The sequence below is a fragment of the Lissotriton vulgaris genome, chromosome 6 (genome assembly GCF_964263255.1).
Source record: "Lissotriton vulgaris chromosome 6, aLisVul1.2, whole genome shotgun sequence".
Classification (NCBI taxonomy): Eukaryota; Metazoa; Chordata; class Amphibia; order Caudata; family Salamandridae; genus Lissotriton; species Lissotriton vulgaris.
This window is the reverse complement of record NC_141694.1, coordinates 1,603,518,062-1,604,671,494: the sequence shown is the minus strand read 5'-3', so window position 1 is coordinate 1,604,671,494 and position 1,153,433 is coordinate 1,603,518,062. Positions and strand designations below refer to the sequence as shown.

Sequence of the window (1,153,433 nt, the reverse complement as noted above, 5' to 3'; positions counted from 1 at the left end):
ACTCACTTGCACTCACCTGTGACCCTAATTGCGTCCTGTGAACTGTTTTCCGCCTAGTTCCAAGGCAACCGGCATTCTAGCCAATCGCGGTCTCGAGGGCGGGACAGGGGCGGCACCTCACGGCGTGTCGAGCGGTTAGCGCTCTAGACCTCCGCTTCTTGAGGGTATTTAGGTTGCGAGGAGGCAGACGTTCCACGCGGTAAGAGTTGGTGGCAGCTACTCCCCGCTGGGCGCTGAGCACCGATTTCATTGAATACAGCCCGTGTTCAGAGGCTGGGAATTATTTTAAAGCACTTCGCGTAGCATACATGACCAGAAGCTACAATTTCTTTTAATATTGCTAGAACTGTTGATAGTATCTGTAGGATGTTTTTATAGCACTCTGCTAAAAACGAGCACTCACTTGCACTCACCTGTGACCCTAATTGCGTCCTGTGAACTGTTTTCCGCCTAGTTCCAAGGCAACCGGCATTCTAGCCAATCGCGGTTGTCGAGGGCGGGACAGGGGCGGCACCTCACGGAGTGTCGAGCGGTTAGCGCTCTAGACCTCCGCTTCTTGAGGGTATTTAGGTTGCGAGGAGGCAGACGTTCCACGCGGTAAGAGTTGGTGGCAGCTACTCCCCGCTGGGCGCTGAGCACCGATTTCATTGAATACAGCCCGTGTTCAGAGGCTGGGAATTATTTTAAAGCACTTCGCGTAGCATACATGACCAGAAGCTACAATTTCTTTTAATATTGCTAGAACTGTTGATAGTATCTGTAGGATGTTTTTATAGCACTCTGCTAAAAACGAGCACTCACTTGCACTCACCTGTGACCCTAATTGCGTCCTGTGAACTGTTTTCCGCCTAGTTCCAAGGCAACCGGCATTCTAGCCAATCGCGGTTGTCGAGGGCGGGACAGGGGCGGCACCTCACGGAGTGTCGAGCGGTTAGCGCTCTAGACCTCCGCTTCTTGAGGGTATTTAGCTACTCGTCGGCTCCAGCGCGCAGCGATGGCGCGCAGGGCAGGCGCCATCGACTGTGCCGAAGACGAGCCAAAGACCAGCCCGTCTGTGCCCGTCCGGGCCAGGTCGGGGCATGGGGCAGGAAACGCTGTCAGAGGTACGCTCTCGGCGGGCCAACTAAAGGCTCTGCGCCCTAGCACAAATAGTAAATGCTCCACTTTAAACCCTGTATTAGCGGGCTCCCAAAGCTGTCATCATTGTGCTTTAGCTTTATCAAATGTTCAGCCCCACCCAGACGTTACTCACAAACGTAAAACACCTACACCAACCGTGGCTCAAAACACTCGTTCCTTTACTTTTTACTCTGTTAATTGCAGATCACTGCCACAACATAAAGCTGATATTTACCATCTCTTAATAGAGGAAAAACCATGCGCGATTTTCCTTACAGAGACCTGGTTGCATGATGGTGCTGGTCCCGATGTTGCGGCCGCACTACCCTCTAATTATGCTATCGCTCGACTTGATAGGGAAAGACAGGTTGGAGGGGGGATTGCTGTGATTTTTAATAGGGAATTTAACTGTGATTTCCAAACGGTTAATATCCCAGGATGCGAAGCAGCATTTTTTAAAATTGCACTGAATCCTAATTTTACCTTTTCTGTTTTTTTAATTTATCGTCCTCCTGGAGGCAGTAACGTTTGGGCCACGAATTTGGCCAACGTCATTTCGCCTTACTTTCTGAATGCCCAAAATCTGACCATACTGGGTGATTTAAATCTCCACTTGGAGGACACATCAAATAGCATGGTTGTCAACCTCCTGGAAGATTTGAACACTCTTAGCATGACACTGCGGAATGAGGGCCCCACTCACCAAGCTGGCCATTTGCTGGACCCCATAATATCCAACCTACAGGAACTAAAATGGTTGAAAACCGACCCCATCTGTTGGTCGGACCATTTTTTAACCCTTTTTAGCATTACCCCTACTGACCTTAAGCCATCACTCTCTGCTCGGCCCCCAATTCTTATGAGAAATTGGAAAAGGTTAGACCTATCCGAGCTGCAGAGTGCACTAAAGTTTCACCCCCCCGTTATGGGCACCGATATGGAAACGATTGCGCACGAAGCTCATACTTGGCTGGAGAGAGCAGTCGATATCTGTTTGCCCGCCACTAAGTGCAGAGGCAACGTCCATCGTCCGCCAGCCCCTTGGTATAATGATGAATTACAATTAGAAAAAACCAAGTGTAAGGCATTAGAGCGGAAGTGGCGCAAACACTACGATCCTTTAAAAAAGGAAATTTATCGTAATGCCAGAAATCTCTATCATAGAGCCTGCACGAGAGCCAAGGCTTGTTACATAACTGAGACGATTAATACAGCCGCAAACAAAGCACGGACTCTCTTTGACACTGTTAAGGAGCTGGCTGGAGCAAATTCTATGGCTGCCCCACCTCCCCTGACCCCTCAAAAATGTCAAAATCTTGCCACATATTTTGTGGAAAAGATAGAGAAGATAATTGCCAACATTAACCCTCTGATGAGGGACGACGGGGAAGCTCCATCCCTACCTTTGGCAAATCAAACAGGACCACGGCTTGACTCTTGGCCACTCATTTCTTTGGACATTTTGAAATCTTTAGCTGCGTCCATCAAATCAGGCTCTCCCTGTGATCCTCTCCCCATCAACATCCTGAGGCAGCTGGACGACCCAGCTCTAGGGATTATTGTTGATACTTTAAATGCCTCCATCCATCTGGCAACTGTTCCAGCGGCCTGGAAGCATGCCATGGTCAGCCCTCTATTGAAAAAGCCGGCGGCTGATCCTGAGGTGCTGGCCAACTACCGCCCAATTTCCCTGCTACCTGCGTTCTCTAAGATTTTAGAGAAGCACATTCACGGTGTACTCTCAATGTACACGGAGAACAACAATCTTCTCCATTTTACTCAGTCTGGTTTTAGGGCCGGCCATTCCACCGAGTCCGCCCTATTGGGAGTCACCGAAAAGATCAGGGGATTTTTGGACGAGGGGCAAACAGTTGCTCTTGTCCTACTTGATCTTAGTGCGGCCTTCGACACCATCTCACACAACAGACTACTTGCTAGGCTGAGTGATGATGGTGTCGGAGGGAAAGCGCTTGACTGGATCGCGTCTTACCTGAGCAACCGGACGTTTCAGATCTCGTCCTCGCAAGCTCAGTCTGACACCTTTCAGTCTCCACATGACGTGCCTCAAGGCTCAATTCTGAGCCCGCTGTTTTTTAATCTGTATCTCCGCCCACTCGCCGATCTAGCTGAGCGAGTCGGTTTAGAACTTATGTCTTACGCGGATGATTCGCAGATTATTTTTTCCCTTACCAACGCAGAGCCTTCATCCCCCTCTGCATTGAAATCAGGCCTTCAGGAAGTCTTCAGCTGGATGTCTACTAATCAGCTGAAGCTTAACGGGGAGAAGACGGAGATTCTTATCCTAGGGAAAAAGAGAGATCTATGGCAGGATATTCATTGGCCATCCTCCCTGGGTGCTTTCCCCCGCCCGGCAACTCAAGTCAGAAACCTAGGGGTATGCATTGATGACTCGCTATCAATGAAACAGCAGGCAAACAAAGTAGCTGGTATGTGCTTCACCATCCTGAAGTGGTTACGGAAGATCATCTGGATGCTACCTATGGATACCCAGAAGACCGTAGTCAATGCACTGATTACATCTAGGCTTGACTACGGTAACATCCTTTACCTGGGCTCCAATCTAGCTGTGATTAGGCGGCTCCAACTGGTCCAAAATTCCGCCGCCAGGCTGCTTTGTAAGATCCCTAGGACTGCCAGAATATCAAAACACCTTAAGGACCTTCACTGGCTTAGGGTTGAGAACCGTGTCCGGTTCAAAGCATTGACCTACATGTTTAGGATCAAGGCAGGGACCGCCCCAAAGTACCTTCAGAATCTGGTTAGGCCCTATGTTCCTGAACGAAACCTCCGCTCCTCAAATGGAGCCAACTTTGTGGTTCCCAGATTTAAACTGGCCCGTATGGGGGGAAAGTCTTTCTCCCATCTGGGACCAGTTCTTTGGAACTCTTTGCCTTTAGCCCTGCGTAAGGAGGCAAACCTCGCCAGTTTTAAGAAAGGTGTAAAAACTTGGCTCTTTGATAAATAATTGCAGGCTTCAAACAGGTTGTTTTCTGCGCTGTCGGTGTTTCTCTCAGCTCTCACCTCCTTTGCGCCGGGAAACCCTTTGTGGGTATCTGTGCGCATTATAAGTGCAAAAAATAAATAAATAAATAAAAGATAGCCCACAGAATGTCTCTCCCTTCAGCTGTCACGTGTTTAGTTGGCTTTTTGTGTGGGCTGCTAGCAGGGGCGGCTCTAGGCTCATGGTGGCCCTGGGCAGGGAGTGTAAGTGGGGGCCCTGGAAGAGGGGGTCTGGGTGGGGCGGAGCACAGAGGACAGTGAAGAGGGGGGTCAGGGTGTTTGGAAGTGGAACAGAGCCAGAGGCCACCAAATCCCTGCCAGGGGCCACCACACAAATATGTATCCATCCTCAGAGGATTATTATATTAAGGATGTATATTGGCGTGGTGGCCCCTGGGATTTGGTGGCCCTGTGCAGGTGCACAGCTTGCACATGCCTAAGACCGACCCTGCTGCTAACAATACAATTTGCTTGAGGCTCAACGATCGCTCTGTGATTCGTAAAAGCATTAGCTACATCTTCATCGATCTCCTAGTCCTTCACACTTTGCTGCAAGCAGTGAACAATGTGGCATGTTCTTGAGCCCCTTTACACCGGACTTTCACCACTCATGTGATGCAAGAGCGACGAATCTTAGAAATGAGATCTATGAAGGTATACAGCGCCTCCTTGTGGCTTCATAAATCTTGAGTAAAGCAACTCCGCGCAAATCGCTGCAATGTCTTACTCTGCACTAGGGAGGTATTCCAGGGGCGTTGTGTGGGCGTTCTCACGCAACTCACATGTTCTTTGACGCATTCCCAGATTTACCAGAACTGTTAAACCTGGTAATGTGCCAAAAGGATGCGCCTTCCCAAGAGATGCGTAACAAGGAGAAGTATCTTTATTTCTTCATGTTACTTCCTATTTATACACGTGTTGCATATGGCTGAGATACCCGCCACCCCCTCTCAACACAATCCCCAAGGATGGGAAACCGGAAACAGTTCTGAAGTTTTTGGAAGACGGGAGGGAGTAACCCTCCCGGCCGTATTTATTAAAATATGAAACAAAATTAAAACATTAAATAAACAGTTTCATATTATGTACAATTTCATTACCACATTGCGATGTTTGGCTAACCTTAACAGATTCTCTAATACAAAGGTTCTCCTAGCCGAACTAACATCCTACAAAACATTTACTTGAAATTTTTGAAATTGTACATCCTAACGTTTAAGGGCCAACGGCAAGGTCGTAACCGGTGTCAAGATCCCTAACCCAGAAATATCGCCCTCACTTGTGAGGGGCGGCCCAGAGGCGTACCTCAAGTGCAATTACCAATTTCCCTTGACTTGACGGGGGCCCCAATAAAACTCGACGCCACTTAGAGGTCGTACGAGGACTCGTGTGAGGTATCTAGAAGGTAGCGTAGACCCCCCCCCAAACCCCACACAACTTACCACATCTGCCGTCGCAGACGTCCTGGCCCCGGGAAATTCCCCAGGAGGGGGCTGTAACCCCTCCTACCCAGGAAGGGGCCTTGACCGCCTTTCCTTTTCTTTCGGCGACCCATCCTTAGAAGGGACCGCCTCCCCGTTGAGGGGCCAATGGCCACCTCCCCCGAGCGCTCCCATCCGTGCTGGGTGACGCCCACTCATAGGGATCTACCAATTAGTGCTCACCGATCATGACCTTACCGCCCGACCAAAATAAATACGACAATGCTAACTAAATGACTAAACTAAAAAAGACAGTAGCAACTACAATTTTATTAAAAGCATGCTTACCAATGAACGCTAAAGCAGAATTTCTTTATTTGCGAAACGTAACACAAATCGACCATTCTTTATTACATACTCAAAATCATCACGATAATACCACAACCTGTAAACGAAAATCAGAGTTATCCATCAACTTTATTCAAAAAACCACTTGCTGTCCTCAGGGGCTGGTGGGTGGGTTCAAAATTGGCTCTTCGTTCCGTCTCGAGCTCACGTGCAGCGAGGAGGTGCAGCTTCAGAGCACAGGAACAAGAGGATGCCTTCTGATCTTGCTTCTCCTTTTATCCGTCTTCAGGGCGGGCGTAAACCCGCCCCTGCCTGCCCCAAGGGCGTGGCCAGCCGCGTCAGTGTCTAGGCCAACCCACTCTAGGGCGGGAAAAGGCCCGCCCCGGCTACGCCGCTTCGGGCATACCAGCCGAGACTCGCCTCCCGCCCAAGATGGCTTCCCGGGGGGATCGTGGTACTCCGCCATACGTTCGGGGGGACCGAGTGGTCGCCCCTTTCCATATGGCTGAGATACCCGCCACCCCCTCTCAACACAATCCCCAAGGATGGGAAACCGGAAACAGTTCTGAAGTTTTTGGAAGACGGGAGGGAGTAACCCTCCCGGCCGTATTTATTAAAATATGAAACAAAATTAAAACATTAAATAAACAGTTTCATATTATGTACAATTTCATTACCACATTGCGATGTTTGGCTAACCTTAACAGATTCTCTAATACAAAGGTTCTCCTAGCCGAACTAACATCCTACAAAACATGTACTTGAAATTTTTGAAATTGTACATCCTAACGTTTAAGGGCCAACGGCAAGGTCGTAACCGGTGTCAAGATCCCTAACCCAGAAATATCGCCCTCACTTGTGAGGGGCGGCCCAGAGGCGTACCTCAAGTGCAATTACCAATTTCCCTTGACTTGACGGGGGCCCCAATAAAACTCGACGCCACTTAGAGGTTGTACGAGGACTCGTGTGAGGTATCTAGAAGGTAGCGTAGACCCCCCCCCAAACCCCACACAACTTACCACATCTGCCGTCGCAGACGTCCTGGCCCCGGGAAATTCCCCAGGAGGGGGCTGTAACCCCTCCTACCCAGGAAGGGGCCTTGACCGCCTTTCCCTTTCTTTCGGCGACCCATCCTTAGAAGGGACCGCCTCCCCGTTGAGGGGCCAATGGCCACCTCCCCCGAGCGCTCCCATCCGTGCTGGGTGACGCCCACTCATAGGGATCTACCAATTAGTGCTCACCGATCATGACCTTACCGCCACAGGCCGGATAGTTGACCGGCTATCCGGACCCCCCACAACACTCCTACCTAAAGGTCATGGTATAACGTTTTTAGCCATGCTAAGAAGTCTCCTATGAGTAACTCATTCCCCACCCGAGACAAATGCACTCCATCCCCCAAATACATACTGTCATCATTAATACACCCATGCGAAATAGAATGCAGTGTCTTGGAACGGAACAACCTACTCACTTTGTTATTAAGCTTTCTAACAGAATGATTTAAAGCAGGAACCGAAATAGCCCCCCGCCACACTTTTCGTGGGATCATATGGGACCACGCAATTGTGCACCCTGGAACTCTCCTCGCTAACCAACTTACAGTGGAAAGCATCGCCTCAAGAAGAAGTCGTCTACCAGTGGTGACCAAATCATTACCCCCAAGATGTACTATGACTACAGACGGCGGTGACCTCGTCCGCCCTAGCAAACCCTCAAAAAATGATTGAAACTGGTCAATACAGAGACCGCCTCTTCCGTAGAAGGACACACTGTACCCGTATTCCCCAGCTACGTGAATCATGTCACCTGCCTTGAATACGTCTGCGGCACGTCTCACGTATGAGTGGCCCACGACCCACACCTCCTTTTTCACAGCCGGTGATGTCTGACCGCTGGCCCGGTGTTGGGTCGACTGCAAAGTCCGCCCCGCCTCGTAGGCTTGCGCAACTGAAAACCAAACAAAAACAAGAAGCGTGAGTACATTGTTACAGCTTCACAACATGTGCAACCGCACATACCTTTTATAACAATTGGAGGACCAACGCCCCACCCGTTTAACTTGTTCCACATTCAGACCCCTGGCTGTAGCTTCTGTAGCAGCCCCTATCCGAAAGGAATGGGTCCCAAACTCGCCCGGGTTCAAGCCCGCAGCGGCAATCGACATCGCAAGCACCCGCTGAAACTGAAACTTTGTCAGTGGGGTGGCGTCAGCGTGTCTCAACAAGGTCCCCCCCCATGATGCCACCCTTCGTGCTAAATAATCTTCTAAACACTTTACCGGGCACGTGGAGGACCCGGGAAACCTGCGTATGATCACGCAGTCACCCATCCCACTTTGATCGGTCTTGGACCTGACAAATGAGACCGTCATTGTCTCCCCTCTGATCTGGACGTGCTCCTGGCACAATCCTCCTGTCACATCCTGCTTGTTCCTCGCCACTAGTTCGCTTACCCGCATAGCCCCATGGAATGCCAGCGTAAAAGCGGCTCGGAATAACACTGTCTCAAACTGAGATGAACACGTAGCAGGGAGTCTGGATACTAACTGGGCCAGCCTATCCAAACCTATCGGGCGCCTCTCGTCTACTCTGCGACCCTCAAGGCGTTGCCACCCCCGTAGCGCTTTCTGTACAACGAAAGACGCTGTCGGGTCATGGATACCATGAGCCCTAGCAACAAAGGAAATGGCAGCCCGATGCCTCTGAGCCGTGGCCACCGATTTCCCGACCAAATGTAAGGACATCAGAAAATTTACCACCCACTCCTCCTGGCCCCAAAGCTCCTCTCTATCAGTCCCCAAAAAGACTAAATAGGACCGGAACGCCCCTTCATATGCCTTCCTCGTCCTGGGTGCTAAGCTCTCTCCCACGAGGTTACGAAGTTCGGGGCACCGAGAGACCAGAGAGCTTCGGGAAAGGGTGCCGGCTCCGGGTCCGCTGTGGGAAGAAAACCCCAGAAAGCCTGCATACGAAAACGAGACAGTGCATCAGCCGCCTGGTTCATTACCCCTGGGACATGTCTTGCTCTGAATAGCACATTCAATTGCATACACAGTAAAACAATTTCCTTGAGCAGTTTCAAAATCCATTTGCATCGTGCTGCCTGACTATTGATACACTCGACCACGGTCATATTGTCAGACCAAAATACCACAGAGTGATCTTTGAACCCCTCGGGCCAAGTTCTCAGGGCCACTAAAATGGGGAAAAGTTCCAGGAAAGCAATGTTACTTGTCAGTCCACTGTCATGCCACCATGTCGGCCACTTTTGTGCAGACCATCTTGTGCCGAAGATGGCACCGAAACCTATGCTCCCTGCCGAATCTGTCCACAGCCCCAGCTCCTCCGAGGACACGGCCGGTTTATTCCAGACGACTCGACCATTGAAATCCGCCAGAAATGCCAACCAAATGCGCATGTCCTGGCGGACCTCTGCCGAGAGCCTTGTGCGATGATGGCCCTCCTTCAGGCCGACCATGGCTTGAGCAATCGAACGGGAAAAGGGGCGTGCCATTGGTATAACCCTCAGGGCAAAATTCAACTGGCCAACTAACTGCTGTAATTGATGCAGCTTTACCTTAGGTCCACTTATACACATTTGCAGGGATGTCCTGAACTTTGATACTTTGTCAGCTGGTAAACGAAAACAACCTTCTCCGGAGTCTAACTCGATCCCCAGAAACTCGAGGCAAGTGGAAGGCCCCACAGTCTTACCTGGTGCCAATGGCACGCCAAACTGATTCATCAAGACACAAAACTGCGCCAAAGCCTGCCCACATTCCGGATCCCCGGCTGCCCCCAGGAACAAAAAATCATCAAGGTAATGCATCACATGTTGGAAACCCGTCTTCCTTGTGAAGACCCATTGTAGAAAACTACTGAATTTTTCGAAATAGGCACAAGATATAGAGCACCCCATCGGCATACACCTATCCATGTAATAATGACCCTGAAACATGAAACCTAGGAGACGCTGATCGTCTGGATGTACCGGGAGCAACCGGAACGCTGACTCGATATCAGATTTTGCCATCAGCGCCCCGGGCCCCAGGCGATTTAAAATGGCTACGGCCTCATCGAAGGATGCGTACCGCACCGAACACACTTCCGGGTCTATCGCTTCGTTTACGGAAAACCCACATGGGGCTGATAAATTATGTATCAGCCGAAACTCACCCGGGTCCTTCTTTGGGACCACACCTAAAGGGGAACAAACAAAGTTAAGAACCGGTGGTACACTAAACGGACCGGCGACTCAACCTCGAGTAACCTCCTTCCTGATCTTATCCTGTACCACGGTCGTATGCTGGAAGACCGATAGCTGATTTTTACATTTCTCTACACCTTGAAAGTCCCCCACTGGGATGCGGAAACCATAAGAAAACCCGTTCCGCAACACCCCAGCAGAAGTACGATCCGGGTATTCACTGAGCCAAGGAATCATTGCCAAGGTATCAATCGGGGTAGGTAAAGGCGCCCCTCGGACTATGTTAGACCTGTTTGGCGCCTCCTCTACCCCCGTTATCACCCGTTTTGGCTCTGCACGTGGACTCAGGATGGGATGATTGCCCACACCCACTACATTCGTGTCTAAATTTGCACGATCCCTGGGGCCTAGTACATTTACCCCTGTTGAAGTTCCAACAAACCCCCCTTTTTCCTGTATTGCCGGCAGGCCTCGAGTAATTGTCGGTACCCGCACCTGATCGAAAGGGCGTCCCCGCATACTGGCGGGAGGATTCGCCAACGTTACTCCCTACTAATGGCAATTTTAACATACCAGTATCCTCCATTTTGGACCATGACACAGAATCATAACAATCCCACGTTAAGTTTTTATCATGTTCTTTAGCCTTCCTAAACAGGTTATCATAGCAGAACCAATGATTACCCTCGTGTGATACCGAGTACCCCATGATTCGTGACTGATAAATCGGCAATTCGGGTAACAGATCGGGCCTTCGTTCCCCCAAGATCGATGTAAAAACCCCCCACGCTTTGCCCCAATTGCCAATGTTTTCATTTACCTTAAAGGCGGCCATCTTTGCGCGCCAAACACTCGGATGCATGAGATCCTTCTGGCCCTTAACATGCTCCATCTCATAGTGATCAGTAAGCAACGAGAAGATGTTTACGTACTCCCCTGCCCATATCTTCTCTTTAATAGCCAAAGGAACATGCTGACCCAACTTTTCCCTACGAGAGGGTGCTGACTCATCCCTCGCAATCGGCAATGGCCGCTTACCTGAACCGGACGCTGCCTCTGCTACTGAACCCGTCCCCTGTGGCTTCTCTACAGCTGCGGCCGGCGTGGACACCTTCGCTGCTTCCCGTGACTCACGCAATTGCTTCATCAGCACCTGTGCGTCGACAGCCGTGGTGCCCTCGCTACCTTTACTCAACCACGCCGCTAATTGTGCTGCCAGCTCGGGCGGCATATCTTCCCCGGACACGGGGGTGACCACAACGGGAATCGGATTCCCTTCCTCCGGCACGGGAGTGGGTGCCTCGAGCGGGGTACTGGGACCCGGGATGTCCTCCCCAGCTGTTCCTCTCCTGGGCCTCTTGTTTTTCCCTCCCGGGGCTGCTCCCGCCAAAGGACGTTTCGGTCCCCCTTCCTCGTTTTCATCCATTCGCCTCTTTAGTTCGGTCATCTCTTTCATGAGAACGCGCAGCATCTGGTCAGTAGTCATGCGCTTTCCCGCCTTCTTCGGCATTCTCCAACAGAGTATCTGAAAAACAAACAAGAACGATTACAACGTTCAAAATTGGCTCTTCGTTCCGTCTCGAGCTCACGTGCAGCGAGGAGGTGCAGCTTCAGAGCACAGGAACAAGAGGATGCCTTCTGATCTTGCTTCTCCTTTTATCCGTCTTCAGGGCGGGCGTAAACCCGCCCCTGTCTGCCCCAAGGGCGTGGCCAGCCGCGTCAGTGTCTAGGCCAACCCACTCTAGGGCGGGAAAAGGCGCGCCCCGGCTACGCCGCTTCGGGCATACCAGCCGAGACTCGCCTCCCGCCCAAGATGGCTTCCCGGGGGGATCGTGGTACTCCGCCATACGTTCGGGGGGACCGAGTGGTCGCCCCTTTCCATTCTGCAGCACACATACATAGAGGAATGCACCTCACAGAATCGTTTTTATGCAGGAATGTGCCCCTTCCTGCACAAAAACAATCCTTTATGCAACACAGGCACCCATGCACAATAGTGCAAGAGTGCCTGTGTTTCGCCTGCGCTAGAAAGCAAAAACGGCTCTAGCGCAGGCAAATGCAGGAATGCACTGTATTTGTTTAAATATGGTGCATTCCTGCCCTTTCCCTGTCATGCAGTGCAGCGTAGCAAGGTGACTTGCCGCGCTGCACTGCATCACAAATCTCGTAAAAACGCCCCAATGTTTACAGACTTTTATTTGTGCCTCAGAAGCCTTAAGCAGAGCACTTCTGTATGCTAGCAGTTGAGTGCCCACAGAAGGAGTATGACACATTAACGTCCTCTGCGCCTCATCTGTTGTGCGGAGTATGTTAGCTGGTGCTTCTCTGTACTTAAAAAGAAAATACATCTATTTTAAAAATGAGAACCATTTTGTTTTTTAAAATGTTGGTTGTTTTTCATATATGCTATAACGCTTGCGCAAACAGTGCCTGGTCACCACAGCACTACAAAGTGAAAGCAAACAGCACTAACGGCGTAGGGGCAATTAAGCACCAATTTACACATGAAAGGCAGTATTGAAAAGGAGACACTGCCCCCTTTCCATTGCTGTTTCCCCCTACTGGATCCCTGCTTGGGAATCACACTTAGTACAAGATCTCTCAGCAGGAATCCAACCCACTAAACACAAATGAAGTTTTCTTCTTGGGAGGGTAGTGCTCCGCTTATCATGGGCCTATGAAGTTTCGAAGTTTTTTTAGTTTAGCACAGTTACTTAAAACCATTGCTATAAAAACAGCATTAGCACATATATAAAAAATCAGCAATAACACATTTGTCATGTTTAGGAGAAAAGGAAGAAAACAGAAACACAAAGCTGAGAAACTGCTCACTGAGATTAGTGGCCGTTGTGCTTCTAAGAAAAACAGTCTTGTAGTTGCCGATATAAACATTTTGCTACGCAAAACCAAAATTAAAGATAATAAAAACGAAAAGTGCTATACCACGGGGGAAAAAAGTCTGTGATGAGTTTTTGAGGGGGAGGACGTGGGAGAGCGGGGGCCGAAGAAGGTGACAGAAGATTGTCCAAGAGTCTCACAAATTTTCCCGACCTTGCAAGCGCTTGGATGTCAGTGGATGCGAAACAAAGAGCCAAACCCTCCCTGCATGTCCTAATCACACTTAGCACAAGATCTCTCAGCAGGAATCCGCCCCACTAAACACAAATGAAGTTTTCTTCTTGGGAGGGTAGTGCTCCGCTTATCATGGGCCTATGATTCCCTGAGAAAAAGAAAGCCTGGTTGACATCAAGAAATTGCACACTTTACTGTTTTGAGGTGAGGGGGTCCCCTCCCCTGGGCAAATGAGACATTCTATCCCCTGTGGGGGTGGTAATGAGATGTTAATCCCCACTGTGCCACCAGGAAGGAAGAGAATTGCACAATTCACTGTTTAGTGGGGTGACGCCCCTGGCCATTGGACTATGCTCCCCTTACCCCAGGCACACAAGTCGTGCTGAACCTTGTGGGGTGGATAGGAGGAATTTAGCCCTAATCTGCTCTGGGGCAGAATGTCTACTATGCCATGAGGAAATATTTTGGATATACTGATCTGGCATAGTCCTGTGTTCCCCCATCCGGGCATAAGAATCTTTTAACCCGCAGTGGCCAGATACGGTATGTTTATCCTCAATCTGCCCACTGGGAGAGGCAGAAAGCACCCTAGACCACCAATGAATATTTTGTGGGTTTTTTTGGGGTGGGGGGGGAGTGGTTCTTGCTGGGCATTGCCGATGCACTTCCCACCCTGAGAACAACAGTCCCACTACAGGCAGATTAGTGAGTCTATCCCCAATCTACCCCAGGGAAACAAATATAGTTTTAAAAAAGAAGGTTTAGCAACCGGCTGGACATATATTTGGCTGTGCCTCCGCCCCAGAACAGTCGCACAGTTTTTTTGCAATCCAGGGGTTCATTGGGAGATTTACCGCAATTTTGCCCTGTGGGCTTGTGGAGGGAAGCCTAATATACACCAGGGATATATTTTTTGTTTTAGGAATGTGATTGGATGTGGGCATTCCCATCACACACCCCTAAGGCCCCAACAGCCTTTCACCTACCTGGGGCACAGAGCATCTCCAGTCCCATGGCAAGCAAGCGACAATTTTGATTCTTTTGAGCGTAGTTCTGACATACAGACTGGCCGAGTGGTAAAAATGCCAAATAATTTCTTGCTTGCCATGCTGAATTATTGTATCATTTTGGCCTAGGTTGAGCTGCCACCAAGGGCACCTTGCTAATCCAGACATTCCTAAAAACTAGACAACCAGGGGAGTACATGGTGGTATATCTGGCATGAATCTGATTCTGTTTTCTTACTACCAAAGCCATTTAATATGTAAACTATTTAAGAATTATTTCCCAAGGAGGTATAGGTGTTTCACTTCTAATTGTGATTCACCTATTAACTCTGATGGGAGTCAGTTACTGTACCTTTGAGGGAGGATAAAACCAGTCAAAAATCCATGGAAGTAGTAATGTGGCCCTACTGCTCCATAAGGCTTCCTTTTGCCTCAACGCTTGTCCTTTAGGGCCCATTCACTTTGGCTATTGAGTTATAATACCTTGATTACACTATTAAAACTAAAGGACTCAATTATAGGCCAAAACCACAGATAAATATGTGGTTTTACACCTAAGAACCCATGTCTAGATTCGCAATTTGGCAGCAGCACATCACTCTTATTTCAACAGTCATTTTCTGGTTGCAGTGTAGAAACAACGATTGTAGAAGGTGATGACTCTCACTGCAGGTAGTGATGATGCTGGCTCTAAGCAACAGTATTCCAAAACACTGGTAGAATGAAGTGTGAAACTCTGCACCTGGCTGTCATTAGCCTTACTGTAGCAGTAATCAAAGAAAGGCAAAAGGTCTCTCCTGATCATGAAACTTTCTCACCCTGAACAACAGAATCTGATGACTCACCCAACTTCTCACACCATCCACTACACAGCAGTGATTAGAAAAGGCTTCATCAGAAACCCCCTACTAAAATATCCTCACAGCATTTCTAAGGGTAGCCCAGTCTCCATCCTCCCTCATGTAAGTGTCTGGTGGAGAACCGCAGCCTTAAGGCTTTGCGGCGCAAGGTACGCCTAAATCCCCAGGATTCACCTGCCTTGTCAAAACAGAGACACAGACTCTTCGTCTGGCGTAGAAGATGGTATTTATTAGCTGCAGCTAGTACAGTGGTCTTAGAAGTCGTCAGTACAACGAGGTTCAAAAGAGACTGCCACTTAACTCCGTGGCGTACAGGTTTATATACGATACAACACAATGCAAAATGCAATCACACAAGAGCATGAGCTATAGGTAAACGTTATAGACAATGTTTTAAAACCAAAAGCAACTCAGGTTCCCGGTTCTGTTTGTCATTCGACCCCTTAAGTAAATCACAAGTGAGTCCACACAATTCGATTTACAAGCAGAAAAAACACAGCTGCATGTTGTAGAAGGACAGTCGAGAAATAGGAGAATGCATGAGACATGTAGCGAAGGACAGCAGATAAGATAACTGAAAGGAAACAATGGTGTGAAATGACATGTAGTCCGGACGGGGATTTATCAGCTCAGACAGGAATTAGTGTACTTGGCTAGACCCTGACACTCGTTAGTAAACATAGGCGAGGAAGCCACCTGACACGCAAATCAGAAACGACAAAAACATTGCGTTCGCCGAGCTGCCTGAGTGAGGGCAACCTAAAATGGCGGTGATCACAAACTGGAGGCTGAGCACGAACGAATTCATAATTTACAGAACCTCAGTCCCTCCTTTTGCCATTACTCAAGCAAAAACAAACAAACTCATGCTAATCTGAGTCAGAGTCAACACTGATGTTCATGAGATCTTCAAGCTGTTGCTGCACCATCATTCTAATATTCTCTGTCTTCTGAGCGGCAGATCGTGGGACACACAAAGTAGCCAACAGGCCACAAACTGCAGGACCACACTGAACGCATAAACAACAAGAGAATATGACGGCTAAAATTGCTCCAGGGAACGTTAAGATCTTCCATCCCCAAGTTGACAATATTCCCCAAAACCATCTCATGAAAGACCAATCTCCTTCATCCTGATGAATCGACTCGGAGACAGTGTGCAATTTAGAAATGGCTTGGTATACTGCTGGAGCGTCATCTGGAATATAAATGCAGCAACTAGATCCGATCAATTTACAGACACCTCCTCGGTCTGCTAAGCTCACGTCTAATGCAATTCGGTTTCGCAGCGTCATAAGACGGTCAGCTTGAAGTTCTGCTGTAATGTTACCTATCGCACCTGCAGTAACATTAATAGTGGTCTCAACCACTCAAACCAATTGCCTAATGTGTCTGCTGTTGACCATCTGGCCCCAAAAGGGAAGGAATCCTTTAAGGAAATCTCCTCCCTCTTGTTCTGCCGTGTCTTTGGCATCGAATACGCCACTGCTATGTCTAACTCTATGATGGTCTGACAAAGCCTTATATGTAGGGGGAAGGAGGAAAGCTATGTTGCAGGTTCCAGAAAAGTTGGAAGGTAACCAAGTATAAGCTCGATCGTTACAAACAAAATATGTTCCTTGAGACGGAACTAGCGGAGGAAAATAGAGGGATGAGAAAATATATGTGTATGTACATTTCTGGTTATCGTCAATTTTCTTGTTGTTGATTTGGAGACAAAGATTACCTTTATGGGGCAGAGTCCACACTGGGGAAGACTCGCCTTTTCTAGTTTTGTCACTGAGAATGGAGACATAGTGGGTAACATTCCATCCATCATAAGCTTTCGTTTCATCTAGTGGAATCTTACTCTTCTCTACAATCTTGGCCATTACCACTATACTTTTGATCAAGGAGCTGTGGCTAAAATCGAGTCCATTCCCAGAAGTTCTCACGGGGCTTCTAAGCCTGTTGTGGTATGCGGCTGAAAACATTGTCAAATAGGCCCTAGCTGAACCTTCGTATGAGAATGGAAGAACCAAATATGGCATTCCCTTTTGTGTATTGTGTGGCATGAGTCCGCATACCCCACAATCAGTCATATTAATGGCCAACTGATGTTGGTGCATCAACTGAATAAACGTATTATTTATATACTCGGCTCTCCTTATCTGTTCATGAGGGGGTAAAGTATGCATTTTGTGTGAAAAGACAGAAAGACGAGAAGGCAAAGAAGTTGTAGGATTAGCAACATTTCTTGATTGCAAAATATGCACAATCCATCCTGTGCAGGCTAATAAAATACACAAAAACATAAGAACACACAAAGTTACGCCAAATCGACTACGCAATAATTTACAATATTTTGATCTCATTTCCTGCTTCCTATTTTCCCTACCTACAATTATTGTACCATCCATCTTTATCTAAAAAAAAGTCTCTCACGGCACTCTTCCTTAATCACTCAGCTAGTCACTTCTGTATATCCTGAGGCACTAACCTCTTACTAAAAGAACAAAATCAGGTTACAGTCTGAGTCTCCTACCGTGACCCTGCGATGGAGACTGATGGCACATCTAATACTAAGATCACAAAAGGGCAAAAAAAAAGGACCAAATAGGAGTGTCTTTAATTAATAAAAGAAATGTTCAAGAAAAATATTTAGTTCGGTTCGTTGGGTCTTGGTCTTAAATTGGAGCGTGTTTTGCTCGGCACGGTCTGATCTTTAAACAATGTTTCTGGCTTCGTAGTGTCTATTTGACGATGCAGAGGCACAGCAGCTTGAAGAATATCGTCATCTGCTTTTTCAGACTGAGTCCCATAAATCTGAGCATCACTGAATGGAACAAAACAAGGAACCGCTGCAGTATCCGATTCTCTTACACCACTGCGAATCCACTGATCAAAGGGTAATGGAAGTGGCACCTTTTTACAGTGCACTCCATGCACCTAGTTTCGCTTGCCAACCACCTTTACAGCCGTGTGAGTGACAAGCAGAACTTGCGTAGGCGTAGACCAACGAGGCTCCAAATTCTTAGTCCGTTGAAAATTTTTCACACAGACCCAGTCACCGGGCAAGATGGTGTGGCCTGGCTCTGTGGAGGCCTCCGGCAGAACACTTTGCACCTGTTGACGAATAACACTTAATTTAGTAGTCATATCATGTAAATAGTCAATTAACAGCGGATATGGTATGTCTGAGTATCTTTTGGGGCGGGGGACGCCCCAAACATTAGCTGGGCGTCCAAATACTACTTCATATGGGCTAAGTCCCATACAAGAGTGCACAGTAATTCTGGTTGACAAAAGAGCTTGGGGCAACGCATCAGGCCAAGCAAGACCTGTAGGGCTTGGATCTTCGCCAGCTTAAGCTTGAGCGTACCATTGTAACACTCAACCAAACCCGCTGACTGTGGATGCTGTGCCGCATGGAATTTTTGTTTAATTCCAAGACCAGAAAATACTTTCTGCATTATCTGGCCCACAAATTCACTCCCATTGTTACTCCAGACAATGAACGGCAAACCAAATCTAGGAAAGAATTCCTTAATCAATACTTTAGCAGTCGACAAAGCAGTGTTATCTTTCAAGGGGTAGGCCTCTATCGAGCGGGAAAAAGCACATACCACCACCAGAACATACTTGAGGTTGTTGCAGCGATCCATATGAATGTAATCGATCTGCAACACCACAAAAGGATATGACCGGGGAGCAAAATAACCTGCTGGGGTCGGGGTGCCCTTTCCTGGGTTATGCATTAAACAAACAATGCAATGTTTAACCACATTTTCTGCACATTTCGGAATTCCTTCATTTTGCCATACCGGAGCCAAAAGCTTACATATGCCCTTTGCACTAATGTGAGATGGACCATGAGCCATAGTCACGACCGGCAACACATAAGCGTCCGGTAACAACCATCGCTGATGTTCCGTCAATTCTGTCTAACAACCCGTCGAATCTAACATTCCCATCCTTTCTTTCCACGTACTCAATTCTTTCTCTGTCGCTTCTCCCTGAATCGTTTTCACAATCTCAATCGTGTCTTCACACATTCCAATTTCCCTCACCCAATTTGCAGGGCCTGCCACATACATTCGACTAGAAGTGTTTCTAGCTGTAGTTTTCGCTACCTCATCTGCAAACGCATTTCCACGACCCACATCATCTGTAATTTTCTTATGTGCGCTGCACTTTATGATCGCTATCTGTGCTGGTAAAGTAAGTGACTCAAGAAGATCAGTATCAGGATTGGCTGTAGCTCAAGAATAGTAAAATAGCCACTAACCTCTTCCAGACGCCAAGCAGAGACGATGTGTGATGTTAGTCCCCCTAGTCCCCTGAAACACGAACCCCCACAGAGGCTAGATAAATACCTCTGCGTGAATCCGTGCCCCGAGGGAAAAAAGGGAAAGGGAAAAAATAATAAAGTAGCTGTGGCTTCGATGTATCACTCGTGGTCCTGGCCAGCCGTCAGCGCAGACCCCAAAAGATGTGCACACTACAGGAGGACGACAAAGAATGTGTGTCAATAATGCATAGAGAATAACTAGACTGACATATTTTCTATGCTCATCTCCCTACTCACCCTGAGCCCACAGGCTGTCTCTCTAATAACACTCTCTGCTTTATATAAGTATTCAGGAGCAGAATGAGTCCACGGAATCCAATCCCTTCAGAAACATAACCCTTCTAATGATTTCCAACCATTAACAGTCCTTAATTTGCGCATGAAACTAACAGCACTTTTTTCTTCTTTAATGGTATTTCTTCATACCACACTAAGCAAATCTCGGCTTTGCTGAAGCTTTTTTCTGACACGAACTTGTCTTTATCACGTACAGTCTGATGAAGATAAACAAAAAGGCCAGCCACGGGGAAAAACAGTCTTTCCTTTTTCTGCACAGAACTTGTCACTAGGAAAGCTTTAGAACAGAAGGCGTCTTTGCTTCAGGCGCCTCTCTAAAATAAACACTTTCACAGATATCTTGCATGTCCTTTTAAATGCGCCTATGCGTTTAAAGTACAGCTGCTATTAGGGGGCTTTTTCAAAGTGAATAAATATTCACACAAGATAATTATCCTCGTGAGGCTTCCACTGACAAGAATACCTGACCAAAAACAGAGTCTTTTCCGCAGTCCTTCAGGAAACAAAGTTCGATGAATTCATACACTGAAATACAGCTTTTCTTCTTCCTTCAAGCTGAACTCTGGCGGGGAGCACCATCCGCCATTCCAACACCTCGAGGGAAAATTGACAAGCACTTTCCTGTTCTCTGGGCGGCCCTTAAGAATGCACCGCCTTCTTCCTTCACTAATGTCAACCCTAAGGATGCTGGGACATGTAGTTTTGTACATTTTTTCCTACAGATTGCGCTTTTCTCAGGACGACAGAGATGATGTTTCCTAATGCGCCAGGAAATCGCTACAGAACCCCCTCTCGAGGACTGCCGTCCCGGTGGTCGACCTGGTTTACCTGGATGCAAAGCCTGAAAGTTGTCCACTAGATCAGGACAATGCAGGTTATTCACAGGTTCCCACGTCCTCTCCTCAGGCCCATATCCCTTCCATTCCACCAGATACTGGACTCTACCTCTCAACATACGGGAATCAAGGATGGACTGAACCTCATATTCCTCCTCACCATCCACTTCAATTGGAAGAGGTTTCTCCTGTAGTCTCATACCAGGAAGACAAGGTTGGAGAAGAGAAACATGAAACACAGGATGAATTTGCCAAGACGCCGGAAGGGAAAGCTTCATTGCCACAGAGTAAATTACCTCCACTATACTATAGGGACCCACATATTTAGGTTTTAGTTTAGATACCCCTTTGATATGGAGATTTTTTGTAGAGAGCCAAACCTTATCCCCCACCCTGTAGTTAGGTTCCTCTGTTCTGTGTCTATCAGCAAATTGTTTTTGAGAGAACTGTGCGGCAGCCAAACTACGCTTGGCTGCAATCAGTACTGCCCTTAGGTGTGCGTGATGTTCATGTATGCTAGGCACAGGGGAACGAACAGGCATATCAAAGGGTAGTGAGTTGGGGTGGTAGCCGTGTAAACAGAAAAAAGGGGAGCAACCCAATGTGGAATGTTGGGCATTATTGTAGGCAAATTCAGCCATCCACATCAACGTAGTCCACTCCAATCCGTTCTGCTGAGTAAAACACCTGAGGTACTGTTCCAGTGTCTGGTTCAGGCGTTCCTTCTTTCCATCTGTCTGAGGGTGGTAACTGGAGGACAGACGGGCATCAATGTCCAAGATCTTGCAAAGAGCCCTCCAAAACCGAGACGTGAAATGCGATCCCCGATCCGTAATCAGTACACTAGGAATACCATGAGCTCTCACTATGTGTTGGAGGAATACAGTCGCCAGTTCCGCTGAAGTCGGTAAGCCAGCCAAGGGTATGAAATGCCCAATTTTTGTCAAATGGTCAACCACAACGAGGATCACTGTTTTTCCATCACAGGGTGGAATTTCAACTATAAAGTCCATGGACACTGTGTGCCAAGGTTGAGGGGGGATAGAGAGAGGTTGAAGGAGTCCAACAGGTTTTACGTGGAGAGATTTTCCTTGCACGCACACAGCGCAGTTCTTAATATACAGCCGAACATTTTCACGGAGTTGGGGCCACCAAAAAGAACGCTCCAAACTGGCAATAGTTTTATAGATTCCTAGATGTCCACCCAAGGGGGAATCGTGGATCCAAGCCAATACTTGTTGCCGAAGAGGATCAGTCGGAACGTAAATGGCAGTGTGATGATATGCAAGGTTGTCTTTTTCTGAACGATGTTCAGGATCCTTCTGTATCCATTCAAGGACATCCATCTCTGCTACAGCAACTCGTACGTCTTCCAGGAATTCATGAGAAGATAACAAGGCAACTGACCGTGCAGGCTTTTCCACCTCCGTGAGTATCAAGGGAGATTCCAAGTCTTCGATCTCTCTCAGTTCTCCTGTTTCACCAATACGAGATAGAGCATCCGCCTTCCCATTTTGTGGACCTGGTTTGTACTTAATAACAAAGTCAAAATCAGAAAAAAACAAGGTCCACCTTAATTGCCGGGGAGTCAGGGCCTTGGCGGTTTTTAAAAACAACAGGTTCCTGTGGTCAGTATATATTTCAACGGTATGTACAGCACCCAAGAGGTAGTGACGCCATTCCTCACAGGCCCTCTTTATGGCCAAGAGTTCCTTGTCGGAAACAGAATAATTAACCTCACAAGGAGTGAGTTTCTTTGAGAAAAAAGCAACCGGATGTAATTGACCTGACACAGGATGGCGTTGTGACAGAACCCCTACAACTGCATATTGGGATGCATCGGTTTCCAGTATAAAGGGGAGTTGGGAATCAGGATGACGGAGAATGGGTGCCTGTGTGAAACGCTCTTTAAGATACCTGAACGACTTGTCCGCCTCCTCACTCCAGACAAAAGGAACATTCTTTCGCAAAAGACAAGAGATGGGATGAATGATTTTTGAAAAATCCTTGATGAACCTTCGATAGTAATTAGAAAAACCGAGGAAGCTCTGTACGGCTTTGACATTCTGGGGGGTACTCCACTCTGTTATGGCTTCGACTTTACTACTATCCATCTGGAAGCCTTGGGCGTTAATCACATAGCCAAGGAATGACACCTCCTGCGCATGAAATAAGCACTTCTCAAGTTTAGCATATAGCGTGTATTGCTGCAATCTTCCAAGCACGATTTTGACATGTTTTACATGTTCTGCCAGGGTTGATGAATAAACCAAAATGTCATTGATATATACGACGCAGAAGGTTTCCAGACATCCCCGTAGCACCTCGTCCATAAAATATTGAAAAGCGGCGGGGGCGTTGCACAGCCCAAAGGGCATCAGCCTATATTCGAACAGCCCAAACTTGGTCCGAAACGCCGTTTTCCACTCATCCCCTCTTTTAACCCGTACCAGATGGTAGGCTCCGCGAAGGTCAAGCTTAGTAAAATATCGGGCTCCCTTCAGTTGATCCATGAGCACTGGGATTAAGGGGAGAGGATACCGTTTTTTTATGGTTACACGATCGATGGCTCTATAATCGATGCAGGGTCTCAATTCTGCACAATCCTTCTTTGGAATGAAGAACATGGGCGAGGAAGCTGGTGATGTCGAATGCCGAATAAAACCTGTAGAAAGGTTTTCCTCAATATAGTTCTTCAAATACTCCGTTTCCTTTTCTGTCAGAGCATAAACTCTGCTGCACGGAATGTCAGCCCCGGCCTCCAATTCTATCCGGCAGTCATATACCCGATGCGGAGGCAAATGAGTAGCCTTTTGTTTATCGAACACAGGAGCATATTCGCTGTACTACTCAGGAAGGATGGTAGCACAACAATACTGCTCCAGAGAACAGGATGAAGCCAGACATACAGAAGGATTTACACCAGTGGAGCTGGTACTAAACGAGTCTTGAATACAATGCTCTTTGCAATATTCCGAGGACAATGTAATGGTACGAGCTGCCCAGCTGACCTGAGGATCATGAAGCGTCAACCAAGGCATGCCCAGGATGAGTCGAAATTGAGGGGCATCAATAACATCAAACTGAATATATTCTTGGTGGTTTATACTAGTCTGCATCAAAAGAGAACGAGTATGATATGACACAGGACCTGAAGACAACACAGTTCCATCAACCGCCTTGACCAACTCAGGCTTTTCCTTCTTTATGCAAACAATCCCGATCTTCATAGCATATTCTTGGTCGATATAATTACCAGTCGCCCCGGAATCCAACAAGGCTTCGATATTCAAGGAATCGTGAGAAGTAATCAAGAGCTTAACCTTCAAGTTCATATGGGCCACAGCTGGATGCAATGTATTAGCAAGTACTGGTGAGATCGTTGAAGAGTGGGAACCCAAGGCAGAGATCTCTTCCTGATTTGGGTTCGTCAGTTTTCCGCCGGCTCACGTGCTTGGATACTGGCTTGGACACGGGGAACAAAGGATTTTCCAGGTACTGCATTACGGGCTCTACAATCCTTAATAAAGTGTCCCCCTTTTCCACAATACATGCACTGTTTCAGTCTTCGTCTTTTGTCTCTTTCTTCCAATGAAAGGGGACCACGAATACCTCCTATTTGCATAGGTTCAACACCTTCAGTTACCTTAGGATGTTCCTCAGCAGAGCTCTTAACTCGGGGAAAAAAGTATCGACCATCCCCTCTATTTCTGTCCCCTTTTCGTTCTAAGAGACGATGATCCAACTGAACAGTTAGATCTATCAACTCTTCGCAGGTGCTGGGAAGTTGGACTACTTGAGACAGGACGTCCTTCAATTCTCCCCTTAACCCTTGATAGAACTAGGAAATCCTTTTTGCAGGAGGCCATTCGGTTTCAAACACTAACCTATTAAATGTGGTAATATATGTTAGAAGGTCTTGTGTTCCCTGCCTTAGGGTAATCAATTCCCTGTCTAAAGTCAACATATGGGATTTCCTATCGAAAAGCTTTCGAAGCTCCAAACAAAAATTAGGAAAACTATGCAGCACTGGATCGTTTCTTTCTAGTAAGGGAATCGTCCAACTTGCTGCATTCCCTCCCATGTAGGACATCATAAAGGCAGTCTTGGCAGAGTCATCCTGGAACACCCCGGGTTTGCATAAGTAATGTAACCTACACTGATTCAGGAAGGTTTCAAATTTATGTGCATCCCCAAAGAACCGTTCAGGAGGAGCCAATGGTATTCCCATGTTTTGAATTACATGTACCGTCTGAGCAGGGTCCGTGGGAGAAGATGTTACTGGCGGTGTTACAAAAAACCCACCCCCTTCTGCACCTTGTGGAGCAGGGTACATCGCGGATACTGGAGGAGGCAACATAGCAGGCTTTATATAGGGTACCCCCCCAGTGCTTACTCGAGAAAGTCCTGCTACCTCCCTACGGAGAATGCCTTCTTCATTATACAAGGCCTGATTCTCTGATCTGGAAGCATTTACCTCCAGCTGTAAGGCCGCTAAGCTTTCCACCACAGAGGTCAACACTGTCTCGACCTCCATCATCCAGGCTGGCTATATATACTTGGGCTTGTCAATCTATCAGGATTGGCTGTAGCTCAAGAATAGTAAAATAGCCACTAACCTCTTCCAGATGCCAAGCAGAGACGATGTGTGATGTTAGTCCCCCTAGTCCCCTGAAACACGAACCCCCACAGAGGCTAGATAAATACCTCTGCGTGAATCCGTACCCCCAGGGAAAAAAGGGAAAGGGAAAAAATAATAAAGTAGCTGTGGCTTCGGTGTATCACTCGTGGTCCTGGCCAGCCGTGAGCGCAGACCCCAAAAGATGTGCACACTACAGTGAGGTAATATGAATTTTTATGGTCAATTGTGTCCCCTAACGTCGACCCCAACGGCTCCATGTACGTGCTTCAAGTACATGTATGTTCCCTCCGCAACCAGCTATGAAGACGCAAATACATTTGCGTCCAACGTTAACATGTCCTCTTTCAGATCCACCATGAATGGGTCGAATATTCAGTTCCTAGGTATGCCTTGCCACCGTCTTTACATGGTGCACTTTCACGTTTTTCTGGCTCTGGCGAGTTAGGCCCTGATTCCTGCCATCGAGCCCTTTCTGCCTTCTGTCTCTGAAAGCTGCAGCCTGGACCCGCTTCCATGACCCTTGCCTTACTCCCTGTGCGGCGAGCGGTGCCTGGCTCGGCCTGCTTGCCTGCCAAGACTGTATTTTGCCTTCAAGTTATCTGCTCCGCTCCTCGAAAATACATTCCTGTCTAGTGATTTAGGAAAACATCTCCCCAGCTGCAGAGCAAAGGGCCCGGCCTTTCTGTCTCCGTGCAAATAATTCATTGCTCCTGTTACCATTGTAGGCCCATGGCCCCTCGCATCTCACGTAGACACGTAGACACATATGCACGCACTAGCAGTCAGTATAGAATAGCCTCTGCCCGAGAGACCTTTCCTTCTAGATAATACAGTTCCTCAAACACAAGATATTAGATATGATTTGGGTTTAGGTTGTTCTGACACACCAGACTTCTGTCTCCACGTGTGGTGCTAAATGTCAAGTCCCCTTCACCCTCCAGTTCCACGTCAATCACACGTCATGCTGCTGCGCGCGCATCTCTGCCATGTATTTCTGCTGACACTGCAGGATTCCTCTATGGATCCACCTACCTGTGACACTTTCATGTGACGTTGTCTAGCACACACCTCCGTGTACGCCCTCGTGCACGCCTTCTGTTACGTACATGTGTTCTTATCTCTTTTCTCTCAGCTGTTACGCCTTCTGTATCCATCACCATTAAATGCATTTACTATATATATTGTAATCTGTTAATAAAGCATTGTCTATCCCTTCCTGAACCTTCGTGGTGATGGAACATGATACCTGGTTCGAAGCAATTCCATTTTATGGAATAAAACCCTTATAAACTCAGATGCCACGGACTCTGCCTCTCATTTTTGATTGAGTTATTCTTATTGAACTTTACCGCATAGAAATTCAGTATAGGTAATTTATATTTACCACATAATTGGCGCCCGAATAGGGACCCCTCCCCCACCTTATGCGCCGGCGGTGCATTGCAGGCCTGGTCCCCTTCCACAGCCGTGACGGACAACTACGCGTACCCGCAGGATTTCCTGTATCTCCCTCAGGCCAACGGAGGTGACTGAGGCTGCGATCGACACCCAGACGAGGCGGTGAGGAGTGCGGAGGATCCCGACCAGAGCCCAGCTGAGAGAGCAAGGTCCGAGGTGTTCAGAGGCCCACCAGTTCCGAGGTTCCGAAGTTCCGAAGTACCTACGTCACGAGTCGAGTCCAGTCCGGTCCAGTCCAGTGTTGAGTTTCCGAGGCCTTCCGTTCCGTGCTTCCCGGTGAGTACCATTGCTGGGGACGCATCTAGACGGGTGCATTAATTTGTGTCCGGTCAAGACGGGTTTGGGTACACAGACCCGGTCTGCACTGTTTAGCAGTGTATCAGTACTGTTTAGCAGTATATCAAGTATTCAGCTATCAAGTTATTGTTCGTTTTACGAAATGTTTTAATGTGTTTTAATGTCGTGGTATGAGTGATTGTTTGATTTTCATTACTGTGTTTATTGTATTAGTGGTGTCCAAATCCGAGTAAGTATCAAGTAGCACGGCTAAAAATGCCGCTGTTTTCTAAACTGAAACAGATAGGAACTAGAAAAGGGATACTCGAGGAAGCTGTTCCCATCCCACCCAGGGACACTCCAGGGTATTTTATGTACCACAAGCACGGCTTAGACGCTGTATTATATCTCGACTTGTGGGTGGATTACACCAAGGATTTAGCAGAGAATCAGAGATGGCCCGCTACAGGGACATGGGACGCCGAGTGCATCATGAGAGTAGAGGAAGCATTATGGAAAAAGAAAGCCAGACAGTCACAGAAAGATGCCATTGAACTATGGCGTAAAGAATCACACAGACGGACAGAGAAAGCACTCAGAAAAGCAGAGAAAAGTAGAGAGGATTCTGAAAAAGCCAAAGAAAAAGAACTACTAGAAGAAGGAGAACGAGTTAGAATGGAACAACACGATAGACGGAGTAATGCCATTATAACAGGATTGTATCCAGTTCTGGCCGAGGGCCTGCCCAAGGCGACCCCGGAAGTACCAAAAGATCTGCCCCCTCCATTGGTTCCGACTAAATTACGTCACAAGACTGCAGCAGATATTTTTCTTTCTTCCTATTTAGACGATGTAGCTCCCGAATATACCAATGTTCCACCTGCACCTATACCACCCACTGATCGCCTTCCCCAACGACAGACCACTCCTCCATCACTTCCTGCACCCCCTACTAATCCTTTTGGAATTCCATTACAGCCGCCACCGACCCTACAGACAGATCATGCTCAAACCTCCGCCTCAGGAGCTGCATTAGGGGGTTACAATACCCCACCACCAGTACGCCGATTAACTATTAGAGAACTAGCAATGGAACGTACTCCGAAACCAGTTACAATTGAAAAGCTTAAAGAGTTTCTTACAGACTGTAGATATGACCCAGTACCAGGCAAAGACGGTTGCATGATATTAGCCTCAATACGCATAAGACGTGCTGCAAACTTTTTGGTTCTATTTCCAGGAATGCAAGATTATCTAGACAGGATATATCATTTTGTCCAGACTGGGGAGGGTCAGGAATGTATTTACGAGGCCATGGCACATCAGAAAGTAGACACTCAAGGTGTACTATTAAGATTCCTCATAAACTGTTTCATAAGAGAACGAGACCGGCCTGGAGTAGATAAAGAAGAGATGGAGGTACTAACTACATGGGGTCAGCATATAGCAGACGGAAAACACGATAAACAAAAATGTATAGAGGCCATGTACAGAAAAATCCGTAAAGAAATAACAGTATTCCATGCAAAAGAGAAAGCTGAAAGGGAATCAGAATCAGACGCGAATAAATCCTCAGAGGAGGATGAGCCAGAAGATAAAGGAACGATAGCATATGTAGGAAAGGGTAGACCTTTTAATAAACCGATACGCCCAGAAAGCAAGAGACTTTTTCACTCTGCCATGTCAAACCCGAGGACTCCTGAACATCTATTTCAGGCTACCGATAAAATACTTCAAGAATGAATGGGGTACCGTGTACTCGATTCCATGGATGAACAAGAATTAGCTAGGTCAGCAGTACAATGGGCTGACAATTCTGATAAATATAATGATGACGCAGTAGCGCAAACATTTTTGAATCTTTCCCCAGACGAACAGCGACTAGCTGGTATGTACATGATACAGCATCTCCTTATTCTGTATAAAAGCCAACATTCTGATCCAGGTCCCCTACCTGATGTATTAATAGAGTTACTCATGAATAAATGGAGAGGCCTGGGTACCGATTTGATTAAAGTAATTCTAGAACATCGACACAAATATAGTGCCTTCCTGAATCCACAGTTTGCTCCAGCTCCACCCCCAGAAAGAAAAATGTTCTACATAGACAGACAGAATCCCTTACGAGAAGTGCACCCAGTCAGGAATGATGATAATACCCTTAGACGTGTGTTTGTGTACATGCCCATAACTAAAATGGAATTATTGGAAATGAAGAAATTAGTGCCCAGTCATGATAAAGACCCTGCAGGTTTTCACCGTGAAATAAAAGACATGTTACTCATGGGTGATTATACCTATCCCGATATTATGAAAATATTGAAAGTTTTATTGCCTGCCGGTATTTACGAGAAACTCAAAGAAAAAGAATGGGAGGTGGGGGAGGCAAAGATTGATTGGGCTGCATTAGAAACTGAAGAAGCGACCCGAACCCCAGGTTTAGGTCTTGGGGACAAAACTAAAGCATTACCAGGATTGTTAGTACAAGTATTGCCAAGGTTATTAGCAACTAAAAAGGAGGATTGGGATGCAATCTCAGCCAGTAAACAGAAACCCGATGAAGACACTAGTGATTTTTATTCCTGATTTGAGAAATGTTTCATTATTAATAGCGGCCTGAAAGCAAGTAGCGAGTCATACCCACACCTTTTTGTATCTAAATTGGTCGAGAATTCCCTACCCCAAGTTAAGAATCGTGTACTGAAAGTCGAGAGTACATGGCAAGCAAACACGCCTTCACAAATGTTACAAATGCTACAGTACCACCAGAACAGAATTAGAGAAGAACATGATCACGAACAAAGACGTATGAAAGACACGAAAATGAAAATGCTAGTTGCTCAGTCAGTTCCAGCTGACGGTCAGAAAAAGGGTATGCCACAGTCCAATAATTCAGCAGCTCCTGTTAAAGGGATATGCAACTATTGTAAACAACCAGGTCACTATGTAAACGATTGTGCAGTTTTGAAACACAATATATCTACAGGTAAAACTAAAGAAAGACCACGCCAACCTAGACAAGACCAGGCCCAACAACACGTTCCACAGAATGTACAGCCTATGCATGCTCCACAACAGACAGTACAGACCGTAGCGGTACCACAACAACAACCGATTGCCGCAACACAACATGCAACGCAGCAGATGTACCAGTATGCACAAACTGATTATCCCGATTATCAGCGATACACATGAAACAGCCTAGAGAGGGAGGTTGGCTTGCCTCTTATTGAGGTTCCTGTAGATCAAGAGGGTCCTTATGTACATAGTCAAGTATTAGGAAAAGATAGAAAGTTTTTGATTGACACAGGGGCAAGCAGAACAACAATTAGTCACGAGGAGGTTCCAGGGCACCCCTCTCAGGCTCACAGAATGTTTCCCTTGGATTTTCAGGCAAGCCTATTGTAAATGAAGTATCGAAACCAGTACCTCTTTTAGTTGGTCCCTTGTCTCGCACTACAGATTTATTGCTCACCAAATCATGTCCAGAAAACTTGTTAGGTATCAAAACACTGAAAGCTCTAGGAGCTGTGATTTGCTGTTCTCCGGAAGGAGTAAGATTGTTTGTGCGTGACTTTAAGGGTCACTATGTGTTGAGAGATATTGATCCCAGACTACAGAATGTTTCTGCACATTTATGGGTACAAGCCCCCACTGATGTAGGTTGTATGCACATCACTCCATATCGTGTCACACTCAGACCAGGAGTAGTACTACCACGAATCCGACAATACAAGTTACACCCGGATGCTGTAGTGGCTTTGCTGAAAATAATTGACGAGCTCATTGCACAAGGAGTGGTTGTAGAAACCGACTCGAATCTATGTAATTCCCCTATCATTCCAATTCTTAAACGTACTGATCCAAATGCACCTCCAGTTTATCGATTAGTGATCGATTTACGAGAATTGAACAAATGCATTGTCCCACAGTACCCTGTGGTTCCAGACATCTCTTCATTATTGACAGCTATTGATTCAGAGGCGACGTTCTTTACTGTAATTGATCTGAAGAACGCCTTCTTTAGTGTCCCAATCGATCCGGAAAGCCAATATCTTTTCGGATTCTGTTTAAGTGGTCGAAGCTTCAAATTTGCACGCGCACCTCAAGGATTCACAGAAAGCCCCAGCATCTATAGCCAAGCACTGAAAAGACAACTTGACAGTATTCACATGCCTGAAAACACTGCCCTACTACAGTATGTCGATGATCTATTGATCACCGCCCGAAGTGAACCAGAATGTGAGCAAGCATCACTGACGGTTTTGCATTTCTTGGCTGACAAGGGACACAAGGTGTCCCCTTCGAAGCTGCAATTCTGTGTTCAGCAAGTGGTTTACCTTGGGCACTTGCTATCCAAAGGGGGGAGACAGCTAATGCCTGACCGTATCCAGTTAATTGTAAACATGTCACAGCCCAAGACACAAAAGGAGGTACGAGCCTTTATAGGCCTCACATCTTACTGTAGACAATGGATTCCTCAGTATGCATTTCTAGTGAAACCACTCATACAATTGACAACTCTGGAGGCAGCGTCTTCGACTGTCCTCCCTTGGACTCAGGAACATACACAAGCTTTTGACGAATTAAAGAAAGCCTTATGTCAAGCACCAGTTTTAGCGACACCATGTTACAGTAAGCCTTTTACACTTTTTGTCACAGAACGTGAAGGTACTGCATTGTCAGTACTCACCCAGGATCAAGCTGGTTCACACAAACCGTGTGCTTATTTTTCTAGTACATTAGATCCAGTAGCCCAGGCTCTGCCTGCGTGCTTGAAATCAGTTGCAGCAACAGCTCTAGCAATCAGACAAAGTGATTCCATAGTGTTAGGACACCAATTGACAGTACAAGTTCCACATTCCGTGGAAGTTCTTTTAAACCGAACACAGACTCAGCACTTGACTATAGCACGACTGACAGGTTATGAATTGACATTGTTTCAGCCACACATAGAAATCAGACGTTGCAATACATTGAACCCTGCTACACTTCTGCCATTAAATGAGACAGACCCTTTGGCACATGATTGTATTGAAGTCATTACCATTACGACGAAACCCAGACAAGACTTGACAGACACTGCATTACCAGATCCAGAACTGACACTTTATGTGGATGGTTCATGTATGAGAACAAGTACAGGAGAGTTAGTGGCCGCATATGCAGTCACGACAGAATCTGAAGTCATAGAAACAAATTGTATTGACATTCTGTCAGCCCAAGCAGCAGAGCTTACCGCTCTGACTCAAGCCTGTATTCGAGCAAAGAACAAGAGAGTTAACATATACACAGATTCACGTTATGCTTTCGGAGTCGTACACGACTTCGGTGTACTCTGGCGAGAGAGAGGTTTTTTGACCTCTCACGGAGCCAAGATCCAACACGGTCCCCTCATTCAAGCTCTGTTAGACGCAATACATTTGCCTACAGCGATATCCATCATGAAGTGCAAGGCACATACGAAAGTCACAGATACAATTTCCCAGGGTAACGACCTGGCAGACCGAACAGCCAAGCATACAGCTCAGACTCAGACTCACGCAACTGACCTGACAAAGACAATAGTCCCGACACCGACACATTGCATGACAGTTAGGGATCCCGCCCTAGATGTAATTGACATGCAGACACATGCTACACCAGACGAAATCAAGAAATGGATTGAACTAGGAGGGATTCAGACAGAACAGGGATGGATGACGAAGGGGAAAGCCACATGGTTTCTCCCCGACTCTATGGTTCAAGTTATCATTAACACAGTACACAGTCCTGCACATTTAGGAGAAAAAGCCATGTTAGACAGTATTCAAAACCTTTGGTTCAATAAACATTTACGAGCAGCAGCCAAACAGAAAGTGCGTACTTGCATGATTTGTTGTCAGTTCAACCCAGGTAAAAGCATTCCCGTAGAACAAGGTGGATTTCATCCTCCCGATCACCCTTTTGAAGTCCTCCAGATGGATTATATCCAGATGGAACGTTGTCGAGGATTCAAATATGTCCTCGTAGTTGTATGTGCACTCTCTCGTTGGACAGAAGCATATCCAGTCCCAGATTACACAGCTCCGACCACTGCCAAACAGTTGGTTCGTGAATTCTTCCCCAGGTATGGCTTGCCTCGTATCGTATACTCAGATAATGGACAGCCATTCTCTTCCGAGCTTATGAAGCAGGTATCACTCCTGCTAGGTTATCAATGGAAATTCCACTGTGTCCGACATCCCGAGGCAGCAGGTCTCGTGGAACGTCATAATCAGACCCTGAAAATTCGCCTTGCCAAGATCTGTAGGGAGAAAGGCGTTGACTGGATAGTAGCTTTACCAGTTGCACTCTTTTACATGAGAATGATAGCGCATTCAAGAACAGGGCTATCCCCGTATGAGGTGGTCTTTGGTAGGCCACCGAATATGTGGGGGACGCCTCTGCCTCATAAAATCACTGATGTTGACTGTAATATGCTGACAGATTACCTTGCCTCCTTGATGTCTGCACTACAATCATGTCGTTCACAGGTAGCCGCAGCCTTTCCCGACAACACGGAGGTGAAGCCACACGAGATTGTTCCGGGGGACCTGGTGCTCGTGAGGAACTTTGACAGGAGGAGTCCGCTGGAGCCCCGTTGGCAGGCGCCGAAGCTCGTGTTATTAACAACAAGGACTGCGGTCAAGGTGGAGGGCCGCAAGGGCTGGCTCCACTCGAGTCATGTAAAGAGACACTATGGACTACAGCCAAAAGTAGACTCCCAGCCCTGCCCCCTTCCAGTGACTGATACGAAACTTCCCCTGGTAGAGAAAACTCCTTCCAGGAATTTCGCATGAAGTTGAGGTCTAGCAAGTCAGACAGTTTAATTGTTTAAGTCCTCCCCTAGGTGAATCGGTTAGACAAGTTTCTGACATGTATCCCCTAGACCCCAATAGAGAGAGAGATAGACAGAAACAGATCAAGAAAGATGAATATTGTAAATCTCTCCGTATTCACTGTATTGTGACATTATTGATTATGTTTTTCCTGAGTCTTTTGATTATTGCTGCAAGTATACTGTTACACATATATTTCCCTATTTTCAAACGTGCACATTCTTCCTCAAATGCCACCGCCGAGCATACTTTCAGTGAACTGCCCCCGCATGAGTTATCTTACCGACTTGCGCTGCGCAACAATACATTCATTAGCATGTTACATCATTCCCATCAGACCAGCAATGCTACCAATTGTTGGATATGTGTCCGACTCACTCCCTATCAGAAGTACAAGGGAGTTCTGCCCCTCTTTCCGTACCCGTTCACACACAATGGTTCCTGTGGTGCATGGTTTAGTTTAATGAACTCTTTAAATTCCGACTCCGTAGTTTACCAGGGCAGTTGGGTATGGGGAAATCTGAACACAGTTCTGCATAAAGTATGTTTTCCTGACAAGGAGGGTCTTCCCCAAAGGACAGGGACTGATCTAGAAAATGAAGTATATGGATTAGGTAACTTTACACTCAACCTCATGATTCTGAATGTCCAGTCCGAAGCCGAACCAGTCTTGCCCGCTATGTCCGTATTACCAGTCAAAGGTGAACTATGTGTCAGAAAGAACGGTTCGGTACACCTGGGTCATAGTAGATGTACTACTGTGATCGAATTCAGTGATAAAGGCAAGTCTACATTTAAAGCTTCCCGTCATTCCTATTTCATTTGTGGTCATACAGCATATATACGTTTACCTTTAGATTGGGATGGTACTTGTTACATTGCATTCCTTCTGCCACCTGTTTTCCTAGCCCCTCCTGATTATCATAGGGACTCCCATCTAGTACACATTAGACCCAAGAGAGATCTCCCGATTGTCGACTACACTGAAACGGCATGGGAGCAGTATACAGACTTCAATAAAGGTTTCTTTCCCTATTTAGGTGCTGTCTTTAATAGTAAACTGATACGTAAATTAACCAGAACACTCAAAGCAGTAGTGAATGAAACTACTTCCGCCCTAGGCAACTTAACAGAGGAGCAGTCTGCTATGCGGATTGTTGTTCTTCAAAATCGTCTTGTCCAGGACGTCATCCTGGCCGATAGGGGCGGAGCTTGTAGAGTCATCGGATCGAGTTGCTGTGTTTTCATTCCAGAAAACGCACCATCAGTATATAGAGCCATAACCCGTCTCCACAAGATTGCAAGTCAGATACACCAGAATCCAGGCACCTGGACTTGGTCCGGTTGGTTCTGGAGCGTACTATCAGCCTGGGGATGGAAGGTCCTATCCTTCCTCGGAATAGCCCTTCTCATAGTATTCAGTTGTTGCCTATGTTTACAATGTGGGCCAGCGATTTGCGGCTTGTGCGCCACATCATGTATTCCCCATTCAAGTCCACGTTCAAAATCCCGCCAGAAAAAAGAAGAGCAAATGATGTTATATGAACAAATTGATAGACTAATGAAGATCGATATATCCTGAAGGGTCCGTAGGGGACAAGGAGGGAATGAGGTAATATGAATTTTTATTGTCAATTGTGTCCCCTAACGTCGACCCCAACGGCTCCATGTACGTGCTTCAAGTACATGTATGTTCCCTCCGCAACCAGCTATGAAGACGCAAATACATTTGCGTCCAACGTTAACATGTCCTCTTTCAGATCCACCATGAATGGGTCGAATATTCAGTTCCTAAGTATGCCTTGCCACCGTCTTTACATGGTGCACTTTCACGTTTTTCTGGCTCTGGCGAGTTAGGCCCTGATTCCTGCCATCGAGCCCTTTCTGCCTTCTGTCTCTGAAAGCTGCAGCCTGGACCCGCTTCCATGACCCTTGCCTTACTCCCTGTGTGGCGAGCGGTGCCTGGCTCGGCCTGCTTGCCTGCCAAGACTGTATTTTGCCTTCAAGTTATCTGCTCCGCTCCTCGAAAATACATTCCTGTCTAGTGATTTAGGAAAACATCTCCCCAGCTGCAGAGCAAAGGGCCCGGCCTTTCTGTCTCCGTGCAAATAATTCATTGCTCCTGTTACCATTGTAGGCCCATGGCCCCTCGCATCTCACGTAGACACGTAGACACATATGCACGCACTAGCAGTCAGTATAGAATAGCCTCTGCCCGAGAGACCTTTCCTTCTAGATAATACAGTTCCTCAAACACAAGATATTAGATATGATTTGGGTTTAGGTTGTTCTGACACACCAGACTTCTGTCTCCACGTATGGTGCTAAATGTCAAGTCCCCTTCACCCTCCAGTTCCACGTCAATCACACGTCATGCTGCTGCGCGCGCATCTCTGCCATGTGTTCTGCTGACACTGCAGGATTCCTCTATGGATCCACCTACCTGTGACACTTTCATGTGACGTTGTATAGCACACACCTCCGTGTACGCCCTCGTGCACGCCTTCTGTTACGTACATGTGTTCTTATCTCTTTTCTCTCAGCTGTTACGCCTTCTGTATCCATCACCATTAAATGCATTTACTATATATATTGTAATCTGTTAATAAAGCATTGTCTATCCCTTCCTGAACCTTCGTGGTGATGGAACATGATACCTGGTTCGAACCAATTCCATTTTATGGAATAAAACCCTTATAAACTCAGATGCCACGGACTCTGCCTCTCATTTTTGATTGAGTTATTCTTATTGAACTTTACCGCATAGAAATTCAGTATAGGTAATTTATATTTACCACAACAGGAGGACGACAAAGAATGTGTGTCAATAATGCATAGAGAATAACTAGACTGACATATTTTCTATGCTCATCTCCCTACTCACCCTGAGCCCACAAGCTGTCTCTCTAATAACACTCTCTGCTTTATATAAGTATTCAGGAGCAGAATGAGTCCACGGAATCCAATCCCTTCAGAAACATAACCCTTCTAATGATTTCCAACCATTAACAGTCCTTAATTTGCGCATGAAGCTAACAGCACTTTTTTCTTCTTTAATGGTATTTCTTCATACCACACTAAGCAAATCTCAGCTTTGCTGAAGCTTTTTTCTGACACAAACTTGTCTTTATCAGGTACAGTCTGATGAAGATAAACAAAAAGGCCAGCCACGGGGAAAAACAGTCTTTCCTTTTTCTGCACAGAACTTGTCACTAGGAAAGCTTTAGAACAGAAGGCGTCTTTGCTTCAGGCGCCTCTCTAAAATAAACACTTTCACAGATATCTTGCATGTCCTTTTAAATGCGCCTATGCGTTTAAAGTACAGCTGCTACTCGGGGGCTTTTTCAAAGTGAATAAATATTCACACAAGATAATTATCCTTGTGAGGCTTCCACTGACAAGAATACCTGACCAAAAAAAGAGTCTTTTCCGCAGTCCTTCAGGAAACAAAGTTCGATGAATTCATACACTGAAATACAGCTTTTCTTCTTTCTTCAAGCTGAACTCCGGCGGGGAGCACCATCCGCCATTCCAACACCTTGAGGGAAAATTGACAAGCACTTTCCTGTTCTCTGGGCGGCCCTTAAGAATGCACCGCCTTCTTCCTTCACTAATGTCAACCCTAAGGATGCTGGGACATGTAGTTTTGTACATTTTTTTCTACAGATTGCGCTTTTCTCAGGACGACAGAGATGATGTTTCCTAATGCGCCAGGAAATCGCTACAATCAGTCACTAATTGACCATGCTGAATCTTTGTCCCGTGGGAGGTAAAGAATTCTCTCTCCCTCCACAACTTTCCGAAACTATGTGCAACACCGAAGGCGTACTGAATATCCGTGTACACATTCACTCTCTTTACCTTCGACAGCACACACGCTCTAGTCAAAGCTATCAATTCAGCTGCTTGGGCTGAATTATGTCTGATACGTGCCGTCTCAACAATTGTGCATAAAGTGGTGACAGCATAGGCAGAAGTGGTTTCTCCATTTGGAAGCTTAAAGCAAGAACCGTCCACCCATAGGATCCCGTCTGGGTCCTTGAGCGGAGTGTCCTTTAAATCAATCCTCCCCTTCGTCTCTTCTTCTGTTCAAAGAAAACAATCATGCTTTTCCATATCGTCTTTCTCATCTGGGAGTGGCAACAGTGTAGCTGGATTTAACGTGCTACTTCTTTTGATATGTATATGACTTGCTAGAAGTGTCAGCTCGTAACCACACAAACGAGCACTCGTGAGATGCTGCGTCTTGGTTCTATTTAACAAAGTATCCACTGCATGTGGAACCATAACAATAAGTGTGTTATCCAATACTAATCCGGCAGACTGTCTAATAGAAATTGCGGCAGCTGCTGTAGCTCTGAGACAACTGGGCAAAGCTTTAGCTACTGGGTCTAATGTAGCGGAGAAATAGGCACATGGCCTTTGCTTATCCCCGAATTTCTGTGTCAAAACTGACAACGCGCAACCTTCTCTCTCGTGAACGTACAATGTAAAGGTCTTACTATAATCTGGGGTACCCAACACTGGATTGGAACACAGGGCAGTACGTAAATCAACAAAACTTTTCTGACATTCATCCGTCCAAGGGAGCGGATGGGGCGTATCTTTCAACGTTAATGCCACCAATGGTTTCGCCAAAAGTGAAAAATTGGGAATCCATTGTCTACAGTAGGAAGTAATACCCAAAAAGGCACTAACTTCTCTCTGTGTGGTGGGTACAGACATCTGTGAAATAGCATGCATACGTTCTGGGGTCAATCGCCTTCCCTCCTTCGACAAGAGATGACCTAAATAGGTCACATCTTGTCGGACATACTGCAACTTGGAGGGCGATACCTTATGATTCAGAACAGCCAGATGATTCAACAACGCAACAGTCACTTTCCTACACAAATCTTCCGTATCAGCAGCCACCAGTAAATCATCCACATACTGAACAAGCGTAGCACCTGGAGGCAAAGAAAAAGTATCAAGTTGACATTTAAGAGCTTTGCTATAAATAGAGGGACTTTCACAATAGCCTTGAGGAGCTCTCTTAAATCGGAAGCTTCGGCCTCCCAAAGAGTAACCAAAGATATCCCTACTTTCTTCAGCAATGGGAATGCTAAAGTAAGCATTCTTAATATCTATCACCGAGAACCAAGCCGCTGAAGCAGGAATCATGGTCAATAAAGCTGTAATGTCCGGAACAACAGGGAACTGTGGTACCACTATTTTATTGACTTCCCTTAGGTCAATAACAAATCTATAGACAGGAGGCTGTGAAGGACCCGTCCTCTTAAGGATCAGAAGAACAGGATTGTTACAAACATTGCCTCTAGTTTCTTCGACCACACCTTTCTGAATGAAGTCATGATCAATAGCCAGCAATGCTCTCTCTCCATCACTAGAAATACGATATTGAGGAATACGTGTCATTCTGACATTATCTTTTACTGTGACAACATACGGTGGGATCGCAAGACGACCCACGTCATTCGGGCCTGTTGCCCAAAGGCTCTCTGGGAGAGAAAGTAACTCAGGTGGAAACTGGTCCAGAGACAAATACATGGGGGGACATCAATCTCTTCCCCAACGTGAGATGCACACCAGAAGGGGAACAATACGATGTCGCATACAGTCTTTTCAACAAATCAAAACCAAGTAAATTCTCACCACAACCAGTTGTCAAGATAAGTGGAGCTTCCAAATCATAAGGACCAATCGAAACAGGTAAGGGGCAAGAAACCGGAATACGGACTGGAGCGCCAGAAAATCCCACAGAGGTATTTATTAAGCCGGACAAAGGTGCCCCAGGGAGTTTAGAATAGATGATAGAACTTCTCATCGCACCAGTATCCAAAAGAAATGGTTCTGAAACACCCATTGTATTGACAGTGACATTCGACCCATTTTGATCTATTGGAATCGACACAACTCCCTCACTTCGTCCATGGCTGTCCTATTCTGTCTGAAAATTGTCAGCCCTCTCTTCAGCGTAATAATCATCATTGTAATACTGCGTAGACGAAACTGTCTGCTGATCGAAGTAATTCGAAGTAGATGGGGCAAGAGAACGCTGCTCCTGAGAGGACGCACCTCGTCCTCTACCTCTAGAACCTGTCTGAAAATTACCACGACCTCGGGGAGCAGACATCCCATTATTACGCTGTAATAAGACCGGACAACTATTCTTGAAATGTCCTTCTTCCCTACAATATGCACATTGATTAGGACCTAATGAAGGTCGCGGTGTGAAATACTCAGGCTTTTGCAACAGTCTCTGATACTGTGGAGGCTGCTGAAACTGAGCGTTTTGCTGATGCTGATTCGGTCGAGGCGGATACGCCTGCTGTAACAGAACTTTAGTTTTCAAATCTTTATTTTTCTTCTCTTGCTTCTCTTTCTCCTCCTTATCCCTATTCTCGTAGGCCAATATTTTAGCAGGAGAAGAGATAGCCTATGCACTTTCAGAACTCTTTAATTTATTCGATAATTCGGGAAGCAAATTATATACAAACTTATCCACAAATAATCGCGGACCACCTTCGACACTCAAATCCTGACCACTGTGGTCTATAAACGTTTCTTCGAATCGTGTGAAGAAATCCGAAACACTTTCATCTTTCTTTTGCTTGCATGCGGCCAGCTTATCCCAATTTACTTTCACTGCAGGCATCATTGTCTTCATCAATTCAATTATTCTACCTGGAAGAGCCGTAATCAAGTCCTCAGGTTTTGCACCACCCACCTGATTCGCATTCGCAGCTCTAATAGCAGTCCAATCACCACCCAATTCAGCCAAATGATTTTCCCTAGAATCGGTGCCCATATGCCTTGCGGAACAACATTTCCAAATAACATATCAATGTCGGCCAAATTCATAATACAGGCATCAACCGTTTGGGACAATTCTTTGTAGTAACCAGCAGGATTTTTACGGGGGTCGGGAAGAGTTTGCTTAAGCGCCAATACTTCAGACCTATTCCAGGGTTCGAGAACCCATATACGCTGGAAATGAGCAGGGACTTGAGGTGGGCCAATCACCTCTTCTCTCCATACGGGAGGAACTTCACGCATTGGATAATTCTTGCTACCTTTTGTATTGGCGGGATCAGCCTCGGAAAAGGACAGGGACAGAAACATTGTCCTAAACGCAATTAGTCTATTTACTGCCTCTTCAACTCAGTGTCCTACAATAAACCCTTATCAAAATCAGCTTGTAATTTCAGGAGGTCCGAAGGAACTGTATCTAACTCCATATCTTCCCAACCTCTAATAAGTGTTTGACACGTAATGTTGAAAACATATCTCTGCGTGGGCTCCCCCCATTGATGAAAACAACTCATGATATCATCAGTACTATATTCTGGTCCATGCTCAATCCATTTACGAGCGAGAGAACCCAAAACTACTTTCTCATCCGCTAGAGGAGGTTGACAACGAGATTGTCGTCTAGAGAAAGCTGGAGACATTTTTATAGACCTAACAAAAGGAGAAAAGAAACTGGAAACAGCAACTGCTATCCTCCTCTGTGAAATAGGAGAATCCCTTGAAAGGATAGGAGGTATTACAGATGTAGAAGGCAATGGAGACTGAAACGTAGCAGACTGAAGAGTGGGAGCGGGAGAAGGTGGGGGCTGAAGTACAAGCTGCGAGAGCAGAGCAGAAGCAGACAAAGAAGCATTAAGGAGCTGAGCCGGTTGCTGGACAATTGGTAATTGAGCAACCACTTGTTGAGGAACGGGAGGGGGTAACGGAGGTGCATTTGCATTCTGAACATAGGGCGGAGGTGAATTCAATAAACAAGACATTAGGGAATCTTCTTCTAATTCCTTACTTTTATCTGAAGAGGAAGTAGGCAACATCGGATAGCATCTATCTATCGCCATACGATGTTGTCTCTCTGATACCTCCTTCGCATCGTCTACTTCGTTGTCCTTAAACTGCTGGTCAGCCTGTAGGACCGACATGTCTTGTGCCTTATTATCCTTTTTCGCTTGTTTGATTTCTTTCTGTTTGGCTTCTTTACGCCAAAGGCGAAAGGAGTCGAACATAGCCGGCCGGGCTTTTCTTCTAAACAGAATTGTTTCCAAATTATCTAATATAGCAGGATCAAAGCTACCATTCTGGGGCCATCTCAAAACTCCACTATTTTTCGTATATCGGACCCATGTCACGTTAAAGGTAATGGGACCAATACCATGTTTTGAATAGAGCTCATAAGTGGGAGTTCCAACCAGAGGGATCGGACATGATTCCTCCAACTGGGAATCCCTTGTACAACCCAAACGACAGAATCTCTTAAACTTACTCAGCCAGGCATCGTCACTTCTCTAGACTGATCACAAACAAAAAGGGGTATAGATCAGTGAGACAGTGCAATCGTACTTACCCCTTGGGGGGAATAGAGACTAAAAACAAAGCAAATCAAAGGTCTGTGGGAGCGACCCACCAAATACTTAAATAAGAATCGTTCTGCACCAGCGAAGGTCCGTCTATCGTCCCGCTCTACCAAAACCTCAGAAGGGTCCAAGGCAGGGCGACAGTCAGGGCAGCAGTCGTCAGCAGCCGTCGGAGAGGAGTAGCCGCGCCGTCAAAGACCTTCGGTCCACTTCCGACATACAGGGGTCGATCAAGTGGTGTGCTTCCTCCAGAGTTTTCTTGGGGGGCTCCTCACGACCCTCGGGCTCAACCGCTACCGCTGAAGTTGCCCCATGTTGGGCGCCAGTTGGAGAACCGCAGCCTTAAGGCCCGGCGGCGCAGGGTACGCCTAAATCCCCGGGATTCACCTGCCTTGTCAAAACAGAGACACGGACTCTTTGTCTGGCGTAGAAGATGGTATTTATTAGCTGCAGCTAGTACAGTGGTCTTAGAAGTCGTCAGTACAACGAGGTTCAAAAGAGACTGCCACTTAACTCCGTGGCGCACAGGTTTATATACGATACAACACAATGCAAAATGCAATCACGCAAGAGCATGAGCTATAGGTAAACGTTATAGACAATGTTTTAAAACGAAAAGCAACTCAGGTTCCCGGTTCGGTTTGTCATTCGACCCTTTAAGTAAATCGCAAGCCAGTCCACACAATTCGATTTACAAGCAGAGAAAACACAGCTGCATGTTGTAGAAGGACAGTCGAGAAATAGGAGAATGCATGAGACATGTAGCGAAGGACAGCAGATAAGATAACTTAAAGGAAACAATGGTGTGAAATGACATGTAGTCCGGACGGGGATTAATCAGCTCAGACAGGAATTAGTGTACTCGGCCAGACCCTGACACTCGTTAGTAAACATAGGCGAGGAAGTCACCTGACGCGCAAATCAGAAATGACAAAAACATCGTGTTTGCCGAGCTGCCTGAGTGAGGGCAACCTAAAATGGCGGCGATCACAAAATCGAGGCTGAGCACGAACGCATTCGTAATTTACAGAACCTCACTGGGTCTCCAGATTCGGAAATGGAGGAAATACACTTGTACTGCCTGGGAAGCTGTATCCATCCTCCAACCTTTGCTATGCCAAACAAGCCAAAATCAGAAATGGATGCCTCTGGTACCACAGGAGGTTTGGAGGGGAAAGTGTAGTTGGTTAAAATCATTGAATGGAGATCTTGACATTTCTATGGCCAATAGTTTGGAAATACTGGCGGGTGCCCCACTTAAAGACACTCCCTTTTGGTCTGGGTCTCGATTGTACTCACTCCAGTCTAACTTGGAGGAGTTGCTATCCCTTTCCGTCTGATAAACCACCGTGTATACCATATGTCTTTATTCTTCTCAAAGTACACAAAGAGAAATGTCCACCTCCAGGACACCTGATACTTTCAGGCATTGGGTCTGCCTTAAAACCTCTCAAAATTTTGAGATTGGTTCTGCAGGTTATTAGAAAATAAATGCTCTCCTAATCAAAAGCTATGAAGGACCTGAACAGTATACTTGAGGGGATAAAGTTTGATTAATCTCAGGAACTGCTCATTAAAAAGATGTGGAAACATTGTACTTAAATATTCCTCAGAAGAGATACCTGTGAGTGATAGATGAAACATTGTCCAACGTAAAGAGGACTCCATGACTCCAAACTACTTTGGACCAAATTGTGCCCATTTCTCCCTCACAAGAAATATCTTCCAGCTCAGAAATGAATTCTTTCTCCAGAGACATGGAACCTCCATCGGCAACACATTTGCCGCACGTGGGGTCTTTCTTAATGTCCATGACTTTAGTACATAGTGTACACCAGAATCTGGAAATTCAATGACGTAGTTGAAATGTAGAAAAACAATAAACATCTCATCCAGGAATTTACCAACTGGCTCAATCACATGAAGGAATTCCAGAAATTCCCAGTTACCATCAGCAGGAGGGAACTCTGCTTTTTGATCTAATTATCACACCATATGAACAGGCCTTAAAGTGTGATTACAATTGCAAACATACTAACTGTAACATTCATAAGTTCCCTTAGGTAGATGCTGCCACTAGGTCGGTTTCTTAGGGGCTGATTACGATGTCAGGCAGACACCGTATCGGTCTGTTCTGACCTTCCAATTTGGATGACACCACCCTTAGGGCGGTCGAAAACATCCATTTCATTTTGGCAGCTTGAGTGGCAGGCAGAAAGGTCCTGCAGCACAAGCTGCCATAGTGAAATGGATGATTTTAAACATCCCTGCACTGTGTGGCAGGCCCCTTTAGGTCCCTGCCATTTGGTGCAGGTATGATGGTGCCCCTTGGCGCCATAGGGGAGGGACAGGGGGGGGAGACACTGCTAGGGGCCCAAAAGTAATTTTCAGACTGCCTTTGCCTTGCCAGAAAGGACGACATGGAAAGGCTGCCAGAAAATGACATCATTAGGGGATTTTGGAGTCTTTCCGACGGAAGCGCCACAGACGGTCCCTCCGGCCGATGCCTCCCCCCGCCGCATCGTAATGCGACGGGCAGACTACACGGGCAGATGTCCGCGGGTGTGAAACCGACATGCTCTCGGTGTTGGACCCACCGACATCATAATCAGAACCCAAGACAGAAAAGAAACTGTACAGATAAAAGGAATTATTAAAGACCCTGAGAAACTGACAATTAAACTTCAAAAAAGAGTACCCGGTCGGCATCATACGTCAAACAACAAAACAATCAAGTGGGAATTTTACCTTATTGGGGCTAAAAGGCCACACTCTGCCACAGAACATAAAGCAGGTCTACTTTGGACAATAAAAGTCAATATACCGCCACCATTCTTGTATCTGTACAGTAGTCTAATGTAAGCAAAGAGGGCATACTCAGTGCACCCTTCTAGGATTCAAAACACGTTCTGGATCTCAGATTCACTCTGAACAGGCCGAAGCCCCAGTGCACATGCTAGAATAGAGTGACTACTGGGATAGCAAAAAGTCAGGATACTAGTTCCACATGCAGTCAGTTCTCACAGGACAGGGGTGTTTGACCGTTTACAATGCAGAGTACAAACTTACTTCAGCAGCACAAGCTGCCATAATGAAATGTATGTTTTTAAACATCCCTGCACCCACTACGTTGAAAAGACACCATAATCACTTAATGAGGTATATTTCCAACAGCCTTCCATGTTGACTTTTCCGCATGGACAGGCTGTTGGAAAATTACTTTGGGGACCCTTGGCGGGGCCCCCTTTCCCCCCTGAACCCCCTCTATCGTGCCTGGGTGGCACCTATGGTGCTCCCCTAAACATCTCTGCACCTTTTCTTCACAGTTGTCCCAAACCACCTCAATTCATTAATTTATATTATCCATGAAGCATTCCACTTTCTGAATAACACATCACTCCAACGTGATTTGGTTGTTTTGCTGCTCGCATTAACACCCCTTACAGAGAAACTTAAAGACTCAGGCCACTTAGCAGCAGAAAAAAATGTTTGCTCGACACCTCACTTTTAAAAATAAAAGCTACCTTCTACTTCTCAGGATACAAATCCAAAATGTGAAATGACCCCATGCCCTTCTCATAAATGTCCCTTTTTTAACTATTCTAAAAAATCTAATGAAATATATTCTCAGAAACAAGCACAGTAAAGCCTTGGATTAAACTTCACCTTTTCATTATATTTTGCCGCTTGTCTCCCCAATGGATTTGTAGAAGGCGGCGGTCGGTTCGTCCAGCTGGAATGTTGCTCTTAGTGGTCTATGGTCACTTTCTTGCCGATTTTCGATTTCAAAGTCAGTCATTCTGACTGCCAACTCCCCAGTTATCATAATATAGTCAATTCTTGATACATTCCGGAAAGTGGGCTGAGGCTGCCAGGCGGGCGAGCAGGTGCCTTTCAGTGCATGGGTTGATGTGAGTTTATCTTGCAGGGTAGCCCCTCTTCCCGATCCCCGGGGTAGAGTTTCCAGATTGTCGAGGTCTTTTAGATTGAAGTCCCCAGCTAGAATGACCTGATGTGTTTTATATTTGTTTAACAGATCCTCTAGTTTTTGTGCCAATGCCTCCAGCTGGTCTTTCATTAAGGTCTGTGCGGGGTTGATATAGTAATTTAATACCAGCAGATTAAATGGATGTCTGGTGTTGCTTAAACCTCTTATCTGTAGAGCTTGTAGCCCAAGAGAGTTCACATTGCTGGTGGTGGCGGCTACGGCACACTCGTGTTTTATAAAGATTGATAGACCGCCTGCTGGTCGACCGAAGATATTCCTTTTTGTTGCTGGTACTTGAAGTTCGTAGTACCCGGAGAGAGGAGTGAGGGTCAAGGCCCATGTTTCTTGCAGACAGATTATGTCTCCACTTTCCAAAAACCGCTTCAGGTTTTCATTTTTACAGATTTTGCTAATCCCTGCTATGTTCCAGGAGATTACTGTTAGTAGTGACTTTGCAGTGGATCCGGGCCTGACCTTTCCTCTGGCGGGCTGTCTTTTGTATCGGTTAGGTATGCTGTATCCTCCTGCTTGCGAGTCCCTTTTAATCAGAGATAGGGGAGATGGTTCGTAAGACTCATTGGTTGTTTTGGCATAGGATTCTGATTCCTGTTGGAACCCTTTGGGACATCTGGCTTCCATTTGGAGGTCCCAGGCTGGTTGTCACGGGAAGGACCGGACGAGTGGACTTTCTTCCACTATCTGGGGCCAGGACAAGTGGATATTTCGGGGGCACCAGTATCTGGACGTCAATGCCCCACTCCACAAGTAAGATGGAATTTTTCTCGATGGCTAGTTGTGTTTCTTTGTTCTTCAGTCCCACCACGGTGGACTCGCCATGTGTGTCTTCTTTCAGACTCTGGAATTTCACCCATTCTATGTCCCCCGTTTGTGTCTTGTCTAGGGTGTCCAGATGTTTGAAGAGGTGTAGGAGGTTACTCCGGTTCAAGATGTCATGGTTTCCCATGCTGGGAAATCTTGGAGTCAGGATCACCTTGTAAACTGCTGCTGTTGCGCACGCAGATTGAGCCCTAATTCCCTTTTTTGTTGCAGTTTCTGCTGGGTTAGGCACTGTCCTGGGGCTTTCTTGGGGGATTGAGGGAGAACCTCCTTGTGCCCTCTTGTTCGGGTCGTTGTTCGACCTAGTAGCATGCAGGGACTGAATGCTTGGTTGCGGAGAACCTCCTTGTGCCCTCTTCTTCTGGTCGTTGTTCGACCGAGTAGCATGCAGGAACTGAATGCTTGGTTGCGGCAGGTAGGGAGTGGCCCCTTGTGACGGAAATATCTCCGGAATTGGGCGAGTGAGCCGTTCCGGGGATAATAGGCTTATTCCCGCCGTTGGCTGATGAGCCCTGGCGGTGATTTGCATGGCTGGTGGCTTTTCACCCTTCGCACTTGGGGTGCTTGATAATATGGATTGTTTGTGTTGCGCTCCCTTTGGGGAGGGGGCCGGGGGCATCCTCTTGCCCCAATTTTTATCTGTAAATATCGGGTATAGCTGGGTCACTTTGATGCCCCCTTTTGAGGGCGGTTGCTTGAACTTCAATACCTGGGGTTGTCTTACCTTTAGCTTTGTTTTTTTCTGTTGCTTTTTTAGCTTCTTTTTTGCTCTCCTTGAGAGAGGGAGATCCTGTATGTCCGTTGTACCTGACAGATCTTCCTGCGGGACTATCCCAGTGTCTTCGCCATCCCCATGGTTTAAGCTTTGCGGGGTTGTAGATAATAAAGGGCTGCTGTTTGACTTGGTGGGCATGTGCACTACGCTTTTGCCTTTTTCGGCTATGTCCTTCTTCCCCGATGGGTCCCAATGTGGGTGTGTCTCCTTCGCGGTAAGACTATTTGGCTTCGCCTGATGTTCTTTGTTATTTATCATCAATGCCGCCGTTCTCCCTTTTACTATTTCCACTATGTCGGTTAATATCTCAGGCAGAGAAGCCCACTTCTCGATTAGGTTTGGGCAGCGGCAGGAGCTGACCCCCCAGTTGGAGAGCTCATGTTGAGAGATCCTGTTATCCATGGCCTCCACCTTGGAGCTTATGTCTGTTAGACGCCCGGCTATTGCCTGTAAAAGGTCTATTTGTAGTTCCATCTTGGTTGATTGCCACACAAGAGCTTTGTTGGTGGCAATGTTTGTCTCCAACTGAGATGGATTCTCAGTGATCATATCTGTGCTACTGTGGCAGGCGGGGTAGTCAGCTTTCGTTCTGTAGGCCCCTGGGGACTCTGAAGGCCAGAATGAGATTGGAGTTAGGTCGAGGGTTCTTTTGATCTTTTGTTCAAGATTGTAAAGGAAAGAACCTGTAATCCCCCCGACAACTGGCAGCACTAGGGCCTGAGGTTCCGATTGAGGATCCGTTAAATTGGGGTTCTTGAGTTTGTGTTGGGAGTTGCTTTTGCCTGGGGTCTGGAAGGTAGGACCAGGGGCTTTGGGCTGGTGGATTTGTACTGCTGTCATTATGGTGGGACCGCTGATCTTGCTGATTATACTATCCCGCGTCTCATCTGAGGACAGGAGGGTAGACCCGAATTGTCCTGCTGATTGCTTGAGAGGGAATTGCTCGTGGACTTCGCTGACCTTTTCCTGGCCGGTCCTGGATTCCCCAGAGGGGGATGTCACAACCTTGGAAGAGCAAATGGAATTGGATGATCGTCTGCTGTGTTCGTTGATACTGCTATCTTGGGCCTGGCATAGAATGCCTGGATTGATGTCTTGGGTTGGGCCGTGATTGCTGATCGGTGGATCGTGTTTCTTAAAAAATTTTCTGATCGAGCCTCTTTGATCGAGGTCTTGCAGCTTTGCATTTAGGCTGTCGGTTAGTTATTTGCTCCTCAACATCCGTGTTGTTGTCTTATTGACTGGTAATTGGGTCTTGGGGCTTTTTTCAGGGGACGTGGGCTGTGTGCCCTTCCTTTTGGCCCCCATATGCCGGGTGTCCTGCTGGAGTTTAACTTTCGCACTGGTGGACGCTAGTAGGCAGAGGCTCTGAGGCTTTTCCATTACTTTTCCATTGCTGTAGGCCTACCCACGATGGAGGATCAGCTCTGGCGGCAAATGAGCTGGGAGTTGGACTAGCTACTGCCTCATTGGATGTTGAGGGCCGACGTTTCCGCTCGTATAGTTCAAACCAACCAGACCGTGCCTATTCAATTCAATTTGGGTCGATGATAGTACGGTGTCCTTGTCGGGAGCAGGGGCGCGGGCAGGAGGGTGGCCACAGAGCAAGGGCAGGGGCACAGTTCAGTTGGCAGGGGTGTGACCCGAACTCCCCCCCTGCCGCTCTTGTCTCGTTGAGTAATCCCTGGTAGCAGTGACAGTGGTAGCACAGCGGTGGCTCAGCTCGGCAGAACACGGTGCAGCGCAGTGACTCCCTGACGCCCAGCTCCCAGAGCTTACCGGACCGTCCATTTGCCTGTGCCTGTACCTCGCGGTTTGCCCTCACGCCCTCGCCGCGTCGCAGCACTGCTCCTGGTTCCTGGTTCCTGTGCTTGCTGAACTGCTGCTAACTCTGTACCTCGCGGTCACCCTCTCCTGCATCTTGGGTCACCTGCTTCTTACCACTACGGGTCCCGTCGCGGTCAAGCCCCTTTCGACCGCTCTCTCGGGGTAGTATGACGGACGGGGGGGAGCTTCTCCAAACGCCGCGCACCAGCTTGCTCCTTCCAGCTCTCTGGTTCTCTCGGATTCTGCCAGTAGAGAAGAGAATTGTGCTCAAGGCAATGTGCCATTGTCACCGTATCCTATCAAAAAAAGGCCCACAGTACTTACATCAACTATTAACACAGCACACACCATGCCAGAACCTAAGATCCAAGGGTAGGGCATTGGTGACTGTACCAAGAATATTTAAAGATAGAATGGGGGCACAATCCTTCAGGAACCTCACGGCAAAAGCATGGAACACATTACCGAGAGCCCTTAGAACAGAACCATGCAAAACCAGATTTTGCAAACAACTGAAGACATGGTTATTCTGAACAGCACACTAAATGTAGCACACTGGCCATGTAGTGTAGTTCCTATATTCCCAATAGGTTCTGCACATTGGAATAACATAAACAGTAGTTTATACGTAGGACTGAGGTCATCTAGGGCTCTACTGAATATGTTAGACTTAATTAGGCATGCCAGCTAGCTCAGAGGTCACTAGAAACTTTCTCGAGTGAATAGGAAGGAGTTAACTTTCCTGAATATACAAGAAGGGATTAGTTTCTGACAACCGCATAAACATGACAACTTTGCCCCCCTTAGAATAAGGAGTATATCTCCAGAGTCGTGTGAAAACAATAGACAGCTATTTCACTCAGTCAATCGTGCATGCTTAGTTTCACCAGAAGCGCAGAGAAATAGAGAGACAGGCGTTTTCAATAAAAGTGGTTATTTATTGAGCAGTCTTCTTTCTCATACAAGAGAAATGAATTGCCACAATTGCAATACTTATCATGAAGTAAAGTGCGTACAGTAAAAGGAGTATTATGAAATAATACTGTAAAAGCATTTATATGGTTTCTGAGCCATAAGATACTTAAAATGGGTAAAATATATACATACTTAAAATGATTGACTAAACGTGCTCAACTGGTGCTTCTAAGAACCCGGTGTACCTAACCTAAACCTAGTGCGTGGGAAGGAGTAAGCGAGCTGCAGTTTAAGTTAAGTTATTTTTGCCAATAATCTGAATCAAGAATTGTCTAAGGATCTAATCAGCTCCGTACCTTGGTTATAGAATGAAGGAGGTCTTGTATCTCTTTTTCAGGACTCGATCTCACAGCAACCCGCGAGGGTGACTGGAAACACTGGAGCTGGATTTCTTGGCAGGAGAAAAGACAGTGTCTCTCTCAGTGCGTCAATGGGAGGGTCGGCTTCCTTCGGCACTCGCATCAGCTGGGCTTCGGGTAAGTAGATAGCCGATCAGCTCCAAACCACTGTGTGTTTGCTTAAGGCAGATACTGGTATATTTATACCTGGAAGGTGCCGAGTTTGACGTAAGGTTGGACAAAAGACGTCACTAAGAACTGGCAGTTCTTTCAGGACTCTCAGGAGTTCTAGGACAAATCAAAACAAAAGCAGGGGGAAGGACATGCTCTCGCTGCCATAGTTCAGCTGCAGACCAGGTTAGCAGTTGGCCTCTGAGTCTTCTTGCTGGCTAGCTTGGCAAGGCTGTCTGACTCCATTCCATGAGTATTCGAGATGGTGTTGATAGACGCACTCGATGAGAACTGGCATGGTGGCATTGCCAGCCCTGTGGTGAATTGGGACAACAGCGAGTGACGACTTGCCTTGATGGGTGTAGGCGTCTAGTCTGGAGTTGATCACCTGAGGTAGGGAGTGGCCAGGTACCTCCGTGTTCTCTGGGGAGGTACTTCCATTCATGTTCTTTGCCTTCTTGGGCTGTTGGGAGTTTGATGACGGAGGAGTGATGAACACACCCAGAAATGTATGACTTGAGACTCGGTTCGCGCAGGCTGTGCGGCTAACTCTCGGACTTCCGCTCTTCCCTTGCTGTTGCTGTCAGAACTCACTCCTGTTGTAGCTTGGGTTTTCTTCATCGTCCGGCCCTGCCACTCACAATTTCCTATTCTGACCTCAGCTGGTTGTCCGATTCTTGGTGTAGACCCTCCGGTCACACTTCCACGTTTCTTGCTGAGTGCGGTGTCATGGACTTGGCACTGATGATCTAGCTGCCATTGAACCTGGATGACAGGTGGCAATGGTTAACTAGGAGAGGAAGTTTCTGGATGGACATCGTAGCCACGTGACTGCCTCTTCTGAATCTTGTCTTGCACCTCTGGCATTTGCGGTCAGGAGCAGGGATGCACTCAACTCCAACTGCTGACCATTGGGCTGGACAGTCTCAGTGTGAAGCGATGGGAGCAACGCGGTTTGCGCTTGCGGCGGCTTACATGTGGTTCTCCCTTGGTGCGGTCGCCAGGGCCATCGGTCCGCCTTGGTGGCTATCTGGTGTCTTTGGAGGTGATCTTGGCTTTTGGTTCTCCGAGACCTTGTGCTCCTCCTCTCATTGTCTATGATGCACCTGATTTTTTCCAGTTCTTCTGGGTGACACGATTTCCACTCTTCTTCTTCTTCTTCTCCGGGTGCAGTGACATGCACCATGTTGTAATAAGGCCAATGGGCCTATTAAGTTCAATGGTCTCCGGACCATGCGGGCGAATTTTCAGTCGCTCTTATCGGCTGCATGGCAGGCAGCCACTCATATTGGGTGCCCCTTCTTCAGGCAGCTTCTCAACGCTTCTACTCCGGGTGTTCCCTCTCCAGGGAATGACTTCCATGGGCAGTGGTGAGCTGTGGCGGCGGCTGGCCACGTGTGGTGTAGGACTCCTCTTGTCAGCCTTGGGTCACTGATGACTCCTGCTTGCAGCATTGTGAGGGAGGACACTGTGCTGCGTTTGGCCCCTTCCGGGTTCCTTTGCTCTTGCTTCTGCAGAGATGTATGGGATCTCCCTACTGATTCCAGCAGTGCTTCTTTTCTTTTCTTTGGAGAGGTCACTCTTCTGGCACCGGGTGAGCCTGCTCTTCCTCCTTGCGGTGGTAGTCGTTCACTGCCAGGGGCGGGTGGCGGGCTCTTCTTACTTGTGGTTGCGTTGGTCAGCCACTATTGGTGCCTGCTTTGCACCAGTCGTTCTTGTGCTTTAGGTGGAGATTGCTCGGTTGTTACTGAAAACATTGTCTTTTCTGGGCCTTGCTTGACCACTTGACTCTTGTCTGAGCTGGTGCAGCTTTGGGCTTTATTGGGGCTCTTGCATTGTCTCTGCACATTGTTTTTGCAAGGGCAGCCCTTGATAGGATGGAGCCTCTCACTGTCACCTTGCATGCATGTGCTTTCATTTGCAGCAGTGGGTAAGCAGTCCTAAGGGCATGCAACTATGTCCTCTTGAAATGAAATGAAATTGGGTTTATAAAGCGCCTGGCTGCCCTAAGGCGTCCCAGCGCTGATAAACTGAACACAGAGAACTCAAGAGGGGAAGGTTTTAAGAAGTAATAGGGAAGAGGAAGGTTTTAAGTGCTTTTCTGAATTTAAGGTAAACGGGTTCCATCCGGAGATCTCTGGGAAGTGCGTTCCACTTGTTTGCCGCATTCAGCGAGAACCGGCGGCCTCCGGTACGAGCTTTCCTTACTCTCGGTGTAATGGCCAGGTTTTCTCTGTCAGAGCAAAGGGCCCTGGCCAATTTGTAGGGGCGAATCAAACCTCTCAAGGCCGGGGGACCTTTGCCATGCAGTGTTTTATGAGCGATACAGAGTGACTTAAAAGTGATTCGCTCCTGGATTGGAAGCCAGTCAAGGGCTTTTAACAGTGGTTTGGCTGACGCCCGTCTAGGCGCCCCCATGAGAAACCTGGCTGCAGCGTTCTGTACTCGCTGGAGGATATTAATAGTGGCCAGAGGCGCAGCCAGGAGGAGAGCGTTGCCATAATCCAGTCTGGACAGAATTAGGCCCTGGATTAATAGCTTTCTCGATTGAAAGGGCAGGAGGGGGAGGACCTTCCGAGCTGCCCGTAACAAGCCGAAGCAGCCTCCTGCGACTTTCTGCGCATGGGTCTTGAATGTTAATTGGGGTTCAAACCAAACCCCAAGGCTTTTAATTTTATCCTTAGGAGGGGATAAATCCCCCATGCAGGGGGGCCACAGCTCAGGGGGCAGGGAAGTAAATTGGTGGCCCAGAAACATGATCTCGGTCTTAGCTCCATTCAGTTTGAGCTTTGAGCCAGTCATCCAGGAGGAAATTGCAGTAAGGCAATTCGGGAGGTCATCTTGGCAGCCCCCTTGTTGTGACAGCGAGACGACAAGTTGGGTGTCGTCTGCGTAGCTAATGGATTTGATCCCAAAGGGGGCTACTACCTCCTCTAACGGGGCCATATAGACGTTAAACAGTGTAGGGCTCAGGGAGGAGCCCTGAGGAACCCCACTCTGGAGAGGAGTGGATTTGGACATAGAACCATTTTCCCATATCCTGAAGGATCGGTTGTCCAGGAAAGATTGCAGCCATCTGAGGGCTGACTCTGTGACGCCTAACTTGGCAAGACGTTGAACCAAAATTGCATGGTCAACGGTGTCGAATGCAGCGCTTAGATCCAGGAGGATCAGGGTCACTGATCCCCCTGAATCTAAGATGCATCTTGCCTCTTCCGTCACTGCTATAAGGGCGGTATCTGTGCCCTGACCTGGGCGAAAGCCCGTTTGGGAGTCGCTCAAAAGGTCATTAGTCTCCAAGAACTCTGAGAGCTGCCTATTCACTACCTTTTCGGCCACTTTGCCCAGTCCAGGTAGAAGGGAGATAGGGCGATAATTGGCCAAATCGGATGTGTCTAGTCCCGGTTTCTTTAGAAGTGTTTTGATTTTGGCCTGTTTCTAGCTCGGGGGCACTATGCCTGTGGTAAGTGACGTGTTTAGCAGCTCTGTGGCTAAAGGAGCGATGGTGCTCATGATTTGTTTAAGAATATGCATCGGGACTGGGTCAGACGGAGAACCACTTTTTATATTAGATAAAGTGTTGCAGAAGTCTTCCCAGGTAATACAGCCGAACGCCTCAAGTTGGGGGAAGGTAGAAACTGGGAATGGGGCATCAATTGATTGCAGTGGTGGCAGAAGGCCACTGAGCTGTGCGGCCTGCGATGCTCTTTATTTTTTCTGTGGGTTTTCTGACTGCTGACAAGGCTTGGCTGCTTGTGGTTACACTCCCTTGGGTGTAGCTGGACTCTTGGTAGCTTGCACTGTTGGTGGCAGTGTTGTGGTTTTCTCCCTCTGCCGGGGTTCACTGTCAGCCTTGAGAGCACTGCACAGCCCACCGGGTATGTGCATTTCAGTTTCCCCTTTTCTTCAAGCGATCTGCCATTTCTTCGGCTTGGCTGCCTCTCAGTTAACTGCCTTGAATGTACTTATATTGCAGAGGTGGCTACCTGCCACCAGGAGGCGCATGATGCTTTCTTTCCTCCCATTGCTGACTGTCGTTGTCGTGGGGGAAGGCTTCTCCCATCAATTTACACATTGGCCAGCTGTGGAGTAGGGGTGCAGCACTTTCTGTTATAGTCTCGGTGTGCTTGCAGCCAGGGAGCTGTTCATGGCCCTTGCTTGCCTAAAATTTGGGTGGAAACACAAACCTGGTATATCACGATTTCACGTGCTGGCTATGCACCAAGGCAGTATGTGTAAGCGCAAGGGGGCTTCATTAATGTGCTTAGTTGTTCACAGTCCCTTGTGTGTTTCACTGTTTGCAAAACATGATCAGCTGTTCCTCCTGCTGGGCAACTCATCTCCTTGAAACAGGAGAGCCCTGTCGCGCAATAACCACTCCACGCATCAGTTTAGCGTAAAAGGCCATTTATTAGGACAGGCATGACAGACCGTAATCAAACATAACATCTTTACAGTTACCAATCCCCCCCAACATCCTGCCTTTCAACCATCATCCACTCACGTATTCCACTGGGCACTCCCAATTCACACCACAACCTCTCCACGTATACCATTCACATCCCCCTTCACTTCCAAACTCTTCCAATATCTCCATCCATCTCACTCCCATCTACCACACCCCCCATCCTGCACCTGTAACCCCCTCCCCGGAAGGGTGATTCTGCCCGTCATGGATGCCCCACCCCTCCCCGGTCCCGCAAACCCCAATGTGTCAACCTGTCCTAAACTGGCACTCCAAACACTTGTCCATCAAACACCCGCACCTCACTCCTGAACCATTTTGTAGGGTGGGCGGGCGGACAAAACTAAGCCTATTCCCTGAGGCACTGAGGACAGGAAGAAGAAGTACTTCCCCTCCTGTCCCCTTAAGTAACCTCCTATCCCCCCACCCCCTAAACCCACCCCCTAACCTAACCACCCCGGGGAAAAGACTGGTCTGTTGACCTGCTTTCCCCGGGGGCCGCATCGCGCAATAACCACTCCACGCATCAGTTTATCGTAAAAGGCCATTTATTAGGACAGGCATAACAGACCATAATCAAACATAACATCTTTAACAGTTAACAATCCCCCCAACATCCTGCCTTTCAACCATCATCCACTCACGTATTCCACTGGGCACTCCCAATTCACACCACAACCTCTCCACGTATACCATTCACATCCCCCTTCACTTCCAAACTCTTCCAGCATCTCCATCCATCGTACTCCCATCTACCACACCCCCCATCCTGCACCTGTAACCCCCTCCCCGGAAGGGTGATTCTGCCTGTCATGGATGCCACCCAGGGAACCCCTGGAGGGCGGTTACCTGCCCCACCAATCGTGCACCTTTCGCACTCAGTCACGCCTACACCATATCGACTCATTCCACAAAAAACTGAGCATATTCCGCAGCTCCATAAGGTAGTACGCATTTCCAAAGTGTGAAAGGTGCATGCCATCATCTCGAAAGAGAAGTGGCTCCTCCAGCCTGAGCCTGCCATGAGCCAGCACTTTAAGTCCATGATCAGCACAAAAGAGTCTCATTGCCCTGTTCAATTTCCTATGGGCCCTTTCAATGACCGCGGGCTTAAGAGCCCCCCTCCAGATCCGTTGTGGTATGAACTCAGTCCACAAAATACAGGCGCCAGCCAGATTGCGTTTCATTGCCTCCAAGTCCCGCTGCATCAGGTGTAACAAGAACACCCCCGATTGTCTTACCAAGTCATTCTCCCCTAAATGGATCACAAGCATGCCTGGACAGCCCAGTTGTGACACCTTCTTCGTAAGCCATGGCAGCAATTCGCCCCAACGCATTCCGCTCTTACTCCACCATTGGACCTCATGATGACTGCTCCTCAGGCCCAGGCTACGACCGCATCAATCAATCAATCAATCATCGTATTTATATAGCGCACTACTTACCCAGAGGGTCTCAAGGCGCTGGAGGGGGGGGGGGGGTCCGCTACTGCTCGAACAACCAGGTCTTGAGTTGCTTCCTGAAGGCGAGGTGGTCCTGGGTCAGGCGGAGGTGGGTGGGGAGTGAGTTCCATGTCTTGGCGGCAAGGTAGGAGAAGGACCGTCCCCCTGTGGTGGCTCTGCGGATGCGGGGGACGGCGGCGAGGGCGTGGCTGGTCGAACGGAGCTGGCGTTTGGGAGCGTAGAAGTTGAGGCGGGGAATATTGAGTTATCCTGGGCCTTGGCTGTGTAGGGCTTTGTGTGCGTGGGTGAGGATACGGAAGGTGATTCTCTTGTTGACCGGGAGCCAATGCAGATCTCTCAGGTGTCCGGGGATGTGGCTGCGACGGGGGATGTCCAGGATGAGTCGTGCTGAGGCGTTCTGGATCCGCTGGAGTCTCTTCTGGAGTTTGGCGGTGGTTCCGGCGTAGAGGGTGTTGCCGTAGTCCAGACGGCTGGTGACGAGGGCCTGGGTGACCGTCTTCCTGGTCTCGGTGGGGATCCACCGGAAGATCTTACATAGCATGCGCAGGATATTGAATCATGACGATGAGACGGCGTTGACTTGTCTGGTCATGGAGAGGGAGGAGTCCAGGATGAAGCCAAGGTTGCGTGCGTGGTCTGTTGGTTTGGGTGCGCTGCCTAGGGCGGGGGGCCACCAGGAGTCGTCCCAGGCGGAGGGTGAGGATCCCAGGATGAGGACTTCCGTCTTGTCCGAGTTCAGTTTCAGGTGGCTGTTCTTCATCCATTCGGCTACCTCTTTCATCCCTTTGTGAAGGTTGGCTCTGGCGGTGGCGGGGTCGTTGGTAAGGGAGAGGATCAGCTGGGTGTCGTCGGCATAGGAGATGATGTTGAGGTTGTGCTGGCGTGCGATGTCTGCGAGGGGGCTCGAGGCCCAATGTACAAAAGAATGTCCCACTATCCAAGTGACCGTCTTGACCCCCGGCCCCCGGACACAACCTACAAAGAGAAAGAGATTAGTACCAGGGCAAAGACAAAGATGCAACAACAACCGCAGCCGCCAACGCTAGCCCGCACCCCTCCCTTTACTTGCGCACATAGCGTTCACAGCAGCGAGACTGCCAGCGCCCAATCCGCCGAATCTCCTCCCACGACCAACCTAGCCCACCCGCTGCCGTGGCTGCCCCGATCCTAAACGAGTGCGTGCCAAAACACGCCGGATCCTTGCCAATCCTCCGCAAAGCCAACCGCAACACCGCCAGCAACTGAAAAGGCGTCAAACGACTCAAGGAAACATGCACGAAAATCTCCCCAGCCGACCTCCGCACTCGTCCACAGAAACCCCTCCACTCACGTGTCAGGCACGCTCCCACGCAACCCCTCTCAGACAGCCACACCCACTTGCCACGACCAAACTGGTCCGTCTTGGAGCGTCCCAACCATATCCCCAGACGTGACCCGTCCAACCGCACATCCGCAAACGTCCTCCTCGGCGCCCCACGAGCCCCAACAACTCAGTCACTCGGAATGCCCCAAAAAACATCCACACCATGCATTAACGAAAACAACACCACTTCATCTGTATCAGAACAGCAAAAAGGTAACTCCCCCAACAACTGTACCAACAATTCGAAAGTAATCACCTCGCCCCCCACACCCCCCTCCGCCCTCAACCTTCCCCAACCTTTCAACATACGACTCAGCAGATCCGTCCTGGCCGGATCAAAACTCAAATATACCATGCTGTAAAATGAAACACCTGCCAATTTGCCCGCAATCGTCGTCTGAGACAAACCTCTGTCCATGCAGTCCAGCACAAAATGCACCACCCCCTGCTCACACGCTGCCTTGGGCAACTGCCACGCACCTTTCTTCCAACCCAAAAAGGCTCCGAACTCAGACCACACCAACCTGTACGTCCGCCTAGTAGACTCAGCTATTGAACTTTCAACCAGCCCCACCACTCTCACTCCCCCCAGGCCCAGATACCCTCCGGCACCTTGGTCTTGCAAGCCTCCGCTCCCGGCGCCAGCTTCCTGAAGCGCTGCCACTGCGAACGAGATAATGCATCCGCACTTTCATTACTCGCGCCAGGCACATGTTGCGCGCGGAACAGCACATTAAATCGCAGAGACAGCAGCATGAAACTTCGCAGCAAGCGCAGCACTCGCAGGTCCTTTGCCTTCTGATTGTTCACCAGGTCCACCGCCGTCCTGTTATCCACGTGGAAAAGCACCGACCTAACCCAGAATTCCAGGCCCCACACCAACAGTGCCACCAACAGGGGATAGAACTCCAGAAACGCGATGCTCCTACCCCGGCGCAACCAATGAGCCGGCCACTGTTTCGCGCACCAACGGCTGTCCCAGAACACCCTGAAACCTGCCGCTCCCGCCGCATCGGAGTAGAGCTGCACCTGTCACACCATCCTGTCCTGGGCAAAATCCACCAAAAAGACCCGCAAGTCAGCCCTTACTCCCAACGTGACCCTGACCCTGTGGTGAGGGAGAACCGCCCCTGACATGGCCATGCCGAGGCACCTACAAAACGTCCTCCCGGCCCTCACCACCCTGCATGCAAAGTTCAACAAACCCAGCAAGCGCTGCACCGACCTCAACTCAACCTTGCGGACACCGAGCACCTGTCTCAAAACCTCCTGCATCTCAGCCACCTTCTGGAGCGGTAAACGCACCTGCCAAGCCACAGAATCCAACTCTATTCCTAAGAAGGTCAGACAGCAACTGGGCCCTTCCATCTTCTCCGGCGCCAGCGGCACCCCAAACTCCTGCGCCAGCAACTGAAACTGGCCCAAGGCCTTTCCACATTCACCCGACTGACCCACTCCAACAAACAGAAAATCATCCAAATAGTGAGACACCAGCCGGTGCCCACTGCGGTCCACAAAGGCCCACTGCAAAAAGGAACTGAAAGTCTCGAAGACTGCATAAGAAATTGCGCAACCCATCGGCAACACCATGTCGACGAAGATGGACCCATAAAACTGCATACCCAGCAAGGTGAAATCTGCCGGTTGAATGGGGAGGAGGCGAAAGGCCGACTTGATATTGCATTTGGCCAACTCAGCCCCCTTCCCACATGCCCGGACCAGGCCTACGGCAACATCCACCGACACATACAAGACTCTGGAGTCCTCCTCTGCGATGAAGTCATTCACTGAACCTCCCTCAGGCCAAGACAGATGATGGATCAACCTGAACTCACCCGGCTCCTTCTTGGGCACCACCCCCAGAGGAGAGACAATGAGATCCGACAACGGCCAGTCCTCGAACGGTCCCGCGATCCTACCTTCCGAAACCTCCTTTTCCAATTTGCGCGCCACCACCTCTGGCAGTTCCTTCGCAGATCTCAAGTTCTCAGCCCAACGCCTCACCCTCGGTCCCTGATAGCCAATCCGAAAACCTTCCACAAATCCCCAGTACAATCTCGATGCCGCCTCTCTATCAGGGTACCGTGAGAGCCATGGACCCATGGCCTCCACCCTAACCGGAGTATGGGCCCTTCGGCCCAGCATGTCCCCTGCCTCTTGCAAACTTCCACTGTTCTGAGGGCGTAGCCAGCGTGAGACATTGCAAGACCGCGTGACGTCCCCCACACTTGGAACATTCATGTTTAAACTTACAGGTAGGTCGATTGCAGAAACCCTTGTTGAAACCCCAGCATGCCACAGAGGGTCCCGGTTTGTACTGCTGTCCCGCTGTCCCTGTCCACACCGCTTGCATTCCCTGCCCTCTGGCAACACCCTGACCACCCGCAGCAGACTGGGCGGGACGCGACCGAAGAGACCGATAGGTGACCGGAAGCCCAATCGCCGTATGCGTAGACGCCGCCGCCTGGGTCGAAGACATCCATTGGACCCAGAGCTCCTGGTCCACATCCCCCCACGGCTTGTCCGGGTTAAAACTGATCCGCGCCCTAAACTCCTCGTCATAGCTCAACCAGGCAAAACCCCTGAAGTGCAATTGTGCCTTCCTGATTACATCCATATACTTAAACAGCGCAATCGCCCGATCCATATGTTTCTCACAATAGATGCTCGCATAAATTAGAAAGGCCGACGTCCAATTCTCCATCGTCACCGGCACTCTCGGCTGCCTGGTCAACTCACACTCTTCCTCCTTTGACCCTTCTTTCACCTGAATCTCCCTGTGCAGGAGTTTAAACACATCCACGTACTCATGCCGCCAAATCCACGCCCTCATTTTTTCAGACAAATGCGACCAGAGAGGCATCGCCAGACCCATGTACGGCAATTTTTTCCGCAATTTCTCAACACGATCCTCTTTACCAGCTTGGTCCTCAGTTTTGTTAGTCTACGCGCTTGCAGCCACCAACTGCTTTGTACCCTCCAGCAGCAAAGGCCCCACCTCACCAGGGTGCCCAGCCTCCCTCACAGACCTGTCCCCCACACCCACCGACCTGCAGGCCTTTCTCCTGTCCCCTTTAGTCCCGTCCCCCCAGGCATCCCACCAGGTGCCCTCACCTGATAAAGTTGCCGGGGCATCCCGCTCCGTCTGCCGCGTCTCCGCCGGCTTTACAGTCCCAGTGATGGCCCGACCCGCGCCATCTCGTGCCTCCTGGAAAACACCAAAACTGCTCGTTGCTGCTCTGCCCTTCCCCCAGCTCTCAACCTCACGCACTTCAACCTCCTCCAACTCATCCTCCTCATCCTCGTAATCCAACATCTCATCCTCCACAACCGGTGTCATCAACTCGCGCACTTCAGTCACCACTCTCTTCGCACCTTTACCTTTCACTCCAGGTAAACTCGCACTCCAACATCGCTGGTGCCCTCTCCCTCGATGGAGGGCAGGCCGCCGTGGACCCCCCTGCTGCTTCGTCCCGGCGTTTGGAGGCCGTTTTGCATCCTGCCGGCCAACCCCGGCCTCTGCCAGCTGTCCCTGCTGGCCTGCACCCACCCCCCCCCAACCCTTATGCGCCCGGGGAGGCCCCTGTGCCACCAGGTCTCTGCGCCGCAAAGGCAGTCCCTAACCCCTCTACCCAGACCCACTCCCCTTGGGCCCCCGGAGCGCCCCTACCCAGGGCACCAACCACACCCCTGCCGCGCACGGGTGCCCAGGCCCCTTTGCCCCTGGGCACCCCACCCGCCTTCGCCTCCCTGGACGCACAAAGGCGCAGCAACTCCCCCTCTGACTCCTCAATAATGCGGCGCTGGTCACGGAACCTCTCCTCCTCCGTCATGTGCTCCCATCTGGCGTACCAAGCACTCCTGCCCTCCAGGTCTCCCAGTGTCACCTTGCCAGGCGGGGTGCCGGGGGGCTCCCCGCCGCCTGCCCTGTCCCTGCCTGCTGCTGCGCTCTCTAGGGGCCCTTGGACCCATGGGCCCTGACCACACCCTTCTTGCACCCTGAAAGGTCCATAGGCTGCTCATTAGGGGGTGCCTCCTCCTCCCCCCCAGACTCCCCCTCGGACAGAGTGAGGGCAAATTCATCCCCCACCGCCACCTCCCAATCACCCAGGTCCTCCCCCAGCTAACATCGCTATCCCTGCTGTCACCATAGGCCACCAATGGCCCCTTGGTACCAGGCCCACCAACCGGTGAGGCTGAATTAACCTGCCCCAGCCCGGGGGCCACGCTAGATTGTTGCGGGGTACCGGCCCCTCCCCCAGGCCTCCCAACCCACTCGGCACCTCACCCCCCCCTTCCGCACCTGCAGGGAGGCTCTGCCGCCTCCCTCCACGCTTGGAAGGCTCCTGCTGCTTCTTTCCCCTCCTCCGTCCCGACATATCTCCACGAGCCCTCAGGGGCTCGTCCATGCACGCAGCGACGACCGCTGCAACTCACGCAGAAGCGGACCTAGGCGTGCGGGTCATCCCGACCCACGCCTGGTCCAGAACGCCGGGCTGGAGGAGATCTTCCCTCCCAGCCCGGCCAAGCACCAACAACGCTGCCCGACTGCCTCCGCGTTGGGCGTGTTCATTCTTGGCCCGGGGCTCCTCAAACGTCCGTCCGCCAAGAAATGCCCTCGCTGAGACACTCCGCCTGCCTGCACACCGGGGCACCAGTGGCAACGCTCGGTCGCTATAAATCAGACACCGCCTCACTAACTAACCTGCAAACCACAAGCTAAGCTGATCCCTCCACAAAACCAAACCTATTCCCTGAGGCACTGGGGACAGGAAGAGGAAGTACTTCCCCTCCTGTCCCCTTAAGTAACCTCCAATTCCCCCACCCCCTAAACCCACCCACTAACCTAACCCTCTGCCTGCCGTCCTCTCACGCGAACACCCCGGGGAAAAGACTGGTCTGTCGACCTGCTTTCCCCGGGGGCCGCATTGGGGTTGCTTCATGCTTGATAATTGTGGAGACGTAGGAATGACTGTGCTAGTGTCCGCCTTCGTCCTTTAGGTGCAGTACCACTCTTAACCACCAGGTGGTGCTGCAGCCACTCTTTACATGCTACAGCAGCGTTATACAAATGCTGGCGATGCAGCTCTCAGGCGAGCAGGATGGCGCGGAGGTGAGTGTTGGCTGGTGCGAGGGTTCTCGTGCCATGGGGAGCTATACCTTTGGTTTGACAATGGTGCAGCAGGTGCTGGAGCTGCACCATTGCCCTGTGTAAAGTGTCACAACCTCTGTTCTCTCCCCTGCTGGCGGGGTGTCGTAGTTGACTGCCCGTACCCTGTCTGTACGTCTCTCACCAAGGACTACAATTGGGGCTCTGGTGAGGCGCAGACCGGTGTCCGTGTCAGCAGGGAGGTACAGGAGGATCGTGTACCTTCTTGGGTGAACAAAGGTTGCAAGACTGGGGAGGCCGTCTGCAGTTTCCTAAACGTGCAATCTTGTTAGGTAGTACGGCTGCTGCAGCGCCGCTCCCTGGGTCATTGTAACCTTTCTTGCACCACATGGCGTCCCCCGGCAGTGAGATACCATACCTCCACAGCTGTTCTCGCAAGCAAAGTCGTAGGGGTTTTCCTTATGCGTGGCAGTGACCACCTGGGCCTTGTGGCTGTATCACCTCTTCTGGCTATCTCGAGATCAGCACAGCGTTGTCTCCCACGCGGATTTGGCACACTCACCTTTTGAGTGAAGGTCAACACCATAGATGTACCTTCTATCCCTTCTTCTTTCCTCTCACGGCCGGAAAGTACGGCGAGTTGCTGCAGCGGGCATGGACACTCCGTTGTCTTCGCAGAAGGTGTGGGGGTGCTTCATATTAGCAGTCACATTTCTCTCCCCACGACGAACAGCACAACAGATGGCAGGTGACACGCAGGGTCAGACCCGCTCGTCGCCAATGTGGGTGGGCCTTAGGGCCACATGCTACTGAATGACTGACGCAAACACATTGTTCCTGGTTACTCAACTGGCCACGAGCACGTGCACTCGGGCCCTTTTAATAGCCAGGCCACGTCACTCGTGACGCCGGTGGTGGATGGGTGTGGGGTGTGTGTGCCAACTTCCATAGGGGGAGTGGTTACTAAACCAGTGCCTGTCGAGACACTAGAACGTGTCTCGCAGGACACAATAGGTCCAGAGCGTCGAATTACGGAGGCCTACCGGGGCCTCTGGGGTGCAGGCGCTACTCGTTGGCCTACAGAACATGATGTGGACTCTCCTGCTGACGTCCCCTCTCCCTCCCCCCTTGTCTTTTCGGGAGCGACGGAGACAGTGTGTTCTGGGCACCAGCGACGGCCTCTTGGACAGAATTCTTGCCCAGAAAGCCTTCCAATGCCACAGTGGGGACGAGTACTGAGGCCCCACGAGACAGTGTGCTGTCTAAGGAACACGATCAGAGGGTCCTGTCATACCTTCTGGATTTCTTGCCCCCTGCATGTGGTGGCGCCACGTGTCTATGCACCCCCCAAGAAGCCCAACTGAGGTAGGAATGAGGTCTGCGAAAGTCTCGCTAAATTTGCACACACCATATTAGATGGTGCGGGGGGGACTGGGTGGTTCACCAGAGGCCGAGCAGCGAGTTAATGACAAGACTCCAACCTTGGTGGACGTAATGGCTGCGATTCAGGGGGTTCGGACAGCACTGTAGGGGATGATTGACACTGTGTCCACCGAGATCCCCTGATTCACGCTGAATTGAGCAATATGGAGTACAGGGTTAAAGCGAATGGGGGTTCCATTTTCACCCTCCAGCAGTCCACGAAAGTGATGGAAACTTTGATTAAGAGCTTACAAACACAGACCGATGATCTCACAGCTAAACTGGAGGATTATGAGGGGAGAGCGCGCCGGAATAACATGCACATTTTGGAGTTCTGTAGAAGGCGGAGGGATAGGCGGCTGTTTGTGGAGGATCTTATCCCAAACCATCTGCAACCCCATGCACTGTCGAAGTTCTTCACTGTTGAACGCGTGCACAGGATCCTTGGGGGCCCCCCGACCTAGTGCCCCACTGCGTCCTCTCCTGGCCCGCATTTTTTACTTTCGAGACAGAGATGCTATCCTGCAGGCTGCAAGGCCTGTCAGCCACTTAAATTTGATAACTCAGTGATAACTTTCTTTCCAGACTTCACCTTCAAAGTGCAAAAGCAGATGTTTTTTTTTTTTTAGGTGAAACGGGCCCTTAAGGGTCACAATCTAAAGTACGATCTGCTTTTTCCGGCAAAACTCAGGGTGCAAGACGCAGGGAAGACATGGTTCTTCCACTCTCCAGAGGACACCAGGGGCTGGCTGGAGGGCTGGAGATCAGCAGGGGTGTGGGGAACTTCCTCCCTCAATGGAGACCCCAGAACTGGAGATGGGGGATGCCTTATAGACTCCATCGAGCTGAACAATACTTGACGTTGGCAGTAATGTATAAACTGTAGAGAAACATGGTGGGAGGTTATTAAGAGTTGTGGCTCTGCTCTTCTTGAAGCGAGGATTGAGGGTCTAGTTAGCACTTTGTGTCTCTCTTTTGGGGGGCTAGTGTTGCGTTTTCCTCTTTCTGGTATTTGCTCTTGATGGGGTTCTTGGGAGGGAGGATGGCTTTGATGTTGATTGCTTAGTGTCGGGCCACTGATTGCAACTTTGGTATTGGGCTAGTCTATGGTTTTGAAGAGGGGCAATAAACATTGCTTGTTGGGCAGTGCTCTTGGGATGTCTGGTCTGAGTAGCTTTCCCCTATATATAGTCTTTGTGTGTTTGGGGTTACTGCACTCTGCAAGTTGGGGGGAGTGGGCAGTTTTAAGTCCATGCTGCAGGGAGGGAGAGTGGGGGGGTTGTCCGATTAGTTTAAGGGGTATTTATTGTGTGTGCTTATTTAATTTTTTTATGTAGCATATTTCAAGTGGTCGATTTTCAGAATTCCTTGAGTGTGGAAATTTGTATTTTTGTGTGGCAATGCGAAGAGGGGGCAAGCAAACACTTCTCTTTTAAATGCAGGTCACCAAGGGGGTGGTATTTTCTGTGGCGTGTCTGGGTTCTTTTCGGAATAATCATCCTCTGTTGTGGTGATGGGAGGGTCCGTTTCTTGCTGAATCAAATGGGTGTAGTTGTTGCAGTTTTGTCTTAGTGGCCTATTTTCATGAAAACAACGGAGGGGGTGTTTCTTGGGTACGATGTTCAGTGGGTGTGGGAACCTTAGTTCCTCTTATCTCAAACTGGTTAATAGCTTTTTTGGGTTCTCGGACGGGCGGTATTTTTGTATGGTTTGTACCGTCAGCCGAATGGGGTTAGTTGGCTCCAATAAATTTTCTAGTATGAGTGCGGTTGATCAAGTGGATCTACCATCTAGTCACCTTAAGCTCCTCTCCTGGAACGTTAGTGGTTTGGGAGATCGGATCAAGAGTGGTGTTGTACTGCAATATCTACACCACTCCCCTGATCTGGTGTTGCTTAGAGAGACTCACATTCAAGGTGAAACTTATTGTGCTCTTAACTTGTGCCCATGCTGGGTATACGAGAGGTTCCAGAGGGGTCGTTATCCTGATCCGTCGTAGCCTTCCTTTCCAGATCCACAATGTAGTGCCTGATCCATTGGGCAGCTTTGTTTCCGTTTCCGGGATCTGGGAGGGGAGATCACACAATGTTACTTCCTTATATGTCCCCTGAGGCTCCATTCCACCACACTGAGAGATTTGGGTACACATCTGTTGTGTTTGCCTAATGGGGATATGCTTTTGGGTGGTGATTTTAATGCAGCGTTCGATGGATTATTGGACCGGAAGCCTCCTCGTTTGAATGAATCGGCTAGGAAGGGTCTGTCTGAGTTCCTGAGGGCCCTTGGGATTGTTGATGTCTGGCGAGTCTGTCATCCGACTGATAAACAGTCCACCTTCCACTCTGGTGTGCATGGGTGCTGGGGCAGAACACCACAATACAAGAAGATGCAATTTTTATGTCCTTGGATGCCAAAATGGCGTTTGACCTGATTGAGTGGCCCTTCCTTTTTGCAGCCTTGGAGAGATATGGCTTTGGCAGCCGGTTTTTGTCCTGAGTGCAACTTTTATATTGCGCACCTTTGGCGCGAGTTAAAGTGAATGGGGGTAGATCGGCGCTCTTTTTTAGTTGGGGCGCGGCACACGCCAGAGGTGTCCATTATTCCCCTTGTTCTTTACTCTTATGCTTGAAACTCTCGCAATATGGCTCAGACACGATCCCGCGATCCGAGGTCTTAACTGGGCACCAGACTGGAGAGACTTAATTTCCCTCTACGCAGATGATATTTTGCTGTATTTGGCAAGGCCCAGATTTTCAATGGACAAGGTCCTTCGCGTATTCACCCTTTTCCAAAAATATTCCGGATATGCCATCAATTGGGATAAGTCCCTAATATATGTCCTCAGTGGCTGTCCGCCCCTGCTCCCATTTAAGCGTGGGCGTAAAATCCGTTTCGCGGGCGAATTTGTGGATTTTTGATGATTTCACGATCCGCGAATCGCGCAAATTTACCCAATATTCCGCAAATTCGCAAGCTACAAATTATTTTGCTTGGTCGCGCTTGAAAAATACAATATTGCGCGTGCGGCGTTGTCTTACCGTGATTCTGAGTCCGCCGAGTTGTTTTCCATCAGGTTTTGCGTGTGCGTCGCCATTTTCGATCTTGCTGCGTGATTGTGCGAGAGTTTTTCGAACGCAATTACGTTATCGCGGTTTGCCATCTTGCACGACGAGAGTTTGACAACGTGAGTACGTCATAAAAGCTCGCGACGGCGTGCAGCTGACTTCCGGCGGGAGATTCGAACAGCTTGCGTTCCCGAAATTGCAAAAATTGCAATTCTACACAAGAAATCCACCGCAGAAAGCATGAACCTTGTGAAAATGATGATTTTGATCAGAATAACTCCTCAGATTGACATTTGACTGCACTTTTTGGTGCAGGAGTCTGTTTTTTGGGGTGGGGTGGGAGGAAGGAAGTGCCTCAGAGTCTCCAACTTCCTGTTCCTGTCCAGCAGGTTCCTCCCAGTGCTTTGTGCATGTACTGGTCACTTTTCATTTGGCTGTTGAGCTGGAAGGATTACTTTCTGTGACTGCTGCTGGATTTGTATTTGAGGACTTTTTGGACTTTGGAGTTTGGATTACTTTTGGACTTGAGATTTTACAAGAAAGTTGGTGTTGTTTGTGTGGGGCATTGCAGTTGAGGCAACTACAGTTCTAAAACTTTTTTCGCCCCTTTAACAAAATATATATTGTGGTGGGTAGCCACAGTTTTCAGTAGGCCCAGGGTTAGTCATGGGTGCATGATGCAACTGTTTCTGTGATTTGTTTTTTAACTTAATTCTCATTTATGTCATGGAATTTTAGCTCACTGTTATATGTTGATTTTTTTTTCATTTTGGGGTGCCTGTAAAGCCTCACTAGTCAGTAGGCCCAGGTGTAGTGAGTGGTGCATGGGCCTAGTCTTTCTGTGGGGTGTCTTGAATTTAAACATCATTGAGGGCATGGATGGCATGGGATTGTGGTGATTTTTTAGTGTTTTTCAACTTTTTGGGGTGGTGTTGGGGCCTGGCCATGTGGGTAGGGGACATTTGGAGGCCTGGTACAGGCAGGGCCTGGCCATGTGGTGGGGGTCAAGGGGCCATTTTTAAGCCAGGCAGGGTGCTCAGGCCTGCACCCACTTTGCCTTGCTTTCAACTATTATTCCCAGGGGTACTCAGTGGTGCATGAGCCTAGTCTTTCTCTGGGGTGTCTTGAATTTAAACATCATTGAGGGCATGGGTGGCATGGGATTGTGGTGGGTTTTGAGTGTTTTCCGACTTTTTGGGGTGGTCTTGGGGCCTGGCCATGTGGGTGGGGGCCATTTTAAGGCCTGGGACAGGCAGGGCCTGGCCATGTGGTGGGGGTCAAGGGGCCATTTTGAAGCCAGGCAGTTTGCTCAGGCCTGTACCCACTTTGCCTTGCTTTCAACCATTATGCCCAGGGGTACTCAGTGGTGCATGGACCTAGTCTTTCTCTGGGGTGTCTTGAATTTAAACATCATTGAGGGCATGGATGGCATGGGATTGTGGTGCTTTTTCAGTGTTTTTCGACTTTTTGGGGTGGTGTTGGGGCCTGGCCATGTGGGTGGGGGCCATTTTGAGGCCTGGGACAGGCAGGGCCTGGCCATGTGGTGGGGGTCAAGGGGCCACTTTTAAGCCAGGCAGGGTGCTCAGGCCGCACCCACTTTGCCTTGCTTTCAACCATTATGCCCAGGGGTACTCAGTGGTGCATGGGCCTAATCTTTCTCTGGGGTGCCTTGAATTTAAACATCATTGAGGCCTTGAATGGCATGGGATTGTGGTGATTTTTGAGTGTTTTTCGACTTTTTGGGGTGGTGTTGGGGCCTGGCCATGTGGGTGGGGGCCATTTTGAGGCCTGGGACAGGCAGGGCCTGGCCATGTGGTGGGGGTCAAGGGGCCATTTTGAAAGCCAGGCTGTGTGCTCAGGCCTGCACCCACTTTGCCTTGCTTTCAATCATTATGCCCAGGGGTACCCAGTGGTGCATGGGCCTAGTCTTTCTCTGGGGTGTCTTGAATTTAAACATCATTGAGGGCATGGATGGCATGGGATTGTGGTGATTTTTGAGTGTTTTTCGACTTTTTGGGGTGGTGTTGGGGCCTGGCCATGTGGGTGGGGGCCATTTTGAGGCCTGGTACAGGCAGGGCCTGGCAATGTGGTGGGGGTCAAGGGGCCATTTTGAAGCCAGGCAGTGTGATCACGCCTGCACCCACTTTGCCTTGCTTTCAACCATTATGCCCAGGGGTACTCAGTGGTGCATGGGCCTAGTCTTTCTGTGGAGTGTCTTGAATTTAAACATCATTGAGGGCATGGATGGCATGGGTTTGTGGGGATTTTTGAGTGTTTTTTTACTTTTTGGGGTGGTGTTGGGGCCTGACCATGTGGGTGGGGGCCATTTTGAGGCCTGGGACAGGCAGGGCCTGGCCATGTGGTGGGGGTCAAGGGGCCATTTTTAAGCCAGGCAGTGTGCTCAGGCCTGCACCCACTTTGCCTTGCTTTCAACCATTATGCCCAGGGGTACTCTGTGGTTCATGGGCCTAGTCTTTTTTCTGGGGTGTCTTGAATTTAAACATCATTGAGGGCATGGATGGCATGGGATTGTGGGGATTTTTTAGTGTTTTTCGACTTTTTTGGGTGTATAACTGATGTTCCTCTGGCTTCCATTGCTTTTATGTGCACAAGAGAACCACCAGTGCCAGGAGGAAGTCCTGCAGAGGTGTGTGCAGCACAACGTCACATGACGTCACGTGTGGCCACAGACAAGACAACTCTGCAACTCGTGCAACTGTGGTCTGCTGTTCTGACATCTCAAGAAGATGGCCCCAAAGAAAGTTGGCCGTAGCGCCTCAGCGAAAAAAGTCGCCAGTGCCACTGCCAGTAAGAAGGAGCAGAAGAAGCAAGTGGCACCACCTTTTTTGGGGAAAAAAAACTACACCTGCAGCAGCAGCGGTGTCCGCAGGGGACCAAGCTGGAAGCAGCACCTCCGCTTCATTGGGCTCAGTGACATCACGCCAAGTTAGGTCCAAGACCACCATGAGTGCTGCTGCGGCAGCCACTTTGGTTATTGAATCACCATCGAGCAGTGATCTTGGCTCCTCACAAGAAAGTACCATCCAATCAACTCTGGGTGATTCTCAGCTGACGAGTGTTCAACAACTACAGCCACAAACACTTGTGCAAGTACTAGTACAAGCGCAAGTACATGGGGAAGGAGAGGCGCAAGTAGAGCCGCAAGGAGAGGCGCAAGTAGAGACGCAAGGATAGGCGCAAGTAGAGCCGCAAGGAGAGGCGCACGGACAGGTGCATGGAGAGGTGCAACTAGAGGCTCATGGAGCGGCACAACTGCCTACAATGCTTGTTCTTCCAGAAGTAGGAGCACATCAGGAAATTGATATTCAAGAGGAGGTATTTATTATCCGAGGAAGCCACTCCTCCTGATGATGATCCACTGTCTTCCAGATCCCCAGCAAGAAAAAGGTCAAGGAGGGATACTACTGCTACTACAAGTTGTTCTTCAAGTCCCCTTGCTTCTGATGATCTTGATGTTGATTGGAACCCACCAATGCATCTGAGAGTGAGTCACGGCATGAACCGACAAAGGTAGCTAAGCCTAAAAGGAAGGCTCCCGCAAAGCTTCCACTTATGGGTGATGACGACGAACAAGAAGTGGTGTCTTCTGCTGCTGATGAACAGTCTGACGACGACCCAGTCATCACAGTCGTCACTCCAGCCCCAGCGGGCATGCAGCAGACACACATTTTGACCCTTTCCCAAATGGCTGCTGAGCGGGATATGGGCGGCGTGGCACTGGTACCACCACCGTTAACTAAAACACCAACACGACCTACAGCTTCCATCTTTTTTAGTCAGAAGGGCCGGCATGGACCTCCATCCGGCTCGACCTCAAGTAGTGGTGCTGTAAGTGAACAACAGAAACTAATTCAGCCATGCCCATCCTCCACTTCATCTGGCTTTGAAAGTCAAAGGAGCACCTCCACCTTCAGCAGACATCACCAGTCCCCAGTTTGGGACTTCTTTACTGTGCAAAGGCGGAAAACATGGTTGTTTGTTCAATTTGTAAAGCATGCGTTAGTCGGGGTAAGCTTGGTTCCAACTATGTTACCGGAGGCCAGGGAGGTCATCTAAAAAAACACCACACTATCGAGTGGGAAGCGCACATAAGGAAGTACGAGGAAGGCAAAAGGAAAACAAATCCAAATGTATCCTTGATATTGCATCTGATGATGACGAGAATCTGATCGTGAAGGGGGAAAGTGAAGAAGCGACAGACATTTTCTCTGGTACACCCAGTACCCCTGGCAGCAGCACTGCAGTGGTATCGCCCAAACCCTCTACCCCTGCAACATCTATGAGGCACACTAAGAGTGTTGGAGAGACACCAATGCGAAAAACTACATCAATGGGCCTAACTGGTTTGAAGACGTCATCATCATCATCACGTAAAATGATCCAGCCCACCATTCGCGAAATGTTGTGGTCGGAGGCGCCATTTGAACGCAACCACCCAACGGTACGTCTGTATAACGTGAAGCTGGCTAAAATGCTAGCACTGGACCTTCTCCCTTTTTCTTTCGTGGAAGGGGTGGGGTTTCTAGAATTAGTGGCAACATTCTGCCCTAAATGGAAGGTTCCTAGCCGGTCCTATTTTGCCAGAGTTGCGGTTCCAGCACTACATCAAGATGTGATGGAGGTGATTGGGGCAGCTTTACAGAAGAGTGCTGTTGACACTATCCACTTGACAACAGACATGTGGACCAGTTGCCAAGCCCTTGATTACATGTGCATCACTGCACACTGGGTCTCTTTTGCAGGGTCTTTTGCAGGGGTTAGAGACATGTCAAGTGCAGTTGTTGACCAGGACACAGTTTTTCAAGCATCTCGGAAACATGCAACATTAGCCATGTTTGCCATGGAGAAAAGTTATACTGCAAAAAACATTTAGGATGAGTTTAACAGTAAGGTCTCTGAATGGCTGCAACCAAGAAATCGCACAGTTGGTTATGTTTCTACGGATAATGGTAGTAATATAGTTAGGGCCATGCAGAACGGTGACTATTTCAGAGTGCCGTGTTTGGCGCACTGTATAAAACTAGTTGTTCAAGATTTCTTGAAAACTGTAACCCAAGTCAAGAAGTTACTGTCTATGTGCCGAAGAATCTGCACACATTTCAGCGATTCTTTTAAGGCCCAGAAGCAGCGGAGGAGCATTTAACATGTACGTAAAGTGCAGTCAAAGGACTCATCCAGGAGGTGGCAACACGTTGGAACTCAAAATTTTACATGCTTGAGCGTCTGTTTGAGCAGTGCATGGTAATCAATGACTATATCTTAACAGTAGGTTCCACTATTATTGACATGAGGCTAGAGTTGGAGGAATAGCAACTAGTTAAAAGCCTGACAGACATGCTTTGTCCTTTTGAGGTCTGCACGTGTGAAGTCAGCAGGGAGGACTGCTCTTTGAGCAAAGCTATCCCATTGTTGCACATGCTAGAGCACCAACTGAAGGTGGTGTCTTCAACGTTGAGAGATGATGGTGGAAAGCAAGCTGCATATCTGTTGGCGGAGAACTTATTAAGCCGTCTAAATGCCAATGAAAGGCTTCAAAAGATACATACAGAACATTACATTTGTGCCACTATTCTGGATCCAAGCTAAAAAAAAGGCAGTGGCCAGCAAAGCATTCATTCCTTTTGATGAGGCAGATGTTTCAAAGTACAAACATTGGATAGCTGTGTCAGCCAGACGGTTCGAAAAAGATCGGCAGAAAATTCAAGGAGCCGTCCGAAGTCCAACTGAATCAGCAGGCGATCCAGCGTCAAGTTCCACTTCTGAATCTGTGGCCGAAAGGAGTCACTTTCCCTCACAGCTGTTAGCGACACCAGCAGCAACCCTATCATCATCCTCACCTGCACCAGGCCCAGCCATAATATTGTTGGAAGCGGATTGGCTAACTCATCAAGGGTTTGTTTGTTTCAGTGCTGAGAAGGCCACAGATGGTACGCAAAGTGGAGCAACCGTGGAGAACCTTGAGTTGATGGTGCATGCCTATCTGGATGAGCCAACACAGGTCTTTGTTCATACGAACCCATTGCTGTATTGGTACAGGAAAATGGCTCTATGGCCACTGATCGCCAACCTGGCTCTAAATTATTTGTCTTGCCCACTCGCAAGCGTGTCTTCTGAACGTGTTTTCAGTGCTGCTGGTGCCATTGTAACTTCAAAAAGGCCCTGCCTCTCGGCCAAAAATGTGGAGAGGTTAACACTGACCAAGATGAATCAGCACTTGATACCACCAGATTACAAAGTACGTGAATGCACGTAGGAAGAAGAGGACACCGACTTAGGTGACTGAAGTTCTTCTCTGTTACCTGACCTACTCCCGTCTCAAATCATGGAGTTGGAGGGCGAGCTCTACTTCCCTGACACCGACCCAGGAAAATGACTTCCTTTTTTTCATCCTTATTCACTTTTATTCCTGTGTGTCTTTCTTTGTTTTGCAACTTTTACCACAACAAAACTCTAATCACATAATCACAACAAGTCCATCAGCAGCACTGTCTTCATCTTATATTCCTTATTGATTTTAGGTGCCGCAGTCCGCATTCCTGAGGTTCACAAGTTCACAACTCGATCATGCTCTTTTATACTCCTCCTCCAGACTCCCCCTATCCATTTCCCTCAAGGCAGATGGATGGACTACGACGAGTCACCTCAAGTGGTACTGAAAGTACTGACTGACTACATGCTTGCTGATTGCTGACAGAGTTACTTTTGATATTGACAGGAGAGGCTGCCCTGGGGGCCCTCACTTTCCGAAGAAGATGCGGAAAAAAAGTAGAACAGGTAATGAATAATTGAGAAGATGGCATGCACTGGACAGCAATGGCTGTCTGGCTCTGATGAAACCAATTGCTGTTTGTTTTTTGTGCATGAAATGATGATTCATATGTCTTGTCTTAGTTATTATCTAATCTTTCACACAGTAATTGTAACTGATGTCAATCAACAACACTTTTTTTTACCTTGTTTAATTAAAATTGCACTTCAAATTCAGGGGCCACTATATTGCATTCCACAAAATATGCAAAATGTCCTTGGAGCGGACTCACTTGCCAATATACCATGATGATTGATTAAATAATATATCTTTTTTCTTTACAGTCACTCACTGGGATGGATGGATCATCAGCGTCGATTTACGGAAGAACTATGGCCAATTCGTTAGTGGCAAACAGGTAAACCAGTCTACAACAACTACTACAGCAGGACTACATGTCTGTCTATTCGTGGTCGAGGGTGAGGCAGTGTACTGTTGTTGTTATGCCAGGCAGAGTCCACTCCAGACAGCAGTTCATGTAAAATTGTGGCTATGTGGCTTGCTGCATACAATTAGATATGCTTTGTCTGTCTGACAAAGAGCCTAGGTATGCTACATCAGGTTGCTTCACTCAGTGGTGCCTGCCTTGAACCTCTGCATGGCACTGCCTCAAGCTTGGGCCAAACATCCGTTATGTTTGCAAAATTTGCTGTTTTTCGGTATTTCGCAAATCTCGCGAAAGCAACAAAAAATCTCAAATTCTTGAGCGGAACGTATTTTTGGCCCATGCTTGCGGCAGGGCCATGCAGACGGTCAAGGCAGGCACCACTGAGTGAAGCATCTTCCTGATGTAGCATACCTAGGCTCTTTCACACAGACAGACAAAGCATATCTACGGTTTACGGTTCAGTGCGTTTTACTAGGCTTTTTGGCTTTAAGTTGGTATGGTTCACGCTGATTCTAGGGCTCGGGCCAGATGCAGGCTCGTTCATAATGATGTTGGCAATGTTTTAGGGGGTTTGGAGTTCTCCGGTCCAGAATTGGCAGGATTCTGGCCTTTTCTGGTGTTTTGCGGGCGCGTGTGTTTGGGTAAAAACTAGTCGTAGACCTTCTTCTTCAAAGAGCGCAGTGGTTCGATTTTGTTCTGCCTTGCTGAAATTCTTGTGAATCGCTGGAACAAGTGACTGTCCACGTGAGTTTCAAGAGGATCAAAGTAGTGGAAGTGCTGAAAACAGCAATGTTTTGTGAACAGCGCAATTTACCATGTTTTGAATATACCAGTATTGCTTTATTTGGGGGGCTTTTTGGTGGTGTTCTAGATTTGGGGGGAGGGTGTGGGGGTCTGGGAGCACTGCTGGATAGCATAATTTTTATTGGAAGTGATTTGAAGAAAATCCATGGTGGGAAAGAGGAGTTAGGGCCTAGCTGCAGAGCGCCTTTGGACCGATGTTGACTGGTTGGCTGAAAACGTTTTAAGTATGAGTTATTGCATTTTTGCTTTTTGCCTGTTTAGGGGTGTTCTGCTTTTTTGCGGGTGGCTGCAGGGTTCTGGGGGCATAGCTTGGAAGGTCTAATATCGGAATCAAGTGTTTTGGACCAAATCCATGGTGAAAAAGTTTTTGCGTTTTTGCACACTTGCCTGTCTTTGGGGTGCTGTTTGGGGGGCTACCAGGTTTTTATGGGTGGGGTTTGGGGTCTGGTAGCACTGCTGGCACAGTCTAATGTTGATTGCATTTGTTTTTCAGGAAATCCATGGTGGAAAAGGGGAGTTAGGGCATAGCTGCACAGGGCATGTGGACTGAATTGAAGGTAGTAGGCCCATTTTTGCTTTTTGCCTGTTTGGGGGTGTTCTGCTTTTTTTGCGGGTGGCTGCAGGGATCTGGGGGCCCAGCTCGGATGGTCTAATATCGGAATCAAGTGTTTTGGACCAAATCCATGGTGACATTTTCTTTGCGTTTTTGCTCACTTGCCAGTCTTTGGGGTGCTGTTTGGGGGGCTTCCAGGTTTTTGTGGGTGGGTTTTGGGGTCTGGGAGCACTGCTGGCACAGTCTAATGTTGATTGCATTTGTTTTTCAGGGAATCCATGGTGGAAAAGGGGAGTTAGGGCCTAGCAGCACAGCGTATTTGGAGTGAATTGAAGGTAGTAGGCTCATTTTTGCTTTTTGGCTGTGTGGGGGGGTTAAACTTGTTTCCGCCTGGGTTGATGGGTCTGGTGGCATTGCTTTGAAGGTCTAATACCGGATAAAAGTGTTTTGGATAAATTCGGAGGTGAAAAAGTTTTTAACTTTTCAGAGTTTTCGCTCACTTTTGTGTTTTTGGGGGCCTGCTTGGGGGGGGTTCCTGGTGTTTGTGGGTGGGTTTTGGGGTCTTGGAGCAACGCTGGGTATGGATACTTTTGATTGCAAGAGGTTTGACAGGAATCCATGGTGGCAAAGGGGAGTTAGGGCCTAGCTGCAGAGCACGCACGGAGTGATTTTGGAACTAGAGCTAAATATTTCGAAGTGTCCATTTTTCCATTTTTGCTTTTTGGCTGTTTGGGGGGTTAAACTTGTTTTCGCCTGGGTTGACGGGTCTGGGGGCATTGCTGTGAAGGTCTAATACCGGATAAAAGTGGTTTGGAGAAAATCGGAGGTGAAAAAGTTTTTCCATTTTCAGGCATTTTGCTCACTTTAGAGTTTTCGGGGGGCTGTTTGGGGGGTTTCTGGTGTTTGTGGGTGGGTTTTGGGGTCTTGGACCAACACTGGGTATGGATACTTTTGATTGCAAGAGGTTTGAAGAAAATACATGGTGGCAAAGTGGAGTTAGGGCCTAGTAGAAGAAAGCCTTTGACACTATTTTTAACGTAGGGCTCGTTAGAGTTAGCAGTATTGCATGTGTTTGGGGAGTTCGAGATTTTGGCAACTGGGTTCTGGGGTCTACTCTTTGAGCACTTTTCGAGAAATGTCTAATTTTGGTTGCAAGTGGTTTGAAGAAAATCCATGGTGGGAAAGGGGGGATTTGGGCCTACTTTACTTTCAAAGTACGTTTTGTCACCATTTTCCACTAGGCCTCAGACAGGTAGCAGTATTGCACGTTTTTTGTGGTCTGAATGGGGGTAATCTACATTTTAGCGTCAGTGTTTAAAGGTCTGGGAGCACTGCTGGAAAGGTCTAATTTTGTTCTAAAATCGTAGTTTACACTACACCTAGCTTGAGGGGAAAGATCCGCAAAATTCACCCATACTTATTTATCCTACAAGAGGAGACTCAGAGTACGCCCTTTCAAAACTATTGTACTGTTGATTCTGAAACTGAAAGTGTGACATTTTGCACTACACAGCGTACGTACCTTATATTTTTTTCTCAGTGGTGTTTTAATATCACTTCCTGTTTTTGCATCAACATTTACAGGGCGGCTTTCACCCTGTACAATAGAACAAAGGATGAAGTCAGGCTTTACATTAGCGACACGCAATTCAGCATCCGCCAGGCAGGCAGTGGACAGGGTGTCTTCTGGTCACCAACATTGATCGACGGAGCGTCAGATGGAATGGAGGAGTACCGCAAATAACTTGGAATGGCTTGATGCATGCAACTTCCCAAATTCAGCAGGACAATTACAACAACATACAGTAACAGTATCCATTCATTTCTACTTATCTTTTAAGTAATGTTATTGCTGTGAACTTCTATGAGTGCGAATCTGCATTTCTTTTCTCTCTGCTTCTAAATTTGCTATGTTTTTGCAATGTTTAACAGTAATTTAATGTTCTAAGTGTTTATTCTCTCTGAGGGCAGAGAGGCAAGTAAAATTGTGTAATGACTGCAGCCCTGTACTCTCAACTTGTTTCTTCGTAGTTCAAATCCAAAAATTGTTTTCTCTTCATTTGTTGTTTGACTGTCCATGCTGTGTTTTTTTTCCTCTCTACCAAACTTTCCCAAAAAACCCATTCCCATTCAATTTTCAAACCCTAACCCTCTTCCCCTGGGCTGTGTGGTATTTCATTGTGGTGTTACTGACAACAACAATAAATTCCACACACTTGCTGGGGAGGATAAGGTCAAAGCAGCCAAAATCATTACAATCAGAAGTTCATGTGCGCCATCGTGGATTGGTAAGAACATCTTCCTCCTACACGACGTGAACAATCAAATGCTTAATGCTTAAGTTACGTTGATGACGTGTCCTTTGCCTTAATTTCTTATAGCAGTCCAACTCCACGCAACTACTTCTTATATTTACATTAATTTAACACTGCTTAGGCTACAATTTAGGGCACTGTTCTCTACCATACTATCTAATGTACTGTTTCTAATGCTACGCTCAGCCCTCTCAATGTTTCATTTCCTTTTTTTTCATATGGTGATACTGCCAGTGTGTACCACTACTGCTACCAGCACAACAATGATATTGCATCCGTCGAGGATTCAAGTCAACACCCAACCTTATTCACCTACCGTGATTCACAAATCACAGGTAAGATTAGCATATTGGAGAGGTAGTAGAATAATGGGCTAGGACTAAGTTGGGAGGAGAGCAGAGACTGACATTACTACTAGTAAAGTACAGTAGTAGGGCTACTGAATTGACTAACTCGGTTACTTGCATTTTGGTACATTTCAGGACGAGATGTTTCATTCATGCTGGTAAGTTTGAAAAACCAAACGTCCAGTAACCACCGCCAACCCCCACACAAAATAATATGAGCGCATATACTGTGTTTTGGAATGAAAAATATAATTATTAAGAAATATAAATTATGGATGTTGTTGTCACAAAAATAAAACAAATTACCCCAACTCACCCCCCCTCCCTAATCAAACCAATGTCATAAAATCAAAAAGTCCCCTTTCCCAAAAACCCAAAACCCACCCCCCAACAGTCTTTAAAAAAGGGGCAAGGGACAGTCACTTCCTCCGGTGGCATAGTGTGTCCAGCTGGTGCTGCACGTCCCGCAGCTCTTTGCGGAGGTTCCGGAGCTGGCGCTGATGTTTTTCGCCCAACCGCTCCAGGTAGTCCACTCGCTTTCGGAGGCGGCGCTGATGTACCATCCAGGCTCTGGGGGGGGGGGCAGCTGCTGTTTTTGCTGCTGTGCGGCGGCGGCGGAAGGCTGTCGGGCCACGGCTCCGTTTGGCTTAAGGCTTGTGGCTGGTGGACCTGGGGTCAGTGGAGGAGGATGTACTGGTTGTTGTAGTGTCCTCATGCTTCCGAGCCCACAACCGGCGATACTCGGCACAAATAGCCTCCAGCTTACGGGCCCTGGCTCTGACAGCCATCTCCTTACGGGTGAGCTTTTTGGGAGTAGCATCTATGAAGAAAGAAAGAAAAATACTGTAGCCAATAGTCTTTAACATAAAGTCAAAATAATTCAACGGAAAGTTGACACTCAGTAACACCAGAATCAGTAACACCAGCAGTAGCAAACACAAAATAACATTTTGAAGATAACGGACCAGGTTTTTTTTGATTGTCGATCCACAACTGGCACCTCCCGTGTGTGACGTTATTTATAACTTCTAACCACTATTTTGAGGAGGAAGAACCTAAACCTTCAATTAGGACCAAGATCCAAACATAATTGATACAACAGGTATCTGTGCACACGTCGCATTTTACAGAGTAAATGCTGTAGGTAATCAAACAACACAACCAATAGACAAACAATGTGGAAGTAGTCTTGATGGAAGTTTTTCTTCAATTCAGATTTTATTCACCACGCCCAGCCAACAAATGTTTCGTCAGGGCTAGTAGCCCACGACTTCATCAGGGCTCCCGCGGGCAGCGGTTCCAAAGCTATTGCCACAATGGCTATGTGCTCTCAGCCAGTTCTAATTCCGACCCGGCTACCGGGTACTGTGGAGGTTCTCGCTCATTCGTTTCAGCCATCTCAGCTTTCCAGCGTCTCCGCGTGTAAATGACTTCCGCATTTACACGCGGAGGCGCTGGAAAGCAGTACGGCTTAACCTGCTGTGCACACAGATACTCCTATGGTGTGTCACATCTTTGGTATTAACCCTCACACGGACGGCTGAGATGAATCAGCGAGAACCTCCACAGTACCCGGTAGCCGAGTCGGAATTAGAACCGGCTGAGAGCACATAGCCATTGTGGCAATAGCTTTGGAACCGCTGCCCGCGGCAGCCTGATGAAGTCGTGGGCTACTAGCCCTAACGAAACACGTGTTGGCTGGGCGTGGTGAATAAAATCTGAATTGAAGAAAAACTTCTATTAAGACTACTTCCACATTGTTTGTCTGTTGGTTGTGTTGTTTGATTACCTACAGCAGTTACTCTGTAAAAGTCGATGTGTGCACAGATACCTGTTGTAACAGTATAACATTTTGGCATGTATCTTTCCGCCGTCTTTGTAAGCCTGTGACATTACTGGGAGTTTCAGGAATTCCACTAGCAGCACTATGGGTGGACTCACTACTACATACATAGTCAGAGTCTACTAAAAAAAGGCCTTTTTTATTCTTTTTTCTCTTGTGTTTCAAAAGAAATTACTGGTATGTGAACTTGTGGTAGCCGCCATAATGACAACTCACTCAGCTTTCACCCAAGAAATACAGGCACAGGCCATGATGATGCAGACTCTAAGTACTTTAAGCAGTACATGCAGGTGGGGATGTGAATGTCTTACTTTTCTATAGGGGTGGCACTGCCACTGGCCATACTTCATCCACTCAGCGTCTGCTCAACTACATCATACACCTTTGCTATGGATGAGAATAAAGAAGATAACATCCAGGCTTCCAAAGTACGTATGATTCTTCTTAATGTCTCAGATGTACCAAAATTTATTTTTGTCAACAACCAACTAACACCTGTTTCATTATATTTTGGAAACCGCCGTCTTCTTATCTTTAATTGCATTCAACAAAAGCATTCTTTACAGTCATAAATATTAAGACTCGCTCGTCCTTCGTTTCACCCTTCTTTAACTTTTCGTTCTTCACATCCCTAAACTACATCTGATGTGACTTGGCTTCACAATAAAAATTAGCCAGCTGAGTTGAAGTGAAATAGAGGGGGCCATTGGTTACCCGAGAAGTACCGCAGCTAATGCTATTACAAGTCAAGGTTGACTGTCTTCTCCGTGATAGTAGCCCAAAAAGTAGTTCTAAATTAGTAACTGTTATTAACAGTACAGTCTACTTATACTAGTGTACTGTGTACTACTGTACAGTACATCATACACTCCTTTGCGAGCCTACTCAAAAACATTTCATTGAGTAAGGAGTATAATAACTTACCACGGTCCGCCGCCGCTGAGTCTTCCCCCCAGCTCCTCCTGTATGCGCCACCGCATCCAGAGTGGACCCCTCTGCACTGCTGGCCCCGGCACTGGTGGTCATCTGTGCCGCATCAGATGTTGTGACGTCTAGGAAAAACATGTCATATTTTCAGGTGTCATACACAACCCCTATTTTATCTCGTAATGGAAATTTTATCTCGTAATGGAAGAAAATGTTATATAACACATTTTTTATTACTGGGATTGAAAAAAGTAACGGTTTTGGGGAGGAAGTGTTAACCTTTTATATGCTTATTCCATTAAATACTACACTTCTTCTTATGACAACTGATGAATGCTTGCTTAACGTGCACCATTTTTCTCATTACAGAAAGAAGATTCCATTGTCCTTCTGCCAGACGATTCACCAACTACTAGTAAGTCATCACCAGCAGTACTTTAAGTACTTTAAAGAAGGTGGGGGCTCTCGCACAGTTGTTCTAATAATTGATGTGTCTGTCAACTATTAATAGGTTTGAGTCATAGTAATTTATTTCATGGTAATGTTGTTTAAACTTTAACACCGTCTTTATCCATCACCATTGCTCGCTCCGAATACTACGCTATTAAAAATAAAGAAATAATGTTTTCATTTCTTAATTGAAAATAAAACTTTAAAACTAACAAACACTGTGTGGTTTTTGTTCACGAATGAATGAGCGGAAGGGTTTGAACTACTGCACTTGGCAGTCATGTTTCAGTGACTCAGATAGGCCGGGACTCGGCGGTAGTCTTCTTCTGTTCTTCTGGGTCGAAAAATCATTGGTCAGACACACTAGATAGTCGGTCAGGGAATTGGGGGTTCAACTTCTGTTCGGACTGAGCTATGTCGAAAGTCAAACTGCACCTATCATCAACAATGTCCTATTTCTCTTGTCCATACTTCTTTGTGTGCAGAATAGTCCCTGAAACACTAGCGGTATGAGATGTGCTCCTCTCAAATCAAAAAGGCAACTGCTACCTTTGACTTGGTGTAAACAATGACATTTTGTTGTTGGAAATTGTCAAAGCACTTATATTAAGAAGACTGGAATAGACAGCAAGGGCAACCCAGCGGACTGCACTCAGTGCCTAGAGCTATTGCTGGATCATAGTTTAGTTTCACACCGTTTGCCGACTGGGCAAGCTTAGCTACCTACACAGACCGACTCATAATCGTAAATAGTAGTAGCACAGAGAGTGATGGTAGAGGCAGGATAAGAATGTAGAAAGTACTCTACATTAGAAGAAGATCAAGGACTATTTTGTAAAACATAGAGTTATTAGGAAACAGTTTGTAATGAATAGGAGCTGTAAAAGTTAGCGAAGTATGAGTATTAATATAACAATAGAACAACTTACTGGGGCCAGCAGAAGAGCCTGCAAGGGACTGATCCTGTCACCTTCTTCCACCGGAGTCTCAGTCGCCGTTGCTGCCTTGCCTCTGGGAGCTTCTGGTGAACATGAAATAAAGAAACACAACATGGATGATTGCTTTTTGGGGAATATTTGATTTCTTTGAACACAATCTAAAATTATGTCGGGGAAACAAATTAACAACAATTGCATCTGATCTGGTCAACTAGGAGGATAGTAGTACAGTATTGCAGGATTCGCAGACCGTCTAATAGGAAAGTTATGTAATTCACTAACTACACCAACAACAGAAAGGTTCTAGTACGACTGCCATCACTCAGCAGCATGGGATGTCGCGTGACAGACACAGTCCGTCATCATGATTGCAGACCACTAACAAAGGCCTAGAACAAGTAATAAATAATATACTCAACGTATCAATCCACCACTATCTCTTCAAAGTGGCAGCAGCAGGAGTACAAAGAAGGACTAGACTTGAGTCTACTGTCTCTACCATTACGCAGTAATGCTCTCAAATGAGTAAAAAGTTGCAAACAAGTAAGCATAGTAGCAACGCCAATAACCAGGCGAGCACCTGCAATGACAGAAGCTATTTAAAGACTAATTTACCTGCAATGTAATTGAATCAGCAGCATTCGTATTCTTCAGGAAAGAAATAGATTAGCAATATAACAGAGCAAAAGAAAAAAAAGTAGTTATTAAATAGCTTACCAAGGCCAGGGATTTCCATTCCTAGCAGGTCGAGCAGGTCATGCTCCCGGTCCAGGATGTCACTCCACCGGTGCGTCGCTTGCTGGTAGGTGCGCCGGACCCCAGACTCCTTCCGCATGCGCCGGCACACCTTCTCCCACAGCTGGCGACGCTCCCGGAGGCCGTAACCGGAAGCAATCCGCCCACCTGCTGCCACGGTCTTAGGGAGGTGGACTTGGGCAAAAACCAGCAAGGCGGCCACCTCCACCGCAGAGAAGATCTCCTTGGCCTGGACTAGCTCCCCCTTCAAACGCCCGCTAGGGAGCCGGGTACAGGGTGCTGGGCCTTTCCCCTTGCCCTTGTCGGCTCCCTTTGCCATGGTCCTGGGCACAAGAAAAAGAAAGAAAAATAGGTGTGAAAAAAAGTACGAGTGAGAGCGAAAGAAATAAAGTAGGTAATAAAGTAACAAAAAGTAAAAAAACACAAAATATAGATGTAGGAAATTGTAGAGATAGATAATAAGCAAAAAAAAAAAAAGTTCAGAAAAACAGAGGATTACAAAGATGTAAGATGGATAGAAAGGTAGCATGCCCAAAAACCATAGCAATTAATGAAAAACAAGATGGCCGCGCCCATAGAGGACCGCATGGGTAAGTTTGTGCGATATTTTCCCCGTGAGCATGCGAAAACACAGGCGGACTCGTAATAGCGCGCCGCACACAACGCGAAATTGCCAATAGCGCCCGGAACCGGAAATACGCAACGCGCACAAGATGGCCACGCCCATGTACAACAGCATGGGTAACTTCGCGGTCGGTGCGCTGCAAGCGGCTTGCGAAGATGCAAAAAACCCCGCAAACACGGAAAAAAAATCCGCTATTTCGGACAAATTCGCGGATTGCGAGTTTGATTTAGCGCGAATTCGTGCCCCGCGAATCTCGCGAAATTGCAGAAAAACTAATTTTGCAAAACTGAAAGCACTTAGCAGGTGCAAAAGTTCAAGCTAATTTGTAACCATTCCCTCTAGTGCTTCCTGAGGGGCCCCTCAAAGTTCAGTTGCCTGCTTGCAACTATTCTCTGACCCTGCTCTGACCATCAAAGCAGGGTCAGAGAATAGTTACAAGTATGGCACAATGCTCCTGTAATGGCAGTGATCAACCAGAGGGTGGCAGTGATGATCCAGAGGGTGCTGTGATAAACCAGAGGGGGACAGTGATGATCCAGAGGGTGGCAGTGGCAAACCAGAGGGTGGCAGTGATGAACCAGAGGGTGGCAGTGATGATCCAGAGGGTGGCAGTGGCGAACCAGAGGGTGCTGTGTGTGAGAATTTGGCCTGGTATATGATGATCACTATTCTAGTGAGCACCTTGCACCAGTCCAAACGACCCTTATGGTGATTGGTTGTAAGTCAACCTTATAGACCAGCTATCCTAGTGGTAGCATGGACAAAAGCAGTCTTAGGCTAAACTCAAGAGGGCATGTGAAGCCAGCTGTGTTACCATATGCAATCCTTTAAATACCAAATGAAAGGACACCACACAAGTTATATATTGTAAAATATATGTATTTATTTCTAGAATAATCCCCTTGACTCTTTATGAGTACAGGAGCACAAGCGTTAAACAAAGAACACAGTATAACATACAATAAGATGCACAATTATGGATAGGCCGGGTGGCCACTCAAACCATATATTAAGAAAGTGGTATAAGTACCACATCACGAACAATGAACAGGTCTAGGGCCTAGGGAATCGCTGGGCCTACACTGGACTAATGAAGGTTAGGACATAGGAGGCCCACAGGATGCGGGTGCAGTGTCTATAGGCAACCGCGTTTACCATACAAGTCAATGGTGCGTAAAAATCAGAAAGTTATAGGTTTAGGAGTCTTCCGACTGGACTAGAACTTAGCCACTAAAAACTAGGACATAAGAGGTGTAAACCACTATAGGAGCACCGGTGTAATCTCGTTACCTCACCCACAGGAAGCGGATGCATAGGTGCCAAAGTGCATCGGGTTTCTTCGTGGAGTTCTATGGAGCCTGGAGGTAAAGATGCTACAGGCGGCCAGGAGAGAAGAGTCCGGTTGGATCCAAGGGTGGATCGAAGATATAGAGTACCTGAAAGCAGAGGGGACAGAGTCTAGGTCACTAGCCAGTGACCAGTATGGAACCAGGACGGAACCAGGCAGTGTCGGGCTGCGATCAGGTGCTGTCGAGTAGTTTGTCTACGCTGCCACATGGACCAGGAAGGATCAAAGATGACCAGCTGGTGGACACGAGCTGTCCCACAAAGGTTCTTGCTGTCGGCGGTGTTGGTTCTTGAATTGGAGTCACCAAACCTTGGCAAATGCAACCCAAGCAGGACTCAAAGATGTCTTCTGGATCGGACCGGGAAGGAGGAGCTAGGGCCAGTCTGGAGCAACCAGACCAGCAGTGTAGTTTTGATGGATCGTTGTCACAGAGGCCACTAGCCGACGGGCAAGCAAATGGACAACCCGTCAAGCAGGAAAAGTGCAAAAGGGCCCCACACGGCACTCGATGAGTGTGGAGGGGTGATCTTTGGAGCACAGGCTGCTCGGGGGTGGGGCTTCTCAAACCCTAAAGCACAGCATCGAGGGTGCCTCGGGAGCTGCACAGGAAGCACTTTGTTGACTTTTCAAGATGGCTGGTCCCGCGTCTCTCGTCGCCTCCACATGTCTCAGCTTTTTCAGGACTGGTGATCGGGCTGTTGGATGTCTGGGAGTCTGAGTCCTGTTGATCTCTGTTGTTCGAGCTCCGGCGGGAGTAACGTCAAAGAAAGTCTCGATGCTCTGATGGTGCCTGCTTGCACAGGGTGGCCGCTACTTAACCACAAAGGAGATTCTTCAGTCTTCCACGTTGAGTGGGATGTCGAAGGGTCCAGAGTTTTGTTTCAAAGTTTCAGTCAGGATGATCTGGTTTGCATTGGCACAGCTCTTACCTTTATTCCAAATCTAGGGGCTGGATCTCCTGCTAGGTCCCTCCTATGGGTGGGACCCAGGAAGGGGGTGGTTACACCCCTTTCCCTTTGTCCAGTTTCGCACCAGAGCTGGGGCTGGGGAGCCCCAGCACCAGTTTGAACTGGACTTTGCATGGGACACCTTGTGTGCCCCAGGTAGTGTCTAGTTTCATTCAGCCCTTTCTGCCCCAATCCACTATCTCCTGTCTGGGGAGGTGTAACACCTCCCTGCGACAGGAAACCTATTGTCCAGGCCTCCCCTGCCGGAGTTTCGGTCAGCAGCAGGAGGCCAGACTTGTGTCTGTGGCAGCAGCATCCATTTTGTGATGCTGAGGCTCTGTTTAGATTTAACCGCGTTTAATCAAACTAACATGTCTTCTCCCTCTAGAAGGGTGAAATGCTACCCCCATCGCCAGAACTGGCAGGGGGGGTAGTATTCCAAAGCGTATGACACCTTACACGACATGTTTCGATAAAGCCAAACCAAAGTTAGCAAGTAACCGCGAGGATTATATTGGACTTAAGAGTATATGGTATGGCAATATCCCAGAACAGCTAAAGGACATGGTTCCGAAAGCTGCAGACCGGCTCAGCTCATGCTAGAGCACCATCTCACATAAAACCAAGCACTCTGCCTCCAGGATCGTTAAGGCCTGCCATAGGAGTGACTTATAGATGCATATGTGTCCAGATATAGCTTTAGATATAGGTATAATATATCTAAGCAAGGGGTGATTACACCATCTTGGCCCAGCTGAGTGATCAGCCAGTTGTGTCAGTTTGGATAGCCAGCCTGGGGTGGCAAAAAATATGCTGCAGCCCCTGGTAGGCCTTGGATGCACCTATGCCCTGGGTACCTATAGTACTCTGTACAGGGGCTGATAAGGTGATCCAATCCCAATTGGTAATGTACCTAAAGTACATGGATATGAATTTTACAGAGAGACCAGATGCCCTGGGTCCCTGATTAGCAGGATCACAGGCCAACTAAGTCGAAAACCAGCTAAACACTAGGCAAAAAAATCTGGGGTAACCATAGTCAGGTATACACCTTCCTACATTGTGATGAACCAGAGGATGGCAGTGATCAACCAGAGGGTGGCAGGGATGAACCAGTGGATGGCAGTGATCAACCAGAGGGTGGCAGTGATGAACCAGAGGGTGCTGTGATAAACCATAGGGGGACAGTGATGGTCCAGAGGGTGGCAGTGGCAAACCAGAGGGTGGCAGTGATGAACCAGGGGGTGGCAGGGATGAGCCAGAGAAAGGCAGTGATCAACCAGAGGGTGGCAGTGATGAACCAGAGGGTGCTGTGATACACCATAGGGGGACAGTGATGATCCAGAGGGTGGCAGTGGCAAACCAGAGGGTGGCAGTGATGAACTAGAGGGTGGCAGGGATGAACCAGAGGATAGCAGTGATCAACCAGAGGGTGGCAGTGATGAACCAGAGGGTGGCAGTGATGAACCAGAGGGTGGCAGTGATGAACCAGAGGGTGGCAGGGATGAACTAGAGGGTGGCAGTGATGATCCAGAGGGTGGCAGTGGCAAACCAGAGGGTGGCAGTGATGAACCAGAGGGTGGCAGTGGTGAACCAGAGGGTGGCAGTGATGAACCAGAGGGTGGCAGTGGTGAACCAGAGGGTGGCAGTAATGAACCAGAGGGTGGAAGTGATGAACCAGAGGGTGGCAGTGGGGAACCACAAGTTGATGAACCAGAGGATAGCAGTGATGAACCAGAGGGTGGCAGTGGTGATCCAGAGGGTGGCAGTGATGAACCAGAGGGTGGTACTGGTGAACCAGAGGGTGGCAGTGATGATCCAGAGGGTGGCAGTGGCAAACCAGAGGGTGACAGTGATGAACCAGAGGGTGGCAGTGATGATCCAGAGGGTGGCAGTGGTGAACCAGAGGGTGGCAATAATGAACCAGAGGGTAGCAGTGATGAACCAGACGGTCGCAGGGGTGAACCACAAAGTGATGAACCAGAGGATAGCAGTGATGAACCAGAGGGTGGCAGTGGGGAACCAGAGGGTGGCAGTGATGATCCAGAGGGTAGCAGTGGCAAACCAGAGGGTGGCATTGGCGAACCAGAGGGTGGCAGTGATGAACCGGAGGGTGGCCGCGATGAACCACAGGGTCACAAACAGGCTTGACACATAGAAACAACATGGTCGCGACCGTTGCGACCACACAAGTAAGTTTGCGTTTCCAAACTTGTACAAAACCCTTGTGAACTGGCAAAAACAGCAAATTCGCAAATTCGCGCAAATTCACGAATTTTGCGAATTGCGAGTTCGCTTTTGCACAAATTCGCGGATCGCTAATTTGCAAATTTCGCTAATACTTACTCCCATTGGGTTGCAAGGCTAAAGTTGTGACTGAGAGCTTCCAATATCTGGGCATATATATCAGAACTGATCCAGAGGTCTTCTATCAGCGTAATTTGCTCCCCCCTATTGCGGCTCAAAACCGACGTCCAGCATTGGAAAGTGCTCCCTCTTACACTTTTGGGGAGGGCAGCTTTATATGAAATGATGGCTTTACCCCGCTTGTTATATGCTTTGCAGAACACACTGCATCCTGTCCCCCCTCACCATTTTAAATCCATTGAGTCGGAGCTGCGTAGTCTACTGGTGAGCGATGTTCCACCCCAAATTGCACTGGCCAAATTAACCAAGAGCTGGTATGACAGTGGTATTACGTTGCCAGCCATTTGGTATTATTCCTGGGCTTCACAACTTGTGGTTCTCAATCACTGGATGCATCGGCCCATTACTGATCAATCATACAGAATGGACAGGCACAATATGTTGCCTGGCTCCTATCTAAGGGGGCTATATGGTGGATCAAAGTTGGAGCCCAGGTTTACTTTGACTTCGACGACTGTCTCCATTTGGCATGCAGCAAACTAGGCTTGGTTGGAGAGGTAAACTTAGGCAGGCAGCACCTTTGTTGGATTCCGGTTAACTGGGCTTGCTGTGGCGTCAGCCCGGTTTTGACAAATGGGATCTGCTTGGATTATCGAGGCTGGGAGATGTATGGGTGGGAGGCGCGGTCATTTTATTTGGTGACCTGCAGCGGAAATTTGACTTGCATGAGAACAAAACTTTTCGTTATCTTCAAGTTTGTAGTGCACTGTCTAAAGCACTTTCCATGGGCGAGGTTCTGCCGGTATCTTCTCCTTTGGAGGATAGGCTCCTAGATGACTATCTTCCTGAAAAAGCCATCTCTCTCACTTATCATAAGTTTCAAAATAAAGCTCCCGACCTGCTGGTTGAAGTTCGTGCAAAATGGTGTTTAGATGTGGGTGATATCGATGATGAAGAATGGAGGGCGGCCCTTGCCTCGTCCCGGGAGACTGCGATCCGGTCCCGATTCAAAGTAGTCCAACCTAAACTGCTCCATAGGAACTATTATACGAGCACAGTATTGGTAAAAGATGAGTTGTCCCCTCTGTACATGAGGTTGTGGCCAGGTAGGCACCTATTTACATCAATGGTGGGAATACCCAATCCTCCAGAAGCACAGGGTAGAGATTCTTGCAAATCTGTCCCTGACTTGCGGGAAAGAAATTGACAGTTCCCTGCGACTCCGCCTCTTGGATATTTGAGAGGCCACCTATCTACAGAGGTCGGAGAGATTGTGGGTCTCCTTGGGATGCATACAGGCCAAGCGCAATATTGCCTGGACATGAAAAGGTGGAACTCAATTGTAATGCTCTGACTCTGATATAGCTGAGAGAGCGGTGTATGAAAGTAGGGACTGGCCGGGGAAATGGACCAACATTGGGGCCCCATGATATGAAAGCAGAGGTTGGTTGTGCACACCCTCTGGTGATACCTCCCCATTCATGGGGAATACGGAAACACTATAATCTGGCTCCCTATGACCGCACTTCCACTGACATTGCCCGGAAATGATGCGTTTGTGGGGAAGATCCCCCCCTTCTGTATTGTTTTGTATTGATTTTTGCCACATGTCCTTATTGATTTTTTGCAATATTATGGCTGCTTTTATTTTAAGGTCTCGCCTGAAATAGCGCATGTGCTCTCTCTTTGAGACATTTAGTAAGTGGCTTTTAAAAGTGCAACCAGAGGCTTTTCCTGGCCTCAAGCTTGCGTCCACGAGCGTGTGGCCGTCTGGCCGTCATGGCTCAAAAAACACATCACTCCCCCAAGCTTCTCGCTCTACCCCTCCCTCACCTCCTTGTCTGCTTCTCTTATTACAAGCTTCCGCGTTGTGCGGCCATTGCTTGTAATACAGAGTTTTCAAGTTTTCATTCAATACATGGCCACAGATTTCCTGAGCTGATGAAATGTAGATATTAAGAGAATGCCCACGTTGCACTATTTAAAGGGTTTCATTATCAATCCATTTCCATTTCTACAGACCGAAAAAAGATATGTTCATGCCATGACTTAATTTCAGTCTAAACACTGACTTTCAATAAACTTGCAATGCTAAAAGAATGATTTTAATAATGGTGTCCCTATATTTAACTTAGAAAAATAAATTCTGAGAGCAGCAAGTGTATTCTTTCTGTCTCAAGCCTAAAGGAGGCAAAGGGACCATGGTTTTCCAACAGAATTTAAACACTGTCATTTTCCGAAATAAAAGGTATCATTCTCTTTTGAGCAAGTTTTAAAGATGAAAAGTCTTTGAGTGAACATAAAGGCAGGGAACTGGCAGTGCTGAGCCGAGCCAGGCACACAGTGTGAGCTTGGTTATGACGCCGCAGCCGTCTTCATAAAATCCACATTCATTGTTCCAGCAGTCAAAGGACTGTGGGTGAGGCAGAAAAGAAGCCAAGGGTTCTCATGTCCTGCATGTGGAACTCTTCATTAATAGGTGGCCACTGGCGAGAGATCGGAGGTTTCTCGTGATACAAAAATAAAACTTTCTTATGACTGAATGTAAGCACATTTGGTTGTTAATAAGGAAGCAGTGCTTAATCACCCAATGTCTATATCTCGATTCAATGCCACCTTTGACCCACAAGCTCCCCTTTTGAAAACACTAAGCTGGAATGCGCAGGGCTCAGATCAAAGGTACATTTACCGGAGTGCAACTTTTTGAAAGTAGCTATGATATTGTATTGCTCAAGGAAACTTGGACCTCCAGCCTATGATGCTTGACAAATTTCAGTGCTTCAGTGTGTCAGCTGCGCCATCTCGATCTGGCCGTGCTTCTAGAGGTTCAGCTGTCTGGTTAAGTTTTACTTACTCGTGGCTGTGCTGAGTCCCTGGAGACCTTTACGGAGTACTTCAAGGTTGTGCATTATATGGGGTATTTAAAGTTGTACCTAGTTAATTTTATAACAATGATTTCACCAATACTAAGTTTCCAGTGCTACTCGACTACATTGATGCATGGTTATACAAGGACAAGGACGTAAGGTTTATCTTTGCCTAGCAAGCAATTTTAATGTGAGGTTTGCCCAGCACCTTAAATCAGTTTATGATAAGAGCATCTCAGAGGGTCTTAACCCAAGATACAAGGAACTGGTGGCTCATCTTGCTTCAATTGATTTGAATAATGTAATGGATGTGGCCGGTACTGGCGATGTTGGTCTGTCTACCATCATAGGCAGAGTTAGTTTCTCTGTAATAGAGTATATTTTCATTACAAGTAGTCTAATTGAGATGATTCAATATGGAGCCACCATCCCTTCATATTTTGGGGGTCACAATCCCATCAAAATAGCTTTGTCAGTAACATCAAAGGCAAAATTTAAAACAAACAAAATTGGACGGGGGATTAGCAAACTGCAGCAGTCAACAGACAGTCTCAGACTGATGTGGAAACCCCAAGACCCAGCCCAATTCTTGGAATTAATAATAAAGCAGAATCAAGGACTAGTCTGGAGCTGTCTGATGGAAGAGGTTGCCCGAGATCAGGTGGTCAGTGCCTATACTGACCTCTGCTCAAATATAAACAAGCATTGGCATAGCTAATAGGTCTCGCCTTTGGGACCTTATGGGTGTTTAGCCATGCAACAGTTGATGTTGTTGCACCAAGGGTATTGTGCTGCATATCTAAATACTTATAAGGTCCCAAAAGCATTTATGTGTGTGATATTATTTGATTTGTTCCTTTAATAGAATGATTTATAAAAAATAAATATGTATATGGTGTATGGATAAGTGTCTCTCTGATTTAATGCATCATGAAATGATCAAATCACACAGAGCACCCTGGTGGTATAATAATCATAGATATCCAAAGTCATTTTTTACCTACCTTATGTGGTTGAGATTGTGCAATTCTTTTAAGAAAGACCTAAAAAGCCTTAATGGAAGAATGTGGTTTAATCTGTGATGATGCAGTTTAGGCTTCACCGTGTAATACTATCTCAAACCCCAAATATGGTCCTTGGATTCACTCTAATAAATATATAGCTCAATCCTGGTAGCGTGGCAAAGAGCAGACAGACAGTACCAACATGGACAATAAGTAATTGACACGAATAAAAAGAAATCTGACACCAATTTCTTGAAAATAAAACGTGTATTTATCTTAATTTAGACACCAAAATGAACTTGATCAGATACATATATAACTATAGTTATGGATTTTAGAAGCAATATAATGTCAGTGGAAAATAATACAGTGTAAGTTTACAATGGCATTCAGATGTTAAAACCACTAGTACCAATCGGTCACTTGCAGGTCCACTTGTGTGGAACCCCTGCAAGGTAAAGGTGATTCAGGTCCCAGGACCCAGATAAACAGTCAGTACAATTTTACCTGGCCCATGGAGCATGGGTGCCTAGTTGGCCTGGTTGTCCCTGGTGCTGATTGGAGGCCACAGAGGTGCTGGTTTTACCACTTACATTGTGCTGCTGGAGAACAGGGTGCAAAATGTCGACAAATACATTGCCGCTGATGTCAGATTAAGGTTTTACGGTGTGTCCTTTAGCTGCAGCATCAAGTGAAGGTGTCAGTTGCCACACTTGTGACCAACAAGCCTTGGTAGTGGTATGCTCAGCAGGGAGCTTCTTTGACGTGCGGAGGTCCAGGAGAACACTGTAGCAGCCAAACATTTCATGGAAGACATGACTACAGTTCCCACAATGCACTGGACCATTGAGCGATCCCTCAGAGGGCCCAACGGCCAACAGTTGTTTGGATTCTGAGTGTTGATTTACCTGCAGTGTGCAGGGGACTAGTGCCACTAGTCCTAGGGAGTCGTGGTTGCTTCTGGCTCTAACAGGAGTACCTCTGTCTGTAAGAACTGACCTTTAGCCTAGGACAAGCCTCAATGGAGCAGTTCCAGTAGTGCTGCCATAGGTGCAGAGTATTCCTATTTTGGTTTGTGCATAATCCTGTTGGTGTATTCTCTGGTCTCTTCTTTATCACCTTTGATGCAGGTTGGATCAGAACTGAGGTTCTGGTAACAGGGGTGTCCCTTAAATCTAAGATTTAGGACAGTTATGAGAGTGGTAGGAAGAAGCCAATGTGCTGCTAGCCCCTGCAGTTTCTGCCCCTGAGATGATTCCATCTGGGGTGTAGGTCACTTTTTCTACCCATAACCCACTAGTTCTACCACTTTTAAAAATGGCAGGTCTTTCTTAGCTGTACAGACCAGGCAGCCCACACTAGATGTGTGCACCTCCTACATGCCCAGGAGTAAAGGTACCAGGCACAGAGAGGAGAGCTCTTTACTTCTCTCGGAGACACCATGGGTGCATATTAGAGGCAGTGCAGCCTTTGAAGCTAACTGCCTAGATGTCACTAGCCAGTCACTAGCCAGCCTGAGAGGGAAGTAGATGTGACCTCCTTCCTGCCTAGGCTTTTATTCCTGACTCCCGGGAGTGTTCACACTGCCTGGCAGGCAATTAGAATCCTGTCTTAGTGACAGCAAGTGCGGGCTACCAGCCAGAACATAGGAAAGCTAAGGCTCACAGGTGGCAACCTTAAAGGTAACCACCTGTTGCATGCACATTGCTCCTGGCATGACATTTTTGTGTCATGAGTGAGAAGGTATGTTTTTTATACCAAACACCATTTATGGGAGACGGGTGCACTCCTTTTATTATCCATATTTTCAACATTTTTAAACCATTTCCTTCAAAGTGCAACTTCGGATGGACGCGGTGGAAACATTAGAAACCTGGAAAAAATGGCATTAATATTTCGAGTGAGGACAATGAAAAATGTGAAGAGAATCATAATTGACTAATTGAGAAGCATGTTAAATTGAAAAACATTATGGTATAACTGATGGATAATGTGCCAGAAGGCATTGATGCTGTGCAACGGATTGGCGCGCTATGGCGCTCCTAAATTGGTGTTTTATACCAAACTCAACATGTTTAGGTGGTACCATAGTTAAACGAACGACCCCGGGTCTGCCCGGGTGCAAGCCCATGTTAGCCTATGAACCGCCTATCACTTATAGTGTACTTTAAAGGTAAAGGCCACTATAGAGACATATAAGCCTGCACGTACATGCCTATACCCTTAATATACTGCACCCTGCCTCCTGGGCTTGGGGGATTACTGTAATACATTAAAAGCAGTGCATTCACTGTGTTACACATAGTGAGGGCAAAGTCGAAATGGAGCAGTTTACACTGCTCCTGCAGTTTGCAATGGCAGGCCTGCTGTCAGTAGTTTACCTGGGTCACTCAGGTTTGCACGAACAGTCCTACAGGCCCTGGGGACTCCCTTTACATCCCATTTCTTGGTACCACTGGTACCATATACGAGGGGCTTATAAGGGAGTAAAGTCCTTGTCAATTTGGGTTGCCAATTTACATATATCAGTTCTGGGGAAAGAGCATTAATGTAGGGGCCTGGTTAGCAGGCTCCAGTACACTGTCAGAGTAAACAAACAGCATCTAGTAGTCAAACTGGGAGGAAAAAGTGGGGGGATACTTCAAAAAGGCCTGTTTTGTTACACTCAAGAACATATGGATCAAATAAAGTACGTGTTTATTATCCAATTAATTAAAATCATTACAATTGATTAAAAACATTACAGACAAATACCATAAGAAAAGGATCTTGTTCCTATGCCTATTAAAATCAAATCCTAGTTTAACCACTCGTGTCCTACCCTTCTTTTATTGATGGGATGCTGCTAGGGTCTGTCTGAATTTTGACCAAGCACATATAAAGAATATTACAAATCTGCCATTAAGTTGGGGGTCTGATCCAGTGAGACATACACTAACCATGTCTATGGATTTCAGTGTATTAAGCTGCATAAGTCTTGCTCTTAACAAGTCATTGGGCCTCATTATGAAGGGGGTCGATCGTTTTGGAAAAGGACTGCTTGACAAGGAGTCAGCAGTCCCGACAGCCCAATTTCAATATGATCGCTGTGCAGTCAGTTGTAAACAGGCCTTTTTCTCACGTGGCTTGTGCTGCAGCCTGGAAAAAGAGCGCAGCACATGCTGCAATAGAAAAAAGGGAAGTTGTTAACACCTTGGCTTCTAGAGGTTTTCCCCTCCTGTGCTGGAAAGTAAGATTTATCATTGTTCATGACGAGCTCAGCTCGTCATAAGCACAGCTCCACTGTGCCTCATGACGAGCTGAGCTCGTCATGAGCAGCGAAGGGGTTAAACATCCATGCACGGTGTGACAGGCACCATGTGGTGGGGAACTACATGTGCCCCCCTCGACCCAAAGAGGAGTCCCTTTCCATCAGCCTTTATATGGAGGTGGGAGCATTATGTAAATGCAGAGGGAGAGATACATCCTAATCCCTCCAGAGGCACCGCCCCCTTTGTAGTTATTAGGCTCTGATTGTCGCCCGACTGGCTCCTTGAGCCTGACAGAGGAGGCGGTCATTCTCCCAGCCGAAATCTCTCTGACCGCCTGCATTGTAATCCAGCGGCCTAACTGATACTCCGGATGTCAGATGCACTGCCACCAACGACTCTTTGGTGGCGATCCACCCGGCATCCTAATTGGGCCCTTATTTCTGTTCCCAGCAATTCACATGTAACCATTATCCAGAATCGAAATACAGTAGCCTGTCAACATGGAGGCAAAGGTGGTCAGAGCCTCCCTTTAATTTGCATTTTCGGAGATCCTTCAAACAGAATCTAAATTTGGTATTAATCACTTTTGTGTTAAGGTATAGGGAGATAGAAGAATGGCTGTTTTATGTTAGATCTTTATGACCTTACACCATCTATGCATGTTTTTTTCTTCACAATTAACCTGATCTTGATAACATGATATCAGCTTATTGTGCTTCACTTCTCAATACTTTATTTGGGAAACAGGTAATTTTTTCTTAGAGCTCCACAAACTGTAATCTTTTTCAACTTCATCCAGATATATACTCCATGCATTCTTCACCTTCACCAACATTTTCCATAATTTCCCCTTTGAAATTAATACTGGAGATGCTCAACTTTTCGGGCAATATGTCACCCATTCTGCCTGCAAAATAGAAAGTTGTCTCCACAAATTAAACTCCAGACTGGCCTAAGCCTTTGGTGAACAGTCTAGAAGGTGAAACAACAATCTGTGTATCCAGCACTGTGCAAAGTCAAGCCAACCTACCACTTTCTCATGAAAAGCTGCCACACCATATGTCAAAGAGGTAGGAAATGTACTTGACTGCAAAAGTAGAATTCAAAGCATGATGTAGATAAAAGCTGCTTCTTTCTTCAAGGCAACGGCCTAGATATTAATAACTGTTTTCTTACTCAAGAAATTCATTTTCAAGCTGCTATTTGCCTTTTTAAGTAACTTTCCATCATAGATTACAATCTGATTTTTTATTCATTCTTATTTTTTTCTCACCCTAAGATATAGCTTAGTGGATTGGCACAATTCGGAAGAATGTGCCTTAATGTGGAGATAGAGTGCTGCCACAGTTAAGCTTACTTTTATGACGTATTGTCCCAAAGACGTTTGCTGTAAATGGATTTTTAGGTAAATGTACACAACCAGAGCCCCAGAACAAATTCCACATTGCTTTGTATATTCATTTGCATAGACCCTATTTTTTGTAATTGCATCATTCTGTGGGATAGTTTTAAGAATCTCCGTTTTCCAAACCTAAAAAAGAATGTAAACTTTATTTCCAACTCTATGAAAAGGCCTCTGATAGTAAACCTCATAAATCGAAGGTAACAAAACTCACCAAGGCTGCAGCTAAACGCCATAAAAACAAGGACAACAAATAGTTTCATGATGAGAGAGATGGTTGATCCTGCTGCTGCAATACTCAGCTCAATCTCAAGGTGATTGTCTAATAGCAACGCTCATATATTTATACAGAAATTGGCTGTTCCGTTTCCACCCAGTGTCACGTGATAGATCAGTGTGCTCCATCAACTGTGCTTTGCATTGTTTTTTTGGAAGCACACCAGAAATTCTAACACCACACCCTCCTTCAGACTAATTTTACATGGATAATGGATTACTGTGCCAGACAGGCTTCAAAGCCCTGAGGGCTAGAAAGTACTAATTGTTCTTCAAATTAACATTAATGGCCCTGCTCCCACACCAAAACCCCACTCTCCCATACATAATTTACAACTATATTATGCATTATAGAATTGGAGCATAGAAAGAGTCCCTTAAACAGCCTATGATAGAGTGATTGCAGTCGTAACCATTAGAGTCAACAACAATGTTCATTGAGTTTTTACTTTATGGGCAGTGGGGGACTAAGCCTACCTGCATCATTCACAAACCAAACTGATTTTATTTGCTCATTATCAGTGCTTAATTTTCTAAAAGAATAAGTGCCGGTGCCCAAAGCTTTTCTCAAAAGTCTGAGACTAGTGAAATTAAATGTCGGTGTGCCCAATTCCAAGGATTCATAATATTAGATCCACCCCATTCCTCTTTAATCCACTGCCAGACATTCCCTGCCCCTTTATCTCACTCTTAAAGGTTCTTCTTTAGTGTTTTTATGATGGTCTTTCCATCGCTTTCTTCCTCCATCATTTCGTTTTGTGTGTTTCACTCTATTTTGCTTTCAGTGAATGTCTAATACAGAAAAATATGTGCCAGTCCCCAGAAATAAGTGGTGATGGCCCCCCACAGTCAACCACTGGCTCTGACTAAGCACAGGTCAGGATAAAATGCTGAGTGGGACAGCTGAACATGTAACACAGACCTGTAACACCTGTATACATCGTTGGCAATGTCTAACTGTACTCATTTGCCAATGGTCCTCAGAATTACTTGAACAGTGAAGGTTTCGAGCTGCAGCATGCTGCAGACAGCAGCTAATTCGGTTTTAAATACATTGCTATAGCTAAAAATATAGATTGGTGGTACGGCAGTATAGGGATTGTGTTATTATTATTCATATTTACCCCACTGCGGCCCGAAAACATTTGTTGTTCTTTCCGTAAAGGCCTTACAAACTATATAATGAGAAAGACAGCTCTCCCTATTCAACGTTCCAAATATAGCCTTAATACTTGGAAATGCACTTATTCCTGGGAAAATGAGGAAAATAGAGACATGATTGGGTGTATAACATTATTACTGAATGAAGGTCATAGTCTACCAGTCACAACTAGTAGGCTTCATCAAACTATCGCAAGGATGTGTTTTGGCGCTGAAAACCCCTATCTACGAGAGAGCTACATACTCTTCCAGCACATTAGAGAGTGTAAGAAATTGAGGTGTTAGTTGTATGGCCTGCACAAGTAATAGTCCACAATTTCTTCTTAATAGGAACCAAGAACTCCAAATCAATCAATCAGGAGTTTGTATAGCGCGGCTGCTCCCCTGTTAGTGGCTCAAGGCAATGAGGTGGGAGGGGCTGTAGACCCGTCTGGGAGTGGAGGTTTGAAGAGCCAGGTCTTGAGATCCTTTGTGAATTGGTCAGCGATGGGGAATGCCTGAGGTGGAGGGGTAGGGTGTTCTAGGTCTTGGCAGCGAGGTAGGAGAAGGATCTTCCTCTGGTTCTGTTCTTGCGAATCCGTGGGAGGGTGTTCAGGATAGTTGGGCGGAGCAAAGTCATCTGGCGGGTATGTGGAATGACAGGCGGTGGTTCAGATATGCTGGTCCTGCAAATGTAATCATCAATAATGATAATCATTTGTAAATACTCTAATAACTATAAATAAAGCATACTCACTATGGCAAATAATCACTGTCTACTTCATGGGTACTTGCAAACTTTTGCCATGGGGCCAAAAAGTACTGTCTGTGGTGTGACCGAGGGCCGCACTGATTTCAGAAGGGTGGCGGTAGGGGGTCTGTGTGGGTCAGGGATGGGGTAAGGAGGTCTAAAAACATGTTAAATAAACGGGCAACTATTTATTTGCAGGTTAAAAAATGCTTGCCTGTTTAACATTTCTTTCTTTCTAAATATTAGTGCTCAGTAACTAAACAGCAGCTTGTGCTGCTGTTCACCAGGGGGGGCACTTGCAAAGGTCAAGAAGGCTGCAAGAGGCCCCTAGTCCATACTTTGAGTATCACTGATCTACATTATTGTCTCAATAAAGCATTTCAAATGAGCAAAACATGTGCCCCTGAATAGTTTTAAACACTTTTCAACAATGAAAATACAATCATAAAAACAGCCCCTAGAGAACATTACTTTTTTACTACATTACATACAATCTGAGACTTAAGGGAATATTTATGAGCCCCCTTACGTCTCTCTTGCACCACACAATGTGGTGCAGGAGTAACTCAACTAAGAAACTAGATTTATGAAGCCACGCAAGGTCACCTTGTGTGACCCGAGGGGATACATGAATCTCGAGTAAAGCAACGCAGCGTAAATTGATGTGTTGCTTTATTCTGTGCTAGGGAGACGTTCCATGGGCATTGCAGGCATGTTCCCACACAATTCCATGGTGTTTCAGATATTCCCAGATTGACTGGAACTGGAGTTATAGCAGAAAAATTCCTATTCCCCAGGATTAAATCTGTTTCTAATTGATTGGCTAATGCTTTAGTAGTAGCACATTTTAAACAAAATTTTCTGGTAACATGTCTCACTGGCATGGTTTCCAAATCAGGAAGAGCTTGGTAAACTCTTTTTTTTTGTATTCTTCTCCCTTGCAGTGCTCTATAGAAATATCTGTAAATAAATAACACTTGTGAAATTTTGAATTACTCCATATATGCTTTCTTCATATACTACACATTTTTATGAATGATTTAAATTACTTAAAAAATATACATAGGTTCTATAAAATCAAATTATTAATCACATCTAGATTTTTTATCATTTGTAGTGTGTTTTTAATTATATTATGGTGTTCCTATGAAAACGGTATTACATTATAAATGTTTGTATATTTTTATCTTACTGATACATCTTATTTTGTTTTGTAAAGTTTCAAACATTATTTAAATACGATTTGGGTTTTTGTTTTACACTCTAAACCTTACGTTGGCCTAAATAATATATTTAATTGTCAATATATGGAATGGTGGATGGATAGCCTATGATTCATCTCAGTGTCGTATTATAGTGTTTCTAATATCAAACATATTCTTGAGTCGCCATCGTACTAGTGGTTTATCATATTGTCATAACATAATATGTGTATTTGTAAAGTGCACGTTCACCCTTGGGTGTCTTGGAGATGAATAACAGATGTTTATTGTTGCTTATTTTATCAAGCTCAGAAGGATGAAAGGCTGAGTGGTTCATAAGGCATTTTAAAGTCAGATAATGTAGGTCTATATCGAAATGGTGACTGACATATCCGCATGGAAGTTGAGACTATCTTTTTATTATAGTCAACCTAAAAACAATGATTGGTAGAAAGTTTTTGACAGACTTTGTATGCTGTGGGTATTTACATGTGCAATGACATAAGTGTCCATTACATTGGCTTAGATGCATCTTTGCAGCCCTTTTCCCACTTGTCTCCTATATTCCAACTGTACAACACCTCCTCAACCATTGCTTTTCTATAGCTTCAGCTGGAACATACAAGGTCCAGTCTATCGATGAGAGCTGCCATTTGTTTCAGCAAAAAAAAAATTTCTTCAATTTTTCCCCAGATGGGATCCCTCTGGGTTCCCCCATGGGACTTAGGGGGGGCAGGTTATCCCTACCTTCTATCCCTTTCTTTTTTAACATATGTGTGTGTCTGTGTGTTAAAAAAAGTGATAAGGGGGCGGGATAGGCCTACACGCCCCCCAAGTGTGTGTGTGTGTGTGTGTGTGTGTGTGTGTATATATATATATATATATATATATATATATATATAAAAATCTATATATATACATTACCTACTGGCGGTCGCCAGTAGGTAGTTATAGTTAGGATTTTTTTCAATGTTAAATCTGAAAATTCTATTTGGAATAACTTTGGCGCCGGTTGACGAATCTGCCTGAAAATTTCCTCAAAATGGCCTCGCGGCGTTCCGGTCCTTCCCTGAAAGTTTGGGGGGGATTCGTCAAGCGGGGGCTGAGATAAAAGGGGGGTCCCAAAACGCGTTTTCCCCATGTTAATTTCCATAGGGCGGTCGATTTCACTTTTAGCCCGAACGGCTGAATGGATTTCCACCAAACTTGGCAAAATTGTAGGGACTGGTAGCCCGATGTGCCTTTGCTATGTCTCAAGATATGTGCTCCAGTGGATTTTGAGTAATTAAGGTTCAAAAATATATATATATCTATAGCAGCGCTCCGGTAAGCGCACCGGTACGCGCACCGGGCGCGTCACGCGACTTGCGCGCAGAAACCTGATTGGCTCTGGGGTGTCTGTAAACATTCTAAACAGTCCGGAGCGGCCGCCATCTTGTGTCTCGGTAGGATCGAGACACAAGAGGTGGCCAAAACAAAGGGGGAAATGACCATAATGGGGCAGAGTAGACCCCCCTTGACCCCCTAGGTTTGATGTGGGGGCCATAAAAGGGCCCCACGGGGCAAAAAAAAAAATTTTTTTTTTTGATTTTCGCAGGGGGAGCGCCCGGTACGCGCACTGGGGAGCGTACCGGGGAGCGTACCATGGGGAAAAAGAATGACAGTTTTAAAAGTAGCTGATTAGAAAAAAAAATGTTTAGTTGTTTTTTTTATACATACACATACATATATATAAATGCATATGCACATATATATATGCATATATGTCTATATGTGTGTGTGTAGAGAGAGGTAGAGAGGTAGAGGTGTAGAGGTAGAGAGGTAGAGAGTAGAGAGTGAGTAATAGAGAGTAGAGAGTGAGTAGTAGAGAGTAGTAGAGAGCAGTAGAGAGAGTAGCAGAGTGAGTAGTAGAGAGTAGTAGAGTGAATAGTAGAGTGAGTAGTAGAGAGTAGTAGAGAGTGAGTAGTAGAGACTGAGTAGTAGAGAGTAGTAGAGAGTAAGTAGTAGAGTGAGTAGTAGAGAGCAGTAGAGAGTGAGTAGTAGAGAGTGGGAGAGAGTAAGTAGTAGAGAGTAGTGGAGAATATTCCAAAGTTTGGCACAGCACCACTTTCACAATGAGTCCAATCAAATCATATCACTTAGAGTACTTATTGAAGCGCTGAATCTTGGTGTATATTCAAATGCTTTTATTTTCCTTAAGTTTATGTACCACAGCCAGCCGAAACGTTTCGTTCTGTACAACAGAACTTCTTCAGGGCGTTCTTATTTCCTTCAAGTTATGTCGGTATCCCGTTGTCATATAACTAGATATTTCTTCCAAATGTTAGACGAGACATAAGTATATTCTTATTAAAAGTGACTAGGTATCAATTTTACCCACACAATTCGGGCAGACTTGAGTAATTTATAGCATCCTCAAAGTCAGTCTTTCAAAAATTCCAAAGTATAGGACATGATAATCCAAATCCAAATGTTTCTCAAGAAAAGTCATTTACAATCGTTCGGAATATCGGTGTTTGGGCAGATATGATCCAGGGACCCCCAGTATGCAATGGGAATTAGTCCCCCCTCTGCAAAGGCGCCAGTGGCCTGCATTGCAGAGAGGTGTAACAAGGGTGTGGCCTCATTACACTTCTCTGCAATGCAGCTCCCTCGCGCATACTGGAGGCTCCTGGTGGACTAGTTGACCCCAGGGACCCCCAGTATGCAAGGGGAATTAGTTCCCCCTCTGCAAACGCGGCAGTGGGCTGCGTTGCAGAGAGGTGTAACAAGGGGCATAGTCTCATTACACCTCTGCAATGCAGCCCCAGGCGCATACTGGAGGTTCCAGGTGGGCTAATTGGCCCCCAGGGGCCCCCAGTATGCAAGGGGAATTAGTTTCCCCTCTTCAAACATGCACGGGGGCTGCGTTGCAGAGAGGTGTAAAAAGGGTTGTGGCTTCATTACACCTCTCTGCAATGCAGTCCCCTGGCGCATACTGGAGATTCCTGGTGGGCTTTCAGGTCTTATATAGTTAGGAATTAGCATTAAAAAAACCTTTGAAATTCACTGAAAAAAACACAGGTTTCACACCAGTTATAGTTAGGAATTAGCATTTAAAAAACCTTTGAAATTCACTAAAAAAACCATAGGTTTCACACCAGTTATAGTTAGGAATTAGCATTTAAAAAACCTATTAAATTCACTGACAAAACCAGTTATAGTTAGCTGGAAATTTTACTGATATAAAACCAATGAAATTCCACGTTATAGTTAGTTGGACTCACTATAACTTGCGCGTGCAATGCACTGCTGATGACGTCACATATTACATCACTCATGACATGGTCAGTGACATCACTCATGACATCACTGATGACACCATCCTTGTGACATAGTGACAGACCTCCTTTCACTGTAATGTAACCCTTGAAACACATATTCAAAAATAGAAACTGAAATTTAAAAAAAAATGGAGATACCCATATCAGTTACAACAAGCAATTCAGTAATTCCACCATCTATATGCACATCCAGTCATTCACCAACAGTTCTATATAGTCACTCATACATATACTCACTCATCATATGAAGTGATACACCTATACATCCTGTTACACACCGACAGTCATCCAAAAGTTACTCACACACATACTCACACGTGCAAATAAACTATTGAACATCCATTTATTTGAATATAGAGTTATACACACACTTCCACCTTACTTGTATTGAAAATTACACATATTTATTCTCTTAAACAATCACTTATAGAAACACATACTTATTTAAACAGGAACTCTTACAATCTCTTACTCTCACATATACTCACTTATATACATCAATATTCACATATACTAGATTAAAACATATGTAGTTACTGATAAAGACACTAGTGAGACAGTCATTCACTCACTAACAAACACATATACACACTCATCCACCCATACAGTCCTGCACATATGCTGTCTTCAAAACACATACAAACAGCGAGTCAGTCACTCATGCATCTATGTGCTAAGTAATACCCCCACCAAACCATATAGACACTCATACTGATACTAAGAGAAACATCTAATAACCCATATACATACGCATGTAGCTACTTACCAACACATGTAGCCACTTATATACAAAGTGAAACAATAATATATATATTTAAATATTTAAACATTACTCACTAATATTTATTTTTCAGAAAGACACATATTCACTGGATGGTGTCATCAGTGATGTCATGAGTGATGTCACTGACCATGTCATGAGTGATGTAATATGTGACGTCATCAGCAGTGCATTGCACGCACAAGTTATAGTGAGTCCAACTAACTATAACGTGGAATTTCATTGGTTTTATATCAGTAAAATTTCCAGCTAACTATAACTGGTTTTGTCAGTGAATTTAATAGGTTTTTTAAATGCTAATTCCTAACTATAACTGGTGTGAAACCTATGGTTTTTTCAGTGAATTTCAAAGGTTTTTTAAATGCTAATTCCTAACTATAACTGGTGTGAAACCTGTGGTTTTTTCAGTGAATATATATATAGATACATATGTGATCAAGCACTCTGGGAAGCGCGAAACGCGTTGTGATGACTGGGAGCACCGCATACAAATAAATCAACTTTTTGCACTGATTTTTGGGTCCGTGTCCGTAGTTACAGCCTGGAAGAAGTCTGTTTTCTGCCGGATTATCCTTGGAATACATATATATATATATATATACACTTCACATCCTCTGAAGAAAGCCGGGACACTTAGTGCCACAGTGCACCTTTGGGTCACGGGCAGCCTGGTTACAAATAATTCTTTACTCTGCAACAAAGCACATGTGCACTCCTTTCAGAATAATTACGCCATCAATCCAACGATGTACTTCAAAGATTATTTATTTGCATTATAAGCCAAAGAAAAGCACCCTACGCGTTTTGTTGTGAACCGCCTTGCTCACAGGAACCCATGCATTCAGTAAGACAGATTTAATTACTCACTTATACAGTCAGTCATACACCTACTAAATCCTCGATCCAGACACTTATACACTCACTCACTCTTCAATACACTTGGCATATACATAAAACATATTTAAACTTTAAACAAACACACAGTCATCAGTGATGTCATCAGGGATGTCATTTGAGATGTCATCAGTGATGTCATCAGTGATGTCAATGACCATGTCATGAATGATGTAATATGTGACATCATCAGCAGAGCATTGTGGGGGCACGAGTTATAGTTAGCTGAACTAACTATAACGGCAGAATTTCTCTGGTTTTGTACAGGTGAAATGTCCAACTAACTATAACGTACCTGAAACCTATGGTTTTTTCAGTGAATTTCAAATATTTTTTAAATGCTAATTTCTAACTATAACATACCAGTCACATTTCCAGAGTGATGGAGAAAGGTGATCCTGGCCTCAGAAACACCTCTTAACAGTCCCACTGTGTGGGATTTCCTGGAGTTAACAGGAGGAGTAGTTAGTCCCCAACGTCAACCTTTGGGGCCAACTATCCCTTTTATTACCACCAGTAAGTCCCACACAGCAGGATTGCTAACTTCGTATATCAGGCCCCACCCCCTCCCTTCACAACTGTGCAAAACGTGCCCCCTAGCACATTGTAAGTTGGGGGATTAAGTCCCTTTGGATTCTGAGGGTTCCTGTGGGCCAACTAGCACACCAGGTACCTCCAGTAAGTGCCACAGAGCTGCGTTGCAGAGAGGTGGTCTGAGGCCACGCCCCTTTCTACACCTCTCTGCAATGCAACTCTGTGGCGCTTACTGGAGGTACCTGGTGGGTTAGTTGGCCCTCAGGGACCCTCAGGAACCCTCCGGATTCAAGGGGACTTAATTCCCCAACTTAAAATGTGCCCCCACTATGTAATTTGGGCATTGCCCCAGGACCTAGCCCACCTGGGGGCTTTAAAATAACGAAGCATGAGAGCCCGCGCTTTGTTTTTTTTATTATTTCATCCTGATTCCCACACCCAGCGCTAATTCGGCTGATTAAAAAAATATGCTCTCTTTGGCCCTGGGAGTCCTTGTGGGACCCCTCAGCATGCTTAGGGGGTCAGGGGGTCTGTACCCTGCCCCCTTTGCTTGTTTGTCATCCTTATTTCTCTGTTTTCTTGTGACTCGGTTACCGAGTCACAAGATAGCCACCAACACTTCCTGGTTTTGAGTTTTGGCAGCCAATCACAATGAAGCATGTGCTCGGGAGGGTTCGCGAACCCACCGCTGCCCCAGATATCGAAACGTGTTCTTTTTCTAATTTATCAGAAAGTACTGAACGGATTTACGCTATTTAACAAAAAGGACTCTTCCTGAACCAAGGGCTACCTTTCTGCCAAATTTGCTGTAATTCCATTCAGCAGTTCGGGTGTAGCTTTGTCTAAAGTTTCCTATGGAAAATAACATGGGGAAATGTGTTTTGTGACCCCAGTTTTTCTCTGCCCTGTTTGCAATAACGTGCGGCTCCTGCCCTGTCATTGCAAACACTCTTTGCTTCTTGGAAGCGAGAGCAGGAAACTTGCTCTTGTTTCCAAGAACCAAAGCAGTATTGCTTTTGGGCAAGGGGATCCCCGGGGCCAGGAGTGGCCCATGAGGGGGGCCACGCGGCCCCCTGTTTTAAAAAAAATGCAGGTTGGCCATGCCCCATGGGATGGGGTCCCCGGGCCAATTTCTTGCCTGAAGAGGGGGGCCACATGGTCCCCCTCCTTATTTATTGATTTATTACATTTTTTAAATGGTAGCAGGCCCCAGGGGATGGGTTCCCGTGGTGAATACCGAATAATGGAAGTCAGGCATTTTTTTTTCTTTAGAGTTTGGAGTCACAACCCCAACGCTGCTCTCAGCACGGCGCCCGTGTAATGTTGCGATGGATTCTAAAATCCACCTTAAATAAATAATTAAGTAGTATATAATGTAGAAGGTAGTGTTGTATTTGTGAAGTTGTTTTAAATAAGTACTGTGATTGAAGTTAATGACAAGATTACAATTGATAGAGTTGTTAAAAATATATAAAATTACAAATTAATAGTTAAACTTGAAAAGTGTGTTGTGTGTAAGTGCATTGATTTTGTGCTTTTGTTTTGTGTATTCGCGATGGGTTCGCAAATCTGAACTTTTTTTTTTATTGTATGTGTAAAAAAAATTACAATCAGCATTATGTTATAGGGTGGCTCTAAAAAGAGCCCTTGTTTTTATTGCGAGTTTGTTCTAGCTACATGTAAGTGCTGATGCAGAGCTTAAGGTTGTTGAGAAAGACTCTGTTTCCTTGATCAGTGAAGTGTACTCCATCACTTCTGTAGATGTCATCTATATCAAAACGTAGATTGTTGTGTATATGGAGCCCATCGTATGGTCTCTGAGGTAAGCAGAACTAGATTTATTGACATTCTTTCTAGCTTTCTCAATCTGTGAACAGACTTGATTTGATAACTTCCATTTCTGTCTTTGGCATATGTTAGAGTATACAAAGACATTTTGAAATAAAAGCAACATCAATTGTGCAAAGGTGTCCTTCATTAGCATTTCTGGACCTACCCCAGTCAATGTGCGTAGGTCATTGTCACCAAAGTGCACAATCATGAGGTCAGGGAGTTGGAGGTACAAAAAGGTTTTAAACAAAGGCATCAATTGGTGCCACTTTAATCCTCTCTGTGCAATCCATTTAATATCGACATTTTGCAAACCTAGGTCTTTGTCAATAGCTCTGCGTTCAGCATGCCTTTTGCACCAGAAAACATAACTGTGTCCAACAATCCACACTGTGAGCATCTTGAAGGGATGTCTAGTAATCTTGAAAAGATATTTTTAGCTGAGGTAGTCAGTTGGCAGAATGAGAGGCATGTAAAATGGTGGACAAATGTTTTTAAAAAAAAGTAGAACATTGATTGGCTGTTTAAGAACATTGTATATTCATAAATAGGGCGCATTTTACTTTAAAAAGCATGTTCTTATTGGTTAGTAAAACAATTTTGAAAGGTACAGTAGATAGGATAAACTCATATTTTGGAAATGTCAACCACACCTGCTATTTGCTTGTGTAACATTGTCAGGTGAACTTCAAAATATGGTGAACTTGTGACCTATGAGTTCAGTTGAATGTTCCATGAACTGTTACTATGGAATCTGGCATTAAGCAAAATGGGAGAAGGGTTAAAACTTAACTGTGGAATTAAAATGTGAAATTGTAATTTATATATAAGTGAAATCTTATTAAAGTATGATTTCCCAAGTCAGTTGTATGTTTAGAAGTGGTGAAGAAGTTCTTAATCTTAAAAAAGAATGGTATTTATTATTTGTAATATATTTTTGAAAGCCTGTATGGATTTGCAGCACCATCGCGTTGGTGCACAGTGGAGTTGCAACTTCAAAAAACAGTTTGGGCACTTTTAGAAGTCAGTTGGCAAAGGTTCATATGTTTAACCAATAGAAATGTGTTTTATAATTTGAAATAATGTAGGAAGGTATGTGATTTGTTACTCAGTATTTGTGTGGAGAAAGAGAGGGAAACATAGCCATCACTGGTTTTACCTTGCTGAGATTGGTGCATTACATTGATTGTGTGCATAAGAAAATTATTTATGAGTTTGTAATATTTTATATTATACACATCTATTTGGAGGGTGAGTTATACATGTGTGAGGTATATTATGTATTAGGTTTATTTAAAAAAAATTAAAATAATTTAGAAATTGTGAAGTTTGAAATATATTATTACAGGTACAGATGTGCGTTGTAGTTTGTTTTATTGAAGTTAAATGTTGTTTGAAATAGATTCTGTATAGTAATATGTGTATATTGGAAGATGGATTAGTGATTATGGTAGTTTGTTTTAGTGTGTGGATATGTACATTTGTAGTATACCACATCATTTTAGCTCTTGATTTAGATTTGGAGGTGGAGTCTGTCAAGTTTTAAGGTGTGCATGGACTTCTGTCTCAAGTATGTTTCTACTTGTATATGTATTTTCATATGTCATGTATTTGAAGGTGCAATAATGTATAACATCGAGATGTTGTTGCTTTTTATGTGGTAGGCTCAAGATTGTGAGTACTAGTAGAATGGTGATGATGCAGCACAAAAGTGTGGTTTAAAAGATGCTGACATAAGATGTTATTGATTAAGCTTATTTTTTAAGTTTCTAGAGAGGTGCAGTTGAAATATGCCGTATTATGTTTGATGCGTGCTTGAGATTGAAAGTTTGTTTTGTGAATTTTTAATGTTTGGCTAGTGTTATGGTACAGACACATGCATATGCTTTTAGTAATTTGGTGAGACTTTTACTAAAGATATTTTATATTTGGGTAGGTGTAATATTATAAGTAGTTGTAAAATGGTTAAGCAGCAGCCTGAAAGTGATGGTGGAGATGTTTGTAGATATTATTTACTAGAGTAATTTGTATGATGTGACGAAAGTTATATTCATATATACTGCATCATTTTCAGTGTCTGTTTGAAAATTGATGTGTACTCTGTAATGTTTCGAGTTGTGCATGGTGTTGTGACTGAGATATGTGTCTACTTGCTCATATATTTTGGTTTGTGTTATGTGTTTGAAGATGATAGATGTACAAAACACAAAGATACATTTATCTGTTTTTTACTTTTATATATGATGCTGATAGGAATAGGTATATACATATGCATACATGGATTTAGAAATATGGGGAGGCTTTTATAGAACATAAGTAAAGTGTTGCTTTGCTGTTATCTATGCTCTACATATTTTTTTTGCTAGAATAGTGAAGCAGTTGTATTGGAAAAATTATGTTTATGATATGTTGGGAGAGGAATTATTTTTATGGTACTTTATAAAAGTCTACTTATGTAATCACACAGCCAGTAGTCATGCTAATATGAAATTAGCCAGACATTATCTATGTACTCCTTTAATTCCCCAGACGTTACCCCTGAACTCATGCAATCACAAATGTATTAGGTATACAGTGCTTCAATCACCCAGGCACTATCTTTCCACTCTTTTAATCATGCAGGCACTACTTTTGTACTTATGTAATCACTCAGCCAGCATTCATACACTTATAAATTCACCAAGGCACTACCTTTGCACTCCTGTAATCATTCAGGTAGTACCTTGGTTGTTGTGTAATCACCCAGACAGTACTCATGGACTTATAAAATCACCCAATCACTTCCTATGTATTCCAGTAATCCTCCACATATTACCCCTGCAGTCATGCAATCACCCAGGCACTAGTTATGTACTACCCCTGCAGTCATGCAATCATGCAGGCTGTACCTATGCAGTCAAGTAATAACCTATGTACTACCCTTGCAGTCATAGAATCACCCAGGCCCTACTGTTGTACTCATTTATTCACATATGTACTACTCCATGACTCATCTATGCCTTCAGGTGCTATTTTTACACTTATCCCTGCACTCAGTGTTTATGTGTGCACTCATGGAATTAGCCAGACACTTTCCATCTCCTCCGGCAATTACCCAGTGACTACCCTTGCAGTTATACAATCACCCAAGCACTACCCAAGGAGTTTTGCAATCACTCAGGCAGCTCTATTACGTGTCCCGGTTTCTAGGTTTCACCATATTCTACAAATATTTTGTACATATTTCTTTTAGATATGATGATGATTTGAAAATGTAGAGACATATGTATGCGTCTAACAATATGGAGAGAGTTGTAGTTGAGTCATGTAATAGTCTGCTGCTTTATATTTTGCTAGTCCCAACACTCATGTAGTTATAAAAAAGGTACTGCATATGCACTGCTGTAATCACTCATGTTACACTCATACAATCATCCAGGCAACTACACATGCACTCATGCAATCACCAAGGTATTACCCATGGACTCTTTCAATCATGTAGCCACTACTCATGCACTTATATAATCACCAAGGCACTACCGTTGCACTACTTCAATCACGGAGGTACTGCACTTGTACTTATATAATGATTCAGCCAGTAATCATGCTGATAAGAAATCACCCAGGCACTACTTTTGAACTACTTTATTCACTCAGACACTACCTCAGTGGCCCTTCAATTACCAAAAAAATACCCATGCACTTATAAAATCACCCAGTCACTTCCAATGTAGTCATGTAAATCCCCAGATATTAGCCCTGTAGTCATGCAATCATCCAGATCTATTACATGTCTCAGTTGGTAGGTTTCACTATATTCCAGAAAAATTGTTTACATATTTCTTTTAGATATGATGATGATTTGAAAACGTAGAGACATATATATGTATGCTTCTAACAATATGGAGAGAGTTGTAGTTGAGTCATGTAATAGTCTGCTGCTTTATATTTTGCTAGACCCAACACTCATGCAGTTATAAAAGCACCAAAGTACCACCCATGCCATTTCCAATGATCCAGGCACTACATATGCACTGCTGTAATCACTCAGGAATTACTGCTGCACTCATGCAATCAGCCAGACACTACCTATGCACTCATGTAATCACCAAGGTATTACCCATGTACTCTTTCAATCATGTTGCCACTACTCATGCACTTATATAATCCCCCAGACACTACTTTTGCACTACTTCAATCACGGAGGCACTACCCTTGTACTTATGTAATCACTCAGCCAGTAGTCATACTGTTAAGAAATCACCCAGGCATTACCTTTGCACTCCTTTATTCACTCAGGCACCACCTCAGTAGTCCTGCAATCACCCAAAGTGTATCAATGCACTCATAAAATCACCCTGTCACTTCCTATGTAGTCGTGTAAATCCAGAGATATTTCCCCTGTAGTCATGCAATCACCCTGGTGTTACCTATGTAGTCCTTTAATACTCCAGACGTTACCCCTGTACTCATGCAATCACCAATGCATTAGGTATACAGTGCTTCATTCAGCCAGCCATTATCTTTGCACTTTTTCAATCACGCAGGCACTACTCTTGTAGTTATGTAATCACTCAGCCAGTACTCATGAACCTATGAAATCACCCATGCACTACCTTTGCACTCTTGTTCTCACTCAGGTAGTAGCTTAGTACTTCTGTAATCACCCAAGCAGTACTCATGCACTTACAAAGTCACTCACTTACTTCCTATGTATTCCAGTAATCCCCCAGATATTACTCCTGCAGTTATGCAATCACCCAGGAACTAGTTATGTACTACCCCTGCAGTCATGCAATCATGCAGGCTATACCTATGCAGTCAAGTAATAACGCACACACTACCTTTGCAGTCATAAAATCAGCCAGGCCCTGCTGTTGTACTCATCTATTCATGTAGGTACTACTCCATGACTCATCTATGCCTTCAGGTAATATTGTTACACTTATCTGCGTGCTCAATGTTTATGTGTGCACTCATGCAATTAGTCAGTCATTATCCATCTTCTCTTGCAATTACCCAGTGACTACCATTGCACTTGTAGAATTGCCCAAGCACTACACATGGAGTTATGCAATCACTCAGGCAGATCTATTGCATGTTTTAATTTCTAGGTTTCACTATATTCTTGAAATATTGTATGCATATTTCTTTTAGATAATATGATGATTTGAAAACGTAGAAACTTATAGATGAGTCATTTAATAATGTGCTGCTTTATATTTCGCTAGGCCCAAAACTCATGCACTTATGAAAATGCCCATGTACTACCCATGTAGTCTTCAATGATCCAGGCACTACATATGCATTGTTGTAATAACTCAGGCATTACTGCTGCACTCATGCAATCACCCAGGCATCACCCCTCCATTTATGCAATCACCCAGGCATTAGCCCTATAGTCATGGAATCACCTAGGCATTATTGCTGCAGTATATAATTACACAGGCATTATCAAAGCACTTCTTAAATTATCCAGCTAGTACACATGCACTTATGTAATGACTCAGGCACTATCCTTGCATTCTTCAAATCACCCAGACTCGAGGCCTGTACTCTTTGAATCTTCCAACCAGTATCCATGCATTTATTAAATCACCAAAGGAACTATCTATGCACTGCTCCAATCACCCAGGTATTACCACTACACTCATACAACCTACCACACAATACCCTGCACTCATGCAATCAGCCATACTTTAGTCATGCAGTCCGCCAATCTCCCAGACATTACCCCTGCACTTATGCAATCACCCGGGCATTAGCCATGCACTCTTTCATCTGTTAGCGTCTTGATGCCTTCGGGTTTAGTTGCGCTGTACAAATAATCAATTCATTAATTCATTCACTTGGGCAGTACCCATGGACTCTGCACCTCCGTTCCTTCTTTCTGCACTTCTTTTGTATCTTTCTGTAGATGTTGCTTCATTTTGCATCCCTTTTTAGGTATTTATGCGCCCCTGATTCCTCTTTCTGCATTCATATTGCCTCTTTCTACACCTCTGTTCCTTCTTTCTGCACTTCTTTTTTTGTTATGTAAATCTCTTGCTTATTTCTGCACCCTTCATTCCTCTTTCTGCACTCACCTTCTCTCTTTTTGCAAACCTGAGGCCCTCTTTTTACACCTCTGTTGATTTTGTCCGCACTCCCCTTGCTTCTTTGTATACCTCCATTGCTTCTTTCTGCACCCCTCGTGTCTTTCACACCCCTCTTTGCTCTTTCTGCACCCTACTTGCCTTTTTCTGTACCTTTGTTCCTTCTTTCTGTACTTCTTTCGTTTCTTTCTACACCTCTCTTGTTTTTTTCTGTAACCCTTTTGCATCTTTCTACACCCCACTTCCCCATTTTTGCATCTCTTTTGTTTCTTTATGCAGCTCTCTTGCTTCTTTCTGCACCTCTCTTGCTTCTTTCTGCACCTCTCTGTCGATACTTCTTTTTTCACTTATCTTGCTTCTTTCTGCACCTCACTTGCCTCTTTTTTCACTTCTGTTGGCTATTCATGCAGTTCTCTTGCCTCCTTCTGCAGATCATGTGTTTTTTTCTACAACTCTCGTGCCTCTTTCTGCATCTCTGTTGCCTCTTTCAGTACCTCTGTTGCTTCTTTCTGCACTCCTTTTTCCTATTTCTGCACTCCTCATGTCTCTTTGTGCACCCTTTTTCCGTTTTCCTGCACATTTATTGGTGTTTTCTGCACAGGTCTTCCCTCTTTCTGCACATCTATTTCCTTCTTCTGTATCTCTATTGTTTCTTACTGCACTGTTCTTGCTTCTTTCTGCCCCTCTGTTGCAGTCCATTTCCTTACATGCCTTAAACGTCACTTTTGTCCTGCTGCTTTACCATTGTAGTAATGCTGAAAGTGTTGGGAATAGGCAAATATAAAAAAAAACTTTAACATGTCTCGGGTGTAAGTCTCACCATATGTCAGGGTGTATAACTCAGACACTGCCATCGTACTACTCCAATCACCCAGGAAGTACCCAAGCAGTTATAAAAATCACCCAGGCACTTCCTATATACTTTTGTAATCCCCCAGACATTACCCCTGCATTCATGCAATCACTAATGCTTTAGCTTTATACTGATTGAATCACCCATGCACTATCCTTGCACTCCTCCAATAACCCTGTCAGTATCTATACACTCCTCCAACCACTTAGGTAGTACCCATGCACTTATAAAATCACTGATGCGGTGCCTATGTGTTCTTGTAATCCCTCAGATATTACCCCTCAACTTATGGAATCAAGAAGACATTACTTATGTAGTTCTCCAATCATCTATATATTATCTCTGCACTTATGCAATCACCAATGTATTAGCTATACAGTAGTTCAATCACCTAAGCACTACCCTTGCCCTCCTGCAATGATTGTATCGGGATCTATGCATTCCTCCAATCACTTTGCCAGTACTCATACAGTTATTAAATCATTGAACCACTATGTATGCACTTATGCAATCACAGAGGCAGTACCCAAGTACTCCAATTATCCAAGCAGTACATTCGTTCTCATGCAATCACACAGGCACTACAGAGTGCACTTCAAGTTTCATTTGAGACCAAATTATATGCAAATCAGTCTTGACCCTGTGCTTTATGGGAACAGTCCAGCCTGAACTGCCAAGACAGGTCTTCCCTTATCCAGAAACAAGCGTCCTGGGACTGGTTTCTAGGTAAAACCATTCATCAGCCAGGCTACCTTGAATCCAGTTACAAAGAGAGCAGGGGACCCGTCTGGACATACCCTGCCAACTTAGGGCGAACAAAGCAAGCACAAGGAGATGATGCACAGAACGCTGAAACTTTTCAGACACTCACTCCCAGTCACAGATCTGAGATGAATCCATCATTATTCTTTAGCTCACTTTGCCACCTCAGTTCAGGCTCAGCTATATGCAAAGCAGTCTTGACCCTGTGCCTCATGGGAACAGTCCAGCCCAAACTGCCAAGCCAGCTCTTCTCTGAACTGAAAACAAGCATCCTGAGACCGCGGTCTATGTAACAGCCTTCATCAGCCAGGCTAGCTTGAATCCAGCGGCAAAGTCAACAAAGGACCCATGTCTGGGCATACCCTGCCAACTTTAGGAGAACAAAGCAAACACAAGGATATGATGGATAGAGTGCTCAAACTTTTCAGACACTCACCCCTAGTCACAAATCGGGGTTGAATCGGTATGGTATGTGCTACCATCAAATCAAAAAGCCAACAACTAGCTTATTCTTGGTTGACATTGACATTTTGTTGTTGGAAATTGTCAAAGCAATAACATTAAGAAGACTGGAATACACAGCGAGGGCAACCCAGAGGACTGCACTTAGTGCCTCTAGACTAGAGCTCTTGCTGGATCAGAGTTTTGTTTAACACCGTTTGCTGACTGGTCAGGCTTAGCTACCTACACAGACCGACTCATAATAATAGTAAATAGTAGTAGCACAGAGATTGATGGTAGAGAGGCAGGATAAGAATCTAGAAACAGTCTACTAGAAGATCAAAGACTATTTTGTAAAACATATAATTAGGAAACAGTTTGGAATGAATAGGAGCTGTAAAAGTTAGGGAAGTATAATTATATTATCAACAGAACAACTTACTGGGGCCAGCAGAAGAGCCTGCAGAGGACCGTTCCTGCCCACTTTCTTCCGCCGGAGTCTGGGGTGTAGTCTTCTTGCCCCTGGGAGGTGCTGAATGTGAAAAAAACACAAACATGGATGATTGGTTTTTTTAAATACTTGATTTCTTTGACCACAATCTAAAATTATTTCGGGGAAACTAATTACCAATAATTGCATAACATGTATTGCCCTATCTGATCTGGTCAACTAGGAGAATACTAGTACAGTATTGTTGGATTCCCAGACCGTCTACTTGGAAAGTTATGTAAATCACTAACTAAACCAACAACAAAAATGTTCTACTACGACATGACAACTTTTTTTCCCAAGAATAAGAAATATATATCTAGAGTCGCGGAAACAATGGATGACTATTTCACTCAGTCAATCGTGCATGCTTCGTTTCACCAGAGGTGCAGAGAAATAGAGAGATGGGCGTTTTCAATTAAAGGGTATCTATTGAACAAACTTCTTTCTCACGCAGAAGAATTGAACTGCTTCAATCGCAATACTTGTCATGAAGTAAAGTGCATACAGTAAAATGAGTATTACAAAATAATACTGCAAAAGCATGATATGGTTTCTAAACCTTAGATAAATACATAAAATATATAAAAGACTAAAACGTACTCCACTGGTGCTTCTAACATACACCTACATGTACCTAACCTAAGTCTAGTACGAGGGAAGAAGTAAGTGTGGTGTAGCAAAGATATAGTATTTTTTGCCAAGAATCTATCAAAGATTTCTCTTAGGGTTCTAATCTGCTTCGTACCTTGGTTTTAGAATGAAGAGGTCTGATATCTCTTTCTCAGGACCTGAATTCCCAACAACCCGCAAGGGTAGCTTGGAAACACTGGAGCTGGATTTCTCGGCAGAGAAGGCAGCGTCTTTCTCAGTGTGTCTGCTGGAGGGTTGGCTTCCTTCTGCACTTGCTGTAGCGAGCTGCGTCGGGCAAGTAGATATTATAACGGCTCCAAACCAACGTGTGTTTGCTAGGGCAAGTGTGGGCATATTTATACCTTGAAGGTGCCGAGTTTGACGTAAGGTAGGACATATTAATGTCACTAAGACTCGCAGTTCTTTGAAAACTCCTGGAATTCTTGGAGAAATCAATATTCAAGCAAGGGGTTTTCCATGACTGCTGAAGGCTAGTTTTTCCAAGAAATCGTAGTGGATTTTCGGAACTAGTGGAAGTAGCCATGCCATATTTCGACTGCATGGGCCATGTCTAAATATGGTTATGATTTCTATGCCTATATAAGGATAGGGTGATTTATACCTATAGATGGGCATGAATCGGGAAAATTACCATAGGGTCCTAAAATGATACATAACACCCAATCCACGTATATAAGTTCATCCTTACTAAATACTAAGCATTAAAACATATCTAAAGCATGTATTTACAATCCCGCCCCAAAATACCAAGAATGCATTTGAAATGGTTCTACACAAAAATGAGCATTATACTGTATGCATTTTAAGCAGTGTTATCATTCAAAGCATACAGTATGCTATTGAAAATGCTGACTGAATGAATCACAAAATGACATTCATGAAATGGCTCTTAATACAGAAGAGAAGGGCGAGGCTATTTCATAACAGATTATATAATACTGTACTTGCGCTAGAGGGTAAGGTCAAATATTGTCTCTAGAAAGTGTTTCAAAAGAAATCTTTTTCTCTAAGAATAGTTCTACTTTGAGCAGATTACTTTGTGCAAAAAAAGAAAAAATAGTCCATTTTGAAAAAAGTCGAATTAGCCTCTAGAAAAATACAGTTCCCAAGTTTAGAAGCTTGTTTTGAAAAGTGAAGGTCGAATTTCAGAGTTCAGAGAACCCTGTGTGCTTTATTTCAAAAGTTATTCTCGTTGGTAGGAGAAAACATTAAATCAGGCAGGCTGGCAAAGAATTTGTCAACGACAGTAGGTGAAAGTTGGGCTATGTCAGAAAAAAGATCAATAGTGCATAGATGAGATGTATCGCCGTCAGCGTCGTCCGCATTAGCAATGTTCACAGTAGATGGTACCTGTGTGCCGCTTTCATCTTGGACCTCACCGTCAGCATGTTGCGTCTGTGAGGTCTCAATGAATGCCGTCATCAGGATTGGTAGCCGCTGGGGACAACACGTAGCATGAGCCATTACCGAACCAAGCAAAGCGTCAATATTCATGGGCATTGCTGATGGAAGTGTGAGACAGATGTCTAACACGCATTCTTCTCCGCAAAGCAGGCATCGTAGAACAGGTAAGATGCAATCTTGCCAAATTGGTCTGAACGAAAGAAACCATGTGTTATTCAGATCCCTTAAACGAGCCAAGCCAAGAATCTGTGTAATTCTGTCACGGTACCGCATTGCCAGGAGCGTTTGTTCTATGGTAGTTTGGGTATCGCCAGTGACTGGACTTGCCATATCGAAGCAAGAGGAATAAAAATAGAATTCCTGCTACGAGTCCCAGTACGAGAGGCAGGCCGCCGAACACGGAGTGCACGAATATTGGAAAAATGCTCAGGACTGCTTCATAGGATGCTAAAAGTCCCGAAAATACTGTCTTGCATACATGTACAATACCACTGGTATCAGACATGTTTAAGATACGACCTAACATTTCTACAAAATGTATAGGGCAGTTCCTTGATAAAAGTTCATGTATCTCTGCAGAGGACCTTGCAATTTGCAGATCATACGTTTCTTTGGAGAAGGTCAGTGGCACAGTTTTTTGTTAAAGAATGGCTCTCATTCTGCTTAAAGTATCAATTCAAATAGAAGAGATATTCAATGATGGCCACAACGGTGACTCCCTGTCTGACTTGCTTCTAGGAAGCAATACTTGCATACAGCAAGTGACCCTGGCTGACACAGTTACGAGATAGGCTTTTTCTGGCAACATGCCACAACATCTGTGATCATTCAATATTATGTAGCTACTATTCAATAGCTGCCTAAAAACTGGTTGAATCACTGCCGCTGGTGAACCTTGCAGGTGACAAGATAAATTATTCGCAGAACCATCACATGCTCCGTGCAAATTATTACCTTGACAAAGAAGTGTATCACTAAGTGAGTGTTTGCAATTGTCACCACCTAGAAATACTTCCCTTCACCCACTCCAACATCTGTGTGAGTATGGTAAATCCCAGGTCGACTTAATGTATTCTTTACCCAACCTTTCATACATGCCTGCTGGTATGTGTTTCAAGCAATATTGAAACTGGAAGATAGTCACTGGTATTGTGATGGTGCCATGTATAATCCATTCTATGACAGGCTTCTCAGAAACTGTCAAAGGTAATCTTTCCAGCTTTTCAATGCTCAGCACTGTATAGTCTGCTCCCCTTTTTGCCAAAGAGATTTGTTTATCTGTAAGGGTAAATACAATTAACAAATGACGTAGTGTTTATTAGACGCCATGGCACATAACCTGAACGGAGATTTTGTAACGTCCAGCCTAGCAACATTACAGAACGCAATTGTGACTGGCCATGTTGTAACATTAGCAAGTCTTGTTCCATTATGACTATGCCAGATGATACAATGCTGTCCAAAGAATAAATTCTGGAGGACAGAGTTGTTAACCCATTGTCTACTACAGAGAGTGCTTTCTCCAAATTAATACGGTCAATTTCACGTATTCTTTCCGCACTTTCCATTTGTGTGACTTTCCATGCTTCATTGTAAGCAGCATATATACCGGCGTATATGAAACGTTTATTTATTTTTATTTTTTTATTTTTAAAGACCTTTATTGTTCAAACCACTCTTTGACTCGGCACTTGGCCTACAACCCACAGGGGCCGGCGGCAGGTAATATTGATCATAGAAAACATTAGCAAGTGAACACAGCCAATAAGCCGGCAACCCTGGGGTCCGGCGGCGTAGTATAGGAAAAGAATCATGTGGACATAGTTCAATACACAGCACAATAACAAGCAGGTCTATGAATTTTGTTGTTTTGTTGTTAGTTTAGACACATCAATGCTTTGTCAGTATTGGCATCGCTCGAGCTTTGATCCGTCTCCACAGGGAGAGGACTATCAGTATGGATACTAAAGGCTATGTGTTCGCGATGCCATCCTGTTGCGGGTTGGTGTAAAATAGTATAGCTCACTAAGGCATGTGAGTAAGTGTATGATGTCTACAGCGCCAGGTTGCGACCACTGTAACTGGGGCACAGTCGCCCATAGGCCTAGCGGTTGGTAAACCCTGTAGTGACCCCAGCGAATGCACAGGCGTCTAAGGTAGCTGTCGGTGCTTGGTGTCAGCCGTCCGGTGGTGGAAGACATTGTTTCAGGTCACGGCCCAAGCCTCTATTGTACAGTGGGTCGTGTCACGTCGTTGTAACAGGAGCATAGTGTGTCAGCAGTTGCGTGCTGTCCCGTGACATAGCCATGGCATGTAGAGTAGTATCGGCAGGAACAATTTAGGGCCTGGTCGGGGAACATGACCAGCGTGGGAACTAGTTCCGGAACTTGTAAAACTACGGGGGTAAACAATAGCATCTGTCAGCGCGCAAGGGGGGGGATGGTTGCAGGTGCAGTGTTGAGTTACCAGTCCGGGGACAGGGTGCGGCGAGGCAATCGCCGGGGCGCAGGGGAGCCCGGGTGGAGGCCCACGCGAGACGACTCCAGAACACAACTATGACAGGGGCCATCCTCCAAGGGACATGACCAGAATCCGCCGTGTAGGAGTTGTCACCCAGTGTGGAGGAGCGGTCAGTGTGTCATCAGCGGCAGGTCGCAAATTGGGAGCCAGCCGGAGCAGGGGCAGTGATGTAGGTGTGGCGCAGTGCAGGTAGGTGAGGCGTGGCGAGCGTGTGGGAGCATTAGCGTCAGCCCGGGCCGCGACTGTGTAGAAAAGAGGGGGGGGAAGAAGGGGTGGGGGGAGAGAGAGGGGGGGACTGCGGCAATCGCAGTGGCCGCCTGTGGTGCCTCTCATCTCTGGCAATGGGCCGTGTCTTCTCATGTTACCCCTTGTTGTTCCTGACAGGTTTGTTGGAAGGACTTGAGGAGGTCCTCCCAGAGCTGCACGATTGGGAATTTCTGGAGGCCAGCTGTTTCCTCCCGGATAAGCACTGTGTTCTCTGCCCGTGCCCAGTTAAGAAAGGATGTGTGCCAATGTTGGATGTGTGGGGGGCATTGGCTTTCCAGTGCTTGGTGATTAAGCGCTTGGCCGTGATTAGGCCCATGTCCCAGAACCTCGCCTGTACTTTGTTCAGTTTTGTGCGCTTATAGAGTCCTAAAATACAGGCCTCCCATGTGCGTGGCACGTGTTCGTCAGTGCTTTGCGTGAGCGAGGATGTGACCTCGTCCCAATATGTCTGTATGGTGGGGCAATACCAGAGCATGTGCAGTAGGTCCGCCCCCACCAGGGTACCACGCTGGCAAGCGGTGTCAGTGGCTGCGAAGTACCTGTTTATTTTGTCGGGCGTGAGGTAGGCACGGTGCAAGATATAGAACTGGATGAGTTTAAAACGGGGGTTACGCGGAACATTTGTCGGTCCGGCCAAGATCATTGCCCACTCCTTATCCGTCCACTCCCTCCCTCTGTCCGTTGCCCACTTCTCTCTGAGCAACAGTGTGGTAGGTTGCGTTTGGGTCAGCAGGGCTTGCGCCAGCCAGTGTATGAAATGGGAGCCATTGCCCATGACATCCAGGTATGCATGAAGTAGTGCATCGGCAGTTCCTCTGACATGTCCCCCCAGGAGGCAGTCAGCGTGCTTGCAAGGGACGCATGCAATAAAAACTGTCCAGCCGGGAGGTCCGTGCCAGCTGCGAGGTCCGCGAAGGAAAGCAGTGCGCCATCAGCGTAGAGGTCGCCTAGTGTTTCCACCCCGACTTGTGTCCAGCTGGCCAAAAGGGCCTCTGTCAGGACGCCCTGTGTTCTGGGGGTGCCCAGGAGAGGAAGTATAGGGGCGTACAGCTTCGTTGTGGGGGTGAGTCTTAGGCATCGGAGGAAGCATTTGCGCGCCACCGCTAAGTGTAGCTGCGTGGGACAGGGGGGCCGAGCCATAGGATGGAACAGTGAGTAAATTTGAGTCTGGGTCCAGACAGTAGAGTCCGAGGCAATGTCCTCCAGGTTCCTAACGCAGAGCCATCCCGACACCCACTGCATCTGCGCAGCCAGGTAGTACAGTTCCATGTTAGGTACTGCCAGACCTCCTGAATCAGTGGGCATATATAATCTGGGGAGTGCCACATGAGGGCGGCTCGCATTCCAGATAAGGGCACGGAGCAGTACCTCCAGGTCCCGAAACACTCTGTTAGGCACATATGTGGGGATATTCGCAAAGTAGTACAATAGCAGTGGCAGGACTATCATTTTGGCCATTGCCACACGGCTAGGTACATTCAGGGGCAGAGTTCGTTAAAAGCTGATCTGGGCACGAATGGAGGCGATTGCCCGCATTAGGTTCCCCTCCAAGACATCTGTTGGGTTCCGATAGAGGTAAAATTCCCAAATAACGGAAAGTAGTGAGGTACCACTGCAAGCGCTCCCCACCCAGGCGGATATCACATTCCGGCGTATCCGGGCTGAAGGAGTAGGCTCCGGACTTGGACCAGTTGACCCTCAATCCCGACATTTCCTCAAAGGTGTTGAAGATGTCTGTTAGAGATCCAGGGATATCGGTCAAATCTCTGATATATAAGAGCAGGTCATCTGCATACAGCGATTCCACATGTAGGCCATCTGGATCCCCCATTCATGGCCTTGGGTTCTAAGGATCGTGGCCAATGGTTCCATAGCCAAGGAGAATAGAAGGGGCGATAGAGGGCATCCCTGTCTGGTACCCCGCCGCACACAGATAGCGTCAGAGTGTAGCTGACCAGTGCGGACCCGAACCGTAGGTCTACAGTACAACAGGTTAACCATGGCCTCGTATCCGCCTCCCAGTGTGTACTTCTCCATTACCGCCCGCAGACACTGCCATTCAACAGAGTTGAATGCCTTCTCGAGGTCTAGCACTAGGCACCCCGCTCTGGGCCAGTGTTGGACAGCGTATTACTGAATACAGAACAGTCGAAGAATGTTATAAGAGGTGTGGCGTGCCGGGACAAACCCTTTTTGATCTTGGTGTACCAGGAGCGGAACCAGGGGAGCCAGTCTCCGAGCTAGGGTCGAAGCCAGTATCTTATAGTCCGTATTCAGTAAGGCCAGTGGGCGGTAAGAGCCCAGCCGTGTGCTATCTCTGCCGGGCTTGGGGATGGAGATCAGGTTGGCCTCATTCAGTGTGGGAGGAAGTGAAGAGTCTTCCGCTGCCGCAGCATAGACCTTTAGGAGTTCCAGGATGAGGATGTCCGAGTCAGCCTTGTAATATTCGGCCGGTAGCCCGTTGGGACCAGGGGATTTGCCATTAGACAAGTTAAATATGGCTTCCCGGAGTTCCTCAGGTGTGAGCGTGGCCCCAAGGTCATCCTGCTGCGGAATGGTCAGTTGTGGCATCGGGAGTGGGGAGAGATACTCCGGTATGTCCGGGTGAGGGTTGCGGAGTCGGGAGCGATATAGAACGTCGTAATGGAACAAGAACGCCTCGTGTATCTGGCGTTGCGAGTATAGAAGGCCCCTGCCGTCCACATGTATCGCTGCCACCGGAGCTGCCCGGTCCTCCTGTGAGGCCAGCCAGGCCAGTAATTTGCCAGGTCTATCTCGCAGGTGGTGCGTGCGCGCTGAATGGGCGGTGTAGTTAAGGTTTCGCAACCGCTCAAGGAGGCGTACATGTTCCGCATGAGCCTCCGTCAGCAGATCATTAGTGCCATTGACCGCCTCCCGCTCTCGATCGAGTAGGTCAGCCTCTAGTTTCATCAAGTCTCCCTCCAACTGACTCCGCATACGTCCCTGAGTCCCCAGACAGTGGTCTCGGATCACCACCTTAAAGGCGTCCCACTCAACCTGTGGAGAGGTCGCCGTGACTGAGTTCTCCACAAAGTATTGGGCGGTTTGCATAAGCAATGAGTCACGGAAGGCCGCATCTAGCAGCAGCACCGGCTGGAGTCACCAGGTAGGGATAGGGGGGTGCGGGCATTCCCAGGTGATATTTAGGAAGTGTGGGTTATGGTCTGAATGAGTGCGCCCCATGTATTGCGTGTCTGTAACAAGAGGTAGGAGCTCAGTGGACACCATGAATCTGTCCAGATGCACATGTAGGTTGTGTGCGCCTGAGTGATAGGAATATACCCGTGTCGCAGGGTTTCGTGACCGCCAAGCGTCGTGTAGATCCCAGCGTGTGGCCCAGTCGAGCAGCGCCCTCATAGCTCCGTGTGTCGGCACGTTAGCAAGGGGTGGGGAGGAGCGGTCCAGAGTTGTGTCTAAAACACAGTTGTAGTCACCCCCCAGTATCCATGGGACTGCATGCCAGGTCGACATCGTCACAGAGAGGCGCACTAGGAAACCGCCCTGATCAGTGTTGAGGGAGTATATGGAGGCCAGTACCACCTGCTGTCCATCTAATCTGCCCTGGGCCACCACATACCTGCCGTCGGGGTCTAAATATGTGTCTGTGACTGCTCAGGGGGTCCCAGGACAGATCCATATCAGTGTGCCGCGTGCATATGAGGAGTATTCTGTGGCATAGAGTTGCCCGCGCCACCTGCGGTGTAGTGCCCGTACCTCTGTCCTATTGAGGTGTGTTTCCTGGAGTAGCACAATATTGATCTTGTGGCGCTTTAAATATGAATAGATCTGATACCTCCTAGTCGGTGTGTGCATTCCCCTGACATTCCAGGTACATATTCTGATTTCAGCCATATTTACTATAAGCGTATTTTGCACATGTCCCTGTCAGGCATAGCTCCCCAGGCGAGGGCCACCCTCCGCCCCCCGGTTCCATCACCGTCCCCAGATCAACCCCAGCCGCCAGCATTGCGTATAACATCCCCCAGTGGTGCAAAAGGGTAGGGAGAACAAGGGATACATATAGCCAAAAGAAGGCAACTTGGGAAACAATGCCAAAAGGCCGGCTGCACAACATGTCGCCGTCCAAACTCTCAAATGAGCTAAAGTAAACTATACAGTCCTAGGGGGAGTAAGTGGCTGTCACAAAGTAAGGTCAAATGTGCATGGAAGAAGTGTCACCCCTCCCGGGCCAGAAAGAAGTAGCCGTGGCCGCCCGGCAGGCCCATGAGCCCACCCATCCAGATCGCTGCAGAGCAGTCTATACAATGCCAGGGAGCAGGGTGAAGGGTCCCAAGGGGCACTTGTCTCTGAAAATGTCATTGCAGCAGTCCCCTGCAGGAGCGTGAGCACAGCCGCGGCGCCGGCTCCACCAAAGCAGGGGGATATGGCTGTGTGTGTATGACAAAGCAGTACTCACTGTGTCTTGGCAATTCTCGGCTCCTCAGGGCAGGAAGATCTCCGCCGCAGGCAGGTCTATGTGTCCTACGCTGTACCAGGCAGCGTGGCAGTAGTTCGGCCGCTGCAGCCCCATGCCATGGGGAGAGAAGGCTCTCGGGTCCCCTTTTAACCAAAAAGGTCCACTGTCTGCGGTGTGACCTCCGGGGGGTCCGCAGAGTGTTGGGAATCCGGCAGGCCGTAGATCGCCTCATCATCACTCGGAAATGTGGTTGGGCTGGCATGTGGGGCAGAGGAGGGGGCCGGAGAGTTGCTAATCTCCGCGGCCCTGCGCAGAGCATCCTGTTGCTCCTGCAGGATCAGGTCCGCAGGTGGAGAGCGGTTTGACGCTTCCGGGGTTCGAGGCGGTGTGGGTGTCCTACGTCCGCGGCGTCGACGCGATCTCCGTGGGCGTAGCCCTGTGGTCGTTCCTGGCGCCCCTCTAGGCGTCCCAGCCATTCCTCCGTCCTGCCAGGCCTCAACCTCCTCTGGGTCGGTGAGTGGGTCGGAGAGTGGTCCTGCGCCACCACTCTCAATTTAGCGGGGAAGAGCAATGAATACTTGAGGCCCCCTGCCGCAGTCGTCTTTTCGCCGCCATGAAGGAGTAGCGCTGTCTCTGCACCTGTACTGTATAATCCGGGAAGAACATCACTGTGGCATTGTCTATTTGGATGTCGCCCAGTTTCCTGGATTCCCGCAGGATAGCGTCTCGGTCCCTGTAGTTCAGGACAAGAAAGATGAGAGGCCTGGGGTTGGAGCCAGTAGGGAGGGGTCGTGTTGGCACACGGTGAGCATGTTTCACTACAAAGTGGGGTGATAGAGTGTCCTCTGGCAGCAGGTCGCGCAGCCAGTCTTCTACTTTGCGAGTAGTGTCCGTCCCCTCCCATTTCTCCGGGACGCCCACGAGTCGGATGTTGTACCTCTGCGCCCACCCGTCCGCATCCTACGCGTGGTCCTCTAGGGATTCCACCCGGTTGAGTAAATCACGGATGTGTTTGTCCGCCTGGCTCACCGTGGGCTCCAGCGCCTCCACCGCCCCCTCCAGTAGTGCGATCTTGAAGCTTCTTGTGGTCAGCTTTGAGGTGGGTCAAGTCAATCGCTACACTGTCGATTTTGGTCTCCAGGAAGGTGCGAGTCTGTTGCAGAGATGCCTCTTGTCGCTCCATGCCGGCTAGTACATTGTCTAGTTTGGACGTCACCTCTTCCGCCTCCATCATGGACGCCACCTTGGACTGCTTCCCTTTCGCGTTTTGCCCTCCGGTTCCGGTCCGCGTCTTCACCCCTCCAGACATGGGCTAGGCGCGGCAGCTGCGCTGGCACCACACGCAGCCAGGTCAGCCCAGAGCACAGCGCTGGGTGGTGGGAACTCAGTTCCCTGGTGAGGGTGTAGTGTTCAGAGTAAGCTAAGCCAGACGGGTCGATAGGAGCTGCGGCTGGTCACAGGTTGCGTTGTATCAGTGCCACGGATCTAGCTTGTGCAGCAATAACCACTGACGGATGACCAGGCCAAAAGGCAGTTGTTGTGGGTGTCTTGCAAGGGCCGTGTGAGGTGCCTCGGGGCGCAGTTCCAGAGTGCAGGTGCCCAGATGTGTTGGGTGCTAATGTCCACAAGTGCAGGCCAGCCTCATCTAGGCGCGTGGGCGTCAATATCAGGCAACGGCCATACAGCAGCCCCAGTGTCAGTCTGTTAGGGAGTCAGTAGCCTTCAGTGCGGACCAGATCCACCAGCTTCAAATTGGGATGGTTCGCAGCAGCCACATGCAAGGTATCTCTCCTTTAACACAGAGTCTCGCCGCTGCGGGGCCAATGCCATGTTCCGCGGGTGCTCGCAGGGTCTCAGGTGAGCAACGCAGGCAGCGAGGGTGCCGCGTGCAGGCCGCCTGGGAGGTCTCAAGGCGCAGCTCCAGCGATCAGGGGCTCAGGCATGCACTGCATCAGGGAGACGCACGTCCAGGCTGGTTACCCTGTAGTGCGAGCGTGCTATTGTTCCGCCACCTCTGTCCGTTGGTTCCAGTGTCAATGTCCACAATATGGGGCACTGTGAGGCAGGGCGGCCAATCAGGTCACGCGCGGGGATCCAGTATTGCGCAGTTGGAGGTGTGAGTGGCACTCCTCACAGCGTGTTGTGTGGGAATGTGCACGCAGTTGTAAGCAGTCTCAGTGGTTTGCGGCCGTTGGCCATGGCGCCATGATCCGTAGGGTGTCCTGTGAATCTGCGGGAGACTCCATGCCCTGCCCCCGCCAGTCCCCGATGGCGCCCAGCAGCAGCCGGTTGTGCCTGGTACGGAGCGTCTATGCCCCAGCTCCGGTCACCTTGATTCTCCTCAACTCTCAGCCTCGCGCTGCAGGATGTGTCTTCCTCCCGTGGGTTGATGTGCCACAGCTCACCGCCACCGTCACTCACTCTAGCCACAGGTGGGGGGGCCACAACAGCGTGGGAAGTGTCCGGCCGGGGGCTTAGACGATTGCGTGGCCCCCCTCTCAGCCCTCTCCGGTCCCGGTTCGGTTTACGTCAAGGCCGCAATGTTAGGCCTGCTGCACACTAGGAGCCCTGACCTCGCGTAGTTGCACCGCTCAAGGTCACCGCCGTCATCCCGGCTCCAGCACCACAGCGTGCGTCGGTCTTCAGCCACAGGCAGGGGGGTCCAGCGGTGTGCAAGGTATCCGGTCGGGGGCTCAGGCGAATGCAAGGCTCTCCGCTCAGCCCCCTCCAGCTCCGGCCAGATTCAGCCCAGGCCGCAAGGTCAGGCCCTGTCGTGCATCAGGAGCCCCGGCCTCGCGTAGATCCGCCGCCCAGGGTCGCTTAAGCGGCCCCGGCCTCGGTGCCGCAGCGTGTGTCGGTACGGGCCTCAGTGTCCGATCATCCCCATTTTTGTTCAGCTGGTGGGTAGGGGTCCGCTGCGGGCCCGCCGGCAGTTTTCAGCAGTTTCAGGAGAAGTACAACGGAGTAACAGCCCGGGGAAGGGTAGCTCAGGCAGGAGCTCTACCCGGATGCGTCTTCCTCCATTGCGCTCCAAGCCACACCCTCGGCGTATATGAAACGTTTACGAGGTCCCAGTAAGAAATCTCTCAAATCAACGCCATCTTTAAGTAAAGTTAAATGTTGTTTAATTTCTGGAAGTGTAGATTTCTGTAGCCACTCAAGGCATAGTTTTCCTACACTCTAAGTTGTGATTATCCCTGGATGTTGTCTCTGGATATATCTTGGGTCTGGCCTATGTACTGTAAAACCTTGTGTATTGTTCAGGAATCTATTTTGACAGCAATTTGTGTCTGAGGGCCAGATCAACCATTTTTTCCAATCAGGATTAGTTCTGTTCTGGTGTAAAATGTAATTTACGTCTAGCTCCTCATCTGTAGTACTGTTACTATCAGGTGTGAGCTTAGGTATGGACGGTTTGTTTCAATCTTTTAACTTAGCTAGGCCAAGACAAGATGTTTGTTGAACAGTATCATTTAAAAACATAATTTGTTCTGGTATGATACAGGCTCTAAACAGAGCTTCTAAACCTTGCATCTGCCAGTCTTTTGTGCCCCAGTCAGTTTTTGTCTCGATGGTGTCTCTACAAAAGTTGTAAGCTAATGTGGACAGTTGAGCATAAAAGTTTGCAGAATAAATTTGTTTAGTATTGGTCAACATACTTTTCAATCCTGTCTTATTTAAATTTTTAAAGTAAACATTTATGGATTCGTGATGTTAAAACCTGAAAAGTATGGGCAATTTCCAAGAAATGGTTTAGAGCTGCCGTTTGGCGGCGTTGTGCAATGTTCCCATTGATTATAATTAAAAACATTTCTAGGGTTTGCAGATTTTTGCAAATAATGATGACCATAGTGATTTAAACAATACATTTGTTCATAATCTAATGAACCTTCTAAAAATTCATGTTTTGTAAATTTTGTCTCAAAGTCCCAATCATCAGAACATGTACTGGCAGAAACAAAGCCACTCAAAGAAACCTTAAATTGATGTGAAATTTTCAACAGTTCGACAGGACCATAGATGTCATAATCAGTACTGTCCCATGCTATACCACCCGGTATAGATATTGCTGTGATATTCACTGTTGAGATGTCTCTCTGTTCACGATGAGATGATTTATGTGGCTTTAGGAGCAAGTTGATGTTCTGACTTGCTGTGTCCATTTTACTATATTGTCCATCTATCAGCTTTCCCAAACTTAAAACGAGAATGAGAAAAAAGGAGCATAAAAAGTACACCTAAAACTATCCAAAATGCAACCCTTGGTGAAACCAGATATGTTTTTTCAAGTTGATGAAAGAGTTCTGTTATTTTTCTTTGAAAGTTTTAACCGATGGCTTTATTTCAGGCTTGCTTGGATCCTCAGAAAACGTATCAAAGTTGATGAAATAGCCAGAGGCAGTTCTGTCAATTGTTGGAATTGCATCCAGATTACTTGAAATCGCTGGAGCTGCTTCTTTCTGTGTCAATAATAATAATAATAATAACAATAACCCACATTTGTAAAGCGCAAACCATCACCCGTTGGGGTCTCTAGGCGCTGGGGGCCGTCGGGAAGATTAAGCAAGCTATTGCCCAGAGTCACATGGTGCTGGGCTAATCTGCCGCCGGTCCCGGGGATCAAACCGTGATCCCCAGATTCCAGAGTCAGTCACCCTGGCCGAGGTGCCACACCTCTCCCTCCAGTATCAGTATAGGCAGGTGCTATATCACTGTAGACTGGTGTTTCTTGACAAACTATTTGGATTTCGAGAGGCACAAATTCCATGGCATTATTGCATAGTCCTTCTTTTCTCACTGCAGGTTTATCAAAGGTGATTAGTCTCTCAGTTTGAACCTCTTGGATTGTAGTCAGATTTGGCAGTCTGCTACATCTGTGGAGTCCACTTGGCCTACTACTTATAATCGGCCACATGTTGTGGTTTGACCAGGTCGATGGACACAACTCTGTTCTCCTTTCTTCCAGGAAGGGACGGTAGTAACACTGATCTTGTTCCAAGGATTGCTAAGACAGGTACTCGTTTTCAATAAGAAGGCCCAAATTCCTTCTTCACCGCAATGTTTTCTCTGACTAGATCCCCAATCTTTGGAATCCAGACAGGCCTTGCTGTGACAGGTGGGTTTTCTTCAGTGGTCTTTGGCTGCTGCTTTGTGTTGCTCAGACTTTTCCTTGTTTCATTTAAGTCCTGCAAAACAGCCAAGCGGTCTTTGATATCAAAGTGTTTCTGTTCCACCACTGAAGTGTGACAATCAAGATCCTGTATGGACATTCTAGTACCAAAAAGTAATTCATATGGAGTTATTCCCCCCAGAGAAGATCTTGGCAGATTGTTAAGACTACGTTGGACACTTATTAGTTGTTTGACCACTCATCATCCGAACCTAATACCCTAGCTGTTATAGATTGCTTTATTTCTCGTTTTTTTCTCTCCACAACTGCATTACCCTCAGCCACCCCTGCCTGCATTCAAAAACACGTATCATTCTTTACAGTCATAAATGTTACGACTCGCTCGTCCTTCCGTTCACCCTAAGTTCTTTCCCTTTTTGTTCACCACATCCCTCAAGTTCATCTGAAATGACTTGGATTCACGATAAAAGTTTCCCAGCTGATTTGAAGTCAAATAGAGGGGGCCATTGCTTACTCGAGAACTACCGCCGCTAATGCTATTGCTAAGTCAAGGGTGACTGTCTTCTCTGTGAATGGCAAAAATATAGCTCTAAATTAGTAACTGTTCTTAACAGTACAGTGTACTTGTAGTAGTGTACTGTCTACTATACAGTACATCATACACTCCTTTGCGAGCCTACTCTAAAATGTCAATAAGTAAGGAGTATAATAACTGTTAGAAATGGTATCCCTGGCTGGCCAGGACTTGCGCCGAGGTCAGTCAGAGACCACTACTCCTAAGTCAGGGCAAGGGAGTTACACGCCAAGATAACCCCTGCTCACCCTCTAGGTAACGTGGCGCGAGCAGCAAGGCTAAACTCAGAGGCTATGTAAGTTAGGTGTTTGCGCGCGCACCCAGCAACAACACCCAAGGCCCACCACAAAGGAAACTCCACACAAGGTTATATATAAAAATAGCCTTTGTATTATACCAAAACACATTAGATAAGCACACACTTTACAGTGTGCCAACAGGCACGGGCAGAATTTACAAGGGATATGTACAAGACAGGGCCACCTGGACCACTGTCAGGAATAGGCACTCTTAGAGCTTAGAATACAATACTTGTAGGCCTAGAACTTAGAGCCTAACGGACAGAACCTTCCGTCCTGGTTGCGCTGGATAATGCAAGTGATCTCCTTAGTAGGCTTGAGAGGGCGGCCGGCTAGCTACAAGTGTCTGTCTGGGGCGACCAATGTGTGCGGCTCAGAGGAGGAGGGGGATGCAGGTTTTGGGCGGCCCAGTGAAGCGGCGCGGCTCAGGGGAGAGCGGCGCGGCTCGAGGCTTGGCCGGGCAGCCGGGCACGAGCTGCCAAGGGGAGTGAGCGAGGCACACTTCAGCGAGGCCCCAGGGGCCCAGGGAGATCAGACAAGTCCCAGCAATTTGTCAGGGAAGGCACAATAGAGTCCACTGGTCCTGGGACTCTGGTCAGGGGGCGAGCTCAGGCATCGCAGGCGGGGGATGAATTAACCGAGGGGTGGGCTGCCTCGAGTTAAAATATAAAAATAGCGGCAAGGTGGCAAATAAGCGAGGTGGCACTCGCTAGGGCAACCATAAGCAGGGTGGGCACCTGCAAAGCAATTAAAGCCCTCCCAGCGCTAGAGCAAAGGAAAAGCGCTTTCAGGCGCTTAGGGAAGGAATCAGGCGCTAGAGGCTACAAGTCAAGCGCTTCCAGTGCTACCAGATAAAGCGCTTCCAGGCACTTCAGGGGAACACAAGTCCAGAAAATGTCCTTCAGGGGTTCAGGGGCTGGGCAGGGCCCAGGGAGGCAAGCCTTCCCCCAGGCCCCAGCAGCAGCATGCCCCTGGTAGGATTCAAGTTGGGAACAAAAACATTTTCATGGGGTCACAGCACTCTTTCATACACCTTTTCCCTTTGTCTTCAGGTGCAGGGTGGGGGGAGAACCAGTCGCAGCTGGTTTTGGAGCACTGTGTTTACCTCAGCCACCCTTTCCATTCACCAGGCAGGCTAGGGTCATCAGTCGCACCACAGGGGGCGGAGACAGCATTGTGTGGGAAAAGCCCAGCCCTATTCAGGACCCAGGTGCAGCCCCTCCCTCATATCAGCATGCTAATCTCTCCATTCACCACCGGGTAAGACCCACACAGACTCATGGAGCCTGGCATCCCAGCCAGCTCCAGCCAATCACACGACAGCACCTTCACACACACAGCATTGTCTAGAAGTGGCACTTCCACACTAGACACATACACGCCGCATACATCATCTCGAAGCATTCAATCACATGAGTCCACACATACCAGACTCAAGCCTGCACACCCCATGCATCAGGAACTACCAGGGACACATACATTCCCCATTCATTCCTATGGGAGGGCAGGTCAATCTCACACACGCACTCAGGGAGCGCACGCACGTTACACAGTGTCAAAGTGCGCAAAGACCTGAAATCACTATAATTCAAGGCAAAAAGTTCACGGGTGAACCTGCCAGAAGGGCCAAGTCCAACACAACCCCCTTCCAGCCAAAACGCAGGGGAGACCAATCACCACTGTAATGGACTTCCCTGCTCTGGGCGATAGAACACTGATGTGGGCCCACACTGCAGGGACACCCTCCGGTTCTACGCCACGTTGATCCATAAGCCAAGCACATACTAAAAAAAAAAACAGGCCCAACTAGGCTACCCCACTGGTACTCCTTAGTTGTCCAGGGCTAGGACCAGGCCCTAGGCCACACAGATACCACTGGTTCCTGCCAATCCACAGAGTGGGGGGTGGTAACCCCTGGCCTACATATCCATTCTCCACTCCCTTTCTCAGTGTAGTTCCAAACTACCACTGATCCTTCAACCTAGGGTCCGCACCCTCAGGCTGACCAGAGGTCACGGGCAAGAGTGCCACACCCTACCTCTACTTCTGAAGCACCCTCCAGAACACAACTCTCCCACCAGTTTGGGACCTTACTTCCTCAGCAGCAGTGACCACGGTCAGACCACCACAAGAATGGTGTAGCGAGGCGTTGCACGTTGCGGTACCCTCCAGTTGCGGTGCAGCCTATGGCTCATTGACGGTGTCGAGACGATGTCGGTGAGCGCAGAGGCGGCGTTGCTCGAGGGGGACGTTGCTCAGTGCGGTGCCTACAGGACACCAGGGTGGTCATGACGGAGTCACAACTCCCTTAACTGGTTTACCACCTGGGATTTAAATTCACCGGATGCACGGGGGTCAGACTCCCTCTGACCCCCTTCCAGAGTTCTGCACCCTCCCACTGTAGAACAGGGCCCCTCCACTTAAGGTAGGCCCCACCTGCTCTCAGGGTAGTACCACAAGACTCAGCCAAGAACCCTAAAGATCCCTGCTAGGCCTGTACCACCCCTTCTGGGAAACACAGGGTCTCTTCACTTACGATGAGCCCCACCTGTGTTCACAGGGGTACCCCTAGAAGACAAACCGGCCAGGACACTGGCTACAGTCGCCCTGCCGTCCAGGACAGGCAGACACCAGAACCTGGCTCCCTAACCTAGGGACGCTACCCTTTGGTTAGATGCCTGGCACACCAGGACTTCTACAAGTTGAAAACAAAAATTTAAGACTTTCTCTCCTCCTTCAGCAGCAAGGCAACCACTGCAGGTCAATCCCCCATACAGCTTACTCGGTTCCTTCTCTTCAGGCTGGAGTTCCTTCTTGTAACTTCAGGACACTACGTACAGTTGCCCTTACGTCCAGATCCGGACACACCGGCTGGCTCCCCAACCGAGGGACGTACCCCTTTGGTCAGATGCCTGGCTCACCAGGACTTCCTTGAGGGTGACACATAACTAATGTGTCGTGTACAAGTCTGCCTGACACTCAGGACAGAAGTGGCATCACCATGGTCACTCCCTGGCGGCACAGCACTTCTGGCTGGCCCCTGACCCACTGGTTCTTCCACTGGGGAACCTATCCCCCCTCGCACCCCTCTATCTGGACTTCTGCACCCTCCCAACTGGAGTGGTACTGCCAGACACCAGGACTAATGGAGCTCTGCTTACAGACACTCCACGTCCTTCAGACACTGGGAGCTCCCCCTCAAAGGACGCTCCATACGGACATGCTAGACTCCCTCACCTGGTGTTCCCAAAAAAACTACTCAGACTACGGAGACCGGGCTTGTGCTCCTCTGAGCCACTTCCACCACCGGGCTGGAAGACTAGAACTTTCCTTAGGGTCACTCCCCAACAAATAACACAATGGCACAGGGGCAAGGGAAACTCCCTTGAGCTTCAGGCTCACCCCTGAAATCCTGTTAAATGATGTTCAGGCATCGCAGGCGGGGATGAATTAACTGAGGGGTGGGCTCCCTCGAGTTAAAATATAAAAATAGCGTCAAGGTGGCAAATAAGCGAGGTGGGCACTCTCTAGGGCAACCATAAGCAGGGTGGGCACCTGCAAAGCAATTAAAGCGCTCCCAACGCTAGAGCAAAGGAAAAGCGTTTCCAGGCGCTTAGGGAAGGAATCAGGCACTAGAGGCTACAAGTCAAGCGCTTCCAGCGCTACCAGACAATATAAAGCGCTTCCAGGCACTTCAGGGGAACACAAGTCCAGCAAAAGTCCTTCAGGGGTTCAGGGGCTGGGCAGGGCCCAGTGAGGCAAGCCTTCCCCCAGGCCCCAGCAGCAGCATGCCCCTGGTAGGATTCAAGTTGGGAACAAAAACATTTTCATGGGGTCACAGCCCCTCTTTTATACACCTTTTCCCTTTGTCTTCAGGTGCAGGGTGGGGGGAGAACCAGTCGCAGCTGGTTTTGGAGCACTGTGTTTACCTCAGTCACCCTTTCCATTCACCAGGCAGGCTAGGGTCATCAGTCGCACCACAGGGGGCGGAGCCAGCATTGTGTGGGAAAAGCCCAGCCCTATTCCGGACCCAGGTGCAGCCCCTCCCTCACATCAGCATGCTAATCTCTCCATTCACCACCGGGGCAGACCCACACAGACTTATGGAGCCTGGTATCCCAGCCAGCTCCAGCCAATCACACGACAGCAGCTTCACAGCACACACACAGCATTGTCTAGAAGTGGCACTTCCACACTAGACACAAACACGCCGCATACATAATCTCGCAGCATTCAATCACACGAGTCCACACATACCAGACTCGAGCCTGCAGACCCCACGCATCAGGAACTACCAGGGACACATACATTCCCCATGCATTCCTATGGGAGGGCAGGCCAATCTCACACACGCACTCAGGGAGCGCACGCACTTTACACTGCGCCACAGTGTCAAAGTGCGCAAAGACCAGAAATCACTATAATTCAAGGCAAAAAGTTCAGGGGTGAACCTGCCAGAAGGGCCAAGTCCAACAATAACTCACCACCGTCCGCCGCTGCTGAGCCATCCCCCTCAGCTCCTCCTGGTGGCACTTGTGGCGCCGCCGCATCCGCCCCTGGAGTGGACCCCTCCGCGCTGCTGGCCCCGGCACTGGTGGTGGGAAGTGCTGCATCTGATGTTGTGACGCTAAGAAAAAACATGTCATATTTTTAGATGCCATACACCACCCCCTATTTCGTCTCGTAATGGAAGAGAAAATGTTAATACATATACAATTTTTAATTATTGGGACTGAAGAAAAGTCACGGTTTAGGGGAGGGTGTTATATGCTTAGCCATAACATGCAACACTTTTTGGCACAACTGATGAATGCTTGCTTTTTAACGTGCAACATTTTTCTAATTACAGAGGGAACCAACTACTCCTTATCACCACCAGGAGGACTTGAAGTTCCAAGAAGGTGAGGGCTCCCGAGTCCCACACAGTTACTTCTGATTGAGGTATGTGGAAAGTCAAACTGCACCTATCATCAACAATGTCCTATTTCTCTTGTCCATAATTCTGTTTGTGGAGAATAGTCCCTGAAACACTAGCGGTATGGTATGTGCTACTATCAAATCAAAAAGCCAACTACTAGCTTATTCTTGGTTGACATTGACATTTTGTTGTTGGAAATTATCAAAGCACTAACATTAAGAAGACTAGAATACACAGCAAGCGCAACCCAGAGGACTGCACTTAGTGCCTCTAGACTAGAGCTATTGCTGGATCAGAGTTTTGTTTAACACAGTTTGCCGACTGGGCAAGCTTAGCTACCTACACATACCGACTCATAATAATAATAAATAGTAGTAGCACAGAGAGTGATGGTAGAGAGGCAGGATAAGAATGTAGAAACAGTCTACAAGAAGATCAAAGACTATTTTGTAAAAAAAATAGAATTAGGAAACATTTTGGAATGAATAGGAGCTGTAAAAGTTACGGAAGTATAATTATATTAACAACAGAACAACTTACTGGGGCCAGCAGAAGAGCCTGCAGAGGACCGTTCCTGCCCACATTCTTCTGCCGGAGTCTGGGGTGTAGTCTTCTTGCCCCTGGGAGGTGCTGAATGTGAACATGAAATAAACACAAACATGGATGATTGTTTTTTTGAAATATTTGATTTCTTTAACCACAATCTAAAATTATCTCGGGGAAACAAATTACCAACAGCGCCACAACAGGAAAAAAATGTTTCCAATAAGAGGTCCAAGCCTTGGTTCAATGAAGACCTGAACTTGGAGCGTAGACAGCTAAGAGCTGCTGAACGTCTTTGGAAATCAGCGCCTAATACTCTCACCCTGGATCATCTTAGAAAATTAAGGAATTCATACAATAGGAAGATTCTTAAGGCAAAGGCAGACTTTTTCCGAACTCAGCTGAACCTAGCGAGCAACCGACCAAAAAAACTCTTTGAAATCATCAAGGAACAATCTTGCAATACAACTAACTACAGTGAGGTAAATGAACTGGCCACTCCTACATGTGACGTGCTTGCCAATTTCCTCCATGAAAAGACTAGAACTATTGAGCTAGACATCCAATCAAAGCTCGCCACCCGCCAACCTATGGCACTAGATCCCAAATTGGACGGTTTATCTGAAGACCATTTTAATTATATTAACCCAAGGGAAGTTCCAAAAAACAATGCCTCCTGGCACACCTTCTCGCCAATCTCTCAACAAACTATCTACAACACTCTACAAGCAATCGACCCTTCCAATCATTTCTCGGATCCCTTGCCACCTGCCCTTCTCAAGATTTTGAAAACCTCTATACTACCATTATGGTCTAAAATTGTAAACGCCTCCCTGACTCAAGGTGTCATTCCTGACTGTCTTAAAATAGGACAGGTCACTCCTATACTAAAGAAGGCTGACGCCTCACCAGCTGATCCTAACAACTACTGTCCTATAACCAATATCCCCACCTTGGCTAAACTATTGGAGAAATGTGTTCAAATTCAATTATGCAATCACATTGAGATCTTCAACCTCTTAGACAGTCACCAATCGAGCTTCCGAAGTGGGCACAGCACAGAATCTGCACTCACGCACATTATGGATGATATACTAATCATGCTTGATCAAAATGAATCATGCCTTTTGATACTTCTTGATCTGTCTTCCGCCTTTGATACGGTCAAGCACGATAAGCTCCTAGCCCTATTGGAGAGAAGGATGGGCCTCTCGGGCATTGTGCTACAGTGGTTCTCCTCCTTCCTGAATAACAGATCTCAAAGATTCAAGATGAGGAACTCTCTCTCGCAACCATCCATGGTCACTCTTGGTGTACCTCAAGGATCTGCCCTTTCACCCATTCTGTTCAATTTGTTAATGGAGCCCCTATATGCGGATGACACCCAGCTATACCTTAAAATCACCTCGCCAGATGACTTTGTTGCTCTTAATACTACGCTTCTGAACACGCAAAGCTGGCTCACCAACAACCATCTCATGCTAAACACCAAAAAAACTGAATTCATTCTCATCTCACCACCAAACTACACCCCAAAGATAGACCTCTGGTTAAAACACCTAACCTCCTTTGACTGTGTCCCCCTCATCATAGACTCGGCTAAATCCCTAGGTGTCACCATTGACAAACACTTGAATATGCAGTCTCACATCTCTACTGCCACCAAGGGAGCTAATCACAAAATGAGTATATTAAGAAAAGTTAAACCCTTCCTCCCTCAGGCTGACTTAAAAGTTGCTGTACAAGCTCTTGTACTACCAAGATTAGACTACGGAAGTACCACCCTCGCTGGTCTCCCGAAATACAGGCTTGCACCTTTGAGAGCAGCTCTGAATGCTGTGGCTAGACTGGTATCAGGAACCAAAAGAAACAATCACATCTCACCAACCTTGAAAGCACTGAACTGGTTGCCTTATGAAGCAAGAATACACCTTAAAGTGGCGTGCATGACGCACAAAGCAATTCACAACAATACACCCAGCTACTTGGGGCTAAAGTTGGAAAAATCAGGAGGCTGCAGACAACTACGCATTACGAGCACTCTACTTCTGAAACCCAAATCCTTCAGGAAGAAGAGAACAGGCTGTAGAGCTTCCTCAGGGACTTCTCCAAAGATTTGGAACTCTCTTCCACCCCGAACGCGTGGAATCACCTCCCTTACTGTATTCAAAAAGGAAGTAAAAAGTCTATTAATGAACAAATTCATGTCCTAAATCCAAGTATGGGACGTATTTGACTGTTTGTCTTTTTATCACATCCCCTGTTGCTCCACAATTGTTTTCTGATTAATGTCGTTCGTTGGATGTAGATCTGTGTGGCTGATAGCTCAATGTCTAATGTAAGTTGTTCTGCAGATGCTATTGCTCTATTATGACGAATTGACATTTTGTTTGTGTTGACTACCTCTTCCACAGTTTATTCTTCTATTGTAAAGCGCTCTGATACCCTCGTGGCTCAAGTTCACGCTATATAAGACTTTATAAATAAATAAATAAATAAATAAATGTATTGACCTATCTGATCTGGTCAACTAGGAGGATACTAGTACAGTATTGCTGGATTCGCAGACCATCTACTTGGAAAGGTATGTAAATCACTAACTAAACCAACAACGAAAAGGTTCTACTACAACTGCCAGCACTCAGCAGCACGCAACGTGGCAGACACAGTCCGTCATCATGATTGCAGACCACTAAAATATGTCCTACTGCTAATAACAAGTCATAATATACTCAACCTATCAATCCACCAGTATTTCTTCTTCTTAGTGGCAGCAGGAGTACAAAGGAGGGACTAGACTTGAGTCTCTAGTCTCTTTAGCATTACGCAGTTCTGTAAAGTACTACACTCATACATATTCTGGCCAAATGAGAACAAAGTTGCAAACAAGTAAGCATAGTAGCAATGACACTGAGGAGGCGAGCACCTGCAATGACAGAAGCTATTTAAACATTATTTTACCTGCAATGTAATCGAATCTGCAGCATTCTTGCTCTTCGGGAAAAACATATATTAGCAATATAACACAGAGCAGAAGAAAACAAAGTAGTTATTAAATAGCTACTCACCAAGGCCAGGGAGCTCCACGCCTAGCAGGTGGACCAGGTCCTGCTACCGGTAAAAGAACATCAGCCCACTGGTGCATAGCTTGATCATAGGTGTGCCGGACCACGGACTCCCTACGCATGGCCCGGCACACCTTATCCATTGAGTGGGTAAGTTTGTGCGATATTCCCCCGCGAGCACGCAAAAATGCATGTGACCACGTAATCGTGCCCCGCGCACAACGCGAGCATGCAACTAGCGCCCGGAAACGGAAATACGCAACGCGAACAAGATGGGCGCGCCCATGTACGACCGCATGGGTAACTTCACGGTCGATGCGCTGCAAGCGTCCCACGAACACGCAAAAAGCCCTGCGAACACGCAAAAAAAAGAAAATCGGCAAATTCGCGGATTTTGCGGATCGCGAATTCGCGTACCGCAAATTCACGCATTTTGCCCATACGTATTCAAGACCAGTGGGCTGGCCAAAGGACTGTTGGGAGGGCTCGATCACCCCTAACATCAACATCTTAGAAACATCTTCTTTGATGCTGGCTTTGACACAGTGAGTGAATCTGTAAATGTTGTGTTTCACAGGAGGACTGTAGCCAGTCTCCATATCATGGGTACACCAATCGGTGACCCCTGGGGTCAGGGAAAACAGAGTGGCAAACTGCTCCAACCACTAGCAACAGTCACTCTGTTGTTTTTGGGTCAGTGCAGGGGAGAGGTTCACACTTTCCACTAAACGATTTTGTTCCTTGGCAGATAGGAGGTCATCTTCCACCCCAACATTTGTCGCCAAGATTATGTTCACTTCAGGCCTCTCGTAGTGAGGTTTGAAGCCCATGCAGGACCTATCAAATGGTTACTTGGAGTCTGCAAACTCACCAGACAGGTGAAATCACTCCTGCGCTCCACCACTTCAAAATGCCCAGTCCACTTTTCCTGGAGAAAGCAAGGCTCTACTGGTGCCATCACCCATGCTTTGTGGCCAGGTTGAAACTCAACCAGAGTGGCATACTGGTCATACCAGCATTTCATCTCTTCCTGGCTGGCTTCTAGGTTCAACTGTGTGAGTTTCTTGAAGCACGTAGTATGGTTTCTGAAGGCCAGAATGAGGCAAAACACATCCTAGGGCGGTTTACTGGGACCTTTCTCCCAGTCTTCTTTCACCAGACTAAGAGGTCCTCTTACATGATGCCTATGCAACTATTCAAAAGGGCTGAACCCTAGGTATTTCTGCTGTATCTCCTTGTAAGAAAACAGAAGACATGGCAAGAGGACGTCCCACTTACACCTTATGGGGTCTGCCAGACCCTTAATCATGCCTTTCACGGTTTGGTTGAATCTCTCAACCAAACTATTACCTTGGGGTGGTAAAGAGTAGTAAACTTATAGGTTACACCATACTCCTCCCACAGGGATGTCATACACTTGGTTATAAAGTTGGTACCCTGGTCATATACCTCCTCTGCAGAAACCCATGCGGGAAAGGATCCCCATTAATACTGAGCTCACCACAGGGGCCGCCGCTATTCTGAGAGGGATAGCCTCCAGGTACTGGGTAGCATGGTTTACCAGGATGTATATTTTACCTAGGGCTGTCCTGGGTTCCAGGAGCCCCACAATGTCTATTCCTACCAACTCAAAAGGGGTACTCAACAGAGGAAACGGTTGGAGAAGAGCCTTGGCCTTCCTCCCACTCTTAGCAATTGCCTGGCAAGTTTGACAAGACCTTCAATGGGCATCAGAGTGCCTTTGTATTTGGGGCGAAAAAAGCGAGAGACAATTCTGTCAAACGTTTTGTCCTGCCCTGTGGTGTAGTTCCTATATGCCCAATAGGCTCTGCGCATTGTAATAGCATATACTATAGATTTGACGTTGGACTTATGTCAACTAGGTCTCCATTGCATAAACTAAACTTAATTGTGTGTGTGTGCCAGCTAACTCAGAGGTCACTAGAAACGTTCTCGAATAAACAAGAAGGGATTAGTTTCTGACAACCGCATAAACATGACAACTTTTTTCCCAAGAATAAGAAATATATCTCTAGAGTCGCGGAAACAATAGATGGCTTTTTCACTCAGTCAATCGTGAATGCTTCGTTTCACCAGAGGTGCAGAGAAATAGAGAGACGGGCATTTTCAATCAAAGGGTATTTATTGAACAGTCTTCTTTCTCACGCAGAAGAAATGTACTGCTTCATTAGCAATACTTGTCATGAAGTAAAGTGCATACAGTAAAATGAGTATTACAAAATAATACTGTAAAAGCATGATATGGTTTCTAAGCCATAGATAAATACATAAAATGTATAAAAGACTAAAACGTACTCCACTGGTGCTTCTAACATACGCCTACCTCGGTGTACCTAACCTAAGTCTAGTACGAGGAAGAAGTTAGTGTGGTGTAGCAAAGATTTAGTATTTTTTGCCAAGACTCTATCAAGGATTTTTCTTAGGGTTCTAATCTGCTCCGTACCTTGGTTTTAGAATGAAGAGGTCTGGTATCTCTTTCTCAGGACTCTATTTCCCAACAACCCGCAAGGGTTCTTGGAAACACTGGAGCTGGATTTCTCGGCAGAGAAGGCAGCGTCTTTCTCAGTGCATCTGCTGTAGGGTCTGCTTCCTTCGGCACTTGCTGTAGTGAGCTGCGTCGGGCAAGGAGATAGTCGAACTGCTCCAAACCACTGTGTGCTTGCTAGGGCAAGTGTGGGCATATTTATACCTTGAAGGTGCCGAGTTTGACGTACGGTAGGACAAAATAATGTCACTAAGACTTGCAGTTCTTTGAAAACTCCTGGAGTTCTTGGAGAAATCAGTATTCAAGCAGGGGGTTTTCCATGACTGCTGAAGGCTAGTTTTTCCCAGAAATCGTTGTGGATTTTCGGAACTAGTGGAAGTAGCCATGCCATATTTTTGACTGCATGGGCCATGTCTAAATATGGTTATGATTTCTATGCCTATATAAGGATACAGTGATTTATACCTATATATGGGCATGAATCGGGAAAATTACACTAGGGTCCTAAAATGATACATAACACCCATTCCACATATATATGTTCATCCTTACTAAATACTAAACATTAAAACATATCTAAACATGTCTTTACAATCCCACCCCAAAATACCAAGAATGCTCTTGAAATGGTTGTACACAAAAATGAGCATTGTACTACACGCATTTTAAGCAATTTTATCATTCAAAGCATATAGGACGATATTGAAAATGCTGACTGAATGAATCACAAAATTACATTTATGAAATGGCTCTTAATACAGAAGAGGAGGGCAAGACTATTTCATAACAGATTATATAATACTATACTTACGCTAGGGGATTAGGTCAAATATTGTCTCTAGAAAGTGTTTCAAAAGAAATCTTGTTCTCTAAGAATAGTTCTACTTTAAGCAGATTACTTTGTGCCAAAAAAGAAAAAATTGTCAATATTGAAAAAAGTCGAATCAGCCTGTAAAAAAATACAGTTCCCAAATTTAGAAGCTTGTTTTGAATAGTGAAGATCGAATTTCAGAGTTCAGAGAACGCTGTGTGCTTTATTTCAAAAGTTATTCTTGTTGGTAGGAGAAAACATTAAATCAGGCAGGCTGGTAAAGAATTTGTCTACCACATTAGGTGAAAGTTGGGCTATGTCAGAAAAAAGATCAATAGTGCATAGATGAGATGCATCGACGTCAGTGTCGTCCACATTAGCAATGTTCACAGAAGATGGTACGTGTGTGTCGCTTTCATCTAGTACCTCACCGTCCGCATGTTGCGTCTGTGAGGTCTCAAGGAATGCCGTCATCAGGATTGGTAGCCGCTGGGGACAACACGTTGCATGAGCGGTTACGGAACCAAGCAAGGCGTCAATATCCATAGGCATTGCTGATGGAAGTGTGAGACAGATGTCTAACGCGCATTCTTCTCCGCAAAGCAGGCATTGTAGAACAGGTAAGATGCAATCTTGCCAGATTGGTCTGAACGAAAGAAACCATGTGGTATTCAGATCCCTTAAACGAGCCAAGCTAAGAATCTGTGTAATTCTGTCACGGTACCGCATTGCCAGGAGCGTTTGTTCCATGGTAGTCTGGGTATCGCCGGTGACTGGACTTGCCATATCGGAGCAAGAGTAGTAAAAATAGAATTCCTGCTACGAGTCCCAAAACGAGAGGCAGGCCGCCGAACACAGAGTGCACGAAATTTGGAAAAATGCTCAGGACTGCTTTAAAGGGTGCTAATAGTCCCCAAAAAACTGTCTTAAATACATGTACAATACCACTGGTATCAGACATGTTTAAGATACGACCTAACATTTCTATGAAATGTATAGGGTAGTTCCTTGATAAAAGTTCATGTATCTCTGAAGAGGACCTTGCAATTTGCAGATCATACGTTTCTATGGACGTAGTCAGTGGCACAGTTTTTTGTAAAAGAAAGGCTCTCATTCTCCTTAAAGTATCAATTCGAATAGAAGAGATATTCAGTGATGGCCACAACCATGACTCCCCGTCTGACTTGCTTTTAGGAATTAATACTTGCATACAGCAAGTGACCCTGGCTGACACAGTTACGAGATATGCTTTTCCTGGCAACAGGCCACAACAGCTGTGATCATTCAACATTATGTAGCTACCATTCGATAGCTGCCTAAAAACTGGCTGAATCACTGCCGCTGGTGAACCTTGCAGGTGACAAGATAAATTATGTGCAGAACCATCACATGCTCCGTGCAAATTAATACCTTGACAAAGAAGTGTACCACTAAGTGAGTTTTTGCAATTGTTACCACTTAGAAATACTTCCCTTCCCCCACTCCAACATCTGTGTGAGTATGGTAAATCCCAGGTCGACTTAATGTATTCTTTACCCAACCTTTCATACATGCCTGCTAGTATGTGTTTCAAGCAATATTGAAACTGGAAGATAGTCACTAGTATTGTGATAGTGCCATGTATTATTCATTCTACGACAGGCTTCTCAGAAACTGTCAAAGGTAATCTTTACAGTTTTTCAATGCTCAGCACTGTATAGTCTGCTCCACTTTTTGCCAAAGAGATTTGTTTATCTGTAAGGTTAAATACAATAAACAATGACGTAGTGTTGATTAGACGCCATGGCATGTAACCTGAACGGAGATTTTGTAACGTCCAGCCTAGAAGCATTATAGAACGCAATTGTGACTGGCCATGTTGTAAAATTAGCAAGTCTTGTTCCATTATGTCTGTGACAGATGATACAATGCTGTCTAAAGAGTACATTCTGGAGGACAGAGTTGTTAACCCATTGTCCACTACAGAGAGTGCTTTCTACAAATTAATACGGTCAAGTTCACATATTTTTTCCGCACTTTCCATTTGCGTGACTTTCCATGCTTCATTGTAAGCAGCGTATATACCGGCGTATATGAAACATTTATGACGTGGTTTAAAAGGTCCCAGTAAGAAATCTCTCAAATCAACGCCATCTTTAAGTAAAGTTAAGTGTTGTTTAATTTCTGGAAGTGTAGATTTCTGTAGCCACTCAAGGCATAGTTTTTCTACACTATAAGTTGTGATTATCACTGGATGATGTCTCTGGGTATATCTTGGGTCTGGCCTATGTACTGTAAAACCTTGTGTATTGTTCAGGAATCTATTTTGACATCAATTTGTGTCTGAAGGCCAGATCAACCATTTTTTCCAATCAGGATTAGTTCTGTTCTGGTTTAAGATGTAATTTATCTCTACCTACTCATCTGTAGTACTGTTACTATCAGGTGTGGGCTTAGGTATGGGCGGTTTGTGTAAATCTTTTATCTTAGCCAGGACAAGACAAGATGTTTGTTGAACAGTATCATTTAAAAATATAATTTGTTCAGGTATGATTCAGGCTCTAAACAGGGCTTCTGAACCTTGCACCTGCCAGTCTTTTGTGCCCCAGACAGTTTTTGTCTCGATGGTGTCTCTCCGAAAGTTGTAACCTAATGTGGACAGTTGAGCATAAAAGTTTGCAGAATAAATTTGTTTAGTATTGGTAAAGATACATTTCAATCCTGTCCTATTTACATTTTTAAAGTAAAAACTTTCTGGATTTGTGATGTTAAAACCTGAAAAATATGGACATTTTCCAAGAAATGTTTTAGAGCTGCCCTATGGCGGCGTTGTGCAATGTTTCTATTGATTATAAGTAAAAACATTTCTAGGGTTTGCAGATTTATGCAAATAATGATGACCATAGTGATTAAAACAATACATTTGTTCATAATCTGATGAACCCTTTAAAAATTCATGTTTTGTAAATTTTGCTGACATTTCTACATCGGCCATCATATTGTTGACTGTCTCAAAGTCTCAACCATCAGAAAATGTACTGGCAGAAACAAAGTCACTCAAAGAAACCTTAGATTGATGTGAAATTTTCAACAGTTCCACAGGACCATAGATGTCATAATCAGTACTGTCCCATGCTATACCACCAGGTATAGAGATTGCTGTGATATTCACTGTTGACAGGCCTCTCTGTTCACAATGAGATGATTTATGTGGCTTTAGGAGCAAGTTGATGTTCTGACTTGCTGTGTCCATTTTACTATATTGTCCATCTATCAGCTTTCCCAAACTTAAAACGGGAATGAGCCAAAGTAGCATAAAATGTACACCTAAAACAATCCAAAATTCAACCCTAGGTGAAACCAGATATGTTTTTTCAAGTTGATGAAAGAGTTCGGTTACTTTTTCCTTGGAAGTTTTATCCGTTGGCTTTATTTCAGTCTCGCTTGGATCCTCGGAAAACGTATCAAAGTTGATGAAATAGCCAGAGGCAATTCTGTCAATTGTTGGAATTGCATCCGTATTACTTGAAATCGCTGGAGCTGCTTCTTTCCGTGTCATATCAGTATAGTCAGGTGCTATATCACTGTAGACTGGTGTTTCTTGACAAACTATTTGGGTTTCAAGAGGCACAAATTCCATGGCATTATTGCCTAGTCCTTCTTTTCTCACTGCAGGTTTATCAAAGGTGTTTAGTCTCTCAGTTTGAACCTCTTGGATTGTAGTCAGATTGGCTGTATGCTACATCAGTGGAGTCCACTTGGCCTACTACTTATAATCGGCCACCTGTTGTGGTTTGACCAGGTCGATGGACACAACTCTGCTCTCCTTTCTTACAGCAAGGGACGGTAGTAACACTGATCTTGTTCCAAGGATTGCTAAGATAGGTACTCGTTTTCTGTAAGAAGGCCCAAATTCCTTCTTCACCATGATTTTTTCTTTGACTAGATCCTCAATCTTTGGAATCCAGGTCTTGCTGTGACAGGTGGTTTTTCTTCAGTGGTCGTTGGCTGCTGCTTTGTGTTGCTCAGACTATTGCTTGTTTCATTTAAGTCCTGCAAAACAGCCAAACGGTCTTTGATATCAAAGTGTTTTCACCACTGAAGTGTGACGATCAAGATTCTGTATGGACATTCTAGTTCCAAAAAGTAATTCATATGGAGTTATTCCCCCCTGAGAAGATCTTGGCAGATTGTTAAAACTACTTTGGACACTTATTAGTTGTTTGACCCACCCATCATCCAAACCTAATTCCCTAGCTGTTATAGATTGCTCTATGTCTCGTTTTTTTCTCTCCACAACTGCATTACCCTCAGGATGGAAGGGACTAGAATACCGCAATGCAACGCCCAAGCTGATCATGGCCTCCTTGTAAGCTTGAGAGCTAAATGCAGGAACCTGGTCGGAATGTAGCGTGCCGATTGCGTATGTGCCGATAAAGACTCGCAAATCTTTTATAACAGTTCTGGGGTCAGCCGATCACTGGAGCCATAACCGAATGAATCTCGTCTTAATAGTTGTGGGACTGCATCTGTTCATTCGGACGTTTGCATGTAGATAGTCTAATGCTGTCTAACAATGGTGTCTGTACTGGGCTGGCTACAGTTTAGTCAGGCATCTGGGGCTGTTCTCTGCTGCGATCTCTGTTGCAGTCTATGCAATTAATTGCAAATTCGTAGATATGAGTATTCATCCCTTGCCACCAGTATTTCTCTTTTAATACTAGTATAGAATCAGAGATTCTTTGATGTATCAGACCCTCTCCCATATGTGCTTCTTGTATCAAAGCTCCTCTCCGCCTCCTGTTTGGAATTACTCTTTCCCCCACTCCAGGGATTCAAGCAAAAGGAACGGAGTTTGCATCTATTATGTATTTGTATTTAAGGTGGATAATTATGAGGCAAAATTGCTCTGCTGTTTCGGATTGTTGCAGTAACAGCTAACATTGTTTCGCCATCTATTTTTGTTTTTGAACGTCTGATTGTAGCTACGGAAGCCGTTTGCACAGCTGCCTTCACGGCTTCATCAGCCAATGAATTCCCTTCAACGTGAACGCCATCACGCTGATGACTCAGTGTATGGATCACGTGAGTCTTTTGTAGTTCTTTCTGTAATAGAACTACTTGTTCATAAAAGCATTTTATGATTGATTGTGCCACCTTTTGCATCTTTGAAACTGTTTTGAACCTAGTTCTGCAAGAATTCATTGTAAGATTGAACGCAGTAATACAAATCGCACACTATGAGTGTGGGGAATTCGTGATCAGCATTTTCAAGCACCATCTTGAAAGCCTGTAGTTCAGCTCGCTGAGCTGTACAGTCTCCGAGTGATTGAGTTTTTGTGACCATTGGTCTGAATTTACCATCGCGCCAGTGACCTTTAACGGCTAGAACTCCCTCACGCCCCCATTTGGAGAGATTACACTGGCTGCCCATCCGTCAACGGGTGAAGTTTAAAATTTGTTGTGTAATTCATGACAGCCTTTTTGGCATGGGCCCTAAATATTTGACTGAAAAGTTCAGTGTTTACAAGCCTGGACACCTTCTGCGCTCCAGGAATCAATTATTGCTACAGATTCCCCATATCAGGAAGGCAATACAGGGTGTCCGAGCACTGTCCTATAAGGGCCCCACCCTATGGAATACACTCCCCCTTACGCTGAGGCAAAACATCAACCATTGTTGTGTGCTTATCTAGGTTCCTGATCGATACTGTGACCCTATGCCCCTATTCGGCTATAAATCCATTTATTCCCTATATTGGCATAACCGTTCAAGTGCGATTTTCTGAAAAGTCATCTCTGGCCTCACACGAACAGAGCCACATTCCAGCATGACTCTCTGCTACTTCCTTTGCGACCAATTAGTGCAATGACAGTGCAACAGTCACTATCTGATATTCCTAGATAACACTCCGAGTTCTTCAACAAGATAAAAACGTAGCAAACCTGGAAATCCCCGCTTGCTATGTTTTGATTAGTAATGGAACTCTAATGAGCAACTGATAACTGTCACTTCCTAGTGACATCTTTAATTGACGTCTTATGTCCAGCAAACTTGCGTCAAACCCGGCACCTGTCAGGTATAAATATTACCAACGTTGCCTTAAGCAATGAGAAAGATACGAGCTGCGAGTTCGTTCCCTGTTGCTGATGCCAGCTGCCTGCATGACCCTGTGTTGGTAAAAACTAGCACTCTGTCGCTGCAGCCTGCTATCCTGTGGTGGTGAAGCTGCTGATTACCATTATCGCCGCTACAGCGCGAACTATGGTGCAGTACGCTTGAGGAGCCGAGCAGCCGTCCTCTGCGAAGACATCCAGCCCAGCTGCCCGCGGACGCTGTCACCCCTCCTTCCTCGACGCGCTGAGAGAAGCCGCTGCATTTCTCGTGCAGAGAAATCCAGTCCCGGCACTTCCGGTTTACCCTCGCGGGTGACTGGGATATCGAGAGAGACCCCTGAAGGAGATACCAATCCTCCATCATTCTATTCAGAGGTATGGTGTTGACTAAACCCTTAGACGAGAATTCTTGAAACAAACCTTGGCAAAACCAACTTAACTTAAGCTACTTACTTACTTCCCCTTTCACGTGTTAGGCTTAGGTCAGGCACACTGGGGTAGGCTTAGTTAGAAGCACCAGTTGAGTATGTTAGCCTAATGTATATATGACTGTATATATGTTTTATTACTTTTAAACCATTGTATGGCTAAGAAACCATATCAATGCTTTTACAGTTCTATTTCGCAATACTTATCTTACTGTACATACTTTTTATAATAACCATTATTGCAATTGTGGCAATACATTTCTCTTGTACGAGAAGAAAGACTGTTCAATAAATGTTAACCCTTTATTGATAAACGCCCGTCTCTCTATTCTCTACATACTGTGAAAGTAAACTGCACTAGACTGACTGAGTGAAATCTATGTCTATTGTTTCACACGACCCTAGAGATCGACTCTTGATCTGAGGAGCAAAGTTGTCATGTTGCACGGTTGTTGGAAAACTGAATCCCTTCTTGTCTGTGCCAAGGAAGCTGATCACTTCCTATGCAGAGAAGAAAGTTTCCAGTGACCTCTGAGCTAGTTGGTAACACAACCCAATTAAGTTTAGCATAGTCAGTGGAGGCCTGGAATATCCGCAGTTCCACGTCAATACTACTGTTTATGTTATTCCAATGCGCAGGGCCTAGTGGGAAACTAGGAACTACACTACATGGCGCCCTAACGTTTGGTAAGGCGATAAACTAACGCAAGACTTATAGAGTAACTCAGTCGTGCATATTTCACACCCCTTTCTCCCGTAAATACTCCAATAGACGTCTGGAGTGGGTGAAAGGTTAAAATCCGCCCGACCTTAGTAGGAAGAGATTCCTATGTAAAGCTCTGGTTTATTCAACGTTGAAGGATACAGTGTTCCAAAATATTGTGCACCTAATCTTTGTCTCCTTGGAGACCTACTCTGCAAAAACTGCATTTTTAAAATGTCAGACAATGAAGAAGCAGCTAGGCTGGCTTCCATACTAATAGAGGAGGACTCGAGTCTCCTACAGGCAGACCCGGGTGCTATTATCATCCCGGTCCAGTTAAGAAGATCTATAACTTTAAAACTTATAGAAAACGGACTGACACCTCAAGGTGGTACAGTAATTTTCGTGATAGAGGCTCACGAGTATCGGCAGACAGAGGTATTCTATTCATGGATAAACTTTCCAGCGGTAAACGCTATAACACAAGAGTTTCACTATTACAAAATAGAGGAACCTCCGGGAGAGTACGCTCCTTTCGAGGAGATTGAAATCCCACTTAAATTTCAAGAGCACCTGCTCTGGTTTAATGGCGCCCTAAAACACACTGATCAAATAACTAGGCTCGGTCCACTAGGTAGACCAGGAGCCACGTGGCCGGTTCTAGCCAGCTACACACCACATCCTGACATTGCAAGAATGTCTAGAGAAGAGCTGTTAGCACAGCTAAACACATTAATAAAAATACATAGGCAATTAGTCCAATATGTAATACGGACTGCAACAGTCCAGCCAGCTGTTAATACATCACAGCTGACCCCTCATCAGGGGAACACAAATAAAATTACACCACAGAACATACAGTCATGTCTTGGTAAAACACCCGTAAAACTGGAACAAATTCCTTTCTGGTTAGCCCAGAAAATCACTCAAATAGAGGCAGTATTTCCTGATACTACCCCTATTGAGAAACACAGAATCTTGACCATCTGCCTTCCTATGGGAATCGCACCACACGTGGAGGACTGTGACACTTGGGGTACAATCTTTGCTTCCATTTACACAAAAACACACGGTGTTCCGTCTATGGCGGTAATACCAGAAGTGCTAAAACAGATTCAAAATGAATTCGGTCCAGAGCCCGCTTTAAATCTAGGTATGAAATTACTGAAAGATTTCAAGCAGGTCACGGCTATATTATTAGCCAACATAAAGGGAGAAGCAGCATCTGTGGCGATTCGCCAGAAGTTGAGGGAAACAGATATAAAAGATCCTGTTGAGCTTGCAAAAATCATAGAAAAATGCTATGAAGAATTAGGTAGAGACAGCTTGGGTGGAAAACCAGTAAAGCCCCAACTGCTCGAAAATCCTGAAAAATTATTTATTAAAAATAATTTAAACACTCCTAAAAAGAGCTGGGATGGAAATAAACAATCCACTCCCAAGGAAAAAGTTTTCCAGTCCAGAGGAAGGTCTCCTCGACGGAGGGAAAAAACTCCGACTCGAGAACGCCAGTCTCCCCAACGGGAGCCCTCTGAGAAAAGATATAACCTTAGAAATAGGGATAATATAAAAAAACCTGATAGATATCAAAGTATTGATACACGTCCCTCTCGATCTTTTCCACAGAATTCGGAAAGAAGAGGACGGTCAGACCCAGGAGAGCACACCAAGTCCAAAGACAAGGAACCTGCTCAGAGTAAAAAATCTCAATTTCAGAAAAAGAAGGTAGCCAGTATTAGAGTAATCAACCATGCCGAGAATACTGAGGACACAGTTGAAAAACGGGGAGTGGGCATTGACAATGTTGGACAGTGCAGCAGAAATCAGTATAGCGCGCAAGATCTTGATGAGTCATCTGGAGACAGTGGACACGAATGAATACATTCAGGTTGAAACTGCCGACACCAGGCTTAGCGAGCCCCATAAAATATACGAAATAACATTGCGTATAGAGGGTGATAAGACTAGGAAAATTAAAGGTCTATTTTGGGATAAGCTCTCAAAAGGCTATGATATTCTGTTAGCTGAAAAAGATTGGCCCCCGGAGTTTGTCAGGGAGTGCCCTCGTGGCGAAGAAGTGATTATGCCTGCCTTCTCGAATCACATACCGATTCACAAAAAATACACATATGCAAGGAAATGGGCAGTAGCCCAGGCACCTGCATTGTATAAAAATCATGTAGGATGGGATGAGGATTCACCGCCTCACAAAATCCAATTAAAAAGTGAACCAACTGCCCAACGGCAGTATCCCATAAAGCAAGAAGCTAAAAAACAAGTCAGGGAGATCTTAGATCAACTTGAGTACCAGGGGGTGTTTGAAACATGCACCTCTCAAATGAACAATCCTTTGTTTCCTGTCTCCAAGCCAGACAATTCATATCGTCTAGTTTTGGACTACAGACACCTTAATACATGTTGCAAAACTTTTGCAGTACAAAACTCGCATAGTGCAGCCCTAATGAATAACATAGTTAGGAAAAAATACAAAACGACATTAGACATTTCTAATGGTTTCTTTTGTCAAAACATTGCACCAGAAAGCAGATATTTGACCGCTTTCTCCGCATTTGGGTCACAGAAAAAATTCTGTCGACTCCCACAGGGGTTCAAGAACAGCCCAGGACTATTCTCAGCTAGGGTAACAGAGTTACTACAAAGCTATGATGATGAAGCATTGTCTTACGTAGATGATATTTATCTCACAGACGACGACTTGGATACTCACTTGAAAAGAGTGAACACCATTATACTTGGGTTCGCAGCAGAGGGTTACAAATTCAACTTTAAAAAGTCCCGAATTGCCCATCTGACAGTACTATTCTTAGGGTACGAATTATCAAGTGAAGGGAAAAGCCTAGCGGACAACTTCTTAGAGAAGTGCGCTGTACTCCAAGCTCCAAAAACGCTGAAGAATTTACAATCAATACTAGGTTTTCTGAATTTCGGAAGAACTTGCATTCTAAATTACGCAGAGAGGGTTAAACCTCTCTACGAACTAATTAAACCTGATTTAAAACAAATCAATTGGACTCAAAAACACACAGAAATTTTGAGATCACTGCAAACAGACATGTTAGCAAAAACAAAATTAGATACACGTGACAACACACGTGATCTTGTAATCCGAGTCATCCCAGGAAGATGCGGATTCACGTACCTAACCTCTAATGAGGGAGAAAAGGTACCAATTTCAATTAAATCCCACTTGTACACACAAGCAGAAAAAGCATTCAGTCACACAGAAAGAACTGTGAACGCAGTGCAAATCGCATTAGCAAATGAAAGAGAACTAGCACACGGCAAACGGATTAATATCCTTACAGCGGAATCCGCCTTCGAGGCGCTATTCAGCCCAGTAAACCTGCCTACAGTGTCACTGGATCCGAAATGGATACAGTGCATAGATTCTCTAGGAGCGGAAGATGTGAAGTACTATTTCGCCCCGCAATACAAAGAACTGAATGATTTAGAATATGAAGAAGAATATCCTCTGCCAATCGAAATTCTGCCTCTCCCACAATACGCATGTATAATCTATACAGATAGCTTTGTACAGCATTTCAACGTAGAGAGAAAATCCTACGATGCAGCATGTGCGATCATTAAAGGTCGTTGGCTGTGCGGTAAATTCAGACCGAAAGTAACAAAAACTGAATCTGTAAGAAACTGTTCGGTTCAAAGAACTGAAATCAGATCTTTAAAGATGGCGCTAGAAAATGCAGAACGTGAATTCCCGACACTTATAGTGTGCGATTCTCATTTTTGCGTCAATTCTTACAACAATAAACTGCAGAGTTGGATCGAAAACGACTACAAAGATGACACAGGTGCCACAATAAAGCATAAAAAGCTCTGGAACGAGGTAGCTCTTTTACACAAAGAACTACAAAAGACTCACGTGATTCACGCACAGAGTCTTCAACGTGATGGCATTCACGTTGCAGGGAATTCATTGGCTAATACAGCCAAAGCGGAAGCAACTAAACCGGCTTCCGTAGCCACAAAAAAGCGTACAGATAAGTACATAGACGGGGAAACCATGCTGGCAGTAAAAACGACCGTAAAAGGCGACTGTGCAGCACTACCCGTAAACTATCCACTCAATTATGCATACATAATCGATGCAAACTCCGTTCCTTTTGCTCGAATCCCTGGAGTGGGGGACAGAGTAATTCCAAACAGGAGCAGGAGGGGCTTCCTCTTACTGGAAGCACACATGGGGTTGGGTCTGAGACACCAAACAATCAAAGCCTCTCTGAAAGAATTACAATCAGAGTACTGGTGGCCAGGAATGAGTATAGATATTCAATGTTTTGCTCAAAATTGTGATGACTGCAATAGAGATCGCAGTAATGAACAGGCCAGTGTAGTTTCAGGATCCCTTCTAGACAGCATAAGGCGGTCTATCTGCGCAATCAAAGAAGAGAAGCGCGTCCCAGTGTACACCGTTAAGACGAAAAGCACTTAAAAAATGAGGCCTCCAGCGCTCGGCTGACGCTAGAACGGTTATAAAAGATTTGCGAGTCTTTATCGGCACATACGCAATTACCACGTTCCATTCTGACCAGGGTCCTGCTTTTAGCTCTCGAGCTTATGAGGAGGCCATGGCCAGCATGGGAATTGGGTTGCGGTATTCTTGTCCGTCGCACCCCGAAGGGAATAGTGTGGTAGAAAGAAAAAACCGTGACATAAAGCAATCTATAACAGCGAAGGTATTAGGTTCAGGCGCTGGGTGGGTCAAACATTTAATAAGTGTCCAGACTAGTCTTAACAACATGCCAAGAAATTCTCTAAAAGGTTTCAGCCCATACGAACTATTGTTCGGAATTAGAATGAACGTTCAGGACCTCGATAGTCAGATGTCAGTGGTACAAGAAGACAAAACACACTTTGATGTAAAAGACCGTTTGGCTGTTTTACAGGAACTGAATGAAACAAGAAAATCATTAAGCAACATAAAGTTAAAGCAACAGCCAAGTACCACTGACGAGGCACCACCCGCAACAGCCCCAGCAAGGCCTGTCTGGATTCCAAAGATTGGGGATCTAGTCAGAGAAAAGATCGCGGTTAAGAAGGAATTTGGGCCTTCTTACAGAAAAGCAGTACCTGTCTTAGCAGTCACCGGAACAAGATCAGTTGTGCTACCGCCCCTTGCTGGTAAAAAGGAGAACAGAGTCGTGTCCATCGATCTGGTAAAACCACAAGCATGTGGCCTATAATCAACAGTAGGCCCAGTGGACTCCCAAGAAACAACAGAATACCCAAACTTGCAACAATCCAAGAGGTTCAAACTGAAAGACTCATCACATTCGATCAGCCTGCAGTGCACAATGAAGGACTATGCAATACAGCCATGGAACTCGTGCCTCTTGAAACACAGATTGAAACAGTTCGTCATGAAACAACACCAGTCTACAATGATGTGGCATCAGAAAGTGCTACCGAGAAACAGATTGAAAGAACAATCCCATCAATTGACAGAACTGCCTCTGGTTATTTCATCAACTTCGACAACTTCTCTGAAGATTTAAATGACCCCGAAGTGATGCCAGAAACAAAAAAGTCTTTTAAAGAAAAAGCAACAGAACTCTTTAATCAACTGAAGGAAATCTACCTAATTTCCCCTTGGCTAGAGTTCTGGTTCGGTCTAGGTGTATTTTTCCTCCTGCTTTGGCTCATCATGGTACTGTGTTTGGGAAAATTCATTGAAGGAAAATATATTACAATGGACACAGCAAGTCAGAACATCAACCTAGTCCTGAAACCACACAGATCATCCCACGTGAAGAAAAGAGAACTGTCAACAGTAAATGTCACAGCAATTCCAATACCTGGTGGGGTAGTATGGGAGAAAACAGACTATGAGATATATGGTCCGGTCGAAATACTGAAGTATCCTCATCAACTAAAGGTTTCCTTTAGTGACTTTGTGACACCGAGTACATTCTCTGATGATTGGGACTTTAACAGCATTTATGACATGATGTCTGATTTAGTAATGTCAGCTAGATTCACAGATCATGATTATTTACAAGGTTCATCTAGTTATGAGCAGTTATTCTGTTACACCCACTATGGGGATCATTACTTGCATAAATCTGCACAGCCTAGAAATGTTTTTATGTATAATCAATGGGAACATTGTTCTACACCACCTAAAAGCAGTTCTAAAGCATTTTTTGACATTCAAATATTTTTCAGGGTTTAACACCAGTGATGCAGAAACGTTTTATTATAAACTGTTAGATAAAACAGGAATGAAAACAATGCTGACAAATTCTAAATTGATATATTCAGAAGCATTTTATGACAAAATGATGACATTTGGTTTTGATTATTGGAAAAATAATATTGAAACGAAAACAATTTGGGGTACAAAAGATTGGCAGGTGCAAGGCATAGAAGCACTATTTAGAACCTGCATGATACCAGAACAAATGTTATTTTTAAATGACACAATACACCAAACATCTTGTCTTGGCCTAGCTAAGAACAAAGACCTTAAAGCACCGTCTATACCAAAGCCAATACCTGAAAATGCAACAGCTGATATTGAGTTAGACGTGTCACAAATTTTACATTTCAACAGAACACATCCTGATTGGAAAAAGTGGTTAATCTGGCCTACAGACACAAATAGCTGTCAAGATAGATTCCTGAATAAAACACAGGGTTTAAAAATGACCAGATTAGACTCAAGATATTCCCAGAGACAACATCCAGGGATTATAACAACATACAGTGTAGGGAAACTCTGCCTAGAATGGCTAACTACATCCACACTGGCTGAAATTAAGCAACACTTGTCTTTATTAAAAGATGGTGCTGATTTGCGCGACTTCATTCTTGGACCACGCAAACAGCGTCAAAAGCGTTTCATAGCGACCAGTGTCTATGCTGCTTACAACGAGGCTTGGAAAGTAAAGCAAATTGAAACTGCTGAAAAAATACGAGAAATTGATCGTATTCATTTGGAGAAATCACTTTCTGTGGTAGACAATGGGTTAATGACTCTGTCTTCCAGAATATATTCTTTGGACAATATTGTATCCTCTGCCTTTGATGTGATAGACAGAGATTTGCTGATGTTACAACATGGCCAATCTCAATTACGCTCTATTATAGAATTAGGCTGGACGCTGCAAAATCTTCGTTCAGGCTATGTGCCTTGGCGTTTGATAAACACAACGTCATTATTTTCCAGTTTTAACCTTACTGATAAACATATCAGTTTGGCACAGAAAGGAGCAGACTATACAATCCTGAGCATCGAAAAACTCGAGAGATTACCATTGACAATGTCAGAGAGTCCTGTCATTGAATGGATAATACACGGAATTATCACAATTCCGATAACAACTTTCCGATTTCATAAATGCCTTGAATACATACCTGCTGGCCAATATGAACAATTGGGTAAAGGATATGTTAAATCTATATGGAAATTACCATACACTCATTCTTGCTATAGTGACAGTGAAAAAAAATGTATTTCTTAGTGGTGACAACTGTAAACACTCACTAAGCGGTATACTTTTGTGTCAGGGTATTAATTTACACGGAGCATATGATGGAAATTCAAACAACCTTTCATGCCACCAGCTAGTCACACCTGCAACTCAGATAGAGCCCTTCTTTATGCAACTCGCAAATGGGAGTTGCATTCTTAGAACGGATCACAGGTGTTGTGGCCTCGCGCCCGGAAAAAGTTATCTAGTACAAGTAACGTCCATGGTCAAATGTTGTATGCAAGCATTGTTTCCGAGCGGGCCTCCAGACATAGTGACTCCTCTCTGGCCTCGTCTGAATCTCTATTCTATACGAATTGATACATTAAGCAAAATGAAATCTGTGCTTTTACAGACAACAGTGCCTATAACGTCATCTAAAGAGACGTATGATCTTCTAGTCGCAAGGACGGCTACTGAAGTCCATGACCTTTTATCAACAAATTGCCCCGTGCATTTCGTAGAAATGTTCAGCCAACTCCTTAACATGTCTAGTGCAACAAGCATCCCAGGCATATTTAAGACAGTCTTTACGGGACTGCTAACACCCTTCCAGGCAATTTTGGGAATCTTTCCTAATTTTGTGCACTCCATTTTTGGCGGCATTCCACTATTTTTGGGACTCATCGCAGGGATTCTATTTTTGACCATCCTGCTACGTTATGGCAAGCCTCGGCTCAGACATAGCTCCCATGGGAATGGAAGAGACAATCCTAGCAATGCGCTACAGGGACAGGATAACTAACGTCCTCGGATTGGCCAGGCTGAGAGATCTAAACATGACCTGGTTCCTTTCATTCAGATCGATATGGCAAAATTGCATTTTACCTGTGCTACGGTGTATGCTTTGCGGCGATGAATGCGTGTTGGACATCTGTCTTTCACTTCCATCAGCAGTACCATTGGACGTCGATACTTTGCTAAGTCCAATAACGGCTCACGCATTGTGTTGTCCCCAGCGGCTACCAATCCTGATGACGGCATTCGTGGAGACTCCTGTACTACAGCCAAGTGGTAACAGTGGAGCGAGTGACAAAAGCAACATCATCCAGGTACAACGTTCTGTGAGCATTGCTGGTCCTGCCTTCGATGACAGCAATCATTCTCACACCTGCCAAGTTACAGCGCTATCTAATTTGGTTGAACTATCACCTGATTTTGTAGACCAATTCTTTGCGAGCCTGTCTGATACGATGTTCTCACCCACAGAGAAACAATAGCTTTTTGAGAAGCTTTCCGACACACAGCGTTCCCATGAACTCTGAATTCGGCCTTCAGTTTTGATCAACAAAAACTGCCAGGAGCTTTGGAAATCTATTTTCTTTGAATTGGACAATTTTTTCTAATATTGACCTTTTTTTTTTGGCACGAACAATTCTTTGCTTAACGTAAAAACTATTCTTAGAGAACAGAAGCTTCACACTTCTATTTCTAAACACATCTAGAGACATAACAACATGACACCAGCCTCTAGCACACATGTTATTACAATGCATTTTTATGTGATGATTTATCTCGCATTTCTTCTGTCAGAGATACTTCATGTGTAATTCTTTATGCATAATCGTTCATTGATTTCATATGCAATAATTTTTTGAATGATTACTATGCTTTAAAAAACGTACAGTACCTAAATTCCATGTATTACAAGTACGCCTATTTCGAATGCATTTATGTATTTTGGGGTGGGCAATGTTACACATGCATCTAATTGCTTAGTTTTAGTAATTTTGATGGACATGAAAACGTGGAGTGGGTGTTGTGTGCTTATCTAGGTTCCTGATCGATACTGTGACTCTATGCCCCTATTCGGCTATAAATCCATTTATTCCCTATATTGGCATAACCGTTCAAGTGCGATTTTCTGAAAAGTCATCTCTGGCCTCACACGAACAGAGCCACATTCCAGCATGACTCTCTGCTACTTCCTTTGCGACCAATTAGTGCAATGACAGTGCAGCAGTCACTATCTGATATTCCTAGATAACACTCCGAGTTCTTCAACAAGATAAAAACTTAGCAAACCTGGAAATCCCCGCTTGCTATGTTTTGATTAGTAATGGAACTCTAATGAGCAACTGATAACTGTCACTTCCTAGTGACATCTTTAATTGACGTCTTATGTCCAGCAAACTTGCGTCAAACCCGGCACCTGTCAGGTATAAATATTACCAACGTTGCCTTAAGCAATGAGAAAGATACGAGCTGCGAGTTCGTTCCCTGTTGCTGATGCCAGCTGCCTGCATGACCCTGTGTTGGTAAAAACTAGCACTCTGTCGCTGCAGCCTGCTATCCTGTGGTGGTGAAGCTGCTGATTACCATTATCGCCACTACAGCGCGAACTATGGTGCAGTACACTTGAGGAGCCGAGCAGCCGTCCTCTGCGAAGACATCTAGCCCAGCTGCCCGCGGACGCTGTCACCCCTCCTTCCTCGACGCGCTGAGAGAACCGCTGCATTTCTCGTGCAGAGAAATCCAGTCCCGGTGCTTCCGGTTTACCCTCGCGGGTGACTGGGATATCGAGAGAGACCCCTGAAGGAGATACCAATCCTCCATCATTCTATTCAGAGGTATGGTGTTGACTAAACCCTTAGACGAGAATTCTTGAAACAAACCTTGGCAAAACCAACTTAACTTAAGCTACTTACTTACTTCCCCTTTCACGTGTTAGGCTTAGGTCAGGCACACTGGGGTAGGCTTAGTTAGAAGCACCAGTTGAGTATGTTAGCCTAATGTATATATGACTGTATATATGTTTTATTACTTTTAAACCATTGTATGGCTAAGAAACCATATCAATGCTTTTACAGTTCTATTTCGCAATACTTATCTTACTGTACGTACTTTTTATAATAACCATTATTGCAATTGTGGCAATACATTTCTCTTGTACGAGAAGAAAGACTGTTCAATAAATGTTAACCCTTTATTGATAAACGCCCGTCTCTCTATTCTCTACATACTGTGAAAGTAAACTGCACAAGACTGACTGAGTGAAATCTATGTCTATTGTTTCACACGACCCGAGAGATCGACTCTTGATCTGAGGAGCAGAGTTGTCATGTTGCACGGTTGTTGGAAAACTGAATCCCTTCTTGTCTGTGCCAAGGAAGCTGATCACTTCCTATGCAGAGAAGAAAGTTTCCAGTGACCTCTGAGCTAGTTGGTAACACAACCCAATTAAGTTTAGCATAGTCAGTGGAGGCCTGGAATATCTGCAGTTCCACGTCGATACTACTGTTTATGTTATTCCAATGCGCAGGGCCTAGTGGGAAACTAGGAACTACACTACACCATCTGGCTTTTAGGAAATCCGTTAAAACACACTTATTCCTGACAGCGTAATTTCTTCTGTACACCCCAAGATTGAATTTAGGCATATATGGCAACGCAAGCACGGGGATACCCCTTCGGGGGTCGAGCCCGGCGCTATACAAGTATATAAATAAATAAATAAATAAAATCACGCACGCGGCACTATAAGCTTGTTACCCCCAATTGCGGGTTGTGCTGATCCGTCTGTATGTATAAATTATACATTCGTATTGTTGTAGAGGCAGAATCTCAACGGGCAGAGGACATTCGTGTTCGTATTGTAGAAATTCTTGTGTTTTCAGATTTGGATCAAAAACGTATTCCACGTCTGTCACAGCAAGAGAATTAACCCACTGTATCCATCATGGATGTAAAGCCTTAGCATTTGGCATGCTCGCTCTTGTTACTGCCTCTAGGGCATGTACAGGTGTAACGACCGATATGCGTTTTCCCTGTGCAAGGCTCTCTTTTTTGCTACTGCAATTTGAACCGCTGTCAGAATTTTTTCTGCTGAAGTGAATTTCATTTCAGCTTGTGTGTACAAGTGTGATTTGTAAGCTATTGGTACCTTTTCACCTTCATTAAATGTTAGGTATGTGAATCCGCATCTCCCTGGGATGATTTGGATTTCGCGTGTCTGTAGCTGTGTTTTTGCTAACATGTCTGTTTGCAATGAACGCAAAATTTCTGTGTGTTTTTGAGTCCAATTATTTGATTTAAAATCAAGTTAAATTAGTTCGTAGAGAGGTTTAACCCTTTCTGCGTAGTTATGAATGTAAGTTCTTTCAAAATTCAGGAAACCTAGAATTGACTGTAAGTTTTTCAGCGTTTTTGGTGCTTGGAGAAGCGCACACTTTTCTAAAAAGTCTTGCTGCCAGACTTTTGCCACTTGAAAGTTCATATCCCAGAAATAGGACATTGAGGTGGGCAATTTGTGATTTCTTAAAGTTGAATTTGTACCCTTCAGAGGCGAACCCAAGTATAATGGTGTTCACTCTGTCCAAGTGTCTGTCCCAGTCATCATCTGTTAGATAAATGTCATCGACATAAGATAATGCCTCATCATCATACATTTGTAGTAACTTCCTTACTCTTGCTAAAAGTAACCCTGAACCATTCTTGAATACCTGGGGAAGACGGCAGAACTGCTGATGTGTCCCCATTGTAGTAAAAGTGTTCAAATACCTACTTTCAGGTGCAATGTTTTGACAGAAGAAACCGTTTGAAATATCTAAAGTCGTTTTATATTTTTTGAACACAAAGTTATTCATCAGTGCTTCACTGTGTGAATTTTGTACTGCAAACGTTTTGCAACAGGTGTTTAAATGTATGTAGTCCAAAACTAGACAATATGTATTGTCTGGTTTGGAGACAGGAAACAAAAGATTGTTCATGGACGAGGTGCATGTTTTAATCACCCCTTGGTATTCAAGTTGATCTAAGATCTCCCAGACCTGTTTTTTAGCTTCTTGCTTAACTGGATACTGCCTTTTTGCAGTTGGTTGAGTTTCTAACTGGATTTTATAATGAGGAGAATCCTCATCCCATCCCACATGATTTTTATATAATGCTGGAGCCTGGGCCACTGCCCATTGTCTGGCATATGTGTATTTTTTATGAATCAAAACATGATTTGAGAAGGCTGGCATAATGATCTCTTCGCCATGTGGGCACTCCCTGACAAATTCAGGTGGCCAGTCTTTTTCAGCTGGAAGAATGTCATAGCCCTTAGAGAGCTTCTCCTAAAAGAGAGCTTTTTCTAGGTATTTCCCCCTCTATACGGAGTGTTACTTCATATAATTTGTGGGGTACACTAACCCTGGTGTCGGCAGTTTCTACTTGAATGCATTAATTTGTGTCCACTGTCTCCAGATGATCCATCAGGATCTTGCGAGCTATGGTGTCTTCTGCTGCGCTGTCTAGCATTGTCTGGGCCCACTCCCCGTTCTTGAGTTGTGTCCTCAAGATCCTTGCTATGTCTGATCTTTACACTTGCTACCTTTTTCTTCGAGAATTGTTGTTTCTTATTTTTTGGAACGTGCTGATCGTCTTTGGACTTCACTCGTTCTTCTTTGTGTTCTGACCGTCCTCTTCTTTCCGATTTCTGCGAGGAAGTCTGAAAAGATCGAGAGCGAGGTGTATCAGTATCTTGATATATATCAGGTTTTCTGAAATTATCCCTATTCCTGAGGTTATACCTCTTTTCAGGAGACTCCTTTTGAGGAGACCTATCTCGGGATTGAGAACGCTCTTTTTTAGGAAGAGTTTGTTTAGTGTTCTCCCATTTCTTTTTAGGACTAGTTAAATTATTTTGAATAAAAACTTTTTCAGGACTTTCAGTTAGTTGGGGGTTTAATGGTTTCCCACCCAAACGATCTCTACCTAGTTCTTCATAGGATTTTTCAATAATTCTGGCAAGTTCATATGGTTGGTCCGTAATATCAATTTCTTTTAATTTTTGGCGGATCGCCACTGATGCTGCTTCACCTTTAATGTTGGCTAATAATATAGCCGAGACCTGTTTGAAATCTTTTAGTCATTTCATATCAAGGTTCAAGGCAGGCTCTGGTCCGTATTCATTTTGAATCTGTCTGGTATTACCACCATAGATGGAACACCATGTGTTTTTGTGTAAGTTGAAGCAAAAACTGTACCCCAAGTGTCACAGACCTTCACATGTGGTCCGATCCCCATTAGTAAACAGATTGTTAGAATTCAGTGTTTTTCATGAGGTGTACTATCGGGAAATACTGCCTCTATTTGAGTAATTTTTTGAGCTAACCAGAATGGAATTTGTTCCCGTTTTGCGGGTAATTTACCAATGACTGATTGTATAGTCTGTGGTGTAATTTTGTTAGTGTTCCCCTGGTGAGGGGTGTGCTGTGGAATCCTTATAGCAGGTTGTACAGTTAAGGTTCGCATGACATATTGTACTAATTGTCTATGAATTTTTATTAACTGTTTTAGCTGAGCTAACCGTTCTGCTCCTGTCATTCTTTCAATTTCAGGATGTGGTGTATAGCTGGATAGTACCTGCCATGTTGCTCCTGGTCTATCTAGTGGACCGAGCCTAGTAATGTGATTTTGATGTTGTAGGCCGCCTTTAAACCAGAGCTGATGCTCTTGGTAGTTAATGGAATTTCAATATCCTTGAAAGGAACGTATTCCACTGGAGGTTCCTCTATTTTGTAATAGTGGAACATGTGTGTTACTGCATTTGCTGCAGGAAATGTTATCCATGAATAGAATACCTCTGTCTGCCGATAATCATGTGCCTCTATAACAAATATGACCTTACCACCTCTCGATGATAAGCCATTTTTTATGAGCTTTATAGTAATAGTTTTTCTTACATTTACCAGGATGATTATAGCTTCCGGGTCGGCTTGATTTAAGCCGGTATCGTTTAAAAGGGCTTGGGCTGCTTCTCCCGCAGCAGCTCTTTCTCTCTCTTCTTCATTACCCGACATTTTATTGACTGAAAGTTTGCAGAGCGAGTTTCAAGGAAACAAAGATAAGGTGCACAATATTTTTGGAACACTGTATCCTTCAACTTTGAACAAACCAAAAAACGAATACATAGGATTTTTCGTCCTACTCAGTTTTCGGCGGATATTTTTATCCTTTTACCCACTCCAGACGTCTATTGTAGTATTTTACGGGAAAAAGCGGTCTGTGTGAAAAGCACAACTGAGTTACTCTAGTATCTAGCGTTAAATTAGTGCCTTACCAAACGTTGATTTACAAAAAGTGAGCGACCCGAAAATACCCTTGAGGGCTTGGGTGATTGAAATGGAAGGGTAAAGGTGCCTTCAAGGGAATTTATTTTCTATGTATTTAGTAATTCAAATTAGTTATGGAAGGATGAGTCAATAATCCTTGTTATGAACTAATCCAATACTATTTAACTCAACATTCAATATAGAAACTTCGTTTCATCAAAACACAACATACAAACAAAGACACGAGGTGTATAAGAATAATAGTTTTATCAAAAATTCATTGAGATAAGTGACTTCATATACAGATAAATAAACAAATAAGGTTTAGGACTGTGGGTACACACATAAGTAAATTACTACGTGACTCAACAGAACCTAAAAAACACCTATCCCAAAACACATTGAATAAAGCAAAGATAGGGATAAGATGTACCGTCGACGTTTCGGTTTCTTAAGAATCAATTGCAGAAACCATCCTCAGGACTGCTGTCAATTATGATCTGTATAGAGGTATTGTAATCTGAAATTTAAAAATGTTTACAGTTACAAATCTACACTAACTATATTCATTACACCTTGGTGACAAAAAAAAATCTTTACAACGTTGACAATAACAATACAGTGATATATACAACATAAAGAACATTGTGAACCTAGAGTTCATTTCTTTAAGAAGAGGGAAACATTTCAATATTTTCAAAGCCTTGTATAAATCAAGGAGATGTTTCCATACATAACCATTTATCTGCGATTCATCCGTGCGGAGTTAACCCCTTCCATGCTGGGCCGTTTCCGCCGCTGTGCGGTAAACAAAAGAACAGGGCGGGCCGTGACGAACCCCAGCCGTCATCAGCACACGAGCGCCGCAGAGTGTGACGGCTGGGGTTCGTCACCAGCATGGAAGGGGTTAAAGCCGTATTGCTTTTATTTATCCAGAACAGAGTAACTTTGTAAATTATACATTTCCCAAAAATGCTCCATTTCATCGAGGTCTATGAGTGCAATTCAGAGAATCAAGTTATTAACATCTTATTCACAGTCTAGACCTTTCGGTACATAACATAAATCAGGATACAAGACTGTCTAATCATAACTTGTTAGTTGATCATAACTTGTTCGTACATGATTGTTCGAATTATCATGCGGATATTGTATCAAACTATATTAAACATATTGATTGCATATCAATTGATAGTACGTTTATTATCATCGTAGGACCAGGCTTTACGATTGTTAATGTTATCATGCGGATGTTATATGAAACCATATTGGGCAGACTGATTGCATATCAATTGGCAATGGCTGCATTATCTTTATAAGACTGAGAGGGTTTTGATAGCCAGGGGGATTTAAAATAAAGTCATATACCTGTTTAGAATGATCCTGCACCTTCGTCACATGAAACATGTGTAATAAGTTACACTTGATTAAAATTGAGGTGTATCTTTGTAGATTAACTGCAACATAAAAAATCGAAGATATTGAGTCTACCCATTTAAAGGGGGTGGTTAAAGCGCCTATTTTGTAATTGGAGGACATACCTGTGAGTCGTTTGGTATCTTGACTCAAAGTTAAAAACCAGGAATAAACGTGAAGTCGTGTCTGATCTTCACACATATGAAACAAGAGGTTCAACTGGCCGTAGGACGATAGTCTGAAAGATGATAGAGGGTATCAGAAATGTCAATGTCTTAACAGACTAAGAAAGTAATGGTATGAAGCATGATAGTGTTCTTACCCAGTTGAGGTGGGGTGCACTCTTTATTACAACCAAAGTAGACGTGGAGCAATCGAGATCGTCTCATATAAGAAGAATTATTTTCGAGGTAGATGCTCGCCAATCCTGCATCACTAGTCTAGGAGTTAATAGAAGATGTATATATGCGTTAGTGACATAATTGTCCGAACGCGTTATAGTCTGCTTTAAGCATCGGTAATCTTAGTAGCGAACAAAGGATATATATTTGCGTCAGCGACACAATTGTCCTGAACGCGTAATGGTCTACTTTAAAGTCCATCGGGTTATTCTCACCTGATTTCGATGTCTGTGGCACGGAGTCACGCAGCGTCTAGTCAACTCAGAGCAGAGAATTGCTGCTGAACGCTCTCTCGTTTAATAGCGGCGTTTGGAGATCGAAATAGGACTGCGCTTGGCAGTTAATCTACAAAGATACACCTCAATTTTAATCAAGTGTAACTTATTACACATGTTTCATGTGACGAAGGTGCAGGATCATTCTAAACAGGTATATGACTTTATTTTAAAAGCCCCTGGCTATCAAAACCCTCTCAGTCTTATAAAGATAATGCAGCCATTGCCAATTGATATGCAATCAGTCTGCCCAATATGGTTTCATATAACATCCGCATGATAACATTAACAATCGTAAAGCCTGGTCCTACGATGATAATAAACGTACTATCAATTGATATGCAATCAATATGTTTAATATAGTTTGATACAATATCCGCATGATAATTCGAACAATCATGTACCAACAAGTTATGATCAACTAACAAGTTATGATTAGACAGTCTTGTATCCTGATTTATGTTATGTACCGAAAGGTCTAGACTGTGAATAAGATGTTAATAACTTGATTCTCTGAATTGCACTCATAGACCTCGATGAAATGGAGGATTTTTGGGAAATGTATAATTTACAAAGTTACTCTGTTCTGGATAAATAAAAGCAATACGGCTTTAACTCCGCATGGATGAATCGCAGATAAATGATTATGTATGGAAACATCTCCTTGATTTATACAAGGCTTTGCAAATATTGAAATGTTCCCCTCTTCTTAAAGAAATTAACTCTAGGTTCACGATGTTCTTTATGTTGTATATATCACTGTATTGTTATTGTCAACGTTGTAAAGATTTTGTTTTGTAACCAAGGTGTAATGAATATAGTTAGTGTAGATTTGTAACTGTAAATATTTTTAAATTTCAGATTACAATACCACTATACAGATCATAATTGACAGCAGTCCTGAGGATGGTTTCTGCAAATGATTCTTAAGAAACCGAAACGTCGACAGTACATCTTATCCCTATCTTTGCTTTATTCAATGTGTTTTGGGATAGGTGTTTTTTAGGTTCTGTTGAGTCACGTAGTAATTTACTTATGTGTGTACCCACAGTCCTAAACCTTATTTGTTTATTTATCTGTATATGAAGTCACTTATCTCAATGAATTTTTGATAAAACTATTTTTCTTATACACCTTGTGTCTTTGTTTCTATGTTGTGTTTTGATGAAACGAAGTTTCTATATTGAATGTTGAGTTAAATAGTATTGGAGTAGTTCATAACAAGGATTATTGACTCATCCTTCCATAACTAATTTGAATTACTAAATACATAGAAAATAAATTCCCTTGAAGGCACCTTTACCCTTCCTTACCAAACGTTGGGCGCCATGTAGTGTAGTTCCTATATTCCCAATAGGCTCTGCGCATTTGAATAGCATAAACTAGGTCTCCATTGCATAAACTAAACCTAATGGTGTGTGTGTGCCAGCTAACTCAGAGGTCACTAGAAACGTTTATGAATAAACAAGAAGGGATTAGTTTCTGACAACCGCATAAACATAACAACTTTGTTTCCCAAGAATAGGAAAAATATCCCTCGAGTCGCGGAAACAATAGATGGCTATTTCACTCAGTCAATCGTGCATGCTTCGTTTCACCAGAGGTGCAGAGAAATAGAGACACATGCGTTTTCAATAAAAAGGTATTTATTGAACAGTCTTCTTTCTCATGCAGAAGAAATGAACTGCTGGAATCGCAATACTTGTCATGAAGTAAAGTGCGTACAGTAAAATGAGTATTACAAAATAATACTGTAAAAGCATGATATGGTTTCTAAGCCATAGATGAATACATAAAATATATAAAAGACTAAAACGTACTCCACTGGTGCTTCTAATATACGCCTACCCCAGTGTACCTAACCTAAGTTTAGTACGAGGGAAGAAGTAAGTGTGGTGTAGCAAAGATTTTGAATTTTTTGCAAAGAATCTATCCAAGATTTCTCTTAGGGTTCTAATCTGCTCCGTACCATGGTTTTAGAATGAAGAGGTCTGGTATCTCTTTCTCAGGACTCGATTTCCCAACAACCCGCAAGGGTAGCTTGGAAACACTGGAGCTGGATTTCTTGGCAGAGACGACAGCGTCTTTTTCAGTGCGTCTGCTGGAGGGTCGGCTTCCTTCGGCACTTGCTGTAGAGAGCTGCGTCGGGCAAGTAGATAGTCGAATTGCTCCAAACCACTGTGTGTTTGCTAGGGCAAGTGGGGGCATATTTATACCTTGAAGGTGCCAAGTTTGATGTAAGGTAGGACATAATAACGTCACTAAGACTCGCAGTTCTTTGAAAACTCCTGGAGTTCTTGGTGAAATCAATATTCAAGCAAGGGTTTTTCCCTGACTGCTGAAGGCTAGTTTTTCCAAGAAATCGTTGTGGATTTTTGGAACTAGTGGAAGTAGCCATGCCGTATTTGGACTTCATGGGCCATGTCTAAATATGGTTATGATTTCTATGCCTATATAAGGATAGGGTGATTTATAACTATATATGGGCATGAATCGGGAAAATTACACTAGGGTACTAAAATGATACATAACAGCCCCAAATGTCCAGCCAAAGGCAAATCATGAGCCAGACCCAGTAGGAAGGCTTTGAAGCACTGGGATACCACCAGCACAAGGGCTGACCCAGGCTCATCAACCTCAGGCTTACTGTACAGCAGACCATTTTCCAATTAGATCCAATGTGATCGAAATTGATCACCAGCTGCCTGGCTTGCAGCCTGCTGTCTCAAATCAAAAAAGTGTGCCATTCCATATGCTCCTTGCAGAATTCCTCCCTGGTGGAATCCCCTTCCTTCTGCCAATGGGTCAGCTAACACAAGTCTCCCAGTTTGGCCACTTGCTCCACTGTAGGTTCTGCAGCTTCCCCCTCCCGGACTGTGGGAACTTCAGGGGCAGGTCTCCCCCCCCACTCTACCTCTTTCTGGCAGGCACCTGGGTCACTGTTCAGGCTCCAGGTCCCATTGGTAACCCCTACTGGCTGCCATTAACTGAGGGCTCACAAGCACCCACTCAGGCAGACCCAACATCTCCAGATGAGACCGGCATTCTACCTTCTCTCAAGGGGAACTCTCCAAGTCAAGCAGATAATCAACAGGCATGGGTGGACTCACAACTACTCTCAAGGTACCAAAGACCCCCTCATTCAAAGGCAACCTGTGCCAACTTACGCAGGCGCTCAGAGCTAACTGCTGCAATTACATGGTAAGGTACATTGGGGACCACGGGCTCCTCAAACACTCATTGAAACCTGACAGACGTCATACTGGCTCCTGTGTTTCTTAGAGCTTCCACCCTCCGTCCTTTGATTACCCACTGCCTGTATTTATTAGTGTTTTAAAGCACAAGGGTCCTCTGGACCATCTCACTGTCTCCTACTGAGACAATGTTAATCTCAGCTGGTTCCCACCCTTCACCTTGGACCAACTCCTCCCCATGTGAACAATGACCAACCCACTTGACTGCATACCAGTATGTGTTGGTGTGCTCTTGGGACACTTGGGGTCTCCCCATCAAGTGATCCTCCTGACCACATGCAAAACACTTGCAGGGCTCTCCTCTGCAGGCTTCCCTGTAGAGATCCAAAGTGTCCTACCACTATGTTATAGGATCCATTACCATTGGGACTACTTTGGGGCCCTTTAGAGAACTCCTTCTGTTTATCCTTGCCCCCCCATTCTTCTGTGAGAGACCCTGCCCGTATTTGGCTGAGTCTCTCACATACCGCATGTGGACCCTGGTATTCGTCCAGCAGTCCGCCTCCTGAGCAACCTTCCTGCTGTCAATTAGTTGTTGGCAAAACTCTGACAAACAAAGACTATACAAGTGCTCCCAATCAATCAGATTGCACAAATGCTGATAGTCATTTACCCTGCTGCCCTTTATCCAATCATCCTGTGCTCTACAAAAAGAGTTAACACATTCCAACCAAGTATGAGAGTCAGTTTTCCCAAAAGACTTAGACTTAAGACTTCTTATATTGCTCTGGGGTGAACTATACCTGGTGCACAAGGCATCCTTCTTGAAAGTGCAGGTGAGGTTTGAGGAGACTTATAGGGCTGTCAAAGTATCACTCCCCTCTATCCCAAACTGTTTTTACAGACCACACACCCTCCCACTGGGCACTATGGATCTCATTCATTTGGAGTGCTGCCTCATAACCTAAAAAACAAGCATGTATGTCATCCCCTTCCTGAAACTTTGTGCCAGATCCTTTGGAATGTGTACCTTCTACCCAGACTGCACGGGCTGTACTCTCTCAGCCTTTGATTTACAGTCCCTGGGCACACACTGTGCACTTTATTAGTGACTTAAAAGTAAATCAAATTGCACAATCATTGAAAACTAATCAAAATCAAAATTTACACAGGGAGCACTTGCACTTTGGCACGGGTCAGCATTGAAAAAGTGCCTAGAGTTCCTAAACCAGCAAAAATAAAAACCAGCATGCCAGGTCTAACAGTAGGGGTGTGTACGGGTATGACGGTACAGAGGCCCTGCCATCGAGGGACAGGTTGTGCATAGGCAGGATCAGCACCCTGACAGTAAAAGTTCATCAGTGTGGAGGTGTTCATTTGGAGATCCGGAGCATGCAGTTCGACTTCACAGTGCTCAGCGATGCTCGACACAATTGTTCCTTTGTCTCTGAAAAGCAAAGTATACAGTGTAAGTTTCTGTACAGTTAGGGCTTGCTCCTTCCTTTCCAACCATGTGTATCTATCTATTTCAGTAACCTAGATTTCCTGGCCTGGGGTGCTTCTGCTAGAGTTTGAACCCATCCAGGACTTGTTTCCCCTAGTGTTATTGGAGCAAATCGCCCTGTACTGTATTTCTGTGGCAGGGGTCCATTTGTCATTAAGGAAGGCTGCCCCAAATATGTTAAGGGCTTACCTAGGACCACAGACAGGAGCGGACACATTTTTGCACAGGTTCAGTGGTTTGCTACATCAAAGAACCTGTTTTCTATGAAATCTCGAGGCCAAACAGTGTCCCACTGTGCGGTACCCTTTCTGCGCATCCAGTCAAGCTCTGGTTGAATGTCGCTAGGTTCAGTAAAAAGGTACAGCGCTGTGGGGTTGGTCTCATACCTGGTGATGTTTACTATGATTTATGGGGTGCTATTCTATGTGGTTGTATCTTGGCCCTAATCCTACATTGGTACAGGTGGATGAGACAGTTTGCTTTTTCAGTGGCTATATCCTGCGATAAGTAAAGCCTGTCACCCCCTATGGAGTGAGGTATCAGCGACTATATAGAGCATGACCTGTTAGTTGTCTGTGTGCCCAAGGAAGTCATGAACTGATAACATGTGGTGTGTAGGAATGCCCTATGTAGTACATGCTCGATGCTACAGTTTAGTTTTGTGTATCTGTATGTGAGGTGGGAAAGGTCCCTACGCAAGCGATGTAAGAAGATCCGGATATATTCTATACGACTAGGCCTGCTTTTGACTTTAGAAGGACGTGAGAATGCCAATGCTAAGCAGAGGGTGTACAAAAATATGAAAATACATAACTTAAAAAGCATTTGTAGGTGATGGGATGATCTTGGGGTGGTCTTGGGGGTGTCCTTCATTTGGGATGACCTTGTGAAGGTCCGACGTTTGGGATGGTCTTGGGAAGGTGTTGCCTGGGAGCCCAGAGGTGTCTTTGCTTGGGGCAGAAAAGGACTGTCCATCTCCAAAAATTTGTAAGATTATTCTAAAGTCTTTGTTCTTTAGCCATTGGGTCACTTTGGAGTCTTTTGTGAGCCTCGGATAAGATGTTGGCGGCCCGCTGTTGGATGGTGCACTTACAGGTTGATCACTGACCTGTTTGATGAGAGCTGGGATTAGTAGGCTAGCTGGGAAAAAAAGCATATTGTTATACAATGTCCGAGAAATTTCTGTGCTTTCTATACTCTGTAGTTTTTATTTTGTGCATAACGAATTTAGTGGAATACTGCAGTGGGATTCTATTTAGTGCTGTGATTCACAGAACGAAGACTTTTGTTTTACAGTTCGCCTTAATTTTTTAGGTCGAGCCTAGCTTTGCAGGCCATGCGCTGCTCACTTTCCGAAGCATGCAGTGTTCATTATAGTGTGAAGCTTCGTGGAAGCTCCACTTACTCTCCGCCCATCTCTTTCATTGGCTTAGATCCTAAATGCTGCCTTCCGATTGGTTGTAGGCTTGTTAGTCCCTCCTCATGCTGGACATGTCATCAATTGTATCCTTCCATGGTTACTGGCCCCTTTACTCCGAGCACTATTTTCTTCCCTGTCTCCCCCTCCTTTGCCCCCCTGCACTCCTGTTTCCAATGCAATAGGTCTCCAGTAAATATGAGTACTATTGCATTGCAAATGCTTGGTTATACGGAAAAATCAATAAACTGAATATTGCTAAGATTATTCGTTTGTGTGCTACCAAGTAATTTTAGTTTTTAACTTTCGAGGCTTCAGTTCATCAGGTGGTTTAAGGAGCAAAGAGCAAGCCTAAGTCAGACGCTGTGAGGGCCGTGGTCGGCCCTGGAAGGACTGCTCACTCTTGCCTACAGTGTCCGCATAGGTCGAAGGGACAGGACAGGACTCCCCCTCAGCGCCTCTCGCTCTTCGCCTCATACAGAGCTCATGCTCACGCCTGTACTGGACGCCAGTGGGAAGGCCCTACAGAAGGTCAGTCCTTGCTGTTTGTTTTTACTATGTTTAATACACCACGCTTTATTTTTTTTAATCGAATCTGTCAAAAGTGCTTGGTTGCATTTATAAACAATCAAAGGTTTAATAGTCGAGTGGGGGGAAGAGGTAGCCTTTCGGATTGAATTATAGACACACTCAAGGCGCAAACATGAATGCTGATGCTGCCCTGAAACAAAGACGGATTTCAAAAAAACCCTCATGCACAGAAAAAGAATGTGTGTTATGGGACAGAGATGATCTGCCTGAAAACACTGCCAACCCCTCCCCATCTTGTGATGAGACTTTCTTTTTTTTATTTCAAAGGATTTTATTAGAAGGTTATTGCATATACAGTACAGTACGGATAGAGTGAGGGCAATACAGGTATGTTCCAGACGTCGTTGGGGTTACAGTAGGCGTGATGACAAACATGAATGGTCGTACGTACAACTGATCTGTGATCGGTAACTTGGCGTGTCCTGTTTCGCTTTGGTATTGTATTACCCTCGAGAAGAGGATAGTAAAAGTGGGAAGAAGAAAGAAGGAGAAAGGAGCAGAGGGGGGGACTGAGTAGGTAGGGCGATCATTGTCCGCCGAGCCTCCAGAGCCAGGGGTCACTAATAGTGGGCTGCCTAAGGGGGTTTGTGTGACCCCAGGTGCTTGTCTAGGGAAGCCCACATCTCGCCTCTTGCTGTGTGGTTGGGTGAGCACTTTGCTGTTATGTTGTCCCCCCTGCCCCACCCCCCTGAGGAAGGTGATCCAATTGACCCAACTTTTGAAGACGCCTTCCCTGTGTCCTTCCAGTTCGTTAGGATTGTTTTGACCGCTGCTGTGAGCAGGAGTTCGATCTGGTCACTGTCCTCTTTGGATTCGAGTTCTGGGGCCATGAATGCGGTGGCTAACCCTACAAAGTTTGGCAGTATGTTGTGTCCCACTATCTTGTTAATGAGGTCCCTCACTTTGCTCCAGAATGTCTTGACCTTGGGGCAGTAAAAGATAAGGTGTGCTAGATCGCCTTTTTCTTTGTGGCAGTTCCAGCATATGTCACTCTCTCGGATTCCAACCGCCGCTAGGCGGGCCGGGGTCCTGTACGCTTTATGGAGCAGCCAGTATTTGGTTTGTGCTAGTTGGGGGGTGACTTTGTTCTTGGATGCAGAGGCCCACAGGCGGAGCTTTTCTTTCTCGCTGATGCTTCTATTGTGTAGTATTTCCCAGAACCCTAATGTTTTGGCATTTAGTTTCGATGTTCCAGGGCTCAGGAGTTTGTATAGGTGGGATGTTTGATGGCCAATCTTGTTCAGGTTCCCCATGTATTGCATGATGGATGGGACCTCTTTGCCTAGGTTTGATCTTGTGAATGCCGCCCTGATTTTAAGGAACCCGTAAAATTCAATGTCTGGTAGATTGTACAAGTGTTTTAAGGTGTCGAATGTTAGTGGTGTGTCGCTCTTTTCTAATTTGATGGGGGTAGAGATCCCCCTCTCGTACCAGGCCTTCTTGTCTAGTGTCTTATCTTTGTATTTTATCTTAGTGTTGAACCAGATGAATTCCCCTCTTGTGTTTTTGATTCTTTGTTCCATCTGTTTGTCGACCTTGAGGAGGGCGGTCCTAGTGTTTTTAAGGACGACGTTGTTGGCCTCGGGGTGTTTGTTCGCCGTGAGCATGGCTATGGGGTCTAGTCCTACTAAGGAGGCTCTCTCCAGTGACAGCCATACTGGCGTGTAGTCATGCTCCGGTGTGAGCCAGTAACTCCCCTGTTTAGCTAGGCATGCGGTTTGGAATGTTTGTGATGTTGAGCCCCCCTAAGTTTTTGTTCAGTCTTAGTTTCTGTAGGCTTATCCTGGGTTTCTTATCATTCCAAGATGAATTTGTTAGTAATGTTATCTAGCTGTTTATGGAAGTCTTCTGTCGCTATGAGCGGGAGCATACTGAGCATGTAGTTCACCATGGGCGTTACCATAATTTTAATTGTTTCCACCCTACCCCACCAGCTGATGAACTTCGGTGACCAAGAGTTCAGTTTCTCCTTCAGCTTCTTAAGTATGATGCCTTCATCATGATTAGGGCTCCCAGTTTTCTGTTTAAACGGATTTTTACATATAAATACAGACGGAAAACAAGTTTTCCTTTATCTGTATTTATATATAAAAACGGGAAAATACTAATATATTTTGTCATGACTTCAATAAATGACACCCCCAGCCATCTGGTGTCTCCCCCTCCTTAGAGGGTTAAGAAGTGTCAGCCCAGCACCCGAGTACTTCACAGGTCTTTGAAGGACCATTTACATCTTAATGAGGCTTTGTTGTTCACCCCTCGGCCCCTGCCTCTTGACTCTGCCGATTGCTCCAGCACCCGTCTGTATTTTATGCTTTCAGTCTCTCTGGAATCAAGAATGGTGCACTGTCTCTTCCCAGAGAGGAGTGCGGATCTGAGAAGCAGTCTGTGATTGTGATCCTTCCTACTCACAAAAACACGAAATGGTAAAGGTTGATGACGAATCTTGGGGATTAATAATGTGGCCCAAATGAATATTGAATGTTTTAAAAGCATTTGTGAAGTGCAGACAATGTTACTGAGAGTTTCTCAGCGGTGCCCTGCAGAACGAGCAGCCAATGTACAGACCGCCGGGTTACAAATAAATTTAGGCCACTCAGAAGATGTGTTCATGACATTTAATTGTAAGACTTGCGTATAATATTCATCTATGTTTGTGTCCTTTCTTCTACTTAATTGCGCTCAACATTCACACCATGCTCACATTTCTATTTTATGAAGACACTGAAACCTTCTGTAATCCTATCTGCATATTTACTATCTTTCACATCCTGCTTCAAATGCAATTGATGCTGTTAAACAAGTAAATACATATATACACATTCGGTTAATGCTTTCTTCGTCATTTCATTAATTACTGCTTTAGACATTTCTCTGACGTATTTATAGTAATCTGTCTAGATTAGAACATCCATCAGTTATTTAAGTGCCTCATTAACCAGCTCCAGATTACAAAGCAGTGGATGGGGAATGCACAGTCCACAAAACTGACCTGGTTTGAAGTCTCATAAGAAATCCCAACCTTGACAAGATAATCTGCTGTAGGACACCCTAGCTAATGGGGAAAAAAATGCATCATGCCTTGTCAATCTTAGTACTGGTACCTCGCCTAAAGGACTGTCATCAATTTCAGACTCAAGATAAAGAGGATGATGTTACAGCCAGATTCATCAATCTCCCGTTTTGCGAGGCCCTAATAGCGAATTATAGCGATTCGCTATTAAGGACTCGCAAAACGGGATTCATGTAGGATTAGCAAAATTTATTGCCATTCCTACTGATTCCTTATTTGCGATTAGCAAATTGCTAATCGCAAATAAGGGAAAACTCCCCATTCATTCCTATGGGCCAAAAGGCCCATAGGAATGAATGGGGAGTATTCCTTATTTGTGATTAGCAATTTGCTAATCTCAAATAAGATTGCGATTTGAAGGGTGCCAGGGGTGTCCAAAGGACACCCTGTAGCACCCCTCAAATGCATATTTGAACAGGTGTTGCGCACACACATGTCCAGAGGACATGTGTGTGTGTAACATTCAAAAGTAAAAAATGCACAAAAGTGCTTTTTAATCGTTTTTCGCAATTTACCACGAAGTCAGATTTCGTGGTAAATTGCGACCAAATATTGCGAATTCGCAATTTCAATTAGGGTGATGAATTGCATTTAAGGAATCTCTATTAGACATTCCTTAAATCCAATTCCTCGCAAATATGCGATTTCGCAAATAGCGATTTTTGCATTTGGGATGATGAATCCCAAATGCAAAAATCGCACTCGCAAATGGCCAGATTCTCAGAATCTGGCCATTTGCGAGCGCAATTCAGGTTGATGAATATGGCTATTAATATTTTATATACTGGAAGGGTTATGGCGTAGAGAGTTACTCTCGGAAACCAAATGACTATGTGCACGTTGACAGACTTGTTGACCATTTTCCACATGAGTTTCATGAGATGAGCTTCAAGGCATAAAAAAAGAAAGGGAGGGAGGATCTCGAATTTACCACCACATTAACAGATTCCTGCGCACAGGAATGGAGGAGTGCATAATTTGAATTGAATTGCTTCCAATTGGGTTGCAGCTGAAGGCAGTGTGAGTTTCTCAGTGGAGTAGTAAGGTGTTCAGTGGGGGAGAAGATGTGGCACTCTGTTGATAGCAGAAACTGCAAGGCTCTGAGACAAATGGCGTGTGATAGCACTTTTAAGCATATTTGGGACATTCTGCAAATGGCAACGTTTTCAGATGAATGTATAGTGTTGATCAATAACAACCGACTGCATGTGTGCATTCACAATTTAAATAAATGTGGAAAAATACTAGATGTAGCGTCGTCTTTTGCTTGTGACAAAATAAATGTGGATAAATACAGAAAAAATGCACAAAAAATAAATATGGATAAATACAGACGGAAATGGCAAAAAAATAAATACCATAAAACCGGGAGCCCTAATTATGATCTAGCATAGACTTGAGGTCCCTGTCAAAGTAGAGGCCCAGGTATTTCAGGGATTTCTTTCGCCATGTCAGCCCCGAGTTCCCTACGACTGCGCTGGAGGTGTGGACATTCAGGGGTTTGCATTCCGACTTGTCCCTGTTTAGCTTTTACCCTGAGACCTGGGCATATTCCTCAATGGTGCTCATTAGTGCCCCTATCGATGTGCCGGGGTTCTCAGTTATTATTAGTACGTCATCAGCATACGCTGCTGGCTTCACAGTGCTACCTTTTATTGGGATACCTTTTATCTCAGTATTGTTCCTGATCATGGCGAGTAATGGCTCTAGTGTGAGTAGGAATAGAGCTGGAGACAGTGGGCACCCTTGTCTTGTACCTCTCCCCAGGGTTAGCGGTAAGGATGTGCCACCGTACACTACCACCCGGGCTCTTGGTTCCTTGTAGAGTGCCATTACCATCGTTCTACAGTTATCCCCCAGCCCGAATTTCTGCATACATAGGTCAAGGAAGGGCCATGACACTCTGTCGAAGGCCTTTTCTGCATCAAGTGCGATCATGACTGCAGGGTCTTTGCTAGTGGAGGTGAGGTTCATTAGATGGCAAAGGAGTATCATATTGTCTTGGGACATTCTGTTCCTAAGGAATCTGAGTTGCGTATCATGTATGTACTGAGTATCAGCGCTTCTTTAATTTAAATAGGAGAGTACCTGCACTTCTTATTACTGCTGCAATTCTTTTCATGGTAGAGTACTGGCACTTCTCAGGACCAAGCATGTACTCTAAAACAGTGAGTACCTACTATTCTAAATTATCATTTGAAGGAGGGATACAGTGCTTACTTCCCCCTACGGCTTAACCCCAGAAGTGATTCGTGATTACAACTCTTTATAGAGAGAACGGTGTGTCATTTACTCTCTCATCTCAGAAATAAATATGTGAATTGTCTTCAGGGAGTATTTTATCACGGCAATGGCATGAGTTGTCCCTCTGCTAAGATTGGTCCTATGCTCAATGATTATGTAATTCTTGCATCTCCTAATCAGTCACGTACCATGTACTTGTTCACAATGATGAAAAACTCATGGTATACTGTATTTTTATTGTATATGCATTAAACACGCCTTTGTGGTTTTCATGTGTATAATGCCAAACCAGAAAATTTGCTACCTAGCCCTTTGTCCCTGTTTACGTATATAAATTGCCTGTGAACTCTGACTGCGTCTGTGACTCTTTATGTAGACCTGTCTTCGGGAAAAATCTGAAATTTCTTTAAAACTATTAAGGCCATAGGGAATTATGGTCGAGTGATACATTGTCACTGAGAATGCAGCAGAACCTTAAAAGACATGGAATTCGAAAGATAAGGTAATACCATAGTCTAATAATCTTTCACTCAAGCATTACTCACTCAAACTTAACTTTCATACCCAAGATCACCTCTGATCTTGGGAAATATAGAAATGAGAATTGAGTGAATGGTTTTTCAGTTTGACAAAATTGGAATGGTTATGTGACTAAATAGCTGGAAAATACCCAGATACAGCGACTGTTGCATACTGTTATTTGGTAGGGAATGTATGTTCCTTGCTGCAGCCTAGCTAAGAGATTATGGCCCTGATTCAGAATGAGTCAGTATTTTTCTAGCTCTGTGTAAGCACTTCTTTGTGCAGGGGTCGGAATTCCGAGTTGGGTGGCATTTGCTGCATCTGGTAATTATCGGGTCTTTTAAATAACTCATCAGTTATTAAAGTTTGCAGGTCAAACCTGATGGAATTTAAAAAGGGGAAAACAATAAAGTATTTACTGAAACATGCAGGTTTTGGTGTCCAAAGCACCAAAATCCATGTTATTCCCTAAAAACTCAGAATTGGTATTATTTATTGCATGAAAAAAATCTAAACCCACGGTGTTGGAATTTGCCAGGTACAATAAAAATCATCTATTACTCTGACAAACATGGAACCAGGGACTATGTAGAGTCATCCAACCGCTTGGAAAAGTTTGTATTGAACAATTAATGGTGACAGACAATGGTAGTTTCTAAGACCTGTTGAAGTTCTCAGCTACCTTTGACACAGTTGAGCATATGATTTTTGTGAGCTGACTTCCAGAAATTAGATTTAGGAGGTCCAGTTTTAAACTGAAGAGACAGGCTATTTCTTTGTATCTTTTTGCCTTGAATTTTAGGAAGATTGAGTGAGGCATTGCTCAGGTGTCCTCGCTGTGGCTCACCTTCTTTAATGTTTATCTAACATAGCTTACCCACCTCCTTGGTAACGAGCACCTGTAAACAATAATATTGTTTTCAAATCTTGTATTTTCAGTGATATGACCACCGAAAGCCCAGGTCTAATATTAAAAACAGAGCTTTGGACTATACCATTTCCAGCTTATAGGCAATATTACTCTCCATATTACTCTCCGTGTGTTCCCATACCTGACATGACATGCAGTTTGGGGCCTACTTTCCCTCCATGTTAAAGAACAGTAGATGTTTCAGCACCCAGGTTAATGTGCTGGAAAGCTAAATACATATAAGTTCCCAAAAGCTAGACCGATTGCATTGCAAATATTTTTCTAATTTGGGGTCATTTTGCTTGCAGATCACCTTAGCAAGCTTGCTGGGGTCATTCAGCCTGCTGTCAATTAGATGCTGTTAAAACTCTGACAAACAAAGACTATACAAGTGCTCCTAAGCAATCCGATTGCACAAAAACCGATAGTCTGTTACCCTGCTGCACTTTATCCAACCATCAAGTGCTCTACAAAAAGAGTTAACACATTCCAACCAAGTATGAGAGTCAGTTTACTTAAAAGGCCTAAACTTCTTATATTGCTCTGGGGTGAACCATACCTGCTGCACAAGGCATCCTTCTTGATAGTATAGGTGAGGTTTGAGGAGACTTATAGGGCTGTCAAAGTATCACTACTCTATATCCCAAACTGTTTTTACAGATCAAACACCTTTCCACTGGGCACAATGGATCTCATTCATTTGGAGTGCTGCCTCATAAGGTAAAAAACAAGCATGTATGTCATCCCCCTCCTGAAAGTTTGTGCCAGATCCTTTGGAATGTGTACCTTCGACCCAGACTGCACGAGCTGTACTCTGTCAGCATTTGATTTACAGTCCCTGGGCACACACAGTGCACTTAATTAGGGATTTGAAAGTAAATCAAATTGGACAATCATTGAAAACTAATCAAAATCATAATTTACACAGGGAGCACATGTACTTTGGCACTGGTCAGCAGTGGCAAAGTGCCTAGAGTACCTAAACCAGCAAAAACAAAATCCAACATGCCAGGTCTAACAGTAGTGGTCTGTATGCTGTATGACGGTACAGGGACACGTTGTGCATAGGCAGTATGAGCACCCTGCCAGAAAAAATTCATCAGTGTTGAGGTGTTCATTTGGAGATTCGGTACATGCAGTTGGACTTCACAGTGCTCAGTGATGCTCGACGCAATTGTTCCTTTGTCCCTGAAAAACAAAGTGTACAGTGTAAGTTTCTGTACAGTTAGTGCTTGCCCCTTCCCTTCCAACCATGTATTTCTATCTAGTTCAGTAACCCAGATTTCCTGGCATGGGGTGTCTCTGCTAGAGTTTGACCCCATCCTATGGGACTTGTTTCCGCTAGTGTTATTGAAGCAAATCGCCCTGCACTGTATTTCCATGTCAGGGGTCCACTTGTGATTAAGGAAGGCTGCCCCAAAGATGTTAAGGGCTGACCTAGGACCATAGACGGAGACAGGGGAGGACATATTTAGGCACAGGTGCAGTGGTTTTGCTACCTCCAAGAACCTCTTTTCTATGAAATCTCGAGGCCAAACTGTGTCCCCCCGTGCGGTACCCTTTCTGCGCATCCTGTCAAGCTCTGGTTGAATGTCGCTAGGTTCAGTAAAAATGTACAGCGATGTGGGGTTGGTCTCATACCTGGTGTTGTTTACTAATGTTTTATGGGGTGCTATTCTATGTGGTTGTATCTTGGCCCTAATCATACATTGGTACAGGTGGATGAGACAGTTTGCTTTTTCAGTGGCTATTTCCTGCGATAAGTAAAGCCCGTCACCCCCTACGGAGTGAGGTATCAGCGACTATATAGAGCATGACCTTTTAGTTGTCTGTGTGCCCAAGGAAGTCATGTGCTGATAGCATGTGGTGTATAGGAGAGCCCTATGTAGTGCATGGTCGATGCTACAGTTTAGTTTAGTGTTTTTGTATGTGAGGTGGGAAAGGTCCCTACGCAAGCGATGTGAGAAGATAGGGATAGATTCCATAGGACTAGGCCTGCTTTTAGCTTTAGAAGGACGTGGGAATGCCCATGCCAAGCAGAGGGTGTGCAAACATATGAAAATACATAACTTAAAAAGCATTTGTAGGTGATGGGATGAACTTGGGATGGTCTTGGTGGGTGTCCTTCATTTGGGATGACCTTGGGAAGGTTCCGTGTTTGGGATGGTCTTGGGAAGGTGTTGTCTGGGAGCCCAGATGTGTCTTTGCTTGGGGTGGAAAAGGACTGTCTATCCAAAAGAATTTGTACGGTTGTTATAAAGTCTTTGTTCTTTAGCCATTGGGTCACTTTGGAGTCTTTTGTGAGCCTCAGATGAAGAGTTGGCGGCCCGCTGTCAGATTGTGCACATACAGGTTGATCACGGACCCGTTCGATGAGAGCTGAGGTTAGTAGGCTAACTGGGAAAAAACATATTGTTCTACAATGTCCGAGAAATTTCTGTGCTTTCTATTTTACAGAGCTAATCTGTAGTTTTTATGTTGTGCAGAACTAATTTAGTGGAGTACTGTAGTGGGATGCTATTTAGTGCTGTGATTCACAGAATGAAGACTTTTGTTTTACTGCTCGTCTTAGTTTTTTAGGTCGAGCCTAGCTTTGCAGGGTATGCACTGCTCGCTTTCCGAGGCATGCAGTATTCACTATAGTGTGAAGCTTTGTGAAAGCTCTGCCCACTCTCCGCCCATTTCTTTCATTGGCTTAGGTCCTAAAAACTGACTTCCAATTGGTTTTAGGCTTGTTAATCCCTTCTCATGTTGGACGTGTCATCATTTGTATCCTTCCATGGCTACTGGTCCCTTTACTCCGAGCACTATTTTCTTCCCTGTTTTCCCCCTCCCGCAATCTGTGACTTCTCGCCCCTACACACACTCCCCTTTGTGCCTTCTTGCCCCCCTGCACTCCTGTTTCCAATGCAATAGGTCTTGTGTAAATGCGAGTACTATTGCATTGCAAATGCTTTTTTATACAGCAAAACCAAAAAACTGAATATTGCTAAGTTTATCCACTCGTGGGCTACCAAGTAATTTTAGTTTTTAACTTTTGATGTTTCAGTTCGTCGGGTGAATAGTCGAGTGGGGGAAGAGGTAGCCTTTCGAATTGAATTGTAGACACACTCAAGGCACAAACATGAATGCTGACGCTCCCCTGAAACAAAGACGGATTAAAAAAAACTCATGCACAGAACAAGCATTAGAAATGCAATAGGTCTCGCAGCATTAGAGTTAGTGCTTTTAGAATTGTTTATGGGTTTTTTTGTAAATCTTTAGCATGAGGTTGAGGGTGAGTGAGGGTGAGTGAGGGTGAGGGGTTGAGGGTGAGTGAGGGTGAGGCTGAGGGGTTGAGGGTGAGGGTGAGTGAGGGGTTGAGGGTGAGGGGTTGAGGGTGAGTGAGGGTGAGGGGTTGAGGGTGGGTGAGGGGTTGAGGGTGAGTGAGGGTGAGGGGTTGAGGGTGAGTGAGGGTGAGGGTGAGTGAGGGTGAGGGTGAGTGAGGGTGAGTGAGGGTGAGTGAGGGTGGGTGAGTGTGAGTGAGGGTGAGTGTGAGTGAGGGTGGGTGAGTGTGGGTGAGTGTGGGTGAGGGTGAGGGATTGAGGGTGAGGGGTTGAGGGTGAGTGAGGGTGAGGGGTTGAGGGTGAGTGAGGGTGAGGGGTTGAGGGTGAATGAGGGTGAGGGAGGGTGAGGGGTTGAGGGTGAGGGGTTGAGGGTGAGTGGGGGTGAGTGAGGGTGAGGGGTTGAGGGTGAGTGAGGGTGAAGGTGAGTGAGGGTGAGGGTGAGTGAGGGTGGGTGAGTGAGGGTGAGTGTGGGTGAGTGTGGGTGAGTGAGGGTGAAGGATTGAGGGTGAGGGGTTGAGGGTGGGTGAGGGGTTGAGGGTGAGTGAGGGTGAGGGTGAGTGAGGGTGAGGGGTTGAGGGTGAGTGGGGGTGAGTGAGGGTGAGGGGTTGAGGGTGAGTGAGGGTGAGGGGTTGAGGGTGAGTGAGGGTGAGGGGTTGAGGGTGAGTGAGGATGAGGGGTTGAGGGTGAGTGAGGATGAGGGGTTGAGGGTGGGTGAGGGTGAGTGAGGGTGAGTGTGAGTGAGGGTGAGTGAGGGTGAGGGTGAGTGAAGGTGGGTGAGGGTGAGGGGTTGAGGGTGATTGAGGGTGAGGCGTTGAGGGTGAGTGAGGGTGAGGGGTTGAGGGTGAGGGTGAGTGAGGGTGAGGGGTTGAGGGTGAGTGAGGGTGAGGGGTTGAGGGTGAGTGAGGATGAGTGAGAGTGAGGGTGAGTGAGGGGTTGAGGGTGAGGGGTTGAGGGTGAGTGAGGGTGAGGGGTTGAGGGTGAGTGAGGATGAGGTGTTGAGGGTGAGTGAGGGTGAGGTGTTGAGGGTGAGTGAGGGTGAGGGTGAGGGGTTGAGGGTGAGTGAGGGTGAGGGTAGGTGAGGGGTTGAGGGTGAGTGAGGGTGAGGGTGAGGGTGAGTGAGTGGTTGAGAACTGAGACAGCACCCTATAAAAACACAGGTCATATGGTCCCATACGTGCAAATGGAAATCTCACATGTCAGAAGAGTGTGCAGGCACCCAGGCCATTTTGGAAAGGGGTGGTGGGGAAACAAACCACTATTTACAAATGGGGAGCAATGTGCGTGCTCAACACACCCACCCCATCGGCCAAGGGTGCAGGATTCGCTGTCAGCCTGGAAGCAGGAGGGAGGTGGCGCCTTTAAATCTCCTGCAGCCTCCATGTTGTCAGATTCCAACTCAATTGACATTTTTCCTGCGTCAGAAGAAAGGTGGGGAATGGGGGATGGAGGGAGTGTTTCATGAGACCAGCCTTTGGCCACTAGGCTGCGGCCGCACACATTATCCCGGAGCTTCTTAGTGAGTGAGTAGCAGTAAGTAACTAAGTGTAATGTTGCTTACTTCCACCAAATGAGGACCAGGACCCAGGTTTGTAGGTTTGCAAGCCAGTTATTTATTCATAATTACTGTACGCAGAAACAGCGCCGAGTGTGCATACAGCGCTACCGCTCCGGGCACTCTCGCGCACTAATCCGCTGAGGCGTGTTGCGTCACACGCACGCCAACGGAAAGCTGGAGCGCACACTACACGAAGGTCACTTGCAAAGAGGGCTTTAAGCAACGTTCCTCCGTGGGAAGCACCGTCAAAGCATAACAAGCGCGATACCGCAAAGGCAGCCACATTTTTATTTTCCCATCGAGCTTTCACTTGAAGTTAAAGCTCGATGGGAAAATAAACACGCAGCAGCCTTTGCCAAAGCAGAATGAGGGGAAAAAAAGTGCATCCCATCTAATGAGGAAAAGAGTGTCACGCCGCCGGTAAAAGATCGAATCCCGGTGCGCGTGGCCAAAAGGACACATGGCAGCAGCAAGGAGGGACTGTTCCAGTTGTCCCCAACCATCAGAAGGGCCTGCTGCACTGCCGCCAGCAACCTGGGGCGTAGATATTGATCAGTGTTACGGGTTCATCGTAGATAAGAGCTGTAACGCCAACCCATCCTTGATCAGACCAAGTTTTCTTCAAAGGTAATGAAATATGATTCTTTATCAGTATGGCTAAATCCGCTCTTCTTTGCTTCATGTATAAGCCTTGCTTAGGGCCATCTGAAGCCTGTTCTTTCAATACCAATGCAATGAGGGCAACAAAGCCCCACAGTTTGTTATGCCTTCGCAAGTACTTAAGACAAGCCGGAGGGAAGAGAGGGGAGGGGGGAGGAGAAATGCGACACGGCGGGAAGGGGAGGGGGCGGAACGCGGGAGGGGGCGGAGAGGGGAGAGGTGCGACACGGCAGGCAGGCAGGGGAGGAGAGGAGGAGGGGGGAGGAGAGTAGGGGAGGCACGGCCTAGCGGCCGTGCAATCAAGTAGTGAGGGGGCGGAGCTGGGGGAGGCTGTGGAAGAGAGTAGGCAAGGCGACACGGCGGGAGGGGGCGGAGCGGGTAAACAAAGACGGACATGCACCCGCCCGTGACTTTTAAGGTCAATGCGCATGCGCATAAGCTTAATGCGCATGCGCATTGACCTTAAAAGTCACGGGCACTGCAAGGAATCGCCACGATTCCTTGCAGTGTAGATAAAGAGTGGATAACTCGCAATACTCTCGCCTTGCTCGATGCGCATGCGCATCGACAGGCGAGACCTAAAAAAGAATGTGTGTTCTGGGACAGAGATGATCTGCCTGAAAACACCGCCAACCCCACCCCCACCCCCATCCTGTGATGAGACTTTTGAGCAGACACAGCCGCATGCAGGCTGCAGGATCATGAGGAAAACAAACCAATGAGCTGCCAGACTCACAGGAAGGGGCCTCTCTATGCTCCTGTCCTCTTGAGTTTTAGAGCAGTAAGGGGTCGTCGCCGTTTCAAATTAGGGGGGTTGAGGGATCCTCACTAGTTGAGCCATGGGAAACATAAGAAGCTCTTGCTATTGTCTCGTTCCTAAACACACACACACATTGGATTGTGCAAAGCCTTGAAGCCAGTTTCTGTGAGCTAGGCAGTCTGTTTCTGTGCTGGAGATATGTTACTTTACACATACTTAATAAAAGAAATAACGCTTCTTAAAGTTCCTAGGGCAGCAGCAGTGAATCTACACCTCCTTTCTCCACAGGAGATAGTTCAGATTTTTTTTTCATTTTTACCCCATGTTGGCATGTTATCTTTAAGTTAAAATCAGTTTGTTCGCTCTCCGGCTTAAACAGAGTTCGTGCCTGCACTGGACTCCAGTCTGAAGGCCCAAAAGAAGGCTAGTACTTGCTATTCATTTTTACTGTGTTTACTAATCCACACTTATCTTTTTATTGCATCTGTCCAAAGTGCACAGTTGCATTTTATAAACTGCTTCTTTTTAGGAGACGAAAGTGTCCTGTGGGAAACTCAATATAGAGACCAACAAATTTAGTTTTAATCAGTGGATTTCAAGAGGAAATTTGTTCTGAAATAGATGGCAACATTGTAGGAGAGGAAAGTGGGAGATTTCTTTAAAAAAGCAATAGGGAGAATGTACCCCCTCCACCAAATATCTTCTGTTAAACGAGAGACCATTTCAGGCAGGAACAGCCAAAATAAAGCCATTTTGGACTTCTCATATCGGGAGTCTCTCCCCCACCCATTAGAGTCTGTTGACATGTATGTACTGAGTACCAGCACTTCTTTAATTCAAATAGGAGAGTACCTGCAATTCTTATTACTGCTGCAATACTTTTCATGGGAGAGTACTGGCACTTCTCAGAACCAAGCAGGTACTCTAAAATAGTGAGTACCTACAATTCTAAATTATCACTTAAAGGAGTGATAACGTGCTTACTTCCCCCTCCGCCTGAACCCCAGAAGTGTTTCGTGATTACAGCTCTTTACAGAGCGAACGGTGTGTCATTTACTCTCTCATCTCAGAAATAAGGATGTGAAATGTTTCAGGGAGTATTTTATCACGGCAATGGCACGAGTTGTTCCTCTGCTCAGATTGGTCTTGTGCACAATGATTGTGTAATTCTTTCATCTTCTAATCAGTAACATACCATATATTTGTCCACAATGGTGAAAAACTCATGGTATACTGTATTTTTATTGGATATGCATTAAACACACCTTTGTGGTTTTCATGTGTATAAGGCCAAACCAGAAAATGTGCTACCTAGCCCTTTGTCCCTGTTTACGTATATAAATTGCCTGTGAACTTTGACTGCGTCTGTGACTCTTTATTTAGATCTGTCTGCCAGAAAAATCTGAAATTTCCTTAAAACTCTTAAGGCCACTGGGAATTATGGTCGAGTGAGACATTGTCACTGAGAATGCAGCAGAACCTTAAAAGACATGGAATTTGAAAGTTAAGGTAATACCATAGTCTAATAATCTTTCACTCAAGCATTACTCACTCAAACTTAACTTTCATACCCAAGATCACCTCTAATCTTGGGAAATATAGAAATGAGAATTGAGTGAATGGTTTTTCAGTTTGACAAAATTGGAATGGTTATGTGACTAAATAGCTGGAATTTACCCAGATACAGCAACTGTTGCATACTGTTATTTGGTAGGGAATGTATGTTCCTTGTTGCAGCCTAACTCAGAATTTATGACCCTGATTCAGAATGAGTCAGTATTTTTCTAGCTCTGTGTAAGCACTTCTTTGTGCAGGGGTCGGATTTCCGAGTTGGGTGGCAATTGCTGCATCTGGTAATTATCGGGTGTTTTAAATAAATCATCAGTTATTAAAGTTTGCAGGTCAAACCTGCTGGAATTTGAAAAGGGGATAACAATAAAGTATTTACTGAAACATGCAGATTTTGGTGTCTAAAGCATCAAAATCCACGTTATTCCCTAAAAACTCAGAATTGGTATTATTTATTGCACCCAAAAAAATCTAAACCAAACGATGTTGGATTCTATCAGGTACAATAAAAAGCATCTATTACTCTGACAAACATGGAACCAGGGACTATGTAGAGTCATCCAACCGCTTGGAAAAGTTTGTATTGAACAAATAATGGTGACAGACAATGGTGGTTTCTAAGACCTGTTGAATTTCCCAGCTACCTTTGACACAGTTGAGCATATGATTTTTGTGAGCTGACTTCCAGAAATTAGAATTAGGAGGTCCAGTTTTAAACTGAGGAGACAGGCTATTTCTTTGCATCTTTTTGCCTTGAATTTCAGGAAGATTGAGTGAGGCATTGCTCAGGTGTCCTCGCTGTGGCTCACCTTCTTTAATGTTTATCTAACATAGCTTACCCACCTCCTTGAGTAACGAGCACCTGTAAACAATAATATTTGTTTACAAATCTTGTATTTTCAGTGATATGATCACCGAAAGCCCAGGTTTTATACTCAAAACAGAGCATTGGACTATACCATTTCCATGTGATAGGTAATATTTCTCTACATGTGTTCCCATATCTGGTGTGTCATGCAGTTTGGTGCTTACTTTCCCTACATGTTAAAGAACCGTAGATGTTTCAGCACCCAGGTTAATGTGCTGCATAGCTAAATACATATAAGTTCCCAAAGGCAAGACTGATTGCATTGCAAATGCTTGTCTAATTTGGGGTCATTTTGCTTGCAGAACACCTTGGTTTCTAATGTTGGGGTCATTGTTGTTCCTCCCCCTCAGGAAAGAGGAGACTGTTTGTGGGAAAATGTATTTGGGCACGGGGATTATTGCTGTTTCTTATCAATGAGTGTTTGTGGGCACATGAGTCGGGCCTGTCTCTTACCTGATATGTGTACATAAGGGTGTGCGACTTATTACTACAGGCAGTACTTTTTAACTACAAGTGGGTGTTCGTGTGTTTGCTACTGATTGGTAACTATGTGAATGCATGTGTTTGCTATTTATTTACTGGTATATTTTGATCTATGTGTGTGTGGCATATGTATAAGGGCAGGGCATTTGACCTACGTGTGTGGACAGAAAGGGATGTGCTGTGATTTTAGGGCTTGTGGGTATATTAGTAACGTTTTTGTTGTCATGTGCCGATACTTCTGGTCCCCGCATGTGGCATGCAATGAGGGTCTATCTAACGGGGTTGGGTGTTTATGTCACCAGTCATGGCTGGCATGACTGGCATGTTTCATGTGTTTGGGGGGGGTGGGTTCGCTTGGGGAGGGGCGGTCATATGGGGTGGTTAAATTAACGATAAAAAAATAGACTTACCTCTCCGCCGGCTGGATCCTGCGTCTTCTTTGCTCCTGCACCTGCTCTCCTGCCTCCGGCAGGAACAGGAAGCAGGCAGCCAGGCTCCCTCCCCTAAGCCAATCACAACGCTGCAAGCAGCAGTGTGATTGTTGTGGATGCTGTGTAGCCAAGGGCTTACGGGGATGCATTGCAGCCTGCAGGGAGAATATCACAGTATGGATGACTGGTTTGGGTGGCCCCAGAGAGCCAATCAAACAGTCATTGCACCCTCAGGCGTGGGCATACCACTCCTCCCCCGCCCTGGCTGCTCACAGAGCAGCCCCGCCCACCCACAAACAAACATAAAAAACATAAAAAATTACAATTTTATATTTCTGCTTCTCGCACCATGAGAAAGCAGTGGGGCGACGCTCCTCCACATTAGTGGAGGAGCCGTCCCTACATGTCACGCCCTTTTTCTGGTAACCTTGGGGTTTTTGGCTTGTTTTGGGCTGGTTTTGTCTGGGGTCTGTTGGCCATTTGTTTAATCAAATTTGTGCAGTGCTGCTTTTAACATGGTAGACTCGGGGTAGTCAGGGAAAGGTTCGTGGGCTAGGCTTCATGTTGGTTGCACCTGTTTCAACATGCTTAACCCACCACCCAGGTCCTTCCGGGGCTGGGTAGTGGTCTCCTGAGCTCCCTGAGGCTTATTGTATGATGCTTTTTCATTGTTCTGGAATTGGTGTTGGGGATGGGTATTCTATGGGACCTGTCTGGAGACTATCCCTTTCTGCTCATAATACATTTTTAAGTGGCAGTGGTTAGCCTTGTGGCCCTTTCTGTGACAATAGTAGTATTGTATGAGATCTGACTGTGGTCAGTTTCCCTGAACTCTGCTGCTAGGACTGGGTGGTTGGCAGCGGTAGCACCTTCCCAGGTCAGGTGACTGACAGTCTCAGCCTCCCTTACCTTTGGCACCAGGACTCTGTTGGAGCCCTTTGAGGTTCCATGGTCCATGTTTGAGTCCTCTTCAGGCCAGACACAGCTTACATGCTCTATACACCGTAGCCTTCTTGAGAGTGGTCCTGCCTTGCTTGTGTGGACCCAGCCAAGTGGGGATCCTTCGGACTTACTACCTCTATTTGTCTTTCCAAGTGGGCTGCTGCAAGGAGGATCTGGAGGTCGACGGTGGTAGATAGTAGTGTGCAGTGGTGTAGAGTGGTGCAGTGACATAGAGTGTAGTCATGCAGAGTAGAGCGGTACAGAGTAGATTTCAGTGGCATTGATTGCAGTGGTACAGAGTGCAGTGTCATAGAGCACAGTGCCATATCGTGGGGTGGCGCAGAGTAGAGTAGAGTGGCATGAAATGCAGTGGCATAAAGTGGTGCAGAGTAGGCCTAGGTGGTAAATTCTGCTCCGTTCGTGACTTTTGCGCAATTTTGGCAATTCCACAGAGAACACAGAATTGCTGAAAATCCCACAATCCGTGGCGTAGCAGAATTTTTTCCTTGTTCGCACTTTCAAAATGCGTACTCATGGGCACGGGAGCAACTTAACAGGATCTCTGTGTTCGCCGGCGAATTTTCCTATCTGTTTGCCTGCACCACAAGATTTTGGTACCAGGCCGCACGATGCCGCGAGAGTGTGCAATCGCAAACACGTCGTTTGGAGGCGCCCTAGGGCATCTGCGTTCGCGAAAAGGAAACACGCATCGCGAGCTGGCGGGACAAGTGAAACAAGATGGTAGCGACCGCATGGGCAAGTTCGGGGGATATTTCCCCCTAGCACACAAACAGCATCCCCCAACAGGAAAAACGCGGAATTCTGCGTAGCTCGCAGAGATTTTTTACTATTTCGCCCACCTTTGCGTAACGCGACTACGCACATTCCGCCCAACCCTAGGGCAGAGTACAGTGAAGTGGCATAGAGTGCAGTAGCACAGAGTGCAGTTGTACAGAATAGAGCAATGTGCAGTGGATTAGAGTGCAGTGGTGCAGAGTAGAATGAAGTAGAGTACAATAACACAGAGTACAGTGGTGCAGAGTTGAGTGCAGTGGCATAGAGTAGAGTGGTGTAGAGTACAGTGGCATAGAGTAAAGCACAGAGTAGATTTGAGTGTTGTTGAGTGCAGTGGTGTTCAGTGTAATGGCACAGACTGTAGTGGCACAGAATACAGTAGTGTGCAGTGGATTAGAGTTTAGTGGTGCAGGGTAGAGTGCAGTGGCATAGAGTGCAGTGGTGCAGAGTAGAGTGCAGTGGCATAGAGTAGAGTGGTGTGGAATAGAGTGCAATGGCATAAAGTGGTGTGGCATAGAGTGTAGTGGACTGGAGTAGAGTGGTGTGGTGTAGAGTGCAGTGGAGTGGAGTGGTGCAGAGTAGAGTGGCGTAGAGCGCAGTGGCCTAGAGTGCAAAGGCCTTGAGTAGAGTGGGTCAGAGTAGAGCACAGTGATGTAGACTGCAGTTGCTTAGAGTAGAGTGGTGCAGAGAAGAGTGTTGTAAAGTGCAGTGGTGTAAAGTGCAGTGGTGTACTGTGCAGTGGTGTAGAGTGGTACAGAGTAGAGTACAATAGTGCAGAGTAGAGTAGTGATGAGTACAGTAAAGTGTTTTGAAGTGCAGTGGCATAGAGTAGTGAAAAGTAGCATAGAGTGCAGTGGCTTAGAGTGAAGGGGCATAGAATAAGATGTTACAGAGAAGAACAGAATGGTGTGAAGTGCAGTGGCATAGAGTAAAGTGGTGCAGAGTGGCATAGAGTAGAGTGAAGTAGTGTAAGGTACATCGATTTAGATTAAAACTTAGGAGGTGGGAGGGAAAAGAAGCAAAACGGAAGGTGTGTGGCCAGGAAGGGATAGAAGCTACATGGATGGGGATATAAGAGTGAAAACACAAGCAATCATATAACGTCTCATTCCATCTATTGGTGCATGTTGAGCCCATTCCCTTTGGTTACCGCACTTTATCGTAGAGCGCTCTCAGAGGCAGCTATGCCGTGTTTGATTCTGTGATGACAAAAACTGTTTTGAAAAACTTATTTTTTTATTAAGATGGCTGCTACTGTTTTACCTCAACCACACGGATATAGTGATAGGCATATTGAGCCTATCCCCTTTGGCTTTCACATTTTACTGTAGAGTGCTCTTTGAGCCTGTTATACCATGCTCAATTAATTCTGTACATTTTCTGATGCTAATAACTGTTTTGAAACACAACACTTCTTATTGGGTAATGATTTCGCGGGGTTTTCTGCTTTTTACCAGGGCATTCAACCCCGCATAGAGTGGTGTGGTTAAGGGTGCTTTAAATGTATTGCTTCTTTGAACATGATCTTGAACTCTAGAATTGCAGGAAATGTGGCACAGGGAGACAGAATGGTTTCATATCATTTAAATACAAATAATCTACTGATATGCCACAAAACTAAATATGCATCTGCAATATATATAAATGACTGGGATGTTCTGCGTTACATTTCCTATTTTTATTCATTTTTTGTAGAGAATTGTTTGACTGATATACATCCCAGGACCTCTGAATCTGAACCTTATGATCTTTAAACGGAACAAATTGCATGCCATACATTTAAGGTATAGGATGCATATCATTATAACTAAAACAATGATAAGTAGTCTCTACCTCTGCTCCTCTAATGATTTTTTTAATCATGTTATTGTTTTTATAAAATTGTGACTTTTTAACTGATTCACGAAACAGGATTAATTGAATATGACTTTATTAATGTATTATAAAACGTTTTCGACTGCGTTATGAGATAAGGTTCTTGATTGACACATACTCTATAAATATTGTGAATAGGATATAATTGGATGTAAATAATTGTATATATATTTGCAAAGATGTGAATGTTTTTTGTTTTTTGTAAAATATGTATGTCTCATTCTTTGATGAATGTTGGTTTAAAATCCCTCTTTTTATAAAAATTAAAATGATACATATGTGTATCTTTTCAATAGCCCTGAAGAAGTCTCTTTGGAGACGAAACACGTTGGCTAGGAGGCTATGATATGTGGAATGTAAAGAAATTCGACCTGTGAAAAATAAAGAAGAAAATCTCATTAAGAAAAATATACCCTGGAATGGGACATTGTTTTTTGCGCTATTGTTGCTGTGAATTGATAAGTCACGCTAATACTTATTTAAGTAGTGCTGAAACTAATTGCTATGAATGTTGTTATAGGACTTGTTCCTATTCTTGGGGGAGTATAGAGGGGAGTACTCCCTGCTTTTGTACTCTAGAATTAACAACTAGACACAATTCATTTGTTGCTTGCGGATCTAATCAGCCTCCACCCTCAGGTTTTGTTGCCAATCATATAATGTGCTTGAACACAAAGAAAACACTAGTTACAAAAACCTGAGCTGCAGATTAGCAAAAGTACTTGGTCCATGCTCCAGGGGAGGGCCAAAGAGAAGAAGAGAACATGATGCCATGGACATCTTTTGCGGGTATTCACGGGTCTCAGCCGTTCCCTGCTTCTCTTGGCACTTCTTTTGCAAACTCTGGCCTCAGAGGGGATAAACTGTTTGCCTCATCTGAGCCAGGAGGTTGCAAAGGAAGTGCCAGAAGTAGCTGGGAGCAAGCTTGAAGTCCCACTGGTCCCCCTATTAAGTACTGACAAATCACTAGTAAAATGCTTAAGGTTTTAAAAGGGGAGAGAAGCCTGCTCATTAATCAGAAGATTTTACTTATAATACTGAACTCACTAGATGCAGCTTATTTTATTTACGGGAGTAGATTCCATTCTTTTGTTGTTGCAAATTGTCTAGTTTTAGAAACCAGACAAAACTAACTAAAGTAAGAAGGAGGCAATAAACACTACACATGCGAACTTGGTGGTCCATAAATCTGCTATGTTTGAATAGACCATATTGTGTATAATTTCCATGGAATTAAAGGTGACTCTATGCTGATTGAGGAGCCAGTTTAAGGATCCAAGAACAGTAGTAATATGTTCTCACCTGGGTAGGTCACTGATAAGCGGGAAAGTAGCTTTCTGGACTAATATGCATTCAATGTAAAAGTTTAACAATGCTGCACGATGAATGACATTTCAGTCATCATTGATCTCCATTATGTATCATTGTGGGTCAAGGGATATTAGCACTTTCTTTGATATCTTTAAATCAAGATGGCAAACAGTTGCAGTTTTGGGAACCCTGGATTAGCTGCCTGGCAACTTTCTGTCAAGTAGGGGAGCCTCTGGTGCTGAGGTTTTATGAGGGCTTCAACTATAATTCCTATATGGACATTGATCACAACAATGCAAGGATTAGCCACTTGCCTAGAGTGGTTGGATCATGTGTGATAGTTTTGATTTATGGATCACATTTATTGAATTATTCTTACATTGTGCAATAATTATTGTTAGAAATAGGCATATGTTGTTGTTTAACTGATGTAAACCTTTCCTTCAATAGGTGTTCTCAGACTTTTTGTAATAATGCTAGTGTCAATGATCATTTAATACAGCATACATCCACCAACTAATTGGACAATAGGTATATTCAAGAAAAAAGAATGGCTTTTAATTTCTTCCTGAAAAGAATATGTGATGGATTATCTTTTGAGTTCCAAAGGAAGAGTGTTCCAGAGACCTGATGCCATAAACGTAAAGGCTTTGCATCTATAATTGGATTTTTTTAAAGAGGGTTGACCCAGAAAAGAGGCAGTAGAGGAACGAAAGCATTGTGCTGTGTTAGACCTGGCATCATTGGCATGAGTCTCCCTTCTATTTTTACTGATTGCCTCCTCTGCTTTGATATGTTTTTGCTGGTTATATGCTTTGCCCACTGTGCCACTGCTATTCAGTGCCACAGTGCAAGTGCTCCCTATGTTAAATTGATGTACTGATTGGTATTTCCATGATTGGGTAATTTGATTTACTTGTCAGACCCTAGTACAGTGCACCATGTGTGCCCAGGACGTGTAAATCAAATACTGCTGGTGGGCTTGAAGCACTGGTTGTGCCACCCACAGAAGCAGCTTGTAAAGTGTGTCTCAGGCCTGCCATTGCAAGGCCTGTGTGCAGTGTAGTACTGCCATGTCGACTTGGCAAGTGCACCCACTTGCCAGTCCCTAAACCTTCCCTTTGCTTCATATAAGACACCCCTATGGTAGGCCCAAGGGCAGGGTGCATTGTAAGTATAAGGTAGGACGTGCCCTGGTTTGTGTAGAATGTCCTGATAGTGAATTACAGCCATTTTCGTTTTTCACTATTGCAAGGCTATCTGTTCTCCATAGGCTAGAATGGGCAGTTAGATTATTACATTCTTATAATCCCAAATGACTTTGGGATGATGGTAGAAATTTGAATTTAGTATACCTGAACTAAGAATGATAAAATACATATTTTAGTAAAGTTGGTTTTAATATTCTGTGTTTGAAAATACCACTTTTAGAAAGTAGCTATTTTCTTGCCTAACTAGGTTGTGTATTCCTTGTCTGCAGTTTGTGAGTGACAGGGCTGGTGGATTCCAGGAGACAGGCTGGGGCCACCCAGTGGTGAATAGAGAGAACTGCATCTAGATGGGAGGGAGGAGTTGCACCTGGGACCTGAATAGGGCTGGGCCTTCCCTCTACAATGCTGACTCCACCTTCTGTGATGTGTCTGATGTCTCTGCCCTGCACTGTGAAAGGAGAGAAGGAATCTTGACAACAAAGTGCTCCAGAGCTGTGCCTTCCCTCCCCTGTGCTGGCTCCACCTCCTGTGGGCCGTCTGATGTCTCTGCCCTGCACTGTGAAAGGAAGGAAGGAATCATGTAAACAAAGTGCTCAGGAACTAGTTTGGACTAGGCAAAGGCCTCTCTGCCTTCAGAGAACAAAGGATTTTGGGGTATAAATATTGGGACCCAGTCCCAAGAACTTTAGAATCAATCGTTTTTATTGCATGGTAAAGCATCTGTATACACAGCCCATCTGCCTACATCCAACATCCGTCAGAGCGTAACTTCTTGATAACTAAACAGCGAACATGTCTACAACCCTGAAGGCGACCCCGCGAAAGTGATCACCGGACTATATCCAGCAGTCTGGCAGTTGCGTAAGTACCACTTTTATAGGAGAAAAAAAACAAAAAAAAGTGACAAACACCTGACCCCGTCACCCCCCTTCACCCCCTCCCCCCACCCTGCTCCGCATCAGCCTCTATCTCCGCCTACCACCCATCGCACCCTCCCCATGCCTCACTACTCAGATATCCTTAGTGGCCCCCCATGGCTCTAAAGGAATGAGCTGAAGGATGCCACTCACTTGCTTTGGCTGTTTCCTGTTGCCTGTTATTGCTGATACTGCGAGAGGACGGATCAACTCCCTTTACGTGTTCCCAGATGTCGCCTCCCCGAGGACTCGCTGGTGTGAGCGAGACCTGCAGTCGGCAGGCTCTGTCCAGCGCTCCCAGCTGGAGTCCTCAGGGTCAGAGGCCAGGGCGAAACTACACGCGCAACCCGGGGGACTGCGAGGACCAGCAATCCCTGCACTGACCAGCTGGTTCCTCTTCCCCCAGGCGCCACGCCCACGGACACGCCCACCGGCGATTTGGACATATAATTTGTGACACCCGCTTCGCGGGCGCCACTCACTTGCTTTGGCTGTTTCCTGTTGCCTGTTATTGCTGATACTGCGAGAGGACGGATCAACTCCCTTTACGTGTTCCCAGGTGTCGCCTCCCCGAGGACTCGCTGGTGTGAGCGAGACCTGCAGTCGGCAGGCTCTGTCCAGCGCTCCCAGCTGGAGTCCTCAGGGTCAGAGGCCAGGGCGAAACTACACGCGCAACCCGGGGGACTGCGAGGACCAGCAATCCCTGCACTGACCAGCTGGTTCCTCTTCCCCCAGGCGCCACGCCCACGTACACGCCCACCGGCGATTTGGACATATAATTCGTGACACCCGCTTCGCGGGCGCCACTCACTTGCTTTGGCTGTTTCCTGTTGCCTGTTATTGCTGATACTGCGAGAGGACGGATCAACTCCCTTTACGTGTTCCCAGGTGTCGCCTCCCCGAGGACTCGCTGGTGTGAGCGAGACCTGCAGTCGGCAGGCTCTGTCCAGCGCTCCCAGCTGGAGTCCTCAGGGTCAGAGGCCAGGGCGAAACTGCACGCGCAACCCGGGGGACTGCGAGGACCAGCAATCCCTGCACTGACCAGCTGGTTCCTCTTCCCCCAGGCGCCACGCCCACGGACACGCCCACCGGCGATTTGGACATATAATTCGTAACACCCGCTTCGCGGGCGCCACTCACTTGCTTTGGCTGTTTCCTGTTGCCTGTTATTGCTGATACTGCGAGAGGGGATGGATCAACTCCCTTTACGTGTTCCCAGGTGTCGCCTCCCTGAGGACTCGCTGGTGTGAGCGAGACCTGCAGTAAGCAGGCTCTGTCCAGCGCTCCCAGCTGGAGTCCTCAGGGTCAGAGGCCAGGGCGAAACTACACGCGCAACCCGGGGGACTGCGAGGACCAGCAATCCCTGCACTGACCAGCTGGTTCCTCTTCCCCCAGGCGCCACGCCCACGGACACGCCCACCGGCGATACGTTTATAAATACCATCAACCCCTCCACGACGCGGGACGCGCGCGGGGTGGAGCACGGGGCAAAGCCCGGGCAAAGGGCGGGCCGTCTGTGGCCGTCCGGGGACGAACGAGGACGGGACGGGCCACCCCCCGTTCACCTACGCACCAACTTAGAAATCTTTGTGGAAGTACGAGAGTAAGTTATTTTCCAGTAGTCAATCGGTCAATAAAACCCGACTCTACATACATACCGTGAACAAAGAGAAGGGCGGTTGGAGAACGCCAATATTTTTCCATTAGCAATATCATCGTTATTCTAACCTTGGCGAATCTAGCATTACAGTACTGGTTAAGAAATGGGTTTTAAAAAACTGCGATCCCGTACTATATTTATGAAAAGAATGGGTACGGAGAATGCTGTACGGAAATCTTCAGATAAAGCCATAAAACATGGTCGAATAACCCACACTCCGGCAATCAGTACATACTTCTCCACTCTTACAGTTAAAGAGGAACAAGAAATACACACAACTGGAAAAGAAATAAGTCTCAATTCATCAGTAATTACTAGAGTAGTAGAAAACATTTCATCGACACTTAGTCAACAACAAAAATTGTGTCATTTGGAGCTTGATACAAGTAACAACTTATTTGGTACCCCAAAAGATCTTCAAAAATCGGATCATGAATTGACTCTCTTAAAAACCTCAACTCCTATAAAAAATAGTGGGAGCTCACCACTATGCGGGGAATCATGCACCAATAAAACAAATATAACGATACAAAAATCAGAATTTGGGCCAAACAAGAGTATCCAGCTAAAATCACCTCCTCAAACTGTCTCACACGACTCTTCGCTGGACCCTTTTTTTCCCAAAAATAATAACAACAACATTAATACAGCTACACCAATGTCTAAGGCTCTCCTTTCGCTTCAAGAAATACTGGAATCAATTCTCTCTTTCTTGGGAAACATCCTAGATAACTCCAATCAAACTTTGGATGTTCAAATTGGGATATTAAAACATCTAGTCGAAGAAAAAAGGAAAAAAGATTCTTCCGAAAAATGCGATACATTAACCAATACTAAACCTGTGCAAGAGGACATTTTAAAAGTACATAACAAAGATCATGAGAAAATAAAACGGGAGTTTGGTACTCAAACAACAGATACCCAAATACAACAAAATCAAAAGTCGGATAACTTAAATGATTCAGTAATATACTCATTAAAAAAATTATTTAAAGAAAAAAAAAAAAAAAAACAATTTCCAATATTTACCAAAATAACTGCAAAAAATAATCCCAAATATGATTCTGAACAAGATACTCAGGAAACATATACAAAAGATACATTAAGCCATGGAAATGGAGAAACGACAGATAATAAGAAATCAGAAAATAAAAAAGGAGGAAGGAGAAAAAAACCAGTAAGAAGGATTCAAAAAAAGAAAACCCGTAAACTAAAATTCCAAAAATCAGTTACCATATATCAACCCAAAGAGGAACATCTCGACGACATTACAAAGTCTCAAAATATTGAAAATATTGAAAAACTAGAAAATAATAAAAATATAGAAGAAAAGACGCCATACTTGGACCCAAGAGCAGAAGAGTACGTCCCAATCAGACTCGCCATACAATCAGACCAAAGTATTAAAAATACAAGGGAAGATAACACCAGGCCTAGACAAAAGGGAGAAGAAACATATTCCAAAATCCTCCAATTTGAGGAACTCTTCCCTACTGACTCTGCTCCACTTAATAGAGGAAGGATTATAGATCTTTTACACCATATAATGCCTTTACAATCAATGACCAGCAACGAACTTGATCTGGTGTTCTTTCCAAAAAAAGACAATATCAAACTAGTGAGAGTAACATTCTGGTCGTCAGTTCTTCCAGGGATAATACTCAACGAAAAGGAGACATTACATAAACACGGATATGATGTGGTTGAAAGAGTGGAACCCACGGTTAATAAAATACCAATTTGGTATGACGATCAAATACGTGCAATTTCAAATTCACATGTCAAAAAATCCCAGCGAAATTTTGATGTGATAAGTGACCCAGGAACCAGGTACACAGGAACACATTTTACAGGACACGAAAATATAAAAATACAGGTGGATAAAGGACAAAGGGCTGTTGGTAACAAGTTCCAAAAGAACCCGACAATAGCAACAGCACAAAGTCCTGGGCCTGGATTTCGGAGACTTTGAATAGCCATAAAGTTACGAATACTCTGCAACAATCTGTTTAGCACTTGTATAAAAATTTCATTTTGGAGCATCGCCGGTAAAACAAAGAATAAACTGTCTGTAGCCACGAGAAATCTGCCTGATATCCTGATCCTCCAAGAGACGTGGGCGACTGAACCCTTTACTCATAAAGGTTATTATGTATATGAAATCCCTGCAATACCTACCATACGAGGTCATGCTAAAGGTGGTTTGGCTATATTACTGAGGGAAGAATATTTGTGGGAACAGGAGATAGTAGAAACTAAATCAGATAATCTACAGTGCATCAAGATCGCGGTAAAAACACATAGCACTGCTCCCCTAAAGGCAATCCTTCTCTACAACGTATATGCCCCACCAGGCAAAAAACTGGATCTTGTATTCTTGGATATCATGGAAAACATCAGGAAGATAACAGAAGACCATCTTTATATGCCCTTCCTAATTGTGGGTGATTTCAATAGCAAAATCTCCAATACCGAAATAAACAATTGGGCAAAACTATACTCAGAAGAATCCCTGGAAACTACAATTCCACATTTTCCGGAGGGAATACTATCTGACAAAAGAGGTAAACTGCTAATATCAGCGTTGACGATCCTAAATGGGGTAATACTAAATGGCAATATGGAAGGGGATATCCCGGCAAATTACACTAGACGGGGCAACGGGTCCCTATCCATTATAGACTACATTATCAGTAGTATGGATTTGTTGGATACAATTACGCATTTGCTCACTCAGTTTAGTCAAGAGAGTGATCATGCATTAATGCATTTAACCACAAATTGGATACCCAAATCCTCACCAGCCTGTCACATCATGTATCATAAAAGCACTATCATGGTTAAAAACGAACAGAGACGTATCTTCTGGAACTCTTCGACTTTGGATAAAATTTCAACACTTATTGACCATTCACAATTTTTAGTAAGAACACACTCGGAAAATCCTATAGAAAATTTTGAAACTATTATCAAGGACATTAAAATCTTCATTTTAAATTTGGTAACAGATGGTACGGTAGGTAATAGTAAGAAGAAAGATAATAACAAGCATACTATCAAGAACTCAGAATTAAAGAAAAAATTAAATAAACTTATACGTGCCCAATATAGGAATTCCTCGCCAACTACGAAGAAGGAAATAAATAAACTAAAAAATCAATTGAGACATGAGAAACAAAGTAACATTAAAGCTTTACAAGATCGCAACTGGATCGATATACAGGCAGCAGCGAAAAAAAAATAACCAGCGCAAATATTGGTTTCTTATAGCAAAAATAACTGGAACAAAAAAGAAATTGCAAACTATACCGGTCCCCCCAAACGATTGGGAAACTTATTTGACCGATCTTTATAAAGCTAATATATTCAAACCATATGAAAAAAGCGATGTTACTACCATGGAAAAAGCTAAACGTTCAATAACCAAAACTACAGCTATATCTGTTGAACTAAACATACGTAAAGCAAGAAGCACTGGTGCCTCTGGCCCGGACCAGATTCCGATCAAGGTGTTACAAGCCGACCCAAAAGAATGGAGTCAGTTGTTATACCCCCTTTTTAACTACATTTTTGACACTGGTCAAGTACCTAAATCGTGGCAGGGGAGCATTATCATCCCCATTCACAAAAAGGGAAGCAGAATTCAAGCAGCGAATTACCGCCAAATAGCACTCATGGACGCTGTGGGAAAAGTATTCGCAGCAGAAGTACTGGATCGCCTGAAAGAATGGGCTTTCTCGTCAGGTCTGATCCCCATGTTCCAGGCAGGCTTTAGACCTGAACACTCTGTAACAGACAATATTGCAGTTATTCAGGTCATTCTAGATAAATACGTCACCCGCAAAACCCAGGTCGTCTACGCCGCATTCATAGATTATTCAACGGCGTTCGATCGGGTAGATCGACCAACATTATGGAGAAAACTAAGGAGGCTTGGAATACACGAACAGTTGCTTCGAACCATAGTAAATTTACATACCAATACTTGGTGTCAAGTCCAAATGGGGGGAGAAAAAGGACTAACAAAAAGAATCAAAACAGAAAATGGACTAAAACAAGGGTGCCTTCTAGTCCCGATCTTATTCTCCCTTTACTTAAGTGACTTGCCACATTACTTGCAACTAGGCCCCAGTCTTCCTCCCAAAATCGCTAAGCAAAGCATACATGCATTGCTTTATGCTGATGACATAGTGATGCTAGATCTTACTCCCTTCGGATTACAAAGCTCGCTGGATATCTTACACAATTATTCTAATGAAAACTATTTAATACCAAATATAAAGAAAACAAAAGTGGTAGCCTTCTCAGGGAGAAAACAAAGCGTCAATTACACCTGGAGGATAGGAGGAGAAAAGATTGAAGAGGTTAACGAATACCCCTACCTTGGTAGGATCCTTTCGAAGAAATTAACAAATATAACACAGATAAAAAATTTACAAAGGAAATCCGAAATACATGCCGCAGCAATCCAGAGACTCTATAGTGCCACAGGGAACAGGCATTTTTCCTCAATGATAAAAATTTACAGAGCAAAAATACCACCTGTATTATCCTATGCGACAGAGTACATCCCCATAAAGCAATGGGCCTTTATGGATCGCAAAGAAGGAAAAATTTTAAGAAGGATTATGAAAGTTTCAGACGCCGTACCAGTTCAAGCACTGAGATTAGAACTATCAATCACAAGCTCTTATGCTACAGCAATTGCCAACTTAATTAGGTGGGCCTATAACTTATTACATGCGAAAGAGAATACCTTAAGATCGTTGCTGAGTAAAGAGACTTTCGGGTCGGATGTCAAAAAACAAACCTTTACCGAGAACATGATTATAGCATTTCGTATGGCAAATATAAGTCCAGACATATTGCTCATTTGGTCACCAGCGCAAGTAAAATTGTTCTTAAAATGTTTCACCCCAAAATTGAGCTACGAGCTGGACTCCCAACATTGCAATAAACTATTTATCTACAAATCCTTCGTTGACCTACTGGAATATAAACAAAGTCAGTCTTATATTGGGTTCACCTAGACGCATGGCGCAAGGAGGGACATTACTATGCTTCGATTGGGCATCCTACCTGTATCAGCATATACTTCAAAATGGCACCCGGGAGGATCTCCAATATGTACACTGTGTGAAGGGGGTGTTCAGAATCTAGAGCACGTTTTATTTGTATGTCCAAATCATAAAGTAACTACAGCTCGTGCAAGATATCTGGACCCTATTTACCGTTCTTGTAGAATTACAATGGTCAGAGAACTTATATTTTTGTGTAAGCAACCCCCGAATGAATTTGTCTGTTATAATCTTTACAAATTTTTAAAATCCTTTCTACTTTCAATTTAAAAAATAGACTTTCTTTTAATGTGTGTAAAATGTAAAATGTTGTGGTCCTCGGTTGAGTACCAACACAAATAAAACTTTTTGACTTTTGACTTTTGAGCTGAAGGATTTGTAGGTACTTCGGGCATGTGACTTCTCTCAAATCTTTAGAAAGGAGATGCAGGAAGGGGTCCCAGAGCTTCACATATTCCGTACCCTTACCATCAATGCCCATTGAAAGGCGTTCCATAGCTAGGAGATGCCATAGCCTTTGGATCAGGTGAGGCCAACAGAACCTGCTGCTAGCAAAGCTAATGCAATCTGCCTACCCCTCAGCGAGCGCAAAGGAAAAGTCTTAGGATGGGGAAGACCCAATAGTGTGTGCTCAGGTGCCCGAGGGAATGCAATCCAAAAGGTATCGTCTAGGTCATCAAGAATTACCTTCCAATACAGCACTAACTTTGGGCAATGCCACAATAAATGCACCAAAGTACCCACATGGCTGCACCCCCGCCAGCAGAGGTCAGACTTTGTCCCGTCCCTAGCCCTGATCCGTGCTGGGGTGTAATACCAATTCGCACCCACTTTATAAGCAGACTCGGTACCCGCAGTGTTAGAGGCAGTGTGGTGGACGCAATAAAAAATGTGCTCCCATTCAAGACAGGCATGGTTCATAACACTGTCCTGAGGATGATGCCATGTATCTAAGTTTTATATTTACAACAAGGGGTGGTGAGGGACAGAGTCTCTGAATTAAACAGAATACTCTCACCCAGTCAAGAGATCAGGGCTAGATCCAACACCGTTTTTTAGCTCACTGCACCATCCCAGTTTCAGAACCTGACTGTATGCAAATTAGTCTGTTCCTGTCCCAGTGCATGATGGGAACAGGGCAAACCAAACTACAAAAGCCAATTCTTACACTGGGAAGGAAACAAGCTACCGGGGACCGGTTTCTGGCATTTCAGCCTCTTCGGCCCGGCTTGCTTGAATCCTGATGGTGCAATGAGCAAGGGACTCACATCTGAGTATACCCTTCCACGCTTAGGGTGGACAAAAATATTTACAACAAGGGGTGGTGAGGGACAGAGTCTCTGAATTAAACAGAATACTCTCACCCAGTCAAGAGATCAGGGCTAGATCCAACACTGTTTTTTAGCTCACTGCACCATCCCAGTTTCAGAACCTGACTGTATGCAAATTAGTCTGTTCCTGTCCCAGTGCATGATGGGAACAGGGCAAACCAAACTACAAAAGCCAATTCTTACACTGGGAAGGAAACAAGCTACCGGGGACCGGTTTCTGGCATTTCAGCCTCTTCGGCCCGGCTTGCTTGAATCCTGATGGTGCAATGAGCAAGGGACTCACATCTGAGTATACCCTTCCACGCTTAGGGTGGACAAAAATATTTACAACAAGGGGTGGTGAGGGACAGAGTCTCTGAATTAAACAGAATACTCTCACCCAGTCAAGAGATCAGGGCTAGATCCAACACCGTTTTTTAGCTCACTGCACCATCCCAGTTTCAGAACCTGACTGTATGCAAATTAGTCTGTTCCTGTCCCAGTGCATGATGGGAACAGGGCAAACCAAACTACAAAAGCCAATTCTTACACTGGGAAGGAAACAAGCTACCGGGGACCGGTTTCTGGCATTTCAGCCTCTTCGGCCCGGCTTGCTTGAATCCTGATGGTGCAATGAGCAAGGGACTCACATCTGAGTATACCCTTCCACGCTTAGGGTGGACAAAAATATTTACAACAAGGGGTGGTGAGGGACAGAGTCTCTGAATTAAACAGAATACTCTCACCCAGTCAAGAGATCAGGGCTAGATCCAACACCGTTTTTTAGCTCACTGCACCATCCCAGTTTCAGAACCTGACTGTATGCAAATTAGTCTGTTCCTGTCCCAGTGCATGATGGGAACAGGGCAAACCAAACTACAAAAGCCAATTCTTACACTGGGAAGGAAACAAGCTACCGGGGACCGGTTTCTGGCATTTCAGCCTCTTCGGCCCGGCTTGCTTGAATCCTGATGGTGCAATGAGCAAGGGACTCACATCTGAGTATACCCTTCCACGCTTAGGGTGGACAAAAATATTTACAACAAGGGGTGGTGAGGGACAGAGTCTCTGAATTAAACAGAATACTCTCACCCAGTCAAGAGATCAGGGCTAGATCCAACACCGTTTTTTAGCTCACTGCACCATCCCAGTTTCAGAACCTGACTGTATGCAAATTAGTCTGTTCCTGTCCCAGTGCATGATGGGAACAGGGCAAACCAAACTACAAAAGCCAATTCTTACACTGGGAAGGAAACAAGCTACCGGGGACCGGTTTCTGGCATTTCAGCCTCTTCGGCCCGGCTTGCTTGAATCCTGATGGTGCAATGAGCAAGGGACTCACATCTGAGTATACCCTTCCACGCTTAGGGTGGACAAAAATATTTACAACAAGGGGTGGTGAGGGACAGAGTCTCTGAATTAAACAGAATACTCTCACCCAGTCAAGAGATCAGGGCTAGATCCAACACCGTTTTTTAGCTCACTGCACCATCCCAGTTTCAGAACCTGACTGTATGCAAATTAGTCTGTTCCTGTCCCAGTGCATGATGGGAACAGGGCAAACCAAACTACAAAAGCCAATTCTTACACTGGGAAGGAAACAAGCTACCGGGGACCGGTTTCTGGCATTTCAGCCTCTTCGGCCCGGCTTGCTTGAATCCTGATGGTGCAATGAGCAAGGGACTCACATCTGAGTATACCCTTCCACGCTTAGGGTGGACAAAAATATTTACAACAAGGGGTGGTGAGGGACAGAGTCTCTGAATTAAACAGAATACTCTCACCCAGTCAAGAGATCAGGGCTAGATCCAACACCGTTTTTTAGCTCACTGCACCATCCCAGTTTCAGAACCTGACTGTATGCAAATTAGTCTGTTCCTGTCCCAGTGCATGATGGGAACAGGGCAAACCAAACTACAAAAGCCAATTCTTACACTGGGAAGGAAACAAGCTACCGGGGACCGGTTTCTGGCATTTCAGCCTCTTCGGCCCGGCTTGCTTGAATCCTGATGGTGCAATGAGCAAGGGACTCACATCTGAGTATACCCTTCCACGCTTAGGGTGGACAAAAATATTTACAACAAGGGGTGGTGAGGGACAGAGTCTCTGAATTAAACAGAATACTCTCACCCAGTCAAGAGATCAGGGCTAGATCCAACACCGTTTTTTAGCTCACTGCACCATCCCAGTTTCAGAACCTGACTGTATGCAAATTAGTCTGTTCCTGTCCCAGTGCATGATGGGAACAGGGCAAACCAAACTACAAAAGCCAATTCTTACACTGGGAAGGAAACAAGCTACCGGGGACCGGTTTCTGGCATTTCAGCCTCTTCGGCCCGGCTTGCTTGAATCCTGATGGTGCAATGAGCAAGGGACTCACATCTGAGTATACCCTTCCACGCTTAGGGTGGACAAAAATATTTACAACAAGGGGTGGTGAGGGACAGAGTCTCTGAATTAAACAGAATACTCTCACCCAGTCAAGAGATCAGGGCTAGATCCAACACCGTTTTTTAGCTCACTGCACCATCCCAGTTTCAGAACCTGACTGTATGCAAATTAGTCTGTTCCTGTCCCAGTGCATGATGGGAACAGGGCAAACCAAACTACAAAAGCCAATTCTTACACTGGGAAGGAAACAAGCTACCGGGGACCGGTTTCTGGCATTTCAGCCTCTTCGGCCCGGCTTGCTTGAATCCTGATGGTGCAATGAGCAAGGGACTCACATCTGAGTATACCCTTCCACGCTTAGGGTGGACAAAAATATTTACAACAAGGGGTGGTGAGGGACAGAGTCTCTGAATTAAACAGAATACTCTCACCCAGTCAAGAGATCAGGGCTAGATCCAACACCGTTTTTTAGCTCACTGCACCATCCCAGTTTCAGAACCTGACTGTATGCAAATTAGTCTGTTCCTGTCCCAGTGCATGATGGGAACAGGGCAAACCAAACTACAAAAGCCAATTCTTACACTGGGAAGGAAACAAGCTACCGGGGACCGGTTTCTGGCATTTCAGCCTCTTCGGCCCGGCTTGCTTGAATCCTGATGGTGCAATGAGCAAGGGACTCACATCTGAGTATACCCTTCCACGCTTAGGGTGGACAAAAATATTTACAACAAGGGGTGGTGAGGGACAGAGTCTCTGAATTAAACAGAATACTCTCACCCAGTCAAGAGATCAGGGCTAGATCCAACACCGTTTTTTAGCTCACTGCACCATCCCAGTTTCAGAACCTGACTTTATGCAAATTAGTCTGTTCCTGTCCCAGTGCATGATGGGAACAGGGCAAACCAAACTACAAAAGCCAATTCTTACACTGGGAAGGAAACAAGCTACCGGGGACCGGTTTCTGGCATTTCAGCCTCTTCGGCCCGGCTTGCTTGAATCCTGATGGTGCAATGAGCAAGGGACTCACATCTGAGTATACCCTTCCACGCTTAGGGTGGACAAAAATATTTACAACAAGGGGTGGTGAGGGACAGAGTCTCTGAATTAAACAGAATACTCTCACCCAGTCAAGAGATCAGGGCTAGATCCAACACCGTTTTTTAGCTCACTGCACCATCCCAGTTTCAGAACCTGACTGTATGCAAATTAGTCTGTTCCTGTCCCAGTGCATGATGGGAACAGGGCAAACCAAACTACAAAAGCCAATTCTTACACTGGGAAGGAAACAAGCTACCGGGGACCGGTTTCTGGCATTTCAGCCTCTTCGGCCCGGCTTGCTTGAATCCTGATGGTGCAATGAGCAAGGGACTCACATCTGAGTATACCCTTCCACGCTTAGGGTGGACAAAAATATTTACAACAAGGGGTGGTGAGGGACAGAGTCTCTGAATTAAACAGAATACTCTCACCCAGTCAAGAGATCAGGGCTAGATCCAACACCGTTTTTTAGCTCACTGCACCATCCCAGTTTCAGAACCTGACTGTATGCAAATTAGTCTGTTCCTGTCCCAGTGCATGATGGGAACAGGGCAAACCAAACTACAAAAGCCAATTCTTACACTGGGAAGGAAACAAGCTACCGGGGACCGGTTTCTGGCATTTCAGCCTCTTCGGCCCGGCTTGCTTGAATCCTGATGGTGTATCTAAGTTTTGGCATCGAAACATCGACACCCTGTACCATATGTTCCCAAAATACCTACAATGTATTGCTCAATGGTACTACAAATTAATCAAGTCTGTTCACAGACCGCTTTGCTTGCTTTTGCCTGAAAATTGTTGTTCTGTCTTGTTGTCTGTGGGTCACAGGTTGTGCCCCCTTGACATCACTTCTTATCTATTGTTATTTTTCACATCTTCTGTCCGGCTGGACAAAGAACATACTGACTAATTAGCATATGTTGATTCTCATTTTTAACCTCTCCTGCTCTAGGGACCCTTGTCTTTAGTAACTATCTAACGCCCAAGGTCTCTAGTTTATTACCTTTGGGTTCCCTTGTCTCCAGTAAATAGTATGTAGCGCAATCGGTTGATTGCAAGGGATTGTAAATCCTCACCACTTTTTTCAAGTGGGTTCCCCCTGGCCCTTCTCTTCCCCTCTTCCTTTCACATTAACTTTAAAAATTGCTAGGCATGTCTGACCACCCACCCCTTTACCTCATTGATTACATTAAGAAGATCTTAGAAGGTCCGTCTCTACTATGAGACTTTACAGATGCCCCAAATGAACCCAGTACCTCCCTAAGTGAGGAACTTGAAAAAAATCAAGAAACAAGAAGTAAGACTGATGCTAATGATTAAACTTTTGACAGAATACCTTAAAGCAAAGACAATCCCAGTTGGGCTGCAAGTCCGCAACATCCCCAGGAGTTTTTACTGATATTCCCAAGTACCTCACTGGCTTTAGCTACATCAGTACCACCTGTTCCAGGCACTGGATGGTGCTTGGCATTGATATAGCGACTGAAGAATTACAAAAAGTAATTGTGGAAATCCAAGACCAAGAAAAACAGATAAAAGATAAAAATACCAACATCGAGGCTAAAAAACGTATTGAACAAGTACAAAAGACCATGAAAGACTTTTACAAGTTTGAACAAAATAAAAAAAACATCAAGGTCAAAAAGGACATAAAAAGCTTTTCTCAAGAAAGAACATACCTATATCTAAATAAAGACTATTATACCAACCGATCATATAGTGGCCTGCAAAACCAAAGACCCTGGGGGAGATTCAATCGACGACAAAACTTTGTAGGTTTTTTGGACAGTTCAGTTGACTCATCTGAACACTCAGATCAAAGTGAAAGTCCAGGCCCCTCTAATAGGATTTTTTTAGGCAGAGGCAGAGGCCAACCAGAACCACAGGGAGGTGGGAGAGGGAAACAGCCGCAAAGATGGCCCAACTGTCCCGGCAACGAACGGTTCACCCGCCGCCAACATTACCGTTGGTAACCACTACTGACCACAATGACGAACCTGTTAACACTAATGTTGATACACAGCAAGACAACGCCCTACTACCCATCTTTAATTTAACTCAACATCATCTCTCAAGTGGCGAATTGTCCTTGCTCAACAAAGGGCTCTCCTTTGTCCCTACCAATCGTCCTAACTATTTGGATGCCCAAACTGAATTACTCAAATGTTTTAGGAAAATCCGGATACATAGCTACTTCCTTCTGAATCCCTCGCCTATGAAATTCTCTAACACCCCATTTAAGCCTCCATCCAAGTTTTCCCCCACTGCAGGAATGATCCCACCCGAAATTCCCACTTTTGAGAAACTGGTTCTCAATGACCTCACATCTGTGGAAAACCGGAAGTCTTTTGTACCTTACAATATCTCCATCAATGAAATAAATGCCCTAACCTCACTCAAAAATAATTCATCCCTGGTCATTAAACCCGCCGACAAAGGCGGTGGAATTGTGATTCAAGAAGTAGACAACTACAAATATTAAATCTATTGCCAACTCAGCAACATTACCGTTGGTAACCACTACTGACCACAATGACGAACCTGTTAACACTAATGTTGATACACAGCAAGACAACGCCCTACTACCCATCTTTAATTTAACTCAACATCATCTCTCAAGTGGCGAATTGTCCTTGCTCAACAAAGGGCTCTCCTTTGTCCCTACCAATCGTCCTAACTATTTGGATGCCCAAACTGAATTACTCAAATGTTTTAGGAAAATCCGGATACATAGCTACTTCCTTCTGAATCCCTCGCCTATGAAATTCTCTAACACCCCATTTAAGCCTCCATCCAAGTTTTCCCCCACTGCAGGAATGATCCCACCCGAAATTCCCACTTTTGAGAAACTGGTTCTCAATGACCTCACATCTGTGGAAAACCGGAAGTCTTTTGTACCTTACAATATCTCCATCAATGAAATAAATGCCCTAACCTCACTCAAAAATAATTCATCCCTGGTCATTAAACCCGCCGACAAAGGCGGTGGAATTGTGATTCAAGAAGTAGACAACTACAAATATTAAATCTATTGCCAACTCAGCAACACCGATCATTACTGTAAATTGCCTTGTAATCCCACAAGAGAAATACAAAAATTGATCTTAGACGTCACCAATGACGCCCTTGAATCGGGATACCTATCCAAAAAAGAACATGAATTTCTCAATACTAAGGCACCCAGAATACCGGTGATTTATTGCTTACCCAAGATTCATAAAAACTCAGAAACACCTCCAGGACGCCCAATTGTTTCGGGATGCGGCTCCGTACTTGAGCCCCTCGGACACAATATTGATTTTTTCATAAAAGAGTTTGTCACGGAAACCCAATGTTTCATAAAAGACAGTATGTTAATGATAAACATGATTGAAGAACATCCCTTTGATCCAGCACAATGTGCACCCTGGATGTAGAATCACTCTATACAAATATTCCACAGCTTGAGTCATTACTTGTTATTGAGGAAGTACTGAACAAACGACCACACCCACACAATGTTCCCACTTTATTCATCTTAGAACTTCTTGGAATTTGGCTGAAATTTTTTTTTCTTATTTGAGAATCAGTTTTATGGCCAGGTAGGTGGCACATCAATGGGAGCTATTTTTGCTCCCAACTTGGCTATCCTTTACATGGATAATATTGAAACGTGTAACATCTTGAGCCCTTCTAATCCTTTCTCCACAGTGGCATAGCCCTGTGGAAACGATATATTGATGACATCTTCATGCTCTGGACAGACTCTGATGAACCCCTCAAACAAATGCTTCACTGGCTTAATAACAACAGTGGAGGACTCAAAAACACACTATCTGTTAGTAAAGAGTCCATTCCTTTCCTTGACCTTGAAATTAAGCACATTGATGGGCGTCTAACCACTAGACTCCACCGAAAACCCACAGAGTGCAATACCCTGCTCAGCTACAGCAGTCACCATCCCTGTGCCCTGAGAGACTCCCTTCCCTATTCACAGTTTCTTCGCATCCGACGAAATTGTTATTTTAGAGAAGATTATTTTACTGAGGCCAAAACAATCAGCAACAAACTTCGCAACCGAGGCTATCCTTGCAAACTGGTACGTCGCTCTCTCAAAAGGGCTTGGTACTGTCCTTGTGAGGTTCTTTTAGAGCCAAGATCCAAGAAACTCCAGGATAGACCCATATGTGTCACTACTTTCTCTCCCGCTTTCAATGCCATACGGAAGAGCATCTTAAAACATTGGCCTGTACTCAATGCAGGTGAATTAGACATAGAACGCCCTATGTTTGCATTCAAAAGAGCAAAAAACATTAAAGACCATCTTGTAAGAGCAGCTCTACCCCAACCTACTGCTAAGATAACAACCACCCTTACAGGCCATATAAATTGTGGAGATTGTGTAGCCTATGAATCTACAATTGAAGGAAAAACATTTATGTATGAGTCACTTAAGCATGAGAGAAGATACCTCACCAATTCAAATTCATCAAATGTTGTGTATGCCATCTTTTGCCTTTGTATGAAAATCTAGGTAGGGCAAACAACCCAAAAAATCAAGCTTCGCATCGCCCAGCACCGCAGTAGGATCCGATGCAACACTGCGAATGCACCTCTAGTTGAGCATTTCAAAGCCATGGGTCACAATGAGAAAGAATTTACTTGGACAATTATCACTGCTATAAAACCACCACAAGGAGCAGATATGTCTAAACTACTGAATAAAGAGGAATTGAATTGGATACTACGCACCAACAGTATCCGCAATGGCCTTAATTGTCTTGAAGATTGGACATCTCTCCTGTAATAAGACACTTGACTAATCTGTCCAATTCACTACTGACCCATTGCTACATTTTGTACTGTCTTTTTGCTGAATATCTCTTTTCTTACGTTATGGTTGTTTATACTGCAGTTTTAGAATATATATATATATATATATATATATATATATATATATATATATATATATATATATATATATATATATATATATATATATATATATATATCCACGTTCAACAAAGCTCCTACTGCAACCCTTCGCCTACGTGGGTGTGGCTCGAGCCGGCGGAGCAGCCGGAATCAATATCCAAAAGTAACGGCGTTCCTCACGAGCACTCAGACAAAGGACCACACAGCAAACACACTGTGTGATCAAGCACTCTCTGGAGTACGAAACGCGTCACGAGATTTATGAAGAAATAAATCTATCGTCTTGGTAATCCTGTGGTTTGCTGTGTGGTCCTTTGTCTGAGTGCTCGTGAGGAACGCCGTTACTTTTGGATATATATATATATATATATATATATATATATATATATATATATATATATATATATATATATATATATATATATATATATATATATATATATATATATATATATATATATATTATATATATATATATATCTCCACCACAGCCTGCCACCATTCTCCTGCCAACACAGCCGTCAAAGTACCCCCTTTAAAATGGCCCCTATGCATGCTGTCAGGCGGTTGTCCCAGTATACACATCACCTCACTGTACTCTCTAGCGCGTAAGCTATCCCCTGGTATTAACACGTTAACTGGAAATATCTATGGATCACTTTCCCTCGATAGCGGGAATTACAGTATTAAAGGCACACACTCCATTCTAAGATGGCCGCCACCACTGACGATAGACTACCTAGCTAATCCCCTCCCCGCCGCGTCTCCCCACGTGACACAACACTTCCGCATTTAGCCGGCCTTCCCCTGCAGCTTGATAGCAATATCCACAGAACCCCGCTGATCGAGCGGCACCACTGTCGGTAAATTACCAAGTAAGTAGCTACCATGGATCTGTTGTCCCCCCCTTCCCCGCCATCACGCTCCTGTATTTAGTTCTGGTTTGTCTTTACTTTCCTTCCAGAAATTGCCATATTCGCCATTTGTGACGGCAACTACATATAAGCGTAAGACCTGTATACCCGATAATTAGTATGTAAATATAATTCTTGCCACTAGAAATCCGTTGCACATTCACCAGCACTTGCTCATTTCCCGAAACTGGAATAATTCTTTTAGGTCGACATCACAAGCTGGTTTACTGCAATCCTCCGGTCTACCAGAACTATATCCCATACCGATCGACATCGCTTTGGTAATTTGTAACATCATGTCTTACTTTGGTCGTTTTGCACGGTTGCACTATTCACACTATGCCGGTTCTAAACTTAAACGTCCGTGATACTGCGCCGCAATTGATCATTAGCCACCTATTGCATACCCGTGTACTCGCTTCTACCCCAGCATGTACCTATTTTAAATATCACTGCACTTTGATAACTTTTGTAAACCAGCACCACGGTTTTTTAAGTCTCCCATTAGATCGTCATTTCTTATAAAAGTTAAAAACGGTTCAATCACTCTCAGAATGTTTGTCTAACTGCCTCCACATGCTCACCACTCACTGCGCCAAAATGTATGTATGCTACCGTTTCTTAATTGCAATTCAACCACTCCATGAGGGAATTATTTTTTTTTAAATGACCCTGCTATTTCCTAAAAAGAATGACCCTGTCTATGTTTGTATCATGCATGTACCACATGGAATGGTCAGTTTTTTCACTTTATTAATAGTACGACCAGCCCACATGCTTTGGAGTCACTTAATGCTGACAAGATCAGTACATGCCTAGAAATTTATTTATATTGTTATTTCTTTTTCTTTCTTTTCCAAACTTTTTCCAATGTTAATTTGTTAAATTCCTTGTTGTATGTTTTTGTATGAAAGGCAATTGTATATATTCAAGACAGGTATGGTTCATAACACTGTCCTGAAGATGATGCCAAGTATCAAAGTTTTGGCATCGAAACGTCGACACCCTGTACCATATGTTCCCAAAATACCTACAATGTATTGCACAATGGTACTACAAATTAATCAAGTCTGTTCACTGAATACTAGAAAACAGACCGCTTTGCCTGAAAATTGTTGTTCTGTCTTGTTGTCTATGTGTCACAGGTTGTGCCCCCTCGAAATCACTTCTTATCTATTGTTATTTTTCAAATCTAAAAATAAAATTCTGTCCGGCTGGGCAAAGAACATACTGACTATTTAGCATATGTTGATTCTCATTTTTAACCTCTCCTGTTCTAGGGACTCTTGTCTTTAGTAACATTCTTTACGTGTCAGAGGGTGCCCCAGCTCTGTCTCCCAGCGAACCTGCGCCGTCGTACGCTGTTTCTTGGGGAATCCTCGCATATAATTCAGAAATGAGCTTGCGGTCATCCTTCTTACAGACTAACCACTTTTCAAAAGCTGTCAAGTGGGCTGAAAGTCTGTTCCGCTCGCGGAATTTGCGAATTTTTAACAGTTTTGCGGTCCGCAAATCTCGCGACAATGTCAAAGAATTCACAAATCGCGAGTTGGTGGATTTTGTTTGCTCGGTCGCGCTTCAAAAATACAATCTTGCACGCGCTGCATTGTCTTACCGTGATTCTGAGTTAGCTGAGTTGTTTTCCTCCCGGTTTGCGTGCGCTGCGTCATTTTTGATCTTGCTGCGTGATCCCGCCAGACTTTTTGACCGCGACTACATCATAGTGTCCCACCATCCTGCACTGCGAGACTTGTTGAACGCGAATACGTCATAAGGGCCCGGGATCACACACCGCGAGAGAAAACAATTGGGAAGACGTAGATGCGAAGCCCAGCTGACATCCGGCGGGAGATTTGAACAGCTCGCTTTCCCAAAATTGCACAAATTGCAATTCTGCACAATAAATCTATCGCTGGCAGCATAAACCTCCTGAAAATGATGGATCAGAATAACTCCTCAGATTGACATTTGGCTGCATTTTTTTGTGCAAGAAGTCCTTTTTGGGGGGGGGGGGGTTTGGGAGGAAGGAAGTGCCCCACAGTCTCCAACTTCCTGTTCCTGTTCAGCATGCTCCTCCCAGTGCTTTGTCCATGTCCTGGTCACTTTTCATTTGGATCTGGAGCTGGAAGGATTACTCTTTGTGGCTGCTACTGGATATTTGTATTTGAGGACTTTTTTTGGGATCACTTTTGGATTTGAGATTTTACAAGTAAGTTGGTGTTGTTTGTTTGGGGCATTGCAGTTGCTGCAACTACAATTTATAAACTTTTTCACAACTTCAGTAGGCCCAGGGTTAGTCATGGGTGCATGATAAACTGTTTCTGTGAGTTTTGTTGAACTTAAATATCATGTATGGCATGTTATTGAGTAGCTCACTGTTATATTTGGAAGTTTTTTTTTTAATTTTGGGATGCGTGTTAAAGCCACACTGGGGTGATGGGTGTTGCTGTGGCCTGGTACCTGGCCTGGCCATGTGGGTGGGGGCCATTTTGAGGCCTGGTCCAGGGCCTGGCCATGTGGGTGGGGGTCTAGGGGCCATTTTGAAGCCAGGCAGTGTCCTTTGTGCCATAGGCCTGCACCCAGTCTGCCTTGCTTTCATCCATGATGCCCAGGTGTACTCAGTGGTGCATGGACCAAGTCTTTCTGTGGGGTCTCTTGAATTTAAACATAATTTAGGGCATGGATGGCATTGGATTGGGGTGATGGGTATTCTTGTGGCCTGGTCCATTGCCTGGCCATGTGGGTGGGGGGCATTTTGAGGCCTGGTCCAGGGCCTGGCCATGTGGGTGGGGGTCTAGGGGCCATTTTGAAGCCAGGCAGTGTCCTTTGTGCCATAGGCCTACACCCAGTCTGCCTTGCTTTCATCCATGATGTCCAGGGGTACTCAGTGGTGCATGGACCAAGTCTTTCTGTGGGGTCTCTTGAATGCAACCATCATTTAAGGCATGGATGGCATTTGATTGGGGTGATTTTGTGTGCATTTCGATTTTTGGGGGTGTTGTTGGGGCCTGGTCCAGGGTCTGGCCATGTGGGTGGGGGTCTAGGGGCCATTTTCAAGCCAGGCTGTGTGCTTTGTGCCATAGGCCTGCACCCAGTCTGCCTTGCTTTCATCCATTTTGCCCAGGGATACTCAGTGGTGCATGGACCAAGTCATTCTGTGGGGTCTCTTGAATGTAAACATCATTAAGGGAATGGATGGAATTTGATTGGGTTGGGGTGATGGGTGCTGTTGTGGCCTGGTCCATGGCCTGGCCATGTGGGTGGGGGCCATTTTGAGGCCTGGTCCAGGGCCTGGACATGTGGGTGGGGTCTAGGGGCCATCTTGAAGCCAGGCATTGTCCTTTGTGCCATAGGCCTGCACCCAGTCTGCCTTGCTTTCATCCATAATGCCCAGGGGTACTCAGTGGTGCATGGCCCAAGTCTTTCTTTGGGATCCATTGAATGTAAACATCATTTAGGGCATGAATGGCATTGGATTGGGGTGATTTTTGTGTGTATTTTGATTTTTGGGGGTGTTGTTGGGGCCTGGTCCATGGTGTGGCCATGTGGGTGGGGGCCATTCTGAGGCCTGGTCCAGGGCCTGGCCATGTGGGTGGGGTCTAGGGGCTTTTTTGAAGCCAGGCAGTGTGATTTGTGCCATAGGCCTGCACCCAGTCTGCCTTGCTTTCATCTATTATGCCCAGGGGTACTCAGTGGTGCATGGACCAAGTATTTCTGTGGGGTCTCTTGAATGTAAACATCATTTAGGGCATGGATGGTATTGGATTGGGGTGATTTTTGTGTGTATTTAGAATTTTGGGGTGTTGTGGGGGGACCTGGTCCAGGGCCTGGCCATGTGGAGGGGGGGGACTTGAGTCCAGGCAGTTTTGCCGTAGGCCGGCAAGCTTGCGGGGCCACTAGGACTAGGGTTATGATGAATGGGTGTATGAAACAACTCTCTCTGTGTGGTCTCTCTTATTAATTTAAACATCCATTTTTGATTAGAATTGGAATTTTCATTTTGGGTCTTTCTGTGTTTTTGGGTGTGTTGTGCTAATAATAATAATAAATGCCGAGTTGCAATAGTATTAATTGAAACACGACATTTACAACATTTATTTAACTGATGTTCCTCTGGCTTCTTTGCTTTTAGGTGCACAAATACTGAGAACCAGGAAGAATCTTCAACATCATCACTTGTTGTAGCGCCAGGAAGAAGTCCTGCTGCTGTGCGTGCACACGTGTGGCCACAGACAAATCTGCAACTCGTGCAACTGCGTCCGGCTGTTCTGACATCTGAAGAAGATGGGCCCAAAGAAAATTAGCCGTAGCTCCTCGACCAAGAAAGTTGCCAGTGCCACTGCCAGTAAGAAGGAGCAGAAGAAGCAAGTGGCGCCACTTACCAAGGAGACTGGTGTGCCAACCACCACTTTTTGGGGGAAAAAAAACTACGCCTGCAGCAGCGGGGTCCGCCGGGGACCAAGCTGGGAGCAGCACCTCCGCTTCATTGGTCTCAGTGCCACCACACCAAGTTAAGCCCAAGTCCATGAGTGCGGCAGAGGCAGCCACTTTAATTGCTCTTTCACCATCGACCAGTGATGTTGGCGTTGACTTATCGCAAAGTAGCATCCAATCAATGCAGGGTGTAACTCATCTGACAAGTGTTCAACCAGAGTCGCAATGACAATCACAGATGCAACAAGGAGAGGCGCAAGAAGAGGCACAAGAAGAGGCGCAAGAAGAGGCGCAAGTAGAGGTGCAAGAAGAGGCGCAAGTAGAGGTGCAAGGAGAGGTGCAAGTAGAGGTGCAAGGAGAGGCGCAAGTAGAGGAGCAAGGAGAGGCGCAAGTAGAGGAGCAAGGAGAGGCGCAAGTAGAGCCACTACTGCCTACAATACTTGTTCCTCCAGAAGTAGTGGCACATCAGGAAATCGAGATTCATGTAGAGGAATCAGCCGAGCAAGCCACTCCTGATGATCCATTGTCTTCCAGATCCCCAGCAAGGAAAAGGAGGGCTAGTACATCTTCTTCTTCAAGCCCCCTTCCTTCTGATGATCTAGATCTTGATTGGCACCCACCAACAATTCAGTCTGAGAGGGAGGCATGCCATGAGCCGACAAAGCTAGGTAAAAGGAAGGTTCCCGCAAGGCTTTCAGTTATGGGTGATGAAGAAGTAGAAGTGGTCTCTTCTGCTCCTGATGAAGAGTATGACAATGACAACCCAGTCATCACAGTCGTCACTCCAGCCCCAGCGGGCATGCAGCAGTCAGACATTTTTACCCTATCCCGAAATGCTGTGCAGGATGTGGGCGGCATGGCACTGGTACCACCGCCACCAACACAGGTAACTACTACACCAACACCACCTACAGTTTCCATATTTTCTGTTCAGAAGGGCCGGCATGGACCTCCATCCAACTCAACCTCCATTACCTCAGGTAGTGGTGCTGTAAGTGCGCAACAGAGTCAAATTCCGCCATGCCCATCCTCCACTTCATCTGGAATTGAAAGTAGCACCTCCACCACGACCACCAGAAATCTCAACTCCCCAGTTTGGGACTTCTTTAGTATTAGCAAAAAGGTGGAAAACCTGGTTATTTGTTTGATTTGATAAGCAGTAGTTAGTCGGGGTAAGCTTGGTACCAACTATGGTATCGGAGGCCAGAGAGGTCATCTCCAAAAACACCACATAATCCAGTGGGAGGCGCACCTAAGTAACATCCGGAAAGCCAAAAGTAAAAATCCAAATGTATCCATTGATATTGCATCTGACGACAATGGGCAGATCGTGCAGGGGGGAGGTGAAGATTCAGAAGCGAGCAAAATTTTTTCTGGTACACACAGTAGCCCAGCCAGCAGCACTGCAGTGATAGCGCCTAAACCCTCTACCCCGGCAAGAGTATGGGAGAGACACCAATGGAAAAAGTACATCAATGAGCCAGACTGGGTCGACAAAGTCTGGATCATCATCCTCACATATGAAAGAAATGGTCTAGACCACCATTATTTGCAGGTTTTGGTCGGAGGCGCCATTTGAACGCAACCACCCAACGGCACGTCTATATAATGCACTGCTGGCTAAAATGTTAGCGCTGGACCTTCTCCCTTTTTCTTTCTTGGAAGGGGTGGTTTTTCGAGAATTCATGGCAACTGTATGCCCTAAATGGAAGGTTCCTAGCCGGTCCTATTTTGCCAGAGTTGCGGTTCCAGCACTACATTAAGATGTGGTGGACGTGATTGGGGCAGCTTTGCAGAAGAGTGCTGACAACAGACATGTGGACCATTTGCCAAGCCGTTGATTACATGTGCATCATTGCACACTGGGTCTCTTTTGCGGGGCTTAGAGACAAGATAGCTGCAAGTGCTGACAGTGTAACAATTTTTCAAGCAACCCAGAAACATGCAACAGTAGCCATGTTTACCATGGAGAAATCTCACACTGCAGAAAACATTTTGAAGGAGTTTAACACTAAGGTCTTTCAATGACTGCATCCAAGAAGGCGCATGATTGGTTATGTTTCCACAGGTAATGGCAGTAATATAGTTAAGGCCATGCATGATGATGGCTATTTCAGAGTGCCGTGTTTGGCGCACAGCATTAACATTGCTGTTCAAGATTTCTTGAAAAAAGAAAACACAGTCAGCAAGTTACTGACCACCTGCCGAAGAATCTGCACATATTTCAGCCATTCTTCTAAGGCCCGGAAGCAGCTGAGGATCATTTAATGTGCCCGTAGAGTGCCAGTCAGAGGACTCATCCAGGAGGTGGCAATATGTTGGAACTCAACCTTCTACATGCTTGAGCGTCTGTTTGACCAGTACTTGGTAATCAATGAGGATGTCTTTCATGCACGGGGTGATTCTTTAAAAGACATTAGGCTAGGGGTGGGGAAATGGGACCTAGTTAAAAGCCTGACAGACATGCAGCGTCCTTTTGAGGTCTTCACGCTTGAAGTCAGCAGGGAGGACTGTAGTTTGGGCAAAGCTATCCCATTGTTGCGCATTATAGAGCACCAACTGACGGCGGTGTCTTCAACTTTCCGGGGTGATGCTGAAAAATAAGACGCATATCAGTTGGCGGACAGATTATTAAGCCGCCTAGTTGAGCATGCAAGGTTTAAAGCAATACATGCAGAACAACATTACATTTGTGCCACTATTCTGGATCCACGGTACAAAAAGGCACTGGGCAGCAATTCATTCATTCCTTTTTATGAAACAGATGTTTCCAAGTACAAAAATTGGCTAGCTCTGTCAGCCACTCGCTTCGAAAAAGAGCGGCAGGAAATTGAAGGAACCACCACAAGTACTACTGAAGCAGCAGGCCATCCGGAGTCAAGTTCCACTCCTGTGGCCGAAGGCAGTCACTTTCCCTCAGAGCCGTTACCGACACCAGTTACCATATCATCACCTGCACCAGGCCTAGCCATAATGTTGTCAGAAGCGGATTGGATAACTCATCAAGGGTTTGCTCGTTCGAGGAATTGGCAACAGATGGTACTCAAAGTACAGCACCCAATGGAGGACCTTGAGTGGATGTTGCAGGCCTATCTGGATGACCCAACAGAGGTCTTCTATGATCAGAACCCATTGGTATGGGAAAAGGACTCAATGACCACTGATCACCAAGCTACCTATAAATTATTTGACTTGCCCACTCGCAAGCGTGTCTTCAGAGCATGTTTTCAGTGCTGCTGGTGCCATTGTAACTTCAAAAAGGACTTGCCTCTCGCCAAAAAATATGGAGAGATTAACATTGATCAAGATGAATCAGCACTTCATACCCCCAAATTACAAAATACGTGAATCCACGCAGGAAGAAGAGGACACCGACTTAGGTGACAGAAGTTCTTCTCTGTTAGTTGACCTACTCCCGGTTCAATTCACAGAGTTTGAGGACGAGCTTTACTTCCCTGACACCTAGGCTTGAAATACTAACTTTTTTTTCCCTGTCCTTATTCACTTTTATTTCTGTGTGTCTTTCTTTGTTTTCCAACTGTTTTCACAACAAAACTTTAATCACAACAAATCCATCAGCAGCACTGTCTTTGTCTTATTTCCATGTTAAAGGTGCCGCTGTCTGCATTCCTGAAGTTCACATGTTCACAACTCAGTCACAACTCAGTCATGCTCCTCTAGTATATAACTGACAAGGTTACAAGCACCCTTACCTGTAGGTTGCTTGATGTGGGTTTTCTCAGAGACGTTATGGACCAACTTCCCCAAATTCTAGGCAACACCTAGTGATTGTTTAATAACACTGAGGCAATTAAATAGAAATCAGGGAGGTAGGCCGGATCGTGGACGCTACCTGCTTCCTTGATTGTCGACCTGCGAAGCAATAAGGAAAACCTTTGTAAAAACTGTTTCCTGTATTTCTAATGATTTACCCCTAACATGTCTCTAAAGATTTGCAACTGTTCTCTAGTAGAAGCCTACCTGCAACTGGTAATAACGTAGCGTCGCGTCCGTGTTGTCGTCGTGAAGGATGAAATCTGGGCGAGGTTTGTGACGGTGCAGAAGGTTGTTTTAGTCAGTGATAGTCCTCTGAAAGGCAAATATGTAAAAAGGGATTATGAGTTACTGTCTTTCTATATTATTTGCATTACAGAGTGCCTTTTCTAAAATTACCTTTCACTTACTCTGAATTCTCACCATGCTGTTCTTCTCCTTCACTCCCTAGTATGAACAATATTTAAACAAAGACAAATTTTGCAAAAAACAATAACATTTGTTTTACTTTGATACTTCTCAAAGTCTTTCAATCCTTTTCAAAAAGTTCTTGTAAATATGCTCCTTTCTTTGAGATTCTCTACAGTCTTAAATTCTTGAAATCTGTCCAGGTAAGTCTTTACTTCAATAATTGACTGGTAGCTTGCTTGCGATGGGCGCCAGATAATGCAAATAAGAAGGAAACCGGTAACTTAGCTTTAATGTCTCTTTCCTTCTTTTCAGGTCGTGCGCGGAAGAATGATGACCTTCAAACTCCGTGTGCAGGTCGTCGTCTTCGGATCTCAGGAAACTCCGTGGAACCTTTGGAGGGCGATGGAAGAAGGCAAAGCGCCGTTCTACGTTGGGTGTGGCTATTTATAGCAGAGCCACACCCAGCCACACCCAGGGAACGTTGACGCATCATGCGCCAAACACCTGCGTGCCGTTTTTTCAGCGTGCGCGCTGAACCAGCACCTTCGATTTTCCTCTGATGACGCATCATGCGCCAAACACCTGCGTGCCGTTTTTTCAGCGTGCGCGCTGAACCAGCACCTTCACTTTTCCTCTGAGCTGTTCTCTCTCCCGTCCTGCCCACAAACAAACCGATCTAGTCTAAGCTTACCTCTACTCGGCAATCATTCTAATAAACTCGGCAACAGCTCTACAAACAGCACTTGGTAAATACAAATAAAATCGTGAAAACATGTATAACGTCAAAAGCACAATTCTCTAAGGCAGTACAGTAACAACATACATTTGAGCATTATACATGTACACACTAACATACTACTGGCGTGCTGGCTGCACGGGACAGGGGTGGGTTTCTTGAGTGGGAAAACTACGCCTGCATGTAAATGCATGTGTAGATGAATGTAAGGCTTGTGAGGAGCGTGATTCATGACAATAACCTCCTCCTCCAGACTCCCCCTATCCATTTCCCTCAAGGCAGATGGCCGGATTACACAGAATCAAGAAACTGTCGCTTCGTAGACGAGTCCCCTCAAAAGAAGTGCCACTGAAATGACTGACTATGCTGACTGTTACTTCTTAAATTGACACGGGAGGCTGCCCTGTGGCCCTTCACTTAAGAATAAGGTGCTGACAAAAAGTGGAACACATAATGAATGATGAGATGGCATGCAGTGGACAACACTGGCTGTCTTGCTCTGATGAAAGCAATTGCTGTTGGTTTGTTGTGCATGAAATTAATCCTATGTGTTCTGTAATTATTTAATCTTTTACACACTAAATGTAACTCAAGTCTACTCTGTTTACCTTGTTTAATACAAATTGTACTTCTACGGCAGGGGCCACTACGTTGCATTTTATAATATGGAAAATGTCCTTGGACTCATTGTGTGTAGACTGTGACTGCATGAACAACATTGAGTTTTCCAACATCCTGATGATGATGATGATTCATGATGACCAAAGTTACATAATATCTTTACAGTCACTCACTGGGATGGATGGATCATCCTCGTCGATTTACGGAAGAACTATGGCCATTTCGTGAGTGACAAACAGGTAAACAAGTCAACAACAACCACAGCAGAACTACATGTCTGTCTAGTCTGTGTCAAAGAGGTATGCTACATGGAGGTTGGTTCACTCAATGGTGCCTGCCTTGACAGTCTGCATGGCCCTGACCTGCTGTGTGCTAATTCATATCCTGGAAACAGAGACTCAGAGTAGGCACTTTAGAAATGATGCATGTATGTAATACTGTCGCCTCTGAAAGTGAAAGTGTTATTTTTGAACTACACACTGTACCTTATATTTTTCCTCTGGGACGTCTTAATATCCCTTCCCTTTCTGTTGTTCCATCGACAATTACAGGCCGGCACTTACCCTGTGTGATGGGAAACACATTACTTACCATAGCAATCCGCAATTCCGCATCCGCCAGGCAGGCAGTGGACAGTGTGGTCACCAGGATTGATCGACGGAGCGCCCAATTGAATGGAGGAGTACCGCGAAAAAGAAGAATAGCTGGATGCAGGCAACTTCCCAATTTGACCAGGACAACTACAACATACAATTACAGTATCCACTTCACTTGTCCTTATATTTTAAATAATGTTATTGTTGCTTGTGAACTTCTATGAGTGTGCGACTCGGTGCGTTTGCTCTCTGCTTCAAATTCATCCCTACAGCTATTTGATAAGTTTCTTTGCTATTTGTAAAAGTAGTGTAATGTACTACTAAGTGTTTATTCTCTCTGAAGACAGATATGCAAGTGAAATTGCATAATTCTTGCAGCCCTGTACTGTCTAATTGTTTAGTACTAGTTAGTAAGTTGTAGTAAAAGTAGTACTACTTTTCATTAACCTAACCGTCCACTTATCAAACAACTTCATGCATGCACTTCCTTTAAGGCCCTTAAAAGATTTATGGATATGGTCGTATCGTAGATTTGTTTTTCTTCATTTGTTGTTTCTCCATGCTGTGTTTTCTTTTTCTCTCTCTAAAAAACTTTCCCAAAAAAAAACATTCCCATCCATTTTTCAAACCCTAACCCTCTTCCCCCGGGCTATGTGGTTTCCATTGAGTTGTGTGAGTAAATGACACCAATAATTCCACACGCTTGCTGGGGAGGATATGGTCAAAGCAACAGAAAATCAATTTAAAGGCAGGTGAAGGAATCCGAGGATATATTCCTATTCTGCTTGACACACACCCATGAGTATTTGCAAATAATTTCAGAATTTCATGTCTGCCATCGAGTGGATTCATCAACAACACCCTCCTACAAGTGACGAAAGCTTACACTGCTGTGTACTTCAGTACTAGTTCTTGTAGTAGCCATAATCCACGCAACTACTAGTTAACTTTTGATTGAATACTTTAGCATTGCTTAGGCTACAATGTAATTTTGGCACTGTTCTTGTGTACTGTGCTATCGTACTGTTCTAATGCTCCTCTCAGGCCACTCAATATCTCATTTTTTTTTCATATGCTGCTACTGCCAGTGTGTACCACTACTACTACCACCACAACAATGCTATTTCATCCGTTTAGGATTCCATAGCCAACCTTAATCGCCATTTGCCATGTAGCCAGCCCTGTGCCTAGCCCTATTCTCAAACACTAATGACAGGTAAGATAAGCATTTTGTAGGCGGAAGAATAATGGAGTAGGAGGAGAGGAGAGACTGACGGTAGTACTAGTAAAGTAGTAGGGCAATTGAATTCACTAACTCTGTCAGTGGCACTTTTGTAGAAATGTGGGCCAAAACTTAGACAATTAGAATCAAGCTGCCAGTTAAGTTTCAAGAAAAAAAAAGTACAGTTAACCCCACCCTGCCTCCCCCACAAAACATAAAGTGCGCATGCTATGTTTAAGTAGAAAATAAATAATTATTTTGTCCCTAACAAAAATAAACTATCCCACAAAACCCAACCCACCCCCCTCCCTAACCCCAACCAATGTCAATGAAATCAAAATGTCCAAAAGTCTTTAAAAAAGGGGCAAGGGACAGTCTCTCTCCATCTACTTCCACCGGTGGTGTCCTGTGGCCAGGTGGTCGCGCAGCTCTCTACGAAGGGCCTTGAGCAGGGCTTTCTGCCTCGACAGTTGGGCCAGCTGCTGCTCAAGGTAGGCCACTCACTGGGACAATCAGTGCATCCTAGCCTTGCAGGCACTGTGGGGGGCAGCTGTTGTTTTCGCTGCTCGGCGGTGGGTGGCTGCTGGACTACGGTGCTGTACCGCTGGAGGATTGCGCTGACCGTATGACCCTGGGGCAGCGGAGGAGGATGCAGCTGTTGTCGATGTGACTGCAATTCCTCCTCCTACTGGGCCACCAGCCGCCGATATTCGGCGACAATTGCCTCCAACTTCCGGCACCTGACCCGGATAGCCAACTCCTTCCGAGATAGTTTAGAAGGAGTATCTAGAAGAAGAAAGAGAAAAATACTGTAACCAAGTCCAAGACTCTTTAAGATTAGCACAAAATGATTCAACAGAAAGTTGTGTCACAGTAGCACTAGCAACTTGCAAGCACAGTACATAACATTTGTGTGGCATGTATTTGTTGCGCAATCATGCTGAGCACTCCGATGTTTCCTTCTTGCTGACGTTAGTCCCAACTCCCTCTAGGACCAGTCAACTGAAAAAGGTTTTCGAATTCGCCTGCTGAATTAACTTGTCCCTAAGGGAAAGGGGACGTGGATAGAGAAACAAACAAAACACTGGTCTTCGTCCAGTAGTTCTTTCTCTGTGAAGTGTTCTGGGCCTTTTTGTGTTCTGATATTCTGGTTGCTTGTACAGGAATCTTCTGAACGTTACCAAACAAACAATAAATATGACTTCTCTCAAAACATGAGTTTTCAATAGTTATTACGTCTCACTTAATGAATCAACATACCAACTAAAAGTTCGGCCCTTGTATACACTTCGCTGGGTCTGGAGGATGTCTAGCTCTTGACTACTCCTTGAATTATATTACCAGAGACAATTTCTAAATTCTAGAATATTATTAAATCAGATCAATAATTAGTGAGGGTTAGTTATAAATACACTTTAACACCACTCCATGCACATACCTTGAGACCCAGATTGTTAGCCGGAATAAATGGAGTCTGTGAAAATAAAAGAAGAAAAAACAAACACAACTCCTGCACAGGAACCCACTAGAGTAATGAACACTCTTGAAATTACACAGTTGCACCATAGGTTTAGATCACCTAAATTCTCATTTGGTCTTGTAGTTGCCTCTGCTTGTTTAAATCTTAGTCAACTACAAATGATTATTTCAAATCCTTCGTTGGCTGTTCCTAAACACAATTGCCTGAACAGTAACAGTCACAAAGGAAAACTTGCATTGTCTTGGGGTTGTTTAAACAAGTATCCAATACAGTTACCAATATTCAGCACTTTGCAGAAGAAACTTTGCTTTAAAAATGCTGATAAATGTCTTTAAACAATGATTTAGATCTAGCTACAGATCGCACTGTGTCTGATGTTGCCTAGCAGCCAAATTCTTACTGTCCTTCTTTCTTTCAGTGTTCTCGGAAGCGGAACTGCGGAGCTGGGTGAAGATGTGAAGACTTCCGGTGAAAGTAGAATGTCTGTGATGCCCGCGAAGTCCTGGAGGCTCGTCTTGAAGGTTAGTTGCTGCCACAGGAGACCGCTCAGGTAACGGGAGACGGGAGGTACAAGGGAGAATGGGGGGGGAGGACTGGGCAGTGGGAGACGGGTGAAATCAGGGAGAACAACCCAAAAAAAACAGACGCAAGCCATGATGACGCAGACTTGCATTAGTGTTACCAGTCCAGTACATGCAGGTGGTGAAGCTCTTACTTTTCTATTACGGGTGGCACTGGCCATACTCTGTTAGAAGGGCTATTGCTCAATTCATTTAACTTTCACCCTGCCCTGCCCCTGACTACTACAAAAGGAAAATGAAGAAGATAATATCATCATCTATCCCTTCACAGGATATTTGCTTATATAAGGGATGACTTTACGTGCTTTGTTTTTATTGATTGAGTGAACACCGATAGGCCACACATGAATGACAGAGTTGAAAAAAAATTATTAACAAAGGTAGTGGGTGGTCCCCGTAATCACCGGAGGAAGGCACTTGTGAGTTGTGACTTGACTTGATAATGTGAACTATACAATAGATACACAATATATGCTGTGCTTGAAAACTACTGTTAGTCAAGGGAGTATGCTGAAGAATTACAACTTTCCTCGGCTTTGCCACTCTGGCACGGACGTGCGGTGTTACATGCTCTTCAAAGTAACACTCTTAGGCTTTATCCAGTGACCGTCTACTCTGTGTACACTACATACACCTATGCTATCTATGAGGAAGATACCATCCAGGCATCCATCCATTCAAAGTAAATGTCAATCATTCTTCTTAATGTCTCAACTGGACAACCCTTACTTTTCTCACCAAAAAACACCCTTTTTATATTTTTTTTAAAGCCACCAGCCATGCATCCGTGCTTGACTTGCATTTGAATTTGCACCAAAGGATATATTACGCACACATACAGTTTCTGTTTCACCCACCCAGGCAGTCCTCTTTTCTTTCTCCTTCCACCCATCCTTGCTTCAGCCTTCAACCGGCCATGCATCAGATTCCCAGCCAACTGTGCCTGCATTAAAAAACACGTATCATTCTTTGACAGTCATTAATGTAACTCACTCGTCCTTCCTTACACCCTTTTTCCCTTTTCGTTCATCCCATCCATCAAGTTCACCTCTGACCTAACTTGGCTTCTCGATAAAACTTTCACAGCTGAGTTGAAGTCAAATTTCGTCAACTCCTGCCGCTAATGCTATTGCTAATGCAAAGTCAAGGGTGACTGTCTTCTACCTGGTTGACAAAAACTTAGTTCTAAATTTGTAAGTCTTCTTAACAGTAAAGTGTACTTACTGTTACCAATCAACATATACTACACCCCTGCAGCGAGCCTACTGTGCAATCTCAATAAGGAAGGAATAATATAATAGCTTACCACCGCCCGCCACCACCATGGCATCCCCCACAGCAGTTCCTGCTGGCACCGCATCTGCCCCTGGAGTGACCGCCTCCCCGCGCTGGTGGTGGGCTGTGCCGATGGTGTTACGCCTAGAAAATACATTTGATATTTTTAGATGCCATACACCACTCCCTATTTGGTCTAGGAATGAAAAAATATGTTACTACATAAGCAAATTTAATTATTTGTGACTCTCTAGTCTAAACTAAAAATTCCCCTTTCGGAAGAGGAGGGTGTTTTTTATTTATGCTTAGCCCTGATAACAAGCTACACTTTTTGGCACAACTGATGAATGCTTGCTTTTTAACACGCACCATTTTTCTCATTACAGACAGAAGTTTCCCTTCTACGAACAAGAGCTATATGTTATGTTAATCATAATCATCACCACCAGTACTTTAAGTTCCAACCAGGTGAGGAGTCTCCCACAAATAATGTGTAAAATCTTCCACTGTTCAGTTTTAAAGACTTCACCGTTTACCTTATATGAATGAATTTGATTTTAATACATGTTTTTATATAATGCATGATTGAAATGTCATATACAGACTACAGAGTACACACAGAGCTAGTTGTTTTACTTTTAATAAAGCTTTAAAACTTACATAGTGGTTTTTTGGTCATGAGTGAGTGAGCGAAAGGGTTTGCAATTTGCAAGCATGATTCCGTGACTCTGAGAGGTCGGGAGTGGACTCTGACTCCGTAGTCTTATGTTCTGGGTTGTATAATCATTGGGGATCATCGCTGCATTCGGGAGCTAAATAATGACTCTGACACACTAACTAGTCTCAGTATAAGGAGATTGGGGGTTCAACTTCTGTTATGACTGAGGTATGTGGAAACTGGAAAGTCTAACTGCGCTTATTATCACCAATGCCCTATTTCTTGTCCATAGTTCTGTATGTGGAGAACAGTCCATGCAACAGTAATAGTATGTCCTCATATCAAATAAAAAAGTAAACTACTATCTTATTCTTGGTGGCCACTGACATTTTATTGTTGGAAATTGTCAAAGCATAAACATTTAGAAGACTTCAATAGACATTGTGGACAACCCAGAGGACTGCACACAGTGCCTAAAGCTATTGCTGAATAGGAGTTTTGTTTAACACCTTTTGCCAACTGTGCAAGCTTAGTTAGCTACACAGGCAGACTAATAAAATAGTAGTAGAGAGTCATAGCAGAGGTAGGATAAGAATTTAGAAACAGTCAACAAGAAGCTCAAAGACGATTTAGGAAAAAATAGAATTATGATGAACGTTTGGATTAAATAGGTGCTGTAAAAGTTAGGGAAGTATAATTGTTAATATTAACAGGGAAACTTACTGGGGCCAGCAGAAGAGCCCTCAGCGGACCGATCCTGGCCTTCCTGCTCCGCTGGCACGGCCACTACCTCCTCTGTTCTCTTGCCCCTGGGGGGAGCTGATGTACATGAAAGAAAGACACAAACATGGATGATTGTTGTCATCGAAATCAAAAATTTCAGAAAAATAATAACAAATTATTTCGGGGAAATAAACAACAATTGCACTACCTTTATTGACCTTTCTGATGTGGTCTACTAGGATATTAGTATTGCTGGATTCGCGGACCGTCTACTTGGAAAGTTATGTAACTCACTACACCAACTACAAAAAGGTTCTACTAGGACTGGCAGCAGTAGCACTCAGGAGCATGCCGAGTGACAGACATAGTCCGCCATGATTGCAGACCACTAAAAAATGTCCTTCTAAATAACTAGTCATAATCTACTCAAACTATCAATCCACCACCACTATCTCTTCTTAGTGGCAGGAGTACAAAGGAAGAACTGGACTTGAGTCTCTAGTGTCTAGCATTACGCAGTTCTGTAAAGTACACTCATACATAATTACTCAGGCCAAATTAGCACAAAATTGAAAAAAAAGTAAGCATAGTATCACCGCCAGTGAGCCGGCGAGCACCTGCAATCACAGAAGCTTTTGAAACATAATTTACCTGCAATTTAATCTGTAGTGTCTAGCATTACGCAGTTCTGTAAAGTACACTCATTCTTTACACTCAGGCCAAATGAGCACAAAATTGAAAACAAGTAAACATAGTAGCACTGCCAGTGAGCAGGCGAGCACCTGCAATCACAGAAGCTTTTGAAACATAATTTACCTGCAATGTAATCAGCAGCATTCTTGCTCTTCGGAAAAAACATATATTTGCAATATAACACAGAGCAGAAGAAAACAAAGTAGTTATTAAAAAGCTACTAGTACTCACCAAGCCCAGGTATCTCGACACCAAGCAGGTCGAGCTGGACTTGTTCCCGGTCCTGGATGTCGAACCACCGGTGCGTCGCCTGTTGGTAGGTGCGCCAGACCCCAGACTCCCGATCCATGGCCGGCACACCTTACCCCATAGTTGGCGACACTCCCGGAGGCCGTACCCGGTACCGGGCCTGCTGCCTGCCGCGATAGTCTTGGGGAGGTGGCGCTGCACGAAGAAGACAAGTGTGGCCACCTCCACCACGCTGATTGCGACCACGTGGGTAAGTTTGCACGATATTTCCCCCACGAGAACTCAAAAACGAACACGCAATTGCGCCCGTACATAGGAAATGCACAACGCGAGCATGCAACTAGCGCCTGGAAACGGAAATACGCATCACGAACACTGAAAACAAGATGGCCGCGCCCATGTAGGACCGCATGGGTAACTTCGCGGTAGCTGCACTGAAAAAAATCCTGCGAACACGCAAAAATAAAAAAAATCAACAAGTTCGCAAAAGTTTGTGGATTTTGCGGACCGCAAGTATGCTTTCGCATGAATTCCCTTACCGCAAATTTGCAAAATTCACCCATACTTAGGCGGGACATGAAGGCAAAGTTAGCGGGTTGGGTCACCCAGTGCACCAACTGCGAGTAATGAAAAGCGTCAGACTTTGGCAGTTTGAAATAGTCCCTACGCAATTGGGAGAAAGGGATCAGGCCCTCCAGATCAAAGAGTGAGCCCACTCTCTTACAGCCCTCCTCCCGCCAGCGGTGGAAGACTGGGGACGCACATTCCCGGTGGGAAATTGAGATTATCAACAATGGGGGTCATAGGATAGGGAAATGTAGTCAGGCCGCTGTGCTAATTGATCCCAGGCTTTCAAAGTTGGTGAAGTCACCGGGGAAGAGTAAAGGCCCCACGCCCTGTTCTTGCTTGGTATCCACAGCTCACGCCAGATATTACAACCTGCCACCGTCTGGTCCATAATGTTCCAGTGCTTGCTGGATAAGGGCCTGGTACACTTCAGGATATACCGGAGACAGGATGCTTGGTAGTAAGCCGCCAGTAAGGGGAAGCCCATCCCACCGGTATCCTTGGGCGCGGTGATGAGGGAAAACGCAAGCCTAGGCCGCTTGTTGTTTCACAAAAATGTATTGAGAAGGCCCTGCAGCTTCCGGAGAGTGCCCGGGGGGACTCACAGGTAGCATCTGGAAAAGGTAAAGGACACGCGGAAGTATGGTCATTTTTACCGCTGCCAATCTCCCGTACCAAGCCAAGTTGAGGCGGGACCAGTCCAAGAGCGCTTTGGTGGTCTGTTCCACCAGCAGCCTATAATTGAGGGAGACCGTGTGTGCTATAGAAGAAGTCAGTCGAATACCCAAGTATTGGATATCTGAATCAGCCAAGTGAAAGGCGAAGTCCTACTGCAAATCTTGGACCTCAGCATCGGGAAAAGAGATATTTAGAATTTGTGGTTTTGAGAAATTCACTTTAAATCCTGCGACCCTTCCAAATTCAGTGATCCCTGCCGACAGGCACCGTAGGGAGGAGTGAGGCTGGGTAAGCGTCAGGATGACATCATTGGCATACAGGCTGATTTTGTGCGTGTCCGCCCCTAACTTAATCCCTGCAATAGCCATATTGGACCGTATAAGTTGGGCAAAAGGCTCCATATAGAGCGCAAAAAGCAGCGGGGATAAGGGACACCCCTGTCGGGTCCCCCTAGTGATGGGGAAAAGGCCCCACTTGCACCCATTCACTCGCACCACTGCCCTAGGGGCCGCGTTGAGGCACAGAATCCACTGCACAAAATTGTTGCCCATCCCAAAGGCCTTCAAAACAGCGAATAGGTAATCCCAGTCCACCCGATCGAAGGCCTTCTCGGCATCGATGGAAAGAAGGCCTGAGTTCAGGACCGGTGGACCATATCTATTTGGTGGAGGAGCCTCTTGGTGTAATCCCCCCCTGTCTCATTGGAATAAAGCCTGCTTGATCCGGGTCTATGATTCCGTCCACCAAGGGGCTGAGTCTCCCCGCTAGAATGCTCGCAAAGAGTTTTGTATTGATGTTAAGAAGAGAAATCCACCTATACGAGCCGCAGTCCTTAGGTTCCTTCCCTGGCTTAAGTATGACAGTGATTGCCACCTCAGACATGGAGGGAGTTACCTCTCCCGTCTCGAGAAAGAATTAAAGAGGCGGGTTAAAAGAGGAGCCAGCTCCACACAGTAGGTTTTATAAAAGATGGCAGAAAAGCCATTCGGCCCTGGTGATTTGGCCACCTTTAACTAGGGATGGGTGGAATTTGCGTAATCGCGTTACGCAAAGCGATAAAATCTCCACGAACACCCAGAAATTCTGCGAACACGCGGAATTTCGTGTTCGCCATGCTTTTTTCCTGTTTGCAATTGCTGTTTGCGTGCTCGGGGGGAAATATGTAGGCCTGGGTGGTAAATTCCGTTCCGCTCGTGTAATTTGTGGAATTTGGGTAAATTCACGTTCCCCGAAGAACGCGAAACTGCCCAAAATGCTGCTTTCCACGATTTAGCAACTTTTTTTGCTTGTTCGCGTTCTCAAAATGCATGTTCGCGAGATATTTCCCCCCGAGCACGCAAACAGCAATTGGGAACAGGAAAAAAGCATCGCGAACAAGCAATTCCGTGTTTTCGTGGATTTTCTGCATGTTCGCTGAGATTTTTTTACCGTTTTGCGGAGATTTGCGTAACGCTATTACGCAAATTCCGCCTACCCCTAGAAATATCTCATGAACACGCATTTTGAGAATGCGAACAAGCAAAAAATGTTGCGAAGTCGGGGGACGCAGAATTTTGGGCAATTTCGCGTTCACCACGGAACACGAAATTACCCAAATTCCGCGAGCGGAACGGAATTTACCGCCCAGGCCTAGTGACAGCACACTAAGTTATATATTATATTTGTTTGTTTGTACTAGTAGTAATTGAATGCCACGTTTCACTGATGTTCTTGTTGCTTCTTTGCTTTATCTGCACAAAAGAGGAGGAGACGTCACCACCCATTGTGCTGCCAGACAGAATTCCTGCTGCACAAGACGTCAAATGGCATGTGACCAAAGACATCTCTTCAACTTGTACCACTGCATGCTTCTGAAATTTTCAAGATGGCCCCAAAGAAAGGTACCAGGTACAGTACCAAGAAAGTTGCCAGTGAGAAGAAGGCACTGCCACTTACCAAGACAGGTATGTCGCCCAAGGCTTTTTTTGGGAAACCAAGATTTGCGCCTGCTGCAGCGGTTTGCAGGGAGCAAGCTGGGAGCAGCACCACCACATCAGTAGACCCACCCCAGCATCCTAGCACAAACCTGTGTATGTTGCAGAGGCAGCAATTCTAATCACAAGTCCAATGCCGGCGAGTAGTGATGTTGAAATTGACTTATCGTTATTGCAAAGTAATACCCAATTAGTATAGGGAAGTCCGATAAGTGGGCAACAACAGCTGCAACATTAGTAGTTGTTCCTCCTGAAGTGGGGGCAGTTCAGGAGATCAAGATTTCTGCAGAGGAAGAAGAAGAGCAAGCTATTTTTTCAGAAGATCCACTGTCTTCCAGATCCCCAGCAAGGAAAAGGAGGGCTAGTCCCCAAACTTCTTCTCCAAGCCCCCTTTCTGATGATCTAGACACCTCTTGGATCCCGCCTCTGTCTGAGTTGGAGGCATGCCATGCCCACGAGACAAGGCTAGGGAAAAGGAAGGTTCCCAAAAGCCTTAGAGTTATGGAGGTAGATATAGAAGAGGAGGATGATGATGACGAGCCAGTCAGCATGGACATTAGTCTTGCTCCAGTGGAGACCGACATTACCCCATCCCAAATTGCTGTGAGGAATGTGGCACGGATACCACGAATGCAGATGATACCACCAACACCACCTCCAGCTTCCATAGTTAACCGGCAGCGACCTACACCCAACACAACCAACTCAGTAGAAGTAGGTAATGTAGATATCCAAACTTCACGCCCAACTCACAGTTCATCCAGCATTGCAAGTGGCACCAGCAGTGCCAGAAAGTTGACCTCACAAGTTTATGACTTTTTTTTGGTTAGCAGGAAGGAAGTGAACATTGTTATATTCTCCATTTGTGGAAAGGTTGTTAGTCGGGGTAAGCTTGGTACAAACTATGGTACCAGAGGCCAAACAACCCATCTGAAGAAACACCACTTGATCCAGCGGGAGGTGCCCCTTAGTGGCCAAAAAACTGCACCCATTGATGTTGCTGGGGATGAAGAAGTAGAAGATCCAATCACAGTTGAAGATGAACAAGAGGGAGACATTTTCTCTGGTACACAAAGTAGCCCTGTCCCCAGCAGGGCCGTCGCAACACGCATCCTCATCAGCAACATCGCAGTGCCACAAGAGCCAGGCTGAGACACCAAGGGGTTAGAGGCAGGAGAGTACCGCAATGAAAAAAACATGCATTGAGCCTAACAACATCTAGTGTCAAGAAGTCACCTACATCAGTGGCACAAAAAAAACACCCAACGGCACGTGTGTACAACGCAAAGCTGGCTAAAATGTTGACGCTTGACCTCTTCCCTTTTTCTTTTGTGGAAGGGGTGCGTTTTCTTGAATTTGTAATAGCCATCTGCTCAAAATGAAAAGTTCCCAGCCGGTCCTATTTTGCCAGAGTTGCTGTTCCAGCACTACATCATGACGTGCTAGAATTTCTTTGAGCAGTAAAGACCGATCAATGAATATGTCATGCAAAGAGGAGATGCTACTATGAAAGGCATGATCATTTAGATGGACCAATGGGGCCTAGTTAAAGGCCTGACAGAGATGCTATGTCCTTTCGAGCTTTTCACAATTGAAGTCAGCAAGGAAGACTCTACTATGGGCCAAGCTATCCCATTGTTGCACATGCTACAGAAACAGCTGAAGGGGTGTCCGCAATGTACCCAGGTGTGGAGGAAAATAAAGAAGCATATGAGTTAAAGGAGAGCTTAACCCTTCTCTTATCTGAAAATACAAGGGTGCCAAGAGGCATTGTGTCATGCAACCATTACGTTTGTGTCACAATTCTGGATCCACGGTACAAACCAGTACTGCACACTTTTGTTCCTTTTTCAGAGGCCTGCTACTCCAGGGTACAACAAGTACTGCAGGGCAGCCGGCTTCACGCTCAACTTCAGAGCCTGAGGGCAGTGTGGTTAGTCACAGCAGCCAAAACCACCAAGAACAACATCAATAAAAAGAACAGGAGCATCAGCCTCACCAAAATCGGCACAGGGTTGGTTTCTACAGCAAGAGCTTGTTATGCCCAGTGCTGTGGCAAAGGCAAAAGAGGCCGAGCAAAGTGAAGCACCCCTGAGCATTGGGTTGATGGTCCAGTCCTATCTGGATGACCCAACAATGGTCTACTTTGATCAAAACCCATTGCTTTATTAGTATGGGAAAAGGCGGCAATGGCCAGTGCTCATTAGCAGACTACAGGAGGTAGCCCATAAACCCTTAAGAGACCAGGGCAATAATCTGTAACAAACAACAATGTCTCAAGGGTATTATTTCAAAGGACACATATACATAAACGTGCAACGACCCAGTCAATTACACAGGATTTAATCCATAGGGGAAAAAAGAGCATGGAAACATTTCATGTTGATGAAAAATATATTTCACATAGTAGACATGTTGGACATATTAAACTTCATATGTTCAAGCACATGGGTCAGTAGCATTGTGTTACGTTAAATAGCATGTAAACAACAAAGTACTGTGCACAAGAGCTCGTGAAGTGTAGTGACGGCGCAATTGACACATGGTGTGGTATAGACAGTGAGAATGATGGGCGCAACAACAAGTGAGATAAAAAACATGATTTACATGTTCAGGATACCACAACAATAAATGTTACAAGAATGCAATTTAAATGAGACTGGTATCTGTGTTTTGGGGACGCCAAGAGTTCCACTGTGGGAGTCGACGGCGTTTCGGCCTTCAGAAGTCTTAGGCCATCATCAGGACCAGGTTACATTACTTAATTGCAGAGTCGTGGTATTCGAGGGGGTGATTAGTCCATGAAGTTGTAAAAGCGTCACTGGGTTTGGAATGTAGAAATTGTTCCTGAAGAGCTGGTGTGGTACTGGTAGTCCACAAGCTTGGCAGCGATCAGTCTGGCCATCCGTGTGGAATGAATCTTGTCAGCCGGCAAAATTCAGGCTCAGCATGCTGGCGATAAACTGTCTGGCTTGCCCTGTCGCAAGTATCTCTTCTGAGCGTGTTTTCCTTGCTGCTGGTGCCGTTCTGAGAGTGAAAAGGACCAGTCTCTTGCCCGAAAACATGGAGAGGTTAACCGTGATAAAAAAAAAACATCACTTTATACCACCAGATTACACCATACCTGAAGTAGCACAGCAGGAAGATGGTGACGGCAATTTAGGTCATGGAAGTAGTGTGTTAGATGACCTACTTCTGGGTGAACCACCAGGGTTTGAGGACGAGCTCTACTTCCCTGACAACTGGCTTTTGACTTGTTACTTTCGTTCTTGCTTTGATGCCCCAAACAAAGCCCCCCAAAAAGATACAGCTAAGGAATATTATTTACTTTTATTATTTATGTGTGTCACTGTCTTTCTGGTTAAAATCACAACAATTCGATCACCACCTTCTTACTCTTTTATTGCCGGATTGGAGTTGCAACTGTGTGCAGTCATTGAAGAAGTAAGTCCACTCCTCCGAGTCCTGCTCTAGTCCTGCCCTGCCCTAAATCCATTTCCCTCAAGCCAGACATTGAATAGAGTATAGTACAACACATGTGGAATGTGTGCCTGCCTTATGAGTGAGTCCCTCCAAAGAACCTGACTATATCTAGCCTCCTTTCTGAGTCTAGAGGGACTAATCCGTAAGAACAGGTAAACAATTGCATGCATTGCACACTGACTCTGAGTGATTGGTGTTTGTGTTGTTGTGCATGATGTCTAGTAGTATTTAATCGACACACAAAAAAGTTACCCAAATCAATGTTTCTCCTATTGTTGTTCAATAACAAAATTGTACTGCTGCAGGTAGATCAATTGCATTTTTTATTCTGGACTTACTCGGGACACCAGGATAACCATACAATACTCACAGTCAGTCAGTAGGATCATGGATGATTGATGTAATGACTTGGGCATTTCATTGAAGTGGCCTAAAAGGTAAACAACAACAATACCAGACCTACATGTCTGTTTAGTGGTGGAGGCAATTGTGGTGGTATGATTTACAGCGGTCCATTGATTTAGGGCTAGAAGTAGGTAACTGGGAAATACGTATTCCTAAATACCGAATTTTACTGATTCAGTATTTAGGAATCGGTATTTCAGATGTAGGCAAAAAATCAGTAACATTTACCAATTCTGTAATATTCCTTATTACCGAATCAGTAATACCGATTCGGTAATAAGGAATACCTTCCCATTCATTCCTACGGGCCTGGAGGCCCATAGGAATGAATGGGAAGCCATTCACTAATACCGATTAGGTAATACCGAATCGGTAATTGCGGGAGCATATTCAAGGGTGGCAGGGTGTTACATTTACACCCTGTTGCACCCCTGAATCATGCATGTGTGCACATGTGGCGCACATACATGCCCTAAGGGCTTGTATGCCTGCCACATGGAACTTTGAAAAAAGCAAATAATTGCTTTTTTAAAGGTATTCGGTATTTACCACCAACTTGTAGTTGGTGGCAAATAACGAAGCCTTAAAGCAAAAATGCACTCACTTAAGTGCTACCTACATAGGTTTTAAGGATTCGGTAATTTACCAATTCCTTAAAATAAGGAATCGGTATTTTACCGATTCCTTAAAATAAGGAATCAGTAAATTACCGAATCCTTATTTACAGCCTCCTACATTGGGAAGGGCTAAATACCGGTCGGTAACAGGAAATTCACAGATTTTCAGTCGTTATCGACCGGTATTTAGCTACCTACATCTGGCCCTTAGTTACTTAATTTGGAAAATGCTATGTTGCTGTATATGTGTGGTCTGTGCTGTCTGGCTCAAAATCTAAGCTAACTAGAGGTTTGGTGGGTGGGTCTTCTCCTGTTGTTGTTGTAGGTTATTGCTGGAAATAGAGTAGACATGATTTAGAAATGCCACCTCTGAAAATTTTCTTGTTGCACTTCTCCTTAATTTATGCAGTTTAACTTTACTTTTCTCCTTGCTTTTTCAATATCCTTTTTGTTTTTCCATCTAATTTTCTAGGCCTTCCTTTACCCTAGTGCTATACAGGAAAAATAAAAATAAAAACTCACATTTACCAAACCGCATCTGCCTGGCAGGCACCCAAGATTGACAGACGAAGTATCCATGGAAGGAAGGACCAAGAGGAATGCTAAGATGCAACTCCCAATATGACAATAGCATAGTTATAGTATCATCATTTCATTCCATTCATTTTTTCTCTTCAAACATTATGACTGTGTGTGTTGTTGTTTATTATGTTTGCTTATATTTGACTTCTAAAGATATTGTTTAATTATCTTTGCTCGCTTTAGAAGGAAGCCCAGTACAACAGAGCATAAAATATATGTAACTTGGGTCTCTCTGGTGGTAGACAGGCTAGGCAATTGTTAATAATAACAATTAATAATATACTGCTGCCCTGTAATCCTAGTCGAGTACTACTCATGATGTCATCATCATGCATGCATTTCCTTTTTCTCCCTTAACAGATTTATGATGTTGTCCATGTGTAGTGTTTATCTTTGTCAAACCTTTCCCTCAAATACCCCTTCCCAACCATTCATCAAAACCCTGACCCTCTTCCCCCAGGCTGTGTGATTTAAATTGAGCTGTGATTAAATTAAATGTACACCAATAATTGATCACACACTTGCTGGGGCTGATGTTGTGAAAGCAACACTAACTCAAGGCAGTGCGAGGATCTTCTTCTGCTTGCACACCCATGCTCAGTATTCGCTGTTCAGTTTTTTTCCAGAGGAACCTAATCCATCATAATTAATTTCCAGCATCGATTCATCATCCTTCCAGCGCTAAAGGTTATGCTTCTCCACTTCATAGGTCGAGTCAACTTCAGTTTCTAATTTATACTAGGCTTTCCCTGCCACCATCTTGTTTTATTTTACTTTAGTATTGCTTATCATCATCATGGTTTCTTGTTTGGCAGTCTTTTTGTGTACTGTATTTCTACTATTCATTCCTGTGTCTCCCTCAGGCGACTGACTGTCTCATTTTCTGTCAACTACTACTACTACTAGCACCACCACCATGGTACCTTCAGAAACCAAACCATTATCAACATGCTTCCATCACTTCGCCTAAGTATACAAATCGCCTAAGTACCTGTACCATCAATCACAGGTAAGATAAGTAGTTTGGGGGAGGCTTAATTAATAGTATGGAAATGAGTTCATTAATTCACACACCCACACCCTTCCGAGTCCAGTTGCAGACTGTATAGACTAGAAGGAGAGACTGACAGTACTAGTACGACAAGTCACAAGTGAGGGTACAGCATCTATCTGTTGGTGTGTTACACTATCGTCGGATTATTTCAATGAAAAACTGGCTGCGGCCCTGCACCAACAAAGGAAACCATGTAAAGTAAAAGACTAGCCCCCCCAGAAAACATTTACATCATATTCAAAGTGTAAATAATGTATTCCCCTAACAAAATAAATTAATGGAAAGAACCCACAACACCTGACTCAGCCCTCTCCCTAACCCCTCACCAAGGTCCAAAGATAAGAGCCCAAGGTCCACTCCAAAAGTCCATTGTCCATAAATATAAACCCCAACTTTTCCCCAACACCCCATTCCCACCCACCCAAAAAACACAAAAAAGGGCAAGGTGACAGAGTACTAGCGACCGCCTTGCCAGTAACTCTCCATGACATTTATCAGCTCCTCTAGGCACGCCATCCGGAGGAGCATGCGGCGCTTGAATTCTTTACAGTTGCATCCACAGGAGTGGGCAGCAATGTTCAAACAAGTGAGGTGGGGGCTGCCAGACTGCGGCACCCTACCACTGGGGGGCGTTGGCTCGGACGAGGGACATTGTAGGAAGATGGAACTGCTGACGCCTCTTCCTCCTCCCCTGACAGAGCCACCAGCCAATGATTTTCAATACAGATGGTCTCCGGCTTCCGGTGCCGGGCCATGGCTGCTAACTCCTTCCTGTTTGGTTGGGATTTCGGTTGGAAAGGAGTAGCTGTAGAAAGAAAAAAGACAATTGTAACCAATACTCTTATCAAAACAGTGACACAAAATTAATTATACATACAAAATAATAGAGACACAGTAGCACTAGCAAGCACAGTACATAACATTTGGGATATCTTCCCACTTCCTTGGCCTCTAACATTTGTGGGAGTTTCAGGCATAACTACTAGGCACTATGGAGTAGACAAGTCTTCTTCTCTCTCTCTCTTTCTTGTTTAGCTAAATTAACCTTGCTATAGACATGCCAGCTCAGTTAGCTTGCAAACTGGACAGACATACTTGTGTCGCAATTATTCTCCTTAATCTCTCAACTAAAAACCTTTCACCAACAACATTCATTTGTAATTTTTATCTTTAAACCACCACCCATGTATCCTTTCTTGCTTGCCTTTGTGTTTGACCCATCAAGCCCCCCCAAAGGATTCCTATCACCCATACAGTTTCAGCCACCAAGGTAGGCATCCTTTCTTTCGCCTTTCACCCATGCATCCAATTCCGATCAGCCACCTATGCATCCCATGCATCCCTCTCTGCCAGTCATATATTACATGTCGCCCGTCCTTCCTCCTTCCACCCTTCTTTCCCTTTTCGATCAACCCATCCATCAAGGTTGTCTGACTGTTAGCATTCTTCATAAAGCTTTCCCAGCTGAGTTTAAGTCAGATAGAAGAGGCCATTAGTTACTCAACTCCTGCCACTAATGCGATTGCTAATGCTAAATAAAGGGTGTCTTCTTCAACAGTACAGTGCACACCCTTGCAGAAAGTGTATATTGTCAATAAGTAAGGAATATAACTTACCACCGCCTGCCACTGCTACTGGCTCACCCACCCCTTTAGCAGCTACCACATCTACTCTCTCTTGGCTGGGGTTGCCTGGCCAGCCACTGGCCGCTTCACTGGAAGTCAGTTCGCCTACACGATATTCGGTACAGATGGCCTCCGGCTTCCAGTGCCGGGCCATGGCTGCTAACTCCTTCCTGTTTGGTTGTGGTTTCGGTTGGGAAGGAGTGGCTGTAGAAAGAAAAAAGACAATTTTAACCAATACTCTTAGCAAAACAGTAACCCAAAATTAATTATACATACAAAATGGTAGTGACACACTAGCACTAGCAAGCACAGTACATAACATTTGGGGTATCTTCCCACTTCCTGTGCCTCTAAAATTTATGGGAGTTTCAGGCATAACTTCTAGGCACTATGGAGTAGACACGTCTTCTTCTTCTCTCTCTCTCTCTTGTTTAGGTAAATGAACCTTGTAGACATGCCAGCTAAGTCAGCTTGCAAACTAGACAGACATACTCGTGTCGCAGATTCACTTTATTTACTACAGTCTGCAGGTGGGTCAGCTGTAGTCTACAACTAAACAATTATCTTTCACCCTGACTACTACACCAAGGCAGATGATATCTGATCCAAATGATCATTGAATATATATATGGGACAAAGTGAGGTACTCTTGATTGATTGTCTAACCATGCAGCCGCTAGGCCATCCATGGCAGGCTGGCACTGTTGAAAATGCCATAGGTGGGGAGTGGGCCTCGGAGTTGAAGAGAGGCAATTGATAATGGGTGGGTATGGGTACATACATACATAATATATATGCTGTGCTTGCAAACTACTGTGAGTCAAGGGAGTATTCTGAAATACAACAATGAATCAAAAATCTTGAAGAGAAAAAATGTTCTTGTTTCTCTTCCCAGCAATTTTTCCATTTATCATTGCATTGCTCTTCCAGCATTATATTTTTTAATTCTAATCTTATTCTATTCTCCTTGACTTTGCTACTCTGGTCCGGTCTATTTTTCTTTTACATTGTCTTCATACAGTGACAGTCTCAACCTATGCTATGATTGAATACCAGCCAGGCATCCATCCATTCGAAGTAAACATGGCTATCATTCTCCTTAATCTCTCAACTAAAAACCTTTCACCAACAACATTCATTTGTAATTTATTTCTTTAAACCACCATCCATATATCCTTTCTTGCTTGCCTTTGAGTTTGACCCATCATGCCCCATGTAGGATTCCTATAACCCATATTTTCAGCCACCCAGGCAGGCATCCTTTCTTTCACCTTTTACCCATCCTTCAACCACCCATGCATCTGATTCCGATTAGCCACCTTTGCATCCCACGCATCCCTCTCTGCCAGTCATATATCACATGTCACCCATCCTTCCTCCTTCCATCCTTCTTTACCTTTTCGTTCAACCCATCCATCAAGGTTGTCTGACTCTTAGTCTTCTTCATAAAGCTTTCTCAGCTGAGTTGAAGCCAGATAGAGGAGGCCATTAGTTACTCCCGCCGCTAATGCTATTGCTAATGCTATTGCTAATGCTAGGTAAAGGGTGTCTTCTTCAACCGTTGTTCACAACAACTTGGTCTTTCTCAACAGTACAGTGTACACCCTTGCAGAAAGTGTGTATTGTCAATAAGTAAGGAATATAAATTACCACCGCCCACCACTGCTACTGGCTCACCCACCCCTGTAGCAGCTACCACATCTGCTCCCTCCTTGCTGGCATTGCCTGCCCTGCCGCAGGCCACTGCACTGGTAGTCAGTACACCCAGAGAAAACATTACACATTTTTTAGATGCCATATTCACCTCCCCCTATCTTTTTTTCACTAACAAGATTAGAAATACAAAACATACACACCTGCACACATCACCTGTACAAATTTGGGTACTAGAGTAGAGTAGACAATAGTATGTCCTAGCCTACCAAAAATAGTAAAATATCAGATTGGGCATTTTGTTGATGGCAATTGTCGAAAAGTCTTTCAAGAAGAGGACAGCCCAAAGGACTGGACTCAGTGGCTTGAGCTATTGGTGATTTTGAGTTTTGAAATGTTTTAAAAATAAAAAGTGGCCAACTGGGGAAGCTAGAGACAGAGTAATAATAGCACACAGTCAGAGGCAGTTAGATTGATGCAAAACAAAATAGAAATGTAAAACCTAAGTAGGTAGGTAATGCAGGGATGACAAGAATTTAGAAACAGATAGATCGAAGAAGATTTGGTAAAAAATAGAATTAGGAAATGGAAAAAACAGTTAAAAAAAACAGAAAGTGTAGTAAAAGTTAGGCAAATGTACTTATTAATATTAACAATAGGAGGACTTACTGGTGCCAGCAGCAGAGCCTTGGTAGATGAGCAATCCTGGCCCTGGGAGGCATCTCCAGCTCCCGCCCCAGACCCCATCTTCTTCTTGGCCCTGGATGCTGATCATGTAAGACATAATAAAGAGACAAAAATTGATTTGTTGTGAAAGAAATATTATTTTAAAAAATGTTCTAAAAAGATATTGACAGAAAAACGATAATCGCAATAAAATTTACCTATTTAATCTGATCGACTAGTAGTATCACGATCGCGGACCGTCTAGATATTTATTTAATAATTCAGTGTTCCATTCCGATTGCAGAATCCTAAACCTAAGTACCACCTAGCCAGCCTATTCCAAAGACATTGGAATGAATTGCCCAGAATTATATTTACTTCTTCTAAGTTTTCCAGCTCATTCGCAATCATCAATGAATCCATCCCCTTTGATGGTCCAATTGTTCACTAAGTCTGCATTTCCATTTATTTTAGTCCTCAAAAATGCATAGATGGGGGGACGTGGCTTGGCACCAATCGTAATGGCGGCGTAGCTCCGGCAGGGCCTGCAGCAATAAACTAAAAATCCTGCAGTAATCCACAACCTCAGAGGAGATACTGGTGCCGTTTGGACCTCCGTAGCTACGGACCGGCGGTGGGTCAAATTTCACTGCTCCATACATGCACAAGCTGAAGAAATCTGAGCCGATGAGAGTCCGCGCAGCGCAGACCCGATATTGACGGCAGGGGGTGGAGCCCCATTGCAGATGGCAAGACCCTGAGGCTGGGGACCGCAGTAAGGGAGTGCAGTGCTTCAGGCCTACAACAGCTGCGCACATCACAGCCGCTGAGAAGCTCTGAAATCTCACGGACTGGACACAACGGCCAGCAACCAAGCCCTGAGGTGAGACCTGGGGGGAGATCACTAGCGATCATTCCTTCCCCCCCTCTGCCAAGTGAAAAACGCACTGAGCACCGGAAACCTGATATCTGCATAGTGCATGCGAAAGCGGCAGCCAGATGCGAGATAATACTCCAAAATTGGCCATCCCTAAAGAAGCGAGAGGAGCATGCAGGACCCTGCAGAGAGGCATAGGCAAACGTGAAGCGAGTGTCCTGGGTGCAGTAAAGAGGAAGACCGGGTGAGTCTTGTGCTGGCTAAGCCACATTAAAGAAGGCCCGAAGCTAAGCGCTAGCCACTGTATGCTTCACAACTGCCCATAGACACAGGAATCCTGTTGACTATGGGGCAGAGGAATCGGCAGACTGTAGCACTGGGATGGGCCTCCGGCGGGGGCTGCCGGGAAGCAATCATCAAGAAGCAATAGACATGGCATACCACCGGTAGATAACGATGGGGCCGCGGGGACAAGACCACAATCCGGGGAGCCACTAATAAGGGCAGACCGCTCAAGTTCTGCATCCGCCCCCCCACCAGTGGCTGTCTCTGGGCTGCGGACAGAACCACCTGGACATCACAACCGCCACGCCGTAACATCGCTGCCCTGAGTCGCTTGGCCACCCCGGTGTAAGACGACTGAAAAGCTGAAACGCAGCAGAAGTCCAAACGACTCCTCCATATCAACATGACGAAGCCGAAGAGTGGGAATTCCGCCATTCAGGTTAACAAGATGGATAAATACGCAGTGCCATGACAGCTCACAACCGACTCCGCGGTAAATGAGGAGGCCACACCAGCGGAAGAGCCTTCACTAAGGCTCAATAATGGCAGCGATACAGGCAGTCTGGACTACCCTGGAGACCAAAATAGATGAGGTCACAATCAAAATTAACCTTATGCGGGCAGATATACGAAAGATGCCTGAAAGAGTCACGGCCACGGAAGAAAATGTAAGTGAACTACAGGACGTTGCATGTGAATTGGAGAAAAAGGTGCTAAAACTGGTTCACCAGCATAAGGAAATGGCACTGCAACTGAGGGATCAGGAAGGACAAGCCTGTTGCAACATCATACAAGTGGTGGGAGTGCCTGAAGGGGCAAAGGGGCCCAGCAGGGACCTCTTACTGGAAGACCTTATCCTTAATCACCTCAAACCCAAGAGACTCTCCCCACTATTTTCTATTGAGAGGGCGTACAGGGCTCCAATCCCGAAACCACGGCCTGGTGCAACACCCGCACTCTTATTGCCCATATCTTGAACTTTCGAGTCCGAGATGCAATCCAGCAAGCAGCTAGAGTGAAAGGAGATCTCCCCTATGATAACAAGACAATCAGATTTTTCACGGATTTCACCCTGAAAGTGCAGAGAGACTGACGCTCCTTTGAAGGCATCAAACGGGCGCTCAGGGACCAAGGTCTAAAATATATGAAGTTCTTCCCAGCTAAACTGAAGGTACTGGATGGAGAAAAATCATGGTTCTTCAGGACACCGGACGACACTCAACAATGGCTTGAAGCACGACCGGCCACGTCCCAACGCCGCAGAAAAAAACACCATTAGAAACACCAATTCATACTCCAAAGACTCTGATCTCAGACTCGAAGACAGGCGACGCTCCCTGTCAAGATTCAGAACTTCCAGATCTGGGAGTCCTGGCAGCGACACCGCACGCTCCAGGAAATGAAGGACTGCAACAATGACAATGGTCGGTGGATATCTCACTTACTGTCCAGTTTACAATGGTGGGTAGAAAGGTTCCGACTTGAACACCTCAGCGGCACCCATGAACGAACTTGGGGTGCATTGTTTCAGTTGGGGACTAGAGACACTTATTTGTGTCATTAGGGAAATATAATGTAATTTGGGATTGCTGCGGGCCCTGGAGGGAGAGACTATCAAGTGCTACGTTTATGCTATTGGGGAGGTGGGTAGTTTTGAACCTATTAGGCAGGAATATAGGGAGAGGAGGTATTTGGGGGAGATGGAATGGGAAAGACATTACCGCTACCTGTGTATCGCCTCAGTAGAAATGTTCATCATGTTATAGTTCTAATGGTTATAGATCTGCAATTGTCACTGTATATTCACTTTTGAAAATATGCACATAATGATTTTCACACCTCAACATGTTGCAAAGACAAACAGACCCAATGGCGTCACATGACCTAACGACACAGCGTACCACACGGCCAAAACTGTCCTTCCTCTTCTGGAACGTCAATGGCCTGTGGGATAAGATAAAACAAGGATTGGCACTACAATACCTGAAACGCATGTCTCCGGCTGTTACACTGCTACAGGACATGCACCTAACGGGGTTTCAATTAGTGTCCCTCTCCGAGTTCTGAAATGAAAACAGTTCCCCCTCCTTATCCATAGTACTTTTAAAGATGACCAGGGCTGATTTGCAGCAATTTTGATGCAATTGGAAGGACGTACTTTTAATTTTGTATCTGTCTACATACCACCTGCGCTGCAGGCTCCCACCCTACAAGATCTGGGCAAATTTTTCTTAATGTTACCAGACGGAGACTTAGTAATAGGAGGAGACTTTAATATGACGACAAATGACACACTAGATCGCACACCGACTAGCCCACAGCATCGTGTTGGCTCACCTTTGGCCGACTTCTTAGACACACATGGCCTGTTAGATGTGTGGAGGTTTCAAAACCCAAATGAGAAGCAATACACACTCCAATCTGGCGCTCGTAACAGCCTTTCCCATATAGATTACATTCTTGTAGCAGTAGACAGTCTGGGTAAGCTCGGCAGAGCCGCACAGTTGCCCAGGGGAATCTCAGATCACTCACCGGTTACGGCAGAACTATTGACACATCGCACTACTCAAAGTCGAATGTATCCTATATACCCGGGGTTCCTCCTGAACTCTAAGATCAGGAAAGCCTTAATCAGGGCAACTACACACTACTTAGCATACAAGCCAGTGATAAGAGGTCATGCTATATCGCAAATTGAGGGACATAAGAAGTGGATAAAACAAGATATAGAAACTATGGAGCATGAGTGAGAGCGATTGGAATCCCGGCAGGCAGCGAACCCTACAGATGGGAACAATCACACACTGCGCATAAAAAGACAGGAATATCTTGAATATCTCTGGAATGCTGCTGTGTCCCGCATGACAGCCACCCAACACCGGATCTATGAATCCGGAGATAAAGCAGGTAAGCTCCTCGCATGGCTTAACAAAAGAGAAAATTTACATAGATGGATAGCACAGATAAAAATGGATAAGGGCGAAACTACATCTGACCCACAACTCATAGTGGATACGCTGGCAAGGCACTATGAGCAAGTTTACACTTCCACAAATACCACCACCATACAGGAAGCACTCGCTTTCCTCAAAGATATGCCTCGGCTCACACCCCAAGAAGCCGCCACGCTAGAAGCTAACATGACAGTGGACAAACTCAAAGTAGCTATCACTAAAATACACTCTGGGAAGGCCACCGGTCCAAATGGTATTCCAATAGAAATATATAAGTACACAGCAGACAAGGTAGCCCCATACTTGTTACGTATGTATGAAACAAGTCAAGAACTGTGGGCACTCCCTTAAGACCAACGGTTAGCCACTGTTGTGGCCATACATAAGCCGGGCAAACCAGTGGAGGAATGCTCATCGTATCGCCCGATCTCATTAATTAATGTGGAAGGTAAAATATTAGCAAAAACACTGGCGCTTCGATTTGCACCCTATCTCACCAAACTGATTAATCTGGACCAGTCCGGTTTTATGCACGGTAGAAACACTGCACTAAATCTAAGTCGCCTACATGGTGTATAAGGCAGACAACACACCATACTGGAAGACGCTGCAGTCCTATCGCTATTGGCAAAGATGGCCCTCGATTTGATGGAATGGGCCTTCCCATTCGGGGTACTCCAGCACTAAGGATTCGGACCGAGATTTTGCTCATGGGTACACTTACTTTACCTAACACATATCACAGATACATTTGGTCCTAATTAAGCCTTCACTGTATCGACATACACTGTTTTTAGCATTGTCCAGTAGTCTTAGAATAAATCATCTTTGGATAAGTCATACCAGGACAATTTTTAACTCACTGACTTTTTTTTCTTTACATTCATTAGTCACATACCCGCTCCACTGTATCCCAGGTGTTGCAGCACACCTTGACTGCACTCAGCTGTCAAGGTGGCCCCGATGATGAAGCATGTCACCGACCAGGTCGGTGAGTGAGGGGTTCCTTAAAAACAAAGAAGGACTTCTTCTTTTTCTACATTAGAGTCTCATCCCACCGATATCGGTTTCTAGCCTTATCTTTGGTGGTACTCCTTATTTTGTTATACAGTACACTTACTTTACACCAACCCCATAGCACATGTAGTGGTGAATGGTCATATATCAAAGGAAATCACCCTGGTTAGAGGGATGAGACAGGGCTGTCCATTATCGCCCCTACTATTTGCATTAGCCCCAGAACCATTGGTGACCTGGATAAGGTGGGACCCCATGATACGAGGTCTAAAGTGGAGGGGGAATGGGAGGACCGGATATCTCTTTATGCCGATGATATATTACTATATATCACCTCGCCTACACGATCTCTTCACGCAATACTTAATATCTGTGCTGTGTTCGGCTCGCTATCAGGATATGATAATAATACCCAAACTTGTAAAGCGCGAGCGGCTACCTCCAGAGGAAGTGTCCCGGCGCTGGGTGAGCGGTAGGAGCCAGAGTAATAGGAGTTGTGATTATTGCGTAAAAAGCCAGGTCTTCAGCAATCTCCTAAAACTGGTTTCAGAGGATGCCTGTTGTATTCCAGACGGCAAAGTGTTCCAAAGAAGTGCCGTACTTGCGGAGAAAGTCCTACTGCCCATGCATGCCCTTCTGACTCGAGGGACGAGTAGTTGAACCAGGCGGTTGGAGCGGAGGAGTCTAGCCTGAGAATTTCTAGGCAGTCGCATTTTTAGATAGTTCGGCCAGGTTCCGTGTAAGGCTCTGTAAGCCAGAGTGAGAGCCTTAAATTTTATCCGGCTGGCCACTGGCAGCCAGTGTAGCATGCGTAGATGTGGAGAGACGTGGAGAGATGTGGTGCTTAAAAGGAACGTGCTTTATCAGTCTTACAGCCATGTTTTGAACGGTTTGCAACCGTTGTAGCAAAAATTTCGGGAGGCCTAAATAGAGGCCGTTGGCATAATCAAGCCTAGAGGTGACCATGGCATGGATGACCGTTTTTCGGCTTCCCTCTGGGAGGAGTCAAAGAAATCTCCGTAAGTTCCTTGGTTTGCTTAGGCAACCTCCAACGACCTGCTCTATGTGGGGGGCAAAAGATAGACTATCATCCCACATAAACCCCACGTTTTTAGCCTTTGTGCTGAGGGAGGTGCTGGACCCATCTCAGCAGGCCACCAGAGCTCGGCAGGGGGGGCGGGTGCCTTTCCCAAAAAAGATTACCTCAGTTTTTCCCGCATTCAATTTCAGTTTGTTGGTATTCATCCAGCACCCCACATCACGAAGGCACCCCTTGAAATTAGCAAAGGCTGCCTCCGATACCACGGAGTACGGGAAAACCAATTGGGTGTCATCAGCGTAAGAAATTGCAGTGACTCCCCAATTGGCAATCAGCGTAAACAGCGGGGCCAGATAGATATTAAAAAGCAGCGGGCTAAGAGCCGACCCCTGTGGGACCCCGCAGTTCAATCGCCTGGATTTAGAGGAAAAGGCGCCTAAAGCCACCTTCTGAGATCTGTCGGACAGATACGAATGAAGCCACCTGAGTACCTGAGCCCGAAGGCCGATCCCTGCCAGTCGCTGTAATAACCTGTCGTGGTCTACCGTATCAAAGGCGGCCGACAGATCCAGGAGCACCGGTATTGCCGATGCCCCTGAATCCAGTGACCACCTGACTGACTGGCCACCTCGATCAGGGCAGTCTCTGTGCTAAAACCGGGTCTAAAACCTGATTGAGTTTCATGGAGAATATTATCTTCCGTGAATTTGTTTAGTTGCCGCTGAATTAGTTTTTCCAGCATTTTACCCGGTGCCGCCAGTAGTGAGATGGGACGAAGATTGCTTAAGTCCTCTGGAGCACCGTTCGGCTTTTTTTTCAATGGGAGGATGGTGGCGTGCTTCCAGCTCTCCGGGAACACTCCTGTAGAGATGGACGTATTCCAGATGTTTTGGAGAGTGGGCGCAATAAATTCCGCCATCAGACTCCATAGCTTTGGTGGGCAGGGATCATCAGGTGATCCTGATTTGCATCTATTTATTTCCTGTATGGCCGCATCAAGCGAAACAGGCTGGAATTGGTATAGGGTTGTTGGGGGAACCCTAGCCTCCACTAAGTCCGACTTTACGGTATGTCCCGCTGGGGTAAAAGTGTCAAACACTTTCTTGATTTTATTCTCGAAGTATTCTGAGATGCTGTCGCAGAGTATATCCGACGGGGTAACCTCCAGTTCAATGCATCTTGGTTTAAAAAAAGACTGCACTATCTTGAACACTTCTTTGCTAGAATGTTCCCCTTGTTGAATGGAAGTAGTAATAAAAAGTTTCCAAGCTTTTTTTATAGATTTATGAAATACGCGGATGGCGGCTTTGTAGTGTGTCCTCGCCTGATCGCAGTAATTCACCCTCCATAGCCGCTCTAACTTCTTGCAGGCTGACTTCTCCGCCCTTAACTCCATTGAAAACCATGGAGCTGAAGGAGACCCCCTCTGGGACATTGTCTGTTTTGCAGGTGCAGTAGACGTCACCATATCCCCTATCCATTGAGACATAGCCACTGCATCCCTTTTAGTGTCGGAGGAAAGTGCTGGGGGATTACAAGCCAGGACGGGGCCCATAGTTTCAGGGAGCAGTTTTTTGCCATTATCTGGGATAAATCGGTACTATACGTCCTACGTGGACACCCCCATGGTTGCTGAGAGACGGTCAGGCTCAGATAGCCATGAATAGTTTTAAGTACCTGGGCATCCATATTACCTTAGACCAAGACACCTTTTTTACCCTCAACCTACAGCCCCCCTTGCAAAGACTGAAACGAGACATTAAACATTGGAGGGCACTACCGCTCACGCTGCTAGGTAGAGCGGCCCTCTTTAAAATGATGGCCCTGCCCAGATTCCTTTACATCCTGCATAATACGCCATATCCAGTCCCCAACACATACTTTAAGGCAGTGAACTCAGAGGTTGCGGCCCTTCTATTCGACGGCAAACCGGCTAGAATAGCTGCACACAAATTGACGCGGAGTTGGTACGATGATGGGATAGCCCTTCCAGATATAAAGGCGTACTATTGGGCCTCGCAACTCACAGTAATTAATCAATGGCTGCACGTACCAGATACAGACCCCGCATATCACCTAGACAGAATTACCCTGGGGGTTGGAGGGGTTAATAGCACTTTACGCCCAACGGAGAACCAATAACCTCGTGGGCCCAGCAATGCATACTGTTCGCATATGGCATACAGTTTACAGACACCTGAGATGAACGGGCAGATTTGCACAACACACGCCCCTATGGGACACAGGCCGACTAGGAACATTAGGCAACAGCAAAGGGTTTTGAAACTGGGACCTGATCAGTATCTCCCAGCCGGGGGACCTTTGGCACAATGCAGAGGTGGTTAGTTTTGCCTATCTGCAAGATCAGTACAAAAAGGCCCGAGGGAATAGTTTAGGTATATGCAAATAAAACATGCCATAGAGGCGGTCCTCCCTCCTGCCAAGATTCTCCCGGAATTTTCACCCCTAGAGGACCGATTGCTCGCGGACCACTTGTATAAGTGAGCAACTTTGCTAACATATTGAAAAATCATCAATAACCGTACAGATCTGCTTGTCCAACTCAGGGAAGCAAGGTAGTTAGAGGTGGGATACATGGATGACCCTGACTGGCGAGACGCCGTAGCGTTGGCCAAGGAGGTTGCAATCTCCTCCAGACTACGGCTGGTACAGTTCAAAACATTACACATGACCTACTACACCAGGGTAGTTTTACACAAGATGGAAAGGTCCCCTGACGCAAGTTGTCTACGGCAGTGTGGGGACGTGGATACCTTCTACCACACATTGTGGGGCTGCATGAAACTGGGACCGTACTGGGAGACAGTGGTGAGGATCATTGCAGAGGTAACAGAGAAACAAGTCCTGCTGGAGCCTAAATGCTGTCTTTTGAATGTGTGGGGACCTACGGATCTTACACAACTCGAACAACAATGGGCAACGACAGGCATGATGATAGCTAAGAGGAAGATTGCACAAAAGTGGGGGGTCTAAAATGTACTATCTGCGATGCAATAGAGTAATGATAAGGATGCTGTTATGGAAGCGGAGAAGTCCACATTTATTAATAGGAAACGTCCCAAAAAATGGAGTAGAATATGGGGAAAGTGGAATGTGTATAGGGGAGAAATAAGCACCCCCCCAGGAGAGGAGAGTGACTGAGATGATGACGTGTAATTATGGAGAGGGCAAATGCAAAGTTGTACGTTCCTAAATGTATTGAATAACTGTAATGAAAAGTTTTGCAATTGATAAATTGTACATGCCGATCTCTGTTGTTTACAATAAAATTTTAATAAAAAAATGCATAGATGGACACATTCATATTGCATACACCAAATTGTTGGTTGGTTGCTGCTGAAGTGCTGATGACTGATGAGTTGCTACATTACTCACTAACAAACGATAAAATGATAAAATGTCCCAGTTTGGAAGGACTGGAGTTGGAAGCTAGTGACGGAGGAAGCTCCACACAGAACCAATAAAAAAATTAATTTACTAACTATTAACTAACTACAATAACTACCTACCTACCACCACTATCTTAGTGACAGGACAAAGACAACGAGTCTCTCAAGCATTACCTAACTTAAGTTCTCTAACCTCTCTTACATAATCAGCCTAAAGGAGCGCAAAGTTGCAAATAAGTAAGATAGTAGCGCCGAGCAAATGTCTAGAAGAATAACAATCACATATTTATAAGATTTTTAAATGTAACTTACCTGCATGTAAGCAGCAGCAGCATTCTTGCTATTTGGGGAAAAATAATATTGGCAATAACACAGAACAGAACACACAATAGTAACATAATTAGTTTCTCACCAAGCCCGGGACCTCAACATCTAGCAGGTCCAGCATCTCCTTTGAGTAATCTGGTTGCGGATGCGTCGGACGTCCGAGCAGCAAAACACTGCCTGGCGCACAATCGTCCACTGGCGGTGACACTCCTGGATTTCCATAGCCAGAGTCTGGCCTGCGGCCTACTGCCAAGGTTATGGGGAGGTGGTGCTGTACAAAAAAAACAAGGGCGGCCATCTCCTCGTTGGTGAACAAGGCCCGGATCTGCACCCCATCCAGGCACCGTTGTCCGCAAGGAAGGTGGCTCCTGGTCACACTTCTACCACCCGCCTTGACCCTAGCCTTAGTCATTGTTCTGGGAGGCGGCAGGGGGTGGAAATGAAAATGTAGAAGTAAAAAATAAAGTCAGGAGAAGAAGTAGGGAAGTAAAAATGAATAAAAAGCAAGTAAAAGAAAAACAGTACACAACATACAGTAAAAATAGAAATAAAGCGCAGAATATACACTTAGGGAGAGAGAGGGATAGTTAATAGATAAAAAAATATCAGAAAAATAGTGTAAGAAAGAAAAGATTGCAAAGATTGGAGAGGGATGAAAAATAGGCCTCAGAACCATACAAAGAGTAGAAAAACAAGATGGCCGCACCCATTGGCAACTGCGTGGTGAAGTTTGCACGATATTTTTCCGAACATGCAATCGGTGTTGCCGAACGTCAGTAACATTTCACGAGCATGCGCGAGCATGCGAAACAAGCAAATTTGCATGCTCGAGGAACTCCACATAGCGATGCAGAGTGTTTTTTACGGGTTCACAGAGTTTTGTGTAGCACGACTACACGAACTCCAGCCAGAATATTTCTCATATAAAGAATCTGACTGGCACAAGCACGTTTCCTACTGCTATGCATCTTAAGAACTGTATAAACTGTTGCTCTTTTAAATGCATATACATGCTAGCTACGGACTTTAGGACTGAACAAAGCACAAACTGCATAAAGCACAAGCACCTTAACAGCTAAAAGGACCAATGGCTACACAATTGCGGTCAAAGGGTATTAGGGGTGTAATGGAGTGCCGTCGGGACTTCAACAGGGGATGGGGTTAACTGTGATGAATCATTGATATTCCAGCTATAAACAAATTCTATGTTAGAACCAAATGAATTGTTTCAAACAAAACCTATACACAGATCCCAGAGCGCCTGACTTTTAAATGTAATTGGAAACTTAAGTACTCTGTCCTGTCTTGGTTTTATGACTTTATTGGTATGCAATGCGTTTTAAATAACTACATAAACTTCAAATATTCAAAATTACATGCACCAGGATGTTTGAGGATACAAGAAGCTGGGCCAAATAAATTCAAGTGCCAATATTTCGAAGATTGTGGTGCCAGAACCTGCAGCACTAAGAGGAGACTAGTTTTCAATAAAAAGTCAGATTGGATTATGGGCTATATCAAGCACTGGCAGGATACATATTTTATCACAGAAAAGTAGAGAGGTTCAATTTGTGCCAATTAAGACTGGAAGGGGAGAGGACCACTCATTGTTTGATGTTAGTTACTGTATGTTTTCAATAAGAACCAACTTGGTGTTGGGGTTAGGAAATGCTGTGTTGTGCAGTGACATCACATTGAGAGTAGGCAGGGCGACATTCGCTGGTAGGTTTATTTACATAATACATTTCTGATGCAAGAGGCAAAAAATAATAGCCTATTATTGTTATTTGGCACTTGTATTGTAGTGTTATTTAGCTACAACTGTTCATGAAATCCGGGTACATATAAAGACATGCATCCTGGTCAAAATACATAACAATTTGTACCATTCCTATAGCCCTTGTGTCTCACAAATGTAACATGATTCACCTTTTCTCAAGAGTATCAACAGAGGCACATTCTCCCTCACAGTCTGTAACTACCTATAAAGGCCCTACAACTACTGTGGGTTGAAGCTCAATAAAGGATGAGGTGAAAACAAGGTATTAATTTGCTCCTAATTTCCAACGAGTCCACCTAGATAACGGGTGTTGCCTTGAATTTCCTTATAAAAAAGCATGGCGGTTTGTCAATAATTGTATGGCAATGACCTGAGCATGATGTCTTTTCAAGGCAGTACCATTATTGTCTCACATGGTGCAATAGCCTTACAAAGTGACTTATAGCAGCCAGGGCTGACATTAAGGTAGTGCCACTGGTGTAGACGCACCGGCACTGATCTTTGGGGAAGGGGGTGAGGGGGGCGGGGGCGCTGTGTTTAGAAATAACATGGGTTTATAAGCACCTGCTGCAGAGTTTTCTGTGTGTTCAGCAGTTTTCAGGTAACAATAAAAATGTCAAGATAACTCTGCTTATTAATGTATCTGATGGAGAGAGGTCGGAGTTTTACCTTGTGGCAGTATGACTCATCCTAAAGTAGTAGTGAAAAAATATGTACAATGCAGATCACAGAACTGTATTTTATGTGGTTAGCTCAGTGGTCTACTGCTTTTGTCAGAGAGATCATTTTGTTACTTGCATTTCATAAGCTAGAATCCTAATATAGCACAGTGACTTATGAACTGCCATCAAAGTGCTGCATTGGAACTGCACAGTATAGGTTAGGACATTTAGTTTTTTCATCAGTCTTTAATTCCTAATATTGTTGAAAAGGGTTCTTTTGGATAGAAATACATTCTTTTAAGTAAAACAAGCCCCAACCAGCACTTTAAAACAAATTAAATTCATATGAGAGAGGGGTTATGCAGAGAGATGAGTGGTACTGGTGGAGGGTGGAATTGAGGGAACCCGAGGAGAAGGAGGTCATTGGGAGAATGCCCCCAAAAATTGTCGCACTGTGCACCACCAGCGCTAAAGCACCCTAATAGCACTTCGCCAACACACTGCTTGCATCAACAGATCATGTGACTTGTGTTTTCTTTTGTCTCTCTATGTCTTGCATATGGTGAAAATGGTTCTCAACACACATGGCCCATAGCAATTAGCCTGCTGGTGGTTTAGACCTGGTGGCCCGACGGTTCAGCCTTCAGATCCGGTACATACTCCTGGATGAGAACTGGTGCCTGTCAGGACCCTCCCCAAGGGGAGATCTTTATTATCAGCTATGCCAAGCTACCAGGCTAAAGTCCCAAAGGGCTGAACTCTACCCACAAGCTCCTTGCTAAGTTTCATCTGACCCAAACTCAACTAATAATCTAGAAACTATCACATCTTATAAATACATTTTCACCAGAAATAACTGTGGAAGACCACGCCAATGGAGATTTTCCTGATAGCCACAGAGAACATCAATATTTTGTTAAAGACAAGGAAGTGGATAATATATGTGCATTCCTCTTTAATTGCAACTCCAAGCAGAAAGAATGCCACAAGTATCTGATATCAATAAAAAAAGTTTCTGATGCTATGGATGCAGTCTCTTCAATTTGCTACTATTAACTGTAGAGTCCTCCCCAGCCTGGGTACCTACCACCGACTATACAACACACAGTACTTAGTGTTAGACTTCTTTATTCATCTGCGTGTAAGTGCAAACGCAACATTCTAAATCAGCCTTCATTGCCTTCCACTCAAACACTTAATAACAGATCTAGGGAGTTCATCAGGAGCCAAAAGGGTTCTGTCATTCCTAACTCGCAAGACATTACATCTTCCCCTGTGTTAAATGAAAATTATTTTTTTTTGCATAATAAATATAGACACCAACAATGGGTATGTGGCATGTGGCCAAAGTGCCGTGGGTGCATGTTAATTGCCCGTACATTGAATATTGTAGATTTTCTGTATTCCTCATAGCAGCGACAGCACTCCACGTGATGTGGTTTCAAGATGTTTCATTTCATAACTCCATTCATCTGCAAATGGATTAATGAAATAAAATATCTTGAAACCACAATACGTGGAGTGCCGTCCCTGTTGTGAGGAATACGGAGAATCTACAATATATATATTAATATATATTACCTACTGGCGGTATGCCTAAAATGGCTTGGCCTCGGGGCATGGGGTCCCCAAGTCAGAGTTTGAGCAATAAGAATGGTGGCATTGTTTTTATCGCATGCCTAGAGTTGCTACTCCATCGTAGCTCTCAGCCCGGCACCCCTGTGTAACCACAATGGGTTCACAACTCCAGCCAAAATTAAAAAAGAGTATGTATGTTTTTGGGAAAGTAAGATTGACCGTTGAGTTAATGGGTGGCTCTAAAAAGAGCCCTAGTTTATATTAGGAGTTTGTTGTAGCTATATGTAAGTGCGGATGCACAGCTTTAGGTTGTTGAGGAAGACTATGTTTCCTTGATCTGTGATCTTGTTATAGATGGACTCTGTTCTATGATCTCTGAGGTATGCATAAACAGCTTTATTGACATTCTTCCTAGATTTCTCAAACTGTGGACAGAATTGATTTGACCACTTCCATTTCTGCCTTTGGCATATATTAGAGGATGCAAAGACAGTTTGAGGCAAAAGCAACATCAATTGTCCAAAGGTGTCCTTCATTAGCAATTCCAGACCTACCCCAGTCAATGGGCCCAGGTCATTGCCACCACAGTGCACAATCATGAGCTCAGGGGGTTGGAGATGCAAAAAGGTTTTAACCAAAGGCAACCATTGCTGCCACTTTAATCCTCTCTGTGCAATCCATTTATTATCCACATTTTACAAACCTAGGTTTTGGCAGTATCTCTGCGTTCAGCATACCTTTTGCACCAAAAAACATCGCTGTGCCCTACAATCCACACTGTGAGCATTTTGAAGAGATATATGGAAGGAATGAAAATATGTCTGTAGCTGAGGTAGTCAGTTTGTAGAAGGAGAAGTATCTAAAATGGTGGAGAACATATGTTTTTTTTAAATGTGATAAGTGATTGGCTGTTCATCAAGATTGTGCACTCAAAAATAGGATGCATGTTAGTTTGCTGAGGTATCATGATTGTGATTCATTATTAGAAAATGTTTAAAAGATACAGTAGATACCATAAGGTAATATTTTGCAAAGCTCAACCACACCTGCTGTTTGCTTTAGTAAGCCTGTGTGCTGAACTTGAAACTACAGTGAACGTGTGACCTGCCAGTCCAGTTTAATGTTCTATGAAGTGTTACTATGGAAACTGGCATTAAGTAAAATGGGGGAAGGGTTGAAACTTAAAATGTGAAATGGATATTTGAATATTTATGGATATTTGAATATAAGTGAAAAGTTAGTACATTAAGGTTTCCTAAGAGAGTAGTATGTATGGAAGTAATGTATTGCTAAAAACTATACTAATAATATTAAAAATAGGTTTTTGAACTCCCGTGTGGATTTGCGGCTCCACTGCGGTGAAGTTGTGACTTCAGATAATTACAGAAGCAGTTTGGGCACTATTTGAAGACAGTTAGAGAGGGTTAATATGCCTAACTAATAGAAATGTGTTTTACAATTTGAAATAATGATGGAAGCAATGCGATTTGATCCTTATATTTATTTTGAGTGCAAAAAGAGAGGGACAATTTGCTATTTCTGGATACACCTTTCTGAGAGAGGTGCATTACATTTCTGGTGTGGCAAAGAAAATCTTTTAAGAGTTTCTGATATTTGGTATTCTGCAATACTACCTCAAATGTGATTAACCAATTTGTAAGTTGTATTATATATTATTCAGCACTTCTTTATTGTTTCTAGTGATATTTTTACTTTAAAAAAAAAATCCAAGTGTGGAATTTGTAAGACAAATGTGATGTATGAAATATGTTATGAAATTTACAGCTCTCTATTGTCCTTTGCATTATTGTAGTGATTTTTTTTAAAATAGTTTGTAGATAGTAACATGGTAGAAGGATTCGTGTTTGATTTCTTGAATTACCCAGACAGTACTCTTGTACTGAACTTTTCACTGAGGCAGTACTTATCCAGTCATGCATTCTCTCAGGCACTACCCACTACCCATCTGTTTGTATGCTTCTTTGATATATGATGCCACTTTTAAAAGGTACAGACACATGCATGCATGCTATCCGGAATATTGTGAGACTTTTAATAGATAGATTGAAAAATGTGCTGCTTTGTATTTGGCTAGGCCCAACACTCTGAATAGTTGCTGATTAGTAAATTTGCAGCCCAAAGTTGAGGTTTAAGACATATTGGTAACGGGATTAGTGATTAGGATAGCTCGTATTGGTCTGTGGAGATGTATACTTGATGTATGCTGTATATGTTTAGGTGTCTCTTTAAAATGGGAAGTGCAGTCTCTCAAGTTTAAGGGATTGTTTGGTCTTATGACTGAGATATGTGTCTATGTGCACATGTGTTGTGACTAAATAGATGGTAAAAGTTAAAACTCTGGTAGACATGTATTTGTATGTTTCTTTCACATATAATGCCACTAGGAAAAGGCACAGATACATGCATGCCATGTAATCCCTCAGACATTAATCATAGATTTGTGAAATCATCCAGGCACTACTATTACAGTAAAAAATTCAGTTGGGCACTACCCATTTTCTCATCTACTTGCTTAGGTACTACTGATGCATTGATAGAATGTCCCAAGCATTAACCGTTACACTCATTTTTTCTCTCATGTACTTCTCATGCAGTCATACCATACTATCATCCAGTTACTACCACTGCAGTCATAGAATCACTCAGGCAGTACCCATGCACTTTCTTATTCTTTCAACCACTACTCGTACACTCTTGTCTTCAACCATGCATTAGCCTTGCACTCATCGTTAGACTAAGGTATTTTCCCTGCACTGTTCTAATCACCCATTCTGTACTGTTGCTCTCATGCCATCACCCAGGCAGTACTCTTGGACTAAACCATTCACTCAGACACTACCCATCCAGCCATCCACTCTCTCAGGCACTTCCCTTGTACTTGTATGTTTCTTTGATCTATGGTGCCACTCTTAAAAGGTACAGACACATGAATGCATGCTCTCTGGAAAATGGTGAGACTTTTAACAGACACATTGAAAAAGTTGCTGCTTTATATTTGGCTAGGCCCAACACTGTGAATAGTTGCTGAATATTGAAGCTGCAGCCCAAAAGTGAGGATTATGATATGTTGGCAGCGGGATTAGTGATTAGGTTAGCTTGTGTTGGTCTATGAAGATGTACACTTCAAGTATACCTCATCATTTTAGGTGTCTCTTTAGAATGGGAAGTGTAGTCTGCCAAGTTTAAGAGACTTTTTAGTTTTATGAGTGAAGTATGTGTCTGAGTGCACATTTATTCTCTCATGAGTTATGCCTAAACAGATAGAAGAGGTATAAAATGTTGGTATACATGTATCTGTAAGTTTGTTTTATATAGTTTGTTTTATATATGCTGCTACTAGAGAAAGGCACAGACACATGCATGCTATGTAATCCCATGTAATCCCTCCCACATTAACAATAGATTCATGCAATCACCCAGGCACTACTATCTCAGTCAAAGATTCAGTCAGGCACCACCCATGCTCTTATCTACTCACTCTGATACAACTGATGCAGTTACAGAATTGTCTAAGCATTACTCTTACAGTCTTATTTTCTATCCGGTGCTTCCCATACAGTCACACAATCATCCAGTTACTACCACTGCAGTCATAGACTCACTCAGGCAATACCTAAGCACTTTTTTATTCTTTGAAGCACTACTCATACACTCTTGTCTCTAACCATGTGTTAGCCTTGCACTCATTGTTTGTCTAAGGGATTTTCCCTGAACTATTCTAATCAACCCTTCGGTACTGCTGCTCTCATGCAATCACCAAGGCAGTACTTTTGCACTAAACTATTTAGTCAGGCACTACCCATCCAGTCATCCATTCTTTCAGTGACTATCCACTGCCCATGTAGTTTTTATGTTTCTTTGATATATGATGCCACTTTTAAAAGGTACGGACACATGAATGCATGTTCTCTGAAATATGGTGAGACTTTTAACAGACACATTAAAACAGTTGCTCCTTTGTATTTGGCTAGGCCCAAAACTCTGAGTACGAACTGAATAGTAAAGCTGCAGTCCGAAAGGGAGGTTTAAGACATGTTGGCAGAGGGATAATGATTAGGTTAGTTCGTATAGGTCTATGAAGATGAGCACTTCAAGTATCGCGCATTTAGGTGTCTTTTTAAAATGGGAAGTGTAGTCTGTCAAGTTTAAGGGCCGAATTCACAGGACTAACTTAAGACTTAATCCTAAACTTACTACCATTTTGGTATTCACAGAAGGCACTTACTCATTTTGGTATTCACAGAAGGCACTTATTCATTTCAGTATTCACAGAAATTAGGACTCCAAACTTTAGGACTCCTAAATGCCTTCTGTAAATACCAAAAGTCTTAAAATTAGGATTTTTCCCAATTTAGTAGTAGTAAAGTTAGGACTCCTAACTTTAGGACTCCTAAATGTCTTCTGTGAATACCAAAAGTCTTAAAATTAGGATTTTTCTCCGTTTAGGAGAAGTAAAGTTAGGACTCCTAACTTTAGGACTCCTAAATGCCTTCTGTGAATACCGAAAGTCTTAAAATTAGGATTTTCCCCAATTTAGTAGTAGTAAACTTAGGACTCCTAACTTTAGGACTCCTAAATGCCTTCTGTGAAAACCAAAAGTCTTAAAATTAGGATTTTTCTCCATTTAGGAGTAGTAAAGTTAGGACTCCTAACTTTAGGACTCCGAAATGCCTTCTATGAATACCGAAAGTCTTAAAATTAGGATTTTTCTCAATTTAGTAGTAGTAAAGTTAGGACTTCTAACTTTAGTACTCCTAAAGGCCTTCTGTGAATACCAAAAGTCTTGAAATTTAGATTTTTCTCAATTTAGTAGTAGTAAAGTTAGGACTCCTAACTTTAGGACTCCTAAATGCCCTCTGTGACTACCGAAAGTCTTAAAATTAGGATTTTTCTCAATTTAGTAGTAGTAAAGTTAGGACTCCTAACTTTAGGACTCCTTAAAGCCTTCTGTGAATACCGAAAGTCTTAACATTTTGATTTTTTCTCAATTTAGTAGTAGTAAAGTTAGGACTCCTAACTTTTGGACTCCTAAATGCCTTCTGTGACTACCGAAAGTCTTAAAATTAGGATTGTTCTCAGTTTAGGAGTAATAAAGTTAGAACTCCTAACTTTACTACTCCTAAAGTGAGAAAAATCCTAACTTTATTGCCGTCACAAGATGGCACCTTTGCTAGAAGCCGTTTTCTTGACTGTAACAACACGCTGCTACGATATTGGTGAGTTACTGTATAACGAGACTCATTTAGATGTCTATTTTGTTGAGTGCGGGTTGGTAGTTGAGAGACTCATTACTCTATGGGTCTCTTCGCTTAGGTGTCGCGTTTTTCAAAAGACCTTACGTTACATTCACTTTCTAAATGGTGTTTAATGGCTGTGAGACACTGGACACACATATGTGTCTGCTGGTCATAACTTACCATGATGTTGATGATACATTGTTGCTCAAATAGCCTTTTGCGTTTTAATTGAAATTAGTTTCTCTGATGTGGTATTTGGTATGGCTCATTTTGAGATATGTAGGTTTTGTTGTTTTCAGCCACATTCTGTTCTAATTTACCTCGCTACTCGAGTCACTGCTTAAATTAGTGTCTCGTTTTTACAAAGTCCACATTTAACCATGGGTTTTTTGTTTTATAACTCTTGATAGATGTACCATAGTGGCACCTACAAAGTGTGCAAGATATGAATATATTTTGTTCTCATATCATGGGTTTTATTGTTGGTATAATTATTGTAGTTAAATTATGGTTACAGGGCTTAAATACCTGGTTTTAGTTTTCTTTTAGGTCTCAGGATTGCGAGGTTAATCCCCTTACGTGGGGTGACATTTTGCATACATTTGGTGTACTCATAGCTATTGGATTTTGGAGTCAACTATTTTGAAGATATTCATCTAAAGTGAGTATGGTATGAAAATACTTGCCCGAACTAGGGTGTATTAATATTGTGTGGCAGGTGATGTTGTAGTCTTTAATAGTTTATTTACTTTATTCATAGACTTACTTGCTTCTACTTTTAGCTCTGTATGATATTTTATATTATGCAGTGTGGTAATTTGACTGAGGCATTTGAACATACCTTTTGATTGAATTGGTGAGTTCATATCATCGTTTAATATCACCCTAGGGTGAATTTTTTTCCAGTTCAAGAAAGGGCTCCTTGTGTGTTATTCTTATTTCTTTTTTCTTGGTGCATGTGGTACTAATATTGTTTTTTGCGGTTTCTTCTTGTGAAATATAATTTTGTTCACTCTATTGAATAGATCGCTATTCTTTGGCTTTTCTCATTATCACTGATTAGTCTATTATCACGACCCTTTAGTGTTTCTCTTAGAGAGAATTGGAGAACTATGCTTGTATTTTGTTTCCTCCAATTTTTCTTTACACTGGGTTTTTGTTTCTCTGCCCCCCTTTTATTTAAGTATGGTAGTCGTTTTGCGTTTAGTAATTATTGTTTTTGTTGCACATTCTAGCCCTAATGAAGTTTGTTGCGTATATCGCTTAAAGACGAAACACGTGTTGGCTAGGATCCATATGAATGCTGCTTTAAAAAAAAAAGAAGAAGAAAAAGTACCACTGTGGACATAACTCTTTTGTTTGGACTTTTACTGAATACATTGGAACTTTTATTGCTCGGGATACAACGAACTTAGCTTTATTGGTGTGGATTCTTTCTGCATTACTGGTAATGGTTGGATGAATATCACTCCTATCCCTATGAGCATCTTGAAACTGTTGGAATTACAACTTACAACGCAGCGCAAATAAATACCCAATCATCTGTTTCTTGCTTTGATCTGAGAAAATAATATGGTAATACTATGACAAAATTTGCAGCATTAGCTGCATAAATTCCCTTTTCTTGCAAAATAATTTAGTCAACCCTGCAGCATAGTTTGGCCCTCCCTGCTGCATAATTCCAGTGGCTCTGCATATAGTAGCTACCAGTATGGATGCCATGTGACTCCTACACCTTGTTGCCCTCCTTGTATTAAGTAACATTACCTATATATTGTTATACATACTTATATGAGTCATTGTCTCTGAACAATAAGTGTGTGAGCTAAAGCGCTCAACACCCTAGATTGGGCTGAGCAGCACTGTAAAATAAATGACATACACATGAGTCAGGGTCTATATAGCGATGAGGGGCACCATGGGAGGTTGATAGTGAGGGAATCTGTGCACAGGGAGGTCTTTGGTGAAGGGGTGTAATGAAGGCTGAAGGCCTCTGCATCCCCTGCAGTGCAGGTGGGACAACACTTCAAAGGAACCCCAAACTGTAAACAAAATATCATATGAAATACCACAAAAAGACCTGCACAGTTGCTCAAAACTGTGCATATGCCAAAGCGGTGAGTTGCACAATTGTCTCAACTTAATATAAACGTATTTTGACGTGTACTTTTGTTGGTTGTCTATTTTCCCTACTTATACACTATTGTACGACCTTCTCTGATGTGCCTGAAAACGTACCTTTTGTCCCAAATTTCTGTCCTGAATTATGACCTGCTAATACCGAATCAAGCTGATTTGTTTTGATTTGACCTGCTGTCCTGAATTTTTGTCCTGAATTTTGACCCTTTGTCCTGAATTTTTACACTCGCTGTCCTGAATTTGCACCCATGCCAATTGGTTACCTTACCCGTGGGTACTATTATTAAGACCAGGCAATGTGGAGGTAAAAAAATGAGGTACATCCCGGAGCTCCCAGAACTCTTGTGTTTCCCAGACCCATTGCAGAGTAGCTTACCAGTCTGGGTTTTTAAATATGTAAAATAATTTATTAATTAATGTGTTAATGTATTAATTAATTATAGTTGAATAATTAGTTGTTAAATAATTTCAATTAGTCAATTATTAATTAATTATGTTAATTGTTTTATATATTTTAGGTGTGTGTTGTGGTGTTTATATATGGAAATGGTGTGAAGTGTGGTAAGTAATTAATTTGTTATTGATTAATTATTGAATAGTTTAAAATTAATTTCTATTAATTTTTTAGTAATTGTTAATTGTAATTGTGTAATTAATTTTAGATGTGTGTTGTGCTGTTTATATGTGTAAATGGTGTGAAAGCTGGTAAGTAATTAAATATTTATTTATTAATTAATAAATATTTGAAAAAATAATTTTAATTATTTAATTGGTAAATATTAAATGTAATTGTGTAATTAATTTTAGGTGTTTGTTGTGGATTTTATAGTGCTAACAAATTTTTTTTATCTTTGTTAATAATAATAAATTTATATTTATATATTAATTATGTTAAAATTAGAAATTACATTTAATGAAAACGTTGATATTTTTATGTTTTATTGTTTTGGGATCCCGTGCTTTCCCTACTGCTGCACTCACTGGAGTGGGAATAGTAATTTTTACCCCTACGCTATCCAGAGCTTTCCCTACTTTTGCACTCACTGGAGTGGGAATAGTAATTTTTACCTCTCCGCTATCCTGCGCTTTCCCTACTGTTGCACTCACTAGAGTGGGAATAGTAAATTGTACCCCTAGGCTATCCAGAACTTTCCCTACTGTTGCACTCACTGGAGTGGGAATAGTCATGTTTACCCTTACGCTATCCTGTGCTTTCCCTACTGTTGCACTCACTGGAGTTGGAATAGTAATTTTTAGCCCTACGCTATCCAGCGCTTTCCCCACTGTTGCACTCCATGGAGTGGGAATAGTAAATGTAACCTCTACGTTATCCAGCGCTTTCCCTACTGTTGCACTCACTGGAGTGGGAATAGTAAATTTAACCTCCATGCTATCCAGCGCGTTCCCTACTGTTGCACCCACTGTAGTGGGAATAGTAAATTTTACCTCTTCGCTATTCAGCACTTTCCCTACTGTTGCACTCACTGGAGTGGGAATAGTAAATGTTACCCCAATCCTATCTAGTGCTTTCCCTACTGTTGCACTCACTGGAGTGGGAATAGTATATTTTACCCCTCTGCTATCCAGCGCTTTCCCTACTGTTGCACTCACTGGAGTGGGAATAGTACTTTTTACCCTCCCGCTACCTAACATTTTAACTATTAATGTTTTTATTTTGTTATTAAATGTATGTATTATTTTTTAAATAGTTCAATGTGTTAATTAAATATAGAATATATCAAATATTTTTATTTATTTTAAATTATTTATATATGATTTTATTTTATTTTATTTTTATATAATTATTAAAGTGTATAAATTAAAATAAAGATAATAGTTGATAAAATGTATTTAAGTAAATACTTGTATATGTGCACTTTTTGTGTTTATATTAATTACATTTAGTTTATTTGTTATATTTAGTTAAAATATATATTAAAATTAATTTAATGTGTTAATAATAATATTATTTAATTAATTTAATTTAAGTTATGTTATTTTTTAAAGTCGATATTTTTTACATCTATATTTTGTACATCAATATTTATGAGTCGATTTTATTGTACTTACCTTTTTAAGTATAGAGAGTCAATATTTTTGTTATTGATATTTTCACATCAATAATTTTTTCAGCGATATTTTTAATATCGATATTTTAACATGGATCCGTGAAAAATGACTTGGAGATCAAGTTTACTTTAGATGTACTTTGGAGCTAATGTATTCCTTATTGCAATAACACAAATAGAAGGGAATTTTCCTTTAATAAGTATTGATTTCCACGGTAACGAGGTGCATTAACAATTGTATTGCATAGAGTGCTAAAGACTGTGAGCAAGGCAAACCTCCAGAGCGTAGGCGCTCAATTATTTTCTGTTACTCAGGGGGTTCTCCTGCGCCGTAAATAAATTTAAGTTAACCCCCTAAACACCATGTCTAGGAGAAGGGCTGTAACCAAGTGAAAATGTGCAAAGTGTGTGTAGGCCAGGGGCTATGGCCCGGCATTAAGTTAAAAGGTGGGAGTGTTCCGTGTAAGGTCGGGAGTAGAGGTTTCCAAGGCTAGAAGCGTCAGTTCCAGCCACTGCTGGCATGCTCACTAGAGGGGAGGAGGGTGCGAGTTTGGATTGAATAACTATAAAAAAATAAAAACCTACCCTACCGCCTTCTCGGCTCCTGTCCTGTGTGATGTCCCTCGTGTTCCTTCCGCTTTCCTGCAGGAAGAGGAAGCAGCCAGCAGGCAGCCTCCTTCCCCGGCCCTAAGCAAATCACAACGCTGCAATGGCAGTGTTGTGATTACTGAGCATGCAGTCTACATAGAGAAAACAGGAGAGTGCGCATGACTGAGTTGGTTGGCCCTAGGGCCGACCAAACAATCAGCACCCACAACAGTGGGCAAGCCACTCCCCCCCTGCCCTCGAGCAGGACCGCCCACCAGCCCGCCTACAATCAGGCAATCCAGGCACTTCTGCTTTCTCACAGCGCAAGAAGCAGAAACCTAAATGGTAGTTTTGCCATTTATGTTTCTGCCTTCTCGCACTGGAGAAAGCAGTGGGGCGACTCCCCAATGCCCCAATGGGGGAGCCACCAATGGTATAATGAATGCATTGGTGTGACACCAGACCCTGCAACCCCTATGTTGCAACTAAGACTGGGCGTTGTTTATGCGGAACTTTGCGAAGGGCAAAAAAACCTCTGCCGCACTACGCGGAGATCCATGAGCAGCGGAGTGCATTAGATAAATACCGTTTGCAGTGGTTTTCAGTGCCAGGTGCTTGTCAGCACTGTGCAATCACCGCGAACCGCACCATGCACAGTGCAAGCGTGCGCTGCATCCTTTCAGCCGCTCAAGTAGATTTTTACTCGAGCAGCAGTTTTCATCGCGAACAGATGGTTTCTCAACGCGAGCGGTAGCGAGCATACACAACCACTTGCAATGAAAAATCTGACCGCCCTCATTGAGAAATCTCACCAGGAGGTTGATTTTCCATACTTGCGCTTGCTAACTTGATGTTGACAATCGCGAATGAGGAAAAATCTCATCGGGAGGTGGATTTTCCTCACTAGCGCTAGCCAACTTGATGCTGACGAACGTGGGCAAGGAAAAAAACTGTGTTCTGTGACACATAGTTTTTTGGAACTCCCCGAGACCTGTGTAAAGGGGAGTGTGGAAAACTCCACAAACTCTGCGAGCGGAGCGAAGTTTACTGCCAAGAGTTAGTTGCAACCCCCCCAAACTTTTAGGCAGGCTACTTTCCAACTAAACCTTCTGAAACCTACAGAGTCTCAGGCGCCCTCACCACAATCTGTGGGGGGCCAACATCTAGAGTGGTTGGGAGGGATTTATCAAGGCAGAAACAGAGTCACAGTTACATTTGGCGGACAGACCTTAATCTTGGTGGTAAGGAGACTTTATTGGCATTCCACCAGAGTATCCTTATTGCCAAGAATTAATTTGAGAATGGGGCCTGGGCTTAAATCATGCAACAAAGGTAATTAGAAATATGTTTAAAACTATTTAAAATTTAAAATTAAACCTTTTTGCATTTAGCAATTAAGTACATATGATAAAATCACTGAATTGAAGGACATTTTGTGAAAAAGTAACATTCAAGAATAACCCCATGCCCGGATGATGTTGACAGGAGATGCCCAAGATGTACCAGTTTGTCTTGTTTTCTGTTTATGTCTGGCCCATACTGTTATGAAATGGAAAGCAAGATATTTATATTAACCATATACACATGAAGTTTTTGTATTGTACAGTTCCTAAACTAATTTACTTCAATGTGGTCTCAAGTTGTTTGGTTGAGGAAGACATTTCAAAGTGAAGTTAAGAGATGTGCAAGGGATTACACAATTTGTCAACGTAGAAAGCCGGGATTTGAGTCATGACGAATGATATGCCTTCATTTTCCTCAAATCCAACATTTTGGGGATAAACCCTTCCTGGCACTCCAGCTTCCTTCTCATGCTGGGAAAAGACAAGTGGTTTAAGAAGCAAACAGGGATAGAGAATGACAGACAGCCACACCTTGCTCAGTTGGACAACAGCTACCCCAGTGCTCTGGCTGCATGGTGGCAGCAATGCAGAATGCTAAAGCTCAAGGTCTTCCATGCTCTGCTAACAAGGATCCAACTCCCAACATGCCTGAGATGGTTGAAGCAAGAACCCGCTGCCACATTGCTTCCAGTTTCTTTTTGGCCTTCCATTGTGAGGGAAGGTTTTGGATTGGGTACACTGGGGGAACATGTCTGATGCATCCAAAAACAAAGCTCACATGTGCACCAAAGGACAACAAAACAGATGAGGTGGCAGGACGACGCAAGCTACACAATTGAAGGTTTGTGCCTATCCCTATCCATAAAGAAATATGGTATAAAGCTTCTGCTCCAATATTCTAGTGTTTGTCTCTCTGTTTCTCCTCTTTTACACCTACAACATTCTCCATTCAGTGGGTGGAAGCTTTGATTTATGATAATGTTTAATAGCAATATAGCACTTCTGCCTCGAGCCCTACTGGCTGTTAAAAGCCCTCTCTCTCATTATAGGCCCTCAACTGCGGCTTGGGCCTACAACTCAGGTTGAGGGACTTTAGCAACTAGTATAGGTTTTGGCAGCAGGCTATGAGGCTATATTACAATGCACATCAGAACTGACTGTCTCTAGTGTTTTGGAAAAACATTATAGAAAGAGAGTACCAAGGGAGGAAATCTACTAGTTTAAGAATAAAAGCCCTCACCCACCGATTGGGAGGCATACTTCATCATTGGGCCCCTCCTGGCACCTTTCCTATGGCTTGTTGGTGCAAGCTACTACCCGTTGATATTGTGGGGTGCTTAGAGGGACCATTTTGATGGACATATTGCTTTGCCACTCACGTGGTTTCTCAAACGTGAAGGCTGTGTGAGGAGGGGATTAGAAAAGTGAGTTCATGTCTCTGCCCATTTAGCTCTTTATGGAGGTGTCATTCACATTCTTGAGGACTGTGGTTGCTGTTGCCATCTCTGCTGTAAAAGAATTATGGAATAAGAGAGTAAAGAATAAATGTTTTATCCAAACCACATCTGTTACGTTATGTTATTTATTTATTTTTTTCTGGAGTTTTATATAGTGCGAACTTGACCCGAAGGTATCAAAGCACTTTACATGAGTACCAGTTTCATTACAGACAGACGCTTTCATGTTGTTAGTTACAGGAAAATTATGTGATTTGTCCAGAATCACAGGATGTTGAGCGTCCCTTGCCAAGACTCAAACCCAGTTCTCCAGCTTCGATGTCGGCAGCTCTAGCCGTTAGACTGCATCATTTCCCCAAATAATTTGTAGAGTGCATAGCTTCCCCAGCGACGGGGCGTCCCAGAGCCAATCCTAAAAAGGAGAGAACTGCTAGAAGCGACCTATTGCAGAGTGCTGCAGGAACAACTAAGAAGAGAACAACCGTGTCTTTAGAATTTTCCTGAAAGACCAGTGATTTTGCACGCTCCCAAAAGACAGAGGCAGTACGTTCCTGCAAGGGCCTTAGCACAGAAGGAACGTCCTCCAGCTCTGGCTCTTTTAACATGGGGAATAGGAGCTAGATTCTGGTCGGCAGAACACAGTGGCCACAAGGGTAGATACCGGAACATTAGATTGGACAAGATGAAGGCCCCACTGGGAGAAGAAGATCTTATGAGGGGTGCACAAGGTCCTAAAGTGCACATGCTTAGCCACAGGGAGCCAGTGCAATGTAAGAATAATACTGGAGACAGGAATATGGTTTGGAAGAGAGAACAGCAGCTTGGCCACAGCATTTTGAGCCAGCTGGAGTCTGCGTATCACAGCCTTGTTGGTTCTCAGGGAGAGGATGTTAAAGTAATTGTTAGACCTGGCATCATTGGCGTGGGTTTCCCCTGTATTTTTGCCTTTACTTCATGTTATTTTGCTTTGTCCTGGACTTTGTATTTGCTGGTCTAGATGCTTTGGGCACTTTGCCACTGCTGTCCAGTGCCAAAGGGCAACTGCTCCCTGTATATTGTTGTTATGGATTGGTATTTCCATGATTGGCCTATGTGATTGACTATTCAGTCCCTAGTACGGTGCGCTGTGTGTGCCAGGGGCCTGTAAATCAAATGCTTCTAGTGGGCCTGCAGTACTGATTGTGCACCCACTTAAGCAGCCTGTAAGTGTAACTCTGACCTGCCACTGCAGTGGCTGTGCGCAGTTTAGTACTGCCATGTCAACCTAGCAACTGTCCCCACTTACCTGGCCCTAACCTTCCCTTATCTTACATGTGAGTCACCCCTCAGGGAGACCCACTGTACCCCGTTGGGCAGGGTGTAGTGTATGTAAAAGGTAGGACATGCCCTGATGCGTTTGGCAGGTCCTGATAGTAAAATACTGCCAATTTCGTTTTTCACTATTGTAGGGCTATCTGTCCGATAGGATAGAATGGAGAGTTTGCTCATAACATCTTCTGAGCATTACTGCCCAAGGGAACAAGATAGGGAAATACAGTTTGATATTCCCAAACTCAGAATGTTAAGCTGCATTGTGAGGGTAAATAGTGAGGGTAATTTTTACATTCTGGGTTTGAAAATACCACCATTAGAAAGTAGGTATTTTGTTGCCTAACCATCCAGTGTGCCTCTGCTAGGTTGTGTATTAACTGTCTGGCTTTGGAGTGACAGGGGTTGGGGTGTGCATTCTCTTCAGACAGCCACTTGGGGATTGAGGTGTGTCCTGCCTTTCCAGGATGAGTCAGGGCTGGGTTGAATAGACCTGGGCTCCATTCAGAGTAGGGGGAGGAGATTTCTTTCATACCTGAATGGACCTGGTCTGCCTTCTGCCAGGAAGCTGCACCAGAGAGGCCAGAATTGGTTTTGGCTGAGCAAAGAGCTTCTCTGCCACAGAGAGCAAAGACTTTTGTATTAGAAAAAGAGGGGCCCAGACCCCAGACTTTTAGACCACTTCTGAGAATCAAGAGGAACCTTTACAAAGGAGAAGAGCTAGAGAAACTGTGGAGAAGTACTGCCCCTTTGCTGTTTGCTGTCTGGGGTTGGCCTGCAGTGGCTGTTTCTGCCAAGGAAAGGGAAAAGGACTTTGCTGTGTGCTGTATCCCCTGCTTGAGGAAGATCTCCAAGGGCTTGAAGAAGAGATTGCCTCCTGATCTGAAGTCTCAGGGACATTAAGACTTCACCTCCAGCTCTCCTGAACTTCCTTGCTGGGAGTTTTGACCAGCCAGGAGGTGCCTGTAGATATTCTGGGCCTCTGAAGCTTATTCTGGCTGTAGGGAGCTGGAAAAGCAAAACAGCGACGAGAAGCAAGACGCATCCGTACCTGTTTCCGACACATCACCCTCCCTGCTTGTAAGGAACTGACGCATCACCTTTCCTGCGACCCTTTTTGTTTGCGTGCGCGACTCATCTAAAGTACTTTGTGCGAAAAGTGCTGTATCTGCACCTTGCTTTGAACAGAACTATTTCTACCATTTGAAAATCATATTTTTATTACTGTATTGTGGATTTTTGTTGTTTTGGTTTAGATAAAGATTGCTTATTTTTCTTAACTGGCATGGTGTCTATTTGTAGAGTTTTCACTATATAACTGTATGTGTTTACAAATGCTTTATACACTGCTCATGTTTGAGACAGGAATTTATAAAACCCTTGTTATTACAGCTGGGCTTCATATACTGTCGTCCGGCGTATACATACTTGCAAGGTTCCAGACATTTTTACGTGCTTTGTAATGTTGCGTTTTTTGTTGGCTGTCATAAATCGTAGCTATAAATTGTAATGATACCATGTTAGAACTTTTAATATTTGAAGTCTTCAATTTTTAAATAAAGATGAATTTTGTATAATAGTTCTTAATTTGTATTTTTGGTCATTCTTAAATCATTGTAGCAATGTATTTTGTAGCTTTTATGACTCACTTTGTGATCTCGAATAAAGCTTATTTTGATTGATTGCTTTACACACTGCATCTCAGAAAAGCTTGTCTCCTTCTGCTTGTGCCATGTTACCAAGGGGTGAGCAGGGGTTATTTTGTAAATGTATCTCCCTTGCCGTGACTAGTAAGAAGGGTCCCTACTTTGACAAAGATGCAAACCTTTACCAACTAGAGACCCCATTTCTAGCCATAATCCAGCCGGAAAAGGATGGCTGCCTAAATGGTTACTGGTCAGTTGGAAGGGTAAAAATAAACACAAATGGGTTTAAGGCCATGTATAAGTCCAAAACACATGCCTGCCACTGATGTCACCTGTACTTCAAAAGTTAAAGCATTTTCCACCCAAACACATAGGTTTTTGACCAGCAACTTGGGACACGGAGGCATTGTGAGTGAGGGAGGTAAGCAATGGGTGCGCCAAGAGGCTGTATCTTTCCCTTAAAGGAGAATCTCAGTTCTGCTTGCATTTACTTGGAAACAATTAGCCTCCATCCACTCTGCAACAGCCACCATTCCCCTTTGGAAATTATCCATGTCTGATATAGGGTTGCTGGAAAAAGAGAACACAAGCTGGGGGTCATCTGCGTAGGACACCGCTGCGAGCCAAAGGTATTTCACAACTTGAGCCAAAAGTTGAATGTAGATATGAAACAAAGAGCTCAGAGTGGAACCCTGGGGAATGCCGTGCTGCAGAGTGTGCAAATTCGAGCTATATGGTGGGGAGATAACCTTAAAAGAGCGGTCAGAAAGATAGGCGGCAAACCAGTTTAAACAGGCCTGCCTATACCGCTCTCCTGAAGACATTGAAGCAAATGTTTGTGAGCCACCATGTCGAAAGCAGCACTTAGGTGAAGTACGATCAAGGCAGAAGACATGTCTTCCTCTAAGATGCAGCAGAGTTGCTCAGTAACTGCAAGAAGAGCAGACTCTGTGTTCTGTAATGGTCTAAAACCGTTCTGTGAGATGTCCAGAATCTGCTTATCTTCTAGAATTTTTGTTAAAATAGCATTGACATGTCTCAGGGACTTGGCAAGAAAAAGCAGGAGAGAGATAGGGCAGACATTCTCTAGTAAGGAAGGATCCAAAGTATGTTTTTTCAACAGGGGGATAACCTTGGCATGCTTCCAGGGACAGACCCGGCACAGCTGCAGATGACAAGGAGGGATTCATCAATTCAAAGAAAGGAAGGAGAAGATAATCTTGGAGTTTAAGAAATGTGTCTGGTTTGAAAGGATCAGTTGGTGAGCCTGATTTAACTTTGTTACATAGAGTAAGTAGCTCATTAAGGTGCAACTGGGAGAAAGGTGAGAGCAAGGACAGGATAGTTTTAGTGCAGCTATCAGGCTTAGTGTCAATAGTATATGGGGAACATTTGGAATAAATAGCTTCTATTTTGCCAATTAAATACTCTGCCAACTTCTCTCAGTGGTCATTAGATGCATCAAAGGGCTCTGTTGTGAATGCAGATGAAAATGTTATAATGTCTGGTCCCTGTAACAATCACCAGTGATGAAAGCCCAACGGCTGATTCAATTTCACGACATCACTGAATTTGAAGTGTGTAGGTCACAACTTTGATGTTCCTCTACACTTTGGCATCTCCAAACATGAAGGGGTGGCATGAAGTAGCATCACCTAGAGGAATGGCAATCACACCTCTATAAAGGATTGGATGGGCAGAAACATGTCAACCTACACTAGTGGGTTGGATTATTCCCCACTCTTTTTTTATGACACCACTGAAGGACTTAACTTACTGGATGAGGTACATCATTTTATTATTTTATCACTGACTTTTGTAATTCCCTCTGCACATAGCCTTCACTTTGAGAGACCACCCTAAGGCTGACTAGTCAAAGACGAACTATGCCTACAATCAGATATAGATGGTAGAGAAGAATTTGAGGAAGCAACTAAAAATGATGACGGTGTTGCTGATTAATAAAGTTTTATTGATGTGTTTTTTCCGAATATGACTAACCAGAGGGAGGAAAACCGGTATAGTATTTTTCTAGAAATATTGTTTCATGAGTAAGTAATGATGATAAATAATGATATTTATGTTTGATCAAATACAGATTCTGAATTAATTTCATTGTAGTTAAAACGAGTTCAATATGATATGCAAAAGTGTGCTTATTACTGTAATTAAGTTGTGACATATTTTAATAAAATCACTGTATTAGTTAACGGGAATGCTGTTTAGATGCTGATCATTTCACTCCTACTCTTCCCTCTCCCGTCTCCTTCCCTTGTGTATCTTCTCTCCCCACAGACTCTGCCGAGCAAAGCCAAGCTGATACAATAGTAATTTTCCTAGCGTGCATGTATTGGGAATTAACTTTCTAGTGGTCTTAACGGTTGCAAGTGCTGAAGGTCCTTCCACAGTTCCATTGCTGGGCTTAGCACTTTTCACTGGTGTATAGTGCATTGTTTAGAAATCTTGCCTATTAGATGAAATTCCTATGATAACGTGACATTGAAGATGCTCTTAGAAATGGGACAGTGCTAACGTATAATGGTATTGACATGGATGTATCTGTTTGTCATAAGAAATGACACATGGGATCCTACTATTATGAATCTGTGGTTTAGCTACTTGTCTGTGTAAGAATTCTGCATAAGAAACCCTTGCAATCCATTTGGGGCTTAGAATAATTCTGATTTCTAATTATGTACTCTGCATTTGAGCCTTCATGACAGTTTAACTTTTACTTTGTTCCACTTCATTTTGTGATTTTGTAATAAAACCCCTTTAACTTTTTTCCTGAACTAGAACTCAATTATTGAGTGTTTACAACTAGTTATTGACAACTCTGCTAACTAATGTAAGGTTTGATGTTGAGGAGGGTGTCTTTTAGCGTAAGATCAACCCAAGAGCAGAACCACCAGAGGTAAATGTTGATTGACCTAAATTTTGGGGTGTCTTTAATTTTGGGGTTACACTCCCACACTTCAAAGCAGATGTTTACAGGTAGTCTGCTGTTACTCTCTAGAAATATGCCACAGGGAGCAAAATCAGAGGAGTAATTCTATGTTCAGTTGTAGGAGTGTACCTGTGGAGCTAGATGGTTAGGGTAGTGTTCTGGTACAATACGAAATATTATTAATGGACTATCATGTCTATGATACAACCTAAAAAGGTAAATTACTATCTGGCATGTCTAAAATGGATTTCTATGCAGACAGATTGAGTTGGCCCCAAGTCCCCGAAGCAAAGCCCGAAGCGAGGGACATCCCAGGAATTCCACAGTTCCAGAACTGCTACCCCCCACTAAGAATTTCTGCGGAGCGGTGGGTGCCGAGACTGTGAGGCAGCGAACGTGGCTAAAATGGCTGCTGCAGCAGAGCTTGAGTAGCAGATCCCAAGGTAAACCAGCCAGCTTGCGACATACCAGTAAGGCCAGGGTCCATAGATCACATACCTATAACCGGTGGCAGCAGCCTACACCAGCAGAAGCCCCATAAGCAGATATGCCTGAGGGCCTCTCCCCTGAGCAGTGCTTGGAAAAGGAGGACAGAGGGTAACACTGGGATGCTCTTGACCACCACCCAAAGTGAGGGCCTTGGGAAGAAGTGGTGCAGTAAAGTGTGGTTGGGAGCCGAAAACTGACTAGGGCCCCCGTAACATCAGAGGCCCCGCATGGGGCCAGGAGAGCACAGGCTTGCAACAAACAGCAGCAGATACCTCTGGTGGATGAGGTGAGGGTGCTGCAGTGAACCTAAACGAAGCTAGTGAATCATAAGCGGGAGACTCCCACTGCAACCAGGAACTGGGGCTGGGTAGAGAGGCCCGAAAGCAACACATCATCCCGAAGGCTGTTGGGACCCCTTTAATTCCCCTGCTCACCTCTTACCAGTCACACAGAGTGCTGTTGCCATACAAAGGGGCTCCCTTGCTGCCAAATAGTGGGCACCAGAGAGATCAGCAGTCTGAGACTCTTTAGTCCAGGAGAACTACCCTTGCCAGGCATTACACTTTGCACCTCCAACACATCTCCACACTGAGCGGACCTGGTTATGCCATGGGCACCTACTATGCCAAAAAAGATACAACATGTAAAGAAATGGCTCACTAAGTCACTCACTAAAAGGACCAGCCTCGAAATACATTGTCGCATCCGGAAACCTTCAAGGCAGCAGAAGCCACTGATCCTCCAGGGATGAAGCTCTAATCACACTAACTTTTATGGAAACCCAATTCAATGCACTAACAAATGACATAGATACCTTGAAGCAGAAAGTGGTCACAGACATCAAAGACATCAGGCGAGAGATGGGGGACATGGTGCATTGAGTCGCTACCCTGAGGTGAGAAGAAACATAAAGGAGGAGGAACTTGACAAATAAAGCATGAATTGCTCAAACTGTGAGATAAAATGCAGATTTGTTGCTCCACTTCAAAGGCCTTGAAAATAGATCCCACTCGATTATTAGAATCAAAGAGATTCCTCTCCAGGCAGACTCTAGGAAGCCAGAGGACTATGTGCCTTAACTTTTTCATCATATCCTGCCAGAGCTCGCAGAGAAAGAAATTGGCCTGACCGCACACATAGAACAGGCCACCTGTCCAAAACCCCAGGGACACCTCAAAACATACTGATCAGTGCCCACCATTGCCACTAAAAAGAAGCTATAATGTCAGCAATGCGGGATAGTGGCTCGATTACTTTCAAGGGGACGAAAGTTTGACTCTATGGACCTTTCTGCCATCACTCTACAGTATTGTTGGGCACTCAAGCCGACCACCATGTTTCTCAGAGAGAAGGTAACCAGGTACAGATGGGGATATCTCTTTAAGCTAATCTTCACTTAGAACAACGAGACGCACATGGTCCACAACGTGGAAGAGGCCAGCTCATTCCCAGGTTTGGCAATCCCATGGTGTTGGAAAAGACCCTTTGTGCAGGGTCAGCCCTAACCTTTTGCCTTCCTCCTTCTGTGTTTGCTGAATTTGATTTCAGACTCTGAGCACTTTACTCCCGCTAACCAGTGCTAAAGTGTATGTGCTCTCTCCTTTAAGCATGGTAACATTTGCTTATTCAGAATTTGTCATATTTAATATACTTGTAAGTCCCAAGTTGTAGGAAGCGGGCTCTGTATATACTATACCGAAGTAAGGTATAGTGTGCACAGAGTCCAGTGGATCCCCAGAGATATGCAGAGAAAAAGTAGATACTCTTCATTTGTGGTAGTGTGGGCGAGCAGTATGGCTTTAATCAGAGGTTGTGTTAAGCATTTATTGTACACACTTCGGCAAAAAATGTTTTACCCACTCAAAGACTGATCTCAGACAAATTTGTATGCATAAAAACATATTATTTAGTTGTATTTTATTTCTAGAACCAAGCCAGACCTGGTACAGGTAAGTGAAATATTACTTTGCAAAAACAATATTTGATTTGATTTGATTTGAGAACTTGTATAGCGCACGAATGCCCAAGGGTGTCTAGGTGCTGAGCGGAAAGGTGAAAGAAGAGGAGTGAGAATGGAGATTTAGTAAGCAAAGAGCCAAGGGGCATATTAACAATTACTGGTGCATCCCTGCATATCGGCAGGGATGCGCAAGTAATTGTGCGCCATGCCTCCGCCACCTATGATGCGCCGCATTTACAATGCGGCGCACCTTGGGGCAAAAACGCCACAGATGCTTCACGCATCTGTGCCGTAAAGGTGTCGCATTGCTGGAGTTGCGTCACATGCGCGACGCAGCTCCAGCAATGCTCTAAGGGGCCCATTCTACTAATGCTGCGTCGAGCCTTACGCCTGCTTCAAGCAGGCGCAGGGTTTTGACGTAGCATTGGCCTAAAAGTGACTAAGTGAAATCTTGTAGATTTCACTCAGCCACTTTTAGGAGGCGTTCCTGCGCCGGAAGGCCCCCCCCCTGCACCAGAACACCTCTTTAAGGCGCAGGGCTTTACAACGTGACGCATCTCCCAGATGTGTCACATTGTAAATAGCCCGCACCATGGCACATCTTTTGCGCCGCCACTGCATCACAAAAGTGACGCAACGGCGGCGTGAAAGAGGCGCAAGGGGCTTGTAAATCTGCCCCCAAGTTTTTAGTGCCTTTCTGAAGGAGAGCAGTATTGGGCTGTTTTTTATACAAGTCGGTAGTAAATTCCAAGATTTCACTGTCCTTAGAGTAAACCTTCTTTAGCCCCAATGAGCTTTGTTGAATCTGGGGGTCTGTAAGAGCTTGCTCTGTGATGATCTTAGATTTCTGACAGGTAAATGCCAGGTTACATGTTGTTTCAGGTACTGAGGATCACCCCCGTGCAATGGCTTAAATGCTAGGCATAAGGATTTAAATGTTATCCTTTTCTCCACTGGGAGCAAGTGCAGCTTTCTTAGTCTGTGGGAGATTGACTGGAATTTAGGACTATCCAGCAGCAATCTGGCCGCTGCATTTTGCAGACGTTGCAGCTAAGTAGATGCTGCATTTGCAATCCCATATAAAGGGCATTTCCGTAATCAAGTCTGTACAGGGCTAATACTGTCACAAGTGTTTTCACAGAATTCAGTGGTATGAAGGTACGAAGTTTCCTGATTATCTTTAGAATAAAGAAGATAGTAGAGGAAAAATTGCGGATCTGGTGTTTAATGTTTACATTGTCATCAAATATGACGCCCATGTTCTTTACCTTTTTGACTAGGACCGGGAGTTCTTCCAAACCATCTGGTCACCACCTATGCGACCAAAAAGGAGTGTCAGAACCCAGCAGAAGTACCTCAGTCTTTCCCTCATTCCACTTTAGGCTGTTCGAGCTCATCCACTGGTTCACCTGGGTCATACAGTAATTAAACCAGTCTGCTGTTTCCTCCACATTGCTAGAGATTGACACCACTAACTGGGTATTTTCAGCGTAGGATATCACAGAGAAGCCAAACTGCCTGTTTATTTCAGCCAAGGGGGTCACATAAAGGTTAAACAACAAAGGGCTCAATGAAGAGCCCTGTGAAACACCACAAGGAAGCATAAAATGCTCTGAGGAGAATGTTCCGAACTGAACACACTGATCTCTGTTGCTCAGAATGGATTCACTCAGTTTAAGAGCTGACTCCTTTACCCCTGACTCTGAATAATAATAATAATAATAATAATAATAATAATAATAATAATCCCCATTTGTAAAGCGTGAACAATCACCCGTAAGGGTCTCCAGGCGCTGGGGGCCGTCGAGAAGATTAAGCAAGCTATTGCCCAGAGTCACATGGTGCTGGGCTAATCTGCTGCCAGGGCCAGGGATCGAACAGTGATCCCAGATTCCAGCATCAGTCGCTCTGGCCACGGCGTCACACCTCTCCCCTTGCCCTTCCCCTCCCCTTAAAGCCTTTTGATCACTATATCATGGTTCACAGTGTCAAAAGCAGCGGAGAGATCCAATAGAATCAATGCCTCCTTGCCACCTGTGTCCAGGATTGCTTTGAGCTCTTCAGCTGTCAATACCAAGGCCGTTTCCGTGCTATGCCCTTTTTGGAAACCATATTGTGAGGTATCTAGCAGATCCGCAGATGATATGAAGGTTGTAAGTTGTGAGTTCAATATCTTTTCCAGAAGTTTAGCCAGGAAAGGTATCCTGGGAATTGGTCTGTAGCTGCTAGGATCCCATGGTTCCAGATTTGGTTTCTTTAAGAGTGGCTGGATTGGAGCTGTGTTCCAGGAATCGGGGAAAATACCAGAACTGGTGATCTCTTCGAATATTATGCCAAGTTGTTCACTGATAAGATCCGGAGCAAGATGAAATATTTTAGGGGGCCAAAGATTCGATGGAGCTCCAGAATTTGATGTTCTAACCACCTTGGATATCTGTTCTATCTTAGGTGGATCTAAGGAAACAAACAAATTAGATGGTATGGAGGATGCAACAGCTGACGTACTTCTAATTGAATCAGTGTCTCTGTCAGTAATGGAGTCTCCAGGTTATCCTTGAAAGACTGTGCTAGAGAATTACAAAGTTCCTCACTGCTGTCCATGCTAATTAGTTCTGGTAAATTGGCTAGGCTTTTGACTGTTGCAAAGAGTTCTTTGCTAGAATTTTGTAGCCTGCAGAATGTTTGCTGAGAAGTACTTGCTTTTTTCTTCTACTATCAATTTCTTGTAGTCAGACAGACTTTGTGCATATTTGTTTTTTTTCCGATAAGCCATAATTCATTCTCCACTGTGTCTCGGTATCTCAGAGAACCACAGTTCGATACAGTTGGATGTACATGTGATGTATACAGGTAGGTCAATTATTTAGAAACAGTTGAGATTACTTTTACGGTTACTTTGCAGGTACTGTATGATTACTTTTTAGATTACTTTTCAGATTACTTTTCTTACTCAGTGTGATATGCTTAGATATCACACTAGGACATTTCCTAGATAAAGGTAAGTAAAACAGTTTTTCTCAAAACACAGTTCCTTCGGTTCCCATACAAAACATCCTCCACACTTAAATGTTTTTCAGATGAAAACAGTCAATGCAGTACTATGGAGGAAAATAGGGTTATCATTTTGCAGCTAAGTAAATGGTCTCGAGGGGTGAGTTTCTGGGATTAGAGCAAGGGTTCCCCCAGGATCAAGGATGCACTTTCAAATCACCCTTAGCGTCACTACGGCGGCCGGGTCCTGAGTGCTGAGGCCCAATGTTGGTGGCTGCTCAGGAGCAGGCCACAAGGTTGAGGGAATAAAGCTCATGGACTTAAGCTCAGGGCAAGGGGGGGTTCAAGGTAGCACCCAAGGTACACCTACAGTGGCACTATGGTGGCCGGGTACAGGGTACTGTTTTGGCATCGGGTGCCTTGTTACTTTCAACAGGGATTCTCCGGTTTGAACAAACACTGCACTTCAGGCTCGAGCACAAAGACCTTTTGGAGGTGACCAGCAGTTGTAGAGGTAAGTTGAGATGTCTTGGGATGCCTGGACACTGATGGTTGGGCCACCCAAGGCTGTGGGGTGTCGGGTGTAGGGGTGTCTCAGATTCTTCTTACCGGCTCCAGTCGTGACTGAAGGTATCCTCCAGAAAGGGGCTGCAGGTGTCATTGGGAGACTCACTTGGGTCAGGGATCACCAGATCCCAGGTCAGGATTGCCGGGGAGACCGCCTCGTGGTGTTGGGCGTGGGATGCAGAGTGATGCAGAGTGATGCATACTCGCGGATTTGGCCGGAGTCTGTTGGTGAGCAATTCTGGTGCTCATAGGAGACAAAGTCTGGTTGGGGAGGGCAGGGCAGGTTCTCTGGGTTCTGAGGGCCTTCTGGCTGTAAGACATACCATAATTCCACTTGACAGGTTGAGGTCGGGACAGGCCGGTAAGGCTGGGGCCAAATCAGTTGGTTTCATCTTCTTTCTTCAGCACGGCTCTTTGGTCCTTCTTCATCTTGTTTCTTTTTGTCTGAGGAGGCAAGGTTCAGGGTTGCCCCTAAATACTAAATTTAGGGGCGCTTCAGGTAGGTAAAGGTTGAAACCAATGGGTCCTTTTCTCGGGGTGGTACATCTCCTAATATGCCACCCTCCAGTGGGAGGGGGCAAACGCCCCACTCTAGTTGGCTGGGTCCCCTCATCTTCATGATGGCAGGGACTGAGAGTTGTGCTTCGCCTCAACTTTCCCACCTGAGCGGTGGAGTTGGCAAAGGTGGGCACACTGCTCCTCCTATCTTAGTTTTCCCACAGATTCTCCCGCACATAGTGGGGGTCAGAACCGGTGGGAGCCAGTTGCTGGGAGCAGAAAAGAGCTGTGTCAGATTAAAAAGGGTGCAAGCCTTTGAAGCTTCCCCTTCATGGATTCTGCCCGTCCTTGGGGAGGAGGCTAGGCACCTCAACCCAGGATGGGTATTGTTTCTGGACCCCGAGAGTGGCAGGCTCTTGACCCAGGGGTCCAGAAACATGTCTGGTGGTGGCAGCTGGTGAGCTGGAATTCAGCCAGGACACTAGAGTCAGATATTTTTCAGGGGGCATCTCTAAGATGCCCTCTGAGTGCATTTTACATTAAATCCCCCCCCTGGCATCAGTGTGATTTTAATGCGCTGAGAAGTTTGATATCAAACTTTCCAGTTTTCAGTAAAGCCATTATGGTGCTGTGGAATTCGTAATGACAAACTCCAAGACCATATATGCTTCGAATAGACTTGGACACTATAGGGGTACAGGGCAAATACACCTGTACCTTCTCCAGTGGCATAGTGCACTCAGCTATAGGGGTGGCTGACCTATGCCAAAGGCAGTAGTTTGAAGGCATGGCACACAGGAATGAGTACTATTACTGTTTGCGGAACACCGCTGCACATTTATAAATGCTTTAACACTTGTAAAGTTTCAAATAATGTATTTATCAACAAGTTTCAACAAAAAATCAACAGGTTTCAACAAAGAATCAGTCCTCACTTTTTACAAGGTAAAGTGTTCCATACACTTAAGATAAGGTTTCTAGAGTTTAGGCACGTTCAGGACATACGTGTTACCTCAGCAGCACGCTTGGAATAAAATTGAGGAAAGTTAAAGTCAGTTGAAATTTCCTGTGTGTAAACAGAGTGCTCCTCCCACCTTCAATTCACACAGGAATGAGTGCCATGTCTCCTCTTCACTTTTCTGTGCACCAGAACACGCAGCCTGCAATGACAGTGTGCGTGTGTTAGGGTACAGGGCTTCTAAGGTTGGCACAATAGGTCCTTCAGCCCTTAGAGGCCTTCTCTGGTCACAGTGCCCTTGGTACCTATGGTACCCTTTACAAGGGACTTACATGTAGCTAGGTAGATGCCAATATGGGAGAACAAGTACAGTTTTATGGAAAGAATATAGGCCCTGGGTACGTGGTTGGCAGGAACCCAGGGCATGCTTAGTAAAAGAGCATCAATATCAGGCAAAAAGTGTGGGGGCAACCATGTAAAAAGTGGCACTTTCCTACACTAGTAAAATGTACTACCTGTGCCAGGGGCATGTAACTTAAATGATGCAGTAATGATTGTGCCAACCACTTAAGTAGGCCTTCAAACATGTTTCGGGCCAGCCATTGCAGATCCTATTTGTGCAGTTTCAAACTGCCATGTCGGCCTGGCAAGTTAACCCTCTTCCCAGGCCCAAACCTTCCTTTTCAATACATATAAGTTACCCCTAAGGTAGGCCCTGGACAGACCAAGGGCAGGGTGCAGAGTATTTAAAAAGTAGTGCATGAACTTTTAAGATTTACATATCCTGGTAGTGAAAAACTCTTTATTTAGATTTTCACTACTGCAAGGCCTATCTCTCCCATGGGATAACATTGGAATTACATTTTATAAGTGCAATTTCTAACTAGGAAGAGATGGAACTCCCTAGGTTGGTGTCTCTGGAATCACAATTTAACATCATAAATTATGATGAAGTCAGATTCTAAATTCTAATTCGGAAAATGCCACTATTAGAAAGTTGACATTTTCTTATCTTAATCATTTGGTGGCTTCTGCCTTTCTCTAAAAAACACTATATATTAAGGTGGTCCCAGTATTAGAACATCGAAACAGTGTCAAATGGAAAAGATATGATAATATTTAAATTAAGAAATCAAAACAGGAATATAAGCTACAGTGTTGTATCACACTGAACGTAGCTTACAGTTTGTAAGAAAGACATTGAAGGACAGACATCTTTATAAAAACATCATCATTGAAGTGCCCAGGGGGGAACGTGGAAGGGGAAGGATGGTGATTCAAGTGAGGTAGTGAGGTAAATAAACTATAGGTGGTGATAAATATCACACTCAAACATTTGGGCATATATTATTCACATGCCCAAAAACAAAAAAAAAATGTTTGTCACAGTACATAACATCTGTACACATTTTCTTCTGCCATGTAACACAAAAATTCACAGTAAAGCAAGTACTGTTGAAGAGACTGGCATTAATGAAGTGTATGCATGTAGGTTCTTCCAACCCTTACTGGCGGGGTCTTCCTCAGGACAGAAGAGGGGGGTGGGGGTGGGGGTGGGGGGGACAGGGCACCGTGAGTGACTACGAAGGGACCTCACACAAGTGAATGGTGTAGGGTCGTATGGGCTCCTTGGCTCCAAAAGAAATACGAAGGAGAGAATGAGAAAACACTTGGAAAATAAATCCTGCAGGTTTTATCCAGAAAATTCTCAGATCCAAAACCACATGGTTGGAATCCCGTATCATATGAGTAGCAGGTTACCGAGTCAATCAAGGGAATCTGTAGACCTAGACTGATCCGTTGTTCTCCAAATGCCGAGACCACGCCAGGAGTGGGTGATAGTTGGGCTTTATTCATCCCCTCTAGACAACCACAAACAAAGGGAGCTTAGGCGTGGCTGATGAGCCTTCCACATCCTGATGGGCCATCCTGGGCAGGATGAAAGGAAGAAGCTGACACCTACACCTGAATAGGCTGTAATTGTCAGACTATAGTGAGTCTGGAGCTAGAGCAGGAATAGCAGGGCCCTGTGCTCTACAAAGACTTCCTTTTGAAATTTCACCCACTTCCAAGGCGCAACTGGGTATAAGTACTGGACCTCAGACACCTCGTCCTAAGTTTACTTCTGGACCTGTGGGTACTTTGTCAGGAAGAAGGACTTCTTTACTGCTGAAAGAATTGCCACTCTGCTGGACTGCTCCTCTGCTGGACTCCTGCTCTGCTGTGCTCACCTGCTGCTTGCTGTTCTCCTTGCTTGGGCGTGACTGGACCTGCATCTCTCCAATCCAGAACCAAAGTGACTCCATGTGCTTGCTCGCTGGCCTCCTGTTTTAAAATCTCAGGGAAATTAAAGTGTTCTAACTCACCTACTACAGCTCATGGACCTTATCATCTGAGAGTCTTGCCCTGCCTTGGAAGTGCTTTTAGCCAAAAGTGATAATAAAATCTCAGGGTCTTTTCCCCCTAAAAAACTAATGGAGCATAATTTAAACTCTGACCTACGACGTAACAGAAAAACTGCAGGTCTGACACAGAATTCCTTTTCTGTGTGTGGCATTACAGTGACATTGTATGCAGGAGCCCAATCTCACCTCTGAATTCCTAGTGCAAGCTTTGGATGAGATGCCAAGCAGGTGAGGGGTAGGCTGAAGAGCAGGGATGGCATGGGTGGGGCATCTGGATGGGATTTGTTACCACCACAGCACCTGACTCACACCCACAATGCAAAAAGGTAAGGATTTTCTTACACTCTATCTCCCTTTAGGAGAACCAGGTTTTTGGGGACACTTAGAAAAGAAATGCTTGACCAATATGGGACCTGAACCATTTCTGCTGGCATCAAGGAATATTCTCAACGGTGTTATACCTTCCTATAGTGAGGAACTGCAATTTTCCCTTAAAAAATGGGAGTCGAATATTTCCTAGACCTCATGCTCAGGTTGACCATCTACTTGTATTGGTTGTGTTGTTGTTTTAGCCAGGTAACCGGTATGCTGACGATAAGGTTTCAGAAGTGAAATATGGAAAGAAGACAGAACCTTAGAGGAAAAAGAAAGCCTGAGTCTTACAGGGACAGGATTTATGATCATAGAGACTTTAAATGGATCACAGATCTTTGGATAAACTTTTGATTTAAAAATCAAACAAGGTAAATGAACAGAGGACAACCTTACTCTATTTCCTACTTTATATGAAGGGGTAGTGTGAGAGGCTGGCTCAATACATGATGTACACTTATGTAAGTAGACACCTTGCACTGATCCAGACAGTCCTTATGGTGGTTTTAGTGGTCTTAGACAACCTTAGAAAGCTCTCAAAGAGGAAGCTGTGGAGAGCAACCTTCAGGTGTAGTCCAGACAGAGTGTAAAGCAGCTTGTTTTACCAGAACATAATCTTATGGGTATAGATGAAATGAAAAAGAACCACACAGTGTGCAATAGAAACATGTAAGTAGCACAGAATACACAGTGGTCCAACTCGGGTCAAGACACTACCCAGAGGATGTAAAAGTGCTGCGTACCCAAAGAACCACCCAAGGTGAGCATCTAGGAGCACCACAGAGGTTGTGTGCAGTGTAACAACACAATTGCGTTCTCCGTAAAAATCAACTTGTAAGTCACAGTTGCAATTTTTGAGAAAGAGGACACTTTCCAGTGGACCCTGAAGAAACCCCTTGGAAGAGCCACCCCACACATGGATACCCTTGGAAATAGATTACCTGCACCAGGGAATCTGAGTGCATAGGTGTGAAGTGGGGTCGGAAACCATTATCGAACTCAATGGGAGATTTCAGGAAGATGCCCCTTCTGGAGAAGGTGAAAGTGTCCGGCAGAACCCAAAGGTGGACTCAAGGCGGAGAGTACCTGCAAGCAGGGGGAAGGAGTCTAGATCACTCAGGAGTGACCAGGGGGTAAAGAAGATGAGTGCCCACTGATGTCAGGTGTTGCATGAAAGATTACGGTGGCCTTGGAGCTGCAGCTGTGAGGACCAGGCAACACTGTGGAAGACTGGGAGCTGTTCACGTGCTGTCCCACGTCGGATTTCAGGAGTTGAGGGGTCAGTGTCCATCGGGGGCACCAACCTTGGCAACTGCAAACAACTTGGAAAGCGAAGAAGGTACAGTGTCGGGACCTGCAAGGTCCAGGGGACTCACCACAAGTAAGGGAATCAGGGCAGGTCTCGAGCAATCAGTGGAGCCCAAAGAATCCAAAGGGAACCCTCAACAGGACCAACAGATCAGAGGCACTGGAGTCACAAGAAGACCTGAAGCATATCCCTAAAGAAGCTGGGCCATGGTGCAAGCGATGCGGTGTGGTCACAAATTCTGGTCACTGGAGATGCTTGAGGTTGGGGCTACTTAGAGCCCAAATATCTTGATGGAAGGAAGCCTACAAGCCTTTGCAACAACATGTAAACACGGTCTACAGGTGTTCTGTTCCTGCGATTCCGATGAGGGATGCTGGCCTCAAACTTGGTGAGAGAACAGGGCAGGCCTTGAGGGATGTGAAGGACCACCATCTGTGTTGCTGAGCCTTTTGGAGTCCGTGAAAGCTCAAGATCAGCAGACCGGTCAGCTTAGTTGCCGTGCCTGCAAATGCAGGTTAGTGACTCCTTTACTTCAAAGAAGATTCCTTTAGGTGCCTTGGATGCCCAAAGGCCTTGGAATGTTTCCTGTATGGATGTTGCTGCAGACGAGCAGGGGGAGGAGATGAGGAGCAGCAGGAGTATTCCCGGTTGCAGCCTTGATGCCCAGAGCAAAGTCCAGCAAATTACAAAGTGCCCAGACGGTCGAAGTTGAAGTGGTGTCTGAATTGAATTGTGTTCCATGACGAATCTATGGCCCCACCCTCAGGTACGCCTTTAAGTGCCCCAAGGAAAGGGTTGGGACGATTCAGGGTTCCATCGCAGGGAAGGGGATAGACAGTGGGGAGGATACTTTCATGTCCTTTGTCCAGTTTTGCACCAGAGCGGGAGCCAACGGCTCCCTGAGCTGGGTTGAACTGGACTATGCAAGGAGGGCACCAAATGTGCCCTTTAAGTCGACTAAGCGGCGCTGGCAAGTGCTCCCATCCGGCCCCAATACACTTAACCCTGTCTGGGTGGTGGTCACACCTCCCTGTGACAGGATACCTATTGTTCTGCCTATTATTCGGCCATCCCCTTCTCAAGCTTGGCTCAGCAGCAGGAGGGCAGAATCGTGTCTCTAGTAGACAGCAATGGAAGTGGCCTATCCCCACTCTGGCAGCTAGGACTCTAACACGTTACAACAAATTAAACAATCTTCATGTTTAACAATTAATTAATGTTAAATCATGCAAAATCAACCAATAGTCATGGTTATAGCAAAAACATTTCAATGATGTACATAATCAAAACAGCAAATATGTGTGAATTCATCATTATACATAAACATTCCAATTGGCGTTAACCCTATGCATTTCGGGACTTGTAGTCCCTTCATCAGGGGTTTCTGTTAAAGAGAAAAGAAAAAGGAAGCGTGTTCAAGAGATGCACATGTCATAATATATACATGGTAAATTACAAATAATATTCACATATACAACAATGCATCAGTCACTTTATAACAACATCAACTCTGATTGAAGAATTAGTTGACCTCTTATGCATTTGTTGATGCACTGTCATAAAAAAGTCATGACATGACTAACACGTCCTATGTTTATAAAACTTAAAACACCAATCTACTTCATACTGTAACCCAGCTATTACCACTCAAGCGAACTAAATACCAGAGTATTCACTATCACTGCCTATTCAATGCAAAGACAGATAAAGCAAAACTTCTGTGCCACCAACCTTATGAGAATAGCGGTTCCCAGAGTAAACTTCACTGAATGGCGTATCCTTTCTGTATGTGTAACCCTGTGAGAAACAGGATTCAAAATGCTATCTATCTATCAAGACGTAACGTCAGCAGTCAAGTATTCCCGTATTTACCGGGACAAACAGCCCATGCTTAAATCACAAGTGCTCACCTCAAATGCGGGTAAACGACGAGTACAATCAAACAGCTAGTTTTTCTCTTAAATGCACTCTCCTTATGGCTATTCAAACAGTTCTGCAAGTGAAATAATATCAAATTACAAAATGCAATCAGACAGCGTATGCCTTTCTAGCGGTACTGCTAGAGCGATAGCTCAGACGTTAAGTCTTGATGGATAGCATTTTGAATCCTGTTTCTCACAGGGTTACACATACAGAAAGGATACGCCATTCAGTGAAGTTTACTCTGGGAACCGCTATTCTCATAAGGTTGGTGGCACAGAAGTTTTGTTTTATCTGTCCTTGCATTGAATAGGCAGTGATAGTGAATACTCTGGTATTTAGTTCGCTGGAGTGGTAATAGCTGGGTTACAGTATTAAGTAGATTGGTGTTTTAAGTTCTATAAACATAGGACATGTTAGTCATGTCATGACTTTTTTATGACAGTGGATCAACAAATGCATAAGAGGTCAACTAATTCTTCAATCAGAGTTGATGTTGTTATAAAGTGACTGATGCATTGTTGTATATGTGAATGTTATTTGTAATTTACCAAGTATATATTATGACATGTGCATCTCTTGAATATGCTTCCTTTTTCTTTTCTCCCTAACAGAAACCCCTGATGAAGGGACTACAAGTCCCGAAATGCATTGGGTTGACGCCAATTGGATTGTTTATGTATAATAATGAATTCACACATATTTGCTGTTTTGATTATGTACATCATTGAAATGTTTTTGTTATAACCATGACTATTGGTTGATTTTGCATGATTTAACATTAATTAAATTGTTAAAAATGAATATTGTTTAATTTGTTGTAGCGTGTTGGAGTCCTAGCTGCCAGAGTGGGGCTAGACCACTTCCATTGTTTATACTAATGCTAAGCAGGCATTATTCCAACACAGCACACACACACAGGGTTAATCTTCAGTAAGAAAAAAAATTACTTGAGTGCACTTTTCACCCACATCCATCTGGTAGACAGCAGCCATGTTGTGCTGTCCGGGTCTGGGAGACTGGTACCGCGAGCACGGAGGGCCTAATGGAGGGCCTTTACAGTGCTTGGAATCTTACCTCCCACACCATTTACGGAGTGGGGGTATTTTTCCAATATGTTTGATACCAAACATGACAGAGTTCGTTACAGCCAGTTTTGAGATGGTCGTCACGTAATGACGCGGTGCCCCTCTATCTGTTATATGGCTGTCTCACTTACAACCCAAGAGAATGGACTACGTAGGCTGTAGGGGTGTCCTGCTCATGCAGGGGCATCCTTACACTTAGACCCGAGCACCCTGCCTTAAGGATTGAAAAGACCTGCTGCAGGGGTGACTTATAGGTTATAAGTGCAGCGACCCTAGACATATGAACCTTTATCTGTTGTAAGTGGTGTTAGCACTTACAGGCTGCAATGGCAGGATTCTGGTGAAAGTTTGAATGGTTTCCTATAGGTGGAATAATACATGCTTCAGCCTTTGGGGGACCCCTGGAGTACCTATGCCCTGGGTACCTTAGTACCAAATACTAGGGACTTATAAGGGTACCCCAGTATCCAATCTGGGCTGTACCTAAATACTTACCATAATAATTTAGGGGCGAAAGCAGAGAGACTGGGGTCCTGATTAGCAGGATCCCAGTCAGACTAGTCGGAAACAGCATAGCACCAGGCAAAAAGAGGGGATAACTATATTAGCAGATCCTACTTTCCTACGGGTAGTCATCTATGTTGGCTTACTTTATACTTTGTTATAGTCTAGAGGATTGTAAATTTTGGATTAACATTTGTAAATCTTTTTAATGAATCTTGAACCACGGTTACAGGATCTTTGGTTTTTAAGGTGTCTGCCATACTTTGAGGGTGAAAATCAGTTAAGGCAAAAGATACAGAAAACCAGTAGAAAAATAATAGAATTTGTATTGTCAAATTAAGCCACAGGGAATATGGTCTTCCATTTGTCTTAGAAAGCTTAGCTTTAGCATCTTAAAGATTCCTCTAAAAGAGTTTGATATAGCTTCTTTAGATTCCCACTTTACTACACAAGGATTTCCAAAATTTAGATACATACTCTGGACCTCAATTAGAAATAACCTTCAATGGCAAACCATGAAACCTGAAGATGTCAGAGTGGAATACCTTGGCCATTTCCGACACTTGTAAAATTTTAGGTACAGCAGAAAAATTTGACATTTTAGAATATGAGTCTACCATGGCCATAATGGAGCTACACTTTTCAGACGGAGGTAGAACAACAATAAAGTCTGTCATTATTTCCCAAGGTTGAGTAGGTATTTTAAGTGCCATCAATAGGCCAGCTTTCTTCTGCATCTCACATTTATTATGGGCACAGAATTTGCCTGAACACAATCTGCCATGTGTTGATGGAGAGACATCCACCAGAATGTTCTTCTAATCAAACCTTCAGTAACTTTTCTGTCCTTGTGGGCAGAAATCAAGGAGTTTTGACACATTAGAAGAAACATTAATTCATTGACTTGCACATAATTCCAAACCAAGAAACAAGCGGGTATATTCACAGGAACTTGTGATAACTACCGCAAGAGTAGCGTAACACAACTTTCAACATCGCAGCCTATCACGGAAAAATAACCCTGTGTCAACCTGGAATTCACAATGTGGCGGTAGCATGCAATAGTCTGCCGAAACAGCCGCCAATGTCTGCGATACAACCACCTCGATGGAGACAAAAACACAAACCACAACACCAAAAAACCTGTGATGGGCCAAAGCGCGATGGGGAAATCAGCGATAAGCAGCGCCAGGCCTGCAACACACACCATACAGGTGGGAAAAATCACCATAAAAGTAGTAAAAACACACAAACACAAACTGACCAACTTCCAAGCACCATGGAGGCAGCCGGAGCAGGGCAGTGGACGAGTGCAACCCCACAAGCACCCCGGATGACCAGCCCGGGGCCTCGTGGACAGGGAAGGGCAAGGACAAGAAGAAGAGGAAGATGGAACACCATCAACAACTGTTTGTCACCTCATCGTGTCATTGGGCACCAAAGAGTGAACATGGCGGGACATCGTGGACAAGGTGAATGCCGTCGGAGAGCACAAGAGGACAATGGACTAGGTCAAGAGGCGATGGGATGACATTAATCGGAGGACCAAGGAGGAACTCTCCGCAAACCAGAAGGCAGCAACGCTACTGGAGGAGGGGGCCCAGCACCACAGCTCGAGCTGGATGACATGGAGGAGCTGGTGTCGACAGTCATCAGTCATCAGTGTGGAGAATGTGGCCGGAGTCGGGGGATGGGACACTGCCCGACAGGACACAACCGCAACAAGGTGAGTGACCACCAGGTACTGGGGGACGGGTGGAGATGGAGGATGGGTGGAGATGGTCACAATGGCACACATGCACAATCAACCGGAGCACAATGCACACCCACAATGACTCTGGGTCATGGCCCTGATCTACACACTATCACAATACACAATGCCATGCTGTTTGTATGTCAATATGTACCATGCGGCTACATACATGTGGACACATTGTAATACACCATCTCCCCTTCACATCGCAGGGGCACCGTCAACACCTCCTGCAGAGCAGTCCTACCCACTCTTCACTGATGACGAGGAGGACAATACCAGCATCAACACCCAAACCATCCAAGACATCATTGACCTCATCCGCCACTCACCTCCGGGTACAGGGCAGCCCAGTTACATCGAGGAAACTCCACCCACTACCCAAAGCACCCAGCAGGAGGCACTCACAGTCCCGGCACTCCCCCAAGACTCCCCTGGAACAACACATGGCCTTCCAACCCCGTGTGCTGGCATGCCAGAGGGAGACCGCTGAGCAGGTGCAGTTGTGCTTTGGCATCATGACAACCAAACTTGACGCCATCCTTGGGTGTGTAAGCCCGCTTGATGGTCTCCAACGAGCCCTGACTAACATCGCTGGAGTCATGATGTGGAGAGAAGCACACCTGTCCGCTCAAAGTGGCTCTAGGGATACCAGCTGTGAGCTGGCACACATGCAGAGGCTCATGGCGGACATGGTGCGGATGGTGGCGGAAAGGATGGCAGCCACCGCTGCACATCAGCGGAATGCAGCTGGGATCAACTGTGTCCTGCAGATCCGCATCATGGCATTGCTGCCACAAGGTGTGTCGATGATGAATGCTGCTGCCACAAGGTGTGTCGATGATGAGTGCTGCTTCCCCCACACCATCCACCTCTTCACCCCCTGGTGTGTCTGTCTCCCAGAGCGGCAGGCCTAACCACTCCGGCCCCTGATGTGTCAGTGGGACACAGTGCATCTGACAATCCACCTCCGGCCCCTGATGTGTCAGTGGGACACAGTGCGGCCAACAATCCACTTCCGGCCCCTGATGTGTCAGTGGGACACAGTGCCGCAGCCTGTACAGCAATACCCACAGGTGGGGCCGAGCACTCATTCGGGGACGAGGACGTGGATGTGCCTGTGATCAGAAGGACTCAGGAGCATTCATTTCCGCCACCTTACCTGTTTCTGCTTGGTCCCGCACATGACCTCATGACCTTCCACTGACCCCCGATTCACTCAGATGCACTCACCTTGGACAGCGACATGGGCTGCCACATCCTGTTTGATGACCAATGACACAGCAACCAGACTGCGGACTGTACCCTTCCTCTTCCGCAGTACTTGCCATCCCCGAATGGACTCTGGCTGGCCCTCCACGGGCCCATATTGTGTAGTTTGCTCGGCATTGCCCTGTACAGCTCCAGCTGCAGAATTGCACTGGATGTGCAATAAACATCCAGTGATGCACTGTTGTGTCATGTCTTTCATCATTCATGTATGTATGTGTGAATGAATGTAGGGTCAGTGATTTCCCTTGCATCAATGATGCTCATCCTGTGGGATGCCAGTCAGAGGGTGCTATATAGCAATTTGTGTAACAGGTCCAGTGGACACCACAACAGGGACACACGCATCAGCCACTTCCTTGTCCGGACATGGACTGAACAACACCCAGTGCCCACGAGTCATATTTGCAGGCCCTGCTCTGTTCTGGCATATGGCAGGCTAGACCACTCTGCTAACGCTCCGAGATGGGGGGCCTCATTGCTACCCGTCGCAGGCGGACTCGCTGGTGGTGTGCAGGTCACTGGTCTAGTTGTAAGCATGTCACAGCCACTCCCTGAGGGCAGGTTTGCACGCACACCACACCCATCCGGCACAAGCGTCACAGGCCATGTGACCCCGCAAATATAAGGGTCCGACGACTTCACATACTCCTCTGCCGGTTGTGACTGGATGAGGGGCCCGGGGCCTTGAGGCCGGCATGGGCCTACCACCACATGGCGCTGACTGGGGTTGAACAGGGTTTGTGGCACGCAGTGCATTGCAGCCGGCACAGGCACCCCGCCACGGTATGCTGACTGGAGTTGGACATGGTTTATGGCACACAGTACATTGCAGCCGGCACAGGCACCCCACCACAGGACAGTGACTTTGGGTGCTCTGAGTCATTGGCACCTCAAGCTGCTGAGCGGGTGTGCAGCCTGCAATGATGCTCCGTAGCGGCGGTTCAGACTGCTCAGGATTTGTGTGCCCTGCTGGACCGCAGTGGAGGCTGAGTCAGCGGGCAGCTATCAGAATTTCTTTCCTTTAACAGGAATATGATGTTCTGAGGTCCATTTAATATGCACATACACATTCGAAGCTTCGCAGTCTATAATAACTGATACTAAGTAACGAGGAGACCGGACCTGAGGCTCCCCTTGAAAGAACGACAAGCCCAAAAAAATTAAAGGTCTAAAGGGCTGGAGCAGGAACTTTTCATTTGAATTAGTGTCTATCATTACCTGTACTAGGGATGGACCTTTGAGTTTTCTGAGTCCTTGAGTTGATGAGAAGAGTGCATGGGACAGTGGCAGTCTCTTTATTCCATGGTATGGGCATAAGTCCATCTTTCTTCATCTTAATTTTTGCATTGGGCTTTCCTCTGGCTCTGAAGGTTTAAGTATGGCATTAAACACAACACCAGACTCCAGGATTATACTATCATTTGAAAGCGCACACACGCTGAAAGTTTAGCTAGTCTGTACCATTGAGAGGCACTCGGTGTGGTTCCTCGCCGACGGCGAAGAAGTGAGCAATGGCTTGTTTGAATTGTTGGTTGAAATGCATGTGCACAAATCTTAGTGCTCACTTGAATGATGGCAGTTGTTTAAACCCATAGTCGAGATGAATATGTATTCACGAATAATACCACGTTCCCTGAGTGAAATCGGAGTTCACTTTTCAATATTGAATAAGTTGAGACATGGCGATTGTTTAAACCCACAATCGAGTTAAGCATGTATTCATGAGCAACATCACATTCACTGATTGATATCAGAGTTTTTTAATTTCCATGACGATCGCATAACGGCACGGCGTATTTGGGAATCACTATGGGGAATATTATCAAGGACTAATTTAAAATTATCCCTGGTTTAGCAGCAGAATAGAATAGAAGCCCATGTTCACACCAGAACATGGACTTCTATTGGAATTCTCAAGGGCTTATTATCAAGTCCATTATCGCCGCTTTAGGAACAGTTTTCTGGCACTAAACTGGTGATAATTTTTAACTCCATTCTTGATAATATGCCCCTATTTTCTCAACCTCGTACTTTGAAGTACATCATTGTGTGTGACTTTAAGATAGTTCACTAAGTAGTCTTAGTGAGATAGGACTAAGCTTTAACATGTAAGTTAGAGGCTCGACCTGGTATGTACTTTTTTGATTAATTTCTTCTTGTTTGACATTGGGTTCAGGGGAGTTGTTTAAATCATGACACTTTTTGGTGATCGCATGATGATTCATTTAGACACACACATTTTGAGTTGTTGTCCGGCGCACGCCATCACAATTTAGCAGTCACTTTACCCAGTGATGTTGAGAGACAATGTAGGATTTAGATGTAGGTTTCCTCATGGATTGTTATGTATTTTTACAGAATTGATATCCCTTGATGAAGGTCTTCAGCTAGGGTGACCAAAATTTTAAAGCCCAAAACCGGAACATTTCCCAAAAATAGAAGAAGGACTACAATTTTAATGCAAACCAGCGAACAGAATTACAGTGCTCCTCAGGAGAGAATCACAGAAGAGGCAGCAAGAACATACATAACATGCAATTATTAATGGCAGTAGCATGCCTATTATTTAAATTGCTTTCTTATAGCAGCTACTTACTCTCCCTGCTTTGCAAAATATAAAAAGATACCTCCCACCGTTTTCAGCCGACCCTCTCTGAAAACCGTGACATAAGCTCAAGTTCCTGAAATCAGCAGGGGCAGCTGGTGGAAAACCGGGACTGTCCGGACAAATCCAGGACGACTGGTCACCCTATCTTCGGCCCGATATGCATCGGGATGGAATAATGCAATTAAATTGCCTTGGTTGATACACACCATTTTGTGAAAATGATGAATTATAGAAAGATTTTGACGATTGACAAGGTGGATGAAAAATGAGTAATGCCTTCACATACATACATGCATCTCATTTGAACTTATTTCAAGCTTAATTATTATCTAACAACCCCTGGACGAGGGAGCATTCGCGGTGCTAAAGGGGACGGACCCTAACAGGGGACACAGTGATTTGATCTCCTCCCAATTGCCCCACCCAATCAAGCACTGGTCATCAAAGAATGGCTGAAACAGCTTACAGCCCTCAACTGCACTCCACAAAGCATTGACTCAGCAAAATCACTGGGTGTTACTCGTGACAAGAATCTCAACATGCAGAAATACCTCAGTGCTTCCACCAAAGCAGCAAATCACAAAATGATTATTTTAAGAACATTAACCCCCCCCCCCCAATGATTTCAAACATGCTGTACAAACCTTGCTGATTCTCAGGTTAGATTATGGTAGTACAACCCAATCTGGAGTGCACGGATCTAAACTTGCTTCTCTAAGGGTCTCGCCTACCTCTGGCGCTAGACTCATCACTGGCTTAAAAAGATACACCCAAGTCACCCTGGATGTCAAATCCCTCAACGGTCTCCCCTAGGAAGCAAAAATCCAACAAAAAATTGCCTGCATGACACATAAGGCCCTCCACCAAAACACTCCTAACTATCTCGCCCAGAGGGGTGTGGCCAAGCAACAATGGCAGACAGTATATGTGCCTCGGTGCTCCTAGCGGCCCTGCCTAGTAATCCTGTTTAATCCTGGCATTCAGATCCGTAAATCCCAGAAAATAGTCAAGGCTAACTTCTTAGAATCCCCGAAGAGGTGTGGGAATGGCTGGAGGTTTGCGGGGATGCACTCCCTCCTCGGGATCAACGGGATTGAGGTGGCAGTGGGGTTCGTGGTAAACAAGCACAGTGCAAAGAGAATGGGGCAGGGACCTCGGACACAGAACCAACTCTCGAACAAAGAGTCACAGTTGGAAATGACTGCAATATCCTATTAGGAACAGTTGAAGCAGTGGGCTCAGACATGATGGAAAAGTCCATAAGGCTGAGCGTGGAGGGACAGTTGCAGCTGCTGGGGTCAACAGCCAATTTTGTCCCAGAGACATTGCAGGAAGAGGAAGCAGTTGCTGAAGAGGACTAAAGGCCAATAGGCTGGTTTCATTGCACAAGTGGGTCACTTTTTAGGTTTTGACTGGCCATGCGCTTTGCGCATGTGCCAAAAAACCTCTTGAGTTGTGTGTGTGGGTCGGGATACGCCCCCTCCTCCGATTGGCTAGCTCCATAAATGGAGGCTAGCCATTGGATGAGGGGCCTGTCCGTCAATGCCGGACCAGATTCGGGGGCGTTCCCGAGATTCTTTGGCTTTTGCCGACGTCACGCGACGTCAGCCAAAAGCCGGGAACGCCCCCGAATCTGGTCCGGCATTGCCGGGAGCTGCCTTCTTGCGGATTGGTTGAATGTCGGGTTTCCTTCTCTGTGGCGGAACAACTGACAGGTAAGCGCTGTTGTGTTTTGTAACACCAATTTTATTTTCCTTTCTTTGCAGGTATTTGGCGACGGCACGGTGGGGGTAACTATTTCCGGTCGGGATCCTTGGCTCGCTGTTTCCATCTAACTTTCTTTGCAGTTATTTGTCGGCGGCGCGGCGTGGTAACTATTTCCGGTCGGCATTTGGTGTTGTCCCTGGCTGTGTGTGTTCAGTGCGCTCTGCGCGCTCCGTCTCCTCTCGGTCCGCGTCCAGCCCGTGGCTCTTCTTGTGCCCCCCCTGCCCCTTGGGCTGTCGTCCCCACGCCTGCTCTGTGTGTCCTTTCATCTGATGGAGTGTGCATACCCACTCTGTGTGCTTGTGTCTGTTGTTTCTGTGTCTGCAGCACCAAGACGCTGCTGCTCTCTAAAATTACATGTTACCATATGCGTTTGCATGTCACGCAGCCAAAGGGCACGCCACACATACAAATCCCGCCGAAACTCTTGTGTGTGCCAGCTGTATAGTCTTATAGAAGTGGTTGTGCAGCATGCCCTCGTGTTCTGTAACACAACACGCACTCAGCTGTATAACCACAAAAATGAGCAAACGACGCTCACTCGGCGCGTCTGTGTGCTGCTGATATGGGGATTCCTCGCAGCTGCCAAAAATAAAGATAAAGAAAGCAAGACGGGGCTGTGTTGAAGCGCTGGGTGGAGGGTGGGATGGATAACCGAAGCGCTGCACGAAGACTTTAGCGCCTAGAATCCTTCCGAAATCAAGGCTGTGGGCGCTCCTCTGACACTTATGTCTTTCATTGTTTTTAACTGTCCGTTTGTGCTCACAACTGGTGAGGATCTAAGTGTCCGGGCCGACCCTCCCCTGCCGACCCGAACGGGCCCGGAGTCTGCCGCATAATTCCCGTTTGCTTGTCATGTTTAGACCGCAGTTTTATATTCCGTTTCACTTTTCCCCACAGAGCGCTTTAAAATAGGACGTGTTGCTTTGCAGCTGTTCTGTTTACTCAAAGTGCATCTCTTGAACCGCACAAAGGATAATGGGAGCCGCAGCCAAGGAGGTGTAAGGGAGGCAGGGCGGATGGGCTTACTTCCACGGAGGAAGCACAGAAAAGGCGTGTGCATTACAGGGTTATTCCTGTACAGGAAGCCGGGCAGGATGCGAGCAGGGGGTGCGGGCAGAGGCGGTCTGTGAAAGAAAGCTGGGTGGGGGTGCAGCCTACAGTTTCACTGTTGCTTAGTAAGCAGGGGCAGGGTGTGTTCAGCAGGGTTTACTTGTGTGCGGTAAGCAGGGGTGTGACATGTACAATGGGCCCGGAGTCTGCCGCATAATTCCCGTTTGCTTGTCATGTTTAGACCGCAGTTTTATATTCTGTTTCACTTTTCCCCACAGAGCGCTTTAAAATAGGACGTGTTGCTTTGCAGCTGTTCTGTTTACTCAAAGTGCATCTCTTGAACCGCACAAAGGATCGTGGGAGCCGCAGCCAAGGAGGTGTAAGGGAGGCAGGGTATTAAAGGGCTGCTGAGACCCAGAGATGCTGTTGTGACCAGGTTATGAAGGCACCTAGAAGGCCAGAGTCAAACAAGCAGACCGTGGGCACCCAAAAAATGCAATTGCAATAGAAAACTCGATCATAAATTGCTCTTACAATAGTGGAAAATCTGCCAGAATGGCGCATTTACCACCGCAGGGAAGGAGCATTGCGAGGGCCGTCCGTGCAACATGCAGTGAGAAAATACAAGCTCAGGAGTGTGTGAGTTTTTGCAAACATTTTCCAAACTGTTTGACCATCCTAGAAGTGGGCGAATGGATGAGTGGGCGGATGGATGAGTGGGCGGATGGATGAGTGGGCGGATGGATGAGTGGGCGGATGGATGAGTGGGCGGATGGATGAGTAGGTGGAAGGATGAGCGGATGGATGAGTGGGTGGATGGATGGATGAGTAGGTGGAAGGATGAGTGGATGGATGAGTAGGTGGAAGGATGAGTAGGTGGAAGGATGAGCGGGCGAATGGGTGGGTGGAAGGATGAGCAGATGGATGAGTGAGAGGATGGATGAGCGGGTGGAAGGATGAGCAGATTGATGAGTGGGCGGATGGATATGTGAGCGGATGGATGAATAGGTGGAAGGATGAGTGGATGGATGAGTAGGTGGGCAGCTGGAGGGAGGGACGAGGGAGCGGATGTATGATGAGGTCGGCGGGCGCCTGCTTTGATAGATGAGTGGGTACCGGAACGGACAAGTGGGCAGCTGGGTGGGTGAATGAAGAGATTGGCAAGCGCATGCGTAGATAGATGAGCGGGTGGATCAGTGGCTGGGTGTTCAGATGGGTTAGATGAGTGGTTGAATTTGCTATTGTAAATGACAATGCTATTTATGTTAAAAAAAAACATAAATAAAAATAATGTCAAGAGCAATGCCAATAGCTCTAACTTTAACAAAGGCAAAACCATTGCATTGTAAATGCTTGTTTTTGAGTGCGACGTGTGGTTGCATAGCGTGAGTGGGGTGAAGAGGCTAAGACAAGTGTGAATGAAGGCTGCAGAAGTGACGGCAGGAAGTGCAAATGCAAGGTCCTATGACCTGGAGGGCATGTAGCTGAATCATAGCAGATTGGGCACTGGGAGCGGTGGGACCGCAGATTCTGTATTTAAGTACAATATTAGGGCTGATTTCGTTCACTGGCAGGACGGCCTGGACAGCCCATCGTTAGGGAGGGGGAGTTCCTTAGCCCCAGTTGGGCAATTTATGGATACATGTATGTCCTGGCACGATCACAGTGTGGGCATCAATGTTAGCACAGTTGTTCATACAAGGTCAGAGGGTGGGTGTTGGGGATTTATTGCTTGGTATTGTTTTGCTATAGTTTGTTACACAGGTGTGCAGCATGGGGTGTCAGCAACGGGTGGGCAGGGTTTAGAGGTAGACACAAGCGTGATAATTCTCTGGCCTGGGGACCAAGATCAGATTCCTGAGCTGGAATGTTAGGGACTTAAGCTCTTGTACTAAGTGCCATAGAGTGTTATCCTTCCTCAAACACCATCAAGTGTCCATAGCATGTCTACAAGAAATGCACCCAAACGAATTTGGTGCAGCTAGGGTACCTAAGAAGTGACAAATTTAAATGATTCACTTGTCTTTCTCACCTATACCAGGGGAACAGTGATGTGGGTGGCTCCTGGGACACCGTTCCGCTCACATACAGTGAGTCTGATGCGAACGTCTGATTTGTTCTCCTCCAGGAAATATTGGAGGGAAGAGAGGGGTCACCATCTTGAATACATATGCTCCAAACAAGGATGACCCCATGTTTTTTCACATTATTCAGGACCTAATAGCCAATGAACTAGATGCCCTATTAATATGGAGGGGAGACTTTAACTGTGTTTTGGACCCTGACTTAGATACCCACCCTCCTAAACCCGAAACTAAACCAAAGATGATGCAGAAGCTCCGGGATGTCATGCATGAGCTAGGTATCCGGGATGTTTGGCAAGAGGGTCACCCTGTACACTCTTTATACACATGCTATTCCCTCACACACAATACTGTTTATAGTAAGCTAGACAGGCTGCTGGTGTTGGGAATGCCCACCTGTTGCTGATGCAGAGGTAACACATTTGGCTTGATTTCTGTAGGATCACTCTCTATTGCGGTGTGTTGTGAAGTGGGTTGCTCCCATACTTGGACCAAGACGATGGAGGTTACCCCCTGACTTACTCAATGATCAAGTGGGGAGAGCTGCTTTATCAAAGGTAGTGGAGAGTGGGGACCAGCAGGGTGAACAAATGGGAGGCTCTGGCTAGGGGAGCAAGCATGGGGTTGGTATGTGGGGTGCGTAGACAGTTCAGAATGATTTTGACAAGGAAGAAAGCACCCTAGCGGAGGCCCAAACAGAGGACCTGACCGACCTGATCATAGGAGATCAGGAAAGGAGGATGCGCATACCAATTCAGGATATGTGGGACAGGCTGGGCAAGAACAGTTTGAGTCGTTATTGCTAGAGTCTTCACCCAAGGGGAATACATCAGGGTGCTTATTGGCCTGGATTCTGCAAAAAGAACAGGCAACTCCCTTTATGACTAATTTAACAGATTATGGTGGAAACTCAGTGCACACTAGGGGAAGAATGTTAGAGGTATTTAAACACCACCTGCACCTAGTTTATTCAGGAGACCCAGTGGTGCACGAGGACCACTATGTCCTTTTTTCTCTTCAGGGGTTGACTTTAATACAGCTACCAATCATGAGGTTAGAGGAACTGAATGCCAAGATAACAGTTGAGGTGATCTAAAAGCTACTATAGACCATGCCAGAGACTAAGGCTCCGGGGCGGATAACTTCCCGATGGCATTTCTGCAGGCGTACTCAGAGCAGCTGGCACAGCCCCTACTGCAGGTGCATGATGAGGCGTATGAACAGGGACTGATGCCACCGCCCATGCGGGAAGGGGAGATTGTCATACTCCTAAAACCAGGGGGGAACAGCAGGGATCTGCTGCATATCGATCCCTCACAATCATTAACTCTGACATTAAAATTCTGTGTAGGGTCTTGACAGCCAAGCTGGCCCCACATTTGGCTCACCTGATTCACGAAGACCAGTGTGGATTCATACCAACTTGTATCACAGGTATGAACATTCGTAGATTGACACATGTCATGCATGAAGTGCGCCACAGAGATGAGGAACTAGCCCTGGTGTTCATAGATCTAGAGAAGGCATTTAACACAGTTGACTGGGGGCATCTGCTAGAGGTCCTGAGGGCTGCGGGCTTTGGCCACTGGGTCCAGCTATTATTCACAGCACCGAGCGCCAGGGTCCAGGTGGGACAAAGTAGGTCTGAGGAGTGGCAGCCGGAGAGGGGCATGCGCCCAGGCTGTCCATCATCACCATTAATATTCACTTTGGCAATTGAGCCGCTAGCGATCTGGGCATACAGGGATTTGAGACAATGGGGCATTAGCATGAGCGGAACCCCACACGTAATCTCAATATACACAGAAAAAGCTCTATTCTATGTCTCATCACCCCGGGAGGCTCTGCTTGAGCAACTCCGGATACTAGAGGAAGTTGGTGCCTACTCAAGGCTGCGGTTCAACAGGCTTAAATTGTTGATCTTCTCTCCGGCCCGATTGGCTGGACTCCCCTGGGAGCAGCTTCCACTGCTGGGACTACGAAGGAAGACATAGCATTTTAGGTACCTTGGCATACAAGTGGCGATAGAAGACACACAAATACTCCAATATAATGTATCTACAATGATGGACGCACTGAGGCACTCGGTGGGCTTCTGGAATTGTGCCAACTCTTTTTAATGGGCAGGCTAGCAGTGGCCCCTTTGCCTATATGTGTTTCATAACTCCCTGTGCCCTATTCCTAGGTGGGTGTTTAGGCAACTTTACTCCACACTGGTAGCTCTTTACTGGGCTGGCTGCCGTAGCAGGGTGGTGCTGACCACTCTGAACCAGTAATACGAGGACGGCCTGGAAGCCACATGGGTAGATCTTTATTATTACGCAGCGCAGTTGCAGCATTCCTCTTGTTGGCTAGATGAACCGGAAAGCTGTGAGAAGAGACTGCTGAGTGGTAGGGTCCCACCGGACAGGCTGCTGGAAGTGCTGATGGAGGGAGCAGATGTCTCTGACGTTAAACCGTATGTAGTAAAGCAGTATGGGTATGGGTGCTCGCTCCAATTCAGACTGATGTCAAACTTATCCTACAATGTTTGGCAGGAGGGGCGGGTGTAAAATATTAGCAGACTTATAACTGGGCATGAGCTTCATCACTTATGAACAAACATGTGTGGACTATGGTATGGGGAGGCCACAATATTTGTTCTATGCTGGCTTATCCAATTTATTTAAGATAACATGTCCTACATCGCCATCCATCCCAGAGACATCCCAAATGCTGGATGTGCTGCTTACATGCGGAGCTGGGAGACAACTTATTTCTCTCCTATATAATGCCATGAGGGTTGAAGCAGATGGTCCCCTCCTAGTGTGTTTACAGTATGGAACACAGACTTGGGGGAGCCCCTGGACAATAGGGAGTGAAAGGCAGTGGGCACGCTCACAAACACAGTATCATGCAACACCAACTTCAAACTCATTAACGATAACTGTATGCACCACACCTACATGCACCTACATTGCACCGGACCGACCAGCCTCCTGCCCCAGGTGCGATAAAGCTGGGGTGAAATTTCTGCACCTGGCTTGGGAAAGGCCTGGGGTTAAACTCATCTGGTCCGAGGTGGTAGAGAGAGTGCTGAGAGGCACTGGTTTGCGCGTGAGACTGATGACATCACATTGCTTTTTGGGACTGATACGGAAGTCTAAAAAACAAAGCAAGGTAACCGACAAGCTTTTACAGTTGCTGATAGTGCTAGTGCAGAATTGTGATGGGGACGCGAGCTCCCGAGATTGCAGCATGGTTAAAAGACACAAGTAAATGGACGCTAGCTGAGGAGGTCCATATGAAAGCATGCCATAAAGACGGCAAGATGGACAATCATCCAAGATTAGGGAGGAAACTTTGCCATGATTTCCAAAATGAGGGGAGGCCTGCGAGTGCCCAGAGTTGAATGGGTATGAACAGTCATACAAGCTCGGAGGGAGAAACAGACTAGGTGCTTTGATAGGCTATGAAGGACGGCCTTGAGGCTGCTTTCACTTCATGTACTGTTGGTAATCTGCGTAGGGGTGGGCAGAATTTGCGAAATTCACTTTCGCAAACTAATGCGAAAAAGCAAAAAATCTCCGCAAACATGCAGAAATATCTCGAAGAAGCAGAAGTTTTTTTCTCGCCCATTCGCGGTATTTTCTGCGTGATCACGGCTCGCCAACTTACCGATGCGGTTGCTCATGGGCGCGGCCATCTTGTTTTCACTTGTCCCACCCGCCCGCGATGCTTACTTTCTGCTCCGGGTTCGCGGTACGTATGTCCTGTTCGGGGACTCTTTTACTTGTTCGCGCTGCTTTTTGCGTGCTCAGGGAGAAAATATCACGCAAACTTGCGCACGTGGTCACAATAGACGCAGCCATCTTGTTTTTCACTCTATTGCATGGTTCTGGGCCCCTGATTTTCAATCCTCAATGTATCTTTACAGTCCTTTGTTTGAGGCCACTTTTTTGTAATCTTTTTTATTTATTATCTCTCTAGCTATTTTCCTGCTTCTATATTTATATTTTTGGTTTTTGGCTACTTTTTTTGTGTTTTTTAGTTACTTTTTCACTCTTTTTCTATTGCCTGCTATTTCCTTTTTAAATGTTATTACCTTTTCTTTCCCTCCCTGTCTTTCTCTCCCCAGAACCATGCCGAAGGGTAGGGCTCGCCGCAGCCGGAGCCGCGACCACCTTCCTTGCGGAAGGCGTCACCCACTAGGGGAGCAGCCACTGGCCTTATTTGGGGAGGTGGAGTTAGCTGCACTTATCTTCTTTGTGCAGCTCCACCTCCCCTCAACCCTCGCAGCAGGTGGCAGGCCTGGGTTCGAGAACGGGCTCCGGGAGCGTCAACAGCGCTGGGGGAAGGTGCGCCGGGCAGTGTTCTGCTGCTCTGGGGTCCGGCGCACCCATGCGCAGTTGACGCACCGGTGGTCCGACATCCGGGACCGTGAGCAGGACCTTCTGGCCCTGCTAGGAGTGGAAGTCCCGGGTCTTGGTGAGTAACTATTTAATTATTACTACTTTGTGTCTGTTCTTCTGCTCTGTGTTATATATTGCAAACATCTTTTTTTCTTCCAACCAGCTAGAATGTTGCTGCTTACATTCCAGGTTAATTAGGTTCAAAAGTCTTCTGTGATTGTTATGACACAGGTGCTCCTCTGCGCTACTACTAATCTTACTTGTTTGCAACTTTGCATTTGCGCTCGCTTAGCGTGATTATGTAAGAGTTTATTTTAGAGAAATTAAGTTGCATAATGCTATAGTGACTCTAGTCCTTATTTTGTCCTGTCACTAAGAGATAGGGGCAGATTGATACTTAGGTTTAGTTACTTTGGATGACTTTGTAATTTTTTTGTGATATGCGTGATGCCCCCTCAGTTACGTCATGTGCTGCTAGTACCCCAGTCTTTATTAGAACCTTTTCTAGCTTGTTCAATGAGTGGTGGTAATAGGCTTAGCACTAGCAGAACATCAGCATCAATCAATCAACCCAAAATTTGGTGTGTACAAAAAATGTAGTCATGTGTCCTCCATTTGACCATATGCATTGTTGAGGACTAAAAGAAGTGGAAATGCATACTTAATGTACAATTGGCACACCTGGAATAGCTGGCCTAGGTCGGGTGGTACGTCGTACTGATGCTTAGTTAGTATTCTGGAATCAGAATGGAAGACTGGATTAGTGTTGATAAATAGGAAGTAGTCCATCCGCGAATCCCCCGATACTACTTGTTGAGGAGATGCGATCGGTCAATTTAGTTATTGCAATTGTTGTTTACATAAGTGTTTTTTGACCATTCTTTAAAAATATTTTATTTGTTTGACACCATCCATCAATGTTTGCCTCTTTCTTATATCTTTCCTGTTCAGCACCCAGGGGCAGGCAGACAGGGAGTGGGACTCAGTCGGTGGGAGAACAAGAACACCAGGAGGACACCAACGAGGGCTCCTCTGTTGGCCCTAGTAAGACTTCTTGTTTTTAATAATGATTCTCATTCCATAACTTTTACCTCACCATATTTTTGCAAACTATTGTTTCAGTTTCCTAATGCTTTTTTTTGCCAACAATTATCCATCGATCTGTACTGTTTCGAAAATCTTGTTATCCCTGCCTCTGCTATGATGACTCTCTGTACTACTACTACTATTAGTCTGTCTGTACAGTAGTAGCTAAGCTTGCCCAGTTGGTCACTCTTTATTTAAAAGGTTGTAAATGAAACTCAGATTCACCAGTAGCTCTAGCCATTAAGTCCAGTCTTTTGGGTTGTCCTCTTGTACTACTTCTAGTCTTATGGATCTTGAGTCTTTGTTAATCTTGAGGCCTTGACAATTCACACCAACAAATGCCCAAGCAGATTTATTTCTATTTTGATATGATGGGACATACTACTACTGTTGTAGGGATTTTGCACATACAGACCTTTGCACAAGAAAATAGGATGTTGGTGATGGTAGGTTGGACCTTCCTCACACACCTCAATCTATATTTCAGAATCAAAACCCACCACAATCCCCTGCCCGACTAGTTACAGTAGTGTCTTGTCATAACTATTAGCTCTCCGAACCCTCCCCCCAAGATACCCAACAAGTAGACAACCCAGAACATAACACACCCAACCTCTCAGTCGTGGAAGCAATGCACATGCTTCCTTTAATTTGCTCACTCGTGTAAGTCCACACCAAATGCCACCAAGTCTATGTAAGTTCAAAATGTTTATTGACAAGCTCTGTACGTTGTTCTATTATAATGCAGCAGCAACAGGAAAATCAATAACATTAAAACAATAAACATTGTTACACTTACTTACAGTTGTTAATTAAATCGTGATAACTGAACAGTGATGGAAGCACCACCATCCCCTAGGTAGGAATTTAGTTTACATTTATTAATGAAGATCTCTGAGTGATTGGACCCCTCCTCTTAGAAGAACCTAGTACAGGTAGTTGTTGCATAATAAGCTCTGCAAATCTCTGGTTCGTAGAAGGAAATCTTCCGTCTGTAATGCGAAAAATTAAATAGTGCGCGTTAGTATATTGCAAGCATTTCTCAGCCGTGCCAAAAAGTGTAGCATTTAAGGATAAGCAATATGGACTAACAGTACACCAGAACTTCATAAAAAAGTGGCTTGTTAATGTTTTGGTTGACCGCTTGTACGCAGCACTTAGACAGTAGCAGTGTGAGGTCATGTGGGCTCAAAGGTGTCTTATACAACAAGCTGCTAAGGTAACGTCACATGTGCAAAAATAAAAGACACAAAGGGAAAATGGTTGCATGGCTCGGGCTAACTAAGCAAAGGCTAGAATGACCCTAGGGACCATATATAACTACTAGTATCTACTCGACTACTACCTTATTTGTACTAGTAATATATGTTATATACTATTAACTCATTTTTCAATCTTGCTACTGACCAATATGGGGAGGTGTATATGACACCTAAAAAATGTGTAATGTTTTCTAGGCGCACTACCGACCACGACCACCATTGCCGGGGCCAGCCAAGGCGACACGGAGGGAGAGGATGCGGCAGTTGCTGAGGATACCAATGGAGCGGTAGGGGGAGTGCCAGCACCAGTGGCGGGCGGTGGTAAGTTAGATTCATAATCCTTAACTATTGTTGACATTACACTCTCTGCAAGGGTGTACTGTATGTATACTGTACTGTTAAGACTTAGGGCCCCATTAGGATGGCGGGCGGATTGCCCCCGCCGGGCCGGCGGTAGTCAATGCCAACCCCGCAGGGGCAAACCTCCCGCCATCCCTGTAGAAAAGACCCCCGCCATATTACGGCAGGGGGGTCCGCGGCGGATAGAAACCGTCCGCCGATTTTCTGCACAGTCGACATGTCGACCGGGCGGAAAAGGTTTCAATATGGTGGCGGTGTCTGAACACACCGCCAGCTATATAATCTGCATTTTGGAATGCCTTTTCGTGGCGTCATTGCCGCATTGGAAAGGCATGCGGAGTATGCTTGGGATGCCAGTTGCGGGCCCCCATGGAGGGTACCTATGCTATGGTACCCCCTGCCTTTCAAAGCACAAAGTGGCACGCTCCGCGCGGGGCCTGTCACGTTGTGCTTGGAAAAGCACAACATGTATTTTTAGCTTTGCGGCGGGCGGTGCTTTCGGAACCGCTCACCACAATGTTAAAAATACGGGATGCACCTGCCACTGTGGCGGGCGCATCCTAATTGTCCACACGGGACCCCCCCCCCCCCTTTATGGAGGGTAGTCCCTTTTTAGCGTGAAGATGGAGGGCCGACTTTGTCCACCTGCCATCCGATGTCCTAAGTAAGTAAGCAGGTAAAGGTAAGTAGATGTCCTAAGTAAGTAAGTTGTTGTGAACGTTTGAAGAGTGAAGACACCCTTTAATTGGCATAGGGGCGGGAGTATTGAGTAACCAATGGCCTCATCTATCTGTGATTTTTCAACTCTGTTTTGAAAATGTTATGAAGAAGATTAAAAGTCAGATCAGATCACCTGGTGTTCAACTAAAAGTGAAAAACGGGTGGAAGGAAGAAGGACGAGCAAGATTTAATAAATGTTACGCACTGTGCTTTATAGTGCTACCATGCCACTGTGTATAATTAACTTGTCTTACTGTTTTTCTAAGAGTATATTTTACAATTGTCTTGTTTTTTTCTGTTTGATATACAGCTACTCCTTCCAAGCTTGATTGGAAGGAGTTGGCCGCAAAGGCACGGTGCTGGAAACTGGAGGCAATCCAGGGTGAATATCGGCGGCTGATGGTCTTGGCAGAGGAGGAGGAGGAGACTGCTGCAGCACTTGAAGCCTCTTCCAGTGCCCCGGGCCCCAGCCACCGCCCTCCAGCGGTACGGCACCACCGTCTGGCAGCCGCCCGCTGCCGCAATACCATCTCTGGTGCCTCCCCCACTGTTGCTCCAGCTGCCGCGCTCTCAAGCACCATGTCGCCCGTTTAGAGGAGCAGATGCATGTCGTTTTCCAATCCCGCCACTCCTCTTAGAGTCCCTGTCTTTTGCCCCTTTTTTAATTCTTGTTTGGGTGGGTGGGAATTGGGCGTTGGGGATTTTTGGACATTTGGACTTCAGTTTCTTACGGACATTGGTTGTGGTTAGGGAGGGGGTGGGTCAGCTTTTGTGGGTTTTACTTAGTTTATTTTTGTTAGGATAAATTAAATCTATATTTATACTATACATGCAATGTTGTTAATGTTTTGTAAGTGGGGTTACTGTTTTACATCACACTGTTTCCTTGCTGGTGCAGGTCCGCCCATAGCCAGTGTTTGATTTAAATAATTGGCTGACTGCGTAAGACACAAACAGATAGATGCGACACCCCTTATTGATTGAGTTGTCCTACCAGTACATTGTCTCTCTCTTCTAGTCTATGCATTTTTTATCTGGACTCAAAGGGGTGTGTGAATTCATTGAAAATATGTCCATTATTAATTATGCCTCCCCCAAACTTCTCTTACCTTTGCTTGATGTTTAACTTAGGCACAGCGATGGCTACATGGTGAAGATGGTTTCCTTTTTCTAACATTGGGGTGGTGGTGGTAGTATAGTAGTAGTAGTAGACACTGGCAGGGCAGCAGCATTTGCAAAAAAAGAAAATGAGACAGTCAGTTGCCTTTGTGAGACTGTTCGAGGAGTAGTAGAATGAAGTACAGTACAGAACTTACAGAGCAACAATATTATGCTAAAATATTTTACAACAAAACATAATGGTGGTGGGGATAGCCTACTAGACAGAGTTACAAACTACAGTTGTGTTGAGTCACTTGACTAGGCCTACAGCGTAACAGTTAGTGCTGTGTATGAGGAATGACAACAAATCCAATCAATGGTGGCAATTAATGCTGAGGTATATGTTCCTTTGTTAAATAAAAATCACCTCTAAAATATACTGCTGATGGGTGGGCAAGCAGAAGAAGATCATCCGTCTGCCTTGAAATTGAAGTACTGTTGCTTTCGCCACATCCGCCCCAGCAAGCGTGTGATTAATTATTGGTGTACATTTAATTTAGTCACACCTCAATAAATCACACCGCCCGGGGGAAGAGGGATAGGGTTTGTTGAATGGATGGGAAGGGGGTTTGGGGAAAGGTTTGACAGTGAAAAACAGAACGCATGGACAAACAAACGACAATCTTTGAAGACTACCATATCCATATCAACATGTTAAGGGAGAAAAAGGAAATGCATGCATGATGATCATTGATAAGGAGACCCGGATTACATACACTTCTTGTTCTGTTGTTCCGGGCTTAATACTTTTACTGATAGCAAATAGAATTTTTAAATATTGGTAGAGATGAATCATAAACAGAGAGCAAACCTAATGATAATAACAACAACAAGAAGAACACACTGTTGTAAAGATTGTAGACAAAAAAAATAATCTAATTATTTAAAAGAAGGTGAAAGTTGATACTGTTACTGTGTTATCCTGGTCAAAAATGTGGGCTGGATTTGCATCTCGGCATTCATCTTGGTCCTCTCATCCATCAATCTTGGGTGTCGCCACTCGCCAGTCGCCAATGACCGCCTGGAAAAAAATTTAGATTTATTGGTAAGGTAAGTGTGCATTGTAATGTTTTCCCAAGTATATGGCAAGGTCCGGCCTGTAATTGTAGATGGAAATACAAAGGGGATATTGAGAAACAAAGTTGAAACAAATGCACAAGTTATGGTGTAGTGCAACACAAGAACACTTTCCGAGGCGGCATGTATGCATCATTTCTACTCTAGTCTGTTTCCAGCATTGACCTTTAACAACAACAGGACAGAGTAGGCCCACAGTGACAGGCCACCCCGCACGTTGCTTAGCACATCCTCTGTTTAGAGTATTTTTTTTTAAAGTGTTGGACAAAGGCAAAGCACATATCCATTACAAACATAGCATTTTACAATTTAAGTTAGTTAATTAAAAGCAACGCAGTCATCCCTCCGCTACTCTCGACTCCACTTCTACACAGACATTTGGGTCTGCTGTGGTTGTTGTTGACGTGTTTACCTTTAGGCTTTTATTCCACGCATGAAACGTCCTCCTGGCTTGTTATTATTCCATCAATCATCTTGGATACTTGTACTGACTGACTGTGAAGGTCGGCCTGCAGTAGAAGTAAAATTTTGTTATTACACAACAAGAGTAGGACTATTATTGACTTGAGTCACTATTTAGTGTGCACAGTAAGACTACTAGTATACTTTGACTTCACTTTGTGCACAACAAACAAACAACAAAAACACAAACACCAATTGGTCAGATTCAGGTGTCCAATGCATGCCATTCATTTTCATTACCTGTTCCATCTCATCTTAAGTTAACAGGACGTCTTTTTCGCCATCATCATCATGGACGGTGCTGTTGTCATACTCAGTGTGCAGATTGAGTCCCCTTTCTGTATTCAGTCAAAAGAAATGTATCAATCTGCAGTAGAAGTATACATTTCTTATTTGCAAGAAGGGGAAAATTGCCTTGAGTTACGTTTAGTGTGTACTGTGGAAAGATGATTAGTGCACAATGACATAACTTCATGCACAACAAACAACAATAAAATCACTCAGTCTGCGACTCTGCGTCCAATGCATGGCATCAATCATTACCTGTTCCATTTCCTTTTCAGTTAATGGGCAGTCTCTCCCGGCTCTGAAAGGAGGATAGCTATAGTAGTCATCATGTTCCACTTTTTTTGGCGGGACTAGGAAAGTTTTTATTTTTTCTTCTATTTTCCATCATCCAATCTTCATGAGGGCAATGAATTTAGGCGGGAGATTCAGTATGATGGAGCAGAGGAGCTGGATTCGGAGGACTGTACTGTCAAATGCAGACACCTGAAACTTGTATATTGAAATAAGAAGAGTAGAAGACAGTGGTAATGGATTTGTTGTGATTCAAAGTTTGTAACTGGAACAACAGACACACAAATAAAGGAACAAAAGGGAGGAAGACAGTAAGTGCAAGCCTAATTGTAAGGGAAGTATAGCTCGTCCTCAAACTCTGGGGTTTCAGCCAGTAGTAGGTAATCATGATGTGACACACTACTTGCGTCACCTGAGCCGCTGTCCTCATCTTCCTCGCTTGCTTCATGTATTGTGTAATTCGGTGGTATGCAGTGCTGATTCATTTTGATCATTGTTAACCTCCCCAAGTTTTTGGGAAAAAGACTGGTCCTTCTCACTGTTACAATGGAACCAGCAGCACTGAAAACACGTTCGGAAGAGACACTTGCGACAGGGCAAGCCAGATAGCTTATTGCCAGCCTGCTGAGCAGTGGCCATTCAGCCCTTTTCCTATACCAATACTGCAATGGGTTTTGATTAATGTACACCTCTGTTGAGTCATCCAGATAGGCTTTACCATCCGCTCAATGTTGAGGGGTGCTGCTGCTAACCTTTCGGGCTCTTTTCTCTGTGCATCAGCACTTCACTTATTAATGCCTAACGATTCTACTGGACCTAATGATCCAGTTATTGTTGCTGTTGTTGATAGTGATGGTGAGTGTTGTGATCCAAACGCACTGCCCTCAGCCTCTGTAGTTGCACTTGATGCTGCCTGCCCTTCTGCAGAACTTCTTGTGGGTTGATCTTGCGGGCTTTTAATTAACAGCTGTTCATTTTCCAATTTACTCGCTGCCTCAGCTATCCAAGTTTGTAGCGGGCAACATCAATCTCTGAAAAAGGAAAGAATGTCTTCAGTCCAATTTTGCCCGTGGATCCAGAATTGTGGCAGAAATGTAATGTTCTTGTAACAAGATTTTATTTTCAATCCTTGTATTTTCAGCTAAGCCACGGGCTAAGCTCTTCACCAAGTCATAGACTTCCTTTTTGTCCTTTACACCTTTGTATGATTCGGACACCTTCTTCAGCTGATGCTCTAGCATTTGCAATAATGGGATAGCTTGGCCCATTGTACAGTCCTCCCTGCTGACTTCACGTGTGAAGACCTCAAAAGGACGAAGCATCTCAGTCAGGCATTTAACTAGGCCCCATTGCTCGATCTGAAGGGTCATGCCTTTCACAGTGGCATCCCCTCTTTGCATGACATATTCATTGAGAGGCCTGTACTGCTCAAACAGACGATCAAGCATGTAATACGTTGAGTTCCAATGTGTTGCCACCTCCTGGATGAGTGCTTTGACTGGCATCCTATATTCACGTTGAATGATCCTCAGCTGCTTCAGAGCTTTAAAAGAATGGCTGAAATGAAAGCATATTCTTCGGCAGATGGCCAGTAAGTTGCTGACTATGGGTTCTTTTTTCGGAAATCTTGAACTATAATGTTTATGCAGTGCGCCAAACACGGAACCCTGAAATAGGAAACAAGATCCAAGGCCTTAAGTACATTACTGCCATTATCTGTGGCAACAAAACCAATACTAGGCCCTCTTGGGTGCAGCCATTCAAAAACCTTGCTGCAAAACTCTTGCAAAATGTTTACAGCAGTATGAGATTTCTCCATGGCAAACATGGCTACAGTTGCATGTTTCCGAGTAGCTTTAAAAATCTCAGCTGTGTCAACAGCACCTTGTTCAGAAAGCTTATCTCTAACCCCCACAAAAGAGACCCAGTGTGCAGTGATGCACATGTAATCTGTGGCTTGACAACTGGTCCACATGTCTGTTGTCAGGTGGATATTGTGAACAGCACTCTGCTGCAAAGCTTGTCCAATCAATTCCAACGAATTGCGAAATAGGAACGGCTGGCAACCTTCCATTTAGGGCAGATGGTTGACAAAAATTTAAGGAACCCAACCCCTTCCACAAATGAAAAGGGAGAAGGTCCAGTGCTAACCTTTTAGCGAGCTTTGCATTGTTCAACCGCGCCGTTGGGTGGTTGCATTGGAACTGCCCCTCCAATCTAAGCATGCTCTCATTGGTAGGCTGGATTACTTTCCTTTGTGGTGCTGTTGCTTTCATTAACCCACTTAGGCTCCACGACGCAGTTTGTCTCATTGCAGTACTCGGTCGCCTTGGTGTCTCAGCCTGACTCTGAGTATGGCTCTTACTGCGGTGCCACTCAGATGTTACTGAGGAGGATGTGGGCGGTACCACTGCACTACTGGGGACAGGGCTAGAAATGCCTCCCTCTCCTTCACCTTCCACCGCAATAATATCGTCCACTGATTCTTCCTGACCAATTTCAATGGTTTGAGTTTATCTACTTTATTTTAACTGAAGTAGGTGATTCTCCCACACAATAGTGTGGTGTATTCTGAGATGACTTGCTTGGCCTCCGGTACCATGGTTTGTACCAAGCTACTGTGAAGAACAGCAGTCCAACAAATTGAGCATATAGCAATGTTCTCCTCCCTGGTGCTAACAGAAAAGAAGTCCCAAACTGGGGAGGAAAACTTTCTGACACTGCTGGATGTGCCAATTTCAATACCAGATGAACTGGAGGGTGTGCTTGGAATGTGATGACTCTGTGCAGCTACACTGTGACTTTCACTACCACTACCTACTGAGATGGTTGAGCTGGATGTAGGTCCCTGCCGGGCCTTGGAAAATATGGCAGCTGGAGGTCGTGGTGGTGTAACCTGTGTAGGTGGGATCCATGCTACATCTCGCTCAGTAGCAGCCTTTCTGGATAGGGTGAGAATGTTGGTCTCCATCCCCTTAGGGGCAGGAGTGATGTGCGCGATGAGTGGCTCGTCTTCATCAACATCATCCCCCTCTTCTGCATCTACCTCCATAACTGTACGTTTTTCGGGAACCTTCCTTTTCAGAAGCATTGTCTTGTGGCGTGCATCACTCTCAGACTGAGCTGGTGGCTGCCAAGTGGCATCACAGTCATCAGAAGCGGGGCTTGAAGAAGAAGATGATGGACTAAGCCTCCTTTTCCTTGCTGGTGGTCTGGAAGACAATAGATCTTCCAAAACAATGGTTTGCTCCACTTTGCCTGCAGGAAGCTCGATTTCCTGAAATGCCCCTACGTCAGGAGCAACAACTACTATTGTGGGCTGTTCTTGCGGCTGCTGCTGTTGTTCTTGCGACTGCTGCTGTTGTTCTTGCAGCTGCTGCTGTTGTTCTTGTGGCTTCCGCTGTTGTTGTTGCGGCTGCTGCTGTTGTTGTTGTTGTTGCGGCTGCACACTTATCTGCTGAGTTGCCTGTGTTGATTGTGTACTACTTTGCGATGAGGACATTTCAACATCTCTGCTCGTTAGTAGACTGGCTATCTCTGCGATACTCAAGGACTTGGACCCAGGTTGGTGGGGTTGGACCGCTGGTGCAGAGGTGCTGCTCCCAGCTTGGTTCCCGGACAACGCTGCTGCAGGCGTAACTTTTTTTCTCCCAAAAAAAACATTGGCCGGCACACCAGTCGTGGTTAATGGCACTTCCTTCTTCTGTTCCTTCTTCTCACCCGCAACTTTCTTGGTACTGGACCTGGTACCTTTCTTTGGGGCCATCTTCTTCAGATGTCAGACAGTGTAGTGTAGTTCCTATATTCCCAATAGGCTCTGCGCATTGGAATAACATAAACAATAGCTTAGACATAGGTCTGAGGGCGACTAGGTCTCTATAGAATATGTTAGACTTAATTGTGGGTGCCAGCTAGCTCAGAGGTCCCTAGAAACTTTCTCGAGTAAACAAGAAGGCATTTAGCTTTCCTGAATAGACAAGAAGGGATTAGCTTCTGACAACCATATCACATGACAACTTTGTTCCCCCTGCAATAAGGAATGTATCTCTAGAGTCGCAGAAACAATAGATAGCTATTTTACTCAGTCAATCGTGCATGCTTCGTTTCACCAGAAATGCAGAGAAATAGAGAGACGGGCGTTTTCAATAAAAGGGGTATTTATTGAGCAGTCTTCTTTCTCATGTAAGAGAAATGAATTGCCACAATTGCAATACTTGTCATAAAGTAAAGTGTGTACAGTAAAAGGAGTATTATGAAATAATACTGTAAAAGCATGTATATGGTTTCTAAGCCATAAGATACTTAAAATGGATAAAATACATACAATGATAAGATAATGACTAAACGTACTCAACTGGTGTTTCTAAGATACGCCTACCCTAAGCCTAGTACAGGAAAGGAGTAGATGAGTTACAGTTTTTGCCAAGAATCTGAATCAAGAATTCTCTATGGGTCTAATCAGTTCCGTACCTTGGGTATAAAATGAAGGAGGTCTTGTATCTCTCTCTCAGGACTCGATCTCCCAGAAACCCACGAGAGTGTCAGGGAAACACTGGAGCTGGATTTTCTCGGCAGGAGAAAAGACAGCGTCTCTCAGTGCGTCAGCAGGGAGTGTCGGCTTCCTTCGGCACTCGCATCAGCTGGGCGTCGGGCGAGTAGATAGCCGATCTGCTCCAAACCACCGTGTGTTTGCTTAAGGCAGATGCTGGTATATTTATACCTGGAAGGTGCCGAGTTTGACATAAGGTTGGACATAAGACGTCACTAAGAACTGGCAGTTCTTTCAGGACTCTCAGGAGTTCTAGGACAAATCACAACAGAAGCAGGGGAAATTCCCGGGCTGCTGGAGGCTTGGTTTGTTTAAGTACGCGTTGTACTTTCTAGGAGTCTATGGGAGTAGCCTTGCCGTATTTGGACTGCATTGGCTATGAATTAATATGGATATGATTCTTATGCCTTTATAAGGATATAATTTATTAGGACCACACAAGGGCATAAATCAGGAATATCTAATTAGGGTCCTAGATACATTCACAGCACCCACTCCATGTATAATGTCCATCATTACTAAATACTAAGCAATACTAAACATATAACAATGCATGTGTCTTTCATCCCACCCCAAATCATAGTTTGCATTTGAAATGGTGTATACACGAAAAATGAGTATAATACTGTACGTTTTCAAGCAGTGGTATCATTCAGAAAATGCATATTTTGTTCATTTAGAACCTTGAATGAATGAATCACGAAAATTACATTCATGAAATGGCTCTTAATACAGAAGAGAAGGTTGAGATAATTTCATCACATATTTATACAAGACTGTAAATGTGCCAGAGGCTAAGTCAAAATATTGTCTCTAGGTATTTTAAAAAAAGAAAACTTGTTCTCTAAGAATAGTTCTACTTTAAGCAGAGTATCATGTGCCAAGAAAAAGTAAATATTTTGGGAACTGGAGAAAAATAATTTCGCTTTCGGGAAGAAAAATAGTCCCAATGTTTTTTAGAAGTTCTGTTTATCAAAACTGAAGGCTGAATTCAAAGTTCAGGGGACGCTGTGTGCTCGCTATTTCAAATATTTATCCCGTTGTTAGGAGAGAACATTACCTCAGATAGGCCGGCAAAAATGTGTCTACAACAGTAGGTGAAATTTGGGCCAACTCTGAAAAAGTGGAAATAGTGCATACATGCCATGCATCGCCATCATCGGTGTTTAGATCAGCAATGGTCACGGAAGGTTGTACCTGTGTGCCGCTTTCATCTCGTACCTCACCGCCACCTAATCGTAATGGTGAGGTCTCAACGAATGCCGTCATCAGAATGGGTAGCCGCTGGGGACAACACGTTGCATGAGCCGTTACCGAACCAAGCAAAGTATCGACATCCATAGGTACTGCTGATGGAAGTGTGAGACAGACGTCTAACAAGCATTGTTCTCCGCAAAGCAAGCTTCTTAGAACAGATAGGATGCAATCTTGCCAGATTGGTCTGAATGAAAGAAACCAGGTAGTATTCAGATCTCTTAGCCGAGCCAATCCGAGGACTTTAGTGATCCGCTCTCGGTATTGTACTGCTAGGATTGTGTCTTCCATTGTAGCCTGAGTTTTGTCTGCAACTTGACTTGCCATATTGGAGCAGAAGGAACAAAAATAAGATTCCTGCTACGAGTTCCAAGATGAGAGGCAGGCCGTTGAACACAGAATACACAAAATTCGTGAAGATGCCAAGAACTGCTTCGAAGGGTGTTAGCAGTCCCAAAAAAATTGTCTTAAATACATGTGCGATGCCGCTGGTATCAGACATGTTTAAGATTTGACTTAAAATTTCTACGAAATGTACGGGGCAATTTGTTGATAATAATGCATGTATCTCTGCTGCTGTCCTTGCAACTTGCAGATCACACATTTCTCTAGACGAGGTTAAAAGCACAGTTGTTTGTAAAAGAATAGACTTCATTCTGCTTAAAGTATAAATTTGAATAGAAGAGATATTCAAAGAAGGCCATATTGCCGCCTCCATGTCTGGTTTGCTGTTAGGATACAATACTTGCATACAACAAGTGAACATGGAAGTAACGCTCACGAGATAGGCTTTTCCTGGCACCATGCCAAAACAGCTGTGGTCACTTATAACGTAGCTGCCGTTGGAAAGCTGTCTGAAAAAAGGCTCTATTTGTGTAGCAGGGGTGCCTTGCTGGTGACATGAAAGGTTATTTGAAGAACCTTCGCAGGCTCCATGCAAATTAATTCCTTGACACAGAAGTGTACCGCTTTGTGACTTTTTACAGTTGTTTCCACTAAGAAATACCTCTTTCTTGCCCCCACTCCAACATCTATGTGTATAAGGTAAATTCCAGGTTGTCTTGATGTATCCTTTACCCAACCTTTCATACAGGCCTGCTGGTATATACTTTTGGCAGTATTGAAAATGAAACGTTGTTATCGGGATTGTAATGATGCCATGTATTATCCATTCAATGACCGGTCGTTCTGACATTGTCAATGGTAATTTTTCTAGTTTTCCAATGCTCAGCACCGTATAGTATGCCCCTCTCTTTGCCAAAGAGATTTGTCTATCAGTAAGGTTATAGATAGAAAATAATGACGTTGTGTTGATAAGACGCAATGGCACGTTGCCTGAATGCAAATTTTGTAACGTCCAGCCTAACTGTACAATAGAACGTAATTGGGACTGGCCATGTTGTAACATTATGAATCCAGAACTGGAAGTCGGGATGCGCACTCCTGTGGTTCTCTGAATGTAATTTGTAAGTTCTTTAAAGGTGGGTGGTGCCCGTGAGGTTAAACCCTCTGTACTTGGGTTGGATACAGATCTGTAATGCACTGTTCTGTCGAGAAAAGTGTCTCCCCAGAGCACTCAAAATCAAATGTTCAATAAATGTTCAATAAAGTTCAAAAAATTCAAAAAAACATGTAAGTCAATTTTCAAAGCTTTTCTTTACTGGTTAATCATTTCATGATTCCTCTCATGGTGTAAAAATATTCAAATCATTGGCCCAATGCATTTCGGGCTGTGCCCTTCATCGGGGGCCCTGTGCGATTCTGCAATAATAATAGAGTACAGTTTCAAAAAGCAAATTTCTCCACATTTGTTCATGCGAATTTGTACTTGGTCAAATATTGTGCAACTTTTCTACACATGCAAGGGGGGAAGGAAATAGGTGTTAAAGGTATAGACTGTATAGAAAAGAAAATGTTTGTGGTGTGAAAATTGGGAGTGCTCTATGGATAATTATACTCGAAAGTGCGAGACAAATTGGGAGTGCTTAAGGAATATCAATGACGATAACATAGGGAAAGTGCTCTGAAAAAATCACAAAATCAAACCTGGTTTGGCGTTTGTGTTGCCACACAGGCGTAATGAAATGTCTGTAACGAACACAAAAGAAAGAAGCAATGAGCTGCCGTCTGTCGGCGCGACTATTTGGTAACATAAGACAGAATACATCTGTCAAAGCTCGTATCCGTTCGTAGTACAAGCTTACCGGGTGAAGTATTCTCGTTAAATCTTCATCGGATTCTGGTTGGACTGTGAGCGTTCGGAAGGTTTTCCGCGTTCTGAAAATTAAACAAAGTCGCGGAGCTCCTATATTGTAAAGGCGAAGCTGATTCGCCGGATGTGTGTGTTGCACCGGACGGTGCTATTGGCTACCGCGTGATCACGTGTCACAACAGTCAGAGACGTGTTGTTTACAAATCGAGTGGTGTATTTACCGATGGTCGCGTGGCCATGGATAATATTGAGTATTTACGAATTCAGCTCACGTTGGTGACTGTGAAAAACGAGAGTGAAAAAGGAGAGTGAAAAAGGAGAATGAAGGAGAATGAAAATGAAAAAAGGAGAAAATAAAATTAATAATATACAATATAAAGCGTGTGTATGGATTCTAACTCAGGTCATAAAACTTTCACACCAATAACAATTATTCAATGACAGAGAAATTCGTTTTTCATCAAATCATAGCAATACATTTGACTACAGATAACAACTAAATTCTAAACGTTCATTGAGACCTCTTGGAGTTGTAGATGACAGTCTATTGATCCAATATAGTTCGCGTCTTAACAGGTATTGGTCATTGTCTCTTCCTGGAAGTGATGGAACTATTTCTAAAATACAAAATTTTAGTTGGCTTGGATTGTGATGATGGTCATTAAAATGTACTGCCACGGTGGATTTGTTGGATTTGAGGCGAAAGTTACTGCGGTGTTCTGTCAGTCTGGTTTTTATTTTTCTGGATGTCTTGCCCACGTATGGGAGTCCACATGGACATTTCAGCATATACACAAGGTTGGTACTATCACAAGTACCATTGACTTTCAATTTGATTTTACTTCCGCTGGATGGATGGCTAATTTCATTCCCTCTGATAATTGAATTACAATTTCCACAATTGTGGCAGGCCAACGTGCCTATGTATGGGGTTGAAATTTGCGTGGCTTTGGGTTTCAATAGTTCTTTTAGGTTTCTCGTCCGTTCATACGCGAATCTGGGATTTAGAGTGAAAATCCCCTTGAAATCATCTTCCAGGGCCAATAGCGGCCAATGTTTTAGTATGATTTTTTTGATGTTGTAACTCCTTGTGGAGTATTTTGAAACGAACACTGATCTCCGTTCCTCCCTTGGAGTGGATGGTGTCAGAAGTTGTTGTCTATTCATTTGTTTTATTCTCTCCACAGCTGGTTCCAGTATGGTTTCTGGGTATCCCCGATCCTTGAATTTCTTTATCATGTTTTCTTTTTGTTCTTCATACAATTGTTGTGAGGAGGTGATGCGTTTTACTCGTAGCAGTTGAGAGTAAGGAAGATGCTTTTTTAATGGAGGTTGGTGGAAACTTTGGTAATGCAACAAGTTGTTTCTGTTGGTGGATTTCTGAAATACTGTAGTGAGTAGTTTGTCATGATCTTTAATGATTAGTACAGTGAATCGGTAGAAATAAACCTGAAACTGCTAATTATGGAATTAATGCATTTTACACTATTCCACAGCTATTTTCAGTGCAACAATGAATTTTTCGGACAATGCAACGGGACTTCCATGGGAAATTGTGCCGCTCCGGCATATGCAAATATCTTCATGCACTTCTATGAAACAGAGCACATTCTCAACAATCAATTATGGAAAGATAATCTCATATTGTACAAGAGATACATAGATGATATTTTCCTACTATGGAAAGGATCAACCATCGAACTAACATCAGCCATTCAAGATCTCAACAAAGTCAATGACCGGATTCAATTTACCCATAACATCAGTCATAAACAATTATCATTTTTGGATGTACTAATCATTAAAGATCATGACAAACTACTCACTACAGTATTTCAGAAATCCACCGACAGAAACAACTTGTTGCATTACCAAAGTTTCCACCAACCTCCATTAAAAAAGCATCTTCCTTACTCTCAACTGCTACGAGTAAAACGCATCACCTCCTCACAACAATTGTATGAAGAACAAAAAGAAAACATGATAAAGAAATTCAAGGATCGGGGATACCCAGAAACCATACTGGAACCAGCTGTGGAGAGAATAAAACAAATGAATAGACAACAACTTCTGACACCATCCACTCCAAGGGAGGAACGGAGATCAGTGTTCGTTTCAAAATACTCCACAAGGAGTTACAACATCAAAAAAATCATACTAAAACATTGGCCGCTATTGGCCCTGGAAGATGATTTCAAGGGGATTTTCACTCTAAATCCCAGATTCGCGTATGAACGGACGAGAAACCTAAAAGAACTATTGAAACCCAAAGCCATGCAAATTTCAACCCCATACAAAGGCACGTTGGCCTGCCACAATTGTGGAAATTGTAATTCAATTATCAGAGGGAATGAAATTAGCCATCCATCCAGCGGAAGTAAAATCAAATTGAAAGTCAATGGTACTTGTGATAGTACCAACCTTGTGTATATGCTGAAATGTCCATGTGGACTCCCATACGTGGGCAAGACATCCAGAAAAATAAAAACCAGACTGACAGAACACCGCAGTAACATTCGCCTCAAATCCAACAAATCCACCGTGGCAGTACATTTTAATGACCATCATCACAATCCAAGCCAACTAAAATTTTGTATTTTAGAAATAGTTCCATCACTTCCAGGAAGAGACAATGACCAATACCTGTTAAGACGCGAACTATATTGGATCAATAGACTGTCATCTACAGCTCCAAGAGGTCTCAATGAACGTTTAGAATTTAGTTGTTATCTGTAGTCAAATGTATTGCTATGATTTGATGAAAAACGAATTCCTCTGTCATTGAATAATTGTTATTGGTGTGAAAGTTTTATGACCTGAGTTAGAATCCATACACACGCTTTATATTGTATATTATTAATTTTATTTTCTCCTTTTATCATTTTCATTCTCCTTCATTCTCCTTTTTCACTCTCCTTTTTCACTCTCGTTTTTCACAGTCACTAACGTGAGCTGAATTCGTAAATACTCAATATTATCCATGGCCACGCGACCATCGGTAAATACACCACTCGATTTGTAAACAACACGTCTCTGACTGTTGTGACACGTGATCACGCGGTAGCCAATAGCACCGTCCGGTGCAACACACACATCCGGCGAATCAGCTTCGCCTTTACAATATAGGAGCTCCGCGACTTTGTTTAATTTTCAGAACGCGGAAAACCTTCCGAACGCTCACAGTCCAACCAGAATCCGATGAAGATTTAACGAGAATACTTCACCCGGTAAGCTTGTACTACGAACGGATACGAGCTTTGACAGATGTATTCTGTCTCATGTTACCAAATAGTCGCGCCGACCGACGGCAGCTCATTGCTTATTTCTTTTGTGTTCGTTACAGACATTTCATTGCGCCTGTGTGGCAACACAAACGCCAAACCAGGTTTGATTTTGTGATTTTTTCAGAGCACTTTCCCTATGTTATCGTCATTGATGTTCCTTAAGCACTCCCAATTTGTCTCGCACTTTCGAGTATAATTATCCATAGAGCACTCCCAATTTTCACACCACAAACATTTTCTTTTCTATACAGTCTACACCTTTAACACCTATTTCCTTCCCCCCTTGCATGTGTAGAAAAGTTGCACAATATTTGACCAAGTACAAATTCGCATGAACAAATGTGGAGAAATTTGCTTTTTGAAACTGTACTCTATTATTATTGCAGAATCGCACAGGGCCCCCGATGAAGGGCACAGCCCGAAATGCATTGGGCCAATGATTTGAATATTTTTACACCATGAGAGGAATCATGAAAGGATTAACCAGTAAAGAAAAGCTTTGAAAATTGACTTACATGTTTTTTTGAATTTTTTGAACTTTATTGAACATTTATTGAACATTTGATTTTGAGTGCTCTGGGGAGACACTTTTCTCGACAGAACAGTGCATTACAGACATGTTGTAACATTAGCATATCCTGTTCTATTATATCAATAGCAGAAGATACAATGCTGTCCAGTGAATAAATTCTGGAGGACAGAGTCGTTAACCCATTGTCCACTACAGAAAGTGATTTTTCCAAATTAATACGATCAATTTCTCGTATTTTTTCTGCAGTTTCAATTTGTGTTATTTTTCAAGCTTCATTGTAAGCTGCGTATATACCGGCGTATATGAAACATTTTTGACGCTGTTTGCGAGATCCCAGTAAGAAATCTCGCAAGTCAGCACCTTCTTTAAGTAATTAATGAATTTCGGGAAGTGTGGATCTCTGTAGCCATTCGAGGCATAGTTTTCCTACACTGTATGTTGTAACTATCCCTGGATGTTGTTTCTGGGAATATCTTGGGTCTGGCCTATTCTGTTTGAACTGCTGTATTTTGTTCAGGAATCTATCTTGACAGTTATTAGTGTATGTGTGCCAGATCAACCATTTGTTCCAATTAGGATTTGTTCTGTTTTGTTTTAAAATATGGGACATGTCTAACCCCTCATCTGTAGTGTTGTTTCTATCAGGCATAGGCTTTGGTATAGACGGGTTATTTAAATCTTTTATCTTGGCTAGACCAAGACAGGTTGTTTGTTGAATGGTGTCATTCAGAAACATTATTTGTACTAGGATCATGCAGGCTCTGAATAATGATTCTAAACCTTGTACCTGCCATTCCTTTGTACCCCAGACAGTTTTTGTCTCAATGTTGTTTTTCCAAAATTCAAAACCAAATGTAGACATTTTTTCAGAAAATTTTTCAGAATAAATCAGTTTAGTGTTTGTCAACATGTTTTTCATTCCTGTCTTATTCATAATTTTAAAAGAAAACGTTTCTGGATCAGTGACATTAAACCCTGAGAAGTATGGGAATTTGTCATAAAATGTTTTCGAACTACCTTTTGGCGGAGTTGAACAATTTTCCCATTGATTATGACTGAACACATTTCTAGGATTAGCAGATTTATGCAAATAATGATGCCCAAAATGATTGAAGCAATACATTTCTTCATAATTCGATGAACCCTGTAAATAATCATGTTCTGTAAATTTTGCTGACATTTCTAAATCTGACATCATATTATTAATATTTTCAAAGTCCCAATCATCAGAGAAAGTACTAGGTGATACAAAGTCACTTAAAGAAATCTTGAACTGATGTGGATATTTCAAGAGTTCAACCAGGCCATGGATTTCGTAATCAGTATTGTCCCATGCTACACCACCAGGTATAGGAACGGCTGTGATGTTCACTGATGATAGTTCTCTTTTTTCAACGTGAGAGGATCTGTGAGGTTTTAGAACCAAGTTGATGTTCTGACTTGCTGTGTCCATTGTACTGTATTTTCCATCAATCATTCTTCACAAGCCTAAAACTAAGATGAGCCAGAGCAGGAGGAAAAGTATACCAAACACAATCCACAGTTCAATCCAGGGTGAAATCAGATATGTTTCTCCAAGTTGATGAAAGATTTCTGTAATTTTGTCTTTGAAAGTTTTGTTTGCTGGCTTGCCTCCATGTTCACTTGGATCATCGGAAAAGTCATCGAAATTGATAAAGTAGCCAGATGCAGTTCTGTCAATTGTTTGGATGGCATCAGGATTGTTATTAATCTTTGCAGTTGCTTCTTCCTTTTTCATATTAGAATAGTCCGAGGCTACATCATTGTAGACAGGTGTTTCTTGACGAACTGTTGCAATTTGGGTTTCAAGAGGCACAAGTTCCATGGCTTTGTTGCATAGTCCTTTTTTATTCACTGCAGGTTTATCAAATGTGATTAGTCTCTCAGTTTGAACCTCTTGAATTGTAGCAAGGTTTGGTCTTCTGCTACTTCTTGGGAGTCCACTGGGCCTACTACTTATTATTGGCCACATGGTTGTGGTTTTACCAGGTCGATTGATACAACTCGGTTCTCCTTTTTACCAGCAAGGGGCGGTAGTACTACTGATCTTGTTCCGCTGATAGCTAAGGCAGGAACTGCATTTCTGTAAGAAGGCCCAAATTCCTTCTTCATCGCGATTTTTTCTCTGACCAGGTCCCCAATCTTTGGAATCCAGACAGGTCTTGCTGGGACAGGTGGTTTCTCTTCAGTGGTTGTTGGCTTTAGTTTTGTGTTACTTAGACTTCTTCTTGTTTCATTCAAGTTCTGTAGAACAGCCAAGCGATCTTTGATATCAAAAGTTGTTTGTTCTACCACTAAAGTCTGACTATCGAGGACTTCGATAATCATTCTTGTACCAAACAAAAGTTCATACGGAGTGATTCCACCCAGAGATTTTCTTGGCAGATTGTTAAGACTACGTTGGACACTTATTTGATGTTTGACCCACCCATCACCCGAACCTAATACCCTCGCTGTTATAGATCGCTATATGTCTTGGTTATTTCCCTCCACTACCATTCTACCCTCAGGCTGGAAGTGGATTAGAGTACCGCAACGCAATGCCCATGCTGGCCATGGCCTCCTCGTAAGCTCGAGAGCTAAACGCAGGACCCTGGTTAGAATGTAGAAAGCCAATTGCGTATATGCCATAATAGACTCGCAGATCATTCGATAACAGTTCTTGCGTCAGCCGAGTGCTGGGGTCACATCTAATTGAATCTTGTCCTAGTAGTTGTGGGACTGCATACATCCATTGGGATGCATGCATGTAGACAGTCTAATGCTGTCTAACAGAGCTGTCTGGGCTTGACTGACTGTGCTATTGTCAGTCTCCTGGTTCGGTTCATGACTGCGATCTCTATTGCAGTCCTGACAATCCATTGCAAAGTTATAAATTTGCACGCTCATTCCCGGCCACCAGTATCGCGAGTGCAATTCTATTAGAGATTTCTGGATCTCTTGTTGCCTCAGACTCAATCCCATGTGTGCTTCTTGAATCAAGAAGACTCTCCGGTTCGTGTTTGGAATTACTCTATCCCCCACTCCAGGGATTTGAGCAAACGGAACGGAGTTTGCATCAATTATGTATGTATTTCCGAGTGGATAGTTTAGAGGTAAAACCGCATAATTGCCTTCCATGGAGGCTTTTACTGCAAGCAGCGTTTCACCATCTATTTGTTTTTTAGAACGCTTTTTTGTAGCTACGGAAGCCGAGTGACCAGCTGCCGCTGTGGCTTTATTAGCCAATGAATTCCCTGCAACGTGAACGCCATCACGTTGAAGACTCTGCGTATGTATCACGTGAGTCTTTTGTAGTTCTTTCTGTAAAAGAACTACTTGTTTCCATAGTTTTTTATATTTTATTTTGCCACCTCTTTCATCTTTGTAACCATTTTTAATCCAGGTCTGCATGGAATTATTGTAAGATTCGAAACAGTAATGCGAGTCACACACCATTAGTGTGGGGAATTTGCGATCTGCATTTTCAAGCGCCATCTTTAAAGTTCATAGTTCAGCTCGCTGAGCTGTACAGTTTCCAATTGATTCAGTTTTAGTGACCATTGGTCTGAATTTACCTAAGCGCCAGCGACCTTTAACAATTGCACACGCTGAATTGTAAACCTTTTTATCCACAACGTAATGTTGTGCAAATCTATCTGCGTATATTACACAGGTGTACTGTTCCAGAGGTAGAATTTCGATCGACAGAGGACATTTTTTTTCGTATTCTAGATGTTCTAGCTTTTTCATTCTGGGATCAAATTCGTATACTACGTCTGGTGCAGCAAGAGAATTAACCCATTGTATCCATCTCGGATGTAATGCTTTAGCATTTGGATTGCTTGCTCTTGTTACTGCTTCTAAAGCAGGTACAGGTGTAACGATTATTATACGTTTACCTTGTGCGAGGGCTCTTTCTTTTGCTACAGCAGTTTGTACTGCAGTTAGAATTTTTTCAGTAGAACTGAATTTCATTTCAGCTTGTGTGTACAAGTGTAATTTGTAAGCTATTGGTATTGTTTCTCCCTCATTGGAGGTCAGGTATGTAAATCTGCATCTTCCTGGGATGACTCGGATTACAAGGTTGCGTTCGTTTGCGCGTGTTTGCAGTTTTGTTTTAGTTAACATGTCTATTTGTAATGATCTTAAAATTTCTGTGTGTTTCTAAGTCCAAATATGTGGTTTAAAATCAGGTTTTATTAATTTGTAGAGTGGTTAAACCCTCTCTGCATAATTTAGAATGTAAGTTCTTCCGAATTTCAGGAAACCTAGAATTGATTGTAAGTTTTTCAGCGTTTTTGGTGCTTGGAGTACTGCACACTTCTCTAAGAAGTTGTCTGCTAGGCTTTTGCCTTCACTTGATAATTCATATCCTAAAAATAGGACTGTCTGGTGGGCAATTCATGATTTTTTAAAGTTAAATTTGTAACCTTCAGATGCGAACCCAAGTATGATGGTGTTCACTCTTTTCAAGTGTGTCTCCAGGTCATTGTCTGTAAGATAGATGTCATTGACGATGGAAACATGGCGGCCGTCGGCTAGAGCAGTCCGAGTGCTCTGAGCAGCCTTCCGAGATCCTGCACCACTGCGCCGCAGATCACGGAGCTATGCCGAAGGATTTGACCCGCAGAGAGCTTTTGTAACGGAGCTTGCTTATTTCCGAAAGATTTGGGAGCAGTAAACATCAGGATTTGGTGAATGTGTGTGCCTGCAGCACCTCCCTCTCCTGCCTCCACCTTTCTCCCGTGTTGGAGGCGGGCAGCCGTGGAGTTTAGGCGCGGCCGTGCGGCCGCTGCTCGGGGGCCCCGCGGTGCAATCTCTAATGGCAGAAGAGGAGGGGGAACAATGCAGAAGGACACAGCCCTGCAAAGCTCTCCCCTTACTGGTGAAACATCGGCGCTAGAAACAGTCGGTGTGGCAGTTTTCTCGGAGGAGTCAGAAGACCGGGGAGACTTCTTTCCACCTCAAAGTAAGGTGTTTGATTTGACTAGGGACGGGTCCAACACAAGCAGCAGTAAAAATAAAGACCTGCAAGTAAGGATCACAAGGAGTAGGACCAGGAATCAAGGTAAGGGGTCCAGGTTGGACTACAGGTCCCGGAGTGCACCTTGGGGTTGACTCCAAAGACAGGTCAGGAGTCCAAAACAAGGTTAGTCGAAACCAAGGGAGAAACTGCGAAGGAGGGAAATAAAAATACTAGGCAAAAAAAGACTAAAAATAAAAATCTGAAAATCCCCGGGGTATAACTCCATCACTGCGCTCTTTTTTCAAAGCTCAGCCCCCAGTGTTAGAGATCACGCAGGATATGGCAGCATCTAGGGGAGAGGGCCTGCAGCAGGATAAGCAGGATAGGCAGGGTATATCTACTGCTGTTTCCAGGTCGGTCTCCTCTTCTATCCCGTCCTCTGAAGTGGTAGCGCCCGTGGCTCCTCTAGTTGCTATCCTGCTTGCCTCATTAATGGACACAGAGATTACCACTGTCGGTAAAGCATCTATTCAACAAGACGAAATGGTAGATGAAGGGATACAAAACGCAACAACATCAGGAAAGGAGTCGAAGCGGGATGCAGTAGACCGGGGTCAAGAAGATCCGGGAGTAGGTAAGCACTCGAGGCCCTGGTCAGTTCCATAGCTGCAATGAGGGAGGAGATAAGACGTGATTTTGCAGTCTCTAAAACTAATCAGAATGAAATAAGAGCATCATGTGAGGTATTAGATCAAAAGGTGATGGCCTATGTGAAAGAACTGAAATACTGGAAAGCTCAGTGGGTCTTTTTACTGCAAATTTAGAGACTGCCAGATCCAAAATACACACCCTCCAAAGAGATGGAGAGATCATGCGAGAGAGGATCGAAGTGTTAGAAAATTACTCAAGACGTAATAACATTCGACTTTTGAAGATTCCAGAAGGAAAGGAAGGTGCTGACCTTAAAAGCTTTATAATTAAGCTACTAAAAGACTCCCTTAACCTTGACGAAACAATCGAAGATTTAGACAAGGATATTCAGCTAATACATAGAGATCCTTTCCGCCTGAACCCGGCAAGAACCAAACCTAGAAAGGTGTTAATCAACTTCTTGACATACGCACTTAAAGAAAAGATACTAAATCTTGCTCTGAAAGCTAGAACGATGCAGGGCCCAGACTTCCCCTTTGAGATATGGTCAGACCTTTCCAAAACCACTCTGGATAGACAGTGGGAGTTGGGGCAGCGCATGGACAAATTTAGGCCATTAGGTGCCACAGTACAGATGAGGTTCCCAGCATTCCTACGGATCATGTACAACAACAAGATGCACAATATCCGTTCTATACAGGATGCCGATGATTTATTAGAAGCCATTTGAGATCATGCCCAGGCCCAGAGTACAAAATAACTCAGGCTTAGACTTGACCAGATTAGTATAGAGGTCTCTATAGGTCCCTATATGTAAGGCATCCCAGCTTCCTGCACCAATTCGAGTGGAAATATATAATATAAGGAAAGAAAAAAATAATAATAATAAATAAATAACAAACAAATAAATCTAAACTAATAAAAAATAATGCTATGCAAAAAAAAACTAAACAAAAAAAAAAGACTTAAAATAATGAAGGAAGTGTCAAAAACATCCTTTTTGGATTCTAGTAAGGGTTTTTATTTACGTCCATACTAGTCGGCAATAGCAGCTTTTTACCTCTAAACACAGTAGCAGCGGGGGGTTCGAAGGGTAAGGCTGTAGGCGGGCGTAAATCTGGCCAGACACCAGGCCAGAGTAAGTAGGGGTGGGTTTCCCAGCGGTGGGAGGGGAGGTGGGGAAGAAAGGTTAATATAGCAAAAAGTCCTCATGTGTCTACCCTTTTTAGTTTTTCAGCCTGTCCTTTTTTCCAAATTCAGTCTTTTAACATGCTAATATCAAGAATCCGCCAAAGGGGGCATAAAAGAGTGAAGGAGTTAGGGATAGTCATTATAGCATGACATCCGTTCATTATATGTCCTGGAACGTCAATGGTCTGCGTGTGAGAGGCAGAGGAGATCGTATTCTACAATATTTGAGAGATTCTCAAGCGCAGATCATAGTCCTTCAGGAAACACATCTCCTTAGAGCAGAGGCCACCACTATACTTAAAACACAGAGGTGGATCGACAAAATCTGTTCCACAGACCACAACGCTAACATCAGGGAGGTAATATTCATTTTTTAAAAATCCGCAAAAGGGCAAATCCTGGACTATAAAGAAAACCACACAGGGAGATGGCTATTAGTGAGAGTCTCGCTGGATGGTCAGATCCGCACCTTAGTGGGCTATTATGGTCCCAACTCAGACAATCCTTCGCATTTGGATACTGTCAGGAATCATCTAATATCAGTCCAGGATCCGGTGATCTGGATGGGGGATTTTAACATTGTCCTCAACCCCAGGCTGAATAAATCGACAAACTCCAGAGTCTGTAGCTCCGCTAAATCTAGGCAAACCCTTATTACAATCATGACACAACTTGGCTTGGCATATTTGTGGAGAGAAAGAGTTGGTAACAAGTTAGGGGTATCCTTCTTTTAATAGCCGCTTCAAACATAAATCCAGAATCGATTATGCCCTTTTCAGCTATTGCTTGAAGGACACTCTGACAACGATAGATTACCTACCATCATACTTGTCAGACCACTCCGCATTAACATACATTTTGAGATCTGAAAACATGACTAAACAACCATCCTGGTCGTTTGACCGGACACTCTTGCTCGTGGACAAAGAGGTTAAATTTCTGGTAGCTGAGTCCTCAGTATTTTTTGACACAAATCTGGACTCTGCAGGCTTGGCTGTAGTCTGGGAGACATTTAAGGCATTTTTAAGAGATCAGATTACCAACAGAGCTTCTTATAGGTGGAAAATATATGGAGAAAGGGTAGCTAGCCTGGATCAAGACATGAAGCTACTAGAGTTAAAAATCGGCCCGTCCTCAGGAACACCAGAGGAGCAGATAAAACTGGCCGAGTTAAAATCACAACTGGAAAATATCTTACAAGAGAGAGTAAACAAAAGATGGGAAGCGAGTAAGATCTCTCAATTCGAATTCAGAGAAGCCGCAGGGAAAGTCTTGGCATGGAAAATAAAATCTGACCAAGCCCTCAAATATATTAGAGAAATCAGGACAGAGGGGGCGGCTACGACTAGATCCACTAACCCAGACATAGGTAAAGCCTTTTTTGAATTTTTTGAGGCGATCTATAGGGAAGATCTTCCCAATGACCAGCAGGCAAGGGATAGATGGCTGGAAGGTATTACGCTTCAAACCCTCTCAACAACACAGAGTAAGTCCCTGGAGATCGAGATAACAGAGGTCAAGGTGAGGAAAGCAATTCGGCAATCAAAAAAAAGAAAAGCGGCAGGTCCAGATGGTTTGCCGGAAGAGATTTATAGATCATTGGAAAATGTCATCGCCCCCGTGCTAACGGCTCTATTTAATGGCATTCTAATAGAAGGAGATTTACCGCCAAAATCATGGGGGAAGGCCACAATCGTACTTATCCCGAAAGCAGGGAAATATCCCCTGGAATGCGGGTCATATCGACCAATATCATTGCTCAATAATGATTATAAAATCTTTACAACAATTATTTCAGCAAGATTGGTCAGTGTAATTGGCACTATAGTCCATCAAGATCAGAAAGGATTCATTAAAGGGCGACAACTATCAGACCTAACACATGACTTGATAGGGGCCATAGACATCGCCTCAGCCTTTTCCCTACCTTTGGCCACCCTCACCTTAGATGCAACTAAGGCTTTTGATAGGGTCAACTGGCTCTATCTGAATGACGTACTTAAAAAATTCAACTTTGGGAAGGGTTTTTGCAGAACTATAGACCAGCTTTACGGTGCCTCTTCGGCCAGGTTGCTGGTCAATGGAGTTTTGACAGATGCCTTTAACATCACCAGAGGTACAAGGCAGGGCTGCTCGCTTTCCCCCCTCCTCTTCAACCTATATATCAAACCGTTTGCCAAGGTTTTGCTGGAGGAGGCTAACATTCCATCTTTTAGGTTTGGAGAATGGGAAAGGCGGGTAGCACTCTATGCAGATGACATCCTGGTTTTTACATCTGATCCAGCAAAGGCATTTCCAGTTGTCATCCAGCGGGCAGAAGAGTTTGGTCATGTTTCGGGCTATGACATCAACTCTAGTAAAAGCGAAATAATGACATGGAATATATCAGATATACAGCTGGGTTAAACATTTCAACCTCCATGCGTTACCTTGGGATACGAGTTACCCAAGAAGTGGGTAGCATTGGTCAAACTAACTTGGACAGAATATACAGTGAGAGTAAAAGGCTTTTGAAATCTTGGACTCACTTGCCACTTTCTATAATGGGTAGGGTAAATCTGGTCAAAATGTGTATTCTTCCAAAGTTTACGTTAATTTTTAATGCTATTCCCATGGCGTTTGACCTGAGGTAATATAAATTTTATGATCAATTGTGTCCCCTATCGTAGACCCCAATGGCTCCATGTACATGCTTCTAGTACATGTAAGTTCCCTCCACAACCTGCCATGAAGACGCAAATACATTTGCGTCCAACGTTAACATGTCCTCTTTCAGATGCACCATGAATGGGTCCGATATTCAGTTCCTAAGTGTGCCTTGCCAACGTCTTTATGTTGTACACTTTTATGATTTCTAGCTCTGGCGAGTTAGGCCCTGATTTCTGCCATCGAGCCTCTTTCTCCCTTCTGCCTCTAAAGGCCGCAGCCTGCTGCTTCCTGACCCTTGACTTACTCCCTGTGCGGCGAGCTGTGCCAGGTTCGGCCAGCCTTGCCTGCCAAGACCGTATTCAACCTTCATGTTATCTGCTCCGCTCCTCGAAAAATACATTCCTGTCTAGTAGTTTAGGTAAACATCCTTCCCCAGCTGCAGAGAAAAGGGCCCGGCCTCACTGTCTCCATGCCAGTAATTCATAGCTTCCGTTACCATGGTAGGCCCATGGCCCCTCACATCTCATGTAGACACGTAGTCGCATATGCACGCACTAGCAGTCAGTATAGAATAGCCTCTGCCCGAGAGACCTTTCCTTCTAGATAATACAGTTCCTCAAATACAAGATATTAGATATGATTTGGGATTAGGTTGTTCTGACATCCCAGACTTCTGTCTCCTCATGAAGGGCTAAATGTCAAGTCCCCTTCACCCTCCAGTTTCCACGTCAATCATACGTCATGCTGCTGCGCGCGCATCTCTGCCACATGTTTTTGCTGACTCTGCAGGATCCTTCTAGGGATCCACCCACTTATGACACCTTTATGTGACGTTTCCAGCACACACCTCCGTGTACGCCCTAGTGCTCGCCTTCTGTTACGTATTTCTGTTCTTATCTCGTTTCTCTCAGCTGTTACGCCTTCTGCATTCAAAGCTACTGTATGAAATGACTATATATATGATTCCATGATAATAAATCGTTGTACATGTCAATTGCAATTCCCACCCTGAACCCTCGTGGCGATGGGTCATGCTACCATTGGCTCGAGCCAATTCCTTTGTTAAGGAATAAAACCCTTTTTCAACCTCAGATACCACGGATTCTGCCTTCTTCTTTTGACTGAGTTATTCTTATTGAACTTTACCGCATAAATTCCGTATAGGTAATTAAATTTTACCACATAATTGGCACCTGAATAGGTACCTCTCCCCCACCTCACGCGCCGGCGGTGCGTTGCAGGCCTGGCCCCCTGCCCCAGCGCTGACGGACAAACACGCGTACCCGCAGGATTTCCTGTATCTCCCTCAGGCCAACGGAGGTGACTGAGGCTGCGATCGACACCCAGACGAGGCGGTGAGGAGTGCGGAGGATCCCGACCAGAGCCTAGCTGAGAGAGCAGAGTCCGAGGTATCCGGAGGCCCACCAGTTCCGAAGTTCCGAAGTGCTTACGTCACGAGTCCAGTCCAGTCGAGTCCAGTCCAGTGTCAAGTTTCCGAGGCCTTCCGTTCCGTGCTTCCCGGTGAGTACCATTGCTGGGGACGCATCTAGACGAGTGCATTAATTTGTGCCGGTCAAGACGGGTTTGGGTACACAGACCTGGTCTGCACTGTTTAGCGGTGTATCTGTACTGTTTAGCAGTATATCCTGTCTGCACTGTTTAGCGGTGTATCTGTACTGTTTAGCAGTACATCCAGTATCATGCCATTAGCTAGTTTTATTCTAATTATTATTGTTCGCTCTGAAATGTTTTAGTATGTTTTAATGTCGTGGTATGAGTGATTGTTCGATCTGCATTATTGTGTTTACTGTATTAGTTGTGTCCGAAGTCGAGTAAGTATCAAGCCCAGAGTAGCACGGCTGAAACATGCCGCTGTTCTCCAAACTAAGACAGATAGGAACCAGAAAAGGGATTCTAGAAGAAGCAGTGCCCGTTCCACCTAGGGACACTCCAGGGCACTTTATGTACCACAAGCACGGCCTAGACGCTGTATTATATCTCGATTTGTGGGTAGACTATACTAAAGATTTAGCAGAGAATCAAAGATGGCCCGCTACTGGGACATGGGATGCCGAGTGCATCATGAGAGTAGAAGAAGCATTATGGAAAAAGAAAGCCAGACAGTCTCAGAAAGACGCCATTGAACTATGGCGTAAAGAATCGCACAGACGTACAGAGAAAGCACTCAGAAAAGCAGAGAAACATAAAGAGGATTCAGACAAGGCCCAAGAAAACGTATTAGTCGAGGAGGGGATACGAGTAAAAACAGAACAAGTAGACCGACAGCGAAACACTCTTATGAATGGTATGTATCCTTTACTGGCCGAGGGTTTACCTAAAGCCACTCCAGAAATACCGAAGGATCTGCCCCCTCCCTTGCTCCCGACTAAAGTATATCACAAGACCACAAAGGACATTTTCCTTTCTTCCTATCTAGACGATGTAGCCCCTGAATATGTTAATACCGCACCGCCCCGCACACCCCCTACTGGCGGCGCTCGACCCCGAGATAGTCAACCCCCACCTCCGCGACAAGTTACTCCTCCTCCCGTTCCAACACTTCCGGCTGTCCTTCCATCTCTTCCCGCACCCATTCCTCCTACTTTACACTCCACGAATCCCTTCGGATCCGGCGCCTCAGGAGGCGCCTCAGGAGGGGCGATAGGTTTTCGAACCCCACCACCAACACATCGATGGACTTATAGGGATCTAGCACAACAACGTACACCTCAAGCAGCCGATTTTGACATATACAAAGAACGTCTTGCAGATTGTAGATATGATCCAGTACCCGGTAAAACCCGGAAGAAATAAAAGCACTTCATAGATGGGGTCAGAATATAGCAGACGGGAATCATGATAAACAGGCTTGTATAGAAAATATGTACCGAAGGATCAGAAATGCAGTAATAAAGATACATGAAAGAAGACAGCCAGCACCAGAAGTAGATTCAGACAAACTTGAATCCTCGGGGGAGGAGGACGCACCAGAAGAGACAGGAGGACAAGCACAATTACCAGTTAGAGAAATGATAGCATATGTAGGTAAGGGAAGACCCTATAATAACTCAATGCGTCCGGTACGTCCAGAAAGTAAAAGAGTCTTTCGAACTGCCATGTCAAATCCAAAGACCCCCGAACACCTATTCCAGGCCACTGACAGAATACTACAAGAACGAATGGGGTACCATGTACTCAATTCCATGGATGAACAAGAATTGGCCAGGTCAGCCGTACAATGGACTGACGATCCTGATACATATAGTGATGATGGTTTAGTACAGACTTTTTTAAACCTTTCCCCTGACGAACAGAAATTGGCTGGTATATACATGGTTCAGCATCTCATTACATTATTCAAGGGCCAACATTCTGATCCAAGTCCCTTACCTGATATATTAATAGAACTACTCTCGCCACAATGGAGAGGTTTAGGTACTGACTTAATTAAAGTAATTCTGGAACATCGACACAGGTACAATACTTTTCTGAATACACGTTTTGTTCCAGCTCCACCCATAGACAGAAAAACGTATTACATAGACAGACAGAACCCCTTGCGAGAAGTGCATCCGGTCCAGAATGCCGATAATACGCTCAGACGCGTGTTTGTGTACACGCCCATAACTAAAATAGAATTATTGGAAATGAAAAAATTAGTGCCCAGCCATGATAAAGATCCAGCAGGTTTTCATCGTGAAATAAAAGACATGTTACTCATGGGTGATTACACTTATCCTGACCTTATGAAAATATTGAAAGTACTACTGCCCGCTGGTATTTACGAGAAACTCAAAGAAAAAGAATGGGAAGTGGGAAATGCAAAGATTGATTGGGCTGCATTAGAAAACAAAGAAAACACCCGAGTTCCAGGCCTAGGGCTCGGAGACAAAGTTAAAGCGTTACCAGGATTGTTAGTGCAAGTATTGCCATGTTTATTAGCAACTAAAAAAGAGGACTGGGATGCTATCTCAGCCTGTAAACAGAAACCCGATGAAGACACTAGCGATTTTTATTCCCGTTTTGAGAAATGTTTTGGTATTAATAGTGGCCTGAAAGCAAGTAGCGAGTCATATCCACATCTTTTCGTAACGAAACTAGTCGAAAATTCCCTGCCCCAAGTTAAGAATCGTGTACAGAAAGTCGAGAGCACATGGCAAGCAAATACACCCTCACAAATGTTACAAATGTTACAGTACCACCAGAATAGAATTAGAGAGGAACACGAACACGAACAGAGACGCATGAAAGACACGAAAATGAAAATGTTAGTTGCTCAGTCAGTTCCAGCTGACGGTCAGAAAAAGGGCACAACACAGTCTAATAATACAACAGTTCCCGTTAAAGGGACATGCAACTATTGTAAACAGCCAGGTCACTATATAAACGATTGTGCAGTTTTGAAACATAATATAGCTACGGGTAAAACCAAAGAGAGACCGCGTCCTCCTAGACAGGACCAGGTCCAACAACAAGTACCACAGAATATCCAGCCTATGCAAGCCTCACAACAGACAGTAGCGGTGCCACAGCCCCAACCGATTGCTGCAACTCAACATGCATCACAGCAGATGTACCAGTATGCCCAGACTGATTACCCCGATTATCAGCGATACACATGAAACAGCCTAGAGAGGGAAGTTGGCTTGCCTCTTATCGAGGTTCCTGTAGATCAAGAGGGTCCTTATGTACACAGTCAAGTATTAGGGAAAGACAGAAAGTTTTTAATTGACACAGGGGCAAGCCGAACAACGATAAGTCACGACGAGGTCCCAGGGGCACCCCTCTCAGGCTCACAGAATGTTTCCCTTGGTTTTTCAGGCAAGCCTATTATTAATGAAGTATCGCAACCACTTCCCCTTGCAGTTGGTCCTTTGACACGTACTACAGATTTACTGCTCACGAAGTCATGTCCAGAAAACTTGTTAGGTATCAAGACTCTGAAAGCTCTAGGAGCTTTTATTTGCTGTTCTCCGGAAGGAGTACGGTTGTTTCTACGTGACTTTAAAGGTCATTATGTGTTGAGAGATATTGATCTTCGATTACAGAATGTACCTGCACATTTATGGGCGCAAGGCCCCACTGATGTAGGTTGTATGCACATTACACCATATCGAGTCACACTCAAGCCAGGTGTCGTTTTACCACGAATTCGACAATACAAGTTACCCCCCGATGCTGTAGTGGCTTTACTGAAAATCATTGAAGAGCTCATTGCACAAGGAGTGGTTGTAGAAACTAACTCGAATTTATGTAATTCTCCTATCATTCCAATTCTTAAACGTACAGATCCCAATGCACCACCAGTTTACCGTTTGGTTATTGATTTGCGCAAATTGAATAAATGCATTGTACCACAGTACCCTGTGGTCCCAGATATCTCATCTCTATTGACAGCCATTGATTCTGAGGCAACGTTCTTTACTGTAATTGACCTCAAGAACGCCTTCTTTAGCGTCCCAATCGATCCGGAAAGCCAATACTTGTTCGGATTCTGTTTAAATGGACGAAGTTTCAAATTTGCACGTGCACCTCAAGGATTCACAGAAAGCCCCAGTATCTATAGCCAAGCACTGAAAAGACAGCTAGACAGTATACACATGCCTGAAAACACAGCCCTACTCCAGTATGTCGATGACCTACTGATCACCGCCCGAAGTGAACCTGAATGTGAACTAGCGTCACTGACGGTTTTACATTTCCTGGCTGACAAGGGGCACAAGGTATCCCCTTCGAAGCTGCAGTTCTGTGTTCAGCAAGTTGTATACTTAGGTCACTTGCTGTCCAAATGGGGGAGACAGCTAACGCCCAATCGCATCCAGTTAATTGCAAACATGTTACCACCCAAGACCCAAAAGGAGGTGCGGGCTTTTATAGGCCTCACTTCTTACTGCAGACAATGGATCCCTCAGTATGCATTTCTAGCAAAGCCACTCATTCAGTTAACAACTCAGGAGGCAGCGTCTTCGACTGTCCTCCCTTGGACTCAGGAACATACACAAGCTTTTGACGACTTAAAGAAAGCCTTATGTCAAGCACCAGTTTTAGCGACACCATGTTACAGCAAGCCTTTTACACTTTTTGTCACAGAACGTGAAGGTACTGCATTGTCGGTACTCACGCAGGATCAAGCAGGCTCACACAAACCGTGTGCTTACTTTTCTAGTACATTGGATCCAGTAGCCCAGGCTCTGCCTGCGTGCTTAAAATCAGTGGCAGCAACAGCTCTAGCAATCAGACAAAGTGATTCAATAGTGTTAGGACATCTATTGACAGTACAAGTTCCACACTCCGTGGAAGTTCTTTTAAATCGAACACAGACTCAACACTTGACTATAGCAAGATTGACAGGTTATGAATTGACATTATTTCAGCCACACATAGAAATTAGACGTTGCAATACATTGAATCCTGCTACACTTTTGCCATTAACTGAAACAGACCCATTGGCACATGATTGCATTGAAGTCATTACTATCACGACGAAACCCAGACAAGACTTGACAGACACTCCATTACCAGATCCAGACCTGACACTTTATGTGGATGGTTCATGTATGAGAACAAATACAGGAGAATTAGTGGCCGCCTACGCAGTCACAACAGAAACTGAAGTCATAGAAACAAATCGTATCGACATCCTGTCAGCACAAGCAGCAGAGCTCATCGCTCTGACACAAGCCTGTATTCAAGCTAAGAACAAGAGAGTTAACATATACACAGATTACCGTTATGCATTCGGAGTTGTTCACGATTTCGGTGTCCTCTGGCGAGAGAGAGGTTTTTTGACTTCTCACGGTGCCAAAATTCAACACGGTCCCCTCATTCAAACTCTGTTAGATACAATACATCTGCCTACAGCGATATCCATCATGAAGTGTAAGGCACATACAAAGGTTACAGATACTGTTTCCCAGGGTAACGACCTGGCAGACCAAACCGCAAAACATACAGCTCAGAATCAGATTCATGCCACTGACCTGACAAAGACAATAGTCTCGACACCGACACATTGCATGATAGTTAAGGATCCAGCCCTAGATGTAATTGACATACAGACACATGCTACACCAGATGAAATAAAGAAATGGATTGAACTAGGAGGGACCCAGACAGAACAAGGATGGATGACGAAGGGAAAATCTATATGGTTTCTCCCCGACTCTATGGTTCAGGTTATCATTAATACAGTACACAGTCCAGCACATTTAGGAGAAAAAGCCATGTTAGACAGTATTCAACACCTCTGGTTCAATAAACACTTACGAGCAGCAGCCAAACAGAAAGTGCGTACTTGCATGATTTGTTGTCAGTTCAACCCAGGTAGAGGTGTTCCCGTAGAACAAGGTGTTTTTCATCCTCCCGATCACCCTTTTGAAGTCCTCCAGATGGATTATATTCAGATGGAACGATGTCGAGGTTTCAAATATGTCCTCGTAGTTGTATGTGCACTTTCCCGTTGGACAGAAGCATATCCAGTCCCAGATTACACTGCTCCGACCACTGCCAAGCAGCTGGTTCGTGAATTCTTCCCTCGATATGGTTTGCCCCGTGTTGTATACTCAGACAACGGTCAGCCATTCTCGTCCGAGCTTATGAAGCAGGTATCACTCCTGCTAGGCTATCAATGGAAGTTCCACTGTGTCCGACATCCTGAAGCAGCAGGTCTCGTAGAGAGACACAATCAGACCCTGAAAACTCGTCTAGCAAAAATCTGTAAGGAGAAGGGTGTCGACTGGATCGTAGCTTTGCCAGTCGCCCTTTTTTATATGAGGATGGTAGCCCATTCCAGAACAGGGCTATCCCCGTATGAGGTGGTCTTCGGTAGACCACCGAATATGTGGGGGACGCCTTTGCCCAGAAAAATTACCGATGTCGATTGTAATATGTTGACAGATTACCTTGCCTCCTTGATGTCTGCACTACAATCATGTCGTTCACAAGTCGCTGCAGCTTTTCCCGACATCACCGAGGTGAAACCGCACGACGTCGTTCCAGGAGATACTGTGCTTATAAGAAATTTCGACAGGATAAGTCAGCTGGAGCCCAGGTGGCAGGCGCGGAAGTTGGTACTTCTCACCACGAGGACTGCAATCAAGGTCGAGGGCCGCAAAGGGTGGCTGCACTCCAGTCACGTGAAGAAATTTTGTGCATTGCCAGAGACTGACTCACCCTCCCCCTCTAAGGACTGTCCAGATTCTAGTGACTCTAAACTTCCCCTGATAGAGAAAACTCCACAACAGGAGTATAAAATGAAATTAAGGTCTAGCAAGTCAGACAGTTTAATTGTTTAAGTCCTCCCCTAGGTGAATCGGTTGAACGTGTTTTCTGACATGTATCCCCTAGACCCCAATAGAGAGAGAGATAGACAGAAACAGCTCAAGAAACGTGAATATTGCAAATCTCTTCGCAGCCACTGCATTGTGACTTTATTGGTTATGTTTTTTCTGAGCCTTCTGATTATTGCTGCAAGTGTGTTTCTACACATATACTATCCTATATTCTAGCCTCGTTACGATATTGGTCCTACAGGTTGAAATATACCTAGATGGAGTCAGCGCAAGCCCCTCTTGTTTTGGGACCTCTCTGCCACCAATATAACAACTCTCGTCATGGAACAAGAGAAAGGAAAAAGGCCCCGCTCCAAAGTCAAGGACACGCAAGGTGGTTGGTATCTCCCATATTGAGGGTAAGGCAAATGAGGACAAAAAAAAAAAAAAAGATAGATGTCATCGACATAAGATAATGCCTCATCATCATATATTTGTAGTAACTCTGTTACCCTGGCTGAAAATAATCCTAGGCTGTTCTTGAATCCTTGTGGGAGACAACAAAATTGCTTTTGGGCCCCCATGCTGGAGAAAGCGGTCAAATACCTGCTTTCTGGTGCAATGTTTTGACAGAAAAACCATTTGAAATATCTAATGTCGTTTTATATTTTTTGCGCATGATATTATTCATTAGTGCTACACTGTGTGAGTTTTTCACTGCAAACGTTTCACAACAAGAGTTTAGGTGTCTGTAGTCCAAAACTAGACGATATGAATCGTCTGGCTTGGAGACAGGAAACAAAGAATTGTTCATTTGTGAGGTGCATGTTTCAATCACCCCCTGATATTCAAGTTGATCTAAGATCTCCCTGACTTGTTTTTTTAGCTTCTTGCTTAACAGGATACTGTCTTTGTGCAGTAGGTTGATTTTTAAACTGGATTTTATGGTGAGGAGAATCCTCATCCCATCCTACATGATTTTTATATAATGCAGGAGCTTGGGCCACTGCCCATTTTCTTGCATATGTGTAGTTTTTTTGTATTGGAATGTGATTTGAGAAGGCAGGCATAATCATTTCTTCGCCATGTGGGCACTCCCTGACAAACTCTGGTGGCCAGTCTTTTTCTGCTAGAAGGATATCATAGCCTTTAGATAGTTTTTCCCAGAAGAGACCTTTTATTTTCCTAGTTTTATCTCCCTCTATACGTAATGTTATTTCATATAGTTTATGGGGCAGCTAACTCTGGTGTCTGCAGTTTCCACTTGAATGTATTCATTCGTCTCCACTATCTCCAGAAGATTCATCAGGATCTTGCGAGCTATTGTCTCTTCTGCTGTGCTGTCTAGCATTGTTTGGGCCCACTCTCCGTTCTTGAGTTGTGTCCTCAGGATCCTCGGCATGTTTTATTTTAATACTGGCTACCTTCTTTTTGAGAAATTGTAATTTTTTACTTTGATGAGCTGCTTCTTTGTCTTTGGACTTGACGCGCTCTTCTTTATGTTCTGACTGTCCTCTTCTTTCCGATTTCTGTGAGGAAGTCTGAAAAGATCGAGAGGGACGTGTATCAATATCTTGATATCTTTCCGGTTTTCGCAAATTTTCCCTATTTCTAAGGTTATATCTTTTTTCAGAGGGCTCCCGTTGTGTAGACTTGCCCCCCCCCCCCCTTCTGGAGATCTCTCTCTTCATTGGGGAGACCTTCCTCTGGTCTGGAAATGTTTTTCTCTGGGATTTGTTTGCTTATTACCCTCCCACTTCTTCTTTTGAGAATTGAGGTTATTATTAATGAAAGTCTTTTCAGGATTTTCAGTTAGTTGTGGTTTTAGTGGTTTCCCACCCAAACTGTCTCTACCTAATTCTTCATAGGATTTTTCAATCAATCTGGAAAGTTCAAAAGGTTGGTCTGCTATATCTGTTTCTTTTAGTTTTTGGCAGTAGGTTGTTCCATCAATTGTCAATTGAACTAGATGCCTATATGCATTTGTTAATTCTTTTATTCGAACTAAGAGTTCTTCTCTAGACATTTTTTCAATGTCAGGATGTGGTGTATAGCTGGCTAGAACCGGCCATGAGGCTCCTGGTCTACCTAGTGGACCGAGCCTGGTAATGTGATTTTTATGTTTAGGGCGCCATTGAACCAGAGCTCATGCTCTTGGTAAGTTATTGGAATTTCAATTTCCTAGAATGGAGTGTATTCCGCTGTAGGTTCCCCTACTTTGTAGTAGTGGAACTCGTGTGTTACAGCATTTTCTGCTGGAAAAATGTATCCATGAATAGAATACCTCTGTCTGCCGATATTCATGTGCCTCGACAACAAATTTTACTGTACCACCTCTTGATGATACTCTGTTTTCTATAAGTTTTATAGTAAAGGTTTTCCTTACATTTACCGGGATGAGTATTGCATCCGGTTCATCTTGTTGGAGACTTGTGTCTTCCGTCAAAAGTTGAGCTGCTAGTCTAGCTCTCTCCCTTTCATCATCACTCTCTGACATTTTGCTGACAGAAAGTTTGCAGAACAAGTTTCAAGGAAACAAAGATTAGGTGCACAATATTTTGGAACACTGTATCCTTCAATGTTGACTAAACCAAAAACTAATACATAGGAATCTCTTCCTACTAAGTTTTGGTGGATATTAGACTTTTACCCACTCCAGACGTCTATTGGAGTTTTTACGGGAAAAGGGGTCTGTGTGAAAAACACGACTGAATTACTCTAGTATCTAGCATTAAATTATCGCCTTACCAAACGTTGGGCGCCATGTAGTGTAGTTCCTATATTCCCAATAGGCTCTGCACATTGGAATAACATAAACGATAGCTTAGACGTAGGACTGAGGTCGACTAGGTCTCTATTGAATATGTTAGACTTAATTGTGGGTGCCAGCTAGCTCAGAGGTCACTAGAAACTTTCTCAAGTAAACTAGAAGGCGTTTAGCGTTACTGAATAGACAAGAAGGGATTAGCTTCTGACAACCATATCACATGACAACTTTGTTCCCCCTGCAATAAGGAATATATCTCTAGAGTCGCAGAAATAATAGATAGCTATTTTACTCAGTCAATCGTGCATGCTTCGTTTCACCAGAAATGCAGAGAAATAAAGAGACGGGCGTTTTCAATAAAAGGGTTATTTATTGAGCAGTCTTCTTTCTCAAGCAAGAGAAATGAATTGCCACAATTGCAATACTTGTCATAAAGTAAAGTGCGTACAGTAAAAAGAGTATTATGGAATAATACTGTAAAAGCATTTATATGGTTTCTAAGCCATAAGATACTTAAAATGGATAAAATACATACAATGATAAAATAATGACTAAACGTACTCAACTGGTGTTTCTAAGATACGCCTACGCCAGTGTACCTAACCTAAGCCTAGTACAGGGAAGGAGTAGATGAGTTACAGTTTTTGCCAAGAATCTGAATCAAGAATTATCTATGGGTCTAATCAGTTCCGTACCTTGGGTATAGAATGAAGGAGGTCTTGTATCTCTCTCTCTCAGGACTTGATCTCCCAGAATCCCGCGAGGGTGTCAGGGAAACACTGGAGCTGGATTTTCTCTGCAGGAGAAAAGACAGCGTCTCTCTCAGTGCGTCAGCAGAGAGGGTCGGCTTCCTTCGGCACTCACATCAGCTGGGCGTCGGGCAAGTAGATAGCCGATCTGCTCCAAACCACTGTGTGTTTGCTTAGGGCAGATGCTGGTATATTTATACATGGAAGGTGCCGAGTTTGATGTAAGGTTGGACATAAGACGTCACTAAGAACTGGCAGGTCTTTCAGGACTCTCAGGAGTTCTAGGACAAATCAAAATAGAAGCAGGGGAAATTCCTGGGCTGCTGGAGGCTTGGTTTGTTTAAGAACGCGTTGTACTTTCTAGGAGTCTATGGGAGTAGCCTTGCCGTATTTGGACTGCATTGGCTATGACTTAATATGGATATGATTCTTATGCCTTTATAAGGATATGATTTATTATGACCACACAAGGGCATAAATCGGGAATATCTATTTAGGGTCCTAGATACATTCACAACAACAGGACACCGATGCACAACAAGTTGTGGTCACACGTGGACGTGATGCGCAGTAGGACTTCTGTCTGGCTAGCTGTACAACGGGTGATGATGAGGACACCTCCTCCTCTGGCTTTTTGTGCACCTAAAAGCAAATAAGCCAGGAGAAGAACACCAGTGAAATGTTGCTTTTGTTGTTGTGGTTCAGTTACTTACTACTGTACAAAAGATATAGACTAGCCATTTCTGAGACTTTGTCAACAAGGGCTATGTTATACTACTGTGTATACACACACTACACTCTCAGGAAGGATAGGAAAGAGAATAAGAACCACCAAATTAAAAATGTAATGGAAGTGGGGTGGGCCCTATTTGCCAATAAATTATTAGAGCATCACATCATTCATGGAGCTTCTGCTGGCAAAGGGGGTGGATGGATGGAAGCACTAAGCCAATAGGAAAACCATGCAGGCCTATATGGCAAAAGCAGGACACTATAACTCCAAAAACAAAGAAAGGCCACCAGCCACATGGACACTCAAAAAATGACAAGCAACAAGCAGGGGGCCTGGGAAACACCAGGAGCTGACAAAAGGCCTATAAAAGCCAGGCAAAGGATGCATGCTAAAGCACACTGCTCTGCCTTTTTAATGCAACAAAATGCAAATACGAAAATTCACAGGCCCCAAAAAGGTACCAACACACACCAGACACACACAACAAAAAGGCATGTTTTTAAGACTTCCCAACTCAATCCAATGCCATCCATGCCCTAGATGATGTCTAAATTCAACAGATCACACAGAAACACTTTATTAATAAAGCTGTGGCTACCTGCTCTGAGCCAACTGGATGAAAAAAGCAGGCCTGTTGGCAGAGACAAGGCCAGACAAGCTTGCAGGCAAAAGCCTTTAAAATGGCCACAAGCCACATGGCCAGGCTTAACAACGTCGAAAAGCCCACCACCAAAAAACACACTTTCCAACTCAATCCAATGCCACTCATGCCCTAAATGATGTCTAAATTCAACAGACCACACAGAAACACTTGATTAATAAAGCTGTGGCTACCTGCTCTGAGCCTACTGGATGTAAGCAGGCCAGTTGGCAGAGACAAGGCCAGACAAGCTTGCAGGCCTAGGCTTCTAAATGGCCACCAGCCACAAGGCCAGGCCCAACAACAGAAAGCCCACCCCAAAAAAAACACATTCCCCAACTCAATCCAATGCCATCCAGGCCTAAAGAATGCTTGAAAATGAAATACATTAAAAAAACACCAAAGTAACAGTTGCTTCCTCATACACACACCCACAAGGCCATGACTAGCTCGGGCCTACCACTACTACCCACAATATTTTTTTTAAAAGGAATGATAGTTGCCAAAATTAAATTGTAGCTGCAACAACTGCAATGCCCCCAATCAAAAAGACACAACAACCACTTACTTGTAAAATATCCAATTCAAAAATCCTCAAATCCAATTGCAATGATGCAGCAGACAAAAAGAGTGATCTTTCCAGCTCAAAATCCAAAGGCAGAATGACCAGGAGATGGACAAAGCACTGGGAGGAGCCTGCAGGACAGGAAAAGGAAGTTGGAGATTCTGTGGCACTTCCTCTCTCTCCCCACCTTTTTAAAAAAAGTACTCCTTGCACAAAAAAGGACAGCCAAATGTCAATCTGAGGAGTGTTTTTCATCCAAATCATCATTTGCAGAAGATTTCATGCTGTTAGAGCTTATATTCTTCTCCAAATTGAAAATTTCACATGTTCGAGTTCTCGAGCATCACATTACTTCTGCCGGCGCGTCGAAAATGATGTGATTGCGTTCTCTCGCTCCGTGTCATATTGGATATGACGTGTTCGGGTTCTCTCGCTCCTTGTTGCGTTCGATATGACGTGTCCGCGTCCTCACGCTCTCGCTCGCGGTGGAGAATGACGTGTTCGAGAACTCAATCATCTCATACTCTCGCGGTACATGATCGCAAGAAGAAAGACGTGATCGTGCAACGAATGAAGTGATATCGCGACAAATGACGTTAATGTGGGCACGAACTCTTGCGAGATAGCGTAAATGGCTACCACAATCCAACATCTCGTGGGGAACCCGACCGGATCGGTAAAACTGGTCGGCGAACGCGGGGATCCAGGTAAGGCGATCGTGCGTGCGCGAGAATGCATTTTTTTACAGCGCGAGCAAGACAAAAATTTCCGGTAAACTGCGGATTGTGGAAATTTTTACATGTTCGCGCTTTCCGCGGAACGCGACAATGTCAAATTGTCGCAATTTCCGCGAGCGGAACGAAATTTGACGCCCACCCCTAATTCTGTATAGGGTCTATTATGCAAATGATTATGCCTTCATCAAATGCTAACAATGGTTGTACACCTGATGCATGTTTTGTTCAAACCAATAAATAATGCTACTAAAGAAATATATATTTTAATAAAAACTATCTCAGCCAGAAACTCGAACTCTCCGGCGGTTCCTGAGCATCCTGAAGCTCCAACACCCTTCTTCTGAAACCTGAGAGATTCCACAAGAACAAACCATACAACCGTGCATTCTCTTGGATTTCCTCAAGAATCTGGAACTCATAACCTCCTGGAATCAGAATGAATCCTTTGGTCATTTCATTCAAGAAGGAAGTCAAAGAATTCCTTATGAACAAATTTCTTCCTTAAAACACATGGCTCTTATCGCCCCTGTCCGCTTAACTATCTCTGGCTACCTAACGCACTCCTCCGCCCAGTACCGACCTTACCCCCATGCTTCAAAACAATGCCTGGTATCTGCAATAGTGTGAACTCTGACAATATGTAATTATTAACTACGGCTCTTTGTTATTTGACTGTTAATGAAGCTGTATTGAATGTGATATTACTGCTTTTATCATTCTGCACAATGTAGTTGTAAAGCACACTGATACCCACAAGGGTCATGTTCACGCTATAAAAAAAATATAAAAAAGAAAAACGAGAGAAGGAGCTGGAACTGTTGTTCACTTCATTTTCCTGGCCCTTTTTAGTGGCATATAACAATAGTAGTATACTGATTTGGCTTAGAGACATCTCTTTGATGCAGGAGGTTTTCCTGGTAAATTTATGTCTTCAAAACCATGCAGCAGAGAGTTAAACATGGAGGAGTTATTGATCTTCCAACCATTGATAATTGGGTGTCTCATTCACTGACACAGGGGAGTAGGCAAAGCAGAGCTTCATATCAACACATTGCTACCTCCTTGCTTGGAAAACATAGGAAGCAAGATCATAGGTTAAGATAGTACTATTCTGTTGTGCAATATCAGTATTATGCGGAATCCATGGGAGGTCCACAGTCCTGAGATTCCTCTTCAAAAGCGATTTCCCTGTATCGTTTGGTACTTTTTAAAAGCAACCATTGGAGTCTAGGTTGTGCCTAATGGAGTCTTTCTGTCTCTAGCATTCCTTGGTGGACAAAGTAAAATGGAACTAATAACTTTCAGTATATGCAAAAGTGGCAGTTTCTTTACTGTGGAGTTGGGGATTACCAGTACCATCATAGTCAGGTAGGAGTAGAACAGTTTGGCGTGGCATGGTAGTTCTTCTTTCTGTTGTTTTTCTCCTTCTTGCTTTCCTCTGCTGGGCCCTGGGCTTCCTCTCCCACCGAACTCTTCACTCTGCTTTTCCTTCTCAGAGTCAAGAGTTTCCATGGGGAATGCATCGGACTCTTTGACCTTGCTGCGGGTTGGGTCACAGACCTCTGACAAAAGATGCTTCTTGCGCATTCCATTGTTTCTATACTTGCCTGCTGATAGACTATTAAAGCTAAAGTTCTTTTGGATCCCAGACAGATATGGTGCTAGATTTCGGCAGGAGCAGAGTTGCTGCTGAGCTCATGGTGCTATTATAGTTCTTAACCCATGCTGGTGGGATTATTCAGGGAACCATGTCTCTGCTTTGTTCAGGATACCTAACCTTCCATGGGTGACGGGTGTAAGTCATCTACTGGGTTTAGAGTGGAAGAGGTTTAAGGGGCACAAGCTGATGCTCCACCTGTGTGCTAAATCACGGCATACCCACAATTTTCGAGTTCTCTGCTAGGCCCCGTACCACAGAGTTCTTCTGAGCCAAGTGTCTACCAAACAACAGCCCCTACTAGATCTGAAGATGGTGGGACATGTTACAGGAAAGCCCCTTTTAAATCTGAGTACATCTCCCTCCACGTGGAGAAAACAGTTTTTCGTGGTGGGTGCCAAAAATGCAATAACTCGTGGATCAACATTCATGACAAGTTAAAGTCTAAATAACACTTTAAAAACAGTTTGGAAAAATTAGGAATTGTTGTCAAACGCATGACACTGAGGTTCTTTAATTTCTGACTTTGTTCCGTATCTAGCCGCCATTTTGTGTCTCGTCGCCATTTTGTGTTGCCCTCACTCAGGCCGCACGGCGAACGGAGTGTTTTTGCTTTTCCCAGCTGCTGCGTGTCCTTTCAGTTAAAGAATAACTCCATTGCCCTTGTTTATGAAACCGATGTCAGTGTTTGGCCGAGTTTGTTAATCCATGTCTGGGTTGACTGATCCCCGTCTCGACTAACTATGTGCCTTCTCCTATTCTTTCTTTACATTATCTTATCCGACTGGCCTTCACTATTTTTTCCTTGTATTCTCTTATTACACAGCTATCCTTTGAGGCACACAAATACGTCCTGCCACCTGCAAATTGGATTGTTGCAACCAGCACTGATTAATTTGTTGGGAGGGGTAACACACGGGGTCTGAAAAAGGAGCGTATTTGAGATACTGAATGAATAAATATCTTTATTCGGTAAAAAATTCACCATAAAAGTGTAACATTTTTCAACAATTTTACATACAATCCATTAAAAGATAAAACAATAGTTAAAACCTACACAGATATATGTCAAGATTAAAATGGAACCATTACATAATTACTATGCATCAGATGTTACTAATAATCAAATTCCTCAACAGTACAGTGTTAGCAAATGTGCTGAGAATACAACAGGCTAAAGCTAACTCAGGTTTGCATAGCGACAAGGGGCAGCGGATTGTGGTCTATTATTCAGGGTGGGGTTTGCTGTTTTAACCTCCTGATGCGGGTCAGCCAAGCACTGCCCAAAAATGTTGCCGCCCCGCACACCATAACAGTTGAAGTTGGGTCAGAGGAAAGAACTCTTAAAGCCATACGATGGCACCTCAAACCCAACCCCTTGCATACTGGTTTAAGCCACACCTTCCTAGCAATTTTATATGCGGGGCAGGCAAACAGTAGGTGCACCACAGTCTCCTTCGGGGCCGTGCACCCCGGGCATTTGCGTGCAGGACCGTCAGCAATAGACCGCCCAGAATGCGCCTATGCAGAGATACGTTTTTAACGTCATGTGTGATGCTCTTGTCAAAGGATGGGAGGATATGGAGTTGGATTTAACTCCTCAGGGTCTCTTAGATATACAGGACAGGTTTGATAAAGGTTTGATAAAGGACTTATTGTGGGTTCTGAAATTGAGGACGCTGTAAAGACACATGTTGCCTTTAGATCGTTATATTCTTCCCAGACTATTCCTGAACCTGATCCTGTAGTTAGACAGAAAACGAAGAATTATCCTATGAGGGAAGATCCTCCAGTCTGGAGAGAAGCAGTTACGCAAGCGGGCGCTGTTCAGGCTGTTCCTGCTCATTTCCAGCATATATGGGTACATGACCCTTGGAAACAAGCTGAAGTTTTAGCACTTAAGCAGTCTTTACCGGACCCTCGTAAAAATCCTGCTGGATATTATAAAGAGCTGTCCCAGACTGTTGATGCATTTATCATGAACTTGGCCGATATTGATATGTTGATGGGGAATGTAGTTTCACAAGCATTGTGGGCTCGGATTCGTAGAGAGGACCACGACCAAGCTTTAGGTGGGAATTGGGCCGATATAGCCGCCGCGGATGCAGCACAAGTGGGTGGTGCTAAGCCAGATGATTTGATTACACAATTGCCTGGTAGAATAATCACTTTAATGAAGACAATGATGCGCTGCCTTACGCGTTAATTGGGATAAGTTAGCTGCGTGTAAGCAGAAGAAAGATGAGAGTGTCTCCAATTTCTTTACTCGTTTTGAGGAGACATTTATTGATCACAGTGGTCAGGATATGAGTACTGAAGGTGGACAGCGATTATTTGTGGATAAATTCATATTTAATTTACTTCCTGAATTGTCCCATAAGTTGAAAGACTATAAATGTTCCTGGGCTGTTTCTTCTTCTGCACAGATATTGGCCACTGCTCAGTATTATGAGAATAGGGATAAAGAAGAGAAAGATAAGGTGGAGAAGAAGACTAAGGAATTATCCCCCTAGTTCTGGCCACGTCAGTTTCAACAGCCTCCTCAGCCTCAGAGGTTGTTACAGAAACCTGAGCTTTTTGTTCCGCGACCTTTGCTTGATCCTAATCAATGTGCCTATTGTAAAGAGGAAGGTCATTTTAAGAATAGCTGTCCGGTTTTATTGCAGCATAATGGTGGATTTCCGGGGCCGCGAGGCCGTGGTGGTTTTCAATCAGCACCTGTGGGTAGAGGGCGAGATGCGTTGCCTCAGGGACAGCGTTCCTTTCCCCCTCAGCATTCTTTGAATTATTTTGATCAGCAAAATGCTCAATCTGCGCAATATTACAATGATGATTATTGTGTTGAGAGTGAAGTTCAGGATTTTCATTCTAGTTAGGACAGCCATGGACAAAGTAAGGGAGTCGTATCAGTTCCAGTGGATCAGAATGGACCTTATTTTGAAGTGGTTGCATTGGGTGTTGCAGAGCCATTTCTCTTGGATACTGGTGCAATGAGAAGTTCTATCATGCATTCCAAACTCCCTGGGGCACCTTTGTCTGGCTTAACGAACGTTTCTGTGGGATTCTCTGGCACCCCAGCTGCTAGCCTGGTTTCCTGTCCTTTGCCTCTTTCGATTGGTCCTTACCAGTTGGAAGCTCCGCTTATTCTAACGACTGGTTGCGGAGAAAACTTGTTGGGTTTGGACTTGTTGAAACGTCTTCATGCAACGTTGTATTGTTCCCCCTCTGCTGTACATCTTACCTTGGGTGAGAAATTGGTCTCCCCTACATATCTATCCAAAGATTGGTTTCCGCTTGAATTGCAATCTCTCCCTGCTACGCTTTGGGCTACAGGTCCGAATGATGATGGTCTACTACAGATTCCACCTTACGTGGTTACTATTAAAAGTGAGCTTAAATTGCCACATATTCCTCAGTATAAGATTTCTAATGATGGTGAACAAGCTCTGTTGGCTATTATCTATGATCTGGTTCAGAAGGGTGTGGTGGAAGAGACGTGAGGAAATGTTTGCAATAGTCCTGTTTTGCCTGTTCTTAAACATACTGACCCTTCTCAGCCTCCTGTATATCGCTTTGTGGCCGATCTTCGGGAAGTCAACAAGATTGTTGTCCCCAAGTTTCCTGTTGTCCTGGATATCACTGCTTTGCTTACTATGATACCAGCTTCAGTGGCATGGTTTTTGGTTATAGACCTCAAGAATGCCTTCTTTAGCATTCCTATTTCTGAGGAAAGCAGGGATATTTTTGGTTTCTCTCTCGAAGGTCGAAGTTTCCGGTTCAAACGTGCACCTCAAGGCTATTGTGAAAGTCCCTCCATTTACAGTCAGGCTTTGAAATCCCAGCTTGATGCTTTCATTTTGCCCCCAGGTGCCACTTTGATTCAGTATGTTGACGATTTGTTGGTTGCTGCCGATTCGGAGGATATATATAAGGATGCGACTGTTTCTTTGTTGCGTCATTTGTCTGACTTGCATCATAAGGTGTCCCCCTCTAAGTTGCAATATTGCCGCCAAGAGGTTACCTATTTAGGTCATCTCTTGTCGAAGGCGGTTGACCCCAGAATGATTGCACAAATGTCTGTGTCATCTACACAAAGGGAGGTGCGTGCCTTTCTGGGCATTACCTCTTATTGTAGGCAATGGATCCCGAATTTTTCCTTGCTGGCTAAACCTCTGTTGGCACTCACGTTGAAAGATACACCACAGCCTCTTCCTTGAACTGATGAATGTCAGAAAAGTTTTTCTGACTTACGTACTGCCTTGTGTTCTGCCCCTGTGTTAGGTACTCCAGATTACAGTAAGCCTTTCACACTTTACGTTCTTGAAAGAGAAGGTTGCGCGTTGTCAGTTTTAACGCAACAATTTGGAGACAAACAACGGCCATGTGCCTATTTTTCGGCTATGTTGGATCCAATAGCCAAGGCGTTGCCTAGTTGTCTCAGAGCTACAGCAGCAGCAGCAATCTCTATCCGTCAATCTGCTGGATTGGTATTAGATAACACTCTTGTAGTCATGGTACCACATGCAGTAGATACTCTTTTGAATAGAACGAAGACACAACACCTCACAAGTGCTCGCTTGTCTGGATATGAGCTGACGCTCTTGGCCAGCCATATACACATCAAGCGGTGTAATACTTTGAATCCAGCAACATTGTTGCCCATTCTGGACGAGATAGGCATTCAAGAACAGCATGACTGTTTTCTCCGAACAGAGGAGGAGACGAAAGGCAGAATAGATCTAAAAGACACACCACTTGTGGACCCGGATGGGATCCTCAGGTGGATGGGTCTTGTTTCAAGCTTCCAAATGGCGAGACGACTGAAGCTTATGCCATTACCACCTTGTATACGGTAGTGGAGACAGCACGTATTGCACATAATTCATCCCAAGCAGCTGAATTAATTGCCCTGACGAGAGCGTGTGTGTTGGCTAAGGGAAAGGGAGTGAATTTTTACACTGATAGCCAATATGCTTTTGGTGTGGCTCATAGTTTCGGTCGCTTGTGGAAGGAAAGAGGATTCTTTACTTCCCATGGGACTAAAATACAGCATAGTCAGTTGGTGACTGACCTTCTCGAATCACTTGCTCTGCCTACACAGATAGCAATAATCAAGTGTAGTGCCCATAAGAAGATTACTGACGAAGTGGGTCGTGGGAATGCTTTTGCAGATGGAAGCGAAGGAAACAGCGAGAGATGTTACAAGTCGCATGTGTGTTGCGGGCCCTGCAAGATGGGTCAGAGAAGGAGGAATGTGTGAGGACACAATAGAAAGTGTGAGAATGATTCAAGAAGAGACTACTGAGAAAGAATTGAGTAAGTGGAGAGAAAGTACGGGAATGTTGGACTCGACTGGGTGTTGGACGGAATTGTCAGAACATCAGCGTTGGCTGTTACCAGACGCCTATGTACTACCTGTAGTTACTATGGCGCATGGTCCAGCTCAAATCAGTGCAAAAGGCATATGTAAACTGAAGGAATTCCAAAATGTGCGGAAAATGTGGTGAAGCATTGCATTGTTTGTCTAATGCATAATCCAGGAAAGAGAACCCCAACTCCAGCAGGTCATTTTGCTCCTCCTAAGTATCCTTTCGAGGTATTACAAATCGATTACATTCATATGGATCGTTGTAATAACCTCAAGTATGTTCTGGTGGTGGTGTGTGCCTTTTCCAGATGGATGGAGGCCTACCCTCTAAAGGACAATACTGCTTTGTCTACTGCCAAAGTCCTTTTCAAGGAGTTTTTCCCGAGATTTGGTTTGCCGCGCATTGTCTCGTCTGACAATGGGAGAGAATTCGTAGGCCAAATCATGCAGAAAGTATGTACAGGTCTTGGTATTGGGCAGAAATTCCATGCGGCAAACCACCCTCAGTCAGCAGGTTTGGTAGAGTGCTATAATGGCACTCTCAAGCCTAAATTGGCAAAGATTCAGGCCAGCACGGGTCTTGCTTGGCCTGATGCCTTACCATTGGCACTTCTGTCCACGAGAACTACTGTGCATTCTCGTTTAGGTCTTTGTCCATATGAGGTCGTTTTTGGGAGTCCAGCCAATGTTGGGGAGTCCCTCGACCTAAAAAGTATTCTGATATCCCATACCCAATGCTGATTGCATGACCTCACCACTAGATTACGTGTTCTTCATCAACAGGTTCAAAACGCTTTGCCAGAGGCCTCTGTGGACCCAGGTCACTCCATCCAACCCGGTGACTGGGTCTGCGTGAAGAATTTTCAGCGGAAAAAGAGTCTGGAACCCTGTTGGGGCCCGCCGCAGCAAGTTTTATTGACAACACGTACAGCAGTAAAGGTCGTCAGGAAAAAGAACTGGGTCCACGGCGTGCACTGTAAGAGGGTGCCTTTGCCTCTACCTTTTGATCAATGGGTTCGTAGGGGCATGAGTGATAGTGAAGGCAAAAGAGTCCCTCGTTTTTTGTACCTTTCAGTAGTGCACGCCTGGACCAAATGAACTCTGAGAAAGAAGACGACGACGTGTTGCAAGAAGCTGTGCCATCACATCTGCAATTGAACACGGCCAACCCAGAAAATTTGTTTAAAGAGCAAATGATCCCTAATAAGACTCGGTATAATTTGCGACAAAGAATTGCATAGAACAATTGAATTTTTCTTTTTTTCTGATTACGTTTTTTTTTCTTTTTGAGAGACATTGATTCTTTTTTTTCCACTATCCATCAAGTTGCAGGGTCACGGTAGGAGTCTTAAGCTGTGACCTGAGTAGTGACATAGGTCTGCAGGATTTGCAGTGTCATAGGACGGCTAACAATCACAGTTAAGTGATCTAGGAAGATTGCAGTGAGCAACGCTTTAGAGTATGGATACAAAGGTGGAAATTAATGACCAAAATTTGAAAATAAAAAGTAAAATTAAGAAACATTTGGTTAGTCCGTGTGGCATAATATGTATTTTAATATGTTCATGTGTTTCATTAGCGTGTGTAAGTTGGGTTGTTTATACTATGCAGCCATCACCTGTTCCGACTTCTGTCTCTTTATCTCTTTTTTACTACTGCCTCTCCAAATCAGTTTCATAAACTCCCAGAACACGAACAGATTAGGAGAACAGAATATTTCAATAATTCATTTATTCAGTTATTGCATCAGCATCAACTGGTAATGAATACTACTGATTGTTGGGTCTGTGGGCTCATGCCTCATAATACAGAGAGAGGGATGCCATATTTGGTCCTTCCATTTTCCTATGAAAGCTCTGCTTGGGCCTATCTGGCTATGTTCTCTAATGTCTATCAGAATCAACCACGGTATCCTCCTGGTAGTCCATATGATGGTGGAGCAGATTTTAGTCATAGTTCTTTTATAAAGGGAATAGTGGCTATGGCTAGACGTGCTGAGATTAGTAAGATTCCCGTGGATGAGAAAAGAGCATATGATGGCTGGAATATAACTCGTTATGTCACTAGCCTCACGGATAACGCTAGGCGAAGAAGATCACCGCCAATTTGGACTGTGCCTCATCAAGGTAACTTCTGTCTACAAATTAATGGTCAGAATCTTAAGAGTCAACAGGAAAGGAGTGTTTGTTCCCATACTTATGTCTATACACCTCAGATTCCCTCACCATTAGTGCCATCACAAGGCACATATTTTATCTGCCATGATAGAGCTTATACATGGCTTCCCACTTACTTTTCAGGAACTTGCTATGTGGCTTTCCTTCTTCCTCCAACATAAACTGCTCCTTCAGGTCATCATAGGAAAAGGTATGGTAGAGGAGTTATTGTCAAGATCTCCGGGGCGCGGGTGAGCGCTGAACTCTACCTCCGCACAGAAGACAGATCACGGCACGGAAGGCTCAGGAACTACAAGAACCGGCATGCCAAGCGCGTGCATCACGCACCCGGAAATGAGTACTTAAGGCGCATGGGCCGAAGGGACATTGTCGAATATTTTGATTCCTGATCGGCTGTCCGTTGTGTCCCGCTTGTTCAGTTTTCACGGTAGCAAGGAGCTGTGTTTAGTTCGATGTTAGAGTAAGTACCGCAGTTTGGAACTACGGTAAAGTTACCCGGAAACGAGCGGCTGCTCGTTTCACTTTGCATCAGTGGAGTCTTGGTCGAGCGTTGGTTTCTACGCTCCCGAGACGGACAGGAAAAGAGACGCCCACCAAAGGAGGTGGTTGCTGCGTCTCTGTTTTGGGTTGTTCGGTTATTATTACTGAACCATCGGTAGAGCACCTGGCTTGGTGTTCCCGAGGCATATTGAGGATTATAGAGGACTCCTCAGCATGCTCCCCCATCAGTCGTTTTCAAACTGCATTTTCGGCCGTTTCTCTGCACAGTGTCCTCTGTTGGCCGGACACCGAGACCGGTGTCCATGCAGAGGACGGTTGGATCATGGCTCTAAGAACTAGGAGCCAACGGCTGATGGGTAACGTATGAGAGACCTTACTTTGCGAAACTTGAATCGCTCTTTTTATTTGTTTTCCCTATTCTATGTGTACTTGTGATTATTAAACAAGAACATACCAGTACAATTGTTTCCGTGGTTTGTTCTTACCAATATCCTCGATCCCGAGAAGAGGGGGATTACATAATATTCGACCTTAAACATTACAATCGTCTCCCGATCGAGGCAGAAAGAACATGGCCACGTTGGACGATGTGGTGGCAGCCTTGGCAGCCGTCCAAATAGAGCTCACAGCGTCCAGGCAGGAGACTGCGGATCTAAAGGCCAGGTTTGAAGCTACACAGAGAAATCCCTTTGATGCAGGAAGTGCCACCGTGCCTACCGCCCCTGCGGTAGTCGTAGAGATGCCTGTGACTGTTCCCCTAGCCAATCCGGAACGGTACAGCGGAGACCCCGAGACAGTACAGGTGTTCATGACTCAGGTGGCATTACATTTATCCTGCAAACCCAAAGCATTTCCCACGAGTGGCCTTTCTCATTTCGTACCTCGCTGGAAACGCGGCTCAATGGGCGGTGCCTCTTGTGAGCAGAGATGACCCCATCCTATGCGATTGGGGTGCGTTTCGTGAGGAATTCATGAAAGTGTTCGATCGACGTGCGGATACCTACACCGCTGATCGTGAACTACTTGAACTACGTCAGGGCAACCACGACGTGGTACAGTACTTAAACGCCTTTCGTCGACTAGTTGCGGAAACCAAATGGCCAGTGTCAAAGCAAATAGCCGTGTTCCACCAAGGGCTGAGTGAAGATCTCAAGGATTTCGTGGCACAGATTGACCCCCAGCCCAAGACATGTGAAGGGCTAATAGCGTTGTTCCTACGATTGGATCATCGGTTGGGGGAACGCAGAGGAGATCACAAAAAGCGAGGGAAAACCTTGCCCTCCCCAGGGACGCCAGGGGCTTCAGAAAGCAGCGTCTCTAACAAAGCCAAGCCCATGGACATTGGGGCCGTTCGGGCCAGTCTTACCGCTACAGAAAAGGAAACCCGACGTAAACAGGGCCTATGCCTGTATTGCGGCAAAAAGGGACACTACGTCCGTGAATGTCCGGCCAAACCAAAGACCATCCGCAACAGGACGGGTAGGCCAGTAACCGCTGCCATCGATGTCCCGTCGGAAAACTACCTGACTCCCTGAGAGACGAAGGGACCTCTCGGAGTCGCTCTGTCATCCCTTCTTTGTTGAACCCTTCTAGATCCCAACCACAGCACATCTACATCACAGTCCATATCTCCATAGACGCTAGGTGGAAGGCGGTAGAGGCCATGGTGGACTCCGGGGCTACTGGTGTTTTTATGGACCAAGAAGAGGTGGGTCGGCTGGGGATCACCCTGGTACCCAAGGAACGCCCTGAGGATGTGTATACGGTGGATGGAAGACGACTGGTCACAGGCCCCATAGGGCATCACACCGGTGTGCTACCGGTAAGATATGGAGAAGATCATGAAGAGGGCATCGATTTTAGCATCATTCGGGCCCCAAAGTACAGGATCATCCTGGGCCTGCCCTGGCTAGAGAAACACAACCCGACAGTGGATTGGGCAACCCACCAGATCAGGATGACATCACCGCATTGCAGCCAACACTGTGGAGTGCAGACGGTGCACACATCCGGTGCAGCAAGAGAATACATGGTGGCCACAGCGGCCGAGAAAGCAGTTGTGTTGCCCGAAGTCTACCTTGCCTTCCAGGACGTCTTCGATGAAGCTAGGGCTGAAGTCCTGCCCCCGCACCGGGTCTACGATTGCCAGATTGATTTGGTTCCAGGTGCCAGCATCCCTAGCGGCAGGTTGTATGCGCTAACAGAACCGGAGAATCTCCATCTGCGCTCATACCTAGACAAACTCCTGGGTTTAGGGTTCATCAGACCCTCCAAGTCTCCCGCTGCTTCACCCCTTTTCTTCATCCCGAAGGTCAATGGTGAGTTAAGGGCCTGTGTAGACTTCCGGGAGTTGAAGCAATCACCGTGAAGAATAGGTATCCTCTGCCGCTCATAAGTGTCTTACTGGAACAGGTAAAACAGGCCCAGGTGTACACGAAACTGGACCTCAAAGGGGCATACCATCTGGTGCGGATGCGCGACGAGTGGAAGACGGCGTTTAAGACCCGCTTCGGCCTCTTCGAATACCTCGTCATGCCGTTGGGGCTCTGCAACGCCCCTGCGGCCTTTCAGTACTTCTTAAATGAGGTGTTCAGAGACATCATGAATGAGTACGTAGTGGTGTACATAGACGATATCCTCATCTATTCCAACACTGAGGAGGACCATGTACGCCACGAGGCCACCGTACTCCAGAGGCTCAGAGATCACCAGCTGTTTTGCAAACTCAGCAAATGCGACTTCCACGTAACATCAGTGGAATTCTTGGGAGTAATGCTGAGTCCTGCAGGACAGGAAATGGCGGAACACAAGGTCAAGGCCGTGGAAGAATGGCCAACACCACAGGGGGTGAAAGACGTACAGTGCTTCATTGGGTTCGCCAATTTTTATCGCCGCTTCATCGATGGATTTTCAGGGTTGGTGGCCCCTTTTACACAGTTGCTACAGAAAGCGCAGCCCTTCATATGGACCGCAGATGCGCAGAACGCCTTTGTACAGCTGAAGAAAGCCTTTATTTCTGCACCTATCTTGGCTCATCCGAATCCTGACTTACCATACGTGGTGGAAGCAGACGCATCCGAGGTGGCCATAGGAGCCATACTGTCGCAACATCACCAGCACTCTGGGGTGTTACACCCTGTGGCGTTCATGTCCCGAAAGCTGAAACCTGCAGAAAGAAATTTCCATATTGCAGAGAAGGAACTCCTTGCCATACGGGACGCTTTTGCGGAGTGGAGGCATTGGCTGATGGGGGCCAGACATGAGGTGACGGTGTACACGGACCACCGCAACTTGCAGTTCATGACGGCAGCGAAACACCTGTCACCGCGGCAAATGCGGTGGATGCTTTTCTTTTCCGGGTTTTGCTTCCACATCACCTACAGGCCCGGCTCGGAAAACAGGAAAGCGGACGCGCTGTCCCGTCAATCGTCTGCTATGGAACCACCCCCTGCTCCGGTGCACTCAATCATCCCGCCGGGTGCGGTGATAGGGGCTGCACAGCCTGACCAGTTCCTAAAAGGAGTCCAGAAAGGAATCCGTACATTTGCATGGAAACGATGGCTATCGTGCCATAAGGAATGGAAGACGGTAGACTGCATGCCGATGCATGGCAACCGGTTGCTGATACCCACTCCCCGCTTGAGAAAGCAGGCGTTTGCTTGGTGCCACACATCGCCATGTGCGGGCCACCTGGGGTTCGAGAAAACCGTGCCCAGTCTAGGAAGACACTTCTGGTGGCCATCGATGCGGTCGGATGTCCGCAGATGGGGGATGGAGTGCACCGTGTGTGCCACAGCGAAACAGGACCACCGCAGACCACAGGGCCTGCTGCAGCCTCTTCCATCGCCCAGCAAACCATGGGAAAGTATTTCCGTGGACTTTATAGTGAGGTTGCCGAAGGACCAGAACTGTACGGCGGTGATGGTGGTAGTGGACTATCTCACTGAGATGGGGCACTTCATAGCCTGCAAGCAAGTACCCTCGGCGGGCCAGCTAGCCTTGCTCCTACTGAAAAACGTGGTACGGCTGCATGGATTGCCCACCACTATCGTATCGGAAAGAGGCTCGCAGTTCACGGCCCAGTTCTGAAGGAAGTGGTGTTCGGCGTTGCACGTCAAGTCGGCCTTGTCTACCAGCTATCACCCGCAGACGGACGGGCAGACGGAACGCCTTGACCAGTCCCTCAAACAATATCTGCGATGTTTTGTGGATCAGGGAAAGGAGGAATGGGTAGATCACCTATGGCTGGCCGAAATCGCCTACAACAACGCTACCCACAGCTCCACCAAGTCGTCCCCATTTTACTCCAATTATGGTCATCATCCCAGGTTCCTACCTTTCGTTCACCCGGCAAGAGTCCCACAAGTGCCAGAAGCCGCTAGGAGAGTGGCACGCATCAAGGACGCACTTCTTCGATCTCGTACATGTCTGGAGGCAGCCAAGAAGTCATACAAGGCAGCGGCGGACAACAAGCAAAGACCGGGACCTCTGTACATGGTGGGGGAGTATGTGTGGTTGTCCACTAGGAATCTACGTTTCCGGAAGCGAAGCATGTTTCACCCTAAATTCATAGGTCCGTATCGCATTGCCAAGTGCCTCAGCCCTGTGAATGTACGCCTGTGTTTGCCTAGCCACTTGAGGATCCATCCGGTGTTCCACGTATCCCTCCTGAAACCGGCCGCTAAAGGCGGTCGAGTGCCCTCGGTACCTGTGTCGGTTGACGCCGAAGTGGAGTATGAGGTTGAAGGGATTCGGGACTCCAAGTGGCGGGGAGGCAAGCTTTGGTATCTGGTGGCCTGGAAGGGATACGGCCCAGAGGAACAATCATGGGAACCCGAGGCTGGCATCAACGCACCACGGTTGGTTGCGGCATTCCACAAGAGACACCCGAATTGCGCGGGGCCTGTTCGGAGAGGCGGATAAGGGGGGATGTACTGTCAAGATCTCCGGGGCGCGGGTGAGTGCTGAACTCTACCTGCGCACAGAAGACAGATCACGGCACGGAAGGCTCAGGAACTACAAGAACCGGCATGCCAAGCGCGTACATCACGCACCCGGAAATGAGTACTTAAGGCGCATGGGCCGAAGGGACATTGTGGAATATTTTGATTCCTGATCGGCTGTCCGTTGTGTCCCGCTTGTTCAGTGTTCACGGGAGCAAGGAGCTGTGTTTAGTTCGACGTTGGAGTAAGTACCGCAGTTTGGAACTACGGTAAAGTTACCCGGAAACGAGCGGCTGCTCGTTTCACTTTGCATCAGTGGAGTCTTGGTCGAGCGTTGGTTTCTACGCTCCCGAGACGGACAGGAACAGAGACGCCCACCAAAGGAGGTGGTTGCTGCGTCTCTGTTTTGGGTTGTTCGGTTATTATTACTGAACCATCGGTAGAGCACCTGGCTTGGTGTTCCCGAGGCTTATTGAGGATTATAGAGGACTCCTCAGCGTGCTCCCCCATCAGTCGTTTTCGAACGGCATTTTCGGCCGTTTCTCTGCATAGTGTCCTCTGTTGGCCGGACACCGGGACCGGTGTCCATGCAGAGGACGGTTGGATCACGGCTCTAAGAACTAGGAGCCAACGGCTGATGGGTAACGTATGAGAGACCTTACTTTGCGAGACTTGAATCGCTCTTTCTATTTGTTTTCCCTATTCTATGTGTACTTGTGATTATTAAACAAGAACATAGCAGTACAATTGTTTCCGTGATCCTGAGAAGTGGGGGATTACAGTTATTGATTCGAAAGACACGGCAGGACAAAAAGGAGGTGACTTTATTAAAGGGTTGCTTCCTTTCTGGGGCCCAATGGCCAATAGCAGACACATTAGACAACTAGTTTGTGTTGTTGAGGCTACTATAAATGTAACTTCTGGAGCCTTGAGTAATCTGACAGCCGAACTTCAGACGGATCGCCTTATGACTTTGCAGAACCGAATGGTTCTAGACATTGTCCTTGCAGATCGTGGAGGAGTCTGTAAATTGACCGGGTCTAGTTGCTGTGTTTACATTCCAGATAATGCCCCTACGGTATACCAAGCTATCTCCAAGTTACATATCATCTCCGAGTCTATACATCAGGACACGGGAGATTGGTCTGTGATGGGATGGTTTTCGGGACTACTGTCCACATGGGGATGGAAGACATTAACTTTCTTTGGAATGGTTTTGGCCATCATTTTCTCTTGTTGTCTCTGTGTACAGTGTGGACCTGCCATCTGTGGTCTTTGTGCTACCATGTGTGTCCCAAAGCCTGTGTCACAGAAAACAGAGAATATTAGAATGATGTTACAGCAACAGCTCGATGACCTCATGGCCATTGACATCGACTCAGATTGACTTGAATCCTTGGTGTTTTGCCTGAGTAATGGCAAAATGAGGGTCTGAGGTTCTTTGGTTTCTGACTTCGTTCCGTATCTAGCCGGCATTTTGTGTCCCGTCGCCATTTTGTGTTGCCCTCACTCAGGCCGCACAGCAAATGGAGTGTTTTTGCTTTTCCCAGCTGCTGCGTGTCCTTTCAGTTAAAGAATAACTCCATTGCCCTTGTTTATGAAACCAATGTCAGGGTCTGGCCGAGTTCGTTAATCCATGTCTGGGTTGACTGATCCCCGTCTCGACTAACTATTTGCCTTCTCCTATTCTTTCTTTACATTATCTTATCCGACTGGCATTCACTATTCTTTCCTGGTATTCTCTTGTTACACAGCTATCCTTTGAGGCACACAAATACACTTATGTCGGCCAAAAGCGGTACAAAAGGGGGTGGGAATGGACGGAGCATCTGAACCAATCGGTTCAGATGCTCCGTCCATTACCACCCCCTTTTGTACCTGGCCGCCATAAATGGATGAAGCATCTGAACTGATTGGTTCAGATGCTCCGTCCATTCCCACCCCCTTTTGTACCGCTTTTGCCCGCCATAAGTGTGGCAGGGTATGCTCAGAAGTGAGTCCCTTGCTCACTTTGCCACTGGATTCAAGCAAGCCGGGCTGAAGACGGACGACTGGAATGCCAGAAACCGGTCCTCGGAAGCTTGTTTCCGGTCCAGGGAAGGCATGGCTTGGCAGTTCGGGCTGGACTGTTCCCATGAGGCACAGGGTCAGACTGATTTGCCTATAGCCATGTCTGAACTGGGGTGGCAAAGTGGGCTAAAGAACGGTGATGGATTAAACCCAGATCTTTTGCCTGGGTGTGAGTGTTTCATTGGTTCAGATGCTCTGTCCATTACCACCCCCTTTTGTACCGCATTATATAAAGGACATGGCTGGAAAATACCTGTACAAAGTGTCTGATGAAAAGGTATCCTCCATGACAGATATGAAAAAGTGAGATGCTAATTATGCTCCAAGCTTTGCTCCTTGATTTCAAGAGTTATCTCTTGTTACAGTTGTTAATTGTTATATTAACCTCAAAAGGACGAATGGCTGAGTGACTTTGACAACATTAAACAATGCAATTCTGGGTAATCACAGGCCCATCCAGTCGACAGGTTGATTCACGGAGCCTCCTGACTGGTTCTAACGTATCGGAAAATGAGGGGATATCAGATAGGGAAACTGACCTAATAAACGTATGCTTATATGAATCCGACTTACAAGCATAAATACTCAGATGTATAAAAACCCTCTTCCCATTAAAAAAAGTTGTTTTTCCTTTTGTAAATGAATGTACTCACATAGAGGTTTTAACATGCGAATATCTCTCTATTCCTGTTGGTGGGGCACAGGGTTCCAGGGCAGGAATACATTAGAAGTTAGTACACATCCGCAAACTTACAAATTTGTGGATATTCAAGAACCATTTTTTAACCTCTACTCAAAAGGTCAGAGATTTACCCCTGCTACGCGCAGAAATTTACACCTGCTATGCACAGGACTACATCCTTTTCTAGGGTGGCAAAGGGAGAGGAATGCTGTGATATTCTGGGAAGGAGATAATTTGTGTGAAGGTGTTTCTCTATGAGGATAAATGTCCCAACCCTGTATTCCAAGATTTCACCTAGAAAACTGCAATTGGCATCGTTTTTCAGGCATAGCCTGAAAAAGTTTTGTTATGTTATGTTATGTTATGAACTCTGGGACCTAATCGACACTACGTCACCTGACATCGCCTTCCTTACTGAAACATGGATGAACACATCATCAGCTCCCGACATAGCAATAGCCATACCGGACGCTTACAAGATTATCCGCAAAGACCGCACCAATCAAACAGGAGGAGGCATCGCCATCATCCACAGGAACACCATCAAAATCACAACTAGCTCCGACGACAATCTTGCAACCGCCGAACATCTCCACTTTCAGATCCACACCGACCCCAGGACCACACTGAGAGGCAACCTCATCTACAGACCCCCAGGTACCCGCACTCAATTCAGCGATGACATCACGGACTTCGTCAGCCCACACGCCCTAGCCTCCGAGAACTACATTCTTCTAGGAGACCTCAACTACCACCTTGAAAACAAACACGACAGCAACACCAATTCCCTTCTGGACAACCTGGCCAATCTCGGACTCAAACAACTTGTTGACACCCCCACCCATGTAGCCGGACACACGCTCGACCCTATCTTCACCTCCAGCAAGCACATCTCCTTCGATCGCACCACAGCTCTCCACTGGACGGACCACAGCTGTGTTCACTTCAGCTACAAAACCTCCCTAACCCACATTCGCCCTCAACCTATTCCTCGACAAAACTGGAACAAAATCACCTCCGACCAACTCCTCACATCACTCAACCAAAACACTCCCACCCTCTCATCGGACCCAAACCAAGCGGCCACCAATTTCAAGCAATGGATCACCCACAGTGCTGACGAATTAGCACCTCTGAAAAAGCACCAGATCAATTCAGCCAGCAAAAAAGCTCCCTGGTTCAATGATGACCTTAAAAATCCAAGAAGCTATGCCGCACTCTGGAGAAGATATGGAGAAAAAACCCAACCTCAGACAACATGACCTCCCTCAAGTCAGCCAACCGCAAACACCACCAACTGATTTGATCCGCTAAGAAATCAGCATTCAAGGATCGTCTCGACAACAACACCCATAACAGCAAGGAACTCTTCAACATTGTCAAAGAATTCACCAACCCCACTGCAGCATCTAACGACATCACTCCCTCCCAAGACCTCTGCGACGCGTTATCCTCCTTCTTCTACAACAAAATTGCCGACATCCACAACAGCTTCGAGAATTCTCCCAGCGTTCAACCCTCCCCACCCCCCTCAGATCCTACTCCGCCAACTAACAACCTCACCGCCTGGAACCCAATTACCACTGAAGACAACATTTGCCTCATGAACTCAATCCATTCTGGCTCGCCCACTGACCCCTGCCCCCACCACATCTTCAACAAAGCTGACTCCATCATCGCACCCCATCTACGTGATGTCATCAACTGCTCGTTCAACTCTGCCACCTTCCCAGAAAGCTGGAAACACGCCGAACTCAGCGCCCTTCTGAAGAAACTCACAGCAGACCCCTCTGAACTTAAAAACTACCGACCCATATCCCTCCTCCCATTCCCGGCCAAAGTCATCGAGAAAGCCGTCAACAGCCAGCTCGCCACCTTCCTTGAATCCAACAACTCCCTTGATCCATCTCAATCTGGATTTCGAGCCAAACACAGCACCGAAACCGCCCTCATTGTAGCGACCGACGACATCCGAGCACTCCTGGACAACGTAGAAACAGCGGCCCTCATCCTACTGGACATATCCGCAGCTTTCGACACAGTCTGCCATAGCACCCTTATACATCGCCTCAGCAACATTGGCATACAAGGAAAAGCCTTGGACTGGATCATCTCATTCCTCGCCGGGAGAACTCAAAGAGTCCGACTTCCCCCATTCTACTCAGAGGCCACCGAAGTCATCTGCGGCGTACCTCAAGGATCTTCACTCAGTCCCACTCTCTTCAACGTCTACATGAGTCCTCTCGCCTCCATCGCGCGTCAACACAACCTCAACATCATCTCTTACGCCGACGACACCCAGTTCATCCTCTCCCTCACTAAAGAACCCAACACCGCCAAAACCAATCTTCGTGAAGGCATGAAAGAAGTAGCCGAATGGATGAAACATAGCCGCCTAAAACTCAACTCAGACAAAACGGAGGTGCTCATCCTAGGATCTTCCCCCTCAGTGTGGGATGACTCCTGGTGGCCTCCCGCGCTGGGCGCAGCACCCACACTCACAGACCATGCACGTAACCTTGGCTTCGTCCTTGACTCCTCTCTCTCGATGTCCAGACAAGTCAACGCCGTCTCGTCCTCCTGCTTCAACGTACTTCGCATTCTCAAAAAGATCTTCCGCTGGATCCCCCTCGAGACAAGAAAGACTGTCACCCACGCACTGGTCACGAGCCAACTAGATTACGGTAACACACTTTACGCCGGAACCACAGCAAAATTACAGAAAAAACTCCAGCGCATCCAAAACGCGTCAGCGCGACTCATATTAGACATCCCACGCCAAGATCACATCACCGGACACCTAAAAGACCTCCAATGGCTTCCCGTTAACAAAAGAATTACTTTCCGCCTTCTCACCCACGCACACAAAGCCCTCTACAATCTAGGACCCGAATGCCTCAACACTCGACTGTCCTTCTACAAACCCACCTGCCAACTAAGATCGTCCAATCATGCCCTCGCCGTAGTCCCGCGCATACGGAAATCCACCATGGGTGGCAGATCCTTCTCCTTCCTGGCTGCCAAGACCTGGAATTCACTCCCCACCCACCTCCGCCTTACTCAGAACCACATCTCCTTCAGAAAAGAACTCAAAACCTGGCTTTTCGACAAATAATGAACCCCTTCCCTCAGCGCCTTAAGACCCTCTGGGTGAGTAGTGCGCTCTACAAATACCAGAACTTGAACTTGAACTTGAACTCCATAGAGTGTCCCGGCGCTTTTATTGAAAACCAGTATCAGAGTAACACAACAAAGTAAAGAAAAGCGGACCAACAAAATAAAGAGGAGCGAACTAAGGGGCGAAAAGCCAAGTTTTGAGGCCCTTCCTAAAAGTCAACAAATTAGAGGTGCTGCGTAGTGCCAAAGGCAGCGTATTCCAAAGCTGTGGTGCCAACAGCCTGAAAGAGCGACCCCCAATGCGGGCCCTTTTTACTCGAGGGACCACCGCAAGGAACAATGATTCAGATCTCAAAGATCGGGTCGGATGGTAGAAGGCAAGCCTCCTTTGGAGATATTTAGCTCCCGAGGCGTGGAGAGCCTTGTGGGCCAAGGTCAAGGCCTTAAAAACTATCCGCTTCCGGATAGGCAGCCAGTGGAGCGACTGCAAAAGGCCTGACACTCTGGCTCGCCTATACAGGCCAAAGATGGCCCACGCGGCCGAGTTCTGGACCACCTGCAGTCGTTGCAGAAGATATTCCTGCAGGCCAAGATACAGGACGTTGGAGTAGTCCAATCTTGAGCCAATTAAAGCCTGCACCATCATCTTCCTATGATCTTCTGAGAGCAAAGGAAGAAACTTACGGAGCATCCTGAGGAGGCCAAAACATGTTCCCGTAAGACCGAGGATCTGAGATCTTAACGTCAGGCCTAGCTAGCTGAGACGAGTGCGCTGGAGGAAACATATTAGCAGGCCACCATTCCTGCCAGTCTGGGTCAGATGGGCAGCCGAAGAAGAGTACCTCAGACTTATCTGAGTTGCACTTGAGGCTGTTAAGCTGGAACCATTTAAAAACAGCCCCTAGGCACTCACGGATACTCTCTCCATCAAAATCTTCTCCTTTCCTGCACGTAAAGAGGAGCTGGGTGTCGTCGGCATAAGATACGATCTAGGCCCCATAAGACTCCGCCAATGCCGCCAGAGGGGTCATGAAGATGTTAAAAAGAGTCGGGCTCAACACAGAGCCCTGCGGGACTCCGACTCCCAAAGGTGGCCTCACGGCAGAGCTGGGTGAGGCCCATACCGTTTGTCGATGGCCGGCCAGGAATGATCTAAAGCAGCTAAGCACCGTCCCCCTCAGACCGATCTCATGAAGTCTGATGAGGAGCCCCTCATGGGGGACGGTATCAAAGGCCGCCGACAAGTCCAGCATTATGAGCATAGCTTTGCCCCCCGAGTCCAGCGCCTCTTTAATGGCCTCAGACACCTCCAAAAGCGCTGTCTCGGTGCTTAGATTGGGGCGGAAGCCAGATTGAGTGGAGTGCAGCAGGTTGTGAGATTCCCAAAAATTGGAAAGCACGATATGAACATGCTTCTCCACGATCTTAGCCAGCGCAGGAAGGAGAGAGATAGGCCTGTAGTTGATCAAGGCCTCTGGGTCTAGGCCAGGCTTCTTGAGAAGGGGAATGACCATCGCCTGCTTCCAGGCCTGTGGGACCACCGCCCGATTCAAGGAGAGATTCAAAAGTGGGTTCGCCATCGGGTTTACAACTTAAGCCATTTTCGCCAGAAATGTGGCCGGACATGGGTCAAGAGGCGACCCAGATTTAAGGTTGGCCATAAGTGCCAATGACGAAAGAACTGAAATAGGCGGAAAATCTGCCAAGACTGAACCCGAAAGGGCCCCCGAAACTGACCCATCCTCGAGGCTGGGAGGTACTTCAACCACCCTCAAGGGAAAAGAATCCTGGATCAGTTTTATCTTGGTGGTAAAAAAGTTGGCAAGAGCAGAAACCCACGACTCAGAGGGAGCGGCCTGGGTTGAATTAGTTCGTGGGGCTGTGAATTCCCTGACAATCGTAAAAATCTCCTTGCAGGAATTAGAGGCATCCTCTATCCTCCTTGCAAAATAACCTTTTTTTCTCCAGGAGGATATCCCGATGGTAGGCCCTAACCGCTGTACTATAGACAAGCCTGGCCGCTGGATCATACTGTGAGCGCCAAGCCCTTTCAGCCACCTTGCACTGCCGTCGAGAAGCCGACAGTGCTTCAGTGAACCAGGGGGCAGAAACCCGTTTAGATGTTAATCGGGAGGCCACCACAGGGGCTAGATCATTCAGCCTATCCGTTAGCCACGCCTGCAGGGACTCTAAATCCTATATCGGAGCATCGCAGTAATATCCGATGCAAAAAGACTAACACGAAGATGTGTCGTCACTTCCTGGAACATAACCACACTGCTGACTCCATTTGGTGGGTTATCCTGGAAACACCTAACAGCAGATCTAAACAGGACCTGTTCCACAAAGAGCAGCGTTGGATACATAGGTTATCATCAGACAAACGGGGGCTCAACGAAGACATCCCGTGGAGCAGTCTGTAAACATATCGACTGTCTATGTCCCAGTATTGGTATATAATAGTCTGTAATATTCTGCAGTATTTACCCCATATCTAGAGTGGCGGTACCAACAGGGAGCTGAACACATACAGCCCATGTCCATGTAGTGTCTCCCAATGATATAACTTGATCACTGTAATTATACACATAGAGCTTCATTGGGACAATAACTATACAAGAAGGGGTTCATTGTTCACCTTTTCACTCTTCCAAGATGGCGCCCATATTTAACGCCAGTTCACACGAGAGATGTGATATGCCCGATTAATTCTTTAATATAAGAGGGCTGACCCATTCGTTTTTGTAGATTTACACTACTAATAACCACCGCCATAGAGTACTATGAATCCAACAACTCCCTTCAATGTAAACACGAGTTTCTCAGTGTGAGCGCACTTGGAATCCCCCTTCCAAGATGGCGACCACGTTTGCATAACCTAACACGTGACCTACGAGTCACGAGGGTGACGCCCCAAACGAGTAACAAATACAGCAACATACCGGGGACCCGATACTATCCGGATCCCGGTAGCGATGGGTAGGCGCAAGAGCTCTGACCAAGGCTCTGAGAAGTAAGTACACGGCGCGCTTGTTATAGCGACCCCCTGGGAGCACAGCGGGTTTATTAGACCGACCCGGACACCAGGCACTTGGTGCACAACCGGGCGCTTCCACAGCCAGTTTGGGCAATCCGACTGAACACGAGGGCTCTGTGTTTCTGATTTCCAGATCGCATCTTATGCATTTTGAGACTAGGCAACACCGCAATATTTAACACGCTACAAGTGGCGCCTGCTAAGCGCCAACGCTGCACTTTGGTGGTGTTTGTTCATCTCTGAGACCCCTATATTAATATGAATATGGCAATCACTCTACAGGGGCAGATCTACGGCAATGATTACCTATATGTGCCTACATACCCGCATAGATGCCTACATAAGATGAATGTATTATAACACTATTGGTGCATACTGGTGGTGCGAGATCTTCAGTACATAGATAAAACAGTCCACTAATGAAACACCCAGACACTGGGTGCTCCCTGACAATTTTGGAAAAACATATCTTTGTCTTCCCTCTAGCCATTAAACCCCTATTGGCTCTCTCCCTTGATGTCACACCTACCGGGTACTGTTGACACCTGTACTCCTTGACCTGTAGGTGAGTATCTAAGGAATCCCTAGAGATAGACAAAATAGACACCTTGAATAAGACTGCTGCTATCATGTTTTTAATTTATATTTTCTGTTTTTAGTTTCCTTTATTATATATTTTTCTATTTCATTTTGTGAAAGAGGTGACATGCGATAAAAGTGAATATAGTGGATACTTATTGGTCACTGCTCACAGAATGTCACAGGCACAGAGTCACTCCTTTTCACGTAATCACAGTGTGCTCACGGTCAAGAATGGGTAACTGTTGTCCTTGTATTTTGATAACTCTTCCCTTTTGTCTCCACTAGGCAGGAGCGGTTACAATCAGGTAGTACAACAGTAATAGTAAATTTGATGTTTATAGGTTGACACTTTTAGGTCTTTCCTTGTGATAGATGTATATAAGGTCCTGAAGAATCGCAGCATAATTGCAGAAGCGAGAAACATGTTGACCCCACTGAACGCTGTGTAGTCCTAGATCGTGATACAGAACCTAACTTCTGGCGATCATAGGCCACCCACTGGTTTTATTTATAGTACGGGAACCACCAGAATAAATTGCTCTCCGGTATCCCTTGCTATATTTTAACTCACCCACCTACACTATTCACTTCTTACTTGGCCCCTCACTTGCACTTCACCCACAGGCTGTTGGAAAAAAGATCTCCGATAAAGAGCCCCTCCTAGAGGTGAGCCCGTTGGACATTGCACCGCCTGTCCAACGAGGAGCAACGGCCAATGATGAAGCATGACACTTGCAAGAGTGTGTGAGGCCATTCATTCCAACTAATGGGATGCCCAGGGTAGCACTCCACTGAGCACTACCCACCTACCAATCTTCTTCCCTCCTTGACCTTTTTACTTTTTACTTTTTACTCTTCCCTCAGGAACAACTGAGTCCCTTTTTGTCAATCACTCTAAATCCCTCTCCAGGTCTCCCGTGAAAGGGCAGGGATGATCCAAAGATGCCTGAGCCAGCATCTCTGGAGTCACCTGATGAAACGCCCTAGGGGCTCGCCCCTGCTGCCTAGGAGCGGTGCTCGATGGTTTCTTAGTGCCTAGTACATGAAATTTGGCCATCCTATGATCTGACCAGAGCACCGGCAAAAGTGACATGACCTCAATGTAGGACGTGGAAAAGACCTGGTCCAACGTATGGCCCTTTTCATGCGTTGGTCCAAAGAGGTAAGGAGCCAGGTCTTGGGGGGCCGTGATCTCAATCAGTTTGATCGTGTCAGGGTCCAATCCCTCATCTATATGGAAATTAAAATCCCCGGCCAGGATACAGTGCTCCGCTCTCAGGACCAGCGCCGAAATTGCCGACTGGAGCTCGTCGAAGAAAGAACCAGCCGGTCCAGGGGGCCTATAAACTAAAAGCCCTTTAAGAGATTGATGAGGCGCCAATGCTATAGAGAATGCAAGGGCTTCAGATCCTGTAATGGCATCCACGGGGATAATGGAGCATGCAGCAAGTTTATTCACCACAAGTGCCACACCCCGCCCCTCCGCTCCAATCTATCTTGCCTGAAGATTATATATTCTGGGGGAATTGCTATAGCTATGTCGGGATTAGACGAATCCCCAAACCATGTCTCTGTTAACATCAGACATAACGGCTTTTCAGCGGCCAGGAGATCATAGATATACTGAGCATGCCTGCGTACTGATCTAGTATTTAAAAGCAGGCAGAGATGCTTCACACTATCCAGCTCCCTATTTGGTAAAGTGGCCGGGGCATTGTCTGGTACCCAACCACAACCAGGGCATCGTCTCTTACCCCTGAATCGACCTGGAAAAACGTTATGACAGCCACAGGGTACCCTTTGTAAAGACCGAAGCTCAAGCGACGTGTACCATACCCTAGTAGCAGTAGGAAATGGTAATCCCGGTGATAAAGCCCCGCCCGCCGCTCCGCTCGCCTCCGGGACGCTGACGGGCGCAGATGGGCTGGACTCTGGCGTGACTCCAGCGGTGATCCGGCGTTCCTGCTGCGTGTCAACATGACTTCCTTTAAGAGGAGGTTGAGCGTCCTTGGGCGCTAGAGCATGCACTACACGTCCTTCCCTCACCTAATATGGCCGCTAAAATGCTGAACTGCCGAGAGGCAGAGACAAAGGACCCGGGACCCACAAAGCGCGGTGAATTGACAATTACAATGCAAGTGTGAGGAGCAGCCCGTAAAAACAGGCGAAAGGCAAATAAAATAAGAAAACAAATAGTAACGAGGAAGATTTAAAAACGCTTGTAATTCAAGCAAATAGCACCACTATGCGAGCAATGCGGTGTGACCGCTCTGCTCAGGTCATATGTTCTTCTAGTTATTCGTCCAGCAAGACAGGGCCCTAGATTTACATTCCTTAAGAGGAGGTCGAGCGTCCTTGGGCGCTAGAGCGTGCACTACACGCCGGGCGTCCTTCTCTCACCTAATATGGCCGCTAAACTGCTGAACTGCCGAGAGGCAGAGACAAAGGACCCGGGACCCGCAAAGCGTGGTGAATTGACAATTACAATGCAAGTGTGAGGAGCAGCCCGTAAAAACAGGGGAAAGGCAAATAAAATATGAAAACAAATAGAAAACGAGGAAGATTTAAAAACACTTGAAATTCAAGCAAATAGCACCACTATGCGAGCAATGCGGTGTGACTGCTCTGCTCAGGTCATATGTTCTTCTAGTTTCTTTTGTGAATTCTTGAACTGATTACACCTGCATGTATGCAAAATGAACTCAGTTCTTTAAAAGTGATGACAATAGAAAACACGAGGGCACATGCAAAATAGCCAGAAGGGTAATCTTAAGGGTGAGAAGATGGGTCAAAACACAGTAAAAACGGGTTATTTCAAGGGAGTGGAGAAAGGACATTGTACGCTTTGCCATGAGTCCCGTAAAAGGGCCATCAAACATTGATCTAAATTTGGATTTTTCGTTTGAATTACAGTTCTTTAATAGTTGATCTGTGTAGCATAACTATACAAGTGACAACATTGGTGAGTTGCCCGCCAGAAGGCTGCTGCCGAGTGTATGTGGGAAAAGCAAGGGAGAAATGGCAGGTGATATGTCACAAATGTCATCTTCTGAATCCTATTGTTGGAGAATTGATTTTCTAAATATACTCTGCTAACAAAAGCAAAATCCAGATAATTCAACCCGCATCTTGGAACCGAGTTTTGGGGTTTTACTGTGGCTAATGCTTTTAGTTATCTTCCTTACTGGACTAAAGGTGTTTGGCTATATTGTTTCCTAAACATCTGTAGTACAATGTCTAAATTCAATGTGCTTTAACCAGATGCTGTAAAAATCATCTGCAACTTGTTACCTTTAGCTTTCACGAGAGCTATAAAATGGCTTGAATTGTAAACATTATCTTGATATTTCTGTGTCCCATTTCAGTGAATTGCCTCATCTCCATTCACAAGGAGGGCAAGGATAGTAAACCACACTTTATGAGTCATTATGGCAAGATTGTGTTGTGGCTTCACAAAGTTACACATACTTTAGGTTTCCATGCAGCTTTCATAGATTTGTTGTCCTGTCACATAACCTTCCATGATGTTTATCAAGACAGGGAAACTCCAAGAATAACAAGAGTGAATTGTGAACTTGTAAGAGATTTAAAGAACATGGACACAGATTAACCATTCATTATTTATAGTGCTACAGATCAATGTTTCTAAAAGACATAAGACTGAAAAGTAAAAACAAATTCTTTGCTTGTCAGATTTAACATGAAATTTACTTTATGGCTGAGTCAACAATACACTTGTGTACAATGGAACAACTGTGTGGATAGGACATTTCCCTAGAATTCACCTTCAACCTGATAAGAAAGTGGATGTTAGTGCACCCTCTTATAAAAAGAAAAAGAAAAAGACACAGGGGCATATTATCAAGGGGGTTTATCTCCGCTTTTTTGGCTTTAAAAGCCAAGAAAGCGGAGTTAAAATTATCTCCCTATTACCTAGCCGTCGCTAACACCAGTTAGCGACATCTAGTAGGAGATAGCGACCATCTTGGGCCCCACTTTTCATGTCAGCGATATTTATCACTAATGATATGCAAAGTGGGCGTGCCAAGATGTTAGCGACTGGAAACAGTCGCTAACATCGCTATCTCCTATTACCAACTTTTGGAGATATTCGCGCTAAGCACGAACATCTCCAAAAGCTAAGACCTGCCCTGAGCAGTTCTTAGCCATGTTATCCAATGGGAGGTGGATAACATGGCTAAGAGCATTAGCTCGGTAATGCATGAATATCGCTGACTTTTCAGCGATATTCATGCATTGCGGACGATTTTTATCGCATTTGCGATAAACCTTGGTAATACCAAAGTTTATCTGCGATAAAAATCGCCGCAGCTCAGTGGTAAATATTTGTCTCTAACCAAGCAATAGCGATAATTATCGCTATTGCTTGGTAATATGCCCCACAATTTTGATCCCTTTCTATGGTTTGGCATCCAGAGCAGCTGTTGCCAGACAATTATGTGAGAATCTCCAGGAGAGGTGCTTTGGCTCTGCCCACTTGTTGGGAGCCAAGAGTACATGTTTTGATTAGGCAGTAGTTGTGTTCTTCCACAAAAAGTGCTTGCCTCAAGCAACTGTGATCTTTTTGTTTAATTTTCCAGCTGCCTGAGCTTGAATTTTCAGGGCCACACACATGGGATTGTATGTGTCTTAGCTAACTAGATAATTTATGGTGATTTTTTCTCAGACAGTAGCACAAATGGGAGAAGGGCAGTAATTAACCTGCATGGATTTTTAGGTCTGCCATGACAGTGCAACTGTCACCACACCTTATGTGGTCACCGACAAGAGCTCTCCAAGTCCCACTGAGAGAGGGGTGTAGACCCACCCACATGTTCCCCTGAACACTTGATTTGATTGTACTGAATTTGTGTGCTTCCACTAAAAAGACAGCATGTATTGCACTTTTTGACTTGTGGCAATGCTAATACTCAACACAGCATGACTGAGTCAGTTATAGTGACAAGCCAATGATCATGACTATAGGTCTGATTTGTTTATTATGAAATGCTAGTACAAAGGCACAAGACTTGACATATTTATTGCAAACAGCTTATGTTAAAGTGAATAGGCATTTAGGTGTGGATTGTTATTACTCTATATGAGTAGTGGGTGTAACTCACATAATTCCATATAGTGTAATCAAGTGGAATAACCTAAGCACTTTGCGAGGTAATGCAGAATTACGTGAAAAGAGCTATTCAAAGGATGCATTTTTTGCTACAAAATGTTGCTAAATGTGTTCTTGGGGTAGAATTTTTCCCAAACTTTCTCCCGGTATTGTTTCATATTTTCTTAGCACAAAAAGTACCCTTGTTTCCAAAATCATGCTAGGGTGCATTTTAGCATTAAGAAATATCGCTAAATGCAGCAGAGCACAATTAGCAAGCGTGATCCATCATCACAGATTACTCTATTAGGCAAATGTTTTGGTGTTAGTCATCTACCTGAACAAACTAAGGCATTCAAAGATATGCACTACAATAACCTTTATTAGGCTTTCTTTGTAAAGGTAGCATATTGCTTAGTGTGGTTTATTTATACATTTGTACTTTTATGACTGTTTTCCGGATAGTTGCCTTGTGAAAAGCTTATGCTCAGTAGAATGGGCTTAAGTTGGTTACGGTGACAAGCCAATGTGGATTGAGGAATGGATGCATGAGTGCAAAGATGAGTGAGTGTCTTCACCCATCACTGAAACAAATGACACTTTAATTCATAAGCCAGAATAATTGGCATTGACAATGCTTCCTATGATCGTGTTTTTAAATGGAAAGACTTCCTGGTGAAAGAACACTGATGTTCATTCCTGGCAAAGACTCCTTTCGACCCTTCTGTGTTGTGCAGAAAGTAATCATCATCCTTCAAGCTTTTGCAAAAAATCTGACTTTAATTGGCTGTGGTTTGAGCTGAAATTCCCAGTGCCCTTTATATATTTAGACAATACAAACAAATTCTTTTTAAACTACACACCGTTTCCCGGATACAGACATTGTGTTTCTTGTACCATTTGAGCATTTAAACATTTTATAGAAAGGGGAGGCGTAAGTAAGGCAAAACATGGAGAAATATATTTATTTCCCCTCATTTTTACTTTTTCTCTGTGTGCTGCATTCTGCAGCACACATATAAAGAGAAAAAAGTCTCTTATGATTGTTTTTGTGGAGGAAGGTTTCACTTCCTGCACAAAAATAATAATCCCTGCAAAGCAGGCACCCTTGCACCATGGTGCAAGTTGCCTGCGTTGTCACACGGCAGCCCATGATGCGCCGGTACACAGGATAGGACAGGAATGTGCTGTATCTGATAGCTACAAAGCATTCCCGCCCTTTTCTTTGGCCGTAGGCAAGCGCAGCAGGAAGGCCTGCGGAGCTGCCCTAAGGCAAAACCTCTTAAATTAGACAGTAAAAAAGTGGTTCATTAAAAAGCAGGTGAAAAAATATACAATTCCAATCAATCTAAGACCTTTTGCAATTGATTTCCTTTGTTTGATTTACTTAGATATATTACTTGGTAAATTTACATACAATATTGTTCGGCAGGCCTGTACAGTACATGAACTTGTAAATAATTTATATTTGCTCTCTAATCTGATGCCTGCTTACTATGGCCTAATTGTTATACACATAGTTGAAGCCTGAATAATTTGTGGTGGAATATCTTCACTTTACCCTGAACACTTTATTATTTTTCAATTTATGTCTTGATCACCCATTTATTATTGAACAAATGTATCATTAAATTGCTATCAGCCTAAACACACTGTACTCTCTTAACTGATGTTCGTTTGTTTCGAGTCTATAGAGGATACATTAATAAGAACTCTCGTAAATGCAAACAGCAAGTGATACTAGGAATTTGCATAGACATTTTCCAAGTGTGATAGACATAAGAGGAATAATCAACAAACACAGAAGTTTCTTTAGGAAGCATTACTGTCAGATTGTGTGCAAAACTGTGTTATTGCCCTGAGCTCTGTCAATAGAGCATATTCACTTCTTTTATTTGCTTGACCCTCATTCAGCAGCTGGAGATAAAGTCAATTGCACATAATGAAGGGAATAAGCATGCTGACTGCCTCTGTCTTTCTTCATGTATTTGCCTCTGAATCTAGAATACAGTCAAGCACATGGGTTAGTGTCAGCATTCAAAGCATTCTGAATGGCTGAACCAATCTCAGCATTACATACCAGGTGCTAAAATTAAGAACACTGCAGAGGATTATAATTGCGTGCACGGATGCTTTGGCAAAAACTTTTCCGGATCCAGTCTCACGCCTGGGGATAATTCAATGTTAAAGAATCTGCGGCTAGTAGTCTCTATCAGATTATTTGTTTTGTGCTGGACATTTATATTCCAATATTTAATAACGTGTATGTTCAGTAAAAACAAATTGTGACTGGGCAACTGGAAGTTCTACCTTGCAAAACGTTGTATTCCCTGAGCAATGTAACAAGTGACTGCAGTCTGTAAGCCAACTTCAAGTTAAAGTTACTCGGAGGTTTGGAAATAAGGGCTTAATTTGTAGTCTGGTGGATGGTTACTACGTCATAAATTTGAAGAAACTCCCATCCGCCATATTACAAGCGCATTAGGGTAATGCACTTGTAAAAATGTGAGCAGGATATCTGTCATGTTTGTGACAGAATACCCATCTGTCAAAATCTAAATCAGTCCCAATTTTTCTATTGAACTTCATTCCTAAAACAAAACATTAACTGTGTTTCCTTAAAAGAGAAGTTGTTCAAGTTGCTGAGAAATGAATATTCAAAGCAGTGTGCAAAAATAATGTGGACATCCTTGAAAAGACCACACAGTGTTTTCTGAAATGACAAGTATTTTCACATTTCATCAGTACGGTGGTATGAAATGCACTTTGTAGGCTGTGAAGTCTTGCTCTGAATGGCTCTGGTGTAAATTGTCATCATCAGTTTTGGCAATCCTGTAAAGTAAGAATGGACATATATTTGAAAAGAGCAGTGTCAACATGATAAAAATAGCAATTGGTGACAGCCCAACGTCCATGATATAAAATTCTAAACAACTATGTTATAAAATAGCATCATTTCTTATTTCATGAGTTTATAATAAATAGCCTGCACACTAACGTGAATATCATTTGTAGATTACCCCTATTCTTGACATCTTAGTCCCACCTGATTATGCCATTATACAATGTTGTGATCGTCTGGGGGAAATCGGGGGGGCGGGGGGGGTGGTATTGATTTCATTCATCGCTCCAGCTTAACTATAAACATTCTCAGAATGTTCTGCTATCTTCCTGTGAACTACTAGTAGCAGAAATTTGGAACGAGGGCAAGGTTGTCTGTGTGCTTCACAAGATTTACCATCCACCGGGTGACAATTTGCTCTTCATACAGCAAATCATGGAGGTTATCAGCTCTTGTTCGCCTCTCCTAAAGGGTTGGGGGCCTTAGAAGTGTACTATTCTGGTTGTTTGGGCACAAGATGAAAGTCTGAAAACCTTTCTTCAAGTACCTCAGTGGGAGCAACCGGAGAAAGTATCCAAGTGGAAGATCTGAGTCATCAGATTGAATTACACCGTTGTCCCAGTCAAGGCTCCCAGCTCCTCCTAAAAAATGACTAAATGCAATCCTGTGTTGGGATTTAAAAAAATTCCAGCAAAAATTCTCCAAATCTTCAGTGCTCCAAAGGGACCAACCTGTTTCAAGCATCCTGCCTTCGCCTCCATGGCAAAATTCAGCAACAGCCTGCTCAGAGAGGATTTTTATTTTTAAAAAATGATGGTCTCTTTCTGCATTGGGGCTTTAAAAACATTTAGTGTTTCTTTTAAAAAAAGTGGCAAAGATCCTTTCTGAAGTGGGACTTAAAACGTTTTTTAAACATTTTGCCTTCCATACTTTTTACTAGGACCAATCCACTTGTTTTATCTGACCAGAGCTCCATTATGATGGGCCACAAATTGCATCTAATACCCCAGTCTACCACTTTCATAGACTATCAGTGGCACTTTGTGCTTTCTTGGTGCTAATTCTACTTAAATCTTTAAAAATTCATATATTCAGATCACCGTATTTAATTTTTGTCGTTTTGGCCTTATTTTACTCATAAAATGTTCCCTTTATTAAAAAAATTGTCTGTGCAGTCATTTTGTGGTTTGTGTGACGTTTTCTACTGTGGATGCAGTGCTTAAATACATTTCACATTGCCTTTGATTTAAGCCTGACTACTTTGTGTCACGTTACCAGCGATTGAATAGAGGTTTATTTTACTTAAATTGTGTAACATCTACCAGGTGGTGACCACTGACTTTAAGACGGACATCTGTCCATCTCAAATAATAATCCCCTTTCCTACAGCCCATTAAGGGCAAAACTCTTGGTTGGAACTGTTATGATCTGGTTGGAACCCTACAATCAGTGCTTAATTTGTAAAATATTAAGTGCAGGTGCTCAAATTTTTGTCGGAGGCCACACCTACTTTTCTCTGGCTCCACCCACTTCCTCTACTGGCTCCACCCACTTACTCTATTAGCTTCTCCCACATCCTCAACTGGCACTGCGAAAAGTCAGATGAATTTCAGCAATGCTCAGAATGATGACACCTTGAAAAGGCTACTGACATAGAAAAGGGACGTTAAAAAAATATAACGCTCAAGAACTGTTACACTCATTTTCTGGTCTTTGGTATTTGGCCTATTACCATCCAGGTGGCTGGGGGAAGGGAATCATAACTTTTAAATCTGTTTTAAATCACACATCCCTCCCACTCACTCAAAAATGCCAACTTTTGGAGATTCTACAAAACAGCACAATCTCTGGGCGAGGTGCGTGTGACGAGGGACACAATTGACGAAGGGAAGGGACAGGCTCTGCCCAGAACACACAGGAGGGACAGAGGCCCGTGGCAGAGAGTGGGCACAAATGAGCTTTGTGTGAGTGAGGAGATGTAGGGAGAGCCGCCTTTATCAAAGACACCCCACCTCGTCAGCACAAAGACCCTCGCTGAAAAATGTGTCAGATAGTGTAATCGATTCAGAAAGGGAATTACAGGGTTTGCATTTTACAATTCAGCTTAAACACCCGGTTAAACCTGATCCGGTGAGAACAAGCATCACTTTGTGAATGCTGACAGATAGTGAGCACAACTGGACACACAGAGCGCATCACAACAATAAATATTACACACTATGCACAGCTTAAACATATGCAGATACATTATTCAAGGGAGGCAGGAGAAAAAAAAGTTAAAAACGCACACCTGCAGCATTCACACAAGTTCTGAGCTCATTAAAGCATTCATAATGTTGTTGACAAAAAAGTATGGCGCGGCTAGTGTGTGGCAGGTTCCCAAGGAATTTGTGTGTGCGGGGGGTCGGGGGTAAGACACCCTCCCTGCGAGACGGGCGAGCTCTTTCCCTCTAGTGACTCGTATAGCGTCTCAGGACGTGAGTTTCCCAGTCACGATGTCCATGCCGCGCATGCTGTCAGTGCTGGCAGTATTAGCAGAGTATTTGCTGCTTGGTGCTGGCAGTTTACTGCTCAGTGCTCCCATGCAATCCCCTCAGACTGGAACTCTGTGCCAGCCGCCCTCCGAGATGACTGCTCTTACTGCCCACTCTCTAGCAGTCACTTTGCTCCTCTTCAGGCTGTCACTCCAATGCAAACCCCTCAGACGTCCACTCTGTGCCAGCCCCCTCAACCCCGTAAGGCTGCCACTCCCTGCCAGCCCTCATGCTGACTCAAAGTATCATTCTCTACCACCCCTCTCAGACTGTCACTCTCTACCAGCCCCACAAGCTGTCTCACGCTGTCACTCTCTTCTAGCCCCCCTCTGGCTGACACTACAATCCCCTCAAACCCATAAGACTGTCACTCTCTGCCAGCACACTCAGGCCGTCACTCTCTACCAGCCCCCAAACCCGTAAGTCTGTCACTCTCTGCCAGACCACAAACTCGTAAGAGTGTCCCTCTCTACCAGCCTCGTAAGACTGTCACTCTCTACTACTCCCCTCATCCCCCAAACCCCCTCAGGCTGTCACTCTCTACCAGCTCGTCAGAGCCTGCCATCCTTCGCCTGGGATGACCCCATGATGTCAGTGCAGTAGTGCCCGCTTCCGCCTCTGGGTAATTAGTGTGCCTGTGCCCCCACTCTTGCGCGATTGATTGTCACTGCCCCAGCGTCACTCCCCCACCACATGGGTTGTCTTGGTGCCTGACCCTGCCTATACTGGCATTTAACAAATTACTTAAAACGTACTGTGGCATGTGGGCCCAGGCTATGTGTATGCACGGCGGGCCGGCTGGCGTCCGCTACTAGGCCAAGCCAGCTGAGCCCCAGGCAGGAGCATGCATCATCGTGGAATTCGAATCTTGGGCGGAAGGATACTACTTCAAGGGGCAGGACCTTCCTTTCTTTAACAACTTAACTAACCTTTCCTGATGTAATGATGAAATAAATGCGAGCCGGGGGGGCCACTGGGCCAGGAACAGTGGAGTGCGTCGCCGTCATCAAATCTTGGATGGAGCCGGAGCTCGACACGCCACCACTGGACATGTCGTAGTATTGTGGCATGACGTTATGAGGTCTATGACTGCTACTTAAGTTATTACTTTAATACTTACAGTTACACTTGTGTTCAGCCGGGGCTGCGAGCCACTGTTTTTATTAACTGATAGACCCCTGGTGGTGCTGCCTGCCCTCAATGTGGCCGGGCTCCCCTAATTTGCGGGTTGCTGGTGTGCCGGAGCAGGGCCACTTGCAAGCAGAAATAAATCTGCGAGCAGCGTGCACATAGGCAAATCCAACCTATCCAATAAATTTCTGACTCCTGCCCAGTATTGCTCCTGAGTCCCGCCCACCTCACCACCAGCAACAGTCCACTGAAGTAAGGGCACGCCAGGACGCCGCCACCATGATGACGCCACGCCATCACATGATCCGTATCATTAGGAGGATTAATGATGATGCAGACAGTAATCACTTTGATGTTGCTCTGGCTCACATTCACTCTGAACCGAAGCACACTGGACTCAGGAAACCCATAACAACACTCTGCATCAGTGCGCCCACTCAGTCACTCAGTCACTATTGTTAATTTATTGTCATGATCAAATGTGACAACAACGTACAGCCAGTCGTGCAGACGCGTGTAGACTCGGCCCTGAAAAGTAAGTGCTGGTGCTAAGCACCGGAAAGCACCGGCACAAATTAAGCACTGCCTACAATGCTGAATTTTCTTTTCATTTCTCTGCTTTAGACAACTTTAGCAGTCTGCAGGCAGATCTATAATTTCCTATATACAACATATACCTAGTGTGGGCTTTGAGCTAGCCCATTGCTCATAAATGGATAGCTTTGTTGTCTATGTCAGTTATCTGCTCTTGATTAAATGACTTTCTTCTTTATTCATGTGTTTGTTCCAAGTCAAAAAGAAAATCAGTCTCATAGTGCTCTGATTGGATTACTTTTATCCTTCCAATGCCTAATTGAGAGGACTCTTTTTAGGTCTGGGTTGACAGTGCGGGTGTCTGTTTCACCTACTATCAATTCTTTACTGAACAGAAACAGTGTGCTTTTGATCTGCCACAGAGAAGTATAACTCTTACCTCATGCTATTAGCTGTTTGGTGTATCATTCTTCTATTTTTGGAATGCTTGCACTATGCGGGATTATGTTGCATCTCAAAATACACTCCATCATCACATATTCAGTTCTTTATATCACACATGCATTTTATACCTAAAGCATTTTTTGAATGTTTTCGTCAGGACTCGAGCACGAGCCTGAGCATATGATTGAGCCGTTTTACACTTGAACAGTTGGGCCAGAAAATGGATGAAATATCACATGATCAACAACTAAGTTTAGAGATCTCGCGAGACTTCGGAAAGCAAAAATCTTCTTTTTTTTAACTTTATTTTTATTACCAATGTGTGTGATAGAAAGTTATCTCTGACCGTTTTCTGAGACCACCTCTGCACAGATCACTTCTTTATATGACATTTTTAAATATAGCACAATAGTTCATTGGGTTAACGCACCCCTTACAGGGATTTCTGATTACTATGTGGATTCCAGGTAATTGTTAAACCTGACAAAATAACTGCACCTCTGACGTGCTGAAAGGATTTGGCAGACGTTCTTCTATTCTCTCACTTCATCTGTAAAGCTGGCCGCAAGCACTGCCATCAAGGACATCACTTAGCATTGAGGGGGCACCAGGAGTCACACCTGTCACTGCTGCCTTGATCTGTGTGACCCCTGGCAGAGTCCATGTGGCCCAAATAAGCAACACCAAGATCAGACAGGGCAGGGTGAATAACATTTGTTGTCTGAAAAGTGCAGGATACTTTTCCATTTATTATTTTTATTTCAGAAGCGTTACATCAGGAACCAGCATAGCAATAAAAAAAAAAGAAAAGAAAAAAACAATTCCCATCAGCAGTCTAATAAAAAAAATTATGTTTCATCTTTAAATCACAATAGTGGGTGTAACTACTGTAATGTTCACGGATGGGTACCTTCATAAGTCTGACAGCAAGAACACATTGCATTTTTAAATAGAAAGTTATGCCCAGTACAACTGAATCAAGCTGAAACATCCAAAAGCCACACTGTATTGAGAGTGTATTTTATCCGAGAAGCACAAGTTCCACTGCTTAATACTACATCACGCCTTATAACCTACTGCCTTCCTCTAATCTTGGCCACGTACTCCATCAGAGTTCCCCAGGTATCTCTGGGATCAAAAGCTCCGTTGTATCTTGGCTATGGTCTCCACCTTTTGATCACTCACCACCCAATTGTATATAATCCAGTCTGCTTCTTTGGAAGTTGACCTGTGCATGACAACACAAAATAGCACAGAATATGTATTTGGTTGTCGACACTTTTGGGACATGGGGCTTTATTTCAGGCCCAGTATGTGCATAAATGGCAGGGTATAATAATATTAGAGTAAAAACTTGTAAAGCCTGTGTCTACTATTATTTGATCAGTCATTTATATCTTCATGCACACGTTTTACGCTGTATTCTGGTAAAAGATCTAGAGATTCTAGATTGTATGATCGATCAACAAGCTCAATGAAGATTTCAGAAACCTGCATAAAAGTTTTGTGTAGCATCTTCCCCAGGAGCATGCAGATGAATTACGGCACACAGGAGCTAGGTAAAGCATTCACTCACTGCGCATGACATCATAATTTCCCTAACACCTTCCCGCATATTACGTAATCCCTGTTCAGAGTCCACCCAGAACCATTAGGGTCCTAGTGCGCATAACATATGCAGTCAAATTTGTAAGTCCTAGAGAAAAAGGGTCAACATCTCTCTCATTATAGCGGTTTAATTAAAAAAGCCATGTGAGACAGTTTCCTTTTTGGAGGGTGATTTATACATGCCAAATATATTTAGAGTATGTAAAGCAAACTATTATAATTAGCAGAATAGTTTCTGCTCAGGAACACAACTATGCTTGAGACCATAAAACATTGGTTTGTAGGGACTGAGTTACCATACAACCACAGTATCTATGAGCCCAAGTCTGACTCTATATCATCCCTCACTTGCCCTCCTAACATTTCCAGAGACACAAGTGAGTTGGCACCCCAGAACACAACACTCTCCATCCTTTCAGGGATTGTGGTATCAGGGCACACCCTTTCGCTCTCTCACTCATCATTCTCCACAATAAAATAAACAAGAAACACAAAGGAAGTTTTGAATATGGAATTGGGAGAGGAGTTGGCCTAACGGCTAGGGTGGTAGACCTTGAATCTGGGACACTTGGTTTGAGTCTCTGCAATGACGCTGAACATCCTATGATTCCGGACAAATCACTTAATCTCCCGTGCCAAACAAAAATTAATGTTTCCTCATGTATTGCAACTGCTGCTATGTAAAGCGCTCTGATACCCGATTTGGGTCAAGTTCGCAGTATATAAAACTCTGTCAAATAAATATTTATTTAAACTATTGTGCTCTAGGATGCAGTATTTGCAACATAATTAGAAAATAAATGGATAGCAAAGATATTGCTAGCACGGTTAACAAACTATATACCATAAGAAGCCCTGTCATGTTACACGATAGATTAGCCTAAACCCCCCCTTCATGCTGAAGCTAAATGATTAACTACCAAAGGTCTCTGGGATAAGTGGCAGACCCTGTACCTAAGCATACATAGATGGACGTTCTATATCTCAGCTGATGCAGTAATCTTGCCTCAGGACATTCGCTCAGTAAGTGTTTTGAACTCCTGTCCTTAGTTATATGCAAGACTTGTTTGCTCACAAACAGCAGCTGCATTCTCATGATACACAGGGCTGGACGGAGAACCAAAACAGACCTTGCAAACTTCTTGGATGGCCCCCCTGTGGGGCAGGGGGAGTGGCCAAGCTGTTTGCTAGGGTAAGTTTTGGCCGTACTCGTTACAGGGGAGCGATATTGCCTGCCCCCTGTAACAAAAACGGCCCGCAGGGGCTCAAAACCGGCTCCCACACTGGCGGCCCACCGGGAAAGGCTAGTGTCTGACCAGAGAGAATAACAAGGGGCATTTGTTGTTTGACCTTGTCTATGGTGTTCAGACTAAATCCCAGGAAAGAACAGAACATGAAAACATATGCAGGTTCTGTGTGAAAATGCAATGTGCCACAAAAGCAAGGATTCTTATGTAGTAATGTGTGCAAAGGAAATACTGCCTACAAAGTGTACTACTGGACTAACATGGGGAAAACTACAATGGGCCATGCAGGAAACACACAGCAATTTGACTGTATGTCTTTGCCACACAAATAGATGATCAAAATAAGCATAATTTTACCAGAAAAGACACACACTATTTTCATGAGCATACACTGAGTCGTCAGTGGCAGTATCTACAGGGTTTTGCATGCTGTGTAACCCCAGTGTGCATGTAACCTGTGTGTGGACTTGTTTTCAAACGGAAACCAGCCTGCACAAATGGATTGTGAAACTTCAATGTTTCCAATTTCTTTGAAAATAATAGAGTCAATAGTCATGTGATATAACGCCCTGTAATGTAGGTCAGAAGGGGATGGGTCAAAGAGTGTGATGTCACGTCCACTATCGCTGGCATTTGGTTGAATCTTTGTCTATGATTGGCATTTTTTTAAATGAAAAGAGTGAGAATGAGGTAATTGGGACAAGAATCGTGGAAGAGCAAAACGTTATTCGGACTCCCACTTTTAGAGGGGATCCCGCACCCACTTACACAGCGCTTTATTGTAGGTTGTGATATCTGCGTTCAGTCGAGCGCTCTATAAGTGCCGAACACTGCAAATTTAGCCCACTAATCTCATGTACTGGTGGCGAAAAACAAGGCTGACAAGGGAAATTAGATTACCCTTTCACAACTCCCTTTTTACAGGCATGTGTTCGTAGATATGTCTGCCATCCTTTTTAAATTTTCTCTAAAAAATTTTTTTTATATATATATGTTAGCTGGGAAAGACCATCACGATTCCAGCCATTTTGAGAAAATTGACAGCAGTGGAACAGCCAACTGGGCCAAGACTGCCACCTAGTGTAAGTCGTCAAACACCAACCAACAAGCGGCCAATTTTAACATTTTAAATTATCTGTAACAATTATGTTCATCATAACGTTCTCATCCAGTCCTGAGCCGGTGAGCAGAAATAGTCCTTTTCATGTTGTGATTTCAGTTTAATGATTACACTGTGGTGTCCGGAGCGCTTCGCATACCCTTGGAGTTTACGTGGCATTGCGCATGTATGCCGATGTTCTCTGTTCGTGCAATAAACGTGAACAACTTCACGCTTTGGTTTGTTCCCTTAAGGATGAAGAAGGATAATTATATGGTTTATGCCCGCCCCTTAGGCAGTTACAGTCATATGGCTAAAAAGTGTGGTTTTACAAAAAGGCACTTTTGTTAAATATGAAAAAGATATTACAGACACACGATTCTGCTTTTTGATGTGTTTTTTTTCTAACTGAAATACAAAAGTGCATTTTTGTAATTAAATTCTGAATGTATTAAGAACAGAATCACCAGCACTTTAACAGATGCCATGGATCGCATAAGTAGGTGTTAATTAAGAGTTATTGAGAACTTTGCAGAGTTCGTCAATGTCTAGTTAACCCATGTAGTTGCTTTGATTTGTTCAAATCTTTTAGATTCACTTTTTAAAACAAGCCTACCAGACAGTAGAAGATGTCTGGTTGCAATAGCCCTGTTTTGGGTTTACCGAGAAATTCCAGGGGATTTCAGCCCCACACTTGCTTGCTTATAATTTGATGGGGTTGTTCCTCTCCTGTAGGAAGGCCTCTTCATGGCCTCCACAATTAGCTGGCTTCTACCCTTGCGATTCTCATCTTATGGAACTGCTTTTTATAGTTTTACTGTAGCACTCAGGGGCTTATTTACAAACCCAGTGCGCTGCCAGAAAGTCACTTTCATTGATGTTACGGAAGCGCACTTGGTTACCCATTTCTACGAGGGCACGGAGAGCCACTCTGCATGGTTTTACATGACCTTGTAGGTATGGTGTAAGGCAACGCACCACAAGTCACTCTGTTGCCTCACACTCTGAGAGGGAAACATGCCATGGAAATTACGCTGAATGTTCCCACTCAATGCTTATGGTTATTGACACATTCCCAGATTAACAACTTAGCATAGGGCAGGCACACTGGTTGTTTTTGTGACGGAATGTGTCCTTTCCTTACAAAGACAACCCGATTTGAATGTAGGCACCCTTGAACCATGGTGCAAAGGTGCCTGCATTGGCAAATGGCAGTCATTTGTGCACCAGCGCTGTGAAAAAGGACAGGAAGGCGCCATGTCTCATAGATACAGTGCATTCCTGCCCTTTTCTTTTGGCGTAGGTAGCACAGCAGGAAGGCTTGCGACGCTGCCCTAAGCCAAAAGAAAGCAAATGAGGCCTTTAACAAGTGTGCATGTGTTTTCCAGCTCTCTCTTGTATGCTTCTTCCCTGCCACATTCCCTGCCTTCCTTGCACTGCATTATGCTTTCTCACTTGTGTGCAACTCCTCACACACTGCTTGCTGCTCTTTCTTTACTGGAAAACGAATGGATTAAAAAGTAAGAGTGCTGCATTCAAAGGTTTTATTAAACAAATACTTAGATACAGTTGGGGGTCATTCACCTACTCCTTACTGAATATTATTACATTGTAGTGGTGTTCAATCCTGCCAATAGCATAGTGCCTTGTGAAGCCTTTAAAGGTCACTTCTTACTATACTGACTTGTTAGAAAAAGTGGCTGATGTATCGAATGATTTTACCCATTCTGTGTCTGTGGATAAATGTGTCTGTACATATTGTCCAAAGTTTTTATAAACCAGCCATTTCACCAATCAGTGAAAGAAATAAACACTTCTAAAACATCAAATATGTTTTTAAAATTCCTAGATTCTCTACAATGTATAACATAATTAGATCAGACCTAAAACATGCTTCTCAACCCTGCACATTTAATCCAAGTGCACAAAACTGAAGGAAGCAAAAGGAAAAAGAAACACATTGTTGTGACCCAACTAAATAGCAAAGATCAAGCAGAATAGTTTTAGACAAGTATTTCTTGCTGCTACCTCGTATAACAAAGTTACATTGTGTTGGCCGATTCACAAAGAAAAAAGAGTGGATTATTCTCTCTCACTTTCATTTTTTTGAATGGTATTGTAGGTTGTGGTTGTGCAGGTGTTTATCAGTGTTTACATATTTTCACTGATGAGGGCTGTTTTCCTTCCTGTGGGGTTTTATAATTTATTACTGGTTTAAACATAAAACAGGATATCCTAACCAAGTTATCAATCTCAGAATTGGTGAAATGCCCTTGCTGGGATTCTAACCATTGTGTCGGAAGTTACATCCAGATCACAGTTCAAGGCGCATTGCAGGCCCTTACAGCCACATGAATAAAGCAGAATCATCCCTAGAGTGTTCTGAACTGCACCCGATGTCAGGATGCAGCTTATATATTGTTAACATTTTATTTTGACAGACTCCATCTTTCATGCTTCCAAACTGAGTAAATGGAGTTCAACAACTTGGAAAAGTGTAATATCTGTTATATTTATATTTAGAAAAGCCACAAGTGTGGTATTTTCCGCTACTTATAAAAAACAAGTAATTTTATTTAACTTAGTTTTACTACTGTGCAGTAAGTTAGGAATTGCTTTAATGCAGGTCAGCAATAAAGAAAACACTGCTAATTAACCTATGTTCCAATTGTATGCACATTTTAATTTACATTTCATGGAAAATAAAATCTTTTCTAGATTGCTTATGTCATGTCACTGGTTTTAGGAGCGTCACAGGATATCTTTTCACTTTATTTGTGCATGAAATAAAGAGCTTCCTTCCCTGCTGATTTCATCCCTGAAACAAGGCTCCAGCATCATTGCTTGCTGTCCTGAAAGTTAACTAAATATACAGAGAAAGCCGATTGCTGACCCTACATGAAGCATTCCAAAAGGGCAGCTGTCCACATGTGAATGGCATTGGATGGGCCTGGGGGGTACTGAGGGCCTGGGCAACCTGGCCATCCTCTAGAACAGGACCTGATGACGATGTGTGCGCAGGCATCTTCATGCAATCACACAACTAGCAAAACGCATTGGCAATGCCACCAACTTGTCCTTAGAGCTGAGACATATTGGCATTGCCAGTGTATGTTTACAGCCAATGATCACATGCATATTAACAGCTAGCCAGTCTATTCTAACTATATTAGCAAGAAAATGAGCTGACAACAAAACTCTAGTCTCCATTCCAGAGTGGAGACTATGTCCTATGGCTCTATCAGGGGAATTCTCCTGCACACATTTGTAAAGCGGTGGTGCTCTATCACATTCATTAGATACATCACATGTGCCTATATCACAAGCTGTAGATCTGTTCTTTCTTAAAGAAATGTGTTTTCGGACATTTTCAGCTCTATATTTGATTCATTTTACCTGATTTTTATGCGTCACATGGAGCATTTTAGAAAAAGGGGTGGCAATGATTTACTGAAACACTTCAAGGTTCACTCTTTTCCATGCTGCTATCCAGTTCTATTTCACCAAGACCTAAAAATATCTTTGACTTCATGTGATAGCGCCATAGCTATGGCCTGACTCCCAGGACTAATTGTTGCTTTTTATGTCGCACATGCTCGCCCATCATTCATTTACTGTTTTCATTCATGAGTCCAGAAGTCTTCCTTCTTGTGTTCTATTGAATGGCTCATTGCCTTTTGATTGCATTACATCTATCTACATTTGTTTTATCAAGCACTCACAACAGGGAGAATCTACTGGACCTTGTATATGTCGATCTGGTATCCTATCCCGCCAGGATGAAGTTGTTGTACGCATGGACACACTAATCTTGGCAATTTGGAGCTTTAAACTTTAGTTACGACAGACTTACTCTGCTGCTTTCATATTCCATAACTTCTCAGGCTTCTGCTTTAGGTGATCAATAATATCAGCACCCGCGGTGGTACGAGAGGGGGCTTGGGCGGCTCATGTGGCTTCCGGTAGTCATTAGATGCCGGCTGGAGAAAGCACAGGCTCTGCCACTTCACATCTTCCAGAGAAGGGGAGGTGGCTGCGGGCTGCCGCAGGGCTCTGACTTGGTAGGCGTGTAGCCTCAAGGATTTCTCTTTGAGGGACCCCAGGCAGAATAAGCTCCTACTAGGTTCCCCGCATCGGGCAGAACTATCTAGTGGGGACAGGCTTGCTCGAGGTCACGGATATTGATCTTTTCTAGCCTATGAGCCAAAGAGGAGGGGGGGGCAGAATTCTGGTCCCTCTTCTAAACCCCCAGCCGCCGCAAAAAAAGAAACCACCTAAAGGAAGGGCTCTGCAAACTAGGTAGGGGGGATCTGTTGAAGCAAATCAGCCCAATAGATATGGATTCAGAAATAAAAAATACCAGCCCTGTGGAAGCTTTGCCATCTCTCCAGGCCCCCACTTTGAAGCAATTTGTATGCAGACATGCAAGTAGAATAGGTGAGCCAAACACATCAAGTATGAAGGAAGAGTATCGCCTTGCAGTTACCAACTCCAGCCTCTGAAAAAGACCCTGTATCCTTTAATTTTACCAGCAACAAGAAAGTACTAGTTAAGATCACCTCCCTCTAAGAACCGTCTTTAAAGTCCAAACACAAGCCAAGGAGTTACCCATAAAGAGATCTCCCCCATCCACAACATATTAAATAAAGCAGACAAGGGGGCAGGCATAACTAATATGGAGCCTGTGGGGCAAGGTACTGAGGCTCCTTTTTTAGACCTGGAAACTGCCAACAGATTTCAGGTGCTGGGTGACAGTGAAGGAAACCATACTAAAGGAGGGACGCAAGAGAATCACGTCCTGGATAAAGCAACTATGTTCAGGGTAGATGGAGTCATTGGACACCAGCCCAGCCTGGCAGAGATGTTCGACTCCCGAACCTCAGAAATTTGAAATAAGTTTGCTATATCTGAGAGAGATCACGTTAGGATTCAAGAGGTTTGCAAAGCCTGGCAGCGATGTTCTACTCCCTAACCTCAGAAATATGAAATAAGTTTACTATATCTGAGAGAAATCAAGTTAAGATTCAAGAGGTTTGCAAGACTTTAGAAGCTCGCATGTCGCCTATAACTAACAAAATATCCACAATGGAGTCTTCCTTAGAAACCCTGAATAAGGTAGTGGAGGTCAACCAGGCCGAAATGAATTTGTTAAAAATGGGTGAAAAGGGAATGCTGGACAAAACAGAGCCATTGGAAAATAACGCTAGGTGCAATACTAAGAGGGCCCTGAAGAAGACAACATTAAGGGTTTTGTAATACGTTTACTCAAGGAAGATTTCCCTTCTATCGATGTTAAGGAGCTTGAGGGAGACATCCAGAGGATCCATTGAATCATAATAGGAAGAGTCCAAGAAAAATGATGATCAATTTCAAGTCGCACTCTTTAAAAGAGCGAAATCTATCTGAGGCCCTAAAAACTGGCAGTTTAACAAAAGGGGAGTGGTCGTTTAGGGGCCGCTCTGACAGCTCTAAGATTACACTGCACAAACAATGGGAAATGGGGAAACGTATTCCTGATCTGAAATCCTTAGGAGCTACGGGTTATGTTCGATTCCCAGCCCTTTTGAAGGTCATGTGGAACAACAAAATGCACAACTTATTGTGAGAGATTACGACGCAGCAAAAGATTTACGATATAATGTCATAGGGCGCTGAGGGCTCGAATGGGTAACACTACAGCATAACCAGCGTAGTTTTAGGGAAGATTCCCCAGGGAGGAGTGTTATCAATTTCACTTATTAAGATAGTTAGTTTTAATTTTCACTAGGTGGGGTGTAGCTGGGAGAAAATAGAAAAAAAGAGCAAAGTCCTCATTGATACATTTTAGCTTTAAGAGGTGAGTTTGGAAGAAAGCAGGCTGAAAAAATAGAGCATGGCTAAGACGCCAGGTTTTTTAGATGGTGTCCCTCTAAAAAAATTGTACCTGGATGCAAACGGACTAAGAGTAGATAGTAGAATGAGGTGAATTTTACAACTCTTGAAACAGGCAAACTAAGATTTTATTCTGCTACAAGAAACTAATTTAAAGCAGGACAAAATAAAGGCTATTCTGACTAAGCAGAACTGGGTAGGAGACTCAATCCACACTAATCAATCATGTTGTACAAAGGACGTGACACTGCTTATTAAAAATCCATTAAAGGTACTTTAGGGAAGTATAAAGTAGATCCCGGAGGGTGCTGGAATACTGCCAAAATTAAAATATTGGTTGTCTGGTGTGTCCTTGCAGGATACTATGGGCCAAATGTGGACGGTACCACACCCCTGAGCTCCCTATATAATCACCTTTTGGAGGCTAGACTTCCAATCATTTGGGAGGAGATTTTAACATACTACTTAACTAAACTCTTGGTAGATCAGTTAAAGCGAAATTCACTAGTTTACCAAAAATGAGGTTTATTAGGACCATGATGGAAGACTTACAGCTAGTAGATATATGGAGGGCTCAGTCTAAGAGTGTAAGTAGTAACCACAACTTTACTTTTAAAAATAGAAGGCTTGGGCATTATTCACAGATCAATTTATTTTTGGTTGATTCCAGATGGGTAGGCAGAGTCAAGAAGGTTGATCACATCCCCAAACACTTGTCCGACCACTCTGCAGTCCACATAGGGACAGGCCCACCCCAAGCAGGTGGACTTTCAACAGAACTCGGTTACTCAACTCATCAGTGATCGCCCAACTTAAAGGCGATATGCAGGAATAATTTTTAATCAATTTTTCTGCCCCAAGTAATATATTTTGGGATGGGTATAAAGCCTTTATTTGGGGGAGGGTCATAAGTTTGGCAGCTATAATACATAAAGAAAAAATAAGTAATATTAAACTGGAAGCCAACATCCTGACCACCCAGAGAGAGGGTGATCTGCATTGAGAGGAACAGGGCTGGGCTAAGAGAGAAGGTGAAATAAACTGTGCACGGCAGGCAGTAGCAGATTATCTAGATGGCACAGTAAGGAAAAAATGGGGTTCGAGTAAGTTAGCCCATCATACGGGGAAGGTTGTAGGAAGCTCCTTCCTTGAAAATCAAGAACTGACAGCGTGATAAATCAATTAAATAGGTTGTTTCTAGGGATACCGGGTTGTGTAGTTTGGAGAGTGTTAGAACTGGCTATTTCTGGTTGGCTAAGGATCACGCCAAAGCTAGGCAGAAACCACCATTCTAGTCAGGGCAAGGGAGTCACACGCCAAGATAACCCCTCGTCACCCCCTTGGTAGCTTGGCACGAGCAGAAAGGCTTATCCCGGAGGCAATGTGTAAAGCATTTCCGCACGCACACAACAGCAACAACATCCCAGGCACACCACAAAAGGAACTCCACGCAAGGTTATATAAAAATAACTTTTGTATTGTCAAAAACACACCAGATAGTAATCACACATATACATTGTGCCAACTGGCAGGGCAATATTCACAAGGGATTATTTGCAGGACAGGGCCACGTGGGCCACTGTCAGGATCAACACTTTTAGAACTAGAAATACTGTTAGAAATAGCACTTTGTAGATCATAGAATAATAATCACTTTAGCACACAACCAGTAACTACTGGTACCAGGTAAGTACCACCTACGCAACTATAATCACCTTAGGAGAATATTAGGCAGGGAACCTGGGCTTCACTAGCACCACCTGTACTAGGAGAAAAACAAGCACCTAAGTATCACAATACCTGCATGGGTATAGCATGAACATTTTACACATGATGCATCACAACATTCAGAGGTGTAGGGAAGGAAAACACATGATGCATAAGCATACATTCAGCAGTGTAAGAACAAGGCACATGACGCATCAAAACACATTCAGAGGTGCAGCACAGGAAAACACATGATGCATAAAAACATTCAGAGGTGTAGGTAAGACACATAATGCATAAAACACATTCAGAGGTGTCACAGGCATAATGTAACAATAGGTAGGGGAAGAAAAGGACCAGGTTATGATCCAATAGGGCTAAGATTACCATTCAAGGAAAGGAGAATGGAAGGTCCAGCCACAGTCAGAGCCCCAAAACCGGTGAACAGCAAATTGACTGAGCTGTTCCTAAAGAAGAGGAGAAGGAAACCGTCACTAAGGTAGGAGGGAAAGTGCTCAATGGAGGACCACCCTTGGGTATCCAATTAGTTGGATATAATGGCCTCACACACCCTTGCGAGTGTCATGCTTCATCATCGGCAATGCTCTTCGTTGGGCAGGCAGTGCAATGCCCAATGGGCTCACCTCAAAGAGGGGCTCTTTATCGGAGATCTTTTATCCAACTGCCTATGGGTGAAGTGCGGGTGAGGGGCCAGGAAAGGGTAGATAGTGTGGGTGAAGATAAAATGTGGCACAAGGTACCCGAAAAAACTTTATTCTGGTGGTCCTCTGCCGCAAGTAAAAACGAAAGTAGTCTGTGATCGCTGGAACTTAGGTTTCCAAGACACGATACAGACTAGCGTGCAAATGGTGTGGTCAATCTACCCTTTCCTGGCCCCTCACCCGCACTTCACCCATAGGCAGTTGGATAAAAGATCTTCGATAAAGACACTTGCAAGGGTGTGTGAGGCCATTATATCCAACTAATTGGATGCTGATGTCATCCCGACCTGCCACTGGAGACCCTCACTGCCTGCTCGCCACACGCCGAGTTACCGCCGCCGCACCTTGAGTCATCAGCGGCAGCAGAGCGGACTCGGTGCCCCAGGGGGCCCTGCTTCTGTGCATGCACTGCGCGTCATCACCTTGCGCCAGGAGGCGTTTGAAAAGCCCGGGTCCTCCCGACCAGACTGTGTTGCTGCTGTCATCCCGACCTGCCACTGGAGACACTCACTGCCTGCTCGCCACACGCCGAGTTACCGCCGCCGCACCTTGAGTCATCAGCGGCAGCAGAGCGGACTCGGTGCCCCAGGGGGCCCTGCTTCCGCGCACGCACTGCGCGTCATCACCTTGCGCCAGGAGGCGTTTTAAAAGCCCGGGTCCTCCCGACCAGACTGTGTTGCTGCTGTCATACCGACCTGCCACTGGAGACCCTCACTGCCTGCTCGCCACACGCCGAGTTACCGCCGCCGCCGCACCTTGAGTCATCAGCGGCAGCAGAGCGGACTCGGTGCCCCAGGGGGCCCTGCTTCTGCGCACGCACTGCGCGTCATCACCTTGCGCCAGGAGGCGTTTGAAAAGCCCGGGTCCTCCCGCAACGCGGGACGCCTGGACGAAGCCCGGACAAAGGGCGGACAGTCTAAGACAGTCCAAGACTGGCCACGACTGAACTGGACCAGGATCCTTGTCAATTTTCAATTACGAGGTATCTATTCATTGCTGAAACCTCTTAGGCTTCGTTATTGCCTGCTCATTGCGAAAAGTGAGATTGTACTGTTATTGGAAGTGGGTCACTAGCACGGTATATATTTCCTTATTGTATCTAGCTTCTGACCATGTCTAAGCAAAAATCACTTATCGCTCCTTCCAACACCATGGCCAATTATTTAGTCCAGGGGGTGGCTAAAATAAATAATGAGCGAAGGTCCTCCTTGGGACTTAGTCCCTCACCAATAGTCACTCAAATGGAGACCCCAACTGTGAACTTATTGGATCTGGATGCAACAAATGAAGCTGCAGTATCTTCCCAACCCAACACTGATAGGCCTCTGCTAAATGTTTCAAGTAACTCAAACCTAGATATAATAATGGAGGATGATCTAGATGACCTACACCGAGATCTAGAACTAGTTGAGGAAGATCTCACCCCACCAGCGCCTGTTCCAGCGCCGAGAGTAGCCAGAGGGGCCACCAAGATCCAACCCAAACGAGGTGGGCTGCGTTCAAGCAGGAAAAGGCCAGCATCTCCTCCGAGCAAAAGCGTCCCAGAAGATATAGGGAGAGAAGACAATGGTAGTATGGTGTGGGATGATGCTAATATTAAAAAACTCATGGGTATGTTGGACTCAAAATTAAGTCGGATTATCAAGCCTTTGTTATCCAAGATCGACCACCTCACTGACAAAGTTAACAAACTTGAGAGCCTCCTGAAAAGCACCAATGATAATGTGGGGGACATACAAAATCTGGTTGTAAGTAAGATTGAGCAAAAACAAATCACGGAAAATCCACCAGGGGAGGGAGTAGAATCAACAACTCTAATACATCCCCCCACACCAAAATCAGAACTACGTGCAAATATCCCTCTAGTTGATGGCCTCACAGCAAGACCAGTGACGATCAATGAATATGACTTAGGATTAGAAGTAGGCTACGTGGAGCTAATTGTAGAAGCCTCCCCTCTGATCCTGGTTCTTGCCAATGTTCCACCCCTGAAAACAGGCCAGATTGAATCTCCCCAATCTTTATTAAATAAAGCACTGCTTTGGTTGAGTAACAACATGCATATTTCTCCTTGGGGCAAACAAAAGTTGTCAGAGGATCTGCTAACAGCAAGAAGAGTGAAGTGGATAGGGAGTAGCCCTAATAAATTTGTGGGTGACTGTGTGGTACTGAATTTCAAAGGCCCTGAAGTACTGCCTGAAATCCTACCTAACCTATTCCCCCCCCCAACGTAGAACAGCAGAAATAATTCCACTCACGCTGGACTTCTTCTACAGTAGAAGAGGTCTGGTAGCAAACCCAAGTGTACTAAGGACCAAGTGGTCAGTTGTGGGTAGCAGAAGGGCGAGGGGTGGCCCAACTTGTGACTGGGGGCTAAGCATGGAAAATAGATTTTCTGCCCTGTCTAATTTAAATGAGTGCGATTGACTCAAAGGGTCAACAAACATGCCAGGTAACATACAGGGGATGTCAACATACTCAACTGCTGTCAATATGGTGTGCACACAAACTAACATAGATGCAGATGTAAGATGCAGGGAATCCCTAGATTTTAATGCAAGGGGGGTGGATAATGTTTCATGTGATAGACATAGTAATCCTGAACATGTAAGGAGCGATGGTCGGTTGACTGAACAGGATCTATCTGACCCAATAGATACTACCGTAGTAATTATGGAGGATAGAATAACCCCAATACCCGAGCCTGCAGACAATGATGCAGGGCCGGGCCAGGTAGGGCCAAATTTGGGCAAACCTATCCTGACTTTTATGTCATGGAATATTACAGGTATAGCAAATAAAATGGTAACCCCAGAATGGTGCGGCTTTATTGATCTTTATGATATCATTCTGTTACAAGAAACTTGGTCACTAAGCCCAGTTTTTCGGCAGGGGTATATAAACTTTTATATTCCAGCAACTAAAAATCAAACAGGCCGCCCCTCAGGAGGCCTGCTGATATGGATACGCCAGTCACTGAACTGCACAATACGACAAAGATCCCTACCAACTAATGATATCTTAGCACTTAATATTAGATGGGACAATGGCCAAGAGTTTGCTCTTTTTAATATATATGCCAGGGGGGTTGGGGGTGATAAATCCTCAGAAGTAGTATCTGCCCTAGAACAGGAGTTAGAGCTGCTACCCCTGGAATTACATTTCATTGTGGGGGGCATATTAACTCTACCTTTGAACCCTTGGGTGAGGAGGATAGGATACTGTCTGAGGAGGAGGATAGTAAGTGGGGAATACCCCAGCTTGAGGTGCCTGTCATTAAAAGATGGAGTGCTGTGGCCATTCAAGTGAAGAGTCTCTGCCTGGCAAGAGGTTTAAGAGCGGCAAATGGGCGTACGCCCTCTGACCGCACTGGGAACAGTACATTTGATAACGGCCGGGCTTCCAGCAGAATAGACTATTTTCTAGTAGATGTGAGGGACTGGAGTAAATTGATAGATATGGTTGTGGAAGTAAGAACGGAAAGTGATCACAACCCTTTGTGTATGGCTTTTCATCCATATCTGGGGGTTGTGGGGCATAGCACCAAGGTTGAGCGGGTGACCCAGGATTTAGTCTGCTCATATAACCAGCGCCACCTGAAATGGAGAAGGCTGGTAGAAGATGTAGGGAATTTAGATGACCTCAAGAGAGCAGTGGTAGAGGAAATAAATAACATCAAACCCCATATTGGGAAGCCAAATTTCCAAGACCACATGATAGAGGCCCACATAAAATTCTTCTGCAGACTGCAAGGCTTCTTCCTAAAAATGGTAGACCAAAGCAAGGGTAAAAAACATCTACCAAAACAGGGATGGTATGACCAAAGCTGCAGATTGGCACGACAAAATTTGAGTAGTGAACTAAGAAGGGGTAACACTGATGCAGTTAGGAAGGCGAGGGATATATACAGACTAACCCAAAAACAAGCCAAGCGACGGTGGGACGAAGAACGCTGGTGCGAGCTGAAACATGCTTGCGCAGCTTAAGATTCCAAGCTATTTTGGTCCACGGTAAAATGGGATAGGGGAGGGATAGCTGCCCAACCACAAAACCATGTTGCCAAAAATAAATGGATCGAGTTCTTCAAGCCACAATATGCCCGTAACCTACCGCAAGTCACTGATACCCCCCCTCCAACTGTTCATTTTACACACAAAGTATTCAACGAAAACGATGTTAGCATCGCTCTGGATTGTGTAACGGGGGGAAGAGCTCCGGGTATGGACGGCATTCCGGCAGATGTGTTCTTAAGCGACCGGAACTCATGGTGCATGTATTTTTCTTGGCTGGCGAATGCAGTGGCAATGGGAGGGGAAGTGCCTCCCTCCTGGAAGGGAGCTGAAATTATCCCCGTATTTAAAAAAGGCGACAAATCCCTTCCCAAAAATTATAGACCCATCAGTCTCATAGATACAGCACAGAAACTGATGGGCCGACTAGTACAGAACAAACTGCAAATATGGATAAAGGAAAATAACATCTTGTCGCCATACCAAGCGGGGTTCCGCCCCTTGACTAGTTCCATAGACCAGGTTTTCTACTTTATTGCTATTTATTGGAGAAATGTAACACTGAAAAATGGCACTCTCTACGCCGTCTTTGTGGATTTAAAAGCAGCCTTTGACCTAGTGCCAAGAGAAAAGCTGTGGGGGACTCTGGCTGAAGCAGGTATAAGTCCAGAACTTCTTACTCTTCTTGTGCGCCTGCATGAAAATAATTATGCCAAAATCAGGTGGGGGGCACAGGGAGAAGTGACTGAGCCCTTTCCTGTGGAGCGGGGGGTGCGGCAAGGGTGTGTCCCGGCCCCAACACTATTTTCCATTTATATTAATGGCATTGTGGACTATTTGAAAAAATCTCCAAGTGATGCCCCAATTATAGCAGGCTCATATGTCCCCGTCCTCATGTTTGCGGATGACACGCTTATACTTTCACGCACACCGAGCGGTCTCCAAAAGGCTGTCAATGCATTTGGCGAATTCTGTGATAGCCGGGGCCTTGAGCTGAACACAACCAAGACAAAATTTATGTGTCTGAACCGACAGTCCACATTTAAGGGTGTAATTACGTATAAGGGTACTCCCCTTGAGAAAGTAGAGGCTTTTTCCTATTTAGGAATAATCTTACAGGGCAATATGAAATGGAAATCACATATCAACACCGAAGTACTAAAGTTTAGCCAGCTTGCAGGCGCAGTTGCACTCAAACATAGAGCATCGCTGACAAAACCCATAAACTGCGCCCTTGAAATTTACAATATGAAAGTCTTGAGCGCCTGCTTGTATGGTTCTGAACTGTGGGGTTTTTCAAATTTAGCAGATTTAGGTTTAGCGGAAAATAGATTCTTGCGAGGGCTGGTAATGGCCCCGCAAAGCACACCTATAATCCCATTGAAGCTGGATCTTGGTAGGAAAAGCATCGAGGATATAGCTCGACTGCGGCCATTGTTGTATTGTAGGCACCTGATGGTGACCTCTGAGTTGGCCCACTACGCTGCAGCATTGTCAGATGTTGTTAAGTTTGATCGCTTCCACTGCATTGCATGGCTGAAAGATCCGCGGGGTCTACTGGCAAAGTTAAAACTGGATCATCTTTGGGGTAACAGGGATGTGGCTTGCTTTCCGACAAAAGCAAAATTGAAAGAAATGTACTGGGAGATGGTGTATTCCACAATCTATTGTACTGGGCAAATAGCCAAAATGTCAACCCGCTTTCTGGACATTAAAATGGTTCTATGCTGTGAAGCTTATTGGGACATAATTGAAAGACCGCATGACAGGAAGTTATATTTTCAATTCCGAATTGGAACACTCCCAGTAAATGCTTTTAAGAAACATTGGTCCCCACCGCGGGATGAGCACTGTTATCACTGTAAAGAACAAACAGAGCATATTTCCCATTTGTTGTTTTGTTGCCCCTTATATGCTAGTCCACGGCGCAAATGGCTACAACCGGTTTGTTTAAACATTGGCACTCGCAGTCAATCGACTGCACTTAGAATATTAGAATCAGATTGTTCTCCACTCTTTGCGATTGCTGTAGCAAAATTTCTTGGCTGGGCATGGGTGATTCGCACTCGCACTTTATTGGCTAATGTATCATAATGAAATATGGCTATCATGTCTATATTGTTTTAACAAATTTTATGAATTAAGCAAGTACTTTTATCTGTGTAGTGTTTTCGACTGTCAACTGTTTAATAAGTATTTTAATGTGATCATTTTAGATGTAGTATTTATTTGTATAGTGATTAGGGTGGAAATACTTTTATGACAAATGTCAAATAAAGCTTTGAAATTTGAATTTGGATACCCAAGGGTGGTCCTCCATTGAGCACTTTCTCTCCTACCTTAGTGACCATTTCCTTCTCCTCTTTTTAGGAACAGCTCAGTCAATTTGTTGGTCACAGGCGTAATGGCAAAGCATATTATGCATAACTCACATTTGGGCCTAACCGGTAAAAATACAGTAGGCAATCTCTAAACACATTAGACTCTCCCCTAAGCATAACTCATATTTAGGGCGTGACTCACAGTGAAGTAAACTCTCACTAACATAAACCTGCACAGGTAAAGTAACCTCACAGTCATATTGCGCAAACATCACCTTAGGCAATTACTTTCATAAACATAGCAAAATCACATTGTGCAAAAATCACACTAGGGCCTTGCGCCCTACCCACATACCAGCCCCCTCGCCAACTGGCCATCCAACAAGGGGACTCAATAAGCCCTGTGTCCAGAATGTCAGGGCGCTCTGCCAATGCAGCGCCAGTCAGGGGTGCGCCACCGGCGCAAACCTAAACGTTGCAGCTGCCCACTACTTGCTGGGCAGCTGAGAACAATCACAAGGGCCTAAACACTGCAGCTGGCACTTAGTTCTGCGCAGCTGTATAAGGCCTGGAACCTCTGTGCCTTCTCTGTCCCACACAGGGACTCTCTCTCCCGTGGCGCCTAAACGGTGCAGCTGCCCACTAATTGCTGGGCAGCTGGAAGGAAAACAACGACAGGGGCTCTCCCTAGCCCCTAGAACAAATCTACGCCAAGCTGGAGCCACACAGGCTCTGACACAAAACATGCACAGGTTGGAGCCCTCTAGGCTCTAGGAATCACCTAAGGAGCAACACTTGCCCCCCCTGGGCCCATCAAGGCTCTGGCATCGACTGGGACCTTGTTGGAGCGCGCAGGCTCTGTAAATAAATTTGCCCCCTAAAAGCCCTCTCGGCTCTTAACTAAACATGTGCATTGGGGCCACAGAGGCTCTAAAAATAATCAGCCCCATGTCGTTGGAGTCATATGACTCTGTGCAGATTTAGGGAAACGTAGGAGCGGCCCTCTATCAAGCGGGGCCGCTCAGTTCTGAGCGGCAATCACTAGCACCCTCTTCCCCCTCCCCTCTGGGCAGCGCTACTCACCGGCTGCTCTACGGAGGCGGCGGGGGACGGTGTCTTCTTCCTGTAGTCTGCCGGGCTGCTCTCTCTCTTGTCTGGTGCCATCGCGGGGCTCTCCTCTATGCATGGAAGCTTCGTAGCCCGCTCACGCCGCAGACTCTGCAGCCGGCGAGGTTCCAGGCTGCCTCCGTTCCCGGGGCTCCCTCCAGCACATGGGAGCCCCAACGACCAGCCGCCATGCTCCTCTTCTTTTCCCGGGGCCCCCTCAGCACACGGGAGCCCCGCAACAGGCCACACTTCCTCTTCCTCGGGCCGGAGGCGGTGGGTGGGACTTCCTGCCGGATTGCAGGCCCCACCCCCGTCCCGGCAGAAGATACCTGACTTCCGGTTTCGCGGAGGGCCGCGTGGTGATTTCTCCGGCCTAATGAGGGGTGGGCACCCTCGGTAGATAAAATAATAGGAGAAACGGGTAGGGCACCCGGTAATTAATTCAATAAACGGGTGGCACCCGTAATCAAAACTAATAAAAATGCATGAAATATGCAGGGTAGGCTCCTGCCATCCTGGGGCAAGCCAACAAAGTGCCTCCCCAGGCGCTAAGGGGGCAGAGTCCTCAAGCCCCCAAGGCAAAGACTCCCATAGCAAAGGGGTCCCAGCATCAAGCAGGGGATCCCAGAAAAAGGTCTCCAGAGTCCAGGAAGTCAGCAGTCCATCAGGTATCCAGGTGCTGGGCAGGGCCCAGGGAGGCAAGCCTTCCCCTGGGCCCAAGCAGCAGCACGCCCCTGGCAGGATTCAAGTTGGAAACAAGAACATTTTGTAAGGGGACACAGCCCCTTTTTATACCATAAAATCCTTTGTCTAGCAGGGTGCAGGCAATGTAAGAACCAGATACAACTGGTTATAGGGAACTCCTTTCCATGGCCAGGCTGGGGACATCAGACGCACCACAGAGGGTGGATCCAGCATTGTGTGGGGAAAGCCCAGCCCTATTCAGGCCCAGATGCACCCCTCAAGTCAAGTCAAGTCAAAGAATTTATATAGCGCGCTATATACCCAGAGGGTCTCAAGGCGCTAGAGGAGGGGTGGGGAATTACTTGTCAAATATCCACGTTTTAAGTTGCTTTCTGAATGCTAGGTGGTTCTGGGTAAGGCGAAGGTAGGTGGGAAGTGAGTTCCAGGTTTTAGCTGCCAGGTAGGAGAAGGATCTGCCTCCCATGGTGGTTTTGTTGATGCGGGGTACAGTGGCAAGGGCTTGGTTGGATGATCGTAGCTGGCGGGAGGGCGTGTAGAAGGACAGTCGTGTGTTAAGGCATTCTGGTCCGAATTCGTAGAGTGCTTTGTGTGCGTGGGTTAGGAGCTGGAAAGTGATCCTCTTATTGACGGGGAGCCAGTGGAGGTTTTTCAAGTGACCGGAGATATGTTCTTTACGTGGGATGTCTAATATGAGCCTGGCTGAGGCGTTTTGGATTCGTTGGAGTTTTTTCTGAAGTTTAGCGGTGGTACCGGCGTAGAGGGTGTTTCCATAGTCCAGTCGGCTCGTGACCAGAGCGTGGGTGACCGTTTTCCTAGTTTCGGTGGGGATCCAACGAAATGTTTTTTTGAGCATGCGAAGAATGTTGAAGCAGGAAGAAGATACGGCGTTGACCTGTCTGTTCATCGAAAGTGAGGAGTCCAGGATGACGCCCAGGTTCCGTGCGTGGTCTGTCGGGATGGGTGCTTTTCCAAGGGCTTCTGGCCACCAAGAGTCGTCCCATGCAGAGGGGGAGGTACCTAAGATGAGGACTTCTGTTTTATCTGAGTTCAGTTTCAGACGGCTGTGTTTCATCCATTCGGCTACTTCTTTCATTCCTTCGTGTAGGTTAGTTTTGGCGGTGCTAGGGTCATTGGTGAGTGATAGGATCAGTTGAGTGTCATCCGTGTAGGAGATGATGTTGAGGTTGTGTTGGCGTGCGATGGCTGCGAGGGGGCTCATGTATACGTTGAAAAGGGTGGGGCTGAGTGAAGATCCTTGTGGTACGCCGCAGATGACTTCAGTGGCCTCTGACTTGAATGGTGGTAGGCAGACTCTCTGGGTTCTTCCGGTGAGGAACGAGGTGATCCATTCTAGTGCTTTTCCTTGGATTCCGATGTTTCTGAGGCGCTGTAGAAGGGTGCTATGGCAGACTGTGTCGAAGGCTGCGGAGAGGTCGAGGAGGATGAGGGCGACTGTGTCTCCATTGTCCAGTAGAGTTCGAATGTCGTCTGTTGCTGCTATAAGTGCGGTCTCAGTGCTGTGTTTGACTCGGAAGCCGGATTGTGAGGAGTCGAGGGATTTGTTGGCTTCGAGGAAGGCGGCGAGCTGGTTGTTGACAGCTTTCTCGATGACTTTGGCCGGGAATGGAAGGAGCGAGATGGGACGGTAGTTTTTGAGTTCGGTGGGGTCGGCTGTGGGTTTTTTCAGAAGGGCGCTGAGTTCAGCGTGTTTCCAGCTTTCCGGGAAGGTGGCGGAGTTGAGGGAGCAGCTGATGACGTCTCGGAGGTGCGGTGCTATGATGGAGTCTGCTTTGTTGAAGATGTGGTGAGGGCATGGGTCTGTGGGGGATCCTGAGTGGATGGAGTTCATCAGGCGGATGGTGTCCTCAGTGGAGATTGGGTTCCAGTCATTAAGGATGTTCGAGGGGGGTGAAGGTCCATCAGATGGTTGGGTGGGTTGGTCTCCGGGTTCGTTGTCGAAGCTGTTGTGGATGTCTGCAATTTTGTTGTGGAAGAATGAGGCTAGGGAGTCGCAGAGGGCTTGAGAGGGGGTGATGTCGTTAGAATTGGCCGAGGGGTTGGTAAATTCCTTGACGATGTTGAAAAGTTCCTTGCTGTTGTGGGCGTTGCTATCTAGTCGGTCCTTGAAGGCGGTTTTCTTGGCCTTTTGGATCAGTTGGTGGTGTATGCGGGTGGCGTTTTTGAAGGCGTCCTTGGTACTGGTGGTTGGGTCTTTTTTCCAGGCCTTCTCTAGGGAGCGGCAGAGTTTCTTGGATTTCTTAAGATCATCGTTGAACCAGGAGGCCTTCTTGCTGCCAAGTTTGATTTGTCGTTTTTTCAGTGGTGCTAGGATGTCGGCGCTGTTGGATAACCATAGGGTGAGGTTGGTGGCGGCTTGGTCGGGGTTTGAGGAGTGGGCTGGGGGGTTTAGGAGAAGCGATGAGGAGATCTGGTCGATGGTGATTTTGTTCCAGTATCTTTGCAGAGTTGGTAGGGGGTGGTTGTTGGGTTTAGGCTTGTTGTAGGTAAAGTGAACGCAGCTGTGGTCAGTCCAGAGGAGAGCTGTAGTGTGGCTGAAGGAGACATGATTGCTGGAGGTGAAGATAGGGTCGAGTGTGTGACCTGCGATGTGGGTGGGGGAAGTGACCAATTGTTTAAGTCCGAGGTTGGCGAGGTTGTCCAATAGGGTGGTGGAGTTGTGGTCGTTGTTCTTTTCAAGGTGAAAGTTGAGGTCTCCCAGAAAGATGTAATCTTTGGAGGGGAGCGCGTGTGGAGTGATGAAGTCCGTGATGTCCTCACTAAATTGTGTGCGGGGTCCTGGGGGTCTGTAAAGGAGGGTGCCTCTGAGTGTGGTCTTGGGGTCGATGTGGATCTGGAAATGAAGGTGTTCAAAGTTGGCGAGATTGACGTCAGAGCTGGTTGAGATGTGGATGGATTTCTTATGGACGATAGCGATTCCTCCTCCTGTGTGGCCAGTACAGTCCTTGCGTATGATCTTATAATCTTCTGGGATGGCGATGGTGATGTCTGGGGCGGAAGAGGCGTTCATCCATGTTTCCTAACATCAGCATGCTAATCACTCCATTCACCACCGGGGCAGACCCACCCAGACTCTTGGAGCCAGGCTCACCAGCCAGCTTCAGCCAATCACACGCCAGACACAAATTACACAAATATGCCAACTTCTAGAAGTGGCACTTCCACACTAGACACAATCATGCCGCATATATCATTGCGCAGCATTCAATCTCATGAGTTCACACATACCAAACTCGACCCTGCACTCCCCACACATCAGGAACTACCATGGGCATACATATTCCCCATTCATTCCTATGGGAGGGCAGGTCACTCTCACCACACACACAGAGAGCTCACGCACTTTACACTGTAACACAGTGAAAAAGTGCGCAGAGGCCTAAAATCACCAACACCAGGTCACAGAAACAGGCTAGGAAAAAGCAAAAAGTTTCAGGGTGAACCTGCCATAAAGGGCCAGGTCCAACAGAGAGCTACAAAATTGAGGAGCTGTATACAGACGATCTTATATCTTCCGAGACACTGTTACTCAACTACATTAACGGCTTGAAAATGGCTTTGTGCCATTGCTTAATCAGAGTATTACCTTAGAGGAGGTGAAGACTGATAAAAAAAAACTTTAAAAAGGTAGTGCCGCGGGGCTGGATGGTATGAATTGTATAAAGTCCTCTCAGAAGAAGCCTCCCTGTACTGGTTAACTGACTGGGGGACTTATTCTCAAAAAACCTTCTGAGTCCAATATCATGGGATGAAGGTGCGATCACTTTAATCATGAAACCAAACAAAGACCCTAAAAACTGTGAGTCTTATCAACCAATCTCATGGCTTAATTGTAACTATAAAATCTAAGTGCAACTTTTAGCAGCAACATTGGAGAAAGTAATTTGCTCCCTTGTTCAAGATGACCAAAAGGGTTTCATCAAAGGCTGACATATACACGAACTGACCCACAATCTGATCGGTGCAATCCATCTTGCTACCCAGTAAAATTTCCAGCTTTCTATCGTCACATTTAATGCTGCAAAGACTTTCAATCGGGTAAGCTGGCCCTTTTTATCACAAATGATCCACAAATTTGCTTGGGAGACTGATTTTCTTAAGCCATTAGCACTATATACAAGAAGCCTACCGCTATATTACTGATTAATGGATACCTCACGAAGTCGATCAAGAATGAGTGGGGGACAAGGCAGGGCTGCCCTTTATCTACCATACTTTTCCATCTTTACAGCAAACATTTGGCATGTAAAATTAGGGCAAACGCAAACATCCTGCCATTTGAATGGATTGGTTGCGTGAAAAAGATGGCATTATATGCTGGCGACTCGATCCCTCTGAACAGATTTCGGAGTGGTCTCTGGCTACCAAGTTTAATCTACAAAAAAACGAGATCATGTCTTGGAACAGCCAAATAAATAACCCTCTCCAAAATCAAGAGATAAGATATCTTGGAATACAAGTTACACAAGACCTTGTTAAGATGGCCTCAATCAATTTTGACAACAAAATGTGAGAGACAAAGGCGTTATTAAGGTTCTGGGGTCTCTCCCGATTTCAATGATAGGCGGCTCAAATTTGGTGAAAATGTCAATCCTACCAAAATGTACTTTCATTTTTCGTTATCCTTTGATTTAAAAGCAATAAAAATACTACAGGGAGAAATCATGAGTTTTATTTGGTTGTATAAGGGAGTGAGGATAGCCTGGAGGAAACTGCAAAGATTAAAACTCGAGGATGGTATTGCAGACCCTTTCTTCCATCAATATTGCAGGGTTTTTTCAGTAAAAAACAAAAAGACTACTTTTCTTTGACTCAGCCTGCTTTCCCCCCTTGCCTACTTGCCCTGACAAAAAAAACGACATTATGCTGTTGAATGCTTCCTTTTCAAATTCGGTCAGCCAAAGTTCTTCAAAAAAGTAAAGCTAAAGAGTGCTAGTGAGGTTTGGTACCAGCCTAGAAGAATTCTGAGGATACCCTATTATAGCGCCGGAGCACCCATCTGGAACTCCCCTGGGACTCCATTATGCCTGCAGGATGAACTGGTAGCCCCACTATTAGAAGCAGAAATAAACAAATTGTGGCAACCTATGCAGGGCAATACAATTGTGCCCTAAGAGACCCAAAATAAGGCCACAAACTATTGTCTATCTCAGTTCAAATTTTCCCAACTTTCTAGCTGGGCACAGGGTTTAGGTAAAGACTGCGAAGGGAGTGAAACATGTTAAAAAAATCTACAGGGGCCCTTTCTCCAATGTAAAGAAGTTTCCAAATGATACTGGCTGCTATTAAATGGTGAGGACGTCGCTCTTGCACCACCGGAAGAGGCCAGGAAAAGTGACCTGCAGACGTCCAACTTAACACATTCATTGCAAGTATCTATGCTCATACTATGGTCGGTTGTTAAAGCTGCCCCCCTTAGAATTAAATATATCTATACTGTTCACAGAGCATATTGGACTCCAAAAAGATTAACCAACGATGGGAGGTGGAGTATGCAAACTCTGCCCGAAGTGCTCAGCAAGGTATGCAGATGATGTTCATATGTTTGAGCAGTGTTCTCAGCTCCAGGTTTTGTGGCAAGATATTGGTAAGGCCGTGTCGGAGATTTTGAGGGGGAAAATCGATGGAAGCCTGGCATTGGTTATCTTTGGGATTTTGCCTAGTGGGGAGGCTCAAACAAAACAACAAAGCAACATGCTCAATTGCTATTTGTTTTGATGCTACTGGCAAGACCTAGAATTTGTTTGAACCCCCAGACATATTGGGTTGGGTCAAATCCAATAATAGAGTTAACCCCTTAGATCGGTCCGGCTCCACCAAAAAAAGAGCAGGTATTTGGGTGGATTGGGAGGTGTGGGTACTAAATTCTAACTGAGCATAGAGATTTTTTGTATCTACTGTCCAATGAATAAGAAATAATTAAAATCATGGCAGCTAGGAGGTGATACAGCCTGATCATTAAAACTCCTCTGCCTGCCAGGTCTTTAAGAGGTTTGTTCGGATACGAGAGCTGGTGTTGATGGGGAGGTTTCCCAGCTATCATGAGAGATCATCGCCTCCACTTTCCGCCATACGGGACTCGTTCAAAGCCTACACCTCTCAATAAAGTTACCTAATTATGAATGAGGACAACAAATAAATCATGTCACCAAGCCTACCTGATTGACAAAATCTCTCTCACGCCCATGAAATGTCCCTGTATTGAGAAAATACGCCCTGATGTTACTGGAATATGCATACAAACAACTGTACCTGCTGAAAACCTGGAAAATAGGATCATGTTTTTCAGGATTAAATCTCCCTGTGTAGCAGCAGTGAAGCAGAGGCATTCTTTGGTCAAGGAAGGAGAAGCGGATTTCGGTTGAATTCTAGTTCAGTTTCTATTCCTCTGTTGTTCCCTCAGTTGCCACTGCCTAGGACAATGATCAGTGTCATGTGGATGGAGTTGCATTCATTAAGATAAAGCAGTTGCATGGATAAATGCTGTCTTTTTGCACCACATAGCATCCCTGGCTGGGAAGCTCATTGGCTTCTATTATGTCTATCAATAAATCACTATCAGCCTGATTCATCAACGACCCGTTTTGCGAGTCTATAATAGCGAATCATAAGGAATCGCCATTACAGGCTCGCAAAACGGGATTCATGTAGGAATCGCAAAAAAAATGTGATTCCTACATATTTCTTATTTGCGATTAGAAAAATTGCTAATCGCAAATAAGGAATAACTCCCCATTCATTCCTATGGGCCTTTTGGCCCAAAGGAATGAATGGGGAGTATTCCTTATTTGCGATTAGCAATTTGCTAATCGCAAATAAGATAGCGATTTAAAGGGTGCCAGGGGTGTCCAAAGGACACCCTGTAGCACCCCTTAAATGCAAATTCAAACAGGTGTTGCGCACACATGTCCAAAGGACATGTGTGTGTGCAACATGCAACTTAGAAAAATGCTTTTAAAAGCATTTTTCGAAGTTTCCGCTATTTACCACGAGGTTTGACCTCGCTGTAAATAGCGGGCCGAAATTGCGAATTCGCTATTTAAAAATGGATGATGAATTGCATTGAAGGACTCTCAAATAGAGATTCCTTAAATGTAATTTCTCGCAAAATAGCGAAATCGCTATTACCGATTTTTGCATTTGGGATGATGAATCCCAAATGCAAAAATCGCACTCGCAAAGGGCCAGATTCTCAGAATCTGGCCCTTTGCGAGTGCTATTCTGCATGATGAATCAGGCTGTAAAGCCTTTGTATAAGCAACCTTAGTGCAGCAAAAATCCTTAAGTATCTTTTCACTGAGACAGCACAACTACTTATGCTCATTCTAATAAATCAGTTACAAATAGAGTTTTTTACTAATCAGTTATGGGTGAGCTGAGGCATATTTCACCTCTATTTCCTGTGTCATGAGGGGTAAACCAGGTTTCTAGTTTGTTGTGAATTCCCTTTAATCTGTATGTCTTGATGCTTGGATTCCAATAGCTGAGTATGAGTATCTTGAACCATGAGTATGTCTATTGCTCTCGGATCTATCTGAACGTGACATGCTTCATCCGAGGAGTTGTCACTCAAGCTCTGCAAAATATGGCATAGTTCTCACTTTGCTAGATTACATTTTTGGGTTAAACGGTAGATCTGTCACCAAGTGGCTAAATATGCTCATTACCAGCTGACTCAACTAAAATAGATTGAACTGTTCTTTCCAGAAGGCAGTTTACGTTGTTTTATTTTGTATTTTGCTAGCAAGTTGCTGCCACAGGTGCGACTCTGCAGCAACAAATTGTTAGCCAGTTTGGTGGAAGCTGAAAGGTTTTACCCTTTGATGGAATGGTCCAAAGGGAGTAAGCCGGATCATAGATAAAAGAGATGGTCTTACGATTTCCTATGTGACATGACATAGTATAAGTGATCAATTAAACGAGTCCAAGCTAGTTATTATGCAAGCAGCCACATTGAAGAGTGGACACAGTCTGTACTCTTACTTTTAAGAGAACGATTCAAGAAAACATGTGCCAGTATAGATTATGTGGCACATTAATTCGGGTTTTCATTCCTTTCAGAAAGCAAAAAGGTCTAATATTTTCCTCATTTTGATTGGCAGAGTTCCAAGTCAGTGCCCTGCATCCTGGACAGAGAAAGCACTGCCATCTCTACAAAATGTTCTGAACCAAGAAATGACAACTAGTAGAAGCACTTCAGAATGTTTGTTGCACAATGAAGAGTGCCTGGAATTAGATCTGTGTGTTTACTGGTAGCCGAGGCAGGGCATGCAAGGCCAGTAAAATATGGATCCATGGATAGAACTGGGGTTGCCTTGCTGTTGCATTTTGGATCTGCTGGAGTCACTCTAGAAGGAAAATGTATTCTCCTATGTAGACGTGGTTAGTATAGCCTATGTAAGAAATGACGGGTGTAGTGATCCACTGAAAAAACACGCGGAAGCGTAATAAATGTCTCAGGATACTGGAAGTGAGGCATAAAGATTAAATTATCTGAGCAACTTGAGAGATCAGTATTTTTTTGTGATAATGACCTGTTGACACTGGTCAGTATGATTCCATGTTCTTTTGCCACTGTACATGTCTGAATGGTAACCTAGTCCTCTCAAGTGAATATTTCAGTTCTTGCTGTGTTGAGTTTAAGCTGGTTGTCCAGTATCCACTTTCTTACTAGCAGCAGTCTGGGGCCCAAGAGTGTCATGATACAAGTTAGCTGTAATTTTCAGCTGTCATTTGTGGAGCTGTACCAAGAGAAGTTGAATGTCTTCTTAGGCTGAGATACTTGAAGAATATCAGGGGTGTGAATGATAACAGCATTGTGTTGATGATTCATAGGGTGGCAGGTTGATGTTACCAAATCAAACTGTAAGGTAGTCATTTGCAAATTGCTGGCATGTCTGTACGTTTTTGTTTTGGTTTGTTTTGGAAACCCATGTATCACACTTTAGGAATCGACTTTTGAGACCTCAGTGTTAAGTGATCAAATACTTCTAACTAATGAATATCTGTTTAGTAGCTGGTGCAGTTCCTATGCTTGAGAGCCAACTGAACAGTAATGTTACAACGGTCCAATGACTGCTATTTCCCTATATGGAAAGACATAACAGGAAGTGATGTTTGACTCTATTCATGATCCCACAAGCCAGCAATACCTGCTATATTCATGGTCCTAACCAACAAGAGATGCCTGTTCACATATACAGACCTACATAACAAGCCATGACTATCCCTTAGCTATACCTCTCCATCTAAATGTACTAATCCAATATATGACAATGTCATTCTATCATGACAAAAATCAGTTCTGACTGTCCTACATGGATATATTCATCTTCCTTTAAATTCCATTTACCCTATGGTCATGTGTATTCATCTATCAACCCCACAGTTTCATCTGTCCACACATAGAAAAAACTTCCCATAAGCAAACACAAAAAAACAAGGGGGCATATTATCAAGGACAGGTGTTAAAATTATCGCAGTTTTATTGGCAGGAAACTATCGATAAAAAGGCAATAATGGGCTTGATAATATGCCCTTGTTAATTCCCATAGAAACCTATGTTAACACCAGAACATGGGCTTCTATGGGAATTAACAAGGGTGTATTATCAAGCTCATTATCACCGTTTTAATGGCAGTTTCCTGCCGATAAAATGGCGATTTTTAACACCGGTCCTTGATAATATGCCCCACAATCTTTTGGATTTGTTAATGCATGCTTTTATGGTTCCACCTCTTACTGGTCATAGATGGTGCTTAAAGTTGAACTTGGGTGTGTGGCCAGTATAGGTAGGACATGCACTGGTCATCCTTCATCCATTCTCCTATTTCTCACCACAAGTGACCCTGCTACATGACTCTAGGTGCTAGTATGCCAGTGGCAGAAATACAATAGACTGGTCATTGGCACTGTTGTGGATCCTGGTTCCTTCAGAGACTCCAGGGCTGGGATCAGAGCATGGAGGTTGACAGCAAATATAGCAGAGGTGCACCAAAGCAGTTGTGTGCTTGCTAGGGAAGCAACAAGATCTGTAGCGCATAGAGTCTACCTGAAATCTACTGGCGCTCCATGAAAGATGAGGAGTGGGGTCTGGTGACAACCCATGGAACATGGTACTATATAGGATCGGTAGAGGGAAATGTGGTGCTCCATGATGTTGCTGTAGGCAGAACTAGCCCAATGCATTACCTTGAAGTGAAGAGGCCTGAAGCAACAAGCGCTAAAAGGAAATTCACTGGCACTCCAGGAAGATGAGCTCAGGGGTCAAGATGTGGCCTGGCAGACACTGGAATGCCAGAGCAGAGGAAGGAATGCACAGATGCAAGGGGAAGTGTTTATGGGAAGTAAGCCATCCTAGGGTGTGTTTAGCCAGCTCTTACCTCCCTGCTGGAAAATCAGCCATTATGAATTTGGAGGATTTGGTGGACTCTAGGACAAAATAATGCCACTCTCTACAGGATGTGGTCATATTCATGGGGAGTTGCCCTGCTCCCATTGGTCAGAAGTGACCTCCTGCTGGACCCAGAGAACTTGGAGTAAGTATCTGAGAGGGGCAGAGCCTCTCAGATCTGCTGCTTGAAACTTAAGGAAGCAAGACATTGCCATGCTGAGAAGTTGGGGTGCAAAGTTCTAAGGCCTGTCCTCTGAACACTGCAACTTCTGAAACTTCAGCCCTGTGTTACCTTACTGCAAAAGAACTAAAGAGTGGACTCCCTGCAAGCTACAGGTTAACAGAGCTCACCTGGACCATCACTTCCAAGGATCCTCAACCTGGAGAACACCAGTGGATTTGTAAGGGTTTTGTCCAAGTGGATTGTGGGAACTGAAGTCCTCAACTTTCAAGGGCCATCCAGGTTCGTCCTGCTAAAAGCTCCGTAGGTCCCACTTCCAGAGTTTGACAGGGAGTAGAAGAAATCCAAGGCCGGCGTACGATCACTGAATCCGGTCTGGTGAAAAGCAACGAGGGACCCCGCGAGAAAAAGCTCAGTAAAAGACAGAACGAAGAAAAGGTGACCAGGAACAACCGCAAACGCCAAGCCACCTGCCTTCAACCGTATGTCGGCCTGAATCTTGGGTTTGCCTGGCAACGCTCTAGAGGTTGGACTGCGATAAGTATGACCGGGAGCTCATCGCAAGGCTATCCAGCGAACCCTCACTGAATCCGGACTGGCTGAAAGCTTCGAGGAACCCCGGGAAGAAAAGCTCCAGAAAGGTTTCTAAGTCCGAAGGTAAAAACTGTGACCGGGACCTACCGTGAGTGGTAGCTGCTCAGGACTCCATCGCAGTCGGCCTGAAACTTTGACTTTGAGCCGGTCTATCGTAACCAGATATCCCAATAAGGTGCCATCTGTTTCTAAGTGCTATATAATGTAAAATCCTTGAAAATTCATATCTCCTGTTCCCTACATTGGATTTTTGTCGTTTTGGTATAATTTTAAAGTTACAAATATGTCCTATTTTTATAACTTTCTGTTGGATTTTTGTGTGTTGTATCTTAATTATTTCCTGAATAGGTGTTTTTAAATGCTTTACATACCTGTCTTTGAAGTTAAGCCTGCCTCCTCACAGCCAAGGTACCAAGGCTTGAGCATAGGAATAATTTTCTAAGACCTATGCTGAGTCCTATCATGTGTTAATGGCCTTATCGCCAGTGGCAGACCTACATTTGCCCCTACTAATAATCCACTTTCCAACAGGGAGAAGTTCACTCTCCTCCACTACATAATTTGTGGAGGAATCACCATTGTCCACAGGAATACCCTCAGAATTTTGACCAGCGAAGACACCCTCAGGACTGCCAATCACCTGCACTCCAGATCCACATCAATCTCAAGAGTAACCCTCGTCTACAGACTAGGGGTGGGCGGCAAATTCCGTTCTGCTCGTGGAACTTGGGAAATTCCGGCATTTCGTCGTGGAACGCAGAAATGTTGAAACATCCGCGATCCACGGCGGAAAGGAATTTGGGGGCATTGAGGAAGCACTTAACAAGATATTTGTAAGTTTGTGTGTGGAGGCAGGAATTTGGGCACTGCTTGAGCTGTGTGGCTGATCATGCTGGCTACTTGAGCAGACTCAAAAGAAGACAAGAAGAGCATGGAGCACCAAACGTTGGTCCTGGAGATCCAGCGGACTGCACATGACCTTCCATCCACTTCTCCTTTTAAACTTGGCCAGCTGCGGACGCAGGTTTTCCATAACGCTAATGCTAGATAACTAGGTTACCAGCGAGGACGAGTGGAAATGGAGGGCAAGATAAGAGGGCTAAATCTTTGGTTCTGCATACTCTGGACACCGATGTTGAATACTTACTTAAGCACTGTATGCAAGTAAATATATATTTTGACAAAGGGGGTTCCAGTCTGTGTGTGGTGGTGTGAGGGTTCCTTGTATGCCCAGCGGCTAACATCTTAAGGCCCGAAGTACACTGAAGGCCTTTCTGTCAAATGCTTGTGCCCACATACAAGACGAGCGAGCAAGCCGCTCGTCACATGCCGGTAGAATTAGAGGCAGACAGCTGGGACTGACCAATATTTCTGTTGGGCGCCAGTTAAACACAAAAAGATACATTTTTAAAATAGAAAAGGAGGTTTGTACTAGACCAGAGCTTTGACCTAGGAACTGGAGAGCAAGGATCGAGTCCCAGCATTGACACAACATCGTGTGATTCTGGGCAAATCAAGTAATTTCACCGAGCCTAAAAAAATCAACCTGCCCTTGTGTTCTATGAGTATGACTGGGACTCATGTAAAGCGCTCCAACGCCCTTGGGCCGAGGTTATACACATTTAAAAAAACACACTGCAAAAATATAAATTACTGCTGTTATCCTACAAGTGAGTTGTGACCCTTCCATCAGGGCTAAGCACAGAGGCCCTTCTTCTCCCGTATATATGTGAAAGTCCATCTGTCCATCCGACCGACTGAGGAACTGACTCTCTTTCAGTTTACTCATGCTGTTCCTTGCATTACGCCCGCAGCTGTTGTAAAGCTTCAAGAAGCGGGCTAGCCAGGCTACACACTGAGCATAGAAAGAGAGGGGGCTCAATAGTAAGCCCCTCTCTCCCTGCATTAGACGTGATCTCAGCCCGAAGTCTAAGGCAGCAGTGTTGTTATGATTGGCCTTTCCTCGCACATGTCTCTGTCCTTTGTTTCCTGTAGATCTGATGGGGCGGTACCCAGAATCCCTCTGACTTGTGGTCTTCTTCAGGTCAGGAGCAGATACACTGCAGAGGGTGATAGATGCAGCTCGGGGTTTGTTGGTACTTGTGAGTGCTGTGAAACAGGCGATAAGGGATGTTCATCTGTGCAGCAACTGGGTTTTACAGACACAAAGCTCCAGCACCGAACCTGGATATTCTGGCAGGAACTACAAGGGGCTTGGTAATGTTTAAAAAAAACTCAAGCGATGCTTATAAGGTCCCAAATGCAAGACCTATTGGCAGGGGGTGAACGCGTGTGCATAGGGTGTCTATGAGGTGTGACTGACAGGCTAGTTGCTTGATTGCTAACTGCGCTAGCGCCACCATAGTCATCATTGCTTAGCACAATTGAGTTCCTTCGTGCTCACCTGCTTTTAACTCACAGAGCATTTTATTTTAAAAATCTTCACTCAGTTGTACAAATATTGTGTTTTGGTTGTGTGTTTGCGTCAGTCTCCCCGGTCCACCGCAGCCTTCTATGCTGTTTGTGTGGAGGGAGTAGGGGCATTTTCCTCACTTCCGGCGGGACACTCACGAGCGGCCATTCTGAGAGGCTGACGCTCTAGTTTTCCCCACACCGGCCTATTTAATCTTTGGACGCCGACGTGCAGCAACTGACAGGCTAGTTGCTTGATTGCTAACTGCGCTAGCGCCACCAAAGTCATCATTGCTTAGCACAATTGAGTTCCTTCGTGCTCACCTCCTTTTAACTCACAGAGCATTTTATTTTAAAAATGTTCACTCACTTGTACAAATATTGTGTTTTGGTTGTGTGTTTGTATCAGTCTCCCCGGTCCACCGCAGCCTTCTATGCTGTTTGTGTGGAGGAAGTAGACGCTCGGAGTAAGGGGCATTTTCCTCACTTCCGGCGGGACACTCACGAGTGGCTATTCTGAGAGGTTGACGCTCTAGTGTTCCCCACACCGGCCTATTTATTTCCCATGAAGCCGCCGCAAAGCGGACGTGCGAAGCGGGCGCGCCAATGGCAAGCCTGACTGTGCCCGTCCGCGCCCGGCCGGGACCAGGGGCCATGAACCCTGGTAGTTTCCATCAAATCCTTACCTTTAATGCTCAGACCCTACTGAATTTGCGAGGAGCTATAGGTATTAATTGTCTATACTCATTGTCCCTTGCTAATAACCCCACTAACTGCTCGCATTGTGACTTTAAGTTCCAACCCAATAGCAAGGCTATCCAGAAGGCTAAGTCTTCGCTTAAACTATATCTTCTAAATTGTCGGTCCCTCCCTAAACATTCAGTTGAACTGGCCCATCTTATTGAAGATCTTGAGCCGGATGTCCTTTCCTGACAGAGACCTGGCTACAGGATGAAGCTGACCTAGCCATCACCCAGATCCTGCAATCAGGGTACTTAATACACAGAGCTGACCGCAAAACAGGTAGAGGCAGTGGACTAGCTATTATCTTTAAAGATAATTATTGCTGCCGGTCCTCTATGGAAGATTTACCTGACACTGAAAGCATGTATTTCTCCCTGGAATTTTCATCTATCTATACCTTTACCGACCTGCTCCTCTACCGCCCCCCCCGGACCCATTGGCCAGTTTCTCAATTCACTTCCCACTTTCATTGCCGAATTGGCTCTAACTTCCGCCAACTTCATAGTACTGGGTGACCTCAACATCCACCTAGATGGCCCGTCTGACTCGGCAACAGATCTTTTAGCGAGCCTTTCTGTGCTTCAAATTGTGCAGAAAGGCTTTGCCCCGACACACATCAAGGGTCATCAGTTGATCCAGTGCTTAGCAATGATCAGGCTCTCTCCGCAGATTCTCCCATCCCGCTTCCGTGGACTGACCATCTACTAGTCCCCCTGGTCTGGGAAATTGCTGTTTCTCCCCCTCCGCAATGCCCCTTTCCGTGGCTGGAAAGGAAATGGGCAAACCTGTCCCATAGTCGGTGGTACACAACTTTGGCTGCCACCACTCCCTGTGCCGACTTAGATCCGGAAAGGGCAAATAGTAATTTTAACTCCTGGATCCAAAGTTCACTTGACACTCTACTCCCAAAAAAACTTTCCCACAAGACTCCTAAACTAAATCTGGCTCCTTGGTACTCCCTTAAATTAAAAGAACTCAACCGTCTGCCACCACACCCTATGGGGTTAGAGCGGCAGACCCTGATGCAGAGGTCTATCCCGGGACCCGGGACCAGGGTTCAATTCCCCGCCTCGGTGGGTCTTGGGCTCAAAATTCCACGGACCTGATAATTCTCGCCTCGGTGCCTATTATAATCATAGAGTCCCACCCTGCAACTCTGGGCAATAGCTTGCTTAATTTCCACAACGGCCCCCACAACGCTAAGGATGCCTGGCCTTCACCCTGGGGGTGCCCAGGAGTGGACGCCTCACAGGGAAAGCCAGGACGGGTTCCACAGCGGTATTCGTACAAGCGCCTTGAGACCCTTGCGGGTGAGTAGTGCGCTGTACAAGTATCAGTTTACATTACATTACCCAGGACCTACTGACCTTCAGGAGACTTCTCAAGACCCGGTTGTTTGAGCAGTAGCAGCACCCTCCCCACCCCCACAGTGCCTTGAGACTCTCATGGGTGAGTAGTGCACGCTACAAATGATTGGTTGATTGATTGATTGAGCAGGAGAATGGCTTTGAACCTCTTGAACTGGAGTTTGTGGCAATTGACATGCAGGACCTGCAAGTAATTCCTGGGGATCTTTAGGTCCAATAGGGCGGTGGCCTCCATTTGCGCTCTTTCACCTCATAGGGCCCAGACCATCAGTCTTGCAGGGCTTGGAGCTCCACACACTCCATCCCCTATGACCAAAGGGGCCTTCTAGACATACCAAAGTTTCATGACCTCCTGACTAGCTTCCTTATTCTTTTTCGCCTGCTTCCAGAGTTGCTTCGTCTGGGTACAGAGGGCCAGCATATAGCTGATGACATCCTGAGCTGCGTTCATGGGAGCTTGCTCCCAGCCCTTATTTACTAGGCTGGGATGCCCTCTGTTAGGGTGACCATACAGAAGTTCAAATGTACTCAATACAACCCCCTTCTGTGTTACCTCCTTGTAATCACATAACAGGCTAGTGAGGAGGATGCCCCACTTCCGCCTCAAGGGCTCTGACAGGCTCATAATCTTGCCTTTAAGGGTCTCATTGAACCTTTCAACAAGCCCATTGGTTTGGGAACGATACAGTGTAGAGAACTTGAATGTTATCCAACACTCGTCCAACATGGACCTCATGTACACTAGCATGAAGTTTGTATCATGGTCACATACCACTTTCATGGGGAACCCCACATGGGTCATTATTTCCATCAATGGCCTGGCGAATGTGGGCATAGTCACTGTCCTCAGAGGTGTAACCTCCAGGTACCAGGTGGCGTGGTCTACCAAGACCAGGATGAAGCTGTTCCCCAGGGCTCTCTTCAGGTTGAGGCCAATCAATGTTGATGTCCATTTCAAAGGGAGTGTCAATGACTGGAAGGAGACCAGGGGAGCCTTTCCTTCCTACTGGCCTTACAGGTGGGACATGAATTGAAGAACATATCCAAGGTCACTAAGCATGGGCGAATTTTGCGAATCTTTGCGGATTTGCGAACTCGCAATCCGCAAAATCCGCGAATTCTCGCGAATTTGCGATTTTTTTTTTTGTGTGTTTGCGCGGGTTTCTGCCAGTTCGCGAGGGTTTTGTACAATGTCGCAAATTGCGAACTTACCTGTCGGGTCGCAAGTTTTGCGAACTTGTTGTTTCTACGTGTCCAGCCTGTTTGGGACACTCTTCTTCATCACTGCCACTCTCTGTCACCACTGCCACTCTCTGACTACTCATGCCACCCTCTGGCCCACCCATGCCACCCTCTGTTTCATCACAACACCCTCTGGTTGTCCAGTCAGTGTACATTATTGTGGCAACGCAAGCACACCTTCCCTGCCTCAAGTGACCTGAATTAATTTGGGGCTGATTAATGTGTCACAGAATATTTTTTTAGCTGGCACCTGCTTTCTTAGTGCTTCCTGATTATGATCTTTTGCACTTGCTAAGTGCTTTCATTGTTGCAAAATTAGTTACAACACCTGCCCTGCCCCAACTGACAATAATGAATTAGGGGCTGATTAATGGATTTGAACTTCCAGCCTGGCTCCTGCTTGTCTCCCTTAGCTGTAATTCAGGACCTTTGTGGCATATGTGTAACTATTCTGAGGTTCAGAGCAGGGTCACATCATAGTTTCAACTGGCAACTGAACTCTGGATGGGCCCCTCAGGAAGCACTACAGGAAATGGCTACTAATGATGAGCCTGAACTTTTGAACCTGGTAAGTAGTTTCAGTTTTGCTAAGATCGTATTTCTGCAATTTTGCACTTATTGGCGGGGCACGAACTCACGCGAACAGTGCGAACAGTGCGAGCAAAATCCGCTGCTCGCGGATTTGCGGATTTTGCGGGAGATTCGCAAATCTCGCGGATTGCGAATTTACCGAAAATCCGCAAAATCCGCGAGCGAAACGGATTTTCCGCCCATGCTTAAAGGTCACCTTTATCTGGGGCCAATGAAAGTGGGTGACAAATCTGCCAAAGGTCTTGTCTTGCTCCAGATGTCCAGCCAGCAGACCATCATGAGCCAGCTCCAGTAGAAAGTACCTGCAGCATTGCATGACAACCAACACATGGGTTGCACCAGGCTCAGTAACCTTAGTCTCTCTGCATAGGAGGCAATTCTCGCCGGTAAATCAGGTGATCACAAGAGGTGTCGCCAGCTGCCTGAGCCATGGCCTGCCACTGTAGGCCCTCCGGAGTAGGGCACTCCTTCAGGGCTCTTCATAACTCTTTCCTGGTGAGGCCTTCTTTCTTCTGCCAAAGGGCAGTTCAGACTGGTTTCCCACGGCGGCAATGTCCTCCACTGTAGTTTCTGAGGTGTCAGACTCCCGAACCGTACGAGATTTATGAGCAGGTTTTCAGCACCCCTTGCCCTTCCTCTATTTGTCAGGTACCTGGGCCATTCTTACAGGCTTCAGGTCTTTCTGACTACCCACCAGGGTGGCCATGGATTGAGTAGTCTGGCACAGTCACTCAGGCAACCCCAACATCCCAAGGTGAAACTGGAGTTCTACCTCTTTCCATATGGTGTCCTCGATGTCATGACTTAACGGGCAATCCACAGGCATGGATGAACTCAAAGCTACCCTCAAGGGACCTGAGAGCCCCCACATTGAAAGGGAACCAGAGCCACTGGATAGTGACTTTCATAGTTGTGAGCCACCATAACCTTGTGAAATTACCTGCTCTAAGGATACTGGATGTATTGCAGGACTGTAAATTATGCCCAAATGTGACTTTGGTGTTTGGGGCACTGACAAATTAATCAACTACAATATTGTGGCATATTCAGTACCCCAAGGTCTCCCCGAGGTGTCACAGTGGTGGGGGGCAGGTATTTATAAGGAGGACCCTTATAAAAAAAAGTTTTATATGCCTTGGGTTTAGTTAAATTGCACATTTCCCTTCCCACATTGTAGGTAAGTGCCTCCCGAAAAACTAAATTTGTGCTAGGAGCACTGTGGAGTGAGGATCTCCAATATTTAGACACATTCAGAATTCTTAAAGTCTCCCCTAGTAGTAAATGTAGGGATGATCCTTATAAAATATGTTTTATATTGCCTAGTGTTGGAGAAATTGCTCAGTTTATTTTCTCCATTGCAGATCCCCAGCCACATAGGTTAACATAGGGGAATCAGAAAATATCATTCAGAATGGTATTGATAACACCAACAATATACTATTGTTGAATTTATTCTAAAATGTACAAACAATAAGTTCTAAGCCTTTCTGATCTGTAAGCCATAATTCAGCCTTTCAGTGATCTGTCCTGATTGGTCAGAGTGAAGTGGATTAGCCAGGCTGCTTTGATGAGGTGATAAGTAGCCCCTGGGGTGAAAGAGCCATGGAGGAGAGGGCTCTGCTACATAGGAATGCCTGAGCAAGGTGGAGGGCTTATAAACAATAATTTTCAATTGAAGGGCACAGGCATAAGGATCATTTACATCCCTACTGTTTGAACCTAGCCAGATAGCAGGCTTAAGGAAGGAATGTTCAGTTGCCAGTGGTTGGGAGAATATGGAGATGAGGCATCCTGGAGGTTGGTTTAGACAGCTCATGCCTCTCTGCTTACACTTCAGCCATATTGAACATTTGAGAAATAGTGCTTTCTAGGAGACCACGGTGCCACACTTTGGAGGATATGGTCATGCTTTGGGGTGTTGCCCGGCACCTCATTGGACAGGAGTATTCTCCTGTGGGACCCCAGAGAACACTGAATAAGTATCTGAGAGGAGCAGTGCCTCTTATTGTTTTCCCCAATGTATTTATCAACTTTTTTACCAGACGTTTCCTCTATATGTTGGTCCTGCCCAGCCCTACTGCTGACCTAAAACACATGTTGTTTGAATGTCCTCCGATTTCTCAATTTTGGAAACTTGTTTGGTCCCAAATGCAGAAAATGTTCAATGTTCACATTCACTTTTCCTCGACTCACATCTTCCTAGGGACTCTCTCCCCCATTTGGCCTCAATCTTCATTATGTTTTAAACTTCTAGATTAACTGTTAGCCATTGCATATCATTTAATCACCTCTAATTGGAAACAAGCTGACAAAGTTACCTTTCGCTCTTGGTGGAATGCAGCTTGTTTCCAGTATCGCCTGGATACTAATTATGTTTCTCCCATTTACCTAGCTATCAAAGGCGACATTTTATGACTTCCTTTGACAACTTATTTATCCCTAACTCCCTCTTTGAATGTTGTTTCTAACAATGGATCAGATGATGTGCGAAAGCCACCTTAGTTTCTCGCCATGCCTTCTATATATTTTTTAAAGGTTTATTATCATTTGTTATTGATCACCCTGTTATTCTGTTTTCCCATTTCTTCACTGTTATGCTTACAATGTTGTTTCTTCTTATACAAGTTGTTGTTATCTCCATTTGCTTTACCTAAATATCATATGTTGTTCCCCTACCCTTCCTTCCCCTCTCTTTCTTAGGATGCATTTTTTGTTTTTCTCTCCAGTGTAATATGAATGCAACGTTTCATTATGTTTTTTATTTTTTATCCTTCCTGGCTAAGATTTTTGTCATTTTATCATATTGTTGTTTCTTCTTTTCTGTTTCCTTAATATCAAACTTAAAAAAAGAGCTTTTGGAGTTGATCATATTTATGTGTTTTGGATTGTTATTGCTCCCTGGTGTGTCTGATTGTGATCAGATGTGGCTAATTGTTTAATGCTATGATTCAGAATACCACAAGGCAAATGCCAAAGATTCTATGACTACTGCACATAGACGTACTCCTGTATATACTGTTGCACCCAATTGCATGTGAAATCTTCTTGTAGAAACGTGGCATTCATAGATTATGATATATATCGCAGGTCCTGATTTGAATATGAAAATGGGATGGGTCGTACTATGTCTAGCCATATGGAATAATATGCGTTTATTTTTGGTCAAGACCAGTACATTGAAAAAGTGTGCACAGTCAGCAACATAACCAGTGGAAGAACACAAAATTATGTCCCCCCCTTGTAAAATGTGAAGAGGGGCACTGAAGTTTAACATATATCACACATATTCATTGGCCTTGGGCTGAATGGGTCCCCACTGAAGGGCAATGGGAGCTCACCTGCTCCGCAGAGGGTGAAGGGTGCTCAGTGCTCAATTTGTTCTGGTGTTTCCGGTGCTTAACACCGGCACTAATTACTCAGGGCCGGGTCCTCATGACGTATTGGATTACTTAAATTCATGCGGGTCTCCCCGGTGAACAGCTGATAATCGCATGGGACTGTGTGCTAAAATATTGGACACTATTCAAATGTCCCAGTTCTTTATTTTTGTAGAACATGGAACTTGAAAAGCACAGCATAGGCTGTCAAATGCAGCCAACAGCGCATAGTCTGTTTTTAAACCACGCCTCCTGGGCCCTGCGAAGCGATTGCCCAGGTCTGATGAAATAGGAGTGTTTTTCTGGAACTTTCTTTCCCCACAACTGTGGATCAGGACAAGTGCTGGGTCCAAGCCACGCAAGGGCGGGCATTGCGGGCACAGGAAGTACCCAGTGGGTAGCTGGTGGAGCTCAAGGTTGTCCTGCACGGTGTGAGGTCCAGAAAGCTTTCTCAAGATGACAGTGTAGCCACTGCCTACCTGGTCGCATGGTGGGACACTAACGCCAATAATCCCTAAGGGGGCCGTCTGGCAATGGGGCCGGTACAGCAGCGCTGCTGATGCTGCTGTGAAAGCAGCTGGCAAAACCGTGCCCAGACCTGGCTCTGCCATTGCTGCACCCAGAGAAGATGTTCCCCGGCACAGGGCACCGCAGATCTGTGGGGTACACATGAATCAAGCGTGTAATCACCCCTCAGGCGCAGGCGAGTCTGTCCCCACTTAGTTTTCACCCATGGCCCCCCTCACGCCAGCATGCTGTACAAACACAGTCTAATATGCCACAAAAGATGCAAGCAGCACGTCAAGCAGCAGGCCGGCCACAGAGTAATTCAAACTAAAAGGCGGTGAGTAAAGATTGTGTAACTTGCTAAAAGTAGTGTGTGAAGATACTCTGAAGCAAGTAATGGAAGGTCAAATTTACGCTACTACAAAATGTTTAGCCTGTGGTTCTGGCAACGTGATTTTTACTAGTTTGCCCTGCAAATAAAGGGCAGCCCGGTCCCTGCTGCTGAAGGCGTGACTCTCTTTTGGTGATCAACCGTGTGCATCTGTGGTGTATACGTGTTAGAGAACAAAACACTTGTTAATATGTGAATGTTTTAAAAAGATATATCTGTAGCTGCAGAAATACTTTGTGAGCTGATTGTCTTGCAGGAAAAGAAGTCTAGTCTATGCAGCATGTGCAGGTGGTGAAAAAACAATGGTGCATCCTTACAGTCTGCTCCTGCCAGGGGGAAAACAGGTACAATTTAGAATATACAGGTAACTGGTAAGTGAACGTGCCACATGTTCTCTCTAGAGCATCACAAGGTTAGAGCCGCTAAATAAACTGTTTGTCAATTTTGGTTAAAAACAACAAAAAACATAAATGCAAAGGGCAAACATCACAACAACCTGCTTCACAGTACCATAAAAGAGGAATGTGCAGGCTTCGTTCTTAAAAAGTCTAAGACTTTATTTATTTATTTATTGACATTTGTAGAGCGCGGCGAATACCCGTGGGCGACTCTGCGCTAATTAAGGGATGGATCAGCAACTGGGGTAAAGAAGATATACAAGGCTATTGGTCAAATAACCACGTCTTTAGCTGTTTGTGAACAGGGAGGGACTTGCTCGGATATGTGCAGGAAGGGTGTTCCAGAGTCTAGGGGCGGCAACCAGGAAACGCCTGTCGCCCCAGGTGACTGTTCTAGTGCGAGGCACAGCCAAGAGGTTCTGAATAGAGGAACGAAGAGATCGGGTTGGGACATGATGGAGAAGATTCTGTTTGAGAAAGTGGGGACCTTGATTATTGAGTGACTTGTAAACAATACACAGCGATTTGAATTTGATACGGCTGCGTATCGGGAGCCAATGGAGATCCCTAATGATGTTTGTAACTGGTGCGAACTTGGGGATCCCAGCCAGCATTCGTGCGGCTGCATTTTGGATTGACTGCATCTTATTTGTCACTCGGACTTGGGCATTTAAGAATAGAGCGTTACAATAGTCCAAGGAGGACAGGACTAGTGAGCTGAACAGTGTTTTCCCGGCCGTGTTCGGTAGGCAAGGTAGTATTTTCCTAATCATTCTCAATTTCATATGAGCTGAAGCCGCAGTTTTATTCGCATGTGCCATAAAATTGAGGCCAGCATCGAAGATGACGCCTAGATTTCTCACTTTGCTAGCTGGACTCGGCGGGGGACCGAAAGATGGTGGCCACCAGACAGGTGACCAGCCCAGGGAGAGGTGACCGAAGATGACCACTTCAGTTTTTTCTGAATTGAGTTTCAGACAATCCGTGGCCATCCAGTCACCTATTGCCATCATTCCTCTCGTGAATCGATTGGCCACTTCCTCCCCGTCCCCTTTGATAGCCAGTACCAATTGGGTGTCATCGGCGTAGGAGGTCAGGCTCATCCCAAATGCGTTGATGACATTTGCAAGGTCCGACACGTAGATATTAAATAGTGTCGGACTCAGGGATGAGCCTTCAGGGACCCCACACGGCAGAGACACCTTCGATGATTGGTAGGGTCCTAGAGATACTGCTTTTGATCTATTGGCCAGAAACGATACAAGCAGGTCCGGAGCAGTTTTCTGGACCCCCAGTCGTTCGACACGGTCGACTAAGATCTTGTGGTCGACCGTGTCGAAGGCCGCCGAAAGATCCAGCAGTACCAGGAGTGCTGTCCCCCCCTGGTCTCGTATGGCTCTGATGTCATCCGCAGCCTTTAGAAGGGCAGTTTCCGTGCCATGACATTTGCGGAATCCGAACTGGGTGTTGTCGAGCAACTGGTGCTGCTCCACAAATTCCGACAATTGCTGATTCATGGCTTTTTCTATTACCTTAGCGAGGAAAGGAAGACTGGCTATCGGACGATAGTTTTTCAGGTCATCTTTATTCAAATTAGCTTTCTTTAAGAGGGGTTTGACCAACGTATGTTTCAGAGAAGCCGGGAAAATTCCGGAGCTAAACAGTGTTGCAAACATGAGTAATAACCGGTATCAACGTGTCCATAACTGGCATAAGAACTTTGAGCGGACACGGGTCTAATGCAGAACCTGATTTGATTCATGAAATAATACTCCTTGTCTGATCCATAGTGAGCTCGACAAAGCGGGTCAGTGTGTTATCCCGTGAGGTGGAGGACAAGGATAGTGGTGTAGAGAACACTTGAGAACACTTGCACGGAAAATAATCTCTTCTTGCCATACATTGAACTTTTAACTTGAGGTATTAGTTAGAGCAGCTCTTCACCCAATATGTGAACCTTGACAGTATTTTATTTGCCATACCAATAAAGAATTTGGGCTGTGGCACAAAGTTAACCTGGTATGATTTTTGCCACCTCCTTGCACTTCCCCAAAAATGCTGCACTTTGTTTCAACGGCGGGAACTGCCATTGTTTGATATGCATCGCTTAAATTTAGTGCTTTATGTGAGAGGTGGGTGCAGGACTCAGATTCTCCTCAGTGAGCTTATAAAATTGTGGCTTTCGTCAAGGAATGGTAGAAATAACCACCTGTGAATTAGATTGCATGGATTAGGGAACTTTATTTCGCACTTGCGAGTTGCTAGCTACATTTCCAAGAATAAAATCCTGACAGTTTGTTGTTGTTTTAAGAGTCTGCAAAAACTCAGGTGTGTTACAGAATTCTACTTTAAACACAATTGTAGGTATTCATTTGTAACTTGAATCTTGTCTTTTATTACTTAATTATTAGTCAAGGATACTTAACTCAGCACTCAACTCTTCTAAAAGTGCTTTCTAGTTATATTTGCTTGTTGAAGTATGTACAGAGATGGGCTACGAATACCAGGTATAGGAGATTCTGCTTACTTTCTTACCGACCAGGATATTATATACCATGTATGCCATTAGAAAACCATCAGGTGGCAACCCTAGAAAGTGCAGCAAATGTGGCACTACATTTGGGGTGAAGATTTGGAGAGTGGATGACATATGCTCACATCTCAACAACAGCAGGCAGACTCAGTTGAATTTTGTGCTTCATTAGTTCAAAGGGCAGTGTGAAAGCCTCTCTGAATGGAGTTCAATGTCTTACTTCATTTTGAAATAGGTGGCAGTGGAATTGTGTGTCTCACAGCCTGACCGTATAATAGAACAATGTCTTTAAAGCATGAGAGCCCGATTCTCCATCAAAGCCTAATCCCGATGGTATACCAGACACTGTAATATTTTTTATTAGGAATACCTATTGTGATGGCACGTAACATCTGTTGATGACATAAAATTTTAACACAGTTAAAGAATCACTATTGTGTGTCTTGGAAAGCACAGCTATGCATTGATCAGACAGGCCAAGAACGATACAGCCATGTCAACCCTTAACCTTACATATTTATTTACTGTATATTTAATAAAGCAGAGTTGTACTCCTTTGTTACTCTCCCTCAGAATCTGCTTTTCTTTCTTCCCTTCACACCTCACTCCTTCCCTTGTCTCCATTCTTCCTTCACTTTCTTGCCTATGTCTGCATTTAGCCACCTCCCCTCATTAACTGCTTTTCACTTTTCACCTTCTCATATTTCCTTCCACTCTCCTTTTATGCGCTCTTCTTTGTCTACTCTCCTCCCCTTGCCTTTCTCCTCTTTGCACTTTTCATTCTCATTATGTTCCTTTCCAATCCTGCACTCTCAATCACAATGCTTTTCCCATTTGTCTACACATTCTATGTCTACTTTTGTATCTTTGCATCTATCGTTGCCTTCAGACCTCTCCTCCTTCCTAACTCTCCCTTTAATGTTTTTCTTACTTAAACACACCTCTTCATATCCACTCCAGGAATCTGTGTTTGATCTCAAAGTCATCCATTTAAATCTTGGTGTGTTTACTCAGGGCCAGAAGTAGGTAAGTATATTTTACCGACTCATAAATACCAAATTTTACCGATTCGGTATTTATGAATTGGTAAAATTGAAGGAGGGATATTTAGGTAAATTCGGTAATTGAATTACAGAATCTGTAAAATTTGGTATTTACCGAATCGGTAAATACCGATTTGGTAATGCCCATTGATTCCTATGGGCCTTGAAGCCCATAGGATTCAATGGGCATTACCAAATCGGTATTTACTGATTCAGTAAATACCGAATCCTACAAAGATGCAGGGGGTGTCACTTTGACACCCTCTAGCACCCCAAATACAGGCATGTGTGCCATGTGGCACACAGACATGCCCTAAGGGCATGTCTGTCTGTCACATGGCATAGGTGTGCATGCACACATGTGCATGCACACCTGGATTCGGTATTTTACCACCCAATTGGATTGGGTGGTAAAATACTGAATCTGTAATACCGATTCGGTATTTTACCGATTCAGTAAATTTACCGATTCAGTAAATTTACGGAATCGGTAAAATTGGCCACCTACATCATAAATACCCATTTACCGGTCGGTAACGGCCGAAATAGGCCGTTACCGGTCAGTAAATGGCCTCCTACATCTGGCCCATAGTCTTTCATCTTTCTGAGGTCGATAAAATCAGTGCCACTGAGTTGACTAACCGTTTTAATTTGAGGCCCTCCCTGGTGAATGTGCTGTATTAGCATAGATGGTGTGTTAAGGACATAGAAATACATTTTAACTTTTTTGTTAAAATTTCTTTGCAATATTACACTGTCATTATCCCCTGTGTCCCTTCCTTGACCCAGTACTTTTCATGCTTGCATGCATTCCCCCGACCTCCTTATTTTCCTTAATCTTATCTTCTTCCTTTCCATTTTCTCTTCATCTGCCTCTCCAGCCACGCCTCCTCTTTTCTTTACATTCTTGCTTCCTTCCATCCTCATTCATTACCCAGCCTTCCTTCCGTGGTGCATTTCTTCTTTCCTCCTCCATTTGATCCTCACTTTCACTTTTTTCTGCTCCTTCCTTCCTCCCTTCTTTAATTTCTTCCTGTCTTATCCTCAACTCTTCCTTCTGCTTTTCTTCCTTTTTTCCTTTCTACTTTCTATTCATCTATCACACATTGTTCCATATTTTCTACCTCTAGCCCTTCATTTATTCCTTTCACATTCTATTCTTATTGCCTCCTTCTTCAATCCATTACTTATCGATTTCCTCACTACTGTACAGTACTTTTCTTCCTGCTTACATTTGTTGCTGCCTTCTTTCATGTATTCCTTCCTCCATCCCTTCCTTTTTTCAAACAGCACACTACAAGCACATTCTCTTTAGTTTGCAAAGCTGCCTCATGTCCTTAAATCATCTTTTTAAAGCTGCATTTTGAGTTGCACACACATTCTCTCATGTGAGTTCACTTTTGAGTTGTTTTCATAGACTTTCCATAGTTTATATGATTCATATTGATTTGGAGAGCACATTTATCGCCCAGGAGATGGGGCAAGTGTGTAGGTGTAGTGTCCCTGAGGTGCTTGTATGAAGAGCCATGTCTTCATCTTCTTGCGGAACTCAAAAAGTGAGGAGGTGGCTCTGATGTGTTTAGGCTAGTGGATGTGAGTAAAGCCAATAAAGGAAGTGGGTGAGGCCAGTAGACAAAGTGCGCAGAGTCGTAAAAGTGGGTGTGGTCTCCTAAAAAATGTGAGTACCTCCACTCAACTTTTTACAAATTAAGCACTGAGGGTACTGCTATACGCCCAATCGTATGCCCTCATAACATTTGGTTCAGAATTTGTCTTTATCAATTGGTTCATATGTGTCTTGGTAGTGTGGCAAGAGAAGAGGAGAGATCCACCAATACCGGATAAATGTTTTGCTGTATAATGCATTTTTATGTTTTCTTCTTTCAGACATTGCCTTGTACGTAAACGTAGTTGAACATTAAAGACAGTAATTAAGCAATTGCATGCAATATCTTTCGGCTGTCTAGTCATTATATTGGCAGGTTTTGGACATTTGCAATGCTTTGGACTTGATATTAATAAAGATAGAGTGCCATTGTGAACTACCTTTGTTTTTAAATCAAAACGTACTGGAAATATGTCACTATTTTTCAGGGTGAGTAAATGGAACAATATATAATTATGGTGAAACTTACTCTGCAGTCCCACTTCTGGTTCTTCCACAGCAGAAGCAAAGGATGAACAGGAGTAACAGCAGCAGCAGAAGAGGAATCCCAATGCCAAGCACTAAACCCAGAATCAGATTGTTGTATTTTGCATCTTTTGTAATTTGAGTTGCTGAATAATTTGCATTTCCAAGTGAGTTAACTGTTAATTGAGAAAAAACAGAATTTGGTCTATAATTCCTAACATAGATAATGTGAAGTTAGACTGTAAAGAGTTATTAATAAAATGTTCCAACCTTATTAACGAAATATATAGATAAACTCTGCCATTTACATTCATAAATCACTTGCTTACAAAGTGCATGATTGCAAAGTCAGGCTGTGGAGGGGTAGTTAATGAGCATTGTTGCTCTACACATACATTTTTATACACATACATACACATACGTGGTGGATCTATGACAGAATTTCGACAGACAGAATTTCGACCTACACAAATATCGGCGCAATTATATCGATTGCAAGAATATCGACGCCCTATGTACAACATGGTAAGTACCAAAATATCGAAAAAATAATATCGATGTTAAAAATATCGTTGTTAAATATATCGTTTTTTTGGGGGTTTAAAAAAACATGAAAAATACTGTAAATAATACTTATAAATTACTTAAACATATTTAAATATATTTAATAATGGTAAAAAAAAATACATATTTAATTAAAAAAAATACAAATTAACAAATCATATATAATATATACTTACTTAACAATATTTACTATTCCCACTCCAGAGGGTGCAACAGTAGGGAAAGTGTTGGATAGAGTAAGGGTATAAATTACTATTCCCACTCCAGAGGGTGCAACAGTAGGGAAAGCGTTGGATAGCGGGTGGGTAAAAATTACTATTCCCACTCCAGAGGGTGCAACAGTAGGGAAAGTGTTGGATAGCGTAGGAGTATAAATTACTATTCCCACTCCAGAGGGTGCAACAGTAAGGAAAGTGTTGGATAACGGGTGTGTAAAAATTACTATTCTCACTCCAGAGGGTGCAACAGTAGGGAAAGTGTTGGATAGCGTAGGGGTAAAAATTACTATTCCCACTCCAGAGGGTGCCACAGTAGGGAAAGCGTTGGATAGCGGGTGGGTAAAAATTACTATTCTCACTCTAGAGGGTGCAACAGTAGGGAAAGTGTTGGGTAGCGTAAGGGTAAAAATTACTATTCCCACTCCTAAGGGTGCAACAGTAGGGAAAACGTTGGATAGCGGATGGGTAAAAATTACTATTCTCACTCCAAAGGGTGCAACAGTAGGGAAAGTGTTGGATAGCGTAGGGGTAAAAATTACTATTCCCACTCTAGAGGGTGCAACAGTAGGGAAAGTGTTTGATAGCGTAAGGGTAAAAATGACTATTCCCACTCCAAAGGGTGCAACAGTAGGGAAAGCGTTGGATAACGAAGGGTAAAAATGACTATTCTCACTCCAGAGGGTGCAACAGTAGAGAAAGTGTTGGATAGAGTAGGGGTATAAATTACTATTCCCACTCCAGAGGGTGCAATAGTAGGGAAAGCGTTGGATAGCGGGTGGGTAAAAATTACTATTCTCACTCCAGAGGGTGCAACAGTAGGGAAAGTGTTGGATAGCGTAGGGGTAACAATTACTATTCCCACTCCAGAGGGTGCCACAGTAGGGAAAGCGTTGGATAGCGGGTGGGTAAAAATTACTATTCTCACTCCAAAGGATCCAAAGGATGCAACAGTAGGGAAAGTGTTGGATAGCGTAGGGGTAAAAATTACTATTCCCACTCCAGAGGGTGCAACAGTAGGGAAAGTGTTGGATAGCGTAAGGGTAAATATTACTATTCCCACCCCACCCTATTCCCCTAGAAACAAACAACACGCTCCAGTACTATCACCTAACATTTAATTGAAAATTAATTATCAATTAAATAATTACTTAATCAATTGAAATAATTAATTGCAAATAAAATATACATAAAAATATAATAATTTATTTGTAATTAAATCAGTTCCCACCCTATTCCCCTATAAACCGACAACCCGCTCCAGTAGTAACACATAACATTTAATTTAAAATTACATTAATTACCAATTAAATAATTACTTTATCAATTAAAAATATTAATTACCAATTAAATAATTAATTTATCAATTAATAAAATTAATTACCAATTAATAAATTACAAATTAAAATATGCTTACAAATTATTTAATTAATTACAATTAAATTACTTCCCACCCTATTCCCCTATAAACCCACAACCCGCTCCAGTAGTAAAACATATAATTTACTTATAAATATACATAAATTATCAATTAATTAATCAATTAAAATAATTCATTGCCAATTAATATTTAATTACAAAATAAATTAATCATTAAAAAATAATTAATTAATTACAAATAAATTACTTCCCACCCTATTCCCCTAAAAACCCACAACCCGCTCTGGTAGTAAAACATATAATTTACTTTGATATATTTTTTTTATATAAAAAATATTAAACACATATTAGAACAATTAATTTAAATACTTCACTAAAATTTCTAACACATATTAGTAAATCGATATTACTTACATCGATATATATGCTATCGATATAAGTAATGTCGATATTACTAACATCGATATATATGCTTTCGATATAAGTAATTCCGATATTACTTACCTTAGGGTCGATATTCTGTCCATCGATATTCTGGACATCGATATTCTGTCCCTTCGATATTAGCTACTCGATATAAGTGTAAGTCGAAATTAAAGATTCGATATTTTGACTGTGTACCCATGGTAGAGCTTGGCTCAAAGCAAGCACTGCCTTAAATTGGTAGAACTGCATTGTTTCTTAAGGAGCAGCCTCAGATAGTTCTAGTATTGGAAATCCTTGACCCATTTGTCCATTCTCCAATGGACTGGTAGGTCCTATTTGTGTTGGTAACACTCTAGTTTGGGCGGGGAGACAATTTCTAATGTTTCCTTTCTGTGACCTTAGTGCCAGCAAACATGTCCCTGTCAGTCACAAACTTTTGTCTTTTGAATTTCATTTGTCCTCAATGTTGGGGAATTCTTGAAAAAATATATTAGCCTGCTTGACATTCAAGTGTGATGAAAATGCATCCATCAATGGCATTCAAGTGAGGAAATGCATCCACCAATGTGGTGGATGGAATTTTATCAAAGAGATCCCTGCCACAGAAGTGAGGATCACTAAATATGGCAGGCAGAATTCCATCAGAGCAGCAGAGCCCATGGATTTAACTGACCTGAAGGGCAAACAGGCTACCTGTCATACTTAAGTGACTCCATTAGTCCTAAAATTCCCGGAGTGTGTCATACCGCCTCGTGGAAGAATTTATTAAGAATCAGGTCTAAGACTCGCGCTGCGTTGCATGAAAGGGAGAGACCACAGATGCTACATGTTTACAAAGATATGGAGTATTTGTGCTCTTTCCTTGTGCTGGAGTACCGTGTGCTGCCTAGCACCAATACAGGCACACTCCACCATAGTGTAAGGGTGCCTACATTATAATGGACATGATTGTTTTTGTGCAGGAAGGAATATCCTCCTGCACAAAAACCATACAAAAAGGAATATTCCTTGTCCAATGGGTGATTCAGAATACATCACTCATAGAAGGAGGAAATAACTAGGAGATATTTCTCCTTGTTCCGCCATCCTCTTCGAGGCATACCAATTTTAAGCAATCCCAGGGTTAAAAACATTTGTAAACGAGAAATTTAGCAAAATCCATGGGTGGATGCATGGGAACGCCCATGGAATGCCTACCAGCTTGAAATGTAATGTAACACACCACAAGCTGTGTTGTGTTATGTTTCTTTCCAAAGCCACACAAGGAGGCGCAAATTGCCTTTTGCATGGCTTTGTAAAGCCAGATGAAGCCTTTGCATTGTCCTTGCATCATGCAAAGGCTTAGTAAATCTGGGACAGAATGCACAAAAGAAGTGCATAGTGAAAAGTTAAAGACTCAGGGCATGATTTAGATCGTGGCGGTCTTGCTGCCGTCCCGCCGCTGCACAGGTTCCAAGTACTCTGTCGAGTTAACGGTCTTCCGCCCACCGTAATTAGATGCATACGAGACACACAGAAGACCACTGTGTCTTCTCAAGCAAAAACTCCTGCCAACCTAACAGCGGTCTATTGCCAATTTGGATGCTCCTCCAGGGTTGGTGTTGTCCTGGCGGCAGAGTCTAGATGGCGGGGTGATCATGGTGGTGAGGAGACAGGTAAGAGACATTTTTGTTTTGTGTAAACCACATATATTTTGTGTATGTGTCCATATGTGCATGTAGGTTACAGTCACATCTCATACAGTTAAGCACATTGGGGCGGGGGAGTTGATAGAGGACGGAATAGGGAAAATAAAATAAATAAATAAATCCAATTCTGTCATCTGTCAACTTACCCCTGCCCCACCCTGCTTACCAGCAGGAGCTGCAAATGGTAGGTTATGTGTAGTGACCCTATTTTGTACATTCTGCACCGTATCCTCCCAACCTACACACAACGTGCAATGTATACCGGTACATACCACAAACACTTACCTTTGAGTCCAGTAAGCAGTAGCGCTAGTCCATTGTGGTCAAGGTGTGCCAGGACCAGGAGACCCTGACAAAAGAGAACCGCAGCCTGTACCCCGAAAAAGGTGAGTTTTCACCCCTTTTCGTATCTTTCTGCCAACTCGAAGAAGGAGGGATTTCCTTCGAAACAAGTGAGAACTAAATCTGGAGTGTGGGAATCCTGGCTGGAGTCCCACCGCCACATGCTACAGCCCATGGGCTGGGAGCAAAGTCCTGGTGGAGTCAGAAGGACTGCAGCATTCTTCTCACCTAATGCTAGCCAATATCTAAATTGGGTAGGCGGACTACCAGGTAGGTGTGCGGGAAGACCACCAAAAAAGCAAGCATATCATTCAGGCCCTAAATGTTACACTGGTACTAATACAGTAGGTATGCAAAATACAACAACTTAATTCAATCTGCACTCCTTAGCAATTCAAGCAGACAAAAGACAACCAGACCGTGCTTTGTGTTTCATGTTTCATGGAATATGCATGACACCAATCATAAATCATGCAGTGTACACAATTTAAACTAATGTATCAAGCCCAATCCCTGCTGTTGAAGCAGCAGCACACGAACTAGCTGAATGACTTGTGATCACTGCTGTAGATGTAGCACCCTAAATCACTGTGCACCAGTGTGAAGGGGGCCCAGATTGTTGTGCTGCAAGTGATTTAGGCCAAGGGTTATCTGCTGTATGTGTGCAGGGCCATTGTGGTTTGTAGAAGAAAGACTTCCTTACCTACTTGTGCATCCAATGCAGAAACATGTGTAAACAAGGAATGGGTCGAAGATTAGGGGTGCAGAGGTGTAACATATTTTAAAATATATATATATATATATATATATATATATATATATATATATATATATATATATATATATATATATATATATATATATATATATATATATATGTACTCTGTTTTTCCTGCAGAAGAGGATAAACATCTTTTTAATGGTCCACCTAATTCATATGAAATATATTACTTTTAAGTGTGGGTTTCAGCCAATGGCCTACACCCAAACTACCTTCCCCAGTTCATGTCTCGCCCATTGGTTGACACTGGGAGGTATACAAAGGGCCCTTAGGTGCTCTGCACCAGAGGGATTCATTTTTTTTTTATTAGGCTCCCCATGAAGAGCTTGCAAAGTAACCCAATTGTTTCTTTTAGTTAACTGTAATGATGATTAGCAGGCAGAGGACGCTGACTGCATTACAGTAAAGTGAAAGTAAAATGAACTGTGCTCATTTTACTTCCACTGGATCAGTGCATGGGCTGTAAGAAATTGGGTTGTTGGTTGACTGGGGGCTGAGCCCTGGTCAAAGAGCAACCACAGACCTCGTCAGGGCGAGGCACAAACCACCCCCAAATTAACCTGTGCTCAACCCTCTGTAGCTTGGCATAGAGCAGTCAGGCTTAAGTTAGAGACAATGTGTAAAGTATTAGTGCAACATTTGAAAAAGTTACATAGTAAAAAACACCACCCAAAACGGATCCTACACCAAGTTAAAAAAATAGGATACCATGTACAAAATAAAACAAGACCAAAATGACAGAAATCCAATCTATTGCACTGGAGTTTTGAATTTTTAAAGAGTTTAATAAAAACAGTGTCAAAAAGCACAAATTGTGACATTGGGCAATCAGGCTGGGCTGGCCCGGATCAAAGTCACACTTTCAGGCCAACCGCAATGGCGTGCAGGTCGGCTACAGTTACTGATGTTTACAGTCTCAAATCCATTCCTAAAGTCCTGTTCATGATAAAGGAGGATGCGAGGAGGAAGGAGAGCGCCAAGGGAGGCTGCTGGCAATGTGTGAAGAGCAGGCTAGGCATTGCTGGAGATGGTGGTGGCTGCCGGAGCTTTGCATTGGCTCACTGTGCCCTAATTTTTAAATATATTGCTCCCTGCCCTCTGGGCGGTCCAGGGCCTACCCTAGCAGTGACTTATCTGTACTAAAAAGGAAGGTTTGGGCCTGGAAAAAAGTTGATTTGGCCAGATTGACATAGCAGTTTAAAAAAATGCACATATAAAGGCTGCAATGGCAGGCCTGAGACATATTTGAAGTGATACTTAAGTAGTTGGCACAATCAGTGCTGCAGACCCCCTAGCAGCATTTAATATACAGGCCCTGGGCACAGGTAGTGCCACTTTGCTAGGGATTTACGAGTAACTTAAATATTGCAATTAGGTATAAGCCAATCCTACCATGTTTAAGGGGAGAGGACAAGAACTGGTTAGTAGTGGTAAAGTGTGAGTCCTAAAGCCAACAAAAACAAATTCAGCAAAAATGAAGGAGTGAAGGCAAAACGTTTGAGGATAAGATTGAGGAAAGGGCCGATTCCAACAAGGGGGCAAATATCAGCCCAGAATACGGATTGCTTTGGGAGAAGTATTGTTCGAAAGGGAAGAATCGTCCCTTCCCAATGGTACTTCTTCCGACTGGATCCCTGCTACTGGATTGCCACAGTAGAGCAATTCCCAGGCAGGGACCCACCTACTAGGCACCAAGGATAGGGGAAGTGGTCCCTTAGGCAAAGGTTTGTGCTACTCCCCACATATTGAAATATTTCAGTCTTTCTTCTCCCTCTGGAGGTAAGATAGGGTTAATTATCCCAATCCGCCCCCCCCAGCGGAAGATGCCCAATAGCTGCCAGGGATAGGATTAGTTTTTTTAAATATAGGGGTGGGTGATGACTACCACGGACATGGGCATGCCCTATCCTATTTAAATGACGCTGAGGGCAGAGAGTTGTTACCCCATCTCCCCCTGGGGCAGATGGGGCATTTACCATCACTCTGCCCCGTGGGCAGAAAGTCCGCTAGACACTAAGGACTGCATTCCTGCAATCTTTTTGGGGAGAAGCAGCCCTCCCTGGGCATGGACCCATGCTCCCACCGACCCCAGGGGCCAAAAGATGTGCTGCCCCTCTTGAGGGATGAATAGGGTATTCAACCTACCAGACCCAGTCAGTTCTAAAAACGAGACATCCAGGGGAGTCCAGATTGGTGTGCTTCACCTGGATTCTATACCATTTTCCAACCCACAATGCCCTGCAACATTGATTTAAAACACACATTTTCCTTGAATTTCTGTGAAGAAATTTTCTAGAAACTGTGGAGAGCCACAAATGTCCTACCAAATTGCATTCCCCCAAGTCTTCTGATAAAAAAGTATACCTCATTAGTGTGGGTGGGTCTGCAGACCTTGACACAAATGACCCTAAAGAGCTACGTGGAGAGATCAGCAGTATGTGTAGCTGCGGGTTTTGGGGACTTGCTTGGCCGCCAGCCATGGAAGCCTACTAACCACAGACATTTGTTAAAATTAGACAACTAGGGATTCAAGAGTGGTGTTTCTTGTATGGATCCCACAAGGTTTTTTAACCCACAATGCCTTGCAAGCCTCTCACTTTGCCTGAATCATGCATTTTTCCTTGCATTTCTGTGATGGATATTTCTTAAACCAACAGGAATCCACAAAATTCCTACCAACCAGTTTAGCCCCATTTGTGCAGATAAAAACACTTTGCAACTTATGAGATTGGGTCCCACAACAAGAATGTTACCCAGAACAGGAACAGATCAAACAGAGGTCGATTGGGTTGTTCCGCCATCCTCTTCGAGGCATACCAATTTTAAGCAATCCCAGGGTTAAAAACATTTGTAAACGAGAAATTTAGCAAAATCCATGGGTGGATGCATGGGAACGCCCATGGAATGCCTACCAGCTTGAAATGTAATGTAACACACCACAAGCTGTGTTGTGTTATGTTTCTTTCCAAAGCCACACAAGGAGGCGCAAATTGCCTTTTGCATGGCTTTGTAAAGCCAGATGCAGCCTTTGCATTGTCCTTGCATCATGCAAAGGCTTAGTAAATCTGGGACAGAATGCACAAAAGAAGTGCATAGTGAAAAGTTAAAGACTCAGGGCATGATTTAGATCGTGGCGGTCTTGCTGCCGTCCCGCCGCTGCGCAGGTTCCAAGTACTCTGTCGAGTTAACGGTCTTCCGCCCACCGTAATTAGATGCATACGAGACACACAGAAGACCACTGTGTCTTCTCAAGCAAAAACTCCTGCCAACCTAACAGCGGTCTATTGCCAATTTGGATGCTCCTCCAGGGTTGGTGTTGTCCTGGCGGCAGAGTCTAGATGGCGGGGTGATCATGGTGGTGAGGAGACAGGTAAGAGACATTTTTGTTTTGTGTAAACCACATATATTTTGTGTATGTGTCCATATGTGCATGTAGGTTACAGTCACATCTCATACAGTTAAGCACATTGGGGCGGGGGAGTTGATAGAGGACGGAATAGGGAAAATAAAATAAATAAATAAATCCAATTCTGTCATCTGTCAACTTACCCCTGCCCCACCCTGCTTACCAGCAGGAGCTGCAAATGGTAGGTTATGTGTAGTGACCCTATTTTGTACATTCTGCACCGTATCCTCCCAACCTACACACAACGTGCAATGTATACCGGTACATACCACAAACACTTACCTTTGAGTCCAGTAAGCAGTAGCGCTAGTCCATTGTGGTCAAGGTGTGCCAGGACCAGGAGACCCTGACAAAAGAGAACCGCAGCCTGTACCCCGAAAAAGGTGAGTTTTCACCCATTTTCGTATCTTTCTGCCAACTCGAAGAAGGAGGGATTTCCTTTGAAACAAGTGAGAACTAAATCTGGAGTGTGGGAATCCTGGCTGGAGTCCCACCGCCACATGCTACAGCCCATGGGCTGGGAGCAAAGTCCTGGTGGAGTCAGAAGGACTGCAGCATTCTTCTCACCTAATGCTAGCCAATATCTAAATTGGGTAGGCGGACTACCAGGTAGGTGTGCGGGAAGACCACCAAAAAAGCAAGCATATCATTCAGGCCCTAAATGTTACACTGGTACTAATACAGTAGGTATGCAAAATACAACAACTTAATTCAATCTGCACTCCTTAGCAATTCAAGCAGACAAAAGACAACCAGACCGTGCTTTGTGTTTCATGTTTCATGGAATATGCATGACACCAATCATAAATCATGCAGTGTACACAATTTAAACTAATGTATCAAGCCCAATCCCTGCTGTTGAAGCAGCAGCACACGAACTAGCTGAATGACTTGTGATCACTGCTGTAGATGTAGCACCCTAAATCACTGTGCACCAGTGTGAAGGGGGCCCAGATTGTTGTGCTGCAAGTGATTTAGGCCAAGGGTTATCTGCTATATGTGTGCAGGGCCATTGTGGTTTGTAGAAGAAAGACTTCCTTACCTACTTGTGCATCCAATGCAGAAACATGTGTAAACAAGGAATGGGTCGAAGATTAGGGGTGCAGAGGTGTAACATATTTTAAAATATATATATATATATATATATATATGTACTCTGTTTTTCCTGCAGAAGAGGATAAACATCTTTTTAATGGTCCACCTAATTCATATGAAATATATTACTTTTAAGTGTGGGTTTCAGCCAATGGCCTACACCCAAACTACCTTCCCCAGTTCATGTCTCGCCCATTGGTTGACACTGGGAGGTATACAAAGGGCCCTTAGGTGCTCTGCACCAGAGGGATTCATTTTTTTTTTATTAGGCTCCCCATGAAGAGCTTGCAAAGTAACCCAATTGTTTCTTTTAGTTAACTGTAATGATGATTAGCAGGCAGAGGACGCTGACTGCATTACAGTAAAGTGAAAGTAAAATGAACTGTGCTCATTTTACTTCCACTGGATCAGTGCATGGGCTGTAAGAAATTGGGTTGTTGGTTGACTGGGGGCTGAGCCCTGGTCAAAGAGCAACCACAGACCTCGTCAGGGCGAGGCACAAACCACCCCCAAATTAACCTGTGCTCAACCCTCTGTAGCTTGGCATAGAGCAGTCAGGCTTAAGTTAGAGACAATGTGTAAAGTATTAGTGCAACATTTGAAAAAGTTACATAGTAAAAAACACCACCCAAAACGGATCCTACACCAAGTTAAAAAAATAGGATACCATGTACAAAATAAAACAAGACCAAAATGACAGAAATCCAATCTATTGCACTGGAGTTTTGAATTTTTAAAGAGTTTAATAAAAACAGTGTCAAAAAGCACAAATTGTGACATTGGGCAATCAGGCTGGGCTGGCCGGATCAAAGTCACACTTTCAGGCCAACCGCAATGGCGTGCAGGTCGGCTACAGTTACTGATGTTTACAGTCTCAAATCCATTCCTAAAGTCCTGTTCATGATAAAGGAGGATGCGAGGAGGAAGGAGAGCGCCAAGGGAGGCTGCTGGCAATGTGTGAAGAGCAGGCTAGGCATTGCTGGAGATGGTGGTGGCTGCCGGAGCTTTGCATTGGCTCACTGTGCCCTAATTTTTAAATATATTGCTCCCTGCCCTCTGGGCGGTCCAGGGCCTACCCTAGCAGTGACTTATCTGTACTAAAAAGGAAGGTTTGGGCCTGGCAAAAAGTTGATTTGGCCAGATTGACATAGCAGTTAAAAAAAATGCACATATACAGGCTGCAATGGCAGGCCTGAGACATATTTGAAGTGATACTTAAGTAGTTGGCACAATCAGTGCTGCAGACCCCCTAGCAGCATTTAATATACAGGCCCTGGGCACAGGTAGTGCCACTTTGCTAGGGATTTACGAGTAACTTAAATATTGCAATTAGGTATAAGCCAATCCTACCATGTTTAAGGGGAGAGGACAAGAACTGGTTAGTAGTGGTAAAGTGTGAGTCCTAAAGCCAACAAAAACAAATTCAGCAAAAATGAAGGAGTGAAGGCAAAACGTTTGAGGATAAGATTGAGGAAAGGGCCGATTCCAACAAGGGGGCAAATATCAGCCCAGAATACGGATTGCTTTGGGAGAAGTATTGTTCGAAAGGGAAGAATCGTCCCTTCCCAATGGTACTTCTTCCGACTGGATCCCTGCTACTGGATTGCCACAGTAGAGCAATTCCCAGGCAGGGACCCACCTACTAGGCACCAAGGATAGGGGAAGTGGTCCCTTAGGCAAAGGTTTGTGCTACTCCCCACATATTGAAATATTTCAGTCTTTCTTCTCCCCCTGGAGGTAAGATAGGGTTAATTATCCCAATCCGCCCCCCCCAGCGGAAGATGCCCAATAGCTGCCAGGGATAGGATTAGTTTTTTTAAATATAGGGGTGGGTGATGACTACCACGGACATGGGCATGCCCTATCCTATTTAAATGACGCTGAGGGCAGAGATTTGTTACCCCATCTCCCCCTGGGGCAGATGGGGCATTTACCATCACTCTGCCCCGTGGGCAGAAAGTCCGCTAGACACTAAGGACTGCATTCCTGCAATCTTTTTGGGGAGAAGCAGCCCTCCCTGGGCATGGACCCATGCTCCCACCGACCCCAGGGGCCAAAAGATGTGCTGCCCCTCTTGAGGGATGAATAGGGTATTCAACCTACCAGACCCAGTCAGTTCTAAAAACGAGACATCCAGGGGAGTCCAGGTTGGTGTGCTTCACCTGGATTCTATACCATTTTCCAACCCACAATGCCCTGCAACATTGATTTAAAACACACATTTTCCTTGAATTTCTGTGAAGAAATTTTCTAGAAACTGTGGAGAGCCACAAATGTCCTACCAAATTGCATTCCCCCAAGTCTTCTGATAAAAAAGTATACCTCATTAGTGTGGGTGGGTCTGCAGACCTTGACACAAATGACCCTAAAGAGCTACGTGGAGAGATCAGCAGTAGGTGTAGCTGCGGGTTTTGGGGACTTGCTTGGCCGCCAGCCATGGAAGCCTACTAACCACAGACATTTGTTAAAATTAGACAACTAGGGATTCAAGAGTGGTGTTTCTTGTATGGATCCCACAAGGTTTTTTAACCCACAATGCCTTGCAAGCCTCTCACTTTGCCTGAATCATGCATTTTTCCTTGCATTTCTGTGATGGATATTTCTTAAACCAACAGGAATCCACAAAATTCCTACCAACCAGTTTAGCCCCATTTGTGCAGATAAAAACACTTTGCAACTTATGAGATTGGGTCCCACAACAAGAATGTTACCCAGAACAGGAACAGATCAAACAGAGGTCGATTGGGTTGACCTTGATTTGATCCATTCCTGTCGCGGGCACTAGACCCAGCCACACGTGGTATAGGTTTTTTATTTTTTTTGGCGCAAGTGACTTTTACTTCCTCTAGATAGTCAGATATCATTGTCTTCTCAGCGCTCCATCAAGGCCATTGCCGACCCCTGCAGGGCTGATCCCAGAACCTCACTAACCCATCCAATCGGTAATAGTGATGGGCGGTGTATACAAAGGGCAGGGACTTAATCAACGCAAGCTAATGACCGGCACTTACTTGGAATTTGGCGCAAGTGGAGCAATGCTGGGTGGTAGGAATATTCAGTGAATATACACTCACACACACACACATATATAGATATATATATGTGTGTGTGTATATATTACCTACTGGCGATAGACAGTTGGTAGTTATAATTTGGACCCCTTTTTGGTTCAGTTGTTGTGGTGGTAGTTTTGGGGTGATCCATCAAGTGGGGGCCGAGAAAAAATGAGGTTCCCAAAACGCTGAATGGAATTACGACAAATTTGTCAGAAAGCTAGATATTGGTCCAGAAAGCATGCATTTTGTGATTTGGTGTAAATGTATTCAGTAATTTCAGAGTTATTTAAGTTTAACAAATATAGATATCTTGGGGTGCAAGCCCTTGCGGTGGACTTGCGAATCCTACTGACATTTGATTGGCTGTGAACAATTGAATCAGGAACTGTTGGCAGCCATCTTGGGATTTGGCTTGAAGCTAAGTCCGACAAAAAAAGTAAAAAATAAAGAAAAGGGAGCAAGGTAGAAATACCCTGATCCCTCTCCCCAGTATTTTCAATTTTGCAGTGAATTTGCGAGCTCCCGCACTTCTTTTCAAGGAAGCCCCCGGGTGGGTCAAATCCCAGGGGCATAAAAAAATGAAGGAGGGGACATATTGGCCCCATAGGGCTCAATAAAATCCCACGGATCACCACCTCCCTGGGGCTGTTTGATTTAAATTATGAGGGTGCCCGCATGGTGCCCCAGGGACTACCACCTCCCCAGGGCTTCTTTAATTATTAAATGGGGGCCTATTGGGGCCCTCAGCCCTGGGGACGGCCACCTCCTTGGTGCTTTACTAGTGCAAATGAAGGGAGCCACACAGTCCCCCCGAAGCCCCGTGGGAAGCCACATCCCCGAGGCTTTAACTTTTAATAGAGGGGGGCTGGGTGGACCCCTTCAGTCCCCGTGTCCACCACCTCTCCATGGCTTTTTGTTTAACCCCTTCCATGCTGGTGACGAACCCCAGCCGTCATGCACTACGGTGCTCGTGTGCTGATGACGGCTGGGGTTCGTCACGGCCCGCCCGTGTTCGTCCGGCGGCCGCACACGGGGAAAATCGCGGCCGCACGGAAGGGGTTAAAGAATTCAGTGGGCCAGGTGAAACCCCAGAGGCCACCATCTACCTGGGGCTTTTGACAAATTGAAGGTGGGGGGGGACGCAGCCCCCGCCCAACAGCTCCGTGGACCGCCACCTCCCTGGGGTGAATTCAAAGAAAGGAAGGGGGACACTTGCGGCTTCCTGGAGCCATGGATGGCCCTGGCAACTGCCACCCCCCAGGGCCGACTGCTGCTATGTCCTGTGGTGCCCAACCATGGGAAATAGCTGTTTGCTATGCTGCATGACCCCCCTCCCATTAATATTATTTTTTGTTAGAAAGAGGCTTGAGCCCAGGGGATGTGGTCCATGGGGCCAAAATCAGCCTGGGAAAGGGGCCATGCACTGCCGCCCTCCCCTTTTAAAAATGGGCTGGCCCCAGGGGATGGGGTAAATAGGGTGAAAAACAGCCCAGTGAAGAAGGGGCCATGCAGCATCCATTCTAAAAAAAAAAAAAGATTCGCAAGTTGCCAGAAGCCCCACCTCCTTTCTCCACCACGTTCTGGAGCTCTGCTGAACTGGGGTGAAGTTCCCTTGGCTGCAGAGAGTCCTTGTGGGCCAATAAGCCCTCCTGTTACCTCTAGTAAGTCCCACACAGCGGGGTTGCTGAGAGGTCTTCAGAGGCCACGCCCCCTTTCTCTACCACTATGCAAATGTGCCTCCTTGGGCAATGCTGGTTGGGGGATGAAGTCATCTTGTACTCTGAGGGAACTTGGGGTCCAAGAAGCCCTCCTGTTACCTTCTCCAAGTCCCTAACAGTGGGTTTCCTGAGAGCTGGTTGGAGGCCCCACCCCATTTCTCAACCACTCTGCAAACACGACTACCAGTTAATAAACCATAGAAATTTACTTAAAAAACAAAGGTTACAGGGACATTATAGTTAGGAAATAGATTTGGTAAACCTTAGAAATTCAATTAAAAAAAAGATTACAGGGACATTATAGTAATTAATTTTTCGTACTAAGCCAGGGAAATTCAGCAGTTGTAGATACCTGGGCTAACTATAACTTATGCCCCCACAATGCACTGCTTATGACCTCACAAATTACATCACTCATGCCATGAACTATGACGTCACTGATGATCTCACACATTACATCATTGATAACATCATCTACAGAACCACTCAGAGACCCATACAACCTCTCGTACACCCACTCACACACCCATACAACCACTCACATACCCATTTAAAGACCCATACTAGTACTCACATACCCACACTATCCTCCACAGAGCCACTCACATTCCCACTCACTCACTTGTAGAGCCACTCACACAACCATTCACTCACCCATACAGCCACTCATACAATCACTCACCCATGCAGCCACTCGCACAGCCAAACACTCACCCTTACTGCTATACACACACCACTTATTTCCCTATACAGTCACCCACATATCCACTCACTAACCCATACAGCCATTCAACACAGCCAATCACCCATACAGGCACTCACACACTAACTCACACAACCACTTACATACCCATTGACACACTTAAACAAGCATTCACACATCCGCTCACTCAATCATACAGCCATTCACTCAGGCACTTACTCCCCAATACAACCACACACACCCCAACTCACTTAACCAAATAACCACTAAAACCGCCACTCACTCACCCATACAGCCATTTACACAGAGTCACTCATTCATACAACCATTCAGACACCCACTTACCCATCCACACAGCCACTGATACACCCACTCACTAACCAATACAGCCACTCACACAGCATCTCACTCACCTACACAGCTACTCACACTTATATACTTGATATATAAATCTCATCAAGTCATTTTACACAAAATCACATTATACATATAGAAAATCAAATGTAGGTTAATCCAAATACATAACAAAAGATTCAATTCACATTGATTGAAAATCTTTTTCACAGTAAACATAACTGGAAAAAGTGCCATCATGTCCTGATTAATGAGGTGGCAAAGGCATGGTATGTGAGCGAAATCAATATTGTCAGGGAAAATTAACTGAATGAGCACTGTTTGTGAGTACACTTTTGTGTGCTGAAACATTCACATCCATAGTACAGTGCACACAACATCCATGTACTGTCACACTTAAACAGTGAACGTGTGTGTGTGTACACACAGGCCCCCTTCACTTTTCTCATATTCAAATACTCCTGTTATATGTACGCATACGCTGGTATGTAACCAGCATGCACAGTGGCATAGCCAGGTAAATACCCTCTCCAGCAAACAGTATTCACTCACTTCCTACTCTACATGGCATTCCAGTCCGTGTTTTGCAGCCGTTCTAGTGGAGAGGAGGTGCAGAGGAGCAGAGGAGCAGAGGAGCAGGTTGCGTGCTGGTGTGAGCGCTGGGAGTGCGGGCGCTGTGAAAACAACACCGCCGTAGCCTGTAGCATCCAGCGGTGGGGGACGAAACCCAACTACAGGAGCCCGGGAACCTGGGAAGCACTGGGGGTCAGGCCAGCCTAGACAGCCTGACAAGCCTGAGAAGAGGAGGAAAGCGGGGGCGACCGGGACACGGGACTGCACAGAGTGCTCTGAGTTCAAGCACTGAGAAGAGAGGCTTGACACACCCCCTCTGTCCCTCTCTGCTCTCTGCCCACTGCCGCAGCTGCAGCCCGTAGTGTACTTCAACCGGTGCCTTGCAGCAGGTTTGCAGCACGGTTGACCCGCATCATCCGCACTACCTTCGTATCAAGGCACCAGCAGCTACCGGGGAAAACCACTGCCTGCGCCCTCCGGAGTCTGCTGGAGCCTGTTGGAACTGTCTCGAGCTGCCATGATTGCCAGTTGCCACCTTCGAAGTTAACAGCCTCAGTACTTCGCACATCGGACTTGTTCAAGTTCAAGTTCAAGTTTAGGAATTTGTATAGCGCACTACTCACCCAGAGGGTATCAAGGCGCTTAGTGGAGGGGATGCATTATTTATTGAATAGCCAGGTTTTAAGTTCCTTTCCAGGTCTTGGCCGCCAAGTAGGAGAAGGATCTTCCTCCCATGGTGGATCTATGGCTGCGCGGGACTGCGGCAAGGGCTTGATTGGAGGATCTTAGTTGGCGGGTGGGTGTGTAGAAGGACAGTCGTGTGTTGAGGCATTCGGGTCCTAGTTTGTAGAGGGCCTTGTGTGCGTGGGTGAGGAGACGGAATGTTATTCTCTTGTTGACGGGAAGCCAGTGGAGGTCTTTCAGGTGACCTGTAATGTGATCTTGGCGAGGGATGTCCAATATGAGTCTGGCTGATGCGTTTTGGATTCGTTGGAGTTTTTTCTGTAATTTGGCTGTGATTCCGGCATAGAGGGTGTTTCCATAGTCCAGTCGGCTAGTGACCAGTGCGTGGGTGACAGTCTTTCTTGTCTCGGAGGGGATCCAACGGAAGATTTTTTTGAGCATATGAAGTACGTTGAAGCAGGAGGAAGAGACTGCGTTGACTTGTCTGGTCATCAAGAGGGAGGAGTCTAGGATGAAGCCCAGGTTACGTGCGTGGTCTGTGGGAATGGGTGCTGTGCCCAGGGCTGATGGCCACCATGAGTCGTCCCAGGCAGAGGGGGATGATCCTAGGATGAGGACTTCCGTTTTGTCTGAGTTAAGTTTTAGGCAGCTGTTCGTCATCCATTCGGCTACATCTTTCATGCCTTTGAGAAGATTGGTTTTGGCGGTGTTAGGGTCTTTGGTGAGGGAAAGGATCAGCTGGGTGTCGTCAGCGTAGGAGATGATGTTGAGGTTGTGTTGTGTTGTCGTGCAATGGATGTGAGTGGGCTCATGTAAACGTTGAAGAGGGTGGGACTGAGTTTTGATCCTTGTGGTACTCCGCAGATGACTTCGGTGGCCTCTGATTTGAATGGGGGAAGTCGGACTCTCTGGGTTCTCCCGGTGAGGAACGAGATGATTCAGTCCCAGGCTTTTCCTTGTATGCCGATGTTGCTGAGGCGTTGTATGAGGGTGCTATGACAGACTGTGTCGAAGGCGGCGGAGAGGTCGAGTAGGATGAGGGCAACTGTTTCTCCGTTTTCTAGTAGTGTCCGGATGTCGTCTGTCACTGCAATGAGGGCGGTTTCGGTGCTGTGTTTGGCTCGAAAGCCGGACTGTGAGGTGTTGAGGGAGTGGTTGGATTCGAGGAAGGCGGCGAGCTGGCTATTGACGGCTTTCTCAATGACTTTGGCAGGGAATGGGAGGAGGGAGATGGGGCAGTAGTTCTTAAGTTCAGAGGGGTCAGCTGTGGGTTTCTTCAGGAGGGCGCTGAGTTTGGCGTGTTTCCAGCTGTCTGGGAAGGTAGCGGAGTTGAAGGAGCAGTTGATGACATCCCGGAGATGGGGTGCGATGATGGAGTGTGCTTTGTTGAAGATGTGGTGGGGACAGGGGTCGGTTGGCGAACCAGAATGGATGGAGTTCATTAGGCGGATGGTGTCTTCAGTGGTGATTGGGTTCCAGGCGCTAAGGTTGTTAGAGGGCGGTTTAGGTTCGGAGGTGGGTGGAGTGGATTGTTCTTTGGAGATGTCCTCAAAGCTATTATGTATGTCGGCGATTTTGTTGTAGAAGAAGGATGATAGCAAATCGCAGAGGTCTTGGGAGGGAGTAATGTCGTTTGAGGCTGCGGTGGGGTTAGTAAATTCTTTGACGATGTTGAATAGTTCCTTGCTGTTATGGGTGTTGTTGTCGAGTCGATCCTTGAATGCTGATTTCTTGGTGGATCGGATCAATTGGTGGTGTTTGCGGGTGGCTGTCTTGAAGGAGGTCAGGTTGTCAGTGGTTGGGTTTTTTCTCCATGGTTTCTCAAGAGTACGGCATAGTTTCTTGGATTTCTTAAGGTCATCGTTGAACCAGGGGGCCTTTTTGCTACCCTGTTTGGTTTGGTGGTTTTTCAATTGTGCTAGTTCTTCAGCACTGTGAGTGATCCATTGTTTGAGTTTGGTGGCAGCTTGGTTTGGGTCCGATGAGAGGGCGGAAGGGTTTTGGTTGAGCGATGTGATGAGTTGGTCAGTGGTGATTTTGTTCCAGTTTCTTCGCGGAATAGGTTGTGGGGGGTTGTGGGTCGAGGTAGTTTTATAGCTGAAGTGAACACAACTATGGTCCGTCCAATGGAGAGCTGTGGTGCGATCGAAGGAGATGTGTTTGCTGGAGGTGAAGATTGGGTTGAGCGTATGTCTGGCGACATGGGTGGGGATGTCAACAAGTCGTTTGAGTCTGAGATTGGCCATGTTGTCCAGAAGGGTGGTGGTGTTGCTGTCGTTTTTCTTTTCCAGGTGGAAGTTGAGGTCTCCCAGTAGAATGTAGTTCTCGAAGGCGAGGGCATGTGGGCTGATGAAGTCAGTGATGTCTTCGCTGAATTGTGTACGAATTCCTGGTGGTCTGTAGAAGAGGGTGCCTCTAAGTGTGGTCCTGGGGTCGGTGTGAATCTGGAAGTGGAGGTGTTCGGCGGGTGTAAGGTTATCGCCGAAGCTGGTCGTGATTCTGATGGTGTTCTTGTGGACGATGGCGATGCCTCCTCCTGTTTGGTTGGTGCGGTCTTTTCTGATGATCTTGTAAGCGTCCGGGATGGCTATGGCGATGTCGGGTGTTGATGATGCGTTCATCCAGGTTTCTGTAAGGAAGGCGACGTCCGGTGATGTGGTATCGAGTAGGTCCCAGAGTTCAGTGGCGTGTCTGTGGACCGAGCGGGTGTTCAGCAGGATGCACTTCAGGTGGTTAGAGTCGGAGCTGTGTTTGGAGTCAGTGGATTTGGAGTGGGTCTTGAAACAGGCAAGCTTGCAGGAGTGGCAGCGAAGGGTCCGTGGGTACGTCCTGGGGCAGCTGTGAAGCATTGTGGTGTGCCTCCGGGGTTGAGGGCTAGGAGGGTGGCGTCGTCATACGTTATGCGGGAGGATTGCGGTTTGCGGGGACCAGGGGGTCTGGCGCTGGGCGCGGTCCAGGCGTCAAACAATGAAGACATGAGATACAGCTTCAAGGGGTAACTGGCATAAGGTGGCGCTGTTGAGCTGTTGAGCTGCTGAGCTGAGCTGTTGTGCTGCGGAGCCGAGCAAACCGCACGCCGTGGTTCGAGCTGGTCAAGCGAGTTAAGCACCGTGAGGAAGGGGTGAGCCGAGTGGAGCCGACAGAGCCTACGCCCCCACGGGCCATCGGGAGCTGCAGGGAGCTGGGAGCCGGGAGCCGGGCACTGGAAGCCACCGGTGGCCGGGAGTGGACAGGAGAGGCAATAGGCGAGAGTCAACGGTCAGCTGCCCCGGCCGAAAACCTTTGTTTGCTTCCTTCCTTGCTCCCTTGCTCCCTTACTCCCCCACTCTCTTTTCCATTCACGCTGCCAACTCAAGGGCGTGGCCGCGGCGGCGGCAGTGATGGCGGAGGTGGTGGAGGAGACAGCTACTTCAAGTGGCAGAGGTGAGAGCAGCACGCGCCCCTTAAAAGCAGCGAGCTGCGAGCCACGTTAAAGCTACCATAAAAATACAGAACTGGCAGATTCTCCTGAAAATCATCTAACAAAATCAGGGAAAAAGGCCCCTTCCTCAGTCCAAGGAATTACCCTCCAACATTGCACCAGTCCTGAAAACGGCTCAAAGGTGGTCTCAAGCTTTCATAGTAAACAAACTGTGAGATTCCTGCATAGAAGTGTTAATGTTAAACCTTTAGTAACCTCACTCTGAAGCTCCCAAGCATCCAAAGGCACAGAAAGGCAGCAAATCATTTAGCAAGCCATTCTGCAACATATAAAGAGACGCATAAAAGATCGGATGATCACCGGACGAACACATCTCACATCTTACCCAAAATGGACCGAGAGATTGACTTACGCATGGAGGTCCATTTAACGCGGTCTCCGCGGTCTCCAGTCTCCAGTCTGCAGCACAGAGCATCGTCAGAAGATCAGATTTCTTACGCCCCAACATTCGAGACCCCCCCAGCTGCGACTCATCCGACAAAACAAAGCTGCCTCCAAAAGATAGGCAAACAATAAGCATCTATCCAGTCCATCCTGCCTCACTCTACTACAATGACACGTACAAGTTAAAAGGGAGATAGAAGAGAGAGAGAGAAGAGATAGAAGAGGTACAATAGGCAGACGAATAACAAACACGGGGGAGACGCAGACAGGGACATAGGAGGACCACCATGAGGTCAGGGAAAGAAAGAAGGCCTCCAACAAGGCAACCGACAAAACAGAAAAGGAACAACACATCAATGAGCTTAGAGACAGCGGGAGAAATCAAGCAACCAGTCAGCAGCCATAAGGACTCTAGCAACTCTCCGAGCACCTCCAACTCACCGGATAACAACCAAAAAGACAGCAATTGCGACACAAATGAGGGGCTACTAACGAACACAGCCCACATTGCCACTCCAACCTCAACCTTAAATTCAACATCAACTTCACCTCTAGATCAATCCACAAGTAATAAAAGGAAACACCCTAAAGACCTAATCAACCTAGCAGACCAGCCAGCGAAAACGCAATATAATTATCAACCGAAAATTTACACAAAATTTGTCTTTCTAAAAAACCCAGGAAATGTGATCTACTCGTCAAATGACTTGCTTACAGGCCTTCAAACTCCCTTGCCACCAGTTGATACAAACAACCCCTCGCCTCAAACCACAAATCTCACTGTAGCTGTAATACACACGCCATCAAACCCAAAAGAGACCACGGCAAACATCAAAAGCATAGCAGGGGCAGGAGAACAATGGGGACAAGATTATAGCCACCTTACGACACAAGAAAGCGTAGCCAGTCACACCTCAATAATAGAGGAAGAAAATCAGGAAACAAGCCAATCCAGTCTTCCTCTGGAGAAAGAAAAACTGAGCACTCGTGTCCTAGAGCCGGTAGAGTCACAGGGATACCCTAGTAACAACGAAGAAAGCGGTATGTCACATTCAATACTCTCTCTTTCACTCATCCGGCCTCTAGGGGAGGAAGTAAAACATGACCAAGAAACAGCATTGGCTCGAGGAAACAAAGTCATCCATCAAGCTGAACCAAAACTTCAAGACAAAACCAATGCCCATGTTATCTAGTGTGCGAAAATAGAACCCGCAAACTCCTCTCCAAAAATGGGCTGACGAGATCTCACCCTCCCTAGATAGGGACATGACCTTCTTGGAACATCAAGAATGGATCGAACTTGAGGCTGCATACAACACAAAGGACCCCGCAAACAACATCAGCAAAGAGAGTCTAACTTATCCCAATGCGGGGGTAAGGGATACTACTGACACCTTTTGGGTAACCTTACTCAACACTATCCAACTGTCCTCAACAGCACTCCAGTATCAATCTGACAAATTAGATCTACAATTAATTGTGCTGCAAAGGCTGGCAGAGGCCACAACAGGGATCAATAGAAAACTCGCAGATCTTAATGACCTTATAAAAAGAGGACAAGAGTCAGTAAAACTATCCCAGGTTGTAAGAACGGACTGTGCCTGCATACCTAGTGTCGACAAATTATCATCATTACCCACTATGTTGGGTAATCTTCTGGAGGACATAAAATTAAACACCACAAAGTTCCCGACAACAAAGGAAAGGCCTGCCACACCACTCCATAACAAAAGCCCACAAGGGACTGACAACAACCCAAATAAAGCCAGAATGCAACGGTGCCAACAACCAATTTCCAACACTTCAATAGAAGAGTCCCCCCATAATACCTCAACAAAAAAACACGTCGAGCAATCGGGCAGCCCAATGGATGCGCGCACTCGAGGCAAACAAAAAAGAAAGGGCAGGAACAGGAAGCAAGTTGATGTAGTCTGTACAGAAGAGAATCGCCATCTAATTACATTGGAGGCCCTGATCCGCAAATATCAAATAAGCACCACAGTACAGAAGAGAACCACCAGCCAAGCACGCTGGGTGGGTGTGTACCGCCATAAGCAAACAAGCACCACTTCAGCCCTTCACCTCAACTTAAAAAAATCCACAGACGCACAGACGCACAGACGCAAGCCGGAGAGGGCATGCGAACCCCGTCCTACCCTAAAGAGAAAACCCACAAACAGACAGAGGAACTCCCCTCTGCTCAAACAAAAAACCTAACAACTAATAACTCATCAGAACCGACACACATAGGCCAAAGCCATAGCCAAGCAGCAACAAAGCAATGGACCTGGGCGGGCGGAAAACAGGCCCATGATGAGCCTGTTAAAGTTACAACTAAAGTCACAACTACCGAACTCCTAACCACCACTACTCACAAAAACATTAAGACCATCAGAAGTGAGACAAAGGGGGACCCCATGACATCAAATATCACTAATACAGAAAGTGGCCAGCCTAAAGACCAACTCCGGTGGGCAAACTCCAATCAAAACCTTACAATACCCACCAGTTAACACTCAAAATGGCCAAGTGAATTGGCGAGACAGTCACAGCAGACACTACAGCCCACAGAGGAACCCAAAATAATTCTTTTTATTCCCGAATTTAAATCCAGAGGAAGAGTGGACACTTTAAACAGGGGTAACATACTAAAGCTGATCAACTCAATCGACAACCTAAAAAATATACAGACCACAGACCTGCTTGAACTTGAATTTCTTTCAGCTTCTCACATATGTGGTAACGAAACAACAAAGACCCGAAGGGCAACACATGACGTTGCAAACTCAATAATGGAGGAAACATTTAGATTCTCCCAGTGGGGAATTAAGTTAGAAGTGGAAATCAGGCCCCCTTACCCGACTCTGCATCTTGAAGAAATAAAACAAGAACGCCCTAAAATGGCTAAATCAATCCTGAAAGGTGCACGGAGCCACTCACCGGGACCGGTAAAACATCTGCCACCACTCCAATACCCAAGCTTCTCCCAGCTAGAACCACATAGAGCACAACTACTAACACGCACTATACCCAGTGGAGACACTAATTGACGAAGAACATCAGCCTCAACCGTCAACCCTACAGCCACCCCCAAAATAAAAATATGTAATTGGAACATCAACGGCCTCCTAGACAAACTGGAGGACTCTGAGATCTTAAATTACTTAAGATCCTTCGATCTGATCCTCCTTTTGGAAACATGGGAAACAAATGACAGCCCACTACAAGGTTTCACAACTCAAACGCACCTGGCAATCAGAAGCTCTCAATATGGCCACAGTTCAGGAGGCTTGGCAATCTTCGCCTCGACATCAACAATCGGGGCAACGGAAATTACAAAAGTAAGCCTCACTCCTCCAAACATGATACAGGCGCTATCAGTAACAATCACAAACAATCAGGCAACCGAACAGCTGTACATTATTAATGTATACATACACCCAAAGCATAGACTTTTGGGCTCCAGAGAACTTACCAAAGAACTGACAAGACTCATGGTGGACAGGGAAATGGAGAACACACTAGTGGCAGGAGATTTTAACCTTCACCTGTTTGAAATCAAACCAGCAGATGAAATGACCAAGGAAATGGACACCGTTTGGGCCATCCCAAGCCAAACAACTCCGTTTCCCAACAAACACATAAAAACCTCAATCGAACTACTGAAAGACCTTGAGCAGCTAAACTTTAGAGTCCTTAATGGACATCCCACCAGCACCAACAAACTTCTCCATGAGTACGACTTCACACCTTGACTACATGCTGATGACACTCCCGCTGTATGGAAAAATCAGTTCGTTCAAGATCGGGGAAAGCGCTTCAAGCGATCACCAGCCTTTAGAAGCCACACTAGGTGTGTCTAGCGAGAATAAAATCGTGGTCAATTGCAATATTGGAACAGAATACACTGCCAATTACAACAAATAAGGTGTAAGACCACAGAGATTGAGGAACTATTAACTAGTGCAAAAACAATCATGCACCGGGCATCCTGAAGGGAAGGCTTTAAAACAGAACTGGGAGCCAAACATGCTACCGAGCTGAAAACCCATAAAGGGATTACCACTCGGTCTCCGCATGGAAAATGTACAACACCAGAGATAAAAAGCATAAAACGCGAAATAAAAAAGACCTTGAAACAGCTCCGAAATGAACCTAACAATGAAGGTACTCAAAAGGAGCTTCGGACTCTAAAAAGACAACTAAAAAAGATGACCTGGGAATTAAAAAAACAACAATGTGAAGATCAATGGATAAAAATCGTCCATAGCTCAAAACAGAAGAATAGCTCCAGTTTCTGGAAAATAATCCACTCCCTTCAACAGCCAGGCCACAAAGGCATTGACTCTAATATATCTGAATCTGACTGGGCCAACTACCTATTTGCACACTTTAACACAGCTGACTCAAAAACGACCAGCCCCAGAGGGGGAGACTGGTCAGACGACGCTGACCAGAACCTCAAACATCTCGGTACACCCAAAAACGACGAGACCTCAGCCTACAAAAGGAAATTTTTTCCGCCCCACAACTCAAATGCGTGCACAGACTCAAAATCAACTACCAACTTCACAGCAGACACAGAGAATAACCCACACCTAGAAATAGCAGATAGGATTAAGAAAAAAATCCTAAAAGGCAAACTCGAGGGGGCCCCAGGCCCAAATGGGATTCCGCCAATATAATATAAAAATGACGCTGGCTACTGGAGCAGTACCTTGGCACCGGTCTTTCTCAAACTAAGGGAAATAACAACAACACCAACATCTGGAGAGGCTCGATAATAAGCCCGATTTACAAAAAGGGCCCCAGGAACGACCCAAGCAGCTATCGCCTCATAGCTCTGATGGACACAGAGACAAAGTACTACGCGGGCCTCATCCTAGAAGATCTGACAGCTTGTGCAACCGCAAAGAACATCATCCCAGCAACCCAAACTGGATTTCGCAGTGGTCAGGGCACTACAACGAACATCATGGCACTAACCCTCCTGGCAGAAGCGGCATAAGCCAGCAAGACTTCTCTGTGTCTGTGTTTCATCGATTATAGCGCTGCATTCGATCACGTAAACCGTCACTAACTCTGGCAGAAACTGAACGGCTGGGGAATCCCAGGCCCACTCCTACAGCAATTAATACTGCTATACAGCAACACCTGGGTCAGGATAAAACTGGGACCTGGGACGCACCTTTCAAGAGAAATTGGGACCAGCAAAGGACTGAAACAAGGCTGCATCCTAGCCCCAATGTTGTTCAACCTCTTCCTTGCAGATCTCCCCGGAGAGCTAGAAGCAGTTAAATCTCATGGACCACGGCTGGGCAACACCACATTGTCAAATCTTCTTTATGCAGACGATTTAGTTCTCATTAACCGGTCCCCTATAGGCCTTCAACACCTGCTGGACAAAACTAACACGTTTTCCAAAAATAACTCACTGACAATTAACCTAAACAAAACAAAAATCATGATAATTAACCACCACAGAAAACTGAACTTTATATGGCTACTGAATGGACAGAAGTTAGAGCAAGTAACCTCCTATAAATACTTAGGCGTCATACTAGATAGCAATGGCTCATTTAAAAAACAACTAGAGGCTATCCGGTGGAAGGGCACGACATTCCATCTGTCGATAAAGTCGTTGCAGAAAGCTCTTCCTGACCGGACACTGGGCCCCCTCCTACAGGTAATAAGAGCTCGCCTACAGCCAATGCTCACCTACGGCAGCGAACCTATGCGTGGTAAAGACACAACGACACTAGAAAACACCATCAGTCGAGCCTACAGGGCAATATTCCATCTGCCCACTTACACCTCACCTGCCCAAATCCGCCTTGAATTCGGGCTGCAGAAACAAACGGTGGAGAGAAGAGGTGCATACATTAAAAGCTGGCGGAAAATCAGAGGCGCAGAGTATGGATCCCTAAACACCCACCTGTGGACTGAACTATCAATTAGAAAAAACTCACCAGCAAGAAAATATCTAATGGAATCATTGGAGACCCTAGGTCTAATACGCTTATGGGAGTCAGCAACCGACCCCAAGACTTTCAAAAAAATGGTATCGAAGGTCACCAAGATGGTCTCATCTATCGAGGATAAAGCAAATCTTGCTACGAGAGCACATGGATGGGTGGTATTGGAAGGCTACACAGCTCTTAAACCACAACAGTATTTAACAACGGGTCTTACACTGACAACAAAAAAATAAGTTCCTTAATATGCGCCTTGGCAATATACAGATAATGCCTCACTTAGCACCCTGGAAAAGAGAAAATGTAGCAAACTGCTGCCGATTCTGCTCCACTGGAAAAGAGGACTTGACGCACACAATCTGCATCTGCACAAAACTTCTGGATATAAGACGCTACCTGCTTCGACCCCTATGGATTCAGAAGGGAATAACAAGTTGCAGGCAGGCTGTGATGCTCTGCTTTAACCCTGGAGAAACCCAGTTAAACTGTAGAATAACAACATTTTTTGACATTGTGGCAAACAGACTAAAAGAATCAGCTGCCGGGCCTACTGGAAGCACTGCTTAAAACAAAAAAACTGTGAGCATCCAGTCGTCACAGTGGACAGCAACAAACCAAAATGTGTTTTATTAATTAACAGGAGAACTCACCTGTTATTTTAATCACAAACACTGTAGTAGTGATTGTCTTATAATTTGCTTGTTTTAATAATTGTAAGTTTTTATTAACTGTGCAATAAATCTTTATACCTTATACCTTATACCTCTCCAGCAAACACTCCCTGTTTTGGTAGTAAGTATACCAGCCACTAATTTGGGGATGTGGTCCCCACATAACCTTGACCCCAATGCTGCTGCCCTTTATACGCCAATGACACCTACTCCTGTGTGCACAGGCCACAAGTTTAAGCATTCCACACACTTCTCCCCTCAGACTAGTTTTCAAAATAAACATGTGACATGACTGTCTTCAATTCCATTGAGGAGAAAAACGGAGTTATGTGGGCATTACAGCCCCCAATAGCTCTGGAAGTAGGAGCCAGAAAGTGCAGCAGCACCCCATAACTCCTTTTTGGAGTTCAGATGGAGAAAGTAACAATGACAATGCATGTCTTCCAGGACAAACGGTCTGCTGACAGACTTTGCCTGGCAAAGAACTGCTAATCATTGTATTTTACTATTCCAGTGTATTTTATATTTTGAACTAATGGCATGCTTCTGGAGTGCAGGTGAGGGAAAATGCCATGGCATTCCACAGGTTTTCTAAAGTGCACGGAACCGTTCCGTCATGAGCACCGAAGGGGTTAATAACTCCAAAATTACTGAACCTATTTACACCAAATAACAACAAGCATTTGCATTGCAATAGGTATCGCATTATTAAAGTTTGAGCATTGCTAATATTAATGCAACACCAATAGCTCAAACATTCAGTAATGTGAGACCATTTGCATTGCAAATGCTTGTTATTACTATGTACTCGTACTGTGTTTCTGAGTAACTTTTTGTGTAAATGCACTTTTAAAGGGTCATAAGGCAGCCGAACAAAGTTTTATTGATGATGAAAAAAAATGAAATCTAGAACTGGAATATCTGGTCCTTCGCATCACAAAGCTTCTAGTATCTCAACAATTTCACTTCCATTTGATAACGAAATGCTTTCTGCTCCTTAGTCTTTTTGCGCTCACTGTAATTAAACATAATTACAACACGGGAAGTATGGATGAGACATAACAACACCAGGATTGTGGAAAGTTACGAATATTTATGAATTCTAACATTGCTACAAACACCCCAGGAAAATAAACATAATTTAACTAATTAATCAGCAATAAGGGACCATAAGTCATTTCGAACCAAAATATTTGTAATGGGACACGACATGCGTGGGGACTTGTCCTGCATAATGTACCCAATTGGCTGCAGTCTTCAGTTGCTGCCGTCGAATCAACTGGGCTCACTGGCCTGATAATGATTTGAAAAGAAGACTGGATATATTGAAGACCGATCTACATGAAGCGAATCTGGCAACCCCAGACATAAACCCTCCTCGACAAGAGACAAATCAAGAAATCAGAGCTTTGTGAATAAATCTCTCAATCATAAATTCGTTTTAAAAAGGAACAACTGGAGAAAATGCTCCAAACAATAACCGTGGAAGTTTCGAGAAGGTAGTTGGCCAATTAAGAAGGCCAGGCGGATCCAAAAGGACCAGCTGCAGCTCGCCCATTCCCTGGGGTGAAGATCTCACGGAGTCGTCAGGCTACCCTGTCTGACTATGTAATTTACATTAAAAAAACACACTGGAGCACCATGGGGAAACAACTGGCCCACACAACTCGAGAGACATCTTTTCCAGGCTGATCACCGAATAATTGAATAAAAAAAACAAGAGCAGTTAAGGTATCACCACCGCCGGCCCAAAAACCGGAAGCTCGGGAGCGTCAAGCCTGTCCTGGAGCGGGACTTCCGCCTTCTGCTGGAAGCCCGTACCCACAGAGTGCATGGTCGAGAGGAGCAATGATGACTCGGGGCTCCCATGCCTGAGGGAGAGCCATACGGTGGCTGCAGACGTAAGGAGGAGCAGTTGTGGCAGCTGAGGCCGCCGATACAAGTGCCGGGCTCCCATGAGTGAAAGAAGCCTCGGGTGTGCCAGGTGATACGGAGGAGATGACATCAGCACAGCGACAAAAGAGACTGGTGAGTTTTTGTGTGTGTGTATGTGTGTGTGTGTGTGTGTGTGTGTATGTGTGCGTGTGTGTGCGTGCGTGAGCGCTTGCAAGGGGCTGACTTGCCGTAGAAGCGGGACAGGAGATGCGCACAGATCGTGGCTGTAGGTGCGCATACACCTGCTGAAATCGCTGGAAAGCTATGCGCATACCCATCTCCTGTCCCACTTCCAAGGCAAGTCCCTAAAAATAGAGCTCGCCGTCGACAGCAGTTTCACTCTGCTTACGCCAGGCTCGACCTAAAAAGGGTTCTTTCTGCACCAAGAGCTACCTTACTGCCAAATTTGGTGTAATTCCATTCAGCGGTTTGAGCTTTAGTCATGCTCAAAATTGCTGGGCCTCATTGAATGGGGAAAATGCATTTTGGGACCCCCGTTTTCTCAGCCCCCATTGACAAATCTCCCCCGCACTTACAAGAAAGCAGCTAAAGTGAGAGGAAAACTAGTTTTGAAAATGTTGTGGAGATTCATCTAACAGTGCCAAAGTTGTGGCGGTCTTACATTGATTGCAGCGTTCCCCCGCCGCTGGATTCACTCCACTGCCCAAGACCTCCTCCATCTGTACCAACTCCATGGTACACAGAGAAGCCTCATGAATGATTCTACCCTAAACTACCAATGTGATTCTTCCATAAGCCGCCGAGGCAATCCTCCTGGCACGGCAACCGCTCCGACACGTCCTCACCACGTGTTTGATACACAGGACCTCCGTTTCTCGCAGGAGACAGTCACTGACCTTGAAGTATTCGATTCCCTCCATCCTTGGACACAGATCGTGTGCACTTTCCAGCACCGCTTAATCTGTAACCCGGTCCTGAAAATGATCCTTAGTAACTACACAAAATGAAATACCCAGTGGTTGTTTTTTATCTTCCTGGAATTGATGCAAATAAAATCCCCAGTGGGTTGACGGCATCTGACCTTCATTTTGTGTAGAGTCTCCAAATACCAGAGGGCTTTGCCACGCACGCGCATTAGGGCCGGAGAACAGGCCCAGGAGGCTGAGACTCTTTGATAACGCACAGGTGCTCTCTACATTGTTTGTTGCTTGTTACTTTGTTGTGGGCTTGTGATCAAGAATTAACTTTCGAAACGCGTTAAGCCAGTTATTCGGATGGCAGTGGAAGGCGAAAGATGTTTGTTCCTCTCACCTGTGTGGAGATGTTCCGGGAAGGCGCTCCCACTTGTGGCAAACTTGTGTGATGGATATATATATATATATATATATATATATATATATATATATATATATATATATATATATATATATATATATATATATATATATATATATATATATATATATATATGTTACCACTGGTGGTCGCCAGTAGGTAGTTATAGTTAGGACCAAGTTTCCATAGTAAATCCGCAACATTCTATTTGGAATAACTTTGGCGCCGGTCGACAAATACACGCAAAAATCTCCAAGAAAATGGCCTGCTCAGCTCCGCTCCTTCCCTGAAAGTTTGGGCTACAGCCCGAACGGCTGAACGGAATTACACCAAATTTGGCAAAAAGGTAGAGTACGGTTCGCAGATCACGCTTTTTGTTAAATGGTGTAAATCCGTTCAGTAGTTCCTGAGAAAATCATAGATATATCTATATACGAAGCACCGTACGCGTACGGTAAGCATACTGTACAACATAGAATTACAAGCACGAGCTGCATGCTGATTGGCATAAGAAAGCAGTGAAAAAAACGTGCAAAACATGCAAAGGGGGCAGGGTAGAAACAAACTGACCCCCTAGGCCTGCTCAGGGGGTCCCACAAGGACCCTCAAGTCCCCCCCAAAAGTATTATTATTATTTTTTAATATGCGGGATACGCGTATTTCTGGCTCGTACCCTGCCAATTCCCCCAAAAAATTAAGGCACCACTCTGCTAATACGCCCCCTGGTGCGTTTGCAGAGGGGGAATTAATTCCCCTTGAATACTGGTGGTCCCTGGGGGCCAAGTAGCCCACCAAGAACCTCCGGTATGCGCCAGGGGGCTGCCTTGCAGAGAGGTCTAATGAGGCCATGGCCCTTTTTACACCTCTCTACAACGCAGCCACCTGGCGAATACTGGAGGTTCCTGGTGGGCTAGTTGACCCCCAGGGACCCCCAGTATGCAAGGGGACTTAATCCCCCAACTTAGAACTCGCTACGGGGCGCGTTTGACAGTGGTAGAGGTAGGGGGCGGGGCTTGAGGTGATAGGTGTGCAAACATGCCATGTGGCTCGTTTAAAGTTGGGGAATTAATTCCTCTTCAATCCAGAGGTCCCCTAGGGGCCAACTATTCCAACAGGTACCCCCAGTAAGCGCCACAGAGCTGTGTTGCAGAGTATTGTAAAAAGGGGGCGTTCCCTCTGAACACCTCTCCGCAACGCAGCTCCCTGGCGCATACTGGAGGTAACTGGTGGGCTAGTTCGCTCACAGGGGACCTCAGGATTGAAGAAGAATTAATTCCCCAATCTAAAACGCGCCACAGGGCGTGTTTGCACACATGTCACCTCAGGCCCCGCCCCCTTCCTTCACTATTGAGCACAATATTCCTCTAAAATCAGCAGAACTACGAATTCCAATTTACTCACCTGTTATCAGGAGAGACGTCTTTGCTGCATCTTTGAGCCCACTACTGATCCTGAAAAGTAATTCTAACCATACTTACAGTAACTTGAATTTCCTTCCATAGGCTAACATTGACTGGTTTCACTTGGAAATTCTTCTAAGTGTGGAATTTTGGAACTTTAAAAAATTCCTCTAAAATCAGCCAAACTACGAATTCCGATTTATTCACCTGTTATCAGGAGAGACCTCAGTGCTGCATCTTTCAGCCCACTACTGATCCTGAAAAGTAATTCTAACTATACTTACAGTAACTTTAATTTCCTTCCATAGGCTAAGATTGGCTGGTTTCACTTGGAAATTCTTCTAAGTGTGAAGTTTTGGAATTTTAGAAAATTCCTTTAAAATCAGTCGAACTACGAATTCCGATTTACTCCCCTGTTATCAGGAGAGACCTCAGTGCTGCATCTTTCAGCTCACTACTGTCCCTAAAAAGGAATTTTAACCGTACTTACCAGTAAATTGAATTTCCTTCCATAGGATATCATTGCCTCGCTATATAAAATATATATTAATTTAAAAAAATTAAAATAAAAAAATGTATATTACAATTTGAATATTTTTTTAAAAAATTTTTTTTCAATTTATGTTAAAAATATGTCATGTAATTTAAAAAATAAAATATCTAAAATAAATACTTAAAAACAATGTAGTAAATCAGTATAAAAAAATACAACAATTAATACATTTAAAAATTATCATTTACAAACCCTTTGAAATTCACTGAAAAAACCATAGGTTTCAGCCAAGTTATAGTTAGGAATTAGCATTTAAAAAACCTTAGAAATTCACTGGAAAAACCATAGGTTTCAGCCATGTTATAGTTAGGAATTAGCATTTAAAAAACCTTAGAAATTCACTGAAAAAACCATAGGTTTCACACATGTTATAGTTAGCTGGAGATTTCACTCATACAAAACCATTGAAATTCCCCCGTTATAGTTAGTTCAGCTAACTATAACTCGCGCGCCCACAATGCTCTGCTGATGACATCACATATTACATCACTCATGACATGGTCAGTGACATCACTCATGACATCACTGATGACATCTCAAATGACATCACTGATGACATCATCCTTTTGACAGAGTGGCAGACCTCCTTTCAGCTTAATATAACCTTTGATACGCACACTCAAAAATAGAAACTACCATTTTCAAAAAATGGAGATACCAATACCAGTTACAACAACCTATTCAGTAACTCCACCATCTACATACACATCCACCGATTCACCAACAGTACTATATAGTCACTCATACATGTACTCACTCATCATATGTACTCATACACCTATACATCCTGTTACACACCAACACTCATCCATAGAGTTACTCACCACATACTCACACATGCAAATAAACGAAAATCCATTTATTTGCATATACAGATATACACACACCACTACACTTACTTTTACAGAAACGTACACATACTAACTCTCTTAGCCTCTTCCATGCTCGTGACGGAACCGTTCCGTCACGAGCCACGGGTGGGCTGTGCTGGTGACGGAACTGTTCCGTCACGGCCCGCTCGCCGCGCCTGCGCGGCGCGAATTCCGTGCCTGCGCTGAGCATTCTGAAGAGCGGGCGGGGCTTTGACGGAACCGTTCCATCACAAGCACACCTCACCAGCGAGCCATGACGGGGCGGTTCCGTCACAAGCACGGAACCGCTGCGCGGCCGCCCCACCCCCTTGGCGCTGCGAGGGAATAGCCGTCGCAGCGAAGGGGTTAAACAATCACTTATAGAAACACATACTTATTTATACAGGAACTCTTCCAATCTCTCACTCTCACATATAATTACTTATATACATCAATACTCACATATAGTAGATTAAAACATATGTAGTTACTCATAAAGACTCATTTGAGACAGTCATTCACTCACTTACACACCCATACACACTCATCCACCCATACAGTCCTGCGCACATGCTGTCTTCAAAACAGTTAAATGCACAAAGCCTCTGACACCATAGATCACACAATATTATTTACTATTCACGTCCTATTTATTGACAGTGAATGCTCATGTTTTTTTCGCAAATTATTTAGAAGTTCAATTTGGTACACATTGGGTGTAAACAGCTCAATTTTGATTATCTCCTTACATCAAAAAATATACATTCGATAACGACAAGGAATAGCTTACTGGCTATTGGATTTGATCAACGTGAGACAAACATAATGGCAAAATAAGTGGAAACAATTAATAAATTCAAATGTAAACAATCCACACAAAAAAAATGAAAAAGTGAATTCATATATCAAAAATATCTTATTTACAAATGGTATACTTAGGTCCTACTGTAAATCTCAAGGAGATTGTGTTACTCTCCCGGGGGATATTATTGGTTTGTCCCTCAGGCGGGAAAGTTAATTGTCCTGTACTGTACCAGGGAAAGTCATCTGTTCAGGGAAATCTTTAATGTCTAGTGGTGAGATGCGTCTCTCACTATATGTCCCAATAATTTAGTTGGATCATATGGCATATATTCCTCTTGGCACCAAAGATGAGCCTACGCGTTTCGACCTTGTACGGATTCTTGACAGGAAGGAAACTTTGTGAAGGTCTTCATCAGGGCTCTTAGTAGGTGTTGAGGAGCATCATGTTGCACCCAGGTTTGAGAAAAGTCAAAACTGCATTTAATGGATACAGCTGGCTTGCAGGGGACGAGAAGTTGGTTCCTCACACAGCGGTATGGTAAAGCTGATTAGCTGCAGTCTTTTTTTGCCAAATCCTTTCGAGTAAGAGCCGAGTGAGAAGCCACGCGTCAGAGGAATACAACGCCGGGATTACTACGGTCCCTCTGCTCCTCCAGACTGCGGAGAATGTCTCCCGCCATGACGACGCCGTGGCGCTGAAGAAGAACCCTTCAAACGCATGCAGCATTAAATAAAAGACTGCAGCTAATCAGCTTTACCATACCGCTGTGTGAGGAACCAACTTCTCGTCCCCTGCAAGCCAGCTGTATCCATTAAATGCAGTTTTGACTTTTCTCAAACCTGGGTGCAACATGATGCTCCTCCTCACCTACTAAGAGCCCTGATGAAGACCTTCACAAAGTTTCCTTCCTGTCAAGAATCCGTACAAGGTCGAAACGCGTAGGCTCATCTTTGGTGCCAAGAGGAATATATGCCATATGATCCAACTAAATTATTGGGACATATAGTGAGAGACGCATCTCACCACTAGACATTAAAGATTTCCCTGAACAGATGACTTTCCCTGGTACAGTACAGGACAATTAACTTTCCCGCCTGAGGGACAAACCAATAATATCCCCCGGGAGAGTAACACAATCTCCTTGAGATTTACAGTAGGACCTAAGTATACCATTTGTAAATAAGATATTTTTGATATATGAATTCACTTTTTCATTTTTTTTGTGTGGATTGTTTACATTTGAATTTATTAATTGTTTCCACTTATTTCACCATTATGTTTGTCTCACGTTGATCAAATCCAATAGCCAGTAAGCTATTCCTTGTCGTTATCGAATGTATATTTTTTGATGTAAGGAGATAATCAAAATTGAGCTGTTTACACCCAATGTGTACCAAATTGAACTTCTAAATAATTTGCGAAAAAAACATGAGCATTCACTGTCAATAAATAGGACGTGAATAGTAAATAATATTGTGTGATCTATGGTGTCAGAGGCTTTGTGCATTTAACTGTTTCTACTTTGATTCCTGCCTCTGATTCCCTAAACAGAATCAACCCCCTGTTACTCTGCTAGTCTTCAAAACACACACAAACAGTGAGTTCGTCATTCATGCATCCATGCGCTAAGTAATACCCCCAACCATACAGACACTCATACTGATACTCAAAAAAACAACTAATAACCGATATAGACACTCATGTAACAACTCACCAACCCATGCAGCCACTTATAGACAAAGTGAGACACTGATACAGATATTTATATATTTAAACATTACTCGCTAATACATGTATTTACTAAGATACACTTAATAAGTCAGTTATGCAATAATTTTTACAAAAAACATCCATTTAGACACTTATTTACACATTTATTCTTCCATCGACCTTTAGATATACATATATAAAAAATATTTTTTTTTCAGAAAGACATACATTCACCGGATGATGTCATGAGTGATGTCATGAGTGATGTCATGAGTGATGTCATCAGTGATGTCATGAGTGATGTCATGAGTGATGTCACTGACCGTGCCATAAGTGATGTGATATGTGACATCATCAGCAGTGCATTGCGGGCGCGTGAGTTATAGTTAGCTGAACTAACTATAACGGGGGAATTTCAATGGTTTTGTATGAGTGAAATCTCCAGCCAACTATAACATGTGTGAAACCTATGGTTTTTTCAGTGAATATATATATACATATATATCTTATCTTTTTTATACTTACCTGTGTAGTAAAGGCATATGTGGGGTAAAAGGATATGCGTGGTAAAGGCATGCATTGTAAACATTTTATGGTGTAGGCATGTGAGGTAAAAGTGTGCGTTGTAATATCGTACAACAAGGTAACATTGAGTGAAACATGGGATACAGCAAAGCAAATGAAGAAAATATTTAGGCTTGAACATAGATAGAAATCCAAGTGCAACTAGGAACTGAAAAATCGAAATATTTCAAATTCTCACTCACCCAAGAAATAGCTCAGACCAATAATATGACATGTTGGTATTGCTATTATCACATTTCAGAGGGAGTACTGAATGTTATGTAGGTTCTAGGACACAGCAGACTAGGGCACCAATGCAAAACAGAGACAAGAAAAACAGAACAGAGGAGAAAGAAATATAGCAGATAAGAATAGGCCAGGGCATGTTAAAGCAAATAGGACAGAACTAAGCAGAGCAGGAGAGTGCAAAATAGACTTTAAAACAAATACAGAATAAAGCATTTCACAATAGTGCACAACAGAGTAGAGTGTTACAGAGCCCAGACCTGTGCCGGACTGAGACCCCATACGCAGCCCTGGTAATTTTGCAAGCGTGCGATGCTTAACAAAACCGGTCCTCAGCACTGCTGCTTTTGTTCCTGGGGGCTGACATTGCACAATTGCAGCAAAACCGCCTCCCAGTAACAAAACCGCCCCACCGCTCCAAACCGGCTCCCACCCTCCCAAGATCCCTGGCAAACATGTAGTTGAACAAAAAAGAACATAAAAGATTATGGCCACCTTGCTTTTGTTTGTGATGCTAAAAATTGGATGGCATTTGCAGTCAGGCAGGGGTACAACATTTCTTTCCAATACCTCAGCATCAGAGACGGTAATAAAGGCTTTACCAATTGTTATTTATATATATTTTTCATGTTGTTTCACAACATAGCACGCTGAGTAAAAATAAATTCAACAACACAAGTACAAGTGCACAAAAAAATGCAATGTAAGCCTAAAAAATGTCGACAATAAGATGACCCGGCAAAGGTTGTGACGACGTTCAAACAACTCATCATGGTTCCTTTTTATTTGATTATTTTGTATTGTTATCCTTATTGTGTAATTTAGTTGTTTGAGCTTGTTTAGTAGGATATGCCTATAAGCAATGAAAATAGAGAAATTAAAGTTATGTATAAATATCAATGTTTAGCATCTTTTCTGCATGTTCTGGGTGAGTTTGCCAATCTAACTTTATTCATTGAAGTATCACAACTGTGCAGGCGTCTAGGTTTGTACTGTCTCACCACCCTTTATTGAGTTATATAATGGAAGAGGTGCGTGTGCCCGCTTACCTGAGTAGCATGCTACAGACTCCAGTGTGACGCTTGAGTTGCAGATGCATTTGTAACCTCCATAAGTGTTTTTGCATTGGACGAGCTCACTGCAGCCGTGCTCGTTAGCTACGCATTCGTTGACATCTGAAAAAATAAACAAATGGACATCATTTTTTGGGTGCTTTACAATTTGTTGGAAATAACTCTACAGAAGAACCATGCATGGTAGCTATTTTTACAATTAAAAGGATGGCCTTACTATAATCATGGTGATGGTCCGTACCATAATCATGGTGATGGTCCGCAGATATTTAGTTGTTTGAAATGCAGATGTACAAATACAAGCAACTAACAAGTGCTTTTTAATAGAGTTTAAACATTTGGACATGCTCCACTGTCACCAACATCGGGTTAATGTTGCCATCATGAAAATGTATCAAACATGCACTGCAAGGTACTGAACTCAATAACACCGATTCACAAAACCATTTATGAGTTATGAAGTTGTACTGTAGGATACTCTTGTACTCATTCATGCTTTTATGAATTAGCCCCAGACTCTCTTCCTCTGTATTGGTAAAATTGTGAAGAATGCACTTTCCTTTCCATTCTATAAAATGTGTATTGATATTACCATTTTATTTCCATTTTAGATGTTTTAGGCTAATTCACAAATGCATGTAAGAGTGCATAAAAGAGTACTACAGGAGCGCAACATATCTTCCTAAATAGCCTCGAAGGAGAAAACAGTTTCTATAAGCTGTTCATTTGCATGTTACAGCTCTCAAGACCACTTCCCATTATATGTTTGATCTAATTCAGTTCACTAAGTTTGTTGATGTAGGAAATTGGATTATTAGTAGGTGGGGTTATACACCTCCAGTTAGAAATAATAGCACATTCACTAATAGGTCTGGTCAAATCTCCGTAAATTAATCCTTGCTCAAACCTTGGTAGCTTTGCAAACGAGCAGTCAGGTTAACTTAACCCAAATTATGAATGTATCAGGGGCGTAACACAGGCCCCTGCAGCCCCTGCAGTGCGGGGGTCCTCTAACTCAAAGAGGCCCCCTCGGCACTGCACTCTGGCAGAAGAGCTCCTGATTGATCCCGGAGGGGGCCCCCTCTAAGTACCGTGCAGGGAGGCCCCCTCTATTTTCGTTACGCCAGTGGCATGTATCCAAATAGACAGAGAGGGACTGAGGGGTGGAGGTTGCCCTTGCATGTAGGAAATCGCTAACAAGCTCTACATTCCAGGTCTAAGATTTGATAGGAGACTTGGGTTTCTGCTTTGTTGTATTGTTCCCATGATACACAGACATTTCTTTTAAAGCAATCAACCACGCACTTGTTTATAAAATTATAGCTTGCCCTAATTCTCAGGCCCACCTGCTGCAGGGCCTTAAAAACTTATGTCAGGTGGACCAGGTTCTCCTCACAGGTGAAACAGAATGCAGCTATATCATCCAGATAAGCTGCACTGACATTTTCCAACCCAGACAGGACTTCAACAACCTTTGGAAGGTTGCAGGGGCATTTTCCAAGCCAAAAGGTATCCCTTTGAATTGAAAGTAACCCTATATAGTGGAAAATGTTGACCTCTCAAGTGCACCTGGGTTGATCCTAAACTCTCGTTTGAGAGTCATGTGGACAAAGTGGTGGGGAAATGCTTTGGGGTTATGAAGACCCTAAATCGCACTCTGGACCTACTGCCACTGGAGGCCAGACGTATTATGATCCAAGCTCTGGTCACTTCTCGCATGGACTATGCGAATGTGCTGCTATTAGGTACTACGGAGAAGAACCTGAGGAGACTGCAAGTGCTGCAAAATACGGCGGCCCGGTTAGCCCTCAGACTCCCTAAAAGAACAGCATCCAAGCCTACTTTGGCTGCCCTTCATTGGCTGCCTGTAAAGAAAAGAATCCTTTTTAAAGCCCTCCTCTTTTGCTACAGGATAGCCTCTGCAGAAGCGCCAGGGTATTTGAAGGATCTGGCCATCCCCTATCTACCCCAAAGAGCACTTCGCTCGGCGGGTATGGGTCTCCTGACAGTTCCTCGTGTTAGAAAGGCCAGGATGGGAGGCCGCTCCTTTCGGGTGCTGGCTACCACCCAGTGGAACAGCCTTCCACTTGGGATCAGACTAGCCAACAATGAAACCATGTTCCGGAAACTCTTGAAAACACATCTGTTTGCCCTGTAGGGATAGATGCCCCTCCTCCTTTCTGACTCTTACTCCACAGCGCAGGGACACGCCGTGATGGCGTCACCAGGCGCTTTAGAAATTCCTTTATTATTATTATTAGGACAAGTTGCCAATAACCCACTGTCAAATCTAATGTACCTAGGTATTTTGGCTGCCCTCAACCTGTCAATGAGATCATCAACAGATTTCAAAGAGTATCTTAGGCAAGTAAATAAAGAATCAAAGTGAGGGCACAAAAAACAATACAGCTAGATGATTTTCCTGAAGCAAGAATAGGGAATTCTATTTAATCAATAATAAACAGTATCATGTTATATTCCAATTCAGAAATTAATAAAATTCACATGGGGCATTCATCAGACATACTCATACATACATGTATCCATTCCTCATCGTTCTTGTTATCAATATGTTATGTAAATACAATTTTTTTTGTAATCATCTATAATATTTGAAAATATTAATAATGCCAAATATTACGCATGTTTGTGGCCATGAGGCAAAATCCTGTGTTTCGGCTAGTTGCCTTCATGGGAAGCAACTCCATAGTCTAGACGTTCACTATTTGGGCAGGAGTAAAAAAGTGTTCCACATAATTCCAAAATATGTTTTTGTATCTTGTACACTGTGTAAAGAATTACGGTCGTGAGGTCGGTATCCTGTGTTATTTAGCCATCTTTCAAAATATACATTCCGAATCTAAATAGCCAAATGTGGCAAGTTCGATGGCTTATCTTATGTGGATATCATGATGTCCACACATTATCTTTATTGAAGAATTGTATAACCTTATGGTCACCCAAGTAGGCTGTCTTGTAGCTGACTATAGAGGGTCGGCTTCCACAGAGGCTCGAAGTGAGTAATGGACTCTGGCCGAGCCCCAGTCAGCGTCGAAATAAAGGTCATCAACTCCAGGAATGGGGTGAGCATCAGTCTTGGTGACTGCATTCAAACCTCTGTAGTCCACACAAAACCTAATTTATTTCTTTCTCCCATGGGAATTGGCTTGGGTATCAGAATTTAGCTTGACAGGTGACACAGGAGCTGCAAAACTCATTTATCTTGTCAGATGAAAGGGGGCAATAGAAGTAATTGACCAGCCTGTTTCAGGTCTTGGTCTGTCCCTAATGTCCAACTAAGGGATGTCATGAGTGAATGTGTGGAGGAACTCTCTATACTTCTGGGGGACCACTTCTTTTTAGGTTACCCCTGTTTTGGGGTCCCTGGCCTCAGTATAGACCTTGTGGAAACCATCAATCAATCAATCAATCAATCAATCAACGGAATTTGTATAGTGCGCTACTCACCCGTTAGGGTCTCAAGGCGCTGAGGGGGGGGACGCTACTGCTCGAACAGCCAGGTCTTGTATTGTTTCCTGAAGGAGAGATGGTCCAGGGTCAGCCGTAGGTGAGTGGGGAGGGAGTTCCATGTTTTGGCTGCCAGGTAGGAGAAGGATCTTCCTCCGACGGTGGATTTGCGGATTCGTGGGGCGGAGGCGAGGGCGAGGCTGGCGGAACGGAGTTGGCGGGTGGGAGGTGTAGAATGTGCGTCGGCTGTTGAGGTACTTCGCTCCCGTGTTGTGGAGAGCCTTATGTGCGTGAGTGAGGAGTCTGAACGTGATCCTCTTGCTGACGGGGAGCCAGTGCGGGTCTGACAGGTGGGCAGAGATGTGGCTGTGGCGAGGGATGTCCAGGATTAGTCGTGCTAAGGCGTTCTGAATGCGCTGGAGTCTTTTCTGTAGTTTGGCTGTGGTTCCAGCGTAGAGGGTGTTCCCGTAGTCCAGGTGGCTGGTGACGAGGGTCTGGGTGACCGTTTCCTGGTCTCGGTGGGGATCCATCGGAAGATCTTTCGGAGCATGCGCAGGGTGTTGAAGCAGGATGAGGAGACGGCGTTGACTTGCTTGGTCATCATGAGGGAGGAGTCCAGGATGAAGCCTAGGTTGCGTGCGTGATCCGTTGGCTTGGGTGCGGTTCCCAGGGCGGGGGCCCAACAGGAGTCGTCCCAGGCGGAGGGAGATGGTCTGAGGATGAGGACTTTCGTCTTGTCTGAGTTCAGTTTCAGCCGGCTAATTTTCATCCGTTCCGCGACGTCTTTCATTCCTTCCTGAAGGTTGGCTTTGGCGGGGTCGTTGGTGAGGGAGAGGATCAGCTGGGTGTCGTCGGCGTAGGGGATGATGTTGAGGTTGTGTTGGCGTGCGATGGCTGCGAGAGGGCTCATGTAGACGTAGAAGAGGGTGGGGCTGAGTGAGGATCCTTGCGGAACGCCGCAGATGACTTCGGTGGCCAGGGAGCGGAACGCGGGGAGGCGGACTCTCTGCGTTCTTCCGTCGAGGAATGAGATGATCCACTCCAGGGCCGCTCCTTGGATTCCAGTGTTGCTGAGGCGTTGCATCAGGGTGCGGTGGCATACGGTATCGAAGGCTGCTGAGAAGTCCAGGAGGATGAGGGCGGCAGATTCTCTGTTGTCGAGCAGGGACCTGATGTCGTTGGTGGCGGTGATGAGGGCGGACTCGGTGCTGTGGTTTGCTCAGAAGCCTGGACTGTGAGGGGTCGAGGGATCCGTTGGTCTCGAGGAAGGCGGAGAGTTGTCTGTTGACGGCCTTCTCGATGACTTTGGCTGGAAAGGGGAGGAGCGAGATGGGGCGGAAGTTCTTGAGGTCTGTGGGGTCCGCGGTGGGTTTCTTCAGGAGGGCGCTCAGCTCGGCATGTTTCCAACTCTCCGGGAAGGTGGCAGATGCGAAGGAGCTGTTGATGATGTTCCGGAGTTGGGGTGCGATGTTGGAGTCAGCTTTGTTAAAGATGTGGTGTGGGCAGGGGTCGGTAGGGGAGCCGGAGTGGATGGTGTTCATCAGGCGGGTGGTGTCCTCAGTGCTGACCGGGGTCCAGGTGCAGAGGGTGGTGGTGGGGGGCGTCGGTTCGGTGGTTGGGTCCGTGGTCTGTGCCCCGAAGCTGTTGTGTATGTCGGCGATCTTGCGGTGGAAGAATGTGCCAAGTGAGTCACAGAGGTCTTACAAGGGTGTGATGTCATTGTTGCAGGCGCTGGGGTTGGAGAGTTCTTTAACGATGCTGAAGAGTTCCTTGCTGTTGTGGGTGTTGTTGTCCAGTCTTTCTTTGAAAGTTGCCTTCTTGGTGGTGCGGATCAGCTGGTGGTGTTTGCGGGTGGCGTTCTTGAGGGCGGTCGTGTGTTCTGATGTCTGGTGGTGGCGCCAGGCTTTCTCGAGGGTGCAGCAGGTTTTCTTGGAGTTTTTGAGTTTGTTGGTAAACCACAAGGCTTTTCGGCTGCCCGGTCTGCTGGGAGGATTCTTCAGTGGTGCGAGTTCGTCGGCACAGTTAATGAGCCACTGTGTGAGGTTGCGGGTTGCTTCGTTGGGGTCCGTCGTGTTGGTGGGCGGGTTCTGGCTGAGGGCGGTGGTGAGTTGCTCAGTGGTGATCTTGCTCCAGCTTCTGCGGGGAACCTGTTGTGGATGGTGGTGGGTTGTGGTTCTCCTGAAGCTGAAGTGGATGCAGCTGTGGTCTGTCCAGTGTAGTCCGGTTGAGTGGCTGAAGGAGATGTGGTTGCTGGAGGAGAAGATAGGGTCGAGCGTGTGGCCGGCGTAGTGGGTGGGGGTGTTCACCAGTTGCTTGAGTCCAAGGTTGGCGAGGTTCTCCAGCAGGGTGGCGGTGTTGCAGTCCTTGTTGTTCTCCAGGTGGAAGTTGAGGTTCCCTAGGAGGATGAAGTCTGTGAAGGTGAGGGTGTGTGGACTGATGAAGTCGGCGATGGCTTCGCTGAATTGTGTGTCAGGTCCCGGGGCTCTGTAGATGAGGGTGCCTCTGAGGGTGGTCTTGGGGTCGGTGTGTATCTGGAAGTGTAGGTGCTCAGTGGCGGTGAGGGTGTCGTCGGAGTTGGTCGTGATGCGGATGGTGTTCTTATGGACGATGGCGATGCCCCTTCCAGTTTGGTTGACACGGTCCCTCCGGATGATCTTGTAGCCCTCCGGGATGGCTATGGCGATGTCGGGTGCTGAGGAGGCGTTCAACCATGTTTCAGTGAGGAAGGCGACGTCTGGACATGTTGAGTCGAGGAGGTTCCAGAGTTCGACGGCGTGCCTGTATACGGAGCGGGTGTTGAGCAGGATGCACTTGAGGTGGTTGTTGCTGGGGCTCGGCTTGGCGGGTGCGGTGCAGGTTTGGAGGCAGGTGAATTGGCAGGTTTGGTAGGTGAAGGGTCCATGGGTGCGTTTCGGGGGTGGCTCTGTAGCAGGCGGGGTTCCGAACGGCGTTGAGTGCAAGGAGGGTTGCGGCGTCGTAGGATCGTCGGGTGCGCTGGCATCTACGAGGACCAGGGGTTCTGGTGCTGGGCGCGGTCCAGGCACGGACGGGCACAGACGGGCTTGCCTTTGGCGTGCCTTCGGTGCACAATCGGCGCGCCCGCAGCGCTTGGCCGCTGCGCGTACGTGCGGTCCCCGCCATAAATGGCGAAGAGGGTGGGAGGAGCAACTGGGAGGCAGGAGCGGGGTGGCGCGTGGATGGGGGTTCAGAAGGAAAAAAAGGGGGCGGGCCGCAGGGGAGCAGCGGCAGGGAGCAGGGAGGGGGCACTGGCGGGAAGCGGTCACGAGGGGGCAAGGAGCGAGGAACACAAACAGGGGGCAAATCAGGGGGCACAAGCAGGAAGAAAACACGCACAGGGGACAACGGTCACAGGTCACAAGGCAAAAGACAAAAACCTATGCCACAGGGGCAGTGGCGATCGAGCGAGGCAGTCAGGAAGACTGGGCGCTCACAGGGGGAGCCGCGCGGCGGGTGGAGTGACCTTCACAGACCAGGGTCAGAAACCACTCACATCAGCCTTATCTTGCCTGTAGGCAGTCTGGGTTGGACGCTCAAGAGTGGGACAATCGCTTAGTCCCTGACATAGCTCTTCTCTTGGGTTCTACCAGCTCTTTACAACTCTGCCACATTGGAAAGTTCTTGCAGGGCTGGAGTCCCTCCTTCCGAGGCCAGATCCTCCCCATTAAGGTTGGTTTCCACCTGGAGCTTTTGAGCTGCTTGGTATGGTACACCAGACCCTTTGCCTTTTCTCTTGCTGTTGGAAGCTTTTTCCTTGTGTTGTAGTTTCTCACAATGGTACATTCCGCCCTCCCCCACCTGTGTATTTTGGTATGCTCCACTAGAGCCCACCTTAGAATGTTGGATCCTCTCGAGGTGAAGCTGGCTTTGGAGTGGAGGGTTGATGGTCAATAAAGTTGCTGCGAAGATTTCCTGTGTCATTCTTCTTTCTAATACCTTTGTTCCAAGGTCCAAGTGTCCATTGCTCCTATGATGTGCAGCCTATGCCCATGTCACAGCACAAATTCTACTCCAAGAGAGGTTCAGAATCTGAGAATGGACCTTAGAAGCTTACAGATCGCTTCCCTGTAGACACTCTACTGGAAGGGCAGGTGACACAAATACCTTCTTAGGACCAGTCACACCTCCCGATTCCAAGCTTACCATTGCCATGGGGTGGAGCTTGGCTCTCTTGGCTGTATAGGTCACCTAGGGTCTGATGTATCAAACCATTCTTTTGTCGCAAACGCTGCAAATCGCTAAAAAGTAGCGTTTGTGACAAAAATATAGGAAAATGGAATGTTTCAACTAAAAAGCCTTGCAATATTAAGGAATCGCAAATTTTGCGATTCCTTAAATGCTATGTATGAAGCATTTAAGTTTTGCAAATTTAGGCTAAGAAATCGCAAATTACCACCAACTTGTAGTTGGTGGTAATTTGCGAATTCTTTTACAAATGCAATTTTTGCCATTTATTAAGGTGCCATGTGACGCTCATACATGCTCTTAGGGCATGTATGTGCGCCATACGCGCACACATGTAAATTTCAGGGGTGCAGCAGGGTGTCCTAAAGACACCCTTGCACCCTTGAAATTATTCTCAATTTGCGATTAGCAAATTGCGAATCGCAAATTGAGAATAACTTCCCATTCATTCCTATGGGCCTCCTGGCCCATAGAAATGAATAGGAAATTATTCCTTAATTGCGATTATCAATTTGATAATCGTAATTAAGGAGTTTTAAGAAATCGCTAAAAAATTGCGAATTTCTAGATACATACCATTTTGCAATTCTCAAATAGCGATCCTCAAAAAATCACTATTTGAGAATCGCAAAAGGGTATCTTGATACATCTGGCCCTTAGTGAATTACACCAGGTAAGATCTGCTATGGGGAAACCAGTTTGTCCAACACCATGGTCACATTGGCTTGTGCATCCCTCAGAGCCTCAACTTCAGTCCTGTTGATCTTAGACATTTGCCTGTACTTCTCCATGCCAAGGTTGCAACTTCCACCCCACCCCACCCTCACCCCTGCATACACTTTTCCCATTTCTGCGCAAACTTACCCCCCAGACCTATACTAGCAATCCCCTTGGCCAGCCCTCCAGTGTCTGGCGTCTTTGTGCAGGCTGCTACTCCTGTGTTGTGTCCTGACTGCAAGCAGTCAAAACACAGCCCTACTTTTTTATGTACAAATGTTTTCCCTGATACCCCTCCCCATTATAAGTGTATTGGTCCTGGGACCTTCCTAGGTGTTAGGGGACCTCCTGAGGACTATTTTTGCTGTTTAATCTGGGGTCCCTTGGGAGGGGACCTGTCCTCCCTTCTTCTAATCTCTTCCCTGGAACGTCTTGGTCACCCAGTAGCGAATCCACTCACTCATCAGCTACCTCGTCCTGTTCTCTGGGACTAGACAGCTTAAAGTAAACTAGATGCTGGTGTAACTTCACTGAGAGGCAGTTGACCAACATGTGCTCCTTCATGAACAAATTGTACAGCCCCTCATAGGTACTTACCTTGTTGCTCTTTCTCTAGCCCTCTAGTACCTTGACAGATAGGTCCACAAAGTCAACCCAGGATTGGGTACCAACTTTCTTGATGTCCCTTAATTTATTCTGAAATGCTCAGGGGTGAGACTAAGGGACAATCCCCTTGGGTACTCTTGGGTTAAACCCACCATCCCTGGACACTGATTCTGCTCTCATCATGTGCCCATGTCTTCCTTGCCAATGCAAACGTATCTGCCTCTAAGGCTATATAAAGCAGCTTCATGAACAAATTGTACAGCCCCTCATAGGTACTTACCTTGTTGCTCTTTCTCTAGCCCTCTAGTACCTTGACAGATAGGTCCACAAAGTCAACCCAGGATTGGGTACTAACTTTCTTGATGTCCCTTAATTTATTCTGAAATGCTCAGGGATGAGACTAAGGGACAATCCCCTTGGGTACTCTTGGGTTAAACCCACCATCCCTGGACACTGATTCTGCTCTCATCATGTGCCCATGTCTTCCTTGCCAATGCAAACGTATCTGCCTCTAAGGCTATATAAAGCAGCTGTGCTTCAAGATCTCTTTCCCTAAGGGACAGATCTGGCTCACCTCTGCTGGATCCTCTTCCCCCACTAGCTCTAGATAAGGTCCTGGTTAATGCGTGTGTAGAGAGGAGTTCACCTTCCTCATCACTGAGGTCTAGGGGGTCTTCCTCCCCATGTCCTTCTATCTCCGGGGCATCCTCAATATCTCAAGCCTGATCCTCTAGTTGGGCCTCTGCCCAGGCCTTAAGGGCCTTTATCAGTACTGCCTTCCTTGAATTGGAGGGTGCTTGCTTCTAGCCCTACAATGGTCCCTAAGCTGTGCTACGTGGAGAGTGGGTAGGCTAGCTAGATCACGGTGCATGGTTTCCCTTAGTTTCGGGTCACAAAATCTTATGTAAAAATTGAGGTCAGAGTATGTTAGAAAAAATCAAAAAAGGAATCAATTCATATATGTCCAAATTGAAAATGAAAAAACAGTCATTGCACTAGATCAATTTAGAGGATTTGTAATTGTTCAACCTAGTAACTGGATAGTGCTACTAAACGCAAGTTATAGGTCTCACCACTGTGCGCTGAATGTAGGAAAGGAGGTTATTAGTAGGTCAGGTCATTTGCTAAGGGTGGGCCGAATTCGCAAAGTTTCACTCCACGGAATTCCGGTGAGTCACATAAATACTTTGTGAGATTCCGTGGAGATCCGTGAGCGGGCGGAATATGGCACATTGCGCTGCTCGCACTGATTTTCAGAGCCTGGAGCTTGTTTTGCGCTGTAAAATCAGCATAAACAGCACCACACAGCACACCAGAGGGTGATGTTTCTTTCTGCTACTTGAGTAGATTTTCTACTTGAGCAGCAGCTATCTCAACATGAACCGTTGTGACCTTCAGAGACCCCGAGTTGAAAAATCGTTATTGTTGGTGAGCCACATGGGAGAAAAAACTCTGCCATGCGGCGGTTGGTGGAGATTTGTGGTAACTCCGTGCTCTAAGCAGAGTAGGCAAGCAGAGCAGAATTTCTTTACCGTCTCCTAGTATTCACGCTCAGCTAGTAATAATAACACAATTACTAATAGGTCCAGTTAAGTCTCAGTAAATTAATCCTTGCCAACCCTTGGTAGCTTTGCAAATGAGCAGTCATGTTTAACAAAGGAAACAGGTATGTGTAAAGCATTTAGTACCACAAAGATAGTATATAAGTTGAAGGTGATGGAGCGAGGATGAAAACAAACATTTTTGTATACCCCTCGTGAAGTCATTTCCCTATAACAGCAATATGTACTAATTGTGTGGTTTTGAAAGTAACCAACATAGAATAGAATGCACACATAAATACACATGGGATACTAATTTTCTTATGTTGCGAATCATAATTTACTAATTAAGTGAAGTTGTTATATTAATCCTGTGCGCAAATGTCATAATCTAACCAAAATCTGTGTGTATATGCTTTTTGTATGTCTAACTGTGGCAGAAATTATGGAGAATGGTGAGTAAACCATGCTTATATGTGGCTAAACTGCTAGTAATAACTAACAGGGTTACCTTAGAATGGGGCGAGGTAAACATAAGGGCTATACTTCGAAAATTAACGTTTAATTGGATTTGTTTCTATAATTATTACCATTATGGCCCATGCGGCCTACAAAAAGATGGAGTGTTTCGAGACTCCGAGATTGTGATGATGTACGCATGCGCAACTATGCTCGAGAGAAGTGCAAGCAGCTTGTGCCTGTACAGCGTGGGTCAAGGTCAACGTGGCCTGGACATTTGAGCTAGTGCCAACAATTTGTATGTATGCATCGTGAGCATGGGAAAATTATCTGAAATAACAATTTAAGGGATACAAGTGGAAAGAACTCAAAGGACAATTGAGACTTTATATTTTTGATTTTAATGATGACTTGGCGGAAATATGGACAATAAGGAGATGAGGTTATGCTTATCCACCCCTTGATTCGACCAGTAAAAATGAATGAGGACCCTAAAAGTTTTGAATCTAAACATGCCTGGAGAATCAATATATTGATGACCTGTTGGTGGCATCAAGTACAAAAGATGCATGTGATTTAGACACCATTGTATTACTGAACCATTTGGCAGATGGAAGACATAAGGTGTCCCCATCGAAGCTACAGTTTTGTCAGACAGAAGTACAATACTTAGGTCACAAAATTGCTAAAGGAATCAGACAAGTCACCATGGAGAGAATCGGGATGATACAGGGAATGCAACCTCCAAAAACACAGAGACAAGTGAGAATGTTTCCAGGAATGGTAGGTTACTGTCGACAATGGATTAGTGGATTTTCACTAATAGCCAAACCATTGCAGAGGTTAACAAGAGCAGATGTAAAAGATCCCATAGTGTTGAATAAACTGAAATGGAAGCTTTTGAGCAACTAAAAACCAGTCTATGTGAAACACCAGCATTAGGAATGCCTTATTATGAAAAAGAGTTTGAATTATATTGCTGTGAACGAGAAGGATGTGCATTGTCAGTTCTAATTCAGAGACATGGAAAAATGAGAAAGCCAATTGCATATTTCTCAGCTGTTTTGGGTCCCGTTTTGAGAGCATTGCCAGGATGCTTAAAAGCAGTAGCTGCTACAAGTGTGAGTTTGGAACAAGGTGAAGTTATAGTGATAGGATTTCCTTTGAGGGTATATGTACCTCATTCAGTGGAGATTCTCCTAACTAGGGCAAAGACACAATTTCTTACTAATAACAGGATGGCAAAATATGAGAAAACAATTCTAGGTGCAGATAACGTGACAATTTCACTATGTGTGAATGTAAATCCATCTACACTGTTACCTGATGTTATGGATGTTGAGGTGAGAAATTAAGTTGATCATAAATGTTTGGATGTTCTTGAATACTGTACAAAACCAAGACCTGACAATAAAGATGAACCATTGCCTGAATCTGATTATGTAATGTTTGTTGCTGGTTCATGTCTGAGAACAGATGAGGGTATTCTGCGTGCTGCATATGCTGTATGCACTGTGGGGAATGTCCTGGAAGAATCTTTTCTAAAAAGAATTTGTTCTGCTCAGATAGCAGATTTGATTGCTTTAATTCAGGCATGTGAACTGGGAAAAGAGATAAGGGTCACCATAGTGCCTGACAGTCAATATGACTTTGGGGTTGTCCATGATTATGGTCAACTGTCGTCCCAAAGAGGTTACTTAACTTCTGCAGGATCCCCCATCAGAAATGCTGAATTTGTGAAAATGTTGATTGATGCAATCCAGTTACCCAATAAAATTGCTGTTGTAAAATGTGCAGCTCACAAAAAAGGAGATGACTATGTCACTGCACCATCAGGATTCAAGCAAGCCGGGCCGAAGACGGCTGAAATGCCAGAAACCGGTCCCCGGTAGCTTGTCTCCTTTCTGGTGAAGAATTGGCTTGGTAGTTTAGTCTGCCCTGTTCCCATGATGCACTGGGCCAGGGACAGACTGATTTGCATATAGCCATGTTCTGAGCTGGGATGGTGCAGTGAGATAAATAACGGTGATGGATCAAGCCCTGATCTTTGGACTGGGTAAGAGTGGTCTGCTTAATTCGGACACTCTGTTCATCACCACCCCCTTTTCTGAATCGTTTTCGGCCACTATAGGTGTGGCAGGGTATACTCAGACATGAGTCCCTTTCTCACTGCACCATCAGGATTCAAGCAAGCCGGGCCGAAGACGGCTGAAATGCCAGAAACCGGTCCCCGGTAGCTTGTCTCCTTTCTGGTGAAGAATTGGCTTGGTAGTTTAGTCTGCCCTGTTCCCATGATGCACTGGGCCAGGGACAGACTGATTTGCATATAGCCATGTTCTGAGCTGGGATGGTGCAGTGAGATAAATAACGGTGATGGATCAAGCCCTGATCTTTGGACTGGGTAAGAGTGGTCTGCTTAATTCGGACACTCTGTTCATCACCACCCCCTTTTCTGAATCGTTGTAAAATGTGCAGCTCACAAAAAAGGAGATGACTATGTCACTAGAGGTAATCGTTTCGTTGACTCAATTGCAAAATACTGTGCAAAAAATCTTGCATCTATAAATCGGGACAGAAAAGCTGAACATGTTTCAAATCCTTTAATGCTAACCACAGTAGTTGAGACTTGGCATGAAGTGAGACAAATGCAGGAAGAAGCAAGTGAGGAGGAGAAAGATGTCTGGTCAAAATCAGGATGTAGACAAAGGGAAGAGGATGAAATGTGGGTTTACAAAGATGAAAGACCAGTAATGCCTGATAACAAGATTTCAAATATGGCCGGAATGTACCTTGGTCAAGCAATATTGGTAGGGATGCCATGAACCCTATGTTCACACAGACATGGTATAATCCTAAATTCAGGATGATCGCTGAGAGCCTTTGTCAGTGATGTCTTGTTTGTCAACAGTTGAATCCAAGAAGAAAAACAGTTGTGAGTCTGGGAACCATAGGACGGGAGAGGGGCCCATTCACGCGAATGCAATTGGATTTTATTGAACTACCACCTTGTAATCGACTTCGATATGTACTTGTGATCATTTGCCAGTTTTTTCAGTGGGTGGAGGCCTTTCCTACAAGGAGGAATGATGGAGTGACTGTTGCAAAACTGTTGCTGCGAGAAATCATTCCATGCTACGGTTTCCCAGTAACCATTGAAACAGATCGTGGAACACATTTTCACAAAGAGTTAATGCAGATGATTTGTGAAGCACTGGATATTCGTCTGAAATTTCATTTTGCTTACATACCAGAGGCTTCTGGGGTAGTTGAGCAAGTAAATGGAACCATAAAAAACAGAATTGCAAAAATGTGTTTGGCCACTGGACCGAAATGGCCTGATGCTTTGCCACTTGTTCTGATGACCCTAAGGAGCATACCTGATGAAAAGACAGGACTAAGTCCACATGAAATTCTGATGTGAAGAGTGATGAGACAAGCATTTGTGCCAGTTGATAAACTATTGACTATTATTGATGATATCATACTGGATTACTGCAAAAACCTGTCTGACGCGGTAACTTCTGTGTTCCATCAGGAGGGAACTGAGGCAAATTCGAAAGAAAAACATCCAGCTCATGATCTAGTCCCTGGAGATTGGGTTCGGATAAAGGTACACAGGAGAAGAAATTGCTTAGTCCCTCGTTGGCAGAAGCCCAGACAAGTCATTTTAGTCGGCACAACTGCAGTTAAATTTGTTGGAGTGAAGAGATGGGTCCATTCAAGCCACACCATCCATGTGCCTGAGCCTGAAAATCCACAAGACGAAGGAGAAAGCACAACTGATTCAGATTCTGAGGGTGAACCAGAGAAAGATCCAAATACTGAAGCTCAACCTGTTCGTCGACATCTGGAAATATCAGATGCAAGTTCTGCGTTGGAAGGAGATAGTGAAGCTATTGAAGTACCAAATTCTGAAGATCAACCTGAAAGTCGAGATTTGGTAAGAACTGATACCAGTAAGGACACTGAGCAAAGTGAAGATAAAACTGGTAGTAAGGAAAATACTGAAGGGCAGTCTGAAAGCTCTGGAAGCAGGGACCGAAATCTCGAAACTGGTGAAAAGGAAACAACTCACGATGAGGATGAGCTTCCAAGTACAAGCTATGGAGGAGTTCCTAATAGAGTAAAAGAACTGACCAAAGAGAAAATAAGCTCAGAGAAAGAAACAGGCATTATAAAGTTCACCTTAAATGAAACTGTAGAGAGATCTGAAACTGAGTCTGATGACAGTGAAGATGAAACTCAAATGTGAAGAAGCTCAAGAAAAAGAGCTTGGAGAGTGGAACGTAACACTGTTGGACCTGAAACCAAGAGGGCTCGTAAAGGAGATAATTGGCCTAAAGAAACTGATGGTCTGAAAGCCAAACTGGTTAATAAAGTAAAAGTACCAGAAGATCAAGTAAACAAAATAACCAGTCAAAAGGAGTCGTTGGGTAAAAAGATAGAGATTGTTCAAAGGCCAAAAAGAGTGAGAAGATCCAATCAAAATTACAAGTCACCTGAATGGACGTATATGGTTTTGCCTCCAATAAGTGCAGTGCATAGCAGCCAAGAAAATTTGAATCACCAAAGTGAAGAAAAAGAAAGTGAGTGAACTGTAACTCAAAAGAAAGAAAAGAAGTACCAAAACTGGGAAACTGTGAAAGAGAAAAGAGGAAAGTAACAAGAATTTTGAAATTCTTTGGTGGTAAGGACACTCTAAGTGCAAAGAAAAGGTTTAAAGAGACAATATAAGGGCAGAAACGATTGTGGAAAGCGCAGTGAAAACAAAGTGGCTACTAATGATATAACAAAATTGAAATGTACAATTTTTAGAAAATGGTGTAGAATGTGGTTAATATGTACTGGAATATTAATGTTGGTATGGTTGATTTTAGCTATCATAATTCCTTTCAGGCCTGATTTTGAAAAGACAAAGGCAATTGAGAGTATGAAAGAAAAGACATATGAAACAAAAGGTGAGATGTTACATGTATATAGACCTGAAGCACATCAAGATAACTCGATTAGCGACTTTTCCCATAATTCATTTTCAAGATTATTGTCTGAATATGTGAGAACGATGGATGCAAGTGTTTGTTATGTGTGTGTAGAATTACCAGCATCTGTATCACAGGGTGTGACATACCGTCATCTTCCTTTAACATATGGAGTTACTTGTAGTGTATTAACTAGTTTGTTTTATAGAACAGGTAAATTAGAGTATTATTATTATAATTCTGATGATGTTTTTGCGAAACTGAAAATTTTAGCTGAATTGAATCAAATCAAACCTGCAAAACCTTTTTGGAGAATATTTTTTGGAAACACAAGAGTTGACCCATGATTAAGCGTTTAAGCATAATTTGACCTGTAAAATGAGAAATGAAGAAAAAGCCTTTTTGGATATGGTAGAAGAAAGGGGAAATCAGTATAAAAGAAGAGAAAAAGCAAAGCAAACTAAATCTACAATGTGGACATTTGAGGATGATAATATAGAAGAGCATAATGTGAATGTAGCCATAAATATAGATGCACCATTATTAGGGAAACTATGCATTCGGAGAGATAACACTTTGTATGATGATTATTTTGTGGGAACAATTCTATGTGAAGATACATACATTATAAAAGGGGGTTGGGGATTTAAAGGTGGTAATGACCCAGCCCTTCCAGGGATATACTTTCTTTGTGGGAACAAAGCTTATTATAGATTGCCCGATCACTGGTATGGGACATGTTATGTAGGTCTCGTCTTTCCTAAAATTTTCCACGTAGATAGAGGAACTAACGGAATTCATGAGATAGGTAAACCTTTAAGTCGTAAAAGAAGAGAAAGTGTGATAGAGATAATAGGTGATGTTTTTGGAGCACTGATACCAGCAGTGTGTATATCTATTAATGCAAACAGAATTCGGAAATTGTCAGCGATAGTAGATCGTTTGTCAACAGATACAGCAGGAGCATTTCTAATGGCAAACACTGAAATGGTTACTATGAGAGCTATGGTGATGCAAAATCGACTTGCTCTTGATATAATTTTGGCAAAAGAAGGATGAGCCTGTGGAATTTTGAAGGTACAACACTATTGGAACATACATTCCAGACAAAAGTCAAAACATTGAAAGATATGTTACAAATCTTACAGCGTTGCATAAGGAAATTGAACCACTAGAGGTTGACGGTGTTCTTGAGAAACTTGGTAGAAGTTGTTCAGCAGTTAGAAATTGGTTTTATGAAGTAGGTAGATCAATAATAGGGGAATGTACTAATTCCAGTAACAATAATAATAGTAGTATTTCTGATTTTAAGATTAAGTTGTAAACTTAGAAAGAGAAGAAATATTAAAAGGTCTATAAAGAAAGAATTTGAAGAAAGACAAGAAAGGGAACGTGAAAAAGGTGCTATTGAGATGGAAGAGTTCAAAGAGAAACTTTATCAAGATAGAAAGAAACTAGAAGAGACTAGAGTATAAATCATACTAATTGAAAGAATTTGAAACATGTTGAGATAAAATTTACAAAACTTTGGGTGTTATTTGGTGATAAATCACCAAAGGCGGGAGTTGATGGAGCGAGGATGAAAACAAAAGTTTTTGTATACCCCTCCTGAAGTAATTTCCCTATAACAGTAATATGTACTAATCGTGTGGTTTTGAAAGTAACCAACATAGAATAGAATGCACACACAAATACACATGGGATACTAATTTGCTTGTGTTGCGAATCAAAATTTACTAATTAAGTGAAGTTGTTATATTAATCCTGCGCGCAAATGTCATAATCTAACTAAAATCTTTTTGTATTTCTAATTGTGGCAGTAATGATGGAGAATGGTGAGTAAACCATGCTTATATGTGGCTAAACTGCTAGGTAATAACTAACAGGGTTACCTTAGAATGGGGGGAGGTAGAAACAGGGGCTATACTTTGAAAATTAATGTTTAATTGGTTTGTTTCTATAATAGTTCCCATTATGGCCCATGCAGCCTACAAAAAGATGAAGTGTTTCGAGACTCCGAGATTGTGATGATGTACGCATGCGCCACTGTGCTCGAGAGAAGTGCAAGCAGCCTGTGCCTGTACAGCGAGGGTCAAGGTCAACGTGGCCTGGACGTTCGAGCTAGTGCCAACAATTTGTATGTCCGCATCGTGAGCATGGGAAAATGATCTGAAATAACAATTTAAAGGACACAAGCAAAAAGAACTGTCAAAGGACAATTGAGACTTTATTTATTTGATTTTACGATGATTTGGAGGAAATATGGACAATGAGGAGGGGAAGTTATGCTCATCCACCCCTTGATTCGACTGATAAGAATGAATGAGGACCCTAAAAGTTTTGAATCTTAGATAGATAAGTTAGGGAAAAAGGGTATAAAAGAGGACGTTTGGAAGTAAGAAAAAGTCTTTCTTTCGATTTTATTTAGCGCCACGACATAATGTTGGATTGACAAACTTTTACTATGGTGTAAAGACTTTGGAATTTTTCTGGACTTTAACTTTTGAATGGGTGCGGAGTCCTGATGGGAGTTGAACATCAAGAAAGAATAGAGAGGTGGTTTTTGGGAACTGTTTTGTCCTTGTTCTGATGTCCGTGTCCTGAAATCTTGGTAATATATTTACAATTTATTTTCAGAACTGTTATGCTAATAAATATTAATGTTTGAATTTAACTTCTCTTTCTCTATAGGTCAATAAATGTTTAAATGATTATTAAAATAGAGTGAATAAAAGTAAGGTCATGCTAGAAGATTTAGTCTCTAAATAAAAATTAAACAAATGGAGAATTAAGCTGATCTTGTTGTCCATTAGTTACCTTTCACTAGCAGATCCATTGACAATAATGGTGGGGTGTTTTAATGTTTCTAGAAAATAAAACCATGGTAATATTGATAAATTGCAGATGTATATAGTGTATACATTATTAGTATGAAATAAGACACTCCGCTAAAATCCAGCAGCTCTCCCCTAAATCTTCACCAATCCTGGGAGCAGGGTGAATGTGTGTATACAGATGACTCGCGGTGTTATGGGCCCCACTGACGAGTAATATGTGAATAGCTCCTAGGGAGTATGGTGATGGTTTTGCAGGTTTTGTCTGGAGCCTCGCTGGATCAAAGGGCACAATAAATTAAATATTTGACACCAATTTATAACAATAGAGAATATTTCCATCTCTAAAATTGGCATTAAAATAACAAAAATCCAAAGTAGGTAACCGGAGATACGATTTTTGAAAGATTAAATCAAAAATTTTGCATTATAGCGCCAAAACGATTTAAGCGCCACTTTTGGCTATCTTGTCGTGCTGCACAGGGACAAAGTCAAAGTTTTAGACTAACAGCGATGGAGCGCAGGTCGTATATCCTGAGGCCTAAGTCCCAGTCAAAAGTTTACCTTCGTACAAAGGACTAGATGTACGAATGATTTCAGACTCGAACGTCGTTTGTAAATTGGTTAGCGACTGAAAATGTGGCATTTTGTAACATACGAACGCCATTCGCTAACCAAAAATAGCAATGCTACAGTCTGAAAATCTCAATTTTTTGCAACCGATATTTGAGAGTCGCAAATACAGACTCTGTATTTGCAACTCGCAAACCTCATACTCGAGGTTGTCACAATCAGCGACTGATCGCAAAAACGTCTGGTTGCACATGCAATTTTGCACTGATTCATTTTCAAGTGGTAACTGTGTGCATACTATAAAAGGTGGCTCAGTATCAGGCGTTGCATCAGGAGTTTCCACAATGGCGGTATTGAATGTGACTACTAGGAGGCTGCAACTACTGGCTGCTCAGCACAGGTGGAGGAGGAGGAAACAGGAGAGGATCTTCAGAACCAGGCTGATCATTTCCCAAGAGACAGAGGAGGAAATAAGTAGTGCAGTGGTGACCCCCTTGTATCCCTCTAGAGCAGAGGTCTTCAAACTTCTTGATGCCGAGACCCATCCTGATACTAACTTCTAGAAACTGGTACTCCTCATCATCGATAACCATAAATACCCCCAATTATAATGGAAAATCATTTTTACAGTGGAGAAATAATATTAAACTGTGTATTCTGTAAGATTTTTTAATGTCTTTCTGTGTCATGTAGCTACATATAAAGTAACAGGAACAGGTAGCTACATATAAAATAACAGGAAGCATAAATGAAAAATAAATATAAAAAGTTGTTACTCAGTGGGAAATACAACAAGTACACTATGAAAACTCTATTAGTTAATACTCTGCATAGGTCTGTGTGTAATCAGAGAAACAGAATTAAATCTAGGTTATTGCAGGGGCTTTTGTATTTTTAGTGCTATGAGGTCAGAGCCTGTGACAGAAAGCACTGTGAATATGTAAGACATTATTTAATACTTGAATTACACACAATATAAGATAGACTGCTACAAAATGCGCAAAAGGTTTTACTTAAAATGGTGCTTCCAAAATATAGATTTTAGTAATACCCAGACTGTACATAATGCAATTTTTTTACATAAGTGTCCCTTCGAATCTCTAGTAGTAGAGGTAGTAATCTCTATGTAAATACAATTAAAAGCCCGCACTTCACAACTCAAAGAGAAGACATCTTTCTCATCTCAATTACCGGTTCCCAAGTATCCTTTACATTTGCAGATCACCCCCTATATTTGCAGAGTAACTTTTGGTGCACATTTGTATTTCTTTCAGGTAAGCAGGGACACTCGCAGGAAGGCTTCTTCAGCTGTCTGCCCGGGTTTCACAGTATAGGACACTCACTAAATAACACTCCAGTTGAAGCATTCAAACTATTGGAATTAACCTTCCAAGGACAGTTTTCTTTTTACAAATAGTAGGGGAATGATTTTTCATAACTCAAAAAAAGTATGGGCATGCCGTGCCCCTCAAATCCTGACCAACATTTCGACCTCTGGGTAAAACCCAGCTGATAGTGTAACCTGTCTAGGGATGCCCGGTCTCACATCTCTTGTATTCCACCACAAGATGTGGTGCGCTTCAGTCTTCGTTAATATTGAACGAAAAATAAACTTGACATAGAGCTTGCTCAAACCACACAACTTACGAAACGTGCCCGCACTTGACATTCCTAGGCCCAGAGGATACCAAAGACTGACACCACCACCTCATTTTTTTGACTCACAAGTTACCTTAAGTGTCAACAAAAGCCTCAGGTCACACGTGGCCATGTAAGTCCACAAAAGTAATAATGCCTAAGTTACAGAAGTGGAGATGTCACCTGTGAGTGATTTATGGATGTGCAAGTGAAGTCCACGGGTGAATGCCCAAATTCATCATTTCCTTCTCCACAATTAGGTAATCATCCATAGTGCTAAATGTTTTTCGAACCCTATAAAATTCACCAAATGGAATGCTTCTGATAAGGAGGGGCTGGATGTGACCTGGTAACATGAAATATTGTATTTCCAGCAGTAGGCTTTTTAAAAACCATGGTTTCTAACCTATCTCCCCTCACCACCACTCTGACATCTAAAAAATTGATGGTTATTTTACTATGGCGTCAAACAAAATTCAAGCTCAGCATATTCTTATTCATGTCATCAATGAATAGTTTCACATCTGTTTCCGTGCCCTGCCACAGCACAAAAATAGCATTGATGAATCTCAGCCAAACTAGGACATTTCATGACCAGTGTTCCAATTCCGGCACTCTGAACATCCACTTCTCCGACTAGCGAAGATGTAAATTAGCATAACTGGGGGCGAAGCAGGCGCCCATCGCCGTTCCCTGCTCCTGTTGGAACAACTTGTTACCAAACATAAAAATGTTCCTAGTGAGGCACCATGCCATAATTTCAACCCACCTGTCATTGTGTGCTGAAAATCTCATTGGTCTTGTTTAATCAAAAAATACCTGGCAGCTCTCAGCCTATCCAAATGTTTCATACTTATGTAGAGAGTTGAGATGTCTAAAGTTACCAGTACCATATTAGCATCCCATCTTACATCATAAATATGTTTAAGAAAATCAGCCAAGTCTCTTATGTATGATGGGAGTGTTTTCACAATAGGATTGAGGAAAAAATCTATATATTTAGAAGTATTCTCGAACATGCTGTTACAGGAAGTAATAATCGGTCAGCCAGGTGCATTAAAAATGTCCTTATGAACCTTAGGTATCAGGTAGAATACGGGGGTTACTGGATTATCTTTCTTTATGAATTTATACTCATCCCGGCTCAATAAGTTTTGTTCTGTCCACTCGTTCAGTCTTTCAGAATAAAGAAGGATCACATTTTCATATTCTGTTTCTGTGATTCTTTTAAAACATTCAGTGCTGGTTAATTGCTTTAAAGCTTCTTTTTTGTAGAGGTCCCTCCCCCAAAGTTTAGGTATCTACACTTCAGCCTTAAGGGCCAGTGAATCTAGTGCTAAAGACATGGGAGATGTACAAATATTTCACACTGTCACAGGCAACTGTTGGAAGAAAAGAAAATTAATTAAAGGATTTTAGAATGGATTCCTTGTCCCATATGCTTGCAGACATGCCAAGATTCAAGGACACTGTTCATGGTCATGGAGAACACATGCGCTGGCTGTCCATGTGTGCTGACAGTAAGGCTGAAGAATGTGTGCCCCCTTCCTATGACTCCATGCACCCCCTGAGGGGGTCACGCTCCATAGATTGAAGACCTCTGCTCTAGAGAGTTGTCATTAGAAAGTGTACTGAAAGTGTACCAACTTTTTGTGGCAAACTTTCAGTGCGCCTCCTAAAAGTATGTTTTCCTTTGCCCCCAGGTCTGTCATACAGCATGGGTACAGAGACTCCCTCATTTGCATGGGGCCATCATCCCCAATGCAAATGAGGCAATGTCCTTTAATGATAGAGCTGGCGCTACACATGCTCCAGCGCTATCAGTATTATGGAGGGGGTCTCACAAGTGTTGGCGGCTCATTCTGTAATGCCAAAGTACCCAAGAAAACACAAAGCAGGCACAAAAAACCATTGTGCCCCCAGGGCACTTCTGTAATATGGACCAGGTGCCCACCCACACATCTTATATTACTCAGCATAGCTCCTTTTTAGGAGGGGCTTGTATTCCTAGTTTGGGAATAGAACTTGCAGCAGTTTACCATGGAAATGTATCTATTTGAGGCTTCATAAGATTTTCTTTTATTTGTTAATTATGCTGGTACCCAGTGCATGTGCTGTTAGCTTGCACACGGTGTTTCCCCTTGGCATGGAGGGCCTTGTTTTAACCCAACCTAAACACTGCTCATAGCTTACTCGCGCATTTGTAATAGAACCCCTCCTGTCAGCAGGGCAACAAGCAACATTTTTGTGAAAGCATTACTCTTCGTTCCCTCAGTATGTTCCTGGTTATTTATTTATTTATTTAATGGTTTTATAAAGCGCGTAGTAACTCGATGAGCATCCCAGCGCTGAGCTATTTCTCCTGAGGCTTCCGGCCATCTGACTGAAGTTATGTTTGGGGGAAAAGGAGGGTCTTTAAGGATTTCCTGAACCGAAGATGGTTTGATTCTGTCCTCAGACTTCGTGGTAAACAGTTCCAGTGTTTGGCCGTATGGACCGAAAAACGGCGGCCACCGGTTTTGGCTTTTTTAACTCTGGGAACTGAAATAAGATTTTCTCCATTGGACCAGAGGTCTCTTTTCACTTTGTAAGGGATTAAGATTTCTTTGAGAAGGGGGGGGCCGTTATTGTTGAGGGTCTTATGGGCCAGGTTCACTTAGCCAATTGTAGGATTCCATCAGATTTTTATTAAGTAGGGAATTTGTTACTAGACATTCCTATATTTATTCGTAACAACAATAAAACAAAACCTTTAGACTTTATTACAGTTATCTTATTTAAAAATACTTTTCCAAAGTGCTAGGTGTGGTCTTCTCACTCAAGGTCAGTGGTTGACATTCATTTTGGAGTTCATGTCTCTTGTACATAATCTATTTTTGTTGCCTGATCTTTTATTATTGTGCTGATTGTCAGAAAACCTTAGTCAGAAATATCATCTGACATAAATATTGTGTCCTTAATATTATTTATAAAAATATATAGTTGATGTAGATTTCTTTAATCAACTTCAATGGGGTTATATTTTTTGTAAAAGTCACATCAGTTTCTTGAGATGGTCATTTTCTGGCATGAGAGCACTCTTAGAGCAGGACCAGAGCAGTGAGGATGTAGTCAAATCCATTCTCTTCTAGAACGTGTAGGCAGGGAATATTGAGTTCGGAATATCAACAGGATAGAATATCATTACAAGAATATCGAGAGACAAAATATCGAAAGAAAAGTTTCTATACATTTTCTATACCTAACTCCATATTCACATACCTTGGTGATATATATTTCAAGGTACACAGATGTGGAGTTAAGAATAATAAATCATTACCTCCCTCTGTGCACTTACCTATCAACATTTTGTCCCTCAATATTGTAGTAACAATAGTCTGTCCATCGATTTTCAGGATTCAAAATTCCCTACTGCAATCCTCCTAAATGCCAAAGAGAGCTACTGGTGATATTGTTTTTCAGAATAAGGAAAACGACCTGATCATCCCTGTATTTGAAAATGATCCTAAAAATTATTTGAATGAAGCATAAACTGCCCTTATTTCAGCCACTGATTAGAGAGCCAGGATGGCTATGACTCTGGATGCTCTTGTTGCATCATACTTTGACCTGAATGCCCTCTGGCATCCAAGGTTGGCTAAATGGACTCCATCTCCCACTAGTGATGATTTTGTCAGCCTCTGCCTTCAATTCAATTGATAAATCTAGCAGAAATATGCTTTTAATCTCATAAACTTTCCTTTCTTTATCCATGATTCTTAATTCCCTACTTCTTGTCTTCTCCCCTACCTCCCAAAAATGCCAAAAATCACTGGGGCAGAGCAGTGAGACATGAAGGGCCGGTGAGCCCTAGGAGGCAGCACATACTACCATGCGGATAGCACAGGTGCTGGGAGAGGCCTATGGTCCCCTGCAGCCTCTGAAGCCTACTGAGTCAGCCTCTTCACCAGATGGATACTCGAGGCCTTCCTAAGTAAGGTGAACAGCCTCTGACCAGTCAGTGTGACAGGCTTGCTCTCCATCACCAGCTCCAGAGTGCAACGGTAGGAAGTAGGGTTGTGGATGAGAGGCCTGGGGGAGCAGCTGGGTGTTCCAGACCCAGCCTCAAGACACCGGACAGAGGGAAACAATGCCCATTGCATTTTATTGCAAACACAGGCGGAGAGCAATGAGACCCCATCACAGTGATCAGCCCCCCACTGGGAGCGGACACCCCTCGCACCTCAGTCTCAGCAGGATCCAGGGATTATGCTCTGGACCACTGTGACAAAGGGAGGGCTATCCTAGCCCCTCCTTAACACAGCGGGCCCCTGAGACTTCACAACACCCACATGCAGACACATGCTGCTCCAACCTGGGAAGAGGAGAACTTCACTTGCTGCTGCCTCTGGTTGTACCGGCTGCAGGGTCCATCCAATGGGAGGTGCTAGTTAACCCCCTCCACACTGGCCACACTGGGACCCACTGGGGAATCACAGACAACCTCCAATAAGCCTAACTCCCCACCTCACTCTGCACCCTCAGTACCCAACCAAAGGTGACCATTGAAGGACTCATCAAACCAGGCAGAGTACCATCACCTCATCATTCCGGAGCTGGGAACTCTTGAGGATTGCTGCAAAACCTGAGAAACTCAAAAAGATTGCCCCTCGTGACTGAGCTAGGCAGGGTCTGACCCGCCTTCATTTACTACTTGCAGCTGACTGACACAGCCTCTGCTATGGGACGCCTAAGATAGGCTGTAAGATGTGGGGGTCTCTAGTTGGCACAGGTAGGTACTTGTGACAAATAGGGACCCTTGCCTCTAGTCAGGGTAAGGGGGTACACTCCTAAATAACTCCTGCTCACCACCTTGGTAGCTTGGCACAAGCAGAACAGGCTTATCTCAGAGGCAGTGTGTAAAGCATTTGTGACCACATATAGTAATCCAGTGACAACACTACAGATGGACACCACACAAGGTTTTGTATTAAAAATAAGTATACTTTATATAGATTTACCACTAGACCATAAACGACAAAAATATACAATACTGTTACTTTAAAATGGTAGTTTTAGATTAGTTCAGTTCAGTTTTTAAAATGCGACACTTTGCGTCAATGTACCTTACGATGCGTTGCGCTTCCACAGCAAGCAATGTCGCAGCAATGGAAATGCGGCAAAGTCCCGCTGCAAAGAAATAAAGACATGAAGATCTTCCAGATCTTCCAGATGTGGCATGCTTCTCCAGACATGCGAGAGGTTCTCGGTTCGATGCATGGACTGCAGCAGCGACACTCTTGTTCAGAAGTGCAACGGCAACAGCTTCAGCTGCGACATTCTTCTCCCACATTTGCATGAAGCTTCCGCATGATGCGACAACTACAGCGGCAACATCCTTGTTCAGAAATGCGACGGCAGCAGCTCTGACAGCGGCGCGCTTCTCGAGGGATGCGAGGCGCTTTCCTTGATGTGGTGCATTGCGACAGTTCCAGCGGTGACAACCCGGTTCAGAAGTGCGACAGCAGCGACGGCGACATGCTTCTTCCTTCTTGCGAGACTCTCTCGAAGAGGTGCAGTGCAACAACTCAAGCAGTGACACCCTTGTTCAGAAGTACAACGGCAGGCAGCAGCGACGGCGACCCGCTCCCTCTTCGTTGCGAGACTCTTCTATCGATGCGGTGCAGTGCGACAACTCCAGCGGCGACACCCTTATTCAGAAGTGCAATGGCAGCAACAGCAATGGCGACACGCTTCTTCCTCGTTGAGTCGCGCTTCCAGCTCCTTGCGACACGCAGTCCTTCAGAAGGCCCAAAACAGCAGCAGGCACTTCCAAAAGAACTCTGGGGAGCTAGGGGTTGAAGTCTGTTGTCCCTGAGACTTCAGCAGGAGGCAAGCTCTATTCCAAGCCCTTGGAGATCCTTCACAAGTTGAAAGCAAAGTACACAAAGTTCCTTTCTCCTTCCTTTGGTAGCCAGGCAACCACTGCAGGCCAATCCCCCAAGCAGCACTTCAGCTTAGGGATAGTCTCTCCTCAGTTTCTTCAGGTTCCTCTCCTCAGTAAAGGTTTCTTCTTGTAGTCCAGAAGTGATCTAATTTCTTGGGATCAAGGTCCCAATATTTATACCCCAAAATCCTTTGTCCGCTGAGGGCAGAGGAGCCTTTGCCTAGTCCAAACCAGTTCTGGAGCACTCTGTTTACATGACTCCTTCTTTCCTTTCACAGTGCAGGGCAGAAACATCAGACGCCCCACAGGAGGTGGAGCCAGCATTGTGGAGGGAAAGCATAGCTCTGGAGCACTTTGTTGACATGATTCCTTCTCTCCTTTCACAGTGCAGGGCAGAGACATCAGACACACCACCGGGGGTGGAGCCAGCACTGTGGGGGGCAGGCACTGTCCTATTCAGGTCCCAGGTGCAACTCCTCCCTCCCATCTAGATGCAGCTCTCTCTATTGACCACTGGGCGGACTCATTCTGTCTCCTGGAATCCCCCAGCACTGTCACTCAAACTCCAGACAAGGACTACACAACCTAGCAGAGGCAGGCTTGAAAGGTTAGGCAAGAAAATACCTACTTTCTAAAAGTGGGATTTTCAAACACAGAATGTTAAAACCAACTTCACTAAAAGATGTGTTTTATCATTCTGAGTTCAGGCATACTAAACTTGAATTTCTACCATGTTCTCTGAGTCAGTTAGGATTATATAATGTAATAATTCTAACAGCCCATTGTAATAGTGAAAAACTAAAATGGCTGTAATTCACTATTAGGACATGCCACACACATCATGGCTTGTCCTGTCTTATACTTACAATGCACCCTGCCCTTTGGCCTACTACAGGGGTGACTGATATGAAGAAAAGGGAAGGTTTAGGGACTGGCAGGTGGGTGCACTTGCCCAGTCAGCATGACAGTACCAGACTGCACGCAGGCTCTGCAATGGCAGACCTTAGACACATTTTACAAGGCTGCTTCTGTGGGTGGCACAACCAGGGCTGCAAGCCCACCAGCAGCATTTGGAGTTACAAGCTCTGGGCACACTCAGTGCACTGTAATATGGTCTGACAAGTAAACCAAACAAGCCAATCATGGAATCACTAATCCATACATCAATTTACAATAGGAAGAGCATATGCACTTTACCACTGATCAGCAGTGGTAAAGTGCCCAGAGTCATAAAACAGCCAACAACAGGTCAGAAAAATAGAGGAGGAAGGCAAAAAGTTCAGGCATGACCCTGCAAAAAGGACCAAGTCCAACATTGGCCATGCCGGTACAGTCATCCCAGGCGGTTGACCCATCGAGCAAAGTACCAGAGACTCCTACGTCCGTGGACACAATATGCCCCTCGATGACCCTGACGACAAATGGGACAAAGTCCTGGTAGCAATCGGATACTCAATATTTTCTATGGAGAGCATTCTAGTCTCCCGAGTAGTGGAGCTAGGATTCCATCAAGATCACCGATAGAAAGTGACAGAGTCACAGAAGGGGAAAGGCCCTAGACATGCTGCAGCCACAGGTCGTGACACATCAAACTGAAATCTGAGATCTCGGGCACCGGGTGCTAGTGCTTGAAGAGAGGGCTGGAAATGCTGAAAAAAAATGTTGTTGGATCCTTCCTGGACAATTTGTTCAAATCCTTCACCACCACCTCAGACTTAACGCCATTCTTCTCGCTGGAAAGGGCTCAAAGAGTGCCAGTTCATACACTCACTTTGGGGGCACCACCTAACCCCATGTCCTCCACTTTAAAGGCAGGGACACCATCCTGAAAGCTGCCAGGCTTGCATTGCCTCTGAGGTTTGAGAAATAGACAATAATTATATTACTGGACTATACTCAAGAGGTCAAAAATCAATGAGCTACTTTTCTGGGGGTGAAGAAGAGGCTCTGAGAGCTCAACATCCAAAACTCCTTGCTATTTCCGGCACACCTCAAAGTCCTTAAGGACAGCAGATCCATCTTCTTTATAACCTCCAAGGATGCATGGGACTGGGCAGGAAGGCACCAAGGAGAAAAGTCTGCACATCTGGAGAAAGGCTCCACTGCCTCGCGATAAAAGTACCCAGGAGATGTCACCAGACCAGGCGGAGCCTTTCTCTGTTAACTTTGACAGCCACAACCCCTGTGCTGGAATAAGTGATCAAGGACCGCCATCGTTCCCTTAAGGCGGTGGCATCCCTAGGAGACAGCGCTAGCAACTAAGAGAGGGAGAGGGGCCCATATATATTCTTGTCAGACAAAGACTACACAATAATGGAAGGCTCCCAAACAGACACCCAAACTCCACCACTGGTGACCCCACAGATGGCAGATGACATGCAGTAACAGAGAGAATCGCAGGCCACAGACACATTTGATTCTTGTGCACTATAAACTAACTTGCACCGGACAGTTCACATGACATCTGAAGACTGTGACCTCATGGACTTTCACCACATAATGACAGAGGTAGGCCCCTCCCAACCCACCCAAGCCATCATTACCGAGCCCCACTTAGACCAATATGTTGAAACCTAGGGCAAACCCTTCCAAGCCCATCACCCCTTTATGATGGGCCATTGTCCTAACGTTCTTAATGTTTGATGCTTAAGTCTGGGAGTATTGCCGTTAGCAGCAGACTCCATGAGTTGTTGATCCTGTTTGTCCCCTTGTTTTCCCAGTTCACCTCCAAACTAATCGATTAGATAGTCAGGTGACAACCACAAGACAGTAAATGGAGGGTTTTACTTCCGCAGAAGAGAGGGCTCACCGGGACAGCTGACCCCTCACCTGGCTCACACAATTACACACTAGACAGACACATCCACTAAGAAATCGTTCCACACCCTAAATGCTTGTTATATACACACGGCTTGAACACAGATTTTAGATTACAATTTTGGAAATGCCACTTTTAGAAAGTTGGCTTTTTCCTGCCTTAGCTATTTAGTGCCTGTTGCTGGTACCTGGGTCACATGACTGGGTATTGCGGACATTTGACCTTTCTTTATTCCTCTTAGACAGACACACACATACAATAGGGGGCTTAGAGCTGTCTGAAGGTGGCATCACCAGCTGGTCAATCTGAATCAAATTTGGTAAACGCTTGCATTGACAAATAAGGTCCTGCGCATGACATTTTAGGCACATCTATAGAGGAGGAAAAAAGTTAAAGTTGAGCCTAAAAAGTATTTAGCTCCCATGCAAAATGTTGCTGATCCCTACAGCCCAAATCGCTGAACTGATGTTCACCGAACTTGACACTCAAAACAAGTCTAACACATACAGACGTGCAATCTTTCCACACTCAGACAATGTATACACATGCAGAAGTGTAAACTTCAGTCACTCCAAACAGATCTAAAACATTTCGCTGTAAGCTTCTCCCACACAGAACAGGTCCTGCACTTGCAGAAGGACAAGCTTTTCTCACTCTAAACATATTCATGAGACCCAAAAGTGCAAGCTTTCCTTACTCAAACACGTCATGCACTAAGTACAACCTTTGCAAACTCTAAAGCTTTCAAGGACATGCAGTTGTGGGTTATTCCCTCACTCAGATTAAGCCTTACATATATGAAAGTGCAAGGTCCTGGCACTCAGGATATGTCCAGGACATGCAGAACGACAGGTTTACATCACTCAGAAAAGGCCTAACACATTCAGACCTGCAAGATTTTCACACTGAGACCAGGTATACGCATGCAGAAGTGCAAGCTTCCTTCACTAACAACAGGTCCTGTAGTTACCTGAGCTAACTATTACTTACAGCCCTGCAATGCACTGCCTATGACCTCACGTATTACCTCATGACATGGTCAGTGACATCACTGAAGACATCTCAATTGACATCACTGATGACATCATCAAGTGAGTGTGTTTTGTAAATGTTTTTGAGACTTAAAGATATATACAAAGCTACACCATAAGTCAAGTTACTATTCTCTCTGTACTACTAATGAGTGATACTGTTTCTAACACAAGTCATCTGAGTGGCTTTGTGACTATATGCATCAGTGTGCCAGTGGCTGTATGGCTCTGTGAGTGGGTGTGTGAGTGGCTGAATGGGCGACTAAGTGGGGAAATAAGTAGCTGTATGGGTAAATAAATAAATGTGTGAGTAGCGGTATGGGTGAGGAAGTGGCTGAGTGAGTGGCTGTACTGGTGGGTGACTGGGTGTGTCAGTGAGTGGCTGTATGGGGACATGAGTGGCTGTGTGAGTGGATGTATGGGTGGGCGAGTGACAATATGGGTGTACAGATGGGGGTGTGTGGCTGTATGGCAGAGTGGATGTGTAAGTGGCTGTATGGGTGAGTGAGTGGCTGTTTGAGTAGGTATTTGGTTTACTGAGTGGGTGATGGGGACTATAATGGACAGTGAATGCCTGTGTGAGTGGTTGTATAGGTGAGTGAGCGGTCATCTGAGTGCTTGTAAGGATGAGTGAATGAGTGTGTAGTTGTAACAGTGTGTGAGTGGGTGTGAGAGTAGTTGTATGGGTATGTCAGTAGGTCTGTTGAGATTCAGTATGGACAAGTGACTGTCGGTCTGAGTGATTGCATGACTGATTAAGTGGATGTTTGAGTAGCTATATGTGTGATTGTTTGGCTCTGTAACTTGTTGTATGGGTGAGTAAGTAGATGCATTAGTGTCTGAGTGTATCTGTGAGTGGGTGTACATGTCTGAGTGGGTCTTTGAGTGGGTACATGAGTATCCCAAGGCATCTGTGAGTGCTTGCGAGAGTGTCTGCGTGGCTCTTTGAGCGGGTGCATAAGTGCCTGTTGTGAGTAGGTGTGGGTGTCTGAGTGGGTCTTTGAGTGGGTGCATGAGTGGCTGAGTGGGTCTATGAGTGGGATTGGGTGTGGGTCTGTGAGTGGGTGTGTGAGCTTCTGATTGGGTCTATAAATGGGTGTACCAATGACTGAGTGGGTCTGTCAGTGTGTGTGTGAGTGTCTGAGTGGATGTCTGAGCATATGTGTGGATGTGTTAGCAGCTGTGCGACTGACTGGGTCACAAGGGAACCACACCTGCCACTTCACCCAACAAAAATCCACAGTTTTGTGCAAAATATCTAACTCAACTGGAGTTCTTTCTTCTGGTTAATTAATACCTGCTACCTTGTTGGGTAAATGTCCAGTGCATATTCAACACTACATCTGTGTGATGGATCACAAGAGATTGTCTCCAGTGACCTTGTGTACATTTTGGGAATGTGATTGTTCCTCCTGCATCTTTTTCTGGAAATTTGTGATAACATTGATGCTCCTAAAGAGAGGACAACAAGACCACAAAGAAGTAAATCTCCACCAAACAAGGGTACTTCCCCGTAGCTATTTAAAGTAAGTGCTTCTTTGTTTAGTGGAGATCACTTCATATTCCTCAGCATGAAGAATGTGTCACCAAAATTGGCATGGGGCGGCTTTCAGGAAGCTGTCGATCAACCTGGCAAAAGGCAGGAAGACCTTTGCAAAATTTGGATGGGGAGGCCCGGCCAATTATTAGAAGCAGCTGCATGCCCTCCTCCTCCCCAGGCTGTTTTCGGCCCTGAGGATGCATTCCTCAGGGCATGGCCATAAATCAATAGAGAGGGGACCCATGTGGTTCCCCTCCCTTGGTTGAAGTGTTGGCAACCAATCAAATCTCTGCACAAGATCAGGAGGGTTTGCGGAGTGTTCGCATCCCTAGATATACAAATGTGGGTTTCTTCTAATAACTCTAAAACTACTGAATGGATTTACACCAAAAACAAAAAGCCCTTTTTCTGGACCACAAGTTAGCTTTCTGCCAATTTTTCTGTAATTCCGTCCAGCAGTTTGGGCTGTAGATGTGTTCAATGTCACTATGGGAATTAACATAGTAAAAGTATTTTTATTGACCCCCCCCTTTTCTCGATCCCCACTTGATGGTTCGCCCCAAACTTTCCAGGCAAGTTGTGTGTTCCTCAAATGGCGCCAAAGATATAGGCAAGTTAAAAAACCTTTTCCTATGGAAGGTAGGTCGTGACATTTACTACCCAATAGCGGCCACCAGTAGGTAATGTTTATATATATATTCACTGAAAAAACCATAGGTTTCACACACGTTATAGTTAGCTTGACATTTCACTCATACAAAACCATTGAAATTCCCCCGTTATAGTTAATTCAGCTAACTATAACTCGCGCGCCCGCAATGCACTGCTGATGATTTCACATATTACATCACTCATGACATGGTCAGTGACATCACTCATGATATCACTGATGACATCTCAAATGACATCACTGATGACATCATCCTTGTGAAAGAGTGGCAGACCTCCTCTCACCCTAATATAACCTTTGATACACACATTCAAAAAAAGAAACTAACATTTAAAAAAAAATGGGGATACCAATACCAGTTACAACAACCTATTCAGTAATTCCAACATCTATATACGCATCCACTCATTCACCAACAGTTCTATATAGTCACTCACACATGTACTCACTCATCATATTTACTCAAAATCTCACTTATAAATTTAAACCGAAAATCCACTATACTTCATTTGGTTAGGCCCACTATCAATAGCTCATGCAACAGCTGTGCAAATCATAAACACACCGAAAGAAATGCACATGAACTCACCTTAATGAAACAAATGCAAACTGTACATGCTGTAAATCATCTTACAAATGAGAACATATGTCACATTACCCATAACACTTTGACAGAGAAGAATATGAAGGAAATACCATTTAAAGGTCTGAGAAGGTGTTGTTTAATTACATTTTACTTTTAGGTGTTACATATTGGTATAACTATAGTGAGCTCATGATTAGAGTTATGTTTTGCATTGTTGATGCTGCAAGCTGCACTAGCTGCCAGCAGGGTCATAGCCATGCAAAGTGCAGTGACATTCAGGCTCATTACCCAGATTATTGCTATTTTTCACTATCAAACCATGGCATAGGAGGCCATTTGATTTTTTGCGTTAGAAGTCATGGCAACCTTAATACTCCACTTGCTGTCGGTCTTCTGTCCATCGAGTAATGCAGCGAGTTTGCTTAATTAAGTTAGTTGTGTTAATGCAACTATAGTGATTATATGTTCTTATAGTAGTCAGTTACATATTTTTGGGATTTTAATAAAATAAAGGTAGACCAACACTTAAATTAAACATATACAAAATTATAATAATAACAATATCAATGTAAATAGCTTTAAATGCCATCTAGAGTGTTAACAAATGTGATTCAGGGTGCTATTCTTTCATCTAGCGGTAGGCAAAAGGATAACAATATTTTCTGTAGCAGATATGAGCACTAGGAACTTTGGAGCTCTGCTGATGAATCTGTGCATTGCCCTGCATTGAGACATTTCAGTCAGCTGATGTTATTGACATCAGCTGACTGAACGCACTTCTTTTTAAGGTCACATCAACTTAATTTGAAGCCAATGAAAATAATTTCTTAAAAATAAAATTACACATAGTATACATGTCATCTGCCCCTAGATGAAGGGATGAAACTTGCATTTGTCAGTAATAAAGAAAAGGCATGTAGATAATATGTATTACCTTCAACGGATGAAGAGCTGAAGTTTTTGTACTTGCTGATAACATGTAAGTAACTTGTTATGTACCAATGAGGCGTATCGCTGGAAACGTTAATTCTGTATTCGGCAAAAGGCCCTCCATTGGAAAACTTCTTGAACTGGATGCCATAGAATTGGTTTTCAAAGCCATCTTGCAGAAGTTCACCAAGCTGTTGTCAAGTGGGAAACAAAGAGCATTGTAAAGCAGTGACAATGATGCTTGATCCTCCCCTTGCTAGTTAAACAATCCACATAATTTTGGCATGGCATGATAACATATGTATATAAAAGAGCAAAGAATATTTACCTTTTAATCGAAACTTCTCAGTTGCCATACAGTGACCCTACATGTAAAGCTGTGCTGTTCCTGCAGACTTTACAAATTAGAAAATTGGTGAATCTAAAATTTACAGGACACAAACTTGTGTAACATAACCGCTCACAAGGACACATTTCTGAAAGCAGTAGTGAAAGCATTTGCTTTTACAAACATCACAAAAAGATAGCACTAGCAGGGAATGCCATACACTTTCACTATACAGACCATGTACCCTGATGAGTTTTAATTGTGTTATCAAACACTTCTTGCAACCGATATCTTAAAATTTTCAGCAGTCTGAAAGGGTAACCTTAAGTAGGCTGCTGCATCCCACTATTGCCAGTTACCCAGTGTCGACTCCTCCGCTAAGGCGGAGGAGCGCTGCCCCACTGCTCCAAAAGAAAAATACAATGATAATAACATATCTTTATTATCATTGTATTCTTCCTATGGAAGTCAGTGATGGTCAGGGTGGGGCTGGCAGCACAGGACGTTCGCACTCCGTAGATGCGCTTGACTTGAGGCTGGCCAAGAAATCCTGCGCACTTTGCATGTTCCCCACCAAGCTGCATTACACAGCCTGGTGAGAAACTTGCAAGGCGTCCCTGTACCCGTCTGAGTGCCGAACCATGGCACTCAGATCAATCGCTCAGGGGAGCCTGCGCCCCGGGTGCCTCCTTCTTCTGCTGCCGGCCGGTACTGGAAGATAAAGGATGAGAGGTGTTAGAATCAAAATGTAAAATTGTTATGTTACCTGTATTTTACTCTGTTTTCATGTCAGCATTATATAGCTAAATTATGATGTATGCATAGTTATGTATATGCATTTAGTAAATGCAGTTGTTACGTCTGCTATGTTGACAACTGTGTCGCCATTTTAGCTCCCGAAGACGCCATTTTCCTGTTTATATCGAAACTGTTATTTGCTAATTTATGAGAAATAGTCTCTGGTAAGTTTCACTTCTCTAATGCTGAAAGTTGCTCTTTAACGCATGCCTTTCTTGCTGAATAGAGGCCTTCTCCCACCTGTCTAGAAGGGGGGATAGGCCGGTCGACCTTGAATAGAAGATAGCTTGTACCAGGCTGCTGAATGGAAACTTCTGCTCTGTGCCCCCATTGTATTACGACAGCTAGCAGTGTTTTTCCAAAGGAAATGGGTCTTAGTGGGCTCCGCAACATACATAATGTAACTTTATGCTTGTGAGAGCCAGTTTCTTGTCTGCCACTATAGGAGGGTGTTTCGACTGGACTCTACTGCAGTATATTTTGTGAATAAACTAGTTTGCTAGTATTCTCTACTGCGTCATCGACTCTTCATTAGAGGAAGGCTAGAGGAGGTTGAGAGTGACCTGGGTGACCTTAATCAGGTCACTTCCTTCAGAGGTGCCCAAAAGTCATTTCAGGTCAGTAATTTTTTTTCTCCATTCGAAACTCCCTCCCGCGACGCCACTTCCGCCCAGTAGCAGGCACTACTGCAGTTACCACCCAGTCAGTGTTGTCATAGAGTTCAGGGCTGGCTCGGATTCTTCAAGTGTTTCATGGACGCGAGAAATCTTGGGCTGAGCTGCAGTCAAAATTATAGCTCATGTAGAGAGGGCCTTTACATATCAGTTTAGCCGGTATCTTATGCCACTAACTCTGTTTAGACATTCCAGAGAACGTCTCTCATCTATCAAACATGAGCCCAATGTTATGGGTCTGTGCAAAAAAATGATTATAGCATCCCCAAATTTTAGAGATCAATATGAGCATAGGGGTGCAGCCTAACATTTTTCATTGGGGGTTAGGGTGGCCTCCGTCAAATTGCTCACATGTTCAACTATTTGGACGCAAGCAATGCTTTTTACAAGCATGACTCACAAGGAAATAATGAATCACAGAGAGCAGCCAGGAAATTTATGGAGGATACCAAGATTCAGAAAATTACCACCAGACAACATGATTTGTTCAAAGCCCCTGTTAGAGTGGCGGAACTTAAAATGGCAATTGGTGATCTTCAGCAGATACGGCGACTGTATGCGTCTGTATTCCTGCATAATTTTATGCCAGGCATATTACTGTTCTTAGGTCGCTATTTATGACTGTATTGCATTAAATTTATACTAACAATCTAATATCACCCCTCTTAAAGAAAAATAAAGATCCACTCAATTCGGGGTCATATTAACCAATATCGCTTATTAGTGCTGATTCAAAAATCTACTCTAAGTTCTTTGCCTATAGATTCAAATCTTGGATTAATAGTAGAGTTGACCCCTTACAACAAAGCTAGATTCATATGAGATGCTACTCTTCATACAAACCTAGCCATCCCTGTTTTTGATGTGGCAGTAGAATTCAGAGTCCCTGCCGGCATGGTCCTGCTGGGCGCTGAAAAAGCACTTGAAATGGGTCTCCTGGCCTTTTCCCTGTTGTGTCCTGAAAAGTTTAGGTTTTGGCCCAAAGCTAATGCAAGGAACACAGCTAATTTATCATAACCTCTCTGCAAGAGTGGTATCTATGGGTGTGCAATTTGAGAAGTTTGCAATTATGCAGGGCACACATCAAGGCTGCCACCTATCACCTCAACTGTTTACTTTATACTGGGAATCCTATATCAAGATGTTAACTCAATCTATGCATATCCTACTTGTAGTTATAAATGGATCCATTGGGAAGGTTGTCACTTATGCTGATGATGTGACAATTTTTACATCTAATCCAGACATGGCATCACAAGCAATTGAATACGAAGCTAGGAAATATGGCATATTGTCTGGCTATGCCTAAAATAGAGGTAAGACTTAAATCTTATATAATGGTAAACACTTTGTCTAAGACTCTTGATTTGTAACAACAGCCACCTATCTCGAGGTTCAGATTACACCTAATATTGATAAGGTATTTAACCTGAATTATATTCCACCGATGAACAGTATTGTACAACTTTTCAGCAAATGGAAAGATGTACCTGCTGGTATTCAAGGTGAATATAACATCATAAACATGTTAGCTTTACTAGATGATTTTTTTTGTTTTTTCGTTCCCTATCTATCTGACCCCCTATTCATTTTTCATTAAGATGACAGACTATGTGTTGCAAAGTCATCCTGTGCCCTGGGCACCCACCATTTTTTTGATGACTGGAATTTGTGGGTACTGACTCTGACTATGCTCTGCCTAACCAGGCCAAGGGCTAGTTCTATGCTGAAGACATATGTAGAATACAGTAAACACCTAAATACACTAGGGCACACTATGGGATAGGGTACTCCTGTAATTGGCATGGTCTCCCCTATGTGGCCCTAGTACATATAGGTCAGGGGGATTGAAACTACCTTGAAGTTCCTAGTATAAAATATGGTAGGGCAGTTTAGAGGCCAGCAGCCTTTTTTGCACTTGCATGTGTACACTGTTGAAGCCTGAGGTCAATTTAAAAGCAGGCCTGTGTTGCATGACTGCTTTTAAAATGAAAATTGTGCCTAAATTCAGCTTTTATTATTTTGGGCCCTTTAAAATGGATAAACTACAATATTTGGAAATGGTGGGTACCCCCAGGGTCTCCTCTAGGTGTGCCAGGGGATCAGGTACTTATTAGAAGAATCCTTATAAAAATATTTTTATATTTCCTGGGGTTAGAAAAATTGCACATTTCACTCCCCACAGTAAAGTGCTTGTCAAAATCGACGTTTGTGCTAGGAGCACTGTGAAATGAGGACCTGTAATATCCTGATATATTCAGAACCCCTAAAGTCTTCCCTAAGTGCTCTAGGGGTGGGGGGTCCTGTAGATATAAGCAAGGCCCTTATAAAACCTATTTTATAGGCCCTGGTATTGGATAAATTGCCCCGTTCATTTTTCCATTGCAGATCCCCAGTGCATAGGTTAACATTGGAAGAGTTTATCAGTTAATACCTGGAGCAAGAAAAGCCCTAAAACTAGGATTAAAGTACTCAATAGAATGGTAACGATAAATCCAACAATATGGTATTGTTGAATTTGTTCTAAAAGGTGTAGACAAGAAGTTATAAGATTTTCTTATCAGTAAGCCAAAATTCAACCCTGTAGTGCTCCGTCATGATTTGTCAGAGATAAGTGGATTAGCCTGGCTGCTTTGAAGAGGTTATAAATGACCCCTGGGATTAGGAACCCTTTCGGGGAGGAGAGGTTGCTGGGCACAGGAATGCAAAAGTCAAGGGGAGTGGTAGTAAATATTGCTTCTCAAGGGTAGGAGGAGACAAGCTTTTGAAACCAATTTTAATTTACACCTCTCCCTTCTGCTCCGCAGCCAGATGGGGGATTAAGGAGGAATTCCCAGATGTAGGGGGAGTGGACCTACGCAGATAAATCCATCCTTTGGGCTGGTATAGATAGTTCTTCGACCTATGCTGAAAATTCTGACATATTGAATTTTGGCGGAATAGTGCTTTCTGGGTTAGCATTAATCCACACTTTGGAGGAAGTAGTCATGTTCAATGAGGTGCAGGGTGTTGCCTTGCACCTCATTGGACAAAAGTGCATTTCTGCTTGAACCCAGAGAACTCTGAATAAGTATCTGAGGGGGCCAATGCCTCTCAGATCTGCTTTTGAAACCTAGGAGAATCAGAATTGGCCCAAGCTGAAGAGTTTGATGTGCATTCACCAGGTCCTGCACTCTGAAAATTCTGCCTTTTGCACCATCTGAAACTACAAACCTGTGGATCAAACCTGCTTCAAAAGGACTAAGGAGAAGACTCCCTGTAAGCTACAGGTTGACAGAGCTCACTCGGACCATCACCACAAAGAATTCTCAGCATGGAGTGCTACCAATGGATTTGTAAGGGTTTAGTACAAGTTGATTGTGGGAACTGAAGTCCCTAACTTTCATGGACCCTCCTGGAGATTCCAGACCATTGGATTGTGTGTTGGACGCTTTGGAAACCACAAGAGGAACTTCAGGAACAAGTTCTAATGCAATTAAGCCTGCTGGAGGAGGCTACACAAGTCTGTTGAGAAATCCTCCAGAAAATTGCTAAGTGTGAATTTTTCCCTGTCACAGGCAACCAAATGTCCCAAAGTGGCTCTGTTGGTTTCAAGCGCTGTAAATTGTCTAATCTTTAAGAACACATATCTCTGGTTCCCTACTGTGGATTATTTTTTTTTGGCCGTCATTTTAAAGATACAAATATTTTGTTTTGGTGTCATCTTAAAGATAAAAATATTTCCTATTCTTATAAGTTGGTGTTAGATTTTTATTGTGTGCTTTGTTTTAATTATTTACTGAATTGGTATTTTTAAATGCTTTACATACCTGTCTTTGAAGTTAAGCTGGCCTGCTCGGCAGCCAAGCTAACAGGGTTGACAATGGGAATAATTTTCTGAGCCCTATAGCCTGTTAGTGGCATTATTGACAGTGGTAAATGCATATCTGCCACTACTCATAATTCACTTTCCAAAACTATGGTCCAAAAATATATGGCAAAACAGGAAACCATGGAGAGCTCTTTCTCAGCTGCAACAACCTCTAAGCAAAGGGGATGAGCACTTTCATGCCTAAAGTTTTATTTTTGGTCTTTTTTTTCAATGAGGCTGTTGCACGTTCTTGGCCTTTCTTCAACAACCTGGCCTCTTAGGGAACTCTATTGTGACTTAATATCAGCACCAGGAGTTTTTGAACCTTCCTATTTCAAAAGAACAAGATTTAAGACCCTACAGAGTTTGGAATGCTGTATCTAATACATTTCCGATCCCTAGAATTAAGACTGATTTATGGCATATTCCAAGCTTCCAAGCAAATAAAACCCACTTGCAAATCTGGGAGAGGAGAGATTAAATTATTTCATAATGGGGACCATAGTATTCTATTGCCCTACTTTCAATCACTCTGACAAAATCTATCCTTCAACCATCATTCTCAATTATAAAGTGATGATCTGTTCCTATTGCTCCTGTGGAATTATTAAATATTTCTATTATGGACCCTACCACACCCTATTTGTGTTATGGTTCATCATTGGGTCACACCCTGGTCCCTATAAAACAGAGCAGTCCATATCTAATCCCAGGTTCAGGGTGTAGTTAAGTATTTACAGATCAGGAATTACTTTGGAGGCCACATGGGCAATCATAACCCTATTACTTTTGTAGAATATCTGCTGATATCTTGAAAAAAGGGGCTTTATCAGCAAAGTGTATACTCTTTGTTTGGAGAAGCAGCCTAACAATATCTAAAACCTTTTGGATCAATGGTCCCAGAAGCTTCACAAAGCAATTTTAACCGAGCAGGTACAGCACAGATTTAACGTAAGTCATAAGCTTTTATATGTTTCTAGGCTTAAAATTCACCATTATAAATGTATTCAGGACATTTAATATAGATGCATAAATAGGGACATTGGGCAGATTCAAAACATTGTAGATGGTATACCAGCAAAGCTCACCCAGTTCACACGTTTATTACATGCCAGGCTGTACAGACCTATTGGTAACAGGTAAAACAGGAGTTTGGTCGGTTGTTAAAAATAAAAATTGCTATGTCACCTGAAGCAATATTGCTAGGATATTCTGAAATAATTTCTGAAAGATTCAAGGGTATTGTCTTTGCCACTGTTGTTCTTGCTGGATTACAGATTGTAGCAGAACAGCAATCCGCCTGATGTGAAAGAATCGTGATACGAATTTATGGATTTCATGGGGATAGAAATGGCCATCATTAATCTTGATAAAAAAACAACAAAATATGCAAGGATCTGGGAACTCATTTTTGATTTTTTAAATAGTTTGTAAAGGGAAGGGAAAACAAACCTTTTATGCCAAAATGCTTGGATTTATGTGTAGTATTTTTGTTTCTTAATCAATGATGTCTTTTGAGTAGTCTATGTGGGATATGCTGTATTTTTGTCTAGTCTTGATCAATTTAGGAAAAAAAGGTTTTGTTACCAAACCAAACTATAACATCATTTGAGCGTTGGGGTTTTCAATGAATTTCTGTTTTTGATTTTGTTCAAGGAAAAGGAAAAATGTATTAGGATAGTTTGGTATAACCTCAATGTTATTTTCAGTTTTTTTGGGGAATTTTCAGTAGTGTGCTTTAATTTTTGAACTAAATATCTGTTTGTTAATATATTTGTTAACTTTCCACTGGTCCAGGGTATCCAACAGGACTCTAAAATGAATAACAGGTCCCAGGGAAGTTTCTGTGGGGGTTTTACTTCTTGTTCTGGGTCCAGCAGGAGTACTGCATGACCTGGGAAAATTTCAAAAAAAGATGTGTAGGGTATTAAAGACTGATTTCTATTTAAGTTTGAGCTTAGGGATTTTCTTAATGTGTCAGTTAATGAGGATCCCTTTAGTCTTTTTTGTGAAACTTCCTCGATTTTTGGTATTAGTTGGTATTACAGTCCTGCTGCAGTATTGCAGGAGAACAATGAGAATACCACATACACACATTGTAAGACATTGGATTGGCTGACGTCACTGTCTAGGTACATTTAAATGAAGTTCCCATCCTTTCATCCTCATTTGCGATTAGCACTTTGGCGTTATAACATCTTGTGCTTGGCTCATCACATTTCACTTTCTGGTGTATCTCTGAACCTTTTTGTGGGTTTACTATGGCATTTGAAGATGAGAGGGAGCGGGAGATGGAGGGGTAGCAGGGGAAAACCCATCGGCCCACCAGGATGTCCTTCTTTTTTACCAGTCCTCAAGGACTAAATATTATCTTCTAAGTTTGTAATCTGTAATATCTGCAATAAGCAATTCTATTGGGGGACTTACAATAATATATAGTCAGGGGACGTCTGGCAATTGAAAGCACATCCATCGTGCAAGTTAATGTGGGAGTATCCCAAGAAGGACTATGTTTTTTTTTTATTTCATGTTGAGGCGCACTGTTTTTACTTTACAAATGGAACCCCACAAAAAACATACAAAAATGTTTACAATTGTTAAAAACCTATCCAAAAAAATGTATTTTCAGAATCACCTTTACTGATTTAAAAATAGAAAAATGTAATGTTTTGTAGCATTTGTTTCCTTATATTTGTGTATTATAATAGTCTACTATCACAATCTATAAATAATATTAAAAGGGACCTCTATTGTTATAAGTGTACGTACAATCAAACACATGACAATAGATTTCTTTGAGATTTTTCAAAGATTTTGCTTCAGCTTTCCATTGCTTTCTAAATGAAGACTGATTCAAAATTCTCGTTTGTAATTATAAATCAACATAAATCACTATTTGCATTAGATTATAACCGAAAAGTAATTCAATGAATTGTAATGCAGTACCTGGCATTACTTTGCATCAAGGGAGCATTTCATGATTATTCCTGTGCATCCATGTATGGATTTTGATACCAATCCATATTTACAAAGACTTGCAGATATGGATTTGCACTAACATCCTCTGCCTTCCTGAGGCTGGCATAACAAAGGAAAATGTTTTTTTAGCCTTAAAGGATATTTTATATTGCCGAAGGGACCCCTTGGCCACTAACATTTCACTGATTGCACCCAAAAGGTTGCCTACTCGCTAAGAGTCTGGTACAGGGTGATGGGCGTACTCAGTAGGTGCTTGGATGTGTAAAGTGAGTGAGGTCTCCCTGAAGACTTCTATATGTTTGCATAGGGTTTGCACTATAGGGACTAAGGGCCAGATGTAGGTATCCAAATACTGGTCGGAAAGGGCCGAAAATACCGATTTTCGGCCGTTTCGGACCGGTATTTGGATATTGAGATGTAGGGGCATGTTAAATTACAGAATCGGTAATTTTACTGAATTTGTAATTTTTCCGATTCGGTAAAATACAGAATTGGTAAAATTACAGATTCTGTAATTCAACATGTAGGTAGCACTGTAATCAGTGCTACAAGGGTTTAAGAATTCGTTATTTACCACCAACTAGAAGTTGGTGGTAAATAATGGAAACCCTTCAAAAAGCATTTTTTTTGCTTTAAAAAAAGTGCCATGTTGCAGACATACATGCCCTAAGGGCATGTATGTCAGCAACATGTGCACCCATGCACAATTGAGGGGTGCAACAGGGTGTCAAAGTGACACCCTGTCCCCCTTGCAAATTCGGTAATTTTACCGAATCGGTAATTGGCATTGATTCCTATGGGCCTCAAGGCCCATAGGAATCAATGGCAATTACCGAATCGGTAAATACCGATTCAGTAATTACCAAATCATTCCGATTCGGTAATTTCAAAAGTGAAATTACCTACATCCCATTTACCTACTCTTAAATACCGAATCGGTATGATTCGGTATTTAAGAGTAGGTAAATCGAGATTACCTACATCTGGCCCTTAGCCACCTAATGTGGATTGGGTGTTTGGCAGGTGTGAGATCTCCCTGAAGATCTCTGTACAATATGAAGTGTCTGCTCAGTAGGGGCTTGGGATCCTAAGGTGGGTTTCGTGTTTGAAGGGAGTAGGCTCTCCATGAAGACTTCTTGCTGTGCATTGTTGGGGTTGGCAACCAGCATCTTATTGATTTTGACCAAGAGATCACTTACTAGCAAGGAGTCTGGTACAGGGGGAAGTGTGTGTATGGTAGTGACTTGGCCACCTTATGGAAATTGGCTGTCGGAAGGGAGTGGGCTCTCTCTAAACACGCCTGTGCTAGGAGAAGGGTGTGCATGGTAGGGGCTTGCCCACCTAAGGGGCTTGATTGTCTAGAGAGAGTAGGTTTTCCATAAAGACATCTGAATAAGGTGTGAGGGCTTAGCCACTCCTATCTCATTGATTGTACTCAAGAGATACCCTACTTATAAAGGTTCTAGAACAGGACAAAGGCTGTCTATAGTAGGAGCCTGGCCACCTAAAGGAAAGTAAGAAGCTGCACAGACTACAAGTGGACAGCAAGGAGAAAGCAGTGAAAACAAAGGAAAGGGAAGAAGGAGACATAAAAAATGGGGGGAAGCAAGGAGAAAGCAGTGAAAACAAGGGAAAAGCAAGAAGAAGGCACACATAAAAAATGGGGGAAAGCAAGGAAAATACTGTGAAAACACAGGAAAAGCAAAGAGAAGGCACACAAATTACAGGGAAAGCAAGGAGAAAGCAGTGAGAATGAGTTAAAAGCAAGGAAAATGCACACAAACAAGAGGGAAAGTAAAGAGAAAGCAATGAAAACATGGAAAAGGCAAAAAGGAACACAAAAAATGGGAAAAAGCAGATAGAATGATGTAAAAGCAAGGATAAAGCATTAAAAAATGGGGAGAAAGCATGGAGAAGACAGGAGCAAGAGCAATGGAGCAGCAGAGGGAGAGCTGGGCCTGGAACCCGCTCAATGATATTGTGCTGTGAGTCTGGAGGAAGTGGAATCTCTGTGAAGACTTCTGTAAGAAGCAAAGTGTGTGCATAGTGAAGGCTTGGCCACCTAAGTGGGCTTGGTATCTGGAAAGAGTGGGTTATCCGTGAAGACTTCGGTACAATGTGTAGGATGTTTTTAGGGGCTTAACCACTCTCATCGAATGGATTACACTCAAGATATTGCCTACCCAAAAGAGGTCTGCTACAGAGTGAAGAGGGTGCTTAGAGGAAGCCTTGCAACCTAATGGGTCATAGGTGTCTGGACTGAGTGGGCTATGATGATTTCTGTACAAGCTAAAGGGAGTGCTTAGTAGAGGCTTAACCACCAAATGGGGCTTGGGGTCTGGAGGGAGAGGGCCCTCTGGGGAGACCTCTGTAAAAGGCAAAGGGTGTCCATACCACCTAACGAGGCTTGGATGTCCGAACAGAGTGGGCTCTCTGTGAAGTACAAGGCAAAGTATGTGGGCAGTAGGGGCTTGGCCATGTAATAGGGATTGGGTTTTTGCTGAGTGCTCCCATTGTACACCTGCGGGAGACAGAGCAGACCCATGCATTTTCTCTCAGAAGCCACTGCACTGGCTTCCATGGGAGCAATGGAGAAGCCGAGGCTGAAAACTGCTTTTGATTGCTTTGACCCAGACGGTTGTCCCTTTACGAGCCTTCCATTACTCTATGGGGGCTCAGGGTATGCCTACCCTGCCCCCTTACATTTTACTTTTTTAGTTTTAAGACAGAGACTGAGTTCTCATGTCCTGCAGTGGCAGCTTCAGCATCCCAGGTTAGGTTGCGGTCAGCAAGCAGATAGCTCTGCTCCATTTAGCTGCATAACCTACAACGTAGTCAAACATGCAACCTGTTTGAAATGGGATTCCTGGTTGGCGGAGGTATGCACCCAGGCCATGCAGGAATCGCAACTTTAGTCAGGGTAAGCTAAATAAACACTAAGGGGCTCATTAGGATGGCGGGCGGACTTTGTCCGCCCGCCACCCTAACGGAGAACAGGACCACCCGCCATAAGTGCGGGGGTCCCGTAGGGGGAATTAGGGTGTGCCCACCACAGTGGCGGGCACATCCTGTATTTTCAGTATTGTGGTGGGCGGTGCTCTCTGCACCGCCCGCCACAATACTGAAAATGACATGCAGCATTTGCATAACCGAAGCGGCAGGCACCGTGCGGTGCCTGCCGCTTTGATTATGTAAATGTGGGGGGTACCACAGGGTGCCCCCAGAGTGAAGACCGCCTGCCTTTCCATGGCGGCATTGCCGCCACGGAAAGGCATGTCAATTTGCCCGTTGTAATATGGCTGGCGGTGTCTAACAGACACCGCCACCATATTAATCAATTTCCGCCCTGGCCGCAAGGCGACCGGGGCGGAAAACAGGTGGGCGGTGTTTTACACCATTGTGGTCCCCCCCGCCATCCTAATATGGCGGGGAGAATTGGGCAGTGGATGTCGGGCGGATTGCCTCAGCCAGGCCGGCAGTGGCTACTGCCAGCCTGGCGGAGGCAATCCGCCCGACATCCTAATGACCCCCTAAAAGTCCGGGTACACGGTTCAAGCCAACCGCGGTTGATTGCCAGCCAGCTATGGGCCCGATGCAGGCCCTGGTGAGCAAAGTACCTTGCCTTGTCGCAAACAACTAGATGCATCAATGTAGAGGCCCGCAGGATGCTTAGATAAGACGAGCATCAGTCTCGGGGGCAGGTGCAAGAGTCGACAGGCATCAAGCAATGCGACGGAATCTGCCACACAGTCGAAGGGATGCCTTGATCTCACCAAGCTGAGAAGCGGTGATGTGCTTTTTGATGAGTGAATCTCTGGAGGTGGATCGCTCGTTCCAAGAGGATAAGCAGATTTTACTCTTGTAACCAGGTCGATGTATCGGTTCTGATACACACATACAACAGATGTGTCAAAATCTGGAATGCTTCCAATGAGCCAGGCACAGGAGCAGGGGTAGAGACTTTGATATCCCTGGGTCTCAAGCAACAGAAGGCAAGTCAACGAGCCCTTGGAGATTACTCGGAGTGAAGGCAGAGCCTAGCTGTCTTTCAGCAGAGTCAGAAAGCAGCAGGCAGCAGGGCAACAAACAGCAAAGCAGGCCTTCCATTTCAGCAGTCCAGGTGAGTCCTTTAAGCAGCACAGCAGTTGTTCTGCCAGAGCTTCAGTTACAAATCCAGTAGTGTCGGTTTTGGTAGGATCAGAGCCCCAGTATTTCTACCCATATATGCCTATGAAGAGGGGTGACATCAAAGCAGCTCCATGAAGTGCACACATCCCCTTTAAACCCAGACGTTTCTGCAAGGCTATCTGTGGGGGGGTAATCAGCCGTTTCTGATGTAAGTTTCAGCTCCCTCTCCCCCTCCCTGCCCTAGAAGGCTATTAGTATGCTGATGAGTCCCTTGTCACACCCACCCTTCCTGTGTTTGTAGCTGTCTAGGGGGAATGCACAAAGTGTAGCTGGCACCCAACCCAGACATGTATTGGAGACAGTATGCAAGGGAAACAGAACAATGAGAGCAGAGAAATGTCCACTTTCCAAAAGTGGTATTTCTAAAATAGTAATGTTAAATCCAACTTTACCATTAAAGAGGATTTATCATTACCATTCCAAAAATATGAAACATGATGCAGCTAGTCCTCTCTAAGCAGGAATTACAGATTTAAAGTGTTTTTAAGGAATTCCCAATGTTAGCCTATGAGAGGAGTAGGCCTTACAGTAGTGCAAAACAAATTTAGCTGTTTATCACTACCAAGACATGTAAATCTTAAAACCACATGTCCTACCTTTTAGTTACACAGCACCCAGAAAATTTGGGCTTCTTAGGGCCTACCTATATTTAACTATACTAATTCACCACTAATTCTTTATGGGTTCCGGAGTGGCGTGCTACTCGCCGAAAAAAGCACCATCAGGGGTAGCAAGCACTATATAAGGCACACCTTTTTCCCTCTTCTATCCCTCCAATATCCTTCTGAATCCAAATAACTGACTAACATTTCCACCACTCAAACTACTTTCATATATCACTATACTAATTCACCACTAATCCTATGGGTTCCAGAGTAGCGTGCTACTCCCCGAAAAAGTGCTTCAACGCCTCGTCAGGGGTAGCGAGTGCTATATAAATGCCGTAGGGGTGATCTTTGGGCAATAAAAAGGAGGCTTAAAGCTTGGCAAGTGGTTTAAAAAGTCGAAGTAGCAGAAATCAGCATAAACAGGCCCTGCAAGGGCTAGCCTGAGACAGGTTTGTAAGGCTACTTGTGTGGGTGGTATAATCAGTGCTGCAGGCCCATTAGTAGCATTTAGGTTACAGGCCCTGGGTATATGATATACCACTGTAAAGTGTTTAGAGTCCTAAATTCAACACAAATGAGGTCAGAAAAGAAGGAAGAGGAAGGCAAAATGTTTGGGGTGACCCTTTAGAGAGGGCCATTTTCCAACAGAACCCAATCACTGAACTTAAAAGCAAGTTATCCGGAGGGCTATAAAAACATACCAGACTAGAGTCTAGAAAGAGCAAGACGCAGAAATCCAATTGACGGGCCTCTTCCTGTTACGAAAAAAGAGTATGACATCTTGCCCTAGCTGTCATCAACCAAGCCCCATCCTACATGACAATCAGAAAAAAGCTCACGGCCCATACCTTCTAATCCCCATAACTGGGTTGTTATATCACCTGCCTCCCCAACATTAGTGCCGCTATGCAATCCCACATCACTCACTACAACTCTCCGTCCTCCTTTTTTCTGTTTCCTTCCTATCACTCCAACCGCACTTCTCATCTATAATCTCTCCCACCATGCTTCCAACTCTCTAGCTGTTTATATCATTCCATGGCTCTATAGATAGGTTTTTACATAGTTGGCATTTTCTTTATGTTTAGGTAATGTTGAATACAACAAAGGCCTTTCTGTATGTTAACATAATCTTGTTTTGTGCATTAGGCTGGTAGAGAAGGCATGTTTAAGACACTTATGCTAACAGAAACTTGCTATAACTGCAGACTTACAAAAGTAAGGGACTCATTAACAAAAAAATTACGGAGTGTGTAGCCACAAGCCATTTTGCTGCACCGAGCTGAGTCATTTAAAAAGCACAGTAATAAGTCATATTAACAACAATACGATGCATGTGTGCTTTCCCTTGTGCTGGTGCACAATGGGCTGCACCGGCACCCTTGTGTCATGCTGCAAGGGCCCCTGCTTTGAGGGGATGGCATTTTCCTTTTTCTATGTGGCTGCATAACGCAGAAAGAGTAAAAACTATCAAAATAAAAGTATTTCTCCTCATTGTGCCACTCCTATGCCTCCCCCAGGGAGGCATGGGATTCTGACACATTCCCAGCTTTACAAAACTTTGAAATTCTGGCCGTATTTACAAGGCAATGAACAGTCATACAGGGCTACTTTATGTGGATTTGTAAATATGGGCAGGCACACTACGCCATTGGTGCATCAAAAAAAGTGATGAGCTGGCGGTGCAATGGCCGTGTAGATGAGGCTCTAAATGTGTTCAATATTTCCATATTTTTCAGTTAATCATGATAACAATTCACAGAATGGATTTTCCATTGCACTTAATATTACACAATTTTCTGGATATACGCTCAACTTTTTTTGGTTCTTTTGATACAGAACCAAAAATGATAAACAGGCAGCAGTTTCTGAGTGCTTCCTGAAGGTAGAAATAATGCATTGTTTACCTCTCATGTATAACAAGAGCAGGAATTGAGCACGGAGCCCCTCTTTGTTCCTTAGACCATCATATGGTAAAAGACATAAAAGGTGCCTGTGTGTAGGGTAGAACAAGGCAGATGGGCAGATTGCTAAATGGATGATGCAGTTTGAATATTTTTTCATCAGGCCTAAACACATAAGGGATATGGAGGCTATAGCTGACTTTGTATATATTTATAGAGATATAGAAGCTGTACCATTTTTAAGGGATCAATGAACACAGGTTAAGTGTAAGTAATGTGGTCCTGGGGGGACCAGTAAAGAGAAGAGCTAATATGATCTTTATGCTTGATGAGGTTACCTTGGGCATTATGGCGTTAGCATGTAACAAGGCCACAGGGCCCAATGGGATACCGCCCGGCCTGTTTCTGGATGATATCGAGAATTGAGGCCCAGCGATGACGATGGTCCTTAATGCTGCTGTGAGGGTTGGCACCCCATCCTCATAGTCCATTGTTTCAGTGTTCAAAATGGGGACAAGGACAACGCCCAAAGTTACCGGTCAATATCCCTCATTGACACTTCCGTGAAGGTCTTGTGGAGGGTGCTTTTAAATAGGCTGATGTTGTGGGCAGATGGGAATAACATAATGTCTGAGGCACAATATAGCTTTAGGCCAGGTAGATCCACAACAGACCAAAGCTTGAATCTGTACCTAATTATCAGCAAGTATACTGTTGCTTGGCCCGAGTCAATTCATCTTCCGTTCATTTGCCGTACTGCTGCCTTAGACAGGGTCAATAGTGAGAAGTTGTGGAACATGCTTATTATGATGGGGTGGACCAGGATGTTGTGTTTCTTTTAAATGATCTACATACCAACACCACAGCTTCTGTGCAGCATTTTGAGAGCTCAGCTTCAATCCAATTTTTTAAGAACCAGCAGGGGGGTTAATCACATGTGTATTCTCGCCACATTCTTTTTTACCCTGTCTTTTAATGGTCTGGAGCAAGCTCTTCTTTTGATAAAAGCTGAATGTCCAAAGATGAGAACGCAGTAATTTTCAGTTTTACTGTATGGCGACAATACAATCCTCATGTCAGGGACCGCCGTGGGTATACAATTATTACTGGATACCTTTGTTGTCTTTATGGCTATTCAGGGCCTTGCATTACATATGAGTCTCTGCAAAATCACATGTAGAGGAGAGAATTTCAACAGGTATATCTGACTTCTAGCCAAACAAACATAACTCTTTTGGAGGGTGAGAAACAGCTGTCAGTTTTTCTTTTCTCTGAAAAGGTCACTACTTCAATGTTGGACTTCGAAAACCTACCATGTATGACCCCAGAAGTCACAGGAAATACAATACTTTGCATGATATAAATTCCCATACACATGTACATGGATGAATTGATGAGTGCATGAATGGGCGATGTTAGAAATACGGTCTCTAGTTGGCAGATGTTTTCACTGTGTCCAAGTAGGGACCACCAGGGTAAGTCAGATACACACTCTAAAATAACCTGTGCCCACCCTCTGGTAGGATGGCGTAGAGCGGTCAGGTGTAACTTAAGAGAGAGTGTGTAAAGTAATTGTGCAACACTTAAAATACAGAAATGTTATCAAAACACCACACTAAAGAATATTTATCTAAGTAAAACAAGAGTCAATTTACAAAAATCCAATCAGTAGAAGTTGGGTATGACCTTTTTAAGAATACATCCAAAAACAGTGCTTAGAAGTCAATAGCACTAAAGGTTACTTGAGATTGTGCTAGACTGGGGTAAACCTGAAATATCAAGCCAACCGCAATGGAGCATAGGTTGGATAAAGTTCCAAACAGGTCCTTTTGAAGTTTCACTTTCTCATGCTGAGCAAGGTGCGCCATTTGTGGGAAAGACTGTTTCCGGGAGCATGATGAGAGTCGCTGACAGTGGTCCGCGGAGTGTGAAGAGCCATTGGGCATCGGGGGTAGACAGACTGTTGGCTCGCGGTCATGAGTGGCAATGCTGCAGTACTAAGAGACTGTCTTGTGCCGACTTGTGTTAATCATTTGTGCAAGCGTAGCAGTTCCGGAGCAAACAGCCCTGTTTACGAACAGCCCAAAAGGTTGCCACTTCTGACATTCTGGGAATGGTGGGGCACCTGAGGCAAGGGCAGGATTCACAGATTGCAGAATCCAGCATCACCAGAGGAGGATGGAGGAAGAATTGTGAATACCTGAGACTTCTAGGAGCAGGAGGCAAGCCAGCAAGCCCTTGGAGTCACTTTGGGTTCAAGTGGAGGGCCCCAGGCCTTGTTCTTAGCATGGCAAGGTTAGCAGGCAGCAGGGCAGCTCAGCAATGCATAGAGGCAGTTACTTGGAACAGTCAGTCACATGAAAGCGGCAATCCTTACAGCACAGCAGTCTTCACTCCAGCAGAGTTCTACCCTAAGTTTAGTAGTGTACTGATTTGATAAGCAAGAGCCCTGTACTTATACCAAAGGTGACTTTGGTGTGGGGGAGGACATTAAAGGAACTCTCTGAAGTGCACAAGGATATCTTTCAGCCCAGCCCAGGGTCCAGACCAGTAGGGGGTAAATCAGCTCTTTTTGTGTGAGCAGGACACAGTCTATTCAGATATAAGTTTGAGCTACCTCTCTCACTCCCTGCCCAGGAAGGCTCTACTCCTTGCCAAGGAAGGGTCCACTCGCTGCCCAGGAAGGCTATCAGAATGCAAAGGATTGCAGATGTACTCATGTCTTACCCAGCTCTTCCTGTGCTGTGGCTATCTAGAGGGAATGCACAAAGTGCAGCTGTCACCCAACCCAGACGTGTATTGGAGACAGGCTGCAAGCACACAGTTCAAAGTTAAGAACCGAGAAATGTCTGCTTTGAAAAAGTGGCATTTCTAAAATGGTAGTGTAAAATTCAACTTTACCATTAAAGATATGAAACAATAAGTAGTTCCTCCTTTCCAATCATGAGTTACTACTTACAAGGTGTTTTAAAGAATCACCAATGCTGGCCTGTCGAAGGAGTAGGCCTCACAGCAGAGAAAAACAAATTCTACTGTTTGTTACTTTTAGGACATGTAAAACTTAAAAGTACATGTCCTGCCTTTTAGTTACACAGCACCCTGCCCTTACGGTCACTTAGGGCCCACTTAGGGGTGACTTATGTATAATAAAAGGGAGGTTAAGACTTGGCACAGGGTTTTAAATAGCAAGTTGAAGTGACAGTAAACTACACACACTGACCCTGCAATGGCAGGCCTTAGAAAGGCTTCAAAAGCTAGTTGTGTGGGTGGCACAATCAGTCCTGCAGGCCCATTAGTAGTATTTATATATTAGTAGTATTTATATTACAGGCCCTGGTATATGGTATACCACTTTACAAGGGACGTACAGGTTGAACTAAATATGTCAGTCAGATGTTCACTAATGTCAACATGTTTAGGGGAGAAGCACATGCGCTTTAGCATTGGTTAGCAGTGGTACAGTGCCCAGAGTCGGAAAGCCAACAAAAATATTCAGCATAATGTAGAGGAAAGCATTCAAAAAGTTGGGGGAAGACCACCTTAAGTATGACAGGTCCAACAGGAGTATAGATGAATAGACACATTAATATAGAAATATATATAAGTACCAACTGAAGTTGTTTTTTTCAAGTTCAGTATTTTAATATGGCAAAGAACGATAGCCCTTGAAGAATGTATGAATATATGAACACTGCATTCTCATACTGAAGGTGCCCATGTTCCTTCATTGCAATGCCTTTCAATAGACTGTGACAGAAGCCTTTCAGTGATACCTGAATGCAGTGCTGTCTGTCCAGTATTGGCAGCCCAGCTCAGCTCCTTGAGGCAGTAGGTGCCACACATAGAAGCAAGGCAGTTATGCATGTAAACACTTGCTGCCCTCATTGTGTTCTAGGTGGGTTTCAAGAAAGAACTGGGTAGCCTAAGCCACCACACGCAGAGAACAGGTACATTATAGTCTGGTGGGAACCTCTATTTCATCAGTGCATAAAATGGCAATGCAGGACTCCACAGAAGATACAGAAGAATGCTGGGCAAATGCTCTTTTTTGCCTGGATGGAATTTCTGTTTACTATAACTCCCAGCAGGAGGTTGTTTCAGTAAAATAAAAAATGCAATGGCTTTGAGGTACTCACAGAGCACTAAAGCTACTCTTCACATATACACAGTGCCATAACGCAAAATGATGCCCCCGTGCAGAATTTGATGAGGGACCCCTGTTTCTCACAGATCACACAGATATTCATTGGTCTTGGGCTCAATGAAGGCCCCCTGAATGGTTGCCCCCCTAAACTGCAGGAGGCTGCTCGGTAAATAAGCAGAGCTGTTTCCCCGAGCGATTAACTAATTCTTATTCCATGACATTGCACACATTCTGCAAGTCATGTAATGGCATGGTTTAGAGGGTGAGTGTACCCCCTCAAAAACAAGAACCCGTGGAAGTCCCCCACACCACAGGGGCTGTGGGGGGTCTTCATTGCGCCCTTGCATACACAACAGCCACAGCACGGGCTGCTAAGTGAATAAATGAATGAATATTGAATTTGTAGAGTGCAGACTTAGCCCAAGGGCATCAAGGCGCTAACTGCGGAGCATCAGAGTGGAGCAAAAGAGGAGACATGCTCATACTGACATATCAAAGAAAAGCCAGGTCTTTAGGGCTTTACGGAAGAGCGAGTGGGACACCTGACAAGGCAGCTCTTCCGGGAGGGAATTCCACAGTTTGGGTGCAGCCGTAGAGAACGCTCAACCACACCCACTCTACGTCACCTGTCTTACAGGAACAATGATTGGTGCCTTCACCTGCCCAATCAAGAGTAGGTATGAGAAAATGTAACAATGTTAAATCTCACAAATGTCAGATATTTCTCCTTATCGTTTTTTAAAGAAGTCAAATTATCATGGTTTATGATAGAGAAACTGGGTAGATGGTCTCATTAAAGAGGTCTCAAGATGCTGTACAACAGGTGTGAGTCACTCACCTTGCCCAATAACTCCTTTCTTGAATTCAAGCACATAGATTTGTGGAGTTGTGCAAAGCAGCCTTAAAAAGAGCAGCAGTTGTTGCGGCCATATCCTGTGCCCTCATCATCTCACAATGGGTGGTGTACTGCTCTTCAATTCAATGCTCTGTATACAAAAAGGAAGTACACACCTTCCTATGAGGAAATATACTGCTGCTGAATCACTGTAAAGTCTGGATGACAACAATGAAGAAAATCTTAAAATGCCATGACTGTCTCCAAACCAACAGCTATAGTGTGGGTGCGATGTACTTCTATTGAATGAGGGGACTCAAGTTGGCACCCCCCTCTCAGTGTATTGTGCATTGATGGTGCAAACCATAACAATTACATCACAGTGTAAAGGGCTGAATGCTGGATTCTTGAATGTTCAGTGTTCCAGTAGGACTGTCCGAGATATGGATGACCCTTTCCAGCAGACACTTTGCCATCCAGTGTGAGTACTTTACTGGGCAACTGGTGCATTTCAGAAAGGACACACAAAGAAGGAAAAGGCCAGAAGGAAAGTTCAAATCTTTCTAAAGGAATTGGAGCTGTTAAACAAGGAAATGACAGGGAATTCAAGGAAGATGGTCTAAAAGAGTGCTGGACGAAAACTCAAAAAGGAAATAGGAGAACTGAAGAGATGAAGAATGTGAGAAAAAATACTCCAAAAGTGTTGTGGTACAGCTTTTTTCTAGATGCTGCTGCTCAAATACTCTCCAAACAGTAAGCAATCCCAAGAAACCCTCTACCACCATCTTGAATTGGGAGGAAATGGAAGGAAAACATAGTATATTGGCCAACTTGGGGCCTGATTATGATGACGAGCTGACTTTTTTCTGACTGCCATCCTATCGGAGCTGGGAACCCCGACAGGAAGACGGCGGTCCCGTCATAGGCATTAGGATGCAACCACCATCACGGCTGTCGCACAGCCTATATTTTGAATTGTGGCAGGTGCTGCGGTCTGCAGCACATGCCACAGTACAAAAACGGGACACTACATACATCCCTGCACTACGTGGCAGGCACCATTGGTGCCTGCCACATGGTACAGAGATATGTAGGGGGCACTATCGGTGTCTCCTAAAACCCACAGCTGAGGGTGAGAGGGCAAGGGTCCCGCTACGGGACACCAATGTCCCTGTAGTATTGAAGAAAGGACGCTTCAAGCTAGGTAGTTTACCATGTAGGTTTATTGGGGTGGTAAGTTAGATACAGAGAGGTAAAGTCAGAGTCTAAGTAGGAGTCCCACCAGGAGCAGCTTCACTGCTGCTCAGCCCTTCATCCAATTGATTCATGCACGCACACATTCCAAACACTAACATTCCATCAAGCAGTCATTCTGGCTGAGCAGCAGCATACTACATATCTCCCCCCTTTACAACGCATAAGAAGAAAGTTTTAAAAGGCATCTAAAAGATCCAAGAAAATAAAAGAATGAAATATAGTGAAAGGTACACTGAAAGAAGACGTGAAAATGAAATATGGAAATAGCAAGCAGAGGAAGTAGAGTGGATAGGAAGTGAGAGAAAAGAAAAGTACAAGCGACTATTACACCATCATCCTTTCCACAGAAACACAAAAATAAATACAGAACCGTACAACAGACTCAAGAGGAAACCAAGTACTAAGATCATGTATGCTGGCCAGGCAAACAAGGAAGTAAGTACTGGGTGTTACAAAGAAATTGGAAAAATTAAATGACAAAATAAGTATAGATAACAGTGAAAGAGTGGAAGACAGCCGAAGATAGAAAAAGAAATGAAGGCTGTCCTTCACACAAGCAGTATACAGTAGTGGTATTAAACACAGTAAATAAATAAACATGTGTTATGCTCACAAAGAAGGAAAGGGTGGAAATGGAAAGGTGAGCTACACTACAGAACTTCCCCCAAGCAGGTTGGGTGGAAAGTGTGAGAGATACCCACACAGTGTAAAATGTGTGGCGAAATACCACACCGTGTCAAATGTGTGGAGAAAGACCACATCGTTTAAAATGTGTGGAGCAAGACCACACAGTGTAAAAAGTGCAAATGTGTTTGTACCACATGAAACAAAGTTTAAAATGCGCAGATGTGGTTGTACCACATGAAACGAATTTTAAAATGCACAATGTAGATGTGGGGACACACCTCATAGAGAAATCTCCCTCAAAGCATGTTGGGAAGAAAGGGACCACACATAATAAAATAGGATACATTTAAAGCTTAAAAACTTGGTGTGGCTGAAAGTGCACAGTGGAATGCATTTGCATTTTTTTCTTTTTAAACATTAGAATGCATTACCCCACTTTATAATATGAAGAACATTGAAGAACTACCCCTGATATATATATATATATAAATAAATATATATATATATATATGTGATCAAGGCTCAGGCGAGCCGAAACGTTATGAGGCGACAGCAATAAAGAAACTTAAAAACTACAGAATTTGGAGTCCGTGTTTGCTTCCTGATTGCGGCTGGCGGAGGAGCTGCAGCGCGAGGAAAACAAAGGTCTTTTGCATTTACATTTACATATATATATATATATATATATATATATATATATATATATATATATATATATATATATATATTTTTTTTTTTTTTATATAATATGACACAGTAAAATGCAATTGACAGTAGGGTGGCTGAGTCATGTAAAATAATGATGTACTGAAAAGATGTCATTACATTTTTAACTACATAGATATTATCTGGTGATAGCATCTTAAAAGAAGAAAACTGATGCTGATGGAGGCAACAAAGGTAAACACTTGCTTGAAACTTTAGGCGGAGTTGAGTTTCACGTAGAGGAGTAGAATTAGAAGATCTGCATTTTCAGTCTCTAAATCGCATGAGCATATAATTTCCTTATTGAAGTGCAAACATGAAAAATAACCATTAGGTGGCACTGTTAGACAGCACAGTCGACGTGATGGTGAAAGTTTCCAAAGAAGACAGCTTAACAGGATAATCCATGTGAGGAGTCGGCCAGTTAAAAAATACAAATAAAACAGTACCTGTGGAAAATCTATAAATGCGCTCCAATGTACTTGAGAAAAAAATCGATGTATGAGTAGAAGGCACACCGGAGGTCCGTGGGAGGCATGGCTGGCAAAGAGTAACCTGATGGAAGCTGCGCTAGAAATGATAGAGGCACCAATACTAAAATGGCGGCACGCCGGCGTGAGAGATGCCAGGTGGCTCTCATGATCGCCGTGCTTCTAAACGTCACGAAGTGGTAGGAAGGCAGACTCACGTCACAGAGGATGATGACGAGATCGCAATGGCACAGGACACAGGTGAGGCTGCACGCTCTGTGTACGTGCGCTCGATGTAAAGCTCGAGCAAAGTTTTGCAATTGGCAGGGCGGTTTAACTGCCATGTTGTGAAGGCAAGTACAGACAAATAAAAAAGAAAAAAATGAAATAAAATACCACCGTTTGCCAAGTGGTGTAGAAATTGAGAAACTGTTACTCTGAGAAAGTGTGTCGGGTCAGGATAGGTGCCACAGTACACACAGGAGGACACTGACGTTCGCTGGGAGAATGGGCTCACCTGCGGTGCGGTTCATCTTGGAACTGTTCCTACCTTTGAGTCCAATGCTAGGCTTGTACATCGTTAGGCTGTAACAGTCAGCAATGCAGGAAATGTTCTTGGGCTGTCACAGAGCAGGAAATGCCAGAAATGAAGCCTATTGTAGATTGAATTAAGCGGACAGCAGGGAACGTAGGCAGCAAGGCAGGTGGAAACTGGGAAAACACAGCTCGGCAGACACATCAGGAGATGAGGGTGTCGCAGTAGCTGGCATGCAGGCAGTAGAAGGAAAAATCAAGCAGAGACTGGCACATCAGGTGTAGAGGGCGACCGGTGGGAGGTCACTGTGGGGCTCGGGTGCCAGTAATCTTTGAAATGTAAAGCTTTAAATATGTCGAGAATTCTTTACCTTGAGCGTGGGCTACAGGTTTTTACAGCTTCTTGAAGTTGAACGGTGGCTTGATGCTTGAAGTGAGTTATTTCCCAGACTGAAGGACCCACTCCTGGTACCAAAATGTAGTATTGAAGAAAGGACGCTGCAAGCCAGGTAGTTTACCACGTAGGTTTATTGAGGTGGTAAGTTAGATACAGAGAGGTAAAGTCAGAGTCTAAGTAGGAGCCCCACCAGCAGCAGCTACACTGCTGCTCAGCCCTTCATCCAACTGATTCACGCACGAACACATTCCAAACACTAACATTCCATCAAGCGGTCATTCTGGCTGAGCAGCAGCATACTAGAGTCCCTTTCCACTAGCCTTTTCATGGCCGGTAAACCGCCATGAAATGGCTGGCAGGGAGGGTCATCATAATCCTTATGGCAGTACCTGGCAGGCACCGCCACCAAGGTAGGGGTTGGATTCCCCTCCGAGGATCTGACGGGCTCCTTGAACCCATCAGATCCACCCGCCAGCCTAATGTGGCAGGCCGAAAACATTATTACTGTAGCGGTCAGATTGCCACCAACTGGCTGTCAGTGGGCGGTTCTGCCCTCAATGTAATCAGGCCCTTGGTTAGGTTCATAGAAACTACTCTTCACTTCCTATTAAGGAATGCTCAGAAGAAGATGACATGGATAACACAGAACACTCAGGAGATAAGGTAAGTAATTTAATCAATCAATCAATCACAGACATTTATGGAGCGCACTACTTACCCGGAGGGTCTCAAGGCGCTGGGGGGGGGGGGGGGGGAGTGCTGCTACTGCTCGAATAGCCAGGTCTTGAGCTTCTTCCTGAAGGGGAGGTGGTCTTGGGTCAGGCGCAGGTCGGTCGGGAGGGAGTTCCTGGTCTTGGCGGCCAGGTAGGAGAAGGACCTTCCTCCTGTTGTCGTTCTTCGGATGCGGGGGACGGCGGCGAGGGCGTGGCTGGCTGATCGGAGATGTCGTTTGGGAGCGTAGAAGTTGATGCGGTTGTTGAGGTAGCTCGGGCCTTGATCATGTAGGGCTTTGTGTGCGTGGGTGAGGAGGCGGAAGGTGATTCTTTTGTTGATGGGGAGCCAATGCAGGTCTCTCAGATGTCCGGAGATGTGGCTGTGTCTTGGGATGTCGAGGATGAGTCTGGCTGAGGCGTTCTGGATCCGCTGGAGTCTCTTCTGGAGCTTGGCGGTGGTTCCGGCGTAGAGGGCGTTGCCGTAGTCCAGTCGGCTGGTGACGAGGGCCTGGGTGACCGTCTTCCTGGTCTCGGTGGGGATCCACCGGAAGATCGTCCGTAGCATGCGCAGGATGTTGAAGCATGACGAGGAGACGGCGTTGACTTGTCTGGTCATGGTGAGGGAGGAGTCTAGGATGAAGCCCAGGTTGCGTGCGTGGTCTGTCGGTTTGGGTGCGCTGCCCAGGGCGGGGGGCCGCCAGGAGTCGTCCCAGGCGGAGGGCGAGGAACCCAGAATGAGGACTTCCGTCTTGTCTGAGTTCAGTTTCAGGCGGCTGGTCGTCATCCACTCGGCTACGTCTTTCATCCCTTCGTGAAGGTTGGCTCTGGCGGCGGCGGGGTCGTTGGTCAGGGAGAGGATCAGCTGGGTGTCGTCAGCGTAGGAGATGATGTTGAGGTTGTGTTGGCGTGCGATGGCCGCGAGGGGGCTCATGTAGACGTTGAAGAGGGTGGGGCTCAGTGAGGATCCTAGAGGGACGCCGCAGATGACTTCGGTGGCCTCTGACTTGTACGGTGGTAGACGGACTCTCTGTGTTCTTCCGTCGAGGAAGGAGATGATCCATTCCAGTGCCTTTAAGGCCATTCTAAATGGTTCCACTTGGAGTACTAGTATCCAATCTACTGGAGCCATGTGCAGCTTGTAGAAAATACAAAGAATTACACAGGAAACATCAGGTATTATGTGTAAGCACCATGGGTCTCGAGTAAGTTTGCAGAACTGACCTCAAGAGTTGGGAGTGGGCATCACACAGAGACTCCAGAATTCATTGGTAATGTAAGAATACTCCTGCCGGCGAAATGGAATGGCATCTCTTAACACTGTTTTAGCTGGCAGGTTTGAATTTACACATCTAAATTAAAAGCATGATCAAATGGATTTGATTTGCAGAAGGCTTAAATGTTATTGGGATTTGTACAAAAATGTCTGTTATAGCCACCTAGTACTATGGTCTGTGTGGATGATGGATTGCCACATGGTACCCAGCTGTCTTCAATATGCCTTGATAAATGTTTTGGGTATGGATAGAATATGCATTGCTACATGAATCTTGAAAGCATAAATACCACGACATGAGAAAGTGATCATTGATGTGGGAAAGAATGTTACAGTAGTGATCATGTATTTAGTATGTGTTTGCATATGTTTGTTTGAGTGTGACTGTGTGCATGTGTTTGTGTGTGGTAGTCTCCTGGAGGAAAAGCAAAGAACAGGCTCACAATGTGAAGAATCCTACTGAGACAAGCTCCAGCTTTGAGGGTTTATTTTAGTTGAAAAAAATTAAATTCATGCAGGCGTAAAAAAGGATTTGCTCCACATTCACCTTTATCGCCAAATCACACCGGCACTGCCACCAGTTGCAGAGATGCCACATTTATCCTTTTTCTGGTGGGGATGTTTATATAGGGCTGGATCCTTGGTTGGCCTCCACTGACTTGACACTCTGGTGGGCCACTCACTAGACAACAAATGGAAATGGGCGACCACTCGGTCCCCCCGAATGTATGGTTGGGTGCCCCGATCCCCCCGGGAAACCATTTTGGGCGGGAGGTGTGGCTCGGCTGGTATGCCCGAAGTGGCGCAGCTGGGGCGCGCCCTTTCCCGCCCAGGAGGGGTTGTCCTAGACACCCGCACGGAAGACCACGCCCAGTAGGCGTACCGGAGGAGGGTCCCCGCCCTCCCACAGATGAATAAATAGAGCGGGAATCCGAAGAAGCGTCCTCTTGTTCCTGTGCTCTGAAGGCTGCACCAACTCGTTGCTTGTGAGCGCTCGACGGAACAAGCGGCAATTTTGAGAACTTGTAATCTTGTTGTTTCTCTTTCAGTTCCTTGGAGTACGGAAGATCCAGTCCTCGTTGATACCCCCAATCGCCCCCATCACACCGGCGGGTAGCCCGGTACCAAACCCAGATATAGGTTTACCGATCCCGGTTGTAATTACTCCTGTTAACGATGAGGAGATGCCCCCCGAATTGGCCATCCAGTCAGCGGCGGTGTTGCCATGGCTCAAGAAGAAAGCGGGGGGGGCAGTGGCCGCGGGGGACCCGGTCGAGGAGGCTAGACTAATAATCGAGCAGTTGCAGCAGTCGAGAGAGGCCGCGACGGCGAATGTTCCTCTTGTTCCCCCACAGGTGGCGCCGGGAGGACCTGCGGTTAGCCGGGAAAAGGCGGCAGACACGACGGCCGAACCTGGTAAGCACACATTGCCAATGGCAGGAGAGGGTTCATTACCTTCAAGGCGCGAAAGGGTGGCACAGCACATCCCTGCGGCCACAAAAGAACTGATATGGGGGGAGAAATATGTGAATATGTTTTCATTGTTGACTGACCATCGCGAGATGGAATATGCAAAATCCCAGAAAGATTTATGGCACCCCAGTGTATGGCGGGCCAAGATGGCGGAACTTAGGGTCGATGAGACGGTAGCAAATTGGGTAAAGGCCTTTTCCATATTTACGGCAGTCATGGGGGAACGAAAGCCTGAAATCATGACCAAGTTGACCTGTTATCAGAATAGGATTATGGATTTTTATACCATGTATGAGGGGGATGAGTGGAAAGGTTATGATATGAAATTCCGAAAAGCGAAAGAGTTTGATGCTACTTTGACCTGGGATTGCCTCGACTCGGTGTCATGGCACAAGCAGCTCTTGCCTGGGGTGGCAGGTACGTCCTCGCCGGGCGGGAGCGGGTCGGGGTCAGCTCGCCAAAAGCCTGCGGTGCCCTTTCGAGCGGGCGCTGGTGGGGACTATCAGCCCAAGGCCGGCGGGAATGGTGGTAAGAGAGGGGTTTGTTGGGACTTCAATAGAGGCAACTGTAACAGGCCCCAGGGAACATGTAGGTTCAGGCATGCGTGTGCGGGCTGTGGGAACTCCTCACACCCGGAGAGTAGCTGTAAATCTAAAAACAGCAGAACGGGAGGAAAAGGGGGTCTAAGCAAGAGTGAGGTGATACTTTGTAACCGATTGCCTACACCTGTTGATATCATGGCTCTGACTCCTTGGTTGAACAAATGCCCTGATCATGTATCCGCCGGGGTGTTGAGGAATGGATTCCTATATGGCTTCAACATCCCGGCGGGGGATTTTCGGGGGGACTCCTTTTGTAAAAATCATTTATCTGTCCAACACAACCCAAGCGTAGCTGCAAAGAAGATTTCCAAAGAAGTCAGCTTGGGGCGGGTGGCGGGGCCTTTTCATCGCCCGCCGGTGGCGGATTTCGTGTGTTCCCCGTTAGGGGTGGTCCCGAAGAAAGACCCTGGGGAGTTTAGACTCATTCACAACTTGTCTGCCCCAAGGGGTTCTTCGGTGAACGAAGCCATTGACCCAGGCGTTTGTTCGGTGCGGTACGCATCGTTCGATGATGCCGTGGCCATGTTAAATCACCTGGGCCCCGGAGCGCTGATGGCGAAATCGGACATCGAACCGGCATTCCGGTTGCTCCCGGTACACCCGCAAGATCAGCGCTTGCTAGGTTTTGCATTTCAGGGGAGTTATTACATGGATAAATGCATGCCTATGGGTTGCTCCATTTCTTGTGCCTATTTTGAAATGTTCAGCTGTTTTTTAGAGTGGGCATTCACCGAGGCCACAGGGCATAGGCATGTTATGCACTATCTGGATGACTTCTTGTTTTTGGGTGCAGCCGGCGATACGAAATGTGCGCAGGCGCTACGGGACTTCTGCATCCTCATGCGGGAGTTCGGAGTCCCACTGGCACCAGGTAAGACGGTCGGACCATCTACTTCACTGGAGTTTCTGGGAATTGAGCTCGATTCTGTGGAAGGATGTTTCCGTTTACCGATGGAAAAGGTGGCCAAGTTTAGGGCTTCCTTGACACAATGCCTGGGCAAGAAGAAAGTGACCCTGCACCAGTTACAGCAAACAGTGGGTCAGCTTAACTTTGCCTTGAGGGTGATACCAATGGCCCGCCACTTCTCACGCTCTATTGCACAAGCTATGGTTGGTCTCAAGGAGGGACACCACCGTACGAGACTGCCGGCAGAGGTTCGCCAGGATATGCGCATTTGGTTGGCATTTCTGGCGGACTTCAACGGTCAAGTTGTGTGGAACAAGCCACCAGCATCTTCGGATGAACTAGGTTTGTGGACTGACTCAGTGGGGAGCGGGGGATTTGGCGCCATTTTTGGTAACCGATGGTCGGCGCAAGTATGGCCGACGTGGTGGCACTCCAGCGGTCTGACAGGTAACATTGGGTTCTTGGAGCTATTCCCCATTTGGGTTGCTCTGATGGCATGGCCAGACGACTTCAGGGACCGCTCGGTGGTGTTTTGGTCTGATAATATGACTGTGGTTGAGTGCATTAACCAGCAGGCAGCCCGCTGCAAGTGGATCTTGAGATTATTGAAAGAAATCGTATTACGTTGCATGAGATTGAAGGTACAGTTCAGGGCAAAACATGTGCCAGGCGTACTGAATTATGCAGCTGATGCACTCTCTCGTTCACACATGCAGGCTTTCAGGGGCTATTTACCCACAGCGGACCTAGTGGCGGCACCGTTCCCCGAAGCACTATGGCTAATCGGTGCCCCGAATTACAAGACCTCGTGGCAGCCAGCTTAGCGCCCAGAACAAGGAAGGCATACGAAGGAGCATTTCGTTCCTACTGCACCTTTTTGGGTCCATCAGGGAAACAGAGCTGAGGTCAGGAGGACTCCTTCCTGGGGTTCCTGGTGGCGCTGCACAGAGGAGGCCGATCAGCGGCAACGGCCAATAGACATAGGGCGGCCATTTCGTTCATGGCACAGGTGCATGGCATAAGAGACCCGACGGATTCCTTTTTGGTTAGAAAGGCACTCCGCGGCTGGCAACGCCTTGAGGGTCGCAAGCAGGATACGAGGCGCCTGATTGGTTTAGATAGGTTGTCTCTACTTTTAGCAAAGCTAGATGAGACGTGCTCCTCCCTTTACGAAGCAGTTCTGTTCCGGGCAGCTTTCGCCTTGGCATTCCATGGGGCTATGCGGGTGAGCGAACTGGCCGCAAGGAACAAGAAGGATATAGAGGGAGGCCTGGGCAGGGATCACGTCCAAATAAGGGGTGATTCGATGGTAATCTCGATAGCCAGGTCCAAGACTGACCAGGGAGCCATGGGTGATAGTGTTATCGTGCAGCGCGCACAAGGGTCCCCCACTTGTCCGATAAAATGCGTAGAGGAATACTTGGCATTGAGGACGGCTACATGGGGGGGGAGCTTGCTGAGGCACAAGGATGGCACCCCACTGACGAGATTTCAGTTTCAGAGGGTGTTAGCAGTGTCAATCGCTGCCGCGGGCATGGACCCGTGCGATTTTGGGACCCACTCATTTAGGATAGGGGCTGCTACTGAGGCTACAGCCCGGGGTCAGAGTGCGGAGGAAGTAAAACAGCTGGGCCATTGGTCCTCGAATTGCTTCAAAAGGTATGTGCGATTGCACATGTTGTAAAGATCAATTGACATGCACTCACGCTTCTTGTCTTTTGTTTGAATTACAGTTTTGCGAGCCTGTCACGCGGGGCGGAATTGGAAGTCGACCCAGCATCAGGAGACCAGCGGTCGAGGATCACCGACTGGAGAGAGAGTGTTATGGGTCGTGGGCCACTCATATGTGAGGCGCGCCGGGGACGTATTCAAGGCAGGGGACGCAACTCACGCATCTGGGGAATACGGGTACAGAGTGACCTTCCATGGGAAGGGCGGGCTCTGTTTTGACCAATTTCAATCGTTCTTTGAGGGTCTTTTAGGGCGACAAAGGTCACCGCCATCTGTAGTCATAGTACACCTGTGAGGCAATGACTTAGTGAAGCTGGGAAGACGAGTGTTATTAGAACACATCCTGTCGGCAGTTAGCTGGTTGGCTAAGAAACTCCCGGGGTGCACGATTGCCTGGTCCCACATGATCCCCAGGAAGAGTTGGCGGGGGGCATTTCAGTGTCAGCGTTGAACCACTCTGTGAAAAGGGTTAACAATAAAATAGGGAAATTGTTTCGCTCAGCGCAGTTGCATAGCATTCCTCACGGGTGTATTCGGGGTGATCACATGTATCTGAATGATGGGGTTCACCTGTCCAGGGAGGGAAATGATTTACTCATAGGAGACTTCATAGCATGGCTGAGGGGTTTGAGGAAGCATGACCTTTAGGAGGAATGGGGGGGCCGGATAGTCGGTCAACTATCCGGCCTGTGGCGGTAAGGTCATGATCAGTGAGCAGTAATTTCAAGGTCCCTAGAGGGGGGCGCCACCCAGAAGGGATGGGAGCGCCCGGGGAGAGGCGGCCATTGGCCCCTTCCACGGGGAGGCGGCACCCACTAAGGATGGGTCGCCTAGGGGGAGACGGCCATAGGCCCCTCCCATGGGGGGAGGCGGCTAGATGCCCCTCCTACGAATTTCCCAGGGGCCGGATATCCGCGACGGCGGATAGAGAGTGTGGGATGGGGGGAGTCCACGTTGTCCTTCCTACAGATACCTCACACGGGAACTCGGACGACCTTTAAGATGGCGTCGAGTGAAAAGGGGGCCCCCACGACAAGGGAAGTTACAGGTGGCAATGAGGGTAAAGTCCTCTGCGCATGCGCCACTCACACCGTGAGGGCGGGATTTTGGTAGTAGGGATCTGACACTGGTTAAGACCTTGCCGTTGGCCCTTAATGCTAGGATGTACAATTTTAATTTAGAATGTATGCATTTTCAGGATGCTAGACTCGGCTAGGAAACCTTTGTATTAGAGATCTGTTAAGGTTAGCCAAAGAACATGTCTTCATCGAAATGTAATAAACGTAAAATTGTACATAATTCATGAAACTTTTATTTAATGTTTTAAATTTTGTTTCATATTTTAATAAATACGGCCGGGCGGGTAACTCCCCCCCACCTTCCAAAAGTTCAAACCTGTGTCTGTCTACTCCCATTGGGAATTGGTGTTGGGAGGGGGTGGCGGGCATCCCGGCCATATGGAAAGGGGCGACCACTCGGTCCCCCCGAACGTATGGTTGGGTGCCCAGATCCCCCCGGGAAACCATATTGGGCGGGAGGCGTGGCTCGGCTGGTATGCCCGAAGTGGCGTAGCCGGGGCGCGCCCTTTCCCGCCCAGGAGGGGTTGTCCTAGACACCCGCACTGAAGACCACGCCCAGTAGGCGTACCGGAGGAGGGTCCCCGCCCTCCCACAGATGAATAAATAGAGCGGGAATCCGAAGAAGCGTCCTCTTGTTCCTGTGCTCTGAAGGCTGCACCAACTCGTTGCTCGTGAGCCCTCGACGGAACAAGCGGCAATTTTGACCCACCCACCAGCCCCTTATGGCAATGTTTGTTTAAATAAAGTTTGATTAGATAGAAATGTATAGGCCTTTTTTCCTTTGTAGAGAAGTAAGGGAATGTGTCATATAATGATGTGGCTTCTGCTTTTAGGATAATGTTTCCCTTTGCAGGAAAATGAAGTTGATGACTCATCAAGGCTATGTCAGAATTTGTCTTCTCTTAGTAGGTAAAACAACTGTCGTATTTATTTTTTGGTCGGGCGGTAAGGTCATGATCGGTGAGCAGTAATTTCAAGGTCCCTAGAGGGGGGCGCCACCCAGAATGGATGGGAGCGCCCGGGGGGAGGTGGCCATTGGCCCCTTCCACGGGGAGGCGGCACCCACTAAGGATGGGTCGCCTAGGGGGAGACGGCCATAGGCCCCTCCCAGGGAGGGAGGCGGCTAGATGCCCCTCCTATGAATTTCCCGGGGGCCGGATATCCGCGACGGTGGATAGAGAGTGTGGGATGGGGGGGAGTCCACGCTGTCCTTCCTACAGATACCTCACACGGGAACTCGGACGACCTTTAAGATGGCGTCGAGTGAAAAGGGGGCCCCCACGACAAGGGAAGTTACAGGTGGCAATGAGGGTAAAGTCCTCTGCGCATGCGCCACTCACACCGTGAGGGCGGGATTTTGGTAGTAGGGATCTGACACCGGTTAAGACCTTGCCGTTGGCCCTTAATGCTAGGATGTACAATTTTAATTTAGAATGTATGCATTTTCAGGATGCTAGACTCGGCTAGGAAACCTTTGTATTAGAGATCTGTTAAGGTTAGCCAAAGAACATGTCTTCATCGAAATGTAATAAATGTAAAATTGTACATAATTCATGAAACTTTTATTTAATTTTTTAAATTTTGTTTCATATTTTAATAAATACGGCCGGGGCGGTAACTCCCCCCCGCCTTCCAAAAGTTCAAACCTGTGTCTGTCTACTCCCATTAGGAATTGGTGTTGGGAGGGGGTGGCGGGCATCCCGGCCATATGACCCCATAGGTCTATTGAGTGCTTCAAGAACGATGTATTACCATAATAGATAACTGAGGAGGATAAACTAGAGCTCTGGTCTATGTCCTTCTTTAGATGATAAAGATTCAAGAATGCTAATATTTAGTTTGATTACTCTGTTGCACAATCTTTGACCTAACATGCCTGTTGGTAATTCAAAATCACTATAACAGCAATGTGAGAATCTGCGAATTGCAGTGGCAATAGTTCCACTTGTGTGAGTTGTTGATTTTTAAGACATTTCAATGCTTGTTTTCTAGGCCATCACATACCTTTACTGATCTTATGTAAAGCAAAAAATGTCATCAATTGTTCATAAAAATTATTAGACAGTTGAACTTTGGAAGTCTGGTGGGACTGCAGGTGGCATGGCAGATTTAAAGGGTGGAGAAGTGTGGCTCAATGGTTAGAGCGGCAGACCCTGATGCAGAGGTCTAGCCCAGAACCAGGGTTCAATTCCCCGCCTCGGCGGGTCTTGGGCTCAAAATTCCACAGACCTGATAATTCTCGCCTCGGTGCCTATTCCAATCATGGAGTCCCACTCTGCAACTCTGGGCAATAGCTTGCTTAATCTCCGCAACGGCCCCCACAACGCTAAGGATGCCTGGCCTCCACTTTGGGGGTGCCCAGGAGTGGACGCCTCACAGGGAAAGCCAGGATGGGTTCCACAGCGGTATTTGTACAAGCGCCTTGAGACCCTTGCGGGTGAGTAGTGCGCTATATAAGTATCAATTTACATTTACAATTTACAAAGGGCAGATATGTGTGATACTGCTGTGTTGATGTATGTTTTACACACAGGAAGATCAGTATTTCTAAAGAGGTTGTCACTTGCAATTCTGAAGCATGATGTTGTATTCTTTTTTGCTAATCGGTGTGCATAAACATGTCTAGAACAGACTAAGGGAATATGATTACGAAGCCATTCTTGGATGATTATGATGGAGCATGATTATTTGAGAATAATTTTGCTTGATCAAGTCTGCTCATTTAGTGTGAAACGAATCTATATCTTATAAAATGACCAATAGTGTGGTAATTCCAAACAACTTGAGAGTTTTTAAATAAAAGTACAAATGTACATGAATGACACTACATATATAGGGGGTCAGTATGATGACGGGCGCAATTAGTCCGCACGCCATCCTACCGGGACTCGGGACTGCCCGCCATAAGGGCGATGGTCCCGTGAGTGGTATTAGGATGCAGCCGCCACAGTGGCGGCCGCATCCTACATTTATAACATTGTGGCGGGCGGTGCTCTCTGCACCGCTCGCCACAATGCCATAAATGCATGTATGCATTTGCATACACAATGCGGCAGGCACCGCGCGGTGCCTACCGCATTGTATATGCAAATGCAAGGGGGTACCACAGGTACCCCCCGTGTTCACACCCCACCCCTCCTTCACTTTGGGGGCCCCCAAAGTGAAGACTGCATGCCTTTCCATGGCGGAATTGCCGCCACGGAAAGGCATTGTTAAATGCCCATCATAATATGGCTGGTGGTGTCTGATAGACACCGCCACCATATTATTCCTTTTCCGCCCCGGCCGCAAGGCGACCGGGGCGGAAAAGCGGCGGACGGTCTTTCCGTCTGCCGAGGTCCCCCCCGCCATACTAATATGGCAGGGGGGAAATCAGGAGATGATCTCGGCGGATTGCCCTCGCCAGGCTGGCAGTGGCCTCCGCCGGCCTGGCGGGGGCAATCCGCTCGACATGATAATTGGCCCCTTAGTGTTCAAAAAGCTGCAATGAGAAACTTACAGAAAGGTTGCAAACTGAAGTGATGAGAGATATTTATGTCGCAAGGGAAAAACTTATTAAATGTACTAAAGAATATAGTGCAAATGTAAATTGCAAGTAGTAAAGGAGAAATTTGATAATGAAAATGCTTAATAAATAACAATTCTTGCTTATGTTTTCGGCTAAATGTGAAAGCCATAGTAAAAAAGTGATTGCTTAGACTTTTAGTAAATCGTAACCAGACTATGCTCATAAGTTTAATTTAAATGATGCTTTTTATATTGTTTCTTATATATTCACTATTTCTCATACTTTTCAATAATAGTGTGTTTTATTCTTTAGAAAATGATGGTGTTGTAGTTTCTATGTAGGCCTCAAAACCTGTTAGTGTATTATTTCTTTCCTAATGTAGGCCTCAGAAAATGTATTTAGTCCTTTATTTCCAAAAATGCTGATCCATTTGTTTCAGTAATGAATGTTTATCACTAGAATTTCCTTCCTACAGTTACAGTATTTCTCTCTATGAAAAATTGTGTCGACTATTTTGCAAGCTAACGTTGAAGCGAGCGCGTGGATACGAAAAGTTTCAATGTGCTTCAAATTTCCGTGGTGACATGATGTTTTACAAACTAACAAAAGCATCTTGTTAAAATTCCAGATGAACTAGGCGGGAGAATGATCACCTCATGGAACCTAACCAATGGAAACTTGTAAAACTGTGAAAAAGCTACATTTGGGGACTGCAATTGTGAACACATATGAAGTATAACTACTTTGTGAGGAAAAATAATTATTTTGGAGGTGCTGTCTCTCTCTATGGCTGGCTCAATGCTTTTCTCACTGCTGGCTATATTTCCTTGAGACTTTGGGCATGACATGCTGGGGGTCCCAACTTTGATTCCTTTCCAGAGCCCAGAGCTGAACTATCCTGATTTTCCATGCACATTATTGGCTGATGATGTTGCACAAGCTATACCTTTTTGGCTAAAGGGTTAGCTGATTCAGGCATTTGCACACTGTGCAATAGTTCCTTGACTTTAGGTTCAATGAATCTCGAATGGCATACTGAAATTGCGATGTGTATTTTCCTTTGTCTCTCTCTCTCTCTCCTCTCATGCCGGTGATTGATTTTTGATGCATTTACCATGATTTCTATTTTCTGATGGGGATTTACCTGTAATCGTTTGAAATACCAACTAATGTTTTTTTGTATTGACCATTCATCTTTAGTTTAGATAAAGGTACCTTGATCAATATACTGAGTATATTTTTATTGATGAGACTTATCTGACATGCTATGTTTGTGACTGGTGTAGTTATATAGGCATTTCCTTTAACATAGGTCCTCATGAAGGAAATAGCATCCATCTCTAATTATCTGAGTCCCTAATAGCTCTTGCAAAGATCTATCAGAGGACCTCATAATTTGTAAGTGGATGTAGAGTTTCTATGGGCCCGAACTCTAGGACTGTAAATGATTACATAGTTAGATTCATGATATAGTGGATGATTGTGAGTGTTTATAAAATTTACACCGGTTCCGCTGGATCCGTTACATCTACATCTGTAGTGAACTCTGTCTAAAACTAACTTGAAACAATGCAATTATAGGCAGTCACTTCTAGTAACCAGACAGTCAGAGAATGATAAAATGAGGCAAGGGTATGGGCTACAAAATGCTAGCACATTCCTGGAATGAGAGACTTGGGAAGGAGTACTTGAGAGAGAGAAAGGCATAAAGAAATTGTGGAAAGCAACCACGATAAATAGACAAGGAGTGTGTGTTTGAAAGAGAGTGGTGGAGGCAAAGACAGAGCAACAAGGCGGCAAGGAAGACCCACATAAAGGGAGAATGAGAGATAGAATGCAGTATATTGAAGGAGAGAGTGTGCTCCTGTATGTCGTAGTACATTTCTAAAACTTGAGCATGCCAGTATGCCACTTTTGAATTCTGTTCTCTCAGAAAATAAGGAGTGGAATAGGCAGACGTATGCTCTATAGCTACCTTAATGTATGACTACAACACTCTCAAAGTCCACACAACCCTTGTCACACTGTTTCTCCACGGACCTAGTGTATGGGGGTCTTAGAAGAGTAGCCACCCCAGAAGCCTGGAGTCAGGCTTAAGTGAAGATCCACCAGCCTAAGCCAGGTTCTCCTAAGATCAGAAAGTTTTAGGTCTTGTGGCTTAGCACCCTCGGATGGGCTTCACTTTGAAACCTTGATTTCCCTGATCTTCCACAGGACCTCATGCAGAAATTTCACAAGCAATTATTCCCTCTAATTCACTCTCCAAACCTGCACTCTGAAATGTGTAGGTTAATATATCTGATGGAGGGGTCAGGTCGTTGGATCATAATATTGTGGTAAACATATTGCAACTGCAAAAATGTCCTGTACAAAAATATCAAAGAAAAGTATATATATTTTGTTACTTTTGTACAGTAATATCGAAGTTTAAAATATAGTTTACCATATTACTGTCTTTGTAATTATTTTGAAATACAATTATTGTAATGTATCATTTTGTTCAGACTGTGTAGTTCATTGCAGATAGTGTGTTTTTAATGTATGTATTAATTGATTTTAATTGATGTCTTGACTTTTCATTTGCTATTTGTTTGTTAACATGTTTAATACATATTTAACTTGCTCATAAAACGTTTATTTCATGCTCTGGGCTTTATGGGGGTTTAGGCAGGTGGCATTTTGATTTTAAATATTTTTTAATTGTTATTATTATATTTCCATATTCTAATTAAAAAACAAATTTTACTTTGGGATTGTGACATTTATTAGGAGATTGCGTGGGTCCTGTTTAACTCAAATATATTTACATTTCTAATAATTGATTAATGCATTTATAAAGCAAATATGTTAATTACAAATGTTCATCTATATGTTTAAATATTTGTAAAAAAAAAACTGTTTGTATATATACATTTGAAACTATTAATTTGTGTATTTCTGGTGGAAAGTGGTGTTATGGTGGGTATTGTTGTTTATAAAGTAGATATTAATTATTGTTACATGTACAAAGGTTTTTCATTTTATGGTTTGATGTTTTTAATTTGTTCATTGTGTTGTATACTTAGGTGGAAGGAATAGATAGTATACAAAATAGGTAAATTAAAATTAAATACCATGTTAATCATAACAGATTTTATTACATCATGTTGGTAGTTGTTGAGTCATTCAGTTTAATTATTGTTATGACTATTATTATTATTATTATTATTATTGTTCTTAAAATGTGTTTGTGCTATTCCGATAATCATGTGTGATTTTAAGATTTGTTTCAATAATTTGTGTGCGTATTCTATTGGCTCCCCCAGTGTATACTCTTTTCCCAGTATTTGTTAGACCGGAGGTAGAATAATAAATCTGAATACCCAATATATGCACTTTCCAAAATGTTTGTTAGACTGGAGTTAGAATATTGCCTCTGCCCCTATCCCCGGGTATCTCAATGTATGCACATTGTCCAATGTTGTTTTAGACAGATTTTAGAATAGAAAATAAAACATCTAACCCCCTAATACATTCATTTTCTCCAATGTTGTGGAAGTTTAGAATACTATATTGATGTTGTTCAGTGCATTCTTTTTTTTTTAATGAACATTTTTGACAGGCATGTGGTTGCTAATTATTACATTATAATGGATGGTTAAAGATATTTTGAGCATATTCAATCATATTTAAAAGTGAAATATTTAACAATTATTTATATCTGTCTAATCAATCAATCAATCAATGACACTTATAGAGCGCGTTACATACCCGTAGGGTCTCAAGGCGCTGGGGGAGGGGGGGTGCCGCTACTGCTCGAACAGCCAGGTCTTCAGCTTCTTCCTGAAGGAGAGGTGGTCTTGGGTCAGGCGCAGGTCGGTCGGGAGGGAGTTCCAGGTCTTGGCGGCCAGGTAGGAGAAGGACCTTCCTTCTGTAGTCGCTCTTCGGATGCGGGGGACGGCGGCGAGGGCGTGGTTGGCTGATCGGAGGTGGCGTTTGGGAGCGTAGAAGTTGATCCGGCTGTTGAGGTAGCTCGGGCCTTGGTCGTGTAGGGCTTTGTGTGCGTGGGTGAAGAGGCGGAAGGTGATTCTTTTGTTGACGGGGAGCCAGTGACGGTCTCTCAGATGTCCGGAGATGTGGCTGGTTCATGGGATGTCGAGGATGAGTCTGGCTGAGGCGTTCCGAATCCGCTGGAGTCTCTTCTGGAGCTTGGCGGTGGTACCGGCGTAGAGGGCGTTGCCGTAGTCCAGTCGGCTAGTGACGAGGGCCTGGGTGACGGTCTTCCTGGTCTCGGTGGGGATCCACCAGAAGATCTTCCGTAGCATGCGTAGGATGTTGAAGCACGCCGAGGAGACGTTGTTGACTTGCCTGGTCATGGAGAGGGAGGAGTCCAGGATGAAGCCCAGGTTGCGTGCATGGTCTGTCGGTTTGGGTGCGGTGCCCAGGGCGGGAGGCCACCAGGAGTCGTCCCAGGCGGAGGGTGAGGAGCCCAGGATGAGGACCTCCATCTTGTCAGAGTTCAGTTTCAGGCGGCTGGTCGTCATCCACTCGGCTACCTCTTTCATCCCTTCGTGCAGGTTGGCTCTGGCGGTGGCGGGGTCGTTGGTCAGGGAGAGGATCAGCTGGGTGTCGTCGGCGTAGGAGATTATGCTGAGGTTGTGTTGGCGTGCGATGGCCGCGAGGGGGCTCATGTAGACGTTGAAGAGGGTGGGGCTCAGAGAGGATCCTTGAGGGACGCCGCAGATGACTTCGGAGGCCTCTGACTTGTACGGTGGTAGGCGGACTCTCTGTGTTCTTCCGTCGAGGAAGGAGATGATCCATTCCAGCGCCTTGTCCTGGATTCCGACGTTGCTGAGGCGCTGTACTAGGGTGCGGTGGCAGACAGTGTCGAATGCCGCGGAGAGGTTTAGGAGGATGAGGGCCGCTGTTTCTCCGTTGTCCATCAGGGCTCGGATGTCATCGGTGGCGGCGATGAGGGCGGTCTCGCTGCTGTGATTGGCTCGGAAGCCGGACTGTGAGGGGTTGAGGGATCCATTCGTCTCGAGGAAGGCGGCCATCTGCTTGTTGACGGTCTTCTCGATGACTTTGGCTGGAAACGGGAGGAGCGAGATGGGGCGGTAGTTCTTGAGTTCGGTGGGGTCCGCTGTTGGTTTCTTGAGTAGAGCGCTGAGTTCGGCCTGCTTCCAGCTCTCAGGGAAGGTGGCGGTGTCGAAGGATGTGTTGATGATGTCTCGCAGGTGGGGTGCGATGACAGCGTCGGCCTTGTTGAAGACGTGGTGAGGGCAGGGGTCGGTCGGTGATCCGGAGTGGATGGAGTTCATCGTGCGGATGGTGTCTTCGCTGCTGATCGGGATCCAGGCGTGGAGGGTGGTGGTGGGGGGTGGTTGTTCGGTCATGGTGTGCGTTGGTTGGTTGTTGAAGCTGTTGTGTATGTCCGCGATCTTGTTGTGGAAGTATGAAGCGAGGGAGTTGCAGAGGTCTTGCGATGGGGTGATGTCGTTGTTTCCTGCGCTGGGGTTGGATAGCTCTTTCACGATGTTGAAGAGTTCCTTGCTGTTGTGTACGTTGTTGTCCAGCCGGTCCTTGAATGCAGTTTTCTTGGCGGCACGGATCAGCTGGTGGTGCTTCCGAGTGGCCCGCTTGAGGGTGGTCCTGTTGTCCGGTGTAGGTTCCCTTCTCCAGACTTTCTCGAGGGCTCGGCAGTTCTTCTTGGAGCTCTTGAGTTCGTCGGTGAACCACGGGGCTTTCTTGCTGCCGGGTCTGCTCTAATGTTTTTGTAATTTATATTTTACTAGTCAAATTTAATTTTGAATTATTAAAAATGTTTTCTCTGAAGCTATATATATTTTTTTTGAAGAAAAATTGTTACATTCATTATTTTGACCCTATATTACTTTGACATTATTACATGGAATAAGTAACAAGGCAAGTGCTCACAATATGAGCAGACATTTGTGGAATAAAATCAGCAGAGATTCACAAAACGGAAACTTTAAAATGACATTGTATCTAGAACTCAAACTTACTCAACTGGATTATTCTACTAGAGTGCTAATGTGCCTGTACAAAGAACTTATGCCCACATGCATCAAACTGAATTGCATTCGCAAACGGTGCGAATCGCTAAATTCGGCTGTTTGCTAATCCAATTCATTGATTTGGGATGCATTAAGCTTTTTTGTTTTTTTCGCAATTTAAGAAATTGCAATTTGTGATTTCTTAAATGCAATGCATGAACATTTTTTTTTGCGAATTCGCAAATAGGAAGGGGCAAATTAGCATGAAGTTGGACGTCATGCTAATTAGTGAAAACTTTCAAAAATGCACAAAAGTGTATTTTTGAAAGTTTTATTTCACACACACACATGCCCTTGGGGCAGGTGTGTGTGAAAAATGTTCTTACAGTTAAATTTCAGGGGTGCAGAAGGGGGTCCTTCGGACCCTCCCCTGCACCCTTGAAATTGCATTCTCATTTTGCGATTCCTTAATTGCGATTCGCAAAATGAAAATGGCTTCCCATTCATTCCTATGGGCCTCTAGGCCCATAGGAATCAATGGGAAGGGATTCCTTAATTGCGATTCGCAAACTGTAAGTCGCAATTAAGGAAAATTAAGGAATCGCAAAAAATATTGCGATTTTTTAATGCATAGCATTTTGCGATTTCTTAATTGCGATTCCTTAATTTTCGCAATTAAGAAATCGCAAAATGTAACAATGATGCGTGTGGGGGAAAGTGCAAATATGATGAGGAGACTGTAATTGATAGACACACCTAATGTAAACAGTTAAAGTCACAGGATATAGACATTATCAATATAAAAAGTCTTCATTGATCAAAAGTGCTATCAAACAAAAATGTGTCTGTTGCTATTTATGAAATAAACATTTGCAACTATATTAACTAAAAATAGATATAAATACAGTTAACCATATAATTTACCATATATGCTTCCCAATATAATGATGATATTTTGGACCACAATATTTTTGAGTATGATACTTTTGTATCTTACATTTTAGGTATTTGAAATGGTTATATTGGTGCTCAATGTTTTTACCACAATATTTTTCTATCACATATTTCTGTGGTCGATTGTTCATCATACAGCTTGGGTCAAAAAGGGCCTGTTCATGCAGCTTTCTCAGGCACAGTTTTCAGAATAGAAGAAGACTGGGTGCAGGAATACAAATACCCTGACAGAGAGCATTCATCTCGGACACCGGGTTAGGGAGATATTGGCATGCAAACCATGACAGAATCACATATGCGCATGTGAGGTTTTTTTTTTTTGACTGCCAGCCTTCCGTGGCAGACATCAAAATACATACTGAGACATCCAACAGCAAAACCAGACTGTGAGCATGGCAAACATAGTGCTATAGAAAAAGGGCATGTCATAACTTAGCTTTCACAGAAAATTACATTGCACATGCATTGCAAGACTTTGCAGAAGTCAGTTTGATGAAAATCAAGGCTGCAAAAAAGTATACTTTCGAAAAGAGGATTTATTCTGAAAAAATATTACAGTTATGGTATTGAAATTAAATGCAGTCAAGAATAATAAAATGTTGACATCAATTCTTTATTTTATTGTTTATGGTGTACAGCAAGCTTAGCATGGCTACCACCTCACTGTCCGCTCTTGAGCAATGGGGACAGAGAAGGATGATTGCATAGGATTAGCAGCACAAATGGCTACTTGATTCCTACCTTGCTTTGAGCAAAACCACTTACTAATATTCCTATCCTCAGCCCACCCTCCCCCACACAGAGAAAGCTTCCCCTACAGTAAAGGCAACAAACCAAAGTAAATATGTCAACTCAAATACTGCATGCAAAACATGTAAGATACCTACTATATCTGTATATTGTTTGGAGTTTTGTTGGAAAGCTGCGCTATTTGGATTAGACATGTCTGGTGATCCATTTAAGGTGTTCCAACGCAATGTGCAATTAAATATATTCCATCCTAGAGAAGTGAAGAAATAACAGATGAAAATGTGTGCAACAACATAGGGACTAAAAGCCTGTCTGATTGACTGCTGGAAATGAATGCTGAGAAAACGTGACAGTTGAATAAATGTAATAAGGTTTATATTTATTTTGAATACAAGCCTCAGCTTCTATACAGTGGCCAAGCAATATAGTCACACTACTGTGGAAGGGACGCCCAATATTGATAACACAATGTTTATTGCATAGCCTTGCAACTGTATGGTGCCCAGTATTGTGATAAATGTTCACACTCCCTGTCAAGTTTTTTTTTCAAGCTAATCATTAGTCTTATTTACAATACAATTCCACACGCAAGGAAATATAACAGTCTACCTTAAACCACATAGGTCCTGGTTCACAAAATGCACTTAGTTGTACTACAAAACTCACTACAAAGTGTTATTCATGAACTACACTTTTGTAGTAGCATACAATTTTGAATACATTTACTAGTTTGTGATATTCATAAACTGCAGGCCTACGTTGTTTTTTTATAACTTCCTAGACCAGCCATGGAAAGCTGACTTGTATGCATAAAAATCATTTATTCGTTACATTGTTTTGATTATAACAGCTCGATTCTATGAATCTGACCATTTGTGACCACAAAAGTGATTTGTACATCTGGCTCATAATTCGTACATAATTTGAAGTACTTAAACATAAATTAATCTTAAAAGTTAAAAAGGCACAATATCAAAGTTGGTTTAGCGATTCCTGTTTTGAATTGTGATAAATTAAAATTTTACTTTACCAGGTGTGTTGATTGACTCTCCTGAAAAATAAAAGACACATTTTATTAGGAAATAATATTACCTCTGAGACAAAAAATGTATTAAAAATTCATGCCTGTATATATATATGAGCTAATTACTTTGCAGCTGTTTGGCAGATCTTAAACTTGTTTGCCACTCACTTCAGCTACTATCTGGAAGGTTTCAGGGTGATACGTCAAGATGGGGCCATGAAAAAGGGGGGTAAAAAATGCGTTTTCTTCATTCAATTTCTTATGGGGATTTTAGGCACTTCTAAAGCCAGAACCGCTGAATGGAATTACACCAAATTTGGAAGAAAGCTGGACCTTGGTCCAGAAAGAATGTTTTTTGTATTTTAGTGTAAATCTGTTCTGTAGTTTTGGAGACATTGAAGAAAAAATATTTATGTATATCTAGAGATGCCAATCAACTGCAGATCCACCACTATGGATCTGCTGATCCACGCACCAACAGTAAAGGTGCACTGGATGGCCACAACCTGAGAGAAAAGTTGCTGCCACCATTTTGTGAATTGGGACATGGTTTTGAAGGGGGGGTAATAAAGTATCATTTAGTTATAAGGGGTCAGGATAGAGATATCTTGATCCCATGGGACTTAAGGGGGTCTATGACAAGAATTGTAATGGACAAGTATGTGTCCAAAAACATTTTATTTTTGGTGTGCAAGGATCGGCAGATCCACTGCGGTGCACAGCACCGCCCCATGTGAATCTGCAGTGGACCCCAATTATATAAAACACCCACTCATAGACCCACTCATACACTCTATCACATACCAACACAACCACTCACACACCAATGCAGCCACTCTCAAACCCATATCATTACTCACACACCCAGTCATAAACCTGGCCAACCACTCACACACCCACACAGGCAGTCACAACCTTACTCACAGACCTACTCATACCCCCACAAAATCACTCTCACACCCCTACAGCCACTCACACACCCACGCATAGATCCAGAAAACCTCTCATATACCAATATAGACAGTTGCACACCCAGTCACACATCCATACAGCCACTCACACACCCAGTCACACACCCTTACAGTCACTCACACATCCACTCAAAGACTCAGGGAACCACTCATGCATCCACTCACAGACCCAAACAAGCACTCACACACCAACTCATAACCACATATACCCTCATACGGCCACCTACATACCCACTCATAGGCCGACACAGACACTTACATACCCACTCACATACCATACACCAAAACCATTGACATACCCACTCAAATATCTATACAGGCATTCATAAATCACTCAGAGATCCACACAGTCATCTACACACCCACTCATACACCCACCTATCACACATTCGTATGCCTACTTACACACCAACATAGCTACTCACACACCCACTCACATAGCCATGCAGCCACTCACACACCCATACAGATACTCACCCAGTCACACATCCATACAGATCTTCACACATCCTCTCACACACTCAGAAAGACACTGATATATCAACTCAGAGACAGAGAAAACTACTCACACATCCACTCCCAGACCCACACAGCTTCTCATACACCCAGGCACACATCCATGCAGCCGCTCACACATCCATATAGTCATGGATGCATTCACTTAGAGAACCACTGACTCACAGACCTACAAAGGTGCTCACATACTCATTCACACACTCGCACACCCAATTATATGCTCACACCCCCACTCATGCACTCACTCACATGCTCATACAGCCACTCACACACCTGCTTAGAGACTGAGAAAATCATTCACACACCGATTTACACACTCATACAGCCACTCACACACCCATTTGCTAACCCAAAGAACAACTCATACATCTACTGTGTTCTTCCGAGCACTCAATCAATATCAAAAAAAAGTCTTTATATAGTTTTCACTATTCCATTTAATTCCAGTCTTCTTTCAAATTCAAATCCAGTTCATATCAAACGATAATTCGCAGCCAACACGTGTTTCGTCAAGTCCGTGTAGGACAAACTGACTTCTTCAGGGCTGCAACCCAAATATTTACAGTAAGTCATAATTCACAAAATTCATAATTGCAAAACAAACCTTATTCTACACTTTTAAACGTAAAACGGAAATTCCATTGAAAATTCTTTTCAGCTTTAGCCAAAATCCTATGTACGATTATAAGTATTTACACATTTAGTTTCACAAAAGAAGGAACATGTATACCAAAATCGTGATCCTCGCATAACGTAGCATAAACCATTTACATTACAAAACATAACCGACTCTAGTTTAGAAATATAAGGTGTAGGGCTGTGGTCCCCGATAACACCCATAGGTGCCAGGTTCACAAACTAGTAAAGATAAAATCTAATCAATAACTCACCTATTTTAAGATAGATGTTATTAGTAACAATATGTAATGTTATCCGATAGTTCCAGGACTACGTCCTAGTTCTGTAGTTTGCTTCGTATATGCCAATTCCTATGAGTAAATCAATAGTGCTATCAATACTAGATAATCATTGATTGATAGCTCCAATAGTAACAAACATCAGTCTAATTCCACTCAGTGTAATATACATGGGCTATTGATTTTAACTCACCAGTAATTTTAGTGCGCGTTAAAGTAATCCCCGTAGTCCTCTGTTTCAAGTTATATAAATTCCAAGTAGGGGAATAGATCGTGTGGGTACCTAAAGTAAATTAACATTGCTATCAGTACTATTCGTTTAACGTTTGGTAGCTTCTAGTCATAACCCATAAAGTCGCAACAACCGGTAAATATATACACTAGGCAGGTCTCACCTTTCACATTAGTATTGGTGTGTACCCATAATTTCTCTTCTCAAGTAGTTTCCTCAATCACGAGTGTCCTCAACACGAGTCCGTGTCTAAAGGAAGAAGGGTACACTCGTGAAGACCAAATTTTAACTAGTATGATCCTTAAAGCTCCAAACTGTTCCCTGTACTCACCGTCTGTATATCCGTAGCGATCCGACTTTGGCGTTCTGCACGAGCGCCATCTTGAAATGTCATTTTATAGAAAACCGCACGGGCGCCATCTTGTAACGTCTTATTATAGTTAGCCTCGACCCGGCGGATACACTATAGCTCGGGGTTTCTCCATCTTACAATGGGTATAATTAAAGACTAAAGTTCCATACTCCGTATATTATCTTATGTTGAAATAACATTACTGTCGATACTTTATGAGATATTAACACCATATATTTTTTATTCACATATATTTTTCGAACCAATTCTTGATTCATGTTTTATTAGTAGGCCCATGTTAGCAACAGAAATGGTAAATAAATTACGGATATACAGACGGTGAGTACAGGGAACAGTTTGGAGCTTTAAGGATCATACTAGTTCAAATTTGGTCTTCACGAGTGTACCCTTCTTCCTTTAGACACGGACTCGTGTTGAGGACACTCGTGATTGAGGAAACTACTTGAGAAGAGAAATTATGGGTACACACCAATACTAATGTGAAAGGTGAGACCTGCCTAGTGTATATATTTACCGGTTGTTGCGACTTTATGGGTTATGACTAGAAGCTACCAAACGTTAAACGAATAGTACTGATAGCAATGTTAATTTACTTTAGGTACCCACACGATCTATTCCCCTACTTGGAATTTATATAACTTGAAATAGAGGACTACGGGGATTACTTTAACGCGCACTAAAATTACTGGTGAGTTAAAATCAATAGCCCATGTATATTACACTGAGTGGAATTAGACTGATGTTTGTTACTATTGGAGCTATCAATCAATGATTATCTAGTATTGATAGCACTATTGATTTACTCATAGGAATTGGCATATACGAAGCAAACTACAGAACTAGGACGTAGTCCTGGAACTATCGGATAACATTACATATTGTTACTAATAACATCTATCTTAAAATAGGTGAGTTATTGATTAGATTTTATCTTTACTAGTTTGTGAACCTGGTGCCTATGGGTGTTATCGGGGACCACAGCCCTACACCTTATATTTCTAAACTAGAGTTGGTTATGTTTTGTAATGTAAATGGTTTATGCTACGTTATGCGAGGATCACGATTTTGGTATACATGTTCCTTCTTTTGTGAAACTAAATGTGTAAATACTTATAATCGCACATAGGATTTTGGCTAAAGCTGAAAAGAATTTTCAATGGAATTTCCGTTTTACGTTTAAAAGTGTAGAATAAGGTTTGTTTTGCAATTATGAATTTTGTGAATTATGACTTGCTGTAAATATTTGGGTTGCAGCCCTGAAGAAGTCAGTTTGTCCTACACGGACTTGACGAAACACGTGTTGGCTGCGAATTATCGTTTGATATGAACTGGATTTGAATTTGAAAGAAGACTGGAATTAAATGGAATAGTGAAAACTATATAAAGACTTTTTTTGATATTGATTGAGTGCTCGGAAGAACACAGTAACTGTTTGGACCATTGGTTTGTCTTGGAGGCTGTGGTAACCAGCCCCCCATCTCTTCCTGAGCACCACATTTACTAAGTTGTTTGATTACTTATACCTAGACTCTTTGCTGTGCGCTCTTATTAGCCGTTACCATTGTTTGCTGTAACTCATACATCTACTTACAGACCCACACAGGCATTCGCTAACCCACTCACACATCCACATACACAATCATGCAACTATTGCCACACCAACTCACAGACCCACATAACCACATACACACCAACACACACACCTAGCACAAACTCCTACACACTTACACACACACAGCCACTCACACAACCAGTCACATACCATTCAGAGACCCTTACAACCCCTAGCATACTCATTCGCACATCCATACAGTCATTCACAAACTCACTTGCAGAGAACCAACCCACACATGCCCTAACATACCCACTCACACACCCACCAACAAAGTTACAGGGACATTATAGTTAGGAAATAGAATTAAATGAACCTTACAAATTCACTGAAAAAACTAAAAGTTCTAGGGATGTTATAGCTAGGTTCAGATTTCACACACACAAAGCCATAGAAATCAGCGGTTAAAGTTATAGTTATCACAAGTAACTATAACTCATCCCCCAAGGTAACTATAACTATTAATTATGGGAAAACCGTGCATGGTGGGGGTGTGTGTTATAGTTACCTTAGAAAAGGGGGTGGTGATGAACAGAGTGTCTGGATTAAGCAGACTACTCTTACCCAGTCAAGAGATCAGGGCTGAATCCATCACCGTTATTTAGCTCACTGCATCACCCCAGTTCAGAACCTGGCTATATGCAAATTAGTCTGACCCAGTGCCTCATGGGAACAGGGCAGACCAAACTACAAAGCCAATTCTTTACCGGAAAGGAGACAAGCTTCCGGGGACCGGTTTCTGGCATTTCAGCTGTCGTCGGCCCGGCTTGCTTGAATCCTGGTGGTGCAGTGAGCAAGGGACTCATGTCTGAGTATACCCTGCCACACCTATAGTGGACAAAAACGATTCAGAAAAGGGGGTGGTGATGAACAGAGTGTCTGAATTAAGCAGACCACTCTTACCCAGTCAAGAGATCAGGGCTGAATCCATCACCGTTATTTAGCTCACTGCATCACCCCAGTTCAGAACCAGGCTATATGCAAATTAGTCTGACCCAGTGCATCATGGGAACAGGGCAGACCAAACTACCAAGCCAATTCTTTACCGTAAAGGAGACAAGCTTCCAGGGACCGGTTTCTGGCATTTCAGCCGTTGTCGGCCCGGCTTGCTTGAATCCTGGTGGTGCAGTGAACAAGGGACTCATGTCTGAGTATACCCTGCCACACCTATAGTGGCCAAAAACGATTCAGAAAAGGGGGTGGTGATGAACACAGTGTATGAATTAAGCAGACCTTGCTCATTGCACCATCAGGATTCAAGCAAGCCGGGCCGAAGATGGCTGTAATGCCAGAAACCGGTCCCCGGAAGCTTGTTTCCTTCCCAGTATAAGAATTGGCTTGGTAGTTTGGTCTGCCCTGTTCCCATGATGCATTGGGCCAGGGACAGACTAATTTGCATATAGCCAGGTTCTGAGCTGGGATGGTGCAGTGAGCTAAAAAACGGTGATGGATCAAGCCCTGATCTGTTGACTGGGTATGAGTGTTCTGTTTAATTCAGATACTCTGTCCATCACCACCCCCTTTTCTGAATCGTTTTGTCCACCATAAGCGTGGAAGGGTATACTCAGATGTGAGTCCCTTGCTCATTGCACCATCAGGATTCAAGCAAGCCGGGCCGAAGACGGCTGTAATGCCAGAAACCGGTCCCCGGAAGCTTGTTTCCTTCCCAGTATAAGAATTGGCTTGGTAGTTTGGTCTGCCCTGTTCCCATGATGCATTGGGCCAGGGACAGACTAATTTGCATATAGCCAGGTTCTGAGCTGGGATGGTGCAGTGAGCTAAAAACTGTGATGGATCAAGCCCTGATCTGTTGACTGGGTATGAGTGTTCTGTTTAATTCAGACACTCTGTCCATCACCACCCCCTTTTCTGAATCGTTTTGTCCACCATAAGCGTGGAAGGGTATACTCAGATGTGAGTCCCTTGCTCATTGCACCATCAGGATTCAAGCAAGCCAGGCCGAAGACGGCTGTAATGCCAGAAACCAGTCCCGGGAAGCTTGTTTCCTTCCCAGTATAAGAATTGGCTTGGTAGTTTGGTCTGCCCGGTTCCCATGATGCATTGGGCCAGGGACAGACTAATTTGCATATAGCCAGGTTCTGAGCTGGGATGGTGCAGTGAGCTAAAAAACGGTGATGGATCAAGCCCTGATCTGTTTACTGGGTATGAGTGTTCTGTTTATTTCAGATACTCTGTCCATCACCACCCCCTTTTCTGAATCGTTTTGTCCACCATAAGCGTGGAAGGGTATACTCAGATGTGAGTCCCTTGCTCATTGCACCATCAGGTTCAAGCATGCTGGGCCGAAGACGGCTGTAATGCCAGAAACTGGTCCCCGGAAGCTTGTTTCCTTCCCAGTATAAGAATTGGCTTGGTAGTTTGGTCTGCCCTGTTCCCATGATGCATTGGGCCAGGGACAGACTAATTTGCATATAGCCAGGTTCTGAGCTGGGATGGTGCAGTGAGCTAAAAAACGGTGATGGATCAAGCCCTGATCTGTTGACTGGGTATGAGTGTTCTGTTTAATTCAGATACTCTGTCCATCACCACCCCCTTTTCTGAATAGTTACCTTAGGGCATGAATTGTAGTTACTTGAGATAACTATAACAGCTGAATTTGATGGTTCTGCATGTGTAAAATATAAACCTAACTATAATGTCCCTGTAAACTTTGTTTTTTCATTTCATGTAGAAATATATTACATATATTACCTGGTGGTCATATAAGGAAGGTAGTTATAGTTAGGATGTAGTTACCATAGAAAGAGCATTTTTTGTTTTCCAATAACTTTGGCGTCATTTGCAAATCCTCGCAAAATGTTCTAAATTACTTCAATGCTCAATTCAGCTGCTGTCTTGGAAGTGTTTACGTGATCTGTCAAGAAGGGGCCTAGAAAAAATGGGGGGTCCCAAAACATATTTTATCCAGGTTAATTTTCATAAGAACTTTAGACATGGCTACAGCCTAAACTGCTGAATGGAATTGCACCAAATTTTGCAGAAAGGTAGTTGTTGGTCCAAAAAACGCACTATTTGTGATTTGGTGTAAATGCATTCAGTAGTTTTTGAAAGAAAATCCAAATTTCAGTATATAGGGACGCGGAGGACCACAACCCCAACGCAGGCCTATATGATCCCACGTGGCAGGAGAAGTGCTTTAATTGGTTGGCTGCCTTTATATGATGCAGAGCCGCTCCAAGTGGAATGTTTTAAACGTCTGAGAGCATAGAAGCATTCAGGGTAGGCATACCTTGACCCCCTTGGGTACATTAAATGGGTGTCTTAGACATATGTTATGAGTTTTAAAATACTTAGACTCGTTTTTTTTCTCATGTAGGTGGAGTCAATACCCCAATTCGGCTCTCAGTGATGGAGGTGTGAATCCACTGAAACAAATTAAACCCAAAAATGACTGCCATTTTGTGAAACGGGGGTTGGTGCCAAAGTATCTTTAAGAACTCAAAAGAATGTACCGAGACCTGATGGGCATTTTGCATATGTTATGAGTTTTCTTACTAAATATAAGTTTGTTTTTTTTGCTTCATGCATGAAGTCGTGACCCTATTGCAGTGCTCTGCGCGGTCCCCTGTAAATGTTTGGCATATTTTTTAGTACACCAAGACAGTGCGAGGGAAAAGTTCCATTAATTGGTCAAAGGTTTCATTCATTTCAGTTTCCAAACCAACTCCAGTGATCTCCAATACTCTCAACCAAAAGCAGCAATTGGTACCACTTTAACCCTCTCTGGCTAATCCATTTAAACATCCACTTTAGGAAAACCCAAGTCCATGTCAATGCCACTCTTTCTCGGGTATTCTCTGGCACAGAAAACACAGCTGTGAACCACAATGCACACTATAGCCATTTTGAAGAAAAGAGTAGTAGCACACAGGGGGCAGCTGAATATGATAGTTGCAATGGAGGAGTTGATGTGGTTTAAGAAAAGGATGTATTTGTTTGGCGGCTGTACAAAATGTAACACCAAAACATAGGTATTGATTTAATTAGTAAATGTGAACGTCTTTTATTAGTTGCGGAAAATTCTTACACAAGTTATGCTACACGTTAGATGCTTAAACTTTGAAATTGTGAACCACACCTGCTACAGTTGAACTTGAAGCTAGTATGGTGGAGGTAGAAAGTGCAGTGAACCTATGACCCACTGGTATAGTTGAGTGTTTTTAAGGAGGTTAATACGGCAACTATAGTCTAACGTTATGGAAGAAGGGTTGCAGAAAGATTGTGATTTCTCAAACTTTGTTAGTTTAAAGCTAGTTTATACTTTGAAATATGTATTTTGTTATTCAGTTCTGTAGTTGTATCGCATATGCAATTTAAAACACATGCTAGTATCACTCTAAATGTTGTAACAGTTGTAATGGAGTATTGACTCCATCGCAAAATTAGACGAGGGGCAGTGCTAAAAATGATAAAGGGTTAAAAAATCATCAATGAAAACTAGCATATGAAAAATAAAAAATTTAGGGAACTTATTGATTTGCTGAGTATATCAGTATCAGTGGAAAAAGAGAGGGAAAAATTGCTGTTACCGGTTCCTTCTTACAGAGAGTGGTACTAATTATTTCATGTGACAATTTTTTATATTTAATATTTTAACATACCTGTTCATTTGATTTCTTGATATATATGTATATATATATATTCCAGCTCCATTCCTCACGCAAATTTCATAAGCATAAAGAAAATGACTCGGGGCGAGTCCAATACTTTATTATAGACTCACGGTGACCAGACGCGTTTCGGCAGTCGCCTTTCTCGATGGTGATGCGGCGTGCACGAAACGGCCCTCTTTTATGTCTATTGCTTTAATTGACATTTACAACCAAAAATGGCAGACATGTTGGAATGTGCAGATTGATAGTGACATGCCGAATAGCCCATCAGAAGGCTGGATGTGGGAATATAATTTTCCTGCTCTGTGGCACGCGGGTGTTTTGGGAACTGTAGTTCTCTATACATCGACGCGACCGCCGTTGCTTTAATGACTATCAAATAGTCTGAAATTGAACATGTATAGATCATATGGTTCAGCAATCGCATTTGTTATCATACGATGCATGTTAATGTAAGGTTGTATGTATTATAACTATCAATCCGCACATACCAACATGTCTGCCGCATCACCATCGAGAAAGGCGACTGCCGAAATGCGTCTGGTCACTGTGAGTCTATAACAAAGTATTGGACTCGCCCCCGAGAGTGCTTTTCTTTATGCTTATGAAATTTGCGTGAGGAATGGAGCTGGAATAGATGTGGGTACACCACCCGCGGAGAGCACCCACACATGAGTTCGCGGACAAGGTGAAACCTGGAGCGGTAAAAAAAAAAAACATATATATATATATATATATATTCACTGAAAAAATCAGAGGTTTCAGGGACGTTATAGTTAGTTGGACATTTCACTAGTACAAAACCCGAGAAATTTGGCCTTTATAGTTAGTTCAGCTAACTATAACTCACGCCCACGCAATGCACTTCTGATGATGTCACATATTATTCATGACATGGTCAGTGACATCACTGATGATATCACTGATGACATCTCAAATGACATCACTGACAGAAAGTCCTCCTGTGCACCCAACTTTTTGCCGACGGGTACTGGTGGTAACTGACTCTGGCAAACTAGGCCTAGAGCCAGTGCTATGCTAAAAGACACTTGGAATACAGTGAAAACACCTAGATACACTAGGGAACACTATGCATTGGGGTGCCCTCTAATTAGCATGGCCTCCTCTGTAAGGCCCTAGTACATAATAGGGCAGGGGGATTAAAACTACCTCTAAGTCAGAGGTGCTGAAAGATGCTTCTTTAAGTAGTAGTTACGTTTGCAGGGTAGTGGAGAAAGGGTGCTGGTCCTACGACCATGCTCAGGAATTCCGCTGCGTAGGACTTACAGGAGGTACCAGGAGGGCTTCTTGGCCCCCAAACTCCCTCAGGACTAAATTGGACTTTATCCACCATCCTGTAGTCTGCCAGGAGGCGCGTTTGCAGAGTGGTGGAGAAAGGGGTGCATGGCCTCCCAAGACGTTTTAGAAATCCTACTGTGTGGGACTTACTGGAGGTAACAAGAGGGGTAGTTGGCCCCAAGGACATCCTTGGGGGCCAACTTCCCCTCCTATTACCTCCAGTAAGCCTCCCACAGCAGCAATAGTAAGTACTTGTACCAGGCCAAGCCACCTTTGTCCTCCACTCTATCGCGGATCCACCTGGTCCCTAGATATACAACTAGGAATGTCTCAGCAACTATGCAGTATGTGTACACCATTTAACTAAAAAGTTGCTTTCTGAACCAAGAGCTACCTTTCTGCCAAATTTGATGTTCAGCAGGACCAGACATAGTCGTGTCTAACGTTTCCTATTAAAATTAACATGGAGAAAAAGCATTTTGTGACCCCAACCACTTTTCTAGGCCCCCTCTTGATGGATCACCCTGAAATTGTAAAGACATCAGCTGAAGTGAGCTTAAAACTAGTTTAGATTAGTCAAACTACACCAAAGTTATACGCAAATCCTATGGAAACTAGATCCTAACTATAACTAACTACTAGCGACCGCCACTAGGTAATATATACATACATACATATATATATATATATCTACATATATATATATATATATATATATATATCTACATATATATATATATATATATATATATATATATATATATATTCACCGAAAAAACCATAGGTTTCACACCAGTTATAGTTAGGAATTAGCATTTAAAAAACCTATTAAATTCACTGAAAAAACCATAGGTTTCACACCAGTTATAGTTAGCTGGAAGTTTTACTCGCATAAAACCATTGAAATTCCCGCGTTATAGTTAGATGGACTCACTATAACTTGCGCGTGCAATGCACTGCTGACGACGTCACATATTACATCACTCATGACATGGTCAGTGACATCACTCATGACATCACTGATGACACCATCCAGTGAATGTGTGTCTTTCTGAAAAATAAATATGTTTTATATATTTATATGTAAAAGTTGATGGAAGAATAAATGTTTAAATAAGTGTCTAAATGGATGGTTTTTAAAAAAAAAATTGATTGGTTAACTGGCTTATTAAGTGTATCTTAGTGAATACATATATTAGTGAGTAATCTTTAAATATTTAAATATATGTATTAGTGTTTCACTTTGTTTATAAGTGGCTGCATGGGTTGGTGAGTAGCTATATGTGTAGGAATATGGGTTATTAGATGTTTTTTTTAGTATCAGTATGAGTGTTTGTATGGTTTGGTGGGGGTATTACTTATCACATAGATGCATGAATGACTGACTCTCTCTTTGTATGTGTTTTGAAGACAGCATATGTGCAGGACTGTATGGGTGGATGAGTGTGTATATGTGTGTGTTACTGAGTGAATGACTGTCTCACTAGTGTCTTTATCAGTAACTACATATGTTTTAATCTAGTATATGTGAATATTGATGTATATAAGTGAGTATATGTGAGAGTAAGAGATTGTAAGAGTTCCTGTTTAAATAAGTATGTGTTTCTATAAGTGATTGTTTAAGAGAGTAAGTATGTGTGAGTTTCCTTAGAAGTAAGGTGGTAGTGTGTGTTTAGCTCTATATGCAAATAAATGGATGTTCAATAGTTTACTTGCATGTGTGAGTATGTGTGAGAGTAACTTTTGGATGACTTTTGGTGTGTAACAGGATGTATAGGTGTATCACTACATATGATGAGTGAGTATATGTATGAGTGACTATATAGAACTGTTGGTGAATGAGTGGATGTGTATATAGATGGTGGAATTATTGAATTGGTTGTTGTAACTGGTATGTGTATCTCCATTTTTTTGAAAATGTTAATTTCTATTTTTGAATATGTGTTTCATGGGTTACATTACACTGAAAGGAGGTCTGTCACTCTGTCACAAGGATGATGTCATCAGTGATGTCATGAGTGATGTCACTGACCATGTCATGAGTGATGTAATATGTGACGTCATCAGCAGTGCATTGCACGCGCAAGTTATAGTGAGTCCATCTAACTTTAACGTGGGAATTTCAATGGTTTTATGCGAGTAAAACTTCCAGCTAACTATAACTGGTGTGAAACCTATGGTTTTTTCTGTGAATTTAATAGGTTTTTTAAATGCTAATTCCTAACTATAACTGGTGTGAAACCTATGTTTTTTTCACTGAATTTCATAGGTTTTTAAAATGCTAATTCCTAAAATTGGTGTGAAACCTATGGTTTTTTCAGTGAATTTCATAGGTTTTTTTAATGCTAATTCCTAACTATAAGTCTCATTTTATAAGTAAGACTGTTAGTGCTCTAGTTGTTCTTTAGAACACTCTGGTACATTCTGTCATTGGGCTACAGTTGAGCTACATCTAGCTGATATTTGGGCTACATTTGCTTTTTTTTGTCTCTGGTGGCCATCTTTGGGCTACATTGGGCTACATTGGGCTACATTGGGCAACATTTGGGCTACATTGGTCTCTAACATATATATAGCCCAATGTAGCACAATATATATTTTTTTCAAAGTTAATTTTCGTAAAAACCACTTGAGAATAGCAAAGGCACATTGGGCTACCAATCCCTACTATTTTTCCCAATTTCTTTTTTTTTTTGCTATGAAGCGCTCCCGCTGCGCGCCCCGGGGTGCACCCCGAGAGCGTTCTTTCATAAAGCGCCCCGGGGCACGCTCCGGGGAGCGTCCCGTAAGCGCCAAAATCGCGAACGAAAACATGATCGTGACGTATCGCGTAGCCGCGTGATACGCACGGCGTAAGTTTCCTTAGAAGTAAGGTGGTAGTGTGTGTTTAGCTCTATATGCAAATAAATGGATGTTCAATAGTTTACTTGCATGTGTGAGTATGTGTGAGAGTAACTTTTGGATGACTTTTGGTGTGTAACAGGATGTATAGGTGTATCACTACATATGATGAGTGAGTATATGTATGAGTGACTATATAGAACTGTTGGTGAATGAGTGGATGTGTATATAGATGGTGGAATTATTGAATTGGTTGTTGTAACTGGTATGTGTATCTCCATTTTTTTGAAAATGTTAATTTCTATTTTTGAATATGTGTTTCATGGGTTACATTACACTGAAAGGAGGTCTGTCACTCTGTCACAAGGATGATGTCATCAGTGATGTCATGAGTGATGTCACTGACCATGTCATGAGTGATGTAATATGTGACGTCATCAGCAGTGCATTGCACGCGCAAGTTATAGTGAGTCCATCTAACTTTAACGTGGGAATTTCAATGGTTTTATGCGAGTAAAACTTCCAGCTAACTATAACTGGTGTGAAACCTATGGTTTTTTCAGTGAATTTAATAGGTTTTTTAAATGCTAATTCCTAACTATAACTGGTGTGAAACTTATGGTTTTTTCAGTGAATTTAATAGGTTTTTTAAATGCTAATTCCTAACTATAACTGGTGTGAAACCTATGTTTTTTTCACTGAATTTCATAGGTTTTTAAAATGCTAATTCCTAAAATTGGTGTGAAACCTATGGTTTTTTCAGTGAATTTCATAGGTTTTTTTAATGCTAATTCCTAACTATAAGTCTCACTTTATAAGTAAGACTGTTAGTGCTCTAGTTGTTCTTTAGAACACTCTGCTACATTCTGTCATTGGGCTACAGTTGAGCTACATCTAGCTGATATTTGGGCTACATTTGCTTTTTTTTGTCTCTGGTGGCCATCTTTGGGCTACATTGGGCTACATTGGGCTACATTGGGCAACATTTGGGCTACATTTGGTCTCTAACATATATATAGCCCAATGTAGCACAATATATATTTTTTTCAAAGTTAATTTTCGTAAAATCCACTTGAGAATAGCAAAGGCACATTGGGCTACCAATCCCTACTATTTTTCCCAATTTCTTTTTTTTTTTGCTGTGGAGCGCTCCCGCTGCGCGCCCCGGGGTGCGCCCCGAGAGCGTTCTTTCATAAAGCGCCCCGGGGCGCGCTCCGGGGAGCGTCCCGTAAGCGCCAAAATCGCGAACGAAAACATGATCGTGACGTATCCGTAGCCGCGTGATACGCACGGCGTAAGCGCACCCGGAAGCACTCGAGCGAATACGATCGCGCAACATAGGCGTCCGACGCGCTTACGCAACGCGCCCCTGGGCGCGCCCCGGGGCGCGTCGCGTAAGCGCGTTGCGTAAGCGTGTCGGGTCATGTGACCAGAAAATAACACTTTTCATTGGTTCATAACAGTTTTGGTTTCATAATGATGAAGCCCCTGGTCATGCGACCTGAAAATAACACTTTTCATTGGTTCAATAATTATTTTTTTCTAAATTTTGAGAAACCCACCCATTTCTCTCACTATTGATTTGCACTTGGGGAGAGCAAGAGGTGTTTTGTGAATTATCTACTCATTAATTTCCTGATCTACAGCAATGGCTGCAAGTGATTCAGATGGTTTTGTGCAAGAGGACCCTCCTCACCAGAAAACAAAGAACCACTTCATCTGGAAATTTTATGACATTCCTGAAGGACAAAAAAAAGTTAATGCAAGTAAAGTAACTTGTAAAATATGTGGCAGTATTTTATCCAGAGGCAATCCTCTAAAAAAATATAGCTTTGGAAATGCCAATTTAATTAGACATGTCAAAAGAAGACACCCAAAAAATTATTCCAGGGAGAGTGTCAGGGAGCTGGCAGAGAATGCACGAAGAGATGGCGGCAGCACCTCCACTGGTGGAGCAACACCTTCAGGAACAACACGTGCAAGAATGGTCCCTAACGTGCAGCCGGTCTTTGCAGGCATAACATTTTTATGCGTGGACTGTGACGAACTACTCTGTTATGGGGAGCAGAGCGTTGAACTCTTTGCAATGAAGAGACAGGAACACCGATGCTCTCCCCGTCCCTAAATTTTCTCATTTTTTTGCTCCTGTTGAGCAGTTTTTGAATCCCTGTTTTTGTTTTTCCCCTGTAAAAAATCCCAAAAAAATATAAAATCGTTTTAAAAAGTATAAAACAACAAAAACAAAAACAAAAAAGTTCTTTTCAGAACTACCTCCAATTTATAAAAAAATGCTATTTTTTTTTTTAAAAGTGTCATTCTTTTTTCTCCATGGTACGCTCCCCGGTCCGCTCCCCGGTGCGCGTACCGGGCGCTCCCCCCGTGCAAATAAAAAAAAATAAAAAAAAATTTGCCCCGTGGGGCCCTTTTATGACCCCCACAACAAACCTAGGGGGTCAGGGGGGTGTACCCTGCCCCCTTTTGCTCATTTCCCCCTTTGATTTTTACCACCTCAATCCTACCGAGGTACAAGATGGCAGCCGCTGTGGACTGTTTCGAATGTTTACAGACACCCGAGAGCCAATCAGCTTTCCGTACGCAAGTCGCGTGGCGCGCTTTGAGCGCTCCCCGGTGCGCGTACCGGGGCGCGGCTCTAGATATATATATTTTTTTGAACCTAAATTACTCAAAATCCACTTGAGCACATATCTTGAGACATAGCAAAGGCACATCGGGCTACCAGTCCCTACAATTTTGCCAAGTTTGGTGTAAATCTATTCAGCCGTTCGGGCTAAAAGTAAAATCGACCGCCCTATGGAAATTAACATGGGGAAAACGCGTTTTGGGACCCCCCTTTTATCTCGGCCCCCGCTTGACGAATCCCCCCCAAACTTCCAGGGAAGGACCGGAGCGCCGCGAGGCAAATTTGAGGAAATTTTCAGGCAGATTCGTCACTCGGTGCCAAAGTTATTCCAAATAGAATTTTGAGATTTAACATTGAAAAAAATCCTAACTATAACTACCTACTGGCGACCGCCAGTAGGTTATATATATATATATATATATATATATATATACATAAATGCTGTTGCACCAACAAATAGAGGGTTGAAACATTATTATGTTTGTTTTTGCTGCGGTTTTGCTGCGGTTGTTCTTGCTGTTATCCGAATGGCTGCAAATGGTTTCAGTACACTGATAATGTGCATTGCCCAGCTACTACATACTGTTACAAAGAATAATACATTTGCATGCGTACTTAGAAAAATACCAGGGTACCTTTGGTGTCATTTCGTATAGTTTATGAGAATAATGATTGTAAGGAATGGGATACAAAACAATCTTTAGCTTACCACAGCCATCATTCTTGTCAGTTGTGTATCTGCACGAACATTTGAATGATCCAAACGTGTTTTTGCATTCGTATTTGGCATTTTTGCATGCCAGGGTTTCACTACATTCATCAATGTCTGAAAGTCCAAATGAAAACACAAAGGCAATGTGAAAAGTGATTCATTATAGTATAAGTATAGTCTATGCTGATGCACAACTCAATAGAACTGAGCACCTTTACACAAGAACAAATAGTAAACCTTGCTGTTGAGTGGCCTCCATGTTATCAACATAAAGCAGCAGCTATAGGGAACTGGAGGCTCTCCAGTGCCTACACAATCTTGACTTCATCACACAATTTGAAGTGCTTTAGAATCAAAAATATAGAACAATAAGCAATTCAGAACATGCATTAACACTTAATAAATTAGATGAAAATAATGAAATTAAACTAAAACATCAAAAGAGATGATAAAGAAGGAAATTTGAACTCAGATCTAGTAATATTTTGGAAAATTGAGAAAGACACGGTGCACAGGCAAAGGTGAGGAGGTTCACAAAATGTTGTTTACAAAATACTTGACAAAACAAGAATGAGCATTGGCAAAGCCAATAGGTTTTTGGCAGTAAAGGCCGAGTTATTGACTTTGCAAACACTTCTTTTATTGCCAATCACATGTGTATGAGTGGCTGGAAATCTTGTAATGGGTTTTCTATAGAAAACACCTAGCCAAACATAGCTGTCTATGAGCTTGCACCCCATATGTTTCACACGTTTGTGTCATGATGCATGTATACTTCCACATGCAGCATGATGCACAGCCACTGTTTTCTCATTATTAATTTGCTGATCTAACATGTCCATGTTAGAATAGTAATTTAAAAGTAAAAATTAAAGTGAAAACAAAGTGTGTGCCAGTGCAGAAAAAAGAAGCAAGAGACACGCTAGTCCTTTGCAGCTGCTGTGCCCTCGTAAGACAAGAAATAAAAAATATATATTTATATAAAAAGGGAATAGGGACTGGGAGCATCATGGACTGGGACAGCCCAGATCTTTCATCTATTTCTGGACCCTACGTTTGTTGGAATTGTATGCCATTTATCCCTGATAAACAAGAGGAAAAGCCTGTGCTCCCCCTTTAAATATGGCTAAATACTCACATCCCTAAAATGTCCTGCTTAACTTGCCTATGAGTCCCTACTATATAGATTAGAAAATGCACCCAGGGCCTGTAAGGTAAATGCGACCCCTGTGCACCAATTGTGCCCCCCACTACAATTGCAATGACAACATGGTTTCAGGTCTAAATGGTGTATCCTGACAGCAACAGCTTGAACCCTGATGCACAGACCTGCCATGCTCACCCTTTTGAAAGGTAGGGACACCTGATTTTTACTGTTAAATAAGTCACCACAAAAACACACCTTGCTGTACACCAGGCACAGTGCATAATATTTAAAAGAGTGGAGCATGTGTGACATTAGAACTTTTTCGGTGTGCCAACTTCATCCGGACCAGTGACAACATCATTTAGAGCTTAGTCTCATTGAAAAAGCCTATAATAACATTGTCACTGGTCAGGCTGATTCTGGCACTTAGGAAAAGTCAACGTATTGATTATTTACTTTAATCAATAACATGTGACCCAGTTAACAGCTACAGACTCAACTAAAAAAATGTATTTTTACATTTAGTAAAACTCCAGTCAGATTTTTATTAAATATATAGAAAATGTAGCTTTTAAAATGTTCGCTTTACCCGGTCTGAAGCTTTTGGATGATAATTTGCTTTATATTTCCATCCACTGTCCAACAAGTTTTCGGTCTGGATGAGGTGTGGAAGCGGTGTGAAAACTGCTCCCAGAGCAGAGTCAAAGTTGTGGATGTGGCAAGGTGTTTTCTGTCCCTTGCAGAAAGACCAGATAGGATGGACTCAGGAACTTAATATTCTTCAAAGTGTCCTGCCCTGTCTTAATGAATTTCAAGTAAAACCCGAGTAAACCTCAGCCTGTGTCCCCATAGTGAGGCTGGCAGCAAACCCAGTGGGAATAAGGTATGCCCATTCCAGGGTTTTATTGCCCACATACTCTGCACAAGAAGAGAAGGGTTTCCTCATCATGGATTTTAAGAGTGAGTGGCACTGTGGGATTGTTCACATTAGGACAGACAGGAACTGCTGAAAACGTAATGTTGCCCACAGGAAATGTTACCCCATTGGAATACCCAGGATCCACCCACTAGCTGGTGGCAGGCCTAAATGTGGCACCCCAAGGCCCCGGCCCCAGAACACTTACTAGACCTGTGGAAGATCAGAGGAGGACTCGACCTGCTTCTACACTCCCACCAGACATCTCTGCTATGCCCAACTGGTCATGGCCACCAGCCCATGGATCTACGTTCTAAATGCATCGCGGTGATTACACCGCAATGCATTTAGAACGCAGCCGTTACAATGCAAGTCGTTACATCGATTTGCCCTGGATGGCGCTATAACCTAAGGAATAGTAAGATTTACTATTCCAACACCTTCCGTACTGTAAGTAGACTGGTATTGGAATAGTAAATCTTACTATTCCTAAGTTCAGGGCCCTCCAGCGCAAGTCGATGTTACATACCGCGATCATTTTGATCACTATGTAACATCACATATTCGAGAGATACAGGAAGTGAGAGGTAGGGAAGGAGGAGGTGCAAGCATGGAGAGTTGTGGCTGGAAGAGGTATTGGCTAGAAAAGATACAGACTGTGTGCAAGCTGATGCTGCTTTGCTCTTCAAATATGATACTCCTCTCATGCGAGAAATGAACACAGAATGTGACGGGAACGTAGTCCAAGAAGTGTAGTGGCTCAATTAAAATCTGCGGGTCAGGCCCCATCTGCAGTATAACAAAATAACTACTTCAGACTTAAGCATAATGGCAACACAGTTGGGACAATGTTACCCTTCTCAGGAAGCATGGCGTTCACACACACCCCATGCAAGCAATTGCAAAGTATAAATACACAAGTAAGGCAATAGCTTATATATACTCTTCTTGCTCTATTTCTTTTTAATGATGATGACATGGATGATTCCACATAACTAAAGTTGCCTACAGCCAGACCTAAATGGTGAGAGGTAGCAACCCTTGAAAAATGTATCAATCCTACCTGTACACTTGTATCCATCTCCAGAAAATCCTTGTTTACACTGGCATGTCACATTCATATCTCCACTTGTGCACTTTGCATTCTCATCACAGGGAGATCGGTATGGTAATGAGCAAAAATCTAAAACCAAGATAAAAGGAAACATTCTTATGAGAAACGTAATCTGGAAAAAGGGTTATTTGAAGAACACGTTTAAAAAGTGAGTTAAGAGCCGTCATATGCCCAATCAACTACATGAAACCCATACTTATATATTTACAACAACAGCATGATTTCACTATTTCCGAAACAGCAAGTGCACTAATATATAAGGAATATATAGCAGTTAAAAGAGGGAGAAAGACAGGAAAAGTAAGAGGAAGAGTGATACGTGGAGACAGGCACTGGATCAGAGGCAGAGGTGGAGATGGAGGCTGACAGAAATGGAAACACTGGATAAGACACAGCTAAAAAGAGCCAGACAGAGAAAGAAATAGATGGCGACAGAGACATGTTTCCAGATATACAGAGAAAGACAGAAAGACAGACAGAGAGTGAGAGAGAGAGAGAGAGAGAGAGAGAGAGAGAGAGAGAGAGAGAGAGACAGAGAGACAGAGAGACAGATAGACAGATAGATAGATAGATAGATAGATAGATAGATAGATAGATAGATAGATAGATAGATAGATAGATAGATAGATAGATAGATAGATAGATAGATAGATAGATAGATAGATAGATAGATAGATAGATAGATAGATAGATAGATAGATAGATAGATAATTGTTTGGTGATTGTTTAGTGGTGTGGTTTTCTGAAATGAATTGGGTCAAACAGTATCTGATCTTATTCGTAGGCCAATGGTGCACTTTAATGCGGGTAAGAGGGAGCGTGAAATGACACACTCTCATCGTATTGCACTATCAATTGGGAAAAGCAGCACTGACATAATCAGGTAGGGAAGGAACAGGAAGCAGCGCATGGGAAAAAAGAAACGGTTTACGACAGGAAGTCAAGCTATATGGCACAGGAATACCTCATGAATGAGGGCGGCACCATTAAGTAAAGAAATACTTCACTAGCTTCACAGTAGGGTTAATGCAGATCCCCACACTTTGAACTGCATAAAGAAACACTGTGCCATGCTTAAGCCAATGGCCATAGCAGCATGCATGCATGCAAGCCATAGTAATGCCATTATTCCGAAAACAGTAAACAATTAGGAAAGGACATGTGACATGGTTTCTCACTTCTGTGCCTGCCTAGCTCTTGTTTAGCAACACCAGCTCGACATTTTACCGCCAAGGGCACTAGTGCATTGCAACACGTCAATAACACGTCATAACATACAAAGTACAAATACATAACCAATGACAGAGTATGTTAAGTTGAAGAACAAATGATGGAATTTAGTGCCAGAAATAATCTCTGCCAATGTGCACCAGTAACACAGCTCTTGGTGTTGTGTATAGCAATGTACTGAAGAAGTCAATTGAATTTCCATAGACGGTGGAGATTATACACAATGGGCCATAGTTGCCAGAACTAGGAAATGTACACTTCAATTTTTACATTCATGACCGTCTCGATTTTCATAATTTCCTTAAGAAATCCACTTTGAAAGCAGCACCTGCCACAAGTTTCCATATGGAGCTCTATGTGGTGAACTCCACCCTGGTGGAATTGACTCCCTATTGCCAAAGCAGGGTTTTTCTTACTTCTCTGTGGATGAAATATTTTTCCATTCTACATACTCCTTCACCATCACCCCCACCAAATGTTTTGGTTATCCATTTCCATTCTCGCCTTTCCCCTTAGACGACTGAGGTAAATATACAACTACTTCCAGGATAAAAAGGAGCATGATAATAGTTTGTGAACGCCCTCAATTGTACGTGTTTTGAGTAATCAGATACTCCCAAGGCTAACCAACCATGCCTTGCAATGCCCAGGACCACCCTAAATCCCAACCCTTGAATGGCATTTAAGGGTGTAAAGGTCTCTACTGTGCAGCAGAGACCTCCACAAAAAGAGGTTATGTTTACCTGGAATCACTTCGTGAATTCCTGACAGGAATAACTAAGGCAAATTCAGATACAATGGCCAAATTTACTGGTGAATAGACTCCATAATGTTGAAGAGCTGTCTACACAGTAAAAGAAAACAAATATGCTTTTGAAAATTGATTTCAGCTATTAAAAGCCGAGTATGTTTATTTTACATTGGATAGCCTGATTCACAAAACCGTTATATGGCATAAATCAGGTGAGAATAATAAGCATCTCATTCATCACTAACAATCAATGGAATCTTAAACTTTACCATAGTCACTGAAGTGCCAGTACCAGTAAAATTATAAAAGCATTTTTAAATCCGTCTGCTTGTAGTTTTATTACTTTCTGAAGATTTCAATCCATATTGAAAACTTCACCTTATGAATTCAAATCTGGATTCAATTCACCTGTACGGTGTTCTCTGTGAGAAAGAGCTCTGCACAGCGGGAATGACACCCTCTGTGCGAATGCATATTTTCTTCTACACAGGGAAATATGATTTCCTACAGAGAAATAACTTTTCCCACACAACCACCAAATTTGGGGTTGATCCATTTCCTTTTCCTCCTTGGAAAAAGATGTAAACTAGCACTTGGCTGAACACATGTGATGCATTGTGAAGAAGAATGTGAGGAGTTTGTAAATGCCCACAAATGCATTAATTTGTGGGGGTTGACATACTCCTAAGGTTAACCATACCTTACAATGCCTTCATGACCACCCCTTAAGTGGGATTTATGGGTCTAGAGATCTCCACGCTCATGGCGGAGATCTCTGTCCACATAAACAGTCGTGTCTGCCAGGAATTACTTTGTGAATTCCTGGCATCTGCAGCTGAAGTAAATTCCTATGTAAACTACCATTTATGTTCCAGTTTATATTTGTTAATAGGCCCACCAAGATTTGCTCCGCAGCACATCAGGTGATACTTTTGCCAGTCTCCAGAGGCAATTAAGCTTAAGCAAAACTTTTTGAAGTCCATTTGAACATCTACAATACCATGGCATTTCAAGGATCTCCAGTGCATCATATCATAATCTAACTGAATGGATCTGTGATGCTCATGAGCATCTGCTAATATAGTCCAGACGTAAGCTAAGTATATTGGATAGTGTTGGACTTGGCCCTTTTTGCAGGGTCATCCCTGAACTTTTTGCCTTCCTCCTATATTTTTTCTGACCTGTTGGTGGCTATTTTCTGACTCTGGGCACTTTACCACTGCTGATCAGTGCTAAAGTGAATATGCTCTCCCTATTGTAAATTAATGTATGAATTCGTGATTCCATGATTGGCTGGTTTGGTTTACCTATCAGACCCTAGTACAGTGCACCAGGAGTGCCCAAGGCTTGTAAACCAATTGCTGCTGGTGGGCTCACAGCACTGGTTGTGCCACCCAGAGAAGCTGCATGTAAAAATGTGTCTGAGGTCTGCCATTGCAGAGCCTATGTGCAGTCTTGTACTGCTATGTTGAATGAGCACGTGCACCCACTTGCTAGTCCCTAAACCTTCCCTTTTCTTCATATCAGACACCCCTATGGAAGGCCCATGGGTAGGACAAGGGCAGGGTGCATTGTAAGTATAAGGTAGGACATGCCCTGGTGTGTGTGGCATGTCCTAATAGTGAATTACAGCCATTTTCGTTTTTATCTATTGCAAGGCTACCTGGTCTCCATAGGCCAGAATTGGCAGTTAGATTATTACATCTTATAATCCTAACTGACTCAGGGAACATGGTAGCAATTGAGTTTAGTATTTCTTGTCTAACTATCCAAGCCTGCCTCTGCTAGGTTGAGTATTCCTTGTCTGGAGTTTGAGTGACAGGGCTGGGGGATTCCAGGAGACAGCCCAGTGGTGAATAGAGAGATCTGCATCCAGATGGGAGGGGGGAGTTGCACCTGCGACCTGAATAAGACTGTGTCTGCCCCCCACTGTGCTGGCTCCACCCCCTGTGGTGCATCGGATGTCTCTGCCCTGCACTGTGAAAGAAGAGCAGGAGTCATGTCAACAAAGTGCTCCATGCTGTGCTTTCCCTCAACAATGCTGCCTCCACCTCCTGCGGGGCATCTGATGTTTCTGCCCTGCACTGTGAAAGGAGAGAAGGAGTCATGTCAACAGAGTGCTCCAGGGCTGTGCCTTGCTTCCACAATGCTGGCTCCACCTCCTGTGGGGCGTCTGATGTTTCTGCCCTGCATTGTGAAAGGAAAGAAGGAGCCATGTAAACAGAGTGCTCCAAAACTGGTTTGGACTAGGCAAAGGACCCTCTGCCCTCAGAGGACAAAGGATTTGGGGGTATAAGTAGTGGGACCCTGATCCCAAGAATTTAGATCACTTTAGGACGAACAAGAAGAAACCTTTGCTGAGGAGAGGAACCTGAAGAAACTGAGGAGAGACTATCCCTAAGCTGAAATGCTGCTTGGGGGATTGGCCTGCAGTGGTTGCCTGACTGCCAAAGAGAGGAGTAAGGGACTTTGTGTACTTTCATCAACCTGTAAGGATCTCCAAGGGCTTGGAACAGAGCTTGCCTCCCGCTGAAGACTCAGGGACAGCAGACTTCAACCCCCAGCTCCCCAGAGTTCCTTGGGAAGTGCCTCCTGCTGTTTTGTGCCTTCTGAGGGACTGCGTGTTGCAAGGAGCTGGAAGAGCGACTCAAGAGGAAGAAGTGTGTCGCTGTCGCTGCTGCTGCCTTCGCATCTTGGATGTCGCCGCTGTAGGTGTTGTATTGTACCGCATCGAGAGAAGCGTCTCGCAACGAAGAGGAAGCGTGTCGCCGACACTGCTGCTGCCGTCGCATCTTGGATGTCGCCACTGTAGCTGTCGTATTGCCGTCGCATCGCGGAGCAAGAGGGTCGCCGCTGCAGCTGAAGCATCGAATCGAGACTTCTCGCATCATCGGAAGATCTTCACCTCTTTATTTCTTTGCACCAGAACTTTGCCGCATTTCCATCGCTGCAACACTTTTGTTGTGAAAGCGTAAAGCATCGTAAGGTACATTGACTTAATGTGTTGCATTTTAAGAACTGAACAGAACTAAGCTAAAACTACCATTCTTAAGTACAGTATTGTGGATTTTTGTCGGTTGTGGTCTTGTGTTAAATCTATATAAAGAAGATTTATTTTTGATAGAAAACCTGTGTGGTGTCCATTTGTAGAGTTGTCACTTGATTACTGTATCTGGTCACAAATGCTTTACACACTGCCTCTGAGATAAGCCTGTCTGCTCGTGCCAAGCTACCAAGAGGGTGAGGAGGGGTTATTTTAGGAGTGTACCCCCCTACCCTGACTAGAGGCAAGGGTCCCTATTTGTCACAAGAACCAACCTGTGCCAACTAGAGACCCCCAAATCTAATAGATAACTAATGAATTTGTGGCAGATTAGAATAGAATAATCAGCTGAATGAGCATCATTGCAGCAAGAGATCCATCACTAATTAAGATCAAAGCCAGAAAGAAAAAGTGAGAACATCAGATGGCACTTTAGTTGCGCTTTAACTCCATCATCTCCAATACAGTTATTCTTTGACACCTATAATTTCCAGACTATGGGTTCACTGCTTTCCTGTCACAGTCATTAACAGCCCCTGTGAGATTAGTGGGGAGAGTAGAGGGTTGAGGAGGCTGAGGTTGGGTGGAAGAGACATACCATCACTGACTATTCTTTTTCCATGATTTTCTAATATCATCAACTACATTAACAATGCAAATATGTTAGCAAGTGTTAAAAGATGTATGTAACATTGACGGAAGTCATTTAATTTGGCTTTACAGACAAGGTCCATTTTAATAAGCCATCAGTGCTGTGAGTTGCATCAAATAATTTGCTAAACCAATTACGATAACATTTGTATCAATGCTTATTTGGCAAGGAAGATTTAAAAATAAGATGCTAGGTTGAAAAACAATAAGCAGAGCGCTGTCAAAGTTAACAGGTCTGGCTATGTTATGTGTGAAAGTGACTCATTCATTGACAAGTTTGTATGGGGTTGTGTATAGGTCAGTCAGTCAATGTCATAATAATCAAATGAATGGATCAATGAATAAGCGACTAAAGGCATTCACTTGTATAATGTGAAATCATAGATACATGAATTGCTGAATAAGTGAGTGCACTAATGAATGGCTGGATGAATTTATGAGCGCATGAATGCTGGGGCCTCAGACAGTATCAGTGATAGGATTGAAAATACCTTGAATTACCAATAATTGACAATTCAAGTGCTAAACGAGATCTGAGCAACATTTCATCAAGCATCAACAAAATCTATTACGAATTACCAGTCTTATGCCGGTGTAAGCATCACATCCAGGGTGGGAAACAGTATTCCAAGGTTGGATATGAAGCGTTTAGAATTACTGCCACTCTGTCAGTGGAAGTATTACACAGGAACTGGCACCACTGTACCAAGAATATCCCATATATGCAATGTATTAGCACTATTGTCCATTAACATTAATGTGGGTTAAATGCATGATTACATTTGCCCAACTCCCAGTAAAAGTTAGTGCATAATTGATGTTGAACCACTGCTCAATCATCGCTAGTGAATGTTAAGGTTTGATATATCATGTTCTCATCTTGAATATTTATTCAGGGTTGCCTTAAGTAATTTCCAGATATACATCTTTACTTAGAAGACATAGCTGCATAGGCAAACTTGCAGTATCGCTAATTGCTCCTAGCACATGTTCAGATTTGCACCATCACCCTGGAAGTCTTGTTGCATGCTGAGATTTTTACCACCACTCTCTAATGTTAAGTGCACACATATATATGCTCCTTCACTTGGTAATGGTAGCACATTCTTATTGCGAACATATCACACATTTTACAAAGACCGAGGGGCATATCAGCAAGGTCACGCTATCGCGTGAATCCTTGCCTTAGCGCTCTTTCCCGTAACCCCCACCTTTGCATCTCTAATGAGATACAAAGTGGGAGTTTCAGCTCAAAATAACTTGAGAAATGTCGCTAACCGACATTTCTCCAATAATGAATGGGCAAGCTAACAAGCATAGCGATAAGAAAAGAAGCGCTAACCTTGGTTATCGCTACCTCTTTACGCCTGCTTTTCCTTTGACTAAACAATGTTAGCCAATGGGTGGTGGATTACAGGGCTGAGACCACCCAGCCCTATCAACAAGGATATCGCCGTTTTCAATGGAACATCGCAGGAAAACCATCAATGTTCCATGGAAATCATCGCTATCACAGAAATAATTATCGCCATTGCGTAAGGCGTTGGTAGTACAGCGTTAGCATGGCGATAATTATCTGCGCTAGCCAGCGATAAAATTCCTCAGGCTAAGGGCGGGATAATTAGCGCTGCCGCTTGTTAATATGCCCCCAAGTCAGTTATTTTCCTGCTCCATGAGCAGACAGGTTTCTACATATAGGCAGCAATCGGCTGGTTGTCGATCTAAAAAGATTTTTGAAACAAAGAGGAAAGTAATTTAACAAAAAAATTAAAGTTACCTTTTACATATAACGGAGTTGGAATTGTAACTGCCAACCTGAGTCAATAGGCTTGACTTGCTATGCACTATGGTTATTATTGAATAATACCATGGATCATGCTTCAATATATAATTATAGTTTATGATTGCTGTTCAAACTCTTTGCACACCACAATTGATAAATGGTTGAAGCAAGAGGTTATTAATTGAAGATTCTATTATGATTCCAGACCACAAGATTCATTGTATCATCTTGATTCAATACTAAATCTGTCCATTAAAAAGGAATAATAATTGAATATCAATATTTATTCTGAAGAAGGTGATGTTAATTTGATGGTTTCACAAAAACACAGCGTTGACAGATACATTCAACCAAGCATATTACGTCCAAAGTAACATTATTTTTATTGTGTTTTTATGATTTCGAGTATTTTCAATTGTGGTTTTATGACTTGTGATACATGGAAAAAGTGTGAATTCATGTACTCATTGTTTTTATTATTTGCAAAATGGTATAATAAATAATTTTTATAGCATAAATATTTTCATTGGATGCCTGATCGATACAGACTTGTTTTCTCTCTTTTTTCTCTTTTCTTGGTGGCTCAAGAACTGCTTACGTTTATTTTTATTGTCATATTAAATATGATGTTATATGTTTCATGTAAGTTGATTTTGATGATTTGTTTGAATACCGATTTGTAGACCTTGATCGTGCATTGAGTTCCACTCCTTCTGATTATTCAAATGGTACAAATTAAGTGACTTTGAAAATTGATTTTTTATGTTATGACCAATAGCCTTGTACACCTATGTAGTGGGCTATATCAGCAATTAAAGGCCCGCTCCCTTGTTAAATAGCCTGGCCTTCGGCTCAAGCCTTTAACGCTGAAGCGGGCCTTTATTGGCTGGTACAGCCCACTATGGCAGGCTATAAGGCTATGTTAATATACAGTAACCTATCACATTTACAGATTATTTACAAGGATTAGCAGCCTAACCTTAATAGAGACCTTAATAGAGACGCTAATACATTAATTTTCCTAACCATATCCAAAAAATGTTGTTCCTGTACATCCAGCAGATTTTCTTCGAGTAAGATTGTTAGACCCGGGATCCCTGGTTGGCTGAGGTAGGTACCTTAGGCCAAGTAGGGACCTGCGTTCCAATGTAAGGGAAAGGAAGGTGACCTTCTTAGATAGCCCCGCTCACCCCCTCGGTAGCAGCCAGGCTTACCTTCAAGGCACATGTGTAAAGTATTTACAACCAAGCTCACAATAACCCAATGATGACACACAAACAGACTCCACACAAATTTTATAAAAATGAGTATAAACTTTATATAAAAAGATATACGATAAGACCACACAATATAAATCCAACATATGAGGTTGTGTACTATTTTTCCTGGCCGGTTGTTAGGCCAGCCAGCCCTTGTAAGTTCTGGCGGTATTAATGAGCACTTCTAAACATTCTCCTGTACTCCTAATATTATGTCATACAGTTCATAATGCTAGAATCAGGCACTTTTGCAATTAATATAATGCAATGCGTAATGCAACAATCAGGCACTTTGCAAGGTAAAATAATGCAATACGTAATACAACCATCAGGCATGTCATTATGCAAAAATAAGGCAATGCATAATACACTAATCAGGTAATTCGTTATGCACGAACAATGCAATACGTCATTCGGCAATCAGGTAGTTTGTTATGCAAATAAAATGCCATGCGTAATACAATAATCAGGTAGTTCGGTATGCAGGAATAATACAATGCGTAATACTCTAATCAGGTACTCTGTTATGCAGAAATTATGCAATGTGTGAAACGACAGTCAGGTACTCCGTTCTGCAGAAATGGAATAAGGCGTAATACACTCAGGCCCGATCACCAGGCCTTAGGCAGTCTCTCCGCCTCTCTTTCTGACTTGCAGTCAGCCTCTCTACAGTTGCCCCCAACACTGGTAGGATGGAGTCAAAAGTGCAGCTCCATGCTCTGGCCCCTGTACTGCCACTCCCTAGGCAATACGGCCCGCGATACGAGCCGAAGCAGAGGCTCGTGCTGCCAACATGAGAGAGAGGCCGAGAGCGCCTCCCTCGGAGCCCGTGCCCCACCCCAGGAGTTGACACACGTTACCTGAGGGGCGCAAACCCACTCACTTCTCCTCGTCCAGCAGCTGAGCCTCCAGTGCAGCTTTATGAATTGGCAATGGTGGCTCGGGCCGGCAACTCAGCTCCTCCAGGACTGTCAGTCCAGGCCACTTCAGTTACGAAGATCTCAGGCTGCCACAAAGCACACGCACACATCGTCACTGAGTCTTCCTTAAGCTTCTGGTGCACAATCACTGGGCACTCCACACACAGGTCTCAGGCTGCACGAAGATCACGCGCACAGTGTCGTTGAGAGTCACTTTAACTTCGGTGCACACAATACCAAGGCAATTCCTCACAAAGGTCTCACAGTGCACAACGCACCGGCACACAGCATCAATGAGACTCACTTGGATTTTGGTGCACACGATAACAAGGCATATCCTCACAAAGGTCTCACGCTGTCCAACGTGTACCCAAACAGCGTCGATGAGCCTCACTTGGATGCATGTGCACACAATACCAAGGCAAATCCTCACAAAGGGCTCACAGTGCCCAAAAAACACTCACACTGCGTCGCTGATCCTTGCTTGGACTCCAGGTGCCGACGATCACAGGGCAGACCTTAAGAGGTTCTCAGCTGCAACAGGCGCGCACTCACAGCGTCGCTGAGACTCCCATGGAAACGTTTGATGTTGCTGTGTTTACAAACAGGGAGCCAGCTCACCTTTGGGCATTGGGACTAAGTTACTTCAGGACACAGCACACAGCAAAGTCCCTTTAGCCTTTCCTTGGTTAAAACAGCAAACTGCTGGCCAGCCCCAGAACACACAGCAAGGGTCAGTGCTATCCTTCAGTCTCTTCAGTCGTTTCTTCATTGGCAAAGGTCCTCTTGACCACAAAGTAGCTCCAGTCTTGTTGACACTTAATCAAGCCATTCTCCAAAGTTCAGGGGCCTCAGCTCTCATAGTTATATGTGTTGTAATCTATGCCTGGTATTCCACATGTTGAACTATCTCTTACATAATTGGTATCTTCCCTGCTTCCCTGTTACCTATCGTTCCCTACCAACTCACCCCTCCTTTCCCTTCACTCTTGGTACGTCCCTACCTTAGAATGTTAGAGTGAAGCCCAACTTAGAATGTTGGTGTGCCTCAGTTGCCAGCTGGTGCCTGAGGATCTGGTCTGAATTACCAGCTTCTCTTCATCTTCCTGTGTCAGCAGTTTATTCTAACAATACCCCTCAATGGCTTTGAAGTCTTTGTGTTTCAGGGGGCACTGACCCCTGTTCAAACCAGTTCTGGGTTTCCCTGCCAGTGACACCTTTCTTCCTTTGATTAGTGGGGGTCTGGATTTTCAATCACTCAGCAGGAGATGAGACGATTGTTTTATAGCAGCAACACAGGCCTCTTCACCTCTAGGGGCTTCTCCCCCCTACACTCCAGATGCAGGTCAGCCTGTTGCTGTCTCACCCCCTTCCCTGGGTCAAGACATTCCCGAGAGCCTATCACTTTAAAATCCAGACAGTCAATTCACAGCCAGGAAGAGACATACAGAAATGTTAGAGCATAAAAAACAAAAACTCAGGCACTTCTAAAAGAGTGGCTTCTGAACACACAATGCAAAAACCATCGTCATAAAAAAAATGTGTTATTACATTGTGAGTTCAGGCATACTAAACGTCACCTTTCCATCTTAAGCCTTTGGGAAGATAGGCTGGAAAACATATTACCCAGCCTCCCCATTCTGTCCTATGGGCAAGAAGGCCTTTCAACAGTAAAAAACTAAATGGAGATTATTTCACTGTCGGAACATGTCACACACCTTAGTACATGTCCTACCGTTCACATGCACTACCTACCATAGGGTGGCTGATGTGCATGGAAAGGGAAGAGTAAGGTCTGGCAAGTGAGTGCACTTGACAGAACAACATGGCAGTTTAGCAAACTGTGCGCAGGCACTGCAATGGCAGGCCTGAGTTCCTTTTTTAAGGCTACTTGGGTGGCTGGCACAAATAGTGCTGCAGGCCCACTAGTAGCAGTTGCATTACCAGCCCTGGCACACATGGTGTACTTTACTAGGGACTTCACTTAGTAAGGCAAACATACCAATCATGGACAACCAATTACCATTACACTGTATACAGGGAACACTTGCACTTTGACACTGTTTAGCAGTGGCAAAGTGTGCAAAGCATCTAAGTTGGGAACACCATGTCAGATCTAGGGGGAAAGCAAAAAGTTTAGGGACTTTAGCCAAAAAGGGGCAAGTCCTACAGAGATCATGACTGGTCCCAGTGACCCTTGGTTTGAACCTCCCTTGCCCATCCAAAATTTGGCACTGGATGGGTCCCTCCATATGGGAGGACCCTACACACCTACATCCCCTCCCCAACCAGGGTATGCCTGTGGATCCATGTAAATAATGCAGAATGGGAAGTTGAGCTGCACAACCACCACATGCAAAATCATCTTCTTAGCCCACAGGCATGTTCTCAGGGAGTGTGCACCTTCTCCAAGGGGAGCCTCGAGCCCTCGACAACAGAGTCCATCTCAATGCCTAAGAATTCAATGGTGGTCACTGGCCTAAAAGTATTACCCTAAGCTGCAGGTACCCTAAAATTCTCCATCAGCACCTGGAAAGACAGACTCCAAAGCCTCTACAACACCCAATGATGACCAGATTTCCACCTAAGACTCACTCGAGCTAAGCTTCTCAAAATATGAACATGAGACCGTGAATCCCATGGTCATGCACTTGTCAAAATATAATGAGTCTTCAAACTGAAAACTAAAAAAATGAAAATCCTCCGGATGTACCGGGAGCAAGTGGAAAGCTGGCTCTATATCTGATTTTGCTAAGCAGGAACCTTGTCCCAACTTTTGCAGAAACAGAATTGCCTGGTCTAAAGAAGCATACTTGACCGAGCATAAAGCCCCATCAATAGCCTTGTTTACAGACTGACCAGAGGTGCTGACAGGTTGTGTGTCAATCTGCTTCCCCCAGGTTCTCTTCTGGGAACTTCACAAAGAGGAGAGCAGACAAAGTTGTCTGACACATCAGCTAGCGCCCCCAACCCCAGAGAGGGGGAGCAACATTTCCACCTTGGACAACCAAGGCTACATAAAAGCCCAATTTACCAACATATACAGCTGTCCTGGCCCACCTGCTGGGGTAACTCCAATCGCCATTCAACTGTTACCATTCTGGACAATACTCCCAGTTGCCACTGGCACCACCACAGCAGAGACACCAACCTGCGATACTGGTTTACCAGGGCAAGCCTCCAATGGGATCTGCTGACCACCCACACCATTCGCCTCCAAACCCTTTTGGGTTCCCTGGACCCTGGCCCATTTCTGGACTAGGGGCATGATACCCTAGGCGCAAACTCCACTCTCCTAGGCTTCCCGGCAGCCACCAATGGCAATCTAGACTGCCCCACATTTCCCTGTGGCAGCAACATGGCCAACATATCAGACATTTCGTCTGAATAACATTATTCCAAATATAGCAATTCGAGGAGCTGTTGGAGGAGCACCAGTGACTGGATTAATCCCAACTTTGAAAATTCACAGATTGAGGTCTGGCCAACCCCACAGACTAGTCATTAGAAGAAGGATGAAGATTAGGCTTTAAAACACAAATGGCACAGGGTGAAACAAACTTGTTTGAAGATGCCTAACCAGGAACATAACGGATCTTTTAAAAAGTGCCCCATTGCAGAAAAGTTTTAGAGTGCAGCTAAATGATGAATTGATCAAGACAATGCGTTCTTCGGGAATGTGTCTGCATATTGTGAAATTAGTAAAAAGCGTTTGCAAATGGAGTAAATAAAAAAAAATAAGAAAATAAATAGGTAAACACGAAAAAGAAAACAAGTCAGGCAGAAGCAACTGAGGGTAAGCAAAAGACACCCCCGGGTCCCCCAACTGATGAAAGAACTTCAGCTTTTCCTGTCAGAGAAATATCAGGTAAAGGGTATGTTCATGTGCCTTGGAGCAGAAATCTTGTAACATTTATGAAATATTTGTTTCTGAATTGAGAGAAAGTCCAATGCAATGGTATACACAAGTTGAAAGGTTTTGTAAAAATTTCCAAGGTGCTGTGAATTGATTTTATATATTTTTTGACATTGCTATCTCTAGCGATCTGTGGGCAAAATATACAGTTGCTGTATATTGGCCAGATGCTGAGCTGCAAAGAGAATCGTGTACGAATGCACCCTTAACTGTTGTGATGAATAAGTACAATGAGGTTATTACCTTCTCGAAAGGCAGGGTGCCTGTAAAGGACTAGGATTAGGTGAGATTGAGCAGAATTAATCAGGAAGTGAAAGAAGCAGTGCATGAATATTATGAAAGGTTGTTGAAGGTATTTCAGCAGCATACAGGTCAGACTTATCTTAAACCACCAGGTATGGGATTCTTTGAGACCAGATATAAGTCAGCACAAATAGCAGAATGTGATTTGTTGGCAGACTAAGTCATTAGATGAGATCCTGAGATATGCAAAGTACTGCAGTGATGAAATAGAAATGAAGCAGAGAAAAATTAAAGGGGAAATTCATGTTTGAACAAAAGAAGTCTGCACAGAAAGGTTTTCAAAATCAGTCTTTAGCTGGAAACGGTGGTGAAGTGAAAAATGTCTGCTTTTCAAAATCAGATGCACGGAGTAAGTTCCAAGGTATGCAAGGAGGTATGGTTGGTGTTCAGAGAAGAAGTAGAGGAGTTTCAATTGTTCCAGGTACAGGTTTCGATATTGTAACACAAAAGACCCTGACTGCATGTCATCTTTTCAACAAAATCGGGCATTGGAAGCCCGAGTGTAGGCTCAATCCAGATAAAAGGAATGCTGTTAATCAAACAAAAGGGAGGAAATCCTGGTCATATAAAACTCTCCTGTCCACTCAATAAAGTACCCATACAGCCACAGATCCCAAGAAAGCTGGTTCCACAAACCCTTATAGTTCCACAGAATATGGGCAATACAAAAATGAATTTTGATCAGAGGCCCAGAATAAACAAAAATACATTTCAGGCACAAAATTACAATACATACCAGCAGTTAACTATGATTTAAAATGAGAACTTGAAAGCAAGTTTGACACATTGACAGTGCCTGGGAGGGGAGGCAGACTGCATGCTTGGCAGAGTCTGAGAGGTAGACCAGAGTGGACCATTTGTAGGAGGTGAATGTCCACCAAGTGTTGTTTCTCATCAACACTGGTGCTACCCATTCCAATTTTAGAACAGCGGTAGTCCCAGACCTACCCCTCTCAGGAAAGAAGATCCAAGTTGTAAGAGTCACACACAAGCAAGTTACAAATCACATTTCAAGTGAAGTACCTGTAAAGATAAGTTCATTTGAAGAAAATCACCAGTTCGTCATATGTGATTCGAGCCTTGTAAATCTATTAGACATGATTTATTGTGCAAGTTAAATTGCACAATTCACTGTACCCCAGAGGGAGTTGAATTCAAAACACCAGTCCATCATATCGTTCCACCAGTGGCTGAACACTCAAAATCAATTTTTGAGATTCACATTGGAAAAGAGTAAAGTAAGGATTTCCTTTCTGGATCTATCGATCTTTGTGACATCTACCGGTCTAGAAACTGAACTCTATAAGAAGCCTTTAGCCAGAAACTCGCTGCTCCTATACGAGAGCCAACATCCTAAATCCCTTAGGGATAACTTGCCCTATGGGCAATTCCTGCGAGTTCGGCGGAACTGTTCAACATCTACCACTTTTCATAAGCATGCTGAAGGTCTGCCTAGACAACTTCAAGTGCGGCACTATCCAAAGAAACTGATCACACAATCATGGAAAAGAGCGGCTAACAGTCATTGTGAAGCACTGTTAGATATCCCTGTTGAGAAACCACCACTGGACCGTTTAACTTTAGTGACGACTTACAACACCAAGTCAAACCAATTCCAACGCATTATGCGAAACAATTGGAAAATTCTCAATTTCGGTAATGAGAAAATAGAATTTTCTCTATTTGCCTTTAAACGGTCCACCAATCTAAAGGACTGTTTGATACATACCCGTCCCAGGGACCCTCCAGGAAGAACGGTAGGCACACTTTGGAATACTGCAGCAGTTACAGGACATCACCCTAGCGGCAACTGCTCAATGTGCCCTCAAACTCTGAAAGTTACTCAAATAGAGATAGGCACAGATTGACCCTGGATCCGTAACACATTCACAAACTGCAATAGCTCCCATCTAATTTACCTACTCACATGCCCCTGCCAAGAACGATATGTGGGCATGGCCACGAGGAAGGTACGGACGAGAATGCTGGAGCACAAAAGTGCATTTCGTTGTAAAAAAAGCATCTCAAGACTGACCAAACATTGGATAGAGCAAAATCACAGTGAAACTGACTTCTATTGGACAGTCCTTGAAAAGACATTCATACTGTCACATATTGGAGACATAACCAGATATTTATTTCTAAAAGAACAGAAATGGATATTTCGATTATCCACGGATTCCCGGGGTTTGAATGATGAAATTCCGTGGACTACATTATGATTCTAGATAGCATATTACACCTGCTGCACTCTTGGAGGTATGAATATAACATCAGGCCATTATGGTTCTTTAAATCAGATATATAGATCCATAATAGTATATAGAAATCACTATCATCTCCTTTTCTATAAATTTTCAGATCATTCTCCACTACACTGTGCTTAGCATCCATATCAGCCGGAGAAGGGTTTTCCCCTCTCTGGTTTTTTGACTTTTACAAAACTTCTGACCTAAATGCACTAGTGGCATTTCTTAATAAAAGAAGTTTAGGATTCGAATCCTTACTGTCATTTAGACCCCTTTTGGCATTGAGATAGGTCTGCAAGTGGTTTTTCCTTTTGGACACAACGTGTTCATTTTCTTTCCAGTTTATTATGTTGGAATTATAGATTGATATACACAATCGGTTATCCGAAGGTAAAGATCCACCATATTATCTTTTATGACTTATAATCTAATACTAGTCTTGTATCTTTGCCTTTATTATTTCCAACATTACAAGGCATGCTGTTATCGATTGTCTAGTGCTTAACATATAAACATTGCACCTTCGGATGTTATAAGAAACTCCACCTTAGACTATAACTCCCTCCACCTTGGAGTTTTGTATCTTGCTCCTTTGGCCTCATTTATTCCACTCTTTCAAGGCATGTTGGTATCGACTGTTTAGTGCTTGCACAAAAATATATATATAAAGCACTTTTAGATATTGCAAATACTCCATCTTAAACTACAACTCCCTTCACCTCGTAGCATTGTGTCCAATAGCCACGCACGCCGCATATACGAACTACAAATGCGCCCTTCACTTGCGCGAGATCTCTTAGAACTACATTTCCCTTCTTTTGTAGTTCAATTTGAATCTCGCGTGAATACACGTCTCTGTCCCGAGCAAACCACAACAAACCCCGATTATGGCCGCAATTAATCACGAAGTCTCTTTCTGATTACGTGAGTCCATTTTAACAACTAACCATGAAAGAGACTGGTTTTAGCGCGCGCTCAGCGGCGTTGCTGATTAGAGGCGGGTTGAGATAGCGCCAGACGATAGGTGCACATCGAGTAAAATGTACCTAGAAAGGTAGCCACACCCCTCCAACTCACTGCCTCCCCCAACCTCAGATTTCACTCGGGGCAACGATGGAGAGGTGAGTGTAGCTTGTGATCATGAGTCATGTTACTTGGAGAGCCCAAATACGTATCACTATTAATTATTATTTATCCAGTTGATATAGTTTAGGGACCTGTTGGGTGAGCTTAACTAACATTTGGCTGTCAGACAATAAAGCTCAGGATAAGATATTGATAGGTTTTCCAAATAAGTAATAAAGCCTAGTATTTTAGATGTTTCTTGATTTGGACTTCCTTCTCTTGTCCCTAGAGCGTGGCCTCCCTTACTCTGAGTTTGGTCCAGGTGAGGTGAGGTATTTTCCCCTGTCAAGATGTGTGAGTAAGGAACTATTATGTTCCCTTCTACATTAATTATTATTGTTAATATCCAACGCATTTACACCACCTTTTCCTTTTGTAGGTGATGTATACACCAGCTGGCAAGGAGGAATAAGAGATATATCCTTTAAAGTTGTCACTGTTATTATTTTTCTTTAAGAGTGTGAATTTCACTAGCAGTAGCAATAGTCCTATAAGAACAGAGGCCCTGATGAAAGCCTAGGGAGTTTTCCCCTGTATGGCAGAAACATGTTGGCCCCTAAGCAGTTATTTGTTTACACTGCGATTTTGCGCTGTTATGGTTTTTAAACAGAAAGAAACTCACGGTTATTAAAGTTCCATTGCTGTGAGATTTCTATTCTTTTTTAACTTTATTCTTCTCACACCCTAACTTTTTTGCACTGCTTTTTGTTCCATTTGGTGATCCCACGCATGGTCATACGGGCGATTGTGTACCAGGCGGCCCTGGGAGTAGTCTCACTGATCTGGAGACACACCAGCCCAGCCCTGTGGATGACCAGATGAGAAAAATCAGATCACCAACAAGATTTTGATGGTAATCCATCTCTGGATCTTAGATCTCACTTGGATCTCACTTACTTTTCCTGGTGGCCACATGCGTTGGATTGCCAACACTTTATTTAGATTCCATCCGGTTACTTAGTCAGACAATTTTGTTGACTTAATATAATGTATGGCTTCTGAAACATCTTTGTTTCGTATCAGACACCCAGGTGTTTGTGTATTTGTATAGCTGCAGGAATAACACCATTAATTAATGACATGTTACAAAAAGGAATTTTGAGAGAGCGTGGGAGTCCATGCAACTGATTTTGGGATTATAGAAACCGGTGGTTCAATTGTTATCCACTCAATTTGCGCCCTGAAAAAGGTAGACCTCAGAGATAGGTCCATAACGAAACATGTGTCAGCGCTACTCAACAATCATTTAGACCAGGCGATCTATTTGAGTGGAATACTAATGGATGAAGACAAGTTGTGTTATATATTGTTTGTACCCTTGGAACATGCACAATAAGGATATGTTTCTTTACAAATGAGTTCTCTCCTGTTCCACAAACTAGCATCTTTGGTTGTTTTAATTGATTTGTGACTTTGATGCTTGAATGGTTGAAGTGTGGAATTGACTCTGTAAGTGTCAGTGTTGATTGAGTGAGGGTTTGTTTTTTTTGTTTTTTTTATGGCAGATTTATATATCGCGAAGCAAAGGTATTGGAGCGCTTTACATGAGCACCAGCTACAAGGACACATTCTTTTTTTGGTAGGCACGGGGAGATTAAGTGATTTGCCTAGAATCACAGGATGTGGATTCGACCCTGAGGCTTGAGCCTTCGTTTTCTAGCTCCAAAGTCAGCAGTCTAGCTGTAAGACCACATCCTCTCCCCAAGCCCCAGGTTGGGGGTTTTCCCTCTCCTCTCCGACAATCCCCAGGTTGAGGGTTGTCACTTTTTGGGGGTTTTCTGGAGATCTCATCATACAGTAATGTATATATTTTGGATGTTTTTTTACTGTCTTTATTGTCAAACAAGGAAACATCTTTATATGTGAACAGCAAACGTTAATAAATAAAAAATATCCATGTCTATGAGAATATTTGTATCATGAGATTCATGGGGATCCATATTTGGTGGGCTGCACTATGATAGGCTGCTTCTTTTAATAGATTATCCTTTACTTAGTTTATTTTCGATTACCATGCATGGTGTTGTTTTGTTTGTATATTGATATATTTTCTCCTTAACCTGCTGGTCCATCTGTATGCAGGGGCCCTCTATGCTTTGCTCTATTGTCAGATACGAAAGAAGCCTGTAAACAGGATACAGTTGTACTCTTAACTCACCTTGCTGAAAATGGACTTGAGGTGTCCCTGAGTAAATTACAATGCTATAGAAAAGAAGTCCTTTATCTGGGACATATCATTGCAAAGGGAACTAGTTAGGTGTCACGGGAGAGAGTAGAAGCCATTTTAAACACTGAAAGATGTCAGAATGTGTATGTGAATGGTTGGGTACTGTTGACAGTGGATACCCAGCTTTTCCCTGGTGGCAAAGCCTTTGCTAAGGCTGATACACAAAGATGTGCCCGGGACAACGAATGCATGAAAGCTTTCTTAGAGGTTAGAGGTGAGAGAAAGTGTCCGTTGTGCCCTGGCATTGTAAATTCCAGACTACACCAACTGATGCACTTTTATTAGTGGGGGGGATTTATGTAGCACAACCCCAGTGGGGAGAAGAGGCCTATATCTCACAGATACTTGTGCCTGGACTAGCAGAGGGAGACATGGGCTATAGAAATTATCAGTACCAGTGTCTGCAGTTGCCTAATTTAAATGGTGAGAGGGAGAGAAGCATTGGAAGATGACCTATTTTGTGAGTGCAAAAATATTGACACCTGAAGCAGTTCTCACTGAAAAGGGCTGGTAACATATGTATGCATGTAACACTGCCTTGCACATCTTTCTATCCCATAGGGCAGATGGCAGACTAGGGTGAGACCTCTCAGTGCTCCACAGATTAGAAATGTGCATAAACAATAGTTCAGGGAAAGACAAACCAGTCATGACTGGACTGTAAGTGAGAGGCCAACCCCACCCTGGACCCATTCCCAGCTCAACAGGAAAGGCGACAGTGAGCACATTATTCTCCAAAGCTGAGGGAGCAATGTATACTGCAATGGAGAGGGATGGTGCAAAAGAAACATACCACAACTCTCCCTACAAATTACATGACTGTGCCCCTCACATCACTTTGTCCCAGTACCACTTCACCTGCTGCACCGAAGAAGTCGGAGATAGCACAATAAAACCAGAGAAAAGCCACATGGGTCTGGACTATTGTGGAAAATGGAAGTCAGACCTTCTGGCTTTGCCAATTTTGTTCAGAAGGTGACCAGCTTTTCCTTGTTAGTTCCACTACAGAGAAGCGTTGGAGATGTTTCCAAAACATCCATTAACATGTATGTCTATTAGCGGTAATCAGGAATAGCAGGTTACATCACTGGCTTGCTATTTGGTAACCTTGTACTGTACTTGCTGCTCTTGGTGTAAGGGGTCAAGAAAGCAGTGGGAGAAAGTAAGCAGGGCTCTGGCAGCGTAGTTTGTTTTCCTTAGTACGCATAAGTTTGTCCTTCTTTTAGACAGTCAGCAACAAATAAGAGACTGTTGTTGGATTATCAAGTGGCCAATGACTTCCCTTCTGTGATATCACAGAGTTTACACAGATGGGTAATGCCACTTCCACTCCCTCTCATATACTGGGGGAACTTCATCCAAAGAACTATATGCAAGAATTTGAGGATCTAGTAATTTAAGCTAGTAGAATTCTTAAGGAAATTAAACTGAAGCAAAGAGCAACATATTTTAAATTAGAACTAATACCTGGTCAAAATGGTCACCATTGAAGTAGAAATATCTTTGCTCTTTAACTGAGCAATAGCAATTCAACTGCGCTTAATGTATCTAATAATATTTGTAATTCAGCAACAAAGCATACTCCAATAACTGAAAAAAGCAGAAATAATTATCTAAAGACTTACCATTAGTAAAACATTTTATGCCTTCAGGTCCACTAGCAACAGTCTGCAAAGGGCAACTATCACAGTGGAAGAATGTAGGTGAGGTCTGACTTCCGCAGGACACACCCGGGAAACAAGGTTCACCTCTGCACGGAGAAGAGATATTTGAGCAGAAGGCTCCTGAAAATCCATCTGGACATGAACAGCCAACCACCTATGAAAAGAATAAACATGCTTCAATACTTAGACTCACTCTGTTTTTCTTGTGGTAGTGTAATTCTTAAATACCAATTCCAGGTTGAGAATTTGGGGGCATATTACCAAGGGCTTATATCGCCGCTTTCTCGGCGAATTGTGCCGAGAAAGCGGCGATACAGCTAGAGCCCTATTACCAAGGGCACTTTAAAGCCTGGCCCGAGCCCACTTTGCATGTCGGCGATAAACATCGCTAATGACATGCAAAGTGGGCATTCCCACGTCCAACCACATGTAAAATGTGGTTGGAGGTGGGAACACCCTAATACCAAGGCAGGCGTTGGGAGACAAAAACCTGCGATAAACTCATTTAACGCAGGTCTCCCAACGCCTGCTCCGACCAGGCGTTAGGCATTGTTAACATGGGGGTGTGGATCATAAAGCTGAATCCACTCCCCCATATTAACAAGGCCCACATTAGCGCATGAAAACAACGTTTGTTTTCATGCGCTAATGTGCCATATTGCCGACTATCGCCGGATTTCTGATTGCCTGCCTGATGCGCATTGATAATTGCGCGCTAATTAGGCGATGAAATCCGGCGATAGCCGGCGATACGGAGATGTGCGTTGTGCGTTTTGCAACGCACATCTCGGTAATATGCCCCTAGATCCTATATTGATAAATATGGAGCACATAACATATGTAACTGATATTGCTGCAAAGCTGATATCTACAAGAAAAATGGTTTCTGTGAGGGCAGTCTGGAAACCTGGAGTTCGGGTTTATTTGGCCATGCCAAGTACCACACATCACATATTTTAGTGTCAACATTACTGACCTAAAATGGTAATGTCACACATAATAGCTAGCGCCTCTGTGGGTGAGTAGGGCTGTGTAGCACTGTGGGGTTAGCTAATCCCAGAAACAGCCTTCTTACTGTGCAGCTCCCAGCAGTTACAAGTCTGTCCCAAGTCAAAAAGAGGTAAATTGTGCTTTAAAAATGACTCTGGGTCCAGCTAAATTGTAAACTTTACTATCTCTGAAATTAGTGAAAGTTTCTCCCCATTTCCTATTGCTGGAGAGCAGGGAGGAGGGAGAGAGGAAGAGAGAGAGAATGAGACAGAGAGACTGAGAGAGAGAGATTTATGCAGAGCATGGTGAACTGGGGATGCAAGGAAGTACATGCAGTGGAAGTGGAAAGACAGTGGTGAAGAGGAAGGAGGTGATGTGAGAGATATGGAGAGAGAGAATATGAGAAATGGAGTTGTTGGTTGAGGGCGTGTGAGCCCTTCTCAAGCAACACTCACAATCCTTGTCAAGGCGAACCACAAAAGTCTCTAAAGTAATCTGTTCTTAAAAAACTCCCACACCAATTTAGAAAACTAGAGTGAAGTGTAATAAATTATTTAACACAAAAATGTTAACCAAACTCAGTCAGTAGAACCAGGGGTATGCTTTTTAAATGTTTGAAGTGAAAAATAGCTCCTATAAGATTAAAGCACCAATTATGGGCATCCATCCATAAGCAACCAGGGCAAAATTGCAAGGTATGACTGACCATGACAGAGTGCAGTGCGGATGCACAAAGGGGTTGGGGCCAGTCTCCTCTTACCTTCGGACTTAGAAGAAATTTCAAAGAATAATGGATGTGAAGGTAAAGTTCAGGGGGACAAGGCAGCCAGAAATGTCTGGGAAAGAGGTGTTGTTGTCTGGCAGCCGCTAGATGACATTGTGGTAAAGATTTCTACATTTGGACATAGTCTCTTTTGGAAGCCAAAAATCTCCACCAGGACAAAGCTGCAGGCTGCATCCAGCAGAGAACCAAGAGGCTGGATAACCTTCCAGGAAGGAGCCACTGAATAGGATTTTGCTGCTGCGTAGAAGAACATAGTGAGAGCTACCGTAGAGGCAGGCCGACTTGTGAGGCACTTTGGACAGATAGGTGAACAGACGATTCCCAGTCTCCTATCAGTTCTCATAGCATTTATTGGGTGAAAACTTCCTGAGTCCCAAGTTTTAGGCTATCATGGCACCTCTATCACCACTTCCAAGGGTTCAGGTATGGAGGTGCACCAATTGGAGGTCAGGACTTATGTCATGTTTGGTGTCTAGGGAATTGTAATTTAAAATACTTTTTAATGATAAAGGCGGATAATAAGTCAAAATTCTGAAAATTCCACTTTTGGAAAGTAGCCATTTGGTACCTGCATCCCGTTCCTGGGTCACATGGCGAGGTATGAGTGGCAGTTGGCCCTTGTGTATTCCTGCCAGACAGCCACAGAATAGAGGGACTGGATGCTGGCAGGTTAGGCCATCATTGTAGGATGGGGCAGACCTGTCCACATCCACACTTGCACTTTAAAGAGGCTGCCGCAGCACAGACAAATAACTTCAGATTAGCCTTTTGTGACTCCAGACATCTTATCCTGGGACTACGGCAGGAAGGCAGGAGAAAAATCCTATTATATGGCACTTGTCCAAAACATTCATATCTAGTTATACTCCTAGTATCAGGCAAGGAGTAAAATATCAATAGATGACTCTCGCCTTTCTCCGATGTTCAGTCTCTCCTGTGGCATCCACAGAATGGCAGTATGAGATGTTTCAGTGAAGATAATTCTGTGGAGTATGTTCCCCTTTGGATTGCTACAACAATGAGAGACCAAATTGAGATATAATAAAGGTGGTTTCCTGCCCTCTCCAAATTTCCCCTTTATACATTTTGAAGTGATGAACATGTACAATGTGCTCTGGGGAAGGTGTATGACTGAAGATTAGTCTCACACCAAACCATGCATCAGCAATGCACTGGAGACCTAGAATAGTTGATTAAGATAATGTTTATCTGAAAATTGAGACAAACAATATTTAAAGCGCTTATGGATGATAAAATTTAAATGTGATGAAATATCGCTATGCAATTATTGAGGATGGGAACCTATATAGCATTCAGAGAATATATTAACTCTGCGAGTGATAGGCCCAGGGTTTCTTTGTGATGTTTTAGACGGGTTGTTGTATATGGTACAAATGTGATATGAATGAGAATGATAGATGACTGCATTTTAACATTTTTTTTGTGTGTTTGAGGTCAAGAGTGCTAGGTTGGGGAGATTGATGGGTTCATGTCCTGGACAGGATATTGATGTATCAGAGTTAAATAAAGAACTTTTTGACAAATAGATTTATGTATGAATACATAAAAAGCGATATATTTGGATACAATGTGAGCTTTGTATTGGTATGTTTGATGTTTAATTATAAATTACTGTAGACCAATGAGCATTTTCTGAAATTTGATCGGGCAGGCAGAAAGTCTAGAGAGCATGGGAGCTACTAAAGGCAAGCGTTGGGGCTCGGCCCTAGCTGCTTCTTCTGGCTTCTTTTTTGCTATATATTGTTCTATCATTCAGGAAAGAATTGACTAAAAGATGCCTGAACTGTAGTGTACTGATCGGGTGGGCTGCACTGCAGCTGATGAGCTATCATTTACTGTTTGCTGGGTTGACATCACTGCCCTAAGGCCTGTGATCAGCCCAGTAAACTCTCTCGTTCCACACGGGATTGACCCAGGCAGCATTGCAGGCAAAGTGACCCCCAAGCATTTCAGGTTTAAGCCCTGTGCCAATCACAGTCCCACCCTTTCACAGCTTCACACAGGGTGGGGTGAGAACATCAAGTAAGGTCACTGACCCCCACCCCACCTTGCGATGAGTGGGGAAAGGAGCGATTTACAATTAGCATGGCTGAAAGAAGTAAACTGAGTGCTGACACCTGCACGGTCATTAGCACGTGTTTTGTTGACTCAACTATGCAGGCCTCAACTCTCCGCGAGGCCTGGGCTGTGAACTCTTCTCCGTTTGTGCAGTTTTTGGAGTTTTCCGCACACCGCAGAGCACGCGGAATTCTGGAAATCTCCACTCCATGTAGCAGAGCAGAATTATTTCCTCGCTCACTCTCGCCAAAATTAAGTTGCAAAGAAAGGAAAAAACAATGCTAGACTAACTCCTAGCAAGATTTCTCACTGTGGGCCGATGGTTGCTCTCGTTGAGAAGCCTCCTGTTTGTGTTGAGGAAGCTGCCGCTTGAGTCGAACTGCCACTAGAGCTGCAGAAAGAAGCAGCACCATCTGGCACTGTGTGTGGCGCCATTCATGCTGATTTTAAAGCACAAGACAAACAACCATCACTAAAAACAAGTGCAAACGGCGCAACGTAATACATTCTGCTGCTTGCTTTTTTGAAACTTTGCGGAGTTTTTAAGCAGTGGAACTCCGCAAACTCCACCTAGGCCTACTCTCGGCTTTCCAAGCATAGCTCGCAATGCAGGGCGAATACACGTTTCTATTTTCACCTGGTATGAGGATGAGCCAGGACGGAACAAGAAAAAAGGTATTTAAAACAGACAGCAAGGGAGGTCTCTGATCAAACAGAAATGCCAAATGTTATCTCCTAAGTAAAAGGAAAGTATAAATGTTTGATGTATTTTTCTGCTCTACAGAATTGCTTTTTTTAACCGACAAATCAACACCCAAAGAGTATTGATACTGAATTCTTCTGCAGTTTAAGTTTCTAAGAATTGACAATATTTCCTTCCCTAATTAAAGGCTACATTGCTACTACTTTACACTTAACAGGTCTGCCTTTTACATTTGTATGGGCATGTATTGCTGCTAAAGGCATGTTTGTAGGAATCGTAATGTAATTCCAGAAACAGGTGATTTGCAGTTTAATTCCGAGCTATTGGAGACAAGCGCATAATAAACTGCAATATGTGTGTTCTTTGCTTGCTCTCTCTGAAAAACACCAGTGCTCAACATGAAAAAAGCAAGCTCAAAACTGGTTAGTATTAATTTCGGTTGTATTTTTAACAGCTGTTTCATATGGTGATAAGAGTATTACATTATGAAACTTTTACAGCGCTCTATTTTACTAATGCAAACGAACAGTCTTAAAATCTGCATTGTTTCTTCCACGCATTTTTATTACACCTACCTTTGTCATGCAAGTGATTTCATTGTTTTTCTTGCAAAAAATGTAAATTGCTCCTCAGCAGTTGAGCTTTTGATAATTGCAGCTATGTGGCCTCCTTCAGTTTTAGCTATTTTTCTCCTTTGGAGACAAAACACTCAAGACACCATTTGTCTGTGGGTGTGCATAAATTGCCAATATTTGTAGGTCCTGCTTAGGCAGTGCATGCACTGTCTCTTTCAGAAATGCTCTGTTAACTGGGGTGGTGTGGAGTGCAAAAAAAAAATGCATTTGTCACCCCGAGTGGGATGGGTATGCTCAGACGTGATTCCCATGCTCTCCACATCACTGGAGTCAAGCTATCCTGGCTGAAGACGGCTGATAGCCAGAAACCGGTCCTAGGATGCTTGATTCCGGTCCAGGAAAGACATGGCTTGGCAGTTCGGGCTGGACTGTTCCCATGAGGCACAGGGTCAAGGCTGATTTGCATATGGCCATGTCTGAACTGGGGTGGTGTGGAGTGCAAAAAAACGATGGATTTAGGCCCAGATCTCTGTACTGGGGTGAATGTATGACATTGTTCTGCATTCTGTCCATCAATTGTTGTTTTTGCATCTGTCACCCCGAGTGGGATGGGTATGCTCAGACGTGAGTCCCATGCTCTCCACACCACTGGAGTCAAGCTAACCTGGCTGAAGACGGCTGATAGCCAGAAACCGGTCCTAGGATGCTTCATTCCGGTCCAGGACAGACATGGCTTGGCAGTTCGGGCTGGACTGTTCCCATGAGGCACAGGGTCAAGGCTGATTTGCATATGGCCATGTCTGAACTGTGGTGGTGTGGAGTGCAAAAAAACGATGGATTTAGGCTCCGATCTCTGTACTGGGATGAATGTATGACATTGTTCTGCATTCTGTCCATCAGTTGTTGTTTTTGCAGTATTCAGGATACGGGCATAAAGCTCTGCCCACTTTCCACCCATATTTTTAATTGGCTACTGTCCGTGTCATGTGTAAATGGTGGCTTTTCATCGGTCAATAGGCTTAGTAGTCCCTCCTTAGTAACGCATTGTCTCTTCTTGTAACCTCCCTTGAGGACACCCCCTGTTACATGTATTGCTACTCCCTAGGTTTTAATTACAGCCTCAGAGCACTATTTTCTTAAAGGGCTTCAGGTAGGACACACACTTGGTCCTAAGCAAGGCCGGCAGTGGTTACTTTACTCACGAGCACATCTCACATTTATATGAGACATTCTATAAATTTCCCTTCATCAGCTCCACAGAGTACAACCTAATCCAGAATTAATATAATAATTCTTTTGTCACATTTCAAAGCAACTAATTGTATATATGGACATAGCTATTTGAATGTACTTGTGGTACTGTCTTGCATGCAATTGATTATGGGTAGGGTGGATTTACCATATCTTCTGCACGGTGCCACAAGAGCACCCAAGGTCCCATTGGACCTCTTTCGGCCACATATGATACTGCACCCTGCAATATGTCTAGGTAAAAAACATTGTAATTTATAATGCAAATAACTTCAAATTTTCAGGGTGCAGTACTATAGGTTGCCAAAAGAGGTCCCATGGCCACCTATAGTACTACACCCTACAACATGGCTAGGTAACATAGGCCCCTATAATGCCAATAACTCCTACAAAGGTGAGACCAAGTGCATTTCCAGTGCAATCGGTCATGCATTTGTTGAAGTTAGAGTTGTTTGCGTTGAAAATGACAATGTTTTCTACTTTGTCTTTTTTTATACCATTGGCAATAGAGTTATGGAAATACAATAACTCCACTACAAATAAAATAACAAAAGTAAAAAACATTGTTATTTTCAACGCCAACAGCTCTTACTTTAACAAATGCAGACCTGTTGCATTGCAAATGCTTTCTTTAAACTGCAATCACTCCTGCAACTATAGGGGTAGCCAGAGGTAACAAAATCATTGCTTAGAACACGAGGCACTCCTTGTTTTTGAACTATTTTTATTACAATAATAGTGCATAATAGTATTTTATTCACTGTTAGTGTAATAGAAAATGAAGGGCCCGATTCACAGAACTAACTTAAGACAAAAACCATAATTTTTCTACCATTTTCGTATTCACAGAAGGCACTTACTCATTTCGGTATTCACTGAAGTTAGGAGTCCTAACTTTAGGACTCCTAAATGCCTTCTGTGAATAACGAAAGTCCTAAAGTTAGGATTTATCTTAGTTTAGGAGTAGTAAAGTTAGGACTCTGAACTTTAGGACTCCCAAATGCCTTCTGTGAATACCGAAAGTCTTAAAATTAGGATTTTTCTCAGTTTTGGAGTAGTAAAATCAGGACTCCTAACTTTCGGACTCCTAAATGCCTTCTGTGAATACCGAAAGTCTTAAAATTAGGATTTTTCTCAGGTTAGTAGTAGTAAAGTTTGGACTCCTAACTTTAGGACTCCTAAATGCCTTCTGTGAATACCGAAAATCTTAAAATTAGGATTGTTCTCAATTTAGTAGAAGTAAAGTTAGGACTCCTAACTTTAGGACTCCTAAATGCCTTCTGTGAATACCGAAAGTCTTAAGTGGCAACTAAGATATGTTAAAAAAACTTTTTTTTTAAACATGTGCATGTTAGAGACAGAGGATGTGTATGTATGAGTTTGTATGTGTGAGTAAAAGTGAGTGAGTGATAATGAATTTGAGTGACAGAGTGAAATAAAGGGTTATTGTAAGAGTAAGTGAGAATGATGAGCAAGAATGAGAGTGACTGACAATAAGTGTATGTAATTGAGTGAGAACGGGTAAGTTTGAGTCAGTAAGAATAAATTAGACTGATTAACAGTTAGAGCAAGTGAGTATGAGTGACTGAAGTAATGTGTGAGAATGCGTGTGAATGAGTGAGTGCATTTATTTATTTATTTATTTATTTTAAGAATTTATAGAGCGCGACTGTCACCGTTGCAGGCATCCTGGCGCTAATAGAATCCAGACTACAGAAGGCAGCGAAGTATGCCTGGGGAGCGAAGGCTAGCCAGGGAAAAGCCAAGTTTTTACCTTTTTCCTAAACTGCATAAGTTCATTAGTGGCCCTAATCTCGATGGGGAGAGTGTTCCAGAGTCTGGATGCAGTCACCTGAAAGGATCTGCCACCAGCTCTGAACTTCTTAAATCTGGGAACAACTACCAGTTTAGCATCCGATGAGCGAAGGTGTCTGGAAGGGGTGTACCAGACAAACTTGGACCTGAGGGGGACTGGGCCGCATCCGTGAAGAGCCCTAAACACAATGCAAAGGGCTTTAAATTGAATCCTCTGTCTAAGAGGAAGCCAATGTAGTTTTGCAAGGGCAGATGGACCATGAGATCTCCTAGGCAGCCCCAACGCATGTGAATGTAGGTATGAGTGAGTCAAGGCAAGAGTAAGTGCATGAGAATGAGTGTGAGTGAGTGAATGTGGTGTTATGCTTGAGTCTGCAGTTGGGACTGGAATTCAGAAGCACCCATGGAAAAAATGCTGGCACTGGTATACTGGAGGCAACTCTTAGAATGACAGGCACCAGTGACAAAATACTAGCACTGACATACTAGAGACAACATATAGCATAAAGGAAACTCATATTAAAATACTGGCATTGGCACACTGGAAGTAATGTGTGGCATAAAAGCACACATTGGAAAATGCTCCTGCTGGCAACTGGAGAAAATTCTTGCCATAGAAGAAGACAACAACAGTATATAGGGGGGTGGGAGCAACCAGAACAAAGTGCTGACCCTTTCTTTAGGTATTTCTTTGTACATAAGGTTTATTCTTGGCATATACATGGCACTAATGGCACAATTCTGACACTAGCATATTGTATGAACTTTTAAGGGGGGCACTCGTAGCATGTGGAAGGTTGCACCCATGGCAAAATGTTGGACCTGGAACAATGGAGGTACACTTTGACATTTTGGGGTACCGATAGACTATTTAAAATTAAGGAGTTTATTCATGGAGAGCATCACGTTTCTTTGACTTAGTTCAACACGAAAAATACTTAAATATTTAATGAGTGACTTTTCAGAGCCTATGGCTTTTTTTAGAAAATGTATGTGAATATTTAACTTTAAAGTGCACTATTTGATCCCATTTTCTTTACTTCGCTTAGTCACTAAAACTCAGGAAAAGTATTACACCTCACCCTTTTCAAAGCTCAACAGCCGTCACTGCTAGAGAGCTGTGCCAATAGAAAGTTGCATACCGATTCTGGACTAAGGAGGAACAGATATAGGTGTTAGACCGAGGGACAGATGTCCACAATTGTTTCCCTAGGAATCTTTGTGGACTGCAATAAATGCTGTGCCATCCACTAGGCTGAGAAAGGAAGCATAGCGTCAGGCCCAGCTTTGTAGCCTCTCATGTAGCCTTTAATCCTGCAGGAAATCTTTTTGACAGGAAACCACCCTACTTTTAAATATTAAATGTATAACCCCTAAGTAGGCCTTGTAGCCACAAGGTAGGGTTCCTAATTTTTAAAAGTGATAATTGCAGGAATTTAATGATGGCATGTAGCTATGGTGACTAGCCTCTAAAATCTATGTTCACTGTTAAGGGCTGCAACTGTCCTAAAAGAAAGACTGTAGTGCAGAATACAATCATGCATCTGTTAATTTTGGATTGGGATACAATACAGAAGAGATTAAACCAATATTTCTAATATTTATAACAAATGCAATAAATTGACAAAGTTGATTTTTTCGTATTTTTTTTAAAAAAATGGCTTCTAAAAAGTTACTCTTTACCTACCTGAGCTTCCAGTAGGCTAATTTAAAAAACCCTGCCAGTGCTTCTCCTTAATGGGGTGTGAAAACTGCCCCCAGAGTAGAAATAATGGCTTCAGCCTGTTCACTGGAAGACTTGGGTGTGAGGTATGTGATAGATTACAGTTCATGACTTGCAAGGAACCAGGGTGAGACCTTCCCATTCATGACTAGGTGTAAAGGGGGACCTGGGAAAAAGAAGCCTTTTGTTCTGTAGGTCCACTGCAGATAAAAGTATACAAGTATACAAAAAAGTGATGGATGGAATGCTTGAAATAATCTCAGCCACTGGAAATAACTTTAGGCACATCCCAATCCATTGTTATTGTGCACAACATGTAACCTAAGGTTTTGGACCCAGCCAAGTGCAAATCAGTCTTGACCCTGTTCAAATCGGAACAGCCCAGCCCAAAATGCCAATCCAGGTCCTTCCCGAACCAGAACACAAACAACCCAGCACTGGTTTCACCCTAGTTATGGGCTCATCAGCTGGGTACAGCTTGGTTTCAGTGACACAGTATGCACAGAACCAACATCCGGGTGTACCCGTTTCACTTAGGACAACACACTAAAGTATACAAAAAAATGATGGATGGAATGCTTGAAATAATGTCAGCCACTGGTAATTACTCGGGCCGCAACCTAATCCATCTTTATTTTGCACACCATGTCACCTCAGTTTGGAACCAGCTGTATGCAAATCAATCTTGACCCTGTTCCAAAAGAACAGTCCAGCCCGAGCTGCCAAGCCAGGTCCTCCCTGAACCAGAAAACATGCAACCGAGAACCAGTTTCCCCCTCCCCCTAGCTATGGGTGAGGGGGAGAGGGGGCAGCTCACCTCCCCAAAGATAACCCTGGCTGGCACACAAGCTCCTCTGAGGAGCAGAAAGATTCTGTCATGCTGAATTTGCCTCAAAATAGCACACAGTGGGATATGAAACATATAGCCTAGGCACACATAAAAGGCAGTACCAAGAAATGATAGCTGTCTGTAGAGAAACCACACATATAAATGACAAGTGTCTTCAGGATGAAAGGAAAAGGTCTTGTCTGGATCAAGTTGCAATCTTTTAATCCTTTTCAAACAAGAAATAAAGATGGACAAAGCCAGCCGACACGTGTTTCGTCGCACAATGGAGAATTGCTCCGCGACTTCTTCAGGGCCCTTGACCGGTGATAATTCCAACCCGGCCGGACTAATGTGTAGGAAGATGAAGTGGACACGAAACGCAGTGAATTCGGGAGCGGAAGTTACCCACTGCCAGTAATCCACAAGAAAATTAGTACAAGCACGTTCTGAGTTCTAGTGTGTTGATACACATACGGTCATGTGAAGGTCCCTTGACAGGCTGTGTAGTCAATCACGGAATAATTCTTAAAAGTTTCAGTCAGCGTGGACCCTCAGGTTATTCACTCGAAGCCGGGTCACACCGTGGGCTAGCTTGCAGTAATGCACACAGGATGTGCTGGAAAGGTGGGAAAAGTGACTCATTGGAACTTTTTTGTATTGATTTGGGATTGTCTGAGAGTCTCCCCATCCACAGGCTGGTGAAAACTTAAAGCTGCAAAGCTGACACCACACTGACAGCTCATTAGAACACTCTCTGGACCTGCAGTAGAACAGAAAAGGACTGGACTGTGCAGATACCTGCAGTGCTGCACATGCTCCCTCGTGTACCCAGGACTAAGAAGTAGACTCAAAGCATCAGTTGGCTGACCACCTGGGTGGCTATAGGAACACAGCCAGTTGCAAGAGGCCTTATTACTGAAATGCCCAGCTGACCTGTAACAATTGGATCTGGACTGGTCCTGCCGGTGGACTCTGCAAATGTGAGTCCTGGTCACTAAGTGCTGAACCTAACATCCTGGAAGCCTTGGATGTGACCAAGAGCAGCAGCTCCAGAAACTCTAAAAAGTTGATTTTCTGAACTTCCAAGACCTCAGGAGCATCAGCAGGACCTTGTGAGCAGGTATCAGATTTCGAAGCAACTTTATCTGATACAGTTGGAGTCTTTCCCCCAATCAAGTATTTTGAGCTCCATTAAAGTGACTGAGGGTCCGATTAAAATTTCGGCGGGAGGCCTGTCACGGCAGTTCCTGTCAATGCTTTCAGCAGTTTGGTGCAGGGCTCTATAAACATGACGAAGCCCAGCACCAAACTTGGGACCATATTTATCAAGGGATTGCATCACTTTTACAAAAGCAACACAACCCCTACAACGCGATTTATCAAGGCACGCAATGCTCCCTTGCATGGCCCTGAGTAGCATGGTGAATCCAGAGTAATGCAACACAGCACAAATCGATGTGTTGTGTCACTCTGCCCAAGGGAGGCAGTTGATGGGTGGTGTGCAAGTGTTCTCACGCAACACCGTAGGATTTTGATGCATTCCCAGATTTATCATGACTGGTAGACCTGGTAATGCAGCAAAATGCTACTCCTTCACAGGAGAGGAATAAAGAGGACAAATATGTTTATTTCTATGTGTACTGCATTATGCAGCACACATAGTAAGAGGGAAATGTCTCAAGGGATTATGTTTGTGCAGGAAGGTGCCCCTTTATCCAAAAAAACAACCATACGCACCATGGTGCAAGAGTACCTACATTGCCGCTAAGTAGCCTAATGTGCGTCAGTGCTGGAAAAAGGCAAGAATGTAGTGTATTGTGATACATACAGTGCATTCCTGCCCTTTGCCTGTAACTCAGCACAGCAAGTTTTTCATGCTGCTCTGTACTGTGTTACATTTTGATAAATATGGCCCTGGTTGATGTTTTGTTTTCAAAAAGAAAAGCCCAAAATCAGAATTTTCTTTTTGGAAAAAAAAAAGATAATGCCCCCCTTGCCATGTGAGTGATCTCACATGGCAGAGGTGGGCATTTTTGCATGTCACTGTCCCTTATTGACCAGGGTTTGCCTGGTGGTGACAGACAGCATAGGAGCGGCTATATGTTCATCCATCCTAATTTTCTGGATGGACATGTAGCCAATTCTCCAATTCGTCTTACTCCATGAGGCCATCGCAGAAGTTCGGCTACAGCGGTGATGGAGAAGTCACCACCATAGCACACTTATAGTCTCCCGGCATTTAAATCAAGCACACGGACCACTGTGTTGGCAGGGAAAGAACTTCTATATTCGCCTCCAAGTTTTAATAAGGAAATCTTGACCGGGGGAAGGCACAAATAGTATCTGCACAATACGAGGACTTTGGCAGCCACAATATTTGAATTTCCCCTGCTATGAGCTTTTCTTTCCGAAACCAGTGACTACACCAGGACCCTGTCCAGCGAGTATAGGGCGGGAGGATTCAGCCTGCAAGCTGAACGCTAGTAGATTTTGACTTCTATTTCAGAGATTACATCAGATGGTAAAATCTTTGACTGGTACGACATCGCTGGGTGTATGACCAGTGCTCTTTTGTGATCAGCCTGAAATGGTGTGCAGGTCAACTGCAAGCAGTGACTACTGGTTGCTACTTTACTTTTTCTTTGTGCGTTTTGCCTTTAATCTCCAACAATTTGGCGATTCCATATCCCCTAATTAGTTTTTGATCGTTTTGGTGTCATTTTACTCATTACATTTTTTTGCATTTTTCCAAATTGGTTGTGGGATTTTTATTGTGTTGTGATTTGAGTTTACAAATGTTTTGTGCCTGCAGAACACTTTACATATTTTCCCCAGTAAATAAAATAAAATATATGTCTCTTACTCATCGGAATCACTTGCTTTACACACTCACCAACAAATGTATAATATTTAAAAAAAATAATTATAAAGTAATGTTTTATTAAACCTCTCTGATTAACAGTGATGGAGGACAACGATGGCACTGGACAATCCGGCAAACTTTCATTTATTTATTGTAATTATTTAAAAGGTTTCTGTGAAAGACTTTCTCAGTGGCAACCACCTCCCCTACGGTATTCTTTGCGGATTTCAAAATCTCTAAAATACTGCTTACCTGAAAACGTCCATTATGATGCTGTTCAATAATCTTGCTGAAATCACATGTTCCACCACTGGCACAGTCGCACATTTTTATTGTTGGGGTCAGAACCGAACCAGAGTTTTCATCATTGACACGTATGGTCAGCTCAACGGGGTTCCTGTTCCGAGGTGTCCAGGTCAGCAAACCATTGTCTGATGGCCCAAGAATCAAAGGTATGAATATATGAAAATAATAGCTCTAAAACATGTCAACTACATTTTGTCCGCATTGCCTAAGATGTCAGAAGAATGCAGTTTGTGGAAAATATTATGTCAACTGGAAAGTCAAAATTATCATGCCTTCACCGCATGCCAAATGCACTCAGAATGTGTTATTCAGTGGTAAGCATTCGCTATCTGAAGTGTAAACGCAAGGGTGTTTTTTTTGTGTTGGTGGAAAAACCATTAGATCATCCAACTAACACACTGGGAAACTCTAGGCTTTGGTGGGTTTTAAAAATACGACAAAATACCTTCATTCAAGAGAGTGTGGTAATCCTGATTCAGGTGCAAATCTGGGTTTGGCACAGTTTATGTGTGGAAATTGCCACAATATTTTGAAGTTTTTCTGACTGGGTGAAAGCATGCAGCATTACCATGTTAGCCTCATTCGCTGGCAATGATTTCCTGTATAATACTGTAACATCGTTTTACTGTTGTCCTTTAAAAGAGGGCCCTGTCGCATAGATGTTCATGTCGTAAAATAGATATACTCCTGTAGATACATTTCTAACATATTAATTTGTTTAACAAGTACAAAAATTTGACATGTGAAACAAACTTACCTTTTCTAATCGATGCTCCTAGAGGTGCAGGGTCAACCAAAGAATACGTGATAGTGTCATTGTTGGGATCCACTGCAGGAAAAGCTGTGCTTGTAAAAACATTCACTTCAACCTTAAGCACAAAGGAACCAACGAACACCGGGGGGCCACTCCCTATTGAGAAGTCATAATAATAAATACATGTTTATTCGAAGATGTGCTGCTATGTTTGAGTATAGAGTTGCTATTTCTTTAAATTCACAAAAACTATAAGAAATCCACAAAGAAAGCTCTGTCAGGTGAAGGTTTCAATGACAATTCTTGGAAATTCATGTGATTTTCCAATCAGTATCCCTTATACAGTTTTGTCTAGTGAGAACTCCACACGTAGGCTAGCATTATGCATATCACTTTTATTGCCAGCTCCCTGCAGCACTTCAAAGTATTACATCACCAACACAAAAATTCCAGCACTTTGAATGTTCCATTAACATATATAAACTCTGTCATAGCAGCCATCTTCCCCTTTCGTTTGCTGCTCCTTGACAGATAAGTATTGTTAATTAATGTAAATTGATACTTGTATAGCGCACTACTCACCCGCAAGGGTCTCAAGTGGCTTGTACGAATAATTCATGTATTAATGTATTCTTGTATTTAAGGTAAATAATTGTAGTTATATTAAGTAAATGGTTTAAAAAGATAACTGTATTAGGAAATGTTTTTGTATGAACAATGTTTCTCGTGTAATTCTTAAAGTATTCTGTGATTTGGATTTAGATTAATCAATCTATGGGTTTTGAGCAAATTACTTAGGTAGTTTGCAGGCATAGGTTAGATGCTAGTGTGTGATTTAGGCATTTTTAAGTGCGTGTGATTGAGGTATTTTTAAGTAAACTTCAGTAAAGGGAAAAGAGAAATACGGTTACGCCACAAGTGCTTTGATTTGATTTGATTTGAATAAAATTTATATCGCGCAGACAATAACCCGAAGGCATCAAGGCGCCTAACAAAGCATATCATTAACATAGGCATGACACCATTACAGATAAGCCTGCACAAAGAGATGCGTCTTCAGAGCACTTCTGAATGCCTGAAGAGTGGGTAGGGATCTTAGTTCCAGTGGGAGGGCATTCCCCCACTTGGGCGCCAAGGTGGAAAAAGCCCTGCCGCCCCATTTAGCTCTTCTGACGCGAGGGACTGACAGGAGAAGTCTATTAAAGGAACGCAAGTCCCTAGAAGGAATATAGCGGGACAGGATAGATCCTACACCAGTGGAACTGTTTTTGGCAAGGGCCCTATAGGTCATGCATAGGGTCTTGAAATGGATACGGTCCTCAACAGGGAGCCAGTGTAACAGCTTTCTGGCCGCTGTGGCCGAGGCACGCTTGGGAAGATCCAGCACAAACCTGGCAGCAGCGTTCTGGACTACCTGCAAGCGCTGTAGTAGACTTTTATTCAGTCCCGTATACAGCGCATTGCAGTAGTCCAGCCGGGAACCAATGAGGGCAACTGCCAGCTGTCTTCTTGCCTGCAGGGATAGATAGTGCCTGATTCTCCTCAGAATGTGGATGATGCCCCAACAGGTAGAGATGGTTCTACTAACCTGTTTATCTAGGTTGAGGGCAGGATAAATCATGACCCCCAGATTTTTTGCAGAGGAGGTAGGGGAGGGGCAAAATCCTAATGAGTCTGGCCACCAGCAAGATGACCATACGTCATCTTTCCCTCCAAACACCATCACCTCCATCTTCTCCCCATTTAGTTTTGATGAATTGTGAATCATCCATTGTCCGACTGCCTCCATACAAGATCTAAAATTGGAGGCAGTCGGGGCACCAGACTGGGAGAGAGAGACAAGGATCTGGGTGTCATCCGCATAGGATACTATCTCTATCCCATATGATCTGATAAGCCTGGCAAGTGGGGTCACATAGATGTTGAATAGGGTCGGACTAAGAGCCGACCCCTGGGAAACCCCACATTGCACAGGCAGGGACGGACATAGATACTCCCCCAACTTCACTCTTTGCACTCGATGACTGAGGAAAGAGGTGAGTAGATCTAAGGCTGAACCCTGAATCCCAACCTCCCTCAGCCGAGCTGTTAACACTGAGGGAGAGAGGGTATTGAAGGCCGCCGTCAGATCCAAAAGGATCAGGAGGGGGGTCTGGCCCCCATCAACACGCGTGCGGATGTTATCCAATACTATGGTGAGGGCCGACTCGGTGCTGTGTTCCCTCCTGAAGCCATGTTGGGAAGAGTCAAGACAGCCCAAACTCTCTACAAATGCAGCAAAATGTTTATTAAGATGTGCTTCCAGCATCTTTGCTGGAGCAGGGAGCAGAGATATGGGCTGAAAGTTTTTTAGTTTTTTGGTTTGCGGTGTAGTTAGAAGTCCTGGGTAGGCTGGGGGAGAGTGTTGTGTCTAAAGCTGCCAAGGGTTCAGATTGCTATGTGTGACATTTTCATACTTCCAGTGTAATTGTGAGTGACATTTCAACGATTATGAGTGACACTTTCTCAAGAGCAAAATCACGGAAAGAAGACGAGGTAAACATTTAAATATCAGAAATTACACCATTTGAGCAACAAGAAACTGAAAAGATCTGAAAACTGCTGCAAAGCACCAGAAATGAAAGTGTGACTGCAGTTCTCAGTAACAGAGGGCATAAACAGCAGCTGCTCAGAAGATGATATTATTAATCTGATCATTCATGACCACACAGCATCCTATGAACACACAGTATCCCAAAAAGCAAATTTTATATCATAGCAAGTGCAGGTAAGCGATTTTCTGTCTCTCAGTCTCAAGCACGTAAGCTGGCAGGTTTTCTGACTTCTTATGTGTCACATTTTCATGATTTCACTGTACATATGAGTGACATTCAATGGCAACATGTGACAACATGTGTAACACATACAGTGACACTTCCACAAGTCAAATCAAGCAATGAAGTGCATTGAAATAAATAAAGATCCGAAATTACACACTTTCAAGTAATGAGAAGTTTCAAAAAGATATTGAAACGACTATAAAATACCTGAAAAGGAAGTTCACTCACCTACTGCCCCTTTCTAAGATGATCGTACTGTCATCTGTCAGGGGTTCAGTGCTGCAGAGAGTGGTGGCCTCTAAATGCGGCCTCAATAGGTACTCACTTAGGATTGCCACTTTTTGCAAAAAAAATACCAGCCATCATTCATTTAACAGTTTGCTAAGGCCTTGACTTAATTTTTTATGGAACTTTATATGAATTGTCCGTATTAATTTTTGAAATACACTTTCTATCTTTGTTTACATTATCAGTCAGGTGTTCTTAGGGCAGCTTGGGAACACATTGTATAACCTTTTTATATCATATGCACGGTTTAAAGTATGTACAAATATGGGTAAAATACCTTTTGTATTTGCCAAGATATTAAAACGCTTACTGTACTGGTGTCGGTTTTCTAATGCAGTTTTCTCTGATAATTTAGCTGAATGCTGTTGGTGCTGGCATGATAGTAGATAGGCTGAAGCAGTGGTTATCCTTACTGGGGCTCAGTACTGCAGTGTGTTCTGGCATTCATTACTCTGGACTGCTTTCCTTTAACTTAGGCATCATGCAGGTGCTCACTACACCGGACGCTGAGGCAGGAAATTGACAATCAGACAATGCACTAGTTGGGCATGTGCGTTGCTGGGCCGGCGGACCAACAATTAGATGATGATGCCATGTTGTAGCCAGTGTATGCCGACAGGTCCCCTTGGCTCCTACCCTGGCATTTGCATTCCGGGGTGACGGTGACTCCAGAGCGGCCGAGGCCAATCAGGCGCCATGCTGCTGAGTGATGCTGCCCACGTTCAACACCAGTAAATATGCGCAGCACCGTCCACACACACTGAGTGAGTTCATGCGCTGGGACGAGGACAGGACAGTGACTCAGTCTGCCCCCGGCGCGCGGCAATCCATTCTCCGGTCGAGTTCCCGCTTAAGTTCCTACCAATCCCAACCTCACTTCCTACATCCAGGATGTGAGGTCACATCCCTCCCCCTCCCCGGCGGCAGTGCACCAGTAGGCAACTACTGCTGAGGGCAGGCCCCGCCCGCCGCGGGTTACAGTGTCTGAATGGGCAAAGGCCTGCCATTAGGCTGGTTGACGTTAGGGCTGTAGTGAGTGACTCAGCCGCGCCAGTGCTCGCGATCGCGCCACGGGTGGGAATTTCAGAAATACATTTTTAAGATAGATTGTAGCAGCAGCAGTAGTACACAAGATCATCTTTAACTATAGGAATCTGAGAGTCACAGAGGTCGGCGCGCACTAGCAGCAGTCTGGCGTTGCCACTTCAGCGCGGTTGGTACAGAGCAAAGACAGTGCCATTAAAATGTGTGACAAAGCATTTCAGTGCGGTGTTGCGGAACACCACACTGAAATGCGTTAGTCACATCCGTTGCGTGATACTTGGCAGACCTGACAACGGGTTCCACAGGAACAGATTATTCCTTGATGGTGCCCGTAGGGTGAGTGACGACGTCACGCTTACGTGCATGATGGACACTTTGAAGAAGTTGATCTGAGCAATACTGATGGCCTGAAGCTAATGCTCGGCCATCAGTGTAAAGTATATTTGAGTGTTAGCCTACCAACTGCCAAAACAGCTGTTTCTATCAGCATGCAGTGAGGGAGGTGGCACACTAGAACCGGTAGAACTATTTTAGGATTTAAAGGTGTTATGAAGATCAGAGTCTGTCGTTTTGTTGTGATCGGAGGTAAGAGTTAGTTTTGTTTGAAATAGTAAGGAGTTTTTGAGTTGAAACATAATTCAAAAAGTTTTAAAAAATTGAATAAAATTGGAACATAAGAAAGAAAAGTAAAAATTATTGTAAGAGTGTTAGACTTGGCACCATTGGCTTGGTTCTCCCCTCCATGTTTTTGTTGTTGAATCTTATGTTTTTGCTGGTTTTAAATGCTTTTGGCCACTGTGCCACTGCTAACCAGCACCACAGTGCAAGTGCTCCTTGTGGTAAATTGATGTATGGATTAGTGACTCCATGTTTGGCTTGTTTGTTTTACTTGTCAGACTCTAGTACAGTGCACTGCGTGTGCCCAGGGCGTGTAAATCAAAGGCGGCTGGTGGGCGTGCAGCACTGATTTTTCCACCAGAGCAGCTTGTAAAGTGTGTCTCAGGCCTGCAATTGCAGAGCCTGTGTGCAGTCTGATACTGCCATGTTGACTTGGCAGGTGCACCCACTTGCCAGCCCCTAAACCTTCCCTTTTCTACACATTAGTCACCCCTAAGGTAGGCCCAAGGGCAGGGTGCATTGTTGGTAAAAAATAGGACATGCCCTGATGTGTGTGGTATGTCCTGATGGTGAATTACAGCCATTTTAGTTTTTCACTATTGTAAGGCTACCTGTTCCCCATAGGCCAGAATTTTATAATCCTAACTGACTTAGGGAACAAGGTAGAAATTCGAGTTTAGTATGCCTGAACTCAGAATGATAAAATAGATCTTTTAGTGAAGTTGGTTTTAACATTCTGTGTTTGAAAATATCACTTTTAGAAAGTAGATATTTTCTTGCCTGGGGGGCGCTAGGTGGCGCACTAGCAAGATTGCCGCACTGAGGTGAGGCTCCTGCAGCCCAGTGTTCTAATCCTATTATTTATCCTGCTTGGTGGCCTCAAAAAACATCTAAAACCGCTGCCTACTGAAAGACCTGTACCCCACGCAGACTCGCTGCCAGTTTGGAAGAAATCGGCCTCACCCCGCGTGAACTATGGCATGCTAAAGCCTGGGCCGAGAGACAACGTGTGAGGACCAGGAGAGCAGGCAGGGTCGCAAAGGCTAACTGAGGCCGTGGATGTGTCAAGGACTCGAAGGCCTACTTGAAAAGAAAGTGCGGTGGGAGCGGAAACGGTGCGGTCTTACCCTGTGCCTGAACGGAATGTGCCTGAAGACGGGTGCTGCTGGACGCTGGGACCGTGCAGCGCTCGCTGGACTGTGCTGCTGGTGAGGTGGAGGGCGACAGGGAAATGAAAAGTACCGCAGGTGTTGCGCTGTAGAAGTCGGTGGCCCGTGCTGTGGGGAGATTGAGGGTGGCGTTGGGGCAATTATCAGCGCATCGCTGCCCTGACTTGACCTGAGGGGTCTTTGGGGCTACGGACGGATTGAAGGTGAGGCGGCCGCGTGAACCAGCGGCGAGCACTGCAGCTGCCCCCCTGCCGCGACCTGCATGAAGACTAGGCACTTGTAGTGGAGAGTAACGGTACGGTTCACAATCCGACCGCAGTGAGGAGGGGGCGCAGAAGTTGGGTGGTGTACCCCCCTCATATAGCTGAGTGGTTAGAAGTGGACAACTAGCCCACTGAGGCGCTGGCTTTTGCTGGGGGCTGCTGGAGGCGCCATTTTGAAAGCAGGAATGGCGGGAAGACAGCCCGGCAGCCTGGAGAGTTTATTGATGACCAGTGGTGTGGTCTTCTGCCGGAACCAGCGTATCTGAGAGAGACCCTGCTGGAGGGAGGTTGACCGGCGTTGGCGGCCCTAACTCCCTGACCACGGTGAGCAGCGCAGGAGCCCAGTTGACCGTTGACCAGGGCACTGAATTAAGCATCTGCTGAATGTAAAAATCTGGAGATTCTGGGGGAATACGGTAACAGGACTCAGCTGCATTTGAGAGGTCCCTGTTGGTTGTGGGGCCCTCTTCTGCCCACTGTGACATTCCGAGGAGCGACGCAAACTGTGGTGTTCCTAGCAGTTGCTGCGTCTGAGCGCTATCGGATATTTGTGTAAGCTTAGGGGGTGGACCGCCCATGAATTATAGAGACCGCGACGTGGCCCTAAGGGCGCAACGGAGTAAGCAGACTGTGTCGTACGACGGGAACACATTATCCATCTATCCAGATTTTACACCCATGCTACAGGAGGAACAGCGAAAGTTTCTGGATGTTAAAAACAAGCTGAGGAAAGCACAGATAGATTACGCGCTGCTGTGCCCGGCGAGACTCCGTGTCTCGCATCAAGGCAAACAAAGATTCTTTTCAAAACCGCAACAAGTGGAGGGCTCCCTCAAGTCTGTGAAACGCACAAGCCGGGCGGATGGTGCTGAAGCTGCATTGCTGCAATCTGTATCGACGTGAGCTGAGGAGTACTCGCAGTGAAGCACGTCACCATTGTCAAGATAAGACTGCAATTTTGAGTTAGTGGTATAAATGATTCGGAATGGGGTTCGTACTAACGGACGGTAAGATACATGTGATGTTGGTCTAATAAGCTACAATTACTGCACACTGGGCACCCCGGACTCACATGGGGCCCGATTATTCCATCTGGATTGGGTTCGATGGGAGAGGGGCTATTGTGTTGCCACCCTGACATGACCCCCAATGGGTGTACCCCAAGACTTGTCCACCACAGGGCACATAGGGACTCTGCAGTGGGGGTGGGAGGGAGAATGATGCTGGCAAGTTGGGGTTGCTTCAGTGGGTGGTGGGTGGTACTGGGGGGATATGTTTCAGACTGCAACAAGGGGGGGGTTGGGAGGGGAGGGTGAATGGTGGGATTGTTGTATTGTATGTAGGCATCAGAATGTCACTTGCTGGAGGGGTGAGAGGTGGTCATTTGAAGTATTCAGTAGAAGTTACAAGCGTTTTACAGGAATGTTATATGTTGGTACAAGTTGTCTGGGTAGCATTCAATATATATTTTACCGAATAGGGCGAGATCTCTGGGAGTGAGCCTAGTGTAAGTTCTGAGGCCCTGAATGTTATGACGTGGAACGTTAGAGGCCTGGGGGCCCACGAAAAAAGAGACACATATTGGCTTATCTAGATAGGCATCGAGTGCACATAGCTATGATACAAGAAACTCATTTCGCACCACAGAGATCTAACAACTTTGCAAGTGGATGGGCGGAACATAGAGTATTCTCCTCTTACTCCACATACGCGTGGGGAGCAGCAATCCTCATAAAGAAGTGGGTACCATTCCACCTAGCGGCCACTTCATGCGATCCACAGGGTAGCTATTGCATACTATGGGGGAGACTAGGGTCTGAATCCCTCACGCTGGCCTGCTGTTACGGGCCAAATACTGATGACCGAGCTATTTTACATCACTGTGGGCCAAAATATTGGAAGTGGGCTCTACTCACATAATTTGGGGGGGGGGTGATTTTAATGTCACGCTTCACCCCAGGCTGGATAGATCACATCTTGCTCCACACCACTGCACTAAATCGCAGGCGATGCTGAATGACACTATGGACACCTACCAATTGACTGATGCATGGAGGTACATTCACCCTAATACGCAGGAGGGCATGCACTACAGGTCACAGGCAGCAACATGGGCACGGCTTGATTATTGGTTGGTTTCCCGAGGATTGGCCCCTGCGTTATCACAAGTGAGACATCTGGCTAGAGCGTACTCAGATCATGCCCCGGTTCTGCTCACGCTTTCTTCCCGGGATCTTGCTATGCCGTGAAGTGGGTGGCGACTACATGCACCTATCCTACTTGACACTGTATTTCAGGATAAATTGCTAGAAGAAATACAGGAATTCTTTGAACGTAACAAAGGCTCGGTAGACAGTTTTGAAATCATCTGGGAGGCATTTAAGGTCACGATTCATGGGTTTAGCATATCGAAAGGATCTCGGGTCCTGAAAGATATATTCCACTCCATTCGAAAATTGGAGCTAGAGCTCAAGGCACTGGACGGTGAACTGGCAGTGGGCCCAAATGGAGACCCTGAGGCAAAATTTAGAAACACACTCACAGAGTACATGGACATGGCACAAAGAGAGGTGTGGTTTCGGGGCAAATATAGGGTAGCCAGGAGTTATGGAGAAGGTGAACGACCAGGTAAGGTCCTGGAACAACTAGTTAGAAAACCTCACTGTGCTAATTATGTCCTGCAATTTGAGGATTTAGACAGGATAGTCTATAGAGACACGGCCACTATTCTTCACGCCTTTACGCGCCATTATCATCGGCTTTACACCGCGAATAGAGTGGATGCTCTGCATCTGGACAATTTTCTGGGGGGCGTGGCGCTGGGCTGGCTAAGCGATGGGCAGAGGAAATTCCTATGCACCCCTTTTGAATTAGATGAGGTTAAGGAAGCCATCATGAGTATGCAATCCGGGAAGCCCACTGGGACTGATGGCATCCCAGTAGAATTCTACAAAACATATATTGGCCTTATGGCCCCCATTTTTCGTGAGGTATATGAGGAATCATTAGAAATGGGTAGCCTCCCGGCCTCAATGAGGGAAGGCCTCATAATTTCATTGTTGAAGCCAGGTAAACCGCCACAACAATGTGACTCCTACCCGGGTCTGTTGTTGGAGACCTTGATCCTCCTGACCCACCGAGGTTTGTGCCCAGACGGGCCACCTTCCATAGTCTGAGGACACTATGAGCCATCTTGAACAATGTTTCACAAGACCTATGGCTGCAGTTTTTTTAGATGCCATAAAGGTCTTTGACTCTATCGAGTGGGACTATATTTTTGGTGTGATGCTGAGAATGGGCGTCCACCCCTCTTCCTCTCGTGGATTAAGCTGTTATACCATTTGCCGAGAGCTAAGGTTTTGATTAATCGGCATGTCTTGCAAACATTCCAAATCACTAGAGACACCCGCCAAAGATGCCCGCTTTTCCCATTACTCTTTGCTATCGCAGTGGAACCGCTGGTGGCAAAACTGAGGCAACACCACAATGATAAGGCCCGTAGATGCAATTTGTGTCAAATACTTGTCTCTCTCTATGCGGATGACATCACCCTTTACATTTGTGACCCACAGCAGAATCTGAACCCGGTGCTTAGGGAATTTATAGTATTTGGGAAATTATCAGGAATACAAAACTATTGGGGGAAATCAAATATTTTTCCACTAATGCCGGAGACAACCCGCTTCCCGTTGGACTACCCTTTAGAATGGTGTGACGAGGAACTGAAATATCTGGGAATACGAGTTAATAGGGATAGGGGGGAACTCATGAGACTGAACTATGCTATGACCATGACCCGCATAAAGGAATATGTTACCCGATGGGTAGCTTTACCACTCTCCGTGGTGGGCCGAGCATCCTTGATTAAGATGGTGATACTCCCCCAGCTGCTTTATCTCTTTCTCAATATACCATACTATCCTGTTTTTTTCCTCTTCAAAACTATGAGAACGGAACAGATACGCCTATTGTGGGGAAGTAAACAGCCGAGGCTGCAGTGGAGCGTGCTGACAAGGCCCTACTCACAGGGTGGGTTTGGGGTACCAAACTTTGAATCATACTACATGAGCACGCAAGCCCACTATGCTTGGTTTTGGGTAACACAACCAAGATACATGCCACAAGTTGCGGCGGAACACTGCCTAGCGCACCCCACACCTGTAGATGGTGTCATATGTGATAATGTGAGTGCTAGGGACAGGATAACGACGACCCTTACATGTACGATTTCAGTCTGGCAATGCATAGGACATATGCCGGGCACATCCATGCTCTACTCTCCATTGCTGCCTCTCACTTATCACCCGAGCATGCCTCTCTTGCAGGAAACCATATTCCACAACTTTTAAAAACGTACAAATATTCACACCTAGGGGGACTTATTCCATAATGGCCTATTCCGAACTCTGGAACAGATGTTCCAGAATACACAGCAGACCCCGATGGACACTTTTTTGCATATCCGGCTTAAACACGGGATCCGCTCGCTGACCCCGGATTTTCCAGCTGAACCACAAGCACTAACACCATTACAGCTGATACTGCAGTGCACAACAGCTAGACATCTGGTATCCTTGATCTATCGTACAGTACACACACAGAGAGAAGTCCCAGCCACTTTGTCCCGTACACGGTGGGGGGAGGAGTTGGGCATTGCCCTGACTGATCATCATTGGGAATTCTGTTATTCGCAGACTGAACAGGTCTCGGCCAGCAGTAGGCTCCGTATAATTCATTATAAATTCCCACACAGACTATTACACCCCTGCTAAGCTGCATACATTTGGTCTAAGGGACTCGGATAGATGTGATAGGTGTCGGGCCGAAGGTGCGGACTTTCTCCATCTGGTGTGGGAATGTCCTGGGATATATGAGTACTGGAAACGGGTCTGTCAATGATGATAAATATGCATGTTGACCCCACCCCATTGATGACCCTGTTAGGATATGTTAAGACTTTACGAGCTGAGCACCGCAAATTTGTAGCCCTTGTGCTACTCATGGCTAAGAGAAGAGTGGCCTGTCGTTGGGGGAGGAGGCGGGCACCCAAACTTAAGAGCTGGATCGATGATTTGATGATCTTCCAGGAGAGGCTTGCAACATATGCTGAATTGTTGCCTATAGCCTCCTGGCCCGGGGATATATGGGCCCCGCTAACATGCTACCTGATTGCACATCCGTGCAACCCCCCATAAACTTGTGTGACTACATTAATGCATACGAGACACAGGAGATTGCTCTGGTGGGATGGGGGAGATGCCATTGTATATCACGGGGAGATGGAGTGTGGGTGACCTGCATTCTTGGCACCTGTAGGACTTGAAATCAATGCTATTGCAGATGAAATGGTGGGATAGATCACACAGGAGAGGGAGGATGGAACTGTAAACTGATTGAATGTTCATTTCAGAACCTGTTATGTGGTGCACAGGAGCTCACTAGAATGGCAAGTATTCGGGGCCTGGACTTATACAACATGAGAAAGAAACTACTACCATGTAACTTGAAGGTTTAAAAAATCACACCAATGTACCAATTATTGTTCCATGCCTACTGTTGATGCTAATGTAACTGTTTGTCTATGACTGAAAAAATTATAAACAGACTTAAAAAAAAAAAATATATATATATATATATTGATATACTGGGAGGGTTTGAGGTGTTCCAGAATAGGACAGGCGCACTCCCTAGTGACCGCACATTATCGTGTTGCAGAGTGTAAGAATCCAGGCAAGGGGGCGGGCGGTAATCCCTCTTAACCGCTCAAAGGTGGATTACAGATCCACACTAAATCGTACAAAAACAACAAGTGCCCCTGCTCTAGGAAAATATTTGTAAAGACTCGGTAAGGTCAGGTTGTGATACAGCAGTAAATTGCGCACATCAATGGTGTTTCAGAATCCACAGTAAGAAAGTTCAAAGGGGTAGAGTCTTTGTTATAGAAAACAAATTTATTGTTCCTCTTGTTCTGGCCAACACGTGTTTCATCGCAGGGAAACAGGCTGCGAATCTTCAGGGCCTTTGGATAGAAAAACCGGAAGTAGTCTTAAGGCCAAAAGTATTAGTATTGCGCTATAAAAGCGTGGTCAAGTGATTCCTTACAAAGTATGAAAGGAAAGACCTTGCCCGGGAGGAGAAGAGTTTTAAAGCTGATGCGCTGAAAAACGGGTAATAACGGCGGGTACACCGTTTTACGAAGAACGGCACCGGGAACTACAGGAGGGAGATCGAATTTTCTAAGGTGTACCCGCCTTTATTACCCGTTTTTCAGCGCATCAGCTTTAAAACTCTTCTCCTCCCGGGCAAGGTCTTTCCTTTCATACTTTGTAAGGAATCACCTGACCACGCTTTTATAGCGCAATACTAATACTTTTGGCCTTAACACTACTTCCGGTTTTTCTATCCAAAGGCCCAGAAGATTCGCAGCCTGTTTCCCTGCGATGAAACACGTGTTGGCCAGAACAAGAGGAACAATAAATTTGTTTTCTATAACAAAGACTCTACCCCTTTGAACTTTCTTACTGTGGATTCTGAAACACCATTGATGTGCGCAATTTACTGCTGTATCACAACCTGACCTTACCGAGTCTTTACAAATATTTTCCTAGAGCAGGGGCACTTGTTGTTTTTATATATATATATATATATATATATATATATATATATATATATATATATATATATATATATATATATAAATATATATATATATATATATTCACAGAAAAAACCATAGGTTATAGTGGATATATAGTTAGGAATTTGCATTTACAAAACCTTGAAAATTCAATGAAAAAACCATAGGTTATAGGCCATATATAGTTAGGAATTAGCATTTACAAAACCTTATTTTACTCGCATAAAACCATTGAAATTCCATATATAGTTAGCTAACTATAAGCGCTAACTATATATCGCGCACCCGCAATCCACTGCTGATGATGTCACATATTACATCATTCATGACATGGTCAGTGACATCACTGATGACATCACTGATCAAAACAACCAGTGATTGTATGTGTCTGTAAAGTTTAAATATGTTTCACATATTGAAGAATGAGTGGATGTATAAGTGTCTGGATGAAGAATTTAGTAGGTGCATGACTGACTGTATGAGTGAGTGATTAAATGTGTCTCACTGAGTACATGGGTTAGTGACTAAACTGTCTTAATTCGTGCATCAGTATGTTTGTTGTTGTGTAAGCTGCTGCATGTGTTGATCAGTAGCTATAAGAGTGGCCATATGGGTTATTGATTGGTTGCCCAAATATTTGAATGGGAGGCTGAGTGTGTGTGTGGGTGGCTGGGAGGTGCGTGACTCTGTGCATAGATGTGTAAGCAGTTGATTCACTAGGAGTATGAGTTCAAGAGTGCATGTGGAAACAGCTATATGGGCGGTTGACTGTGCATGGGTGTGTTGGTGAGTGAATGGATTTCTCATTGCTACATGTGCAAGTAAGTACGTATGTAAAACACAATACATGTGAGAGTTGAGATATATAAATAACTGAACATAAGAGCCAGTGAATGTGTGAGTGGCTGTATCGATCACTGTGAGCTTGTATCAGGGATTATATAAGAGAGTAAATATGTGTTATTATATGTTTGAATAAGTAAGATGTGTATAACTGTATAGTTGAGGAAATGGAGGTGTGATTGATTCTTTGCATGACTGACTAGGTGTGTGAGTAACTCCATGGATGAGTGACAGTCTGTGAGTGTCTGTTTATACTGAGTGTATGTAAGGTTATATTAGAGTCTGAAGAGGTTCATTGTATTATCACATGAGTGATGTGATCAGTGATGACAAATGAGATGTCATCAGTGATGTCATTTGAGTTGTCATCAGTGATGTCATTTGAGATGTCATCATTGATATCATTTGAGTTGTCATCAGTGATGTCATTTGAGATGTCATCAGTGATGTCATCAGTGATGTCACTGACCATGTCATGAATGATGTAATATGTGACATCATCAGCAGTGGATTGCGGGTGCGCGATATATAGTTAGCGCTTATAGTTAGCTAACTATATATGGAATTTCAATGGTTTTATGCGAGTAAAATAAGGTTTTGTAAATGCTAATTCCTAACTATATATGGCCTATAACCTATGGTTTTTTCATTGAATTTTCAAGGTTTTGTAAATGCAAATTCCTAACTATATATCCACTATAACCTATGGTTTTTTCTGTGAATTTCATTGGTTTTTTAATAGCAAATATGAAAAGCTTTAAAATGTCAAGTACGTGATAGATAAAAACATTTTCGTATTTATGCACGCTGATGTGCTTTGAACGCTGCCCCCCCCCTCCCCTCCGTTGTAATCCGTCGTACCTCCTTGTCTCTCCATTTGATTGATTGTTGTCCAAGCATTTACTGTTTTAGAATTGGTTCTCTTTGGATCATTCTCTATTTACAAACAAGCACAAAGTCGCAATACTCTGTTTAGTCTTTGCAGATAGTGAAAAATCGTGTAAAAAAAATAAAAGTAATCGAGCAAAATCAGTAGGCCACTAATTGGATCTCTTTTTGACCTCGCTAAAATAGAAATATTAGGAACAACCCTTCTTGAGAAATACGAAAATAGTGAGATGAACTGAGTTCCACACCATGAGGGCTGCAAGACAGCTCGGCTCCATCACCCATCCCGCACAAAATAATGACAAACCCTATGCAAATATTAAAAATATAGACAACACACCAGCAAAGAAACAGGGTAAAACATTTTATTAAAAAACTATTTACATAACGTTGGTTTATAAGATGATGTCAGTAGTGGACCGATGTGTGAATAGATCGAAAACAGCACAAGGCTCCAAGATCCGGATAGCAAGCTCCTGGATGTTGGGTGCCATAGTTTAGAGTTCTGAATTTCAGCCTTTTTCAATGCCTGTGCTTTGTTGAATCAAAATGGCGGCTTGACACAAAGCTGACTCAAGCGTTGCTACTGATGCTATGCAGACCAAAACTGGTTTTCAGTTTGTACATTTTTCTAGATTTTTCAATCCAAGTTTGGTTGACTTTGTAGAACGATGGCTTCAGATTTTCAACATACGGTGTGGTGGCGCTGACTGGGAGGGGGCGCTTCGCTCCTGCCCCCTCCCCAAGTAAGATTTTCATACGTGAAAGTACGTTAATGGTTTTGGTCCCTGAGATGCTTCGATGTCACTACCATTCTCAAATAGCATAAGTTCTAGATGTTGGGTGCCATAGTTAAGAGTTCTGAGCAGTGCTTGTAACACTGTCTGAAGCTTATTTCCACCTACTGCAGCTTCACTATTCTCAAAGTAAGTGAGTGTCGTTTGTGGACCTGACTGCATTAGAAAACAATGTGATATGTTACCTTCCTAAACAGCTTGACGGAGGCCCCTGAGGGACGCTGTGATGGCCATGGACTCGGAGAAGACGCTTGGCTCCGACACCCTCCCCAAGTCTTATAGCACTGGTGTAGCCTGAGATCGCCCCCGACATAGGCGGCCGGCTCCCGGGGTCCGGCGGTACTTTTTGCCTTTTGATGACTCTTCAATTCTGGACCTTGTCCCACAATCCGTTTGACCTGAAGACAAGCTGTAGTGGGGCGCCCCTTTATCGTTTTAGTTGCCATTCCGCCCGCTTTTGCTACACTGTGCCTCTTCCGCCATTCAGCTGTTTTCCGCCCGCTCTTGCGACTACAGCGTCTCGCTCACCATGTAGTTGAGATGCGCCCGCTCTTGCGGTGCAGCGATAGGCGGCTGCCACAGGACTCTCAAAATGGCGGCCGGCTCTTCGGTTTTGGGCCTGGTCCACTAAAATGGCCCTGGGACACCTTGGAACTCGGACGCTTGTCTGCTAGGGCTTGGGTCCCATTCTCGAAAAGCGTCCCCTCAGCCGTGAAGATTCTACAAAAGTCTTGGGGGCCTCCGACTCCCGCAGGCTTCTGGTGGGGAGCGGCTGCCATGATTGCTCGTGGAATGGCCACGACGGAGCTACGAGATGGTAGTGGTCTCATGCTGACGCCAGCTTTAGTCTGAAACATCCAGAAACACTGTAGACTACCAATTCGATCAGTTCCGGTAGCGCCCCAACATGACCCGGAAGAGAAGAACTTGCCCTCCCCTCTTTGACTGATGGTTCTTGTTGCCTGTCCCCTCTGTTGTCATTTAACAGAACTTTTTGGACTGCTGAAAGGGGTTGTGTTCTGAACGCTGGTTGGTGGAGACATTTAGACTATATTCTTGACCTACGTTGTCGCGTAATGCGTTTTATGACACGCCGCGTTAGCGCACCCGGAAGTGATCCGAGGCGCGGCGCGCAGCGCGTAACGTAAGCATAACAGGTCATGTGACTTGTTAATAAAACTTTTCATTGGTTCATTTTACTTTTGTTAATTTAATGATGAAAAGCTTGGTCTTATGACCTAAAAATTACGCTTTTTATTATTTTCGAACAATATTTTTTTTTCAAACATATGTTATAATATTCCAGGCTAATGTACTTTCCCGGAAAATTTACAACTGTCTGGCAAGTAAAATATATTCCTTTTTCGAGAAAAAGGGCGTTTCTTCCTTCCATGACGGAGCCGTTGAGTAAAAGAGATTCGGCCTGCTGTCTTAGTCGCCGATACGCCTGATTATCAGATTCTTATCGATCACTTTATGTTGCAGACATGAAAAACACAACTGCCCTTGACCATTTATCTTTACTGCGTTCCTACATATTATACCTTTTATCCGTCATGTAATTGGACTGCTTTATTTCACTTGCCTTTTACTGATTCGAAAACAGTCACTAAAAGTAAAAACTTTACAAATGAAAATACTACTACCGTGTTTTGTTTTAAAAACCTTTATTGTGAAAATGTCAGTATACAAATACGGGCCTATAACCACGTGGGCCGGCCACGGAGCAAACTCAAATCGTATATGATGAGGAGACATTTACACTGTAGAAGAACGTAACGAGCGGGCCATTAGGTGACAAGAACAAAGGTGTCTAACAGTTGCGGTATCGGTGGACGTACATTTTGTAATTAAAATACGACAGGGCCACTTACAATAACATTTTCTAGATATACATTTGCGGGCAAAGAGTTACGAGTCCCATTTATACCGGCGCCATTTTGGGCGAGGCCGGGCAGGTCCAAGATATAGTCAAAATGTCTCCACCAACCATCGGCCAGACCAGAACCCCTTTCGGCCCTTTATGTTACAAGATGGTGTCTTCTATTCAGAAAATATTGGTGGCAGCATTTTGAAAGGAAACAGAAACAGCCGTTCTCCTAGTGAGTTTCACATTGTTACATTTAGGAAGAATGTTGAAGAGTAGTATGTGGAAAATCTGAAGCCATTTTTCTACAAACTCTCAATCAGACTTGGATGGAAAAAAAAACCTGAAGAATGTACAAACTGAAAACCAATTTTTGTCTGTATAGCACCAACAGTAACGCTTGAGTCAGCTTTGTGTCAAGCCGCCATTTTCATTCAATCAATAGCGTCCCCCTGCACACATTCAGGGACCTGGTCGTGTCTTCAGATGAAACGCATTGTAGGAAAAGAAGCAGAAAGGAAAAGGAAAAATGTTCCGCCGGACCTAGTGAAGCTGCAGCAGGTGCAAATAAGCTTCAGACAGTCTTACAAGCACTGCTCAGAACTCTCAACTGAGGCACTCAACATCCAGGACTTGCCATTCGGATCTTGGCGCCTTGTATTTTTGTTTTGTTCTTGATGGAGGGGAAACAACAAAAAACAGGCATTGAAAACGGCTCAACTGGAGCAAAAAAAAAATTACTTCTTGGGTGCATTAGGGCATTTATGATTTTCGAATGCCGTATTCATCAGGTTGATGCTCATGTTGCCATAGGACAGCATAGCACCACAGTGTATACAAGTTAACTTCATATGTTCAGATGAGGCAGGTGGCATATTTAGCATTCACCTTCTTTGATCCAGGAGGGATGGAGAAAAACTGCCAGATGAAACTTGAAACTTGGCCATCCAGATCTCGGCGCGTTCGACTCACTGTACCGCAACAGTGACCGCAACTCAGCTGGACACGCCGTCTTTCGGCGCAGCATTGTAGGATGGCCACACCAGTGCGGCAATTTGCTAGACACCACCTCTGTGCCATCCGGATCTCGGCGCGTTCGAGTCACTGTACCGCAACAGTGACCGCAATTCAGCTGGACACGCCGTCTTTCGGCGCAGCATTGTAGGATGGCCACACCAGTGCGGCAATTTGCTGGACACCACCTCGGTGCCATCCGGATCTCGGTGCGTTCGAGTCACTGTACCGCAACAGTGACCGCAACTCAGCTGGACACGCCGTCTTTCGGCGCAGCATTGTAGGATGGCCACACCAGTGCGGCAATTTGCTGGACACCACCTCGGTGCCATCCGGATCTCGACGCGTTGTGCTGCCTTCGGCCTATTCGCACATCGGTCCGCTACTGACAGTGACCGCAACTCAGCTGGACACGCCGTCTTTCGGCGCAGCATTGTAGGATGGCCACACCAGTGCGGCAATTTGCTGGACACCACATCGGTGCCATCCGCATCTCGACGCGTTGTGCTGCCTTCGGCCTATTCGCACATCGGTCCGCTACTGACAGTGACCGCAACTCAGCTGGACACGCCGTCTTTCGGCGCAGCATTGTAGGATGGCCACACCAGTGCGGCAATTTGCTGGACACCACCTCGGTGCCATCCGGATCTCGACGCGTTGTGCTGCCTTCGGCCTATTCGCACATCGGTCCGCTACTGACGCCGCCTCACGTGCCAACGGATTTTCTACGCTTTTTGTAGCCCTATGCCGCAGAACAGGTCATGTGACTTGTTTATAAAACTTTTCATTGGTTCATTTTTCTTTTGGTTTCCTAAAGATGGAAGGCTTGGTCATATGACCTAAAAATAACACTTTTCATTGGTTTAGAACATTTTTTTTCCCAAACGATGAAAGCCCCACCTTGTTTCTGGATCATTCAGACTGAAGCTGGCGTCAGCATGAGAGCACCACCATCTCGTGGCTCCGTCGTGGTCATTCCGCGAGCAATCATGGCAGCCGCTCCCCACCGGAAGCCTGCGGGAGTCGGGGGCCCCCAAGACTTTTATACAATCTTCACGGCTGAGGGGACGCTTTTCGAGAATGGAGCCCAAGCCCTAGCAGGCAAGCGTCCGACTTCCAAGGTGTCCCAGGGCCATTTCAGTGGACCAGGCCCAAAACCGAAGAGCCGTCCGCCATTTTGACAGCCATGTGGCAGCCGCCTATCGCTGCACTGCAAGAGTGGGAGCAACTCCACAACATGGTGAGCGAGACGCTGTGGCCGCAAGAGCGAGCGCAACTCAGCTAGATGGCCGCCACCTGGGGAGGCCCGTTCACGCCGCCTCCCCCCCCCCCCCCCCGGGCCGCCGCACGCCAATTTTCGGAGCAGCATTGTAGGATACCAAAACCAGTGCGGCAGTTTACTGGACATCACCTGGGTGCCTGTCGTACATGTTGTGTCAGCCATGTGACACTGGACACAGACCGCTACTGACGAGGCCTCCCCCCGCACCACCCGGGACGCCCCACGCTGTTTTTCTGTGCTGCATTGTAGGATCCCTAAACCAGTGCGGCACCCAGGCGACATCACCTGGGTGCCGTCCAGAACTCTGCACGTTGTGCTGCCTTGGGACTATTCGCACAACAAACCGCTACTGACGAGGCCTCCCCCCGCCCCACCCGGGACGCCCCACGCCAATTTTCGGAGCAGCATTGTAGGATCCCTAAACCAGTGCGGCACCCAGGCGACATCACCTGGGTGCCGTCCAGAACTCTGCACGTTGTGCTGCCTTGGGACTATTCGCACAAAAGACAGCTTCTAACCATTGTTGCTTTTTGTGTTAATAAATGTTTAAATGTTTTTAGTTTTTGTTCTGTTCATTATCGTTAAAAGTTAATAAAGTTTTATAACCTTACTTTGTTGGAGTGTTATCTATTTTTTGAAAAACGGGTGAATGGGGCCTTGAATCGGGTTATTGTCATGTGTGGGCTTTGGAAGTGTGCTGCTGCAGGATCGGACATTTCAAACTCAAATGCACGTTCTTTTTCTTACCTTTCCGAAGCATGGAGCGCAATAGCAAGCAGAGAAAGGGTGATGCACGTGTTGAACACTACCTGACCTGGCAAGTTGCTGGCAGTGCCCCCCCGCCCGCTCCTGAAAGAGGGCACACACACACCGCCGCCCCGAGTACTTCAGAAATCTTTAAAAGACCATGCGCTTGTTCATGAGGCTTAAATGGTTTATCACCTCTTCTAGAACCCCTACATCGACCCTCTGACGTTTCATGGAAAAATTACCATGTAACACAATACCAAGCCCTATCAGCTGAAACCCCCAAGGAATCGTGGGGCATATTAGCAAGGGGGTTTATCTCCCCTTTTTTGGCTTTAAAAACCATGAAAGCGGAGATAAAATTATTTCCCTATTATCAAGCTGTCGCTAACACCAGTTAGTGACACCTAAAAGGAGATAGCGACCATCTTGGGCCCGGCTTTGCATGTCAGTGATACTTATCACTAATGACATGCAAAGTGGCGTGCCAAGATGTTAGCGACTGGAAACAGTCCCTAACATCGCTACCTTCTATTACCAACTTTTGGAGATATTCGCACTAAGCGCGAATATCTCCAAAAGCTAACACCTGCCCTGAGCAGGTCTTAGCCATGTTATCCAATGGGAGGTGGATAACATGGCTAAGAGCATTAGGTCGATAATACATGAATATCGCTGACTTTTCTGCGATAATAGCAAGGTTTATCTGCGATAAAAATCGCCGATGTGCGGCGATAATTTTTGTCTCTAAACAAGTTATAGACAAAAATTATCGCTAGTTGTTAGTAATATGCCCCCGGGTTTTTGCTTGCAGAAATCGGGAGGCGGGAGACTAGCACTGAAATCAGTACTCACACGCCTGAATCAGGAGGATTGGCATGTCTGAATTCTCTACAGCTGGGGCCATAAACTACATCCGCAGGGGTAGGTGATAGCCTGGGACCAGCCTGGCATCTAAAATGGCTGCCGTGCACGACAAAATTGTGGCATTCGAAAAAAGGCAAGATGGAGCAGCCGCTGGAAGAGATATATCAACATATATCAGCCTCCTCAGCCACCCTCAGGAAACATAGGGGATTAGGATATGTCTCCCGCACCCCCTTATACCTAGTACTTTAATTAACGAAGCACAAAATGGCGAATTCCCGTTTCGCTACCAGTTTGCGGCCCAGTTCGCGGCCCGTGAAGCGCTTCTACCGTGAAAAATCATTTTTTTTTTATTTTCCCCACGGGACCCTTTAATAACCCCAACAACATTCCTAGGGGGTCAAGAGGGGGATACCTTGCCCCCTTTCATTAAATTCCCCCTTAGTTTTTCACCTTTTCTTCTCTCTCGATCCTACCGAGAGACAAGATGGCGGCCGCTCCGGACTGTCACGCAGCAAAAAAAAAAAAAAAGCTCACGCACAGCCGCTGGAAGAGATGTATCAACATATATCAGCCTCCTCACCCACCCTCAGGAAACATAGGGGATTAGGATACGTCTCCCGTACCCACTTATAACTAGTAATTTAATTTACGAAGCACAAAATGGCGAATTCCCGTTTCGCTACCAGTTTGCGGCCCAGTTCGCGGCCCGTGAAGCGCTTCTACCGTGAAAAATCATTTTTTTTTTCTTTTCCCCACGGGTCCCTTTAATAACCCCAACAACATTCCTAGGGGGTCAAGAGGGGGATACCTTGCCCCCTTTCATTAAATTCACCCTTCGTTTTTCACCTCTTCTTCTCTCTCGATCCTACCGAGAGACAAGATGGCGGCCGCTCCGGACTGTCACGCAGCAAAAAAAAAAAAAAAGCTCACGCACAGCCGCTGGAAGAGATGTATCAACATATATCAGCCTCCTCACCCACCCTCAGGAAACATAGGGGATTAGGATACGTCTCCCGTACCCACTTATAACTAGTAATTTAATTTACGAAGCACAAAATGGCGAATTCCCGTTTCGCTACCAGTTTGCGGCCCAGTTCGCGGCCCGTGAAGCGCTTCTACCGTGAAAAATCATTTTTTTTTTCTTTTCCCCACGGGTCCCTTTAATAACCCCAACAACATTCCTAGGGGGTCAAGAGGGGGATACCTTGCCCCCTTTCATTAAATTCACCCTTCGTTTTTCACCTCTTCTTCTCTCTCGATCCTACCGAGAGACAAGATGGCGGCCGCTCCGGACTGTTTAGAATGTTGACAGACACCGGAGAGCCAATCAGCTTTCTGCGCGCAAAGTTCCGATAAGCGAAAAGTAAGCGGACCGGATCGCTGCCCAGAGCGCTGTTACAGATATATATCTTGATTTAAACGTTAATTTCTCAAAAACTACTGGAGCACATATATTGAGACCTAGCAAAGGCACATCGGGCTAACAGTCCCTACAATTTTGCCAAGTTTCGTGCAAATCCATTCAGCCGTTCGAGCTAAAAGTGAGTCCAACCGCCCTATGGAAAACTCAATGCAAAAAACGCGTTTTGGGACCCCCCTTTTTTCTCAGCCCCCCCTTGACGAAACCCCACCAAATTTTCAGGAGCTGCTCAGAAACAAAATGTGCCATTTTCCTGAAAATTTCAGCCGATTCCATCCACAAACGCCAAAGTTATTAGACATAGAATTTTCAAAAGTCCCATAGGGAATTTATCCTAACTATATATACCTACTGGCGAACGCCAGTAGGTAATATATATATATATATATATATATATATATATATATATATATATATATATATATATATATAGAACAATCCTCAGCAACCTCTCGCCCGGAGCCCAATACAGGAAACCGCTGCGCAGGAAAGAAGACGGAGACCTCAGGTGCAGTGAGCAGTTTTCACCTTTATTGTACCCTCGAGGAAGCGGCACACAGCATGACGTTTCGGCCTACACAGAGGCCTTGATCACATGACGCACGCTGGGAAAAGGCAATATTTAAAGTGCTAGTGTTAAGTGGGGATACATTCCAATTGGTAAGTCTGTGGTCACATGTTGCACCTAACAATGGATACTGACAACAGACTTTATATTTACATCCACATCTCGGGATAATCCCTTTTTTCTTGCCTGACTATCCAAGCCTGCCTCTGCTTGGTTGTGTATTCCTTGTCTGGTTTTTGAGTGACAGGGACTGGGGGGTTCCAGGAGGCAGGGTGAGTCTGCACAGTGCTGAATAGACCTATCTGCATGTAGAGTGGTGGGAGGAGTCGCACCTGGGCCTGAATAGGGCTGTGCCTGCCTTACACAATGCTGGCTCCACCTCCTGTAATGTGTCTGATGACCCTGGCCCGCACTGTCAAAGGAAAGAAGGAGTCCTGTAAACAAAGTGCTCCTGGACTGCACCGAACTGGTTTGGACTAGGCACAGACCCTCTCTGCCTTCAGAGACAAAGGACTTTAGTGTATAAAAGGGGGGACCCAGACCCCAGAACTTTAGATCACTTCTGCTAATCAAGACAAACCTTTGCTGAGGAGAAGAACCAGGAAGCTGAAGGAGGAGACTATCCTTGTGCTGTGTGTTTGGGGGTTGGCCTGCAGTGGTTGTTTCATTGCCAAAGAAAGCAGAAGAGGACTGAGTGTGCTTCTCATCAACTTGAAGAAGGATCTCCAAGGGCTTGAACTTGAGCTTTCCTCCTGCCTGAAGTCTAAGGGTTTACAAGACTTCACCAACCAGCTCCCCCTGAATTCCCTTGCTAGGAATCGAAGTGCTGCTGTTGTGCTGGATCTTCTTAGAGACTGCGTGTCGATGGGAGCTGGAAGCGCGACTCAATGACGAGAAGCGTGTTGCCGCTGCACCAGTTGTCGTCGCATCGCCGAAGGAGCGAGCCGCCGCTGCCGCTGTCACCATCCCATCGCCAAAGTGCTTTGCATCAGCAGAGAAGCGTGCCGCCACCGCAGAGGTCGCGGTTGCATCAACAGAGAATCGTGTTGCAGGGCCTGTCCCGGCTCCAAAGATCATCGAGTCACCACAAGGCCGTCGTGCGTGCATGCATTGCACCAACATTGTCGCATCATAACCAAGACTCCATTTTGTCGCATTGCACCAGAGAGAAGTATTGCATTGAGGTGCCATCTTGTCGCATCGTACCAGGGAGCAGTAAAAAACCGACGCATCACCTCCCCACACAGTAAGGAAGCAAGCATCAACTCCCCTGAGCAGCAGTAAGGAGCCAACGCATCCACTCCCTTGAGTCTAAGGAACCGACCCATCACCTTCCCTGCAACCCTTTTGTTTGCTTTGCGTTACGCATCCAAGGTACTTTGAGAGTAAAGTGTTGTATTCACAACTTGAGAGAACTGAGCTATTTCCTGCTATTTCAAAATCTATTTTTAAGTGCAGTATTGTGGATTTTTGTAGTTTGATCTTGTGTTAAGTCTATATAAAAATACTTATTTTTATAATACATCCTGTGCTGCGTCCATCTGTAGTGTTGTCACTATATTTACTGTATGTGTTCACAAATGCTTTACACACTGCCTCTGAGATAAGCCTGCCTGCTCGTGCCAAGCTACCAAGGGGATGAGTAGGGGTTATTTTAGGCGTGTAGTCCCTTACCCTAACTAGACGCAAGGGTCCCTATTTGGTCAAAGGTACCTATCACCGCCAACTAGAGACGCACAAATCTAACAAAGAGGATAAAAAGGAATATTTTTTTTTTAAACTCTCACTGAGGTGTTTTTAAGTTTTTGATTATTATGGAAATAAATGAGGGAGCACAGTCCTCAGGTTGGGGAGATGCCAACCTGAGGAAATTAGTGCAGGAACAAGCCAAGAGCTCTGCGAAAGAGGTCTTGCAGAGCGTTTTGAGAAGGAAAAGAAGAGCAGTGAAATCAGAGGATGAGTATTGGTCTATGGAAGAAGAAGAGGGAAGTGATGTGAAAGGCTATGGAAAGAGAGCTTGGAAGACTAAGAATATTGAAGTGGAAGTCAGATTTCTGGCAAAAAATAAGGGTGAACCTTGCACCACAAATGAGGAAGGAAGTTAGTGAAAAACCTAATGAGGGCGTCTATGAGCATGAATTTGAGGATGAGTCTGATGAGTTTATTTTGGATAATTATTGCGAAGATGGATGTGATATGGACACAGACAAGAAAGGAGAAAGGGATTGTTAAGGATCCTCAGGGAGAGAACATGTTCAGTCCTGAGATGATTAGGCCCCCCAGAAGTGCTGACAGATGACTGTTGCTCTTTTTGAAGCTATGGATAAGAAGGCCTGTAGAAAAAGAGGCCAGAGCTATTATGAGGGCGGCGTGCTCTCATCCTGTGGCTAATGGTAAATCTTGCATGACGCCAGATCTGGACCCAGATATGGTACGTTTTTTGTTTAAGACGGGGTGTGACCTTAGGAAGGGTTTGGAGAGGGCACTTGCGCAGTGCCAAGATAGTTTGGTAGATGTGTTGGGGTAATTGGCCAGAATTTTGAACCTAGTGGAGGAGGCCAGAATGAAAAGTGTTCAGATAGATAATGAGCTTTTGAGAGGTTGGTCGCAAAGGGTGATTTGTTTCCTAGGAAACGGTAACACAGCTTTGTCAGCGGAAAGACACAAAGCTATCTTTATGAAGATAAATCCTAGGTTAGGGGACTTTGCCAAAAAGGAGCCTGCAGTAGACCCAAGGGGGTACTTGTTCGGTTAGGGTTTGGTGAAGGGGGTTGGAAAGTATGTTTCAACTTTCACCAGTTTGGACAAGGGTCAGTCATCCTTAAGAAGGGTCTTTAGAAGGGGTATTTTGACCGGGCCGGGGAAAGACCCATTACCCTGGCCAGTCATTCACGAGGGCTCAATAACAGTCCCAGGGACGTGCTGCGTTCAGGGGATTTTGTCCCGCAACAGGTTTTATCCCCAAACAGGAAGAGCGGGCAGGGTGCGCCAGGCTAGGGGATGAGCTCAATTCGCTCAAGGATCTCAAGGTGAGTACGAAGACCATTTTTTGTTCTACCCTTAAGCAGGGTAGGGGGAAGGTTAAAATGGTTTGTAAGGAATTGAGATACTTAACCAAGGACAGATGGGTTATTCTCACAGTAAAAGGATATGTTTTGGAGTTCGAGAAAGAGCCAAAGTAGTTGAAGGAACCAGGTCAGTTGGTTTTTCAGCAAGAGCTGCAGGAGGTAGTAGGAAAAGAGGTAATGGAAATGTTACAGATGGGAGCAATAGAGAGCGTATTGGTGAAAGATCGAGGATTTGTGAGTACTATATTTTTGGTGAGGAAGAAGGACAAGGGTTTGAGACCCGTGATAAATTTGAGAGGGTTGAATCAGTACGAGGGTATACATCTTTTGAGGGATATTCATCAGGAGAATGATTGGTTGGTGAAATTGGATTTGAAGGATGCTTATTTCAATATTCCTATAGTGGTAGATAGTCGCAAATTTCTTCAGTTCAGGTGGTTGGGAGAGCTGTATCAGTTTTCATGCCTCCTGTTTGGACTTGCGCAGCACCTTGGTGCTTTACAAAGGTGTTGAGACCAGTGGCCAAGGTTCTCAGGGAGAGAGGAATACATATGATAATGCATTTAGACGATTTTTTGATAATGTCTCAGAGTCAAGAGGAGTTGGAGAAGCATCTGCTTTTGACTATGGATCTTTTGAAAGGATTGGGTTTCTTGATCAACAGGGAAAGGCAGTTTAGAAGCCCAGTCAATGTTTAGAGTTCTTGGGATTTGTGGTGAACACAGTAGAGAAAACACTATATTTACCAGAGAAGAAAGTGGTCAAGATTGGGTCAGATTAGGTCAGACGTGAAGGAAATGTTGAAGAAAGAGCAAATCTCTCTGAGGGGTTTGGGAAGGGTGATTGGTTTGTTTTCCTCTTCTATTCAGGCAGTTTTTCCCGGGCTGCATCATTACAGTGTTTTGCTGAAATGGAAAGCAGAGGCACTGAGGAAAGGTTTCTGGTACGGAGATCACATTTTTCTTTCAGCAGAAGCTCAGGAGGAGATGATTTGGGGGTTGGAGAATCTGGAGGCCTGGAATGGCCAAGCAATATTTGAAATATGTCCAGATTTTGTATTAGAGACAGACGCCAGCCTCTTTGGATGGAGGGCATGTTTGGAGGATCAGGAAACAGGAGGAAAATGGTCCTGGAAGAGAGGTCAGAACACATATATGGCTTGGAGATGAGAGCAGGTCTTTATGCTTTACAGAGTTTTGGAAAGAAATGAAGGCATTTCAATGTTTTATTGAAAATAGACAATGTTTCAGTGGTTCGTTACATAAACAGCTTTGGTGGAAGCAGGTCGAGGAATCTGGCTCAGTTAGCAAAAAGGATTTGGAGTTTTTGTCTAGAGAAGAAGATAGGGTTGCAAGCCGAATATTTTCCAGGTCAGGAGAATGTTGTGGCGGACTGGAATTCGAGGTATCCCAGAGATTTTAGTGATTTGAAGCTGAATATTCAATACTTCCAGAGAATATTTCAAGTTTGGGGTCCTCTGGAGGTGGATTTGTTTTCGTTAAGGCTGACTTTCCAGTTGGAGCGTTATTACAGTTGGAGACCAGATCCGTTAGATAGAGGAGGTGAATGCGTTTCAGTTGGATTGGAGGAGGATTCAGGGGTATTCATTTCCCCATTTGCGATTATACAGAGGGTGTTGTTGATTGTGAGGAGACAGAGATGTCAGCTGATTCTTGTGATGCCTTTTTAGGCAAGTCAGGCATGGTTTCCAGGGCTATTGGAAATGGTGAAGGAGGAGCCGTTCTTGGTACCGGGTCAGACAACATGCTCCTAGGGGCAGAAGGAGTTTTTCATCGTTTAGTTTTGGGAGGAGCCTTGAGTGTTGGAATAAAAATTATGTTTTTATATTGTTTAACATAACTTAGCATTCGCAGCGCCATTTTGTGTACAGGCGCCATTTTGAATCATGATCGAAACTAATTTTTCTTCATTTCTGAGAAACAGCCTTCTCTAGGTTATGTTTCTTCGGAACTGAGTGTCGCCACACTAATGAATGCACTGTTCTTATTAACACATACCTTTCTTCTGAGATGTAAGCCTTCTTCCACTTGTCTAGTGGCGGGCATATTGAGAATAACCTTGAAAGATAGATAATGCGTACCTGGCCTCAGAATCAAAACGTACTCCTTTGTAATTTACTGTCCAGCTGCATCTCTCTGAAAAATTCCATGATGGGCGTGTTTACCTTGGCTTTGAAATGTACATTTATCATTATGCTTTCTGATGTCAGTCTCTCTGCAGCACTCCTTAGCAGCTGGGCAGAAGGGGCTCCGCTCTGAGTGTACTCTTAATAAACAATTATTGGTTTGTATTTTCTACTGTCTGCCTCTTCATTTTAGTGGAAGGCTGAGAGATGGTTATTATTGACCCGAGCGACCCGATTCAGGCCATTTCCTTTAGTTGGCACCCAAACAGGGACTCCTTCGGGTGAGTGACCTATTCCCTTCCGCGGACGGGGGAGGTGGATGCTATGGTCGGGTCGGAAGGACGGATCAGGGATCCCTGCACAAAGATTTCCTGATTATCACAGCTGCGCCTTCTGTCCCGCTGGACGGTGCCTCGCCCAGTGGTCATCCTGACTTGAGTCCTGAACAGTAAAACCCTTGTATCTGATGGTTTGGTACAAACAGTCGGCAGTGGAGAATAGATTTGTTTGACCTGTATATATCAGGTGACTTTGTTTTGGTTCTTTGTGGATATGGTACCATTTTGGTTTGCATTTGGTACGGTCTAAACACCGTTTTTGGGACAAAAGCAATTGCAATTGTTTTGCTAGGCATAAATCAGTGAACCTGTAAATATGCCTAGTTTCAGTAAATTGATTGTCTTGTGCTGTTGTTGTTGTTCTACTGATGCTCAATTGGAAGAAAGTCAGCATGCGCCTCCAGAGGGCACTCCGAATCTTGATATATATGTGAAGCATGGTCTTGGGACTATTATGTTTAGTGTCTACAAAGGGGGGATATGTGGCACTCTGTCGGTAATTTGCAGTTAGCAATGTTTTTAGTCTCTTAGGTGCTGGCCGGTTGTTTCCCTCTGACCTTAAGGGAGTTCTCTGTAATAACAAATGAATGCTGCCAGGTTTGGCAGGGTATCCAGTCGCACTCTTTTGGGGAAATCAATCCCTTGTCAACAATGATTCAACTTGATTCGGCAATGACAATCATAAGTCAAGGTGAACTTTCAATTACACATATTTATTCACTTATAGTTTGAATCTTTGTCCTTTTCTTTAAGGTGAGGCTGTTACATCACAGCCATGTATCGTTTCAATATTTGTCAATACATAATTGTTGATCCACAAGGTAATTTTAGACCCAATGCATTTCGTGCTCAACAGCACTTCATCAGGGGAAATACATTTCTGTGGGGTAAAACCAAAGGTGAGGTATAATCAATGATGGGGAAGCAGTCCACAATCATATTAAACTAAAAAAAGAATGGTAAGAACGGAAACAATGATTATCAGGAAATTCTATTGGCAAGCGTGTTCTTATATTAAAAGCGTGAAAAGGGTGAAAGTTCCAGTGAAAAATAGGAGAGCATCAGTATAGTAAAATCAGCTGGTGAAACGTCCAATTACATTCAAGTGTGGGAAGGGTATCAAGATACCGGCTTCATGTGGCCCAATACATTGCTACTACGTGATAACCTTCGTTTCTCTAAAAGACTCGTGAAGTGCTCAGGTGTGGGTGGCCAGTGGACTAATCCTTTCACTTGCATGCAGTTAAAGCGCCGCTAAAGGCGTATATCTCGGCTGACAAGTAATAGGCGAAAACGCGCGCTCGACTAAGTCTGTTGACATACTATGGCAGTAAAATACTCGGGGAATCTTACCGGTCTGACCAACTCGTAGAGCGCAGCTCCGCTCTGTGTTCGTGATCGCGTTCGCTCGCGCATGCGTATAGCGTATGTTATGAAAGAGTAACCACGTGACCCGGAAGAAGGCACAGTTGGAAAGAGAGTTAGGAGAATATAAACGATGGTACATGAAGTAAATGTACATGAAGTCTAACGTTAACGCTGTATTTAAATGTGGCCATAGTTCGTGTTAAACCCAAATTGAAGGTACATCTAAAGGAATGGTCAAAATCGCGGCCATCTTGAGATGGTCGGAAACCAATATACCAGCATACTACTACATTTTAGATGGTAAAAACACTCGTGATGGCAAATATAACTTTCAATATAAAATGCAGACAATTCAATATGAAATCTTGATACTTGCAAAAAAATCAACCCAACATTAAAGCAAGTTAAATGAAAAGACATTAATGTAAATAATAAGTCTGGGATAATAGTTCATCACAGGAAGCTACTATATTCAAGGCGTTCATTTAACCCCATGGGGTTGCTGGAATTTAGTTTTTTGATCCAGAACATTTCTCTTTGCAGTAATCTTTTTCTGTTGTCGCAGCCTTGCCTTGCAGGAACACACTCCAAAACCAGAAAACGGATTTGGCTGATGTTATGGCCATTGGAAATGTAATGGGCAGCTACCGGGGCTTTGGTAGATCTGTTTCTAATTGTACTCTTGTGTTCTGTTAAGCGAGTTTTGATTTTTCGCTCTGTCTTCCCCACATAAGGGAGTCCGCATGGACATTTCAGTAGGTATACCACATTTTTGGTGTCACATGTGGCGTTGGTATAAAGGTTAATGAGTTTTCCTGTCGTTGGATGGTTAATGCTGGTACCACGTATGATGTTGTTGCAATGGCCACAGTTTGCACATGGAATAGTTCCTGTGTATTTTTCCAATTTTTTGCGTGCCTCTTTTTCAATGAAATCCTTTAAATTTTTAGACCTTTGATAGGCAAACAGTGGTTTGCTGAATAATCCACTGAAGTCTGGTTCTTTCTCAATCATTTCCCAGTTCTTTAGAATGACTTTCTTCATTTGGAAGCTCAAGGTAGAATATTTGGATACAAACACTGGTCTATTTTGAGTCAAATCCTTGGTGCGTGTTCTCAGCAATTATGTTTAGTACATTATGGCACAAATATACGAGGGACAATGCCGAGTTGCAGTGGCCGTTGATGGGCACTTTCGATGGGGCAGATTTATGAGTTCTGGCGAATCTCTGCAAATCAGCAGGTATGCGCCAGAACTGATACGTCACGCAATTTCCTCCTTGCGGCACCACAGATGCGCCGCATTTACTATGCGGCGCACCATGGTGCAAAGAAGGGCAGATGCGTGACGCATCTTGTGGTGTACGGGCGGCGCATTGCTGGAGTAGCGTCGCAAGTGTGACGCAACTCCTGCAATGTACAGAGGCCACCCATACATAACGTGGTGCATCACTCCTTACGCCTGCTTCAAGCAGGCGTAAGGATTTGACGCAGCAGCCTTGTAAAACTGACTCAGTGAAATCTTGTAGATTTCACTGCGTCAGTTTTACGGGGCTTTCCTACGAGGAAACACCCACCCTGTGAAAGAAAGCCCACATGAAACCTGACACAGGTTTCATGTGGCGCAGGGCTTTACAACGTGACGCATCTGCCTAGATGCATCACGTTGTAAATAGGTCGCAGGGATGCGCCACGTTTCCGCGCCGTTGCATCAACCAACGGCGGCGTAAACGTGGCGCAAGTCCATCATAAATCTGCCCCAAAGAGTATTTACAGGAACAGTTGTTTAAGAAAAGAAGTAGGCAGTCTATGTTTGATCCCCTCAGAATGTGGCAAAAGGTAGCTAAGCAGAGACAAATGAAGGCAGAGAGAGAGACCCGGCAAGGGAGGATGCAGACGTTGACTCAGTAGGCTGTATGACAGGGAAAAGCAGGAAAAGGGTGTTGAATGCGAAGATAGAAGGTTTCAATTGCAGATTGATAAATCTTATGTGGTTCAGGAAGTTGATGATCTTATTGAAGAATTATTAGATGCCTAACCTCTGCTTTCACGGTTGCCCATTACAGTTGCTTCCACTGTCTCTGTTCCTGCTTCTAGTGTTGTTATTTCAACAGCCATGGCTTTAGCTCCTCCTCCTCCTATTGTCTCAACATCGTTCTCACCAGCTCTTTCTCCTATGAAGAATTCATCAGCATCGATAGTACCTGACATTTCCGTTGCTTCTCCTTCTCTGGTTTTTAATGCTCTGGTTTCTTTGAGTGCTGGGACGCCAGTGCGCAGGTTTGGGAATGGAGATTAGACAAAGTTTAAAGAGTGCATGGGTCCGTATGTGCTGTCTGAAATGGGAGATTAAGAGAAAAAGGTGGTAGCTAATCAGGCTGTGCAGTGGGGTCGTAATCCTATTCACAGTGTGGAAGATGTTTGGAGTGTGGTGAAAGATTATGAGCCCTTTGTACAACAGAATGCCCTTAAGCATATGTCTGCTACGCTGATTATTCTTTGGGAGCAGTGTTTCAAAGATGCTGCCCTACAGGTTTAATATGATAATAAAGGCTGGGCATATGCTAGTAATATGGAGCCTTGCCAAGTTTTTGGCAGTGTTTCAACATTGATTGCTTACAGGAGTAGGCTGCTTGAGAAGAGTCCCACCACATTGTCCCAGTTTCCAATGAGAGAGGTTCTTCCCATCTATCATGCCGAGATACCAGAATTAACAGATGGCCGTGGTAATGTTACTCGAGCAGTGGTGGCGCTCAGGTATCAGGAGCAATGGGTTTATACTCCTTGGAAAAGAAGTGAGGTTTTATCTCTTAAGACTCATTTACTAGATCCTAGGAAGAATCCCACTGCTTATTATAAAGAACTGACTGAAGCTGCTTCTTCCATGGTGATGACTCTTGCTGACATTGAAATGTTTTTTGGTCTTCTTGTACTGGTGGATATTTGGAGGCAGTTTCATACTCAAGAACATGTTCGAGAGTTGGGTGGTACTTGGGATCAAATTAAGGCATGGTATCAGGAAAGGAAGCCCAGTGATAAGCCTAGAGCAGAGATGTTTGCATTGCCAGGTTGCATAAATTACTTACATGCATTATCTTATTCCACCAAGAAAGGTGGATTGGGATAAATTGTCCACCTGTCAGCAGAAAAAAGATATGAGTGTCTCATATTTTTTCACTGGATTTGAAGGCACATTTTTAGATTATACTGGTCAGGATTTGTCCGTCGAAGGAGGTGTTTGGTTGTTTGTCAATAGGTTTGTTTCTAACTTGCTTCCTGAAATTGCGACTCGATTGCAAGTTTCTGAGAGTACTTGGATCACCTCCTCTCCCTCTGGTATTTTGAATATGGCACAGTATTATGAGCATAGGGATAATGAAAAGGAGAGGACAGAGAAGAGATATAAGGATTTAAAGATAAAGGTGTTGTTACAGCAGGCTTTTAGAGGGAATGCGAGAGGACGTGGTGGTCTTGTCCGACAGCTTCCATGCACCAGTATGCAGCCAACAACTACTCCTTTGGGTCTGAATCAGTGTTAGTAATGTAAAGAGGAGGTACATTGGCCTAGTGAGTGACCTGTGCTTTTGCAGAAGGTGATGGCCCCTAGAGGACGAGGTTCTCATGGAAGGGGTCGTGGAGCTGGTGGGGCAGACAGGATTCAAAATGCGGCCTCACAGTTCATTCTAATAATAATTATTTTGATGATCCTCAGGATGGACAGTACTATCATAATGATTATGATATGGAGGATGTGCAGGGATGTCTTACAGCTAGGACAGCCAGGGGCAGAGTGAAGGACCAGTTCCAATACCTGTAGACCAGTGTGGTCCTTATGTAACAGCAGACCTGCAAGGTCAACAAAGGAATTTTTGGTGGACACAGGTATGACAAAAAGTTCTGTTTCTAGAAATATGGTCCCTGTCTGGCCATAACAATGTGTTGGTTGGTTTCTCTGGTGTACTGGTTGTAAGGCCCATTTCAAAACCTCTTGCATTTACTATTGGTCCTTTCACTGTGGATTTGCATTCTTGTTGACATCTAATTGTGGCAATAATTAAATGGGTTTGGATTTGTTCAAGAAACTGCATGTCATGATTTATTCTTCTCCTTCAGGTGTCTATATGCCCATGGTTCCAGATGTGGCACCTGCTAAGCAGTGTTTATCCAAAGATGTACCCCTCCCTGTTAAGTTTAGGGATCTGCCACCCACTCTGTGGGCAATAGGTGACACAGATGTGAGTTTGTTACAGATATCTTCAATTGTTATTTAGGTTAAAGATGGTGCTATTTTCCCCTGTATCCCTCAGTATAAAAAACTGCAGGCATGAGAGCGAGCCCTATTGCAAGTCATACCGGATTTGATTAATAAGGGAGTGGTTGAAGAGACAACAGCTAATATTTGTAAAAGTCCTATTCTTTCAATTCTCGAAGGAACGCCCTCAGGTTCCCCTGATGATCATGAAGATGTTTATCATTTTGTGAATGATTTGCACAAGGTTAATAAAATATAGTTCCTCGGTTTCCTGTGGGTCCTGATATTACCACTCTTTTGACAATGATTCCCTCTATTGCTAAATTTGTCTCTGTCATTGATCTGAAAAATGCTCACTTTGGTATCCCTATTCATCCGGATAATAGATATTTGTTTGGATTTACACTAGCTGGTAGGAGTTTTAGGTTCTGTTGAGCTCCTCAAGGCTATACTGAAAGTTCGAGTATTTATAATCGAGCATTGAAGAGCCAATTGGATTCCCTTTCTCTTCCCTCAGGTAATGTATTAGTGCAGTATGATGATGACTTGCTCATCGCATCTGACACGGAACAAGGGTGTAAAGACAGTACACTTAAATTATTGTTGCATTTGGCCCAACATGGACATAAGGTGACCCTTGCTAAATGTCAATATTGTCACCAGGAGGTCACCTATCTAGATCACCTACTGTCGCAGGAGGGTAGGAGAGCATCAGTAGCATTGTTAAAATGCCTATTCCACAAATTCAGAAAGATGTGTGCGCTTTTATAGGTATCACTTCCTACTGTCGGCAGTGGATACCTAACTACTTGTTACTAATTAAACCTCTGCTTTCACTAACATTAAAGGATGGGCATGAGCCTTAAATGCCTGAATGTCAGCAGTCTTTTGAGCAATTGTAAACTGTGCTTTGTTCAGCTCCAGTATTTGGCACCCCAGACTACACTAAACCATTTGTGTTGTACATTCATGAGATGGCTGGTTGTGCACTTTATGTTTTAACACAAATATTTGGAGATAAGCAAAGGCTGTTTGCTTATTTCTCTGCTGTTTTTGATCCTGTAGCAAGAGCCCTCCCGAGCTATGTAAGAGCGGTCACAGCTGTGGCCATACCTATTAGACAATCGGCTGAACTCGTACTTGATACTGGCCTCTCAGTTATGGTATCCCATGCTGTGGATACACTTTTGAATAAGAACAAGACACAGCACCTCACCAGTGCACGTCTGACTGGTTATAAGTTACCTTTGTTTGCTAAACACATCGCGATTAAAGATGTGTCACTCTGAATCCAGCCACATTACTACCCCTCTCTTCTGAGATTAATGCAGTTGATACACATGATTCCATCTTCCGGACAGAAGAAGAGACGAAAGGACAGGTAGAGTTGACTGTTGTTTCCTTATCTTGCCCACAAGGGGAACTGTATGACGATGGCTCTTGTTTTAAATTACCAGATGGAACTACAATTGCTGCGTATGCTGTCACTATACAAGTTGCCTATCAGTCAGCCCAAGCTGCCGAGCTTGTTGCACAAATCCGAGCCTGCGAATTGAGTGGGGGACTGGTTGTCAATATGTATACTGACAGCCAGTATGCCTTCGGAGTCGTGTTAAATTTCAGGCAACTCTGGGCTGAGAGAGGCTTTCTTATCTCCCATGGCACCAAAATCCAGCATGGGTGCCTCATATTAAGGCTTTTGTCTGCTTTGACCCTCCCTAAGAAATTGGCTATAGTAAAGTGTAATGCTCATCAAAAAGTTACTGACTATCTAAGTAGGGGAAATGCTTTTTCAGATCAGACAGCTAAGGAAACACCTTAGACTAAACTGAAAAGAATGTTCGCAGTAAGCCCCACTAGGTTGGTGCCTGAAGTCACCCTGTTTGAGGATACACTTGACAACATGAAAGAGATACAATGTGAGTCTACAGTAGAGGAGTTAGGAGTGTGTCAAGAAAGTACAGCACAATTAAATGATGAGGGATGTTGGATTGACAAGTCAGGAACGCAAAGATGGATGTTGCCAGATGCATATGTACTCCCTGTAGTTACAATGGCTCATGGCCCAGCCCATATCAGTGCAATGGGTATTTGCAAGCTGTTAGACCCTGAATAGAAGAATGATAACATTACAAAAAATGGTTGCATATTTAGTGAAGTACTGTATTGTGTGCATGATGCATTATCCTGGGAAAGGTACCCCTACACCTCCTAGAAATTTTGCACCACCCACTTTCCCTTTCAAAGTCCTTCAAATGGACTAAATCAAATTGTATAGGTGCAACAATTTGAAGTATGTTCTGGTGGTGGTCTGTCCATTCAGTAAATGGGTGGAGGCTTATCCCACTAAAGATAATGCAGCCATTACGACTCCAAAGGTACTCCTGAAGGAGTATTTTCCTTGTTTTTGCCTGCCCCGTTTGATATGGAGTGATAACGGAAGTTATTTCAATACCAAGGTTATTCAGTTAATTTGTGGTGGTCTGCACATAAAGCAAAAGTTTCATGCTGCATACCACCCGCAGTCAGCAGGTTTGGTTGAGAAGCATAATGTTACTCTCAAACTGAAAATGGCAGAGATTCAGGAGACAACAGGGTGAAAGTGGCAAGATGCCCTGCCATTAGCACTCTTGTCAACAAGAATTACTACACATTCTAGGACAGGATTGTTACTGTATGAGGTTGTGTTCAGACGCCTTGCAAATGTCTGGGGCGTCCACGTCCTCAACGGTTTTCTGATATTGAGTACCCCTTGTTCATTGTTTACCGATGCCAGTTAGTTGAAAGTTTGCGTTCTATTCACCAACATATCTGTGAGTCCCTTCGAGCTATCCCAGAGGGGCCTGGACATTATATTCAGCCCGGTGATTATATATTGGTTCGGAATTTTCAGCGGAATAAGAGTTTGGAACCTCACTGGAAGAGGCCCTTCCAGGTCTTGCTGGCAACCTGCACTGCCGTTCAAGTTTCTGGTCGAAGGAACTGAATTCATGCCACCCACTGTAGGAGGGTGCCCCTGCCGCCGTCCTATGATCAGTGGGTTAAGGAAGGGGTAGCTGACCAGGAGTGTGAACAGATTCCTCGTTTTGTTCCATTTAGCAACGCTGTCCTTACATGGCTGCAAAGTGATAAGGAGAATGACAACATCTTGAACAAGGCTGTCCCACCAGAGATAAGAGTTATTCAGGAACTCTGTTTTGCTGATCCCTCTGTGCCTGGAGTCACCAGGTACAATCTGCGTCCTTGGCTGAGGAATAGTGCAAAGAGAAGTCAGATTAGCCAGGGATGGACTGTGTAAGTTAGGGTGTACTTTGCCATAGTACCAAAGGAGTTAGCTTGAGGTGATGAGAGATTTGTGCACTGTTTGAAAATTGGACAGGATAGATTGAACCCTATCCCCGTGGGGTACATTATCCTGATCAGCGTCTGATACATCAAGAGCTTAGGACTTAGCAAGTTCCACTGCCGGTGCTCAAGAGCACCAACGTTAGATGGACAATTGGAGCCTGTACCAGAGAGGCTCTGATTGACATTGGGAACATGTATACTTCTCATGCTGGCAATTTGATCCCTTGTTTTATCAGTGTCTATGCACCCCTTTGGGAGAATGGTTGCTGATGAAGAGCAGCCAGTAATTCCCCTTGTTCACATATGGAAATTTTGGTCTACCAAGCAAACAATACTCTGTTTTGTTCTTGTTTTACTGCTGTTGTTGATCTTGGGCGGGGTGTCCTGGGTTTTAGAATGTGGTCAGAATGCATCATCATGTACTAGATGCAAGATTGTTTCCCAAGTTCGCACAAAAAAGGCAGTCCCGAGTAATGTATTCCTAGACACACATAAAAGATTCTTTGGGTGAGGTACAGCTTGTTATCCTAGCGAAAAGCCCAATATTATCGCACCTGTTGTCCAATAGTAAATAGCACTGATGCATTTCTGTATGTCAATTGTTCTGGGATAATATTGTTTAAAAATACAATAAGGAAGGATCCAAGCACAGTAGGATTGAATACTAGATATGCCCCTTTAGATTATCAAGGTCCACTTTATGCTCACCCAGGATTTTATTTTCTGTCTAAAGGTACTTTTTCAAATGTTCATAATGGCACAAACTAGGTTGCTTCAGGAATGGTGCTCCCTTTAGGTGTGCCTTATGAATATGGTAAGCTATAGATACGGTGGGTAAAAAGGACATTGACAGCTGAATTCTGTGACAGAGTGACAGATTTGGAAGTTAATAACTATAGTAATTGTATCACTTGTGGGTACATTCTCTACTCCATAATTACCTTTGGTGGTACCGCAATGGCTAGATGTGAAAGGGCTAGAGAATATTTTGGATGTAAGCTACATATACTGTTGAATTCCTCAGTGGCAGCCCTGTGTGACATCACCACCCAATTGGAAAGCATATGAATATATTCTAAGCAAACCAGATATGCAGTTGAATTCATCTTAGCTAAGAGTGGCGGTGTGTGCACAGTAGTAGGAGACCAATGTGTATTTGGGATAACTAATGTAAAAAGAATATCACCCAACACATTCTAGCCATTCTAGAAAATGTAAAAGGAATGGAGAGTGGCAATCGGAGTTGGTCATTGTTCGGTGGGTAGGGTTGGATCCTTGAAAAAGTGATCTATTTCATTGTGATTTTGATTTCTTGCTGTCTTTTGGTCCAGTGTCTTCTCTTATGCTGTTCGTACTGCACCACTTTTCTCTCTCCAGAAGAATATCAGTTCATGATACTAATGCAACCATAATGCTTCAGAAAAAGCTTGATGATCTTATGCAGATAGACAAGGGTATTTTTGAGACCTCTTCCCTCCTTACCGTCTGCCTCCCCTCCCCTCCCCGCCTCCACCCCCAGCCCCCCGGTAGCAGAAGATATAGAATGCTCTTAAATATATTCATGATTCGCTGAACTATAGTTTTTTTTATTATTACGCCAAAATGGCTTAGCTTATGCCAAAAGGAGGGTCTGTTGGAACACAAACTATGTTTTTATATTGTTTTACATGAGTAAGCATTTGCAGCGCAATTTTGTGTACAGACGCTATTTTGTATCATGATCTAAACCAATTATTCGCCATTTTTGAGAAACAGCCTTCTCTAGGTTATGTTTCTTCGGAACTGAATTCCCACACAACAATCAATCCACTGTTCTTATTAGCACACACCTTTCTTCTCAGATGTAAGCCTTCTCCCACTTGTCTAGTGGTGGGCACAGGCAGATTAACCTTGAAAGATAGATAATGTGTGCCTGGCCTCGGAATCAAAACTTACTCCTTTGTAATTTACTGTCCAGCTGCATCTGGTGTTGTATGCTTGAGCCAGGTGCATGTTTGCAGGAGTATGGTGCTCATTCGGTGAGACGAGCAATGGCAAGTAAGGTTTTCATGTCAGGTGGACGTTTGGAGGAGATTTTGCATGCAGCTGATTGGTCAAATACTGATGTGTTTGCAAAATTTTATTTGAAGCCAATATGACATGTGTCATCTTTGACTTTATCACAGCTTTGAACATGCATAATGATAGCCACCGGTCTTGTCATGAAATGTAGATGCTCCAAGTTTGTGTAGAGAGAATCTGGATTTCATAAAAGACACGGAGGATAGCATTATCCCTCCCACTCTCCCAGGTAAGAGTTTGGAGGAGGAGTTGAGTTATCGAGGTATGTCTTGTATATATGCGAATTGAGGAACAGTTAAATTATGGATTATTGTTATGTTCATCATTTGAATAAGTTAAAGGTTGAGAGTTATGGGACAGGAGTAGCTTAAAATAGGAAGTGGGCTGCTGTGACAGAGTTTATATCTGTTAATGGGACATTCTAAGTTGTAGAGGTTTTCTGTTGGTGGTGTAATACTTTGAATTGCTGTAGGGAGCTGGCAATTAATGTTATTTACATAATACTAGCCTCTGTGTCTTTAGTGAAATCCAGATTTTCTCTACACAAACTTGGAGAATCTACATTCTCTGTGTAAATGTATGTTTCATTTTTGGGAGGTTGTTTTGCTTCTCTGAAGGCAAATATTTCTCCCCTCTCCAAAAGTCACCCAAATCTAGTGGGTGTTTAATTCCCGTGCCCATTCTGGAAAGGGAGCTTATGCCAATACTGGATGCCCAGGAATGCTCACATTCCATGTTGTAAGTGCGATTCAGGAGTGCAAACAACTACATTTTTGTGGTGGAGATCTACACACTCTTGAAGGAGCTTACACCTACCAGGAAATTTCATGAGAATTCCTAACAGGCATAAGTAAGGTAAATCATAAACGTATGTGTACATCTGGATTTACCTTGGATGGTAGGTCCTGATCTGCCCAATGTTTTGAGTCACAAAGCTGTGTTTGTGGAGACACAGAAACAGTGAATACTGGGCTTGCTCTGTCTATTCTGATATTTCCATATCTGTGCTAATACCACTGAATTATCTTAATTCCCCCATGTGAAACCTTACAGTGGAGAAGTGTGGCTCACTGGTTACAGGAGGCAGACCCGGACGCTGAGATCAGACCCGGGACCAGGGTTCAATTCCCGACGCGGCAGGGTCTTGAGCCCAAAATGTCCACAGACTCAGTAATTCTCGCTTCGGTGCCTACTCGAATCACAGGTTCACACTCTGCAACTCTGGGCAATAGCTTGCTTAATCTCCACTACGGCCCCCCGCGGCGGGATGCCTGGCTTTCACCTTGGAGATGCCCAGTAGGGGCTATCTCACAGGGAAAAACCAGGACGGGTTCCCAATGCAAAGCGCTTTGAGACCTGGCGGTGATATTGCGCTATATAAAAACCTATCCATCCATACATGCTGAACCCTATTTCAGGAATAAATGTTCTGCTGAGCGAAGCTTTTGTCTTGCGCTTTCCTTATTTAATTTTGTTATGTTACACGCTCTACAAGCAAAGCAAAGTTAGCTGCAAAATCGACAACCAGGTTGTCTGGCAGTAAATGGGGTAGCTGTAGATACTATACAAACAGACAGGTCGTGATGAGCTTAAGGAACTATGGAAAAACATTTTCCTTTTGGATTTTGGCATCAATTTTGTTCCAGATATCCATAATCAAGTGGGAGACTGAGCTAGTGGAATTAGGGGTTCTCAACTAGCTAGAGGATAATAGAGGTCAATATGGTAATCAAGGGACGAGTGTCTGAAGGGCCTTATGAGCAAAACACAAAAAGGTGATATGGTCACTAGAAGCCATTGCAGTGAATGCAGCACAGGGCACATTTATTGTGTTTGTGAGTTTTCGACAAGAGCAATGTTGCAGCAGGGTAGTAGTGAGTTGGAATAGGCTTAGATGGTGACAATTCCTGTGATCAGCATAATAGATGAGAATTGTGAGAAGGCGGTGGCTGTGTGAATAGAAAACGTATGTTTCAGCAATTTAGGGTGCTAAGAGAGGAAGACATTAATGAATAAACTAAGATATTTGGCAAAGTCAGGTGATTTATTGGGCAGGGACACATGATGCAGGTCCATTGCCAGGAGTAAAGTTTTAGGGGGGCATGGCCCACAGCCATGACCAAATATTAATGCTGTGCTCTATATGTGCATCTTTCCCAAATACTGGTTGTATTACTAAATGTCTACCCCCAGACTATCAAGCTACAAGAACATCAAGGACAGAATATTGAAAGGTGAGTGCAAATAGAGAAGTATTTATTTACTATTCCTAACTCCACACCTATATACCTTGAAGATATATATATTGTGTAGGTACACATAAATGGAATAAGGTATAGAAAATCTCTACTTACTTGTCAATATTTTGGATGCAATATTCTGTCCTCGATAGTCTGTGCCATCGATATTCTGGTTTCGATATTTAGATGCACACTGTATAATTCTATGTGGAGAAATACGTGGATTTTTTTAATGTACATATTGAAGCACACTCAGTTAACGTTTCAGAATCCAACTTTAAATCATATTAATTAGATAAGATTTCAAGTAGAAGGATGCAAAGTTGGAAAGTAGCCTGACTCACAACTTTGTGTATTTTCTAAACTGTTTAAGCTTTTTAAAATGCAAAGTCTATCAAGTTTTAAAAAAAAAAAAAAAATAAGTTGGCCTCAGCTCAGCGCCTTCCTTCCCACAACTCTTCCTTAAGGTTGCAAATGTTCAGCCTCCACACTCAAAAGTTTTTTTGCTGGACGATGTCCTACCTGGAACATTTCTCACTACCTGAAGTCAGAACTCTCTACGCCCGCACTGACCAGTGCACTTTTCCTTCTTTCAAGTCCCTGTATTGAATCTGGGACGCACCCGTCCGGGTTCTACGATCTCGCTACATCGAGCAGGGCAGAAACATTAATTTATCCCCATCGGTGCTCACACGTGCCTAGCGGTGACGATTGAACCACCACCGCACCACAGACTACCCTTTCCATGAAATAACAGACCTGATGAGACACATCTCCTTCACGGTGTGACGAAACACGTGTCGGCTGGCTACTATCATATGTACTGATCCAGATTGACTCATAAATCTTCTCCACATACGAAAACCTGGTCTTTGACCTTCAATTCATCCTCATGAACTTTGTTTCTAATTGTTGAGTCCTGATTACCTCATAAGCGTGTGCACAGGATCTGTTTAATTTCTCAGAAAATTATTATACCTGGAAGGCCCAAAAGGTAAATTAAGTAAACTTAATCTGCTTCATAAAGTGTGACGTTTCCTAATTGCACCCAACTTCATCAGTGAAGTTTGAATTTAACTCACCACTAAATTGAAGTAACTTTACAGAGAACTTGGAGCATATTCTTCAAGAACATTTTGGGAAACTAGTGTTGGACAGTGTGTTTTAAAATTTTTGGGGCGAACATTGGTAAAAACTAAATAGATTTAAAATGTAAATTTAGAGGTGAAGTTAGGAAGGTCCCACAATGAATTTGACTATAAGGTTGTTATAAATCATAGACAGTTTGACTACCGTTGATCAAAAGCATCAGTCAATACTTCATGGAGTTGAAGCACGCTCTGACACTGGCATACACCCCTCATAGTTACAGGCAGGGTGTGCGAAAGATGTTGTGCAAAAGGAGACCTGTGTTAGACATCGACTAGCAAGACATGTCAACATGGTAAACAATAGACGATTGTGTGAACCTTGGATGGATCCATTTGAAGCCTGTGGCCAGCCTGAGGACACCAGTTCCATCTCCAGGTAGATGTATCATAGATGGACAGGTATCAGCACTGCCACTAAAGCTCTAAGTGGTGGTTTCATGGTTTGCTTCTTGAATCCTGCTCTGTTGTAACATCTTTCTTTGATGCTGCTTGCCTGGTACTTCCCATTAGGCTGCTACAGAGGCCTCCACTTCCGGATTTACAGGCTTTTTTCTATTCCTTCACATGAAGTGGACACCTTTCATAGAATCCCCAGTTTGGCACCCTCATTGAGGCTAACATTGCTGGGACAAGCATGCGCTTTTCTGTATGGAGAATGTAAAATGCATGGAAGCCTGTTGTTCTGACCGAATTTTTCGGCCCTCCTTTGAGGGAGGATGATTGGAAGTGACTCCAGTCTATTATCATTCTAGTGCAAGGAGTAGAACCGTAGACAGGGCCTATTCATAGGGCACAGTAATGCACTTTCGTACCCTTTTCCTTAGATCAGGGCTTATAAACTTATGGTAGGGGATAGATTCATTAGTATTAGTGATAATCCGTCCTTTTGCAAGAGTACTAGTATACCTTCTATGGAGTTATGCTTATTTTGGGCCTTGTAGGCCTCAAACGGGAGAGACCCCATCTTGCTTTCTGCCCCGGCAGCTTGAGATGCTTCTAGGTCAAATGTAATGTTTTAGTTTCGAAGTGTTGTTCGCTTGGAGAGAACCGGCTCAGGCTGGCCCTTATCGAAAGACTGTATTTTTCTCCACTCCGAAGACACAACATCAGATCGGCCGACTGAGAACGTGTCCTTGGTACGGGGAGGTACAAGAATTTGGTGGGCGGCAGGTTACTGGCCGTAACTTTCCATGAAAGGACAAGCTTCCATATTAGCGAAAGCATGAGGCAGTGAGTTAGTCAGTCTGTAGGCGGCAGCTAGCTGTTAGCATCAATGCCATTAATTATTTCCAGGCAGACAGTCGCCATTTTGAAGTCCGAGAAATATCAAGAAGCTGATACTCTCTTAGAAAGATTGAAGTTATTTTAATTGGAGCAGCTGGCGAGCTTTGATCTATACGATCAGAGCATTCTGAATGAAGCAGTTAGTCAGGAGAACGAATACCAGAGTGGCTGAAACTGAGTTATAAGATCGAAGCCGAGAAGTGGAGATGGTCCGTGATTGAGAGGAGAGAGGAGTAGCGCAGAACAGCCAGAGAGAAAGCAGGTAATGAAAGGAAGGTTCCAGTGACTTGGAAGGAAGCAGAGAAGACAGAGCATAGCGGTGCAGACGTGTATCCGTGACTGCCGAAGTGTGACTTTAAGACGAGCCAAGGCACAGACGAGAAGGGAACCTAGATGACTGCTGAATCCAGACTTCACATTACTCAGGTGACGTCGACCTTTTTTCCCATAGTGTGCACATTCTAACCTTTCACTTTTCTTTGCAGGATATATGTTATAGTGTAGTATTGTATTTTTATGATCATTGTAATAAAGTACCCCAGTTCTTAGTGAACCAGCATGTGCCTCGTATTCTTGTTCAATCAGGGTAACCTGTCCTTCTAGTCAGGCATTGTTTTCATGAACGGATGTAATTCCCGGTCAGGTAAGAAGTGACTGAGCAATGAGGGAGAGAGGGACCCCTCGATGTGAAGAATAGATTGCACATCTTCTAATTTGGTAAGTTGTTGTATAATTCCTAATATTGTAGTATCATATCCCGAGTAGCCAATGAGAGATTCCTTCCAAAGGTATTCATAGGAAAGTGATCGTCGTTGGTAAGCGGCGTTAATGAGAACACCAGGCGGGATACTGGTGCGTAGATCCGCCGGATTGTGGATCGGACTGTGAGTGAGAGAACACCAGGGAGGACACTGGTGCGTAGATCCGCCGGATTGTGGATCGGGCTGTGAGTGAGAGAACACCAGGGAGGACACTGGTGTGTAGGCACGCAGGATTGCGACTTGCCGAGCGAGCACTGACTGTGGTCTGTGTGTAATGGTAACTAATCAGAACTGCCCTAGTGTAGATTAGTCTGGGCCTAAGTTGCCGCAAGACTAACTGGTATGAGTGGGATATTGTAGAAAACCTATGCATGTATATTGCTAATTCCCCATCCTTAGGTACAAGGCATATATATATCCATTGTAAATACGTCCTAAGGAGGGAGGTGATTACGTTCCGGCTGGGTTGGAGGTGCTCTGAGGAGCTGATCCTATCTGGTCCGAGAATCCGGCCGTTACACCTGTGTACCAGAAATAGAAAATATTTTCTTGCAGAGGGATTGTTCAACATTATTATAAGTACGGATAAAAGTCAAGCTTTATGTTATAAAACATTTTAGAGACTGCTATTTAAATGTACAATAGCAAGCCAAATCACCACCTTAATAGAACTTGGACCTCCCAGCAAGTATGTTGTTCTATTCAGCGACTATACCAGCAAATGTAGACTTGGCTGATATGCATTAAAAGAGAAGGTGTCAGCACTGCTTACCAAGATCATGTAATAACAGATAAAGTTGTGAGATTATTATCAAATTTGTAGAAAGCAATGTGGATCAAGTAATAATGGTTACATCTTATTAGGATTTTAAAGACTACTATGCAAGGTAATTTTTGGATCTTATACTAAGATCCCTTTTTGGAAATAAAGTGCAGAACTATGCATTGAAATCACATTAAGTTACATGTATTGGCCAACTCACAATAAGCTACTACTTCCACTTAAAATCTGCAGTCATCTTCTCTCCATGTCTATCTAGCTCTCCTTTCACTCCTTTAGGCTCTCTTACTTTCTGTATTCTCTGCACATCTCACAATCTCTTATTCCCAGTGCCTATCTCAACCTTTTCCCCACGATCCCTTACTGTTTGCTGTTGCATCTATCTTCCTATTCCTGTCGTTCCTGCTTCCTCGCTTGCTTTTTTGTATTTACGCTCCTTTCTCTTAGCCTGTTTTCCTTTTTTAGAACCTATTCTCTCTATCTTCTCTTCTATCTTCTATGTACTTCCCAACATTTTATTCTCTCTCTAGCCCTTTCCTCGATTGACCATGTATGGGAAATTCAGCGTAATCTTTGTTGTGCATGGCCTTTAGCAGCAGTCACCTTTCTTTGACCATTGTTATTTTTGCTTTTCCCCAGTCCAAGAAGCCTACCATCCTGGGGGCCTCCTGAAACTCGAGAAGTCCCCTACCGTCATGGAACAAAACATTTGTGCATTCTTGTCTTCTTATCCCTGCAGCTTATTGGCAATTCTTCTTGGGCAGGACATCAGGCTGCATGGGTTTGGTGGTTTTTAACTGCTTTTGGGCAGACAATGACCCGTTAACCTTCACCACACTACCCTCAAAGTGCAGCGGAGTTCAACTTGTCATCCAAAGTACTGGAAAATAAAATGTTTCAGGTAAATACTCCAAAAACATTTTCTTTTAGAAAATCAAAGTAGGCACATGTGAGAAACGTTTCACCCATCCCGAGGTTGATGTTTTCTTTTGCTGTATTGTGAAGCATAATGTGTACACTGATATTACAGAGAAAAACTAAGGTGAAAGCAGACTGCTCTGATTGAATCTGTTGTGATCTCAAAATATCCCACCATAAATCATTTCTACAATTCTCTCAATAGCAATAGTGCCCCACTTGTGTGACTGAGCTATTGCCTGTGACAGGAAAAGCTTCCCAAGCATCCTAAGACATGAGGAAACATTAAGATTTTGCCTTGCAAATTGACCAATTCTGGTGATCTGGATAGTTGTGGTATTTAGGACAGGGCTTAGTCGGCACCCAGGGAACCTGCCAGACCCAGAAGTCTAGAGAGGTCAATTATAATAGAAATGCGTTTAGCCTCAGTTGCCATAACTATGGTTTCACCAATATTTGGTTAAAGGAGATGAATCCTCAAGGTGTTGAGTCTGGCAGGGCTCTCTAGATATTGTCTCATCAGTCCGTATTTCACAAGAGTTCAGTGTAAGCTGGAGCAATGTCCGTCAAATTTAGGTTGTACCTGACTTGGGAGAACTCTGTCCAGCACAAGAGGCTAATCAAATCACCATGCCATATTGGAATCTAGAGTTTTCTCATTGGACATTGCTTCTGAATGGCTGGTAGGTTTGGTAGTGATAATCACTTATGTATCAGGAATAAGAAAGAAAGTTGCTGACTTAAGAACAACATGACTCAATGTCCTGTACAAAAAATCGTTTTACCCATCATTGACATAACATATTGTAGTAAAGAGGAGGCGCGGTAGATAGTTAAGTTACTTTAATTAGTTAAGCATAACACATAGATGCCGTCAGCTTATCAACAAGGGGCTCAGCTGCTATCTCAACATTCGATAGCGAGCGCCTGAGCTGTCAGTGTGGACCATACCAATGTGCGTGAAAAGGGAGGGGGGCTGGGAAAGGAAAGGGACATTCCAAGTCACAACATATCATCCTCCCTAGGGAAAGAGGAGAAGGGGGGAGGAAAAAATAAGAACTGGGAAGGCCGGGGTGGAGGTAGGAAGGGGAGCACCCCACCCGCAATAATGGCCCAAGGTCTTTCGCAGAAGACCCTCAGAAACACAATACTTTGTATTAACTTAGCAGATCACGATCTCATTATGTATTGTTTGTGCCAGTGGGGAGGGATCCTAGGTCTTTCACTCTTCCTGTGTTGTCTGTCCCCACCATTGATGTCTCCACCCTCCATTCCTCTTGAGCCTGACCTAGCTTCTTCCCCCTCTGTGGGCACCACCCGATCATGACTCCATAATCTTCCATCCTCCATGACCACTGTGTTCTTCTTTGGCATTCTGATGGTACTGGGGGCATAAAACTTTTCACCACCTTTTCTTAGTCTTTCCGGTTTCCTGACGTAGACATTTTGTCCTTGCTGGAACTCTCTCTCCTTGACTCCCCACTTCCTGTCGTACCATTCCTTGTATTTCCTTTGATTGGTTTCGATCCTCCTCTTGATCTCTTTGGGGTCGGTTTCTTCTATTTGCTTTCTTCCCATCCAATTAGGGGTCAGCTTTGTTCCAGCTTTCCTTCCTCTCAGTAACTCGAAAGGAGTGCATCCTGTAGTTGATTTCGGCGTGGTGTGGTATGCCCACAGCATGTCTCTTATTGCTTCCTCGATGTTTTCCCCAGCCTGATTGGCCAGCTGCATGCACTCTTTCACCATGCGGTTTACTCTTTCCACCTTGGCATTTGCCTTGGGGCAATACAGTGGCGTGCGGATATGGGCTATGGAGAAGTCTCTCAGAAACTCCTTCATCTCTTCAGAGATCAGCTGCACCCCATTATCCGTTACCAGTGTCAACGGGATGCCTTCTCTCGAGAACACCTCCTTCATGAACTCAATGATCGACCTTGTGTTCACATTGTGGACCATCTTGCATGTTATCCAGCTAGAATAGTAATCCACCAGAACTAGTAGGTACCAATCCTGGGACCCTTTGCCATGGATGGGCCCGGCTATGTCGAAGCCTAACTTGTCCCAGGGAATCTCTGGAACTTCCACCGGTGACAATGATGCTCGTCTAGTGACTTTTGACTTGTCACTCAGGCTGCATGCGTAGCAACCCGCACTTTGTCTTCCATCTCACTGTCCATTGCTGGAAACCAGTAGTCCATACGTAGTCTAGCTTTGCTCAAACTGCGGCCCAGATGACCTTCGTGCGCTAGATCCACGATCTGGTTCCTTAAAGCCTCCGGTGGGACGAGCTTCCCGGACTTGAGTATGAAATTTCCTTCAACTGATAGATCTTCCCGCACATTCCAATATGGTTGGATGTCGTCCTCCATGTCCTTACACTTCTTTGGCCATCCTGTGAGGATGTGTTTCTTCACCTTCTTCATAACTTCATCTTGTTCCATCTGGGTCACCCAAGCATTTTTTTCCACTGCTGCTAGACTCACCTCCAGGATGGAGTCACCACTCAACTCTTCGTCCTCCTCTCCTTCTGCTGGTGCTCTCGATAGAAAATCTGCAACCCTATTCTGTTGCCCTGGAATATAAGTCACTTTGAAATTAAATGCTTGTAGTCCCACAGCCCATTTGGCTATGCGGGGTGTCATGCTTTCCATGTCTTTTTTGGTGAAGAGTGAGACCAGGGGTTTGTGGTCAGTCTGTACCTCAAACGGAATACCCCATATGAAAAACTTGTAGTGACGGATAGCCTAATATACCGCCAGTGCCTCTTTCTCTATGGTCGAATAGTTTGCTTCTGATGAAGTGAGGGTTCTTGATGCAAAGGCCACAACTTTGACTTTACTTCCCTCTCTTTGCGCTAATGTCGCCCCGATGCCTCTGTTGCTGGCGTCTGTCGATATGATGGTGGCTCCATTAGGGTCGAATTTTCCAATGAACGGGGCTTCAAAGATTGCCTTCTTTATGCTCTTCATGGACATCTCTTGTTCCTTCCCCCATGCAAAAACACTATCTTTCTTAATCAATTCTCTTAGAGGCTGCGACACCATGGCAAAGTCCTTGATAAATTTAGCCATGTACTCAGCAAGCCCTAACAACGATAGTATGTCCTCCTTGCTTTTGGGTGTGGGGGCGTCTCTCACTGCTCTGACTAAGTTGTACTTAGGCTTGATGCCTTCCTCCGATAAGGTGTGTCCAAGGTAGTCCACCGAGCTTACTCCTAGCTTGCACTTGCTTGGTTTAGGGGTGAACCCTACTTCTTTCAGCTTCTCTAACACCTTCCTTGCCATATCATTGTGTTCTTCATCGCTAATTCCATAGATCAGTATGTCATCTTGGAAACAGATGGTCTTCTTGCAGTCTTTCAGCACATGTTGCATGACTCTTTGGAAGACTGCGGCCGCGGACGCCAAGCCAAATGGCATTCGCTGAAACTTGAAGTTGCCAAAAGGAGTGGTGAAGGCTGTTAGAATTTGCGAATCAGGATGTAGCTTGATTTGGTAATATGCAGAGGATAGGTCTAATACACTAAAATACTTGGCCCCCCGGATCGTGCTCAACATTTCACTGATACGGGGAAGAGGAAACCTGTCCACCAGGATGTTTGCATTTAGATCCCTCAGGTCCACACAGAGTCTTATGCGGTTTCCTCCATCTTTCGCCGTGATCACGATCGGGGCCAGCCATGCTGAACTCTCAATTTCGGTGATAACTCCTTGACTGACCAACCTTTGAAGTTCTTGCTGAAGGGGTTCTCTCATGCGCAACGGTATTGATCTGGTTTTGTGCACTACGGGTACTGCCTCCTCCTTAAGAATAATCTTGTGCATATAGTTTTTAAATACACCTAGCCTTTCGCTAAATACCTCCTTAAACTCTTCCGTGAGGTCCCCTGCTATGCCTACCGGATTGATAAGTAACACCTGCTCTTTGTTATTCGGATTTCATACCCAACTCCTTCTGGTGTTTCCAGCCCAATAGGGTCGAGCCACTGGTGGACACGTACACTTTCCCCACCGTGTGCCTGTCTTTAAATGAGATTCTCATTGTTACCATACCCTCTAAGGGGATTCTTCCCTTGTTGTACCCCTTGGGACTGATATCTGCTTGCATCATTTTAATGGGATGGTTTGCAAATTTGTCTTCAAATACACTTTTGTCTACCAACGTATAGGGTGAACATGAATCAGCATACATACTGAACTTTACACCATCAAGTAAAACATCACATTTGGGATAGATGTCATCATTGTTTTCATCCTCTTCCTCTACTTGGAAGATATCAGATTTCTCCCCCTCCTCTTCCTGAGGTGATTCCTCAATTGCATGTACAGCTTTACTGGGTGCCTTACACACTTTTGAATAGTGCCCCCACCTGTTACACTTTCTGCATTGTACATTTCTCGCTGGGCACTTCCAGTTGTTGGCCAAGTGATTGGGACTACCACACTTATAACACACCATAGTACCGGTCTTACTGCGAACCATCTCTTTACTCTTGTCCCCTACTTTACAAATGGTTTCTCCCTCCGTGTGGATCTTGTTTTCTGCCCTCTCTTTGTTTGTCCCCTCCTGCGGTTTCATTTCCCTCATACACCTTGCGGTGTGTTCTAGGCCCTTAGCTATATTAATGGCTTCCTCTAAGTTAGGGTTCTTAGTGAGTAATTCCTCTTGTGTTTTAGTATCATTGGTACATCTCACGAGTTGGTCTCCAATCAACGAGTCTGTGAGTTGCCCAAATTAACATGTGGCTGATAATCCTCTCAACACTGCTATGTACGCACTCACCCTCTCCTCCTTCTTCTGTACCCTCTTAAAAAACTTATGTCTTTCCATCACCACATTTATTTTTTCTTTAAAGTGTGACTCTAACTCCCTCAAAGTGCTCTCGTAGACATTGATACCCTCCACTACTTCCTCTTGATCATCCTCCACCAACCTCTCTGTAATGTCTTCATAAATTTTCCTACCATGTGTGCCTAAATTGTGGAGTAGTATGTGCTGTTTCCTTATGTTTGAATAATTACTACCTCCTATGGCAATAAGATACGACTTAAATATGCCTTCCCACCTCCTCCAGGGAATAACTGGTTCCCCTAATTCATTCAGAAAAGGTGGAGGCTGACTCATACCTGCACCAGCCATTGCCATGAACTACCTTAGATTTCTCAATACACCCTTTGAGAATGAGCAGGTAAAGAGAGAGTTGGTGAAACTGAAGGAGATGTGCTCAGGGGAAAACTTCCTCTGCGAACAGTCCCGTAAAATTACAATCTTCCCCCCAACAAAACACAGTCTCCCACATCAAGATATATTTTACCACACAACTGAAAGTATTTACCCTTTCCAAAAGTCCCCTTTCTTTTTCTATAGTTTGTAGACCTAGAAACCAATGGAGGAGCAAGACTCCTCCCCAGTTGGCAGGAACTTTCTGTGGTGGAGTGTCTCTCGAAGTAGTTCCTGTCAGGATGAAGCTGCCTTTGAAGAGGGTGAGTCTAAGCCCTTTGCTGTGTTAAATACGTTGTGCTTGCTCTCAAAATTCCTTATAGACCAGTTTTTACTTTGTTCCTGACCGAGAATTAATTAGCTTGGGTTTTGGGAAGGTGCGTCATGAAAACCGCTCTTTCTTTACTCTGCTTGCAGTCGCGCCTGCCCTGCGCTGCTCTGTAAACAAAGCTGACGTGGCTTCCAAATGAGCGCCGGCACCTGATCTATGCGCCGTGTGGTGACAGAAAACACAGCGCGGGTGTTAAACATCGGCTGCCAGTTCATTCATCCGTTTCATGCTCGCCTCGTTCTAACGCCTTAAAGCGCCGCCTCAGATAGTAATCTTCTTTCCACGTCGCTGCACTAATTAACATCAACGCAACCCCTGTGCCCGACCTGACACACGAGTAAACCTCCTTCCCCTCAGTTGTTTCCTTCACGCTACTTGCTAACTAGGACACGCTGACGCTCAATTCAAATATTAGCTCTGAAAGTTCTTTATAATATACAATTCATTTAGGCCGCCAGCGCTTAAACCACAGCAGCAGTATCACTTAGCTCCCATCAGTTGATCACCATAGACTCCGATGATTTTTCTTTTGATAAGCAAATATTTCACTCCAGGGGAACGGCATCCACTGTCCCTGGCACAGTCTCCTCACCTCGTTGCCATCAAATGTAGTAAAGAGGAGGCGGTGTAGATAGTTAAGTTACTTTAATTAGTTAAGCATAACACATAGATGCCGTCAGCTTATCCACAAGGGGCTCAGCTGCTATCTCAACATTCGATAGCGAGCGCCTGAGCTGTCAGTGTGGACCATACCAATGCGCGTGAAAAGGAAGGGGGTCCGGGAAAGGAAAGGGACATTCCAAGTTACAACACATATGTGAAAGGTGAAAAGGGAGTTCAGCTAATGCCCATTGTATTCTTGGCCTCCCAGCTGTGATTGTGAACTACTGTTGGTACCACCTTTTATGCCAGCTCCTCAGACGCAACACTGTGGCATCTCTCAGGGGCCAATTATATACCCGCTGTAATTCAATATCTGCCAAAGTCCTGCACCAAACCTGATTAAATCTTTTAACCCCAGCTTTTGCAGCTATGTGTATCACACCCAAATCATTGTCAAAATGGATGGTCTGGAAGACTTCTGCAATTTAAAACTTAATGACTGACCTTTAGGTCATAACAACTATCTAAAGTAAAATACAGAGCTCCTGACCTGCGCACAATGACAGAAATTACAGCCTGTCGCCATCTCGCTTAGGGAAAATCAGATCCCTCGAACAATATCAAGAGACGTCAGAAACCTAGTCGTAACCATGGATCTATACCTATACTTGATACCACATGTTAACAATGTAAAACAGATTGCCTTCTACACAATGAAAACACTATGTTGCACCCTTCCATACTTTGGATACAAACAGATACTGCAAGCCATTTGCACACATGCAATCTCCAAGCTTGACGGCCAATACCTTGGTGCACCCACATTCATCATGCACAAAATACAACTCATCCAAAATGCTGCTACAAGACTTCTTCTCCACTTTCACACAAGAGAACATATCACTGCAGTCTTGCACTCACTCCACTGGTTACAGATAGCAAGAAGGGCAACGTTGAAAGAACTTTGCATTGTTCACAGTGCCTCTAAGAAAAAAGTACCCCTATCCCTACAAGCTAAATTCAAACAGTACTAACATAAAAGGGAACTGCTCTCCAGGCTTGCACCACTTATCATCATACCACCGTACCATACGAAATCTACCGGAGGCAATGCTTTCTTAATACAAGCCACTAATCTCTGGAATTCACTACCAGTCAGCATTAGGAGCATCTAGAAGACTTTACACGTGGATAAAACACAGTTGAAAGCTTGGCTATATCCAAAATAACTACACCAGGATAGATAGTCACACCCTCAAACTCAATCTTTAGCTTACAATCCACAGATTGGAAACAACACAACTAGCAAACTAATTCAATAGGCAGGTAAGGAGGAGAGCTTACCTATGGTTCTGCGGGGTATTATAAAGTTATATAATTGTATACATATTATTTCTGGCCCACATTAATAATAAATCTATAACACCCAGCAATCGGAATCCAACTGTAACTTATAACTCTTACATTCTCCTACGCATATCTGCTACAAGGGTTGACCATCATCAGTACTGTGCAGCCAAAAAATCACCCATCACTAAATGAACAGCAATGGAGTAACTGAATAGAACTGTCACACACTGGGGATCAGTTGGAGGACTTTAATGTAGTCCACCACTGCAGGTTCCAAATACTTGTAAACTGTGGCTGCTTCTTTGCATCTCATAATGAGACTCAGGTATGGGATGATAGTAACAATGCACATGCCAGCAGATCTCACCACTTCTCCCTCCCTCCAACCATGCCAGCCCTTGCCCACAACTAAACAAAAAATTTCTGACACACATAGGATAGTAAGCGCTATACAAATGCTGCACTACAATACCTCCCAATGTAAAACAATACAATAGAAAGCAACACAATATTTGTCTATTTTCCTTCTCCAAAATGTGTTTTAATCCAATTAAAACCTTTGTTTACGTCACATGCTTCATGTGCGCTTTATAACTGCTGGTATATGTTGAAATATTTGTACAGTTCATTTACAGGTTTTAATTTACTTCGGTTTGAGAAACAAATTGACATCCTATAGTCTATCTTTTTGCACTCCCGCTACAGAGAGCCACTGGAATTATGCGATTTGAGGCTGAAGCATATTTTACATATTTATGAATTTACCACATTTTCCACAATACCCACAATCAGCTGCAAAATCTGCAGATTTTCAAACAAAAATAATTTTGTTTATATTTCAGACAGATCGAAAGTTTCCGAAAATGCTGCCACACTTGTTGCAGGGCAGTGGAAAGTCCTTGGCAAATGTTGACTGGTCACCTTTCAGTTACCTATAGCTGTATTTGGATGTTGAGCTGGTGCTAATGAAGTGAAACATTTGCCCAGACAATGCTAACGTGTAAAAATAACAAATGATTAAGTAATACTATCATAAAATGTGCAGCGTTAAGCCACATAATTGAGTTTTCTAGCTACATAATTGAGTTAACCTTGCCACATAATTTCAGTGACCCTGCCATTCTCCCAGCAAAATGTTCTCATAGTTCACTTTAAAATCCTCTCACTTTGCAGTCTAAGAAAGAAAAGTAAACATCATCTCCACTTCAAAAGAATAATAAGCAATTTGTAAGAAGACATAACCTGATATTTAATCTGTCTTGTAACACACAGCAAATGTAACAAAATGTAAAGGCATTTTTACTGTGCATTCACCTGAACTCCAGTATGGTTATTTTGGGTGTATTGCAGCACCCCTACACCTTATATCATCTACTCCCACTGACTAGTTTTTTTTTTAGACAAACACTGTGCCAGATGCCTCAGTCATTTGGGGAGGGGCCCAAATGTGCTCCCCCATGGCTATGGCCCAAACTTGATGTCCAACCAGAGGTTTGCAGGCCAGAGAATCAATTGTTCAACAGAGATTTGTGAGCTTACCGCAATTCGTTTTCAAACAAAATCCTAAATTTACCAGAGAGAGAGAGCATGATAGCAGAGAAGTATGATCCCGTACAATGCGAAGTAACATTAAGTCATCCACATGCAGTATAGTGTAAACACTAATAAACTGAGGGTAGGAAATCTGAATTTTCTGTGTGGTCACAATTGATTATTTTCCTGTTGCTGGACCCTATGTTCTTTATAGCTTTAGACCTCTGTAGAAATTACTCCTGGTAGCCAGTAATAAAGTGCCTGTGCTCCTCTTTCACCATGGTAAAATTGGTAACTCCCTAATTGGCATATTTAACATACATTCATGTCACTTGGATATACTATAAAAATGTACCCAGGGCCTGTCACTAGTGGACAGCAGCACCTTTGCCATTCAATACATGGCAGTGCAATCATGGCTTAAAGCCTGTCATTGTAGCCTGACTGTAACAGTATAACAACTACAATTTGGAGTCTTAAAATATACCCTTTTGACTAGACAAAGCATCCCATTAAAATACTGATAAGTCACCCCTATGTCTGCCCTGTAGTGCACAAGTCAAGATATATGGCATTCAAAAGAAGGAAATGTAGAAATGTAATGTTAATATGACAGGGTGGCCCAGGTCCATGGTCAGGACATTTTCCCCACTACGGCCTTAGTATCCTTGGAATAGGCTACTTGCTTAGAGGAAGGTCCTTTTCAGTCCCCAGTTTTCCATTGAGGGCATCCTTGGCATTGAGCTCCCACTGGCGAGAGCAAAGCCAGAAGGGTGGCTGCCCAGGGTGGCCAAAAACACAAGTTTCTAGGTGACTTGTTCTGAAATGGATGGTACCGAGAACCAAATGTAGAGAAAGGGGTGGAGGTGGATGTCATCTTCAGAGGGAGGACCAGTCGTTCAGGGGCACAAGGCTGAACTTGATGAGGCCACTTCTGATCTGATGAACCCTAAAGGACATGGACAGAGTGTGTCACCCTTGGGGGAAGGGTTTGTGGTTCTCTAAGGAAGTCCTGGAATGCCAGGTACATGTGCAGTCTTAAGGGACAGACCTTGAGTTAAAGAGCAACCCCAAGTGGAATGAGCATGCCCAGACGTAGGTCCTGTGCTCTCCATGCCACTGGAGTCAAGCTATCCTGGCTGATGAGGAGTGAAACGCCAAAACCGGCCTTTGGATGCCTGTTTCAAGTCTAGGGAGACCTGGCCTGGCAGTTTAGGCTGAACTGATCCCATTGGGTGCAGGGTTGACTGATTTGCATATGGCCTAGTTCAAAATGGAACAGCATGGGGAGAAAATAAACAATTGATTTAGGCCCAGATCTCTGTACTGGGGTGAATGTATGACATTGTTCTGCATACTGTTCATCATTTGTTCTTTTTGCATTTGTCACCCCCAGTGAGATGGGTATGCCCAGACGTGGGTCCGGTGCTCTCCATGCCACTGCAGCCAAGCTATCCTGGCTGATGAGGGGTGAAACCCCAAAATAGCTCCTAGGATGCTTGTTACCATTCCATGGAGGACCTGGCCTGGTAGTTCAGGCTGGACTGTTCCCATTGGGCGCAGGGTCAAGATTGATTTGCATATGTCTGGGTCCAAACTGGAGTGGCATGGGGAGCAAGAAAACAATGGATTTTGGCCCAGATCTCTGTACTGGTGTGAATGTATGACATTGTTCTGCATTCTGTCCATCAATTGTTCTTTCTGCATATGTTACCCCAATCCTTATACATAGAAGAAATAATACTCTTAAAGCAGGTACGGACAAAATCCTTAGCCCGGAGACAATCACAAATACTTTGCTCCCTCCCTTGATCGTTGGACTACTCTCCCCCTACCTCATCTGCTTCCCAGGGAGCAGCTCAAATTTGGCTTTAATGTCCACCAATACCATGGACTCCTCTGTTCTCTTTCCACCCCTTGTCCTACCACCTCCATGAGTAGACCCTCTCTTAACCGTCATCCTCCTATCATGTCACCTATCTCTCTCTTCACCCCCTCTGATCTGGCTGGGCTATTAACTACTTCTTATCCCTGAAGGGGGCTGACTCGTCTTCTGTCCCTAGGCCATATGCCACTCACAGAGGCACTGACCACCTCTCTTGCCTGGAGAACAAACTTGCTGATATCAATCAAGACCTTCAGTTAGTCAAAACTAATCTTGAGAACCTTATTCATTCCACCTCAGAGCTCTAGGAAATCTTGAAACGCAACCTGACCCCTTGGGTTAACAGAACCCTGTGCACCAAACAACAGAACTCACCCCAATATGGATGGCCAAACTTCTCCTGGCATGGGACTTCATACATCAAAAACTCCGGACAAACTGGAAAACACAACCCCATCTCAATCCTATCTCCAGACCCCAAAGAGTTACAGACCACCTATCTGACTATGACATTCACTCCTTTCTGTTATCTTAAACCATTACTAATGGGGTTTCGTTATCCGCGCCAGTCTCTATCCAGACTATTTCAGCCAACCCTCTTAGAGAACCTAGTTTCAAATACAGACCCTTGAATGAACACAACCGACTACAAATCCCCATATACGAAATCTCATCCCAGATCTCTGCTTTTCAACTGCAGATAGGCAGTCGAACATGCAGCTGACATCGCGGTTCTCATTCTCGCGCAAGACCTCGACCTCCTAATACTAACTGACACTTGGCTGAGTGAGACTTCAAAATACCAAAATCAGAAGATAAAACATTTGACCAGAGCAAACCTTATTGCTGTATCCTACCTGCGTTGTACCCCAGTTAGCATCAAATTTCAGGATTAGGTCCCTCTCTAAAGCGACTATTGACTATAATTGACTCTTTATGTTTCTTGGCTTTAGTCCTTCTTAAATCTTTAAAAATTAATATCTCTGATTTCCCGTACTGTATTTTTTGGCCTTTTGGAGTCATTATGCTTATTAAAGTTTTCTAATTTAATTTGGGATTTTAATCGTGCTACATTTCACCTTTATTACTGTTTTGGTACTACATAAATACTATACACATTGGTCGAAGTTAAGCCTGTCTGCTCTGTGCCACAACAGCCAAGACATTGAGCTAAGGTTAATTTATCTTTGAGGGTCCAAAATAAAGTTTTGATAATCATTCGATTCCTGGTTATGCTTAAATGTTTATTGTGAGGTATGTAATGTAAAGAAATGTATTGCTGGGGAAAAGGGGCTAATTCACAGATTACTGAATATTTATGTAAGGTGATTCAAATAATTATAGGTCGATCATGGTTTTCAGATGCCTTCAATGTCCTTAAAGAGACTCTCATGGCTTTGATCAAGGTGGACGCAAAGTATGTGTGCATTAAAGAGTATTGTTGATCCCTATTTTGTTGGATATTGTTTCATAGTAAATGACGGAACACTTTTCTTAGCATAGTTCTGAGGGAACAATGTCAGTATTAGAGCATTAGAATATTGAAAACAATGGAGTGGCCTGGGCTTCTAATGGACAAATATTGTCAAAACCTTTATTGGGAGAGGACAAAGAGATTTAGGGAATGGCTAATAAGGATACTAGTTGTTTGTGAAGTAGCTTCAGTTAAGATGTGAGGTGATCAAAATATGAATTAGTGTTTTGTAAACCCCATAAACTGAAGTACATCAAACAAGGTCTGCCTAGTGTGAGGTAAGGCTCCTATTTAAGAGGATGTCTTTTCTAACCTGGTTGAGTGCCTGAACAAGACAATGTAGAACTAAATGTGAAATATAGGGTGCAAGAGAGGACTTGAAAATAGAAAAGGTGTCAGAGTCCAAGTTAGAGTCAGGTTCTCCAGAAAGAATATGAAGTATAACTTGTGCCTGACTATTTCAGTGGGACTAGATATGATATGGGGTTTATTGACGGAATGAAAATTTGCAGTCAATCTTCAAGAAAAGGACATTTTTGATTTGTTCACCAAAACATTGATGCTACTGGAACTGATAACCCTGCTGTGATGAATGACTGCCTGGAAAGAAAGCATTTAAACTGGAACCTGCAATAATGACATCTAGGTGAGGGATAGTACAATTTGTAGGGAGTGCCAAGTAGCCATTTATCAAGAGAGCAGAAGTTATTTGAAGAGAGGGGACAGAATGTGACGAATTATCACGTAGGTGGATTGATTTTCTACAAATTTTGGCTACATTCCGAACATTGATTCCTGACAAGAATTCTGAGCGTTGGTACAATCAAGTATCATATCACGGAAAAGTCATCTTTCCTCCAGGTTTTGGAAAGTCTAATTGCGTCCTCTAATGAGATTTATGCTTCATGGAAACATCTGAAGAATCAGCAGCTCTATAAAGAATATGGTGGGGAGACATGTTAGAATTGCGATAACTCGGGCATATCCTTCTTCAAACATTCTTCAAAAATACTGCTCTAGGAACTATTAGGTTCAGGAGTCTTATCTCCAGACCTTTGGGCCATACCTTGGGTCAATTGAGAACCATTGATCTGGCTGTTTAATTTTCTATTTATCTTCATTGCTGATATAATTGAACATGATTCTCCCAGCACACTACCACAAGGGATTTTTGAGTTCATATGGAAAGACTCTATATACCGGTTGGTATCAAATCCTTCCTGTGAAATACTGAGAAACATTTCAATTAAGTTTCCTGAAAGTCTGTGGCCAAATCTTCAACAATGCAGCCGCCTGCAAAATATATTGATAACGTGTTCCCATCATTTCCTCAGTGTTTCGAGCTAGCCATAAAACAATGTATTTTTGGTGACACATCACCGCGCAGTCATTTATTTATATTGGATGTTGGCTAATCAGCACATAACAAGCAGGAAAAATATCTTGCTGACCATCCTAAGGATAACTATATCCATGCTTACTAATAAATTCAGCTGATAATATCATCCAAAGGTATGTATATGGAAATTAGTTCTCAATTCCATTCACAATACACACAATTACTTCACAGATATTATAAAGTCCTGGATGTCAATAAGTCTGCTAACAGAAATTTTAAAAAATAGTTTAACAAAAATAAATTCTGATTTAAGTTGCAAAAATGAAAATATGTACTGATGCAATGTGGGATCCATTTATACTTGCATGCTGGTGCCACACACTGTGCTACTCTGAGGCTCATAAGTGCATGTATTCAGGAGCAGAAGGGGGTAAAAGGCTGCACAGGTTCCAAAGAAGCATCCCCACTCAGAAACTCAATATTAGCTGGTTTTGCGCCGCTGCTGCGTCACAAAAGTGACGCAACGGCGTAAAAGAGGTGCAAAGGGCTGGTAAATATGCCCCTTATTATTAGGTCTCGTAGAGAGACCTATTGCAGTCAAACCAGAAAGCTGACAATTTGTAGAAGTGCACGTGCTCGTCAACGCGCTTCTATCCCCCTGCCTTGCTCTTCAAAGGCTCCCCTTACCATTTGCTTGCTCCTGCCTGCCCGCCCACTGCTTCACACTTCACGGCCGCCAGGCCGTGACTCGCATTTCTGCCCAGCAGCTTCAAAGGGATCTGCTTCCCCGCCCACTGCTTCACACTTCACGGCCTGGCGGCCGTGACTCGCATTTCTCCTTCCCCCTCCCCACAGCAATGCCAAGACAGATCAATGCGGTTTTTTTCTTGTTTCCGCTTTGCTTACATTCTTTCACTTGTTTATTTAACATTTTTTATTTGCCATCCTAGCACGGTCTACCAACATTTTGGATTGGCAAGTTTAAAATTGACTCATGCCCACTCAAGCATCAGGAGGCACGCTTGCCATAAAACACACATGAATTCCCTAGCCATCTTGGAATCAGTTTTCTTTAACAGAAACCCCATTTCAAGTTTGCCGACCCTGCGTGCATCTGCATGTGATTCTGGACGCATGCATGCCATTGGCGAAAGAACTCGCACATACAAAGGCCAGGCCCTTTAGAGCTGAGATCAAATGGCTTGCAAGGTTTACAAAAAAAAACATCAATAGGGATGTCATGCGCTCTTACTGTTAGGACCGTTTTGATACCAAACGCAGGGCCTGTCAGTCGCTCAGTGCCGACTCCTGGCGGTGCCATTTCTGCAACAGGAATCTTTAAACTGCAGAGCAAAAACTTCACTCCTGTGTATGCTGTGCCCAACGCAGAGTCCCTCCTACTGACCCCCGCACACCCCTCCTCCCCCAAAACGGAGCAGCCTCAGAGGAAACCCGTTACTCCCATCACTCGACACCAAAAAGCACAGTTGCCCCGTTCCTAACAGATCAGGGCATCCAGCAGTAGGCCCAGGTACAGTTAGGTGTCTGAGTGGGTTGCGTGCCTGCTGCACACATCAGTGTGAGGCATACAGGTTGCCACCACAAAAGAGCAGTAATGGCCTAGGGCCATAAAGCGGGTATCATTTGAGAGATGCAGGGTCTGTAAAAAAAGATTAGGTTTCATTTGCCTTTAAAACACCCTACAAGCGTTTCCTGATCACAGTACATTCCCACACCCGCAAGCCTTTCTTCCACAGCCTCTTATCTTTATCACTGCGATCAGCCCTACAGGAATAGTGGTTGGAGTGTTAATGTCGGACCCTCTACCCCCAACGACATCTCCGGCCATCCACAGAGCCCAGAGAGTTGAAGCCCCGTTACTCCCTTAGGAACGAAGTGACTAGTAATGCAGCAGGTGCAGTGACACCGTGGCCCTGGGTGTGAGGGTGCCAGACCCGCCGGGCCGAGCCCTGTTTACTAACAGTAAGACCCAGTCAATAAACATGTGTCCTTATTGCCTGTTTCTGCGTTTGTTGTAGGGCTTTTTTGTAGAGTGCAATGCCATCTGCAAATTTTCGGCACGCACACACACACACAAACAGGTCGTGAAAGTAACACCTTAGTTTATTTAGCATTGCGGAACATTTAGTACTTGACAGCCTGGTGCATTCAGATGTGGCTGTTTATTCAATTGGATTTTTGTGAAAGCTGTTTCGCTCCGTTTTCTCTTGGCATGGAGTTACCTCTTCCTGCATGTACTTTTAGGAGTTAGACGTCTGGAAGAATGACGTAGAGCTCAGGAGCAGGCTTGGGTGACATCGTCATTTTTACACCCCATTGAGCGGTCAGTTTTTCTACCATGGCAAATGCAGACTGCTAAACCACGTAAAACGAGATAAAATTAAAGCTTCCACACTCTATGGGCGGAAACAACAACAACATTCTTGGTGAACTCAGAGCAAAACAGCCTTAAGAGAACAATGGGACACTTTCAGAGGAATACCTGTGAATGGAGCGCATTCTTGTCCCGCATGTAGGCAGAGGGCCGCTCCCGCCCTAGCTTAACTGCCCCATCCAGCGTTTATTTCCCCTCAGGATAACCATTATTGTAGCCGGGGCCGTCATAGAAATGCTGGCATTTGCTGCATGCCTGTGTAATGGGGCGAAAAGTAAGCACAGGGCTTTTTGAAGTTGTTGTCTTCCTCCCATTTTGTTTGTTTTGCCCTGAAGCGGTGGCATTGGTTGGCGCCTTCAGGGTAAGATAAACCTGGTCAAATAGTCTGGTAGCCAGAGGAAGAGTTTGCCGGTGAACCCAAGTTACCCTAGTGACAATTTCTTTGAATACTGGGCAGTGTAAGCAGCGGTTTTAGCTTCCCTGTTAGTCAGCTTGACAGCAAGCTGTCTGTTGATGTATTGTTACTTGCTCTCTAAAATATACATGGAGTGGGATTGGTCTCCACCCAGAAGATATACTGTGATCTCATGCCTTTTGGTGCATCATTTCCCCTCCTAGGAAGTTCTTTTATTGGAATGCGGGAGGGCCTATTTTACATCTGAAAAGTAAACAATCATCATGTTGGTTGTCACATTCACTTATTTATCTCCTACATGAATTTTATATTGAAAATAATAGTGTTTAGGCACCTTTTCCCCAGTATTGAGAAATCTAATACTATGCATCTTAATGTGGTGAACAACATTTGTGAATGGCTGTTTACTTGTGTTTTCTGCATTACAGCCAGACCTGGTGGATTTACAATGGTTTTGTCCGACCCCACTCCAGCCATATCTAGGGTGAACAGATTTTGAGAAGGAAATCTGGGACAGACCAGCATAAAAGTATGACTAAAGCCTTTCAGCTTACTTTTATGTGTGGCATGTCCTGAATTTGTGTAGCCTTGTTAACACTTCCCCTCGTGAGAAAGTAAACTGAACTGCAGCTTCAGCAGAAGGGTTTATCTACTTTCTTTTGTGCTTACTTCGTTTTTTTTTTATTCATTGTGTTCACACGCCTTTTTTTGAATCCATTGTGAGCAGAATGTGTTTGCTAGGATGGACTATGCATGCATTTAAAGCCTCTACCTCCTTACATCCTCGTGTTCTTGTGAATTCAGTCCCACGAAGTGCATCTGACCTAACTTCAACGCACTGCTCTCATCTATGTTTTTTTTTTCATCGATCGAAATTCCCCTTTTTAATTAATTCAAGAACAATTTCCATCTGCGGGAAAACTACTGATGGAGCAAAAATGTACATAAAACATATCTCCACAACCACACACACAACCACAACCACACACACACACACAATCACACACACAACCACACACACACACACACACAACCACACATACACCCACAAACACACACAACCACAACCTCACACACACACACACACAACCCCCCCACACACACACAACCCCCCCACACACACACTCACACACACACACAACCCCCCCACACACACACACAACCCCCCCACACACACACACAACCCCCCCCACACACACAACCCCACACACACACACACAACCCCCCACACACACAACCCCCCACACACGCAACCCCCCCACACACACACAACCCCACACACACAACCCCCACACACAACCCCACACACACAACCCCACACACAACCCCCCACACACACAACCCCCCCACACACACACAACCCCCCCACACACACACACAACCCCCCCCACACACACAACCCCACACACACACACACAACCCCACACACACACAAACACAACCCCACACACAAACACACAACCCCACACACACACAACCACACACACAACCACACCGTCAGTGCACGCTTTCACCAGGCACAGACACCATCAGTCAGTGCACGCTTTCACCGGGCACAAACACCACCAGCCGTCAGTGCACGCTTCCACCAGGCACACACCACCAGACGTCAGTGCACGCTTTCACCAGGCACACACACACCACCAGCCGTCAGTGCACACTTTCACCAGGCACCCACACATCCCCAGTTGTCAGTGCACACTTTCACCAGGCACCCACACACCACCAGCTGTCAGTGCACGCTTTCACCAGGCACATACACCACCAGCCATCAGTGTACGCTACCACCAGCCGTCAGTGCACAATTTCTACAGGCACACACACCACCAGCCATCGGTGCACACATCAATTGTTAACGCATCCACAATTAACTATTGTAGCAATCGCAGTATGGCACATTTTACTTTTAAACATATTCATCTAAAGCGCAGCATGCCACCATTGCTACAAAAATAAATACACATTTTGTTGGCCTACTATTTATAGACTTTTGATGCAATTGGTGTTGCAATATTTAGCAATGGCAATAGCTCAAACTTAATTAATGCAAGACCTATTGCATTGCATATGCTTGTTTTAAGCTAGGTTTTTGGTATGAGCAGCATCGAAAAAATGTATTAGATACAGATGCAAGAATAACAAAACAGCAATCGCACACATAAAGGAAAACATCTAAAAAGAGATAGTTATTAATAGGATTGTATATTAGGTAACATGATAGTAAACAAATTTCAGATGCAAGTGTCTAGGTCTATTGTAAAAAAAAAGAGGGAAGTTCTCTGGGAAAAATATGGATATATATATATATATATATATATATATATATATATATATATATATATATATATATATATATATATATATATATATATATATAATTGAATAGAATTATAAGCAGTTCGGTACTCCAGGATAATCGGTTCACAATGAGTACAGTCAGGTAAAAAACATTGGGTTGGGGGGGTATTCAGATTTTTAAAAAGTTTAGCGTATGGTGTAGAACTAAGAAAATACCTTGTGGTAGAAATTCTTTAACAGGGCAGAATTTAAGTTGTAGCCAGAAAGGGATATACAAGGCCTGATATCTCTTTTTCACTCAGTGCTTCAAACTTCATGGTCAAAAGCAACAAGCAGGACACACAGCTACAGTGTAGCTGCTAGGGTTGCATCACATTTTGAGATGGCTTTAATCTTGTTGTGGATCTTCAGATACAATAATTTCTAAATTCCAAAATTTAGAAAATGTTCCCTAACTTTGCAATTGGTAGACAGAAAGCATATGTTACAATTGTAGGAGTGTCCAGTTACAACTATTTCCTACGATTCTTTTGCATCAGTACTAAATCCCTTTTATAACAGGATGATCTAAGAATTATTTGCAACACCTTTCTACAGCCGCTATTCACTCTCAAATTAGGGTTGGCGTAGCAAAGTTTCAGTTTTTACACCTCTAAAGTAAAACCTGTTTTCTTTTCTGGCTAAATTACGTAGCCCATACAGACTCAGCAAGCCTGAACTGCTCCAGCGGTCAAATATCAGATGCTCTTGCTCGATTTTGACTCATACAAATTTGAGGCTTATTGATTTTCATTAGCGTGCTTAATTGTACAATATTTCACATCTTACATGTAATATGATCACTCAAATCTGCTGTCATGGTTCCCTGAAGAATCTTAGCTGCACAACAATCAATTCAAAGTGTTGGTAAAAATATCCTACTCCTAGAGCTTCAGTTAACCATTCGGGAAGGGAAGTCATAAAACAGTACACTTTCAGTTTTGAAGATCATTTCACCATTTAAAAGTTTAACAACTTCCATGCCTATTAGTTAGGAACTTAGGTGTTATGACTTCCAAGATAAAAAAGTAGAAGCTAATAGTTATTCGAGGCACAATTCATAATCCTAATTGCTCGTGTTTTCAAATATAACAGCAAAATAGAAAGCAAGCAATAGCATTTGTACAAATTCGAAACTAAGCAAAAGCATGTCCATTGCATTTCTTACAGAACTTTAATTGGCAGGTACTACTTAAAAATTAGAACAAGGACATTTTTAGCTTACCATAATCTACAATACCCCCTAACAAAATGACAAATGTCACACATTCTGAAGAGGGAACTGGAGGGGTTTATTAAATTAATAAAGCAATACAGAGTACCAAGCTGTAGTTATCCTAGCCTGCTGTAATGAGATACAGCCTTTCAGTGTTTCTGGATTTGTATACTATTAGTATCCAATTTGTATACACTTTTTTATGTTCAATGAGGACTCCCTATATGTTAGCCCTGAAAGGATCAGTCAGCTTCCAAATCCTCCTTTACACACTCCTATTCCATCAGTGGGACTCCTGTCTAATCAGTGGGAGTCAGTTAGTCAAGCAGCGTCCTGCCTGAGGATAGGCATTGCCTAGGACCCAAGGACCAGGATGGTAGTGCTGTTGCAGAAATGTGGAGCATATAGGCCCAGCACCACTCCATACACTGAGGTAAGACTATTCCTGGTTTAGAACCGTCACATTACTGTCACACAGTTCCTAAGACAGTGTGGAGCCCACTGATTGCTCACTAAGCAGTGAATTGCAATATGTCCAAATAGCTAGTAAATAATCTGACTTTTTATCAGGGTAGCAAAGACATAAAAGGGAGGGCCTCTTGGCCCACTTTCCCATGATCAAGAAATGTTTCACTATGAAGTGAGTAATGCCTCAAAATCAGAAACGTGCTCCCAACAAATACTATGGCAGCCTCCTTAACACTGATCAAGACACAGCTATGAAATCGCCGTCCGGATACCTTCTAACCTAAAGATCATTTTTAGTATAGACAAGTCAAATTTACTTCACAGATGTAGCTATAATATCTTGTATTTATTTATTCATACAGGAGGTAATGCAGGGAGAGGTCATGGTGTTAAACAGTGAGGCAGGCATCCTCTGAGACATGAAGGCATGAGCAGAACAACGACCCTTAGCTCCCTTTCTTTTCACTACTCAGTTCATGTTTAATTTGCAGAAGCAACCAGATAATGGTCAGCGACATGGCTGGAGAGGAGGCACAAACAATTTGTTTCTCCCATCTATAATGCACTTTGGCTTCCTGTTCAGAGTTTAAAATGTATATTGGTGGTTCATAGCTCTAAGATAAGCTGTTCTGTTTCTTGGTAGAAGGTAGTGATTCTGGATGTCCAGTTTTCTCTCATAAAATGGCCTAAAGAACTTAAAAAACAATTTTGAACACTTGCACAATTCCTCATTATCATCACTGCAAAGTTTGTCTTCTATGTTTATGTTTCCAATCACTTGATAAAAACTCTTCATTCAATGGTAAGTATAACCGTAGGATATGACCTTCATCATGAAATAGAACTATGCAGTTAATGTTTAAAGCTCAACATTTTTAGAAATGACAATTGGGAGGCACAATTCTATTTAGGAAGGTTTCCTTTCCTGCCAGTTTCAAGACCAATATTGCCTTAAAAAGGAAAGTGGGTGCCCTGAAATATGGGCTCGGAGACCTAACCTTTTTTCATTTTAGGCAATTATGCCATGATTGTGTGAAAAGCAATATAAGCAACGAAATATTGTTACACACATTAAGGAAAATATCTACCCATCAGGTACCACAGGAGATAATGTGGTGGACACCAAAGTAATAAACGTGTTTATTCGAACTGTTAAGCTTTTTCATTGCACTGAAACACTCACCAAAAATGACCACTTGATGTTGATAGTCATCAAAGAATTTCTTGGTCTCCAACCCCAGATCTGTATTATTTGTAATGAGGGCATCATGAATACAGTTTTCATCACCACTGCAGGTGTCATTTGCTTTTTGCTTTTGTGATGTCGATTGAGAGGTCATCAGCTCTGATGTGAATGTTGGACGGAAGGCTTTCCAGACTCCTACCTTCTGTTTTGTGTCCAGTAGACTTTCCGGGGATGGGACAATCCCTGAGAAGTATAAAAATGTTAACAGAAATGTGGTACTTTTTTTTACAATTGTAATAGTGTGCTATAAGATTTTTTTTAAAAGACTCTTCAAAGGAGACGAATGAAAGCAGCAGCAAATGTTTTGCAGTATTTATAGGCAATATTGTTAACATAGTAAAATTAAAATACTGTGAGGCAAAATCTGGGCTCATGAAATGTGTATTTTGGAGACATATCTGGTAGGCCCTCTGATAATTTCCCCAGATCCATTAACAAAATGCATAGTGCCTGACAATTTTCTCATCGCCCAAAAAGCAATTTTCACTTTGTAATTCTGTGTTATAGTTTAGCTCTTCAAGGTAATTTTTTAGGGTGTTTAACTTAAATTATCACAAGTTATCATTACTCAAATCCAGTATATTTGTATTCAATTAAGGGACTGTGTCAGCTCTCCACCCAGCCGGTACATTTTGGGAACATATCTAGGCTATGCATTCTCCACAGTCTTATTATTTTTTAATTCTAATCATACAAGAGTAGCGCAATAATTATATACCCCCACTTTGGTGATACACAATACTGAAAAGCATTGCTGGATACAAATGGGAAACAACTTTAACAGCGCAGTCATTACATTGCGTTACCTTTACAACACGGTTGTTACAACAACTGTGTTGTAACATCGCAGTACCATTACAAAGCAAGTTGTTACAAAGATTTGCTCTACATGGCGTTCTAAACTAAGGAATAGTATAATTTACTATTCCAACACCTTCCCTACTGTTGCACATAATGGAGTTGGAATAGTATTTATACTATTACTAAGTTCAGGGCGCCATCTAGATCAAGTCATTGTGACGACTTACGTTGAAATGATACTGCGATGTAACATATCGGTATATATTCAATACAAATATCAATAAAACCTTGTTTAATGCCATCTCAAAAGATAATAATAATCACGAATCGCCGGATTTAGATTTCTAAGCATCTATCCATGTTATTTATATGTGATGACCTTTTAAAGTTTACTCTGGTTCTGAATGCAAATTGCACTTTCTAACTCTTGTGTTTTTTAATCCAACATAACAAACCCTTTCAAACAAGTTTTTATAATAATGATATTTTCCCCTTTTTAGTATTCGGCAAGGCAAATTTCTAATGTATTTCAAGACACAAATTAACACATCTAATTTAATAGTGCGCCTCAGTTTTTAAGGTATGATTGTGTATGTTTTTATGAATTTTCTATGTATTGCAGCAATTTTTATAAATACATTTTCTCCTTCGCATCGTTTGACACAATCAAATTTTGGGTTGTTCTTCACAATTTTAAAGCTAAAGCATATGTGATTCATATAGAAAGCTACTAAACTGACTCTCCTCTTCTCTTTCCAAAACGTTTTCTCGCAGTGAGCGTGGTGCTTGCCAGTTCTATCCATATCCCCAAGCCTGGTCATTTCCCCAAGAGATAAAATCTTTGGCTTACTGTTTTGAACATTTATAAAAATTTAACGAAAGCTTCTGTCAGTGCCTTAGGATCATGGTTAAGGGCATAAATGAGATATGTCTGACACCCTATATGTCTCCAGGCATCATCATCTGAGTGCTAGGCATCATCTCTGGGTTCAATTGAGGCTTTTGACCTGTTCATCAGCCAATGTTTAACTAATAAATGTAGCATGTAAATTACATCTTCCGCCTGCACAGGCACAATCATAATGATCAAGTAGTGGATGTGATGCCCCAAACTCATTACTCAGGTGAAATCTATTGATTTCATTCTTGACTCAAAATTAAAATTTGCAGGGCATTCTCTACAGCTTATTTAATAAGTTAATGTTTAAAGTTCCAGGTAAAGTAAAGGCATTGGGTTTAAAGACAATGGAAAAAGCAATGTAATAAGGAGGATAATTCACTGATCAGTGTGCCTATGTATTGAATTACTCTTTGAAAGGGTCTGATGCACAATGCTGCCAATGTTCTTAGAGCTGTTCCCGGACAACAACGGCTCACTGATCTTTCATCTGGTTCCACATGTAAACTCAACCCCTTTTAAGATCAGTGATTTAGCATACAAAGCTGTCAACGGTCTATTGGACTCAAATTATAAATAATATCCAGGACTGTAGGTCCCTAGAAATCAGGTGAACTTTTACCTGAGCATCCCTAAACACTAGGAACATCACAGAAGTCATAATCATTTTGGGGTCGAGATGTCTCTTTGCACTTCTCATGGACTTCAGATTTTAAGGCTAGTAATAATTACTTACTTTTCAGGAAGCAATTAAGACCACACTTTATTCCTTGGCTTATTTAATTTTGCCACATGATTTACAAAAAATGCAAGTAATTAAAACAATAATATGAAAACAAATAGTAATGAATTATCATCCTCTCTTTTAACCCCCAGAATGGCTTCGTCAGGGCATGAATAAAGCCCTCTTGTGGGTCTCCTTTGAGATACTCACTATGCTACTTCCAAACCTGGAATAAGCAATCTGCACACACAAATGAGCTGAGGAAATAACACAGTGGGTGACAAGTATTATGATAATAATTCCCTTATGCTCCAGTAGGTTTCTATTTTAGGAAGGCTCAGTCTGGGTCTATTCAATGCAAAACCAATCTACTTACACATGCAGGTACCAAACAGAAATAAATCTAGGTATGTCCCTAATAATGAGCATATGTATAACCACAGATACATACATGAGAGGCCAAAATTGTAGAGTTCTTCTTCGGTGGCAATGCCATCATGGATGTTCCCGCTGGGATACATAAAGCTAGTAGATCTGTTTCCGCTCCACAATCCTAAGAGACCCAAGGTTTTATTCAGGAAGGTCTGAGGAACACGGACCAGTGCTCGTAAAATGCCACTGCTGCTTCGTGTTACCGTGACCTGCAGCCCACAGCTATAGACAGCAGAGTACTTCCCTTCGTCCAGCTTCATAACTGCAAATTGGTTCTGGCTGAAGTGCATCACATCTGCAAAACATAGATTAAAAGTACTACATATTAACAAAATAAAATAAAAATGAACAGCAATTTCAACAAGTAATTGTATACATATCATCAGCATTAAGTTGTTTTATTGATAAGAGAGCAATGGGAAATGTCACAAACACCTTTAAGAAGTGAACTATGAATAGTGCCAATTATGAAATTCACGGTTGTGAGCCATTGGTGGTGAGGAAATTCTTCAGCTAGTGGTCCCCTTCTTTTCTTCACACGTAGTGAGGGAGTGTTCTTACCCGCCACACCCTTTGCTTCACTACAATATGAACATATGAACAAAGATGTTGCCTCACTTTCTATGAGGACATTCTACATGTAAAACCCTAACCGGAACGGATCACAGAACTGGGAGAAACTGTCTACTATCTTCTGGATTAAAATCTTTGGGAGGTGGTTGTAATCTTGGTGATGCTAGCGATAGGTAGTTGGGCAACACCTCCTACATCACCACAGTGAGGGAAGAGAAGCCCATGCGATGGAAGGGCATAAATCTGCCAAATGTGTCATTGTGTACTGGACGTAAGAATGCTATTGGCATTCTAGTGGAAATCAAGAGTTTAAGAACCTAATTTACAGCTAAGCAGTAAAGGGATATCTGTCTCAAATTAATGGATGTCCATCCACCTAGCTTTCCTTCCTCTGCCTTGTTTAGAGGCAGGGGAAGCCCTGTCATTCCAATGGCCTCTCGCCACCAGCTTCTGCATTACAAACATCCCCCTGTGGGGCATCCTGTAGCAATCTCATCCACTAGTGATGGCAGTTTGGGCTGCACTATTCCTGTCAGAGCAAAGTGGACTAATTTGCATATGGCTGGGTCTAAACTGAACTGGCACAGTGTGTAAAATAACAATGGGCTGTGATGCGGCCATGAGTAACTATCAGTGGATGAGATTAAGTGAGGCATTCCATTCATCAATTTTTTGTATACTTTAGTGTCGCCCTAAGAGGAATGGGTATACCCAGACACAGGGCCTGTGCACACTCTGTCAATGGAATCAAGCTATACCTGACTGATGATTCCTACCTAGGTCAAAACTGGTCCTGGGTTGCTTGTGTTCCTGTTCCGGCAAGACTTGAACTAGGTTCAGACTGGATTGTTTCCATTGGAGAAGGGTCAATAATGATTTGCATATGGCTGGGTCCAAACTGAGTTGCAATGGTGTGCAAAATAACAGTGGACTGGGATGCAGCCCTGAGTAATCACCAGTGGCTGAGATCAATTCAAACATTCCATCCATCAAATTTTTGTAAACTTTCTAACAGTGCCATTCTCAGAATTGTGACTTCAAATCTGACTTTACCATTAAAGAGGATTTTAAATTTCAATTCACTTGAATCTAAACAGCATATCTCTATCTGATCCCAATCTAAAGTTAGCACTTATTATATGTAATAAGGTAATCTAGTGTCAGTCAATGAGTGAGATAGACCTTACAATAGTAAAAAATTACTGAAGGAGTTTTTTACAGTCAGGGCATTTACTTTTTAAACCCACATGTGCAACTTTTTAAATAGCATGCACATGTCCAACGAGCCTTTAAGGCCTACTTCAGGGGTGCCTTGTTAGTATTATAAAGGAACATTTAGGACTGGCAAAAAGTTTATATTGCCAGGTCAATTTAATAAAAACTGCTGTAAAGATGGCAATAGAAGTGCTATGTTAGTGGGTGGCACAATCAGTGCTGCAGGCCCGCTAATAGCACTTAATTTATAATGCCTGAGTAAGTTATGTATCAGATTTCTTTTTCTTCTGAGTTTTATATAGCGTAAACTTGACACGAAGGTATCGGGTATCAGAGTGCTTTACATGAGCACCAGTTGCGTTAGATAAGGACACGTTTGTTTTTGTTAGGCACGGGGAGATTAAGTGATTTGCCCACAATCACAGGATGTTGAGCGTCGTTGCCGAGACTCGAACCCGGTTCCCCAGATTGAGGTCAATTTTAGGTCGATTTGCGGTCGACCTCCCTAGCCGTTAGGCTACATCCTCTCCCCTTCGGCCACAACCTTGTATCAGACACTGGAAACTTATAAGTAAATTAAATGTGGCAGTCAGGTGTAAGCCAATTTGACCATGTTTTAGGGAGCAAGTGCAAGCACTTCCGCATTGGTAAGCAGTGGCAAAGTGCACAAAGTCCAAAAGCTGACAAAAACAAATACAGCAAAGCAGAAGGGGTGAAGGTGAACAGTTTGGTGAAATACCATGCCAAGGAGGTCAGGTCAAACAAAAGGCCTGCCCAGTTTATGGCAGAACTTTTAATTTAGTATCACATAGTTGGTTTTGTGTTTGCGACCACTTTGAAGAGAGTAGTAATACTGGACTAGAAAAAAACTGTAAGTGCCTTTTGCCAGTATTAACAACACTCCAATGTGTCATGGACAGTATTTTTTTTGTTTTCCAAGTACAACCATCCACCTTAGGGACTTGACTTTCAAAAACAAAGAATGACAACTGATCCACTTTACTGCCATTGCATGGTAGTCTCAGCAGCACTGTTTGTTTTGTCATGTCGGCAGGAGCAGTTTGGGCAAAAATTGTCACTGACCCTGAGGTCAACTCTTGATTTGGTAGATTGGTGGCAGTCGCAATGCCTATGCTGCCCTAGCAATGCATGTGCTGCCTTAGCTGTTTGGCTGTTCACCTTTCAAAATCATTCTTAAGAAAAAGATATAACATTATTAAAATAGGGAAAATATAACTGCGACTAGCTGTGCGTGTTCTCCTGTGTCTACAGTTTGTTATCGCTTCTAAATAAGATGAGGCCCAACATAAAAAATAGAGAACATAAATAAAAAATGGAAAAGATTTTTAGGGAAGAGGAGGACACTCCTAATAAACAGTCAAGATAAACAAAAGACTCCGGGATTGGGAGAGTGAACCCATCACCTCCACAATGACCTTAGACTGGGACAAAATCCACCTCACTTCATTCTATTACAAAATATCCCGATTCTCTCGCAGACCAAATTTATGCTGATAAACAGATCATACTGGACACCAGAGAAACTCTTCAAACTGAAACTTACAGATAGTCCTCTTTGTTGGAACTGCAAATCAGGTGTGGGCGACCTAGCACACATGCTTTTCCACTGTCCATTACTGCAAAAGTACTGGGATGAGATATATAACTACATCCAACGTATCTTTCACTATAGGCCTCCTAGGGAGTTCAGCTATGTTCTTCTGGGGGCAATTGATCCGCACATAATAAGAGATCATGACAGGTACCTTCTAGACCTCATGATTACTCTTGCATGCAAAGTAGTACTAAGTAAATGGAAGAATGCTTCCGACGTCACTTTCAAAATCTGGCAGGAGTGGCTGGTGTCCCTGAGGGGTGCTGATAATGACGTCCTCCATTCATCTCCCTGGCAAAAACCTCACACCAAACTATGGAGCTTGCTTGACTCTTTAGAACTTTGTTACGACCCGCCTTAAGCTACAACGCCTCACATTGTACCTGTGTCAGCTACCTGTATCAGCAAACTGTGTATCCTCTCCCATATTGTGAGCTCACTGCTCCACCCTGTATGTAGTATCTAGTGCCATCCTTCTGCTGCCTAGACCTCTCCCCCCCTCCTTACCCTTACCCTTCTCCAGCATTTATCCTTGGTTCCAATATGTTCAAATATGTTATGTTTGGAGGGTAAATATTGCTAATGATTGTCATTTACTCATCAAGGTGCCACCTCATGTACATCTTATGTATTACAGTATATTGGCAGACTAGTATCTCAACTACAGTATTGTATGTATATACTTATGCAATATTTGATATTGTTTGTTCCCCATCTTTGATGTACCATCCTTACGTTTTATATTCATATTGCACTTTATTGTGATTATCATATCTTAATGGTCTTCATATTTTTGTTTTCTTTGGTGTATTTTTGTATTGTCTTGACTCTCAATAAAAAAGATTTGAAATAAAAAAGATAAACAAAAGACTCAATTTGGTTGCTGATGAAAAAGTGATTACGGGAAGAGAAATGGTGCAAAGCACATACAAGCTTGGATCAAATATTCCATTCAGTGTTGCCTTGGCTGATATATGCCATTGGCAAACACACTGTTTGGCCTATGCAATCTGCTTAATGAAATTGTACTTGCCCTTGCTTGTTTGTTGGGCATGGCCATTTTATTTGTGGGTATATATTGGTGGCTGTAGTTGCAGAAAAAGTGCTGTGGGTGGATCAGAGATACCCTTGTCTGGAGAGTATCAGATGGTATATACTCTAATGAGTGCCACAGACAGATGTCCTTACATGAGTGTACTTCATTTACTGTGGTACTGTGACAAATGTATACCTCTTTAGGAAGTTAAATTACCAATCCTCATAATAGGATAATGTGCCATCAAAGTATAAAACTTCGATCCCATCTGGTCTAGTAAGACAAATGTTCTTAGCAGCAGTTGTACAATAGTTACTAATGTAAAATTTCTGAAAATTATCATCTCTATAACACAAATGCCTCCATCCTTCTTTCTTCATTTTTCTGTTTTGTAGACACTAGTGAAACCTGAGGCATGAAAGGTCCTATGTGTCATTATAGTTACATCCCTATTTTCCAGGTATTACTCCACCCCAAGCGGTATCCCCCTTATAAATATCAAATACTTATAGTGATTATTATCTGTACTTCATGAAGACTTCACATATTAGGTATACTTAATAACCATAAAGAAGTTTACGAAATATAATCAAGTCATCAAGCTTCCGGTATTCACAGAGTGAAAGAGACGCATGGAACTGCAAATGCAGGATTAAAATGTTTTCAGTTCTTAAATGTCTGTGCCCTGTTTTAAGTGTGTGCATTTGATGGGTCTTCATGAAAGTACTGAAATGTGTTCTTTTATTTTTTGGGACAATGGTTCTAAGTGCAGAAATTTTTCCGTGATTCTCCAACTTAGACATTTATCAAGTAAATATCCTGCACATCAAAGATTTCAAGGAAAAATGATCTACTTGAAGACTTGTTTTGGTTGGTTTGATACCAAAGGCCTCTGTCCCTTGAATTCTGTTATTATGTGTTAGAAACTGGGTTTCTGGTTGGCAGAGGGATGCACCCTGTCCAACCAGAAACCCCAATCCTAGTCATGTCAAGTTACAAAAACACCCTAAATTAACCTGTGCTCACCCCCTGGTAGCTTGGCATAGAGCAGTCAGGCTGAACTTAAGAGGTGGTGCAAAGTATTTGTGCAACACTTCAAATAGTAAAACAGTAAACACACTGGACAAAAAGAAAAAGCACCTGGTTAGAAAAATGAAACTTAATTTAATGAACAAAACAACATAAATGCAATAAGTATAACCAGAGTTATGGATATTGAATTATAGTGCTTAAATTATATAGCACCAACCTCGGCTACCTGGTCGTGCTACACCGAGACACAGCCAAAAGTTCAGGATGATCATGATGGAGTGTGGGCAGGCTACAGGGTTCAGGTTTGACCCTGTTCAAAGTACTTTTGATGAGTCGTCGATAGAGCCGAGATGCAAGAAGCAATGGGGCAATGGGTTGTTGCCGAAGAACAGGTGGATGGAGATGCATCTGCTCTGAGCTGTGCAAAGTCATGGATGCATTCGGAATGAAGTTGTTTCGCTGTGCAACCAGCAATGCTGTGTCTTCGATCTTCGCAGCTGTGTAGCAGCGTCGATGGAGATACGACGGTTCCAAGTGACACAACTGCTTTGATGCATGGGTTTCAGCTGGAGCGGCCGCATAATTCCTACTTTCAAGGGCCCAGAACTGATTGGCAGCACTTGGCAGGGCAAGACTCACAGACACAGACAGAACTGGAGGCAAGCTAGCAAGCCCTTGGAGTCACTCTGGGTTCAAGTAGTGCACGTCCAGTCCTTCTCACCCAGGCAAGGAGGGAAGCAGGCAGGTCAGTACAGCAGAAAAAGCTGTTCTTCCAGAGCAGAAATCCAGCAGAGTGGCAGTCCTTCAACAGCACAGCTGTACTTCTTCCTGGCAAAGTATCCACAGGCCCAGAAGTGTACTGAGTTGGTAGGGTCAGAAGTCCAGTTCTTATATGCAATAGTGCCTTTGAATTGAGGGAGACTTCGAAGAGGGGCTTTGAAGTGCACAGAGGTTCCCTCTTCCTGCCCACTACAGAGATTAAGCTGTCCTTTGCGTGGGGACAGGACAGAGCCAATTAAGCTGTAAGTATGAGGCCGTTCTCAACTCCTCCCTCCTATCCTGCCCAGGATTTCCCTTCAGGCTGGAGATGGCCCATCAGTTACACCTAAGCTCCCTTTGTGTATGGCTGTCTAGAGGTTATGCACAAGGCCCAGCTAACAACCACCCCAGACATGTACTAAAGCTAGGCTGCAGGCACACAGGGCCAAGAGCAGAATAATATAATCTTTCTAAAAGTGGGATTTAAAAAAATTGTAATGATAGATTAGGATTTGCCATTAAAGATAATGTATCACTACAATGCCAGTGATACTAAACATGACAGATCTACCTCCTTTCAATTAGGAATTACAGCTAATTAAATGTAACACCCAATGTTAAGCTAAGGGAGTGGTAGGCCTGACAGTAGTGAAAATGCATTTGAGAGTATTTCCCTACCAGGACATGTATGACTTTAAAAAAAGTATGACTTTTAAGAAAGTGCACGTCCTACCCTGTAATTAAATAGCACCCTTTGGGCCTACCTTAGGTTTGACTTACATGTAATAAAAGGGGGTTTGAGGCTTGGCAAGGGGTTGTAAATGCCAACTAAGCATGGCAATGTAACTGCACACACGGACTCTGCAGTGGCAGACCTGAGACATGTTTAAAGGGCTACCTAAGTGGGTGGCACAATGAGTGCTGCAGGCCCAATGGTTTTTGTGAACAAAACGGAGTTTGGTCCTGGGACAGAGGGGCAGCTGGACCTAATATAACTAGAAAAGAGAAACTGATGGACCAGGAAATGCGAACTCATTGACCAATGAGTTCGCATTTCCTGGTCCATCAGTTGGAGAATTAGAAACCAGCGCGATTGAAGCACGCCTTGTGGCACGCCGCGGAGGAGCTTTCAGCTTGCCCCCCGCTCGATAGCAAAGGACCTTTGGGTTCGGCGCAAGAGCAACCACCTTTGCTCTTAAATCAAAAATCTCCAGGCTGTAGTGATATCGCCTTGTGAGCGGAGAATTCACAGCGTGAAAGAAAACAGTAGCGTCCCCGTTTTTAACAACTCAAGAACCACTGCCAAAACAAAAGCCCTATTCCCACTTGAATAATTGGACCGCGGGACCGCGTTATCCATCCAAGAAGAGTACCACATTGAAAGAGCCCTGAGGAGAATCTGAGATTGCATCCAGATTCGAAACGCGTTGGCAAACGGCAAATAGGCATTTTGATTTAGGAATCTCCATTTGTTTATTCATCAATTTGAATTAATTGAAGAGTTTAAATTCAATTTCTTGTTGCCTTTTTCTGTTTTTTGACCCTGGTGGGGCACTTTAATGATTTGAATTTCCACAAAGATTAACTATTTGTGGTGGTCGAAGTGTTACTTATTTTTTTTTGTAAAAGAAGCTTGTACATAAATGTGGATTCATTTGTATATATGTTAGGGGTGGGCGGCCAGCTACGCTCCGTCTGCGGAGTGTGCGTAGTGCCGCCTACTCCGCATTTTGCGGAGCCGGCGGAGCCAGGCGGCACTACGCACGCTCCGCAGACGGAGCGTAGCTGGCCGCCACCACCTCCCTCCCGCCCTCCCTAAATACATTAAATTAAAGGAATAAATTAATTTAAAACACACTTACCTTGCCGGCCGCTGCCCGCCGCGTCCCCGGGGCTCGCTATCTTCCGTCTTCCGTCTTTTTTCATAATGCGCATGCGCGGGCGGCCGCGCATGCGCATTTTCTCGTGAGAAATGCGCATGCGCGGCCGCCCGCGCATGCGCATTACGAAAGAAGCCGGAAGATAGCGAGCCCCGGGGACGCGGCGGGCAGCGGCCGGCAAGGTAAGTGTGTTTTAAATTAATTTATTCCTTTAATTTAATGTATTTCGGGAGGGCGGGAGGGAGGCGGGAGGCGGGTGGCGGGGCTGGCGGCCGGGTGGTGTTTGCGGAGTGGGGCTACGCGGAGTGCGGAGGTGGGCGTAGTTTCTCGCCCACTTCGCGTAGCTCCGCGAAGCCCCACTCCGCCAACTCCGCCCAGGCCTAATATATGTCAGTTGTTGGATAGTTGTATGATAGCTGTATGCATGATAGTTGTAAATATTGTAAATGTTTGTATTTAGTGTTTTTTCTCACCCATGAAAAAATGTTTCTAAAAATGATCAAAATTTATAAAAGGGTTTAAATAAAATAACCCATACAAACAAAAGGTTCCCCCTTGTTTGTATTCTCAAAAATTGTGAGGTAAATCACCCCGAGGGCTAGCACTTTTTCTCTTTTCTAGCAGGCCCAATGGTAGCATTCAATTTACAGGCCCTGGGGACATGTAGTGCACTTTACTAGGGACTTATAAGTAAATGAAATTTGCGAATTGTGGATAATCCAATCAAACTATGCTTTAGGGAGGGAGCACCTGCACTTTAGAACTAGTTAGGAGTGTAAAGTGCCCAGAATCCTAAAGCCAACAAAAACGAATTCAGAAAAACGGGAACAAATCTACAATTAATTCTTTGCCTACTGTGACATTAGCACTAGCACTGGCCCCATGATTGTCAAAGATGCAGCCACCACACTTTCTCCCTCCAACCTCAATCAATTTACATCTATCACCCCTGTAGATGTCCTTCACTTAGTCAATTCCACTAAGTCAGGATCACCATATGACCCATGCCCCCTCCATAATAAAACAGATTACGGCTCCGATTGATACATTCCTAGCTAGCATCTTCAATGTGATGTTTAGCACTGGTATCTTTCCTGATCTTTGGAAAAGGGCCTCCATTTTACCACTCCTAAAGAAAGCAAACCTAGACCCTGACAGCCCAGCCAACTACCGCCCCATCTCTAGGCTACCATTTCCAGCCAAACTTGTGAAAAAATTATCAACACACAATTGTTACAGTTCATTCAGGATAATCATCTGTTGGACCCCTCTCAGTTCGGCTTCAGGGCTAAATATAGTACCAAAACGGCATTAATAAAAACCACAGATGAATTAAGAACTATCCTGGACAAAGAAGGCTCTGCAGCACTCATTCTCCTGGGCTTGTTGGCGGCCTTCGATACGGTTGACCATGTCATTCTTGGCAACCGTCTTAAGAAATTGGGCATTGCTGACAAAGCCCTGGCTCTACTTCAATAATTTCTAACCAACAGAAGTCACTCAGTCATGCTTGAGAATTTCTCATCTAACTCCTTCTCACTTCCGTGTGGGGTCCCCCAAGGATCCTCTCTGACCCTCTGCTCTTCAATGTCTATGTTTCACAATTGGCCTCCTTGATTAGATCTTTTGGATTCTCCCCTACATCTTATGCAAATGACACCCAAATTGTTGTGTCGGCCGTGAACAATACAGAAGTAACCATCTCTCAGTTTCACAACTGTATGAGAGCGGTTGCTGACTGGATGAGAAGGCATTGTCTCAAATTGAACTCAGAGAAAAACGAGGTGATACTCTTTGGTAACAGACCTCAATGTTGGAGCCCGCCATGCTGGACAGCAGAGTTGGGAACCCTCCCAACCCCAGTCCAAAAATCAATAAATTTAGGTATAACAATAGATGAAAAAAAGTGAATTTTAATAAACATATTAGCTCTGTTGTCTCAGCCAGATTTAGCACTTTGAGGAATCATTAGAAATGTTCTTTCTTTTATTCCTCTAACCACCAGAAAAACAGTTGTTTCTTTACTAATCATAGCAAAACTAGATTACTGTAATGTTCTCTTCATGAAACTCCAAAAACAACACATGAAGAAAACTTCAGAGCATACAGAATGCGGCAGCCAGGCTTATCTTTGACATGCCCAAATTTCACCCAGTTTCAACCTCCATTAAGGAGCGTCACTGGCTGATGGTAAATAACCGCATTAGATTCAAGGAATTATGCCTCACTTTTAAAGCCTTGCATGATCTAGGTCCCAGCTACCTAAAAAATTCCCCCTCATGGTACATACCAAACAGAGATGATTGCTCTAAAAATTCCCTGACAGTGTCGCACCCCAGTTTTAGGAGACTTAAATGGGGAGGCAGTTGTTTCACCTCTAAAGCCCTGGTTCTATGAAACAGCCTGCATATGAACATTGAAGCAGCCCCCACACTATTGATTTTTAGGAAACTAAATAAAACCTGTCTTTTTAATCTCTAGTTGCCTTATTACTCTCACCTTCACTGCTATCCAACCAGCGCCACGACACCCATGGGTATTTGGCGCTTTAGAAACATTGTAACATAACATAACAGAAGGAAGGCAAAACGTTTGGGGTGACCATGCAGAAAGGGTATTTCCAACATAAGGATTTTTCCAAAACTAGTGCAAGTGTTAGACAGTTTGGTCAACGGAACACCAGTTGGCCTTAACTCTGTTGCCATGTAGTCAACTTATTGTTTCGCTCCAAACCTCCCCCTGAGGTTATATTTGCATTTTGTTTCTCAGACATTGTCAGTGGAACGGATATATCTAAAAGTGAGCCCTGTAGCTCACACTGCCATAGGATTCAAGCTGCACCTCACTTTTAGGCCTAACAATTCTCAATTTATTTTGGGGTTGCTTATGTTTGGACAGTGTGGGTCATTCTATGCGTTTTTGTCTATTTCTTTCAGGTGTTACTGATTCGTTAATTGGAAATTCCTGATTGTAGTTTTGGTCCCACAGTGTATTTTTTGCTTGCTGGTGTCTTCACAGCTGGAATGGTCCTTGCTGCTAGCTTTCTTCAAGAGCCAAAATCGTTCTATTCCAACCATAATTCTCCTTTCTTATCCTCTTTCCCCATCTCTGTCCAAAATTTTAAAACCTCTGTATTTGAATGACTTTTTATGGCTTTCAGACTTTGTTTGGTTTTGGCAAAGAAAGATTAATTACATAGTCCAGTCTAAAAATGAAAACATTTAAGCATTTGATAACCTTCATTAGATTGGTTCAAAATAATGGAATAATACTTTAGCTTTCCTTGTGGCTCGAGTTGCAAGTTTGTCAATGCCCACAGACACATGCGTTTGCAGCTGTAGTAAGCCACACAGCTACTGCTCTACATTGTTGCAGACAACTCCCTGGGCCGGGCCAGGGAGTATAAATAAAGATGACATCAGAGCACGTGACTGGTGGCGCAGAGAACCAATAAGGTGGTTGTGTCCCTTCTTTCCAGCGCCGCTGTAAAGTAGGCCCAGTGACCCATAGTGACCACCCCTGCCCTGATGCTGTTAGCCACAGCATATGCCCCATAGAACCCTCACCCACACAATTACATTGGCGACGATTGGCGGCAATCGGCCCACGTGCTCGCACCTTCGGAATGCAGATCGGCATTGGGTGTGCACACGGGAGAGTGCTATGGTCGTGTGGTGACAGGTGCTGGCCGAGGGGAGAAACAAGACATCTTCGGAGTGCGACAAGGCGGCTGGGGGACGGAACAGGGCCCTTGAGGGTGCAGCTGAAGGGGATCTAGTCCCGGCAGGTGCAGAAGGCCTGGAAGACGCGTTGGCCCACCGCATGACGCATGCATGAGCAGACAGCTTCTGTTTTCTCCAAGGCCCAGCCGCGTATGAAAGAAACACACCGCACATGGAAGGGGGTGTAGAGGCTGACTGCCGCAAGAGGCGCATCTGGCCAGTGGTGGGCAATCGAAGGCCTGGAGTGGTGTGGGTGTGGAACAGTGAAAGCCCCACACAGCAGGTGAAGAGGCTGGTCAGGATTGCAAGCCTGTCCCATCCCGCAGCCTGGTTAGAGTTGAGTGTGAGTCAGCTCGGCAAGATCAAGCGGCAATAGGACCACTGCAGTACGGCACGGGTGTGAACACACGAGGGTGCAGGAGGCCCACTGGGACCACCCAGGCAGATGGGTTGGTGCAGGAGAGAAGGGGTCCTACCTTAGGATGAGCACACCCCAATCGCAGGCTGCTGCGCAGGAAGGAGGGGTGGCAGGAAGAATGCCCGGCTCCCGCATGGCAGTGAAGGCACTTCCACCATTCAGCCAGTTGGCCGACCCAGCCAAGGCGGCGCCCAGATAGCGAAAATGGATCGGCCAGTTGGAAAATTATTAAGTGGCCAATAGGGAGACCGACAATGCAGTGAAGCGCTCAACCATGTTCCTCATGGGGGGAGACGAGCTATATGACCTATTTCAGGACCTGCCCGACACGGGAGACGGAAACGACTATGACAAGTCCGTGAGGGCCCTGGACGAGCATTTTGACCCGCAAGTCAACCCAAACTTTGAACATTTCAAATTACGCCAGGCGAAGCAGAGGGAGGATGAATGCATTGACATGTTCTTCGCGTGTTTGAGAAAATTAGAGATTTCCTGCATGGGGATTGACCGGATGTTTGAAACCAGAGCTTAGCTGATCGTGGGCTGCAAGTCATTGGAGTTGCGCAGGTTGATACTGCGACAACCGGGAATATTGTTGGACAACATCCTTATCATGGGAAGATCCCACAAGTTGGCCGATGAGAGGGTAGGGGAAATGGAGTCGGCGTTAGCAAGACGTCTTGCCAATCCGCAACCGCTCTACCCTACCCCCATCAAGGAGGAACGTGTGGAGGCCATAAAGAAGTCGTACAGTCGAGGCGGGGGCAGCCTGGAGGAGCCGGGGATTGTCCTGGAAAACCATTCTCAGAAGGGATGTCCTGCGCAGGGCCGGCAGTGCCTGAGATGCAACAAATATGGCCACTTTACAAAGATGTGTATGGGAGAGGCCCTCACAGGATCGAGTCGCAACAGAGGTCCAAAGCAACAACAGAGTGTGAAAACCACACAAAAAAGTGGAACATATGGACAGTCTGTGCCAGAAGATGCATATCATGGAGGAAGAGGAAGATGACAAGGCCTTCATAGTGTCAAACATATGAAGTGTCAACACCAGCAGGAGGCCACCGCACATGTGTCAGATATGGATTGGGGACAATAACGTATAGGCATTGATCGACACAAGTGCGTCGGTGAACATCCTCAATGTAGACCAGTATGAGGTGCTGGTACCAAAGCCATTCCTACTACTCACAAAGGCCAAGATATTCACCTATGGCGGAGATGTCCCGATACCTCTGCAGGGAGTGGTAGAGGTGGAAATCAGACACAGGAACCGGTCAACATGCACCCTATTTCATGTGACCTGTGACCGGGCCTGATCCATCTTGGGCTGTTATTAGGCAGAAGACCTGGGACTCGTAATGTTTGCCAAGCATATACACCAGTCACAGGTTGACGCGATCCTGGCAGAATTCCCGGAGTTGTTCCGGGGTTTGGGGTGCCTGAAAGGAGTTGAGGTATAACTCCATATTGATGATACCATCGAGCCTGTGCCCCTGAGACATAGGAGAGTATTGTTCCATCTGTGCCCCCTCGTAGAGGCTAAGCTGGATCGGGTACAAAAGGACTAAGTAATCGAGCGGGTGTCCGGGCCCACCCAGTGGGTGTCGCCGTTGGTGATCGTGCCAACGCCCAAGCAACCAGGGCGATCCACCTCTGTGTGGACATGAGACTACCGAATAAAGCGATCAAGAGAGAAAGGCACATTACGCCCACCATAGATGAAATTGTGGCTGACATCAATGGAGCCCATTGGTTCTCAAAGGTAGACCTGAATTTGGGATATTATCAGTTGGTGTTGGCAGAGAAAGTTCGATATATTACCACTTTCTCGACACATGTGGGCCTCAGGCGATTCAAACGTCTTAGCTTTGGAGTCTCGTTGGCTGCAGAGGTGTTTCAAGATGCGGTGAGAGAGGCCCTGTTCGGGCTGGTGGGGGGTGTTAAATGTCAGTGATGACATTCTAATTTTCTCCAACTCTCTGGAGGATCACCACACTCGACTCCGAGATACCTTGAGAAGGCTGGTCGAAGAAGGACTAACGCTACATAAAGCCAAATGTGAGATCTATGCCAACAAAGTTGAATTTTTTGGATACAGATTCTCAGCAAAAGGTTTGCAAGTAGACCCAGCTAAAGTAGAAGCCATCCGAGCGGCAGCAATACCTCAATCCCAGTCAGAAGTTCAGAGCTTTTTGGGAATGGCAAACTACTGTGGGAGATTTATTCCTCACCTCGCTACCCTTTCGGAGCCGCTTAGAAACCTCATGAAGAAGGATGTGCGATGGCAGTGGTCCATTGAGGAAGCCAAAGCATTCAATGACATCAAGAAAGCATTGCTGCAGGGGGCCACAGTGGCTTACTTCAAACCTGTACAAGCCACGGAGCTCGTAGTAGATGCTAGTCCGGTGGTACTGGGCGCAGTACTTCTTCAGAGAGATCAACATGAAAAATGGGTGCCTATCTCTTACGCCAGTCGGGCGTTGACTGCGGTGGAGACCAGATATGGACAGATTGAGCGGGAAGCATTTGCCATCCGTTGGGCCTGTCAGCACATTGACATTTACTTATGTGGCCATAGCTTCACTATGGTCATTGACCACAAGCCTCTGGTGCCGTTGTTTTTGGGCACTGCTCGAAACGGACCCCAGCAAATTGAACGATGGGCAGTGCAAATTCAACACTATAAGTTCGACGTGGTATACCGTCCAGGGGTCAACAACCCGGCAGACTATTTGTCGCGACACCGGTTGGCCATCGGCCCAGGAACTCGGGGTGAAGTGGACGAAGGCACAGAATCATTTTTAAAGCAAATAGTAGAAGATGCCTGCCCGTGGGCGCTGTCGGTGGAGGAAATCCAGGAAGCTATCAACATGTGCTTGCAAGCAATAAAACAAACGCTACACAACCATCAGTGGAAGGTATTTCATCAAGGATCCAGCAGTTTGACAGAAGAAGAGAAAGAATACCGGCAAGGATTTGGTGATGTCGGGAGGAACTAAGCAAAAGATGCAAGGGGGTTATACTCCGAGGTAGGAAAATGGTGATTCAGGCCAGGATTGGGAAAAGAACAGTAGAACTAGCACACCAGGTCCACCAAGGAGTTGAGAAGACAAAAGCAAGATTGAGAGCGAAAGTCTGGTTCCCGGGGAGGGACAGGGTGTCTGATAACGGGAGCCGAAGCCCCCACCATGCCGGTTGTCACCGAAACACCTAGCCTGACAACGTGGAACAACGTGAGTCTGGACTCTGGCAGTTTTTCCTGGACGGGAGACATATGGTGGTGATGGTGGACAGCCATTCCAAGTTTCCGGTGGTGGCGGAGGTAGCTTCCACAGTTTTTGAGTACCTCAAACCAATATTGGAGAAAACATTTGCATTCCTTGGGATGCCGGCAGAGATACAGACTGACAATGGACCCCCATTCCAAGGTCAAGAGTTCCAAGAGGATTTGCTTTTGAACAACACCTGACACCGCAGAATAACACCCCATTGGCCTTAGGCCAACGGGGATGTTGAAAGGTTTATGAGGACTCTCAACAAAGCGCTGAGGATTCGAGTTGATCAGTCTGAGGATCTAGAAGGGTGTTTGCACCGGTTCCTATGAGCGTATCTCCAGACTCCACCGTGCACCACCCGGTGTGCACCCAGTGACCTATTCATGCAGAGAGCCGTGAGGGATGTGATTCCTACCAGTGAAAGATGGTCCCTATTAGTACTGGATCCGGTACGTACCCAAGCGAGAAGACAAAGCACTTCTGACAAAGCCAGCCAGAGAAGCAGAGCCCGACCAACAGTAATCCGAAGGGGAGACTATGTCGTTGTCAAGGATAGTCCAAATTTCGAACACTGTTTGAACAAGAGCTGTGAGAGGTGGTACAAGTGAAGGGATCCATGATCACAGCGAAAAGGATTCTCAGTAGGTGGTGCAAAATGCATCATGGTTCAAAAAGGTCACCGTTCCTACAGCCGCTCTGGAAGCAGATGAGAGCTCAGAATTTAAGGGGGTCGGAAGCTCGCAGAGCATGGCAGCTCCAGGGAGTCTTGAGCAAGCGGCCATTATGGAGAGTGGCGAAGAACCAGAAACTCCGATATCAGTGGTGGTTGAAGGAACTGGAGATAGAACGGGGAAAGTCCCAAGCTCCGGGGAGGACAACGTTACCAGCTGAGAAGCAACCCCCAACTCAGCACCAGACTGAAAGACTTTGTGTGCCACGCAGCAAACGAACTGTGAGCAGAAGTGTGGACCCTGCGGACACTGCACCGTTTGTTCTGTTAGTTTATTTCATTAGATAATTGTTTTAGTTTATTGTTTTGTTCTCCCATTGGTTAGATGGGATGTAGTGAGCCACACAGTTACTACCCTACATTGTTGCAGACAGCTCCCTGGGTCGGGTACGGGCCAGGGAGTATAAATAAAGGTGGCATCAGGGCACGTGACTGGCGGCGCAGAGAACTAACGAGGTGGTCATGTCCCTTCTTTCCAGCGCCACTGTAAAGTAGATCCAGTGCCCCTTAGTGATCACCCCTGCCCTGATGCTGTTAGCCACAGCTAATGCCCCATAGGTCCCACACAATTACAGCAGCCATTCACAAACTCTTCCGTATGCTACAAAGGGCTCGAGTAAAACTCTTTCCCCTGTTTGGGAGGGAACAGAACACCCCAAAACTGAATGGAGGTGAAGAGTGCAGGTTTTTACTATTGTGGGAAAAAAATGGGAAAAATGTGCCATTGCATGCAATGTCATACTGTGGAAATGACAACGGTGGCCAAAATGAAGTTGCATGACTGTTCCAGGACTATGCTTGAAAGCTGTGACTGCTGAAGTGTTCCAAGTAACTCCTGGAAAGTGTTGTGAATTTCAAAAAGGTTTAAACCTACACACATGTGAATTGTTTTCTGACAGGGGTAGATTTCACCTTTGTTTGTGAATCGAGCACTCCTTTTCCAGATTCACACACAATATTTATCCACCTGGCACCCTGTGAAGACTGGTCAACAATAGAAAAAGACCCAAAAATAAATGAATAAACAAATACAAATATATAAACATGAGTAGCAAACGTTTCCATAAGCTTAGAGTAATTCGCATCAACTTGTCCATTCTAAGACGTGCAATGCTAATATTTACGTTATAGACAAGGCATGCCAATTAATGCCCTGTAAACAATATAATATTGTGTTGGTTTTTCAGTGAATTTTCTCCCTGAACTTAATAATTAAGTGTATTATATATTTCTTGCTACCTGATATTTTGTCATTGCATTGCACTGTAAAGAAAAGCTATTTTAGCTGAATTTAATAGAGCTCTGTTCACTGCACGATGCACATAGGTCTCACAAGGGAGTGCATACCTCAATGACCCTACTCCGACAGAGAACCTTTGGATTTTAAAATGTAGGCCAATACAAAAAAATAACATTTCCAAATATAGATTGAGTTACATCCAATTTTTCCTTTAAAGGCTCGTATTAAAACTGTGTTATTTTGCACAGTGCTGCTGTAGGCGGCAAATAAAAACTTAAATATAGACAGTTCTTCACCAATGTAACAATGAAAAGAGAACATGTTCACAGTACTAAACTACTGCGAACTGAACCACTGATAACAGGTCTTAGGATTAACTTGCTGATTCACAGAAATACTTACCTTTTTTGAATTCTACTGCTTTATCATCCACAAGTACATTTATTGCATTATTAGTGGTCGACATCCTCCATTGCACCTAAACAGGAAACAGGAACAGCATGAACCGGATGTATATGAAAAGCAGAGGCTCTTTTAAAAGGACTGCAGCTGAGCCCTCACCCTTACCCCCAGTAGGTGCTGCCACGTCCCCTGAAGCAGCCTAGTGTGCCACGTGGCCCTATGCAAGCAGTAAATGATGACTATGATATCAGTAATAACAATACAAATATGAATTGATAATAGTAGCAATAATGATCATAACGAAAATACATAATTATACTTATACTACAGCTACTAATACTACTACTAATAATGATATGAAGAAGAATGATGATAATGGTGATAATAATATAAATACTCACAATAATAATTATAGTAATAATAATAATACATATACATATACACTATACTAATACTACTGCTACTATTAGTACAACTGCTCATAATAATAACAATAACAATAATATTAATAATAATAACAATATACAGAAAACATGATAAATATACCTATACTACCGCTGCTACTACTACAAATATTAATAATAATAATAATAATCATATAAAGAAGACGAACTATAACAATGGAGATAATAATATAAATAGTCACAATATTATAATAATAATGCATATACACTAGACTAATACGACTGCTACTAATAGTACTACAACTTCTAATAACTACAATAATAGTGATGTTTAACTATTGTTATTTTTCTTAATAATAATGATCATTCTTCAGCAGACAGCAGCTCTTCTCTGATGGCAGACCTGGCTCTGGTGAGGTGAGGGCAGCACTTACTTTGAGAGTTCCTTGGTAGAAAGCTACAAACTGCACAAAGGCCGTGGCGTTGGCGTATCCGCTGCTCACCCGCACTCTCTCTGTTTGGCCCTGAAGGGTGAACACGTTGGATCCTTTGGCGGATGAGAGTCTGACTATGACATATTCACCAAGGCCTTTAAAGCGGTATTCATCACCATTAAAGGTGGAAAAGTGCAGACTTCCGTACACGTGACCTGCAGGAAAGAAAAGGCGGTGACAAGACAGCATTCATCATTATGTCTCTGAAAGGATAACATTGTTTGATAACACAAAGTACACCCTGTTATGTCTATCATATTATTATTGCGTTTAAAACAATGCTCCCATATGGTTTCGAAATGATATGCTGCAGCACAAATTTAGATTCTTCTAAAATCGCTGAGTTTTTTTTGGTGCAGAAACAAATAGAGTACAGAGATGTGGCCGTACTGCACCTGGCAGCGTATTTGCCCAAATGATAATTTCCCTTCACCCCAAATATTCCCATTGCAACTAATTTTCCCCCAGCTATTGACCTTTATATGTCTGTTTCTAGCTTGCAAGACAAGCAATAAATATTCTTTGTGTTGTCTTTCCCATTTACGTGAAAGCAGTCGCCCTGAAGTAATTTTTAAGTTTGGCTAGAGGCACCTTTAATGTGTGAAAGAACTGCTGAGATTACAAAATACCGAGAGAGAGGGGTTTTGGTTCAAACCCTTAAGCATCTGCTTGATGAAAGTAAAATTCTATTTCAGGACAGAAGGCTCCGATTATGCTATCTCATTTCTTTAATAGAAATGCCCAGCAGCCATAGAAACAGATAAAAAACCACAATACCCATAAACACTTGGGCAATAACCATAGAGTCTCTGCTATATAAGGCCATGTAGATAGTCCCACTTCCTCTTTCTTTGCTGCTCCGCAGCCAGTTAAGTGCTTTTCTACTCTTTACTTACAATTTGCTGTGCTTTACTTGACTTTTGATACGCGCTTTGCTCGCGCTTTGTGCTGTGCTGTGCTCCACGTTTGCTCGTGTCTGTGCCGCTTTTCGCTTTAATTGTGCCGCTTCGGCGTTGCGGTTGGGAGCGTGTGTTCACCTCCTTTGCGGTCCGGGCGCTTTGTGCCCGGGTCATTTGCCAGTGGAGTGGGAGTTGGGGTTGTGGAGTGCTCGCGCTGCTAGCGCAAGCTCTTCTCATTGATTTGAGACTGCCGGTTTCCGCGCAAGCGGTAGAGATTTCCGGCGCTCCGTGTGACTGTCTGACACCGGAGCTTCTCTGAAGGACGTCCATTGCGACTATCACACCCACCGCCTCTAATTTAACCCCATACTGACGCCGGTTGCTAGAAGAAGCTTCAAGCAAGAATAATTTGATATAGGCTCTGCCTAGAGTGCTTTTTGTTAGACGGCAAGCCCTCCCTCCACCTTTTAATTGATTTTGAAGCGTTTTTTTCAGCTTTCCTTGACTTGCTGTGGGGTTTTTGTCACTCCCCCCTGACTTTTGCCTTCAGAAAATTTATTTTCAGTTATCTCGTGGGCAGAATTACACTATTGGTGTATCATGGCTGAATATTACTATGAAGATGACAATGAATATGAGGATGAGGCCTCTGAATCTTTTGAATATGACTTGGTGGAAGACCTTGATAAAGGTGTACAACATTCCATGAACAGGGCATTTGTTCGTGCAATACATCCTCTTAAGAGACATTTAACCCAATATTCACAACAACAGGGTTGGGTCCCTATATCACTTAAGTATTCCAGTTCCCGAGGTAATCCCCATTCCTCAGACTTTCAGCGATTGGCTAAATCTCTGTCCACTGCCAAGTCCTCATCTGCGACTGTTGATGTAGAGGTTGACGACCAGCTCTCCTCCTCTTCCTCAGAGCACGTTCAGCCAACTCTGAAGAAGAGGAAATGCAAAGAACATTTCATCCTCCGGTCCTCATCTTTGACCCCACGGAGATTGTCCACCCCAATTCCACAGCTTGGCTCCCATCCCCAGCGGTGGCAGAGTATGTGCAGCAACGCATCCATCAAACTTTTGAGAAAGAGGTCCGTGCACGTCTCCGTTCGAAGTGCCCTAGACCGGACCTGGTGGACAACTTGGCAGACACACCAGAGGTGGATCCCACCATGGTGGCTCATCTTCGAAAGTTTGCAAAGGACCAGAAGAAGGGTCTGGATCGTTCCTGGCGTTCATGCCAGGACAAGCTCCTTGACACGCTGGGCCCCCTTACAAAGATTTTGGATCTTGGTTTCATGGCCAAACAGTCATCGGAGATGGTGGATCCGGATGAGCTTATCGAGTGGGCTCAGAGGGCGATTTGCCAACTTGGCAACTCCAATTGCGCAATCTCCAGTGAGAGGCGTCATTCTATCCTTTTAAAACTCGACCCCAAACAGGGAGAGCTTTCTACTTCGGAGTCGGGCCCTGCTGCACAGGGTTTGCTTTTTGGTCAGCCTTTCTTGAAAGAACTGACCCAGTTTGTCAATACCTTTAGTGGATTAGACAAAGCCCAGGCATCACTTCGCCGGGCCTTGCGTCCGGTTTTCAACAAGGTCGGACGAAACAGGGAACGCTCGTTCGGCCGTGGTCAACAACAACCCAATCAGAGAGGGTACCAGTCCCACAGAGGAGGGAATCAGGATTCCGGCAACTATCAAAAGTCAAACTTCTATCCCTCTAGAAAAGGCCGCGACCAGTACAGAAAGGAACGTTCCGGTGGATATCAAGATTCCGCAACTTCAGGTGAGCCTGATTCCTGCATGCAGTGTTGTCCTGGGGGGCAGGATTAGTTTTTTCCTAGACAATTGGCGCTTGATCTCAAGCGATGCATGGGTGCTGGAAACGGTCCAAGGGTACAAAATAGAGTTCTATCAGCCCCAGGGTCAACCTCATCTTCCCTCTCCTCTTTGTTTTTCCCAAAAGGATCAGGAGTTCATCACTGAGGAACTCCAGTCTCTTCTCTTAAAAGGGGCGATTTTTCCAACCGTGCGTCATCCACAAGGGTTCGTCAGCACGGTCTTCCTTGTGGAGAAGAAGGGAGGAGGCTCAAGATTGGTGCTCAATCTGAAGGAGTTCAACGGGAGAGTGGTCTACAGACACTTCAAGATGGAGGGAATCCGTCTGTTGCGGGATCTTCTGCGCGAGAAGGACTGGATGGTTCGTCTGGACCTCAAGGACGCTTACTTGTCCATTCCCATCTATCGCCCGCATCGTCGCTTCCTCCAGTTCCACTGGCGGGGGACTTGGTAAGAGTACCAGGTTCTCCCGTTTGGCCTCTCGTTAGCACCTTGGTGCTTCACAAAACTGTTGAGGCCGGTCGTGGAATCTCTTCGCAGTCGAGGAGTTCGGTTGATCATTTACTTGGACGATATTCTCTTTCTGGCGGATTGTCAGCTAAAGCTAATGTCTCATCTGGAGTGGACCATAGAGCTCTTGCAATCTCTCGGCTTTCTGGTGAATGTCCAGAAGTCTGTGTTGCTCCCGACTCAAGTGATAGACTTTCTGGGTTTCAAAATCAACACTCTTACATGTCAACTTCTCTTACCCAATCAAAAAATTTGGTATATCAAGAGGGAATTGACTTCCATTATTACGAAACTGACTGTGTCATTGAGATCATTAGCACGAGTTGTCGGACTCTTGGCTTCTTCCCTTCAGGCAATCTTCCCGGCTCCGCTGCATTACAGAGCCTTGCAGCGCCTGAAGATTTGTCATCTCCAAAACGGCCTCAGATATTCGGATCATGTTCCTCTTTCGGAGGGGGCGAGGTCAGAGATGCAATGGTGGCTGAATCATATGGAGGCTTGGAATGGTCGGGCTCTGTTCGGGTCCACTCCAGAGGTGGTGATTGAGTCGGATGCCAGTCGGTGGGGCTGGGGGGCCCGATGCGGTCCGGTCTCGACGGGGGGACGGTGGTCTCCCCAAGAGCTCTCACTCCACTTCAACTGTCTGGAGCTCCTGGCGGGATCCTTTGCGATTCGTTGCCTTTCGCCCCTTCAGTCGAATGGCTGCATACTCCTCCGTATGGACAGCGTATCGGCAGTCTGCTATATCAACAAACTGGGGGGACTCGGTCGAGGTTACTGGCGGAGATTGCCAAGGATTTTTGGCACTTTTGTCTGCAACACAAGTTTACGGTTATTGCAGAGTATCTCCCTGGTTGCAACAATCTCATTGCGGATTGGAATTCGAGGCATCTGATGGACTTCAGCGATTGGAGACTTCATCCTCGCGTGTTCCGTCATCTCCTCCAGACCTGGGGACGATGTCAGATAGACCTCTTTGCGTCCCGTCTCATCACTCAGCTTCCACTGTTCTTCAGTTGGAGGCCGGATCCGGAGGCCCTAGCCACGGATGCCTTTCTCCAACTGTGGCCGAGAGCGCTGTGCTATGCCTTTTCCCCATTCATGATGATTCCCAGGGTCCTGGCTTACATGAAATGCTACCAAGCAGAGTTAATTCTGATTGCTCTTCTGCGGAGGGCTCAAGCATGGTTCCCGGATCTCCTGGAACTGGCTTGCGCGGTACCGTTCCTTCTTCCCCAGAAGTGGAATCTCCTGCTAGATCCTCTTCAGAATCCGCATCCACTGATTCTGTCAGGCTCTCTCCTTCTTCTGGTGTGGCGGATTTCGGGGAACGCTGGTCGATCCGGGGCCTTTCGGCGGACGCTTCCAGATTCATCAGTGACGCCTGGTCTCCTGGTGCCTACAAACGCTACAGAGGCTCTTGGAAGCGTTGGTGTGACTGGTGAGTTCAACGGCAAGTTAATCCAACATCAGCTGATTTTTCTGTGATGGTCAATTTTTTGGCCTCGCTTGCTTCTTCGGGTTTGGAATATCGCACGGTGAACAATTTCCGTTCGGCTATTTCCGCGGGTCATCTCCACGTAGACGGTAAAACCGCGGGTGAGCATCCTTTAGTTGCTAAATTGCTCAAAGGTATCCGCCTTGCGAATCCTCCACGTCCTAAATACGTTTCCCTATGGGACGTGTCTATTGTTTTACGTTTTCTGGAAGCTTGGCCGGTCAATTCTTTGCTGTCCCGCAAACAGCTGTCAGCCAAATTGACTATGTTATTGTGTCTAGTTTCCTGCAAGCGGATTTCAGATGTCCGTGCTTTGGATCTAGCCGGACGCAGTTTTACTCCTGAGGGCGTCACGTTTCGTCTCTCTAGGCGTACCAAGACCAATACTGCGTGTATTTCCTATCCGTCTTTTACCGCACATCCTAACCTTTGTGTTGTTCAATGTCTCAAAGATTAAGAAGTAAGTACTTCTTCTTTTTGTTCTGATATGCAGGGTCATTTGTTGATCGCTTTACAGAAGCCCTTTCGCCCCGTTACCCCGGCTACTTTAGCTCGTTGGGTACGTTGGCTCATGGCAGAGGCTGGTATTAATGTGTCTGTGTTTGGGGCTCACTCTGCGAGAGGGGCTATGGCTTCTAAAGCCTTCTCGTTGGGTGTTACGTTGTTTAATATTATGAAGGCCGCTGATTGGTCCTCTGATTCTGTTTTTAAAACCTTTTATTATAAGCCTATTGATCATGTTGTGGTGGATCAGCTTTAAACAAGCATAATCGGAGCCTCCTGTCCTGAAATAGAATTCAAAATTTGTGACAAGAATTTTCAATTCTATTAAGGACAAGGAGGCGAGGATTATCCCACCCGTTCTGTATTTATTATTGTTACCGTACATATGTTCATGGATTTCTTCATGTTGACAAAACGCCATTGACTTGTTTTTTCTACCCACCCTTCTTTTGTATGCTCATGGTTGCACAGAATGTGTATTACGGCTCTGTGTCTCTTTTCAGGATCTGATCCCAAGTGATGAGTCTTCTTTGAGGCCTGGTTTTTCCTGACTGCCTGCTCCTTTGAGGTTTGGGATTCCTGTCTTCTTCTGCCGTTGCCATTCTGGATTCTCCTGCGTTGTCCTGGTTTGGAGATGGTGTTCCTTATTTGACTTTCAGTGATTGACTTTCTGTTTTCCTTGACCAATTTCTCACCAAAGAAAGAGGAAGTGGGACTATCTACATGGACTTATATAACAGAGACTCTATGGTTATTGCCCAAGTGTTTATGGGTATTGTGGTTTTTTATCTGTTTCTATGGCTGCTATCTCATTAAAGAAATGAGATAGCATAATCCTCGCCTCCTTGTCCTTAATAGAATTGAAAATTCTTGTCACGAATGTTTGCAAATTTTGAATTCTCATTATAGATCAGTTCACAAAGTATTTTCTCTTCATTAGCCGCATCAATTTCATTGGTGCATTACATGAATGATTTACCTATAGATTGCATAGTTTGTGGTGCAAAATGCATGGACTGTACATTTTCCTCACACTGCTAGGCAAGACAGTTGTCATTGATATTTTTATTTATGCACACTGGTAGAACATGGGGTCTGCTCTCAGCACAGCTTCCCTCAGTGTGCAGACAGACTAAAGTAATGACTGCCTGGCAGCCATCTTTGAAAGGGGCCAGCTCCCAATGGAAACAACATTGTGTGACGTCATGCTTGGTTCTGTGTAGTATCTCACCATGGGTTCTATGTGGAATTCTTCTTTAAATCAACTGCGCAATGTGTGCTGGAACGCACACATGTTTCCGCTGACTATTAATGCTCTCAGCGTCAATGTGCGTGGTCACGCATTGGCGCCATCTTTAAGCTTTGGGGAGCGCAAAAAATGAATGGTAAAAAGTCCTGATGTGAGTCGTCACGCATGGGCGCCATCTTGTGCAGTTGGGAGCACTTTCGGCAGACAACCTGTTAACTGAGGAGTTCTTTTCTATGCATTTGGCAGAGCGGCTTCACTTTAAAAGTTTGGCACCTCGTCAAGCATATCGATGGTGATTGGTGAATCAGGATTAGAGTGTTAGTATTGAGATTTTCTGCAAATGTTCTCAAATGGTGTGTGTTTAGCAATTCAATGAGTCACAGTCTTCAACAGTGATTGGCACACCTTCAATTTTCTTTGTTGAAGAAGTTTATTTGTGCTGATCACAAGTGCAGCGGTAATTGGCACACCTTTAATTTATTTTGTCAGTTTATTTGTGCTGATCACAAGTGCAGTTGTGATTGGCACGCCTTCAATTTACTTTGGCAGTTTATTTGTACTGATGTCAAAAGCAGCGGTGATTGGCACACCTGTATGTTTATGCGAGTAAAGCAAGATAAAATTTGCCGTGATATTTTCTCGTGGAGCAAAGTGATTTCACCGTTCTTCTGTGGTGAGCTTTAAAAAAAATACAGAATATTACAAGGTAGTTGAAACGTTTTATTTGTTACCTTAATTTTTCATTTATTTTGTTCTTTGTGCTTTTCACAATGTTAAGGGTAATTTTGTTTATCTTGTTGTTATACCAAGTTAAAATGTAGAACGTGACACAACCACCTTTTTTCTTGACAAGTCCAGGAGAACCAACTATAAAGTGGCAAAAATTGAAGAAGATATTTGTGAACTATGCGAGGGTTTGTGGGACAAACGTAAGCGCTGAGCGAAAACATTCCTTACTTCTTCACTGTCTTGGAGGGGAAGGTCAGGAAGTTCTTAAGCATTTGCCAGAGCTTAGTGCTGCTGATCAGAGGACATTGAATGAGTACGAGATTTGCATTCTTAAATTGGATCGACACTATCTTCCTCGTTTAAGTACAATAATGTAGAGATATCAATTTGGTTTGCGTGAACAGAAGAAAGATGAGTCGGTAGAGTAATTTGTCACAGGGTTAAAAAGCTTGTTGCTTCCTGCAAGTTTGGTTGTGCAATGGAAGAAAGAATTAGGGATCAGTTTGTCTTAAAATGTGCTCATGATAAAATTAGAGAGGAGCTGTAGTTGAAAGACGATCCACCCTTGGATGAGGTTTTGGCAATTGCAAAAAGAGTGGAACACATGATGAAATGTGTTGATGAGTTAAGCTCTGTTAAAAACAAGTCAAATACTTTGAGCAATAGTGTTGAAGAAGTTGTTTGTCAGGTAAAAAGTAAAACCTCTGTTGAGAGTGACGGGCCAAATCTTCTTGTGTTGCTGAAGGTGTCTTTTCACTGGACAACTTTTTCAGATGTGAGAGAACAGGCCACAGAACGAATGCTGCATTCTGTCTAGTTCTACATTTCAGTTGCAATGCGTGTGGGAGGAAGGGTCATTTTGCAAGTATTGTAAAAGCAAGGTAACAAGGAGGGGACTGTCTCAAATCAAAGAACAACCACGGCTACAAGAGATCATGTATCAGGTAGATGATAAAAAAGAAAAACATCCCTCTCATGTTGTCACTGTCAAAGGTGTTGAGCTTGAGATGAAGTTGGATTCCTTTTTGCATCTCACCATGATTTCCAATGAAATTTTTGATGTGCATTTTGGAGACAAAGTCACACTTCCAAAAAATGACGTTTCTCCTGTTGGTTATGGCGGTTTACTGATAAACATTCTAGGTTATTTCTAAGCTTGTATTGAAGTGAGTGGACGCATGACTGCTGGTAAAATATATGTGGCCAAGAGAGGGGATATACTTTAGGGTGGCCTCATTAGCGTTTGCTGGGTGCCCTTCTCAACCCCAATGCGGTGCCTCAAGTCCAAGTTCAGGTGGTGGATGATTATGTTGCTAATCTAGCAGAACGCTTTGCTGATGTTTTTGAAGACAAATTAGGGTGTCTGAAAGGGTACAAACATCACATAAAATAGAGAGAGGGTGCTGTCCCTGGTGTTGCAAAGGTCAGGAGAGTGCCTTTGAACAAGCAAGCTGGTGTGCAGAATGGGATTGAACGTTTAGTCAACATGGGAGTCATTGTGCCAGTTGAGGCAACAGAGTGGTTGGCTCCGATAGTTGTGCAAAGAAGGCCAGTGGTGATATAAGCCTCTGCATTGACTTACACTCACTCAATAAAGAAGTCGTTGAGGATAGATTTCGACTGCCTAACATCGATGAGTTGGTTGGCACTTCGGTAGGGGAAAAGTACTTCACCACACTAGATCTTGCCTCAGCCTACCATCAGGTGGAGTTAGACAAGCCTTTGCAGGATTTGATGGCCTTTGTGACACCCATGGGAACCTTTAAATTTCTGAGGGTGCATTTGGGCTTGTTTCGGCTCCGTCTGTTTTTCAACAGATCATGTTTAATGTTCTTAAGGGTCTTTCAGGAGTGAAGTAATATCAAGATGATTTGTTGATTTATGGTAGCACTACAGCAGAGCATTTCTCAAGGGTTTGTGCAGTTTTTGAATGCCTGAGAAAGGCCGGTTTGACTCTCAAAAAGGAGAAATGTAGGTTTGCTGTGGAAGGAGTAAACTATCTGGGTCATTACATCTTAGGGCAGGGTGTTTTTCCAAAGAAAGGACTGGTTGGCCCCATTGTGAACATTAGTGAGCCTTCTAACAAGTAAGAGTTATTGTCTTTTTTAAGAATGGTATAATTTTACTGTATGTTTGTTCCGGGGTATGCAGATAAGACACAACATCTTAGGAGGTTGATGGGCAAATGTGTGGTTTTTGAATGGAGTACTGAGTGTGCCATAAAGTTGGTCTCCATCAAGGAGGATTTGAAGAAAGCTCCCTCCTTACAAGCTATTGTGGCAGGTGAAGAGACTCACATTTAGACTGATGCTAGTGCCAAGGGATTGGGAGCAGTGTTACTTGAAAAGAACTGTGGTGTTGGACGTTTGATTGCTTGTGCTTTGAGATGTTTGAGGGGCTCAGAGCTTAATTATTCTTTAATCGAGAAGGAAGCTTTGGCCATCTTTTGGGCATTGAGGAAGTTTAGAAATTTGATTTGGGGTACCAAGGTGAAAGTTCTGTCAGACCATAAACCCTTAAAATGTGCGTTTTTGAAAAAATGGCTAGATTATATTTCTTCAAGTATTAAGAAGTGGATCATTTCACTTCAAGAGTTTGATGTTGATGTGGATTATATTCCAGGAGTTATCAACAAATCTGCTGATTGTCTACCTCCATTAGTTGATGTAAAAGTAATTGATTTGGATGGGGTGAGTCTGGTGGATGATGTGATAAATGTCTGTGAAATCACATTGAGTGCGATAGATGAGTCTGAGTGGAAAACTGAAGTTAGAAATAATCATGAAATTACAAATGTTATTAAGTTGCTTCTGTTGGGAGTCTTTGAGAATGCAATTCTGGTGGCCAGTGATGGATAAGGAGATTGAGAGGATGGTTCTTGATTGCCTTGAGTGTTGTACCAGTAATAAAATATTGAAAACCAAACAGATGTCCATGGTCTGTAGGAGGATACCTGATCATCCCTAGGATGAGATAGCCATTGATATTGTTTGACCCTTGCATGGTGTTGGTGATACTCCCTATTTGATTGTCATCCTGGATCTGTATTCTAGATGGATTGAATTGACTTCTGTCAGGGATATTTCATCAGCGAGTGTCATAAAGTTTGTGGAGGAAATATTCAAGAGGGAAAGCTTTCCCAATTGCATTCTGTCTGATAACGGGATACAGTTGTGTTCTTCTGAATTCCAGTCCTATATCAAATATTGTGGCATTAACCACAAGAGAAGTTCTGTTTACCATCCAGAAACTAATGGGGCTGTGGAAAGGGTAAACAAGACTCTCAAAGAAAGCTTAAAATTAGCCAGGGTGAATAGTTTGAACTGGAAAGCTATCCTGCAAGACAGTTTCACTACGTATCGCTTGTCTCCTCACATGACCACAGCAAGATCTCCCTTTGAATTGTTAAAGGGTAGAGCCTCAAACTCTAAGTTGTGTCCAGGATGGATGAATTTGAACATGGGTTTGAAGGATACTCAGATAGGTTACTGGAGACGAAGGGAGCTTGATAAGCAGTTGACAAGGAAACTGTGTTTTGATGATAAAAAATGTGCTCATACCAATGATGTGAATGTGGGTGACCAGGTGAAAATTAAGGCACCTGTAGGTTGTCAACCCTGGTCAAAGTTCACCAACGTTAGAAATATTGTCAAGATTTCCAAGAATGCAGAGAAGACCAATGACAGCAGAATTTGGAATATGAGCCGGGTGATGTCGGTCAATTCTAATCTTAATCCAGCTGCTCGTCCTAGTGGTCTCACTCGCTCGTTTTCCTTCGACAACTAATGTTGATTCCTCTCTAACGAGTTCACATTCCTTGCCCATTAATGTCAGAGAGAGGAGTCAGAGGGTCCATAGATTACCTTTGTATATGAAGGACCATGTTTGTTAATTTTCTCTATTTGTGTTGTTCTTTTTCTTGATGGTGATTTTATTTACTTTCTTTACAAGTTCACTGTTGCATTCTTTCCTTCACTTAAGTTATGTTATGCATTATTTTGTTGTAAAGAGGAAAGATGTGTGACATCATGCTTGGTTCTGTGTGGTATCTCACCATGGGTTCTATGTGGAATTCTTCCTGATAATGATTCTGATGATTCTGATGTTGTCAGTTACTGAGCAGCCGTGGATGGCTGAGGTGTATAAACCGAACCAGACTTCAACTTGGTGTATGATCCTTATTTACTTGAGTGAAAGAGACCACACATTGCTACTTTTCAGCCCAGACCCGCAACAACAAACCAATTGGAAAGGTGGGTGGGAGTACAATCTGGCAGCTGATGGGGCAGATATCAGATAGGGTTTTGAGGCAGCAGAGTGACTCCACCCTACTTACAGCGGGACTGCAAGCTGCTTCTCCTCATAGAGGGGAAATGTATTGTGCCGCAGTGAACCTAACTGATTACCTATCTTTCCTTTTCTAGAGAAAGTATGTGGCATATTTACAAGCCCCTTGTGACAACTTTACGTCGCCATTGCGTCACTTCTGTGACGCAGCGTCGTCGTAAACAATGCGCCCTGATGCAGCATATTTACAAAGCTATGCATAATTTAGCTGACGCAGAGATATGCCAGTACTTGTAAATCTACCCCTATGTATCTACATTCTTCAGTTGGGACCCCAGCTTCAGATGGAGGTTCAATGCTCACCCCAGGTAGCTCCACTCTTCCAAACCTGCCTCGGTCTGTCCCTGTAAGTCAGTGGGAATCACAGGCTTACTTGCTAGCTACCCTCTGACACTGTGAGTACAACTGTTGCGTTTTGCTGAAATTATAGGGGTAACATCTGGTAGTTTTCCTAAGAATCAGAAGGAAACTGATTAAATGTTGGAGAAAGTGAAAACTGGCAGGTATGTCTCGTGGGTTAGAGTAAGGCAAAATGTGTCTGAGAGTCTCCGTATTCCATAGTCTTGGTTTACTTCTTTGGTAACACTGACCAGTCTTTTCCTCTGGGCCAACAAATCCCCTAGAGTTACATTTGGTAAATGTGTCCGCCCCACGCATGAGGGAGGGCTAGCCATATGAGATATCTGGTTATATTACTGGGATACGCACATTTTGGTAGTGAATGATTGGTGACACACGGTGGGAGGACCCGATCGAAAGGATTGGGATAGCACTCATGGGTGTGGAAAACATAACACATATGTTATATGGAGGAGCATGCCTCACAATGTTTCTGGTATCTCAAGCTCCAACATGTTCGTACAAACATGACAACCTTCAGGAGGTCCCAGAATCTAATCCCCTGGAGATGTGGGCACTGATGGGTCCCTTGGAAGGGGAGGAATATCACAAATGTATAAACTCCAGGTAGTATACTCCCCAGACCTACTGGGACCCTTGAGAGTTGAATGAGAGGAGTGGCTGGGGCACCTGAAGGAGCAGACTGGCAGGGACGCCTGCATGGCCCCCCATGTTTTGGAGATTTTGGCAAGGCTTCATCTCATGCAGTTTAAATTCCTTCATCAGACGTACCTTACACCTTATCAACTTTGGAGAGCTTGGGTGTATCCCTCCCCCGTGCGTTTCTGGTGTCAGGCACCTAGAAGAGATTTTTTTCCATACTGTGTGGATCTGCCCGATCGTACAGCAATACTCATTTCAAATATTTTCAAACACTGAACCTCTGCCAACGCCCCTCTCATGGAGGCTTGAAGGCGCTGCATGGACTGGTGCACAAAATTGGAAAAGACTATCTATACCACACAAGGGTGTCTCCGCAAATATGACAAAGTTTGGAACAAGTGGTAAGCCGAATATGTTTTGGAGAGGGCACCTCCATGTTGTTGTTATATTTCTAGTGTGCAACGTGTCCATGATACACTATGTAGTGCTATGTAACATGTTATCTATAAAATGTTTGCTTGATGAGAGCTTGTTTATTGCTTTTAAAAACAATAAAAACATTCTTATTAAAAAAATTGCATTTTGTTTGATGATGAAAGTAGAACATCCCACACACAATGTGTGACTGAGATATATCCTTTTCTCTCTATGAACACTTTCAACTTCATAATGATATCTTATAGTTGATAAGTGAGATTTCCATTTTTCTCTCTTTTCTTATAAGATAATCTAATGTAATAAGTTTTGTCTGATGTTAGTAATAGTTGTTCGAGCTGTTTACTTTCATGAAAAAAAATTATTAATGTGGCTTCTTCCTCTGAAACTGTGATAGATTTCGCTATCTGACTAGTAAATTATTGTTTTGCCAAAAACATACCATCTATGTTTCAAATTATGATCGTGGCATGTGGTGATGTGTACAAAACATTTAATACAATGAATGCCTACAACTGGTTCAACAAAAATTCCACCATGGTTTGTATTCTTCAAAACATTTGCTGCGAGCAATTTCACTATATCCAGTGGAATAGTAACAAACATAAAAATGTAACAAAGAAAGAGCATTTTAGCTTACTCACACAGTGTCAAGTCCAACGGTGTTCCCATCATGAACACTGCCATGTGATTAAAAGACAAGGGCACGATTAAAGGACCAGGCAGGCCTTACATTGCAAAAGTGTGCCACAGTATCACAGACATTAAGAAAGTGGTGGCTCAGATATGTTTAGCCAGGAAAATAAGATTTTATCAGGTTTCTGTGCACATGTGTGTTAAAAAAGGTAACAGTGATTATTGATGATGTTTTCTTCCCAAGTCTCCTTCCCTGCAGTTCCCATCGATTCCTTCCATCCCTTGATTATCTCAAAATTCTGTGCTGTAATTGCACACAGAATTGAGGCGGTCAAGAGGTGGACCCTTTTGTGCTACAAACTGCCACGGCGGTATCATCTTGCTGACGCACACGCTGTTTGCTGATTACTTTCAAATGCTCAAATTCTCTTTTTAACGTTCATTGTTCGTTTCATGTGTTTCAGTTAGCATAATCCTGTTTCAAAAACAAATCTACTAGGCTTTTCTCATTTACAACTGAAGACAATGTGGCTTTTAAAAGAGCAATGGAAAGTTTTCTGCATGCATGTTTTTCTCTCTACAGTGACTTCCTTTCATATATTAGACTAAATAGGATCTGTCTAGTGGTGTTGTGCTGAAACAAAATATATTTCTTTTGTATCTTGCTCTGAAGCTGTATTCGAATTGTACTCACTCTTGCAATAACTTAATGACTTTTCCTGTTCCTGCAAGTGACTCTGAAGAGTCTATTGTACCCTAATATGTTCAAATATGTAATGGCGTTCTCTTGTTTTTATGGAACAGGTTAGCATTTATTATGCATTCTGAGGGCATCGCTAGCAGTGTTGCAGTTAATGTAACTTGTTTTTATGAAAATCTGTTGGTTGCTGTCATTATTACTTCATTTCTTAACTTGATTATGTCTTTGAAAATCTATAAAGAGTGCCTTATCTGGGTTGTGCGCCAGAACTTTTGCTCGTTTTCCCCAGAGGCTGGCTTCATGTCGGTCCACTTGCTGATTCTGTACTTCGTTTTTTCTTTCGATTTATGATATTTGTTGCTAATCTGAATTCTTCTTCTGTAATGATTCTTATGAGTCTTGTGTAAGTTTCCCTTCATAACCTTGGTCCCTTGCCCTTTGGGCCTCACACAGCCACAGTCCATCCAATCAGCCCTCGGTAATTTATTAATGTGAAGTGCTGACATTCACAAAAATTGTTCAATTTGTTGCACAGATTAACCAGTCTTTGCAGCTGTTTCAAGCATGAATATCATGTTGCAGAACCTTAAAAGAGTCAAGCATCTGGAACATATGACAGCTTGCAGATATGAATACAAGCAGTGAGGAGAAACACAAGATACATGTTAGAAGGCCATGAGGTTCATGTTAGGAATGTGGGTCGAAATTGACCTATATCTTCGGTTGATCTGAAGTACGAGACATGACAGCAAACAAGGTCGCAAAATAAAATGTGCATACGCTTGCCCACTTGAGAGAGACAGTACACCAAACTATCGTTTGGGGAAATCTGTACATAAGGTGGGGCATTCGTAATTGGGACTATGGCATTAGAGTGAAGGTTCTCCAGCACATACTTGTAACAGTACTATGCGACATCAGACATGGCAAGCAAATGTATACAAACATGACGTGATGCAAAGCTTCAGAGACACTACTTCTGTGTTGACATGCAACCCTTCAACACCGTGCTCTAAAATAATTGTGAGATATTTACACTAAAAATACATTAATGTAGAGTACATAGGCTGCTGTAATAGTGGTGCTGGTTTTTGAAACATTTCTGGCACTTACCTATTCCAGGAGAGGAATAGCTTTCACACCGGTCACGAGGTCGTTTTTCATAGTACAAGTGGCATAAAGGAACGTCAGTGCAGCACCATATAAAAGGCCACAAATCGCCATCTGCAATTGAAATGTACAACTGGCACACAAATATTCAAACTGTTTAATCGCCTCGGAGTACATTGAAAGATATGCATACTTAAATTGAATAACAGACCCTTATAACAGAATGACATTAAAATTAAACATTTTTTCAACTGCCTGAAATAAGCACCAGTAATACCTAGTGTTTAAACTTGCAAGCTTTAGAAGTTGCAAAATAGCCTTGTGCAGTGGAAGGAGGGGAAAAAGCCTTCACATCAAATATCCTCGCCAACGGGAGTATTAGTAAAATATATCCATAGTCATAAATTGACCATTACAATAGAAAAGTGCCACCATCTCTCACCAGGAGCACAGCAAGTACTCTGATCACCAACAGAAGCAGCAGTTGGAAACCAGTTGTGATGGAATCTCAAAGTCTCCTAAAGGTGGCGGGGAGACCAATACTTCTGTGGTGTTATCTAAAGATTTTTCGTGACCTTGAAGAAGACATATTTTGTTGCTTCGTGTTCAGATCATTTTGAATGTATTCCTTAGTTTTTGATGAATCGAGCCTGCATGATATCAACTTATATTATACTTAAAGGTTCACACACATACAGCTCAATTATGTCTTGACAGGGGCTTAAAACTCCTTAAAATTAGATAGGATGTAGAAGCAGAGTCTAAGGTAGAGGCATGAAGGTAGGGGGCCCGATAGAGAAATTAATGAAAGTTGGACAGAGTGAGAGAAACTGAGAAAGATCACGCAACCAGTGGGGGGGGGATAAAAAAAAAGGGGGGCTTGCCTTGGCAATTGACGACTTTGCTCCTGCCTTAAATCGAACTTTTGTGCCAAGCCACAGCCTTCTGCTTCCATTATTGATCTCCTTATCATTGGAACATGTTTGGTTTTGTATTTATAAGCAGAATTCAACTGCTTATGCTAGTTTTACAATATGCTGCAGGTGAGCATGACTATTGGTGAGAATTGCATTGTTGGCGGAGTGGAAATAAGGAATTACAGGGTGAATTGGTCAATTTGGACTAAATTTCCTTGCTAATTACTCATTTTTCCCGGTATTTTCCTCAGATGCTCCACCTACTTTCAGAGCTAGTGAGCTGTGAATTTACCACAGATCTTCTTATCATGATTTGGCCTGTTATTGTGATTACTGACGATATCAGGAATAATGGGAACCTTGTAATGAAACGGCCAAGGGGACGATTTGGAAAGAGGCAGAAGTGTGACATCTGAAAAATAAAAGGAAACGCCCTTTCTACTTACCTGGTGGTGAAAGGGCATTTAGAGGTGGAGGAACAAATTGTTTATGTTGGTGGAAACTAAGTTGGTTGTAAGAAAGCCTATACCTGCATTTGACCTACCACAGGATCGTCAGATGACCAGCACACAAATGTCAGCCCTATTTAGGCTGGGGTTTCTGGTGTTTATTTTTTTATTTTCAGAAAAACATTGAAAGGTATTGTGGTTACAACCAGCACAATCATAATGTGTGGTTGTAAACAAGCACAGGCACACATTCGTTTTTTGCTTGACTTATTTTGTTTTTCGTTTGACTTATTTTGTTTTTCATTTATGTGAGCACGGGTGAATAGTCACATTTTTATATTGTTCTAGCTTACCCGTCACGCGTTGCTGTGATCTCAGAAGAAAGGAAATTCAACAAAACTTGTTATAATAACATTAAATTTACATTATGTCATTGTTAGTGAAACTTATTAATTTAATTTTTTTAAACATTTCTAAGTGTGGCTTGAGCAGTGCGTCCTCTATTGGCTTCCAATCTTGATTCTGGTTGCTCTCCTGTTTCATTCGAGCGGGCTTGAGAAGTGCGTAATTGATCGTTTTCCAATCTTGATTCTCGTTGCTCTCCTGTTTCATTCGAGAGGGTTTGAGCAGTGCGTAATCGATCTGTTTCCAATCTTAATTCTTGTTGCTTGTTCGTTTGAGAAGAACGGGCTTGAGCAGTGTGTCCTCGATGGGCTTCCAATCTTGAGTCTCTCTGCTCATTCGTTTGAGAATTACGGGCTTGAGCAGTTTGTATTCAAACAGCATTACAGGCTTGAGAAGTTTGTATTCGAACAGCTTCTAATCTTGCTTCTTGTTGCTCGTCTGTTTCTGAAGCTCGTAATGCCTTTTTCTTTCGTGCTTCTGATGTAGATTGACCAATCGATTGCCGTTTGGGGGTCATAACTGTCGACGATGCTCCCAAATTTGCCTTCTATTTCAGTATTCGAAAGATTATGAGTGTTCTGGGGGGCGATTTTTAAAACAAAATGTTGACAGAAACCTTCTTGGGAGTGTACTCAACAACTTCCCAAAGTTTCATGGCGATCGGATGAATGGTGTAGTAATGCATAAAGGACAAACAGACAGACAGACATACTTTCGTTTTTATATATATAGATTTGAGTATTATTTGATAATAGGAATGTATATTTTTGGTTAATAGTGGTTTGAGCACTATATGTATTGTACACAATATGTTTGTGACAGGTTGTAAGACATATCCACACATGGTCTCTGATGGGCTGTTCTTAACTTTAAATTCTAGTTACCCCTTATGAAGGGCCAGTAGCCAGAAATGCATTGGGTGGACTCCCAATTTGGTGATTTGCAATTAAAACTGATTTACCGAGCTGTTGGAAAAAGCCTGGATGGTCATTCCTGGAGCAATAAATGGTCTTTGATATCACATCGCCTCCATTTGAATTACACAGTGAACTGACAACTATGGGAGAATATGGTATATTTGTATGACTAAAGAATGGTTTATTGAGATAATTGACTGGAAGTGCATCGTGAAACTGGTTTGTGACTTCTAGAGTGTGGGCATTTCTCTTTGCTAAGCTCCTTTTTGTGCCTTTTAGTTTGACTCGAGTTCACAATGAGTGCTGGCCGAGCATATTGTTAAGATGGACGACACGTACACATCCAAGTAAGGAAGGAAGGATTTTGAGGAAGTAACCTGGCATCCAACACCCTTGACGATCCAGCAACAACTGCCAAAGTTCGAGTGTTGTGAGCCTAACATTCTAAAGAACACCGGAGCATAATGATTCCAACATGAGGTAAGGTTAGAAGACATACCAGGACACAGGAGAAATAAGGTGAGTTAGAAGTTACATTGAGAACTATACATCATAACACATCCTCCTCCTTAAAATAAAGAAAAGAAGAGACTTAATTAAATTACTCGAATAAACAACCCTAACTTAAATAGTGACATAATCTTGTAAGTAAGAAGGTGGTCTGCGAATTCTACCACTACAGACTCCAGGATTGCTGCTAACATTGGGGTTAACATGATGATTTCCAGAATCCCTAACACCAGAACCATCACCAACCACATCATGTTCAACAATATTCTCTTGAATCTGATGTAAAGCACCACCATCTTCTCCATTTATACACTAGACTCATTGTCAGGAATGAACAATGAACCAGAACTCTCCTCATCGTGACTCGACTGACACACACCTGGGAATCCCGTCAGCGTCAAGACACCTCTGCACCCAGACTCCATGGGCAAGGTAAAGAAGAACTGACTGTTAAGGATTGGTCTAGGGACCCACTAGAGCTAACTTCAGAGAATTTGTTTGAACTCATCCTGCAAGTGACAGAGCGTCACATGTGTTTTCCACCAGTCATTTCAATGAGACCGGTTTGACAACCTAAAGTGAATCTATTTTTGAATGATTTCAAAACCCACAACTTTGGTTGTAGGTATAATACAAAGTTCATTGTGGTGTCTATATTTATATAAAGAGAAACTCTATATTAATAAATTGGTGCTGGATTTGTTTTGAGTCACCTCAATTACATATGCACCAGAATGCTACTTTTAAATAATGAACAGATGTTCCTCTAGTAATGTCTGACTGCTCTTTGCCACACTACTAGGACTGAGTTAAGGATTATTGTTGTTGAATCCAAGGATCATCATCCTTTGTGCATTGTGAGAAAATTGCATGGTAAGACCTCCCAGCCATACCACATAATATTCTCCCTTGCAACACCAAGGGTGAACACAGGTTACACAGTGAGTGTAATCCCCTAACCCTGACAGGACTGGTGGGATCTGCCTGACGTGGGCACCAACTCAGCCAATCGGAAAGTACCAGTTCCAACAAATTGAGATTTTAGAATCCAAGCTAACTAGTTTGATGACATTTTACTAGTCAACGTTGCCCCTGGACGAGGTTGCTGTGCATGGTCTAAAGACTTAACATTATCGCTGGATACTTTGAAATGGTCTTTCCTTCTTTGTGCTAAGGTATTCAGGTATTAGCCTTCCAAACATTGCACCATTTGCATATGTATAGCTGGAGATGTTTGAAAAGTTATACCTGCAGGAGTTGTAAAAAAAACATTTGATTTGCAAAGCCACATGTTTTAATTTTGAAGTTTTCTTTTTTTTAGACTCACACTAGATGGCAAATTAGGGGTTCTCCAGCCTGAGATACTTAAATACTGATTAAAAAATGGTTGCAAAATGTGCATCTACTTTGTTTGACAAGCTTATAATTTTGCAATGCGACCTATGTACAATTAGGTTACATGATAAAATCTCCAGTCGCAGGGCATCGCAGAATGAGCTGTTTAATGAATATTAATTGGCAGCTCACTCTTTGCGTCTGCCTGTGATTGGCTGCAAAGAGAAGGAGACCACTAGCCTTTAGTTTATATCCCCAAAGAGGATTTTTTTGTATTTAACAAGTATTCTTTAAATGAACTAAATGTTGCTTAAACAATTCTTGTTTGGGGAAAAATCGGGAGCATGGGCAGTGGTCCTCTGCTCCATTCCCAGCTACCCCGATGCCGCCTTACTTGATTCTCAAAGTGGAAGCTGTTCTATGTGGAGAGCTTTCTAAACTCATTAGTTCCTCGCCATATTTCCTATCTTTTTTTAATTCCTCCTATAAGTCTTTCAGTGGACACTTCCTTGTCTAAGCTGCACATATTTTTTTCCGATCATACTGCATCTATTTGCTATCATGACACATTTTAATGAGAACAGTATTTTCCTCATTTCTAGGCTAAATAAAAGGGTGGGGCACAATATGTGTGACTGAAATACTGACTAGCAGCAATAGGGCATCTACAATATCGACTACACCATGTGTTAAACGAGTGAGAATATGCAAAGCTAAGAATATTAAATCTGTACTTTCGTAAAAATACTCACCCTAATCATATAGTGATGGTCGTAGCAGCGTGACACAGCGTCACCAGGAGGAACAGAGGTCTCCTATATAAATCATTTCAGCACAATTTCCACAGAGTTAGGATATCCTTAACTAACCCAGTTGAATGACAACAGCATCGAACCACAATTGTATCTCCACCAATTGTTTATCTCAACTGGAATTTAACACCGTTCACCCAATTATTTTGTGAATCCTTCATGCCAACTCTATGGTTCAATTCTTCAATACATTTCTTAACCGTGATTTAAATGCACAATACACTCGATTTCATAATTAATGTAGAGCTTAATATCCAGATAATATCAGAATATGATTTCTCTCCACTAGATAACATTGTATATTTTTCTATATGCATCAGAATAAAAATGTTCTCTTGGTGATTTTCTAGGGTGTTTGTTCAAGAGTGGTTCATGTATTGATGTTCATTAAAGAATAGTTAATATAATACTGTGATTTCTTTTGGTTCACATTTGTGTTGTAGGGATCAATTAGGAATCAAAATATGTTCAGTCAACATTATTCATTCTAAGATGTCATTTTTTCCAGGATTCCTACTGATCACATCTTTTATGATATGACGACAAGGGCCTCCCAATAAATACCCGGAAACAAGAGAGTAAAGGGCACATGCATCAACCAAAATACGGGTCGCAAACGGGCCAATTCGCAGAATCAGCCCCCTTGCAAGTGGTATTTTTGCATTTGGGATGCATCCACCCAAATGCAAATTTGCAAAATAGGTAAATTTGCGATTATCAATTTTGCAAAAACATTTAAGGAAGCGCAGTTTGTGATCCCTCAAATGCAATGCAAGAAGCAATCTGAGATTGCAACTTTGCATTAACGAATCACAAGTTATGGAGATTTTCAAGGGGATGATGATTTGCGATTCCTTTGAAAAATGCACCAAATGATCTTACATACAGGGAGAACAATAGACCCCAACTTAAAGATGAAAGAAGGGCTCACATTAGAAATTGAATGCAGAAATTACAGCTACTTTGAATGGTGCAAAAGCACAAGGAGCGTGTACCAGGCTTGAAAAACTACAACTTGAAAAGCATGATGGCCAAACCATGTAGACAATGAATGGAAAGCATTAGTAATGTGAATGATAATAAGACCCATAAGATCTACACAAGTCAAAAGCCATGGTTTCCAAATAATAAGCCAGATGGCATCCTTGATGTGTTTTTCCCTCTACTGGTTTGCCTTCAGGCCTCCTGTTTTGCTGGCCTTTTGACTCCGTACAATTTACTGCCGCTAACCGGTGCTAAAGTGATTGTGCTTGCTCCTGAAACCATGGTAAAATTGGCTTATACCCAATTGGCATATTTAATTAACTTGTAAGTCCCTAGTAAGGTGGCACTACTTGTGTCCAGGGCCTGTCCATTAAAGGCTACTATCGGGCCTGCAGCACCGATTGTGCCAGCCACTTACTTAGCATTTTAAAAACATCCCAGGCCTGCCATTGCAGCGTGTGTGCAGTTTTAAACTGCCATTTCGACCTAGCAAAATGAACCTTTTGCCATGCTCAAACCTTCCTTTTTAATACAAGTAAGTCATCTCTAGGGTAGGTACTGGACAGCCCAGAGATCAGTGTGCAGTGTCCTTAAAAAGTGGAACATGCACTTTTTGGTTTAACTTATCCTGGTAGTGAAAAACTCTTACATTTGTTTTTCACTAATGCAAGGCCTACCTCTCTCATAGGATTACATTAGAGTTACCTTATTACATTTAATACATTGTCATTTTCAAATGAGAGCAATTAACATATTCATGTTTGGAGTCTTTGGAAATTAAATGAAAAATCCTGACTAATGGTGAAGTCGTATTTTTAGAAAAATGTAAAGGCGACCGCTGCACTCGCTGGTAGTTATAGAAAGTCTTATAGGTAACACAAAGTTAGTAATTTTGTAGGTGCTCTGGGAGATCACCTTCTGGTTCCAAAAGGTGAAGGATGCAAACAAAATACCGCTTTGCACCCACTTACCATGTCCTACGCTGATATCGCCAGCTTAACCTGCAATAAAGCAGATACTTTTGAATTCAATACGGATGACACTGATCGTATATATTCGCTGATACAGGAACCCGAATACATCGAATCTAGTTCTGGTTCTGTTCAATCTAACATTCGCCAACTGTTATTCACAGCCAAGAGAGAGATCAACCAAAGGCTACATGTTGTATTTTAAACATTGATTTGAGAGTCACTGTATTCCTGTGTCACTACCTACCTACTTCGCCTCCTCACTCATGGTCACGCAGCCGATTTAGCGCTGGCGCGGCCCCTCTAAACAAACTTCTCTGCCGCCATCGCGGCGTGCCCGGAGGCCACGCCCCCTTTTGCAGAGGCCACGCCCCTTTTGCCGAGGCCACGCCCCCCGGCCGCCGCCCTTCATTTAAGACGCTGATTGCAAGCGCCCAAGACCTGACAGCACTGAGCTCCTGAGGCGAAAAGCCGGGAGTGCCAATTTGTTTTTAACTTGTATTTTAAACATTGATTTGAGAGTCACTGTATTCCTGTGTCACTACCTACCTACTTCGCCTCCTCACTCCTGGTCACGCAGCCGATTTAGCGCTGGCGCGGCCCCTCTAAACAAACTTCTCTGCCGCCATCGCGGCGTGCCCGGAGGCCACGCCCCCTTTTGCCGAGGCCACGCCCCCTTTTGCCGAGGCCACGCCCCCCGGCCGCCGCCCTTCATTTAAGACGCTGATTGCAAGCGCCCAAGACCTGACAGCACTGAGCTCCTGAGGCGAAAAGCCGGGAGTGCCAATTTGTTTTTAACTTGTATTTTAAACATTGATTTGAGAGTCACTGTATTCCTGTGTCACTACCTACCTACTTCGCCTCCTCACTCCTGGTCACGCAGCCGATTTAGCGCTGGCGCGGCCCCTCTAAACAAACTTCTTCAAACATAAAGCCAGCCATGCTGACGCGCAGCGTCATCACGCAGCGTCATCGCCGGACTATCGCCGGAGTTTCGCCAGAGTCAAGCCCGTCTGTGCCCGTCCGGGCCCAGACGGGCCCAGGGCATACCACTCTGCTAAACACCTCTTGCCCTCAGATCCCCTGTTACAGGTATTCACGGGACACACTGCTTGCTTTAGGCACGCCCAGACACCCCAGCTGCTGCTATTATTGGGCTGAGGGCTCCGTTTTTAAACATTGTCTTGACTGTCGCCCGTACAACACTTGCAAGAACCCTAACTCTCTTACTATGGCATTGCTCAACTGTAGATCATTGCCTTGTCATACTACCGAGGTTCATTCCCTCCTTCTGGACCATGGTCTGGATGTTTTATTTCTGACGGAAACGTGGCTGACTACAGGTTCCGACCCCGACATCGTCAACGCTCTCCCCTCGGGATATCTCATGTTCCATCTTGATAGGCCGGATGGGAGAGGGGGTGGAGTGGCCATTGTTTACAGAGACACATTTGTATGCAAAGCAGTCGACTGTGGCATCAACAACGCTGAAAGTTGTCAGTTTACCCTTCGCATCTCCTCAACTGTCTCTATCTCTGGCCTCCTTGTGTATCGGCCTCCCGCTACTCTAGGGAATTTCGTGGATTCCTTCATGGAGGCTGTTATCCCACTGGCTGCTGCCTCGTCCAACTTTGTCACCCTTGGGGACTTCAATTTTCATTTGGACGACCCTAATGACGTAGTGGCAAGGGAGCTTTTAAGCTCGCTTGGTGCACTGGACCTTCATCTTGTTAATATGGGAGCTACCCATAACAGAGGCCATCAGCTTGATGCAGTTTTTGCTAACTCTGTGAACCTGCAGGCTCTCCAGATGTTGGCTCTCCCCTGGACTGATCACCACCTTGTTCCGTTTAGCTGGCTGCTGGGGAACCGCAGAGACCCCGCTCCTAGACAACATACTGTGGAACGACTCTGGTCGAAGCTCCCGGTGGACAGTTGGGCGGAAGAGCTATCTAGAACCTGTCCTCACCTCACAGATGACCCCAACACTGCTGACCAGCTCTTGGGCAAATGGCTTACCAACTCTCTGGACTTACTGATCCCTAATAAAAGGAGGCTTGTCAGGGAGAGAAGAATTGGCTCTGCCCCCTGGTATACCCCTGAACTTGGGTGCATCAGAACCTCTTGTAAAAGGCTTGAACGTGCCTGGAGGAGAGAGCGGACGGAAGAAAGCCGGGCCAATTATAAAAGGGAACTAAGGAAATATAAAAGCGCACTGAAGGACGCTAAGAAGACTTTCTTTAGCGATCGGATTGAGAGAGCAAGCAATTCTTCAGGAGAATCGTTTAAAATCTTCAAGCAACTTCTGAAAGCCCCGGTCCCTCCAGTGTTGCACGATAATCCCAAAGAAAAATGTGAGGAACTGGCCAGCTTCTTCCACTCTAAAATAGAGAAAATATTATCCTCCTTACCTACTATCCCTCAAAGCGATGAATCGGTTACTAGTCCTACAAGTCGCCTGATTGAGCTAGCATCTTTTGGCCCCTTCTCGGAAGAGGAGGTCATAAAAGTCCTGTTAGAGATGAAGAGTGGCTCCCCGAGTGACCCAGTCCCCATAAAACATCTTAAACTCGTGGCTAACACCTTGTCAACTCCTCTGACTGACCTCTTGAACCTTTCACTTACGCAGGGCATAGTGCCCCAGAGATGGAAAAAGGCCGTGGTGAAGGCCTTATTGAAAAAGCCAGGAATGGACTCATCCAACTTGACCAACTTTAGGCCAATTTCACTTCTGCCTGGATTTTCAAAAATTGCAGAGAAGCTGGTTAACCGTCAGCTCTCTCACCATCTTGAGTCTAACCACCTGCTAGGAGACTCCCAGACTGGTTTCCGTCCCGGCCATGGAACAGACACTGCCTTGCTGGCAGTAGTGGAGGAGGCAAGGAGCACTCTAGATACAGGAGGGTCAGTGGCAGTGATCCTCCTGGACTTGAGTGCTGCCTTTGACACTGTGAGTCACCAAGTCCTCCTCCAACGTCTGTCAGAGGTAGGTGTCTCAGGGACGGCCCTGAAATAGTTGGGATCTTTTCTCTCTGACCGTTTCTACCAAGTCTGGGAGGGGTCAGAGCAATCTGCCCTAATCCCTCTTCAATGTGGAGTCCCGCAGGGCTCATCGCTGAGCCCTACTCTATTTAATATATATATGACTCCACTTGAAAGAGTGGTCGCCCCCTCGGGGGTGAAGATCATCAGCTATGCTGATGATACTCAGCTGGTGGTCGGCCTCACTCAGCTGGCGGAACAACCTGAGGTTTTACACGACTGCCTCGCCAATGTTTATCGTTGGATGTCTATCTCTGCCTTAAAGCTCAATGGAGGTAAAACCGAGCTGATGCTCCTGGGCAATCCCAGTCCCTCCATTATTGCGACCTGTTGGCCCCGGTCTCTTGGTGACCCACCATCCCCCAAGAAGGAGATCAAGTCCTTGGGAGTATGGCTGGAAGAAGATCTGTCCTTCAGGACTCATGCCAGGAAGACCGCAGGGGTTTGCTTTGGCTTACTGAAATCAGCCCGAAAGGTGCTACCTTTGCTTCCTGATCCAGCAAGGAAGCTGTTGATACGTGGCCTAATTCTATCGAGGCTCGATTATGGGAATGCGCTGTTTCTCGGTGCCCCCGAAGCGACCTTCAAAACCCTCCAACAGGTGCAAAACGCAGCTGCGAGAATCCTTATGGATGTTCCCAGAAGGCAGTCTGCTGCTCCTGCCCTCAGAGCGCTTCACTGGCTCCCCGTGAAGGAGCGGGTGAAATTTAAAGCGCTATGTACTGCCCATAAAATTTTACATGGCAAAGGCCCCCCTATCCTTGCTAATATGGCCCGTCCCTATAAACCCCCACGTCTGCTGCGCTCGGACCAAAAACACCTTTTGCAGTCAGCCAGAGTAAGAAAAGCTCGTTCTGGGGGCAGGCGTTTCTCGGTGCAGGTGGCGTCTCTTTGGAACTCTCTCCCCCTCAGGATTCGCTCAGAGCCCAAGATCCTACCATTTAGGAAACTTCTTAAGACCCACTTGTTTCCACAGTAGTGATTAGCTGAGTCTCCCCTTCTGGTCTGTTGCGCCGGGACGCCCCTGGGTAAGCTGAGCGCATTATAAATTTCATATTATTAACATTAATCAGAAACCATCGAGTTCAACGCATTCCCCGTGGATTGCGATTTTGCTTGAAATCTACCTTATGAAAAAACAATCCGCGTTTTACTGAGAAGTGGTATGGAATAGTAAATAAATGTTCTTTGGACCTTATACTGCTTATCGTGGAAGAATTGTCTAAATTACTAGAAGAATTGGAAAACGAAGTTAAACAACTAAAACATGAATTTAGTACCAAACTTACCCCTGAAGAATTGTCCAAATCCTTGGAGGAAGTGAACATCCAGTTAGATAAATATGTGAAAGAAATAAATGAACGCAGGTTAAGAAAATTCAAGCGCGGCACTGTCGACTATAAACTTGGCGAAGTTTATAATTGGGCCGAGATATATGCAGCAAGGAGGCAACATCGCACCCAGACCAACAGATCAACGGAGGGAGACTCTACATCATCGGAAGAACCATCAAGAACAGGCTCATTTCGAGGTAAACCAAGACAACAAGGTCCTCAACAAGGAACAAAAACATCGGACCAGCCATCTACATCTGGAACAAACAATGCTTCCAGAAATGTCAGCCAACCTACTACAGATACGAATCCTTTTTTAGGGGTAGGCCAAATACCCTCCGTAGATCCAGGAGGTCCCGACGTAAACACCACTCTATTACCTCCAGCCAAATCAACCCGGAGTCACAGAATTTGATCATAAATATTTCCCAAACACCTCTAACTTTGTCTCAACAAAAAGTCATCCAAAAGGGTATGAACTTTGTACCGACACACCAAACTAATGAACTGAACACCACCATATTGTTCTTCAAATTCATGAGAACATTACGTCTAAGACATTTTTTCACTTATGTATGCGTACCCACTGACAGAGAAGTAGACAGCACACTCATGGGCCTACGTCCAAAGAGTACTTTCACTTCGCCGACAAGCCATAAAGTATTGGATAATTTTGAAACAGTGGTTCAACAAGAATTACATGGAATCTTTTCATCATCCAGACCACATAGTCCAAATTTGTCCAACAACGAACGCCAAGCTCTAAGACAGCTTGCCAACAACACGGATTTGAAAATCACTAAAGCAGATAAAGGTGGAGCTATAGTAGCTTTAGATTCAAGCTACTATATTGAAAATTTGGAAGTTCATCTCAACAACCAAGACCTTTACATGACACTGAACCTAGATCCCACCAACGAGTTCAAAGCGGTTTTGGTTACCATTGTTACCAACGCAGTTCTTGCTAATACCATCACTGAAAGGGATAAAAGATTCCTTATCAAAGAATATCCACAGACGCCTCATATATACCTATTGCCTAAAATCCACAAACACCCCACAAAACCTCCATTCAGGCCTATCGTCAGTACTTGTGATTCTATCCATGAGCCTACTGGACGATATATTGATAAACATCTTCAAGCCAGTGTCAAAGCTATGTCCACATACATTCAAGATACCACTGACTTTCTGAGAAAACTCCATGAAATCCATATCACACCGGATCAATCTGTCATTCTAACTACCATAGACGTCAGTTCACTCTATACCTCGATTCCTCACGACCTGGGCCTTGAAGCCCTAGAATCTGCTTTGGTACAAACTAACAAACCCACCTATTTACAAATCTTCATCTTGGAACTCATGCAGTTCACTCTTCACCATAGCTACTTTCAATCTTTCAACAACCAACACCATCTGCAATCATCTGGAGTAGCCAGTGCAACTGTGCTGCTCCAGCCTACGCCAATTTGTTCATGTACCACTTTGAAAAACAACATATTTTGAAACACAAAAACTGGGAACCATTCCTGTGTTCGTACCATCGGTACATTGATGACATTTCTCTAGTGTGGAAGGACAATGAAACACAATTGACAGTGCGATTGAGAATCTAAACTCCATCAATGACTGCATTCAATTTACCCACACTTACAGCAGAACCGAAATATCTTTCTTAGATGTTCAAATCAAATTGATCAACAATCAATTTACCACATCCATATACACGAAAGAAACTGATCGCAACAATTACCTACATTACCAAAGCTTCCATCAACCCAGTTTGAAACGTCACTTACCATATTCACAACTGTTACGTGCTAAACGTATTGCTTCTACTTCCGAACTATACACCCAGGACAGTCAGTAAATCATCTCTAAATTCCACCAACGGGGTTACCCTACACAAATTACGAAAACTGCAGAACAACGAGCTATGTGCCTCAACAGAGCAGATTTGCTCAAACCTAAAAATACCCTCCAGGAAGATGAAAATCGTTCTGTCTTTGTATCCAAATTTTCCACACAATCCAAAAAAATCAAGGAAGTGATTCGCAAACATTGGCCAATGCTTCAATTGGAGAAAGATTTCAACAACATTTTTGACAGATCACCTATCTTTGCATACCAACGTTCTAAAAACTTACAAACTCTTTTAAAACAACCAACATTGTCAACCCTGACTGTTTTCAAAGGAACTATACCGTGCCGAAATTGTGGACACTGCAATAGTATCATACCTGGAAATATTTTGTGTCACCCTACGAAAGGTACTCCCATTCACCTTCAAGTGAATGCTACTTGTGACTCTACCAACGTCATATATATGCTGAAATGCCCGTGCGGCCTCCCGTACGTGGGAAAAATGGAACGTAAGATCAAAACTCGACTCACTGAACATCGGAGCAACATTCGCACGAAGAACTTAAAGTCATGCATTGCAGCACATTTTGTGGCACAATCCCACCGTCAAATTCGTTTTCTTGTTTTGGAAAATTTCCCAACAAAGATAATGGTAAACTGTTACTACAGCGTGAACTTCACTGGATATACCTTTTACAAGCCCTACAACCGAAGGGATTAAATGATAGAATTGAACTTAGTTGTCATCTATGAACTCCATGCATCTTTCTCGCTAAATTGCTTTTTCTCTCTCATGCCTGTGATTTACATTGGATTAATTTTTTTTCCTATTTCCATACCGTGTGATTTTCTTCATGTTGATGTTCGTTTGATGATGTGCTTTAAAATTGCCTGATCATTGATTTTGTAACTCTGTTCTAAATTGTTCTTATTTTCTGTTTCTGCATTTCACGTTTATTTACTGTCTTTGATATTTCACTATTCCCTTGGCTTATACTCTCTTCTCTTCCTTCGTCTCTGGTATTTTTCACATTGCTCGCTTGCGTGTTCCTATTAGTCCCGTTTCTTTGTTTACGTTTTTCTTTTCTTGTACTGGGCGCCTCTGCGCATGTGTGGCGTCTTCCGGGTTATGGCTCGGCTATACGGGACGGAGTTTACCCTGTTTACTCGTAATCTTCTTGGTAACTGGTAAGCTATTTCTACACTGGATTCACGCGGTGGCTCCTTGTTTGTATGAGCACTTTGGTTCTTTTTTCATTTCCTGTCGTGGATATTAATGAGGATGATCTATTACGCCATAGTTTTTTTGTTTGCACGTAGCACTCTGATTCGTTTTCACTTTCCTTGGTATTTCGGCTATCAGGATGTTTTATTGACTGTACCCTATCTCTTTCTGTCGATCTGGGGATTTTTGGTTCTCCTACAGTTCGGTCATAGATATCAGCACATCCTATACCTCTTTTATCACTGACTTAAATTTCTCCCACACGTTCGTTGTATTCACTTTTTAATATGCTGTAATACTTCCTGTCTATCGGCGATCTACATCGAGCTTTGTTCATTTGTTTTCTTTCTAGATACATATTCCCCCTGAAGAAGTGCTATCCTAGCACGAAATGCATTGGGGTTGTAACTTACTTTGAGAAGAATTATATATGGACCTTAGTTTTTGTTCACGTGTGAAGTCGAAATGAACATATGAAGATAATATGTGACTAAGATACCTTTGAATCTACCTAAAGTACTTTGACAAATAATTTGTTCAAAAACATTTGGATAAATGATTACGTCTACTTGAATCACCGTTGTGCTACGCACTATTTGTGCATCAAGAGTGCTCTGAGATAGTTCTTACCTCCTGTAAGACTTCCTTTTTTTGAAGTCGTATTTTTAAAATGTTTTGAAAATGTCACTAATAAAAAGTTGGCATTTTGATGCCTTAGCTATTTGGTGCCGCAGACTGACTCTGGGTCACCTGACTGGGTATAGTGAACAGTTGGGCTTTGTGACAGCCACACACAATATGGAGATTAGATGTGCCTGGATGGGCCATCACTGGCAGGATGGAAAGGAGGAGCTGGGCACAGCCCCACCTACACTTAAATGGGCTGTGTCCTGCCAGGACAAGGAAGACAGGGCATATGTGCACTTCAAAAAAAGCCTCTAGAAGCTTCTCCCTATTTCAAAGGCCAAACTGGGTATAGATACTGGACTTCAAACTCCAACTCTTCAGTACACTTCTGGACCTGTCAATACTCTGCCAGAAAGAAGGACTGCTATGCTGTTGAAAGGGCAGCCACTCCCCTGTTCTGAAGGACTGCTACCCTACTGTGTTGACCTGCTGCATGCCTGTGTGAGAAGGACTGGATCTGAATCTGTTGTCCCCAGGGCCCCAGAGTAACTCCAGGAACTAGTTAGCTAGCTGCCTGACTTGAGCCTTAGGCACAAACGGTTCTGATAACCTTGATCCCAACACCTGTAATCAACCATTTGTGAGTTTACCCAGCCAAGTGGTGCCACCCCAGTCCTGGGCCATTGGAAGTGAGCCTACGGTGCTTTGCCAGACTCTGTGGATCCAGTGGAACCAATACATCTCCTCTGCTGCGCAGCAAAACCCTGACCAGAACCAATCTCTACTACATGGATTGGTACTGCCTGCATCTTATTGCAGCCTGTTTCCCATTCCAAACAGCTGTTATGCAATCAATCAACCAATCAAGGTTGGTAAAGCACAGCTACTCACTGTTGTTCGCGCCGCTCGATCTTTTAAAGCGGTGGCGCGAACTCTCTTGTGGGATGTCCGGTCTGTGCGCATGCTCCACACGAAGAGCGATGCGTGCGCGTGTTCATCTTAAAGGGAACAGTGCTCATGATCCCATGTGCTTTTTTTTTAGTGGAGGCGATCAAGAATAGGAAGAGGAAGGTTTTCCTCCATTGGGCTCTTCTTTTAGTGTAGAAGATGTCATTCGTAATATGCCCTTTTTTATTTGAGAAATAAGGGTCAGAGATTGGTGTTTCATGGTGAGATTTTAATAGGTTACGTTTAAAGCTTTTAGCTGCTTTTGTATGAGATTGGGGGGATATTTGATTGAATATGTGTGCGCTCCATAGTGAAGTAGAAGCTTTTAAGAGGGGGTGGGAAAGTGACCTGGAGTATGTGATGTAGTGTGCACTAAGAGAATGATGAGGAGCTAGGTTAGAAGGGAATAGCTCTCAACTGTGATCTTGTTGTGTAGGGAATCGAGGATGATGTCAGTGTTGTATGGGAACCGAATCATACTCGGAGAGTCAGTCCAAGATGGCTGCCCTGTTTACTGCATATGGCTGTTCCTTGGAGGAAGTCTGCTGACCCTTTCCATTAGTTGGACCTCTAGGTGTGTAGTCCTCTTTCTGTTTCCAATGTGATGATTAGTACTTCCTTTTTCTATTGAAGTGATGTCAAGAGGAAGTCCTATGTCTCTTTCTAGCTAAATCCAAGTAGTGGTTAATACTTTCAGCCTAGTTAGATCCATTGCTGCCATTTTGTATAGATTGTAAACTCAACCATGTATAGGAGAATAACAAAATGGTCTCCACACTCACACGGTCAGCAGCAAAAACAGAACAGTGGACCTAGGCTCGTAAAAACCCCGAAGGGCTAGACCCAGTTTGTAGAATGATTGTTGCATATATTTGCAACTGTATGAATACAAGAGCAAATCTATTGCAGCTTATAATGAAACCTGTGCTAGCAAAAGGGCAGGCTGAAAATTAATTGCAGACCGGTCTGCACCACATCTAGTGAAGATCCAACAGCATTGAGGGTCTAGTGGTGTGTCTGAGAGTCCGCAGCTCATTGCTCTCTCTCCAGAATGGGGACGAGCTTATGCCTCAGTCCGATTCCCAAATGCTTAAGGACACAACGCGAAGGGCGGGGGACGAGCCGTACCTCCGTAATGCTCCGCTTCCATGACTGCCGGAGAGTGATCAATGCATTTGCAAATCAGTCTTCACCCTGTCCCTCATGGGAACAGTCCAGCCCGAACTGCCAAGCCAGGTCTTTCACAGACCGGAAACAAGCATCCTGGAACAGGCTTCGGGGCACCAGCCCTCATCAGCCAGGCTGCATTGAATTCAGTGGTGCAGTGAACACGGGACCCACGTCTGGGAATACCTTTCCCACTTATGGTGACAAAAGCAAAGGGAATCCAGCAGACTAGAAATATCAGGGCAGGACTTACCTGGCCTCAGTTTCAGCCGTGAGGGCAACGGCTTCTACACTCTTCGTGCTCCCCACCTTGCAGCAGTACTAGCCATGAGGGCAACGGCTCCTGCATTCTCTGTGCTCCCCACCCCGGCACTACAACTCCCAGGTGCCCCGGGGGTCAGGGCACACCTGTGACGACACCGCAGCGCCCGGAGGCGCTTGCCAGGATTGGGGCGCCGGGAGCTGCAGTGGGAAACGTCAGGGCAGGACTTACCTGGCCTCAGTTTCAGCCGTGAGGGCAATGGCTTCTACACTCTTCGTGCTCCCCACCTTGCAGCAGTACTAGCCGTGAGGGCAACGGCTCCTGCATTCTCTGTGCTCCCCACCCCGGCACTACTACTCTCAGGTGCCCCGGGGGTCAGGGCGCACCTGTGACGACACTGCAGCGCCCGGAGGCGCTTGAAAGGATTGGAACGCCTCCCGCATCGCGGGACAAGCCCGGGACAAGGGCGGGACCATCTGTGGCCATCAGAGGCCTGAGAAGGACGGGACGGGCCCCCCCCTTGGCATCAGAACATGAGGAGGTAAAGACTCGGACTATCTTATTTACAGTCCTTCCGAAATGGGTATTTTGACTTTGTGACCTCAGTTCTTACCAGATCCTGCCGCAGTTTTCGGTACTCACTGTTTTTTCAATTGAGCTACATTATGATTCGCAAGGGGGCTACCAAAAATGCCACCCCCCAGAGGGATTCGGTGATTGGGACACTTGACCATTATCTAAGCAGGACAATATTGCCCACATCCCATGAAATAGAGAGATTAGAACTATCCCCGTTCATAGACAGCACACCCAACAAGCAATCTCCCTTACAGGTAGTCGACACAGCACAAAATCTATCTCTACTGGAGGAACTAAATAATATATGTAAAACAAACTATGCTTCGCTGGAACTAAGAACAAAGCAAATTGGCTCATTTAACTACCACACTGCAAGCACTAACCCCCTGATTAGTACATCTTTCCACCAAAATGATAGTCTGTTATGCACCCCCCATTTGCTATCTGCAAAAGATATCACCCCAAATATAGCGCCCCCTCAGGATCCCCCGGCTAAAAGAAAGCAAAATGGGATTACAAATCAGGGAACCCAGGCGAAACAACTGAGATTGTGCTCAAGCCCCCTCTTGGTCATTACCACTTTCCCACCAGCCCCAGTGGTCGCCTCTAACTCAAACTTAAATTTGAACCTAAAACAATTCAAATTTTTTGGCACCTTCCATCGATGAAAAATTACTGGCCCAGATTGAACATCTGGTCAAATCTATAATAAAAAATGAACATTCTAGGGGATAGGCTCACGGGATTAGAGGAAACAATCAAGGCCAGTTCGACACTCATAAAAAGCTTTATAAAATCTAACCCTCCCCTGTCTCTTGCTACCACAGAAGTTTCCAAACCATCTGCACAAATTACTAAGGTCCAAATACAACCAGTAGCCTCACTCACGACAGTGCCAAATACTTCTAGAGTATCCATTAACCCTACACCAGCACAGTGCACTTCCGACAGAGTAGGATGGAGCAAAGATCCAACATTCCATAAGGGGACAGTTCCTAACCACGGCAATATGTTAAGATCACGTAATCACATTCACCTACCACCGGAGGCTGCTCCATTTGTCTGCGTTCTCTCGGGTGTGCCAGCACTCACAAGTGGAAAAACCGAAAGGCATCAGGACCTATTAAATAAGGTTACTTTTTGGCTAACAAAAAAAAAATGGCATCATTTAAGCATGGTATAATCTGAACCATTTTTAATCCGGACTTCTTGCAGCAACAGAATAAAGTCAATACAGCTAGCAAGTGGGTCCTAGTTTTAATAGCATTGGCCATCTTTCTGCACGCTGGCCATTGCAGGGGTTCTAGGTGCATTCACCTATTTTTGGTCACTTTTGGGAGACAGATGAGTGGTTGATTAGATAGCTTATGTACACGGCACTTTTTATAGTTTGTATTCACACATCTATAATTATTTGGGTGTTTTTCTGTTTGTTTTGTCATGACAAGGAGAGAGCGACCAATGATGAGAAGTGGGTAAATTGACAATACCAGGTCAGGAACCCCCTCGGGTGTTACTACCGTGAGGCGCTCCCTCTTTGTTTTCACACGTTTGTGTTCCACGGGTGGGAATGAGATAAGACCTTATTTAACGTTGCAGCATTTACACCACGACCTGTAGATTAGTGTTAAGGATACACTTCTTGTGTAAGAGTATGACCCATTGCGCAACTCTGCCCCAGGTCTGTTTGACATGTTGGTGTCCGTTGGAGGAGGTATTTTTTGTTGAATACTGACTAAGTGGGGGGCTGCCTCCTCCTCCTTAGTACCTTCCCCCTTGATCTCCTTTTGTTGCTTACAAAAAATAGACCCCTGCACCCCACTATAGATGGGAGAATCATGAGTGTTAGAAGGGTGGGCTGGCTAGGATCCTCCCAAAAGATATCCCCGGTGACCTGGTTCTAGTAAAATTCAGGAACAAAAACGTTGTCCCATATCTTCAGACTTGGCAGCCCCAAAAAGGAGATGGCCCTATATCCACCTGGGATCTATATGACTTTTATCCTACCACACCATGCTTTCGCTTAACAAGACCAACTGCTAAGCATAACCACCGGATGGACGGAAGTGTCCGCGCATTGAATGGCTGTTTTGAACCATTGTATAACAGCTACCCTTGATTTACATATGGAAAAGTCTCAATAGATTCACCCTGTTTGTGATTAATTGTTCTAATTTAGGGACAACTCAGCTGTAACGGTATAGTTCCAAATGCTAAATCCAATGAAATGAACATAATTAGACAGGAATTTGCATTTAAAGGATGAGGATCATATTTTAATCTTAATTTGTAGATATTTTGTGTTTTTGCAAAGTATGTTTTATGAACGTTATGCTTTTATGATTTGATACTTAAATCGAATAAAGCTGTTACTGAACTGACTAGAAATATTATACAATTGGCACAGATCTTAATTACTGAGAAGAGTGCACATTATGATCATACAGGCAGTCAGATACTAAAAACATGTGAAGAAACCGTAAGAAGGATCAGGTAATACAACAGTTATGTTAAATCTAATCAGTGAGAGAATGCAGTGGAAGGGAACACAGAGCAATGCTACAAATCAAATTTTGTCATAACAATATTGTTCCATATTTTCAAAGTGTTCAATCCACTAGCCAAATATGTTCCATTTTAGTTCAAAATAACCTTGAAAGCGGGTGTGATTTGTAATTGATTATTAATAATCTTGACAAGATTATCAAGAATCAATTACAAATCACATCAGCTTGGTGGTTTGGAGGTTAATTCAATGACTCTTAAGCAGAGATGTTCAGAATGATTGGCTTGAGTAAAGTGAGATAATTATAGAAATGTTAAGCTGTTACATCTGCTTCTACTATGGTATCAGCATAATTCCGTTTAAAAAATATTTTTGTGCGATTTAGCTTATGCAGAGAAGGCCATAAGGACACTAGCTGGCGTTCTCTATATTGGTAGAGTTACAGTTATTAAAATATTTTAGAGTGTGTCTGATTATAGCATGTACCACATGTTTTGTTTTCTCATTGAAAGTGCATCCAATACAGCTTCCACATTTATAATGGCCAATCAGTTTTTTCAGGTTTCACAGTTCCCAAATATGCTAAATCTTTGATTTTTTTTGCAATGTTGGCATGTACCACATAAGTACATAAATGTTTTCCTTTTCTAAAAGCAAACATGCGTAGATCGTCATTTATTTCGGATGATCGGATTAGCGCACAAGGGGCATATTTACAACTAAAGTGGCGGAGCACTGTGTTAAGCCAAGAAGGCTAACACCACGCTCCATCACTTTAGAAACGCAGGGCTGCACCTTATTTACAACAATACGGTGCAGCCCTGATTTCTTCCTACACTGTTGCTAAATTTAGCTGCCTAGTGCCACAGCAGCAACCTTGCATCATGGGAATGATTGTTTATGTGCAGGAAGTTGTCCCTTCCTGCACATAAACAATCATAAATAGCATTTTGTAACTTTTATGTGTGCTGCTTTGTGCACCACACATAGAAGTTGCACTTGTCATTTTTAAAATGATAGTTTATGTGCAGGAAGGGACACCTTCTTAGAATCATACATGGTGTTTTGCTGTTTCTATGTGTGCTGCACAATGCAGCATGCACAGAAACAGGAAAAGGGAAGAGAAATAAAGCATTTCTTCTCGTTTCGGCTGTTTAAGACTAGATTTTCCATGGTCTTAATTTTGGCACTGCCCCAAATTTACGTCACCTTTGTAAATTTGGGGCAGCGTTGAAATCAATGGATGTTGCGGCAAAACGCCCACTGCAACATCCATTGCCTACCCCTTTCACGCTAAGTATAGTGTGAAAGGGTGCCTTATTCACAAGGTGGTGTTAAGCTTTTTGTGAAGTTCCTGTGGAGATAGGGGCTTGTAAATATGCCCCATGTATTTTAATGATTTTAGCAAGCTTATTGCTAATAGGGCGAAATGAGGTGATGAATGATCAGACAAAAGAAATATAAGGGTCAGTTTCAAACTTTCAGTCATTGAGGAGGATGCTATCTCTAAAACTGATGTTTTGTGTGGCATTCTTTCTGTCATAAAATATATTGTCTGCTTCTGCCTGCCTCTTGCTTATTTTCAAATATATTTATCATTTGGTGTGGCCATTGGGCCTGAACTAGGAGCTTAGACTGAGTCAGAGTCCTTTACATAGCTACTGGAAGATTCAGAAAAGGTGAAAAATTATTGTTTGTTGATTTTGACCAAACAGCTATATCTATCTGGATTTTTGGGTTATAGTTGAGTGTAGACATCATCAAGCAAAAGTATGTGTAAGTTTTCTCTTTTTTGTAGTTTTGGATGTCTTTTTGAATCTAGTTATTTTTCTTAATTTGTTTAATGACTTTGGGCCATATGTATCAAAAAGTCATTTTGCGATTCTCAAATAGGGTTTTTTTGCGATTCGTTATTTGAGAATCGCAAAATGCTATGTATGTGGGATTAGCAAATAATTTTGCGAATCCTACATATTCCTTAATTGCGAATCGCAAATTGCGATTCGCAATTAAGGAATACCTCCCCATTCATTCCTATGGGCCTAGAGGCCCATTGGAATGAATGGGGAGATATTCGCAATTTGCGATTCTCAATTAGAGAATTGCAAAGTGCACCCCTGAAATGTACATGTGTGCACATGTGGCACACATATGCCACATGGCACTTTGAAAAATGCAAAAAAGAGAATTTTTCTAAGAAATCGTAAATTATCACCAACTTGAAGTTGGTGGTAATTTGCGATTCCTTATGGCCAAATTGCACATTTTCTGTTCCTCTTAAATTGCATTTAAGGAATCGCAATTTGTGATTCCTTACATGCAATCGCAAAATAGGGAATCGCTATTTTGTGATTCCTTATTTTGCGAGGCTGTGATTTTCGGCGTTTGCGAACGAAATTTTGTTTTATACATATGGCCCTTTGATCTCTGCAATAGCTTTATCCAAGGCTACGGATTTTCTTTCAGAATTCTTTAATTGGTTCAAGCTCTTTCTTCATATTTTCTAATGCAGTACATATTCTAAGAACTATCCAGTGCCTAGAGCATGTTGTGGCAAAATATCTAGACCCTGAGTGGAATTTTGGGTTGTTTATAATACTTCATTGTGCGTAATAGGACTGTAGCCCAAAAGGGATGACTCCAAGCTTTAAATATTAAGTCATCGTGCAAGCATGTTATGAGGAGTGGTTTTGTTTTTTGTAGCATCTTTCCAAATTATCCAGAGTTGACTTACTTGTAGTGGATGAGGGTGCTCTTAGTCATAACAGGGTAGCACCACTGATTTTTGTGTGTGAATTGCACCTCAGAATATGTGGCAGCCTCTCTGTTGGGAACAATCCAGGGTGGTAAAAAGGAGTCCACACAGCTGATTACCAGCACTGTTAGCTAAAATGACAACAAGAGCTTCCCAATAACCACCTGGAGATTTACTGACAATGCCAATGCATCTGGGTTTACAGGAATGGTGTACAGTATGTGAAACATTATAAGTAAATAGCATGGAAATGTATCTGTATTTTAGTGGAAGCAAATAACAGTGGAATAATATTGGTATAGGATTAAAGGTCAGTTGACGTTTGCACTGTCAAGCCATATTTAAATATTCATCTAAGCTAATGACTGCCCTTCTCCCATCTGTGCTGCTAACAGAGAGAAAAAAAACATCAATTTTCTAGTTATCTAGGACACTTGTGCCCCTGAAAATTTAAACTCAGGCAGCTGAACAAATAAACAAAACGATCACAGCTGTGTGGAAGGCATGCACTTTTTTGTTGAAGCACACATCTGCCCAATGAAAACATGCACAGCATTCCTGGCTCCCAACATGTGGGCGGAGCCAAAGGTTCACTCTAATGATGCTTACATAATTGCCTGGCAACACGCTGTCAAGTCAGTCCATAAAAAGGACACTGTGATTCCATATGGCAATCATTACAAATACACTGAAGAAAATTAAACCATCATGAACCAGATACAGTATTAAGGCCGTACAAAAGATGAATATATCAACTTGCTATAAATAATTAGCTATTTTTCTATAAAGTAATGGTAATGGTAATGGTAATGGTATGTATCTTATATTGCGCAACTAAGCCCGGAGGCATCAAGGCGCCTAAAAAATAATATCATAAAAGTGAACAGATAACAAGCACTACAGGTAAGCCTTGGTGAACAGCCACGTTTTCAGGGCTTTACGAAAGTTCTGGACCGTTGGCTGTGTTTTGATTGCAAAGGGCAGACTGTTCCACAATTTAGGGGCTACAGCTGAAAAGGCCCTCCCACCCCATTTAATTTTACGAACGTGGGGAACCACCAGCAGATTCTTGGTTGAGAATCAGAGAGCTCTCTCCGGAGCGTAAGGATGCAGCAGTTTCCTTACGCCCTCAGCCCCCTTACCAGTGAGCTCCCCGTAGGTCAGACAGAGGGTCTTAAAGGCAATCCTAGACTCAATAGGGAGCCAGTGTAGGGTTTTCCTGGCCGCCGTGGCGGAGGATAGTCTAGGAGCGTCCAGCACAAATTTGGCCGCTGCGTTCTGTACTGTCTGAAGACGCTGCAAGAGACCTTTGTTCGCTCCAGCATAAAGGACATTACAGTAATCAAGCCGCGAGGCCACTAATGCAACGACGACCTGCTTACGAGCCTGCGGAGAGAGATAGTGCTTGATTTTGCGGAGTACTTTAATGATGCCCCAGCAGGTAGCTACTGTTCTATTTACCTGCAGTGTCATTGAGAGGTCCCGGTCCATGATTACTTCCAGGTTCTTAGTAGACTCTGTAGGAGAAGGACAGGTTCCCAACGAGGGAGGCCACCATTCAGCCATCCAGATGTTGACATTGTCACCAAACACCAGAACTTCCGTCTTCTCCCCATTTAGTTTGCGAGAGTTGTTAATCATCCAATCAGCGACCGCCTCCATACAACTTCTAAAGTGATGTATAGGGGCGTGCACCGACTGAGGGAGGGACACCAAGATCTGTGTGTCATCGGCATAGGAGACTATCTCCATCCCATATGATCTTACCAACCTGGCAAGTGGGGCCACGTAGATGTTAAATAGGGTCGGACTTAAGGCCGACCCTTGGGGGACCCCACATTGCACAGGAGTGGGAGGAGATAGAAAGTCTCCCAGCTTAACCCTTTGCTCCCTCTGATTCAAGAAAGAGGCCAAAAGGATCAAGGCCACGCCATCTACCCCTATCTCCCTCAGACGAGATGTAAGAACAGAGGGAGACAGGGTATCGAAGGTGGCTGTCAGATCTAAAAGAATCACCAGGGAGGTGTGGCCCTGATCGACCACAGTGCGGATGTCATCAAGCACAATCTTCAGGGCCGTCTCCGTGCTGTGAGCCCTCCTGAACCCGTGTTGGGATTGATCTAACTGTCTGGAGTTGTCCAAGAACGCCGCCAGATGCTTGTTCAGATGGGACTCCAGCATGTTGGCAGGGGCTGGGAGCAGGGAAATAGGGCGGAAGTTCTTGAGCACCTCTGGGTCTAGAGTGGATTTCTTCAGGAGGGGCTTAACTACAGCAGTCTTCCATTGGTCGGGAAAGATACCATCCCTAATTGCTCTATTCATGATGTCTAAGAGCGGAGGCAATAGGGTGTCTCTGCACTCCTTCAGGACTTTAAGGGGACAGGGATCTAAAGGAGACCCAGACCTCAGATTGGTTAGCAACAAGTCAATGTCCTGGAGGGAGAGCGGAGGGAACACAGATAGAATCTTAGTGATGGGGGGGACATCAACTTCGAGAAAGGGAAGGACGACATCAGGAGAAACAGGAAGAGTTACCGCCCTTTGTGAATCAAGGGCAGAGTAAATGTCTGCAATTTTCTTATGAAAGAATCCTGCGATTTGATCACAGAGGACTTGGGAACATACTGTGGGATCGGGCATCTGCAAAGTACAGAGGGAGTCGACAATCTTAAAAATATCTTGCGGTGAGGTGAGAGTGGTAGTGAGATGAGCGAAATACTCTTGTTTCACCCTAATCCCCTCCATCTTGTACTCCCTAAGGAGGTACTTGTGTTTCTCCCTCTCTAGGGGATCCCATCTCGTCCGCCAGAGCCTTTCCTGCCTCCTGCACTCCTGTCTCAGGAGTCTTAGAGGCTCCGAGAACCACAGGGCTGAGGGTCTCTGCCTGGCGGAGTAACGCAAGGTCACAGGGGCCAACAGATCCACTGCTGCCATGACAGCAGTCGTCAATTCAGCAGTGGCTCAATGCTCGAAGGATCACCGGTGCAAAACAAAGAATGGAAATAAACAGTGTGCATTTCCGAACTATAACATTAGACCATCCATAAAAATGTTCAGTACAGACTATAGTCAGTATCACAACGTACTTCGTAAACATCATCCAGTAATTTTATAAATTACGTTTTTAATAACGTTGAAGTTTCAATCTGTGATAATTTGAAGGATCAGCACAGGGGCAACAACTGCCGAGCAGGATAGGCAAATCTATCATAAAATGTTATTCATTCAGTGACCGAAAGGACTGAATTAGAGTGAGTGTGGCCAAAGTATTAAAAATGTACTTACAATGGGGGGGGGGTGAGCAGCGACGGCTCGTGGAGGGAGTTACGATGGGGCAGGAGGGTGGGGAGGGGGAGGGGCAGGGCGGAGGTTGCTAAAAACCGGCATATGGATAATTGCAGGTAAGTAAACAATTTAATTAATAAAACAAATTTCGGAGTGCGCCTTGCATCGCAAAATGCAATGCAGTGCGAGCTACGAAATTCGTTTTAATAATTAAATTGTTTACTTACCTGCAATTATCCATATGCCGGTTTTTAGCAACCTCCGCCCTGCCCCTCCCCCTCCCCACCCTCCTGCCCCACCGTAACTCCCTCCACGAGCCGTCGCTGGGGGTGAGTATGTTCTAAACTAAAGATAAAAGGAAGGTACAAATTAGAAATTGAAGGCAAAACATATAACCATGCCAGTGAACGGTGAAAACATGAAAAATGAATATAAGAGCACTTGTGCCATGCAGGGAGAGTGTATCAGGCTTGAAAATGTGTCCTTGTAAAATCGTAATATTAAAATAATCGGATGGATTAAACAGGAGTGGAAAACCCTTATGAGTGGTATTTACGGAAATGATTTATGAAAGGCTGACCACATAGCCAATGAATGGGCAGTTTCTGTAATGTGAATAATAATAAGGCCTATTAGATCTAAGGGAGTCAAAGGCAGAGTTTAAAAATAACAATAAACCACCTGGTGGAAAGAATTTACCATGCGAAAACAGAGTGTATGTAACATTCAAAGAAGCGTCACTGCTGCAGTCATAGTGCCCACACCGCCAACGCTCGCTCCACCTTGCGCCCCATACACTTACAAACAAGGAGACTCATGAGACATAATTGCGGGAAAAACGGTGGTGCAGGTTTATTTTGCATAACAAGTAGCAGATAGGTGGGTCATCTTACAGGCGATCCAAAGCGGCAGCCCCTCGCTGACCCGCATGCCTAATTAGCCATCTTGCACGGTAAGTCGATGCTCTTGACGGTGCAATACGTTGATAGTTATCTCGTTTACTCCCGCCCCCCTTGTCAGGGCGGAGCGATGAGGCACACCCCCGGTCGGTTCAGGCCCCCCGACCGCCCGAAGGACTAACGGGGCGCCGACGCTGTTTCCTGGAACCCCCTCGGCTCCAGGTTCTTGGCTCAGGCACCCCTACTGTGCCAGGCAGAGGTATTGCTGTCTCCTTCTGCCGCAGAGGTACCCTTACTGTCCATCTGCTTCCAGATCGCCCTGTGACTCCGCCTGCAACACAAAACAGACCATTAATTGCTCACACCAACCTGCTGCTCTGCTGCTGGGTCAGGGCCAGGGTGGGAACAGCGCAGAGCAGTCAGGAAGAAACGCGGCGGAAAGAGGGCGGACAAAGCCACGCTGTCCTAGATAAAGGCCCTGGGTCCGCCTCCCCCCCCTACACGCTCACCCTGCATTGGCCACTTCCTAAAGGGGGCGGCACCATGTCCGGCGCGCTGCTGACGTTCTGCTCGCGAGGCATGTGGCACTAGGACGCTGTCTCGCGTTATCTCCCCTTCGCGTCGCGCGGCCAGCGGCATAGTGCCCACACCGCCAACGCTCGCTCCACCTTGCGCCCCATACACTTACAAACAAGGAGACTCATGAGACATAATTGTGGGAAAAACGGTGGTGCAGGTTTATTTTGCATAACAAGTAGCAGATAGGTGGGTCATCTTACAGGCGATCCAAAGCGGCAGCCCCTCGCTGACCCGCATGCCTAATTAGCCATCTTGCACGGTAAGTCGATGCTCTTGACGGTGCAATACGTTGATAGTTATCTCGTTTACTCCCGCCCCCCCTGTCAGGGCGGAGCAATGAGGCACACCCCCGGTCGGTTCAGGCCCCCCGACCGCCCGAAGGACTAACGGGGCGCCAACGCTGTTTCCTGGAACCCCCTCGGCTCCAGGTTCTTGGCTCAGGCACCCCTACTGTGCCAGGCAGAGGTATTGCTGTCTCCTTCTGCCGCAGAGGTACCCTTACTGTCCATCTGCTTCCAGATCGCCCTGTACTCCGCCACAGCTCTGGAGGAGGCCCCCGTCGATGACAGAGCCCCCCACCACCTAGCCACCTTTATACCTAGCACCCTCATATCATAGGCACCCTGCTGCTGCCAGAGCTTCCTGTAAGTCAAGGATGAAAACATCCATCCCAATCCCAGACAAGTGAACCCCATCTCTTTCATAGTAGCCCACTGTTCTGTCCTGTATCAGCTCGTGCCTAATAAACCCCAGGCCCCTCTTCTCCATGAATTTTTGCATGGCCCTGTTCACCCTCCTCCTGCCTTGCTCGATGGCAAGGGGTGACCGCGCTCCCCTCCAGGTCCTGCGGGGGGCAATCTCTGACCATACAAATTCAGTAGCCCCCAGTGACATCCCGCTGCATGGCATCCACTAATGCTCGCCTCCCCATTGTCACCAGATCATTCCCACCCAGGTGTATCACGAGGATGTTGGGAGGCCCACCCCGGGCTGCCACACATTGGTCCGTTTAGAGCACCTCTATCATAGTACCCTTCACCACACCACTTATGGAGATTTCTTAGAACGGTTCTTAGGACACGCCCTTAGTTACATAAGCCGCCCTCTAATGGGGATTGCTTAGATGTGTTTCCCTTTGCATTTGCACAAGTGCCACCCTTGCCTATGTAACGTTGTTCGGCGCCTGGGTGTCTAGTGTGTATTGCAGTATTTCACCCCTAAATATACTGTCTTTTCCCTTGTAACCTGCACACTGTTGTACTGTTTGCCACCTCCTGTATTTATTTATTCACTATTGTCCTCTTACCTCATGTAACTTGTCTGCTTTTTCTGTAAAGTTTCTCGCCCGTCATTTTCTGGGTTGGTTGTATACCCTTGCGTTATGCAGTGATCCACATGGCACTAGCGACTTACACTTGATGCCTGAGTTGAGTTTCGTGGATGGACCGCCCCTTCCCACATCTGACACCCATGCATATGCTCCTATTACCAATGTAATCCATCCTGGATGACTTATAATACGGTGTCTTGTATGTCGTCACTTTTGTCCCAAAGTAACCTGACTGATTCTACCTCAGGCACTTATTGCGATTATCATTGGCTATGGGAAAGTACGGGGCAGACAAAGACATCTGGTACTCTTACAGTGCCTGCACTTATTTATATAGTGAACAAGTCGCAGGCATGCCTCTCTTAAGTCCCTGGAGTATCTGCCTTGTACCTGCGTTTGGTACTGTTTTGTACATGCACCCGCCATTTCCTCTTGTAACACACTGTTTGCTACTTCTCACATGTTGTTTGCCTCTTGCTGCTTACACCAGTGCCACCATCGCCTACCTTACGTTTGTTCTAGGCCTGAGTGTCTAGCACATATTGCAGTATTTTACCTCCAATTGTACTTTGTCTCTCCTGTACCTGCACACTTGTCAATTATCCCTTCTGTAATGCACTGTTTGCCACCTCATGTATTTTGTTTGCTCCCAATTGTCACTTTTACCTCATGTAACTTAACGTCTGCTTTTGTACGATTATTACCTGTCATTTCTTGTACTTATTGTGACGAGCTCACGTCATTTAAGATGGTATTATTCCAAGCGTGTGCGTAAGAAAAGTACGTTTTATGGGAATTTAATCCCATAATAAATTTAATCTCAAAATTAAATTGGAGTAATTATGCAGGAGTATGAGGCAGTGCTTTAATCACTGCCAGCCACAGATGCATTGGAAAGCATGATTCTACATTTCCCCGAGTGGGTTGAAAAGTGAACCTCAATGAAGGCACTTGGGGCTTGTTTTACAAACCTTTTCCAGTGTGCGCAGATCCCTCTTGGAGTGCTTGGTGGCGAGTACTGCATAATACTGCAGTGCCTTTTAGGGTTACATGTGTGAGTTAGACACGTTCGGATTTATGCCTGCAGAATTAAAGAAACCTGCAATCACCCTTTAAAATATTTTCCCACGTGTCCTACACCATAGCTGTTCGTTGTCTTAAATATCTGTTATGGCTACGTTCACCCCCAGATCTATTAAGTTCATTGCTTGAAGTTAACTTCGCAAACTTGAACTTCACAGCAGCTAGATTTTATTGGAAGGGAAGTGTAACAGAAGCTGCGATGGTTTACTGTTTCATATCTCATTCTCCATCATACCAATGAAGGCTGTATCACAGCTGTGCAGCTCAGCTTAAAAGATGTGAGTCAAGACATACATTTAAGGACCAAAAACAGTGCTTGTACAGACTGCTGCGCAAAGTCTGCACTAGCCTATTAGCTGGAGGCTTAAATACAGATTTAACAGCAGCATGCTCTTCGATTTTATGAGCAGAGTTGCTTTTTACATGCTTTTTTTTTTTTTCCCTCGGTATGTTCGCTGTAACCTTTTAGTATAAGCCTATTGTAATCATGCAAACGTTTTATCTGTAGAATACTTTTTATGCCATCATTGTGTAGGCCAACTCATTCCAACACCTTGGGTCGTCATTATTACTATCGAATAGTGTTCTGAAAACCATTTACAGCTGGCGCTTTAGAGCTACCACAAACAGCATGAAATAGGTAGCGGTCCGAGGTAGGCGCACTGAAACCCGGCCTGTATCCCGCTGAACGATGTAGTAAGAACAACTCCCCCTGGACCTGCTCAGCTACCAGAAGGCAGTGTTGAAGGAAGTGAATCAACATTAAATCCCTTTTTAATTCGCCCTGAAGTGCTGCCTGCAATATTACCGTATTAAACACAGTTGCCTAGTGAGGAACCAGCGATCACAAAGGTAGCCAAGAAATCCACTATAACCTTAGGCAGGCTTGGTTGCGTGTGGATCCCAGGCCCATTGGCAAGGCAGATATGTCTGCTTTCAGCACTAAATGTGACGGGTATCTTATTACTGTGAGCATACGGGACAAAGTAAAAGCAGAAAGTGAAAAGGCCACCATTTTAAAGGTGCTGGTGAGGGGTGTGGCCACGGCAACATGGCACTGGCAGGTTGCCACAGTCTATAGCTCGTCGCATAAGTGGGTGCCCACTGCATGGGTGCAAATTCAGGACATGCAGTGTAAAAAATTCCGGACAAAGGGTAAAATTGCGGGACGATATTCAACCGGAGACACATCAGAGGCGACAGCTCGTTCCCTAAGCGTGATATACGAAGCGGGCGTCAAAGCAGGTAAATCGTAACCAAAAGGAGCGAGGACAACATGCAGGAATTTATGTACCACATGCCTGCAAAGTATTTGGAGAGTCCTAAGCATTTGGTTCCAGGCACCTGACTGAGCATGAGATACAAACATTCACGCAGTTGTAATACAAGAAAGCCCGTGACCCTCACCCTCTGCGAACTAAGCAAAGCGGCACAGAGCGCACCTACCACCTTCAACGGCACCCGGCTGGCTCCGGCAAGGACCCATTCAGCGGCACAACATTGGTAAAAGCTCCGGGGCCGCCGCTCGTCAGAACACGAAATGCGCACAAGTCCAGCTCCTAGCACCTTCTACATGTTGTAAGAAACAATTTCACTTGAGAATGGAAAACCAAGGGCATATCAAAATAATACATATGAAGTCAGCTTGCCCTGGAATAAAGGAAAGACACGTGATATGAAACCAGGCAGAAACCACATTTAACCATTGTAACATACAGCCAGACATTAGCCGGTGTCCATCTAAACGTGAATAATACACAACCAGACCATTTGTGTGTTCCGTGTAACTGCGGATATAAATGAAATTCTCTCAATATCAAAATTATCGTGTTATTGGCGAATTCACCGGACCCACGAGGGAGCTGCCACGGAAGCCCCATTCACAGACCGTGAAAATATTTGCGCGTTTAGGGAGGGTCTCGCGGTTTCTAGCGCAGCTTAAGTGATGTGGCTAAACCAGAAGATGGTTTCTGGGTCATTACCGAGACTCGAACCCAACTCCCCAAGTCCGAGGTCGAACGCCCTAGCAATCAGCCCACGGCAGCGCTGAGAAATAAGTGCCTCGAAAAGGTGCTTCAACACTTCTTAGATGTATTTCAAAACGATCGCATCCAGCAGCCATATGAGATTGAATTAGACTAGGTATGTGTGACCTAATCATCTATCCAGTCTTTTACGTGTGACATAAAAGGTCTTATGCCTAGCACTTACCGCATGTTAGGAAAACAAGGACTGAATGGCTGTATGAACCAATATACGGATGTACATATTTTCCACACATTTTAAAACGTACTTCCAATTAAATCGATTATCTTTATCATTTCATAAAGAAATATTGCGGTTAATTAGTCATGACATGATAAGTTACTGTGCTAATAAATAGATAATCCTTTGTAGCTTCTCCCCAGTTGCTGCGACATGACTCAGAAACTTCCACTGCAGCGACCTTAAACTCAGAACGACACATTCTCTCCCCGGTAGAGCGACGAGGATAAAGCTTTAGAAGTGGGGAGTGGGGGCAGCTGGTAGATAGGCTAGAACCCTGTTTAACCCGAAGACTGCCTGTTACTGTGTTAACTCGCGCAGAGCCTGCGACCTTTGAACTTGCAAACGAGAGCAGTGGAGACCGGGCAATCAATGACGTGATCAGTCCAGCTCCTGTTCACTGCATGAGACGTACTCATCAGATGAGTCTAACATATTGTCAATAGGATAATGAATTCAGAAGGCAATTCACCTCATTGATTATTTTGCCAAAATATGTCTACACTTATACACCATCAATCATGTTTCCATGCATCTCGTGTTAGCAAACAGTAACAAGATATAGGACGGTGTTTTGTGGTGTATCTCACAACAACCGTGTCATTCCAGCTATATTTGCGCTTTTGCTACCACACCTGTGTTGCCACAAATACCCTACCCCACCTGTGTTGCTCGTTTTCAGAACTAACTTTGTAGTTAAATTACTTGTAACCTGCAGTAACGACTTTCACAAGAGCCGCAGGTGCTGCCCGCTAAGGGGTGCATGGGAGCAGGGCGCACAATCACAAAAACCTGTCCCAAACACACAAAACTGATTAAAGGCACCGAAGTTAACCCGGACTTCCAGGTCGTTACTGTACACGGTCATTTGCCAACCAGCTGAGCGCGGGCGGGCATATATACTTTGAGGATATTATATAAACTTTTGCGGGTGGAGTGGGATCCTACTGATCTTTAAGGCCCACCCTGTCCATTAGGGATTCGTTGGTGCAGTAGGCAGTAAAGTAAAAGACCACTGCCGAATTGTTTATACAACCCGTAGCTTGGTAGGAGCCCATTATACAATGAAGGGAGCAAGCGCTCGCATAGGCGCTATAGTTCGAGCAGCATGGCCTGGTATACGAAGGGCCTCGAACAAAGGGGGCCGGTGATGGCGACCCAGGTTTTTGGCGCCACCCGGTTACCTCGGTAATCGGACGTCGTTACCGTGGGTGCGACCTGCTGAATTAACAAACAATTGGGTAATCCCACATTTTTTTTTTTTTTGGCGCCTGCAGTCATGGAAAGAGGCCCTATCTCATACTAGAGGGTGTGCAGTGCTATGGGGCGCTGTGGAAGGCCCCGTCCGAGATCCCTCTTGCTGCCAATTTGTCCTTCCATGAAACGGCGGGACAGTAGAACCCGCCTTCCTTGCTGACCGAGGAGTAAGTCTCACCTAACTCCTACGCGACCCGTGCAGCGCGCTGGGCCCTCCACCCCACTCGCACGAGCTTGTGACCGTGCACCACCCTAGACCCCACAGACCCCCTCGTTTCTCACACAGACTTAGGGGGACTAACTAGAACGAGCATTCGTGCCATTACTATTAGGCTTTATACAGCGCGCAGCCCTAACCACGCTCGAGTTGCTGCCAAGCGCCGCGAGGCTTAAAGTAACCTGTCGGACAAAAGGTTACTGGTCATGCAACATACCAACTCGTTCATAGGACACCAAATAGTCGCTTGCAAATCTCTGCCCTTCAGATACGATAACCAGCTTCTCCTGCTCCCAACTACCAAATCAACTAAACAAGTACCCCTTTGTCCCTTGAAAGAACGTTAATAATGGCTGCCACGTTCGAAATACCGGGGTTGGAGAATTCCCGTAAGCATGATTTTCACAGACCTCCGAAGCTCCAAAACAAGTCCCAGACCGAGAAAGACTTAGAAACAATATACAATTAAAGAACCTATTCATTGAACCGAGAAAGACTTTGAAGCAATATACAATTAAAGAACCTGTTCATGTAACAATTTGGGATTCAGCAAATCAAAATATTGTCTCCGCGTCTACGTATATGTTGTGGATCAATTTATAGCTGCGCTCTGGTTAATTTAGGTCATAACAATGATCATAGAAAATACTGCCGCAAGCCACTCGATCTTCAATGTTCAGTTTACATACTTCAGCCCACCTTCCCAGAGGCTTCTTAAGCTACAAGTAATTCATTTTAACTTGTACAATGCTGTCAATTGGAAGGCACCGAGATAATAACCGTAAGTGAAACAGATCTTTTTGCCAGCGCTTTACACGGACCACAGCCTGCAGTGATGACCCATCCCTTAAGAACATGGGAACGTTATATAAGAGTTGCCCTTTTATCTGAAACATCTAACGATAAGAATATGTCGTTAAACCCTGATAACACATTGCGCGAGTCTCTATAATGCTTGGCTTTCAGCGCGCTGTCTCAGTCAAGGCACAATCCAGCACAACCATTCGGGTAACAGTAAAACGACTTCCCAGGGTTGCTCCTTGCGGCGTCCTCGCAAGACTGGACTGGAGAAGGGGTCGACGACCGATGCCTAATGCTCTATTATTTGTGCAACTCTGAGTCACCAACAGGGCTTGATCGTGCGAACACAAGTATGCGATATCAAACTATATAGAAAGATTCAAGTACTCTGACACAGCAACATTGTTAGACCTGACATCATTGGCTTGAGTCTCTCCTCCATTTTTTCTGTTTGCCTCTACTGTTTTTCGATGTTTTGCTGGTATATGCTTTGGGCGCCGTGTCACTGCTGATCAGTGCCATAGCGCAAGTGCTCCCTATGTTAAAATGATGTAGCTATTGTATCCCTGTTTGGCTTATTTGGTTTACTGTCAGTCCCTAGTCTAGTGCACCAGGAGTGCCGGGGCTTGTAAATGCAAATGCCGCTCGTGGGCTTGCAGCACGTGTTGTGCCACCCACAGGAGCGGCCTTGTAAAAGAATGTCTACGGGTCGGTCATTGCGAGACCCACGTGCAGTCTTGTACTGTCACGCAGGCTGCGCCGGTATACCTACTTGCCAGCCCCCCAAACCTTCCCTTGGCTCATGTTAGTCACCCCTATGGTAGGCCCGTGGGCAGGGTGCATTGTAGTGTAAGGTAGGACACGCCTGACCAAGTTGGCCTGTCCTGATAGTGAAGTACCGCCATCTTCGTGCTTCACTATTGCGAGGTAGCCTGCCCTCCATTGCTTAGAATGGGCCGCCGGGATTATTAATGCTATGGTCCTAGTTGGCTCGGAGAGTATGGTGCAATGTCGAGTTTGGTATCCCTGAACTCGGGGTTTAATTACGCATCCGTTGGTGTGGATGGTTTTTGGACTCTGGGTTCGAAAATAGTACTTTCAGAAAGTGTCTATTTTCTTGTCTAACCATATCTGGTCTCTGCTGGTCTTGCGTGTGTGTGACAGGAGCTGGGTGGCTCCAAGAGGTCTGGATGAGTCAGTGTGGGATGAGTGGGACATTTACGTTGAGAGTAGGGGGAGAGTAGTTGTTGATAGCCTGCCTTGCCTGATACAATGCTGGCTCCACCTCCTGCCAAGCGACTGATGGCTCTATGCCTGCCATGGACGATCCTAGCCCCACCTCCTGCCAGGAGGGCGATAGCTCTGCTCCTGCCAGTATCAATGCTGGCTCCACCTCCTGCGGGGCGTCTGAGGACCCGGCCCGGCTCAATGAATAGGCCAGGTGCTACTGCCTAGCTCCACCCACCACAGACCCAGGATGTTGGGAAATCCCCGGCATAGACAAAGGGATCAAAGACGAAAAGGGGTATAAGAGAAGGACCCCTGAACTAGGAAATCAGATCACTTCTGACAAGGAACCCTGTAACCAAGGACAAGAGGCCTGCTGATCTAAAGGACTGCCTACCCCTTCTGCCAGTGTGCTGTTGTTGGGGGAATCCTGCAGTGCTTCTTTATTTTTGCCAAGGAACCAGGAGAGAGGAACTGTGTGTGTACTCTCACGCTTGCTAAGAAAATCTCCAAGGACTGGAAGAGTGCCAGTCTCCAGCTGAAGTCACAGGGCTAAAGGACTTCATCTGCTAAAAGTGCTATTTGCTGGAAGTGTGAATCCAGCACCTCTGAAAGGACCAGCAATCACGACGACCGGACGCTGGGCCCAACCGACGCCAGCAGCAACGCCAGTGAGTGGGAGTACGGCTCTAACTCCAGAGGACCTCGTGTCTGCCCCGCTGCTGATCGCATCAACCGTGTGCCCTTCGACGCCGTGAGCGCTGCTCACTCTGTGCAACCGCATCATTGACGACGCCTGCTGAGGCCTGATCGACACCGAAGACGCGACGCCGGATTGCTCGACGCCGCTGATCATCGGGTGCTTCATTTTCCTAAGGTACTGTGTTGTTGGGGGTCCGTGTGACTCCAGGCCCGACGTAGCGCTCCTCGCGGTCGTCGCCGAACCTGTGGATTATCTTTGCCTCGACGTTGTGTAGCTCCCGTGTGAGTTACCCTGTTGCTAAGAACTGTGTTTCCAAGAAGAAGATTTGCTTGATACTAAAAGACTTTTGTGCTACAGAAGAAACTACCTTTGAACTATCCTTTTTCCTTCCCGAACGTATTTATTCCGATTGTGTACAGTTTTGCCGTTATTTTGGTCTTGTGCTAAACCTTATATAAAAATACTTATTTTTATAATACTACGGTGTCGTGTCCATTTGTAGCGTATTCACTGTGTTACTGTATGTGGTCATAATTGCTTAACGCACAGCCTCTGAGATAAGCCTGTTCTGCTCTGCCAAGCTACCAAGGGGGTGAGCAGGGGTTATCGAAGGGTGTGATCCCCTTGCCCTGACTAGAAAAGGAGTGTCCCTATTTGTCAGAAGTACATACCTCTGCCAACTAGAGACAGCCGGTTCTAACAAACATCAACTACAAAATTTCGACCAGTGCTAACCCCATCCACGCTTGCAGCCAGCTCAGCCCCGAGCAAGACAGAATCCCCCAGCAGCTAGCGCCAATAAAGCATGCCGTCTCCATGGTCCATCCACCCCAATTATTCAAACGAGGCCAAACCACAGCCCCGTCTGCAGCGAGCTCAGACCACCAACCACGTCCACTGTCTTGTGCTCTACCACCAACAGCGCCACCCAGACAACGAGAGTAAAGGACGCAACTTCCCGTACCTCCCACAGCAAAATTTCCGAAAATAATTTGCAAACAGCCAGGCCACGTACAAAGCCATAACAGCCAAGTGGCTGCATCGAACACATCCAACAAACACCGAGCAATCAGACTCCTGCGCACAACAAAAGCCGCAGAGGACACGTGTGAACACCACCACAACAAACACTGCCCGGCACGCTCTCCCTCGGCCCCCCGGGCCACACAAACCGCCGCCCATGAATACCCGCACTCACCGCAAACCCGTCGAGGTTAAAAACCAGACGCAAGACCAGCGAGGCAGGCAGGCGCAGGGCGGCCCACCGAGGCCGGACAGGGACAATCAGCGAACAGCGCAGAGCAGTCAGGAAGAAACGCAGCGGAAAGAGGGCGGACAAAGCCACGCTGTCCTAGATAAAGGCCCTGGGTCCGCCTCCCCCCCTACACGCTCACCCTGCATTGGCCACTTCCTAAAGGGGGCGGCACCATGTCCGGCGCGCTGCTGACGTTCTGCTCGCGAGGCATGTGGCACTAGGACGCTGTCTCGCGTTATCTGCCATTCGCGTCGCGCGGCCAGCGGCAGAGTCTGCCATATGCAAACAGGAGGGTCTCTGCGCGCGTGCATGATGGCTGACAGTTAAAGATGGCCCGCGCCGGAAAAGGGTGCTCGGTGCAATATTGACCTTTATTACAGCACCATCTTATGTGGAGAGTTGAGGGCCGTGGCGCCAGTGAAAGCATGCCGTTTTTGACAATAAAATTGTATCCACTAGCCGAGTAATGAAAATGGAAATATACATCCTAAGTCATGGAAAAGACATAATAATGAAGGATCTAAGCCGTGTCAACAGACCCATTCAAGTTACATATCAGAGAAGGAAATCAGTAGTATTGAATGAGCCATGAATCCAACTGTCTGGGAAGAGGGCCCCTATAAATCCAGGTGCAAATTTACAAAGAAGTGATCCCAAGATGTTGCGCTTCATTGCATCAAAGGGAGAGAGAAGAGTGGCATATTTACTAAGCTATGGTGCTGTTTCTCTATCATCCTGCGCCGGTACACTTTTGGCTGCCTTGTGACATGCACACATCCTAGCACTATAATGCAAGGGTTTGTGCTTGATGTCTGCCATGGGTTTTGTACTGGAAGGGTCTCCTTCTATTGCAACATGCTAGTTTAGTTACCGTACAGCACACATGCAAGGTTGGAAAGGCTGGAGTAAAGAAAACTTGTGTCTAAAGTTACACCTGTCTCAATGGGGTGTACATTTTGGATGTATAGTTCTGTACACTTGTTTTAGTATATAGGCCTTTGCATCAATAGCAATGGAAATTCCCATCCCCCCCAAATGGAATGCTCCCTTGACACAAAAAAGCACAAAGTAGCGCATCATGCTACTTTGTGTTACCTTTAGGGCTACTTTTCAGTGCAAAATAAGTTTTGTGCTGAAAATTAAATCCCTTAACTTTGCGTTGCTCTGTGTCACTTTTGTGAGGCACACCCAGAACAAAGTGTTAGAAAATCTGTCCCTTAGTGTAATTAGGTCTTCCTTCCAGCTTATCCGCTTTTCATTATGCACTTAGCAAATACATCCTTCTACTGCACTAGTAAAACACCAAAGGAACTGAAGAGGGCCTAGATTACACCCTTTACTATCCACTAAATCTCAAAATGGCCTAACCTATACCCAACACTCCTGTTTTACTGAAAGTGTTGGAGAAGGCTGCTGCGGTCCAGTTGCAAGGTTTCAGTGATGAACATGACTATCTGGGGGATTGTTTTAGACAGACCGTGCTTATAGATGTCCATAGTGAAATTTTGAGTCCGATTACTTGGGGAATCCTGGCCTGTTCATGATACTTAATTTCTCTGCCACATTTTCTACCCTTGACCAAAAGATTATGATGCAATATTGGCATTACGGGATTGGGGGTTCACATTTGGCTGACACCTCACCATCTGTTCATTCCTTGCTGTCCGATCCTGTCAAGTGTAGGTGTGGGAAACCATGGCTAGTACCTAACCAGTTAGTTGTGGTATACCACATGGTTCATATCTCTCTCCCTTGCTTTTCAATGTGTGTGTACAATTGTTATAGGAACTACTGAGAAATATAATTGAATTTTACCATAATTATATGTACAATAGTCAGATTATTATCTATCTGACAGGAGATTTTGTACCACAACTTGGTGAATTGCATTTTCCAACCCACTCAGAAATAGATTCTCCCAATCTGGCTGAGCTTGAATAGAGGATAAAAAACGTTTTTTCCAAATGCCAAACTATACACCGAGGAAGATTAAGGACACTCTTCAATTATTTATACAGTTATTCCCAATAAAGACAACGTTAAGACCTTGGGAGTAATACTCGATTCACATATGTCTCAGGAGTGTCAATCAAATGAAACTAGTGCAGCATTCTTTGGTCACATCAAGCTTCATCATCAAGGCCTCCCATCCTTATGGAGCTCAAGAGAACCATGTTGTCAAGAACTATACTAGGACTAGGAGCCCAGATGTGCATTCAGCAATGTGCTAATGGCTGGCTCGGCTAAGAAGGAGATTACATACATTAATGTGATTAAAAATACGGTCGTGCAAGAAATACCTGGTGTTGCACCTCTAAACCATATTTTGACCTCCAGGTGCTCTCACCTCTGACTGCCTAGTCAGGAGAGAATTGAATATCTTGACTAATATGCACTGGGATATATATCAATGTCCCATGGTATAAAAACAAACCTTACATTACATTTTTCCTGCTGGAAACGACAATTCAGTGATAAAGGGCTTCTGGTTCCACCCAGAGTCAACTAAGTTAGGACCTGTGGTGAAGCTTTTCAAAGAAATGTGGAACAATGTGCCCGGAAACGTTTGCATAACAATATATGTGCTTACGTACAGTTAGTGCAGGAAGACTAGTCTATTCCAGTACAGGGAACATTATCTGACAACTGTTTCACCCACTCAGTTGTCCATGGATTCGATGGAAATATAAGAAACTGATAATACTGATGGTGATGATCAGAAGAATATCCACTCACGCTCTTTTAATTCGTCTAATTAATATGTTTTTGATTCCATGCAGGGTTTAGAGAGGATATTATTTTCATACTTACTCCTTTCTACACCCAGCCTTTCTAAGAATTCCTGGTCAATTTGTTTGAATTGCAATTTTGTAGCCATGTAACTACTGTTAACACCACTATCCCCTAGATTCATCAAAGTCCCGTTTTGCGAGTCCTTAATAGCGATTATTAAGGAATCGCTATTAAGGACTTGCAAAACGGGATTCATGTAGGAATCGCTGAATAAATTGCGATTCCTACACATACCTTATTTGCGATTAGCAAATTGCTAATCGCAAATAAGGAATAACTCCCCATTCATTCCTATGGGCCTAATCGCAAATAAGGAATAACTCCCCATTCATTCCTATGGGCCTAAGGCCCATAGGAATGAATGGGGAGTTATTCCTTATTTGCGATTAGCAATTTGCTAATCGCAAATAAGGATGCGATTTCAAGGGTACTAGGGGTGTCCAAAGGACACCCTGTAGCACCCCTGAAATGTCATCTACATTGGTGTTGCGCACACACACGTCCAAAGGACATGTGTGTGTGCAACATGCAACTTCGAAAAATGCATTTAAAAGCATTTTTCTAAGTTTTCGCTAATTACCACGAGGTATGACCTCGCGGTAAATAGCGGACCGAAATTGCGATTTCACAATTTAAAAATGGTTAATGAATTGCATTTAAGGAATCTCAAATAGAGATTCCTTAAATGTAATTCCTCGCAATTTAGCGAATTCGCAATTACCGATTTTTGCATTTGGGATGATGAATCCCAAATGCAAAAATTGCGCTTGCAAAGGGCCAGATTCTCAGAATCTGGCCCTTTGCGAGCCGATTTTTCAATGATGAATCTACCTGTATAAGTATTGTGATCAGTAAATCATGCACAAATCTGATACATAGTTCAACTAAAGAAACATGGTAGATTAGTCACCTCCACCTACCTATGTGTTCTTGGGTTCCCTGCGCATCTTGTACATAGACAAAGTAGCGTTCACTGATGCCATAGGTAAGGTATCCATCTGTGTTGTAAATACACCGACGTCCGGCCAAAAACCGATTGGGGAGGATAGACTGAAAGACTGTTCCATTACTTTGTGCTGCTCGTAAGGCTCTGACAAGGCTTGCATTCGTGGAAGGCAGGATCTCAGAAACAAAAGCCCCGTCGAATAACACCTGGGATTTGTGGCAGGGACATGCAGGTAGTCCATCACTCCACAGGGAATGGGCGGGTTCAGAGAGGTACCAACGCCAGCATTTCTGATGCGAACTGGTCTTGATAGTGTTGTTACTCAAATCGAGTCTGAAAGCCCACTGCCCAGTCTGGTTTGTGTTTCCAGGTACCTGATGAGGTCTGTATCTTCCTCCTGCTTCATACGTTTTATTTGTCTTGGTTATCGGATCATTGTAAAAATATCCTGCACCATTTGTGAATCCTATCAAAGCCCTATGATAGATCCTCCGACCTCGCATCCAGAGCATTTCTGAATATTTCAGCAATCCAAAAGAATGAGTTCCGTCTGTGGCCAATATACACTGAAACGTGTTTGTCTAGAGAAGAAAGAAAAAAACAAGAGATAATCTTAAATTTCTCAGGGTATTTTAGGCATGGATAAGAAGCACTATACCTGAATTGAAAAAGAAGGTAATATGTTTACATGTTTAATGTTTAGTTACTATGATCATACATATTCCCCGACTGGATAAAATGTATTATTGGAGAACTGCATGTATGCTGTCTTCTAACCTTTTTATGAAATTATCTGCTGCTGGTACCATGAACTGAACTTAGCCTAACAAGTTTCCAAAGATATTGAAATAATGTTTGTAAAATAACCCCTGTTCTGCCTGTTGGGGTAAAAGAGACTGCAGATTATCTCTATTCTATTGTCAGGCCCCTGTGCAAGCAGGAGTTGATGGGCCTCAGTTGCATCAAAGAGAGCCTTTTAGCTCATGCATCCTGGGGACTCTGTACTATTGACCATGAAACTGGGCCCGGGTACCTCTTTTAGCACTTGACTCTCAGATAGATGGGAGACTGAGTAGCTATGACTGGCCCATGGAGGTACTTTGGGCTTGACTTAGAGAATTTTCCTTAATAATATGTAGTAAATCAATATACCACCAGAGCTTGTGAAAGCTTTTAAGAAACACCTTGCCTGTTTCCATTGTCTGCGTTACTACATGTAACATATTATGCACTTGCAGACCTTGACCTGACAAAACAGTGATACTCACTAAAAGGTCTACTACATCAAAATTAGGTTTTTCACAATCAAATAGTCAGACCTACAGTTTTGTCAAAAATTTCACAAATCAATAATAAAGGCCCACTGACTTTAACAGTTTTCACCAGCAGAAATAGCAAGCCTACAGGCTTGAACATTAAGATGTGTCTCTCCTCTGTCGCAAAGTATCAATTAGGCAGATGAAAAAATGAAGGTATAGGCATGATCTCTCTCATGAAAGACAGATACATTACTTACGCCCAGGACTAACAAGATGGGATATCGCTTCGCTAGAGACACCAAATAGATTTAACTTTTTTAGGTCACAAGTCCTGCTTATGGTGCAGGATGATCTGTTGTATGCAATATTGCCACACAACTTGTCTGCTTCTGCTTTTTAGGGCGAGCCCTCAGCCAGTGCGCAAGTGATGCTCTGGGGTTGATCTGTGGTAGTTCACTATGTGAAGGATGCCCCGCCGACTCCCCCACCCATCTTTTTCATTGGCTTGTGTATTTGTCCTTCCTAAATGCTGCCTTCTGATTCGTTTATAGGCTTCTTAGTCTCTCTTTATGACGGACATGCCATGCCTACTGGCCCCTTTACTTCGAGTGTTGAATGGTATATGTTATTTAGATTGTGAGCACTATTTTCTTTAATGAGGTTCTCTATCTGCCGATGCCTTCTCCCCCCTCCCGCAGTCCATACCGTCTCTCCCCTCCACCCCCAATCCCGTTGTTCATGTCTTCTCGCCCCCCTGCCCCTGCCCGCCCGCACTCCTGTTTGCAATGCAATAGGTCTTGCGTAAACGCAAGTCCAATTGCATTGCAAATGCTTGTCTTTAATCAGTGCACACCCAATGATTTTCTGTCGCCGATTTTGCGTGAGCACCTGGCCTGTAACGTCACCTCTGCTCTGCGTGTGTGTGCTTGTGACCCTGCAGCTGTCTGGAGGTGTCTATTGCCATCAGCAGCGGTACAAAAGGGGGTGGTGATGGACGGAGCATCTGAATCAATCAAACACTCACACCCAGTCAAAAGATCTGGGTTTAATCCATCACCGTTCTTTAGCCCACTCTGCCACCCCAGTTCAGACATGGCTATATGCAAATCAGTCTCACCCTGTGCCTCATGGGAATAGTCCAGCCCGAACTGCCAAGCCATGTCTTCCCTGAACGGGAAACAAGCTTCGAGGACCGGTTTCTGGCATTCCAGACGTCTTCAGCCCTCCTTGCTTGAATCCAGTGGTAAAGCGAGCAAGGGACTCACGTCTGAGCATACCCTGCCACACTTATGGTGGCCAAAAGTGGTACAAAAGGGGGTGGTGATGGACGGAGCATCTGAATCAATCAAACACTCACACCCAGTCAAAAGATCTGAGTTTATTCCATCACCGTTCTTTATCCCACTCTGCCACCCCAGTTCAGACACGGCTATATGCAAATCAGTCTCACCCTGTGCCTCATGGGAATAGTCCAGCCCAAACTGCCAAGCCATGTCTTCCCTGGACCGGAAACAAGCTTCCGAGGACCGGTTTCTGGCATTCCAGCCGTCTTCCGCCCGGCTTGCTTGAATACAGTGGCAAAGCGAGCAAGGGACTCACGTCTGAGCATACCCTGCCACACTTATGGTGGCCAAAAGCGGTACAAAAGGGGGTGGTGATGAACGGAGCATCTGAATCAATCAAACACTCACACCCAGTCAAAAGATCTGGGTTTAATCCATCACCGTTCTTTAGCTCACTCTGCCACCCCAGTTCAGACATGGCTATATGCAAATCAGTCTGACCCTGTGCCTCATGGGAATAGTCCAGCCCGAACTGCCAAGCCATGTCTTCCCCGGACTGGAAAAAGCTTCCGAGGACCGGTTTCTGGCATTCCAGCCGTCTTCAGCCCAGCTTGCTTGAATCCAGTGGCAAAGCGAGCAAGGGACTCACGTCTGAGCATAACCTGCCACACTTATGGCGGCCAAAAGCGGTACAAAAGGGGGTGGTGATAGACGGAGCATCTGAATCAATCAAACACTCACACCCAGTCAAAAGATCTGGGTTTAATCCATCACCGTTCTTTAGCCCACTCTGCCACCCCAGTTCAGACATGGCTATATGCAAATCAGTCTGACCCTGTGCCTCATGGGAATAGTCCAGCCCGAACTGCCAAGCCATGTCTTCCCTGGACCGAAAACAAGCTTCTGAGGACCGGTTTCTGGCATTCCAGCCATCTTCAGCCCGGCTTGCTTGAATCCAGTGGCAAAGCGAGCAAGGGACTCAGGTCTGAGCATACCCTGCCACACTTATGGCGGCCAAAAGCGGTACAAAAAGGGGTGGTGATGGACGAAGCATCTGAATCAATCAAAAACTCACACCCAGTCAAAAGATCTGGGTTTAATACATCACCGTTCTTTAGCCCACTCTGCCACCCCAGTTCAGACATGGCTGTATGCAAATCAGTCTGACCCTGTGCCTCATGGGAATAGTCCAGCCCGAACTGCCAAGCCATGTCTTCCCTGGACCGGAAACAAGCTTTCGAGGACCGGTTTCTGGCATTCCAGCCGTCTTCAGCCCGGCTTGCTTGAATCCAGTGGCAAAGCGAGCAAGGGACTCACATCTGAGCATACCCTGCCACACTTATGGATTCCAAAAGCAGTACAAAAGGGGGTGGTGATGGACGGTTCCCATGAGGCACAGGGTCAGACTGATTTGCATATAGCCATGTCTGAGCTGGGGTGGCAGAGTGGGCTAAAGAACGGTGATGGATTAAACCCAGATCTTTTGACTGGGTGTGAGTGTTTGATTGATTCAGATGCTCCGTCCATCACCACCCCCTTTTGTACCGCTTTTGCCCACCATAAGTGTGGCAGGGTATGCTCAGACGTGAGTCCCTTGCTCACTTTTCCACTGGATTCAAGCAAGCCGGGCTGAAGACGACTGGAATGCCAGAAACCGGTCCTCGGAAGCTTGTTTCCGGTCCAGGGAAGACATGGCTTGGCAGTTTGGGCTGGACTGTTCCCATGAGGCACAGGGTCAGACTGATTTGCATATAGCCATGTCTGAACTGGGGTGGCAGAGTGGGCTAAAGAACGGTGATGAATTAAACCCAGATCTTTTGACTGGGTGTGAGTGTTTGATTGATTCAGATGCTCCGTCCATCACCACCCCCTTTTGTACCGCTTTTGGCCGCCATAAGTGTAGCAGGGAATGCTCAGACGTGAGTCCCTTACTCACTTTACCACTGGATTCAAGTAAGCCGGGCTGAAGACGGCTGGAATGCTAGAAACCGGTCCTCGGAAGCTTGTTTCTGGTCCAGGGAAGACATGGCTTGGCAGTTCGGGCTGGACTGTTCCCATGAGGCACAGGGTCAGACTGATTTGCATATAGCCATTTCTGAACTGGGGTGGCAGAGTGGGCTAAAGAACGGTGATGGATTAAACCAAGATCTTTTGACTGGGTGTGAGTGTTTGATTGATTCAGATGCTCCGTCCATCACCACCCCCTTTTGTACCGCTTTTGGCCGCCATAAGTGTGGCAGGGTATGCTCAGACGTGAGTCCCTTGCTCACTTTGCCACTGGATTCAAGCAAGCCGGGCTAAAGACGGCTGGAATGCCTGAAACCGGTCCTCGGAAGCTTGTTTCCGGTCCAGGGAAGACATGGCTTGGCAGTTCGGGCTTGAAGGACTGGGTTCTTTTGGACCCAGCGGTGCCAGGGCACAACACCTGAAACCTTCGTGGGTAACCTGCTCCGGCGTACAAGTCACAGAGACACGGGACACTTCCTTCGGCGTCAAAGAGTCAAGGTTTATTTACTGCAGGGAACACAGAAGTCACGGCAAGTACACCACGTGCAACTTGGGGAGACTGCTTCAAATTGGTTTTGTGGATCGCTCCTTTTATACAGTTTTTACCCATAAGCTAACATTGAACACAAAGGTTTACAACTCAGTTCCCACATCTAGCTCCCAGAGGGGTCGCTTTGGTCGCTTTGAAACATACAAGGTCCGGAACATAAGTGCGGAAACATTTGGCGGTTCCCAACTGTAAAAACCCATCTTCCCACCATTAGCAAATTCCAATCAGCAGTAAAGTAGATTGAAACAGGAACGAAGACAGGTGCAGAGGAAGACGGAGACAGTGGGGAGATCGGAAAGGGTGTAAAAGGGGAGGTGTCGGGAAGCACGAGATACAGGCATCAAAGGGACGTGCCTAATGAGATGCACGGCTGAGACAATAAGTCCGTGCGGCAAGATGAGCCTCGAGCGGCGCCATCTGCCTTACAGTAGCAACCCCCTCATCATAAAGACACTTTCAAAGGACATGTGTCTTCCGCAAATATCTTGGGAGTCCCAGGGTCGCGAAGCGGACAGCGTCCGTTCGCTGACTACTTGAGGGCAAGAGACAAAATGGATGCCGTATCTAAGATGGAACCCGTGGGTACAGATGAGAAGCCCACATAACAAACGAACGGTTTAAGTTAGCACAGCGAAACTGCGCACACTTACTAAACTCGTGATTTGCGGTTCATAGATACTAGACTCGACCATATTCGTGCGAGTCGAAAACACCACTTACAATTGTCACGGAACCTCAGACGCTCCTTTTGCCCTCATGTAGGCAAGCACTAGTCGGAATCATATTCAATATTCATCAGACCATCAAGATGTCGTTGTAGCATAGCTCTGTCCGACCGAGTCCCCTTGGTAACAGGTGGTTGTCTCATACACGTTTTAGCACAGAGGCCACATAAGGCAGGACCACACTGCACACAAAGGCAACACGTGAACAGGAACACTACCACAACCCCGATGATCATCAGAATCTTCCAACCCCAAGTCGACATCAGGCCCCAAAACCAACCGAGTAGCGTCCAATCCCCTACATCCACGTGTATGGATTCGGAGATCTTATGCAACTTCGAGATGGCTTGATAGACAGTAGGAGCATTATCAGGTATGAAAATGCAACAGCTCGAATGGATCACTTTACATACCCCACCGCGATCCGCCAAGACGACATCTAAAACCATACGGTTTTGCAACGTCATAAGTCTCTCCGCCTGAAGTTCTGAGGTGATATTACCAAGGGCACTGGCAGTAACATTAGCTGTCGATTCTACCACTCGAGTCAAATGTCTCAGGTTCCTACTATTAACCATAGGTCCCCAAAACGGGAGGAAACCCTTGAAAAAGTCTCCTGCCTCTTGACCGGCAGTATCCTCTTCGCTAATTACGCCTCGTACAACTCTAGTCTTATGGTAATCAGCATCTACAGTGAACGTCGGAGGCAACAGATTTGCAACAAAACATGAGCCCATGAAGTCTGAGGGCAACCATGTATATGCACGATCATGACAGATGAAGTACGTACCCTTGGCAGCCAGAAACACAGGGGACGGGGACATTGGCAGAACGTAACTTTCAGTGCAAGCACTGACTCCAAGTGAGGCTTGCGAACCACGACCCACGAGACAAAGATTACCAGTGTGGGGTACGACCCATATTGGAGGCGAGCTTTGAAGCTGCTTTTCATTAGTGAACATACTATATTCCCCTCTACTCAGGACCCTATAGGCTTGTACCTCTTCCTTAGGGATGAGAAAAGCATCATGGATCTCATCTTCCAAATCCTGTATTGCCATCGATAGCACCCACTGATACGAGGTAGGACCAGGTTTGGGGGAACGTTCTTCTGGAGTGGGGTGGAAACCTAGTGCGCTTCAAAGCATTGTTTGGTATGCTCGAGCTGACCCTTGGGAACTATACGGTAACACCAGATATGGGATTCCCTTACCCGTAGTATGTGGCATCAACCCACACACCCAACAATTAGTAGTGTTAACCACTAACTGATGCTGATGGAGGAGCTGGATAAAGGAATTGTTGCGGAATTCTACACGTCTAGCCTGTTCGTGTTCCGGTAAAATATGAAAGGAATGGGGAGAAGCAGTAGTAGCAGTAGAAGTAAGGTTAGGGTAAGAAGTAGGAGTAGGGGTAGGAAGCAAAAAGTAAGACATAGCATAATACACCCCACCCGCCAAGAATGCAGAAGCAGTTAAAAACAGTACAAACAATTGGAATACAAAACATTTAGTACGACTAAGTTTCTGCAGTTTGACTCTGTACGCCTGAGCTCCTTCCAAATCGTTCAGCTTCGAAAATGCCATTTCCCTACGACCGTCCGCAACGTTTCTTGACGCACTTCGTTCTGTGCAGCAATAGTCAATCCCCAGGAGTTCCTAGGAACCGACGGCCTTTAACCTAGCGTCAAGACCTACTGTCCAGAAGGAAGTACGCGCGCGGCCCTACGGCCCTCAATACACAATATGTATTTTATTTAGCACAATATTTCAGCTGAGGAAGGAAAAAGATACAAGAAAAAATCTTAATATATGTACAAAACAAGTGTCAATGATACGAATTGTTCAAAGTTGATCAGGGGAAACGAAGATATTGCAGTTATCAGTTTCAGCAAAGCAAGAAAAAATTTTATTTGTCCTTAGTATGAGAACGCAAAGAATATCGATGTTTCCCGGGACGTGTCTGCTCGTCGAACAAAGGATCCGTTGAGGAGACAGCGTCCTGCTGATCAGTTTGTTGATTTGGTCTTGAGTCTTTTGCTGACAATGTTCCAACAGTGGCTTTCTGCTGCGCTGAGTGTTCACCAACAAGCTGTGCGTCGCTAAAAGGTACAAACGCCGGCAATGTCTCTGCTTCTGTTGACGCAATGCCTTTCCTCACCCACGGGTCTGCCGGCAAAGGAATAGGGACTCGTTTACAATGGGTAGCGTGTACCCAATTCTTCCGCCCCTCAAGACGAACGGCAGTCCTCGTGGCCAGGAGCACCTGGTAAGGTCCAACAAAACGGGGGTCCAGATTCTTCTTGCGTGAAAAATTACGGGTGACAACCCAATCACCGGGCTGGAGCTGGTGGCCTGGACCCTCCGTCTGCGTCGGCAAGGCGTCGTAAACCTGTTGATGAATTAACCTCAGTTTAGCAGTCAAGTCATGTAAGTAGTCAATCAACATCGGATACTCAAGATCAACGAATATACCTGGCCTAGGAACCCCCCACACATTCGCAGGACGGCCGAACACTATTTCATAGGGACTAAGCCCTATTCGGGAGTGTACAGTCGCCCTAGTTGACAGTAGTGCTAGAGGCAAAGCGTCAGGCCACGAAAGTCCACTCGTAGCCTGAATCTTTGCTAATTTTAGTTTAAGGGTACCATTGTAACCTTCAACCAATCCAGCTGACTGGGGATGATTGGCGCTGTGGAATTTTTGATTAATTCCAAGGCCCTTACACACACTCTTCATCACACTTCCAACAAACTCACTTCCGTTATCTGACCACACGACTCTAGGCATTCCATACCGAGGAAAGTATTCCTTCAGTAGGATTTTCGCAGTAGACAAAGCAGTATTATCTTTGAGGGGATAGGCCTCGATCCATCGGGAGAATGCGCAAACCACAACCAAAACGTATTTCAGGTTATTGCATCGCTCCATATGGATGAAGTCCAATTGGATCACCTCAAAGGGATACGAAGGAGGAGCAAAACTGCCAGGGGGAGTTGGGGTTCCTTTGCCAGGATTGTACATTATACACACCATACAATTCTTCACCAGACGTTCAGCACACTTCGTAATACCATCATTCTTCCACACATCAGCCAGCAACTTGCAAATACCTTTCGCGCTAATATGTGCTAACCCGTGTGCCATTGTCACAACGGCCAGTACATACGCATCCGGTAACATCCATCTTTTCTGATCCGACAAATCAATCCAGCAACCATTCGCATCCAACCTTCCCGTACTTTCTTTCCACTTCGTCTTTTCAGTATCAGTGGCCTCATTCTGAATTGCTTTCACGCTCTCTATAGTATTCTCACACATACTTGATTCTGTAGGCCACCTAACCGAACTCGTCACATACATTCGAGTGCTAAGGTTCCGGGCAGTCTCCTTAGCAATCTCATCTGCAAACGCGTTACCACGACCAACATCATCCGTAACCTTACGATGCGCACTACACTTAACAATTGCAACTTGAGCAGGCAAAGTCAATGCATCCAAAAGATCGTTCACGAGCTGGCCATGCTGTATTTTCGTGCCATGCGACGTGAAGAAACCACGCTCTCGCCACAACCGTCCAAAGCTATGCGCTACACCGAAAGCATACTGACTATCGGTGTACACATTCACACGTTTACCTTTTGCTAATACACATGCTCTAGTAAGAGCAATCAGCTCTGCAGCTTGGGCAGAATTCTGATTCAATCTCGCAGTCTCAACAACAGTATTCAACGTCACAACAGCATAAGCAGTAGTCACATCACCATTCGGTAATTTAAAACATGACCCATCCACATACAGGGTGCCGTCAGGGTCTTCCAATGGGGTGTTTTTAAGGTCCACTCGACCTTTTGTTTCCTCCTCTGTACGCAAGTAGCAGTCATGTTCTGCTACTTCATCTGACTCTGCACTAATCGGTAACAAAGTTGCCGGATTTAGGACATTACAACGTTTTATCTGAATGTGGCTTGCCAAGAGCGTCAATTCGTACCCAGATAACCTCGCACTCGTCAAGTGCTGAGTTTTCGTTCGATTCAAAAGAGTATCGACTGCATGCGGAACCATCACCGTAAGCATATTATCCATGACCAATCCTGCTGATTGTCGGATGGAGACCGCAGCTGCCGCAGTTGCTCTCAAACAACTCGGCAATGCTCTAGCTACTGGGTCTAAGGTCGAGGAAAAATATGCACATGGACGTTGCTTACCACCAAAAGGTTGCGTTAAGACACTCAACGCACAACCTTCCCTCTCGTGAACATATAACGTGAACGGCTTGCTGTAATCAGGGGTACCTAACACAGGAGCCGAACACAATGAATCACGTAATTCAGAAAAACTTTTCTGACATTCCTCCGTCCATGGTAAAGGAGTTGAAACATCTTTGCACGTAAGAGCCACCAATGGTTTCGCTAGCAATGAAAAATTAGGAATCCACTGCCTGCAGTACGACGTGATACCTAGAAAGGCACGCACATCTCTCTGGGTTTGTGGCACAGCCATTCGCGCAATCGCTGCAATTCTCTCTGGGGTCAATCTCCTTCCCTCCTTTGACAATAAGTGACCTAGATAGGTTACTTCTTGACAACAATATTGGAGTTTAGAAGGTGACACCTTGTGATTTAACTCACAGAGATGTTGCAGCAACGATACCGTAGCAATCTTGCAAATGTCCTGAGTATCAGCAGCCACCAATAAGTCGTCGACGTATTGGATTAAAGCCGCACCAACCGGCAACCTAAACGCATCCAGTTGACCCTTCAAAGCTTGACTGTAAATCGATGGACTTTCACAGTAGCCTTGAGGAGCGCGTTTGAACCGGAAGCTACGTCCACCAAGAGAGAAACCGAAAAGGTCCCTGCTCTCTTCGGCAATCGGGATGCTGAAAAACGCATTTTTCAAATCAATCACCGAAAACCACGAAGCAGTAGCTGGAATCAGAGTCAGTAGCGCCGTGATGTCAGGCACAACAGGGAATTGAGGAATCACAATTTTATTCACCTCCCGTAAATCGATAACAAAACGATAAACAGGCGGTTTGGTAGGATCAGTACGTTTAAGAATGGGCAGTACAGGGCTGTTGCACACGTTTCCCCGTGTCTCCTCAATAACATCTTTCTCGATCAAATCATAAATGATCGCTAACAAAGCTCGTTCACCATCCAGGGAGATACGATATTGGGGAATACGTGGCAATCGCACATTCGATTTCAACTGAACAACATAAGGGGAGATATCAAGTAGGCCCACATCGTTTGGACCCGTCGCCCACAAAGACGCAGGAAGAGAATCCAATTCCGGTGGAAGCTTATCGAGGGACAAATACATGGGAGAGACTACTTTCTCTCCGAACGTAAGCTTTACACCCGCAGGAGAACAATACAAAGTTGCATACAAACGTTTAAGCAAATCCAGACCCAAAAGATTTTCGCCACAACCAGTGGTTAAAATCAACGGAGCTTCGAGCTCACGAGGCCCAATTTTAAGGGGCAAAGGGCATGAAACTGGATTGCTAACGGGGGCGCCAGAGAATCCAACGGATACATTTGTTAAGCCAGACAAAGGTGCGCCAGGGAGTTTCGAATGCATGATAGAACTTTTCGCTGCACCAGTGTCCAACAGAAAAGGCTCAACGACGCCCGATGTAGCAACTGCGACGTAAGGCCCTCTCTGATCAACCGGAACTGATACCACTCCCTCTCCTTGTCTTTGGCTGTCCTAGTAATTACTGTCGTCAGTTCCCTGATCGACGTAATAATCGTCTACATTGTACTGCGCCGATCGTCCTTGTGACGATCCACGTTGATCGAAACAGTTATTAGAATTTGATGAGTTGTCAGAGCGGTCGTTCTGAGCACCACGACCTCTACCACGTGATGCATTCTGTGAACCACCACGGCCTCCTCTAGACGAATTACCACTATTACGATCATTCAAAGCAGGACAATCAAATTTAATGTGTCCCTCCTGTCTACAATAAGCACATTGATTGTACCCTAATGAAGATCTGTTGAAAGAGGAATCATTACGCGACTGCGATCGATTCGATTGCGACTGTGATCTATTCTGATGAGAAGTATTCTGATTAGAACGCGGCGGATATGCTTGTTGTAACAACACTTTAGTTTTCAGCTCTTTTGTCTTTTTAGCAGCACGGTCAGTTTCCTCTTTTTCTCTATTTTCGTAATATTGTGCCGTAGCCAGAATCTGAGCTGAGGTAGAAACGGCCCACGCACTTTCTGAATTCTTCAATTTATTGCACAAGTCGGGCAATAAGTTCGATACAAATTTATCCACAAACAGCCGTTGTCCACCCTCAGTACCCATATCCTGTCCACTATGATCAACGAATGTTTCCTCAAACCTCGTAAAGAAGTCTGAAACACTCTCATCTTTCTTCTGCTTACAGGCTGACAACTTGTCCCAATTTACCCTCATAGCTGGCATGAGCGTTTTCATTAACGTAATGATCCGCTGGGGAAGAAGTTCAATCAACTGATCGGGTTTAGTAGCAGCCGCTTGTCCAGCGTCTGCCGCTGTAATAGCAGCCCAATCACCACCTAACTCATTTGCGTGATCTTGGTGACGAATCTTGGCCCATACCGGTTGCGGTACGACATTGCCAAACAACATGTCGATATCGGCAAGATTCATTACCGTAGCATCTACGAGCTGCGATAATTCCTTATAATACCCTGCAGGATTTTTGCGAGGATCGGGCAAAGTTTGTTTCACCTGAAGCACTTCCGATCGTTTCCATGGGAGGTGTATCCACACTCTCTGGAAATGTGCCGCTATTGGGTTATTAACATCGGTATTATCAGCGGGTACCCAAACCGGCGGAACTTCACGCATAGGATATTGGCCAGACTCAGATTGTTGGCGTTCAAGATCCTCAACAAACAGTGCGTGAGGAATAGGAGCTAGACGAAAAGACAGCAACTGCTCGATAGCACGTCGGACATTAGTGTCGACTATCAGTCCAGTAGCGAACTGAAGCCGAAGATTAGACAGGGCGGTCAGCACCTCGTCAGGCGCAACGGCCGCTATCTGATCATATAAAAGTTTACACATTTCGTCAAACACATATCTCTGAGTCGGTATGTTGAATTGACTAAATGTTTCAAGAACAACACGGGGTGGATTTCTCTGCGGATTGTCCATCCAACCCATCGCCATATTGTACAGCGCAGCGCGTTCCCTATTACCAGGAAGCTGACTACGCCTCTGCGGTGGGCCATCAGAACCAGCGGACCCAAAAACAGGTCCGAGCGACTGAAAGAAGCTAGCCGCAATGGGAGAATTACGGTTACGAGTAGAGGGACAAAAATAAGACACAGGACTAACAAGAGAAGGAGTAGAAACATTAGCAACAACAGGGGTTAACAACACAGGAGCAGTAGTGTGAGCAGGAGTATGTGGAAGCGGAGGAGCAGTAGGAATAGAAACGGGCACAGGAGCAGGAACAGTCGGAAGAGCGGGTGCAGGTTGAGGAACTGGTGGAGGAATAACAGGTGGAAGAACAGGTACGGCAGGGACCACAGGAGCTGCGGTACCCTGTACGTACGGAGGTGGCGACTTCATAAGATAGGACATTAAAGGATCCTCAACTGCCTCTTCCTTCTTATCCGACTCCGTAGGCAAAGCAGGATAGCATTTATCTATGGTCATACGTTGCAACCTCTCAAACACTTCCTTATCCTTATCCTCCTTATCACGCTGAAACTGCTCAGCTTTCTTAACAATAGTAGCAACATTATCTCGCTCACTACGTTTATTCTGTCTGATCTCTTTCTGTCGGGCTTCTTTGCGCCACAACCGAAAGGCATCAAACATGGCCGGCCTAGATTTGCGTTCGAACAACTTTATTTCCAAATTATCTAAGATCGACGCTTCGAAGCTACCATGAGGTGGCCAACGAAGATCGCCGTCTTTCTTTGTATATTTTATCCAATAATCGTTAAAAGCAATCGGGCCTAGCCCATGTTTGCTATATAGGTCATAAGTAGGAGTTCCTACCGGAGGTATCGGACACGAGTCCTCCAGCAGGGAATCCGCACCACAAGGTCTAAAGCAACTGAACAAAGTACTGCGACCAGGCATCTTGCACGCTAGCCGAGTTTCACAAACTTCAAGGGTTACGGGATTTACCAAGTCCCAGCAAGAACAAAACCCTCGGTCTTTGGCGGCTGCAGTCGTCAAACAAATACAACAACAAAGTACGCTTAGCAAAGTGTCACCGACAAAAACACTCACACAGCGTGTACAACAACAACAAACACTAGTGTTTACAACAAAGACACTCGCTAAAGTGTCTACAACAAAAACACTCGCTAAAGTGTTTACAACCAAGGATTCTGGGAGCGACCCACAAATACTTAACTCAAAGATCAATGGCGTCCTCAGGAAGGCCCGTCAATCGTCTCGCTATACCAAGGTCTACGCCAGGCGCCAAAACAGGTCTACAGTCAGGGCAGCAGTCCGTCGCAGCCGTTAGGAGGCGGGAATCTTCGCGGGAAAAGTCTTCGGGCCACTTATTTCGACAACAGGATCGATGAAGCGGGGTGCACCTTCCCTCGGAGATTTCACACGAAGTTCCTCACGATCGTCGGGCTTGGACCGGTACCACTGATGCAGCCCCACGTTGGGCGCCAACTGAAGGACTGGGTTCTTTTGGACCCAGCGGTGCCAGGGCACAACACCTGAAACCTTCGTGGGTAACCTGCTCCGGCGTACAAGTCACAGAGACACGGGACACTTCCTTCGGCGTCAAAGAGTCAAGGTTTATTTACTGCAGGGAACACAGAAGTCACGGCAAGTACACCACGTGCAACTTGGGGAGACTGCTTCAAATTGGTTTTGTGGATCGCTCCTTTTATACAGTTTTTACCCATAAGCTAACATTGAACACAAAGGTTTACAACTCAGTTCCCACATCTAGCTCCCAGAGGGGTCGCTTTGGTCGCTTTGAAACATACAAGGTCCGGAACATAAGTGCGGAAACATTTGGCGGTTCCCAACTGTAAAAACCCATCTTCCCACCATTAGCAAATTCCAATCAGCAGTAAAGTAGATTGAAACAGGAACGAAGACAGGTGCAGAGGAAGACGGAGACAGTGGGGAGATCGGAAAGGGTGTAAAAGGGGAGGTGTCGGGAAGCACGAGATACAGGCATCAAAGGGACGTGCCTAATGAGATGCACGGCTGAGACAATAAGTCCGTGCGGCAAGATGAGCCTCGAGCGGCGCCATCTGCCTTACAGTAGCAACCCCCTCATCATAAAGACACTTTCAAAGGACATGTGTCTTCCGCAAATATCTTGGGAGTCCCAGGGTCGCGAAGCGGACAGCGTCCGTTCGCTGACTACTTGAGGGCAAGAGACAAAATGGATGCCGTATCTAAGATGGAACCCGTGGGTACAGATGAGAAGCCCACATAACAAACGAACGGTTTAAGTTAGCACAGCGAAACTGCGCACACTTACTAAACTCGTGATTTGCGGTTCATAGATACTAGACTCGACCATATTCGTGCGAGTCGAAAACACCACTTACAATTGTCACGGAACCTCAGGCTGGACTGTTCCCATGAGGCACAGGGTCAGACTGATTTGCATATAGCCATGTCTGAACTGGGGTGGCAAAGTGGGCTAAAGAACGGTGATGGATTAAACCCAGATCTTTTGACTGGGTGGGAGTGTTTGATTGATTCAGATGCTCCGTCATCACCACCCCCTTTTGTACTGCTTTTGGCCGCCATAAGTGTGGCAGGGTATGCTCAGACGTGAGTCCCTTGCTCACTTTGCCACTGGATTCAAGCAAGCCGGGCTGAAGACGGCTGGAATGCCAGAAACCGGTCCTCGGAAGCTTGTTTCCGGTCCAGGGAAGACATGGCTTGGCAGTTCAGGCTGGACTGTTCCCATGAGGCACAGGGTCAGACTGATTGCATATAGCCATGTCTGAACTGGGGTGGCAGAGTGGGCTAAAGAACGGTGATGGATTAAACCCAGATCTTTTGACTGGGTGTGAGTGTTTGATTGATTCAGATGCTCTGTCCATCACCACCCCCTTTTGTACCGCTATTGCCATCAGCAGTGCATTGAGACAGTCTCGTCTCTCCACAACCAAACCGAGCAAGTCTGTGCCCCTCAAGACGTCCTTCTTGAGAAGTGTGAACATGAGCGCAAGTAAACTGGGAGTACAGGGTAGACTTCTTAATGCTCATTTTGGAACAAGATTTTTTTACCCGAAAACTTAGCACAATCTAGTGAAAATGAAAGCTGGAGAACGTCGTACTCTGTAATGAGCTAACAAACTGCCGGTTGCTTGGTCACACTTCCACTCGTCCACGCACCACAGAAGCCTTTTTCAATTAAAACTAAATGTAACTTTACTATCCAGCCTTTACAGGGATAGCAACACCATTGTATTCTGTTGGCCACAGCCGCCTACCAAATAGGCCAGATTAGTTATGCTAGTCTGAGCTCACACGAGGATTGAAAGTTCGGGGTGAGGGGGCTAGAAGATGTAGCACACATAGAGGTTGGGCTCCAGGAGGGGTTCTACTCCAGTCTGCCCAACACTTTCTCTCCATTTTTGTTTTAATCAGTGTGCATGGTAAATTTAGGAAGCATGCTCCCGTGTTTATGTGTAAACACATATCCGTCTTTAGCCATCTTTCAGCCTTTACTTTGCAGCATACGCACTGGTTTTGACTGTGTGTTTGTGTGAGAGGGAGAGAGTGTGGTTCAAGGGAGTAGCCAGAAACATAAAATACCCCTGCTTGGAACCACTCCACTAATTATATCAAGTGAGTGAAGCATTTGAGCCGGATCCGTCCTCGTAAGGCTCTCTTCACCCTTATAGCCAATGCTCCAACCCTTTCATCTATCCATCCTCCCACCCTTCCATCCACCCTTCCATCTATTGTTTTCACCCTTCCATCTATCGGTTGACCATTCTATCCATCCACTCTCATGACCTTCCATCTGCCATTCTTCCATCCATCCATTCTCTGCCACGACTTCATCCATCCATTAATCCTTCCATTCACAAATGAATCATCCTGGAAACAACCTTCATTTCCCTCTTCTATCATTCATCCTTTCACTCGTCCCTCCATCCTTTCACACTTCCTTCCCTGCATCCTTTCACCAATTGATCTTTCCATTCTTCCATTTATCATTCGTACCCTCCATCAATCCTTCATTCTTTTTTTCTTTTCAGTCTTTCATGCTTCATTTCAACCTTCCTTGTATATTTCCTTCCTTTGTGTTTCCTTCCTTCCTTCCTTTTCCCCTTCCTCATCCCCTCAGCGTATCATACCATCCCCAATTTAGCTAGCGATTGCTGTGGGGCCTATTCCTAAAGGAATTTTGGAATATTTTAAACATCACTGCTTTACATACTCTTACATGCTTTTCTGATTTCACCATGAAACATCTGAAATGGAAATAAAATGGAATGGAATGGAAATAAAATGGGAATAGTCTGCGAATATTTAGACATAAAATCAGAAACTAAATAAAACTGAGAGAGACATACAATTATAAAAGAGGATTTTCACTAGATAATATTAATAATTTCTATGATAGTAAAAATATTAACAACAATACGAATAATCACATTAATATTAGTAATAATTATCATTGTCATCTTTATTATTATTATTTGTTATTTAGCTTAGAACAACATACAATAGATACTTGTTGGTGAAGGTATCCAGTTGCCTACAAAACAAGTATTTGCAATGCAATAGATCTCGCATTTATGCAAGTTTAAGCTATTGGCCTTGTAAATGACAATGTGTTTTATATATGTTTCCAAAAACAAAACATAAATAAAAAGCATTGTCATTTACAATGCCAATAGCTCAAACTCGTGTAAATGCGAGATCTGTTGCATTGCAAATGCTTGTTTACTTTATGGTTAGGGATTTTTAATTTTTTTTCAACGGCTGCTCTTCACATGTGTGAACGCTTGTTGTTTCTGCTCTCTGCTTGTTGCTGTCCCTGTGTTACTGCATTCTCCTCCCACTGTGTGCTGTCGCTTCACCCCCCACCGTTCCCTGCCCTTGTTTTAACCTCTTGCTCCATTATTACACCCCCTCCCTGGCCTCCCTCCGGCCCTGCCCGTTGCTTCACATTTCCACCTGTAACTTTCCTCCCTTGTTGCTCTGAGAGAAAGCAAAAGTAGGTGCCGGCTGTCAGTTGAACAAAGCGCAGTAACCCAAGGTACCAGGCGCGCAACGCCCATTAGGCTCAATGGTCTTCAGCCCATTCTCCCCATTGTGTGTAGCAGGCCGGGCTGAGACAGCTTCCCCGGCACACACACTGCTGCACACCTGAGTACTTCATAGGTCTTTAACCCCTCCCCTGCTGTTGACGGAACCGCTCCGTCATCAGCCGCGGTGGCGCTGTGCTGATGACGGAGCGGTTCCGTCATGGCCCGCCCGATGCTCCACGCCTGCGCTGAGCGTTCTATTGAGCGGGCGGGGCCATGACGGAACCGCTCCGTCATAAGCACAGCGCAACCGACACTGGTGACGGAGCGGTTCCGTCACCAGCATGCGCCCACCGCATTTCCGCCCCGCCCCCTTAGCACTGCGGCGGAATAGCCGCCGCAGTGAAGGGGTTAAAAGACCATTTGCTTGTTAATGAGGCTTTGTTGTTTTTTCACCCCTTCTAAGATCCTCTGCATCTCCACTCTGCCTATTGCTGGAAGAATCTGCCCCTTCTACCCGCCCCCCCCCCGAAATTTGGTTCTAGTTGCGCCTCTGCATGGTGCCGTGGTACGGGCACTGGCTGACCCAAAGCGTGCACGCAAGGATGTGAAAAACCACATTCGCCTGTGCCAAACACAGTGAAATAAGTGAGTTTATCACAGTGCTCGCATGATGCAGTTCAACAGCGAGCAGAACTTTCTTGTTTGGCTGTTTATTTTGGAAACATAAATGCATAACTGAGTTAAATGCCTGCTGTTTTACCCTGAAGCGTGTCCCTGCCTCAGGCAAGCAGCACAATGAAGGCAACATGGTTTTATTGCAGCAGCTGCCTGACTGAGAGGCTCACAGATACAAGGTTCCACTTTCACTTATCGTGCTTGCCGCCTTCCGTTGCTCAATCACCTGAAAAAAAGCTTCACACATAGGGTGCAGACATCGTGACACTCTCTCTCCCCACCAGCACTTCATATCATCCATCACCGCCCGACCCTGTGATGCCCTATGTAATAACAAGCCAAAGGAATCAGCAAACCAATTATTGGTGTCCAAGGCGCAGAATTTATTCACATCAAAATCCAAAATTCTACACCATCTACTAGGAGACCACCATTATCCTACTTGGATATACAAATGTATTTATATATTATTATGCATATCATCACACTCTGTATCACTTTACAGTTAATCATTGCTTCAAGTTGACCATACACTTGGACGCTCAGCTGCGCACATTGCGCCATCAGGCCCCAACGTGTTACAGCAACAATTACAAACTTTTAAATTCCATCAGAAATCCTGGCCACTGCATAGCACAACGGCCCTCCGGGGTACCTGAACACAGCCAGCCTCCCCAAGATTCACCTCAATGCATAAGTGGCAGGTTAGGGCAGTAGAGTGGAGGACGACCGTCTGGCCAGTCCCTCCTCCCCACCAACCTCAGGCACACTGCAATTTTACCCCCTACTGGGGTCCCCACAATGACTGAACAATCAATATTGTATCTGCCTCTTTGTTGTTAACTGTCAGCGCTCCGCCACAGGGTGAGAAGCTCCCCGGCGTACTCGCCCTCCCCCCCAAACCCTTCGACACTGACTGTGCTCCAGAATAGCCCCCAGTCCTGTATGGAGAAATAACTGCACTCCCTCACTTGACAAATGCACCTATTTTTTTTTTTTTGCACCTACATACATGCACTGGGTCACCGGAATGAACTGAAACGGAGAAATAATCACTATTAAGGGCAATACAAGTAAGCACCCTGCGCACCTTTCAGGAGCCCAGGGCTTTTTTACACACCTGGGTGAACTGGTACCTTGTCAACTCCGTGGTCCCAGGAGCCAAAGAGGAGCTGCTTAAATAGCCCCTAAGGATTCAGTTTCAATTTTGTCACCGGGTTCATCCCTGTCTCCCAGCGTCACTGCCCGAACCCCCACCCAACCAGTCTCCTGAGAGCTGCGCCTGCGGCGCAACTAGGGGCGCCTGATCAGTTACAGCTCCTAACGCGGCAGAAACGGACCATTTAGAGCTGCTAGTTACTTATGCACTGGATAAGAACAGAACAGTAGCCCGTCCGCGCAGCGGGCGGGCGCAGCGGGCGCGCCAAAAGCGCGCCAAAGGCAAGCCCATCTGCGCCCGTCCGCGCCGGACCCGCGCCCAGCGCCATGACCCCTGGTTCGGCCGGGCGGGATGGAGGCAGTTACTCCGCCGCCGACCTATATCTGCTCAGACCCATTGGGGAATCTGAATGCGTCAAATACAGCCCTGATAATATTCATGGAGTGAGTACCTTCTGTCCAAGCTGTAAAAACAAAATACCGTTAGGTAACTGGAGAGAAACACCAGCTAAATCTCTCAAAAGTAAGTCTAGTGACATTACTTTCGCACTTATAAATGCCCGCTCAGTGGGAAAGCATAGGCAGGAAATTTCCGACCTAATCGTGGATAATAGAATAGATCTGCTTTTTATCACCGAAACCTGGATGGATAATACATCTTGTCCGGATTTAGTGATAGCGGTGTCTAATGGTTTTTCCGTATACCGACAAGATAGACAGGGGAAAAAGGGAGGCGGATTGGCAATTATTACTAGGAATAATTACTCAGTCCGACTTTCGCCAATACCCTCTAAAACTTGTGAAGCCCTTTATTTTGCAATCAAGCCAGCTCCTTCATACAATCTTCAAGGAGTACTCATTTATAGACCTCCAGGAGCACGGGCTGAATTTTTAGCCTCCCTGCTCTCCTTGATGGAACCTTTAGCAATTAGAGATATCTTTATGGAACTGGGGATCTGAATTTCCATCTGGAAAAAACCGACGACTTTGAAACCTCATCGTTGGTGGTGGATCTTGCTACCTTGGGTTTAACCCAGTTGGTGACGGCACCTACACACGAGGCCGGTCACACCCTGGATGGGATCTTTACGAATATTAATGATATAACCATAAAAGAAATATTACCCCTAATCTGGACTGACCATTTTGCTATCATGAGTAGCCTTAGCATTAGCCAGGCCATTAATGTTAATCAGAACATCTTACCATCAGAACCATTTAGAGTATGGAAGGACATGGATACAAAGATGTTGAGAACATCGCTAGCCGATACCTGGCCATCCATTTCTGAAGAACCTAATGTAGCCGTGCAGCAATTTTCAGATTGGTTAACTTCGGCAATAGAGATATCTGTGCCACTAAAAACGATATCTAAAAACAGGAGTATGCCTTCAGCACCTTGGTTTTCGGAATCTTTGAGAAAGCAAAAACGGATCTGCAGGAGTATTGAGAGGAAATGGCGGAAAACCTATGATAGTGAATCTAGAACAGTATATAAACAGACATTGGCCAAATATAAAAAAATGATCTTGGAGGCCAAAAAAACCTTTTATGAGGAACAAATTGATTGTGCCAAAAATTCCAGCAGACAATTATATGAGGTGGTGAAGTCATTAACTGGAAATCAGCCTGATCTGGCTCCCACCCCCCCCCCCCCCTCACAGACTCTCTGCGATGCCTTGGCGAATTTTTTCTATTCAAAAGTGAATGATATTTATGCTGAGTTTTCCTTGATCAACTGACCTATTAATTTGGCACCCACAGCAACTAATAAACAAATTACGTCCTCATTTACCCAATTTAAAGAGGCAACAGAGTATCAAATAATAGACATCATCAAATCGATCAAATCAGGTTCAGCTCTGGACTCCTGTCCACCCAAGATCTTTCCTCCAGTAATGGACTTGATAAGTGCATTTGCAATACAAATTTGCAATACTATGTTCACCTCAGGTGTTTTTCCAGATAAACTGAAGAATACGCTATTAAAACCACTGCTGAAGAAACCAGGCTTGGATAAAGAGTTATTAAAAAACTACAGACCTATCGCCAGTCTGCCATTTTTAGCGAAAGTGGTGGAGAAGGTTATGAACACCCAGCTTTCGGAATACATTGATCAGAACGACTTGCTGGATGAGTCGCAGTTTGGCTTTCGGAAGCTGCATGGAACCGAAACTGCGCTCATCAAAGCCGCGGATGACATCAGGGCCATCAAAGATCAGGGTGGCACGGCGGTTCTGATCATGCTGGATTTATCGGCGGCCTTCGACACGGTCAATCACTCTATCTTGATTGATTGTGTCGAAGAGCTGGGCATCCAGGCCACGGCCAGAGCACTGCTTGCCTCCTTCCTGTCGGGAAGAACCCAAGCAGTAACCTTGGGGCCTTTCCGATCGGCGGACCTGGCTCTCCCATGTGGAGTGCCACAAGGCTCATCCCTAAGTCCGACCCTTTTTAATATTTATGTGGCAGACTTAGCTAAGGTTATCAACAGCTACCGGATGAGCCTTACCACCTATGCGGATGACACACAGCTGGTCCTAGCCATCAATAACGACGGAGAAGAGGTGGCAGCCAGGTTTCAGGAGGGCATGTTGGCAATTAAGGAGTGGATGGCCTGCAATTGTCTAAGGTTGAATTCAGAGAAAACGGAGCTGATCATTTTTGGAAAGCTTTTTCGAATCTGGTCCTCAATTTGGTGGGCTCCGTTGCTAGGTGCACTGCCGTTCCCGGTGCAGAAGGTTAGAAATCTAGGAGTGATTTTTGATGAGAGACTTAACTTCGTTGGACATGCTAATCAAATAGCTTCCGCAGCTTTCTTCAAACTTAAACTCCTTAGAAAAATCATCCCATTTCTTTCAGACAAGGGAGGAAAAACAGTGGTGAGCTCACTAGTATTGTCCGCCTTGGACTATTGTAATGGTTTGTTCTTAAATGCTCAAACTTGTGTTGTGCCTAAACTACAAATGGTCCAGAATGCGGCTGCAAGGCTGCTGTCTGGGACCCCCAAATTTCAACCAATTAAACACGCAATCAGGAGCTATCACTGGCTGACGGTGAAAAGTAGAAATTAAGTTTAAAACTTTGTGTATTACCTTCAAAGCCATCCATCAGCTAGGGCCAAAGTTCCTGAAGGAGAAGCTCAGATTTTATTGCCCCACCCGACAACTAAGGTCATTAAATGCTCTCCGTCTAACTGTACCAAGAACAAAGACAGTTACTTGGGGAGACAGATCCTTTACCATAGCTGCAGCCAGACTTTGGAACACACTTCCACTGGAAATTAGATCCTCCCCCACACTGCTACAATTTAGAAAACTGTTGAAGACATGGCTGTTCAACCAATAAGCTCTTCACCCTTCTGCACTACTAACTGCATATTGAGTCTCTAGGCCATTAATGAGTCTAAGCGCCAAGACGCCCATGGGCAAACGCCGCGCTCTATAAATTTTAAAAATAAATAAATAAATAAATGATGTTGCAATTTTGCTAGCTCAGACTCAGTGTGCATGTATAGCCTCTCGGTACTCGAATATCCATACTAATATAATAAAGAGAGAGCCCAAACCTTTGAGGCGGGTAATCTCAGGAACCACAGCACCAATCACAACACCCAATACAGCGTTGGAAAGGGCAGTTGCAGCAGAAGGACATAGGCTATGCAGACGCCCACCATATACATTTAAAAGGTAAAAGAACCGTGCCAGCAAAGTAGTCCCTTGTGGGCGTGTCTGCGTTGTGCTGTGGGCGTGTGCTGGGGCGTGACAAACGCAGGGGGCGTGTGGTACGTTCCGCCCTTCATGCCATGTCTCATATCATGTGCTAATCCCACCCTGCTCCCTTTAAATACCACTGCACCCCATAATAAAAACCCACCCTTACTCCTTAAAATACCCCAACACCCTTCTTAAACACTAACCCATCTTAACCCTATGAATATACCCTGTACCCTGTACCCCAAAACCCAAACCTATCCTTAAACCCTAAAAATATCCCTGTACCCCAAAACCACAAACCTAGCCCTGAACCCTATAAATACCCCTGTACCTTAAAACCCAAACCTACCCCTGAACCTTAAAAATACCACTGTACCCCAAAACCCAAACCTACCCCTGAACCCTAAAATACCCCGTACCCCAAAATCCAAACCTAGCCCTGAACCCTTAAAATACCCCTGTACCCTAAAACCAAAACCTACCCCTGAACCCTAAAAATACCCCTGTACCCCAAAACCCAAGCCTAGTCCTGAACCCTAAAAATAACCCTGTACCCCAAACCCCAAACCTACCCCTCAACCCTAAAATACCCCTGTACCCCAAAACCCAAACCTAGCCCTGAACCCTAAAAATACCCCTGTACCCCAAACCTAGCCCTGAAGCCTTAAAATACCCCTGTACCCCAAAACCCAAACCTAACCCTGAACCCTAAAAATACCCCTATACCCCAAAACCCAAACCTAGCCCTGAACCCTAAAAATACCCCTGTACCCCAAATCCCATACCTATCCCTAAACCCTAAAACTACCCCTGTACCCCATAACCCAAAACTATATCTGCACCCTTAAAATCCCCAAACACCCCAAAACATATACCTCAGTACCCCAAAACATATACCCCTATACCCATACTTACCTTATCCAAACATTAAAAAAAAACATACTTTTACCATTCATGCATTTACAACGAATTTCATTGTAAATGTATGCGTGGTAAAAGCATAAAAAAATGTAATGCCATGCGTTATAATGGCATTGTGGAGTCATGGTACTTTCGTAATGAAAGTATGCGGAGTGATGGTATGCGGAAAGAAAGTTGCGAAATAATGGGTGTTTACCCTCCCGGTAAGTACATTGGTGGCACGGCGGCCCACATCTCCAGCAACATACTCATATTTTTTCACCACCCATTTGAAAAATGCACAGGTCTCTCCCATTGATGGCCAGCACCGACATACACTTTTAAACACACCTCCCACCACAAGTTCTAGAATTGCGAACTTTAGAGCTGGGGAGCTACGTTCGAATCTCGGCATCAGCTCCACATCCTGTGATTCCAGGCAAATCGCTTTGTCTCCCCGTGCCTACCACAAATGAATGTGTTCTTCTGTAATGTAAATTGTGCTCATGCCATGTTGTCGAGTTCGTGCTATATAATATTGCAAGGAAAATTAAGTAGGGAAACTCAAGTTCACACACTACTGAACGCGCACTCTTAAGTGCATCAGCATGGCACTGTGAATCGGAGCGTTTCACAGGCCTGTCACAGATAAGAAATGCTATCAAAACGAAATCCTATAAAACAATATACTACTGGCTGGCAGCAATTCATACCCGGACAACGTCGGGACGGGCTGCTAGTAGCCTCATAAAATGATCATCATGTTAATTCAAAATGGCTTAGTACCTGCTGCCTGAACTGGTATTTGGACTACTCTGCAATGTGAAGGCAGCTGTCTGTCATACTAGAGTACGTTAGTCTTTCAAAACTCGCTTTTAATATACTGCCTTGATTAGGTTGGTGTCTCATAAAAAGTCACCGTTTCTTAGCCGAGTAAATAGTTGATTCCAACAAGTAGCATACCGTATACAACAAAACGATTCTCTTCCTTTTTTTTGGGACCATTCAACGCAGATCCGTCTCTAACCAAGCAGAAACAAAATCCAAGCTTTGGGGTGTGCGGAGTTAGGTGGAATATTTGTGACAAGTGTGATTTCTTGTTACAGAATTTTAGCGTCTTGCAGAATGTAAATTTCTAATCCAAGTTTTATTTTTAGCTTTAGTTACGTGATGCACAAACTGTTTTTCAAACTGTGCAGAAAGGAGCGCCAGCACTTGCATCGTGGGGTCATTCCTATTTCTGTCTAGGTACTTGGGGGCAGATTTATGTTAACTGGCGCATTCCGAGGGATGCGCCAGTTAACATGCGCCACAGTGCGCCACAGCTACGCCACCCATGGTGCGCCGCATTTATGATGCGGCGCACCATGGGGCAAAAACGGCACAGATGCGTGACGCATCTGTGCCGGAAATGTGGCGCATTGCTAGAGTTGCGTCGCAAGCGCGACGCAGCTCCAGCAATACTCTGGGGGGGGCCTATTCTTTCAATGCTGCCTCAACCCTTACGCCTGCTTCAAGCAGGCGCAGGGTTTTGACGCAGCATTGCCCTGAAAGTGACTCAGTGAAATCTCATAGATTTCACTCAGCCACTTTCAGGAGGCGTTCCTGCGCAGGAACGCCCCCCCCCCCTGCGCAGGAATGCCTCCTCATGGCGTAGTGCTGTACAACGTGACGCATCTCCTAGATGCGTCACGTTGTAAATAGGGCGCAGGGATGCGCCATGTTTCCGTGCCGTTGCGTCACGCAACGGCGGCGTAAACGTGGCGCAAGCCCTTCATAAATCTGCCCCTTGCTACCTAGCAGAAAATTAAATGGTTCCCACGAAAAACAAGCATTTGCAATGCAATAGGTCTCGCATAACTAAAAGTTTGAGCTATTGGCATTGCTAGTAAGAATGCAATGCCAACAGCTCAAACTTCCGAGGCCTATTGAATTGAAAATGCTTATTGTTACTGGCTTGTGGGCTTTCACTGCGATGCCGTTGTTGTGGTCCTGAAGATTTTTGTTTCAGAAAACATGCAACTACCATTTCATGTGGCCGCGCTCGGTCTTTCGTTGACTTTCCTTCTTTGGGCTCCAGTCCCTAATAACACACAGATGCCCAGGTGTGTTCAAATTCCTAAGGTGCTCCAGTCATTCTGGTGGAAATGTCAAACTGATGCGACTCCACCCAGCACTCACCGGGTACCGAACCAAGGCCTCCTTCAGCTGTGTTGTCCTGCAGGGCTCTACTCACAGTAGGGACTTTGCATTCCTTGCACAGGGAGTGACAGCAAGGGCAAGCAGCACTCTGGGTGCCCCAAGCCCCCTGCCCTCCCCACAGGCAGGTTTGGGGAAGTAAGCCCTGCAGCTCCCCTGAGTCATAGAACAATGAGGCATATTATCAAGAACCGCGTTAACATTGCCGCTTTAGCGGCAGGATACTGCTGCTAAAGCGGCGATAATGGGATTGATAATATGCCCTTGAGAATTCCAATAGAAGCCAGGTTCACACTAGAACATGGGCTTCTATGGGCGTTCACAAGGTCATATTATCATGCCTATTATCGCCGCTTGTGCAGCAATTTCCTGCCGCTAAAGCGGCGATAATTTTAACGCCGTTTCTTGATAATATGCCCCAATGTGTGCAGGTCTCATAAATTGCAGAGAAGATATGTTGGATTGTATGCTTCTGATAGCGAAGAGAAATATTAAAAGAGCGCATAGCCACACTAAAGGTTCCCAGAATGTGCTCTGTTTCAAAGGGCCTTGCCTGAGCATGGGTGGTTGGTTTAGAAGCTTAGAGGCCTAGGGCACTTGCTGGAAGGAGGAAAACACTGCTCCTTTTCCCCTCCCAGCCTCTGAATCCCTCTGTCCTCTTTCTAACAATAGCAGCTTTGCTGTAAACGCTCTGGGACTGCCCTTTTACCAAGTCTTGATGATCTACTGACCTGAAGCGTTTCAGCCACTCAGCAATGCCCCGCAAGTCCCCCACAGAAGACCAGACTCTATTCCTGTACTCTCCAGCCTCATAGGTGCTCATCCACTTGCAGGGTCACTGTTTACAACTGTCAGAGTCCACCCTGCCCATTTCTCTGGGCACCAAAGCAGGTCCAATTACAACAGATGTCCACAGCGCCCTCTCCTCCAGGGCTCTATAATGTGTCCACTTCCCACGAGTCTCCTCACCAACTGCCCCTGCCATTCAGCAGGAGGGGATGCATTATGTTTGCAAGCGTGTTGGACGAGACCCCTCCATTCCGGGAAGCGAGGAGAAGAGCGGTGTGCAGGCTAGACGTGCTCAGCCATAGGGTGGATGTTTCTTTATTGAAATAGTATGGTGATTGTTTTTTTTGGGTGACATGTAATAGCACTTCTATCGCTTTTGGTGCTCAAGCCAGGGCAGTTGCGTCAGCTGTGGGGTGTGGCCTTCTTGCTTTTGATTTTGTGTGCCCTCGGGTGCTCACTGCTGTGGCCCGGTAGCAGAGTGTATGAGGAGCTTAGACAGCTGGAAAGAGAGCAGGAGGTAGAGATAAGATTGGAATGGGTCATTTCTGTGGGCTGGGTATGATTGCTGAGATCTGCGCCATGACTATAGCAAAGACCTGGCAGATTTTGTTTTCCCCTTTAAAGGGTGGGACTTCTAGACCCAGTATATAGAGTGGTGTTGAGCAGGGGCTGGGTGAGGTGGCCCTCGAGATATGGGGCCACCTGGCATCTACATTCGATTATTTCAACTTTCACAGATGGCTGCACTTGGGTAATTTTCATGTAGTTCCGGGAAACTTTAGTAGCATTTGCACTGAGTAAACTATTAGCTGATATTCATAGAATTATGCCAGTCGTGTAGCATTAAAATGGGTAATCAATACAGTGGTTATGCTACTGCCATGAAATAAAACATCGAAGTGGAAAAGCAGTAACCCGAGGCCTACCACTAAACGTCAGTGTTCCATCTGGCACAGCCTAATCTATATCTATATATCTATACTAATACAATAAAGAGAGAGCCCAAACCTTTGAGGCGGGTAATCTCAGGAACCACAGCACCAATCACAACATTCAATACAGCGTTGGAAAGGGCAGTTGCAGCAGAAGGACATAGGCTATGCAGACGCCCACCATATACATTTAAAAAGTAAAAGAACCGTGCCAGCAAAGTTGTCCCTTGTGGGCGTGTCTGCGTTGTGCTGTGGGCGTGTGCTGGGGGCGTGACAAACGCTGGGGGCGTGTGGTACGTTCCGCCCTTCGTGCCATGTCTCATATCGTGTACTATGGGCATGTGCTGGGAGCGTGGGCGTGTGCCGGGCGCGGGATTCCGGAAAAAAAAAAGCGAGCTTTGTGCCCAATATTTAATTGGTTTTGTTGGTACATTCCAGCTCCGAGTGTGCTTGCCCCGCGCTCCCAGTGACGTGCACCTGCTTTACTGTATGGAGGTCAGGCATGGCGCTATTCCCAAGGGCCGAAAGGAGTGCAAACAGGGGCCATTGTGCAGGAAATCTAATCTCGCCTTCACTTCCGGTGATGCCTGAAGCGCACACTGGAGATTTTCCACTTCTGTTGCACACAGGCCTCGCGCCACGCACATCCGGACACAAGGCCCGCATCCACGGAAATAGCAAGAAAGGGTCTATCCCTCCCCCAGTAAGTAGATTGTTGGCACTGCGGCCAACATCTCCAGCAACATACTCATATTTTTTCACCACCCGTTTGAAAAATGCATAGGTCTCTCTCATTGATGGCCGGCACCGATATACACTTTTAGACACACCTCCCGCCAGAAGTTCTAGAATTGCGAACTTTAGAGCTGGGAAGCTACATTCAAATCTCGGCATCAGCTCAACATCCTGTGATTCCAGGCAAATCGCTTTGTCTCCCCGTGCCTACCACAAATGAATGTGTTCTTTTGTAATGTAAATTATGCTCATGCCATGTTGTCGAGTTCGCGCTATATAAAATTGCAAGGAAAAATAAAGTAGGGAAACTCGAGTTCACACACTACTGACCGCTCACTCTCAAGTGCATCAGCAGTGCACTGTGAATTGGAGCGTTGCACAGGCCTGTCACAGATAATAAATGCTATCAAAACGAAATCCTATAAAACAATATACTACTGGCCGGCAGCAATTCATACCCGGACAACGTCGGGACGGGCTGCTAGTCTGTGATGAAGATGCACAGTCGTATAACTGAAACGTTACGGTAACTGAAGGGGAAATTATAAAGCTCAGCATCATAGACAAGCACAGGAGTCAGATGTTTCATCCTTACTGTGAGAAGTTGGCCTGGCATATGCTGTCCACTATTCTAGTGGGCACCTTACACCAGCCCAAATGACCCTTATTGATGATAGGTTAAAGACCACCTTAATAGAAAGCTATCCTAGTGGTCTCGTGAATGACCAAATGAAAGGAGAACCACACCAGGTATATATATAAAATGTATGTATTTATTCTAAACGCATCCCTCTAGTCTATTTATGAGGCTTGAGGCAAAAGTACATTTAGTAAACTTAATAGCACACAGTAAATAAGCACAATATACGTTGAGCCCTAGGGGTGTACCAAACCATATATTAAGAAAGTGGTATAAGAACCACAACTGTCATAGAGACAAGGCCTAAAGCCTATAGAACTGCTAGGGCCACCAGGAACCACCCAAGGTAGTGACACAGGTGACCCATGGGGGATGCGTGCAGTGTCTAAACACTGCCGCGAATCACCATTAACTTCTTTGAGGAAAGTCGCAGTTGGAAATTCAAAGATAAAGGACACTTAGAAGAGGACTTGGAGCAAACCCCTTTAGAACTAGGAGGTTCTAGAGTCAACACACACGGGAGCACCGAAATACTCTAGTTACCTCACCCAGGGAAGCCGGGTGAATAGGTGTCTTTTTGTGTCGGGTTTCGTCATCGTTTTTAGTGGCGATCTGCTGCAAAGTGCTGCTGGCGTTCAAATGGAAAGTGTCCCGAGGGATCCAAGCCTAGATCCGAGATGTGAACAACCTGAAAGTAGAGGGGACGGAGTCTGGGTCATTTGCCAGTGACCAGGAAGGCAATGAGCGGATGCTCACCATTGTCGGATGTTTTCAGGTGAAGGAGGTAAAGTTTGACTCTTCAGCCACGAGGTCCCGGCGACGTCAACGCCAACCTGGAGCTGGATTCAAGCTATCCTACAAAGAATGTTGAGTGCTGCGATGTCGGTGGCCAGATTAGACCCAACAAACCTTGGCAAATGCAACCCACGCAGAAAGCAGAGATAGGCTTCGGTTCAGACCAGCAAGGCCTGGGGCACTCACCACTTGGTAGGGAGTCAGGGGACCTCTGGAGCAACCAGGGAAGCCCAAGGAAAAGTAGAGTTACCTTCAAGGGGACCCACCAGTCGATGGACCAGGGATCGCAAAGGAACTTTGAGCGGAAATGCAAGTAGTGGGCCCACGGAACACTCGTGGAGTGTAGGCCCACAATCTTTAGTGAAGATGATGCTCAGGGTTTGGGCTACAAGTAACCCAAAGCACAACTTCGGAAAAGATCGGGAAGTTAAGGCACTTAGCAAATGCGCACGGTGTCAGGAGTTCCGGTTCCACATCACTCGTGAGGGCTGTGGGTCTCAGCTTTGCTGTGGACTTGGGTCGGCCTTAGAGAAGTCTGGAAATCCTCTTCTTGGGCTGCAGGTACTTCGGAGTCTGGCAGGATCTTTGAAGCTGCAGACCGGCAAATGCTTTGTTGATGCCTGTTTGAACAGGGGAGTCACTCCTTGACCCCAAGGGAGATTCTTCTGTCCTCTAATCGTTAGTAGAACGTCCAGGATTCTGGTTCAGAGTTTCGTCCAGGTGTAACCTAAAGTCCTGTTGCCAGGGGACCCTTACTTATACTGACGAAAAGGGTTGGACATACTCTGGGGACCCACCTCTGGGAGGGTCAGGAAAGCGGGGTGGTTACACCCATTTCCTTTGTTCAGTTTCACGCCAGAGCAGGGGCGGAGTGACCTTGCAACCGGTTTGAACTGGGGTATGCACAGGGACACAAAGTGTGCTCCCAGCACTGTCTGAAAAGCATTCTCTGAATGCACCCACCCAGACCCAATACACTAAAGCCTGTCTGGGAGGTGGTTACACCTCCCTGTGACAGGAAACCTATTGTCCAGGCCTCCCCTGCCTGAGCTTCATCCAGCAGCAGGAGGTCAGACCTGTGTCTGTGGCATCCATTTTGTAATGCCTATTACTGGGCAGACCAGTGTGTACATGTCTCTCCCTCTAGAAGGATGGGATTCTACCCCCACCGCCAGGAGGGGGTGGGGGGTAGGATTCCAAATTGTTTGACACCAAACATGACATGTTTCCATGCAGCCATTCCAAAGTTAGCATTTACCACGAGGTTATAATGCACTTAAGAGTATATGGTCTGACTGCATCACAGAACAGCTTCGGAGAATAGATTCCGAAAGCTGCAGATGGGTCCTGCTTATGCATGGGCACCCTCTCACACAAAACCAAGCACTCTGCCTTCAGGATTGAAAAGGCCTGCCAAAGGAGTGTTTTTATATGAGTCAGTGGTGTGATTAAAGGTAGATATAGGTAACCTATATCTTAGTAAGGGGTGCATGAACCACCTTACCCAGGCTGCAGTAGCAGTCCAGTGGTGCCATTTTGGATGGCTTCTCAGGGGTGGTATAATACATGCTTCAGCCTCTGGTTGGCCTCTGGGGTACCTATGCCCTCAGTACCTCAGGTACCATATACTAGGGACTCACAAGGGTGACCCAGTAACCAATCTGGAGTGTACCTAATGTACATGCAATCAATTTAGAGAGGAAGCAGCTAGGCTGGGGTCCTGGATAGCAGGGCCCCAGCCAGACTAAAGTCGAGACACAGTGAAACACCAGCAAAAAGTGGAGGTGACAATAGTAAGCAGATCCTACACTTACAAAAGAAGTTCCAAATCTCATCTCCCTCTTTTTGGTTAAAGCTATCGTGGTGCATGGACATAAACGGGTTCAGCCTGTGGTGGTGCTATAGAAAAACTAAAAATCCTCAGAATAAAAGTCCTTATGAAAAGTATGTTGCTATTGACTGTCTTCAGTAGCCCTTATTTTAAATTCTAGGTAGTGTGGAGTTTAATGGGACAAGTTTTGTTGAGGTTTTATGTCTAGCTCCTGTGCTAGCAGGTTCTATTTGTTGAACAGAATGCAGAAGGATTTGATTCCAAGTCTGGCATGTGAGACAAACATGATGGAAAGGGACTGTGTAATTGGGACAGTACATCCAACTGTGAAACCACGTCCATCGGTAGCTCAGCTACCTGTAATACAAGGCTAATTGCATAATATACATGTGCATGTACCGCCGGGCTGAATCATGGCACAACAATGAAGGTCGAGGGTGCAAGTTTTTAAAGGCAGCCTTGCTGCAGTCAAGTAAATAAGTGGACAATATTATTACCCGATCGGTAAGGCAACCAGGGCTGGGGCTCGGGGCATTATTGCTGTGTCTGGTTATCTCCTCGTGGAAGGGAGGAAAGTAAACAAACTGTTTCAGTAAACAGGTATTTTGCCCGTTTAGGCACGAATTGGCAGAAGGGACTAAGCGACTTTAGTGCATGGTATTCCCCAGTAGTTTGAGAGGGAAAAGAGGGCGTGCCCAGCTCCATTGCACCGCCCGAGCCCCGCTGGCACACAGAGGTGATTATCTCAGCGTTGTGGGCCCAGCAGGAAACGAGCAGGATCGAGGTTCAGCAGAGCACCAGTGGCCCGATGTAGAAGACAGTAGCCTTCGTCTAAACCAGGGATGGATAGTTTGAGACCCACCTGGGGAAGAAGAATATTTAGATATGTTCATAGAGGGAAGGCAGCAAGCTACTGGTTTCTTTGGGCCAATTTTATAGATGTAGTAATACATAGTAATAACTAAAAATAAACGTGTACACATATATAGTTAATGGTTTGGCCACACGTTAACCGTCAATCACAAAGACAAGTGGACAAAAGTTCAACAGGTGAGAATACGGGCAGGTATGGTGAAGCAAGCAGTCTTGGCAGTTGTTCCAGACAGCCATAAAAGTCGAGATAACTTTGGTGATTAATGTGCTGACAGGAGAGGGGCTGAATTTTTGTTGAATGTGAAGCAGGATGACACCGAAATTGAAGGAGATTTCACACATGAGCAATGTGTAACTGTGTAACCTGGGAAGTGATGCGGATGGTATTTAAAAAAAAAATGGGGAAACACCACTAACGCACAGTACACAAGTGGATACATGGTCCGCTGGATGCGTAGAAAGTGGATTCTTGGGTGCGCCTCTCTGGGCAGGGACACACACCTGTGTAGACAGGCAAGGGATGCTTCAGTAAGCAGGTGTAATTTCATGATATGAAGACCAGCTTCCCTTGGGTAAAGTGGCATCAGCACCTTAGGCTCGAGGAGTACGATCTACCTATTGCCCGCATTCTGTAGGGCCATCTGCATGCTAAGTACTGCCCAGGGTGGTCTGGCACTGTGCGCAGAGGTCGCTCATCACACTGCAATAGAGGAGCCCATAGCAATATGTAGGTTATGTCCCCTGCACCCCCTAGCAGGGCCAACTCGGAATGTCATCCTTCCATAGTAAGAAATACTAACAGTTGAGTGGGTAGGATATATAAAAAACACACACACCAGGTCAAGGGTGGGGGCCCCATCCGGAGTTGCAGGAACAATCTTTCACATATACGTAGGTCAGGTGCCCTGCACCCTCGGCAGTGCAATCTTTGTTTTTTTTATTCCTCCCAGAGTAAGAAGTGAGTACAATGGAGTGCATAGTACAACCAGGCGAATACCAATCAGGATTACTAATTTCGCAGGGGTACTTACCGAGGGAGCCTGCCAGGAGCATGGACGAAGTAGAGGATGTTATTTAAGTAATGTATGTTGTATCACGCCTCCACACGTGGTATCTGACTGTCTCCCAATTTTTTATTTTAAGTATGACATATGGTGAAAGGAGACAGTGCTGTAAGACTCCGAACAGGGCACAAGCATGCCACTACATAATGGCAAGAATGGAGCAGAGCACACCATTGCGTTTGTGGGAAGCTTGTCTTCGGAGCTTACCAGATGTCAGCCTTCTGGAGACACAGCTAGAGGTTGGTATCCTAGTGCTCGAGTGGAGCAACAGCATGGGCAGGCTCCACAGTAAGAGCAGGAAGAGGCGCAAAGGGATGACATAAGGTTGGGGGAGCCGCAGGTAGACTGAAGCCTTACTGGCGTAGTGGCGGAAACAAAAGGTGTATTGGTTTGGTTATGGAAACACACTGACTGGGCAGTGTGTAGGAGGGCCACTCACTCTGGGATGCCTCACGGCTGGGTGAGTACGCCTGGCAAAAATCGGGGTAGCAAACGGAGATGGCACTCACAGCCTAGCTCCCGTCAGATGGCAGGGCACAAATGAGACTAGAAAGGTAGCGAGTTGGGGCCCAACTCAGGTAAAGACTGCCCCCCACCAGCAAGGGGCATGGAAAACAACAAAGAACAATCAACGAGCTGTCAGGGTGATTCATGACCATGGGAGATGCAGATGAGCAAAAGACAAACCAGTGATTTATGGCCAGCCAATGATTTATGACCTGCTGATATACGATGTTTATGCAGAATGATTTATGACAACAAAACGATGACAGATTTGTGACAGAATGATTTATGACCTCCTGATAATTTATGACCATGATTTATGGCTGCTGATTTAGGATGATCAAGCAGAGTGATTTATGACAACAAAATAATGGCCGGTTGCGACAGAATGATTTACGTTACACAATGATTTATGACCCCTGATTTATGATGTCCAAATAACACTGAGTGATACCCAATTTGCGATAATGTATGATAATGATTTATGACCCCGGCCTTAAGAAGGTGTCCAGGGGAGTTGTACAAATATGACGTATGTAATGAGTAACAAAACTGCGGCCAACAACCACCACAAAATACAATGACCGTTGGCTGTGTTTAGTGCTGCAGATACACAAGTATGTTACTGTTCCTGGAATGGGCACCGTGCGGCTGTTATGTGCTTGTTTGCTACTGTTTTTGAAAAGGGCCTGGGCGAAGTCACTGCTCGGATGAACTTCCAGTATTTCGGTATTACATGTGTGGTCTCACTGGTTAATATTTTCCCTGGCTGACAATTACATACGGTGAGTGCTTTGAGTCATGCTCATTTGCCTGCTGTTTTTTACTTAATCCATGGTGAGGGGTCATGCAGAAAATGTACATGCAGCTAGATGTACCACAACTGAGCTGTGTAAAGTTACTAGCACCAGTTAGCCATTCAGTTGTTTTGCATAAGGGCAGGCTGTCTTCCCTATAACGGACTAGAGCATGGAGGAAGACACCAGGCATGGCAGTGCTCTTTAAACCACTGCAAGTAACGGAGCAGAGCCTGGTCTCACGTCAAATACTGCAGTCAGAGGCTAGAGAGCCTAACATGCAGCAGAGTAATGGAAGGCTACCTGACTGGCACTGACCTGCGTGACAGTTGTTGTGTGTGTGTGTGTATGCGTGTGTGTGTAGGTGTGTGTGTGTATGTGTATGTATGTATGAATGAATGAGCAGGGGTGGCATCTTCGCTAAGGGGGAAGAGCGTCACACCACTTCTCTCAGAGCAGGAGAAAGAAAAAATAAAATGATAATAACCCCGGTATTATCATTTTATTTTTCACTAAGGAGCTAGGTTGGGGCGGGTTGGGGCAGGGCTCGGGTCACAGGGTGAGGAGTGGTGGCAAACTATAAGTATGCATGACTGTTTAGCCATCCGTTGTGGGCTGGCCTAACAGTCATGCACACTTTGCATGTTCCCTACCAGGCTGCATTACACAGCCTGGTGAGGAACATGCCTAGGCTCCCATTCCCCATCCGAGTGGCGAACCACGGTGCTCAGACCAATCACAACACTGCATTGCATCATTGTGTGCTTTCTCCTTCTGCCGAAGCCGATAAGAAAGCAGCATGAGAAGTGACCGAAACTGAAGCGAGATGGCGGCTGGCAGAGGGTAAGGGTTTTTTAATTTCTTTATTATTTTGCGCTCCCCCCCATTCCGCCACACCCATTTCCTGCCAGCCGCCACTGTGAATAAGTGTGTGTCTGTGTACGGGGGGCCAATGGAATGTTTTGACAGGGAAAGAGGGCTGCTAGATAAGCTCCCTAAAATTAATTTGTTAAACGTTAGGGAGAGTAGTTGCATTAAGGCCAGAGCTGCACTTTGGAACTGGGAATCCTGGTTTGAGTATCGATTCAGGGAAAATCTCTTAATATTACCATGCCTAAGAAACATGAATGTGACCTTGTGTAATGTAACTGGTGTGCTTGTAAAGCACTACATTGCATTTGGGTCGAGTTTGCCCTACATTAACTAAAAGAAAGTAACGAAGAGCAAAATACATTCCTTTTTCCTCAAAGTAGGTTTGTCTTACCTTGTGTACAAAAAGTGTGTGATATGATCAAATGTGAAGTTATGCAAAAAGAACAATTGATGGACAGAATGCAGAACAATGTCACACATTCACCGCAGTACAGAGATCTTGCCCTAAATCCCTCATTTTTTTACTCCCCATGCCATTCCATTTTGGACCCAGCCATATGCAATCAGTCTTGACCCTGCGCCCAATGGGAACAGCCCAGCCCCAACTGCCAGGCCAGGTCCTCCCTGGACTGGAAACATCTCAGTGGGAAGGGTATGACCAGACGTGGTTTCCATGCTCACTACACCACTGGATTCAAGCTAGCCTGGCTGATGAAGGGTGATGCCCTGAAACGGTCTCAGGATGCTTGTTTCCGGTCCAGGGAGGACCTGGCTTGGCAGTTCGGGCTGGACTGTTCCCATAAGGAACAGGGTCAAGACTGATTTGCATATGGCTGGGTCCAAACTGTGATGGTGTGGTGAGCAAAAGAATGATGGATTAAGCCCAGGTCCTTGTTTATTTATTTATTTATTTTTAGAGTTTTCTATAGCGCGAACTTGAACCGATTAGGTTATCAGAGCGCTTTACATAGCACCAGTTCCGTTACATGTTATCACAGCAGTTTACATAGAATCAGTTACGTTACACATTTCAGGAACTTGAACCGATTAGGTTATCCAAGCGCTTTACATAGCACCAGTTCCGTTACATGGAAAAGAGTCATGTGACTGGGGGTGAGTGTTTGCATTGTTCAGCATTCCGTCCATCAATTGTTTCTTTTGCATATGTCGCCGTAAGTGGGATGGGTATGCCCATACGTAGGTCCCGTGCTAACTACACCACTGGATTCAAGCTAGCCTGGCTGATGAAGGGAGATGCCCTGAAACCGGTCCCAAGAGGCTTGTTTACAGTCCAGGGAGGTCCTCACTTGGCAGTTCGGGCTGGACTGTTCCCATAAGGAACAGGGTCAAGACTGAGTTGCATATGGCTGGGTCCAAACTGGTGTGGTGAGCAAAAGAATGATGGATTTAACCCAGATTCTTGTGACTGGGGTGAGTGTTTGCATTGTCCAGAATTCCGTCCATCAATTGTTTATTTTGCATATGTCGCTCTAAGTGAGAAGGGTATGCCCAGACGTGGGTCCCGTGCTCACTACACCACTGGATTCAATCTAGCCTGGCTGATGAAGGGTGATGCCCTGAAACAGGTCTCGGGATGCCTGTTTCCCGTCCAAGGAGGACCTGGCTTGGCAGTTCGGCCTGGACTGTTCCCATAAGGCACAGGTCAAGACTTATTTGCGTATGGCTGGTTCCAAACTGGGGTGGTGGGGTGAGCAAAGGAATGATGGATCAAACCCAGATCCTTGTGCCTGGGGGAGAGTGTTTGCATTGTCCAGCATTCCGTCCATCAATTGTTTCTTTTGCAAATGTGAAGTTAGGCGGGTACAACACACGTCTTTTTTGAGCAACGGTCAGGTGTAGATTGAACCAGCCAATCCCTCTCTATGGTTTACCCTAATATCTTATTAAAATATCTTTCATGTCTACACTGCACTAAATCACCACAACATGCAAGTGTGAACCAGTTGAAATTCTAAACAGGCAGCCATCAAAGGACCTGAAAGACCCTTGTATTACAGTCACCAGCACATGCCCAAGCCACTAAATATAAGCATCTCCAAAGAGTGAGGTATGATTTTTTTTTAACTACACCAGCAGACTTGCTGTACCCAAGTATTGACAAACTGCTCCTAGTAGCCCTGTGGCCCAATATCTGGGTACCCGAGCCCTCGCAATCATTTATTTCCACTGACCCTGGCATTAGTCACCAAAAAAAAACAACTGATGGATTTAACCCAGATCTGTGACGGGGGGTAAATGTTTGACAATTTTCAGCATTCCATCTAACATCTTTTTGTGTTGCTATAGTAACACATAGTGGGAAGGGTATGCCAAGACATGGGTCCCATACTCACTATGCCACTAGATTGAAGCAAGCCTGGCTGATGAGGGGTGATACCCCGAAACCGTTCCCAGGATGCTTTTTTTCTGGTCCAAGGAGGACCTGGTCTGGCACTTGGGGCCGGACTGTTCCCATGGGGAGCAGGGTCAAACTGATTTTTGTATAGCTGGGTCCAAACTGGGGTGGCATGATGACAAAAAACATTATGGATTTAACTCAGATCTGTGACTTGGGGTGAATGTTTGTCAATATTCAGCACTCCGTACATCATCTTTTTGTGTTGGTATAGCCACCCTGAGTGGAAAGGGTATGCCCAGATGTGGGTCTCATGCTCACTATGCCACTGGATTCAAGCTAGCCTGACTGATGAAGGATGATACCCTGAAAACAGTCCCAGGATGCTTGTTTTCCGGTCCAGTTAGGACCTGGTCTGGCAGTTCCTGCTGGAGTGTTCCCATGGGGAGCAGGATCAAGACTTATTTGCATATGGCTGAGGTGGCATGGTGAGCAAATAAACACTAGATTTAACCCAGATCTGTGACTGGGGATGAATGTTTGACAATGTTCAGCATTCCCCCCATTCTCTTTTTGTGTTGCACTAGTCTCCATCTTCTCAATAAAATTCCTGTAGCAACAACTACAAACAAGCATTTGCAATGCAATAGGTCTCGCATTTATGTGAGTTTGAGCTATTGACATTGCAAATGACAATGCTCTTTATTTATGTTTTATAAACACACAAAAAAATAAAAGGCATTGTCATTTGCAATGTCAATAGCTCAAACTCTCATAAATGCGAGACCTATAAAACATAAATAAAGGGCATTGTCATTTGCAATGTCAATAGCTCAAATTCGCATAAATGTGAGACCTATTGCATTGCAAATGCGTGTTCAAAATATTCTAGGATGAAAAACTCCACAGATCCACTAGGAGGAAAGTGGGCTTGCCTGCCTAGCTGACTTTTGGAGCAGCAGCTAACAACTCACCACTAACAAGGTTCACCACCTCTGCTTATTTCTTAGGTTTCCATAGTGCTTTAAAAAGGACAACAGCAGACAAGCCAATGATATACATTAGATAGAAATTGAAGAAACAAGTACACACACAGGGCCTTCAGTGGCAGGCCTAAGACAGGTTTGAAAGGCTACTTGGAGTCAGTGCAGCAGACCCACTAGTCAACGCCAAACAACATGCCAATACTGACTCTGAGACTCAACGTTATTCTTTTATGTGGTCACTATATTTATTACAGGAAATCACCTTTAATTTCTTCTTTTCATTTTACAGAAACAATGTTTTAGAAAAACATTTATTAAATGCACATTGAAATGCACATGACACCAAAGTCATCACATTACAATTACCCATCCACATTACACGCACTCTACATACCAATTGTTACAAACCAACATATAACAAACATATGAATGAAGCAGTTCTGAATTATATTGCCCAAGAGGAGAGGTTTCAATATGTAATTAGGCCATTCAGATGAGCTACTCCTCTTTAATGGGCTAGTAGTATTTAATTTACAGGCCCTGGGTATATGGTACACCACTTTACAATGGACCTATAAGTAAACTAAATATGCCAATTGTGTATACACCAATGTTAGCATGTTTAGGGGAGAAGCACATGCACATTAGCGCTTGTCAGCAGTGGTAGAGTGCTCAGAGTCCTAGGGCCAAGGAAATGAAGCAGCAAAAAGAGTATGTAAGCAGGCAAAACATTTTGGAGAAGGCTGGGTTAACATATTTCTTTTAGGTTTTTATGTTGAGAGTGGCATTTTACAGAGGCACTTTTGCTGATACTCACAGCAAGTATAGTGAGATCACATGCCTTCATAGGGTACAGATATTGACCATGTCTGCTATTCAGTCTGTGAAATGTATTTGGACAGTGAAGTCTTTAAAGTTTGCATATCAGAATATCATCTACAAAAATATAGTTTGACATATGTCCTAAACATTGTTTACTAAAATATCACCCCTTTCTTTTTAGATTATCTATTACTAACTCCAATGAGGTGATATTTTTGTAAAAGCCATTTAAGACTTTATTTTGACACTGGTATTTTTGTATCTTACAGCTTTTAAAGTGACAAAACAACACAAGCAAAATCCCAAACAAATTTTCAAAAATAGAGACCAGAATTACATCACACAATAATTATGTTATAGACCCAGAAATATGAAGTTTCAATTGAAAATAGCACATAAAAGCACAAAGCACTAACTACGGGTATCTGGTCATGCTAGTCTGGGGCACAATCAAAAGTTAAGGCTGACCACAATAAAGCGTGGGTCCGATACAGGAAGGACCAGGTTCACCCTGGAGGGCAGTTAACCTTCTGATCGAGACACTTTTATGGCAAAAAAGCAGTCATCGATGAATCATCATCAGGGCAAGCTACAGGGGGAATACACAGCGGGGCTTAGTGATGACGGGCTGCTGAAGAGTGGATTTCCAGTGCAGTCATCAACAACTTCGAACGTTTTGTAAAGGCAAAGTCCTGAGTTCATGTCTAAGAAGGCCCAATATTGATCGACCTCGTCTTAGCACCTGTCTTGATGAAGCCCTCTACATTTGGAGTTAGAAACCTTTCTGGAAGTCCAATATCCTTCAGCAGAGTAAGCCGGGAAGTTGAGGCTGACTGGTCTCTGTCGAAACTCCAGGCAGAAAGTTGCCAAAAAGACACACTTCTTGCAGTTTGGGGTATGGAAGACTAGCCTGCACTCCAACCAAGGATCCAAAGATCCAGTACATGGTAGGCACCACTTGGGGCTTAGGACTCACTTCAACAGAGGCCTGCACCAGGGTCCAGGGCAGGTCCAGTTGGAACTGTTCAGCTTGGCAGTTGTAAGAGAAATACATCAGGAAGCTTGTTGTGTCCCTTTATCTCAAACAGGAGATCAGCCAACTGACCCTTGGAGTCACTTTTAGGGTCCCACATTCAAGGCAAGCAGGTCCAGTCTGCCTTCAGGTTCTTGAGGCAGTAGGGTATCCTTCATCCGATTCTTCAAAGGTCTAGGAGTGTACTGAGGAGAGGGCTGTTTGGGTGCATGTTTATGCCCAGCGCCAGATTGTGGGTGCAGGTCAATCCTCTGTCCACCCCCTAAATCAGTTCTGGTCAGTCCCCTCTCTCCCTTTGGGTTTGGAGACAGCCTGACTTTAGAGACAAAAGGGGGACAGGCCAAGGTGTGAGACTCAAATGCCAGTGACATAGAAAGGTGTGAGGCAAAATACCCAGGCTATCCTGTCATGGGAGGATTCCTACTCCCAAGACCCATAGCCCTCTGTCCACTGTCTGGGAGCAATACATATCTCATCACAGGTGAGCCATAAGTGGTCCGGTAGCAGCTGGACACTGGCAAGAAAGTATTTCGGTTTTAGGCAGGAAAAATAAACTTCCCTAAAGTGTCATATCCACAATAATAAAAGTATTTCCGATTTGACCATTAAGCTAGGTTTTTAAATTACTATTAAAACACATTCTTTAACCATTTTTCTAACTACTACCAAACTGAATTTAAAACGTGTTAAATGCAATAGTATAAACCAGTGGTAACCTATGTGAGAGCCAGTCTTGGCACAGTGAAAAAAGACTTTAGAGGTTCTTCTCTGCCTGTAAATGTAAACTATTAAATGTACATATCCTCCTGTATAAATACCATGAACCTTATCCTATTGTCTTTTAGACCTTCTGTAGGGGTGATTTATAAGTATTAGTAAAGGCAGGTTGAGACCTCCCAAACATTATTTTTTTGCAGCTCAAAAAGGCAGTGGCAGACCTATAGACATGTTTCACAGGGCTCCTTTGGCCGGTGTCACAATGAGTGCGGCAGCCCACTAGTAGCACTTAATTTGCAGGCCCTGGATTCATTTGATACCATATACTAGGGATTTACAGGCAAATTAAATGTGTCCCCCAGGTGTATGCCAATGTTACCATGTTCAAAAAAAGAACACAAGCATTTTACCAATGGCTGGCAGGGCTAAATAAAGTGCACTGAGTTCTACGGCCAAAAAAAACAGTTTCGGCAACAGAAGGCAAACTTATGGGTAATACCATGCAAAAGAAGGTTCTGAGAAACCAGGGTGTTTTTTAAGTCCGTCCCCCTGCCCCCCACCCCCCAAAAAAATGTATTCTGTCACTATTTGAACTATTTGCGTCATGGGCTCTTCTAACCAAATCCAGGCTTGTGCTCTGATTAAAAGTATGTGATCAATCAATCAATCAATCATCGCATTTATATAGCGCACTACTTACCCAGAGGGTCTCAAGGCGCTGGGGGAGGGGGATCTGCTACTGCTCGAACAACCAGGTCTTGAGTTGCTTCCTGAAGGCGAGGTGGTCCTGGGTCAGGCGGAGGTGGGTGGGGAGGGAGTTCCATGTCTTGGCGGCAAGGTAGGAGAAGGACCGTCCCCCTGTGGTGGCTCTATGGATGTGGGGGATGGCAGCGAGGGCGTGGCTGGTCGATCGAAGCTGGCATTTGAGGGCGTAGAAGTTGAGGCGGCTGTTGAAGTATCCTGGGCCTTGGCTGTGTAGGGCTTTGTGTGCGTGGGTGAGGAGACGGAAGGCGATTCTCTTGTTGACCGGGAGCCAGTGCAGGTCTCTCAGGTGTCCGGAGATGTGGCTGCGACAAGGGATGTCCAGGATGAGTCGTGCTGAGGCGTTCTGGATCCGCTGGAGTCTCTTCTGGAGTTTGGCGGTGGTTCCGGCGTAGAGGGTGTTGCCGTAGTCCAGACCGCTGGTGACGAGGGCCTGGGTGACCGTCTTCCTGGTCTCGGTGGGGATCCACCGGAAGATGTTACGGAGCATGCACAGGATGTTGAAGCACGACGAGGAGACGGCGTTGACTTGTCTGGTCATGGAGAGGGAGGAGTCCAGGATGAAGCCCAGGTTGCGTGCGTGGTCTGTTGGTTTGGGTGCGCTGCCTAGGGCGGGGGGCCACCAGGAGTCGTCCCAGGCGGCGGGTGAGGATCCCAGGATGAGGACTTCCGTCTTATCTGAGTTCAGTTTCAGGCGGCTGTTCTTCATCCATTCGGCTACCTCTTTCATCCCTTCATGAAGGTTGGCTCTGGCGGTGGCAGAGTCGTTGGTAAGGGAGAGGATCAGCTGGGTGTCGTCGGCGTAGGAGATGATGTTGAGGTTGTGCTGGCGTGCGATGTCTGCGAGGGGGCTCATGTAGATGTTGAAGAGGGTTGGACTGAGCGAGGAGCCTTGAGGGATGCCGCAGATGACTTCGGTTTTGCAAAAACAACAGGTGATGGACCGAATGAGGATCAATGTCACACATTCAACCCAGTCAAAAGATCTGGGTCCTAATCCATCGTTTTTTTGCACTCCACACCACCCTGGGTTAGACAATGGCGATATGCAAATCAGCTCTGACCCTGTGCCCCATGGGAACAGTCCAGTCCGAACTACAAAAGCCATGTCCTTCCCAGACCGGAATCAAGCATCCGAGGACCGGACCGGTTTCGAGGTAACACCTCTCATCAGCCCGGCTAGCTTGACTCCAGTGGTGTGGAGTGCCTGGGACCCACGTCTGGGCATCCCCAGTACACTTATAGCGAGTTTGCAAAAACAACAGGTGATGGACCGAATGAGGATCAATGTCACACATTCAACCCAGTCAAAAGATCTGGGTCCTAATCCATCGTTTTTTTGCACTCCACACCACCCTGGGTTAGACAATGGCGATATGCAAATCAGCTCTGACCCTATGCCCCATGGGAACAGTCCAGTCCGAACTACAAAAGCCATGTCCTTCCCAGACCGGAATCAAGCATCCGAGGACCGGACCGGTTTCGAGGTAACACCTCTCATCAGCCCGGCTAGCTTGACTCCAGTGGTGTGGAGTGCCTGGGACCCACGTCTGGGCATCCCCAGTACACTTATAGCGAGTTTGCAAAAACAACAGGTGATGGACCGAATGAGGATCAATGTCACACATTCAACCCAGTCAAAAGATCTGGGTCCAAATCCATCGTTTTTTTGCACTCCACACCACCCTGGGTTAGACAATGGCGATATGCAAATCAGCTCTGACCCTGTGCCCCATGGGAACAGTCCAGTCCGAACTACAAAAGCCATGTCCTTCCCAGACCGGAATCAAGCATCCGAGGACCGGACCGGTTTCGAGGTAACACCTCTCATCAGCCCGGCTAGCTTGACTCCAGTGGTGTGGAGTGCCTGGGACCCACGTCTGGGCATCCCCAGTACACTTATAGCGAGTTTGCAAAAACAACAGGTGATGGACCGAATGAGGATCAATGTCACACATTCAACCCAGTCAAAAGATCTGGGTCCTAATCCATCGTTTTTTTGCACTCCACACCACCCTGGGTTAGACAATGGCGATATGCAAATCAGCTCTGACCCTGTGCCCCATGGGAACAGTCCAGTCCGAACTACAAAAGCCATGTCCTTCCCAGACCGGAATCAAGCATCCGAGGACCGGACCGGTTTCGAGGTAACACCTCTCATCAGCCCGGCTAGCTTGACTCCAGTGGTGTGGAGTGCCTGGGACCCACGTCTGGGCATCCCCAGTACACTTATAGCGAGTTTGCAAAAACAACAGGTGATGGACCGAATGAGGATCAATGTCACACATTCAACCCAGTCAAAAGATCTGGGTCCTAATCCATCGTTTTTTTGCACTCCACACCACCCTGGGTTAGACAATGGTGATATGCAAATCAGCTCTGACCCTGTGCCCCATGGGAACAGTCCAGTCCGAACTACAAAAGCCATGTCCTTCCCAGACCGGAATCAAGCATCCGAGGACCGGACCGGTTTCGAGGTAACACCTCTCATCAGCCCGGCTAGCTTGACTCCAGTGGTGTGGAGTGCCTGGGACCCACGTCTGGGCATCCCCAGTACACTTATGGCGAGTTTGCAAAAACAACAGGTGATGGACCGAATGAGGATCAATGTCACACATTCAACCCAGTCAAAAGATCTGGGTCCTAATCCATCGTTTTTTTGCACTCCACACCACCCTGGGTTAGACAATGGCGATATGCAAATCAGCTCTGACCCTGTGCCCCATGGGAACAGTCCAGTCCGAACTACAAAAGCCATGTCCTTCCCAGACCGGAATCAAGCATCCGAGGACCGGACCGGTTTCGAGGTAACACCTCTCATCAGCCCGGCTAGCTTGACTCCAGTGGTGTGGAGTGCCTGGGACCCACGTCTGGGCATCCCCAGTACACTTATAGCGAGTTTGCAAAAACAACAGGTGATGGACCGAATGAGGATCAATGTCACACATTCAACCCAGTCAAAAGATCTGGGTCCTAATCCATCGTTTTTTTGCACTCCACACCACCCTGGGTTAGACAATGGCGATATGCAAATCAGCTCTGACCCTGTGCCCCATGGGAACAGTCCAGTCCGAACTACAAAAGCCATGTCCTTCCCAGACCGGAATCAAGCATCCGAGGACCGGACCGGTTTCGAGGTAACACCTCTCATCAGCCCGGCTAGCTTGACTCCAGTGGTGTGGAGTGCCTGGGACCCACGTCTGGGCATCCCCAGTACACTTATAGCGAGTTTGCAAAAACAACAGGTGATGGACCGAATGAGGATCAATGTCACACATTCAACCCAGTCAAAAGATCTGGGTCCTAATCCATCGTTTTTTTGCACTCCACACCACCCTGGGTTAGACAATGGCGATATGCAAATCAGCTCTGACCCTGTGCCCCATGGGAACAGTCCAGTCCGAACTACAAAAGCCATGTCCTTCCCAGACCGGAATCAAGCATCCGAGGACCGGACCGGTTTCGAGGTAACACCTCTCATCAGCCCGGCTAGCTTGACTCCAGTGGTGTGGAGTGCCTGGGACCCACGTCTGGGCATCCCCAGTACACTTATAGCGAGTTTGCAAAAACAACAGGTGATGGACCGAATGAGGATCAATGTCACACATTCAACCCAGTCAAAAGATCTGGGTCCTAATCCATCGTTTTTTTGCACTCCACACCACCCTGGGTTAGACAATGGCGATATGCAAATCAGCTCTGACCCTGTGCCCCATGGGAACAGTCCAGTCCGAACTACAAAAGCCATGTTGTTTTTGCAGATGACTTCGGTGGCTTCAGATCTGAACGGAGGGAGGCGGACTCTCTGTGTCCTTCCGGTGATAAATAGGTATAATTGCAATTGGTACTGGCAACCTACCTGTAAGTCCCTAGTATATGGTAGGACACATAGGTTTAGAGGCCCAGTAGATCACAGGCATTTAAGTGTGCACTGCTGTGTTGCCTGCTATCATTCTTAAGGCAGACCTACTTTGCAGGCTGCTTTTAAAATAAAATTATATGCAAACTCGACTTTAAAGTTAAAGGGCCAAATGTATCAAGGGGTTTTACCCATTCTGTGTCTATGGGAAAATGGGTTCATACATAAGGCCCAAAGATACTTCCAAAGTCATAAACTAACTGTTTTTACATACAAGTCACCCCTAAGGTGCCCCTAGGGTGGGATGCCATGTAAAAATAAGCAGGTACATTTTAAGATATGTTTTATATGCCCTGGTGAGGGGAAACTGCCAATTTCGTTTTTCCCCATTGTAGCACATTGGCTTCTTAGTGTAACATGGGAACACTTTAAAAAGTATAACTATTGATAGTACTGAGCTAGAAATGTACTTCGTAGTATTAAAATGCCAGAATAAATCCAATAACTGGCCAAGGTTGGATTTACTATAACTATTACAGAAAATAAGTTATAGAACCTGCTTTTTTGATGTGCCAAAATCCAGCCTTCCAGCAGCCTCTCCTGATTGGCCAGCCTTTTGACAGGTTGAGCCAAACTGTTCTGATGAGGTGTAAGGTGGCCAGCAGAGAGACAAAGGGCTTCTGCTGGGAGGAGATCTGTAGCTGCAAACAAAACGCAGGATGGGAGTGGAGTAGCCAAATTGGTCTTCATAGTGGGAATGCCAGTTAGGACAGTACTCCAGCTCACCCCCACATGCTGCACCCCCAACTAGACATGAGCCCCTGTAATTGAATTAGTAGAGGGGCTGGAAGGGGAGTGTTAGGGAAAGTTAGCCACACCAGTGGGTTGGTATAGCCATATCTCAATATCCAGGAAAGAGTTTCTCCATTTTAGATTTTAAAGTTCAATGTCTTCTGGGACAAGAATATGCCACACTTTAAAGGAAGCTGTCATACTTCTGGGTGGCACCCTGTACCTCATTGGTTGGGATGCACCCCCTGCTTCCCACCCAAAAACACTGGATATATATGGGAGAGCTGCCTGGCAGCTCAGATCTTTGCCTGAACTACAAGAAGACAAAGGACTGCGCTGTTGGAACCCAGGCCTACACCAATAGGATTGCACTCTGAATGACTGCACCGGCTGCACACTTTGGGAACTACAACCATAAGGACTTTGCCTTGCTTTGAAAAGAGAAGGAGTGGACTCCCTGAAAGCAACAGGTTAAAAGAACTCCACCTGGACCATCTCCAGCAACAAGAATCCGGCTAACTACTGGACTTTAAAGGATTTGGCCAGGTGAATTGTGGGAGACATAGTCACAACAACCCGAGGAGCCACTCAGAGCTTCTGGAAACTTGGGTTTGTGTTGTCAACACTTTGGGACCCCAAAGGGACAATCTGGAAAAAGATTAAGAAGATTGGGGAATTTTTGGTGAAAAGCTCCATAAGGTGACCTAAGGAAAGTCAAGCTGGTAACTTTGAACCGCAACCTAGCCTGAGATTCATGTTTGCCCCACTGAAGCTCTGGAGTTGACCGAGGCATCGCGCTGAGCCAAGCCGATGTCATCGAACCCAAAGCTGGCCTAATGAGGAGCCTTGCTTGGCGTCAGGAGAAAAACCTCCAAAAATGTGACTAAGCCAGAAGGTATAAACTTGACCGGGCCATACCACTAAGTGTATCCAACCTACGCTTCATCCCTTTCAGCCTGAAACTTTGTCTTTGTCCCGGTTAAGCATGTCTCAAAGAGGTGCTTTTGGCTTTTAGGCACTAGAAAGTGTTTATTCTTTAAAAAGTCATATCTCCTGTTCCCTACATTAGACTTTAGTCATGTTAGTGTTATTTTAAACATACAAAGTTTTTGTATTTTTTTATACATTTGTGCTGAATTTTCATTGTGTGCTGTGTCTTACTTATTTAATGTATTGTTTTTTAATGCTTTACACATCTATCTCCTAAGTTATGCCTTCCTGCTTGTCGCCAGCTACCAAGGGTTGAGCAAGGGACTACTTTATTGGGACCTTGACTGGACCTTATGCTGTGAATTGGGCAGGTGGTACCTACCTACACCTAATAATGAGCCACATTCCAACAAAAGTAATTTACAACTACCCCCATTTACCCCACCGAAAAGAAGAGATTTAGTACATACATGCTTATTTTCTAGGTTAAAATGATATAACTAAGCTCAGTTAGATTTGCTTAATGTATGTATTTATTATTTGCTTTAGTGTGCTGGCATGGTACCTTGGTGTATTTCAGAGTGCTACCTACATACGGAACAGTTTCAATAATGGTCATAATCCTTTCGGGATTCAAAAAAGATGAGTCCTGATAGTCTGTATAAAAGAGAGGGATGAGGAAAAATGGGTGCGACTTTTATGCATGGGGTACTTTAACTTGTCTTGTAGCCTGAGTCTGAACCATATCAGAGGTGAATGTTCAGGAGTCCTGAAGAGATGTATGCCAAGCTGAACATCAGACACTGCAAGTCAACTTTTATTAATACCAGGTATTTAACAGACCTTTCAGATCATGAGGAGGAGGAGGACCTTGGGTTTTTATTAACTATGACCATTGTGAGTTATAAAGTTAGCTCAAATAAAGGAGAATACTGTTAATGTTAGGTCGATTGCACTTAGTCCTTCCAACCCGGCACATTCAGGGGCATCTTTACAAACAAATGTTGGCGTGCAGAGCTGCGCTAAATTTGGCAGGGCCACTCTCTGACAGTTCCAAAACACAAGGATGCACCATATATACAACAATACAGTGTGCCACTGTGTTTTACCTAGTGCTGCAGCTAAAATTTGCAGCCTAGTGCCAAAGCAGGCACTCTTACACCTTGGTGCAAGGATGCCTGCATTGCAGGAAATGATTATCTGTGTGCAGGAAGGCAGACACACATAAAATAAGGAAATTGTCATTATTTAATGATTATTTATGTGCAGGAAGGGTCATCTTCCTGCACATAACCAATCATCAACCCCTTCGCTGCTAGGCCTCCCCGTGCTAAGGCTTTTTGTGCCATTTGGGGTCGTTCGCACTTAGGCCCCTGTAACTTTTTGGCCACATAAGGTATCCACGGTAAGTCCTTTTCTTCCAATGTCTTGAGGCTTCTAGAGGTACCCAGGGATTGTGGATTCCCCAGGAGCAAACCGAGAAATTGGCTAAAATACAGCTAGGGTGCCTGCATTGCAGGAAATGATTATCTGTGTGCAGGAAGGCAGACACACATAAAATAAGCAAATTGTCATTATTTATTGATTATTTATGTGCAGGAAGGGTCATCTTCCTGCACATAACCAATCATCAACCCCTTCGCTGCTAGGCCTCCCCGTGCTAAGGCTTTTTGTGCCATTTGGGGTCGTTCGCACTTAGGCCCCTGTAACTTTTTGGCCACATAAGGTATCCACGGTACGTCCTTTTCTTCCAATGTCTTGAGGCTTCTAGAGGTACCCAGGGATTGTGGATTCCCCAGGAGCAAACCGAGAAATTGGCTAAAATACAGCTAATTTCGAGTTTTTGTTTGGAAAAGTGGGAAAAAGGTGCTGCAGAAGAAAGCGTCCCTGCAAAAGGTATCAACAAAGTGTTTATGGTGCTAAAATCACCATCTTCCCAGCTTTCAGGAACAGGCACACTTTTGTCATAAAACTATCATTTTCTACACTGTTTGTGCATTTTCCTGGTAAATAGCCCCTTTTCCCCTTTTGTTGTGCTTTCAACCTCCCTACAGTTAGTGGTAGAAATGGATGTGAAAGCAATAATGGATCCTGCAGAACTATACATTTCTGAAAGGTAGACAAAAATCTGAATTCAGCAAGGGCTCATTTGTTTCGATTCCTTAAAGTCTTCCTATAGAAAGTAACAATTGCATTAAACAAAATACTGAAATTGAGTTGGAAAAAACAGCTATTTGTGCCAACATTTTCACCTGTAACTTCTAAGTATGGCAGATTTTTAAAATACTTTTACATCCACTGGACCCTTCTAGTTGCGGGGATACATAGGACTTGTAGGTTCATCAAGAAGCCGAAGTACCAGGAGCCAATAACTGAACCGCATCTTGCAATGGTTTTTCATTGTGTAACAGGTTTTTAGCAATTTGTTCAGTAAAATATAAAGAGTGAAAAATAGGTACCATTATACTTCCGAAATGGGAACAAAATATAGAGTTTAGAATCAATGGCTATTGCACATCTATGAAATTGTGAGTTACTCTTATAAGCATGAGAATTTGAGGACATATTTCAAAATGACTTCTTTTTTACACTTTGTCTTACATTTGGAAGGCAGGAATGCAAAGAAAATCAATTAGTAATAACACTTGTTCTACTATTCTGTGTTTCCCTAAGTCTCAGGATCAAAATGGTACCTCACTTGTGTGGGTAGGCCTAGTGCCTGTGACAGGAAATGGCCCAACATGCCACATGGACGCATTCACATTTTTCCAGTGAAAACTGACCCTTTTTTTGCAATGTGCCTAGCTGTGGATTTTGGACCCTAGTTCAGCAGGCACTTAGGGAAACCTATACATTTTTGACAACTAGACACTAAGGGGAAACCAGGATGGGGTGACTTGTGTAGCTCTCACTGGGTTCTGATACTGAGAATACCTTGAAAAGCTCAAACATATTTAAAAAAAACGTATTTGCCTCACATCTCTGTGATAGAAGGTTCTGGAATCTAAGGGAAGCGACAAACTTCTACCAACCCTGCATTCCCCCAAGCCTCCCGATGTGTGGGTAGGCCTAGTGACCGCAACACAAAATACGCTGTGGAGACTTCAAAACGATTGATTACAAAAAGACATTGTTTTGCGAGGGAGTGTGGGACAAATATGGGCTGTAGATGCTGGCATGTTTCCTACAGCTGCTTTATTTTCAGTTACCGTTATATGTATGGGCAGCTCTGAGTCAATTCCTAAGGATTTCGCTGTTCGACTAATAAATGTAGCATTTAAATAACGAGAATAGGCACTATGATATAATGATTCTAAATTGACTGGAACAATGGATTTTATTTGCTTTTAATTTAAGGACACACTCTTATACAATGTTTCTATATACCCTCCACCGGCTGTTAAAGTTGAAGCACAGAGAAAAAAAACTGTTTATAATTTTGGTTTACTGCTACATGAAATAGATTACCAATCCCACCACATGCTGTTGCCCAGATGCCACTTATCTACGCCAATGCACTAAGCGAGAAGAAGGCAAGTTCAACCTATCTGTAAAAACCAATCCACGAAATCAAACTTAAGGTACATGATCACTTTTTTTCCACAGAATTCTAGAAAATCAAAGGTACTTTAAGTTCTGCTTCAAAGGCATTTCGCGAACGAATATTAGTTTTCCGTAAGGCAAAATTAAAACCAAAATGAAATTCGACATATTTGGATTTTGGAAAAACAAAAACAATAGTTAAACAAAAATCAAGAGGCAAATTCAAAAGGTCCTAAAAAAGATGTTGAAAACACTCACACACTCGAAATGTGGCAACCTACAACAGTTTACGAAGAGGTATGAATACACGTATCAAAAAGGTGTCATATCACACATTCTACAGTTTTCATTCCTGAGTATTATGCTTTTTTTGTTTCTAGACAACAAAATCAGTGCAGTCATAGAGGCAAGTCATAAGAGAGACAATTGGAAGGAAATGTATCTATTTTGAGCAACCTCCCTAAAACATTAAGTTATGGTGGTACAATGGTATTTATTTTTATACATTAGACCAGCCCAGGTGCTGGCAGCATAGTTATAAATAATTGCAAAGGATGTTGGATTGAAATTGCTTCTTACAAATTATTTTTCCACCATTTCATATCAGTTGTACTTTGATCCTGCCCATCAAGTGGATCATTGTAGAGCCTTTGAAAGTTTGCTTCACACTAATGAGCTGAAGAACACAAAAGAAAGCACAACTGTACACATTACAGACCTAATTACTTTCTGGCATCCTTCCATCAAGGACTTGTCAGAAGAAAAATACCCAACAACAAATGAATTGCTGAAACGTTGATACTTTCCATCTGCATCCTGAAGTCATTGCATATTTCCACTTTTTAGGTTTCACCTATGCAGCGCACATGCGCTGTGTAGGAGAGAGACTTGTAGCCTTAGGCATAGCATTCCCTGCAAAAACGTGCATGTGTTGCATTGCTTGCAATGGCAACGCTTGCACGTCTGGGGATTTACTTGCGGGAGCATGCTGCGCCATATGGTCGCACACTCCCGCAGGGAATCGCGTAGGCCGCCTCCTCCTCTCTCTCCTCCCTCTGCTGCCACGCGAGGCGCGTGCATGCTTGTTTTTAATGGCAGTCCCCCCGCCCCGGGCACTAGCAGGCATCCACTTCAGTCTTTTTGCTGCGATCAACTGTCCTGGCAAAAGTGGATGCCTGTTTGTTCCCCGGGGGAACTGCCATTAAAAAAAAAAAACATGCGTCCCCCCTTCCACCTCAGCAGCACTTTCAAACCTGCCCCATTTTATAAAAATGAGATAACTTGGGTTTAGAAGCCTTAGTCAGTCAGGTGGCATCCTCGCCTCAAAATGTCCTCCACCTCCACAAAAACATTGTCACTCTTCTGTAAGCTGTAGTTATCGGCAGCATGCCTCATGGCGTTTTTTTGTCTTCTTCCCTACCCCCATAATACGGTTTGCCTTTCTTTTGCCCATGACAGAAATAAAGAATAGTCCCAGAGCACCACGGGACTGGAGGCAGTGTAACAACTGTCAGACACAGTGCCGAGGGAGCCGCCACATCAAATTAGAAGGTGGCTTACTTTAAACGAACTCCCAGCTTTCTATGCCGACGATACTTGGATATAAAGCCAAGGGGGTGGCCATGCCCTGCGTCTTCTTGAGGATGACTGACAGCGGGTCCTGGAGACACACTATATAACGCTGTAAGGCTTTGCACAACAGGCAGCAGGTGCCCATGATGAGGGGGCCGTCTCTCATGCCCCACTGGAACATGGGATTAAAAGTAACAGTAACACAGCTCTCCCGCAACGCAGGTCCTGGCGACGCGTTACATAGCACTGTAGGACTTTGCACAACAGGCAGCAGATGTGCACGATCACGGGGCCGACTCGCCTCCTATGCCCCACTGTAATCTGGGACTCGAAGTCCTGCAACAAAGCTCTCCCGCTAATTAATAGGTATTTCCGATGTAATATGAGGCAGTCTTATTATGTTTATTTTTTCTGTTGCTGCAGAAGACACTTCACCCAGAAAGGTAACAAGCATTGGCATAGCCAATAGGTCTCGCCTTTGGGACCTTGTAAGTAAAAAAAAAAAACCTGAAGTATAAGACTTCACGTTCACATACACTTCATATGTAGAATGCACTAAACGTAAACGTGAGGTCTTACATTTCAGGGTTTTTTTTACTTATAAGGTCCCAAAGGTGAGACCTATTGGCTATGCCAATGCTTATTTAAATAGAGTTTTAAAAGTATAAAAATGATACTGAACTAAATGATTAGGAAATTATTAAATACATTTTAATTACATTATTAATTAGGGTTCCCGGATCTCCTTTCCCTATATGATTATTTTGTATTTGTAGATGAATTGTGTGCAAAACTGCTACAAGGGAGTATGTGTATGTGTGTCCTCATCTCTCATTATGGCAATGTTTATAGAGCAATATGTGAGGAGCTACTTTCATCAGAGCTGTGCTCCTTGGAAATACCCAAGCCCCGTGCAGACAACGTGTTGCAACACAAAGGATGAAGGCACATTTCACTGCAATGCAAGCAAAGCTCAAGGTAAAATGAAAACTCTGTTTTTGTGAGCAGAGAACTACCCATAACAGTGCTGGCCAACTTTGATACAAATGTGTTAATATTGTTGGGCTCTGTGTCTGAAGACATAATCCAAGACGCTCATGAAGTCAGGAATTCAAAAAACATTGTATACTATTACACCTCTTCCACCTTGCATGTAATACGGGTTTGATATTTGGAATATTTCAGGAGAAACCATGGATATCTGGTTCCTATCCACACGTTCTGAAAATGAATGGACTGGCTGTGTTTATTGAAGACAAAGGCTTAACTTAACTTTCTGGTGGACAGAGAGAAGAGTCCTACATTGGCTTTTTAGTGAAAGCATCTCCTTGCAACATTCTAATTGGTATGCAATGCGTTCGTTTTACCTCATTCGGATTGCCAACTTGAATAGAAACAGGTAATATGCGGTCCCATGTTATTTTCAAAATCCACTGTGGGACGAATGGTGTTTTCAGCTCAGCAGCGAAGTATCGGTTTACTTCCTCTGATGTTCTATTCTTAATTACATGCCAATAGAAGTCCTTGGTGTCTTCAACGGAGTATATCTAAAGGAAACATGAAAATGGTTATTAGGGTGGGTGAATGAATACATGGCTGGAATTAGCATTCTGAGGGGATGGAAGAACGAATGGAGAGGAGAGTAGATGCATGAGTGAGTGGCTGCACAGATGAACATGTGGGGTCGGTGAATGGGTTGGGGGAATAGATGTATGGATGGATGAGGGAGAGGGTGACTTGATGAATGAATGGGTGACTAAATGTGGGAGAAGAAGGATTGGTGAGTGAATGGATGAGAGGGCAAATTGATGGATGCAAGGATGGATTGGTGAACTTCAGAATGGAAGAATGAATGGAAGGGTGAGCAAATGGATGAATTGCTGGATGCACAAACAGAAAGACAGAAGTGAAAGATGTATTTAAAAGCAAATAAGTGGATGAATTAGTGATTTGGTGAGCAGGATGGTTGATGGGCTGACAGGTGATTGTGTGGTTTATAAACATAGACACAATGCAGATACCTCAGCTCTTGTTGTACAAAAGTACAATTTTACAAGTAGATCTGAATATCATGACCAAAGTCATGGTCAATTCACAATGAAGATAATGTGGTAAGTGTATCCCAAAAAGCAAAATATCCTTTTATGTGTGGATTGGGTAAATGGAATTGGGGTGAGTGAGTGAATTGACAAAAAAATGGACTGGTGATGAATATGTGGAGGAAAGAATTGATGGATAGATGAGCGGATAAATGCAGGCTGTGTGAATGTATGGCTGGATGAATGGCTGGATGGAGGTTGAGTGGTGGATATTAGGAGGCATGAATGGATGTATGCATGTAAGGATGGATGGTAAGCAGGTTTATGGACACTCTAGCATCGATGCCTGGACCCTTTTGGCTCCTGATGGACTCCATAGAACTCTGATGTAAGTGTTCTGGCGTGGTGAACAAAGCTCATGTTTAGAATGCTGAGTTCGCAGTTACACGCAGCGGAATAAAGATATGGAAACCAAGCTCCATGTGTGGTGTATTCATATAGGAGTACCCAGGCTGGGGAGTGCGCTACAGCTGGGGATACGTAACTGAAGATCATCAGTGCTTTCTCAGAGAGTTTGCCGTGGTCCAGCAAACTGCACATGCCTGCCCCACGTGCCTCAGTCAGAGTGAAGATCGACTTCGGGCGTACGAGGAGTCAAAGCGCCACTTTAGCCAGTGTGAAGCATTTGAGGATAACAAAAGCCTTGCTGAGAAGTATACTCCTCGTTGGCCAGAAACCTGCTTGTAAAAGAGGTACTGCTCCACTACGCAACACAGATCTATAAATCAGACAGTACGACAACTTTAAAGGCAATAACAACCAGCTATGGAAAGAGCAATTAACAGCGACAGCCAGGTGCAAGAGAAGGCTGTGATTATAAGCGGAGAAAGGCAGAGAAACACTAGAGGTTATGATAATCAGGTATATAGAGAATACTATCAAGCTTACAAGAACCTGAGTAAAGAGAGCCATCCAACCTCAGTACCAGGTGCTGCATCCCAAGCCGAAGCTTGGGGGTTGTGCATAAGAGGCTGTCAAATTATGTCAGACCAACTGAAAGGCCGTGAGTAGCGGTTGGAATAGTGAACTTTTTCAATGGCTGCTGAAAAGAGTGCAAGATATGGTACCGCTGCCTACTTGAAACCACCGCCTACCTTCGATACTGCCAAAAAGCAAAATACTGGTGACAGATGACTCAATCCAATGCCAAATGTCAATTACAAACATATATTTTCAGTGAGGAATGGCAGAATGCTGGTGAAGCAATCAGCTAATTTGTTGAGAGACTTGATAAACCCATCAAACACTGTAAATTCAAGGAATTTGATGATGAAGAAGCTATACGTGTTTGAGTTATCAATGGATATCTGTCAGATTCATTCAGGCGACGAATGCTGAGAGAAACCCTTAGACTGGAGTGAGTTCTCATGGCTGCCAGAGCTGAGGAACGTGCTGATAGACAAGCTGAAGACATGGAGCCCAGAGGTGCCCAGAGTGAGTGAGTCATGAACATGATAAGCAAGAAGAAACACAAAGCTGAAGGACACAAAGTGATGTCTTAAAAAAAAATAAACTGTGCTTTAGATGTAAATTTTTGTTTCCAGTGCCAGTCATGGATGCCTCTCTTCTCTCTTCACAGCCTCAGAGGGCACAATCTAGGCATTTAGTCAGAGCTCCATGATGACCTGTAGAAAAAGGTAGGGCTAGGACCTTTCTCAAGATTTGCCCGGCGCTAACCGCCCTTGTACCATTCAAGTTTACCAAGCAATGAGGCAGGCGCCGGAGACCAGAAGGCAGGAAACAGAAGTTTTATTCCGACGGAGCAGAACACATCAGATCAGACAACAAGGTATCGTCTCGAGGTGCTCTAACAGCCTCTCGGAGGCCTGGCCTCTTATACACTGGTTTATGGCATGTGACCTTCCTTTATTACAATCAAGACTTTGTAAAGCAAGGAAAAGACATCCCCGTAATCCTCGTGTTAATCCCACCCCCATATACCTTCACAATAGAGGTCCTCAACCTGCTGATAAGAGGAGGGGTCATCACGCAGCTGAGTGTTCCGTCGAGTCTTAGGATGTGTGCGCCTGATCATATCACAGGGGGTGGGGAGGCCTGGATCAATAGAGGGTCCTTTGAAGGAGAGCGACCTCATACAATAAAGGGCAGTAAATGATATCTCCCGGCTTAGGCAATGGCCTCGGACCTGTGTGGACAGTCGGACACGGGGTGAGGGGCCATCAATGGAGTGGTATTCATGCTGCGTGGACAATCCAGCGCAGGAGGGAGGTTTATCAACAGAGGGGCATTCATGGGAGGAGAGGAGGTGTTGGTCAGGCGCTGGCGTGACTCCCAAGGACAGGGTCATGCAGAAGGGTCATGCTCCTAAGGAGGAGGGAGGGGGAGCCAGGGTGCGCGGAGGATGCTTGCTGGGTCAGAGGGGCGCGCTGGCAATCGATCGTGGACAGGGAGACCATGATATCTAAAATGGCTGCCGTGCACGTAGTACATAGGTGACAAGCTGGCGCAGATGATGTTCATATCGCAAACTAAAATTCCACAGTCCTCCCTTTTAACATGTCTCGCCAACTTGTCAGTTTGGATTTATCCCCATAAGACCACGTATTTCTACTTCATAGAGGGGGCTCATGTGCTCATTTCGGAGGTCCAAAGTCTTTGGGCACATACAGTTGGAAAGAAGGCCGAACAAAGGTGGCAGACATTGGATACCTAGGCAACACCCACATAATATTACAACAGGTATCATCACGAAGGAAAACAACTTCCAACCCCAATTTTTCAAAGTGTCCCAAAACCAGCTCCCAAGCGACCATCCTTCCTGTTCTTGGTGAACCTCCGAGGAAAGTCTGTGGAGGTGTTCAATGGCTTTGTAGACTGAAGGCGAGTTGTCTGGCACGTAGGTGCAGCAGCTGGATCCGATGATGCGGCATGCTCCTCCTCGGTCGGCTAGGACCACGTCTAGGACGAGTCGATTTTGAAGGGTCACGAGGCGGACCGCCTGAAGCTCTGCAGTGTTGTTGGCGAGGATACCAGCCGTGATGTTGATTGTTGTTTCTACTGCCTGGGTCAGGTGTCGGATAGCACGGCTGTTTGCCATTGGGCCCCACAGAGGAACAAGTCCCTTTGCTGCATCCAGGAACTGTGCTCCGGTGGAGTCGGCTTGTCCAAGGTCGTCTGCACGCCTCTGCCGGTGGTGGTTGACAGGGGCTACATATGTGGGTGGAAGAACGAAGGCAATGTAGCAGATACCTTTCCAGCCTCTCGGGAGCCAGGTGTAAGCTTTGGTGCCACACACAAAGTACATATTCGGAGAAGCAACAAAAGAAGGGGGTTCAGCTGGGTCCAATGTTCTGGTGATTCAGCAGGCGCTGTAACCCACCAGCTGCGTTCCCTGGCCTTCGAGACACACGAGACCTGTGACATTGATAACAGACAGGGCCACAGTTAACGTGGCGGTAGTTTGTTTTTGCAGATGAGTGAAGGTGGTTCTGGCCGGATTGTGGAGCACCTGTACTTCGACTCGTTCTTTGGCTGGAATGTCTTTGAGGAAGGTGGCGCCTGCGAGCGCAGGACACAGGGCAGCTGGGGTCTTTCCTGTTTTGTTCAGCCAGAACCCAGAGTAGAAGTGTGACACTGTCCGGCTGGAGGTGGCGTTGTCCCTGTGGCTCTCTTGCATGAGGATCAACCAGGCGAGGCAAGAGCCGTGAACTGAGAAGGGTTGAAGGGATGAAGGGGATGGAGTGTCCAGTGGCATGCGGGAGCAACCCGCAGATCCAACAGTTCGTAGCATTTGCAGCAAGGTTGTGTTGGTGCAACAGTTGCACGAAGGAATTGTTCCAGAATTCCCTGCGCCTTTCTCGGAGCTGAGGCGACAGAGAGATTAGGTGATGCTCTTTCAGGGGTGTTGGCTGTGCAGTAGGTAGCAATGTCTCATGAGCCGGTGTGCTTTCCTCCAGAATCCAGAAGGAGGTCATGAGGAGGAGGCAGAAGAGGAAGACAATGAAGAGTGCAATTGTCTTTGATTTGTGCAGGTTGTCAGTCTTTGGATTTCTATACTGGGTATTTCCCGTTGCTTCCATCATCTTCTTATCTGGCGCTTCCATCATCTTCTTATTTGGCGCTTCCATCACCTTCAAGGGGCTCGGTAGTGGGCAGAACCACAGACTTCGTTTAGCTTCTCTCCCGGCAACCCTTGATTGTGTTTAGGTCACCGTTCTGAGATTTAACTTAGTCCGTGGCCTACTTAGCCGAAACTCCCTCCTTTCGACGCAGGAAATACCCTTCTCTTGATGGCACAGTGGGATCAGAGAATTTTGCAAGTTCGAGTGCCTCAGTATCGGGATAACAGTCCAATATCGGTCGGTCTTTGCTCAGGAGCTCTTCTTGGGCGTTGACGTTTTCTGTCGTGGCCAGGTTTGCAGAGACCTTCCGGCAATGATGCGCGTGCAGCCAGTGCTTCTTCCCCTCCACTCGGAGTGCCGTCCGGGTGGTGATCAGCACTTGCCAGGGGCCCGTCCACCGAGGTTCCAGACTCTTGGTTCGCTGGAAATTCCGTATCAATACGAAATCTCCCGGTTGGATGTCGTGGCCGGGGCCCCTGGAAGCATCGGGGATGGCCTGCTGCACCTGTTGATGAATGACAGACAACGTTTTAGTTAACTTGCACAAATAATCAGACAGTAGGACGTCCGGGACGTCATGAATGGAGGTCGGTTTGGGAGCAGTCCAGAGATTCATCGGTCGCCCAAACACGACCTCGTAGGGGGTCAGATGGTGCTTGGTGGGAGTGGAGCGCATCGATAACAAGGCCAGTGGGAGGGCATCCGGCCAGTTAAGTCCAGTGGTGGCCACTATTTTTGCCAGTTTCAGCTTCAGTGTGGCATTATGGCGTTCCACTAGACCAGCGGATTGGGGGTGGAAGACCGCATGGAATCGTTGCTTCACCCCCAACCCCTTTAGGATTAGTTGGATAACCTCAGCTATGAAGTGGGGGCCATTGTCGCTCCATAAAATTCGGCAAAGGCCATAGCGAGGGAAGAATTCTTTCAGTAGTACTTTGGCAGTAGTCATGGCAGTGTTGTCACGGGTTGGATAGGCCTCTACCCATTTACTGAAAGCACATACAATGACTAGTACATACTTCAGGTTTTGGCATCTCTCTAGTTGGATGTAATCCATCTGAAGGACCTCAAAGGGATGATTGGGGGTCCCAAACCCTCCCCGGGGTACTACAGTTCCTTTCCCGGGGTTGTGTTGCAGACAGATAAGGCACTGCTGAACTAGGCGTCTGGCTGAGTCAGGGATTTTGTCGTTATGCCAGACTTTGGAAATGAGTTCGATCATGGGTGCAGATCCTATGTGTGCGGGGGAGTGAGCCATTGTCAGTATGGGAATCAGATATGAGTCGGGCAGAAACCATTTGCTGGCATCCTTCGTTCGCCAACAGCCCTCCTCATCCTTCAAACCCACCCTTGCCCACTTAGTCAGCTCGTGAGGGGTGCTGGCCGATTGTATGTCTCTGATCATTATCCTTGTGTCACTCCATGTTTCTGCTTGTGACCTGGTCATGTACATGCGTGTCACCGGCCTATTCTCAGCTGTGGTTCGTGCAGTGCTGTCGGCCAACGCATTCCCTTGTCCGACTAAGTCTGTCACCCTTTTGTGTGCCTGACATTTTATCACCGCTAATCGTTTGGGGAGAAGAACTGCTTCAATCAGAGCGGAGACTAAATCTCCGTGGAGGATCGGGGTGCCGTGGGACGTCAGGAATCCCCTCTCCCTCCACAGGAGCCCAAAATGGTGGACCACTCCGAAGGCATACTGGCTGTCCGTATATACGTTCGTGGTGGTCCCTGCGGCTATGATGCATGCTCGGGTGAGGGCTATCAGCTCTGCTGCCTGGGCAGATCGTTGTGTGATGCAGGCTGTCTCAACTACTGTTCGGGCTGTCGTTACTGCATAGGCAGCTGAGGTGGTGCCATCTGGGAGTTTGATGCATGAGCCGTCTACCCATAGCTCTCCATCGGGGTCAGGAAAAGCAGTGTCTCGGAGGTCAACCCTACTCCTAGTTTGTTCGTCCGTGAGGGTCACGCAGTCGTGGATGGGAGGAATGTCGGGGTCATTTTCAGGCAGGGGTAACAATGTGGCAGGATTCAAAGTCGTGCATCTCTTTAGTGTGATGTGGGGTGCAAGCAGAGTCAACTCGTACCCTGTCAGTCGTGCGCTAGTCAGGTGCTGGGTTTTGGTCTGGTTCAAGAGGGTGTCGACTGCATGGGGTACTAGTACTGTGAGAGAGTTGGAAAGTACAATTCCCTCGCTCTGACGGATAGAGACAGCAGCGGCGGCTACTGCTCGAAGGCAGGCAGGCAAAGCTCTGGCTACAGGATCAAGAGTGGCGGAGAAGTAGGCACAAGGGCGCTGCTTAGGACCAATTGATTGGGTTAGGACAGACAATGCGCATCCCTCCCTTTCGTGGGTGAAGAGGGAGAAGGGTTTGGAGTAATCCGGCGTTCCTAGGACAGGCGCTGAACAGAGTGCATCCCGTAATTCCTTAAAGGAGGCTTGACACTCAGCGGTCCAAGGAAGCGGGGAGGGGACATCTTTGGTCAACAGGGCAAGTAATGGTTTCACAATGAGACTGTAATTAGGCAACCACTGTCTGCAAAAAGAGGTTAGGCCGACCAAAGAGCGGACCTGCTTTTGTGTTTTCGGGATGGGGGTATCTAGGATGGTTTGGATTCGGTCGGGTGTAAGTTTCCTCCCTTCTTTGGACAGAAGATGGCCTAGATAAGTCACCTGTGGCTGACAGAACTGTAACTTCTTTTTGGAGACTTTATGGCCATTCTCTGCAAGAAAGTGTAGGAGTTGGACGGTGGCTGTCGTTGCAAGCGGGGTGGTGTCGGCTGCCAAAAGGATATCATCGACATATTGGATCAACACCACTCCTTCTGGTAGCTGGAAGGCATCCAGCTGTCTTTTGAGGGCCTGGCTGTAAATGCTGGGACTTTCAGTGTACCCCTGGGGAGCTCTACAGAATCGGTACGAGCGGGATTTTAAGGTGAAGCCGAAGAGATAACGGCTGTCTGGATGAATGGGGATAGAGAAAAACGCGTTCTTAAGGTCGATAACAGTGAAGGTGGTGGCAGTGGACGGGATGAGGGTCAGAATGGTGGTGATATCAGAGACCACAGGATATTGGGGTACAACCACTTTGTTAATCTCTCGCAAGTCGATGATGAAGCGGTACGCTTTCTCATCTCCTTCACCTTGCTTCTTAACAATAGGTAGGATTGGGCTGTTGCAGACGTTGCTAACCACTTCTTCAACCACTCCTGCATCTACCAGAGACTGAATGATCGCTACCAGTGCCTTCTCACCCTCTGGCGATATCCGATATTGCGGGAGTTTCGGGAGCATAGCGTCCTGTCGTACAGTTATGTGAATAGGATCAATCATCATTCGCCCCACATCAGAGTCATTTTTGGCCCACAGGTACGGAGGCAGGGTGTCAAGCAGGGACAGGTCAGCGTCAGTTATGGAGCACATGTGTCGTGGGGGACGGGATCTGGGCATGTCTGGGTTGTCGTACAGGATGACTCGTATTCCATCTGGGGAACATCTGATGGTAGCTCGAAAATGTTTCAGTAAGTCAATACCCATAATGGCGTCAGGGGAGTTGGAGGAGAGTAGAAATGTCGCGTCAGTAGTGTTGTTTTCTAGGTCAAAGGTAATAGGTACGGACAGGGGGTTAGTGGAGGGCGTCCCATCGAAACCTATCGACGTTATGTGTGAGCCAGACAAGGGTGCCCTTGGAATCAGTCGTTTTGATAACACACTACGTGTCGCCCCAGTGTCTACCAAGAATGGAGACTCTGTACCCAAGACCTTAGCGGTGACATAAGGACCTTGCTGGTCAACACAGAGCTCGACTGGATCCCTCCCTTGCCCCTGGCAGTCCTATGCAAAATCGGGGGCATTTTCACCTTCGGATAGCTGATATTGGTTCTGTCGGGGACGGTCAAATGTGTTCAGTCTTCCTGATCTGTCATTGTTGGTGTCGTTGGGGGTTCCCTCGTCCCTGTACTCTATTCCTCGGACCACCTGCCACATCCCTGGAATCCCTATTTCTATTCATTTCTAGCAGAACCGGACACTGGAATTTCCAATGGCCGAGCCCTTTGCAGAAGGCGCATTGGTCATTGCTAACGTCTCTACATCCAGTGTGGGGTGCTGGGGTGTGATCTTTAGGAGGTAGGTCTCTGGGGGTGGTTGATTGGTAGTTCCCCCTTTGGTGTTCCCGTCCTAGCGCTATACCCTGTATCTGGGCTATCATTACCCTTTCCTTTAAATCTTTCTTCTTTTTCTCGGACGCCCTATCATTCTCATTCTTTTGGTGCTCGTAATACTGAGCCATCTGAAGGATAGCTGCGGGTTTGGAGGCCCCCCAACTACTCTCACTCGTCTGCAGTTTTTGGGAGACTTCTTGTGTTAGTCCCTTTACATAATTTTGCACAAACAGGTGCTGTCCGGTTGCGGTGGTCATGTCTTGGCCACTGTAGTCGGAGAACACTGTCTCAAATCGGGAGAAGTATTCTGATACATCTTCCTGGGGTTTCTGTCGACAGGCCGTGACTATCGACCAGTCTACTTTTCTTTCCGGGACCAGGGTTTTTAACTTCTGGACCAGTTTGTCTGGGAGTTCCAGTATGTCCTTCACTGGTTTACTCCCCGGCTCTCGCTGTCTATCTAGTTTACCGAGTTGGTCCCAGGTATGTCCAAACAGATCCGTGTGGTCAGCCTTCCGGATTTGCTTCCACACATCAGCTGGCAGGCATAACCCAAAGAACAAGTCAATATCTGCTGAAGTCATTATTGTCGAACCCAAGGCTGTGCCTAATTCGGTATAAAATGCCGTCGGGTTCTTTCTTAAGTCGGGCAGGGTTTGCTTAAAGGTTAGGATGTCTTGTCGGTCCCATGGTTGGTAAACCCAATTGTACACAACCCTCCCCTTTGCATTTTCATTATTAATATCATCGCTCGTTCCCTGGCCCCGTGGCGGGATCCAGTAAGGAGCCGCTTCTCTGATAGGCATCATAGTATTGGCTACTTCTGCCGAGGTTGATTCAGGGACCGTAACCTTGGCTTCTGGTTTCTGTTCCGCGAGGTGGCGGAAGACCTCAAGCATTTGCATGAAGAGCTCCGTCGCCTCACGTTCAGTCCCATCTCCAACATCAATCTTCCTATACAGTGTTGTTAGTTTAGCTGGACCCTTACTCTGATACCTATCTTCATACGCGTTCAGGGTGTGGTAGCTGAATCGCAAGATGAAATGCCGTCTATGGCTGTCGGCATGTGAATTATATACGCTCATTGTGTATTCTTCGCTCTCCCTTCGTTCTACCAATGTCTTTGCTATTTCGTTGATCCCATCCCGCTCATCTTTGCTTAACCTACTTAACCTGGCTGATGATTGTTTGCTAGCCTCGGGGTCGTCTGACGAAGTTGTTAATATGGTTGGTGCGGAGGCCGTGAGGGCCGGTGCACTAGCACTAGGGTCACTTTCACTCACACTCGGGGCTTGCAGGTTTTGTGGGCTGGGAGCATATGGAGGGGGCATGTAGATGATTGGGGGACCTAACAGTAACTCATCGTTTGCCCGTTGTTTGGAGGGTAGCTCAGGGTAGAGCGCAGAGGGGGTCCTAACAGGACATTGGCCTGTTGACCCTGATTCTTGGTTTTGTGTAGCTTCTTTTCTTTCTTTTCTTTCTTCTTCTAGTTGTTTTGCGGCTAGGTGGGCTGCCTTTCGTAGTTCTTTCCCTATCTTTGCTTCTTCTCTTTTCTTTCGTTGTTCCGTTTCCTTGCGCCACATGCCGATACTGTCGAGCATAGTGGGCGTGGTCTTATTCTTCTGGAGCGCTATTTCTAATGTTTTTATTTTATTTTCACTAAAGGAACCTATCAGTGGCCACTGACTTTCAGGGTTCTTTTTCGTATATTATGCCATAGTCTAGTGTAAGCTATAGCGACTAGTCCATACTTAGTGAACATGTCCTTATTAGGGGTGCCCTCCAGTGGAGCTGGATGGTTCATCTCTAATAAGCGGTCCGGGCTAAACAGGCTACCAACCAGTGGGGAGAAGATAGGCATGACGGTTTACACCGGGGACAAAAAGTCTGCACTACCTATCTTATCACGGCGGGCAAAGACTAGACAGAATATTTCTATTCTCCGTTGTTTGCCGGCGGTGAATACCTCAAACGAACCAATACCGAACAATCGGTCAATCAAAACAATTCAGTGGGGAGAATAAGTGGGCACGAAAAGTTATCGTTACCCACTCTTTCTCTACCTGCAAAGAGAGACCTTGTTCTTCCCTGTTTGCAAACAAAGAATCTCCAGACAATAATCCACGAACGACAGTTCGGGAAACAGTGGGGGAGGAAAATAGGCACGACGGATTACAACGGGGACAAAAGTCTGCGTTACCTATCCTTCACTGTTTGCAAAGAGAGAGCCTGTTTGTTTTTCCCCGTTTGCAGACAGTGAATCTCCAGAGGTTTCAACAAAGCGTAATACTAGTATTATCCAAACAAACAATTTTCCTCAATTCGTCGTGTTTACACGACCTTACCCGGACCGCATGGACGGTTTCCTGTCCTCTGGATCCAGCGCCCGATCGTCCTCTCTCCTTCGTGATGTTCGCGGCACTCCTGATGGTTCCCAGTCAGGACCGTAGATCACTCGAGAGAGGTCTGTTCAGAATTAGTGAAGGTCGGATGATCGGCTGTCAGACGAGGGTCTATCGGACATGAGCTCTTCCCGATCGTTGCAGTCGTTCACTCTGTCATCGGGACCTCTCCCACTGGATCCACGTGTCGCTGATGGGCCCCACGCTTTGGGACGCCAATTGTAGAAAAAGGTAGGGCTAGGACCTTTCTCAAGATTTGCCCGGCGCTAACCGCCCTTGTACCATTCAAGTTTACCAAGCAATGAGGCAGGCGCCGGAGACCAGAAGGCAGGAAACAGAAGTTTTATTCCGACGGAGCAGAACACATCAGATCAGACAACAAGGTATCGTCTCGAGGTGCTCTAACAGCCTCTCGGAGGCCTGGCCTCTTATACACTGGTTTATGGCATGTGACCTTCCTTTATTACAATCAAGACTTTGTAAAGCAAGGAAAAGACATCCCCGTAATCCTCATGTTAATCCCACCCCCATATACCTTCACAATAGAGGTCCTCAACCTGCTGATAAGAGGAGGGGTCATCACGCAGCTGAGTGTTCCGTCGAGTCTTAGGATGTGTGCGCCTGATCATATCACAGGGGGTGGGGAGGCCTGGATCAATAGAGGGTCCTTTGAAGGAGAGCGACCTCATACAATAAAGGGCAGTAAATGATATCTCCCGGCTTAGGCAATGGCCTCGGACCTGTGTGGACAGTCGGACACGGGGTGAGGGGCCATCAATGGAGTGGTATTCATGCTGCGTGGACAATCCAGCGCAGGAGGGAGGTTTATCAACAGAGGGGCATTCATGGGAGGAGAGGAGGTGTTGGTCAGGCGCTGGCGTGACTCCCAAGGACAGGGTCATGCAGAAGGGTCATGCTCCTAAGGAGGAGGGAGGGGGAGCCAGGGTGCGCGGAGGATGCTTGCTGGGTCAGAGGGGCGCGCTGGCAATCGATCGTGGACAGGGAGACCATGATATCTAAAATGGCTGCCGTGCACGTAGTACATAGGTGACAAGCTGGCGCAGATGATGTTCAGATCGCAAACTAAAATTCCACAGACCTATAGAGGAGTTGTAATGTGTGTTTGTGTATGTTTCCTATAGTGGTAATGATTACAAAAACACACTCTAAGATGGCTGCCATTGTAACATTCATACATTAGTGCATCATTTATGTTGACTATATACGTCAATCATGTTGTTTTTGTGAAAACTTTATTTAAAAGATTATAGTGGCAAGCTGTGCCTCACAGCAAGAAGAACGCGCGAAGCCGAAACGCGTCCTGCTGAGTTAACGGATTAATAAACCTGTTTCTATTTTCCCACATCACGAGTGCAGTCATTTCTTTTTGGTTTGCCAGGAGAAATCGGAGCGTAATATATATAAATATATATATAATGTATATCTGTAATCAATTATTTTTTATTTAACAAAGGAGGAGATGTAGTATCTTGTAAGATGGTGATGACCAGACCGTTTTGGTTCCTTGTGGGCTCTGTAGAACTGTGATGTAACTCTTCAGTGTGGTGAATAGAATTTATGTTTAGAATTTTGAGTTTGCAGTTCCATACAGTGGAATAAAGATGTGTAATGCCAAGCTCCATGTGTGGGGTATTCATCTACAAGTACCCTGGCTGGGGAGGAGGCTACAGAAACGTAGATGGATACATGGTTGAATAGAGTGATGGGTGTGTGGATAAATGGATACGTAGGAGGGTGATTGGATGAGAGGATTAATGGATGGATTATGAAGTGAGAAAATAGACAGATGGGATATTAAAAGAAAATTAAAAGCACTTACCGTAACATCCGAGCACATCATCCGTCCTCAATGGTCTTCTCTCCTCAAGGCAGGCTCCATATTTCCCAGCCAATCCTGGTGCTGCTCTCACCAACAAGAGAGCAGCGCCAGGATTGGTGGGAGCAGCCTCTATCAGTGATTAGAAGAGCACTGGAGGCTTTTACTTTCTCTAACCCAGTTGTCTTAAGACAGCTGGGTTAGAGAAGTTAGTGCACGTGGGTGGCTGGCCGTCGCAAGGCGGCCTGCCAAAAAGACATGCGCACTTTAAACTGAAATTGCCCTGCTCTCTATCTGCTGCTGCCAGTCAACAGCAGTCCTGCCCCTGACCTGACACTCCGTTCGGGACGGGGTCACGAAAAATAAAATGGTAATGAATTAACTTCACTACATTTTATTTTTCGTCTCTGTGGGCATTTCAGTGGGGCAACACACCTCAGCTCAAATGGAGGAGCCGCCCTTAAAGTTACATACATATTTTAACCATATTGTGAGTCACCTAGTGGCATGTTGTGTGTCAACACAGGTGTTGTCATTATATTTCTAAGAAATGAATGCTTTGTGAATGGATGGACAGATGAGATCGAGGTATTTGTAGGTGTTAATCTGTGTTACTGAACGTAACATTGTGTTCTGTCCTTTTATCACATGTATGAGTTTATGTGTTATTGCATTCATATTGCATGCTCCTGGAGCATATAATGTGGCACCGCGTCCATACGTGCCACTGCATGGAGCACGTTTTGTGTGCCACTTATGTAGATTTAATTAGTATGTCCATAGGTGATTGCTACTCTCTTAACTCTTCCGTGTACACTTGGAAGGTTGTATGAAGATTTGAGTTCTATGCTTCAACTGTCACCCTGGCACAAGAAGCAGGAGTGGCCTCTCCTCTAGACGATACTTTAGGTAGATGGTTTCAGGACCCCATATAGTGGTAATTCTTATACGAGGTGCACGCACGAGGATGGCACATTGCAGGTGTCTTTAGTATACAGCAATACATGCCAGCCTGTATAACAACAAAATCTAGCACTCCCTGCTCAGAATTACCAGCCTCAGTTCATCCCAAAGAGTCAGAATATCCCTCCCCACCCCCAAAAAGGACCCATTGGTTGCAATAGTAAAATGGAGTTAGCATCTCACCTCCTTGCCAACACCGCATCTTAATGTGGGTGCTCAGTGAGGCTCATAGCCCACTTTCTCTGCTGTCATCTCGCTGCTCTGCTCACAAGTATGCTCTACAGTTGTTTCCACGGATTTCTGCCACTAATTTCTCAGCAACTTCTATGTGGTCATACACCCCACACCACCCACAGGAGGACAAAAAGCAAGATAGGAGGGAGAGCGCGGGGAAGCCTGAAGTCATTTGGGTGGAGGTGAGGGACAATGGCTGGGACAGTGGCATGAGAATTGGCATGATCAATGCAGAGGATTGGGTCACATTGGGGAAATGGCAGTGGGACCTGTTGGCAAGAGTGGAGGGAGTTAGAAGCAATTGAGGAAAGTGTTAAGAAGAATGGAAGCATAATGGTGAGGAGGTCTAAGTAGTGAGGTTGAAGATGGTAAGGAGGACAGGCTCAAAGGGCCAACTTGGAGCGTGATATCATTGTACTCTTGCTCTGCACACTGCGGCAATAAAATTATCATATGCATGTACAATGTTGAAACTCCACATTAGATGATTAGAAGTTACAATGAACCAGTGTCTGATAAATGTAAGCTCAACCGAACTCACTTGAACTTTGGCCCTTCTCTGTATAGATATTATTACCTTCAAGAGGCAGCTAAAGCTTTCCCACAGAAGTCTGGAGTGTCAAACGACAATATACAAGAAACCATATAGACGGGGACGGTTACAGTTTCCATTGAACACCGACTACAAAGACCTAACATGTAAACATTAGTGTAGTGACTGCACTTCATACTTCCTTCCCCATAGTCTCCTGCCTAGCCCTGTAGAACGTTGACATCATGATGATGTAATAGAATGCTGCATAGCTCTAGGATTTCAGTTGAGAGCTAGGGCTGAGCTGGTACCATCCTGCTCCTGGTGGGTTATTCTTTCACTTACTTTTACTTAATCAATGTACTACTATCCTGTACCATCTTATTTAAATAAATATACCTGATCATCCTTCACTACACGTAGTTTGGCGACGAGGTGGGCGTACTTCAGCCTGTTTCCTACAAGGACCATTAATTTCAAGCAACGACAAGGTAACCTGCTTCCTACAAGGACCTTTAATTTCAAGCATCCACAAGGTAACCAACTTATACTTCTTTCTCAAGCACACTGGCTAGCCCCACCAGTGACCAAGCCATCGGTCGCCCTCTTCTTTAAACTGCCAGTCCGTGCTGTAATTGATGCCTTCTTGAAGCAAGCATTTCAACCCTTGCTGAAATTTACTACCCACCTTCTGAGGATTTTCCTGCTTTTCTGCTTGTTTTTCAAAGTTAAAAAACTCCATGATCTACGATTTGGCACTAGTTTTCAAAACAAACTGCCAGTGTTTACATTCCTTTATTCACTTAATCTGACAAGTTATTAAAACTGTCTGCAATGATGAACTCTTGCTACCTTTTTGCCGTTTATTTAATATTGTCTGCTCTTTTTCTTACTGTTCTGGATTCTTACACGGAGCTGACTCCACTGAGGCTTCTGACAAAATTTATGGCCCTAGTGAGCAAAGATCTAACTAGATTTTACTAACCAAATTGTGGCACATCAATCGTTTGCTGTGAGTTGCTGCAACTGGAAATGGAAACCCCCTGACACCATTATGAAAAACAGCCAGTTCTCCTTGTCCTGATTTATTTATCAGCCTAGCGTTTACGTCTGGGATTTGTGTAACATTTTATTCTGCAATTCACTTTTCACATCTCATGTGATTTTAAGTTTGTGGTATTTTGGACTTTAGCTACTCCTTGTTAGAAGTTCAACCGCTATGTTCATTTAAAATAGTGCTATTGTGCTGATTGTGGCTACTCGTTTTGTTTGGTTTGTTTTTCAGAACGAACATGACGTGAAGAGTTTGCCACACTGGTGGTCCATGTGGCACGCTTGCTTTAAGATCCGAGTAAGTGTACTTTTGACTGACTTGAAGTTCTTTATGAATTATCTGGTTTTCCGTTTATTTAATCCTTTAAATGGGGTTATTCCGAACGGTGTTTTAAGGGTCCTGCATTGGGTTTTAAACGTGGGAGTTGACTCCAATGGAGGTACATGAGCAAACAGCAATCATGCCTCCAGAATATAAAATGGCAGAGATATAGCTAACCATAGCTCATGCACTAAATAAAATGGAGACTTAGTAAGGATCCAGTAAACCTTAGATTTATAACGGTGTATACATGGCAGGTCGTTTTGAAATTGGTGAATATACACACAATATTCATGTATCCTTTTTACATTGCTTCACAGATTGTCTCCAGGCTAATTGCAGGAGAATTGGCTGCAGGTAAAACCGTGAGTTAATCAAGGATAGAATCACATCTTGTTTTTTTATACTTGTCCCCACGGAGTGGGCACACCTTAGCGAGCGTGGACCCCCGGAGGACTATTTTCTTTATTTGCATTTGGTCCTGAAGAAAGCTGAGCACAACACGCATGAGACAGCAGAAACATGTTGACCACATACACCAGGTCACTGGGGTTCTAATACAAACCACCATGTGGCCTCACTGTTTTTAATGTGAACAACTTGTCCTTTAATAAAGTTGTTTGGGTCCAGCTGTGATCTTTTATCAATCACTCTATACCACTGATCACTCATATCACTTCACACTCTTGAAATACCTGCTCCGCTGCAATTGCAGGCGTTGAAGCACACAGGGGGGATACTCGGTCCCTCCTGTGGGAACCCCATGATGAAGCATGTCACCACTAGGGTGAGTGAGGGTTCTTTTAGAAAATAGTTTTTTCTTCCTTTTCCCAGTTCTTTGACCGCACATGTTAGTTTAGTCTTTCCACACTGTGTTTTCTTTAAAGTAGGAACAATGTCACTTGTGAATTCACAGCATTAGGCTCTCTTTTGTTGTTGTAAATTGTTATTCAGGTGTTGAAGAGTAGCCTTTTATACCCTTCCTCTCTGGTTGTTTATATATAACCCCTTCGATGCTCATGACAAGCTCAGCTCGTCATGAGGCACAGTGGAGCGGTGCTCATGACGAGCTGAGCTCGTCATGACCACACCCATTTACATTAGGACCCAGCACAGGAGAAGGATATCATCTGCAGGGATGAGGTTAAAACACAATGGAGCACCTTAACAACTCTTCATGCTGTTTGCTTAGTGAATAAGACCTTCCTTATTAAAATGGCACAAAATTGGGTGAGTACTTTATTTCTTTCTACATTCCTGATGACAACGGTGACTACTTTTCTTATTTTAGTTCTTTATTTTTACTTCTTCACCAGAGTTTTCTTCTACAATATGTATTTATATAATATGGTTTACGTTTCTTGAATATGTGTTGTGTTGCGCTACTTTCTAATGATATTAATGAATCCTCGTTCAAGTTATTTGTGTATGATGAAAGGATTTGTTCTAATTTAAAAAAATATATATATATGTTAATTGCCTCACTTCATTTATTGTCTACTCACCACTAGTTACAAGTATGTACATGTTATTTAATTATTGTGGTGCACAATTCTTGAATGAGTTTTTAGCTTGAAGTGTAATTTATTTCTCTTTATTCATGAATCATTTTCCATGATAGAATCAACTTTTGAATAATGTAAATTTCGTATGTTTATTCTTATGTTCTGACACGACTTTCCAAATTTATTTCAAACAGCTGTTCATATTTTCGTCATATTTTCAATTTTGAATATGTTTTATTTCATATATTTCTATGACATTTCTTGAGCTAGGATGTCGGCTCCTGCAATTTCATATTCATTCATTATTTTTAGCTCATGAGTTTTAAACAGTGGTTCTGTGCACGGAACCCCTGCAATTTATATTTCTTCAACAGTTTTGCCAGATTCTGTTTTCAACTTTGCACAAAGTTTCCATTCATTTATTTACCTGGCATTTGGAGTTTTACCTTTAATTCATTCATGATTGTTACTCCTGTTGGGTGTATTTCTTTTCCTCACCCTTCTTCTTAACACTTTCATGTGTTGGAGATCTTTTATGTTCTCCTGCTGGAGTAATTTTCTTTTTTTTTTGGTTCCGTGTTCTTTTCATTGCTCAGAGTTCCTTGATTCATGCATCCATTCTAGTATGGCCAACTGGTGTGCCTCGCTGTATCTTGAACGTTTTCTCTACGTGTTACCTTACATCCTTCTGTGCATTCTTTGTTGTGTTTTCCTCTTTATTTTTCCTATATTGTCGTTGAAGGAGAAGATGTCCTGTCTTCCTTCTTTCATTCTTGCTTATCTTTCTTCCTTTTTCCTGGCTTAGTTCTTGTCCTTCTCAGTTCATCCTAGCAGAGTTTCTTTCATGTTTACTAGTTTGTGTTCATGTGTTGTATACCTGTTCCACCGTATGCTTTTATTGCTTACTCCTATTCTCATTCTTGATGTTCTTTTCTTGTTGTTCCTTCTTTAGTATTTTTTCTTATTCTTCTCTACCTTGTTTTCTTCTTAGTGCATTGTTTAAGCCTTTTGTGTTTGTTGATATTGTTAAAGGGAATATGTGTAGTGACTGCACTTCATATTTCCTTCCCCATAGTCTCCTGCCTAGCCCTGTAGAATGTTGACAACATGAGGATGTAATAGAATGCTGCATAGCTCTAGGATTTCAGTTGAGAGCTAGGGCTGAGCTGGTACCATCCTGCTCCTGGTGGGGTTATTATTTCCTTTACTTTTACTTATTGAATGTACTACTATCCTGTACCATCTTATTTAAATAAATATACTTCATCATCTACCTGGATTCCTGATCATCCTTTACTACAATAAGTATATTGTTTCTAAGTGCCAGATGTACACAGACTTCCACTTGTGATTTCCTAATAGTGAATTTTTGCGATTTGATATTAGGAAGTCGCAAACAGCTATGTACAACAGTGTTTTTGCACTGTTTCCGATTCCCACGGGTGGCAAGGGACCTGCCTCCTTAATATTCATGAGGCAGGTCGCAATATGCGACCCATTAAGATTGGCTAGCACTCAGAGGGATGGTGACCTGCTGGGGTCAGTAGACCACCATGTCTGAGACTGCTTTTTAAATAAAGGAGTTTTTTTATTTGTTTAAATGCAGCCTGTTTTCTTTAAAGGAAAACAGGCTGCCTTTTTTTTAAAAAAAGGAAAAGATTCCTTTTCATGTTTTTAAGAGTAGGCAGTGGTCTGTGGGACCACTGCCCGCTCTTAAAAAAAGTTGGCGCCCATATTTCCAAAGTTTGAGAATGGGTTACCGCCTCCCTCACAGAGTCCGTAAAGTATGAAAGTTTTGCGACCGCATCCCAATCGTGAAACATTCATACATGCCCTGCACCTCGTTTTTAGGAAGGGATGCCTTTGGCACACCCCTTTCTAATAGTGACTCGCAAAACCTATTTGCGATTCAGTAATAGCTTGCCAAATCGCAAATAGTGCTTTGTACATTAATAAATATTTTTTCAGGTCGCAAATGGCCCGATTCGCAGAATCAGGCCATTTGCGACCTGTAAAATGCTTTGTACATTATGCTCTAAACGCTTTCCTGAGAGATGCTAAGCCATGTTCTTGCCCAGAACTAGCCCTTCACCATCAGTATTTCTAATTTGTACTGATCCTGGCATACATTTTTGGTCAGGTCTAATGGAATTTGCCCTCTTACTAATGACTAATAGAGTGAGTGCTGCTGAGATGTCAGCATTTATCTTAAAGTAAGACCACCATGTCTGTTATTGCTTTTTGAATAAAGCAATTTTTTTGTAATGCAGCCTGTTTTCCTTAAAGGAAAACCGGATGCCCTTAAAAAAGAAAAGTGAAAAGCTACCATTTTATTTTTTTTAAGTAGGCAGTGGTTCGTGGAACCTGCTCTTAAAAAATGTTGATGTCCACCAGTGCCTAATTTGTAAGTGCCAGGGTCTTCTTCAGGAAGCCATTGCAACTTGGCTCAATCCGAGCTGCCAATGACAGCACCAACACACTACTAATCATCACACTCTTAAAAGTGTGACAATTCCGGACCCTCACAACTATAAAACGCCCTGGGTGGTAGGTATTAGTAATTTTATATTGTGTATTGAATTAATGAACAGCTGTTGTCCTTATCTCTAAATTCGACTGGCAGTGGCATTATGTGCAGACTATATGCGTATCAAGAGAGAGAGAGAGGACCAGATAGCTAGTCCGTATCCCCGTGGTTTATATATATTTAATCAAAAGGAGGCTAGCTCATCAACTACTAAGTTAAAGGACTCAAGTATGTTTTGTCAGGGGGTAGGAACACCAAGTAGGTGTGTTCATGAAGCCCTCACCCACCAACCTAGTTGGTGGCATGCTTCATCATCGGGCCCACCCAGTAACACCTACCGTGTCCCGGGTGTGCTTCGACGCCTGATTACAGCGGAGCAGGTATATTGCTGAGTGTGCAGTGTGAGGTGTAAGGTATAGTGATGTTAAAACGGCTTGGCGGGGGTCCCAGTACCCGAGGGTAAATTAAACTTTAATAACTGGGCCCCCGTCAGCGGTTAAAAATAAGGCTTTTTGGATTTAGGAGGCGAGTAACGACCTCTCACATCCAATGGGACCTGTTATGCCTCCTTCGCATACCGGTATGCGAAGGAGGCATAACAAGTCCCAGGCAGGCTCTGCCCAGAAAAGCTGGTCATCCCCTTGCCACTTCTCTACCTTGAAGTCATATACAGCTAAAAGTAGCGTGTTTTTGAGAAGGGAATCCCCCTCTCACACATAGATAAACACTTTAGGGCGTGTATACACATAGTCTGGATTACACACCCATTACCTTTAATTCACACCTACACCTTTTTATCTTGGTCCTGAAGAAAGCCAGCATAGTCATAAGGCACTGGCTGAAACATGTCGACCCACCATTGGATGTGAGAGGTCGTAACTCGCCTCCTACATCCAAAAAGCCTTATTTGTAACCGCTGACGGAGGCCCAGTTATTAAAGTTTAATTTACCCTCTGGTACTGGGACCCCCCCCCAAGCCGTTTTAACATCACTATACCTTACACCTCACACTGCACACTCAGCAATATACCTGCTCCGCTGTAATCAGGCGTCGAAGCACACCCGGGACACGCTAGGTGTTACTGGGTGGGCCCGATGATGAAGCATGCCACCAACTAGGTTGGTGGGTGAGGGCTTCATGAACACACCTACAAGGTGTTCCTACCCCCTGACAAAACATACTTGAGTCCTTTAACTTAGTAGTTGATGAGCTATTCTCCTTTTGATTAAATATATTATGTGCAGACTGCCATAAGTGTCGCAGCTGGAAATTAAGTGCCTGTGCTGAGCACTGGAAGACATTGGCTAAAACTGTTCGCTGGCACCAACAAACACAAAGGGGAAGAGAGTCCCTTAGGGACCCCTTCCTGTTTGCAAATGGGTTACCACTAATTTGAAGTAGGTGGTAGCCGAGAATGTTTTGGGACCACATTTCTGGTTGCAAAACATTCCTACATACCAGTGCGACTCGCTCTTAGGAAGGGATGAACTTAACACGCCCCTTCCTAATAGTGACTCACAAATCCTATTTTGCGAGTCAGTAGGCAAACGACTTGTAAAATAGGGTGGTGCATGCCAAAAAGCATTTTACCGGCCCGTTTGCGACCGGTAAAATGTTTCGAACATCTGGCCCGTGATTTTCAGTTGGGCTGCAACCCATATGGATGTTAATAGCTAAGACTGAAATTAAGCCTACAGAAGGAGCAGCCCAAAGTTATGTGCAAAAGTTAATTATAAAAATATGTGCTTAGGAATACTACGGCAGAGAGACATGTTTATATTTATACAACAGGTTCACTCAAAATCTGAATTGTAAGTGTTTTTGTAAAGAATTTTGAACCCTGCTGTATGAAAAAAGTTCAAGGTCAAGCTTTTTGGGCAGTAATATTTGTTTTGGCTATTGAGAATTTTAAAATTGTTGACAAGTGTTTATTTCAAACATGTGAATGTCTACTGTGCTGTCTGTGGGAGGTTTATAGCTCGTTTTTTTGTGCGAAGTTCTAGTGTTTAATATCTTTGATGTTTTACACCTCTGATCCACAAATATGTTTGAAGCGACTTGCTTTATCTTTATTTTCTTGTAATTGACTCGTCTAAAATAACCATCCCCAATGTCGGATCAGTAAATTAAAATGTCAACCTGCTTTAAAATGCACGTGCATGCACCAATCCCCATGCACAGCCATTTTGGAATTCGTTTTTTAGCAGACTACCTATTCCGGGATTGTGACGCATGTGCGTACATGCATGTTGATGCATGATCATGCATGCAACTGGGAAAAAGTACTGGCAAAACGAATAGCTCAGCCTTTTAGTGCAGCCACCGTTTGTTTTTCCATTGTTTGTTAATTTTCTGAAGCCTTAAGGTTCTCTATTCCCACCTCATGCTTTGCAGCCAATGTTTCTTCTTTTGATACTGCCCTCAGGTATTGTGTATGCTTTTATTTATCCTGAACAATAACATATTTTAAATATAGTTGAAACACCATTCATGGGTGATATGTAGATGATTACGGAGAATGTTTCCTACCACTGTGTCCCACAGTGATTGTTTTGTTCTTATTTATTTCTGTTTAGAATATCTAGGACAGTCCTCTGTGATCTTCTTTACCACAGGACGCCTTTGCTTATGAATATCTGGACACAGTATGAACAGTTAGTGCTTGCACATCGAGTCTGACATAATTACCTTTAAAAAAGCAGACCGTAAGACTGTAGGATTTTAAAATGAATATTGCTGCATGTAAATGGTTGGTTGAGTAACAAAAACTGGAAATCTATGATATGTACAATTACTGCCAATTATTTTCCACTCCTCACAAAATTATAAATTTCAGGATTTTATGAAAAAAAAAGTTAATTGTGGTGGACGTTTCTTCATCACAAGGATTAAGGACAAGAGCTTATCATGGACAGCCCTTATCGGCCAGGCTTGCTTGAACCCAGTGACAAAGTGAGCAAGGGACCCATGTCTGGGCATACCCTGCCAACTTAGGGAGAACAAAGCAAACACCACGAGATGATGCGCTGAAACTTTTCAGACACTCACCCCCAGTCACAGATCTGGGTTGAATACATCATTGTTCTTTAGCTCACTTCGCCACCCCAGTTCAGACAGAGCTATATGCAAGTCAGTCTTGACCCTGTGCTTCATGGAAACAGTCCAGACCAAACGGCCAAGCCACTTCGTCCCTGGACCGGAAACAAGCATACTGGGACCGGTTTCCGGCTAACAGCCCTCATCAGCCAGGCTAGCTTGAATCCAGTGACAAAGAGAGCAAGTGACCAACTTAGGGCGAACAAAGCAAACACCATGGGCCTGATTCACAAAAGTAATCTGAGACAAAATCCTAACTTTATGACTTTCAGTATTCACAAAGGGCATTTAGGCATAGTAAAGTTAGGATTTTGTCTCAGGTAAACTTACGTTTTGGTCTTAAGCTAAACTTAAGACCAAAACTTAAACTTAAGATCAAAACTTTGGGGCTGATGACGATGGCAGGAGAATCACCACCGTAAACCCGGTGGTGGTGATCCACCTGCCATCAAAAGGTGATTTACCCTCTGCCATATTATGATGCAGTGGGAATCACTATGGTTCCGCAGCGGTCGGAAAGACCGACCGCCCTAGTTCCGCAAGGCGGTCCTTTTGCGCCTGCCTTGCGGAACCCGGAACCAGGCAATCATTGGGGTCGGTGGCTTGCATGCACCTCCGTAGTGATTACAATGAGCCTCTCCGCATGTCTTTTTGCTGCGGATTCCCTGCTGCAAAAAGGCAGGTGGAGACTGGCTTTGGGGGCCCGTTGTGGGCCCCAGCGCAGGGGGTCAACTGTGTACTGGGGGGTACCATTTCCATGCACAAGGTGGCAAGGAAATGCACAACATGGCCATTTCACATTGTGGCGGGTGCTGCAGCCAGCAGTGCCCGCCGCAATGTGAAATTGCCAGATGCTAATGCCACGGTGGCGGTCGCATCCTAATTAGGGTGGCGAGACCCCGCATGGCAGGCGGGCGGTCCCGATGCCGCCTTTGTCACAGTTAAACCTAGGTTTTGGTCTTAAGTTAACCGTAAGACCAAAACTTAAAATTTAATACCAAAACTTTGTCTCAGTTAAACCGAAGTTTTGGTCTTAAGTTAAACTTAAGACCAAAACTTAAGTTTAACTGAGACAAAATCCTCACTTTACTACTCCTAAATGCGCTTTGTGAATACCGAAAGTCGTAAAGGTAGGGTTTTGTCTCAGATTACTTTTGTGAATCGGCTCCCATATTTTTTCTGTTCAGGAAACATATTTCCCATAAGGTGATTTTTGCAAACAATTTAACAACTACCACAGAATGAGGACTAGGTTGTTTTTAAGTAATAAGAACTAGCTAGTATGTTGTGTAGTGATGCACAGACACATTCAATTTGGTACTGGGGGCTATTTACTATCCTTTGAGACAACACAAAGCTGTGTTAAGTGAAAGGGAGAAAGAAGAAATGCATCATATCTACTAAGGTATCATGCACTTCAACTCTCTCAGAGTGAAGATGCATTTCAGGCCGCCTAGCACCAATGCAGGCACCTTTGCGCATGGTGCAAGGATGCGTGTGCTACATTAAGGGATACCTTCCTGCACAAAAACAATCCTTACAGGCATATTCTTGTTTATATGCATGCTGCAGAATGCAGCTCACATGGAATGAGGAAGTAAACAAGAGAAATTAAGATATTTCTCCTCCTTACGCCTTCCTCGGGTAGGTGCACCATTTTGGCGTAAACTCAGGTTTACAGACCTTAGTAAATCTGGCTTTACTTCAAAATCTATGTGTGGATGCACAACAACACCCATGCTCCATTCATGGAATGCATCCTCAACGCAAAGTAAAACAAGGCAGCACTATGAACTGTGTCCCTTTTTTTCCTATTAACCCCTTCCTTGCTGCCGTCGGCCATTGGCCGACGGCAGCACTTCCTCCCCAGTGCTGCCGTCGGCCAATGGCCGACGCGGCCCGCCCGTTTTGCGGAAGTGCCGCACTGCAGGAAAATCGGGGCCGCAGTAAACGGGTTAAGCCACGTCAAACCATGCACATGGAGCTTCACGTGGCTTGATAATTAAAAAACAAAGCGCCTGATTTAGACCTTGGCGGGCAGGCTGCTCTGTGACAATGGTGATGGATATCCCGTCCGCCCGAATATAAATCCCAGAGCATATCATTTGATTTATTTTTGGGCGGAAGGGATATTATTCACCATTGACAGAGTAACCCGTCCTCCAAATTCTAAATCAGGCCCTACATTTTGCATTAGTGAAGTAACCAAGAGGCAAAATGTCAATAACACTGGGTCTGAATTTTTCAGTTATACGTTGTTAAAAAAATTAAATTCTAAAGTATAATCATAATATGTGGTTTTAAAATATCCAGGAGTATATTTGCTTCATGAAGGTGTGATGCTCTATTGCTTCTTACTTTCACTCTGCAACTCAATGTTTCAACAAATGTTAAACAAATCGCACAATGCTTATCACTGAGGTTAAATATAAAGTGATATCTCTTCCCAAGATGTCACTGAGGACAAAGGGTAGTAATTTCACTTCAGTACAGGTTGATTATGGCAAAATAATGCATTTTCCATTTATCTTGCTCAATATAGTGTCTACAGACTAAATATAATTGTATTAAATCATAATTATTCAGCAGTCAAACAGTTTTTTCACGTGCCTATTTTGAAGAGTTCCCATGTTCCATCATCACCAGCTGAATGAAGCTAAAAACGTTTGCACTCAGTACCAAGTTTTATCTCATATATTTTTATTCATGTTCCTAGATAATATTGAAAAATATATTATTTACAAATTAAATGGCAGGTACATTTTCTTTCCTACAGGCATCACAATAATATGGAACACATCACTAATGCAAAGTTAGCATTTTCCAATTGCATTACCTACAATGTTTCAAGTAGGGTAACAATTTGTGCAACATCTACTGACCTTGTACCAAAGTGATCCATTTCCTAAAGTGAGATCCGCATCATCCCAAAACGCAGCTAGCATGGCTGTGCCTTCTGCTCCTGTGAAGCCATCTTGAAATGGATTGGGATAAAGGTACTTCTCATTTATTTCAAAGGACTGGAAGAGAACAAGTCCATTATCTGAAAACTAAAAGCACAGGAGATGGTCAGCATCTAATAGGAATTTAATTACAAATAAAGAAACATTACTCTGAAGCTTTCTGCTCTGCTTCATTCTTGTTTTGAAAGTGAGATTACCTTCTTTTTGTGTTTAGGAGATGTAACGCAACGGCAATGGAAAACCCATATTCAGTGAAATAAGTAGCCCATTTAACGATTGTGTTAGTTTAAGAATTCAGTGATAGAACACAATGGCTTGCAGCACTATAGTTGCGATATAATTCCTTAGGGAATGGGAAGAATGTGGTGTGCAGTTAAGTTTGCTGGCAAAGCAGATTTGTGATCCCTTTGCAGCACACACACTAGGCACAAATTCATTGAGGAGAATAATTAAAACATTAGTATCTCTCATAGTACAATGTTCTCCTTAGGGTAAAACATACTTTAACTTGAAAAGACCAGCACATTGAGACGCCGTTTTCTATAGCAACCCATCTGTATGCGCCTAGCCAATTTTCATTTTTGTAATATTTAAAAACTTGCAAAATGCTGGAGCTCACCTCTTTTTATAGGTTTGGAGTCATCAAAGACTTTTTCGACTTTAGTAATACAACATATATAGTTGTTATACTTCATATCATTATGTCTGTTTTTGTGCCACTCACATTTTTTGTCCGCCTACAGCATGTGACAAAGGGTCAGCCCACTTTATTCACTGGCTTCTTCACTGTGAGTTACGGCATTCTACTCTTGCTCAATGTGCAATTACATTGAAAAAGTAGCCCTGTTTAGTGCCAAGAACTACTGGCACAGCATTTGCTTTTTGATGAAACAAAAATAATTTTGTAATAACGTTTTACAAAACAAATTAACGGCAAAACCCCCAACCCTATTAGCGTTGCCAATGCTTGTCTGATTCTGCAGTATTTTATTTGTCCTTACTGTTTCCTTAACAACCTAAATCTGTTGAGATTCCTCCCATTAAAAACGTTGCATAATAACATGATGTGATCACTAAACTGGTCCATATCCTCCCACATGGGTTTGGAAAATCTGAGTTCTTTGAGACTAATATTTACTAGAGACTGGCGGAGCGTGGTGGTACGCCAAAATTGGTAATGCCACACTCCATCGGTTTCGAAACGGAAGGATGTGCCATATTTACAAGAAGGCAATGCACCCCCGCGTTTCCCTAAGCGCTGTGCCATCTGCAAGGGTGCCTACGCTGCTGGGGTAATTGTTTATGTGCAGGAAAGGACACCTTCCTGCAAATAAACAATCTTTACAGGTGATTTGCTGTTTCTATTGTGCTGCAGAATGTAGCACACATGGAAAGAGCAAAATACGAGAAGAAATGAAAAGTTTCTACGCCTATCGTCTGTTTAAGACCAGGTTCCCTGGGGATATTTTTGGCACTGCCCCATACCTTGTAAATATGTGGCAGCGTCAAAAAGCTATTGGTGTTGAGGAAAAACACCCATTGCAACACCCACTGCAACACCAATTGCATACCGCTTTCGCAGTAAGTTCTGCGTGCATAGGGGCATTATTTACAAGGCGGCGTTAAGCCACATTGAGTGGCATAACGCCGTCTTGTAAATAAGGCAAAGGACTTAAAGCCAACAGAATGTCGAAAAAAGTTACGTTTTGGTGGCGTTAATTCCTTGTAAATATGCACCCAAGTTTAGCAAGTGGTCAGTGCACCTATTGCCTCTATGTATGACTCACTTTCTCTAGAATTAGTATATGCGATAATGTGCCCCAAAATATACTACAAAAATATTAGGAGCTAGAGAAGAGTTCTTTGCCGTATACATTACAAGGCGGCAGACTTTAACAGACACCAAACAACAATTGAGCAAAAAAATACATTTTTATCCCATGGCAGCACTTTTCCTAATTGTATTTTAGCTATGGAACCTCCAACCTGTGACAAGTTGATGTGCCCAAGCTGTTTTTCTTTGGCGTGCAGGGTGAGCCTTCAACAGATTGCAACAGTCTCCAGTGATCATTGTCAACTGTTATTGTGTCTTAATTGACATCACAGTCATCATTATAAGTGGTGACTTCTCATGTCACAACTACAAGATTATAAATATGGTGATAATATATTTTTATTGATATAATATCATTAACATTCAAATATTAGATTTTCCACACTGGATATCTACTAACTGCCATATTCCAGCCTTAGACAATACATTATGGAAAACAAAGTATACCAAAGATTTCTCTTCCCAAATCAGACACTGAAAATGTTAATTGAAAGGCCTTATGCTTAACAGAACTTGGGTCAAAACATACATTTCAATAAAATCTGATGAGTTTTTTTTATTATTATTTATTTTTATTTTTTTTTCCTTTTGAGCTTTTTCCCACCCATCCTGTGTTTTTTTTTTTTTTTTACATTTAGATTTCTGTGTTCCTATTATACTAGTTATCAAAGGACGTTAGTTACATTGGTTTCTCAAACAGGATTGGTGACGGAGTCAAAAAGTGAGTTAGTTAGTGCAGGGTGGGAGGTAATCAAACGTCTGTCTAGATATTATAGACTAAGAGACTAAGTGACTATCGCGCCCCATGCTCATAGTTACTGATAGATGCTAGGAGATCATCCGCTTCCATGGGGGAGCGGATGTTGTGCATTTTGTTATTAAACATCACCCTCAGGAAGGCTGGAAACCTCATCTGGACCGTCGCCCCCAAGGCCCTGAATTTCTCCATTTTATGCCCCAACTCCCACTGTCTGTCTAAGGTCGTTTTTGACAGATCAGAGCAAACATCAAAAGAGAAGTCTGGGGCCTTTAGTGCTCTAGTCTTAAGTGCCAGGTTTAAGATTTTCTCCTTAGTAGAATAGGTTAGAAAATTTACTAAAATTTTCCTGGGTTTTGTTCTCCCTGGATTAAGGCGAAATGGGTCTCTATGGGCCCTCTGTATGTCTTTCTCCAGATCTTCAACGGACTCCTCCAAATTCAGGGCATCTTTGAGTATGGACGCGATGAATTTTTTTCATATCTCCTCCTTCTTTTCCTTCCGGGACCTTCAGGAGTCTGATGTTGTTCCTTCTTGATTAATTTTCCAAAGATTCCACTCTGTCCTTTGTTGCGTCTCCCTCTCTTCTTAAATATTGAATCTTATCCTCTGCGCGGTCCAATTTCGCTTTTAGCTCACCCACAGTGCTTTCTAAAGAATCTGTTCTCTCAGAGAGCACGTCTACCTTCTTGTCCAGAGCATCAAAGGCCGCCTTTATCTCATTCTGGTTACGCTTTGATTCAGCGAATCCGTTCTTAATCTCACGTAGAAGTACCTCCAGTGATATCCCTTTCCCGCTATCACTATCACTGGGCGCTAGCTCAATGCTGTTACCTCCGGCCTCTCAGGTCGAAGACTCAGGCCCTTGAGAGACCTTCTCCCCCCACGAGTTAACTGCAGTTTCAGCGACCCCCGGGCTCGTAGACACGGTCCCCTGAGTATTGTCTGCTTTGCTCATATTTCTACTTTGAGGGCTGTTCTCCCCGCTCTGTATGTAAATTCCAGAACCTGCTGTAGCACTTTGAAGTATGTCCTAAGGGAGGGAGTGAGACGCACCGCACTACTGCGGAGATTTCGGGATTTATTTCTCACTACAGGCTTGAGATCAGAAACCCGGGGTATAATAGTAGGAGTTTTGCCTGAAAAAATAAAGGTGGAGGGCCCTGGAGTGCCCAACTTACTGGTTCCTTCTACTTCCACTCCGCCCGCTGCGTCTTTCACTACACTGGGAACCCTCTCCCCCTTTACGGCCCCACACTTCTGTAACACTACCAAACTCTGATCGGAGAGAGTGTTCCTCCCCTCTTCTAAGCCATTACCAGCCGAGGCAAATTTGGCCTCCCCCTGTGAGCAGAAACCTCCTTTGGTAGCTCCTTTAGCACCCACCAACCCACACTCCTTACTTGCAAGTGGTACAAAATCAGGTACAGGCTCCGCTTCTAGATCAGCTAGTTCAGCTCCCAGCCCCGCTCCAGGCTTTACCTCGAGTTTCGGGCGGCGGGTGTTTTTCGGCTTTTCCCTGCGAGGAGGCTCCAGTCCTGGGCTCGTATTCTTCAATGGCTCCAAGTGGGCTTCTTTCTGCACTGCCGCCCCCTTCAGCAGTGTCTGGACGCTACCTCTCAGGTGTCCGCGAGCCGCTGCCCTGCGGCTCCGTCGCAGCTCCGCAGCTGCTACAGTCCACCGTGGGAGAGAGGCGGGAGGCGGGGCCCAGTGGCCGCACATCGGCCGGGTGCAGCTCTGCTTGTTTGTCGGCTCTCGCTGATCCAAAGTCTCCGCTGCGGCTGCCGTGATAATCTCTTCGTCAAGGGGGGGACTGGAATTCGGGCGAGGAACAAACCTTTGATCGGTAAGCCGCAAACTACACCGTGCTCTATCGGGTTAACGATGGCTCATTTCGTCAGGGTGCGGGTGCGGGAGCTCCGATAGAGAGACGCGACCTGCCCTAGCCGGCGGCCGCCATGTTTTCTACCGTCAAAATCTGATGGTTTTTATTGGTTTGTATACAGTTGTAAAAATTCAAACAATATATTTGTCCTCCTGGGGATCTCCTAATTTTCCATTTCCATTCTTCTAGAATATTTGCTATTGTATAGCGTGCCCAAAAGCTTTGTATGCCTGATACAGGCATTAGAGAATTAATTGAAAAGCATTGTGCTTTGATAGCACTTCTTGGAAAGCCTTAAAGATCTCAAAAGAACTACTCAAATTGTGCCACTTTTCATCTCTTTATTTACATTACTGTGAGATAGTGAACTATTAGCTGGGGTGGATGGTAGTCTGTTGCAAGCAATAATGTCACTATTCTTGTTAGGTCCGCTAAAGGTTTCAGTAATTTAAACCTGAGCTCACCCCTGGTAGCACTGGCAAAGAGAAGACACACTTAACTAATAAAATGTTAACAAGTCAAACTTTTCTGCAATGTTCTGTTGATTGTATAAACTCAATAAAAATGTTACCTTTACCCTGCCTAAGGCTGCTGGAGGCTAATTTTCATTACAGTTACCTTTATCCTGCCTGAAGCTGCTGGATGCTTATTTCCATTACCTCCCCAGCAACTGCAGAGCCTGTACTTGGCCTGAATTATTTGTGAAAGGTGTGAAAACAGCTCCTAGATCAGAGACAATGACCTGGGAGTGGGGAGGTGTTTTTTCCCCCTGGCAGATGGCCAGACAGAGTGGGCCCAGGAACTTAAATACCTTCAAAGGGACTTGTCCTGTCACACACAAATGTTAGGTAAAACAGGGAAAAACCCCAGCCTTTGTCCTCATAGTCAGTGGGAGGAAGGCTACTTCAGAACTGGTTTTGAGTGATCACAGAGGATGGGACTACTCATTACCCCGGCCACGCCTCTGAGTGCGCATGCAGGCTTTGCACAAATGGAGATGAATTCTCTGTTTTGTATGTAGAGACTGAGAGGCAATGTGGAATTGTTTGCAGTAAGGCAAACAGGAATTGCTGAAAAGTGGGTAGGATTGCCCCAGGGAATATTTAGCCCGTTGAATAATAAGTGCCTAAGAATCATCCCCACCCACAAGCTGATACCAGGCATAAATGTGTCACCCCAGAGAATCCTTCTCAGAACACTTTCTAGACCTAAAGAAGAACAGAACAGGACTGGGCCTGCTGTCTGTGACATTAGAGGAGCACTGAAGGATGGGACCTGCTCCCTCTTGTACCCAGGACAAAGAAAGTAGGTGTTAAGGGTCCGTTTTTTGACCTCATGTGTAACTACAGGGACACAACAAGTTGCAAGAGGCCTTTTCCTGGAAATGGCCAACTGATCAGTAGCATCTGAACTTTGCTGTTAGCCTCTGCCAGACACTCTGAGATTCTCTAAGTGACCTCCTTGTGGGACCTTAGAAGTCTACATCTGTGGTTGTTTAGGTCCAAGATAAATTGAACACTTTCAGAAATGTTTCCTCCCGAGCACCAGAGCGTGAAGAGGGCAGGAGGGAAAAAGTATACCCCCTCAATTCCACAGCATTGGATTGAATATCAGCTTCATCCTTCAATTCTCCTAGCACCCCTGTTAGAAATCTGGTTTCTGGTTGGCAGCAGTATGCACCCTATTCAAGCAAAACCACAATCCTAATCAGGGTAAGTCACAAACACTCTAAATTAACCTATGATCACCTACTGGTAGCTGGCACAGAGCAGTCAGGCTTATCTTAAGAGGCAAAGTGTAACATATTTGTGCAATACCTCAAACAGTAAAAATAAACACCAAACAAAAATATACCATACATGGTTAGAAACACAGCTTAATTTAATGAAAGAAAAGACCACAACAACAAAAATCCAATAAGTAGAACCTGAGTTATATGTTTTTAAAAAACGAATTGAAATATAGTGCATGAAGCTCCAACTGGGGCTTTCTAGTCACTTTAGATGGGGTCAAATCCAGAAGTTGATGCTGATCATGGTGGAGCAAGAGTCAGATACAGCAACTAGCCTTGGCCAGCTACAAAGTTCCATGGTTGCATAATCAGCCAAGACGAGGTGCAGGGTGCAGAGGAGGTGATTCGTCAAGAATAGAGTCAATGCGCCGCACAGTTGATGATAGGTCAGAGTCGATCCTTGTAATGATGATAATGCATCCGCGGTGGAGGAGATGTGCTGGTTTGAGTCCTTGCGTCGATGGAGATACTTGGATTCTGATGGTTTCTGATAGATAACTGGATACCCATTGGCAGGGCAGACTCACAGATAGCAGAGTTATTGTGCTGTAGCAGGTGAGTTGGAAGTCTTTTATGTCCCTGAGATTTCAATCAGGAGGCAAGATAGCAAGCCCTTGGAGTCACTCTGGTTGTGGGTTCAAGAGATGTGGCTCCAGCCCTTCTCATAGAGACATGGAGGGCAGCAGGCAGTAGGTCAGCAGAGCAAGAAAGTAGATCTTTCAGAAGAGCTGTCCAGCAGAATGACAGTCCTTCAGCAGTAAAGTAGTCCTCCTTCCTGGCAGAGAATCCACATGTCCAGAAATGTACTGTAGTGGTAGGGTCAGAAGTTAATTTCTTATACCCAGTTCTTTGAAGTGGGGGAGACCTCAAAGAAGTGTTTTGAAGTGCACATGGTTGCTCAATTCCTGCCCTGGCTCTAGGCTCACTACAGTGGGTTAAGCAGTAATTTGTGTGTGAACAGGATACAGCCTATTCAGCTGTAATTGTAAGACTGTGCCCAGCTACCAACTCCCATCCTGCCCAGGATAGCCCATCAGGATGTGTATGGCCCACCAAGACACACCTAAGCTCCCTTTGTGTCTGGCTGTCTAGAGGGAATGCACAAAGCCCAGCTGTCACCCATCTCAGACGTGTATTGGAGACAGGCTGTAGGCAGACAGGGATAATAGCAGAAAATAACATCTTTCCAAAGGTGGCATTTTAAAAATTGTAATGGTAAATTCAATTTTACCACTAAAGAGGATTTACCATTACAATTCCAGTGAACATGACAGATCTACCTTCTTCCAGTTTGTGAGTACTGCTTATTAAATGCAACAAGGACTCCTCAATGTTAACCTATGAGAGGGGTAGGCCTTCCAGTGTGAAATAGGAATTTGGGAGTTATTCACTACCATGAAATGTTAAACTTAAAGGTTCATGCCCTATAGTTTAATTACACAGCAACCTGCCCTATGGATACCTAGGCCATACATTAAGGGTGTCTTATATGTAATAAAATGAGAGTTTTGAATGTGACAAAGGATTTTAAATGCCAAATCGATATGACAGTGTAAACTGCACACACAGGCTCTGCAGAGGGAGGTCTGAGACATGTTTTACAGGACTATTAGTGTTGGTGGCACCATTGGTGCAGCAGACCCACTAGTGGTATTTGATTTACTGGCCCTGGGTACACGCAGTGCACTTCACTTGGGACCTATAGGTAAATTAAATATGCTAACTGTGGATAAGTCAATCATACCTTGTTAAGGGGAGTGAGCACTGTAGCACAGGTTAGCAGTGGTAAAGTTTACAGAGGCTAGCAGGGGAAAATGTTTGGGGGAAGACCACCCTAGGGCTGACAGGTCTAACTAACAACCTCTGAAAAAAATAGATGTCCCATTCTGCTTTGGGAACTAGAATATTTTTAGCAAGAAATGCTCCAGTGGGACCAACCTGCTTAAAGTATCCAATCTTCAGTTCCACAGTGGCAACAGGGAGGATATTTTTTCTCAAAAAGTGATAAAGACCCTTTCTGTGGTGGGATTCAGAAATAATCTGAACATCTTCTTTAAAAAAGTGACAAAATCCATTTTCACGTTTCGAACTTCCAGACTTTCAGTGGGACCAACCCACTTTGTGTAACTGAGCAGGGGTCCATTGTCGTTGGCCTCAAATTGAACCTAGGTCCCAGTCTAATGCTCCTATAGACTGTCATTGGAGAATTTGGCTTTTTAAGCATCTATAATCTGCAGTTTGTTTCTACTTCCTGTTAGTACTCTTTCTATCGCTGCTCTTGCTGCTCCCTTTTCTGTAACCTTTATTTCAGGTACACAGAAGGAGGACCCTGCAAGCCTCCTCTTAAGGATGATTTTATGATGGCCACTGATATTGGATAATTTACTTAGAACAACATTTTGGTAAGATGGTCTAAGAATGCAATAAATACAACTAAATGAAGCTGCACATTTCCCATTCCCAGGTCTGAGGCATGTTGTGGTACTCTACTCCTATCTCCAGAGATGCCGAAGAACAAGTAAGGAAATCTCCGAACTACTTACGTAAGGGGGGCACAGATCTACTCTGCCTTCCTCTCATGTGAGTATGATAGTTCTGCATTGTTCCCACCACTCGAAAATGGCTGGCATCTTGGCCATGGTAATTCTTTTTGAATGGTATTATGATGCCAGAAATGTCATTTAGAAAGTGCAGTAACAGATGAGTTGATGTGTCTACAAATTATCAAAACAACCATGTCGTCATTGACCGTTCCTGAAACCAGGTGCACGTGCGAAGCATATGTCTAAAAAAATATCAAACTTGGTTTTCCAAACACTATGTACACCTTCTCCTCATAGACAAAATCAAAAATGGAAAGAATACATGTCATTTTTTGTGAAAGAAATAAGGACCATAATTGATAAAAATAGGAAATCAAGAATGTGCACATTTCAAACTCAGCAGAAGAGAAGGTTGTAATCTCATATGGTTAACGTCTAATTGTCCTCGGAATCATATTTTTAGTTGAGAAAATATGAAGCGGGAACATTTAGCAAGATACATTCTTCACATAAGAAGGTTATAAAATATACTTACATACAGTGCGTCTCGTGTGGTCCCCAGAAAAGGGAATCCCATTGGCGGAACAATGAAAGGGGAAGTTACATCACTACTGGTTGCATTAACTTGTGAATCTCCAACAGTATTGCCGTATGGATAAAGCCGACTTTCTGTTGAGATCATATCACAATATGGTTAATCGAGAATCAGGTGAAATAAAAACAAACAACTTGAACGTTTAATAATTTGAAACTATGATATATCTACGCATCATTTTGAAACATCAAAGAGTTAAATGCCTATTTAGTTTTAATGGCTGTTCAATCCGTCAGTGTTGCAGGGTTACCCTGCTGCCACAGAAAAGGCTACTTTTGGGTGCAGGGAGTATTGTGAATGACCCTTAGTGAAAAATCGATGAATGACTGTACTGGATGGTGGAATTTATGTCATCCATGTTGAGCATTGGGCATGTGTGCTGTTGTAGGGGCACACTGTTTGCATACCTAACATGTCGCTGCATTTTAAGGGCACAATGGCTATCACTTCGTGAAAATCAGCCAACATTCAAATGCAGGCTAATTCTGCCAGACTTGGGAGTGAGGCAGTCATGCTAAACAGGCAGCAATTTCACTTTCGCCTAGCTCGTCTGGCAGCGCAGGCTCAGTATAGAATTGGAAATCAACAAGGTTCGAGGAGGAGGGGCTAGCTTTGTTGGCAGAGCCACTGTTACTGCCCTCCACTACTAAATCAGCCATTATTGTTGGTTGCAAGGTAGCTTACGTTTATCATTTATATTGCATCAAATGTATACACAGTCCAGGACCTACCTAGGGCGTCACTTATGTGTAATTAAAGGGGAGCTTAAGGCTTGGCGAAAGGTTCTCAATGCCAACTCGAAATGGCAGTAAGCTGCACACACAGGCCCTGCAGTGGCTGGCCTGAGACATGTTTGAAAGGCTACTAGTGTGGGTAGCACAATCAGTGCTGAAGGACCACGAGTAGCATTCAATTTAAAGGACCTGGGTATATGGTATACCACTTTACAAGGGACTTATAAGTAAACTAAATATGGCAATTATGTATACACCATAAACACCAATGTATCATGTGTAGGGGAGAAGCACATGCTCTTTAGCACTAGTCAGCCGTGTTAAGTCGCTCAAAGTCCTATGGTCAACAAAAACAATCGGCAAAAAGAGGAAGTGAGCAGGGAAAAGGTTTTGGGGAAGACCACCCTAAGGATGACAGGTCTAACAACCTTTTACAAAGCCAAAGTTTAAAAAGAACATTCAAAAATCAGTGTTTGATTGCTTTTAAAAGATGCATTCTCAGATCCCTAATATAACTTTGAACTCTCACACTAAGAGCTGGATCCCAAAAGCCAAGTTAAATGGAACTGTGACCTTCAGAATCTACAAAATCCAAAAGTGGTAATGCTTACAAATCATCAAACTCTTCAAGCTCTCATGGAGGACGAGCTTCGTCTGAGCACAGATTAAACTTAGTTAAGAGTGCAAGAAATCTCTATTCTCCCCAAACTACTTTTCCTTCTGCTTCCACTTTTTTAAGGACCCAAAGAAAATACATAAAGTCAAGCATCTTACATCACAAAGGTAACCTAAGCTTTTGAGTATGTGCAATTTACTCTTACGAGTAACTTTACTACTTTTTGCTATTCACAAAATCCGAGTGCAAAGTTACTTGAAAGAGTAAAAGTAACTTACATGGGTAAATTACTCTAAAGTGTAAGTTACCTTTGGGCAGAGTGCCCAGGCCTCTCAGGTTGGTGGAGAGATGTACATTTCGCTTTTAAAGAAAATATATATTTGGATTTTGTGAACAGCTAAAAAGTAGTAAACTTACTGAAAAGTGTAAGTTACTCAAAAGTGTAAATTACCTTTGTGTATAACCCATGCAGTTTGTGAATAAGCCTGTTGCACTTCAATTTGGTGGGGACATGTAAGTTACACTTCTGAAGTAAATTTATACTCCGATTTGTAAATAGCCAAAAAATAGTAAACGTACTCAAAAAGTTTAAATTACTTAAAAGTGTAAGTTAGCTTTGTGAATCAGGTCCCAATGTTGGATGAGCTCGATGTTTGTGTCGACTGCCGAACACAATATGAGTGCCTCATGTAGGGCTGAAATGAGATTAGCTACTAGTATCCCTTAAAAGTCCTGTGTTCACTCTTGTGTTGTTGCACATAGTAGGGGCACTGGCTGGCTCCATTAATTTTACAAGGCATGTGGCTGGAACCCTTAGCAATGGAGTTCAGGTAGTGTAGGTAGGCAAAAGAGATCTTGTAGTGTAAGTGAGAAAATTAATAGTATTTGTTGAATATATAAAAATAATCTTAAACACTTTCCAGTGCAATGCAGATTATGGAAATCTTTGGAGCCTTGATCTATATAAAATTAACTGAAGAAAGTCTAAGCAAACACTGTTAAATAGTACTACTGATTAAATTTACCTAACTAAAGTGACCTCTTTGAAATATTGCAACAAGCTGAAATATCTAGAAATTCTCATTATCCAAGTCCTATTTCAGTTAGTGTCCACAAACATGGACCTTTTAAAAGCCATTAATACAAAAGAGAACAGCATGGTAATCGGCAATGGTGGATCATCCTCTTCATGTTGCTCTTATAGTTTTTTCAAAAGGCAAACCTGATAGTAAGAATGATATGAAATAACATTTAATAATAATAATTATAATAGCAATAATAATAATAACAATAATAGTATTAGGGTGAAATGATTCAGGGAGTACAAGTAGGTGATGTGTTCCCTCCATTCCACTGATCTCTCCTAGCAAATACTTTTGAACATTAGATATGCTTCTTTGAGGACAAAAGTGTATGGGGGCAATAACTGTCTAATCCAAAAATGTATGCATAGACCTTCCACCTAAATCAATTCATTAACTTCAAGGTAGATGATGTGATAAAGCCCTATGGTTGGTATAAAAATGTATACATTAGCTGTCTATTCCACATGTTCCTCTGTGATTAAGGGTGGCACTTAAAACATGTGAACTAGAATCCTGTGCTTCACACAGTGTGCCAACTGACCAGTATTTAGCTGCCTCTCTGTGAGTTTTCTTTTGTTGCATTCTGATATTCTGCATAACATCATATACATGTGAAACACACTGACCTACTGACTTCGCCAATTCTTGTTAGCAGTACCAGATACATTTCCTGGTCCCAACCCACCTCTGGCAACAAGTGTGTCCTAAATTCTTCTACAGGTATCACCAAACTCAGGGGGATTAAAATGGAGAAATCTGGTATAGGTATAAGTGAAGCAAGCCTATCTGTCAGTACTGGAGGTAGCCGTGGACTATGGGCAGGACATAAAATGAGAACTGTACTGGCTATAAATCTCTAGTACTCATTGATACTGAATGTTCCCTCTGGTGGTGTCATGAATGTTTTTATTATCCCTGGTTCATCTCTGTGAGTCTCAGGGGAGTCAAAATCAGATTATTTGTTAGCATACAAATGTTTAAATGTAGATGTTGTCTTCCTCTGCTCCTTGGTAACCATATAAAAAAACACTTCCCTGCCTCAGAAGTGCTTTGATATGTAATCCTTACCCAGTAGGAGCTCACACAAAAATAGGCAAACTCCAAACTCTTAGTTAAATACAAATTCTTTGCTGCATGCTTAACAATCCATTTTACTTATGTATCCTTGTGAGACAATCATGAGTATTGCCCATTGCAGACTCCTACACATTGTGCAGTAATTACATTTGATCTCTCATCTCACTTATAACATTCCATCCCTCAGGAGCCATGGACAACCGAATGGAAGTGAATCGAGGGTTAGATGTTCATTGATACTCTGTGAGAAACCAGGACCTGTTTGCAGTGTCTCCCCACTTTTTGCCCACATTTTGACTACTAGATGCTGGTTTTCTGACTCTGACTGTGCCCTGGGCTCTGCTAACCAGACCTGGGGCCTGTGCTCTGATTAAACGTATATGGTAATTAGGTATCATTACAATTGGTATTAGTATATAGTACATGCACAAGTACATTAAATCTACTGGTAGATTTAATGCTCTCGCGCATGTACTTCTGTGGTGCCTGTTGTCATTTTAAAAACCAGCCCTCCTGAGCTGGCTGTTTTTAAAGTAGAATTATAGACACATTCTGTTTTGGAATTAAAAGTACTTCAAAAGCAGTAATTTCTGTAATTTTTACATATAGTTCACCCCTAAGATCTCGCCTAGGTCGCTCAAAGGTAGGGTGCTGTGTTACTCAAAGCAGAAACATAAAATATGTTTTATATGCCCTGATGAGGGAAAAGCTGCCAATTATCTTTTCCCCATTGTAATGCTTTGGAACCATTGGTTAACATGGGATTCATTCAATAAAGTAGAACTATTGATAGGAGTGAGCTAAAAATATAAATCAAGGACTTACAAGAAAAGTTATGATAAATCCAACCATTTGCCATTGTTAGATTTGTTGTAACTATTACTGAACATAAGTTATAGAACTTTCTTTTCTGTAAGCCAAAATCTACTGCTGTCCTCTCCTGATTGGCCAGCCTTTGCTAGGCTGAGCCAATATGTCTTAATGAGGTATGAAGTGACCTACTAGGGAGACATAGGATTTCCTATGGGTGGAGAACTGAAACTGCCGAAGCAGAAGACAGGATGGTAGTGGAGTAGACAAACTGGTATTCAGAGAGGGAATGCCACTTTAAAACAGCACAGGCACACCCCCACATCCTGCACCCCAGCCACACAGGAGTCCCTGTAATTAGATTAGTAAAGGCGCTGGTAGGGGAGTGTTTGAGAATCTTAGCCACACCAGTGGGTTGGCTTAGCCACATCTAACTGTTTATGAGAGGCTGTCTGCATTTTGGAACAAAAGTGCTTTCTGGGATATGAATATGCCACACTTTGGAGGAAATGGTCATACCTGAGGGTGGTATCCTGCATCCCATTGGTCAGGGGGGAACCCTGCGTGATGCCCAGGAACACTGAATAAATGTGGGAGCAAGGAACTCAGATCGGCTGCCTGAATCAACAAGGAGAAGAAGGCCTGCCCTTCTGGAACCCTGATCTTAACCCAATGTTTTGCACTCTGAAGGACTTCACATGCTGCACAATCTGGTACTACAACCCTAAGGACTTTTGCTGGCTTGACAAGGATTAAGGAGTGGACTTCCTAAAAGCTACAGGTTAACAGAACCCATCTGCTTCATCTCCACCAAGAAGTCCCTATCCTGAAGTGCATCTAGTGGATTTTAAATGATTTAACCATGTGCAATGTGGAAATTGGGGTGCCAACATCCCAATGACCATCTCAGAGCTTCTAGACCCTTGGATTGATGTTTTGGACACTTTGAACCGACAAGAGGAACTTCAGGAAGGAGAAGTTTGGAGCAACTTTTGTAAACAGCACCATCAGTTGATCAGGTGCACTGTGGGAGTTGTAGTCTCAGACCCGAAGTGGATAACCAGAGCATCTGAACCCTTGGGTGGTGCTTTGGACCACTTTCTTGCATCAAGAAACACTTCTAGAACTAAGTGTAAAAGTGTTACATCGTGGGTGACCTGAACTCTGGACTTAGTCTGGGTTAAGCACCTTTTTTAACCTTTTGAGAGCTATTTGTTTCTAAGGGCTAGTTTTACTTTGAATCTTTAAAAATTCATATCTCTGGTTCCCTACATTGAATTTTTTTTGGTGTTATTTTAATCATAAAAATTGGCATTGGATTTTCATTTTGTATTATGTTTTGCTCCTTTAGTGTATTGGTGTTTTTTAATGCTTTACACACTTCTCTCCTAAATTAAGCATGCCTGCTTGTTGCCAGCTACCAAGGATTGAGCTAGGGAATAATGTATTGAGACCTTTACTGAACCTTTTATTTTGTTTGTGGCCCTAATACAAGTGGTAGGGTACTACTTAGCACTTCGATAACCCACTTTCCAAAATACTCCATTTCACCGTTGGAGATCCTTTGTCCTGCATCAATAAGTGGATTTTGTTTTCTTACCAGTGGCATCAGGTACATGCAGATCTGGTTAGAAGAAAGGGGTGAGTGCAGGGAATTAGTGCATGAGCTCAAACAGAGAGTCTTTTTCCTGTGTCATCCAATGGATCACTATAGACAGAGTTTCAGTGCTCCACATTGGGACTTTGTGCACAACAGGGCCACCTTGTTTACTCGATGAAAAGTAATGGCATATTATTCATTCCTAAATTGTTGCCATATGATATCTGTCCTTCTAGGATAATGTGGTGACAATTCCTTCTATGGATTAGTTCTTACGTCAAGTACATGAAACATATAATCATTTAAAGAAATATAGGGTAGAATGTTGGATCTCATTTACATTTATAATTCTCTTTTAGTCCTGGTCGAGTCTTGAAGGAACGCTGTGCATGAGCTTTGGTAAATTCTAGGCTCCACACAAATTTAGGATTTAGGAACTATAAATTGTTCTCAGATTAAGATTGTCAACCTTAATGGTTAATTTTAAGTTCAAACTGATCATGTTCTATTGAAAGGTCTATACCTTAATTAGGCTAATACAATTAAGCTTTCAGGACAATTGAGTTCTCTTGCTGAGATAAGTTTTAAACGAGTTATACAGGCTTTCTCTGCAGAGTAGAATTATTTAAGATCCGTTACTTTTCTTTGCTTTTTAATAAAAAAACAACTGTATTTGTGATTAAAATAGAAACAAAACAAATCTTCATTGACAATATTCAAGGATTGGTAGTACGTAGTGTGATGATGGAGGACATTACGTGTGCAATCGTTACAGAATTCTCGATCTGTTCGCATAACTCTACTTTTTGGTTCATTAACTTGTACAAATGTAATGTGATTTAAACTTAGTTTATCCTTCAAAATATTTTCCTCTGCATTCAGCCCAAAATCCTCTGCTCATTTTGGGGGCATCGCATTCAGAGGTTTTTGTGAAATCAGCTCCCAGGAAAACTCCTATGGATCACTACGGAGACATTTTACAACTATTCCCTACTTGACCAGTTGTTGGAAAAGTTGGAAAGAATATATTGACAAGAACATGGGTGTGCTAAGTCTCCTGCAGACTGCTGCCTGGGTTCAAAGATATAGCTAAGAGTCGATACAGCCTCTTCTAATTTCATTTAAAAAACACTTTGACATACTTTCATAGTACAAGCCTATAGTGCAATTGAATATGGAGGCCAGTACAATGTCAAGTTTCAAGTATAGTGGTTCATTTTGGACAAGGATGGCACACACATTTCATTGACGCTCAATCCAAGTCTGTGTATGATTTCTAAACAAAAGAGTTGTGCAGCTTTAAACTATAACATCATGCCAAAATGAATTCTACTTGTGCATTATGCATGTGCGTATGGCAGTACACTTAGCAGAGCAAAAATAACTTTGTGGCCAATACCCATTTACAGCAAAGATAGGTTATAGAGCCCTTTTTAATTTTTCTTTTCTACACTGTATTATGCTAGTTTGAGGATTGTGGAGGAATCCAACCAAGAAATCTCCTAGGAACAAAAGAGCAATGAGTATTTGCCATGCTTTTCTTTAAACTATAGGTGCAAGTAAACTGAAATTGTGCATACAGCAACCTTCTCATCACAATAATAACAGAAGTTAATTTTGAATGGCCTTGCTATAGTTTGTGTAATATCACTACATCAATTTCTACAGCATAACATAACGTGATATGAACGTCAAAAAGGACACACCTTTGGGAAAGTGCAGGCTACAGCTGCTATCTTGCATGCATGAGCATGTGTACGATCCTGGTGTGTTGGCACAATGTGCTTTGTCTTGGCAGCCATTGGAAGAGCGGCATTCGTCAATATCAGTGCAGACACTCCCATCCGCAAGGAAACCTGCTTTGCATTGGCAAAAGAAGTGTCCTATTGTGTTAATGCAGGTTGCATCTGCATGACACCCTCCATTTTCTATGAGGCATTCATCAATGTCTGTGCACAGTTGGCCAATAGGGATAAATCCAGGAAAACAGCTGCATTGATAGGATCCTGGGGAGTTTAGGCAAAGGGCATTATGATGACATTGTGTCTGTGGTACGGAACACTCGTCAATGTCCATACAGGTGTGGTCTCTCGAATTGTAACCCACAGGGCACATGCAGGAATATGAGCCAGGCAGATTGACACACGTTGCAATGGGCTCACAATAGAGAGTGCTGTTCACACATTCATTAATGTCAACACAACTGTCAGCGGCCTTCACATATCCAGTCTCACAAAAGCATTGGTAGGATCCAAGCGTGTTAGCACACACTGCGTTTTCTGAGCAAGTCCTGTTATTGACACACTCATCCTCATCATCGCATGACGTCCCGTTGCCTAGGAACCCCGGGTGACAAGAACACCTGAAGGCGCCAGGGGTGTTGAAGCATGAAGCGTTTGCATGACATACTGTGGATGCATTGAGGCATTCATCAATGTCTCTACAATGTTCACCCTCTTCAATAAAGCCCTCCTTGCACTCACATGCGTAAAAGCCAATTGTGTTGATGCACATGGAGGATTCATTACAGTGTGATGTATTTGTGAGGCACTCATCTATGTCTACACAGACAGTTCCGTTGCTCTGAAATCCTTCATTACATTTGCACTTGTAGGAGCCTATTGTATTGACACACTCTGAGTCCTTGTGGCAAGGCAGGTTTTCAAGGGGTTGCAAGCATTCGTCTACATCGCTGCAAAATGTACCATTTCCCAAGAACCCTTTTTGACATCGGCAAAAATAGGAGCCCTGTGTGTTTACACATTGCGCATATGAGTGACAGTCTGTCACATTGAGACATTCATCCGTGTCTTGACAAGAAGTACCATTGCCTGTGTAACCCGGCCAACAGCTACACTGGTAGGAGCCAACAGTATTGAGGCATGTAGAGTTCAAAGGGCAGAGAGGAGGGGCCAAGGTACATTCATCCACCTCTGTGCAGTTTATCCCATCTCCAGTAAACCCCGTTTTGCACCTGCAGAAGAAAGAACCTTCAGTGTTTATGCAGGCGGAGTGCTGATGGCATAGAGTTTGATTCATGCACTCATCGACATCCTTGCAGGAGCCGTTGACCTCTCTGTAACCTTGATGGCACTGGCATGAAAAGGAACCTAGTGTGTTTTTGCAGGAGGAAGCATTCCCACATGTTGAGATATTAGCACATTCATCCACATCTGTGCAGTTTATTCCATTGCCCAGGAAGCCGCTGTGACACACGCATCTGTAGGACCGCTCTGTGTTGATGCACTCGGCATTGACGCTGCAGTTGTCTGTGTTTTGTTCACATTCATCGATGTCCCAGCAGTTTGTTTTGTTTCCGGTTAGGCCTTGAGAGCATGCGCAGTGGTAACCTCCATCAGTGTTTGTGCAGGTAGCCGCAGGGTGGCATCCTCCATTTTGAATTTTGCATTCATCAATGTCTATAAGTTATTACCAAAATAAGTGTCAGGCACGTTATACCACAGTCTTTAAATCTAATCTACATCAACAGTAGGCCACGACTACACACATTCGAAGGTAGAGAGAATTTCATGGAGTTAACTCAACTAAAATAGAACTATATTTAAAAGCAGAGCATGAGAAACTAAGTATCAATACGTCAAATTGCAAGAAACTGTAAATCATGGTGAAATCCTGGCCATTGCTGCCTGGCTCGCACTTTATCATATTAACAAAGTGTCAGCTGCAGCCTGCAATAGTCATTCAGTGCCTTGTATAATATATACATAAACTGAGCAGGCTTTCTGTAAAATTGAAGCAATGCATTTTTCTTTTTTTCACATTTCCTGCTTACCTTATATGTAATGTGGCATTTTGAAAAAAAATAGCTTCTAACAACTATTTTCCAAGGCTAACAAGTACTGTAGTAATAGAAGCGGTTCGATGATCCTTCTTGGTTCATGATTATCATTATTTAAAGAGAGCCAAACCCACTTAGTAAACAAAGAACTCGGGGGTCTCACACCCCAGCTGTCTTGCGTCACCCCTAAAATCCTGAATAGGGACCCTGGTATGCAAAAGTTCAAATTAGGAAAATTCATGCACTTTTCGTGCATTTATATTTATTTATAACAACTTCCAACATTTACATTGAACGTATTACCCAAATCCCTGCAAATGGCAAATTCCCTTGAGGTTTTTTTCATGCTTCGTCTGCTGATTATTTATGAATGTACATCTTTGAGAGCCTATTGCCAACAGCCAGCTAGTCAAGCAGCAGTGGGGTGTCTCCTTACCTGTACAATTCTTTCCATTTCCTGAATATCCATTCATGCAGGTGCACTGGTAGCTTCCAATGGTGTTGAGGCATGTCGCTAAGGAGTGGCATTCGTGTAGGCCTGCAGAACACTCATCGATATCTAGTGGAGATAAGTATACATCGAACAAAACAGGTCAGTAGCTTGTGATTACATTGTTTGCTTTGCATTTATATATGTATTAAGTATTTTTATTATGATTTTGCCAAACGCTAAATTATTCAAAATAGATGTAGAAGTAAAAATATAACGCAGCATTGATTCATTCTTAACATTAATGACGCTCAATGTAGGACCTCATTTCGATTTCCCCTGATTTTGGTTTGTACCTTAATCCTTTCACCTCCCCTCTGACCCCCAGAATTACCAGTATTAAGAGTGTTTGTAGCTGCCGATTGTCAGAGTAACTGGGAATTACGAGGTGGATCATGAGAATCTCCTCACAAATTAGGACTAACCCCTGGAGTTCACCCGGAGACGGTGACTTCCAGCAGCCGTAGACTCCAAGTGAAAAACAATGGGAATACAAAACTATGGCAAACTTTGGAATGTCGGCAGTAATGTGCTTCCTTACATTGGAAGCATCCCTTTGTTTTTGGGCACACATTTGGTTCCTGAATAAAGACTCCTCAATGTCAGTTTGAAAAAGTAATCTTCTTTTATTTCATTCAATTTTTCTCGTTTCTTAGAAATTCATTTCATTCCATTTAGTTTCTTTCATTTGTTTTCTTGGCATTGTCACAAGTTTAGCATTATACACATTTTATATGGTGTTGCAAAGTAGAAATTGTAATTTGTAAGGTAAGAAGATCCAGTAGTCGTAGGTATTCTTGGAAGGGTGTTTATTAATTAAAAGCTGGTAAATAGGTAAATAGGAAGGTAATAAGGAGGAAGGAAGGTGGCCCCACCGGGAGCAGCATCCAGCTGCTCAGCCCACTCAATCAAACTGACCACACATTCAAACCATGCACACAGGAACATTCCAATGACATCACACACACAGGCTGAGCAGCAGGGAAGAGATGATCAGGATATAACACATCTCCCTCTTTTAAAACAATGAAAACAAAAGAGGGTAAGTGAAACTAAACACAGTATGTCCTGATGATAACAAAATCAGGATTTCAAGAAAAAACAGTCAACATAGAAAATGAATAACTGTAGATAATTATCATGAAATAAACAGTCAACAAAAAAAATGAATAACTGTAAATAATATCAAGAAATAGCAATATATCATCATAAAAGATGAGGAGAGGAATAATATCTTCTCGCACAAAACCAGATATCTCTCCACTAGTCCATTACCTTGTGGTTCATACAGAGCTGTGGTACAATGCTTAATTCCATACGTCCTCAAAAATTCTGACATAAGTGAGGACTTGAACTGTACCCCATTATCTGATACAATACATTCAGGAGAACCTTCTCTGGAAAAAATCTCTTTTAAAAATAGAATTACACTTTCAGTATTTGGATGAGATACAAGTTTGACCTCAGGCCACTTTGAGTGATAGTCCACAGCAACAATGGCAAACCTACATTCTTGTGGTAAGAAATTGAACGGACCAGCGATATCAATCCCTAACTTTTGCCATGGATGATCTGGCCACTTCACAGGAACTAAAGGTGCCGGATCACACTTACACGACTTATCACTCTCAATGCATTCAGGACACTCCCTGACAAACTTATCCACTAATCTATCAACTCCTGGCCACCAGAAACTAGACCTGATCAGTCTTTTCATAGAAGACATTCCCATATGACATTCATGACTCATTTGTAAAATAACACCTCTTACAGCCAACGGAGGAATACATTTTCCAGCTCTGAACAAAAGATCTCCCTCAATGGCCAATTCATCAGCAACGTTGTAGAATGGTGTAATCTCAGCAGGAATACACTCTTTGGAAGGCCATCCCAACCTTACATAGTCCCTGACCTTACACAGCAAATCATCCTCATTCATACCTTTCATCCACATGTCCTCTGATATAACCTTGTATTTTTCTATAAACATTTCAGAAATACTGGTTACCACCTCTGTATCTTCTTCAACCCCAGAGTTTGTACATGGCAATCTAGACAAACAGTCTGCAGTTACATTTAGCTTCCCAGGTACGTATTCAATGTCAAAACTATATTCTTGCAAACGTGACATCAATCTTGCAATGCGAGCTGTGGCATTTAACCCTCCACCAGGTGAGAGAATGCTCACCAATGGTTTGTGATCAGTGCGTATTAGAAATCTTGCACCCCAAATGTAATTCCGGAAATGCTCAACGCCCCATACACATCCTAACAACTCCTTTTCTATGACAGCATACCGTCTTTCAGTTTGGTTCAAAGATCTGGATGCAAACGCAACGTTCCAATCTTCCTTTCCAGAAAGTTGTGAAAGTACACAACCTAACCCATAAAGGCTGGCATCTACTGTCAATATGCAAAGTTTATTCAAACAAAATGGCCTTAAAGTAGGTGCTGACACCATATCGAGTTTGACACTTTCGAAAGCATCTTGCTGTTTAGATCCCCACAAAAACTCTACCTCCTTCCTTGTCAACTCCCTTAACGGCTCCATCTTGGTCGCAAAGTTTGCAATAAACTTACTGTAATATTCACACAGTCCTAGGAACGACAACAACTTGTCCTTACAATCTGGTGCAGGAGCCTTTAAAATAGCATCTACCAAAGATCTTTTTGGAGCAACACCATTACCAGAGATTGTGTGTCCCAAATATTCTATAGTTTTTTGAAATAACTTACACTTCTTACTCTTAATAGTAAGTCCAAACTTATCTAACATCTTGCACACATTCCTCAGATGCTCCATGTGTGTCTCATCATTTTTGGAGAAAACCAAAATATCATCTTGGAAGCACTTCACGTACTCACTCATGTCCTTAAATATATGGTACATAGATCTCTGAAAAACAGAGGCTGCCGACGCCAAACCGAACGGCATACGTTTAAACTGGAACAAACCCTGGGGTGTGATAAAAGCAGTGAGATGGCGTGACTCCTCTGCTAACACAACCTGATGATACGCCGATCTCAAGTCCAACGTGGAAAATATAATGCCACCTCCTAGCATACTCACAACTTCGTTGATATTGGGCAGGGGATGACAGTCTACCACTATGTTTGCATTGAGTGCTCTCAAATCTATGCACAACCTCAAAGATTTGTCAGGTTTGCGTGCCAAAACCATTGGCGAAACCCATTCGGATGACTCTATTTCTTCTATGACATCATTTTTTAACATGTCATTAAGTGCGTCACTTAATTCTTCTCTAACATTAAGTGGTACTGGCCTAAGTTTTTGTACAACTGGCATAGCTCGTTGTTTAAGCTTGATGACATGAGTGAAACCACTTAATTTACCTAATTTGTCTGAAAACACACTAGGAAACTCATCCGACAAAGTCTTCCAAACATTACTCTCCTCTACTGATCTGATACTATCTTCTGACATATCACAATCATATGACACCATGACCGGATCTTTGTTGCGTGGATTCAACGTAATGTGAAGTCTGAATTGATCCCGCCACCCCAAAACATTCACTCCCTTCACAACCACATACAGTTTGATATATGCAGATTGATCTTTAAAATAAATCATGGAGGCAATATATCCTATAAAATCAATACTGGATCCATTAAAACCTTTTGCCATAACATCGGGAGGACACAATTCACTTTTAGAAATTATGTTCTTGTACATTTCATCAAAATACTTTTCAGTTATGATGGTCCAAGGAGACCACGCTACCCAAAACACACTTAAATAAAGTATAAGGAACAAAGCGCATAACACCTAATGCATGGGGTACATGGCTACCTAACGACTCTCTGTAAAAGTGAACACCTCTAACTAAATAGAGCACTTGCGTGGTTCAGGAAAATAAAACATGAATAAACAGAATTGAGGACTCTGCAGCCTCATATAATTTCATCACAAAGAAATGGAGCACCTCAAACCATGAGCACGTATGTGACTCCGCAACATATGCATCATAAAATTCCAAACTGGAGAACTAAACTTCAGAAAATACAGGAGCGCCTCAAACCATGAGCACGTATGTGGCTCCGCAGAATATGCAAACTACAAATCAAAAAAAAATACACACTAGCATTGGACTCCTCAAAGTTCAAGAAAATACACACTAACATTGAACTCCTCAAAGTTCAAGCAATAAATGTAGACTGTAGACTCTTCGCAGTAAAATGTGAACTCCTCAAAGTTCAAGCAATAAATGTAGACTCTTCGCAGTAAAATGTGAACTCCTCTATCTAAAATAGAGCACTATTAAATAAGTGGTTCATCAAAAATCAGCATATATGAATATCAACAACTAACTGAACACCTCAAATAAATTGAGCACAAATGTGGTTCATTTCCATAAATAAATTCTAACATTGCCACAACTCAGCATAGTAAAACCTGACCATAAAATCGACCTTTAAAGCAAACAGTATAAATAAATTAATTCATCAATTTCAGCATATAACAGTTCCATGTAGTAAAAGTAAATAAGTAAATCACTCAGAACACAAATAAACTAATTCATCAATTTCAGCACATAACAGTTCCATAAATCACTCAGAACACTACATGTACATCAATATATATATAAATAGCGACTGATGGAAAATAAGAAACTAAAATAATAAAAGTAGTCACCGTTGATCATATTTGTAAGGAGGGAGTCGTTCACCGAATTCACTGCAAACAACTGCAACAGCCTCCACATAACACGTTGTCAAAAATCCATGTAATCCCAAGATAAATATGTCGCTGGCAAGGTAAACACAGTCTTCGAATTGAGGGCAGAAACTAATATCCAAAATCGCTGGAAAACTGTGTTGAAATGCAGCTCAGCTGAGCTGTTCTGTGTAAATACTCCCTTCTCAGAGCCACTCCGATGTGAAGAAAAATGATGAACCATTACGTGCAGGTAATCTTGAAAGGCACACACACGCAGCGTTGTAAACGGATGACGTTATGACGCTGACTAATCACCGAATCCCACTGCAGGATTCCAGTGCGTCATCAGTCAAAACAGACAGGCCCAGCGTGAAGAGCTCCTGCTCCAACGAACTTTCACCAGCCCAGATTCAAAGAATCACAGTGCGAGTACAGGACCAGTCCAATTGCCAAGGTAAGTTTTAAAGGCAAAACAGTTTCTATTTAGTTAAAATCGCTTTGAAAATCGTCAAAGCTGGTAAATAAAATCTGGTAAATAGGTAAATAGGAAGGTAATAAGGAGGAAGGAAGGTGGCCCCACCGGGAGCAGTATCCAGCTGCTCAGCCCACTCAATCAAACTGACCACACATTCAAACCATGCACACAGGAACATTCCAATGACATCACACACACAGGCTGAGCAGCAGGAAAGAGATGATCAGGATATAACACATGGTTCCAGCTCCGATGCATTTCGGGCTATTTGCCCTCCTTCCGGGAGCTTGTCTACAACAAGACATAAAACACAAAGGATATAGCTTCTGTATGCTAATAGTAAAAAAATATGGCAATACAATAATACATTTATAGTGACACATTCTTATGTGACCCCAAGTGATGTTTCTATCGTGCATGTGATTCAATGGTGAAGTGAAAAAAGTGAAAAAAGTAAAAGAAAGAGTTACGTGGACTCACGTTATGCCGAAATGTGATACGATGCGCTGTAACGAAAAACCGGTAATGAATATATAAAGTTCTTTATGAAACAACAGTGCCAATCATTGCATGGCATTCCTGTCGAGTAAATCAAGGTAAGCTTACTTGAAAACGCCAAAGATTACGCGCTCTTCGGTTCGGTATCGGTTGTGACTCACGTTTGTTTGCGGCAGTCTGTGTCAATAAAGTACACGCTGCCGCGATATTGGTGAGTTTAAAGACCTCGTGTGGATGACGGACTATGTGACGCGCATGTAAGTAGGCGGCCATATTGGAATGCTCAAAAAAGCATAGCGAAAAGTGGTAAAACGTGGCGTGCATGGGATCGTACCTGAAGGTGTAAGGAAATAAGAGTAATCTAAATTCACTATGTAGAATGTGACATGGATTCACATTAAAAGATAACATAATACAATGAATCTAAACATATCGATTCCGTATGTATATAGATATATAGCAATGCAGCAAGGGAACTCACCTCAAGTGCCCGAAGGGCTGACTACTTATGTGGTATCAGAGGTAACAAGTAAATTCCAATTGATCATTTAAACCGTATGGTTTTATAGAGTTCAATTTAAAGATCCAAACATTCTCCCTTTGTAGGAGATATTTGTTATTGTCTCTGCCTTCTTTTTTGGTGATGGTTTCTAGAATTAGAAACTTGAGTTGTGAGATATGGTGTTTGAGTTCATTGAAGTGGACTGCAACAGAAGATTTTTCATTATGGGTTCTGATGTTTGATTTATGTTCATTAATGCGGGTCTTTATTTTTCTCTCAGTTTTTCCAATGTACACTTTTCCGCATGGATATTTTAGGAGGTATATAACATTTGATGTATCACACGTGGCTGTGGTTTTTTATTTGATGTTGACCCCTTTCATTGGGTGGGTTATAGTACTCCCTTTGATTATATTATTGCAATTGTTGCAGTTCATGCATACTCTTGTGCTTCGATTTTCTTTTATACATGGTGTACTGTTATTTAACATTTCTCCCAAGTTTTTATTTCTGGAATATGCAAATATTGGTGATCGGGTAAATGAGGTCTGGAAGTCAGGTTCCATGCTGAGTATTGGCCAATGTTTCAAGATGATCTTTTTAAATGCTGGACTTAATGTAGAATATTTGGAGACTATTAATAGTCTAGTATGTTGTGTCTTTTCTGTGTTCTTTAGTAAGTTTGTTCTGGGGATTAAAGATAAGCGTTGTTTGGCTTGCTCCACAATGTTTTTTGGATAACCTCTCATTTAAAATCTTTGGCCCATTTCTTCGATCCTTGTGACTGTTTTAATTTCATTAGATGTTATTCTTTTTGCTCGTACCATTTGGGAGAACGGTAGGTGATGTTTGAGAGATGTTTGGTCAAAACTAGAGTAATGTAAAGTGTTGTTCCTGTCCGTTTTGTTTTCTAAATTAGTCAGTCTCCAGGTTCATACCTTTCAGGGTGATTTCCACATCTAAGAATTTTCTTTTTTCTTTTTGTATCTCCCATGCAAATTGGATTCTGTTGTCAATCTCATTCAAAGCGGTTAATGCCTCATGTAGCTTCTCTTTAGTGTTGTTCCACAGTATAAAAACATCATCGATGTATCTCACTAGGAGTTTGGCATTATTTTTCCATATGGGGTTTGAATAGATGTGCGTATCTTCATATTGCTTCATATAGATGTTTGCATATATTGGTGCAGCGCAATTCCCCATAGATGTTCCAGAGAGTTGAAGGTACCATTCATTTTTATACTCAAAATAACTTTGGTAGAAGGTAAAAAAACACTAATTCCTACAATAATTTCTGCATGGAAGGTTCTATGTCGGAGTTTAAAATTGCCAGTTCCATAGCTTCAATGCCTCCCGCGTGCGGGACTGAAGTGTATATTGATTTTATATCAGCAGTGCACATTACCGCCCTGCCTTGGCCCTTTGATGATGATTGGTATTGCGGGCGTTAGACGGACCTCTGTTGGCGTGAGAGAACACTTAGTTAAGTATTCGTGGGTAGCGCCCACTTCTTTGTTTTGTTTCTTGATTTGTTATTCGTCTGTTGCAATAGCCGAAGCCAAGGGGTGAGTATAGTTGTGCTGTGTTTATTGCTTTACCCCCTTGATGTTTGTGAGCAGACTAGTGCATTAAGAGATGCCTGGCCTTAGCAAGTTTAGGAAGCTTTGTTGTTGCATTAGGGATTCCCGGCTGGAGGACTTTTGTCCAATTCCTCCGGTTGGAACTCCCACTTATGAGCTCTATTCAAAACATGGTGTTGGCCCCATTGCCTTTAATGAAACTTGGATCCGATACACAAAGAAAGATGGTGTTCTGCAGTGGCCACAAAATGGTATCTTTGAGCCTGATATCTTAGACAATCTAGAAGCAATTCTGTTCAAAAGAAAAGCCCCGCCGGCAATGTTTAACTCTTTCCGCCTTTGGCGTAAGGAAGCTAAACAGAGAGAAATTAAACAGGCAAAAAGAGATAAGAAAGCGCAAGGTATGACGATCATACAGGCTTCCCAGCAGTTTAAAGATAATTAGACTGATCAGGCGATTGAAGTCTCAGAAAGACAACATATAGAATATAGATAGATGTTACCCTGTGTTGCCTACTCCCCCACAGAGTAAGGACCCTGACGAAGATCCTTTAATGTCCCATTTGTTGAGATTGCCTCCGCCCTATGCACCAGGTGCTAATGCACCCCCATTGTTACCACTTGCTCAGCTACCTGTTGTTCAGCCTGTTGGTCCGGCTCTTCTACAATTGCCCCTTCCAGTATTGCCACCTCCGCCTCCTTTTCCCCCAACTTCCGTACCTCAGTCTCCTTTACCTTCGGTTCCTCTTGTAACTATTAGCCCTTCTCCTGCTGTGCTTAATACCATGTCTCCCGTTTTACTGTCAAATTCTCCCAGAGTTCGTAGACGATTAGTTGATACTGTCTCTGGTCTTTTCTCCCCTTTCTTTGAGTCTTTTAACATGTCTCCTGCTTTTTCTCGAAGGCAATCTCGTAGTCAACTCCCAGGTTCCGATGAACGAGTTATGTTGGACTCTCTTGCTCAGAAATGGATAATGAGTGGTACACAGTATAGTGTGCCCGATATTCTGATCACCTTTCTCCAGTGGAATGCCCCCACGCAGAGATATGCTTTTAATGTTATGTGTGATACTCTTGTTAAAGGATGGGAGGATATGGATTTGGGTTCAACTCCTCAGGGTTTGTTAGACGTACAGGCTAAATTTGATAAAGGACTTATTGTGGGTTCCGAAGTTGAGGATGCCGTAAGGACACTTGTCACTTTCAGGTCTTTATTTTCTTCTCAGGCTTTTCTTGACTCTGATCCTACAGTGGAAATGAAGCATTATCCTATGAGAGAAGTTCCCCCGATATGGAGACCAGAGGTTCCACAGGCAGGCATTGTTCCAGCTATCCCTTCTCATTTCCAGCGTATATGGGTACACGTCCCTTGGAAATGATCAGAGGTTCTAGCGCTTAAACAGTCTTTACCGGACCCTCGTAAAAATCCTGCTGGGTATTATAAAGAGCTGTCCCAGACTGTTGGTGCGTGTATTATGAATTTGGCCGATATTGATATGCTGATCGGAAATGTAGTCCCACAAGCGTTATGGGCTCGGATTCGTAGGGAGGATCATAACCAAGCTTTAGGCGGTAATTGGGCTGCTATAACTGCCGCGGATGCAGCACAAGTAGGTGGTGCTAAACCGGATGATATGATTACACAATTGCCTGGTAGGATCATCACTTTAATGAAAACTATGATGCCTGCCTTACGTGTTAATTGGGATAAGCTTGCTGCATGTAAACAGAAGAAGGATGAGAGTGTCTCCGATTTCTTTACCCGTTTTGAGGAGACGTTCATCGACCATAGTGGTCAAGATATGAGTACTGAGGGTGGACAGCGATTATTCGTGGATAAATTTGTATTTAATTTACTTCCAGAATTATCCCATAAATTGAAGGATTCCGAACGTTCGTGGGCTGTTTCTTCGTCTGCTCAGATATTAGCCACTGCTCAGTATTATGAGAATAGGGATATGGAGGAAAAGGATAAACTTGAGAAAAAGACTAAAGAATTCAAAATGAAGGTTCTTTTGCAACAGGCTTATCCCCCTCGTTTTACCCAGGGCCAATTTCAAAAACCTCGACAATTTCAAAGGTTGTTACAGAAGCCTGAACCTTTTGTTCCGCGTCCTTTGCTAGGTCCTAATCAATGTGCCTATTGTAAGGAGGAAGGTCATTTTAAGAATAATTGTCCGGTTTTATTGCAGCGTAATGGTGGATTGTCCGGACCACGAGGTTGTGGTGGTTCTCAATTACCACCCAGAGGTAGAGGGCGAGGTGCGTTGTCTTAGGGACAGCGTTCCTTTCCCCCTCAGAATTCTATGAATTATTTTGATCAACAGAATACTCAGTCTGCACAATATTACAATGACGATTATTGTGTTGAAGGTGAGAATGAGGATTTTCTCACTAGCTAGGACAGCCATGTGAAAAGCAAGGGAGTCGTATCAGCTCCAGTGGATCAGAATGGGCCTTATATTAATGTTGTTGCATTGGGCATTTCAGAACCTTTTCTTTTGGATACTGGTGCAATGAGAAGTTCTATCATTCACTCCATACTCCCTGGGGCACCTTTGTCTGGCTTAACAAATGTTTCTGTAGGATTCTCTGGCGCCCCAGTTAGCGTCCTTTGCCTATTTCCATTGGTCCTTATGATTTGGAGGCCCCACTCATTTTAAAGACTTGTTGCGGCGAGAATTTGCTGGGTTTGGATTTATTGAAACGTCAGCATGCAACATTGTATTGTTCCCGCTCTGGTGTACATCTTACTTTAGGTAAGAAGTTGGTTTCTCCTATGTATTTATCTGAGGACCAACTCCCACCCGAATTACATTCACTTCCTGCTACGCTTTGGGCTACGGGTCCGAATGATGTTGGTTTGCTCCAAATTCCACCTTATGTGGTTACTATCAAGCCGAATGTTAAATTACCACGCATTCCCCAGTACAAGATTTCTAGTTGATGGTGAAAGATTTTTGTTGGCTATTATTTACGATCTAGTTCAGAAGGGTGTGGTTGAAGAAACAAGAGGAAATGTTTGCAATAGTCCTGTTCTCCCTGTTCTTAAACGCACTGATCCTTCTCAGCCTCGTGTATATCGTTTTGTGATTGATCTTCGGGAGGTCAACAAAATTGTTGTTCCCCAGTTTCCTATTGTCCCAGATATCACTGCCTTGCTTACGATGATACCTGCTTCTGCTGCCTGCTTTTCAGTTATTGATCTCAAAAATGCTTTCTTCAGCATCCCTATTGCTGAGGAGAGTAGGGATATTTGTGGCTTCTCTCTCGGAGGCCGAAGTTTCCGATTCAAACGCACACCTCAAGGCTATTGTGAGAGTCCCTCCATTTATAGCCAGGCTTTGAAATCTCAACTTGATGCTTTTACCTTGCCCCCGGGTGCTACTCTTATTCAGTACGTGGACAATTTGTTAGTTGCTGCTGATTCAGAGGAGATCTGTAAGAATGTGACTGTTTCACTTTTGCGTCATTTGTCTGACCTACACCACAAGGTGTCCCCTTCTAAACTACCATATTGCCGCCAAGAGGTTACATATTTAGGTCATCTCTTGTCAAAGGAGGGAAGACGAGTGACCCCAGAACGTATTCAAGCAATCGCACAAATGTCTGTACCATCCACACAAAGGGAGGTGCGTGCCTTTCTGGGCATTACCTCTTATTGTAGACAGTGGATTCCAAAATGTTTCTTTGTTGGCTAAACCGTTGCTGGCACTTACTCTGAAAGACACACCCCAACCCCTCCCTTGGACTGACGAATGTCAGAAGAGTTTTTCTGACTTACGTACTGCCTTGTGCTCTGCCCCCGTGTTAGGTACTCCAGATTACAGTAAACCTTTCACACTCTATGTGCATTAAAGAGAAGGTTGTGCATTGTCAGTTTTAACGCAACAATTTGGAGACAAACAGCGGCCATGTGCCTAGTTTTCGGCTACATTGGATCTGGTAGCCAAGGCACTTCCTAGTTGTCTCAGAGCTACAGCAGATGCATTGATCTCCATTCGCCAATCTGCTGGATTGGCACCGGATAACACTCTTGTTGTTATGGTACCACATGCAGTGGATACTCTTCTGAACAGAACGAAAACACAACATCTCACGAGTGCCCGTTTGTCTGGGTACGAGCTGACACTCTTAGCTAGTCATATACACATCAAGCGATGTAATACTTTGAATCCAGCAAGACTGTTACCTATTCCAGAAGAGAAGGACACCCAAAACAGCATGATTGTTTTCTCCGTACAGAGGAGGAAACAAAAGGCAGAATAGACTTGAAAGATACACCACTCGTGGATCCGGATGGGATCCTATGGGTGGATGGGTCTTGTTTCAAGCTTCCTAATGGTGAGACGACTTCAGCCTATGCTGTTACCACTTTGTACACGATAGTGGAGACAGCACGCATTTCACAGAATTCAGCCCAAGCAGCTGAGTTGGTTGCACTGACTTGTGTGTTGGGAAAGAGAGTGACTGTTTATACCGATAGCCAATACGCCTTTGGTGTGGCTCATAGTTTTGGTCGCTTGTGGAAGGAAAGAGGATTCTTTACTTCCCATGGGACTAAGATACAGCATGGTCAGTTGGTGACTGACCTTCTTGAATCACTTGCTTTGCCTACCCAAATAGCGATAGTGAAGTGTAGTGCACACAAAGGGATTACTGATAATGTGGGTCGCGGGAATGCTTTTGCAGATGAGGTAGCGAAGGAAACAGCGAGGGATGCTACAAGTCGCATGTATGTTGCAGGCCCCGCAAGATGGGTCAGAGAAGGAGGAATGTGTGAGGACACAATAGAAAGTATGAGAATGATTCAAGAAGAGGCTACAGAGAAGGAATTGAGTACGTGGAGAGAAAGTACGGGAATGTTGGACGCAACAGGGTGTTGGACGGAATTGTCAGAACACCAGCGTTGGCTGTTACCAGACGCCTATGTACTGCCTGTAGTTACTATGGCGCATGGTCCAGCCCATATCAGTGCAAAAGGGATATGCAAACTTCTGGCTCCAGTATGGCAGAATGAAGGAATCCCTAAATGTGCGGAAAATGTGGTGAAACATTGTGTTGTTTGTTTGACGCATAATCCAGGAAAGGGAAACCCAACTCCGGCAGATCATTTTGCTCCCCCTATGTACCCTTTTGAGGTATTACAAATTGATTACATACATATGGAACGTTGTAATAATCTTAAGTATGTTCTGGTGGTGGTGTGTGCCTTTTCCAGATGGATAGAGGCCTACCCCCTAAAGGACAATATTGCTCTGTCCACTGCCAAAGTCCTCTGGAAGGAATTCTTCCTGAGGTTTGGTTTGCCGCGAGTTGTCTGGAGTGACAATGGAAGTGAATTTGTAGGCCAAATTATGCAGAAGGTATGTACGGGTCTTGGTATTAGGCATAAATTCCATGTGGCAAACCACTCTCAGTCAGCAGGTTTGGTAGAGTGCTATAATGGTACCCTCAAGCTCAAACTGGCAAAGATTCAGGCCAGCACGGGTCTTGCTTGGCCTGATGCCTTGCCTTTGGCACTTTTATCCACAAGAACGGTTGTGCACTCTCGTTTAGGACTTAGTCCATATGAGGTCATTTTTGGGCGCCCAGCTAACGTCTGGAGAGTCCCTCGACCTAAAAAGTACTCCGATATTCCGTATCCTATGTTGATTGACTACTTACATGATCTCACCACTAAATTACGTGTTCTTCATCAACAGGTTCAAAACGCTTTGCCGGAGGCCTCCACAGACCCAGGTCATTCCATCCAACCTGGCGACTGGGTCTGTCTGAAGAATTGTCAGAGGAAAAAGAATTTGGAACCTTGTTGGGGGCCGCCTCAGCAAGTTCTTTTGACAACACGTACAGCAGTGAAAGTTGTCGAAAGAAGAATTGGATCCATGGCGTGCACTGCAAAAGGGTACCTTTGCCTTTGCCTTTTGACCAGTGGGTCCGCAGGGGTATAAGTGATAGTGAGGGTGAAAGGGTCCCTCGGTTGGTACCTTTCAGTAGCGCAGGTCTGGATCGGGCAAGGTCTGAGAAAGAAGACGACGACGTGTTGAAGAAGCTGTACCACCACATTTGCGATTGAATACAATGAACCCAGAGACTTTGTTTCGAGATCAAACGGTACCTGATAGGACCCGGTACAACCTACGATCTAGGTTGTCCGAGAACAATTGAACTCTTTTCCTATTTTCTGTTTGTGGTTACACTTTTTGAGAGACATTCTTTTTTGTTATCCATCGAGTTGCAGGGTCACAGTAGGAGTCTTAGGTTGTGACCTGAGTCATGACATAGGTCTGCAGGACTTGCAGTGTCATAGGACGGCTAATAACCACAACTTAGTGATCAAGGAAGATTACCGTGAGCAACGCTTTAGAGAATGGATATTAAAGTAGAAAAGAATGATAAAAAAACAGAAAAGTAAATATAAGAAATTGTTGTTTAGCCCGTGTGGCATAACCTTATGCATTTAAATATGTTTGTGTATTCTATTGGCTTGTGTGGGTTGGATTGCTCACACTATACAGCAAGCACCTGTTTGTGTCTATGTCTTTTTCTACTACTGCCTCCCCGCATCAGTTCTATACACTGCCAGAGCACGAGCAAATTAGGAGAACAGAATACTTCAATAATTCATTCATCCAGCTGTTACACCAGCATCAGCTGGTAGTTAATACTACTGACTGTTGGGTTTGTGGACTCATGCCCCATAACACGGAGAAGTGGATGCCATATCTAGTCCTTCCGTTTTCCTATGAAGGTTCCGCTTGGGCTTATCTAGCCATGTTTTCTAATGCATACAAGAACCAATTACGATATCTTCCTGATGGTCCATATGCTGGCGGAGTAGATTTTAGTCATAGTGCTTTGATAAAGGGGTAGTGACTATGGCTAAAATTGCTGATATTGATAAGATTCCCGTTGATGAGAAACAAGCGTATGATGGTTGGAACGTGACTCGTTACGTCACTAGCCTCACAAATAAGGCTAGACGAAGGAGATCCCCACCAATTTGGACTGTACATCATCGAGGTAACTTATGTCTGCAGATAAGTGGTCCAAATATTAAAAAGCAACATGAAAAGAGTGTTTGTTCTCATACATACATTTATTCACCCCAGATTTCTTCACCGTTAGTGCCATCTCAAGGCACATATTTTGTCTGTCATGATAGAGCCTACACGTGGCTTCCCACCTTTTTTTCGGGAACGTGTTATGTGGCTTTTCTTCTCCCTCCGACATACACTGCTCCTTCGGGTCATCACAGAAAAAGATATGGTAGAGGTGGTATTGATTCCGGAGACACGGCTGGGCAAGAGGGAGGAAACTTTATCAAAGGGTTTCTTCCTTTCTGGGGCCCAATGGCCAATAGCAAAAACATTAGACAGTTAGTTTGTGTTGTTGAGGCTACAATAAATGTGACTTCTGGAGCCTTGAGTAATCTAACAGCTGAACTTCAGGCGGACCGCCTTATGACTTTGCAGAACCGGATGGTTGTAGACATTGTTGTCACAGATCGTGTAGGAGTCTGTAAATTGATCGGGTCTAGTTGCTGCATCTATATTCCTGATAATGCCCCTACTGTATACCAAGCCATCTCTAAACTGCACGTAATTTCCCAGTCTATTCACCAGGACACAGGAGATTGGTCTGTGATGAGATGGTTTTGGGGACTACTGTCTACATGGGGATGGAAGGTGTTAACTTTCCTTGGAATGATTTTGGCCATCATTTTTTCTTTTTGTCTTTGTTTACAGTGTGGCCCTGCCATCTGCGGTCTTTGTGCCACTATGTGTGTCCCAAGGCCTGTGTCACAGAAAACAGAGAACATTAATATGATGTTGCAGCAACAGCTCGACGACCTCATGACTATTGACATCGACTCAGATTAACTTGAGTCTTTTGTGTTTTGCCTGAGTAATGGCAAAAGGAGGGGCTGAGGTTCTTCGGTTTCCGACTTCGTCCCGTATTTGGCCGCCATTTTGTGTTCCGTCGCCATTTTGTGTTGCCCTCACTCAGGCAGCACGGCGAACGGAGTGTTTTTGCCTTTTCTAGCTGCTACGTGTCTCTTCTGTTAAAAAGTAACCCTGCTATATAAGATTGTGCGCCACGGATTGAAGTGGCAGTCTCCTAAGAATATACCCAGTACTTCTTGGACAACTGTGCTCAGCTGCAGCTAATAAACCTGGTTTTCTGCGCCCAACTGAGTGTCTCGTGTCTCTGTCCGATAAGGCAGGTGAACTCGGAGATTTTAGGCGTGCCCTGCACCGCCAGGCCAATAAGGTCCGGTTCTCCAAGAGCATGCATGAACTGCAACAATTGCAATAATATAATCAAAGGGAGTACTATAACCCACCCTATGAAAGGGTTCAACATCAAATTAAAAATCCACAGCCACGTGTGATACAGCAAATGTTATATACCTCCTAAAATGTCCCTGCGGAAAAGTGTACGTTGGAAAAACTGATTCAAAAATAAAGACCCGCATTGATGAACATAAATCAAACATCAGAACTCATAATGAAAAATCTTCTGTTGCAGTCCACTTCAATGAACTCAAACACAATATCTCACAACTCAAGTTTCTAATTCTAGAAACCATCACCAAAAAAAAAGGCAGAGACAATAACAAATATCTCCTACAAAGGGAGAATTTTTGAATCTATGAATTGAACTCTATGAAACCATATGGTTTAAATGATCGATTGGAATTTACTTGTTACCTCTGATACCACATATGTAGTCAGCCCTTCTGGCACTTGATGTGAGTTCCCTTGCTGCATTGGTATATATCTATAAACATAAGTTCAAGTTCAAGTTCAAAATTTGTATAGCGCACTACTCACCCAGAGGGTCTCAAGGCTCTTGAGGGAGGAGGGGTGCTTTACTTATCGAATATCCAAGTTTTTAGTTGTTTTCTGAAGGAGAGGTGGTTCTGTGTAAGGCGGAGGTGGGTGGGGAGAGAATTCCAGATCTTAGCCGCTAAGTAGGAGAAGGACCTTCCACCCATGGTGGATCTTTGGATGCGTGGGACTGAGGCGAGGGCTAGATTGAACGATCGAAGTTGGCGGGTGGGGGTGTAAAAGGACAGGCGCGTGTTGAGGTATTCGGGTCCTAGGTCGTAGAGGGCTTTGTGTGCGTGGGTGAGGAGACGGAATGTTATTCTCTTGTTGACGGGGGGCCAGTGGAGGTCTTTCAGGTGTCCGGAAATGTGAGCTCTGCGGGGGATGTCTAGGATGAGTCTGGCTGAAGCGTTTTGGATGCGTTGGAGTTTTTTCTGTAGTTTGGTTGTGCTTCCAGCGTAAAGAGTGTTTCCGTAGTCCAGTCGGCTTGTGACCAGTGCATGGGTGACCGTCTTTCTTGTTTCGGTGGGGATCCAACAGAAGATTTTTGTGAGCATACGTAGGATGTTGAAGCATGATGATGAGACGGAGTTGACTTGTCTGGTCATTGAGAGGGAGGAGTCGAGGATGAAGCCCAGGTTACGTGCATGGTCCGTTGGTTTGGGTGCGTTTCCCAAGGCCGGTGGCCACCATAAGTCGTCCCAGGCGGAGGGGGATGATCCTAAGATGAGGACTTCCGTTTTGTCCGAGTTCAGTTTTAAACGGCTGTTCTTCTTCCACTCGGCTACTTCTTTCATCCCTTCATGTAGGTTGGTTTTGGCGGTGTTTGGGTCTTTGGTGAGGGAGAGGATCAGCTGGGTGTCGTCTGCGTAGGAGATGATGTTGAGGTTGTGTTGGTGCGTGATGGATGCGAGGGGACTCATGTAAACGTTGAAGAGGGTGGGACTGAGTGATGATCCTTGTGGTACGCCGCAGATGACTTCGGTGGCTTCTGATCTAAAAAGGGGGAGGCAGACTCTCTGGGTTCTTCCGGCGAGGAACGAGATGATCCAGTCCAATGCTTTTCCTTGTATTCCGACATTGCTGAGGCGTTGTATAAGGGTGCTATGACAGACTGTGTCGAAGGCCGCGGAGAGGTCAAGTAAGATGAGGGCAGTTGTTTCCCCGTTGTCCAGTAGGGCTCGAATGTCGTCTGTTGCTGCGATGAGGGCGGTCTCGGTGCTGTGTTTGGCTCGGAAGCCGGACTGTGAAGGGTCGAGGGATTTGTTGGATTCGATGAAGGCGGCTAGCTGGCTGCTGACGGCTTTCTCAATTACTTTGGCACGGAATGGGAGGAGTGAAATGGGGCGGTAGTTCTTAAGTTCAGTGGGGTCTGCTGTGGGTTTCTTCAGGAGGGCACTGAGTTCGGCATGTTTCCAGCTTTCCGGGAAGGTAGCGGAGTTGAGGGAGCAGTTGATGACGTCTCGGAGATGGGGTGCGATAATGGAGTCTACTTTGTTGAAGATGTGGTGGGGACATGGGTCAGTTGGCGATCCTGAGTGGATGGAGTTCATCAGGTGGATGGTGTCTTCAGTGGTGATTGGGTTCCAAGCGCAAAGGTTAATGGAAGGGGGTTTTAGTTCGGAGGTGGGTGGGGTGGATTGGTCGCCGAAGCTGTAATGTATGTCAGCAATTTTGTTGTGGAAGAACGAGGCTAGAGAGTTGCAGGGGTCTTGGGATGGAGTGATGTCGTTGGTGCCGGCGGTGGGGTTGGTAAACTCTTTGACAATGTTGAATAGTTCTTTGCTGTTGTGGGCGTTGTTGTCGAGTCGGTCCTTGAATGCTGATTTCTTGGTGGATCGGATCAGTTGGTGGTGTTTGCGGGTGGCGTTCTTGAATGTGTCCAGGTTGTCAGTGGTTGGGTTTTTTCGCCAGGCTTTTTCGAGGGTGCGACAGATCTTCTTGGAGTTCTTGAGGTCGTCATTGAACCAGGGGGCTTTTTTGCTGACTTGCTTGATTTAAAGGTTTTTCAAGGGTGCTAATTCGTCAGCGCTGTGGGTGATCCATTGTGTGAGGTTGGTGGCTGCTTGGTTTGGGTCCGATGATTTGGCTGGGGGGTTTTGTTGAAGCGATGAGAAGAGCTGGTCGGTGGTAAGTTTGTTCCAGTTTCTGCGGGGAATTGGTTGTGGGTGGTTGTGGGTCGTAGTCTTTTTGTAGTTGAAGTGAACGCAGCTATGATCCGTTCAATGGAGATCTGTTGTGTGATTGAAGGAGATGTGCTTGCTGGAGGTGAAGATTGGGTCGAGCGTGTGTCCGGCATAGTGGGTGGGGGTGTCAACGAGTTGTTTGAGTCCGAGATTGGTGAGGTTGTCCAGAAGGGTGGTGGTGTTGCTGTCGTTGTTCTTTTCCAGTTGGAAGTTGAGGTCTCCAGGTAGAATGTAGTCCTTGGAGGGGAGGGCGTGTGGGCTGATGAAGTCAGTGATGTCTTCGCTGAGTTGTGTGCGGGGTCCTGGTGGCCTGTAGATGAGGGTGCCTCTGAGTGTGGTCCTGGGGTCGGTGTGGATCTGGAAGTGAAGGTGTTCGGCGTCTGTTAGGTTACCGTCGGAACTAGTCGTGATGCAGATGGTATTCTTATGGACAATGGCGATGCCTCCTCCTACTTTTTGGTTGTTGCGGTCCTTTCGGATGATCTTGTAGCCGTCCGGACTGGCTATGGCGATGTCGGGCGTTGATGAGGCATTCATCCAGGTTTCTGTAAGAAAGGCGACGTCCGGCGATGTGGTGTCGAGTAGGTTCCAAAGTTCAATGGCGTGTCTGTGGACCGAACGGGTGTTGAGCAGGATGCACTTCAGGTTGTTAGTGTCGGAGCTCTGTTTGGAGTTTGTGGATTTGGTGTGGGTCCTGATGCAATTGAACTTGCAGGAGTGGCAGGTGAAGGGTCCATGGGTGTGTCCTGGGGCGGATTGGTAGCAGTCTGGGAGTCGGCCGGGATTCAGTGCAGAGAGGGGTGCGGAGTCGTACGTTATGCGGGTGGAGTGGAATTTGCGGGGGCCAGGGGGTCTGGCGCTGGGTGCGGTCCAGGCGCGGACGGGCATAGACGGGCTTACCTTTGGCGCACCTTCGGTGCGCATGGGGCGGGTCCGCTGCGCGTGAATGCTGCACGCAAATGTCTTCGTCATATGTGGATAGTGGAGGGGGTGGGGCGAGGGAGGAGCAGCTGGGAGGCGGGAGCGGGGCGGAGGGACGGGCTACGAGGCACAACAACAACAAAATGGCTGCAAAGCAAAAGCGAAACAGGGCGAGATTGGGGCACAGTCTGTGGTGTCTCAAAGAAATGGGCAGAGGCACAATCGGGCACAAATGACTCACAAAACAATGCGATCAGTGAACTACAATGTACTTCAAACGATCGTACCAGGCAGCTCTTAATACCAGTGCAGGCAATGAGAGCAATGCTAAAGCAATACAGCGCTACGATTTAACAAACAAGCACAAATTATATTACAAGAGACAATGCCAGCAAAGCGAGCAATGCGCAAATCAGCTGTTAGCAGCAGTGAACAGGGAGCATAATAGCGCTACGATACCAGAAGCCAGGTAGCGTGGGGAGCGACCGCCTCTGAGCGATTAGATTCATCATTTTATGTTATCTTTTAATGTGAATCCATGTCACATTCTACATAGTGAATTTAGATTACTCTTATTTAGTTAAACCTTCAGGTACGATCCCATGCACCCCATGTTTTATCACTTTTCGCTACGATTTTTTGACCATTCCAATATGGCCGCCTACTTACATGCGTATCACATAGTCCGTCATCTACACGAGGTCTTTAAACTTACCAATATCACGGCAGCGTGTACTTTACTGACACAGACTGCCGCAAACAAACGCGAGTCACAACCGATACCGAACCGAAGAGCGCGTAATCTTTGGCGTTTTCAAGTAAGCTTACCTTGATTTACTCGACAGGAATGGCATGCAATGATTGGCACTGTTGTTTCATAGAGAACTATATATATTCATTACCGGTTTTTCGTTACAGTACATCGTATCACATTTCGGCATAACGTAAGTCCACGTAACTCTTTCTTTTACTTTTTTCACTTTTTTCACTTCACCATTGAATCACATGCACGATAGAAACATCCCTTGGGGTCACATAAGAATGTTAAGTCACTATAAATGTATTATTGTATTGCCGTAATTTATGACTATTAGCATACAGAAGCTATATCCTTTGTGTTTATTTCTTGTTCTAGACAAGCTCCCGGAAGAAGGGCAAATAGCCCGAAATGCATCGGAGCTGGAACCATATAAAATGTGTATAATGCTAAACTTGTGAGAATGCCAAGAAAACAAATGAAAGAAACGAAGTGGAATGAAATTAATTCCTAAGAAACGAGAAAAATTGAATGAAATAAAAGAAGATTATTTTTTCAAATAAACATTGAGGAGTCTTTGTTCAGGAACCTAAGATGTACCCAAAAACAAAGTGATGCTTCCAATGTAAGGAAGCACATTACTTTCTATAATCTCATAGACATGGACTTAGGACGGATACGCTACCTTAGGAGCACCCGAACGATCAAATAACTTTGGAAATCTACCATAATAAACACACAAAGAGTGATAAACTAAAGGCTGTGCACCAACCAAATCTAATTAAAAACTTTGGAATGTCAACAGGCCTGGCGGCGTCTGAATTTAAGAGCAACACTCTTATCTCAGAAGCCACTCAAAGACACCATGCGTGGCTTTGGAAGGCCTCATATAAATATAGAGTAAGGCAAGGCAACGCAAATCACTGCCTTGCCTTACCAGGCGCTCGGAAAGAGTTCTATGGGCAGTGCAGTGGTTTGACCAATTTACAAAATCATGTAACCCAGGGGTAGTGTCAAATCCTTGCGCCTCCCGAGGGGAAATATCTTCATTTCTCCTAATTTTTTCCTCTTCCTACATAAAAAGAGGAAAACGCCTCTTAGGAATGTTTCTGCACAAAAGCAATCCTGCCATGGTGCAATGGTGCCTGCGTTAGCTCTAGGCTGTCGAAATTGCGGCAGCTTAGGGGAAAGGACAGGAGTACACTGTATTGTATAAATATGGTGCATTCCTGCTCTTTCACTTTGGCGTAGGGCAGCGCAACAAGATGGCTTGCTATGCTGCCATGCGCCAAATCGCCATAAATGAAAGGCTGACACATTAATAAAGATTGAGGCCCCGTAAATGATGGCCTCAGTCTTTATTTAAGGCTCAATGTACAGGAAAAGAAGTGCAATGTTCCACTAAGTTACCAATAAATAAGGGGGAAATGTTATGTTTAGTTTTAGTCAAGCTCGACACAGCTAAAAGGAAAGTAAGGCGTGAATAGAGAATATATATACTAGTAGAAGACAGGTACAAGCAGGGGAGAGAAAGTAGCTCTCATCACAATGTGGGGAAATGAAAAGTGTCTTGAAAGGGTGGATTAGAAAGGTTATGTTTCACCAAATGACCAAAAGATGGATCAATGCCACATGAACATTTGCAAATTAAGCAAACCTTAAATCTATGTTGGAAGGTATGGGGGGCATATTGTACAGCATCCAGCCAGTAGAGCGAGTGAAATCACTGAACTGGGGATTTCGTGATTAGCTCTAGCAGATTGTGCACATGGTAGGCATATCAAGAGAAGAGTTGCAATAGGCTTCTCAAGTGAAAAAATGGTAGCACTAGTCAAGCAGACAAAGGAAGGGACAATGTTTTCATTTTATTTAGTTCCTGTAGGTTATTAACGACTACTGTAGAACTATACCTTGAGACAACAGATTTATCAACAGCATTGCTACTTGATTTTTACATAACAATTTAACACCTAGTCTGAATGTAAAACACATACAATTACTAGCCACTATATTTGTAAAACCTTTAAATATTGAATTTTAGTATTCTGTTTGCGTCACTTCATGAGAGTTGTATCAATAAATATAACATCTAACACACAAAGATGTTGTAACCTGCAAGGAGGGCACTAAAAACATGTTATGCCTCTCTGGAGATTCTGTCTACTTGCTACTACTTTCCTACTCTAAATCCTGGCAATTCCAGGAATTGGTTGAGCTGTGCTTACTCAGGCAATGTGACATGCTTCATCGTAGGCCACCTCTCTCCCCCCTGGTAAGGTGGTACTACCAGTGCGGACTCGACCTCAAGTGGGACTATCTTGAGGGAGTTCCTAGAAATTATATTTTCTGGATAAATACCTGGGATCCGTTTGATACTGTTAAGAATACCTCAGAGTAAACTACAAAGAATCCTTTATTAGGTGATACTCTATGTATACATAAAAATACTAGAAGCTATAATCAGAGGATGTTGTCACAATCTGAGAGATATATATGTTTGATATATGCTGCAGTAAAACAAGGCTTTTGTTTCTTAAATATGTTCGAACGCCGATACTCCTACTGAGATTTAATCTGCTGCCTTTAAGAGACGTCACTGGTATCTGGGATAAAACACTCAGGGCCAGATGTAGGTAAAATAGATTTACCGATTCTTAATTACCGAAAATTACCGAATTTTACCGATTCGGTAATTAAGAATCGGTAAATCTGAGGGGTGGATATGTAGGTATTCCATATGTACTGGAATAACGAATCGGAAAAATTCATTATTTACCGACTCGGTAAATACCGAATCGGTAATGCCCATTCATTCCTATGGGCTTTGAAGCCCATAGGAATGAATGGGCATTACCGATTCGGTATTTACCGAATCGGTAAATACCGATTTTCACAAGGGTGCAGGGGGTGTCACTTTGACACCCTCTGGCACCCCCAAAACAGGCTCGGGTGCCATGTGGCAGGCATACATGCCCTAAGGGCAGGTCTGCCTGTCACATGGCATAGGTGTGCATGCACACATGTGCATGCACACCAGAATCGGTATTTTACCATCAAATTGGATTTGATGGTAAAATACCGATTCGGTAAGGCCTCTGGGACTCAGAAGAGTCCCACCTACATCTGGGTGCCTCAGATTCAGTAAATTTACCGAATTTTTATTTTACCGATTCGGTAAAATTACCGAATCGGTAATTTTACCGAATCGGTAAAAAAATGCCCCCTACATACCTGTCACCCATTTACCGATCGGTAATGGCCAAAATCGGCCGTTACCGGTCGGTAAATGGCCTGAAACAGCCATCTACATCTGGCCCCTAGAGAGAAAAGAATTTGTGAACTGTGCCAGTTGCAAATTCAAGATCTTAATCATGTCTTATTTGTATGTTGAAAACTGCAAAGTGCCAGGCGAGTGTTTTTAAAACCAGTATTTATCAAATTTAATATTCACTCTGCTCAGGATGCAGGTTCTCTGGTTTTGTCACCCCCAAATGAAATGGTTTGTTTTAAGATATACCAACTTTTTAGAACATTTTTGCCTATTTCTTAGAATTTTGTCTAACAGTAGTACTCTGGTTTTGATTTAATATCAACTGGTTGGCTATTTAATTGTTTCATGTATTCATTTCATCGTTTGCACATTACTTAGTATGTATATAAGAAATTTTATTGGCCGGTTATGTGATTGTTTTACGCATTATAGCATTATTTGCACATTTCACATTATGTTTGATATCATGTTATAGTAATGTATAAGGAAGGAATTTTGTACTGTATGCAATGTTTGTCTTTTTAAATTGTTAGTGTGTTTTTGTGGACCTCCGTTGGAGTTCCAAAACAAAATAAATAAATTGAATTAAATATGTTAACCGTCTTCCTTAAAATGCAGACATTAAAACACTAGTGCCAGCATACACATGATTAGGCTCCATTGTGCAGTATCAGTATAATATGCCCTTTCCTGGGTATGATAGGGCAAAATGCCATTCTTTTTAAAGTATCCAGCCTAGGATACTGGTTTCTAAACTGATAAGCACCAAGTTAATTACTTCATCAAGGAGATTATCCCATAGTATTCCTAACCTTCCTCTAGGAACATCTGTCTGGTAGGAAGGTATGTTGTATATCACAGCGTTTTTATTCCGTTGCTGGAGAACCTAAACATGTGGCGTGTCTCTATCATACCTGTTAGTGTTTATCCTAGTATTGCTCTTTAATTTCGAACATCTGAAAGGGGTTGGCTGCTCCCACTGTGTCCTCCCTCTCTATTGGTTAAGGGGAGGAAATGTTTTGTGCCCCTCAGTTTGTCAAAAAGGCATGCTAGTCCTTCATCATCAGTTATCGTGTGTGCTGTCCTTGGTGTAGAATACGCAATATGACGCATATGCATCGTCATCCAAATGCCCCATTTTGAACGGTGCAGGGTCATTCGAAATGTAGTTCCTGTCTCAAAAGACACATGTTTATGCATAATTCAAGTTCTTGTTTTAGTGTTATACTCCTGTTCCCACATTCGTAACAGAATCCCCCTATATATAGCCCAATGTGACCAAAGGGTCTTGCTGTAAAATATTAAGGCATGTTGTTGTTCAATAGTCGGTGAGCATTTTCAATTGTGCATTATAACAGGTTTAGGCACTGTAAAATATACATTTGAGGCATTTGGGTGTTGGGCCCTTATCAACAGCCACCTTACCAAAGTGCAAAAAACAAAATTGAAAGGTGGCTGCGTAATTTCAAGTCACTTTACTTAGAGACAAGATCAAGTTAATCAATAAACAAGGCCTGTGTATTCATTTCACAATTCATTAAACAAAGTTATTGCGTTTTAACATATCTAAAAAGGAATAGCACTCGTCTTTGACATTATTAAAGTGTACCACACCACAGCCCAAACAAAATGATGATGGAGCATTTCTACTGTCGGTGGTAACATAGGTGCAGTGGACACTGTACAATGATTGTTAAAGGTTCAATCCTAGCAACAGTGAAAGTGCACAACATATAAAACAAATAAGTGTTGAAAAGTGAAGGAGCATTGAAAGACACATTTAACAACAATTGTCTTAACCAGTCCAAGGTTTTTAGCCGGAGGGTTGTTTTATCTTGGCCGTCTTGGTGCTATCAAAGGGGTTTCAAAATCATTTAATATGGGATGGATTGTAATTTTACAATGGCTTAATCACTGTCCATACTGATGCAAATAATGAGAAATCCCCAATGCACATCGTTAATGCGTTTCGAACTGCTGGTTACTGCGGGTTCTCATCAGGACAAGGGCTGGTGGTGTTCATGGGTATCTTTAAGCTTTAAGGGCAGGCCAATTCCATATTTGGAAACATAGTGCACAAATAGGACTTCTGCTCAATCCTTTGTTCAATTCCAAGAGCGTCCTCAATCTGAAAGTTAGGATGCTTTAGTTCCTAGACTACGAGAACCTTTGGTGTGCTCCATGGAATTCTTAGTGAAATATACAATAGCATCTTAAGAGGCCATATAAATTACAGGGTCATGCAGAGACTCTCATATGTGCATATTTATGTAGGGAGCATTTTCTAGTTTATATTAAAACAGAAGTGTGCAATGTGAAATATACAGTTTTGAGTAAAGAGTCTGTTTAAAATAAAATACAAAGTGTAGAGAAACAATGGGGTCGATTCCGATTCGGGAAAAAACCATCCGTACGATTTGTATCCGGAGCCCTCTCCGTACGAATCGTACCCGTCCGTCCAAGTCGAGTAGTACGATCCGTATTCCATTAATCTGTCCGAATCGTCGCGATCCATACGTATTGCAAGGCTGAAACCGTGAACCGTACGACTCGTACACATGCCGTACGACTTGTACACATGCCGTACGACCCGACGAGTACGATCCGGACCAGGGTATGAGGACGCGATTTGTACGGTCCACGTCAGGTAAGGGCGAGTCGTATGGAAAAGCACACAAACACATACACACAGTACGGTCCGTACAACCCATGATCGCAGGGGTATGCACCGTACCCCTGCAATCATGGGGTGTACGAGCCGTACCACATGTACGATGGGTGTACGAGCCGTACCCCATGTACGATGGGTGTACGAGCCGTACCCCATGTACAATCGGTGTACGAGCCGTACCCCATGTACGATCGGTGTACGAGCCGTACCACATGTACAATCGGTGTACGAGCCGTACCCCATGTACGATCGGTACACCCATCGTACATGGGGTATGGCTCGTACACCCCATGATCGCAGGGGTACGGTGCGTACCCCTGCGATCATGGGGGGTACGCCCCGTACCCGGGGGGCCGTTCCGTACCTGTTTCGGCGCGAACTCTGCTTTTACGGCTGTTTTTTAGCTCCCGAAGAAAAAGGGTCATACGGTGCGTACCCGACACGTATCAAACTTGCTGGGTCGTAAAAACCAGCCGAGAACCGTACAGATCCCGTACAGCGGGATCCGAGGGAGAATCATACGGAGATTAGAGTCGTACGGTCTCTGTACGACTCGTACGGAGTACGGCTCCTGGTACGAATCGTACTTCATCGTACGTACGGGGGACGTTGCAGGGTACGATTCGTACGGGAAAAACGCTCCGAGCGGCTATTCAGAGCCGTTTTTCCCAAATTGGAATCGGCCCCTATGTCTCTCATTCATGATTGGGACTGGCCATCATATGAGTCTTATATATTCAGTGTCATTTACCTCCCAAGCGATATAATCATTGAGTCCCCAGTTGTCAGTCTATAATCAAAACACATCTAGTATGTAGATGCCAGGATATAGGCAGCACAGCTTTTTACACAAATGGAAACACTGGTTTGGTGGTTAAGGAACATAGCAATTCTGATATTTTTATAGGTAAGTATGATGGAATGACTCATCAGTCTCTGATGATCAAATGCAGAAAGAAGCTCTATTCTTTCAGCGTAATCCTGAAAGACTCATAAATCAACATTGACAGAGCCAATATATTAACTGTCTGTTAGACCTGGCACCCTTGGGCGGTAATCCCTTAAACTTTTTCCCTTCACCCCTCCAGTTATCTACATTTGTTTTTGTTGACTTTCAGACTATGTACACTTTTCCACTGCTAACCAGTGTTAAAAAAGCTTGTGCTCTCTCCCTAAAACATTGTAAAATGAGCCCACACCTAATTGTCATCTTTAATGTATTTGTAAATTCTTAGTAAATGTTACTACATGCACCCAGGGTCTGTAAACTAAATATGACAAGTGGGCCTTCAACACTCATTGTGTCACCCACTAAACTAGCAAACGTGCCTCAGCCAAGCCACTGCAGCCTGTAGTGTAGTTTTAAAGAGCCATTTCGACCTGGCACAATAAACTTAATGTCAGGCCCTAGCCTTCCTTTTTATCACTTACACATCACCCCTAAGGTAGGCCCTAAAACACCTAGGGTAGTTATATTGTATTTAAAAAGTAGGAAATGCAGCTTTAAGCTTTACATGTACTGGCAGAGAAAAATTCCTGGTGTCTTTTTTCACCATTGCAAGGCTATCTCTCCCATAGACTAATATTTTAATAAATGACTTAATACGTTTAATAAAGTGCTAACTTCAGATTGGTAGCAGATAGGAAAATACTTCTGGTACTCTTTTTAAATATATTTTAAAACCCTCTTTAATGGTAAAGTGGGATGTTAAGTTACAATTCTTGAAATGCCACTTTTAGAAATTTAGGATTTCTATGCTCACACCATCAGTGCATTCATGCCAGTAAACAAGGTCACAAGACTGTGGCTGTCTCTCCTGTGAAGGCTTTTTGATTCCTTCTAGACATGAGCACAAAGGGACTTAGACGTAGAAAGGATGGCTGGGGCGGTTGTACCCAACCCTGTTTACATTTCAAAGGGCCATGTCTGAAGCATGTACAAAAGTACCTGTCCCTCCAGTCAGTTAGAAGTCAAACCCAGGAAGAACAGTGGACCTGGTGAAAAATAGTTTGGGAGTGGGCTATGGGTTGCCCCCCCACACACAAAGACTGGCACTGGGGATAAAAGGGGGTACTCTCAGGCCCCAAATTACTACACTTCTGGACCTGTGTAAGATTCAGAAGAAGCACAGGCCTGCTGCCAGAAGGACTGCCTTGCTGGCAGAAGGAAAATTGGACCTGCTTACCGTTGTCCCAGGCTACCCAGATTGACTACAAGGGTCTGCTGTCTGATCTTATGTTTGAGCTACAAGGACACAAGCTTCCAGAGGCCTCCCTGCATCGGCCCAACTGACCAGCACCAACTGGACCTGCCTGATACTTATTGATGGCCTCTGCTGGAGTGAGTCCTGACAATGGTGCACCCCAGGTCATCGACCCTTGGCCGGAATCAGAGTGTGCACCTCCCTGTGCACACAGTTGTCTAGAGCTCAATGCAACTCAATGCAGTACCTTACATTGCAGCACCTGTAATGTATGTGTCTTGTAAAGCGCACTGCTGCCCTGAGGCGTCGTGGCGCTGTAGACCACTGGGGAACCCGTCCTGGCTATCCCTGTGAGATGGTCCCTACTGGGTATCTCCAAGGTGAGACCAGGCATCCCCGGCGAATGTGGGGGGCCGTTGTAGAGATGAGGCAAGCTAATGCCCAGAGTTGCCGAGTGTGATCCCTGGTTAGAGTAGGCACCGAGGCGAGAATTATCGAGTCTGCTGACCCTGGTCCACTACCCTGCCGCGTCGGGAATTGAACCCTGGTCCCGGGCCGTTCTCTGCTTCCGGGTCTGCCGCCTCTAACCAGTGAGCCACACCACTCTACAACCTTTCCTTTTTTAGCAGGTACCATAGCACCTTTATTCCATCTTGGATTGTATTTTTGTTGTCTCAGAGTACCAATTAGTGTATTCTTCCATTAATGGTTCTATGTCTTGTTCCTCTTGTATGTTTTGTTTGTTGTTATATATGGGCTACTTATTTGTTTTTTTCTGAAATTGTACTCCTATAACATCTTCAAACTTCTTTTCTATACTATCGCACCAACTTTACGGTGGCAAAGAGATATGATTTAAAAATTGCTACTTTGAGTTTTGAACATTTATGTCACCCCAAAAAATATTAGACTATTTACATAAATGTAAACAGGATATAGGTTTTGTACAAGAAAATATGGTTAGTACTATAGTTTCATCATCAGCACAGGGGCGCAATATTGATGTGACTGTATTTTTGGGGGGTAATTTAGAAGTAACCATTTTAAGTCTCAAAATTTATTCTGAGGGGCGTTATGTTTATGTCCAAATACAAATTGATAAATATCCCCTTCATTTGTTTAATATGTATGGTTGTACATAAGATGATCCTAAGTTTTGGAAATCAATATCTTCAGAAATAGTTAATAATGGAAATGTACCTCTGATCCTAGAAGGAGACTTTAACATGAACTCAGACCCACTTTCAGATACACTATCTACAGTCACATTTAATCATACAAAGTCATATGCCCTTCTTAAAGCATTCTTAGCCAATATTAAATGAGTTGATCATTGGAGGCTTACCAACCCCACTAATAAGGATTTTCTGTTCTCTAGTGTTCGTTCTACATACTCCCATAGCAACTATTTACTTTACTCAAGGAATCTATGCCATTCAATTTCAAATCCCAAAATCGAACCCATAACTGTTTCAAAGCAATATGGTCAAGACTCTACAAGTGTTACACTTTTACTAAATTGCAATTTATTGTCATTATCAAACTCTGAAAGAAGTATTTTCGATGAATTTCTAACTGTAGAAGAAGTTTGGAATGCTATTATATCTCCATATTCTAATAAAATTCTCAGGACCTCATGCTGTTTCAGCAGAGTTTGCAGTATAAAACTTTCACTTCCCAAGTTTTCCCTCTACTCTCATCTTTACTTCAGGAACTTGCAAATGAGGCCTTCGTTGAGGGTTTCTTTAAAGGAGCAACAATTATTGTTCTTCCTAGACAGATAAAGACCACACTTTAGTTCCTAATTAACACCCTTTCTCTATTATTATTCAAAATTGCAAAAGGAATGCTAAAATTCTGGCAACTAGACTTTCTCCAAAGCTAAACCTTATTATTTAAACAGATCCGTTCAGATTCATGAACAATAGGTAATAGTCACATAATAGTAGATTACTATGCCATAGCCTTACTTCCATGAAGAAATTCAAATGACCTCTTGGTTTATTGTCTATGGATGCTGAAAAGGCAGTTGATATGGTTTATTGGACATTTTTAATTATAACCATGCAATAATTCTGTTATGGTGCTACCTTTATTTCAATGAATAAAGCGTTGTATTGGTCACCATTAGCAACAATCTGTATTAGTGGCATTAATTCTCCTTCTTTCCACTTTTTTAGAGGTACTAGGAATGGATGACCTTTATCCCCCTGAACCACTGAATCACTCATTCACAATTCTAGGCATAATACAGGCATTACCATAAATAATATAGTTCTTAAAGTATTTGCCTATATAGAGGATGCTTTGTACTATACTGGTCATATTAGATACTATTAATAGTTATGAATTAGTATATACCTTAAATATTAATTAAACTGATTTTTTCTATTAACATTGTTTTGTACTGCAGATATGTTACATGGCACTGGAATTCTATTAAATACCCCTGGTCTCAAGTACCTTGGTATTTATTTTCTAAAAGCAATGAAACATAAATTAACTTAAAGTATAAAAAACAAAACTATTATCTAATGTTTCAGAAAAATTAGACAAATTATCTCCCCAGAATTTATCATAGGGGGGTGGTGAAGCTATTACAATCGTAATATCTTTACAAGTGTTATATGTATTTTTGCTGTAACTGATTATTTTTCCTACATCTTTCTTCACTAACATTAATAAACTCCTCACTAAATTAATTTGGAATAAGCAAGTTCAATACATTAAATATAACATTTTACAAACGTGTAAATTAGAACAGAGATTTTGTGTACCTGATTTCAAGAAATACAATTTTTCTTTTTTATGTTTACTAAGTATTTATTGGCTTTCAAATGTGGAACCTTATGCAATGCCTAAATGGGTTCTAATCAAGAAAAATATTGTGGCGCCATTCACTTTACAAGCAATCCTCACTATGGATATTAATAAACAGAATGTTATTCTCCTGTTTACAGCATAACTAAAAATGCTTTATTGTGTCTTGATGCAACATTTGCTAATAGAATTGTATCGCTTTGGTCCATCCTCCTGGTCTATGATTGGACGAGCCTCTGGTACATTTTTTAGTGCACCTTCACAAAGATCTTAAGGCCCAGGTGAGGATTGGTTGTGGGTGCGAGGTCACTGGAGCCATTAAGGTACGAAGGGGGGTCAGACAGGGATGTGTTCTGGCCCCCTCCTTTTTATCATGTACATTAATGGATCGAATAAAACGCTAAAATCCTCAATCCATGACGTCCCCAAAATTAATGGGAAAGCTCTTCCTGTACTATTATACGCAGATGATGCGGTCCTTATAGGCCGCACTCCGAACTCTCTTCCCATGTTAGTACAGACATTTGTTAACCATATGGATAGCCTGGTCTTATGCATCAATTTAATAAAATCTTTTATAATGTCGTGTGGCCCTGAGAAACGCCAGCTCAGCAGTCACAAATTGACGAGTACTAGCACCTTCCTGTACCTTGGGGTGGGCTTTGCTGCGAACGGCTCATGGATTATGCATATGGCTCACTCCAGGAGCAAGTTCTCAAAGGCCATCAATTCAATTCTTAGCCTTCCTCGCCCAAAGAGTACAGGTGCTATTTAAAAAAAAATTCAATCACAATGTGACCCAGTAGCCACGTATGGAGCTGAGATTTGGGATAGTGCCAATAGAGCCTGTATTCAGCAGGAAGAGAACAGATTTTGCAGGAAGCTATTGAGTGTCCCAATATATACTCCATAATACATTTGCCACAGGGAACTTAACTTAAAATATATCCAAGATTGCATAAGTGTTTGCCCTGCTCTTTTTTGGTTATCGGTTTGGAAGAACCGGGCTTCTTCTTTTTAAAGTAGAGAGATTATCAGCGACTGTGTGAAGTGTGAGAAAGGGATGGATATCCCTTGGCTGTCTGGAGTGTTCCAAAGCCTACGTAGTGTTAATAAAGGTTGTATCTTCTTAAATCCCAGTACAGCTGAAACTCTGCATAAAAATGAGGTTAGAAGTGCACTTTATTCATGTTACAATACAGAAAGGATTGGTATGGAATCTAAAACATCTCTTGCCTTCAGCTACATGACTATAGAACAGCATAAGCATCCCCTACCTATCTATCTCACCTTACCTATGAGTCACTGGGAACTGACAGCTAGATTCATCAAAGTCCCGATTTGCGAGTCCTTAATAGCGATTATTAAGGAATCGCTATTAAGGACTTGCAAATCGGGATTCATGTAGAAATCGTAAAATAAATTGCGATTCCTACAGCCTCCTTATTTGAGATTAGCAAATTGCTAATCGCAAATAAGGAATAACTCCCCATTCATTCCTATGGGCCTAAAGGCCCATAGGAATGAATGGGGAGTCAATCCTTATTTGCGATTAGCAATTTGCTAATCGCAAATAAGGATGCGATTTCAAGGGTGCCAGGGGTGTCCAAAGGACACCCTGTAGCACCCCTGAAATGTGAATTTACACTGATGTTATGCACACACATGCCCAAAGGACATTTAAATGCATTTTTCTAAGTTTTCGCTATTTACTACGAGGTTTGACTTCGTGGTAAATAGCGCTCCTAAATTGCGAATTCGCAATTTTTAAATGTTTCATGAATAGAATTTAAGGAATCTCTAATAGAGATTCCTTAAATGCTAATCCTCGAAAATTTGCGAATTCTTTATTAGCGATTTTTGCATTTGGGATGATGAATCCCAAATGCAAAAATTGCACTCGCAAAGGGCCAGATTCTCAGAACCTGGCCCTTTTGCGAGCGCATTTTGCTTGATGAATCTGGCTGTGAGCCTTTTATTTCGCTTAAGAGCAGGAACTGTTGAATTTGCATTATGTTTTCCTCTTGGTTACCATTCCAATCTCGACTATGTACCCTGTCCATGTGATGGTGTGAGCGGCCAATCTACTTTACATTTTTTGGTTCTTTGTAAATATTATTTAATGTGCACTAAGTGGCTTTTAAATCCATTTGTTAAAAAGAACAGGCCTATTAGCCTGGATAATGTTTATTTGTGGTTACTTACTCTGGCCGATGAAGAGCTGGTCTTCCGCACAAGCGCGTTTTTGAGAATTGCCATTCAAGCACGCAAGACGATGTCTAACCCCTGAGCTCTTATACTTATGTATGAATATTTTGTATAAACTGATGTATGAACTGGTATTTTATATTATTGCACACTGTTTATTGCAAATGAATTTTACTATTACTCTCCACTTTGTAATTTATTATGTTGCTGTGCTTTTATGGATACCAAGTTATCCGAATAAAGTTGTTTTAAAGTAAAGCAAAGTGTATCCTTTTAAAAGGTATCCTTATGAAATAATAATTATTATTATTATTATGGAAGTTTGTAAAGCGCCTGGTTACGCGCACCGGCGTGTCCCCGCGCTAAGTGTGAGAGTAAGAGGAGGCCAGACAGGGATAGGTTACACAAGTGCTGACCGGAACAGGTGAGTTTTGAGAGCTCTGCGGAGCTTGGCCTCAGAGGGTTCTAGACGCAGTTCCAGCGGAAGCATGTTCCAGCTCTTGGCTGCAAGGAGCCTGAAAGATCTGCCCCTCATGCGCGCTTTGTTAATTTTGGGGATAGCTACCAAGCCAGTGCCAATTGATCTGAGCATCCGCTTAGGTCTGTAAGGCGTGATAAGGCTTTGCAAGGGATCGGGCGCCTTTCCCCCAGTGATGCGATGACACGTGCATAACGCTTTAAAAGTGATCCTTTCCCTCACTGGGAGCCAATGGAGGGCCTTCAAAGCCGCTTTGGAGGCCGTTCTTCTCGGAAGCCTCAGCACCAGTCGGGCTGTGGCATTCTGTAGCACCTGGCGGTGATTCAGACTTCTAACCGTGGTCCCCAGATAGAGGAGGTTGGAGTAGTCTAGATGCAATGTCACAAGGGCGTGCACCAGAGTCCGCCTGGCATCAACGGGGAGCAGGTCCAGAATCTTCCGCAGACTCTTAAGAATACCAAAGCACATCCCAACCATTCGACCAATCTGGGGAGTGAACGATAGGTCAGAGTCAAACATCACCCCAAGGTTTTTGGCCTGCTGACAGGGCACAGGAGTGGTGCCTAGGCAAACTGGCCACCATGCCGAGGACCACACATCCGGACCACCGCCCACCACGAGCACCTCAGTTTTGGCACCATTCAGCTTCAGGCAGTTGTTAGACATCCAGGATGCAAGCTCCTGTAAGCAAGCACTGAAGCTAGATGCCGCAACATCGGGTGCCCGTGACAGCGAGATGACCAGCTGTGTGTCATCGGCATATGACACTAATTGTTGCCATGGCTTTCCACAATATTGGCTACGGGGGACACATATAGGTTAAACAGGGTTGGGCTCAGGGCAGAGCCCTGAGGTACCCCTTGATCCAGATTGAACATTCGAGAGTAAGGTTCTCCCTGTCTAACCTGAAAGCCCCTATCGGACAGAAAAGATTGGATCCACTTCAGTGCTGCCCCTGTGACTCCACCCTTGTTCAGACACTGTAGCAAGGTGAAATGTGCTACAGTGTCGAACGCTGCACTTAGGTCGAGTAGAATGAGGGCCATCGTCTGCCCCTCATCTACCCCTTGCCTGATGGTCTCAGTGGCTATAAGCAGCGCTGACTCAGTGGAGTGTCGTGAGCGAAAGCCAAACTGAGTTGGATGGAGCAGATTGGCCTTCTACACAAGCCATCAGCTGAAGATTGGCCACCTTTTCTGCCACTTTGGCCAGATAGGGAAGGAATGAAATAGGGCAAAGATTATCCAACATATCCCAACTTAGATTAGGCTTTTTTTGGAGTGGGAGTACTACTGCTTGCTTCCAGCTTTTAGATACTGTATTAGATTTGAACGATAGATCTAACACATCCCTAATATAAGGCTCGAGGATCTCGATACTCCCCGCAAGCAGTTTCGGCGAAGCCAGATCGCGAGGTGATCCTGAGTTGATGGAGCAGCACACCTGCCGTAGGCCGTCAGGGGGTGGGGTGAGAAAGTTCTCCAGCCTATTAGCACCCACAACCTCTTGTTCAGTCTCTCTAAAATCCGATCCCCTTCTCTTTCCTCCTGAAAAAGTGGAGTAGATGGTAGCCACCTTTTCAGAGAAAAAAGCTGCAATGCGGTTACATGATTCCTCTGAGACACTACACGGGTCGACAGATGAACCACAGAGGGAGATTTCTTTATAGATCTTAAATAACTCCTTCATGGAATTTTTAGCTTCCCCTATTCTGCCTGAAAAATAGGTTGCTTTGGAAAGCCTGATTAAGCTATGATAGTCTCTCCGTTTAGCTCTATACTTCTGTTTTGCTTGATCAAGATAGGCCACCCTCCACTGCCTTTTGAGTTGTTTACACTCCGCCTTAGCTTGGCGAAGCTCATCACTGAAACAGGGGGCGGATTTCTGGGGTCTACTACAGGGATTCTTGTGACAAAGGGGAGCTATGTCATTCAGAGCATCAGTAATGCGACCTTCCAATCTATCAGATGCAGTATCAGCATCAGCATACAGTATCAGCATCAGGATGATTAAACTGAACACGTTGGTCACTTGTTAGGAAAAATGGATTCATGTTGGTATATTTTATATTTCAGATATTTGTCAAAGTAATACGTTTTTGTTTCTTTATCTGTTTTACATGCAAAAATTCATATTTTTTTCCTTGTGATGCTTTTTTCCCGATAAACTTGTTATAAGAAAATATTCTCTTAATATGTTTCCTATAACATATGGATACAAAACTGTTTGGTTTATTAATTTATTTTGCTCTCAAATTTATCACTATGAATTGGAAATCTGATTATGCACTACGTTCGAATGCTTGGTGGTATTTGATGTTATATATAACAAGTCACCTTTAATCAAATCTTTCATTTGTAAGACTTTTGATAATTATATTGCTAAATATTTGAACAGCTGGTTTATCAAATCAAATAAGACTTTGTTTGCTACCATTACATAGGTAGCCCTACGTATGTTTTATAATTTGTTGTTTATATAGGGTGTTTATATAGATATACATTTTACCTTTTACTATTATCCATTTGAAATCTCTGATGTCATTTTATATAGCTTAATATTTTGCTGTTATTTTGTGTCTGTCTTCTTGCTACTATGCTATAAAATGCAAAAAATATTTTGAACTTAAAAAAGAAAATGTCACTCAGAATTCATCAGCTATGATTGGTTTTCTAATCACTCATAATCTGAATCCACTGCTTTATAGCAAAGAACATATGAGTATCAGCCTCTCATTTTGCACAAGCTTTCAGAAACTGACAGAGGTAAACGCCCTACATATACAATGTGAACTGGGAGCATTTGACACAACACTTTCTTGACGTTTTGAAGGAGTATTCCAGCTTTCCTCATAACTCATTTTTAAATTAAAATTATGTGATCCATGTGTCAAGTACTTTGATGTTACTGTTTTAGTTTCTCAGTGATGTTGATTTTTTTCTAAGATGCATGACACAATATTCCTTATAGTGTTTAAATCTCTTCGCATAGCTTGCAATATTTTTGTTGTTGCACATTGTGTCTGATGCTCATGGTTCCTGATAATAAACATTATCCTATTTTGTCTCTAGATTTTCGACATGGCATAAAATGTGCCTAATTGACATTTGCGATACCAAAGGGGATGATGGACGGAGCGTTGGAGCAAATCAAACACTCACCTCCAGTCAACTGATCTGGGTTTAATCCATCATCATTCTTTAGCTCACTCACCACCCCAGTTCAGACATGGCAATATGCAAATCAGTCTGACCCCGTGCCTCATGGGAACAGTCTTGCCCAAACTGCCATGCCATGTCTTCCCTAGACCGGAAACAAGCATCCTGGGACCGGTTTCTGGCTAATCAGCCGTCATCAGCCAGGCTAGCTTGAATCCAGTGGCAAAGTGAGCAAGGGACCCACGTCTGGGCATACCCTGCCAACTTAGGGCAAACAAAGCGATAAGAAAGGGGATGATGGACGGAGCGTTGGAGCAACTCAAACACTCACCCGCAGTCAACTGATCTGGGTTTTAATCCATCATAATTCTTTATCTCACTCCACCCCCCATTTCAGACATGGCCATATGCAAATCAGTCTGACCCTGTGCCTCATGAGAACAGTCCAGCCCGAACTGTCAAACCATGTCTTCCCTGGACCGGAAACAAGCATCCTGGGACCGGTTTCAGGCTAATCAGCCGTCATCAGGAATGGGTGAGAGTACTCTGTTTAACTCAGAGACTCTGTCCCTCACCACCCCTTATTGTAAATATTTTTGTCCACCCTAAGCGTGGAAGGGTATACTCAGATGTGAGTCCCTTGCTCATTGCACCATCAGGATTCAAGCAAGCCGGGCCGAAGAGGCTGAAATGCCAGAAACCGGTCCCCGGTAGCTTGTTTCCTTCCCAGTGTAAGAATTGGCTTTTGTAGTTTGGTTTGCCCTGTTCCCATCATGCACTGGGACAGGAACAGACTAATTTGCATACAGCCAGGTTCTGAAACTGGGATGGTGCAGTGAGCTAAAAAACGGTGTTGGATCTAGCCCTGATCTCTTGACTGGGTGAGAGTATTCTGTTTAATTCAGAGACTCTGTCCCTCACCACCCCTTATTGTAAATATTTTTGTCCACCCTAAGCGTGGAAGGGTATACTCAGATGTGAGTCCCTTGCTCATTGCACCATCAGGATTCAAGCAAGCCGGGCCGAAGAGGCTGAAATGCCAGAAACCGGTCCCCGGTAGCTTGTTTCCTTCCCAGTGTAAGAATTGGCTTTTGTAGTTTGGTTTGCCCTGTTCCCATCATGCACTGGGACAGGAACAGACTAATTTGCATACAGCCAGGTTCTGAAACTGGGATGGTGCAGTGAGCTAAAAAACGGTGTTGGATCTAGCCCTGATCTCTTGACTGGGTGAGAGTATTCTGTTTAATTCAGAGACTCTGTCCCTCACCACCCCTTATTGTAAATATTTTTGTCCACCCTAAGCGTGGAAGGGTATACTCAGATGTGAGTCCCTTGCTCATTGCACCATCAGGATTCAAGCAAGCCGGGCCGAAGAGGCTGAAATGCCAGAAACCGGTCCCCGGTAGCTTGTTTCCTTCCCAGTGTAAGAATTGGCTTTTGTAGTTTGGTTTGCCCTGTTCCCATCATGCACTGGGACAGGAACAGACTAATTTGCATACAGCCAGGTTCTGAAACTGGGATGGTGCAGTGAGCTAAAAAACGGTGTTGGATCTAGCCCTGATCTCTTGACTGGGTGAGAGTATTCTGTTTAATTCAGAGACTCTGTCCCTCACCACCCCTTATTGTAAATATTTTTGTCCACCCTAAGCGTGGAAGGGTATACTCAGATGTGAGTCCCTTGCTCATTGCACCATCAGGATTCAAGCAAGCCGGGCCGAAGAGGCTGAAATGCCAGAAACCGGTCCCCGGTAGCTTGTTTCCTTCCCAGTGTAAGAATTGGCTTTTGTAGTTTGGTTTGCCCTGTTCCCATCATGCACTGGGACAGGAACAGACTAATTTGCATACAGCCAGGTTCTGAAACTGGGATGGTGCAGTGAGCTAAAAAACGGTGTTGGATCTAGCCCTGATCTCTTGACTGGGTGAGAGTATTCTGTTTAATTCAGAGACTCTGTCCCTCACCACCCCTTATTGTAAATATTTTTGTCCACCCTAAGCATGGAAGGGTATACTCAGATGTGAGTCCCTTGCTCATTGCACCATCAGGATTCAAGCAAGCCGGGCCGAAGAGGCTGAAATGCCAGAAACCGGTCCCCGGTAGCTTGTTTCCTTCCCAGTGTAAGAATTGGCTTTTGTAGTTTGGTTTGCCCTGTTCCCATCATGCACTGGGACAGGAACAGACTAATTTGCATACAGCCAGGTTCTGAAACTGGGATGGTGCAGTGAGCTAAAAAACGGTGTTGGATCTAGCCCTGATCTCTTGACTGGGTGAGAGTATTCTGTTTAATTCAGAGACTCTGTCCCTCACCACCCCTTATTGTAAATATCAGCCAGGCTAGCTTGAATCCAGTGGCAAAGTGAGCAAGGGACCCATGTCTGGGCATACCCTGCCGCTCTAGGGGGTGACAGTGAAGACTGCCTGGTTTGGCGGCCGCCGACACCACCATCTTACCTGCACCCGCCCACGCCATTTTTGAAGCACTGAGGAGCTGTTGTTGCTTGGGGCTGGAGGTCTGCCTTGTGGAGGGACCCATCGCCAGATTGGGTGTGCGCTCCCTTTCCCCCCACAGAGTCATTTGTCGCTAGCTGGCACTGAGCGGTAGCCTTTCCTGATGTCTACTAATAAATCCGGAAAGGACAGGTCCATCAAAGATCTGCTATTCAAGGCCAGGACTGGAAGTGCTGAGGCAACAACACCGCAGAGTGATGAGGATCGGACGAATCGGAGAGGCCAGTCACACGGAGTGTCTTGGAATCTCTCTTTTCAAACCTCAAGAAGGAATTCCACAATATGACGAAGGAACTCACGGCGGAACTCCAGGAGATGCGAAGGGAAATCGACTCGGTGGGGGAGAGTGTTGATGACCTGAAGAACCAGACGACTGCCCGAGACGAAAACTGTCCCAGCTCCAGGAGGAGGTCCTGCGCCTCCGGGATCAGCATTTAGATCTCCAGGCACACGCCGAAGATCTCGAAAACTGATCCAGATGGAACAACATACGGACCCGGGTGGTGCCGCAGGGAACAGAAGGCCAGGACATAGAGCCCTTTGTCATAGACCTGTTCTGTCATATCTTCGGGAGCCGTCCAGACCAGGAGATCTGACTTGACCAGACACATCTGGTAGGGCTCAAGCGGCCATCGACTGCTCCTCCTCCTGACATTTTAACGTGTGCCCATGACTTTAAACTCAAAGAGCATATCCGATGAGAGGTGTGGGCCAAATACCCCATTGAGTTTAGCGCCTGCAGGCCTCTTCTTTTTCAGGACCTGGCGACTTCCACACTTCAGAAAAGGCAGGAATTTCATCCCATCACAGCGCACCTATGCACCAAGGATGTTGCTTACTCTTGGGGCCACCCATTTAGGCTCATCTTTAAATGGGAAGGTAGGCTTCGAAAGGTTTGCTCTTTCAAGGAAGCTGCGTCGCTTCTTCAGCTCCCCGAGGCCGACCACACCACACCGGAGAAAGCTATCTCCACTGGACGCCGTGCCAACCCCGCACGACGGCAACAAGTTGGGAATTCGTCAGCGAGTCTCAACCCGGACTCAGCAACCATTGCCAAAGAACGCACAGCCATACTTGCAATCCCTGATGGAAGATTCCCATACTGCAGATTGAATGGCATAACCGGAGGTGCGGTCACTTGCAATCATATTGGGTCTTACTATGATTTATTTGGTTGGGCCTGGCACGGGGAAAGGGTGGAGGGAGCTCCTGCTATCCATCTCACGCCTTCCCACAAGACATTTGTGGACTCTACAAGTACATGGTTTTTGCTGTTTGTGTTTTGTTGCGGAATCTGGGGTTTTTTCCTCCTCCTCTGAATTTTGCTCACAGAATGACACTTGTTATTCTACCCCTCTCTCCATCTACACAAGACCGGGACCGCCTTTCTACGGCACACTTAGAGACTCCTTCTTATGTCTCCTGACATTAACATTGTCTCCCTAAAGGGGCTGAATAATCCTAACAAAAGACGAGCTGTCCTTTCCTATCTTTAGCAGACGGACGCTCATATTTGTTTACTCCATGAAACACACCTATTATCCGCTGATACACACAGATTGAGATCTAGAGCGTTCCCGCACCAGATGTTTTCCTCTGCTAAATCTAAAAAGGTGGGAGTGGCGATCCTGGTCTCTGCTAAATTCCAGAGTCACATAGGTAGTAAACAGGCCAAAATTAGAGGGAGGCTATTGGCACACACTTTTACCCTAGATACCCAGACATTCAAAATAGCTTCAGTGTATGTCCCCAATGATGGGCAGGAGGGCTTCATCAGAGAGGCAATACACAAGCTCACAGGCATCCGGACAAGACATTGCTGCTAAGGGGGGAATTTAACTTAGCCTTCGACAGCGACTTGGACTGCTCAGGGCAGACATGGGGCAGACAGGGGCCCTTTCTAGGGAAGGGCAGTGCTTGTTGACAGAGGCCGGACTTACACACACTTGCAGGCTTCGGCACCCCGGGTCTAGGGCATACACTTTCTACTCACACCCACACAAGACTTGTTCTCTCCTATGACTCTCTGACACAACAGACGCAAGATGCGGAGATCCTCCCCTGCCCTTTATCTGACCACTCGGTGATGAAGATATCTCTATCGCTATGTCTTCTGCGCCCTTCCCATCATTTTTGGCACTTACGCAAGACTATGTTGCAGCGCCCCTCAGTAGTAAAGCAAATTCAGAAGTGCATAGCGGATTACTTATACCTTAACGAATCCCCTACCATCTCGGCGACAACTCTATGGGAAGCATTGAAATTGGTGGTTCGGGGGGAATTTCTGGGCATAGCGGCAGCCGATAACAAGGACAGGAGAGAGAAACAAGAGCAATTGGTAGGGGAGGTAACTGAGTTAGAGCGTATATATTAACAGACTGGGGCACTCAGAGTCTGGAAACTCCTCAAAGCGGCAGGGCACAACTGGTAGAGTCAAATGTTGACCAGGCTGAGTACGCAGCCCTTCGCCTGAAACACGCATTTTATGTAGGGGGTGATCGAGGCGGGCGCCTTATTGCGAATCGACTCCGGGCACAACGACAAGCGTCTAAAGTCGTGGAGATACGGGACCAGCAGGGGAGGGACTGTGTTGATGACCCAGAAAACGTGGACGCATTCCGGCAATTCTAAGAGACCTTATACGCGGCTCAATCCTTGCCTGAGAGTGGGTCGACCAACTACCTTAATGGTGTCGCCACAGCTAAATTACTGCCGAACCATGCGGCAGAGCTTGAGGCCCCTATCTGGCTGGAGGAGGTCATCTCCGCAATCTCTCGTTTGAGACTTAACAAGTCCCGGATGGGTTTTCCTCCATTTTTTATAAAAAGTTCTGCACGACCCTGGCCCCACTCTTGGTACGAGTGTTTAATTCGATCGGGTCCCCTCCAGCTTCCTCATTTCTGCCCTCCATGTTGGAGGCGTTGATATTGACTATCCCTAAACCCGGCAAGGATAAGCACCTTTGAGGCTCATACCGCCCTATATCCCTCCTCAACGTGGACTTAAAGATTTTCACTGGAATTCTAGCGACCAGACTCTCACGTCACCTTCCCGGGTTTATTGACCCGGATCAGTCTGGATTTGTTCACGGACGTCAATCCTCCGACAATGCCAAGCGGCTCCTCCGTCTCATGGATTGATCGGAACACTTCTCAGTGGAAAGAATGATTCTCTCTGTTGTCGCTAAAAAGGCATTTGATAGGGTCCACTGGCCGTATCTCCGGGCAACTCTGGTCCATTTCGGCCTCCCGGACCGCTTCATCGACTGGGTGTTTGTAAGTTATGCGAACCCTATGGCTACTGTGCGGGTGAATGGGGTGGCTTCCTCTGCCTTTCCTATCTGTCGAGGGACCAGACAAGAGTGCTTGTTGTTGCCGCTCCTGTTCGCCCTCTATATGGAGACCATGGCTCAGAGGGTTCGGGACGACCCTGGCATTAGAGGAGCGTGCTTCGGGAGATAGGAACATAAGCTCTGCTTATACGCGGACAACGTAGCGGCAAAGATGGAACACCCTAGGAAATCTTTACCCTCTCTCCTGGACAAATCAGACAGGCTTACACTGGCCTCTGGCTTTGAAATTAATGTGCACAAGTTCTTAACCTGTCTTTGGGGTCCGAGACATTGAAGCTATTACAGCGCTCTTACCAATCCAGTGGGCTCGCACCTTAATTCCTTACCTGGGGCTACAGGTATCCGCTACTATCAAAGACACTAGAATGTTGAACTACACATTAATCCTGAGACATATCAGCTATTGGCTCAGTAAATGGAGACCACATTCCCTCTCATGGCTGGGCCATATTGCAGCTGTGAAAATGGTGATATTGCCCCAAAATCTCTACTTGTTCCACACGATTCGGCTGACGTCGCCTACCGGGCCCATACGTGCACTGCAACATAATATCAAGCGCTTTTTCTGGCGAGATCAGAGGGCTCTTTTACCTCGGGAACTTTCCTGTAGAGACTCAGTGGAGAGGGGCTGGGAATCCCTGACCTTTTAGTTTACTGGCGGGCAGCCCAGATGAGGGCACTGGTGGAGTGGTCACGCCCGGAATCTGAGAAGCACTGGTTGTTTATGGATAGGTCCCTTGCTGGCCAGCCATTATGGGGGGTCCCCTTTCTCACTTGCTTGCACGGGGCACCCTTGCAACTTATACCTCTCAGAGGTGACCCTATCAACCTTGTTAGCATGGGACAAGACCGCTGCTTCTCAGGGGCTTACGGCATTCCCATCCCTGATTACCCATCAAACAAAACCCTGACTTTACACCAGGCCTCGACCCCCGGGAGTGCCATCCCTGGACTACAGAGACCTGCTGCTCCACAGGCCTCCTCTTTGATCTTTCAGGACCCCGTTCTTTCTCTGCTCTCCGCACTGAACAGGGCATTCCCGAAACAGCGGTATCGATACTCACAGGTCCGCCACTGGGTTCTCCAAAGAAAAGTGCGCAAAGGGGCTGAGACACATCTCAAATCGTTCAAAAAGTGGCTGCTCATACAACACAGTGTCGCGTGGCTGACTTAAGACATATATAAATTCGCAAGAGGCGCCTCCGACACCGGGAAGTCCCCTGGACAGCTACGCTGGGACGGGGAGTTGGGCAGGGTCCTTTCACAGTAGGAATGGAATGACAATTATCACAGAGCCAGACACATAGCAAACAATGTCGCCTCTATTGAGACTGCCACTAAAGTGCCCACTTACTGGTACCTCACCCCTGTTAGACTCCATAAAGGCATCTCCTCCCATAGTCCGCAGTGTTGGCGTACCTGTGGTTCACTGGGCACCCTTACACACGTGCTGTGGGAGTGCCCCTTCCTGGGAACATATTGGCAACAAATTCTTGACTATGTGGACTCCCACTTTGACACCCAGATTCCCAGTCTCTGTTCTCCTGGGCCTTCCCAATGCCATCACCTTACCCCTTAAATCCCAGAGGGGTAAGCAGATGGCATTAGCCCTGGGAGCAGCGGTCCAAAATGTTCTGACGCTCTGGGGTACCAAGACAGTCCCTACATGACTAGGATGGCTTCATAGTTTGTGTACCATTCTGGGGATGGAGAGGATCTCTCTCTCCCCTCGACTCCCCTTAAACCAGTTTCCAAGCCCATGGTTTACAAGTGTCAAGGATGATTTGAAGAAAGTTTTAAATGATAGGTGTTCCGATGGAAAAATTGTACAGACTGATTCCTTTCAGTGGGGTTCTCCCATTGTGCTGGTCAGAAAAAAGACAGGCGAGATAAGATTGTGCGTTTTTTTTACTGTCATCCTATTCCTAGAATATATGAATTATTGGCCAATATAGGTGGTGCCAAAGGGTTTTTCATAATTGATTTAGGCTCTGCATATCACCAGATTCCCCTAACATTAGAGTCTCCGGATGTCACTACATTTGTTATACTGTTATATGGCCATGAGGGTCATTGTCGAACTTGCTAAGTTAGCATGAGCGTTGCTACCATGATGATGGTTTTGTGCACGTAACACGTTACTACATGACTTTGTTTTGCAAGACTCTGTTTATGCCATTCACATGAGAACTGTCTGCTTTTCATATTCTGCTAGTTCCTGGAGTGTAGTCTGAACACGATGTGCAAGGTCGATAAACAATGCTCCTTGTTATTCTGTTCTGGTCAGTCCCTAGCACCTAGGCAAAACATACTAAACACAGCTGCACTGCTATAAACTCGTGCATTGATATTACCGGGCTGCAAGTTGGTAAAACACACACTTGGAGAGAGATCTTCCCTTGGAGAAGAGCTATGCTGTTCCTATGATGCAAAGCTTCCATCTAGGCTTTAAAATATGGGGTCGGCTGACAGCCCAGAGTTCGTCTTTTATATAATAAAACTTCTTCCAACCAAGGCGGGGGGTTGGTTAGGCCTTATAGTCCTTTTTCCACTGTCTGTATATGATGACATCCCCCTTCATATCCTATGGAATTGTAACAATGCTAATTCTTCTGAGTTTATGCATTTTGCTGCTGGTAGTGTCTCATATACTGCATTATGGAGCACGATAGTTAAAAAAACCATTTTGAACTATTACAGTGACTCTGCCAATTCCTATTGTAGACAAGTACGAGTGAGTTAGAGAAAGGGAAGGTCTTGCTACCGCGATTCCTGAGAGAGTCAGGAGTGTTGTGTTCTGGGTTGTATAATCATTTGTAGCTTTGTGATTATGTAGAAGAATGAATGAGACACTATAGCTAGTCGGTTTGGGGATTTTGGATACTAAGGTGGTAGGAAGGTACAACCCCTATACACTGAGGTCCTGTTTTCCTGCGCATAGTTCTGTGTATGTGCAGAATCTCCGCAACATGGCGCTTCCAACGTTTAGTCTGGTTCTTACCTGCGAGACTCCAGAGTAGTGTATGTGCTTGTCCGCAATCCCCTCACTTCTGTTTCCGGAGACGGTTTTGACAGTGTAGCCTCCTATATTGTGATATTTTATAGGTTTTTCAAGCTTGAATTTAAAAAAAAAAAATCTCTTTATTTACCTGTTATTGTGCAGCCACGCATACATTGTTATTCTCTAACTATTGATTATGGCGACAGTTATTGCGCCGCCTAACCACGCACCATTCAGGGCTTATTTGGCTCAGCATGGAGTCCCTGATGCTGGTGTTGCACTCATTTTTGTTGTGGAAGCGGATGGAACAGATAATTTGTTTCACAAGTATACTGCCACCGCGACTCCCCCGGAATATAGACCTTATACAACTCTAGAGGTTTAGCTAATGGCTTTGCAACACCAAATATGGTTTAATGGTGCCCTTCCTCACCCAATAACGCCAGTCTGTTTAGGCCCCTTATCGATAGATGGGTCCACGTGGCCCGTTTTAGCTGGGTACACCCCACACCCAAATTATCACAATTCTACAGTCGCAGAGCTCCACGTATTACATGCTTCTTTAATACGCATACATAGAGCTGTTGTTCAGTTCATGTCGCACAACTTCCAGGGGCGACCACCTGGCATTGCTGCGCAACCACCTGCACCTGATGGTGTGACCATCAGTCCATTCAAGGTTAATTCAGTGAGGGGCAAGCATCTCCAAAATAAGGATGAACTTCCTTATTGGCTTGTCGAGAAATTTGGGCAACTCAAGGCTATTTTTTCAAATACCACTCTTGTGGAGAAACACTGGATTTCGACCGTAAGTCTTCCGAAAAACCTTGTTCCCGAATTAGCTGATTGTAACACTTGGGGTAATGTTTTTCCAGCGGTATATTTGATGTGTTCAGCACCCTCTCAATGACTGTACTCCCTTCCGTGATTAGACGTGTTCAGGATGAACATGAGCGGAGGTGGCCCTGGAGTTGGGAATGAGACCGGTGGGGTTGTTCGATATTGTTTCCGATATGATCCTTGCTAATATTAAGGGTGATGCTGTCAGCTTGCAGGTAGCACAAAGCCTGGAGGGTGTTGCTGATGCGGACAAGCCACAAAAATTGCCAAAGATTATTGCTAAAGCATATAAGACCGTAGGGCACAATAGTCAGGGAGTTAAGCCTTTTACGCAAACACAAGCTCCAGCTCAAACTCAACAAAGAGCTGTAAAAGTAAAAAAGAGGGGCAGCAGCAACTGAAGCAGGGTTTTCGTGCTGGTTCACCGACAACCTAGTCTTCTGACCATACTTATGACTTGCATGACTGCACAAAACGTAATACTCCTGATAGATTTCAAGTCCCTAATCAGCTCTCTCCTCGTTCTTTATATAACACATTGGACTATCAAGCAGATGGTGGGGAACACCAAGATCGTGGCAAAGGTCCGGCCACACAACAGGGACAGGATCAACCTCGACAGTTTGACTTCAAGGCCAAGCAAGAGAATGTGCCTCGTTTTAGACCCCTTATCAGAAGAAGAAAGTTGCCACTTTAACAGTGAAATATGCCTCAGACGGTGAGAACACGCCTTCTAGATTGGACTTGGGTGGTGACTCTGCTCAACAGTGCAGCGGAGGTTACCATAGTGCGGGAGGCACTGCATCGTAATCTGGAGGCAAGAGCAACTGATACATTAATTACAGTAGAAACAGCAGATACACAAATTGAAGGTGATATACAGCGTACAATCAAGGACATTTTGGGGGGAAAATCTCACCTCTTCTTATGACATTTTGTTGGTAGAGGCAGATTGGCTTCCACCATTTGTGCTAGCAGCTTCTAGAGGGAAGAACGTCACGGAGGAACATGCCAAGGCTAACGCATCTGAGTGGGCTTTGGCCATTGCCCTGGCGGTGTACCGTAATCAGGTAGGCTGGGATAGAGATTCACCGGCACATGAGATACCATTACAGTCCATGCCACAGTCCCAATATCCAATCAGACGAGAATCTAAGGCACCCGTCTGTGATATTCTAAAACAGTTGGAGTGTCAAGGAGTGATTGAATCCTGTATATCACCCATGAATAATCCTTTCTTTACGGTATGAAAACCAGATGGGTCACATCGCATTGTATTAGATTATTGACATTTGAATAGTCATTGTCGTACGTTTGCGGTACAAAATACACATAGTTCAGCGCTGGAGAACATTCTTATTCATAAGAAGTGCAAAACTACACTGGATATTTCCAATGGTTTCGATAGTCACAATTTGTCTCCTGAGTGCAGTAACTTGACAGCATTTACCGCCGTTAGAAATCAGAAAATATTTACGCTTTTGCTTACGGGGTATAAGAATAGCCCCGGGGCTTTCGCTGCACATGTTTGTCTCTTTGTTGGACAGAATAGACTCTGATGCATCCTCGTACGTTGATAATATTTATCTGACGGACGATGAACTGATGCAACATCTAGTCAGAGTCGATCGCATTATCCTGTCCTTTGCCGACTATGGATACAAATTCAATTAAGCAAAATCGCACATCACACATTTTGTGGTGCTTATTTTGGGCTACGATCTCAACAATGAAGGTAGGGGGTTAGCCCCCCACTTTCTGGAGAAATGTGCACATTTGCGACCTCCATTCACACTGAAAAGGCTTCAGTCTTTGCTGGGGTTTTTGAATTTTGGAAGGACTTACATCTCCAATTATGCCCAGCGTATCAAACCGCTTTATACATTGACACAATCAACATTTTCATCTGCCAGCTGGTTTCCAGAACATACCTTTATTCTGCTATCTTTGCAATCAGAGTTGCTGGCGACTAACTTCTTTTTAACACGAGATAACACCACAAACTTGGTGATACGTATAGTACCGGGTCAGTGGGTTTAAATTACTTAACGTTCAATGACGGAGACACAGTACCTATTGCATACAAATCACATCTATACACATCAGCTGAAATGCGTTTTTCAAATGTTAAAATTTTTTTGACAGTGGTCCAAATGGCGATCCTGAAAGAACGCTCGCTGGCGCAGGGAAAAAGGAATTCTTATGGTCACACCTCTCCCTGGTGACTAAGGCTAGTGTGCCAAACTCTAAGGCATTACATCCCGGTTGGATACAATGGGCTACTTCTTTGACATCGGCTGATGTCACATTTACCTTTGATCATGCTCTTCACACACAGGAGTTTTTACAGTATGAACATGTTCTTTCTCCTCCGTTGTCATTGCTTCCTTTAGATGAGTAAGATTGAATAATTTATACTGATGGCTCGGCCCAACCCGCTGTCGGTTTTAAACACGCTTATTCTGCGGCTTGCGCTATTGTGGCTGGTTCAATTGTCATTGTAGAATTTAGGTCTTCCATAGTGCATACACAGGCACTTGGGGACTGTATGGCGCAATTGGCGGTGCTGTGAGCTCTTGTTCTTGCTCTTGAGTTTGCTGATCCTAAAGTGAATACTCCCATTGTATGCGATTCTTACTACTGTGTTTAGTCTTTTAATGACAACTTATTCTTTTGGTCACAAAATGACTATCGAGATTCTAAAGGTAGCGCATTAAAGCATAAAATGATTTGGGATTGAGTGGCAGAACTTAAAAAACATCTCCCACTCATACAGGTGATCCATATTCTTGGGCATCAGCATGTGGGCGCACAAGCTATTGGTAATTCTTGGGCTGAAGAAGTGGCCAAATCTGCAGTAGCCACGTGTTCCGTAGCAGCAGTTACAAGGTCCACGACTAAAATAGATAATAAAATGTTGGCAGCGATTGCTGCTGTGAAGGATGGAGCAGCTTATCTGCAGGGCTTCCCTGCAAAGTATTCTTCTCATTTGTCACCTGAAAAAGGTCCTAATGCTAAAATTCCATCTGTTGGGGATCAGCTGATGCCCAACAAGGACTGCAGACTTTCTTTGATCTTTTCTGCACACGAGGGCATGGCTTCTGCACATGCCGGGTTGTCTGTGACAGTCTCTATATTACAGCAACGTTACTGGTGGTGTGGTTTATATAAACAGACCCGTAATTATGCACTTTCTTGGGACATTTATCAGCAAATTAAACCATCTACGGTCTCACGTCCACCACAAACACAACTATGTATTTCAAATTAGTCATTTGGCTGTATTTATGTTGATCACTGCGGTCTGTTCTCTTCTGATACTGCATATAAATAAATTTTGTTGCAGTTGATTTGTGCACTAGATTCCTATGGGCTTAGCCACAACGCAGTGCTGACACTCGAAATGTCATTATAGATTTGCGTGTCTTTGTCAGGATGTTTGCCTGTGGCACCTTCCTTTCTGACCAAGGTCCAGCATTCGCCTCTAAGGCATACAAGGACGCGTTGATGTTAATTGGGGTGCTGGTGCAGTTTTTGTCTCCATACAGGCCTGAGGGCAATTCTATAGTGGAGCAAATGAACCATGATTTAATGCAATCTTTGACAGGTAGGGTTTTAGGTATTGGCAGGAACTGGCTGGCCCATTTGTATGGTGTTCAACATGCACTCAAAAATCTCCCTAGAAGGTCTCTGGGTGGGCGGACCCCATGCGAAATGCTCTTTGGCATTAAAAGGTTTGAGCTAGACCTTGATGGACTAGACATTGTGGCAGCTGCCGAAACCTTTGACGTAGATAATCATTCTACTATGTTACAGGACCTACAAAAGACCCATGACAGCTACACAACGAACATTTACCCTCTTCCAATGATGCCACACTGCTGATTCCTGTTGCTGGCTGGCTTCCTAAGATTGGAGATCTGGTACGAGAAAAGCTGGAGAACAAAAAATAATTTGGTCCCTCTTATCATGCACCTGTTCCAGTACATGGATTAAATATTACTCATACAGATATGTTACCACCTTTACCTGGTCGCAAAGACAATACATACATCTCAGTTGACAATGTCAAGTTACACCATCTGGCCAATTCTGAATAGTGTGACACCTGCAGTTTCATGCAACGCTATCTCTTTAAATCCGGTAACCTCATCCTCTACGACTGATTTCCGTACCGGTGAGATGGAAACTACTATTGACCTTTCACCTGTTCTGCCTCCATACTCTTCCACCGTAAATGTGGAAAATACTTACCCTACAGATGAGTCCCAAATGGAAGTGCCAAACAGTCCTCGACAACATCACGCTGATACATCCCACGACCTCTACTACCCATGGGTGCAAGCAGTTATTTTTGGGGCTAAGCCAGCTTCTCTTATGACTCACTCTCTGCGTCTTCCAGTTTGGCTCTTCCATCGACAAAATTAATCATTTTCGTCTCTTGGTCCAAAAAGACTTACGTCTTCCCCCCATGGACCTACATCTGGTTGGTGCTTATCCTGATTTTCCTCTTCATGTCGATTGGATTTGTGATAGTATTCCTCTTACTTATCAATGGTCATTATTCCGTCTAATCCGGAATCCTACTTCTCTAAACTACAATTATCGTCTCAATCCAAATTTATCTTGACCCACACTAAATTGATTTACTCCAACTCTTTTAGGGCTAATTTGGCCACACAGTGTTATGATCACTGGAAAGATACTGTTGACTTAAAATCAACACGGGGCACGAACTCTTGGCAGGGTCAGGGAACTGAAGCTGTGCATCGTGCCAGCCTAATCCTGCCTCAAATTTTATTTTGAAATGATATAGTGCACTGAACCTTTGCAGTTGCCAAGCTTTGGCTTGGCAACTGCAAACAAACTTGAATACCCCATCCATTCCGTCATTAGCTGAATATGACAATTAACATGCTCAAACTAATTATACAATCGATGCATTGCAAGTTTTATTTCGAAAAGTCACTTTCAATGTCTCTGAAATTGATTTGTCTGGGTGGTTGGTGAGGCAAACAAATTCAAATGCATGGCAACCACGTTTTTATAATGTAACACCTGGTTTCACACAGAATAGACCAGATCCTCGATATCCACCTTCCCATTCGGTTACCACATATTCGGTAGGTAAATTTTGCCAACAATGGTTGGAACATTCCACCTTGTCATCAGTGAAACAACTCCTGTCGTTCTTGTCAATTGACATCAATTGGACCGATTTTGTCTGAGGACCTAGGATTCCTAGATTTAAGAGTTTTAACTATGCAGCTTACAATGAAGTTTGGAAACTTTCGCAGATCGAGGCAGCGCTTCGTCTGTGCCAAATTGATCAAGCCAATTTAGAAAAAGTCCTTGCTGTGGTCGACAATAGCATCAATTCACTTTCTTCATGCATTTATACATTGGATAATATTGTTTCTTCTGTTATTGATATTGTTCAGAATTATGTATTTATGGTATAGCATGGTCAAAATCAATTACATTCAGTTATGTAGTTTGTATGGACATTACAGACCCTCAAAATGGGAAAAGTCCCTTGGGATTATTTGAATGCTTCTGCTTTGTTTTTACCATGTAATCTGACTGATAAACCGAGATTTATGTCCATGAAAAATGCTTCATACACAGTTGCACATTGACCAATTGGAGCCCTTGTCATTCTCTGTGACTGAGATGGATGTGGCTGTTTGGTTAATTCATGGGGTTATTTCTCTCCCATTCTCGATATTTACAATTTAAATCATGTATGCAACATTTTCTGATTGGGCGTTTTGAACCCCTGGGTAGTGCATTTCTCCATGAATTATGGTTCCTACCTTCCACTTACTGGTATCAATAGGAGGATAAGGAAGTTTTCCTAACAGGGAAGGACTGCGATTCCACAGTAGGACAATCCCTGATTTGTAAACACGTTAAGTTGCACGGTGCTTGTAATGTATCCAAGCCTAATCTTGCTTGTTTTTTTAAAGTAACTCTAGTCCCAGCGATAATTCCCGCTTTTACCTTGCCTACTAACGGCAGTTATCTTTTTTTGAACAATCATGACTGCTGGGGTTTACGGTCAGGAATCCCGTATTTAGTAACAGTTTTGCAACGTGTTACTTGTTTAAGCAATGTGCTTTTTCCTCCCCGCATGGGAAAGTAGATAGTTCTATTTGGCCTTCCATTCCGACTTTGAAAACAGATTTCAACAAATTGAGCAGACTCAAAGCGCTATTGTTTCAACAAAAAGTGGCTCTCACTTCGGTTCAAGAGACCTTTGAGTTGCAGGTGGCTAGAACATCTAGCAAGATTCAGTCACTTCTGAACACTAACCTCCCACTTCACTTTGGGGGGCATATACATCAAATATTTAATGTGTCTGATACTAAAGGCCTTGCAATTTTTTTTAAACATGTGGGATCCAGCCTTGTGACTTCTTTTCAGATGATATTTGGAGTAATACCGTCTTTTATTCATTCTATATTTTCCAGCATCTTCGGAGTACTCCCTCTGTTACTGGTGCTAGCTGGTGGAATCCTACTTCTTCTATTCCTGCTGTATAATGGCTGCTCATCTTGTGGTAATGCACAAACAAGGCCAAGTGCAACTGTACTGTGATTGAATGCAGCAAGTTTTATGGATGCTGGATGCTGGCCATTAGCGACGCTTAGGGTAAGTTATGGATTAACATTTCACTTTGCCTACTTTGCTTGCGTGCAACCTGTTTTCTACTGTCCACAGTGCCCCTTCTATTGTGCTATGGAATTATGCCTCTCCAATACGCCATCTCCTGTCCTAGAGTTTAACCAGTTAATGGATTCCTTAGAGGCCCATGACCAGGCTTGTTTTGGGAATGGCCGTATGGTGCGAGCTGCTGCACTTGGAGTATTGACTGAATGGGATATCTGTGCGGTTGAGCAGGACATCTTGCAACATAGTTTAATCGAATATCACACAAGTTGCCCGTTATGCTCTTGGAAGCATCAGATTATGAGGAGCATGTCTGTTCCTTCGACCTACCTGATTGGATGGCATCCCTTTTTTCTACTACCGATAGGGATGACCTTTTGGAGGGAATTACATTCTTAAGTTTACGTACTTTGATGGATTTACCGCCTCCTTTATAATAACATTTTCCCGGAGACAACGCTCTTGCAATAGTCACAAAAAATATTTTTCCAATTCGTTTTTTTAGATGCTTTTAAGCTTGGCTTTTGAACTCTGCTTTGGTCCTTTGTCTATATAATATGACCTTAGCAAGGGCAGGGTGTTATATGGCCATTATGATCATTGTCAACATTGCTACGTTAGCATGAGCTTTGCTGCCATGATGCTCCTTTTGCCCACGTTACTACATGACTTTGTTTCTGCCTTTCACATGGGAGCTGTCTGCTTTTTGTGTTCTGTTAGTTCCTGGAGTTTAGTCTGAACACAATGTGCATGGTCGATATACAATGTCCCTTGTTATTCTGTTCTGGTCAGTCCCTAGCATCTAGACACAACATGCTAAACACAGCTGCACTGCTGGAAACTTATGCTTTGATATTACGGGGAAGCACGTTGTTAAAGTACACACTTGGAGAGAGATCTTCCCTTGGAGAAGAGCTCAGCTTCCATCTAGGCTTTAAGGTATGGGGTCTGCTGACAAAGCCTAGAGATCTTCCTTAATATAATAAAACTTCTTCCAGCCGAGGGGGGGTGGTTAGGCCTTTTAGTCCTTTTTCCACAACTGGTATATGGTGACATCCCGCTTCATATTCTATGTAAATGTAACAATGCTGCATTTTGCTGCTGGTAGTGGCTTGTATACTGCATTATAGAGCACAATAGTTTAAATAAACATTGTGAACTATCACAGTGACTCTGCCAATTCTTATTGTGGACTAGTATGAGTGAGTGAGGTTGGGTTGGCCGGCGCATTGGATCTTTGCCACACCCCCCTCGTTACTCCTCTCTTTAGAAGCAAGCATTCCCTTCTCCCAGCGATTGCGACGCTGCCCGGTGGCAGACGGCTAGCGCGCGACAGCTGGAGACTTGCTGTGTCATTTTACCCTTCGTCCTGCTGATTGCGAGCAGCGGCGTTTATTTTATCTTTGGCCATTATTGTGACTCCTAACTAACCTGACTTCAAAGTTATTAGGTTACTTACCCTGCTTTCTCTTTACAGAGGCTACGCGGCCGGCTGAGGGCTGATTGTTGGGGCGGGCTTTCAGCTGCCGCGGGCGCCATCTTGGGTTGGGTTGGCCGGCGCATTGGATCTTTGCCACACACCCCTGGTTACTCCTCTATTTAAACGGCCACTATGTGTCAGCGCAGCGGGCGCGTCGTAGGCGCGCCGGAGTTGCGCCTCAGTTTAGCCCGTCTGCGCCCATCCGCGGCCTACCGGGCCAAGGGGCAGGGGATGCTAGTCATTTTATTTCATACTCAGCTAGGCAACTCTCGGATTTTAATTCACCCTGCCATGTACCCTCATCATCCACCATGGGGAAGCTCACTGCTTTTGGTATCCTTCGCACATCCCCCTCCCCTCATGGCCCCCGCACTCCTCCTATAGTTCCACCAGAGAACCACACTTCCATTCGGGTGTTATATCTAAATACCCGCTCAATGGTGAGACACCAGACAGATATTTTTATCTTGTTGACACAGGAAAAACCTGACTTACTTTTGCTGACTGAGTCCTGGCTCACGGAGGACTCCCTTCCCGACATCCTGGCTGCCCTCCCTCCAGATTATTTTACCCTCCACGCTGACTGGCCCCCTGGTCACCCTAGAGGTGGCGTGGTGGCTATCATCTCAAAACGATTCCATCTTATTTCTTCGTCCTCCTCTGCATTATCACAAGTAGAGAATCTGATCATTAGTCTGGGAACGGAAGCCGGGGCTTTCTCTTTCGCTCTGCTATATCGCCCTCCACGTTCTATGCCGGACTTCTCCGAGAATTTATGCAAGCAGGTGACTGCTCTTCTAACCTCACACCCTAGCTTTGCCCTTTTCGGGAATTTTAATTACTGGATTAATGATGCCAATGCAGGTGCACATGCCACGGTACTATCTGAGACCCTGACAAGCCTGAACATGACTCAACATATTTCTTCACCTACTCACATCAAAGGTCACATACTAGATCATGTTTGGTCTACAAATCTTACCCTTTTCAGGCTTCTATATTTCCATGCGCGTGGTCGGACCACCATATTATCGACACTACCATCACTCTTAGTGGGCGGACTAAGCCCCCCCTGATGGCAGGCGGTTCCTCACGCAAATGGAACAACTACAATTCAAAGGGATTTTTAGCAACCCTGGCCACCACTCGCCCCATTATCGGCACCCACGATGATGTTAATAGGATGGACACTGATATCGGTAGCTGGCTAAAAGGGGCCAGTGATCAATTTGCCCCATTAATTAAGTTCCCCTGCACCAGACATCCTAACGCCAACAGGTGGCTTTCTGACAACCTCAAGCAACTAAAACTTGAGGTCCGCCAATTGGAACGCACTTGGAGACGGGATTACTCTAAGTCATCTAGACGGAGATACGTGGCAGCCCGCAGAGAATACAAATTAGCTATTCTCTCAGCTAAATCGGAGCATATCTCCGACAGAATCTTCTCTGCTACCAATAAATCTCGAGAAGTGTTCAAGATTATGAACGAGCTGACCACTGACGATAGGACCCTCCCAGCCCAAACCCCGACTAAGGAGACCTGTGATGCCCTCAATCTCTTCTTCATTGAGAAGATCATTAAAATAAAAGACTCTATCATTCCTACCCCACAGTCACTACTCCCTGATGTTTCCCCTGATAATCTTCTATCCCTCATTCAGCTCCCTATCATAGATTCTCCCGCCTTAGCGGAATTAGCTACTCGTGTAAGATCTGGCTCACCGAATGACCATTGCCCTCCTTCAGTACTGCGGGACATCTGTCTTAAGCTACCAGAATGCATATTACCATTCCTGAATGCATCCCTCATCTCTGGCGCAGTCAGTTTCTTAACTCCCTGATCACTCTGTATCGACCTGCACGTTCCCTCCGTTCAGTTCACCATCACCTACTTGTCACTCCCAAATTCAAAACCAATAAATTTGGGGGCCGTCGTTTTTCTCTCCTTGCCCCTAAATTCTGGAGCCCCCTTCCCCAGGCCATCAAATCCAGTGGTTCCCTTTTTCAGTTCAGGAAACTTCTCAAAACTTTTCTGTTCACTCTCTCTGGGTAATCTCTCCTTGTCACTCTACACATGCTCTGTCAGCAAGCGCCAGGAAACCTCCGGGTGTCAGTGCGCTCGAAAAGTGCCATTTAACATAACATAACTTAACAAAGGGTAGGTCTTGCTACTGCAATTCCTGAGAGAGTTGGGAGTGTTGTGTTCTGGGTTGTCTAATTATTTGTAGCTTCGTGATCATGTAGGAGAACGAATGAGACACAATAGCTAGTCGGTTTTGGGATTTAGGGTACTAAGGAGGTAGGAAGAAACAACCCCTATACACCAAGGTCCTGTTTTCCTGTGCATAGTTCTGTGTATGTGCAGAATCCCCGCAACAACACCCTTTGGAGCATATAAATATCTCAGGCTTCCCTTTGGCCTGGCCTCAGCAGCCAATGTCTTCCAGAAAATGATGGACAGGTTGTTTGGTGATATGCAGGGTGTAAAGGCTTACCAGGATGATGTTTTGATTTTTGCCCAGGAAATACACACACCCAATCAAATTTTGGAAGAGGTTTTAATGATTTTAGAAAAACCTGGGATGACAATCAGGAGAAAAACAAGTTGTTTTGGTGTACAGGAGCAGGAGTATTTTGGTCATAATATATCAGCTTCAGGAATAAAACCCAAATGTTTGATTATGGTCATTAGGGAAGCAAAGGCACCTAAAGACAGGGACATCCTAAGAAACTTTCTAGGTTTGGGTGAATATTACCCACAGCTCATGCAGGAATATGCCCAGTTAGTGGAAGCACTAAGAGCTTTACTCAGAATGGCAACAGAATTTAGATGGTCGGAAGAGTTGGAAAGGTTTTTAGTAGTGTAAAGAAATGCATTGATGAAGCTCCCACACTATATGCTTACAAAGAGTAATAAATGCATGATTATGATAGATGCCAGTTTGACAGGGTTGGGGCAGTACTCAGTCAGTGGCCTGCAGGCAAGGAACAGACAATAGGATTTGCTGAGGGTGCTCTTAGGCAACCAGAAAGGCACTACAGCACCATCTAAAGGGAGGTATTGTGTATGGGCAGTACTCAAGATTATAAAATAGATATGGGGGTGTATGTTTGAGTTATACACTGTCCACAAACCTCTTGTTAACATCTTAATAGGCAAAGGATCAAATAATTTGTCTGTCAGGTTAGGAAGGATTTAAAATGTAAATATCTTCCTGGGGGAAGAACTTTTGGGCAGATTGCCTGTCTAGCATGTCCTTGGATGACAAAATAGATGATTATGATGATGCACAATGCAAAGTTCATGATGATAGATGTCGTCAGTCAGTGTGAGAGCAGACTTTTAGAGAACAGGTGGTTGAGAAATGCTATGAAAATGAAAATTCATAAAAAGTCATGGAATTTATACCAGATGTGTAACCAGAAAGTAGAAGTTTATATGTGGATTTAAGACATTTGCTCAAATGGCAGAAGAGTAGTCAGTGGTAGGTGATGTAATGATGTGTGGTGAATTATTTGTACCACCAATGGACTTAAGGCTTGAATTTGTGGGACGTGCATGTGCATATCAAGGACATCAAGACATTTCAAAAACATCCAAGAGATTGAAAGAATTTTATTGGTGGCTTTCATTATAAGCTAATGTAAAGTAATTTGTTGATAAATGTCCTGAATGCCTTATTTCAGATAAGCACTAGAAAACAAAAATCTGAGTGCTGCTGTTAATTCTCCCTACCTCATTTATTTCCTTGTAGGTGGCTTGCCACCACCTTTTTGGTAGGTGTCTGGCTCCTGGACCAAAGCAGGAGACATGTTGGAAGGGATGAAGTTCCCGTTTTAATAATTTGATGTGTTTTGCTTTTGGTTAACTTGTTTTTCTTTACCAGTAGTTTCTTGCCTCCAGGAGAGCCTGAAACAAGAAGCAGAGGTTGCTGAGCCCTAGTTATTGGCACTTTAAACTTTTCCCACGCCCCCTGATTCCTTAGCAAGCTATTTAATGACACGCATAGTGTGTCTGCGCAGCAGACACCCGCAGCGGGAGCGCCATTGGCATCCCGGAAGAATGCCACTTCAAGCCCATCTTCACCCCTCGGATTCAGGAACTCGGCCAGTCCCAGCTGTTATGCTCATTTTACTATGGAAGGGCCTCCGAAACTTGTTTGCTCCAGTGAAAAAGTACTTGAGCTGGATAGCTGCAGCATTCCTCTGGAAGGTTGTGGTTATAACCAACAGCCCTCTATGGGAGATGGTAAGTCAAACCATTAGCCGTCGATACCATCCGTTTGTCCTGACATGGCGCTAGTGCAGGCGGTACAGGATTCTGCTAGTTCTCGTGCTTGTGTATTATTCTCATTTTGAAGAGCACTGTATTCATTTGTCTGCTCTTCTATGCGAAGCTTTTACTTATTAGGTCCAATTAACGGACAAGGTGTCCTTCAAGGGCATGCTGATTTATCACCCTCAGAGTCCTCGTACGAGTATTATTTCAGAGCTAAACAGCCTACTAGAAGCTAACATCCTATTTAGTCATTTCACTGTTCTAGGTGATTTTAATTTTTAATTGGACAAGCCCTCTGATGCTTACACGTCTTCTCTGCTTCACAACATGGAGGCACTTGACCTTTCCCAGAGAGTGGTGGGGCCTACTCCTGAAACTAACCACACGCTCAACGGGATTTTATCCAATTGCCCTACCTTAAGCAACGTCTCCTAACTGCCAATTCTTTGGTCTGATCATAGGGCGATTTTCTTCAAAGTTGGCTATTTACCCTCCAAACAGGTTGTCTCCGCCCGCCCGAGATGGATTTCTTTTCGCAAGAGGCACAACATTCAGGATGATGATTTGACTTCTCTGTTACAAAGCTCTTCTCCTAAAGCTTCTGATGTCTGGATCTGGAAGCAGAACATTACACGCATTGGCTAGATGCTGTGACGCAGGTCCTCACGCCAGTTAAAAAATCACTATTAGAAAGACAAAAGCAGAGAAGACTATTTTTACAGAAAATGTATAGCGGAATATAAAAAATTAATTATTCAGCAAAAGTCCCTTTTCTATACCACTAGAGTGGAAGAAATATTTAACTCGATGAGGTGCTATTTGCAACTGTCAAAAAGCTGTTCTCGGTCAGCATTAAGGATTGCTCTTGCCATTGACAAGCTTTCTGTGAGACTTCAGCTACTGCGTTCAGGGACAAAGTGGAGGGGGTTTTCCACATCTTTGCGTCATCTGGCCTGTCTCTACCATCTGATGTTGTCTTTCCTGCCATCTGCCAAGCAACTCTTTTAATGCTTTTATAGCGCCCTCTACAGAGATAGTAGCTGACTTGCTTATGTCAGCTAAATCCGCGTCTCCTTGCGACCCCTGTCTTCCAAAAAATGCAGCACTTGTGGCAGAAACCATTGCTCCCAAGCTCACTTCAATTTTCCATCTTCTGTGTCATGAAGGCCAATTTCCACTTGAATGTAAAAAGGCATTAGTCCTGCCACTCATCAAAAAGCCTACTCTCGACCCCACAGAAACAAATAATTACCGCCCAATCTCATGCCTGCCGCTGCCCGCCGAGTTGATCGAAAAGAGCATGAATTAGTAATTGGTCAAATATGTACAGGATAACAATCTGCTGGATTCCACCCAGTTCAGTTTCAGGGCTGGGCACAGCACAGAATCCGCCCTTATAAAGGCCACTAAAGAAAGCAGGAGCTCACTCAACAATGGTGGCTGGGCGGCGCTGATCCTGCTCGACCTGTCCACCACCTTTGATACAGTAAACCATGGGCTGCTGAAGGATAGGTTGAGCAGGAAAGGAGTGTCGTTTGAGGTAAGGAAGATGCTGGACTCATTTCTCAAAGGACGGGTTCAGTCAGTACAGTTTGGAGAGTTCTCTTCCCGGGGAATTCTTGTTGCCTTGTTGCATTCCTCAGTCATCAGTCCCACACTTTTTAACATTCATGTGACGTCACTAGCAGACCTTATCAGATCCTTCAGTTTCACTCTTTCATCCTATGCTGATGACACGCAAATTGTCGTCCCACTAGAGAGGGGAGTGGTAGCAGATGGTTCTAACATTTGCAACTATATGCAGGTGATCAGTTTGTGAATGGCCAAAAAATGTCTGAAATTGATTCCGGAAAGATGGAGGTGCTCATTTTTGGAGTGCCGTCCTCTTGCTGGTCTCTGGAATGGTAGCTAGCCTGCAGAGTTCGGTTACCTCCCTGTGCCTGTCAGGAAAGTATAAAACCAGGGCTTAATCATTATTGATTCACTCTTGTTGATGGATCAGGCCAACACTGTCATATCTACTGCTTTCTACACCTTGAAATTAATAATAAAGATTCTTCTATTTATTTCCAGCTACCTGCGGAAAACAGTAATCACCTCATTAGTCATGTCAAGAATTGACTAAGTAAACGTCTTGTACCTAACTGCTCACCAGCAGGTGCTAAATCCATTTCAAACCCTTCAGAATGCAGCAGCTAGGATTGTATTTAAAATCCTCAGCTCTCACTCTGTGGCCAATTCTATTAGGAAGCTACACTGGCTTCCAGTCATTCAGAGAGTCTTCTTTAAGGCCCTCTGTAGCTTGGTTAGGGCTTTGCACAATCAAGGACCTGAGTTCCTCATCAATAGTTTAAGGGTGGTACCTGCCTTCCAGGACACTGTGATCCACTTTGGCCAAGCTAAAACTAGTTCCCAGATTTATGAGTGCTTTTTGAGGAGGCAGGGGCTTTGTGTCGGGAGTCTCCAGAGCCTGGAACAAACTTGCTCGTACTCTTAACCCCTTCACTGCGGCGGCTATTCCACCGCAGTGCTAAGGGGGGCAGGGCGGCCGCACGGCGGCCGCATGCTGGTGACGGAACCACTCCGTCACCAGCGTCGGTGGCGCTGTGCTTATGACGGAGCGGTTCCGTCATGGCCCGCCCCGCTCAATGGAACGCTCAGCGCAGGCGCGGAATTCGCGCCGCGCAGGCGCTCCGAGCGGGCCATGACGGAAGCGCTCCGTCATCAGCACAGCGCCACCGCAGCTGATGACGGAGCGCTTCCGTCATCAGCAGACAAGGGGTTAAATCAATGCCAAATCTGCTGGCTTTTAGGAAGACTCTGAAAACATGGCTCTTTAGGTCCTGCTGATCCTGTGTTTAAGGGTTGCACTATTACAGCAGTCAATTCAGCTAGTGCCAAGATGCCAATTGGTCAATCGAACCCTATACAAACTTTCTAACATAACATAACAAAAGAAACACCTCTGTGTCCAGTTCCCTCCCCAGAATCCCTCTGGGACAAGGTAGGATTGGATTATTCCGGTCAATATGCTTTACTTCCCAGCAATGTGAGGTATTTAATACTGTTAATTAATTATCACTCTAAATGGATATATTTCTCATTTGTTGATTCTTTCTCTACATATCCAACTATTTAATCTTTGGGAAAAGTATTCAAGTTGGAGGGAGCTCCAAAAGAAATTGTCACAAACAATGGTACGCTTTTTGTTTCTGATCAGTTATGTGCATTCTTGGAAAAACATGATGTAAGACATGTAAAAGTTGCTTTGTATTCACTATCTTCAATGGTTTAGTGGGAAGAGCAAACAGCATTGTGAAAGAGTGCATACAGAAAGCCATTACATCTGGTCTGAATGTCTCCATGTTTTTGGAGGAATAAGTATGGAATTACACTGTAACAACTCATTTCACAACAGAACAAGCTCAGTTTACATTGTTGAGATGGTGCACTACCTTGTGTTCAAATTGGATAAAAGGCTATGGTGGAAATGAGAATGATCAAAATTCTAATAAAAAAGTTTCTGCCACTGTAGCGTTAAAGCAGGTGGAAATGCATTTTAATTCAAGGTAAAGGCTGGTGGAAAAGGAGACATCTTGTTAAGTTGTCTCCAGAACGAGCAGATATAATAAAGAAGAGAAAGTCTATGGGTGCCGGTATGAAATGCTCAGTTTGGCTATAGGTTTTCTGTTTTGTTTGTCTTGCTAAAGGGGGAAGGTTTTGTAGGTGGGATTGTAGTGTATGTTTAGGCATGTGCAGGTATATTGGGACCTCATAAGTTCTAAAGTGGAATTAGTCTGGCTAAGGTTCTAGCAGTGACAGTTATGTCAGTTGCTGTCTTGATCTTGATGAGACAGGTCGGTCGTGTTGTAGGTTGTGGCCACTCCACTTTCATAATCAAGTTTTAACTGCACTACATTGGTGGACCTAATATTTTATTCACCACAGCTGTCGAAGCTTTAGCACCATAGCGGTTGATTTTCCTAATTTCTGTGCATCACTTCACCCCACAGCTCCAGATGCCCATGTTCTACAGTTACAGCAGTAACTGATAAACATGGTCACCAGAAGCTGTGAAAGGAGAGACTAGTCCCTTTGACTCTTGACTTCCCATCAGTTCTTGAATTAATTTTAGCATTGCACAGCCTGACACAGAAGCTGCAGCAAATATAAAATTTCTCATTTAACTCTCCAATTTTCATGGCACAACAGGCAAACTGTGAGCTATAGAAGGAGGAATAGCAGAAAGCTCACCTTTTTACTCTCTTCTCTACTTCTCCTGTGCAATAAGATATCCTGAGGAGAGGCAGAGAAAGGGAGAGTTAGTGGCCGTAGATTAGGACATTGAAATGTATACCAGTGTTTATAGCCCACTCTTACTACATTACCTTTAATGGGCTTGTCAACATTCCAATGTTCTGAACACAGCGCTGACAAAGTTATGAGATGTTTTAACACACTAGTAGTGCCTACGGTTACTATGTTTAGTGAATGAAGGCATTTTTGAATTTAGCACAATCAGGAAAATGGTAAGGAATGATATCATGTGGCCTTGAAATGATGAGAATACTTTAAGGTTTGATGCTGGTTGAATATGCAATCATCCTCGTCAAAAGGGTTGCAATTGGCAGAAGCAGAAAATGCTAATCGATAATTACTGTATGAGGATAGAGGTTTGGTTTGTTGATGAGGTGAGTTCTAAGGTGGTGAGGAATTTCACAAAGGACGTATCTAAACGATCTGAACGCTATCCGGTGGCTGTACAGGAAAGCAGAACCCATTTTATTTTCAGCAAATTGATATTGTGTCTTCATGCTTTTGAGATTAGACATGAAACTAAGAAGTGGAAATGATATTGCTCTAAGCTGGTGAAAACTTGACTAAATGAACAACTACATAACCAATGAAACACTTAGCATTGCTAGGTCTGGTCCCTCTTCGATGCCTATCTAACTTGTTATTTTAGTCCTTTTGTATTTGAGTAGATGCTATATCCACAATAGGTGCCCTTATGTCGTTTTCCATTTATGTCTGTGACCACCACTCCCAGTTTTTGCTTATGAAAATATAGTTATCCTAGATCTTAGTCTCATGTGGCAGACAGTGCTCAGAAGAAGTACCCTGTACAATGCTGGAGAGATGCCATACTTTTCTGCAGCCCACACCTGCAATTGCTGCAAACTCCAACACTGTGTAAGTGCTGTATCACAATTAGATGTTTCCTGACCCAAAAAGGAGAGGAACTAATTCCTCCTAGCAGGACCTGGAAGTGTAGTGTGTTATGTTATGTCATATCATGCCATGCTATGTTATGTTGTGTTATGCTTTCTGCAATGTTACGTTATGTTACGTTTCGATACATTGTGTTACATTCTGTTATGTGAAATTGGGTTGTTGGTTGACTGTGGTGTGAGCCCTAGACAAGCAAAAATGCAGCAGCTACAATGATTGAGGGTAAATTTGCATAAGAAAAGTGTATCTATCCACCTCAAAATGTTTCTCATAACACATGAAAGAATGCAAAATAGAACAAATAATTACGAGAGAAAAAATGCAAATGATTATGTAAAGGTACCCACAGACAAAAACCTTTTAGAAAACGTTTTCTGTTATTGAGATAACTTATTATAAAACAAAGTGTATCACAAACATAATACACACATATACAACTGGTGCTCATAAGGTTACACATAACAAACATACAATGATACAAATTACAGTGTAAACAAGGAAACAAACACAATTGCAGAGGAATAATGACACAAAAAATGTCCGATATATCACAAGATCAACGGTAAAATGAATGCGTTCCTCCTAAATGCCAAAGGGAACAGCAACTGCGTTTTGACCATATCAATATAAAAGGTCATCATCAGGACTCAAAATAAAGATCAGACATAATCTTCAATATAAGCAAAGGCATTAGGAAATTTCGGGGTACATATGGCCATGACTAAAAGACGCCCTACCAAGGGCTAGAGCATATGGAAATAATTTGAGAAAGAAAGTTCAGCATGCTAGACAATAACGCAAGCCAATAACAATCCCCAAACGGACCTGACAAAGCAGGAATAGGAAAAGATGCCCCATTGTTCCACAGCATTTAAGACAGATAAAACAAAAAACAAAGAAAAACACCATACTAATGTATTTCTCTAGGGTCCATAAAGAGATGAGGCACCAATCGTACTTTATATTGAAACGTTTTTGTTGGAAAAATTATTGATACTCAAAATTGAGAGACCTACTGGAGACACAATGGTTAATTGCCTCGAAGATCCAAAGATCCAGTCGATTTTAATGGCTCGACTTAATAGTGGTCATTTCATGCCTATAAGAGGACTACAAATTAAAGCCATCTCAAAAAAGTTATACAGACTCACCCAGGGGACTGTTATCTCAATGATTGTCACAAAATATATTATAAAAAAGGAATTCAATTCCGAGCAACGTTGTTCAAGGGAACAACTCTGAAAACATCAGTGATTCTCATTAGAAATTTACTGTGAAAAAGCTTGAAAATAACTACTAAATCAAAGGGAGAACGATAATAACAGTAGCATTAAAAACAATCAATAGTTAGCCTCATGAGTTCAAAACCAAAAGTCAATCTTACCCGATTAGAGATAGAACTTCTGTATTGGTTCACTGTGCTCTCTAGTCATCCTAGAACTTAGGGGCATATTACCAACAACTAGCGATAATTATCGCTATGTTGGTTTAGCGGCGATATTTTTATCGCCGAGCTGCGGCGATTTTTATCACTTAGGAACCTTGCTATTATCAAGGTTTATCTCCTAAGCAATAAAAATCGGTCGAAATGCATGACTATCGCTGGAAAGTCAGCGATATTCATGCATTACCGAGCTAATGCTCTTAGCCATGTTATCCACCTACCATTGGATAACATGGCTAAGAACTGCTCAGGGGCAGGTGTTAGCTTTTGGAGATATTCGCGCTTAGCGCGAATATCTCCAAAAGTTGGTAATAGGAGTTACCGATGTTAGCGACTATTTCCAGTCGCTAACATCTTGTCACACCCACTTTGCATGTCATTAGTGATAAATATCACTGACATGCAAAGCGGAGCCCAAGATGGTCGCTATCTCCTACTAGCTGTCGCTAACTGGTGTTAGCGACAGCTAGGTAATAGGGAGATAATTTTATCTCCGCTTTCTTGGCTTTTAAAGCCAAACAAGAGGAGATAAACCCCCTTGATAATATGCCCCTTAGTCTCATATGACAGACAATGCTTTGGAGATGTCCCCTGCACAATGCTTGAGAGATGCCATGCTTTGCCTCAGCCCACATCAGCAAATGCTACAAACTCCAAAACTGTGTAAATGTTGCATTACAATTAGATGTTGCCTGACCCAAGAATAAGAGGAATTTAATTCTTGTTGGCAGGACCTGGAAGTGTGTTATGCTAAGTTATGGTATGTCACGTTGCATTATGTTACATTACATTATGTTACATCACGTCATGTCATATCATGTCATGATATGCTATTTTGCATTATGCTTTATGCTACATTACGTTACATTGCATTACGTTGTGTTATGTAATCTTATCTTATGTGAAATTGTTGGTTAATTACGGTATGAGCCCTGGACGAGCAATAGCCAAGCCACAATGCCTAACAGGGTGAACCGCAAAAAGTCACTAAATTAGCTTGGGACTAACAGTGAGTAGCTTGGTACAAAAAACAGTCAAGCATATCCTAGAGGCAATGTGTAAAGTATTAATGCATCACACAAACAGCAATAAAGTAAAAACACAACACGAGAAAAATCCCACACCAATTTAGGAAATAGAGTACATTTTAATAAAATATTTGACACATAAACGATAAAATACAAACAGTAGATCTGGAGGTATGAATTCTTGGTGTTTTTAGTAAAAACTATTGCCTAAACTTTCAAAAAGCCAACCTCGGACATCTAGGTGCACTAGACAAGGTTAAGATGAAAAATATGGGCAACCACGATGGAGTGCTGTTCGGATACAAGTAGATGGAGCCCGGTCAGCACTTACCTTCTACCTTATGAGAATTTTCAAGACAAATGTTCTAAGAAGGTAAAGTTCAGCAGGGCAAGGCTGTAAGTAGTGTCTGACGTGGGAGTGTTGTTGTCCAGGAGCCTCTACATGAAGTAATTGTGAAGATTTTGACATTTGGACTTTGTCACTTTTTGGGAAATTGAAAATCTTCAGCTGGATGAGGTAGGGGGCTATAATGGAAGACAGTTCCAGGAGGATAGATACCTGTTTGGCGAAGGGCCGCTATTAAAGAATTTGCTGCCATGGATAAGCAGGTAGTGGGAGCAGCTGCAAATTCAGGCCAACTGGCGATGCACCTTGGGCGGATCGACAAGCAGGTTGGCCCCAGTCTTCCCTCGGTTCTCAGTGCAGATTTTAGCCAAAAACCCTCTAAGCCCATGGTTTTGAATTTTTGCTATTTTGGCACCTGTAGCACCACAACCAAGGGTCCAGGACTGGTGCAAAACTACTTACAGGTTCGGGATCAGGACTCACTCAGGCTCTGTCCAGGTACAGGTTCAAGATGGTGAGAGACGTAGCTGTCACAGTGGATCTGAACAGTAGGCCAGAAAACTAGCCCTTGAAGTCACTCTGGTAGTTCTGGGTTCAGGTAAAGATGCAGGGCTCTAACAGCATGGATACATTCTGAGGGTTAAAGGTTAGCTCCAGGCAGCAAAGCAGTCCTTCCAGGTGCAGCAAAGCAATCTTGTGAAGTACATAGCAGGCCACAACAGCAGACATCTCTCTGAGAGTCATTCTTCAGGTACAGAAAGTGAAATGAAGAGTGGACATGAGGACCCTACTTTGATATTTGGTGCCTCTGTTGAATTTGGGAAAAGTTTCTATTGACTTCTCATTGACGTGCCTGGAATTTCTTTACTCTCCTGCCCTGGCCGAAGGTGGCTGCAGAGTCAATGTGGAGGTGACAAGCCCTTTGTGTGAAGGCACAGCACAGCCTATTCAGTTGCAAGTGGGCCTGTGCCCAGCTGTTCCTCCCCATCCCGCCAGCAGATGGTCCATTCAGGCAGACATAATCACTCTATTGTGTGACTGTCACAAAGTCTAATTGTCAGTCACACCCAGTCATGTGACCCAAGAGATGCTGCAGGAATCAAATGGCTAAGGGTAGGAAAACGTCAACTTTCTAAAAGTGCAAAAAGAACAATTGATGGACGGAATGCTGAGCAATGTTAAACATTCACACCCAGTACAGAGATATGGGCCTAAATCCATCACTTTTTTGCTCACCACCACATTCCAGTTTGGACCCAGTCATATGCAAATCAGATGTGACCCGAGCCATTGTCAGTGGATGAGATTAATTCAAGCAATCCATCCATCACCTTGTTTTTGCATTTGCCGCCCTGAGTGTGCTGGGTAACCCAGACGTGTGCCCCTGTCTCACTGTGCCATGGGAACCAAGCTATACCTGGCCCTAATTTAGGCGAAACCGGTCCTAGGTTTCTTGTGTTCCTATTCAGGGAGGATCTGGCCTGGCAGTTCGGGTGGGACTGTTCCCATTAGGAGCAGGGTCAAGACTGATTTGTATATGGCCTGTGTCCAAACTGAGGTGGCATGGTGGGAAAAAAACTATGGACTGGGATGCGGCCCGAATGGTTGCCAGTCACTGAGATTAATTAAAATATTCCATCCATTACCTTCTTATTTTAAACTTTATAAAAGCTGCATTTTTAAAATTTTAATTTTTCATTATAATGTCATGAATACCAAGCATGAAATGCTTCCCTGGTCCCAATTAAATTTTTGCACTTATAAAATTCAATAGGGCACCCCAATGTTATCCTATGAGCGAGGTAGGCGTCTCAGCATTGAAAAGCAAAGTTAGGAGCTTTTCACTACCAGGACATGTAAACCTAAAAATGCTTGTCCAACCTTTAAATTACAATGCACTCTGCTCTTTGGGCTACCTACGGCCTTCCTAAGGGGTGGAGTTTCTGCAATAAAAGGGCAGTTTAAAGCTTAGCATAGGCCTGGGACATCTTTTAAGGGACTACAAAAGTGGGTGCCACAATGCGTGCTGCAGTACCACTAGGGGAGAAAATTACAAAAAACATTTTGATGGACAGAATGTAGATCAATGTCTTACATTCACCCCAGTACAAGGATCTGGGCCTAAATCCATCGTTTTTTGCACTCCACACCACCCTGGGTTAGATAATGGCTTTATGCAAATCAGCTCTGACCCTGTGCCCCATGGGAACAGTGCAGTCCGAACTACAACAGCCATATCTTTCCCAGACCGGAATCAAGCATCCGAGGACCAGACCGGTTTCGAGGTAACACCTCTCATCAGCCCGGCTAGCTTGACTCCAGTGGTGTGGAGGCTCTGGGACCCACGTCTGAGCTACCCCAGTACACTCAGGGAGAAAATTACAAAAAACAATTTGATGGACAGAATGTAGATCAATGTCTTACATTCACCCCAGTACAAGGATCTGGGCCTAAATCCATCGTTTTGTTGCACTCCACACCACCCTGGGTTAGATAATGGCTTTATGCAAATCAGCTCTGACCCTGTGCCCCATGAGAACAGTCCAGTCCGAACTACAACAGCCATATCTTTCCCAGACCGGAATCAAGCATCCGAGGACCGGACCGGTTTCGAGGTCACACCTCTCATCAGCCCGGCTAGCTTGACTCCAGTGGTGTGGAGGCTCTGGGACCCACGTCTGAGCTACCCCAGTACACTCAGGGATTTTCCTGGAAATGATCTCTTTAGTGAGGGTTATAAGGGTTTTCTATCTCTGGATTGAGGAGAGTAGTTCATGTTGAAGTTTACGTTTATTGTTTCAGTTATTTAAAACCATAACAATTTCACATATTAAAAACTATAAATCATAACACTTTATAAAAATCATAAAAGTTGGACCAAAAAAGGAAATTTGGACAAGCCATTCAGCTTGTTTCCTGCTAACCTTTTCCATAGGATGAATTAAATAGATTGAAACAGTGTCGAAGGGACCTCTTTAGGCAGCGGTGCGACTCACAGAACATGAGAAATCTCGTTGGAGACACCCACGAGGGCAGAGGTAAGTTCTTAGACCTCTAATCGGTCTATTTATGTACTAGCTACTTCTTTCCCTCTGCTCCTCGGGTGCCCCGCATTATGGCTGCCATTTTGCGAGCTTGGTAATCGCATTCTCCTCAGGTGTCAGCGCTCCTAAAATGCTCTTTCGGTCGGTCGTTTTTGACAATTAGGAGATAGTTCCATAATGAAAATTTGATTTTAAAGGACATTTATCTATTGCTTGTGGGAAAACCTCTTCTTAAATAGTGATAGATACACCTCATAGAGGAATTTAAAGTCACTGTCCTTACTTTGCATGAACAGAGCATCTTTGTATTTTGAAGCAGTGTTTCGACGATATAGACCCCTGGAATCTGAGAGGCAAGTTTATTGCACATGACTATATCTAACTGCCTCCTAGGTATATCATTACATTTGCATTTTCCTTATTTCGGCTGCCATTCTGTGAGCTTGGTTTCTGTGATCACTGCAGGAAATGTCTTTTATCTTTTTGTGCAATAAGACTCACTTCTGCTACACTGAAGTATTTTATTTTCCGTGCACTTTGGGGAAAGGTCTATACATTTCTGTGGAAATACACAGCTTTTTTGGGGGGGCGCTTTGTCTTCCTCACAATGGGGCCAATTCACTGAACTAATCTGAGATAAAATCCTAAACTTACTACTTTTGGTATTCACCGAAGACATTTAGTAATAGTAGTAAAGTCAGGAGTCCTGACTTTACTACTACTAAACTGGGGTAAAATCCTAAACGTACTACTATTGGTATTCACAGAAGGCATTTAGTAGTAGTAAAGTTAGGACTCCTAACTTTACTACTACTAAACTGGGATAAAATCCTAAACTTACGACTTTTGGTATTCACAGAAGGCATTTAGTAGTAGTAAAGTTAGCACTCCTAAATTTCCTCGCCAAGTAGATCACCTCTTCCTTTGACCTTAGAGGATAATATGGATGAACTGAGAAATATTCACCCTTTCATGACGGATACCACTGTGACGCTTCAAAGAATTGAAGAGAAATGGTCTGGTCTAGACTCACGACTTTCAGATGTAGAACAAAAGATCAGTGACGCACAAGATGTTGTTGCTAGAGTGGACATTTTATCTGAAGAGGTAGCTTAACTGAAGAAGACAACAGAAGACTTGGAAAATCAAAACAGATGCAACAACCAAAGAATTTATGGAATTCTGGAAGGTTCTGAAGGCTCCGACATGATTACTTCCTTGAAGGTGCATATTCATTTGTATAAAGGAGAAGATATGGAACTTATTAAAACCTAATTGTTCTCTTACATGTTCTCTCACTTTTACTCCACAGGTTCCTAACCATATCTTGTTTGACGATAATGTCTTTGTTTTTGTTCCATCTGTTTTATTGTTTGTGCATTGTCCCCCTAAATGTTTGGTAAGTTCATTTCCATTGTGTTGATTATGTTCTTTTTTCATTATTACTGTCCTTCGTTTATCTGTTGACATCACACCTATTTATTCTCAGTGTTCCTCTTTGAGGCGGCCATAGTCCTTCTCGCCCCCCTTCCACTTCAATGTTCTTATTGTTTGTGACCACTATGGCTAAAGTCCTTAAGCTTTTTGTCATCTTCTCTACATGTATGCTTCTCTTGTTCCTCTTGCCCCTTGCTTACCTCTTTTCCCTTTTCTCCTCCCCATTCCTTCTTCTTTTTTCTGCAATATTTAGGGGTGGGCGGAATTTGCGTAATTGTGTTATGCAAATCTCAGCAAAAGGGTAAAAAATCTCCACGAACATGCAGAAATTCCGCAAACATGTGGAATTGCTTGTTCTCAAACCTTTTTTCCTGTTCGCAATTGCTGTTTGCGTGCTCGCGGGGAAATATCTCGCGAACATGCATTTTGAAAACACGAACAAGCAAAACATTTTGCGAAGTCGCGGAACGCAGAATTTTGGGCAATTTTGCGTTCTCCGCAGAACGCAAAATTACCCAAATTCCGCGAGCGGAACGGAATTTACTGCCCAGGCCTAAATATAATACAGCTTTTCTTTCCACATATAAATTTTTTTTGTTGTTCCTTATTATTTTCCACCTGGCATGTATGGTTTTGGAAAATATGTTGTATGTTTTGTCTCCTTCTCTATCTTTAATTTCTTATTTCCTCAAATTCTTTGGTTTAATATTGTTTCCTAATTTATTGGAATTCTTTTCTCCCAGGACTTGTATTATTATCTATCATTTTGGTTTCTGCTTATCAAATATTCGATTTACTTTAAGTTTCATGTATTTTTTTTATATATTCCCCTGATGAGTGGTTTACGTATTATTTCATGGAATGTGAAGGGCATTCGTAACCCTGTCAAAAACAATGTGTTTTGTCTCACCTTAGTAAATTGAATTGTCACATAGCATTATTACAAGAAACTCATCTAAAGGAGCAAGATACAGCCTCCTTATGTAGACAATGGGTTGTAAATGTTTTTTTTCTTCAGTTGTTATTAATACGAATTGTATGGTAATTGTATGGTAATATTGTTTGACAAATTGTTAAATATTCTTTTGCCAAATGAGGTTAAGGATAACAATGGTAGATGGCTTTTACTGAACATTAAAGTAAATAATACTTAGTTTTCTATATATTCAATGTCTACGGTCCTAATGGTATAGATTAGTATTTTGGAATTAATTTTCCACAAATTTGATAGTGGGTGGTGACTGCAACCAACTTATGGGCCCCTTCTTAGCTCGGAAGACCCAAACCAAATGGGTCCAAATAAAATGCTAAAGACTTTCCACAAATCTGTTAATTCTATAGGGTTGATAGCTGTTTAAAGAATTTCTCATCCTGATGTTTTGGAGTTCTCCTTCTTTTCCCCTGTTCATAGGTCTCATTCCCATATAGATTACATATTCTTTACACAATCATCTCATCAATTCAAGACACATGCGGAGATAGGCTCAATTCTTATCTCTGATCATGCCCCGTCATAGTAGATCTTGAATATCCCACCTCCATACCTATCTCACCCAGATGGGGATTTAATAACGCCCTTTTGTTAGACACTCAATTTAGAGAACAATTTTCATTGTTTATACAAGAATTTTCCAAACATATTCTTCCCTTGGACTCACAAATAAACTTTATTTGGGATGCTTTTAAAGCAACTGCCAGAGGATTTACAATAGATTTCGCTGCCCAAAAATAAAGAACGCAAAAACAACAGTTGATGGACAAAATGCAGACCAATGTCATACATTCACCCCTGTACAGAGATCTGGGACTAAATCCATCGTTTTTTTTGCTCACCATGCCGTTCCAGTTTGTGGTGGAGTGAGCTAAAGAATGAAGATGGATTAAACCCAGATCAGTTGACTGGGGTGAGTGTTTGATTTGCTCTAACGCTCCGTCCATCATCCCGTTTGGTATCGCTTTGTTCCCCGTAAGTTGGCAGGGTATGCCCAGACGTGGGTCCTTTGCTCACTTTGCCACTGGATTCAAGCTAGCTTGGCTGATGATGGCTGATTAGCCAGAAACCAGTCCCAGGATGCTTGTTTGCGGTCCAGGGAAGACATGGCTTGGCAGTTCGGGCTGGACATGGCTTGGCAGTTCGGGCTGGACTGTTCCGATGAGGCACAGGGTCAGACTGATTTGCATATGGCCATGTCTGAACTGGGGTGGTGGAGTGAGCTAAAGAATGAAAATGGATTATACCCAGATCAGTTGACTGGGGTGAGTGTTTGATTTGCTCTAACGCTCCGTCCATCATCCCCTTTGGTATCACTTTGTTCGCCCTAAGTTGGCAGGGTATGCCCAGACGTGGGTCCCTTGCTCACTTTGCCACTGGATTCAAGCTAGCTTGGCTGATGATGGCTGATTAGCCAGAAGCCAGTCCCAGGATGCTTGTTTCTGGTCCAGGGAAGACATGGCTTGGCAATTCGGGCAGGACTGTTCCAATGAGGCACGGGGTCAGACTGATTTGCATATGGCCATGTCTGAACTGGGGTGGTGGAGTGAGCTAAAGAATGAAGATTTGCTCTAACGCTCTGTCCATCATCCCCTTTGGTATTTACAATAAAGAAGGCATTTAAAGATGCAGCATTTATTTTAAAACAAACCACAGCTTTAGAACATCAATACGCTACCTCAAATCGTGCTGATACTTTGTCCAATCTTATTAAAGCTAAATTGCAATAAAAATGTACGGTGGTCTTAATAAAGCTGGCAAATCCCTAGCTAACTACCTTAAAATTAAAAAAACTGAAATACAAGATTGTTGGCATTACGGATAGCACAAAGGTTAGACATATCAATGACTCTAAGATATTAGAATGTTTTACTGACTTTAATACTACTCTGTATACTCCTGAGTCCACCCTTCTTCTAACCAGATAGATGCTTATTTTAAAGCCATTCCCAAATCCTTTAGAAAATCATGTTGACCTGACATCTCTCGATAGTCCAATCCTAGAACAAGAAATTACAAATGATATTAACCAACTTCCAAAGAATAAAACTCCTGGACTAGACTGATTTACTGTGTGTTTCTTTTTGCACTTTAAACAATTACTTATTCCTCATCTGCTACTTCTCATTAATCACTTTTTAGCTACTGGAAAAATGCAAGGTTCATTTACTCAAGCTATGCTCTGCTTGATTCCCAAAAAGGACAAAGACCCCTCTTATTGAAATAATTAAAGACCCATTTCCCTAATTAGCAAGGACTGTAAGATTTTTGCCAAATTATTAGCCATTCATATTAACCAGATAATTCAGGATTTAATTAATATACATCAAACAGGGTTTGTAAAGGGGTGCTAAATTACAGACAATTCCAGAACCTGCCTTAACATTATTCATTTAGCCTCCAAGGCTGTCTAACCAGTTGCTGCAATAATGTTGGATGCAGAAAAGGCGTTCGACAGAGTAAATTGAGAATTCATCTTCGGAACATTAAAATGGCACGGATTCAGTCCTTACATTAAACGTTAGATTAAATTGTTATACTCTGCACCCTCCACTTCCTTTTGGGTTAATGGTTGTCAATCCAATTACGTCTCACTGCATAGAGGAACTAGACACGGTATATCCACTTTTATTTATTCTTGCCCTACAACCTTTTTGATATTAAATGTACTGCATATGTGGACGACATCTTACTGTATCTATCTAACCCTACCATTTCTTTGCCGGGCTTTCTCTCATTGTTAAAGGAGTACTCCACAGTTTCTGTTTATAAACTCAACATTGACAAATCTTCCCTTAAATAAACACTGTCTCCCTGATATGTTTAAAGATAAGGGGGTCAAATAGAATTCAAAAAGTATTACATGTTTAAGTATCTCATATACAAATAACATTAAAGAAACCATTAAAATTAACCTTGCTTATATAGTTACAAAACTCTTGGTGTTAATTGATAGTTGGTCCCCAATATTTTTTATCATGGTGGGGTAGATTAGCAACAATTAAAATGATGTTACTTCGGATAATTCATTTTAATCTGTCCATGCTCCCAATTACCCTTCAACTCTCTTTCTTTAAAACCATCAATTGTTCCTTGATCAAATTCTTATGGAATAATTGCAAGACTAGGATCTCATTATTTCGACTGTAACAACACAAAGAATTAGGAGGAGTCAATTTTCCCAATCTGAGATGATACCACTCGACACGTACATTGAAACAAATTTTGACTTTTCCTTCAGACAACCCACATTCAGTATTAACTGCATAGAGCTTATTAGAACAGACCCAATATACACCATTCTCGTTAAACGCTGTCATTCTTTTATCTCAGTCTCCTAGACGCTTTTTATCTCCTATTCTCACCCATTCTACTGCTGTAGCCAACGTTCTGGTTACTGCCCATTTCTCTCAAACAGACTCTTTTGCACAGATTCCTATTTGGTATAATAAACACCTAAAACTTAATAACAGAGCTCTTTTTTGGAAACAATGGATTAGCAAAGGCATTATCACCATTGAGCATTTAATGATTGATGGGTCTCTATGGACTTTACTGAGATCTCCAAAAACATGCCTCTCATTACACTCATCTTAGATGTCTATTCTTCATTTCCTTTCTCAGAACTCTTTCTTGGTTCCACATAATCAGACCCCATCTATATTTGTGACTTTTCCACTCAGTTTAGAGTATCTGCTATTTACAATGTTTTGTCTCATCCTACTGATTCGAGAATTAAATCTAAGATAGAAATTTTATGGGAAAAATATTTGCAACAAGAACTCTCTTTACAGACTTGGGGCTCTATATGCGCAAAAATTCACACTTCACATGATCAGCAAGTACAACACAGACATTGTACTATTTCTGTAAGAGGCTGTTTCTTACCCCAAAAAAATCTCTATAAGTTCAAGTTGATGAATAATTCAAAATGCTAGTCTTGCCCTCATGAAAATAGTGATTTATTACATATGTTCTTTCTTTGTCCTTTAAGTTAATAGATTTTGGTTGTTTATTTAGAAGAAATTGAATGAAATTTTGTCCAAAAATATTTCTCTTGACCTTTTACACATCTTTTTGGGCAGTTCCTCTCCTACATGAAGTACGCAAGGGAGTGTTGGTAAATGTATTGATTTGTTCATAACTATTCCCCTACAGATTATTACCACAAATTGGAAGGATAATACTTCATTTCCTATCGGGCCTGGTGGAACCTTCTATGATATTATCACAGATTAGATCTTGCTCACCTCAATACCCTTAATGATTAAAAAAGATTTACATTGGTCACCACTCTCGACATTTCTTTCTAGGATAGTTGATCGGCCTATTTAGATGATAACCAGATTTAAACCCCCTTAATTGATATTATGTTTAATCAAGTTATTAATGTTAGTTTTGCAATTCTGTTCTGCTTATTACATGCTTCTCATTATTTCTTTCCCTCTCTACCCTTCCTTCCTTTTTTGACCCTTGTTTTAAAATGCTAAATTGCATAGGCCTATGTAAATTGTTTACATTGTTCAAATTGGTTTTAATCCAGTATTTATTATTTTTGTTCACATTTATCACGTTTATGCACAGTACTTAATTAGAAGTTATTGAAGTGTTTGAACATTATATATACACTTATGTTTTACTTTGAACATTATCTCAATAAAGCATTCTAAACTTTAAAAAAAACACAGTGTTTGTTCAAAATAGACAGACATTAAAATGATACATATAGGGAAGATAGCAAAGTAATTCACCGTCGACCTACCCCTAAACCAAAAAAGCTTAAAGGGGCACATGTATCAAGCCTTTTTCCCGTACGCAAACGGGCCGATTCTCAGAATCGGCCCATTTGCGAATGGGAAAAAGCCTTTTGGGATGTATCCTCTCAATAGGCCATTGCAAAATAGGGAACCGCAAAATTTGCGATCCCTATTTTGCGAATGCATTTAAGGAATCGCAAATTGCGATTCCTTAAATGCAATTCAGGAGGCACCCAAGTTGTGTGAATTTTCCTTAAGAAATCGTAAATTACCACCAACTTCAAGGTGGTGGTAATCTGCGATTTCCTAGAAAAACGCACTTTTTTTTGCATATTTCAAAGTGCCATGTGGCGCACATACATGTCCTTAGGGCATGTATGTGCACCACATGTGTACACATGTATATTTCAGGGGTGCAACAGGGTATCCTTTTGACACCTTTGCACCCTTGAAATTGCATTAGCAATTTGCGAGTACCTAATGGGTACTCGCAAATTGCAAATGTCTTCCCATTCATTCCTATGGGACTCTTGGTATTCCTTAATTGCCAATCGCAATTTGCGATTCGCAATTAGGGAATATTTAGGAATCGCAATTATTGTTGCAAAACCTACATACATTGCATTTTGCGAGTCCTTAATAGCGATTCGCTAAAATTCGCTATTAAGGACTCGCAAAACGTTTTTTTCATACTTATGGCCCAAAATCAATCAATGGTTGAGAGCTGCTGGGATAAATAGATCCTTCTCAAAATGTAAACATTTGCTAAGAAGATTGACTACAGTGAGGTGAAAAACGTATTAGTGAGGTTCCTTCATGGGCAGTCATTGCATATCAGTCATTGCTGGCAGTCACTGCATAGCAGTCAATCATCATGGTCATTAGCCATTAGAAGTACAGGAGAACCTAAGCCAAGTTCGAAAGCTAGAGTAGTGCTTGTGTAGAAATTTAGCAGACCACTGTGGAGTGCTCTTTTGCTGCAGGTACAACCCAGGTTAGTTTTGAAGGATTTGAGTGACCCCAGGAGACCCGCTAATTTGGTGCAAAAAAGCCAGACTGCTGTGGACTTCTCTTCACCATGGATACAACCCAGGCTAATTTCATCAGATTTGTTTGACTCCGAGCTTCTTGCTAGAGGCCGATGCCAAGAATTTAAAGAATTTGCAGTTGAGCTGCGGGTCACTGGGTATAAGGCATGCTATGATGGATTCCCTGCACATATGGATGCCTCTGTCATTGAAGCATCTCTTTAATAATTGCAAACAAAGCTTATGCAAATCAGCTGAATGGGGTCCTGTTCTTTATCTTTGCAGATGTTGGCTCAGAGTGTTTTCATGCAGGTTTATTTTTTAAGGCCAGTACGTTACCCATGTGGAGGGCCATAAGGTTGCATTTGATGTGTATCCTTATGACCCTACGCATGGGCAACAACCCGAGGAGTAACTTTCACAAAGTCAAACCTGTGACAAGGAAAGCAAGTGATATGGTAATGGGGGAAAGAATATGTTTTCAATACAAATTAGATAGTAATGAGGAAGTATCGTGACATAAAATAGCATTAGCTGAAAGGAAAGGGTAAAGTTGAACATCTCCATAACCAACATGCTATGGAGTGGAACAGATGCAGAGACAGTTAAAAGCAGGATGTTAAAGATAAATATTTATTAAAAAGTACAAGGGATGGTAGTGAGTCGATATTTTGAAACCGTGGAGTACACAGCTTACGAAAAGAATAGAGGGCAGTTGTGTGTACAGTCTGTAAGTGAAGAAAAAAAAGTACATTAAGAGGCAGGAGACATTAAAGCACAAGATAATATGTTCAACAATAAAATATTTTTGATTGCACAGAAAACAATGAACTGATCATAAATATTATTACCAAATGGAATAATTTACCCACCACAAAAGACACCTTCCCGGGTTTACTGATCAAAGAGACATTTTTTAAGAATCAAATACTATAGAGAAGATATATTCCCTTTGTGTGATTCCATTATAAATTCGAATATTGTCTGATTAATTTTCATATATATTGCATAGTATTGTTTTACTTTTAACGTAACATTGGTGCAAACTTGAAAAAGGCAAAAATATCTCTGATTTCTGTGATAGTGAGCTCTAAGAATTCTTGATTATCCAATGGAATATTGGTGTGATATTTTGGAGGCGATGCCAGCTACGAAGATGTCAAGAGATCGTCATGATTAGCAATACCTCAGATGTTGAACCCCAGATCTTCTCTCTCATAGTCCATATTTGATATTTTATGGACCGATTTACTGGAATGTCTTGGTTGCTGTATCATAAGGTATATATGTTTTTAGTTTTAATGTGTTAACTTGTATAACTCCCTCTATAGTGGGTAATATCTCAACTCAGACAACAAAGTGTACAGATGTGCCATCCCATTCAGCGAGATTGTGGAACTCTAATATCGTAGACAGGATATCAAGGGACAAGCTGTCGAAAGGTAAGTATGTATAGATTGTTCATACCTAACTCCACATTTATGTCTCTTGAAGATATGTATAGCTTCAAGGGACATAGATGTGGAGTTACAAGTAGTGAATCTTTACTTCTCATATGCACTTACTTTTTGATATTTTGTGCCTCAATATTCTGTCCACAATAATAGTGTACCCTGATTTTCTAGTACTCACTATGCAAGAGTACAATCATTCAGCCAAGATCTGCCCATGTCTGCAGAGGGTGTCGTACATTTTACTCATGATTAAGGTCAAGAAGGTAAAAGACAGAATCCTTACCTGTGCACTGAGAGCCGTTGAGGTAGAAGCCAGATCTGCAGACACAGCTGAAAGACCCAGGCGTGTTAGCACAACGGGTTCGATTATCTTCGCACACATTTCTCAGGCACTCATCGATGTCAGAACAATGTGATTCATCCCCTTCAAACCCAAAGTCGCACACACAGGTGGGGGCTCTTCCTTCGTCGTGACACAGAGCTCTGGGGTGACAAGCAGGTGCACAGGCAGAGCTCGGGACGCTGCAGGTGCCATTCCTCACAAGCGTTCCATTCAAGCAGGAACAAAGATATGAACCCACTGAGTTTATGCATATTGTACTTCCGGGGCAGCTGCCATTTTTCATAGTACATTCATTTTGATCAACACACGTCCTTCCATCCCCAGAAAAGCCATTGAAACACTGACACGTGTAATTGCCTGGTTGGTTTGTGCAGCTGGCATATTTGTGACAAGCTGATGGGCTGCTGCACTCGTCAATATCTGTGCACAAGGTGCCATTTCCCAGATACCCTGTCCGGCATGAGCATGTAAACGAGCCAAACGTGTTGTCGCAGGTTGCTTGGGAATGGCAAGGCCTGCTTTGGCACTCATCGATGTCGCTACAACGGATGCCATCAAGTTTAGAGAAGCCTGGTTTGCACAGGCAATAAAATGATCCCAGAGAGTTGATACACTGCTCGTTGGACTGGCAGACAGCACTGCCAGTGACACATTCATTGATGTCTTGGCAAACTGTATTGTTGAGCAGCTGAAATCCACTGGGACATTGGCACTGAAATGATCCAGGAACGTTGAGGCAGATGGCGCCATTCAGGCAGCCTCCATTGTTCTCGCTACATTCATCTACATCTTGGCACTGCGCGACTCCATCGCCGGTGAATCCTCGTTTGCAGCTGCATTTATAGGAACCAATCAGATTAGAGCAGAGGCCATTGACATGACATCCCCCGTTGCTCTGTAGACATTCATTAACATCTGCACAAATTGTTCCGTTGCCACTAAACCCGCTTCTACACTGGCAGGCGAAAGTTCCTGGAAAATTCTGGCAGTTTGCATAGGAGCTGCAGATTCCAACCTTGCATTCATCAATGTCCGTGCATGTGGTAGCATTTAGCTCATAACCTAGGGAACATCTACACAGAAAGGAGCCATCTGTGTTTACACATGTTGAATTCCCTGGGCAAATGGCTGGAGTCAAGCATTCATTTATATCTGTACACTGGAAGCCATTTCCGGAGAAACCAGCCCTGCAGGCACAGCTGTAGCTACCCAAGAAGTTCAGACAGGTAGCCCCATAGTGGCATTTGTTCACAGTTGAGCATTCATTGATGTCCACACAAGCCAAGCCATTTCCACTGAAACCATCTTTGCAGATGCACGTGTACGATCCCGGAGTGTTGGTGCAATTGGCGTAAGGGCTACACGCCTTGTTGGCACACTCATCATTGTCCACACATTGGATTCCATTATTCTGGTACCCTGTAGGGCACACACACTCATATGACCCTGGCAGATTTCTGCAGGCCTGATAGCCAGCAGCCGCTGAACAGAGTCCAAACATGTCAGTGCATTCATCGACATCCAGACAGAGATAGTTCCCATTGCCTTTGTAGCCCTGGTTACAATTACACAAGTATGATCCTTGGGTATTTATGCAAGTTGCAAACCAGTGGCAACGGCCTGAGCTTTCACACTCATTATTATCACTGCAAGTAAAGCCATCACCACTAAATCCAGTTCTGCACTGGCAGGTTCTTCCTCCAGGTGTATTCGTGCAAAGCGCGTCAACATGGCAACCACCGTTGGATGAGAGACACTCATTGATGTCATTGCAGGTCCTACCATCACCTGTGTATCCGACTTTACACAAACATGTATAGCTGCCAAAGGTGTTAAAGCAGTTTGCTTGACTATGGCACTCGTGTAAGGCAGTTGCACACTCATCTATGTCAGTACATTTGATTCCATTGCCTGAAAATCCATCGCGGCATACACAGTCGTAGGCCCCTTCCAGTGTTCTCAAACAGTCAGCATCTTTACTGCATGCAAGCCCGTTGTTTTGGCAGAAAATTACATCAGCTAGAATATTCAAAACATTTTTGTCATTATAAGCTTAAGGATATAACATGATGTACTCTATTTTATATCACATCTTGCCAAAAATTAAGCCTGCTACTGTAAACACAAGGGAGCCTATTCACACAGGAAAATCTACATAAATCTATATTTGTAGATTTACTACCAGTAAATGTACTCTACACTTTTGAGCAAATGTAATGCTTTCAGCAATTTACAATATCTGAGTGTTATGTGTACTGAAAAGTGTAAACTTACATTTCAACACCCTTTGAACCACGAAGGGGAGTGTCATTCAAGTCCAGCACGACATTTGACCAACCATTAATACAGCAACACCATCCCATGGAAAATAATGGATGTAGGGACTTAAAATGAAATAACTTTTAATTAATGATGGGGGTGTTGTAGAGTCGTCCATATAAAGAATATACTCTCTACCTAAACATGGAAACTACTCAGGGTTCCCTATTTGCTTTTTTTGCATACATTATGTGTTACTTTAAGCCTGAATGGGTATTGCTTTGACTTATCAAGGGTGCTCTATTGTGTCTTGACGAAGGTATGTCTCTCTTACAAGGTCTTAGGAGAGTGAAGCACATGTCAGGGACTGTAATACTATGTATGCCTAAAAAAAAGATTTTTCTCATTTTTCAGCTCATCATGGATGGCAGTAGCAATTTGTGATTCAAGACTTTGCTGCAAAAATGTCAAATGACTTTTTTAGCTTGGCATGCATGGCACTATGCTAATCCTATGCTAATTCTATGCTTACAAACTCTGGTAGAAAAACAGACATTTGAGGTCAGCAGTTTGGGAGTGTTGTGGTGTTGTAGAGGACTTCATATAAAGGAGCTTCTATTCACCTAAGCTTGGGAGCAATCCAGGGTTCCCTACTTTCTTTCTTGCATAATTTATTCAGCACTTTAAACCTGAGAGGGTGTTGCTTTGATTTATACTGGGTGCTCTCTTGTGTCTGGTCAAAGCTACATCTCTCTGACAAGCTCTAATGAGAGTGAAACACGTGTCAGGGACTGCTGTTGTACATTCCAGGTTGGCCTGGGCGGTATTTTAATAATCCAAAGTTGTAATACTATGCATGGAGTATTAAAAGGTTTTTGTTCTTTTTCAGTTCAACATGGATGGCACTAGTTATAAGCTATATTTATGTTTAAAGGGTTTGCTGCAAAAATGGCAAGATACTTCTCAATTTTCTAGTTCAGCATGTATGGCACTATGCTTGAGAGCTCTGCTAGAAAAACAGACATTTGAGTGGGCAGTTTTGGAGTGTTGGTGACGTGGTTGAGTACTCCCTATAAAGTATCTGTACTCTATCTAAAATTTGGGCAGTATCGAGACACCCCCATTTTCTTTTGTTGCATAATTTATTCAACACTCTAAGCTTGGAAGGGAATTGCTTTGCCATATACTGGATGCTCCTTTGTACCTGGACAAAGCCATTGCCCTGATTTGGAGTCTTTGGCAGACAGGTTACTCAGTCACAAATGTGATGGATATCCTGTGCACCATATTACAAATGTCATAGGATATAATGCACTCGTAATATGATGGATGGGATAGAAGTCACGTTTGTGACAGAGTAACCCTTCAAATGATGTTATACAATTTCATTAAGGGTTAGAGTGTCTCCTTACTCTGTTATGTCTTCAAAGGTATTGCAAGATTGAACAGAGTAAAGAGGCTGCTCTATGAGACATGAGTCCTGTATCATGGGGAATTAAGAAGAAGCAAGGAGACACACTAACCTTTAAAGAAATTCTATAACATCAGTTAAAGAGATCCTATAAAAAGATATGGAATTCGTATATGTAGCTGATCTTGCTGTATTTTAGAATAGAACACAGATACTAATTACACAGGAAGAGGGACCATTATTTATGTATAAACAAATGAGGTAGTAGTCCAGAGAGTGAAGATCATATACTAAGAGACTGGGGAAAGAAACCACTTGGGACACACACATGACAGGACATTGTGATCTCATTAGCCCTAAAGAAGCGCAGGGTGCACGAATCACATGTTGGCTGAAATTAACGACTGTATAGGAAATTAACTACATGAATGAATAAAGAAACCACCACAAGAAGCTTCATTGTCTTAAACTACTAATTATCTCAGTATTGTATTGATAGATAGATAGATAGATAGATAGATAGATAGATAGATAGATAGATAGATAGATAGATAGATAGATAGATAGATAGATAGATAGATAGATAGATAGATAGATAGATAGATAGATAGATAGATAGATAGATAGATAGATAGATATTCACTGAAAAAACATAGGTTTCGGGGACATTATATTTAGGAATTAGCATTTTAAAAGCCTTAGAAGGTGACAGAAAAAAACGAAGGTTAGAGCACCCTCTGCCCAAAAGCAATTCTGCAGATACAAAAAAGGGGGGATGCCCTAATACTCCACACGCATCTGGGCAATATCAACAGTAAAAACAGAACTTAATGCGGCGGAATCAATCAAAAATAATAATTTCTAAAAATGAAGGAAACCTTAATTAATCCCTCAAGAGAAATATATTCTCATCAAACCATATATCTTATTAGAAAAGCACTCACAACGGTCCGTGATCCAGATGTTTTGTCTATGTCTATATATTTGTCAACAAAACACAATAGGGCACATTTACAAGCCCTTTGCGCCAGTTTTGCTTCACTTTTAACAAGGGAAAAGTGACGCAAACGTGGCGCAAGGGGCTTGTAAATCTGCCCTAAAATGTCTACACGTACATCAAATGATACTAAAAATATATTATATACAGATTCATTTAACATACAAAAACAATCGAACAATATCTTTTGTCACACAAACAAACAAAATTCTTATTGCCCTAGTTTCTTAAGGGGCTGCGAAAAATAAAAACATTTTGCCAACTATTGTTCGCAACACATATTGAAAAGATAACCCTTGTGTCAACACCTATCGGTGGAATAATAAGTCTGTCAATTTCCTTTGTTAAAGAATCACATTTTTAAGGGCTTCTCTTGTCTATTAGGTTGACGCATTTTGGCCCGTTTCGTCTGGGCTCCATAACAAAACTTGGGACACAAAGGAAACCTAAAACAAATAAAGTACAATCCTCTGTATTTACATATACACAAATACGCAAATCTATACAGGTTTATTCTCATAGGAGATAAGTCACACCACAGGTAAGTCTTACTGAGGTTTACTACAACTAAATTATTTCATTGGGAAACACAGATCATTAATGAGTACAGACCCGCAACCTCATAATTCGTATGTGCTCTGTGTTAGTCTCATCCACGAAACAGCTGAATAGGAGGTACAGGTGATATTGTGTGAGGAAAACATCAGGTAAAAGTTAGACAGGACAACAACTAAAAGGCTATGGAAAGATCTACGATCAATACAAAACGGTCCAAATGACCCAAGCCTCCATCATGCACCTCCCTACGTAACAAAGCCCGAATAGAAAAGTGGAGGCAAATCCAAAGTATATACAATAAATGTACACAAACTGCAAAAAGCTTCTAACCTCTACAAGTTGCCGGTGTGTTACATCAAGAAAGGCACAATAAGCAGCACTTGGGACATACAACTGTTTAGTCTGGAGCTATTCTGAAACAACATAACAAGTACTCATCAGAATATTCAAAAGCTAAAATCGCGACTAAATCATGGAGCCTTAAAAAAACCTCCATGTATACGTACTTTTTGGTGGGTGGTAATGGAATAAGTGATCCTTCACCCCTCCTCAGTAGAAGGGGATGCTGCTGCTCACCCGTAATATTATTTTTGCCTCGGGAGATCTATGAAAATGAGCACGCACAAAGAAAAGGATCTAAGCGGCTCAATCGACATGTGTGAACACACACAAATTTCTAGCATAAGGAAAAAACTTACCGGGGAAATGTATTCCAGGATTGAAGGTCCTCTCTGGCCACAGTGTAAGGCGCCAAAAAATGCATAACGCGGGCAGAAACTTAACTGTGTTTTGAACCTCCTCTGGTAATGGACACTAAAAAAGGACTTAAGGAGACTTTCTATGCAGCCGCTGTTACGGGTTCTACATACTCAGGGCACACTAAAGCCCGACTATCTATTGGGTCAAAATTCCGGACCCCAGGGACATAAAATGGATGGAATATCATGTTAAGCATTGAAAGCGCTACTAAGAAAATGTGAGGCTATCAAGCCCTTCTTACTCGTATTTACAAAGAGGGAACAATATGGTAAATAAAATTAAAAACTAGCGAATAAGAATTAGAAAATAAACAATAATGTATAAACGAAAAAAGGTTAAACAAAAAAAGATTATAGCAAGGATGACCCTTCCAAGTGAAGTATTGCTCAATGTTGCCCTTCACAATTTAAATTTGCAGTTAATATTAAAGTGTCATAATCATCCACAATTCGACATCTTATCAAATTAACAAATGTTAATTTTCATTTACCAGCCGTATATCATGGCACAAGATTAACTAATCCCAAATTAATGTTCGACTGGATGTATGTGTTCTCATAAAAACAACTATTCACATCGTATTTCCAGACAAAGTATGAACATTTTATACTACTCCGATTTTTTTATAACACATGCTGGTCTACAGTATGCGTGTGCACCCCTCATATAACAGCTCATTGTTGTGAAAGGGGCCAGATTTTATCCCTGTCATTAAGGCCTGTGATCGCTGTAGGGTATTTCTCAATTAATCTAGCTTCAAGTCTGTTCAGTCTTGTCTGTGTAGTCTCTTGAGTGACATTTTGAAGTGTAATCAGCCCTGTCCATAGCATATCATTTTCAGTATGGCTGTAATTATGATAATGCTCGACTAATGACCCTACTGGGATTTTACACTTAATCCATGATTTGTGTTGGAGAATTCGATTTTTTATTGGTGGTGTCGTTTGTCCTATATAGTGCCTGTTGCACGGGCACTTTACACAGTAAATAACGTTTTTGTGTTACAGTTCGAGAATGTTTTTTGAAAGTGTTGTTGTCCATTGATGGTAACCTTTTTTGAATCTACTGTAAGTGTACATGTGGCACAATTTTGGCACCTTTGGTGTCCCAGCACTGGGGTTAGACCTACCATTCCTCTCAGATTCTGTCTTTTTTCTTCTGGTTGCGCAGCTCTCACCAGTTGTTGCCGGAGGTTCTTTCCTTTGCAAATGCAAAGAGCGGTTTAAGGAATCCTAAATGGCTTACTATCCTCTAGTTATTCAAGATAATCTTTTTAACTCAGTTAGCTTTTGGATTATATGTGAGCACATATGTCAATTGGGCCATTTCCGGGGTCTCTTTTGGACTAAGTAAATCTTGTCTTGGTGTGTACCAGGCTCTTTTTTTCCTGCCCTCGCTTCCATGTATTGAAGGGCAGGATGAGTGATGTAATATGTGACATCATCAGCAGTGCATTGTGCGGGCATGAGTTATAGTTATCTTAACTAACTATAAAGGCTGAATTTCTCTGGTTTTGTATAAGTGAAATGTCCAACTAACTATAAAGTCCCTGACACCTTTGTTTTTTTTAGTGAATTTGTAAGTTTTTTTATGCTAATTTCTAACTATAACGTCCATGAAACCTATAGTTTTTTCAGAGATTTTCAAAGATTTTTTAAATGCTAATTACTAACTATAACGTCCCTGAAACCTCTGTTTTTTTCAGTGAATTTCTAAGGTTTTTAATGCTAATTTCTAAATATGCCTACATAGGTAGAAACTGTGCAGAAAGATGACGAAAGGTGCAGAAAGAAGTAAGAGAAGTGCAGAAGGAGGCAACAGCAGTCCAGAAAGAGGTAGAAAGTTGCAGAATGAACCAAGGGAAGTGCAGAAAGAACCAACAGAGTCACAGAAAGAGGCCTAATTACAGCAGACTCATACAAAGTAGCCTAATCACTAATCCTTCTCCCATAATGTCTTACACCTCACTTTTCTCTTGAAGGTTCACTATTAGTTGACTGCTTAAAATGTTAGGCCTACCAGCCAAATATAAAACAGCAATCCTAAGCATATCACGGTTGTAAGTCTGACCAAGTTTGTGAAGGTATGCATGCGTGTCTCTGCTTTTACCGAGTGTCATGTTACATAAAAATAAACATAGAAATACTTGAATACCTGTGTTTCAAACAGCGTATTCTGCAAACATGTGTTCTAAAAGGTGTATGTATTTCTTTCTTCTCATAATACAGGGAACATGGGTATTCAATAGTATATTTGAGGGGCTCTATAACACCTATATACATAGGAAATGTCAGACTGTGCAACTGAATGACAGAGCAGAACTGAGAACATTTAACCACCTATAGAAGAAGCTACCCACTTGTAAGATACCATCTTCAGATACATAGCTCATGTCATAATACATATACAAGTAGACATATACCTCAGTCACAAGAGCAAGCAGCCCTTTAAACCTGACAGCTTGAACTTCCCAATTGAGTACATAAAGTTACAGAAAGTGGGGAGAGAAGTACAGAAAGAAGCAAGAGATGTGCAGAAAGAAACAAAAGAAGTGCAGAAAGAAGGAACAGGGGTGCAGAAAGAGGCGAGAGGGGTGGGAAGGAGGGAAGATGGGTACAGAAAGAGGTGAAAGGGGTGAAGAAAGAAGCAAGAGAGGTTCAGAAAGAAACCAAGGAAGTACAGAAATAAGGAACAGAAGTGCAGAAGGAGGCAAGAGGGGTGCAGAAAGAGGGAATAGCGATGCAGAGAGAGGCACGAGGGGTACAGAAATAAGCAAGAGAGATGCAGAAATAAGCAAGAGACGTACAGAAAGAAACAACAAAGGTGCAGAAATATGAATGAGGGGTGGAGAGAGAGGCAAGCGAAGTTCAGACAGAAGCAACAGAGATGCAAAAAAGGGGAAAGCGGGGTGGAGAAAGAGGCAAGAGGGGTGCAGAAAGAAGCAAGAGAGGTGCAGAAAAAACAAAAGAAGGGCAGAAAATAGCAACAGGGGTGCAGAAAGAGGCAAGAGGAGTACAGAAGGAGGGAAGAGGGTGCAGACAGAGGCACGAGGGGTGCAGAAAGAAGCAAGAGAAGTACAGAAAGAAGCAAGAGAAGTGCAATGAGAAGCAACAAATATGCAGAAAGGGGGAAGTAGGATGGAAAAAGAGGCAAAAGGGATACAGAAATGAGCAAGAGAGTTGCATAAATAAACAAATGAAGTGCACAAAGAAGTAGCAACAGTGCAGAAAGTAGCAAGAAGGGAGCAGAAAGAGGCAAAAGAAGGGGTGCAAAAAGAGGGAAAAAGGGTGCGAAAGAGGCACAAGGGGGGCATAAAGAAGCAAGAGGGGTGTAGAAAGAAGCAAGAGAGATGCAGAAAGAAACAAAAGAAGTACAGAACGAAGGAACAAAGGTACAGAAAGAGGCAAGAGGGGTGCAGAAAGAGGGAAGAGTGTGCAGAAAGAGGCACAAGGGTTACATAAAGAAGGGACAGATGCACAGAAAGAAGCCAGAGAAGAGCAGAAAGAAGCAACAGAGATGCAGAAAGGGGGAAAGTTTTAGAGAAAGAGACAAGAGGAGTGCAGAAAGAAGCAAGAGGGGTACAGAAAGAAACAAAAGAAGTGCAGAAAGAAGGAACAGAGTTGCAAAAAGAGGCAAGAGGGGTGCAGAAAGTGGAAAGAGGGGTGCAGAAAAAGGCAAGAGGAGTACAAAAAGAGGGATAAGGGGTGCAGAAAGACGCACTAGGGGTTCAGAAAGAAGCAAGAGAGACGCAGAAAGAAGCTAGAAAAAATGCAGAAAGAGGCAACAGGAATGCAGAAAGATAGTGGATGGGTGTAGAAAGAGCTAAGGGGTACAGAAAGAAGTGAGAGGTGCAGAAATACAAAGGAAGTACAGAAAGAAGGAAAAGAAATGCAGAAAGAGGCAAGAGGAGTGCGGGAAGAGGGGTGTGAAAGAGGCACAAGGGGTGCAGAAAGAAGCAAGAGAGGTGCAGAAAGAAGCAGCAGGGGTACAGAAAGAGGGAAGAAGTATGGAGAAAGAAACAAGAGAAGTGGAGAAAAAAACAACAGAGATGCAGAAAAGGGGGAAGGGGTGCAGAAAGAACCTAGAGAGGTGCAGTAAGAAACAAAAGAAGTGCAGAAAAAAACAGAGGTGCAGAAAGAGGCAGAAGTGGTGCAGAAAGAGAGAAGAGGGGTACAGAAAAAGGAAAGAGAGGTGCACAAAGAGGTGAAAGGGGTGCACAAAGAAGCAAGTGAGGTGCAGAAAGAGGCAACAGAGGTACAGAAGGAGGCAAGAGAGGCATAGAAAGAAGCAAGAGTGGCTTGCACACCATTAGTACCAATTTAACATCCACACTTAGCAATAAGTAACAGGTGACCGTTCTAGGTTTGCAAAGGACCTTCCACCATGCTGTAACACTTGTCGCTGCATTTTTGTAAACGTTTGAGCAATTTGAGCTAGAAACAAGGCTTTTTTTGTTTAAATCTGCAGATTAGGCAGCAGATGATGGATTATGTGGCTATTGTGGAAAATGTATAATTATGTGAAAGTCGGTGCAGCCAAATAGTTGCATAATTCCAGTGGCCCTGCTCATACCTCCTTCTAGGTCTGGAAGTGCTCCTCAGTGATTCCTACTTTTGTCTCATTGAGTTCATAGTTTAGATTCTATGGAAACGAGGAAGACTAAACCTGAGCTTATCACTCCACAACACAGACTACAATACCACATAATTACTCTCAATGACACATAATTCCACACCACATCATTCCCATACACTAGATACTACATACTGTCTATCCACATAATTTCACTGCACAACATCCCACTTAATTCCACTACACACAACGTACATTGATGATTTATTCATCATAGACGATGGGACAGAGGAATCAGCTAGAGAGTTTGTCACAGTATTAAACACCAATGACCTCAATCTAAAATTTACCGGAGAAGAGGGAAATACAACAGTGAACTTTCTAGATTTAAAGGTCTTTGTATCTGAGTGGAGACTTTGCACCATCTTATACAGAAAGCCCACAGCAGTCAACTACGTTTTACATGCCAGCAGTGTCATCTGGATAAACTAATCAATAGCATGCCGTATGGCGCACTGTTGCAGATAAAAAGGAATTGCACCAGAGAGTGTGATTTCCAAGCAGCAGCCACGGAATGTGCAGCCAGATTTCAAACACAGGGTTACTGTACTGAAGTTCTATTGAGTGCCAACATGAAAGTAGACACTAAGTCCAGAACATAACTGATCTGTGGGGTATCCATCACCAAACAGAAAAAAGAGCAAACAAGATTGTCTCAATCTAATGATTGTAGAATGATCACAAACTACTCTAGTAATGCCAATGAATAAAGACGGGCATTGAGGAAAGGCTGGCATATCCTTAAACTAGATCCAATCATAGGGGAGGGTCTGACTAGATCCTCCTTATTGTCGTTCAGAAGGCATGATCTTTGGAAGATCAGTTGGTGCAAAGCCACTATACTAAAGAGAGCAGTGATTCTAGTTTTGGCCAGATAAAAGGTGTGTTCCTTTGCAAAAAGTGCAAGGCGTGTAAGACCAGTAATACGGTCTTGTTGTATGAGGTACCTGGACTGAAAACTCCAAGAAAAATAGGGAAATTCATGAACTGCAACACCAGCCACACAGTATACTGTTTAATATGTCCGTGTGGACTAAGGTACATTGGTAGAACCATACACCTCACCGAAATAAGGATTTTGGAACACTTGAGAGCCATCGCTACTAAAGATGTCACATAACTGGTGGCTCGACATTTCGAAAGTCATCATAGCAGCAATAGGGATCTCAAACTCCAGAGAGTAGAGTCCAGATATAATATAGATATTCAATCAAAAATACCCAATGGACTTAACAGAGGGGAGGAATTGGACATATATCTTTAAGGTAGTAGTGTTAGGTTCTGGATTGTGAATGTTTGTAAATATTGGCACCATGAAATGAAGGGTCTTTACGCTTTCTTTTGTCTCTTTTCTTTAATTTTGTTTTCTTTTTAGTTGGTGGAAATGAATATTTAATTGATGTATAGTGATGTTTCATTATACATGTTTGGCACAGGATATGCCCATCTTGGGCCCAATCATGAAAAATATTCAGAATTGCCTATAACAATCAAATACTTGAGATAGATTAACGAAACGTGTTCAGTAAAGCCCATCCAGGACAAGACAATTGTTCTTGACCGCATGAATTTAATAATGACAACATGATCAAAAGAATTAATTTTGCATGTTATAGATGGCGGAAATGTTTTTGTATCTATCAGGATAGTCCTTTGTTTATTTTGATTCTACTCAAACCACCAATGAACTGCAAGTGTATATTTAAATGACATTGTCTTGAGGTGCCGATTGATATTTAAAAAGGCAGTTGCTGAAACTCGTCCTGTGTGCAACAAACCCTAATAAAATCTCGGTTAGAAGCTCCTGTGAGTGGTGTACTTTAATGTAACATTATTTTCGATGGGGTTCCTTCTAAACTCTCCAGCTCCATTGTTTTCTATGGGAGAGTGTTTGGGTTTTGCAGTATCATTGGTTGGCCATGTGAGATACTGAACTTACCATTGCTTCTTTTTGGCAGTAGCAACTTATATTATTAAATTAGGCCCCACCCCCTGTTTCAGTTGAGTATCTTTACACTTGTAAATGGTTAAAAGGCAAAAAGGAGTAAAGTTACTCAGAAGTGTACAGGCAAAAATGTATAACTTACTCACAAGTTTAAGTTACTTTTATGAATAGCACCATGTGTGAATCATGTATATATGTGTTTAAGTTTGTTTGTATGTTTCACGTTCAACATGTTTCAACATGACGTCTCCAACAGACAGTTACACCTAAAAATAGTGAGATCTAGTACCTTTGCCAATGCTTGTTTCTCTGTCGTTATTTCTATAACAAATTCGATCAATTTTTAAACATTCAATTTTGTACTTTCTATCCATAGTCACTAAAGTGTGACTTGACTTTTGCAGTGATATTTTTAAGTTTTAACTAACTCTATTCAGACATTTAGGCTATTGAATGCATTTCTGTTTACCCAGTTGTTGACCAATATTACATATATTTTTCTTTTGAAGTAAGCCTTCCTTCATGATCAGGCTACCAAGGATTTGCCAATGGATTTGTTACAGAAACCAGGTGAACCGTATGGTGAGAAGATTATGGCCTTGTTCAAGCTCAGGTGCAGCTTACATCAAAAGTATGGTCTCTCTTCACTATCGCTTTTATGTTAGTTCTAGTTTTATTGAGAGATTTTAACTGTGTGTTTGTCTTGTGTTAGGCAAAAACCCTGACTGTGGGTTACTGCAGATCTGCACCTTCTGATTGTCATCTGTGAATTCATTCCTCAAAGCCCGTCCCCTTCTGGATTTTATATTTTTTTTATATTCAGACATCTACTTTATCAATTTAATTTAATTTTAAATGCATTGGATACCAACCAACAAAGAAAATTGGGCCCGACTTATGGTTAGGTGGACAGCATGTCATTTGTCATAATGGGGACCCCGTCTAGAATACTAGAATATAACATTATGAGATCACTGTAAACTCAGTGGTGATCTCTGTGAGAAATCACAGTCACATAGAGTGCTCTGAAGGTACTACAAGTTTGGTGTTGGCCACATACTGTTTCACAGCCATTCATTAAATTGTTTGTTTTTCATAAACAAACCCCTAAAGCAAATGTTTCATTGTGAAAAACAGAAAGAAATATTGACCCCCACACCCTAGGAGTTTTATCCCCGGGGTGTATGGGGGTCATTACTTTTTTTCTAGCCGTGACTACCCAATTTTTCCTGAATGTGATGGACTGAAAAAAGGCATCAGCTCTCAACAGAACTGGTGAGCTTTTGTCCTTACTCCATTTTCCCTACTCCATTGAGCTGTTGAAGTAAGCTTTCCAATTTTGAAGCCAAAGGGGGCACCACCATTGGACAGCTAACAGCCCACCTGACTCTTTATGGAGGGGCGAACAGAGGGATTAGGTGACAATAAGTACCCTATCCACCACATTTTTATTCAGGCCCTTTTTATCTTAAATACGTGTGCCAGTTTATCTCTTTACATAGTTACAGCATCTACAGAAATAGCATTTTTTACCCACCTGCAGACGTCAGGCATCCCATCAAGCAGAGCCATGCCCACCACCGATAGATTGACCTAAGTATAAAAAAAATCAGATGGTTAATACAATTATCAATGTAAGCAATTTAGGCAAACTATTTTGACAAGCTTAAAAATGTAGTGTTACATAACTCTCTGGAGTCACTAGACTTCTTTTCATTTCCAAATTGTTATATCACTAAATGTATTGTGAAAAATACGAGGCTCATTCACAAAGAAATTGTGTATATCATAAAGTAGTATTCTGTAAAATAGTAATTACTGTTACCTATTTGCACTTTTACTAATAGGGTTTTGAATGTTTCAGGGGCGAATAGCAAAGGCATGTAAATTGCAGTGCCACTTCCCATACTCATGCTTTAATCCATACACTCCAAAGATGGAACATGATCTACAATACACTGGATTCAATTCTCAAAAGCATTTCATAGTACAGGGAGTAGTACTATGAGAGTACTGCTTTATACACTCTTACATGCATTTTTGAATCACCCCCCATATCTTGCAAATTTAAGTGTAAGCACGTTTATGAATTGTGTACAACATTTATGTTTTTCCTGTTTTAATCCTATGTTTTGGGGTCAATTTTCGAAGGGTTGAAACAGTACTTCAAAGAGTACTAATAGAGTTCTACTTTGCATACTCTACAATCCTCTTTCATGCTTTCCCCCTTAGGTTTTATGTTAGTCACAAATCAAAAACTCTAAGGTTGGAGGTGATTGGTTCAACTTCCTATATATTGGAAGAGGAGTAACTGTAGCCCTTTGCTGGAGTAGAACCTCATACAATGATAGAGTAGAAAGTGTCATATTGAAGTTTGTAAATACCCACAAACTCATAAATTTCAAGTCAAATCAAGTGTTAATCTGACCACCCTTCCTCTTTTGTGCTGTTTTTAGATTTCTGCTCACAGAGAAAGCAGTAAAACATTTACAGTTGTCAGAAATCCTTCTGTATGTCCTGACATAAGCAAATCATGCCATTTTTGGTCATAAATGCACGCTAATTGACGAAAATGGCTTTATGAACCGGGTTCATTCTCTGTAAACACAACAGTTTAGATGTTTAGGCTGTATTAAATCACATTCCAAACATCCCCGATCTAACAATTAATTAAAGTTCTGTGTCACTGAATGATTGTCCCAAATACAGCGTGAGGGCAAGTTTAATGTACCAGGATAAATTTAACGATCCAAGGTATTTACATGAAATGCTTACCAACCAAATACATTTTTGGCACTAACGCATATAGTGGCCATATTGTAATGGTGGTTCTGATGTTTATTTAAAACTCTGTTACAAGAAGCCTCTGGGTATCCACTTGTATGTACAACGGCCGTTTGGAAGGGTTTGGCTTTGCCAATACTTCTAACGCAATTTAACAAACATTGGCAAAGCCAAAAGTAAGATCTGTATCAGGGGCAAACAAGCAATAGAAATGCCAGTGGGTGGTACCCTCTATCCAAAAATGGAACACATTTACTTTGCCAATGCTTCCTAAAGAAGCACTGGCATTTACATTTCCATGCCCTTCAAAAGCTGCAATTGGCACTTTCCCAATGCAGGCTAAGTGATATTGTACGGTTATGGAATATTTTGCAATACGATCTGCCTCAACAGTGGCAAAAGGCATGTTCCCATTCCCACAAAATTGAGGATGGTGAATTGTACTCAAATCACATGCATATGGAACTCTTGTGATTATGGGATGCACCTTGGTGTGCCTTTCTCAGTCTGTTTATTTCTGTGATCATCTGCTTGAGTACGTATGCGTGAGGACATAGCTCTACCGCAAAAGACAAATGTTCATTGTTCACATTCCCTTGCCCTCTGCCCTCAATTCTTCCTAGACTACTAGCATAACTCTGAAATGCCAGTGTTCAGGGTGGGGAACAAGTATCATCACCCCTTTAACTCACTGTGAGCCTACAAATAGGAAGCCTGTGGCCTAAGACCAAACAGTAACCTTGATGGCTACAAACAGTCAGCCTGTATCTTTGCGTATTTCCTGTACAGGCATTTTTATCCAAGGGACATTATGAATGTTTTGTGTTCTGTTCATAAGTGACAAAACATTAGTCCATACTAATATAATAAAGAGAGAGCCCAAACCTTTGAGGCGGGTAATCTCAGGAACCACAGCACCAATCACAACACCCAATACAGCATTGGAAAGGGCAGTTGCTGCAGAAGAACATAGGCTATGCAGACGCCCACCATATGCATTTAAAAGGTAAAAGAACCGTGCCAGCAAAGTAGTCCCTTGTGGGCGTGTCTGCTTTGTGCTGTGGGCGTGTGCTGGGGCGTGACAAACGCTGTGGGCACGTGGTACGTTCCGCCCTTCATGCCATGTCTCATATCATGTGCTAATCCCACCCTGCTCCCTTTAAATACCCCTGCACCCCATAATCATAACCCACCCTTACTCCTTAAAATACCCCAACACCCTTAAACACTAACCCATCTTAACCCTATAAAAATACCCTGTACCCCAAAACCCAAACCTATCCCTAAACCCACAAAATACCCCAGCACCCCAAAACCCAAACCTAGCCCTGAACCCTATGAATACCCCTGTACCTCAAACCCCAAACCTACCCCTGAACCCTAAAAATACCCCTGTACCCCAAAACCCAAACCTAGCCCTGAACCCTAAAAATACCACTGTACCCCAAAACCCAAACCTACCCCTGAACCCTAAAATACCCCTGTACCCCAAAACCCAAACCTAGCCCTGAACCCTTAAAATACCCCTGTACCCCAAAACCCAAACCTACCCCCGAACCCTAAAAATACCCCTATACCCCAAAACCCAAACCTAGACCTGAACCCTAAAAATACCCTTGTACCCCAAAACCTATACCTATCCCTAAACCCTAAAACTACCCCTGTACCCCATAACCCAAAACTATATCTAAACCCTTGAAATACCCAAACACCCCAAAACATATACCTCAGTACCCCAAAACATATACCCCTTTACCCATACTTACCGTATCCAAACATTTTAAAAAAACATGCTTTTACCATCCATGCACTTACAACGAATTTCGTTGTAAATATATGCATGGTAAAAGCATATAAAATGTAATGCCATGCGTTATAATGGCATTGCGGAGTCATGGTACTTTCGTAATGAAAGTATGTGGAGTGGTGGTATGCGGAAAGAAAGTTGCGGAATAATGGGTGTTTACCCTCCCCCGGTAAGTACATTGGTGGCACGGCGGCCCACATCTCCAGCAACATACTCATATTTTTTCACCACACATTTGAAAAATGCACAGGTCTCTCTCATTGATGGCCAGCACCGACATACACTTTTAGACACACCTCCCGCCACAAGTTCTAGAATTGCGAACTTTAGAGCTGGGGAGCTATGTTCGAATCTCGGCATCAGCTCAACATCCTGTGATTTCAGGCAAATCGCTTTGTCTCCCCGTGCCTACCACAAATGAATGTGTTCTTCTGTAAAGTAAATTGTGCTCATGCCATGTTGTCGAGTTCGCGCTATATAATATTGCAAGGAAAAATAAAGTAGGGAAACTCAAGTTCACACACTACTGAACGCGCACTCTTAAGTGCATTAGCAGTGCACTGTGAATCAGAGCGTTTCACAGGCCTGTCCCAGATAAGAAATGCTATCAAAACGAAATCCTACAAAACAATAGACTACTGGCAGGCAGCAATTCATACCCGGACAACGTCGGGACGGGCTGCTAGTGTTAATATAAATTAGGTCTTTGGAATAAGGCTCCAGATGAATGAAGATGGTGTTAAATGACTTCAAAAGTACAACACATATTCTTCAGTAAAGGGATGAGCCTGTGTTTAGGCTGGCTCAGGTTGACCTTGGTTGAATATGCTACAGCACTTTGACTGTGGGCATCCCTAAGTCCACTGTTGCATCTCATGTAGGGTATCTAAAGGCCTGGGCACCTTTCAACGTCAATTTTTGATGCTGGGGTAGGGGACTTTAGCCATTCATCTTTTTGGACATTACAGCTCCTCTTTTTTGGTTTCCTCTTCGAAAAGACATAATAGTTTACCTTTTTGCCGTGTAGAGTCAATATTTTATTGGATCCCATCAGTGTTGGTACCTAATCTCCTCATTTCACACCAAATGTTTTTTGGCTAAATGCCAGTTTTCATGACAGTGGATTATTGAAGACAAATAACCAAAATATGGCATGTGGCTATCATAGTGCAGCAACAAGTAAATTGATTCTGCCTTCCTAGGTATTTTTCAGCAGAGGTTTAAATTGTGTAAATTCAAAACTGAAGAAAAACCCTCAGCCTATTTAATATATAATCCATGGTTTCATTTAATAATATGTGGCTAAATGTTGTCTGAAGTTCTGTGTAGTTAACACACAATGTAATAAAAAAATCAGAACTTTTTCTAACAGCTTGAAAACATTCACTTGTGGGTATCTCAGTATTTTCACGCAACACAGAGTGAAAATGGATAGGGAAATTTAGTGATGTTCATTTAACCTTATTGGGGTAGTGCAACCATCACAGTGACTAGTGGCCCTTTGGAAGACGGGTTGCCAGGCTTGATGTTTCAGTGGCAGAGCAAGCTTAGGCTCTGTCGTTCAAAACATAGAGCTACCCCCAATTCTCTGTAAATCATGGAAAACATCACATTTGACAGAGCAGTAAAATTGTTGCTTTATGACAGTCTTTCCACTTCACCTCGCACGAAATGGCCACAATATTTGTTTTTATGCCTCAAACTTCCACTACTCTCTAGATTACTCTACTTTTACCATTTTGTCTACTATCAATATGATGTTGTTCAATTGTCATCAATACTCTCTGTAGAATTTTTTTTGTTGACTTCACTCATTTTGAAAAGTAGTCTCCTCCAAAAGGAAGTGTTGGCTTTTCTTTGACGGTTATTGCTGCCAATATGTTGTTCTACTGGCATAATTGTGTAAATGGAAAAAATTGTACCTACTCTGGAAATTGACCACCTATTTAGAGCGACAAATTCCGAGCTTATGATTGTGAAGTAACCTAAGACTTAATTTCAGATGTAGAGTTTCAAATACCAGTCCCCAGCCCAAGAGATGTTCTGAGACTTAGCTGTAGATGTGAAATTTCAAATACCTATCCTCAGATAATAGGACATAGTGAGACTTAACAGCAGAAAGACAGAATCAAATATCAGTCTTCAACCCATATGACTTTGAATACTTCACCCTGTATGATGAGTTTCAAATACTAATCCTCAAACAATGAGACTTTCTGAGACCTGTCATCAGATGTAGATTTGTAAAAAAAACAATTGATAAACAATGCGACTTTCTTGAACTTGACCGCGGATTTAGGCTCCAAAGCAACAAAACTTTCTAAGACATAAACTGAAATTTAGAGTTTCAAATAACAATCCCCAACCCATAAGACTTAACCTCATAAGGAGAACCTCAATCACCAGTGCTCAAACCATGAGAATTTCTAAAACCTAACTTCAGATTTGGAATTTTACATACCAATACTCAACTTTTTGAGACTTAACTTCAAATTAAGTGGCTAAAATACCAAACATCAACCAATGCAGTTTTTTCTACTCCCTCGGGTGATGATTATGCAGATTCATCTTTCTCACCAGCTACGTTACCTACATAACAGCACATCCACTAAAAAAAAAGGAATTAGCTAAAAAAAACACCCTTGAATTCTGAGTACGACACAGGTGAAACACCCCACAATGGGCTAAGCACTAGCTGTTGAAATATATGCATGACATACAAGTCATTGAATCAGTCCCCAGCAGGATTAACAGCCCATAAGCCTTCTGGAATAATACATTTGATAACTTTCCTTTGGGTGATAGTAGCAGCAATTATTCACAGACCTATCAAACCGCAGAACTGTGATTACTTGGACTATATAAAACAAGGTGTCATTAGAGAGGATGTTTTCTCCAAAAAAACTCTACATTGTACAATACATCATTTCCTTACCAAGGGGTCACATTCCTTATGATTCTCAGCCTTAGTTTCATTGTTCCACAACAGAATTTCCAACTGTCAAAGTGATAAGGAAAAGCAAATCGCAGGCAACGATCCTTGCAGAGGTAGAAGCCATCAGATAGAGTGGGGGAAGTGTGTCAAAGAGCATCTGTTGAACTTTGGTAGCATTGGATTTTTGAAGGTGGTATCATACTTAATTCAGAGCACATGTCGTCATGTGAAAGATTGCACCCAAACCTTTTCTTCCTTGTTGATTTGCTCAGCTGCAGTTTCAGTCAGATCACAAACCTCACCTTTGGAGACGTTATATCCTCAACTGTAAGACAAAATGAAAGTCTGTTCATTTGCAATAGTTGATAAGAGCAATAATCAGAAACATGAAGTTTGAGCAGGCTGCTGAAGTGGTATTCAACTACATTAATTTACATTTAATGCTGTCTATTCCGAAAGTTTGTGGATTTGAGATCTGCTTGAATGTCACAGTTGTTATTTGTTGGGAGCAAGCCAACTGGTGAAAACTGTGATCTGAGAAGTTAAATAATACTCTAAATATCACATAATGATTCATAGAATCATAATTAGTCTAATTTTACAAATTTAAAGTAGGCCATGAATGGTGAAAATCCTCTATTACAAGCAACACTCGACATTATGAAACAAAAAATGCTTATGCTGGGGCTTTTCGACACAACATGAGTAAGAAGGTGCTAATGAAGACTACAGTGACATCATCACGATGCAGCACTTAACACTAAATCTACGGCACATTTATGTGGAGAAAAGATAGAAATGAGTGAAAATAACCTGAAAGGAGTTCCTCAAAGAGCTGTTCAAGACAGAGTAGATGAAAAAAGGTAAGCGTTTTGAGAAATAGATCCAATTTAAAGAGAGTGAAGATGGATAGATAAATGAACTGTGCAAGCAACAAATGGAGAGGAACCAACAAAAGAAGAGACAATTAGCAAGATGTAATCGAGGTGTATATCAGGACAGTGAAAGGTGTCAGAAATTGATATGGACATGTAGAGAAATAGCTAAGCGAAAGACAGAATTAGAGAACAATACATAGGGAGGGATGGAAGAGGTAATGGTGCAGCACAGAAATATAACAGCTGTATGAGGCAAAAGGCAAAAAAAGAGGAGGGTAGTAGGGAGAGTAAGAGACAAATAGATGAGAGACAGTAAAAATAGAGAGAAGAAAAAGCTATGGGGCAAATCATGGGCAGAAAAAAAGGTTCAGGTAAATCAGTGAAGCAATGAGAAAGGTAGATCAAGGAGAAAGAACGACAAAAAACAGGATGATAAAGATAAACAAGTAGGAAAATGGAGGTAACATGAGAAAGACACACTGAAAACAAACCAAAGAAAAAGAAAAAAAACACAAAATGGGTTGAGGCTCACATTTCGGGCGTCACCGCATATTACATGCACATGAGGCCGCATGTGCATGTAATATGCGGTGACGCCCTCATTGCGAGCTCCGACCCGTTGGAAGGGCCTTGTCTTTGCGTCACACTTCATACGCACTTGGTATTAGATGCAAGGCCCGCCAGCTGCATTGTGATTGGTTTATGCTTGGAAAAGAACCATGCCAAGGGCTGTGTGGTAGTGCCAGGCTTGGATTTGGCTTCGTTTGGAAAAAAATATGAAGGCAGCCAGGGTTTCTGGGATACCGTTCCCGGCACGTTTTCTGACGTTTAAGGCTGAAGGATTTTTATGGCTAGCGCTGACCTTTGGGGTAAGACTGACAACCATTAAAAGAAAGGAATATACTTGTGGCCAGTGACTTTAAATGTGCCTCGCACGTCGCACTGAAGTATAGACATAATTTGCATAAATGGAATTATATCCTTTAAGTATGAAAGTAATGTTTTAATTAATGTGTTTCTGGCGAGTGCAACAAAACACTTTGATATAAACGTGAGCAGTTTGAAGAAAACCAACACACACTGAAATCGTAAAGGACTGCGGTTATTGTAGGAAACACTGCACTGCTGTTGAGATGATTTCTGTTATAAAGAAAAGAGAAAAAAATATTGCGTCCACAACATTTGGAAATACGATTTCAAGATGAGAACTATTCAGAAATAGTGATTTCATTTGGCACCATACACAAAAGGAAATAATATCAGAATTGTGACTTTACAGCTCTGACATGACCTGTTACTGTTATATGGCATAATTACTTTGCATAACTGACTGAGTGCAATTTTGTACAAATACCCAAGATGTAATGTGGGGAAATTAATCATGGTGGTAGGATAGCTAAAAAGCTGTTGTCTAATCACAAAGGTTACAGAGAAATACATCCATGATTATGCAAGTTACTGGCTGAACTCATACAATGTTTGATACAACTATGACAAGGGGGTTAATTTAGTTTCCTACTGCTGTTTAAAGGAAATTGTGAAGATCCTCCCCTGTTTTCAACCCCTTAGAAATCCTAGTGTCTAATAATAGAATGTACTTGGTTTCTAATTGTCCTAGCTGTTTTTCCCTGTTGCCACTCTTGGGCACCGAATCAATGATAAAATAGCTCAAGTCCTTCAAATTTTTGTTATATACCAATTTGAAGTGACGCCTACCCGATAGCTATCATCTGAGTTAACAATTGCCCTTAAATGCTGCAAAATGCAGTTGAAAGCTTGCAATTTGATACTACCAATATATTTCAATTTACATGTACATTCTAATACGTAAACCGCATAGTCTGTGCGGCACGTATATAGACCTTGAATTTTGGTAGGGATCGGATCAAACGCACTCCAATATTCACTGGTGTTAACACCAAACTTGCAGGCTCTGCACGAGATGCACTTGTGGAACCCTGTCTTGTTGGATAACCAATTCTTAGAGCTAACCACCTCCGGACTGGATTTCACTAGTGTAGTGTAGTTCCTATATTCCCAATAGGCTCTGCACATTGGAATAATATATCCTATAGATGTGACGTAGGACTTATGTCTACTAGATCTCTATCGAATATACTAGACTTAATTGTGAGTGCCAGCTAGCTCAGAGGTCACAAGAAACTTTCTTGAATAAACAAGAAGGGATTAGTTTCTGACAACCGCATAAACATGACAACCTTGTTTCCCCAAGATAAAACTGATCTTCAGAGTCGTGGAAACAATAGATAGATATTTTACTCTGCCATTCGTGCATGCTTCGTTTCACCAGAGGTGAAGAGGAATAGAGAAACGGACGTTTTCAATAAAAGTATTTATTGAACATTCTTCTTTCTCGTGCAGAAGAAATGAACTGCTACAATCGTAATACTGGCTGTAAAGTATAATGCGTACAGCAAGAAGAGTATTATAAAATAATACCGTAAAAGCATGGTATGATTTCTAAGCCATAAAATACATACATAAATAAATAAAGACTAAAAGTACTCAACTGGTGCTTCTAAAATACGCCTACCCCGATGTACCTAACCTGAGTCTAGTACGTGGGAAGAAGTAAGTGTGGTGTAGCATACGTTTAGTATTCTTTTGCCAAGAATCTATCCAAGATTTCTCTTAGGGTCTAATCAGCTCCATACCTTGGTTTAGAATGAAGGAGGTCTGGTATCTCTCTGTTTCAGGACTCGATTTCCCAACACCCCGCAAGGGGAGCTTTGAAACACTGGAGCTGGATTTCCCAGCAAGTGAAAAGACAGCGTCTCTCTAAGGGCGTCTGCTGGAGGGTCAGCTTCCTTCGGCACTTGCTGTAGCAGGATGCGTCTGGCAAGTAGATAGTCGAACTGCTCCAAACCACTGTGTGTTTGCTTGGGCAAGTGTGGGCATATTTATACCTTGAAGGTGCCGAGTTTGGCGTAAAGGTGGACATAATAACATCATCAAAGAGTCTCAGTTCTTTGAAAACTCCATGAGTTCTTGGACAAATTAATATTCAAGCAAGGGGAAGTCCCTAACTGCTGAAGCCGAGTTTTCCAAGAAATTGTTGTGGATTTTCGGAACTAGTGGAAGTAGCCATGCCGTATTTGGACTGCATAAGCTATGTCTAAATATGGTTATGATTTCCATATCTATGTAAGGATATGGTGATTTATACCCATGTAAGGGCCTGAATCGGGAAAATTACACTAGGGTCCTAAAATGTTATACAACACTAGGGAGTCCCTCATGGAGGGGGCGCTTCTAATGGGGATTGGTGGTTCTTCAGGTAGTAGCTGGGCTAGTGTAATATCTGTTTTTAATAATGGCCAATGTTTTTTTATGATCCCCCTGACTTTCCTTTCTTCCGTGCTGAAAATAGTAATAAGTCTAATCTGTTCTTGATTAGTACTGGGATCTGAATTGCCTCTTATCACACCTTTCTTCTTTGATTTTGTGGTAACATTCAAACACTCATCTCTAGTGTGACTGTTGGCTTTACTTCTAGCTAGCTCTAATTCCTTAATACAGTACCCACGTGCAATGAATATTTTATGGGCTTCAGTCTGGCATATCTCTAGGTCAGTTTCAGAACTTCAAATTCTCCGCATTCTCAGGAATTCCCCGTATGGTATGCTTTTAATCAAATGACCGGGGTGCGCACTAGTAGCATGCAGGATTGCATTCCCTGTAGTTTTCTTTCTATGCAATTTGGTTTGGATTTCATTATTGCTTATATAGATCTCAACATCTAGGAATTGAACATTACATTTACTTATGTCCGCCGTGAATTGCAAATTAAGATCATTGTTACTGGCTGACTCTTCTGCACCCCTCCATATCATGCAGATGTCATCAATGTACCTCCAGAATTGGACTACACTAGAGTCAAATAACAGTTTGTGGGTCCCCCTGAGGACATGTTCCTCCAACCACCCAACATGTAAACAGGCATATGTTGGGGAGAAACATGCCCCCACAGCGACACCCCTATGCTGTTGATACATTTCTTTGTTGAAAAGGAAGAAATTATTTTCTAAACACAGCTGTATCATTTTAAAATCATAACATTATGCTGTCTATAGTTAATGTTACGCTGGTCCAAAAAATACTTCACTGCATTTAGTCCATCACCATGATGAATGCTAGTATAGATGGTACAGATATCCATGGCTATTAAAACATAGTCCTCTTCCCATTTGATGTCTTTCAGCTTAGACAGGAAATGACCAGTATCCTTAATGTAAGATGGTAAGCTTTCTACTGAATCATGAAGGAAATGGTCCACATATTTAGAAACAGCTTCCAGGAGACTTTTTTGGGCAGAAATTATGGCTCGCCCTGGTACTGGGGTGATCTGTTTGTGAATCTTTGGAATTAAGTAAAAGGTAGGGGTCACTGCGAAATCATTCCTAAGAAAATTGTATTCCTGCTTACTGAGTAACCCCTCCCTTTTCCTTTGGTTCAATTCTTTATGCACAGTTTCTTTGAGGCATTTGATGTTGTTAAAAGTAAAAATGTAAATGTAAATTGATACTTGTATAGCGCACTACTCACCCGCAAGGGTCTCAAGGCGCTTGTACGAATACCGCTGTGGAACCCATCCTGGCTTTCCCTGTGAGGCGTCCACTCCTGGGCATCCCCAAGGTGGAGGCCAGGCACCCTTATTGTTGTGGAGATTAGGCAAGCTATTGCCCAGAGTTGCAGAGTGGGACTCCATGATTGGAATAGGCACCGAGGCGAGCATTATCAGGTCTGTGAAATTTTGAGCCCAAGACCTGCCGAGGTGGGGAATTGAACCCTGGACCCGGGCTAGACCTCAGCATCAGGGTCTGCTGCTCTAATCATTGAGCCACACTTCTCCACTAAGTACCCTTTCTTTAACACATATTATCCTTCAGATGTTGTTATGCTTCTTCTTATATATAAAACGTACGGGGCCAGATCACAATATTTCCACCCTTGTCTGCTTTATTAATGATTAAGTTGGAGTTATTCCTGCGTTTTTTCATAAGGGTCGCATATTGTTTTTCCATATATCTGTGACGTTTCATTCTCCTAGATGTAACACATTGCAACTCTTTAAACTCTTCAACTACAATGTAATTGAATGCATCTATTGCGTCTTTAGGCATGAGTGGTATAAATGTGGACGGTGGTTTAAAGTGACTGCGACGCGTCTCTCTGGACAAACAATCTCTACCCCGGTCACGTATACCCAAGAACTATGCAATTCCTTGGCAAATCATTTTCAAAAAAAAGTCACTGACATCTTCTCCCAATTTGAAGCTCATGCTAGTGACACTCCACTCCACTCCTACTCTGTCTATAATGATCAATTTCCTCCGAATTCCACCAATCCCCCCGAACAATCCCTTCCAACTCCTTCCAAAGGTTCTCTCAACTCTCTTCTGAACTGGTGTCCCATCTCCTAGGCACCACGAACTCTGGTTCCCCAGAAGACCCGTGCCCCCCCTCCATTCTCAAATACTTCCCTGAAATCTTAAGCCCTAAACTCACCGAGATATTTAATGCTATGTTCCTGTCCACTACTTTTCCCTCCATTTGGAAAAGAGCCATCGTCAAGCCTCTTATCAAAAAAAGCTCCCTTGATCCTACCATAGTTGCCAACTACCGTCCAATAGCTTGCCTCTCGGCTCCCTGCCAAGATTGTAGAGAAAATGATGAACAGACAAATCTCCGACTTTATAGAGCAAAACAACTGCCTGGACGAAACACAATTTGGCTTTCGTAAAGGACACGGGGCGGAAACTGCGCTTATCAAAGCCACGGAGGAAATTAGGAAGTCTTTGGATGGTGGAGGTGCGGCGGTGCTCATTCTACTGGACCTGTCTGCGGCCTTCGACACGGTCGATCACTCTATCCTGATCGACCGTGTCGAATCGACGGGCATCACGGGCTCAGCGAAGGATCTCATTGCCTCATTTCTCACCAATCGTGTTCAATCTGTTACCTTCGGCAACTTCAATTCACCTTCCTTCATTCTTCCTTGTGGTGTACCCCAGGGATCCTCGCTAAGTCCAACATTATTCAACATCTATGTATCGGACTTGGCGAGGACCATAAAAATCCATCACCTGGCCGTTACATCCTATGCCGACGATACCCAGATTGTTCTATGAATAAACAAAGTGGAATCCACTCGAGTGATAGTGATCCCTAGAGTGATGGGGAACACACAGTGTTGTTTAAATGCCCCTCACACACCAACAGGCCCCTTGGTGTCATGCTTCATCATCGGGGCCTTCGCACCCCTCTACGGGATGCGGCGTGCTACGACTCGCGAATACGCAGGAGCACTTGAAGTGAACTATGTGTGGGGGTGTGTGTTTAATACAAAGATGTGAGTGAGGTGAGGTGAAAAAAGTGAGTGGTTAAAAAATACCTGGCACGTGGGAAGAAAAAAACTTTATTAAATCCCCTGAATCCACTGACTCTCTCTCTCCCCCCTCCTGTTAGAATTTACCCAGATTGTTCTAGCCATAAATAATAACGGAGACGAAGTGGCCTCCAACTTCAGTCTGGGAATGCTGGCAATAAGTAATTGGATGACACGAAACTGTCTGAAGTTGAATTCCGATAAAACGGAGGTGATGTTATTCGGCAATCTTTCCCCTGCCTGGTCTCCCACATGGTGGCCTGACGCCTTGGGACCTCTCCCCCTCCCCGTAATCAAAGCCAGGAACTTGGGAGTTATACTGGTCACCAAGCTCACCCTCATGCATCACGTCAACGCGGTAGTATCCTCCTCATTTTACACTCTGAGGATGATAAAAAAACTTCTACCTTACCTTCCGATGATTATGAGAAAAACTCTAATCAGCGCACTCATCATGGCCCGCATTGACTATTGCAACGGACTGCTAGTCAACCCTCAAGAAGGTGTCCTAAAGAAATTACAACTGGTGCAGAACGCGGCGGCCAGATTGATTACTGGATGCCCCAAGTACGCCTCTATCTCCGGAACACTCCGAGAGCTCCACTGGCTGCCAGTGAAGAAGAGAGCCAAGTTCAAGGCTCTCTGCATTGCCTACAAGGCAATTCATGGTCAAGGACCAACGTATTTGAAAGACTCCTTTTGTCCTTACGAACCTACCAGATCCCTACGATCCTCAACTGCTGGACTACTGCAAGTCCCTAGGACTAAGAAAGTCTCCTGGGGAGATAGATCCTTCATAGTCACCACCATTAAACTTTGGAATAGTCTTCCATCTTTCATCAAAACCTCCACATCTCTGCTCTCCTTCCGCAGACAGATAAAGACCTGGCTGTTTAAGCAATAACTCCTCATGAACTAGTTCTCTCACTCAGCGCCGAGACACCCACGGGTAGTTGAGCGCTCTACAAATCGCCTAAATAAATAAATAAGGAAGTTTGCTACCTATGCCCATAGCCTGCAGATCCTCTTGTGTTGACCTGCCTTCATCATCATCATTGGTGGCCAGCACGTGTATTGTTCTCAAATCATTAGTGTCAGCCACTTGAAACTTGCTTGTAGGTTGCAACATACTGGTTATTTTAGATGCCTGGTCCTCCACATTGGACAATTTAAAGTGCTTTTTCAACTTGAGTTTGCGTATGAATTTAAAAACATCAATGCGGGTTTGCACATAGTTGAAAGAGTTCTTAGGACAAAATGATAGGCCCAGGGACAGCAGTTGTGATTCAGCTTTAGAGAGTACAATATCTGAGAGATTGACCACTGTGTTATCTGTTACATTTGTTGGGTGATGCTCGATTACCACTTCTTTCCCCTGCCTCTCTTTGCAAAACCTCGCCCTCCTACATTCTCTCCATTCTTTGTGTCTTTTGTTGTTTCTACCACGTTTTTCTTTTGCTATTGCTGTATCCGCGGTCGAAGCGTTTGACGACTGTCCTCTATTAAAAAAAACAATTCTTATGAGGGGGAGTATTTTGTAGGTACCAGAGCTTGGTTTGATGTCCCAGGATTGCCTTCATCCGAGTCAGTGCTACTAGCTGCTGAACTTATTTCGGTATCTGAGAGTTCTGTATTCGGTGTACTTATAGTAGACTGTACATATATATATATATATAGTTAGGAATAGAAAAAGTGTACTTCCACTTCCCTATATGTACTTACCTTTCCATAATTTGTTCCTCTATTCCATCCATGATATTATTGTGTATCAATATTCTTAGGCGTTATATGTATTCATTCATCCAGCTGTGTGGCAGAGGGATCAGTTTACACAAACTCAGTAAGGAACCTTCAAAATCTCATTTAGAGGACCTGCAGTATCTATCAGAATGCCATAAATAGTCCCAATGTACCACAGAGGAGCTTAATTAAGCATATGCAGGAGTGCATCTGAGTCAATTCAGAAGCTCTGTTTGGGTGTCTCGGAGCTCTCTGGGAGGCTGCATGACCTTGTTCAAGCTCCATTCTCCACCAGATCTCGGTTCACTGGAGCTCACTAAGCCCCCATATAGTGACTCATTGCGCTACCCACTAGGACTCAGCCCTAATCCACTGGATAACTGGAACAATACAGATAATGGCAACCGACTAAATCTTATTGTATAGTTGGCATTTTATATGGACATTCTACCTCACACAAAATCTAGCCAATTTAGTTCTAGATAACTTTTTTAAACGTTTTAAATAATAGAACCTTTCACAGATTGCTCAAACCATTAGATAACATTTTATGTGCATTATAACGTTTTCCAGATTTTAAAATATTGTAAAACGCATCGCTGAAAAGTGGAATTTGATGAAAGATTTAACATATATTTTTATTATTTATATTATATATAAGTGTAAATTGTAACGATTTTAGGTAATCATATACAATAAACTATTTTTGACACTAGGACTCCGTAAGGGGCCTGCACAAACTCAATTGAGCGCCTGCAAAAGCTCAGATAAGTCCTTCTATTAGTTTATTTTGGCTATATCTAAAAGCACTGTATGGTGCTTCGAGAGCTCATTGAGATACCAGTGCCTGCAGGGCTCCTGCTGGGCATGGGCAAAACCTTTCTTTAGTGCCGCCAGCACATCTTTTAGGTGATTTTATAAGGTCAATGAGGTCGATTAGAGCTCAAAGGGGACCCTGCAGTGACTCAAAGTGCTTTCCACTAGCGCTCACTGTGGTACTTGCACAAGCTCTATTGAGGGCCTGCAGTAGCTCAGCTGAGTCCATATAGATGTGTACGCCTCTGCGTGTTTTGTACTGTGTTGCAAGAGCTCATTGACATACCAGTTCCTGTAGGACCTGTGCTGGGTTTGTGCAATACAGCTGTCTGTCACCTGCATAACATTTGGAGGGTGTTTTTAGGAGACCAAGGAGACCCACTAAAGCTCAGTGTGAGCCTGTAGCTACTCACTGCGCTGTTCGCTAGGGCTCTATGTGGGGCCTGTACAAAGTCTATTGACTGCCAGTGTGAGCTCACGGTGGGTGTCTCCAGGAGCTCAGTATCCTTCCCCTTGTAGTTCAACGGATTGAGAACTTTCATTCTGAATTATTAAAACTAGGCTGTATTTTAATTGAAAGGATTCTATGATCCAATTTGTAATTTATTTTGCACCACATAAATTATGGACAAGGTTGAAATTTATTGATAAGAATGCATTTCAGCATTTTGTACTATATGTATCATCACAGAGAGGATTCGGTGACGTGGCTAATTAAAACATGGTCCAACTCATAAAGGTTTAACGTTAACTTTTTAGACATTCACAAATACTTGCAATGGGCCAATACTCCACATCATTTGTATATTTTTTGTCATTTATTATTTTTTCACAGAAACAAGCAACATTGTAGAAAATATGACAATAATTGAGATATCTCACTTAATGTATCAAGTATTAGTTACACGTTATAGAGAATTAATTAAAGAAGAGATCATTAAAACAAACCTATCAATTACCTACATATACTTCCTCAAACATGTTAATCATCATAAATACATGTAACCATTTATGCTCATTTCCAAAATTTCGAATTACATTGGATAAAATGGTCAAAAATAATACCCTTCCATGTCCAATCTATTCTATTCTAATATCCAGTGTTTCAAGATTTGAGCAGTTATGGATATACTTCGAACATAAGATATGCATTCCACAGACCTCCTCTTTGATTATACTTACTGCACTTTATTACACCAACTTTGGTGGTAAGGAATGACATCAGAATTCAATTGCTATGTTACAAGCGATCTTGCTACAATCATTTCAATTAGTACACACTTATTTGGGATCCGGATAAAAAATGCAGCTGACCAGTTTATTTTAAAAAAAAGAAATCCAACTTGTTTTTTAAGTGGAGACAAACAATAACATGTGTATCCAGTCATTCAAAACCTCCTTTTTATATCTTGTACAAGATGCGTAATCTATTTGGCATAAAGAAGCATTCCCAAACACTTATCTCACCCCATAACTTTGAGAAGTACAATTTATTGTACGTATCAGAATTTGTTTGTTTGATTACTATACCAATGTCATTTTCTAATTTTTGCATAATCGACTGTGGAAATAAGGAAGTATTAATTCTGGTCAATAATGTATACCAATATCCAATGCCCTTTCAGTTTTCAGGGGCACACATTAGAATGTGGACCAGTTCAGATATACTGCTTCATTTTGTAATGTTTATTTTAAATATCAGTGAAATGTAGGAGAGAGAACTGGAACTAAACTTATGCAAGGGTATTAACTATATATAACCTGGCCAAGATTTCCAAATCAGTGATGTAGACTGCGCCAAAATGTTTCCATCTTGCCATGGCTCTTGCAGTTATTGGTACAAATAATTGATGCAATCATCTAGTTTAATCTTGGAGTTTATCAGAGTAATATCAGGGAATATCATAATAACAAAAACTTTTTCCTAACTTTTGAAAAAACAGCTATCATTGTTTTGTCCTATACGTTTTTTAGATTTCTGAAGTCTTTTATGTCAGTTATGATGCTATGTATTAAATCTTTATTGAAACAATGAAAGTTGGTTGATATATTGAACCTTACCCTGTATGAAGCAAATGCACCATAGTAAAATCGTCGAATAATTGGAGCTGTAAAATCACCTTCCGCTTCAGACATATACAATTTCTGCAGTGCAACCCTAGGTTTCTTATTTACCAAATATCATTAGTAAGTTGTTGCTTCATTTTACTAAAGTATTGAGAATATAGAACACTGGATGTACTAGAAAACAGAACAACAATCAACAGAAGTACCCATATCTTAAGCAAAGCTACACTGCTCATGGAAATTAGAGGAAGTGATGCCCACTTTACTAGCACAGTACGTACTTTTATCAATAGCGGTGCATAACTTAGCTAAAAAATATCATCATTATTCTCAATGATAAATATAACCACATGCATTTTTGGATTGAATGAATAGGAACTCTTAATAAATATGGTACTAGTTTGTAGTGGTGTTAATAAGTAGGATTTTGGTATTTTTATGTTTTATTTTATAGCCACTCCTGAATTGTGAAGCATTGATAATGGTCTAGTGCTCTTTGTATATCAGTGATATCAGCTTTCCGGTATAAAATAATAGCACCTCCAAATTTATTGACTATAGATAGGGATTCCTTTGGAGGATGTATCTCTTTATTGTGGCTAAAGGTTCAATAAATAGGGTAAATCAAATAGGTGTCCCCTTATTAACACATATATTACTTGCACTTAGAGTCAATGATAATCTCTGTTGAGATTGAGCATAGAGGTTTACCAGTAATATCATAAATTGGAAAGTCAAGCAAAAAGAGTCTAGGATAAAAAAGAGGGAATCACAGACCACAAGATAAAATACTTTTTCAGCAATGAGCTTAATGAATGCAACTAGGATTTTGGTTCTCTGAATGCCAGTTTATTGATTTGAAGAGAGATTTGTATTAGTACATAAATGGAGTCCTAGTATTAAACCTTTCCAGTCTGGTTTCATCAATTGCTTTAATATACTAGTAATCCTAGATCCTAGAATTTTTGTGACTACCTTGATTACCTATACCGGACAATATGAGTTAGGGTACTCAGTCCCTGTTCCAGGTTAAAGAAACTAACAACTGTAGCCTTAATAAATGACGATGGAATGCTATCTCTCGACATTGTGATGTTCAATAATGTAACAAAACGATTTGCTAATGTGTCAATTAACTTTTTTATAAAAGTCAGAAACATTTCTGTTCTTATCAAATGAGATTTGAGTGGAGCTCTGGGACAGCTTTCCTTGTTCCCATATAAGAAATTGTATTAGACAATAATGTTTGAGACACTTGCAATAGAATTAGAATCAGAGTTTGTTCGGCCCTTTCTCATTTATTTTCTTACAGTGCTTCAGAAAAGCACCTGAATCTTAGTTTTAGGTCTTGTACGCAATGCAACAGTTGCATTCTAAATTTCCTTATGCTTATCTATTCCCTTTTTTTCTTTCCCATGCTTACAATTCTCCCATAACCCCACTTCTGCGTTTGCCATTTTCTCAGATTATGAGAGGTCCTTTAAGACATTTTTCGCTTGATACCACCTTTCTCTATTCTCCTCAGAGTTTTGGGCGACATATATATTTTGGTATGTTTAATTGCGTCTTTGAGTATTTAGCATTTATTTTCATGATTGCACATTGTGTTACAAAGTAAGACTTAACCCTCCCTGGTACAATTGTTTGAAAAGTATCCCGTGCAATTAATGTGGCTGCTGATGCTTGATTTACTTCAAATAACTCTTTACTAAAAGACTTTTTCTCTTTGCTCCAAACATTGTCTGTTAAAATCAGTTTATTCATTTAACACCATTTATTTGGGCTTTAAACTCCATTAAGTGGGGCTTCTAACTGAATAGATGCATGCTCTGTCAAACAATTTGTTAGCAAATCGCTGTCCTTCCTTCTAATGTATGTGCTATTAAGAAATAGTCTAATATGGCAACCGTTTTAAAACAAAGTGAGTTAGATGTACCATTCTCTTAAATTGGGCTTTTCTTGCCTTTATAGGTCTGCCATGCTCCATCCTGCATAATTCTTTTCCGTGCCTTGAAAACCTTTTCCTATTGAAGGAGTTAAGTGCCAGAGATTGCATACAATTAAAATAACCGTGCTTTTTTGCCTCATAGCATGTTGCAGAAAGCTATACCAGTTGTTAAAGTCCCTGAGCCCGAGTTATAGGCTCAAGCCACATGTGAGGGCCTATAATGAGAAAGAGGGCCTTTAACAACTGGTTTAGTCCGAGGCAGAAGCGTATAAAGCTATTAGAACATTCCACCCACTAAGGGTTCAATGTTCAAAGTTAAAAAGGGAGAAACATGAAGACAAACATTTGAATTTTGGAGCTCCAGGCGTATAGCAGCCATTATAAGCCCAGAACTACTCCATTATCTTCAATGGAGCTCTCAACATTGCAATGCTCTAATATAGCCTTATAGCCCGCCATAGCAGGCTATACCGGTCATTAAAGACCCGCTCCAGAGCGGGACTTTAATGGCCGGTATAGCAGAACTATGAAGAGCTGTAAGGCTATTAGAACATTCTGCCACTAGAGGGCAGAATGTTCTAACAAATTAAGCAAAGGGCTCTCGGAACCCAAGGGGATTGAAAACCCCTAGGGCTCCGGGTGCCCTTTGTTTAAATATCATTGTAATGTTGCTCTGCGGGCTTTTACCAGTCCGTAGAAGCACAGAGCACTCTATATTCAATGGAGTGCTCCACATTCCAATTTACTAATATCAGTTCACCCTTTTTAGCCCTCGAAGATACACAGAGTTTATTTAGAGGTTCAGGGTCATCCACTTTTGGGGCACATTTATTTACCAATGTGAACTATGTTTAGGATGCAGGATACAAAAGCTTTCGCCCCTTTCAGTCTCACTCAACCCAGTGTAATTTGATATCAAGTCAATGTGTTTACCTAGAAGGACTCTTTATTAACATTGACATAAGTATATGTGTAGTGGCTGGATTCACAAAGACATTTTGAAACGTCTACTTCTTTTACATTTCCTTCTCTGATTTGAGTACATATATACTGTTATGGGATTCACAACAATCCCAAATATTCATATTTGTATCTACACAACTGTAAAGTCATGTTCACTCCTCTAAACTAGTAGACGTTCTGCCACTAGAAATTCTGCCTTTTCACAAATGTTGATACATTGAAAATGAGGTTACCTGAAGATCGCATACCCTGGGCCTGTTTTAACACCTTGGCTGCTAAGGGTTTTCCCGCTGGGCGCTGGCACTCATTTTTTCCCATTGTTCATGACAAGGTCAGCTCGTCATGAGCGCAGCGCAGGTAACACCCATGACGAGCTGACCTTGTCATTAGCGTGGAAGGGGTTAAACAGGTTACTAGAAAAGTTGTAATGTAGCTCAATGCACAAGTTATGCAAGTGAGTGACATACTCAGAACCCATTCACAAAGAATTACTTTTGTACATCCATTATGCTCAAGTAACTTTACCCATATCAGACATATTTAATTGGAAAGGTGTGGTCTGCACAAAGGGGGTTTTGCACCTCTTCCTTTAACCCTACTCATTACATGGCAACACCCACAGAAGGATGCAGAAATCAGGGACAATAACTCTACCTTCCGCCTCTGCTCATGGAACGTTAATGGACTGGCAAGCAAAATATCTGATCCGGAGTTCCTGCCGTACCTCAAATTGTTTGATATAATAATGCTGCTGGAAACAAAGCAGGTAGATCTGCTCCACTTTCAAGGTTCTATTTGCTCTGCAACACCAGCTGTGAAGGGTGGAAGACTCGGTCACCCATAAGGAGGACTGGCAACTTATGTATCTACAACCTGTATAATGTCAGCGAAGACAGTCGGTCCTACCTCAAAGGTCATCATAGCGATCAAGATCACCCTCTCTCTTATAGGAATACAATATGTAGCAGTAATAGTCAATGCTTACATCCACCCAAAATGCAAAGCAAAAGACTCAGAACACCTAAGTGACCAACTACTAAGTTACATAAGCAAGTCAAAAACATCAAATTTCATTCTTTTGGGGGATCTGAACTATCACCTTCTAGGCACATCGCAGGGGAATGAAGTACACAATAAATCCCTACATTGGAACATACCCACTCAAAGTGGGAACTTCCACGGGCCGATGAACAGCAAAAGTAGACACCTACTAGATTATCTAGAACACCTCAACTTCAGGGCACTAAATGGAAGACTCCCTGAATACTCTCCACCAGTGGACACCTACTATTCTCCCTCTGCCTGTTCAACACTAGACTACACATTCATCAGCCTCTCGCTGTTGAACTGCATCTTTGAATTCCGATTGGGGGACAAGGGGAGCAGCGACCATCGACCACAAGAAATACACCTCTCAGGAACTGAACCCCAATGCATCCTCCCGGAAGTGGCCCCAACTCCATCTACATGATTAACTGCAAAATAATCAAATTTGTGCGAGCAAATATAGAGCCTCTGTCAGCATCAGCAATGGACCTCCTACAAACTCAACCAGTGGCACCAAAGATCCACAGAACCAGATGGGAAAGCTTCACTGCTGAACTAGCAGATCATCCTGCTACGTCACCCAAAATAAACGTCCTTCAGGACCCCATTGTGGGAAGCAGGATCACGAAGTCCCAAAGGTCATGAATAAAGCACATCAAAAGAGCCATAAACAGCACCTTAAGATCTCTGCGACCCCACCTGGGGAGAAAAACTCTTCATATACTCCTTCGACAAACAAAGAACCTCACTCAAAAAGTTTAAGTGGGAACTCAACAGAGAATGTGCAAAACTACTACATGATATAACCAGTGAACGCTTCTGGGGAACAGTCAATAAGATAATGCATCTGCAGCACGGACAAATTTCTTCTCATATTTCAGAGGAAACCTTGGTAGCTTTCCTAAGCGAGTACTTCAACCACCAAAATGTGGAAACAGAGATAAACCAGCCAACTAGGAAAATGCCAATGAACCCCATCACAAAAGACCTACAAGAGGAGGAGAAAGTCACAAAAATTCCAGACACAGCTGACGATCTTGATCAATAACCAGGGCCTCAAGCATACACCAAATAAAGCAACAAATTGCCAAAGGGAGGAAGGAAGGGACCCTGGGTCACAACGGCATACCAATGGCATTGTTTAAACAAAGGGCGGATGACTGGGCAGTGGCCCTGTATCCCCTTTTCTCAGAAGTTAGATCCCTCAGCAGAATTCCAGCTTCATGAAAAGGTTCAACAATTTCACCGATCTACAAATACAGAGACAAGTCACTACCAGGAAACTACCGCTTGGTAGCACTGATTGACAATGAGGCAAAATATTTTGCCGGTACTGTGCTAGCGGAACTCACATCTTGGGCAGAAGAAAACTCAATAATACCAATAAATCAGATGGGATTTTTTCAAAAGTCAGGCACGTCAACAAACATCCTGGCAATTTCAGTACTTATAGATGCCGCAAAGGCCTTTAACCTTCCTTACACCTCTGTTTTATTGACCTTAGTGCTGCGTTTGATAACATAGACAGGGCAAGGCTGTGGGGGAAGATGCCACAATGGGAAATTCCTCAAGCTCTATTAAATATGCTGATACTTCTCCACACAGACACATCGGTACAGGTGAAACTAGGAGGAGGCACGTACCTCTCCAGTTGAGTACCATCTATCAAATGCCTGAAGCAGTGGTGCACGCACTCCCACCTTATTCAATCTATTCCTGGCCGAATTGCCACAGGAACTTAATACTAGCAACTCCCATGCTCCTAGGTTGGGTCGAAAAACGTATCAAGCCTCCTGTACGCTGATGATGTACTTCTGGTCAGCCACACCCAGGTGGGCCTGCAACATCTCCTCAACAAATTCCATGACTACGCCCTGGAGAATAACCTAAAGGTAATTTATAGGAAAACACAATCACTGACTAAGAACAATAAGAGGAAACGGCTGAGATCCTGGCAACTGGATAACACATAAATACAGTCAGCAGGTGACTACATAGACAAAGAAGGCTTCTTTGGTCAACAGAAAGAAGGAATTGAAAGGAAAGAGATGGCGCTAGCAATACATTAAAATACCTCAAATCAAAAAAAAACTGAGCCCACATTAAGCCCCCTTCTGAAGGTTGCCCAAGCTAAAATTATTCCAACACTAACCTACGGAAGTGAATTCATGTGAGGCAGAGATTCCAATCTATTGGACAGCATCTTAGTCAAGGCATACAGAATCATGTTCAGGGTCCCAAATTATACCTCACTAGCCCAGACAAGGTTGGAGTTCGGTCTATTAAAACAATCTTTGGCCAGGCAAGGAACATTATCTGCTGGAATAAGATTAGGAATGCCACCCCAAACACCTTAAATCAACTAATATGGCAAGAACTCCAGCAGAGACATATCTCCCGCTCTCCCTGGCGGTCACTGGCTTCAAGAAACTGGCAGGGAAATCAATAAAACAGTTCTCACTGGAGGATAAAGCTAATTTTTCAACTAGAGCTCATGCTTGGATGATCTTTAACTATATGTCGCCTGCACCTCAAAAATATTTTAGCCAGGGCTATCCTAAAACAATTAAAATAAAATTCTTGAGGTACTGTCTGGGCATACTCCTGTGTGCCTCGAACCTTCCACCTTGGCTGAGGGACCCTACTCAAAACTCTTGTTGCCTGTTCAACAGCAGAGGCAAACTGTGTTGGCCTGATTTGGAAAGGGGGAACCGCAGTTCAACTTCAGGCTGGTAAGATTCCTAACACTAGCAGATGATAAAATGCCACCAGCCTCCAACTGTTACAGATGTCTGGTCGCAAGCTGACTGCGCACAAGGACGAGTATAGAGGGAACACTGACAAAAAACGGTATCAGTCAAAGTACTGACCCAATAGCATTACCAGCTGCACAAACAAGCTTGATTGTAGATTCAGAATGTAAGGTACCCTCATGGTCTTACTTGCATCTGATTTTATGCACTGGTTTTTATTAACTATGCAATAAACTAAACTTCACTCACCGAAAGTTACATGCTTCATCATGGGGCTCCCTCCTCATGCCGGGGCCGCAACTCACTATGATCAACCACACCAGCAAAGGAACACTATCCCTGTGGCCCCTGTTCTGTCTGTGCTTTAAAATCGAGACTGCTATCTGTAGGTCTGGGTCTCACCACTCCTTGGGTCCTACACTCCTTGACCAATTTTAACACCGAAGGGGTGATCTATCTCTTACGCTGCACATGCAGCCTACTATTTATAGGCATGACTACATGTCCTCGATGCAGGACACACCGAAAATGACAGTCACCAGATGATTATTGATAAGCCTAAATATGTTAAAGAGATGGGTACCCACAAATCAGTTCTGTTCCACAGGGAACAGCGGTAGATCTACAGACTTCGATGTGACACACAGGGATTAAATAATGACATTCGCTGGACCAGTCTGGGCAGATGATCCCTTTATCAGCCCTCTGTCTGTATACTTCCCTACTATAATATGACATAGATGTGCACTACTAAGATATTTCCTACGTTTTCTCTTGGGTTTATACGGTACGACCATTGTTACCGACATAGTGTATACACTGTTACATCTTCTATTTGTCACCAGTGTTCTGTGAACCTTACCTGACAACTGTTAGCCAAATTGGTTGTGATTATATAACAACTTCTTTCACTGGACCAGGGGATACTTCCTAAATTGATCATGATGACTTTAGTTTTAAATTTGCCCATTTACTATTATTATGACACTGGATAAAAATTATCACTACGGAGACTTATACGCATTCCAATTCGTGGGACCTTACTGATCGGTTACACTGCCTTGTTGTGGGTTAGAGACTACACTTCTCATGATTCTAGGCGTGGAAGAAGTTCTCAGCATCTTACATAATTTCCACCTATGTTTCCCTTTTTAAAACTTGTAGTTGCAGTACGTTATCCTCTCCCTGCCAGATTGAAGCCCACTTGGATTACTAAACAGGTGAGTGTCCACTGTTGATGTAACATTGAACTCGGTACGGATGTTAATGATACTTTGTCCGCTATTGGTATCGACTCAGAGGCTTTGCTTGGAGATGGTAGAAAGTACTCTTCTACACCTCCTACCTCGGACCCTTTAACCACTAATGATTGTGGGTTTGAGATCCTTTGTGTTCTGGGCACTCCCCTATTCGGTTGGGCAAACTTAGACCCCTGTTTGTCTAGATTTAACATGTTGGTTTACCTTAGACAATGATACAGAGGACGCTTGGGTATGAGAGTCTGTGTTATAGACACATGTTTTAACAACATTTTCTGTTATTTGCAGTTCTGAGATTCATGTGCAACTGTAGCTGGGATTCCTTTTGTAAACATATGAAGATGTGGTTCTCAAACATGCTCTACACAGCCTTGAGTTCTGACCTTATTGACTGTGTAAATATAGGAGGGATGTGTGACATGTGCATTTTTTATGTTTGACAAACAGGACACATTTTCCTTTTGTAAATACTCACTTACTTTCACATGCTTTCACACAATTAGATGGAATATGTATTATCGATTGCGTGGCCCTTTGTCCCTTGCCATACTTAGTAAATGAAACTAGGTATTATGTTAGCCACACCACACTGCCATTTGTCTCTTTTCTTTCTTTTTGTTTCAGTACTAATAGCCGAGACTGCTGTGGGGTACCTAATGGCTGAAGAGAGGTAACATTTATCCCTCCCTCAGGTAACCCAGTTTTGGCTATCACTTTTGTATCACACATTGTTTAGGCGGTAAAACAATATTGTGCTCTGGAAACTCCTTGTGCACTATTGTCATATAAGCAACTCTTTATTTTTTCCTTCCAGATGAAAATGGTGTGCTAATCACCCATCCTCTTTCACGCCTCTACACGTTAATGGCCAGTATATCCATCAAACGTATTTTGTGATTGAATGCAGAGTGACTTGATGTGTCTGTTGGTCCTGAAGAATGCCTATGAACTACGGCTGGAGTTAAATGAAGGCAGAAACATGTTAACGTCTAACTGGGGTATATTTGCTCTGAACCCCTAATCCTCTTTTTCTTTTAATGCTATCCAGGGGTACCATTAAATAAAATGATTGGGGGGTCCCATGAGATAGTTTTAACATTTCACTTATCTCTTTTGCACTCTGCCCCTCACTCACATATCTCATTGGCCTCCCCCATTGAAAACAGCTCAGCTCACACCTGGGACCTTGTGGACCTGGTGTGAGGAGGGAGCCCCATTATTAAGCATGTCACCTTTGGGTAGTGAGGGTTCTCGTCCTTAAAAACTAACACTTTTCCTTAACCACCCCTCCCCCCCAACTGTTGGAGATTGTATCTTTTGTAAGATTTTTATTTTGATAGGGAGTGATATGCTCTCGTCCGGGGCTTCTCCCACAGATCCTAAGTGTGATAAACTAAACTTTACTTAATCTACTCATTGCATATCTTATGTAGTTGCACAGGTAAATAGAGTTCAAATATGCTTTATTTCTGTTATTTTCCTATTTGTCATGCCAAATCTCATTTCATTACATGCTGTCTCCTCCGGAACATGGCTTGTGATTTCCATTGCACTTATATCAGGTGCATTTAGTTATAACTCGGTTCTTCCCTTGCAATTAACAAGTGTATTGAATCCTTTTTAAATGCCCCAAATGTCTACTATTTTGTGGAAATTTACAGATAAAAAAGTGGATGTTCATCTATAGGGAAAAGTGTAAAAGGTTATTGACGTTCAAAAATTAGTAAAAATGTTTTAAGAGAAATGGTGATGTAGGTTAATTTAAAATATGTATTTTAAATGCTGAACAAAATAAAAACAATGCTACAGCATCATTAATTCAATTCTGAATTAAAAAGTGAGTTACTTTGAATACATTTAAATTAAAAATATTTTTATTGCGATTTAAATAAAACAAACATTCCCACTTAAAGTATAGAAATGATATGGATTTATTAGGAAGGGGAAAGTATTCAAAGTTATGAAAAAAACTAATTTTAATGTTTTCAATTACTTAAAATATATTAATGTTACATTAAATTAAGTTATAAAAATGGTTTTTACCATTTAGCAATAACTGTGTATTATTTTTATATAACTGTTTTAACCTCACATTAAATGTATTTATATATTTAAAAATTGAATTAAATTTAGTAATATTAGGGCCTTACGGACTTTATTATAGCCTCTGCTGATGAATGAACTTTAGGTGTTTTATAATAAGAATGATGGGGTGTGGTAGCTTATTCTTATATATAGAAACATTTTGAAACCTTACCACCCACCAGAGGCTCAGTGGCAACCCACCTCATTTGGTTGCCCCACAGATAGTCAAACCATCGTCTTTTACTAGACTCAAGCTTAAGTGAAATAAGTTGTGTCAAACTACAAAGATAGTGCACACGCCGTATTCCTACCAATGTTAGCACTGACATAGAAATGTTGATTTAATGATTGATTGATTTATTTGATTTATCCATTTGTAGAGCGCGCGAATGCCCAAGGGCGTCTTGGCGCTGTGATTTACCTCTGACTCTTGAAGATGTTGATTAGGGATATGCTGAGAAAAGCCACGTTTTAACTTCCTTTCTGAATGATTTCAATGATGGACTGTTTTTTATATCTAGCGGTAGTTGGTTCCAGATTCTTGCCGTGTGTACCAGGAAACTTCTTCCGCCCCAGTTCGCTCTCTTGAATCTTGGTACCGTGATTGTTTTCTTTTGGCTGGATCTAAGAGGTCTATTTGGCTCATATAGTTTTAAATGGGTTTTTAGAAATTGTGATCCAGTTCCATTGATTGCTTTATATGCTAAGCATAATGTTTTGAATTGTATCCTCTTTTCAATTGGTAGCCAGTGTAGATTTCTAAGTTTATGGCTGATTCTTTCAAATTTTGGTATCCCTAGTATCAGCCTGGCTGCTTCATTCTGCAGACGTTGGAGTTTGATTAGGATTTTCTTCCTGGCTCCAGCTTATAGGCTGTTCCCGTATGCCAGTCTGGACAAGGCTAATGCTGTCACCACTGTCTTACGTAAGTCATGTGGTAGGTAGGGTAGGATTTTCTTAATCATTTTTAGGATGTACCACAGTGATGATGCCAGCTTATTCGCTTGGGCATCAAAGGAAAGATTAGTATCTAGAGTGATTCCCAGATTTTTCACCTTTTCTGTTGGTTCGGGACATCCTCCTAGTTCTTTTGGCCACCATGAGTGGGACCATATTTTTGTGTCCCCTCCTAGTATCATGACCTCACTTTTGTCCCCGTTTAGTTTTAGACAATTTGTTCTCATCCATTGGCTGATTTGTACCATGCAGATTTGAAAATTTTCTGCTGTGTTCTCTACGTCTTTATTTATTGAGACCACAATTTGGGTATCGTCAGTGTAGGATATTGGGGTGAAGCCACAGTTCCTTATTAGTTGTGCAAGGGGAGTTACGTACAGATTAAAAAGAGTGGGGCTCATCGAGGAGCCCTGCAGGACTCCACATGGTAGGTTGAATTGATTGGATTTTGCCTCTCCCGATTCTATTGAGAAGGTTCTATTCTCTAGATAGGAGGCGATGAGTGCACAAGATGATTCATGTAGTTGTGCTGTTTTCAGGCGTGTTATGAGGATCTCATGGCTGACTGTATCGAAGGCCGCCGATAGATCAAGTAGTATCAAGGCGGCCTTCGATCCGTTGTTCAGTACTTGCCTGAGTTCCTCCACCTCTGTAATAAGGGCAGTTTCTGTTCCGTGCCCTTCACGAAAGCCAAACTGCGAGTGGTCCAACCAGTTGCCGTCCAGTAAGTATCGGGATAGTTGTTTATTTAGTAGTTTCTCTAAAACTTTGGCGGCAAAAGGGATCCTAGCTATTGGTCTATAGTTGTTCGGGCTTTCGCAGTCCAAGTTAGGCTTTTTTAGAAGTGGCCTGATCGATATCATTTTCCAATCATCGGGGAAGATGTTGGTTTTAATGATTTGGGAAAAAAGTTTTTCTAGTACTATACTCAGTTGTTCGGAGCAAATATGCATTATTTTGGATGGACAGGGGTCCATTGGGCTGCCCGAATTAATGGTGTGGATCTCTTTTTGGATCTGTTCCGCTGTCGGGGGAGTGAATAGGAAAAAGGTGGTTGGATCTGGGTCCTTGCTCACTGGGGTTGTTGTCTGTAAGTTGTCCCTTTTGGATATTTCTGTGCTATGGTTTTTAAAGGAGTCATATACTAGTGATACTTTGCTGACAAAAAATTCTCCTAACACGTTGCAGAAGTCTGAAGATAGTGCTTCTGAGTTGTTATTCTCAAATTTTGATAGTTTTTTAACAGTGTCAAATAGGGTTTTACTTGAATTTTTAGATTCATTGATTTTATGGATAAAGTATTTACTTTTTTCTGTTATGATTAGTTTTTTATAACATGCTAAGGTAGCTTTGTATTCTTGTTTAAGATGGGTGTCATAATTAGTTCTCCACTTTTTTCCCGCTCTTCTACATGTCTGTTTCTGGATTTTTAGTGCTTCCGAGAACCATGGCTGTGAGGGGTTTTTCTTTTTAGAGTAGCTTTCTTTCGTGGGACAGTTAGCTCAACTGCATTCTCCAACCATTCGTTAAATTGTTTGCAGGCTGTATTACAATTTTAGTGAAGTGCAGGGTATGATGATTGGAGTGTATCAATGAATGCCTGATTATCCAGTTTAGACCATTCAAGGTACGTTGTTTGTTTGATATGTTCCATAGGTCTTCCAGTGTCCTCTTTAATTTCTAAAGTAGAAATGATTAGTTTGTGGTCTGACCACGGGATAGGGATGGTATCTGTTTTTGTTAGACTTTCACATGAAGTGAAAATACCGTCCAATGTGTGGCCGGCATCATGGGTATCCATGTGTACTTTTTGTTTTAGATCAAAGTTTGACATTGCATCAATAAATGGGGTTACCTTCGGGTCGGAGATTTTTTCTAAATGTAGGTTAAAATCTCCTAAAACTGTGTAGTCTGGACTAGTCACACTGGATTCGAGAAACGGGCTTAACAACTCAATCAACGGCGTTTTTGCACTAGGTGGTCTGTGTATGAGTAGTCCATTGAACGTATATTTGTTCGTAATTTTTATTTGAAATGTTAAGGTTTCACAGTCTGGGGTACTTCCTTTATCTGAAGTTTTGATTTTATAGTCTTTCTTTGCTATAATTGCTAATCCTCCTCCACGTTTTATTTTTCTATCCGCTCTGGAGAAGGAGTAGCCCTCCGGAATGGCCAGGGTCAAGTCGGCGTCTGAAGCTTCATCTGCCCATGTTTCGGTAACAAACAGTATATCAATATTATGATTATCTATTAATTCCGCTGTTTGTATGTTGTGTTTAACTAATGACCTAACATTGAGCAATGCGATTTTCAGATGGTACTTTCTGTATTTTGGTATTCTAGTATTGGCCAGACTGTTAATGGGGGAGAAGTCAAAGACTTGTGAGCATGTAGGACAATTTTTACCTTCTTTGTGTGGTTCTATCCGGGCACATGAGACGCGTGGTCTCAGTTTTTTAAAGTTCTTGACTGGAGTATTTCCGTAATCTTTTCTCGGCATCGTTTTGGACAGGGGATGTGGCCCTGGGCCCGGTCTTGGCGCGGACGGGCGCAGACGGGCTTGCCTTAGGCGCGCCCGCTGCGCGCGTCCGCTGCGCGTTTATGGAGGGCACATTTCTAGTGGTGTAGAGGGGGGTGTGGCCAGCGTCAGTGGGCGTGGCTTGTGCTCGCTCCGATTCTGGCGCCAAGAACTCCGACCCGCTGCAGCCCTGAAATCGGCAGCACGGGGAGTTCAAAACAAGGTATGGTGAGGGGAGTGCTCTGGTTTTCAAAGTGCGATTTCTAAGCAGGTGCAATCTTTAAAAACAGCATCAATTTATCAACACATAAATTCTAAAAGTGATTCTTTAAAATTAGATGATACAAATCGTTAAAAAAGCTCTCCCGGCTATCTCGCCTCAGGAGTAGGGTTATCTCTGTTTAGCGGCTTGGCTTTCGCTCGCTTTTAAGGGTTTTTGCAAGGGGGCGTGGCCAGCGTCAGTGGGCGTGGCTTGTGCTCGCTCCGATTCTGGCGCCAAGAACTCCGACCCGCCGCAGCCCTGAAATTGGCAGCGCGGGGAGTTCAAAACAAGGTATGGTGAGGGGAGTGCTCTGGTTTTAAAAATGCGATTTCTAAGCAGGTGCAATCTTTAAAAACAGCATCAATTTGTCAAAACATAAATTCTAAAAGTGATTCTTTAAAATTAGAGGATACAAATCGTTAAAAAAGCTCTCCCGGCTATCTCGCCTCAGGAGTAGGGTTATCTCTGTTTAGCGGCTTGGCTTTCGCTCGCTTTTAAGGGTTTTTGCAAGGGGGCGTGGCCAGCGTCAGTGGGCGTGGCTTGTGCTCGCTCCGATTCTGGCGCCAAGAACTCCGACCCGCCGCAGCCCTGAAATCGGCAGCGCGGGGAGTTCAAAACAAGGTATGGTGAGGGGAGTGTTCTGGTTTTCAAAGTGCGATTTCTAAGCAGGTGCAATCTTTAAAAACAGCATCAATTTATCAACACATAAATTCTAAAAGTGATTCTTTAAAATTAGATGATACAAATCGTTAAAAAAGCTCTCCTGGCTATCTCGCCTCAGGAGTAGGATTATCTCTGTTTAGCGGCTTGGCTTTCGCTCGCTTTTAAGGGTTTTTGTAAGGGGCGTGGCCAGCATCAGTGGGCGTGGCTTGTGCTCGCTCTGATTCTGGCGCCAAGAACTCTGACCCGCCGCAGCCCTGAAATCGGCAGCGCGGCGAGTTCAAAACAAGGTATGGTGAGGGGAGTGCTCTGGTTTTCAAAGTGCGATTTCTCAGCAGGTGCAATCTTTAATAACAGCATCAATTTATCAACACATAAATTCTAAAAGTGATTCTTTAAAATTAGATGATACAAATCGTTAAAAAAGCTCTCCCGGCTATCTCGCCTCAGGAGTAGGGTTATCTCTGTTTAGCGGCTTGGCTTTCGCTCGCTTTTAAGGGTTTTTGCAAGGGGGCGTGGCCAGCGTCAGAGGGCGAGGCTTGTGCTCGCTCCGATTCTGGCGCCAAGAACTCCGATCCGCCGCAGCCCTGAAATCGGCAGCGCGGGGAGTTCAAAACAAGGTATGGTGAGGGGAGTGCTCTGGTTTTCAAAGTGCGATTTCTAAGCAGGTGCAATCTTTAAAAACAGCATCAATTTATCAACACATAAATTCTGAAAGTGATTCTTTAAAATTAGATGATACAAATCGTTAAAAAAGCTCTCCCGGCTATCTCGCCTCAGGAGTAGGGTTATCTCTGTTTAGCGGCTTGGCTTTCGCTCGCTTTTAAGGGTTTTTGCAAGGGGGCGTGGCCAGCGTCAGTGGGCGTGGCTTGTGCTCGCTCCGATTCTGGCGCCAAGAACTCCGACCCATAGCAGCCCTGAAATCGGCAGCGAGGGGAGTTCCCAACAAGGTATGGTGAGGGGACTGCTCTGGTTTTCAAAGTGCGATTTCTAAGCAGGTGCAATCTTTAAAAACAGCATCAATTTATCAACACATAAATTCTGAAAGTGATTCTTTAAAATTAGATGATACAAATCGTTAAAAAAGCTCTCCCGGCTATCTCGCCTCAGGAGTAGGGTTATCTCTGTTTAGCGGCTTGGCTTTCGCTCGCTTTTAAGGGTTTTTGCAAGGGGGCGTGGCCAGCGTCAGTGGGCGTGGCTTGTACTCGCTCCGATTCTGGCGCCAAGAACTCCGACCCGCCGCAGCCCTGAAATCGGCAGTGCGGGGAGTTCAAAACAAGGTATGGTGAGGGGAGTGCTCTGGTTTTCAAAGTGCGATTTCTAAGCAGGTGCAATCTTTAAAAACAGCATCAATTTATCAACACATAAATTCTAAAAGTGATTCTTTAAAATTAGATGATACAAATCGTTAAAAAAGCTCTCCCGGCTATCTCGCCTTAGGAGTAGGGTTATCTCTGTTTAGCGGCTTGGCTTTCGCTCGCTTTTAAGGGTTTTTGCAAGGGGGCGTGGCCAGCATCAGTGGGCGTGGCTTGTGCTCGCTCCGATTCTGGCGCCAAGAACTCCGACCCGCCGCAGCTCTGAAATCGGCAGCGCGGCGAGTTCAAAACAAGGTATGGTGAGGGGAGTGCTCTGGTTTTCAAAGTGCGATTTCTAAGCAGGTGCAATCTTTAAAAACAGCATCAATTTATCAACACATAAATTCTAAAAGTGATTCTTTAAAATTAGATGATACAAATCGTTAAAAAAGCTCTCCCGGCTATCTCGCCTCAGGAGTAGGGTTATCTCTGTTTAGCGGCTTGGCTTTCACTCGCTTTTAAGGGTTTTTGCAAGGGGGGGTGGCCAGCGTCAGTGGGCGTGGCTTGTGCTCGCTCCGATTCTGGCGCCAAGAACTCCGATCCGCCGCAGCCCTGAAATCGGCAGCGCGGGGAGTTCAAAACAAGGTATGGTGAGGGGAGTGCTCTGGTTTTCAAAGTGCGATTTCTAAGCAGGTGCAATTTTTAAAAACAGCATCAATTTATCAACACATAAATTCTAAAAGTGATTCTTTAAAATTAGATGATACAAATCGTTAAAAAAGCTCTCCCGGCTATCTCGCCTCAGGAGTAGGGTTATCTCTGTTTAGCGGCTTGGCTTTCGCTCGCTTTTAAGGGTTTTTGCAAGGGGGTGTGGCCAGCGTCAGTGGGCGTGGCTTGTGCTCGCTCCGATTCTGGCGCCAAGAACTCCGACCCGCCGCAGCCCTGAAATCGGCAGCGAGGGGAGTTCAAAACAAGGTATGGTGAGGGGAGTGCTCTGTTTTTCAAAGTGCGATTTCTAAGCAGGTGCAATCTTTAAAAACAGCATCAATTTATCAACACATAAATTCTAAAAGTGATTCTTTAAAATTGGATGATACAAATCGTTAAAAAAGCTCTCCCGGCTATCTCGCCTCAGGAGTAGGGTTATCTCTGTTTAGCGGCTTGGCTTTCGCTCGCTTTTAAGGGTTTTTGCAAGGGGGCGTGGCCAGCGTCAGTGGGCGTGGCTTGTGCTCGCTCCGATTCTGGCGCCAAGAACTCCGACCCGCCGCAGCCCTGAAATCGGCAGCGCGGGGAGTGCAAAACAAGGTATGGTGAGGGGAGTGCTCTGGTTTTCAAAGTGCGATTTCTAAGCAGGTGCAATCTTTAAAAACAGCATCAATTTATCAACACATAAATTCTAAAAGTGATTCTTTAAAATTAGATGATACAAATCGTTAAAAAAGCTCTCCCGGCTATCTCGCCTCAGGAGTAGGGTTATCTCTGTTTAGCGGCTTGGCTTTCGCTCGCTTTTAAGGGTTTTTGCAAGGGGGTGTGGCCAGCGTCAGTGGGCGTGGCTTGTGCTCGCTCCGATTCTGGCGTCAAGAACTCCGACCCGCCGCAGCCCTGAAATCGGCAGCGAGGGGAGTTCAAAACAAGGTATGGTGAGGGGAGTGCTCTGTTTTTCAAAGTGCGATTTCTAAGCAGGTGCAATCTTTAAAAACAGCATCAATTTATCAACACATAAATTCTAAAAGTGATTCTTTAAAATTAGATGATACAAATCGTTAAAAAAGCTCTCCCGGCTATCTCGCCTCAGGAGTAGGGTTATCTCTGTTTAGCGGCTTGGCTTTCGCTCGCTTTTAAGGGTTTTTGCAAGGGGGCGTGGCCAGCGTCAGTGGTCGTGGCTTGTGCTCGCTCCGATTCTGGCGCCAAGAACTCCGACCCGCCGCAGCCCTGAAATCGGCAGCGCGGGGAGTTCAAAACAAGGTATGGTGAGGGGAGTGCTCTGGTTTTCAAAGTGCGATTTCTAAGCAGGTGCAATCTTTAAAAACAGCATCAATTTATCAACACATAAATTCTGAAAGTGATTCTTTAAAATTAGATGATACAAATCGTTAAAAAAGCTCTCCCGGCTATCTCGCCTCAGGAGTAGGGTTATCTCTGTTTAGCGGCTTGGCTTTCGCTCGCTTTTAAGGGTTTTTGCAAGGGGGCGTGGCCAGCGTCAGTGGGCGTGGCTTGTGCTCGCTCCGATTCTGGCGCCAAGAACTCCGACCCATAGCAGCCCTGAAATCGGCAGCGAGGGGAGTTCCCAACAAGGTATGGTGAGGGGACTGCTCTGGTTTTCAAAGTGCGATTTCTAAGCAGGTGCAATCTTTAAAAACAGCATCAATTTATCAACACATAAATTCTGAAAGTGATTCTTTAAAATTAGATGATACAAATCGTTAAAAAAGCTCTCCCGGCTATCTCGCCTCAGGAGTAGGGTTATCTCTGTTTAGCGGCTTGGCTTTCGCTCGCTTTTAAGGGTTTTTGCAAGGGGGCGTGGCCAGCGTCAGTGGGCGTGGCTTGTACTCGCTCCGATTCTGGCGCCAAGAACTCCGACCCGCCGCAGCCCTGAAATCGGCAGTGCGGGGAGTTCAAAACAAGGTATGGTGAGGGGAGTGCTCTGGTTTTCAAAGTGCGATTTCTAAGCAGGTGCAATCTTTAAAAACAGCATCAATTTATCAACACATAAATTCTAAAAGTGATTCTTTAAAATTAGATGATACAAATCGTTAAAAAAGCTCTCCCGGCTATCTCGCCTTAGGAGTAGGGTTATCTCTGTTTAGCGGCTTGGCTTTCGCTCGCTTTTAAGGGTTTTTGCAAGGGGGCGTGGCCAGCATCAGTGGGCGTGGCTTGTGCTCGCTCCGATTCTGGCGCCAAGAACTCCGACCCGCCGCAGCTCTGAAATCGGCAGCGCGGCGAGTTCAAAACAAGGTATGGTGAGGGGAGTGCTCTGGTTTTCAAAGTGCGATTTCTAAGCAGGTGCAATCTTTAAAAACAGCATCAATTTATCAACACATAAATTCTAAAAGTGATTCTTTAAAATTAGATGATACAAATCGTTAAAAAAGCTCTCCCGGCTATCTCGCCTCAGGAGTAGGGTTATCTCTGTTTAGCGGCTTGGCTTTCACTCGCTTTTAAGGGTTTTTGCAAGGGGGGGTGGCCAGCGTCAGTGGGCGTGGCTTGTGCTCGCTCCGATTCTGGCGCCAAGAACTCCGATCCGCCGCAGCCCTGAAATCGGCAGCGCGGGGAGTTCAAAACAAGGTATGGTGAGGGGAGTGCTCTGGTTTTCAAAGTGCGATTTCTAAGCAGGTGCAATTTTTAAAAACAGCATCAATTTATCAACACATAAATTCTAAAAGTGATTCTTTAAAATTAGATGATACAAATCGTTAAAAAAGCTCTCCCGGCTATCTCGCCTCAGGAGTAGGGTTATCTCTGTTTAGCGGCTTGGCTTTCGCTCGCTTTTAAGGGTTTTTGCAAGGGGGTGTGGCCAGCGTCAGTGGGCGTGGCTTGTGCTCGCTCCGATTCTGGCGCCAAGAACTCCGACCCGCCGCAGCCCTGAAATCGGCAGCGAGGGGAGTTCAAAACAAGGTATGGTGAGGGGAGTGCTCTGTTTTTCAAAGTGCGATTTCTAAGCAGGTGCAATCTTTAAAAACAGCATCAATTTATCAACACATAAATTCTAAAAGTGATTCTTTAAAATTGGATGATACAAATCGTTAAAAAAGCTCTCCCGGCTATCTCGCCTCAGGAGTAGGGTTATCTCTGTTTAGCGGCTTGGCTTTCGCTCGCTTTTAAGGGTTTTTGCAAGGGGGCGTGGCCAGCGTCAGTGGGCGTGGCTTGTGCTCGCTCCGATTCTGGCGCCAAGAACTCCGACCCGCCGCAGCCCTGAAATCGGCAGCGCGGGGAGTTCAAAACAAGGTATGGTGAGGGGAGTGCTCTGGTTTTCAAAGTGCGATTTCTAAGCAGGTGCAATCTTTAAAAACAGCATCAATTTATCAACACATAAATTCTAAAAGTGATTCTTTAAAATTAGATGATACAAATCGTTAAAAAAGCTCTCCCTGCTATCTCGCCTCAGGAGTAGGGTTATCTCTGTTTAGCGGCTTGGCTTTCGCTCGCTTTTAAGGGTTTTTGCAAGGGGGCGTGGCCAGCATCAGTGGGCGTGGCTTGTGCTCGCTCCGATTCTGGCGCCAAGAACTCCGACCCGCCGCAGCTCTGAAATCGGCAGCGCGGCGAGTTCAAAACAAGGTATGGTGAGGGGAGTGCTCTGGTTTTCAAAGTGCGATTTCTAAGCAGGTGCAATCTTTAAAAACAGCATCAATTTATCAACACATAAATTCTAAAAGTGATTCTTTAAAATTAGATGATACAAATCGTTAAAAAAGCTCTCCCGGCTATCTCGCCTCAGGAGTAGGGTTATCTCTGTTTAGCGGCTTGGCTTTCGCTCGCTTTTAAGGGTTTTTGCAAGGGGGTGTGGCCAGCGTCAGTGGGCGTGGCTTGTGCTCGCTCCGATTCTGGCGTCAAGAACTCCGACCCGCCGCAGCCCTGAAATCGGCAGCGAGGGGAGTTCAAAACAAGGTATGGTGAGGGGAGTGCTCTGTTTTTCAAAGTGCGATTTCTAAGCAGGTGCAATCTTTAAAAACAGCATCAATTTATCAACACATAAATTCTAAAAGTGATTCTTTAAAATTAGATGATACAAATCGTTAAAAAAGCTCTCCCGGCTATCTCGCCTCAGGAGTAGGGTTATCTCTGTTTAGCGGCTTGGCTTTCGCTCGCTTTTAAGGGTTTTTGCAAGGGGGCGTGGCCAGCGTCAGTGGGCGTGGCTTGTGCTCGCTCCGATTCTGGCGCCAAGAACTCCGACCCGCCGCAGCCCTGAAATCGGCAGCGCGGGGAGTTCAAAACAAGGTATGGTGAGGGGAGTGCTCTGGTTTTCAAAGTGCGATTTCTAAGCAGGTGCAATCTTTAAAAACAGCATCAATTTATCAACACATAAATTCTAAAAGTGATTCTTTAAAATTAGATGATACAAATCGTTAAAAAAGCTCTCCCGGCTATCTCTCCTCAGGAGTAGGGTTATAAAATGTGTTTTTTTAGGCAGTATTCCAGGAATGCGCTGAGAGTGCTTTGGCATTTTCACTCACTTTGTTTGCTTGTGGGTCACTAGTGAATCAAAGAAAGGTTCCTCCTCTTGTCTGGCACCTTCTGTAACACCCATTGTGCACGTGCACATGTATCTCCTGTGCAGTATAAAGGGAGTATTTCCTCATCTGCATAAAAAGTGTTTCCTTATAATAAATTGTCATGTGTGTTTGTGTATAATAAACATGGCCTCTTTTACCCACAGCACTGGTTGTCAAGTCTTTATTTGTGTTTTCTGAGGGGGGCGGAGCCGGGGACAACCTGGGTGTCCGGGTCCTATGAAAGTGCGTACTATAAGGCAGTGCGCCATTAGGACGCGGGCCCCCGGGTTCTCGGCCACGCCCTTGTGGCTCCTGGCTGAAGCATTGGTCGCCGGGAACAGCAGGAAGTACTTCCAGGGAGAAGTGGCGTCACTTCTGGCCGGGGCCGGTAATGAGGGGGGGGGATGGCTGGGGGCCTATTTAGGGCACATTGCCCAGGCTCTCGTTCTCCCTTCCTCACAGCGCCGGCCCCGTGTGCAGGGGACTTCGAGAATCTCTCACTCACCCATCCTTAGAGGTAGAGCTTGGGAAGGTGTTGGAAGGTGAATTAAGAGTGGCTGTAAGGAGGCCACATAAATTGTCTTACATTTTTTTAGGGGAGTTCTCCTGCATACTCCCTAGGCCAGCACTGAGGGGGAGATACGGTAAGCTCACCCCAGGGAAAATAGAGACACCGGCTGGGGGCAAGGGCGCCAGTTTACAAACTAAGCCATGAGGAATCCGGCCCTGGTTATTCCCTACGACCCCCTCTGGGCAGCCTGGTGGTGGAGGGTGGGCGACTCAGGTGGCAGACAAGGACCAGATGGCAGGGGCTCACCTCTCAAAGACGCACGTGGGTTGCGCCTTGCGTGGTTCTTAGTTGGTTGGGGGATGCGAGCCAGAAAGCCCCTTAGTGCTGGAGCGATGGAGAACATTCTTTGTCGATGAATTAGGTTCTGTTATTTCTGCTGATGGATTATGAAGTTATGTCATGTTTATATGTGTTTGTGTATAATAAACATGGCCTCTTTTACCCACAGCGCTGGACGTCAAGTCTTGATTTGTTGGTTCTGTAGGGTTCTGATGGGGGCGGGCCGGGGACAACCTGGGGTCCTATGAATAAGGGAAAGCATTTGCCCATCTACCTGCTCTTTATTGCCTTTTGGGATGTACATGGGGGCCCAAGGATTTCTGCAGGGACTACACACACTGGAGGGGGTTTGCTGCCACAGGGGTGCCCCTTACCCCTTTAAAAGCCAAGAAAATGTAAATAGATATTGTAGTGAACTTGGCTTTCATTACGGTTACCCCCCACTCACACCTTTTGCCCCTGTTAGCTACTTCAAGCTGATTTTCCACTCTGACAGTGCACAGAGGCCTACTATCCAGACCTCTGTACCATTGCTCCTGCCCTTAAATAAGGTGTTTTCTAATTTTGCTACAACTGGCAAAGGACTTTAGCACCCTGTAAGTCCTTAGTAAATGGTACTCCAGATACCTAGGTCAGGGGTACTAAAGAGAGTTTCTAAGATCTGCAACAGATCCTATGCCACACTAATGGACCGATATACAAATCCCACACAGACTGCCATTGCAAGCTGTGTGACATGGTGCAAACCATGAGTGAAAGCATGACATGACATACCCCAGTGTGTCATGCCAAAGTCACTGCATCTAATATATGTAAGTCACCCCTACAGGAGGCCTTTGAGCCCCCAGGCAGGATGCATTATATTTTATGTGGGCACATATCTAAATGAGCAGCTGTGAGCATGGAAGCCATCCTAAAGTATGTGCTGGGCCCTGGTCCAAATGAGTTCCCCAGCAACATATGTTGTTTCACAGAAAATAGGGTTGTATGTTATTAAACATCTATTATTGATAACCCACACTGATGCCAGTGTTGGATGTATTAATACATGCACCCAGTGGGCACCTTAGTTATGCCCCCTGAAACCCTACCACCTTCTTGTGTGATGCCTGACTGGTTTTCACCAGCCTGCCACCACAGACAAGTTTCTGACCCCTCCCCCCCCCTCAAAGGTAAGGGCTTTTGCTCTCAGGAGGTCAAAAACAAAGCCTGCTCAGGCAGAGGGCGTTCACGCCCCCTCCCACAGGACGACCTGCAGACTAGCATTCCATGACAGGGGAGCTTCAAAGAAATCACCACCTTTGGTATGCAAATCTTGCTTCTCTGACAGTAGAGGAAGTCGACCCCCTTTGTCCAGAGCCTTTGGCACCTAGACATGAGGGAGAACTAGCTATGCAGGAGGCATTTTGCACTGCCAGGCCTAGGGTGACCCGCTTGAAATTAACACGACACTCGAAATTCCATCATATTGGTGGTGGAATTAGGGATTCTGGGACAGGGTGATACCCACTCCCCAAAGGAAGTTGTCATCTAGAGGGTGTAGTGACCCCAAGGGTACGTAGCCCATTGGCTACTACCCCTCACTTCCCTTAATGACCCTAACTTGAGTATTTAACGGACCCCCGTATACCAGGACTTCAGATTTTGATGAATCAAGAGAAGGAGTGGACGAAGAAGAGTGCTGCCACAAGACCCAAGGAGCAATGATTCACTTGGTTCCAACCCTGCCAGCCTGACTGCTGCCCCCAACAATTGTAGAAAAAGCAGACCTGTAGGGCTGCCAATGCTTTGCCAATTGCCTGAAAAATCCCTTGGAGATGAAGAGCAACTCCCCTGCTGCTGCAGGCACCAAAGACGCAAGGTGTGGACCACAGATTTGTCACTCTCTGGCCAGCCCAATGTAGCAGCTCACCAGAAAGAAGACCCTGTGCTCCTGAATATCAAATCTGTCCTATCAGTAAGTGAGAGGACTCCAGGTTCAATCGGGGCGGGCCAGTACCGATACCCCAGATACTGGACCCCTTGCAGAGCTTAGGCATGCTGTTCCCCGTTCGGATGCAAATGCCAAGGAATACTGACCTGCATGTCAAGGGACTTCAGGGACAGTGGGACCCAATTCATGAGAGGCCCAGCTGTCCAGTTTGCCCCTCTTCTGCAAAACAAAGACCAAGATGTGATTCTATGATCACCGCCATCTGACGCCTCAAAGCACCTATGCCCCAGTGCCTGAGTTCAAGGGAGGTGAGAGTGGCAACGGGGTCCCCAGACTCACAAGAGCCAACCCCATGCTTGGGTTTGCCCAGACTGAACTTCCAGTTGCCGCCTGCAGTCTCTTTCTGCAGGCCCCCTCCAACCGTGAGAAACTCCAGCACCGGATCCGATGCCAAAAGACACCACTGCTCCGAGCCCTACAGCCTGTGGAGAAGTGGACCAAGGGTGTCCCTATGTGCCCCAGGATCTCAGGTTCAAGCTTTCCTGTGGGTTCCCCCAGACTGGTCCCCCAGTCCTTGCTTGCAGCCTCTTTGTAACCAGACAGTTCTCCCACTGAAATGAATCGGACACCCGGCTCTGTGACACACCACTGCACCCGGATACCATAGAGCCTCCAGAGGTGTGGCCTTGGACCTTACCCCATACTCAACACAAGTCCTTAAGAACAGTTCCATAATTTTCTACTAAGTGCCCAAATGCGATACATGTTTTTCCTCCATAGGATAACATCACTGATCCAAAAATTGCAGTGTCCGTTTTTGAACATTGTAAAAATTCATCTTAAAAAGTACTTACCAGATTTCTGTGATCTTGGTATCTAAATTCATGTAGAAGTATGTTATTGTTATAAATTGGTGTCGGATTTCTATATTGAGTGTTGGTCTCACTTACTGCTTTTGTGTGTTTAATACATGCTTCACACTACTCTCTGATATGCCTAACTGCTCGCCTACACAAACACAAAAGAGAGCATTTGTGGTATCATCTGTGCCTCTGCAATGCCTTTGGGGTTTGCCTGGACTCTCTGCATACTGTACCTCATTTTGGTGCACTATATAGAGAGCCAGCTTCCTACAGATATCTCTACTGTGTAGGCAGTGAAAACAATTACAAGAAGGAGAAATAAAAACATTAACACTGATAAAAATCATTAAGTAGCTCATTGACAGAAGGAAATAAAATAACATCAGAGTGAAATTAATGAGCCTGTGCTTATTGCTAGCTTTTTTGATAAAACCATTTTAAAAAGTTTTACAGTTCTGCTACAGTTACATATTTGTTGGGTTATAATATTCCTTGATCGCTGACTTACATGTTCTAATGTTTAATTGTCTAAAAAGAAGGAAATAAAAAATGTACAACGCTAATCGGGAAAGAATTGCAGCATCAGATTATGGGAGCCAAAAACGCAGCCATTGAGCCAGCAGGAAAGTCTCGCTATACTACGGTTTAGTGGGAGCCATATCGTCTCTAGCAGATAAGATGCCATTGTTGCATTGATATAAAGGTTTACTAAAGTGACGCTGTGCTTGAGTATCAAGTGCAAAGGAGCAAAGTCCCACTTGGGCTTTTAAGTTGAATTTTAAAATGCAACCATGGTATGGAAGGGTTCCATAGACACCTACAGTTTTAATTGATTTGATGAGGATCTCAAGGTGGGATTTTTACAAATTTGTTGAGTGACCATTGCTCCTTTCGCTGCAAGCCCAGCCGAACTCTCTTTGAGCTTTGCCCGAAGCAGAGAAACCGACCAATAGGATATATTTATTGTCTGATTGACCTGGTTGAATTCCAGTTTGATTTGAGCGTAAGAAGTTTACTGTGATACATTGAACAGGTATCTTGCTGATTTATTAGCCTCACTACTACAGGTGTAGTGATGGCATATATTTGGCTTTGGTGACTTCAAATATGGGTGAAAATGAATGGCCGGATAAATTGTTTGCTAGCTTTAGAAACACATACATCATATTACTTTCCTTGCTTTCAATTTCCTCTGCCTGTTTAGCAAAAGTACCATTGTTGTTAAGCCATATTCCTAGATATTTACAAGTTGAGGCTAATTTAACTGGTGCCTTGCTTAAATATCATTCTCTTCTCTGGCTGTGTTTACTGCCAAAATGCAGGATGTTAGATTTCTCATTGTTTATAGTCATGTTGGCATTAAAGCAGTAAGAAACTTCCCAACTTAGTGTATTTATTGTATTTTGGAGTCTAGTACCTGTTTGATCAAAGATGACGTTATCACCTGCATTCATCGAAAGCTTTATAGTCCCACCATATAGTTTCAAAGGGCAAGATTTGTTGTTCAACAGGGTGGTCACCATGTCTGCCACTTACAGACTAAAAAAGTATCAGGTCAAGAATACCACTTTGCTTCAGGCCTCTTGCGGTGTACATTTACTGCTTAGAGCGATATTGTCATTGAACTTCACTCATACCCACGATCCCATGTAGAGAGCTTGAATTGTTCTCAGCAGGGTCTCATTAATACCACATCCTTTCAGTTTCAGCCATAGTTTGTTCCTGTCAATTGTGTTGAATACTGTGCGGCGAAGGCTAGAGTGGGCATTCCAAGTGATCTTTTGAAGATTATGATTCGACTGCACAAGGATATTTAAGCACAAATATGGTGAATCCAGAATGGCAAAATCACTGACAAAATAAATGGTAATAAAGGTTCACCAAGGCTGTATTTTGCCCCGGCCTTGTTAAGTCGAGCCTAGCGGCAGCACACATGCACTGCTCGCTCTGCGAGGCATGATGTAATAGAGTATGCAGTGGAAGCCCCTCTCACTCCCCGCCCATATTTGTCATTGGCTTGTGTCATTGTCCTTCTTAAATGTCGGCTTCTGTAGTCCCTCCTTGGTACCACCTTGTCTACATTTGTTACTGCCTATAACGACTGGACCTTTTACTTGGCTTTTTATACAGTCTGCATTATAAGTGGGTGAGCACTTATTTGTTTATTGACACTGATGGGGACAATAGCGGCTGCTTTTTTTGTATTTGCATGATGAGTGTGGCGCCCGCTTTAGGATCAAGGCGCTCAGTTTAAATTTTATTTTTAAAATGTTGATGTTGAGCGAGGCGCCTGCTTCCGGCATACAGAGCTCTGTTTATTTACTTATCTTTAAACTTTAATACTGAGTGAGGTGCCCGCTTCAGGGACACTGCGCTTTGTTTAATTTTTTTTTTTTTTTAATTTAATACTGAGCGTGGCACTCACTTCAGGGACACCACGCTCACTCTCATTTTTTTAGTTGTAACTTTAATAATAAGCCGGGCGCCCACTTCAGGGACACCGTGCTCTTTCTTTTTAAAAGTTTTTTTAAACTTTAATAATGAGTGTGGCGTCCACTTCACAGACACCGCACCCTGCAATACAATAGGCATTGCTTGTGCTAAACTTTGAACTATTGGCATTGTAAATGACAATGCATTTACATTTTTTATAAAAAGGCATTGCTATTTACAATGCCAAAACCTCAAAAACTCGCAACTGCTAGACCCATTGCATTGTAAATGCTTGTTCTTCCTTGTTAAGTATTGCATTTGTTTTCTATCTAACTGCCTGAAGGATTCTCCTATACTAACCCACCAGAGGGTTCTAGCGCTCCTTTTCACCAATGACACCCTTCTAATTTCGAAAACACTGGTTGGTTTGCAACCACTTATAGGTAACTTCTCCTTATTTTGTGAGAACTATTGGCTAGAAATCAATGCGCAGAAAACAAGATTTATGACATATAACAAATGGAAGAATGACGGGGAATATTTCTTTGGGCAAGAAGATTCTTTAGCGAATCAAAGAATTTAGCTACTTAGGAGTTAGACTGTTTGGGCCTTATTTATGAAGGACTTGCGCCGCCGATGCGTCACTTTTTCCCATGTTAAAAGTGACGCACCGGCGGCGCAAGTCCTTCATAAATAAGGCCCTTTGTGTCTACCTTATGGGAGTCACACGTTCTTAAGAGTTCCTTTCCGATCAAGCATTTGTTGTAGTAAGACTTGCTACAAGTGCATCTTTTTCCCAATTTCCCCAGCTATTGAAATAAATAATGATCAAGTAAGATGGTGCAGAACTGGTGGATAGATCTGGGGTGGATCACTGACATAATATAGAATGACAAAATATAGACTTACCAAAATATAGTCACCAAAATATAGAATGCCAAAATATCGAATTCCTATCTACAAACAGGTAAGTACAAAAATATCGAATCCAAAATATAGTCTGTAAAAAATATAGTCAGTCAAAATATCGAATTTTTTTTAATGTCTTAAAAGTAATTTAAAATTAATGAAATAATAAATATAATTAACTAAAACATACTTAAAAATACTCAAATACCTTAAAATTAAGATATAATTAATTTAAGTCATTAATAAAAAATGTACAATATTTTACCGTAGGATAGCAGGAGGGTAACATTTAATATTACCACTCCAGTGAGTGCAACAGTAGGGAAAGCGTTGGCTAGCATAGGGGTAAAAAATACTATTCCCACTCCAGTGAGTGCAACAGTAGGGAAAGCGTTGGATAGCGTAGGGGTAAAAAATACTATTCCCACTCCAGAGTGCAACAGTAAGGAAAGCGTAGGATAGCGTAGGGGTAAAAATTACTATTCCCACTTCAGAGAGTGCAACAGTAGGGAAAGCGTTGGATAGCGTAGGGGTAAAAAATACTATTCCCACTCCAGTGAGTGCAACAGTAGGGAAAGCGTTGGATAGCGTAAGGGTAAAAATTACTATTCCCACTCCAGAGAGTGCAACAGTAGGGAAAGCGTTGGATAGCGGGAGGGTAAAAAATACTATCCCCACTCCAGTGAGTGCAACAGTAGGGAAAGCGTTGGATAGCGTAGGGGTAAAAAATACTATTCCCACTCCAGAGAGTGCAACAGTAGGGAAAGCGTTGGATAGCGTAGGGGTAAAAATTACTATTCCCACTCCAGAGAGTGCAGCAGTAGGGAAAGCGTTGGATAGCATAAGGGTAAAAATTTCTATTCCCACTCCAGAGAGTGCAACAGTAGGGAAAGCGTTGGATAGCGGGAGGGTAAAAATTACTATTCCAACTCCAGAGCGTGCAACAGTAGGGAAAGCGTTGGATAGCGTAGGGGTAAGAATTACTATTCCCACTCCAGAGAGTGCAACAGTAGGGAAAGCGTTGGATATTGGAAGGGTAAAAATTACTATTTCCACTCCAGAGAGTACAACAGTAGGGAAAGCATTGGATAGCGTAGGGGTAAAAATTACTATTCCCACTCCAGAGAGTGCAACAGTAGGGAAAGCGTTGGATAGCGTAGGGGTAAAAAATACTATACCCACTCCAGAGAGTGCAACAGTAGGGAAAGCGTTGGATAGCGGGAGTGTGAAAATTACTATTCCCACTCCAGATAGTGCAACAGTAGGGAAAGCTTTGGATAGCGTAGGGATAAAAATTACTACTCCCACTCCAGAGAGTGCAACAGTAGGGAAAGCATTGGATAGCGTAGGGGTAAAAAATACTATTCCCACTCCAGAGAATGCAACAGTAGGGAAAGCGTTGGATAGCGGGAGGGTGAAAATTACTATTCCCACTCCAGTGAGTTTAACAGTAGGGGAAGTAATGATTTAATATATTATTAATAATAAATTAAATATCAATACCAATAAAACATTAATTGAAATTAATAACCAACTTAATATTATGTAATAATTAATTAGAAATACAACTACATATTAGTTATTAAAAATTAATAACCTATTCATAATTATTTAACAACTAATTAATTTTCAATAACAAAAACTAATTAATAATAAAAATTAATACCAATTAAAAATTAACAGTAAATTAATTATCAAAACACAAAAAGTATTTTTAATATGTAATTAATTACAATTACATTACTTCCCACCCTATTCCCCTATAAACCCACATCCCACTACAGAAAATACATTAATACAATTATCATAATTATCAAATATTTAATTAATACAAAATAATTACCAATTAATAAAAATTAATTGCCAATTAATATAAAATAATTACCAATTAAAAATTAATTAACAATAAATTTAAAATCAATACCAATAAATTAAAACAATTATTTACTTAATTACAATTAAATTATTTCCCACCCTATTCCCCTATAAACCCACAACCCGCTACAGAAAATAAATTTAGAAAATTAACATAATTAACAATTAATCAATTAATAAAAATTAATTGGCAATTAATACAAATTATTTACCAATTAAAAAATAACAATAAATTCAAAATGAATACCAATAAATTATTTACTTAATTACAATTAAATTACTTCCCACCCTATTGCCCTATAAACCCACAACCCGCTACAGAATTAAATTACGCAAAAATTAAATAACATAAAATTCATTACTTAAAATATATTAAACATACATTACAAAAATTAATATACACTTTTCACACATATACTAACATACAAAACACTTTTAAAAAAATGTATATTATAAAAAAATCGATATATTTAATGCCTATATTGTATACTTCGATATTTTGACTTCTATATTTTGAAAATCGATATTACTTACCTTAAATTCGATATTTTTAACCACTATATTGTGTCCATTCGATATTTTGTCCATTCTATATTTTTACTTTGATATTATGTCCATTCCATATTTTGGAAACAAAATTATGACTGTTTACCATCTGGGGTCATTTTGATTTCTCAAAGTCAGGGTTGCCCGAGAATAACTTTATGCGGTCACTCCTAAACTCTGGGAGGAGTACTCCCTTACTTCCCCGTAGACTAGATCTTGCCCTTAAGCCTATCACAAAGCTTGCTAGGTTACGGCCTCATCTGTCCTAGTTTCAAATGTGGAACACCACTGAGCTGAGGCCGAAAGGATCCCAGAGATATAATCATGTGTTTTTGTAATACTAGTGCCATATAATCTAGAAATGTATTTGCGAAAGTAATGCTAGTTCAGTTAAAGAGTGTTTAAAGAAGCATCATGTATTCCAATGTATGTTTAGCAATTCATTATTGTATTCATGTAACGGCATAGAAGTGTTTAGTTGGGAAATGTATTCTTTTCTTTTTGCTATAATGATGTAGGCCTAACGAGTAAAACTGTTTGCCAAAAGTTAGGGGGTGACATCTCGAAACGTGCAGAGGCCCAGGTGGGGATAACGGTTTGTGTAGGCCGAGTTAGGAATGTGTCTGCTAACTTTAAATCATGGAACTGCCTTTTTCCTAGAAGGTTGCCTCAAAGAATTAATTGCAAGTAGCATGTTGTCGTGAACCAATTTATGTGCGTTCCTTTGCAGGTGCAAGGTTAGCCAAAGATAGTAAAGAAGGGCCCATTGTATATGAGAGTTAGAATGATAGTTACAGACCCGGAGGAGTGGTTGTGGAATTTTAGGGAAGCAACTTCAAGCGGAGACGACTGTGGGACCCAAGGCCGTTTATCAATGAACAAGGATGAAGACATCAAGGAGAAGACCCTTTGAAAACTAACACTCCAAGAGGGGCGTCCCTTGGGGCGTGTCAACCGAACTGTGGGTTTTGTTTTAGGGACAGCACCCCGGGAGGAGAGCAGAGTAAAAGCGCACAAGGGCGAAGAAAGATGCTGGGTAGGCAGAGAGCTGTTGTGCGAGATGAACTCAAGAGGCTAAGTCCGAACTAAGTGAGTGTACTTCTTTGGAAGTCACCACGGCTGACACCTTTTGTTAGGAGAGAATCCGGCTGTAGGAATGACACTTAGTATAGTGTAGGGATAGACCTATCCTGATGTATTTCTTTTTTTCTTCCATGCCTACCAGGACCCAGATTATAGCAATTCTTGCAAGCTTAGTGGTCTTGGAAATCATATTAGTGCTGTATCTCAGTCGTTTGAGACTTTTCCGTAGGATTATGTTTGTATTAGTACCTGTGTATTTGCTGAACCTTTTACTGAGGTATTTATATACACAATTGCTTTTGGCTTTATAATACATTTTCAAACTTGACCCTTTGTCAGTGGTTCTTTGGGGAAGGAGATGGAAGTGATTTGAATTGATTTGTTGAAAAAGATTGCCTTCTACACTCTATGACAGGTACAAAGGTCTAATCGACCTGTGACGGGATTCTAGAGTTGAGATTCTAATTCTAGATTGAATTTCCCGCCTTTGCAGTTGGTAGCAGAGTAGGATGGTTTATCTTCTGGAGTGAAGGTAATCCACATAGGTTAAGATTTCCCCAAGGCCCATAGAGATCCGAAGATGTGCGTCCATAGAGCAGCGGACGGAGAATGGCGATCCACGGAAGATGACGGAGAGTGACGGTGCGGCAGAAAGCAGCAGGTCGTAAGAGCGTGAGTATAAAAAGGGTCATGCGTGTTAGATTGCTGTGTGTATTGTGCAACCGGTGAAAATCTTAAGCTCAAGGAGAGTTTAAGTGGTTCGGGTGTATCGAACACTCACAGTAATTGTCGACCATTGAAAGGGGATCATGAGGTACCATTGATTGCCCGCAGGACCGAGATAGGGGGAACGAATGTGTGAATGCGTGGGTAACGGACGCTGGTCGGAAGTTACCGTGTGTATGAAACCTATCAGAGAGGCGATTGTTGTTCTTTAACTGGACAGACATTTGCCAGTCGGTGACAATTACAGTCAGACTGTGGACGTACAGTCAGAGAAGTGATTGCTTGGTCGGAAGTGATCATTTCAAAACGTATGATTGGGACGCATGCATGACCGAGAGACGAGCGGAGAAAGGAGGGGAACTGCTGCAAACGGAGGAGAGTGACATCAGTAAGCGCCGCGCTGGGATAGGACGGTTAGCGTGAAGCCGCGCTGAGATAGGGCGGTTAGCGGGAAGTGAGTGATGACAGCAAAGAGCCGCGCTAGGATAGGACGGCCAGAGTGAAGCCGCGCTGGGATTGGTGGATTGTCATTGGGAAATGAACGAAAGTAGTAAACAAGAAATTGTTGTGGGTACCATCATGAAATGTTTAAAAGGGTTGCAAAGTTGTTTTTCTGGAGAGAAGAGTCTAGAACCTCGGGTGGGGAAGAGGCTCCACCCGCGGACACGCCAGCTCATTACATGGCTACGAACGTTGGGTTACATACTTTATTGTGGCTTGAGAACTGGTGTAAGATTGTGTTGTTGTATTGTATTGTCTAGCGGAGATTGAATGCCTGTAGTGTGAAAAGAGATCAGTTTGTGAGCGCGCGCAACCGGTGAAAATCTTAAGCTCAAGGAGAGTTTAAGTGGTTCGGGTGTATCGAACACTCACAGTAATTGTCGACCATTGAAAGGGGATCATGAGGTACCATTGATTACCCGCAGGACCGAGATAGGGGGAACGAATGTGTGAATGCGTGGGTAACGGACGCTGGTCGGAAGTTACAGTGTGTATGAAACCTATCAGAGAGGCGATTGTTGTTCTTTAACTGGACAGACATTTGCCAGTCGGTGACAATTACAGTCAGACTGTGGACGTACAGTCAGAGAAGTGATTGCTTGGTCGGAAGTGATCATTTCAAAACGTATGATTGGGACGCATGCATGACCGAGAGACGAGCGGAGAAAGGAGGGGAACTGCTGCAAACGGAGGAGAGTGACATCAGTAAGCGCCGCGCTGGGATAGGACGGTTAGCGTGAAGCCGCGCTGAGATAGGGCGGTTACTGGGAAGTGAGTGACGACAGCAAAGAGCCACGCTAGGATAGGACGGCCAGAGTGAAGCCGCGCTGGGATTGGTGGATTGTCATTGGGAAACGAACGAAAGTAGTAAACAAGAAATTGTTGTGGGTACCATCATGAAATGTTTAAAAGGGTTGCGAAGTTGTTTTTCTGGAGAGAAGAGTCTATAACCTCGGGTGGGGAAGAGGCCCCACCCGAGGACACGCCAGCTCATTACATGGCTACGAACATTGGGTTACATACTATATTGTGGCTTGAGAACTGGTGTAAGATGACTGAGGGGAACGAGGAATTGACGTTTCCTAATTATGGGACATTCAGATTAGAGGTGTTGTACCAGCTCAAAGCGATTATGTCTTCTTTGCCACCTTTGCCTAGGCCAACACAGTTCGAAGCATTGAATGCATGGATCAGGGCAGCCCACGAAAAAAACAGGGACAGAAGACAAGAAAGAGTGAACAGATCAGTTAGGGCAGTACAGGATGCGAGGTGGGACGCACTAGCCAAGAGATGGAGAGTACAGACCATAGAAGGGGATAGGTTGTACCCACTGTTGGTTAGTGAGAAGGAAGCCCAGAAAAGGAATATAGAAGACGATGACAGTGAAACGGAAGATAGTCTGATAGAGAGGCTATTGTCCGACAGACCACCTCCATATAATCCAGAAATAGAAGGGACCTCACCGCCACCAACAGAAAGGGGAACATCGACAGTGGATGGTGGCATCCTAAGAGAAAGTGATCTAGGTCCGGTAGGGAACAGGACCGGCTCAGTGGAAAATGAGGTACCTCAACTGGCCCCGGAAGCAAGAGTAGTAGGAAGATTCACGGTACAGAGAGTACACTGTGAAGAGGGGGCCAGTGCTCAGAGATTACCAGATGCCCTTACGGTACCTGTTACCATAGGTCCGATAGTGTCAGTATACAATCCAGAACAAGCACAAACCGAGAGTCTGCCACAAATGGACAGGGAAAGAAATACTAACGAGGGTAGGAGTAACGTGGCAGATGAGTGGAATCAATGGTCCAGACCGATAGAAAGGAGCACCCCTTTGGCAGCATCAGCAGATTCCTCAAGAGAACAGGGAGGCTTAAGAGGACCGACGGAACCACGGCCCCGGTCGATTAGAGAATTGAGGACAGATTTGAGGACCTGGGAGACAGTTGCGGATAACCAGAGTGACAGGTCAAGAGACGAGTGCAGACAGTGGGGTTCAGAGAACAGGGAAACATCCCATTGCAGGTCTAATGGAAGTAGACAGAACGGGGACCGGGGAAGTGAGGAAAATAGAGGTACGTTCACCCCTGGAACTGTAGAAAGACGATGATGATTGTGAAGACCATGACTGCCTTGAAGTGACTGAACTATGCACCAAACCAAGACCAGACATTGTTGATGAGCTTTTAGAAGACCCAGATGAAATTCTCTTTGTAGATGGCTCATGTATAAGAGACAATGCTGGACAGTTGAGAGCGGCTTTTGCCGTTTGCACGATTCATGGAATATTCGAAGCTGCTTGTTTAGAAGGAGTACACTCCGCTCAGGTGGCCGAGATAGTTGCTTTGACGCGTGCCTGTTTGGCAGCCAACAAGATTTGAGTCACCATATACACCGACAGCAGATATGGGTTCGGCGTGGTTCATGACTTTGGTCAGTTATGGTCTCAAAGGGGTTATATGACATCATCAGGTTCCCCTATCAGAAATGGAAAATTTATCAGGTTACTGCTGGAAGCTCTGCAGGGACCAGCAGAAATTGCAGTGGTAAAATGCACGGCACATAGTAAAGGTGCTGGTTTTGTGTCCCTGGGTAACAGATATGCCGATGAGGTAGCACGTTATTGTGCCGAACAAGCTTACTCCTTCACAGACCAGGTTGGTGAGGGAATACACAGAGGGACAGAGCTAAACATGGTACTTGAAGTGGCAGATACCTGGGATGAATTGAGGAAGATGCAGGAACAAGCGTCGGATTTTGAGAAAAGAGTGTGGGTGACTTCTGGCTGTACCAAGGGGGATCTGGATTTGTGGATTTCGGCAGATGGGAGAGCGGTGTTGCTGAATGAACTGGTGAGCCCGATGGCCCGCCAGATACATGGTTCTGTACACTTGGGAAGAGATGCTATGATACGAGTGTTTAGGCAGACTTGGTATAACCCAAAGTTCCGAACGGCTGCGGAAGCGGTGTGTCAGAGGTGTGTTACGTGTCAACAGATGAATGTTGTGAAGAGGACATCAGTTACGTTGAGTCATGTGGGAAGGTCTGGAGGGCCTTTCAACAGAATGCAATTGGATTTCATTGAGATGCCAAAGTATAACAGCCTCAGATATGTCTTGGTAATTGTATGTGTGTTTTCCAGGTGGGTCGAGGCATATCCCACTCGTAGGTGCGATACACTCACAGTAGCTAAATTATTGTTGAGGGAGTTAGTACCTAGATTCGGGGTCCCGACCTCTTTGGAATCGGACAGAGGACTGCATTTCAACAGTGAAGTTGTGAAGATGCTCTGTTCTGCATTGAACATTGATCAGAGATTGCATTGTAGTTATCGGCCGGAGGCCTCTGGCATAGTGGAGCAGATAAATGGGACACTTAAAGCGCGAATGGCAAAAGTGTGTTCATCCACGTCCCTGAAATGGCCAGATGCTTTTCCGTTGGTGTTGATGAGCATGCGTAGTACCCCAGACAGGAGAACAGGACTTTCACCTCATGAGGTGCTGATGGGAAGAGCTATGAGGTTACCATCAGTCCCCTCAGCAGCCTTGCTAAATATCACATATGATCTGATCCTTGATTACTGGAAAGGACTGTCTGACGTCATCCATTCTGTGTCCCATCAGGTGCAGACGGCAGAAATCCCGACTTCTAGAGACCTCTGTCACAACCTGTGTTCCGGAGACTGGGTGCTCGTGCGGAAACACGTGAGGAAGAGTTGCCTGGACGTCCGCTGGCGAGGGCCATTCCAAGTTATCCTGGTGACGAACACTGCTGTGAAGTGTGGTGGACTGCCAAATTGGATCCACGCTTCTCATACCCGAAGAGTTCCAGCGCCCCTGGAAGAAACAGCTCCTCTCGTTGAAGAAAATCCAGCTGTGGAGGAAGATCCACAAGAGGGGACAAGCCAAGCTGTGGGAGTGTCTGAAGAGGCTGGTAACTCATCCGACCGAGCTGAGGGAGATCACAGCGACAGTGACACTGAAACTGCCACTGAATGGGAAAGCTGATGTGGGGGTGATACCAACTCTGGAGAAGCTGAAGGTTGAGATGAGCAAGTTGTGCCGATAAGGAACAGAGGAGTAAAGGGCACCGAGGCAAGTTGGCCTGAAAGGCGGAAGAGGTTGAATGTGAGGTTGACCTCTGAAAAAGATCTTGCGCCTGTATCCGAGGAATCAGACCAGGAAACAGGAGACCAAGAGTCAGAGGAGAAGGGTCCGAGGAGATCAAGGAGGGTGAGAGTACCTTGCAGAAGATACGCCACTCCGGAGTGGACCTACCCTTTGACAAATGCCAGGTGTACTGAGATCCGGGAGGGTGAGGTCAGTGCTGGTGACCGATACGGCCCGAACTATAAATTGGAAGTGATACTGTTGGTGCCTTGACTGGAAATCGAAGGCTTACTGACAATCACTGTTCCTAATCCCCCTTTCCTAAGCAAGATAAGTGATTTGATTCTGAACAGATTGACTTTTCCTACATTTGGCCCTGAAATACCTGCCTATGATGCAATAGTCCTTCATATGGAACTTTTAGACTACGTACTCTGTGCACTAGGAGAAAATCTTATCATTGATGCGCAGTAAAGACTTTGTAAATAGCTACAGAAGATACTTAGAGCCGAGTGGAAGAAGAAGAAACTCAGGGACATCCCTTAGAGGACGGAGAAGGGTAGGGTCACCTGATCACGAAATGGACAATGAAAATCTGAAAGGGGATCTCTGCTTCTAGGTGTGGTTCGAGGAAATTCATAAAGCCAAGCAAGAGACTTTGTTTTGCCAAGACTTTGTGTTGCTGCTAGAATCGGATCACACTGTCCGAGATCATGGAGGCTGGGAACCCGACTCGTAGGGCAAAATGTATTATAGGTACACTATTAGGGCTAGTGATTTTCTTTATATTTGTTGTAGTTTTAGTTTCTTACTTAGCGTCACAAGAGCAGGAAGTAGAGGTCAAGGGAACACCTATACCTACCACTCCTAGCCACAAGGAGGTAAACATAGGAGCCGAGAAAGCTTTGCTAGCTGAAGAAAGCCGTAGATTACATGCTGATTTGTCCAAAGGAAACTTTGGGAAGAACGCTTATGCTAAATTGTTGTATGAGTATATTGACGCGATGGATGCAAAAGATTGTTATGTGTGTATGCAATTTCCAGCTTCAGTAGACAAGGGTATTAGATACCATCACCTGCCATTAACGTATGGAATTTCATGTAGTTTGCTGCTTAGCATATTTTATGGGAGATCACATTTTGAATATTTCTTTTCGAATTATGATGCTGTGTTACCAGAAGTCCCAAACTATAAGCATTTGAACAAGTGGGATTATTATAAGTCTGAGGATAGACTTAGATATTTTTTCATTCCAACGAAAACCATAGATACCTCATATGCACATCGACACAACTTGACCTGCTCATTGACAGAGGTAGAGAAGAAGTTTGTGGAGCAGGTCGAGGATAGATATCAAAAACAGAAGCAGTTACAGACATCAGGTCAGGGTAAGGTAGATTGGACGGATGAAGAGCTTGGACACAAGTCAAAGGGAAGTTATGGTCCGATAGCCTTAGACGTTGTACAGAAGGGAAAGTTGTGTTTACATAGGCCAAAGACATACTACAAAAATGTGTATGTGGGTGAGACAACTTGTGAACACACTTTCAAATTAGAATATTACACCAAAGATTTCCTGAAGAGTGTGGTGCAAGTGATTCAAACTGTGTATTTCGTTTGTGGAAGAAATGCATATGTGAGGTTGCCGGATAAATGATATGGGACATGTTACCTGGCGATTATCTTTCCCAAGATATATCACACCGAGGATTTTTCTCAAGTTGAGGGTGGCAAGCTGACAAGGGTGAAGAGAGGAGAAAGTGCTGCTGCAATAGTGGGAGATGTGTTTGGAGCTGCCATACCAATGCTGGGAGTGATTCTAAATGATGTAAAGATAAGAAGATTAGCAACAGTGGTGGATGAATTGTCGATGAGCACGGCAAAATCATTGGTGTTGATTCATGGTGAGATGTTGTCGATACGGGCGATGGTTTTACAAAACCGCCTTGCCTTAGATGTCCTTATAGCAAAAGAGGGCGGAGTCTGTAAACTTTTGAAGGTCCAGGAATGTTGCACGTATATTCCGGACAATTCAAAAGATCTGAAGAAATATATACGCAACATTACTGCTATCCACTATGAGATTAATGATTTGACACAAGAAAACACATGGGAAAAGGTTGGCAAGGGTCTTGGAGGTGTTGGAAATTGGTTTGCAAACTTGGGTAGGAGTTTTCTTGAATACATTTTGGAGCCTCTCCTCATCATAGTAGCCTGTGTGATTGGAATATGGGGTTTGTTGAGATTGTACAAATGCTATAGGTCCAATAAGTTGGATAGAACAGTGACGGGACAGGCACAGAGAATGGAGGAGTTGCAGGACAATCAATACCGAAGTTTAAGAGCTTTGGAAATGCTCAGGCGAGGAAATGTTGCTACAAGTGCTGTTTAAAAATCAATCCCTACCCTAAAAGAATGTGGGATGGTGGTGATGACACAGATCATCAAAGGGGGGAATGAGAGAGCGCAAAACTGTGTTAGAATTTGTAGGGGTGCATCATATTCACAAGTAATCCGCACCCGCATATGTAGAGGCCTATAATCCGTTTAAGTGTGACACAAAGCTATGAACTCATGTATCAGAATTTTCCATAGCTGCAATGTAACGTGTTTTTGTAATACTAATGCCATATAATCTAGAAATGTATTTGCGAAAGTAATGCTAGTTCAGTTAAAGAGTGTTTAACGAAGCATCATGTATTCCAATGTATGTTTAGCAATTCATTATTGTATTCATGTAACGGCATAGAAGTGTTTAGTTGGGAAATGTATTCTTTTCTTTTTGCTATAATGATGTAGGTCTAACGAGTAAAACTGTTGGCCAAAAGTTAGGGGGTGACATCTTGAAACGTGCAGAGGCCCAGGTCGGGATAACGGTTTGTGTAGGCCGAGTTAGGAATGTGTCTGCTAACTTTAAATCATGGAACTGCCTTTTTCCTAGAAGGTTGCCTCAAAGAATTAATTGCAAGTAGCATGTTGTCGTGAACCAATTTGTGTGCGTTCCTTTGCAGGTGCAAGGTTAGCCAAAGATAGTAAAGAAGGGCCCATTGTATATGAGAGTTAGAATGATAGTTACAGACCCGGAGGAGTGGTTGTGGAATTTTAGGGAAGCAACTTCAAGCGGAGACGACTGTGGGACCCAAGGCCGTTTATCTACGAACAAGGATGAAGACATCAAGGAGAAGACTCTTTGAAAACTAACACTCCGAGAGGAGCGTCCCTTGAGGTGTGTCAACCGAACTGTGGGTTTCGTTTTAGGGACAGCACCCCGGGAGGAGAGCAGAGTAGAAGCGCACAAGGGCGAAGAAAGATGCTGGGTAGGCAGAGAGCTGTTGTGCGAGGTGAACTCAAGAGGCTAAGTCCGAACTAAGTGAGTGTACTTCTTTGGAAGTCACCACGGCTGACACCTTTTGTTAGGAGAGAATCCGGCTGTAGGGATGACACTTAGTATAGTGTAGGGATAGACCTATCCTGATGTATTTCTTCTTTTCTTCCATGCCTACCAGGACCCAGATCATAGCAATTCTTGCAAGCTTAGTGGTCTTGGAAATCATATTAGTGCTGTTTCTCAGTCGTTTGAGACTTTTCAGTAGGATTATGTTTGTATTAGTACCTGTGTATTTGCTGAACCTTTTACTGAGGTGTTTATATACACAATTGCTTTTGGCTTTATAATAAATTTTCAAACTTGACCTTTTGTCAGTGGTTCTTTGGGGAAGGAGATGGAAGTGATTCGAATTGATTTGTTGAAAAAGATTGCCTTCTACACTCTATGACAGGTACAAAGGTCTAATCGACCTGTGACGGGATTCTAGAGTTGAGATTCTAATTCTAGATTGAATTTCCCGCCTTTCCACTACCATAAACCTAGAGCCAAGAGGATTCCACCTATGTGTCAGTCTCTGGAATTAAGGGATCGAGTAAGCACTGTAAGAATTCGCAAAAGCGATGCCAACCAGCTGGTGGTTGCTGTGGTTCTCGTACACTTCGTGGCTGAAAAGATCACAAACAATTTCTTAAGAAATCTCACCATTATCATCGTGATTTAAGATGTTGTGACGCTGTGTAAATGCATTTATTCGTAGAGTGACAGATACGTATAGAATCTGACTGGGCACTATCAGCTAGATGCATCAAACAAAAAACCGCTAGCAAAGGGGCAAAATCTCAGAATCAGCCCCTTTGCCACCGGTATTTTTTCATTTGGGATGCACTATGGTGAACCCCAAATAATATTGGGTAAACATGCCTTTAGGGCACTTGTTTAGCAAGGAAAGAGTGAAGTTTTGGACCAGGTCAGATGCATGAACAGAAAAGGTATCCACCCAAAAATGATTACTGTTTGAGCACTCTTTGCAATCCATTAAAAAAATATAGGTAACCTCTAAAAGTATAGGAGTCACAGAACCCTTATACCTATTAGCAGTGATACTCAAAGTACAGCATGGGGGCCGCATGTGGCCCTCCTGACCTTCACATGAGGCCACCTGGGCAGCAGCAGTACTGGGCTACCGTTTACTCAGCTCAGCATTAGCATGAAAAAAAAAGTTAAATATACAACAAAAACTTATTTGAAGGTTAATTGCAGTAAGGGAAAGGAAGTAACTTGGCCCTTAACTTTAGGAGCATCATCATTTGATGAGTGGAGAAGTGTGGCTCAATGATTAGAGCGGCAGACCCTGATGCAGAGGTCTAGCCCGGGACCAGGGTTCAATTCCCCGCCTCGGCGGGTCTTGGGCTCAAAATTCCACTGACCTCATAATTCTCGCCTCGGTGTCTAGTCCAATCATGGAGTCCCACTCTGCAACTCTGGGCAATAGCTTGCTTAATCTCCACAACGGCCCCCACAACGCTAAGGATGCCTGGCCTCCACCTTGGGGGTGCCCAGGAGTGGACGCCTCACAGGGAAACCCAGGATGGGTTCCACAGCGATATTCGTACAAGCGCCTTGAGACCCTTGCGGGTGAGTAGTGCGCTATACAAGTATCAATTTACAATTTGAAAAGACCGCAACTAGATATAGAACATTATTTCCCCTGCACTCACTTTACACCCCCTGCTGGCATCAGGGCGGCCCTCAGTCACACCATAGACCAAACTTTGCGGCCCCCGGCAAAATGTTTGTGATTATCCATGACTTGCACTCAGGTTGTCTGCCCACAAAGACTTGAGGAGAAAAGTATGTTGCAGATGAAAAGAACGCTCAAGAAAATGTTTGATTTGAGAGACGTAAAAGGTTGGATGTGTCTACTAAATCATTGGACGACAATTGAAAGCAGTAGAATTTATGTATTCAATGGAAAAAGACCCAAAATATTGTGTATGAAGGTTGACAAACAATTAACAAGTTGAAAAAAATAAAATGACAACCAGACTTTATACTTCGGATGAAGAAATAAAGTAGGTTTCTTTGGTACTTCACTTTGTTTCTTAAGGACGTTGTACCTGAAGAAACAAGACACTTCTTTTCCTGTAGATATCACATGAAATCGAATGTCTCTAGAGCTAATGGGCTAAGGTGGGAAATAGATGGAAAAACCTGTCGGTAAAAACATTGCAAATCATAAAACGGAGATATCACAGTTGTAGAATGGGATTTATGCTTACATTCACATACTGTTGTGCGGATTTCAAATCCATCTTAATTTTAATTTTAAACCGTTTAATCTTTGTCTGTAAGTTTCTTCAATCTTTGTCAAGTCATTTGTCATTGTTCTTCCTTATGCATCAAGTACACACGTTTTTCATACTGTATTTAAGTAACTTCTCATATTTTTATGTGTCCATCCGGACTTCTCTAAAAATAAGATCCCAATACACCAAGTTGTTCAGAGCTGCATTCATTTATTTCAAGCCCAATGCATTTCGGGCTGCCGTCCAGCCCTTCGTCAGGGGTAACTGTGAAAGGACAATTATGGATGATACATTACTTATCTGCATAGACTATATCACATTTAACATTTCTTTTCAGAATTTCCTTTGTTTACAAATTTACAAAAATTAATATTAGACGTTGCGCATCAGTGAATAAGCCTCCTAAAGTGCATCACATTTCACAAACCAAAGTCCGTGTAGTCTAAGTTTAAATTAATCCTAGAACTTCCCTTAAAGTTATCTTGCATGCCACTTCTTAAGAATTATGTTAGTCAAAAAAACGCTACTGAAAACACATCACGGGCTCATTTAATCTTCACAGTGGCAGCATTAGGAAATGTTGACATTTCGCAATCAAAGTCCCTATGTGAAAGGAACGAAAAGGAGCTGTCTTTTGAAAAACATCTACAATATCATGTTAGTGACTAAGAAAAAGAGCAAGAGAAACCACAGTAGCTTTCTTTACTGCATTCTGGATAGGGAGCAAAAGATTCTAAGACTCATAACCAGAAGCCAGAAAAAAATGAGAAGAAAGGGATATGGTGTATGTAGGCTAGTCGCTGTAGGAGTAATGCCACTGTTACCCAGTATTACAAAGTGTCAAAATCAAAGGATAGCATTTCCTTGTTGGATCCTATGCTATATAACAGTAAATTACATTTCTCTAACTGGACCAGAGGATGTCAAGGTTCCGTTGACTGTCTGAACTTGCTTAGGAACACCTTTAGAATGTGAAGGAGCCCCGTGTATCTTCACCCAAGGTATATCTATGTACATTCTTGATGCACCATAATCCAATTATCTGGGTACCAAAATTACTGCACCTGCTTTGAAAGGCCACTTGTAGTAAAAACAGTCCCCTACTTCCACAGTTTGAGGAACAACTGTAAGAGAACCATTGTACACCTGTCTTCCCTTCCCCTATAAAAGCAGGTGTTAGTGTTTCACTGCCGTCTTTGAGGTCTAACTTAACATTCCCTCAATCAATGTCCAGGATCAGCACAATAGATGCACAAATTTGACCTGTGTCTCCGATCCTTTTTAGCCTCAGTCACTGACCCTCTGTCTGTGCCGATCCACATTGACTCTTCCAGAGAGGGACTGGAATCCACAGGGCTAATCTCTGATCTCTGGGAGCCAGGTTTCCAGAGGCAAGAAAACATCTTACACCTCTTAAGACAATGCACTATGAGTAACAACGTAACAACATATCATCCTCATTATCTTTATTTCAGCAACTTAGTATAAAAGCACAGAATGATAAATACAAACACGTGCAATAAAACCTTTAAGAACAAAGAAGAATATAAGATAATATAAAAACACATTTGGCCAAGAATTCATAAGTAGCAAATCAATCAACACTTCATTCAGGAGATTACATTTTTTTGCCGAATCCGCCGCATGTTTAAGAAAAATCTTGAGACAGCAAAGACAAAGGGTTGTGATGTATCAGTTCTTAGCAACCTAAATCCTGACTAGTAGTCCCTAATTCCCAAATTGCGACATAAAGGCAAGATCCACTTCCTTCTACATGCAGGATAAAAATTAACGACATGCTCAGTAGATTCCAATTCCTCAGGGCAAAATGAACAGAACAATCTCGCCTAGAACCAGGCTGCTGCCATGCCCCTCTGACTGTGCAAAGTGGCAAGGTCCCAATTCGAAACTTCACATTAGGGCCCACATGCATCAAGGTATTTAGGAGTCGCAAACGGTGCGAATCGGTAAATTCAGCCGTTTGCGATTCCTAAATATCTTTTTTGGATGCATCAAACATTTTTTGGAAAATCGCTATTTTTAGCGAATTCCAAAAATGCGATTGCTTTTAAGGAATCGCAAATTTGCGATTCCTTAAAAGCAATGCATGATTGCATTTTAAATTGCGGATTCGCAATTAGGGGGTGCAAATTACCACGAGGTTGAACCTCGTGGTAATTTGCGAAAAAGTTTAAAAATGCTCTAAATTGCATTTTAAACACTGTTATGTTACAGACACACATGTCCTTAGGACATGTGTGTGTGAAACATGCACTTAAAAATGCATTTCAGGGGTGCAGGGGGGTCATTTGGACCCCCCCTGCACCCATGTAAGGCATTAACATTTTGCGAATCGCAAATAGAAATTTGCAAAATGTCAATGCCTTCCCATTGATTCCTATGGGCCTTTTGGCCCATAGGAATCAATGAGAATTGCGAAATCGCAATTTAGAATTCGCATAATCCTTGCGATTCGGTAAAAATTGCGATTTTAACCGAATTGCAAAAATTATGCGAATAAATTAATGCATCCCATTTTGCGATTCCTTATTTGCGATTCCCTATTTTTCACAAATAAGGAATCGCAAAATGCCCCGATGATGCATGTGGCTGAAAGTGACATAGCCAATGGTGGCTCAATATCATCCAAGTAGCCTTGCAAAAAAAAAAGTATCTTTAAACTCCAGGAAGTCTGCGTTGTCAGAACTCACCCTCCACTTCCTATATATCTCTTCATCCTTGAATCACCAATGAATTCCCTTGAGTGTGGATTTAGAAAACACGCAAGCATTCTGAGGGGCAGAAATTTTCACAACCAATTTCAGTGAGGCGTTACTTAATAAACTGGAACCATGGGATCCTTACAGTGTCGGGAAGATTTAGAATTTCTTCTAGACCCAACAGATATGATGATAAAAATCTGGGGATGTCCATATCTGCCTCCAATAGGCTAACTTTGTGGACAAGAGATCTTTGACCCATCCCTGGCCTCAATGGAACAAGTGGGGTGCTAACTGGGAGGTTAATTAGGGAGCGAAGGAACCGGTTCTCCACTAATTTCAAGTCATCAAAATTTGCATGGCCCCCGAGTTACCCCATATAGTGATACTCCAAGGGCATGCAAGATATACATTTGCAAAGCAGGGGAAATAAGACAAAGGGAAGAACCTTGAATGGCCTTAGCTATACCCCCAATTAACTTCTCCCTTCTTAATCTATTCTTTTGGATCTGCAGAATCCAAACAAATTGTTCTGTGAAGAAAACCCCCAGAATTTAAACTTGTGGGCTCTCTCCAAGCAAATACCATCTAGCACAGAATAGGAACAAGCTGGCGGGCAAGGATTGAACACCATATACTTGGTTTTGGAGAGGTTAATCTCCATTCTTCCAAGCTCACAGAACATATCAAACTGATTTAATAGGTTTTGGATACCAATAGGAGATTTAGAAACCAACAGGGTATCATCGGCAAACAGAAGCGCCAGAACCTTCCCATTTGCCAAGCTAGGGGCATCATGGTTACATAGCTCTAGTTCGGCCAACAAGTCATTCATGTTTTACAAAAACAGAGTGGGGGCAAGGACACATCCTTGTCTGACACCCTGGGTAATGGGAATATATAAAGTTAGTTCTCTAAGGAATCTACACCTGACCTGCGTATAGTTGTTTAAATGTAGCTTTCTGATGACTTCTTAAAGATACTTGGGCACTCCCAGGTCATCCATGACCTTCCACAGGGCATCCCTGGGCACAAGTTCAAAAGCTGATCAGAGGTCTGCCAAAGCCACATAAAATTAGCCTCCCCCCAAGGTGACATATTTCCAAAATACAAGTTGTAGATGAAACAATTGGTCTAACGTGCTAGTTCCCGCCCTAAACCAAGTCAACAATCCCATGTCGTCCATCCAGGTTTGCAATCTACCTAACAAGATCCTTCTAAAGAGATTCTGGGAAGAATGAATCAGGCTAATAGGCCAACAGTTGAAGAGTGACGGTCTCAAGCCTTTCTTAAAAATTGGGATAATCTCTCCTCCAGCCCATGTGGGGGGCATAGGAGAATCTCATTGTTGGATTAAAGAGCAGGGTAAAGTATCCTTGTTGGCCTTGGATAGGTCCCCTGACACCTTGCCTAACCCAGGCGCTTTGCCTCGTGTAATCCAGTCAATTGCTTCTGAAACCTCACTGGCCAATATGGGCCTGATACCATTTTTCGCTGGCCTAAAAGTGCCAGTCTCTGTTGAGACCTCAGCCCTGCTTCATTCTCTCCTGAGAGCAACAATCTCTACTGGCCCAGGGAATCTACAACTAGGATCCATGCCATCCGGATTGTTCTTAGATGTGCTAGCCTTTCCCCTTGGGACAAACGACCCCGCCAAAACAGGTTCCGCATGTTCTTCAGCCTTTGAAGTGGCAGTTTTATAAGACTGCTTAGCACTCTGGATTTGTAACATACACTCTCTCTTTATGGCATCTATATGTACCCACCTAGCTATTCTGCGGACTTTAGTATACCATAACACTATCTTGGGTGTGTGAGGAAAGCCTTAGACTAAAATAATAACCATTTTTAAGAGTGGAAACTAGAGTGTTGTGAATGGCAGCTAAGACCCCCCAGGAGAAAGGGTTATAGGGGGAAACTCATATTCCCTCCACAGCTACCAATGCAGAAATAAAAAACCTTATAAATCTTCACCGAGTGCCTATGTTCTCAACTACAGTGCCCCACTTTAGCTGTTATTAGTAGGTACTAGCCTCCTTTCAAAGAGGTCATTGTTATAACTTTGTAAACTTGTGCCCAATTATCTCAGCCTGAGGTCCAGGGCATTACGGTCACTGTCCTGTTCTGTCTGGATACCACCTCCACATTGATAAATTGTGGCCAAAGTCTAACATCCAATAAGGGATTTAATTTAGGATCTATTGAACAGCGTTGAGGATCTCTATTGAAAAGAGTTTTAGATCCTGACTGTGAACATCAGTTGCTGTATTCTATTCAGCTGTCCAATTATTTAAGACAGAACAAAAGTGAATGACTTCCACACTAGTCAAAAAATAAAAAGGCGCAACACAGGGAGATTATATATCAAAATTGTTATTATTTGTTTTACAATCATAAGGGTTCTTCATCAGTTGGGATCTAAAACTCTTTTCAATAGAGATCTTCAACGCTGTTCAATAGATCATAAATTAAATCCCTTGCAGGCAATTTACATTTGATACATTATCTGCCCAAGCCCGCAAGGGTATATTGGGTTACCCACCCCCTCTCTACTAACATCCATTAAGACATAATCTATCAGGCTGGAACAATCACCCCCACCCCCCCGGTACCAGAATGAGCTTTTCAGTTAAAGGCCTACTGGCCTTTACTCCAAGGTGAAGGCATTTCGCTGGAGAACCGCAGTAGACAATTTCTGAATGGGGGTAAGTGCTGTTATAGCCCTAACACCCTCATCATCATGCCCTCCACCTCTCTCAGTAATTCCCTTATCAAAGTGTAGAGGTTGAAATTGGCAATTGTAATGACCGCCTCGACTCTGATAGACCAGATATTCTTCTGCTCACCGAAACATGGCTCACCTCAAATCCTCCCCCGCTATTTTAGCCGCGTGCAAATATTACATTCTGCAAACTAACCGCCCACCTGGTAAGACAAGCGGCTGAGTTGCAGCCATTATCAACAAGAACCTGAGGTTCTCTGCCCTCACCCCACTCAACCTCCCGTCCACAGACAACGCAGTGATAAAACTTGAATCAAAGTCAGCCCGATCATATTTATACTACTCTATAGGCCCCCCCAGCACATGCCCCCATAGGCCCCCCAAATTGCACCCCTAGGCACAAATCACACCAAAATTCTATTGATAGGGGATTTCAACTACTGGGCTAATGACCCTCTAGGAGGGCCACATTCTACCGAGCTGATCGAATCAATAGGAAAACTAAATTTCACCTAACAAATCTCCTCCCCCACCCACACCAAAGGTAATACTCTAGACCAACTCTGGACCACCAATCTGGTGGTCTCAGTCCCATCCATCTCGCCCTGTGTCTGGTCCGATCACTATTTGGTCAAATTTTCCCTAGAACTCCCTCACCCCGGGAAAACAGCTACTCCTATGGGGGGTATGGCAAGAAAATGAAACTCCATTGACAATAACGAATTCATTAACACACTGAGCAACACCGCACCCCATTCCACACCTGACGTCAACCAACAAGAGGAATACTTCTAAAACTGTCTCTTAGTGGCCAGTAACACTCATGCCCCACTTAAACAAATTAGACTCACCTGACGACACGAGGCTCAGAGATGGTTCTCCCCGACCTAAAATCTCAAATACGCTCCCTCCACCAAACAGAAAGAAAATGGAGACAAAACTACTCTCTAGAAGGTAAAATCATCTATGTCAGGGCCCTAAAGAATATAAAAATGCCATCTCTACAGCAAAGGCAACCTATTTTTCCTCATGAATTTTCAACTCCAACAACCAAGCCAAAGAAATATTCACTATAGTAGACGAATTGTCAAACCCAGAGAGAGTCCTAAACAAACCCAAGCCATCACAGGTCCTCTGTGACTCCTTAAATACCTACTTTATCGAGAAAATAACTGCCGTTAACGCCACCATTCCCCCAAAGATATCGCAAGAAATTACCACACCCACTCCTAGAAACCCCCACACAATGGAATCCTTCTCCCCCCATTGACATAGCGACCCTGAATAAATTACTAGCTAAGGTGAGATTCAGCTCCCCCGGACCACTGTCCCCCTCACGTACTAAAAACGGCCCTTGTGGCTCGCCCTAATCCAGCCCATGCCCTCCTTAGCCATTCTCTATCTCAGGGCTGTGTCCTCAATGCCTTCAAGGAGGCCATAGTAGTCCCCCTCCTAAAGAAACCAGGTGCCGACCCCCAGACACCAGCAAACTACCGCCCCATCTCTTTACTCCCCTACGTGGCCAAAATATCAGAAGCCCACGTGGTCAAATGCCTGTCCAATTTTGTATAACAGACAGGTTTCCTCGACCCTAGCCAAGTTGGGTTTCGGCCAGCACATTCCACTGAAACAGTTATCGTAGCACTACTGGACTCCCTACATAAAAAAGCGGACACAGGCACGCCCCGGGCCCTGGAGCTGCTTGATCTCTTGGTGGCTTTCGACACGGTCGACCATGATACTCTGGCCGACCGTGTCAGCGAGGCAGGCTTCCAGGCTCCAGCACTTGGCTGGATAAAGTCCTTTCTAGAAAATCACACCCAGGCAGTCCGCATCGGCCATTTCACCATCCCTAAACTAAACACTACGTGTGGGGTCCCACAGGGCTCCTCCCTCTCCCCACCTCTTCAATCTCTAGCTCCTCCCTCTACTAAGAACCTTGAAAGAAAGAAGAGTGACCGTCTTCAACTACACAGACGACCTTCAATTTATGTTCAAGATTGACAACTCTCCCCAGTCAGTCTCTGACTTCCAATCCACCATGACATTCATCCGTCAATGGATGGACCATAACCACCTAAAGCTGAACCCCAGCAAAACAGAACTGATACTGACGGGCGATGCATACAGACATTGGGGCCCACATTACTGGCCAAACAACGTGGGCTCCCCCCGACCCCCACCACCTCAGTAAAAAGCCTAGGGGTCACTATTGGCAACGACCTATCCCTCATAACACATGTAGGTACCGTGATCTCCACCTGCTTCCTGCAGTTGCGAAAAATAAGGAAGATAAGCAGGTTACTATCTCAAGCTGATAGCCCTAGTCCTATCCTGTCTTGACTACGCAAACGCCACGTTCCTGGGACTCTCACTCGGCCTCACTAGGCGACTGCAACTGGTACAAAACCAAGCAGCATGATTAATATTTAAACAACCGAGGTGGCAACATGCTTCCCCTCTGCTTAAGAAACTGCACTGGCTCTCCATCCCCCAGTGCTGTACCTTCAAGGTTGGCTGCCTAGTGTGCAAATCCCTAAAAAGGCTGCAGCCCCAAATCCATCGATAAACACATCCCCGTTACATGCCATCATGCCACCTCCGCTCGGCCCAACTCCACCTGCTGACAGTGCCGACTTTCAAGCTGAAGCGCCAAGGGGGATGCAGGTACGCGACCCTGGCCCCTCGACTATGGAATTCCATTCCCCTGGAAATCAGATTTAGCACAAACCTACTCAACTTCAGGAAGTCACTCAAAACATGGTTATTCACACTTGCTTACAACTGATCTGCACCGAGCTGGCCACCCCCTAGTCTCCCTAGCGCCAAGAAACCAACTGGTGAGTGAGCGCTCTACAAATCATTGTTAACATAACATAAGATAACCTGCTATAACCCCAATGTGACCAGTTGGGAGTGACAACATGTGGGCCTTGTTTAAGTTGATGACGGCAAAACTAGCCTTTGAACCTACATTCCTTCAGTAAACATTATAGATGCTATACTAATTACCAAAAGTAAAATGGAGCACAATACACATGATATCTGGAGAGGCAAGATCCCTAACTTTGATCACGCAGTGCAAAGTAGTTTTGACCCAAATAGCAAGCACCCCGGAGGGCCGACCTTTCCCAGACCACTAAGTAGGACGAAACTAGCATACCCAGAGTGAACGAGCATTTGCAATGCAATAGGTCTCGCATTTGCGAGAGTTTGAGCTATTGGCATTGTAAATGACAGTGCCTTTTAGTTATGTCTTTGGAAAACCTGCAAGTGCTGCGTAAACCTGTACTTTGTACTTATAGTGGTTACTTATGAGAAGCAAGGCTGGCAGTAACTGCATCTCTTTTACTGCCTTGATTCTTGTGAGCAAGGACTATAAGTACAAAGTGCGTGTTCATGCACTGCTTGCAGGTTTTGTAAACACATAAATAAAAGGCATTGTCATTTACAATGCCAATAGCTCAAACTCTCCCAAATGCGAGACCTATTGCATTGCAAATGCTAGTTTATTTTATGCAGCTAACAACCATTGACACAGCCAATAGTTCTGGCTTGTTGTAGGTGTAACGTTACTTGTTATATATCTGGATACAATGACAGAAGAGGCAAAATACCAGTCGGGCCGTACACTATACTAAGCACATATTTTTAGCTTAGGTGTTTTAAGCCACACCCTTAATTACATTGAACACCCTCTTTGGATAGACCCAACATTTTTTTCATCCCACTTAAAGCCCTGGAAACAGCACCATGTCACAGTCAACTCATGGCCTGGCACTGTGCATCATGCAAGACGCATGACTTCCACTTTTTCAAATTGCCTATGTGCAGGGTCATAGTGAACCCTCCCCCACCCGCCCTTGTTTTAAGAACTACAGCAAGGGTAAAATTCTTGTTTGGCTTCTTCTGTCTGCAACTCTGCAGACAACGGCTCGGCTCATAATTAATTTGAAAAGGTGGGTGAGTGAGTAAGTGAAGGGATGGGCAGATGGCTGGATTAGTGAAAGGGTCAATGGATGAATGAAAGGGTGAATTGATGGATAATGAGAGAAAGGCTGGATGGATGAGTGAGTGGAAGGATGGATGGAAGAGAGAAAATGTAAATCGATAGATGTACGGGTGGATGGGTAGATGGATGAGTAAAAGGGTGGATGGATGAGTGACAGGATGGATGGACAAGTGAATGGGTGGATAATGTGCGAGTGAATGGATGAGTGAAATGATGGATGGATTGATGAATTGATTAGTGAAAGAGTCAATGGATGGACGGATGAGTGAAAGGGTGGATATAAGGATGGATGATAAGGGAGGGTAGAAGGACAAAAGGATGGATAGATGAGTGAAGGAGGGAAAGGGTAGATGGATGAGAGAAAGGATGGATGACTGATAGGGTCAATGGATGGATTCATGAGTGGATTAGTAGATGGATGGGTGGATGGATGGATGGATGGAAGGATGGCTAAGTGAAAGGGTTGATGGAGACCGAAAGGGTGGATGGATGGATGAATGAAAGGGTGAATGGGTGGAAGGGTGACTGACTGGGTGGATGGATTAGTAAGTGAAAGTATGGGTGGGTGGGTGAAAGGGTAAATGGCTGGATGGATGAGTGAATGGATGGGTGGAAGACTGGATGGATGAGTGTATGGATGGATAGGGTGAAACAGTGGATGGATGAGTGAATGGAAGGAGGGATGAGTGGAAGGATACATAATGGATAGGTCGGTAAATGGTTTAATATGTTTGGATATGGATGGGCTTACTTATATACTATTGCGAGACCTCCTCTGATGTGTCTGTAAGACATACCTTTTGTCCTGAATTTGGACTGCTTGTCCTCAATGTTTGTCACTCACTGTGTCCTGAATTTGCACCCATGCCAGTTGGTCACCATATCTGCTGTATGTGTTAAAGTGACCTCGTGTGTCCAGCGCTGCTGTGTATGGTATACCAACGCTTCATATGGAACACCTAAACACCCACTTCTTAGGTCAGACACCTCCGGGCTGAACACACTGAGCAACGCCCCCCCCCTTCGTAGCTATCTGTAAAGCAGGTGACAATAGGATAGTTTCCACGTTCACCCACCCACACCTCTTGGAGTCAGAAAGGTTACATACATACGTCACTGGGGGCGTCCATCCGAGTCAGCCAGTTTACACCCGTCTAGGTGCCCCTACACCTCCTTGGCACATCATTTGGGGTGACACACGTCCTTGTCAGTGAGGTGACGCACGTGTCAGTCCAGGTGGCCCCCATCCAAGCTCATTAGCGCGCACTCTTGTAGCACAGGCCAGGCCCGTGTCTGGGTGATGCTCGCTGCAGTTTAACCCGTCTCTAAGCAACGCTTCCAGAGTGACCCTCACCCCCAGGTCTCCTAGCAACAGAGTGAATTAGAAACCAGCGGAAGCCAAGAATGTACAGTGCTCCAGTCATGCCGGACTCAGGTTAGCCCCGAAAACAGAGCTCTCGGCACAAGGCCTGGCTTCCCCTGACATTAAAAGGCCTCTCTGTGAGGCGCTGCCACTGGGCGTACGCTGGGCACCCCCTCAGAAGCGCCAAGGTGCCGACTTCGAGGAGCTGGGAGGGCCACCCACTGCGCCGAGTACAGCTGGCAGCCCAACCCACAACTGGTTAAGAAGGAAGCATTAGATGGGGAGAATCTTTTCTTGAGGGGGTAGGAGGGGTGCATGCTGACGTCAGACGCTGACACAGCGGGCAATTTAGCTTCGGATCGCGCTCCGTTTCTTTGATATTTTCCTGTTTGAGGCGGGACCACCCACTAAGGCTTTAAACTGCTGTCCCCAGGACCACGGGAATTATGCGGCACCGAAGGATCACAATATTCAACAAGAAGGCGTGTGTATGTTACGAGCGAAGCCTGGAATGCAGGCGAGAGAGGCGGGCCCTGCTTTGATAGGCAGGAAAGTTCCTTGGAACCTGCGAGGTTCCCGGAGATGCCCTGCCTCTGTGCCAGGCTCGCGGTGACGTAGCTCATCCGGGGCGCGGCACCTTGGAGGCAGAGGGGTGTGGGTAGTGGAGATCCCAGAAGAAAGCAAGGATTTCGGGAGTGCAGGGGTTCCCAGGAGAGAGCAGGCAAGGCATAACAGTGCAAGCGAGGAAGGTCCTCCAACTCCCAGAACATCCCGTGGACAGGGTCGCGACGTTCCAGGAAATGGGAAGGAGAATTCCAAATAAGGAGGAGAGGAGAGAAATCTGGCGATGCAGAGCCCGGTGAGTGGGCTGGAGTGGAGGGTGTGTGCGCGTGTGTGGGTGTAGCTGTGTGTGTGTGTCCGTGTGTATGTGTGTGGCTGTGTGTGTCTGTGTGTGTGTGCGCGCGATTTCGAGAGGCTGACTTGCTGTGGGACTGGGACAGGAGATGTGCACGGCGCGTGGCTGTACGTACGCATACAGGCGATGAAATTGCTGACGGGCCTGGGCGTGCCCATCCCCTGTCCAACATTCCCAGCAAGTGGATAACATAAGGTCTTTCACTGGATGCAGCGCTTCGCGCTGCTAACACCAGCTCGACCTAAAAAGGGGGTCAAAGGCCCAAGTCTGCTGAAATAAAACAAATATCAAAACGATCTATAAACTTGCCCCACTCTGGGCATGAGAGCTTGCATTTTAGTCGAGCCAGGTTCCAACATACATATATAAGCGAACTCGTTGAAGGACAGTAAATTCTCAGTAGTTCATCCTTAATGTCTTGCCCTAGGTCTTACCTAAATGTGGTCATTTGTGTCTTTTCAACTCAAGCGTTGTGAGCAGTGAATTGATGAAAACAGGTTCATAGGCAATAGTGTCCTGACTGCTTTGCTGTATGTGTAAAATGCACTATCCAAGCGTTCAACCATGTTTTTTTTAACTTAGGTAATGAAGATTGGGTACTTATCGAGGCAAGAATCTGAGAAGGACAGTAGTAGCATAGCCCATGACATGGTTGCTCCTGACAGGAAACCAATTAAATATGCCAAATTAGCTCTATTATGTGAAATGAACGTTCTACAAAAAGACAAATGTACAATTAGGGATTCCTTTAGAAGGACGACCTGAAAATGGGGAGCACCATGGGAAACTATAGGAATATGATAAGTTCTAGAAACTAATGTTCGATGGAATAGGGGATTCTCTAAGCACATTTAATGGACTCAGTGTTTCTGTGTTTTTTGCCGGTTTGTTGCTAATGAGGAATCCATGGTGCTAGAAAGGAGGAGCCATTGACGAACCAACCTGTCAAGAACTACATGTACAGTCTCTTTGAAGTTAGTGTTTTGGATCACCCAAGGAGAGGGCAACACCCCTCAGCTTCCACTTTGTCTTTATACTTTAGTACTAACCCTGTAATTAGCAGGTGCCTTCCTCAAAAGCTGAAAAAACTAAGGAAAAGAAACATAAAGGTAAATATCCCCAGGCACGATACATCGAATTCCTTGAAGCGCTGCGATAAAGGAACAAGCCCTGACAAGACATTGGTAGCGCTTAACCAGGAGTAGGTCTTGAGGGTTTCTCTTATGCTTGCAAAGAAAAACACCAAGTAGAAGAAAACACTGAAGGGGCCTCGGTAGCGTTTACCCAGGAGTAGGTAAATTTGAGGGTTTCTCTTATGCTTGCAAAGAAAAACACCTAGAAGAAGAAATAGGGCACCAAAAGGGTCAAGGAGGTGACGAACCTACCATAAAAACCTACTACTACTGTGTTTGTGTTGTGATGCAGGGGAATAGAGGAATTATTTATTCGTTTAGGGGGCCTCTGGAATTTGCCCGACCAGGTGCTTTAAAAGGTTTTATTCAGAACTGCTCCTCATGAAATTGCTGACGGGCCTGCGCGTACCCATCCCCTGTCCAACATTCCCAGCAAGTGGATAACATAAGTGCCTCCTTCACAATACACGATTTATATTTAAATCTGGGGACTCGAGAATTGAACTGTCATAGATGCTGTCTGTGGCATTGTGTTGCCTGTTCTTTGTCATCGAACTAACTCAGTACACTTCCAATAAAAAGTCTGATGATAGGTTTCACTTGAACAGAAAGTTACAGCGAAAAATATCTGAAAAAGGTGAAAACAACAGAAGCAGCGGAAGTTCTTTGTATTCTGAGTGAAACGATTCCCTGGCGTTTCTTTATGCTTCAACCACGAAAGAAGCGCACTGGAAATCCCATACCTCTAGGTCACAGACGTGTTTATACGAAAACGAGAGGTTGCATCATTGTCCATAATTGGACCGCGCCACTAAAACCTCCAAAGCAAATGTTCAGTTCCCCCAACCTACCAGACGGCTCCATTCCCTTGAAACAAGGGCTTACAGGTCTATAAATGTTTAATTGCAAGCTATTTTATATCGCTTCGTGATGACAACAGGTGCATCTTGCACAACTGACAATGAGGGCGGGGATTAAAGGAGGGAAAGGGAGAAAGAGAAAAGGAGGAGAAGAGAGGAGGATTGAGAAAAGTTGAAGGGAAGAAAGAGAGCAGAAGAGAAAGCGAGATGAATTTAGAAAAAGTAAAGACAGAAGGATAAGGAGAGGCACAGGGAGAGAGATACTTTCCTGTACTATCAAAAAGGATCGTCTGCACACCATAATCGATAGTCCTGCCAAATGTAATGAAAATCCAACAGTCCACTTGGCCGCTCCAGCAAGTACAAAGTCTAAGGAAAATGCACTGGTCGAAAAATGTGTTTTGGTACCCCCCTTTTTTCTGTGCATCCCCTTAACCAATCTCTGTGAATTTTGCATAATCTCCGAACGTACAAAAGCAACAGGCCATCAAAGTTTTCTGGATATTCATCAAATGGGAGCAAAGTTATTAAAGGTCAAAAATCTGAAGAATTCCTATTTCTGGGAATCCTAACTTAGGGCCAGATGTGCCATGTGTTTTTTAGGGGTCGCAAACTGAGTCACGCTATTTGCAACCGCTAAAACTTCTTTTGCCATGTACCAACCCTATTTTGCGAGTTGGTAACCTATTACTGACTCACAAAATAGGGTTTGCGTGTCAGTCTTAGGAAGGGGCATGCTCAGGCCATCCCTCAGTCCGTTTGTTCCTAATAGCGAGTTGCAGTGGGATGTTCGATTATTTTGCAACCGGAATACGGTTGCAAAACAATTGCAGTATACCACCTTCTTTTTCAAAATTAAAAAAAAAATGTGTGGTGGGGTCCTAGAGAGACCCAAAGGGCTTGGGGGTCAGGATATTTCTACCCTGCCCCCTTTTCTTTTCTTTTTTCACTTTTTTGTGGGGGGCCCAGAGGGAAGCCCGGAGAACCGCCGGTCAGAGCGGTGCTCCATTTACCTGCGCCATAGCCAGGTGAGGTGGAGTTGTTCACTCGTACAAATTAGGAGAATGGAAATATATGAAATACCCAGGTGATATTTATTTTTATTCGTTTTTTCACCTCTTTTGAGCAGTAGCGATTTATCTGGTCCTGAAGAATGCAGCGGACACCGACTTGGGTCCACTTGAATGCAGAAACATGTTGACCTTGTACTTTACATACTAGATATTTGTTTAACCCCTTCCCTGCTCATGACAAGCTCAGCTCGTCATGAGGCACAGTGGAGCTGTGCTTATGATGAGCTGACCTTGTCATGAACAATAATAAATTTTACTTTCCAGCCAAGGTGTTAAACTACTAGACTATCGCACTGGTTTTATCATTTTGGAAGCAAAGAGGTACTAATTTAACATATTTTCCTCTTTTCTCTCCAATTGTAACTTTATTCACTATTTTTCTTATTTTCACATTTTGTACGCACTGCTGTATAGTTACTTCCACTTGCCCATATTCTTTTAGCTCACTGGGATACCCATCATCACAATCGAAATCAATGTTTAAATGGGCACGAGCTATTACCCTTCCTAGTGAGAAGGATCCCAGATGATGACAAGGGCAATACCGGTCGTAAACTGATGGGTATTTTACACAAACGGAAAGTATCCAGTTGATCTAGTGTCATTATTCTCCTAAGTCAGTTACATGTCTAGTCGATAGAGTGTGCTTGTTTGACCCCCCAGGTATTTTGTGTTTGCTATAAGTTTTGTACTTGGGGGTTGGAGCTGTGCCAGGTCGGTAAACATCCCCTTGGACCCTCCTTTTCACTGTTTTGTTTAGGAACTCAGTGTAGCCAATTCCCAAGATGACTGCCAGCACATCCTGGTTGAAGTGTTGGCAGCCAGTCAGAGCTGTGCATTTCCCTGCAAGAGCTCGTCTTTTTTTTTACAAAGGATTTGCATCCAGAGATATCACTAACTTTTGAATTAAAAAGGGAAAAGCACCCTTTTTAAACCACATTTGTATCAGTCCCCTCTTCATGATGTGTCCCAAAACTTTCCATATGCAGCAAGAATCACCAGAGAAATTTTTGTGAAGATTTGTCAAACAACGCCAAAGTTATATGCAAGTCAGAAAATGTTTTCCCTATGGAAACCTGGTCCTACCATAACTACCTACTGGTGACCGTAAGTAGATAATAAATATGTAACTATAGAAATGCAATTAACATAACATCAGAAAAAAAGATTGTCACTGGTAGAAGAATATCAGCATAAGGTAAAAGGTCAAATATACTCATGGAAAGAGCAAGGGAAAAAAGAACAAGAAGAAGGAAAACAAGGCTCACAGAAACAGAAAGGGAAATAGCACCTCATTGAAAGGGAATGGATGAAAAGAGAGACTCACAAGAAAAAACATTACAAAAACTTCATAGAAAGAGAAAGGATAAAACCCCACTGAAAATGAGTCACAGAACAAGGCATGAAAATAGAATTGTACAATGCGAAAGGGTGAAACAGACTCTGAAACAATTAAATGATGACAATGAGAGGATAAACACTCACAAAAAAAGAAGAACGGTAAAAGAAAACGAGTAAAAGACAGTGGCTCTCTTATTTACTCATAGAGAAAGTGTAAATGAGAGACCCACAGAAAGAGTAAGAATACAAAAAAAGAGTCGCAAACATTGAAACAATGACCGAGACCCACAATAAAAAAGGCAAATAGACTTACAGAAAAAATATGATCTAAAAATCCACCAGGGGAGAATTGAGAACAGAGTTCCAATAAGGAGGAAGGATAAAAGAGAGCAACAGAGAGAGAAGAGATGAAAGGGATACTGGCACAAAGAGGAAAAGCAAAAGAGAGAACTAAAGAAGAATAAATAGCAACAGTCTTTTATATTAGATAATGTGTGCATCACTTTGAGGTTCTGGGAAGCTGCTTTCACTTGAGCTAGCGTTCTGTCTTGCACATGTCATGGCTGTGCCATGGCCTTTGATGAACTATGGTGAAGGTGAAATAGTTGTCAGTAGCTACTTATATAGTGCTCAGGGTAACCCTAGTTAGTATTTTGCAGATTCAAATCTGCTAACGTTCTTATTTAACTGGCTTACCATTGATGAAAATATGTACATGTTTCTAGAACTCGGATAAAGAGGACTTTGAGAAGAATCATTGTGGATGGATTGGTAAAACATAGAAAAAGTCAAAGTTGTTGTGTACCACTTTCTTGCATACAAGGAAGAATGATGCCAAACCTGATATCATATCAATTGATATTGGATGGTTCCAATGAAACCCACATAGAGTAATTTGTCACAAAACATTTAACTTTGAAAATCCCATATTTCCTTTGGATGCTGATGCAATAGTTATCCAGGTGCACAGGGAAGATTGTAAAGACAAAAGAAGCAAAGAAAATCCTGAAAGCCCTTTCTCTTCTCTGGACAGTCAGTTGCCTCTCGCGTTGGCTCTTATCAGTCCTTGTAAATGGCAATATCAGTCTACAGATGACTCCAGCTAGATGTGATTTGTCAAGGTTTTCTCTACCTGTCTTCTTTTGCCCCACATTAGCATATATCCAGTATATGGCTGATGGGAATGCTCTGCTAAGTCCATCCTCACATAAGGTCCCTCGGGGCTTTCTTACTGATCAACGTTGCAGGTCAGCAGAATAAACTTCCAGCAGCTATGGAATATCGCATCACAGAATGTTAAACAGTTCATAGTGCAGCGATGTTTCAGGTGATAGTTGCCAAAACGAGTAGGCGAACACTAGGCAATGCAAAAAGTGCATGCATGAGACACTGTGAGGCCAAAGAAGGCAGAAAGCTGACCTAAGAACAGAAAGATGGCACAGACCCTGTTATCAGACCAAGACATGACAAAAATTAAGAGCAAACAGGTCCCAAAGAGTCCACCTTTTACTCTATTCCAAATATTTAAGGAAAGCAAACACAAACGCTGAGATAATTATTAACAATAGTATAGCGACCAGCGGTAAAACGTTCAAAACATACTGGGTATTTGGTGTTCACTAGTACTTTAGAAATTATCTGAATCAAGTGAGGAAGTCCTTATTAGTGATCATAAATTAAAATGTGCAAAGAACGAAAATGAGTAACTTAAGCCAATAGCGTAGTTCATATTCAAGACAGGTTGAAAGTCCATTTGGATTGATACCAGAGGACATGGTCACTATTGTGTTTTTTAAAATCCCTTTTTGTGAATCTACATGTGATGTATCTGTACATGTTTTTGACATTAATTATTTTGATATCATCACAATTATAGGTATGTGGCAGCACTTTCTTGGATACAGAGTCAAAGGTCATTTTAAGATGCTTTCTGTGATTCCAGTGAGGTTAAAGCATGTGTGAAGTCAGGGCCTGATTGGTGAGGCGGGCACTGTGGTAATGGGCGATAGGCCGGTATCTGAGTTGCCGCTGTGGACCGTTTTTTGGGCAGCGTGGTGGCCGATTTAGGCAGTGTCTGAGCTGTTCATATGCCGACAGCGGCCCAGTGGGGGTCTGAGCGGTCCTTCTGGAGGCAGATGGGCCTTTATTACCTCCCATTTACCGATGTCATTTCCAGTGTTTCTCTGGGCCGGCCCATTAATGTGTGCAAATTGAGCAGGGGTAGGGGGCCTGAGCAGAAGTGGCCTCACTCCTATTCAGATGTGGTTCATTATTGTGCACAAATCCGTGCCCAAAGAGTCCTGGCAACATTTTCATTTTTTTCATCAGTTAAGTTGAGAAAACATGCCTCTTTTAGAGGAAGCCCCCGTCTTTCTTTTCATAATACTTAAAACACTAAAGCAGTGTCTTGCGAAAAGGTGCAATCTGCAAATATGGAATATGGGCCACTTTTTTGATGGTACCAGGGGCTACTTTTGGCCCTAATCCAACCGCGTGTGATGTCACTTCCACTATTCCTAGCATTTTTGTGAATCGACATCCATGACAGGCTCCACACACGGTACCTCCTTCACCACAAGCTAGAGCATGATCTAGTCATTCTGAGAAGGGGAGAAGACCCCCTACCCGCCCCTCCCTCCCCCCCCCCCCCCCCACACCCCTCCCCACCTCCACCCACACCGGCCCTCCCCGCACTGCCGCAGCTACTTACAACTTTTGGAATTCACAACACGCCACTAATTGACACCCAAGGAAAAGTCCACACTGTTTGATTCCTCCTACTTGTAAGTGCTCTAAAACAACTGTACTGCACTGTTAGCGCTACATAAACATGCAATAAGCAAGCCTCAATGCACTCTATTAAAATGACAATCACGGACCGTCGAGTACATTTAATTTAAAACTAAATAAAAGGAAACGTTAAGAAATAAAATAGCAATTAAAAAAAAGAGAATTGTTTGTGGATGTATTTTGTTGTACTAGAATCACATTAGTCGAGGTCCTGACTGAAATGCAGTTGATGTGCCTCATTCCGAATCTCTTTGTAATCCGGATTCATGCAGAAATGGGAGTTTGCACCCAAATCAGAATTACAGTTTTTGCACAATTATTGTACTAAGGAGTTACTTTTACCACGCACATTTTGCGACAAACCCCAGGCAAAATTTTCATGGGAAAAGAGTTTCGATAAAAATTAAAACAGGAAGTAATTAGGTTCGAAAACTACAGCTCCCCATAACATATGTCTCATTCCGACCCTCTAAACTCTGATTGATGCAGTGATAGCACACCTCAGAATTACTGCACCCTGCGGGATTGGTAATTCCGCGAGAAGCATCATTTATCATTTTACCAGTAGACTAGTATTGAGGCCCTAAATCTTTTTTCTAACATCGCAAAACATCACTTTTACTCCAGTTATTTTCTCTAGGTAAGTATAGCGCCTTTCCATTCACACCGCCTCTAAGCACTGTCTGACAGTGCATTGAATGCTAGTTCTAGGTTTCCCTTTAGGACTCCCGTTAGTGGATCGGTTCTTGGGACCCCTAGTCGCAGCTGCTTGGATGCAATGTCATTGGCGTGGCCAGTGTTAGTCAGAGTGTTAGTGTATGCACCCTCCTGTGTGAGGTTCAGTGCCTATGCCTCTCTATTCCCAGGGCACGTGTGAGTCAGAGTTACTTTGCTGCAGTGTCCTCTGGGATATTCTGTCTCACTGATGGTGTTTATGCCCCCATGCCCCCCTGGCTTTGAACTGAATCTGATCTACGAGACGTAAGAGAACAGATCTTTAGCCATTACACAAAGAAGTAGAGGTGCCATCTCTGCAGAGCTCGGCCCCAGGACACCCTTCACAGCCGCTTTTTGTTTTTAGTGTTCAGTGCAGTGAGCTCGGATTAACAAAGTGAACGTCGCCACTACTTTGTTATTCCTCACCTGACCCTTGTTTGTTTCTTAGTAATAAATCCAACCTAGTGGTGCTCAAGGGGTGAGAGGGATGTCTACACTTGGCCCCAGACTTTACACCTCAAATACCCTTTACCTTTGATCTTCCATAAAAAAAGATGTAGGTTCATTGGTGCCACACAATTTAGAGATATGCCTGTCATCTGGGGTTGTTGTGATATATGCATTAGTTACCATGGACATAATTAGATTTAAATCAGCTACTACCACCACATGAATCTCTGCACATTTAAATATGGATATCAATAGATGGGGCTATTATTTCAGAGAGTGTAAATTGGGCTAACCCTGAGTCAAGGCACCTGCAGTTTTGACACACACTGGTATAAAGGCACAAAGATAAGAGCTCAGTTTCATTAAAATCGTGTGATTAGGGCAGGTGATCGACTTGCATCAGATGCCCTGCAATCTCTGCGTTAACCACCCTTTTTCATGGTATTGTTATCGTCTATTATTTCCTTCTGTGAGCCATCCAGATTTGGCGATGAACCCCTAAAAGCAGTTTACTCAATAGTTGTCGGAATTTTCGTTTACAGAAATATCCCCGGACAAATCTTGTGTCCAAAATATTGTTTATGAAAATATTGTGCCCTTGCATGTGTTTTATATTATTAGAAAAGATGAGCCTTTAGAACATGATATTTTACGTCACAATATTTTATGTCAAGAATAACTAGTACCTCACCGTTTCCTCCACATTGCCAGTTCACTCTGTAAATTCCTCTAATTATGTACTTCCATCACTCAGGCACTCGGAGCTCACTTACTCGCTCTGTCGACCATATGTACAAGTCCGCTCTCTCATTCTCACCGAGGCTGCTCTTGAAGACTAAATAAATCACAGAGCTATTGATGTAAATGAGCTTACCTCTCTTGGCCTGTTGCTGAACAGCCTCACTCCTTCCCACAATCATCAGTGTCAGGGCTGCTTGTATTTTCCTGCTTTAGACTGTGATCTGCCCCTGTGCACCGCACAATTTGCCCAGTATCCTGCCAGTAGCTTCCACCTGGTGTATCCTTTCAGTTCTGGCGCAGCAGTCTCCTCTCCTGCTCTTAGAAGTGACGTGCACCACTCAAGGCCCTTCGATCTCCGTGAAGGAAGGACAATGGCCTGACACTCTAGCCTCTTCCCTGGGGCCCAGGGAACATCCTTGCTCCTTTGTGCGATGGGGCTGGCCGAACAGGATCCCCGAGGAAACCAATCCCGCTGGTTCACTTTACAGAACAGAACAAGGGGAAAATAGATGACCTTTGCATGAAATGTAAGCCATGTATTCAATTAAGGCTAATAAATTCACCTACTCTGTTCATACTGTTTTGTGTGCTTTTTGTAACCTTCGCCTGATATTCAACCATGAATAATGCTAATTATATGCCTAAAACTTGCCATATTGACTTAGTATAACACCTGTAGATACACAGTTCTGTTTTGAGATGTCTATATAACTATGAGCCGTTTTAATAGAAATGTAATTGGTACACAAAGGAATACTGAATCAATAGAACTGCTGTTAGAAATGGGTTGATGGTTGGCTAGGGTATGCACCTAGGTCAGGCAGAACCCAGTACTCTAGTCAGGGTAAGGGAGTTACACAACTAAGATATACCCTGCTCTTCCCTTGGTAGCTTGGCAGAGCAGTCAGGCTTATCCAAGAAGCAGTATGTAAAGCATTTGCGCAACACACACACACACACCGGTGACACAATATATACACCACAAAAGGGACTCCACACAGTAGTATATAAAAATAAGTATCTGTATTACATATAAACATGGAACAAAACAACCATAATTATTTGGCCAACTAGGCAATTGTCAAAGCATCACAGTTAGTGCAATAAGGTAAACACACCATCACTGTACATGTTATGCAGATCCTGAAATAATACTCGTCATCCTGTGACTGGAAAGCATAAAATGACGCATATAAGAACATCAGGGCATAAAATGCAGCAGTTAGGTTAGGGAGATCATATGAAATCATAAGTGTTGTGCATACTAGGCAGGCAATCCTGCATTAGTACTCATTATCCTGACTGTGCAAGGCATAAACACAACAGACTTCCTCACATCAGGGCCCAAAAATGCAACAGGTTGAGAAATAATGAAAGCATGAATCATCAGGTGAGGTTAGGAAAAAGCATAGGAACCACTGCATTAACCTCACAGACATAACAGTTTCAGAAGTCCCTGTGGCTCTATTAGGCTCTTTACAGTAAATACTCCATGCAAATACGGCAAACATAGATCGTAGGCTGCTGGAACACCTGCGTGCCTACTACAGTTGATTTGGTAATACTCCACAGATTCTTGAATGCGGCATTCTTCCTAATGGGTGCCTCCATCAAGGACTCACACCGTAAACCCCAGGGGATCTAGTGCCCCCACAAGGTATGTTTTCCAAAACAAGGGGGGTAGAGCAAGCACATGCCACCTACTTCTGTGGGGCGACCTCACTGAGTCCCCCACATGTATCAACAAGGCTGCTCCCCAGGTTCTGGCGAATCCATAGCCCAGGGCCTCACGTGTCACCACCGAATGCAGCAAGAAAAGTTGACCCTCCTGCGAGGTAATGCAGGGTGGCAGGCCCAGGAACTGGCCCGGATCTTGGGATTTCAGCCCTTCTGACTGGCTACTCATTGGCGTTGCTCTGGAGGGTAGGGGGGCCCAATCGAGACCTGCACCGCCACTGGGGCATTCCACCATGATGTTGGCGAGCATCATACACAGGGACACATTGGGAGGAGTCATACTATGGATGTACTGCACGGGGCTGGGGCATGATGAGGTTGGGTACATCAGCTGGTCTTGCGGCCCCAGGAGGAATCTAACATGCGCACCTTAGGATTGCCAGGCACCAAGTGGGGCCCTCACACTGCATGGGACTCTCAGCAGGGGTTGCAGAATGGCACTCAGCTTCTGGCTTTGAAAAAGCAGGAACCCTTGAGCCTGCGAGTCCCATTGAAGTCTCCCCCACCCCTTGTGGTATCAGCTTTTTAGCCCTTGGGGGAGCATGGGCATGGCAATTCGGTCAGAGCGAAGCGCTCAACCCATGCTGCTCTCTAAAGATGCTCACACATGCCAGCCCCAAACATCAAGCGCTCCACACAGGCTAATAAAGACTGGCCAGGCAGAAGCAAGGAACAGTCCCAGCAGTGCTCACCACACGCTAAATGTAAATCACCAAGAGCAGTACAATGGAATCCATATCAATCCCTCTCCAGAACAGGGGGAGACAAGGCCACAAGCCCCCTGGGGGGCACTTGGGGCACAAACAGAGGGCAGGCAGCAAGCCAGCACATAAGGCAACAAGTGCAAAGTGGCAGTCCCTTCTGCAGCCCAACAATCAGTAGGCAGCAGAGCTGTCCAACAAGGCAAGCAGTTCAAATTGCAGTTCCTCCTGGCAACACAGCAATCCTCTTGTGCAGTTTGTAGAGCCTGCAGCGTCTGGTTACCAGTCTCACGCAGTGTCTATAAACATGGGGTCAGAGCCCCTGTACTTATACTCAATATGTCTTTGATGTGGAGGTAACTTCAAACAAACTTTACAAATATACTGCATCCCTATTCAATTTCCAGCCCTGGCTCCAGAACCAATACAGGGGGTGGAGGCAGCATTGTGAAAGGAAATGCACAGCCCTATTCAAGTGTCAGTGACATCTCCTCGCACCACTCTATCTCCGGAAGATCTATAAGCCTAGTGAAGGGCCATCAGGATATGCAGGGCATACCTCAGCTCCCTTTGTGTGACTGTCTAGAGTGAATGCACAAACAGGTCCCTGTCATACTAAACCAGAATTCATTGGAGTCAGGCTGCAAAGCACAAAGTCTCATAAGCACATAGAAAGGCCCTCTTTCTAAAAGTTGCATTTCTAACAAACTAATAATAAATCCACCTTCACCAATAAGCTGAATTTATCCCCACTGTTCCAAACATACCAAACATAGTAACGCTACTCCTTTCAGATCAGAAATTACCATTGAAACACAAAACAGGGAATTCCCAATGCAAACTTATGATAGGAGCAGGCCTCACAGCAGTTAGAAACCAAATGGCTGTTTGACACTACCAAGACATGCCACACAATAAAGGCACATTTTCTACCCTTACCCTACAAAGCACCCTGCCCATAGCGCTACCTAGGGCCTACCTTAGGGGTGACCTATATGTAGAAAAAGGGGAGTTCCAGACTTGGCAAGTAACTTTAAATGCCAAGTCATTGTGGCAGTAAACTGTGCACGCAGCAGCAGAGGCCTGAGACAGGTTTGAAAGGCTACTTCTGTGGGTAGCAATGCAGGCCCACTAGTAGCATTTAATTTACATGCCCTGGATATATGGGATAACACCGTACAAGGGACATTCAGGTAAATTAAATATCAAACGAAAGCTCTGAGAGGCAAAATAAACAAGCAATCAAATATACGCAGCACAATTACTAAACACATGCACATGTGACGAATGAAGATCTATGGATTTTTGATCCTTTATTTCAAATGTTGAAGATAAGAAACCAATACAGCCAATGCGCACTTTAACCTCTGTAACCAGTGCATGTGGTCACTCCCCTAATCATGGTGATATTGGCTTATCCACAATTGGCATGCTTAATGTACTTATAAGTCCTCGGTAAAGTACAGTATGTATGCTCATGGTCTATAAATTAATTTCTACTAGTGGGCCTGCAGCACTCATTGTGCCACTGCCCTTTAAACGTTTCTCAGGCCTGCCACTGCAGAGTCTGTGGGTACAGTTTTAGTGACATGTCGACTTGGCATTTAAAATCCCTTTCCAAGTCTTAAATTCCCCTCTTATTACATATAATTCTCCCCTAAGGTAGGCCCTAGGTACCCCACAGGGAATGGGTGCTATGTAACTAAACGGTAGGACATGTACTTTTAAGTTGTACATGTCCTGATAGCAAAAAACTCCTCAAGTCTCTTAGGATAATATTGGGGATTTCTTACTACATCTAATGAGTTATAATTCCTGATTGAGAGGAGATACACCTTTCATGTTTGGTACCTATGGGCTGGTAATAAAAATCCTCTTTAATGGCAAAGCTGGATTTATGATTACAACTTTAAAAATTCCCTTTTTAAAACTTTGCCATTTGTTTTTCTCTTGAGCCCTCTGTACCTGCTGCCTGCCTCCAATATACATCCAGGTTGGGTGACAGCTGGGTCATCTGCATTCCCTTTAGACAGTCACACACAAAGGAGAACTTAGGTATGACTGATACGCCATCCACATCCTGATGGGCCATCCTGGGCTGGATGGGAGGGAGGAGTTGGGCACAACCTCACACCACACTTTCACCTAAACGGCAGGGTCTTGTCACCACACAAAGGCCTGCTTAATCCTCTGCAGTGATTCTGAAGCCAGGACAGGAAGGTAGGATCTCTGTGTACTTCAAAGCCCTTCTTTGAAGTCTATCCCACTTCAAAGGCTATTCACTACAAAACTACTAATCAGAGTATTTTCTCTGTTTTTGTTAGGCACGTGACTTTCGTCCACTATGTGGTGGCAACTTTTTTAGGAGTATTTTCTCTATTTTCATTTTGGCAGGTGACCGCATTCTGATTCATGGCATCACTTCCTTGTTCTTTTAAACAACATCGTATCAGCGTGCACTTTACCGCGTTAGGTGATCCGACTATTCACAACACCGACGTTCCAGTTACCACGCTCTCGATTATTTGGAATTTCACCGCCGCAGCATTCGGGTAAGAAGGATCTTCGGGCCCACTGTAACCCTCGATTATTTTAACTGTACAAGTCACACTGCAGATCGCATCAGCAGATTACACTTAACATTCTTTCTTTACTCGCAGGCACCCGCCGATTACGAGTTTGTGACAGTCACTGAATTTGACACGTAAAGTAACGGGTTAGAACTTGATTCACATGGCACCGTGTATAAATTTCTAATATCTGTTTTGGGAAATCCTTGCACCTTTCTTTACGTGTTCGCATGGCACCGTGTATAAATCTCCAATATCCGTCTTTGGAAATCACTGCACCCTATTTTTTTTCCTTTGCGTTTGCGTGGCACTGTGTATAAATTTCCTATGTCCGTCTTCTCTTCGAAAGTCATTGCACCTTCTTTTACTCGTTGAGCATGCTTTCACAACAATTATCCGTTTTATTACTTCACGATGCACTAAAATCTTCCCATGCACCAGATTAAAAATCCTGCACCAGCAGTTTCAGGACTTCACTTTAGAGGTACCTGACTATATTTTCGACCACATAAGACTGCTGTTCCAGCACTGTTGTGTTAGTACATCTTCATACGCATGTTATTAGTTAATGTATAAACATGTATATTTATGTTAAGCGATTACATATGTGCTTTGCTTGTATGCTTTAAGAATTAAATACCCTGAAGAAGGGCATCCGCCTGAAATGCATTGGGCTGAACATATGAATAAGTTCTCAAAACTATGTACGTAATAGTATGAAAAAACATATATGAAGAATAAAGAAACCTACTTGTTCAAGAATCAAATGAAGAGTCAATCATATTCATTTTGAAAACTTGAATTTTTTCCTCAAAATTTTTCCTTGAGTGCCTATTGGAAACGTTATTCCTGCGGGAAACAACACATTTTTGTGTAACAATACTTTACTCATTGCCTCTTTAGTTAAGCCTGACTGCTCTCAACCAAGCTACCAGAGGGTTAGCACAGGTTATTTTACTGTGTGCATCTGATGTACCCTGACTAGGATTGTGGCTCCTACTTGGACTGGGTGCATACCTCTGCCAAACAGAAACCCAACTTCTAACAGAAGGGATATCATTGTTCAAAGGATGTCCTTGTACTGGTGTTAGGTGTGAATAATTAGGTTTTATACTGTACCCCACAGTGCCAGCATGACAGCTTCCCCTCTTGTTTGCACCTGCAAAGTCAATGTGCACATTTGTCCGTGTGTTGGGACACCGGATTGGTTGAGAACAGAATTCTGCCTATTTCGCTCGAGGATTTCTGAAAAACTGTAGCTGGTAAGACCAAGCTGTCAGCCATATGGGTTAGAGCAGGGGTCTCCAAACCGGTCCTGGAGGGCCGGATCCAGGCCAGATTTTAAAATAACAACATGTATCTCAATGGGGATATCCAAAAAATCTGGCATGGATCCGGCCCCCCTGGACCGGTTTGGAGACCCCTGGGTTAGAGCCTCAGGAACAGACTCCATTTATGCTTCAAGCGAAGGAGATGAAGGGGAAAATGGAATGAAAATTATACTAGGTGTGAGGTTGTATTTGAATTGCCTATTACCACTGTGGTGACAAATGGGAATATACAACCACAGGCCCAAAGTTACAGAATATGGCATGTGGGGGTAACAAGAGAGCATGGAATATAAACAGGGAGAGAAGTTGAGGACGAGACAAGAGGAAAGGGTACTAGTGAGAATTGGATAGAGAGTTTTGGAAGTGTGTGTGAATGGGAATGAGGTGGAATGTGGGAGAAAAGGAGTGTACGCATGGATAAGAACTGACTGTAGATTAACAGGAAGGAGTAGATATTCTGGGATTAGACTGTAAATGATGAAAGGCTAGTGATTGTGGGAGAGAGTGATAGACTGAGGGAAAGTAAAATTAGTAAGGAATACTAGGGAGAAAGTCATGAATGTGAATATATTGTGTTATATGGAAGTTTCAACACGGAAAGATGGAGACAAGTGGAGGTGGGCATAGGAAGGGCACAAGGGAGGTAGGAAAGAGAGTGGTGAATGGAGTGAAATAAGGATAATGGGATAGTAAGGAGGAAAGTAGGGGTATACTTAGGCAGGGAATATTGAAGAGAGAAAGTTAGGGAGGGAAGCATATTGAGTGAGTGAGAGATAAAAAGTAAGCAAGGGATAGGAAGTGAAGGAGAGAGTGATAACATAGCTGTGAAACACTAAGGGATGCACCATGACAGGAACGCTAGGTTGTAAGAGCTGAACTGAAACAAATATAGTCCAGTGCATCTGCAGCTTGACCTTCACAAGAGAGACTCTCCCAAGTTATTTCACACTCACACACTTGCATTTCGCAAATATATTAAGCTCAGAACAGTATACTCAAAAATATGTTTATTAATTATATATACATGCATGTGTTTAATGCAGTATTCACCATTTTCAAACCACCTTGGACATTTTTGGAGTTTAAATTCTTGTGATGGGCTATCCCAAAATGAAGGGCGCTCATGGGAGCATAGGGTCTGTGTGTTCACATTCCTATTTTAATTGTGCTAAGTGATCCTGAGAGTGTTTGCAAGAATTAGTGCAGAGTTTATTCCATTCTCCTTGCACCTTTGACTGGTATGTACTGTTTGAGAGTTATCATCTAAGTGACCTCCATCGGTGGTGGTGCCCTTGTGTTCCCACTGATATATCTAGTGCCGTATAAGTATTGCAATTTTGGCATATTGCACTTGTTCTCCAGAGTTCAGTCTTCTCCCTGACAGTGTTGATCTATTGTTATTACATTTTGACCAAGATGGCTCTGACTCACCCTCCCTAATTTATCTCCAGATAAACATTTGGAAGGAAAAAGAGCTGCTGATGGCAAATCTCCTCATTTTTCTGAGTGCTCAGGTTTCTGGGAGAAAAGGGGTATAATGTTAGAGAGGGAGGTCTTCGTTCTATTCTTAAAAAATTAGTTCTAGCACTGTCCAATCTCACGGTGACATCTCATAGGCTGCCAATCTAGGACTGACCCTAAAATGCCAGTAGTATGAAGTGCAGAAATGCCCATGGGTGAAATAAATATATAAATAAATAAAAACAAATAGTAAATGAATACATAAATCTGATGGAGGACCAACTTACATGTGGCAGTTGAGGGTTGTGGATGGGTTCTGAAGTGTATCTCAGTTGTCATGTAGGACAAAGGGCATAAAACGCAGCCCCCTTAGAAACTTTGACGTCATACTTTCCAGAAGATTGCTCAATATCTCCAGTTTATTTTAATAAACGGACTGCATTCGAATATTCATGGCATGTTTTGCTCTGCTTCTACTTGGTCATCATCTAAAACAACCAACATTTAATTCTACGTGACACATATAACAAAACATGCCCCTGCCAACTGTAAATCGAGTGCACTTAAACTAAAATCTTTCAGAAGCAAAACACATGTTCCAGCTCCACAATTAATTTTACCTGGGAAGAATGTCCGGCAACCACACATGTTTCAGAATTAGAAGGGCTTTACCACATAAAAGCATAATGAGGATCAGGTACATTTCTAACTCTAAATAAATGTGCATGTAAAGTTTCTTACGCAATTTATCCAAATTCTCTGGTGCAAATGAAGAGCAGAGAAATCTTCGCTCGGAGACTAGAACAGTTAGTCAGCAGTTCAGCTCTCACCTCTTCTTGGTGACCAATAAGGCATTTTCCTTCTTTCTCTTTCCTGCTGGTCCAACTAAGACAGCCCTCAAGAAGATTGCTGTTGAGGTTTCCATAGCATAGATCATCACCTCATTTTCTTATTTAAACCCAAGAAGGCAGGCCCCTTTTCATTAATCAGTTTTTGCCATTTCTAATGTCTTTGAATGTAGGAGATAAATTGACCAACTCACTTATACCTAATCTAGAACCCAAAGTTTGCAGTTCTTTAGACCGCAGAAGGTGCACCAGTCCGTAAAGTTTCTTCGCACCCTCCATTACATTTGCGGTGAGTTTCATGAAAAGCTACTGACTTGACCAGGTCAAAGAAACTTGGTGAAATCTTGCTTCACTTGAAGTTGGCCTTGGTCATCTAACTTTACTTAAACATCAGTACATGGCTTTCCCTGTCCCTCTCACAAGAACCCCCCAGTCTCGGGTAGACAAACAATGGACTTGAGACAAACCTAAATGGTTTTCTATAGTAATGAATTGTCTGAAACTTTCTGTATTATGCAAATCTACAGATGTGAAACCTTTGAGCTAAAAACATTACTTTTTCAAATCAACGGAACACTGCTAAGCTGAAAGGAGTCAGTTAACATCCATGTTATGCCTTTTGTATAGAATTATTAAAGTTAATTGTTGAGCAAACAAATCCCATTTTAGAACACAGGTTTTTAAAGCACAAGCTTTCTCAAAATAAAAATGTTGTGATGCATCATCCCACACCTAGGATTCCCCCACAAAGTTCAAGCTACCATCTCTCTTGTCTTATCAAAACTGAATTACACTAATGATCTGTATCACAGCTCACTTTTGTCAACTATGAGAAGGAAGATTACAGAGAATTCAGAACACTGCTGCTAGACGACTCCTACATGTAAAACCACAAGCACGCATCCCCCCATCTTGAGGACTCTACACTGTTTACCAGTTGCCAGAAGATCCACTTTCAATCTGCTTTGTATTACATACAAAGCAATACATTGCAAAGGACCACTCTTCATCAAGAAAACAATCAACAAATACATTCAACAAAGAAACCTACAATCAAGAAGGGCTCCCTGCCACAAAATTCCTATATACGAGAAAGAAACCATAGGTGGAATATCTTTCTCTGTTCAACAAAACAAACTGGGGAATTCAATACCCACACACATAAGATCAGCTGACAACCATTTTAGCTAGATTACCCAAGAGTTGGTCTTCCCCACATGATGACGATACTCACAACAAAACAGTGTACCACAATAGTATACTTGGACATAACAAGCTATGCTTCTAATGACATAGAGTTGAAGTTTTCATCATACATGTGTCATTGTACATTGCACTATGCTTCCTGTAATAAGCAGGTACATTTATATAAGGGAAAACATGTATATTATGCAACAAGAAACACTAGTATACCAAGCTGTGCCATAACAACTGCTTCTAAGTACATATAGATGCATGCATATATAGGTTTATGCCTGCTACTAAAGCTTTGAGAACAGTTATGAAAAAATGTGCACAATTCACACCAAGCAATATCAATTTTGCTGCCTTTAGACACATGTGGGATTTATATAGAGGTATTTTCTCCAGCTAATACAACTTTACCAATCGTCCTGTGCATATATGTATGAATAAGTTAATTTTATTTTTGTTTTAAATAAAATTCTCCTTTCAACCTTTGCCCATCTCTACTTTCTCTGATGCAACCCCAATCTTTCGGACGACTATGAACTCTCAAACAACCTCCTCAAACTTCCCTCACCTTTGTTTTGCATGTCACCCCAACTAACAGATACACATAACTACTACTTTCAAAATCAACTTTCTAGTACCCCTTTTCAAATCATTTTGTCTGTACTCTCTAAATTCTACTAAACACACAAGAAATCAAGAACATAAAATGATTAAAAAAAGAAAAGGGTAGAAAAACCCTGACCCATTAGGCCTGGTCAGGGGATCCCACAGGGACCCCACGGATTCAAAAAGCATTTTATTTTTTAAACGGCAGGATTCACCTGGGTGAGCGAATCCTATTAAGAATTTTTTTTAAAACGAAGCACGGTGTACCGCGGTTTGTTTTATTCAGTCACCGGGTGGGCCATGTCCCGGGGGCAATAAGTAAAATATATGCGGGGGCATGCGAGGGGCCCTCGCAGCCCCGGGGAGCGCCACCTCCCTGGGGCATGATTAATATTATACGGGAGCACCGGTCCCCCGTAGCCCTGGGGACCACCACCTCCCTGGAGCTTCAATATAAATAAAAGTGTGGGGTGGACCACCACCTCCTCGGGCATGGACTAAATTAAATATACGGGGATCCATAGTAGACCCCCGGCCCTGGGGACCTCCACCCCAGGGCCTTGAAAAGTCATTTGTTTTTAAACGGCAGGATTCACCCTGGGTGTGCGAATCCTACCGAGAAAATTTTAAAAAACGAAGCGCGGTTTACCCCGCTTTGTTTCAATCAGCCCCCGGGTGGGCCATAAGGGAAATATATGCGGGCCCCTGCAGCCACGGGGAGTGGCACCTCCTTGAGGCATGAATAATATTATGTGGGGACCTCCACCCCAGGGCCTCGAAAAGTAATTTGTTTTTAAACGGCAGGATTCACGCTGGGTGTGCGAATCCTACCGAGAAAAATTTAAATAAACGAAGCGCGGTTTACCGAGCTTTGTTTTAATCAGCCCCCGGGTGGGCCATAAGTAAAATATATGCGGGCCCCCGCAGCCCCGTGGATCGCCACCTCCCCGGGGCTTTTATAATTTATGCATGGGGGCACCTGCTCCCCACACTGGCCCAGGGACCGCCACCTCCCCGGGGCTTGATTAACTTAAACACGGGGATCCGTAGCGGTCCCCCGGCTCTGGGAACCACCACCTCCCTGGGGCTTTAAGTCTTTAGAGGGGGACAATGTGGCCCCCCATGTGGAACCCTCATTGGCCCTGGGGACTGCCATTCCCAGGGCCTGCTCCAGCAATGTCCCTGGGCGTCCACCCCCGGGACATTGCAGTTTGCAATGGCAGGGCGGGAGCACTGCTCCAGTCCTATCATTACAAACTTCTGCTTTGCTTCGTGGAAGAGAGAGCAGGAAACCTGCTCTTGCTTCCACAAAGCAAAGCAGAATTGCTTTTGGGCAAAAGGAGCTGCATGTCAGCAGCTCCTTTTGCAAAAGCTCCTCGTGCCTTCTGGGTTTGGGGATTTACCCCCAGATTCATCAAAGTCATGTTTTGCAAGTCCTTAATAGCGAATTTTAAGGAATCGCTATTAAAGACTCGCAAAACGGGCTGCATGTAGAAATGGCAATATTTTTAGCAATTTTTACTGCTTCCTTATTTGCGATTCGCTAATTGCTAATCGCAAGTAAGGAATGGCTTTCCCATTCATTCCTATGGGCCTAAAGGCCCATAGGAATGAATGGGGAGTAATTCCTTATTTGCGAATAGCAATTAGCGAATCGCAAATAAGTAAGCAATTTCAAGGGTGCCAGGGTGTCCACAGGACAACACCCTGTTACACCCCTGAAATGGTAATGTACACTGGTGGTGCGCACACACATGTCCCAAGGACATGTGTTATGTGTAACAGTGGAGAAGTGTGGCTCAATGATTAGAGCGGCAGTCTAGCCTGGGACCAGGGTTCAATTCCCCGCCTCGGCGGGTCTTGGGCTCAAAATTCCACGGGCCTGATAATTCTTGCCTCGGTGCCACTCTGCAACTCTTGGCAATAGCTTGCCTAATCTCCACAACGGCCCCCACAATGCTAAGGATGCCTGGTCTCCACCTTGGGGGTGCTCAGGAGTGGACGCCTCACAGGGAAAGCCAGGATGGGTTCCACAGCGGTATTCGTACAAGCGCCTTGAGACCCTTGCGGGTGAGTAGTGCGCTATACAAGTATCAATTTACATTTACAAATTTAACATACAACTCAGTAAAATGCACTAAAGTGCATTTTTCTAAGTTTTTGCTATTTACCACGTAGTTAGACTTCGCGGTAAATAGCTGCCCCAGATTGCGAATTCGCAATTTTGAAATGGTTAATGCATTGTATTTAAGGAATCTCAAATTGAGATTCCTTAAATACAAAAAATCGCAATGTAGCGATTTCTAAAATTGCGATTTTTGCAAAAATACCGCTCACAAAGGGCCAGATTCTCAGAATTTGGCCCTTTGCGAGCGGATTTTGGTTTGATGAATCTGGCTGTAAGTCCCCTAAAATCTCATGGTTCCTTAGGGGCCAACTAGTCCACCAGGTACCTCCAGTAAGCCCCATGCAGTGGGATTGCTGAGAGGTGGTCAGAGGCCACGCCCCTTTTTACATCACTCTGCAAACGTGCCTCCTGGCACACTGCTGGTGGGGTGATGTGGTCCAGATGTGTCCTGAGGACCTCAAGACTAAAGTGAACTTCCGACCACCATGCAGCAGTGCACCAGGAGGCACGTTTGTAGAGTGGTGTAAAAAGGAGCCCTGGCCTCAGACCACTCTCAGCAATTCAGCTGTGTAGGGATTACTAGAGATACCAGTAGGGCTAGTTGGCCCCCAGGGACCCTCCTTTGTGCCCCAACCAAAAGGGCACCAGGAGGTGCATTTGCAGAGTGGTGGAGAAAAGGGGCATGGCCTGTCTTAACGTCTCATCAATACCACTCTCTGGGGCTTACTGTGGATGTCAGGTAGGCTAATTGGCCTCTAAGGACCCCCAGCATCGAAGGGGACTTTAATACCCATCCAACAGCGCGCCGGGTGGGTACGCTTGCAGAATGGTGTGCAAAGGTGGTGTGGCCTGATTTGAGAACTTACCAATGCTTCTGTGTGGAACTTACTGGAGGTCATAGGAGGGGTAGTTAGCCCCCACGGACGTCCTTGGGGGCCAACTACACCTCCTGTTACTTCCATTAAGTGGTATTGCTAAGAGGTCTTTGGAGGCCACGCCCCCTTTCTCCACCACTCTGCAAATGCACCTCCTGGCACACTGCAGGTTTGGGAATGAAGTCCATTTTACTCCTGAGGGACTTTAGGGGCCAAGAAGCCCTCCTGGTACCTCTTGTTAGTCCTACGTAGTGGAATTCCTGAGTGCTGGTCGGAGGGGCCAGCCCCCTTTCAGCACCACTCTGCAAACGCAACTACTATGTTATAGTTATAAATTAGCATTAAAGGAAATTCACTAAAAAACTGTAGGTTTTAGGGACATTATAGTTAGTAATTAGCATTTAAAATACCTTAAAAAGTCACTGAAAAAAAACACAGGTTTCAGGGATATTATAGTTAGTTGGACATTTCACTCGTACAAAACCAGAGATATTTGGCCTCTATATATATATATATATATATATATATATATTTCCTGAACTTGAGACAATTAAGATTCACCAAACACAATACTATGATCCTCGAATTTACTGAGTTTTGTTTGAGCAATAACATTTTTTTGTTTGAGGATCAATTGTTCAGGCAGGTGTCTGGAACGGCGATGGGTACCTGCTTCGCTCCCAGCTATGTGAACCTTTTCGTTGGCTGGTGGGAGGAGCAGGTACCCAGGAGCTGTATTGTAGATGGCTCAGAGGGCAGGACTGAGGGTTGGTTCAGGTACATTGATGACCTGTTTATTTTCTGGTGGGGCACATCTGAGACAGCACAGGCCTACTTCAACCTACTCAATGAGAATGACTATAATCTACACTTCTCAGGGACGGTGAGTCCGGTGACTGCGGACTATCTTGACCTAAAAGTGTTTTCAGAAGATCATCATATCCACACAGCCCTACACAGAAAAACCACTGCTGGCAATTCTACACTTTTTGCCAGCAGCAGCCACCCCCGCAACTCATTAAGAGCATTCCTTACGGAGAGCTACTCCGACTCCGGAGAAATTGCTCGAGATTAGAGGATTTTGAGGTGGCGGCAAGGGAATGTTTGAGTAGATTCGACGCCAGAGGATATGGAGAAGTCCTACTGAACAATACCTTGAAAAGAGTAAGGGCTATCCCTAGAGATTCCTTGTTGACACCTAGATCCGCCACAAGGAATGATCCCAAAGCATCACTAGCTGACAACGGAAAGTTTAGACTAATAACTCTTTTTTCCGCTGGAGCTGATGATCTGAGGGCTATGCTCCGTAGAAACTGGCACATTCTCAAGACAGACAACATACTCAAGGAGGATCTACCTACCCACCCACTCATTACCTTTAGTAAAGCCAGATCTCTAGGGGACCACCTAGTAACCAGTCACTTAGAGAAACCTCCTCCGAAGAGCAACACCTTAAAAACCATGAGTGGGTTCTACCCATGTAGAAAATGCAAGGCCTGCGCAGGGAGCAGAAGGGTCCTCTCTATTGAGGTGCCTGACACTGGTAAGAAGTTGCAAATCAAGCAATTCATTACATGCAGCACACCCCTAGCAGTCTATTGCCTGACCTGCCCATGTGGCCTCCGCTACATAAGGAGCACCATCAATATGCTAAAACTACGGATCCTGGAGCACCTAAGAGCGATCGATAAAGCAGATCCATCTTATCCAGTCGCCCGGCATTTCGCCGAGAAACATAACAGAGACCGTAGTCAGCTGCAATACTTTGGCCTTGATACCATTAGAAATAGTGTTAGGGGAGGAGATCGCCTACGACGATTACGCAGGCTAGAATCACGCTATATTATAGATCTTTCTACGAAATGGCCTAAAGGTATGAACAGTGGGGAAGAGATGGTATTTCATCTAGGTAAATGATGTAGGTGTCCTCTGCAAGTCTCAATTCATAATATATGTTTCTGTTTGTCGAACGTCTGTGGAACAATTGCACAAACTGTATATATTTTATGTGCTAACGATAATGGGTAGAACAATTGATCTGATGAATTTTGGATCAAATAGTTGTTGTCGTACAGAATCCATGCACATGAATGTCTATTTGTGGTTCCAAGTAATTGTTATAATGATTTATAGGTTCAAAGGGCTCTTTGATTCCTAGCAGAACATGACTTCTGTATTCAAACATGATCTAGACATGGCACTTTTCCTTGTTGATTCTTTTCTTAGTTTATACATGCTGACACAGACTTTTTATCATTTTGGTTATATACCCATTCTAGTGTAATAGTTGGACCCACCTCTAGTGAGCGAGAAAATTTCTGGAGGACTATTGCCGATCCACGGCTATATCAAATATTGCAACTTCAGCATAGTGATGTTTGTTACCTCCCACTATAGCGCGCTTACCTATCTATAGGTTACATAATGTCTCATCGCATTTGTTGTGAGTAATATATATGGTGGGTATTGACCATTATAAGATGGAGCTCGCATTTGTTGGGAGGGATGTAGTCCTCTGTCTATGCTCATTAAGAGGTGTAACCCTTGCACGATTCGAATGCTGACCGAGATAAATGTACCTGGTTGTGCGTGTGGACACACACACTGATGAAGGCAAATCGCCGAAACGCGTCTGTGGTGTAGCTTGTAGTTAAATAAACTAACTCTGTGAGAAGGAACCTCCCGAGGGCTGTTTTCATTCCTGGGGATCTGCCGGGATTTGACGAGCGCAACAATCATGTGATCAAGGCCTCGCCAGGCCGAAACGCATCATGGCAGAATGGTGAAGGGTTTGAAATAAATCTTCACGCACAAGAACTTGGGTTTGCCTCGTCTTTCCGTATTACTGGATGCTGGGACGACAACATACCGAATATACATATATATATATATATATATATATTACCTACTGGCGATAGCCAGTAGGTATATATAGTTAGGATTTTTTTCCTATGGGACTTTTGAAAATTCTATGTCTAATAACTTTGGCGTTTGTGGACGGAATCGGCAGAAATTTTCAGGAAAATGGCACATTTTGTTTCTGAGCAGCTCCTGAAAATTTGGGGGGGGTTCGTCAAGGGGGGGCCGAGAAAAAAGGGGGGGTCCCAAAACGCGTTTTTCCCATGTTAATTTCCATAGGGCGGTTGGACTCACTTTTAGCCCGAACGGCTGAATGGATTTCCACGAAACTTGGCAAAATTGTAGGGACTGTTAGCCCGATGTGCCTTTGCTAGGTCTCAATATATGTGCTTCAGTGGATTTTGAGAAATTAACGTTTAAATCAAGATATATATCTGTAACAGCGCTCCGGGCAGCTATCCGGTTAGCGAACCTTTCGCGTATCGGAACTTTGCAAAGCGAAGCTGATTGGCTCTCCGGTGTCTGTCAACATTCTAAACAGTCCGGTGCGGCCGCCATCTTGTCTCTCGGTAGGATCGAGAGACAAGAGGAGGCCAAAACAAAGGGGGAAATGAAGGAAAGGGGGCAAGGTAGACCCCTCCTGACCCCCTAGGATTGATGAGGGGGATATTATAGAGCAGCCGGGCCCAAAAAAAAAAAAAAAAAAATCCGATTTTTTCGCCGTAGAGACGCGTCTTGGTAAGCGAACCGGGCAGCTAACTGGGCAGCTAACCGGGAAGCTAACCGGCAGTGTAACGGGAGTCTGAGGAGTAGCTGATTGGCTGTCAACATTGTAAACAGTCCGGAGCGGCCGCCATCTTGTCTCTCGGTAGGATCAAGAGACAAGAGGAGACCAAAACAAAGGGGGAAATGAAGGAAAGAGGGCAAGGTAGACCCCTTCTGACCCCATAGGATTGATGAGGGGGATATTATAAAACCACGCGGGGCCCAAAAAAAAAAAAATCCTGAGGAGTAGCTGATTGGCTGTCAACATTGTAAACAGTCCAGAGCGGCCGCCATCTTGTCTCTCGGTAGGATCGAGAGACAAGAGGTGGAAAAAAAAAGGTGTAAATGAATGAAAGGGGTAAGGCAGACCCCTCCTGAACCCCTAGGATTGATGAGGGGGCTATTAAAGTTCCCTGCGGGGCAAAAGAAAAAAAAATTGCGATTTTTCGCGGTAAAGGTGCTTCCTTGTACGTTAACCGGGCAGCTAACCGGCAGCGTAACGGGAGTCCGACATATTGTGTTTTTTGAACGTTTGTGATATGTGCACGTGTGGATTTTGTCTAATTAAGGTTAAAAAAATATATATATATCTTTAAGCGTGTTCTGGCGCGCTTACGTTTTGGGTTTGGTTTGCGCTGCAGAGACGATACGTCACGGTTATGCGATGCATCATGAGGCGTCTCATGGGCTACGTGATACGTCACTTAATAAAGAATATATTTTACAGCTATAGATATTAGCTTTTAAAAAACCAATGAAATTCACAGAAAAAACCATAGGTTATAGACCATATATAGTTAGGAATTTGCATTTACAAAACCTTGAAAATTCACTGAAAAAACCATAGGTTATAGACCATATATAGTTAGGGATTAGCATTTAAAAAACCTTATTTTATTTGCACAAAACCATTGAAATTCCATATATAGTTAGTTGCACTAACTATATATCGCGGACCCGCAATCCACTGCTAATGATGTCACATATTACATCATTCATGACATGGTCAGTGACATCACTGATGACATCACTGATGACATCTCAAATGACATCACTGATGACATCACTGATGACATCTCAAATGACATCACTGATGACATCACTGACATCTCATTTGACATTACTGATCACATCACTGATAATACATCTTCAGACTCTAATATAACCTTAGATACACTCAGTGTAAACAGGCACTCACAGACTGTCACACATCCATGGAGTTACTCACACACCTAGTCAGTCATGCAAAGAATCAATCACACCTCCATTTCCTCAACTATACAGTTATACACACCTTACTTATTCAAACATATACTAACACATATTTACTCTCTTATACAATCCTTGATACAAGTTCACAATGATTCATACAGCCACTCTCACATTCACTGGCTCTTATGTTCAGTTATTTATATATGTCAACTCTCACATGGAATGTGTTTTACATATGTACTTACTTTGACATGTAGAACTGAGATATCCATTCACTCACCAATATACTCATGCACACAGTCAACTGCCCATACAGCTGTTTCTACATGCACTTTTGAAGCCATACACCTAGGGAATCAACTGCTCACACATCTATGCACAGAGTTATACACCTCCCAGCCACCCACACACATACTCAGTCTCCCATACAAATACTTGGGCAACCATTCAATAACCCATATAGTTACTGATATAGCTACTGATTTAAACATGCAGCAGTTTACAGAAGAACATAAATAATGATTGACAAATTAAGACACTTTAATCACTAACCCATGCACTCAGTGAGACACATTTAATCATTCTCTCATACAGTCAGTCATGCACCTACTAAATCCTTCATCCAGACACTTATACATCCACTCATTCTTCAATATGTAAGACATATTTTAACTTTACAGAAACATACAGTCACTGGGTGTTGTCATCAGTGATGTCATCAGTGATGTCATTTGAGATGTCATCAGTGATGTCATCAGTGATGTCACTGACCATGTCATGAATGATGTAATATGTGACATCATTAGCAGTGGATTGCGGGTCCGCGATATATAGTTAGTGCAACTAACTATATATGGAATTTCAATGGTTTTGTGCAAATAAAATAAGGTTTTTTAAATGCTAATCCCTAACTATATATGGTCTATAACCTATGGTTTTTTCAGTGAATTTTCAAGGTTTTGTAAATGCAAATTCCTAACTATATATGGTCTATAACCTATGGTTTTTTCTGTGAATATATATATATATATATATATATATATATATATATATATATATTTATATTTATATCTCTTACAGCTACAAGGTAGAAATTCACCAGCACTCACGGGAGCAGTTACCCAGTTTTTTATTGGGTATCGAAAGTACACTCAGACGCGTTTCGGCTACCACCTTTGTCAATGATGGCATGCGCCGAAAAACAGCATCAATAGATACACACTTTATTATTGACATCAACAACGGACACCAGACATCTGTCTGTCCATTAATATCGTCCGCCTTAAAGCATGCAAATACAATCACATTGCAGTATATGAAGCACCAGTGTATTACAATATTTATTATAAATTCCTGAACGGGCAGTGTGCCAGTGTTACTATGCCCTTTGTGTTAGGGTCTATGTATATTTCTGCATATCGACCTATGTCAATTTGCACTCAAAGACCTCCACATTATACCGCAGCAAATCGGCCGAAATTATGTGACATTATACAGCCCTGAATGGGTTCTTTACTAAGGCATTGTGTTTGCAACGGGTGCGAACATATCTATTCTCCTATTGAAATCTGTATGGGTATAGCCAAATGTTCACCCCGCCAAATTACAATACATAACTGGTGTTACAATCTACACTGATAGAAGCTCCTCTTGCTTTTTATGTTATGTCTTATAAGATTCCCAATCTCATATCTTATATTCATGAAATTAATACTCTACTCTTAACATTGCCCAGTTTACAAGTGTATCGCTATTTCCTCCCCACTATTTAACCCCCATGCTATTTTAGTTTGGGTGTCGATGATATACCTAGACTTTAGTCTACGGAGCTGCAATTGTCTATCACCTCCCCTTCTGTCTAAGGGCACGTGGTCTATGCAAAAGAATTTCAACAGATCCCTGTTGCTTCTATGATGAGTTTCAAAGTGTCTTGCCAACGGATATGTTACATCCTTAATCGCAATCGCGCTGAGATGTTCCAAAATGCACACCTTGGTTGGATGTATGGTGCTGCCAAAGTATCTTATGCCACATGGGCATACCAAGCAATACACTGTGTGGCTCATATTACAATTCATGAACCTCCTGATTTTCTTGTGTGCCTCCAGACCCGATAAAGGATAGAACAGGGCTTTATGGCTGTTCTTACACGCCTTGCATTTGCCGCAGGGGTAGAAGCCTGTTACTCTTCCAAAGGCAGTAGGTTTGTTGTCTGTGTGTCTGTGGAGCAATGACTTTGTACCAAATGGTCTCTCAATGTCCGTGTTCTCCTAAACGGCATTAGAGGGGATTCAGGTAAATCCTCCCCTATTGTAGAATCTGATTTAAAAATGTGCCAGTTTCTTCATAACACATTTCTAATGTCATTTGCATCACTTGAGTAGTTTGTAATCATTCGAGAATTCTTACGGTCTGTCTCAATCCTAATTCTGCTCTTAGATTTGGTTTTCAAGTTATCATTAACCAACTCCAGTCTAGATTTGGTGTCTACCTTTCTCTTAGCTTGAATTACAATATCTCTATGACATCCTCTTGTCATGAATCTCTGTATGCTTTCTTCAGCTTCTGTCTGAAAATCGCAGTCCCTAGTACAGTTTCTCTTAATCCGCAAGAGCTCACCAAAGGGTATGCTTGTTTTTATTTTCTCAAAATGTCAGCTGCTAGTGTGTAACAGGGAATTCCCCACAGTTGACTTCCTATGCAATGAAGTACATAGTCTGCCATCTGCTGCAAACACTGTTAAGTCTAGAAAATTCACGGATGTTTGACTTATTTCACCTGTGAATGTGAGAATCAGATCATTCTCAATGAGCACTCTTAGATAGTCCTTTACTGATTTTTCAGCGCCCCTGTAAATGATGAAAAGATTGTCAATGTACCTGTTCCAACTAATGACATTACAGGTCCTCTCATCATTGGTATCGGTCCAGGCTACTATAATAGCGCGATTCTCGCCTTCCTGCACGAAGCACCTGCCTGCGAGTGAAGGGACACAGGAGCGGTTCAGTAGCGAGCCATTGAGAGTCGTACTTCATAAATGTATGTTAACATTTATTGAGAATATGTTCCTATATCAGCCCATACAGGGCTTAATAACTCAAATTGGATGTGCAGAAATTATTGCTGATAAACAATCAGGCACCATTTATAATTTTAATCATTAATTTTGGATGACTGTCATTTGCTCATCTAAGAGCTTACTAACTTATTTTTGAAAGATAGTGTGAGGTTGATATTTGATCAAATCATTAGTTGATGGTATTAACATGATATATAAGATGGATGAATTATTACATGGTCCGCAATTATTTGGGAATTTTTAAAATGTTTGCGACAGTTGCCAGCAACAATAATCAAAAAATAATACAGCGCAGTAGAGCCAGGCTCAGGCAGGGCTAAAGCCAGACCGGGGGCAAGAGCCAGGCCCAGGGTGGAGGGGTGCCAATCTGTTCCACGTGGCCCACAATAAGCTGGGCAGTCTGGCACTTTGCCTGGGGCCAGTGGGTCTACTCTGCCAGGTGAGATTTTTCCAGGGCAGGGCTAGGGCTAGGGCTAGTTCCAAGCCGGTGGCGCCCTCCAGCGCCCACAGATAGCCCAGCATAGTGCCTCACTGTCCCCCACACACCCAGTCACCTCAAACTGCGCATGTGTAAGAGGTGCATAGTATACTGGTGCGGTAGCCATCTTAGGGTCAGCTCCAGCATCGATTTGTCATGTGTCTCATGTTAAGTGAGCAACTGCAGGTGATATGTAACTAGATTAAGGACTGTTTTGTAATATTTCGATGAGGGCTTGATCAAAATGTGCACAAATTGCGGTTGGGTATAGTGAGCATAAAATATTCTTTTAATCAAAATTCATTTATTACACCTAATAAAAAAGAAATCATTACAATGCAATTTCAATTCTACCCAGAACAGTTAAGTTATTAGAATCATTCTTGTTGATTTTGAGATGGAGGCTCCTTTGTTTAGAGTTAACTGCCTGGAAGTTATAATCAGCTCAGGGTGCGTGAGTAATATGGTTGGGCGGCAGGGGCAAACTCCATCATGCAAAATCTGAGTTTTTTGCCAAACACCGCACTCCCAGCGGAGTGCGGAAAAAATCAGCAAACTCCACTGGTGGAGTGGAGTTCACCCCCAACCCTTAGTTATCATTTCATGACTGGCAGCAGTAATAGGAATAACATACTGTAAGTGTGGGGAATTCTGAACCTGAGCTGTCTATTCAGCCAGCTGAGCAGTACAGTCACCAAAAGTGTGTGTATATGTTTTTATGTGCCTGAAATACATCATCTTTAATGACACCTTTCACTGCAGCATATGCCGCTGAGCACTTGTACTTATTACCAACCAAGGCCTATGTACTCATCTATGGGCAAAATGTCACTAGATAAGGGGCACTCCTCTTAATACTGGAGATATTCCTGTGTGTTTGCAAAGTATGATCAAAACATAATCTACATCCGTAGCTCTAAAGCAAGTGGCCCCCTGAATCCGTCTTGGATATAAGGCTTTCGTGTAAGAAATGCTGGCCTTGCTGACAACCTCTAAGGCTGCAACAGGAGACACCACAATTATACGTTTAACATGAACTAATGGACATATCTTCAGTAAGGCAGTCTGAACAGCAGTCATAAAGATTTCAGTGGAAGCAAATTGTATTTCCGCATTGGAATATAAATGTAATTTATAAGCAATTGGCATTGTTTCTTCTTCATTGAAAAAAAAAACATTTGTATAACTGCTAGAACTTGCAATTATGTGGATCACTAAATTAGTGGTGTAAACATGATTATGTTGGAGTTTAGACTCAAGCATGTCTATTTTAAGTTTTTGAGAATAGTAGTGTGAATAAAATAGTACAATGGTTTAACCTTTTGTGCATAATCTGGTATGTACATTCTATCAAAATGTAGAAAGTCCAAAAGTTATTGAAGATTGTTTAAAGTATTTGGTAGTCGTCAAAGAGCACACTTCTCTAAGAAAAGTGGTGCTAGGCTTTTGCCAACATTTGATCATTCGTTATCCCAAAAACAGGACACTGAGAAAGGCAATTATAGATTTTGGAAAAGTGAATTTATAGCCATGGTCAGTGAATCACAGAATAATATGATCCACTCTGGCCAAATGTGTTTAAATTATCATCAGTGGTGTATATGTCAGCAACATAAGGCAATACTTCTAAGTCAATTTTTTGCAAAATTCATGTCACTTGGGCAGCAAACAGACTTGGATTGTTCTTATACCCTTTTGGGAGTCTACAAAGTCTTTGTTGGGCTCCTAGCACCGAGAAGATGGTCAAATTGTGGCTTTCAACTCTCGAGACATCTATAATCAGCTTCCCTCTTCCTCACAGAGGATCCGCTGAACCCACAGCGGTGGATTTTCCTTGTCACACCTAGCAGCCAAGGCTTTGAACAACCTCCCCCATCCTCTCAGGACTGCATCTTTGATCCAACAATTCAGGAAAGAACTCAAGACCTGGATGTTCAAATAAACAAACCATTGCACAGCAGCAAGCTTCTCAGGCACCTTGAGACACTCACAGGTGATCCGACACACTATATAAATGATTGATTGAGCGACTGATATATTTTGACAGAAAAAGACATTGGAAAAGCCGAATGTAGTTCTGCATTTCTTACAAACTATATTATTTAGCAAGCCTGTGCTGTGTGAATTTTATGTTATGTTTTATGCTTTGTGTGAAATTTGTACAACCAGCAAAAGTGTTTGTATGACTTTAAATATTGATAGTCTAAGACTATATGATAGGAATGATCACGTTTAAGCACAGGAAATAATGGATTATTTGCAGGGGAGACACAAGGCTCAATCACACCTTGATATTCAGAATCTCCCTAGCAGGATATTTAGCTTAAAGTTTAATAGGGTATTGTGTTTGCACCTGCAGGCTGGACCATATCGGTATACCATGATAAGGTGAGTTTTTATCCCAACCAGTTTGATTGCAATATAATGCTAGGGATTGGGCAAGAGTCCATTCTGCAGCATATGCTGCTCTAACTTCCTCGGGAACCATGATCGGTAAAGGAAGGTATTATACCATCCTCCCCCTGTGGGACTTTTCCAACAAACTCTGGTGAGCCAATTAACTTCAGTCAAACGAACGTCATATTCAATAGTTAAATTCGGCCAGGATATTATTTTAATATTACGTGGTATGCCACTCTCAATTTGCATGTCCAAATCATAAAGTAAATCAGGAGGGCTTAGCGCTGATCTGGAGTTTCAACCTGTACAGTCATTAGTCAGTCTTGTCACCAGAAACTCTTGAAGAGTCTGGTGACCTATTGTGACCTCTGCTGCACTTTCAAGAATAGTTCTTGCCTACGTCTTGCTCCGAAGAAGAGTCCTGAATATTTGTGGGATATTTCGTGGAAATCCTGCCACTTTTTCCTTTTTAAATTGTGCTTTCTGTGGTGGAAGTTCCTCTTCCTTTTTTATGATGATGTCAGAGGCGCATTATGAGTTTGTTTTCGGTTTCACATTCTGCTCCTGCCTGCGGTCAACTCATCCCCCTCTCTCTGACCGCTTGTCAATAGAGTCCCTGCAGGAACAAGAGGGATGCGTATCAAAATACTGACACTTATAAGGCTGTTTAACTGTATCATGGTTACATAATAATATTTTTTGCATGACTCCAGTTGCGGACATCCTGCCCACGTTTTAGTTTTAGCTCTGTCTTTATTTTTATCCCAGCGCTTTTTAGAAGACTCCGGTGTCTGCTTGGCAGTATTGGCATCAGATTTGCCTTTAGTATGTGGCATGTTAGACCTGTATCTCAAACTATTACAGCCTATAGATGTATAGGTTTCAGGAATTATTTTAGGGAGCTCGAATTCCTGATCTGCTTTTGAGAATTAAAGTGAGCTGCTGATGTATTGCATCCACTTTGATATTACTCAAAATAATTGAGGACACAGTGGCAAAGTTGCCAATGAGTTTCATCCCCAAATCCAAGACGGGGGCACTTTGTGTTCAGCCTGAATCTGTATAAGGACTTAAGGTTAAACTGCAATTGAAGGAGTCCCATTAGTAATGGTGTAAATGGCAACAAATGTACAATACCCCATGTATTACACTCCTCAAAGGGGGGAACCAGAATTATAAATGTATGTTGGGGCCTGTATGGGGAAACACAGCTTCAAGCTGATTTGTTTTTTGTTCAATCCAAAATGGAATTTCTTCACATTTGGCAATAATGTTAACTGGACTAATTGCAGGCACAGCTATCTGAACCTGCCCAGCTTGAAAAGCCCTTGCTATGGGGCAGTGGTTAATGTATACATAATATACTGCATGAGTCGCCAATACAGCCTAACTAAATGGTTCAAGAGAGTAAATGTTTCACAATGGTTTGATGCATTTCTATGTGGATAAGGCATCTAGCATGTCAAGACTTGCCAAGTTGACCCTTCATTACTGAAAGGGCTCAGTCTTACATTTTTGAAGTGTGTGTAGGAGCGTGCCTTGTAACCAATTGTAATGTTCCTGGTACTGTAATGGTATTTCTAAGTATTCATAAGGTCTATATAAAGCAGAAACTGCAGCCTCACTGTATGTGTGAAATGTTTGTGAATTGGCATTGACTGCTAAACAACTAACCCTAGGAATAAAACAACTTCACATTTATAAGCTTTGTGGGCCTCTACTATAAAGGTAACATCTCCACTGCCATATCTAGTCAAATGATTAGTGACAACTTGTCTACAGTTAACTGCAATAATCACTGTTTGCGCCATATTTAATGAATGGAATTCAAAAAAAGGAAACACTATAAGGGACAATCCTTTCTAAAGATCAAGCTGATCAACCTACAGACATAAATAGGTGTTTCCTATGAAAGCTGAGGAGGATACATCCAATTCACTACTGTTGTTTCCGTATAAAGGTAATAAAGAAGTCTTGGGTACACACAAGAAAACTACTCAAGAAACCCGTTCAATAGGTACCAAATGTAGAACGTTTATATACATACATATTATACCATCCCTACAAATGTAGTGGGACTGTGTATTAGGTCAACAAAACTTCAGAATATAGAGACTGAGTCTACTAATATATATAATGTAATCAGTAAATGTAGGTTTTGGCTAGCTCACAGTGCTACATCTAAACCCCTAACCTTTCAGAGTTATAGATGTTGTTTGTAAACTCGAACATGAACACTCCAATTCCCATGGAATGTGTGGAAACAGATCTAACCCTTTCATTTGTTACTTTTGAATGCCCAAAATGTTACAAAGAAAAGAAACGATAATACATTTCAAATGTTAATTGAAAAGCGTTAATCTTTGCAAATAAAATGTGAACAGCAATTGTTAGACAGATGAAACACATCATTGTTATACACATTATTAGAATAGTGAAAAACACAAACATTCAGCCATGCTAATTGTTCCTAAAGTTACTCCTATCTATCACTGATATATCTACACTAGCGTGAGCATATCAGGCGTACCCTTCTGCCAGACCTGTTGGAATGATCTATCCCCATACCTTGCTATGATGTATCAGGAAGCCAGCCTTAATGTGTTTACGAAGTTATAAGTCGTAAGTCATAAGATATTATTAAGTGCACATTTCACCCAAGGGTCTCAAAGCGCTAGTGAAAAAACGGTGAAGGGAAGAAAGATAATTAACATGTGGAAGAGAGTAGTCAAAAGAGGCAGGCTTTTAACCTCCTCTGAAACTGCTTATGATCAGTGACCATACAGAGCTGCAATGGAAGTTAATTCCAAAAAGCAGGAGCTAGATGAGAAAAGGATCTACCAACACTCCTTGCGGTTCGAATCCTGAGTGGAGTGAGAAGAAGTTTGGTTCCTGACCTGAGAGTCCTATTGGGTAAGTGGCATTTTAGTTTTTTGGCAAGGTAACTCGGCCCGTTTCCATACATGGTCTTATGTACCACACAGATGATCTTGAAACTATATTGTTTTCTGATAGGAAGGCAGTGAAGAGCTTTCAGACTGGGTGCCGACGGGGAGCATGAAGGATTTAGCACCAGTCTAGCAGCTGTGTTCTGCAGGACTTGGAGCCTAGTGAAAGGGTCTTCATCGATGGAGGTCAACAGGGTGTTTCCCTAGTCGAGCCGACTTATGATTAGACCCTGGACAAGTTGTTTCCTTGATTTAACTGGTATCAACTGAAAGATCTTCGCATTAGTCCATAACAGATGCCCGTTATATGGTTTAAGTGATCTTTCATGGACAGCTTGTTGTCGATCTTCACTCCTGTTATGTTCCATATAGGTACCCTAATGTAGGCCAGTGTAATATCATACACCTTCACCTACATTACCTCCCTTACACTACACAGAAACACGCCTTTTAGGACTGAACCTTTACCTAGTTCTAGTCCTGGGCACAGAAGGAGGGTTTTCTCTGAACAATAGCATTATATAACTTCATCAATAGATTCACACAGTATGAATGAATATTCATAGAGGTTCTTGGAAACCAGGCAAGGGCTACACCACCTGCATAATATCTATGTACAAGTTTCATCCCATATGTCATCCTCAAATCCAACAATGGCTAATACAAGAAACAAGGGACAAAGGAACCCTAGATACTTTTTGCATAAATACAGCACATCTTGCCAGGGTTAGGAGGAGAAGACCGAACCTTCCAGCTGACACCCTGACCAGAGACGCTGAGGCTCCTGCATGCAGACGCTCCAGTTGACAGTGGTCTAACACATCCCTCACAGGGTGCCAAACTCCAGACCAGGACGGGGTCCCACATTGTCTCATTTCAGGTAATGGGGTTAGACTAAATCCTAGAGGGATTCTTGGCTTCACACCTACTCACATGCTAGGTACACTTAGGGACATCTAGATAGGCATCGTAGGAGTATGCGCTCTCTTTTTATCATGCATTTTGTATTCATGTATGTATTCATGATTATTGCAAGATGGAAGAACTGTACTATCCTTTTATTTTCATTGTACTGCTAATCATATAGATCTGCTACTGTTGTTGCAGCACATCTATTTTACACTAGAAGAACAACTGTGCAATAAATTCTTATTGTAACATGCCCAACTGTTTCTTCTGGGAAACTCTCTGAGACCGCATAAGTGAGCAAGAGTGACTGAGCGAACGGTAGTACATTGTGTCCACAATTCTGAGGGATTAGGTTTGTCATGTTCTGAGGTTGCCATAAGATAAGAGGAGATTATAGTGGCACTGTGAGCTAGCTAATGCAAACAAGCTAACATTCTCGGTGGGGGTGCTCAGAACCAGTATGCCACCAAATCCACAGTTTATGTTATCCGAAAGCGCAGATTCTGTATAGGAATATATATGAACTACACAACATGGCGCTGCCAATGTTGGTTGACTACTTATTTAAAAGTAGAATCGGAGTAGTTCAGTCGTGCAAATTCTCAGAGACCCCTACTCACAAAACACCAGAGATGTCTGGACTGGGTGGGCACAAAACTCCGCCACAGCTGAGTAGGCGAAATATCCTATTTATTGGCTGTTGGTTAATCAAGCTTGAAGGACACTTTGTTCCTAAATTGTGCAAAACACCTTATCTTAGTTCCCTTGGAAATTTATTCTATGTTCTAAACACAATGACTAACCAAGAAGGAGATTTAGACCCTCTTACACAAGCACTTCCTCACTCGGATGAGGAGGAAGATCCGAACGGAATAAAGTTACATCCAAATATTAGACACAAACTCACCCTTAAACTACTTAAACCTGGTTTAACAGCCAGAGGTGGCATGGTAGTATTCATGATAGAGGCACACAAAGATTTCCAAACAGAGGTATGTTAGTCATGGGTTACATTCCCAGCAGCAAATGCAAATACAAAAACGTTTCATTATGACACACATTATGACATACCAGTGGAATACATTCCGTATGAAGAAATTGAAGTTCCACTAATATACAAGGAACATGAATACTGGCTTAAAGACGCCCTCCCCCATACAAGAAGAAGAGTAAGGCTGGGTCAGTTTGGAAGACCTGCAGCAACATGGCCGATATTAGCAGCCTACACACCACATCCTGACATTGATACAATGCCACAAGATGAATTACTCGAACAACACAAAGAGTTGATAAAACTTTACAGAAACATGACGCTATTTGTCATGAGGACACTTACAGTCCAACCAGCAGTAGTTACAACTAATACAGCTCCTACACAAAGTACATCAACTAAAATTACTCCACAAACATTTTGCCCATTGCTGCGGAGTAATGGGCAAAATGCTCACGAAACGTGAACAAATGCCATTCTGGATAGCTCAGAAAATAACACAGTTAGAAGCAGTATTCCTGAATACTGGCCAATATGAAAAACACAGAATGCTGACAATATGTCTGCCCATGAGTATTACACCACAATAGAGGACTGTACCTCTTGGGGTACAATCATCGCAGCCATTTATACCAGAACTCATGGTATACCACCCTTAGCTGTAATACCAGATGTATTAAGACAAATACAAAATGAGTACGGGCAGAACCTGCTGTGAACTTAGGGATAAAATTACTAGGTAATTACGCCCAGTTATCAGCGACAGTATCAGCAAATATTAAAGGAGAGGCAGCATCAATGGCAATCCGCAAACGCCTACGGGAGTTCGGTCCTTTACAACAGGAACGTGAATTACCCAAAATAATAAAAACTGCATACGCAGAATTAGGCAGAGACAGTTTGGGTGCGAAAACTCTAAAACCACAATTAGTGGGCAGTCCTGAAAAGGGCAATTCCAACCAGACACCTGCTTCTCCTAAAAAAATAGTGGGATAATAATAATAAAAAACTAAATAATAGAGAAAAGAGATCCCAATACAGAGGTGGATCTCCTTCATAGTAGCCATCTGAAAAGAGGTACAACCTCAGGAATAGGGATAATATTAGGAAACCTGACAGGTATCAGGATATTGATACACGTTCCTCTCATTCCTTTCAGGGCTCGACGAAAAACTCAGAGAGAGAAGGACGGGCAGAACACAAAGAAGAGCGTACAAAGTCCAGAGACAAGCAGCGCGCTCAAGACTATACTTCCAAAAATCTCAGTTTAAAAAGAAGAAAGTTGCAGGCCTGAAGATCAGACAAGCCCAGAATTCTGAGGACACAACTTCTGGACAGAGAATGGGCTCAGACGAGGCTAGACAGTGCGGCAGATGTAACAATAGCTTGCCAGAACCTGATGAAATTTCTGGTGACAGCGGACTTGAATGATTACATCACGGTGGAGACACCAGATATGAGGGTAAGCGTCCCGCATAAGTTACATGAAATACCACTCCAAATGGAGGGGTACAAGCCCAGGAAAGTTAAGGGTCTCTTTTGGAAGAACATGTCATCTGGTTATGACATCCTATAAGATGAACAAGATTGGCCACACACATTCGTTATGGAGTGCCCTAATGGAGAAAATGTAATTTTTCCAGCCATCTCCAACCTCGTTCCCATTCATATAAAACCCACATATTTGAGGGAGTGGGCAGTTGCCCTAGCTCCAGCATTATACAAAAATCATGCCGGATGGGATGAGGATTCAACCCACCATGTGATTCCGTTAAAAGTTTCTCCAAATGCAGACAGACAATATCCAATAAAGCAAGATGCTAAAAAACAGGTCAGGGAGAGCTTAGATTTACTTGAATATCAAGGGGTCATTAAAACATGCACCTCACCAATGAACAATTCTTCGTTTCCCGTATCATAACCGGATAACTCTTATCGTCTAGTTTTAGATTACAGACATTTAAACACATGCACAAAGACATTCGCTGTCCAAAATGCACAAAGCGCCACATTAATGGATAACATTGTGCAGAAGAAATACAAAACTGCACTTGATATCTCAAGTGGATTTTTCAGCCAAAATATAGCGCCTGAAAGCAGGTATTTGACTGCATTCTCAGGGTTGGGGTCCCAGAGACAATTTTGTCATCTACCTCAAGGGTATAAGAACAACCCGGGGTATTTTCAGCAATAGTAACTGAGATACTCAAAAAGTTTGATGAGGAAATATTGTCCAATCTGGATGATATTTATCTGATGGATGACGACTTAACAAGGCACTTGACCAGAGTGAACACCATAATTATGGGAGTTGACTCTGAGGGCTACAAATGTAATTAAAAATAATAAAAAATTGCCCACCTCAATGTTCTGTTTTTAGGATATGAGCTGTCAAGTGAAGGCAAAAGTCTGGCAGCTAACTTTTTAGAAAAATGTGTGCTGTTACAACCTCCAAAATCATTATAAAATCTACAATCAATACTGAGATTCCTAAATTTCAGCAGAACATACATTTTGGATTACGCAGAAAGAATAAAACCTTTCTATAACTTAATAAAACCTGACTTTTCTGTTAGACAATGGACATAGGAACACACAAACATCCTATGTTCACAACAAGAGGACATGATAGCTTCAAAACACTTATAGACACAGGTAAATGTACGCAAATTAGTGATCCGTGTAATTGCGGGCCTATGCAGGTATACTTAGTTAACATTCAAAAACAGTACCAAACGCATACAAATCACACATGTACACAAACGCAGAAATGTGTTTCACTTCAACAGAAAAAATCCTGACAGCAGTTCAGCACACTGTAGCAAGAGTGAGAACACTGGCTCATGGAAAATGCATAGTTGTCGTAAACGAGCTTTAGAAGCGGTTACAAAGGCTAGCATTCCAAATGCAAAAGCCTTACATCCGAGATGGATACAACGGGCTAATTCTCTTACTGCAATGAATGTTGAGTACAGATTTGATCCAATTCTAAAAACACAAGCATTCCTACAATACGAACAAGCATACCCTTTACCGAATGAAATCTTGCCTTTGGATCAGTACAAATATATAATTTACACTAATGGATCTGTTCCGCCGGCCATAGGGAGTAAGCAGCAATATAGTGCGGCATGCGCAATCATTTAAGGTTGCATGTGGGTTGGAAAGTTCCATTCAAGTTGCAAAAAATCACAGTGTCTAGGGGACTGTATGGCGCAGCTGGCAGAATTAAAAGCATTAATACTGGAACTCATAAATACGGATCACGAATTACCCACACAGATAGTGTGTGATTCTTTTTACTGTGTGCTATCATACAATGAATATTTACATAATTGGGAACAAAACAGGTTCAAAAATGCAAAAGGTGGCACAATTAAGCATAAAGTGATATGGGAACAGGTAGTTGAGTTGAGAAACGAACTACCAAGGGCTCATATGATTCATACATTGAGTCATCACGTGATGACGTTCACGTTGAAGGGAATTAATTGGCTGATGAAGCCGCAAAGGGGGCTGTACGCACAGCTTCCATAGCTGCAATCATTCGTTCAAATACAAGGATAGACTGTGATATTATGGTTGCTGTCATTGCGTCATGCAAAGGCAGCTCAGCAGTTACAAAGAAATTTCCACTCAAGTACTCCTACAACTTAGATGTAAACCACATTCCATATGTTCAGATTCCTGGAGAGGGGGATAGAGTAATACCAAATATGGATCGTATACAAGGTTTGATTATTGCAGCACACAAGGGTTTGGGCACTGCTCACACAGATGTTACTGCGACTATTTCATTATTGAAACAGCGCTATTGATGGCCAGGTTTAACAAAGCAAACTAAAGACTATGGGCCAGATGTAGGTAATTTCCATTTACCGATTCATAAATATCGACTCATACCGAATCGGTATTCCTCGGTAAATGATATGTAGGTAAAAAGTCGGTAAAAGATACCGAATCGGTATGACTCAGTAACCCAAATCGGTAATTACCGAATCGGAAAAACCCGAGTCGGTAAATACCGAGTCGGAGAAACGCAAGCATCCCTATGGGCCTCATGGCCCATAGGAATGAATGGGATTCACCGAATCGGAGAAATCCGAATCAGTATTTACCGAATCGTAAATTACTGATTCGGTAATTACCGAATCGGGAGTTTGAAACACCCCATGTGAGCCTGCCAACCAATCAGGAACAGCCTACACACCCCACAACCAAGGCCCTGTGAATCCAACCAATCAGAGTGAAGCACCCCACCCCAGTACCTGGGAGTGGCCACACCCATGCAGGTGCAAACCAACAGAACAAACAATTCTGCAGAGGTGAGAGGAGCAGAGCATCCACAGGCAAGCAGAGTGACAGAATGGAGACACATGAAGGCCAAAAGGATGGTGGGGAGAGAAAAAGGAAGATCAAGTTTAGCCCAGAGGAACTACAGGTGGCTGTTGAAGAAATAGTAAGCCACTACAGCCAAATTTTCGGGAGACAGTCTCTGCATGTTGCAGAGACTGTGAAGAGGAACATTTGGATTGCAATACAGGCCAAAGTCAATGCCATTGGTGTTACCCACCGGGAGATTGAGGACATAAAAAGAGGTGGTATGACCTGTGCATCGTGACAAAGAAAAAGATTGCTGCCCAGAAAAAGGATGCTGGTGTGACTGGAGGTGGCAGGAGCAAAGCACCAAAGCTGACACCGATTGAGGAGCTAGTGGAAACCACCATGGAGCCAGAATGCATCCATGGGATAGGAGACCTGGATAGCACAGCAAAAGCTACCAAGAAACAAGGTAAGAGGCATGTACCCTCATCCACCCCCATCAACCCGACCCGTACCCCACTGTGTACAAACATCACACTGCATAACAGCTCAGACTTGGTGGCAGCAATGCATCATGGTAGACATAGTCATGGATACATAGATGCAAAGTACACTACACATGACTCAGCAAGGCATGCTACACACATCACCAAACATGCAATGAGCACTGTGCAAAGGTGTGCAGACTATTTAATTAAGAACTACACACAGATGAACAACAACATTGACCCTCTGTCAATTTCATTCCACAGGAGAGTCGTCAGACAGTTCAGCACCACCGAGGGAGGAGAGGGCAGCACCAACTAAGAGAGGGGAGAAAGAGAAGAGAAAAACTTGTCACAGCGCTGTTGATGGAGGCAACGACAACACCCAGGAGGCCACATCTCCAGACCGACCCACAACACCTGTCCCACTGTCCCCTCTGTTGTTTGGATCTCCTGACCTGTCAAACACACCCATAACAATGTCCGAGGGTCCATGTCGGGAGGGGAAAGTAGGCATGTGGAGCCCCGCAGAGGATCCTGCAGACCTCTGAATCTGAGAATGAGGATGATGTCCCCCAAAAGAGTGCACCAGTGGCTGACAGGAGGGCACGTCAGGGTGGGGAGGGGCAGGAAGGGGAGAGCGTCTTCTGTGGCCTGGAGGGCACAATGGTGAAAGTACAGCGCCAGCAGGCCAAATCACTGCTAGCCATGCATAGGCAGGTTCGCTGCATGAACATCAGAATGTCCAACATGGACAAGGGCATAGGCCACATAGCATCGAGTCTGGAGTAAATTGCAAAGGGGATCACAGACATCTCCACATACATGGGAGTACTGTCGGACAAGTTGGACAGGGATCATCTACAGCATGGCAGGGAACGACAGTATATGCGCCAACAAACAAAGGCCATGAATAGGTTTGCAACTAATACAGCACTACATTGCAGACGCTCTATTTCTATGCAGGATGCAATAGTGCACTGCTGCACAGACTTAACACGGGGCATGGGAAGAGTGACCTCTGCGATGGAGCAGATGCTCAACACCAACACAGGCAATGCTGGTGACACGGGTGTGGAGAAGACAGAGGGGTCAACCAGCAGGAGTAGCTCCAGCACACCTGTAACGGAGGTGCGCAGGAGCGGCAGGCACAGCCATGCTGAGTCAGGCACCAGCAGGGAATCAGAAGGACAGGCACAAACATCTCGCATTGTAGTGCGTGGACGCAAGCACTGACCTATGCGGCAGATTGGCTCAACTGCACACAGGGATGGAAACTAAGCAGGTGCAGCCAGAGACATTGACTTGAATTCATGGATCCTCTTCAGATGTGACAATGATGATGTAGTGCTGATTAAACTACACTTGTCAAGAAATATACCTGTGTATGTGTCATACATTACCTAGAAATATCGTCGTGTTATTTCTGTCCGTCTCAATCTACCATCTAGTGCTGCTGGTCCTGTTGCCTAGGGCTCTGCATGTTCTTGGTCGTCATCTATGTTCTCGTGATGTATGAACTCCACCTCTGTGCCTTCCTTGGTAGCAAGATTGTGCAAAATGGCACAGGTCACTATTATCTTGCAACACAGGATGGGGGTGTACTGTCGTGCACCTCCACTTTTGTGGAGGCAACGGAACCTGCTCTTCAGGAGTCCAAATGTTCGCTCCACTACGTTGCGAGTGGACCTGTGTGCCACATTGTATCGCCTTTCTGCTCTGTTGGTTGGGTTGAGGTATGGTGTCAGCACAAAGGAACGCTGGGCATATGCACTATCACCTGGGAGAGAATGAGAGGTACATGAGTTACATTCACATTGCACATTTAGCTGACATCCATTTCAGGGTGTGTACAACTTTTTTACCTAGCAGATATCCATCTCCAAAATCTCCATTCAGTAGCCGTGTGTATATTCCGCTGTTCTGGAATATGTAGGAGTCGTGCGTGCTCCCTGGGAATTTGGCAACTATGTCGGTGATGATGTTCCCTGCATTGCATATCACCTGCACATTGATGGAGTGCGTAGACTTACGGTTTCTGTATATGTGTTCGGTGGCTGCAGGTGGGCATAGGGGAATATAGGTCCCATCAATGCAGCCTATCACATGCGGGAAGTGTGCCAGTCCATAGAAGTCTGTTTTAGTTTTAGCAAGTTCCGCAGGTGTGTCAGGGAACTGTATGTAATGTCCCATTCTCTGCGTCATGACATGCAGGAACTTCTTGAAAAAACGGGACAAACAGCTCTGGGATACACCTCCTACTGCAGCTTTCACACTCTGGTAGCTCCCAGAGGCAAGCAGGTGTATGCTGCACAGCACCTGGACATGGGGTGGGATGGCGTGGGCCCTGGGTGTTGGGTGATCCAGGTATGGGTGGAGGTCCCTTATTAGGTCCATGATGGTTGTGGGGTGCAGCCTGTACCTCTGGAGTATCACAGGCTCAGTCAATAGGAAAAGAGTGATCCTCTGCCTGTACACCTGCTCCTCCCTCTGCCATACCCTCAGACCTGCAGCCTGTAGCCTTCGCCTCCTCGCAATCACATAGAGTGCTGCATTTTGCCAGCACTGTTGCATTTTGGGCCCTTTTTTATAGCATGCACATGGTTACCACCTGCATTCAGTCCATGGTAAATACTGACTCTTAAATACCGAATTTCAATGAATTCGGTATTTTTGGCCTTTCCTACATCTCGATGGGCATTTTTTCCGAGTTCTTATTTACCGATTCGGTGAATAAGAACTCGGTAAATTACGTATCGGTAAATTACGATTCGGTAATTATGTATTCGGTAAATACAGAGTCTGTATTTTACCGATTCATATTTAACGATTCAGTATTCTTTTGACACCTACATCTCTTTTTCGCTACACCGGTCGGTAACGGCCGATTTTACCGATTTTAGGCCGTTACCGACCGGTATTTGGCTACCTACATCTGGCCCTATGTCTTGAAATGTGACATCTGCCAGCAGATGAAAGGCTTCACCAGAACACGCCCGGCACAGACACTGTTATTGAAATCAGACAAACCTCTTGCTTGTGTGTATCTGGACTACTGCAGCCCCTTACAACCCAATGGGGCTTACAAGTATATCTTGGTGGCAGTGGATTCATGCTCAAGATTCCTATGGGTATGGCCTCAGCGCTCGGCTGACGCTCAAACTGTCATCAAAGATTTGCAAGTCTTTATAGGGACATACGCAGTTGGCATATTGCATTCTGACCATGGCCTGGCGTTTAGCTCTCGGGCTTACAAAGAGGCCATGGAAAGTATGGGCGTAGCAGTGCAGTACTCCTCTTCATACCATCCTGAGGGAAATTTGGTTGTGGAGAGGAAAAACCGGGACCTAAAGCAATCTTTAACAGCTAGGGTATTAGGTAAAGGCTGTAGTTGGGTCAACCACCTATGTGATGTACAGCGAGCTCTCAATAACCAGCCAAGAAGTTCTCTAGGGGGTGTCACTCCTTACGAGGACCTATTTGGGATGAGAATGTGGGCACCTGATCTTGATTGTGAAGGCGCAGTGGCAGATGAAAAACCTTTTGACATCCATAACCGTTTAGCTTTCTTACAGGAATTGAATGAAGTAAGAGCCTTGCACAGCAATGTGCAGGTGAAACGAGCAGCCACTGGGGAAGTCAAGGCAGACATGGCAAGGCCTATCTGGATCCCAAAAGTCAGGGATCTGCTCTGAGAGAAAATAGCAGATAAAAAATAATTTGGACAATCATACAGAAAGCCTGTACCAGTCCTAGCAATTCAAGGTACAAGAACTGTGCTTTTGCCGCCCCTACCGGAAAAAAAGAGAAAAGATTTGTCTCAATTGTCCTGATCAAACCACACTATGTGGCTGATACTGAGAAGTAGGCCACGTGGACTCCAAAGCAGCAGATGCCCTCCTCTTGCTACAATTCAAGAAGTTCAAACGGAAAGACTCATCACGTTTGAAGAGTCATCTATACAGAATGAAGGACTATGCAACAATGCTATGGCACTCGTTTGCCTTGAACCAGAAGTTCAACTTCAAAATGAAACTCAAAATCGCAACCAAGTTGCAATTAGACCCAATACAGACGTCTACATCAACATGCCTCGACAAGAGCAAAATCCGATTTCAACCATTCTGAAGCAATTCCAACATTTGATCGATCTGCTTTAGGCTACTTCAAGAACTTTGATACATTTTCTTTGGATCCAAGTAAACCAGAAACGACGCCAGCCCAACAAACATGCAAGCAGCAAATGAAGGACTTTTTGAACTTTCTGAAAAAGACTTACCTGGTATCGCCTTGGGTAGAACTCTGGGTAATTACTGGGATACTGTTCTGTCTTTTCTGTCTAGGCTTAGTTATAACTTTTAGCATGCTTATTAATGGACGAAACCTGCCTCAAAGCTCTACAGCCCAAAAAGTTAATTTGATTCTGAAGCCACATCAATCTTCTCATTGTGAACAAAGAGACTTGTCATCATTGAACATTACAGCAGTTCCTATACCAGAGGGTTTAGTTTGGGACAAGGTTGTTTTCGATATATTCAGTCCTACTGAACTTTTACAATGTTCTCATGTATTTAAAATTTCATTAAGTGATATCATTACTTCCAGTACACTTTCTGATGATTGGGACTTTGAAACTGTTAATAAAGTGTTGTCTGATTTAGAGAAAACTGACGCATTTCCTAAGACTGAAATGCTAGAAGATACTTCAGACTATGACACTTTGTTCTGTTACCAACATTATGGTCATCATTCTTTGCCCAAATCTATAACACCTAGAAATATTTTTGAGTACCACCAGTGGGAACATTGCCCTACACCATTGAAAAGTAGTTTGCAAACATTTGCACAGAAATGTTCATATTTTTCAGGCTTTAACACCACTGACCCGACCTCATATTATTATAAGGCTACAGCGATATCGGCACTGAAAATTATGTTGACAATTACCATACAGATTTTGATGCCGGAATGGGGATCGAGAAGTGTTTCTAAGCGGTACAAACTGCAAGAACGCTTTAAGCGGTTCTCTCATGTGCCAAGATATTTCACTACACGGAGCTTGTAAAGGTTCAGTAGTGAACTTGTCCTGTCACATGAAAGGGACTCCAGCAGCCGTGATTACTCCTGTGTTCAAGCTACTCTCGAATGGGAGTTACTTGATGCTGAACGATCAAGGATGCTGTGTGATGCTTCCAGGCATTGCCTATCTGCTCACTGTGAACTCCAGGGTTACTTGCTGTATGCAAGTATTGTTTCCCCAATTAATAGTCAGGGAGGCGCCGTTATGGTCTTCATTGAATGTTTCCTTTATACAGTTTGATACTTTGAGCAGACTGAGAGCCATACTTTTATAGCAAACCGTACCCTTAACCTCCTCACGAGAGACCTTTTATCTTCAAATCGCAAGGACCTCGACTGGGATACAGGCACTTATACGTCCAAACTGCCCCTTTCATTTCACAGAAATGGTGAGTCGTATCTTTAATATGTCTGATACGAGTGATATTGTACACCTATTTAAGACCATAGGGTCAGGATTTCTAAGTACCTTTCAGACAATCCTCTGAGTTATTCCACTTATACACTCCGTATTGGGAAGCATTTTTGGAGGTCTTCCGCTGACCCTGCTCTCAATAGCAGGTATCCTGATTGTAATTTTTCTGCTACGCAATGGACTGCCCAATCACCAGCAAGATGGCAAAAGCACTCCTGGAGCGCAAATACCGCAAGCTCTTGGTACAACAGCTGGGCACACCTCACCTACTGGAACTGAGCACCTCTTGGTTCCTATCCTTTAGACCAGTCTGGATGGACTTCATTTTACCTGTTCTTCAATGGCTGTTTTGCGGAGAAGACTGTATGTTGGATATCTGTCTGACACTTTAATCGTACACTCATACTGAAGGGGGCGCTTGAAACGATGGGCAGGCAGGGAGGATAGGGGAAGGAACCAAAATACAGTCAAAAGGACCCAATCAGCCTGAAAATTGCTTATCAGGGGCTCAAGGTCACTGATGTATTACAACACACCCAAACGACAATAGCCTTCCCCAATTAATGCAGGAAAACTGGTCAGTAATACACATTTATTTATAACATTATGTTAAGGGAAGATGGGAACAAAGGAGACACATGGATCTCCAGCACAAGGGAAGGTGGGAGCACTATCTATGCACTACTACAGCTGTTTCTTGTCTATTCTTGGGCGCATCTCATCTTGTGTCACACACACGATCTGTTCGCCCTAAAGAAGGTGTGACCCATATTCGGGTTGGACACCGAAACGCGCGCCATCACTGGAGTGCCATGTGTCTCCGTTGTTCCCACCTTCCCTTATTAGAAGAAACTGGATTATGGACTGTATTAGCTGTTAAGGAATTGACCTCTTGATATCTATTGTCTGTTTATTTTTGTATTCCTTATTCATACCTCATTATCATATAGATTCATCAATGCAACATTCTGCCAATTCCAAATTGCGATATTTACTGAATCGCAATTTAGAATTCGCAGAATGGCATTCATGAAGAAATGCGCAATAAAAATGCGAATCGTAATCGGTCGCAATTGCCGATTGCGATTTGGCTCCAATCGCATAATAATCGCAGAATCGGCCGATTTCTTGATTGAAATTGCGATTTCGCAATTACCGAAATCGTAATTTGCAATCTCCCTAACTGCGAGATCGCAAAAACGGGAAGTCGCATTTCGAGCCCAATGATGACATCACAACCAGGAAGTAGGCTGTTCCCTGCCTCATTCAGATCACTGAGTTTGAAAGCGGAAGCAGTACTGGGAAGAGCTCCACAACAGTGAACTTGTAGCACCACAGCAGGACATCCACAACCTCCAAAATGTCACAGGAAGCAGCAGGGAGCAGTGCCCCAGGGAGGAAGAGGAAGATTAAGTTCTCCGAGCAAGAACTTGAGTTCCTAATTGAGGGGGTCTGTAAGGACCATGCACGCCTGTTTGGCAAGGACTCCAGGAGGGTGCCAGAGGCTGACAAGTGCCGCATCTGGCTGCGCATCCGCGCCAAGGTAAATTCTGTTGGGGTGACCCAGTGGTCAATAGACGATTTGAAAAAGAGGTGGTATGACCTCAGAGGGCGTGCCAAAGAGCGAATTGCGGAGAGGCTGGGTGAGAGACTTGCCACCGGTGGAGGAGACCCCACTGCCACACCCAACACCCCACAGGAGGACCTCGTGGAGGACACCCTGACTCCTGAAGCCTGCGTGGGGGGTCACCAAGCTGGACTCGTCCCGACCCACCCAACAATCCCGTGGTAAGTACCATGCGAGTGCGAGCCCGTCCCCTAACAATGCCCATGACCCCTGAGCTAGAAATTTGTCAACCCCAGTAATGCAGGCCACGCACACCAGAAATGCCCTATTGCATTTTGGGAGTTGTAGTGTAATAAACATGCCCATATAGCCCAACACAGGCAGACCTGTCAATTCAAAGTAATTCCAAAAGCCAGTCAGGGAAAGCAGGCCTGCATGCATGTAGCAACATCTCATGTGCAATATACATATCATTAATTATGCACCCATTTACATCACAGGTGCAGCAGAGGAGCCCAGCACCGACAGCGAGGTCCTACATATAGATGAGTACCCGGAGGTGAGGGCCAACCTGAACCAGGACCTTCTCAGCCTCCTGCAGCAGTACCACCACCACCCCCCCATGTGGGCAGGGCCACTCCTGCAGCCACAGGTGCCCAGCAACCACCCCAACCCACACCCACGGCAGTGGTACAGGTCACACCACCAGCAGCCAGGAGGCAGACGAGGCGCACAGCCACAGTCAGGTTGCAGTCCCGCGGACTGACGCGCCAGCTGCTTGACACCGCCACACGCGCGGGCAGGGCTGTCCATGCACGGGATCCTGGCCTGGCCATTGAACGCCGCATGCTTGCGGTACATCTTACGCAGGCGCGTCACCTGGCAGCCATACATCTGCAGCTCACCAATACCGCGCAGCATGTTGGACAGCTGACCGCAGCTGTGTGAGAGAATAACCAGATCCTTTTCTCCAAGCAGGACATCACCCGCCGGCGCCACCACCAGTTGCTGACCCGCCTGCCTGCCTACACCAGGTCTAATCATATTATTGGCAATGCAACATCTCAACTTTCCCGCCGGTCCCTTGCAATGCAGCTGCAAATTGTCCAGTGTTGCCAGGACGTCTCCAGGTCACTGGATCAGGTGACAGCAGGAGTGCTCAGTATGCAGCCAACTGCCCATGGTGAATCAGGGGGTGGTGATGATGCCAGTGAGGGCACGTCAAGCCACAGCATCATGTCTTTGCCGCCGGTGCCTGAACGCCGCCGCAGCAGCAGGCCCACTGCAGCATCACGGGCCAACACTGCAATTGAGGACAGCGAGAGGCGACTGGGTGCGTCTGGACGGAGGCGCCAGTGAAACTTTTCACTCTGCCTGCAGGGCCATGCAGTATCTGCAAGCAAGCCCTCTACCCCTACATGGGGACGTATGACGCAATACTGTTCCCATGTGCACTCATGGACAAAAAAAGCCACATTATTGTGAATGAACAATAAGAATTTATGGTTTAACGAAAATACGACTCATGTCATTATTACATATGTTATGCATGAGTGCAGTGTTGTCTGAGAGAATGTGTGCACTAGAAACAGTTAATAGTGATGTGGTTGCGGCGCCTGTGTCCTTCTGCAGGATTCTCCCCGAGTGCATGGATTCTCCCCGAGTGCATGATGCACATGTGCAGGTGGGCGGTTGTCCACTTCCGACTCCCTGCCAGATATCTCGACTGGTATCCTGCGCTTGGTAGCAATGTTGTGGAGTATTGCACACACGGCCACGATGCGGCAGCAGACCTCAGGCTCGTATTTTATGGCCCCACCAGTCTTGTGAAGTATGCAGAATCTGCTCTTCAAGAGGCCAAATGTCCTCTCAATGCAATTTCTTGTGCGTATGTGTGCAGCATTGTATCGCGGTTGCTGTGGTGTTGCAGGGTTGAGGTATGGGGTGAGGAGGTACTCAGGGAGACCATAGGCGCTGTCACCTAAATGAAAGGAGCAGAGGGTGAGTGCCTGTTCTGCGCAGCTACATGATCACAGTGTACTATATGGGGGCATGTGTACTTACCTAGTAGGTGTCCTTCGCCAAAGTCTCCCCTGGCCATGTCGTGTGTGAATGCCGCTGAGCCGCAATATGAAGGAGTCATGTGTGCTCCCCGGGTATTGTGCCACTATTTCCATGATGTAAGTCTAAGCGTTGCACACCATCTGGATATTGAGGGAGTGGTAGGACTTGCGGTCCGGTACATGTATTCCGTTTGTGCTGGTGGGCAGATGTGGATGTGGGTACAGTCAATGCATCCGATTACATGTGGGAAATGCGCAACATTGTAGAAATGTAGCTTGGTCTCATTCAAGTCCTGTTGGGTGGTGGGGAAAGAGATGTAGTGTAGAAGCGAGTCTGAAATACAAGGGATAATTAATGATAGGAAAGACAGACACAACCACAGATTTTTGTCAGCTCAGAATATGGTATATTTATTAGCCACAGCAAATAACAATTTTAACGTGCAACACGGTGACAGTCAGCATAGAAGCTAGAATGTCCAAAGATTTATTGAGTCTGGTATACTTTATAGACTCAAACCACAAGACCACCCATATGACACGTAGCAAGATGTATTATATGTAGTTTACAGTATACCACAGCCAATGGACAAGATCTGTAACAAGACATCTCCTTGTAAGGTGTGATATATTTGATGCACACATACTGTAGCTAACCATGTGATCAGAATGGGCAGTTTTGGGGACAGTCAATCAAAATGCGAGCTGCCATGGCCTAGTATATTTCCATACAAACTGCGACAGAAGCAAGGAAAAGATGGCTTCAACATCTCCCAAATCTGATACCAAATCAATATACACTGCGTGACAACCGATTCATACCCATGACTGGCACTTCTGCCACTGCCTGCAGCTCCTGTTGCTCCGGCTCATGGCCGTGCTTATTGCCACAGCGCATAGAGCGTGAGCAGTAGGAGACAAGGGATGCACAGCAGACTGGGCAGACCTGTATCATAATGCAGAGTGTTAACAGCACAGCTGCTATTATGATAACAGCCTTTATGATCCATGAGCCCCAACCTGACAGCCACTGCATCAGTTTATCCCAGAACTCACCAGTGTGTATGCCCTCTGCCTCATCCCTAATATCCTTTATGTTATGGATTGCCCTATCTATGTTTTGGCTGTTGTCAGGTATATATGAACAGCACTTCTGATGGATGACCCGACAAAGCCCACCCTCTTTAGCTAGGATGATGTCGAAAGCAACCCTATTTTGGATCACTACCGCCCGCATGGCGGACAGCTCAGCTGTTATGTTTCCCAGTCCTGCTGCAGTGGAGTCAGCCAGATCCTCAATCATTCTAGCTAACTCATGTATCCTCTGGGAGGTGTACACTACTCCAGCACCTGGGACCATTACTCCAACAGCTGTCATGAAATGATCAGCCCATCCAGCTGACCTTCTCATCCTTGTAGGCCTCACACCTGGCTTTCTAGCCTGTGCTATGTCTGAGAAGTGGACCATACGTGGTATTATTGATGCAAGGTAGCAACGGCCATACCAACCTGAAGGCAGGTAAAAGTATGCCCATGGTCCGCAGACAAAAAATAGTCCCTTGTAACCCACCAGTCCAGGTGAGGACCCAGTGTTGCTGTCCTTGATACGCGACAGTCTTGTGATGTGTGTGCAGTTGCCTTTGCCCAAAAAAATCTGGTTCACCTTCCTAGGTTCCATTACCCTCCTCATCTTGTTTATCCTGTCCTTACATGCCAACAATCCTTGTTGTCCCTGCAGTAGATCCTGCAACACACAAGGGTATGGTATGCATGACTGCTGTGTTGAGCAGTTATGTGCTATAGTTATGTCTGAAGGTAATTTAGGTGCTCTGTCCCGCTGCATCCCTTCATCATATAGGATGCAGGATGCGGCTAGGGACAGCTCTTCAATCCTAAACCTTGGTATATTAACCTCCTTGTTTCCACTCTGGTCATTGTCACTCTCCTCAGCCCTGTTCCTGGATCTCCTGTCAAATGTGCTAAGCATCTCAGTGTCTGATCTTGTAGGGTGCATATTCCTGCATGGTGCCCATTTCTTTTTAGGCTCCCTGGAACCCTGTCTGACACCCTCTATATTGGAAACATTTAGTCTTGGGGCTGCCGCCAGGCCAGTGTTGGGAGGTGCAACTAATACTGACATATTGTGTTCAGTGGAGAGTAACTCATGCATCAGAATACAACCCATATACTTGTAAACTGGTAGTACAATGTAGCTCATGCTGCGTTGTGTATCTGTTGGTAGGTGGGTGCAAACAAAACATCCTGAAATGTTCATGATCTGTACATATAATTTCAGCATTTCAACATATTTATTGTTATCATATTCTTCCCACAATTCTCTGTCATTCTCTTCTGTAACCTCCTTCTTCCCCAACACAATCTGGTCTGGCACAACTATGTTTCGCTCCTCATGTTGTATAACTGTATTATTCTCATCACCCACTTTGCCATGAAGAAATGGGATTGCAAAAACAACAAGTGATGGACCAAATGTGGATCAATGTCACACATTCCCCCAGTCAAAAGATCTGGGCCCAAATCCATCGTTTTTTTGCACTCCACACCACCCTGGGTTAGACAATGGCGATATGCAAATCAGCTCTGACCCTGTTGCCCCATGGGAACAGTCCAGTCCGAACTACAAAAGCCATGTCCTTCCCAGAACGGAATCAAGCATCCGAGACCCGGACCGGTTTCGAGGTAACACCTCTCATCAGCCCGGCTAGCTTGACTCCAAGTGGTGTGGAGTGCCTGGGACCCACGTCTGGGCATCCCCAGCGCACTTAGGGCGGCAATTGCAAAAACAACAAGTGATGGACCGAATGTGGATCAATGTCACTCATTCCCCCAGTCAAAAGATCTGGGCCCAAATCCATCGTTTTTTTGCACTCCACACCACTCTGGGTTAGACAATGGCGATATGCAAATCAGCTCTGACCCTGTTGCCCCATGGGAACAGTCCAGTCCGAACTACAAAAGCCATGTCCTTCCCAGAACGGAATCAAGCATCCGAGGACCGGACCGGTTTCGAGGTAACACCTCTCATCAGCCCGGCTAGCTTGACTCCAAGTGGTGTGGAATGCCTGGGACCCACGTCTGGGCATCCCCAGCGCACTTAGGGCGGCAATTGCAAAAACAACAAGTGATGCACCGAATGTGGATCAATGTCACACATTCCCCCAGTCAAAAGATCTGGGCCCAAATCCATTGGTTTTTTTTGGGGAATTGGGCCCAGATCTTTGGACTGGGGTGAATGTGTGACATTGATCCACATTCTGTCCATCACCTGTTTTGTTTGCAATTGCCGCCATAAGTGTGCTGGGGATGCTCAGACGTGGGTCCCAGGCACTCCACACCACTGGAGCCAAGCTAGCCGGGCTGATGAGAGGTGTTACCTCGAAACCGGTCCGGTCCTCGGATGCTTGATCCCGTTCTGGGAAGGACATGGCTTTTGTAGTTCGGACTGGACTGTTCCCATGGGGCACAGGGTCAGAGCTGATTTGCATATCGCCATTGTCTAACCCAGGGTGGTGTGGAGTGCAAAAAAAAACGATGGAATTGGGCCCAGATCTTTGGACTGGGGTGAATGTGGGACATTGATCCACATTCTGTCCATCACCTGTTTTGTTTGCAATTGCCGCCATAAGTGTGCTGGGGATGCTCAGACGTGGGTCCCAGGCACTCCACACCACTGGAGCCAAGCTAGCCGGGCTGATGAGAGGTGTTACCTCGAAACCGGTCCGGTCCTCGGAATGCTTGATTCCGTTCTGGGAAGGACATGGCTTTTGTAGTTCGGACAGGACTGTTCCCATGGGGCACAGGGTCAGAGCTGATTTGCATATCGCCATTGTCTAACCCAGGGTGGTGTGGAGTGCAAAAAAACAATGGATTTGGGCCCAGATCTTTGGACTGGGGTGAATGTGTGACATTGATCCACATTCTGTCCATCACCTGTTTTGTTTGCAATTGCCACCATAAGTGTGCTGGGGATGCTCAGATGTGGGTCCCAGGCACTCCACACCACTGGAGCCAAGGTAGCCGGGCTGATCAGAGGTGTTACCTCGAAACCGGTCCGGTCCTCGGATGCTTGATTCCGTTCTGGGAAGGACATGGCTTTTGTAGTTCGGACTGGACTGTTCCCATGGGGCACAGGGTCAGAGCTGATTTGCATATCGCCATTGTCTAACCCAGGGTGGTGTGGAGTGCAAAAAAACGATGGAATTGGGCCCAGATCATTGGACTGGGCTGAATGTGTGACATTGATCCACATTCTGTCCATTACCTGTTTTGTTTGCAATTGCCGCCATAAGTGTGCTGGGGATGCTCAGACGTGGGTCCCAGGCACTCCACACCACTGGAGCCAAGCTAGCCGGGCTGATGAGAGGTGTTACCTCGAAACCGGTCCGGTCCTCGGATGCTTGATTCCGTTCTGGGAAGGACATGGCTTTTGTAGTTCGGACTGGACTGTTCCCATGGGGCACAGGGTCAGAGCTGATTTGCATATCGCCATTGTCTAACACAGGGTGGTGTGGAGTGCAAAAAAACGATGGATTTGGGCCCAGATCTTTGGACTGGGGTGAATGTGTGACATTGATCCACATTCTGTCCATCACCTGTTTTGTTTGCAATTACCGCCATAAGTGTGCTGGGGATGCTCAGACGTGGGTCCCAGGCACTCCACACCACTGGAGCCAAGCTAGCCGGGCTGATGAGAGGTGTTACCTCGAAACCAGTCCGGTCCTCGGATGCTTGATTCCGTTCTGGGAAGGACATGGCTTTTGTAGTTCGGACTGGACTGTTCCCATGAGGCACAGGGTCAGAGCTGATTTGCATATCGCCATTGTCTAACCCAGGGTAGTGTGGAGTGCAAAAAAACGATGGATTTGGGCCCAGATCTTTGGACTGGGGTGAATGTGTGACATTGAGCCACATTCTGTCCATCACCTGTTTTGTTTGCAAATGAAGAAATGGGATGTCAAACTCCTCTGCAAACTTTATAAACATGGTTGTCAGAACTATCCCTAGTACTGGTGATAATACAGCTGCCAGAATATATGGCCATCTACGCTCATTTGTCCTTGTCCTAGGCATTATATACGTTTATCGGATTAAGAATAAGCCGTTATTTTCGCCCCAATTGACGTCTGTAATAATATGTAACCCACTGTTTTCTATGGCAATTATAATACTTTGTAAAACTTCAGTACGTGCTGTTGCTAACTCCTGGGCTGATGGTAGGAAGCCAACTATTGGGAAGGAAAGGTCATTCAGTATATGTGTCTGCAGCCCGCTCAATATTGGGGGATTTGGCACTGCTACTCTCTGAACAGTTGTTACCTCTACTCCTGGTGATAACGTTGCCACTGCTGACCTTATTGTTATATATAACACCCTTTCTTCCACCACCCATATCGTAATCCACCTGTGTACTGCAGGTGATGCAACCTGCATATCTCAATTTTATTAGCAATCAATAAAATGTGGTTACAACATCCATTATTGCCCCCCAGCCAATGTGATGTATGCCAGATATTACACTGTCCAAGATGTCAAGGCGTGTGTTTGCCAGTTCCTGTGTTGGTGCCTGGCTGCCAAATGTGGGAAATGTAAGCTGTTGCAATATCAAGTCCGTCAACTTGCTCATCAGTGGTGGTTTTGGTACAATCAACTGGATTTGTCCCTTCTTCTCCACTCCTGGCCACAATAATCGTATGACTATCACCAATGTTGACTCTTGCACCTTTATTGTCATTTGCACCAATCTACCACTCCTTGTTGTGATCAAAGGTGGTCCAGATGCGATGGTAGTCATGTAGCTGAATATAGTCTATTTCCACAGTTCAATGTTCCTCTGGTGCTTCACTATCCCGTGTTGTGCTCACAGTTCTTAATGTCTAACTAGCAGGGTCTCGTATCCCTATGTTTGATACAAGCACCATTTGAAATCAAACACGTTGGCGCCTTTGCTGGGTCTGACAGAGGTTACCAGTACATAACAGACGATGGGCACTTGAAGGAGACAGGTGTCTCTATGATGTCATCTGGAGGATGTGTCTGCCAGGCACAGCAGATAGTTGCATTGGTCGGTCTGTTGGAGGGTTGGCCCGCAGCCAGCAGGAGATCTCTTCTTCCTTATCCCCTGTCGTGCTGGTCAGGCTGGTCCTTCCTGGTGGATCGGAGGTTGTACCTATGGTCCGCCTCAGGTGCTGCTGGTGATGCTGCCGGAGCTTGCCGTCCGTCGTCCTGGTCCGCCGTCCGCTTGGTGTGGGAACTGTGGATCCACGAAGTCAATCCCTCGCACTTCACGGTGGTCGCTGTAGTCAATATTATGGTATAGGGACCCTTCCACCTAGGCTGGAGGCAGTGCCGTTGGGTGTGGGCCTTGATCCAAATCCGGTCCCCAGGCTGCAGATCATGTGGTGGTGGAGTTGCTGCTTCTGGAAGAGCCTGCAGGACCTGGCGGTGAAGATAACGTAAAGTCTCTGTTAGTTTTTTACAATAACACAAAAGCAAATGGTCTACTATTGGCAGAGGTGCAGTGGACATATGACCCACAATATTCATGGGTCGGCCAAACAACACTTCATGTGCACTTAATTTAGTTATCCTGTCAGGCATACTTCTCATTGCCAGCAGAGCTATTGGCAGTGCATCCACCCATGACAGTTCTGTGGAGGCGCAGATTTTCCCTATTTTATTTTTCAAGACCCCATTTTTCCTTTCGACTGCACCTGCCGCTGGTGGGTGGTAAGCGCAATGTAACTTTTGGGTGACCCCAAGACCTTTGCATAGACCCCTTATCACCTGAGAAATTAATGCAGGCCCATTGTCTGAGGCCAAAAGGATTGGGATCCCAAATCTGGGGATCAGGTCTTTCAGGAGACACTTGGCAACTGTTAATGCATCACAGTTCTTTGTGTGGTATGCCTCTGTCCACTTACTAAACATACAGACGATGACCAATACATGCCTGTACTTATGGGTGGGGGGCATGTCAATGAAATCCATTTGTAGGCTTTTGAACGGTCCATGAGGTGGAGGGAAGTGGCCAGGTGCAGTATGGGTACTCTTACAAAATGTGCATGTGTGTTGAGTGGGTGGAACACCCTGAAGGTGGGTGGGTACCGGATAGTTAATCTTTATGCCACCTGATAATAACTGAGCAGGCAAGCGGTTAATACATTGCCATGCAATTTATTTTTACACTGAGGCAGCCAGCCAGCACATGTGGTTAAGTCGGAGTGTCAGAAACTAGCCACAGTCATGTCAGTCACTAGGCATAGTGCATCAGAACCCTAAATAAGGCACATATCAATGCATACAAAAAATGCAATGAATTCCGAAGGCATAGAGCAACGATAATCAAGGATATCACGATAATCAAATCACGACAATCAAGGACATCCCCCGTATGTGCCGAAGGGACTACCCCAAGGCACAGACTCAACTCCAGCGCACCCGGTCCCAGCCCACAAGGCCGTGGAACAACGCCAGGCCACACCACAAATCCGGGGAGCAAACGGCTACTACCCACCAAAGGGAGCACTTACAGGAAACCCACGAGAAAAAGGGCCAACCCCCGCTCAACCAACATCTGAGGACAAAAACCTCAAAGAAACACTCACCTCTAGTACACAAGTCCGTCAAACCCACTGACCTCTGCTCCAAACAATCAATGGCAGCTGTCCAACCCCAAACTGGACTCTCACTGGTAAGACAGGAATCTGCAGTAGTACGCCTTCCCTCGGACCGCAACCAGCCAACACGAGCGGGGCGTCAGGGAGTCACTGCGTGCATGGAACTCTGTGAGGTACACCGTCGCACTGGGGATGGACAGCGACCGGAGCCAAATACTAGGATGCAAGGAAAAAAACAGCAAATCACAAAGGAGCCCAGAGCCACAAAGGAACCCCTAGGTCCAGAACCGGCTGAGAAGGGGATCAGAGAAAGAACTGCAACCTAAACCAGCGCATCAGAGACACAGTCATCAACAGAATGGTGACAAAACAAAAAATAAATAATAACAGCCACCAGAAAGAGGCAGATAAAGACACACACCAACATTGTCCCTATCCACGACATATCACAGGGACTAGCCAGACAAACAGGGCAAAGCCAAGAGAAAATACCACAGAAACCGAGCTGAGAAAAAGATCAGAGGAACAGAGCAGGAACCAGAAACCATGAGAAACAAAGGCGCTCACGAGCAGGCAGTCCACCGGCATCCAATGGAGCGAAGCAGAGAGACGGACAGAAAAAAATCAAAGTCATCGAACCTCAAAACTCCAGGCTCCAAAGGAAACCCGCGGCCCAGCCGCCGAGACCAGCGATGTCACCACGAAGTCCGGGGCTGCAATTCTCCACCAAAATGTAGAAGCGAGTCTGAAATACAAGGGATAATTAATGATAGGAAAGACAGAAACAACCATAGATTTTTGTCAGCTCAGAATATGGTATATTTATTAGCCACAGCAAATAACAATTTTAACGTGCAACACGGTGACAGTCAGCATGGAAGCGAGAATGTCCAAAGATTTATTGAGTCTGGTATACTTTATAGACTCAAACCACAAGACCACCCATATGACACGTAGCAAGATGTATTATACGTAGTTTACAGTATCCCACAGCCAATGGACAAGATCTGTAACAAGACATCTCCTTGTAAGGTGTGATATATTTGATGCACACATACTGTAGCTAACCATGTGATCAGAATGGGCCGTTTTGGGGACAGTCAATCAAAATGCGAGCTGCCATGGCCTAGTATATTTCCATACAAACTGCGACAGAAGCAAGGCGATGAGTAATATTGCGAAATGTGTTATTTGTTAATAAAATGTATTGTGCAAGCTGTGTGTCACGTACATCGTCTGGGCGTGGAGAAATGCAAGGATAGCATTTCTCAGACGGTGAAAGGGCAAAACTTCCCAAGATGGAGGATTTTTAGATGTAGGCTAAATTAATAGGCCTGAAGCTATTATATTTGGTATCAAAGGAAAAGATGGCTTCAACAGTAGTGGTGTAGCCGGGTCAGCATAGCCTCCAGGAAACTCCTTAGGCAGTGGGACATGGTGCTCTGGGATATCCCCCCTGCAACAGCGACTATCCCCTGGAAGCTTCCGGAGGCCAGTAGGTGCAGGCTGCACAAGACCTGGAGATGGGTGGGCACGGCATTGGTCCTCCTTGTTGGGTGCTGCATCAGGGGGTCTAGGTCTCGGATCAGCTTTATGATCATTGGCCCATTCAGGCGGTACTTAGAGTAAATTTGCTCCGCAGTTTGGCCCATCAGGGTGACCCGCAGGCGGAATATTCGCTCCTGGATCCTGCATGTGTTCCGTGCTGCAGCCTGGAGCCTACGCCGCCTGACCACCATGTAGAGTCCTGGCATTGTGTGAGTCCTCATGCTACTACTGTGTTTCCTTAAGTGTGTTTGTTCAGCACTGCACCTGTGGCTCGTTAGTTATTTATTTTTGTATTTTTATTTTTTTCCTTAATGGTTACCACCTGCTTTTAGTTCTCCTTAAATTGTGCCTTGCAAATAGCGATTTTCAGCTTTTTCGCTAATTACGAGTTTTCCTGAATGGCGTTTGTGAATATTTCGCAAATCCGCAAAATAAATCGCAGAATCCATGGATTCTCGCTATTTCCGATTCGCTGTAGGGGTTCCTTCTAGATTCTGTGATTTATTTTGCAATTTTGCAATTTTATTTTTGCAATTTCGCATATTCTGTGTTTTTGACATGATGAATTGCTTTTCTGTTAATTGCGATCGCAATATCTAATTCGCAGCTATTGCGATCGCAATTTTGCTTCATGAATCTGGCTGTTGGCTGATCCTTGATGGGAAGATTGTTGCCTTTGTTCTAAAATGTACAGTGTTATTTAATGAATCCTGAGTTGATGGCATGTATAAGTATGTTTGGGTTTGTGGTTGTCTGATTTGAGAGAGTGTGTGTGTGTGTGTGTGACTCCAGATGTGCCTAGATGTGTTTGATTTTTCATCCTGTTTCATGTTCCTTATCAGCTTGACATAATGATATAAATAAATGTGATATTTTCTACAGACCAGTTTTCCCACATTAATTGGGGAAGGCTATTGCCGTTTGGGTGTGTTCTAATACATCAGTGACCTTGAGCACCTTATAAGCAATTTTCAGGCAGATTGGGTCCTTTTGACTGTATTTTACTTCAATCAGACACGCCTACGGACTTGAATACCAGGCTGGAACCCGTGAGAGTCCATGCTCTGCAATATCCCCAGCATATTCCTATATTGATGGCTGTGTTCCTTGAGAACCCGCAGGAGCCTTTTGCTACAACTGGGTTGAGCATCAGCTCTTCCACTAGCACTCAGTTATTGAATACAGCACCCGCTGCCTCTGCACCAGCTAAGGGCAGTTCTGAATATCATCTGTGCTCCATCGACGTACTCAGCGAGGTGTTACAAGGTCCGTCCTCCGCAGCGGCGAGCAACAACGATGTTGCGTCTCCCAGCCAGGACATGTAATCTATAATTGGCTCACTGTGTGCTCGGATTTTTCCTTTTTCTTTCTAAACTCAACTAAATTTAAATTTTTTATTTTTAAATTGACACTTTCGGTGGAAAAGCATGGCCTTCTGACGCTTGTAGTGGTCCGACTTGTGTAAACGAACTCAACTAGGACTTTGGCTTAAGTCACAATTCCAATAATAACTTTAAAAAAAACATTTCCCATCTTAGACTATTTTTAAATGATTTTAAAGACAATTTTTTTATTAGGCTCACTGATAGTTTTATGCGCTGCTACCTAGTAAAGAAAGTAGTTTGCTAGCATTATATTATTGTTGACTATTCAGAATGGGTGGTATGTTCCATAAAGGTACCTTAATATAGGCTCTGGTCATATCATACACCTTCACCTACATTACCTCCCTTACACTACACAGTAACAAGCATTTTAGGATTCAACCTTTACCTAGTTCTAGTCCTGGGTACAAAAGAAAGGTTTTCCCTGAACAATAGCGTTCTATAACTTCCTCAATAGACTCACACAGTATGAATGAATATTCATGAGGGTTCCTGGAAACCAGGCAGGGGCTATACCACCTGCATAATATCTACATACAAGGTTTATCCCATATGTCATCCTTAAATCCAACGATGGCTAATACAAGAAACAAGGGACAAAGGAACCCTAGATACTTTTTGTATAAATATATCACAGCTTGCCTGGGTTAGGAGGAGGCGACCAAGACTTCCAGCAACACACTGATCAGAGACGATGAGGCTCCTGCATGCAGACACTCCAGCTGACAGTGGTCTAACCAACCCTCGCAGGGTGTCCAACTAGAGACCAGGAGGGGGGTACCACATTCTCTCAATTCAGGTAATGGGGTTAGACTAAATCCTAGAGGGATTCTTGGCTTCACACATACTCACATCCTGGGTACAGTTAGGTACATCTAGACAGGCATAGTAGTGGTATGCGCTCTCTTTTTATCATGCATTTTATATTCATGTATGTATTCCTGATTATTGCAAGATGGTAGAACTGTACTATCCTTTTATTTTCACTGTAATGCTAATTATATATATCTGCTACTGTCTAACGGTTGTTGCAGCACATCTATTTTACACTAGAAGAACAAATGTGCAATAAATTCTTAAGGTAACACGCCTGACTGTTTCTTCTGGGTAACTCTCTGAGACTGAATAAGTGAGCACGAGTGACTGAGCGAAAGGTAGTACATTTTTTCCATGATTCTGAGGGATCAGGGTTGTCATGTTCTGAGGTTGCGCAAAACTATTCTCTCCCCAATAAGAGGAGATTCTAGTGTCACTGTGAGCTAGCTAATGCAAACAGGTTAACATTCTCGGTGGGGGTGCTCGAAACCAGTCTGCCACTAAACCCACAGTTTATGTTATCCAAACGCTCAGCTTCTGTATGGGAATATGTAGGAACTACACAACACTCCAAGGGTTCGTATGTTGGTATTGGGAGATTGGCAGAGGCCAAGTCTCTGAGGCCACCAGTCATTAGACCAAAGTTCATGAGCCATCCCAAAATGGATGACCTCTGTCTTACTGGCATTAAGTTGAAGGTGATTGGTTTGCGTCCAGGTGTTCATGTGGGTCATGCCATTTTTAAATCTGAGTCTAGTATCAGTTGGATTGGGACCAAGAGAGATCAATACTTATGTGTCATCAGCGTATGATACTATGCACCCCTTCTGCGTGTGCAGGCCGGCACACTTCTCTAGTACAGCTATCTTCTTTCTCAGGATGAAGGTTGGGGTCTGCAGAGCTGCATCTCAGTCACAGCTCATAGCAGCCTCCATGATAACTTCGGTGTGAAGTGCCTCTCACTAAATTCAGCATGGACGCTGTTTAAGTAATACAACACCACCCTCATCTTACTATGCCAGAGGTGCAGCACAACATCTTTAGTTAGTCAAGGAAGAAAGAGTCATCTCCCACAAGCACAAAAATAAAACAAGGGCATCGCATTCTAATATGTGTGACCCTGGAACAGACTTTACAACCTACAGGGTGGCAATGCCTATCAGGAATAAATGTGTGTATGGGAAAAACATGTACAAACCACCATTAGAAAAGGAAAGCTAAAATTGAGACTGAGGGCCTGACTTAGATCTTGGTGGATGGGATACTCCGTCACAACCGTGATGGATATCCCTTCCACTGTATTAGTACATTAGATCCTATGGCACTTGTAATATGGCAGACGGGATATCCATCATGTTTGAGCCGCAGTATCCCATCCACCAAGATCTAATTCAGGCCCTAAATGTAATCTCTACAACACTTTTTCATCCAAAATTAGGATCATATACAGAACTTTGTGAAGCAGCCTCTTATGCTTTTCTGCTCCACATTACATCATTTTTGTCTTCTGGCCGAAGGCTGTGAGTGCTTACCTGATATCTTAAGCATCATATGCTGTTGTGCAAAGAAACAAATAACTGATTACTGTCCATGGATGTTTCAAATAGTGAACCTGCTTTTTGCTGTACATTCTAAGAAGGGGGTAAAAAAGACACATTTCGATAAGATTAGATGAAAGGTGAGTCGCACAGGTGTATATTTGTGTTTGTTTGAGCTGCCAAAGCAGCCTTCCCAGAAAAAGTACTTTTGAAAGAGAGAATTTATTTTAGTCTTCTCTGTGTTTTACACGGGCCAGTGGTAAGTACGTTGACCTGAAGACATGCCTTTTCAGACCGAGTTAGGAAACACACTGCATAAAGCAGTATGTTTGACAATTAAATAGTACTTAAAGGTGTGGATGTAATAATAATAATTTTAAGCAGATTTATAAAGCACCTGGTTACATTAGGCTAGTGTGTCCCCGCGCTGCGGTAGAGGCCCAAAGCATCCTTGCTGAAAAAAGAGACATGCCCTTCTCACGTCAAACCCCCCACAACTCTACTCTGAGGGGAAGAGATGGGTTTTCAGCTCCTTACAGAAGATCATCTCTGATGCCTCCGTCCCTAGCCCCCACAGGAGTTTGTTCCATTGTTGTGCCGCTACAAAACTAAAAGAGCGACCTCCCATCTTTTGGGAAGCATTAGAACCAGGCGAGCTGCCGCGTTCTGGATGTTTTGCAGCCTCTGAATTCATTTAGCATTATCTCCCAGGTAGAGGACATTCCCATAGTCCAGCCTCGATGTCACCAAGGCATGGACTATGGTTTTCCTAGATGTGGTAGGTAGCAGGTCCAGGGTCTTCCTGAGTCCCCGCAGGACTCCGAAGCAGGTGCCTGCCATCCGTCTTGTATGGTGTTCAAATGAGAGGGACGTCCTCACCGATGGTGCTCTGCCTATGATCAGCACCTCTGTTTTGTTTCCGTTCAATTTGAGGCAATTGCTAGCCATCCAATACGCCAATTCCTGGAGACATATTGTAAAATGACTGGCTTCCTTCTCATCTGGCTGTGTGAGCGACACAACCAGTTGAGTGTCGTCAGCATAGGACACGACCTTGACCCCAAATTTTTCCGTGATCTCAGCCACCGGTGTAACCTATAGAATAAATGGGGTCGGGCTAAGGGTGGACCCCTGAGGGGCCCCTGTTTCAACTTAATGTCTTTTGACCGGTGGTGTCCCAGTGCTACCTGGAAACTACAATCTTGCAGAAAATATTCCATCCAATCCCAGGCTTTAACAACCATCCCTCCCTTTCTGAGACACTGTAGCAACGTGTGATGGGCCACAGCGTCGAATGCGGCACTCAAATCTAGAAGAATCATGGCCTCTGTCTGTCCCTCATCCACATATTTCCGGATGGTCTCAGTAGACAGGAGAAGAGCTGATTCGATCGAGTGAGATGCTCAAAAGCCTGATTGGGTCGGATGGAGAGGACTATGTTTACTAATATGAGCCGTCAATTGGGTATTGACTACCTTACTGCAATTTACGCAAAGGCAATAGCGAGATAGGACGCAGATTGTCCAATTGATCCATGCTGACATTGGGTTTCTTCTTCAGAGGGATAACACATCCTCCTTTCATTTATTTGGGAGGCTGCCTGAGCTAAAAGAGAGCTCTAATGTAGGGCTCTAAAGTCTCAATACTCCCTCCCAGCACCTTAGGGGATGCAGGGTCTTTGAGTGAGCCAGACTTAATGTTAGTGGCTATCTTATTTAGGGTGGTCTGAGATGGAACAGTAAAAATATCCAGGCATTCTGAGCCCATTATGTTACTGGATACGTCCGCATCCGTGCCCCCTTCTCGAGCTGAAACCAGTAAGGTGGAGTAAATCTTCTCCACCTTCTCTGTGAAGAAGTCTGCCACTCGATTACAAGATTCCAATGAGCCTACCATAGGTGCAGCGATATTGGACAGAGAGGATATCTCTTTAAGGACATTGAACAACTCCTTAACAGAGTTCTCCGCTGTCTCTATCCTTCCCTTATAGTATGAAGCCCCGTCTTTCTAAATAGGGCATGATATCCCTTGAGACTGGCTTTATATTCATTCCTTCGAATGTCTGACTAAATATCGAAATCAAAAATATCGACCTACAAAAATATCGGGACAAAAATATCGAAGTCAAAAATATCGGAATCCTATCCCTAACAAGGTAAGTACAAAAATATCGAAAAAATAATATCGTAGTACAAAAATATTGGAATTAAAAATATCGTTTTTTTAAATGTATTAATAATAATGTTAAAATAATTATAAAATACATATAATTTTACAAATATTAAATAAAAATATTAAAACATAATAAAAAAATTAAAACTAATACATATACATTTAAAATAAATTAAAAACGTAATAATTTAATGTAATTTTATATTTTATAATTTCATTTAATTGATTTAATTTAAATTTATTTAATTTTTACCCTGTACGACTGTACCCCAAAAACCCAAAACTGACCCAGAACCCTAAAAATACCCCTTAACCCAAATACTGAAAACTGACACTGAACCCTAAAAATACCCCTTTACCCATGAACTGAAAACTGACCCTGAACCCTAAAAATACCCCTTTACCCATGAACTGAAAACTGACCCTGAACCCTAAAAATACCCCTTTACCCACAAACTGAAAACTGACCCTGAACCCTAAAAATACCCCTTTACGCACAAACTGAAAACTGACCCTGAACCCTAAAAATACCCCTTTACCCATGAACTGAAAACTGACCCTGAACCCTAAAAATACCCCTGTACCCATGAACTGAAAACTGACCCTGAACCCTAAAAATAACCCTTTACCCAAAAACTGAAAACTGACCCTGAACCCTAAAAATACCCCTTTACCCATGAACTGAAAACTGACCCTGAACCCTAAAAATACCCCTTTACCCATGAACTGAAAACTGACCCTGAACCCTAAAAATACCCCTTTACCCATGAACTGAAAACTGACCCTGAACCCTAAAAATACCCCTTTACCCATGAACTGAAAACTGACCCTGAACCCTAAAAATACCCCTTTACCCATGACCTGAAAACTGACCCTGAATCCTAAAAATACCCCTGTACCCACAATTAATTAATATTATTTAATTACCAATTAATTATTAATTAACAATAACAATAAAATAAATATATTAGCACATTTGCTGTAATTAATTTAATTTAATAATTAATATTATTTTGCACAATTAATTAATTAATAACAATAAATAATATATATAAAAATTACTTTAATTAATTTAATTAAATAATTAATAATAATTAATTACCAACTAATTAATAATTATAAATATGATAAAAAATTATAATAATTAATTAACTAATTAATAGAAATTAATTACCAATTAATTATTTAAAATATGTACAAACATATATCAATTAATTAATTATTATTAAATTACTTCCCACCCTATTCCCCTATAAACCCATAACCCGCTACAGAACATATTTATCAATTAATAAATTAATTAAAATAATTTAAAATTAATTCTCAATTAATTAATTAATAATTCCTAATAATTAATAATTAATTTAACATAATTAAATTACTTCCCACCCTATTCCCCTATAAACCCACAACCCGCTACAGTAGTAAAACACAATATTTAATAAAATAACATTAAAAAAAATATTAAAACATAATTAATACAATATAATATACACTAAATTTATTTAAAAATAGATATTAGTAACATCAAAGTTATTAATTTCGATATTATTAACATCGATATTTACAACTTCGATATTACTGATATCATACCAATATCGATATTTAGACTGTCGATATTACTTACCTTCGATATTTCTGTATATCGATATTAAAACTTCGATATTTTTGCTTATCGATATTAAAAAATCGATATTTTGTCTGTGTACCATTCCTTCCAATAGATGAGAAGTCTTTCCTCCAGCCTCTTTCAAGGCGCTTAAAAGCTGCCTTTGCCACGTAATTTTTTTAACTTTGGTCAAACCTCCAACGTGATTTAGCAGGTTAGGCATCTATTTAGGAAATGTAGAAAAGAACAATGTGTCTGTGAGGTTCTTTAAAAATAACATTTGAATTAGAAAAAAAATAGAGGGGTGAAGGAGAGAGAGAGATAGAGAGAGAGAGTTTGCGTGTGTGTGAGAGACAAAAGGACAGAGGGAGGGAGAGAGAGAGACAGAGTATGTGAGAGAGAGAGCGGGGCAATGTGTGTATGTCTGAGAGAAAGAAAGAGAGAAGGAGTTATATTGTCTTCCTCAGCTTGGGTACTCGCAAATGACAATGCCACACAATGAGCTCTTTATCGTTTCTGTGTAACTGCAAACTCAACATCCTAAACCAGCCTTCATTGCATTCCGCTCTAACACTTACGTCACAGTTCTACAGAGTCTATCAGGAGCTAAGAGTTCCATATATTCTTACTTGCAAGATACTGCATCTTCCCCTCTGCTAAATACATTTTTTTAATGTTTTCAAATATGTATAGAGATAGACATACACAATTAAATCTCTCCAATCAACCTTTTTGGTGCTTTAATTGTTCGACCTGATTTAGTTCTTGTAAACTGGGAACTGGCATCACCAACGTCCAGGATCTGCATCAAAGGTGTAGGAGCAACAGCAGTCACTGATGTTTCAGAACCAGTCTCTCCTTCAACAGTTAGATCTGATGAACTATTAGTTAAGTGCCTAAAAGGAGAAGAGTCTGGTAATAGACTTACCAGGGAATTGGCAGTCACCTTGTCTCCTTTTCTAAACACCACTTAAAAGGTTCTCCTTTTATAAAAAAAACAATGTTTCTTGCATGTCGTCTTTTGACAGCATAAACGTTCATCTATTGTTTGTTAACCAAGTCCTTCTCATGAGTTGCTTTCTCATCTTTCTTTCTATGATTTGTCCATTTAGGTAACATAGGCCCACATGCATCAAGCATTTTTGGAGTCGCAAACAGTGCGATTCCTTAAAATCGGCCGTTTGCGATTCCAAAAATGCTTTTTGGAATGCATCAAGCATTTTTAGAAATCGCAACATTTTTGCGATTTCTAAAAATGCGATTGCTTTTAAGAAATCGCAAATTTGCGATTTCTTAAAAGCAGTGCATGATTACTTTTATAATTGCGAATTCGCAATTAGGGTGTCAAATTTACCGAGTGGTTGAACGACTCGGTAAATTTGCAAAAAGTGTTAAAAACGCTGCAAAAGCATTTTTTACACATTCATGTTACGGACACACATGTCCTTAGGACATGTGTGTGTGCAACATGATGCGAAAACAACATTTCATGGGTGCAGGGGGGGGGGTCATTTGAACCCCCCTCTCCACCCTTGAAATGCAATCAGGATTTGCGATATTCGCACTTTGCTAATCGCATAATATTTGCGAATCGGTAAAAATTGCGATTTTTACCGATTCTCAAATATTTTGAGAAAATGTACATGCATCCCATTTTGCATTTCCTAATTTGCGATTCCCTAAAAATCGCAAATTAGGAAGTGCAAAATGAAACAATGATGCATGTGGGCCTTGGTGTTCATTGCTTTCCCAAATGTCAATGTCTCAGGACTTTCACCTGTGGTCGAGGGAAGTGTGAATTATAAGCTCTCAAAGTAGAACTCAGCACAGTTTTCAAATCGAGGTTATCAAGAGTAGCACACTGCAGTGCTTTCTTTAGCGTACTCATGAAGCGTCAAACAGTCCATTGGCCTTCAAGCCACAGAGGTATGCTCTTCTGATGCTTTATATTCAAATGCCCCAAGGAATCTTTAAACTCCAGACTTTTAAAAGGTCAGTGTCAGACTTCATTATTATTATTATTTATTATTATTATTACAGGCTTTTGTAGCGCGCTCAATTACTGAAATAGTATCCCGGCGCGGGGTGTAATATACAAGCAGACTGTCATGGGGAGAGAAAGATAAAGAAATCAGAGTCAGGTGCTTACTAACAGAGTTTGAACAAATGGGTTTTAAGTCTTTTCTTAAAAATCTCGATTGACTGAACCGATCTAAGTGTGAGAGGGAGGGCGTTCCATGCCCTTGCTGCCCTAACTGAGATCGATTGGCCTCCTATTCTGACAAATTTGAATCTTGGGACAGCCATTAGGCATTGATTCTCTGACCGAAGGGAACGGGATGGGGTGTATAAGGCAAATCTTTTCCTCAAATAACTGGGGCCTGTCTTATGAATTGCTCTGAACGCAAGTACTACAGAATCCTGTGCACCACGGGTAGCCAGTGGAGACTCAGCAAGTGAGACCGGACGCTGGATCTCCTGGGAAGTTGCAACAAAAGGCGCGCAGCAGAATTCTGATCACCTGGAGCCGCTGAATCAGATAGGCAGGAAGCCCGCTATAGAGGGCATTCGCATAATCGAGTCTTGACAAAATCAAGGCTCGTGAAACAGTTTCCTTTGCTTCTCTCAGAAGGAGAGGAAAAAATCTTCATAAAGCCCTGAGAGTACCAAAGCAAATGCCCGTTCGTTTTTTTATGTGCTCTTCAAATTTTAGGTTACTCCCAAACCAGACGCCAAGAGTTTTTGCAGGGCGGCCCATGTTTTTAGGAGAGGGCAAGTCTGGAGGCCTTAGGAGGTCATTGTTGAGTGGACCGAAAAAGTCAATTGCTACTCTCTCCCATGCATGCTTCAGGAGTTCTGACATGTTCAAGAAATGGTAAGTAATTTTGGTAGAAAGGCAGTTGCATAGATAACACGCCTTTAATTCCTTTTCAACCCTGTCGTCAAGAAAAGGAAACCAGACTTTGTCTTGGAAAGCTTGTTTTGTGGCGATGATTCCACCATGTTTTTAATAAGCCACTTCAATTTTTTACTGTCATGGACTATCCGGAATAAGGATTCTTGACCCTCATATTATAACTCCTTCCTAAGTTATGGACAGTTCATCCTTGACATATTTGTATTTTTGATATTCACCATAACTGGTGAGCGGTCGAGTGTGTTGGTTCCATGACTGAGGTGCAGTTATATCCTTCAACTTTAACATGTATCTATCATAGCTCATGACAGTGATAATCTGGGATAAAGAAATGACAGCTGATGTCTTTGATCTTATAATGAATTTAATATAGGCCTCAGCCATCTTGGATGGAGTACCATGACCCTGTATACGCACTCTGGAAAAGAAGTCAGCAGGGTTCTGATCATTCCCTGGATAATGTGCAATAGTATAATTCTACTTGGTGAACCAAGGTATTTTGGCCTTTGGATTGCCAAATATATTCAGTAAAGAGTGATGGTCAAATACCAGTGTGAAAGGTTTTTCTTTAAAGGAATACATGGAAATGTTCTCACGCCCATACCATAGCTAAGCTTTCTTTTTCAGACTGTCAGTAAGCACGTTCTGTTTGGGACAAACTTCTACTTGCATATGCCACAATATGCCTTTGTGCGTTCAGGTGTCCGCTGTGCTGTTCAAGGATAGTGCCTACCCGACTGGGCTGGCATCAACAACAACCTCTTTATGAAGCTTCAAATTTACATATGCCATTTCAGTAGCATTCTCAATGGCTTGTTTGATTATCTTAAAACTTCATGTGACCAATGAAATGTAACATTCTTTTTCATCAAGTCTCCCAATGATGCACTTACAGATGCACAGTATTGTATGTATCATCTGGAACAGTAACTTGCCATGCAAAGAAAGGATCGCAACATAGAAACATCCTGTGAGGGGTCAGCATTTGACAGCACTTGTACTTTATTAGGATCAGGTGTTTGATCGATTAATGGTTTGTGTCTTTTGATGGGAATTAAGCAGTCTTGAGGTATGTTGGTGTGAAGAAGATACATAAGACAGATTGTGGTTTACATGGCTTCAATGTTAAGAGGCTGACCATCGCTTTTCATGGTTTAATTCTTTAGTCAACTAATGTACCCATTGTATGAATTTGTTTTTGACACATTGGTCACATGCTCGAATCTCTTTAGTTTCACTCAGACTTTCATCCTTATGAGGTAGATAAAATGAGTCAATAAACATCTTTCATTTAGGGTCATGATGCCCTTTGGGGTGAATGCGTGATATACATACACACCTGTCATGTTATCTTATAATTTGAATTGGTATTTATTTTCTTATGATGCGTAGTTTATTTCTGTGTAGTTGTAGGAAATGTATTCTCATGTCATCTTGACTTTCTTTGCTCTCATTTTACAGTAAGGTAAATTTACCATAATCCTGCCTCCATGTCCTTTATAGAAATTGCAAAAAGAAAAAAAAAATGTGGCAATAATACTTTCATTAACAAGATTATATAATGTTAACATTCACTTAAAACACACTAAATGTATATATATTCTGTTACTAACAAGTCACTGAGGTATTCAAAACTATGATTTTCTGTTTTCTCTGATTGAACATGCCCTGGGTTGTCTTTATTCTGGGTCAGCTTTTTGCCCAAGGCTCTGAATGTATGTGACTCAATGTTTTTGAGCAGTAAATGAATGTCAAGATCCAGGAATACACAACAGAGGGGAACACATAGCCGTCATTGGCATACACCCACTTGGTGTGCAATATCCAAAAGCACCGTCAGAGGGATGGGATTTCTAAAACTCCCATAACAAAGAACATAACCGCTTTGATCTTATTAATGCATCGAAAAAATCATTTATTGTTTATCTTTATTTGGCTGGCTGTTTTTCTAAAAATATGTAAGCGGCAACTGAGTTGTATATGACACCTGAGTGCTGAGGTGTCGTTCCTATTATAAGGACTCTGAAGAACTCTGTAACCTAGTTTTGTTAATTTTCTATTTCCTGCGGATGATTATAACAAGAGGTCAAAAAAGGAAAGAACGAAACTCAAGAGCATATAGCCCAGAGCAAGTCGATTGTCAGAAAAGGAACAAATAGTTATTGAGAGACTGGCCCAGTTTTAAAGTTACCAAAACGTGAACTCTTCCTGTCGACAATGTGCTGTCTGTCTTTTCTATTAGGAACACAATACAGTAAAACAAAAGAATACTCACAAAAGAAAGGAACACCGAGAAATGATATTAATTTATAGCGCTCGACAAAAGATAGACTTCATGTATAAATTATGAACATATACATACATTTACTTTTTGCTTATGATTGTAAAATGCAGTCTCCTTCTCGCGTCATTTGAGCAGCAGTTTCTCTATTTAGTGCATGCCTACAAGAGGGACTGTGATAAGGGCAGACAACAAAACGAAATTCACTCCATCACTTTATAAAATATACCTCCACTATCAAATACATCAGCCGAACTAATCAAGGAAATCTTCAAATTTCATAAACTATACGCATACAATTTCCAACCAAACTAGAGTAAAATACCTAGCCAACTCAGTGCCAGAGAAAACACTGCAAATATTTTTTTTAGCCACAGACTAGAAGAATAAGTTGTTACGTATTGATTCATGCTACATGTTTTCCAACTTCTGAGCGCTTTAAAAATGCCATAAATTCACTACCCATTATAATAATCACCGGAGCAGCACCACGAATCTGGAACTCTCTTCCACCCTCCATCAGAAAAATCCCTCTTCTAGCACGCTTCAAAACTGAGACGAAAACCTTCCTCATAGGTAAATTCTTCGCCTAAGGCCTGCCCACAACCTCCTCATTGAGTGGGACTAATCTAAGACTACCGCCTCACATATCAAAAGCTACCCATGACGAATACATTTGGAACCTTGCTTTTGTTTCTGTCTACGACAATGAGTGCAACCATTCGTGTGGATCTGTTTGTCCCTGCACCTTAATCTTTTTGCTCAACAATGTATACCGTGTAACGTTTGATCTGTTTGTCCCTGCACCTTAATCATTTGTTTGCTCAACAATGTAGACTGCGTAAAGCGCTCTGATACCCTCACGGGTTATGTTCGCGCTCTATAAAACACTAAAATAAATAAATAAATAAATAAATAGTTACCATTTTATTAACCTTGGAAGGATAATTGGGTAAAGTGGACATGAAGCCACTCTACCTCATGACACCTTACCTAGCGGTAGCAGAATTGGTTTAGCTGACCGAAGCACCTTGCCAGCAAAGAAGCAAGGGGCTGATGCACAATGGTTATAGTCGCAAAACTGGTAGCTTTTTTTTTGATTTGCGAATGCAATCTGATTTTGTGAATGGTCCCTGGATTATTTCCTACATTTCCCAAAAATGGTTTAGTTCACGAGTTACTTATGAGCAAGCAACCTGTGAAAAATATTTGCTGTTAAATATAATATAAAATCTACAGTAACGCCTCTATTCTAGATGGTGGATAGTGGGCAACTAATCCCACAACTAGTGTCTGGTGGCATTTATGAAGCCCCTGCTTTCAGCCTGAGGTTTATTATTATGTTACCAAAGAGCCAGGGTGGCAATCATCTCTCGAGCTCAGCTCAGGGGACAGAAAGGCCATGCTTTGTTAGTGCTGAAATATTTTGGGGCCGAGTATGATGTTGGTTGAGTTCGGAGGCTTTCCAACTGACATCTAAGGTTTCAATTCTGACCGCTTATTAAGAATGAGCCTCTGACCGCAGGTCGGAGACTTTCCGACCGACATCTCTAGTTTCAATTTGGACCGCCTAATATGTAGGCGGTTTGAATTGAAACGGGACTGATATTCCAGCTGATTCCGATGTCAGAGCCCCCACAGTAATCCCTGAGGGCAATGTTTCCGCCGTCGGGATTACGATGTCGGTTTCTGACAGGCTTGCCAAGGCGGGCTTACCAACATGGAAAGCCTGTGGTAAAGTTACTTTGGGGCACCTAGCAGGGCCCCTCCCCCCCTTAATCATTGTAGGGACTAACAGAATCTCCCATTTCTCTTTGGCAGCTTGTGATACGGACAGATTAAGGCCAGATCACAAGCTCTAATAGAGAAATGGGAGTGTGCAACCGCACCATCATGTCAAGTCAAGTCAAAATTTGTATAGCACACTACTCACCCAGAGGGTCTCAAGGCGCTTGAGGGAGGGGGGGAGCTTTACTTATCAAATATCCAAGTTTTTAGTTGTTTTCTGAAGGAGAGGTGGTTCTGTGTGAGGCGGAGGTGGGTGGGGAGGGAATTCCAGGTCTTGGCCGCTAAGTAGGAGAAGGATCTTCCTCCCATGGGGGCTCTTTGGATGCGTGGAATTGCGGCGAGGGCTTGATTGGACGATCGAAGTTGGCGGGAGGGGGTGTAGAAGGACAGGCGCGTGTTGAGGTATTCGGGTCCTAGGTCGTAGAGGGCTTTGTGTGCGTGGGTGAGGAGGCGGAATGTTATTCGCTTATTGACGGGGAGCCAGTGGAGGTCTTTCAGGTGACCGGAAATGCGAGCTTGGCGGGGTATGTCTAGGATGAGTCTGGCTGAGACGTTTTGGATGCGTTGGAGTTTTTTCTGTAGTTTGGCTGTGGTTCTGGCGTAGAGGGTGTCTAGTCGGCTTGTGACCAGTGCATGGGTGACCATTTTTCTTGTTTCGGTGGGGATCCAACAGAAGATTTGTTGAGCATACATAGGATGTTGAAGCATGATGATGAAACGGCGTTGACTTGTCTGGTCATCGAGAGGGAGGAGTCCAGGATGAAGCCTAGGCTACGTGCGTGGTCCGCTGGTATGGGTGTGGTTCCCAGGGCCGGTGGCCACCATGAGTCGTCCCAGGCGGAGGGGGATGATCCTAAGATGAGGACTTCCGATTTGTCCGAGTTTAGTTTTAAACAGCTGTTCTTCATCCACTCGGCTACTTCTTTCATCCCTTCCTGTAGGTTGGTTTTGGCGGTGTTTGGGTCTTTGGTGAGGGATAGGATCAGCTGAGTGTCGTCTGCGTAGGAGATAATGTTGAGGTTGTGTTGGCGCGCAATGGAAGCGAGGGGGCTCATGTATACGTTGAAGAGGGTGGGACTGAGTGAAGATCCTTGGGGTACGCCACAGATGACTTCGGAGGCCTCTGATCTAAAAGGGGGGAGGTGGACTCTCTGGGTTCTTCCGGCAAAGAATGAGATTATCCAGTCCAATGCTTTCCCTTGTATTCCGACATTGCTGAGGCATTGTATAAGGGTGTTATGACAGACCGTGTCGAAGGCTGCGGAGAGGTCGAGAAGGATGAGGGCAGCAGTTTCTCCGTTGTCCAGTAGAGTTCGAATGTCGTCTGTTGCTGCGATGAGGTAGGTCTCGGTGCTGTGTTTGGCTCGGAAGCCGGATTGTGAAGGGTCGAGGGATTTGTTGGATTCGAGGAAGGCGGCGAGTTGACTGTTGACGGCTTTCTCAATGACTTTGGCAGGGAATGGGAGGAGCGAAATGGGGCGGTAGTTCTTAAGTTCAGTGGGGTCTGCTGTAGGTTTCTTCAAGCAGTTGATGATGTCTCGGAGATGGGGTGCGATAATGGAGTCTGCTTTGTTGAAAATGTGGTGGGGACATGGGTCGGTTGGCGATCCTGAATGAATGGTGTTCATCAGGCGGATGGTGTCTTCAGTGGTGATTGGGTTCCAGGCGTAAAGGTTGTTGGAGGGGGGTTTTAGTTCAGAGATAGGAGGGGTGGGCTGGTCTCCAAAGCTGTTATGTATGTCAGAGATTTTGTTGTGGAAGAACAAGGCTAGAGAGTCGCAGAGGTTTTGGAATGGAGTGATGTTGTTGGTGCCGGCGATGGGGTTGGTAAATTCTTTGACAATGTTGAATAGTTCTTTGCTGTTGTGAGCGTTGTTGTCAAGTCGATCCTTGAATGCTGATTTATTGGTGGATCGGATCAGTTGGTGGTGTTTGCGAGTGGCGTTCTTGAAGGTGGTCAGGTTGTCAGTGGTTGGGTTTTTTCGCCAGGCTTTCTCGAGGGTGTGACAGATCTTCTTGGATTTCTTAAGGTCATCATTAAACCAGGGGGCTTTTTTGCTGCTTTGCTTGGTTTGATGGTTTTTCAAGGGTGCTAATTCATCAGCGCTGTGGGTGATCCATTGTGTGAGGTTGGTGGCTGCTTGGTTTGGGTCCGATGATTTTGCAGGAGGGTTTTGGTGAAGCGATGTGAAGAGCTGGTCGGTGGTAATTTTATTCCAGTTTCTCCGGGGAATTGGTTGTGGGTGGTAGACTTTTTGTAGTTGAAGTAAACGCAGCTGTGGTTCGTCCAATGAAGAGATGTGGTGTGATTAAATGAGATGTGCTTGCTGGAGGTGAAGATTGGGTCAAGCGTTTGCCCGGCACAGTGGGTGGGGGTGTCAACAAGTTGTTTGAGTCAGAGATTGGCGAGGTTGTCCAAAAGTGTGGTGGTGTTGCTGTCGTTGTTGTTTTCCAGGTGGAAGTTAAGGTCTCCCAGTAGGATGTAATCCTCGGAGGGGAGGGTGTGAGGGCTGATGAAGTCAGTGATGTCTTCGCTGAATTGTGTGCGGGGTCCGGGTGGTCTGTAGATGAATGTGCCTCTGAGTGTGGTCTTAGGGTCGGTGTGAATCTGGAAGTGAAGGTGTTCGGCGGTTGTGAGGTTGTCATCGGAACTGGTCGTGATGCGGATAGTGTTCTTATGAACAATGGCGATTTCATCCTCCTGTTTGGTTGATGCGGTCCTTTCGGATGATCTTGTAGCCGTCCGGGATGCTATGGCGATGTCGGGCGCTGATGAGGCGTTCATCCAGGTTTCTGTAAGAAAGGCGACGTCCGGCGATGTGGTGTCGAGTATGTTCCAAAGTTCAATGGCGTGTCTGTGGACCGAGCGGGTGTTGAGTAGGATGCATTTCAGGTGGTTAGTGTCGGTGCTCTGATTGGAGTCTGTGGGTTTGGTGTGCGGTCATGTGCGGTGCTCTGATTGGAGTCTGTGGATTAGGTGTGCGGTCATGTGCGGTCGCGTTGTTACTGCGGCAATTAGCATCGTAATCAGGCCCTTTGTGTATTCAAGAAACAGTAAGAGTACAATACAAATATCAAATGTACGCCGTTAAAGTCATTTTGCTCCCTTAACGTTTTGATATAACCCATGCCAGTCATAACATACTCAGTTTGTAAGCTTTGACAATTCCTTTGAACAAATTACGCCTTTTTACTAATTTACAAGCACTGTCCTTGGCATCTACACAAGGGTAGGGCTGAATTTGAAACCTGAGCAAACGTTAGTAATTACAAGTTGTGTGATAATCATCACACTCTCGCAGATTCCCCATATAAATTCCAGCCTTTATCATTTTATATTGCCTGCGTAAAAGGCAAAATGTGCAAAACTGGTGTGTTTAACCCCGATTCAATATGCCATTGATATGTCTCATTCGCAAGTTAAAATATTGGAGGTATTTACCACACTTGACTCCTCGTTATGAGTTTGTTGGAATAGAGTGGGGTATTTACCACATACGGTAAATGCTATTACCTCAGGGTGAGTTTTTCCCACCAGTGGTAAATTCCTCCTATTCAGAGTTTTCAAAAGGAAACTGCGGCATAATATGCAGAAAATGTTTTAGCACACAGAATTATAGATCTTTTACCTTTTTTTCATGCCTTCTCTTACAATATATTTTTCAAGGGCAAACTGTGATGTGGTGATAATTATCACGCAACTTTTAAATCTGATCTCTGGGTAAACCGGTGTTTGCACAGAGATCGGAATTAAGCCCTTAACTCATAATAAGGGCCAATGTAACTACTTCACTTTCAGGTAATGCTTTTTTCCATGCATGGTAAATGCCTCACACTATTCAACCTAATTTGCAATTTACACAGTGCCTAAATTGCTGCAAGAAATGAGTGGAACTCACAAAGATAACTGAACTACCTTTTTCTTTAACGTCACTAATGTGTAACATATTGATGCATAAGTTAAAGGCCCCTAGGTTGATTAAGGTTATTTCTGTCTCGTTCTTTTGTTTGACATTGAAACATTTCTTCATGAATGCCACCACACTTTCACACATCGTCGAAATTTCAATTTCATTGTTGCCTTCAGTGCTTAATTTGTAAAATATGAAGTGCAGGTGCTCACATTTTTTTAAGAGGCCACACCCACTTCCCGTGGCCCCACCCTCTTCTAGTAGTGGCTCCACCCACTTACTCTCTAGTTGCTTCACCCACATCCTCAATTGGTACTGCTGACTCAAGTACTAGAAAACTAGCACATGGTGGCAAAGGTTAATTTAGTCGACCTTGGACAGTTGCAATATGGGAGCTTCCATGCAAGATGGTGGCTGGAGTGAAGCAGCATGATTGCATGCCATCCCCACTTGGAAGGTCTATATCTTTGTTTCAAAGAATGTCAGTACTTCATGTGGATCTCCGTTGAGCAGCTTGCTGCTCAATAAACACTATGGTTCCCCATGGGTTTGCACCTCAATTTAAGACCATTCTAGTCAGCTGGTCTTTTGTCCTATATCATGTGGAAAGCTCAGTATGTTGCAGTTAAATGAATGAAGTCAAGTGGAGTATTGGCGTTCTCAGCATTGTGGGCGGCATGAGGTCAATGATTGCAAGCAGAGTTTAACAAATCAACATGCACATCTGAATTGCTTAGAAAATGACAGAGATGGAAGAACCAACAAATAATTAAATACAGAAAGTATTCGATTAACAAAAAGTGTGCGTCCACGCGCTAGAGACTGAGGAGGAAGGAAGTGGAAAGTGATTGAACAAGAACATTAGAAAAAGGAATGAGAGCAGGGCAAATCCAAAGTCAAAGGAGAGTAATTAAAACAAACATATGCCGTTTAGTTTGACTATTAGTGTTATCAGTCTATAATAAAGCTTTAAAAAAGAGGCATTGCACTTACTAACATTGTGCTTGGAGGACCAGAACTCCCTTTCCTCCCTTCTTGTGTGAGACACTCCCTTTTCACAGCATCTTTCAGTCATCATTTTGAAAGACATCAAGGAAAACATTGTGGCTAGGCCTCCGGATTCAAAATAGTGCAAACCACCTTCCAAAGCATATGTGTTGGGGGAGGCAGCCTCGGAGCTTTGCATGTGTTCAATGCATGAAGCTGCTGTTTACTGGTCTGCGAGAGATGCACGAACCTGAGAGCCTTTTGCTTGTGGATGAGAGATGATAATGTGTTTTAGCGAGTGTAGCGCAGAGCTTTGACCAGGAACACACACAGTGCAGACCTGTTGTGGTTTCACGCTCCTGCTTCATAGTGCAGACATGCTCTGCTTCCTGCAGATGCCGGCATGACACACACCTCATGCAGAGCAACAAAATAAACTCATCCGGACCACATGCCTGACGGCGCTTATGCTGTCGGTCTGGTCATCTCCCCAGGGTGGAACACCTCTCACAGACACAGCAACTCCTAGTCACAGCCTCGCCCACCAACCCCCCCACTCCTGGGCGCGCAAAAGTGATATGTGATGCAGTTTGCCGCAGTGTTTAATTTGTAAAACAGTAAGTGCTGGTGCTCAAAGCCTGTAGGTGGCAGTATGAATATTGGGGATGCCGCATAGCAATGGTACGTATTCTTGATTACACATCATGCCTATTTCATCCAGCACCGGTCACCCCTTTTCCTGAACTCATGCATGTTCTTTTTTTGTTACTGCTTTCTTCCTGTGTCACTGTTTTTTCATATTTCTCTTCCTCTTTCTTTCCTCTTATTATGTTTTTATCTCTCTGCTTTGGGTGAAGGTCTGATTACGATTAATAGGTAACAGTCCCAAAAAATAGGTGCTGGTGGGCCCCACCTCCATCAGCCAGTTCAAATCAAGCTCTGAGACAGCATATTTAATATACCTTTCCATCACAGTCACTGGCACCAACTTCCCAACCAGGTTTAGGCTCCACACTCCCCAATACTTATATTCATACACATTCAGAATGTGCCAGCGCTCATAGGGTTACAACTGCTGCATAGTACCAGAAATGGAAGGGCACTGTAAGGCCTGACTGTCCCAACAGGATGTGAGAGGCCCCAGCGCACATGCTCTCAGTTGCCTGCAAATAAATTATCATTATTTCTCAGTCTTGCTTTCAATCTGCAGCTGCCTGGTGTTCTGGAGGACACCAAAATAGTCTGCACATGGAAGCCTCTTCACTCAACTCTAGAAGAAAAGCTAAGAAGTGTCCTGATTAAGTGCACCCCAGAAGCCCCGACTGAATGCACTCCTAGCAGCGTCAGCATCCAGTGCTGTGTTGCCAACATAGTGAGGTCAGCAAGAGGCTGTGCCTGCTGCACCGATCACGCAGGAGCCAAGCAGTTCCCAGCTCCTACTGACCTATTCTATTGTCTTGTGATTGCTGAATTGCTTAATGGACGGACATGGAAGCAGTTCAGCAATCAAAAGAAAATTGAACACGCCACAAGGTTGTTGATAAAACCAGCAGGAGGTGTGAACTGCTTGGCTCATACAATAATAGAATTACATCTACTGCTCACCTGACCTCGATGGATCAGAGTCTTCCGGGGCCAAGCTTTGTTCCAGTGCCAGCTATTCCACATGGATGTGGCTGGCATCCTGCTGGGAGAAACCCCCTTTGAAGGGTGGCTGACTGTTTGGCAGCGTGGATGCTGGCTGGCCCTTCGTAATTCACCAGCGCTGTTCGTGTGTGTCACTGTCCTCAAAACCGTCCTTTTTATTTGCCTTTGCACTGCAGCTTGATAATAGCAGTTGTAGTAGGTCCAGGGGCAGGAGCCCCTCGGTCTCCAGAGTGGAGTCTCAGAGCCACTACGAGGAGCCTCTAAGCAGCCCCGTCCGGACAGTCACAGCAGGGCCTCATAATGAGAGACATAGGCGGCGGTGCGAGGAGTGGGGGCTTCAAAACCGAAACTTACAGACATAACTTCCGCCCGCTCGCACCGCCCAGTTAATTACTACATTTTCTGTCTTGAGCCCGGGCAGCAAATGAACAATGTTGCCACTTGCCGTGGTGCTGCAGCCCCAGTGAGATCACAAAAGGTCTAATTAATTATGTGTGGCAGGCCTGCTTCAGCTAAAAACAGTTCAGCGCGTGCGAGGCTCGAGCTGTTTAAAAAGTAAGGACACACTTTTAATTTTACTCCGACGACCTCAGGCTCACATTGACTTTGTGCGGAGAGTGCCTCACCACCACAGACCCGGCCCTGTTCAATAAGTGCCGGTGCTAAGCACCGGCAAGCACCGGCACAAATTAAGCACTGGTTGCCTTGTACCTCACTTTTCACTTCCGAGGTGTTCATTGCACAGTTAGGTAGTTCCCCTGAATAAAGTAGACTTGTCTGAGTTTCTTCATGAATAACTTAGATTGTTCTATATTTATTATTTCCAGTTATGTATACATAAGGAACATCATTTAAAACATCATTCACAAACAGATTTAAAGTAGGTGCATAATAGTGGGGGTTCAATGTGAACGTCTGGCAGTTATATACCACTTTCTCTCTGTCTGTCTGTCTCTCTTTCTCTCTCTCTCTCTCTCTCACACACACACACACACACACACACACACACACACACACACAAATGCACATGTGCACACCCACTGGCATCCAAATCCCTCACACAGATCCTGACCACCATACTATTTCTGTCACCATCTGATCGGTAGCGGTCGGCGTAGATCGGTGGTGGCGGGGTGGTTTGGACAGAGGGCAGGGAGTAAGGGGATATTTAAAAAAAAAGAAAAGAAACATACCTTACCACTGCGTCTCTCCATCGTCTCTCCTCGTATCGGGAATAAAACAGGAAGCAGGCAGCCAGGCTCCCCTGACCAATCACAACGCTGCAATCCAGTGTTGTGATTGGTCGGAGCACCGTAGTTCGGCGCTCAGCCATGGACAGGCGCCTGGGCATGTTCTCCATGAAGGCCGTACTGCAGCCTGCATGGAGAACAGGGAAAGTGTGCTTGACTGTTTGGTCGCCCATGAGATTTGGCCAAACAGTCATTGCGTACTTAGGAGAGTGCTACTACTCCTTCCCTGCTCTGCAGCCCCGTCCCATAAAGCAAAGCTGTCGCAGCAGGAGGACAAAGTAAAATGATATTAACATTTTGTTATCATTTTATTTTTTCCTTCCTTTTACTGCTTCACGGCAGTGGTGCGACACTCCTCACCCTTAGCAGAGGAGCCGCCAGTGCATCTGAACCTTATGTTCTTCAACACACAGCTTTAGTCATGTGTCTAACCAGTAATCTAAAAACGTTTTATTCTGCAAAGCCTCCTTCAGTGGCAAAAAATACTATTGGGCCCCCTCGGCATTTTTCGCAATTATTCTGTTTAACTATGTCTGGACTTATTTTAACATTGCAGTTAAGTTCTATTACTGTTTTAAAAGGCAATCAAATACATGATTGCCATACATACTATTCTGGTCAGGCAGGTCTTACTACCTTGTATCCAGAGTGTGATTATTAGAAATTGGGGTGGGGTTTTTGTAAAATGTTTGATGTCCTTTCACTTTTGACACATACTCTCAGCTAGGATATAAATGACTAAAGATGTTAGGGATGGCCCATTACAAAGCGACTTACTGTCACTCATTTTTTTCAGCTCACAACAAAGCACTGTTATCATCAAAATGCTTCCTTTGGCCAGAGTCTGGTGCCCCTGGGATTGCTTGAGGTTACCAGTTAGAAGACCCCTGGTCTACATAGACCCATGAGAGACACCTGTGAAGTCAATACAGTCATGAGTGAAACATATTCTTCACAGACACCTATAAAACTTGTATTCAGCAAAAATTACTCCACAGAATTACCTTACTCCAAGACCTGGTAGCCATATCCCTTCTGCACACCCTGCGTTTTATTCTTTCCAAACACATGCATTACCCTCATATGCTTCTCACGAATACAATCAACATACAATCATTTCATAATAATTAATTTAAAAGGGTTTTCGATTTCTTTGCTGATTCGTGCAAAGAAATCGAAAACCCTTTTAAATTAATTATTATGAAATGATTGTATGTTGATTGTGATACATTCTTTTTTTAAATTTTGGGGGCTTGTTTGAAGAGGTTTTTAAATACTATATTATGTATGTTGTCTTTTATGAATTTTATTCGAAATAAAGACAAAATGAACTGAATACAATAGTTTTCGCAGTTAAAAATTTCGGCCGCTCCTCAAATTACTGTTTTCCTGATACAATAGGATACGTAGTGGAAATGCAATTGTAATAGGACAGTGGTTAATTTGTCAAATAAAAAGTGCCTGGGCTCTCCTCAGGAGGCAGCGCTAACAGGTGAAATGTGCTGCGGGGAACTGCCTCATTACTAGAGCCCAAGCACTTATTATTCTGGAGATGACTTGGCCTCATGCCTCCAGCTGCTGATTTCGGAGCTGGGGAACCAGGTTCGAGTCTGAGCGTTTCGAGTCTCTGCGTGGCTCAACATCCTGTGATTCTGTGGAAAATCACCTGCCTTCCAAATGAGTGTGTCCTTAACTGGTGTTGTGAGCACCGGTGCGGAGGATTAGGTGCCGGTGCTGAGCACCGGATAGCACCTGCTCAAATTAAACACTTAAGGACCCACAAACTTCCTTATGGAAGAGAAAAATCCCTCTGCGCATTGGCGTAGTGGAGCCAAACTAAAAGGTACACTGTTTGGGCCTCCTTGGTGGCACTACGATATCTTCTCCATGGTGCCCGGCATCTGCCACTCCACGTTCGTCCCAACTGAGGCAGGAGGGGTGAAGCACATGCGCTTCATATTATATTTAAGGCGTGCAGTGCAATTACAGTAAAACCGAATTTTAACTGGAGTTCTGTGTATTAATTAGAAGAAGCGTATTGTTGGTGGTGTCTTTTCGATCATGTAACAACGGGGCTAAAATTGAATATATGTGTTTTCTTGCAAAATGATATTGGAACTAAAGAGATGTAAAACCAAAGGATGAAGGCATATGCCCTGTAATCAAAATAAAAATAAAAAACTAACTACCATAGTACCAAAGTTCATGTATAAAATAATGTATACGGGTACACACAAAGAGAAATATAATATATAGGAGACTACATGGCATGCAGGGTTTCTACAATAAAATGCATTCTTCGTGTACGTGTGACATTAAGAAAATGTATAGCCGGGTGAAATGCATCATCATGAATTTTACATACCAAATGGAATGACGAAGTTACTTTTATGGACTCCACTATTACAAGTCTACAGGTATGCTCCCTTCGCTATCTTCAGGATGTAGCACAGCCTAGTGGTAGGAATAGAATGGAAAGGGGCGACCACTCGGTCCCTCCGCACGTATGGCAGAGTACCACGATCCCCCCGGGAAGCCATCTTGGGCGGGAGGCGTGTCTCGGCTGGTATGCCCGAAGCGGCGTAGCCGGGGCGCGCTTTTTCCCGCCCTAGAGTGGGCTGGCCTAGACACTGACGCGGCTGGCCACGCCCTCGGGGCAGGCAGGGGCGGGTTTACGCCCGCCCTGAAGACGGATAAAAGGGGACGCAAGACCCGAAGGCATCCTCTTGTTCCTGTGCTCTGAAGCTGCACCTCCTCGCTGCACGTGAGCTCGAGACGGAACGAAGAGCCAATTTTGAGCGTTGTAATCTTTCTTTTGTCTTACAGATACTCTGTCGGAGAAATGCCCAAGAAAGGCGGGAAGAGAATGACGACCGAACAGATGGTTCGGGTCCTCATGAAGGAGATGACCGAGCTAAAGAAGCGGGTGGCGGAGAGAGACGGGGAAGGGGGGCCGGAACGTCCGTCGGCTGGAGCAGCTCCAGGAGGGAGAGCCAAGAGGCCAAGGAGGGGACCGGCTGGGGGAGACGTCCCGGTTCCCTGTACCCCGCTCGAAGCGCCAACCCCAGTACCGGCGGAGGGGAATCCGATTCCCGTGGTGGTCACCCCGGTGTCCAATGAAGATATGCCGCCCGAGCTGGCAGCACAACTTGCAGCGTGGTTGGGCGAAAGTAGTGAGGGCGCCACGGCTGCCGAGGCGCAGGCGCTGATGAAGCAATTGCGCGAGAAACGGGAAGCAGCCAAGGTGTCCGCGCCGGTCGCAGTAGTAGACAAGCCACAAGGGGCGATTGCGACCGCAGAGGCAGCGTCCGGTGCAGGTAAGCGGCCATTGCCGATTGCGAGGGATGAGTCAGCACCCTCTCGTAGAGAAAGGTTGGGTCAACATGTGCCTTTGGCAATTAAGGAAAAGATTTGGGCAGGGGAATATGTGAACATCTTCTCGTTGCTTGTTGATCATTATGAAGTGGAGCATGTTAAGGGTCAGAAAGACCTCATGCATCCGAGTGTTTGGCGCGCAAAAATGGCCGCCTTTAAAGTGAATGAAAATATTGGCAATTGGGGCAATGCATGGGGAATCTTTACGTCGATATTGGGGGAACGTAGGCCCGAGTTGCTTTCCGAGTTGCCGACCTATCAGTCGCGAATCATGGGGTACTCGACATCATACCAGGGTAACCATTGGTTTTGCTACGATAATCTTTTTAGAAAGGCTAAAGAGCATAATAAAAGCTTGACCTGGGATTGTTATGATTCTTTGACATGGGATAAAATGAAGGAGACAGGTATGTTGAAAATTCGAACCTTATTGAGCTCTTAAATGGGCCATAACCGGGAGGAGAAAAAGTTTGCAGCTGTAACGTTCGAACAGCAAAATCAGGCGGGTACACCTGGTTAGCTTAGTTCCCCCTCCAGGCTAACCAGGTGTACCCGCCTGATTTTGCTGTTCGAACGTTACAGCTGCAAACTTTTTCTCCTCCCGGTTATGGCCCATTTAAGAGCTCAATAAGGTTCGAATTAAACCACGCGCTTAAGGCGCCTTCGTCACACTCTCGCCCGCATGGGCTTTTGGCCGCATCACTAAATCCCGGCTTTCATCGGAACAAGGCCCTGAAGATTCGCAGCTTGTTTCCCTGCGATGAAACACGTGTTGGCCACAACAAGAGGAACAATAAAGTTTTCTCCATATCAAGGATTCTTCTCCATTATAAATTTCTTTCTGGACACATCGGTTTTTGACTTTGTAACATTGTTGATGTGCTTCTATTACTAATGTTACTCCCAACCTGAGACCATTGAGTTCCAAATACTTTCGTCCTAGAGCAGGGGCTTCTGTTGCTTTTGTACACTTGTGTGGATTTCTGATCCACCTTTGAGCGGTTACGAGGGATTACCGCCCGCCCCATTGCCTGGAAAAATAATACCTGATAACCATACAATATCCTACGGTTACCCGGCTGTGCGCCTTCCACAATCTGGAATACCTTAAACCCTCTCAGTAGATCTATAAGGTATGTTGAAAATGCCATTGGTAGGAAGTAATGTTGGCGAATCCTCCCGCCAATATGGGGGGACGCCCTTTCGTTCAGATACGGGTACTGACGACCAGTCGAGATCTGCCGGCAATACAGGAAAAAGGGGGTTGTGCTTTAATTTCAACAGAGGTAAATGTACTAGGCCCCAGGGATCGTGTAAATTTAAACATGAATGTAGTGGGTGCGGGTCGCCCCATCCTGAGTCCACGTGCAGAGCCAAAACGGGTGATAACGGGGGGAGAGGAGGCGCCAAACAGGTCTAACATAGTCCGAGGGGCGCCTTTACCTACCCCGATTGATACCTTGGCGATGATTCCCTGGCTCAGTGAATACCCGGATCGTACCTCTGCTGGGGTGCTGCGGAACGGATTTTCGTATGGTTTCCGCATCCCGGTAGGGGACTTTCAGGGTGTGGAGAAGTGTAAAAATCAACTTTCGGTCCTGCAGCATACGACCGTGGTAGAGGATAAGATCCGGAAAGAGGTTACTCGAGGTCAGGTCGCCGGCCCGTTTAGTGTACCCCCGGTGCATGATTTTGTTTGTTCTCCTTTAGGGGTGGTCCCCAAGAAGGACCCGGGGGAGTTCCAATTGATTCATAATTTATCAGCTCCACGTGGTCTTTCTGTTAACGATGCAATAGATCCGGAAGTATGTTCGGTGCGGTACGCATCCTTCGATGAGGCCGTAGCCATTTTGAATCGCCTGGGGCCCGGGGCGCTGATGGCGAAGTCAGATATCGAGTCAGCGTTCCGATTGCTCCCAGTACACCCAGACGACCAGCGTCTCCTGGGTTTCATGTTTCAGGGTTGTTATTACATGGATAAGTGTATGCCGATGGGGTGCTCTATATCTTGTGCCTATTTCGAGAAATTCAGTAGTTTTCTACAATGGGTCTTCACAAAGAAGACGGGTTTCCACCATGTAATGCATTACCTTGATGATTTTCTGTTCCTTGGGGCAGCCGGGGATCTCGAATGTGGCCGGGCCTTGGCCGAATTTTGTATGTTAATGAAGCAGTTTGGTGTGCCATTGGCACCAGGTAAGACGGTGGGTCCTACGACTTGCCTTGAGTTTCTGGGGATCGAGTTAGACTCCAGTGAGGGTTGTTTTCGTTTGCCAGCTGACAAAGTGTTAAAGTTCAGGGCAGCCCTCCGAGTGTGTATAAATGGATCTAAAGTTACGCTGCATCAATTACAGCAGTTGGTGGGACAGTTGAATTTTGCCCTGAGGGTAATACCAATGGCCCGCCCCTTCTCCCGTTCAATTGCCCAAGCTATGGTCGGCCTAAAGGAGGGCCATCATCGCACAAGACTATCGGCTGAGGTCCGCCAGGACATGCGCATTTGGTTAGCATTCCTGGCGGACTTTAATGGTCGAGTCGTCTGGAACAAACCAGCCGTGTCCTCGGAAGAGCTGGGGCTCTGGACCGATTCAGCAGGTAGCATAGGTTTTGGTGCTATCTTCGGCACAAAATGGTCGGCACAAAGGTGGCCGACATGGTGGCATGACAATGGTCTGACAAGTAATATTGCTTTCCTTGAACTTTTCCCCATTTTGGTGGCCCTGAGAACCTGGCCCGAAGGGTTCAAAGATCACTCTGTGATATTTTGGTCTGACAATATGACCGTGGTCGAGTGCATCAATAGCCAGGCTGCACGATGTAAAATGATTTTAAGATTGCTCAAAGAAATTGTTTTACTGTGTATGCAACTGAATGTGCTATTCAGAGCAAAACATGTCCCGGGGGTAATGAATCAGGCGGCTGATGCACTGTCTCGTTTTCATATGCAGGCTTTCTCGGGTTTCCTTCCCACAGCGGACCCAGAGCCGGCACCCTTTCCCGAAGCTCTCTGGTCTCTCGGTGCCCCGAACTTCGTCACCTCGTGGGAGAGAGTCTAGCACCAAGGACGAGGAAGGCATATGAAGGGGCGTTTCGGTCCTATTTAGCCTTTTTGGGGCCCGATAGAGAGGGGCTGTGGGGCCACGAGGAATGGGTAGTGAATTTTCTGATGTCCTTACGTAGGGCTGGGAAATCGGTGGCTACGGCCCAGAGGCATCGTGCTGCCATTTCCTTTGTTGCCAGGGCTCATGGTATCCAGGACCCGACAGCGTCTTTCGTTGTACAGAAGGCGCTGCGTGGGTGGCAACGCCTTGAAGGTCGCAGAGTAGATGAGAGGCGCCCGATAGGTTTGGATAGGTTGGCCCAGTTGTTGGCCAAACTCCCTTCCACATGTTCATCTCAGTTTGAGACAGTGTTGTTCCGAGCCGCTTTTACGCTGGCATTTCATGGGGCGATGCGGGTAAGCGAACTGGTGGCAAGGAACAAACGGGATGTGACAGGGGGTTTGTGCCAGGAACATGTTCAGATCAGAGGTGAGACAATGACTGTCTCCTTTGTCAGGTCCAAGACCGATCAAGGTGGGATGGGTGACTGCATAATCATACACAGGATTCCCGGGTCCTCCATGTGTCCGGTAAAGTGTTTAGAGGAATACCTAGCACGAAGGGTGGCATCATGGGGGGGGACCTTGTTGAGACACGCGGACGCCACCCCACTGACGAAATTTCAGTTTCAGCGGGTGCTTGCGATGTCAATTGCCGCTGCGGGCTTGAACCCGGGCGAGTTTGGGACCCATTCCTTTCGGATAGGGGCTGCTACAGAAGCTACAGCTAGGGGTCTTAATGTTGAACAAGTGAAACGAGTGGGGCGTTGGTCCTCCAATTGTTATAAGAGGTATGTGCGGTTACACATGTTGTGAAGCTGTAATGATGTACTCACGCCTCTTGTTTTTGTTTGGTTTTCAGTTGCGCAAGCCTACGAGGCGAGGCGGACTATGCAGTCGACCCAACACCGGGCCAGCGGTCAGACATCACCGGCTGTGAAAAAGGAGGTGTGGGTCGTGGGCCACTCACACGTGAGGCGTGCCGCGGACGTATTCAAAGCAGGTGACATGATTCACGTAGCTGGGGAATACGGGTACAGGGTGTCCTTCTACGGAAGAGGCGGTCTCTGTATTGACCAGTTTCAAACATTTTTCGAGGGTTTGTTAGGGCGGACGAGGTCACCGCCGTCTATAGTCATAGTACATCTAGGGGGCAATGATTTGGTCACCACCGGTAGACGACTTCTCCTGGAGGCAATGCTTTCCACTGTAAGTTGGTTGGCGAGGAGAGTTCCGGGGTGCATAATTGCGTGGTCCCATATGATCCCACGAAAGGTGTGGCGAGGGGCTATTTCTAATCATGCTTTGAATCATTCTGTTAGAAAGCTTAATAACAAAGTGAGTAGGTTGTTCCGTTCCAGGACATTGCATTCTATTTCGCATGGCTGTATTAGTGATGACAGTATGTATTTGGGGGATGGTGTGCATTTGTCTCGGGTGGGGAATGAGTTACTCATAGGAGACTTCTTAGCATGGTTAAAAAACGTTAAAACATGACCTTTAGGTAGGAGCTTTGTGGGGGGTCCGGATAGCCGGTCAACTATCCGGCCTGTGGCGGTAAGGTCATGATCGGTGAGCACTAATTGGAAGATCCCTATGAGTGGGCGTCACCCAACACGGATGGGAGCGCTCGGGAGAGGTGGCCATTGGCCCCTCAATGGGGAGGCGGTCCCTTCTAAGGATGGGTCGCCGAAAGAAAAGGAAAGGCGGTCAAGGCCCCTTCCTGGGTAGGAGGGGTTACAGCCCCCTCCTGGGGAATTTCCCGGGGCCAGTGACGTCTGCGACGGCAGATGTGGTAAGTTGTGTGGGGTTTGGGGGGAGGTCTACGCTACCTTCTAGATACCTCACACGAGTCCTCGAACGACCTTTAAATGGCGTCGAGTTTATTGGTGCCCCCGTCAAGTCAAGGGAAATTGGTAGTTGCACTGGAGGTACGCCTCAGTCCTGTCGCCCCTCCCAAGCGGGGGGGGTATTTCTGGTTAGGGATCTTGACACCGGTTACGACCTTGCCGTTGGCCCTTAAACGTTAGGATGTACAATTTCAAAATTTCAAGTCAATGTTTTGTAGGATGTTAGTTCGGCTAGGAGAACCTCTGTATTAGAGAATCTGTTAAGGTTAGCCAAACATCGCAATGTGGTAATGAAATTGTACATTAATATAATGTTTTAATTTTTGTTTTAATAAATACGGCCGGGAGGGTCACTCCCTCCCTCTTCCAAAAACTTCAAGAACTGTTTCCGGTTTCCCTCCTTTGGGGATTGTGTTGAGAGGGGGTGGCGGGTATCTCAGCCATATGGAAAGGGGCGACCACTCGGTCCCCCCGCACGTATGGCAGAGTACCACGATCCCCCCGGGAAGCCATCTTGGGCGGGAGGCGTGTCTCGGCTGGTATGCCCGAAGCGGCGTAGCCGGGGCGCGCTTTTTCCCGCCCTAGAGTGGGCTGGCCTAGACACTGACGCGGCTGGCCACGCCCTCGGGGCAGGCAGGGGCGGGTTTACGCCCGCCCTGAAGACGGATAAAAGGGGACGCAAGACCCGAAGGCATCCTCTTGTTCCTGTGCTCTGAAGCTGCACCTCCTCGCTGCACGTGAGCTCGAGACGGAACGAAGAGCCAATTTTGACCCACCCACCAGCCCCTGAAGACAGCAAGTGGTTTTAATAATGTCTGAATAAAAATTTGATGGATAACTCTGTTTTTCATTTACAGGTTATGGTGATTATCGTGATGACTTGTAGTATGCAATAAAGTCTGGTCAATTTGTGTGATGTTTTGCAAATAAAGTATTTCTGCTTTTATGTTTATCAGTGAGCATGCTTTTAATAAAGTGGTTTTTGCTACTGTCTTTTCATAGTTAGTCATTTAGTAATTTAGTTAGCATTGTCGTATTTATTTTGGTCGGGCGGTAAGGTCATGATCGGTGAGCACTAATTGGAAGATCCCTATGAGTGGGCGTCACCCAACACGGATGGGAGCGCTCGGGAGAGGTGGCCATTGGCCCCTCAACGGGGAGGCGGTCCCTTCTAAGGATGGGTCGCCGAAAGAAAAGGAAAGGCGGTCAAGGCCCCTTCCTGGGTAGGAGGGGTTACAGCCCCCTCCTGGGGAATTTCCCGGGGCCAGTGACGTCTGCGACGGCAGATGTGGTAAGTTGTGTGGGGTTTGGGGGGAGGTCTACGCTACCTTCTAGATACCTCACACGAGTCCTCGAACGACCTTTAAATGGCGTCGAGTTTATTGGTGCCCCCGTCAAGTCAAGGGAAATTGGTAGTTGCACTGGAGGTACGCCTCAGTCCTGTCGCCCCTCCCAAGCGGGGGGGGTATTTCTGGTTAGGGATCTTGACACCGGTTACGACCTTGCCGTTGGCCCTTAAACGTTAGGATGTACAATTTCAAAATTTCAAGTCAATGTTTTGTAGGATGTTAGTTCGGCTAGGAGAACCTCTGTATTAGAGAATCTGTTAAGGTTAGCCAAACATCGCAATGTGGTAATGAAATTGTACATTAATATAATGTTTTAATTTTTGTTTTAATAAATACGGCCGGGAGGGTCACTCCCTCCCTCTTCCAAAAACTTCAAGAACTGTTTCCGATTTCCCTCCTTTGGGGATTGTGTTGAGAGGGGGTGGCGGGTATCTCAGCCATAACTACCAGTACATCAGATGCAGGCTTGTCTCTTTCCACTTTGTAAATAAACAAGCGTCAGCAAAGCAATCGGTGGAGCTGAGTGAGCGACACGACTGGCTTTGCAAGTGAATGACTGTCTCTGTTAAAAGTAAAGAAAGCTATAAATACTGTTGCATCTTGGTTTGAGTGCAATGCATGTTCCCTGTCTATCTGTCTTGCTGCTCAGCCAGTGTGGGTGAACAGTGGAATGTTGGTATGTGTGATGAGATGATAGAATGTTGGGGATGCCTGGTGGATGAGTGTCAGTTGAGAGAATGGGCTGAGCAGCAAGGGGGCTGCTCCTGGTGGTGCTTCTGTAATCCTGTACTGAGGAGACGTATACTTCATCAATAAACCTACTTAATCATCATACCTCGGCTACATCTTTCATCTTATTTCATTTGGTGACGATCAAGAAAGAATCTACGTGTACTTTAAGGATTACAAATTTGGATTTATGAAGAAACTTACAAGAACCTCCTGAAAGTTGAATATACAGATTTTAAAGAAACTTGGCACCTCTGGAACCCCACCAGTGACTTTCCACCGGTCGCCCACAACGGTAATATGCCAGTTTCTACATCCTGGGCCTTATTTATGAAGGCCTTGCGCCACCGGTGCGTCACTTTTTCCCATGTTAAATGTGACGCACCGGCGGCGCAAGGCCTTCATAAATAAGGCCCTCTGTTTCTACTTGCTGACCTGCTACCTGACAACTGAAATGTACCAGTTCCTGAATGCAGATGCTGAGGCTTCTCAGTTTGGTCAGCAGTTCCTGCCTGCATACAACTTAAGTGTGCCAGTTCCTGCCTGCTCACAACACCACGCTTCTTTCTGCCTGCCTCCACTTGCCATGGAAGGCACTACCTGTTTCCATGTGGCAGAGCGTCAAGGGCTACTACTGCTTACAGTTCATGCCCGCATGCCAGCTTCTACCTGAACTGTTACGAGTACCTGGCTTTACCGGCTGTCTATCGGTTCCTATGTTAATCCCTGCTCAAGTTACTGTGAGCCCAGAAGAGGGGAAGAAAAACTGAACCAGCACAAGCCTTTATCTTAGTCCACGTAATAAAATGCCAGCGAGGTAATATTGTAACCAGAGACTCTTTAGCGGAGATTCTACAGGACAGTAGGCTGATTTTATCGGCGGAAATTAGTGGTTATTTGCTGCCACCTACTGGAGGTTATTTTATTGGCACCCCAGAGTTATCAAATTCATCAGCACATGCAATCGGCAGTTCTTTTTCGCGCAAATAAGGACACTCCACACAACTCTGCTATATAGCATAAAAGGTCACTTTTATTATTGGGACAGCCAAAGACAGACTCCGAAACATTACCTTTATTAAACAAACACCTTGTATAATTTTCCCAAACCTTTTTCCCAAATTGGTTTTACATCACCATTCCCCAAATGATTTTATTATTTGCCAACAATCCAAAACTGTTTTAATGCCAATCCAATGTTTTTCCTTCCAACTTTTCCTTTCCCTTCCCACCTACCCTCCCAACCCCCCAGAAAGAAAGGATAAATCCGATCTAGACTATCCTATCCCCTAAGAACACTCCTAAACAAACAAATAAAACAAAAGGAGAACTGTCAAGACTGCCCTAGATGGACATCACTTTTTTTTTTTTTTTTACAAAGACAAAAAATAACATATATAACAGAAAACACCCTTCCTAACCTCTTAGAAGTTAAGGGCGGATGGGTGGGTCAAAACACGACGCCACCGCTCCCTCACTCGGGCCGAGTGACGTCGCCCTCCCGCCCCGCGCATGAACAGCCCCTCCCCTAAACCCCCCAACTGCCAATCGCAGCGCGTGGGATATCCCATCGCGCGAAACATCCCAGGGGGACAACGGCTCATGCCAAGTCCCCCCGGGACCCATCGCGCAAATAAGGACACTCCACACAACTCTGCTATACAGCATAAAAGGTCACTTTTATTATTAGGACAGCCAAAGACAGACTCCGAAACATTACCTTTATTAAACAAACACCTTGTATAATTTTCCCAAACCTTTTTCCCCAATTGGTTTTACATCACCATTCCCCAAATGATTTTATTATTTGCCAACAATCCAAAACTGTTTTAATACCAATCCAATGTTTTTCCTTCCAACTTTTCCTTTCCCTTCCCACCTACCCTCCCAACCCCCCAGAGAGAAAGGATAAATCCGCTCTAGACTATCCTATCCCCTAAGAACACGCCACCCAGGAAAACCCCCAGTGTTTTCCTGCCCCACCCAACTTCTGTCATGGCAAAATTTGTATATATATATTTTTTTAAACTTCCTTATATGAACACCATAAATCCACACACCACAATTTGGCCAATGCATCCCGCAGTTCCATAAGATAGTACGTTTGCCCCATATGCGACAAATGCACACCATCTCCTCTCAATAAGTGAAGCATTTCGCTTGAAAAATACTCATGCGCCAGAACAGTTATGCCCATTGCTATTTTTAACGCTCTGTTCAACTTGCGGCGGGCTTTTTCCACCGCGGAATGCACTCGGGCCCCTCTCCATTGGTGTCTATAAACAAATTCAGTCCCACCCAATTATTTTTAATCACCGCCAGATCCAGCTTCATTTGCTTTATCAGGGTTAGGCCTGATAATTGCACCAGATCGTTTTCACCAAGGTGTATTATTAGTAGATCTGGAATTCCCCAAGCAGCGGCCAATTTAGACAGCAAGGGAAATAGATCATTCCATTTCATCCCCCCACTCCTTTCGACAACACCTCATGTTCTTTTCCATACAAACCAAAGCCTCGTCCACAGATTTGCTGTTGGCAAAAACTGATGACCATTTAACTATCGAATGTCCCACAATCCAAGTCCTCTTTTTCTGAGGGAAATCCAACACTCGACCTGTGATACAAAAAAACAACATTAACTAAAATACCACATGGAAGGGCGAATGTATTTCACAACCGCACATATCTGTAACAACAGTTAGATTTCCATCGTCCAATACGTTGTATCTCCTCCTTCCCCCAACCCAATCTGGCAGCCTCCGTAGCAGCACCTATTCTAAAGGAATGGGTTCCGAAGCATTTTGGATTTTCCCCCACCATTGAAAGAGTTTTCCTCAGTACTGACAAAAACTTAAAACAAGTCAACTGGTCCCCCTAATTATGGCAAAAAATTGTTCCAGAACGAAAAACCTTTGACTTTAAAAATGACCCCCACTCCTCAAATGGACAACAATCCACCACCCCACTCCCTCCCAATTGTATCCAAGTCCCAACCCCTGTTTGGTCTGTCTTTGACTGTCTCAGCCTGATCTGTAACACGTTCCCATCCAGGATGTTGATATCTGATATCTGGATCCCAGATTGGTGCCTTAACCCAATTAGTTCTGAAATGCGTAAAGCACCAAAGAAAAGCCAGACCATGCATAACCTGAACCTTACTAATTCCCATTCGTTATAACAACAACTAGGCAGGACTCCTAAAATCCGTCTTAACAGGTCAAATGTAATAGGTTCCCTCAAAGATTTAACATGAACTTTGCTTCTCCCAAACCCCGTCAGCATCCTCCGCAAAACAAACCCAATCTGTACAGCCTTGCCCAACAATAACTGCCTGTAAAATGAAATGCCTGCAAGTTTGCCAGAAATCGTTGTATGCGACAAACCCTTGTCCATCAAATGTAATACAAAATCTAACATAAACTGTTCACTTCCAACTGCTGTACCATCATGATCAAGATCTGAAGCATAAAGTAAAAACTCAGACCACGCTTGCTGGTAGCTCCTTCTCGTGGACTTAGCTATGGAATGTTCCACCGGCGCCGCAATCCTCACTCCCCCAGGTCCCAAATAGTCGAAGGGATCACCGTCTTATGTCTGTCTGCTCTTGGCGCCAGCTCCCGGAACTTCTGCCAATTGCAACGAGACAGAGCATCGGCAATTGAGTTGTTCACCCCAGGAATATGCTTGGCCTTAAAGACAATGTTCAGCTTAAGGATTTGCAACATAAATGCCCGTAACAAATGCAAAACCCTCACATCTCTTGTTCGCTGCCCATTAACCAGAATTACCACTGCCATATTGTCGATATGGAACAGTACACAGCGATCCCTGAACTCCTCTCCCCACACCTGCAATGCTACCAAAAGCAGGAAAAATTCCAGGAAGGCAATACTACGGCCCTGTTCTAACCAACGGGCCGGCCAAAGCTCAGCGCACCAGCGCCCTTCCCAGAATAACCCAAAGCCTTGGGCTCCCGAAGCATCCGAGAAAATCTGGACCTGCCACACCGTGTCTTCATCCACAAAGTTCATAGACACACCATTGAACTCATCCAAAAACCTCAACCAAATGACCAAATCCTCTTTAACTTTGTTCGACAGACTTATGTGATGATGCGGCAAGGAAGCCCCCGACATAGCAAAACCGAGACGTCTGCAGAAAGTTCTGCCCGCTCTCACCACTCTGCAGGCACAATTAAGGTACCCCAGCAGCCGCTGGACCTGACGGAGTTGCAATCTCTTTTCACCAATAATTTCCTGCAAAAAGACCCTAATCTCTTGCACCTTAGCCAAGGGCAAACGATCTACCATTGCTGCAGTATTGATCTCTATACCTAGGAAGACGAACTTCGTCATCAGACCTTCCGTTTTTTCTTCAGCCAATGGTACTCCAAATTCACCTGCCATCTCCTGAAAACAAGCCAAAACTTTGTTGCATTGTTCGCTTCCTGCCTGTCTAATAAACAAAAAGTCATCCAAGTAGTGACAAACTGCTGCATGCCCAGATTTCTGTATTACACACCATTCCAAAAAGTTGCTAAAAGCCTCAAAAAGGGAACACGAAATAGAACATCCCATTGGCAACACACGATCTACATAAAATGCTTCTTCAAAATACATGCCCAATAATTCAAAATTCATGGGGTGGATGGGTAACAACGGACAAGCTGCCTGAATATCACATTTTGCAAGTTGCGCTCCCATACCAGCCAGGCGAACCATCCACAAAGCATCATCAACTGAGGCATATGACACCGCCGTGTCATCTGCCGTGATGAAGTCGTTTACTGACTGACCTTCCGGCCAAGACACATGGTGAATAAGCCGGAACTCACCTTGGGCTTTCTTTGGAATAACTCCCAAAGGTGAGACCATCAAATTAGGCAGGGGACAATGTGAAAAAGGACCCACTATTCTACACAAATCCAATTCTTTATCCAGTTTAGCTTGGACCACATGAGGTAACTCCTTTGCTGATTTTACGTTTTCAGCCCAACGCTGTACACGAGGACCTTGGTACCCAATGCGAAAACCTATCCGAAAACCCCAGAGCAATTTAACTGCTGCTGCATTATCCGGGTAGGCCTCCAGACACTTCAGCATAGCTCGAAGCCTAATTAGGGTAGGAGCCTTTTGGTATAAGAGGTTGAAGGGTGCCTCGTCCTCTCTGCCCCCTCCCATGGTCCCCTTGGTGTTGATTGGGAAAGCACTGGAAAATGGCGTGTCTACCCCCGCACTGAGCACATTCATGTTTGAATTTGCAATATTGTCGCACACAGGAGCCCAACATGCTCCCGTGGTAGGCAACTGTCCCCTTCCAAAACCGCCCGCCCCCATTGGAGCGGGATGCTGAAGAAAGGGCTGATATGTTACGGGGAGGCCACTGGCCGTATGGATCGTGTTTGATGTTGGATGCCCTGACATCCATTGGAGCCCCAACTCCTGGTCCACCTTCCCCCACGGTTTGTCGTTAGACAGACTTACTCTGACCCTAAACTCTTCGTCGTAATTCAACCAGGCATAGCCTCCCGCCTGCAAATGTGCCCTCCTGATGATATCTATGTACTTGAACAATGCCACCGCCCTCTCTGGATAGCGCTCACAATAAACACTTGCATATATTATGAAAGCAGCCGTCCAGTTTTCTATTGTTTTAGGCACCTTTGGGCGGCAGGACAACTCTGGCTCTTCCTCTTTCGATCCCTCTCTAGCCTGCAGATCTCTATGTAAGAGCCGGAAAATATCCACATAGTCATGACTCCAAATTCTTTGTCTCGTCCTTTGCGATAAGTGCGTGCCCAAGGGCAGGGCCACACCCATATAAGGTAATTTTGTACGACCACACCCTTGACTCTCACTTTGCAAAGAACTACTTAAAGACGAAACAGGGCTTACCCCTCCATCCTCTTCCTTCTGGCCCCCAGACCCCAAAATTGACTGCGGTGTATCCTGTGGCACTGTGCACAACTCTCCTTGAGCCTTAGCAATCCTTTCAGTACCACCCTCCCCAGGCCCCACACGTGGGCCGCTCACCAAAGGCTGTGTCCATGCAGCCCAACAGTCTTCCTTACCTGATGGCAGCTGTGTAGCCCTTTGCTGAAATTCTTTAAGACCATCACGTTGATGATGTCCGCCACGCCTTCCCCGATCCGCAGAGAAAACCGCTCCAGTTCTCTGAAACACACTAGAAGATGTGAGATGACCTCCCCCCTCACCCCAAACTCCTGACCACCCAAACCAGGAGCCACTTCCCTCGACACCCAGTCCCTTGGATTCTCCCGATTTTCTTTGTCAAAATCATCATATTCACCACCATCAACATCATGAAATTCAGTATCCACAAAACTAGTGTTCGGCATGGAGCCATTTCCAATGTCATCATCATAACTTACCCAATCGGACACATGCCTCTGTTGCGAGCGCCCGGCTGATGACCCAAAATCCGCACCAGATTCGCTTCGGGTATATTGCAATGACCCCAAAGCCGCACTTTGCTTCGCTATAATAGGAATAGAAGTCTGAGCCACAGATCTGCACCCAGAGTCCATTACCAAGTTCCCGCCGCTCCAGCGAGGAACCGCTCTTGATCTACCTTTTACCTGATCCACGGGTACTCCAGATAAGCGCTTCTTGTGCACATCAGCGTGGTTCACCCATACCCACTGCCCTTGCTGTGGACCCATATCCGAATAAAATTCCACACGTGGGTGGCGCGGAGGTGGCCTGGACTCCGGAAAAAACACAACCACCTCACTGTCCCTGTTATCAACCCCACTCACACTCTGACCCTCTGCGTTTCCTCACATAGGAACTCTGTGCCCCCCATTGCCTGCGGGGGCCCTCTAGGCTGAGGTAACAAAACTTCTTGAAGGTCTGAAAATACTTGATGCATGCTGTGGTCAGTCGGCGCAGGCTCTCCACTCAGAGCACCTCCAGTCTCCACAGATTCCAACTAACAAAATTCTTCCTCTTCACTGTCGCTGGAGTATTCCACTAATGTATTCTTTTGACCCCTAAAACAAACCTCTGGCGCTATGTCAACTCTATTGCTAGCATTGCCCACAGCATAACTCACTGGGGGTATTCCTCCTGAAAATGCAGCTTCCTTTTGATGAAAAGAAACTCTTGGCGCCTGTGCCACATTTCTGACTCCTGCGCCGCACTCGCTGAACAGAGCCTCCTCACTCAACCCCACTTGTTGCAGTCTATTCACTAAGGCAATGCTGGCCCTTCCGCCGCGCTTTCCTGCCCTCTTCCTTGCTTGTGGCTCCAAAACAAACTGGCCTCCCCTCAAAACACTTGGGGCCGAAGCTTAGCACGGGGGGGCTTTCTTCCCTCGAGCACTCCTGCCTGAGGAGCGCGCTCGCCGTGGCCGAAAAGCTGACACCTTGGCCTCAAAAGCAGTCTCTGCAGAGCGGCCTGCTACAGACCTATATGCGGCGACAGCGCGACTCACCCCTTCTGCCGCCAAGCGCCTCGGATGCTTCACCTCAACAGCGTATTCCAAGATGGCACCTGGGCGCAATAAATCAGTGCGCCCGACCGCCACCAGCGGTCTTACTGCCTCTCTGGCAATGTCCTCCGCCGACATCACCGTTCAGCACCTTCCGACGTCGAAAAAACGAAAACAACGTGCAATGTCAAGAAACGCTGACAGGAATTCCTCACAGCTATTCCTCAAAACACGACGCCACCGCTCCCTCACTCGAGCCGAGTGACGTCGCCCTCCCGCTCCCGCCCGCGCATGAACAGCCCCTCCCCTAAACCCCCCAACAGCCAATCGCAGCGCGTGGGATATCCCATCGCGCGAAACATCCCAGGGGGACAACGGCTCATGCCAAGTCCTTCCCGGGACCCAATGTGCATGGGAAGGTATTATGCCGGTATTTTGTGAGTAACTTGCCCCCAGAACTTTTGGCAGTTTGTTCTATTCAAAACACTTTGAATCTTCCTCAACCGCTTCATTGCGTGCATTCACCACATCGCGCACAGCCTTACCTTTCTTTTATGTCACCATGGCTTCTGTTATGCTTCTGATCATTTCCAGATGCTTTAAAGCACAAATGTACCTTGAGCCATCCGGCTCAACGTCAAATTACGTGCCGCCATTTTTAATCTTAGCATTATTTCCCTTGGACCTTTCAGAGTATGGATAAGTGTGCATTTCATCAAAGTTGTCACATATCCCGCCGCAACTACTGTACATTTATTTCAAACACACCTTCGTCAACTGTAACGTTGCTGTGGCGTCTGTTTCTGGAGTGTTATTTTTCTGCTTCACACTCCTTTTCTCAACTAATTGAATGAATTTACAGCCTTTTTGCCTTCTGTGAATGTCTCGAGTTAGAGTCCTGGTTTCCGATCTTTTCTAATTTGAAATTTGGTGGGCTGCCTTCCCACGTAAGTACTTCTACTTATTGTCATGCCACCTTAAGCTGCAGTTCAAGGAACAATTCCAATTAAATTGCTGTGGCATTTTACAAGAAGTTGGGTCAGTCCCCTGTTCCTGAGCACTGTTCTTCAGCTGTTTCCAGACCACGGTGACTACTTTACTTATTTTAATTTATCGTTTTCTGGGGGGCAGTATTTATACTTTCCTATGTATTATACGTCATTCTTTGAGGAGCCTAATTGTACATGGCGGATTTATACTTTCTTGTTTATTTTACTTATAATAACAAGCTTGTTTCTTACAGCCCAAATGTTAGTTTAGCATGCTAAAAGTATTTGTTCTACTGTTTTGAAGTATACGTTTGATAGCTTGTGTCTTGTGTTCCACTTAGACATGGACACATCACCTACATTTTTACCGAATATTACTTGACTGTGTGATATGATTGTTCACACTGTTTCGTTTTCGAGTTTCAGTAGGTGAACTTTTATTAATTAATATATTAGTTGTAATAGCTTACTGACTATTGGCTATGTGGCCTTCCACCTTTGTTTACATTTTTGCCCGTGGATTTGTCACCCACAATTTTAGTTTATGATGTTTTATTTTAATTTGCAGTGCTATGTTTTAGCATGTGAGCATGTGACCTTCCACCTTTCTTCAAATTATTGCCTGAGGATTGGTCACCTACATGATTCCTACATGTTATTTAATTTACAGTACTTTGTTCACAAGTTTCTTTGTACTAATTGTTAATACGTTAGGTATGTGTTGTGATAGCTATTACCTATAATTTTCTTTTCTTTTTTTTCACAAAAGAGGTTTATTTTCACAGACATGGACAGAGTAGTCATGGTAAAATGTACAACAGTATGATGGGCAAGGTTTCTTCGTCTTTATCTCTCTCCATTTTTACGGCGCTTCATCATTTTTAACAGCTAATGATTCATTGTTCAATGATGACCAGAGGATTTGTCTTTCACTGCTGCTTTTTTACCACCATATGATAGTTTAATTCCCCAAACCCCTAAGGATATCGACGGACCTTCTGCCTGGAGAGAGAGGAGGGAGCTGAGGGTGCTTACTGCTGCCTGCGTCGCCTGTTGCCTGCTCCCGCCGCTGCCCCTCGCCGGACCCGCTCCGCGGGTCCCGCTTCGCGGCCAGGAGTGTGCTGAAGGCTGAAAGGGCTTGTTCACCGACCGGCAGGGCTGCGAGCTAGAGGCGGGGGACTCCAAGTTCCAGGAGCCCCCGCGTGCCCGTGGTCATCTGGGCTGCTCTCCCTGCCGGCTCCGCCCCCACCTGGACGGTTAAAGCGGCGTCCCTCTATACTTTCTGCGGATTCCCCAAACCCCTGAGGATATCGACGGACCTTCTGCCTGGAGAGAGAGGAGGGAGCTGAGGGTGCTTACTGCTGCCTGCGTCGCCTGTTGCCTGCTCCCGCCGCTGCCCCTCGCCGGACCCGCTCCGCGGGTCCCGCTTCGCGGCCAGGAGTGTGCTGAAGGCTGAAAGGGCTTGTTCACCGACCGGCAGGGCTGCGAGCTAGAGGCGGGGGACTCCAAGTTCCAGGAGCCCCCGCGCGCCCGTGGTCATCTGGGCTGCTCTCCCTGCCGGCTCCGCCCCCACCTGGACGGTTAAAGCGGCGTCCCTCTATACTTTCTGCGGATTCCCCAAACCCCTGAGGATATCGACGGACCTTCTGCCTGGAGAGAGAGGAGGGAGCTGAGGGTGCTTACTGCTGCCTGCGTCGCCTGTTGCCTGCTCCCGCCGCTGCCCCTCGCCGGACCCGCTCCGCGGGTCCCGCTTCGCGGCCAGGAGTGTGCTGAAGGCTGAAAGGGCTTGTTCACCGACCGGCAGGGCTGCGAGCTAGAGGCGGGGGACTCCAAGTTCCAGGAGCCCCCGCGCGCCCGTGGTCATCTGGGCTGCTCTCCCTGCCGGCTCCGCCTCTAGAGACCAATCAGCCAGTAATAAAGGAGGAGTATCATCCCCGCTGCGCGGGAGCGCGCGGGAGGGCGCCGGGAGAAGCCCGGGACAAGGGCGGGACCGTCTGTGGCCGTCCGGGGCCGAGGGAGGCCGGGCTGGGCCATCCCCCTTGATCTTGTGATACGCCATCTATTCCAGTAAGTGATACATATTCTCTTGTATTCATATGGCGACTGCTACTAACATTAGTCCTACAACCAGTCAATTGATGTCTCTTCCAACGGAGTCTGGCCCTTTGGCCATCGGTCCCTTAGACAAATTCTTTTTCAATCGCTCACTGGCAATAGATAAAGAACTAACTTTGGCAGAGAAGCGCGCCGAGCGTAGACTATCCATTGAAATACTTAAGAACTCTATGGACAAGTCTTCAAATGTTGTCTACCCCACTTTGGTAACCCCTCTTTCATCAGTGAGCCTTCCAGTTACAAACGAAGGCTCTGAGGCCCTGGGCGACAACATAATCGAGACTCCCGCGACAGATTCAAACAATACTTGTAGTAGTACATCTCACCCATTATCGCTCTCAGATTTGGGCCTTCAAGTTATACCTGCCAATTCCAAAACTGGGGCTAAAAGGAAACGTCCAGTTGCTGTAAAAAACTGCAAAAAAATGGCCCGACCACCATCAAAAAGTAGGAAGTTACACACATCTTTGAACATTGGGAATACAGTCAATGAGCCAGTACAAAGAGTAAGATGTGTAATACCAACCACTCCTACTGTTCAGGATAATGAAGTCAAAGCGGACGATTCTTGTTCGGTTCCAAAAGTACCAAGTAAAGACAATGATGTATTATTTACAAATATGCTTCCAGAACTGGAAAAAATGTTTAGATTGGTACTCTCTCCCATAGAGGATAGAATTGCTAAACTCATTGATAGGTTAAACCACTTTGAGCAAAAAACTTTAGACAATTTCTATTCTACAAAATCCCTGATCAAAGCAAGCAGGGTGGAAACAAACTTAAATCCCCAGGTCGTGAATACCCCCCACACTCAGGACAAGGGTAGAAATCCTAGAAATGGCTCCCCCTTACCTGGCAAACAAAATAAACCCCCAGCAAAAGTCACTGCAAATCCCACAGCTAGGGCCAATAAAGCGACTTCGGGCTCTGAACCCTCACAGTCGAATTTGACACATCCCATACAGTCCTCATTACCCCAGCACCAAAAACAACTGGCCAACATAAACATTGTGGCTAACTTGTGCCAACAAGTGGGTAAAGCAACAACATCTGCAAGCGCCACTACAAGCACATGTATACCCCCAAACACCAAGGGGGTAGGAAATGGGGTTAATGTTTATCAGCCGGCTGTTAAAGCCCCAACAGCGCCCCTAGCTAATAGCAAACCGGTGCAGAAACCTGCCCTTCAACCTGTTCCCCAAGTTCCCAAATCAATCCCAACGCCCTTGCCAAAGCCACCTCATAGAAAACCCCCAATCAATCTAACTCCAGACTCCTTCCCCTATGTGGCAGTTCTCATCAATGTACCACCTTTACCCCCAGGACAGAGAGAAAACTTCCAGATGCTCAAAAACAAGACCATGCACTGGTTAAAAGAAAATCGCCCTCTGCCGGGTGGTGTAGATGGGCTAATAATAGGGGCTAGGAGAATTGACTGGATGGGCTACACTCCAAAAACCCTGGGGGGGGAATGTATAGTGGTTAATTTTCAAGATCCTAGGGTGGTGGGATGGATAACAAGGCAGGGATGGGGAACAAATAAGGGCGGAATTGGTATTGTGGACCTCACCTTCTTTTACGCCAGACCAACAAGCGTAGCCACAAGCCTACTAAACGAGCCCATAATCCCCCCCATCGCGCAATGGCCAGTTGCTTCATTACCTCCCTCCCATGCTAGTTTTAACTATACTTTACACACACACAATAATCCCCACGTAGGATGGCAGGACTTGGGTTGGGGATATTGACACACTAGTACTGACAGCACGGGCGGAATTTTAAAAGAAGTAGAGGCGTTGGGTCATGTCTGTGGTAATACCATTGCTACAAATGTAAAGGAGAACAACATCGAGGCTGGGTGTGGGGCCGAAGAAGGTGGCCTTAGAATAGGAACATCAAATTCAAATGCCTTATACCCCGTAATGGATGATTCAGTTGTGGGCTCAATGGATGACTCAGATAGGCTGGCTAGTTTAGTGGGAATTTCTATGTCATCTCATGAATCTTCGCTTGCCAAAGCTCGGGAGGGAACTAATGCAGATATTGGCACCCTTTTGTCTTGGAATATCGCAGGGTTGGCCAGTAAGCTGGACTCCCAGCTTTGGGTAGATTTTATAAGTGGCTTTGACATTTGTTGTTTCCAAGAAACCTGGGCTTGTGATCCACTCTTTTGCCTAGGTTACGTGAACTATTATATACCTGCCATCAAAGGGGCAAGAGGGCGGCCAAAGGGCGGCCTAACTGTGTGGGTCAGACTGGGTTTGCATATTGACATAAAAAGCCTTGACCTGGGAAAAAGTGATTTACAAGCCCTTAGAATCTCTGTCGTAAAAGGCCAACCGATAGACTTATATAATATCTATGTGAGAGGTGGCACAGTAACAAACCCATCCACCATCGAGTTGATGTCTGATGTTATGGAGGCCAATTCCCAGGGAAATGCAAAGATAATAGCAGGGGATTTAAATAGGACTTTTGAACCCCTGAACTGTACAAACGACCTCAATGAGTGTGAAGAGGACAATCTCTGGGGAGTACCATCTTTAAACTTACAACCTGTGAAGCGATGGACAAAAGAGATTTTACTGTTAAATGGAATATGTTTGGAATATGGTATAAGAGCCCTTAATGGCAGGACACCTGGTGATAGGGAGGGCAGTTTCACTTTCGATAATGGTATTAGCAGGAGCCGAATTGACTACATATTATGTAGTCTCCAGCTGTGGAATGGGGTTGTAGATATGGCAGTTAGACCCCGGGTTGAAAGTGACCACAACCCCCTATGTGTGTCACATAAGTGGTGGAATGCAGGTTTAGGAAACCCTACTGAGACACCCGAAGAAACCCCTCATTTAAGTAACGATGAGCGAAGGCTAAAATGGCCCAAGGTGTTAGCAAACGAAGTCACTATGACATACAAGGTTGATGGTGCAATTTCCGAGATTGAAGCTGCCGTCCCAGTGGCTCCCGGGGACAATGCTATCACTGAAATCCACAATAAGCTATTCTCCTCTTTAAGACCATGCTTTTTTATAAAGAAAAGGAAAGGGAAGATAACTAAAGAAGTGGGCAGGTGGTTTGATAATCACTGCAGAGCAGCACGTCTAGATTTGGGGCAGGCAATAAGGAACAGGGATCGTGCTGCTGTGATTAAGCATAGGAAATTGTATAAAGCAGCCATCTATCGTGCAAAAAAGAAATGGGATGAAGACCATTGGGCCCAATTAAAAGAAGCCTCCGATAGTAATGATTCAATGTTATTTTGGAAAATTATCAAGTGGGGTAGTGGTGCGGGCCCAGCAAAACCTGATAATAATGTACCAGTGGAATCCTGGGTCGATTATTTCGGGCCCCAGTATGCGGAAAGTAATATATCCGTGACAGCAGAAGATATAATCCCGGCCTATGCAATCGAAGATTTATTCTCCCTTAGTGAAGCAGAAATTGCCATCAGTTCTGCGAAATGTGGGAGGGCGCCTGGCCCAGATGGTATCCCCCCTGATATTTTTAAATATGATGTGGCTAGATGGGCGAGATATATCCTGCTTGTAGCAAATGCCCTAGCAAAGGGGGCAGTGGTTCCAGACATCTGGAAAGGCGCAACCATTATCCCCATCCACAAGAAGGGCGATCGCTCACTGCCTGCAAATTACAGGCCCATAAGCTTAATAGCCACTGTGCAGAAAATAGTCGGAAGAATGATAACAAACCAGCTAATGGACTGGGTAGAAGACAACAGCGCTCTCTCCCCATACCAAGCGGGATTTAGGCGAGCTACTAGTACCATTGACCAGGTCTTTCGCTTCACAATATTGAGGTGGAAAACCGTTGAGCTGGGAAGGGGCAGCCTGTACGTCGCGTTTGTCGATCTGCGGGCTGCGTTCGATCTAGTCCCCAGGTACAAGCTATGGTCGGTGCTCCAAAAGCTGGGGATTCCTGCAGAATTGCTAACACTAATTATGCGACTGCACGAATCCAACTTTGCCAGAGTCCAATGGGGAGGAAGTAGTGAGACAACAGTGGACTTCCCTGTGGAAAGGGGTGTTAGGCAAGGTTGTTCTATGGCCCCTCTACTATTCTCGTTATTTATTAACGGGATAGTTGAGAGAATGCTGAGGGCTAGTGTCGATGCCCCTTCGTTGGCGGACACCAGGGTTCCGATCCTGATGTTCGCGGACGACACTCTTATTCTGTCCAAGACTCCCATGGGGCTGCAGCGGGCATTAAGCATTTTTGACGCTTTTTGCACGGAGCACGGGCTAGAGGTTAACGTAGGGAAAACTAAACTAATGGTCTTCTCTGCTGGAAGTAGAAGCTATCCTAAGATAACCCTAAATAACAGCAGGCTCGACATAGTCAATGAATTTACATATTTGGGAGTGCAGATTGCGGGGGGGGACTGGCTGGACGCATCATGTGAATAAAGTAGTCCTAAAGCACCAGCAGCTATCAGGCGCCTTAAGGGGGGAACACCGTAAATCAAAAACAAAACCTATAAAACCCGCTCTGGCAGTGTATGATGCGAAGGTTTTGGGTGCCACCTTATATGGCGCTGAACTATGGGCTTGGAACAGTCTGATGGCTCTTCAGACCTCCGAAAACAAGTTCATGCGCGGGATTACTGGACTTCCACAGAGCACCCCTCTGATCCCATTGTTTATGGAGCTTGGTAGACGCACGATCATCGACAGAGCTCGTTTGCGACCAGTTCTTTACTGGAGACGCCTCTGGACGACTCCAGAAATAAGACAGTACGCGGAGGGCTTTTCTTGGATAATCAAGGAAGATATCTTCCACAAGATAAAATGGTTAAAACATCTGAAGACCATGTTGGTAAATCTAGGGTTTTCAAATCTTTGGAACAACCCTGAGGGAGAAACCTTCCCAAGCAAAGAAGCCCTCAAAGAGCAATACTGGGATTGGGTGGGAGGCAAGATGCTGAATGATACCAGGGCAGATTCAATGTCTGGCCGTTTCTTGGAGACCAAAATTTCACCTGTCCTAGAAAATTACTGGGATAACATCACGGTACCAATGGACAGGAAACTTATTTTCCAGTTAAGGTCAGGATCTATCCCCCTTAAGAAATTGACATCTGGTTGGCACAGACCCACTAATAGCCTATGTCCTGCCTGTGAAAATGCCGAGGAGAGCCTAGGCCATTTTCTCTTTTCATGTGAAGCCTATGTGAATCCAAGGAGGAAATGGCTATCGCCGGTATGCAAAAATTTGGGGACACGCGATAGCTCCGTGGCCCTAAGAATCCTATGTACAACACGCCAGGATTCGATAGTCATGGGTGTCGCCAAATACATGGGTTGGGCTTGGGCGATAAGACGACGGTCCTTAGGGGATTGCAGGTAATTTAGGGATTCCTTTTAATAAATTAATAAACTTTTATGTATTGGTATAAATTGTTTTATCTGTAATGTTGTATGAGCTGCACTGTGTTTAATGAATTTTTACTATGTATTATGTATTTTGTGTAACTGTTCTGATTTTATGTGCTTTTATGAGAATTGTCTCGAATAAAGCTTATACAAACGATAGTTTAATTTGTAATTTTTTTTTTTTTTTTCATATAATTTTCTATAGGTGTTTTTCACTTTCACATGGTACCTGTGAGTAAGTTTACACCTACCTGCTACTTACTGTCATTTGGATTTATTTTAATGGGTGTACCTTCTTGTGCTTTTCATTCTTGCTTTTTCTTTTTAATTTGTTGATATTCTCTGCTTTCCATCTCCATGCTAGTCTGGCCAACTGGTATGCCCTGCTGGTAACGTAGAAGTAAATTTCTTATATTCTTTCTAAAATTTTTAGTGCAAGATTTACTTTTATTGAAACCATAGTTTGACGTTTGGATTTCTTTATGACCATTTTCTTTATTTGCTTTGTATAGGGGGAAGAGGTGGTCATGTGTCATGTAATTCATTGGTAATTAATGTATTGAATTCATTTATGGATTTATTGCAAGTTTAAAGGTTGCTATTACTATGCTCACTACTTGTATTATTCATTTGTTTCTGTTCCTTAAATGGGGAAGGTGTGTTGAATCTTGCTTTGAGTGCAATGCATGTTCCCTGTCTATCTGTCTTGCTGCTCAGCCAGTGTGGGTGAACAGTGGAATGTTGGTATGTGTGATGAGATAATAGAATGGTGGGGATGCCTGGTGGATGAGTGCCAGTTGACAGAATGGGCTGAGCAGCAAGGAAGCTGCTCTGGCGGGGCTTCTGTAATCCTGTACTGAGGACTTATACTTTATCAATAAACGTACTTAATCATCATGCCTCAGCTACATCTTTCATCTTATTTCAAATACTTTGCTTTTAATACTTTTAAGATGGCTGCAGCCTTGCATGATGCAACATGTGTTGCGTTTTCACATGTGCTACTGCAGCGCGAGCACAAGATAGAGCCATCTTGAAAGAATAGAAAACAATGTTTTCATTGCTTTCTATGCTTACTTTCTACACAAGAGCATGGCTAGTAAGTACATCTGTATGTTAATCGATTGAGGATAGTGTGTCCAATTGGACCATATGGCCTGATGCATAGCAATGAGCAGAATACATTTTGGATAGCCACTGACTGAATGCTGCACAAGATGGAGGCTGGAAGTAGCCTGCCAAACGTGCATTGCACATTGCTTGCATTCCTTATGCTTTTTGTGAAGCAACATACTCTGACGTTTGAGAGGATGGAGACATGGCCATCTATTGAAGTGCAGAAGTAATCATTTGGTGTGGTTCTGACTTTTGTCTCTTCCTGGAGCACTCACATTAGTCTGGATAAAGGGTGTGCAGAAGTAAAGACAGTGGTCTTTTTGTAAGGATATGTTGCATATTGTGATTTATATGTGAATCTGCAATAGAGTTTTATCTATGAATTAGTGTTGTTGCAGAGATTCTTCTCAGGAACAGAACTATGCTTGGGACCATAGAACATCAGCATGTAGGGACTGAGTCACCAATGTACCAACTCAGTATTTATGAGCCCGAGTCTGACTAGCTATAGTCCCTCACTTGCCCTCCTAACCTTTCCAGAAAGGCAAGTGAGTTGGCACCCCAGAACACAACACTTTCAACCCTCTCAGGGATCACGATAACATGACACTCTCTTTCGCTCTCTCACTCATACTTTTCAAAAATAAGATAAACAAGAGACACAAAGGAATTTTATAATATTTATTTAAACTATTGTGCTCTAACATGCAGTATCTGTGACACAATTAGAAAATTAATGCATATCAAAAATATCGTTGGCATGGTTAATAAACCGTATACAATAAAAAACCCTGTCATGTTATAAGACAGATTAGCCTAAACCCCCCCTTTCTACCAAAGCTAAATTATTATATAATATAGATCTCTGGGATTAGTGGTAGACCCCATACCTTAGCATACATAGGTGGATGTTCTACATCTCAGCTGATGCAGTACTCTTGCCGCAGGACCTCACCTCAGTGTGTTTTTCAGAACCCTTGTCATCAGTTATATGGCAAGACATGTGCCCACAAACAGCATCTGCATTCTATTGTTATGTCTAAGTGGTAGCATCTGACCAGAGAGAATAACACAGGATACTGTTGTTTGACCTAGTCTCGTGTGTTCGGACCAAATCCCAGGAAAATAACCAAATACATCAACATGTGCAGGTTCTGTGTGAAAATAAAATGTGGCACAAGGGCAAGTGTGTTATGTAGTAACGTGTGGAAACTAAAAGCAGCCTACAACGTGCACAGTTAGGCTAACATAGGGAAAACGACAATGGCCCATGTAAGAAACACTCAACAGTGTATGTAATAATTACTGTGATGTTCTACAAATTTGTGACTACAGTGAAAGTGAGCATATTTAGTGAAACAATTTCACTAAGATACAACAAACTTCAAATAGCTTGTGGTATTTAGGAGTGAAATGTAATCATGTATTTTGCTCTGTGCTGAAGTGCATTAGAAATGTTTCAAGGGCTACGTATTTACTTATGCTGTGGAAGTCATTTGACTATCCACCCAAATATTTGTTTTTGACTGTCTTCAACAGCATAGGTAGCCACATATTATGTGATACATTGCTAAGCTACTTCAGTGCAGAATTCATTTATAGGTTTTGACTATTTGCATATACTTAAGAGACTTGAAGTACGTTTTACCATGCTGAGATGCCTGCTTTCAGTTTCTGCTATAATTGGTACAACATTGCAGTCTTTGTTGACACACATGTACTCATATTTTACTTATTGAGAATGGAGAGTATGCTAATTTTAGGGCCTAGTGAACACACTGTACAAGGTAATTTTGGTTGATATCCTTTCTGGTGACATCAATTCACTATTCTAAACAGCAAATGCCAATCATTCTGAGGGGTGTAACAGTTCCTTGATGATACATAATAATGGATAAGAGGCAAGATTTAGGAGCGATCATGGGGAATGACATAACTGTGACCAAATGGTTTCTGAACATATTGCCTACATGCAGAAGCTTATGCTAATGTAGAACTAAGGTTTGTTAGCCATGAAGCAGGTTAAATCTGAAAACTCTGGAGCTGTTTTGTGATCCAAGTTCATGATGAGTTCTGTTTACACAGATTCAATTAAACTATTGTACATGCCATTTCAGCATCATTAGGAGCAGGCAAAGTAGACATTGGTCATGATGGCATGGAAGTAGCTGTGCCTGGTGGTTCTGGTGCTGACACCACCAACACCGAGGGACCCAGTGGCACAGAGAGTGAGGGTAGTGCAATGAAGTCAACCAGTGACTGAACATCTTCTTTGGAGGCCTCCTCCAGTGACCAGTCCCTTGTAGTGGCAGACGCTACTGCATCTGTTACACCTGCATCCTTATCCACCATCCAGAGTACCATCTCAATCCTCCCTCTTGCTCCCCTCCAAGTTGGTCCAACCCAACCCCGCCAAAAGGGGGTGGGTTTGGCAGCAAAGCCCCCGGATGGCATTCAGTAGTTCAGTCAGCCTACAGAGATGTTCCTGAATAGGTCAATACACTCCTTCGTTCCAGGTACCTCACCCCCGGCTCCTGTCTTCCCAGCTGCGCTGAGTGACGAGGCTATTGATCACTTCAGGAACATCTCTTTGGGCTGACTGCACTACTGAATGCCATCCAAGGCCTTGGCTACCAATGGCAACAAATGGTAGCCTACCCGAAAGGCATTTGCAGTGCTATGTCTGGCCTACAGAGATATTTACAGGGTCTAGATACCTCATTGATTGCAGCCTCCTAACATTACCAACCTTGTGCCCCACCTCCTGCCCCATCCTCCCCCAAATTCCCTAGTCTGTGACCTGTCCCAAGCACACTCTCAGCTTTGTTTGAGCCCACTCACACAGACACAAGCAACACGCCCAACCATACAGACACCACCCCCACAACCAGCACAACCACAGACATTGCAGGCACCCCCACACTCATATGTACTACCACCACCACCAATACACCCCAGACGCTGCACGCACCACCACAGGCACATCCATTACCACAAGCACAACCCCAGACAGTGCACCTACCACCACACTCACATGCACTACCACAAGCACACTCCCAACACATCCACATCCACTACCACAAGCACACCCCCAGACACCGTACCCACAACAGCAACAGGTACCATGACCACACCCAGCATCTCCACAGCACACACCCCACAAAAGAGAAACACCAACATTCACCCAAACCACACACACCAACAAAGCAACATATACCCAAAACGTCATGATCTACTCCAGACCCACAGACACATGCACTACAGACACTTCCACTCCCTCGACCTTCCAACCCCAACTCCCTCCCGAATGCCCTACCCGTTTTCCCTGTGAGAGTGTTATGTTTGCCCTTTCCCTGACCCCTGCCACACCCAAACCCACCCCTCCCAAATCCAGACCTACCCCTTCCAACCTTAATCTATTCCTTTGACACACTAATCCACCCCTCAATAGACAGGAACCACCCCTACAACCCCCCAAGGTGCCGCAAAAAACACTAAGGTCTCCATCCCAAAGCCAAGACCGGCGCTCCCGAACCCAAGACCACCCATCCCAAGCCTAAACCCTCCACTCCCAAGTAAAATCTTTGAGGTGCCTGCTCTGCTATCTAAATGCCACGCTGTGGGGAAGTTCACCTAGCAGTGCAATTGGGGGCTAGGTGGGTGCCACAGCACCCTGTGCACAGGACTTTCTGGTCACCATTTGTTCGGTCTGGCATTAGCCTTGTTGACAGACGTATCTCAATGTGAATAAATCACTGTTTTCTTTTCAACAAGTTTATTCCTTTGCAATTTTTTGATTCCTAGCAATTTTTCAGTGTAAAATATGTAGTACATGTTTTCCTTTAGCATGGTGGCAGGAACTACTACATACTTTTTAAATGTCTACTATGTTAAGTGCATGCACTGGTTCACATGGTATTTGAATCTTATTTGAATTTAGGTCCAGCCATTCAACATAGCAGTGGACACAAAATGAGCTTGACACATTATTCAAGGATATTTTACTACAGATGTGTTTGTGTGACCTTGATTACTGATAAGTAGGTACACATATCCATTGCACCTGCTAATATAATGTGCAAATTGAAATTGTATACAATACAAGACGTGCACTGGACAAGGGGCCATGTTAAATGGATCATTATGTAGAGTGCTTTAAATTTGGGGCTGCCATTGGTTTTCTAGGTTATCTATGAAGTGAAAGTTAAAGCTTGCCTAGTGGAATTTCTAGATGATGTTACATTCCACTCATCCTATTGATGTGTGACGCATTTATTTTTATTGTGATCATTTTTCTAATTTATTTAAAGACAACTGTATGGTGAGTTTTTGATTTTTGCTAAGAGTAAGGAATTTTGATGAAGCCTTCTTGAATGCAAATCATGAAATTAGGGAAGACGTTGAGGCAAGATTGTCTCTACCCCCCCACCCCCCAAACAGTGATCAACAACAAATCCAGTTGGTTCGGCAACGTTTGCTATGAGGCTCACAAATTGTTATTGTCTGCTCTTAAAGCTCAGCCCAAAGATCTGCCCCTGATAGCCATCAGACGTACTATTTACAAAAAAGCACTAGAGAAGAGGAAGAGGGAACTTAAGGAGAGTGTTTGGTCTGACCTCATGGAGGCCTCAACTAAGCCTGCTAGCAGCCAATTTTGGGAGCTAGTCCATCTGCCATTTTTCAGTGAGATTGTTGTCTACTCCACTTCTTCTCAACCCCCCACCCTCCCCGAAAAGTGGAACAAGCATTTTGAAGGTATTTACAACTCTGCTGATTGTGTTGCCTTGCAGTAGCCCTTGGTACCAATCACACAACAGAATAATTTATCATTGGATGTGGAGGAGGTTGCGCTAGCAATTGTTCAAATGACAGGTCATTAAGCTCCACAAGCCCAGATGGAATTCCTGCTGATCTGTTTAAGATGTCAACTAGTCTGTGGGCTCCAAAACTATCACTGTTGTTTAACCTGGAAGGGTGCACTAGTCTACTGCGCTAATGGTCCCAGTCCATTATTATCCCTGTGTATAAAAAGGGCTCTAGGGATCTCCCTTGTTTCTACAGGCCCATCTCTTTGATAGATTCGGTTGTGAAGGTCCTCAGCCAGGTAATTCTAGAGAACGCCACGTCTTAGGCAGAGGATGGGTCTGCTCTTTCAGGTGTGCAGAACAGGTATAGACCAGGCTTGGGTACCTGTGACCAGTGTCTCAACTTTTACTTGTTGATCAATAAGCACACTGACGCCAAACCAGGGGCATGTTTATAACATACAGGTATCTATCTTCTGTCTTTGATAAGGTGAATGGAATCAAATTGTGGCAGGTCTTGTTGGATATCAGTGTGGATACTGACATTGTTTAATTCCTCAGTGAGTTACACTGGGATATGAGGGAGGTTGTTTGTTACAATATGGATGGGTCCTGTTCTACCTCCTTTTACTTGAAGAGCGAGGTGAGGCAGGGGTGTATAATGGGCCCTTTTTTTATTTACTTTGTATGTGACCAATCTGGTACTAGGCTACTCGGCAAACAGGTGGACTGCCCCGAATAGGCTCCCATCGGATCCCTGCATTGTTGTATGCAGACAATACTGTCTTACTGGCTAGAACTGCCCTGTGTCTACAGACACTCCTTGATGGTTTTGCTCTATAATGAATATTCTCAATCGTTCTATCACTGACAGTAAATTACAGGTAATAGTGCTGGGCCCCAAAAAGACAAAGCTGAAATCTTTTCATGTTCAGGGCAACAGGCCGTCTAGGGTTCAGAATTATATTTATCTAGGTGTTGTCTTTGATGACCGGTCTACGTGGTATTGTTGAAATCCAATAAAGTAGCTCTGTCATGATCCATATGCGCTCTTTTCCCTTTAGCTGCTAAAATTTGTAGCAAAACACTTGGTGCCCTGACTAATATCTATCAGGCCAAATCTGTCCCAGTAGCCACCTATGGTAGTGAAGTATGGGGATATGTCAACTCAAGGGAGCTTCACATTGAAGGACAATGGATTATATAGGCATTTGTTGATGGCTCCCGCTTCAGCCTCCGCTTTTGTGGTCCGCAAGGAGTTAGGGTTGTCTTACCTGTCAGATCTCATTGCCCTCTGGCCCTTGATCCGGTGGCTCTCTATCTGGGTGTGACCAGAAAATCACCTAAGTAGGAAGATCGTTAAGGACTGCCCAGAGCTCGATTGGTAGGAGTTCAGTTAAATGGCTGGCGAATATCCGGATACTTTTTCCAAATTAGGCAGGCCTGCCCTGTTTGAGCTGTTCTCTACCATTTTGAAAGCTGATATCTCCTGGACCCGGGAAATTTCCTACAATGGAGGACAACTTAGAGCGACCCTTTACCCTCCTGGTAGGTCGCTCCCCCTCCACATAGCTCCGCCTGTGTGCCCCTGCTATCGCTGCCGAGATCCCCTAGTAAGTGTGCTCAGCATCCATCTTCTGTGCCACTCGTCTTCCCCCTCCTTGTGTCCCATTTTTGTTTTTTGTACCACTCGTTCTGCCCCCATTGTGACCCGTTTTTCTGCTCTGTGCCACTCGTTTTCCCCCTCCTAGTGCCCCATTTTTGTTTTCTGTACCACTCGTTTCTGCCCTCATTTTGACCCGTTTTTCTGCTCTGTGCCACTCGTTTTCCCCCTCTATGTGCCCCATTTTGCTTCTGTGCCACTAGCTCCCCACCCCCTGCCCACTCGCCGCACCCGCCTCCCAGCTGCTCCTCCCTACCACCTCCTCATATATGCCGGATGCTGCGTAGTGAGGTGAGCGACCCCTGACCCTCCTGGTAGGCCGCTCCCCCACCACGCAGCTCCGCCTGTGTGCCCCTGCTACCGCTGCCGAGATCCCCTGGTAAGTGTGCTCAGCCTCCATTTTCTGTGCCACTCGTCTTCCCCCTCCTTGTGCCCCATTTTTTTTTTCTGTACCACTCGTTCTGCCCTCATTGTGACCCGTTTTTCTGTTCTGTGCCACTCGTCTTTCCCTTCCTTGTGCCCCATTTTTGTTTTCTGTACCAGTCGTTCTGCCCTCATTGTGACCCGTTTTTCTGCTCTGTGCCACTCATTTTCCCCCTCCTAGTGCCCCATTTTTTGTTTTCTGTACCACTCGTTTCTGCCCTCATTGTGACCCGTTTTTCTGCTCTGTGCCACTCGTTTCCCCCTCTCTGTGCCCCATTTTGCTTCTGTGCCACTAGCTCCCCGCCCCTTGCGCATTCGCCGCTCCCGCCTCCCACCTCCCAGCTGCTCCTCCCTCCCGCCTCTCTATATATGCCGGATGCTGTGCGGCCGCGCAGCGGGCGCGCGCAGCCTGTGCGCTGCTTAATACGCCAGACTGCGAGACGATGCCAGCACCCTCCACGCACTCAACGTCGGCCGACACCACAGCTGCTTCCAGGCCTCCCCGAAACGCACCCACAGACCTTTCTCATACGCATCTGCAGCTTCACCTGCGATAGAGCCACCAAACCTCTAAGGTCTGGACCCAAACACCTCAGTGGCATACTCCTCAACACCCGCTCTGCACGCAAACACGCCGTTGAGCTCTGGGATCTGCTCAACACCTCCACACCAGACGTGGCCTTCCTGACCGAGACCTGGTGGAACGACTCCTCGGCACCCAACATCGCCATAGCCATCCCAGATGGCTTCAAGATCACCCGCAGGGATCACTGATGTCAACGGAATCGGAGGAGGAATAGTCATTGTCCACAGGTCCACCCTCAAGGTCGCCACCCACGCGGACCACACCCTCAACACCCTCAACACCGCTGAACACCTGCACTTCCGGATCCACACTGACCCCAACACCACCCTCAGGGGAACACTCGTCTACAGACCCCCCGGACCCTGGGCCCAGTTCAGCGACTCCATCATCGGCCTCGCCAGCATCCACGCACTCGCCTCCACGGACTACATCCTCCTCGGGGACCTGAACTTCCACCTCGAGAACAACAACAATGCCAACTCCGCCACCCTGATCGCCAACCTCGGCCTCAGAACTCATCACCGCACCCACCTATGCCGCCGGCCGCATGCTGGACTCCGTCTTCTCCACAAGCACCCATGTCACCTTCAACCACACCACCGAACTCCTCTGGACCGACCACCGCTGCATCCATTTCACCTTCAAGAAACCAACCATGCACCACTGCACCCAACAGATGCATCGCCGATGCTGGAACAAAGTCACCGAAGACCAGCTAATCACCACCCTTGCCCGGAACCCACCCACCGACCCAGACACCACAGCCTGCAACCTCAGACAGTGGATTGACGACTGCGCCAACACCCTCGCCCCGCTCAATAAACCCTCCAACAGCCACGCCAGCAAGAGAGCCACCTGGTTCACCGACGAACTCCAGACCTCCAAACGAGCATGCCGGAAACTGGAGAAGAAATGACTCCACGAACGCACACCGGACAACCACGCAGCCCACAAGGAAACCGCCCGCAGACATCACCACCTCATCAGATTAGCCAAGAGATCCTCCTTCAAGGACCGCCTGGATAACAACGCACACGACAGCAAAGAACTCTTCAGCATCGTAAAGGAACTCTCCAACCCCAGCGCCAACGCCATCGACATCCCGCCCTAACAAGAACTGTGCGACTCACTAGCCATCTTCTTCCAACGCAAGATCACTGGCATCCACAACAGCTTCTTCACCTCGACGCCCAGACTCCGCCAGACTTCACCTCCCCTGCGAACTCCACAAGCACCAACCGCCTGACCACCTGGTCCAACGTCAACGACGATGAGACATGCAAAGTCATGAACTCCATCCACTCAGGATCTCCCTCAGACCCTTGCCCACACCACGTATTCAACAAAGCAGACACAGCCATCGCACCCCAACAACAGAAGTTCATCAACTTCTCCTTCGAAACAGCGACATTCCCGGAAAGCTGGTAACACGGCGAAATCAACGCCCTCCTCAAGAAGCCCAAGGCAGACCCCAAGGACCTCAAGAACTTCCGGCCCATCTCCCTGCTCCCGTTCCCGGGGAAGGTCATCGAGAAGTTCATCAACATGCAATTGGCCCGCCACCTCGAAGACAACAACATCCTGGATCCATCCCAGTCCAGATTCAGATGAAACCTACTGCACCGAGACAGCCCTCATCGCCGCCACAGACGACATCAAGTACCAAGTAGACACCGGCGAAACCTGAGCCCTCATCCTCCTGGACCTATCAGCCGCCTTCGACATGTTCTGCCATCGCACTCTAAAGACACACCTCCAAGAAGCCGGAATCCAAGAGAAGGTCCTTGACTGGACCACATCCTTCCTCTCCAGCAGAACCCAGAGCGTCCGCCTCACACCCTTCTGATCCGAAGCCAACGACATCATCTGCGGCGTCCCCCAGGGCTCATCCCTCAGCCCGACGCTGTTCAACGTCTACATGCCCCCCTCACACAAGTGGCCCACCATAACGACCTCAACATCATCTCCTACGCCGACGACACCCAGCTCATCCTCTCCCTCACCAAGGACACACACACCACCAGGACCAAACTCCACGAGGGAATGAAGGCCGTCGCCGACTGGATGAGGAGCAGCCATCTGAAGCTGAACTTGGACAAGACGGAGGTCCTCATCCTCTGACCCACCGCCTCAGCCTGGGACGACTCCTTATGGCCGACCATACTGGGAACAGCACGGACACCCACCGACCATGCACGCAACCTATAATTCATCCTCGACTCCTCCCTTTCCATGTCGAAGCAGGTCAACGCCGTCTCCTCCTCCTGCTACTACACTCTCCGCATGGTCCGAAGGATCTACAAGTGGATACCAACCGAAACAAGAAGAACGGTGACACAAGACCTCGTCAGCAGCAGACTGACTACGGCAACGCACTCTACGCAGGAATCCCAGCCAAACACCTACGACGACTACAAAGCATCCAAAACGCCTCAGCCCGACTGATCGTCAACGTCCCCCGCCGCAGCAATATCACCCCCCACCTGAGAGACCTAGACTGGCTCCCCGTCGTCAAGAGGATCACCTTCAAGCTCCTCACCCACGCACACAAAGCACTCCACAACGCTGTACCAGCCTACCTGAAAAGCAGACTCAGCTTCTACACCCCCACCCGCCAGCTCCCCTCCGCCAGCCTCGCTCCGCCAGCCTCGCCCTCGCCGCTGTCCCCCGCATCTAACGAACGACCTCCGATGGCAGATCCTTCTCCTACCTAGCCGCCAAGACCTGGAACACCCTCCCTACCCACCTACGGCAGACCCAAGACCTACTTGCCTTCAGAAGACTCCTCAAGACCTGGCTCTTTGAACAGTAGCGGCACCCCCCCTCCCCTCAGCGTCTTGAGACCCTCATGGGTAAGTAGCGTGCTTTACAAATACTCTGATTGATTGATTGATTGATTGATAGTGAGCTGGAGAAACACCTGGTTTGTGGACATGCATTGATGGCAACAGCCCTGCCATTGAACCTTATTTGCTCAGCATTTTTAATTTTCATCATCGATTTCTCATGACCAGATTTAGGTTCAATCAGTTTCAAATGCTGTTGGCATTTCGTAAACCTGGTGTGTGGGATATGGAACTGAGTATTTTGTACATGTGACAAATTTTCCCCCCAGGATCTTGTGCATTTTTTTGTGTGGATTTCATGATGTCCCTCGATGAAAGTTTTCATTGCATTTGCTGAAACCGTTGCATTTTGTTCAGGTTAAGCCCGCTGTAATATACTTACAGCTACTTCTTTCGGATGTACATTCAATGTATTCTGCGGCTTGCTTTCTTTCCCCTTCCTTAAGGATTAAAAAGACGCTTGATGAGTGGCATGAATAGGTCTCTTGTGAATTGTTTTTTTTAGCTCTTATAAGGAAGTCAGCACTTATGTATATGTATTTTTTATCACATTTTTATGTCTTTTAAAATTATTTTATATTATGGGGGGTTTTACTTCCTATGTCTACTCACGTCTCCACTCATGCACAATATGCTTGTTTGATTTGCTGCTAGCTGAGCCTCAATGTGATGGTATTTGTATTACTAGGACTGATGTTCGTTTAGTTTTATTGTGGTAGATTGGTTTTATGCATCATTGATTTTAATGATTATTTCTTCTCCTGAATATGCATACCAGGTCTTTTTTGTTCTCTAATGATAATGATTTCTCTCAAGATAAATGCAGATCAATATGGGATTTGTGGATAAGGTGTTTTTATTGATTGATGTATGTATCCATGTTTTATGCACTTTTATGGTCTTTTTTAGACCAAAGTTATTTTTGATATTGAATTTCGATTTTATATCCTTTTTTGTGCAAGTGTCCTTTTTCTGGAATGCAGCTGGCACCACATTTTTTAACACAATGTGGTTATGCAGGTGTGTTACTTTAAATTTCCTAAACTTCAACATTAAAGACATATGCATTGTACATTGGTATGCTATTTCTTGTGTGAATGATTTAAAAATGCACGAGTCCTGAGCAAATGTGTACAGCCAAATGAAAAGGTAATAGGGGAGGTTAGCTTTGGTTCCGGCAACAACGGTGTCGATTTGTATCACAATCAGCCACCAGCAGCAGAGGAAGGACGTGTTAAATCGGGTCCATGGCAATACATGAAGTGGGATGGTGAGTAAAGGGGAGTTTGTGCCTTATATGCGTTCCGCTTTGCCAGCAGGTGGGGAAACACCAGTTATAACGGATATATCGCATCGCGCTGCCATTGCAACGCGGCTATTACATCGCGCCCGTCATCGCATCGCATGTCTTCAGGATGCATGCACGTACATCGCAATAACATGTACATCGTGAACTATTGCATCGTATTGCACAATTCAATGGATACATCGTGAACTATGAGCACCGCGTTAACGATTGCTATAAACAAACGTATTAAACAAGCAGCAGAATTGTGTTTAAGCATGAAAAGCAGAATTGCGTATTCAAGCAAAAATGAAAAGGAGAATTGTGTTTATTTAATTAAACAAGCGTATTCAAGGAGAAATGAAATTAAACAAGCAGCAGAATTGGATACATCGTGAACTATGAGCATTATTTTATTAATTAGAATTGTGTTTATTTAATTAAATATTAACGTATTCAACCAGCATTCGTGAACTATGTGCAGCAGAATTGTGTTTAAGCACCACGTTAACAATTGCAATACTGCAACAACAGGTGGTCTGACGGACGTGAACTATTACATCGTATTGCACAATTGAATGGATACATCGTCAACTATGAGCATTATTTTATTAAATATTAGCATGAAAAGCAGATATTCAGCAATTACAGCGTCAATAACTGCACCAACAGGTGGTCTGACGGAAAGCTAGCCAGACTTTGGTGCTGTCAGACAAGGTTCGAGCCTCCTATCTACCCTTCATATCAAGAGCATATATATTTTATAATTAGGGAAAAATGAAATAAAACAAGCAGCAGAATTGAAAGGAGAATTGTGTTTATTTAATTAAACAAGCGTATTCAAGGAAAAATGAAATTAAACGGGATTATAAGGTGTAGAAGTCACACATCATTTCCCATAGCTCACTGTGCTATTATACTCGCAATGCGCTCAAACATACCCATGATGGACCTGCTAAACATATATGTGAGGGCTTAAGATCTGATGACACTTCTTGTGATGCCACTTCCTGTAAAGTCGTGGCTTGTGATGCCACTTCTAGTGATGTCAATTCCTGTGATGCCATGTGTGATGTCTTGCGCCTTGATGTCACGCACCGTGATGTCAGGCGACATAATGTCATTCGACTCGGTGGCCCTGGTGGTATGGTCCTAAGCCCCCAGTAACAACGCCCAACGCCCCGGATGTCATGGAGAAGGGGGGGGAGCTGGTTTGGAAGCTTAAATGGACAGGATGGGACAAGACACTCAGCAAAGAAACACAGCGGCGGTGAGGGGTGTGGCTAAACGAGACTGGGCATTTCTAAATTGTGGGATGAGTGGTCACGGAGCCATATTCTATCTTTCGGTTGAAGAATACGAGTTAAATAAATCCAAGTTTTTCCTATATTTGCAATTCAGGTACTCATTGGAGACATACGTAGGGGGGGATACTCCCCCTACTCTGTCTCCCTCCACTCCCTGCATCCCCTGGGGAGGCCTGACACCCCTTCCTCCTCTGTGTGACATTGTTAGTCTTTGCCCTAGGACTCCTGACAGCTCAGTTTTCTCTCCACCACCCCTGCTTCTGTTTCATTTCTCTCCACCTGTCAGCCCGCCCATGTGTCCCCGTCTGCAACCCTCACCCCCACCGCCTGAGCGTGCCTGCAGAGTGGTCTGCCACAGTGCCACTCTCTCGGTGTCTGCCAGCCCGTGCCCCTCCCCAGCGTCTGTCGGGTTTCACCTACCTCTCTCAATGTCTGTTAGTCTGTCCCACCCCAGTATCTCCCCGCCCCCCCACCCCCCACACACACTTCCTCCTTCTGTGGCAGTCGTCGGCCGTCTTCCCTTCCCTCGCTGATTCCAGAGGCTGTCAGTCAAAGTATTCACTCACCTGCCAGCTGCTAGCCTGGCCACAAAGAAGCCTCTTTACCAGCACTCCCTCCGCCCACCTGCTGCCAGAGCACCCAGCGCTGGAGCCATTTTATTATGTTTGAGTTTTAGGGGTGAAGGGGGTGGGTGCTGGGGAAGGGGGGGGGGGGGAGGAGGCATCCCTTTACTTTGCACAGAAGCATCTTAGGATGGGGAGGTATGGGAGAGAAGTTAAATGCCACGGGTTAACTACTGGAACAGTTGAGAGGGCAAATGATATACGATAGACATTCAAATGTCCCTGAGGTAAACATACATTAAAGGCAGACAGCGGCGATATGAGAGGGGAGGAGAAATGTAAATACCACAGCGTGTACATTCAGAGAAGGACGTGCATCTCGGATATTATTTGAGTGCAAGATGGAGTGGGGAAGCAGAAGGCTGTTCTCTGCAGGCAGTAGATGCAAGTATTAGCCCCTCAGCAGACTTATAGGAGGACTGTGGACACCGTGGACTCATGTAACCTGCGTCTTGTATGTTTGGAATTGGCTGGGTGCTCCCGATCACCCTTCTTGGGCGCTAGGTAAAACTGTTGCTACAAAATACCATGCATATTGAATATATACCCCCCACCCCCCGAACAACCCATTGGCTATAACGAATTTGAACGTGCGGGCTAAACCATCGCGTTGTCATGTCGCGCGATGTAAGGTCGCCGATGTGACACGCGATCCTATTGCATGGCCGCATTTGTGTTGCAACATCGTGCGATGCTAAAATGGCCGATGTGACTGCAATTGCGATGTAGTGGCGGCAATGTAAATTACCGCGATGCAATTAAGTGCGATGGATCGTCATACAACCGCGCAGGTGTGGAGGTTTCCCCGCCAAATCTGCGTCGACGGGAAGGCACATCGTTATTGGCTTGGATGACAAACTGGCTACACCACTTCTGACAGCACCTTTTGCCTATCCCGCCATCAATGCAGTCGAGATTTCCTCAGTGAGGTGGTCTTTCATTTATGCAATCGTCAACATCTAAATAGGGCGGATGAACTGGCAAGCCGGCGGGCAGGAAGACTCCTGAAAAAGCCATGGCTGGACCCGATCCACCAAGATCTAGACCAGGCCCTTACTTCTATTCCTGTGTCATCCATATCATTATAGTAGATAATATCAAAAAAGTTGATTAGTTCTGGTAATGGTTTCATGTATACGTTGAAAAGGAGAGCCGTGATGGCAGAACCTTTGAGAAATAGCATAAAAATTGCACCCAGTGCAAGCTTATGATGTGCATACATACTTCACAGGCACGAGGCACAAATGTCAAGGAAGGTGACCCTCCTATGTTTATATTGGTATATGCAATACTGATGTGCACAGACGCTACAGCGATAAATAGGTATTGGCCTTATGCATACCATTGTAGTATGGTAAGTAGTTATACATCCAACACTTACCTTATACACTTTCAGAATTGTGCCCCAAAGCTAATCTTGTTCACTTAAGCACTCAACATTATAATCCATCAAACTAGATCACTGGAAATACATTGTGCACAGAATAGCAGCTGAAAGTTTGCTGAGCGCCCAGAAGTGAGAGGTGTCACTTTTCCAACTGCTATACTCTCTCAATGAATCCTTACTTAAAAGTGGTTGAGAATATACCTTTCAACCAGTAACTCCTATAGTTAGGCCTTCCTGAATATATGGAGTGCTGGATTATGCACTTATCTCAAGTGTCAAGCACTTTTGGCCATGGACGGTCTAATCAAATATCAGTTTCAGTGACTAGAAAGTATATGTTGTTAAACTGTATATGATTGGAATAAAGTGCCTGATGGGGCTTGTTAAAATTTCTTTTTTGAAATTCTGGTACAAATGGTGTTGTTGTGAGAGACTTAGAGCAGACATTCCATGCCATTTTCTGACCTGTTCTCCATAACGAACTACGGGGCATATTATCAAGAAGGGGGTTAAAATTATCGCCGCTTTAGCGGCAGAAAACTGCCGCTAAAGCGGCGATAATGGGCTTGATAATATGCCCTTCAGAATTCCCATAGAAGCCCATGTTCACACCAGAACATGGGCTTCTATGGAAATTCACAAGGGCATATTATCAAGCCCATTATCGCCTCTTTAGCGGCAGTTTCCTACCGCTAAAGCAGCGATATTTTTAACGGCGTTTCTTGAAAATATGCCCCCACATTACACTTTAAATAAAGGAGTGAAGACCTGAAGTGCCGGAGATAGCATATTCCTGGTCTTAAACACCTCAAGTGCTGGAAGAAACAGCAGAGCATTCAGACTCTGAAAGCTGCAACAGGAGCCACACACAACAGTGGAACCTATCACAGAGGTAAATTTATTTGTAAACTTAGGTTTACAAACAAATTTCACTTTTTTTACATCAACCTTAAATTTACAAAGGGATTCCTTGCAATCATAAACACATTTACAGGGATGGCGTTCTCAACCAGGAGTGCAGAGATCTTTGCAGCTATATATTCCACTGACAAGGGCTGTCGCAACTCCCTTTTTGAAGGTGGAAGCATCATTCCAGATGTATTGAGGGTGCAGGGCCAGGACTTTCTCCATGGGCAAAAGGTATTTTCTCTTAAGAGCAGAGAAAATTGCATGAGCACAGGAAATTGTATTATCACTCTAAGATGTTTTCTGCTACGTAGAATGAAGAACTCTGTACCATGGAAATTGGAGTCTTCATGGAAACTCAAAAGACCTTCCCAGAAGTGCAAATAGAAGCCTGTGCCTGGTGCAGCTTTCAAGGCACACTCCTGGTGACCGTGAGGACTTAATTAGTTATTGAGATCCTGGCCCACTGAGAGCAATATATCAAGGGGGAACACACCTGGTGCTCATGGATCTTTCTGGTACTAGGAGAGAAATTAGAATGGCTACACATAAAAAAATAGCAGTGTTAGAATTGATACATACCATTTCAACTTGCTTTCTCCTAATTGTGATATGTAATAAATTTCAAAACCCATTTTGCAAGTAGGAAAGTGTTTTCCGACTCACACAATGGGTTTAAGAAATAGAATAAAGCAATTTTGTGGTAGCACACCCAGTGATTATGAGGACCACAGGGTTTGTGATGGCAAAATGGCTTTTGTACATCTAGCGTCTAGCGCCTTAGGATGCTCTTTCATTTTTGAGCACTCAGTGAAACCTTTCACTGAAACAAAAGTGTGATTTAGTGATCTCAGATACAGAGCTTTGTGAACTGATGAAAAGGTCTACTGCTCCAGATTTGTGGAATAATGACATAATAATACATGCTTCAGTTTAGTTATTAATAGACTTTCCACACTATCACATAGGGCCTCTTTACAAGGTCGGGCGGAAAGCTTACGACCAGCTGTCAGAGGCTTCCTGCCCGATATCGTCGGTTTTAGTCCATATTAGGAAGATGGCGATCGAAGTGAAACCTGCGGATTCTTTTGACGCGGTTCCAAAGGGCTCAAGGAGCCTGTCGGAGCATCGGAAACCACCATAATCCCCTAATGATGGTGGAGTCAGGCTTGGTCTGTCGTAGGGATTATGATGGCACTTTCCGGCAACGTTTTCATGCTGGCCTTTTTGACATGAAAAGGCTGTTGGGGGCCCCTAGCAAGGTCCTCTTCCCCCCTGGCCCTCTGCTATGGGCTAGACATCCCTGCACTGTGTGGCAGGCACCATGAGGTGCCTGCCACACGGTGCAGGATGTATAAAACATCCATTTCCCAATGGCAGCTGGTGCTGCGGGCCTTTTCTATCTGCTGTACATGCTGCCATTGGGGAATGGATGTTTCCAATCGC

At 44.3% G+C, this 1,153,433-nt stretch overlaps 1 protein-coding gene across 1 annotated transcript; it reads right to left on the bottom strand.

Annotated features, from left to right (window-relative positions):
- Positions 1–383,411: 383,411 nt before the first annotated feature.
- On the bottom strand, positions 383,412–959,330 carry LOC147709194 (uncharacterized). Its single transcript, XM_086925447.1, has 24 exons — positions 959,015–959,330; positions 953,026–953,081; positions 938,868–940,946; positions 858,394–858,516; positions 848,177–848,310; positions 838,750–838,917; positions 812,418–812,597; positions 757,124–757,730; positions 714,902–715,012; positions 699,373–699,587; positions 698,535–698,610; positions 680,654–680,929; positions 677,717–677,962; positions 609,122–609,274; positions 608,311–608,489; positions 594,408–594,600; positions 573,275–573,394; positions 570,146–570,262; positions 553,407–553,427; positions 552,514–552,626; positions 509,097–509,283; positions 474,550–474,675; positions 436,649–436,820; positions 383,412–383,672 (listed from the first exon to the last, which is right to left on the bottom strand). Exons 1-24 carry the CDS (start codon positions 959,053–959,055, stop codon positions 383,582–383,584), a joined length of 5,784 nt encoding a protein of 1,927 aa, XP_086781573.1. The 5' UTR covers positions 959,056–959,330; the 3' UTR covers positions 383,412–383,581.
- Positions 959,331–1,153,433: the final 194,103 nt, after the last annotated feature.

Bases quoted from the DNA above. Each gene is read 5' to 3' on its own strand.
- LOC147709194 (XM_086925447.1), bottom strand. From the start codon at position 959,055: ATGAAACTAAGGCTGAGAATCATAAGGAATGTGACCCCTTG. The intron at 953,082-959,014 runs GTAAGGAAATGA...TTTTATACTTAG, and splicing joins ATAAGGAATGTGACCCCTTG to GTCAATCTATCGGTGGTGGG. The intron at 858,517-938,867 runs GTAAGGATTCTG...TATCTCCACTAG, and splicing joins CAACGGCTCTCAGTGCACAG to ATATCGATGAGTGTTCTGCA.